This window comes from Pristis pectinata, chromosome X (assembly GCF_009764475.1).
Source record: "Pristis pectinata isolate sPriPec2 chromosome X, sPriPec2.1.pri, whole genome shotgun sequence".
NCBI classification, from domain to species: Eukaryota; Metazoa; Chordata; class Chondrichthyes; order Rhinopristiformes; family Pristidae; genus Pristis; species Pristis pectinata.
In genome coordinates, this window is record NC_067450.1 from 6,493,784 (window position 1) to 7,647,216 (window position 1,153,433).

Genomic DNA, 1,153,433 nt, shown 5'->3' on the forward strand with positions numbered 1-1,153,433 from the left:
TTTAGCTCAATTAACAACCATTGCTTCATTACAACAGTGAGTACAGTTTCAGAAATAATTCAGTAATTCATTGGTTGTAGAACTCCGGAAGGTAATGTGAAATATGCTGTAGAAGTATGCACCTCTCTCTCCCTTCCTTTCTCTCCTTTCTCTCCCTCTGTATCTTTCTTTTTCTTCCTCTCTCTTTCCACCTCTCTCTCATTTTGACCTTTTCTCTTTTCTGTTTCTCTTCCTCCCTTCCTTTATGTTTTTCTCTCTCCTCTCTTTCTCTATTTAAACCTTTCTCTTTTTCTTTCTATCTGCCTCTATCGCTTTCTCTTCCTCTTGAGCTCCTTTTCCCTCCGTTTCTCCTTTGCTTTGTCTCTCTCCTTCTCTCACTTTAATACTGGCCATGAAAAGGTCCTAATCCACAGTGATGAAGAAATATTACATATTCATTTTGTGGTCTGGATTTATCATTTTTTTTGATAGAACTCTTAACACCTTCTTTATAATAAGGGACTTCTTAAAATGATTAGCACTCAAACTGCATTATAAATTGAGTTTGGAAGTCTATTCTGAGCTTTTCACATCGTTAGTTCCATGAGCACGCATGAGGACAATGCGTGCAGTGGGGGAGAGGTGAGAGGTATCAGGACACAGGGTAGTTTGACAATCTGAATTCTGGAGGCATTTGTCAGAATAAAAATGTTGAAACTCAACTTTGGTCATAATTCAACCCAGCTCAGCTGAAGTCCAATGCAAATCTCACCTAAATGGTAAATTGAGACACTTTTTGTTGCTGGAAATATAGCAAAGAGCCCCGAGTGTGACCCAACCAGTGTATCTGGACACAGTCCCTGTCTCCGTGTATTCCAAATGATTTTGAGGCACTTGAAATGGTGCAAAATAGAGATTCACAAGGCTGTTAGTGGAGCTGCTGGGAAAGATTGAACAGGTTGTTGAGATAGAACAGATGCATTCAAGAAATTAGGTAACTACATTAAAGTTGAAGCAAAGGGAGGATAGACTTTGTGGGCTGTTTCTGTGCTACGTTTAAAGATTGTTGCTCCACGATTTCTGTTAGAGTTTAGTAGGGCCCTATTAATGGATCTATGGTGTGGATGAAATTGCAACAGGTAATTCTCTGCCTTTCCTCTATTGCAGAGCCAGGAGAAAGAGTGGAACACAACCCAGGAATGGTAATATCCCATTGCAACGTGGAAGCCCAATCCACATTGGGAAGGTCTTCTGGCTTTCTGTGGCTCCCTTTTGTTCGTTTCGTAGAAGGTGACAATCAATGTGCTGCATCTTCAGGGCAAAGAGCCAGCTTTGTACCAAATCATTCATGGTTGAGATATCGTTACAGCGGCGTTACCCATTGGCAAGTTCTCGGTGAGTAGAGGCACGTCATGGTAGCTATGCAGATCAGACAGGTTGCTGGGTGGATTCCTGGTCTGTGCAGGGTTATCCAGGGTGGTAAGAGGACTGGAACAACTGGCCTTAGGATCATCCACATGCCTTGTGGCAGGGAAGGGTACAAAAGCCCTTCCTCGAACGAAGGGGAGGTTGTTCAAGGAAGGGCCAGTGTGTGACCAGGAAACACGCAGGCAGCAAGCACAGTGGTGCTTGGGTGGTGGCGGGTGAATGGAACTGGTTCTGAGTTAAGACATTGGCAGGAGATTTACAAAGGGGAGAGTGAGGGAGGCCGGCCAGGAGAGCGCTGGAATTGTTGAGCCCAGAAGAAGTTAAGGCTCGGATGAGCAGGGGCAGGGCTGGGTGGAATGAAGCAAGCTATCCAGGAATGCACTGGAAAGGAATCCCTGCCATTGGTGGATGTGTGGAGGGTGGGGCTTATACCACGTGTTTGGCTTCACACTATCTTGTTACTCTTTACCTCCTTAACAATTCTCATTAAGAATTCCCAGCAGAAGTGAATGAAGCCCTTTGCATTATTTTAAACCAACTGAAACCTCATAACATGTGTCTTGTGGTGTTATGGTTTAAAACTAAATGTCAAATTAATTTTGTGAAGGTCTCAGCAATAGTAAACGATTCAGGAATAATGGGCTATAATTAGTCCTGTACACCTGTTCTGTTAATTTATTCAGAAAGCTGCCGAAGGGTACAGCCACAATGAAGAAAGGAACAGCAGATGAAAGATACGCAGTGTGAGCTGTGCTGCTCAAGTGTGCTGATGACAGGGAGCTATCGCCTGCTGACACACGTGGACAGATTTCCAATTTGCAGCATGGGTGTTTTGAAAAGTGCCCTGGGGGTTTCTGTGCACCCACAGGCAAGCGGAAATCACAAAGCTTCATAGAATCTTAGACTGAGAGAGCATGGGCAGTGGCCATTTGACCCCTCTTACCTGTGCCAGGTCTCTGAAAGTGTGAAAGTTGATCTGCAATATAATGAAGCAAAGACAAACAGAACCAAGGAGTGTACAACAAGCGCTTTATTTTTCTTTCACTAGCGGGAGTGAGGGATACAGAGAAAGAGTAAACAGTGTAACCCGAGCTCTGTACTGATCCCCACTCAGAGATTTACATGTTAGTGTCCCTCCTTTTATACTTAATCTAAAGAATCCTCCGTGGGAAACTGCATATACTTGGGCAGCTGCTTACAGCAAGCTTTTAGCATAACAAGATATGCCTTAAGTACTTCTTTGTTTCTCACCAGCACCTGCACAACTTGCAGTCATAACCTAGTCACACCATGGTTGAGGCAATATCACGCCATGGTGGAAGAAATAATAGCAGCATACCATTAACCCTTACATTTCCAGTTAGCTTTTACATTCCCTCCTTTTATCATTCCATGATAACCACTTATAGCAAATTTAACATAAGACAGGAGTATAGCTTACAAAAGCATCGTAAAAGCAATACTACCAATATAATAATTGCAAGGACGCATATACCCTGGATAAATGTTGTCCACCACCCCTTAAAAGGCCACCAAAACGGTCCTGGGGGATTGTAATTGTGGGACTGTTTCCCTATTTCCTTCACCTCGGTTATGCGTTCCTTGATGTGATTTGCTAAATGGGTGATATTCTCTGAGGCGTCAGTGTAACCCGAGCTCTGTACTGATCCCCACTGAAAGATTCACATGCCAGGGTCCCTCCTTTTATACTTAAAACAAAGAAGCCTACGTGCTAAGTTTCACATACCAAGCCATCTATAACGATTTACTTTTTGCTTCATTATTTGTTGCTTTCTTATCTTTGAGCACTCTGTAACCCAGCAGAAGTCACAGTCTGAAGTCACAGACAGCTCCAGGCTCCAAGGCTAACCGCTTATCCCAAACAGCTAGCAAAGACAGGATACTCCCTAACTAACTACTTCTTTGATTTACACTAGGCACCTGGACATCATGCATCTCTACTATCGTCACGCCATGGTTAGGCCACAGCAGCTGAATAACATTAACCCTTACGTTCTCAGTTACTTTTACAAAAGAGCTCTCCAATCAGCACCAATCTCTCTCATAGCCTGGCCAATTTAAGCCTTCAGATAAATCCCTCATCCAAATCCCCACTGATAGTTACTGTTGAATCTGTTTCTGTTTTGTTCAGCTTGTGACAATGTGCTGTGTAAAAACAATTTCTCCTCATCTCATTTCCACTTCTGTTGCCAATTGCCTTCAATCTGTGTCTCCTCTGGTTCCTAACCCTCTTTTCAAAAGAGAACTGGATAAATACTTGATAAAGAAACATAGCCGGGGCTCGTTGGGTGTGTCTTTCAAGGGTGCAGAATGCTGGGGCTCTAATGGAGATGGTTACATCTTCATTAGCCATGGGTGAGGTACCAGAAGCCTGGAGGATAGCTAATATTGTTCCGTTATTCTACAATGACAGTAAGGATAAGCCAGATAACTGCAGGCCAGTGAGTCTAACATCAATAGCAGGGAAATTATAGGAAAAAATTCTGAGGGACAGGATTTACGTTCACTTGGCAAGGCAAGGACTAATTAGGAGGAGTCAAGATGGTTTTGTGCAGGGGCAATCCTGTCTCATAAATCTGATTGAGCTTTTTAGTTGAGAAAATTGATGAAGGCAGGGCAGTAGACATGGTTGACGTGGGCTAGGCCGAGGCTTTTGACAAAGTCCCACACAGTGGGCTGAGCCAGAAGGTTAGGGCACATGGGATTGGTGGAGCTGTGGATAGTGAAGAAGGTTGTAAAAGGATACAGAGGGACATGGATCAGTTGGAATACCATCAGGACATATAGAGCAAATGGCAAGGACTCAGGAATGTTGATTACAGAGGGATCTTGGGGTGCAAGTCCATAGCTCTCTGAAAATGGCAACCCAGGTGGATAGGGTAGCGGAGAAGGCGTTTGGTATGCTTGCCTTCAGAGGCTGAAGCATTGAGTATAAGAATTGGTATGTCACGTTGCAGCTGTACAAAACATTGGTCAGGCCACACTTGGAGTATACAATGAGATGGACTATGACCTCACGATCTACCTTGTTGTGGCCTTGCACCTTACTGCACTGCACTTTCTCTGTAGCTGTGACACTTTACTCTGTACTGTTACTGTTTTTACCTGTACTACCTCAATGCACTCTGTTCTAACTCAATGTAACTGCACTGTGTAATGAATTGACCTGTATGATCGGTATGCAAGACAAGTTTTTCACTGTACCTCGGTACAAGTGACAATAATAAACCAATACCAATACAGTTCTGGTCGCCACGCTACAGGAAGGATGTTGCCTGGAATGGAGGGCTGAAGTTATAAGGAGCGATTGGATAGGCTGAGTTTGTTCTCACTATGTAGAAGACTGAGGGGTGACCTTATTGAGGTTTATAAAATTACGAGGGGCATAAATAGGATAGATAGAACAGACTTCTTCATAAGGTGGGAGAGTCTAGAACTAGAGAGCACAGATTTAAAGTGAGAGGGGAGAAATTTAAAGGAAATCTGAGGGGCAAGAGTTTCACACTTAGGGTGGTGGTTATCTGGAATGAGTTGCCGGAGGAAATGGTGGAGACGGATATAATTACAGTGTGTGGACAGGTACTTGATTAGGAAAGGAATAGAGGGATACGGGCCCAATGTCGGAAAATGGGATTAGCTCAGTTTGGTACAAATGGGTTAAATTGGCAGTGTTAGCAAGATGACTGAACCAGTAAGACACCTGCATTACTTTCACCCTTGGCAGAGGTTGGATCGTGGAGTGCCCAGAGACAGAGCTACCACATTATATCCCTTAGCTGGGCACTACCCTGGTTTACAGGGGAGCCTCGCAACTTCTGCTCCAATAAAGGGCGATGCGGCTGAATAACATCCCAGCAACGAACAGAAGAGTGGAAGGCACATGGGAACATCAGCCCCTTCAGGTTCCTCTCCAAGTCACACACCATCCTGACTGGGACATATATCGCTATTTCTTCATTGTCACTGGGTCTAAATCCCAGAACCCCTGCCATAGCAGGGGCTCACTTCCACTTCTCAGGGGCAGTTGGGGATGAGCAGTAAATTCTGGCCTTGTTAGTGATGTCTAGATCCTGAAAAAAAATGAACAAAAACATTTTCAAGTTGCTCCTAATATTTTTCTTAATACTTAATGTGTTGCTTGATATTCTGAACAAGTTTCTTCCCTTTCATGTTGACCTGAGAGGGAGAAGGCAGTATAAGCACAACCAGTGCAGGAAACACTGAGCTATTCGTTGACTGAAGAGCTTGCACCCTATTGCTTCCGTTCCCAGGTGCTGAGAGACTTGCAGTGCATTTCCAGCAGTTTATTTGATGACTTTGGTTTTATGGATGCAGCAGCTCGTTGTAATGACGGATTGTAGCCACCGAGCGGCGCGGGCTGACAGCAGTGCAGGTTCACAGCACCATCCAGTGCTGCGAGCCCAGCATTACAGCTTCACCAAGCACCAGAGGTGCTTCACAGCGCCACCCAGTGCCTTCTTCGTCTCCTTCGGTGGCAATAGAGGTTAAAAAAAAACAGCATAAGGCGGGCCAGTCCCTCAGGATCGAGGGTGACTTGCTTCCACTCCGTTTCTGTGGGTTCTGAGGTGACTGATGAGGGCAATGTGGGACCCACAAGACTCTTCCACAGATGGGGCAGGAGGTGGTTAATGTGGTGGATGGGTGGGTAGTTTGTGCGGTGGTGTGCTCCTGCTGTTTACAGAGTCGTACAGCACCACATGAATGAAGGCGCACAGGCTGGATGACACCATAGAACCAGGTGGTTCACCATGCAATGCAGTCGACTCTCAACTATCTTCTGAAGTGGTTTAGCCAGCCATTCAGGTGTAATGACAGTTGCTGCGCTGTAGGACTGCAGCGGTTCAAGAAGGTAGCTCACCACCACCTTCTCAAGGGCATTAGAGATGGACAATAAATGCTGGTATTGTCCAAATCCCATAAGTGAATGAAAAAGCACCTTCTGTTGAGAAGGTGGCTGCAGAAGATTGGAGAGATGCGTCAAGTTGCACAATCTTTTTGAACCTTGGCTGCCTTCTTCTGGATTTCATGAACACAGATTCTAACTCAAACCAACATTCAACTTGCTGGAGAAATGAAGGAAAAACTATTCATTTAGCATATGAATTTTGTGCCTTGCAATTATAATCCTTGGTTCTGGGCTCTGTAAACAGGATCTTCTGGGAAGTGCGTGGTTCATTTTCCTTCTCAAGAATGTGAAGCGGGCCTTTATATCCAGATATAATCTAATACATGCAAAACCAATCGTCACGTTCCAAATGGGATTTCCACTGCTCTGCATAGAAATAGCCAATTTTACTTGGCCTGTTGACCCCTTTCCTTCCCTTTTGTTTAAGTGTCTTTAGCTAGTCAAAATGATTTAACACCATAAAAGCTTTGCTGTGACAAAAAGCCATTCATAAAAATGCAGTCTTTTACTACATTGTATTCATGTGGAAAAGATAAGACTTGCTCTGCATTTCCCTGCCTTTGGATAAAATTAGGCAGCAGATTGACAGAATCTTTTGTGCTGTGCAATGAAAATTATTAACTTAAAATGATTTATGCTTGAGTCAGGGCTAGACAGTGTTACAGGAATTCTATATAATGAGGGGGGTATATGATGAGCAAGACAAAGTTTTATACTTGGACTCTGTACTTGTTCATTTGTTCAGAATTTATATTGCAGAAGGCGAAATCATTGAATGTAACGATTCAAGCACTCTCACAACTCCATTTTGTGCTCAGCAGAAAATTACAGTTTGCACAGTCTAATCCAATTTTCCCAAAGCATTCATAAGATAAGAAGAGTGACACCCATCACGTTTAGCAATCTACCTTGTACTCCTTTGTTGTGAGCCTTGGGTTAATTTTAACTGGACCTGCAGCCTGGAAATCCACAGGAACATGGCCTTTGAGGAACAGGGTGCACCAAGGAACGAGTGAGGCTAAAATTCACCCCATGCATCCGACTGGATGTCCACCTGCTCTCCATGGTTGGTGGAAAAACATATTTTCTCAACACGTAGTTCAGGCTGCAACTGCAATCAGGATTTATGGTGAGAAATAAACATTTACAGAAGCAAACTGTAAGCAATAACACAATGGTTAACTTATATTGATGCATTAAGGAAAACTTTCATTTACTTTAGGTGCAGGCCAACTTAATTGAAGGACTTTCTCAAAAGAGTGGTCATTTCTCTTGCTCTTTACTATGGATCCCTATCTGGAGCAGTATTTACCAGGTCAAACCTTATGGATTTTCCATCTGGCTTCATGATAGTTGCAGGTCATTCCAAAGTGTTTTACTGCCAAAAAAGTACATTTGAAGTGCAGTAACACAGGAAACATAGCAGCCAATATGTGCACAGCAAGCTCCCACAAACAATGTAATAATAAATAGCTGATCAGCTTCAGTAAATGTCATAGAGTCAGTCATACAGCACAGCAACAGGCCCTTCAGCCTACTGAGTCCATGCCAACCATCAACCACCCATTCACACTGATCCCATTTTATTCTCCCCACATTCCCATCAACTCCCCCCAGATTCACCAACCCACCTACACATTAGGGATGATTTACAGCGGCCAATTAACCCACCAACCTGCACGTCTTTGGGATGTGGGAGGAAACCGGAGCACCTGGGGGGAAACCCACACAGTAACAGGGTGAACGTGCAAACTCCACACAGACAGCACTGGAGGACAGGATCGAACCCGAGTCTCTGATGCTATGAGGCAGTGTAGTGGTTAGCATAATACTTTACAGTGCCAGCAACCCGGGTTAAATTCCCGCTGCTGTCTGTAAGGAGTTTGTACGTTCTCCCCGTGTCTGCGTGGGTTTCCTCCGGGTGCTCCGGTTTCCTCCCACATTCCAAAGACATACGGGTTAGGAAGTTGTGGGCAGGCTATGTTGGCACCGGAAGCGTGGTGACACTTGCGGGCTGCCCCCAGAACACTCTACACAAAAGATGTATTTCACTGTGTGTTTCCATGTACGTGTGACTGATAAAGATATCTGATCTGATCTGATCTGATCTGATCTACTCACTGCACCACTGTGCCTCCTGAGGTGAGGAAGGCTGCTATAGACTTTCTTTACACAAGTTGATGGGAATGTGGCGAGACTTTCTTTACTCAGGCTCTGACGTGAGCATAAGAACATAAGAAATGGGAGCAGGAGTCGGCCTTTTAGCCTCTCATGCCCGCTCTACTATTCAATACGATCATGGCTGATCTTTTAGTTCAACACCACTTTCCTGCACTGTCCCCATTTCCTTTCTTTCTCTTTATATCCAGAAAGCCATCAATCTCTGTTTTGAATGAACGCAGTGACTAAGAATCCACAACCCTCTTGGGCAGAGAATTCCAGAGATTCACCACCCTCTGGGTGAAGACACTTCTCCTCTGCTGAATGGCCAGTATGTTTTTCTGAGACTGTGGCCCCTGGGTCAGGATACCCCAGCCAGAGGCGGCATCAACTCTGCATCTAAGCCGCCAAGTCCCTCAATTTTTTTTGTACATTGAAATGAGATCACCTTCAAGTTCTTCTAAAGTAGAGAGTATAGGCACCTTCTTCTTGTACAACAACTCCCCACCATTCCCCACATCCCAAGAATCAATCTGGCAAACTTCTCTCTATTGCGATGATATCCTTCCTTAGGTAGGGAGATCAGACCTGTGTATAATATTCTAGGTGCACTCTCACCAAAGCTCTGTATAATTGGAGCAAGAAGTCTTTGCTCTTGTCCTCAAAGTCCCGTGGGTCTCCTTTTAGATTTCAGCTCAAAGGGTTACATTATTAACACAGCGGCTGAACAAAAAAAAATGATATGGCAGGTTATTTGTCTTTTGATAAAGTGTTGAATACTGCCTTGAACAGACCTCCTTCAAATTATACATGTTTGAAACCAAAACAATGGGACAGAATTCACAGCCAGTGGGAAAACACTGACTCTCCCACCCCCAACTTTCAAAATTAATCAGTCCTTATATCAGGTAGTTGGCTCCAGTGTGAACTTATGGGAGCAAGCTGGCTCAACTCTTTATTGTGAGGCTCTGTGTGGGGGACAAGGCCTTGCGTGCTTTAATGGGATCACATGGGTGGGGCCAAAGCATGGCCTGGCTGCAAAGTAGGTGAAGAAACATTGGTATCTTGTTAAAGTGGACCACACTCACCACAACTCCACTCCACCCCAGCAAGTTCGCCAGAACTGTCTGTTTTGGAAAATATTAAAATCGGTGAAACTTAACAAACTTTAAAAATACTTCCAAGAAACTTTAAAAAATGCTTTAACAAACCTAAGTTAATGCCTATTTACATCTGTCTCTGGGAGCTGTCCCTGCCACACAAATGGGTGGGGGGGGGGGGGGGGAGCCTCCACATCTTCCTGCTTTCACACTTCAGGGCAGGGATAAACCCCTTACATCCCAGGATTCAATCAAGTAAATGTTCATTTCACTCCCTCAGTCACAAGTGGAGAGATCAGACCTGTACACGGTATTCCAGGTGAGGTCTCACAGAGCTTAACGGAGCCAATAATCAGTGGAGAGGGGGAGGGGAAGAAAGTTTGCAAGAGTTACTTGCCCGAGCTACTCCAACAGCATTTCCCAAAACCTTAACCTTAATACCTCCAAGAAGGACAAGGGCAGCAGGTGCAGGGAACACCACCACCTGCAGGTTCCCTCCAAGCCGCACACCATCCTGACTTTGAAATATGTCACCATTACTTCTTTGTCACCAAGTCCAACTCCTGGAACTCCCTCCCCAACAGCACTTCACCAGAAGGACTGGAGTGATTCAACAAAGCAGATCATCCCATCTTCTCAAGGGAAATTAGGAAGGCAATAAATGCTGGTTTTGTCAGTTATTTCCGAATCTGATAAATGAATTTTAAAAAAAAGTTCAAATAAGGTCCATCAACATCTATGCAACAGAAACAGGCCAGTCAGCCCACTTAGTCCATGCTGGGATTTGTGCTCCACACCAACCACCTCCTGCCCCTCTTCCTCTCACCATATCTTTCTATTTCTTTCACCTTTCTGTGGTTACTTAGCTTCTCTTGAAATGCATTTTTGCCTCAATCTGGCGTGGTTAGGTGGGAAAACATCCATGTGTAGAACTAACTAGTTCACACCAGAACTTGCTGGAGAAAAATGCCACGGTTAAGGGGATCCAAGTACTGAACAAATAAATTAAACTGGTTGATAACAAACCAAACCACATGTGGATTAAACACTACCGGGGAAGGGTTAGAAGGTGGGATCCACCATTTCAGATGCTGTGATCCCCATTAGATAATTTGCTCCATGTATTACGATTGCTGCTGCTGAGAGTCTGCTTGGCTGAAGAATGTGCTGGCTTTCATGATTGTTCCTTGAAAGTTAGAATCAGTGTACTGAGTAGGGACCATTTACATAGACCTGCACACCATCACTCTTTGATGTGGAAGATTCCTCTCACTGTAGCCTTTAAAATAGAGTTGGTGACTAGCACTAACAGTCACAACAAGACCTCAAAGCTTTGCCAGTCCCTCTGCCATATGTTCATGAAGCTATGACATATATTACATTTTATGGTAATCATGATTCATACTTGTCTTCCTTGCTTGCTTGAGCCTCATCGCAATAGGGTTCGTTACTCAATTCATTGCAGTTGCTTCTTCATGTGGTTGCTTGCTTAATATATAGCTAATGGAACTGCAGAAGTGATGAATGTTAAGGGAGATCAGAAGACTCTAAAATTGGAACTAGTGCCAAATTTGCTGCATCTTCACAAAGTTTCTGACTATGGTCAGCCAAACATTGCACCTTGGTGGTGACAGCGGGTAGGAATGGCTGAGAGACAGGACACCACAGTGGTCTCCTTATACTTTTGAGATGAACTGATGCAAATCTCCTCTGTTGGTTTTGAGGGTCCTCTGAGCATAGGCTGTTAATACTGCAGAATCAGGTTTATTATCACTGGTATATGTTGTGAAATTTGTTGTTTTGCAGCAACAGTACAGTGCAAAGGCATAAAATTACTATAAATTACAAAATAAATAGTACAAAAAAACAGGAATAATGAGGTAGTGTTCATGGGTTCATGGACCATTCAGGAATCTGATGGCGGAGGGGAAGAAGCTGTTCCTGAATCGTTGAGTGTCGAACTTAAGCGTCCTGTACCTCCTCCCCAATGGTAGTAATGAGAAGAGGGCATGTCCTGGATGGTGAGGGTCCTTAATGATGGATACCGCCTTCTTGAGGCACCACCTCTTGAAGATGTCCTCGATGGTGGGGAGGGTTGTGCCCATGATGAAGTTGGCTGAGTCTACAACCCTCTTTAGCCTCTTGCGATCCTGTTCATTGGAGCCTCCATACCAATGCAATGCTGCAGTATAGTTCACTGCAAATGGATGGTCTTATTCAGATTGGACGTGGGTGGGGTGTAGAAAATAGGAGTATCAATTTGACACAAGGTTTGGGGTGAGCAGAGGAAAGACGATTGTTTGATTAAGTTAGGGATTTAACTACATTGTTGTGGAGGAACAGAGGAAGGTTTACAATCTTGATCCATCCCATGTTATTCTTGACCCGGGTATATTTGAGGTAGTTGCAGTGGCTTCAGTTCAGCATGCAACCACTGGAGCCAGTCATTTTCATTCAAGCACCTCCCAGTTCCCCACTGCTTTGCTGGAAGCAGGCATTAGGCATGGACAGGACCAGGCAGCTCTCTGATCTCCTGCACAGACTGGAGGTCTGCAGGCATACCCAGTCGAGGTTTGCTCTTGAAGGCTGGTCCTTGGACACATACTGGGCACCAGCTGAGACAAATGGCTTCTGAGAGGATGAGAGAAAGCCAGAGAAAAACAAATTTCTGCAACTCCTTTGAGTAAGCGCCTGGCAATATCCTGCTGCAAGCAAATTGTATCCACATTCCAGTTTTGCTGATCAAAGAGTTAAATCTGTTCCACACAGTCTATTCCTGTCCCTGGCTGGAAACCCACAGGATGGGGTGGAATGCCCATTTCATATCCTGCCTAATATTACTCTTCATGGACTTCAATAGAGAGTAAAAGTGGGTGGGTTGTAAATCCAGTTTTGTGGCCATTCAGGTCAGTTTCCTGATGGCCAGATTGGGATAAAAGTCCCCTCAAGGTTTCTGTGCTCCTACTTTAGAGGAGTGCAGCCAATGGCACACAAAGTTGGTGGCGCGGCTTCGTGTAACCAACATGATATGGGATCAGTGAACAGCATCACAGACCCATGGAAATGTGGGGTCTTTAAAATCTGTAGTCAGATTTCTGCATGGCAAATGCAAGGAGCCAGATGCCTGATTTTGTCCTCAATAAAGATCTGGACAGTGGAGGCCTACAGCGCTAAGTGGTCTGGTACCCAATGAAACTGTTAAAAGGACTTGAAACCAAAATCAGTCTTTTTTTTGCCAGGCATGTGTAAAAGCATCTTCTGTTTTGTTCTGCCTTTAATCAAATGGATGTAGGCATCAGTCTTACACTTTGTTTCTCAAGACAGATCTCATGGTTACATATGCTGTTCATTGCAGGGCTCACTTCAGTGGCTAACAGCTTTCTATATTAAGGTAATATTTAGTGAAAAGCATGTTGCATCTATCTTGTGTGGATGTACAATAGTTGCCACAGTTTCAGGGCTAGTACAAATAGCTGGTAAGCCATGAGCTTTCTCAACATTGTGCATTATGCACAATACATCGCATCAGGAAATTTCCCATTATTTCTTGTGTGCTCTGTCCTAAAAGCATTGCTTTGTTGGGCTCCCACAGCAGAAAATATTCTTACATAACAATGTACTTGCCCTCAAGAAATTTGTGGTGGGCTGTCTTCTTGAACCTCGCAGGCAAATGGGACTACATTTCCTCGCATGTCCTCTCTCAAATTTCCTTGCACACCATCCTGACCTGGATATGTATCATTGTTCCTTCTTTGTCACTGGATGAAAAGCCATGAACGGCCTACTTAATAGCATTGTGGGAGCAGCTTCACCATTCAAAAGAGCAAGTTGTTTATTGCATTGTAGTTCCTTGCAGCATTCTATATAATGGAGTGATGAAATAAGAATGACCTGCTTTAACAGAATTATTTAGGCAGATAATTCTGAAAGTGACCCAATGATAAGTGTGATCTGATAAGATTGTTAGTGAATGAGTGACGGAATTGGTGTTTCCTCGATCTTTCTGGGAATAAGGTGGCAATTAGTGCACAGCTCCAGTGACCCAGATTCAGTCCAGACCTCTGACACTGTGTGGAGTTTGCAGATTCCCCCTGTGATTGTGTGGACTTCCCCCAGGTGCTCCCACATCCCAAAGATGGTTAACTGGCTGCTGTAAATTGCCCAGAGTGTGGGTGAGTGGTAGAATCTAGGGGGAGTTGTTGGGAATGTGGGGAGAATAGGTTACTGGGAAACAAGTTTTGTGTGTGTGTGTGTGTGTGTGTGTGTGTGTGTGTGTGTGTGTGTGTGTGTGTGTGTGTGTGTGTGTGTGTGTGTGTGTGTGTGTGTGTGTGTGTGTGTGTGTGTATGCTCTGAGAGCCAGCATAGACTCAATGAGCTGAATGGCCTCTCTCCATGTCATGAGAAAATATAAGAAACTAAATATTAAATTAAAAGTGATATATGAGCAGAGCTGACCTAGGCAGTATTTATTCCCCAACCCCAGTTGATCCTGAGGAGGTAGTTGTGGACCTGAAATTATTTGTGACTATTTGTGCCAGTGTGAAAAAGATCACAAATGACACCATCAGGTATTTTTTTTTCCTTCAGGCCTTTTAATGTAATGATAGTGATCCGGAAAATGACTGCTTTGTATCAACTAGGATATTATGCAGAAATCAATGATTAGTTGGATTGAATATTACAATTACCCCCAGCTTCCAGTATTTTTTTGCCTGTGGTGTACCAACAGTGGAGGTTATTTCTGTCCTTTTGCAGTTTGCAGTCACACAATACTGACTGGAGGCAATTACTTGGCCCAGAAATTGCATTGCACTGCACCTGTTTTATCAACTCTGCACGGACATTGGAGACCAGTCAGGTTGCTCAATGCTGTGGCGGCACAGATTGGCAGGCTGTCCTGAGGGTGCATGTATTCTGCCTGTTGTCTGTTGATGCCAGATGCCCTTGAAATGAACTAGGCATCCTGCCAGGACTGTTGACACCCTCAGGTCAAATGCTAGGGGGACAAAATTCAACCACATAATCTTTTTGCTCAGTCCCAATGGCTACCTCAGTTTGCCAAACCTCCTGCACTCAGGTTTATACAGAAAGACACACAGGTAAGACAAACTTTAGCCATCCAAGACTGGAAGAACAAATGCCAGGGTTCTAAGTGGGAAATGGGACAGGTGCTGGGCATTTTATTGTAAAGGGGATCATTCCATTTCAAAATTTACCCAAATAATTTCTACCTATGGAGCCTCATCAAACTCATTCTCTGCAGTGAAGAGGCATGGAAAGGGACTGAATGATCTATAGATGTGGCACAGCTGTTGAAGAGGGTTTGAAATTACCAAGAGACATTAGACTGGGCAGAATGAGCCACAAGTGTGGTTTAGATGTGCATAGGCTGGAATGGATTAAAAGACTGACTCATAGTTCAAAAATGTGTTTTCAAGGTTATATTCAAAAATGACTGAGGCACTGCAATGTAGAGATATTGTAGGACAAAGAACCTTTTATTCTGACCAAATGACTTGGGAAATAACTATGAATAGGAAAGGCTTTGGTATTTGGAATTTTGGAGTAATACAGATTAATTATGGTAATAAACAGTCTTTATTTTCTATGCTAATTTGAGCTGGGAGGTGAAATACTGTATTCATTAGATAATTAAGAGTGACGTAACTAGTCCACTGGAGAGACCTTGTAAAATAGAACTCAAGAGAGCTGATAATTTGCCGTCAATTAACTTTAATTTCCTCCTATTGAAGGGTTGTGAAAGGCAAGATGTAATATCTGAAAACTGGAAAAAATTGTAATAAATTGTCATGTCCTCAAAGATAAATTAGAATATTCCCTCTCTCCCGTATAACCCAGGTTTTATGTGGAAACCTCGACAGAAAAGCTACTCTTAACATTTTCCTCACTGCGACATTATCTCTGATGTAACACACATTTTGTGAGAGAATTGAGCTCTTACTGATGTCACGAACCAGCAACAAAAGAAACACACTGAGCATAATTCAGTGTTAAAAACTATTTTATTAATCACTACTTATGATAATACATAAAATAAAAGTAAAAATGTTAGTATGTTACAATTCAAAAATGTTAAACCTTGAAAGTTAACCCCTAAAGCTAACCTCTTGGTGTGTGTGTGGCAAAGTCCCAAACTCCAAGTTCAGGAATGGTTCTTAAAGTTCAGTTCCGCAAGCCATAAGGTGAAACATGAGCAAAGGCTTCTTCAACAACCACCGTTGTCTGAAGATAAGACGTAGATGTAGAGAACATAGAGAGAGTAATTACGAAGTCCAAATGTTCCACGATGGAACCCAAACGACACTTCAGTGTTTACTCGGTAGTGACTTCCTCACCCCGAAAAGCATCCGAATCGTGGTCGTCCACACACAAATACCTGTTTCCTTCTACAGGTCAGCAACAAAGTGAACTCCACCGGATTACTTCCAATTTCCATACATGGATTTCTGTGGCAGACACGGTTATTGTTTCTCATCCATCGATAGAGAAACTAGCAGGCTGGTGTCTCTCTACCTTCTCTCTCTCCCTCTCTTCTTCTTCTGACTTCTTCAACAACGTCATTACGTCCTTTATCTTCTATTGACGTAAGCACGCCACACACACACACACACACACACACACACACACACACACTCACTCTATCTTAAACGGACTTTCACTGAGTCCGTAACACTGAGAAGTATTAATACTTACATTCATTTCTTATGTTGATGTAAGTGGGTCTTGTTGGTGCTACTTACTGGGCTGCTGACCTTTGATACCAGTTGTAAAACAAACTTGCCAAGAATATGATCTTCCCCAATGGTCACCAGGAGGCAGCGCCAATGTCCAGAGGAGACATTGGAAACTGCCAAAGCCCCCTTCCCCATAAAGGCCAATCGTATTGATACAACTGAAACACCATCAATACGATTGGCCTTTATGGTTTGGTCACCCGAAACCCACTGGTCTGCCAGTGGAACTATCCATGACTGGCTGGTGCAGGAGTAAATGCTGCAGGGCACATTCAAGCAAAGTATGACCCATGGAAAGCAACAATGGGAGAAGGGTTCTGTGTAATGCCATCCACTCCAAACTTCCTTTGCATACAAAGTACAAGAGAACTTAGCTTATGCTAAATATGTTCAAAAAGAAATGCGATTGTACTATATATTGGATGTAAGAATGTTTGGCTTTTTTGCATGAATCACTTGCTTGTATAAATCCTTCTGAATATTTTAAATGAAGTGAAGTATTTATCATAAAACAAAGCACTGGGAAGCGCTTGGTAATTGGTTCATTATTGCCACATCAGAATCAGATTTATTATCACTGACATATGACGTGAAATTTGTTGTTTTGCAGCAGCAGTACAATGCAAAGAAATAAAATTACTATAAATTACAAAATAAATAGTGCAAAACAAAGGAATAATGAGGTAGTGTTCATGGTTCATGGACCATTCAGGAATCTGATGGTGGAGCGGGAGAAGCTGTTCTTGAATCACTGGGTGTGGGTCTTCAGGCTCCTGTACCTCCTCCCCGATGGTAGTAACGAGAAGAGGGCATGTCCCGGGTGGTGAGGGTCCGTAGTGATGGATGCCGCCTTCTTGAGGCACCGCCTCTTGAAGATGTCCTTGATGGTGGGGAAGAGTTGTGCCCGTGATGGAGCTGGCTGAGTCTACAACGCTCTGCAGCCTCTTGCGATCCTGTGCAGTGGGACCTCCGTACCAGGCTATGATGCAACCAGTCATAATGCTCTCCACTGTACATCCAGAAAGTCTTTGGTGACATACCAAATCTCCTCAAACTCCTAATGAAGTAGAGCAGCTGACGTGCCTTCTTTGTGATTGCATCAACGTGTTGGGCCCAGGATAGATCCTCCGAGATGTTGACGCTCAGGAATTTGAAGCTGCTCACCCTTTCCATTGCTGACCCCTCCAACGAGGACTGGTGTGTGTTCTCCTGACTTCCCCTTCCTGAATTCCACAATCAATTCCTAGATGTACCAAGATACAGTGAAAAACTTTTGTTTGCCTGCCATCCAGACAGATCATTCCAACCATAAGTACCTTGAGGTCGTACAAAGGGAAAAGCAAAAACAGAATGCAGAATATAGTGTTACAGTTACAGAGAAAGTGCAGTGCAGGTAGACAGATAAGGTGCAAGGGCCATGACGAGGTAGATTGAGAGATCAAGAGTTCATCTTCATCATATAAGGGGACCATTCAATAGTTTGATAACAGTGGGATAGAAGCTGTCCTTGAGCCTGGTGGTACATGCTTTCAAATGTTCGTATCTTCTGCCTGTTCTGCCTGGTGGGAGGGATCTTTGGTTATGTTGGCTGCTTTCCCAAGGTCAGTGGAAAGGAGGGTGGTTTTCATAACAGACTGGGCTGTGTTCACATCTCTCTGAAACTTCTTGTAGTCTTGGGCAGAGCAGTTGCCATACCAAGCTGAGATGTGTCTGGATAGCCAATGCATTCTCTTTAGTTTGCAGCAGTCGTTATGCAAAAAAATATAGTCCTGAACTTTAAGACCTACAGCATTTGTTGTCCACATTGGACAAATACTTCACTGAGTGTAAAGCACTTTGAAATATCCTGTGGTCATGAAAGGGGCTATATAAATATGTTAATTCTTTCTTCTTGGAGCAAAGAACTTTGAGAAGAGATTTGAAATACAAGATCATGCAGTGTTCAGACAGAGGGAAATACTTCCCATTAGTGGATGATTCAAGGACCAGGGTACACAAGATTTTAAGCAAAAGATACAAGAAGGGTGGGGAGTGTGAGAAAAATGTCTTAACGCAGAGAGCGTTGGTGATCTGGAACTCGCTGTCTGTAGTGTTGATGGAAATAGAATCAATCAGGGCCTTTGAAGGGAATTGAATAGACACTTGAGAGAGAATAATTTGCAGGGCCTAAGGTGAAGAGCAGGGCAATGGGACTGACAGGATTGCTCTACCAGTAGCTGACACAAACTTGATGGTCTGAATGGCCTCATTCAGTACCATAACAATTCTATGATTCTAAAGTTATGCTGGGGAAGTGGCATTGAACCTCTGTCTTTGTAAACGAACAAAACACCGCTCGTGGTGCAGAGAGTCTGTACTGCCCCTGATAGGGATCCATGCCACCAGCAGTGCTGGCAGCATTGTGTTTATAGTCAGCACTCTAATGCAAATGCATTATTTATAGGAACAATAAAATAGAGGCAATAGTTTATTTGCCAAGGAGATGCTCCTAGGCTTCCTCTTCACAATCTTTGAAGTTTTGATATTGTCCAATAATGAAGATGTTTTCATATTTCACACTTTACTTGTTTTGCTGAATCCCCCTTAGTTGAAAAGAGGTAGCGTTTAATTATTTAACAGTTTTCAAGAAACAGCTATGGGTGTGGGGCACCTCTGTTTCATTCATATTCATGATTTGCCTTAATTCCTGCCTCACATGCAAATGTCAAGTAATGCGGCAGCCTAAATCCAATTCCAGCTTCAATGTTACCTTAACCCTGACTGATTTCAGACAAAAATCAATCTCGCCCTCCTCCCCATTATTATTACAGAGCTCACTGTAATTTATTGCAAAAAAAAACAGCTAGAAATGTTAAGAAATGAACAACTTCAGGTATCACCACTTCTCAAAAACATTAGCTATCAAGAATCTAACAAACAAATGCTTTGCATCACAAGGATTCTGTTATCCAAAAACACTGAATAAATAACAGAGGGGGAAGCAACTCGTAGGGATCCTGCAAAGTTGTATATTAATTGGACCCCTTAATTCACTAATTGGGTTCTTTGAAGCTATTCCTGGTTATTTTTCATTCTCAGTCTCTCTTTTTCTAATATGCTTGGCAGATTTCTTAGGTGTGCTGATGTTAGTATTTAAGACAATTTACACCGTTGCACATGTGTCCAGCAAGGGTACCTGGTCCTAGAGGTCTTCTGAACGTCTGAAGCAAAAAATGTATGAGTAAGAATACAGCTAATCCACAGACAGAGGATTGCAAAGGAGTTATTTTCCTTCAACCTTTTTCAAACCTAGTCAGTCATCCACAAATAAAGCATGCTGCTGTCACCTCTTGTCTTCTTTACTATTTTCAGTCTTGGTTGCTCTATTTTGACATAAAAACCTGACCACAATCAGAAATAACTCACTGGCTATGAATTTCCTTGGGACATCCTGAAGACATGGAGGGTGCATTATAATTGTGAGCTCATTCTTTAAATTGAATTGGAAAGGCAAATGGAGTCAAGAAAAGGAATTTAAGATGAAAGGGAAATAAATACGTGCATAATAAACCGAAAGAATAACTTGGAGTGATGGAGGATATCTTCAGGTCCTATGTTCCCGATGTTGTCAACCTTAAAATAAAAATAAGGTTTGAAGATAAAACGGAAGATTGTTTGGATGATTTATCCGAGGCAAGCTGGCTGCTTGATGGAACAATAAAATAATGGATGTGACAGGAAATTAAGTTTCAATGAAGCCATTTTTTTAACAAATACGGAAGGAATTTTACTCTGAATTGAGTACAGGCCTGAACAGAAAGGTTAACCAAACTTGAAAAGCGGAAAAGCAAAGAGGAATATTAAGGATGAAGAGAAAGTGTTCTGGATTTTCAAGGAAGATAAAAACACGAGCTGAAAAATGTCAAAATCTTAATAGAAGTTGCAAAAGTAAGCAAGCAGAAAACTTAGGGAGTAGAAAGATCAAGATGCAAGCAGTATATAAAGGGAAAAGGAAGGAATAACAGAATAACAGTACGACAAATAACGGCATTTAACTACGGAGATACTCATTCCATGGGTGTCTCAGTGGTGGCATGACTGGCAGCACTCCATCACTGCAGGCATAGTCATGGCCATGACTGGTCACTTGGTGAGTCAAAGACCTCAGGACAAGAGATACAGACCTGGGACCTGCCCATCAGGAAAGAACCTACTCCCAGAGGGTCTTCAGAGGCATCACATCTTACCTGCACCTTTCTGATGAACAATTTATTCATAGTCTCAGGTTTTCCAAGGCCATCATCACTGAGATACTTGACATTCCGAGGGAAGATCTTCAGCCATACTCTTGTGCCTCAACTGCTCCCCCTCTGCAGGGCAAGGCCACATTGACTCTCAACTTCCTTGTCACAGTATCTTTCCAAGTGACAGCAGCAGATCTTGTCATGTCTCCCAATTTGCTGCTCACTGCATTGGACCTCCTGCCAGGTGTGCACCTTGTTGGTCAGGACATGCATGACCCTTGGAGTGAATGTGGGAACTGCCTCCCTCTCCCCTGCACCTGCTGTCCCCTCCATGGCAGCCATAATATGTATTGTTGCTGTGTGGCTGCCATGACGACTTCGTCTTTAAGGGTTGATAACCATCAAGTGTCAAGTGGTGCACTAAATTGAATGCAATCCTGTGCAAGTCCTATTTTTATGCTTGTTTCTGTGTGTACAATAAATGTTAATACTCCAAAGCCCAACCTATTATGAATTCAATTAACTAATCCTTCACCCCTGGAATCTCCCTGTAATTTATTCTGGTGTCCTTGTATGGCTGAGTCATTACCTGAGTCTTTGTCACGTGATGGATAGAATTGCAGGGTGTGGAATTGCCCAGGAGAAGATCCCAGCCCAGGAAGACAGACTTTGAAGCTTTGACCTTGACATTCCATGCTAGCCTGTTATATTGTCAGAATCAGGTTTATTATCACTGACATGTATCATGAAATTTGTTGTTTTGTGGCAGCAGTACAGTGCAAAACAAAGACAGAAAAATTACTATAAGTTAATAAAATAAATAGTGCAAAAGAGGAATAATGAGGTAGTGTTCATGGGTTCATGGATTGTTCAGAAATCTGATGGCGGAGGGGAAGAAGCTGTTCCTGAAACGTTGAGTGTGGGTCTTCAGGCTCCTGTACCTCCTCCCCGATGGTAGTAATGAGAAGAGGGCATGTCCCGGGTGGTGGAAATCCTTAATGATGGATGCTGCCTTCTTAAAGCACTGCCTCTTGAAAATGTCCTCAATGGCGAGGAAGGTTGTACCCATGATGAAGCTGGCTGAGCGTACAACACTTTGCAGCCTTTTTTGATCCTGCACATTGGAGCTTCCATACCAGGCAGTGATGCAACCAGTCAGAATGCTCTCCACCGACCATCTGCAGAAATTTGCAAGAGTCTTTGGTGACATACCGAAAATCCTCAAGCTCCTAATGAAGTAGAGCTGCTGGCATGCCTTCTTCATGATTGCATCAATGTGTTGGGCCCAAGATAGGTCCTCTGAGATGTTGATGCCCAGGAACTTGAAGCTGCTCACCCTTTCCACCGCTGACCCCTCAATGAGGACTGGTGTGTGTTCTCCCGACTTCCCTTTCCTGAAGTCCATAATCAGTTCTTTGGTCTTGCTGACGTTGAGTGCGAGGTTGTTGTTGCGGCACCACTCAACCAGCCGATCTGTCTCACTCCTGTACGCCTCCTCATCGCCATCTGAGATTCTGCCAACAACAGCGGTGTCATTGGCAAATTTATAGATAGCGTTTGAGCTGTATCTAGCCATACAGTTATGAGCGTAGAGAGAGTAGAGCAGTGGGCTAAGCACGCATCCTTGAGGTGCGCCTGTGTTGATTGTCAGCGAGGAGGAGATATTACTACCGATCTGCACTGACTATGGTCTCCCAATAAGGAAGTCGAGGATCCAGTTGCAGAGGGAGGTATAGAGGCCCAGGTTTTGAAGCTTGTTGATTAGTACTGAGGGGATGATTGTGTTGAATGCCGAGTTGTAATCAATAAACAGCAGCCTGACGTACGTTTTGCTGTTGTCCAGGTGCTTCAAAGCTGAGTGGAGAGCCAGTGAGATTATATCCGCTGTAGACCTGTTGTGGTGGGAGGCAAATTGCAGCAGGTCCAGGTCCTTGCTCAGGCAGGAGTTAATTCTGGCCATGACCAAACTTTCAAAGCACTTCATCAGAGTAGATGTGAGTGCTACCAGGCGATAGTCGTTGAGGCAGCTCACCCTGCTCTTCTTGGGCACCGGTATGATTGATGCCCTTTTGACACTGGTGGGAATGTCCGCCTGCGGCAGTGAGAGGTTGAAGATGTCCTTGAACACTCCAGCCAGTTGGTCGGCACAGATTTTCAGTAACCTGCCAGGTACACTGTCGGGTCCTGATGCCTTGCGAGGGTTCAACCTCTTGAAGGATGTTCTGACGTCAGCCTCTGAGACAGAGGTCACAGGGTCACTTGATGCTGTAGGGATTCGCACAGGTATAGTGTTATTCTGCCTTTCAAAGTGTGAATAAAAGACGTTGAGCTCAGGGAATGAAGCATCACTGCCATTTATGCTGTTAGGTTTCGCCTTATAGGAAGTAATGGCATGCAAAACCTGCCACAGCTGTTGTGTATCCCCTTGTGTCTCTAACTTCACACGGAATTCCCTTTTTGCTCTCACGATGGCCTTCCGTACGTCATACCTGGACTTCTTGTAGGGTACTGGGTCGCTGATCTTGAACGCCACAGATCGAGCCCTCAGCAGACTGCGAATCTCCAGGTTCATCCAGGGCTTCTGGTCTGGGAAAAGTCTGTATGTTCTCAACGGCACACACTCATCCACACAGGTCTTGATGAAGTTAGTGATAGCCGTGGCATATTCATTCAGATGCAATGATGAATCCCTGAATATGGTCCAGTCCACCAATTCAAAGCAGTCCTGTAGACGCCCCTCCGCCTCCCTTGACCATACCTTTGCAGTCCTCACCACCGGTCTTGTGGTATTCAGTCTCTGCCTCTATATCGGGAATGGAAGTACAGCCAGGTGGTCGGACTTGCCAAAGTGCGGGCACGGGATGGCACGATTGTTTTAGAGCACTCACATATAGTTAAGACTTAAATGTATATAGCAGCTTTCACATCGGAAAGAACTTTGCAGACCAATGAAGAACTTTATTGACAGTCACTGTTAGAAACGAAAGTTGTCAATATGTCCACAGCAAGCTCTCCCAATCTGTAAGGTGATAATGATCAGATATTGATTGAAGGATATTGTCCAGTAGACCAGGTATAACTTCCTTGCTGTCCTTCAAAATAGCACCATGGTATCTTTCACATCCACCTTAGAAAGCAAAGGGACTCCATTTAACATCTCTTCCAAATTATAGTAGATCTAATAGTGCAGCATTCCTGAAGTAGTGCACAGGAATATTAGCTTAGATTTTGTGCTCAATGGAGTGGGGATTAAATCCACAACCTGACTCAGATGAGAGTGCTAACCGTTGAGTCACATTGACATCCTTACAACTGTTTATGCTCCTGTAACATGACTTAAGCACCAATTGTTCTTACAGGGCTGCTCAATATTTTCTTGGAGCCTGAAAGCTTAGCCGTACCTCTCTGATGCTGGACTCCAGTTTGATATTACATAGAATATATAGAGCAGAAGCAGGCCATTCAGCCCACCCAGTACATGCCAGCATTTATACTCAATTTGAGCCTCTTCCAATCTTTCTTCCTATTAATATATCAGTGCCCAGTCTCTCCTTTTCAACATTCATACTATTCTCTTCAACCACTCCCTGTGAGAATGTTCTACATTCTCACAAATCTTTGGGTAAAGAGGTTTCTTCAGAATTCCTTATTGGATATCTTGGTGACTATCTCATAACTGTCCTCATTGTGTCCAGTGTTTTATGTGGTGCTGTACTTGTTGCATTCTGGAAGAAGAAATAGATTTTTTTCTGTAGTGTGCTGAACCGACCTCTAATTAAGAGGGAGGCATGGGGGAGAAATACATATTTGGTTGCTGATGCTAAATATGTGTCTGAGGTATCTGATTACTGGTCAGTCTTTGCACTCAGCCCCACCCAGATGGATCCATTTTTTCCAGTACAACCAGTGGCCAACATTTACACAAGTGTTCAGTGTTTGCAGCAGTAAACAAAGATCTTCCCTCACAAACGTCCAGCACTAGGCAGGAAAGCATGCATGTGAAAAGGTAACCAAATGAGTAAGTGCCTCAAAATAGCCTAGAGCTTTGGTGTACAGCTGATGTGATGCGGGATTATTAAAGGCCACTGAAATGGTTAGAGCAGTGTGTACACCTTGTAATGAAGAAAATGTTTCTGTTAGCGTTTTTAATAAAGCGTCAGTTTTAGGGTTGAACGAGAATATATCAAGCTTCAGTAAGAACCTAAATCCACAGTTTCCACAGTCTGCATTTATAGTCTAACAGTTCCCGCCCCAGGCCATTCAGACTTTACAAATCATTCAGTTTGAACTTTATTTTAGAGTTGGTTTTTCGACGTAATGTGGTCAGGAGAACACATTCCTAATCTCAGCTGGAAACACTAACAGCAGCAGGGTGATAATTGTCCAATGAAGAAACGTCTTCATCCTGCATTCATCTAAATTCCCTGCAGCCAGTCTGTTTTGGTACTTCACCTGGATGCTGGAGACAGATCACAATTAGATACCTAAGATGGGAATGCATTCTTATGGCTGGATAAGCCGAGAAGTATTGACGTGCAAATCTCATGGAGTCCACATACAGTTTTCTTTCCCTAAAATTAAATTCTCTGTTTCTCACAAAATTTGGGTTTCCTCTGGTTGCTGCGGTTTCCTCCCACATCCCAAAGATGTGCGGGTTGGTAGGATAATTGGCCGCTGTAAATTGTCCTTAGTGTGTAGGGGGAGTTGATGAGAATGTGGGGAGAATAGATAATGGGATTAATATAGGAAGAGTTAATGGGTGGTTGATGATTGGCACGGACTTGGTGGGCCAAAGGGCCTGTTTCCAAGTCTCTGTGACTCTATGTTCATGCAAGGATAGACAACATTTTTACATATAATTCATTTTTTGGTTGTACACAGTACAATGGCACTTCTGAAAAAAATACTCTGGAAAGGCTGTGGCCTCTTGTCCATAGCATGTAAAGGAGGTTTGGAGGGGCTGGAGTTACACAGTGACCTTTTACTGAAGGTCCTTTGCGTAGATCACACCTTGCTTGAGTCTGTTTTGCAGCACATATTTCATGACCTTGAGCAAGCTGGTTGCTACACACTGTCACTCACCTGGTCAGAAACAGAAGCCATTTATTGCCGAATTCTATAATAAATCTTGCAATGGTGTTACTCAAACTGCCTCTCCTAAGGCAAGCAATCTCATATAATGTGAGGCACTCATCACATCACTTTACAGTTTTGCCATGTATTTAACTGGAGAGCACTCAGTAGTGAGCCAACCTGTTCCAAGTGATAATTGTGATATTTGATATAAGAAGGGTGGAATTTGTGAATCAGATACTCACAGGCTCCAATGGGTGAAGCTTCAGTGTGTGTAATGCCTGTTACAGACAACGAATCCTGTAGATCTTCTCTTCATTTGAGCACCACACTACATTTTGTACAAAGACAAGTAAAGAGCCAATAAGACAAGGAGGCTCCAAGAACACCCCAATCCTCAACAATGGTGGGGCTCAGCATATAAGTACTAGAGACAAGGCTGAAGCATCCACAATCACATTCAGCAAGAAGTGTTGAGTGTACGATCTGTCTTAGCTTCCTCCTGAGATCCCCAGAGAAGCCAGTCTTCAGCCAATTCCATTCACTCCATGTGATATCAAGGAACAGCTGAGAGCATTGGATACAACAAAGGCTCTGGGTCTAGAAACCATCCCAGCTGTAGTACTGAAGACCTGTACTCAAGCACAAACCACGTCTTGAGCCAAGCTGATCCCGTAGTCACAACATAGTACCCGACAATGTGGAAAATTACCCAGGTATATTCTGTTCACAAACAGCAGGAAAAATGTGACTAATTATTGCCTGATCACTCGGCTCTGAGTCATCAGCAAAGTGATGGAAGTCATTGTGGACAGTGCTGTCAAGTGGCACTTGCTCTCCAATGACCTGCTCGCCGATGCCCAGTTGGGGTTTCACCAGGACCACTCAGCTCCAGACCTCATCACTGACTTGGTCCAAACATGGACCAAAGAACTGAATTCCAGAGATGAGGTGGGAGTGGCTGTCCTTGACATCATGGCACCATTTGACCGAGTGTGGCATCAAGGAGCACCAGTAAAATTAAATCAATAGACATCAAAGGGAAAATACTCCCAAGAATGCAAGACAATTTGCTCCTCACTGCTGAGCATTTAGTGCACTGTTTTCTGGTGCTGTTGATTGCCCTACATGCTCATCAGTTGTGGAAGAGGAGATGGTGGGTTCTGTCTGCTTGGAGATTTGAGGGTGCAAGAGACTCAGTACTGACCCTGTCAGATGTCCAAGCTGAGTCTCTTCTGTGCAAGGTACAGCTTTATGAAGCATATAGTCGGGGCAGTGCCTGGTGAGCCTCGCTCAGGCTGTGCAACGTTATTGAGAGGGAAGATCTGTAGCCAGAGACACATCGAAACAGTGGCACCATTAGTCGAGGCTGAGGGACAACTGTCCCGAGGATTTCTCCACCTTCCCGGCAGTTAGAGGTGAATCCCGAGAAACCAGAGACCTGTGTGATCAGAGTGAAAGCACATTCAGTCATTGAATTCATCAATCTGAGGAGCAAAGACAGCGCGTCACACACCCTAACACACTCCACCCAGTGTGATGTTGTGTCCTTTGTACCCACCAGTAACAGAATCAGTTGTAGTTTGTGACCTTATAGAAGAGCAGATGAAGAAGACTGATAAAAGATAATGTTTAAAACACAGGGACTCAACATTATGTTTTCCTGTTACTCCTGGTGGGGTTACCATTGACCAGAAACCATTGTCCAACCACTTAAATACTGTGGCTATAAGTGGTTGGGTATCCTATGAAGCGCGATTCATCTTCTGACATCCCAAAGACTTCTACGTTTTCAAGACACAAGTCAGGAGCATGATGGAATACTTGCGCAGATGAGTACATTTCCAAGAAGCTCAACACCATCCAGGACAAAGCAAACTGTTGATAGGTACCGCTTCCACCAACTTAAACATTTGTTCCTTCCACCACCGGCACACAGTGGCTGCAGTGTGTACCATCTACAAAATGCACTGCAGTCATTCATCAAGTCTACTCCAATGGGATCTCCCAAAGTCACTTTGCATGGAAGGGCTGGCTGTGCCTCCAGTCTGAACTAAGTATAGAAGCTGTGCTTTTGCATGAAGATCTGAGGCTGAGGTCAAGCAGTTGTACTGGTTGAACCATTTGCAACCTTGCCAGTTAACCACTGTCTTTCAAATAACGATGTGGAATACTGACCCTTCCGCTGTGGGAGCACTTAGTCACTCATGTTGGCTTTCACAACCAGGAAGACTTACTATGACTGCAATGTATACCTCCGTCCCAATTGCTCAACACTGCTTTCCACTCTCCCCAAGCATAAAGCAAAATAATTAATGTGCTGGCATTCTGAAACAAATACGGAAAATAATTTGTAAGGCAGGATCCAAACCCAAAACCAAAGAAAGGAGGAGGGAGAATTGCAGAGGCAGAGGGGCTTAGTGAGGAAATTTAGAATATTGCAGTGGAAACAGCTTCAGTCAGGCAAAACATTTCATTTATGTAAAGGATACAGGATTTTCAGATGCCAATGATGTAACTGGTACTACTGAGCAAGTAAAGTCTCCTTCCTCCAAATAAATGAATGTTTAATTAACACTGGCAGTCTCTTCTATTCCAGGTTCAAACCAACAACAATTTATTGTTGTCAACTGTATAAAAATATTAATCCTTCAAACTTAGAATTCCAGTTAATCTATTAAGTGAGCCTTGAATGATACCATGGGCTTTTTAATCTTTCTGAGCCATTGCTTGCGCACAGCAAGTCATCTTCCATTTGAAGCTGGATACTTTGAATGTCAAGATTTTATTCTGCTATTAGCTTTAAGTATGTTGCGCTGTTAGAGGGGAACACACTACAAAAAGGAGGTGGTATTTGGTCACAGGAATCGATCTGTAAATGAAGGATTTATCTAAACCTAATGCACAGGATTTGAAGGGTAAAATGTGGGGAGGAGGCACTGAGGGTGCCTCTGAGGATGGCATAATGTAACCCATCCTTTCACCCACCATATCTGCTGGTTATGCCTGGAGCTGGCATAATTCCAGTGGAAATATTCAGCTCCAGATGTGGTGAGGAGAGTGGAAAAAACAAATGACAGGCTTTCCATATTCTGAAAATGTCCCCCTGGGCACCATTGGGATCAAGGCCTATCAATGTGCCTCTGTGACAAGGGAGAATGAAGATCAGCACTACAGTTCTGTTAGAACATGAACTTCCCATTGTGAATGATTACATGCAAAGATTCAATGGTAACAGTGATGCTGAAACAAACTGGGCCTGCTGACATTTGATGCACTGTTAGCATTACACAAATCAATCCAGCTCTTCGACACAGCACAAGCATTTGTACTGGGCAGCTGAAAAGAATCCTAAAGATATACTTAGAGCTGGCTAGCTGTGGAGGTTCACAGATAATGATTAATATCCAATGGTAGCCAATGACTGAACACCGTTGTTTTAGATAAATTTGGTTGGGCTGTTCAGCTGAATATTGGTTTTGGTGCTGCTTGAATTGAAAGCACAGGTTATAAATGTGGGCATCATGGAGGGAAAATCAACCTCTTTCAGCATGTTCTCTGTGGGCTAAGAGTAATTTCCCTTCTAGAAAGGTATTAGTTCCCACTGGACATCATTTCACTGTACCAATTCACAGACTTATGCATTAATTTCATGCCTGAACATACACAGGAACATCTCATGTTCCACATGTCATAGAAGAAGGCCATTTGGTCTAACATTCTGCCAGCAATTCCATTCCCCCACTTATTTTGCTGTGACCCATTCTCTCACACACCCATCATTCCTCCGATTCTCCTATCACTCACCTACATTCCGGGCAATTTACAGCAGCCAATTAACCTGACAACCTGTCCCGTCTGTGAGATGTGGGAGGAAAACAGAGCATCTGGGGGAATTCCACACGGTCACAGGGGAAGTGCAAGTTCTACACAGACAGTACTGGAGGTCAGGATCGAACTTGGGTCGCTGGATCTGTGAGGCACCAGTATCCCCTGATGTGCCACATAATAAATAGAAGCAGGCTTAGGCCATTTGACCCCTCGGGCTTATTTCTCCATTCAATAAGATCATGTTGCTCTTTTACCTCCGTACCATTTTCCTGCAATAGTTCTATATCTTTTGATTCTCTTATCTAAAAATCTGAACTATTTTGATGCAGTTGGGTAAATGCAGAAATACACCATGTTACAGATTATCCATTGTTCTAAAAAGAAGCTAACAGAGGGAATGAAACCCAATATTTGTTATTGAATACAGAACTTCAGCCAATGAATTCATGCAAGATGAGCGCAGGGATTGAGAATACCTTAACTCATGTCACTCGTGATGGGCAGGGACACAACACTGAATCCATTGGTTTGGCTGTTTGTTAATATTCAAAGGTATTGGATTGGAAGCTGGAGATTGTTGTAGTTTGTTTTCTGCACAAACTGATGGTTACTTCTTAATCATCATTCTCATTGATAATGTACTAATCTTTTAACGTTTCACAAAATGGAAGGGACACTTTACTAACCGCGGGATCATTATACCTTTGGGACACTGGTGCAGCCTGGTGGAATAGGCTCAAAGGACTGAGTGACCTCATCCTGTTTCTATGCTTCTGGCAGTTTTCTATGCGAGTGGGTGGGTAGGAATTTATTCTGTTGGTTCTCACGTTCACACTGACCACTGGGTCAGAGAAAGGACAATAACAGTTTAGCTGCAGTTGACCCAGTCTGCACTGCTTTGTGAGGATGTATCCGATTTGTTTTCCCAAGTAAAATCATAAACACATGTGGATAGGAATTCTGGTGCACTCTCATGCATTGGATGGGCGTCATGAAGGGAAGCTGTCTTGGTTGTTGTCCCCCACTGAAAATCTCACTTGCACCTGAGTTAAAAAGTATGCTGCATACTTCTCCTTTTGGAGGTTGTGTTCATGACTGGTGGTTTGTGTGTTGTGAAGGGATTAGGAGTAGCGATCTGGTTGTAGGGGAGAGGGTGTTGGGGAGAGGGGTGTTGGTACCAGTGGTTTGGGTCTTGGGGGGGGATTTTGGGACTGGGGGTTTAGGTGCTGGAGAGGGGTGTTGAGACTGGGGGTTTGGGTGTTGGGGATGGGGTGTTGATACCGGTGGTTTGGGTGTTGTGGAGGGGATGTTGGGACGTGGTTTTAGGTGTTGGGGAGAGGGTGTTGGGACTGGTGGTTTGGGTGTTGGAGGGGAAATGTTGGGACTAGGGGTTTGGGTGTTGGGCAGGGAGTGTTGGTACCAGTGGTTTGGGTGTTGGGACTGGCAATGGTTTGTGTGTGTTTGCGGGGCGGGGGGGGGGTGGTGGGAGGGGTTGGGACTAGTGAATTGGATGTTGTGTAGTGTTTGGGGTTATGGCTCAGAACCAACAGATTTGTTGGGGATGGTTGGGGATTGGAATCAACTGTTTGATTTGGGGTTGAGATTGTGATGATGAGTTTGCACATTGAAGGGGTGCTTTTGGTGGGGGAAACGGATTGGGACTGGCTGATTAGGCATCTTAGTTCACCACTGTTATGTTCAATGTCCAGGTGTAAGAGATGGACGTCTGGAGGAAAGTCTTTTATCCAGAACACAGCAATTGGTATATCATTAGGTTTAGAATAGCCATGGAATAAGATATAGACCACTCCAAGATAAAATACAGTTAATTGGAGAAAGGTCAGTTTCAATGGGGTGAGAACATACCAGGCAGGGCAAATTGGTGGGGAATTTGGAAACGTTCTAGAAACAATAATCAGGAGCTGAGATAAGTATGAATTGATTAGTGAAAGCCAGTATGATTTTGTTAAAGGCAAACTAACGTTGAACTAACTTGATAGTGCTTTTTAATCATGCAATAGAGAGGGAAATGCAGATGGTGCAACATAAGTGGACTTCCAAAAGGCATTTGATAAGATATCACACAATTGAAGCCCATGGAATACTGCAGCAGAATGGATGGAAAATTGGCTTGGTGTGAGGAAGCATAGTGTAGTAGTGAAAGGTTGTCTATCAAACTGGAGGGAAGTGTACAGTTGAGTTCCACAGGGCTCAGGATGAGGACCACTGCTTTTAGGACACAATTTCCAATTCTGCAAATGCCATAAAACCTGGAGATGCAGTGAGGATAGTAATAGATTTCCAGAGATATATACAGGCTGTTGGAATGGCAGATGAAATTAATGTTGAGAAATATGAAGTGTTTTCACACTTCTCAGCATTCGTTTTCATCTGCCACTGCTGGAGGCTGACATTATGTACAATGAAAAATTTAGTTCATTTTGGTGGGAAAGATGAGAAGAAGACACAATTCTAAAAGAGGCACATGAACAGAGAGATCTGGGGATGTGTGTGCATTGTTTCTGAAAGTGGCAGGGCTGGTTGAGAAAATGGCTAGAAAAGCATATGTGGTTCCTGTCTTTGTAAGTAGAGGCACACAATACAAGAACAAAGAGATCACAGTGAACCTTTATAAAATGCTGGTTTGGCTACAACCATTTCTGGATGCCACACTTCAGGGAAGATGTGAAGACTTTAGAGAGGCTGCAGAATTGATTCCAGAATGACTCTGCGGATCAGGGACATTAAGACTGTGGATAGACTGGAGAAGCCGGGGTTGTTCTACTTCGAACAGAGGAGGTTGCAAGGTGACAAGATACTTAAAATCATGAAGTGTATAGACAGAGAGAAACTGCTCCCATTGGCAAAGGGTTCAAGAACCAGAGGACAGAGAATGAATGTGGTTTGTAAAAGAACCAAACGAATATGAGGGAAAAAAATTACACAGTGAATGTTTAGGGTTTAGAATGCACTGCAAGGGGTCGCAGTCAGAGCACTTCACTTCTTGTGTTCAAAGGGGAGCCAAATAAGTATCTGAAAGGAAAGAATTTGCAGGGCTATGAGGAGAGGGTTGGGAGAGTGAGACTGGTTAGATTGCTCTTCCGTGCAGTCAATACAAACTCAAAGGGCCAAATGTCCTCCATCTAAGCTGTAACCGTTCTGTGATTCTGTTGGGGGCCTAGAAAGCAAGCATGAGCTGAAATAACTTGTCAGTGAGAGGAGGTGGTCAGTGACATCAGTGCCTGCAGGCCTGCCCTGATGACCTGGCCTCAATGCTGCAAAAGGTTTATTGACCTCACACATGCATCTAAAGTTAGTGGAAAGGGCAACAGGTCCCATCTGGCCAAACATGCACTGACTTCTACACTCATACAGTTACCAGCACTCTGACACTCACGCATCTTTTCAAGGTTTATTAAATTTCTAGCACATTAATTTAAAATTATGATCTCCATTCCCCTTTCCACAACTGTAGATGTGTCTGTGGCTACCTAAATTTACAGTGCAAAATAAAATTACAACTCCATAGAAAAACAACTGACTTGCTTTGGCAGATCCATCAACAACCCACGTGCATCCCCTTTACTGGTGGAGGCTGACATTATGTACAATGAAATATTTAGCTCAAGTGCTTTTTTTGCCAAACATAACTCATCAGTTAATAATGGAGTATGTTTCGATTAAAAGCACTCTGGTGTAAACACAGAATGAACCCACAGAGTTAATTACAGAGAAATCCTTGCAGAATATTATTTCCTTAAGTGTTTATTTTAGAAGCATGGCTTGGAAAATTCATGTGCATTATAAACAGCCAAATAAAGGAGGAAAAACAGTCACATATTCCAATTAAAGGGACTAATTGTAGTGGTGCAGCACGATATATAGCATTCCCAGAGGCAGTATTTAACTGTATATATAATTGTATTTAACATATTAAAACATTGTAAATAGTAACTGAGTATGAAGCAATGTAATATATTGATAGAACAATTAGTTATTTACTTGCAATTTTAAGTCACAATCCAATATTATGACAATTGTAAAAGGAAGGATAGTTCAGCAAAGTTCTGCTTGAAACCTCTTTGGAACTATGAAAGTCTGCTGCAAAGATAGATTATGGTGCTGTGTACAATGAGATCAGCAGGGTCAGAGAGATGGGAACACTGGGAGAGGAGGAGGCTATTCAATCCCTCGTGCTTGTTCTACCATTCACATGGTAACAATCTTTTCCCCAGGGTAGGGGAGTCCAAAACTAGGGAGCATAGGTTTAGGGTGAGAGAGGAAAGGTTTAAAAAGGACCTGAGGGGCAACTTTTTCCACATAGAGGGTGGTGAGTATATGGAATGAGCTGCCAGAGGAAGTGGTTGAGGCAGGTACAGTAGTATCGTTTAAGAAGCACTTAGATAGGTACATGGAGGGGTGGAGCGAACACAGGAAATTGGGACGAGATGGGTGGGCACCATGGTCGGCATGGACTCGTTGGGCCAAAGGACCTGTATCTGTGCTGTATTGCTCTATATCTCTATGACTCCATGACATTGATCATGGCTTTTCACACCTTTGCTCGTACCTCTTGATACCCTTACCTACCAAATACCTTTTAATCTGTCTTGAAAATTCCAATTGCTCCAGCAGTCACTGCCTTTAGGTAAAAAGTTCACTATTTCCTGTGTGAAAGATTTACTAGACTGATTCCTGGGATGTGGGTACTGTTGTGTGAGGAGAGATTATGTAGGACTGGCTTATTTTCACTGAAGTTTGGAAGAATAAAAAGTGTTCTCATTGAAGTCCACAAGATTCTGAAGGGAAGATGCTGAAACAATGTTTCACTTGGTGTGGGAGACTAGAACTAAGGGACATGGTCTCAGGATAAGGGGTCAGCTGTTTAGAACGACGATGAGGAAGAATTTCTTCACTCAGATGGTCGTAAATCTATGGCGTTCTGGGATAATGACTTACTTGAGGACTGTAGAGGCTGTGCCATTGAAAATATTTATGGCACAGATTGTTAGAATTTTTGGGCACTCAGAATCAAGGCAAATGGGGAACAGGTTGGAAAACAGATGAGGTAATCAACCCTTATCTTACTGAAAAATGGAGCAGGCCAGAGGGTGTGTATGGTCTGCTGCCCAGTTCTATTACTTATATTCTTAAAAAGTGCTTGTTGGCATCTTTATTAAATGACCTGGCTCTAATTTCAATTTTTTTGTCACTTCATTCTTGATTCCCTGCCAGAGGAAAGAGAAAATTTACAATACAGAAGGAGACTCATTGTTTCTGTGCTGGTTGAAAAACATGGCTTTTCAAGTGCAGACCAACAAACCTTTTCCAAGTACTTGAATTCTCTGTATCTTCATGATCTAATCCCTTTTAACATTTTAATCATTACTGTGTGGTTGGATCAATGAGTTACATTTATTTACAAGAATGCAGAGCTGCACAAAGACAGTCCTTAACCGTGTTTTCCCATTGGTGAAGCTTTATCAGAGAGAATGGTCACCAAGGTTTGCCAAGCGAGCAATGAGCAGCAACTAATCTTCTGAGTAGGCACAATACAGCCTTCTAGACTTAACACTAAATTCAACAATTTCAAATAATCATCATTTCCAGTATTTTTATTTCAGATTTCCAACATTCACCGGCACCAAAAAATATCTGGTAATTTCAGGTATTTTTTTTCTATGTTTACACAACTTCCTCTTCTGTTTTTTTACTTGTCTCTTTCTCCTTTCCCTTCTCACCTTGCTCAGTTACCACCTGTGTTATTCAATCTCTTCTGCCACTCCAAATGCAGACCTTCACTTTTGTTCTCTCTGTCTCTCCCACCTTTCTTTGCGTTGTCATCATCTCTTCCCAATTCCGACAAAAGGTCCTCACCCTGATCTGTTATCTCTTTTTCTCCTCTCAGATGCTACCTGACCTGCTCAGTATTTCTGGCATTCTCTGTTTTCACTTCAGAAATCCAACATCCACAGAATTTTGCTTTTTGTGGTGACCAATCTACATTGGGAAAACAGAACTCCTGGAGGCAGCTGTAGACTTCTGTGTCACTTGAGTTGGAGTCTCTTGAGGTTTGCAGTGTGGGTTTCTGTGCATGTAGGGCATGTCAAGTAAAAATTAAAATAAAACAATCTGTCAACAAATCTAATTTTTGGAAGTTTTAATTTCCTGTGTCTGGTTAAGGACTTAGATATTTGTGCTCTTTTAACCTGCGAATTTTAAGCAGATGTGACTGTTCTACAGTAGCATACTATCTTAACTCATGCAATAAGAAAGGATAATTAAACCCCTTGGACTTCTTCTATCTTATGCCAGCATGTACTGGTGAGGGATCTAGTTGTATTATACACAATAGTGTTCTCAATTTAATGCAATACTTTTTTTGTTGCTAATCTTATGCTGTAGGCATAAAATTTACCACTGCCTGCAATGCACCAGTTCAGTCTTTGCCCATCTGAGGAATGGAGTGTTTGAAGATTAAGACCTCAAACCTAACATGAAGCTCATGGTCTACTAGGCAGCAGTGATGCCTACTCTCCTGTATGCTTCAGAGACATGAACTACTAACATCAGGCACTAGAGAGATACTACCAACACTGCCTCTGCAAAATCCTCAAACCCACAGGCAAGTTAAGTGAACCAACATCAGTGTTCTGTCCCAGGCCAACAGCACTGAGGTTCCAATAACACTCAGCTTGCTCTGACAAGCAAGCCACGTTGATCGCACACCTGGCAGCAGACACCCGAAACAGGCACTCTGCTCCAAGCTCTAATGGCAAAAGATTTCCAAGAGGGCAGAGAAAATGCTTCTAGGATGTTTTCAAAGCCTCCTTGAAAAAATACAACATCCTCATCAATTCATGGGAATCCTTAGCTCATGACCCCTCAAAGTGGAGAAGGAGCATCCAGGAAGGCACTGAGCATCTTGAGTCTCTTCATCAGGAGAACACAAAAGCCAACAAGGCAGGAGGAGTGCACAGTCTCCAACACCACCCACACACCTGCCCGACTTGTGACAGAGTTGCGGTCCCACACTGCCCTCATCGGTTACCTCAGAACCCACAGAACTGGAGTGGAAGCAAGTCACCCTCGATCTCCAGGGACTGCCTAAGAGAGAAAGGTGGATGACGGTATAACAATCTATCACCCACATCAATGTATTCAAAAAGCCTTCCCCTGTCATCAAGTAGATAGTCCTATCACTGACCCCAAGGCAAAGCAGACCCACTTAATGCCCAGTTTTAAGATAAAGCATTTGGTGAACATTAAAATTTGCAGTTGTGGTTCAGGCTGTCACCTGAATTCATTGATCACATGCCCCCCCCCCCACCCCAAAACACTGCCCAACATGCTTATCCTCTGTGTAATAAGCGTTAAATGTTATTTGGAGCAACACAGAAAAAGTTGGAGGAACTCAGCAGGTCAGGGAGGATCTGATGAAGGGTCTCGACCCAAAACGTCAACTTTCCATTTCCCTCCATAGATGCTGCCTGACCTGCTGAGTTCCTCCAGTTTTTTGTGTGTTGCTCCAGATTTCCAGCATCTACAGTCTCTTGTGTCTCTGTTAAATGTTATTTGACTGGATCGGGGATAGGGCCAACTCAACACAAGGCACAGCTGGTCCATCTGTTAAGCCCACTTATAGAAAGAGTGATGCTGCCATTGATCTGTGCCTGCTCATCATTTTCATACTGTGCATTAACACCTACTCTCTCATTCCATACAATTACTGGCATTCAATAGTCTAAGTATCAAACTATGGGTGGCTTGGCGTGCCTAATACAGCCATAATTCACTGTAAGGGTTCAGATGATATCATAATTCACAAGAGCAAACTTGAGTGGTTTATAGATGTCAGCTGAACAGTTTTACAGCCTTTCAGTTATTCTACCATCTATAACTTTTATAGAATATTCTATTATTGCAGTAAAATGAAAACAGTGCTAATGATAGTTAAGAACAGTACTGGGATCACATTCAATACAGGCTATTGTAATGCTTTCACTGTGGAATCACATCATCAGTGGATTCACAGAAGGCCATAGGAAAAGAATTAATTTCCTTTTGTAAATGAGAATTGTAGGGTAATTAAGAGCTGGATACTCTCAACAGCTCAGTGGGTGAATGCACTGTTCAGAATGGAGCCCAGCCAAACTGACCAGGAGAACTTCAGATTTGTGCTCTGAAAATTCACAAATTAGAATGGAAAGATGTAGGATGATAGGAAAGATGTAAGAATTGAAGTAAAAAAGTGCAGTACAGATTTTTACCAGGAACAAAACATCACAGTTATGAAGACTTGAGAAGCTGGGGATTCCTTTACAGAAGATAAAGGGACAATCTGATTGGGGTCTTCAAGGCACGGTAAATAGTAGCAGATTGTTTCCATGGGTTGGCAACACAGAAATTAGAATGTTCACAGAATCCTGAAAAGAACTGATGTGAATATGAAGAATCAGACTGCAATTTATTGGTAGTGACATCTGTGATCTGAGCCAGTGGTGTGTTCCTTAATCTTCACTCTTCCCATGCACAACACAGACATGAACAGGAGGCACATACCTGGTGCACATACACTTACACACATAGACACACAGGGAACACATGAAGACAGAGACACACAGACAAACGGACAGATAGACAAATACACACACATGTGTATATATATAGACACACACACACACACACACACACACACACACACACACACACACACACACACACACACACACACACACACACACACACACACACACACAAAGTAAAGTAAAGTAAAGTAAAGTAATCCCTGGCTTGGGCTTACTTCAGAGCTATTGTACTGGACCTATTCAATGCTGAATTTGATCAGCTACCAAGTCCCTTTCTAATCTAGACTGAGTTAGTGGGGTTCCTTTTAGGACCTCTCATCCACTTGACTGCATCATGTTGGAACTGCAGTTTCATTCGGAACTTGGATTTAGTTGCTCACTGGAAGTTGCTTCCCCTCGTCTCTAATGCCATCCTTAAGGTGAATTCACCTCACCATATTTTGTGGACCACTCAACTGAAGAATGAGCAGCTTAACAGCAATTTACTTCCAACTATCAATGTTGAGATCAGCTTGTGAGAGAAAGGTAAATTCCTGATAAGTAGTAGCTTTGTTAAATGATCTGTTTGTTCTTAAGGGGTTTTGACTGCACAATCCAAAATCTCTTATAATACATTACCTTTATCTAATAGAAGATTCCAATCTAACACAAGGGTCCTGCTTACAACTACAGAATTTGGAGTGGTCCATTTTTAGTATCCTTTCTTATCTCTTCTGTGCATTTGGGATTTCTTTTATATTTTACTCTGACAGGTATATTACCTGCATTAACTTCTTGTGATAGGTGCATTGTGCCGGGAAGGAAATTGTACTGCCGGAACGCTGGAAATAATACTTTATGACAATGATGGGTCTTCATTCAGTTGCATCCCGGAAACTGTCATAAAGGGATTCCAAGTCATCTTGTGGGGCCTTAAAGTTACACACTATGGTCAAATGCCTCTTCTAATATTTCCCATTTATATTTATTCTTTTTTTTAACCTGCTATTCTTTCTGTTTAAAAAACCTAGACTGCCATTTGTTCTTTAAAATAAGTGAAAGCTTTTTTGAGTTTTAATCCTCCTTAATTCATTTTTAAAGTAACGTTCTCAAATGGCTTTTGCTGACCCCTCTCCCATTCACCACTCCAATTATAAAGAAGGAATAAAACTCTTATGTTCTCAGAAATGCAACCCCCTCACAACTTTACCACACTCTCAGCATGGGGCTAACTTCCCCTTCTCTCAGTTTGAAAAATCAGGTTTTGAAGTATGTTTATTTTCTCAATTAATGATGGAGCACATTTGCAAAGCAGCTCTTGAAGTTCAATTAACCTATCAATTTGATTAATGATCTGTATTGTCCAAGTCTCCTTAGCTAGGAGGAGAAAATAATCCAGGATTCCTGCTCCTGACCATCATCCAATGGAAAGTGCAGTCAGTGTTGCCTTTTGTTTCATGAGGAACAATTGATTAAATTGGGTCTATACTCCCTGGTGTTTGGAAAAATGAGTGATTTGTATTGAAACATAATATTCTGAGGGTGATTGACAGGATAGATGCTGAGAAATTGTTTCCCTTGGTGAGGGAATCTAAAACTAGGTGATCTGGTTTCAGAATAAAATACAGAAGTAGGTGAATTTCTTCTCTCAGAAGGTGGTGAATCTTTAGAATTCACTATCCCAGGAAGCTGTGGAGCCTGAGTCTTTGAATATATTCAAAGCTGAGATGCACAGATTTTTTGATGTAGTGGAATCAAAGATTATAGGGATCATTATCAGATCAGCCATGACATTGAATGGAGAAGCAGGTTTGAGGGGCTGAATGGCCTATTTCTGCTCTTATTTATTATGTTCTTGAGGAGTGGAGAGCATCAGCCAAGGACAGGAGCAGGCCAAGCCATGATGCCCTCCCCTATGGTCAAGTAACCTGTTAATATGTTGAAGGGTAGAGGCCAGGGCTAATGGTGTCTGTGGAAGTAGGTTCCAGCATGAGATGGGGTCTTCAGTACAGTAAGAGAGAAATCTGTATTAAAAGCTGCCATTCACAATGCATTTGGGACAGACTGTGTAACAATTTGACACAAGAGTTTGAATGTCAACTTAAGCTCCAAATCAGAAGGTTGTAACATATGTTTTGAACTCCATCCCTCAGACGATGTGCACTTCCAAATCCCACAGGCCATTTAAGCAGTTACAAAATAGACTTCGTGCCAGCCTTGTGTACGTGGCTGGTTCCGTAAGCAGCATCTTTGACACTGCCACAAGCAGTAGTTCATCGTGGATTATTTTCTTGGTGTTTGAACCACTCACCTGTATCTAAGAGGCAAACGAAAAGACAAAGATGCAGAAGTAAAGAGTACGCAGTGAAACCATTACTCCTTCAGTTGTGGTGGTAAACAAACAAAAATAGCACTAGAGTAGCCCAGCATAGCTTGGAGTGGGAGGGTCTTTGAAGAACTCAGGGTAAATTCCAGAGGGCATTGTCAATGAAGACCTTAATCTGAAGCTGAACTACAGAGAGGTAGTAAATTGGGTGCGTCCACAAAATAAAAATGCCTGTAAGTCATTATTGGCCTTGAGGTTATAGTGAAGAGCAATTAAAATGGTACTATGTCCTGGAATCTTTGATCCAGAGACATGGGATCAAATTTGAATTCAAGTAATTAAATAAGTAAAAAAAACTTGTCTCAGCAACAATAACCATGAAACAACATGGCTGTTGTAAAATCCCACTTGGTTTAGTAATGTCCATCAGGGAAGGAAGTCTGCCACCTTTTCCCAGTTTGGCTTGCACGTGACTCCAGAACAAACAATGTGGTTGACTCTTAAACACCTCCGCAATTAGGGATAAGCAATAAGTGCTTGCAATGTCAGTGATGTCCACATTTTGTAAAAGGATTTTTAAAAATGGGGCTTGGTGTCAAATTTTCTGTGGTAATTGATCCCATGAGGCATATTGGGATGTTTTGCCATCCAAAGGCATTACAGGTTGTTGTTGGAAAAGGGTAACTTTAAGGTGACCTTATGGATGTTTATCTGATGAAATTGATGATCTCTTTATTTTGAGCTTCAAACAGAAGGGATGTAAATGGGGATGGATGGCTTTGGATAGAGTCAGACCATTCCACATGAGGCAGACTCATTCACCTGAGCTCAGCCTCTGGATGTTTATGGTGAGCATGAGTGTGTCCAAAATATTTTCTCTTGCTCCAGTGACTACCATATGTGACCTAAATGTACCTGGTGTAAATCTGCCCCGTGAGCCACACCGGCACTCAAGCAGAATAATTAACAGGAACCCCCAACGTGCACTTTATATTTATGTAAATACTCCCCCTGTTCTCAGTACAAAAGGCAGCTGTTGGAATGCTCCAGATATGAATGATGCTTGCCCTTCACATTAACTGTAGGATGGGTCCGGCATTGAATGGTAGTGTCAAAACAATGTATTTTCAATTATTTAAAATCCAAATGGAGTACTTTAATGGAATGTATTCGGGCAGTGTTAGACAAAAGTAGAGAGAAATGGCTTGGAGCAGGTTGTCTGTAATGCAACGGCAAATCCTGCACGTTCTTGCTTTTTAGAAAGAAATGTTTCTCATTTCCATTCAGTGGCTGCCATCCAAGAGATCTCCTAAGCTGCATCCGCTCCATCAGCCACTGCACTGACAAAACAAAGGAAGCTTTGTTCTCTAATTCAGCACCAAATAAACAATGAAAATTGGCAGAAAAATAACACACATAGTCTTGCTTTCCCAAAGCTTTCACCCTTAGTAGGTTCTTAGCCTTGCGAGGCAACTACCCCATGGGCACCAGCAACCTTTACCTGCGTGACTGTCCTTCACTTTTGTCTAGGGGTGATTAATACAGCTGGGAATTTTGATTGTGGGAGGCATCGCAGCCCAGTTCTGCCTGAGAGTGCCTCCTCTAGTTGGATGCTTGACTTCCACCTTAAAGGCTAAAACTGAAGTACTTAATGTGTCCATCCCTTGAATCTATTGGCATGATGGGCATCTCCTAACCTACCTTCTGACAGTGGAATGGCCAATCTTGTGAGAGGAGTTCAGGAAATTTATACTTTGATGCCTCTCCCTACTGATTAGAAGGGGTATTTCCTGCCCGTTCAACATTAGTAGAAGACCACGTGTTGACAGTGGCAGGATTAAAGCAACTATCTTGTGAGAGCAGAAACATTGGTCCTTTTACCTTTTCTGTCTTGTCAGTAGGTATAGTTTCACAGGCCTCAATATCTCTCCAGTCACCTCATCCAAATGTCCATGCTTTAATTGAATGATACAGGTGGGTTATTTGACCTTGGAGACTCTTCCAACAGAACCCTAATTTCTGTTCACATATGGACTTCCACCATGGGGGAACTAAGTAAAAAAAGAAAGGCTGCATTTCTATGGCACCCGTCATATCACTCCAAAGTGCTTTGCATCCAGTGAAGTATTTTCAAAGTGTAGTCACTGCTGTAATGCAGATATAACAGCTAATTTATTTGCAGAAGTCTCCTACAGCAGAAATGTGCTAATCATCAAATGATCTAGCCGAGAAATTCATGCTCACTCAATATCACTAAACAGGAAATTATGTAACATTGAGTAGAGTACAAACATTGGTCAAGGCACCAGGGTTACCTCCTCTGCTCTGAAATTGCACCATTGGATCTTGTACCTGAGAGCAGGCAGAGTCTCAATTACCTTCAAAAACCCACGTCCAGCATTCAACTGGGCTGTTTGTGCTCAAGTCTATGTCGTGGGGCTTGAATCTATAGCCTTCAGAGTTTGAGGCAAGTGTGCAACCCAAAGAGCCAGAGCTTGCATCAAACACAGCTGTAGGATCCCAGTAAATCTTTCCCTTATCTAAGCCCAGGGAAGACCTTAACTGGCCAGCTCAGCTCTGTGTCTGAGCACAAATAAGACAAATTGCTCATGGATTAAGAAAGAAGCAGCTGGTGTCAAAGTGGAGACAGGTTGATGATCAGTGGAATGACTGGACATGCAGGGAGTCTTGTGCATTTACATGAACCAGGTACCAAATCCCTCTAACGAGTCTTTTTCCTGACGATTCTCTCTGCTCCTGTAGCCGCTGACACATGTTTGTTCAGTTGCCAGTTGCTAGACAGCTCCGTTGGCATCAGTTGACTTCTGGAAATCTGCCAAAGACTCACTGGACTGAATCCTAACTCTCTAAAATGGGTGGGTTGTGCTCATGCCAGAGGGTAAAATGTAAAAAAGCTGGAACAGGAACCAAACCCACCTTAAATCTCATGACTTGTAGCTCGAATAGAGTTGGGACAAGGGGTGGGTGGTCAATCCACTTGAAGAGAGTGAATCAATTATTTTAATATTCCAATGAGACTGGTCTGAAAGTACTGCCTTTTTTCTTGTTATTCTATATTTAACCACAAACAATTATATCTTCCTCGGCCTCAGGAAACCCAGCAGCTGAAAACAAGCAAGAAGGGATGAAACTATGAGGTAAGCAACTTTACAGTGCTGCCTGTGGGTCAGGAGGACCATTCCCAAAATATACCCAGTTAACCCCATCCATCCTGCATTCAGTCTGTTCCCACCTTCCCAACCACTATCGGTTCTTTCCCATTTAGCTTCCTCTTATTGTCAATTGGAATTCCCACCACCTGACTGACACCCACAATGTCCACAATCTCTCTGATTCTTCCATTTCACCTACCTGCACGTGTAGACTTTGGCCTTGTGGATTAGGCTTCTCGCCTGATAGACCTTCAGCCTGTCAATCAGACTGCCTGTGAGTTGGAGCCCTACTTAAAGAAACCACACTCTTTCGGGTTTCCTGACTACCACCCACTCAATCATCTCACCACCACCACCCACCACCGCACCCTCCAAACATAGACCTTGCCTCCTAGATAGAACCCACGGCATTGCCTTTGTTCTTGATCAGCCCACTTGGCCATGGTGAGATCACCAGAGCCATGCCCAGTCCTGTCCTTTGCTGCAACTCATAGAGTCATATGCATGGAAACAGGCCATTCGGCCCACCACATCCATGCTGACCATTGGGCACCCATCTATATTAATTCCCTCTTCCAGCAATTGGCCTGTAACCTTCAATGCCTGGGCAATTCAAGTGCTCGTCAAGACACTTCTTAAATGTGTTGGCATTTACTTCCACCGTGCTCTCTGACAGTGCATTCCAGGTACTCAGGCGCAAGCACTTTCCAGCACAAGGCTCCAGACAGGAATGCTAGCTGACATCCCAGAAGTGTTGATGCTCAATTGTACTGGCCCACTGCCAGTCCACTTGAGACTAACTAACTCAGCACAGACTGGTGACTCGACTTGGAATCTTCTTGGCCTGCCAGGAGTTTGAAATGCTGCAAAGATTTAGAGAATGTAAAGATTCTGTCATCCAGTAACAGAAGCAAGATTAGTAAACAGTTAAGCATCATGCTTACTGTATATTTACACCAGTGTAATCTCCTGTGTCTCCCCCTCTCTCTGTTAGCCACTTTCTGTCCTGTCAATCACCAAGAATTGCATAGCTTGCATTTGGTGGTGCTCACTTGGGAGTATAACAAAGGACAGACTGAAGCTTTGGCCTGGAGGCTTGCCTGAAAGCATGTACAAATATAAAATTACGGCTGCATACTGTGCTCTATCATCAACAAACTCTTCAGCAGTTTCTGCCAGAAATATAATATATATTGGTTGCTCATGAGTTTGGCTTAAGAGGATATTGTTTACATCGAGGAAGTGCTCAATGAGTTCTCTTTATATACGTGGAAAGGGAGAAGAATTGTGCAATATTCTAAGTCTCAAATAAATCACTGAAAAGTGATTATAAAGATCTACATGATTTATCCCATCATATTATTTGTTTTTAAATCAAAAGATAGAAAATAAGCTTTATAAAGAATTTTTTTCAATGCAGACTTCTTACAGACATAGCAGCCAAAAAATGATATTGCACAGCACAGGTTTTTTAAACACTCCACGATTCATTTTGAGTGTAAAACTGCTGTATTGTAGCTCTCATCTAATTCCATGTGTGTGACCTTGCCCTACAAGGAGCTGGCACAAGAGCTGTGACAAGGTCAGGGATGTTGATTCAGGGATGCACCCTCACAACCCTGCACAGATCCTATAAAGTACCCCCTGTTGTCCCAGGACCTGAACTGGTGGATGATGAAGTGACAGATGGCGTATCCTCTTCTTCCTCCTCTGACTTTTATGGATTCTCTGCGACGCCCTGTTCAGATGATATTTTGTGTAATTCTGAAATGAGAAAGGTGCAAGGATGTGGTCACAGTGAGCAGAGGAGGCAGGTAGACAGGGCCCATTTAAGCATTGGATATCATGAGGCAGAAGAGACTGTGGGATAATTCGGGAGGCGAGAAGGGGGTATGATCATGCCATTGGCTCTGTAGAGGCCAAGCCCCTGATTTTCAGCACCCTCTCTTCCAAAATCTGAGACAAGGCTTGACAGGACTCCTTTCCATTGAGTTGCTGCTGTCTTGGATTGTGAGCACCTTCCTCCTGCAAGAGAGGGAACTGTTGAGTGTGTGCCAATGTGTGTGTATGATATCTCTGCCATGGTGAATAGCTGGAAGTGTGTGCAAGGTGTGAGCGGTATGTTTAAGTGCTGCAATGGAAGGATTTGTGTGACTGTAGACACAAGGGACTGCAGATGCTGGAATCTGCAGCAACAAGTAATCTGCTGGAGAAACTCAGTGGGTTGAGCAGCATCTGTGGGCAGAAAGGAATAAGTCCTGATGCAGGGTTTCAACCTGAAATGTCGACAGTTCCTTTCCTCCCCCAGATGCTGCTCTACCCACTGAGTTCCTCCTGCAGATTGTTTGCATGAGTGCAGTTCGTAAATGGGATTTGTTGCAGTTTCCACTTCCCTTAACTGTACATGGGAGGTAATTTAACTTTTTCTGCCTTTGGAATCAGGCCCTTGAGAAATCCCTGAGGATCTCTCTCACCACTTCCTCCCAATGCCCTTTCATCTCACAGCTGGCCTTCTTGGTGTAGGACATCCCTGTGGGTCTCCATCTCTTTGCGCAGTCTCGGGGTCTGCATTGGTGAAGCAGTGTGCAGGCTCCTGTGCTTGTGCTGCCTTTGCTGCTGAGAGTGCTCCTCAAGCTGTCCAATGCTGCTGAACAGTAGTTGGATCCAGTGCTCACCTCCCCTTAAAGATGTACATGAATTAGGTCAAGTTCCATATCCAGAGCATGTGCCTCATGTGAACATCAACCACTTTGAGCACCCAAGGCAAACTGATCCAAGACCTGGTTCATGTTTTCATCAGATTGTGAATTTGTGGCCCAAGATTGAGGCTGTCTTTTGCAATATATATGTGCTGTCCTCCTGTTAAACCCGGAGGAAATTAAAAGATCGCAAAACATGAAGGAGAATGTGTGATGGAACTTTGAAGCTTATCTGGAAAGATTCCTTTGTTACATCTCCCCCCACCCCACAGCCTAGTTCTGCATGCTGAACATGGCCCACCTTTGAAGGCATCACACTGAGCATAGAATCCGTTCACAGTTTCAAAACAAAATAAATACATTCTGTCAGCATGGGTCACAGAGAGGGCTATGTTAACTCTGTAGGATTCGAATTTATTGGGCACTGGGAGTGTGGCAAACAAAGGATTAATGTAATATTATAAATAATAGCAATATTAGAAAATACTGGAAATACTCAACAGGCCAGGTAGCAATTGTGTGGTGAAAAACAGAGCTAGAGTGGCCACCTGAGGTGTTAACTCTATTTTTGATGATACCTGATCTGCTCTATTTCCAGGATTTTCTGTTTTTATTTCAGATTTATAGCGTCTACAGTGTTTGCTTCCAGTTGAGAAGCACGGGCTCCACACGAGTGAACATGGGGACCTTCTGAGTGCTTCCAAAAATTTCTACTTTTGTTTGTAAGATATCCAGCACCTGCAGTTTTTTGGTCCAATTTCACTGTCTTTGTTACTTTTTCCATGTTCATTTCCTGACCTGTGAGTTCTTCCATCAGTTTTGTTTTTTGCACCATCCTGTCAGTTGAAAGCAACTAATACCAGGAGATGGTTGTAGCATAGCCCCTGTTTTTTTGTGTATTAAACAGCTGCAGCTGGTGCAATTAAACAGCTGCAGCTGCAGCTCCAGCCAGAGACATGAATCTGGGCATGTGAATGGTGTGGGATGGTTCACATCCAGATTCACCCTATCCTATGGGGAAAACCCAGTGGATTCCAATTCCATCTTGCCTTTCAAGGTTATTAGGAGTCCATCTTTCATGGTTTTCTCCTGGTGGTTATGCTCCTTCTCTGCTGTGCTGGAGTTTCACCCTGGCTTATGTTCAAGGAGTGCAGCTTGAACCCATGACCATCTGACTCAGGTGAGAGTATTAGCATCCTGTGAGTGTGCTGCATTTTCAGAGGTGCAGTCCCTTGGGTGAGGTTTTAATTAAGCTCTGTCCTCACACATGTGTGGACATCTAAGTTTCCATTGGCACAATTCTGAAGAAGTTTAAGGGAGCTCTCCCCATTGTCCTGGAGCCAATATTAATCACTCAACAACATAACCGAAAGCAGACTATCTGGTTGTTAACTTGTTGCTGCTTGCTGTTTGTAAATTGGCTGCTGTTTCTCACATTACAACTGTGATTGCATTTCAAAAAATACTCCATTGGCTATGACCTTAGAATGTGAAAGGTGCTATAGAAATGCAAGAGTTTTTATAAGGAACCACTCGGTGACCAACTGTTACATAGATCACGACTTATGAATCAAATGCAGCAGCAATAACTACATCCAATTCTGGTACCTTGTGTTGCATGATCCAGGTACATACATAACTTTGCCAAGCAATCTGATGTTTAGATCTTAAGAGTTTCTATAAACTGTAGATAAATGGAGACAATTTGTAAATCTTTTTATGACAGCCCACTTAAATCACTCATTCAAGTAGCTCAACTGGAAAAAATATCACTTAACTGAAGCCTTATGCAAAATATGGGGATGTATTCCCTGCTTTGCGAATATTCATGTTCTAAAAATGCATGCAATCATTTCAATGGTGGTGCAATTTGTTGAGCTTTTACTGAACACATAGTCTTCATGTACACACCTGGTCAGAATGAAGTGCTGTCAGATTAGATAGTACAGTGGCAAAGACCCAGAATCTGTTAAAGGGCAGGGGCAGGGGCAGCCTAGCATAAGTACACACCTGGTGTCATGGACAGGTGTGCCAATTGTGACTCCAATGTTGTTGTTGGCAGCAGATTGAGTTAGAGACAGGATGGTGTGATGTCTCATTTTTAAAGCCTTGAATATTTTGTTTTTTGTTTTAATTTTGGTACGGTTCAAGGGGCATTATCTCAGTTTTATTATTAGTATTCGGGTATTTGCAGTTATTAAAGCAAAAACACTTATGCATCGCATAAGCTTTTATACAGCACGGAAACAGGCCCTTCAGCCCACCAAATCTGTACTGGCCAGTTCGCCCACCAACCAGCACATCTTTGGGAAATGGGACGAAACCAGAGCACCCAGGGGAAACCCACACAGTCACAGGGAGAATGTGCAAACTCCACACAGATAGTACTTAAAGTCAGGATTGAACCATTTGTCAGAACTATGTCTTTGCTTCTGTGTCATCTAATCCAACTGCTCTTCATTCTGACGAAGGGTCTTTACCCTGAAGTGTTGACTCGGTTTCTCTTTCCTCAGGTGTGGCCCGACCTGCTGAGTATTTCCAGCATTTTCTGTTTTTGTTTTAGGTTTGCAGCATCTGTAGTCTTTTGATTTTCAGTGGTATCACCACAGGCCCTGCTCACTCCTTGATGCTGGCTTTTGAGGAAGCAGACATTTTTTTTACAAAAGGACCATGGATATTCAAAGGCATTCTTCCCATGTCTGGGAGCAGGGTTTAAATCACAGTTCTGCTGGAGTGTTGGGACGAAGCAACTGGGAACAAACAGATCTGACAGTAAAATCAATAGTTGTCCCAAGTGGACATACGCTCACAGGGCTAAAGTGCCCTTAGCTCAGTTTGAGTCATGAAGGCCGCAGGATGGCTGGTGGGAAGAGTAAATATGATGCTGACCTTCAAGATTCAACCCACAAGGTTCAGTTTGTGTGGCCAGAGGTTCATAGACTGATAGCAAATGGTTAGACCCAGATTATCTTGGCCCTATGATGCATTTGGCTCCCTGCATGTTTTTACTTGGGATTTCAGATGGAGAGGAATCCACACCAGACAGGAGCTGCACCCCTCAAGGGAAACACAGGAAAATGGATGTGTCAGGGACAGAAGGGCTCACAGACAAAGTGGAGAGAAAAGAACAGACAAAATCGAGGCAAAGAGGCAAAAGCAAAATGATGCAGGTGCTGGAAATCTGAGATAAAATCAGAAGGGAATTCACAGGAGGTCAGGCAATATCTGTAGAGCCAGAAACAAAGTCAATATTTCAAGTTAATGATCTTTCATCAGAACAAGTTTAAAGTTACGAGGAAGGAGGGGGAGCAGTTCGTGAAACGCTAAATATCCTGTAGTCATGGGTGGATCCAGAATGTAAAAGGGTGGAATTTCAATTGCAATCCATGTGAAATAAGTTGGAACTGTAGATATTTGCTAAGGATGCTTGTTTGGTGTCTAATGTTTCTCAGTTCTGGAGAAAGGTCATTTACTCGAAACATTAACGCTGTTTTTTTCTCCACAGATGCTGTCCGACCTGCTGAGTGTTTCCTTAATTCTCCGTTTTTGTTTCAGAATACAGAGGTAGGTGAAAGCTCTTTTGTAGAATGTGTGTAATTGGTGGGAAGCAGACAATAGCATTTGGTGATTTTGCCCTTCACTGTGAAGAACTGGCCATTGGAGGCCTGATAGCATTAAGGAGCCCAGGTATTCATGGCTCACCTGTCCTTTGCTCTCCAGCCAAACATTCAGAACCATTTGTCCCTTTTTGCTCCTGGAAGTAATGTCCTTCAACAGGATACAACAGGAGTAAAAGCAAGATAAACAGTCAAAAGCACTGCTCAGACTACGTGAGTTTTTCATCAAAGCCTAATCCTAGGGAGCCTTATAATGTATTATGACTGTGTAATCTCTCCAAACAACATACCCAGTCTCATATCACATATCTATTTCTCACCTTTATCTTGGAATGAAAGTTGTGTCAGTGTTTCTGCATATGTGATTTTCTTCGCTAACGTCCAAGTTATTTTGGTTGCAAATGGAATTGGTTGTTGGAGTAAGGAAGAGTGGAAAGAGAGGAGAAGGAAAACAAATCATCTGCACTCAAGACACAAGAGATTCTGCAGATGCTGGAATCTGGAGCAACACACACAAAGTGCTGGAGGAACTCAGCAGGTCAAGCGGCATATATGGAGAGAAATAAACGGTCAACATTTCGGGCCGAGATTCTTCATCAGGACTGGAAAGGAAGAGGGCAGCCAGAATAAGAAGGTCGGGGAGGGGGAGGAACACACACTGGCAGGTGATAGGTGAGTCCGGGTGAGAGGCAGGTGGGTATGGGGCGGGGGGGGTGGTGGGGGGAAGATGTAAGAAGCTGAGAGGTGATATGTATAGGAGGCAAAGGGCTGAAGAAGAAGGAATCCAGTAGGAGAGGGCAGTGGACCATGGAATAAAGGGAAGGAGGTGGGGAATAGATGGGCAGGTCATGAGAGCGGGGGAGGGGAAGGAGAAGGGGTGAGAGGACCACAGGAATGAGGGAAGACAAAGAAGGGGGGGAGGAGGGAAAAAAGGGGGGAGAAGAGAGAAGAAGGAGAAATCGATGTTGAAGCCGTCAGGTTGGAGACTACCAAGGTGGAATATGAGGTGTTGTTCCTCCAACCTGCGCCTGGCCTCAGCGTGGCAGTAGAGGAGGCCGTGGACAGACACGTCAGTATGGGAGTGGGATGTGGAATTGAAATGGGTGGCCACTGGGAGGTCCTGGCTGTTGCGGCGGACGGAGCGAATGTGCTCAACACAGCGGTCACCCAATCTGCGTCGGGTCTCACCGATGTAGAGGAAGCTGCACCAGGAGCACCGGATCAATAAATGACACCCTCGGACTCACAGGTGAAGCGCTGCCTCACCTGGAAGGACTGTCTAAGGCCCTAAATGGTGGTGAGGGAGGAGGTGTAGGGACAGGTGTAGCACTTAGTGCGGTTGCAGGTATAAGTGCCGGAAGGGTCATCAGTCAGGAGGGACGATTGGACAAGGGAGTCGCAGAGAGAGCGATCCCTGCGGAAAGCGGGTGGGGGGGGGGGAAGGGAAGATATGCCTGGTGGTGGGATCCCATCGGAGGTGGCGGAAGTTGCAGAGAATGACGTGCTGGACGCAGAGGCTTGTGGGGTGGTAGGTGAGGACAAGGGGAACCCTTTCCCTGTTATGTCGGGGAGTGGGTGATGGGGTGAGGGCAGACATGCGGGAAATTGAGGAGATGCAGGTGAGGGCAGCATTGATAATGGTGGAAGGGAAACCCCGTTTACTAAAAAAGGGAGGTCAGATGTCTTGGAATGGAAAGCCTCATCATCGGAACAGATGCGGCAGAGGTAGAGGAACTGGGAGAAGGGGATGGCATCCTTGGAAGTGACAGGGTGGGAAGAGCGTAGTCAAGGTAACTGTGGGAGTCAGTGGGTTTGTAAAAGATGTTGGTGGATAATCTCTCTCTGGAGATGGAGACAGAGAGATCCAGAAAGGGGAGGAAGGTGTCAGAGACGGACCAAGTGAATCTGAGGGCAGGATGGAAGTTGGAGGCAAAGTTGATTAAATTGACGAGATCAGCATGGGTGCAGGAAGCAGCCCCAATGCAGTCGTCAATGTAGCGGAGAACGAGTTGGGGAGCGTTACCGGTGTAGGCTTGGAACATAGTCTGTCCCACGTAGCCAACGAAAAGGCAGGCATAGCTGGGGCCCATGTGAGTGCCCATGGCTGCACCTTTGGTTTGGAGAAAGTGGGGAGGAGCCGAAAGAGAAGCTGTTGAGGGTGAGTACCAGGTAAAAGATTGGTCTTGATCTTACTGAATGGCAGACATGCTTGAGGGGCTGAATGACCCACTCCTGCTTCTATTTCGTATGTTCTTTTGTTCTTAAAGACCTATTCACAAAACTTAGCTGTTCAGACATTCCATGTCCTTTCTATCACCCACACTGGCTTCTACCTACATTAACTAGTGCTGGAGGTATTCCTGGAGAGTTTATGACTTTCTACTCCCAACCTCCCCACCCAGTCAAATGGCATTTTCTCCCCCCATCTCCATTGCTTTTATAAATAACAAAAGATAATGAAGAAAAACTGATTTATTTTTCATGTGCTTATGATTTTTCCACAGTGCCCATAAAATTAACCCTTAATTCCTGGAGATTTCAGGATAACCCTGGAGGATTTGCAACACCACCCGTCCATTCTGTAACCATCCCTTTGCAAAGATATTTTGATGCATCAAAAGCTGTAGAATAACATAAAATATGAAATATTTTGTGAAATATTCTCTGCATAAATTAACGCTCCAAGCAACTAACTCACATGCTCTGGAATGGTACAGTATGTAACCTGGTATGATGCCCAGTTCAAAACATAAGATATCAGCTGCAGAAATTTCCCAGCATGTGCTGTGCACCAGTCTCCCTGCCTGCAGGCTCCCAAAATAAACAGGGAATCCATCCAGCTTATGAGAAATTTGATCACAGCAAGAAAGCTTTTAGTCTGTGTCAATGGCTCTTCAACTTCCAGAAAGTGGATAGCTTTTAAGAGAGAATTCATTACAGCATAAATGGGTTCATACCAAGCAATTAACTCCTTCGGTAATGCTCGCTGCTTACTCCCTCTCTCATTTGAATTCTGCTGGATGTTTAGGCAAATTAGTTAAATTACCATAGGATTTTCCTAAAAACTTTGTCAGAAGTAATTCTGCATACTTGTGTAGTTATTTAGTCACTGAGCACTCTGATCAGAAACACTTAACACATATTTCAGATGACACTAACATTTAGATTTCCTTGAAGTATCTTTCAACACTGATGGTTTGTTTTTGCAATGCCTACCCACATTTCCTTAGCTGATACATATTTCCTTGGAAGGCAAAACCAGTTAACACTTTGGGTCAGGGACCCTTTCTCAGAAATGTTCTGGTTAGCCGGTTTCTCTTTCCACAGATGCTGCTTGACTGGCTGAGTTCTTCCAGAATCTATAGTTTTATCTGTTTTCCGATATAAATCCTTGTTCCTTGTCCAGGTATGCTGTGAATATGTCCCCCTTTCCATCACTTGAGATCAGGATCATTGGATGTTCAGACTTAGGATCCTCCTGGTTGGCAGTAAGCTGACAGAGGTTTTCTGTTTGTCTTTGAATCTCTCTGATGTTAGTTTCGAACCTCCTGAGATGGGGGACACTCAAGTGGTTCAATCTCTCATATCTGTTTTAAAATGAGTGAAAATGGCAGCAGACTGGAACACCTCAGAGAAGAGGCACAAGTCCCCTCAGCCACCAGCCTCACTCCACCTGTAACTTCAGTGGCATACCAGCAGAAATAAACAGCTTAAAAATCGTCACACAGTCATTTCTCATGAGGGTATAATGTTTGTCTCCTTGTGGGTTCTTGGTGAACTAACATGCAGAGAGTGCAGTGTAATATGCAGGAAAGGAGAGCTCTGGAAGGCTCATCTAGGTATTGTATGTTCTTCCCTGATGGTACACATGTGCACAATAATACCCACACAATCAAATATATCATACAATGACAGCGCCCTTGTTTACATTTCTCTTATTTTCTAACAACATGGATGGAGGCCATTTGGTCCATTAAGTCTATGCAAGCTCTCAGAGCAATCCCATCGGTCCCATTCCCCCACGGATTTCTCTGTAAACTATTCGCTCTCACATACCCTTCAACTCCCCCTAATTCTCCTGCCACCCACCTACACTAGGACTAATTTACAGCGGCCAATTAACCTACCAATCTGCTCATCTTTGGGATGTGGGAGGAAATCAGAGCATCTGGGGGCAACTGTTACGGTGCTGTAACAGCACCGGAGGTCAGAATTGAACCCAGTTCACTGGAGCTGTGAGCAGCACAAACCACTGCGCCATCATGTACTGGAAAGAATTCTGCCAGTTTCACACTGAAGTTACAGTAGGAAACAAGAGAATCCACTGAATTTTGAGCCTCTAGTTAGTAATAAAGAGGCCTAGACAGTATCTTTCTAATGGGAATAGAATGGATGATTTGTTAACCTCTTTGTTATGAAGAACATCAGCAAATTGCTTAAAATTGTCCACATTTGTGAAGTCAACCTGTACAATTACATTTGGCCTTGTATTAGAGGTTGTGCTTGCACTACTTGAGGATACTCATCGTGTTGGCACTGCCCTAGGTGATGCATACAGGTTCACAAGGATGCCTAAAACCACCCTACTTCCTATATACAGACGATCTGACTTAGTGCCCACACATATCAGGAGACAGTAGCTGGTGACAATGACCAGAGTGAACAAGATTCAGATGATTATCATTCATCATATGGAGAATGAGAAATATGTTTTTCTTTCTTACTGTACAATTGATTACATCATTGGGATCAGCCAGAGAGTATGTGTGGGCAAAAAGACTGAGAGGACATAAAAACATAAGAAACAGGGACAGGAGTAGACCAATCGACCTTTGAGCCTGCCCCCTCATTCAATAAGATTGTGATCTCATCCAATCTTGGCCACAACACTGAGACAACAAAGCAAGTTGAATGGAGTTAGCAGGGAAATGCCCCCAATAAGGAGCTGGAATCTGGCGCCAGTTAAAAATTGCATGCAAGATGGAGATTGAGTGTGGATTTGGCAATCCGGTTCACATATGATGGGTTTTATGGTTACAGTCCCTGGATCACAGCACAATACAATTACATAATGGGCAGTAACAGCAAACTCCTGATTACAGTGAACAATGGGTACATGTTTACGAATAGCTGCAATATCTTCAATATAAGTGAATATCTATTGAGGCCAGACCTTTACAGAGAGAGGGCACCTTAAATTTATCAGTAAGCCATCAGGAATTCTGGGTGCACATTTGAATCGCTTGTTGACAATAAAACAGTTCAGAAGCAAAAAAAGCTATGAAGTAAAGGATGATGGATATTTCCCAGCTTGGGAAAGGGGTACCAGAAGGCCAGAGGCCAAAGATTGTCATGAAAGTGAACAGTAAGAACAGAAAAAACGTGCACTGACACACCTGATGATGAAGAGAGAGACAACAAAAGAACCATTAAGCCGGGACAAATCATTACAGGAAAATCAGGGTGCTGAGTAGAACATCAACTGTGGCAGTTGCTGAAAACTCTTGAGGGGAAAAATGACTCAAGTCAAAGCTGCCAACATGTAGGAAGAACACGGAGATATGGATTTGCAGCTGGCTCCATTGGAGTTGCTGTAAGGTCAGGCCTACTTATGGAAAGAAATGCACAAGGGCATGCTGCACTGTCGAAGATCCTGCCTGTACCCAGGATGCTTAACCTAGGCACTGGCAGTTCCCTTGGAGGGATGTAAAAGACCATGGCATTTTTTAGATGCCAAGGGGATGCTTCCTCTCATGGGGGAATCGTAGAATCAGGAGCATAGTTTCAGAATATGGAGTCACCTACTTCAGACAAGATAAGGAGGAATTCCTTCTCTCAGAGGTTTGTGAATCTTGGAATTGCCTATCCTAGAGAGCTGTGGTGGCTGAATATATTTTTCCGGCTGCTGTCTGTAAGGAGTTTGTACGTTCTCCCTGTGTCTGTGTGGGTTTCATCTGGGTGCTCCGGTTTCGTCCCACATTCCAAAGACGTACAGGTTAGGAAGTTGTGGGCATGCTATGTTGGCGCCGGAAGCGTGGCGACACTTGCGGGCAGCCCCCAGAACACTCTACGCAAAAGATGCATTTCACTGTGTGCTTTGATGTACATGTGACAAAGAAAGGTATCTTATTCAAAGCCAAAAAATACAAACTTTTGGTCTGCAGGGGAAATCAATGGCTTCCTCTTCAGAACAGGCAAGAAAGTGGACCTGAAGCCAAGATCACATCAGCCATGATGGAGCAGACCTGTGGGTCCTTATAGTCTGCCATTTCTTGTATTCCTCTGTTCCTGCTGTCCCATTGCACTGAATGGTTTCACTTTCTTAGGGAGTGCATTGGGGGGAGCGGTGTGGGCCATTGGGGTAGGGAGTGAGGGGGCACTGGTGGTAGAGCTTGTCTATCAATCAAAATGTGTGCTGAGGCTGCATTGGATGACTGGACAGTTGCCTGGGCCTTGAGCTCTGGAATCTGTTCCCTAAACCTTCCACTTTTACAATTCTCCATGCCTCTGTGATCCTCCTTAAGACCAATTTCTTTGACTAGTCTCAATGTTTTTTTTTCCCGATTGGGTAGTCATTTTTATTTGATAATTCTCCCTTTGACCTGCACAACCCTAACCCTACCTCAGCAATGGAACACTACAGACACCTCTTGCACCACCATGGACTTGTCTCTTTTTTTTTGCACTAATGTCTTTTTTCTCTTCACTATCTTGTATAATTTATGTATAATTTATGTTCTGTGTGTTATCTGTACCTACGTGCCTGTGATGCTGCTGCAAGCAAGTTTCTTGTTGTATCTGTACCTCACCGCACTTGTGCACATGGCAATAAACTCGACTTGACTTAACTTTGGAGCATTTGCACCCAACAAGTTAAAAACCAGGATGCTTCTGTGACAAAAATAAAATTATTATTGAATGAAATGTACATAAACCTTTCATCTTAAGCATGTTTTCAATTCCAGAATGGGTTCATTAGAAAACCATTATGGGTCACCTCAAGACAGATGGAAATTTATGGAGCACCCCCATTCAGCCTGCAGGGGCAACCTTGAGCTTCCAGTTGCCTGTCATTTTAATTCTCCATCCAACTCCCATTCTGATCTGTCTGTTTATGGCCTGTTCCACTGAGGCCCAATGTAAGCTTGTGGAACAATACCTTATCTTCCATCTGGGCATGTTGCAGCCTTCGAGGTTCAGTATTGAATTCAATAACTTCAGGTAACCCGCTTTGTGCATTTGTATCAGAATTGGCCAGTTCTTCTGTAGGTCATTTGTCTGTAATATTAACTTGCTTTTTCTCCCTCCACTGACATGGTATTTCCTACAGCTCTGACCTGCATTTCACAGCTTTTACATGTTGCTTTGTTTGTGTTCCCTCTGTCTCTAACTTCCCTCATTAACCTATCAACCAGATGGCTTCATCAACATGACAACCCTAGCCTCACCCTATCAGAGCTACTATTTTTTTGTCCAATACATTCCTCCCCACCCTATCTGCAAATTAAAATTATCTTGTTTTCTCTCTTTTTTGGTTTTAATAAAGGATCTTTGACTTGCAATGTCAACTCTGTTTCGCTTTCCACAGATGCTGCCTGACCTGCTGAGTGTTTACAGCATTTTCTGTTTTTATAGTTGAGACAGTTTGGTTGTTTGACGCCTTATAGGATTTGATTGAGAATTAGTGGGTTATCTTTGAAAATATGCCTCCCAGCTCAGACTGTTTGTCACTAGCATGTCAGAGATGTGAGAATTGGCGGTTATTAAACATCTGAGTTGACTGCTGAATTCAAACAGTCCTGTGTTCCTTAATTACTAACCATCCATTGTAAATTGGGGGTTTTGGATTGGCATCAGTTTGACTGAATGTCAAGTGAAAAATATCCTTTTATTCCAATGGCTTTCTCATTTTCTTCAGCTTTCTACTGACAGACCACTCAATGGAGCAAAAGTGAAGGCTCAAATAAAACCAGACAATGCTGGAAACACTCAGCAAGTCAGGCAGCATCTGTGGAGAGAGAGAGCAACAGCATTAAAATTTTGGTTTAATAAACTTTTATTAGAAATAGTGTTAACATTTCAGGTCAGGCCAACTATCTGAAACACTAACTTGGTGTTGTTCACTCCATGGATGCTGCCTGACCTGCTGAATATTTCCAGCCTTATCTGTTTTTATTTCAGATTTCCACTACCTGCAGGATTTAGCGTTTGTAGAAGTAAAGACTGTGTACCCAACCCAAGGCTGCCAACTGGTTTCCTGCCTTTGATTCTGCTGCTGTATTTTGTTTTATTTGTAATATTAAATTCAAGGCGGTTGCTTAGCTTGTATAAAGTTATCCAATGGGATGCTTGGTTATCTTTGCATCATCCAAGATGATATATTAATGTAGCAGGGATCACAGTTATTCTTCAGTTAGCAAATTACCCCAATCAGGTTTAATTGTCACACTTGGCCCATGGTAACCTAAACATGGAAGATGATGAAAACATAAGCTTCTGTCTTTGTTGAAGAAAATCATCATCGAGCTATTTGAATGAGCTAGTATGTCAGAGCACAACCTGTTCCTTCAATTCTATGTGATTAAGCAAACTACATTGACTATAAGTCTTCAGATATCTTTGGAGAAGGTGGAGGTCATTGTTATTACAAAGCAAGTCCTTGAAGAGGACAATGTGTGTGCATTGTTCTGTAATTTAGATCTTCTCAGAGGAGCACTTGACAAGCAGCTTGTGAATTATTTACAGCAGGAATTACAGTGATCCCAGATACTGCGCTGGCTGTGGTTTGGTCATGAGAGTTCCTATAAAGAAGAACATGCTTGACAAATTTAGAAGCCTTTACTTTCAAGGCAATCTGATTAATCACTCGCTGGTGAATATTCTTGCGGAAGGAAATAAATAACTGTATAATTTTTTTAGGTCTGTGTTTGAGGTTAAACCTGTAATTTCGTACCTCCAGTGCTATTCATGCATTGTTTTTAATTACAAACTGCCTGCTTAGCTGTGGAGTTTAGTCACTGTGATGCAGTTTCAGCTATTAATTAAGGTTATAAAAAGTTGCCGTTATTTATTATGTAAAATAACAGATGGGGTTGCTAACATGGCAAAGAGGATTGTTGACTGAGGTGCTGGGTGTTTCTGAGTGGCTGCTTTTCCTTTATTTCCAGTTTATCTGTCAACCCTGCAGCACCCTACTTCAAAACCATTCCCTTTGTATATCCATCAATTCAACCAAGTGTTTTTATCTGATGTAAAAAAGGGTTGGATAATACAGTGGTTAAATTACTGAATTAGCAGCCAGAGTTCTGGACCATTGATCCAGAGACATGAGTCTGAATTATGACATGTAGTTAAACAAATCTGGAATTTAAAAAAAAGTACTATACACAGTAAAACCATGGTCATCTGGCAGGGTCTGGTTAATCAAGCGTCAGCCTGGGCACTGCCCCAATGCCAGTCTAGGCCCTTCCTGTTGCGATTCCTTTCTCAATCCAGGTGTTTCTTCTGCACTGCCCTGATGTTGATCTGGCCACCGGACTGATTTTGATCCAGGTGTACCCTCAGTGTTGCTTCAGTATTGGCCTGAGTCCTCCCTTGGTAGTGTTCCTCCATTGGCCTTGGCAGTCCCTCAGTGGTGCCTCAATATTGTCCCAAGTTTTGCCCTGGACACTCTCTTGGCACTATCCCTCTGACGGCCTGAGCACTACCTCTGAAATGCTGGTTATTGGAGCATGCTGGTTTGTAAGGTGCTGGATAATCGAGAATTTACTTTTGATGATGGTAACCATGAAAGTACTGGATTGTCATAAAAAGACATTTAGTTCACTAATCTCTTTCAAGGGAGAAAATCTGCCACCTTTACCAATCTGGTGTATATGTGACTCCAGACCCACCAGCATGGATGACTTGTACCTGCAATTAGGGATACACAATAAATGCTGGGATTGCCAGTAGTGCCAACATTCTGCAAACAAATAAAAAAAAAGCTTGTTATTTATGTTGCGCCTTTCAGATCACTCACAATACCTTTCAAAGTGCTATACTTTTGGAGTGCACTCACAGTCGTAGAGCAGGAAACCCAACAGTCAATTTGTGTACAGAAAGATCCCACAGTTATCAAAGTGAAAATAGTCCACATAATCTGTTCTTTTTTCAGATCTTATGTTGGTTGAAGGATAAACATTGGGTCGTGCTCTCTTCCTCTCCAAGATAGGGGCCTAGGCTCCAATATGTCCACCTGTGAGGGCAGACAAAGGTTAGATTTAACGGTACATTTGAAAACCACGCTGTCAATGCAGCACTCCCACATTACTACCCCGTCGTGTCAGGTTGCTTAATGTATTCAAGCACAAGACTTACTGGCTCTGAGAGAAAAGCACCACCACTGAGCCAGGGCTGACATGAGTGGGAACCTAGGCTATAACTGGTCAACAAATAAAGCCTCAGACATATTTGTAGTGTCTAATTCACACTGATCAAGATTTAGAATAATTGTCTAGCTAGTGTAATGGAGGCAAAAGCCTTAGATTCATTCAAGAGGCCAAAGACAGGATGGTGTTTTATTCAGATTAGTTAACCTGGACTGAAAGACTTCCTTTATCAGTCATTAGCTAATTCCCTACTCACATTAACAATCGTAAACTGAGTTTTCCCAGAGTTGTTCAATGTACCACTATTTGGACAATAACTTTGTGTGGTGAAAACTCCGTTTTGCCACTTAAGTTTGATGTCAATCATCAGAAAAGTCAGACATATCTTTTTTGGGATTATTCCTTCCTTGAAACATATTTTAATTTGCGTATCCAAGGAATAGTCAAACATGTTCATGTTAAAAATCCTGTTGCCTCAATGGTATCTTGTACTGCTGAGGAAAATACTTCTCACATGCATTCAATAAAACAACACCCTCTCATGAGTTATACTGTCAAAAAAACTCAGCCAGCATTTCCTTCGCACTCAAAGCAATGGAAAACCAGAAGTGTGATACAAGCTAAGAAATGACTGAACCTAAACCTAATCCTCGCTGACTCTCCACACCGCCATCCCACTTTAAGCCGTAGAATTTACCTCTTTGACCAAGCTTTTGGTCACTTGGTCTAGTGTGGCTCAGAACCAGTTTTCATTTGATGATCAATCCTGTGAGGCATCTTGGATGTTTTCCTACATTAAAGGTGCTATATAAACTCAAATTGCTGTTATTAGCTGCAAGATTCAATCATTGCTTTGTGCCTGTCAGCCAGGTTTGAAAATTCTTTGGCTCATGTACCATTATGTTTGCTGCTAAACCCATTTCAAATCTTTTTTCACTCAAGGACTTCCTATTCAGGCACTCTAGAGAGGACAATTCTATTCAGAAAGCACACAGGCAAGAGATGCCCCAGGCTTTGGACTGTACTGAGGTAGTTAATCTCATTTAGGGTGGCAGAGCGTTGCAATTGGCCGTGATGGTCCTTGGCTCAGGAAAAAGGGGATAATTAAGAGAATCTACCAAGATTCTTGCTCCCATGTGTTTCCCCTGCTGAGAAAAGGAAATGTGCTGATCAAAGCAAAAGGGTTGATAGTGCTAAGTTTTAATGGCTCCACTGTGACATAGCATTAAACTAGGTTCAAACATGAAGAGTAGCCAAAGACACTTACTTTGCATGACAGGACAATGAGGACCAGGAATATGCAAGAGCTCTGTTCCTTCAAAAACAGAAATGCTGGATAGTACTCATGCTCCTTATGACCTGATCTGTCTTAACTGATCTCCACATACTGTAGTCTTTTGTCTTACACTTCATTCCTCCACCCCCCCCCCCCACCCCCCCAGCTCTATTTCAAATACTGACACCTCCACTCTTCCCACAGTTCTGAGGAAGGATCCTGACCCGAAATGTTAACTGGAAATGGTTTTCCAGGAAAACACCTTAGATCACAAGTCAATCAGGCAGTGGTCAGCACAGAACATCTTGTAGGCCCTGCAGGAGAAGACCATAATGAATCCTGTGGAGTGGTTCCCTGAGCAGACTGTGCAGATCATCTGGCAGAATGCCTTATCGCTAGAACTCACCAACAAGCACCAAGACCTCACTTGGCTGACGGTGAGAGGGGCCCCTTCCTGTCAGGTCCTTCCTGGACTGTCAGAATCTCACTCCCAACTCACGCTGCCCTCGGGATAGCTGCAATGAGGAGGAGACTGTTGACTGTGTATTTGCAAAGAAGGTCTGGAGAAGGATGCAAGGTGCCTTGTCACAGTTCATCCTGAGCAGCTGCGTAACAGAGGACTTTCTGATCTATGAGTTGTTCCAGGGACAGATACCGAGACAGACATCAAGTGCTGCTGGAAGATCATTGGCACAAGTACATGTGTGCAGAGGTGCAATGAAAAACTCACTTGCAGCAGCATCAGATAAGCAGCATTCACAAGAAAAATATAAATTAAACATAAATTACGCACTATTTTTACAAGAAAAAAACACAATTAGAACAAGAAAAAAACAAAGTCCATTTTAGTGCAAAGTGATCAGAGTGCTCATAGTGTTGCTAAAATGCAGTGGTGGTTAGGGTTTGGCCGTTTGGAACCGAATGGTCAAGTTATGGTGGAAAGGAAGCAAAGTCTCCTATTTGGAGATGAGCAGTCTCCATATTGCCCAGTGATGCTCTCACTATCATTAACCATATCTCAGATAGTAGCATTCTTGTCTCAGAGTTAGAAGACTTCAGGATCAAATCCCACTCCAGAGACTGGAGCATTTAAAATAAAACAGGCTGTGACTTCAGTGCAGTGCTGAGTGAGTGGTATTTTTAAGATCAGGCTCTGCCAGATGGACAACGACACAAGAAATTCTACAGATGCTGGAATCTGGAGCAACACACAAACTGCTGGAGGAACTCAGCAGGTCAGGCAGCACCTATGGAGGAAAATAACCTTTCGATGTTTTGGGTCGAGACTGATGAAGGGTCTCAACCCAAAAAGTTGACTGTTTATTTCCCTCCACAGGTGCTGCCTGACCTGCTGAGTTCCTCCAGCAGTTTGTGTGTGTTGGACATAAACAATGTCATTGCAGTCTTTTGACCAAGCAAGGCAGATACCACTGGTGACACAAGGGACTGCAGATGCTGGAATCTGGAGCAACACACAATCTGCCGGAGGAAATCAGCGGGTCGCTACCCCTAGTGGTCTGGCCAGTACTTAGCCCTCATTCAACATCATTAAAATCGCTTTGCCTTGAAATTCATCCTTGGTCGGTAGCATTAAATGCGCTGCTGGTAGCGGCTGTGTGCCTTCTCTGTTCCCAAACTTCATTTCCATGGAATCAACTTTTGGAAGTGGAGTAGATTGCACAGCTGCTTCAATAGAGCAACTACCATTTTCTGCTCATTATCACATTGCTGATTGTGGGATCTGCCAGTATAACACTACAAATACCCATAGAAATGCAAATCTTTTTATTAGAGAGACATACTTGGTCAAACCAATGTATCGAAAAATTACAAAGGGAGCCTTTGGTTTTGGAAGGAGGTGGGATGAGTAAAACTGATGTGCTTGAAACAAATAGAGGGGCCATTGAAAATACAACAGGACCTAAATTAGCTTTGCCTTGTTATCATCCATCCATTATATAAAAATAAAGCTGAATTTATTTGTAACTTTAAATAATGGCTGGAACTGGATCAAAGTGACTGAACTCCACAGTCAAGAGTGCAGCGAGGAATTATAAACTATAGAAATACAAGTCTTTCTTTTCCTTCATTTAACACACGAACATCTGCATGGATGTATGAACAGATGAACATCCTGTTCCCAGACATACTTCCATTCCTTGTCTCACTCCATGAGAATGCCACTTTGTGAATTGTATCAAAGTCCGGATGTCACTTATCAGTGTTATATAAATGGCATTCTCAGTTGACTTGATAGGACCAATACCTTGCGTAGTCATGACTCTTTGCATTCCCCTCTTGTGTAGATTGAAATCTTTATGGCAATTCAGGGAAGAAACATTGACATAGCTAGTCGAGCTACTGCCTCACAGCTCCAGAGGCCTGGGTTCGATCCTGACCTCCAGTGCTGTCTATATGGTGTTATGTACCAGCAACAATAGAAACACGATGAGCCATGTTTAAATGTTAGAATCTATTTATTAATAACTACTTGTAATAATAAGAGAAATAAAAACATTAGATATTAAACATTGACCCCAAAATAAACCGGAAGTATGTATGTGTGGCAAGTTCCCAAACCCCCAAGTCTAGGAACAGTTCTCAAAGTTCAGTTCAGCAAGTCATGAAGCAATACGATGAGCAAAGGCTTCTGAAAACCACAGTAGAATGTAGAGAGAATATAGAGAGAAGGAGTTTACGAATTCCACAAGTTCCACGATAGAACAATACACCGCATAATCATCAAAGATCTCCATTGTTTTGTTCCAAAGTATCTGTCACACCGAGAGCACTCGATACGTGGCCGCCCACAGATATACCTGCTTTCCTGTACAGGTTAATGAGAAAGTGGACTCCACAGATTGCTCCAAAAATCCATACATGGATTGCATAGTGACAGTCACAACTATTGTTCTTCATTCATAGATACAGAGACTGGCAGTCAGTGCCACCAACTCTCTTTCTCCCTTCGTCTCTCTGTGCAACTGCCAGTATGCTCCAGTTATAGTATTTTTTCACTCACAGTAGTCAGGTAAAACCACACACACACTACTACACTACTGTCCAGGTGCCTTAAAGGGACACTCACCAAGTGGCAACCTGGCTCGTAATAGTGGAGTTTGCATGTTCTCCCTGCGACTGTATGGGTTTCCCTCCAGGTGCTTCAGTTTCCTCCGACATCCCAAATGTTGCGAGTTGGTAGGTTAATTGGCCGCTAATTTGCTCCTAGTGCAGTGAGTGGTAGGAAGTGGTAGGTGGTGGGAGATGTTGATCGGCTTGTGAGAGAGAATGGGTTGCGGAGAAGTAAGTGCAAGACATGGATTGAAGGAAATGCTCTGAAAAATGGCACAGATTTGATGGGCTGATTGGCCTAAGACATAAGGAAATATGAATATCAAATTCTTGGATCCCATTAGTTTCAACTCAAATCCCTAAAGGTGACTGTCAGTCAACTGACTCATTGTGATACTCATTTCCTGTATAGCTGTTCTCCTTGATGGGACTTATCAAATAAAATATTGGAATAAAACCAAATCAGTGGAATGAATCACTTATATTATTATAGTCATTACTGCAATTAAGCCACACTTACACTAAAACAATCAATGGCCTAGTTCAGAGCAAAGGAGATTACAAAGCTCATATAGATACAATTAAACCTAAGACCAACACTGGGAAGGTGATCCATACAAACACCGTGCTATTGATTTTAGCATTCCTATCGGTCAATCGAAATTGCAGCTTACCGATGAAGCATTTAGTGTCCTCCTCATGAAAGCTATTCACTGACAATGCACAATTTCATTATAGAATTTATCATCACATCTCTTCATAACCATATCTTTTTGTATGCATGATTGATGAGTCCAGCAAATGATGGCTGTGGCTTTGTGTGCCCAGATCTAATTATATTACAATGCTGCAGGGACATTTAGTATACAATGCAACGTAAAACTCAAACTGACAAGCATGCGGTCAGTTATGACTCAAGTCTGGTGGCATAATCTCAATATTTAAAGGTAAAACCCAAAATTATTTTTAAAAATGCTGATGCAAGTGGAATTTCTGGTATTGCCACTCCTCTAAGCTGCCATCCATATTATCCACTAGAAATTCTGTAGAGTAAACCCTTGCGCGAGGTGCTACTTTATTACTTAGTTCTTTTGTTCAGTCAGTGAACTTAAAATGTGTTTATATTGCCATCAGTGTTACTGGCATCTTCAGTCCTGCTCTCAAACTATTACTGCACCATACGTTTAAGATCAAACTTTGCAGACTCTTGATCATGCGCTGACGGATTGTTGCACTGTTGGAGGTTCTCTCTTTCAAATGATACCTAAACTAAGGTGGAGCTGAAAGATACAAGTCGCTATGTTGAAGTGTGTATGTGTGTGTGTGTGTGTGTGTGTGTGTGTGTGTGTGTGTGTGTGTATATGTGTGTGTGTGAACTGCAACTGCTCCAGTCAAGACCATTAAAAAAGAATACCAGTCATTATCATATTGATATTTGTCGGAGCTTGCTGCGTCCAATTTGGCTGTGGCATTTCCTGCAATGCAACAGTTTGAAAATTCTTCACAAGCCCTAAGATGCCTTGGGAGGTCCTGAGGTTGTGAAAAGGCTTTCTCTTAAATAAGATGCAGTGGAAATGAGACACATGGTTAAGCACCACTACCGCCAAAATTCATAAATTGGTATTCAATGTAAAATAAGCTGAAGAACTGAGAGACCATTTTGGATGAGTGCTTTGGCTTTTATAATAAAGAAATCCATTTGTCAAGCACAACTGTATTGATATAACTTTTTTTGGCCACCCTAGGTTCAAAGATGGTGTAACTTGCCTAAATATAAACTTTATCAATTGTGAACTTGGGCAATTGGTGACCATAAGTCATTTCTAGATGAGGGCTATCACCATTGAGGCTGATCCTGTCCTCACACAGACCCTCATTTGGTAAGTAATCAGGAGCCCCCTTCAGAAAATAGCATCAATTCCAATTGTACCAACCTACCACTGCCCAGACTGAGGTCAGCTACAGTTCGTTCAGGAAAAGTCTTGTGTTTATATCAATGAATATGAAATTCAGAATACATTTATGATGAGGGTACCTGAGGTTGACTGAAGCACACTGAATGGTCTTGAACAGAGCCGAACTCTGCCCGCTCATTCTTGTCCATGCAATGCCACTCTACTCGAGCATCTTGTAACTGCTCTGTCAAATCTGATGCCATAAATTAAAAAAAAACTGATTGTACTGAGCTTCTCCAATCTGATATATTGCACATCTCCATGTTTCATTACTCTGCCGTTGGCGGCAATGTTTCAGCTGCCCCGGGCTCTGAAATTCCCTCCTTAAAACTCTCTTCCTTAAAACTCATCTCTTTGACCAGGTTTTTGGACATCTGCCGTAATATTTCCTTATTTATTGCAGTATCAGTGCCAAATCTTGTTTGGTAACCAGTCCTGGGAATGCTTTGGGATATTTTGTTAAATATGTTGCACTAAAGCAAGTTCTTGTTTAGCTGAATTGCACTTTTACAGTTCGAAGCTGCAGCTGACTAGCTGAGCATAAACATCAAACCCGGCACCTTGTGACCTGTCAGGTTCAGTACTGCGTGCCATGGCATCAAAGGCTGTTATAGTTGGTAGCACTGTGATAAAGAATCCTTGTACTTCTATATATTAGGTTATGCTCTGGTCAGAATAAAATATAGCCCCTAATCGATCCAAACTGCAGTGTTTCCCTCTGCATATCAATCATGTTACTTATTGCAGTAATATGAAACAAGGGAAATTGTAGCGTGTCAGGTGTAAGCTATCTTGAATCTGTTTATTGGACTTTCATAAAATCTGTAACATTTAAATGACATTGAAACATGCTTTTAAAATAAACTTTATTGACAGGAGATGAATGATGTTCAAATGTTATGGTTCAATCTAATCGATATATCAAAGTTATGTGATGGGATTAAAATAGAACATCAATTATACTATGGGATTCTGAGAATCAGTTATGTTTTATTAAAATTACAGGAATGCTTGCAATATAAGGGTAATAACCAAGGTCCTAGAATGCTAAACTGGCCCTTTCTGCGGTTGGGAAATGGGGACAAAATAGACCATTTTGGGGTGCAGTGTTCCATGTCTGATTTGCACATGTTATGGGAGAAGATGTACTCACAAGAACAGTCTTTAAAATGCCTTAAAGAGGCATTCGGATCCTTCCAGGTGTCAGTAGGCCAAATGGTGCTGACTGTGGCTGGGACTTCCAAGGGGAAATGGCGGCTTTCATCCACTCCCAGGTCAGAAAGTCCTGGGCTTACACTCCCCTTCCCATTGTAAATCTGGGATTTGCTAAGTGGCAACTGATGACGTATTCACCATTCTTTTCTGTCGCTGGACTCAATTTAGGGGTCTGATGGTAGATCCCTCTCTTGTTGGGATAATTACACTCAGGAATCGACCTCTCCAATCCCATGCTGGCCAGGCCTGGCGTGGTGTCAGGGAGTCTATTTATTTGGGGACTCTTGGCATGGAAAAGTTGGGATGTTGATTGAGCAACTCAGGAACAACTTAAGAAGGAGACACAAGAGATGCTGGAAATCTGGAGCAACACACAAAAAGTGCTGGAGGTACTCAGCTGGTCAGGCAGCATCGAGGGGAATGAGCAGTCGACGTTTCGGGCTGAGATCCTTCATCAGGACTGCCGAAGGGTCTTGGCATTAAACGTTGACTGTTCGTTTCCCTCCATAGATGCTGCCTGATCTGCTGAGTTCCTCCAGTAGTTTGTGTGTGTTGCAACAACTTGTGTTCCAAGAAGTGGAATTCTATATTCCTGGCTTGAAGCCTAGTCATCGATTGTCTCTTTGGGTCCACCCTTCTACATGCTCAACTATGATCTTATTAAATGACAGAGCAGGCTCAAGGAGCTGTGTGGCTCCAAATTCATATGTTCGTATGAGCGCCATTTGAAGAATAAAATGGTTCCATTTTCCCCAGGGTCGCACCAATTCTTTCATCGTAGAAGGTATGCAAGTATTACAGGCAGAGGGGATGGAGTCGGTGTGATGCACTAGGATTATGAGAAAATAAGGGGATTGGGAAGAACTGTGTCAAAGTCCCATCAAATGTGCGTAGCAGTGATCTCAGCATTGTGAAATAATACAAATGGGCCATTTATCTTGGATCTTTGATCAGGACTTTGAAAGCAGTATTTGTTAAGAAACCTTACATTTTAATTAAAGTAGGGAAATGTGCCGAGGATATCATTGGCACCTGCAAAGCCACATTGTACAGTCACAGTGTGGTGGGACAATTTGTTGGGAGACTCGATGACTACTAGATCATCATCACACAAGGAAAGACCTTTCTTTCATACATCCTGCCAGGGTAGGTGATGGAGTGACTGTTGTCACCAGCTAATGTGGGGGGTTGATGAGAAAGGGGGCTTGGGGATTGGCGGTCATTGTTTGGCAGTCAAGAGTCAGGTTGGATCAGGAGACAAGTGGGTAATGAATCGGACAAAGGTTGCAAGTTAGGGGTATTTTGAGGGTCATTACAACAGAGGATGGGCAGAATAATGGAGAACCAGCAAACAAAATCCCAGATGCAGCATCCCAACGTGTTGCTCATAGTTGGGTAATACTGCACATGTTCGGGGTCCTCTGTACATTAGTGCATCAGATGCATGGACAACCCTGGAACCAAAATCGTGGATTTCATGCAATCCAAGTGAAATCTTTGATTTCCATTAACATTTTACAACTTCACAGAAATCAGATTTTATAGTACACTAAAGAATGAGGTATTCCTTGGTCCAATTTCTAACCATGGATTGCATCTGTAGATACTGCACATAATTTCCTTTTTGACATGATAATTTGTTCTTCTTTATAAGCTGCCCTTCAAGTCCATGACCTGAGCAAAGCAGGGCAGAAGCTGAACTATAATATGACTTTATTATAAAGACCAAGTCTCCTTTTGTCCTGTTGTCCTGTGGATTCCATTAAAATCCAAAGTACACCAATGCAATTAAATTAGCTTTGTAACCTCCCACTTGCTGTTGAAAAACATATTGTTTTCTCTTTGTCTTTGTATGTTGTATTGCTTTTCAATGTAATTTCAGTGAGCTTGGTAGATTAACAGGCAATAATTGCTGGTGTGACATGAGACACAATTAAGCAAACCTAATTACCGAGAATTGGTTTTACTGTGTCTTCACAGTCACGATTTCATCTTCACTTTACCTGAGAAGCTTCTAAGTTATAATTTTCAGAGAGGTTTGTTTTTGCACCCAAAGCCTTTGTCACACTTGAAGGCTTGTAAGAAATAAGTTCATGTTAATTTAGTGGTCCTTCCTCATTGGAAACATTTCTATTTTCCAGGATAAATCAGTCATGGAATCTGCTACAGATCTTAAAAACCTAGATAGTTGAAAGCTTTAGACATTGGAGGCACACCAGGTATGTCTTGCATTGTACAGACATTACAACAAAAATGAAGGCCATTGAGTTCAATGAATCCATTCAGGTGTTTATCCTCTAAGAGCAGCAGATTTATTCCTGTGTGCCTGTCATGTTCCCATATCCCTTTATCCTATTCTGGCCTGTTGACCTGGTCTCCTCTTCAATCACTGACCCTGGAACTGAATTCTAAAGGCTCACAACCTTCTGTGTTTTAAGATTTCTCCCACCCTCTGTACTAAAGGGGAAAGGTGTTATGGAGTTACATGGAGTTAGGACACAAGTCAGCCATAACATCACTGAATACCGAAACAGGTTCAAGAGGCTAAAGAACCAATTCCTGGCCCTGTGCTTCTGAATATCTTACATTTTATTTACTCTCTTGTTCTCGCATTCTCAGTCACTGGCAATAGTATATTGCAATCTATTCTGTCCTATTCCTAGACACTTCGAAATACCTCTATCAAATCACCCCATAACATCCTCCGTTTCCATGAGAGCAAGTCTTTCTAATATCAGGCAGCAAGGTCCATATCTTGCTTTGGAACGTAAACCTGCATTTGTCCATTCACCCTCGAAGAAAGCTCCCTGTGAAGTGCCCACTGCCATGAAGACTGCTTAACCACATATCAATTGTCAGAGCTGCCTAAAACGTGTTCGAAAGATGAAACGACACCTCGTTAGCTCTGGCCTAAGATACGCAGTAGATCATTTTCATTTAGTTGGAAAGCCTTCTTTAACTCAATTGATCACTGAACACAAAGCACATGGTTAACACAAATGGTTCTTACTCGACATACATCTGCTTTTAATGAGATTACCAACAAATTAGCCTTCAAGTGCTTGGGCTTGGTAAAGCGAGCTGCACACACTGACAATTTCCTAGCCTGAGTGAGTATGAAAGTGCAGGGATATTGACTGCAGCACTGATTAGTTTAAGGAGACTGTCAAGATCCTCTAATTAGACATGAAAATAAAACTTTTGGTATCGAAACAGGACACAATCAAAAGAACCCCACTCTGAGGGGCAGGAGAGATTGTGAGACGGTTGGAAGGTGGGGATGGGATATGAGCATAATGTTTTGACTGTATGCTTGATGATCACTGAACAACCACTGGCTCTGTGATGGTGAAGCCAGCACACTCTCCTCCAAACAACTGAGCCTTTAGGCATGGTAAGGCTCCCTCCTATTTGTTGCTGTATCTGCAGTTTTGTGCAAGAAAGGAAGAATGCTGTTGAGTGTGTTGCAATGTTTGTGTACGATACACCTGCCGTGGTTGAATAACTGGAATTATATTAGGTGTGAGATGTTGAGTGAATGTTGGGTTTGGTCATTAGTGTGAGTGTAGTGCTTGGGCTGTTGGTAGATGGGATTGTTTGCTGTTTCCACTGACCTTGACTGCACATGTGAGGTTATATACTGAGTATGGGACTGAGACCAGACTTCGGGGCATCCCTGCTGGCATTGATCCCTCAGACCACTGACTCCCGTTGGTCCTTTATTTCACCTCATGGCTTCATAGGTCCAACCCTCCCCACCATCGAGGACATCTTCAAGAGGCGATAAAGGCGGCATCCATCTTTAAGGACCCTCACCATCTGGGACATGCCCTCTTCACGTTACTACCATCAGGGAGGAGGTACAGGAGCCTGAAGACCCACACTCAATGTTTCAGAAACAGCTTCTTCCCCTCTGCCATCAGATTTCTGAGTGATCCATGAAGCCATAAACACTACCTCGTTGTTCCTTTTTTCCCCCTGTTCATTATTTATTTATTTTTGTAATTTATGGATTTTTATGTCTTGCACTGTACTGCTGCCACAAAACAACAAATTTCATGTCATATGTCAGTGATAATAATTCTGATTCTGGGTCTCGAGTGTGTGTGGGACCTCTCTCCATGTGTCTGCCTCTTCCACCAGGATCTCAAGGTCAGCTTCAGTGTAACAGGGTGCCTGCTGCTGTCTGCCGCCCGAGCTGCTGCTCAGAACCACCCAAGTTGTGAAATGACTTTCTGTAGAAACCTCCCCTTTAAGATGTGAATTGGCTTTGGTCATTTTCACCAGCTGAAGCTCCTGAAATGAATGTACTCTAGCGGGGAATGAATTGTGATTGGTGTCTCTTAACTACACAAGTCCTTGTTCAAGGTACACACACAAAAGCAGGCCCCAACCACACTGGAACAAATGGCTTTGGTACAACGGCAGCACCATTTTAGCGCGTATTAACAGCTCAAATGAATGTTAAGGTCTTTGAATGTGTTTCAAGCATTGTTAGGAAGGAACAAAACAGTCCTCCTGCACTGCTTTTACACTGATACCTCAGCCTAGCCCAATAATAGTTTCAATCTTTCAAAATTAAAAAAAGGGATCTCTACAGCAGACCTGAAGAAATTTCAATTGAAGTTTTTTGAGCAATAATTGCAAGTACTATGTTAATCTGTACACTCCCTGGGTTAGCTGCATTAGTTATGTACATCCTGCCAGTGTTTGATCATGGGTATCACACAGTCAGACAGCATCAGGAAGCATGAATTATTTACTCATAATATCATAATACAGATCTCTAACGATGAGAACTTCCTCTAAACTGAAGTAAATGTCATCCTCCAGCACACAAATCATTCTACTAGCTTTGACCTTCAAGGTTTTGGTAATTTCTTCAAGTAGTTACTTCTGTGGCTCTGTAATGGTCTTGTGAAGTACGTTGGGATGTTTTGCTTTGTTTACATCAGGGTCCCAGATTTTCCAAGGGCAGTTTTAACTTAGGTTATCTGCAAGAAAATCATAGGATTGGCTACAATGTTTTTATCCCATGGAATACATCCCTAGTTTGTGTAATGGCCTATCATACTTTAACCCTTCTATTTTAGATGTCATTCTGGTAAATCTACATTCTCCCCCTTCAAGGTCAGTATTTCTACCCCGATATGTGGTTTCCAGAATTGCTCCCAATGTGATCTCACCAGGGCTTTTTAGAGCTAATGGCATTACTTCTATCCCTTTCTGTCCTTACAGGCCTGCTTAATGATTTTGATCTCTCTTGTCCTATTCAGAGTTTTCTCATCACAGGGATTAATTTTGATTCCAGCTTCTCTAACCATCATTTGAACAGTTCTAAGCTTCAGTTGGCTAACAGCTAATTCTGCATTCCTGTGGCATTTGCTTTTCTTGAAGTCCATTTCTCTTTTTTGGTGTGTGTTTTGCCCTCTGTACCACTCTCACGAGCTTTTCTGATCCTTCACAATCCTCTGAAACTTTCAATAAATAAAGTGAGTGGAGCAGTGGAAGAGATAGCTCAGAAACTGATGGTTGGAGAAATGTTGATAAGAATGACAACCTGCTTTGTTATGGATGGAGTGTTATTATTTAGAAGTGATTTCCAAAGGGAAACAGGGTGATGGAGAGAATTGGAACACAGTCTTATCAGCCCAGACTGATGGATGCAAGTCTCTACTGTGACAGGTACAGGAGGCCTGAGTAAAATTAGTTTGGACAACTGAACTTCGAGCTGATAAGGGTCCAGAGCACAGAGTCTCCTGTAATTCTGAACTAATTGGCATTTGATTGTCAATCTCACTTGAAAATTCCGTGGGATGGGAATTGGAATGTCACACAGAGAGAGTTTTGTTTTGCCTCTGAGTTGTGGGTAAATTACAAGATTCTGTTGGCATTGAAATAATACCTCCTTTCCACTCTTGCTGAGAGACAGGTCCCGAGGTTGACCCTGTACCATTTTGGGCATTCTTCATGTGTGATGTTAGACAATGATCTAACATGAGGGGCATTGTAACCAAGCAACCAGGCCTGATTTGATTTTTACCAACATCCTTCTGCTTCCAATTACTGAGTAGTAATTTGAGTAACTGAACTTCTCTGGCCATGATATGGAAAGATAATAAAATGTATTCACATTATCACTTCATGTAGGATTCACACAACTCTTTTCTCAAGTAGGGAGACCCTGGGAGAAACCCACGTTCCCAGGCTAAGAAGCATGTTATCACAAACCATCCCATAACCCAATGGAGATTAACTGAGGTCATCCTGGTGCTTTACTTTAAACTTTATGAAGTCAAAGTCGAAGTTGAGCTTATTGTCATGTGCACAAATACGGTGAGGTACAGGTACAATGAAAAACTTGTTTGCAGCAGCATCACAGGCACGTAGGTACAGACAACACAGAATATAAATTATACATAGATCATACAAGGCAGTGAAGAAACAAACACTGTGCAAAACAAGACATTAGTGCAAAAAAAACCACAATCAGAGACCAGTCCATGGCAGTGCAAGAGGTGGTCCGTAGTGTTCCGTTGCTGAGGTAGGGTTAGGGTTGTGCAGGTCGGTTCAAAGACCTGGTGGTTGTAGGAAAGTAGCTGTTCCTGAAACTGGTGGCGTGGTACTTCAGGCTTCTGTACCTCCTGCCCAACAGTAGCAGTGAGAAGGGGGCATGGCCAGGATGGTGGGGATCCTTGATGATAGATGTCGCCTTCTTGAGGCAGCGCCACCCGTAGATGCTGTCAGTGGTGGGGAGGACTGTGTCTGTGATGGACTGGACTGTGTCCACTACTCTCTTCAGCCTTTTGCATTCCTGTGTGTTGGAATTGCTGTACCAGGCTGTGATGCAACCAGTCAGGATACTTTGTACGGTGCATATGTAGAAGTTTGTTCACATATTTGGTTACTGAGGAGGCCAAGTCACTGAATATAGTTAAGAAGGAGAAAGATAAATTTCAAGACAGAAAATACTTCAAGGGGTATAGGGAGAGGGTGGGAATATATTGTTCATATAGGCGATCAGTCATGATCATATTGAATGGTGGAGCAGGACTGAAGGGTCAAGTGACCTCCTCTTGCTCTCATTTTCTATGTTTCTAATGCCACAGTTAATTCGTGCAGAACAAGCTCCTATAAAAAGCAACATCCTAATGAACAGATGATGGGGACTAAATTCAATAGTTCTCAGAAACTTCACCAATAGAATTAAATCTCATATACTCATCGTGAGTCCCCTCTATTACAATGAACGGGGAAACACTCCCTAGTCTTGAGCATGAAACAAGAAGCTGAAGGAACTCAGCAGGTTAAGCAGCATCTGTGGAGGGAAATGGACTGTCAACCTTTCCCTCCACCAGATGCTGCCTGACCCGCTGAGTTCCTCCAGCATCTTGTTTTATGCTCCAGATTCCTGCATCTGAAGTCTCTTGTGACAGCCTGCTCTTGGTTCATCCTGGCGCAGGATGTTTGAGTGGATTCCCCACTGTAATTGATGGGGACCGAGTGTAACCCCACCCCAGAGGATGGAGCACAGAAAAAACACGGCAAACCACTGGTTGCAACTCTGGGATCTCTGCATTTTCAGGGAAATTTCCATGTTGCTGACAGTTGCACAAAGATATGCCAGCAGTTCTCTGCAAAATCAGGGCCATTATCTTGCTGACAACTGTAAATCTGTTGAGGCATCGTGTTTTCACAGTGGGAGAGGACGAGGGGATTCCAAAAAGGCAAGCATCGGAAATAGTTGAATGAATCATCTAACAACCTTGGTGTGCATCATCATTACATGAGGACAGAGGCATTTTAGTGCACTCTGAGCACAAGAATTTGAATTTTACAAGAGAATAAACCGTCAAGGAGTGCCACCAGTAGCATGAAACCTGATACAGCTTTCATTTGTTGTTTTCCTATAGAAATTAGAAGTGTTGTCCTCAGAGGGTTAAGAGTGAGACCTTGGCACATAATCACCTTCCCACTGATAGTGGGTCACCTGAGTTTTATTGATTTCTACAGAACACAATGAGATAGTTGCGATAACATTCTGAAGACAGAGACAGTATCTGATAGGTAAAAAGCAAGGAGTTTTACAAGTAAAGCTACCTCTGTGGGAGCAGGAGGACTTCTGCAGAGGATATTAGATAATGAAATAAAAAGTTAGCATTTTTAATTTATTCAGGGAGCATAACGAATGAAAGGAAAACATCCAAAGTGCATCATGGCCAATGAAATATTTTTATGCATAGCCATTGTTGTGAGGTACGCAAGAACAGGAGAAATAGAAGCAAGAGTAGGCCATTTGGCCCCTTATGCTTTCTCTGCCATTCAATACTGCATCCCTCAACTTCATTTTCACCCCCTATCCTTTGATTCCCTTCATATCTAAAAATGGGAACATGCCAGTCAATTTGTGCACAGCAGGGTTCCACAAACAACAATGAGAGAATAGTTAGATAACCCATGTGTAGTGCTGATGGCTGTTGAATAAACATTGGCCAGGAGGCCAATATTGGGGAAAATAATCGTACCATTTGAAATAGTGTCATGGGATCTTCTGCACCCACCTGAGAAGGTAGACAGGCACCTGCCATTTTGTCACATACCATACTCACCCAGGATGGCACAACAGTGGTCCGGGAATGTTCGATTTCCCATTCAACTGATTTCCTTATTTTAGCTCCTATTGCTGAGTGCAGCTGTTGAGAAAGTGGCAAAGCACCTCTCCGCAAGAAAAGAAGGAAAAGAAAAATGAAATGCATTTGCCTCTGAGGCCCGGGTCACATCTAAGCTCTCCTTGTGTAAGGCTGACTTTCATTGGGTGAGGCCTGGAATGTGAAAGGGCCCGACCAGTCCTCTCCATCTACTCTTCATGGGGATTCTCTGGAATAATGGGTTCTTTCATACTTATCTCTTTAAAGCTCAAGAATACTTGTTACATCATGTACTCCTGGTGCAGGGATGCAATTAAAAAGGAAATTGGGAAGAGAAGGAGACTGCATATAAAAATATTGGCAGGTAAACTTGAGGCAGTCCCTGAAATATTTTGTAAATATGTGAAAGGAAAGAGTGGGTCATACTGGAGACCAGACGGTAACCTGGGTGTGTAGCTGGAAGGTGTGTATCATTCTGAATGAGGACTTGGTACCTGTCTTCATGGAAGTGGGGATGATGCAGACATTGACACTGTGTGAAGTTGTGGAAATGATCAGAATAGAGAGGACATATTAAGGGGGTTCACTGTTCTTTAAGAGCCTGGGATGCATTTTATTCGAGTCTGGTGATTAACAAACTTACACAGAAGCAAGGAAGGAGATAACACCGGCTCTGACTACAGCTCCCAGTGCTCTTTGGCTACAGGTGTGGTGCTGTAGGAGGCTGGTAAGTTGCTGATGTGGTACCCTCGTCTACAAAGGGAGAGAACAAGTAACTACAGGCTGGTCGGCCTGACATTGGTGCTGGGCAAGTTACTGGGAGGGTATAAGTCAGCAGTTAGAGGAACACAGGTTGACCAGACACAGTCAGCATGGATTTATTAAGGGAAGGTTGTGTCTGACTAACATGTGACTTTTTTGAGGAAGTAACAATGCGGTAAAGCGTGTACAGCATTTGATGTAATATACATCGGTTTTAGCGAGACATTTAATAACGTGCCATATGGCAGATTGATCAGGAATATAAAAGGATCTAAAGGAAGGTGGTGAGTTGGATGAAGCATTGGTGGAACAGACAGGGTAATTGTTGACTGGAATGTTAGTGACTAGAGGACTGCTGTATGTACTGGGGTTCTGCAGTGCTCACTACTGGGCCCCTTGCTCTTTTGTGGTTTGTACAAGTGATTTGGGCTTAAATATAGGGGCAACAATAATATATTTGCCAAAGTTGGCAGTGTGGTTGATAATGAGGAAGAAAGTTCCAGGCCACAAAAAGATGCCATCGGACAGGTTAGGTGGGTAAAATTGGGAAATGGAATTCGGTCCAGAGAAATGTGAGGTAATGCATCTGGGGAGGACAAACAAAGGAATATACAATAAATGGTCAGTTACTAACCAATGTGGAGGAACAGGGGGATCTCAGAATGGATGTCCACAAACCCCTGATCGTGGCAGCAGCAGAAGATAAGAGGGTGGAGGGGATACTTGCCTTTCTCAGCCAGAGCTTGGAATACAAGAGCAGGGAGGCTGTACTGGAACTCTAGTTAGACCACAGCTGGAACACTGTGTATAGTTCTGGTCACCACACTACAGTAGGGATGTGACCGCACTGGAGGGGACACAGAACAGATTTGTGAGGATGTTGCCAGGGCTGGGGAATTATAGTTCTTTCGGCTGGGATTGTTTTCTTTGGAACAAAGGAAACTGAAGGCAGATTTAATCGAAGTCTATAAAATTATGAGAGGCCTGGACAGGGTAATATTTTAATTGGTTTGTTATTGTCACATGTACCGAAATACAGTGAAAAACCTTTGTTTGCTACTGCACATGGATGGGCTGAGTCGGGTGGGGAACCCTTTCAAATAATGAAAGGGTGTATCACCCCAGGGGGACACGAGTGGCAACGGTGCTGTGGTTTAAAAAAAATAAGTTATCAGTACTGTATGTAATGACCATGAATGTAAAATTTTTGCACTGTTCCTTCTTTTGTATATTTTTATTGTGAATAAAGTTTATTTCTGAAATATTTTAAAAAAGCTTTAGTTTTGGTTGGCACAGACTTGATGGGCCAAATGGCCCTCATATGGCTAAAGTGGCCTCCATTTGTGTCCTAAATTTCTGCAATTCTCTGATAACTTTATGATTTGGAAGATAACGGAGAACATCAAGAGACTCTGGTGATATTAAACTGTGGGAATGGAGCTTAAATCGTTTACAGTAATCACCCAAACCTCCAGAAGTGAAACCTCAACCTTGATTACACATTTTGTTATCAACATAAATACTGACTATTTAAATCACGTGCATTATCTTCCTTGAGCATTTTTATTTTTCTTTCTTCTGCCAGGAGGTGTCACTGTGTTAGACGGCTCACTAATGGTGCATTTGTAGGTTGTTTTTGAGAGCAGGACCTGGACTTGGTGTTGCTTTGACTTATACTAAGTCTGTAAGACTTATGCTAAGCTGCTGTACTTAAATGAAGGGAAAACAGACCGGCACACAGTTCTTAATGTTGGCAAAGAGCTAATTTCCCCTGTTAGATCTGGAGATGATGTTGTCCAGAAGGTTCTTTGGAAGTCAAGAATGAGGCAAAAATCTTATGGTTACAGCCATTTTATTAGATGTTCATCATAGTACAGACCAGACAGGGTCAGCCAGAAGTAACTGGACAGCAATTGTAACTGTAACAAGGGAACTTGAGCACATGCTTCCCTTTTATACTGTGAAACTGGTTGGACCAATCCCAGATAAGAAATCTTTGAGCAGTGACTGATTCACACTTCAGCTTTGCAGACAGAAACCACAGAAATATAGAACCAAATATACTATAAGTTACTAAAAGTTTACAGACAAACAGGTGATTATGCAAACATATACGCAAGCGTAAAGAAAGCTAAAACTACAAGGAAAAACACAATAAAAACAACAATCTGGACCCTAATCCAACACCCCTTCAGTGTGACACCCGAAATTTTGCCAAGCCTTTCATGTTTTTGCATGTGTCTGGAAGAGAGCTCAAAGACAAATTGGCCTTATGTAACTTCATTAAGAATGGCTCTTCTGATTCAGTGAAAATAGGGCTAATACAAAAGCACACACACTGAGAAGGACTAACAATTCAGAATGCTTTGGCAGAACTATTGAACAGAATGCAGCCCTGAATTTTTAGAATAATAGAATTACATAGTGCAGAAGAAGGCCATTCATTTCATTATATACAGTATCTGCCAGTTCCTACAGAGACCATTGAAATCTCTAAATATTTAACAATTTCAAACGAACTTCCAGGAATATGGAGAAGAGGAGAAAAATAAATATTTGTGATGTAGTGAGTGCAGTGAAGGTTCACCAGCTTGCTTTCTGGGATGGTGGGTTGCCCTGTGAGGAGAGAGAAAGCAGACTAGGCCTATACTCTCCTGACTTTAGCAAAATGAGTGCCAGTCTTATTGAAATGAACAAAATTGTTAACAGGCCCAGCAGAGTAGATCTAGAGATGATATTTTCATTGGCTGGTGTATCTAGAACCAGGGGTCACAGCCTCAAAAAAAGAGGTCACTCATTCAGGACAGAGACGAGAAGGAATTTCTTCATCCTGAGGGGAAAGAATCTTTGGATTTTCCACCCAAGAGTCCCACAGAGGATTGGTTACTGAGAATATTCAAGACAGAGATCAAAAGAATTTAAAATATCAAGGGACTCGGGGGATATGGAATTAATGCAGGAAAGTGGCGTTGAGTTAGACACTCAGCCATGATTTTACTGAGTGGCAGAGCAGGTGTGAGGAGATGAATAACCTATTCCTGCTTCTATTCCTTATGTTCTTAGAAATGCAGGTTGATTCAATCATGAATCATCTACTTTTTCTTGGTTTCAGATATACAAAGATATACAAAGAATCAAATCCAGGATTCCAGGTAAGGATTCTTTTTCCTCTCTGGTCAAAATTCTAATGAACATTGAGGAGTAGTATTCAACGAGGGTCGGTCAGCTGTTGGTGGGGTGGGAGTTGCGGGTGGACATCTGCATTTGCCCCATGGTATTGAGAGTCCTTAACCATTTCCATGTCTCGTATATGTGGTCATGCAAAGTTGCTGGTACCCGAACAGGCAACTCACCAGCTGTTTAGCTGGAGGGGTTTGGGGTAGGACATGCTAGGGGAGGGGAGTGGGGAGGAGACAAAGTAGGAATTTGAAAACAATTCTGAGAGTTTTAAAATCAAAGTGCTGCCAGTATAGGTGCCAAATCAGGTTGGCAAACACAGGGATGCTGCATGAACAGGACTTGGTTTGTAGGTATGTAAGCAGCAGTGTTTTGAATAACAAGTTAATGGAGGATGGAAGATGAGTTAATGGGCAGGAGGGTGCTGAAATAATCAGTGTTTAGAGGTAGCAAAGGCATGGACAAGGGTTTCAGCAGTAAGTCAAATAAAGATCTAATTGTGCTTAACATGCCTTTGGGTCTTACATTGCACAAAGTGTTGCTGGATGTGTTTAAAAAGACACCTAAATAATATCTAGCACATTTAAGAATTGATGGTGTTTACCAAGGTGAAGAAACAGCCATCTTCAATCACTTTTGCCTCTGGTGCTTGTGCCTAACAGATCCTACATCTGAAACAAATTCCTTCATGAACCATTGCCCATGATCTATGTATTTAGATGTTACAGTCAGAGCTTGAAGAGTTTTGGAAGGTTCAAGTATAATGACTTTTCTGCTTTTCCTGCTGCAGTATACTTGGAAGCAATGGAGCATTTTTTAGTGCGTGTTAAATTGCACATCCCAGTGTCATTAATATTGTACTTGACCTTCCCAACATCTGGTGCTTGGAATTGTGTGCAGCTGGCTAGTGTCTTCTGTGATTCACCAACAACTGCAGCATGTGACAAACCATGTCCCTTCTAAAAAGGACACTGACCTAACAACATTATATTTAACTACCAATATAAAATATTAATTCAATACTACATTAATCATTTGTAACTCCCACAAGAGATGGTGCCAAGCCTGGGGAAATCACTGTTGTTGTATTTTGCCTCCATTAAGTAATGCTATTATCACAGCCCACAAATTACATGAGTCAATTGATGACCCAAGATAGAATTTACAATAGTTTACCATAAAGGGACATCACCAACAATCAGGTTGAATCTGTAATCCCTCACCGTAAAGAGCACTCCAGCCACTACCCCTCATGTTCAATCAAGTAACAGTTTGCACTGCATAAAACAACATCTTTTTGTCTGTTTCATTTTCCCAGGTTTCGCCCACTGCATTCCTGAAGGTACCAAGTTCCACTGGGGCCAGGTAACCCCTGGTACATGCAAGTGGCTGTAGCTACAGTATTTATGTGGTTGGTCAACAATGACCGTTGCGATGTTGATAGTGGTTGACTTGGTGATGGTAATGCCATTTAGTGTCAAGGAAAGGTACAAAGACTCTGCTTTGTTGAAGATGGTCATTGCCTGACACTTTTATGGCGCAAATTTACTTGCTGCTTCTCAGCCCATGCCTGAATGTTGTCTAGAGTTTGCTGCATACAGGCAGGGGCTGCTTCTTTTTCTGAGGAGTCGCGAATGGAATTGAACACTGTGCAATCACCAGCAAACATCCCCATTTCTGACCTTATGATGGAAGGAAGGTCATTGATGAAGCAGCTGAAGACGGTTGGGCCCAGGACACTAACCCGAGGATCTCTTGCAGTCACTCTCTGGAATTCCGCTCTTTGGTCCACCATTAGACCAAGGCTGCAATGAGGTCTGGAGCCAAATGGCCCTGGAGAAACATCAACTGGGCATTGGTGAACAAGATAAGTGCAGCTTGATAACACTGTCAATGACTGCACTCATCACTTTGTTGATGACTGAGAGCAGTTTGATTGGACTTTAATTAGTTGGATAGGATTTGTCCCTCTTTTTGTGAACACGACATACCTGGGCAATTTTCCACATTGTCAGGTAGATGCCAGTGTTGTGACTGCACTGGAACAGCTTGGTTAGAGGTGCAGCTAGTTCTGGAGTTCAGTCTTCAGTACTACAGCTGGGATGTTGTCTGGTCCCAGAACCTTTGCTGTATCCTGTGCTTTCAGCCAGTTCTTGATATCACCTGGAGTGAATTAAGGAGACTGGCTTCAATGGGGATATCAGGATGAAGTTGAGACACATTATACACTCGACATTTCTGGCTAATTATGATTATGAGTGCTTTAGCCTTACCTCTTGCTGTTACGCGCTGGGCACTACCATTGTTGATTGACTGAAGACTGGCTTCTGTGATGGTGGAGATCTCAGGAATAAGGTAGGGACAGTCGTATCTAAATGTCCAATATGTAATAATTCAGCAGCTAAAAGGCATAGAGAATTAAGCTGAAATAGACCATCCCAAGACATTCCAGAAGATTGTGCAAGTGGTCCAGCCTTGGCTTCAGCATTCACATCCTGGGACCCTTCATTATTGAGGGTAGACATGATCGTGAAGATTCCTCTTCCCATTAATTTAATTGTCCACTACCATTCATGGCAAGATGTGACAGGACTGCAGAGCATAGATCTGATCCGCTGGTTGTGAGGTTGCTTTGCTCTGTCTTTTGCATGCTTCAATTGCCATTTAATTCTGTTGCAGTTTTGCCATGTTGGGACCTCCTTTTAGGTATGCCTGGTGCTGGCATGGTCTTTTACACTGACCTTTCCAGGGTTGTTTCCCTGGCTTGATAGTACTAGTAGAATGAGGGATATGCTGTCCTATGAGGATACAGATTGTGGGGTGGACATTTCTGCTGCTGATGGCCCACAACGCCTCATGGCTGCTGTAGTTTTGAGCTGCTGGATGTATTCTGAGACCATCCCATTTAGCACAATTGCAATACCACACAACACAATGGAATGAAAACCATTCTTGAGGACTGTGCAGTGGTCACTTCTGTCAATGCTATCATGGGCAGATGCATTTGTCACAAGTAGATTGGTGTGGATGAGGTCGTCGGTTTATCACTTGTGATGGTTCACTCACAATCTTCCACAGACCCAGTCTGGCTACTATGTCTTTGGTCAGCAATAACCTCATTAAGCCACTCTTGGTGATGAATATTGGTGTTCCCCACTGAAAATACTAGTCCATTAACTTAATGTTATTGTAGCACTTTTTACAGGTGGTAGAGCAGCTTCATGACAGCCACAATAATTTTTAGGCGAACCCCAGGGTGTTTCTTTTAGGTTGTGGGAAATGGTAATGCATCGAATGCCAAGGGGAAATGGTGAGATTTTCATATGATGCAGATAGTCCTTTACCTGGCACCCATGCAGTTTTCACTGCACCTGTGCATACACGTACTTATGCATATGACAATAAACTTGGCTTCGACTTTGACTTTGTTTTAGATATGTCTGCATGAAGCTTATAGAACCATGCATTCAAAAGTTGCACTCTGAGCTTTGCATGCTGTAAGGTCCCATTTGTGGTTGGCAATTGATTTTATGTCACAATTTAATCACACAGTACATAAAAACGTGCTAAACTTGTTCAAAATAGTGTCTCAGAGTTTTTTTACATCCACCTGAGAGGGAAGGCAGTGCCAGAATTTAATGTCCCATCCAAAGACAGCTTCTCTGTCAGTGCAGCACTCCTTCAGTACTGCATAGAAATCTCAGTTTAGTATGTGTTTAAGTCTCTGGAGCAGGGTGAACCCCCAGTCTTCTGATTCACTGAGCTAAGGTTTATTAATGCAGGTAACAAGAACAACTGTTTTGTACAGAGAAAGGTTGAGGTCAACATCAATGAAAGAATGACCAGTTAATCCATTCTTTGAAAATATTAAGCCTCCAGGTACATCGTTTTCCAGACGAGAAGGAGTATGGTACCCTGTAGACTTTGGCAAGATCGGCCGTCCTGGACAGAGGAATGTTGGCCAAGATACTGGGAAAACTCTGTTCCTCTTTGAATAGATGGGATCATGAATTATTCACCTGATTAGGCAGGTGTCTGTTTAATACTTCATCCGACAGACAGCAGCTCCAAGAATGGAACCTTCTTTCTGGACAATACAGGAGTGTCAGACTAGATTATGGTATGTCTTTTCCATCATCAGTATTTCAGTCAAGGTACAAGCTAGCTTGTCCCACTGCGGAGAAAATGCAGAAGCTAATGAAAAATATGGCACAAACTTTTGCTAACCATTGAAGGCAAAGGCTTGTGTAAGCACGGTTTTTCATTGCGTGTTTACTGGGTGCATCAGCACAGAAGATGGGAAATTCAGAATTTCATCTGCACTTCAGCAATAAGGCGGTGACTGCCATATCTAAATGTCCAAATGTGTAATAATGCAGAACTGAAAGGTATAGAGAACAAAACAATGAATATATGAAAGCAGGTGTTGCAATGAAAAGCCCCTTTGGGAGAATCATGCATGTACAACACTTGTAGCATTTTATAAACTCTACAGAGAAGATGTAGAAGCAAGCATTTTTATGCACTGTGTGGCTTTAGTCAGTCTACTGGGGGTCCCTCAGAAGGAGCAGGGTGGCAAAATCAGCAGGCATAGGCAGACACGGTAGTGTAGCGGTTAGCGTAACGCTATTACAGCGCCAGTGACCCAGGTTCAATTCCAGCCGCTGTCTGTAAGGAGTTTGTACATTCTCCCCGTGTCTGCTTGGGTTTCCTCTGGGTGCTCCGGTTTCCTCCCACATTCCAAAGATGTACAGGTTAGGAAGTTGTGGGCATGCCACATTGGCGCCCGAAGCGTGGCAACACTTGCAGACTGCCCCCAGAACACTTTACACAAAGATCCATTTCACTGTGTGTTTCAATGTACATGTGACTGATAAAGATATCTTATCTTGTCTTATCTTATCTTAGAATGACAGGGAAACACTAATGGGCCAGTTACAATTCTGCCCAACTGGTGGGAAAGTGGGAATTTCAAAATGTCAGAGTGATCTTGCAATCTTAACCTTGAGTTTTTGAGTCAGCAAGCTGGACGCCCACTGGAGACCTTTTTAACAATGTGCTTTGGGCTCCCAAGCATTATCAAGGCCCACTTTTAATCTGGGACCTGCATAGGGAAATCCATCCTGGGCTAAACTGATGCCAGGAGGATCCTGGGACCTGATGAGGTACAGAAAGATATGTTTCTTTTATTTCCTGGTTACATATATTTAAAATATATTGTGCAATGTTATACCGATGATTAGTAACAAATTTCCAACTGTTTTCTGCTGCATGGAAGTGACATGACTTGTGGGCTGTTGCACAGTTTGCAGTAAGGATAACTGTGCAGAGTAATTCAAAACAGAAAATGCCAGAAACACCCAGTAGGTCAGGCAGCATCTGTGGAGAGAGAAACAAAGTGAATGTTTCAGGTCAATCAGAACTGTGAAAGTGAGAAAATAGTTATGCTTTAAGTTGCAGGGAGAGGGAAGGATGGAGAGGAAATGTTTGTGATAGGGTGGAGACCAAAGTTGTCGAGGTAACATTAATTAATTTTGGTACCAGCAATTAGAGAGTAAAGAAGCAAAAGAACACATTGGAACCATGAGATGCTTAATATGGCAGTTGGTGGTAATCTGCAGCAAAGCAGAATGCTGGGAAATACCCAGCAGATCAGACAGCATCTGTAATAGGAGAAAATCTGAGTTAAAGTTACGGGTGACATCTGCAGGTTTTTGCTTCAAAAGTTATTCTGAAGCTGTTCAAGTGGGATTCCAGTGATGTTAAAGCACCTTCAAAGTTAGTTTACATTGCATGTAGCCTTTGCATGGAGTAGATTCCATTTTGTGATCGCATGAAAGTGCAACTCAGCCTTCTTCTGCAGTGAAGCAGAGAGGGTCACAAAATTGTTTGAGTTTAACATCATAGTGCAAATCCATTTGGACTTTGGCAGCACTTTTTAACCTCTCAAGACCTCTATTTAAATATTTAGAGCAGTGTGGTTTTCACCTCTATTCACTTAACAGCTGCTACAGTCCAACAAAAAAAAGACTTACATTTCTACAGTGCCTTTCACATCTCTTTCTGAACACACCAAAGCTGTTTCCAACCAACAAAGTACTTTTCAGTTGTAACTATTTTTGTAATGAAGGAAATTTGACAGCCATTGGCAGCAATCTGATAGGGACCACTTAATCTGTTTTAGTGATGCTGAGGGAGGGATAAATATTAGCCAAGACACCAGAGAACTCTTCTGCTCTTCTTCAAAATGGAGTCTTTTATGTTCACCTGGGGCTTAACATCTCATCTGAACAACACCAACTAACACTGCAGAACTCCCAGGGTAGCTTACTGCATCTAAGTGCTTTGACACGTAAGGCACTACAGAAATGCAAGCCATTTTCACAGCAGCTGATCACAAAACACTTCAGATGATGAATGTAGAGGTGATTGTTGTCGGGAAACATGGTACATAACAAGATCCCACAAGCATCAATTTAATGAATTGGTCAGTGCTTGATGGTATTGATTAAGGGAAGAATGTTGAAAAGTGTTTCCTATTTTAGCTGAGGAAGGCCTTTATCCTTAATTTCAAATCACAACATATTCCACTGTGACATCATCACAATCATCTCTTTTCACACCCAATTTCACCACCACCACAAGCCAGCAATTAAGATGATGACATGTGGACTGTTTTAAAATTCACCCTTTGATAAATAGTTTATGCTGCACCAGTTTACTTATTCATCTCCGAGCTCTTTGGGAGCTGGAAGATTATTTTTCTCTTTCATCCGCTCCGGACAAGTCACACTGCTTCAGACATTGCTCTGAGCTCTTCCTGGCTCTAAGCCTCACATAGCGCAACATAATCTGCTGCTCATCCATCCAGCTGCTCCTACAGTGCTTAAGTATATTTTGTGTGTGTATGTCTGAGCACTTCCTTTTCAAATACTTTTTAAAAACATTACCTCATTGTGCCAGATTTGAAGAGGCTTGTATTTCAGATGATAATGCCTCCTCCCCTTTCACAAGCAGGTTCAACAAGATAATTCTTTCTGTTTTTGAAGAAATAAATTCCTTTATAAATTGCAATCCATGAAAATCATATTAAAGGACAGATAATTGTGATACAAATGTATTCTGGTGTTTGAATTATAAATGGACAGCAAAGTAGCATTTGAAAGGCTTTAATAAGATTTTTCTGGATTTAATTCAAGGAAGTCACTGTGGTAAAAACAGAGAACATTTAATCCAATAAGAACTACTTTAGCTAAATAAAATTTATACAGAGGCTCATAAATTCAATTATCTATCTTTTCTTTTAAAAGAAAAGATCCCAGTACCATAATCTTTGCTCTTATTGGAAGAAACTTAGATCATCCTCTAAATGGGAGTGGGTCTCACCTACCAGAGACAAGACGTGAACATGGGGACATTCTTTAAAATGGATAACCTGCAGCCAGTAACTACCCTTATTTGGAGGCTGATGGGGCTAGAGGGAACATTAAGTTAGCAAACTTCTTGAGTGCCAGACGCAGACACTCTTTTGGTTATATCGCCGTTCCCATTTGCAACACAGTAGCTTTCAATACAACATGACTTTGTTAACCCCAAACACTGAACACAGCTTGGCATCCATTTAAAAAGGGGTTGGTGGTACTGGGTTTAGACTGCCCTAATATTTCCTCAGCCCCTTCTGTGGCACTACCCAGTGGTGAAGTGTGGTTGCAATGTGTGCCAGTGTTTCTTCTGTACTTTTTCTTATCTTATAACAACAGAGGTCGCATCGGGTCCTTGCCAGCTCCCAGAGGAGTAATCCGATTAGTTCTATTCCCCTTATCCTTATTTCCCTGTGAGCCCACAATTTATTTTCTCTCTCACATGCCCATCAACTCCCCTTTAACTCTTTATGACATTAAGCTGTACCAAGAAATAATATGCAGTGCACAGTTAATCTACCTGCATGTTTTTGGGATGTGGGAGGAAACCGGAGCACCTGGGGGAAACCCACATGGTCACGGGGAGAACGTGCTAACTCTACACAGACACCGGAGGTCAGGATCGAACCCAGGATGCTGGAGCTAGGAGGCAGCAGCACTAATTCTATGCCACTGTGCTGCCCCTATCATTCTATGTGTGTGAATCTAGGCAGTGAGTGTTGCCAAGTTATTGAGTCTGGGATGGTGGAGGGGAAGGGAGACAGGAAGTTGCAGCAGCACAAATATACATTCCAGCAGAAACAGCAATCAGCATTGTGGGTTTCACGGCCCAAGGGCTTGAGATATACTGTTCCAACGCTGTTGTAGCTGACTCAAACTTGAGACCTTCTCGTCTCCAGAGCTCAGAGCTACTACCACACAGTGGGACCCATCAAGTCATCGGGATGTCCGTGCTTGAGCACAAAATTGCTTGCGTAAATTCTGACACATCATCTCTCATCCAGCCCGGATCTTTTCCTGACAGCCCAATTCTTAAGCCACTTATGACCATCTCTTACTATGGGAACATTTTTTTCAATTCTGAGGAGGGCAAAGAGTTAAATCCTTTTTTTTCCCGTAAACTGAAACAACGCATGATATTATTCCAGACGAACAAAAATGCAACTACAAATGTTGCCAAAAGGGCATGTCTGCCTAGGAAAGTGGAAGCATTGTCATTTGACCTTTTTATGGAAGCTCTTGTCTCTAAGGAGGAATTTTGCACCGTACAGTTGTTCAGGGTAAAATGCATCATTTTTTTTAACTGTATAAAAGGGAATTATTCTGATCCTCTTCAAAGGAAAGCACACAGCAAAGGGCTGCTGAACATACATCATTGTGTTGACTGCTAAAAGAACTTGTCTTCATTTAAACTACATTAGCTGCCTTAGCTGAGCGAGTTTTTAATTAAATTGAGAAACTGAATACAACCAAGATTAAACCAAGAAAACCTGGGAGTGGTGGCTAGGTGATGAAGTGTTTGCAGCATATAAGGTTAGTTCCTAACCTTAGCCTCTGCCTGGATATACTTGCCTGAGAGGTGGTTGCATTGACTGAGTCCAAGTATGAAAGGACTACTGAGCCTAATCCTAACCCTATATTCTCTGAAGACACAAGAGACTGCAGATGCTGGAAATCTGAAGTTCTCTGAAGTTTGGATGGATGACATTTGATCTCATAAAAAAATTCTCAGTGGGTGCTACATGGTATTACTCCTAAATTTTAGATAGTCTAATACCTTGGCAACACTCGTTGTCCAGGTTCCCACACTAAGAACAATAATGCAAAGAAGGGCTAACGGCACATATTGTAGCCACACTTTACCATTGGTCAGGACCACAAAAGGGATGAAGGAAATGTCAAACCCACTACTGTCAACCCCTTTCTTGATGCTAAGCTGTGCTCTGTGTTAATGCTTCACAAAGCAACATTGCATTGAAAACTTTTCTGTCTGTACAGTCTCGAGGTGAATGTGGCCAAAGTTCTTCCTTCATTTTGTGCACTAAATGTAGCAATGTGCACATGCTGAGCTTTGCTTCTGAAATTCAGATGTACTGATGTTAGTGAAACAGAATTTCACTGTGTTACTACGGCGTGAGCTCAGCCCATATGACAGAAGACAATTACACAGCTTCAGAATTAGGAGGCAGCCATTGAAGATTGAGATAAAGAGAAATGCCATCGCTTGGAGACTATGAATCTTTGGAATTCTTCCCCCGAGCACTGCAGATGCTCAGTTGCTGATTACGTTTAAGGCTGATATCAACAGATCTTAGGACGCAGGGAATTGAGGGATAGAGGGATCAGATGGGGAAAGCAGATGAGGAAAAGCATTGCAATCCTATTAAGTGGTGGAGTGGGATTGAGGGGCTGAATGGGCTGCTGATTCTGTTTCTTTTGATCTTATTATAGCAGTACACCTTCTGCATGGCAAACACTTCCCTACAATAAGGGAGTAAATCCGGCTTAGAGCATATTGAGGCATACCTGGGTGCCTCATACAAGTACGATGCAGAGACAGGGAAGTGGAGAAAATAAATCGTATCAAACATGAAAAGAAATGACTATGATATAATTGCAGTTGATCTTCAATTATGCTTAGCACTTGGTAAACTGTCACACAAGATGCAAGATGCTATTAAATGGAGGTGGCCCCTAAGTGCTTGGTGGCAGTGCATAAAACAAATCTGATGTTAGAATGTGCTAATAGGTCAATACTAAGCTGACATATTGAGGTAATCCTGCCACTTTGTAAATCATTGGTGCAACTGCAATTAGAATACCATGTACAGTTTTAATCATCGCAGGCAGAAAGGATATTGCAGCTATTGAAAGATACACAAAGGACCATCTAAAATGATTGAGAGGATTGAAGTTTTGGGTTATGAGGAGCAATTATTCAAATTGGGAATGTTCCAACTGGAAAAAGGGAGGGTTGGAAGCTGATGTGATTGTTGCTTGGATTCTGAAGCGACTGGAGAATGTTGACTGTGACACACTTTGTGCAGAGCAGAACTAATTTGCTAATACACACATTTCCAGTGGGAAATGTTAACTCTTTTTTTCTCTCTGCAGATGTTGCCTGACCTGGTGAAAATTTCCAGCATTCTGCTTTTATTTCAGATTTTCAGAATTTGCAGTATTTTGCTTTTACCAGCACAACAGTCCGACACTCATTCAGAACCCCGCCCACTCTCGTCCCTCCCCTCCCTGCTAGCTTAGCGGCCGTGCTACCTCTTTGTAGCCACGTGGCTTCCAAAGCCCTTGAGGTCTCAGTTCTGTGGCTATACCACGAGTGGAAGTGGCCACAATTGGTGACAAGGCCTTCAGACAATGCACCCTGAGACTCTGCCCACATCCCCACCCTGACAGCTACTGACAGCTCACGCTGTGAAAGGGCAGGTTTTACCGATCCAAAATGTCTCTGATAATCAGATGCTCAGGAACAGCTGAAATTGATTTAAATAATAAAAAAAAGATTTAAAACATTAATATATTAACTTCAAACACATTAAACTAGTTCATTAATCAAAAATGTAAAGAGAAGTAGAGGAAAAACAAACAAAAACGAGGCTAAACTTAACCTTTCCATGAAGGTCAGTGATGGGGCTCCTGTAAAGCTGAGGGGCCAGATGTGAAGTCCCTCAACTCAGCAATTTACAGAACGCCCTTGGACTCGATAGTGAGTTCAGGAATGTGGTCAGGTGTGCCCATGTCTGACCTTCAATGCATTTTGTATGTGTGTGCTGCAGATGCATGCAGGCCTGGAAGTCCAAAGTATGCTGATGCCTGCACTGTAGGTCGCCAGCAATTCTTTATGGAATCACCAGGTAGTCAGCATCACAATTTAGCCCAGTATGTCATGGAGCATGTGGTTTGTGAATGGGGTTGGCTCCCTAGGCAACCAGTTGAAGCCAGTAGTGTTTCCTCAAAGAAGTGCACATTTGATAGATTTCTAAAGAAATTGATATTTTGAGCTGCAGTACTTACATTGAGACCTGACATGTGCTAAGTATTGCTGGTTTGAGAAGAGCATGTGACTTTGGAACTGTGGTTCCCAGAGCACTTATGAGGTCAATTATTTGGAATTGGAATTGGTTTATTATTGTCACTTGTACCGAGGTACAGTGAAAAACTTGTCTCCCATGCTGTTCATACAGATCAATTCATTACACAGTACATTGAGGTATTACAAGGTAAAATAATAAAAGAATGCACAGTAAAGTGTCACAGCTACAGAGAAACTGCAGTGCAGGCAGACAATAAGCTGCAAGGTCATAACGAAATAGTGAAGTCAAGAGTCCATCTTATCGTACTAGAGACCATTCAATAGTCTTATAACAGCGGGATGGAAGCTGTCCTTGGGAGATGGGAGAAGGGAGAATGTCCTGGGTGGGTGGGATCTTTGATTCTGCTGGCTGCTTTACCGAGGCAGCGAGAAGTGTAGACAAAGTCCATGGAGGGGAGTCTGGTTTCCATGATGTGCTGAGCTGTGTCCGCAACTCTCGGCAATTTCTTGTGGTCCAGGGCAGAGCAGTTTCCATACCAAATCGTGATGCATTCAGATAGGATGCTTTCTATGGTGTATTGATAAAAGTTGGTGAGTGTCAAAGGGGACATGCCAAATTTCTTTAGTCTCCTGAGGAAGTAGAGGCACTGGTAAGCTTACCTGGCTGTGGCATCTATGTGGTTGGACCAGGACAGTTTATTGGTGACGTTCACTCCTAGGAACTTGAAACTCTCAACCCTCTTGACCTCAACACCGTTGATGTAAACAGGAGCATGTGCACCGCCCCCCTTCCTGAAGTCAATGACCAGCTCTTTTGTTTTGCTGACATTGAGGGAAAGGTTGTCGTCATGACACCATGTCACAAAGCTCTCTATCTCCTTCCTGTACTCCGATTCATCATTATTTGAGATATGGCCCACTACGGTAATATCATCTACAATCTTGTAGATGGAGTTAGAGCAGAATCTGGCCACCCAGTCATAAGTGTATAAGAAGTAGAGCAGGGGGCTGAGGACACAGCCTTGTGGGGCACAGTGTTGAGAATAATCGTGCCGGAGGTGTCACTGCCTATCCTCACTGATATTGTGGTCTGTTGGTCAGGAAGTCAAGGATCCAGTTGCAGAGGGAGGTGTTGTGTCCCAGGTCTTGGAGTTTGGTGATGAATTTGCTTGGAATTCTTGTATTGAAGGCAGAGTTGCAGTCAATAAATAAAAATCTAACGTAGGTGTCTTTACTGTCCAGATGCTCCAGAGATGAGTGTTGGGCCAGGGAGATGGCATCCGTCATAGACCTGTTTCGACAGTAGGTGAATTGCAATGGGTCGAGGTTTTCTGGGAGGCTGGAGTTAATGTGTGCCATGACCAGCCTCTCGAAGCACCTCATGATGGTGGATGTCAGAGCCACCGGGCGGTAGTCGTTAAGGCATGTTACCTTGTTTTTCTTAGGTACTGGGATGATAATGGTCTTCTTAAAGCAGGTGGGAACCTCAGATTGAAGCAGGGAGAGGTTAAATATATGGAGGCTGTCGGGGTGGGTGGTGACATTCCATTCCCCTTCCGTTCAAAACGTGCATAGAATGCGTTAAGCTCATTGGGAAGCGATGCGCTGTTGTCAGCGATGCTGCCTGACTTTGTTTTGTAGCCCGTTATAGCACGTCAGCCCTGCCACAACTGATGACTGGTCTGGGACTCAATTTTGGACTGGCATTGTCTTTTGGCCATTCAAAAAGTTAGAAATGATTAAGATATTTTAAAAAGTTGAAACAATAAAATATGTCAGAAAACATTAAACAAAATGGAAATAATATTTTAAAAAAGGAACTTGTCTTCACCTTTGCTTTTTTGTGCATAGAGCCACAATCTCCATTGAAATCAACCCAGTTGCAGAGCCTGTGTTAGTCTGAAAACAAAAACAAATAATGTTGGAAACCCTCAGCATGTCAGTCGGCATCTGTAGAGAGAGAAACGTTTCAGGTCAAGGACCTTTCATTGGATGAAATGTTGCTCCAGCAGTGTTTCCAGCATTTTCTGTTTTTATTTCAGAATCTGCAGTTTTTCACTTCTTAATTACCACGTCAGCCATCAACCCAATAGCTGATTTTTTTTATTATTCCTGGGGAATCTCATCAAGATTGAGCTTCACCAACAAGTTCCAAATCTGTCAGTAAGTTTGGGAGTTCTGTTTTGATGGATAAATGGGGAGAGTTTGACTTGGAACCACTGTCATTTACCAGAAAAACTGAGTCAATGTTTTACTTCGCCTGCCTCATATCACCTACTGTGCTATGGCCAAGAAAGCACATCAATGCCTCTACTTCTTCAGAAGGCTAAGGAAATTCAGCATGTCCCCAATGAATCTTACCAATTTTAATGGATGCACATAGAAAGTGTTCCACCTGGATGCATCAGAGCTTGGTCTGCCAAAGATTGCAGGAAATTGCAGAGAGTTGTGAACACAACCCAGTCCATCACGCAAACCAGCCTCCCCTCCATTGACTCCATCTGCATTTCCTGCTGCCTCGGGAAAACAGCCAACTTAATCAAGGACCCCTCCCACCACGGTCATTCTCCTTTCTCCCCCTCCCATCCGGTGGAAGATACAAAATCTTGAGAACACATACCACCAGACTCAAGGACAGCTTCCATCCCACAGTTATCAAACTCTTGAACGGATCTCTCACACGCTAAAAAATGAACTCAAACTCTTGATCTCTCAGTCTACCTCATCGTGGCCCTTGCACCATATCTGTCTACCTGCACTGCACTTTCTCTGTAACCATAACACTATATTCTGCATTCTGTTTTTCTTTTTACTACCTCGATGTACTTAAGCACGGAATGATCTGTCTGGATGGTGCGCAAACAAAAGCTTTTCACTGTATCTCGGTACATGTGACAATAATAAACCAAACCAAACAATTCTTTCCTCCTTTAAGATCTTTCTTAAGATCTACTGGTGTAACCAAATCCTCTGCCCTATTATATCCTTTTGTGGATCAGCATCAATTATTATTTGACTCCTCTCCTGTGAAGCACTTTGGGACATTAAAGGTTTGATATGAGTACAAGTTGTTGTTGTTTAAAGAATGCCTTTGCAATAATGCAAGTGCTAGACATACTGTCTGGTTTGCATGTCAATCCCCTACCCTTCCAATTCGATGCGTGGAATACTTATTGCTCCAGTTCTCGGATGAGGAAATAAAAACAGAAAATTCTGGGAAAAAAACTCAGCAGGTCATGCAGCATCCATGGGAAAAGAAACATTTCAGGTCAGAGAAAGCGTTAATCTAAGTAGCAGAATATGGGGGATGGCAATGGGTGGAAGAAAGGGATTGTCCGCCATCAGATCTCTGAACAATCCATGAACCCATGAACACTACCTCATTATTCCTCTTTTGCACTATTTATTTATTTTTGTAACTTAATAGTAATTTTTTATGTCTTTATGTCTTGCACTGTACTGCTGCCGCAAAACAACAAGTTTCATGACATACGTCAGTGATAATAAACCTGATTCTGATTTTGATTCTGATTCTGAGAGTGAAATGATGTAGCCATTAAATGGCCAGTTATTCCATTATGAGGAAAGGTTAGACAGGCTAGGCTTGTTATATGCTGGAGTTTGGAAGAGTTAACAGTCAAAGTCAAGGTCAAGTTTATTGTCATATGCACAAGTCCATGTATGCACAGGTGCAATGAAAAACTTACTTGCAGGAGCACAGATACTGAGGGGTCTTGACAGAGTGGGTGTGGAGAGGATATTGTTTCTTATGGGAGAATCAAGCTGTTTAAAAATAAGAGGTCACCATTTTAGACAGAGATGGTGCAATTTTTTTCTCTCCGAAGTTTGTGAATCCTTGGAACAGTCTTCTCGATGGATGGTGGAAGTAGAGTCTTTGAATATTTTTAAGGCAGAGGTAGATCTATTCTTGATAAGCAAGGGGGTGAAAGGTTACCGGGGTAGGTGGGAATGCTGGGTTGAGGTTTAAATCAGATCAGCCATGATCATGTTGAATAGTGGAGCAGGTATGAGGGGCTGAATGTCCTACTCCTCCTTCCAACTCCTATGTTCGTATTTATGTTCATTTAAACCCAGCAAGCTGGCAGTCTCATCAAGGAGAGTTTTAGGATTGAGGGAAGGGAAGAATGGGAGGCCCTTTCAGTCCCAAGCCTGTTCTTCTACATCTCTATGAATAATCTTGTGTTGGGAAATCCTTGCAATATTCAATGTACTAAGGCGGTGTGCACTTCACCCCTTGATCTATCCAATAATCTATTAATGAATGGTGGGATTTGCACTTAGTTTGAGAATTAAATAATAAACATGAAGCAGCCATGTAGAAAGTAACATCCCAGAGCCTGCATGAATGGTAGCAGAGGTCAATTTCAGATAGATCGAGCTTAAATGATTTGTCGTTATCTCTTTTTGCTGACTTCTGATGATAAAGTGAATAAATGACTCTAGCTGCAGTGAACCTTGGCAGGTGTAAATGGCTTGCTCATGAATATTTATATAATACACATCGATACATTGTCCCTTCTTTCAGGAAGCTGATTTTCTCATTGCCTCACATAAATAAGAACGTGCACTTTAGCTGAATCTCATTGTTGAGTAATATGTATGAATTGTCAGTTTGTACACATAGTGAATACCTCTGACTCAGCTCACTGACTTACAAGTGATAAATTGGGTAAAGCTAGATAACTCGTGGCCAAAGAATTTATGTTATAATACCCCAAACTTCCAGGGCTTTCCCCCCACATTCCCCCCACATGCTTTATTGGTTGCTCTCTCCTTGTTTTATTCTCAAACCAATTCTTCTGCTATTGTGGAATCATTGAAATTTTCAGCACAGAAGGAGGTTGTTCAGCTCATTGCGCCTATGCTGGCCCAAGGTGCACTTAAGTAAAACCCGCTTCCCAATTCTCAGTCCATTGGCTTGCAGGTTACAGATCTTCACTTGCTCATCCAGCACTTCTCAAATGTGCGGAGGGTTTCAGGCAGTGAGTTCCAGACCCCCACCACTCATTATAAATTTTTTTTCTCTCTCAGCTCCTCGCTCATCCTTTTACCAATTACTTTAAGTCTCTGTCCCCTAGTTACTGATCTCTCTGCCAAGGGAAATAGCTCTTTGATGTTCACCCTGTCCAGAACTTCATAATGTTATCGAGCTCCATTAAACTTACTCTCAGTGTTCTAAGGAAAATGACCTCAGCATAGACAGTCTCTCCTCATAACTATAATTCTCTTGTTCCAACAACATCCTCGTAAATCTCCTCTGCACCCTTTCTAGCATTATCTCATCCTTCCTGCAGTGTGGCAATTAGAACTGTACAAAGTACTCTACTTGTGGCCTAACTCATGTTTTATATGGTTTCAGCATGAGCTCCCTGTGCCTCAGCCAATAAAGGCGAGTAGCTAATCGTTTTGTCAGGCACTAGATGATGAGGCATGGTCATGATGAATGGCGGAGTAGGATCTAGAGGCTGAATGACCTACTCCTGCTCCTATTTCTCATGTTTTTATGTAAAGTTCTGAAGGGCATCTGAAATGTTGAACCATTAGTTACAGGGATTCACTGAGTGCAGTTGCATTAGAAGTAACAGTGCCAGTGATTTCAGACCAGTCCAAGCGTTCCCCAAACATAGTACAGCAGAATACAGAGGATGCAGACCTCAGTCTATTCATTGAGATCAAGGATCTCTGGAGTGGTTTGATAGTCAGATCTCCAGTTACTCCCAGCAGAAACGCACGGAAAGCTTAAAAATGATATTTAAATCTGTCAAAAATGTTCCCTTGGAACCAAGCTCGGTGATTTTTTTTAACCCTCATTATTATAATATGAATGAATGGTAATGCACTTTTGAGAAAGGTGTGAACCATGTGGTTCACTTTTGAACCATTCTGTACCACTCACTGCTGTTAGTTGGGAGTTGACTGCCTTCAATAAAGGATACATTATTGGTAGCTCTCTCCTCGTCATTTGCCTTGGTGAGCACAAGAACACAAGAAGTAGGAGCAAGAGTAGGCCATTCAGCCCCTTGAGCCAGTTAATAAGATCACGAAGATCATCCACCTCCTCTTTCCTGCCCTATTCCTGCATCCTTGATTTCTCTAATATCCAGAAATCTATTGATCTGTGTTTTGAACGCAATCAGTGACTGAGCATCCACAACGCACCAACATAGAGAATTCCATGATTCACTACCCTCTGAGTGAAGAAATATCTCCTCATTTCATTCCCAAATGGTCTACCTTGTATTTCGAGACTGTGGTCCCTGTTAATGAGGGGTTATAGATTGTCTTGGGCAGTGTTTTGTAGGCTCTGCCCAAAATTCATTTCTGTTGACTTCAACAGGCCTGAACACTGGGTGGGCACATTGCAGGTGCCTGATGCAAGGTAACCTGTTAAATGTTACCACCCAATATCATTTTCCACATCTGGGAACTCTTGAGATTTGACCCAAAGTCTCTGTTAATTTCTGGAAAATTACTGGGAGTCTGTGGATTGCTGTATGAACTTCTTTTCTCGCAGGATAGTGTGGTACTCCCTTAGAGCTTAGGATTCATTCCTAGGATCGAGAGTGCTACAGGAATCAATGCTGAGAAAGGGTCATTGTAGCATTATGTACCTAGAGATGTGTTACTAATAGCGCTGCTATGCTGGGACCTGGTTGAAGGCTCAGCCCTCCATTGGCCCTGCCTGCAGCAACGAACCAGTTAAGGTCATCTCATCATCGCATGGTTCAGTGTGGAGTTAGCCATTGAGGCAACGTGCAGAGGCTGGGAGTGGGGGTTGGTGTTGGGTGGGCCAGGGCTAGTGGTGCAGCCACTCAGTGCTGAGATGCAGGGCTCAGGACTGCACCCTGGCCGGCATGATGAGTGCACCATTGTTGGAGACTGACTGCTGGATGTGATGGAAGTTGCTGTCTCCACTTTGTTTACCTGCACAGCTCACCCTAGCCCAGAAATTTCTCCATGGTGTTGAGCTTACTACGGTGGGTTCAAATCTCACCTTGCTGTCGGAGAGTTTATATTCAAAAAATCTTTTAAAAAAAGGCAAATATCAATAATGGTGACCAGAGTACTACTGGATTGTTGTAAAAGCCCAACTGGGTCAATGCTATCTTTCAGAGAATGAGATTTATCATTCTTAATCCCATCTGGACTACATAAGGGGTGCCACAGTGGTGCAACAGTTAGTGCTGCTGCCACCTAGCTCTTGCAGTCAGGGTTCAGTCCTAACCTCCGATGCTGTCTGTGTGGAGTTTGCATGTTCTCTCGGTGACCATGTCTGCTTCCTCTAGGTGCTCCAGTTTCCTCCCACATCCCAAAGACGTGTTGTTGGGCTAAGAACATAAGAAATAGGAGCAGGAGGAGGCCAACTGCTCCACCATTCAATAAGATCATGGCTGATCTGGCCTTGGACTCGGATCCACCTACCTGCCTTTTCCCCATAACCCTTAATTCCCCTACTGTGCAAAAATCTATCTAACTGTGTCTTAAATATATTTAATTAGGTAGCCTCTACTGCTTCCCTGGGCAGAGAATTCCATAGATTCACTACTCTCTGGGAAAAGCATCTCCATCCTAAATCTACTCCCCCAAATCTTGAGGCCATGTCCCCAAGATCAATTCTCACCTACCAGTGGAAACAACTTTCCTGCCTCTATCTTATCTATCCCTTTCATAATTTTATATGCTTCTATAAGATCTCCTCTCATTCTTCTGAATTCCAGTGAGATTAGACCCAGGCCATTCAATCTCTCGTCATAGGCTAACCCCCTCATCCCCGGAATCAACCTGGTGAACCTCCTCTGCACCATCTCCAAAGCCAGTATATCTTTCCTCAAGTAAGGAGACCAGAACTGCACACAGTACTCCAGGTGCGGCCTCACCAGTGCCCTGCACAGTTGCAGCATAACCTCCCTGCTCTTAAATTCAATCCCTCTAGCAATGAAAGCCAACATTCCATTTGCCTTCTTGATAACCTGTTGTACCTGCAAACCAACCTTTTGCATTAAGTGGCTGCTGTAAATTATACCTCATGCGTAGATGAGTAGCAGGAGAATCAGCGGGATGTGAGAGAGAATGGGCTACGGAGAAATAAATGGGAAAATAGGACTTATGGGAATTCTTGGCTGGGAGCGGGCATAGACTTGAGGAGCTGAATGGCCTCCTTGTATGATGTAGTAAGTGTGTATATACTGATTTCAGACACACCAACATGACTGGCCCTTAACTCTTCTCTTTAATAGCAAATGGCCCAGCAAACTTGTGAGGTCGGGGGAACTCTGGATGAGAATAAATGTTGGACCTAACGCTGAAGTCCACAGCCCGTGAACAGATTTGTTTTAAAATAGCAGCATAAGTACATGTGAACACAGCCAATCAGTTCAGTTCATTTTTCCCTTTGCACTGGATCCCTAGTTTCCCATTCCACTGCCTGGGTTTTCTTTGAATTTGTTTTTCCATGAAAACTATCTTCCAGTCACCTTGGCGATAGTCATGATGTACGGCATTAACAGATATTGTTTCTGTGAAGTAAATCTTTGTGGGATATTGAGCTCACAGGGCAGGGCTTTAAGCAGTATTGGCTTATTTTGGATGGTGGGCTACACAGAAATCCCCTCTGTTCCACAGACTGAAGATTATCTGATTTTTATTGATTGTTTTGAAACTTGTAAGACTTGTAAGAAATCACACAAATCTGCAGCATATGCAGTACAACATGAAATCAATAGAACTCATCTTAAAGGACGTTGCTTATTTTCTGTGTGATGTTTTATTTATTTGTAACTCATGTACCTCGACCTGCTCAACCCACCCACCTCACCCAGTTGATGAAAGGTGTTGAAAGCTTCTTTAAGTAACAACTTAGTCAAAGCTCCCTGCAAAGTTTTGGTAAAAAATGACATGCAAGCAGGAATCAGACCCCTCAAGCCTGCTCTGCCATTCGATAAGATCGTAGCTGATCTGATTGCAACGTCAGCTCCACTTTCTTGCCTACCCATGGTGACCTTTCACCCCTTTGCTTATCAAGAATCCATCTACCTCTTAAAAATATTCCTCAACTGCCTCTACCTTTCTTTAAGGAAGAGAGTTCCAAAGACACACAACCCTCTAAGGGAAAACATCATCTCACCTCTGTCTTAAATGGGCGACTCCTAATTTAAAACAGTGGTCCCTATTTCTAGATTCCCCCATAAGAGGAAACCTTCTCTCCACATCCACCCTGGCAAGACCCCTTAGGGTATTGTATGCTTCAAGCAAGTCCTTTCTCATTTTTCTAATCTCCAGTGGATACAAGCCCCTCCTCTTCTCATCAGACAACCCATCCATTCTAGGTATCAGTGTAGGCTGACGATGATTGTAGTGCAGTGCAGTTTGTCTGCAGTTACAACTCTGCATCTGCGGGCAGCAGCAAGCCGTCCATGCTCACTGCTGATCTACTGGAAAAGATCACACGTACACTGCAGCACTCCCCCAACGGGACCTTGATAAGAGAAAGCAGCGTCAATGTTTGCACCAAGGCCCTACCTGCCAACGGACCCTTCGCAATGTAAAAGGTAAGATTTTGAGGGGAGGCGTTGGAAGAGCAGGACAAACAAAAATCCATCCATTGGCAACCCAAAGCTCTTCTTGAAACCACAATTGCCCCACACTCTAAATCTGGGGAGGGGCTGCAGAGAAATAAACCCAAAAGGAGGATGAGGGGGAAATTTTGAAGGAGACACAAGAGAGACTGCAGATGCTAGAAATCTGGAGCAACACACACAAACTGCTGGAGGAACTCAGAAGCTGTTTTTCAGCTCGATTCATTTCACCTTACTACCAAATCCTTGCACGTATCTAGCTTCCTCATAAAGGCATCAATGCTTTTCTCTTCAACCACTCTTGCCAAGGACCTTTAGACGGATGGACTCAACAGCTGCCTGTTTCAGGCAGAGAAGCAAATTTTAACACTTTTACGGAGCAGTACCACTTCTTTTCAGGATATGGGGCTCCCAGGATATGTAGCAAGATGTTTCAGACTGGGATTCTTCACTCAGAGGGTTGTGAACCTGTGGAATTCTGTGCAACAGAAGGCTGTTGAAGTCAGGTCACTGAATATATATAAGGAGACAGATAGATTTCCAGACACAAAAGGCAGCAAGTGATGTGGAGAGAGAGGGGAAAATGGTATTGAAATAGAGGAACAGCTATGATCATATTGAACGATGGAGCAGGCTCAAAGGGCCAAATGGCTGACACCTGTTTCTATGAATCTATATTACATGGATGGAAATAGGCGGCTTTGGTTATAGCACAGATATGTGGCCCAAGGCTCACTTCGGGGGCCAAGATAATGCCCAGGATGCAAACTAGTTTGGCCTCAGACAGTTGCCAGGAGAAGGGGTAGGGTTGGTGGTGAGGGAGCACCGCCTGCCCTGTCAATGAAACCCTGTTTTCCATACACAACGTCCAGTCAGTTGATTTGTTTGATCAGTGATTGGCCAGGCTTGCTCAGGGTATAAATCTGCCTTGTATGCAGACAATGATCTCTGCGCGATAGCAATCTGCGCCATTTATTCTTGCATTGCTATCAGGCTTTATTCCTATCTGTCCATCTTGAATGGATCAACACTGCCATTTAAAAAGTGCATTAACACGTCCACACAATACTGGTGTCAGTTCAAAATGACTGCATTTCCCTAACTTTTCATCATTTTAATTTTTAAAAAAATCAGACAGGATTTTAAGGTAATTGGATATCCTTAACTAAATTCCTGATCTTATCCAAGGATCAATGTCTGATTTTAGGAGAGATTTTCAAAGCAGCTAAGAAGCTTTCTTCCTCCTGAAACCTTGGCTTGCTGTCAAAAAGATTATGGGATTAAATGTAACCCAGGCTGTAAAAATCAGTCCCTTCACAGGGAGAGGCAGGTAACAATTAGAGTTATTGTGCAGGCTGTAACAGAAACCATCCTCATGAAAATGTTTGTTGCTTAAATGCTATCTGTCAGGCCCTTGCTCAGCCTACTTGTGAGGATTCTATTCCAGTACAATGCCTGTTAGACACTCAACCTCGTTAGGTGTGGCTCTTTCTTTCTTTCTTTCTTTCTTTCTTTCTTTCTTTCTTTCTTTCTTTCTTTCTTTCTTTCTTTCTTTCTTTCTTTCTTTCTTTCTTTCTTTCTTTCTTTCTTTCTTTCTTTCTTTCTTTCTTTCTTTCTTTCTTCTTTCTTTCTTTCTTTCTTTCTTTCTTTCTTTCTTTCTTTCTTTCTTTCTTTCTTTCTTTCTTTCTTTCTTTCTTTCTTTCTTTCTTTCTTTCTTTCTTTCTTTCTTTCTTTCTTTCTTTCTTTCTTTCTTTCTTTCTTTCTTTCTTTCTTTCTTTCTTTCTTTCTTTCTTTCTTTCTTTCTTTCTTTCTTCTTTCTTTCTTTCTTTCTTTCTTTCTTTCTTTCTTTCTTTCTTTCTTTCTTTCTTTCTTTCTTTCTTTCTTTCTTTCTTTCTTTCTTTCTTTCTTTCTTTCTTTCTTTCTTTCTTTCTTTCTTTCTTTCTTTCTTTCTTTCTTTCTTTCTTTCTTTCTTTCTTTCTTTCTTTCTTCTTTCTTTCTTTCTTTCTTTCTTTCTTTCTTTCTTTCTTTCTTTCTTTCTTTCTTTCTTTCTTTCTTTCTTTCTTTCTTTCTTTCTTTCTTTCTTTCTTTCTTTCTTTCTTTCTTTCTTTCTTTCTTTCTTTCTTTCTTCTTTCTTTCTTTCTTTCTTTCTTTCTTTCTTTCTTTCTTTCTTTCTTTCTTTCTTTCTTTCTTTCTTTCTTTCTTTCTTTCTTTCTTTCTTTCTTTCTTTCTTTCTTTCTTTCTTTCTTTCTTTCTTTCTTTCTTTCTTTCTTTCTTTCTTTCTTTCTTTCTTTCTTTCTTTCTTTCTTTCTTTCTTTCTTTCTTTCTTTCTTTCTTTCTTTCTTTCTTTCTTTCTTTCTTTCTTTCTTTCTTTCTTTCTTTCTTTCTTTCTTTCTTTCTTTCTTTCTTTCTTTCTTTCTTTCTTTCTTTCTTTCTTTCTTTCTTTCTTTCTTTCTTTCTTTCTTTCTTTCTTTCTTTCTTTCTTTCTTTCTTTCTTTCTTTCTTTCTTTCTTTCTTTCTTTCTTTCTTCTTTCTTTCTTTCTTTCTTTCTTTCTTTCTTTCTTTCTTTCTTTCTTTCTTTCTTTCTTTCTTTCTTTCTTTCTTTCTTTCTTTCTTTCTTTCTTTCTTTCTTTCTTTCTTTCTTTCTTTCTTTCTTTCTTTCTTTCTTTCTTTCTTTCTTTCTTTCTTTCTTTCTTTCTTTCTTTCTTTCTTTCTTTCTTTCTTTCTTTCTTTCTTTCTTTCTTTCTTTCTTTCTTTCTTTCTTTCTTTCTTTCTTTCTTTCTTTCTTTCTTTCTTTCTTTCTTTCTTTCTTTCTTTCTTTCTTTCTTTCTTTCTTTCTTTCTTTCTTTCTTTCTTTCTTTCTTTCTTTCTTTCTTTCTTTCTTTCTTTCTTTCTTTCTTTCTTTCTTTCTTTCTTTCTTTCTTTCTTTCTTTCTTTCTTTCTTTCTTTCTTTCTTTCTTTCTTTCTTTCTTTCTTTCTTTCTTTCTTTCTTTCTTTCTTTCTTTCTTTCTTTCTTTCTTTCTTTCTTTCTTTCTTTCTTTCTTTCTTTCTTTCTTTCTTTCTTTCTTTCTTTCTTTCTTTCTTTCTTTCTTTCTTTCTTTCTTTCTTTCTTTCTTTCTTTCTTTCTTTCTTTCTTTCTTTCTTTCTTTCTTTCTTTCTTTCTTTCTTTCTTTCTTTCTTTCTTGTTAATATATAACATCGATGTTATATATTAACATCGATGTTATATATTAACATCGATGTTAATATATAACATCGATGATTGTACATGTAATACAAAGAGATCAAGAGAACAATCATGGCATAGATAATCATAAAGAATAATAAAATATAAAAAAAATCTTTAGATCTCACGATCTCTTAGTAGATGAATGTAATATAAAAGAAAGGAAAGAAAAAGATTTATTGTGTATATAAAAGAAAAAGAAAAATCTCTCCAAATCAATAAAAAATTGTAACTAAACTAAAAAGAAAATTGTAACTAAACTAAATTGTAACTAAACTAAAAAGAAAATTTCAAAAAAAAGACAAAAAAAAAGAAAAAAACTGGACTGAAATTTCTCAATAGAAACAGAGCAATATTATGTCATCAACCCCGTTCCTCTAGATTGAAAAGTTATTGAAAAGGGATCTATATCAAATGAAAGTATTGAATAAATGCACTCCAAATATCTTCAAATTTAAGCGAAGGATCAACGGCACCACTACTAATTTTTTCCAAGTTTAAACATGATATAGTTTGAGAGAACCATTGAAAAGTAGTAGGGGGTATTGGATTCTTCCATTTAAGCAAAATGGATCGTTTGGCCATTAATGTGACAAAGGTAAGCGGAAGCAGATAAATGGCCAGACTCTATCCTTGGTAATCTAAAAATTGCAGTGATAGGGTGAGGTTGTAAATCAATATTCAATACAGTTGAGATAATATTAAAAATGTCTTTCTAATATTTTTCCAAAAGAGGACAGGACCAAAACATATGTGTCAGAGAAGCCACATTCGATTTACATCTGTCATATATAGGATTTATATGGTGATAAAAACGGGCTAGCTTATCTTTTGACATATGGGTCCTGTGAACTACCTTAAACTGTATCAAAGAGTGTCTGGCACACATTGAAGATGTACTAACTAAATGAAGAATTTTCTTCCAAGTCTCTGTAGGTAAAGATGTCTGGAGTTCACTTTCCCATTCATTCTTAATTTTGTCCAGTGACTCTGGACGTATTTTCATAATTAAATCATAAATTATTGCTATCAAGCCCTTCAGATAAGGATTAAGACCTAACATTTTTTCCGTAGTTTCAGTTTTATATGGTGGCGGAAAAGAGGGTATAGTAGCTTTTAAAAAATTTCTAATCTGCAAATATTGAAAAAAGTTTGATCTAGGCAAATTATATTTGTTAGACAATTGTTCAAAAGATGAAAAACAGTTATCAATAAATAAATCATGAAAACATACTATTCCCTTCCTTTTCCATATAGAAAAGGCTGAGTCAACTCTGGATGGTTGAAAGAAAAAATTAGATTGAATGGGACTTGACAAGTTAAATTTATTCAATCCAAAAAATTTATGAAATTGAAACCATATTTGTATTGTATGTTTAACTATTGGGTTAATCATATGTTTACTTAATTTGGTAAGTGCAAAAGGGAGTGAAGCTCCTAAAATAGAAGCTAATGAAAATCTGTGTACTGATTGATGCTCAAGGTGTACCCATTTGGGACATTGAATTACATCTAAGTCTTGTATCCAAAAAATTAAATATCTGATATTAATCGCCCAATAGTATAATCTAAAGTTAGGCAGGGCCATACCACCATCCTTTTTTAGTTTTTGTAAATATTTCTTACTTAACCTTGGGTTTTTATTCTGCCAAATATATGAAAGAATTTTAGAATCAATAGTGTCGAAAAAAGATTTCAGGACGAAAGTTGGAATCGCTTGAAATAAATATAAAAATTTTGGTAAAATATTCATCTTAACCGCATTAATTCGGCCTACCAATGATAAAGACAGTGGGGACCATTTAGTAAATAATTGTTTAAAATGGTCAATTAAAGGCAGTAAATTAACTTTAAGTAAGTCCTTATGTTCCTTGGTAATTTTAACACCTAAATACATAAAATAGTCAGTTACTAATCTAAAAGGTAATTGCCTGTAAATTGGGGTTTACATATTTAATGGAAAAAGTTCACTCTTATTAAGATTTAATCTATAGCCAGAAAAAACACTAAACTGATCTAGTAGTGATAGTACTGCGGGGATAGATTCCTCCAGATTAGAAATATAAAGTAACAGGTCATCTGCGTAAAGAGATATCTTATGAATCTTCTGTCCGCGAGTAATACCACATATGTTTGAAGAATCCTGGAGTGCAATAGCCAAGAGTTCCAAAGCAATATCAAATAATAAAGGACTTAAAGGGCAACCTTGTCTAGTACCTCGCTAAAACCTAAACAAAGGGGATCTTTGATTATTAGTAAGTATTGAAGCCATAGGTGTATAATAAATCAGTTTGATCGCAGATATAAATTTAAGGCTAAAATTAAATTTTTGAAGTGTAGTGAATAGATATTCCCATTCGACTCTGTCAAACGCCTTTTCAGCATCTAGTGAGACAACACATTCTGGAATTAGGGATGAAGGGGTATATGTAATATTCATTAATCTCCTAATGTTAAAATGTAAATCATTGCTACCTCTGGCTCAATTTCATATTGATTCAATTTAAACCCACACTCTGGTTGAGGAAGTTTCTGTTCTAAATCAGTCTCATGTCATATGTCATGTCATGTCATGTCATGTCCTATGGTTTATGCTGCAGGGTTCAAATCTAACAATGGTCACACATTGTAAATCTTTTATTGTTGCTCTTTGGCTTGTTTGTCTATTTCAGCCATAAATAGGATTTCAGGCCCCTCCCAACTGGAGTGTTGATTGTCTCCAGTAATTCGTGAGACAGGAACCCTGCCAGCTGAGGGAGAGAATAACCTGTGCAACTCTTTATCAGCCAACTTGCAACGTAAAGAGATCATTTCACCATTTCTGTTTTCGCCCTGTGACCCTGCACATCCCCTGATCCTGATTTGCCCTCCTCCATGGGTTGGACTGAACTATGCAACCTCAGAGGACAAGACCCAGGACTGGATTTAAAACTGTACTCACTACAGACCAAAGATATAGGGGAAGGAAAGTTAGGTGTGAGCGTTCTTTGCAAATCTCCTCCTGGACCTGAAATACAAACAAAATTGGAATTGGTTTATTGGAATTGGTTTATTATTTTCACATGTACCGAGGTACAGTGAAAGACTTGTTTTGCATACTGTTCATACAGATCAATTCATTACACAGTACATTGAGGTAGTACAAGAGAAAGTACAGAGTGCAGAATAAAGTGTTACAGTTACTGAGAAAGTGCAGTGCAGGCAGACAATAAGGTGCAAGACCATAACGAGGTAGATTGTGAGGTCAAGAGTCCATTTTATCGTACTAGGGAACTGTTCAATAGTCTTATAACAGTGGGGTAGAAGCTGAACTTGAGCCTGGTGGTACATGCTTTCAGGCTTTTGTATCTTCTGTCCAATGGGAGGGGGGAAGAAGAGAGAATGTCTGGGGTGGGTGGGGTCTTTGAATACATTGGCTGCTTTACTGAGGCAGCAAGATGTGTAGACAGAGTCCATGGAGGGGAGGCTGGTTTCTGTGATGTGCTGAGCTGTGTCCACAACTCTCTGCAGTTTCTTGCGGTCATGGGCAGAAGGAGCGCTTGCTGTGAAATCACACTGCAATATTAGTGTGGAAGTTTGTCGACGTTTTAAAAGGATAAGTGGGCAACTTCTTTTCAGAGCAAAGCGGAGGCATTTGGGTGATGATTTAACACTCACAACATGGTTGGGGTGAGAAAGGGGGCAGTGAGACGGTTAAAATGAAATCAGGCTCTTACCCACTTCTTTCCCACCTCGATCTGACCCACTGCAGGAGGCAAGGATTGCTTTCGGTGTTGTCGTGCTTTTCTCCAAGACCCAGAAAGGTCAGGAACCCCGACTTCCAACCCTGGCTCACCGATAGTCCCACCATCTGAATCTGCCCTCTCAGGTTCACTGGGCAGACAGAGATTCCAGCTGAGTTTCCAACATTCAGTATGAAGACAAGCGGCAGGAGTTAAAATGTCACCAACCTTGGCTTGGGAGTTTGTTACACAACCTGGCAACCTGCTCTCCCCTGAGATACATCGATCCCAATCCTGATTTGAAAATTGAGGCTGAAATGTTATTTCTAGGGTATTACCAAAGTACTATTGTAATATACCTTCTGCCTTTCAAGGGCCCACACAAAGCAAGCAGATCTCTGCTAATTCATTTTGGCAGCAAGCGCCAACTGCTTTCTTTAGCACGAGATTCAGGTTGACAATACGTGAGGTCTGAGGAACTGAGCAATTCCTTTTCTCTTTGACACCATGCTTTGACCTCATTCACTATAATCAGAACCTCTTACAGTCAAATAGGCAAAACACAGAAGAGTATCATTATTGCAATGCACTGTAAACTGACAGGAAATACTCACCCGAACCAATGTTGCAATGTTACTAAATGGACTCTTAGCACCGCTATATATTCCCTGTTCTCATGTTTTCATATTATTTTCTTATGACATAGAAAAAGACCATTCAGCTCATTGAGTCCATGCCGACTCTCAGAGCAATCCAATCAATCCCATTCCCCCACTCATTTCCCTCTCACATTCCCATCAACTCCCCCCAGATTCTACCACTCACCTACACCCTAGGGATAACTTACAGCAGCCAATTAACCTACCAACCCGCACATCTTTGGGATGTGGGAGGCAACTGGAGCACCCGGGGGGAACCCACACATTCACAGGGAGAACGTGCAAACTGCACACACAGACAGTGGCAGAGGTCAGGATCGAACCCGGGTCTTTGGAGGCAGCGGCTCTACTTGTTGTGCCACTGTGCTGCTCCCTTGATGGTTAACAGAAATGTTAACTCTGTCTTTCCTAAGTGGAATTGGATAAATAATTCAAAAGAAAAAATATCTTCAGGCCAGTGGAAGGAACAGGGCTAATTTGTGAGCTCTTTCAAAGAGCTGGCACAGGTGTGATAGGCTGAATGGCCTCTTTCTGTTCAATATGATTCTCAGATAAATGAAAGTAGTGTTAAAGAGCCAGATAAATCAACGTTGGGTGAACATGTCACATGCTGTCCACCAATGTTATCAACAGTATTGTAAAATTTGAAGCCTTTAGGTATAAATATCCCATAGAGGGAGAGAGAGCACACTTACCATCCCCCTACCTCATTACTGTACAATACCGGTCATGATCTTGGTTTCAACATACACTCTTAATGACTCCCTCAGTGACAAATAAATGTGTAAGGTAAGTTCCTCTGATACAACCCTGTCACTGCAATAATCCAGGATTTATGACATGTTGGTCCTGATTTTAATCCCCGAGTCTGCCTGTCAGGAATTGGTCCAGAGAGAGCAGTTAGAATGAGGAGAGCAATTTACTCCCTCTGTCCATGCTCTTCTTTGGAGTCTCACAAGGAAGGCTTGGGCCTGACTTGAAAATCAAAAAACTACAGATGTTGGAAATCTAAAGTTAAAGCAGAAAATACTGGCAGCACTCAGCGCAGCATCTGTGGAAAGAGAAACATTTCAAGTCCAAGGCTCTTCGTCAGAATGGTCTTCAACCTGAAGCGTGAACTCCAGGATTTTCTGTTTTACTTGAGCCTTGCTCATGTGGGATCTCTCTCCCTTTCCTGTTTCTTCCCCCGCATCCACTCTCACTCAGTTGCAGAAAATGATCTCATAGTCTCCAAGTACAACCCAAAACAGTAGACAGGAAAATCTCTGTGGATGTAATATGGACATTGAAAGAAAATTGTTTTGGTTCAGAATTCCAGCTATGGGAAACATTATCTCTGCATCTACCCTGTCAAGAAATTTGTGTTTTCAATGAGATCACCTTAATTAAAATTAAGGCCATATAGGCCCAGTTTGTTTAATCTCTCTTTGCAGGACAATGTCACCGTTCCAAAAATCAATCTGGTGATCCTTGGCTGCATTTCCCCAATCTTGCTTCTTTGAGTGCAGCTTCCAATCTTCACCTCCCACCTTCAAGACTGAGGTAAATTATGATAATTAGTTCCAGTCATTAAGATTGTAAATTTGACCCAGCTGGGCCTCCACTTTCCAGAATGCCTGTTGTTGGCCACATGGTTCAATGCTCCCATTCAGAATGCCTGGATAGTCTCCATCCCTCCTCCCCCACCACTGACTTTACACTTGGTGCCACACTGATTTCGTCTCCATCAGTGAAGAGACAAACCAGCCTTCCTGGAGCCCTCCCTGCTCCCTTGTTGTTTGGGCTCTGTCGAGCTCTGGAGGCCTACTCAACTAAATTTCATAAAGTCATCCTAACAATAAGATTATCAGGGAAGGAATGATACCATTTTTAAACTTTAATAACATAAATTGCGATCAAGACAGATTTAATTGTTTATTGATCAAATAATCTAAGAGCGTGACCGAAATGCAACCATGGAAGATCAGAGATTGTTGTTTAAAAAATAACTCTGCCCAGAGGATTAGGTAATGCAGAGAGCTCAGAGTTTTGGAACTGCAAGGCAGCAGACAAAAAAAGGCTACAGCATCAGTTCAGTGCTGACCAGAATAGACTGGCAAGATAGAAGGTACTAGGAGACTGCAGTGCAGGCCAGAGTCACCCACCTTGTATTAGTGACCTGGCAGAAAGTTCTGTTTGCAGTAATCCAGGAAAAAAAGACCCTCTGTCAAACAAAAACTGGCCTACTGAAATAATTCTGTCATCTCAGAAATTAATTATGTTTTTACAAGTATCTTTGATACTTTTGATTTTACCAGTTCATTCTGTCTGTGTGCATGAGAAATAGAAGCAGTCGGCCATTCAGCCCCAAGAGCCTGCTGCACCATTCAATAAGATCACGGCTGATCTTTTCTCTCAGTGTCACTTTCCTGCATTATTCCCATATTCCTCGATTCCTTTAATATCCAGGAATCTATTGATCTCTGTCTTGAGTTTACTCAGCAATCAAGCCTCCACAGTCCTCTTGGGTATAGAATTCCAAAAAATTCACCACTCTCTGGGTGAAAAGTTTCCTTCTCATCCCTGTCCTGAATGGCTGATCCATTATTTTGAGACTGTAACCCTTGTTTCCAGACACCCCTAGCCAGGGCAAATATTATCCCTGCATCCAGCTTGTCAAGTATGATAAGAATTTTGCACATTTCAAGAAGGTCATTTCATTCTCTTCTAAACTCAAGAGACTTCAGGCCTAGTTTACTCAATCTTTCCTCATGAGAGAAGCCCACCATCCTGGGAATAAATCTGGTGAACCATCACTACATTTTCTCTATCTTAAGTATTTCCTTTCTTAGGGAGTCCAGAGCTGTGCACAGTATTCCAGATGCAATCTCGCCATGCCCCAATGCAATTGGAGCAAGACCTCTCTCATCTTGTACTCAAATCCTCTTGCAGTAAAGGCCAGCAAACCATTTGCCTTCCTAATTGCTTGCTGTACCTGCAAGTTGACTTTCTATGATTCATGTACAAAAAAAATCTGGCAATGCTTAGAGTCTCAATTGTGCTCGATGGAGGAATATGATGTCATGAGAAGACGGTAATTGCAGGTGTAATTACACTCACAGAAGCAAGAAAGAGAGAGACACTTGCCTTTCTGTAGCACCTTTCACAACTTCAGGATGCAACAAACTACTTTACAGCTAGTGCTTTTGAACTATGGGGGTTCTCGTGATGAGACTCTGGTGCTTCAGGGTTCTCCTATTTCATGTTCCCATTGCGGGCACAGCATCTGCCTGCTGCACAGTAAACAGGGGATGATGCTTGAGAGAACAGCTGCACAGATCCTCTCTGGATGCAGTTGAATGGCAGGGCCAGGTGGAAAGTTCCTTCCCATCATAAGAGAAATCCTTGACCTGAACAGCCTGAAAGAGAGTGTTAAGTGTTGGATTGGTACTTGGACATCTCTGGTCAGGTTCTGCCAATTTTGAGAGCTGCCCCATTTCCCTCTCCTGCCATTCAGCTGATTTTCTAACCAAGGCAATAATTTCCCTTCAGTGTCTTGATCTTCAAATTTAGCAAACAGTTTCTTTTGGGAAACTTTACCAAATGCCTTCTGGAGTCCCATGGAGGTTTGCCTGCTGACAGCCTTGGCTACCTCTTCAACCCTTCAATGGGCTGGCTAGTTGAATGGATGTGTGGTTGCCCCTACAGGAAGCAGCTTTGTGTTCCCCCTGCCATATTCTAGATGCCAGTTATGCCTGCTGGGTGACCATGATGGTAGAGGGTGGCACCTACTTTCTACCAAATGTTGACCTGCATAATGCCATTTAAGACCAAGTCTCTCAACCCTCACTAATTGCCTTTCAATTAGAAGTAACTTGAAGCAACTAAATTGCAAATGACCAACAATGATGCAGATAGAAACTACTTGTCTTGACAGGATGTCACTGGCTAACAGCACTCCTGGGTGTTACTCCTGTTTGTTACAACAAAGCACAATTAAGATCAGTCAATGCACTTAGTATTCTATTTAACTGCCCGTTCGTTAATTCATCTCAAATACCAAATGGAACAAGAATATATAATGTCCCCTTGCGACTATTTCCAGCAATGTTGCATGCCATTCTGAATCAAAGAACGTACATTTCTATAGCTGGTTTCATGATATCAGGACATCCCAAGTGTTTCACAGCCAATGAGATGCTTTTGAAGCGTGGTCATTGCTGTAATGCTGATCATTTGGGCATAGCAAGCTCCTGCAAACAAAGTTAATCTTTATAAATGTTGTTGCTTGTAGGATAAATATTGGTTGGAGCTCCCATTCCTCCTCAGCCCTCAGGGCATCTTTTCCATCCACCTGAAAGAGCCGATAAGATCTCAGCCTCATATTTCAGCTGCAAGTGACACTGCAACACTTGCTCAGCTCTGCACTGAAATTTCAGACGTTGTGTTCCAGCCTCTGGAGTGGGACCCAAACCCACAATCTTTACTTACTAATTACAAAACTGGAGCAGGCCATTCAGCTGATTGGGCCCATGTTGGCACCCAAAGAGCAATCCCATCAGGCCCACTCCTCCCACTCCTTATTTCTCTGAGGCTCAATTTACCCTCTCTCACATGCTCACACGCCCACCAACTCTCCTTTGATTCTTTTCTCACTTACTTACACTAGAGGTGATCTACAGTGGCCACTTAACCTACCAGCACGTCTTTGGGATGTGGGAGGAATCTGGAGCACATGGAAGGAACCCATGCAGTCACAGGGAGAAAGTGCAAACTCCACAGAGATAACAGTCAAGGTCAGGATTGAACCCAGATTGCTGGAGCTGTGAAGCAGCAACACTACTAGCTATGCTGCCCTGACTCAGAAGCATGTTTACTCTCCATTGATCAACAGCTAACCTTTTGGGAATATGAATCAGTAAACTGGTCACATACCTCCTTCTTCTTTAAATATGAAACACTTTATTTCCATGTTTTTAATCATTCTGGCCATAACATTAAGCCAACAACACTTCTAATTATATAGTACCCAAGCTCTAGGATTATTACTGACATCTCCCATTGTTCATTAACATTCTCTGTGGACCAGGCTGGTCTGCCCCTTTAAGGCCAGAAAGCCTTGAGCAAAATACTCCCCAAAGTTAATTTTAGCCATTTGTCAGGTGTGGGAAACTTGCAGTTCGTAAGGCATTTCTTCTGCTGATCAGAAATAAAGTAATCTAAAGTGATTATTTTTTATTTTGTTGAAAATAATACTCTTTTGATTGTCTGAAGTCAAGATGATTATGATATGTTTATGCAACAGTGCCACATTTTGCTAACTGCTTTTGATCTAACGCTTATAAACTTTTGCATGCCACAGTTTATGCATTAATGTATAATGCCACATATACATTAATCTATCAGGGATTTATGGGGTGGTATCAGCATTCTTTTTTTACTGAGATGTACACAGGTACTTTTTTCGTATTTTTTAATGTTCTTCTCCATCTAATTTAGTAATTCATTCATGCCTACTGCTACAAAACAGATAGCAACATGATCTAATGGTTGCAACTTGTATGGGTTTGTATGTCTGGTCAGTCAGATGTACTTAGATAGTTGATAACTGTTTTGGGCATACAGTATTTTGATGGTCTTATGATGTCCCTTGGGGATGTCAAAATCTTCTGAGGCATTCTGAGGGTTGAAGGTGATTTGCTTCCCCTCTGGTTCTCTGGGTTCTGAGGTGACTGATGAGGCCAATGTGGGACGCACAGACTCTGCCAATGGGGCAGGAGGTGCCTGATGGTGTGGGTAGTTAGTTTGTGAGGTGGTGCGCTCTTTCTGCCATTTATGCTGGACTTCCCTGTGCTCCTGACAAATGGACTCAAGGTTCTCATTTCCAATTCAAATGCTCATTCTCCACTCCGTAAGGTTATGGGCCAGGGATTCCTGGTCCCAAAACAACAGGGGCAACATGTACATTGATGCAAGAAAATCAAGATTGAATGTCTCAAGGATCCCACAAAAATAGCTCTTCAAATAGCACTTCACAGACAAGAGTGTCAGTCTGCACAGCATGTAGGCTGCCCTGAATTCCATAATTACCACTGTGAAGAGTCTGTTGGCTTCTCCACCTGAAAACCCCAGGACTGGTTTGATGAGAATCACTCAGAAATGCAGGAGTTAATTAATTGCAAACACTAGGCATTCCTGGATTGGAAACCCCCATCGTGGCTTTAGGGAAAAGAAACAGCTCTACAGGCACCCAAGGCCCAGGTCCAACACAAAGCGGGTGATCTGAAGAACAGCTGCTGGGTGGAGAGAATGGAGGTGGCTCAGCAACTCTCCAACAGACATGACACATGTAGCTTCTTCAGTGCTGTCAAGAAGACACAGACCTGTCACCTGTTCTGTACCCTTTTGCTGACTAATTAATAGACTTCCAACAACAGCAAGAACTTAGATTTAGATAGTGTCTTTAACAAATTAAAGCTGCCTCAAAGCACTTTCACAGGGATGTTTTCAAGCAATGTTTGACATTGTGACATATTTAAAACTTGTCTGAAATGGTAGTGTATAAAGGTTATTTTAAAAGGAGGAAAGGGGAGGGATAAGGAGTTTTAGGGGGAGAATTCTAGAGCTTGGATTCGAGACAGACAAAGGCATGGCTGCTAATGGCGGATCAATGGAAATCAGTGGTCTACAAAGGGCAGGGTTGTAGAGCTGGAGGAGTTTAAACAAAAGTGAGGGATAAAGCCATGAAGGGATTTGCACTCTGTAAGGTCGCATCTGGGACAATACAGCAATGCATTGGAGCAACAGCCTGCATTCTGCTTTTGAATTATGAAAACAGAGCAATATCTTTACATTTAGTAAGTCTATTTTGCGCTGCTGGTAAGTCACAGAGTTGTTGCCTTGTGCTAAAAGCCAACAGCAAGTATTCCACTGCTTGTGGCTACTTTTAACTGATTAGAAGACACAAAAGAGAGCATGTTGAGATGTGGATATAACAGAAGATCTCACCACACTCACCAATTCTGACATCCAGTCATGGAACAAAAACAGCTCAGAGGGGAAGAAATTCAGAGCTATCACAAGCACCTCGGTTAAATCCTATTAACTACCAACTATGAGCAACCACCTCTCTGCCTCGCTCCATCTGAAATACTTAACAACAAATATTTTCAGAACTATCCTCAACTATCACTGTTAACTGCAGAAGCCAAAAATATCAACCACTGAAAGCTGTCCAAAGTCGGAGCTGTAAAGGATGTAATTTAATTAAATGACAGCAGGGTCAATGATGACAATTTATGAGGGATACGTATTAAATGCAGACAGGCAAAACAAATGAACCATACTTTCCAATTCACATCCAGCTAATGGTCCCTCCAGACAATTTCGCTCCAGGTCTTTCGGACAAGGCTTTAAAAACCTCAGCCCTCGAAGGAGGATGAAACCCTACCATGGCACTATTGTGAAGAAGAGCAGGGAGGTTCTCCCTCACTCAGTTATCCCTCACTCAACATTACTAAATCAGATTATCAGGTCATTATTATGTGGCTGTTTGTGTGAACTTGGTGCGCACTAATTGGCTGCCCTGTTTCTTCCATTATACGTGCCAACAGTTCAAGAGTACTTCATTAGTTGTCAAGTTCTTTGGGATGTGAAAGGTGCTATAAGAATGCAAGTTTTTTTTTGTGTCCAGGTGACTTGAACGAGAAGGACACTAGCCGAGTTTTAGTCAATATAACTGACCAAAAAAAACATATTAAAACAAAATGATTGTGGTAAATGTAATAGCTCTTCAAAATTGGCAGCACTGTCGTTATTGGGGGCAGATTTAGGACTCAGTTAAAAAGCAGACAATCCTTTTGCTCAGAACAAAATGGGAAATCTTCCTTCCAGGTCAATTTCATGGTAGGGCTGGTGGACACAAGGTGGAGAATTCCCAATGGAAGAGAAGCAGAATAGGGTCCAAGAGCTTGAAAGGTCTACGGCACACTGACCTCATTCTATGGAGTCGTCAGAGAGGGCCTCTGGAGTCTGACAGGGTGCTTCAGCAATATCCAACCCCAAGGAATGTCCTGTTCCTGAATGAGGGTTGGGGGTGGGGTGGGGTGGGATCTGTGGCTTTGAATAGAGTCTGTATGATTATCTGGGAAAGTGATGGCCCCACTCCAGGATTAAATATTTGCTGTTGAACATGAAGCATCTTGGTCTTCATGGAGTCATGTGGAGATGCTTCTTTTGCCCCCTAACAATGCCAGCAATTGTTGATGTGGAAGTTCAACATTGCAAACAGGCTGGAGTTAACAATCCTTCACTTGCATTGGCAACAAAACAACATAAACACAAACATACATAGGAACACACGAATCAGGAGCAGAGATAGGCCACTCGGCCCATCAAGCTCATTCTGCCATTCAGTAACATTGTGGTGGATCTGATTAGGATCGGAAAAATTGAGGGGGTGATCGAGGCAGTGTATGCACAAAAATGGTGGTGTATTTTTTCTGGCTTGTGACATTTTCCAATTTTACACTTAAAAACGATGCGTTCTGATACAACTTTAAGCACCATTATAATTTGCAATTAATTGATTTTTCAGTCTTAAAAAAAACTCAATGACCTTTGAAGAGCCGGCTGGTTCTCTTCCCATCAGTAACAACCCCAGCTCTGTGGATGTAAGATCCAAGGCTCGAGACAAGTGCAAGTTTGAACGCATTTATTTACTTAGCTTGTCTGAAAGCAGGCTGGAGCTTTGCAATGCAGCATCAATACAGCCACTCAGTCATGCAACCAAATGATGAACCCAATCAACTAATTACCTTCCTTTTTACAGCCTTCCTGATTTTCAGTAGGCTGCTAAAATTAACAGGGTATGTACCAAGCCGCTTCTTGCTTCAGATTGCAGAAATGCCCTTCCCACCGGAGCTCTGACGGGCAATAAATTTAAGTATTTTAATACTTGTCCTTTACAACCCCTTTTAATTAGAAACCTATTATTTTCCAGAGGTGGGGGATTGTTTAAGAGGCTGTAAAACATAACTGGGAGGGGTTGCAACATAATGGCCTCAGTGGCACTGTGTCACAATCTGGCAGTTTATGATATTTTCTCATTAGTAGCTTGCATACTGCCACTTGCAATGTTGTCCATGCACAGCAGGAGGATTGGCTGTCTGCCTGGAAGACTGAATGCTAAAATATTGATTGAGATGTGCAAAATGTGTATTGATGAATTAGTTTTGAGTGGGAGCAGTGATTGAGGAAACAACAGGAAGCAAGAGGGAAGGAAAGAGAGGCAGGAACCAGCTTTTAGTTGTTGGGGACTTCTGCTTCAGCAGCTCCAGCGCATTGTGTGTTGCAGCAGCCCCTGCCTGGGATTCCTCATGTAGTGAATGCCCCCTTTCAGTAGTGGGACACAAGGAGGAACCAAAGGGCTTTGGTCCACCCCTGGAGGGAAGGAACATGAGACGCAGAAAATCCCACAGCACAATTTCAAGGGGAGTCCTTCAACTCCACCACTGTCGTGAGAAAGTACTTCTCCCTCAACCAGCATCGCTAAAGCAAAACAGATTGCCTGGTCATTTGTCACGTTGTTGTTGTGAGACCTTGCTCATAGAGATCCACTCCCTACTGAAGGCGAGGACTAATGCACACAAATCTGGGGATCCTGATCTGTACAAGAAATTGAGGTATGACCTTCGGAAAGCTATCAGGGATGCCAAGAGGCAATATTGACTCAAAATAGAGTCCCTGACCAGCTGTCAGTTATGGCAGGGCTTACATGCCATAACAGGCTACAGGACGAAGTCGGGCTGCATAGTTGAAAACAACGCATCCCTTCCTGATGAACTTAATGCATTCTATGCGCGTTTTGAACAGAAGGGAAGTAGATTGTCACCATCCACCCTGACAGCTTCCAATGCAGTTGAACCTATGATCACAGTGGAGGATGTAAGTTCAGTCTTCCGGAGAGTGAACACGAGGAAAGCACCCGGCCCGGATGGTGTCCCTGGCCATGTGCTCAGATCTTGTGCTGATCAGCTGGCAGAAGTATTTGCGGACATATTTAACCTCTCCCTGCTTCAATCTCAGGTTCCCACCTATTTTAAGAAGACCACTATCATCCCAGTACCGAAGAAAAGCAAGGCAACATGCCTCAATGACTACCGACCAGTGGCTCTGACATCCACCATCATGAAGTGCTTTGAGAGGTTGGTCGTGGCATGCATCAACTCCAGCCTCCCAGACAACCTGGACCCACTACAATTCGCCTATCGCCGGAACAGGTCTACAGTGGATGCCATCTCCCTGGCCCTACACTCAGCTCTGGAGCATCTGGACAGTAAAAACACCTACGTTAGACTTTTGTTTATTGACTACAGCTCTGCCTTCAATACAATAATCCCAAGCAAGCTTGTCATCAAACACCGAGACCTAGGACTCAACATCTCCCTCTGTAACTAGATCCTTGACTTTCTAACAAACAGACCGCAATCAGTGAGGATAGGCAGCAATACCTCCAGTACGATTATTCTCAGCACTGGTGCTCCATAAGGCTGCGTCCTCAGCCCTGTACTCTACTCCCTATACACTCATGACTGTGTGGCCAGATTCTGCTCTAACTCCATCAACAAGTTTGCAGATGACACCATCATTGTAGGCCGTATCTCAAACAGCGATGAGTCGGAGTACAGGAAGGAGATAGAGAGCTTAGTGGAATGGTGTCATGACAACAACCTTTCCCTCAATGTCAACAAAACAAAAGAGCTGGTCATTGACTTCAGGAAAGGGGGCGGTGTACATGCACCTGTCTACATCAATGGTGCTGAGGTCGAGAGGGTTGAGAGCTTCAAGTTCCTGGGAGTGAACATTACCAACAGCCTGTCCTGGTCAAATCACGTAGATGCCACAGCCAAGAATGCTCATCAGCACCTCTACTTCCTTAGGAGGCTAAAGAAATTTGGTTTGTCCCCTTTGACTCTCACCAACTTTTACCGATATACCACAGAAAGCATCCTATCTGGATGTATCACGGCCTGGTACAGCAACTGCTCCGCCCAGGACCGCAAGAAACTGCAGAGAGTTGTGGACACAGCCCAGCGCATCACGGACACCAGTCTCCCCTCCTTGGACTCTGTCTTTACCTCTCGTTGTCTTGACGAAGCAGCCAGCATAATCAAAGACCCCACCCACCCAGGACATTCTCTCTTCTCTCCTCTTCCATTGGGTAGAAGATACAGGAGCCTGAGGACTTAAGGACAGCTTCTACCCCACTGTTATAAGACTATTGGACGGTTCCCTTATACAATGAGATGGACTCTGACTTCACAATCTACCTTGTGACCTGGCACCTTATTGCACTACACTTTCTCTGTAGCTGTGACACTTTACTCTGTATTGTTATTGTTTTTACCTGTACCTCATCAATGCACTCTGTACTAACTCAATATAACTGCACTGTGTGATGAATTGACCTGTACGATCGGTATGCAAGACAAGTTTTTCACTGTACCTTGGTACAAGTGACAATACTAAACCAATTCTAATAATAAACCAATACCAATCAGGTTGTCCAATGCAGCAATAATTACGCTTCAAAACTAAAGTACTTAACTAGCATTCTGAGGTCATGAAAGACACATTCTCAATGTAATTTCTTTTTTTTTCCAGTCATGAGGACATAAGGATTAGGGACAGGAGTTCTGTGCCCCTGCCTCTCAAGCCTCCTTCTCTGTTCAACAAGATTACACCTGGTCCTCTACCCCAGCTCCACTTTCCTGCCCTATTCCCACTTTGCCTGATTTCTTCTGAAACCCAACATCTGTCACTCTCAAATTGGAATATACTCAGCACCTGAGCCTCCCCTGCCTTTTAGTGTGAATTCCAAAGATTCACTACCCTCTAAGAGCAGAAATGTCTTCTCATCTCAGTCCTGAATGGCTGACACCTTATCGTAAGACTGCACCCATTGTTGCAGACTCTCCAGCCAAGAGAATCCACCTTTACAATATTCACCCTGTTGAACCCCCATAAATTTCAATGAGATTACCTCTTATTCTTCTGAACCCCTGAGAGCATAGGCCCCTTCAACTCAATCAAGCATAGGTTACAATCCTACCCAAGTACCGAAGAAGGGGAAAGAGTTGGTGAAACGGTCAAGGACTATAGGTCACATATATAAAAATGGAAGAAAATTAAAAGTCACATGAGGAAAAACCTTTTTACCCAGCACGTAGTTGGAATCTGGATTTGCAATGCCTGCAGATGTGGTGGAGGCTGGATCTGTTGCAGACTTCAAGAGGGAACTGGATAAATATATGGTGAGGAAAAATTTGCAAGGTTATAGAGACAGGGTCATTGGGAGGGGAGGGAATCAGTGAGTGGCTCTGGAGAGAGTTAGTGTGGACACAATGGGCCGAATAGCCTCCTACTGTGCTGTAAACTATCCTCTGATTCTATAATTGAACTACAATCAGTTGCTCCCATTTTTGAAGTGCATTAAATGTGACAATATCATATCCCTGCCCCTGCACACATCAGTATGTTCCTTCCTCTTTAATTTGGTAATAATACATACACTCTGACATTAATGACATCTTTTTTAAGCCCAAAAGCTTTGTGACAATATTTTGCATCATTGTTTAATGTGGAATGATGGGAAAATAAAAGGATGTCATCAGTGGTACACATTAGTGGTTGACAGTGTCTCTTATTGGCAGAGTTCCAATATATTTTTGCAAAGGTTCCTGAGTTAGAATAATGAAAGATTAATGGGACAAATATTCAGGGTGACTCACTTTTCTCTCTCAGTCTCTATCTTAACACAAACATTCTCTTTGTTTTCTCCACCCCATTCTTTTCTGTGCAGCACAAGACATCTTTGATTTCCAATTTTTCTCAGATCTGATGAAAGATTATCAAGCTGAAACATTAACTCTGTTTCTCCCTCCACAGAAGCTGCCTGACCTGCTGAAGATTTCCAGCATTCTTTGCTTTTACTTTTGCCTCATTTTTCTGGCTATTTCAACTCTTGACACTTGGACCAGTCCTTAAATCTAACAGCTGGGTTAAGTAAATCAAAATGGTAGTGACCTTGATGGGCTAAGTGACAAGCTAGACAAAGGTATTTGCAGTTTCAATGCACCCAGTATAGCATTGGGTAAATTAGAATTTTCCTGAACTAAAGAGAGAAAGAAACAGGAAGGTTTTGAATCTTTAATGGCTTCCAATGAACCCTGCAGACTTCCTCTCAAGTCGCTCACCATCCTGACTGGGAAATATATTGCTGTTCCTTCATTGGTCACTGGGTCAAAATCCTGGACCGCACTGCAGAACAGCACTGTGGGAACATCTTCACCAGAAGGTCTGCAGTGGTTCAAAATGGAGGATTACCACAAGCTTCTCAAGGGCAATTAGGGATGGACAATAAATGCTGGTATTGCCACTGATGCACAGATCCAAAAAATGAATAGTTGAAAAAAGTTGTGGATCTGCAGTGTGGTTGGGATTGGGTGTGGCTTGTTCTCACCCATTAGAGAACCGTCTACTGATAGTATTAAGCTCACACAGAAGAGGACAGCTGACTGAGTGGTTTCCCCATGTGCTGTTAATCCCATGGGTTGGTCAGATTTTCGGGAGAGGAAAAACGACTTGGAATTCTGCACTTTTCACATCAGGATGCTCTAAAACATTTTCAACCAGTGAATTTTGTTTTGAGGTCTGCTCACTGCTGTAGTACAAGAACACAAGAAAATAGGAGCAGGAGTAAGCCACTTGGCCTCTCAAGCTGATCTGTGCTGGCCTCAACTCCTCTTCTGTGCCAATTCCCCATATCCCTCAATTCCTCAATCATTCAAATAATTATCTATCTCCACCTTAAATATATCTAATGATCTGGCCTCCACTACCCTCAAGGGCAGAGAATTACAGAGATTTGCCACCCTCTGAGAGAAGAAATTTCTACACATCTCAGATTTAAATGACAGGCTCCTTATATTGTAGCTCTGTCCCCTTGTTGGAAATGCGGTAGGCAATTTGCACACAGCAGGCTTCCACAAACTGCAGCAACCAGACAATTAAATTTTAGCAGTGTTAGTGATAAATGTTCTCCGGGACAAGGGAGAGAGCTCCCCTGCTTTGAAGTAGTGCCATTGGATCTTTTACAACCACAATTTAATGATGCATCATAAAGACCACACCTATGGGACTGCTCCAGCGTTGTACTGGAGTGTTCTCAAGGATCTGCAGTGGGGCTCAAACATATAACCTTCTGACTTGGGCATAGAAGAGAAAAGTTTGGGGAGAAAATAATTATAATTGTTAATTTAGGTGACGAGAAGCACAACAAAAAATTGGTAGAAGTACTTGAATCAAAATTATAAGCATGCTCCAGCAATACCATGCAACAGCCTGCATTTACATTAGGCCCTTAATCTAGCAAAATGTACTAAAGTGCCTCAGAGATGCTTAACAAGACCAAGAGTTGGCACACAGACAAAGAGGCGGACATAAGGACAGCTGATTAAAAGCTTAAGTCAAAGAGATGGGTTTTAAAGAGTGTCTTAAAGTAGAAGACAGAGGGAGAGAGATTTAACTACTTTAGATCTGTATTGTGCTTAAGAAAGGGTTCATTGGTGATCTGGAGACACAAGTGACTGCAGATGCTTTAACCTGAAGCCACAAACGATCTGCTGGAGGAACTCAGTGGATCGAGCAGCATCAGTGCGGGGAAAGGAATTGTCGATGTTTCGGGTCGAGTTGATGCAGGGTTTTGACCCGAAACATGGACAGTTCTTCCCCTCCACAGATTGTGCTCAACTCGCTGCGTTCCTCCAGCAGATTGTTGATCTGGTGGTTAGGGTCACTTTAGGGAACAATGATCATAATTTTTTATAAAGATTGAAAGTGACTCAGTTCAATCTGAAACCAGGGTCTTTAATCTGAACAAAGTAAACTACAGAGGCATGAATCATGAGATGACTGTAGTTGACAGTAAACCAGAAAGAGCTAACATAAAGAATTATGTATATATCCCTTTAAGGCAAAAAAAAACAGGAAAAGTTCCAGCTGTGGTTATCCAGTGAAGTTAAAGATTAACAGAAAAGGCTTTTAATGTTGCCAAAAAAAGCAGTAAGCTTGATGATTGGGAAAATATCAAAATTGAAATTGGAATTGGAACAGGTTTATTATTGTCACATGTACAATAATAACATGTGACGTACTGAGGTACAGTGAAAAACTTGTCTTGCATACTGTTCATACAGATCAATTCATTACACGGTGCATTGAGGTAGTACAAGGTAAAACAATACAGAATGCAGGATGAAGTGTTACAGTTACAGAGAAAGTGCAGTGCAGGCAGACAATAAGGTGCAAGGGCCATGATGAGGTAGATTGTGAGGTCAAAGGTTCAATTTATCATACTAGGGAACTGTTTAATAGTCTTATAACAGTGGGATAGAAGCTGTCCTTGAGCCTGTTGGTATGAGCTTTCAGACTTTTGTATCTTCTGCCCAATGGGAGAGGGGAGAAGGGAGAGCGTTGGGGTGGGTGGGGTCTTTGATTATGCTGACTGCTTTACCGAGGCAGGGAGAAGTATAGACATGGAGGGGAGGCTGGTTTCCGTGATATGCTGAACTGTGTCCACAACTCTCTGCAGTTTCTTGCTGTCACAGGCAGAGCAGTTGCCATACCAAGCATACATCCAGATAGGATACCTTCTATCGTGCATCGATAAAAATTGGTGAGTGTCAAAGGGGACATGCCAAATTTATTTAGCCTCCTGCAGGAGTAGAGGCACTGGTAAGCTTTCTTGGACGTGGCATTTCCGTGGTTGGACCAGGATAGGTTATTGGTGATGTTCACTCCTTGGAACTTGAAGCTCTCAACCCTCCTGACCTCAGCATTGTTGATGTAGACAGGACCATGTACACTGTCTCCCCCCTTCCTGAAGTCAATGACCAGCTCTTTTGTTTTGCTGACATTTTGAGGGAAAAGTTGTTGTCGTGACACCATGATTCAGCAAAGGATCATCAAGACATTGATAAGGAAAAGGAAAGTTGAATAATACAGTATAGCAAGAAACATAAAAAGAGACTGCAACTACAAAAGCTTCTCTAGATGTGTAAAAATGAAAAGATTCTGAAAAGTTAATGTGGGGTCTAACAGACTGAGACAGGAGAAGTTTTATTAAGGAATGGAAATGACAGTGAGATCGAACAAGTATTTTGTGTCTATTTTCACGGAAGAAGACACAGAAACCTCCTGGAAATAGTGGAGAACTTTGGGTATAGAGTTAGTGAGGAGCTGAAAGAAATTGGAATTAGTTAAAAAAAATGTAATATTGGAGGTTTGAGCAGGGCTGAAAGGTGATAAATCCCCAGTGCCTGATGACCTACACCCTTGTGTTTTGAAGGTGGCAGCTGTGGAGATTGTGAATGCACTGGTTGTCATCTTCCAAAATTTCAGGTATTCTTGAACGGTTTCAACAAATTGGAAGGTAGCAAATGCAACCCCACTGCTTAAGAAAGGAGGGAGGGAAATACAGACCAATTAACCTCATATCAATAACAGGGGAATTGCTGAAATCTATTGGTGAAGAAGTGGAAAATAATAATAAGATTGGCAAGAGTCAGCAAGGGGTGTGAGAATGCAGAGAAACTTCAGGGAGATATTAGCAGTCAAAGTGAAGGGGGAATGGAATGGCAGATGAAAGATGGTCCAGTTTGGTGGTAAATACAGAAAAGCAAAGATTTTTTTAAATAGTGGGATTAGTGTTGGTATTCAGAGGGACGTAGGTATCTTTGTACACCAATCATGGAAAGTTAATATGCACGTTCAGCTAGCAACTAGATAAGCAAATGGTATGTTGGCCTTTATTGCAAGAGGATTTGAATACAAGAATAGACATGCCTTGCTCCAATTATGTAGGACCCTGGTGAGACTGGATCTGGAATATTGTGTGGAGGTCTGATCAGGGAAGGCAAATGGTATATTGGCCTTTATTGTAAGAGGATTTGAGTACAAGAAGAGAGGCTTCTTGCTCCAGTTGTGTTGAACCCTGGTGAGACTTCATCAGGAATATTGTGTGTAAGTCTGGCCTCCCTACCTAAGGAATGATACACGTGATAGAGGGAGTGCAGCCACCAGATTGATTCCTGGGATGACAGGTTTGTTGTACAAGGAGAGATTAACCAGACTAGGCCTGAATTCTCTTCAGTTTAGGAAAATGAGCAGTGATCTCATTGAATTGTACAAAATTCTCAACAACTTTGACAAGGCAGATGCGGAGTTGATGGTCTCCTTGGCAGATTTGTCTAGAACCGAGGGCCAGAGTCTCAAAATAAGGGCAGAAGTGAGAAGAAATTTCCACCCAGGCAGTCATGAAGTTGGAATTCTCTACCCAAGAGGGCTGTGGAGGCACAGCCATTGCATCTATTCAAGACAATGATTGTGAGTCTTTTAGATATTGAAGGAATCAAGGGATATGGGGTTAGTGCAGGAAAGCGGCACTGAGGTAAAAGATCGGCCATGATGAGGCAGAACAGCCTTCTCCTGCTTCTATTTCTTATGTTCTTATGCTCTAGGGAGGGAAAGCACAGCTGTCATGGGCAGGGAGAAGTGCACAAGAGCCCAGACATGCAGAGATCTCAAGGGTCCGGAGAAGGTTGTAGAGGTGAGGAGGCCATAGAGTGACTTGAACACAGGTTAAGATTTTTAAATTGGAGGGATTCAGGCGGTTTGAGCACAGGTGGGTCATTCAATGCATGTTAAGACCCTGGGCAGCAGACTTGTGGCTGAGCATCAGTTTATGAAGGTGGGAGGTGGGAGAGCGGCGAGGAGAGCATTGGAATAGTCGAGTTTCATAGTAACAATAGCATCTGTGTGCCACAGACACTGGACTGACACCCCTAGGATCAGCCACATCCTGAGACAACAATCAAAGGTGCCAGTGTTCGCCCAGAAAAACCTGACAGCAGAAATATTTTAGAGGCACAGTTTCATTTAAAAGGATGACAATTGGAACTCAAAATATGAATGAGGACATATTGTGAGTTAATAGTGTGGGGGAGTGGTGAAGAGATCGTCAACACACTGCAGACAACAAACCCATTCATTAAGAACACGTACATGTTTTGCCATTTAATCAGTGGGCTATACTCAAGTCAGAGGTGTATCGTTAAGGCAGATAGAACATTGAACACAGAACACAGAACAGTACAGCACAGGAACAGGCCCTTCGGCCCACCACATCTGTGCCGACCATGATGCCAAATTAAACTAAATGCCTTCTGCCTGCACATGATCCTGCATAGTCATGTATCTATCTAACAACCTCTTAAATGCCACTGTCGTATCTGCTTCCACCACCACCCCTGGCAGCCCGTTCCTGGCACCCACCGCTCTCTGTGTAAAAAAACTTGCCCCGCACATCTCCTTTAAACATTTGAATCCTGATGAAGGGTTTCGACCCGAAACGTCGACAGTTCATTTCCTTCCATAGATGCTGCCTGACCTGCTGAGTTCCTCCAGCAGTTTGTGTGTGTTGTTCCAGATTTCTAGCATCTGCAGTTTCTCTTGTGTCTCCTTTAAACTTTCCCCCTCATCCTCCTTTTGCCTCCTTTTGCAGCCCCTCCCCAGATTTAGAGTGTGGGGCAATTGTGGTTTCAAGAAGAGCTTTGGGTTGCCAAAGGCCCTGCTCTTCCAACCCCTCCACTCTAAATCTTACGTTTTACATTGCGAAGGGTCCGTTGGCAGGTAGGGCCTTGGTACAAATATTGATGCTGGTTTCTCTTATCAAGGTCCCGCTGGGGGAGTGCTGCAGTGTACGCGTGATCTTTTCCATTAGACAGCAGTGAGCATGGACGGCTTGCTGCTGCCCGCAGATGCAGAGCCATAACTGCAGACAGATCTTTATCTATCCAAAAATAATGCAGCAAGATGAAGTTGAGACCAAAGGTCAGATCAGCCAATGATTTTACTGAATGGCAGAGCAGGCCTGAGGGGCTGAATGGCCTACTGCTGCTATTATTTCTTCTGTTCCTTATCTGTTCATTGCATATGCTGGAAAAATTCTGCTCCTGACTGTCATAGAATCACACAGCACAGAAACAGGCCCTTCAGCCCACTGAGTCTGTGCCAACCATCAGCCATCCATTTACACTGATCCCATTTTATTCTCCCCACATTCCCATCAACTCCTCCCAGATTCTACCCCTCACCTACATGCTAGAGATAATTTACAGCAGCCAATTAACTCACCAACCCGCACATCTTTGGGATGTGGGAGGAAACTGAAGCACCTGGGGGAAACCCATGCAGTCATGGGGAGAACGTGCAAACTCCAGACAGACAGCGCCCGCAGTCAGGATCAAATCCGTGTCACTGGAGCTGAGGCAGCAGCTCTACTGGTTGTGCCACTGTGCCACCTGAGCTGCATCACCAAATCAACTTGAAACTTCCTGTGTTAATGGGCAAACCCTGCACTTTCAGCAGCTTAATGTATGAAAAATTAGCTTGTTCTTCAATAAGTTTCAGTGATTATAAATGCTCAAAGACCAGGATTGCCCTTACCTGCAGAAGTCATATGGTGAGAATGGAAGCCTTTACCTCACCAAATGAAGATTTCAGAAATTCTTCAATGAAGACCACATGGTATACTGTAAATCCTTTTGAATGTGTACAGTACGTACCTGGGTGTAGTGCACTCCTTCAATGTTTGGCAAGACGTTCTTAGTATTGTTCAACATTTGTTCTAAACTTGATAAATTGTAACTTATTTTCCAAACAATGATGACAGATCATTAAATCATTTGTTTTCATTGCAATATAAATGAATGCAGAACAAAAACACAAGCATCATTGACTGCTGAAATCTACCACTGTTCCTTTGGTAAAAGTGGACAGCAAAATCGTTATGTTTGTTGGACTTAACCATGAAGAATTGAGCATCATTTCATGCATGATAAGAATTGTGTATTTAAATATTGTGTATAAAAGGAAAACAGGAGAAATTGATTGATGCATTAAAATTATGTCCTTTTAAATGCATGTTTCCATTGGCTGTATCTGAGAAGGAGGTGTACAAACAAGTGCCTTATGGAAAAAATTCAGGACTGTAAAATTCAGCTTTCTGTGTGTGTGTGTGTGTGTGTGTGTGTGTGTGTGTGTGTGTGTGTGTGTGTGTGTGTGTGTGTGTGTGTGTGTGTGTGTGTGTGTGAGAGAGAGAGAGAGAGAGAGAAATTCAGTACAGTTCTGTGCGATGTATGTGAAATTTAGTACAATCTTACGTGTGTTTGTGTGTGTGAAATTCAGTAGTTATTTGTGTCTATGTTTGCATGTATGTATGTGAAATTTTGGACACTTGTGTGTGAGAAATTATGTACGGTTCTTTGCAGGTGTGTGTAATTCAGTACATTTCTCTGTGTGTGTGCATATGTGTGGAATTCAGTTCATTTCTGTAAAGATCGATGGTGTTGTGGATAGTGTGGAGGGCTGTCGAAGCTTACAGAGGGATATTGATAGGATGCAGTGCTGGGGTGAGAAGTGGCAGATGGAGTTCAATCCGGAGAAGTATGAGGTGGTACACTTTGGAAGGACAAACTCCAAGGCGGAGTACAAAGTTAATGGCAGGATTCTGGGTAGTGTGGAGGAGCAGAGGGATCTGGGGGTTCATATCCACAGATCCCTGAAAGTTGCCTCACAGGTGGATAGGCTAGTTAAGAAAGCTTATGGGATGTTAGCTTTCATAAGTTGTGGGATCGAGTTTAAGAGCCGCAAAGTAATGATGCAGCTTTACAAAACTCTGGTTAGACCACACTTGGAGTACTGTGTCCAGTTCTGGTCGCCTCATTATAGGAAGGATGTGGAGGCGTTGGAGAGGGTGCAGAGGAGATTTACCAGGATGCTGCCTGGATTAGAGAGTATGCATTATGAGGAGAGACTAAAGGAGCTAGGGCTTTACTCTTTGGCGAGAAGGAGGATGACAGGAGAAATGATAGAGGTGTACAAAATATTAAGAGGAATAGATAGTGTGGACAGCCAGCGCCTCTTTCCCAGAGCACCAATGCTCAATACAAGAGGGCATGGCTTTAAAGTAATGGGTGGGAAGTTCAAGGGAGATGTCAGAGGGAGATTTTTCACCCAGAGAGTGGTTGGTGCATTGAATGCGCTGCCTGGGGCAGTGGTGGAGGCAGGTACATTGGTCAAGTTCAAAAGATTGTTAGACAAGCATCTGGAGGAATTTAAAGTAGAGGGATATGTGGGAGGAAGGGGTTAGATAGTCTTAGGCGTGGTTTAAAGGTCGGCACAACATGGTGGGCCAAAGGGCCTGTATTGTGCTGTATTGTTCTATGGTTCTATGTGTACATGTGCATGCATGTGTGTGAAATTCAGTACAGTTCACTGTGCCACCCACCCGGGACATCCTCTCTTCTCTCCTCTTCCATTGGGTAGAAGATACAGGAGCCTGAGGGATGTACTACCAGATTTAAGAACAGCTTCTAGCCCACTGTGATAAGACTATTGAACGGTTCCCTTATTCAGTGAGATGGAGTATGACCTCACGATCTATCGTGTTGTGACCTTGCTCCTTATTGCACTGCACTTTCTCTGTAGCTGTGACACTTTACTCTGTACTGTTACTGTTTTTACCTGTACTACATCAATGCACTTTGTACTAACTCAATGTAACTGCACTGTGTAATGAATTGACCTGTACGATCGCTTTGTAAGACAAGCTTTTCACTGTACCTCGGTACAAGTGACAATAATAAACCAATACCAATACCAATACCAATGAATGAAATTTAGTACAGTTGTGTGTGTTACAGTTCTATGGGTGTATATATGAAACTCAGTACAATTCTGTTCTGTGTGTGTGTGGGGGGGGGGCAGAATTCAGTACAGTTCTGTGTATGTGAAATTCAGTACACCTCTGTATGTGTGTGTAATTCAGCACCATTCTCTGTGTGTGTGTGTGTGTGTGTGTGTGTGTGTGTGTGTGTGTGTGTGTGTGTGTGTGTGTGTGTGTGTGTGTGTGAAATTTAGTAATCCAGCACAGCAGAGCCAGCACCCTGACACAGCTAGTAGAGCTGCTGCCTTATGGCTCCAATGACCCGGGTTCAATCCTGACCTCTGGTCTTGTCGGTGTGGAGTTTGTATGTTCTCCTTGTGACCTGCTGAGTATTTCCAGCATTTCCGATTTTTGGCATCTGCAGCATTTTGCTTTTCTGCACAATTGGAAGAAGAACAAGTCAGTCGTTACTTAACCTCTCCAGGCAAATTCCACACAGACAGTACTGGAGGTCAGGTCGCTGGGGCTGTGAGGCAGCGGTCTGAACTACTGCGCCACCTGCTGAGCGTTTCCTGCATTTTCTGTTTTTATTTCGGGTTTCCAGCATCTGCAGGGTTTTGCATATGGAAGGAGAAGATGTGTTTGGCCATGGCAAAGCACTAACAAACTTCATGGAACTAATGGCTATTGGTGGCTCGGTCACCTACAGCAACTTGATGAAATTTGTGTTAAAATGTTATTTCTTCCCAGAATTACTCCAATAAGCTTCCACCTACACAACTTAATTAGTCCAATGCAGTAAAATACTCCTAACGTAGCTTTCAGAAAGAAACAACCATTGATCTTCTTCCATGACGCATGATTACTACTGTTTTAACAAAATATATTGTTTAAGAGTGGGTTGGACATCAAATCATTATTTTTGTGCTTTTACTTTCAAACATACAGCTGAGATTCTGGTTAACCGCATTGTTGGGATCATACAGCTGCAGGAGGGGTGATAATTCTCTTTTGTTGCACTTCTGGGTTCACCCTTCTCAGTGTCGAAAGGACACACAGATCAAACACGAATTCAACAGACAGAAACAATCAAAGGGTGCTGAAGGTAGCAATGGAAATACTTTAAAGGGTGCTGAAGGTAGCAATGGAAATACAACTGTATGTTGGAATTAGAAGAAGTAGGCCTCTTGACCCCTCAGTCCCGCTCCCCCATTCAATAAAATCCTGGCTGATCTGATAGTAACCTCAACTCCACATTCCAGTCTACCTACAGAGGCCTTCCACCCCCTTGTTTATCAAGAATCTATCCACCTCAGCCTTGTGGGCAGGCACACAGCACCAGCGACCCAGGTTCAATTCCGGCCACTGTCTGTAAGGAGTTTGTGCGTTCTCCCCGTGTCTGCGTGGCTTTCCTCCGGGTGCTCCCATTTCCTCCCACATTCCAAAGACGTATGGGTTAAGAAGTTGTGGGCATGCTCTGTTGGCACCAGAAGCATGGCGACACTTGTGGGCTGCCCCCAGAACACTCTACGCAAAAGATGCATTTCACTGTGTTTCGATGTACATGTGACTAATAAAGATATCTTATATTTTCTTATCTAAAAGTATTCAACTGCTTCTACATTCTTTGGGGAAGTGAATTGCAAATGACCCTTTAAGTGAAAACATTTTGCCTCATATTTGTCTTATTTTTAAACAGAATTAGAGGGTTCCGGTTTAAAACAGAAATGAGGAAAAATTTCTTTAGCCAGAGGGTAGTGAAATTATGGAATTCTTTGCCACTTACAGCTGTGGAGACCCAATCATTGGGGGCGTTTAAGGAGGAGATTGATAGGTATCTAATTAGTCAAGGTATCAAGGGATATGGGGATAAGGCCGGAAATTGGGAAAGGCTAGATGGGAATAGTATTAGTTTAGCTCATGGAGCAGACTCGATGGGCCAAATGGCCTACTTCTGCTCCTTTGTCTTGTGATCTTGTGACCCCTTGTTCTAGATTCTCCCACAAGAGGGAACATCCTCTCCACATCCACCCTGTTGAAGTCCCTCAGGATCTTATGCTTCAGTCAAGGCACCTCTCATTCTTCTAATCTTCAGCAGATATAATCCCAGCCTGTTCAATCTTTCCCCATAAAACAGCCTGTCATGTCCTCTTAGAATCATATTTTTTGATAAGATCACCTCTCATTCTTCTAAACTCCAAAGAATACAGATCTAACTTTTTTAGCCATTCGTGTTAGGGAAACCCTCTCATCTCAGGAATTAGCCGAGTGAATCTCTTGGTCAGAGGTTATTTCCACAGCCTGTAAATTGTGGACTCCTCAGGACGTGTTGTGAAGCTCACTGAAAATTCAGCAGGAGCTGTGCACATGGAAACAACTGGCTTCCATCTGGGCATTGTTCCTGCGCATTGAGGAAGAAGATAACAACATCAGAGCAGAGGAAAGAAACAAATGGAAGGCCAGAGAGCTTGGCGTCAAACATGTGTAAAACCCTCGGTCTTCAGACATCCCCAAACCATGCCTGCAGACTGCAGACTATCTGATTGTTTCTTTAAGCCTTGTGACAGTGACAGAGAAGCACCAGCTGGAACTTGGCCTGCAGCCTCTTTCTGTCACCTTGTCTGGCAGTGAGAGTAATGCCAGCTTGCAACTTATTGCGTCTGAGCGGCAGCTGGCAATATTCGGACAGAGGTGGCACCTGCTTCAGTGAAGCTGCTGGCCCCTGAAGTATGTCTGATATTCTGTCACTTGTGCATCATTTGGGACCAGAACAGATTCTCCTTCCTGATGTGACTTTTTTTTATTTATTCCTTTACAGGATGTTGCTGGCAATGCCAGCATTTAATGTTTCTCCTTTCTTGCACCTGAACTGAACCAGTTGTTAAGAGTGACATACAGACCAGACTGGGTAAGGAAGGCAGATTCTTTTCCCTTAAGGACGTTAGTGAACCGGGTGGGTTTTTAACAATTCAGTAGTTTCACAGGATTTGAACTCGTGTCTCTGGATCAATTGTCCAGGCCTCAGGATGCCCTGCCAGCAATTTAACCACTGTGCTACTGTACCCTTGGAAGGAAGGGGCTGCACTCACGCAGGAGCATTCTTACTGTTGCGGAAGGCAGCAACACTTAAACTGGCCCACAAACCCCAGTGATCTTGGATACAAATGAACAAATATCCTGCACGAGAGCAAGTCGGCTCGTCCCAATTAAGTTCTGAAAGCACTGAGCTCAGGGGCTAATGTAGAACGGACAGCTTCATTCAAAACATCTCCCTTAAGACTCAAGGCTGCACTGGTTTGGACTGAAAATTGGATGGGATTTAAAAGGGTGGTGACCAATTCATGAACACCTGATTTGTTTTACTGCGATGTTTTTTTTGTCAGTTTACTTTTACTTGAAGGGTAATTTTTGGTCCTAGGACACTGGGAAGAACTTCTCCGGCTCTTCTTCGAAGTTACAGCAGATATTTTTTAAGTGCACCTCCCTTACTTCCTCCAACCCCACAACCCCTTCCCTCCCCCCCCAAGATATCTTAGCTCATCCAATGCACTCATTTTTATTCATTCTTTTGCACCCCGTCCCAACAGAAGAAAGGGTCTCGGTTTCACCTTTCATCCATAAAGACTGCATCTCCAGCCGCCAAGATTATGTGCTAAATCCTCCAGAAGGTGGCTAAAACTCACAACCTCCAAGTCAGGAGTGTTAGCTTATTGTTGCTACAACCTATGCACTGGAAAACCCTGTGTAATATATCCTGTGGCCGAATGGGCTTGGGATGCTGTATACAATGGAAGCTTAACGGCAGTGGATACCCCATGTACACCCTTAAGATAATAGCTAAACACTTGCCTCAATTTGGAAAGAAATTACATCTCCACATTAAAATTCTCCACAAGCGTCTGACACAATCATATCTGTAAGAAAGCTATCTTAAGGTATTTGTTAGTGCAGCCATGGACACCAGCACTTTAAAAACATATCGAGCTATTCAATGAAAAATTAATTTTTTTCACACAGTGAAAATTATACCCCAGAGGACGTTTAAATGCAAATTCAACTGTGTTCATGCCATTTTAAAACTAGCTTTACAAAGAAATAGTGTCATGTGGAAAAGTCAAGGCTGAGAATAAGTTTCTCATCCCACAAAGCAGGGCAGAGACTAAATATCATCACAAGCAGATCAAACACAGATGCTCGAAAAGAATTTTTGCATAGAGGGGCTATTCAAACTCTGAATGCATTCCCACATGGTTATTGACAATAGGGTTGTAACATCATAAAAGAGGCCAATGGATCAGTATCTGAAAAAGAAGAATCTGAAAGCAAATGTAGAAAGGGAAATGCAGTTGGTTTGCTCTGGTTAAAAGTCCAGCACCTGCACAGAAAAAATAGGCTGACTGGCCTCCTGTGAAAGGTTATGATTCTATTTGTCTATTGAGGCTGATCCCTTTGGTACATTAACTCACAAATGACCTGATTGTAATTCAAGCTGACACTTTGAGCATACTCAAAATGAGGTACACGGTCAGCACTGATCTTATTGAATCCCCAATATTTTGACCCCATTATTTTTGCTTGGTAGATTGTTCTAAATATTTAGCACCCTTAAGATATTGAACCCATGAACACTACTTAGTTATTGCTCTTTTGCACTATTTATTTAGTTTTGTAACATAGTAATTTTATGTCATGCACTGTACTGCTGTCGCAAAACAACAAATTTCACGACATATATCAGTGATAATAAACCTGATTCTGATTCTGATTTGGCCATGGCATAACATTTTGAACAGCAGATTTCACTTCACGTTGTGCTGTTGGCCACTGAGTAGGTTTCTTATAGGTACATTAAATTATTGGGTCTATGCAAAATTCCAATTGGTTACTGTTCCAAAAGCACAAAATAGCCAGTAAGGTAACAATCCCTACATGCAAACATTTCCTACCGGGTTGGTCAGTCTGAAAAGTTCCCAAGGAAATAGCCATCCATAATTAGGCATCACTCCTGCTACAAAGTAGCCTAAATGGTTTTGTGAGTGAACTTGACACATAAGAGGTGACAAAAAGTTTGGTCAAGAAGTGGGTTTTAAGGAGTGTCTTAAAGGAGGAAAGTGGTTTTAAAGGAAAGGTTTAGTGAGGTAATTCCAGAGCCTTAGGCTGAGGCACCGATGGGGGAGTGAAGAAAATTGGATGTGCAAAATTGGAGGAGCTCAAAAATCAGGGAGGGTTGTGGGGTTGGAGAAGGTTGGGGATATGCACTTAAGAAACATCTGCCACTTCACAAAGCGATGACAATGAGACCAAGAGGGAACTTAGGAGACATGATTAAGGTTTTAAGGTGAGCCTTAAAGGCAGACAGGCTCAGAGAAGGAATCCCAGCCAATCAGACCTTGGCAGCTAAAGGCGTGGTTGCCAATGGTGGAATGAAAGGTAGGGATGGGAATGTTGGGAGAGGATAATAAAGCATTTAACCTAACTGGATTGCCTCCAATAAAGTGTTGAACCTAACTGGGTTACCTCCTGTCTTAAAATAACACCAAGCGGAAAGATATAGATAGGAAGCCAGCAGCCGGTCCAGGTGAGCCAAAGAAGGGAGAGAAAGGGGCCAGTAACGGAAGAAATGATGGTCAGCACCATGATCAACAGCTGACAGTCACTCGCCTATCTTCTCTTCCCTCACATCCATCAGAATCGGATGTATACACCCAAGAGCAATAGGTTTTATATTCCATTTCGTTCACATACATTCTCAAGACTCTTTTACTCACAGTGTACACTCAAAAAGCATAGGTACCTGGGGACCTCGGGCTTACGGCGCACTAGAGGGAGAAGATGTCCTCTGTTGTAAAAAGATGATCAGATCATTAGCATATTTCTATTTACGGGAGTTTGCTGTGCACAAACTGGCTGCCGTGTTTCCTGCAGGAAGACAATGACTACACGTCAAATGTACTTCATTGGCTGTAAAGTGCTTTGGGACATCTTGAGAGGAAAGTGAAAGCGGCAAGCCTTTCCTGTCAGAAGCAAAATCAATACTGTGGTGTTTATATTTATGTTTTTGATCTTACTTCCCAATATTGAACAGAAAAGCAAAAATATCCGATGCTGGAAGTCTGAAATAAAAAGAAAAGATGCTGAAAATGCTCAGCAGCATCTGTGGAGAGAAGCAGTGTTAATATTTCAGGTCAATGGAAACGTTTCAACGAAGAGTCATTGAGCTGTTTCTCTCTCCACAGATGCTGTCTGATCTGCTGGGTATCCCCTGTATTTTCTGTCATTCTATCAAACAGAGGAACTTTTGCCCATGAGGCCAACGTGCCTTTAAATACAATCTGTGAATCTGCAAAACAAAGAATCTTTCAAATAGGTAAAATTAGTCACCACTACTAAAGAAAATGATCTTCGATAAAGAGTAAATGCAAGCATTTTTTGAAGGGAAGATGAGTAGATCTACTTGAACAGGCTGTGTCGGAAAAGAAACTCTAAGTTGGATACACAAGAGACTACAGATGGTGAAACATTGACAGTTCCTTTCCTCCCACAGATGCTGGAGGGAACTCAGCAGGTCGAGCAGCATCTGTGGGGGGAAAGGAATTGTCAACGTTTCAGGTCAAGACCCTGCATCAGGACTGATAGCGAAGAAGGAAGATAGCCTATAAAGAGGAGAGGGGGAGCAGTGAGACAGGGGCCGGTAGGTGATAGGTGGACTGAGAGTGGTAAGGGATGCCGTGCAGAAGGAGCCAGGTAGGGGAGGGGGAAGGGTGGAGTTGGGAGACAGAGGCAGGTGGGTGAGAGGTGGAAGCAGACAAGGGAAAAAAGACAGATAGAGCCAGGTGGGGCAAGGGGAGGGTGAAGGTAATGACAGAAGCTGGAGGGTGATAAATGGGGACACAAAGGCTACAAGTGCTGGACTCTGATAAGTAAGAAGGGTGAAAATGGGAACCATTGGGGGAGAGGTATATGGCAGATGGAACCTGATAGAGGAGGGGATACAGAGGGTGAAGTGTGTGGGTAGTGGGTGGATGGAACCAGGAGGAGGAGGGGGATGAAAATGGGTTATGGTGGGTGCTGGTGGGGGTGTATGAGAAAGGGAAAAATGGCAGGAATGGAGGTGGATCAGGAGAGAGAGAGGGGGGAACACAGGAGGTAAGGGTTATCTGAAATTGGAAAATTCAGTGTTCATACCATTGGGTTGTAGATTACCCAGAGGGAATATGAGGAGTTGTTCTTCCAGTTTGCACTTTGCCTCACCCTGGTAATGGAGGAGGTCGAGGGCAGACAGGTCAGTGTGGGAATGGGGAGGGGAATTGAAATAGCTGGCAACCGGGAGCTTGAGATGGTCACTACGGACAGAGCTCAGGTGCTCTGCAAACCAGTTGCCTGGTCTGCGCTTGGTCTCATCAGGCCACATCGGGAGCACTGAATGCAGTAGACGAGGTTGGAGGAGGTGCACGTGAATCTCTGCCTCACCTGGAAGGGCTGTTGAGGTCCCTAGATGGTGGTGAGGGAGGAGGTGCAGGAACAAATGTTGCATCTCCTACATTTGCAGGGGAAAGTGCCAGGGGTCAGGGAAGGGTGGGTGGGAATGGATGAGCTGACCAGGGAGTGACGGACAGAATGGTCTCTGTGGAAGGTGGAAAGGGGTGAGGAGGGAAGATGTGGCCGGTTGTGGGAGCCTGTTGCAGCTGGTGGAAATGACAAAAGATGATGTGCTGGATGCAGAGGTTAGTAGGGCAAAAGGACTAGAGAAACTCTGTCATTGTTCTACTTGGAGGGAGGCATGGAGTGAGAGCAGCAGTCCGGGAAATGGAAGAAATGCGAGAGAGGATTTAAGTTGCACCTTCTGTTTTTTCTGTCTTTATGTTGACTTCTTGGAAAATTATTTAAACGCTGATTGAGAATGAGATCATTTGGATCCAACTTAGAAAAATTACTGAAACCAACACCGTGAGAGAAGCTAAATTAATAATACAATTAAACTGACAGGTTCACTAAAACACCCTGGGTTAATGGACCATCTCCACTAAAATTAATTCAGCTCCTTAGCATAACCAGTTCACCGCCTCCTCCAAGTCAGTGCCCCTTGAAGACATCATTACAAAGAAATGCTTAAAGAACAACATTAAAACGGCTGCAGTGAAGGTGTTGTGAATTTTGCTTGATACTTTGCTTTTAAAAGGAGTGCATTGTCACTTATGTGATCAGATGTTAAAATGGTGTGTGTTGATGGATTTAAGTGGTCCTATAGAACAATTCATAAAGGAAACAGGGAATACTCCCAAGTTTCTGGCCAATCATCCAAAATAGATTAACTGGTCATAAAGCAAAATCCTGCAGATGCTGGTTATCTAAAATAAACAGAGAAAATGTAGCAGTCAGGCGGCATCTGTGGAGAGAGAAACGGAGTCAGTATTTCAGGTGTTTAACTGGTTGCTAACAGAGTTAGCATTTTATCAAATTAATTTGTAACTGCTTATGTCACCTTGCTGAGTCCTGCTCGAGATTAAAGTAAAGAGGATGCTTTTTATGCAAGCTGATTTGGAATGTTTCTTGGAGACATGATGAGAGGCGATATAAATGCAAACCTTCATCCACCTCAAGTCATTTCCATCTGTTCACACTTTTACTTTGCAAACAATGCTCACTGGCCTCAGCTATATGGGTCACCTAAAATTCCCAGAGCAACTCTGAAAGTGGGAGCAATTGAGTGCAATGTACATTTGATATCACTGCTGCAGAACTGAAGTGCAGATATGCATCGAAGAAACAGTGTGAGTCAGAGACACGAGAACAGGTCCTAAGAGAAGGAAGCAGGACCACTCAAGTGCTACAAGGGAGAGGCCTTATCTGCATTATTGTTGGAGAGTCCATTGCAGAGGAGAGCAATGGATTCGGGTCCAATGCAACAATGGACCAGATTTTTCAGTGTCATTCGTTTGCCCACAGTTTTTTTGTGTGGGGAGGAAGCCCGAGTGCCCCAAGTCACTCTCCTGGAATCCACCTGTGTGATACAATCTCCGTCCTGCTTCCATGTCCAATCTGCCACTCCTTATGACAGCTGTGGTTGCAGGTGAGAAGGGCCACTTTAAGAGTTCCAACCGTGACAGCACATCGCGCAAGTGAATTCCACAGTTTGAACACAACAGCCAAGTTTGTGTGCAACCATGCAAAGACCCACAAATTCTCCCACTTACACCAGCAACAATTTATGTGATCTGTGTGCACAAATATCATACCCCAGTGGTACTGCACTAAACTGTTGCAGGACCCTTGGCCTGGTTTTTGTACATATTTTTAAGCAAAGATGAACTTCCAGGCCATAATATTGTTCATTTGTTTGAAAATTTCACATACAATTAATGGCAGGTCAGTGAAACAGGACTGAAATCCTGTAGACTTTTGATGATAGATCAGACAGGAGACTTATTTCCAATTCAATGTACGAGACATTACTTCCAATTCAATGCATATGGAAGGCATTTCAATATCATGAGGTAGAAATTGAGGAAAACAATGGTAAGTCATGCTAATTTAGCCAGGACCATTCTTCACACATAATAGTTGGAATACATGGATGGTGCACACCTGAATTTCTGCTACTTGTTGGTGTTCCCAGCCAAAACAAGTGAAAATTATCCTTTGAGTTTTTTCTTTCAGGTGAAGGCCTTATGAAATGTAGTTGAACCATTGGGAATTTTACACAGCAATGCACACTTATAGATTGTAAATACAATAGAAGTTTGAACCACAGCAGTTCAGTGTATGGCCAGTCTGGTCCCTAAGCATGCAGTTGTGCAAAATCTTTTATCTGGTCATTCAGAGAAAGGAAATCATGATGAACATTCATGAATCCTCCTCAGTCCACCAATCACCTTGGGCTCCTGTTGCACCACTCCCCTAACCGGTCCCATTATCACCTTCCTTACATATCAGATTCTGTGCTGGTACCTTTGTGTTCCTGCTTATCACCTTCCAGCCTCTGTCTCCACCCCCTCCCCACCCTGGCTCCATCTGCCTCTCTCCTTTTCTTTTGTCTGCCTCCATCTATCATCCACCTGCCTCTGTCTCCCAACTCCATACCCCTGCTCCCCTCCCCTACCTGGCTCGATCTGCCCATCACGCTTCACCCCTCTTCAGTCCACTAATCACCTACTGGCTCCTGTCTCACCACTCCCCCTCTCCTTTATACTGGCCATCTTCCCTCTCCACTCTCAGTCCTGATGCAGAGTTTCAACCTGAAACATCGACAATTCCTTCCCCCCCCCCCCCCCCCCCACCCAACACACAGATGCTGGTTGACCCACTGAGTTCCTCCAGCAGTGTTTGTTGAACCTTTATAAAACACTGGTTTGGCCATAACTAGAATATTCTGCCATTTCTGGGCACCACATTTTCAGAAAAGCGTCAAGGCTTTGGAAAGGGTACAGAAAAGATTTACCAAAATTATTACGCAGGTAGACTGTAGAAGCTGGCATGGGAAAGAGGGGTTTGCAAAGGGATCTGATAAAGATATTTAAAATCATAAAAGGTATAAAGAGACCAGATAGAGAGAAACTGTTTCCTTTAGTGGAAGGGCCAAGAACCAGGGAACATAGAATGATGGTGATTGGCAAAGAAAACAGAAGTGATTAGGATATTATGTATATATTCATACAGCAAATGGTCCCGGTCTGCAATGCATTGTTGGTTTGATGGGAGTGGTGACAGAGGGGTTGGGGTGTAGATGGACAGTGGAATTAGATTCAATTGTGGCATTCAAAAGAGATTTGGAAAAGTATTTGAAAGAGAAAAAAAATTCAGAGCTATGACGAGAAAGTGGAGGAGTAGGACTGGCTGGATTGCCAGTACAGAATCAGTGAGCTGAATGGCCTCCTTCCTTGCTGTAACCTTCTGTGATTCTATAAATGGGTTAATATATGCAGAGTGATTGACTGGCCTTGAGTTCCAGAACCCAGCAAGAGCCAGGCTGATAAGGGACCTCTTAGAAATCTGAAGGGACGTGGTCTTCTCTGGAACTATATAGAGAGAAAAGCTTTCTTTATAAATCCAATTTGAAACAGTGAATCTTGCCACTAAAATTTGAAATGCAAACTTCTCAATTTTGCTCTTCAACCTCCTTAAGCACCTGGGACATGTATTTATTTTTACCACCTGATGCCTAGAATACGAAAATTGAGTCTGATGGGGAACATTATTAAGAAGATGCTGACAGCAAGAACATTGCTCTTTCATCTTTGAGATCCGGATTTGAATCTAGCTAAGAGAGATCAAAGGCTTCTCTCTCGAAGGGATGATAAAAGGGTCCAAAGTGAAACTGAAGTGGGCCAGTTTGAATCAATTTCCCAGTAGATGTAGATAGACAGCACAAAACTGGCCTTCCAATCAGCATAATTGCCATTAGTCTATTACGCTCAATGGGAGAGGTCTTAATAGTGCAGGAGGATATATAATTCATGCAAGTGAAACACCAGCACCTTTCCGAGAGTGGAACTGAGTTTCAAAGTAACAGCAATGAAGAAAGAAGTTGTACATCGATTGCGACTTGCAGCGTGCCTGGCCTGGGAGAGTCCAAAGCCACCAGCAAGTCGAACATGAGTAAAAATTACCCTCTTCCTCCAACATATCGTACTTCACTTTAAGGATGAACCTGTATCAAAGACATAGTCTCCATTGACAGCTTTTACTCAGTTTGTGAGTTGGAGGTGGGCAGGGCTCACAATTAATTGTACAGCTAACAACACCAATCTGCTCAGAAAACAGACTATTTAAAAGGTGAAGGAAAATGAAGTTATGAAGAAAACTACTGTAACTTATCTCAATCTAAACTGGGCATTTACACCAGAAATGCAGGGAGTGGAGGATAGTTACCCACGAATGTAGTGCTTCAGGTCAAACTCAATTACTTACAGCAATGTGGTCACTGGTCTTGGCTGGCAGTGAAATTACCCAATGATGCCCACTCTGTCTTGGAATAGTATCGTGACTATAAGAGCCTATGAAAATTAAACCCACAAACCTAATCACAAAGGTTGTCATCTCTCATTTTCGAATGCTTTGCATCCAACTGCAGACCAGCGAAGATGCAACCAGATCCAGAGAAGGGTTGGAGTTTTTAACTCACACCTCACTGTCCTAATACAGATCAGACTTGGGTTTTGTGTTAAAATAGAAGCAAGAATGTGATGATTTATTGTTTAGGCTTCATGCAAAAGTATGTGTTTGTTTCACATACTTGTCTGCTTTAAGGAGACCCACTTAAGGAGAGCCAAGAGTTTGACTGCATTTTAAAATCAAGCAGGATTTTATGTCAAGATGGGGTAAGCATCCATGAAAAGGGCACAGGATTAAGAATATCTTGAGTAGCCATTTCCAGCAGAGAAGTGACTGGATTCCTGTCACATCCTGTCCCATCAATGCATTGATGATGAAGGAGCAACTGTGTAGGAAATCACAAACCTTAATCTCTGGCCCACTACTCCATCGCTGAACCTGAACTTCCAATGCACTCTATTCACCAGACTGTGCAAATCTAAAACGTTTGTGCTTATTGAGGCTGCCCTATTACTTAAAAATAGACAGTCTCTTGTGCTATGCTTAGAAAAAGAGAATAAGCAGGTGGTTTTAAATCAGAGTTCGCCATTTCTTAATCATTCACAGGACCTGGCTGTGGTTGGCAAGGCTAGCATTTATTGCCCATCCTGAATTGAGGAGATAGTGGTGAGCCTTCTAGTGAAGGTGCTGTTGGGGAAAGAGTTCCAGGATTTAGGCAGCACCAATGAAGTCAAGATGATGTGCAACTTGGAGGGAAACCTGCAGGTGGTGGTGTTCCCATTTCTCTGCTATCCTTGTCCTTCCAGATCGTAGGGGTTGTCTGTCTGGGAGGTGCTGTCAGAGTGGTCTGGGAGAATCGCTGCAGTGCATTCTGTGGATGGTGCACACTGCAGCCGTGGTGCACGTGTGGCGGAGGGAATGAATGATTAGGGTGGGGGATGGGGTCCCAATCAGTTATTTTTCCTCCCTGACATTCTGACCTCTCTGCCTTTGCCCTCTTGCACTGTTCCAACAAAGCTCAACAGAATCTCCAGGAACAGTACATCATCTTTCAATCTGATTGAGTTTCAAGGATGCAATTTTGAATTTAACAATTTCAGATCACAACCACTGCTCCATTTCTTTCAGACAGCAGGTATTGGTAACAATTCTACTGTTGCCATTCACTCCTTTAGACCCATTTTTATTGTTTCTTTTCTTGTCCCATTATCGCCCTCTTTTGGTTTGCATCATCATCCCCTTTATTCTTTGATCTCCTACTCAATTGCAAATCTTCATTCTGTTTCTTCCTCCCCTCTTCCCTTTCCCTGGCTCTGTACTTGCTTATAATCAATTGCATCTCCAACTTTTTCCCAGTTCTGCTGGAAGATGCTGTTAGCTCTGTTTCCCTGTCTACACTTCTCGCTGCCTCGGTAAAGCAGCCAGCATAATCAAAGACCCCACCCAGCCCGGACGTTCTCTCTTCTCCCCTCTCCCAAGGGGCAGAAAATACAAAAGCCTGAAAACACATACCACCAGGCTCAAGGACAGCTTCTATCCCGCTGTTATAAGACTATTGAACGGTCCCCTAGTACAATAAGATGGATTCTTGACCTCACAATCTACCTCATTATGACCTTGCACCTTACTGTGTGCCTGCACTGCACTTTCTCTGTAGCTGTGATACTTTATTCTGCATTCTGTTATTGTTTTACCCTGTACTACCTCAATGTACTGTGTAATGAATTGATCTGTACGAACATTATACAAGACAAAGTTTTTCACTGTACCTTGGTTCATGTGACAATAATAAACCAATTTACCAATTTCTCTCTCCATAGATCCTACTGAGTGTTAGCAACATGTCCTATTCTTATTTCACCTCTTTATTGATGGGCCTTTGACCCAAAATGTCAACAATTCCCTCCCCCCCCCCCCCCATGGATGCTGCTCGACCTGCCGAGTTCCTCCAGCAGATTGTGTGTTGCTCCAGATTCCAGCATCTGCAGTCTCCTGTGTCTGTAATGTTCTCAAAAAGCATGGTGGGATTGATTAGTTGCTAACTCACCACTTAGAATTAATTTCAACAATGGGTGCAAATGTCCCATAAGCACAAAACTAGCTGCCTCTAAATATCCTGAACCTTAAAGTTGAATCATTGTTTTTCGAATCCTCGGATTTTCACCCAGGTGTAACATACTTTGCATGTATATAATGGGTGTGCCACTACAAGGTTCAGTAACATTGTCAGTCTTCATGTGACTATTCTCACCTGTACCATGGCCAGGTACAAAAAGGAAAAAAATGGCAGACTTGCATTTCTTAGAGCACCTGGCACAATACCCAGGCCACCCAAAACTGTTTCACTTAGGGGCATGCGGAGGAATTTTAACATGACAGGCATGTTAAACAGTCACATTTTATATACATCCATGCTCATTGTACATCCTTTCTGTGCTTAATGATGACTTCACCCACCCATGCAGTTTAGCCACTGTTGCATGATAGCAAGCACAATTCACACAAAATAAGGTTTCACAAACATCAATTAGAAAAGGACCAGACCATCTGTTTCTGTTTGAGGGATGAATGTTGGTCAAGACACTGTGCAGAATGCTGTGATAGGGAAAAGAAAAATTTGATTTAAACAAAAGAACTCAAACATGCTAAAAATACAGCATGGTGACTAGTGCTGTAAACATGCAGAACCACCAGATGCAACTGAAAAATGAGAAGTAAGGTAGGAGATCAGTAAGAGCTTTCTTGCCCAGAGGGAAGGAGATTGATGAAACTGATTTGTTTGGAGCAAAGGGTCAAATGTGTTTCTGGAAAGAGAAAGGATTGAAGACGAAGTTAAACTCATGGGCTTGATCTCTACACCTCTGTTCTGATGAAGGGTCACTGACCTGAATTGTTAATTCTGTTTCTCCTCCACAAATGCTGCCTGCCCTGCTGAGTACTTCCAGTATCTGCCTTTATTTTTGCTTCAATTATTCTGCCTCTTGACTATGTTTTTTTTAGTTTGTACTTTTGTCAACAACGTATCTGAATATAATGAAATTTCTCTGTTTTGATTAGAAAACTTAAAAAAATCAGATAACCACACAGCTCCAGTGTGATAGATAGATAGATAGATAGATAGATAGATAGATAGATAGATAGATAGATAGATAGATAGATAGATAGATAGATAGATTGATATTTATTTATTAGTCACATGTACATCGAAACACACAGTGAAATGCGTCTTTTTGCGTTACTGAGAGCGTTCTGGGGGCAGCCCGCAAGGGTGCCAACATAGCATGCCCACAGCTCCTGACCTGTACATCTTTGGAATGTGGGAGGAAACCGGAGCACCTGGAGGAAACCCACGCAGACACAGGGAGAACATACAAACTCCTTACAGACAGCGGTGGGAATTCAACCCTGATCACTGGCGCTGTAACCGCAACACCACTGTGCCGCCCTCACGATATTGTATCTAAGCAGCTCATAGACTTGACAAGATAAAACATTCTCATGACTTTGTTGCTTATGATGGATTTCTTTGATGTATTATTTTTGGCTGCAGTTCTCATACGAAATTCTTAATGGACTTGACAGGGTAGATTGCAAGGATGATGTTTCCCTTGGTTGGGATGCCAGGGATCACAGTCTCGAAATAAGGGGCCAGACATTCAGGACTGAGATGAAACAAAATTTCTTCAGCCAGAGGATAGTGAATCTTTGGAATTCTCTACCCAAGTGGGCTGTGTTTCAGAGGAGAATGGAACACACTCAGCCTCATACTGAGGCTCAGTCACTGAGTCTGTTCAACACAGAGAGTGGTATTGGAAATGGTTTATTATTGACTGTAAGACTTTTGAATGGTCTCCTTGTATGATAAGATGGACTCTTGACCTCACAATCTACCTCGTCATGACCTTGCATCTTAGTGTCTGCCTGCACTGCACTTTCTCTGTAACTGTAACACTTTACTCTGCATTCTGTATTGTTTTACCTTGTACTACCTCAATGCACCGTGTAATGAATTGATCTGTATGAACGGTATGCACGACAAGTTTTTCACTCTACCTCGGTACATGTGACAATAATAAACCAATTCCAATTCTAATTATTGCCACATGTACCAAGATACAGTGAAAGGCTTTTGTTTGCGTGCCATCCAGACAGATCATTCCATACATAAGTCCATCGAGGTCGTTCAAAGAAAATATAACGCAGAATTTAGTGTTGACAGTTGCAGAGCAAGTACAGTGCAAGTAGACAAATAAAGTGCAAAGACAATGATGAGGTAGATTGGAAGATCAAGAGTTTATCTTTTGGCATATGAGTGGTCCATTCAAGAATCTGGTAACAGTGGAATAGAAGATGTCCTTGAGCCCGGTGGTACATGCTCTCAGGCTTTTGTATCTTCTGTCCGATGGGAGGGGGGAGAAGAGAGAATGACCGGGGTGGGAGGGGCCTGATTATGTTGGCTGCTTTACTGAGGCACTGAAAAGTGCAGACAGAGTCCATGGCGGGAAGGCTGGTTTGAGTGATGGATTGGGCTGTGTCCACAGCTCTCTGTAATTTCTTGTGGTCTTGAGCAGAGCAGTTGCAGATTGATAGATTTTGGTATATTCGGGGAATCAAGAGGAATAAGGTTAGTGCAGGAAAATGATGCTGAGGTCAAAGATCAGGTGTGATCTCCTGGAATGGGGGAGGAGGCATGATGGTCCAAATGGTCGATTCCTGCTTAATAACGTAAAAGGGTATTATTGGAAACATTTTGGCAGAGTGCTCATTGTGCAAAGGGCCTGTAGGAGGATGGAAGATATCAGATGCAATTCCGGCATTGGGAGAACAGGGCATAGTTCGTGGTGGGCAGATGTGGATCCCTTTTGGTAAGCATGTACCTCATAAAAGCTGAGAAATGAGTCAGACCCTCCGTTCAGCCTGAGCCAGGCTGGTGGGTCCACACCTGACCTGACGTGGAACAGGTAGACCCATCACTGAGCCGCATGCTCCGTCCCACACAGCTCCAGATAACCCAGGAAAATCCAGCGGCCAATCGGCAAAAGGCAGCATCTCTCCAGCAGCACCACTGGACCCTGCCGATCTCCACCAGAACTCTCTGGACCCGTTTATTCCCAGAGACCCTGCCCAAGATGCGGTGAGGACATACACTTCCAGTATCCAGGATGGGGAAGTGGTATATCACGGTATTGCCTGGGCCTTAGACGGCAGCTCTCCTGCCCTGAGGTCAGAAGATTGCGGGATCGACCCCCACTCCAGACGTTTGAGTACAAAATCCAGGCCGGCGCTGCAGTGCCGGCGGAGTGCAGCACTGTCAGAAGAGCAACTTTTCAATGTGGACGTGAAGCCCAGCCCCTGGCTGCCTCCTGCCGCGGGTATGCAAGGTCCCACTTTGAAGACGGGCAGGGTAGTTACCCCAGTGACCTGCTCATTATTTTTCCTTTAGCCAACATCGCCGAATAATTGGATTGTGTCATGATTATTTGACTGCGGGATCTTGCTGTGCGCAAGTTAACTGCCTCACCCCCCCCCCCCCCCCCACTACACGAGCGACTATACTTCAAAGTGGGAAACGGCATGGAACCTCCTGGGGATATGAGAAATGCAAGTCTTTATCTTTATAAGCAGGTTTATGGTTTCATTATTGCACCAAAAACGCTGTTTTTCTGCAATACTCGAGCACATACTGATTATATAGTAATTTATATTGAACATTTGAATTAAAACTACCAGCTGCACCTACCCCTTCCAACTCAAACCAGGGCATTTAAATCAAAGTCAACCTCTAAATCATTTGCAAAAACAAAAATGAAGGAGTGCAGTTCTTATTAGCATCCTGCGTGGTCAGACAGGTAAGACTCGAACATTTGAAGATGGGTTTAAAAGATCGCCTGCTGCAAGGGGGAAACGATCAGTCTGCAATTTCGGTACAGATAGCCACTCCAGTTAGTCTCTCTGCTCCCTCCCCCCGACACACAGTACAGTGAGCCGTCGGCAAAGAGCTGCTCTCTGTTCCGGCTCTACAGTCAAGCGGGCTGTTTATGATAATTTTATGATCATCGGCGGAACCCAACCTGGGAACGAGCTTTGCAAAGCCCTCGCTGATGAGTACGAGCAGTCTGTCATTCATCTGAAGCGACAGATACTCAAATAGTGGACCTGCGAGCGAATCCTGTGTATATATATATATATATATATATATATATCTATATATCTATATATCCACATACATGCACACACACACACACGCAGAGCAGTGAGACTGCGAGGAGCTGCCCGCTCTCTCCTCTCTCTCCTCCCCTGGACCCGCTTCGTGCTTATTCCTCTCCTGTCTCCCTTTCTTTATTCCCGGAGGCTCTGCCCGATGGATTTGAAAGGAGAGCCCGAGGATGCGGAGAGGACGCAGCCTTCCAGCGTCCAGGCTTTCGCGACCAGCTCCACTCTGCACGGTATCAGTCACATCTTCACCTACGAGCGCTTTTCCTTCAGGCGGATCGTCTGGACCCTGGCTTTCCTCGGCTCCCTCTCCTTCCTCGTCCACGTCTTCGTCCAGAGAATCAAGTATTACTTCGAGTACCCGCACGTTACCAAACTGGACGAGATCAGCGCCTACAACTTGACCTTCCCCGCCATCACCATCTGCAATCTCAACGAGTTTCGCTTTAGCAAGATCACCAAGAACGATCTGTACCACGCAGGGGAACTCCTGGCGCTGCTGAACAACAAGTTCGAGATTCCCGACCCCTACGTGGCGGAGAAACACGTCCTGGATGTCCTGATCGAGAAGGCCAACTTCGGGAACTTCAAGCCAAAGCCTTTCAACATGAGGGAGTTCTATGACCGAGCGGGCCATGAGATGAAGGACATGCTCCTGGACTGCAAATACAGAGGGAAAGAGTGCACCCACCAGCACTTCCAAGTAGTGAGTACCGCCTGGAAATTAAAGTTTCCCTTACATTGCAGTCAGTTGTGTGCTGTGGTCGGTGGAGAGTTGTTGGCATGTGCTTGCAGGACCTGCCTCAGTTCCTGAGTTGCGTGTTGGAGGTATTCCGAGGTCCATCTTCTTAAAAGCTGTCTGGTGCACATGCTGACTGCTGATTTTGACCAACTGGGTGCGCGCCATTGATTGTGAGAAGCAGTATGTTTGTTGCTCTGTCTGCTCTCCTCTTTGTCACAGTGACCATAATCTAGCAGGTGCTGGGTATGCATCTTTTGGTGGGGACTGGGGTTCGGGAGGAGGGGGGTGGATGAAAAAGCAGAAAAAATAAAGGAAGCAATAAAAAGAAACTGAAATAGAAGCAGAAAAATGCTGGAAATACATATCAGGTCAGGCTTTGGGAAGTGAGAAGTCTTGGGAAAATCCCTGTGTTAATGGGAGAAGGAGGCCTGAGGTAGATCTCAGTCTTCCCCCCCTCCAGCTGCCCCCCCAGGAAAAGACCAGGTTTGCCTGAGGACTGGCAAGGAACAAATTTCAACAGTGAAAGCTTATTGATAGCAGTAGGCTGCAATTCTACACATAGGCATGAAACCTTGAAGTATACTAAAGTGCAGTACTGTAAAGCACAATCAGCGAAGCTCCAATACGCTTGTGCAATCTGCAGTGTTCAAGCATTATATTTGTGAAATTTCCCATCTTTACAACTCAAGGCATGTGTGTCTGAAATTTGGAGGTTACAATGAGCTGTCTGTTGCAGTGAATTCCTACAGTGACATGGGAGGGAGGAAGGGTGAGTCTTACGTTGCAGCTGAGTTGTGCTTTACAATCTTAGATCAAGCAATCTCTGTAAACACGTGTCTGACATCCCTTACTTTGTTCAAAACTAAAATCTTGTGTGTGTGTGTGTGTGTGTGTGTGTGTGTGTGTGTGTGTGTGTGTGTAAACAGTAGTGACTGTCATTTATGTGACATGTTGATACTGCTGTGAATCACACTAATAAAACAGCTTTTCCACCAAAGCTGGCTACTACCTCAATAGAGGATTGACAGGAGCCTTATGTTTACAAGCTTTCTGACATGAGCAATGCATCAGATTTCTGCTTTATGAAGAACTGATGAGGGGTTTAGAAGGTTAATTGTCAGGAGTAAATCATTGGCTTCAAAGCAAGATATTAAGACACAGTCATCTTACTTCATCTGCATGTGTTAATTAAATGAAATCTGTTTTAGGTGGACATCAATGTTTCAGGTATACTGCACCTCCCTTCCTTTCTGCCCATCCAAATATTGCAGACAGCTGGCCTTCATCATCATCCTTCACCCACCCTCAATCCACCAATCGCCTACTGGCCCCTGTCTCACCATTCCCCCTCTCCTCTTTGACCCGAAACTTTGACAATTCCTTCCCCCCCCCCCCCAAAGATGCTACTCGACCCGCTGAGTTCCTCCAGCAGATTGTGTGTTGCTCCCGATTCCAGCATACAGCTCTTGTGTCTCCATACAGCTGGCATTTATGTGCCCAATCTATTTCCTATCTCTTACCAACTGGCTTAAGTCATTTTGACCTCAGAAAGTGAAAGCTATTAATTTACCTTTAAACTTAGGAATTTTCCTTGAAATAATAAACCCCTGCCAGGGAAAAACAAGCCCATAACACCTTCCACTATTGAATGCTGATGCAGTTGCTGTCCATAGAGAGGTAATTGCAGTTTGCTGTTGGGTGCATGACTGAGAGAGATTGAGAAGAGTAGCCTTACTAAAGCAAAACTAGATTTTGCTGCAGCAAGACGGGGAGGAGTAAAATCTTAAACCAGAAGCAGATATTTGTAGATGGGTGGATTTGTCCAGCATCCTTTCATATATTGAGGATTCCCTCCAATATACTTTATTCACAAAATTTGCAAATATATATGTCGTCACCATTCACAGTACATCATTCCATTAGCTTGCAAGATTTACATTATATCAGCATGACCAATTTTTCTTCACATACATCCCAAGAATGGTAAACCCAAGGGATTTTTGGGTTGGTAGTTTTCTGTCTCCGCCTGGAGGAGACACTTGATGTAAGCAGGTTGTGAGGTTGGGATTGCTTTCAACTCATTTTTAATTGAGTACAAATCTACAGCACTGGGAAAATTCCTTCTGTCTGGTTGTACAAGTATTGGAGATGGGGTAAGGGGAAATAGAAGGGCTGTTTGACTGACCGATTGACCAGTTTAGCAACACCAAGTCTGTTCCCTTTCCAGTGAACTTTGTGGCTGCTGACTTATGGCAAGAACACAGGAGTGGAGCATTTCGATAAACCAGCAAGAACATGTCCACCAATGTCAGCCACCTGACTGAGAGCACACCCTCTCCTATCATCCTTAAGATCTGCTTGATGGTTTTCACAGATGGACCATTGCCATGGCTGGGCCTCATTAGGATAAGCTTCCAGTGCCAAATGGTGATGGGAGAATGCTTGGGTGGAGGCTGAATGAATTCATCATTTAAATGGGGGGAGGGGGTATAGGTGGTGATGGGGATGGGGTGGGGGCCCAGCAGGTAGGAGGATTTTTCTGATACAGCTCTTCCTTGCTCTCCCAGGCACTTAGCACTTCTCAGCACTTAGCTGTGGCCTCCAGAATCCTGTTTAAGGGTGAATGGCACATCCCTCTACCTGCTACTGAGGGGGGCACTGCTGTTGCAGCATGGGCACTGTGGATTTTCATTGAAAATGTGTGGAGTGAGGAGAGGGGGAAGGCTCTTTGTACGTTACAAGATCTAGATCCAGTATGGATGTACGTTCCTCTTTCTGTCAGGTGCCTTGCTTTGTCTTTTTCCCAACCTTGCTCATTACTGCTGAGAAAAATGGGCCAGAGACCATAATTGGCCCCTTGAGATCGGAGGTATGGGGAAATAGGAATTTCATATATTAGATATATGGATTGGGCTCTTGGGAGAATTGGTGTATTAGCCTATGGTTATACCTGATCAGGGCATTGATACGGCAGTAGCTCTCCAGAGCCCAGGGAACACTGTGAGCAGTTCCAAGCACCACACCTGAGGAAGGAGGTGTTGGCCTTGGAGGCTGTGATGTAGATTCAACAGAATGGTACCCAGACTCCCAAGGGCTAAATTGCAAGGAGAGATCCCATAAACTAGGGTTGCATTTCTTACAATTTAAGGATTTGATTGAAGGTTTCAGGATATGAAGAGGAATTGAATTGGGTTATGGAAAAAAAACTACTTCTGCTGGTTGAGGAATCCGGGACCAGGGTGGGGGTGGGGAAGGGAGTGGGGATAGGGAAGAGTCGACAAGACAGATCCAGGATTCAGGAGTGAAATGCAAAAACACTTCCACACCCACAGTGGTGGTAGTTTGGAACATTTCCACAAATGGAAGTCACTACTTGGTCAATTTGTTAACGAAGTCTGAAATTTTTTTTCAATCAAAAGTATTAGGGAAAATGGGGAAAGGGCAGGTGTATGAAGTTCGAGTGTAGATCAACTGTGATCTTGTTGAATGTGGAACAGCCTCAAGGGGTCTCCCTGCTCCTGTTGCTGTTTGTCCTATGTTCCCATCTTTTGAAAATCAACATACTAAAGACTCAATGAGGCTACTAAGCATGATAGGAGCCCATGGTGTTACAGGAAAGGTACTAGCATGGATAGAAGATTGACAGAAGGCAAAGAATGGGAATAAAGGGGCCTTTTCTGGTTGGCTGCCGGTGACAAGTGGTGTTCTGCAGGGGTCGGTGTTGGGTCGGCTACTTTTCACGTTATATGTTAATAATCTGGATGACAGAATTGATGGCTTTGTGGCCAAGTTTGTGGATGATACAAAGATAGGTTGAGGGGCAGAAAGTGTTGAGGAAGAAGGGAGTCTGCAGAAGGACTTGGACAGGTTGGGAGAATGGGCAAAAAAGTGGCAGATGGGATGCAGTGTAGGGAAGTGTACGGTCATGCACTTTGGTAGAAGGAATAAAGGCGTAGACTATTTTCTAAACGGGGAGTAAATTCAGAAATTGGAGGTGCAAAGGGACTTGGGAGTCCTAGTGCAGGATTCCTTAAAGGTTAACTTGCAGGTTGAGTCGGTAGTAGGGAAGGCAAATGCAATGTTAGCATTCATTTCGAAAGGACTAGAATATAAAAGCAAGGATGTAATGCTGAGGCTTTATAAGGCGTTGGTCAGACCACATTTAGAGTATCGTGAGCAGTTTTGGGTCCCATATCTAAGGAAGGATGTGCTGGCATTGGGGAGGGTCCAGGGGAGGTTTACGAGAATGATCCCAGGATGAAAGGGTTAACGTGTGAGGAGCGTTTGATGACTCTGGGTCTGTACTCGCTGGAGTTTAGAAGGATGAGGGGGGATCTCATTGAAACTTACCAAATATTGAAAGGCCTGGATAGAGTGGATGTGGAGAGGATGTTTCCAATAGTGGGAGAGTCTAGGACCAGAGGGCGCAGCCTCAGAATAGAAGGACGTCCCTTTAGAACAGAGGTGAGGAGGAATTTCTTCAACCAGAGGGTGGTGAATCTGTGAAATTCATTGGCACAGACGGCTGTGGAGGCCAAGTCATTGGGGATATTTAAAGTACAGGTTGATTAGTAAGGGTGTCAAAGGTTACGGGGAGAAGGCAGGAGAATGGGGTTGAGAGGGAAAAATAAATCAGCCATGACTGAATGGCGGAGCAGACTCAATGGGCCGAATGGCCTAATTTTGCTCCTATGTCTTATGGTCTTATGTGGTAACCCAGAAAGCAAGAGAAGATCCCAGTTTTGATTCCTTACCTCTGCTCGGTTAGTGGCTCTTAATCTGTGTGATCAAAGCTAAAGCTAAGCATCTCCTTGGTTAAGCAATGGGTAAGTTGGCAAGGTTCCTCACTCTTGATCATCATTATTGGTCGAGCTGTGCTGGAAGTGCATGTATGATATCAGTTGGAATAGATGTGTTTCCCCCCCCCCCCATGGTCAAAATGACCTGCCGTTGTCAGGCCTTGCAGATGGGGAGTGACCCCGAAGAGCAAAGAGCAGCTGGAGCAGATGGAAGAGAGTAGAGATGGAGGTGTTGGTATCGGAACTGGGGAGGAACCGAATCACTGGAAATTAAATAAAGTGCTTTCATATCTTGCCGGTTAAAAATTGCATCACTCTCAGAAGTAAATCTGGCTGCTGTGATTACGCTTTCAGAAGCTCATTATTTTAGTGAGCAGATTTGGAGTAAAATGTGACTGAAGCCAAACACCTTTCTAATTACTGAAGGATTGCGCTATCTGTGGACAGTGATTGATTGTCAAAGGAAGACCAAATTGAGATTGTAATCTACATAAAAAAACTGTAAACACATGAGGAAAGTTAACTAAGAAAAACCAAGGCTCTGCTTAATAACATAGAAGAACTGGACCGGAGCAGAAGTAACAAAGGGAGACTCTGCAGCTTGAACCCATTTGTGTTTCCTCTCATTACAAGACTCACATTTTGTCCAAAGACAGCATCTAACCATAGCCTGATGCAATCTACAATACCACAATTAGCCCTTGCCTTATATCTGTCGTATGGTATTTCAATGATCCTCCTTCGGACTTCACAGTGTCAGCAAGAACAATTGTTGGGATGTCCCTATAAAGGTGCTGTACATGGTTTCTGCTGGTGTTAACTCAATTGCAGAGCATTCCATAAGTGGTCTAGACTTGATGTCAAAGACTGCCTGTAAATCATCACACAAATCATTTAAATTAGCTAGGAGTTATGGCAACTGGTAATAGGTTATTGACAGAGATGTCGTTTTGAGATTGAAGGCAGGTTGGAGATGAGTTGTGCAACATCCTTATTTTTATAACGTTTCCCATCTTGTTATGAGGGATTACTTTAAAAATCCATACTTTTCTAGTATAGAAATGGTTTAATTTTGCAATTAATAGATCATGGCGATGGACCCTCGTATGTGTATCACCATGCTCAGGGAGATGAGTTTTCTGTCTGCTTTCTATTATTTCAACAGAGACAAACAAGGCTTCTGGTAGAAAGCAACCTATTTAAGCAACACATTATTTTCAGTTACCATCTTTTTTTTTAATCTCATGCAGGGATAAGTACTAAAAGGTAGCAGAAAACAAGTTGCCTTTGAAATGTCACATTTTTTTTCTCTCATCCCTTTTGCCCCTCCTCTTCGATGAGACCTCTGCAGGGACTCACTTAAGCTGCAATGATTGGCCTGGGCTGCAGTTAATTCAATTCAACTCCTGGACACAGCCACCAGGAGGTGCTCTTGTGGTATAGGTAATTCCCTTGTGCTGAAACACACACTTTGCCATTCACCATTTCTCCTGGCCCCAAATTTAGTAACCACACCAAACCTGAACATGTAGAGAAAGTAAGATGGCTGTTTCTTGTTTTATTATATATATTTTTAATATATGCCCCTGGGAGGGGAGGAGGGGGTGGTGGCGTTGCATTCTGCAAGTTCAAGTGAAATTATCCTGTGCTTTATTTCCACAGAGGCATCCTACTGTTTAAGGTCAGTAGGATAGAATCTCGATTTTACATAGTGGATAAAAAAATTTTGCAAGCATAACTGATATCACAGAACAACTTCAGTTGATTTAATAATATAAATGGACAATGGAAAACTAGTGTGGGCCATTTGGAAATTCAGTAGTAAAATATATTAAAGTATGTACTTTTGCAGTAACTTCCTGAAAAGTACATTGGAAATAATTTACCATTTTAAGAAACACTGTAAAGATTGGAATACAGTTGTAATGCTTGCTTAACATTGTAATTGGCTCATACATCACAAGAGACTTCTTGTTACTGCACATGAATCACAGCCAGGGTAGTCTTAAAAAACATAATATTGTTAATTTATCAAACAAACAGACTCCATTAATTTAAAGACGACAACAACTAACTTTTGCAGTCCTTTACAATGTCTGCATAGTTATCAATATTCAAGGAATGTGACATAATGGAAGAACAGTGACTTTTTTCTTATGATTTGGTTGTGGTGGACCCCACCTGGTAGAATCAAAGTAGCGATGTCAAACAGCATCAGTTATTTTGTGCTAGAATAAAACTTTTCTCATAAGGCAATTTTTGTTGGTCATCTTGGTAATCCTGTCCGTTAAGTTTGAGAATTTTAGATGCCATGGAATCTAATATTAAGAAAGGTGGATGATGACATTTAGAAAACGTCATTGTTGTAGAAACATGCAGAATGACCCTGGCACATTTTTCTGAGTCACCAAAAAAATCATTACACACTTGGTGGCAGAGTGAGCTGTCTGTGTGCCTTCTAATAGAACTGGAGCCCTTCCCTGACTTACTTGCACAGAGGTGCAGAGGTCAAATGTTGCACCGTAATTAACTCAGTTTGATCCCACTTGGAACCTGTAGCTTAATTGGTCAGTGCGAATCAGCACTATGTTTGGCAGAATAATTATTCAGAACTTTTTAAGAAGGTACGGTGTTGTATCTTTGTTTTGGGATTAAAATGTGAGGCTAGTGTGATTTAGAAAAGGAACATTTGCTGAGCTTGAGATTTGTCCATTAAGAAGATAAAATTTGTTTCTTTTGTTTTGGATGTTAAGCATAGCCTGTAATATAATTTATTAATTATGTTTGTGTGCACTTCTTGCCTGCAGAATCTTGCTGCCATGCTTTTGTCACACTTTGTGCCAACTTTTTTACCTGATATATTCTAACAGTATTTATATTAGGAACTGTGTATGTAAACATATCATGTTGTACTTACACCTACCCACCAGGGACTGCACTGTCGCTCCTCAACTTTATGTTCCGTCTTGGCCCCTCAGCCAGGACAGCAAAGAAACTTCATATTTCATATTTCTTCATACCTTAGAAGGAGGCTATTTGGCCCATTGAATCTGTGCCAGTTAACCGGAAATCTTCCTCATTATCAGTAAACAACAGCAAATAAAAATTATGCAAATTTAAGGATTTCAAAGTAGGAACTAAATCACATTGATGTGTCCTGATCCAGTTCTACATCTTGGTCTAACGCCATGTCTCTCTTGTCTTTATAGAATGGTGAAACTTATGAAAAAAATCATGATTTATTGCTAATAGTTTGCAGTACATTTGATTGTGGGTTATATTTCTACACAGAGCTTTTCCTTTTTGTCTTTTTGTTCATGTTCTAATGATTTGTTGCATTGTTTCAAGGCTTCATGAGAAACCTTACAGCTTTTAGAAATGAAAACAGTTTTAAAGTATCTTGAGGCAACTGCTCAGATTGTAAGATTTTTTTTCCATTCTCCTCTGAAATATTTTCTGGTGTCCTTTAGTCGCAGAACTGTTCAGCTATCTCTCCAATTGCTTTTCTTTGTCCATTTGAAATGTTGCTGAAATCTCTTTTTAAGGCATTTGGAGATGATTTAGAGACTGTAATTGCTGACTGTGGAAACTAGGCTATTTGAAATTCCATTAAGGGACAAGGGAAGAAAAATCACATGGAATATTCTAAAATGGATGATTACTTATTTTATGACAGCCAATTGGATACTTAAGATATATGTGACTTCAAAGGTTAAAAGATGTTTTTTGAGTCTTCAGGAGGAGGTACCAGACCTGAGGCTGAAGGTACTTAAGGGTCATGTTTTAACTGTTTTAATATGTTTTCGAGTAACTGGTAAGTGATTATCATAGAATATGGAGAGGTCTGCTGTGTGTGCAGAGTTGAGGAGGTATACGTAAGTCACGTTCAGCCCCTCCTGTTAGCTGGAGTGTCTGCTGGTATGTAGGTAGTTGTGTATCTTGAAGGAACTGGTCCATTTCTGCTCCACCTGCAGTCTGCACCTAATGATCAGCAATGGTTTAACTCGAGGGACCTGTTTGTAAATTCCTTGCCAATTAGCTCTTGTTTCGAAGTGGTCATTAAACATCAAATGGAATTTTGGTGTTGGGTGGCCTTTACAAATTGGGCCAAAGGGAAATATCATTTCTTTCTGCATGCTGTTTTCCAACAGCTGTGCTTGAGTGATCTTGATGCCCGTGTATAATGACCATCCGTGGTTGCCAGGTGATGCCATGAATACAGATACTTACTCTCCCAACCTCCACTGCAAAATCTTAGTGGCAAATTCTCAGGGGCTGCCTCCTTTCATTTGAACAGGAGAGACCATTTGAGCCTGTTCTGTCATTCATTGAGATGAAATTTCCTACACAGCTCTCGGGCGTGAAAATGTTGTTGTATGGCTCCTAACACTGCCGCAAATAGCTCTTAAAGGATTGCAAAGTTTGCAAGCATTTTAGTTGAAATGCAGGGCCGTTGGGTTTCCTTGTAGCACCACATTGTTTCAGGAGTACTGTGCATCATTGGTCAAATTTCTGGCAGCTGCTGGCATTTGGACATTGGAATAGGTTTATTCTTGTCACAGGTACTGAGATACAGTGAAAAGCTTTTGTTTGAGTGCCATCCAGACAGATCATTCCATACATAAGTACATGGAGGTAGTAAAAGGAAAACAGAATGCACAATATAGTGTTACAGTTACAGAGAAAGTGCATTAATGGTAAACAAATAAAGCGCAAGGGCCATGATGAGGTAGATGTGGAGATCAAGAGTTCGCCTTTTAGCAGCTGAGATCTCATCAACCAGCCCTTTAAAGGCACCTGCACTCTTCCAGCTACTGGAGAGTGTTGTTTACTTCATCATGGCTGCTTCAGTGATTCTTGAGGGCAGGGAACATTCTTGCAGCTTTCCTGATAGGGACATGGAGAGGCTGGTGGAGCACATCACCCACAGGAACAATGTCCTGAATTCAGAGGAGCCACAGAGACAGGTGGTGCATGTATCAGCAGATGTGGGCTGGAATGACCTGATTGCTGGGAAGTCTGGAGTGAGGGTGACCGTGACTTCCACTGTGTGGCCACGTGGGTGCAAGCTTGTACTTGAGGCTCTATGAGATGTGAGTGAGGGCAGCCAGTAGAAGTGTAGCCTGCACAGACATTGCTCTTTTGGGAGGTGGATACAAGTGTGAAGCCTGGGCAGATAATGTGCTCAGTGCTGAGCCCTTGCATCCTGTGATGTGGTCCCTATGGATGCCTGTGGTGTCTGGAAGGAACCTTCTGCATGCCCATGTCATCCATAAGGAGGAGTGTTAGTTGAAAGCTGATGGGCATTGGAAGACAACTTTTGATTGCAGCAAAGTGTTTGTAGATGCAGGCTGTGTGAGTGTGTAGAGTGGTGTGCAGCAGGCTAATGGTGAATACAAGTTTAGATAACATTGTTCCTCAGTCTTCAGCATTAGTGTACAGCACCTGTTGTTATTCAGGCCACTGTGGTTATAAATCTCACTCATGGTGAATTTTGCACATTGCAAAGAAGCCACACCCATCCTTCGCAAACCAGGGACAGGTAGAACCTCAGCAAATAGTGACTCCCGGTGCTTTTTGTACTCTGGCTCTACGCAGCCACACACAAAGGCAGCCATAAGGATGAGGGCTATATTGGGTATGTTTCCCCCCCCCTCCCCTTTTTCTGGAGATTGTATTTCGAGCTTTTAGTGACAAAGCAAGAAAGCATTCAAAGTTTATCAAAGGCCAATGCAACATGATTGGCTGCACATGCAACAAGGTGCCACAAACCTGCAGGATGCTGTAAAGTACTGTCCTCGCAGGTGTTGGGCCACCTTAGAGCTGGGTGCAGGGCTATGCCATCTGTTGCAAGGATGCTAACAGCTACCGTGCACCATAGACCGAGCACTACCAATGGTCGTGATAAATAGCTAAGGCCTAAACCCTTCTCTCATCTCCTTCCAAGCATGTTGCACGATTGACCCATGGGAATGGTGCCCTGGATTTTGAAACACACTTACTCTCCTTACAGTTGAACAGGCGTTTGGCTGCTGCATAACAGAGTCATGCAATCACATCATGGAAGGAGGCCATTTGGTCCATCGAGTCTTGACTGGCTCTTTGTAAAGCAATCCCATCTGCCCCACACTTTCCCCGTAGCCCTGCAAATTATTTTGCTTTGAGTATGTCTCCAGGCACTTGAGATAGGCTGCTCAGACAGTTATACAGAAGCAAAATACTCTGGATGCTGGAAACCTGAAATAAGAACAGTGAAACACTGTAAATTCAAGTATTTTCAGTTTTGTTTTATTTCTGCTGAGACAGTTGCCTGCAATCTGGATGCCTTTTGCCAATACTTGTAAACATTTCTCCCCATTCAGCCCCTTAAATGGATTGAAATGCCTTTCTAAATGTGATGTTTTGTAACCCATTGTCCCCATTTTTGTGTGTCTGTCTACCTTTAAATCTCCCAGTATCACTTCCACTTGCAGAAGCTGCACAAAGATTTTTTTCAAATTCACTAATGTGGATGTTGCTGGCAAGACTGCCCATCCCTTGTTGCCCTTGTGAAGGTGAGAGCTGTGAATATCTGGTAAGGTTTGCAGACGTTTCTGCCTACTTGGAGGTAATTTACACCCAATTAGCTCAGTGTTAAATTCGTTATTCCCTTTTAAAATTAGCATGATCCTATTTGGTTTAAACCAGTTTAACTATCACCTTAGGTGCTAAGATTTGGGAATTTAGAACAACTGCGTTAAGTGTTTGTCCACTAATCTCTGCCCCTATTTTTGGAGCTGTTAGCAGCACTGGCAACTATTGAAAGCAAAATATCACTGTAGACCTTATAACAACATGAGGATTTGGAGATGACTTGTTCTGTTTTACTTTAGAGGCCTCAATTCACATTCAGGGCAAAGCAACTGCATAATTTAAATGACTTTATGACACACTCTCTTTATTCTCTGCAAATGGAAGCATAATCTGAATATAAATTAAGAGCATTGGCTATCTATCAGTGGAATGCAAAATAGGAATACAGTCGAAAGGTTCAATGATGCCAGAATTTGCATAAGCATAGATTGGTTTATGTTACGGAACAAAAATCCTCAAGTGTTAGTTGGTTAACTCATCTCAATGCATAATATATGTTGATTTAGCAAATGTCTTGTGACAGCTCATGGCAGGTCATTGCATATGCTGTTTAATAAGGACAGGAACGTTAGACCAAAAAGAACACCATGTGGGATTCTGTCATTGAAATATGAGTTTGTGTCTCTTTAAGATTGAAAAATGCAATTGCTCTGCATTTGTGAGTACTGGATCAGGCCATACCATACTTAAGAAACTGCTGACATTTTGGCTCCAGTAAAGGATGTGGAAGACACATATGTGTATTTTGAGTGTTTCAATTAACGTGTGGGAGAAATTCCTCACTGTCACCTGTGCCAAATGGGGTGACAATAATGGATTATAATGCACAGTTCTCCAGGAAAATGGGGGGAAAGGTACCCAATGTAGCCCTCATCCCGATGGCCACCTTTGTGTCTCGCTGCATCAAGCTGTGCAGGGAGCTGGAATATGCAAACACCAAATGTCGCCACATGCTAATGTCCCACCTGTCACTGGTGTTGCAAAGGATGGGCCTGGCCTTGATGCTGCAGAATATTCCATTGAGTTGGACCTTGTGGCACTACCTGTCCCTGATAGAAAAGGTTCTGTGGGAAGCACCTTTGACTATAAGTCCGTCATACAATGGGGCAGCACGGTAGCGTAGCGGTTAGCGCGACGCTATTACAGCGCCAGCGATCGGGGTTCGATTCCTGTCGCTGTCTGTGAGGAGTTTGTACGTTCTCCCGTGTCTGCGTGGGTTTCCTCCGGGTGCTCCGGTTTCCTCCCACTTTCTAAAGACGTACGGGTAGGTTAATATGGGTTTAAAATGGGTGGCGCGGACTTGTTGGGCCCAAAGGGCCTGTTACCACGCTGTAAATAAAATTTAAAAAATTTAAAAACAAAATGTCCTGGAGGCCCTGTGGGAGAAGGAGACAGTGGATCCTTGGGATGGATCCCCAAGCAGACAGCCACAGTCACTTGTGGGAAAGCCTCATCACCAGAACTTACAAACAAGCACCAAGACCTTGTTGGGCTGGTGGGGAGAAGGGCCCTCCCTGTCAGATCCTGCACGCACAGCGGGAGTCTCAGAACCATGGCACGCAGCCCCCGAGGCAGCTGCACTGGGGATGAGACCGTCACCCTTCTCCTTCTGGGACGGGTGTTTGTCAAGAAGGTCTGGAAGGAGATGCAGTGATGTTGTCAGGGTTCATCCCGAACACTGTAACACAGGACTCTGTCTGTCGGGCTGTTCCCAGGGACACTGAGACAAGTACCAACTGCTGCTGGAAGGTTATAAACTTGGTGAAAGATGTCCTCTGGCCCAAAACTTGCTCTTCCAGTGGATGGGGCTGTCCACGATCAAATGTTGCAAGCTGGCATCTTCCAAGGTCCAGGATGATGTGTTGTGGGATGCAGTGAAGCCTGGTGCAGCCACTGCAGAGGGTCACAGTGTAGGGTCCTGCCACCATTGTGCACTGAGGGGCTGCAACCCATATCATAACCTCCCAAACTTACCGCCAATGGTATGTTTGGAATGAAAAGTTGATACCATGTTGACCGTAGGCACGGTAGTGTAGTGGTTAGCATAACACTATTACAGCGCCAATGACCCAGGTTCAATTCTGGCCGCTGTCTGTAAGGAGCTTGTACGTTCTCCCCGTGTCTGTGTGGGTTTCCTCCCACATTCCAAAGACGTACGGGTTAGGAAGTTGTGGGCATGCTATGTTGGCGCCAGAAACGTGGCGACACTTGTGGGCTGTCCCCAGAACACTCTACGCAAAGATGCATTTCACTGTGTGTTTCCATGTACATGTGACTAATAAAGATATCTTATCTTATCTCATGTAAACATTGTATGTAATGATATAGAACATAGAACAGTACAGCACAATACAGGCCCTTCAGCCCACAATGTTGTGCCGACCTTTAAACCGCGCCAAAGACATCTAACCACATATCCCTCTATTTTAAATTCCTCCATATGCCTATCTAGTAATCTCTTGAATTTGATCAATGTACCTGCCTCCACCACCACACCAGGCAGCGCATTCCATGCCCCAACCACTCTCTGGGTAAAAAACCTTCCTCTGATATCTCCCTTGAACTTCCCACCCATTATTTTAAAGCCATGCCCTCTTGTATTGAGCATTGGTGCCCTGAGAAAGAGGCGCTGGCTGTCCACTCTATCTATTCCTCTTAATATTTTGTACACCTCTATCATGTCTCCTCTCATCCTCCTTCTCGCCAAAGAGTAAAGCCCTCGCTCCCTTAGTCTCTCCTCATAATGCATACTCTCTAAACCGGGCAGCATCCTGGTAAATCTCGTCTGCACTCTTTCCGACGCTTCCACATCCTTCCTATAATGAGGCGACCAGAACTGGACACAGTACTCTTAAGTGTGGTCTAACTAGAGTTTTGTAGAGCTACATCATTACCTCGCGGCTCTTAAACTTGATCCCTCGTCTTATGAAAGCTAACACCCCATGAGCTTTCTTAACTACCCTATCCACCTGTGAGGCAACTTTCAGGGATCTGTGGATATGAACCCCCAGATCTCTCTGCTCCTCCACACTACCCAGAATCCTGCCATTAACTTTGTACTCTGCCGTGGAGTTTGTCCTGCCAAAGTGTACCACCTCACACTTCTCCGGATTGAACTCCATCTGCCACTTCTCAGCCCAGCCCTGCATCCTATCAATGTCCCTCTGCAATCCTCGACAATCCTCCACACTACCCACAACACCATCAACCTTTTTGTCATCTGCAAACTTGCCAACTCACCCTCCTACCCCCTCATCCAAGTCATTAATAAAAATCACCTGGTGCAGCGACTGACAACAATATCCAACAATAACAAAACAATGTATATTTTATGAATAGGGTGTATTTTTGGGGAAAACAAAATTAGTTGCTTAACGGATGCATTAACCTATTTAAAGAGCATGGATTAAATCTGTAATGTATTTTGGGGTGTACCTTGGACAATGCTAGGAGTGTTAGTAAACTCTGCCTACAATCATAACTACAGGACACCAAGGAGCTTCAAAACAATGGTTTATTGTGGTCAGACTGCGAGGCACACCAGCAACATTCACACAATGATATTATTATTACATGCTATACCCACACGATTTATTTACATGTTATACATAAATACGCCAGAAAGATCTCTAATAAAATAAGTATCACAATTATCAGCACCACTAATTTGTTGCTTTATATTTTGCTTGTGTGTTCTCTATTGCCATATTGGCAGAGTAAAGTTTTAACCACTAATGTCTAGAAATTCTTGTGGGAGTGGAAAGAAGGCCTTGACTGAAACAGTTTTGTGGGTGAAAGTTTGGTGGTGAGGATGTAAGATTGTGCAATCAGCAGTGGAGGCTAGACTTCATGTGTGTGGGGAGGAGAGGTTGCAACTGGTAGTGGGGATAAGCATATCATCTTGTTGGTGGAGGGTCCATTTGGAAGCCAGGCAATCATCTCGGGATGGAGGTGGAGAGGGTGGGCTGCAGAAACAATGGCGGTGGAGTGGTGCGGCAGTCCATTGGCGAGAAGGGGTCTTGGGCCACTTGGAGATGAAGGCTGTTAATCACAAGGTACAACGATAATAGCAATCTGCCAGCTGTTTGTCTTCAGTCAGTTGAGGAGAGCAGAGGGTGTCTCTGAGGGGATTGGGGGTGGTGTAGGTGTGGTCTGGTGGTGGGTTTGGAGAGCTGGGTAGGCTTATCCCCACCATTGATTGATCTTGAGGCATCTTGACAGGGTGGATATGGAGAGGAAGTTTCCTCTTGTAGGGGAATCAAAAACTAGGGGTGATTGTTTAACGATAAAGAGTTGTCCATTTGACACAGGGATATGGCAAAACTTTTTTTTCTCAGAGGGTTGTGAGTCTTTAGAACTCTATTCTTCAAAGATTGGTGGAAGCAGAATCTTTAGAAGGCAGAGGCATAGAGTTATGTGCTAAGCCAGGGGTTGGAAGGTTACCGGGGATACAATCAGACCAGCCATGATCATATTAAATGGCGGAGCAGGTTTGAGGGGCTGGGTGGCCTTTTCCTGCTCCTATTTCGTGTGTTCGTATCTGGGGGAGGCACTTTCTGGAAGAGGCTAGAGTTCGGCATGGAGAGAACAAAGTAAGGATCTTGTGTGGGCCATGGCCAGAGTCATGAGAACATTTGAAATAAACCTTTTAGAGTTACCTTTCCTGGGCCGCCTTCTCCTGTCAGGGAAGCCAATACTGTTACCCCCCCCCCCCCCCACCCATCCCACCAGCCCCTCCCAGTGAAAATTGCCATCATGGAGATGTCATCTGCATCTTTAAAGAAAGAGCCCACTGTGGGTGCCCCATTCGCCTGCTCAAAGGAGTGGGTTCACATTAGAAGGCAGTGGGATTACACGGTATAAATTGCTGTCCACATGATAAATGGTCCCCATGCACTATTGCCCAGCTGCTCCCAAGCCAAGTTTGTCCAGGTTTTACCAGGTAATGTGGTGTTAAAATCAGGTCTAGGAGTCAGACAGGTGTCCAATGAATGGTTTATCTGGTTTGAGGCAAATATTTCCCAACAGAACTGCCGCAGGATCAGAGCGAGTGACAAATGTATGTTTTGGCCAAAAATCAATCGCAAAACCAGAATTGAAATGCCTTTCAAGTGCAAGTGGGTGGGGGAAACATTAATGTTGACTGCTGACTTCCTTAGTGGACTGCCAGTTGACAAAGATTTTAGCAGTACAGCCCCCTACAATAGTCAAATATCGGCAGAGCAAATCAACTATTTGTTTAACATCAGGTGAAAAGGAGTGGGAGGTAGGATGGTGAAAAATACTCCTTAACAGCTCAGCAAATCTGTGTGATTAGTGACCTAAATGTTCTGAAATAAACCTCTGTCTGTACAAAAGATTAAATTGTGCCCAACATTCAGCTCCTTCCATTGTGATCCTGGCTAATTTGATTCTAATCTCAGAAATGCTATTGTCCGTTCCCAGATGTACTTGTGAATAATACTAAATGGAGTAATTTGGAATACCTGACTTCATTCCTGAAGTCTCATTGGTCACAGAGTGTCTTGAATTGAATGTGCCCAGTGAGCTGTTGACCACATAGCACAAAGTTAGCTCAAACCAATTTAATCCACAGTCACCTTTCAATTGGGATATTCGGCATCAAATCTGAGGAGACCAAGGAGAAGCATGTAAATCGGGAACTAGACACAAGGGATGAGCTTTGGGCATAAGGCTAGCCTATAGATGGTCTGTCTGATTGTAATGTGTGTATCAACTGTTTTCAAACAGAAACACCAGTTCACCAGTAGCTTCTCAAACTGAGAGTAACAGATGTTAAACTGTTAAAAATGGGTGGGGTGGGTCAGGTGGAACATTAAAGTGTTAAAAAATCTCATAACTGGATCAAATCCACCCAGTTCCAGTTTTAATGGAGATGGCATGAGGGGAGTTGGGAATGGGAAAGCAACAGAGACATGCATGAAATTTCAGCTAGTCAAGCTGTAACGTTTCCAGCCAGTGTGTTTCACCATCGCATACAGCAGGGGCGATGCAATGATGAGCAATGTTGCTATGTTTCAACTGGCCATTTTTTTTTATTCATGAATGTGCCATGTAGAATGTACACAACCCAGCAGTTGCTTTCACAGAGTATGAAGTAGTTAAATGAGGTGAAATAAAACAGCTAATTGACAAGATTACTTCCCTAGCATGCAGTTCAGTCTCCCAATCAAGAGGTTTGCTCCCTTTTTCAGAGCAAGAACAATTCCAACCCTTTGCTTCATTGCCATGAAAAGCCATTGGTGTAAGAACTCTGAAATCCTTTGATGGATTGAGACTCGGGCAAATATCTTTAGCTTGAAAACATGTTGAGAGAAAACTCACTTCTCTGTCTAAACTGCAGTCTTATCTAAATGTCAGACAGATACTACATGTGAGATGGTTCTGTTACATCTACAGAAAATACACTCTGAGAGATGCAAAGCAGAATTGCTGCATCCTGACACTTTACACTCGAGGTGTGCAGCAAATGAGTGGCCCTTCAGTTGGTAACACCTTCACCCCCGTCCCCCACACTACCAGGTAAGTGTTGATGGGATAGATCCAGGAAAATGTGGACCTTTATTGAAGGCACTGAATTCAGCCTGTGTCCGTAAGGAAGCTAGGATAATCTTGGAGACCAAATATTAAGCCTGAAGGTGTAAGAGTCATTGGAAGGTTTGTGAATTCTGACCTTGGAGGAAATTTGTGCCCCGTGAACACTGGCTGTATGGCAAGAAAGAACAGTTCTTTCAAGGCAGGAATTATTAAAAATTCATTGATAGGATCTGGACATTGATGACAAGGCCAACACTTATTGCCCCTGAGAAGCTGCTGTCCTTTGTCGAGGCAGTTAGATACAAACCTGTGACTTGCTGGGCCATTTCAGAGGGTAACTGAGAGTCAGCCACACTGCTGCAGGTCAAATAGCTGGGGTAATAACTCTGAAGTACATCAGTGAATCGGATAGGTTTTTTTACAGTAGTCCAGCAGTTTAGGGGTCACTGCTGCTGTAGTTCCAGATCATTCAGTTAACTGATTTTAAATTCCCCAGCTGCTAATCTGTGGCGCACCGGGTCAGAAGGTGTACTGTGACCTCCTCACTGGCGTGCTACCTGGGTGAACTTGCCAACCCCTGCAACTACTCACAAGTAGGTCCTTCTTTTCTGAAATAAAAACAGAGAGTGCTGGAAATCTCAGCAGGTCAGGAAATATCTGAGGAAAGAGAAACTGAATTAACGTTTTAGCCGAGTGATGTTTCATCAGAACACCACTTTCATCAGATAGTAAATATATGGGTATATAAGCTTTTGATTCTTTAAGACAAGAATTTGTGGATTTCAAGGTACTTTCAGTGAAGATTCCAGGAGAAATTTGGCTCATGTATTTCCACAAGCATGCACTGGCCTCTGGTGAAATTATTACTGCATTATTTCTTTCTTGCATATTTTTCTCCTTTGAAGACTGTTTCCTTAGAAGCTGTGATGGAGTTAGTCATGCCAGCTCCTCTCCGAACCACCCTGTGTAATCTTGTGCTGTATGTTTGAAATTCAAATCAATTGTTTGATGTTTGAGAGACCCATGTCCATTATAACCTAGAGAAGCTGTATCTGTTTCCATCGTAGGCATTATCAGTTTGCTACTACAATTTAATTTCTTTACATGTTATTGTTGTTTTCTTTGCTGGTACATTACATTCACAAAGAGGAGAACAACAATACTAATGGCACTCTGAATGTAACCTTGTTGAGAAGATGATAATGCCATCATATCATGCACTCATCTCTGCAGGTACCCTGATATTTCAGGCATCGGTCAATGAGCAGCTTCAAGCTATTTTCCTATCCTATCAGGTGGAAGATGTCTCATAGTGGAAAATGCAATTCATCAAAAAATTATGTTTGACTGATTGTGTTGAGGTTAAAGAGTACGTGGAATCAGAGTTGGTAACTCTAAATGTGAAACAAATTTTTTGAGGCAGTTCAATTAAACCTTGCCATTTGTTTATTATTTTGTTTGACTTGCCTCAACAGGAGACCACTTCCTCCCAACGTTTCTTCTTAAATCAATCACTGCAAAATAAGTTATTCCAAGTAAATACATCTTTAAAAGTGATGAACCCATCAGCAAGGTTCAATTTTGGTAACGTTATGAGAGAAGCAGGCAAACAATTGCCTGGAGTGGGCCTGGAGGTTATATCGGCTTCATTCAGTGGTGTGTGGAATATGATGGACCTGAACTGCTGCGAAGACAGGAAGATTACTTGGAGTTAGGGATGAATAACATGGAGAGTGAGATGAGACTTTTCTGGGTTTGTGGCCAGATACACTGGATTACCTGGGCACTGCAGGTCATCTGTAAAGAAACTCGCATAATTATCATTTGTCTTATTCAGTGACCTAGGGGAGAAGGTGCAGTGCCGAGTCTTTTTTTTTGAAGATTAACTCCTGGAGCTGGAGAAATGTTAAATCGTTTGAGCAGATTTCTGATATGGAAAATTAATAGGAGCAATAGAAGCTGAGTGGAGTCTTTCCCTCCATTAGTTACAAGCTATTCAGCTCTTTAATCCAGCTCCACCATTCACATACCATGACTGATCTGCATCCTAACTCCATATCTCTTGATACTTATGTCTACCAAAGATATGGCTGTCCCATTCTAATTCCCATAGAATATGTTTTGATTTCTTGATACAATCCAATACCTGTGTGCTTGCTTCTACCCCACATGATTGCTTCCTATTTTTATGTACTGAGTGTGCTGTACAAGTTGCTGCTACCCAGAAATGGAGTCCCTTGCTGCTGCTGCTGGGGTTTCCATCTCCTCCAATGTCAATTTCTCAGTTTCAGTCAGAATTTCCCTGCATTAAACAGTACCATTCAGAACGCCAGCTGAGAACCACGAGCCCCTGAAACTCACCTGATATTCTGGCTCTGTAAAGAGTTCCATCCAAGGTTTTGGCTTGGATTTTACCCTTTCAATGTGCCGCAAAGTGTCCTCTGTCCCATCTGCAGACCTTGCCCAAAGCAACTGCTTCTTGCTCCATCTCCATAAGACAACTACCTGTGAGTGCTGAGCAGCTCTGGGCTTTGAACTCATGATATTGACAGGTCAAGCAATTAAATTGCACGTTGGCTCACATCCCACTGCGTGAAAGAATGTGTCAGCCGTTTCGCATTCTTAATAATGAAGGGTCAGCTCATCCAGAATCCCTGCTACAGAACAGTCATCTTGCGTAGCTGTATTAGCATGGTGTACGGTTTCCCAGATTACCACACAATGACTTGGCTGCATGGCCATATGAGCAGAACTCCACTAACAGATTTCAATTTGAAACCTAATCATCATCACCTTGCCTTCTCGTTTATGATTATTACCAACAAAGGCAGCTCCTGCACATTGCAAATTTCAGCTTTTAATTCCCAAACTGCAAGTAGTGCGAAATTAATACCTGTCACTTGGCAGGAGCATCAGGAGCCAGAAACCGATCACATTTCAAGTGCACTGCCCTGTGACACCCTTGCTTAATGAGCGCAGGAGCTTTTTTATTGCTTTTCAGAGCATTTTCATTCCTCCTTTGTTTTGGTTGACCAATTTTTTGTTCCAGAGAAGCTGGCAGTGGTATGGGTGAGGGGGTTGAGACAGACTTTCTTTAAACACTCCACACACACAGGTGAAAGTTGCCTTGAATACCACGCCTTCCATGCAACACACCCTCCACAATAAAAACCTAATTAACATGCCTGGTTCAAATCCAATACCTCCATTATGGAAAAATTCCTGGAACGTTACTTCAAATCTTGCGAACTGTAAGTGTTAACTCACAAGTTCTAAATAACGTTAAAAATCAAAACTTTTAATTTCATGGGGAACAGACCATTCAAGTTGAATTATCTACTTAAGGAATGAGTGTCTGGGAATGGGATTGAACCTATTTTTGGTCAGTAAAAACATCATAGTGTTTATTGCAAACATCAGAATCGGATTTGTTCATTGTCATATACACCAGGGTGCAATGAAATTCCTTGCTTACGTGAAGCTCATGGAGTAAACAGTGTACATGGTAGAAATAAATACAACAAATAAATACAGCAATGAGTGGGAAAACAGCAGAATGGTGCAAAGTATAGTAGTGCAAAAAGAAATGCTAAAGCGACAATAACGGAAGAGGTAGAATCCTTCCTGATGTAATGCACTGTGAAGATGTGATGAGTCTGTGATGAACTGGGCAGTGCTGGTGCCAAAGATGTCCAGCAGTGCGGACTCGCTCAGGATGAACAAGCCTCGTGTGCTTCCGTGAAACATTCTTCTCATGATCCTCAACTGCTGCTGGCTCTCCTGGGAAGCCTACAATGCTGAGAAACCCCAGCCCGAGATGCCACCTGCTCTCACTGAAATACCTGGATGACCACTCTGGTGCAGTGGTGAGCAACAGATTGGGAGACTGGGCAGAGATCTGCTGGAAAGATCCTGTGGTGAGGAAGGTGAGCTCCAGGCCTTGACCTCCAGAGAGGGCACAGTCCAGGCCTGAGAGTGTGGCTGAAGGTCTTCCCAAAGGTAGGATGTAGTGTCTGTGGAGATGGGCAGGTCTGTGTCTCCCATCCCAAGGCCCCTGACCCCTCCTGGGTGACCAGTCACAGCCGTGACGATGCCTGCAGTGATGGAGTGCTACCAGCGGTGTGGCCACTGAGGTGGCTATGGAATGAGTATCTCTGCATCTAAATTGGTAAATTGGTTTATTATTGTCACATGTACCGAGGTACAGTGAAAAACTTGTCTTGCATACTGTTCATACAGATCAATTCATTACACAGTGCATTGAGGTAGTACAAGGGAAAACAATAACAGGACGCAGAATATAGTGTTACAGTTACAGAGAAAGTGCAGTGCAGGCAGACAATAAGGTGCAAGGTCATAACGAGGTACATTGTGAGGTCAAGAGTCCAGCTCATCGTACTAGAGAACCGTTCAACAGTCTTATAACAGTGGGATAGAAGCTGTCCTTGAGCCTGGTGGTACGTGCTTTCAGGCTTTTGTACCTTCTGCCCAATGGGAGGGGGGAGAAGAGAGAATGTCCGGGGTGGGTGGGCTCTTTGATTATGCTGGCTGCTTTACCGAGACAGCTAGAAGTATAGACAGAGTCCATGGAGGGGAGGCTGGTTTCTGTGATGTGCTGAGCTGTGTCCACAACTCTCAGCAGTTTCTTGCAGTCTTGGGCAGAGCAGTTCCCATACCAAACTGTGATGCATCTGGATAGGATGCTTTCTATGGTGCATCGATAAAAATTAGGGAGGATCAAAGGGGACATGCCAAATTTCTTTAGCCTCTTGAGGAAGTAGTGGCGCTGGTGAGCTTTCTTGACTGTGGTGTCTACGTGGTTGGACCAGGACAGGCTATTGATGATGTTCACTCCTAGGAACTTGAAGCTCTCAACCCTTTCGACCTCAGCACCGTTGATGTAGACAGGGGCATGTGCACCGCCCCCCTTCCTGAAGTCAATGACCAGCCACTTTTGTTTTGCTGACATTGAGGGAAAGGTTGTTGTCATGACATCATGTCACCAGGCTCTCTATCTCATCTAAATGCTGGCGAAAGCATCTCACTGTTAGTTGGAATACACTCTGGACTTTGGGAGGTGTCTGAGCAGCCTTCAGTGAGGTCTGAGTTTGCCTAGACAGGACCCCCAAAGTCAGCAGAGTGTCCCTTTAAGTAACAATAATCGTAACAAGGTGGCACAATGTGCTCCCATTGCATTGAACTGTTCCACACTGGTCATAAGCGTAGAGCTATGAGCTCAGTTTTACAGAGTGTGGAGAGAAGTGGGAGTTACATGAGTAATGATGTCATTAGTTGTACACCAGTTACTGGGGAAAGGACAGTGGGCGAAGTGCATCACACATGGAGGTGCCCGGTCCAATTTTGCGATTGATGCAATTCACCCAGAAGTGGTCGTTTGTGCAGTCTACTCCTGATGCAGTTTTAGAACATAGAACATAGAACACTACAGCACAGTACAGGCCCTTCAGCCCACAATGTTGTGCCAACATTTTATCCTGCTCTAAGATCTATCCAACCTTTCCCTCCCACATAGCCCCCCATTTCTCTATCATTCATGTGTCTATCTAAGAGTCTCTTAAATGTCCCTAATGTATCTGCCCCCACAACCTCTGTCGGCAGTGCGTTCCATGCACCCACCACTCTCTGTGTAAAAAACTTACCCCGGACATCCCCCTTATACCTTCTTCCAATCACCTTAAAATTATGTCCCCTCGTGTTAGCCATTGTTGCCCTGGGAAAAAGTCTCTGACTGTCCACTCAATCTATGCCTCTTATCATCTTGTACACCTTCATCAAGTCACCTCTCATCCTCCTTCTCTCCAAAGAGAAAAGCCCTAGCTCGCTCAACCTATCCTCATAAGACATGCTCTCCAATCCAGGCAACATCCTAGTAAATCTCCTCTGCACCCTCTCTAAAGCTTCCACATCCCTTCTATAATGAGGCGAGCAGAACTGAACACAATACTCCCAAGTGTGGTCTGACCAGAGTTCTATAGAGCTGCAAAATCACCTCGCAGCTCTTGAACTCAGTACCCCGACTAATGAAGGCCAACACTCCATACGCCTCCTTAACAACCCTATCGACCTGCGTGGCAGCCTTGAGGGATCGATGGACGTGGACCCCAAGATCCCTCTGTTCCTCCACACTACTAAGAGTCCTGCCATTAACCTTGTATCTCTCACACATTTCCATCAAAGTTCCATCAAGGCAAAGTTCTTTTGAAGTCAATCCCTTTGGGATTCTTGATCTTCTGATTTCCCAAAACCTTTGAGAATTTGGCCACGTACACATTATTTGTCACAAAGTGTTCATCAGGAAGACAGATAAAGGTCACTTGCTGTGGTAATTCTTCATGCTGCAGACTAGTTGATGGTAGCTTTGGGGCAAATTACCTTATGAATATTAAGTAATTGCTAAGATTGGTTCCCAATTTTAATTATTTTATTTGCAGTCTGTTATTTAAAAAAATCATCTGAGGTTTATTTGAAGAGGTTGGAAGTTAGGTTATAGATAGAAAAAGATTTGCACTTGGGTGCTGCTGTATTTCATGGTCAGTGGTGCTGTGGTTAATGCCACTGCCTCACTACTGAAGAAACCCAGGTTCAATCCCGACCTCGGGTGCTGTCTGTGTGTGGAGTTTGCACGTTCTGCCTGTGACCGCATGGGTTTCCCCCTGGGTGCTCCGGTTTCCTCCCACAAAGGTGAGTAGGTTGGTAGGTTAATTGGCCGCTGTAAATTGCCCCTAGGGTGGGCTAGTAGCAAAAAAAGAAATCAAAAGGCAGTTGATGGAAATGTGTGAGAGATAATAAGTTGCAGGGCTGCAGAGAAATAAAGAGAAGGAGAGTGGGATAAGAATATAAGAACACAAGAAACAGGAGCAGGAGTCGGCCATTTGGTCCGTTGAGCCTGCTCCACCATTCAATAAGATCATGGCTGATCTGGCCGTGGACTCGGATCCACCTACCTGCCTTTTCCCCATAACCCTTAATTCTCCTACTATACAAAAATCTACCTGACCATGTCTTAAATATATTGTTAGATTCTTCCCAGGGGATCTAGCATAGACCAGATAGGTCGAACGGCCTCCTTCTGTGTCATTATAAGGTTAGAAATTTTACAAGCAATGGACTGCTTTTGCAATGTCGCAACGGTCATCTGGACAAACATGAACAAGATTCCACAATCATCTTATCACTGGCCAGCTGATGTGGGTGCAGTTGAAGAGAGGACTTTAGCAGGGAAAGGCTGGAGACACTGGGATTGCTCTCCTTAGAACAGAAAATCCTGGAGGGAGGTGAGATAGAGGCGTTCATCCAGAGTAGATGGAGAGAGACTGTTCCCATTGGCAGAAGGGTCGACAACCAGAGGACACAGATTCAAGGCGACTGGCAAAGGGAGCTCAGTCAGCATGAGGAACACCATTTTTCTGTGGTGACGGGTCAGTACCTGGAATGCATCACATGATAAGGTGGCAGGGGTTGATTCTATCATGGCTTTCAAAAGGGATCTAGGTCAGCTCCTGAAAGAAACAAAGTGCAGAATAATGGGGAAAGGACGGGGGAATGGGATTGCTTTCACCCAGAGCTGGCATGGATTCAGAAGACTGAATGGCTTCCATTGCTGCCATTGCCATTCTGTGATTTCCATGGTAACCAATTCATTGCTCTTCAAATATTGCATTGGAATTTGAAATAAAAGCATGAAATGCTGCAAATACTCAGCAGGTCAGGCAGCATCTGTAGAGAAAGAAACAGTCGAGGTTTCAGATTGATGAGAACATGCCCTGCCCACCAGAGCAGGTAAATGGAGCCTCTGCTAAACATCTCATGCAGGAGGCTGCTTCACTGACACTGCGGCATTCCTTCAGTGCTACCAGGTAGGTCAGTGTAGGCTTGGGGTCAGGTCGAGAAGAGAGGCTTGAACCCTTCCTGGTTCAGTTGATAGCATTCTCACCTCTTGAGCTGAAAAGCTGGATGTTGGATGTGTACCTTGGGAATATCAGCCAAGCGGTTTCGTGGAGGACTCCTCACATTTTAATTTTTGGCTTATTCCTGGGCTGTAGATTAGGAGCAGTTATTTTTCTTTGCACTGCTTTGCTGCTGCAATTGTAGAATATATATTTTCTGTGCAAAGGCAATGTTGGGTTGCATTAAACATAAGTTAAGATAGCCAAGGAACAACTTACTGGTGTCAAAATGTTACAGATCAAGAAATCTACAATAAGGGGAACAAGGAGTAATTTAGAAAATACAAATTCTTTACTTCTGTTTGGTTGACCTTCTTTGCTTTATTCTGTTGATGATACTGAGTCCTCTGCACTCTCTTGTGCTCAGGATCTCCTTCTTATACCCTCAATATAACTCAAAGCTCCTGGAGTTTTGCCAAACATAATCATTAATCGCCCTGTCTGGATTGCTCAGGCTCCAGACTTATGACCTTTGCTTTGCATCATTTGGTTTTGCTAACTCTTGGCCAGTCATTGTCTGTAAGGATCACAATGCATAGAAGCAGAGATGGTATCCCCAGTATTAATGATCCATATGAGGCAGCCTTGCTCTGAAAAGAATGGATTCTCCCTCTAGCTCACCCCGTTCACTGGAGCTGGGATGGTGTTGGTTCCCATGAGCAACCGTTCCCCTTATTTCAGCTCACAGTTGGCTATTACTCAAGCTGGGCTTTTACTTGTTCCTATTCCCTTCCTTATTCCCCCCAGTGTTCACAACATATCCGGACAGCCATTGGCAAGGGTCAATCATTTCCAATATAATGCGAGAACAATACTACAGAAATAAATGGAAATGTTATCACTCCTATGTCACAAATATAGATATAACATCTACATGCGTTTTGATATCCATAATTATTCAATGGAAAGGCAGAAAAGTGGCATAATGGAGGGCCCTCAGGATCTTCAAAACATGATAGAATAAGATTATGATCGATACATTTGTGTAATGACAGCTGGTCAATTTAAGTCTTAAACTGTTTAAGTTATTGCTGGAGATGATTGAACCAAAACTCCAACTCAGTACTTGGAGATCCAGCTCCCTAACAAATGGATTGAGTGCACACTTTGAACATATCGCGCTGGATTGTGCTGGACCTTTGTGTTTGCCTCTCCCAAGATATGCGGGGTTGCATTTACCTTCTGCGGCACACAGCTACTGCTGGCCTTGTTACTGGGTCCGTTTTTTCAAGTGGCGACTGGGCCACAGGTGGTGGAAACTAATGCTCCATCCACATCCTGATGGCTTTCTGACAGCTTGTGCCGTCACTGGCCTTTTCCACCATTTCTCAGAGATGCAGCTGAGAAATATTGAAATAACTCACAAAAATGATTAAAGCCATTATTTGAAACCACAACTATGTAAATAATTTAAAGCATTGATATTAATTAAAATCAAGTCAAAAAATCACCTTTCCAATGAAAGTCAGTGATTGTATTCCAGTGAATGAGGCTGCTCTGGATGCACCAGCTGGGCTGGCATAAAGCTGAGGGGTCAGATGCGAAGTGCATCTGGCCCTTTGGCTCAGGACATTATAGAACTGCCCCTGGGCAGCACTGAGTCCAGAAGGGAGCAGGAGGTCCAACATGCTCCACACTGCTGCACTCCAGTGCGCAGGCACCAAGTCCAGAGCATGCTGGCACATGCATGCAACGAACCACCAGGTCTCTACAGAAGTATCAATTATCTGTCAGCACGATCTGTCCCAATTCATTTTGTGCACCGTTTGGGCTTGAGTTGTCAGGTACTAACCCTGATGGCCTACCTGGGATTTTTATTTTTGTTTCCACTGATAAAACTCCATGCCAACTGTGCAGAATTTATATTTTCATTCATTTTGCTCTAAGACTGCCAACTTGGCTTTCGGAATGCTTCCATAGCCCAGTGACCAAATCCATTGTCAGTGGGATGTGCTGGTCTGTGGGATGATGGGGTTGAAAAAGGCCAGCAGAGTAAAAGAAAAGGAAGATTTTGTCAAAGAAATAATTCAGGTAAAGCCTGAACTAGTCTGCCGTTGTTATTATTACCGATTTCAATTTGCTTGTGCTTTATGGAGATCTAATGCTGATTCATCTTCTCAGTGATAGAAAAGACACACTTTTGCTGAATGTCAATAAAAAAACAAATAAAAACACACCTTTACAGGACTAAAAATGTAAAAAAAGAGAGGGGGCGAGTTTAAACCCTTTGCATAGTGGACACACTTTCTGGATGACTCGATAGTTAGATGTAGTCCCTGGAGGCACCAAGAGTAGGTAGACCACGGGTTCAGTCTTGGATCTACACTGAGACAATCTCAACCAACGTTCCTGCTTGTGATCACTATCCAGTGATGGTCTGCAAAACATTGTTAATCAACAATGAGAATCCCCATGGATACATAACCTGCTCATCTGAGCAGATGCAAGTGAGACATGTCCAGTTGTGTGATGCTAGAACTGTATCCCTTCTGGAATCATCACTTGAAAGATGGAGAGAAGACTGGGGAATATTAGAGGATAGTTTTTACTTAGATCCAATGTAGTATTGATACAATGGTTTTCATGACCTCACTAAGGCAGTAAGTTATACAGCGTGCAATGTGGAAGCAATAGGATTTGGAGCTTGGTGATGAGTTGTCAACACCAAATAAATACTGGAAATTAGATTTAGGACTTAAAACACTGGAGAGGGCTGTAATTATTTGTAAGAGTGAGTTACATTATAAGTTGGTCAGAACACAAAATGTGAATAAATGCCATTCCTTGTAAGTGTGATTTAAGCAGCCAGAGCTATTCAGAAGCATTATCTTGCATGTACAGTATCTCTCTTGGGTTCTGTCTGGTCTGAGGGTGCTAATTGTATGACTGTGTGTGTGAAGAGTGGTTGCCCTGACCTCACAATTTGTGATGTGCATTTACATCTGCACAAAAATTAATTGATGTTTCCCAACTGAAGCTGTTGAACAGAGCTTTGAACTGTTACTGGCTGCCAGCGTGAGAGGTGATTACTGGAGCGTTTGGTTAGAAAGTATGAATTGCTGTAGATCAGTGCAGAGAGAAATAAAAGTAAGTTACACTTAGAAACTGAGCTTAAAGGGTGGTATGTGGATTAAATATCTCATATTTTCAACAGGAGGATGGTTTCTTGCAATCAAATGGCCTGTGCCAACTAACTGCAATAATGCACAGTGAGAAAAGCAAAACACTGCAGATGCTGGAAATCTGTAACAAAAACCAAAGATGCTGGAAATTCTCAGTGGCATCTGCGGAGGGAGAGAAACAGAATCATTGTTACAGCTTGATGGCCTTTCATCAAAAATGGCCAGTTTTGACTCAGACTGGAAAGGCTGGTTATCTGAAATTGTTGAATTCAATGTTGAGTCCTGAGAGCTGTAACGTGACAAGTTAGAAGATGAGATGCTGTTCCTAGAGCTTACATTGGACTTTGTTGGAATAGTGTAGAGGCCAAAGGCAGAGAAGTCAGAGAGGGAATAGAATGAAGAAATATAGTGACAGGCAACTGGAAGCCCAAGGTCACCCTTGCAGACTGAACTGGTCAACCAATCTGCGTTTGGTTTCTACAATGAAGAGAAGACTGCATGCAATCCACTAAATTGTAACAAGTGCAAGTGAATTAATGCATTGTTTTTCCTGTTTTTCTCCTCTGTTCTCATTCACCCTCTTCTATTTACACCTCCTCCAGACAGATCAGCTGGGATTAACAAGCGTTCAGCACTCTCTCTCAGCCAGCACCACTACGATTTGTGCCTTTCAGTCTCTTTCAATCACAGACATTTGTTTTGTTCTCTCCACACCCCCCCCCCTGCAAATTAAAGTATGTTTCCTAGTTTTGGCGAAAGGTCATTGTCTTGAAACATTAACCCTGCATCTCTCTCTACAGATGCTGCCTGACCTGCCGAGCACTTGCAGCATTTTCTACTTTAGTACTCAACAAAAGTTCAACATTATAGAGAAAAACAAGACTTTTATTAGTGGCAGCTGTTGCTGTTGACAGATGGGGTCTTCTACAATAAGCTGTGAATGTTGCCAATGTCCTCCAATGTCCTTTTACTCCAATGCAGCATCCTTGCCATCTTTATCTCTCAGCCATTCTTCTTCACTCAATCCTGTTCTTAATAAACACATCCTGCATTTTGCTGATTTTAGAAGCCCCTCAACCTATGCTTTTATTGTGACTTCCTAGTACCCAGCCTCTCGCCACCCCATCTATCAATCTGTTGTTAATTCTGTGCCTATTTCCCTTGCAGAACGCCCGCTGACCTTGCCTGTAAAGCTGTGTTGTGTAGTAATTGAGGTGCTGGCACTGCCTCCGGTACCCAAGCAAACCAGCCAAAGACAAGCTGCCAACCATTTATAAAACGAAAGCTGTGTTTATTGAGTGTCATAGATCAAAATGAGTTTCCTTTGCCAAAGTGACTGCAAATTTTATGGCCTCTTGTCTGTTTTGCTGGCTGGCAAAAGGCCTCTGTAGGGCTGTATGAGTTTTACACGTTGTATTTCTTGTCTGACGTTCAGGAGGAAGCCATGCAAAGTTTTATCAGTGCTTCCTTAATGCAGTGGTAAAATGATATCAAATTCAAATTTGATGGTGCCTCATGGACTCCATAAAATTGATACTTGTTTATGAAAATTGTGCAACAGTGCCCTGGGGTACAGCGATCTGAGAGAATAATTCCAACATGACAATTTCACTATTCAGCCACTGGATGACAGTCCAGGAAAATGAAAATGTCTCAAACCATCTCAAAGGGTGAGTCAGTGCAGAGGCAGCTTTACTTGGTATCTAACCTGTGCCCTGAGAATGTTTGACGGCACTGTGTAGAGGGAGCTTCACTCTGTGACTGACCCCGGGAGTGTGTGATGGGACAATGTGGAGGGAGCTTCACTCTGTATCTGACCCCGGGAGTGTGTGATGGGACAGTGTAGAAGGAGCTTCACTCTGTGTCTGACCCCAGGAGTGTGTGACAGGATGGTGTTGAGGGAGTTTCACTCTGCTGTCTCTGCCTTGGAAGCATGTGATGTGCCAATTTAGAGATTTTAACGTGGAGCTAATTTTTTTTTGGAGAACTTGACAAGACAGTGCAGAGGGAGCTTCACTCTGTATCTAACCCATGCTATCCTTGTGCAGGGAATGTGTGATGGGAGATTAATTCTGTATCTAACCTGTGTTGGCCCTGCCCTGGAACGTTTGATGGGACAATTTAGAGGGAGCTTTACTCTGAATCTAACCCGCGTTGTAACTGCCCCAGAAGTGTTGAATGAAGCTCTGAGTATTGAAATTAGAAAGTGCACCATTCAATCATCACTAAGAGAGGCAGAAGAAAGTAAAATTCTTAAAATTGGTTCCACAAGATTGTCTACATGGGCTCCCTTGTGGTATGATCATCTTCCATTGTTCTGATATGAAATCCCAATGTCATGATGATATATCCAGCACTTTTCTCCAAGCTAAAGGAGAATGATATCTCATATGTGGAGATTTTTAGCAAGCCTCTGCTTCTGTAATAATGGTGAGCTGCAATATTTCAGTTGCCACACTTAGTAGGGCATCAAAATTCATTCTTAGAGTGTGAGCATCATTTGTTGGCCAGTTGCCTTACAAGGGTGGCTAGTCATTTCCTTGCCAGTGTGTGTGCTTTTCAGTGACCTTTGATTCAACTGAGTGGCCTACTGAGACATGTTACGGGGTAGCTTAAAAGATCCTTATGGAAGGGTTTCTTCCCTGAAGGACATGAGAGAATCCATTGGATATTTATAATTATCCAGCAGTTTCATGCTTACTTTCAGTGATACCAGATTTTGTTTTCAGCTGAATTCAGATTCATTTGATCCCACACCCTCTGAATTTTCAGTCTGGATCCCTGGATTACAACAACCGCCACAGGCAACTCCAATCAGTTCCAATATCACTGCAAGCACTGGGGCATCTGAGATGCTGCAGTGTCCTCCATTCAACCAATCCTGTGTGAAGTTAGTTGCTTTGCGTTGCAGCTAATGCTTCAGGCAGGGAGAGCTGCAGGTTGGCCTGTGGGGAGTTCATCTGCCGTTTGACAGGTTTTGCTTTCACTCCTACTAGTTCAGGTGGATGAAGTAATTTCCTCATGGGCAACCCAACCATGTAACAGGCTGAAGTGGTTTACGTGGTATTCTAATTCATTGGAAGGACAAGCAAACCAATGTCAGCATCCTCTCTCAAGTCAGCACCTCCAGCATTGAGGCCCGAATTAAACTCAATTAACCCTGTGGGGTCGGCCAGATCGTTCAGAAGACTGACGCCAGACTCCGGAATCAGACGGTCTACTCTGAGCTCTGTTATGGGAAAAGATCCAAGGATGTGCTCCCAGCTTCCTTGGAAAAAAAGCAACATCCCCACTGACTACCAGGAATCCCTGGCCCATGACCAATCAAAGTGAAGAAGGAGATGTGGGATGTTATTGAGAACCTTGTGTCCATGCAGCGAGAGCACACAGAGGCCCGACATAAGCATTAGAAGGAGCACACCACCTCACAAAGTTCCCACCTAACCACTCATCCCATCAACCACCTCCTGCCCCATCTATGGAAGAGTCTTGTGGGTCCTACATTCGCCTCATCAGTCACCTCAGAAACCTACAGGACCGGAGTGGAAGCAAGTCACCCTCCATCCTGAGGCACTACCTCAGAAGAAGGCTAGAAAACAAACCAAGAGAGGCCTAGCCTGAAAGAAACCACTACAGTGACGCACACACACCTCACAGAATTTATTTTTATTATGTGTTTAGTTCCCTCTGCTGAAAATCTATGTGGTGGATCTGGAATTGTTAGTTAATTTGCAAGGAGGATGAGAAGAAAATTGTATTTTTTTATGGAGTGAATGAGTGGCATTGTTCAAAGCAGTGGGGAGAAAGGAATTCATTTCAAATTTAAATGAACTTCTACGGTGATGGAGTTTTGTGGTGGGGGGGATGCAGAGAACAGGGATTCATTAATAAGTGGCGGTGAAGCATCAATCTATGAGAGCTGCATGGCTGGAAGTTCATTTAAACTGTCAGCAATTGGATAAAAATGTGGTTGTGGGCACTGGGATATTTGTCAGCCTGAAAATAACCTTTGTGTTTATTGTTAAGTCTCCACGGCATTGTACTTCGAGGGAAAATCTGGGGCTAATTTGATTGGAGTTGCAGCTGATGGGAAATAATGAAGAAAGATGCATTGCAGGCAGTGTGAGTGAGAGAACATATCACAAACTGGCCCAGCCTGGATCCAAACAATGTCTTTTGGGATTGAATGGATCAGTGCACAAGCAAAGGAGTGGATTTTTGTCTTCACTGCTTGGATGGAAGTCTGCCTGAGGAGATCACGATTGTACAACCTGCTCCCATCTTCATTTTAGTCTCCCAGGGGGATGTGGATGTTATTGACCATCCCTAGTTGCTTCTTGAGAAGGTGGGGGTGAGCTGCCCTCTTGAACCGCTGCAGTCCTTCTGGTGAAGGTGCTATTGGGGAGGGAGTTCCAAGGTTTAGACCTTGTCCTAACTCACCCACCACCCATGTGATCACTGACCTATGCTGCCAACCAGATGAACAACTCCTCCATTTTAAAAACCTAATCCCTGTTTTCAAATCCCTCCATGGCCTCATCCTTGTCCTACCTCCAGAATCACCTTTGGTCCTCGACCCCTTCTCCACTTCTGAGCTCTTGGTTCCCCCATACAAATTGAATCGCTTACCTCTGGTGCCATTTCTTCCACTGCCAAGGCCCTAATCTGCGGAATTCCTTCCCTAAACCCCTCTACTTCTCTGCCTCTCTAAACCTCTCCTTAAACCTACCTCTTGGAGCAGAGTTTGGCCATCCACACATCTATTCGTTGTAGCTTATTTTTGAGAACACTCCTATGCAATCTTTTGGAATGTTTTGGAGGCGTTAGATGGGCTATATAAGTATAAATTGTTTTTGTTGTTGACTCCTTGTGGAAGAGTGCATGAAGACCTGAGCTGAAGACACAAGTGAGGTCTATGTGATGTCACCTATGGTTCAATAGGACTGACCAATGGAGGACGAATGCTGTGGGGTGCCAACACAAAGCAAAAAACTGCAGATGCTATGAATCTGAAATGAAAGCAGAAAATGCTGGAAATACTCAGGTCAGACAGCTTTTGATGAAAGGTCTCTGACCTGTAGCGTTAACTCTGTTTTTCTCTCCACAAATGCTGTCTGATTTGCTGCGGGTTTCCAGCATTCTCTGTCTTTATATTAGGGATCCCGAAATAACTCAGCACATTTCGGAGTGGATAGGGAGAAAGTGTGGAGGAAGGAGGAATCTTAGCAAATCTTGGCTGCTATTGAAGGAGAACTACATGATTTTATTTTTGAAAGCAGTAGGACAACAGAAAAATTCAAAGAGCCGCAGGGAAAAATCAATAATTTTTGTTCAGGACTTGAGTATCTGGGCCAGCGACTCTGAAACCTGACCCAGTATTTTTCATCTGTTCCGGTTGTGGATCAGAAAGCTTAATTCAGGCCTTTATTCCAGACTGCAGTGCACGCTTGCTTGCAGTCAGCAATGAACCACAGATGGGTGACCAGCCATGAGTTAGCACTTGACTGATGTTCGCATGGATGGCCAAGCTGCAATTGTGTCCCAAGCCTAAAGTCAATGAGGCGCACACAAGCAAATCGCATTAACCCCTGGTCGTCCAGGCTATCACTGGAAGACATTTTTTCTCTTTTATGTTAAATGGTCAGCACCTTGTTGTCCAATAGCCGGTAATTATCACGCATAGGCAGTAAGGAATGTGTGAAGCATAATATGTAAAAGTCCAGGCCAATAGGGGTGCATGTGCTCAGTTCAACCTGGTCTGAAATGAGAATCATTGCTCCCAGTTGGAACCTGAGCAGCAAGCACAGTTGTCAAGTGACGTAGCCCTTTCTCTGACTTGGAGGATCTTTCAGGTAGGCATAAAAGATCCCACAGCACTAATTTATTAGAAATCCCTAGTATCCTGGCCAAATATGTATCCCTCGATCAATACCAATGAAAGAGATCATCTGCTCGTTATCACATTGGTGTTTGTGGGATCCTACTGTGCATCATTCGGCTACTGCTTCTACATCAGCAGCAGTAATGCACTTCAAAAGCAATTCCTTCATTGTTTGGGCTTTGGGATGAGCTGGAGGGACACTAATTAAATGCAAGTCTTTCTTTACATCAGCTTAGTGCTTCCAATCTATGTAGTGGTCAGTTTTATCAGCATTTGGTCGGGTGCCCAAACAAAAAACTGTGGCTCTGTGTCCATGGTGGGACCCAGTGTTCGTGGTGTCAGAGTGTCTGTAGTGGGCAAAGGTCACTGGTAGCCTAAGGTCCACTGTGGGCCAATATTTTTTCTTGGTTCTGGATCCATAGTGGTTGAAGACCCTTGACATAAGCAACCACCAGGATTGAAAAGAGAAGATGACCCAGGAAGCAGCAGTGGGATGCTGCAAGATTAAGGTCTTGGCATCCATATTTTCTTGGGTATTGCGGTGTTGTGTTTAAGAGTGTGTCCCTGCTCTGCAATGGCTCATTTTATGATGGAAGCAACTAAGCAGGTGATTTTATAGAAGTAAATAGTAGCTCACTCATGTCACAGAGAAAGTTCAGAATCTGAATCAGATTTATTATCACTGACTTATATGACGTGAAATTTGTTGTTTTGCCGAAGTTAACCCAGAATATATCATTAAACTGAAATACAAGCATTGAACTAGAGGACAAAGGTCAAAATAAATGATTAGCCTGAATATTTGCATCTTTTTTGCACTGGTAGTTCTTAATTCCCTTTGAAGGTAGTATCTGGAGGTAGAGCAAACACTTGGTGAGATGAGACAGGATATTTATCTTTAATGTTGCTTTATTTCGGCAAAGGTGAATACAGAGTGGCTGGATTTACAGATGTCAATCTACAACTTTGTGTACAAAATAAAACTAATGAAGGTGCTTTGCTGCCCCACACCAACTTGATTTAAAACGACGCCAAATTGAAGGGGATCAGCAACTTTCCAACAGAATGGAGCTGAGTAAAATAGAGGGCTATGGGTAAGCCTAGTAATTTCTAGGGTAGGGACATGTTCGGCACAGCTTTGTGGGCTGAAGGGCTTGAATTGTGCTGTAATTGTTCTATGTTCTAATGGGCTTGTGATGTTTCAATTGCCAAGGCAGCCTAAGAAATTGCTAATTATTACAGTCTGGGGGCACACAGCTGACCCCAGTGAGGAAGTGAACTACCGGTCACCAATGCCTACCCTTAGTCAATATGAATGCATTGTTTTAAAACACATTTAAAAGTAACTCTAGCTCAGCCCTGTGGGAAAAGTTGTCAAAAGGTTCTTTATCATACAGACACCAAAATTGGGTTTTGAAGAATCTGGGACAGAGAGCTGAGAGAGGCAGGACCCGAGGTTAAGATTGTGCAGGGCATTATTTTTGTTGTGTTAATTCCTTTGTTCGGGGAAAAAAATTCTTTTAAGTCCCATATTATTAAGGTGCAATTACTCGAGTATGCAATGACAAAGGTATTATTATCTATTAATATGCTGCAATTACTTTATAATTGCACTGTTATTCGTACAACTTGCAATGAAGTGTTAGTTAGTTTGTTTCATGAAAATGGTTAATAATTCATTCAGTCACCCTCCCCATCCTGCCTTCCAACCCTTCCTCTGCTGCCCCCACCCCTGTAGAACAGTGAGCCATCAGCTTGTGGCTTGGTCTGAGGAATGTATGATTAAAATGGAGCTTGTCAGTCATCATCTCCAGGCTCAAAATGATTTAGTTCAACAGGTAAAATACTTAGCTCCAAGTCAGGAGGCTGTGGGTTCAAGTGCCAGTCCAGAGACTTGAGCACAATAACCTAGACTGACTATAGCTGTAGTGAGGGAGTGCTGAACAGTCAGATGCATCATCTTTCAGATGGGATGATAAATTGAGGCTCTCTCTGGCCATGTAAAAGATGCCGTGGCATGAGATGACCCTTCCTTCACCACCAAAATAATGGATAAACTAGTCATCCCTCAGCTGTTGGTGAATTAACTTGCTGGTGTAATATGGCTGCCATGCTTGCATACACAAGATCTTTAGATTTGACAAGGTGCTGCACATGTGCATTGAGTGTGTGTGTGTGTGTGTGTGTGTGTGTGTGTGTGTGTGTGTGTGTGTGTGTGTGTGTGTGTGTGTGTGTGTGTGTGAGAGAGAGAGAAAATCAATCTGTTCTGAAACCAAATCAGATAAGAAGGTGCTCGGTTAGATGATCAAAAGCTTGGTGAAAGAGATGGCTTTTAAGGAGGAGAGAGAGGTGGAGAGGTTTCGGGAAAGAATTTCGGAGTTCGGGGCCCAGGCATCTGAAGGCACGGCTGCCAGTGATGGAGCGGTTAAATCAAGGATGTGCATGTGACCTGGGCCAGAGTGCAGAGATCTCAGAGGATTGTAAAGCCAGAGGTGGTTACAGAGGCAGGGAGGGGTGAGGCTGGAAAGTGATTTGAAAACAAAGATGAGAATTTAAAAGTCAAAGCTTTTCTTAGCTGGGAACAATTTAAGTCAGTGAGCACAGGGACAATTGGTGAATGGGAGTTGGTTGCAAGTCAGGACGTGGGCAACAGTGTTTATTCAGGCTTGAAGATGAAAGATTGGCTGGGACTGTGTTGGAATAGACAAGTATCAATGTTACGTAGGAATGAATGAGGTTCCAGCATTAAATAAGCCGAGGGAGGTTGGTGATGTTTCAAGAGGTAGAAATATTGGCATCTTTAGAAAAGGTGTGGATATGTAGTCAGAAGCTTGTCTTGGGGTTAAATTTGACACCAAGGTTGTGAACAGCTTGGTTTGATCTCAAAAATTTGCCAAGAGGGAGTGGGATCTGTGACGGGGAGTGAGCACTGTGGCTGTGGTCTTCCCTATATTACATTGCAGGGAACTTCTGGATGTCAGATGAGCGATCTGACAACATAGCGATGGTGGAGGGATGGAGAAAGGTGGGGGTAATCTGGAGCTGGGAGTCGCTCGTGTACAAGTGGAAACTGACCCTATGTTTATGGGTGGAGTTGTTGAGGGGTAACAAGATGGGGAATAGGAGGGGGCTAAAGGTTGGTCCTTGGGGGTCACCAGAGACAACAGTTCTCTGGCTATGATTGCATGCACAAGAATGAGAACAGGCAAGTGCAATCTCAGCCAGCTATGTCAGAAAACATTGGAAACGAGTCCCACTGGCTATGTCCTCTTTGGTGCTGCTTGTCTGAAACTGGGGCAATGGAGAGGTTTCGGGGCCACTGGGAAACAGGAGGGTGCAATTGACTCTGTGGTTGGACTGGACCTTGGGGATTACTGATTGGAAAAATGTTAGCCTGCCAACCCTTGGATTTTTCTCCCCCATCCCACCAATCCCTCATCCATTCAAATTAAAGGTCAAACATATTGGGAATTACACATCCATGGTTCTTTGACCATTACTCCTTGCAAAAGACACCAGATGTTGCAAAATAGGAATCGGCCGTAATGCACACCAAGCAGAGATTTGACTACTGAAGCAAGCATTTTGTTCACAGTCAAGAGTTAACTGAATAATTAGGCAATTTAGAGTTGGGGCTTATCTAAACTTGGCTGAATTGGCCAGATGCTACTAATTGTATCGTGCTTGGTTGGAGAAGGCTAGATATGTGCTTGGGCTCCAAGCATATTGCTTGTGTTCCTACTTCAGAAATGTAGCGAGTCACAGTGAAAAACTTTTGTTCCCAATGTATCTGTGAGGCCAACCTCCCATTGATAAGCAGCTTACAGCCCAGCTGCATACTTTATCTCTCCCTTGGCTTGTGAGATTGCGTGCAGTCACCACAGTGTTGCATTCTTCCATTTTTAAATTACTTCCTCGCTATTTCTTGCTCCTGATGCCGTCTGAATTTAAAACCCTTTCAAGGTGCACTGTGCTCTGTGATGTCTTCACCACATATGCTCTTGGTTTTTTTCTCCATTCATGGCAAAAAGTCAGCTAAGCAAAGCACAAGTTTCTCCATTTTAAATTACAGCTGACTTTTATCAGAGAAACGTCTGTGACTGGATAATCTGTGAACAATCTTCATATGCCTTGCTCATTTTCAAAGATGGCCCACTTGTGTCTAGTTTGGAAGAAGAGATACATCCATCTTAGTCCTTGATTTATAACAGATGATAGTAATCTCTCTTTTCGTCTACCAGTCCTTTGTTTTCCTGTTCTTTATATACATCAGATGTGACTGAGAACATAAAACGAGCTGCTGGAGGAACTCAGAGGGTCAGGCAGTATCAGTGGAGAGAAATGCACAGTCGATGTTTCGAGTCACGACCCTTCATCTGGATTGAAAGAGAGAGGGGAGAAAGCCAGTGTAAAGAGGTGAGGGGAAGGGGTGGGGGAAGAGCTGGCAGATGATGGGTGGATCCAGGTGAGGAGGGGGGGATAGACAGATGGAGGAGGGGGGAGTGGAGACAGTGACAGAGGCTGGGAGGTGAGAGGTGGAGGTGACAGAGGGCTGCAGATGGTGGGATCTGACAGGAGAGGAAGGTGGACCATGGAACCAAATAAGGGAGGTGGGGAGGGCAGGTGGGAACAGTGGGGGGTAGGGGGCCCAGTGGGAGGGGTGTGTGGGTGGTGGGCAGATGGGAGTGGGTGGAGGAGGGGAAAGAAACTGGGGGGACATTTCAATAGAACGGTGTGTGTGAGAGGACCTGGGTAGATCAGGAGGAGAGAGAAAAGGGGCAGAGGGGGAGCAATTTACCCAAAATTGGATAATTCCCTGTTCATGCTGTCAGGGTGTAGTCTCCCCAGGGGGAATATGAGGGGCTGTTCCTCTAGTTTGTGCTTAGCCTCACCGTGGCAGTGGAGGAGGCCGAGGACAGACAGGTCGGGGTGGGAACGGGGAGGGGAACTAAAATGGAGCTCCAGACAGCCATTACGGACAGAGCACAGGTGCTCGGCGAAGCAGTCGACTAGTCTGCACTTGATCTCACCGATGCAGAAGGAGGCCACATCGAGAGCACTGGATGCAATAGACCAGGTTGGAGGTAGTGCATGTGAATGTCTGCTTCACCTGGAAGGGCTGTTTAGGTCCCTGGATGGAGATGAGGGAGGAGGTGTGGGGTCAAGCATCGCACCTTCTATGGTGGCAGGGGAAAGTGTTTGGGGAGAGGGTGGGATGCATGGTAGAGGGATGTGAGAACTAGGGAGTCGCAGAGACTGATCCCTGCAGAAGGCGGAAAAGAGTGGGGAGGGGAAGCTGTGACTGGTGATGGCAGAAATGACAAAGAATGATGTGTTGGATGCAGCAGCTAGTGGGGTGAAAGATAAGGACCAAGGGAAGTCTCTCCCTGTTTTGTCTGGGCAGAGGCTTCTTTGTAAACCCCCCACCGTCCCCATCACTTAGTTTCTTTCCCTTCTCCCACCCACTCCATCTGCCCATCACCCACACACTCCTCCCACTGGGTCCTCTCTCCCCACTGTTCCCACCTGCCCTCGTTCTCTCCCTCATCTGGCTCCACTCTTAGCCTTCCTTTCTCATCAGATTCCACCTATCACCTCCCAGCCTCTGTCACTATCTCCGTCCTTCTCTCCCCCACCTGACTCCATCTGCTAATCAACCCCTCCTCACCTGGATCCACCTATCCCTCGCCAGCTCTTGCCCCACCCCTTCCCCCCACCTCTTTATACTGGATATCTCCCCTCTTTCTTTTCAGTCCAGATGAAGGGTCTCGACACAAAATGTCAACTGTCCGTTTCCCTCCATGGATACTGCCTGACCCTCCAGCAGCTCGTTTTTTGTTCCAGATTCCAGCATGTGCAGTCTCTTCTGTCTCCAAGTGTGATTCAGAGTCTGGTTGAAAGCAGGTGTGTGCTTGATGTTGCTGGAAGGGCCATCATGAAGGGCATTTCCCTTTAATTCACAGCTGGGATGTTCTACCACACCCCAATTCATAATATTGCCATAACAAGGGAGATAAAGAATTAAACTGGTCTTGGGTGGTGGTTTAATGAACATCAGAGAACCAGAATCTTATGCCAATTTATCCTTTCCATTGACGTCAATTGAGCACATCTTTGGTAGGATGTGAATGTCCTTGAGATGGTACAGAAAAAATTTACAAGAATGATTCCAAGGACAGGGGATTTCAGCTACAAGGTGAGAGAACCACAGATTCCCTCTATTTCCACTGCCCTCGTAGGTAACCAGTTCCAGGACTTTACCACTCACTGTGTTTAAAAATGTTCTTTCTTCCCTAGTACATCAGCTAATGGGAACAGTTTTTCTCTGACTACTTTATCTGAACCTGTCATAATTTTGTACGCTTCTGTCAAGTTTCTCTTCAACCTCTTTTGCTCCAAAGAGTTTCTCCAACCTAACTTTATGAAGGTTGAAGAAAACGTCCCTTCTTTTGTCCTCATTACCTCTATTTATGAAGTCCAAGATCCTATTTGCTTTGCTAACTATTCTCTCAATATATTGTGCCACTTTCAAAAATCTATGCATATGAACTCCCAATCTTTCTGACCCTGCACACTCTTTAAGCGTATGCCATTAAGTCCAAGTTCCCAAATCATTCTGCAAAAGATTCATCAACCTCGCACCTCTCTGCATTAAATTCCATTTCCTGCTTGCTTGCCCGAGCCATGTCCTGTTGCAGTCATTTGGTATCAATGTCAGTGTTTGCCACACATCCAAGTTTGGTGTCATCAGCAGATTTTAAAGCTTTACTCTGTATTCCAATACCCAAGACATTTATATACATCAAAGGAGGCAATGGTCCTAATATTGACTTTGGGGAACACCACTGTCTACCATCTTCTAATCTAGATAACAACCATACCCACAGCTCAGCAGAGGAACTCAGCGGGTCGAGCAGCATCTTTGCGGGGTGGGGGGAGGAATTGTCGATATTTTGGGTCGAATCCCTGTATCAGGACTGAGAGTGGAGTGCATGGATGGCCAGTATAAAGAGAGGGGGAGTGGGCAGATCCTCCAGCAGATTGTTTGTTGCTCCAGATTCCAGCATCTTCAGTCTCTTGTGTCTCTACAACCACAACTTGCTGCTTCTTGCCCGGCTTTTTATCCAAACTAACACAGATCCTTCTCATTCAGGAGCCTCACTTTTGTTAACTCACCCTTCATGAGGTACTTTAGTAAAATCCATAAAAATCCATGTAGACAACATCCATTGCACTCTCTGTAGGGGCAACTTAGTGGTGCAGCGGTCATTGCTGTTGTTGCACAGCTCCAGAGACCCGGCTTTGATCCTGACCAACGGTGCTGTCTGTGTGGAGTTTGCACATTCTCCCTGTGACTGTGTGGGTTTTCCCCCCGGGTGCTCCAGTTTCCTCCCACATCCCAAAGACATGCGGGTAAATTACCCCGAGTGTAGGTGGGTGGCAGGAGAATCGGAGGGTGGGGGAGTTGTTGATGGGTGTGTGAGAGTGAATAGGTTACAGAGAAGTAAGTGGGGGAATGGGATTGATGGCATAGACTCGATGGGCCACATAGCTTCCATATCATCTGAAAATATGAAACCTAAGTTACTTCATCAAAAAATTGTTCGCCAAATGCATCCTGACTTACAAATCTGCACCTCCTCTTCTTAATTAACTGTAACCTCCTCCAAATGTCTGTTCATTTTTTTCCTGATTATTGTTTCTAAAACCTCACCCAACACTGATCAGCCCGATCACCCAACTGACCAGCCTGCAGAGACTTGGAATATCCTTACAGAGAGATTGGATTTATATTTTGTAGAGTCCAGAAGAATGAAATTAATAAAACCCTGACAGAACTGGACGGGCTAGATACAGGAAAAATATTCCCAGTGATGGGGAAGTCAAGAGCCAGGGATCACAGCCTAACAGTACAGGATAGGCCAGGTAGAACTGAGATGAGAAGTTTCTTCTCCCAGAGAGTGGTGGAGTTCTCCACCAAATAAGGCAATTGAAGCCAAATCGTTAACTATATTCAAGAAGGAGTTAGAAATAGCTCTAATGACTAACAAGCTCAAGGGATATGGGATTCTGAATTTGCCCCTTTGCAATCCAAGATCACAGCAAACTCCCTCAGCAGAAATGCGATAACGACCACATCATCTGCTTCATCAATGCTGGTTCAGGGTCAGGTATCGGCCAAGGCAGTGTTTGGTGAATTCAGTTTTGAATCCCACAATAAGGATGCAGGGAAGATCGAGAATTGGAGCTTGGAAGGAGTGGCAAATTCAGACAGTGGTTCCAATGCACAAAACTGAACTGAAGAGCATACATAGGCAGTAGATATGCAGCAATTTTCTGCACAACATTCAGAAATCACTATTCGCTTGTAAGTAGCCCTTCAGGGGACCAAGAAAACAAAAGCTTCATGCATCGAAATGCAGAATATGCCTAGGTCTTGCATCTCCCTGAGGCTGTCATCACAACTGCTATGTGGGTGTGTTGGATGCCCTGACCCTAATTAAATAAACCTCCAGAAGACAATGAAGCAACAAACATGATTTTTGTTGAAAACCAGCTGTTAAGTAGTTGAACACAGTTACAGTGAATAGCTGATAAATGAGCAGCAATATAAGGACGAGCCAGGCTAATATTTTTTCACGTTTTCCTCAATTAAGTTCTTCACCTTGGAATAAACCTTGTACCAAATAATTTTCTTTGACTATGTAGATTTTAGTTCTTTTCTTGAAATTTCGATTTTAAAATATGCTGTGAAGAGGTGTAGCACGCAGTGGGAACCACTCAGTTAAATGGGGCATTACGTCTTTAGCTTATAGGATGTTCACTTGTCTCCTCCTGTTTGCAAAATGAATCTTGAGGAAGACTGTTTCCTTGCAAAAAACTGTGGTTGGCATATCCCAGATCAGAAAATATCCTGAGCATTAATCCCCTGCCTGTTACTGAGTTAATACGTCTGTCAATATCACATCCATGGTTCCTTTTTCTGTTCCGTATCCAGTGATTTAGTTTTGAGGGGTAGGATGTGGAGGCAGGAGATGTTTCAGAACATCCATTGAAAAATATTTTAATATAATGTATGTCTCCAGCTACTTCACAGGAGATGATCAGGCACAAATCAACACATTAGTGCAAGCAGTTTTGAAGTGTAGTCATTGTGTAATGAAGGAAACACAGCAGCCATTTTGCACACAGCAAGCTCCCACAGACAGCAGTAATAATGACCAGGACTTTTTTTAATGATGTGGATTAAAGATAGATACAATAACAACATTAAGCAGGTACAATAACAACATTTAAACAACATTGAAAAGACACTTGGACAGGTACATGGATAGGAAAGGTTTAGAGGGATATGGGGCAAACACGAGAAAGTGGGACTAGCGTAAATGGGCATCTAGGTCGGCATGGACAATTTGGTCCAAAGGGCCTGTTTCCATGCTGTATTACTCTGTGACTCTATGATAGATATTGCCCAGAACACTGGGGGGGAAAATCACCTGCTCTGTTTCAGGATAGCACCAAGGAATCTTTTATATCCACCTGAGAGCGCAGAGCAGTTTGCCTTTCTGGCAAGGAGTCACATCTTGTCCTGACTTTTAGCCGCTCGACCGCAGACATATCAAATGTATTGTCATCGATCCTTGTCCCACATCCAGTTGATGAAAAGGGGAAAAGCATTCTGGAAAAAGGCAGTCCAGCGGCTGTGGGCAGCAAATTATTTTACTCTTCCTCCTCACCGTGAATGAAGCCACTTTGTCAGTTCCTTTTATCTGAACTTGCTAAAGCAATAAATGCAGTTCTTTATTTGTATATTTTCAATGTAATGCAAAGGCAGTGAGGCGAAGATGTGTGTTATTGGTGTGCAAATGTTTAATAGATTCATGTAAAATTTCTTGCCTGTTCCCTGACAGTGGTTTTTATTTTAATCGCCCTGTGTGATCTCACCCTTTGTGAGTGTTTTTTTTCATTAAAAGGAGAGATTATATCCAGGCCATTGTAACGTAAAAACCAACTACAATCTCTTTAAATCTTAATTTTGTAGCATCATTTGAGCTAGTCTATGGGTTCCAACAGTCCAATGTGTTCTGGTTCAGTGAGTCTCATTTCTTCCTGTGAGTCTGCAAGTCCCATTCCATCGACCTCAGCAATAGACTAACTCCAGGGACCACTCCACGGAGCTCAGTAAAGATTTACTCCAGGGACCACTCCACAGACCTCAGTATAAACTATCCCCAGGGACTAGAGCACTCCTTGGACCTCAGTATGATCTAACTCCAGGAGCACTCCACAGACCTCAAACCCTAGGAAATAAAGCACCCCACAGACCTCAGTATTATCTAACTCCAGGGAGAACTCCACAGACCTCAGTACAAACTAACCCCAGGGACTAGAGCACTCCAGTACAGTACTGCGGGAGTGTGGCACTGTCAGGGATGCTGTCCTGCAGAGCAGAAGTTAAATCAAAATCTGATCTGCTTTCCCAGGTGAGTGTAGAGGAATCAATGGCACTATTTTAAAGTGCAGGGAATTCTCCCTGGGCAACTTTTCACCCTCAAATGAACATCACCAAAACAAATGATGTCTGAGCTTTTCTCTATGTAAATTGTCTGCTGTTTCTTACATTACAACAGTGACTGTGCTTCAAAACATGGCTGTAAAGCATGTTAGGATGTCATGAAAGGTGCTTTGTGCAAGCCCCCCTTGATGTGGCTCTGTTCCTTTTTTTCCCTGAACGGCCCTCCCAATTTTTTGGCTGCATTTTCCTGCAGGCACTAATGGGAAGGGGGGAAAAGTCTGTATCCTTGTGGCTGGACAGGAAAAAATCCATTGATTGTCGAATAACCTATATCTTGTAAGGAACAGAAAGGGAATCTGATAATACCAGCTGTGGATAACCCAGCACACAGGCCCTGCTTTAGAAGCTACCAAAGTTTTGTGTGTACAACTGGTGCATCAACGGTACCTTTTTGAGATCCTAATTGGATCTGATTCCAGTTTAATCCTCTCTTAGTCATCTGCAGGGAAAACAATTGAAATGAATACTGGGTCATGTGGCACCAGTGATTGTGTTTGGCGTCACCTAAACATAAAGGAAAGCTCTCCGGTAAGGACTTGATTATTTTATCGAAACATTTTCTTTATATTGAGATCGCTGTCCTTTATCTGGCCAATCTCCAGGAGTTGGTAATGGCTGTGTTCGTGGATTTATTTGTTTTTGTTTCTCGTTTCGGTCAAGTCTGATTGCTTCAACTTGCATCAGGGATGTGAGAAGGGATTAACTTTAACTGCATGCAAAATATTGATCTCACACAGCTGATAGGAATCAATGCTTGACGTGCTTGGCCCCGAGACACTAGCTTCTGCTGCAAGGCGCAATTGCCTGCCACCTCCTGAAAGTACTCCATGCAACACATCCAGCAGACCCACCGCCGTCTGTAATAGGAGCACAATCAATACCAGCCACGTTTACTTGATACTTGTCAAGAGATATAAAGCCTGGGAAATGAGAAAAATATGAATCCCACCGGGTGCATTTTGCTGCTGATTACATTTCACCTTCCAGATGTATCTGTATCATCCTACCCTTGATAATACAATTCCGTTGCCCTGGCCCCTCAGTGCTGATGTCCAAGTACCGCAGATGGTGGAAATGTGAGATAAAACAGAAACCTCTGGATATCTGGCAAGGTTGAAGGTGAGAGGGGGAAAGTTCAGAGGAGATTTGCAAGGCAAGATTTTTTACACAGAAAGTGGTAGGTGCCTGCAATGTGCTACCAGCAGAGGTGGTAGAAGCAGATACAATAGCAATGTTTAAAAGGCATTGAGGCAGACACATGAACAGGCAAGGAATAGAGGGAAACGGACCGTGTGCAGGCAGATGGGATCAGTTTGATTGGCATCATGGTCAGCACAGACATGGTGGGCTGAAGGGCCTGTTCCTGTGCTGCACTGTTCTATGTTCGATGTTAACATCTGTGGAGAAGGGTCATCGAGCTGAGATGTTAACTCTATTTCTCTCCCAACAGATGCTGCCTGACCTGCTGCTTTTTCTGTTCTGCTTGTCTGTCCAGAAGCAAGGACAGGACGGTGGATCACTGCCCTTTGGGGCAATGAACCTGGTCTTGGTAATAGTGCAAGACTGAAAGAAGGCCAATGCTCAGATGACATATTGACAGGCAGGGTTATCAGGGCTTTCTGTCTTTAGGGAGATTCCTAGCTGAGTCCAGTGAAGTTGGTAGCTCTCTCCCCCCTCAGTCAGGTTGTGGGTTGAAGTCTTACTCCAGGGACTGCAACACAAAAAATCTGGGCTGATGCTTCCATGCAGTGGTGAGGGAGTACTACATTGTCAAAAGTGCCAAGTTTTGGATAAGACGTTTAAACTAATCTGATCCCTTGGTGTCCTGGCCACCATTTATCCCTCAATCAATATTACTAAAAATAGATAATCAGGTCATTATCATAGTGTTGTCTGTGAGATCTTGCTGAGCATAAATTGGCTGCTTTTGTTTCCTACATCACAACAGTGACTACACTTCAAAAGCCTTTGATTGACTGTAAAAATCCTTTGTAATATAATAAAAAGGGATGTGAAAGGCATAAAAGAAATACAAGTCTTTCCTCTCCCATTTCCAATGCTGCTCAGCAGTCACAAGCACACACCTCTTGCAAGGATCATTAGAGTAACAATGCTTACTAATATGTACGTTTTTGTTCTGAAGGTCAGCAATACATTGCCCATTCTTTGTGACAGCAGTCATCTGTGTCATTGGCGCAAGGAGCAAAAGCATTGCTTTAAAGTATTCTTAGATGGTTGTAGCTGAAAGTATAGATTGTAGGTTATTACATCCTTTGTAGTGAGTCGTGTTGGAGAATTTCAGAGGTTAAAACATCAAGGGAAGCAAAGACCACGTTGATCTCTTGGAATTTTTAACTGTTCCATTCCTCTCTCTCTCTCTCTCTCTCTCTCTCTCTCTCTCTCTCTCTCTCTCTCTCTCATTTTCTCTTTTTCTGTATGTGTCTTTCTCTTTCTTTCTGACACTCCCTCTCTCTTTTTGCCTGTCTCAGTCTGTCCAGAAGAAAGGATAACATGTAGATGAATGCCCTTTGGGACACTGCATTGCCCAACAGTACTTATACCTATGTTTGGCACAGAGAACCTGGTCTTTGTAACAGTACAGAACTGAAAGAAGACCAAAGCCCTATTTCCTTTCTCTTGACTCCCCTCTGCCTGTGTCCAGCCTTGCTTGGGATGCCATTGTGGAATTGACTGTGCAGATGAGCAGCATGTTGCATTTTGCAGCAAAGAGAAAGACCGACTCTTCATTTGGAGGCTGTGCCGATGTATAAACAAGCCACATCACACCTGCAACTTGTGTTAACGTTTCTGCTCTGTTGGCTTCAGCAGCTGCCATCTTTGCACTTTATTGACTGTAACACACTTTGAAAACATCCTGAAAGGTTCTACAAAATGAAAGTTCTATACTGTTGCTCACTCCCCTTTGTTGACAACTCTGCCCAGTTGGAAAGGGCGCAGTAGTATACAAAATATAAACTGAATTGTCCCAATCTCTTTTAAAGGATATTCCCAAGAACCGCAGACCAGTTTGTAAGAGTTGGTAAATTGGTTTAATATTGTCACATGTACCGAGGTACAGTGAAAAACTTGTCTTGCATACCGTTCACACAGATCAATTCATTACACGGTGCATTGAGGCAGTACAAGGGAAAACAATACAGAATGCAGATTAACCTGTTACAGTTACAGAGAAAGTGCAGTGCAGGCAGACAATAAGGTGCAAGGTCATAACGAGGTAGATTGTGAGGTCAAGAGTCTATTTTATCGTACTAGGGACTGTTCAATGGTCTTATAACAGCGGGATAGAAGCTGTCCTTGAGCCTGGTGGTACGTGCTTTCAGGCTTTTGTATCTTCTGCCCGATGGGAGGGGGGAGAAGAGAGAATGTCTGGGGTGGGTGGGGTCTTTGATTATGTTGGCTGCTTTACCGAGGAAGTTGGTTTATAAAGGTAGAGGATGCTGGAAATGCTCAGCAGGTCAGGCACCATCTATGGAAAGAGCAAGGGAGTTAATGTTTCAGGTCGAAGACCTTTTATCAGGAGGATCTTCAGCCTGAAATGTTCACTGTGTTTCTGAAGAAGGGTTTTTGACCTGAAACGTTAACTTCATTTCTTCTTTCCACGGTTGCTGCCTAGGTGTTTCCAGCATTTTCCGCTTTTTATTTCAGATTCCCATGAATTTTTTTTGATTTTCATCGAGAGTTGGTTGATATTAGTTTCATCTGAATGTTTGGTTCATTGAAGGTTGAATTTTTTTTAATCTACACTGCAAGACTGTCCTAGTTTAAAATCAGTCCACTGTCGACAGGAACACCAAGCAAGTGCCAAGGGCATTTGCAACATGTACACACTTCCTTTGTCAGAAGATGACATCATCCCGATGATAAATTTCTAGTGGCTGCCAGGGTTCCCAGGGTGTTGATGGTACTGTACTGGTACTTCAGCCTGGCATTACCATCTTCCTGGCACTGTGTTGTCTTCAGGGAACGGTGCCAAGCAAAAGCATCCTTCTTTGCACCCACCTGTGGCAACCATCTGCCCACTTTGCCAGCCCTTAATCTTTGCCACCCACAGACTCCATTTTGTGTCTTCAAATTACCTTTCCTTTCACTTCATCTCCCCCTCCTCCTCTACTTAAGGTAGACAGATATTTAAAATCTATTTTGAGTCTCTTGATAGACTGGGGGGGGGGGAAAAAAATCCCCACATGCAGCGGCACATTTGTTTGTAAGATCATAAATTTTGGTGGACAAATCGCAGGTCTTTTTGGATCTGCATCAAGATCCTTTTCTCTGCCAGCCCCGACTTCATTTTTTATATACAGTTGTCACGGCAACACCAAAGCACCTTTCCTCCCCTCCCCCTTGCTCGTCTTAACCTGATGAGAATGCCTGAGACTTTTTTTTGTTAGTCCTGTCTCAGAATATTTGAATTTAAATTGTAGCTGACATTAGGAAAGAATGCCACAGCCATCGCTGTCCCCGACGATTAGGGAAAAGTGATTGATGAGGCTTGGTCCTGGGAGAAGGTTCGGCCTTCTCAATCGCTGGGTTTTGTGTGTGTAGCGAGTTTCCATATGCAGCCCAATTTTCTCATGAACCAAAAGCCTCCAATGGTGTTTTCTGTGATCATTACCTTCAGGCTGGAACCAACGATTACTGTAACAGGAACTGCAGAACAATGATGGGCACTTCATCAAATATTTGTCAAAATGTAGTTCATACGCAGTTTAACGATGTACATTCTGCTTACTGTTGGATGGAGGTGATTGTATTTTCCAAACTACGGAGTACCCAGTGTGGCACTGAACTAAAGCTGAGAAGCCAGTGCTGTGATTTGTGCTGTGGGGGGTGCTTTGAGTCTAACTTTACCTTTTGAAGTCAGCTCTTGCACCATGTGCAGTGGGGATGTTAAAATCTTAAAATTGCCATCTGCTTGAATCTTCCTTTAATGGTTCACTGCTTGGAGTAATTGCATTTGTCTACCCTACCTCTGTTTATCCATATCCATTAACATTTCAAAAACTTGCTCCCTTTGACTTATTTTTTTCCCCTCTCAAACAGGTGTTGACGTAAATGGAATGGGACCAGAATAGGAATTGTCCATGACCACGGGCTAATAGTGAAACAGTTCTGTATCTTGGTCACTGCTGTCACAAAAATAATGGGCTTCATTGTGGGACCCAGTTGCTATTCAGAAAGTCGTACAGCACGGAAACAGGCCCTTCGGCCCACCAAGTCCGTGTTGACCATCAACCACCAATTTAGACCAATCCTACACTGATCCCATTTTATTCTCCCAACATTCCCATCAACCCCCCCCCCCAGATTCCATCACTCACCCATGCACTAGGGGCAATTTACAGTGGCCAATTAACCTATCAGCTTTAATCATCAAATTCACTCTTGCCTTTCTCATTGTGGAAAAAAATGCAGAAATCACAAAAATCAATAGAAAACTGCAGTTGCTGGAAATCTGAAGTAAAAACAGAAAATGCTGGAAACACTCAGCAGGTCGGACAGCAGCTGTGGAGAGAGAAACAGAGTTAACATTTTAGGTTGATGACCCTTCATTTGTTCTGTTCTGACAAAGGGTCTTCGATCTGAAACCTCCTCTCCACAAGTGCTGCCTGATCTGCACAGGCACTCACTTCCCCAACTGTCTGGTGTTACTCAGTTGCCATGAGAAGCTCTTCACAGAGAAAATGCAAGGCGGTCCCAAAACAGTGGTGAATCAACAGCATATTTTAAGATCTGAGCATGGGTTGATCAGATATATTGGCCTCAACTCAGTGGAGTTCTTTCTTAGAATCGCCCACGCGTGCCCATGCTTTCTTACATATGTATTACAATCTGTGGAGGATATTGGTAAATTTGTAAAATTGGTAAATTGGTTGTTATTGTCACATGTACTGAGGTACAGTGAAAAACTTGTTTTGCACGCCATCCATACAGATCATTTCATTACAACAGTGCATTGAGGTAGCACAAGGAAAAACAAGAACAGAATGCAGAATAAAGTGTTACATATATGCACAACCACCCGCTCCTGTCCTTTAAACTCATAGCTCCCGTGTTGGTCAAAAGGGTAAAATCGCTGCTTTGTGTCTGAACCCACTCAATGTTACCAACTGAGCTGGATATATTCCTGGAGACTTGACCATGTGACATTTGATCACATGGCAGGTGATCAGGTGACCCTGGTTGTGTGATGCTTCAGTCGAGTGACCGTTCACTTGCTCTGGTACCTCCTGCCGGAACTGACAGCTGAAGAGCAGGAGTTTGCTGAATTAAAACAGACAATGCTGGAAACACACAGCAGGTCAGGCAGCACCTGTGGAGAGAGAAACAAGAGTCAACATTTCAGGACAAAGATCCTTTGTCAGACAACCTGAAACGTTAAATGTGTCTCTCTTTCCACAAATGCTGCCTGACCTACAGGGCAAAGAGGAGGGTAGATAAATTTTTGAAAGACTGGGGGATTGAGGGCTATATGGAACCAGTGCAGAACAATTCAGGCTGAGGGCAGGTGAGCCATGGTAGGGCAGGGGCTTGAGGGGCCTAGTGGCCTACTCCTGTTCCTGTTTTTTTTGTGTGTTTCCAGCATTTTCTGTTTCTATTTCGGATTTCCAACATCTGCAGCTTTTTTGATTTTTGGTTGCTGAGTGAGTTGATCTCAGCAATGAAGAGACGCTGTGGTTGTCCTCCATTGTGAAAAGGAGTAGTGTACAGCCAGAGCACCCTCTCTTCTGACTGTGATCCATAAATTACCTGCCTGTACCTCTGTGTAAAGGAATGATCCTCTTAACCAATCGCTCTCTGTGCTTGAATAGCACAGGCCTGGCAAATAACTGGAAGAAATAGGTTCTGCAGGTTGTGCAACTGCAGCCCATTAAGGACTCATGCCCTCTTAGAGCGAAGGATACAGAAGAAGGTTTGTTTATGAGCTCAGACCAGGGGGCCATGTGATTTGTAGCTGATTATGTTCTCTGTAGATCCAAAGACTGAGAGAGGAAGGTATGAGAGGGAACACTGCCACTGGATTTACACATTAGCCACAGTACAGTAGAATTTGTGGATCTTCTAATCCTCAATCACATTAACCTACATTAGAAAGAATAAGCCTAACCTTCCTTAACAAATTGACTAGAGTCATAGTTGAGTACCATAATGCCATCTCTGTCCTCAGGAGGACATGTCTACCCACTTGAGATGAAATTGGAATCAACCACTTCTCTATAAGCCATGAATATGAACGACTAAAATGTACCTTAAGTCTCATTCAGAAGATTTTCTTTTCCAAATGATGTGTCTTGGTGATTTGCTGACAGTTAATGCACTTGAGGAAACATGGATTGAATTCATTACACAGAAGTAACATTTTTTTCATTGCAATTAAACCAATTGAAAGCTCGCGATGGCTAAATTCCCTGAAGGCTGATAAAATTTCTACGACCAGTTAGACCACACTGCTTCTGTGCATTTATAACTTCTTGACTTTCCTTATCTTCTGTCAATGTGCATTTTTAAAAAATAATTTTGCTCTGAAACAAATGTAAATGCTGAGAAACGGCATGCATAGTATTTCTGGGCACGCTAGTGTGTCTTTTGGGTACTTCCAAGTCGGGGCAGTACAGGTAGCGTCACCAATGTACCTCGATCCCATACCACAGCATGGTGCCTCACCCTGGACACAAGACATACATCTCCACTTCTTTTTATGGGGGCCATGCTATGCGATCAGTGGCTGTGAGAGGCTGTTGAGTCGGTGATTGTCCACTGCTGCTGACCCAATAGTCTTCCTTGTGTTGTGTGTCCATGCTCATTGGCAAATGGGTTGAGACTGTTCACAACCAGTTCATATTTAAAACACTTTCGCCCCATAAGTCTGAACAAGTGTGGTCTGAGAGGCCAACGATGAATACATCTTATAACATTGTCTCTCCCTCTTGTGCAGCTAACTTCCAAAACCTCTTGTTTTCCTGAGAGTTAATTTAGTTCCGAAGGTTTTTTGTCACCAACTCATGATGACGTCATTTGGCTTATTGGAGAAACTACACCTTATTAAAATTATTGAATGGAAAATGGTACTGATTTATTATTGTCACGTACTAAAATACAATGAAAAGCTTAGTTTTGCAAGCCATCCATGCAGATCATTTCAAAACATAAGTACTTAGAGATAGTACAAGGGAAAAGCAATTGCAGAATGCAGAATATAGTGTTAAGGTTACAGTTACAGAGCAAATGCAGTGCAGGTAGACAATAAAATGCAAGGGCCATGACAAGGTAGATTGTGAGGTCAAAGGTTCATCTTCAACTTACAAGAGATCCGTTCAAGAGTCTTATAACAGTGGGATAGCAGCTGTCCTTGAGCCTGGTGGTACATGTTTTCAAGCTTTTGTATCTTCTGCCCGATGGGAGTGGGGAGAAGAGAGAAAGTCCAGGGTGGGTGGGGTCTTTGATTTATGCACAGCAGGCAAGACTCTCTAATAGTAACACATGTTTGTAGAGATCAGTCCTCAGGGATGAGGTGTGGGTTAAATAGTCATGGTCTTCTATTTTGTAGCCTGTCGGTGTTACTAGCAGGATGTTTAGCTTTAAAAACTCCCAGCCATCATTGCAAACTGGCAGAGGTTTTGCTTTGTACTCACACCGACAGCAGCATCAAGACTGGCGATGAGCAGCAAATTACTTCCTCCTCCTCCCCCAAAGAGCTGCAGACATGTAGAGTTACAAAGGCAAAATACTGGTCTGAAGTAAAACAGAGAATGCAGGAAGTGCTCAGCAGTTCAGATGGCATCTGTGGAGAAAGAATCAAAGTCACCCTCTCAGGTGATGAGCTCTCGTCAGAACTGGAAAAAAGAGATAAAATGAATTTGAAGATGCAGGAGGTATTGGGGAGAGGGGAGGAAAAATCAAAGGAGGAGGCTTGTGATAGGGCAAGAGTGCCAGAGAGCACAAATGACAGAAGGGATGGGAGGTCAAAATGAAATGGTGTGTGAATGGAATAACAGCAGGTGGGTGAAGAGGAGGTGTAAATGGGAATAGCAGAGCCATTATCTGAAAATGCTCAACTCAGCGTTGAGTCTAGAAGGCCATGACGCACCCAGTCAGAAGGTGGGGTGCTGTTCCCCAGGTTCACATATGTATATCTGCATTCGGTAAAGAGCTTAGAAAGGGCAAATATAGACCAGGTGTCCCTCCATTGATAGGTTGAAGGAACAGTTGGGCAGGAGGCACAACTAGCTGGAGCTGAATTGTGGAGATGTGCAGATGGATAGGTTGCTCTGCATTATACTCATTCAGATGAAGAAGAAGTTATTGAAGAGCATTCTATTAGGAGAATAGCTTAATGGGCCAGATCCATCATGAGGCATGGTTTACATGCTCAGAAGAGCTTATCTTGTTTTCATTCTGTCTTCCAAGGCAAGTTTGGGAAATTTAAGCATCTGTATCTTGGCATCTGACTTCCTCTCATTGTGACTGACATGTCCAGCATGCTAAAATACCATAACCTCTTTGTTACCTCAATATCTGTCTGATTCAATGTTACAAGCTACTTGTTAATTGAGTTCATGGCCATGTGCATTTTGTGTGATTGGAGTAAACGCCCTTTTCAATGGGCTTTGCATTTAAATTGTTTTTACCTCAGCACCAAAACATGGCTGATGCAGGCAGCACACTGCACATTGCAGGGAACCAGCATTGGAGACCCCCCTCTTCATCCTATCGCCTCACTAAGGAATTGTGAGGTGACTTAGGAGACCTCTGTCAAAATCAGAAGGGCGTCTGAAATTGTTACTGCGATGGACTCACTGACCTTTAGCTGAAGGGGTTGTAGGAACATGAGGAAAGTTGGCCATTCGGTCCCTCAAGCCTGGTCTGCCACTCAATTGGATCATGGCTGATCTGATCTTGTACTCCACTTCTCTTTTTTGCCTGCAACCCGTAAACTTTGACACCTATAATGCAAAAGTCTGTCTGTCTCAGCCTTGAATATACTCAAAGATTCAGGCACCAAATCCCTCAGGGGTAGAGTATCCCAAAGATTAATCACCTTGAGAGAAGAAATTTCTTCGTATCGTCATTCTTAAAGGGTCCTGCTTTTGAAGATGAGGACTGATTGAAGCATCCATGGCTCCCAGTCTAACAAAGCCCCATCTATAAGTGAACATTTTATTCCCTCCAATAGCTCCCAGTTTCCAGGTCTAGACATATAGAGTCATAGAGCAATACAGCTCGGATACAGGCCCTTCGGCCCAACCAGTCCATGTCAACCACAGTGCCCACCCAGTTAGTTCCAATTTCCTGCATTCAACCCATATCCCTCCAAGCCCTGCCCCTCCATGTGCCTATCCAAGTGCTTCTTAAATGATACTATTGTACCTGCCTCAACCACTTCCTCTGGCAGCTCGTTCCATATACTCACCACCCTCTGTGTGAAAAAGTCACCCCTCAGGTCCCTTTTAAATCTTTCCCCTCGCACCCTAAATCTATGCACCTAGTTTTGGACTCCCCTACCCTGGGGAAAAGACTGTTACCATTCACCTTATCTATGCCTCTCATAATTTTAAACGCTTCAATAAGGTCAACCCTCATTCTCCTACGTTCCAAGGAATAACGACCCAGCCTGGCCAACCTCTCCCTATAACTCAGGCCCTCTCGTCCTGGCAACATCCTCGTAAATCTTTTCTGCACTCTTTCCAGTTTAACCACGTCTTTCCTATAACAAGGTGACTGAAACTATACACAGTACTCTAAGTGCAGCCGCACCAACGACTTATACAACTGCAACGTAATGTCCCAACTCCAGTGCTCAGTGCCCTAACTGATGAAAGCCAGTGTGCTAAATGCCTTTTTTACCATCCTGTCTACCTGTGACGCCGCTTTCAACGAACTATGCACTTGTCTTCCTGATATAGGTAGGAAGTGTTTCCTGAATTAACAAGGCTCTGCTCTCTGCAACTCTTTGTACAACCTTCTCTACTGCTCTACTTTTTTTCTTCAGTGATCCAAGGTTATCCTTTTGACCGGTTACATCTAACCTGTGAATCCTAATTCAGCATATATTACTTCCTTTTGGTAATCTCTTTTTCCCTTCTCTTTATGCAAAGTTTTCATGTGAAAAGTGTGGTGTGGTTTTTGTGTTTGCTGTGCTGTGAGAGGTGACTTAGCAACTTGAATAGCTTTTCCCTTCCTCTGGAATCTATCATACAACAGAGTTTGGCAAGTCAAGTGAAGTCAAGTTGAGTTTACTGTCGTGTGCACAAGTACGGTGAGGTACAGGTACAGTGAAAAACTTGCTTGCAGCAGCATCACAGGTACGGAGGTACAGTCTAAAACACAGAATATAAATTATACATAAATTATATGTAAAACTTATACCATACAGTGAAATAAAATTGTGCAAAAGCAAGATCTTCTTGCAAAACAAAAACGAAGAGAAACAAAGACAAAGACAACAGCTCTCATCTCATTTAGTCCTTCTCTCTCTTTTATGAATCCTGAGCATTGGGCATTGAACCTTCAGCTGGTGGTATATTAGGATAGATTTCTGGGATTTAATGGCAGAATTAAACTCATTTCAAAATAATGGTTGTAATATAGTTCAAGTGGCCTCATTCTGAAAGTGCAGAACGATCACAGAAGTGGCTACACTTAAAGTTCAAGGCAGAGAAATTAGTCTTTGGTTCCCAGTGCAGGCAAGAATATTAGCCGCTCTTGGGATTCACCTCGGCTCAGTGGGTTCCATTGACATTAATGATTCTTTAGTTAGCTGGCAATCTTCAGCCTGCCTCTGTGCCCCTCTGAAATCACCCCCCCCTTTCCCTTCCACATGACTCATCCAAACCTTATGAAAGGCAAAGCCTCTGCCCAAGCAACCAAAATAATTTCATTTCAGTATTGCTTGGAAATAATATAGTTCCGTTCTTGTTCAGTGATCTGCTGAGTTGCGAGAGACTGTGACCCTGTCAAACAGCCAATTCTGCAATGAATCTAAAGTAAAATATTATCATTATCTGTTGTGGGAAGCGTCAGTATTGACAATCCCTAACGGGTGCCTTTCAAACGAGTGTCATGTGGTGTAATAGCCTCCTTGATCAGGCTGGGAATGAAAGCATTTGTCTCGTCACCTGCTACAAAGCTTGACAAAACTATTTTAATCGTTATTGACTGAGAGAGGGTGAAAGGTAAACAGCAGACAAAGTCAGACATCTTTTCCGTAGCAATATCTAAATGTGGCCCTAAATTGACTGATATTAAAAAAATCTGTAGCTATCAGAAGTCAATGTGGGTAATTTCTTTGTGGTTCTTGGATTTCAATCATGTTTCCCAACAGGGGCATTGTCATTACAGCACTATACTTTGCAAGATACCTTTGTTTCCTTGCTGACTTAAATTGAAATAAAATAGAAATGAAATAAAATAGAAATAGAAACATGCCTCACTTTCCTCAAAGGAAGACTTACATTTCCATAGCGCCTTTCAAGATGTCAGGATGTTCCAAAGTACTTCAAAGTCAAAGTCAAGTTTATTATCATATGCACAAGTCCATGTGTGCACAGGTGCAATGAAAATCTTACTTGCAGCAGCATCACAGGCACATAGCATCATATAAGCAGCATTCACAAGAAAACATAAATTAAACTTCAATTATACACAATTTTTACAAGAAAGAACACAATTAGAACAAAAAAAAACAGAAGTCCATTTTAGTGCAAAGTGATCATAGTGTTGCTAAACTGTAGTGATTAGGGTTTTGCTGGTTGGTTCAAAAACCGAATGGTTGAAGGGAAGTAATTGTTCTTGAACCTGGTGGTGTGGGACTTCAGGCTTCTGTACCTCCTGCCCGACGGTAGCAGCGAGAAGATGGCATGACCCGGATGGTGGGGATCTTTGATGATAGATGTTGCCTTCTTGAGGCAGCGCCTCCTGTAGATACTACCGATGGTGGGGAGGCATGTACTTGGAGACAGTGTTTTGGATACTGACCTTTCATCTAAGAGACCTGTGTTCAAAGCCTGTTCAGACTGATGACCACAAATGTTCTTTTAAAAATGTATTCATTGGATGCAGATATCACTGGTAATATCTGTTTAATATCCATCCCGGTTGCCCCTGAGCTCAGGAGGCAGTTATGAGTCAACCACATGGATGGGTGTGGAGTCACCTGGGTTAGACTGGGGAAATACAGCAGATGGGTTTTTACTGACAGTCAGGTAATTTCATGGTGACCATAGTAGAGGCCATTTTTTTTATACATAGAACATAGAACAGTACAGCACAGGAACAGGCCCTTCAGCCCACAATGTTGTGCCGATCCAATTACATTAGTAATAAAATGCCCAACTAAACTAATCCCTTCTGCCTACAAAATGTCCATATCCTACCATTTCCCTCACATTCATGTGCCTATTGAAGAGCCTCTTGAACACCCCTATCGTATTTGCCTCCACCATCACCCCTGGCAGCGCATTCCAGGCACCCACCACTCTGTGTAAAAAACTTGCCCCGCACATCTCCTTTGAACTGACCCCCTCTCACCTTAAATGCATGCCTTCTGGTATTAGACATTTCAACCCTGGGGAAAGGGTTGAAATATCTAATACCGTTATAACTTATTTAACTGCTTTAATTTAAATTCCTCAGTGGCCATAATGAGATTTGAACTCATGTCTCCTGATGAATTACTCAGCTTCTCTGCAATCATAACACAAACACATAGTGCAAGCCATACAATACTTGGTTCATTATGAGACCAACCAGTTTGTCTTCAGAACCACCTCCATTACCCAGTTTTCATTTCTAATTAAAGGAGCATCCCATTCATTCCTGTATCTGTCTGATGAGTCTTAGTTTTAACCATAAGAGTGGAGTAGATTAATACAGGGTGATTTACCACACAGCAGTTGAATCATTTCTCTCTTGTTGAGAAAGAATTGGAGCAAATGTCATCTGCCAACTTCTAAGCCCTCCTTTACAACAGCAATAATTCTGCCATTCTTCTCCATGAGTGACACTCATTTGAACTGATTAAGTGGGCTGTTGACTGGAAGAGAGGAAGAGAGCATTTTTGTAGGTGTGTCGTGATTGGCTGGTTTTCTTCTTGGAGGAGGTTGCTTAGCTGCCATTTTGAACTGTAGCGGTTAGCATAACGCTATTACAGCGCCAGCAACCCAGGTTCAATTCCAGCCGCTGTCTGTAAGGAGTTTGGACGTTCTCCCTTTGTCTGTGTGGGTTTCCTCCGGCTGCTCTGGTTTCCTCCCACATTCCAAAGACGTACTGGTTAGGAAGTTGTGGGCATGCTATGTTGGCACCAGAAGCGTGGCGACACTGGAGGGTTGCCCCCAGCATGTTCTCAGTAATGCAAAAAGACGCATTTCACTGTGTGTTTCGATATGCATGTGACTGATAATATCTTAAATATGTGAGGGAAGAGAAAGGCTTTATCTTCAAGACTTGGTTATAAATCACCATTCTCTGAATTTGTGTTGCTTTCAAACACAGTAAGTGTGGCTGCAACTTGTTCAATTCTATAGAGTTATAGAGTACTATAGCGCAGAAACAGGCCCTTCGGCCCATCTAGTCCATGCCGACTTGATCTTCTGCCTAGTCCCATCTACCTGCACCCCGAACAATTCCCTCTAAAGCCCTCCCACCCATGCACCTATCCAAACCTCTCTTAAATGTTACAATTGAACCCACATCCACCACTTCCACTGGCAGCTCGTTCCACACTCGCACCACCCTCTGAGTGAAGTAGTTCCCCCTCAGATTCCCCTTAAATATTTCACCTTTCACCCTGAACCTATGTCCTCTAGCTCTAGTCTCACCCAACCTGAGGGAAAAAGCCTGCATGCATTCACCCTATCCATACCCCTCATAATTTTGTATACCTCTATAAGATCTCCCCTCATTTTCCTGCACTCCAGGGAATAAAGTCCTATCCTATTCAACCTTTCCCTATAATCAGGTCCTCAAGCCCTGGCAACATCCGTGCAAATTTTCTCTGCACTCTTTCAAGCTTATCAATATCTTTCCTGTAGGTAGGTGACCAGAACTGCACATAATACTCTAAATTCAGCCTCACCAATGTCTTGTACAACTTCAACATAACATCCCAACTCCTGTACTCGATGCCCTGATTTATGAAGGCCAAAGTGCCAACAGCTCTCTTTACGACCCTATCTACCTGTGACACCACTTTCAAGGAATTATGGATCTGTATTCCAAGGTCCCTTTGTCCTACCGCACACCTCAGAGCCCTACTATTCACTGTGTAAGTCTTACACTGGTTTGTTCTCCCAAAGTGCATCACCTCACACTTGTCTGCATTAAACTCCATCTGCCATTTTTCAGCCCATTTTCCTCGCTGGTCAAGATCACGCTGCAAGCTTTGATAGCCTTGATGGACGGCACGGTAGCATAGTGGTTAGCACAATGCTTTACAGCGCCAGCGACCCGGGTTCAAATCTGGCCACTGTCTGTAAGGAGTTTGTACGTTCTCCCCGTGTCTGTGTGGGTTTCCTCCGGGTGCTCCGGTTTCCTCCCACATTCCAAAGACGTACGGTTTAGGAAGTTATGGGCATGCTATGTTGGTGCCGGAAGCGTGGCGGCACTTGCGGGCTGACCCCCAAAATCACTACGCAAAAGGTGTATTTCACAGTGTGTTTCGATGTACACGTGACTAATAAAGATCTTATCTTATCTTATTATCTTATCGCTGTCCACCACGCCCCCAATCTTGGTGTCATCCGCAAATTTGCTGATCTATGTGGAGATTTAAATACTAAAATAAAACTCTTCTGCTCAGGTATTGCCAAAGGTTATCAGGGAGCTATACCACTCTGCCTAACAATTTAAGGGCTGAGATAACGAGGGGGAAGGGAAGGTTTAGGTGTTGTGTTCCTCGTGTTGAAGAGGAAGGTTTAGGCTTCCCCTTGATCTGAATTTCACTCCATTTACAGCAGAGCCCCAGAGAATTGTGGTTTTAACCCTCTGGCTTTGACTTTCTCAGTGGCCAGTGAAGGTCACTGCAAAACACATACCAAGTCTCCATAGACAGCTGTGGCCTCCACACTTTCCCCCAATAGCACAAAAATAAACCACTCATCAGGAGAACCTTGTACTTGTCCGTCAGTCGGATTCCAGTCAGTGTTGAGATGCTTTGATGCCTCTTTGTGTGTTTTTGTGAAGCAGCCTTTGTCTCATGGGCAAATTAGATTGACAAATTACAAGCACAAAAACAATTCCCAGACAAGTGAAATAATAAATGTCATTCGTTGTGCAATTACACAAGAAAAGATGGCACAATAAAAATTAAAGCTTCTTTTTGTACTCAGGTGAGCAAGAGGGAGCTTTAGTTTACCCCTGAACACAGTTGACAAAATGAGTTGGCTTTCAAAGCTTTCTCTCTTCCGAACATCCCGAGACACTTCACACAAAACAAATTGCCTTGGTGTGGCTACTATGTGAGGCAAATATGCTCGCTATTTCATGCACAGCAGAATCCCAGTCAGTTTAGTGCACTGCTGATTGCTTTTTGGTGCCGCAGAATGTTTAGAATTTGCCTGAGCAAATGGAACATGTAGATATGAGCCTCGTCTGCCGTTTGAACTAAACGATGGGACGTCCAACAAGACAAGGATCCTTCAGCGCAGTACCTTGGTGCTGATGCCTGCCCAGGGGGAAAAGGTGTTAATCTGACCACTGACACCCTTAATGAGCACAAAACCCAACCAGCAAATCTTCAAAAGAGATTAATGGTATCTACCTCGTACAAATAAGATCAGCAGGGATCATGGGGATGTTTTTGATTGTGGCTGGCCTTTTCAAACTGATTCCCCAGTGAAAGCTTGTGTTATTCAGAATGAAATTGCTTGACTTGCTGTAACGGACGGTTTTAATGATGTGCGGGGCAATCAGATCTATCTGTGAACTTCACCAATTTGTTATGCAAGTATTTACTGAGTCACTGAATGCGGGCAACTGAACACTGTTCACCAGTAACTGGCTATTGATTTAAGTGCAATTATGTAACTGAGAGTCCATTTCATTGCCAGGAATCCAGGCAGAATGTCAAGGCTTGAAGACGTAAACAGCGAACCTTTTGGCATGCCGGATTGATTTTCATTTTATTTGATCCTGTGTAAGAGCCAGGTGTCCAAATGACAGGCTCAAATACTTCAAAGTGGAAGAAAAGTCTTGGAGGGATTGCTTTTAATGAATAAACTGTACTTCACCAATGCACATAACACTGCAAAAAAAACTCGAGCATTTTCTTTGTGCGTCTGTGTCTGTGACTGTGTGTGCATGTGCATGCTGATATTTGTATGTGAGCGCATTTATATCTGTGTTTGCATGTTTTTGTATGTGTGCATGCATGCATCTGTCTATTTGTGTGTGCACGTGTTTGTGTATATGTATGTGTGCTTATGCATGGACACATTGTGTGAGTCAGGTTATGTGTGTGCATGAAAAATGGCTGTTTGCCTGTGTTTGCATGTGCACCTGGGTATGTATGTTTGTGCAGGTGTCTGCGTGCATTTGTGTGTGTGCATGCACACTCGTGTTTTTGTGTATGCATGCATGCATGTGTGTTTGTATGCACGTGTGTTAACACATTTCGTGTGTTTGGGAGGATGTTTGAAGTTTTGCTGTACAAAAGTTTCCATTATTGAATACCATAACTCATGGAGGCCATTTTGATGTCAGCTGTAGGAAGTAGGAAGATCACCTGTGCCTACTCTTCTGAGCTAAGATACAAACCATATTGATGATAATTTTAATAACAATTTAATCCCCATTGCTTGTGATCAGAGACCTGATATTTCTCCATTGGATAATTGTGTGCAAACACTTAGCACATTCATCTGACTTTCTTCTATACATATTTCATTGAGGGTTATAAAATCATAGAATTGTACAGCATAGAAACAGGCCCTTCGGCCCACCATGTCTGTGCCGACCATCATGCCTACCAGAACTAATCCCACCCGCCTGCATTAATCCCACATCCCTCCATGCCCTGCTCATTCAAGTACCAGTCCAGATACAACTTTAATGTTCATGCTCCTGCCTCCAACACCTCCTCTGGCAGCTCATTCCAGTTACCAATACTCTTTATGTGGAAAATTTACCCTCCGGATCCCCTTTAAACCTCCTTCCCCTCACCTAAACCTATGCCTTCTAGTTTTAGGCATCCCCACCATCAGACACAGACTCTGGCTATTTACCCCATCTATGCCTGTCATAATTTTATATACCTCTATCATGTCACCTGTCAGCCTCCTTCACTCCAGGGAAAACAGTCCCAGCCAGTCCAGTCTCCCCTTGCAACTCGAGTCCTCCAATCCAGGCAACATCCTTATGAGTCTTTTTTGCACCCTCTTTAGCTTAGTCACATCCTTCCTGTGGTCAGGTGACCAGAACTGCACACAATACTCCAAGTGCGGTCTCACCAATATTTTGTACAACTGTAATGTGACGTCCCAGCTCTTGAATTCAATGCCTCAGCCAATAAAAGCAAGCATGCCATACACCTTCTTCACCACCCTGTCTACCTGTGTTGCCACTTTCAGAGAACTATGTACTGGTACCCCTAGGTTTCTCTGTTCAATAACACTCCCCAGGGCCCTGTCATTTACGGTGTAGGTCCTGCCCTGGTTTAACTTCCCAAAATGCATCACTTCGCCCTTATCTAAGTTAAATTCCATCTGCCATTCTCTTGTCCACTTTCCTAGTTGACCTAAATCCTGTTGTAACCTCAGACAACATTCTCCACAGTCCATAATACTACCAGTTTTGGTGTCATCTGCAATCATGCCACCTACATTCTCATCCAAATCATTTAATATGTGTGGCAAACAACAGTGGACCCAGCACTGATCCTTACGCACACCACTGGTCACATGAAAATCAACCCTCCACTACCACCCTCTGACTCCCACCACCAAGCCAATTTTGTTTCCAATTAGGTAGTTCATCTTGGTTCCCATGAGCTCTAACCTTCCGGACCAGTTTACCATGCAGGACCTGGTCAAGGGCCTTGCTAAGGTCCATATAGACAATACCTACCCCTATACCCTTTATCAGTCCTCTTGGTCACCTCTTTAAAAATCTCAATCAAATTGGTGAGACATGAATTCCTGCACACAAAACCGTGCTGACTATCCCTAATCAGGCCTTGCCTTTCCAAATGCCAATAAGGTGTTAGTCCATTTGAAAGAACATCCACTAAATGTACTTGTACCCCTTGGTCTCTCTGTTCAACAACACCCCCTAGGGCCCTGCCATTCACTGTGTACGTCCTGTCCTGGTTTAACTTCCCAAAATGTTTCACTTCGCACTTGTCTGAGTTAAAAGTGTTGTGTTAAGATCCCTCCGTGACCTCACCCGACCCTTTTAACTTTCTCCTTCGAGATCTTTGCACTTCCCTGAATTTAATCACTGTACCATTGAAAGGTGTGCCTTGGGGGTCAAGACTGCAAACTCTGGAATTACCACCCTCACCCTCTGCACATCTCGACCTCTTTCCATCTCCAAGGCATTCTTTAAACCCATCTCATGAACTAAGCTTTCGGTTGCCACTTCTTCAACTAAGATCTCCAGAGTAAAATTTTGTTTGATAACCTGCCTGTCAAGCACCATGTGCCTTTTTACTTTGCTAGTGGCACTATATAAATAGAAATTGTTTTTACTTCAAGACCCCAGGTAAATTTAGTAGATTTCCCTATTCCCAGGCAAGAGTTGTTTAATTCCCTGTGGATTACATGTTGTCTTTGCAAAACTGTGCAGTGAATTTCTAAATTCAGTCTAGTGTGTGCTTACCTTCATGTTGATTTATTGGCTACATGTTAGTGTCAGTGTCCCCGGACTGAAGTGAAATATAAGCTTGCAAGGGCTCTGTGCTTTAATATGGTAGATGGTTTGCTTTGTCTACCTTATTATTAGGGTCAACGTTGCCACTTCCTCATGATTAGAATGAGGTGTTCAGGTCGAGGGTAAATACTGACACATACTGGGTGGGGTAATGGTACGTTTCTGTGGTATAAAAGGTGCTAACCCACCCTGCAGTTACTTCCACAAGTGCGTTAGTTTGTGCCGATTCATAAGTGTTTGAGTGTGCACAGACTGTCTGACTGTGAATGGCCAGATTGCAACTAGATTAATTGGCCGCGAGTTTCATTGCATTGAGCAGGAACCCTTTCTCTTCCACCCGTGCCCAAGGTCTCATCCACGAGTCCAGGGAAGTACAACCAATTTAACAATCTTTCCTTCTGCTCTACTTCACTATTTCTTTTGACCCCTAGTGAATGACTCTTTCCTGCCCACCATCTGATCTTGACCTGACTATGTGCAATTTTTGTGACTGAAATGAGCTTTGGAACACATAGCCACAACACTGAGACCACCTTATGTGTGACAGTGCCTGATCCTGTCCCTGCCTTAGCTCATTTGCTACTGGAATCCTTTGTTCCCCTCGACCTGAGTATTCCAATGATCTCCTGGCTGGGCTCCCTTGCCTCACAATTTTTAAACCTGAGGTCATCCAAAGCTCTGCTGCCTGTGATATAACTTGCAACAAGTCTCATTTCCCTCAGTTCTTTTTAACCTCTATTGGTTCCCAGTTATGCAATGCCTTGATTTGAAAAAAAAATCCTCTTTTTAAAAAAATTTTTCCTTGGTCTCACCCCTTCCTATCTCGTAATCAACCCTATAAACCCTCCAAGATCGCTGGCCTCCTTCAGTTCTGGCCTCTTGATCATTCTTAAATTTAACTGCTATACCACTGACAGTCGTGTCTTTCTGGAATACCCCCCCTGAAACCCCCCCCCCCCCCCTTTCTGTCACCTGCCTGATCATCTCCTTCGGTGGCAAATTTTATTCAACGGTGAAATGCTGTGAAATGTTTTTGCTACATTATAGGTGCTATGTAAATGGAGGTGGTTGTTGTGCAGAATGGGCTGTTTTCAGCCCTCTTGTGGTCTCTGTACCATCGGGTGAAGACTGGAGTTTATTAATTGCAGGTGCAGTCACCCCAATGTAAATTTTCACCCCAATGTACGAGCAGGATGTTTACAAATTAACTGCCACGTCATTTGTCACTGGAGATAAAGATCTTGTTAACCTTTGTTGCCCTTCCAATAAAGTTGTGTTTACTCCCTTCGTTCCTGGAAGACCCATGTTCATTGATTGTCCCCTTCTCTCTAAGGTCCTCACAGAGTCAAAGCCATCCTTACCTCTTTGACATTTTAGAGGCTGCCACGTGCATTGCAGCATGGATGGCACTCATGCAGAGCGAGCTGGTGTAGCACCCCTCTCGTATTATCATAGAAGAAGGCTATTCAGCCCATCAAGTCTATGCCAGCTTTCAGAGCAATCCCATCAATGTACTCCAGCCTTGTGTGTACTTTGCACCCCTTTGGTCTTCCATATTGGCCTCAATCTCTTGAACTGTATCCCCAAATCCAACCACATCACACTGTTTCCTCCACCAACAATGATAATCTCTTTAACAATGGTTAAAACCTCCCAATTTATCCTTGCATGTTGCAGACCTTCACATTTGAAGCACTTTGGGCTGTTGTGTTCGGTTGAAGAAAGTGACAGCTGAAACTTTAATGAGGGTGCCAAGACAAAGATCTGAAATGGTACAAAATTGCTGAGTCCACATGGGAGGAACTTAAGTCTCTCCTGTAATGAAACAAATTATTTTGAAACACTGGGGCACTTAAGTGCAAATTTTACAATGGCACAGTGCAGTATCTTAACATCTATTGCTTATTGGACCCATAAATATTTCATATAAAAATAATCAATGAGTACCTTGAAACACCTCAGTCTTCCATAACCCAGTTACATCTTATTCCATCTTCCCATAGGATGTTCTTTTTAAATTTTCCCTTTTGAGAGCCCCATTGTACCAAAAGTCAATGCTTGTGATTATAGACTTAATTTCTTTCCTCTATCGTTCTTTCTAAACCTGAAAATGATTCACATCTCTGCTGGGAGCTCCCTCGTCAACACTGCAACAGAAACATACTTTCATGTCATCAGTAAATTCACTGTAATTTTTCCTGATCCCACAGTTTGGCATGGTAGGAATGTAAATCACTGTGGCATTTAATTTGATGCTAATGAATACCTCCATCCAACATCTGAAGGTAAATTAGGTTGAACGTAATTAAATTCAATTGAAAACAGAGGACAGAGGAATAATGAGTATTAAATAGGCAACTGGAGTTATAGGGCAGGACTGTGGGGAAAGAGCAAATGTGGGATGAGCTTGAGGCTCCCCATTAAAGAGCTAGCACAAGAGACCGAATGACATGCTGTAGCATTCTGTGATAAGTTGCTTAAGTTGGGTGTGTTCCTTCACTCGTTCTGACTGAGGATTACTGCACATGTTGGTCTGTTCCTCTCAATGCCAACGGAGCTGCTATGCAATTGTAAGGGTTGGCGAATGAGGAGATCAGGGAGACAGCGCTGACTTCCCATTTGGGTCTCGTCTCGGTTGCTAAACACAAATCAAATCCCAAACAGGATTGCAGGATCTCAGTCGGGAATCTTGCCCATAGAGTAACAACAGCAGCTTACATTCTCCTAGTGCCTTCCATGCTGTAAAAACACTCCAGGGCACTTCACAGGAGCACAGTCAAACATCACTTGACACCAAGCCACTTAAGGTGATGTTGAGACAGACAATCCAAAGCTCAGACATAATTGTAAGTTTTAAAGGAGGAAATGGTGAAGGAGAGATCTGGGATGGGAATTCCAAAGCTCAGAGCCTTGGTAACTGGACGCACAGCTGCCAGTGGGGGATGCATGACAGTCAAAAGCAGGAGCCCCGAGATCTCCGTAGGGATGGAGGAGGTTAGAGGCTTGAGCAAGGCCGTAGAGGGATTTGAAAACAAGGATGGTATTTGTAGGAATAAAGCAATCTTCTGAAAGTTGGGAATGAGGCGATGAAACCTGCCATTTGATTTTGTAGGGGACCTGCCACTTTTGTCCTATATTGAAATGATCACACAGACATCCTCACACCACTGTCGACGGGGGATGTCCTTACGGACAGCAAGCCAATGGTGGTAATTCATTTTCAAATCTGCTGTGGAGGGTACCCCATCTGCATTGGATGAGTTGACCCCACTCCAATCATCCAGCCTGCACTTTCATCAGTACTGTTGCTGGCCACAGTCACCAGAAAACTGAGGATGGCATCTTCTTCGGTGGGTTTGAACCCTCTCCACCGTGCCAGATGAGGCAAGCCTATCCAGGAGAGAATGTTACTTGCAGGTGCAAGTGTCTCCTGAGGGAATGAGGACAATTTTAGATCGAGTTTTTTCAGAGGACTCCAAAGCCACAATTGTGTGCAATCCTGTCAGGCTTAGATAAAAATTGCCCCTAAATTTATGTTGGCATTTAACAGCCCCATTGCTGAAGGCTTCCAGTGTACAATGAAATGTAGGGGTCTGTCTGTTGTGCAGTCCTTCAGGGTCAGACTTTTACATACTGGAGTGCAATAGATCAGAGGAATGAGGTCCGCTCACCAGTCTTGACACTCATAATATCAAGGAGGTGAGACCTCAAATGGCACATGGAATACTCCTTATGGATTGCAAGCCACCTCTCTCTGTACCTCCCTCTATTGCCTCTCAGGTGCAGCACAGCCAGCACTTGGGCTTGGTGGGTCTTTGCAGGAACACCATCACCAGCAAAGTTGAAGTACCCACAGAGCTCCCCATTTGCCCTCCTATCTGTTCCATTGATAACCCGTTCATAGCTGGGGATCAGAGTGCTTCCAAACATGCCGTTAACCTATGATCAAAGGGCGAGAATGAACCGCTCTGTCATATTGCTTTTAACAGCACAAACTACATAAGCTGGATTTCCCCAGTGAGATATTTAATAATTGACAATTATCCAAATAGACATTTACCTTTGGCAGTTTGAAAATCTAGTCTATTATGTTGTACAAATTGAAGCACTTGTTCTTGAGGAGTAATTTCTATCAAAGGCTTTACTGTGTGTAGCTGTGGAGTGTGCATTGTGTACTGCTGTCAAGACTCGCAAGGGGGTTTAACCCTCAGCTGCTCCAGAGTGACCAAAGGCCAGTTAGTGCAAATGCACCTGTGTCTGCACAGCTATTCTCCAGTGCCAAAGAGGCCATGAATCTGTCAAGCCTTACTTATTTGTGACAGGACACTGTAGTACAGAACTGGCTTGTGTATGTGGGATGGAAGGGACTGGAGGGATGTGACACTGGTTCAAGGAGTGGGGGTCGGGATGGGACGAGGTAATTGGTATGGCTTGTGGAAAGTCAAGTGGCCCAAGCAGCCTGGTTCCATGCTGCAGATTTCATGTTATTCTGTGGCTCACCATGAAAGAGCTGTTTATTGAACTCATTATAATCTAACCTTGGTTGTTGGAATGATGGTCACACAGAAGGAGGCCATTCGACCTTCTGTATCCATACCAGTTCTGTGTGAAAGCAATCCCACTTCCCCGTCCTTCCTCCGTTGCCCTGTATGTCTTTCTTTCATGTGGTGGCCGAGTTCCCTTGACAGAATCAACCCCTGCCACCCTATCATGTGATGCATTCCAGGTACTGACCTGTCACCACAGAAAAACGGTGTTCCTCACGCTTACTGAGCTTCTTTTGCCAGTTGCCTTGAATCTGTGTCCTCTGGTTGTCGACCTTTCTGTCAATGGAAACAGTCTCTCTCCATCTCAGCAGAGTGGCACAGCTAGTAGAGCTGCTGCCTCATAGGCCTCAGAGCTCCAGTGACCTGAGTTCAATCCTGACCTCAGCTGTTTTGTGTGTGTGTGTGTGTGTGTGTGTGTGTGTGTGTGTGTGTGTGTGTGTGTGTGTGTGTGTGTGTGTGTGTGTGTGTGTGTGTGTGTGTGTGTGTGTGTGGAGTTCGCACGTTCTCCCTGTGACTGCATGGGTTTCCCCCGAGTGCTCCGGTTTCCTACCACGTCCCAAAGACATGCTGGTTGGTAGGTTAACTGCCCGCTGTACATTGTGAAGGTGGGTGGTAGAACAGGAGAATAGGTTACAGGGAAAATTAGTGGGGCAATGGGATTGCTCTGTGAGCCAGCACAGACTCAGTGGACTGAATGGCCTCCTTCTATGTTATAAGTAAATATGGAAAGATGGCAATCTCCTCTGTCTAAACAGTGCATTTGTTTGAACACCTTTACCTCAGCTCCTTCCAGGCTTTTCTGCTTTAAAGAGAGTAATCCCAGTTTCTCCAGCCCTTCCCCATTCCACATGTCCTTCATCCCTGGAACCATTCTACTGAATCCTTCCTGCACCCTCTCCAAGACCTTCACACCCTTTCTCAAGTGTGGTGACCAGAATTAGATGCATCACTCAAATACTGAAAGAGCAGAAACCAGAATTTGTTCTCCTAAGAGCAGGGAAAGTGGAGAGATTTGAACGGCTGTTCAAATCAGGAAGGGTTTCGACAGGGTGAATAAATAGAACTATTTTCGGTAGCAGATGGTTGGAAACCAGACAACACAGACAAACCAGACAAAGGCAGCATTAGGATAAAAATGCTTGTGCCATGGTTGCCATGATCAGGAAGTCACTGCCTGAAAGGGAAGCAAATTCAGTAGTAATTTTCAAAAAGGACACTGGTTGGATACTCAAAGGGAAATATCAGTTGGGGTTTGGGGAAGGAGCAGGGAGTGTGGGGCCAATTAGAGAGCTCCTTAAAGAGTCAATACAGCCACAATAAGCCAAGTGGCCTCTTCCTGTGCTCTCTCATTTGAAGAGGACTCTTGAAAAGTTTGTGTTAATGGTGAATGGGTTGGAGTGGTGACTTGGTGGAGTTGCCAATAATTATATGATAGCAATTCTTGGTAATCCTCGAAATGGTGGTCTACAATATAAGGTGTCTCAAATTGATCCACAGGATGTGGATGTCGCTGGAAAGGCCAGCATTTGTTGCCCATCCCTGAGTGCCATCATTGTGTGCCTCGTTGGGCCATTTTAGCAGGCAGTTAATTGTCAACCACTCCTGTGGTTCACATATGGACCAAACCAGGGAAAGATAGCAGATGTCCTTCCATATGGGACATTCGTGAACCAGAAAGTCCTTAAACGACAATCCACTAGTTTCATGGTCACCCCTACTGATCCTGGCTTTTTAGTTTGAGATAGGAAGTTTGTGGATGACACGGAAGTTGGTGGTGATGTGGAGAGTGAGGAAGGTTGTCTGAGGTTACCACAGGATATAGATCAGATGGAAAGTTGAGTGGAACATGGCAAATGGAATTTAATCCCGACAAATGCAAGGTGTTGCATTTCGAGGTCAAATATGGGTAGGACATGTACAGTAACTGGTAGAGTGCCAGGAAATATTGATGAACAGAGAGACCTGGGGGTCTCAGTCCATAGTTCCCTGAAAGTGGCAACACAGGTAGATAGGATGGTGAAGAAGGCATATGGCATGCTTGCGTTCATAGGTCGGGGCAGAGAATATGAGTATTGGGATGTTAGGTTGGAATTTTACAAAACGCTGATTAAACGCTGCAATTCTGGCCGTCATACTACAGGAAGGACATGACTGCGCTAGAGAGAGTGCAGAGGAGATTGACCAGGATGATGCCTAGATTGGAGGACTTATGGGGAAAGATTGGAGAGGCTGGGCTTGCTTTCCCTGGAGTGAAGGAGGCTGAGGGGTGATCTGATAGAGGGAAACAAAATTGTAAGAGGCATAGATTGGGTGGATAGTCAGAATCTTTTTCCCCATGGTAGGGGTATCAAACACAAGAGGGCACAGGTTTAAGGTGAGGGGAAGGAGTTTTAAAGGAGAAAGCTTTTTACACAGAGAGTGGTTGATAACTGGAGCTCACTTCCAGGGGAGGTGGTGGAGTCAGAGACAATCACTACATTTAACAGGAACTTAAATAGGAAAGGCATAGAAGGATACAGCAAATGAGGTTAGTCTAGGTGGGCAAAAGGGTTGGTTTTGATGCAGTGGGCTGAAGGGCCTGTTTCTGTGCTGCATGCCTATATCTGTAGAACTTGACTTGAATTCAAGTTCCACAGTTGGCATTGGAGGGACTTAGAACACAGAATCATAGAACAGTACAGCACAATACAGGCCCTTCAGCCCACAATGTTGTGCCAACCTTTAAACCTCGTCTAAGACTATCTAACCCCTTCCTCCCACATATCCCTCTATTTTAAATTCCTCCATATGCTTATCTAGTAATCTCTTGAATTTGACCAATGTACCTGCCTCCACCACTGCCGCAGGCAGCGCATTCCATGACTCAACCACTCTCTGGGTAAAAAACCTTCCTCTGATATCTCCCTTGAACTTCCCACCCATTACTTTAAAACCATGCCCTCTTGTATTGAGCATTAGTGCCCTGGGAAAGAGGTGCTGGCTGTCCACTCTATCTATTCCTCTCAATACTTTGTACACCTCTATCATGTCTCCTCTCATCCTCCTTCTCTCCAAAGAGTAAAGCCCTAGCTCCCTTAGTGTCTCCTCATAATGCATACTCTCTAAACCAGGCAGCATCCTGGTAAATCTCCTCTGCACCCTTTCCAGCGCTTCCACATCCTTCCTATAATGAGGCGACCAGAACTGGACACAGTAAGTGTGGTCTAACCAGAGTTTTATAGAGCTGCATCATTACCTTGCCGCTCTTAAACTCAATCCCTTGACTTATAAAAGCTAACATTCCATAAGCTTTTTTAACTACCCTATCCACCTGTGAGGCAACTTTCAGGGATCTGTGGATATGGACCCCTAGATCCGTGTGCTCCTCCACACGACTCAGAATTTGATTTGAACTTGCTTTTTAAATCAACAGCTTTCAGATACTAGTCTTGTAATTTAACCACTGTACTACTAAAGCACATCCCACCAGCCTTGAACCTCACTCCAAGAATGCCAGCAAGACCTTGTGCTTCTGAAGTTCTGACCGCCTCCGAAATTTAGTGGTCTCATACATTGTTAGTTAGTGGCTGTCGTGCTGTTTGTGATCTAGAGATTGTGAGAAGCTCCCAGAAAAAGCTCTCCAATTTAGACTTGGCATATTTCCAACATTGAACCAATATGATCACTAGACAGGAACCAAGAAGTGCCGAAATCAACGATCTTCACTGCAAGATACATTGTTTAAGTACTTGCTTTCACACTGTGGAGTCTGTATCCTGATGAAAAAGTAATGCAGAACCATTACTCACCAACACATTATTGAAAGAAAGTCACTGGCCTGATCAAGGCCCTAGTTAATGAGTTAATAAACAGGGAGTTGGGTTCGTGCTTGAGTTTCTAACAGGTGATAAAAGCTGCATTAAAAACTGAAATTGCCAGCTCAATCTGGATTGGCGTTTTTAATTTGGTAAATTCATGAAATATCTTGAATAACCTTCAAGAAAATCTAATTGTTGCACACTTTAAATGATTTTAAACAAGTTTTTCTGCCCTCTGCTGAATACTCTATGAGGACTTGCAAGCATCACATTTATGAGCCCTGGGAGCTGTGAGGTAGGAAATCAGAACCACAATTCTCACAGCTCTTTGATGTAATTTTATTTTCACAGCAAAGTCATTGGAATGTAACAAATACGTCAAATTTATGACCTTACAGTTCCTAAGTGAAAACTCTCCCAAGAATAAATGTTGGGAGCATACCCATGAGTGCTTATTTAATGGAATCACTTTCTAAGTCTGCTCCTTGATCAATATATTTTTCATTAAAGTCTTTTGCTGTTGAAAATGTGGAATCTCAATGTTCGAGAATGGGACTGTATTTAATGACAGGATCCATTCAAGTAAGAAATAACCATAGCTTTCTTTATGTGATGTGGATGAGATGACTGGTCAAAGAATGGGATGGTAAGTTGAATGCACAAAGCTGAATCAGGTAAGAGCATGAACAGGAGCAAGAGTAGGCCACTTGGCCCCTTAAACCTGTTTTGCCGTTCAATAAAATTCTGGCTGATTCCATTTTCTCACCTGGTCCACATATCCCACCATTCCTTTGATGTTCAAAAGTTGACAGATCTCGTTCCTGAATGGACTTAGCCCCCTGAAGTAGAGAGTTCCAAAGATTCACAACACTGTGCAAAGAAGTTTCTTCTAATCTCATTCAGGTGGCTGACACATTATACTGAGGCCATGCCCCCTGGTTCTGGATTCTCCTCTTGAGGAAAGAGCATCTTGTCTACTTTGCCACTCTCTCTCAGAATCTTTCAGATCTCAATGAATCATCTCTCCTTCTTCCAACCTCCAGTGAGTATTGGAGACACAAGGGACTGCAGATGCTGGGATCTGTAGCAAAAAACAAGATGCTGGAGGAACTCAATGGGTCAGGCATCAACTGTAGAGGGAAATGGACCTCCATAGTCCAGATGAAGGTTCTCGACCCGAAATGTTGACTGTCCATTTCCCTCCACAGATGCTGCCTGACCCACTGAGTTCCTCCAGCATCTAGTTTTTGCTTCAGTGAGTACTGGCCAATCTTCCCCAGTCCCTCTTCTCACAGGTTAATCCCCTCACTCCTTGCATTTATCTGGTGAATGTATGCTGCACTGACTCCTGGCCGATATATCCCATGCTCGATCATCTGCCTGCTACTTCCTAACGTGCATATTTGGTGAAAGTTTGGGTTTCTTCTCATTTTACCTTCAGCTGACCTAATGCATAGAACTTCTTTTTTCGCTGTTCTCTCAGGGGATTGGCAAAACCAGCATTTATTGACCATCTGTAATTGCACCTGAAACTTGCTGGGCCATTTCAGAGGGCAGTTAAAAGTCTACCACTCTGCTGTGTGGCTGGAGTCACATGCAGGCCATCCTGGGTAAGGACGACAGATTTCTTTCTCTGAGAGACATTAGTGAAAAGGATGAGTTCTTACAGAAATGAGTTAGAGTGGTAATCATTGCATACACTACCTTTTAAATGTAGAATTATCTTTATTTACTTTATGAACTCAATTTAAATTCTCCAAGTATCAGGCCTCTGCGTTACTAGTCTAGGCCTCAGGATTATGAGTCCAGTAACAAAATTACAATGCCTCTTAGCTGGGGACACAAACTGCGCTCTCACATATCCATTTCTAGGTTACTTTTCTCCCCTTCTATCTGAAATCTGAAATGAAAACAGAAAATGTTGGAAACACTCAGCAGGTCAGGCAGCATCCGTGGAGAGAGAAACAGTTAATGTTTCAGGTCAAAGGCCCTTTGTCAGAGCGAATGGCAAACGGAGCATTTGGCCACCCAAGTTTCTTCTCCTTTGGTTTGTTTGTTGACCCCTTATGCATCTATGAAACCTTATGGGATTTGTTACCCCCTACATTGATGCAAGGTGATGGTGGGATCACAGTTTGGCCCAATCTCACCATCCTTGTTGCTTACTTGCAAGGAAGGATTGCTGGATAGTAATTGGCTCATTTCCTGCACTACCAATGTAACACAGCCCAGAGGTGTTGAGATAAAGAGCAACGTACTCAGCACAGACTGGAGTTTGAACTGGAGTTCAAACAGTGGAGTGTGCATGTACACATTTGCTCATCAAACCACTCTCACTGATAGATTGCAGGTATGCAGAGCAATGATTGTATAATGCACATTTAACACTGTTACTTTGCTTTCAAAGCAGATGGAGTAGATTAGTGCGAAAATGTGTGATTCATACACATTTAGTACCCAACCAACCAATTTAGTGCACCGTCTTTTAATTCTGATCTATATTTCATTAACATCAAGGCACCAATAAACATTGTCACTGGTAAATTGGCACTTATTAATCTCTAGGCTCGTTCATTATATTAAATGACCACCTTTAAAAGTATGTTAGAATTTTGCTACGTCTGTACAGGGAAGAATTTGTGGAATAATCAATATTTGGGAAAAAAAACTTTCACCAGGAAACATTTCATGACATTTGATGGCTGATTATTAAATGTGAAGCATCTGAAGAAAGCAAGACAAAATGTAGCCCTTTCCATCTATCTATGCAGTTGGAGGTGTGTAGGGTGACCATGATGTTACTCCCAGCAATGATCTATTTCCAGTAAATGGGGAAGCCTGCAGGAGATTCAAGCCTCATAAGGCAGGTTGGGGTTCCAGAACCAGAAAGGGAAGATGGTAGAAAAAATCAACAAGTCTTGTCTAGATGCTGCCTGGGTTCAGGTTTGATATCACACAGGTTGTAGGAGAGAGAGAAGACTGAGGAAGATGTGGTCCCACTGTTTTGCGGTCTTGGACATGACTTTAACACATTAACCATATCCCACAGGAGTAACTATAGAGCAACTCTGAATCTGATTTCCACACAGGATGTCCCATAGGAGGAAGTACATTGTGATTCTGAGTCTGATCTCAAAACAGTGATGAGATCCCAATGAAGTAACTGCACTCTGATTCAGACAGATTTCAACCAAGCAAGGATATCTCACAGGAGTAACTACACTGTGACTGAGACTAACTTCATTATAGTGAGATGTCCCACTGAGGTAACTACACTGTGACTGAGACTGATCTCGTCACAGTGAGATATCCCACAGGGTAACTACACCGTGACTGAGAATGATCTTGTCACAGTGAGATATCCCACAGGGTAACTACACCGTGACTGAGACTGATCTCGTCACACTGAGATATCCCACAGGGTAACTACACCGTGACTGAGGATGATCTTGTCACAGTCAGATGTTCCACAGGGGTAACTACACCATAATTGATACTGATTTCAGCTCAGCAGGGAGGAACTACACTCTGAGACTGATCTCAGCACAGGGAAGATGTACTACAGCAGTAACTACACTGTCACTGAGATTCACCTCAGCACTTTGCGCAGGTCTCACTGGATTAACTACATTGTGATGCTGTTGCTGTAACTCAAATGCAAAGAATGTTGGAAATACACAATGTACCAGTCAATAACTGGGAAAAGGACAGATGGATTGATAATCTGAATTTGTGTTTATGACCTTCCTCAGAGATCTGAATACAAAATGTATGGTAATTTATCTCATCTATTTACAGCTTGTCCAGAATTTCCAGTATTTTTCTTATCACGCTTTCGGCTTTGATTAAAATACTCTTCCCGTGGACTGGTGGTGATGCTCACCAATGGGGTGGGGTGGGGGGCGGGGGGAGGTTACATTAGTTGATCTGAGCACAGCCTGCTTCAGGGTCCCACTCGCTATCAAGGGCTCCTGTTGGAAAGCAACATGGAGGAGTAATGCAGAGAATTACACACAGACAATCGAAGCAAGTTACATTGTTCAATAAACACCTAAAAGTGTACCCAACATTGCCCTCATCCTGATGACCACCTTCGTGTGTGGCTGTATCAGGTGGTGTGTGGATCCAAAGTTCATGGGCACCAAGTGTCACTATGTGCCAAGGTTCTACCTGTCCCTGATGTTGTGGAAGACGGGTCTGGCCCCGTTGCCACGCAACGTCCCAGTCAGCTAGATGTTGCTGCACTATCTGTCCTTTGTGGAAGAGTTCTTCCGCACAAATACCTTTGACCACAAGTCCATCAGGCAGTGGTCAGTGTGGAATGTACCGCAGATACTGTGGGACAGGGACACTATGGATACTGTGGGGTGGTTCCCTGAGCAAACGGTCCAAACCATCTGGCAGAACACCTCATCACCAGATCTGACCAACAAGCACCAAGACCTTGCTTGGCTGGTGGTGAGAGGTGCCCTCCCAGTCAGAGCTTTCCTCTACAGACGACATATCACCCCCAATGTACGCTGCCCTCGGGACGGCTGCGGTGGGGAAGAAATGGTCACCCACCTTTTTGCAGTCTGTGGATATGCTAAGAGGGTGTGGAGACGGATACAAGGGTCGGTGTCTTGGTTCATCCCCAGCAGCTGTGTAACAGAGGACTCTGATCTACAGGCTGTTCTCGGGGACACACACCGAGACAGACATCGTGCTGCTGGAAGGTGAAGGACGCCCTTTGGTCTGCCCAAAACTTGTCGGTCTCCCAGCGCAGCGAGACAACTACTTCTTCTCAAGACAAATCCTGAACCTTTGAATGACCTCTCTGAAACTCTACCATGCTCCATGCACTGAATCTATCTTTCCAAGTCACAGTTCAGATGAAGAGAACCCTGTGTTATTTGGCAAAGGTTTCTCTCTCAATTCACACACATCAATAAAATACAGCTGATTTTTTTTATTGATAAGATTGGATCAGGTTGAGGAAAGGCCACCCAATCATTGAACTTAATCCCACCCAAATGCACCCAGTCATCATATTACTTGCCTCAAGATCCCACCTGATAAACCATTCTCAATCATTCTTTGAGTGAATATTTTTTCCCCTGATAGCTTTTTTTCAAATTGTTCCAAGACAAGTTAAATACATGTTTTCTGTTTCTCCTTACTTGTTGTACCTTGAAGGATTGTTAGAGTTGATCTATCTGTCTCCTTGAGCTGTGACTCAGTGGGAGAGGCTACTTGCTTCTCATTCAGAAGGTTATGACTTTAAAACTGTTTCTGGGGAGTTAAGCTCTCAAAACTAGGCTAACGCTGTACTGTTGGATGCTCTGTGTTTTGGATGGATTGTTGAACTGAGACCCTCTCTGGTAGGTGTGCAAGATCCTATAGTGCATTTTAAAGAAGAGCAGCGGAGTTCTTGTTGGTGTGCTGGCCAATACTTATTAATGAACATCAATGTAAGTGAATTATCTTTTCATTATCATACTGCTGTTTGTGAGAGCCTGCTTTGCACAAATTGGCTGCAGCATTCCTAAATTACATATCTTTGAATTACATATCCTTGAATGACATATCTGAATCTCTTCCACATGCTGTGCCCTGGAATGGACATTCTCTCCAGCCTTTTAAGGGCATTTTATCTTTAATCTATCTTACATATCAGATGCAAGGTGTTTTAGGATGATGTAAAGGATGCTAGAGAAATGCAAGACATCATTACCTTGTACATTTGGGGGGAAGCAAAATATTCCTCATCACAGCAAGATTACCTTAAATTGTAGATCCCAGTTTAAATCTTTGTTCTTTTTACACAGGAATGTTCGATGATCCTACCTCAAAGGTTGTGATTGGCTTTGATGGTATCAGTCATTTTTCAGTACTTTATCCATGATCAATCTTGCACATGTTCGGTAGCTGGTGTGCTAACATGCTCATTGTATCTTGTTTGCCATTATCTAACCTTCTTGGAGGATATGACTTGCATTCTGTGTACATTTCTGGTCTCCTTATCTGTGGAAAGATGTTTTTTTTTCCATGGAGAGAGTGCAGCAAAGGTTTACTGGACTGATTCCTGGAATTGCAGTACTAACGTATGAGAAGAACTTGTGTTGATAAGGGCTATAGTCACTGGAGTATCGCGTAGAAAACTGTAAGATTCTAACAGGACCATATTGACTCGATATAGGGAGGTTCCTGATGGCAGGGGAGTCCAGAACCAGGGTCACAGCCTCAGGATATGAAGGATGCCATTTAGCACAGAGACCGGGAGAAATTTTTCACCCAGAGCACAGTGAATCTGTGGAATTTTCTTCAACAGAAGGTGGTAGAGGACAAATTATTAAATATATTCAAGAAAGAGGTGGATGAATTTCTTAACACTAAAGAGGTCAAGGGATATGGGGAGAAATGGGGGAATAGAAGTGGATGATCAGCCATGATCAAACCGAATGGTAGGGCAGGCTGGAAGGTCCGAGTGGCCTACTCCTGCGCCTCCTTTCGATATTTGTGGATCTTAAATATAACAAAAGGCCTTCTGTTATTTGTACTTTTCATGACATCCCAAAGCACTTTACAGCTAATCAAGTACTTTTTGAAGTGTTGAAATGTAAGAAACATAACAGCCAATTTACACACAGCAAGATCCCAGAAACAGTAATTTAATCATGACCAGATAATATTGTACTGTGACAAATAATTATCACAACTTGAAGTAAAAACAGAAAGTGCTGTAAACACTCAGCGGGTCCAGGCAATGTCTGCTTGCTGCATGACCTACTGAGCATTTCCAGCATTTTCTGCTTTTATTTCAGATTACCAACATATTACTGCAATATTTTGTTTGTTGAAACAAAATTTTGAGGACCAGAAGCATTTCATATCACCAACAAAGTAATTTTTGAAACATCTTTATTGCTGGGAAAGGGATCATTTTGGTAAACTTGAGTTTCTGCTTCAGGTGACATGGTTGTAATTCTTTGGAAGTAAGGGAAAAATCCAGACTGCTGTTGCATTTTTAACACAATTTTGAATTTAAGATATTTGATTAAACTTTTTTTTAACTATTTCTAGCTTTCTGACATCGGATATGTGGGCTGGTAGGATAATTGGCCGCTGTAAACTTTGCCTAGTGTGTAGGTAGGTGGTAGAATCTGAGGCGTTGAGGGGATTGTGGGTTAGCGCAAATGGGTGGTTGATGGTTGGCATGGACTTGGTGGGCCAATGGGCCTGTTTGCATGCTGTCTGGTTCTATAATATTTTCTAATGATGTGGTTTGATGGGTAAATATTGACCAGGACACTAGGGGGAGCTCCCCTGCTCTTCTTTGAAATTGCACCTCTTGAGTCTCTGTTGAAACTGCTTCCAAAATTCTGCATCCAACACCCCATTGGAACGATGGTACTTACAACACTGCAGCACTCCCTCAGCACTGCACTGAAGAGTCAGCATGGATTTCGTGGCCTAAGTCGCAGGAAGGGGGCTTCGACCCATAACTTTCCAATGCAAAGAGCATGGCCACCAAACTACAGCTGGCACTGAAAGATGCGTCCCCATCCCCAATCTCAAAATAACTTCAGTTTTGCAGAGAAATTAAATTCAGGAAGTGCGACAGATGTATGGGCTGTCTCCTGAATCTCTAATCTGCACTTTGACAGCTTTGCGCACTGCCACAGCTATATTGGGAATTATTGATTATTCTGGATCTGGTAGCTACTTCAGTTGATGAAGATTCAAGATAGAGGCTGAAGCATCTTGAAGTAATTGTGCGTCAGTAGATATTGAGGATAAGAAGACCTCTGTTTCGGCAGTCCATTTGGAAGAGTGAATATGATTTTAAGGCATAAACTCTAAGTGAAAGCCAGCATTAACTTGTTGATGTCCAGGTGGCTAAATCCTAATGAATTGTTTTATGAATGTGTTAATCAGTCATTATCCCTCTTGGCCTGGTTGTGGTACCATATAATAGCTGTGGTTCAATGGGTAACATGGTTAACTGCAGGTTTGAGGATTATAAGGGCTATTCCAGATGCCTGAGCATAAAATTCAAGGCTGATGCACGAAGAGGATGGTGCACTGGTTCTTGGATTGGACATATGCAGCTGAGAATCTTTACTTCTGGTTTTCTGCATTAACTCCATCCATCTACAGGTGTAGTGGGGAGACCGACATCGGAGAAGGAAGGGGGAGGAACCAAGGACAGTGAAGTCAGGAGGAACTGAGGGGGTCAGCGGAGTTTAGGAGAGCCGAGGGTGAGAAAGTTGGGGAACTGAGGGTCGGGTGGGGGCAGGGAAAGGGAGGGAGCTGAGGGCAGGGAATGAGTGTGGGACCGAGGGTGGGAAAGGGGTTGAGACTGGAGAGTGTGGATAATGGTGACATTTGGTTGCTTGTAATTGGGATTTCCTTGGCAATGGTTTGAGGGATTGTTGTTCATCTACAATGTTGTTCATCTACAATCCACCTGTTGCTGTTTTGCGTCCTGTTTTGTTATGGTAGAATGGAATCAGGAGGTGGTGAGGTTGGTTTTGAGTCTACTCCAGAGACTTCAGCACAACAATCAAGGCTGACATGGCGATGCAAGACCAAGGGAATGCAACACTGTCAGAGATACTGGCTTTCAAATGAGATGTTAACCTGAGACCCAGTCTCCAATTCTGTTCAAGAACAGGAGAGTTTTCCCCTCTGTCCCAGCCAAAATTTATCCCTCAATCACTAAAAACAGATGCTTGGATCATTATCACTCGCTGTTTGTGGGAGCTTGCTGTGTGCAAATTGGCAGCTGTGTTTCCTACACTAGAATAGTGACTGCACTTCAAAACTACCTCGTTGGTTACAAAGCACTTTGGGATGTTGTGAAAGGAACATGAATGATGCTATAGGATTGCAAGTCTTTTATTCCTTCTAGATTCTCATGCACAGAAGTAAGTCAGTGCTGTCCAGTTCCTTGGAGAGAGAACATTTGGAGTATGCAGTGCAATACCTAAGGAAGGAAACCCTTGCTTTGAAAGTGATATACTGTAGGTTCACAAGATTGATTCCTGGGATGAGGGAGTTTCCCACAATGAATGATTGAATAAAATTGGTCAATACTCCAAGAAAATAGGAGCAGGAGCAAGCCATTTGGCCCTTTAAGCCTGCCCAACCATTCAACATGATCATGGCTGATCATCCACACTCAGTCCCCTGTTCCAGCTCTCTCCCCGTATCTTTCATTACCTCCAACCCCAAGAACAATACTTAATAATTTGGCTTCAACTGCTTTCTACGGTAGAGAATTCCACCACTTTCAGGGAGCAAAAATTTCTCCTCATCACAGTCTTCAATGGCTTATTCCCTTTCCTTAGACTGTCACCCAATGAAGCTTGTTGAAGCTTGTAAGAATGGAGGTATCTCATTGAGGCATACATGACTCAAAGGGGCATCGACAGGATAGATGCTGAGAGGCCTGTTCCCCTTGGCTGGGGATTCTAAAACCACGGATGCAGTCTTGGGATAAGGGGCTGGCCATATAGGACTGAGATGAGGAGAGATTTCTTCACTCAGAATGTGCTTAATTTTTGGAATTCACTTTCCCAGGGAAAAGTTGCTGAGTATATTCCAGCCAGAGCTTAATACAAAGCAGCAGGACAGATTTACGAGGATGTTGCCGGGACTCGAGGGACTGAGTTATATAGAGAGGCTGGGCAGCTAGGGCTTTATTCACTGGAGCGCAGGAGAATGAGGGGTGATCTTATAGAGGTGTATAAAATCATGAGGGGCATAGATAGGGTGAATGCACACAGTTGTTTTCCCAGGGAAAGGGAATCAACAACTGAGAGCACAGATTTAAGGTGAGAGGGGAAAGATTTAAAAGGGACCTGAGGGGAAACTTTTTCACCCAGAGGGTGGTGGGTATATGGAACGAGCTGCCAGAGGAAGTGGTTGAGGCAGGTACATTAACAACATTTATAAGACACTTGGACAGGTACATGGATGGGAAAGGTTCAGAGGGATATGAGTCAAACGTGGGCAAATGGGACTAACTTAGATGAGAATCTTGATCGGCATGGACCAGTTGGGCCAAAGTTTCTGTTTCTGTGCTGTATGACTCTATGATTCTGAGTGATGTTGGGACTGGATGGAAAAGTGAACTTGATGCAAGCGTTCTCATGTAGACATTGTCACCTTTGAAGATGCACCTGACAGAAGCAATGAAACACATGAGTTTTCATTCAGTCTTTCTTAATCATTCTCCCTCTTGTCATATCTGAACCATTAATGGTCTCTTGAGTCGCTGTTGAAACTGCTCCCAAAATCCTATTGGGAATGGAGTTCTAGATTTCTGCCCCAGTGGTGGTGAAGGAATGACCATGTATTTCCAACTTGGGTCATCGGTGTTACTTGAAGAGTATGCCAGATGGCACAGCTGGTAGAGCTACTGCCACACACCTCCAGCAACCCAGGTTCGATCCTAACCCCCAGTGCCATCTGTGTGGAGTTTGCACGTTCTCCCTGTGACTGCATGGGTTTTCCCCGGGTGCCCCGGTTTCCTCCCACATCCCAAAGATGTGTGAGTCGGTAGGTTAATTAGCCGCTGTAAATTGTCCCGAGGGCGTAGGTGGGTGGCAGGAGGATCAGGTGTAGGTGATGGGGAGATAAGTGGGGGAATGGGATCAATGGGTTGAATGGCGTTGTAGAGTTACCCATGGTGCTTTGAGGTACGCCTGGAGATTTGATTGTGTGACATATGACCAAATGTCATTCAGTTACATTGCACATGGTCATGAGATGTGGAACACATGACATATAATCACCTGAAATTTCCTCTTAATTTACAAATGCTGAATTGGCCTCAACTTCACATTACTAACCCTAACTAGGTATTGTTCTGTGTCTCACCAACCTTGTTAAACAATTGAGGCACGGAGGGCCAATGACTCTTTTGTTCATAGAGAGTGTGGTGTCCCCTCTCGCAATATTCCATTGCATGAAGATCCAGAGCATGAGACACCACAGATCAGGCCTTGCATGACGAAATGCATCAGGCCCTTCCACTACCAATTCCGCCATTGCAGACTTGGCAGAGGAACTCAGGTAGATCATTAGTAGAATGAAGGAGGGGGAAGGCAGGGAGGGTCTGAGCTTCAAATGAGGGTGGGGATCAGGCCAGGATTTGGTGGTTAACGACCCACAGTATAGTTGGGACAGGCAACAAGTTGAAACCTTCAAGGGGACCTATTTGGGCTGGATGCCATGGCAACAGACCAAGTCAGGCTGGTTCCCTTTAAGCTGGGCTGAAGCAGGCCTCAAGACTTATGAAGGCCAACTTCTGTATGAATGACTGTGAGCACAGAACACAGGCACAAATGAATTTTAAATGACTGACGTTAAACATGAGTTGAGCACTGTTTGATGCCATTGTGCGTGTCCAGCTACCTCCATGCACAAATACGTCAGATGAATTTGGCATTCAATGTGGCCTGCACAATAAGACTGTGATTGTGTTTAAAAAAACAGGTTCCTACGCATAGCACAGAGTAACCTCTCAAATAAAAAATTCTGGACATTTTATTTTGTGCTGGCATAAAAATTTATGAATCAAAGAACACAGAAGAATAGAAAGGTTTGAAGATCAGTAATGTTTAAATGAAATCTACTACAATGGTGCTGTAACAATATCAACCTGCGATCACAAACATCAAATAAATCCCACTGATTCAACAAAAAACATCATCGATATAAGTAACTTCTAAATAAAGTTTTTGGACAAGTTTATGACTTTCTACAATACAGCAAGTTATAAAAGCAATAAATAAACCCGAAATCAAACCTAATCCGATTTGCGACTCCCACACTGCTGCTGAAGGAGGTAAAAGCTCAGTTCTCAGAATCTTCAAAGCTGCCGGTTTCTGCAATAAAAGACATCGTCGAACAAACAGCACACATCAAAGGCAGCTTCACACCCTCCCTCCTGCTTGTTTGAGTCTCTCTCCTGCTTATGCATCTCCAGTTTGTCATTCTTCCTTCCCCCTCCCTCACTCTCTTCTGCTCTACTTTTGTCTCTGAATGTGTGTCTCCCACCAACCCTCCTCTGCCGAGGTTTTTTTTCTCTTTTTCCTCGTTTGTTTCTCTTTTGGCTCTACCCTTTCAGTAGAAGGTTCATTAGAAGGAAGTTTCTACAGTGGAAGTTATTTTGGGTGATAGTCCCAGAGCATGAGGCTTGGGTGACTGAAGGTACAGCATAGAGAGACTAATGACAGGGGAAAGGAAGAAGCAACATGAAGAGCTAGAGTTTGGGAAACCAAGAGTCTGAAAGGAGGGTTCTGGAGATTTGGAGAGAATGCATTGAGAGAAACAAGGGGAAACAGAGGACAAGAAGGTTCCATGTGGGTTGTGGAACATCTGTGAAATATAGTACAGTTCTGTGTGTGTGTGTGTGTGTGTGTGTGTGTGTGTGTGTGTGTGTGTGTGTGTGTGTGTGTGTGTGTGTGTGTGTGTGTGTGTACATGTGTGTGTGTGTGTGTGTGCACGTGTCTGGCAGCATATCTATGTTAATTGAAAGTGTGTGTATGCATGTATGTGTGTGAGTGTGTGTGCCTGTGTGTGAGTGTGTGTGTGCATGCGCGTGCATGTGTGCGCGTGTGGCAGTACATTGATGTGAATTGAGTGTGTGTGTGCGCATGTGCGTGTGTGTGGCAGTACATCGATGTGAATTGAGTGTGTGTGTGCATGTGTGTGTGTGCATGTGCCTGTGTGTGGCAGTACATCGATGTGAATTGAGTGTGCGTGTGCGCGCGTGCGTGTGCGCGCATGCGTGAGTGTGTGTGTGCATGTGTGTGTGTGCGCGCGCATGCGTGTGTGTGCAGGTGTGCGCGTGCATATGGCAGTACATCGATGTGAATTGAGTGTGTGTGTGTGTGTGAGTGTGTGTGCCTGTGTGTGAGTGTGTGTGTGCGTGCGCATGCATGTGTGCGCGTGTGGCAGTACATTGATGTGAATTGAGTGTGTGTGTGCGCATGTGTGTGTGCATGTGCGTGCGTGCGTGTGGCAGTACATCGATGTGAATTGAGTGTGTGTGTGCATGTGTGTGTGTGCATGTGCCTGTGTGTGGCAGTACATCGATGTGAATTGAGTGTGCATGTGCGCGCGTGCGTGTGCGCGCATGCGTGAATGTGTGTGTGCGCGCGCATGCGTGTGTGTGCAGGTGTGCACGTGCATATGGCAGTACATCGATGTGAATTGAGTGTGTGTGTGTGTGTGTGTGTGTGTGTTTGTGTGTGTGTGTGTGTGTGTGTGTGTGTGTGTGTGTGTGTGCACAGCAAGCCTTCCTGGTTACTTGACATTGACATCCAAGACACACACGATGCTTTGAGATGCAATTAAATAGTAATTGTTTTCTCAAACAGACACCAAAAAACATTGACTGCACCTGAATCTCAATCCTCTGAGGTTTATGTCAAATTAATCGTAATCGCTATGAGGTTCAGCAGCAGTTTGAAGTGCATTTTTGTTTTGTATTCTCTATTTGGGTGTGTTTGGTTTGTCAGAAGGGCAGAGGTTGAGCTTAGGTTTGGCCTTGGATCCATTCGTTCTACAGATTGTTAATTCACCAGAGACCACCAAGGAAACTTTGCTGCTTTAAATGCTGGGGTCCTTGAGGAGGTGCGAGTGGAGGGAAAGGATACGGTGAAGGGAGCAGGGTGACAGCATCCCTTGCAAGTATTTCGTCAGAACATTTGAGGTGGCATCATGTTGAAGGTCAACGAGAGTATGGAGGATGATCTATTGAATATTGAGGCTGGTAGGGTGGAACGTGAGCACAAGGGGGACCCTATTCTTGTTACATAAGAACATAAGAAACAGGAGCAGGAGGAAGCCATCGAGCCCGTCGAGCCTTCTCTGCCGTTCAATAAGATCATGGCTGATCTGTCCATGGACTCAGATCCACCTATCTGCCTTTTCCCCATAACCCTTAATTCCCCTACTATGCAAAAATCTATCTAACTGTGTCTTAAACATATTTAATGAGGTAGCCTCTACTGCTTCCCTGGGCAGAGAATTCCACAGATTCACTACTCTCCGGGAAAAGCAGTTCCTCCTCATTTCCGTCCTAAGTCTACCTGCCCCGAATCTTGAGGCTATGTCCCCTAGTTGTAGTCTCACCTACCAGTGGGAACAACCTTCCTGCCTCTATCTTAACTATCGCTTTCATAATTTTACATGTTTCTATAAGATCCCCTTTCATTCTTCTGAATTCCAGCAAGTATAGTCCCAGGCGACTCAATCTCTCCTCACAGACTAACCCCCTCATCTCTGGAATCAACCTGCTGAACCTCCTCTACACCGCCTCCAAAGCCAGTTTTTCCTTCTTCAAGTAAGGAGACCAGAACTGCACGCAGTACTCCAGGTGCAGCCTCACCAGTACCCTGCACAGTTGCAGCATAACCTCCCTGCTCTTAAGTTCAATGAAGGCCAACATTCCATTTGCCTTCTTGATAATCTGTTGCACCTGCAAAGCAACCTTTTGCGATTCATGCACAAGCACTCCCAAGTCCCTCTGTACAACAGCATGCTGCAATCTTTCACCATTTCAGATCTTGCATTTACCAACATTATACTCCATCTGCCAGACCCTTGCCCACTCACTTAACCTATCTATATGTCTCGGCAGACTCTCCGCATCCTCTGCACAATTTGCTTTTCCACTCAATTTAGTGTCATCAGCAAACTTAGATACGCTACACTCAGTCCCCTCTTCCAAATTATTAATGTATATCATGAACAGTTGTGGGCCCAACACTGACCTCTGTGGCACCACGCTCACCACTGATTGCCAACAAGAGGAACACCCATTTATACCAACTCTCTGCCTTCCCATTGGTTAACAAATCTTCTATCCATGCTAATACCTTACCCCCAACTCCATGCATCCTTATCTTATGGATAAGTCTTTTATGCGGCACCTTATAGAATGCCTTCTGGAAATCCAGGTATACAACATCCACCTGTTCCCCTCTATCCATCGTGCTCACTATATCCTCAAAGAACTCCAGTATGTTTGTCAAACAGGACATGCCCTTCCTGAATCCATGCTGTGTCTGCCTGATGGAACCACTTCTATCCAGGTGTCTCGCTATTTCTTCCTTAATGGTAGCTTCAAGCACTTTCCTGACTACTTAAACTAACTGGCCTATAGTTACCCGCCTTTTGCCTACATCCTTTTTTAAATAGTGGAATGACATTCGCTGTCTTCCAATACGCCGGGACCTGCCCAGAGTCCAGGGAATTTTGGTAAATTATCACAAACGGCTCTCTATAACTTCTGCCATTTCTTTCAGTACCCTGGGATGCATCCCATCAGGACCAGGGGACTTGTCTACCTTTAGGCCCACTAGTTTGCTCAGCACTACCTCTTTAGTGACAGCGATTGTATCGAGGTCCTCACCTCCCATCCCATCCATAACATATGTCTTTGGCATGTTAGGTGTGTCCTCCACCGTGAAGACCGACACAAAATTGTTGTTCAAGGCCTCGGCCATTTCCACATTGCCCAATATTCATTCCCCCTTCTCATCTTCCAAGGGACCCACGTTCACTTCCGCCACCCTTTTCTACTTTACAAAATTATAAGAACTTTTACTGTCTGTTTTTATAGTTTTGTGCTAGTTTACTTTCATAATCTATCTTCCCTTTCCTTATTGCTTGCTTTGTGGCTCTTTGTTGCTTTTTAAAGTTTTCCCAATCTTCCAGTTTCCCACTGCTCTTGGCGACTTTGTGTGCATGAGCTTTTAGCTTGATCCTTTATTTCCTTAGTTATCCAAGGCTGGCTTTCCCCACCCTTACTGTCCTTGCTTTTAACTGGAATATACTTTTGTTGAGCACTGTGAAAAATCTCTTTGAAAGTCTTCCAGTGTTCCCCAGCTGTCCCACCATTTTGCCTGTGTTCCCGGTCTACGCCAGCTAACTCCTCCCTCATCCCGTTGTAGTCTCCCTTGTTTAGGCAAAATACACTGGTTTTAGATCAAACTATTGCACCCTCCATTTGTGTGAGAAATTCAATCATACTATGATCACTCTTTCCAAGAGGATCCCTAACTACAAGATCGTTAATTTTACCTGTCTCGTTGCACAGGACCAGATCTAAGATAGCACGTTCCCTTGTAGGTTCACTAACATGCTGTTCAAGAAAGCTATCACGGATACATTCTAATGAAGTCCTCCTCAAGACTGCCTCGACCAACTTGATTCTCCCAATCTATGTGGAAGTTAAAGTCCCCCATGACAACTGCCATTCCATTCTTACATGCATCAAATATTTCTTGGTTTATTGCCTGTGCCACTGTAATGTTATTATGCAGTGGCCCATAGACAACTCCCACCGGTGACTTTTTCCCTTTACTATTCCTAATCTGGACTCAACATCCTGCTCCCTAGATTTTATATTGTCTCTCACTATAGCCCTGATCTCATCCTTAATTAAGAGCACCACCCCACCTCCCTTCCCTTCCTACCTATCCTTCTGTATTACCTGATACCCTTGGATATTTAATTCCCACTCATCTCCACCTTGCAACCATGTTTCTGTAATGGCCACCAAATCATACCCCTTTGTACTGATTTGCGCCACAAGTTCACTGACCTTGTTTCAAATACTAAGGGCATTCAGATAAAGTGCCCTTACACTCATTGTCCTTTTAGATCTAGTCATCTTTGTGTCCTTTGCGTTTGACTTTTCTGAACTCCACTCTTACTTTTCTCTATTCTAACTTTTACTCTGGTCTCTGCTTTGCTTCCCTCTGTCTTTCTGCATGGATTCCCACCCCCCTGCCATATTAGTTTAAACCCTCCCCAACAGCACTCGCAAACAATCCCCCTAGGACACTGATCTCAATCCTGCCCAGGTGCAGACTGTCCGGTTTGTACTGGTCCCACCTCCCCCAGAACTGGTTCCAATGCCCCAGGAATCTAAAACCCTCCCTCCTGCACCACTGCTCAAGCCACATATTCATCCTAACTATGCTGCTATTCCTACTCTGATTAGCACGTGGCAGAGGTAGCAGTCCTGAGATTATTACCTTTGAGGTCCTACTTTTTAATCGATCTCTGAGCTCCCTAAATTTGGCTTGTAGGACCTCATCCTGTTCTTTTCCTATATCATTGATACCGATATTCACTACAACTGGCTGTTCACCCTCCCCTTCCAGAATGCCCTGCAGCCACTCTGAGACATCCCTGATCTTTGCACCTGCGAGGCAACACACCAACCGGGAGTCCAGTGGGTGGGAAAAGAGGAGAAATGAGGGAGATGGAGCGATTGAGGACAGGGTCAACTGTGTTGGAAGAGAAAGGAGGACATCTTGGAAGCACTGGTGTCGAGCTGAACAAACTGGTTGAATGGAATGGAATCTTTACAGAAAGCAAGGTGGGAGGAGGTAGTTGCGGGAGTCTGTGGACTTGTCATGGATACTGGCCACTAATCTATTTAATGAAATGGAGACAGACAAATCAAGAAAGGAAAGGGAAGAATTGGGATGGACCACATGAAAGTGGGAGAATGGTGAAAATTAGTTATGAAGGTGATGAAACTTTCAGATGTTTGTCAGCAGTTTTACAGATATATTCAATTTCTTTGAGCATACAGTCCAGGCTGACTCTTGGAAATATTCCTCAACTGGTTTAGATGGACTTTAAAGGTCCCACAACATATTAAAGTGTAGGGACAATGACAGACAAGAAAAGGCCTTGTCCCACATATTGTGATACCTTGGACTGCTATATCTTTCCTTATGGAGAGTCATAAACTTAATGGGAAAGTCACGAACAAGGACACATAGCTACAAAATAAGGCACGCAAACAACACAAAAATTGGCAGAGTTGTGGATAGTGAGGGAGGTTGTCAAAGTATTCAGTTGGAAATATGGGCAAAGAAGTGGCAGTTGGAGTTTAATCTGGATTAGTGTGAGATGTTGCACTTCGGGAGGTCAAATGTGAGAGGAAAGTACACAGTAAATGGCAGGACCTTTAGGGGCATTGATATACAGAGGGATCTTGAGATGCAAGTCCATTGTTCCCTGAAACTGGTAACACAAGTAGATGGAGTGGTAAAGAAGGCGTACGGCATACTTGCCTTCATTAATCGTGGTGTTATAAAAGTCAGGATTTCTATGTTGCAGCTATATAAAACTCTGGTCAGGCCACACTTGGAGTATTGTGTGCAGTTCTGGTCGTCCCATTATAGGAAGGACAAGGGGACATTGGAAAGGGTGCAGAAGAGGTTCACCAGGATGTTGCCAGGATTGGAGAGTATCAGCTGCAAGGAGAGGTTGGATATACTTGGGTTGTTTTCTCTGAAGCGTCGGAGGCTGAGCGAGGACCAGATAGGAGTTTATAAAATTGTGAGAGGCACAGATAGGGTCAGAGTCTTTTTCCCTGTGTAGAAATGTCAAATACTGGAGGGCATAGGTTCAAGGTGAGAGGGGGAAAGTTTAAAAGAGATTTACGAGACAAGAGAGTGGATGGTGCCTGGAATGGGCTGCCAGGGGCAGTAGTGGAAGCAGATACAACAGCAATGCTCAAGAGGCATTTAGACAGACACATGAACAGGCAGGGAATGGAGGGATACGGACCACGTGCAGGCAGATGTGCATTTTAAATTGGCATCATGGTCGGCACAGACATTGTGAGCTGAAGGGCCTGTTCCTGTGCTGTACTGTTCTATGTTCCATGCCAGCTGCCCTGGTTGTAGGTCTACGAAGAGCATCCAGGAATCCCCGGGATGTCCCACCTCCTTACGAAGGCATCATCAGGCATTGGTGGGGGTATATTTTACTGAAGGCAAGTAAGTCAGCCTTCCATTCAAAACAGTTGGGAACCAGTACTGTAATGGATCGACATTTGCTTCTGACAGTGATGCTCTGTGCTATCTCTAAAAAAGACTGACTGACGAACTACCTTGATTTGCATGTGTGCAAATCACCTATGTCAATTTTGGATGGGCAACAGGGAACGACAGTCATGGGCTATTGGAGGAGAGAAATAGCCCATCAGGTGTGCACCAGTGTTTTTCTCTGCACAGGTGTAATCACACCCTCCTTGTTCATTTCTCACTTCCTTCCATGGTCCTCTCATTTAAGAAACTACCTAACCACCTTTTAAAAGACTCCAGCAGTTATGAAGTCATCTTCTGTTGCAAATTTTTAACTAAACCCATGTCCTGCTCATTTTGAGGCAGTGCTTCCCTGTACTGCAATACTCCTGAGCTCTTCAATGCCAACTGCATATATGAAAGGGAATGTTAATGTGAGTAGCATCCGTTAAAATGTCAGTGAAAATCTTGATAAAAGGAAAGCTTTTTTCTCCATGGCTGGTGCACAAGGTAAAATCAAAGCATTGTCTGTGTCATTGCAGGGAATAGATCTCTGACAATTTAGGGCCAGAACTGATGAAAGGTCATCAACCTGAAATGATAACTCTACCCCTCTCTCCAGTGATGCTGTCTGACCTGCTGAAGATTTCCAGCATTCCCTTTTTTAAAAATCTTTTTTATTTTATTTGTTCACAACATGTGGAAGTCAGGTCAAGTCAAATATATGATCAAATGCACAAGTACATGTATTTCCAGGTGCAATAAAAAACTTACTTGCAGCAGCATCACAGGCACACAGCATCAGATACACAACATTCACAAGAAAAACATAAATTATACAAAGTTATACAAGAAAAAACACAATTAGGACAAAAACAAAGTCCATTTTAGTGCAAAGTGGTCAAAGTGGTCAGTGTTGCTATACTGAGGTAGTGATTAGGGTTGTGCCGGTTGGTTCAAGAATGGAATGGTTGAAGGGAAGTAGCTGTTCCTGAACCTGGTGGTGTGGGACTAAAGGCTTCTGTACCTCCTGCCCAATGGGAGCTGTGAGAAGATGGCATGGCCCAGATGGTGGGGATCTTTGATGATGGATGTTGCCTTCTCAAGGCAGTGCCTCCTGTAGACACTTTCAATGGTTGCTGGCAATGCCGGTATTTATCGTTCATCCCTCATTGCCCCCGAACTGAGGAAGCAGTTAAGAACCAATAACATTGGTTGGTCTGGAGTCACGTACACATCAGACTGGGTAAAGGTGGGGATTTCTTCCATGATGTGGATAAGGGAACCAGGTGTGGTTTTCCAACCATCCGGGAGTTTAGGGTTATTGTTACGTAGACTAGCTTTGTTTTTAAATTCTAGATTTATTTGTTGTTTGTGAAAGCTTACTGTGAACATAAAAATATAAGAAACAGGAGCAGGAGTCAGCCATTCAGACCCTCATGCCTGATCGTTTACCTCAGCACCATTTTCCTGCACTAACCACATATCCTCGATTCCCTTAAGAGCCAAAAGCCTATCGATCTCTCCCTTGAATATAAGTTATAAGAAAAGCCTATCGATCTCTCCCTTGAATATAAGTTATAAGATAAGATATTTCTTTATTAGTCACATGTACATCGAAACACATAGTGAAATGTGTCTTTTTGTGTTACTGAGAGTGTTTCTGGGGGCAGCCCGCAAGTGTCGCCACTCTTCGGCCACCAACATAGCATGCCTATAGCTCCTAACCTGTACGTCTTTGGAATATGGGAGGAAACCGGAGCACCCGGAGGAAACCCACGCAGACATGGGGAGAACATACAAACTCCTTACAGACAGTGGCCGGAATTGAACCCGGGTTGCTGGCGCTGTAATTGCGTTACGCTAACTGCTACACTACCGTGCCGCCAAAGGTAACCGTAGTTAGCAGGATTCGAACCTGCGCAGTGAGACCCTAATGGATTTTTAGTCCATCGCTTTAACCACTCAGCCACAACTAAACCTCCACAGCCCCCTCGAGTAGAGATTCACTACCCTCTGGGTGAAGAAATTTCTCCCTTCTGCAAATATTGGAAACACTCAGCAGGTCAGGCAGCATCTGTGGAGAGAGAAACAGAGTGAATGTTTCAGATCTGGGACCCTTCATCAGAACGAGAAAATGAGAAAACAGTTTAGTTTTAAATTGCAGAGAAGGTGAAAGAGGGACGAATAGGACAAAGGGATATACCTGATAGGGTAAGATCAGGGTTGTTGTGGGGATAAGATGTTGATGGAGTAACTGGTTGATCAATCAATGAGAGCAGTTAGTGAGAGAACACAAACAACAAAGCTTAAAATCTGTGAGGTGAGAGCAGTTAGAAAGAGAAAACACAAACAAAGGAATGTCAAAGCTGTGAAATGCAGAGCTGGAGGCCAGTCTGTGTTACCTGAGAAAGAAAACCTGAGCCAATATGTGCAGAGGTGGAATGAGTTGTGATCGCCTAAATGGATAATTGAACAGCTGATGAGATATCAAGTACAAGACAGTCTGATGAAGCACAGTAACTACTGCAGAGGGTCCATCGTCCACACAGGTGGATTATCAAGGTGTGAAGGGATGGCCCATCCATTGTAAAAGGTTGGGGCTGGAAAACTGGAACGGGTTAAAGAGGTGGGGGCGGGGGGGGGGGGTGGAGAGGTGTGGTTGGAATAGTTAACAGTCGCAGGAGGTATAGTGAATGACAAGCAAATGGGCAAGAACCTGAGCTGACTGCCTTACAGAAGGAAGTGGAAGTGAAAGTGGAGTGTAGTTGGGGAAGTCTGCCGTTGAAGGCCGAGAGAGGAAGTGGAGTAAGGAAAACTAGAGAGGGAATGAGGTGAGTGAACCGCCAGGCACTGATGACTCGATCTTCAGTCCCGGGTTATGGCCCAGGAGGGTCTGAGAGGAGCAATATTGCCAGAGGTGTCAGGTAATGGTCTGAGGCTGGGCTAGTGTGAGCTGGAAAATAATACTCTGAACTAAGTATTCATGAGAGTCTCCCATTTGTTGTTGAAAAGTCTGGGCGGAGATTTATTCTACACCAAGCTAATGCCCATTAAAGATCGAAAATTTATTTAAGGAACCTGGCTACAGACACAAAAATGCTACTTTATAGTAAGCAAGGAGTAAAAGTAATGTCATTTCTGGTCTGGAGGATGCTCTGCTGCACTGATCCAAATGGACAAAGTGATTAAACTTATTGCAGGATATGAAATCTGTTTAATTGTTCGTCATTTCAGCTTTGGACTTTAATAAAAATTAATTTAGTATAGCATTTTAATTTAGGAAATAAAGTATGAAATATTGAGTTCTTTATGAAAGTGCTCTCAGCTGATATATTTTAGGATATAATGTTATTTGTAATGTAATTTAAAACACCCGTCTATTTCTCATTTTCTATTTTGTTAATCACCTATCCAGGAAAGACATTAAACTATTCAGATGAACACTGAGGCTTTCCATAATTAGTAAATATAAAAGCCCTGGGCAGACCATGACAAATTTGAGTTCTTTCCGCAGTAAAAGGGTAAGCCCTAAAATTGTGGCTCAGTTAATGTAATGAGGAGTTGAGAATGTTAAACTTCTCCAGCAGATTCACCAAACTTTATAGAGTTGCACACAAGTCCAGGTTGAGACATCAAACTCTTGCTTATACTACACAAACCCAACCAATTGACATTTTATCTGGCTGCAAATGGGAGTGAACTGGAAGAACCCATTGGGTCAGAGTGGAATAGACTGGACCATCCCCACTATTCTCCCACCCCCGCTGCCCCCACCACCTGTGGTTCTTGCACTTACCTAGACCGACCTCACTGGGACTCCCTACCCCAAAGTCGTGTGGTGTCTTCCCAGCGGTGACTCACAGTCAGAATTGTGATGAAGCCCCGCCCCCAGTGCCTCCGACAGGCTTTCTCAGAAGGCAAATCTGGGTTGGGAGGGTGGAGCTTTGCCTCCTGTCAAAGCTGTCATTGATGTTAACATTTTTTTAATTCAGAAAGTCATTTAAAAATCATTAAAATTAAAGCAAATAAAAACATTAAAGAGTTTGGAAAAAAATGAAGTACACCAAAGACAGATTGAAATAATTAAAAACATTAAACAGAAGCAGAATAATTAAAAGAAAACGTAACCTTCAGTTCTGTCTCTAACTGTGCAGGACTGGAAATTCCATTGAAATTAGTGGGCTCTCAGATCCTGTGCCAAGGCCGACTGAAGAAACTTCTGACAGGCAATGCCCCCGTAAGGCTGGGATCTGCTGTTGGACCCCATGAGGGTTGCAGCAGCCCAGCAACAGGTGACGGATTTGACCTGGGGTAGGGCAGCCAAAACCAACAGTAAATCAAGACTTAAATGGCTTCGTTCATAATCACTAGGCACAGCCAGTGAGACTCAGCCCAATTTCTGCGGGGAGAGGAGGGGGGAGGGGTGGTGTTCTGGATATCACTGGTAAGGCCAGCATTTATTGCCCATCTCCAATTGCCCCTGAACAGAGCGGCTTGCTGGGTCACTTCACAGTTGAGCACATTGGTAGGTGTGGAGTCACATATGGGCCAGACTGGGTGAGGGTGGTGGATTCACTTCCCTGAAAGGTATCAATGAACCAGATGGGCTTTTGCAACAATCCAGAAGTTTCATGCTCAGCATTACTGAGTTTTTAAAAATCCAAGATCAACAACTGAAGTTAAATTCCACATCTACTCTGATGGGATTTGATCTTGCTGGACCACCACTCGGCCACTTTGGGAACTGTATGATTTTACAGTTAGTTTTTCTGTTGCACAAGAGTGAGCTTGCAGGCAACATAAAAGCCCCTCACAGTTAGAAACAGGGGATTTTATAATGGGGGACAAAGAAATGTCAGAACCAATTGAATAAAGTGTCAGGAAACCAAGAACCTGGTGAGAGGGAGAAACTGAAGGCAAGCAGTGTGAGTGGGGAAATGGTGTCAGGGAACTGAATTGGACTGACAGCTGATAAATCTGCAGGGCTCCATAATCTGCATCCCAGAGTATTAAGGAATAGTGGATGCATTGGTGGTTATTTCCCAACATTCTTTGGACTCTGGATCAATTCCTATGGATTGGAGGCTAGCTAATGTAACCCAACTATTTAAAAAAAGGAGAGAGAAATTGGGAAATAGTAGTCCAGTTGGTCTGACATTGGTAGTGGTGAAAATGCTCAAGTCCATTATTAAAGATGTCAGAAAGGTTTTGACAAGGTCCCACGTAAGGGTACAAAACGAAAGCACATGGGATTAGGAGTAATGTACTGACATGGATAGAGAGCTGGTTGGCTGACAGGTAACAGTCAGAATGAGCAGATCCGATTGGCAGGCAGCGACCGGTGGGGTTCCACAGGGTTCTGTGCACGGACCCCAGCTATTCACAATGTATATTAGTGAGTTAGATGAAAGAATTAAATGTGACATCTCCAAGGGTGTGGGTGACACGGGTGGGAGTGGGAGCTGTGGGGAGGATGCAGAGAGGTTCCAGAGGGATTTGGACAGGTTGAGGGAGTGGGCAAATGCATGGCAGGTGTAGACTAATGTGGGTAAATGTGAGGTTATCTACTTTGGTGGCAAAGACGGGAAGGCAGATCATTATCTAAAAGGCAATAGATTGGGTAAAGGGAAGGTACAACGAGACCTGGGTGACCTTGTACACTGGTCGATGAAGGTGCAGCAGGTGGTTAAGGCAGCAAATGGTACGTTGGCCTTCATTGTGAGAGGATTTGAGTACAGGAGCCGGAGGATTTGTTGTAGGGCCATGGTGGGACCACACCTTCAACAGTGTATACAGTTTAGGTCTCCTGATCCAAGGGTTTTCTTGCTACAGAGGGGGTTCAGCAGACTGATTCCTGGGATGGCAGGACCGACTGACATAGAGAGATTGGAACCATTGCTTGTACTCACTGGAGTCTGGCAGAATGAGAGGGCATCTCATTGAAACCTCAAACCCTGACAGGAATGGACAGACCAGATGCAGGAAGGATATTCCCGGTGATGGGAAGTCCGGAACCAGCAGTCACTGCCTAAGGATACAAGGTAGGCCATCTAGGGTTGAGACAGGGAGAAATTTCTTCACCCAGAGAGTGGTGAACCTGTGGAATTGGAAACCACAGAAGGCAGTTGAAGTCAAATCATTAAATATCTTCAAGAAGAAGTTAGATAAAGGGATCAAGGGATATGAGGAGAAAGCAGGAACAGGGAACTGAAATAAAAACAGAAAAGGCTGGAAACTCTCAACAGCTCAGGCAGTATCAGATGCTGCCTGACCTGTTGAGTGTTTATGTTGGATTTTCAGCATCTGCAATTTTTTGATTTTCATCATCAGGGGACTGATGAGTATGCTGGCCTTCATCAGTCAGAGCATTGATTATAGGAGCTGGGACATTATGTTGCAGTTGTATAAGTCGTTAGTGAGGCCACACTTGGAATATTGTGCACAGTTTTGGTCACCCTGTTATAGGAAAGACGCGGTTAAACTGGAAGGAGTGCAGAGAAGATTTACAAGGATGTTGCCAGGACTGGAGGGCCTGAGTTACAGGGAGAGGTTGGCCAGGCTGGGTCTTTATTCCTTGGAACGTAGGAGAATGAGGGGTGACCTTATAGAAATATTTAAAAATTATGAGGCATAGATAAGGTGGACAGTAACAGTCTTTTCCCCAGGGTAGGGGAGTCCAAAACTAGGAGGCATAGATTTAGGGTGAGAGGGAAAGATTTAAAAGGGACTTGTGGGGCAACTATTTCACGCAGAGGGTGGTGAGTATATGGAACGAGCTGCCAGAGGAAGTGGTTGAGGCGGGTACAATAGTATAGTTTAATTAGCACGGATAGGTACATGGAGGGACGGGGCCTGGAGGGATATGGGCCGAACGCAGGAAATTGGGACTAGCTGGGTGGGCACCATGGTCAGCATAGACTGGTTGGGCTGAAGGGCCTGTATCCGTGCTGTATTGCTCTATGACTCTATGAAGTTGGATCATCAGGCATGATCATATGGACTGTTGGAATAGCCAGTTCCTGCTCCTAATTTCTGTATCAGCTTAGCCCTGTTGTGCCCATGGTTTCTCATAAAAATGTTTGTAACTAAGACAGATGGCATCTTGCAAAGGCTCATTGATCAGGACCTGCCTCTCGTCAGGGAGCCTTATCTCTGACTTTGAATGGCTATCCTCAAACGCCCCTCCCCGTGTCTGGCTGTGAACCGCGGGCTTGCTGTGTATGAGGTGCTCCTCCTCCAATGAACGATTTGACATCGGAATTATCCTCAGCCTCGTTTAGATGTAGCCTTTGTATAGTAAAGGGATGTTGCTGCTTCTGTCAAGTAGCCTGTAATAAACACCCACTGCAATCTAAAATCTGGCAAAAGCATCCTTGTGCCTGTGATCTCTTTCTGATGCAACAGTCCCAAAAATAATCCCTGGTTCTTCCAGAATGAGTAATTTTAGCTCGCAGTTGCAAAGTGACACAGACAACACACTGAGTGGGCAAAACTGTGGCAGATGGAGTTCTAAAAGAGGCAAACTATCTTAATGCTGACAAGCAAAAAAAGCAAAGGTACATAAATCGCTTAAAGCTTGTAGATTTGCATTTCCATAGCGCCTATCACTCTGAGTTTACTGCCATCGAAGTGTAGTTGCTGTTGTGATGTTTACACAATAAGCTCCTGCTAACCATGTGATAATAACCGGATAATTCCCGGTGGTTTTGAGTGAGGAATAGATGTAAACCCTGAGACTGCTCTTCACCAAAATGGGTTCTTGTCTGACCACCTCAGCGAGCAGACAGGGACCCTGGTCCAATGCTTCATCTAAAAGCAGGCAGCTTATAGAAGTTCTGGAGCAAAAAACAATCTGCTGGAGGAACTCAGTGGGTCGAGCAGCATCTGTGGAAGGAAAGGAATTGTCGATGTTTCAGGTTGAAACCCTGCATCAAGACTGGTAATTCCTTTTCCCCCACCAGATTCTCCTCAACCTGCTGAGTTCCTCCAGTGATTTGTTTTTTTTTCGCTCTAGGTTCCAGCATCTGTAGTCTTTTATGTCTCCGGTTTAGAAATCCTTCTGCGCAGATTATGCCATTGATATGCAGTGGGCCTGCACCTTGTGTGTGTGGGGCACCCTCCCACTCCCAAAGCAAGATCCAATGTCTTGCACACTTTGTGTGTGTCAATCCCTTTACTCAGCCATTCTAGAGCTGGTGGAAGAACCTGGTTGTGGTGGAAGAGGAGGTGGGTGTTGAGGGGGAAGGTTGACCTCAGCTGGCTGTTTGGTTGTGGGTGGGTGGGTCATGATCGGCCTTGGGGAGTGGCTGGCAAGCATCCAGGACATGTTTGTTTGGTGGAGGGGGTGGGAATGAAGACCTGCAACACTGGGAGGGGGGGGGGTAGGTGTAATGGGGCAAGTACCATTTTAGAAGTGAACAAGAGGATCCAGGCACTAGGTTCCAAGTAAAGCAGCTCCTGTTAACTGCCACTCAAACAGGGCTCCCTTTCGATAGGAAGACCTGCTTTTGCCTGAGCTTTCCCCTCGCAATTTACAGGCCACAGGTACACGAGTGATATTTGTGGTGGAGGTGTCCGAACACACCACTGTGTTATCTGGGCATCTCCGTGCTTAAATGCCTCGTATGCACGGAGGACCAAGAAGCAATTTAATATGGTTCAGGAATCATGCTGTTGCTTCCTCGATAAAATACTAATTGGATGGCATACATAAACATTGTGTTAAATTTCTAGGGCTGAACCTTGATGACAATGTAGCCTCCAAGTACCGCACTAGAAGTTCAGCCCGGATTTTCAATGCTCAGATCTCTGGAAAAGGACTTGAATCCACAACATTCTGACTTAAAAAAGAGAACTGTACCTGCTCAGGCATAGCTTGCACTTACTCGAAGGGACTTGGCCCAAGGAGCACTGGTCAACCTCATATTAAAGAGCATCAAGGGGAAAACACTCCAGTGGTTGGGGTCAGAGCTCACACAAAGGAAGATAGTTGCAGTTGTTGGAGGTCAATCATCCCAGTCCCAGGGCATCATTGCCTGAGTTCCTCAGGGCAGTGTCCAGGGATGAACCATCTTCAGTTGCTTCATCAATGACCTTCCTTCCATCATAAGGTCAGAAGTCAGAGAGTCATGGAGTTGTACAGCACAGAAACAGGCCCTTCAGCCCAACTCATCCATCCCAACTATGATACCTATATACACTAATCCCATTTGCCAGCATTTGGCCCATATCCCTATAGGCCTTTCCTGTCCAACTACCTGTCCAAATGCCTTTTAAACTCTGTGATAGTATCTGCCCCTACCACCTCCTCTGGCAGCTTATTTCAGATAATCAGCATCCTCTGTGTGAAAAACATATCTCTCAGATCTCCTTTACATTTCCCCTCTCTCACCTTAAACCTGCGCCCTCTAGCTTTAGACTCCCCTACCCTAGGATAGATACTTGACAATCTACCTTATCTATGTCCCTCATAACTTTATAAACTTCAATCAGGTCACCCCTCAGCCTCCTACATTCCAGTGAGAACAAACCCAGCCTGTCCAATCTCTCCTTATAACTACAGCCCTCCATTCCAGGCCACATCCTGGTGAATCTCTTCTGCACTCTCTCTAATACTACCACATCCTTCCTGCAGTGTGGCAACCAGAACTGTACACAATACTCCAGTGTGGCCTGACCAATGTTTTATACAGCTGCAATGTGACAGACCAACTGTTGCACTCAACGCTTCGGCCTACAAAGGCAAACATGCCAAATGCCTTCTTCATGATAATTCCACAATGTTCAATTCCATTTGCAACTCCACAGCAAATGAAACAGTCCATGCCTGCATGCAACAAGACATAGACAATGTTCAGATGTGGACTGATAAGTGTGAAGTAACATTTATGCCATGAAACTGCCAGGCAATGTCTACCCTTGACATTCAGTGACATTGCCTTTGCTGAGTCCACTGCCATCTATATCCTGGGGGTCACCATTGACCAGAAACTCAAGTGGACCAGCCACATAAATACAATGGTTACAAGAGCAGATCAGAGGCTGGGTATCCTTTGGTGAGTGACTCACCTCCTGACTCCCCAAAGCCATTCCACCATCTACAAAGCACAAGTCAGGAGCATGATGAAGTAAAACTCTTGATTGACACCCCATCCACCACCCTAAACATTCATCCCCTCCACCACCAGCGCACAGTGGCCGCAGTGTGTACCAACTACAACATATACTGCAGTTACTCACCTAAGCTACTCCGACAGAACCTCCAAACCTTGACCTCAGCCACCAAGTAGGACAAGGGTAACAGACATAAAGGAACAGCTGCAGGTTCCCCTCCAAGTCAAACACATTCCTGACTCAGAAATATATTATTGTCCCTTCATTGTCACTGGGTCCAAATCCTGGAACTCCCTCCCCCACAGCACTGTGGGAGCACCTTCACTGGAAGGATAGCAGTGGTTCAAAGAGAGACACACCCACCTCAAGGATAATTAGGGATGGGCAATAAATGCTGGTCTCGCCAGTCATGCCCATATCACAACTGAATGCCCACATTAAAAAGAAATTGAGAGCGGCTGAAGCAGTGTGTTTTGATGGAGTTGGTATTGATTTTTGTTCAGCCTCTTGGGTAGTACTGCAATTTTATTCAAAGACAGAATCTTCCATTCTAATGGTGTTTACCTCCTACACAAGTAGAAAATGTCTGTGTGTTGTACATGATGTCCATGCTATTGTTGCCTTTTTTATGTGTGAGGTGTATTCTTGAGGAAAGGTGGTGAATTGTACGAAGTTTTATCATCCACAAACACTTTCTTCACATTCAAAATGCATGGAAAGAATTAAGGGATTATATTGCGACAATTTTCTCTCCTGGCTTACAGGTACATTGGCATTACAGTTACATTGCTCAGTGAGTGTTTGGATAACAGGTTTATTGATCCAGTAGCATGAGTTCAAATTCCACCACGGTATCTGGGGAATTTAAATTTCTAATTAAGTAAATTTAGAATTAAAAGCTGGTGACCATGCAATAACAGTTTGTTGTAAAATCCCACCTTGTTCACTCATGTCCTTCAGAGAAAGGAATCTGGCCGTACGTGTAACTTCAGACCCACAGAAATGTGATTCACTCTTAACTGTCCTCTGAAATCGTCCAGGAAAGGTCTCTCAGTTTAAGGACAGTTGAGGGATTGATAATCCAGCAATGTCCACATCAAGTGATTGATCCAAAACAATAGGCTTACTGGCAAATGGTGGGGTAACTTCCAACAAAGTGCTTTAAATACAGCTGGTTGTCAGACCACCATACCTGATTCATGGTGAACTGCACATTGAACCTTGGGAAGTGCAGTAAGGGACTTTGCAGTCCCTACGAAGTATCAAGGATGGTGTCAGGTAAAAGTTTTGGATTTTGAGATTAGACCTTTTGATATGGAATAAAAACAGGAAATGCTGGAAACACTCAGCAGGTCAGGCAGCCTATGTGGAAAGAAAACAAAGTTAATGTTTCAGGCCAAAGACCTGAAAACTGAATTCTGTTTCTCACGAAGGATCTCTGACCTGAAACATTAACTCTGCTTCTCTTTCCACAGAAACTGCCTGACCTGCTGACTATTTCCAGCATTCCCTTGTTTTTAGATCAGATTTCCAGCATCTGCAGTCTTTTTATTTTCTTTTGACATGGAAAGTTGGCTACAATTGACACAATTTAACAGAAGCAGAGATTATTCTATGAGTTTGTAGTTTAAACTCTACCCTTCCCTATTATTTTCCTCCCTTGAAGATAACAATTGTGGTGTCTGGAGGCACAAGAAATTCTGCAGATGCTGGAATCTGGAGCAATACACAAAAACTGCTGGAGGAACTCAGCAGGTCAGGCAGCATCTATGGAGGGAAATAAACAGTTGACATTTTGGGCCGAGACCCTTCATCAGGACTGGAAAGGAATAGGGCAGAGGCCAGAATATACACAAAAATTGTGGTGTCCGGCAGCTCACTGGTACCTTGCATTGCAGGTATTCTCGACATACAAATCCATAGTGAGCAGTGAGGGGCTGTAACTGTGTACTATGTAAAGAAGAGCTTGCAAACGTTGACACAACCTGGGGCTTCTCAGCTTGTCTTGTGATAGACGGCCAGCCAATTATTGCCACCATTGTTGAAGGAGTAGCTTCTACACGAAGAGAAATAAACTGCTGGTAGGTCAACAAATACAGAGAATTTTTAGAAGTCTGTTGACCTTGGAGTGTAGAGAGGCCTGCTCCGAGATTGATTTAATTTAGCACACACGAGGAGTTGAAGCCAAAGAGCTTTGCACTGGGTTTATTTACTGTCAAGCTCCACAAATTATCTCTTTGAGGGGACATTGTTTTCTCTCCTAATGTATCAAAGAAATGTTTGTGCACACACGCACAGGTTCATTGCACTGTTGCACAAGCGGCTCAAAACCTGGCAAAATACAGATCATTCCCCCTGTCCCCTAACCATGCCCAGAAAAGGTGATAAGGTGAACCACAACCTAAGGCGGTCAAAGAAATAGAATTTTGCTTTAGGCTGTGTGAGCTTCACAAAAGGTCCCAGCCAGTGTCTGAATCTCATCTTCTTCATGACAAGGACAAGAAACATGGCATTAATCTTTTTTTAAACTTGCGCAGAATCTGCCAGTGTTGGTTGGGAATGCAGCTGAGGTCTCTTTTATTGTACTGTGACAAATAATTATCACAACTTGAAGTAAAAACAGAAAGTGCTGTAAACACTCAGCGGGTCCAGGCAATGTCTGCTTGCTGCATGACCTACTGAGCATTTCCAGCATTTTCTGCTTTTATTTCAGATTACCAACATATTACTGCAATATTTTGTTTGTTGAAACAAAATTTTGAGGACCAGAAGCATTTCATATCACCAACAAAGTAATTTTTGAAACATCTTTATTGCTGGGAAAGGGATCATTTTGGTAAACTTGAGTTTCTGCTTCAGGTGACATGGTTGTAATTCTTTGGAAGTAAGGGAAAACTCCAAGCTGCTGTTGCATTTTTAACACAATTTTGAATTAAAATATTTGATTAAACATTTTTTTTACTATTTCTAGCCTTTCTGGCATCGGATGTGTGGGCTGGTAGGATAATTGGCCGCTGTAAATTTTGCCTAGTGTGTAGGTAGGTGATAGAATCTGAGGCGTTGAGGGGATTGTGGGTTAGTGCAAAGGGGTGGTTGATGGTTGGCATGGACTTGGTGGGCCAATGGGCCTGTTTGCATGCTGTCTGGTTCTATGACTGGTTGAGTGGTTTACTAGAGCTTAGAGAGTAGTTAAGAGTAAATCTATACTGGTGTGACTCCCAAATCTCTTTCCTTGAAGGATGTCTGGAATTTGATGGGAGTCTACTGAGAGTTTTTAATTTTTATTCCCAGAATTCAGAATATTTATTGACAATGTCTTGTAACCCAAACAGAACAAATAAGTGATTATTCAACAGAGTCAATTTATTCACTACACAAAGCCTATTCAATGGAACAGGAACTATAGCAACTTCTCCCAGTTTAACATAAAGCAGGATAATGTCCATAGAACAAGTGCAGTGAAGTGGAGGATAGTTCCGCATGTCATATGTATGAAATCAATCTCAGCAGTATACTGACCAGTTGTGGTGTGGGTTCTACCAGTTGTCTGCGGGATTGATACATTTCTTGAGACCTTGCCTCTGTATGGGAGCTTTGCTCTTCCTCTGCACTGCGAGTAGTCCTCAAGTTGGCCCTGAAGCACCCCTTCAGCGGGTGATTGTGAGGCACATGCTCCACTGTCCCAGCCAACGGACCCTGTGAGCATCTTCTCACATCCCCAGAAACTTATAACCAATGATTTTCTTGTGAGATGCAGCCATTGTTACTCAGGCAAGTGCAGCTGTCCCTTTGAGGCCTGTTTCACTTGTGCCTCAGTGGGCAAGCACTTGACTCTTGATGCAAAGGAGGGTTCAAGCTGCACTTCAGGGATTTCAAGCATTTAAGCTGCAGTAGTGAGAGAATGCTGCACTGTCGGAGGGTGGAACGTTACGCCAAGACCTGGTCAGAGGCAGTTACTCCGAAGGACAGCAGCAGAGTCTCCCCGTGTTCTATCAATAATTATTTTCCCAACATCGTTTCCTGGGGAAAGAATACCGGGTCATTGTCACATTGCTTTCGTGGGAGCTTGCTGTGCACAAATAGACCAGCATATTTCCAGGGTTGCAACATCCCCAAACTTTGGAAGCCTGTCATTGGCTGCAAAGCACCTCAGTATGTTGCGAAGTGCTGCAGAAAGGCATGTCATTATCCTCTATTTGTGTCTATGGTGGAGATACTTGTCTGGCTCCACTTCTTTAATGACCACCTGAACAAACCCACAGACTCCCTTCACTGCCTTCGGGGTGACATCTTCTCAGTGTTCCCGCCAGAGTTTTACACCTGATCGCTGAAGTATCTGATATTTATATAAAATCCACATGGAAGGAGGCCATTAGGCCCACCACACTGGTTCTAGCCACACAGTACAATGACCTTCCATTGCCACAGGGAACGGCCACTGTTACATTTGAGGAGTTCCATGCAGTTGTGCATCATGAGACAGGAAGAGAGATTTGGGTGCACCATATGACGTTGGATTGGTGTTGTAATTGGAGTGAGCTGACTGAGAAAGAGGCTTTTATTTCTCATATTTTCTCATGACAAGAGAGGGAGGCCATTTGGCCCTTCAAGTCTATCCCAGCTCTCACAGCAATCCCGTTATCTCCTTGCAACCTATTTTCCCCCACATTCTCATCAACTCCCCCAGATTCTACCCCTCACGTACACACCAGGAGCAATTTACAGCGGCCAGTTAACCCACCGACCCACACGTCTTTGGGATGTGGGAGGAAACCGGAGCACCCGAGGGAAACCCACGCAGTCACAGGGAGAATGTGCAAACTCCACACAGACAGCACCCGAGGTTGGGATCGAACGGAGGTCTCTGGAGCTGTGAGGCAGCTGCTCTACCTGCTGCCCCACTGTACTACCCTTTCAGTGGGAAATAATGCAGTAAATTGTATGTAGGTTGAATGTCCTCACCTCATCAGTAGTGAGCACCCACCCTCTATAAGGACAATGCTTAGTAATGTGGTTTCTCACCTTGCTTCCCCATTTATCTTAAATCTATTTTATTAATTGTGCCTCCATTCAGTTGATCTCCGTCCAGGTCTTTCACACTTCCAATATAACCACCACCTCCTCATCTTCCTGCTTCTCCTCCTCCTCAAAGCTTCTTCCTCCAGGGCCCTTCGCTATTCAACACAAACTGATACTGCAAACAAAAGCTGTTAAAAATCCATCATAAATCATTTCTCCTGGTGAAACCTCTTGCTCTTTCAAGGGGAGCAGCAATGCACGGGAGCTTAGAAGAAACTATTAGTATTATTTATACAGAAATCATGCAAAGTATTGGTGCAAAACAAATCAGAGATAGAGAGCAGGAGTTGGATTCATCTTACCTGCCGTAGTGTGGGCTTTGGTAGTGTGGCTGAGGAGAGGACACTCCTGCTTCATAATCAGAAGATCATGGGTACCACTCTGAGCGCAAAAATCTAGGGTGGGAGCAAGACAGAAGGAATGTCTCTTGGATGAGATGTTAAACCATGGGCAGCATCTGCTTTCCCAGATAAGTGTAAAGGATCCCATGAAGAAGAAGAGCAGGGGAGTTATCGGCATATCCTGGCCAATATTTAGCCCTCAAGTCCTTTCCGAAGGAAATCTGCCATCCTTACCTGGTCTGGATTACCTGTGACTCTAGACCCACCAACATGGTTAACTCTGAAATTGTTCAGAGTTCGGGAAACAAATCCACACGACCTATAAATGAAGAATTACAGACAAAATAGCCATTTTTGTTACTAATCCTTCTGGATTAAAGACCAAAGAACATCCAAGTGGATGCTTTTCATTTATACAGTGCCACCAATGTCACTTCAGCTAGGTCTGTTCTCGCCCCCCCCACCCACCACCCCACCCTCCCCAACCCGCCCCCAACCACCACCCCCCACCCCATCCCCACTGACGGTGTACTTTTAGCGGTTTGTATATTGTAACATTGCCCTTTCTTGCTTTGCTGATCTTCATATCTTCAAGCTGATGAGTCTTGCCATGGTGGTAAGACCAGTTCAAGCCTATTACGCTTATCATAGGTATTTAAATAACACTGTTTATCTCTATAAATTTAAAACAAAATACACCCTCTGCTGGACAGCTTCGACAGCACAAAAATCTTCCTTCTGCCTTCTTGTGTTGTCCCTTCCTCTCTATACTGCACTGTCCATCTGCATAGAGCTTGGTGACAAGAGCATGTGAAAAATTGAATTTACTTCTCTTTTTTAGTGCCCAGACCAACATCCTTACCTCAACCGACAGCACCACAAACCTATTGACCAGTCTTTCATTGCTTTGCTGTTGATGGGATCTAGCTGTCCAGGGAAAAAATGGTAGCTGCTGTTACTGATGCTATGGTTGCATTTAAAGTAATTCATAGTGTAGGATGTTTCCAAGAACCTTGATAAGTCATAAAAAATTCTTTCTTTCCCAGTCTGACAAATGGTTGTAGACCAGAAACATTAATTGTTTCTCTTTCCACAAATGTTGCCTGAGCTTTTCCAGGATTTTCTGTTTTTAAATAAATTCTGGGTTGCCCCCTTTTCCAACCCTCCTTTGCTTTGCTATGCAATCCCTTGGTCAGATTCCCACTCAATCCCATTTTAATTTCACTGGCATTGCAAAAAAAAACTTTTTTTGCTCATTTTAGCTGACCATTTCGTATGCTATATATTAAGATGGCGAGCGGTTTAGCCATTAAGTTGCTGAACAGGTCCTGCTTTGGTGCTTTCTAGACTAGACACCTGGAGAAAGTTAACACCCAGGCTGTTTAGAGAATTCATTCATTTCAACTGAATTATCTGTAACATTGCCGTTAGTGGGATCTTGCTACATTACAGCAGTGATTGCAAGCAACTCATTGGCTGTAAAGTGCTTTTGGATACAGGCAACCCACATGTTTTGACCATTTGGGTTACAGAAATTAGCCCTCATGGAATTCACAAATCACTCTCCAAAAATCTGTTCTTACAGAATTTATGTGAGAAAAAATTAAGTAAATACAAAATGCAAAAGAAGCACTAAATTTTGTCTACCTTAATTTTTTTCAACTTGCATTTCTTGACCTTTTTCAAGAGTTTTCCATATTATTTATCCTCAAGATATCTGAAACAGTCCAGCAAGTTTAAGTGCAAGTTGTAAACCTAAACGACCACTGTTATTTTTTGTGAGCTATATCATTAAACTACCTTACCTATATTTGGTATGTGTTTAGAAGTGTATGTCTCCATTAAAACTGAAGGCTGGGATATGACAAGCATCTGCAGTCACTTGTGTCTCCAAATGCAGCTGCTGGCCACTTAATAGATTTGCTTTGGAAACTGGCAAGGCAATCTCTTCAGTGGCTCCCTGCCGTGAACCAGCAGCTATGGTACTCTCATTAGTGTTGAGCAAAAAACATCCCGTAGAAATGTATCTCCACGTATAACATGGAATTCAATGGTAAATAGGGTTTTGCGTTATGGAAAATGTTGATATGGACCGTTTTCCAGGAAATCAACCCCTCTGTAATGCAGCGGTCCCTTGTATGCTGAAGTTCTGAAAGACACGATATAAAGAGCACAGCTTTGATCAGGAGTTCCATGGTCCAAGCTGAGAATGGCCATTTTGAGCAATAATCATGTGTGGTTAGGTCAGTGATGGTATCGGAGCTTGGATGCACTGGGATAATTTTATTCCACTCAGCCACCACCCACAGTCCAAGTATAAATAGCAAGCCAACCTCCTTGCAGAAGGTGACGGGGAACTTGTAAGGCAGTCACTTGGGATCGATGATGATTCACTTCCACTCCAGTGCCATGGTGGCCAAATGAGGCCAATGTGAGAGCCGCAGATTCTGCTGCAGGTGGAACAGAGGTGGTTGCTCTGTTTGGGATACCCTTCCTCTGCTCTTGGCCTCCTGTTGGAGTGTTCAGTGCCTTTCCGGATGCTTCTCTGCCAGTTTGAGTTGGCCTTAAGACCAAGATTCCCAAGAGTCAGTGAGGATGTTGAGAACTTCCTTGAAGGTTGAGAAGGATGTACAAGGGTGTTTACCATTGTCACAGTCACGTCAGTGGCCAATAATAGCCCTTTTAGTACTGCAGAGAGGTGGTGTGAGGGATTCAAACAAAGAGTTGTGGGAAATATTATCTCTTTTGCAATCTTGTCCAAGTCCTGATTTCGTCAGAGAGAGGCATATGAGACTTGAAGAGACTGGTTCACACCATAGGACATCCACTGATCCATTTCCACTGAAAATTTAATTTGTTTCGATTATTTTGTTTTGCCCTCTTAAACGGCACACACTACAACACAGTGGTGCAGCTCCAGAGACCTGGGTTCAATCCTGACCTCCAATGCTGTCTGTGTGGAGTTTGCACGTTCTTCCTGTGACTGTGTGGGTTTCCCCCGGGTGCTTCGGTTTCCTCCCACATCCCAAAGACGTGCAGGTTGGTAGGTTAATTGGCTGCTGTAAATTTTCCCTGGTGTGTTGGTGGTTGATAGAATCTATGGGAAGATTAAAAGTGGGATTTGCGCAAATCTGTGCTTGATGGTCAGCACAGACTTGATGGGCCAAAGGGCCTGCTTCTGTACTAAATGACTCTGTAAGTTTATGACGTACTTCTGTTTTGTAACACTGCTGAGAGGAAGGAGTGGGAGGCCAGTTGAACAAGTGGTGAAGAGAGGAGAAGAAGTGTCTGCAGAGGAGCTTAGTTGAAATTGGGCAGAAGGCAGCAGAAGTGAGAATCAACACCGACTGACACAAGGCAGGCAAACCGGGCCGGCAGTTTCTGTGCTGTAAACTTTATAGGATGAAAAAAGCATGAGTGGAAGGAAGGTTATCCAGTTCATTAGAGATTCTCATGCCAGATGCATTGTGGGTGGGCTCCAGTCATAGCACGTGGTGTGACAAATAGGACCAGCTATGACCTTCAAGGTAATAAATTCACAGGAGGTTGGTGAAGTGTTTATCTAAAGCCCATGGGTGCTGTGAACACGGAGATGAGTACCCTACAAAATGTAATTGATTGCTCATGTATTGTACTGTAATAATAATAAAGGAAAGCTTCCTTGAGGTAAAAACAAATCACGTTCAGTTATTCATTGTGACTGTGGCTAATTCTGCTTGCATTTAAAACTGCTTACCCTCAGTATTTTTGTTTGCATTTCAGAAGCCCTATTTAAAATAATTAGCTCCTAGAATTAATTACCTTTAGTTCCAAAGATATAATATTTTGAAATGCGTGGTTGCCTTTCAATTGCAACTGGCTGCTGCAGCTGAAGGCAGGAAACATCAGCCTTATCTATAGGAAAAGCAAAGTATTGCTGGAAGTCTGAAATAAGACTGATAAATTTTTAATTGTGCGACAGGGAAAGAACAGGAGGCTGGGATTGATTGGAGAGCTCGACTTAAGAGCTAGAAGAGGATGGATGGGCTGAATGACCCTCCTTTAGTGCCATAAGGCACCAGCTTCGGGCTGGCCTTCATCAGTCAAGGCATTGAGTATAGGAGAGACGGCTGATGCTGGAATCTGGAGCAACACACAATCTGCTGGAGGAACTCAGGGTGGGGGGAAGGAATTAATGTTCTGATGGAGGGTTTCGACCCGAAACGTCGACAATTCCTTTTCTCCCACAGATGCTGCCCGACCCGCTGAGTTGGTCCAGCAGATTGCTTGTTGTACTGAGCATAGAAATTGTGAGGTTATGTTGCAGTTGTAAAAGTTGTTGATGAGCCCACACCTGGATTGTTGTGTACAGTTTTTGTTACCCTGTTATAGGAAAGATGTCATTAAGCTGGAAAGAGTGCAAAGGAGATTTGTGAGAATGTTGCCTGGATTTGAGGGCCTGAGTTATAGGGAGAGGTTTTACAGGCTAGGTCTTTACTCCTTGGAGTGTAGGAGACTGAGGGATGACCTTATAGAGCTGAATAAAATCATGAGGGGCATAGACAGGGTGAATGCACACAATCTTTCTTCCAGGGAAAGGGAATCAAAAACTAGAGGGCAAATGTTTAAGGTGAGAGGGGAAAGATTTAAAAGGGACCTGAGGGGCAACTTCTTCACACAGAGGGTAATGAGTATATGGAACGAGCTGCCAGAGGAAGTGGTTGAGGAAGGTACAGTAACAACATTTAAGACACTGGGACAGGTACATGGATAGGAAAAGTTTGGAGGGATATGGGCCAAACACAGGCAAATGGGACTGGTTTAGATGGGCATCTCGGTCAGCATGGATGAACTGGGCCGAAGGGCTTGTTTCCATGCTGTATTACTCTATGACTTGCTGAATTCCTTCACCATCACTGGGTCTAAATCCTGGAACTCCCTCCCCAACAGCACTGTGGGAGCACCTTCACCAGAAGGACTGCAGCGGTTCAAGAAGGCAGCTCACCCCCACCTTCTCAAGGGGCAGTTAGAGATGGGCTGTAAATGCCAGCGACACGCAGATCCTGCAATGAATAATTCTTTCAGTCACCATTACCAAGTGTGGACAAGAGTCATACAGGATAGAAACAGGCCCTTCGGCCCACTCTGTCCATGCCAACCATCAAGGACCCATCTATACAAATCCCATTTACTAGTCAACAGGAAGGGGAAAAAGTGGGAGATGAACATGTAAGGTTGACGTTTCAAATACAACCCGAAAATGACAGGAACAACCAGTGGGTCAAACCGCCCCAGCAAAATGAGGAATGTCGGGTTCCTATTTCAGCCCATGTCCCCCCTTCCAATCCATCATGTTGAAACGTGCCAATGACCTTCACAGAGAGGCTGTTGATTGATTCAAGGCTGTTAAACCATTCAGTAACCCTTTTTTAAAAGGTAATAATTTTTAAATACAACAAAAGAACAGAAAATGCAGTTAATCTTCAACAGGTCAGGGGGCACCTGTGGAGAGTTATTGTTTCCGGTCAGTGATTATTTAGATGCCAAGAGAAAGAGGGCTGACAGGTAATGGTTATTTGTGTTTCGAGAGACGTTCCTGTCCCTCGAACAACTGGGACAGCACTTACGATGCAGCGGGAAAGCATGAGGTTTTCTGCCTCTACTACCCTTTCAGTGGCTGAAAGGGTGGTAGAGGCAGAAAACCTCATCATATTTCAACAGCATTTGACTGTGACCTGCAGAGCTGTGCCTGGAGAGCTTGTTCTCGACTGGCACAGACACAATGGGCTGAATGGCCTTATTCTGTGTCATAAATCTTCTATGATCCTATGATTCTATGTCACCCTCCAGAGTGATGTGCTCTTTCTCCCTTTGACTGTATTCTCTAGGGGGAAGGTGATGGTGTTCGCATTCTTAGAAGGATGAGATCAAATGAGCCAAAAGACCTTTTTCTTCTGAACTTATCTTGTGATCTCTCCGTCTTCCATGATCTAAGGTAGCTCTTCAAAGGTTTTATGTAGCTTTAAACTAGTTTGTGCAATGTGTCGGTCCTCTGGGGTAATGTTGTGGGATGGAAGTTTGTCCTCCAGACAGGTGGCAGGGTGAATAGTTGGTCTTTCACTGGTGCAGAGCTGCTGACTGGAAGCAGTGAAGCCGTTGCTCGGGTTACCTTGAATAAGCAGCTGCCCCTCTGTGCTGTGCTTGCATTTATGAGTTTTCCTTTGTGATTGATTCCATTCTCCTCCCATCACTTCTGGCCCTTGTCCCTGCTCTTGTGAAAACGGTAATCCTTGTGAGGTCAGCAGTGATGCATGGGGGTGGCTCGTGCTGGTGGTCATATGCGAGGCTGGATCGTCTATTTTGTTAGGCCAATGGTCCAGTCATTAAGCCAACCCCAGGGTTCATCCATGCACACTGAAAGGAGAAAAAGCTTGCATCCATGTTGCATCTTTTAAACTTTAGTCACTGTTGTAATACAGCAGCCTATTTGTGCAGAACAAGACCCCACATACAAAAATGCGTACGTAATCCGTTTTTAGTGAGATCGAAGGATGATCATTGAGCAGGATACTATGGTTAATTCCCCTGTTTCCCACCCACCCCAAGTTACACCGTGAGCTTTTGTCCCTATTTAAAGAACACAGCAGGGCCTTGGTTTAGGCATCTGTAAAAATGACACGTTTTGCACCGTTGCACACCTTCACCCCCAACGGGAGGCATGGTGTGCAGCAGGTAGTGCAGCTGCCTTTCAGCTCCAGTGACCCGGGTTCGATCCTGACCTCCGGCGCTGTCTGTGCTTAGTTTGGTCGTTCTCCTTGTGACTGCGTGGGTTTCCCCCGAGTGCTCCAGTTTCCTCCCACATCCCAAGGACGTGCTGGTAGATTAATTGTCTATTAATCTACAAGCGGGTAGGTAGGTATATTGGCTGCTGTAAATTGCCCCCAGTGTGGGTGGTTGGCAAAAAAAAAGAATCAAAGGGGAGTTGATAGGATGTGAAAGGGAATAAGTTGCTGGGTACTGGGGAATACAGAGAAGGGGTACAGGACTGCTGGGAGCCAGCCTGGATCCAATAACTGAGTGGTTTCCTTCTATGGTTTGATAAGTAATGCTGCATTGGTGTAGCAGCCTAGATTTTTATGCTCAAGCCTCAGGAGCAGGCCTTAAACGTGGCCCCTTTTGTCACAGAGAGATACAGCAGAGAAACGGGCCTTTTAGTCTCAGAAACAGGAAGCCACAGTCACAGCCAACAGTGAACCTGCGTTGAAAGGCTTGTGACAGTAGATGCTGAGAACAATTGCTGAGAGCCCACAGCACACATCAAAGCCACACCACAGCATGCATTTTGTTACTAACCCATCGAAGTACTTGGGCATCAGATCTCTAATTGGATAAAATGACAGTGGAAGGGATGGGGACATGGATGTGATGTTGGGGTTCAAGTCGATTGACTGTATTAAGGTTACTTTTTAAAATTGATTTTTCAGGGTGTAGGAAAGGTTGTTGATCAATAAGTAGAGCAATGGAGGCAAAAATAAAAGGAACCATTGGAGAAAATGTTAATACCACCTTCTTTGTCTGTTAATTAAATTGCTTTATGAGATAGTGGTGCCAAGTTGAACGTGGAAATCTGTATCTGTAACTGAATGATCTACACCATTAATAACGCTGACTGGGGCCCCTTCAAGTGCCAAATATGTTTATTGGTGTGCTTGTGTGAATTCCAGTGGGACATGTGCTCACACGCACTGCAATAGCTTTCAAAAGTGCTGGGTTCTAATGCTTCTGAAAGAGCAGAGAAAAAAATGTGGAGATCTGCTTGTGCTGAGTGTCGGGAGTACAGCCCCTGAAATGGTCTCAGGCTGCATTCACATCAGAGCCCGTTCTGAATCCTGACCAAGGCTTTGGAGATCAGCGTTTATGCTTGGGTGACCACTGTGGATAAGTTTAAGGTGCAGAGTTTCAGAATTCATCTAAATTCACCACTGAAAACAACCTTTCATTCTCATTGATGTGATTTCATCGACCTTATGACAGCACTGGATGCTTTTAGCAGTTATAAAGAGGCAGCTCCAGCAACCTTTGGTCAGGCCTGCAACCTCCTTTGAATGTGTCAGCCTGGAGCCTTAATTCCAGTCCTCGATGATCTAAAGCTACAATGAGGGCGGACCACAAAATTTGCAGCAAGTTACCTCTAAAGTACATCTGACAATGGCAACAATGCTTCAGTAATATCAACATTTTTGACAGGATAGATGCTAAATTACCAAGGCTCAGAGAAAGCAGACATCGATTTTTCAACACGTTTTGAAGTACCACTTCTTCAAAACTCAACTTATTTTCACTTGATATTGTCAACTTGTACAATAAATCTCAAGTGCAGAACTGTATCGCTTTTAAGAAGCAAATAGGCAGGTTGCTGATACTGGAAGGGATGAGGGTATGGATGTGATGTTTGGATTTAAGTGGAGCCTGCCTGTATCACGGTTATATTTTTACAATTCATTTTCAGGATCTAGGCATTACAGGCAAGACCAGCATTTATTACCCGTCCCTAATTGCCCTTGAGAAGGTGGGGATGAACCACCTTCTTGAACCACTGCAGTCCCTCTGGTGAAGGTGCTCCCACGGTACTGTTGGGGAGGGAGTTCCAGGACTAAGACCCAGTGACGATGAAGGACCAGAGACATATTTCCAGTCAGGATGGTGTGTGACCTGGATGACAACTGCCAACAGTGGTGTTCCCTTGCACCTACTGCCTTTATCCTTCTTGGCAGTAAAGGCTGTGGGTTTGGGAGGAGCTGTCATAGTAGCCTGGGTGAGTAACTGCAGTGCATTTTGTAGACAGTGCACACTGCAGCCACTGTGCGCCGGTGGTGGACGGAGGGAGTGTTTGGGTGGTGGATGGGGTGCCAGTCAAGCAGGCTGCTTTGTCCTGGATGATATTGAGCTTCTTGAGTGAGGTTGGAGCTGCATTCACCAAGGCAAGTGGACAATATTCCATCACACCCCTGTCACTTGCCACAGGATTCCCAGCCTCTGACCTGCTCTTGTAGCAATGGTGTTTATATGGCTGGTCAGTTGAGTTTCTGATCAATGTTGACACCCAGGGTATTGATGGTGGGGGACTTGGCAATGGTTATCCCATTGAATGTCAAAAGTAGATGATGAGACTCCCTTCTGTTGGAGATGATCATTGCCTGGCACTTTTGTGGTATGAATGTTACTTGCCAATTATCAGTCCATACCTGAATGTTGTCTAGGTCTTGCTGCACGCAGGCAGGGGCTCCTTCATTTTCTGAGGGGTTGTGAATAGACTTGAACATTGTGCAGTCATCAGTGAACATCCCCACTTCTGACCTTATGATGGAAGGAAGGTCAGTGGTGGACAGCTGGATGCGTGAAGGACATTTCCCTTGGCTGAGGAAACTAGATCCAGGGGTCACAGTCTCTGAATACTTGAAAACATTGGAGGCATTTAGGAACAGTGTGATGACCATCGCAGGCGTGAGATGTCAGAAGGTGGTCAGGGTCGTCTGTGGGTTGGCCTTACTTTTCACCAACAGGAGCTGAAGGGCTGTTTAAACTGGAAAAAGCCAGTGCATCACAGGGTTGTGTGGCAGGGAAACAACCATGTGACATGGACCGAGTCAAGCATAATCCAGCCCAACATCAAACAGTGGTAGACATGTCTCAGTTAAGGAAGTGACGTTAATGGCACTTTTGGAGACAGATTCAGAATCCTGTCGAGGTTTGTTCAATAGGTTGGTATTTAATTCCTGGTCAGTGTTTATCCTAGCTGTTGTCGTTTTGTTTTCTACCTTCATCTCCCTTCTGTTCAAAGGACAAAGTTCGACCAGAACATAGCTTTCTGAGGTATATGGGGAATTTGGGACCACAGGTTAAAATGTAGGAACAGCCATCCAAAACTACTTAATGAATGGAAAATTGCCTGGAATCCACTCTTCCCTGCATCTGGATTACCAGTATGGACTTGCTGGGGCAGGCGCAAAACCTCATGTAAGCTCTTCATTGATCCTCTGTTCAGCCACTGCATTAGAAAGCACTTCTCCAAACCATTCTCAGTAGTCTGTGAATCCCCTGCTGCTTCCCCTGTCACTCTCCAATGGATGAGCTCCTTCAGCGCTCGTAGTTGAAATCGACTTGCAGCCCTGAAGGCGCACTGGTCGAATAATTCAATTGTGGAGCAGTGCCCTGGAGATTTACTTTGGTGTTCCACTCCCCTGCACCATTTGATCCTGTAACATAACAAGTGAATTCACAAATACCCAATATTTATCCTTCAGAGTGATGGCCCCCTAGTACGAAGTCCACAAATGACCCATGGTCCAAAGGAAAAGCCTCAGAGGTCTGAGGTAGCTGGGGTTTGGCCACAAATATCCGACTGAGTATAGCTCCAGTGGATGGGGAGATGATTGTGGAGGAGACTTTATGACTGAGCTCCTGCTTCTACCACTGTGATTCCATGTTGGTAATGTGGACGTGGAGTAAAGTATCTTCCTGAAGAGAAGACGGAGGAGAGAATCCTTTTTCTTTGCTCTTCTGGTAGTTCAGATTGATTTAGTCTCCTCTTATTTACACCACCTCCCGACACATCTTTCCCACCCTTTCTCTGCCAGTGCCACCACTGGTATCACCATCACAGGCATTTCCTCTTCTCTCCAGTCCTCCTCCTTCCCTGCAACTTAAAACTGGTATTATTCCTGACTTTTCCCAGTTTTGATGCAAGGTTGTCGACCTGAAATGTTGGCTCTGTTTCCTCTCTCTCTCCATAGTTGCAGCCTGACCCACTGAGTACCTTTGGCATTCTTGTTTTTATTTCAGATTTCCAGCCTCTGCAGTATTTTGCTTTTGTATCTAATTCAATTTCGATTATTACTCTTGAACTTGCTTCCACACCCCACCCCCCTTCTTGGCTAAGTGAAAAGAGTGTTCTCCTAATCCCTTGAAGCATGGAAAAAGCAATACTCTGTCTGGCTTTTGAAATATGTATTTTTTGAAACAGTTGAGAAGTTATTTCCTCGTCTCCCACTATTTCACATCACCCTGGAAGATAGGCAAGGTCTTGTGTCTTGTTTGCATCCACTTTCCCCACCACTGAGTGAATTATACAGCACAAGTAGTGATCAGAAATTACTTTGTGCTATTTTGTTCCACCACTTTCAAGACTTGAAAGTAACTATTCGTCTGTAAAGCACAGAAAACATGATGTATTGTGCCCAGTCAGTCTCACATGTACTAATGGCTACATGAGGGTTTCTAATGGCTTTTCTGTCAGTTGTCTAAAAACTTTGCATGTTTTAAAAGTAAATTAATGCTCTGTACTTAAGGGAATAACAGATGGCTGACATAAGTTACCAGACAGTAATTCAATCAAATGGTTCTGGTGACATCATTAACTATGACTGAGCAATTTATGAACATCAGCAGAACTTCAATTGTGCACTGTCTTAAACTCGTCAGCAGTCATTTGTTATTTACAATGGTGTTTGTTTTTAAATTGGTTAACCTTTTCTGAACTGTTCTTCACTGTCATTTGTATGACTCTGGGTAATAACAGAGGAAGGTCTGTGGATTAAGTGTATATATTGCTGTAATCATATAATGAGGAATGGTGGTTTTGTGTTTTATCGAATGAAGGAAACATGTTTATTAATTACAATATACCATATGCCGACTTCTGGCATGGGGTGTGTGGGTACTCGAGCAGCACAGTGGCATAGCTAGTAGAGCTGCTGCCTCACAGCTCCAGCGACCCAGGTTCAATCCTGACCTCGGGTGCTGATTGTGTGGAGTTTGCACATTCTCCCTGTGATCATGTGGGTTTCTTCTGGGTGCTCCGGTTTCTTTCCACATCCCAAGGATGTGCTGGAAGATTAATTGTCAATTGTAAATTAGCACTCAGTGTCGGTTAATGGCAAAAAAGAATCAAAGGGGAGTCGATGGGCATGTGTGAAAAATAAGTTTGCAGGGTACAGATAAGTATGGAGAGGCAGAGTAGAACAAGTGGAAGCTGGCACGGATTCAATGGGCTGAAAGAGCTCCTTCTCTGCTGTTATGAATAAGGCAATAGACTGAAAGTGGGGTTACACTGTTTTGTCCACTCTGGACAAATTCAGTCATTTTATTGAACATAAATCAAATTATACAAGCATATGAATTGTGGCTTAAGTGTACAATATGCCCTGTGACACTATGCTATGCATTATTCCATATGCTGTATGTATTACACTGTGCATTGAGTGCTGAAACTGGCACTTGAATTATTTGTTTTTTTTAACCTTTTGGTTTATTTTACCCTTTATTGTAAGTTGCATTCAGCAAAATTGGGTATTTTCAGCTGTCTTTAAAAAAAGACTCAAGTCAGAAGAATCATCAACTTTCAGTCTCCATCAAGTGCAACTAAATGAAATCAGTAATAGCAGCACGTACACATATTAACATTAAAATTACCACCATCACGCCACTGGCCAGCACATCTCACAAACAAATGGGATTGGTCAATGGTCCATAGGAGCAATTTGGAAGCCACATTCTTAAAGCAAAATGAGTGAAAATGGAAATATTGCAATTTTGGCATTTATTGCTGACACTTTTTTTATCAGAGAAAAACAAAATGTATACAAGTGTTTCATTGACCCTCACTGCTCCAGCTCAACAGAATGGAATGGTCAGATGTGGTCTAGTGCAAAGTGCCCCCCACCCCCCGCCCCATCATCCACTGGAAGATCGTGGGTCCAATTCCAGCCATTGTTTGAACCATAAATATTTCAGCCGACTCTCCCAATGCGGTACTGAAACACTGCTGCACTATCTTTCAGTTGAAACTCAGACCCCATCTGCTCTCTCAGCAAGATGTGGGAAATCCTATCACACTATTTCAAAGAAGAGCAAGTGGGTCCTCTTCTCAGCAGTGTGAGTATTTACCCCACAGTCAATGTCACTTAAATGAAAGAGGTTATCTCTGGTCGTTATCTTGTTGCTGTTTTTTGGTTTGTGCTGTGCATAAGTTGGCTGCTATTTTTCTGACATTACAGCAGAGTTTTGAAACTTGGAATTTCCTTTAAACCCCTCTTTCTCTCCTTTCTCCTTCAAGATGTTCCTTAAAACCTGCCTCTCCACCAAGCTTTCGATCACCAGTCCCTACTGTCTCCTTGTGTGCGTCACGGTTTGATAATCGTTCCTGTGGAGCACTGGGAGGTTTTACTTTGTTAAAGGTGCTATATAGACAAAGTTGTTATTGTTAGACTTCTGAGTCAAAGGGGACAGGACTGGCCACTGGGCCTGGGGCAGTGAATGAGGCTCAGCTGACCAGAGGAGAGTATGCTGCCCTGATCCTGTTCTTCTCAGTGTCGATACACACGCACGCGCGCGCACGCGCGCGCACGCACACACACACACACACACACAGAGAGGATAGTGTTGAGAAATAGAAACCTATACATCTTCACGCACACTCACAAGTGTGCACACACATGTATGTACAAAATCACGTGCAAGCACACATATTTTTGCACAAGGTATACAATCTAGGCCAACAACAATCATTCTTGATCTTGCTCAGTGACTCACTCAGGTCATTTTCAAAATCAGTGGATGAAAAATGATGGGCTGTGGCTTTCCGGTGTTCTGCTTACGAGCTGCCCTCTCGTGGATCCCTGCTGGTGATTTGAGGCTTTAAAAAATATTGGCTGTTGTGAAAGCAAACAGAGGGCCTGTTTCTTTTCTGTCATTCTGGGCCCAGTGGGTAACGCTGTTGTTTTTGGCCTCAAGGGCCATGAGTTCAAGATCCACTTATTAGCTGAAGTATTGACTGCGGTGCTGAGGGAGTGCCCCACTATCAGAGATGCCAGCTTTTGAATGAGATGTTGATCCACTGCTTTCTCAGCTGGATGGAACAGATTCCATGGAAAAGAAGAGCAGGATATCTGGGCAATATTTACCCTTCAGTCACTGATCATCTGGCTATGATCACATGGTTGTATGCAAGAGCTTGCAGCATGTCAGAGGTATGTCATTGGCTGAAAGGTTGCCTGGGGCAACTTGTGGCTGTGAAAGGTGCTATCGCAGTGCAAGTCCTTTTGTTAATCTGCATTGTATCATTAGCTGACAGCAGCCAGGAAAGCTTTGGGCCTCACTGTCCCAGAGCAGAGGAGGGAAGACCAGGATCCTGCTCTGCATCAGGACCAGGGTCCTGCCTCACTGGATAGCCTCTCTGTGCTGTGAGCACGCACAGGTATCGGGCAGGTTTTTGTTCAGGTGTGGTGTCTCTCATAATGTGAGGTTCAGTGAGATCGTGGCTGCCCGAATCTTGGCCTCAACACCATTTTCTCACTCTCCCACTAATGGCAGCACAGTGGCGTGGCAGTTTGTGCTGCTGTCTCACAGCTCCAGCGACCCCGGTTCAATCCTGACCTCCAGCGCTATGTGGAGTTTGCACTTTCTCCCTGTGACCGCGTGGGTTTCCCCCAGGTGCTCCCACCTCCCACATCCCAACGACGTGCAGGTTGGTAGGTTAACTGGCCGCTGTAAATTGCCCCTTTGTGTTGGTGGGTGGTAGGATGTGGGGGGGAGGAATATGTAATGAATGGAATTGTTCTGAGAGTCAGCATTGAATATTTGAATTGAATGACCTCCTTCCATGTCCTGAGGAAATGCAATGAGGTTGGAACCCAACCACATCTTTTCACCTTCAGGAGGTGTAGAAGATCAAAGTAAGCAGCAAGAACTTAATAGTTAATAATAAGCCGGCAGTGAGGTTAGACTATAGGACCACAAGACATAGGAGCAGAATAAGGCCATTTGGCCTTTCGAGTCTGCTCCGCCATTCGATCATGGCTGATCTTTTGGCAATTTCAGGTTCAGCAATTGTCATTTACACAGCACCTTTAGTGCAGCAGGACATCCTCGAATATTATCAAGCAAGGATTTGGGCCACATAAGGAAGCATTTGGTGGGTAGATGACTGAAGGCTTGATCACAGAGATGGGGTTTAACATGTGCATCTTAAAAAAAGAGAGATGGAAAGGTTTGAGGAAGGAATTCCAGAGATTAGGGCCCAAGCGGCTGAAGGCACAGCCACCAATGGTGGAGTGATTGCATCCAGTGATGAGCTGGAATTGGAGGAGCTCAGACACCTTGGAGGTTTTAATGAAAACAGGGAATGTTGGGAATATTCAGCAGGTCAAGTAGCATCTGTTGAGAGAGAAACAGAATGAACATTTCATGTCAATGGCCTTTATCAGTAAGGTCGTCTTTCAACTGATGAAAGGTCACTAACCTGAAACGTTAATTGTTTCCCTCTCCACAGATGCTGCCTGACCTGCTGAGTATTCCCAGCTTTCTCTTCTTTCATTCCAGATTTCCAGCATCTGCAGTGTTTTGCTTTCGAACCTTGGAGCCTGCAGGGCTGTAGGGAGGGCCGTGACCATGGAGCGATTTGGAAACAGGGATGACGGCTTTAAAATCGAGGTGTTAATTAACTTGGAGCCAACATAGGTCAGAGAACAACAAAGGGTGATGGGTGAATGGAACAGTACAGGTAAGGAGATTAGGGAGTCTTGACTGACCTCTGAAGTGTGATTTGACGCTAAGGAGCCATTCATAAACCAATCAAGTTTTGCCTTTGTACTCTGACGCTTCAGTTGAATTGTAGTGTGCGAACTTTCTCTTGACTATCTCTCTCTAATCCTGCACAGCAAAACATGTATGATTCCTATCACTACCAACCTGCACAATATTGGAATACAAAATTCGCCTTCATGTAAACCTTGGCACTGCAATACACTGTAATCACACCAGTCTGAGATGAGCTGCCATGCTGAAGCCTACTTGGGAAGACTAATGGGTTATATTTCAAACCATCATGCCCTGGCATAATAATGGATGACAGTTTCGTTGGCTGCAGGCAGAATCTGTTAATCAAACGCATCCCTAAACCAAGAAGCATTTTCCTGGGGCAGTTGCTTTATTCTGAAAGTGTTTTTTTTATGCTGATAAATGACTGCTTCTCAGTGCTGTAATCCATGCTGGCTTTTGAACAGCCTGAAGGAAAATGAACTTTGCGATAGCGTGAGCAAATGTAATATGGTTTCAACCTGCGCAGGGCTCTGCTTTGAGCAAGAATGAACTCTCATTCTTTGTGATCATTGTGGATTTAGGCACATCAGAGGCAAGGACAGGAAATGGTAAATCATAACTCTACATGAAGAGCTTGATTCAAGCTCCAAAGAATCTGCTACAGTCGCAATCTTCCACTGGGGACTTAGGTACACGCTGAACAGCTTATCCACATTACTGTTCAGTTGCACTTGTTATATGTGTGGCATTGGTTGACCGTCCCTTATTACCTCCTGACTTGAAATGGCCAGGCACTTCAGAGGGCAATTCAGAGTCAACCATATTGGTGGGTCCAGAGTCAAATGCAGACCACACTGGGGAAGAACGGCAGGTTTCCTTCCCTGAAGGACATGAGTAAACCAGATGGATTTTCACATCAATCCAGCAGTTTAGTGATCATCATTCCTGATACTAATTTTTAATCCAAGTTACTTAATTGCTTGAATTTACATTCCCTGTAGAACTCACATTTTCCAGATCAATAATCCAAGCCTCTGGGTACTACTAGTGTCCTAACATAACCCACTGACTTCATTGCTAAACATCCTGTGTTCACGAGAAGTAGTTTTGGATGCTGAGTATAATATGGGAGTTAGACACATGTCCAGCTTGCAACTGTGTGATACTTTGATTCCAGTCATTATAGACCAATAAACGTAGGACATACACAATGAATGGTAGGGCCCTTGGGAGTACTGAGGAACAGATCCCTGAAGGTGGCAGTACAGGTAGATGAAAAAGGCATATGGGATACTTGCCTTCATCATCTGGGACATAGAATATAAGAACGGGGAGGTTATAGTGAAAGTTTATGGTTATGTCACAGCTGGAGTACTGTGTGCTGTTCTGGTCATCACACTATAGGAAAGGTGTGATTGTACTGGAGAGGGTGCAGAGGAGATTACCAGGATATTGCCTGGGATGGAGTGTCTCAGTTATGAGGAGAGACTGGATAGATTGGGTCTGTTTTGAGGAGCAGAGGAAGCTGAGGGGTGAGAGGAACTGATAGAGGTGTACAAAATTATGAGAGGCATATATAGGGTAAAGAGGAGGAAACCTTTCCCCATAGCAGGTTGAGAGTAAGGGGTAAGATGTTTAGAGGGGATATGAGGAGGAAATTTTCCCCCCAGAGGGGGGGGGGTTTGTAATCTGGAACGCACTGCCTGAGGGGGTGGTGGAGGCTGAGACTGTCACAACATTTAAGAAGTGTCTAGATGAGCACTTGATTTGCCAAGGCATAGAAAGTCACAGAGCAAGAGCTGGTAAATGTCGATAAGTGTAGATAAGTACTTGATGGTCAGCACAGATATGGTGGGCCGAAGGGCCTGTTTCTGTCCTGTGGGGCTCAGTGACTGAAGGTGGACTTGCTGTACACAAGAATGTAAAAGTGGGAGCAGGAGGAGGCTGCTTTGTCATTTGTAAAGATCCGATCTTAGAATGACACAGAGGGTGGCCATTTTGCCCATCGGGACCATGGCAGCTCCTAGCAGGTCAATCCCATCAGTCCCATCCCCCTTCTCCTTATTTTCCTGTTGCCGTGCAATTATTCTCTCTCTCATACCTATTAATTCCACTTTCATTTTTTTTTGCCCTTAATCTGCACTAAGGGGTAATTTGATTTACGCCAATATATTGGGGATGTGGAAGGAAACTGCAGCACCCAGAGAAAACCCATGCCGTCACAGAGAGAATCGGGAAAATTCACCACAGACAGCACCAGAGGTCAGGATTGAACCCGGGTCTCTGGAGCTGTGAGGCCTCAGCTCCACTTTTTTGCTGCAGCTGAGAATTGACTCCCCCACATACAAAAAATCTGTCTGTTTCAGCCTTGAATATTCTTACACGCTTATCAAATGGCAGAACCAGCTCAAGGGGCCGAGTAACAGTGTTCTTGTATAAGTGAGTGGCATGTTAGTTATGCTGAATGCATGTATTTTCTAGTCTGTTAATCAGCTGGCACCTGAAATAAAATTGAACTGAAATTGAGGAGTAAAAACAAATTCTTAATATACAAATGGTGTCATTTTTCCAAGCTGAACTACTGCAGACTGACAAACAAGGGGACATAGCGACAAAATAAGGGGCCGGTCATTTAAAACTGTTGTGTATAGAAATTTCTTCTCAGAGGGTGGTGAATCTCTGCAATTCTCTGCCCCCGAGGGTGGTGGAGGTCAGAGCATTAGATATATTTAAGATGGAGACAGATAAATATTTGAAAGGTCGAGTAATTGAGGGTTATGGGGAACTGGCACAGAAGAGGAGCTGAGGCCGGCATAAATCAGCCATGATCATGCTAAATGGCAGGGGCAGATTTGAGGGACTGAGTGGCCTACTCCTGCTCTGATTTTCTTGTGTTCTTGTTAATTTTGGGTCAATGCATTAAAATACAGACACAATCCGGCCGGGTGACCTTGCTTAATGATGCAAGTGCCCTTTCAAAAGAAGGCCTGATTGTTACTTCCTTTGGAAATTGAAGTGATATTGCCAACATTCAGAATCAAGCTGGAGTGTCTCGGGATCTAACATCAATTATCTGGTTCTATAATATCAAGGCTTTAATTCCAAGGCTTTAAACCCATTGCCACTTCTCTCCCTAGCCCACCCAATTTTCTTTGATGATTTAATTATTGAAAAGAAGCAGTGGGAATTTTAGTATTGGGTGGGGATTGTTGGAGGTGAGAGGAACATCCAGGATTCCATCCAAATAGAATGTCCAGTGAAGATTCAGCCAATGTCCAATTGGCTTGAACATTCAGCGAAGGTTGATGCCATCTCTTGTCTACCTTTGTGAAACTGAACAACATTCCAGGCTTCAGTAACATATGTGTCTTGTGTAACATTAAGTGTGCACCCCTTTAGGAATTGGGGCATGTAACCAAATGCTTTAATGATGGTGATACAGATGTTTCAGGGTAGAACTGGGCAGAGCCCATCCACCTGTGGGATTGTAGGTGTACAGCTGAGAAACAGTTTGTCTCACTGTAAGTTCTTTTATTTAATAAAGCACATTGTTAGTATAAATTATGAGCTATCCTCCAGTAGCTGAAAGAGAGAGAAAGAGAGAGGTACTGAGACATGGTGTCAGAAATGCTGGTTAATCAAACTGGAATACCGTGACGGCACGGTAGCGTAGCGGTTAGCGCGACGCTATTACAGCGCCAGCGAACGGGGTTCGATTCCCATCGCTGTCTGTAAGGAGTTTGTACGTTCTCCCGTGTCTGCGTGGGTTTCCTCCAGGTGCTCCGGTTTCCTCCCACATTGCAAAAAGACGTACGGGTAGGTTAATTTGGGTTTAAAATGGGCAGCGCGGACTCCTCGGGCTGGAAGGGCCTGTTACCACGCTGTAAATAAAATGTAAAAGTTGCTGTGGCCGAATCTGAATTCTGAAGGTCAATGCAATCTCTTCCCTTTGAGGTAACACTCTGAGAGACAGTGATTCAATTTTTATACACAATGGAACAGATAGAAGCCCTTGAACTGCTGGAATTCTGGGCAACTGACTGTCCAAAGAATAGAAGCAATATTTAGTAGAAGCTCTGGCTGATGTACCAGAACAGATGAAAGTTAAGATGTTATCACACCTCACTGGTCACAAGGGGAGAGGATTATACCATTCCATAGAGCCCTCGAGTGAGACCTAGGAAGTGCACTGGATGCATTGCAGCATGTTGCAACTTGCAAGAAATTGAACAATTGACTGGTACTGGGTCTGTACTTGCAGCCAGGAGCAGGAAAATCTTTTGATGCTTTCCTAACAGAGCAGAAACTGTTAGCAGATAATTGCAGTTTTACAGATTTTGGAAGAGTTGCTCATTATGGATCGGATTATTTGTGGAGTCCAGCCTCGGGACGATAACTGCATGAGAGGTAGTTAACTCTAGAAGTGTACACACAGATGTTCAGAGCTGCAGAACTGTTTAAAGCCAGGCCAGAAACGTTGGATTGCTAATAGAAGAAAGTACATGGGATGAAACACAAGTCAACACGTAGAACAGGGAAAGTGCTGCCAAGATGGCCAAGAAGTCGCAAGTATTCTGGGTGGCAAAGTGTGGGTGAAATAGAAAAACCCTGTGTCTGGGAAAAGGTGTGACTTCGAATATCATTTCCACAAGCAGTGCACAATGAAGTGGACATTGAAAGTCCATGGCGTGGACAAGATGAGTCACACAGTGACACAGGCAGGGATACAATCAGAGCACCAGTTGTATACAATGTAGCTGGTGTCAAACAAGGACAATTCTGTGGCAGGAACACCCACTAGATGCAGCTAAAGCAAGATGTTGGCTCAGGGGCACCTGCTATCATTTCAACTTGATTTGGGAGCAATGTGTAATGTCCTCCCGAAGCAGGCCATCAGTCTTAAGATGGTGCCGTTGAAACCAATAAATCAGACACTGTTGTAACCACAGGGAAGCTAGCTGGGGATGTGCTCTCCAATGGTGGTGAATCCAAAAAGTCAAGGGTGCTATGATACGTAGTTAATCGTACAGGGTAAAACATTGCTACACCTATGCCTTACAGCAGTACAGCTGGCGGGATTGATAATGATGCACCCGAGCGGGATCACAAAGATTGTTTTAGTGCAAGCAATCACTTCAGCCATAGATGAACATGAAGATGTTTTGAACAGAACCAGAAGAACCCAAAGGCGAGGGAAGATGATGAGAAGTGGCCAAAAGGAGACAGACTCACTGCTACTACAGGTCCTCCCTAGGTCATGAACACCTGACGTATGTATACCCCTTATATATGAACGAGCATTTGGGAGACTGGAGGGATGGATGGGGATGGATTTGCCGGCTAGCGGGGCTGCAGGCATCTTCTGCTGGGTGGGAATGGGGAATTTCCAGGCGTCTTCTCTCTCCACTCCCTCCCCTGAGCCACAGCAACCGAGCTAAGCAGAGCTGGGAGCGCTGAGCAGACTCACTCACTCACTGAGTCAGTGAGGCTGGCTAGCGAACGCTCGTCCTGCACCTGCTCGCTCTCCTGTCACCGCTGTTACTGTGATCCTCTCCCACACAGCTCACCACATTTCGGAAACCAGCCTCCCCTCCGTGGACCCTGTCTACACTTCTCGCTGCCTCGGTAAAGCAGCCAGCATAATCAAAGACCCCACCCACCCCAGACAGTCTCTCTTCTCCCCCCTCCTATCGGGCAGAAGATACAAAAGCCTGAAAGCACCTACCACCAGGCTCAAGGACAGCTTCTATCCCACTGTTATAAGACTATTGAACAGTCCCCTAGTACAATGAGATGGACTCTTGACCTCACAATCTACCTTGTCATGACCTTGCACCTTATTGTCTGCCTGCACTTTCTCTGTAACACTTTATTCTGCATTCTGTTATTGTTTTCCCTTATACTGCCTCAATGCACTGTTGTAATGAATTGATCTGTATGAACGGTATGCAAGACAGGTTTTTCACTGTACCTCGGTACATGCGACAATAAAAAAACAATTTACTAATTTATTTCCAACTGATGGACAGTTCAGGTTACCGAACAGTTCTCAGGAATGAACCCTGTCATAACCTTGGGACTGGCTGTATAGAGTTGCCACAGAGCTGTCATCCCTGAGTGTCAGAGACACACTGAGGATGTACCTCACATCAGACCAACACCAGATGTGGCAGAAGGCAGTGGTGACTCAACACATCCCACTGATCACAAGAGGACATGACAGAGGAGGGTGACCGTCTGTCAACTCAACTATCCGGAGGACTTTGTACACAGATGGGATGTCCCATGGTGAAACCTTCCAGAGTGTAACATCTGATCTTCACTGCTATGCGTTTTCCCACATTCAATTCATGAATAGAAAACTGTAATCAAAAAAGGAACCCTTTAGAGATTACTCACCAGATTAAAATTAGGTCCTTCATGTTCCTTATTCCAATTAATTAAAACAATTAACAATACCTTCAATTTATAGAGCAAATTTCAGAATGTGACTCACAAGAATTGATTATCAAAGCAAGATTTGACACAAAGCTACAGAGGGAATATTAGGACAGGTGTCCAAAGACTTGGTTGGAGGTGTTAAGGAGTGCCTGAGAAAGAGGGAGAGAGGTTTAGAGGGGGAATTCCAGAGGTTGGGGTCGAGGCAGCTGTAGGCACGGCCACCGGTGATGCAGCAGTTAAATCCAGGGATAATCAGGAAGTCGGGATCTGGGAAGGTTGTACTGCAATTTACTGTAGATTTTCCCCACTTCACTAAGACAGAAAGGGGTGGGACCACGGAGGGGTTTGAAAACAGGGGTCTGAGTTTTAAAATCAAGGTGTTGTGTGACCAGGAAACACGCAGGCAGCAAGCACAGGGGTGGCGGGTGAATGGAACTGGTTCTGAGTTAAGATATTGGCAGGAGATTTACAAAGGGGAGAGTGAGGGAGGCCAGAGAGGAGAGTGCTGGAATTGTCGAGCCCAGAAGAAGCAAAGGTGTGGATGAGGGTTTTAGCAGCAGATGAGCTGGGGTCCGGTGGAATCAGCCAATTGCATGCTAGTACAAATAATTATTCCTCTTCACAAATGCTTACCAGCACTTTGCAGTCATAGGTTCTTTTAAGAACACTGCCTTCCCAACCTGCACAGTGCCGCAGCTAGTAGAGCCCTAGGTTCGATCCTCACCTCGGGTGCTGTCTGTGTGGAGTTTGCATGTTCTCCGTGTGACCACATGGTTTTCCCCCTGGCGCTGCTGTTTCCTCCCACATCCCAGAGACATGCAGGTTGCTAGGTTAATTGGCTGCTGTAAGTTGCTCTGAGTGTACAGGTAGAGTCTGGGGAGAGTTGTTGGGAATGTGGGGAGAATAAAATGGGATCAGTGTAGGATTGGTGTAAATGGGTGGTTGATGGTTGGCACGGACCCGGTGGGCTGAAGGGCCTGTTTCTGTGCTGTATCCCTCTGTGACAAACCCATTTGGTTTGTTGACATTTCATTGTGAGCTATGTAGATTTATGAACTGTTTCTAATCAACCATTACAAGAGAAAATGACATCTTGTGGCTCAGTTCACAGCAATCTCATCTTTAAATCAGAAAGTGTATTTCTCATTTTAGAGACCAAAGATCCAGGCGGGCGCTCCAGTGCAGCACCCGGGGTGTGCTGCATGCTTGGAGGTGCCTTCTTTTGCATAATACGCTAAGCCTGTCTGCTCTCTTAGTTAGGACTGGAAGAGCCCATGGCCTGCTTTGAAGAACAATGGATTTCTCCCCCGTGTCCTGACCAATACTTATCCATGAGCCAGTTTGACTGAAAATGATTCTCACATTGCTACATGTGGGATCTCACTTTGCACAAATGTGCTGCTGGGTTTCACTGGGCTTAGACTGTCCTGAGGTGGTGAAAGGAGCCTTGGAATCACAAGCCTTTCTTTTCCCACCTGGCGAGGTTTCCCAACGCACTGTGGCTCCTGAATTTGTTCCAAGGATGTCATTAAACTGGAGAGGGTGCAGAAAAGATTTACGAGGATTTGACTGGGACTGGAGAGCTTGGGTTATAAGGAGAGACTGGATAGGCTGGGATATTTTCCCTGGAGTGAAGGAGGCTGAGGGGTGACCTTATAGAGGTTTATAAAATAATGAGGGGTGTAAATAAGGTGGATGGTCACTGTCTATTCCTCAGGTCCAAAACTAGAGGACATTGGTTCAAAACGAGAGGGGAAAGATTTAAAAGGGACCTGATGGGAAACTTTATCCACATTGAGGGTGGTGCATATATGGAACGAGCTGCCAGAGGATAAGGTAGAGGTGGGTCCAATTACAACATTTATAAGACATTTGGACAGTTACATGGATACGAAAGGTTCAGAGTGAATTGGGACAAATGCAGGCAAATGGGACTAGCTCAGATTGGCACCTTGGTCAGCATGGACAAGTTGGGCCAAAGGGCCTATTTCCAGACTGTACGACACCTGTGGTAAAACCACATGTCACAGGGTGAACAAACAAACTCCACACAGACAGCACCCGAGGTCAGAATTGAACCCAGGTCTGTGGCACTGTGAGGCAGTGGCTCTACTAGCTGTGCTACTGATGGGACTAGGTCAGTTAGGTAACTTGGTCGGCACAGACAAGTTGGGCTGAAGGGCCTGTTCCTGTGCTGTATAACCCTATGACACTGTGACTCCATTTCTGTAGTGGGGTTGGGGGAAGGTGGGATTGCAGGGGGTTGGGTTCTGAATATCGATGGCAGCATCAGAACAACACAGCCTGTGACTTTGGAGCAGCTGAGATGAAGGGAAGCCATGTGAAGGTTGGTGTCTTATGAATGGTCTTGTTCATCCGTAGGGTAAACCAAGACCAAAATGGCAAACACCAATGGCAGCCAGACCTGTGGGGGACAATTGCTTATGCACAGTGATGCTTAGCTTCTAAAGGCCTCTCAGAACCTCAACTCATGAAGTGGATTACCTTGTCCTTGGAGTCGATTGTATTGCCGTCGGCGAGAACAGGATCAGTGATGACTGGTGTTCTGCTCCTTGCAGCTGAAGTTGTAATTCCAAGGCTACCAAATCAAATTAAACGTGCCACTTCACGTCGGTGATCTGCAGGTGCACCAGCCAATTATATTCCTTCGTTCCTTTCTCGCTGTCTGTCTTTTCCCTCCCAATCCATTTATTCTGTTCCTTATCTCTCCAAATTGACTGCCTGCCTCATGAGTGCTCCCATCTGGTACCAAGGAGCCAGAATAACTGTTCAGACTTGATTGTGAAGCTTCAGCTATTCGTGTACCTTGTGCTATGAGTTGGGTAATGGAATGAGCAGCCAGTGCACTGCTCCATGTGTGTAAACCTATGCAAAAAGCAAATTCCCATTGGATAGAAACATAGAAAACCTACAGCACAATTCAGGCCCTTTGGCCCACAAAAGATGTGATGTTTAAGAAAAACGTAATTCCTGAATTAAGCAAATCTGTTTTTTGGACATAGCACTCAGTAAGGCAACGATTCCGTCTCAGACAACCAAATCTATGGCTCTCAATTGGAAAGAGAATTGCTTCTCACCTCTCTACACTTTAATCATCACTTGCCAATTGCTCATTGAAGTCAAATTGACTATATTCCAAATTTCCAATTAAATTTTCAATTAAAAGCATTATACACACAGTGGCATTTTTAAAATATATTTTATATATGTGAAAAACTAATATTTTCCAGACAGTTAGGCAAATGATGAGACCTTGCCTTTTAAATATGACCTAAGGTCATTTTGCATTTATGAGTTCAGTCGATAATTTAAAGAAATAGTGCACACAATTTAGCAGCAAAGTGATCCAAAGAGCTTGACCTCTTTCACTGTAATTGATTGTGGTCTGATTTTTGTTCTCTTTGCTTCCTCTCTATGTGTACAGTCCAGTTTTCCTTTGTTGTTGGATAGAAGTGGCACAGTGGCGCACTGCCTCAAGGCTCCAGAAACCCAGGTTCAATCCTAACCTCCGGCGCTGTCTGTGTGGAGTTTGCACGTTCTCCCTGTGACCGCGTGGGTTTCTCCTCGGTTCCCTCCCACATCCCAAAGACGTGTGGATTGTTGGGTCAATTGGCTGCTGTGAACTGCCCCTAGTGTAGGTGAGTGGTAGAATCTGAGAGGAGTTCATGAGAATGTGTGGAGAATAAAATGGATTAGTGTAGGATTAGTGTAAATGGGTTAGCATAGACTCAGTGGGCCGAAGGGCCTGCTTCCGTGCTGTATGACTCTGTGATTCTATGAGAAATTAGATCATCCAGAACTGTTTATTTCAGTATTACACAATTGAAAATAAACTTTTGCCAGAATCAAATGGGATTATTTTCAGTCACTCTGGAAATTCCACTAAGCATTCCTCGATGTGAATCCTGCTCCTTTGTAGCACTGCTGGAGAAATTGGATCATGGTATCCCTGGAGCAACCATGATTGATCACTCCTAGGGCAACAGCACCTGCCAATTGACTCCCAAATCATTTGAGGCCCCTAACTCAGTTTCCCTCCCCCAACCCCCCAGTATAGAAGCATAGAATGGTTTCTGCATGACCCATTGTGTCTATGCTGGCTCTACCAGAGCAACTCACCAATGCCACTCACCAGCCCCTCGCCACTGACCTCTTACCTGATCATTGACCCACTCCTCCTGCACCCACCCTCAGTCTCAGATGGTATATTGCTGTTCTCAGAAACGTGTTACGCCTGTTCAGTAACACTGAAGGGCAATACTGCTACCAAGAAAATGAGAGAGGTGGTTATGATCTAAAGGTCTTTAACACTACGTTGGGGCCAGAAGGCTATAAAGCAGTTAATTGAGAGATGAGGGGGTTCACTCTTTGAACTTCATTGGGTCATTGTGAGGTCAAGGTCAGAGTGGGAAAGGGATGGAGAATTAAATGGCATTTTCCATAAGTTTGCCTTTATCTGTTGACCCACCCTCTCTTCTCCACTTGTACAAAGCGGCACGTTGAACCTGATGTCTGATGGTCCCACCTAAAGCACGGGAACAGGACTTTTGGCCCACCATGTCCATGCTGACCATCCAGTGCCCATCTATACTAACCCCATTTCCCAGCACTTGCTCCATGGTTTTCTATGCCTTGGTGTTCCAAGTGCTCATATAAATACGTCTGACATGTTGTGAGAGTTCCTGCCTCCACCACCCCCTCAGGCAGTGTGTTCCAGATTCCAACACCCCCCCCCAGGGGAAAGAATCCTTCATTAGATCCCCTCTAAACCTCCAACCCCTTACCCTAAACCTATGCCCTCTGGTTCTTGATACCTCTACTCAGGGGAAAAGTTTATCACTACCTACCCAATCTATGCCCCTCATAATTTTGTACACCTCAATCAGGTTCCCGCTCAGCCTCTTTGGCTCCGAGGAAAACAGATCCAGCCCATCCAGTCTCTACTCATAACTGAAACACTCCATCCCAGGCAACATCCCAGGGAACCTCCTCTTCACCCTCTCCAGTGCAATCACATTCTTCCACTCGTATGGTGACCAGAACTGCAGAGTATTCCAGCTGTGGCCTCACTAATGCTTTATATGAGTCCTCTGCCAGATATAGCCATACTTCAAACTGTATTTGGAGAATTTGTGTTAATTAGTCCAGCATTTCAGATACGGCAGACAACCATTTGTAAAAGCCATCCATCTGTTATACAAGCTTGTATTGGATTTGTGCATGGCAACACATGTTAATGAAATTAATTTAATATGCATAAGACACATCTTCAAATAGTTTTTATGCAGGGTGTACTGCACAAGTGCAGGAATTGATAATAAGTTATCAGACAAGAGTGAACTACCAGCTTGTATCCAGTGTATCTTTTAAATTCATAATTTTTTTACATAGTTGACAAAAGGAGTGTGAGGTATGAATTTAAATTTCTTATTGATACAACAGATATACTTGAACAGTGATGTAACTGAATTGTTTGACCAAAAGCAACTCTTTTCTTGGAACTGGAGAGGAACAGGGTTAGGTCATTCAGCCCCTTGAGTCTGTACTATCATTCATGAGTGCATGACAATAAATTAGATTTGATTTCAACTCTGCAAAAAAGAAAATATTATTGACCCAAATCAGGAAATGCATGGCAGAGATTGGGGCTATCTTTGCATTCTTTGCAAACTGGCTACTATGTGTTGCACCTCATGAAAGTGATTATGTTTCATAGGTGCATCATTGACCTTGAAGTGCTTGGGGTTGTTCTGAGGTACTTTGAGTTTTATCTCAAACGTCCACTCTGCCTGTGTCCTTCATCATGTACCAACTGCCGCCACCCCTCTCCACCCACCCACAACCCATTTAGTTGCAGTTATTGGCTACTTTGTGTATCCTGACAAGATGGCAGTGGGCACTCTTCTTGAATTGGCACCATCCTTGTGTTGGGACCCCCACGTTGGAGTTGTCGGTTGTACTAAGGAAAAATACTTTGCTACTTCTGGTTCAACAGAGAGGCCGCGGCAACGTCAGTGGTCCTTTGACCAGCTTGGCCATCCAAGCTGCCTTCAGGAGATCTGGAAGTGCAAAGAGTAATAAGGTACAATTAGTGAGAAATTGATGGAGCTCCCTTCTGAAGGCATGAGTACTTTTATCCGAATGGACAACCTGAAGGTGAGTTGCTCGGACCATTTCCCGATTGGACGTCCTCACTCAGGGTCTGCCACTCTCTTGAAGGAGACTGACCACCGCCCAGCGGTGGTGAAAACTTACCATTGCATCCTTCACCAGATGCTGACAGTTCCCCTTTGCTGCAAGTACCCAGCATTAGCGAGGTGCTGGCAAATTATCCACGCTATGTCGCACAGTTCTGGGAACATTGATTTCTCCTGGACCTGTGGTAACCTGAGCGGAGGAGAGTTAGCAGTTGATTGCACCACACTGTCTCAGTGATTCAAAGCAATTTGCCAATCTTGATTGTTATCACATCATGTGATGAAGCAGGCAGCTCGCTGCAGCCTGATAACATTACTTTATGTGCTGGTTTAAATATCTCAATGTTCTCGAAACAAATCGATTTTAAACGCGCAAATGAAGGATAACAGGGTGAGGGAGAAGATTAGGTGTGCTTCTTGTCGACTGTTGCTCATTCCAAATCAGACTTAGCATAGGTCAAGGCAAGATGAAGCTTCATTTGCCTTAGCTCCTTCTCCCAGCCTGGCATTACCATTTCCCGTCTTTTCAATCTGTCTGAGTGACACTGATGTTTGTGTTGAAGTAGGAAGAGTTTCCGTGTTGAGGGCTTGTGTCAACAGAGAACTGGGATGTAAGTGCCTAAAGCTCATTTCTTGCAGTGTTGAACTCAAGGTCCAGCAGCAAAAGCCCAGCACTCCAGCACATCGCACCAGTCATCTCTTTGCAAGTCACTTACAGTTCTCCAGCATTTGTATAAAAACAGTGATGATTAGAGATTAAAAGAGGAACTGATCGGTCAGTGACTTAAGATATAAAGCAGAGGTACCAAAAAAGGTTGTTGGATTTCATCCTCAAAGTTCCCTGTTCTGTGTACAGTACAAAGGAGCTTACTTACCATTTGGCCCATGAAGTCCAGGCTGGCTCCCTTTCCAAGGCCCCCATTCACACCATTCACAAATTGGTTTATTATTGTCACATGTACTGAGGTACAGTGAAAAACTTTGCTTTGCATGCCATCCATACAGGTGATTTCGTTACATCAGTGCATTGAGGTAGAACAAGGGAAAAGGAATAACAGAATGCAGAATGAAGTGTTACAGCTACAGAGAAAGTGCAGTGCAGGCAGACAATAAGGTGCAAGGTCGTAACGAGGTAGATTGTGAAGTCAAGAGTCCATTTTATTGTACAAAGGGACCATTCAATAGTTTTATAACAGTGGAATAGAAGCTGTCCTTGGGCCTGGTGGTACGTGTTTTCGGACTTTTGTACCTTCTGCCCGATGGGAGGCGGGAGAAGAGAGAATGTCCGGGGTGGGTGGGGTCTTTGATTATGCCGGCTGCTTTACCAAGACAGCGAGAAGTGTAGACAGAGTCCATGGAGGGGAGGCTGGTTTCCGTGATGTGCTGAGCTGTGTCCACACAAGCCCGTAGCTCTGCAGTTTCTTGCGGTCACGGGTAAAGCAATTGCCATACCGAGCTGTGATGCATCCGGATAGGATGCTTTCTATGGTGCATCTGTTAAAATTGGTGAGTACAATGATAATGGGCAGAGAACTGATTTGCGGCATATCCATACCCAACTGCTGAGGCTGGTTTAATGGTTGCTTTGGGAGAATGACTTGAGGGTGTGGATCAGGATTCCAGCTGCAACAGCAATGAGGTTGGGATGTAACTCTTCAAAAAAGGGGAACGTGGGGTCTTGGTGATGGAGACACAGTGGCCAAACGTACCTGAAAATCCATTCTAATCAGACAGTTCGGGAGATTAACGGCTGAGCGAGAGGCTCATAAGTAAGTATTGGTGAGCGACCAAATTGAAGGCTTCAGCTTGAGTTGAATTTTGACTCCATTCAAAATATATGGAGATGGTCTGTTGGAAATGATTCTCACTTCCTTTTGAAATGGCAAACAAAGCAACATTATATGGATTGTGTAAAGCCAAAGCAAACTGTGTACAAGGAATTCTAAACATGCAAGATTTACACAAACGCTCAATTGTACTTGATTTTTTCTTTTGAATATCACCATTCCTCAGTTTGCGAAAGAGTTGTGTTGCTGGAAAGCATTTCCTTAAGCAAAATTCTATTGATCAGAAAGGTTGAGCGGAATACATTATGGGTAGTTTGCTACAGTGTGTTCCCATGGGCGCAGGGTAACGTGCTATTCATTGTGGCGAGAACTAGATGTGCAGATCAAAGACACGTACTCCCAAGGGGTCAATGACAGTATAGCAAAAATTTGTAAATTGGGGAATTACTATGGTCTTTGCCAGGACCAGGATGGATTCCCCTTCCCCCTACCCCCACTCCTCTCCACCTTTGATAGCTCAGTGGGAAGCACTGATATTTCTTGACTCAGAAGATTGTGGTTCAAGTCCTACTCCAGCCTGAAGCATAAAAACCTACAGTGGAAAGCTGCAGTGTCTTTTGGATGAGGTGCTGTACCTGTGCTAGGCAGCGTTTACTTTAAATTGAGCAGTCGGGGAATCAGGGCGGGGTTGGTGGGCATGTGAGAGGGAGTAGGTTCCAGGGAAATTCGTGATGGAATGGGAGTGATGGTAATGTTCTGAGCCAGCATAGGCTTGATGGCCTGAATGGCCTCCTCCTAAGTCATAAGGAAAATATAAAATATCTCTCACTAATGTGCAACATGCAGAGGTGAATACATCTAGCGCCCAATATACTCACAGATGTTGAGTGCTGGTAACCAATAGGAACTTCTCCTCACCTCCCACGCCCAAGTGAGGGTCACTGTACTGCTTTAAAGCCCACATCTTCCAAGGCCTAATACATTTGCTGACATGGATGAAATGAACTGACCTGGCTGATTGACTGGTTTCAAAGCACAAAGTTTAAAGGACCACAAAAGAGCTAATATTTCAAAAATTTACAAGTGGAGTTTTAGCAGTAAACACTCGTGGAGCAAAGGCTGTCATTTGAAATCATATATGCTAACAGTGGGTCCATGAACCTTATTACACTTGACTAAACTGATAGATAGTGAAGGAGATTAGTAATGGCTGTGGGACTGAGGTGGCAGTGATCCGTGGATTGCAATATCTGGTTGCCTTTGTACCAGAATGATTTTGTTTTGCTTTGAAGGTTTGCAGGAGATTGTTCCACTCTGGTTGTGAACATAAAAATGGATTTAAGGCTTCAAAATGCTGGTCTGGTTGTTTTGGATTTTGAGCATTGTTGTATCATACCACGAGCTTCAAAATAGGGCACAGTGTGAGCTAAAGAATCAGAGCCATTTATGGCACACATGGGGGGCATTTGGCCCATCATGTCCAGGCCAGCACACCTGCCGAGGTACAACATATCCACGCACAACCAAGCTGCCACTGGAGGAATGGTGGCCTGGGTGAAACATGATCAACTGTGCCATCCGGTGCCAGTGGAAAGAAAAGCTGCAACTCAGGAAAGGAGTGCAGAAAAGCAAGAGGGAATGGTAAATGTTCCATGCAATCCTCATACTACCTTCATTACCACCATCGGGGAGGTGGTACAGGACCCTGAAGACCCACACTCAATGATTCAGGAACAGTTTCTTCCCCTCCACCATCAGATTTCTGAACAGTCCATGAACCCATGAACACTACCTCGTTATTCCTATTTTTTTGCACTTTTTATTTATTTTGTAATTTATAGAAATTTTTATGTCTTTGCACTGTACTGCTGCTGCAAACCAACAAATTTCACACCATATTTCAGTGATAATAAATCTGATTCTGATTCTGATATTGTGGCTTTGGTATGACCTGGAGTGATTAACTGGAAGGCTTCGCAATGGGTCTCGAGCATTTTTGTGAATGAGGTTGTGCCCTCTTATGAGTGGGGCAATAAATGGCTGCTCTGTGCACTGTCTAGCCCGTAACCGTGTGATATGTATCACACTGCAAAATATCACACTGGTGGAGACAGGAATTTTTTTTTTGCCCAGATCCCCTTTCAAGAGCTGGAAGAGAAATGGATGAACGAGATGGCATTCCATACATCAAGAGGCAGAAAAGCCAAGAGTGCCCAGTAATAAAGCTGTCCAGAGACAACAGACGGGGCAGTGAGGAAGCAAGATGATCAAAAAGAATCTTGCCGTCATATTTGCTGGAACAATTGTTACAAGTATCAAAGATCATAACACTATGTTCTAAATTATCATTCTAACTGCTCCTTTCACCTTCAATTAGCTTCACCACACTGCTTATCCATGCAGCTCTGAGATAATTTTAGACACTATTAATTTTCTTCTATGTTCTTTTTAAAAGACAGCACAAAATTAATACTTCATTCTCTCCTGTACAAACATCTGCAATTCCTTCTCTGAGAATTTTTAGTTAAGTTGTTTAGATTTACTGTGTGTAATTACATTGCCTCTTGCAATATCAGCTCCATTGCACAGATGTGTATGGGTGATTGGAGAGCGGATTTATGAAATCATTTCTTTTCTTAATGGGGAGCAAACATGCCATCATCAATTCGGGATCATTTGGCAAATTCAGAACATGTGGCTTTGTTTCCAAAATGAACAGTTTTTTAATATCCTTAAGATGGCTTTTTTTAAACCAGCCCAGCTCCCGAAGGCACCATCTCGTCTAAGACAGTGAGGCAGGGAACTTAAAATCCGTCTCCATGAGGCAATTCCTGTGTTTTTGGAGGAAAGTAACCCACATGTTTTTCTGGAATAATTGTATTTGAAAAAAGATCCTAAGGGGTCTTGATAGGGTGTATGTGAAGAGGATGTTACCTCTTAGACTCATTTAAGGAAGAACATTAATGCATTGAAAGCAGTTCAGGGAAAGTTTGCTAGGTTTTTGCATGGAATGGGCAAGTTTCCTCATGAGGAAAAGTTAGACAGTCTAGGTTTGTGTCTGCTGAAGATTAGAGAGGGGAAGGTTGAAATATGTAAGATCCTGAGGGAACTTGATAAGGTGGAATATAGAGAGGATGTTTCCTCGTGGGAGAATCTTAAACTGTTTAAAAATAAAGAGTTGCCCATTTATGACAGCGATGAGATGATTTTTTTCTCTCTCTCAGAGGGTGGTAGGTCTTTGGAACTCTCTTGCTCAAAGGGCATGGAAGCAGAGTCTTTAAATATTTTTATGGCAGAGGTACATAAATACTTTATAAGCAAGAGGGTGAAAGGGTACCGTGGCAAGGCATGAATGCAGAGTTGAGGTTACCTTCAGATCAACCACGATGTGATGAAATAGTGGAGCAGGATTGAGGGGCCAAGTTACTTCAAGATGGTGAATGTTGAAGGAATTGTTCACATGGACCGACAAGCCAGGATGTTGTTTCAGAACGAGTACTCAGAAAGTAAAGGAGGAAGGTCATGGAAGTGGGCTTGGAAGAGTCCAGTGGATGGTATGGGGGATTGGTGGGATTTTGAGGGTCTACATGATGGTTGGTGGGACAGAAGAAGCCCATGGCTTCTTTATGGGACCGCAGAGAAAAGAGTCATGGGCCACAAAGAAACTACTGCAAAAAAAATTGTTCCTTTCACTGACCTTGGTCTTGTCTGACCCTGTTGTCTACCACTTTGGTATTGAGTACTACAGCCACATTTCCCCAGTTAAGACTCGCGGTAGGGGTCTGAATTTGAGTTAAAATTGTGGTGGGCACAAATGCAGCAAGGATGCAGTGGGTAGCAGACGGTCGTCACTTTAATCCCTTCAAGCTCTGTGCTCACCTTGGTTAAAATTGGTGCGATGAAATAAACTGCATTGTTCACTGGCACCCTGACACCATCACACCTCCAGTCTTCAAACACAGAGAGGGATTCTTATGTGGAATTGAATCCCGGTCACTGGCTACCTTGCTGCAAGCTGGCTCGAGTCCTAACTGTTAGGCAAGGAAACTTGTGCTGTGGCAGTATGCAAGCCCTGTAAGAGCTTAATCATGCTACACAATGATGATGGATTTCTTTGCCCTGTCAGGGAGAGTTATTTTATTACATGACTGCAGGGTTTCTATGCTTGCTTTTTGATTGATTTCCCTTTTGTCTTCCTGGACTCCCATGCTGGAGCAGGGGCAGGTGGGGAATTGTAATTGTGAACCTGGCCTTGGCTGGTTTGGGCCCTTCCCTGATCTAAGGGGTCCCAGGCCAAATGTGACACCATCTGCTGTCACTCTGGTGAACTCAGACTGATCTCTATCAGCCCAGGCCCGCTGGTAACTTCTGTCTTGTCATAGAGTCAGTGTGTAATACAGCATGGAAACAGGCCCTTCGGCCCAACTCATCCATGTCAACCATGGTGCCCACCAAGTTAGTCCCATTTGCCCGCGTTTGGCCCATATCCCTCTAAATCTCCTCTATCCATGTACTTGTCCAAATGACTTTTAAATGTTGCTATTGTACCTGCCTTACCCACTTCCTCTGGCACCTCACACCACCCCCTGTGTGAAGAAGTTGCCCCTAAGGCCCCTTTTAAATCTTCCACCTCTCATCTTAAATCTATCTTTCCCCAGGAAAAAGACTGAGTGCATTCGCCCTATCTCTGCCCCTCTTGATTTTATACACCTCTACAAGGTCACCCCTCAGTCTCCTGTGCTCCAAGGAATAAAGTCCTACCCTACCCAACATCTCCTGATAAGTCAGGCCCTCGAGTCCTGGCAACATTCTCATTAATCTTCTCTGCACTCTTATCGTTTAATGATGTCTTTCCGGTGACAGGGCGACCAAGATCGGACACAGTACTCCAAGTGCGGCCTCACCATTGTCTTGTACATCTGCAACATAACATAGCACCCGAGGTCAGGACTAACCCTGGACTCTGAGACAACTGCACTATCTGCTGTGCCACCTTGATGAATTAACCTTTGTGGTAGTCAACATAATCAAAGACCCCTCCCATCCCGGACATTTCTTCTCCCCCCCCTCCCATCGGGCAGAAGATACAAAAGCTTGAGAGCACGTACCACCAGGCTCAAGGACAGTTTTCATCCCACTGTTATCAGACTATTGAACGGTTCCCTAGCACGATAAGATGGACTCTTGACCTCACAATCTACCTCGTCGTGGCCCTTGCACCTTATTGTCTGCCTGCACTGCACTTTCTCTGTAACTGTTTCATTCTGCATTCTGTTATTGCTATTCCCTTGTACTGCCTCAATGTACTGATGTGATGAAATGATCTGTATGGATCGCACGCAAAACAAAGTTTTTCACTCTATCTCGGCACATGAGACAACAATAAACCAATTACCAATGACCCTGGGAGCCAAATATCAAGTTCCAATGGCTTCCCTAGCTTTTAGTTTCCTTTCCTTTGGCTTCTTCTATAGGAGTTTGTAACACTTAATCTTCCCTTTTTCACGGTAAGAAATTGGAACTCAGTCCAGAAGGCACATTTTCCATTATCCCTTGCAAAGTGCAGTTTGGAGTGTTAAGACAGACAAGACCATCCCCAAAAGTAGGTGAACGACCCAGACTCAAACCATGTATTAGGGGGACAACCATCCTTTTGATTCAAAGAAGGTGCTTTGATCTCATTAGGGCTTTCAGTAAGTAAAGCAGCAGCTCCACAGACAGCAAGGAGCATGGTTGTGTCACTCGCACTTAAAAACACTCACCGCCCTGAAGCACAAATAAGTGAATCGGTAAATGGTACTGAAGCACGCCCAGCTCAGAGATAACCTGCAATTGCCAGATAACAGAGCTTTTATCATTGTTCAGTGATGCTAAGACTCGGGTTTTCCTTTAATGAATTGAAACGAGCTCACCAGGCACTCATGTATTCTGCCCGTTTCCCACTGCTGGATCTATTTGCCATTTCAGAAGGAACTGGGTGCTGGCAAATTTCAAAATCATTCACCAGCAAGGTTAAGTATTCCAACATTTCTTTTAATAAAGGGGAGAAAAAACTTCATTATTTCAGTAGGCTGGAAACAAAAGGATTCCACCGGACATTTGAAAGGTAAATTTGGAATTGCCACTCCCTCTGTAAAATGCAAGGGTAAGGTGAAATAAACCGGGGGTCATATTGGAAGTGTTGAAAATTGAACAGCTTTGAATTCCAATGTTTGTTGCATAGACTTTATTTTTGTGATAAATAGGACGTACTGATGTAAGTGTATAAAATGTGGCTTGGGTGTCTAGAAACAGAGACTGTTGCCTGAAAACTGGCCTTCGCCCTCCTTTGGTGCGTGAAACACGTGCTGCCTGTAACACTCGCACCCACTGGGATCTCCCACAGATGTTTGTGAAATTGGAAGCAGCATGGTGACATTGTGCACACAGATCTGTGCACTGAGAGGGGACCAGTGTGGTACCCGCCAGGAGCCATGTGCACAGTTCACAGATGGTAGGTCATTGCCGCACTGACTGCTGGGAAGTGAGGCAGAGCTTAAAGGGCTCTCCCCATGGCAGGCATAGAACAGCGTCAGGAAAGGCTGCCACGTTGGTGAGGGAGAACACACAGGAAGTGGGCATAGTGCTCTCCTATGTGTGTGGAGACTGCCCTCTCCTCTGTGTGTGGACACGGTGCTCTCCTGTGTGTGTGGACACGGTGCCCTCCTGTGTGTGTGGACACGGCCCTCTCCTGTGTGTGTGGATACGGCCCTCTCCTGTGTGTGTGGATACGGCCCTCTCCTGTGTGTGTGGACACAGTGCTCTCCTGTGTGTGTGGACACGACCTTCTCCTGTGTGTGTATGGACACGGCCCTTTCCTGTGTGTGTGGACACGACCCTCTCCTATGTGTGTGGACACGACCCTCTCCTATGTGTGTGGACACGACCCTCTCCTGTGTGTGTGGACACGGTGCTCTCCTGTGTGTGTGGACACGACCCTCTCCTGTGTGTGTGGACACGACCCTCTCCTGTGTGTGTGGACACGGCACTCTCCTGTGTGTGTGGACACGGTGCATGGTACATTATTGTAAAACTGGATGAGTGGCAGTAATCCTGGGTAGTCCTGATCCAGCCAACATCAGAATATCCCCATTATCCCTGCAAACTCTGGGCTCATGTTGGCCACACTACTTAATTCCAGCAAACCTCATCAAATGAAGTGCATGCCATTTATGTTCTGCTCTATTGGTCTGTGCAGAGTGGAACAAGATAATGTGTAATTTAAAATTGGCATGGAGTTAGAAAATTGATGTTTTCAGGAACATAATTTCAATGGCAAGTGGAAATATCCCACAGAATTTCATATCGCATATTCTGCAGGTTTAAGATCGAGTAGTCCCTGTCTTTCCACATCTTGCTGTTTTATTCTCCCCTCCACTCGACGTCTCAGCATTTTCCCCCATGTTCTCCCAGCTTGGAATCATTTCAGCGCAAAGGGAGGCCATTTGTTCCATCCAGCACTTCCTCTCCCTACCCCACATCCGCTCCATCATAATCACCTCTTCCAAGGGTGTGTGGAAGGGCAGGGTGGGGGTTGGGGCACGCAGAACATGGACCTCTTCCCTCCTAAACTTTCACCTCACCTTAATAATCATCTAAAAAAGATGAGTAACTTCAGTGGATGTGAATGCACACATCCGCCCCGGCACAGTAAGACCCCTTCCAAAATCCTGCAGTGCGTCAATTTATAGTTCCCCAGCTTAATGCCCACCAGTTTGGCAATGGTTGCCCACGTTGTTGGAAACTGCCAGGTTCACAGAGTGCAGCCTGTACCTTGGATCCAGACTGATGTTTCCAAAGCTCTGCACTGGAAAGGTGATGGAGAATTCAGATCACGGACCCACTCTGAGTGGGAATCTGTGATGTCAACATCAAAGTCCCTCTGCAGGTTGAACAGGCTCCTTGAGGGAATGGGGCAAAGAAATGTGAGGTTTTGGGTGTTGTCAGGGTGGCAGAGGAGGTGGGATGGCAAGAGGGCAGTGAGAAAGAGAGAGAGGCCGAAATCTTACACTGGCGGGGATGTGGATGTGGTGGAAAGCATTACGAGAACGGGCAGGAGTAGGCCACTCGGCCCCTCAAGCCTGCTCTGTCATTCAATAAGATCGTGGCTGATCCAATCTTGGCCTCAACATCATATTCCTGCCTAGTTCCCCGTAATACTTGACTTCCTTAAACGACAGAGATCTGTCTACCTCGGCCTTGAATATATTCACTGACTCCACCCCCACAGCTGTCTGAGGGAGAGAATTCCACATGCCACCACCCTCTGAGAGGGGAAGTTCCTCCTCACCTCCTTCTGAAGTGGGAAGGCCCTTATTCTGAAAGTATATGTCCTAATTCAACATATCCCCAGAAGGGGAAGCCTCCTCTCAGCACCCATCCTGTGACCCCCTCAGAATTTTATGTTTCAATGTTCACCTCTTATTTTTTCGAAATTCTAGTGAGCGTGCACAACCTCTTCATACATCAACTCCTTCATCCCAGGAATCCACCTCGTGAGCCTTCTCTGAACTCCTCCCAATGCAAATCTATCCCTCCTTAAATCAGAACAGAATTGCATGCAATAGTCCAGGTGTGGAGTACACATCTGTGGCTCTTATACTTCATCCCTCTTGCATTAACAGCCAACATTCGATTTTCTTTCCAACTTCTTTGCTCTGCCTTCATGCCAACTTTTCTCATTGTTTCCAGAGCACACAAGAAGCTTGAGGGGTGGGGCTGGGGGCAGAGGTGGGGCAGTGGTTGCTGGTCGGGGTGGGAGTGGGTTGGTGTTCGAAGGTAGCGGTGCAGGGTCCGAGTGCTAATGTGCTTGAAATCTGGAGTGGGCATTAAGACAAAAGAAAATCATCCCCTTATTTGACTTGATCTCCTTTCTGTTTGATTTCTTCTGGCTTCTGTACCCTTTTCCCATCATATATTTATTCAATAGTCCTCGTTAGCATCCTGAATATAGGCAGCAAGTGGGATATAATGACCCACAGACCACAAGGGCCTGTAATTATATAACAGGTGAGTCAGGTAAACAATATTGCCTTGAGAGTTGTTTGCTTGTTGCCAACGATGTCGCTTCTCCAAAATTAATCAGCTGGAACAACATTGTGGAATTGACTGCTGAATTAGGAATAGCACTTTCAAGAAGGTTGGAATTATATTATGTGATCAAACAATATGGCCTTCACCTCAAGGGATGGAGTTTTACTCTCCATCAATCAGCAGCTCCCAATAACAGAGCAAAAGCCTGAGGGTTAACAACAAGGATATTCAAATAATTTTGAAGCTTCAGTTTTATAAGATAGTTCTAGTTTCCATTTCAAATCTTTTCTCACCCCCTGTTCGTTGTTTGCTTTTTACAGACCACTCAGAGGCGTGCACGGGCATTTGAGTATGTCATCTTTTGGAGGGGTGCATCAAGCATGCATACATGTGCACATACATGAGCGTGACTGCGCACACACAGGCACATGCATGCACACACAGGCAAACAGGCACAAACATAGGCACACAAACACACACATACAGGCAGGCACAGGCATACACACTTGTGCACATGCACATGCTTAGGTACACACACATAGGCACACACACACAGGCATAGGCACACACACAGAAAGACACACACACACACACACACACACACACACACACACACACACACACACACACACACACACACACACACACACACACACAGTTTTTCCTTAATGTGCCTGGTAATGTAGTGTGGGTGTAGATAGTGGGTGTGCCATGGAAACACAGGACAGGAAGGGGCCATTTGCCCTGTTGCACCTACCCTGGCTCTTCAGGAGAGTAGTCATGTTTTGTCCCACATTCCGCCTTTAGCCAGTAACAGTACGCTGTCCCCATCCTCCAAATCTCTTCTCACATTATTGACAGAGCCAGCTTCCGCCACCTTCTCAGGGAGACCATTTCTGATCCCAGCAACGTCTGCATGAAGAAGTTTCTGCACATTGCCTCTTTTGGCCTTTTGCCGCTGATTTTGAGCCTTGTTGATCCTCTTGCCAGAGGAAGTTGTTTTTCACTCGCTACCTACCAAAACCCCTCAAACCGTGCTGAAAACATCAATCAGATCACCTCAGAGCTAAGAGACTTTCCTCTTTGCCTTTTCTCAGGCACTTTCTTCTTTCCTGCTGCGAGGATGGACCAGCTGAGCCCTAGCTAGTGACCCATGAACTTCTAGCATGTGCTCTTTGTTTTTCTTATCCATTTATGGACCCAAGTACAGTTCGTATCAAATCTTATTAAATGTTGGAGCAGACTCAATAGCCCAAGTGGCCTACTCCTGCTCCTAATTTGTATGTCCGTGTGTTTGTGTGCCCTACCACCTTTGCTTAGAATGTCCTCTTTGATTTGGTTAAAGGGACTTGTGTTGGGCTCTTACGGTTACAAAATGAAGGGTTTCTAGTGTATGACTCACAAAAGGCTAGTATGCAGGTAGCAAGTAATTTGGAAAGCTGATAGAATATTATTGTTTATTGCAAGAGAAATTAAATACAAAAGTAAGGAGTTTATGCTTCAGTTATGCAGGGCATTGGTGAGACTACATTCAGAGAACTGTGTACAGTGTTGGTCTCCTTATTTAAGGAAAGATGTTAATGCATTGGAAGCAGTTCAGAGAAGGTTCACTGGACTAATACCTGGAATGGGCGGGTTGTCTGATGAGAAAAGGCTTACGTCTGCTGGAATTTAAAAGAGCGAGAGGGGGCTTGATTGAAAGATATAAAAGTCTGAGGGGTCTTGGCACAGTGAACCTTGAGGGGATGTTTCCTCTTGTGGGGGAACCACTGTTTAAAAATAAATAGTCACCAATTTAAAACAGAGATGAGGAAGATTTTCTTGGTGTCAGAATTGGTTTATTATTGTCATATGTACCGAGATACAGTGAAAAGCTTTTGTTTGCGTGCCATCCAGGACTGATCATTCCATACATAAGTACATCGAGGTAGTAAAAAGGAAAACAGAATGCAGAATATAGTGTTTCAACAATATAGTGTTGGATTTTGTTTTCTCTGAGGATTGAAAGTCTTTTGGGAACTCTGTTCCTCAAATGGCAGTGGAATATTTTAAGGCTGAGGTAGATAGATTCTTAATAAGCAAGGGGGAAGGCTGAAAGATGGAAACACAGAGTGGAAGTTACAATCAGATCATCCATGACTATATTAAATGGTAGAGCAGGCTTGAGGAGATGAGTGGATCACTCCTGCTCCTTATTTGTGCATTCATATGTTTAATTGAGCAGTGCAATCTCATGCTCTGTACAGCTTCCAGTAAAAATATACACTTAGTTCCAAGGAACACTAAAGAAGAACAAGCTCGAATGCTTGCATATCAGCAGAGAGTAATTGTAGCCCTGACTTCCACAGTAGTTCTATTCTAAGACAAGGGCATTTTCAGTTACATATAATTTGACCTTCTGTTACTTACACCTTCTTGGGGAAAAAAAAACTTCTATTTTTGTGGCCCAACAGTTCTTATTTAATAGGATCCTGAAATGAATCTCCCCTGGGCACCTCAGTATCCCTTGGTGTTTAGATTTCAATTTGGCAAAGCAATTTTGGTTTAAAATAGACAGCTGAAATTTTGCAGTACTGTGTCAGGGAAAAAAAAACGTGCTTAATGTGGCTGGCTTGTCAGAAGTTTTTAAACTACTTATCGAAGATTGCCTGTCAGCCATTTTGACATCTTGACTTGTCACTCTGCAGAGAGAGATGGTGAGTCTCTTATTGCTGGCTGTTGTGGAAGAACATTGTTGTCTTACTGTTTCCTTTTGTGTTTTTAAGTGCTACTTGCCAAGCCTCGGATCCCTTCCCCTGCTGGTTCACTTTGGCGGGATCAGATATAGGGTCATACGGCACAGAAATAGGCCCTTCAGCCGCCCAGTCTATGCTGGCCAGGCGTGAGGGGACCTTCTGGTTCTAAATTGTGAGAAATGCAGCCACTTTCAAACAAATCTGAGAACTTCTTGAGGGAGTTTAAAGGTGAGGGAACCATACTTAGTGCAGGAAATATGGAACTCTGTGAAAAGGAGGGGATTTGAACAGAATGTTGGACTTCTCTTCCTACTGTGTCAATCCACATCGGAAATTTATGAACACATCTGTGTGAGTCGCTTGCTGCAGGACCTGCCCTTGTAGTCACAGTACATATGTGGCTTGTTGTCCAGTTGAGTTTCAAATCAATGGTGACCCTCGGGATATTGATGGTAATACCATTAAATGTCAGGGGTAGATGTTTAGGCTCTATACCTTATTGGAGGTTGTCATTGCCTGGCACTTTTGTAGCATAAATGTTACTTGCTACTTATCAGCCCATGCCTGAATGTTGTCTTGGTCTTGCTGCACGCAGGCAGGGGCTGCTCCATCAGCCGAGGAGTTGTGAATGGAATTGGACATTGTGCAATCATTAGTGAACATTCCCCCTCCCCCCTTTCTATCTTATGATGGAAGGAAGGTCATTGATGAAGCAGCTGAAGATAGTTGGGAGTAAGCCACTGCCCTGAGGAACTCCCCACAGTGATGGCCTGGGGCTAGTATGATTGACCTCCAACAACCACAATCATCTTTGTATGTGTGAGGCATGGCTCTGGTCATTGGAGTGTGGTCTCCCTGATGCCCATTGACCAGGTTTACTTACTCAGCTGTGTGTTGCAGATCTCTTGGTGCTGTTCCATATTCCTCCTTTGTGTTCTGACCAAGGTTATCGATGTCTGATTATCTGGTCCTTGCCATGGCCAATAATTCTCCATTGTATTTCCCTGTATTGTAGCAGTGTTAACACCCAGAAACTGCACCACTGATGCGGACTCTGCATGAGCATCAGAAATAGGAGTAGCATAAGGTCATGCACTCAAATCTGCTCTGCCGCTCAGTAAGATTATGGCCGATCTGATCTTAGATGCAACTCCATTTTCTTCCCCATAACCCTTGACTCCCCTCTTGGCCAAATATGCATCCATTTCAAGCTCAATTCAAGGTGCTCAGGATTAGAGAACTGCAAAGGTTGACAATCCCCATGGAGGAGAAATTTCCTCTCAGTCTTACGGATGACCCTGATCCTGAGACTCTGCACCCAGGTTCTAGACTCCCCCAGGATGGGAAACATCCTCTCAGCACCCGCCCTGTCGAGCTCCCTGCGGAATGTTTCAATAAGATCACACCTCATTCGAACATAGAACAGTACAGCACAGGAACAGGCCCTTCAGCCCACCACGTCTGTGCCGAACATGATGCCAAATCTAAACTAATCCCATCTGCCTGCACATGGTCTGGATCCCTCCATTCCCTGCCTGTTCATGTGTCTGTTGAAATGCCTCTTAAACACCTCTATCGTATCTGCCTCCACCACCACCCCTGGCAGCACATTCCAGGCTCTGTGTAAACAAAACCTGCCCTGCATGTCTCCTTTGAACTTAACCCCTTCTCACCCTAAATACATGTTCTCTAGTCTGAGACATTTCTACCCTGGGATAAAGATTCAGACTGTCTCCCCTACCTATATCATAATTTTATAAACTCCCAATCAGGTCTCCCCTTAGCCTCCTGCGCTCCAGAAAAAACAATCCAAGTTTGTCCAATCTCTCCTTATAGTACATACCCTTTAATCCAGGCAGTATCCTGGTGAACATCCTCTGCACCTTTTCCAAAGCCTCCACACCCTTCCTGTAACTGGGCGACCAGAACTGCACACAACACTCCAAGTGTGGGCCTAACCAAAGTTTTATGCAGCTGCAACGTGACTTCTTGACTCTTATACTCAACGCCCCTACTGAGGAAGGCAAGCGTGCCACCTGCCTTCTTTACCACCCTATCTACTTGTATGACTACTTTCAGTGAACTAACATTCTTCGAAATCCAGAGGATATTCTTTGGCATGTCCAAGAGGTCCTGAAAGATTCTGTGGAATTGCAAATCCTTCTTTATTTAAATACCAAGCTGCAATCACACACCAATCATTATATAATGCAATTCCTCAAGGTTGGTACCCGAAGCCAAGATTATTGCTGGAGATCGGGCAAACCTCAATAATAAATACACTCGAAATGTGCAGAAGGCACAATCAACCGAAGCACTCACAGTCAAAACAAAGCTCGGCGCAGAACTTCAGTCACCACTTTAATTTCACTGCTCTCAACAAGAGGGGAGACCATGTGTTTGTTTCTCGTCAGCATCTCCGACTAAATCAACGGACCTCATTATGTAATTTCTAAACCTATCTTGTTAGAAAAATGTGCCTTTTGATTGATGAATTCAATATTAAAGCGTACAGCAAGGAACTCGGCAGCCACACAGCACAACGTGTCGGGAGTGTGCGAGCGACATCACATGCATACTGAATGCTGCACTTGGATCTGTGCAGGCAACGCACAATCTCTGCCGCCAATGGGCTCCTCCGCTTTGATATCTTCAGTGAGGTTGGGGGGTTGAGTGTAATTTAGCATTCGTTCCAGTATCTGGAGATTAAACAGGGAGCCTCGCTGTCAGTATGCATTCCATTTAAAAAAAAGAAAAAATAGAACTCCAGTTGCCTCTTACATTAATCCTTCTGCACCTAGCCTATCTCTTGATTTGTTGCTGTTAATATTTTGTTACATAAAAGAAGCAATCGGGAACTTTAATAAAGAGAGAGTGCTTCGTTTAGAGGAAGGATTGAGCTTCATAGTTCGAGGCAGCTGAGAGTTAATGGAAGTTGGGAAGTACACTTGATGAATGTTTGTCTCTACTGAAGGGGACACAGCTCTTACACGGTCTCTTGTGTTTTTCTCCGCCCTCAGAACTGTGCAGCACCTTTTGCGTTGCCCGTTCCCTTCTCTGACGAGTCATTGTCTTTATAAAAAGCCACACCGTGCTCTCTGTTCTCAACCTCAGTGGCACTTCTCATTTGGAGTTGCTTTAATGCTGTCTCCACACACGCGTCCCTGTGAGGGCGGGGGAGAAAAAGAGGGAGACGTGGAGAGAGGAGGAAAGGGAGGCTGAGGTAGGGAGGGGAGTGAGGGAATGTGATAGAGAATCAGAGGGAAACACAAACACGCCCTTCCACGCTTCGTCACATACAGGTAGTTCTGCTATAACGTGGGTTCCATAACGCGAATTCGTTATAATGCGATTGATGGATTAGGGAGCATTATTTGCATAACGGCGACCGCGTAATCGGGAAAACCTGTTTTAGTCTGTGCTTTGAAGGCAACCATTGCCTGTTCTGCTATAAGGCGACGGTTACGTTCCTGAGAATCCTCGCGTTATAGAAAGTCGCGTTACAGCAGAACTACCTGTACAGACAAGGTCCTGTTTCAAGAATGACCCTGGGAATGATGGCCATTGATGCTTGCAGTAATAGTGGCTGGTTGGGGTGGGGGGTGAGGAAAGCCTCCCATATATTACGGAGCAAAAACGCTGCCAAATGCCTTTGTGAAGCTGCCTGTCCAACTTCAGTAGGTGCCAGTTTGTCATCTCATCTCCCATCACTGCCTCAGCAGCCTTTTACCACACTCTCTTACCAGTGTGAGTGGAACGGTGTGTCTCTTTTCCCTTTCATTAATTCATGTTGACTCTGCCCACTCCAATTATAGTTTTCTCAATGCCCTATTACCACTTTAGTAATGTATTCCAGCAATTTCACACTCCTGATGTCAGGCTAACTGGTTTCCAGTTCCCTGTTTTCTCTCTCCCTCCTTGCATTCCCTGCCTTCCTATCTGTGGGGACTACTCAGGAATCTATGGGATTTTGGAAGATGATCCACTATCTCCATTGTCACCTCCTTCAAAACGCTGGGGATTTATCACCTTTCAGTCCCAATAATTTCTCCAATACTGTTTTTTTAAAAATTATTGTCAATTTCTTTGAGCTCCTCACAGAGTCTCGACCAAGCTCTGTAATATTTACAGGAAATTTCATGAAGACACAAAATGCTTGTTTAATTTTCCTGCTGTTTCCTTTTTCTGTCTCAGTCACGTTAACTGTAGCTAACCTTTTACCTTTTTACAAATTTACAGAAGCATACAGTCTGTTTCTGTGTTTCTCATATTCCACTTTCCTTTTCCTTATCAATTTCTATTGCCGAATTCTGAAACATTCCCAATCACCAGGCTTGCTGCTGCTCTTTCTGGCAACATTATAAACCTTTTCCTTTGATCTAACGCAATCTTTAACTTCTCTTAAAACCATGCTGGGCCACTTTTCCTGTTGTTTCTTTGCCTTAAATGGATATATATTACTCGTAAGTGGTGTATTAATTATTTAAAAATCAGGTATTGCTAGTTTACAATTATGCCTTTTAATGTGATTTCCCAAGCTACCACACCCAGCCATGTTTGTTTTATTCAGATTTAAGACCCGAGTTTCAGATTGAACAAAATCACTTTCAATCATGATATAAAATTCTATGATCACTGTGCCCTAAAGACCCATTACTTACCAGATCATCAATTAACCCATTCCATTACACAGTATTAAATCTAAAATAGTCTCTTCCTTTGTTAGTTCTTCAACATACTGATCTAAAATAAAACATCCATGAATTCCTCCTTCACAGTGCAGGCACGGTAGTGTAGCGGTTAGCATGACGCTATTACAGCGCCAGTGACCCAGGTTCAAATCCGGCCGCTGTCTGTAAGGAGTTTGTACGTTCTCCCCGTGTCTGCGTGGGTTTCCTCCGGGTGCTCCGGTTTCCTCCCACATTTCAAAGACGTACGGGTTAAGAAGTTGTGGACATGCTATGTTGGTGCCGGAAGCGTGGTGACACTTGTGGGCTGCCCCCCAGGACACTCTACGCAAAAGATGCATTTCACTGTGTGTTTTGATGTACATGTGACTAATAAGATATCTTATCTTAAACAGTGTTGGTTTGCCCAGTCTAAACATAGATTAGTCTTCCATGATATTATATTACCCTTGTTACATGCACTTCTAATTCCCTGATTTATACTGTGCCCAACATAATCTCTACTGTTTGGGGGCCTATATATAATTCACACCAATGTTTTCTGTCTCTTGCAGTTTCTTAGCTCCTAACTGCCCCTACTTCTTGATTTTCCAATCTAAGGTCCTTTATCACTGCTGCCTTTATCCAACTCTTTACATGAGGGCTACTCCTCCGCTTTTTCTATTTTACCAGCCTTTTGTAAAAGTTAAGGATCCTGGAATATTGAATTCACAAACTTGATCACTTTGCAAATGCATCTCTGTAATGGCAATTAGATTGGACCCATTTAATTCTGTTTGTGCTGTTAACACTTCTATCTTGTTTTGAATGCTGCGTGCATTCAGATAAAGAGCCTTCCATTTTGTCTGTGTTCCACTTTTGCCTGCTCTGAATTTAGTATTTGTTCTAGTGTCCCATGAATTGGAACCCATTTTTCCCATGTCAGTCTTTGAGCCACACATTCAAACCTCTGCGTTTATGCTTCTGATATCAACCTCAGGGTATCACCTTTTGTGGTTGAAAAACATGATGATGCTAGTAGCTATGGGCACTTGCATGGTCCCCAGCTATGCCTGCCTCTTCGCTGGCTACGTTGAACAGTCTCTGTTCCAAGGCTACTCCAGCCCCATTCCTCCACTCTTTCTCCGCTCAGCGTCATCATGTTTTTCATCTAGATTCCAGCATCTGCAGTCCTTTTGTGGTTCTGTTTTTTTTAAGTTTGGATCCTAGCTGCTCATATTCCTTCAGCAGAGTATCCTTCATAGTCCTAATTGTGTCATTGGTTCCCACATGTACCACAACAACTGGATCTTTCCCCTCTCACTCCAAGTTCCTCTGCAGCCCAGAGGAGACGTCTCTCACCCTGGCACTGGACAGGTAATGCATTTGTGGCTGAAGAGAACGGTGTCCCCTTTATTATAACACCACACCTCCCCCCCCCCCCACTAATCCCATTGCCATTACATTCCTTTTCACTCTCACAGTTTACAGGGTGCCCTGGACCACAGTGCCGTAGGCAGTTTGCTCAGCCTCCCTGCAATCTCTACTCTCATCCACACAAGCTGTCATCCTTCTGGTTCTTCCCCCATAATGTTCTGAAGGAGGGAGTTTCAGGATTTAGCCCCAGTGACGATGAAGGATTAGCAATAGTTTTGCAACTCAGGCAGTTGTGTGACTGGGAGGGGAACCTGCAGGTGGTGGTGTTCCCCTGCATCTGCTGCCCTTGACCTTCTTGGTGGTAGAGGTTGTAGGTTTAGGAGGTGCAGTCGGAGTCACCTGGGAGAGTAACTGGAGTAGATTTTGCAGATGTGTGCCGGTGGTGGAGGGAGGGTGTGTTTAGAGTGGTGGATGGGATGTCAGTCAAGTGGGCTGCTTTGTCCCAGGTGGTATCAGAATTCTTGAGTGTTGTTCGAGCTGCACTCATCCAGACAAGAGGAGGGTGCTCCATCACACTCCTAACTGTGCCTTGGAGATGGTGGAGAAGCTTTGGAGTGTCAGGAGGTGAGTCATTTGCCACAGAATACCCAGACTCCCACTGGCTTTTGTAGCCACATATGGCTGGTTCAGTTATGCATCTGGTCAGTGGTGGCCCCCAGGATGTTGATGGGAGGGGACTCGCTGATGGCAGTGCCATTGAATGCGAAGGGTCGGTGGTGGGACTCTCTCTTGTTGGAGGTGGTCATTGCCCGGCACTTTCAGGCATGGGCTTATAAGTGGCGAATGTTGCTTGCCACTTATCAGCCCATGCCTGGATGTTGTCTGGGTCGTTCTGCATGCAGGCATAGACTGCTTTATCTGCTGAGGAGTTGTGAGTGGAGCTGAACATTGTGAGGTCATTGGCAAACATCCCCACTTCTGACCTTATGATGGAAGGAAGGTCAGCTGAAGATGGGCTTGCTCAAGCCAGGAGAACACGAGACTTCACTGCCTGCCCAAGTGAAGTAATTGGTATTGGTATTGGTTTATTATTGTCACTTGTACCAAGGTACAGTGAAAAACTTGTCTTGCATACCGATCATACAGGTCAATTCATTATACAGTGCAGCTACATTGCGTTAGTACAGAGTGCATTGAGGTAGTACAGGTAAAAATAATAACAGTACAAAGTAAAGTGTCACAGCTACAGAGAAAGTGCAGTGCAATAAGGTGCAAGGTCACAACAAGGTAGATCGTGAGGTCAGAGTCCATCTCATCGCATAAGGGAATGGTTCAATAGTCTTATCACAGTGGGGTAGAAGCTGTCCTTTTGCCTGGTGGTATGTGTCCTCAGGCTCCTGTGTCTTCTACTTGATGGGAGAGGGGAGAAGAGAGAATGAGCCGGGTGGGTGGGGTCTTTGATTATGCTGGCTGCTTCGCCAAGACAGTGAGAGGTATAGACAGAGTCCAAGGAGGGGAGACATTTGTTCCTTCCGGTGAGGGAAATTGGTGTTTCATTTCAATGCACAGAGTATCATCAGTAGGTGGTTAAGCTCTCTCTTGTTGGAAATGACCATTGGCTGGCACTTCTGTGATATGAATGTTACTTGCAACTTATCAGCCCACACCTGAATGTTGTCTCAGTCTTGCTGCCTTCTGATTAGTCTGGGACAGAAGAACAGGAGACCACTCAGCCCCTCAAACCTCAGCCTTGTTTCCAGAACCTTTTACAAACACACCCAACACAAACATATCGATCTCTGCTCTGAAATGTGCAATTGCCCTCCAGGCTTAAGGGAGAGTTTCGGATTCCCACTAGCCCTTGTGAGAAGCACTTCCTACCATCATTCCTGAATGGCTGGCTCCGAATTTGTTCTGGACAGTCCCACTAAAGGAATTGCTTTCTCTTTCTCCGTCCCTGAAGGAATCATTAATCTTCTTGAACAGTTCAACCACACTTCATTTTTGAAAACTAACACCAGGCAATCTGCCATCCTAATTTAACCCAAAGCTTGCTGGAATCAAACAACATGACGTTGATCCCGTTCACCTGTGTTGGAAAGGTTGATGGAGACGAAACCACATCAGGATATTTCCTGGGAGAATTGTTTAAGCCTTCTTCCAATGGAGAGTGAGACACAAGTGTCAGTGTGATCACCCAGCACTAACTATGGAGCATATCACCCAGTTCACTGCTAATGCAAGCCACTGGCTATTTAAACCAGGCATTCGTTTGTAGAAGTTTCTTCAAGTGTGACAGGAAGCCTCAGTCTGGTGAATGGGTGAATTTACAAAAAGCATTCTTCAGCCAGAGGGTGGTGAATCTGTGGAATTTATTGCCACAGAGGGCTGTGGAGGCCAAGTCATTGGGTGTATTTAAGGCAGAGATTGATAGGTTCGTGATCAGTAAGGGGGTTAAGGGTTGCGGGGAGAAGGCGGGAGAATGAGGTTGAGAAAATCAGCCATGATTGAATGGTGGAGCAGACTCAATGGGCTGAATGGCCTAATTCTGTTCCTATATCTTGTGGTCTTACGGTCATTCTCTTGGATGAGAAAGTGTCCCTGTGAACTCTAGGCAGAAGCAGGTGGTTTCACATCGGCTTCATAGAACGTATAAAAATTATTTTCATAATTAAATATTGATTTTCCTATTTTGTGTGGAAAAGATTAGTGAAAAAAACAGAACCCACTTACAGTAAATCTCCACTTACAGTGTAAAAAATTTTAAAGGTCCCAATTCAATTACCCTGAATGTGAAAGGGACGGTTTCTGCTGCCTTGTGTGAGGAAAATTGCTTCCTGATCTCAATCCTAAATGGCATCTCTCCAATTTTAAGATTTCGCCTTCTCTATTCTTCAGTTAGAGGATATAGTTTCTCCGACATGTGGCTGGCCCTTTTAATTTCACCCTTTAAGCCAGGATAAGTTTTGGTGACTTGGTGCTGTGCCCCATGCGTTTTCAGTGCACCCTTCCTGAGAAGCAGTGCCCAGATGGATCTGACTGAGGCTCTGTATATAAGACTCTTGAACGAACCTCTTGTGTGATAAAGATGAACTCTTGATCTCACAATCTACCTTGTCGTGGCCCTTGCACCTTATTTGTCGACCTGCACTGCACTTTCTATGTAACTGCAACACGATATTCTGCATTCTGTTATCCTTTTGTACTACCTCAATATATTTATATATGGAATGATCTGTCTGGGTGGAATGCAAACAAAAGCTTTTCACTGTATCTTGCTACATGTGACAATAATAAACCAATTCCAATTGATGCATCACTTTCTTTAGGCAGTGAATTCCACACCCTAACCACTCTCAGAGTAAAGTTGCTTATTCTCATATCCCACTTGTTTGTTTTTCCCCCCAATATTTTCACTTGTGGCCTGTGATCTTTAATCCATCCTCTTTTGGGAACAGCCTCTCACTGTTTAACCTGCCTCAACCCCTCTGGTCCACCTCTATCAGATCTCCTCTCAACATCCTTTGCTCCAAGGAGAAGAACCCCAGCTTCTCCTGTCTAACCTCACAGCTGAAGAGCCTCATCCTTGGAACTGTTCCAGTTGGTCTCCTCTTCACCCTTTCTGGGACCTTCACATCCTTCCTAAAGTGCGGTGATCAGAACTAGAAGCAGTACTTCAGTTGTGGCCTAACCAGTGTTTTATGCAGGGTGAAAAAAAAGTATCCCTGCTGTAATGCTCCATCCTGCTATTTATGAAGCCCAGCATCCCATATGATTTACTAATTGCTGTTTCAAGGATTTATGCACATATACACCCAGTTTCCTCTGCTCCTACACTCACTTTAGAACCATGCTATTTAGTCTATTGTCTCTCCTTTCATTGGAGTATAGAAGAATGAGAGGGGACCTCATAGAAACATTTCGAATGTTGAAAGGACTGGACAGCATAGATGTGGCTAAATTATTTCCCTTGGTGGGTGAGTCCAGGACAAGAGGGCACAGTCTTAGAATTAGAGGATACCCATTTAGAACAGAGATGTGGAGAAATTTCTTTAGCCAGAGGGTCGCGGATTTATGGAATTTGTTGCCCCATGCAGCCGTGGAGGCCCGATCATTGGGGGTGTTTAAGGAGGAGATTGATAGGTATCTAATTAGTCAGGGTATCAAGGGATATGGGGAAAAGGCTGGGAATTGGGGCAAGATGGGAGAATAGTTTAGCTCACGGTGAAGTGGTGGAGCAGACTCGATGGACCAAATGGCCTACTTCTGCTCCTTTGTCTTGTGATCTTGTGATCCTTTTCTTTCTGCCAGAGGGTATTACTTCACAATTTTCTGTGTTAAACTGCATCTGCCATTGTCTGCCTATTCCAGTGGCTATACTGATTGGCATTGTATTCCTATCCACGAGCTTGTAACCTGTCTACCTCGCCACACAAATCACTTTTCCCCTGCACTGTTCCTCAACCACGAAGCCATTTGGAAGTGAAGAGCTGGAATTACTTGGCAAAAATTCCCTTGGAGTTGCAGCGTGGCAGGAGAGGCACTGAGGAAGTCATCCCGGCCATTGCTTCAGCCACAGCAGCGACAACATTCTTGGTGGCTGGTGTGGCAGCTGTAAATGAAGGTTCACACAGCACATGTTGTCCCAGACTGTTCAAAAGCAAGTTTCATCGACATCTTCACAATAATGTAATGATACCCTTAAAGGAGTTAATTTAAAAATTGTAGGGCACTGTGCTTTTAAGCTGCCTTGAGTATCAGGCTGTCTGCACTCTGTTAATTTACCTCAGTTTCTCTGTTTACCTCCAATTTAATGGCTGCCTGCTTTGACATGCATCACCCAGTCAACGAGCTCCGGATTATATTCTAAATTTCTCTCTCCAAGCAAAATTTCATGTGTATTTAACGTTTCAGTTCAATGCTACATTAAGGGGCTCCCTCTCCACTGCAGTAGGCAGTTGTACAAGTGAATTGGAGTTCACTTATGTTAGGCTTTTTATAGTCAGTTAATGCAGGTCAATGAGTCTTAAACTTTTGACCACGTGTCAATTTGATGCCGAAGAAATTGCCTCAGAACCGATCCTTACAGCTCCAAACATCTAATGTTCTGACGATTGGGCAGGGTTTGCGGTTCCTCAGTTGAGGAGGCAGTCTGTGCCCACCGTGCAGACTCAGATAACTTCAAGGCTTGGAAAGTGGTGCATAACATTGCCTCCATGCTAGTGCCCAGCACTGGCCATCTCCAATAGAGACCTAACCATGTTACCATGACTGAGTCCCCTACCATCAACGAGCTTTCATCATTGAGACACAAGAGGCTGCAGAGGCTGGTATCTGGAGCAACACACAAAATGCTAGAGGAACTCAGCAGGTCAGGCAGCATCTGTGGAGGGAGGTGGACAGTCGATATTTTGGGTCGAGATGCATCGAGGCAGTCCAGATGATGGGTCTCGACCTGAAACATCGACTGTCCATTTCCCTCCACAGATGCTGCCTGACTCGCTGAGTTCCTCTAGCATTTTGTGTGTGTTGTTCAAGCCTTCATCGTTGTTGGGACATCCTATATAAAATGTAAGTCTGATCTTGTTCTGATTCATCCCACGGTTCCTCATGGATAATTGCTATCCGCCTGGTGTGTTCTGTAAGGGAGCTCAGAACAAGTCTTGTTCCAGCTCTCTAGGAATTCCGTAAAATGGAAATATAAATGAACAGCAATTTTAGCATCCCAAGTTTCAATTTAATATGCTCAAATTTTAGACGAACTCTTACCTAAGTACAGGGACATAACTGTGGAAATTCTTATTCACCAACAAACACAACAGAACATGGGGGACCCCCATCCCTTTGATCTCGGGGCCTCAGAACTATTTGAGTCTGTGCAGCCAGTGTGAGGTGCCACACATGCAAGCAGAGTGATCCACGTGCCTTTTGTGCAGATCCATGGAATATTGGGAGTTGCACAGGCTAGAGCAAAGCCACGGTTCCAGACCGGAGCTAAACCTGAAGGGGTGTGGTGTGTGAGGTCTGGAGGGGAGTGGGGGTGAATGGCCATTTGGATGGAACTGTCATGAAAAGTAGTTTCAGAGCAGACTCTGGATTGTCACCCCACTTCTCCGACGGTAAAGTAGACACCAGAGGAGAGGGCCAGAGAGCTCAGTCATGATCCCCAAGTCCCCCTGACAAACAGAGAGGGCCTTGCCTGAATAGTGTTCAGAAATCCAGTGCACCACTACATCAGAGGTGAACCTATTGATGCATTCTGCATCCCAACTCCCCATCAATCAGAATCAGATTTATTATCGCTGACTTAGATGACGTGAAAATTATTGTTTTGCAGCACGAGTACAATGTCATAAAATCACCATAAATTACAAAAATAAATAAATAGTGCAAAAAAAAGAATAACGAGGTAGTGTTCATGGGTTCATGGACCGTTCAGAAATCTGATGGCAGAGGGGAGGAAGCTGTTCCTAAATCATTGAGTGTGGGTCTTCGGGCTTCTGTACCTCCTCCCCGATGGTAGTAACGCGAAGAGGGCATGTCCTGGATGGTGAGAGTCCTTCGTGATAGATGCCTCTTGAAGATGTCCTCGATGGTGGGGAGGGTTGTGCCCGTGATGGAGCTGGCGGAGTCTACAAACCTCTGCAGCCTCTTGCGATCCTGTGCATTGGAGCCTCCAGACCAGGCTGTGATGCAACCAGTCAGAATGCTCTCCACTGTCCACCGATATAAATTTGTCAGAGTCTTTGGTGACATCCTAAATCTCCTCAAGTTCCTAACAAAGCAGAGTCGCTGGCGTTCCTCCTTCGTGCACAGGTAGAGGTCTGCCCCTTCAAGGAGCACTCAATTTGGCCTGTGTTCTTCTGTTGGGACCTGCTTTCTTGTTTGCGGCTTCCACTGTTACCCCAGTGTAATGCTGCAGGAGCAAAGTCAAGTACACATTGCACGAGGATTCACGTCACCACATGCCTGGTATCCTTCAAGCATAAGTGCGTAACGCTCCCTGGGCATTTGATCCGTCGTTGCTTTGCGTGCTGGGAAGCTCGATTTATACTTTGCACACCTAAAAAAACACAGGCTGCCACACAATACACAAGAGATTCTGCCGGTGCTGGAATCTGGAGCAACACACACAAAATGCTGGAGGATCTCAGCAGTTCGTCCAGCATTTTGTGCGTGAGGCACCACATGATGATGGCTGTAGCCCCGACAGCTAAACATCGGAAACTGAGTGAGAAGCACGTGAGGCTTCAGCCTACAATCTCTGGCTCGTGCTTTGATCCCTGCACACTTGGACCATTTGAGTTTCATTCAAGTACAGAAAGCAGGAGACTTCCAGCAGGCCCCCCTTTTCAATAGAAAGGATGCATCGCTTTTGTAATAGTGACTGGTAGACTCCACAGGAAGCTGGCAACCTGCCCAGAAGAGAAAGGTGTTAATTATCGCTTTTAATTCTACAGCAACAGTGAAGGGATCCAGCGTGCACAGACCAAATCCTTGTGTCTGGTCTTGAGTGAAGTGGTTTAATTGCTGGTTTAATTGGCATTGGAGATTGGTACACTTCTCGTGCTCGAACGTGCTATTTCCAGCTTTTCCCTGTGACAGAGCATTTTCTCCCAAAACAGTGCCCCATTTGCCAGGAAGCTCCTGGGTACTTGGAAGCAGCAGTGTAAGTGTGGAACTCGAATCCATACTGTGATTCGGGCTGCATCAAGTTCTATGTCACCGCTGCCTCCTGCCCTCACTGCCGTTTGGGAGGAGTCAGCTCTCTATTCTGACAGATTAAGAGCACCAAGTGGAAATGAGGCAAGGTGGTACCTTTGCCAGCTTGCTGGGCAATCTCATAGATCAGTGTGAGGCAATGAGACAGCCAAGTGTTCTCTCTTTTGTTTGTTTCTTTCTCGGTACCTCCCTCACATCCCCTACTGGCACAGCGAGTAGAGCCACTGCCTCACAGCTCCAGAGACCCAGATTCAATCCTGACCCCCAGTGCTGTTTGTGTGGAGTTTGCACGTTCTCCTTGTGACTGCTTAGCTTTCCCCTGGGTGCTCCGGTTTCCTCTCACATCAGGTTAATTGGCCGCTGTAAATTGCCCCTAGTGTGTGGGTGAGGGGTAGAATCTGGGAGTTGATGAGAATGTGGGGAGAATAAAATGGGATCAGTGTAAATAGTTGGTTGATGGTCGGCACAGACTTGGTGGGCCGAAGGGCCTGTTTCCGTGTTGTATTTCTCACTGACTCTATGACCCCAGCCTCTCGAGACTGAGGCAGTTTGCTCGTGTCCAGTTCTCTGTGCCCAATTCTCTGGGCCAAGACAGTGAATGTGGGCCAGGTTTTTCCAACTGTATCTGCAGAGGGTGACTGTGAGGGGGATGAAACATCACTGAGCCCCATACTCATCGCCACCCTCATGAGCACGATTCCCTGGATGCCACTGAGGAATATATAACCGGCTGAATTATTTTATCATCCTGCCGTCAGCCATGTGTGGTCATCACATGGAGACGCGAGACTGCAGATCCTGGAATCTGGAGCAAAAAACAAAACTGGTATTTGGAATTGGTAAACTGGTTTATTATTGTCACATGAACCGAGATACAGTGAAAAACTTCTGTTTGTGTGCCAGGGTCTCGACCCGAAGGATCGACAATTCCTTTCCCCCCACAGATGCTGCTCGACCCGCTGAGTTCCTCCAGCAGATTGTATTTTGTAGTAATCACATGACTGCCCCACTCTGAGATCAGCCAATCTACTACAGACTCGGAATACGGACATACTGTCGTGGTCCATGTGGCTTGGTTCCTCATTGAGTGATGAGTCCCCTGTGCCCACAAGAGTGTGGCATGCTGAGGTCCTTTTTTAAGCCTGGTACAACTTGCACTCTTGCACAGTCCTTTCATGTATTTGGTCTCCATGGTTTGCTGGGATCCTGCTGTGCCCTGGCCCAGGAAATGATTAAGCCAGGGACCATGTCATGTTTTAGGAGAGCGGGAGATAAACCTTTGTAAGAGAGTTGAGACATGGCAGTGAGTGCTGACTGGCAATGAGCTTGAATGGACACAAAGAGCCAAAAGCCCTCCTGTGCTGCAAATGCCTGGGGTTGTTGTGGTACGTGAATACAGGCAGCCGAATGTGTGAGGGGTCTGTGAAACCGTACCCAGGCAACTGGTGGTAATCTTGCAAAATGTAGGACAGTAACGTGCAAGTCTCTCTCTCTCCCTCTCTCTCTCTGCCCTGTTCTCTCTCTTTATCCTGTTTACCTTATCCACCACCTTTCTTCATTTCCCTCCGACACCCTCTCCCTCATTCTCTGTCTCCCTCACATTTCCCCTCTTGGTCCCACTCGTTAGCTCTCCCTCTCTATCCCAGTTCCCTGCGCTTGCACTCTGCCTCTCTCTCCTCACTGTAATCATCTCCCTTTGTCTGTGTCTTTTTCAAACATATTTTCAACTTAACTTTTGAGCAAAAAGATAGCCTTTGATTTTCTTTTTTGCCATTGCGTGAAAGGCAGGCTGATTGTGGTAGAGGTGATGTAACATATGGAAGAGGGAATAAGATGATGGTGCCTGAAGGTACATATGTATATTATAAATTGCTTTGTAATCTTAGTTTTTCTGGCAGTGGAGAGCTAAGACATGATTAAATATGTATTAAAATGTGGAAAATATCATTGTGTGATTTTCCCTTGTATTTGCCTTTCTTTGGATGTGAAGGGGGGGGGGGGAGGTTCTGCTGCAATTGACTGAAAAGGGCTGTGATTGAACATTGAAGCTGACTGCTGTCCCCGTCCCCACCCCCACCCCTCCTGCCTCAGACCAAACATCTTGCCCCTGATAGGGCCATCCTTGGATCCACTCCGAGGGGGCAGGGCGGGACTCTTGGCTGATTCCTGTCCCCTCCATCCCCTGTACCCTGGGAGCATCTGAAGCACGGTTGCAGTCTCTGCACTGGTGATAGGAAGCCACCCATCCCTCAGCTCTCCTGGTGGAGGGAGAGGGCGTCTTTTCCCCCAACACAGAATCAGGCACTTACTTACAGTCGCCACCAAAGCCCTCACTGGGAATTAGCTAAAGCCTTTGGACCTTCAATGCAGCCACCTTATGTCAAGACCAGTGGCTTTTCCCTCTGGGTCACTGGCTTTTCCCTCTGGATCAATTGCTTTTCAATCTGGGCCACTGGCATTCCACTGTACCTCTTGAGTTTTTCCTTTGGTCCACTGGCATGTCCCCCTGGGCCACTGGCACTTCCCTCTGGACCACTGGCATTTCACCCTGGGCCACTGGCATTTCAATGCACCACTGGGTTTTCCCTGTGGGCCACTGGCACTTCCCTCTGAGCCATTGGCTTTATGGCTTTTTGCTCTGGCCCACTGGGATTTTCATCTGGGCCACTGTCACACTTCCACTTGCTGGCGGGATTCTTGCCAGGGCCCTGACACGAGCGCCAGTCCAGTTGAGGTCAGTCCACCTCAGTGGTGTGGGGGCATCCAGCTGAGAAGATTTTAATTGCGGGTGCTCCTTCCTGAATCTCCTCGGTCCTGTGTTATCCTCAGCTGAGAGGCCTGGTGGGCGTGGGACCTACCCTGCTGAAGGCACTTCTGTAACAAGCTGCCAAGTCGGAGCCCTGAGCCGCAAATCATCTTCCTTGTTGCCCTTTCCACACATTACAAGGTCACTCCGCTCATATCGTTTCGGCTATAAATGTCTACCTCAGACAGCCAATAAATATTTTAGAGACATCACTCAAGAAACACAACTGTAACTGCCTGGGCTGCACACTATCCTTTTGTGGTTTTTAATGTTGTGTCTACAGTTTTCCTGTTCAAGATTTGAAACTGGATTGCTGCATAATGTCTTCATCCTTGTTTTTTGCATTGAATTCAGGACCTTGAGGTTCGGGACCGCAAACAGCAGCCTAGCCTCTCTTGGATTAGGCTGAGCTCAGTAAAGGTGCCTCTACTGGGTCAGAACAGTGAGCCTTTACCTTAGGCCCAGAATCCCCCTCCAGCTCTCATACCTCCCACCACTTTGTGCTCTCTCAGTGAGATTACAGACTTAGTAACAACTTGTCCAAGAGAGGAATGTTTGTGTGAGCAAACCAGCAATTGGATTGATAAACTAAAAAAAAGACTTGCATTTCTATAGCACCTTTCATGACCTAATAGGCTTCACTGCCTCTGAATTGTCTTTGAAGTGTTGTGAAGATATTTCCATTTGTTAAATACACCAACCAATTTGCACTTTGGTAGCGCTGGTGGGGTATAAAAGTGGGCTAGCACACCAGCTCTGCTCTTCTATATAATGCCACAAGAGTGACTTGACATCTCACTGCCTACAGTGCAGCACTCTCTCAATAGAGCACTGGAGGCTCAGCCTGGGTTTTTATGCTGTAATCTTTGTAGGGAGACTATCCTAACTTGTTCTGCAGGCAACAGGTGAAGGAACCTTTTATCTCACCTGGATCAGGTGAGTGAAGTGGCAGAATGAACAACAGATAAGTCAGCTCACAATTATCTCCCCACCCCCCTCAAGCCAACATTATAGTAACAACTAACATCGCATATTTCATAATTTTATTTCATATTTTCTTATGACATAGAAGGAGGCCTTTTGGCCAATCGAGTCTATGCCAGCTCTCAGAGCATTCCCATCAATCCCATTCTCCCACCTATTTCCCTGTGGCCTATTCTCTTTCACGTTCCCATCAACTCCACCCTCATTCTCCCACTACTCAGTGACACAACTAGGGGCAATTTACAGCAGCCAACTAACCTACTGACCTGTGCATTTTTGAGATGTGGGAGGAAACCGGAGCACCCGGGGTAAACGCATGCAGTCACAGGGAGAACGTGCAAACTCCACAGGACAGCGCTGGAGGTCAGGATCGAACCTGGGTCTCTGGAGCTGTGAGGCAGCAGCTCTACCCACTGCGCCACCTACCCATCATCAGTTTCACGATTCTCATCCTTGTTTTCAAACCCCTCCACGGACTGTTCCATCTCTATCTCTGTAACCACCGCCAGCTCTGTAAGAGTCCAGGATATCTGTACTCCTGGCCTCTTGACCATCCCCAAACTTAATCATTTCATTATTTCAGCCATGCCTTCATCTGCCAAGGCCCCAAGCTGTGGAATTCTCTCTCTAAACCTCTCCACCTCTCGCGCCCCCTTTAAGACACACTGAAAAATCTGCATCTAGTCGAGGTTTTGGTGACCCAGTATTTCCTTATGCGGTTCAATGCCCTGTGGAACACCTTTGGCACATTTTTCTGTCTCAGAGGCACTATATAAATTCAAAATTGTAACTCCACCTGTGCTCCATATAAAGAATCCCCATGGGCAGACTGTCCTGGGAAATGTTTTGCACACTTAGCCTGCAAACAACTGGTTTCTGTTGACTGGGAAAAGCAAAATTTTTAAGAAAACAGTGTATTTTTGATCAGCAGTTATACCTGAGTCCTTTCATGATACAAAATCCCAGCAGGAAGCAGCTTGGTTCCACCAGAGTGGGTCCAAGAAATGGAGGGCTTGTATTTCAAATTTTTTTTTGGAACCAAGACATCTTGCTTGCACTTGTTCAATTTACTATAGAGGAAACATTCATATCTTCTCCAAACAAGTGACATTTTCAAAGGCATTAGAAGGACATCAACCAACTTCAGAATCATCCACTTTGACTCAGACTGCCTTTCACCCTTCATGGTTGTAACCCAAAGTTAGTAGATTGGAGGAGGGGAGGGTGGGGTCGGTATTGCAAGCGCACTGACTTACTGTTCCTGAAGACATCTACATTGTGATTAATATTGAAGAAGGCAAAACCATTCTTCAAGAGTGGTGGTTTACTTGGTCTTCTTGTGCTTGAGGGCAAGAAAATAAATCAGGGTTGAGGCTTCAATGTTATATTTTCCAAGAAAGTCCTCAGATTTTATAACAGCATCTCTTTAATTGATTCTAGGGACTGGGCATGACTGCCAAGTCCAGCATTTATTGTTAATGAGGTTCCCAGCATTGTGTGCTATACATGGGGACGTGCACACTTCATGCACTTCTGACACTCCACCATTGTTGCTGGTGACAAAACAAGCTGTATGCACTCTGAAGGTCTGTGTACACACAAGCTGTTTGTTCCATTTTCCGGGATCTGGGAATCACCACCAAAAGCCGGCATTTATTGCCCCTCCCTAATTGCCCTCCAGAAAATGGCGGTGAGCTGCCTTCTTGAACCGCTGCAGTCCTTCTGGTGAAGGTGCTCCCACAGTGTTATTGGAGAGGGTGTCCCAGGGTTTGGACCCAGTGACGATGAAGGAACAGAGATACACTTCCAGGATAGGATGGTGCCTCACTACGAGAACATAAGAGATAGAAGCAGGGATAGACCACCCCACATCCCTTAATGCCTCTAATATCAATCATTGTCTTGCAATGTACTTGTGACTGAGCCTCCACAGCCCTCCCGTGCAGAGAATTCCAAATGTTCACTGCTCTCTGGGTGAAGAACTTCCCTCCCACCACAGTCCTGAATGGCCGACCCCTTATTTTGAAGGGGAACCTGCAGGTGGTAGTGTGTCCCCTGCGTCCTCTGCCCTTGTTCTTCTAGGTGGAAAAGATTGTGGGTTTGGGAGGTGCTCTTAGAGTCATACAGCACAGAAACAGGCCCTTCGGCCCACCATGTCCATGCCAGCCATCGAGTACCCACCTATACTAATCCCATTTACCAGCACTTGGTCCATCGCCTTCTCTGGTGATTCAAGTGCTTGTCTGGAAATTTCTTAAATGTTGTGAGAGTCCCTGCCTCCACCACCACCCCCCCCATCCCCCCCCGCCTCAGGTAGTGTGTTCCAGATTCCAACCCGTCTCTGGGTAAAAAACATTCTTCCTCAGATCCCCTCTAAACCTCCTACCCCTTACCCTAATCTGTGCCCTCCAGTTTAGGCACCTCTACTTTGGGGACAAAGTTTCTCACTATCTATCCAATCTATGTCCCTCATAATTTTGTACACCTTAATCCTGCTTCCCCCCACCCCCACCTCCTCTGCTCCAAGGGAAACAAACCCAGCCTATCCAGTCTCTAGTAACTGAGCTGCTCCATCCCAGGCAACATCCTGGTGAATCTCCTCTGCACCGTCCCCAGAGCAATCACATCCTTCCTGTATTTCTTGCTGAGGGATAAGAATTTGACACCAATGGCTGTCCTGTAGAGGGGGCGATCAGAGGAAAGCCCCAGCAGAATGAGAGCTTAGAACTATCTGAAGAGGCTCTAAGAGAATCTTGGGGAGTAATTCAAGTGGAGCTTTTCAAAATATAAAGGGCTTTGAATGGGTGAGCCTAGAGAGGCTCCACTTCTGGGAGAATCCAGGAGGCATAAATCAGAATCAGGTTTATTATCACTGACTTATAAGATGTGAAATTTGTTGTTTTGTGGCAGTAGTACAGTGCAAAGACATTATATTACTATAAATTACAAAATAAATAAATAGTGCAAAAAAGAGGAATAACGAGGTAGTGTTCATGGGTTCATGGACCATTCAGAAATCCGATGGCAGAGGGGAAGAAGCTGTTCCTGAATCGTTGAGTGTGGGTCTTCAGGCTCCTGTACCTCCTCCTTGATGGTAGTAACGAGAAGAGGGCATGTTCTGGGTGGTGTGGGTCCTTCGTGATGGATGCTGCCTTCTTGAGGCACCGCCTCTTGAAGGTGTCTTCGATGGCGGGGAGGGTTGTGCCCGTGATGGAGCTGGCTGAGTCTACAACCCTCTGCAGCCTCTTGCAATACTGGAGGCGTTGGAGCCTCCATACCAGGCGGTGATGCAACCAGTTAGAATGCTCTCCACTGCACATCTATAGAAATTTGCAAGAGTCTTTGGTGATATACCAAATCTCCTCAAACTCCTAATGAAGCAGAGTCACTGGCGTGCATTCTTTGTGATTGCATCAATGTGTTGAGACCAGGATAGATCCTCTGAGATGTTGATGCCCAGGAACTTGAAGCTGCTCACCCTTTCCACCGCTGACCCCTCAATGAGGGCTGGTGTGTGTTCTCCTGACTTCCCCTTCCTGAAGTCCACAATCAGTTCCTTGGTCTTGCTGACGGTGACTGCGAGGTTATTGTTGCAACACCACTCTACCAACTGATCTATCTCACTCCTGTACACCTCCTCGTCGCCACCTGAGATTCTACCAACAACAGTCTACCAAAAACAATATAAGATAATGTTTAACGGCTCCAATTCCAGGAGACACGTCTTCACTACCAGTGAGACTGTGGTACTTCCTACCACAGGGAGAGGCTGAGAAAACTCATAGAGATGATGTTAGGGCAAGTTTGAGGGAATTGAAGGGTGTGTCATATGGAAGGAAAGAGGCTCATGTGGAGCATAAATTCCGGCATAGACCAGCTGGGCCAAATGGCTTGCTTCTGTGTTATAGATTGGACGTCATTTTTTTATGCAAAGTAATTAATAGCAGTGAATTCAATTCAAGAGATTCAGTGGGGCCTTCAAAGAATTTAAATGACTGTCGGCCTAAGTATATTAGGAACATAGCAGTGTAAGCAAACCAAATGTGCTCGAAAGCGAATATTGTTAAAAATAGACTGGTAGGAGTTATTCTGGCCCAACTGATCTTGTTCATATGAAACACGAATTCTTTTGTCTTCTCTACAGTATCCAGCTGTTTTTTAACCCAGATCACAGCTGCAGCCGAGTTCAGCAGGAATAGAACCTTTCTCAGAGAGCCCGACTGCAGTTCGAAAACAATCATCAACCAGGGAGCCAGCAAGGCGCTGGCTCCCCACTTTTCCCTCCTCCGTTCCTGAAGGCGCTTCATGCTGAAAAGCCTCGATTTCAACATTTTCATCCTTGTTTTCGTATCACTCCACTTGTCTCCTCTCTCTGTCTCTGTAATCCCCTCCAATGCCCAGAGACCTTTTGCTCATCCCTGAATTTAATTACTCCACCATTGGCGGCTGTGCTTTCAGCTGCCGAGGCCCCATATCCCTCCCTAGACCTTTTCACCCCTCTCTTTTCTCTTTGGGGATGCTTCTTCAAGCCTCCCTCTTTGACCAAGTTTTTGGACACCTGTCCTGTCATCTCTTCTGGTCTGGAGGGAATCTTTTTTTGATAACACTCCTTTGAAGTGCCCTGGGATGCTTTTGCCTCATGAAAAGCACTCTTAAGTGTGTTATTGTTGGATGTCAGCACTCTGAACATTCACCTATCTGTCCACTTTCTACCAGTGATCACAGTGAAGTCAGCCCTTCCACTTGTGATTCTACAAGTCCTATTCTCCATTGATGTCCACACCTGCAGGCAAGAGTACCTGGATAACTTGCCCCCTTTAATTGCAGAGAACAGATCAGGCAACTGCTGGTCAAACCCTGACCACGTTTAACCCAGGGGAAGTGGAATCCAAAAGTCATTGTGGCCTATTCCTCCCTACCATCTCGCCAAGACACAGCTCGGGGTGGGGGAGGGCTTTTTCTGGCTTGGACTGCAACTGGAGAGGGGAGGGGTGCGATTGCTTTCTGCATCATTACTCCCAGTTGGAGATTCTACACCCCTGTGCCAGGGAAAATCAAACACTGAAAATAGTCAGCTTCCCCGCACGCACTGCTGGAGAACTACCGCTCTCTCCTGCCCGTCTCACCTGGGCCAAATATCCCAACCAACTTGGACAACATCCATCTTCCATCCAGTTTCTGAAGAGATTATTGGATCATCCCAACACACATGGGTACGATGGTGCAGTGGTTCATTTACTGGACAAACATAGAGTTTTGGACCATTAATCTGGAGGCAGTTCAGATCCTACCATTGCATTTGGGGAATTTCAATTCAAGTTATTCCACAAATCTGGTTTTAAAAAATAGCTAGTTTTAGTGATGGTAATCATGAAACATTGGATTGTTGTTAAAAAATAAACCTCTGGTTCCCAATCCTCCTGAGGGAAAGGAAATCTCCTGCTGTATGTGACTCCAGACCCACCATTGTGTTTTCTTGCCTCCTCAGTTCGGGCGTGATTAGGGATGCCGGTGCTACCAGTGGTGTCCACATCCTGTGAAAAACAAGGAGCGGTGCTGGCTTTTTGTAAGCATCCTTCATCATCATCAATGAGCAGAGAGATTTGCTTTCTCTTTTTATTTTCCTACAAGTACTTACCCAGATCTGTTCTGAAAGTCACCCTCTTAGTGATCCAGGTCCAAGCCAGTCAGAAGATTTTTCTCAAGTTTCACAGCCAGATAGGAGTCACAAAGAAACAAAGAATGGAAGAGGCCCTTTGGCCCACTGAGTCCGTGCCGACCATCAACCACCCATTTTACACCAATCCTGCCACTCACCTACACACTTGGGGCAATTTACAGCGGCCTAGTAACCCACCGACCTGCATGTCTTTGGGATGTGGGAGGAACCGGGAGCACCCGGGGTGAAACCCACGCTGTCACAGGGAGAACGTGCAAACTCCACACAGACAGCAGCGGAGGTTGGAATCGAACCCGGGTCTCTGAAGCCATGAGATAACTGCACTACTGCTGCACCACCGTGTCACCCTTCATTAACTTTGTCTTGACCCCTTGTTAAAAACAAAAAAATGCTGGAAATACTCAGCGGGTCAGGCTGAATCTGTGGGAAGAGAAACAGAGTTAATGTTTCAAGTCAAAGCCCCTTTGTCAGAACAAGCACATAGTTCTCTTGTCTACATTCTCACTCTCTAACTGCCCCCATTCACTCAGTAACCAGATAACCTTGTTTACAGCTTATCCCCATGGTCAGCCAGGTTTTATTTCATCAGAGACATCCCTTTCCCCCACCGTCCCTGCAGCTGAACAAGCTTCTTTTCTCTCCTTCCCAATTCTGACGAAAGGTCAACCTGAAACGTTAACTCTGTTTCTCTCCCCACAGATGCTGCCTGACCTGCTGAGTGTTTCCAGCATTTTTTGTTTTTATTTTAGATTTCCAGCATCTGCAGTTATTTTTTTGATCCCCTGTTAGTTTGATTGCCAATTAAAACTCCTCTGCTCAAAGCCCAGCTTTTCCGGTCAAGTAACCAAAGTCCCTCATCCCTCTGGAAGGAGTTTCACATCCTTCCCAAAGTGCCCTAGTCAGAATTGGGTGTGCCCCCCACCCCCCGCCTCCCACCCGCCCTCCCCCCCCCCACCCCTGGTATTTAATGATGCAGCTCTACAAAACTGTGGTTAGACCACACTAACAAAATATACAAAATGTACAAAATATTAAGAGGAATAGATAGAGTGGACAGCCAGCGCCTCTTTCCCAGGGCACCAATGCTCAATACAAGAGGGCATGGCTTTAAAGTAATGGGTGGGAAGTTCAAGGGAGATATCAAAGGGAGGTTTTTTACCCAGAGAGTGGTTGGGGCATGGAATGCGCTACCTGGGGCGGTGGTGGAGGCAGGTACATTGGTCAAATTCAAGAGATTGCTAGATAAGCATATGGAGGAATTTAAAATAGAGGGATATGTGGGGGGAAGGGGTTAGATACTCTTAGGAGAGGTTTAAAGGTTGGCACAACATTTTGGGCCGAAGGGCCTGTTTTGTGCTGTACTTTCTATGGTTCTATGGTACTGCTTCTGGGAGGTCACTGTGCACTAGTTGACTGCAGGGTGTTCTGCATTACAACAGCAGCAATACTTCAAGAGCCATCTCATTTGGATGTACTGAAAGGGACATGGAAGGTGCTATCACAATGCAAGTCTGCTTCTAGGTGAGAAGTGTTTGGGTGTTAATGAACTGCAGTTGGAGGGGAGAAAAAGATGAATTTAAATTGCACAGCACCCTCTGATATCTGTGCATTTCAGTCATAGCCAGAGGTGTGATCCACTTCTCTGTGTATTGACAAGGCAAGTGGAAAACATCCATTTTTGAAACCTCTTCTCTTGATAATAAGATATAAAGGAGCTGAATGCCAGTACTTGGTATTAGAGGACTGTTTGGTATTTTAAATAAAAGCCAGAACCTCCCCTTTAAAGACTCAGCAGACAAGACAAAAACAGGTTGCTACAGCCAACTGTGCAACTTAGCAATTTAAAATTACATTACATGGATGGGCAAGGCAGATCCATATATCTACAGTGATAAGACAACTGTATCATCATTTCCTGAAATGCTCGTTCATGTAACTTGTTCTTTATTGAAAAGCATAAATATTCTAACTGTGACATAAAATCCACCAGAACTCCTGTTGGAAAGTCATCTGGTATTTTTGTGCTGACATATTATTTTGAAGCTGAGGCTTGTACCTCAGTTCAATTGATTACTGTAATTACAGGTTGCAGAAGCTAATTAAAGTGCACAGGCTTTGGGCAGTGTGCAAGAGGGGCTTGACTGACAGGCAGGTTTAGCCGAAGGCTTGACCAGATAAAAGTGCAGAGGTGAATTTCATCGTATCTCGAAGCTTTTTGAGGTATATATTAGGAGGTAAGCCCTTAATGTTCTTGGGGTGGGTTATGAGCCTTCAGTGCAGCCAAGGGGAGTTCAAATCTCAATTAAAGCCATCCATCCTGAACTTGTTTTTATTTCCCATGGTACCACTATGTAAATTTGTCAGTATGCTTACAGCACCAGAGAGAGATCCCACTGTGCGATAAATTTCTATCTTGCTCTCCATTGAGTTGGGAATAAAGGATATTTTAGCAGGACAATTTTGATGTTATGGTAAGCCATAGTTTCATTGCTTTATTCAGAGAATCATAGACATACAACACAGAAACAGGCCCTTAAGCCCACTGAGTCCATGCCAACCATTTACACTAATCCCAATTTTTACTCTCTCCATATTCCCATCAACTCTCTGCAGATTCTGCCTCTCATCTACATTTCAGGAACAATTTACGGGGGCCAATTAACCTACCAACTCACATGTCTTTGGGATGTGAGGGGGAACCAGGAAAATCCACACGGTTACAGGGAGAACGTGCAAACTCTACACAGCGCCGGAGGTCAGGATTGAACCCGGGTCGCTGGACCTGTGAGGCAGCAGCACTACCAACCCCGCCACTGTGCCGCCCATCCGCCATCAGAATTCCAGCTTGAAAATGACCATTTTTTAACATACATGGTTATTCTGACCCCGTGGCCAACGAAGTTAAATATTGGTTTGCTAGCTGATATTAAAAAACAATCAAGAGGCTGGATTCACCAGACCCTGCAGTGATGCTGAAATCCAACCAGGAGAAGTAGATTTTAAAGACCAACCTTGTGGTTAAATTACTCTATTACCTCGATCTCATTCAGGTCATTAATGAAGCATTGAACATCAGGCTGAGAACTTCTGCTTGAGAAGAACTGAAAGATGGGCAAGAAAGTCTATCAGGGTGATTGTTGTCCCACAGCTTCTGTTATTTGACTCAGAAGTGGTGATTCCAGTGCATAAAATGTCCATTTTTCCCCCCTACCTTGGTGCTTGGCTGTGCAAATAGCAAAGGAAAGAGTGAAACAGAAAAGTGCAGCAACACAGGATGAAACAAGCTGCCTTCAGTTTGTAGGTGGAATATCCTTTGCGGCGTGAACCCATGGCATATTTCCCTTGCCGACCACCCGCTGTTCCACCACATCCTCTCATCTTGAAGTCAAGGCTGTTTAGCTGAGCCACACAGTGCTTCAGTGACAAAGAATCCAGAAGGCTATGTTGAAAGATATTCAAAAGACACCAGGTCAGCTTTGTCGCAACATTGTGACGTGTTTGCCATTTTTACACCAATTGCCTCCACTCAATGAACCTTCCAAAAGAGACAAAGAAAACATTCAGCTCGCAAGAACCTTTTGTGCGAAAGCAAGTTGCCAACAGTGTTTTCAGAAGGGACTGCTGTCGGAGTTGGTGGTGGCAGAGAACTCCTCATTACTCCTCTTTATGGTCAAACAATTATCTTGCCTTTCTGGGAAGGATTGATTTGAGCCGCCAACAAAAGATGGACACTTTCAAACCATTCCCTGCAGTGTTGAATAGCTTTAGAAGCCTTTGCGCCATTAGTCATTCAGCTGGAGATTGTAGAATTTCTGCACAACGGTATGATAGGCCTGTGAGTCTCATATTTAATGCATGAGGCTTGTCAGGTTTGACTTAAAAGAAGGATTTTTAGGAGAGTTATTTATCACATTCGGTGAAAGGTACCCAGTTAAGCATACCTATTTGTATATGGCAAGTATACATGTTGATGCCAATTCTTGTCTTTAAACTCCATAAGACTTTTTACTCATTATAAATGAAGACATAACTTGTAAAAAGGGAAGCCATGTTAATGATGAAGGTGGCAGATAAAATATGCACCATCTCACTACTGTATAAATAATGCACGTCTCCAAGAATATACACATGATGTAGACATCAGCATTAACTTTTGAAATGGTATGGTCGGTACATTGTTGGCTGGATAAGTTAATCAGTCTGCAAGAGCTGGGAGGGAGGCCAGGTACTTGAGAATGAGACAAGATAGTTAATGATTGAGGAGATGGGATGTGAGGACGGAACAGGCTAGTTGATGGTGCAGTGGTGGAGCTTAGTTGATGATTGAGAAACTAGTATTTGAGAGCAGATTTGGTGGATAGTGCTGGAGGGGATGGTGTTTGGACATACTTGGGGCCTATTTTTTCTCCCAGTATCTCCGATGATGATCATCACCAACAACTGTGATAAAAAGCAGTGCTTTTTTTTTCTGCAAAACTTGCTGTGCTTTTTTGAGAGGTATGCAAAGGATCATCCATTTCAATATAATGGGCAATTCTTCAGCATAACAGTGTATCATTTATTAAAGGAGAGCGTGGGGAAAGTTAAATGTATTGGCAAGAATTTATCAGCTGAAGATCAGTCTGTGTGAGGTGACAGACTAGACTGAATGCAGAAATGCCTGAAGCGTTTGTAAATGGAATCTTAATACCAAGTATGTGTTTAATTGTTAAAAAAACCTTGTTTATAATAGCAAATAAGGGCTGATTTTTCTCAAACCCCAATTTCTATTGGCAATGAGCTGCCCACATGAGAAATAGGTCTCTGTTGGCATTCGCACTGCGTATTATTTGAGAATGTCGGGCTTGTCTGGCGAAAACCGATTGAGAACATGGGGAAGGAGGTTGCCCACACTCTAGACCCTGACACGTAAATGACAAATATTACAGCTTGCAAACTTCACAATAGTTGTCTGTGTGATTCAGTTGCAAGCCCCTACATTTGGGAATATATATTTGTAGAATATATAATTGTAGTAATTGTACTCATTATCATTGTACATATCTGTAGAATATCAATGCTGTAATTCCAAACATGACCTTTCCATTTTAACTTTGCCTTGTCATTGCCTGGGAAAGGCATGTTAAATTGGCAATGCAAGATAGATAGACAGGTACAGCGTGGCAACAGGCCCTTCGGTGCAACACGTTTGCACAAACCATCAACCGCCCACTTACAATAATCCTATATTAATCCATTTTTTGGCCCAGCAAATGAGGTTCACAGCATTGCGTGCTATACATTGAGATGTGCACACTATACGCACTTCTGACACTCCGCCATTCTTCTGACCTGTCCCTCTGCTGGTGACAAAACAAGCCGTATGTGCTGTGAAGGTCTGTGTACGCACAAGGTTTTTGTTTCATTTTCTGAGATCTGGGTGTCACCACCAAAAGCCAGCATTTTATTGCCCATCCCTAATTGCCCTCAACAAAGCGGTGGCGAGCTGCCTTGTTGAAGCGCTGCAGTCCTTCTGATGAAGGTGCTCCCACAGTGCTGTTGGGGAGGGAGTTCCAGGGTTTAAACCCAGTGACGATGATCAGGGAGAACCTGGAAGAAAACCTGTGTACAGTGTGATATTTTCCACTGTCTCAGTAAAGCAGCCAGCATAATCAAAGACCCCACCCATTCCGGACATTCTCTCTTCTCCCCCCTCCCATCGGGCAGAAGATACAAAAGCCTGAAAGCACGTACCACCAGGCTCAAGGACAGCTTCTATCCCACTGTTATAAGACTATTGAACGGTCCCCTAGTACAATAAAATGGACTCTTGACCTCACAATCTACCTTGTCATGACCTTGCACTTTATTGCCTGCCGCAATCTACCTCGTTATGACCTTGCACCTTATTGTCTGCCTGCACTGTACTTTCTCTGTAACTGTTACACTTTATTCTGCACTCTGTATTGTGTCCCCTTGTACTTCCTCAATACACTGTTATAATGAAATGATCTGTATGGATGGCATGCAAAACAAAGTTTTTCACTGTACCTCGGTACATGTGACAATAATAAACCAATTTACCAATTAATTTAGTGCATGGAAGTGTTATGTTACACGACACAATTTTTAGACCTGACTCCTTTCCAATGTGCTTTGGTGGTGAGACCGCAAGCATTTCAACCACTGCAAGCGGCTGTTTGCAACATTGCCCAAGGTTGTTAAGCCCCTGTTAGTTTTAGAGCTATTTTAAACCTGGCGTTGTATGTGAATAGTTTATGATGCTTGCATCAAATTCCATTTTCAGCTTACTGTAATTGCCCTTTTTATTGCTTCACTTCACAGCCTTTTACACTGTCACTTTACAGCTGCAGTCTCTCGGAAATTGCAGTTGCTAAACTCCCAAACAATGTGACGGAGAAATTGGTCCATCTCTGCTGGCACTAAATGCGAGGATGAGTTTCACAGGTTAGTTTCACTCATTTACGCAAAAATGGTTTCATTTTATGTGCCCTTCTGAGTGCTGATGAATTTCTAGCCGTGATTACTGAGTTTGAAGGTCCAGTTGATCTAGCCCATACTTTATATAGAATCATTTCAATACAGTTAGTTTTGTACCAAGTATCAATGGAGTGGGGCTGATGTTCCAAATGGCATTCAAATCGATACCCTTGATGGATACTAGATCAAGGGTTTGGTTCGAGAGGTTGGCATTGATTACAACTGCATATGACATGTTTTTGTGTGTGGACTGTTATTTTAAGACGTACTATTTGGACAGCTAATGGCTCGATGCCTGAAGCACACTTGTAGAAATATTTCAAAGTCGTGGTTAACTCCGCATAGTACTTAATAGAGTATTAGCAAAAGAGCTGGAGGATGCTTGAAAATTGCGGATTAATGTGGGGAGTGCAACAGATTAGAAGCCACCATGTCAATTGGCACTTAGCATTTGGTTTCAAGTCAAGTCAAAGTCGAGTTTACTGTCATAGGCACAAGTCCATGTGTGCACAGGTGCAATGAAAAGCTTACTTGCAGCAGCATCATAGGCACATTGCATCGGATACACAACATTCACAAGAAAAAGATGTTAAACATAAATTATACAAAATTATACATGAAAGGACACAATTAGAACAAAAAAAGCCAAATTCCATTACAGTGCAAAGTGGTCCCAGTGTTGCTGTACTGAGGTAGTGATTGGGGTTGTGCAGGTTGGTTCAAGAACCGAATGGTTGAAGGGAAGTAGCTGTTCCTGAGCCTGGTGGTGTGGGACTTCAGGCTTCTGTACCTCTTACCCAATGGTAGCTGAGAGAAGATGGCATGGCCCGGATGGTGGGGATCTTTGATGACAGAAGTTGCTTTCTTGAGCCAGCATCTCCTGTAGATACTACCGACAGTGGGGAGGGACGTGCTCATGATGTATTGGGCAGAGTCCACTACCCTCTGCAGTTTCTTATGTTCCTGCGCATTCGAATTGCCATACCAGACCATGATGCAACCAGTCAGGATACCTTGCCGAAGTCCCCCAGTTGTTTCATGATTCTCAAGTACAGGGCAAGCATTGAATGCATTTTTATATAAAGAAAGCGAGAGCTTTGTTTTAAGACCATAATACATAGGAGCAGAATTAGGGCCTTTGGCCCATTTGACTAGGGCTGATTTATTTTTCCCTCTCAACCTCATTCTCTTATCTTCTCCCTGCGACATTTGACGCCCTTACTAATCAAGAACCTATCAACCTATACGATTATACAGGGCCTTGCTGAGTCCACACCTGGAGTATTGTGGACAGTTGTGGTCTCCTCACCTAAGAATGGATGTACTTGGCACAGAGGCAGTGCAGAAAAGATTCACCAGACTGGTTAGAGATGGTGGGTTTGCCACCTGAGGAGAGGTTGTGCAGACTGGGGACTCTCCTCAAAATTTCCAAAGATCTTAAACGGCTGGATGCAGGGAGAATGTTTTGCCTGGTGGAGGAATCTAGGACAGGGGCATAGTTTGAGAATAAGGGGTCGGCCACTTTGGACTGAGATGAAGAGAAATTCCTTCACTCAGAGGGTGGTGAATTTTTGAAATTTTTTACTGTGAAGGCTTAGTCACTGAGTTAATTCAAAACAGGGTCCTGAGCATTATAAGAGTCAAGGGATAAGAAGATAGTATGGGAAAATAGCACTGAGGTAGAAGATCAGCCATGATCTTGATGAATGGCGGAGCAGGCTCGATGGGCCAGATGGCCTACTCCTGCTCCTGTTTCTTATGTTCTATTGGGACCTTTTTATAGAGTGAGACAAGCCTGCTCCTTCTTGCTGATGAATGGTTGGGCATTGGAGAATGACCCAGTGGGGGTGAGGGGGGGGTGTCGGGGTGAACCTCTCCTTCCTTTGGGATCCATTAGGACAGTTTTCTGGCAGCTGCCACTTCGCTGATTGGCTGCCCCAGGAGCTGGTAGGATGGGGTGTGAGACCAGCAACCACTGAGCTGAGGGATGTTGGACTGAACAGATTACATTAATACTGACAAATTGCTTGAAATTGCCTGGTGCATCTTATTGACAGCAAGTAACCAGTCTGGGTCAGGCTGGCATTTCTGGGGCAGCATGGGAACCAAGCTGAGGACCTCGACATATTATCTTATGCATGAATTTGGCAAGAAGCTGGAAAGCTTTTAAGTTCTTAAACACAGCACTTCAGATGGTTTCCTTGAAAGGAGTAGCAGGTGGGCTCAAAATACAAATATTAACAACACAACCTTTCCCTCAGCAATAAGGGGCAGCACCTTGATGGCTAAAACCAACAGTTCCAAATGGAACTGCAAGTGTTTAGCTGTTGAAACAGTCGTATGGCCTGGACATATCCACGCGACCTCAGAATCATAGTCATGTCCATGTTGACCATCAAGTACCCATCTATACTCATCCCATCTACCAGCATGTGGCCTGCAGCCTTCTCTGCCTTGGTGGACATGCCTACTTTCAGACAGTGTCTTCGGGTCAGGGACCTTTCATCAGCACGTCCCAGTAGGCCAGACTATCCAACAGCTGACAACGTTAGCAGCACATTGCACAGGCAGGCTGTCCATCATTTCATCCTATTACAGACGTTCCCTCTGTTCTACCCATTGCCCTCCTCCACCTTCTCTGCTGCTTACACTAATTCACTTTTGACCTGAAACGTTGACTGGTTTCTCGTTCCACAGGTGCTGCTTCTTCCAGCATTTCTGTCAGTGGGGGTTGGGGAGATGCGATGTTGGATCAATGCCTGGAGACAGCTGGGGGTTGGAGACCAGGCTGAGTGTCAAAGTCATGTGGTGCTGGGGGCAGGAGTGATCAGGGGTGCTCCAGGGTGTGAGGGTGAGGGGCATTCGTGGAGATGAGGGCCAGGTGTATATACAAAAAACATATACAGAAAATACAATACAATCAGTAGATGTCTTTAGTTACATTCATGGTGTTAATAAGTTAATACAGTCAATGTACATAGCACTAATGCCGTTCATGTGTCCTCTTCGACAATACACTCCTCAAGTGTTTGCAGGGCTCTTACACAGGACCCAGTCCCTCAGTGTCCAGTGGCAACAGGACTCTAGACTGTGGTCGCTCCCCACAGAGCCTTTACATTGGCTGCACCAAGCTTCAGTGCGTCCCTCGGCACATACTCCTGCAGCCTGGACTGTGCCATTCGGCAGCATTCCCTCACGGACTTCTCGCTGTGATGAAAGACCAACAAGTTTCAAGCAGACCAGAGAGTGTCTTTCACCGGGTTGATGACCTTCCAGCAGCACTTGACATGTCTCGGTGTGTGTCCCCGGGAACAGCCCGGAGATCAGGGTGTAATGCAGCTGCTTGGAATGAACCTCAACTCGGGTCCTTGCATGGTTTTCCACACATTATTTGCAAATGTACAGTCCACAAAGAGGTGAACACTTGTCTCATCTTCATTGCAGCCATCTCGAAGGCAGCGTGTGTCAGGAGTGAGACTCTGACTGATTTAATTCTGGGACTCCGCCTCTGTTTATTAGCACTCTACTTGACCAATGAGTGCATTTCTGCTATAACCATCTTCACTTACAATACATGGGTATATCCTTTATTATAACAAGGTGCTCTCCACTTGTGAGAGCATCAAAAAAGAATGTTGTTACAAGTAAATAACTATACAAAGCCATTCAGACTGAATCAGAATATTTAGAAAGTCACCAACAGTGCATTTTGTAAGAGGATTTTTAATTAACTACTTAGCATGCTCCTTTTCAAGGGATCAGCGCTCCACATCCAACCAATATGAATTTCTTCTTTGCCCTTAAGTCCTCCAATCTAGTCAGTGGTAGGGATGCAGCAGTCTGGTGGCTACGTTACTAGACTAGAAATCGAGAAATCTACACCAGTGTTCTGGATGTTGGAGTTCAAATCTCTGCCTCCACCCTCCCCGCCCCATGTCCATGGCAACTGGGGAATGTAAATTTAGTTGACCAAATAAATTCAGAATGAAAAGATTGCAACAAGTGAGCATGAATTTTCATTAAAACCTTATTGTCCTGTAAGGAAGGAAATTTATTGTCGTATCAGCATATGTGACTCCAGACCAACAGCAAAGACTCTAAACTGTCCTCATGAAATGCCCCAGCTAGCCATTAAGAGCAGGGAGAAATTTGGGTCAGGCAACAAGTACAAATGCATAAGTAGCAGAATAATTGTAAATAAGTAATTAATGGATTAAGCTGTAAATGTAAATAATTTTGTGCTTTGAATATACAGCCTCAGTATTGCTGGCAAATTTGCATTTAAGGTGTTTGGGCTGGACTTTGACTGAATGTCTCATTTTGCTGATTCAATTCATGCCATCTTTCACGAAATGCATGCCCAAAAAAGCAAAGGGATTGAAGTGTCAGACTGGTAATAAGAGGTGTGAGACAGATTCTTCCCATGGTCTATCGCCAGGCTGATCACACCCTTTGCATGCTTTGAAGCTCTTTGGGCTGATTTGGCGGGGGCGGGTGTGGGAATCGAACCTTTGAGGCAGAAGATCATGGTTCAAGTCCCATTCAGGGGGCTGGAGCACATAATCTAGGTTACTGGTGCAGTGCCGAATAAATTTTCAATGGAAATGACTGAAAACCGGCCAATCATCGCCCACTTATAATAATGCTCTTTTCATGCTGTTCAGGCAGTCAATGACCACTCAGGCAGTAGAAAGAACAACATTTGTTCAGTTGGACGTGACATATGCAGTGCTCTTGGTGGAAAGGCTCCATGGAAATGGAGCAATCCCAATTTATCCTCAATGCATTGAGCATTCCAACATCCGGATCAAATCATCAGTGTTCTTTAAATATTCATTCATGATTTCCATTTATAGAACCACTTAGACATCCAACTTTGCTCTCATTACAATTCTGTCTTAGAAGCATAATAAAAATTTAAATCAAAGTAATACATTTTAATTTGAACTCCGTTATTATTTATACACTCAATTAATGGCAAATTAACTTTTGACAGTCACCTAAACCAAATCATTTGACATGTCAAATTAATAGCATGAAACTGACTCAATTAGCTGAATGAAGATTGAATTCATTTCGATCTAAGTCATTGAACTGATAGGATCACAGTGCTGGAACGCGACAATTCACTTGAGAGTAATTTTGACTTTGGGTGGGTGTGCACAGTGGGTGGGATATCAGGACTTTAGCCTCTAACAATGTAATGTTCAGCACCCACTTCTGATTCAGAATGTCATTGTCCAAAACGTTGAGGGAATCATCACAATCTCTTCATAAAATTGCATGTAGTTCACTAACATCCTTTAAGGCAAGAAATCTTTCTCTGTTGATTAACACTCGACTTAACCAGTGAAAGCCTCTGTGCTCTTACCATCTGTAAGCAATGCGGTTGACGTCAGAAATGGCCTTGCACTACTGCCCAAGGTTAACACCTTAAGCCAACTCTAAAGAACATAATAATGTTAAGTATACTCAATAGGTGTAAACTTCATCAGCTAGTTTTGGGGACTGCAATAAATGTTCGTCTTGTCAATAAGCCTGCACCCCATGAAAGAAAAAGTATTATGCAGAATCTAAATAAAATTTGACCAATTGGGTTGAATGGCCAATTTGAACCTCCTCTTGCCACATCTCCCCTATTAGTACAGCCATTCCATTCTTCTTTCCCTGATGTGCTTATCCAACTCTATAGAATCGTACAAAAAAAATTTCTGACACAGAAGGAGGCCATTCAGCCTATCGTGCTTGTGCTGGTTGAAGAAGAGCTTCCCAGCCCACTCTCGCCTTCCCACACTGGGTCCATAACCTTGCAGGTCACAGCTGTTCACTTACACATCCGAGTATAGTTTAAGGTGATAGGATTCCTGCCTCCATCAACCTTTCAGGCAGTGAGTGAGTTCCAGTAAGAAATTTTTTTCCTCATCTCCCCTCAAGACCTACTATTCACTTTAGATCTGTGCCCCCTGATTCATGGCCTTCTTGTTAAGGGAAATAAATCCTTCCTACCTGCTCTATCTGTACCCCTCATAATGTAACACATTTCAATTAACTCTCCCCTCAACCTCCTCTATTCCAAAGAAAACAATCCTAGCCTCTCCAATCTTCCCCCATAGCTATAACCTTCCAGTCATGGCAACATCCTCATTAGCCTCCTCTGTATCCTGTCCACTGCAATCACATCTTACCCATGATGTTGTGACTAGATCTGTATACAGTACTCAACCTGTGGTCTAACTACATGGGATTAGTGTAGGTGAGTACTTGATGGTTGCCATCGACATGGCGGGCTAAGGGGCCTGTTTCTGTGCTGTATGGTTCTTTGACTCTCATGGTGGCTAAAGTTCTGGCATAACCTCCCTGCTTTGACATCCTGTGCTTTGGCTAACAAAGGAAAGTACCCTGTAACCATTATCAATCACCTTATCAACTGTTGCTGCTTCCTCTCAAGGTCTGTGGACATTTACTCCAAAGTCCCTCTGTTCCTCCACACCACTCAGTATCCACATCTATTGTAATCCGCTTAACCACTCCTTGTTTCCACTTTCTTACCATTTTCTGAGTAAAGAGAATGTTTCTGAATTTCATATTGGATTAATTAATGACTGCCTTATATTTGTGAACAGCTCCAGTTCACCTTATCAATCTTGCCCTGGTGATTAAGCACATGCAGTGAAATGAAAGCAGACTTTTAAGTCCTATTTCCTACGCAGTGGCATATCCAGTCCTTGTGATGTTTAGAAATACACAAATCAACATTTTTGTTGTTGCAGTTGTCACTCCAGCTCAACTAGAGCACTGTGCATGTTTCAGGCCACCTACATATTTTACATAGAACATTACAGCACAGTACAGGCCCTTCGGCCCACAATGTTGTGCTGACATTTTATCCTGCTCCAAGATCTATCTAACCCTTCCGTCCCACATAACCCTCCATTTCTCTATCATTCAGGTGTCTATCTAAGAGTCTCTTAAATGTCCCTAATGTGTCTGCCAATGTACCTCTAGAAAAAAATTCAATCAGACTGATCAGACAGGTTCTACCCTTGACAAAGCCATGCTGGCCATCTCTGATCAAGCCAAGAGATCAGTCATCCTATCCCTCAGAGTTTTTCCCCCCAATAACTTTACTACTACTCGTCAGGCTCACAGGTAGGTAATTTATCAGGTTTTGCCTTGCTTCCCTTCTTGAAAAGGGGGGGCTACATTTGCCATCTCCAGACATCTGGTACCTCAGTTGTTTAAAAATCTCAGTCAGAGCCCCAGAAAGTTCTTCCCTTACCTCTCATAGCACCCTGGAAAACTTCCCACTCATTAAGAGGTACCATTGGATAAATCCCCAGTTAAAATTTGGTTCTGCAATGTCCAATCTGCTCAAGGCGGTCACTGTTTAAAATTAAGGGGTCGCCCATTTAAGACATTGATGAGGCAAAGTTTGTTCTCTCTGAGGGTCCTGAGTGTTCGGAACTCTCATTGGTAAATTGCTTTATTATTGTCACACGTACCGAGGTACAGTGAAAAACTGTTTTGCATGCCATCCATACAGATCATTTCACCACATCAGTGCATTGAGGTAGTACAAGGGAAAACAATAACAGAATGCAGAATAAAGTGTGACAGCTACAGAGAAAGTGCAGTGCAGGCAGACAATAAGGTGCAAGGTCATGACCAGGTAGATTGTGAGGTCAAGAGTCCATCTTATCATACAAGGGGTCCATTCAAGAGTCTTATAACAGCAGGGTAGAAGCTGTCCTTGCGCCTGGTGGTACGTGCTTCCAGGCTTTTGTACCTTCTGCCTGATGGGAGGGGGGAGAAGAGAGAATGTCCGGAGTAGGAGGGGTCTTTGATTATGTTGGCTGCTTTACTGAGGCAGCGAGAAGTATAGACAGAGTTCATGGAGGGGAGGCTGGTTTCCGTGATGTGCTGAGCTGTGTCCACAACTCTCTGCAGTTTCTTGTGGTCCCAGGCAGAGCAGTTGCCATACCAAGCCCTGATGCATCCAGATAGGGTGCTTTCTATGGTGCATTGATAAAAATTGGTGAGGGTCAATGGGGACACGCTGAATTTCTCTAGCCTCCTGAGGCTAAAGGGCAGTGGATGCACAGTTTTTAAGTGTTTTAAAGCAAGGGGGTGAAAGGTTACTGTGGGTCAACTGGAATGCAGAGTTCAGGTTTTCAATCAGATTAGCCAGGATCTTATTAAGGGACCAACAGTCTCAAGGGGTTGGGTGGCCTACTCCAGCTCCTAATTTGTACATTCACATAAATGGGACATGGTCCCTGGGGCATTGCACGATGCTGATTGGTTGTCAAACCTTTCCTCCAAGTATCGCCGGGAGGGCAATCGGCATTTCTCCCAAACACTCACAATAGGTGAATATTGCTACAATATGGTGTCTCACACACAGCTCCAACATGGAATTTCACTGCCCGAGACTAATAAAGGAGTGAGAGAGGCATTGCATCTGCCTCACCAATCTCCTTCAGGGAAGGAGTTCAGCTGGCAAGGCCGATGAAATCTTATACTGAACTCCCTCCCCAACAGCACTGTAGGAGCACCTTCCCCAGAAGGACTGCTGTGGTTCAAGATAGGGGCTCACCTCCACCTCCTCAAGGGCAATTAACGATGGGCGTTGCCTATATCCCATAATGAAAGAATAACAAAAAGTACTGTGTAATCTTTTACATTCACCTCATTGGGCAAAATTAGTTTAATGCCTCAACCAAAAGGCAGGACATCTGAGAGTGCAACAGTCAGTGCTGAAGGAGTGTATATTGTGGCCTTAGAGGACCCATCTATATCTTGGGCTTAAATCTCTGAAATGGAACTTCTTTTTCCTTCATAAGACTGTATTATGCACTGATACATGGCTGACGTCTGCACAAGTGATCGATAGCGTATAACTATTCGCATCATCTTCCACCTCAGAGGAAGCCAGACCTATGTTTTTCAGAACTGTTGCCAAATTACTGTTTTGAAGTTAATACTTCCTTCAAAAATAGATGTCTGCCTGAGATTCAGCTCTCCTCAAGTAATTGTGACAGTGTTCATATTGCATCAGAAATCATGGCTTTAGCTGTTTCAATTGCCATTATTTTTGAGCACAATCGATCCTACAGCAAATCATTCACTGCAATTCTTTTATTAGTCTGGCACATTAGTACAACTGGTTGGTTTATATATACGTTTCAAACAGGCGATGATTGAATTTTTACAATGTCTTGGGCACATAACTACTGCATGGTTAATCAAATTTTGCCATATTATTATTTTGATTGCATGCTATTATATTGTTAGACACTATGGAAATTTATCCTTCTTTCGGATAACTAACTTATTCTATGCTCAATCTAAGCTTGGGGTTCAATCTCGCTCTCCCCTTCCAAATTCTCGAAATAAAAATAACACTCAGGGTCACCTTCTGAGTGCATTTAAAAAAAATAATTGATTGAGGAGATGTTACGGGTTAGCACTTCACAGGGCCAGCTGGTGGACAAAGCCTGCAACCACAGCGTGACTGATGACAGAGCAAAAGTGAATGGGAGGTGTTAGACCACCAACCAATATGGGTCCATATTGATCCAAAAACTTGACCAAAAATTGTGACAGGAGGGATTAGCATTAAGCTTCTTTAATGTTGCAACTTCATCAGGTCGGTTTAGGAACCTGATGATTGAAGGGAAGTAGCTGTTCTTGAACCTGGTGGTGTGTGACTTCAGGCTTCTGTACCTCCTGCCCGATAGTAGCAGTGAGAAGAGGGCATTGCCCGGATGGTGGGGATGCTTGATGATAGATGCCGCCTTCTTGAGGCAGCGCCTCCTGTAGGTGCTGTCAGTGGTGGGGAGGGCTGTGTCCACAACTCTGCAGCCTCTTGCGTTCCTGTGCGTTGGAATTGCCACAACAGGCCATGACACAACCAGTCAGGATATCTGTGGAAGTTTATTAAGAGTATTTGGTGACACACCGAATCTCCTTAACCTTCGAAGAAAGTAGAAATCTCAACATTGAGACCTCCTAGGGCCGTTCCTCTTACCTGTACACCACTGTACCATCGCCTCTGGTGGGTCTGTCCTGCCTGTGAGACAACAATTGACTGTGCACTAATGTGGCTGCTGTGCAAGATGTTTTTAAAATTTATTTGATGAGCTCAAAGCTCTTTGCCCTTCCATCGTTGCTTGAGTGGTTTAATTCAGAGAGGAAACTCTCTGCATGGTAAGTGTTTGCAATGAATAATTTCCCCAAATATTAGAGTTAAAATGGGCAAGTTTAAAGCACTTTTTCCCCCTAAGCAATGAATTTGCACTTAAGATGTTGTCTTCAAGCAAGAATCATGAATATTTGAAAGTAGGTGTCATCAAAGTAGCTGGTGCTAATTGTCTTCCATAGTACTTTCACGTACAGTGTATTCCCATTCCTCCTCATTCACAAACTTCTCTTGTCTATATATATTTATTCAGTGATGGGGATGGCTGGTGTGGCTCACCTGTATAAATTAATGTTTTTGATTCAGATCACACTGTGCTAACTCTGTTTATATATAATCATTTGCTCACAATGTTTATGGCTATGGCAGTGGAAACTTGTATTTCGTACATACCGGTTAAATATTCAGACAATGTCGCATGGTATCATCCTAAGTTGTCCATAGTCACAGTGAAAAGTCTGCCTTGGGACTTGGAGAATTCCAGTTTTAGTAATAAGGTGACAAAAGATTTGGAATTAGTTTTTCCACGAAGTACCACAAACCAGACAGGGAAAGTGACCGGCTTCATTTTTTATGGTCTGGATCTTTGAGACAGATTATGTCAGCCTTGTGCCAAATTGCATTAGAACTGACTACGGCACGCCTTGCTGCTGAGAGGCTCTTGAGAGAGTTGGAGGATTGGAAGAGTTTGGCTCGTAGCCTGAACAGCCATCTGGTTGGCTGGGAGAACCATCACTGACATATGTAGTCGATTGACTTGGATTGGATGGTTGTCCAATTCCATCTGCTGGTAACGTCTTTGGTTTCATCAATGGTTGGACTAAGTTGATGTTTGGAGTAAGTTGAGGATGGCACAGTAGCGCAGCTAGTAGAGCCACTGTCTCAGAACTCCAATGTCCCAGGTTCAATCCTGACCTCGGGTGCTGTCTGTGTTGAGCCACTGTCTCAGAACTCCAATGTCCCAGGTTCAATCCTGACCTCGGGTGCTGTCTGTGTGAAGTTTGCACGTTCTCCCTGTGACCGTGTGGGTTTCCCCTGGATGCTCCGGTTTCCTCTCACATCCCAACGACATGCAGGTTGGTAAGTTAATGAGCCACTGTAAATTGCTCCTAGTGTGTAGGTGATGGGTAGAATCTGGGAGGAGTTGATGGGAATGTGGGGAGAATAAAATGGGATCAGTGTAAATGGGTGGTTGATGGTCGGCATGGACTCGGTGGGCCAAAGGGCCTGATTCCGTGCTGTATTCCTGTTTAACTCTATGAGATGCAACGAGGAAGCTGTTGCTTTTTCCCATTCGACATTCATCTATCCTCGTGTTGTGTTATTCAGTCGCAGTCTTTGTTTACTCTGTCAAGAGCAGGGCATGTACAATTTATCTTCACAATTCATATAAGGTCCCTCTCTTCAGTATATCGGTGCTTTGGTCAGTGCTGAGTCCGGTGGTGGAGTGGGAGGTCAGTTGCAACAGCATCATACCTCCCCCCAACCCCCACTCCAACACCCCACACTGCCCCGCACATCTGTAACTCCTGCCTGTGCAGGCATGGAGATCAGAGACCAGACGAGTGGAGAGATATGATCTGGCCCATCATCCACAGTCAGTCGGTCAGGAATTAATTAGCCACCTCATTACCGAGCACCTCCCTAGCACTATCGAATTGGATGGGTCACCATTGCCTCAAACATATACCAACAGGACCTGCACACTGACTAAACCTGCCCAAGTTCAAACCAAATCCCATCCCTCATATCCATGGACAACGCCATGTAGTGATGCCAGGGTATCACCACCTTTCTACAGGCCACAAGGGTTGAGCAATAAATGCTGGCCTGGTCAGTGACACCCATGACTCATAAATAAAGTACTGTTTACTCTCTCCATACTCTTTTGATTGTTTCTAGTTAATCTCCCCCAAACATCTTCATTTGTGCCAATTAATATTACCCTTCATTTCTGTTCATAACTGGCCTTTGATCCCTGGGTATAAACACATTCTTATAAGCTCCTTTTGCGCTGTGATTTTCACGCTATTTATTTGAACAGCTTTGTTAAAATGGTAAATTGGAGCATCTGACACCAAGGTGAATTGTAACCCCAGTGTGAAAACTGCATGGACACTGGCTCTGGGGAGTGAGATCTCAAGCTTTCTTCCCCATTTTTGTGTGTGCCTGCTGAATATTTAAAGACCTTTCAGTTGAGCTGTAGGTTGACTGAATTGTGTTTAACACTAAAAGCATTGCCTGGTAAACATCAGAGGAAGAGCATTAGTGTAAAGTTTTGGCATTTTACTTACCATCATAGAATGTTTCTTCAGACCAAACATTTGATTTCAAAGGACCTATGAAAAGAGTTTGGTAAATATTTCAGAGTGTTATATTCACACCAAAGGCAAGCAGCTATTCATATCTGTGGTCACATTGCAATACAGAAAGCATCTATTAATTTTAAAGATTGCATTTATTTCATTTCCGCTGATAGAAGTGGAATTTTAAACTCTCTGCTTTTGGAAGTAGCATTGCTATAATATCTTGTCTTCAGATCAAGGCGTCTCAGCATTTTTCAAAACTGTCAGATATTCCAGTGCGTTACACCCAATTAAATTCTTTCTAAAATGTTTTCTTTGCTGGAAATGCAGCAACCAGAATGCCATCTTTAAATCTCACCAGAAAATCTTTCCCTAAACTCATTTCTTTGACCTAATGTCTTTCAGGGAAGGAGATCTTCCATCCTTCCCCTGTATGGTTCATAGGTGACTCCAGACCCACCGACGTGGTTGACTGTTTCACTGCCACCTCAGTTCAGGGGCAATTAGAGATGGACAATAAATGTTGACGTTGCCAGTGACATACGCATTCCATTCTCTTTTCTCCTTGTGTGGCTTGCTGTCAACTTATTGATAATTGCTCCTGCATGGTTTAGTTGGTTATGTTAACATTTCCACGCAAATACAAGTTGTTGGCGTTGTCACTTTAAGGAGCAGGGAGAAGCTTTGCACAAACAAATTGGGCAGAATTGTCATTCAGAGCAATTTCTATTTAGGCTTAGGCATAATGGCTCAGAGAGTCCCTCCTTGCCCATGCTCTCAGCTCTTGAGCTATAACTGGACATGAAATAGGGTGTCGTTAATGCAACAGTTGTTCCGTTCATGAAGTGGGGAGTATGATTCACAGCAACATGTTTTGTACTCTCCTTGTCATGAAGGATATTTCACAGCTTTCAAGGCAGTATCCGACATCTGATGATTCTGTTGGGACAGAATCATCATTAGCACAACTTGTAATTGTAGCCATCCTAAGAGTTTCTGTATAATTACTATCAATGAAATTAATTAGTGCCTCAAACATGAATCTTTTTTTTCTCTCTGTGCTGTAGTGTAGGTTTGCTAAGGAACCAAGAATAAATGGTGGTAGGACACAAGTAGCTCAAAGTGATGTGTTTCAAAGCTGTGGGTAAATGAGCAGATTATGTTGGTAATATTAGATATGTTACTGGCTTGCTCAGGCACACTGAGAGGTGAGCCTGCTCTGTGATAGAACGAGATGGCAGTCAGCAACAGACCAGGCGGGCTTTATAATCAGTGACTCATTGACACAATGGGTTGGGCATTTCTTGAGCTGGACCTCTAAGTACTCAGAAATGAAGAACTGAAATAAAATTGTGGTATTAGTTCAATGGTAGCTGAAATTGTTTAGCCTTTGGAAAACTCAGTGACTAGGATTGGCAGAAGGAAATATCTCACACTCCTGTCGTGCCCTTTACAATTGCATTGTAACCCATGCAGTATTTTTGAAGTGTTGTCACTGATGGAGTGACAGGAAATTCCGCAGCCAATTTGTGCACAGCAAGATCCCACAAATAATAATGATCACATAATCTGTGGTAGTTTTTTAAAATTCATTTATGGGTTGTCGACATCCTTAAGAGCCCTTGAGAAGGTAGGCTTTTTGAACTGCTGCCATTGCATGTTGAGTCATAGGATCGTACAGCACAGAAACAGCTCCTTCAGCCCACCACATCCATGCTAGCCTTTTTGCCCATCTACACTAATCCCATTTGCTGCATTACGTCTGTATACTTCTCCTTCTGTGCCTTGCCTTTTTGAGTGTCTCTCCAAATGTCTCTTAAAGGTAGTGGTCGTATCTGATTCCACCACCTCCTCTGGCAGCGCACTCCAGATATCAACCACTCTGTTCAAAAGCATTACATGAGAGATAAGTGTTGGCCAGGGCACAATATCCTTTCTGTGGAGCCCTTAATCTTTTACAAAAGCAAGAAGGGCAGAGTAGGCTTTCATTTACTTACACTGAGAAGAGGCACCACTAACAATGCAGCACTCCCTCAGGATTGCCCAGAGTGTCCGCTTGGATTGGGAGCTTAAATTTCTGGACTAGAGCTTGAATCTACAACTTTATGACGGAGACAAGAATTTTAGCACTGAACAATGGTTGATACTGCCATCTTCGAAAAAATTCCTCTCATCTTTGGTTTCCATCTACGGATGGTTTGGGACCACCAGGGGATAAAGTTCCTCTAGTCCCCAAGGCAATCTGGACTGGGCCGTGATTCTGACTTCAAAGTGGTGTTCCATTCTTGAAATGGGAGTAAAGATGTTTTCAAGCATTGGGACCCTAACACAGAAATCCAGCCTTGGTACCACCATTGATGAGCCACTACCTGCAGCCACCAACTGACAGCAACACTCTCAGTGTGACATTTTCACCTCCAGCAGTACTATATTAAAATAACCTGTTTGCAATGGCCACTTTGCATCCTTTAATGCTGTCACCATTTTATAACCTTCCATTCCTTCTCTGTCACACACCTACCCAGCTTTCCCTTATACTTCTAGACTCGAGCACTGACAATGATGAGCTCCACATTCTAACCATTTGGCACGTTTAAAGGGCACTTGGATATGTACATGGATAGGAAAGGTTTAGAGGGATATGGGCCAAAGGCAGGCAAATGGGACTAATTTAGATGGGAATCCTCGTCGGCATGGACGAGTTAGTTTGAAGGGCTTCTTTCCGTGTTGTATAACTCTCTGACTCTATGACTCTCTCCGTGTAAAGAAGTTCCCGATTGGATTTCTCAGCAACTGTCTTTTATTAAGTGTCCTTGGTTCTGGTCTTCCCTCTGTACCTATCTGACCATCGTCTTCTATCATTTTCCCCTTTGTACGGGAAGGAACGCTGGCCTGTTCAGTCCATATAACCCTTCAGGTTTGTTACCTTCACAGTGCCTCAAAGTCTTCTTAAAATATGGAGTCTAGAGTTACGCAGAGTGTCCACATTGTAAATGTGGAGTGAATTCAGAGCAGTGTGCGAACTTCTGAAGCCATTCCACTTGTTATTTCCATAGCCAACTCAAATCACAGTTAACAAAAACTATTATGCAAAACACATTCGTATTCATAATGAAAGGCAGTGATCTATTATGTTAATTATCACAGGTAATTATCATACTTATCAATTGCACTAATAAATACAAGCATCTGAACCCTTTTTCCATCAAACAATAACCATTGGTGTTTATGGTTTCTATGGCAACAGTGGCCGAAGAATGCAGATATCTATACAATTAACACTGTGCATTTAGTTTATTAAAATACACATCAAATTAGAAGAGGGACTGCACAATTATGCCCCGATGCCCTGTTCATATCAAAATGAAGCAAAAAAGCTCCAGATGGTGGAATTTTATGCATCACTGGAAATCTATAATTGCTGTTGTGAATTGATTTTGTTTACTGCAGCACAGTGATTAGTCTAATTTGGTGTTTTTTTTGGAATGTTGACCATACACGAGCAAACAATCATTTCCAGCACCATGGAACATTTGGGGGGAGTTTCATCCCGTAGACTTATAAACTACTCTGGCATGAGTGAAATTATGTTTGTTCCACAAGCATCTGACCAGAATAAATGAAGCTGAGCAGATGAGGTAACTTCAGTGTGGAAAGTGAGGATGAATAGGAAAGAGGTGAGAATCACCGGTTATTTCATTCAGAAAATTCCGAGGATCAGTAAAGAACGATACAGAATTTTCCCTTTGAAGCGAAACTAAATGGGGTGGGTTGAAGTGATGAAATAGATTGCGCAGAATGTTAAAGGGGCAAGCTATCTGGGTTAAGTAGCTTTCTCCTGATCCCAGTGTTCCTCAGGTTAATCCGTGTGTGGCTCAGAGATGAAGAAGCCAACGTGCTAAATTGGAGTGTCCCGAGCAGGGTTTCTATTGAAGGGACAGCACAATTCCAGGAGCTGTAACACAGTAAAACCTTTCCCACGTTCAAAACTAGAGGCCACTTTGTCTTCCTAATTGCTTGCGCTATCCATGTGCTAACTCTCTGTGATTTGTGTTCATGATGCTCCAACTCCCTCTGAAAATCAACATAAACTAGTCTCTCCCCTTGTAAAATATACTCTGCTTTTCCATACTCCCTACCAATATAGTTCATTTCACACTTCCCCACTTTACACACCACCTTCCTAACCACTGAACCAGCTTATGTCCCTTTATGTATTTTTGTTATGATCGCTTATGGGACGTGTCCATCATTGGCAAGCCCAGTATTTATTGCCCACCCCTAGCTGCCCTTGAGAAAGATATGGGGAGCTGCCTTCCTGAACCACTAAAATCCGTATGTGAGGCATTTGTATTGATCCAGGATTTAGACCCAGCAATGATGAAGGAACTGCAATATATTTCCAAGTCGGGATGGTGTGTGACTGGGAGGGAACCTGCAGGTGGTGGTGTTCCCCTTCATCCACTGCCCTTGCCCTTCTCTGTGGTGGAGGTTGCAGGTTTGTAAGATGCGGTTGGATTTGCTGCAGTGCATTTTGTGCCTATCCACAGCCCACCACCCCACCTCACTTTGTATTTTCAGCAAACTTGGATTTATTTGTCCTTTTATCTAAACCATTAATGCAGATTGTAAATAACTGGAGCCCAGCACTGATACAGTTCAGTGATAGGTACCCCAATGGTAACAACCTGCCGTTCCAAAATATGACCTAATTATTTCTACTCTCTGCTTTTTGACCAATAGCTAGTCTTCAGTGCTAATATATTATCCCCAATGTCATGAGCAATAGTCTGCCATCTTGTCAAAAGCCTTCCGAAAATCCAAATATCATCCATCTACTATCTCCCCCTTATCCAGCTTCAAAATATTCTTTGAAATTAATCAAACCAATGAACCTTCCATAAAACTGGAGCGATTTTGTCTAATCGTACTGTGAATTTTCAAATACCTTGTTAAGGTGTCATTAATAATAGTTTTTAGCATTTTCCCAAGAACTGACATCAAACTAATTGGCCTATAGTTCCCTGTTTTCTCTCGCCTTTGTTTCTTGAATAGTGGAGTTCTATTTCCTTATATGACTGCTGATGGAACTACAATTGACCTGTTTGGAATCCACAATAATGGCTATGTATGAAACCTCTTCTTCTTGGAAGTTGTTGGTGTGTCTGGAATGCAGTACTTGAAAGTACTGGAACCAAATTCCATAAGAAGTGTTAGAAATCAATTGGATAAACACCGTAAGGGGGCTACTTTGCAGATTTGGGGGAAAAGGGCCTGCAAGTAGATTGGGCAGCAGTTGTAAAGAGATGGCACAGGAACAATGGGCGAAATGGCCTCAATCTATGCTGTTCAACCCCTGATAAGTGACGTGTGGTGCAGCAACACATGCTAGCTGAAAATATGGTCCTTTTGATTTAAAGGGTGTGAATTTTGGAAGCAGAGTTTCCACTGCCATGTTGCATGTTTAGTCCGTATCGCAGAGTGCAAATTTCCACAATTCCTAAATTGGGCTGGGGTTAGCACAGGTGGTGAGATCACGGCTTGAGTCCTGAAGTTTGATTCAGTGCCAGCAAAAATTAATTGAAAAGCTTTAACAAGCATTAGTAACAAATCCTTCTGTGTCAGCAGACATCAGGGAAGTTGGGGGAAAGAGAAGGCTCAGGGTGACTGGTTTGCATTTTAGCAAGCTCTGAGCTGTCAACTTCCAGCCAGCTGGCAACCAGCAGACAATGAGGTCATGCGGCCCACAATGCACTGGGGTGAAAAGATGCATTACAAGTTGGCACACTCTTCTTCTTGGCAAAGGACTGTGTTTGTAAGAAGGTTGCTGGCAGTTTCCTTTCACTTAAGGAGAGCATAAAATGCTCATCTCACACAGACTTTCTATTTGGGATGCTTTATCTATTGGACGAGCAGATTGGACTTTAGAACCATGTGATGCTTGCTGAAGTAAAAGAATTTGGATTCAGGTTTAAAAAAATCAATTGTCTTTCTTATTTTAAAGTGAACTCTTGTCTCACAATATGCTTAGCTCTTAATTACAGTCCAGCAAACCACACAGTTGGATTGTAGAGCTGCAAAGAGTATGGGCTGCCACAGTTTAGGAAGAAGGCCACTGCCTCATTCTCAAGGGCAACAAGGGGTGGGTGAAATTTTCTCCCCTTGCCACCAATCTCAACCTTAAAAAGACAACTTCATTCGGACTCCATTCAGAGTGGTGTATGGAAAGAATTGGTACAATGGCTTCATTTTACACCATGCTCTGAATGAACGTTGTACCTGGGGTATATCCCATGCTGATCATTAGCCTCTCAGAGAGAACAACTCAGTCTTATTCCCCTCCCTTTCATTTCATTGATTAAGCATCAGAAACACTCACACAGATAGGTTTTCTGTTACATTCGGCGTAAAGTGAGTGGTAGGACCAGTCCATCTGCTCCCCTGAACCACAAAGGTCTCTTCCCATGCCACAAGAGATGGCGGGAAGAAATTCCTCTCAAAAGCCAATGGAACCAAAAGTACAAAAGATAGCACAGCAGGAAGTCAATACTCGACCTGGTTTAGAGCTGGCAACTGATGATGAATTCCCCATACCTCAGGGAGTGCTTGGTTGGCCACTTCAGACATTTGTGTATAACGTGCGGGTGTGTGTATGTCTGTAATGTGTGCATATGATGTGTTGGTGTGTATGTGTATAATGTGTGTATAATATATGCATTTAGTGTATGTGTAGAACATGCAGGTTTATGTATGTATATAATATGTGTGTATAATGAGTGGGTGTGTATATAGTGCATGTGTGGAATATATGGAAGTATATATGTATAATTTGAGTATATAATGTATGTGTAGAATATGTGGGTGTGTGTGCATATAATAAATGTGTGTAATGTGTGTGTATGATGTGTGTGTATATATAGTGCATGCATGTAATGCGTGGGTGTGTGAATGTATATAATGTGTGTGTTTGTATCTAATGTTTGTGCTTGGTTTAGAGATACTTTGTGAGCAGTCTGCTGAATTCAACAGAAAGTCATTGACAAAAGCACCAAGATAAAGTGGCATGATTGCTGCTAATGGTTTGGTTGAAGGAAGAGAGAGACAGAAAGAGTGTGGTATGTCTAAGTTTGTGGATGACACAAAGCGAAGAGGAAAAGGAAGTTGTATGTCAGGGAGCAGGAACTTGCAGAGACTCACAGAGAGACCAAGTGGGCAAAGCTGTCGTGTTAGAGTTCAGTCTGGGCAGCATGGGATTCTCTGTTTTAGCCAGGATTTTTAAAATTTACTCAATGAGGTGGATGGACAGGAAGAGAAAAGTGGTTCCAACAAACGTGCTCCCTCACCATCATAGCCAGAACATGGTAACTGAGCGTGTAGGCCGTATCTCAAACAGTGATGAGTCAGAGTACAGGAAGGAGATAGAGAGCTTAGTGGAATGGTCTCATGACAACAACCTTTCCCTCAATGTCAACAAAACAAAAGAGCTGGTCATTGACTTCAGGAAGGGGGGTGGTGTACATGCACCTGTCTACATCAATGGTGCTGAGGTCGAGAGGGTTGAGAGCTTCAGGTTCCTGGGAGTGAACATCACCAACAGCCTGTCCTGGTCAAATCACGTAGATGCCACGGCCAAGAAAGCTCAGCAGTGCCTCTACTTCCTCAGGAGGCTAAAGAAATTTGGTTTGTCCCCTTTGACTCTCACCAGCTTTTACCGATGCACCATAGAAAGCATCCTATCAGGATGCATCGCGGCTTGGTACGGCAACTGCTCTGCCCAGGACCACAAGAAGCTGCAGAGAGTTGTGGACACAGCCCAGCGCATCACATACACCAGCCTCCCCTCCTTGTACTCTGTCTTTACCTCTCGTTGTCTTGGCAAAGCAGCCAGCATAATCAAAGACCCCACCCACCCGGGACATTCTCTCTTCTCTCCTCTTCCATCAGGTAGAATATACAGGTACCTGAGGGCACGTACCAGCAGACTTAAGGACAGCTTCTACCCCACTGTGATAAGACTATTGAACGGTTCCCTTATACGATGAGATGGACTCTGACCTCACAATCTACCTTGTTGTGACCTTGCACCTTATTGCACTGCACTTTCTCTGTAGCTGTGACACTTTACTCTGTACTGTTGTTGTTTTTACCTGTACTACCTCAATGCACTCTGTACTAACTCAATGTAACTGCACTGTGTAATGAATTGACCTGTAAGATCGGTTTGTAAGACAAGCTTTTCACTGTACCTTGGTACAAGTGACAATAATAAACCAATACCAATACCAACACCCTTACCTATCACTCCTGCCCTAAACCCCCATCTCCCTGAGTCCCCATGGAAAGGTGAGAAAAGACAAGGATTGATAAGGGAAAAAAAACTCCAGAAAATTTCCTCTCTGTCTGCCCAGGCAGTCACAACCAATCCAGGAGATCACGTGGACCAAGTGAACAGAAGAGGTCAGGAATTGTCTATGTTCTCTCCGTCTCTCTTTCTTCACATCAGCTGTGATGTTGTCGGACACTGCAGCACCTTCCCCTCTCAGGTGAGGAGGTGTCCAGTGCCACTGCCAGTGCTCTACCGGCGGATTCTGTTCTCCATTCATGTTCGCTTACAGACATACATGCATTTTCCAACATTGGGGTTAGCACACCACAGCCATTACGTTTTGAAACCACACCACTCCAGCTGATGCCAATAACATGGCGACATGCTTGTGGGCCATGCTTTGCAAACATACTGTCAAGGCTGGCATATATTAAATAGCAACTTCACAGCTGGTGCCTGTGTTCACTCACCTTTGAGCCCCACACCATCAGGAGAGGAGCAAGACTGATAAATCATTTGGTAGAAGACAGTCTATAAACCAGTTATCCCATTTGTATCAGGTACGTTATGCCTGCCCTTCCAGGGAAGTGATTATCCTCGGTCACTTTACAAGAAAGCAGGCTATGTGCTAACTCTAATCATCTGGATTAATACGGAAATATGCCCGGGATCCAGATTGAATGGGATTGGTGGAAATTCTAAAATCAATACTGATAGGTCAAAGACCAGCAGCTTCTGGTGAGAAGCAGCTCATTGAACTTGTCACATGTCCAGCTGAAGTTAGGACAGATAATGAAATTTTCATAAATCCCTGTCAACATTTCAGTAAGCAGTTTATTTTGGTCGCTGGCCCAGAAACTCAGCACTGGTTTTCTGAGTGAAAGGAAATCGGTTATTTCTGGAGAGGAATGCCACTGCGGCCATTTTCAGGTCAAATCCTCTCACCGCTTGCTCCCGACCACAGTTGTGCTGATGACGTGATTTGCATTTCAGACAGAATTAGGCCATTCATCCCATCGAGTCTGCTCCACCATTCAATCATGGCTGATTTTTTTTCTCAACCCCATTCTTCCACCTTCTCCCTGTAACCCTTAACCCCCTTACCAACCAAGAATCTATCAATCTCTACCTTAAATACACCCAATGACTTGCCCTCTGTGGCAAAAATTTCCATAGATTCATCACTCTCTGGCTGAAGAAATTCCTCCTCATCTCAGTTCTAAAGGGACGTCCCTTTATTCTGAGGCTGTGCTCTCGGATCCTGGACTATGCTACTACTGGAAACATCCTCTCCACGTCCACTCTATCCAGGCCTTTCAGTATCCAGTAGGTTTCGATGAGATCCCCCCTCATCCTTCTGAACTCCATCGAGTACAGGGCCAGAGACATCAAACGCTCCTCATACGTTAAGCCTTTCATTCCCAGATGTTCATTGGCTGTAAAGCTCTACAGGAGGTCCTGAAATAGAAGTCTTCCAGCTTGCACGTGAGTTGTGAAGCAGCTTTCTACGCAGACCCACTTGAAAGGATTGGAGCTAAGGAAAAATGTGCTGGCCCTGGAGAAGGTCCAGAGGAGGTTCACAAGAACGATCCTGTCCAAGTATCTTTTAAACGTTGTTAATAATGTTGATTATGGGGAACTGTCACAGAAGATACTTGGACAGGTACATGGATAGGAAGGGTTTAGAGGGGTATAGGCCAAACACGGGCAAATGGGACTAGCTTAGATGGGAATCTTGGTCGGCATGGACCATTTGGGCTGAAGGGCCTATTTTCGCGCTGTATGACTCTATGACTCTGTAAGCCTCAGTCCCCCGATCTTCCAAATATTTATCTATCTCCACCTTAAATATATCCAATGATGCGGTCTCCCCCCACCCTCGGGGGCAAAGAATTCCAGAGATTCACCACCCACCAAGAGAAGAAATTTCTGTACATCTCGGTTTTAAATGACCGGCCCCTTATTTTGCAACTATGCCCCCTTTGTTTGTGACTCTCCCACTGGTGAAAACATCTCAACATCTACCCTGTCAAGTCCCCTTAGGATCTGATACATTTGAATAAGGTCACCCCTTATTCTTCTCAACAAGTACTACGGACCCAAACCGTCCAGCCTCTCATGATAGGACACCCTTCTCATCCCAGGAACTACCCTGGTGAATCTCCTTTGGACAGCCTCCAATGTGACTATATCCTGTTTTAGGTAAGGGGCCCAAAACTGTGTGCAATACTCCAGGTGTGGCCTCACCAGCACCCTGTACAACTGTGGTAAAACCTCCCTGTTCTTAAACTCCAGCCCCTTTGCAATGAAGGCCAACATGCGGTTTGCCTTCGTAACCGCTTGTTGGACCTTCCTGCTAACTTTTTGTGATTTATGCACTTGAACACCTAGACCACTTTGAACTTCACTCACTTGCAGTCTCTCTCCATTTAGATAATAATCCACTATTTGATTCCTCTTACTGAATTGCATGATAAGATAAGATAAGATTTCTTTATTAGTCACATGTACATCGAAACACACAGTGAAATGCATCTTTTTGCGTAGAGTGTTCTGAGGGCAGCCTACAAGTGTCGCCACGCTTCTGGCGCCAACATAGCTTGCCCACAACTTCCTAACCTGTACGTCTTTGGAATGTGGGAGGAAACTGGGGCACCCGGAGGAAACACATGCAGTCACGGGGAGAAAGTACAAACTCCTTACGTACAGTGGCCGGAATTCAACCTGGGCTGCTGGCGCTGTACTAGTGTTACACTAACCACTACACTACTGTGCCTGACCTCATGCTTCCCCACATTAAGCTCCGTTTGCCAGGTTTTCACCCAATCACTCAATCTATCTGTATCCCGTTGCAGAATCACGATGTCCTCATCCCAACATGCCCTCCCACCTGCACTCCCTCTGTACACTGTCTACATTCTTCTGTTCAAGTCTCTGGAATATGACTTGAACCCATGACCTTCTGTGAGATGCAGGTGAGAGTGCCGCCCATTGAGGCTGACACCTACCAGGACAGAACAATAAAGACGGCTGGAAACACTCAGCGGGTCAGTTAGCATCCATGGCATGAGTTGACATTTCAGGTGTGGACTCTTCACGAGCAATAAATAAATTACAGATCAGCAGTGCCTGATAAGGAACAGGACAAAGAGAAGGGAAGGAGGCAGTGTCACTCATGTCCGTAACCCTGCTGAGTATCTCCAGTATGTTCTGTTTTTGTTACAGATTTAGAGCAATCAGAGCTACTTGTGTTTTGTGTTTACACTGAACTGCCAGTGTCCTCTCAGACAGAACAATGACTCATGTTGGAAATACAAGAATTCACCCTTGTTCCACAGAGGGGAAGCAGTGTGGGGAAGTGAAGCAGTTGGAGGGGGTCGTGGTATATAGAATCGTGTAATCACCAGAACTTTTTGGCACAGAAGGAGGCTGTTTGGCCCATCATGGACATTCTGGTCATGAAAGAGCTCTCCAGCACAATCCCACCTCTTGGCCTATGGTTTATGCTTCTTCATCTCAGGCAGTCCCTCGGGATCGAGGGTGGCTTGCTTCCACTCTGGTTCTGTGGGTCCTGAGGTGACTGATGAGGCCAGTGTGGGACCCAAAGACTTTGCCACCGTTGGGGCAGGAGGTGAGTGATGGGGTGGGAGGATGGGTGGTTAGTTTGTGAGGTGGCGTGCTCCTTCCACCATTCACAGAGTGCTTCTGCGTGATCCCGATGAGTGGACGAGGTTCCCGACACTATCCCAAGTGCTCCTTCTCTATTTTGAGTGCCCACAGGCCAGAGATTCTTAGGAACCAGTGGGAATGGTGCAATTTTTCAAGGAAGCCATGAGTCTTTTCCGAGATGCAGATGCTGGAATCTGGAGTAATACGCAAAAAGTGCTGGAGGCACTCAGCAGGTCAGGCAGCATCCATGGAGGGAAGTAAACAGTCAACGTTTTGGGTCGAGACCCTTCATCAGGACTTGAAAGGAAGAGGGCAGAGTCTTTTCCGCTGTTCCAAGCTCCTTGGTCTATAGGTTACTGCATATCAGCTACTCTTCCACATCCTTATTAAATGTCGTGAGGTTTTCTGCCTCTGAACTCAGTCACTGTGTTCCAGATCTTCGGAGTGAAACAAAAATTCTTACCTCCCGATTAATCCTTTTACTAATTAATAGGAATCGTATCCCTGGGTGCTAACCTCTCTGTTTTGGTCCTTCACATGCACTTCTTCTATTCTCATCCACTCCTTATAAACGTTGGCACGATTTTCCGTGCAGAAATTCGGGACTGCCGCGGATGATTTCCAGATTGCATTCCGACATCAGGTTTGTCATGGAGTCCACTAGGAGAGCCCATTTCTGGCTGCTGCACCTCCACCAGCCCAAACATTATGCAAGAACATTGAGCCTATTCATTTAAAAGGGGAAGAATGGCTTCAAGGGAGAAGGATATTAGATCATTTACGTTTTTTGCAAATTAACTAAGTTAATTCAAATGTATTTAATTGTTTTTGTGTTTTCTAGTGTTTATAAGTATTTAATTTTAAAAAACTGTTTTAAGATGTTTTGAATGTCTGTAAATGTTACAGACCTTCATAAACATTCAATCTCTTAAACAGCCAGTAAACCAGGGGGCGTGGCTTAACTGGCTGCCAGGGCAATTAAGTGAGCAGATCTTGCCATCTTTAATTGGCAAGACATTGCCCCATGCTGGGCTGTCAGTCAGCTTCCTTATGATAGTTCAAGGTGTGGGGGCCAGCTCCAGGTAACTTTAGCGGGTAAGCAACTGGTGGACTTGAGTTGCACATGGCCCAGTGGAAGATCCTCAGTTTTCCACTGCATCTGGCCCCCTTATTTTTTGTTTTGTTTTCACTTTGCAAAGATACTTTATTTCAAGGAAGATAATTGCAAAGACAAATATTCGGACAAGTGCAGGCAAAGTTTGGATATTTACAGTCAATACGTTTGCACATTGCAATCATGTATTACACAGTCTTATTTTTATTGTGAACACCCCACATAGGCTGGGCCCCCTTGCACTGTGTGCAGAGGAAGTGCGGCGAAGGTGACATTACATGGTGAGTGCTTCCTGCAAGTCCTTTCCACAGGTCACAACTCACCCGCAGCACATACTCCTGGATCTTGAAGTGCTCCGACCAGTAGCACCTGTTTGCGAGTATTTCCTTCTTCTGGAAGGTTTTGAATGGACAACAGGGCTTCATTCTCCTTGATGTGAGTCTCTGGCAACAGTCCAGAGAGCACGGAGTCCCCTGTTAATAATGTCCTTCCTGCCCACTACAGAGGTACCCCATTGCTTGGCGGATGCATGCTTCAGTTCTCACATTCTTGGTGAGTACACCCTCTTTAGGAATGGAGCAGATGATCACAACATTCAACCCAACAATTTTATTTTCAAAGGAAATAATTATAGCAACTGGAATGTAGTTGATCAATTTCATCACTAAACTACTCCAGTACTTGTGTTTAAACTGAGTAATTGTCAAAGACAAATATCTCATTACACTCCTACACAAGGGTAGAATTTGAGTGCGGGTTTGAAAGACATGATTTGTTGGGAATTCATTTACGTGCTGTTTGTTCCCAGGACGACACTACCAGCAACGAAGGCAAGGGGATGGAGAAATTAAAATAGTTATATCAAACAGTCGAGGCTGTATAGTGGTGTGAAGCCAAATACCCCTTTGATCTAGTGCAGTTCCACAGTCAGCCAGAGGACAGCCAGTTGTGTGTTATTATTGTGCAAGAGGTCAAGAAAATTCAACATCAAAACAGATATTACAGAGGTGATCAAAAGCTCCATCTCAGGAAGCAGGTTTTAAGGAGAGTCTTAAAGGAGGAAAGGGAGACAGAGAGATTTAATGAAGGAATTCCAGAGTTCAAGGCCTCAGTAGCTGAAGGCAGAGCTAAAAATAATGGAGCAATTGTTTGGAGAGGATAGAGGGGACACTTGGATGAGTGCAGAGTGGGTATAACCTCACAGGGAGAGACAAGAGCACAAAAGAGATTCTAAACCGTGAATATTGAAATTGTGTGCAGCTTAATCGAGAGCCAGCATTGGTCGGCACAGTGGTGACGGGTGAAAGGGACTTGGTGCGGGTTAGGATAGGGGCAGCAAAGTGCAAGATGATCCCCAGTTGACAGGAGGTCCCTGAATTCTGTGACAGTGAGTACTCAAACAAAACTTTATTGGCATGCCAGTCATTTTCAGGGCCAAGCTGTTTAGCACTGAACTCAAATGAATGACGAAAGAAAAAAATCCTGCATCTCTGTAGCACCTTTCACAAACTCTGGTCATCCCAGAGCCACGAAACACCTGAGCTGCAGCTACTGTTGTAATGCAGTCAGCCAGCTCGCACACAGCATGCTCCCACAAACAGTGACGTGATAACGAGCAGATAATCTGCTTTGAGGGACGTCTGAAAGCAGGTGCCATTGACAAAGCAGCACTCCCCCAGATCATCAGCCTGGGCTCTGGAGCCCAAGTCCCTAAAGCAGGATCTGAACCCCTCACATTCTGACTGAGAAGTAAGGGTGCTACCCTCTGAGCCACAGGTGCGATCCTTTTCTCTTTGTAAACTCTTTACCTGGATTTGGGTTGAGATCTAAATTCAGTTCACTGGCGATGGAACTGCAGAAAGCATCAAACAGCTCCTCATTAACTGGAGGACATTCCAAGCACGAAAACTTTGCAAGGTGACTCCTGCCCGTGTTTATCGCATCACAGTTAAAACGACCTTTCCTCTTGCCCAAGCTTGGTGTCCCCTTGTTTGCTGATGAGAGAAGAGATGTGAAGCTGAGTGTGGGGGAGAGTGCTAGCAGAAAATGATGGATGGATTCAAGTTTGCTCCATGCTCACGATTCAATGTTAATGATGTGGAGTGAAATTAGTAACACGATTTAAAATAGACCCTTTCCTCTGCATTGGAATACCAATATTCCATTAAAAATACTTTTGATGGTTTATTATTCCCAGTTATTCATACTCCCTAAGCTTAAGGCATGGTGGCATCTCTTGATCAGTAACATTGTTCTGTCAATGCCAAACAAATGTCACACATATTCTTTAGAACAAAGCAGAGAGAAATCGGTATTCAGCATGAACCTTAATGCAATATTAAACAACTTCTTTCTAATTAAACCATGTGTTTCTGCTCTGTGTAGATAAACTCCCAGCTTGCTGTACTACAGGCTATAAAAGGATGTAAGATTTGTTTCCAGTGCACTGAATTGACATTAACGGAACTGTTTCCTTTTGTTGTTTCACATGTCCTTTTCTGTCTTGTTGATTTTCTCCGCTAGTAATTCCCCCCACCCAACACCCCCCTCCCCATCCCCTCCAGCACTTGAGTCTCTTGTCACAGTTTGTGGCTGGCCTCAACAACTCTGCCCGCCTGCCTGATTGTTCCACCTTGAGCTTCGAAGGTGGTTAATGGGGACGGTTGAAACGGCTTAGGGCTTGCTCCAAGTTCCAGTCAGTGACCAAAAATACTCGCATTTAATTAGTGCCTTGGTGTTCTTGATGGCCCCAAAGAATTTTACAGCCAATTATCTCAAAGGCTCTCCACCGCCCCCCCCCCCCATTCTCTGTGACCTCCAGCTCTAAAACCCACTCAGCTCTCTGTTGCTCCCCCAATCCCAGCCTCTCAATCATCCCCCAGTTTAATCTCTCCACCACTGTCGGCTATGCCTTCAGCTCTGGAATTAGACCATGAGACCATAAGATATAGGAGCAGAATTAGGCCATTCGGCCCATCGAGTCTGCTCTGCCATTCAATCATGGATGATTTTGTTTTAACCCCATTCTCCTGCCTTCTCCCCATAACCCTTAACCCCCTCACCAATCGAGAACCTATCAATCTCTGCCTTAAATACACCCAATGACTTGGCTACCATAGCCCTCTGTGGCAATAAATTCCACAGATTCACCACCCTCTGGCTGAAGAAGTTCCTCATCTCAGTTCTAAAAGGACATCCCTTTATTCTGAAGCTGTGCCCTCTGGTCCTAGACTCTCTCCAGGCCTTTCAGTCTATCCAGGCCTTTCAGTATACGGTAGATTCCCTCCCTAAACCTCTCCACCTCTCTCTTTCCTCCTTTAAAATACTCTTTAAAGCCACCCTGTTAAATTTCTGGTCGGGAGTGACTCACAGGATGATGATGGAGGATTCAGAGACCTTTGATTATCAGGGGAAGATTGCTTTTGTCTAGCACAGGTGATGCAAATGTTACTTGCTGCATGCAGGTAGGGACTGCTTCATCACGAAATTGAATGGTGCAATCATCAGGTAACACCCCTAATTCTGAATTTGGGAAAGGGAAGGACTGATGTTGCAGCTGAAGATGGCTGGGTCTCATCCTGCTATGTCTTGGGACTGAGTTGGTTTTCTTACAACTGCAGTCATTTTTCCTTTTGATTCCAGACAGTGAAGTTTTTACTCTCCTTACTACCCATCAACATCAGTCTTATTCAGGCTCTTTCATACTACACTCAGGCAGAGGAGTGGGACCAGCTGGGTTGCTCTTACATGGAACGAGTGTGGGCTCGATGGGCCAAATGGCCTCCTTCCATCCTGTAACCTTTCTATGATTCTCTGAGCAAGCTTTTGGTCCTAATAGCTCCTTCTTTGGTTCAGCATTAAATTTTGTTTGATCACCTTCCTGTGGGAGTCTTAACACCTTATTGGTTTTATGTTAGGTGTTGGTACTGTTGTTGAGTAGCTCAGAATTCCCCCCTGGGTTAAACCTGCATCCTATCAATGTTTTGGACCAGGTTATTAAAATTCAAATGTGGAAAGGGAGCAGAGCAAAGGCATTCCTGTAGCTTTAAGGCACCAGTGTGCTTCTAAATTGGGCTTCTTTAATTCAGTGCCTGAAGTAAGCATGCTGGTATTTAGCAGTGCACATTTTCATTGTCTTAATGTCTGGATGAAATGAAGGAACCATCGATTTACGTAGTGATGACTCCAGGGGATGTTTCCAACCATCATATCCTCTTATTTCCATTTTCTTTGCTTAATCACTGCTGTTTGCCTGATTTATTTTAACTCCCTTCCCCAGTCCCAAAGTTGCTACTGATTTTCAAACCTTCCAGAGCGGAAAGACTGAATCCAGCTCTGCTTTTTGTTCTCTTCCTGACTTGGTTTCCACAGACCTTCTGGAGTGATCACTGCCACGCTTACTGCCACGCTTACTGCCGCGCTTACTGCCACCACCTCTGCTCCACTCTTGTCTCTGCTGTCCCTTTGGTCAATTGAAACTCTCCAGGTTCCTTCCCTCCTGACACTTCGAGCCTCGGTCATGCTCCTTTGCTGGACTCCTGCTGCACAGTCTTCATCTCTGTTCGATTTTATCCCGGTGAGAAAGCCAGGGCCCATTCATCCCATCCCTGGAATACTAACACCCCCATCACTGTGTCTTTCTGAATAACCTTCTCAGAGACATAATTGCAAATGGCACTTGTGAATCTTGCCTTGTTGATCCTTCCGTAAGGCTTAATCAGAACCTCTGTCTTCAGCTATAATTCCCTCCCTACATCTGTCTGCTTTCCAACTCTCTCTCTCTTTCTATCTCTCCTCTTTCTCTCTCTCTTTCTATCTCTCTCCTTCTCTTTCTATCTCTCTACGTCGGTACACGTATGAAGGGTCCAGGATTGAAAGTGCCAAAAATATGTTTCCATCACAGTCTTCCCTGATGGGACAATGAAGGTCATCTATTGCTGAGCAGAGTTTATTCAATTGTGCAGTCTGAAAGGTTGGAGAGTGTTGCCAGATCTGTTTCTAAGCCTAATTATGCGTGTACACAAAAGGCTTTGGAGCTTGACATTTAACCTTCTCGATCTCATTAATTGGCCTTCTCTTCTGATAAACCGTTCCCCATTGACACATGACCAAGGGTTGACCAACAGCTTGGCCTGAACCTTGAACTGCCCTCCAAGAGTGTCCAAGAGCGTTACAGTTTGCTGTTTCAACTGTGCTTCCTGTTTTCCACATCTTTTCCATGTGGGAATAGCCAGCTTCAAAGCCCACCCCAGCAAGCTGGCCAAGACTAGAAACTCCCATCCAAAGGAGTGAGCCCCCTCTCTGCTGCCATTTGCCAGCTCTGCCTCTGCCCTCTCCTGCCACCTTCTGTTGTTCAGTGCCACCCTCTTTGCTTCCTGCTGGCCAACTTCAAGAAGAAAGGAACCCAGGGTGCCGCCAGTAGGAGATGGGCACGAGCAGGAAGGGCAGAAGTTCACAGCTCCACTTCTGCTATTAGTTTTGCTGCCTGGCACAGAGAAGGGCAAGAGGAGACAATTCAAAAGTCAAGTTTATTGTCATCTGCACAAGTCCATGTGTGCAGAGGTGCAAAGAAAAACTTACTTGCAGCAGCATCACAGGCACATAGCATTGGAGACACAACATTCACAAGAAAAACATAAATTAATCATAAATTATACACAATTTTTACAAGGAAGAACACAATTAGAACAAAAAAAACAAAGTCCATTGTAGTGCAAAGTGATCAAAGTGGTCATAGTGTTGCTAACCTGTAGTGATTAGGGTTGTGCAGGTTGGTTCAAGAACCAAATGGTTGAAGGGAAGTAGCTGTTCCTGAACCTGGTCGTGTGGGACTTCAGGCTTCTGTACTTCTTGCCCGACGGTAGCTGCGAGAAGATGGCACGGCCCGGATGGTGGGGATCTTTGATGATGGATGTTGCCTTCTCAAGGCAGTGCCTCCTGTAGGGAGGGATGTGCCCGTGATGTATTGGGCTGAGTCCACTACTCTATGCAGTTTCTTACGTTCCTGCACATTGGAATTGCCGTACCAGACCGTGATGCAACCAGTCAGGATACTCTCAACCCCTCTCAAGCTGGCCCTGTCATTCAAATCAGCCAATGGTGACCTTCACATTCACCGAAAACTTGAGCAACATCGATCGGGTTTTCAGGCTGTGGCACAGGGTCAAAAAGAATTTCGATATTTAATAGAAATACCTCCATTTTTGACAGATCCATCAAAGGCTGAGCTACCTGGTTTAAAATCAGACCAGTGGCAGAAGCAACCAATTTTATCACATGTCTTATTTTATAGAGGCCATTCAGCCTGTTAGCTTCATGCTGGCTTCAAGCTTAACAATCCCATCAGTCTCGTTCCCCCTCATCTTCATCCCCTTTACCACACAAATTATTCTCTTTCACATGCCCACCAACTTCCCTTTTGATTCTTTAGCCACTTACCTACACTGGAGGTAATTTATGGAGGCCAGTTAACTTACCAACCCGCATGTCTTTGGGATGTTGGGGGAAACCGGAGCACCCAGGGTAAACCCACACGGTCACAGGGAGAGCGTGCAAACTCCACACAGACAGCGGCAGAGGTCAGTATCGAACCCAGGCTGCTGGAGCTGAGAGGCAGCGGCACTAACCGTGTGTCCCATATGCTTGGATATTCAGGCTCAGAAAGCCTGCTTAAAGAACTTAAAATAAAAACAGAAAATGTTGAAAACTCAGCAGGTCAGGCAGCATCTGTGGAAGGAGAAACAGTCAACTCTTCAGGCCTGAAACACTTCATTAGTTCTGACAAAGGGTTTCAGACCCCAAACATTAACTCTGTTTCTCTCTTCACAGATACTGCCTGACCTGATGAGTGTTTCCAGCTTTTTCTGTTTTTATTTCAGATTTCTAGCATCTGCAGTTTCTTTTAGACTTCTGTTTATTGCTTTAAATCCTTTTTGCCAACCAGCTTTGTGCCTGTATTGGAATGAATTCACAAGTGCATTGGATCAGACAGACTGCTGCTGCTCCCAGTCTCAGTCTGCTGAGCATTTGATCACTTGAAGCCTTGTCGTACACAGAGCAGATAAGGATATCTGGACCAGCGTAACAAGCTCTCCAAGCAAAATACGGATACACCATCTCTGTGTTTACTGTATGAATGAAAAATTATATTTCAAAAACATTTCAAAGCTGTTTCTGCGGCCTACTGGCAGAGCTGGAGAAAGCAAAGCTTTGGGTAGTGCTGAGCTGTATCATTCAGAGAGGATCAAGGGAACTGATCTCCTGTTGGTCTGGTATCAGCTCTCTTTCTTGCTCTGGCTGTAGCTGAATACCACACGGAGAACCTTTTTCATGGGGCTATCATTAGGAGCTGGCAGGCTCCAATTGGTGTGTGTGCAGCTCGTGAAGTGGGAGAGCCTATGGCCTAGTTCGGGGGAGCATTGCCCCATCCCCTGACTCTGAAGTCTTCAGAGACCCAGGAGTTTTTAATATTACTTCAGCAGGAGTCTAACGAAATTCAACATGTCCCCGTTGACCCTCACCAACTTTTATCGATGCACTATAGCAAGCATCCTATCTCAATGCATCACGGCTTGATTTAGCAACTGCTCTGCCCGTTATCGCAAGAAACTGTACAGAGCTGTGGACACAGCTCAGCACATCATGGAAACCAGCCTCCCCTCCATGGACTCTGTCTACACTTCTCGCTGCCTCGGTAAAGCAGCCAACATAATCAAAGACCCCACCCACCCCGGACATTCTCTCTTCTTCCCTCTCCCATCAGGCAGAAGATGCGCGCTTTCAGGCTTTTGTATCGCCAGGCTCAAGGACAGCTTCTATCCCACTTCTATCCTACCATCAGGCAGAAGATACAAAAGCTTGAAAACACACACCACCAGGCTCAAGGACAGCTTCTATCCTGCTGTTATAAGACTATTAAATGGATCTCTTGGAGTATATAATGAACTCTTGACCTCACAATCTACCTCGTCGTGGTCCTTGCACCTTATTGTCTGCCTGCACTGCACTTTCTCTGTAACTGTAACACTTTATTCTGCATCCTGTTATTGTTTTCCCTTGTACTACCTCAATGCACTGTGTAATGAAATGATCTGTATGAACGGTATGCAAGACTGTATCTCGGGACATGTGACAATAATAAACCAGTTTACCAAGCAATAGACCAATTATTGACGGCTGTGGGTCAAACCCAGAGAGTTCCCAGGTATAGATGGACACTGAGTCAATTCGGCTAGACTGCTGCTCCAGTGTGGCACTGATGGCGTGCTGCAGCGTTGGAGGTGCCTGCTATAAAATGAGACATAATCTGAGGCCCTGTCCGCCTTTCTTGGTGGACATAAAAGATCCCATGGCACTGTTTCGAAGAATTCTCCCTACTCCCCAATCAAATTTCTTTTCCTAAACTGACATCAGGAGAAACAGGAGACACCAGAGACTGCAGATGCTGGAATCTGGAGTGACAGACAAGATGCTGGAGGAACTCAGTGGGTCAGGCAGCATCCGTGGACATCCAGATGAAGGGTCTCGACCCGAAACGTCAACTGTCCGTTTCCCTCCACAGATGCTGCCTGACTCGCTGAGTTCCTCCAGCATTTTGTGTGTGTTGCATCAGTATAAACAGATTGTCCAAACGTTACCATATCGTTGTGGGATCTTGCCATGCAAATATTGCCCACTTTGCATCTTCTGTTTTAGCATCAAATTTTAGGTGCAGATGGAGTAACTCTCCTCCATTGACTGTTAAGTGCTATTAAGTCCCCCCATCTTCAAGTCATGATCGCTCCTGTGGAACGATCGTTGGAGGAGAGAGGGGCTGCGCAATTCCCCTAACCTCCCACAAGTGTCAGAGGCTACAGAGGAGGAACCAGGGCCACCTTTGTTCACAGATCCAGCCCTCCACAACCTGCAAAACCCCTATCAGCCACTGAAGTGCAATGACTGCTGTAATGTAGGCTGGTCAGCAGCCCGCCTATACACAGCAGGATCCCACAAATAGCAACGAGGCCCAAATGATGCTGGAGATACCCAGTGGGTCAGGCAGGATCTGTGAAGAGAGAGAGAGAGAGAGAGAGAGAGAGAGAGAGAGACAGATCCAACATTTCAAGTCAGTGCCCATCAGGATCCCACAAATAGCAACGAGGCCCGAATGATGCTGGAGATACCCAGTGGGTCAGGCAGGATCTGTGAAGAGAGAGAGAGAGAGAGAGAGAGAGAGAGAGAGAGAGATCCAACATTTCAAGTCAGTGCCCATCAGTGCCCATTCCCAAAATGATTTGGTGAGGGGTAAGTTTTGGCCCTGGGACTCTTGATCTTCTAAAATGGTGCCTCAGACTCTTTGATGCCTGCTCACGATGGCAGGCGGTGCCTTGTCTTAACCCACCCCTGACAGCGCAGCACTTGCTCAGGACTGCACTGGAGCACCAACCAACATAACGAGGCTGTGTCTCTGGAGCCCTCTGACTCACAGCTACAAGTATCACTGTGTATTTTGTCAGCACAGCTTGTCAGATCTTCTGTTGCTGCAAAATGCAGAGTCAAGCAACAGCAGCTGCAGAAAGTTTGCAATTTAACAGCTGCTATGTAAACTGTTCCTGAGGCCGGCTGTCGTTTGCACAAGACACCCTGATCGTTGTATAATTTTCTCCCCGCCTTCTCCTGACCTGATAGTTATAGCATTAATTGCTGCATGCTGCCTGGGTCCAGATGTCCTTAAAAGTGGGATTGGGGTGAGGGGGCGCTGCTTTCAATGGCACTGGGGTGGGAAGCTCACAATTGGTTTCGACCGTCACTGCAAGTAAGTCTACTCAGTCTTGCCCTGCTTCAGTGAGGGAGAGGGGCATGGATTGGTTGGGGAGGTCAGACTGTTTTGTGGGGCTGTAAATCCAACCGTGCCTTTTCTAGTGATACAACACAACCCTGTGCGGAGTCCTGCATCAGTTTTGCAAGGAGGCAATCTCTGAACAAGCAACGGCAGAGTGCCAGTCCTTTTGTATTGTTGCAAAACAGCGGCACTGGCAACCACACACTGGGCATTGCAAACCAGTCTTGATACCACCTGTGCTCTGATTTATGTGCCAGCCTGCAGGTGTAAGGGGAGGGGGAAGCATAGAGTATATGGCATTGCAAGAGGCACCCTCAACACTTTATTAGAACATAGAACAGTCCCTGGGTGAATTCCGCGATCGGTGGGCACCTCAGGGGATTGCATGTATCATGGATGGTGTGAACGAGATTCTTCTCTGAAATAGTGTGTTTTGCCATCGTTAGTTAGTGTTATCTGCTGTAGTTATGCAGTTAGAATCTGCGTAGTTTTTTTCTTCTTTCTTGTATTAGGTGTTGGATGATCTTTTGTAGTGCTTTTAGAGAATAACTTTTGTATATTTAAAAAAAAGAACATAGAACACTACAGCACAGGAACAGGCCCTTCGGCCCATAATGTTGTGCCGAATACAACGTCAAATTAAACTAAATCCCTTCTGTCTGCATATGATCCATCTCCCTCCGTTCCCTGCACATTCACATGCCTGTCTAAAAGCCTCTCAAATGCCACTGTTGTATCTGCTTCCACCACCACCCCTGGCAGCCTGATCCTGGAACCCAGCATCTCAGATGTGCAGGGAAAGTTTTTTTTACACAGGGAGTGGTGGGGCCTGGAATGTGCTGCCAGGGGTGGGGGTGGAGGCAGGTACGATAGAGGCGTTTAAGAGGCATTGAGACAGACACATGAACAGGCAGGGAATGGAGGAATACGGATCATGTGCAGGCAGATGTGCAGCTTAAATTGGCATCATGGTCAGCACAGACATTGTGGGCTGAAGAGCCCGTTCCTGTGCTGTACTGTTCTATGTTCCAAGAAGATCGCCACTCATTCTTCTAAACTCCATTGAGTATCAGCCCTGTCGTCAGGATGCACTTAACACTCCAAGTTTTTCATTGGTCCCTGGACAGCCTGAGAAGACGATGGCTCTTCCATGACTGTGTCAGTGTTATGTGCCAAGCATGTAGTACAGGATGGGAGCTGGTTTTTTATGGAGCTGGGTTCTTATCCATCATTCTCCCAACTTTTTTGAAGCCAGTTTTGAAGCTTGCCATCGTTTGAGCTCACAACCCCTTGGGTTTGGAAGTTCAGTCCCTTAACCTCTGAGCACTGTCCACCAATATCCACACAGCAGAGGCCAGCCAAGTGGTTCCAGTGCCAAAGGCTTACCTTGCTCCTTTCCAGCCATTGGCAAGGTTGAGGCACTCAGGGACAGTTCTCAGGACTGGGCAACCTAAAACCGGGAATCTTGCCCACAGCAATGCAAATTGATCTGTTTCTGCAGCACAAGCAGCCGTTGTCAGGGCTTCTGTGCTGTTCCGCAAAGCAGCCCGTCATTGGTCGGTGTTCTCAACACTGGTTACGTTCTGACTGTGAGCGTTGCCAGCCAACCTGCGTCTCCACCCATCTTGAGGACCAGTCTCTTTGTATCAATATCAAAACCGTCAGTGACAGCTGAAGTCATCTGCAAGACTTCCTCTTAACAGCCTGACAAGCAGCAAGGTGTCGGGGGCAAGGAGGTCAGTCCTGTTGAAATTGTTCTTGTTACTTCCATTTACACCTGGCTTCTTGGCTGACGTTTCAGGCATTTTGTCTGGCAGAGAAACAGCTCGGGAGCCACAAAGTCGAGTATTGATCTGATGGCGCAAAGCTGGAGAACTTTGATTGATGTTTGTGGTGCCAGAGGCTTGAGCAAATGATTGGTCTAGATGGATGCCACAATGGCCTCCCTCACCTGCATTCATCTTGTCATTTCTAATGTGTGGGCCTGAGGGTGTGGAAGACACTGTCCTCAAGACGCAGTGCATACACAGTCTTCACAACCCAATTCCTCTTCCCCTCCCCACCTGCACCAACTACCTTGATCCATTGATTCTCTGAAGGAAAGAACATAATGGCTTTCTGGCTTAGCAAAGTATGTGGCAGAACCCCTGTTGCCCCAACGCCAGCGGCCACCTGCCCCTGTGCCAGGCCGTCTGTTCCAGTGCAGTCTCCTGGGAGGACCCCACCTCCCGGTGCTTCGGTACAAGGGCTGTCTCCGTGCAGGCAACCGGCTGCTCTCACACAACAGCTCTGACAGCCAGCGAGGCTCTACCTTCTGAAGCATGGGCTGCCAAAGCAATCAGCGTGGGCAGAGCCATTGACCCTTTGTGAACGTCTTTGATATTTCACAGGTAGTAACACTTGAGACACAGAAAAATGCTGAAAAACTAAAAACACAAAAAAGTTGAAACCAATTTAAATTAGTGATAAAAATTACCACATCTTTCTCCCAGTAGCTAATTTCTCCAATTTATCTGAAAAGGACTGCTGTGCTAGTTCCCAGTTTAAGCTGGGATAGGCTCAGTGGGCACAGTTCCCAGCCTGATAGCTAGGATACTCATGGAAGATCCCATTATTCCAATGGGCTCTTTAACTGCATGGGGGCAACTGCAACCAGGGCAGAATGAAGGATTCCACTGCAGGCTTCAACCAATGCCAGCACTGGAAACTGGACTTCTCTGGGGATGTTCTTGTCAGTCCCAGCAACAGCATTGGCATCTGGGCAGAAGGTCTGCCCCTCTAGGTTGGACCCACAAGACATTGGGTCATTCACACAGAGTGCAGGCCTTCCACCTCCACAAGGGGAACTTCACAGCCAGGACTTCCTGGACCAAGTTAGGGGCCTCTGCTGGTATAACAGTTGACCCATGGGTGGGCATGAGCGGATTCACTCTCAGGTGTTACTGTTTGCCATGGGGCATGCCATTGCAACTCGGGATCATGCACGGGAGTGGGAGTTCAAGCCACTGCAGAGAGGACCAATTGGCATTGCCAGCCCACAGTAGCTTGGTCACTCTGCCAAGCAGAGCAAATGAAACGCGCACAAAATGCTGGAGGAACTCAGCAGGTCAGGCAGCATCTATGGAAAGAAATAAACAGTCGACATTTAATAAACAGTTAGACCCGAAACGTTTATTTCTCTCCAAAAGATGCTGCCTGACCTGCTGAGCTCCTCCAGCATTTTGTGTGTGTCGCTCCAGATTCCAGCATCTGCAGAATCTCTTCTGTCTCCGAAGCAAAAGAAACATGGTTTTGCAGCATTGTTTGGAAACTTGGCAACTACGTTGTGCACAGCACCATCCCACAGACTGTTCATCTGCTTCTTCCTCTGGAGTCAACGTGAATGTCAGGAGGTCGGTGTGCTCTATTTTGCGATAGGAACAGGCAACTTGGGCCCAGAGGCAGACAGGGGTCTCATTGGAAAGATGGCACCTCTGACACTTGTGGCACTCCCCTCAGCACTGAACTGGAGGGCTGGCCTGGCTTGCATCCATTGAGCCAAGCCTGGTGTGTTCATTTATCACAGGAATAAAACTTACTTTATCCCAAGGTTTTAAAATGAGCACAAGCCTCAACTCCATTGGTTTGCCAAGTAAAGAAATTTGTACCTGAACACGGCCAGGTCATTACTGCGGGGCAGCACAGTGGCGCAGCGGGTAGAGCCGCCGCCTCACAGATCCAGAGACCCGGGTTCGATCCCGACCTCCGGCGATGTCTGTGTGTGTGGAGTTTGCACGTTCTCCCTGTGACTGTGTGGGTTTCCCCTGGGCGCTCCAGTTTCCTCCCACATCCCAAAGACGTGCGCGTCGGTTAGTTAATTGGCTGCTGTAAACTGTCCCTAGTGTGTGGGTGAGGGGTAGGATCTGGGGGTGGGGGTTGATGGGAATGTGGGGAGAATGGGTTAGAGGGTAATAAAGGGATTGCTCTGTGAGCTAGCATGGACTTGATGGGCCAAAATGGCTCCTTCTGTGTTGCAAGGAAATATGGAAGTTAGATTCCCAAGATGTGAGAAAGGCTTGTTTAAATTCAGCATTGACATATCATTCTCTTGAAGCTGGATGTTAAATACTGGATAATTGTACATATTATTCTGTTAGTGCCACTTTATACTTCGGGACCTTGGAGATCTGTCCTTTTGTAGTAATTCAAAATTTGAATTGCCTCCTTTCCCCTCCTGCCAGGATCCATTCCCAGAGGAACCAGCAGCCCTGCAAGATGTCATTCAGGTGCGAGTACCAGCAGGCTGCTGAACTGTGATCCAGCAGAGCGAGCAGTACTCTGTATATCAGTGCACAAGTGGTGCAGTGGTACTCAACAGGTCAGGCAGCATCTGTGGGGAGAGAAACAGAGTTAACATTTCAGGTAAGAGCTGGAAATGTGAGAAGACAAGAACGTTTCATATTGTAGAGTAGGGGAAGGGAGGAGAGAACAGAGAGACTGTCGTGATAGGGTGCTGACTAAGGTTGTCCCGGTGACAGAAATGTCAGTGCCATCGAAGGGAGGGTGCTGAATGCTTTTTAATTCCAGTTGATCTGCCTGCAGGTGTAAATAGAGGGAGATAAATGAGGACAGCAGAGAGAGGGAAAAAACAATGCCGGAACTTTGACATACAAAACACAAGTAATCCAGAGACCCGAGTTCAAATCCCACTTCGGAAGCTGTGGAATTTAAATTAAGTTTACAATGTGGATTCACAAAAAAAGTCATCATTATTAATGATGATCATAAAAAGATGTTATAAAACCCATCTGGTTCACTAATACTATCCTAACCCTGTCCAGCCTACAAGTTGCTCCAGATCAACTAATGTGTTTGATTCTTTGATGTCCTCTGAAGTGTCCCAGCAAGCCATTCAGTTGTAAAGGTAATTAGGGACAGGTAGTAAATGCTTGCTTTGCCCAGATCCAAATAAATAGGGAAAAATGAGGTTCGGCAAAGCTGTGACTCAGATTTCCTGGGTGAGTGCAACTTCAACAACTCTCAGGAGGCTTGACACCATCCAAGACAAAACAGCCCGCTGAATTGGCACCCCATCCATCACCCTAAACACTCCCTCCCTCCACCACCAGTGCACAGTGGCTGCAGTGTGTACAGTCTATAAAACACACTGCAGTTACTCACCCAGGCTACTCCGACAGCACCTGCCAAACTCACAACCTGTACCATCAAGATGGACGAGGGCAGGAGGCACAGGGGAACACCACCTCCTGCAGATTCCCCTCCAAGCCGTGGACAATACTAATTTGGAAATACATCCTCATCCCTTCATCATCACTGGGTCTAAACCCTGGAACTCCCTCCCCAACAGCACCGTGGGAGCACCTTCACCAGAAGGACTGCAGCGGTTCAAGAAGGCCGCTCACCCCCACCTTCTCAAGAGGCGGTTGGGGATGGGCAATAAATGCTGGTCTTGCCAGTGACAGCCAGATCCCAGCATGAATATTTAAAAATAAAATGCCAGATCATTGAGCTGGCAGCCTTGTTTACACGGTAGTGTAGCAGTTAGCGTAACGCTTTACAGCGCCAGCGACCCAGGCTCAATTCCAGCCGCTGTCTGTAAGGAGTTTGTACGTTCTCCCCGTGTCTGCGTGGGTTTCCTCCAGGTGCTCCGGTTTCCTCCCACATTCCAAAGACGTACGGGTTAGGAAGTTGTGGGCATGCTATGTTGGCACCGGAAGCGTGGCGACACTTGCGGGCTGCCCCCCAGAACACTACGCAAAAAATGCATTTCACTGTGTGTTTCGCTGTACATGTGACCAGTAAAGATCTGATCTGATCTTATCTTATCTTATCTTATCTTATCTTATCTTATCTCTCCTGAGTTTTATTTCCCTTGATGCCAATAGAATATAAATCAAGGGACAACAGGTAGCTCATCACTAGAAACTTCCTCAGCACTGACATTCTTCTCCTAATCGCCTCTGTGGAATGAGGGGTGTGTCAGGGACAGTCACTTATATTCACCTCCCCCATCCCCTCCTTTGCACAATCACCAGCACTTAAAATGACCTCCAGATATCTTCTCTGAAACTGTGCGACCTTGTTTTAAATAATTATTCAGATAAATTTAGGCCTGAATTGAGTGCTAATTGCATTTGACCTTTCAGGCTGGATTAGCACCAATTCTCAACAATTTGCAATCAATTTAGACATGGAAAATTGGTGTCAAGAGTTAAGGAGCTTCTTGCACTTGGAATGAAAGCTATTTTCTCTCCAAAGGAAAATTATACAACATTCCTCATTAAAGATTTTCATAAACAAGCTGGGTGGTATCATGCAGAAATGGAAGGTTGTGAAGACTTGCTTGGAGCATAAGCTGACTGCTCCCATGAGGTGAAAAGTATTTGGATTCAGAAGCCAGAATCTGTACCTCTTACTTTCCAGTCCTGATGAAGGGTCTCAGCCCGAAACGTCGGCTGTTTATTTCCCTCCATAGATGCTGCCTGACCTGCTGAGTTCCTCCAGCACTTTGTGTGATTGCTCCAGATTCCAGCATCTACAGAATCTCTTGTGTTTCAGGATTTTGTATTCGACTGATTCCTGGGAAGGATGGGGATTGGGAGACTGAGCAGTCCTATGGTTTCCGGGTTTGGAAGAATGAATGGTGTTCTCATTGACCTGGACCTTCTGATTATCTGCGTAACAGGGTGGAAGTTCAGGATTCCTGAGTGAAAGCAGAAATCCCAATCTTCTGCTCAGCTAAGCGCTGCTCTTGGGACAGTTATGCTGTGCCATTGGACTCATTGTAGAGTCCAGTGGAGGAGCACAAAATTCCACAGAATTCCCAGAATCTAGGCTGGGGAATCAGTCTGGTGGAGTGGCATCAGGTTAAGCAGTCCCACATTGAGAGGGACAATGGCGAGAGAACAAGAACACAAGAAAATCGGAGCAGGAGTAGGCCACTCGGCCCCTTAAGCCTACCCTGCCATTCAATATGATCATGGCTGATCGGCCCAAGGCCTTAACTGCCCTTCTGTGTCAGTTCCCCATCGCCCTCAATTCCTTCATCTTTCAAACATTTCTCTATCTCCACCTTAAATTTATCTAATGATCTGACCTCCACTGCCCTCAGGGGCAGAACATTCCAGAGATTCACCACCCTCTAAGAGAAGAAATTTCTACGCACCTCGGTTTTAAATGACCGGCCTCTTATTTTGCACCCATGTCCTCTTGTTTGTGACTCTCCCACAAGTGAAAACATCTCAACATCTGCCCTGTCAAGTCCCCTTAGGATCTGATATGTTTGAACAAGGTCACCCCTTATTCTTCTAAATTCAAAGGAATGCAGACCCAACTGTCTTCATTAGACAACCATCTCATCCCAGGAATTAGCCTGGTAACTCTCCTTTGGACTGCCTCCAACACTACCGCATCCTTTTTTAGATAAGGGGACCAAAACCATTGCATAGTATTCCAGGTGTGGCCTCACCAACACGCTGTACAACTGGGTTCCACCACTCTTTGAAGAAGGAAGGTTTGAAGACTCACAACCCTCTGGGAGAAAAACAAAATCACCTTATCTCTGTGTTAAATGGGCAACCCATCATCTATAAACTGTGACCTCTAGTCCTAGATTCTCCCACGAGGAAACATCCTCTCCACATCCACCCCAATAAGACCCCTCAGGATTTTATGGTGTTATGAAATGCTTTAATTTTTTTAATACTTCAGAAAAATTTGTGATGCTCTTAACTTTTGATAGGTTTTAAGTGTTCTTCAATCTTTATAAAAGTGCATTTTCAATCATGTAACTGTAAAATAAACAATGCCATATGATTTTCAAGCAACGTGCAAGTGAATGCAGTACATTGGGGAAGAGATTATTTCTGTGAGGAACAGTTCTAGTAAGATCTCATCTTCTTGATAGCTTAGACAGCTGGTAAGGTAGGGAGGTAGGCCTTTACTGGCTCTCAAAACATTTCTGGGAGAGGAGACCAGCAGTTTCAATGGGAAGACTGCACCCAAGGTCTCACTCCAGATAGGAGAGGTCTTCAAGGCCATCTGACCAGGGAGCTGAAGCCATTACATCATACTCTGAGGGGTATTGACAGTGTAGATGCTGTGAGGATGTTCTCTCTGGCTGGAATGTTTAGAGCCAGGCTAAGAGGTTGGCCATTCAGGACGGTGGTGAGGAGAAATTTCTTCACGCAGAGGGTTGTTAATCTTTGGAGTTCTCCATCCAAAAGGGCTGCAGAGGCTCAGTTACTGAGTGTATTCAACTTTGATATCAGTAGGTTTTTCTGTACTAGTGGAATCATAGGATCTAGGGGTCTGGTGGGAAAGAGAGCTTGGAGATCAGCCATGATCTTACTGAATATCAGAGCAGGTTTGAAGGGCTGAATGGCCTACTCCTCCTCCTATTTCGTATGTTTCAATGTTCTTACCCCTGTCCTGCTGTGTAGGTGAGATGATAACAGTTCATTGATGCCAGAAGCAAAATACAGGTGGATTTTTCTGTACTGAAGTCACATTGGAACCGGTGACACAAAGAGACTGCAGATGCTGGAATCTGGAGCAACAAACAATCTGCCAGAGGAACTCAGCAGGTCGAGCAGCATCTGTGGGGGGGAAGAAATTGTCAACGCTTCAGGTTGAAACCCTGCATCAGGACCCAAGATAGTCAACATTTTGGGTCGAAACCCTGCATCAGGTCCTGATGAAGGGTTTCGACCTGAAACATCCACAATTCCTTTCCTCTCACAGATGCTGCTCGACCCGCTGAGTTCCTCCAGCAGATTGTTGCTTCGTATCGGAACTGACTTGTTTCCCAATGTAATACTTAACAGCATTCACTTGCATCAAAATATTATTGGCTAGAAATTTGATCAGGCAGCGCTGTTTACTCCACCGCTATGTAATTGAAAATCAACTTTCATTGCTACATTCTGGAAATTCTGCAGAGACGCATCAAGTGGCTTTGCTTCTTGTGCATCACCCCTTCTGTTCTAATCTCAATGAGTCACCATTCATCACATCAGAGGTGTGATGAGCGTTACTCTAGGACAGAGCTAAACCCAGGATTTGGGTTGGATATACATGCACTTTCTGCAATGAACCTCCACCCAACTTCACAGCTCAAGGACACCGAGAGATCAGACCAGGCTTGAAAGTGGAACCTTTCTGCTTCTTGGAGCTCAAGTGGTAAGCTTTCCGCGTGAAGCAGTTTAGGGTGGAGCCCTTGACCACAGGTTCCAAAGTGATATCAATTCAAAAGGCCTGCCAGTATGTTGTTTGCACCAATATTCTTTCACCAATGCAGGATATGTGTTTCTTCTGACCTTCTGCAGCCTGACCTGGTGTGAAAAGTATTCTGGCGTGATGAGGACATCTGAAAGTCAGGGGAACCGAACAATGGGGCAATGCACGTACGGGGAGGATTATGTCAGGTGGCCCAGGTGTGGCTTTGGATGGACTCCCAAGAGGGGATTTCCACCTCAATGTCACCCTGCTTGCTTGAGCTGCATCACACGAGGGAAATGAAGAAAATATGCATTTTAATTAGGGAGATGTACAAAAATGATAGCTTTTTGGTAATGAGCAATGTAGACATACAAATTAGGAGCAAGAGTCAGCCACGTAACCCCCCAGGCCTGCTCTGCTGTTTAATAAGATCTGATCTGACATTGCTCTGCTGTCCTGCAAATGCTCCTAGATTGCGACGTCCTTTTGGTGAAAATGGTGACATCCACTCAGCAAATGACAGATGTTCGTACTGAGGCCGGTGGGTGGCTCAGTGGTGCAGCTGGAAGAGCCGCTCCTCACAACTCCACAGACCCGGGTTCGATCCTGACCTTGGGTGCTGTCTGTGGGGAGATAAGATATCTTTATTAGTCACATGTACATTGAAACACACAGTGAAATGCATCTTTTGCGTAGAGTGTTCTGGGGGCAGCCCACAATTGTCGCCACACTTCCGGTGCCAACATAGCATGCCCACAACTTCCTAACTCGTACATCTTTGGAATGTGGGAGGAAACCAGGGCACCCGGAGGAAACCCACGCAGACACGGGGAGAACGTACAAACTCCTTACAGACAGCAGCCAGAATTGAACCCGGATCACTGGCACTGTAATAGCGTTACGCTAACTATTGCACTACCATGCATGTTCTCCCTGTGACCAAGTGGGTTTCCCCCGGGTGCTCCAGTTTCCTCCCACATCCCAAAGATTTGCGGGTTGGTGGGTTAATTGGCCACTGTAAATTGTCCCTAGTGTGTAGGTGAGTGGTAGAATCGTTGGGGGGGAGGGCGGTGGTGGAGTTGATGGGAATGTGGGGAGAATAAAATGGGATCAGTGCAGGATCAGTGTAAATGGTTGGTACGGACTCAGTGGGCTGAAGGGCCTGTTGCTATGTTGTATGACCATGACACTATGAAAGAAGCAATGAAGCTATGGCTTACCATGATATCAAACTTGTTCTGCTCAAGCGTCCTTTATTCCTAACTCATTGGAGAGCAAGATAGAAATTTATCGCATAATGGGATCTCTCCATGACAATGCTGGCACTGAGGTACCAGATTAATACCCGGTGTGCCAATTATGAGTCACGTTGGAGCTTGTGCCTATGGATTGGTACTGGGGCCTTAACTTTTTACAATTTGCATCAATGACCTGGATGAAGGCGCCAAAGGTATGCTTCCAAATTTTGCTGTTAACACAAAGGCAGGTGGGAAAGTGTGAAGGGAACATAAGGAGGCTACAAAGGGCTACAGACGGGTGGAAGTGCAGCAAACATCCAGCAAATGGAGTATAATGTGGGAAATGCGACATGATCCATTTTGGCAGGGGAAATAATGGAACATTTTCTCTAAATGGTGAGAGACTGTAGAGCTCTGAGGTGCAGAGGGATCTGGGTAGCTTCGTGAACGATTTGCAAACGGCTAGTATGCAAGTACAGCAAGTAATTTGGAAAGCAAAGAGAATTTCTACTGTTTATTGTAAGGGGAAGTGAATACTGAAATAGGGAGATTGTGCTTCAGTTATGTGGGGCATCAGTGAGGCCATATCTGGTGTACTGTGGACAGTATTTATCTCCTCATTTAAGGGAGGATGCTAATGCATTGGAAGCAGCTCAGAGTTGGTTTACTGGGCTGATAGCTGGAAGTTGGCGGAGAGAGTGGGGGATTGTCTCATGAGGAAATGTTGGACAGACTAGGCTTGTATCCACTGGAGTTTGGAGACCTGAGAGGGGACTTGATTGAAACATAAGACCCTGAGGGGTCTTGAGCAGACACACCCTGTCTCTTAGAAAGCTTGAGCCTTTTTATTTCCACAAATATACTGGAATTGTCCAAAGGGATGATGGTGTTTTCCTCTTCTCCCGGTATATTAGATTCCATATGCACTACAGCATACCTTCTGCTAATCAAATAAATGCGGTGCCGCAAGGCTTTTGCCAGGATCCAATAAGACAAAAACAGCACCAGAGTGCAGAGGGTATCTTTGACTTAAATCTTACTCCACATAGGTCTATCCTAGCTGCTGATTCTGCACTAATGGGTAAACGATGACTTTCTCAGAACCAGCTTGTCAGTCAAGAAACCTCCAAATTGCTTCACAATCATAAATTCCATTTCTTTGTCTCTCTCTCTCTCACACAAACACACAGACTGCATGCACAGATACATACTCACACAGAGTAATAGACACACATTATATGTACACACACTTACACACACACAGAAATACAGACACACATACACACACAGAAATAGACACACATTATACATACAGACACATTATATACACACACAGAAATACAGACACGCATCGTACACACACACACACAAACAAATAGACAAACATTATACATACAGACACACATTGCACACACACACACACACAGAGAAATATAGGCACACATTGTACACACACACATGATGAAGACCGATAGTGTTACCCATCTTCCACGTTCATGTGGAAGGGTATATAGTTCTGTTCATTAGCTTTTCAAGTCCTGATTGATTGATGTCACTGAAAAATCGTACTTTATTTCCCCTTGCTGATGATCTTTATGATGATCCAGAGCCAGACTTTAAACAGAGATTTTAAACGTACAAAGAAAGATCTGTGTCTCCTTGACCCTAAGTAATCCAAGTACCTTAACTCCATATTCAATCCAGGTTCCAGGTGGCCCCCAACTGCCTTCTCACTGTATAGGTTGCCTCCTTGGCTTCAAGCATGGAGACTTGTGGGTGGATGCTAGGTCTGGATAACCCCGGCAGATTTGCTGTTGCCTGTTTTAAGCTGGGCTGCCGTGCTGTGTTTCCACAAGGGCAAGGACAGCCAAAGACTTTTCAGCAGCTTCGCACAACATCTCCAGTTAATCAAAGGCGCACTCTTGACTTCCTATTCCCATCTCTTCAAAAAGTCCCACCCAATTCTGACAGCCCCCCCCCCTTCACTTTCCAACATTCTGCCTTGTTTTCTATTCATTGTTCAAGCTGTTATTGACAAGACCAGCATTTATTGCTCATCCCTAACTGCCCTAGAGAAGGTGGGGGGTGAGCCTTCTTCTTGACGTGTTGCAGTCTTTCTGGTGAAGGCCACAGTGCCTTTGGGGAGGGAGTTCCAGGATCTAGCCCCAGTGACGATGATGGAATGGGGTGTGACATGGAGGGGAGCTCTACAATTGCTCGACAGTTGCTTTCCCATTCGCTTGACCGTCCACTCAATGTCAAGAAGCTCTTTCTTAAAGTCATCCTCAAATGCTCTTTCTTCATAACTAACATTCCTAACCAAACATCCAAGGGCCTTCAGTGTAGGACATTTTATCCAATTATATACAGTCTCTCCAATCCAGTTTCTGAGAACCCCACTGTACTAAATCCCACCTTCTGTCCATGCTTTTGGCCATTCCACTTTTTATCCACACCCTTGACAGCGCTCACAAGCCCATGCCCAGGAGTGTTCTAGTGGGGTGGATTTTCTTTCATTACACTTGAATTTCCTGGGCATCATGTACAGAGGAATTTGGACTGGGTGGATCTCGCACCAGTCATTGAGTCCATCAAGTTTTCTGTTGGCTAATTTCATTGGACAGAAAGATTGGGCAGGTTCCGTTAAAGGCTGCAGTCTTCTCCAACTGATTTCTTCAATGTGCTCTGCAGAGGTGATTGTGTAACCAAACACAAAAGAGGGAAATCTGTCACTTACTTCACAAGTGGTTTCTCTTTGTCTTCCACATGGCCGGCTCTGGTGTTGCTTGATCGTTGGCCTTCTTTATCTCCAGACTCAGCCTTGACACCATTATCCACAAGCCTACTTTTCACTTTCCATTTTTCAGCCCATACATTCTTTTGTTCATATTTTTTCTCTCTCTAATTGCCCTTATCTTGCAGATTTTAACTTTCTTTGTTCATGTCATCTCTCTGTAATTTTCCCCATTGATCTATCAAACAGATAATTACATCTGCACTTTATCCCCATGGCAATCCTGGTCTCACCCTACCACAGATATTCTCTTTGTCCTATCCATCTCTTCCCCAGTTTCTCTGCAACTGAAAAGTAACTTGTTTTCTCTCTTTCTCATTTCTCACGAAGGGTCTTTGACCTGAAACATTAACTCTGTTTCTCTCTCCAGCGGCCTGCCCTGCTGAGTATTTCGAGCATTTTCTGTTTTTATTTCAGACTACTGGCATCTGCAGTTTTAAAAAAAATTTCCATTTAACAGTCTGACACAAGTCCAGATAGTTGCTATTTCTGCATTTTTTTTACATCTGAAGTTGTGAATTCAGAACTCCCTCCAAAAGTTGCTAAACCCTCATGATAAATCCTGTTGTACATCTGAGAGATAACGGGCTAGAAATATATCCTCACCTAGCACTTGCAAAAAATATCTGCCCCACTTGTTCCCACCTCCAACATTCCTTCCATTGAGATCAATGCATTTTTCATGCTATGTATTAAGTATTCTCAGAAATATCAGACAAAATAATTATTATATTTTCAGTATAATTATAGTTTAACTATCTATTTATAACTGAGGCATCAGGGAAATGCACAAGCTATTAAACAAAGACACCTAAGTACAACGGACTTGAAATTCCTTTTCACTTGTGCTAAAATGGCACTCAGCTGGTGCTGTTTACAGTGGTGTTGGTATGATCACAATATTCTAACCCAATCCTAGGAAACAAGATTCCGACTGTCTATCTGTGCCTCTCATAATTTTAGAAACTTCCATCAGGTCTCCCCTCAGTCTCTGACACTCCAGAGAAAACAACCCAAGTTTGTCCAACCTCTCCTTTTAGCTCATGCCCTCTAATCCAGGCTGCATCTTCTGAACCCTCTTCAAAGCCCCCACATCCTCCCTGTAATGGGGCAACCAGAACTGCATGCAATACTCCAAGTGCGGCCGAACCAAAGTTTTATACAACTGCATTATGACTTTCTGACTCTTATATTCTATGCCCCTAGTGATGAAGGCAAGCATGCCGAATGCCTTCTTTACCGCCTTGCTTTGCCACCCTCAGGGAGCTATGGACTTGGATCCCAAAATTCCTCTTTATATCAATACTGTTTAGGGTCCTGCCATTGACTGTATACTTTCCCCATACATGTGACCTCCCAAAGTGCAACATTTCACACTTACTCGGATTAAACTCCATCTGCCATTCCTCTGCCCATAACTGCAACTGATCTATATCCTGCTATATCTGGTACACAAATAAACACAATAAACCTTGTTGTGTTTATTTGTATACTGCCCTGTTTCCTGGCTCAGCACGTCTATCATTAATCTATTACTGCCCATTACAGGAAGGATGTGGAGGCTTTGGAGAGGATGCGGAAGAGGTTCACCAGGATGTTGCCTGGATTAGAGGGCATGAGCTATAAGGAGAGGTTGGACAAATTTGGGTTGTTTTCTCTGGAGCGGCGGAGGCTGAGGGGAGACCTGATAGAGTTTTATAAGATTATGAGAGGCATAGATAGGGTACGCAGCCAGGCTCTTTTTCCCAGGGTAGAAATGTTAAATACGAGAGGACGTGCATTTAAGGTGAGAGGGGGAAAGTTTAAAGGGTGATGTGTGGGGCGAGTTTTTTTACACAGAGAGTGGTGGGTGCGTGGAATGTGCTGCCAGGGGTGGTGGTGGAGGCAGACACGATAGAGGTGTTTAAAAGGCCTTTAGATAGGCACATGAATGTGCAGAGAATGGAGGGATATGGATCATGTGTAGGCAGAAGAGGTTTAGTTTAACTTAGCGTAGTGTTAGACGTAGACATTGTGGGCCGAAGGGCCTGTTCCTTTGCTGTACTGTTCGATGTCTCTGTTCTCTGTCATGTTACAATATCATGCAGTTGACGGCACTTAACCGCATCGTTGTGACCTCAGGAGCCAGCCCTCAAAGGAGTGTGTGCAACACACAAGCACCCCTGCTGCAACTTGTGTGTTGCACACCCCTGCAGAGTGTGTGTAGAATGGCTGCAGAAGTGTGAGGAGAGAGGAGGGAGCGTGCTTGAAGATTAACAGAGAGAGAGAGGCTGGTGAATCAGTTGAGGCAGAAGAGCTGCACTATGTGCAAAACGCCATGGAGACCGGGTCTATTCCTGACAGGAAATATCTGCCAGGAGAGGAATTCCTATATCTGCATAGTCTATTAGTCCCTGTACTCTGGAAGGCTTGAGTACCAGGACAGCCTCAGGCCTAGTCTCCCACTTCTGGGCTGGTCTAACCAGATTGAGGATAGAGCTTGGGCAACCTCCCCAAGAGATCAATGGGGACCTCCTATTGAGACCTCCCCAGGGCATGTGATTCTAAGGCTGGGAAGTTGAGATCCATGGCACAGAAGAGGGAAGAGGCCTTGGGCAGATCAGCCATGATCATGTTGAATGGCGGGGTAGGCTTGAGGGGCCGAGTGGCCTACTCCTGCTCCTATTTTCTGGTGTTCTTGTGTGAGTAAGCAGTGAATGTGCTATGAGGCAGCTTTTCAAAGAATGTACATGACTGTCTCTTTAAAGAGGATGGTTTCAGGAGTTCCAGTCTTTGTGAAAGCTGGCTGTTGTGTGAGTAAACAAAGTCTGTCAGTTTTTTGGGCCAATGAAGATGAAAATACGACTGGAAGGCGAAAAGTTGGCATTGCACCACTGTTGACATCATTGGGGTGAATTTTGCACTGGAACTGTCTTTCTAGTGCAAGTGAAAATCCTGATGGAAAGTTGGGCCAAATTTCCTGTGTGGTGCTATAACAGGACCAGAAATGGTCGCAATTTTCAATCACACAGCACTTTTTTTGGTGCTCTGAGAACAGATTTGCAGGGCAATGTTTCTGATACTGACTGGATACTTGAGCACAATATCCAGTAGATCTCCTCCACCCCAAGATGATCAGAGTCCTTGGTGAGTAGTGGTAGCGCGCTGCCTACTAGGCACTGAGTTGGCCACCACTTGCAGCCTTGGGGGCCTTTCTGCCTGCAATGAAAGAGAAGTAAGAGAAGTTAAGAGGGACCCCAGACCCAGAAGTCCCTGGAAGCCTGGTAGTTTTCATAAATCATTGGACACTCCAACAAAGCCAGAGTTTTCCCAGGTATGTCCATCAATATTACCGCTGCTGCCTATATTTCTCTACCAGCCCAGGAATAAAAGGGTGTGCTTGCTGAGTATAGCTTCTGATTGTCCTCTGGCCTTCTTTGCCACAAGCAATGACAGGAACCTTCCAGAAGGATATGATTGTAAATGAACGAGGTCAAGTCAGCACTAATGAAATGAGTCAATGTGGCTAGATTCTAACAAACTCCTGGGTATAATGAGATGAAGTATCATCTCCATAAAGCACTTGAGTCTCATCTATCATCCTGTCAAGCCTGAATGTATGAGCAGCAACCTTAAGCAGTTTCACTTACTGTCATCATTATTTAATAAGTTGAGGAAATTTTCAATGAACTAAGTAGCAATGGTGTGCGATCATTGTAAATACAGCTGAGGTAAGGTTATCCGGAATATTCCTTATTTCCAGATTTTTCTTGTGGTCATATTGAGGAAAACAGAGACTTTGTAAATTCAATGAATCACTTCCAAGAGCCGATTCTTCACTTAGGGCATTACAGACAGGCCAGCATTTATTTTCAATCCCACATTTCCCTAAGGAAGGTGGTGACTTCCTTCTATCAAGTAAAATCCATGAATGCTGGAAACACCCAGTAAGTCAGTCAGCATCTATGGAGAGAAAAACAGAGTTACCGTTTCAGGCTGCTGACCTTCCATTCGGAACCCTGGGAAAATTAATTTACTTTCTTGACATCTTGCGGGGCCCCTTCAACCACACTGCTGTTGTTCTGGAGTCACATATGGGCTAGGTCAGGTAAGATTTCCTCCCCTGAGAGACATCAGTGAACCAGATGAGTGTCTATTCTTTCACGGTCACTATTATTGATACCAGCTTTGTTTCAAAATGATTTATTCTGCCCCCAGTTTCTGGATCAGGACTTGAGCCCATGCTTCCAGGTCATCAATCCATGCTTTTTGAACTGCAGATATAGTAGTTCAACTACTATGCTAGCGTGGGTTTGAGGATGATGATGAACATTTCCACGTCACTGTATCTGATGCAGCGGGCACTTTGCCCTTTCATCTCTGCTTACACATCCTGCTGGGACTGTTATGGTTTGAATGGAAAGGAGTGTGGCCTTTATCCACCCAGTTTTAGTATTTATTATCCCAAAACGCAAATGTCCAAAATTCAGCAGCATTTGCACAATTCGTGTGTTTTTATTCTGGAACACCCAGGAGTGGAAAAAAAAAGGTTCATGTTGGTTATGAGGACATTTTGTCTTTGCAGATTAATCATTGGTAATTGGTTTATTATTGTCACATGTACCAAAGGTGCAGTGAAAAACTTTGTTTTGCATGCCATCCACACACATCATTTCACCACATCAGTACGTCGAGGTAGAACAAGGGAAAAGCAATAACAGAATGCAGAATAAAGTGTTCCAGCTACAGAGAAAGTGCAGTGCAGGCAGACAATAAGGTGCAAGGGCCATGACGAGGTAGATTGTGGGGTTATCATAAGTGTATTGGCCTGAAGTCAGGGCAGTTGGCTCCGTTGTTGTGTTGTGTGATGGACCTGACCTGATAGGATGGCTCATTAATATCACAGGCTTTTCCTCAGTATTTCCTCTTTGCATGTGTCTGGACCAGAGGTCGAACTGGTTTTGCTCTGGGATTGTAGCCTGTCTCAGTGCTCTGTCTGACCATATTATTTAAAGAGCAAACATGAGTGGCATTGATGCATTGTCAATAGAATCTATTGATTTGATGGCACAATGAATGTAAAGAGAGATGTGTACTGATTGCATTTCCTGTGTCTATTTTTATGAATAAAGTATATTTTTTGAAATATTAAAAGAAAAGGATGGACTGTTCGCAAGGACACCCACCGAGGCAGACATCAAGTGCTGCTGGAAGATCATCAACTCGGTGAAAGGCACACTTTGGTCTGCTCGAAACTTGTTGGTTTTCCAGCACAGTGAGATGTCCGTAGGGGAATGCTGCCGACTGGTACATTCCAGGCTGCAGGAGTACATGCTGAGGGACGCACTGAAGCTCGGTGCAGCCAATGCAAGGGTGTTGTGGTGAAGGAACACCGTCCAAGGTATTCTGCTACCAGACAGTGAGGGGCTAAGCCCTGTGTAAAAGCCTCTCAAATGCTTAAGGTTTGTATCATCCCAGAAGGCTACATGAGTGGCAATGGTGTTCTGTACACAGAATGTGTGAACACTATTAATGTATAGAAATGATAACACCGTGAATGTATAGACTGAATGACACTATGAACGTAAAGAGAGCCATGCACTGTTTTTTGTGCCGATTCTGGGTTCGCATTCTCCTTTGTCAACCAATTGAACTTTAACTGATGCAACAGACAAGATGCTGGAGGAACTCAGCAGGTCAGGCAGCATCTGTGGAGGGAGATGGACAGTCGACGTTTCGGGTCGAGACCCTTCATCTGGACTGGACTGAGCTGTCTTGACCCAAAATGTTGACTGACAATTTGTTTGTTGCTCCAGATTCCAGCATCCACAGTGTCTTGTGTCTCTGAACTTTAACTGACAATGGATTGACAAACAGACTTGTGCCTTTCATAACCTGGGGATGTTCTAAAGTGCTTTGTGTGCAAGGTGCCCGCTGTGTTCCCTGTTACCCAGGAAGGTAAAAAATGCCAGTGACCCTGGCATTAGTGCCAACTCTGGGATGTGTAGATGTGTGATGTCGTTCAGTCTCGAGAGGACTTCAGTAGAGCTCAGCAGTATGGAATTACCTGTCACACAGCTTCATCAATTGCATCGACAGTGTAACTAAGCACAACCAAGCCCAGGCCTAGTGTTAGCCCTGTGCTGTGCTGCAGTGGTGTACATTCGTGAGTTCTACACCCAGCCATGTAAGGATGTGCTGACGTTGGAGAGGGTTCAGAGGAGATTTACGAGAATGATTCCAGGAATGAAAGGGCTTAAGTACGATGAGCGTTTGTCGGCTCTTGGACTGTACTCGCTGGAGTACAGAAGGATGAGAGGGGACCTCGTAGCGACATTTAAAATGTTGACAGGTAAGGATAGAGTAGATGTGGCTAGGCTGTTTCCCTTGGTGGGCGTGTCCAGGACCAGAGGGCACAATCTTAGAATTAGAGGGTACAGTTTCAAGACAGAGATGAGGAGAAGTTTCTTTACCCAGAGGGTGGTGAAATTGTGGAACTCCTTGCCACGCACAGCAGTGGAGGCCAGATCAGTGGGGGTGTTCAAGGAGGAGATAGACAGATATCTAAATAGTCAGGGTATCAAGGGATATGGGGATAAGGCTGGCAAATGGGATTAGAATAGTTTTTTTTTCTCACTCTTTTTTTCCCACCCCATTTCTTTTTCCCTTTTCCTTGGAGCAGACTCGATGGGCCGAATGGCCTGCTTCTGCTCCCTTATCTTGTGATCTTGTGATCTTGTGAACTTCACAGACAGATTCCATCAAATTACACAGTACACTTCTTCATGAATTGCATTGGTAGTGTAACTAAACACAGCCTAATTTTACAAACAGTTGAAGGCACAGGGTTGAAGCTTTAATTCTCTCTTTGATATCAGGGCTCCCAAACTGAGAGCCTACGTCTTAGGTAATTAGAAATCCTTATCGATGTGTAGCAAATCAAAACATCAAACGCGTCCCATCAGCCAATCTGTCTGCATCAGTAATCACTAATAGGTGACGATAGCTGGCAGCAATTTTAACTCTGAATCTGTACACTAGATTAGCCACATTTTATGCTGATGTGGATCCCCAACTCTGTAAAAAGGAACACACTGAAGCAGTGGTGATATTCACCACTTCAATTCAAATAGCATAGTAGCTCTGAAATACAGTTCCGCCTTTGTCAAAAAAATAATTATCTGCACAATGAGACGAGAACAAATGCCTTGGATGCCAACTCTGTCAGTGAGAAACAATGTGAGACAACAATACCTGGCTTGGAAAAGCAGCTACTTTGAATGTCTTTTCTTTTGTATCCTTTTGTTTGTCAGTGATATAATTTGCAGCCTCAGCCCTGAACATCCCATTGATGGTAACTAGCAATGGAAGAGAGAGTCACAAGGTGAGCAGAACCGAAGATCAGTCATCCCTACCCCCTAACCTCATCAATCTGCCAAAACATTTCTCTGGCCAGCATCCGAACATCCAGGGCTTCTACTCTTCTCTGTGGTTCAATACTTTGTCTTGGCATCATAAGAAGTCAGAGCAGGATTTGGCCAATCAGTACCTTGAGCGTGCTGTGCCATTCAATGGGATCATGGCTGATCCAACATTCCTCAGGTCCACTTTCCTGCCCTATATCCCTTCGTTCACTGAATGTCCAAACTTCTATTGATCCCTGCCTTGATCATACTCAACCACTGAGCCTCCACAGTTTCCAAAAATTCACCACCGTCCAGATGAAAAATTTTCTCCTCCTCTCATTCGTGAATGGTCAACCCCTTATTTTGTAGTTGTGACCCCTGGTTTGAGATGCCTCAGACAGGGGAAACAACAACTCCGCATGTACCCTGTCAAGCCCTGTGAGGGTTCTGTATGTTTCAGTGAGATCGCCTCTCATTCTTTTAAACTCTGAAGAGGATTTGGAAATTGGATGGGAAAGTGGACAGGGTATAGGATGTGCATGGCAGAATTAGCTTGAGGAACCACGATGGTCTGTTTCTGCTTCTATTTCTTGCATTCTTAAGAATTAATGCTTAAGAAATGCTGTCGCAGCTGAGGACAAACTTCCACCCTGATATTATGAGAGGCATAGATAGAGTAGACAGCTGGTATCTTTTTCCTCGGGTCAAATGACTAATACTGGAGGACATGCATTTAGTGAGAGGGGGTAAGTTCAAAGGAGATGTGCAGGGCAATTTTTTTACACAGAGAGCGGTGGGTGCTTGGAATGTGCTGCCAGGGGTGGTGGTGGAGGCAGATACGATAGAGGTGTTTAAGAGGCTCTTAGACAGGCCCGTGAATGTGCAGAGAATGGAGAGATATGGACCATGTGCCGGCAGAAGGGATTAGGTGTCATTAGCTTAATTAGTCTAGTGCAACATCATGGGCTGAAGGGCCTGTTCCTGTGCTGTAATGTTCTGTGTTTTGTATGTTTTAGTGATGTTGAGGATCGCCAGCAATGTATCCTAAAAAGAAGGGACATTTTTATTCACACTTCTCCTGCCACTTCTCACCGCCACCCCCAGGTAGTTTTTGCCAAAGATAGTTGGCTGTGCTCACTTACGTTTGCCAGTACTTCTGAGTACTTCTTGCAACACTCGGCAACTCTTAGTTTTCTTACACGAAAGTGACGAGATCTGCAGGCAGTACTGATTTGGTACAGAGGTAGATGATTTTCCATTTGCATTTGAGACCGTTGGCTGCCCGAGCAATGTTGACTGTGGGAGGTGTTGTCCAGGACATAGGGGAAGAACTCAGCAGGCTGTCTTTGAAATAGGGATGTCCCCTTACAACATAGAAGAAGGCCACTTGGCCCATCAAGTCTATTCTGGCTCTCAGAGCAATAATGTTAATTCCCATTCCCCCACTTATTTCCCTGTAACCCATTCTCCCCACATCCTCCGGATTCTACCGTTCACCCACACACTAGGGGCAATTTACAGCGGCCAATTAACCTACCAACCCGCACATGTTTGGCATGTGGGAGGGAAATGGAGCACCCGGGGGAAACCCACACGGTCACAGGGAGAACGTGCAAACTCCACATAGACAGCACCGGAGGTCAGGATCGAACCTGGGACTCTGGCACTGTGAGGCACCAGCACTAATGACTGAGTCACTGTGCTGTCATTATTGAGTCTATGCAAGCTCTGATCTTTTGCATCATGTCAGATTTTCTGCATTCACCTAAGAGCCACACCTCAGTGTAAAACCTCACCAAAAGATGGCACCCCTGACAGTCCGCCACACCACCAGCTTCACGCTGCAGCGTCAGCTTGCATCCATGGATGGGTTTCTGGACCCGCTCTCATGAGCTTTGGCTGACACATTATCAGAATGAATTAAAGGTCTGTCATGACTGTGGAAAGACCCCTCGGCTTCTTTGTAGATTTAATACTTTCGGATTGATTATGAAAATATCAGCCCTGTGGGGAAAAAAACCCTCAACGTGAGTGGTCAAATATTGCTGTGATGCATTTCCTTGATGAATGTTTTTATGCATGTAATGAGCTGCAGCAGTATTAATCATTCAGCAAAGCCATTTATAAAAATTATATTAATAAAATTCAGCATAGGACATTCATAAATTGTTCAAGATGATTACAGTAGACTGAGGGGAAGTGATATATCTGAATCAGTAGTTTGAGCAGGAGGCTCTGTCCATCAATCTGATGTTTACAGTGTATCGCCAACTTCTCATTCCAGAGGAGGACCAGCGTGTGTCGAATGCAATGCCTCAATCACTTGTGAAGTAAAAAATGGATCAGGTTGTTAGGGGGCCCAAGCGTGAAGCAGATTGGATGTTGCAGGGAAAAAGGTTCAAGTCAAAATGATGCATTTAACACGAAATGCATGTCCACCCGTTGGACATTACTGTTCAGCTTTGACGATTGCTATAAACTGCTATAAGCTGAGGTGGTGACATGCAAGTGAGTTGATCTTAACAGTGAGTTAAACAGCAAATGGGTTAGGCCAGTGAGAAGCATTTTGGAAGTGAAACCTGAACTGAGTGTCCCCATTCCATCAAACCTCCGCACCCTCACCTCCTCCCTCCTTTCTGTCACTTTTGCTGCCACTCACCTTGTCCAAAATTTGCCTGTTTTCCTTGATTAATCACTGTTTTATTTCCCTTCCTCTCTCTTATCTAACCTGACCCCACTGTGGCAGCCTGAAACTTTGTCACAGCTGATTTTTGCTCAAATGGGCAATACAGTCACATGGCACAGAAACAGGGTCTTTGGCCCATCGAGTCTGTGCTGACCATCGAGCACCCATCTGCACTAATTCTGCACTAATCCTCATTTTTTTATTCTTCTCACATTCCCATCGACTCCCCCCAGATGCTATCCCTCATCTATACCCCAGGGGCAATTTACAGCAGCCAGTTTACAGAATTGCTCCAATTCTAATATCACCTATCACTTCTGAAAACCTATTCCAATGGAGGTGGAGCAGGATTGCAGCTTCTCTGCATCCTAGTTCATTTCTTTCAACTGTTTGATGTGTTCCTTCTTGATCATGAGAATTTTGGATCACCTTGTCACCTGGATGAGGAATTCTAAAGGAAATCTCCCAAGGAGGAAATCCAAGCTTTCACAGGGAAAACATGCAAACTCCACCCACATAGCACCGGAGGTCAGGATCGAACCGGGGTCGCTGGAGCTGTGAGAAGACAGCTCCACTAGCTGCGCCTTGGGGCTGTCCTCTCTGTACTCAGGGAGTGTGTTCACAACATATTTGAACACCAAAAGACCGGGCTAAAGTTGGTGAAAAGGAATCTCTTGCTGCATTCAGCAGCTCTGACAGATTTCGTAGAATCAGAGCACAGGAGACCATTTAGCCCAATGAGTCCGTCAGCTCCCTGTAGAGCAAGCTATTCATATCCATCCCCACAGGGGGTGGGCAGGAATGAGGTTACATTCAGATTGAGGGGCTGTGTGACCTCATCCTGCTCCTAATCCATACATATGTACGTTCATATGCCTATAACCCCACAAATCACCTTTCCTTCTGCCAATCCTATTCCCTTTTGAAAGCATGGATGACACAAGTTTGGGTTTGCTGGACCACCCAATCACCTTCAGTGATGTCACACTCTCCAGAAGTAGACTAGATGCCATTTATTTTACAGAGCTTAACTTCTGCATCTCTGAATGCAGTCACAAAGCCCAGATAGGGAGGAATGACCTTCTCTCTTCACCTACACTGGATCTTCATGCGTTTAGTGTGGGACATCCTGGAACTTCCCAACACTGCCAATCATTTATCCCACAGGTTGACTGACTACACATTACTATTTGAAAGAAAGACTTGTAAGACTTGAACTTTGACCCGTTTATGTTTTTATGTGCAAATCATGCAAAAAACAGCAATTTTATCCAGCGATCATTTCCATCGGTACATTGGCACGGGCACTTCCAGGCACGATGCCTCTCAGCACAGCTGGTGTTTGCCCGGTGTCCCTCAGACACCCGATGACATCACAGGTCACCAGTGGACATTTCCGGCAGAAATCAGAGCTTCCATCGGTGACCTCTGACCTTCTCCGTTCTCTCACAGAAATACCAGGACATGCCGCACAGGGATCGGGTATGAGACACCAATGAAAGGGTCAGCACTGTGACACCGATCTCCTGCACACAACACCTGCCAGCCTCGGTGTCCGAGGGTCAGCATCATGGAGAATGATTCTCTGGAGATCCTTCACTCTTCCCCACCTCTTTGTACAGGTCACCTGAGCTGCAGGTTGTGGCCCCTGGACCCTGAGTAAAGCTCACCTCACAGTGGTGTGGGGAGTCAGTCAGGTCAGACCATTGGATGGAGGGTGTCCACACACAGGAGAGGGTCATATCCACATGCACAGGAGAGGGTCGTGTCCACATGCACAGGAGAGGGTTGTGTCCACACACACAGGAGAGGGTCGTGTCCACACACACAGGAGAGCACCGTGTCCACACACACAGGAGAGCACTCCCTGTGTGTTCTCCCTCACCAACGTGGCAGCCTTTCCTGCCGCTGTTCTCTGCCTGCCATGGGGAGAGCCTTTTAAGCTCTGCCTCACTTCCCAGCAGTCAGTGCGGCAATGACCTACTGTGAACTGTGCACATGGCTCCTGACGGGTACCACACTGGTCCCATCTCAGCGCACAGATCTGTGTGCACAACGTCATCGTGCTGCTTCCAATGGGTTTCTGCCGAATTTCACAAACATCTGTGGGAGATCCCAGTGGGTGTGAGTGTTGCAGGCAGCACATGTTTCACGCACCAAAGGAGGGCGAAGGCTAGTTTCTGGGAAGTGGTAGATCTCATGCCTTAGAATGTATCAGGGCATTTTACAGTCAGGAAAAAACTTCTGAAGTGCAGCACTGTTGTGTTGTCGGAAAGGCAGCAGATTTGCATGCAGCAAGATCCCACTATAGACAGTGCAATAATGACCAGATAATGTGGGACAGATATCGTTGAGGGACAACACACTCACTCTTTCTCAACATTGTGCCATGGGACCTTCTGGAGTGGGAATCTCCTGTCTACCCGCTGAGCCACACCTGACACAGCTTGTGGGATTGCACTGTGCACAAATTGACTGCTCATTTTATACCTTATAACATGACTTCATTGGCTGTGAAGTAGTTTGGGCAGACCCAAGGTTCTATAAATGAACATCTCTTTTTCGGAGAGTGAGTTATGTCCCATTTGCAAACTGCTTATTCTGCAGCTGGCAAAAGGTACAGAAGAGCACTGGTCAGGATGGAAAGCACTCAGGTTAAACAGTCGTACTTCAGTTCATACCCAGTCATACACTGGCCACTGTTTGTCAAAGTCCTTACTTAGCGTAAAATGACGGCCTATCTTTCTTAATCTGCCCTGGTCAACAGTGTAAGGTCTCCCTTACACAGCCTGCTGCTGCCAACAGATGTTGGTGCGTGTGTCCTGAGTGTTAAAAGCCTGATCCTTCTGAAGGTTCCATTGTCACTGTTTCTTCGCTCCCCTATGCCTGCTCCCTCAGCCTCACAACCATTGCCCCAGCCCCCTGATCAGACTGACCACTCAGTGTATGGGTTGGAACAGGACAAGAACACAAGCACACAAGTAGGCCACTCGGCCCCTCCAGCCTGCCCTACTATTCAGTGTGATCATGGTTGATCTGCCCCAGGCCTCATCTCCTCTTCTATGCCAGTTCCACTTAGCCCTAGATTGATTGATCTTTCAAAAATATTTCTACCTGTTCTTTAACTACCCCTAATGATCTCACCTCCACAATCCTCTGGGATGGAGAACTTACCCTTTGCAAAGATAATTTTCAACACACGCCCATTTTAAATGACCAGCCCTCTTATCATGTCACTATGTCCCTTCGTTCGAGACTCTCCCACTAGTGAAAACACCTCAACATTTACCCTGTCCTGCTCCCTCAGGATCCTACATGTCTCAATAAGATCACCCTCTTATTCTTCTAAACTCCAAAGAACACAGACCCAACTTGTTTAGCCCTTCCTTCATAGGGGAACCCTCTTATCCCCAGTGAATCTTCTTTGGACTGCTTCCAATGCCACGATATCCTTTCTTTTGGGAATGGGACCACAACTATGCACGGTATTCCAGCTGTGGCCTCACCGACACTCTGTACAACTGCATCAACAGTCCCTTTCTGAGGGCTAAGACCTTCCTCTCTACTATCCCCGATAGCCATTCACCACACCACCCGCCATCACCTTCTTTTCTGCCTTTTAGTGGGGGGTATCTCCCCCAATGCATTGGTTCCTTTGAGAGCTAACTGCCTGCATTAGTTACAAACCATGTTTTAATACCAGGGACTTTTGGCTATACACTACCCCTCTCACTTTCCCCACCCACATTCCGTCACCTCTCCCATCCCATCACCCTCCCACCATCCCTCACTGAACCAATCACCCTGCTCTCCACCCCTTTCCCTCAATAACTTCTTCCCTTCTTATTCCCTCCCTCCCCTCGCCTTCACCCCTTAGTCCTTCAAGAAGCCCCTCCCTTCCAATCCCACCACATCCCCCTTCACCCCTCTCACTGTCATTATCCAACATGGTGATGGAGCCTCCAACTGCTCTCGGGTCTACCTTCTGCCTCACTATCCTTAATTTAGCCACTCCTCCCTCCCCCCACCACCCCCACCCCAACACTTCCCTTTTTGAAGTGCCGCCTGTTAGATAGCAGGGGTGGTCACAGGTTGGGGGCAGGTACGGTAGTGTAGCGGTTAGCGTAACACTTTACAGCGCTAGCGACCCGGGTTCAATTCTGGCCGCCGTCTGTAAGGAGTTTGTCACATGAGTGACACTGCCTCCTTCCCTTCTCTTTGTCCTGTTCCTTATCAGGCACTGCTGATCTGTAATTTATTTGTTGCTCGTGAAGAGTCCACACCTGAAATGTCAACTCATGCCGTGGATGCTAACTGACCCGCTGAGTGTTTCCAGCCGTCTTTATTGTTCTGCCCTGGTAGGTGTCAGCCTCAATGGGCGGCACTCTCACCTGCATCTCACAGAAGGTCATGGGTTCAAGTCATATTCCAGAGACTTGAACAGAAGAATGTAGACAGTGTACAGAGGGAGTGCAGGTGGGAGGGCATGTTGGGATGAGGACATCGTGATTCTGCAACAGGATACAGATAGATTGAGTGATTGGGTGAAAACCTGGCAAACGGAGCTTAATGTGGGGAAGCATGAGGTCAGGCACAGTAGTGTAGTGGTTAGTGTAACGCTAGTACAGCGCCAGCAGCCCGGGTTGAATTCGGGCCGCTGTACGTAAGGAGTTTGTACGTTCTCCCCGTGACTGCATGTGTTTCCTCCGGGTGCCCCAGTTTCCTCCCACATTCCAAAGATGTACGGGTTAGGAAGTTGTGGGTGTGCTATGTTGGTGCCGGAAGTGTGGCGACACTTGCGGGCTGCCCCCAGAACACTCTACGCAAAAGATGTATTTCACTGTGTGTTTCGATGTACATGTGACTGATAAAGATCTTATCTTATCTTATCTTATTTTATCTTACCCATCCTCAGGTGAGGCGCATCTGTGACGCCCCTGTTGTCCAATAGCTGACACATCACACTGTGACAAGCATCCCCACAGGGCGGGGGTGTGGGGGGAAGTGGGTGGGTGGTCTGGTGGCAAGCACCCACATATCGCACAGCCTTGCTCTCAGTTGATTTCCCCATTAGATAGCGCAAGAAGAAAACATTTGATGTACTTGTTCAATATTCCTGCTGGTACATTGCAGATGAGGAGGGGAGGTGGGTAATATTTTATAATTAAACACTGTGCAGCATCATCGGTCTCCTAATGAGGTAAATGTAGCATTGAGCTTTAGTGTATGTGCAAGGCACTATCAGCATGCCAGAATCATATCTTAAGATTTATTAGCTGAGTTTCTGAGTAGCGACAATATTTCAGAGATTAATCTGACTGGCCCTCTACATGGCCATCAATATAGATAAATTCACATTATTAATAACCGTTTGTGCTTGGGATATAAATTTGGAGAAGGATTATTGCCATTTATCTGCATTTATGTTTAAAAATGTTTCCTTGTACTCTCGATGCTTGGTTTGCTAAATGGCAGCAAATTACCACAAGAGAATTGAGGACTGGGCAGGTTTGGGGCCCTCTGAAGATTTGGGCTTGCTGTCAGGGACACTGGGTTCTCACCCTGCTGCATTTTGTTTCCTTCATCGACCGTCCTTAAGAAATGAGGTCAGCATGGACGTGGCCAGACCAAGACTTAACAGTGCTGAGAGAAGCATGTTGAGATTCATAAAATCCCACCGCTTTGACAAGTGGGGCTTTGAAGAGCATCTGAAAGGAGGAAGTAATAAGTGAAAAGTCCTCTGGTTGGTCTTCATCACCAGATTGACTTCCGGATTCCCCCCCTTTCCCTTACCTGAGTCGCAGCACTCTTGCCCGAGAGTAAGAAAGTCCTAAGTTCGACCTCCTCCCCAGAGATTTGTTTGCAAGACCTCAACCCAGTACTGAGAGAGTGCTGCACTGTCAGAGGTGGTGCTGGAAGGGCTGTGTAAGTTGGCTACCATTAGGTTAGGATACGACAGTGATTACACTAAAAAAAGTGCACCATTGGCTGTAACCCTGAGGAAATGGAAGGTGCTACACAAAGGCAGGTTCATGCAACTCATGATTGTTGGAACCCACCATGGCTGACATGCGATTACCACATGGAAACAGGCCCTTTGGCCCAACAAGTCTGTGCTGGCCATCAAGCACCCATGTTATTCTCCCAACATTCCCATCAACTCCCCTTGATTGTACTACACACCTACACTCCAGGGACGACTGATGCTGGTTTTAACCCACCAACCCGTACGTCTTTGGGATGTGGGAGGAAACCAGAGCACCCGGGGGAAACCCACATGGTCACAGGGAGAACGTGCAAACTCCACACAGATGGTGCTCGAAGTCGGGACTGAACCTGGGTCTCTGGAGCTGTGAGGCAGCGGCTCTGCCCACTCCTCACATTCCAACTCTCCTTTCCTCTGTCTTCTTGCCGCTTTAATATTTTCAAATATTGCTACTCTGGCCACTGCGAGATAGGTATGTGAAAGCTAATGGAGGAGGAGATCGTCCTGGTGATAGTGAGGTGAAGTAAAGTGTGTGGAGACTGGTAAGGGGCATAGACCTGTTAACAAATGACTGGATTGTCCTGTTACTGTAAGTTTCTTTATAGTTCTATGGAACAAAATTTAGCTTGTTGGGGTGCACAGGCTGGTGAATTGGACCCAACCCTCCTCCGGTTCCTCTTCATTACCAATCAGATTGACTTCCTGATTTCCCCCCTTTCCCTTACCTAAGTTGCAGCACTCTTGCCCCAGAATAAGAACGTCGTAAACTCAATCTCCTCCCCAGAGACTTGTTTGCAAGACCTCAGCCCAGTACTGAGGGAGTGCTGCACTGTCAGAGCTGGAGCTGGAAGGGCTGTGTAAGTTGGCTACCATTAGGTTAGGATACGACAATGATTACACGTCAAAAAGTGCACCATTGGCTGTAATCCTGAGGAAGTGGAAGGTGCTACATAAAGGCAGGTTCTTTCATTCATCAGAATCAGATTTATTATCACTGACTTAATTGACGTGAAGTTTGTTGTTTTGCAGCAGCAGTACAGTGCAAAGACATAAAGTTACTATAAATTACAAAAATAAATAAATAGTGCAAACAAAAAGGAATAATAAGGTATTTCCTGCATTCGGGTTACTGTTAGCTAACCCAGAAATAAACAAGGGATTGAATCTGGAACCTCTCTATTCTTTCTTATTTGTTACAATAACATGGGTGCAGTCGTTCAGAGGCTTTTGTTGGGAGAAGGGCGGCGAGTCCTCTGTACCACCTAATTTCCTGGAATGAACCACTGCCTTAAAGGAGCTATATGCAAGTAACAATTTTATTTGCGTTTGTTGCAACTGATGACCTAACTCTACGTGAGCAATCTGTTAAAAATGTTTTTCCTCAGAAGCAATCTATTTTATTGATCTCATTTCTCCTGAAGGTTGCCAGAACGGCCATTTTAAAATTTGGGCTCTGAATAGTTTAGCCATCACACATTTAGTGCAGCCGACTCAGTGACTTAAACTTCAAAACAACAAGGTGCGTAAAGTTGATGACAGTAGTAGATCAAAAACATTCTGGTAACCTTCTGACAATTGACTCCCTGATTTAACAGGCCTTAGGCCTAACTTATATGCCTTTATTTTTCTCTTAATTTGTTCATACTAGCAACTGTTGATGGTATTTATTGCCCATTCCTTATTGCCCTTGAACTCAGTGACTTGCCAGGCCATTCCAGAGAACAATTAGCATTAACCACATTGTTATGGATCTGGAGTCACATGTCAGCAGATTTGGTAAGGATAGCAGGTCTCCTTCCCTGAAGGACGTTAGTGAATGAGATGGGTTTTCATGACAATCCAGTGATCTCATGTTCACCACTACTAACACCAGTTCACTTGTTATCCCCTCTTGGTTCACCGTTTTGTTGCATCAAAGAATTTATCCAGCAGTATTTGTTTTATTCTCACCCTCTTGGAAATTGGCCAGTGTGTATGTAATGGCTTCTTTGGATTTGGTGGGTTTGATCTAATTTTCAGGGAAATTACAAGCTGATAAGGTATATCCCATGTTCATGTCAAGGCCCCAGCAATTGATCTGTCATATTTCATTTTGCAGTTATGTTGCACTCATTATGCAATGTGTCCAGCATTATTAACATCTCAGTACCATTATAGAGCTGGGCATCACATTGCAGGTCCATTCAATAAATCAAGGAACTTAAAGCTATTTCCAGTTATGTGGATTGTATCCATTGATTGCAAGATCTTCAATAATATTCCAAATAATAATGAAAAGAGTATAATCCATTTTGTGGCTATTACTCAATCCTTCATCAATAAAACTGTCTTCTGTGCGGTATGAAGGGCTTAACCCATCCTTTGCCGTATGGCCTCTGTGGTTGGCATTTGTTTTTCTTTAGCAGGGTTTTAAAAACACATGTCAGCAGATTATCAGTGGGTCAATCCAGTAAATTGCTTTGTTAGATGTGGCAGATTTTAGCTGTGTCGCTTCAAAGCTGAACATCAAACTATGAGCTCATAGTCATCAATGACGAGCGGGCAGAGGTCATCGTACCTGCACCCAACCAGTCATAAGTACATAGCAAATCCATTCAGCTCGTCTTCATACTTCCTACCAGTACAACCCGGCATTCCTTCTGCTACTGAAGTTAATAATTTCTTCAATCATTCCACTCTCCATTCCAAGTACTGATGACTTTTTCTGGGGGCACCCACCTCTTCAATGAAGTCTCAAAGTTACCTTCCACTAATTTGAACCTCTGTCCTCTTTTTCCCAGGGTTTAATTCTACATTAATCTTTCTCATGTCTTGTACCCTTTTAAGATCACCTTCCAGGTGCTTCATTTTCACAATGGGAGGGTGGGGCCTGGTCTTTTATCGTAGCTCTTTGAAGGTGTCCACACAAGTCAATAGAGTGGTAAAGAAGACGTACGGTGTGCTTGCCTTCATCAGTTGGGGCATTGAGTATGAGTCAGGAAGTCACGATGCAGCTGTATAAAACTTTGGTCAGGCTGCACTTGGAGTATTGTGTGCAGTTCTGGTCGCCCCGTTACAGGAAGGATGTGGAAGCTTTGGAGAGGGTACAGAAGAGGTTTACCAGGATGCTGCCTGGATTAGAGAGTATGAGTTATAAGGAGAGGTTGGACAGGCTTGGATTGTTCCCTCTGGAGCGTCGGAGGCTGAGGCAAAAGCTGAGGTATATAAAGTTATGAGAGACATCGATAGGGTAGACAGACAGAGTCTTTTTCCCAGGGTAGAAATGTTGAATACTTGAGGACATAGGTTTAAGCTGAGAGGGGGGAAAGTTTAAAGGAGATGTGCGGGGCGAGTTTTTTACACAGAGAGCGGTGGGTGCCTGGAATTTGCTGACGGGGTGGTGGAGGAGGCAGATACGATAGGGGCATTCAAGAGGCTTTTAGATAAGCACATGAATATGCAGGGAATGGAGGAATATGGGTCATGTGCAGGCTGAAGAGCTTTAGTTTAATTTGACAATGTGCTCAGCACAGACATGGTGGGCCGAAGGGCCTATTCCTGTGCTGTACTGTTTGATGTTCTATGTAACTCAGAAGCTTGACACTGGGGACTTGCTTTGCGGCTCTTCCCTGTGCACTGCTTCCAGTCCTCCAATGTGTCTTGAGTGAGCAGTGGCGGTTAAAGCACAATCAGAGCACGCTGCAGTCTGTTCTTTGACTTGGATTCTCATGTTCTTCTGATTCAGTCGGCTTTGCTCCGTGTTGTTTAGATGTGTTGCAGGTTTAACCCCATTCAACATGGTGGCGCAGCCAGTAGAGCCACTGCCTCACAGCGCCAGAGACCCGGGTTCGATCCTGACCTCAGGCGCTGTCTGTGTGTGGAGTTTGCACGTTCTCCCTGTGACCGTGTGGGTTTCCCCCAGGTGCTCCGGTTTCCTCCCACATCCCAACAACATGCGGGTTGGTACATTAATTGGCTGTAGTGCACTGCTCCTCGTGCAGGTGGGTGGTGGGAGAATCAGGGGGAGTTGACGGGTTCCAGGTAAATAAGTGGGGGAATGGGGCTGATGGGATTTCCCTGAAAACCACATTAATTCAATGGGCCAAATGACCTTCTTCTGTGCATCAGAAAGTATGAATATCAGGTGCCCATTTTGTGCACAGTTTGTCTGATTGTTTCATCTGCCTTTGTTTTCCCACTCACATCTTATGTTTGATTCGGTTCTTTCTTGGGTACCTCCTTTGAGATCCGGTTTGGTATCATGAAAAATTGTTGCATTGAATCAAGTTCTCTTACCCAAAATCTGTTTTTGCCAAATACTGACCACTTAAGCTGTACAAAGAAGTCACAGCAAAACAGGCACAGGAAGAGGCCATTCAGCCGCTTGAGTGTATTCCACCATTCAGTCAGATCTTTGGCCCAACTCTATATATCCACCTTTCCCCATATCCCTTAACCAAAGGAAAATCTATTGCTCTCAGACTTAAAATGAACAACTAAAGCAACCGATCTATAACTGTTTGCAGAAGAGATGTACTATTTTCTCTGCCTTGTGTGTGTGAAAGTGTTTCTGAGCTTCAGCCCTGAAATCCTGTCTCTGATTTTCCGACTCTGGCCCCTGGCCTCTAACTCCTCGACCAGTGGGAATAATTTCTCTCCATCAAAACTTCTTGAAAACCTCAATCAAATTACCCCTAACCTTCTAAATTTCAGGGATTAAATTCTTAGTTTGTGTAATCTTTCCTTGTAAATTAATGCTTGGATTTCAGGTATCATTCTGATGAACCTACATTACAGTCCCTCAGAGGACAATATCTCCTTCCTCTGGAGTGGTGTCCAAGACTGTCTGCAGTGGTCTCACCAGGGCTTTGATATTGCTGCAATCATTTGGGCTGAAGTCTTAATTGGCAAGTTGTCTATAGGTCCATAAGAGTCACCTTAAATGGCCTGGGGTGGGATTAGTCACTGGGAAGAGAGGTGGAGGATGGAGAGGTCCATGGATTGGAAGGAGGAGAAAGGTCAGGAGAGAGTCATTTCTCGACGGTCATCGGTGGGGCAGCTGTGATCAGTTGGAGATAGAGCCAGTGAGCTGAGGGCCTCTGATTGCCTGCATGGGGGTGATGGCAGTCATTGGTTTTCGGCAGGGGAGTGAGCTTCGGGTGGTTGCTGGAGTCCTGAAGTTAAATGAAGTAAATTACATAAAGGATGATGTGACCTGGGTGTACTTTAGGACCCTGGAGGAACTTTATACTGTAATCCAATTATTATCAACACCCTCCAGTGGATGAGTGCACAAATTAAAGTAGCTTCCTACACAGAGCTGCAACTGTATAACTGATGACTGAGTGTCCTCTTTAAATTGCACAGAAGCAGGTCTCTCAGATGCTGTGAAAACCTGCTCCTGCAGGAGTGATCCAGGGACTGTCTGGGATGATTCAATGAGAACAGCAGTCCAGCCTCACGGTGCACATTGTTGGACACACTGCGCACGTCCTGGTCCTCCGTGTGTTGTATTCAGACGCAGAACGAAAACCGCAGACCATGTTGCAAGTCCCTGATTCTTCTTATCATTTTTTTTATTTTTCATAGAAAGTAGATCGTGCAGCAGTTGACAATGTGGTGCTACATGAGATCATTTCAAGGCATGAGTTCTTTCCCATTGGTTCCCTGCTCACAGTGGTTTTGTTTCGATTAGATTAGATTCGATTAGTTTATTGTCATATACACCAGGGTGCAATGAAGTTCTGTGCTTGTGTGAAGCTCACAGTATACGTGGTAATAATAAATAGAGCAATAAATACGGCAACAAGTGCAAAACAGCAGAATGGTGCAACGTACGGTAGTGCAAACCGAAGTAGTGCAAATAGAAATGCTGAAGTGACAATAACGGAAGAGGTGGAGTTAAGAGTCGGAGAAGGTGGCAGCACCACTGGGAAGGGGATGTGAGAGAGGTGACTGGTTCAGGAATCTGACGGCACTGGGGAAGAAGCTGTTCGTGAGTCTGGACGTCCGGGCTTTCAAGCTCCTGTATCTTCTCCCAGAAGGTAGAAGAGAGAAAAGGGAACGGCCAGAGTGGGATGGTGGGGTCAGCAGAGAGTCCCAGTTACTTTGGTTGTTTAAATAGTTGTGGAGGTGGTGATGTGGCAGAACATCTGTATACAGGGTGCAGCTTTCTCCAGAACCAATATTTTTGTATCGCCAGGTGCCTGTTTACAAAGCTGAGGCAATGGTTTGCTGGAAGCCTGATATCCCTTAGCTCCATATGGGGTACAGACGGCATCAGAAGGCCCCTGTGTAACCCCTCTATCACCTCTCCTCACCACCCCCTACAGTCCCATTCTGTAAACTTAAGCAAGGTTTTTAAAGTGAAAATAGTTTGAATTGATTTTTACTTGATCTGGAGTCTCCCATTGGTGAGTTCCCTTGTAAAGTGTAATCACTGCTATAATGCAGGGAAAATATCAGCAAGTTTAAGCAGAGAGGTCTAGTGCGAAAAGTGGGCAGCTAATTGATAAGCATAACTAGAGGCCATCGATGTTCGATAATCACCAAGATTATCCAATAGGGAATTCAGGAGAAACTTCTTTACCCAAAGCGTGGTGGGACTGGCTCCCACAGGGAGTGGTTGAAGGGAATAGTCTGGATGCAGTTAAAGGGATGATGGGTAGGATTAGATGAGGAAAGATTGGAGGAAGCTCAAGTGTTGACATGGACTGGTTGGGCCAAATGGCCTCTTTCTGTGCCACTGATAGTGGGTATTGTGGGGATACAGTGGCTACATTACTGGAACAGTATACCAGAGGTGTGGACTAAAATTCAGAGGCCAGACTCCAAACCACAACACAGCAGCTGTGAAATTCAAAATGTTAATAAACTGGAATTTGAATAGTGATGGCTGTAAAATTACAAGATTTTTGCAAAAGTTCATGTGGTTCTCAAATGTCTTTCAGGGGAGTAAACATGCTGTCTATATGTGACTCCAGTCCCACCAGTGCAGTTGAGTCTTAATCACCCTCTGCAATGATCCAGCCAGCCACTCAATTAGGACTGCAGTCATTCAAGAAGGTGGTTCACCACCACCTTCTCAAGGGCAATTAGGGATGGGCAATAAATGTTGGTATCACTGGCAATGCCCGAATGAAGGAAGGAAGGAAGGAAGGAAGGAAGGAAAGAAAGAAAGAGAAAATTCTGTATAATCTGCTTTTGCTTTGTTTGAGGAATAATTATATTCTTGGCCATGGGGAGAAACAGTGCAAAGGATCATTTACATCCACGAGAGAACAGAAAGGGCCAAGATTCGATGTTCCCACCTCTCAGAGTGCAGCACTCCCTCTGTACTCCACTAAAGAGTCATCCTAAGTTGTTGGCCTCCAACCCCTGGAGCAGGACTTGAACCCACAACCATCAGAGGCGAGAGCACTGCTGACTGAGACAGAGCCCAGAGTGAATGTATATATACACACGCACACACACATACACACACAGGGCCCTGGCTGCACACCAGTACAGTTGCTTTGTTGCCATTCAGACACATCACAGGCCTTCAATTTCAGACAGCCTGCAACTGTCACTCAAACAAAGTGAACACAAAATTAAAAGCAGGCAGCTGTGAGATGGTGTTTTCTAGACAACTTCAATAAAATGACCCATTGCATGAAGGACTGTTCCAAGGTTGACATCCGATTTTCAAAATGCTCGCTTGAAGAGGAACTTCAGCCTTGAATGGACTTCTTCAGACGCAGTCTTCAATGAGTTTATGTAAAGAGTAGAGCAAGGGCCAGGTAAAGCTTGGAAGGGCTGAAATCTGGGGTTGTGTCCAATACCAGCAGGGTCTTTGGGACTGCAGGAATGGCCTATGGGTGCCTGCCTCTCTGCCTTGGTCTCCTCGTCCACTCTTGTCTCCTCACTGGAGGGAGAGGGAGTGCACATTGTTTGCTGGAAGGCCTTTCTCTTCTGCTGGCCACGTTTCATGTATCGTTGCCTTCAACCATTGCACCCCGATGTAGTATTGCTTTTAAGCTGCTTACGGTTTAATAAGACCTCGCGTCAACACTGCTGTGTTTGTGGTGCCCTCCACAAACTCTGGGGCGGTGCCCTCCACAAACTCTGGGGCAGTGCCACTGGTATTGGTCCAATTAAAATCAACACATTAGTCATTTGTTGCCATAGCAACTCCTCACGTTCAGGTGCCTGACCTGCAGGGATACAGCAAGCAGCAAATATATCATGGAAAGGACATGTTACAGATTGGATTTTTCACTTGTCTAAAATGCTTTTTAAAAAAAAACTTCTAATCTCTTTTCTTGTGCTCACTATGATCTCCCATTCTATTGGAAGCAATGTTTACCAGTCCTGCAATTTTCAACAGCAAAGTACGCCTTAACTTGCAAACTTGTTTCTCGACTTCCAATCAACATTTACTCTGCAAAAAAGCAATTAGCCCTTCCTTGATACTCTCCCGGTTCTATTTTGATTGCAGTATTATTGATGAACGACCAGCAAGTGTTTTGCCTCTGCCAATAAATCAAGCATGGATCGAGGTCATTGGGAGGATATGGTTGTTCCCCCAGGGTTTAAGGGATTTGCAAATTGCCACAGGCTCCAGCCTGCTCCAAGTGCAAGTGGATGATGGATTGAGAGTTGTGTTGGGAGTACAAGGGGTAGGGAGTAGAGGGGTAGGGCTGCCAGAGTGTGAGGACTGCTCAAACCAAAAGCGGTATCTTTCTGTCAGCTGTGGAAGTGCTTCTGCAGTGCTGAGGGTGTGCTACACTGTCTTAAGAATGAGATGTTAAATCAAGGCTCTATCTGCCCTCTTGGATGAATGCAAAACAAAAATGCCATCAACACTATTTCGAAGAAGTGCATAAGACTTATCTCCAGTGTCCTGGCCAAGACTTATCTCTCGACCAGCACCTGGTAACAGACGGATCTGGTCATTATCACATTGCTGTTTGTGGGAGTTTGCTGTGCAAATTGGCTGCCCCACTTCCTATGACAGTGTCTCCATTTCAAAAGGATTCCATCAGCAGCTCGGCGCTTTGCAATGGTACCGAGGTTGTGAAAGATGTCACGGCAACACCAGCTTCTCATTCTAGTGTTGAGCCAGGTGACTTGCTTCTAATTGTGCTTCATCTGCCCAGGACCAGGAGTGGTGGGGTTTTGTGTCCTGGGTTGCTGCTGGCAACCATCTGCAGGTCTGCCCTTTCCCACCCATTGCAGTAACCAAGTCTGAAGTGAACAATTCAACTGAATCACACAACTTGCGTTTAGTGCTCTCGTGGGGAAGCGAGCAATAAAAACGAAAGCTAATTAAGCGAAGGAAATAATTCTTGAATGGATCAATAAGCTTAGGGCTGGACGTGACACTCAGGTTGATATTGCAAATATAATTGTAAGCTCTGCGTGAATTTAATGGTTGGAATTTCTTTATAAAAGCAAATACCCATTCAAACAGCGACTCCAGGGAATTTGGGCTGGATGACGGTGGTGGTAGCAGAGATGGAGTTGTGCATTTGTTTCTGCCTCTGGGACCCGAGTTCAAATCCAGCCACGACCACATGAAACAAAAGTCTGCACACTCTATTGGCTGCATCTTATTGAATCAAGTTCACATCCCCGTTAGAGCTGAATTACAATGCTAAAGTCAAGGTCGAGTTTATTGTCATCTGCACAAGTCCATGTGTGCACAGGTGCAATGAAAAACTTACTCGCAGCAGCATCACAGGCACAGAGCATCAGATAAACAGCATTCACAAGGAAAACATAAATTAAACAAATTATGCACAATTTTTACAAGAAAGAACACAATTAAAACAAAAAAAAGTCCATTGCAGTGCAAAGTGGTCATTGTGTTGCTGTACTGAGGTAGTGATTGGGGTTGTGCAGTTTGGTTCAAGAACCGAATGGTTGAAGAGAAGTAGCTGTTCCTGAACCTGGTGGTGTGGGACTTCAGGCTTCTGTACCTCCTGCCCGATGGTAGCTGCGAGAAGATGGCACGGCCCGGATGGTGGGGATCTTTGATGATGGATGTTGCCTTCTTGAGGCAACGCCTCCTGTAGACACTACCGATGGTGTGGAGGGATGTGCCCATGGTGTATTGGGCTGAGTCCACGACTCTCTGCAGCTTCTTACGTTTCTGTGCATTCAAATTGCCATACCAGACCGTGATACTTTCAACAGTACATCTGTGGAAGTTTGTCAGAGTGTTCGGTGACAAGCCGAACCTCCTTCACCGTCTAAGAAAGTAAAGACGCTGGCGCACCTTCCTTGTGATCACAAGTATTTGCTGGGCCCAGGACAGGTCGTCCGATATGTTAACGCCCAGGAATTTATAGCTGCTGACTCTCTCCACTGCAGATCCCCCAATGTAAACAGTTGCTCATTTGGGTCAAATTGGCAATGACCCTGTGAGAGGCCATAAGATGACTTAGATAGGAGCAGCTGGAGGCATTCTAACTGAGGTTGGGACTAAAGTGTGTAATCGGGCCAAGTTAGCCTGGGCAGAACTTGATCAAGTAATGACTGCTGCTGAACCAAAGGTCTCAAAGTAGGGAAAAGTTCTAATCTATAACATGCCTCACAGAAAGGACAGAAATTCATCAGAATGTTTTTTAAAAGGAAAAGGAAATCCAATATTGCAAAAGGCCATTTCTGTCTTGATAGTTCAAATTCATCGACTGTTGAGGGAGATGACTCTCACCAGGACAATTTGTGCTTAGCTGGATGAACAAAAGGTCCATCAGGAAGATAAGTGAAATCTTTCTGCTTGCCTAATTGCCCAGCACTCACGAGTAAAACTGGATAAAGCTTTGCCTGTCTGGATATCAGCTATAGAGAATTAACACTGAAGGCTTCGCAACATCCCCGGGCCATTTCTCACCAAAATAAGAGCAGGCCCCTTGAACTTGTTCAGCCATTCAGTGTCTTGGCTGACACCTCACTCACTCACGGCAATGACTGATCACCGTATCCCTTGGTCCTTTTATTGACCATAAATCTATCGAGCTTAGTCTTGAATACACTCAATGACTGAACATCCACAGCTCTCAGGGGTAGAAAATTCTAAACATTCACTTCCCTGTGAGTGAAGAAATTTCTCTGCATCTCAGTCCTAAACGGAAGATGTCTCATTAACCTGAGACAATGCCCCTCCCTCAAAAAGAAACAGCTTCTCAGCACCTACCTTGTTGATTCTCTTCACAAACTGAAATATTTCAATTTGTATTTCTTCATTTAAATTCATTCTCATATGTTAATGTCACTAGCAATGCCAGCATTTATTGTCCATCCCTAATTGCCCCTGAACTGAGGAGGCAGTTTGGAGTCAACCACATTGGTGGGTCTGGAGTCACATATAGGCCGGACGGTGTAAGATTTCCTCACCCTGAAGGACATGAGTGAACCAGATATGATTTTCTGACAATCCAGTTGTTCCATCGTTACTGTTACTGAGGCTAGGTTTCATTTTTAAATTCCAGAATCATTTAATTACTTGAATTTAAATTCTCCAAGCACTATGGTGGGGTTCAAAGCTGTGTCTTGAGATCAAAGCTCGAGAATTCTGATTCCTATTTCCAGCAACTTAACCACAAAGGTGCCGTGCCCGTCCTTTGTTATAGAGTCATACAGTATGGTAACAGGCGCTTCAGCCCATCGTGTCTGTGCCAACCATTAACATCAATCCCATTTTATTCTCCCCACATTCCCATCAACTCCCCCCAGATTCTACCCCTCACCTACACATTAGGGGCAGTTTACAGCAGTCAATTCACCCAGCAACCCGCATGTCTTTGAGATGTAGAGGGAAACCGGAGCACCCAGGGGAAACCCAGACAGTCACAGGGAGAGCGTGCAGACTCCACACGGACAGCACCGAAGGTCAGGAACAAACCCAGGTCTGCTAACTGCATGATCGTGCTGCCCAATCTGGAGATGTAAACAATGATCTGTTATGCAGAGTTGGATTCGTGAGTTAAGTAGAGGGAGGATTATTGATGCATTAATTTGTGCCTGAGACTGCTTTGCTTTTTGCCAGTATTGTCCTGCAGCCTCATATGTCAAGTGAGTTTTTTCAGCATTTGCTTATTTTCAGCAAAGATTATTTCAGGGACTGACTTGTTTGTGGCAACACAGAATGAGACAGGAACATTCTTTTGTTGTGATGTGGTCCATTCAATCAGCTCTATCAGAAAGTGGAGAACAACCCAGCCTCTCAGCCAGTTGTACTGCTGTGGGTGGTGACTATTAAGTTGGTGGAGGCAGGGATTTTCATGCCACACTCCCACCACTTTTATTTGACTTAAATTGGGCGTGGGAAAGCCACCTAGCGCAGGGAAGAACAGAGGTCCAATTAAACCAGTTGCTGTGGCCTGATGACATCATCAGGATGTACTCACCATTTTAATGGATCACTGTCCACTTTTCATCCCTGATTCCTGCCTCAAGGTAACCTGTTCCCTTTTGATCATACTTTCTCTTATTGTTTTGCAACTAATGGATTATTTTATTGACTAGCACTTGGTTTATAGAGAACAGGTTTCAACAGTTGCAAGCAATGGCTGAAATCCTAAGAGCAAAGGTCAATCAAAGTGTTAATCAAATGCAAGTTTAAGTTAATTGCCATAGGTATATATACCCAAGGTGTGAATGCTGTGAAAGTTAGCTTTTTGCAGCAGTAGGACAGTACATGACAAACACCAAAGTCAAAGTTGAGTTTATTCTCATCTGCACAAGTCCATGTGTGCACAGGTGCAATGAGAAACTTATAGCAGCATTATAGGCACATAGCATCAGATACACAACATTCACAAGAAAAACATCAATTAAACACAAATTATACACTATTTTTACAAGAAAGAACACAATTAGAACAAAAAAAAGTCCGCTGTAGTCCAAAGTGTTGCTATTACTGAGGTTGTGATTAGGGTTTTGCCGGTTGGTTCAAGAACCGAATGGTTGAAGGGAATCAGAACCAAATTTATTACCATTGACTTATATGTCATGAAATTTATTGTTTTGCGGCAGCAGTACAGTGCAAGACATAAAATTACTGTAAACTACAAAATAAACAGTGCAAAAAGAAGGAATAATGAAGTGGTGTTCATGGGTTCATGGACCGTTCAGAAATCTCATGGCAGAGGGAAAGAAGCTGTTTCTAAATCATTGTTGTGGGTGAACCTGGTGGTGTGGGATTTCAGAGTTCTTGTATCTCCTGCCTGATGGTAGCTGCAAGAAGATGGCATGGTTCAGATGGTGGGGATCTTTGATGATGGATGTTGCCTTCTTGAGGCAGTGCCTCCCATAGGTACTACCAGTGGTGGGGAGGGATATGCCCGTGATATATTGGGCAGAGTCCACTGCTCTCTGCAGCTTCTTATATTCCTGCGCATTCGAATTGCTGTTCCAGACCGTGATGCAACGGGTCAGGATACTTTCAACAGTACATCTGTAGAGGTTATGTAGACTTAAGTTAACATAAATTACACATAACTTAGTGCAAGTTGAGAAAAAAAAGAAAGAAAAGTGCAAGACTCAGTGGACCGAACAGGATAACAAAACCTGTGTTATTAGTTAAATGCACCAAAGCAAGGATTCTATTGGGCATTCAAGGACAAAGTCAGCTTCGAGGAGGACATGGGGGCTGCAGACTCAGAGGAAGGCATAAATGAGTGCAGCTGGTGCACAAGCAGGGAGATCAGAGCTGAACACAAAATCCTGCAGATGCTGGATTTCTGAATTAAAAACACAACATATTGGAGATGCTCAGCCGGTTGGGCAGCATCTGTCGAGTGAGAAACAGAGTTAATGTTTCAAGTCAGTCATTGAGAGGAGAGCTGAACTGTTTGAACTGAACAAGATCACACTGACTATGAATTTATTCTACCCATTTCCCTCTCTGTTTCTTTTGTGATTTCACTCCCATTCTCCTGTTCTCCTCCTATCCCACTCTCTCCATGCCTCTCTCTATATTTCTATCCTTCTGTTTGTTGAGCTACCAATCTTTATTCCTTTTTATTTTTCCCTTTAAGACTCAGTTTCTGTCAATTTTTCACATGACTATGCACAGTTTCTTTTCTCTTCGAAATAGATGATTTTTGATTGGTGTTAATCATTCTTTTCCATGCACTGAACCTCTCTATAACTCCTGGATAACATGAAATATATGCTGCCATTTAGGATTACTAATGGCTATGAGAAAAATGCTTAGTACAGTTCAGGCTAATTAATAATGCACTATTAAAAAACTTCCCCTTATTTTCTTCCTAATCGTGCAATTATGCCACATGCATTGTTCTCCCCAAAGGCTGACATTAATGGCCACGTAAGATTTGTCTGTTATATGACTTATCAGGCCTCTGATAATTGAAGAATAACTGCTGTTACTTGGCTATTTTAAAATGGGTATATTTTAATATAATTCTTAGTTTGTGACACATATTGAAACACATAATATGTGCAAGGCATATCACGGTTTCAGTATTAAAGAAAATATTGTCTTTGAATTGGTTCGGTATGTTTCATAGAATAAGAGCACCGCAGGAGGCCATTTGTTGCATTGAGTTTGTGCCAGCTCATTCAAAGAGCAATTCAGTTAGTCCCACTCCTTTATCTTTTCCCTGTATCCCTGTGAATTTTGTCCGTCAGGTATTTATGCAGTTTCCTTTCAAAGTCTGTAGCTGTGCTGAGGAGGTTTCCTATTCAAGTCCTACTCCAGAGACTTGAGCACAAAGCTCCAGGCTGATGCTCCCGTGCACTGCCGAGAAGTGCTGCACTGTCAGTGAAGCCGTCTTTCAGATGCGTCATTAAACCAAGCCCCATTTCTTCTCTTGGATAGATGTGAACGATTAGGCTACTTTTCCAAGAAATGCAGTGAATTCCCAGTGTGTTGGCCAATATTTACTGCCCAGTCAATGTATCTAAAACTGACAATGTGGTCATTATCTCGTACCTGACTGTGAAACATTCTGTGCAAATCGATGGCTATTTTCCTGATATTGCAACAGTGACTTTGCTTCAGAAGGAGCTGAAAAGAGCTTTGGGATGTTCTGAAAGGTGCTATATAAATGCAATTTTTTTTTGTTATTGGATGTGTATCCAGCAACCTACTAGGCAGTACCCTCTAAACCCTACTCACTGTATAAAGAAGCTTTTTCCTCACCTGCCTATTTATTCCTTTGGGGGAAACATATCTGTGTCAGAAACCCCTTTCATTCTACCACATCCCCATTGAGGTGTACCTCTCCACTGAGTTTGGTAACTCCACGCCATGACGAAGAAATTAATCTTTGGTCACCAAGCAAAGGGCTAGCATTGGCCACCGGCTGTTACCTGCCTCCCCATATTTGCTTCCAATGAAGTCAATGGGAACCAAACGTGTTGGTGACTGTTGAGAGAAAAGGTTCTTTCGGGTCTTAAAGGCAGAGGGCTTCAGACACAAGTCTTTGTATTTTAAAAAGGGAAAATTTATTTACAAAGACAAACGCAGGGACAGAATGGATGGGAACAGATGCACACTCGCGCACACACACACACACGGGTGATCGCAAGAGGTGGGGGAAATTGCAACATGGGTGAGATATACACACACACACAATGAACTGGTTACAAATGATCAAGGAATAAACAATACAATGTCTGAACACCTTGAATCTGGACAAACATTGGCTCTAACGCTCCCAGGATCTTTAACTATCTACCCTGAAGTAGTGCACAGCTTACCTCAACATCCTTACACAGAGAGCGAGCCAAACATGCAGCACTTTTATACTGCTGGAGGGCCGGGTGGTCCAGCAAGGAGAAAGGTGTTTAAATGGGCCAATTGTTAGGTGTGCCCAGGAACAAAGGTGCTCGCAAAGACCAATCCCTAGGTGTATACCTAATAGGTGGGGTGGAGCCAAACCTTGATTGACAGTGGTGTCACTTTCGGCCATGTGCTCAATGGTGTCATCCCAGCCAGAGGGGTCAGTGTTGTCACGGTCACATGACAGCCATGACCTTTCACACTACAGTGACCAAACTTGAATTTCTACCCTCCACCATGTGTCTTCCAAACAGAAAAAGGCAGGTTGATCCACTTAGCCTATCCTGCCTTGTGGCAACTCTAGACTACTGGATGATTGGTCTTCCAAACGATGCTTGTATCTAGGCTATGGACCTAACGCAGGTAAATGGGATTAGTGTAGTTGGATGCAACGGGTCAGTTTGGAACATGGTGGGCTGAAGGGCCTGTTTCTTTGCTGTACAACTCTGTGACTTACAAAACACCTGACTATATCTACAAATTATTCTATAATCTCCCCATCCTCTTCAGAACAGTGGTCTGGAAATCACTTTGCTACATTTTAATAGCATGAAAACAGCATTAACTTTCTCATCGAGTAGCCAGAAATGTGTGCAATAAGCCAATTCTTATAGAACTGCTCATTTTTTGCCTGGAGTTGTCGGAAGGAATTTCTAGGCCAGGGAGCTGGCAAAACCCAGCCCTTCTTGGGCTTCAACTTGGCTGTTGTTCTCTCGCACACTTTTAGAACAGTTGTGGAGAGTGTGTGGGAGGAAAAAAAAGAGCAAACAATCCTGCAATCAGAATCAGTTGATTGCCAGAGCATGGCCTTTATTGAGATGTTCATGCCCATTTTAAAACAATTCAGACGTTATCAGGCAAAATTAGGCCTCATGGCACGTAGTTTTATAAGTCTCCACTTGACTTTGATTGATTAGACAGGCAAATAACAATGGTTGTGTCGAGGATCAAGTCTGCAGACACGTACTGCGACCTCGTCTCCGGTTTACAAAACGTCCAGGACATTGCTATAGCGCACAGTGGAAAAATCATGAGGGCATTCAAAAAGTATATATTTCTCTGATTTTATTTGTTAAAAAAAGATTGGAGTTGGGCAGAATAAAGGGCCGTTTGGCTGAGTGATTAGCGATGAAACCTCCAGGGTAAGTCCACCTCATTGACAGTCCTAACCTCCTGTGATCTCAGAAACTGGTAGGTCCTTGGGCGAGAGATACAAATGGGAAGAGGAACAAGAAAGATGTAAAAAGGAGGATTGGGAAGGAAGGTCTGGTGATTAGTAACTGGTAGTCATGGTACCTCTGGAGGACTTGTACATCTTGACAGTCCCTGCAAACTCTGCTGACCTTAGCCCCAATATTAAACACACACATTGCTGCTCAGAAAACTGGAGCCCACTATACTGCTTTCATGCCTTGGTCTACTGCTTACAACTATGCATGGTATTCTTAAAAGGGAAATGCATGGTATTCTTAATGGGGATGCAGTAACATAACATATCCATAGCATGATGGTCCAAGTTGAAAGGAAGTGGAGTACACAGAGAATGATAAGAAAATATAATCAATTAACCTTAGGTTCAAACTTTAGATATCTTATTAGTGTGTTCTTGTTTTATGTGCGTGGAAATCAACAAATGCATGTTTATGGTCTGCCTGTGGATGACCTGTGAGCAAAGGATCATGGAGCTTGATGTCACAGAAGGAGGCTATTTGGCCTATTGTGCCGATGCCAGGCAATCAAGTGTTCTCCAACCTAATGCCACTTCCCAGCCCTCAGCTCTTATTCCCATTGATTACAGCACATTGGTCATCTGGGACCCTCAAAAGTTCTCTTTAAAACAAAAGCTGCAGAGAAGAACAAGGCCTTCAGCTGCAATGATCAAAGATGTAATTTGCACAGATGCTGAGCACAATACTTGCTGGAAAAAGCTTTGCAGTAATGAATTGAAATTGCCCTGTGCACTCTTGCAAAGCATGTCAGGTTTTACTCTGCATTTTATCTTTGTGCTACCTAAACCGAGAGCAACTGATGGCAGCAGGAGCAAAAATTGGAAGATCATCCCACTGTTTTGACAGGAACTTTAACTCATTTGCTTGCAGCTCAGATTGAGGCATCTGGGATTGCCGATACTATCATTCTGCTGAGGAAACTTGCACAAAATTGACAAGTGGATTATCATCAGTTAAGCACCTGCTTTTTTGACAGATGTTTGCTGCCCTCAAGTCCCTCAACTCAAGAAACTGGTCCACCCAACATACCTGGGTTTTCAGATGGGTAATTACACATGGATCCACTCACAGATTTACCTGCTAACTTTGCCCAGTTTAATTTTATGCCAAGTCCTCATGCTCTGTACAGGTGTCAGTCTCTCAGTATGTTCTCAGGCAAGAGGCACATCAAGTTTTTATTGTTTGAATATTCAAACCAACAGTAAAAACCACTGAAATGAGCCGTAATGATTTGAATGCGTTTGCTCTGTCAATCTTGCATTTGCACTGAGTGTATTTCCATTGTAGGTTAATCTTTGAACATGATATCACTGGAGAGATTATCTTCTGCTGTCAATTTGCTCACTGTAAATTCTGTGAGGATCTTTCATAGGAGCTGCTCTTGGATTGTACTGGGTAGACAGGTTCAGATCCTTGCTAATTGCACACTATCTTCAGACAGCAAGAGGGCCAAGCACACTTCAGAAACACGTTTTTGCAGCTGAACTGTATAAAACACTGCAGTCACTCACCGTGGTAGAGGGGAGACTCTCCAGTGCCCAAGGCTCACGTCATGTCTGCTCGAAAAGATAGAGATTCCAGTTGCTCCACAAAGGCTCAGCCTTCCCAAAAACAAAGGGTCCTGGGCCAGAAGTAAATCTAGGTCTTCCACAGTCTCCCCAGGCACCATTCTACCTGTCAATCAAAAACTCCAAAGGCCCCGTGTTGCATGGGGTTCCCGCTGCTTAAAGCTATTGACTCAGTAGAGCATGATGACCCTTGAGCTAATGCAGCAAAGGGAATCTCAGGGGATTGATTCCAACAGGGGGAGTTCCACTGAGCAAATAGAAATGACCTAACCACAAGACCCATCTGCCCTCTGCTCGGCTACGGGCCATTCATGCCCAGGTGTGTCAGATCCCCACTTCAATGCTTCCCTCGCGACTATGTGCAGTGTCTGTTCCTGAGCTGGTGGCTGTGGGTGTGAGATCGAGTGACGGTGAGACTCCCTCATCGTGTCTGACCACTGCCTGACTGGGTTGTAGTTCCTGGGCATCTGAGAAGAGGGAGGCACGGGGCGGGGGGTGTGGTAGGGAGTGGGGGAGAGTGAGCTGTGGCGAGGAAAGCAGAGTGCGGATGGAGGGGAAGGGGGGTCGGGAGCGAGGATACCGTCACCTTTGATGGTTTCACCCCCACTACCTGTGGCCTCGGGGTCATTTCCCACCACGGGTCGGCACTATCTCCTCAGGGTGGGGTAAGGATGAACAGTTGCCCCGTCCCCCTCTGGTCGGGTCCTGTTGTCCCTGCAGGAGAGAGGGAAGTGTGCCAGTCAGTGTCGTGCAATGTGTTGGGTGATGTGACTGTCATGGTTGAATAGCTGGCAGTGTGTGGGAACGGTGAGGTGTGGGTGTGAGGCTCCCTGCAGTATTCAGTGTGGGAGGGTGGGGTGGAACAGGTGAATGAATGTTAAGTATGTGTCCTGTTTGGCAGAGGTTGTTGGCAGCTGACTGATGGGGGTGTGGTGTATTGACCAGTGCCCAGGGCAACTGGATCCTCTCACCTTGACCCTTCATTGAATCCCTTGCAGCACGGCACCCTGGTCTTGGGGGTGGTTCGCTGGCAGTGACCTCCAGGGGTCTGCTCCCACTGCCTTCCGAACAGGTGTCTGTGAAGGACCTCCCGACTCCCTGTGGACACAGGACATCTCTCCCCCTCCTGTCCAGCCTGCTCTCTCCCATGTTGTACCATTCCTCAATGCTTCCCCTGGACTGCGGATCCAACCCCTGCCCCAGCCACAATGTACCTTACCTTTCAGGAGGTGCGTCCAGCTTTAAGCAGCCCAGGCTGGTTTTACCTGCAGCTCACCACTCACAACATTGGCACCCTGATGAAGCATCCATTGTTATTGTTGCTTGGATACTGCAGTTATTATAGTGAGCAGGCAGTGTGTTTACATTGCTATTAATAGACAGAGGCTATTTGCACAATGTGATTCCTATGCCCACCTTTATCAGGGACCTCTTAGCCCTATCATCTCTACACCCTATTGTCAAGTCAAAATCTTAAGGTCACTACTACTCTTGAAGCACCTCAGATGGTACAGCTTGCCTTGCATCATTATATCAGTACCTGGATGAGCACCTCAAGAGTTGGAACCTGCAGGGCTAAGAGCTGGGAGGTGTGACTAACTGTAAGTCTATATTTCGGCCAGCAATGGACACAATGGGCTGAATGTCCACCTTCTGTGCTATAAAGCTTTCTGATCATGGGTGATATTTGGGCAGGGCAAGCTGGCAATGCCCCATCACCTCTCCAGGTAAAACTTACTGCACTTGGCATTCCCCCATCCAAGTATGAACCAGCCTGATATCAGAGAGGATCAGGCATTTCTGGACTCATGCCAATTGGCCTATTCCATTTTATTGATCTCTCTTGAATCACCTTTCAGCCTGTTTGGCCTTTCATGGTGGTACTCAATGGAGGTGTGCTTGGGTATTTAATAAAAAAACAACCCCCCCATGGTCGTAACCAGAACAATCTGTCACACTCTGATCCGTTTGAGGATGGAACATGAAATATTGATCAAGAATAAAGGACATGTTAATATCAGCCTCACCTGGATAAAGTACAGTCAGACCCCAGCCGAACTCAATTGATCATAAGTTGCTGACTCAATCCAAACCCAACACATATAGTTGAGGGGAATATCTCCAGAGGTATTCCCTTCATCCTGCCCATCTCTCCCCCACCTTCTCTGCAACTTAAAACTAACTTGTTTCCTCACTTTTCCAGTTCTGACAAAAGATCTTATTAAACTGAACGGTGATCTCTGTTTCTCTCTCCACAGATGCTGCCTGACCCGCTGAGCATTTCCAGCATTTTCTGCTTTTATTTCAGATTTCCAGCATCTGCAGTTTTTTGATTTTCGACTTTTGATTCACACAGAGGCGAGTCCTGTTTGGTTTGGGGCAGGTAGTCAGACTATGGTACTTAATTCACGTTTCACTTTTTCCAATTAAGTGCTATGGAACTGCAAAGAAAGGCACTGTCTATTTGAGTTTGCTTGGCCTCATACTCCCTGCATACTAGTTTCCCTAGCAAAGGAATGCAACAAGATTCTATATATTTCAGAATGTGTCCAAAATAGGGGGGAAAAAATCTCCTCAATATTAAAATAGGTAAAATCAAAAGCAAAAAAAAACTGCTGAAGGAACTTCCTGGGTCAGTCAGCATCTGTTGGGGGGGTGGGGGAGGGGAATGGACAGTCGATGTTTCAGGTCGTGACCCTTCATCTGGTCTGGAAAGGCAAAATGTTTTTCACTGGTGGAAACCACACCAATCAATCTTTAATAAATAATTCAGGCTGCAGTTTTAAAAGGGTGTCAATGTGTCCTGAGCATCGATTTATCTTAATTAACTATTGTTTACAATGATGACAACTTGCATCTATACAGCAGCATTAATGTAGTAAAGCATCCAATGCCTGGAGCCATTGGAACAGGTGACAAGCCTGGTCAAAGAGGAGATAGAGGAAGAGGATTAGAAAGTGAATTCTAGGGATTGCAGCCAAATAGGTCACAAGGTCTATCTGCCGGTTTAGGGGAGAAAGTGTTGCACGAGGACCCAGTCTGGAGGAACATAAGAGTTCTTGAAGGGTTGTTGGGCTGGAGCCAGAGGTGAGAGGAAGCAGGTCCCTGTTTATCCCCCCAACCCCCCACAGAGCAACCTGACTGCTTTCGATAGCTCACCGTTGTCAATGATGTTGAGAGCAGTATCTCAATGTCTCTCATAGAGCCATTTAAAAACTGTTCAAATAGATAAAAATCATCTTTAAAAAAAAGGAAAAATGAAATTTGATTAGAACCACATTAAAATGATTACACTGTGCACAGTACTGAGTCCAGGGGTGGAACAGGAGGCTGGGTGCGTCATTATCTGATCACTGGCTTGTCTCTGATTTCTGCATTTTGATACCTGGGCATGGAAGACGAAATCCGTGATGAAGAGAACAGCGAGTTGCCAAAATAGCTGGTGGTGCATACTCATACTGAAGGAGGCCATTCAGCCCATCGAGTCTATGCTGGGGCTCTCCCATTCCCTCACTTATTTCCCTATAACCTCTTCTCTTTCACATTCCCATCAGCTCCCCCCCCCACGATTCTCCTACCGCCCACCTACACACTCGGGCAAATGTGTCCTCCTGTGTGTTCCTGCTGCATGTTGCCTCACTCTGGAAGGGGAATTCATCAAGCCTTCCCTCTGTATATTCCTGCAATTCACTGGTGATGAAGCTTTGATGCTTCACAAGCACAGTGCTTTGGGACATTCTGAGATCATGACACAATGGAAACATGTTTTCAATCCTGATGAGTAACTCCATAGTCTGGGTGAATTTCATTTCAGTTCAGGCTCCAGTCATGATTACATCTTTCTGCCCTCACCCCTCGCCCTGCCTGTCCCTACCCCTTCCTCTCTGAACAAAGGGATGAAAGCCGCCAGCACACTGGTTCTGTACTAATGGAGAGCCATCAATTTCTGAGCCTGGCATTATCTCACCTGGGGAGCCATTCAGAAAAAGAACAAGCAACGTCCCATTGTGGTTCACATCCAATAAAGTGTACTGGGGCTGTAATCTCTGCCATAATCAGTCGGAATTTGTACTGACTTCTTTTCTTCTTTCTCTAAAACTGACCATCAAGCATGAATTGCTGAACTTACGAAGTCAATTGCTGTGTTAGTCCTGATCTAAAGGCAGCTGATGTGATCTGTACTCTGAATTTCATTCCATTGTTTATCGATCATTTGTCTGTCAGGTTGCATATTACAGTAAGTAATATTTGATTAAAGCTAGTAATTTAATGAACAGATGGTTAGTAAAGCCTTTCCCTTCTTCAAAAGAGGGTGTATCTGAGTTGCTTCTATGTTTTAATATCTGATTTATTTCTCTTTTCATGCAAAATTTTCTGTTGGAGTTAGCAACAAATGTGCTTTTAAACAAAGCCTTAATAAGCACACTTCAGCTGAGTAGTAAGCTTTGGAGTAGTACAGAAAATCAAGGAAATGTCTGTTACCCCTTTTTATCATTGACAGGGGGAGTTTTGGCTCATAGTATGCGAGATTGGCAGCTTTTATCCATTTGTGATCATATGCTACAGACTTCTCCATTTCAGAAACTAGATTTATTCTGAGGAAGCACTGCAGTCATTTCAGGTGGGACTTATATAGCAGAGGTGCAAGATCCTGGGTGTGGCTGGATTCAAAACCAGAGATGAGTAGTGAACAAATTGAGAAAGGTCCAAACACAGGAATAGGAGGTATTTCAGCCCCTCAAGTTTCTTTTGCCATTCAATAAATTACCCCACCCCAGTAACTTTTCATCTGATGGACCAAGTCATGTGGAAGCGCACACCCATTGGTGATTCCCACTGCCCAGTCACCCGACAATGGAACTAGAGAGGAATGATCGTCCAAGTCCAAAGGTTGTCCATCTTTGTCAGGTTTTGCATCAACCCAATTGTATCCTGTGGCGAGTGACTCACCTCCTGACTCCTTAAACCCTTTCCACCATCTACAAGGCACAACTCAGGAGTGTGATGGAACACTCTCTACTTGCCTGGATGAGTGCAGTTCCAACAACTCTCAGAAAGCTCCACATCATCCAATACAAAGCAGCTCACTTGATAGGCACCCCATCCATCGCCCTAAACACTCGCTCCCTCCACTGCCGGCACACAGTGGCTGCAGTTACACAGGCTACTTCGACTGCACCTCCCAAACCTTCAACCTCTACCACCAAGAAGGACAAGGGCAGCAGGCGCAGGGGAACACCACCACCTGCAGGTTCCCCACCATCTTGACTGGGAAATGTATCACAATTCCTTCACTGCCACTCTAAATCCCCAACAGCACCGTGGAAGCACCTTCACCAGAAGGACTGCAAGAAGGTGTCTCACCCCCACCTTCTCAAGGGTTCTTGGGGATGGACAGTAAATGCTGGTCTTGACTGCAACTCCCACATACCATAAACAAATAACTAAGGCCAGACCTAAATTGTTAAAATGTACTTCAAAGCTCCCTTTCAATGACCTTTGAATACAGAGGAGCGGAGCTAACGACATAATAATGTTCTTATTTTAACTGAAGAAATAACAGTCCAGTTTTATTTTGAAGTTTTTGGTTTGCTTTTGTTTATTTTTTTTTAATTTGGGGGTTCTCTTTTCATATAATTAAATTTCTTTTCAAATTTTTTTTTATCATGCTCACTTAGTAAGAGATTGGGAGGTTCAGATTATATATTTTACTCCCTGTGAGTGTATACATTAACTGTTATTACTGTTATCCCGATCTCTTCGCACCGTGTGTATAATCACTAATGTTATGTTTATTAATTTGAAATTAATTTGAAATTCAATAAAAAGATTGAAAAAGAAAAAAAATGTACTTCAAAAAAATTGCAGCTGAGTTGCGCCAAGACAGACAAAATTGTTGAAAAGTAATATCGGTTTTTTATTACCAGTAGAAATTTGGAAAAGCCAACAGACATTCTTTCTTTGAAGGAGCGGGAAACAGGTTAAACAACAAAAACACTTGTATTTTTAAGAAATGTTATGATAATGGCGTTGAGAGTGGATCCTGTTGAGAACTGGCAGTTGTTCTTGCTCAGCCATTGTTCTTCAGGGAGCAAGGGAGGCCCTCCTCAGTACTGATGACTTGGAGTTGGTGTGGGGGAGGATGTTGCTTTGCTTCACTCCCTCGTACCTGGGTGGCCCAGACCCAACACGGTCCAATCCAGCCCCAGGAACAGGTGCTGCCAACTGCCCTTCACCAATGGGTTTGGCTGACTCCCCAAAATTTCTTCAGACAGTCCACCATGCCCACCATTTTCCCCCCTTCTTCTGGCGGTCGCTGACCCCAGCCCAGACTGCCCACACTGATCCTTCCACGCATTCCCCCTCGTGTTGTCGCCACTGTCTCTGCGCCACCCCTCTAGACGGAGTATCCTGATCAGAGCACAAAGATAGTCAATGTGTGAGAGTGTGAGTGAGCCAGCACTCTGAGCAGGTGGTCTAGGCTGAAACACTAGCAAAGGCTAAATACTGTAGAATCTGCAATTTCTGCAAAATTGCAAGTTCAACCATACAGATAAATAAATAGATTCCTGGGTGTTTTAACTCTCCTAGTCAATAAAAGCAGATTGGCTTGTGTTGCCAATTTTAAGAGAATGAAACCGATAACTTCAACAAGTCTCTTCTTCAGAACTCCAGCAACCTGGGTTCGATCTTGATCTCCGACACTGTCTGTGTGGGATTTGCATGTTCTCGCTGTGACTATGTTGGTTTCCTCTGGGTGCTCTGACTTCCTCCCACATTCCAAAAACATGTGGACTGTAGATTAATTGGCTGCTGTAACTTGGTCCGAGTGTGCAGGTGAGTGGTACAGTCCAGGGGGAGTTGATGAGATCCTGTCCCTCCTCCTTTTCCACTTTGCCTATCTCTTCTTAAAGTTCAGGATCCTGGAACATTTAACTCCCAAACTTGGTCACTTTGCAACCACGTTCTCTAGTGGCTGTTAGATTGTACCCATTTGTTTCTATTTGTGCCATTAATACATCTATCTTGTGAATCCTGCATGCATTCAGGTAAAGAGCCTTCCATTTTGTCTGTGCCATTTTTCTCTGCTCTGACTCCAATTGAAGGGATATTCTTACATTTCTATGCACTGTCTCTTCCTCTCATCAATCATTTCCTTTTGCCTGCGCTGTTGGTCAATCCTTTCTCTTTAATTTTCAAAATTTGCCCTCAGCGAAATTGCCTCTCTTCAGCGACACACACTCACACGCTCTCTTCCTCCCCTGTTCACCGCAACCCAGATCAGCTCTCTATTCCAGTTCCCCTCCACCCCTCTCCTAACTGCCTCCCTCCCTCAGCATTAGCCACATGAACAAGAGTAACAGGTGCAGCACGAACTGCACCAACCAAGGCAGTGGGTGCACATGAACCAAACCAACTGTGCTAATTTGAGCAGGATGAACTGCATGAACTAAAGTAACTGGAGTAACTCCAACCACATTAACTGGTGGAGCAGCAGCATCTAGTTTAATTGGTGCAGCGTTGCAGCAATTCCTGTGTGCCCAGGGAGCTCTTGGACGTCTCTTTGCTGCTGTCCCAAACTTGTCACTGGCAGTAATTTGCTTTCTTGCGTATTCTATTTTATCTGCAATCAATACATTGTGTAGGGAGAAGACTTTAATGAAAGAGATGGGAGCACAGTGATGTGCAGAGAGAGCAAGCTGAAGACAAGGTGTGAGACCAGGAGCCGTGCTCAGTGTGGTAACTTGTGCTGCAGGAATCGCACACACCCTGCCACACTCCACACCCATCCTGCATTCTGCTGTCCTCCACTTGGGGAACTTGCAACCATGGCTGCTTTCTTCAGCAAGGTGTCAAGTATGCACTGGTAATGTGTTAAATGCAATCCAGGCCCTCCCACACAGGCTGAGAATGAATGGTCCATTATTGAATACCTCCTCATTGACAATTTCAGGCCCCAATCAGAGAATAGGCAAAGAAAATTGAGTATTTCCCATGTCAATGAAACTTAGTGGCCTCACTGCTATATCTGATTAAGATTTATGCACATAATTGGTATAAAACCATCCTCCACTCACTGTATTTTTCAGGAGAAATTTCCCTGCTTTTATTGGGAAACATTGCTGTTTCCTTGGCTTTTTAAATTGACTTTATTCTCTGAGTAAATTGACTTTGTTTGCTGCATAAATAGGTTCTTTGCAGTGAGTTGCATGCCCTGCTTCCTGGGCCAATTCGGTGTTTCCAGGAATTACTCTGGGAAAACAAAATAACCAGAAGTTGTTGGAAATATTAAACAGAAGGGTTTGTCATGGAATGGTGAGTCCTAGCATATAAAACAGTGACAATAGAAGCAAGGTAACAAAAGTGGAATAACAGGGACGGGGAAGAGGTCCCTGTTTGCCGAATGAAAGCCTCCAATAATCTGAAAATAATTGGTCATTTTTAGAGCTGTCATGCACATTATCATTAACTGTGCTGGAGGTACTCTGCAAGCAGATACTGTCCAAAGCCTGCAGGATCTAATTGCGTGGTTGCCAATTGCGAAAGGATTCTATCTGGAGGAGAGCTTTGTCTTTGCTTATCTGAAGAACTTCCTTTGAGTTGTATATTAAGGCGCACATTAAAAAAAATGAAAACTTCAGAAGAGGCATGAAAGTGCTGCAGAAATTTTCTTAATCTTATCGCAAAGAAAGGATGGCTTAATTCTTTCAGCTTAGTTCTGAAACATAGCAAAAGAAGCTGAAAATCCACAGTAGCCCTGTCCACTCCTAGAAAAGAAAACCATAATTTAGGGATTGTGTGGTAAAGTGCAGTTATTTTCTGTTAGTTTTAATGGAGCAGGCACCAACTTTCACCTGTGCCGCTAACACAGTAATAGATGCTAATGTACAGGGCTGGTATTAACTGTGGTGTTGCTTGTTAAGTCTTGTTAAGGGCTTGTTTGTCTCCACATGGTTTTAGGCTTGACTTGTCACAAGGCATTATCGATACATTTCTGGAGTTGAAGAAGTGTGAAATAACACAGCGTGAGCTGAAACAGATTAAACTAGCATGAAGAATAGTGATACTTCCGCTCATCTGCTGATGAAACATTCATCAATACCTTTGTCACCCTGAGGCTTTTCTATCCCAGTGCTCTCCTGACTGATCCCCTCAAACAATTCAACGTCAACTTGAGGTCATCTGAAACTCTGTTCAAGTTCAAGTTACTTTATTGTCATTCATCCATGCTATAAAAACACATGGCAGAACGAAATGTCGTTTCCCCCAGACTCACACAACAGGACATACATAGAATAGGAGACATACAATAAACACAAACAAAAAACAAAAAAATCAAAAAAAAGGTGCAAGTACAAATAGTGCAAAAAAAACAGTATATACAAAATACAAATTTAGTGCAGAGTTAGTGCAAAACCGAGTTGGACAAGAGAAATACAAGCTCAGTGTGTTGTACTCATTGTATAAACATGTTCAGCAGCAGCCAAAATTCTTATATGCCGTTGTGCAAACCAGAGCTTTTGACGCAGCATTTGTCTACCAGGGTATTCAGGAGCCTGACAGCCTGTTCACATCCCAACTTGCACCATCACCCCTGTACTTACTGTCTTATACTGGCTCCAGCTTAATTGACACCTCAGGTTTGAAATCCTCATCCTTGTTTTTTGACTCTTGCTATGGTCTCGCCCCCTTCCCATCTGTCTAATGTCCCTCAGCCCTCTGAAATATTGCACTCTTCCAAATTCTAGCCCCCTTGCTTATCCTTGAATTTAATTGCTCCATATTTGACCGTTGTGCCTTCAGCTGCCAACACCATAAACTCTAGAATCCGTTCCCTAAACCTCTCAACCTTTCACTCTTTAAGATGTCTTGACTCTTTGACCTGGTTTTAGAATGAAATCTGCATCTATGTCCCCTTGCGTGGCTCAGTGATAATTTTTGACAATGCTTCTTTGAAGCAGCTTTGAACTTTTTGCATTGTTAAAGGTTACTTTATAAATGTTGTCATTGTGGAAGTTGGAAGATGGAGTGAGGAGTGAAGAGTGACACAGAGAGCAGAGATACATCAAAGACCCCACTGATGGGAACAGACATTCCCTGCCATGGATCCTGAACTGTTGATAAGCAAATCCATCAGCTGTGCGACCATGCCTGATGGAAGCACAGTTGAATTGTGAACTTTTCCTGTTGACTGGTTAACTGTATAGCGGATTACAACAATAATGGGGCAGATCTTCAGGCCTGACACCATTGCTAATCCCAGGACCTACTGGGATATTCCCAAGTGGGTTGCAGTGCATGCCCCTATCTACATCAATGGTGCTGAGTTGGAGATGGTTGAGAGGTTCAAGTTCCTCAGTGTAAATATCACCAACAATTTGTCCTGGTCCAGTCACATAGACACTAGGGCCAAGAAAGCACACCAACTCCTCTTCTTCCTCAGAATGCTGAGGAACTTTGGGATCTCCTTGCTGACCTTCATCAATTTTTACAGATGCACGATAGAAAGCATCCTATCTGGATTCACCACGGCTTGGTACGGCAACTGCTCTGCCCAAGACCGCAAGAAACTGGAGAGAGTTGTGAACACAGCCCAGTCCATCACTCAAACCAGCCTCCCCTCCATTGACTCCATCTGCACTTCCCACTGCCTCAGTAAAGCAGCCAACATAATCAAGGACCCCTCCCCACTCCAGACATTCTCTCTTTTTCCCTCTCCTGTTGAGCAGAAAATACAAAAGCTTGAGAACATATACCCCCAGGCTCAAGGACAGCTTTAATCCCACTGTTATCAGACTCTTGAACGGACCTCTCATACGCTAAAAGTTGAACTCTTGATCTCACAATCTACCTCATCATGGCCCTTGCACTTTATCTGTCTACCTGCATTGCACTTTCTCTGTAACTGTAACACTATATTATGTGTTCTGTTTTCCTTTGTACTACCTTGACGTATGGAATGATCTACCTGGATCGTACACAAACAAAAGTTTTTTTACTATATCTCAATACATGGGACAATAATAAACCAGTTACCAATACCAACACCAACACTAGGGGCTGTTCAAGTCTCACAATTCAGGCCCAGAATTTGTTCCCTGCACCATCCTTTCCACACGCCTGAATTTCTTGCCCGCTAATGCATACAAATGATGTTCAGACTATTCTGACACTCACAAAAACACTGTGATTGACTGAAACAAAATGATAATCAAGTACGGCAAGTTGCAGACTCATCAAGAGCCCAATGTAAATGCTTTTATCTTTCTATGGCCTCAGGCAGATTACAACAACTCAACTGTTTCTGAGTAGAATGATCCCCTACCTAGGCAAATGAATGCTGCAAAAGGGTCAAGAGGTTGCATAGCTTTTGCCTGATCTCTTGTTACAAAGTAATGGCAGATTGTTTTTTTATCTCAACTCCACTTCCCTGTCCTATCCCCATATTCCTTGCTTCCCTAAAATCAAAAAATCTACTCACCTCAGACAATGACGAGGCATCAGTGATTCTCTCAGTAGGAGAAGCCACCTCAGGCCATCCGCCCTGTCAAGCCCTTGAAGAATTTCAATGAGAACACCTCCCATTTTCCTAAAATCTCGAGAATACGGAGTCATTTTGCTCCATTCCCTGTGTTTTGTGGTCATTTCCAAACAGAAGCTAATAAAGTGAGTGCTTGTACGCATCTAAAAATAAACTACAGAATGGTTGATAATTCTCTCTCCCTCTAAGTTAATCAACTGCAGTGCTTCTTGAAATAGATATGGTTTTATTTTTCTCACTCATTCAATTGTTGAAGCTAGTTGTGTCCATTGATTTTAAGCAATGTCTGTATCCTGAATGAATATGAAAGCACATTACTGTCCAAAATGCCTTTTACTTAAGACAAATGGTGCCAAGAGTCCCACATAACAAGCTTTTCCTCCAATCTCAAGGGTTTTATGCAACATTGGATTGGTTCTACTGAAGCAGAAATGAGTGGCCAACACATTCTTGGGTTTCAGTGGCTGAATAGCTTGCTGTGCTATGTTAAAGGGGTAATTCACAGGGGATTAAAAGTACCAGCATCCGATTCAATCCATTTTGTTGGATGAGTGAGCTAAGGAAGAAAGAAGGAATGATGGGAAAGTGGGAAGAAGGGGAAGAGGAAAGAGTGGGGGGGGCGCGAGGAAAGGAGAATGAAAGTACAAGAGAGAGGAAAGTGAGGCTGAGAGAAGTAAGGGAGAGAGAAATGAAAAAGGGTGAGGTAAGAACAGGAAAGAGAGTAAAATCGATTGTTCAGAAGGAAGAGAGGGTTTGAGTGAAGGGAAACAACATGAGGGAGAGCGAGAGATGGGAGAGGGAGAGACAGAGAGAAAGAGAGTGAGAGACAGAGGGAGACAAAAGTGGAGGAAATAGTAAATAAAAAGGATATCAGCAAATGGAAATTCAGTCATCAGGCCCACACCTTCCCACTGAACCTTTTTTTAGAGCTTCCTCCTCAGGTGCTGTGCTGCAACAGCATCTGGGATTATGATAAATTTATAAAAATAAACCTCTAACCTTCGTACTTTACTCACAGGCAATCAATTAATAGCTACCTCAATTTCTATCATGTTAACCATTATATCTGGTCCTCTCCGTGATGAAAGGCTATAGTTGGTGGGGTGCGGGAGAGAGAGGGAGTGGGGGGAGGTGGGGAGTGTTCAAGCTGTCTAACTTTGAAGTTTGATTAACTGAAGCAGAACTCTGAAATGAAACGTTCTAAGGTTCCTCAATAACATCCCTTGGGGAAATACATTATCCATTTACTTTTTGCCTAATTGCACAGACTGAAGGAACAGCCACTTTATCGAGTATTAATTCTCTGGTTTTCTTAGGCTGACAATTCTGAAATCCTATTCTCCACATGATAGACCATAGACGCTGGGATGTACAACACTATCCATTCCACATGGAGATCACTGGCGAAAACACAATACGTTGGATACTCTCTTCTGCCCTTTTCATTGAGCTCATTGCCCACTAAATATGCCAACTGCTGTATAGGAATAGTTCTGCCATCCAACAAAGTCAAGACTGAACTGAACGACCTCCAGGCCTGACTTTACCCCATGTCCATAGTTAACAAGATCTATTGGTCTCAGAGTTAAAACTAACAACTGACTGGGAATCAACTGCCGTTTCTGTGTGTGGAAGTGCTTCCGAACTTCATGTCTGAAACCCTGGCTCTAATTTTTCCCTGTTCCTGGACTCCCCGACCAGAGGAAATAACTTTTCTCCACCCGCCACATGGTTTCCCCTTCAAAGTCAAAGCCGAGTTTATTGTCATATAGGGTTACGGAAACAAGACAGTTAGATGGAGTGATGATGAAGATCAAGTGTTTTTCTCATTCATTTAGTATTTGCATGTATTCTGAGCCCAGCAGTAGCATTCCTGGTGACCAGGTGCACTCAGAGTCTGGCAATGGACAGTGGACACTCCTTCACAAGGTGCGCCCTGCTTTGTTCTGCACCAAGACATCAGCCTGAGTTACCTCAGAGACTGGGAACTGGCTGATTGCACTGGGACCCCTACCCAGACTGGAAATACTGAGGAAGGGCCTATCGATGACAAGGCAGATTGAATCCAGGCAGGCGAACGCAAGGCTCCATGAGGTTGGTGGCTGACTCCAGATGCCAGTCTTCCTGCCACATCACCTCCTCTGTTCTACCCTATATTTTAGTTTGCAAACGCACGCACATTCTATTGAGATGTCCTCATGATTCCCATTTGAGCGTCACTTCACAGAATTGCATTCTAAACTTGCATACCATATTTGATAAGTATATTCTGTTGTCAAACAAAAATATGTGGACCTTCAGCTTCAGGGCCAGAAATATCATTGATGCAGGCTTTGGCTGGTGACATATTTCTGTGGGTTGCTCGCTTGTTGTAGTTCCCCTCCTAACATGGAACTGGGAGCCATGCAGGATGAATTCAACGGTACAATCTTGTGAATCTGGATAGCCTCTTCCTGGTCCAATTTACTATCCTTAATTCCCACACACTTCATAAATACCTCGAATGTGTCTGCTGAAGGCCTTCCCTGTGTCCGTTATTCACGTCAGCTGTGTGAGTGGAACTCCCCGCTTTTACAAATGGCTTCAGACCCATGCAGATCTTGATTTCAGTTCTTGATCAGTGAGGGCATCAAAGGTTACAGGGAGAAGACAGGAGAATGGGGTTGAGGGGAAAATCAGCCATGATCGAATGGCGGAGTAGATTTGATGGGCCGAATGGCCCAATTCTGCTCCTATGTCTTATGGATAAGATGCTAGTTTTTGCTTGAGAACCAGGGAAAGTCCGAACAGCTGCCATTTCAATTTTGTTCCAATGCTGAGGAAAATTTATTTCAATGTGTCAAACAGCTGGGCTTCTATCTGGCCACAGTGTTAGTGAGTGGGTGGGGGAAGGAGTTGGTGTGGGAGGGGTGCAAGCACAAATCAAAAGGAAGGTGGGATTTTGGTGGGAGAGGAGATCGGAATCTTACAACCAGACCTTTAATCTGTCAAGGCGTCTCTCTGGTATCTTGTCAGCTTTTTATTTCATTGCCTCAGCATCTCTGTGCAAAGCCTCTCCCCTTTATCCCACCCCTCAAGGCAGGGCTTAACTTCACCAGCTCAGTGATGCAGCTGATGCAACAGCATAGTCTCCACAAAATTCCTGTCACAGATCCAGCACGTGCTCAGAAATGGTTGCTGGGTCACTTGTCGAGCTTGATTATCTTCATTCTCTCTTCATTAGATATGTTTGGACCATTATGTACACCACCACCAAGGGGTAATTAAGTGACCTGTCCCCCAGTCCTTCCCAAGAAGTCGGACTACTTTCTCGAGCTGATTTTATCCTGTCACCTCAAACAACAGAAACGCGCAAACGCACGCACATTCTATTGAGATGTCCTCATGATTCCCATTTGTGCGTCACTTCACAGCATTGCACTCGAAGGTTGCATACCATGTTTGATTAGTACATTGTATTGTCAAACAAAAACAGATGGAAGTGACAGGGTAAAGCACCTACATCCTGGTAGCACCCCTTAAACTTGCTTCTGTTTGCTGACTTGCTGAGAGATTGCTCCTTGTTTTACGATCAGTTCAAAACGCAGGTCGTGGGTTGTAGCCTTACTGGCCGCCTTCCGTTGCTAAATGCAGGAAAAGCAACTGCCCACCGGATGATGTCATTAGATGGGCGTCTGATGCTAGGCAAACATCAAGCAAGCTCAGGTGAATCACTCCTGAAGTACCTGGACCAATCTCTTGATGTTCACTAATCTGCCTAGAAATGATTGCCAATGCAATCTAATGTGCGCAAAAGCACTTTTATGTCCAAATCACATATGAAAGTGCACAAATGAATACAATTTCTTGGTATAAATATTTTTGAATGTTTCTGACATTCAGCAACATTCAAAAGGTATTAAAATTTAATAAAACCATTAAATAATTGAAAAAATATTAAAAATGTAAAAAATAATAAAGAAACAATTAAAAAACATTTAACTAAACCCAATTAATTTAAAAAAATCTAAATTATTAGTATTCCATTATCTAACAGTGTGACAAAACTGTGATTAACTCATGATTAATTTTTTTAATTACACAATTACTCATGATTCATTTTTCTAATCTCTCAACAGCCCATGTTTTAACTCATTGTGTGTCGATGTCACAGACATCAAGGTATTTGGCTATGCACAATATCATTGCTAAAGAAAACAGCCCCACCATAATTGGCCTTTCAAGAGCCAGCTGCAAGCTTTTAAAAGCTGCTGTAGTTTCAGATATCTCCTAGCCAAACATACAAAAGGACAAGCCCCTCCTGCACTGGTGGCTTAGTCAAGATAAAGGGAAAGGTTTGCATTGGGAAAGAGTCCAGCTTGGCTTCTGAGGTGCAAGTGAATACAACTGTGTCTACTGGGCCATTTTTCAAAACTCTGGGCCAGGTGTGGCACACAGACATACAGTGCAGATCAGGTAAGGATGACAGCGTTCCTTCCCTCAAGCACATCGGTGAGCTCGATGGGTCACCATAATTTAGACCATCTTTATAATCCAGTAATTCAGTTATCAAGTAATTACTTAATTACTTGAATTTAAATACCCCATTTCCCATGGTGGAATTCAAATACATGTTTACAGATCAGTGGTCTGGTGCTCTGGACACTTCCAAATGCATAGCTGCAATGCTCCTGTATCTCCATTTCACAATGTACAATCTCATACCATTCTGCACGGTACTATTCTGTAGCATTCCATTCTGAACTATCGCATGTAATACCATTCCACATCTTTGCTTTCCATAGCAAAGCATGTTATACCATACCGTACAGTGGCGTCTCACCTGCTTACCACCATACACTAATGCCCCACTTCACCTCTGCTTGATTTAATGTTGTCACTTTTTCTAACCGCAGTGTAGAGCCTCAGCAAACTATATCTTGCACAAGCCCTAATCAACGTCCAATGTCAAGTGGAGCCATTAGGACTTGGTGCTTGCTGCAGTCTGATGACGCAATCCACAGTCACTGCTCGCAAGATAACATTACCAAAGGTGACTATGAAGAGAACTGCAGCCAACAAATCCACTTATAGTAATCCACTAAGCTTAGTACAGCTTGGAGAAAGGACACAAAGCTCAATCTTTTAAACATATGCGATCAGGATTTCTGTGTGATCATCAAAACTGCAATGATTTTTTATAAATTACTATAATGGAAGGGATTTGAAAGCAATGAACGATTATTGATGTACAGCGTACATCTATTGGGTGATTTCCAGTTACCTTGAGCAGAAAATGCACTCTGTGCTGGAGGCTTTTTATTAATTATGGGCGGGTGTTTCTAAATTGAAGTTTGATCGAAGGACCAGGTTAGGTGAACATATGGTGGTCCCCAGCAGTTGCTATCTGTCCTTTCATCAGCACACGTCTACATACCAGAAGGTTTTCTTTCTCATTCTGCCCCTAGCACACATCAGGCTGCTCCTTCTGTTTAAAAAGTGATGTCTTCCAAGCACCAAGGGAAGTCTCCTCAATTGAATGTAACTGAGGGACTTAAAGGGAAAAATTTGGGCAGTTGATGGAAATAGGAGGTTTCAAAAGAAGTGTTGTCAGTGAGTTTGGGTTGTTCTGGGTTGACAGGAGAGGGCTGTTGAGGGGACTTGGATTGAAGCAGTCGTCTTGTGAGGAAATGTTGAGCAGGTTGCAGTTTATAAGAATGAGAAGTACAAAATTATGAAGGGGAGGGCATTGACTGGTTAGATGCTGAGAGCCTTTTTTCCTTGGTGGAGGTATCCAGATCCAGGAGGGACAGTTTGCCCATTGAAGATGGAGATAAGGAGGAATTTCTTCTCTGAAGGTTGTGAATCTTTGGAATGCTTTCTTTACCCCAGAGAACAGTTGATGCTGATTCACTAGGTATAAACAAGGCTGAGAGATGCAAATTGAAATCCCAGCACAGTGTTGTGGAATTTAAATTCATTTCTTTAAATAACCTGGAAGCTTTCAAAGAAAAAAATTAGTCTCAGTAATGGTGACGACAAAACTACTGGATTGTCGCAAAAATCCATCCGGCTCACTGATGTCATTTGGGGGAGGAGTTCTGCTGTCCTGACCCAGCTTATGTATGAGCTTCAGCAATGTGGTTGACTCTTGATTGCCCTCAGAACTGCCCCAAACACACCACCCAGTTGTCCCGTTGATGCTCTGTTCCAACACAGAAAGAATAAAACCTGACATACCACCTGGTATTGACCTAGGCTCCGAATTCAGACACGGCAAAGTCACTCCCACCCAGTCCCCCTCATGTACCCCTGGGGACTGGTGTCTAAGTGGGGAGAGCCATCCCACAGACTGGCACAGTCGTACTCACAGAACCAGACCTGACAGACACTGTGCCGGACTCCTCCTTCCCAATCCCTCTCCCACTGGCAGGACAGACCCACCAGAGGGATCGGCACAGTGATGGACAGGCAGGAGGGAGTAGCCCTGGGAGTCCTCAACGTTGACCCCAAACCCCATGACGACTTCCCGGCAAAGGGCCAAACATGGGTAGGGAAACGTCCGCCTGGTTCCCACCTACTGTCCACCCTCAGCTGGTGAGTGAATGCTCCGCCGTGTTGCACAACACTTGGACACAACATTGGAAGTAGCAGGGGCACCGAATGTCCTCTGGGTGGGAACTTCACAGTCCATCATCAAGAGGGTTTGGTAACACCAGCACCGACCAAGTCCTGGCGGTCACAGCCGCCACACTTGGTCTGCAGCAAGTGGTGAGTGAACCGACACAAGGGATTAAACCTACCTGACCTCATCCTCACCAGTCTACTGTGGCAGATACATCCTTCCATGATACCGTTGGTAGAAGTGACCACTGCGCAGTCCTTGTGGAGACAGAGTCCTGTCTTCTTTCCGAGGACACCCACCGCCGTGTTGTGTGGCACTACATCGTGCTCAAAGGGACAGACTCAGGACAGATCTGGCAGCTCAAACCTGAGCCTCCATGAGGCACTGTGGACCATCAGGAGCAGAAATGTCCACCCCCACCTCCTGTAACCTCATACCCCTGACTCCACCATCCCTGTCAGGCCAGGGGCCTGACCCCGCATCAATGAGGAGGGCAGGAGGACACGCTGGGGGCAGCACCAGGCACACTTAAAAATGAGGTGCCGGCATCGTGGAACTGCAACACAGGACCACTCGTGTGCTATGGAGCAAAACCAGCATTCAGTCGGCAGAGCGAAGCAATCCCACGGCCAATGGGTCAGATCAAAGCTCTGCAGTCCTCCCACATCCAGTCGTGAACGGTGGTGGACAATTAACCGGGAGGAGGAGGAGGATCCAAGAACATCCCCGTCCTCCATGACGGTGGGACCCAGTGTGTGGGTACTGGGGACAGGGCAGCGGGATTCACACCCGTGTTCAGTCAGAAGTGGCGAGTGGATGATCCGTCTCAGCTCCCTCCTGAGATCCCCACCGACACAGAAACCAGTCTCCAGACAATTCGATTCACTCCAGGTGATATCAAGAAGCAGCTGAGAGCACCGGATACAGCAAAGGCCCTGGGTCCAGACTCCATCCCAGCTGTAGTACTGAAGACCTGAGCTCCAGAACAGGCTGTGACTTGAGCCAGTACAGTCACAACACTGGCATCTACCCGACAGTGTGGAAACTTACCCAGGTATGTCCTGTTCACAAACAGCAGGGCAAATATGACTAATTATTGCCTGATCACTCGGCTCTGAGTCATCAGCAAAGTGATGGAAGTCATTGTGGACAGTGCTGTCAAGTGGAACTTGCTCTCCAATGACCTGCTCGCCGATGCCCAGTTGGGGTTTCACCAGGACCACTCAGCTCCAGACCTCATCACTGACTTGGTCCAAACATGGACCAAAGAACTGAATTCCAGAGATGAGGTGGGAGTGGCTGTCCTTGACATCATGGCATCATTTGACCGAGTGTGGCATTGAGGAGTCCTGGTAAACCTGAAGTCAGTGGGCAACAAGGGAAAAGTACTCCAATGTCTGAGGTCATACTTCACACAAAGGAAGATGGCTGTGGTTGTCAGAGATCAATCATCCCAGCCCCAGAACATCAGTGTCATAGACCCAACCATCTTCAGCTGCTTCATCAGTGACCTTCCTTCATCATGAGGTCAGAAGTGGGGATGTTCTCTGATGATTGCACAATGTTCAAGTCCATTCATAACTCATCAGCAAATGAAGCAGCCCCTGCCTGATTCATTTTTCTAATCTCTCAACAGCCCACGTTTTAACTCATTGTGTGTTGATGTCACAGACATCAAGGTATTTGACAATGCACAATATCATTGCCAAAGAAAACAGCCCCACTATAATTGGCCTTGTAAGAGCCTTGCATGCAGCAAGACCTAGACAACATTCAGGCATGGGCTGATAACTGACAGATAACATTCAGACCACAAAAGTACCAGGCAATGACCATCTCTGACAAGAGCGATTTCAGTAACCTACCTCTGACATTCAATGGCATTACCATTGTTGAATCTCCTGCCAACAGCCTAGGCTTCACCAGAATCTCCATTGGACCAGTCACGTAAATCCCTTGGCAACAAGAGCAAGTCAGAGTGGGAGGTGCAGTGGGTAGTGTTGCTCCCTCACAGCTCCAGAGACCTGGGTTCGATCCCGATCTCTGGCCACTGTCTGTGTGGAGTTTGCATGTTCTCCCTGTGACTGTGTGAGTTTCCCTCCGGGTGCTCTGGTTTCCCCCCACATCCCAAAAATGCCCTAGTGTGTAGGGGGGTGGTAGGAAAATTAGGGGAGGGTTGATGGGCATGTGTGAGAGAATAGGTTACAGGGAAATAGGTGGGGGAATGGGATTGGTGGGATTGCTCTGAGCCAGCAAAGACTCAATGGGCCAAATGGCTTTCTTCTATATTGTAAGAAAATTTAAAAAGAAAGAGGCTGAATGACAAGTGACTCATGACATCCCAAAATCTTTCCACTAATTTACAAGGCACTAGTCAGAAGTGTGATGGAATATTTTCAACTGTCTATCCGAGTGCAACTCTCAAAAAGCTCGACACCATCCAGGACAAAGCAGATGGATTGATTGGCACCCCATCCATCACTGATACACAGTAGCTGCAGTGTGTACCATCTATAAAATAAACCGCACTGCAGTTCCTTGCTCAGGCTACTCCGACAGCACCTCTCAAACCTGCAACCTCCGCCACCAAGAAGGACAAGGGCAGATGTAGCATGGGAACCCAGCCCCCTGCAGTTTCTCCTCCCAGTGGCGCACCGTCCTGTTTTGGAATTCTCTCTCTGCTCCTTCATTGTTGCTGGTTCTAAGTCTTGGACCTTTCCACCTGGCAACATTGTGGGAGCAGTTTTTTTAGGAAGGCCTGGAGCACAGAAAGCTAGACTGACACTCTACTGCAGTGCTGACAAAGTGCTGCACTGTCAGAGCTGCCTTCTTTCAGAAACCAAAGCCATGGCTACCCTGTCAGATGAACACAAAAGATCTTGCAGAATAATGTTGAAGAGCAGGGGAGCATGTACCAAGGCCAGTCTTAACTGAAGCAGATGATCTGAACGTTATCACATTGCTATTTGTGGGAGCTTGCTGTGCAGGAATTGGCTGTCCTGGTTCCTACATCACTACATTGACTCCATTCCTTGTAAAGCACTGTGAGATGTCCTGAAAGGGATGTGAATGGCGCTGTAGGAAGGCAAATCTGTCTTTTCTTTGTAAGCTTGGCCAGCATTGTATGTTTAACAGCAGCATCATATTGAAGGTATTATGCTCCTAAGCTGATTACTGTATGTGTCAGCTCAATGGCTGTCTTGTAAATGTCAATGTTTGTTTAAAGCCAGTATTTCCTCAGACGTCAATTAATTGCCTGTAAGTTCACTCTTGTTTTCTTTATTGTTAAGTTGAGTAAAGTCAGCACAGCAGGAGTGTAGCCATTATTAGCCTGCTCCTGCATTCTGCCAAATGAGTGAAGGGAGGGAAGGTAATAAGAACCTTGGGGCAGGTGATGACTATAAAGCTTCTCCGAGATGTCATTCCTATTATTATCCCTGCAGGCATCCTCCTTAGATCTCTCCTGACTCCCTGTAAGCAATTGTCTCAGCATCCCATTGGCCTTTGAGTTGTTTTGCAGCTTCCTCCTTGCCCAGAGTCACATTGTATGGCTGTGAGCACTGCTGAAATAGTGAGACAGTAGCAAAAATAGCACACGTGGTGCTGGCCGGTGTACTAGCTAAGGTCCCTGTTTGTATGTGAATTTTTCACCGGTGTTTGTATGTGTACCTGGGTGTGCATATCTCTGTATATTCATGACTTGTCTGTGTATATGTACATTTATGTGTGTGTATACATGTCTGTGTTTAAACATGTCCATGTATAAACATGTGAACCTTCTGTGTGTATACATGTTCTGTGTGTGTACATGTCCATACCATGTTTGTGGATGTGTGTTTACATGTGTTCATCATGTGTGTGCATATGCAATCAACTCTTTGTATATGTAAATTTACTTGTGTGTGTACATGTATACACCTATGTGTGTATATTGATATGTTTTGCTGCATGTGTGTACATATGCCCTGTGCGTGTATATCTGTGTATTTGTATGCATGTATATGTTTGCTGAGTGTGTGTGTATGTGTATCCTTGTATGCATATGTGTCCATGTGTGTGTATCCATGAGTGTGTGTGTGTCTGTGAGTCTTTGTGTCTGTGTGTGTATGTATGTCTGTGAGTATGTGCGTCTGCCTGAGTGTATGTGCATCTATGTGTCCCTGTGTGCATGGATATGTGTGTGCCTGTGTGTCCCCTGTGTGCATGTACATGTGTGTGCCTGTGTGTCCCCTGTGTGCATGTACATGTGTGTGCCCATGTATGTCCTCTGTGTGCGTGTACATGTGTGTGCCTGTGTGTGTCCCCTGTGTGCATGCTGGGGCTAGTGGGGCAAGAATCCAACACAGACTCGAACAATCAGTGTGGTCAAGGATAAACCACGTTTTCAGTGGACAATGCAGCACCCAAGTTGTCTCATCTAGACAAATACCTCATTGCTGGAAGCTCGAGGTACCTCTTTTAACTTGAGCTGCTAAATCAGGGCCCCATCTGGCCTCTTGGTGGATGTAAGAAACCCCTGCACGTTAGTCTGAAAAAGAGCAGAGTTATCCCAGTGTTGTGGACAATGGTTATCCCTCAACCAACATCATAAAAATCAAATTATCTGGTCATTTATATAATTGCTGTTTGTGGGAGCTTGCTGTGCCTGAAGTGCCTACACTGCAGAAGCAATTGGCCGTAAAGCATTTGAAATGTCCTGTGGACATGACAGAGGCAGATAAATGTTGTTGGCTTTGTTTTGTTGCAAGCCATAAACCAGCAGGCAATATTCAGTGGCTCTGTAAAACATTCCTTGTTGGTGTTAATGCATTTAAGGTAAACGAGTTAAGGTCTGTATTAAAATGTTGCTCAGTGGGACGGTACATGAGAATGTTCAGTGTACATACACCAATATAGCCAGTGGTACTTTATACCAGTGGCATGATTGAGTGTGGATCCGTGCTATGTTCTGTTGCTGCTCTATTCATATCAGTTAACTGCCAGACAATATCCTCTGTACTTTCGGTACCGTGTTGCTGTGACTGCATTTAAAGCACCAATAATATCAGGGTTTAGAAGAAGGCAGTGTCACTTTAAGTAATCAGCAGGCTTTGCCACAAGATTCGCTCACCGCAGGCAACAACGCTTAAGCTTCCTTTACCCAGAGTAAGTATTTGCTTTGATTAAAGTTGCAGCTTCACTTGCACTTTGCAAGACCTTTGAAGCACATTTTCCGCAGGAGAGATTCAGCTGCCCTCCTGAGCCACCTCAGCGCACAAGAGGAGGCAATGGCCTCTGGATTAAACCTTTGAATGCTTTAGTGCCATGTCTGCAGCTGAAGTGTTTCAGTTCAGTTTCTCGGGGCTTCAGTACTGTGCCCGTCCCTGCTGAATGCTTGGAGAAAGATTTCTGATTTTTGTCCATTCAGTTGAATGCGTAACTTGCACGCAGAGAGAAAAAAATTGCATTTATATAGCACCTTTCACATCCCTTTCAGGAAGGCCCCAATGGCTTCACAGACGTGAAGTACTTTTTGTAAGTCTGATCAGTGTTGTAATGTAGGAAATACAGGAGGGACTGTGTGCATGGTAAGATCCCATAAACAGTGGTGCAGTAATCACTAGGCAGTTATGTTTTAGGTGTTGGTGCAGAGATAGATACTGGCCAGAACACGAAGGAGTGCACCCTTTGCTTTTTTGAATAGTGACCATGGGATCTTTTACACTCAGCCAAGAGGGCAGACAGGGCTCATTTTAAAGTCTCATCCAAAAGTACGGTCCCTCTGACAGTGCAGCACTCCCTCAGTACTGGAGTGAGCATCAGGCTGGGTATATGTGGTCAAGTTAAGGCTGGGACTTGAACTTGGAACCTTCAGACTCCACTGAAAGTGTGAACTCACACGGTGGTCAGGAGAAGGTACCGAATTCAATAATTTACTCTCACACTTGTGTTTATATAGCGCCTTTAATGTGGAAGTGTTATCAGACAAAATTTGACTCTGAGCCATGTAAGGAGATATTATGACAGGTGACTAAAAGCTTGGTCACAGCACTGGGCTTCAAGGACTGTCTTGGGGGCAGACAGCGAGGCAGAACCAAAGCCCAGACAGGTGAAGACCCAGCCACCGACGGCAGAGTGATGGAAATCAGGCGTGAGCCAGAGACCAGAAATAGAGTGCAGAGATGACCCAGGGTACACGCTTGTCTTAACAGCAGATGTCAGACCAAGGGGTGAGCCCTGTTGGTTAAGAAACTGCAAGGTTAACAAGACCCTGATGGGACTTCAATATGCAGGTAGACTGGGAAAATCAGGTTGGCACTGGATCCCAAGAGAAGGAATTTGTAGAATGTCTACGAGATGGCTTTTTGGAGCAGCTTGTGGTCGAGCCCACTAGGGAAAAGGCAATGTCTTTTCCTTTTGCTTTTCCTATGTCCAATGGTCTCACTAGTGTAGTGCTCTTAACGCACACTTAACTTTAGTTATAGTATCTGGTGATAAGAATAAAGAGAGGAAAGGGTCGAAGTCAATCAATTCTTTCCAACAGACTAGAAGGGGCTGTGGAGAAGCTGTTGTTCAAAGGTGCAAGATTGGTACATTGACAATTTTCAGAGAAATTTCTTCCTGATAAATGAATTCTCCTCCCACTGATTCTTCCGGCCTCCCATCCCAGTCCCTGCCGTCATAAAGACATGGCCCACTCGATCTACAAACCGGTCACTATGGACAAATCGACTCCTGCTCCACCCTCCAACACCACCAGCAGAAACAATCATGACGGATCTTGTATCCAGTCCTACACCTGCAAATAAAGGCTGCACTTCACACTAGCAGGGATATTGTTTCAACAGCAAGGGTTTTCCTTCCAATTTGAAATGTGTTTGAAACATGTGTAGGAATGGGTTGGAGGGACGTGGGCCAAATGGGATTAGCTCAGATGGGAATCTTGGTCGGCATGGACCACTTGGGCTGAAGGGCCTGTTTCCGTGCTGTGTGACTCAGTGAGTTCACTGGCTCCCACCTTACCTTTGGTTCAAGGACTTACTTCCAGCACAAGGTATACACCTGGACACCGTGGAAGATTCAAAGGCAGCTCACGTCAGAGGTTCATGAAGCTGCCACCATGCAGAAGGGGTCCACTACCTTTATCCATTTTCGGGACGGGTACCACCATCAAGGCCAGAATTTATTGCCCATCCATAATTTCCCTCAAGAAAGTGGTAGTGAGCTGCTTTGTTGAACCACTGGAGAACGTCTCCCACAGTGCTGTGGGGGAGGGGGTTCCAGATTCAGATTGGTTTACTGTTGTGTACACCAGGGTGGAGTGAACTGCCTTGCTCACATGAAGCTCACAGAGCAAACAGTGTACGTGGTATTAATAAATACAACAATAAATACAGCAACAAGCACAAAAACAACAAAATGGTCCAACGTACAGTAGTGCAAACTGAGGTAGTGCAAAAAGGAATGCTGAAGTGACAATAACAGAAGAGGTGGAGTTAAGGGTCGGGGAAGGTGGCGGCATCACCGGCAAGGGGATGTGAGAGAGGTGACTGGTTCAGGAGTCTGACAGCAGTGGGGAAGAAGCTGTTCTTGAGTCTGGACGTCCGGGCTTTCAAGCTCCTGTATCTTCTCCCAGAAGGTAGAAGGGAATGGTGAGGGTGGCAGGATTTAGACCCAGTGACGATGTAATCAGGATAGTGAGTGATTTGGAGAGGTGGTCTCAGCCCATGTCCTCACTGCCCTGGTATTTCCAGGTGGCGGAGGTTGGGAGTTTGGAAGGTGCTGTCGGAGAAGTCTGAGCAAGTAACTGCAGTGCATTTTATTGATGGCACACACTACATCGAGCTGTGGTGACAGCTTCAAAGGCTACCAGCAGTGGTGGAGGGAACGGGTGATTAGAGTGGTAGATGACACTTTGGCAACAATGCCCTTGTAGTCGAGAAGCCTGCTTGGACTTGGTGTCTGAGCTCACACATAAAAAGATGGTCACTGGAGGCTTCAATGGCAGCAGGTCACCAGTGGAATGGAACAGAGAGCATGTAAGAAGCACAGAGGAATACAAATGGACATTTGCAAAGCAACCTGCTCGATAGAGGAATGGTAATGATGCCAGTAGTCAGGGACAAGATAATAAAACCTAATGGCATTTCTCCATTTAAGCATCAATTAGGCAAATAAATCATACAGTCTTCCTTTCGACAGTCCACAGCAATCCACGCAAATATTAAATACACTATAATGAATACCCAGGAGTGGTTCCAAAGGCAGCAATGTAATTTGAAAGGAGCAGATTGCACCACAGGGTATTAGAATTCTCAAGTGGATTCTAATGGCTATCAGAATGCTCAAGATTGGATTTGGGCTGCCTAATGAGGCCTGGAATTTTTGGTGATATGTTTGCTCTTGTTTTATGCAGACTGTCTTGTTCATTGGGCGAGCTGCTTCAGAAGTTAATACACATTGTTTGTGCAACCCACCACTCCCCTCCTCCCAAAATACTGCCACCTCCTGGCCATACTCCAGAAGGAACATCATTCGTCTATTCTCCAGACGAGGGCAGACCTTCCTTTCGGGATCTCTCCCACTGTGGGATGGACGGCAGGCATTTTCTTTTGTTAACTCTTCCCTGTGCCTGGAAAGAAACCCCATATTATTAAAGCACCTCTCACAGCATGAACTGGGCGACTTGAACCCAGGCAGACCAATTTGACAACTGAGTTGCCTGGACTTCTTCCACCCTATTCCAGGACGTCTCAAAGCACTTTGTAGACAACAAAGGGTTCTTTTTTGAAATGCCGTCGTAAAGTACGAAAGACTGCAGCCAATTTCCGCATAGCAAGCTCCCACAAGCTCTGTGTAATAATGACCAGATAATCTGTGATCACTATGTTGACTGAGGGTTAAATATTGGCCTCAGGACATCGAGAAGAGCTCCCCTGAAAAATAGTGCAGTGGGTTAATTTTTCCCTGCATTGCAATTACCTTGTCAGAGGTTTGTCTGATATCTCTGTGAGATTTTAGTGAAGTGTACAAATTTATGAGAGGTCAAGTCAAGATGAGCAGGAAGGACCTTTGGCAGAGAGGTCAATAACTAGGGTCATAGATTTAAGTGAATTGGGAGAAGGATTAGGGGAAAGTCCAGAAAAAAATTATTTTTGTGCAAAAAGAAGTGCGAGTCTGGAACTCATTGCCTGACAGGGTGGAGGAGACAGAAACCTTCATCACTTTTCAAAGGCCAATGGATTAGCACCTGAAGAGGTGTAATGCATCGGGCAAGAGACTGAGCTGGGAAGTGGGATCAGCCCAAAATTGCATTTTCGCCGCTTTGAGCACAAATGAGCCCAATAGCCGCCTCCTCAGCGTACCTTTCTATGATTCTATGATCCAAGAGGGCAGACGGAGTCTCAGATTAACATCTCTTCCAAAAAATGACACCTCTGATGATGCAGTGCTCCCTCAGCACTTCACTAATGAGTCAACTTAGATTTTGAACCCAGGTCATTGGAGTTAAGATCCTGAATGAATTGAAGCCACTAGTTGTCAGCAAGAGGTGAGGCCACAGCATAAAAAGAGCAGACCTTAAGTGGATGAGATAGGGTTGACGTTGGAATGGAGCAAGGAAGAGGTTTGATAGAGGTGAATGAGATCATGGCCAGTTTAGATGGGTAAGCGGACAGAAACTATTCCTTTTAGCAGATGGTTTTCAGTGGGTAGAGCCACTGTCTCACAGCGCCAGAGATCCAAGTTCAATCCTGACCTCTGGTACTGTCTGTGTAGAGTTTGCACATTCTCCCAGTGACCATGTGGTACCCTCCCACATCCCAAAGATGTGCAGGTCGGTAGGTTAATTGGCCACAGTAAATTGCCCCTCGTATGTAGGTGAGTGGTACAATCTGGGAGGAGTTGTAGGGAATGTGGGGAGAATAAAATGGGATTACTGTAGGGTTAGTGTAAATGGGTGGTTGATGGTTAACATGGACTCAGTGGGCTGAAGGTCCTCTTTCCAAGCTGTATCACTCTGTGACTCTGATGGATGAGAGATCTGGGGAATTTGAGGGAAAATCTTTATTAAGCAGAGGTGATGGCCTGGAACTCACTGCCTGTAGTGGAAGCAGAGTCAACCAAGCCTTCAAAAGGAAGTTGCACTTGAAAGAAAATAATTTGCATGGACAAGGAGAAGAAGCAGGATTTAGTGACAGGATTGCCCTACAAGGAGGCATTGTGGACTTGAAGGACTAAATAGCCATAATGATTCCATGACAGTGCACAGAAGGAATAGGGTTGACAGGCTTCATGGTCTCGATGCTTTCTCCTATCTCCCATAAAACCTTAAAATCCTCCTCCTTGGGCTTCATGGTCTTGATGCTTTCTCCTATCTCCCATAAAACCTTAAAATCCTCCTCCTTGGCCATCTTCAACTCTGCAATCTCTTTTCCTCTTTAATGCACCTTGCGACCTAATAAATACGAGGACCCCGTAAATTGGTAATTGGTTTATCATTGTCACATGTACCAAGGTACAGTGAAAAACTTTGTTTTGCATGCCATCCACACAGATCATTTCACCACATCAGTGCATTGAGGCAGTGCAAGGGAAAAGCAATAACAGAATGCAGAATAAAGTGTAACAGTTACAGAGAAAGTGCAGTGCAGGCAGACAATAAGGTGCAAGCCATAACAAGGTAGATCCTGAGGTCAAGAGTCCATCTTATCATACTAGGGAACCGTTCAATAGTCTTATAACAGTGGGATAGAAGCTGTCCTTGAGCCTGGTGGTATGTGCTTTCAGGCTTTTGTATCTTCTGCCCGATGGGAGAGGGGAGAAGAGATAGTGTTGGGGTGGGTGGGGTCTGCTTTACCGAGCAAGCGAGAAGTGTAGACAGAGTCCATGGAGGGGAGGCTGGTTTCCGTAATGCGCTGCTGTGCCTTCGACTCTCTGCAGTTTCTTGCGGTAACAGGTAGAGCAGTTGCCAGACCAAGCTGTGATGCATCCAGATAGGATACTTTCTATGGTGCATTGATAAAAGTTGGTGAGTGTCAAAGGGGACATGCTAAATTTCTGTAGCCTCCTGAGGAAGTAGAGGCGCTGGTGAGCTTTCTTGGCCATGGCATCTATGTGGTTGGACCAGGACAGGCTGTTGATGATGTTCACTCCCAGGAACTTGAAGCTCTCAACCCTCTCGACCTCAGCACCGTTGATGTAAACAGAAGCATGCACACCGCCCCCCCCCCTTCCTGAAGTCAATGACCAGCTCTTTTGTTTTGCTGACATTGAGTTGTTGTCATGACACCATGCTCTAGGCTCTCTACCCTCCCACAGAAAGGGTATCCAACTTCCTTGTGTCTGATACAGCTGGGCCAAAACACACCGTGCAGTTCCTCCTGCTCTACCCCAGCCACTGTACTTCATGGCTACTTCACTCATGCAGATGTTGGATTCTCTGCTTCACTTGGTTCAAAGCAGAACTGAAAATGAAGCCAGGTAGCAGCGGTCTCATTCGCCTCCATTCACTTCACAGCATGTCCCCAGTTATGCAATAAAGCCTCGGGATGTTATTTCTGTTCACTGCATGATTAGATCCTGAATGCAGAACTTGAGCTGTGGAACTATGGTCACATCATTGCCAGTGAGCCAAGTCAGTAGGGAAATAAATGGCGACGATTAGAATTCATCTCTTTGCACCAATCAATGTTCCTGGTTACTGCCAGGTTGTTTATGAACAACTTGTCCCTCAGCAAAACATGCTGCATTGCAATAATTTTACACTTACAAATGGTGTTTGCTTACTTGTCTTGCATCAGTCAGTATTGAGAACACCACTAATCTATCATGTGGATTGACAAAAGTCGCTTCTGTTGAGCTTCGCAAGACAGAGGGCTCGGGAATTTGTAGGATCAGAAATGTGTGGCACAGAAGGAGGCCATTCAGCCTATTGTGCCTGTGCCAGATAAAGAGCAGCTGTTGAGACTGATCTCACTTCCCAGCTCTCATTTGGTAGCTCTGCAGATTAGGGCTCTTTAAGTGTTCAGCCAGCATGTGGGGAGAACTTCTGCCTGTCCCCTTTTTCAGACAGTGAGTTTCAGCCCCCACCACTCATTTTTCTTCAACTCTCCACTAATCCCTTTCCATTAAATCCATGTTGTAAAGTTATAGAGTAATGCAGCATGGAAACAAGGCTCTTCAGCCTAAATCGTCCAAGCCGACCAAGATGCCCATTTAAGCTAGTCCCATTTGCCCACGTTTGACCCATATCCCTCTAAACCTTTCCTATCCATGTACTTGTCCAAATGTCTTTTAAACATTGTAATTGTACCTGCCTCAACCACTTCCTCTGGCAGCTCGTTCCAAATACTCACCACCCTGTGCGTGAAGAAGTTGCCCCTCAGGTCCCTTTTAAATCTTTCCCCTTTCACCTTAAACCTATGTCCTCTAGTTTTTAGTTACTCTTCCTTGGGAAAAAGACTGTGTGCATTCACCCTATCTATACCCCTCATGATTTTAAACACCTCTACGAGGTCACCCCTCAATCTCCTGCGTTCCAAGAAATAAAGTCCCAGCCTGCCCAACCTCTCCCTATAACTGAGGCTTTTTCTCATGTCTCCTTGTTATTACTAAAGGATGTGCGCTCTTCCTTTTCACCTTGTCTAACCTCTCCTAATTTTGTACACCTCGATTAACACTCCCCTCAGTGTCCTTTACTCCAAAGAAAGCAACCCTAGTTAATCCAATCTTTCCTCAGAACTCTCCATTCCTGGCAATATCCTCGTAAATCTCCTCTACGCCCTCTCCAGTGCCAACACATCCTTCCTTTATGTGAATTCTTGTCCCAGAGTTCAGCGTGCTATCCCCTTTGTTTCATTTAGAATTTTAATTGGTGGGGAAATTTCCAAGAAGAGTTGACCTCAGTACCAAAATTCTGGGACTGCAACCGCCTGGTCTGTGACAGGAGTGCTAATTCGTAGCGCTGACCCCAACTGAGTGGGCAGCAGTAATCCCCTTATTCAGGCTCTGTGACAAATCACTGTACAGAGTGGCTATATGGTGTCTAATATATTTGGACTGTAATCTCTGTGTACCGTATTGTCACTGTGTCATCTGAATTGATGTAGAATTTTTAGCACAGAAGCAGAGCATTCAGCACAGTAACTTATATCGTGTTCATGCTCCAAACAAGCCTTCTCTTACCTTAATTTATCTTGCCATATCACTATATGATGATAACTTTCTTCTTTCCTCATATCCTTATCTAGCGTTGCTGTTTGCCTCAACTACCTTTTGAAGTATCGTTCCCCATTCCAACTACTCCCTGGATAAAGTGTATTGTTTTGAATTCCGCCTTGGATTAATCGGTAACCAACATATTTTATGACCTACAAATAGGTATGAGAAAAAGAAATCCAGATAGTTGTTTTGTTTCTCATTTCTAGTACCATTCTTGCAAATGTGCTGAAACAATACTGAATATTAGCAGAGGAACGGGAACATTTTTTAAAAATCACAAGCTCAGTGGTAAGGGAAGCAGCATCACTTTAAAAACTGCTGACTCGGGGAAATGAACTTGCTGGTTTGGTGATACTCCCAATCAATGCTCCAGGGACCACATTCTCCACCCATGGGACACCTTCCAACATCACACTGAAGAAAAACCTCTATCACAGGTTAACACTGCCACATATTAAACTGTTGGCCAGGTGATACACCCAACCCATTGGGTTATGTTGCAGTATGACCCTCCCCTTTGTAACCCACTCACCAGCAGCTATGTGGGCGAGTCCAAAATCAGATGTGAAAGGAGAAAACAACAAGCCATTTCACTTTCCTCTTGGTCGCAGGGTTATATATTAGTTTATTATTGTCACATGCTGAGATACAGTGAAAAGCTTTTGTTTGCGTGCCATCCAGGACTGATCATTCCGAACATAAGTACATCGAGGTAGTAAAAAGGAAAACAGAATGCAGATAGTGTTGCAGTTACAGAGAGAGTGCAGCGCAGGTAGACAAGAAAAGTACAAAGGCCATGATGAAGTAGATTGGGAGATCAAGAGTTCATCTTTTAGTGTATGAGAGGTCGGTTCAAGAGTCTCTTAACACTGGGATAGAAGTGGTACGTGTTCTCAAGCTTTTGTATCTTCTCTCCAATGGGAGAGGGCAGAAGAGAGAATACCTGGGTGGGTGTGGTCCTTGATCATGCTGGCTGCTTTATTGAGGCAGTGAGAAGTGTAGGCAGAGTCCGTGGAGGGGAGGCTGGTTTCTGTGATGTGCCGGGCTGTGTCCAGAACGCTCTGCAGTTTCTTGTGGGCAGGGCAGTTGCCATACCAAGCCGTGATGCATCCGGATAGCTTGCTTTCAAATGCGCACCTGTAAAAGCCTCTGTGGTACATCTTATCAGCCTCAGCCAGAAACTGCTCCAGCTCCCTTTTTAAGTGCTAGCAGTACATCCACACTCACTGCAGCCTATTGCAGAGGTTACTCTGACAAAAGACATACCCTGTCATCAAGCCCAAATCACTGCTTACACAAATTATTCACGTATCCTTCAGCTCACGTAGCCCATCCACAAGGCCACAGTCCGGTCCACTAACGCTGTGATCTCGATCACATCTCCAGTAAACAAACCCGACTCTCCCGGTCTGTTCTGGTAACTAGGTCTCGATCCTCTGTCTCCAGGGTCTCCGTTATCACTGATCTCGCAGCAGCAGCAAAACAGTATTCTAGGTGAAGCCATAACCAAACTTGTACCAGATGAGGCAACAACAATCTTTTTGATTTAACACTAATTCATCCTGCCAATCCATCCCAGTACTCTCTTTCCTTTTGTGTCCAGCACGTCATTCGCTTTTGAGTTCCTCCAACTCCTTGCTGCCCCATACAAACTTTATTCTTTGCCCATCTACATCTGCTTTGCCATTTACAATATAAGTATGAGATCGTTGGCATAGAGGTCACAATAATCCTCCACATAAAAATGTATGATGCAAGACTATGCTTTTCTGTGCGCACACCCATTTTCACCTCATAAAGGGTGGACACGTTTTCTCCTTCAAAGGCCGGCAGTGCTAAATTCCTGTGCTCCCCTCTGCTGGCATACCTCAGGAGTTCAGTTGCAGTGACAAAGGACAAGTTAGACAGCTGAGGGCTATTTGCATTAAGTATTAATATCATAAATATTAGAGATGAACCTTCCACTACGACAGCAACAATTAACAAAGGGAAGCATAACATGTGAATGAGGGAGGAAGGAATAGAGGGTCACACTGATAGGAAAGGCAAGGGAAGATTTGAGAGGAGCATAAATGCTAGTATGAGCTAGTTGGACTGAGTGGTCTGATTCTGTGCCCTATATCCTCTATAATCCCACGTAATTAAGAATTCAGACTGATCTAAACTGAAATCAGTCAGTTTCCAAGATGGAATTTGTAAGCTGCTGTCAAGTTATTGAATACCACTGTTTATGGTTCATTATAAATCAGGTTATTTTTCTTGGATTATTTGGAAACTTAGCCCCAATGCATGACAGATCAGCACACTTCCCAGTACGTATGTCGCCCTACCTGCAATATATCGTCCATCAGTACATAATCAGTGCCCAATTCAGAAGGGTAATTGATAATTGGTTTATTATTGTCACATGTACCAAGATACAGTGAAAAACTTTGTTTTGTGTGCCATCCAGACAGATCATTCCAAACGGAAGTACATCGAGGTAGGACAGAAAGAAAACCAATAACAGAATGTGGAATAGTGTTACAGTTACAGAGAGAGTGCAGTGCAGGCAGACAATAAGGTGCAAGGGCCACGACGAGGTCGATTGTGAAGATTAAGACTTTATTGTACGAGAGGTCCATTCAAAAGTCTGATAACAGCAGATAGAAGCTGTCCTTGAGCCTGGTGGTACATATTTTCAAGCTTTTGTATCTTCTGCCTGACAAGAGAGGGGAGAAGAGAGAATGACCAGGGTGGGAGGGGTCTTTGATTATGTTGCCTGGTTTCCCAAGGCAGTGGGAAGTGGAGACAGAGTCAGTGGAGGGGAGGCTGGTTTGTGTGATAGACTGGGCTGTTGGAAGCAATTCACGAGCCGTACTGTGTCAGCATGCCTATGAAAGAACGAGGATCTGAACATCTGACTGGATCCTGAGTCCATCTGGCAATACACCTTTGCCAGACCTGGGCTTTCAAACACTGGGTTGACCAAGTTGGCTGGTCAGGTGATCTTGTGTGTGTGCGTGCCTATGTTTAGAGAAGAGCACTGAATGGAACAGGGATATGTGGGACAAGGGTTTATGGCTGGCGCTTTTGAGGGCAATGGGTATTCCAGTCACTCGTGATCCCTTATGACCAGTTTTCTGGAGATGCACCATTTCCATCATAAATCCTCCGCCCTCCTGTCTTTCTTGACAACCATGACCAAGTAACTGTGCACTGTAATACTATCACAGTGGGGCTGTGCTTATTCTGTGACATCTAATACATAGACGCACAGTGCATAGGGACCTGGAACAAGCTCCAGACATTCTGGCAAGGCATCAAGTTTCCAAGCTGTGCTCTAGTCAATACGGAAATTATCTACTCACTCGGTAAGATGGATTCAGTCAAATTTCTCTCAGGCTCCAAGGATCTTGAGGTTCCATTTAAAATCTCTGTTGGTGCAGAGAATGTGTTCAATATTCCTCTCCATTCTCATCAGATCAATTCTTCCTATTGTCCGGTCCAGTAAACAAAACTATAATGCACCTTGCTGGTTTTCCTTTGTTGGACAATGGAGGCACACACAACAAGAAAGCGGGTTATTTTTGACTGAAAAGCAGTGCTGACATCACATGACAATGATATAATGTCCACTCCAGCAGCTGAAATAAAAAAAAAATAATTTTAAACAGTAATTTGAACAGGCAGATATCTGGTATAAATATAAGAATTGATTTATATAACAAAGTGTGAAAAATGATCCCAGTTGTGACCTTGAGAAGCAACTATACGCATGTCCTCGAGATTCTTGGTTACTTGGTGGGTTTTGGGACTTCATGATTAATTAGCATTAACTAGTTAACCAAATGTTGCCTGGAAAAGAGAGAAGCAGAAATAGGGTCAGATCGAACAGCTATCTTCAGTATTTTACTGGGGCTGTAACTTGTACTGTACACAAGTGGCCCCAAAATGGTGGAGGCATGTGGGGGTGAGGGTTGGTGGACATCAAGGATAAAGCCCCCCTCCTCGATAATCATTAGGCACATTAAGGATGTGTGTATATGCATGTGATACGTGCATTTAACATGCTCTTCCACAAGCAGTCAAATTTAACTTCCTACGTAGCACTCCAGAGGAAGGAACTTGCTTTGACTTTGTGAGTACTTGTTAGTACTGAGGGTCACAGGCAGACTACATCATTGTGCTGTAATGTTCTGCTTAATCACAGATGTTAGGTGGGGTTGGTGATGGGGCGGGGCGATGGTGCTGGTGAGGAAGAAGCATTTTGTTTCCTCGAGTCATAGAGTAATACAGCACGGAAACAGGCCCTTCGGCCCAAATCGTCCATGCTGACCAAGATGCCCATCTAAGCGAGTCGTATTTGCCTGCATTTGGCCTATATCCCTCTAAGCCGTTCCTATCCATGTACCTGTCCAAGTACCTTTTAAATGTTGTTAATGTACCTGCCTCAGCCACTTCCTCTGGCAACTCGTTCCATATACCCAACACCCTCTGTGTGAAAAAGTGGCCCCTCAGGTCCTTTTTAAATCTCTCCCCTCTCACCTTAAACCTATGCCGTCTAGTTGTTGATTCCCCAACCCTGGGAAAAAGACTGTGTGCATTCACCCTATCTGTACCCCTTATGATTTTACACACCTCTATAAGGTCACCCCTCAGTCTCCTACACTCCAAGGAATAAAGTCCCAGCCTGCCCAACCTCTCCCTATAACTCAGGCCTTCGAGTCCTGGCAAAATTTTCATAAAATCATCCACTTTTTTTTTACTGGAGGTGGATCCTACTTTGGATTCCCAAAGTTGCAGCGTCATATGTACCCTGCTCGAACACTGAAGGGCTCATTCTCCAGAATCAGGCTGCTGGTGAAAAAGCTTCACGCATTGCTGGTGGATGCCAGAACTTTAATGCGCAATTTTCCATCGATTTCTTTTGAGGAAGTGAAAAGAATTACCTCTACTTTGAGCCTGAATTGCAATTGGCAACTTCCGTGCAAACTTCAAACAATCTGGTAGCCCAGAGCAGAAATGTAACTCATGAGCAGCCAAATTGCAGCCTATTTTGTTCGGTGGGCCCACATCATTGAGCAGGTGGTTTAGTAACATCCACATCATTTCAGGAAGACACTCTGCAGCCAGCAAAGGATTCCTCTTGGATTCATCGGTCAGGCCATTGAGTATAAAAGTTGGGAGGTCATGGTGCGGTTGTGCAAGATGCTGGTGAGGCTGCACTTTTGTGTTCAGTTTTGGTCACCCTGCTATAGGAAAGATGTTATTAAAGTGGAAAGAGTGCAAAAAAGATTTACAATGATGTTGCCAGGACTTGAGGGACAAGCTAAGGCTTTATTCATTGGAGTAAGGGAGACTGAAAGGTGATCTTATAGAGGTGTATAAAATCATGAGGGGCACAGATAGGGTGAATGTGCAGAGTCTTTTTCCCAGGGTTGAGGAATCAAGAACTAGAGGGCATAGGTTTGTGAGAGGGGAAAGATTTAATTGGAACTTGAGGGGCAACATTTTTTAAACAAAGGGTGGTCAGTATATGGAATGAGCTGCTAGAAGAAGTGTTTGAGGCAGAAGTGTTTAACAACAGTTAAAAGATACTTGGACAGGTAAACGGATAGGAAAGGTTTAGAAGGTTACGGGCCAAATGCTGGCAAATGGGCCAAGCTTGGATGGGCATGTTGATCAGCATGGATCAGTTGGGCCAAAGGGCCTGTTTCCTTGCTCTATGACTCTATGACTTATGGAGACACGAGGGACTGCAGATGTTGGAATCTGGAGCAACACACAAAATGCTGAAGGAACTTAGCAGGTCATCCATTTCCCTTTACAGATGCTGCCTGGCCCGTTGCGTTCCTCCAGCATCTTGTGTGTTGCTCCATCAAGTAGAAATTCATCTTCAGCCCCATCTTCGGTCAGTCAAACTTTGGAATTGTACAATGCATGGTCACTGCCTTATTGCATGTTTGGAGCAAGCAATCAAGGACATATTCCTACCCCTGTATATTCTGCTCTGAACAGAGAAGTTGAAGAGGAGATTTTATTAAGGTGTCCAAAATGACAAAAATAAACTGTTGTCAGCAGCTGAAGAATCATTAACGTTTTGTAAGCTGTTTTGCAAAGGAACCAGCAGTGATATGAAGGATGGCTTTTTATGGAAGAGGTGGTTAGAATCTTCACAGCTTAGAGGGTGGTGGATACAGATTTGATAGTAACCTCCAAAAGGGAACTGGATTATGGCTTGAAGGAGGAAAAATTGCAGGGATATGGGGAAAGAATGAGGAAGAGTGTCAAAGTGGATTACTCTTCACGAGAACCAGCACAGACTCATTGAGCCAAATAGCCGTCTTCTCGGCCGCACTCTTCTGTGATTCAATTCTATTCCTCAATGGGAACAATGAAGCACCATTGACTTCAGACAGCCGTGTGGCTCTGCATGTTGGCATGCCTTATAAAGTTGCCAACTGTGGTTGCCGATAGGTTTTGTCACATGATCATCTGCCCCCACCCCCACCAACATGCCACTGAATGCCCAAAACGTCCATCCTAATGCCCTCACTGCCTTCCCAGGGACAATTGGAAAGCAAGCTGACTTGCTGCTACCCGGTTGATTGATACCTGACTGCCACCCAAACATCCTTTTCCCCATCTCCAATATTTTTTTATATAAGCAGTAACGAGAAGTTGTCAAAGAATGTGGAAAAAAATTGCCTATAAATTCACCGCTTTAGTAGCATTAAACATGCTGCACAGACACATTCCATTGACACCAACGAGACTATACAGTGTGCTTAGCACTAATAAGCAAAGATGGTATTCAAAACATTTTTTTTCATGCTCTGGAGATTTTTCTCCTTGGGTTTTGGTCGTGGCTGCGTCCAGGAAATTAGTCCTCAACACCAACGGCCATTTTCTTGAGTTCACTGGAGACCACAGCATCGGCACAATGTTTGCCATGAGACTATCCTCTCTGGCTGAATGCAGTGTGGCTCCTTGGCGTGTCCACAAGAGCTCATGTGCCCTTGGCTGCGTGATAAGGTGTGCAGTGGTTTTTGCTGGCTCGCCCCTCATTACAGTCGACAGTCACACCTGGTTTGGTTTATAACAGAGTGTCTTATTTTGTCAAAGCAGGCTGGGGAAACAAAGCCTTTTTCAATATTCAGTAAATCAGTTGAAACCATCCATTAGGATTCCCTTTGAAGTTATTACCTTTGTCAACGGGGCGGAAAATGCCACATGTGTCAAGCCAGTAAAGGGAATTTTGGTTAACGTGACGTTAAGTGGACATTACAAAAATCCAGCCATATGCTTTTAGTTTCTACAAGGCAACAAAGGGTCCATTAACCAGGCAGAAGCTACAGTTCCTACCTAGTCACTGGGCCAGTACTTGCCATACCCTGCTGACTCATTTACCCCTGAACGGTTTTGGTCAATTGAATACCCTGTTGAAAGCCAGTGTTTGATCCTGTGCCATTTGGCCCATCGTCTATGTGCTGGCCAAGAAAAAAATAGACCATAGTTTAATCCCTCTTCCCAGCCTCTGGTCCAGCAGGTCACCTCTCTTCAAGGCCTCATCCAGGTACATGTTAAATGTAATGAGGGTTTCTGCCTCCACTACCCTTTCAAGCAGTGAGTTCCAGAGGCAGGAAGACTGGGAACAGCTCGAATTCATGGAAAAAAAAATCCCAGCCAGAGTCCTCAGAGAGGTAGCTCGTTGGCTGGGAGGCTGTGATAAGAGGGGAGCTGGATAAGCTTTGGGCACTGTGCTCACAGGACAGTGTGATGTTTACTTCCATAGTTTCTCATGCCATAGAAGGAAACCATTTGGCCCTTCAAGTCTATGCCAGCTCTCAGATCAACCCCCTCCCCCACTTATTCCCTTGTGACATATTCTCTCCCCCAACAGTCCCCCAATTCTCCCACCAGCTACCGACACCAGCTAATTAACCTACCAACCAGGAGGGCTTTAACAGAAGTCCAGCAATTTGCTACTAGCTTCTGAAAAACAACAAGGTCCATCAAGCAGGCAACAGCTTCATTTCCAATGGGAATGCTTCAGAGTTTGTGTTAAAACCTCCAGAAATGATGCGTGGGTTTTAAGTACTTCTCAGAAATGTGATAATTTCAGGCTGATAAATCACAATCTCCACACAAAATTCATTGGGAGATTCATTTCTCCCAAGCTGTGCCTTACACACAGGAGAAGATGCGGCTGTAGCTGAAGGTGTGGACTCTAAAATAGCACTCCAACCATCAATGAATAAATAAAAACCATGCAAGGTTATTCGGGAGTTGCTAACCTTCTAGAATCACTAAACTCTGTAAATCATTGTTCACTTCTGCAAATGGAATCATCCGTGCACAAAAACAGCCAACTGTTGGGAAAGTCCGTCCCTGGGGAAAGAACAGGTTCCGTTTTTACTGACGTTTGTAAGTTGATTTGTCTGTAAGTCAAAAAGTACACAGAAATCACTTGATATGGTAAATGTACCTCCACAGTACTGTAATGAATGGCATTAATAGCACAGAAGACTGATAAGAAAGAACAGTTACTAAAAGTGGAGAGAGGGAGAGAGGAAACTAGTTCTGCTGTTCGTAGGAGCAAACATATGTACATACGTTAGACTTTTGAATTTAATAATATTATGGGAGGTCGTTCGTATGTAAAGGTGTCCATAAATAGGATGTTCATAATCTGGAGATGGCTTGTATTGACGTGCCTTGCCAGGGAGGCTGCTCTGTGTGGTCAACTCTGGGCTACATACAGCGCCTCATTGTTTTGGCTGAAAGTTTGAGTGCGAGGCTGGAGTTGCAAGACGTTTCAATGCCACCAGTGGAGTCCGCCAGCACTGCTCAGGAGTCAGGTTGGGATGTGAGCTGGTTACAAAAACAACCAGAAACCACTTTGGCCGTTTTCCACTGATCCATTTTTATTGCATGTTTTAAATAAGAATTCGGGCTTACATTTCACCTCCCCTTCAGGATGTCCCAAAGCACTCCACAGCAGTGGGGCGTGGCTTATCATGTGGAAAACACAGCAACCAATTTGCACAGTGCAAGCTCCCAGTGACCGGATAATTTGTCTTCATAATGTCAGTTGAAGGTTAAATATTAACAAGGGCACCCGGGATAAACAGTGAAGCAGGCAGCACCTCGAGGCACAGGGCTTCACCATTCAGGAGTGCCTGATCTTTTGGGATTTCGGGTGCTGCTGAATTTTTAACCAGCAAGCCCACAACTAAAATGACAGATCGACAGCCTTGGTGCAGAAGCAACCACCAGGATATTGCCTGGAATGGAGGGCTGTAGTTATAAGGAGAGACTGGATGTGCTGGGTTTATTCTCACTGGAATGTAGGAGCACAAGGGGTGATCTTACTGAGGTTTATTGAAAGGCACAGATTGGGCAGGTAGTCGCAGTCTTTTTCCCAGGGCAGGGGAGTCGAAAGCTAGAGGGCACAGGTTTAAACTTAGGGAATATAAAGGAGATCTGAGGGACAACTTTTTCACACAGAGGGTGGTGGTCATATGGAGTGAGCTGCCAAAGGAGGTGGTAGAGGCAGATATAATTATGACATTCAAAAGGTATTTGGGCAGGTACATCGACCGGAAAGGAGTACAGGAATGTGGCCAACTGGGATTAGCGTACATAGGCATCACGGTTAGCCTGGATGAATTGGGCCAAAGGGCCCATTTCTGTGCTGGACTCTATAACACATCTCCTGCAAGGCTCAGAGAATTTCTAGGCCTATCTGTTTTACTTTTGTTGAGCATAAACTGACTATGACATCCAGCTGCTTGCCTTTCTTTAAATATTATCTGAGGGAACAGCTGGGGTCTCGGTTAAAAATCACTTCGGAAGGACATGTCTGATAGCACAGCACTCCCTCAGTGCTGCACCAAGAGTGTCTGGATTTTTGTGCTCAAGTCTCTGGGGTGGCACTTGGGATCAGAACAGAGGGTAACAGGAAAATATTTAGTAAAAAGCGATGCAAAGGAAGCAGATGAAGAAGAGCAGCAGAGAAGGAAGGCCAGTCAACAGGGCAGTTTAACCCCTTTTTAATTATTTGGTGCCTATCTGCTTTTGAGCAGACTTAATCCGCTGCCAAGTGTCCTCAGAAGCAGGCTGCTGCAGTGAAGATAATAGCAGTCTGTGATGTATGACCCACTGAATCGTACCAGCGGCAGGACCCAAAGCATTCTGGGTAACAGCCCAGTGCTGTGGAACTTGCCTGCCCAACTTCCCAAAGTGTTTTTGAATTAGGAAAAATAAAAATAGTCGCAGCAGAATTTACCAAGCAGAAGTTTTACCTGCATACTGATTTTGTCTCAGCAAAGCAGAAAGGAAGCTCCTTTCCAGCCGGTGTTCGCACATGCCTTCTCCTCAAGAGTTGTGTCTGTGTGGACACGAGGAAGAATGGGTGCATGTGTGGCCTTGAATTACTTTAGCCAGGAGAGAGAGAGACTGAGAAGATGGGATTGACTATTTGAGAGCACGCAAAACTTTTAGAAATAAATCTCAAACCACTAAAGGACAGCGGAAGTGAAGTGATTTTTTGGGACAAAACTTCCTGCCTGTCTTGCCTGAAAATCTTTCTTAAGATTATATTGTGAGATTCTGACAGAGCTCATCAGAGGAGAAGCTGAGGAGGTCCTTCCCCTAGTTTCCCTTCCCTTTTCCAAAGGAGGTTTATTCAGTGATGACAGCATCACATCATTACAATACTACGGTATCCCACGATTCACACTATTTGCAGTCAATAGTTTCAAATTATAACACCGTTATCTCTATCCAGAACACACTTGAACCCCTGTGGCATCCACTGATCCCAGAAGTTTCCCATTGTACCCGTGGATACCGCGTGCACCTTGGGCACGGACGAAACCCTGGAAGAGGGGCAGGCAGTCAGCTCAGCCAGAACCCTGGACTGCCCGCTGCCTGGACCTGTGAATGGCCACCTTGGTCAGGCCCAGGAGCAAACCGACCAGGAGATCCCCAGGCCTACACGTCCTGTATCAAGCAGAACTTGGCATTCTTCCATGCACTGCATATTGTTTAAAACATGGTTCAACAAAGCATTAATAATCACAGTGACAGATCTCTTCAGGAAGCACAGAGACATAAAAGAATATTCCTGTTATTAATCAGTATTTGTTTAACCTCTTGATACTTGTGTCTAATCAATATCATAATTTAATACGCTTCTCTTCTGAATCAGGCCAGATTTATTTAATTAAAAAGGAAAACCTTTCATTATTCATTTCATGATGTACATTACGTGCGCCAGACCAGTGATACCCATCTGCTAATGCCCTGGTGGCCTTTTAGTGGATTAGGAAATCCTGTTCAATCTTCAATCTATTTGGTTTACAGGAGACTGCCACTGTTAAACCTAATCCTCTTGGTCGCATCTTACAGACTGCGATATTATGTATAGGAGTTGGAGCTGTGAGTAGGGTTGGGTGGGCTGGGGGGGAGGGGGAGGGTGCCTTAGAGAGAGAGGCAATAGGCAGCATCAAAGGTGGACCAACAGAAATGGAGAGAGACAGAGACCATGATAAAAGCAGAAACTCGGTCAGAAATGGTTAAGATATCCATTGTAAGACCAGAGGAGAATTTTTAAGCCTGGTTGTAATGTTATTTATCTGTTTTGAGGGCATATTTTCCACTTAACAGCTTGCTTAGAAACCCTTACACCCCTCCAACTCTCTCTCATCCTTCATGAAGCTCCTTCAAACCTATCATTTTGACTGAGCTTTTGGTCCCCTGAACAAACATCTTCGTGTAGCTCAGTTTTGTTTTCGTTGTCTTTTCAAGTGCCAAGACTTCCAGTGCAGGACAACAGCAGGAGTCAAAAGAATGGCAGGAGGCATTGGGTGGTTGGAAGTATCTGTGTGAGTGTAAGGTGGAGGAAAGAGCGGGGTGGGGTGGGGTGGGGTGGGGTGGGGTGACAGTGGAGGCGGGGAACGGAGGGTGGTGTGTGACCACAATTTGAAGGAGTAAGAATAAATTAGGAACAGAGAAGGGCAAAGAAAATTCAGGCCTTCTGAGAAAGGAGACACCACTCTGTTAAAAGGATTGAATTTTCTTTGCTCTTTACTCTTGGTTAGTTGAGGGACATTTCTTCAATTATCATTAGTTTTTTTTCAGTCATTTAAAAACACTGGAGCTGCATTAACTACAAAGTGCAACTAAATTGGAATTGGTAGTAGTAACCAGTACTGACTGGTCCAGGCTTCACCGTAATCATTTCTGCTTGTTCCTGGAATTGTCATCACCTTTTGTTTCCCGCTGCGTGTACTTACTCACTCCCTTTCTCATTCCCATAACGCCGCTAACCCACGGCCCCCACAGACAAGTAGGGGCAGTCGGTCAGCGGTCTGTTTTGGACTTTCCAACTCCCATTCCTGAATGGAGATGTAAGTTGCATAGAACATAGAACAGTACAGCACAGGAACAGGCCCTTCGGCCCACGATGCCTGTGCCGAACATGATGCCGAATTAAACCAATTCTGCCTGCACATGATCCATATCCCTCCATTCACTGCACATTCATGTATCTATCTAAAAACCTCTTAAACACCTGTATCGTATCTGCTTCCACCACCACCCCTGGCAGTGTGTTCCAGGCACCCACCACTCTCTGTGTGAAAAAAACACTTGCCCTGCACATCTTCTTTAAAATCCCCCCCCCCCCCCCCCCCCCCCCGCCTTAAATGCATGTCCTCTAGTATTTGACATTTCTACCCTGGGAAAAAGACTCTGACTGTCTACTTTATCGATGCCTCTCATAATTTTATAAACTTCTATCAGGTCTCCCCTCAGCCTCCGATGCTCCAGAGAAAACAACCCAAGTTTGTCCAACCTCTAATTCTGCACAGTTGACACTTTTTTTTAGAGTTTTGATGAAGGGATAAATCTGATTTTCCAGGTGGGCTTTTGGAGTCTAGCAAAGGGGATGGGTGCAAAGTGCATCCAGACCCTCCTCAGTGTGTCACTGCTGCTCTGCTGTGTGCTCAGTGTTGAATCCAGCGGCACATCAGGAGGCCAGTTGCACAGAGGTCCAGGATGAGCTGAACCATGGACAGCTTAGAGTCGACGTGGTTCGGCCCAACTCTTCAACCCTGTGACCTCTCTGAAAGGTCATGAACCTGAAGCATTAACTCTGTTTCTGGCACACAGAGGTGAGTCCCTGTGTTTTCATCATATCTTGGACTTCCAAGCAAACTCATCACCAAACTCCGAGACCTGGGACTCAACCCCTACCTTTGCAACTGGGCCCTTGACTTCCTGACCAACAGACTGCCATCAGTGAGGATAGGCAGGGAGTTGTGGACACAGCTCAGCACATTATAGAAACCAGCCTCCCCTCCGTGGACTCTGTCTATACTTCTCGCTGCCTCAGTAAAGCAGCCAACATAATCAAAGATCCCATCCACCCCGGACATTCTCTCTTCTCCCATCTCCCATCAGGCAGAAGATACAAAAGCCTGAAAGCATGTACCACCAGGCTCAAGGGCACTGTTCTAAGACTATTGAACAGTTCCCTAGTACGATAAGATGGACACTTGAACTCACAATGTACCTCGTTATGACCTTGTACCTTGTTGTCTGCCTGCACTGCACTTTCTCTGTAGCTGTTACACGTTATTCTGCATTCTGTTATTGTTTTCTCTCGTACTGCCTCAATGCACTGTGTAATGAATTGATCTGTATGAACGGTATGCAAGACAAATTTTTCACTGTACCTCGGTACATGTGACAATAAGAAACCGATTTCAATTTATATCGGATTTCGAGCATAATGTGCTTTGTATGACTTTCCAAGTAACCTGTGCAAGGGTCTGCAGGTAATGGCGAGTAAACCTCTGCAGATGTGAGGGTGATATTCAAGCTTTGGATGGCCTGGTGTTTCATATCATGTGCAAAGTCATTGAAGGAGCAAATGTTCCTTAATTTATAGTCAGAGTATAGCCTAAAATGGACCATTATGAGAAGCTGTAAAAGAGCCAGTGATTCCTTTTGCTGACTGTGCATTTATTTATTTATCTCTTTAAACCTCTGTCTGAAACGTTGCAAAATCAATCACAGCGTTTTATATGAAAAAAGAGCAATGCAACACTTGAACTAACCTGCAGATAGGGCCCGGTAACTGATTGATTGCCTTCAGTGGAACATTCCTTGGGGCTTGCATTTGGTTTCTAATTGAGCTGTTCCCAGGGCAGAGTGAGGCTGTGTTATCGACAGAAGCCCTTCCCTTGAAAGCGTTGCTGCATTGGAGCCCTCCCCAGGATGGGCTGTCAGAGAATCCACCCAGTACATTACTGCAGAACTGCAGAAACCACAGAACTAATTTTACAGTTAAATGTATTTTAAAGTCACAGTCAACTTGGCCTTTTGTTTTAAATGGGGAAAGGGTTTCTTGCTTTGGGCCTTAGTTTGGTATGTGAGGTGTTGGTTCTTGCACTGAGGGATTTAAGGTGACACTGTGGCGCAGCGGGTAGAGCCGCTGCCTCGCAGCGCCAGAGATCCGGTTTCAATCCTGACCTTGGGTGTTGTCTGTGTGGAGTTTGCATGTTCTCCTTGTGAGTTTCCACCAGGTGCTCCGGATTCCTCAACACCCCAAAGACGTGCGGGTTAGTGGGTTAATTAGTGACTCTAAATTGTCCCTAGCGTGTAGGTGAGTGGTAGAATCTGGGGGCAGTTGTTGAGAATAAAATGGCATTAGTGTAGGATTTGTGTAAAAGGGTGGTTGATGGTCGGCACGGACTCGATGGGCCGAAGCACCTGATTCTGTGCTGTATCTCTCCATGTCTCTCTAAGTCTCAGTGAGAAGCAATTCCTGGATTCTTACCTCCAAGTCGGGCAAAAGATCTTCCACTGATTTTCCTGCTCACTCAACTAAATGGCTAAACTATAGGGCAAAATAGATAACAGGCACAGCCTAGCTGGCTGATCTTTAAAGCGATGGTTGAGAATCGGCCTGCAGATTCTGCTTGGTTTGTTAAGTCCAATTCACCTGAGGTCGTTCAGATTGCGGAGCTTCAGCGTGGTTTACCTTCAGTGGGAATTGAGTTTCTGGTGTATTTTGTTAGGACTGGGCACTTCCCAGCTCAAATCACGCTTCCACATCTGACACAGTCTCTGTATCAGGCATGCATCATATGATGTCACACCCCACGTCGTGCTCCTTCTGAAGCGTTGCTGGGGAAATTAGAGCAGGCTGTCACGGGATTAACAGTTGGTGGCCACTCTAAGGACAGCCATTCTTTCGTACTGCTGTGCACGAGCGAAGTCCCTGTCCTTTATCATTTAGGCCCTATCCCCCACCTAATGAACTCACCACGGCCCCCCCCCCCCCCAACATTGTCCCAGGACCTGACTGCCAATCCACCACACCCCCACCTTTCTATTTCTGGTGCCAGCTCCCCAAGGCCCTAATCACCCAATTATTTGGGTATCTGAGGCTGTGCGGTGGTCACATTAATGAGGGGCTGTGTAACCCAGGCACACACAAGATGGCTTCCTGACAACACCTGCCTTAAAGCAAGTGGCTCTTGTCCTATGGCCCACATGGATTGAGTTTGAGGAGGAAAGAAAATATGTTGCGTCACCCCTGAGAGGGAGAATGCCTTCTTATTGCTTACGCCTTAGTATTACCCCCACTTTTGCTCCCTCAGTGCTGGCCTCCAAAAGGAGAGTTTGTGCCCCATCTTATCCTGCCCATAGATGCACAGTTGTTGCAACATTGACAGTCTAGGAAGAAAATCCATCAATGAGTCAACTAAACGCAATTTACAGTATTTCTGAAGTTATAGTTTTAGTTGCCATTTTCTAAAAGTGCTGATTGAGATTGTTCAATATTCTAACCTAGTTTCAAGTGATGGGCCCATTGATCTGCCCTCTTGATGACTGTTAGATCTCATTGTGAAGTACAACCTCTTGGTGATTTTCTTTCGGGGATTTTCATAGCACAAATTTAACTGAAATCATATTCGTGCATTGTGCTGGTGTAATGCTTCAGAGTTCTTTTTTAAGCTAAGCACCATTTCTTTTAAGGGTTTGATGAATAATTCAGAGAGGTTTGTGCACTGGGTTTGTCATAACCAAGACACTAATGATGAAGCATGGGTTTGATATTTGACTCTGATTATGTTCCTATTACAATGTTAGGCTTTTGTGTCTCTTAACTGCCTGCCAGCAATTTCCATAAGTGACCTTTGCCCCCTTTGTTCCAGAATCTGCAGGTTTTTTTCTTGTCTTCCCTTATTGAATATCTGAGGATTAACAATGGCCCAATTTACAGCAGTTTTTGCCAGAGTAAAAATAGTCTGTGCTGGCCCTAGAAGTAGGCCAGGTTTTACAGCCTGAAGCAACAGCGAAGAGAAAGGAACTGCATTAATGGGGCACCTCACATAACACCACGGTGGCCTAATATGAGCAGCACAGTGGTGCAGCAGGTGGTGTTGCTGTCTCACAGCCTCCAGCGACCCAGGTTCGATCCTGACCTCCGGTGCTGTCTGTGTGGAGTTTGCATGGGTTTCCCCCGGGTGCTCCGGTTTCCTCCTACTTCCCAAAGACGTGCTGGTAGGTTAATTGGCTGCTGTAAATTGCCCCCTAGTGTTGGTGAGTGGAAAACGAATCAAGGGAGTTTATAGGTGTGTCAGAGATAATATGTTGCAGGGGTACAGAGAATAGGGTGAGGGAGAAAGGGACTGATGGGATTACATCTCCTGGGAGCTGGCATGATGGGCTGAATAGCCTCTCTGCTAGATACATACCACAGGCAATTGAAGGGCATTTGTTGTCATTCTGCAAGCAGATCCAACGGACAATTTGCTCAAAGCCCAACACAACAAACAAAGTACACAACAAACCTGTTTCAGTGGTGCTGGAGCAACAAACAATCTGCTGGACGAACTTAGTGTGTTGGGCAGCATCTGTGGGGAGGAAAGGAATTGTCGATGTTTCGGGTCGAGACTCTGCATCGTGTCCTGACGCAGGGTTTCAACACAAAGCATTGAATTGTGTTCAATTGTGTTCAGTTCTGGTCGCCTCATTATAGAAAGGATGTGGAAGCTTTAGAGAGGGTGCAGAGGAGATTCACCAGGATGCTGCCTGGATTGGAGAGCATGTCTTATGAGGATAGGTTGAGTGAGCTAGGGCTTTTCTCTTTGGAGAGAAGGAGGATGAGAGGGGACTTGATAGAGGTGTACAAGATGATAAGAGGCGTAGATCGAGTGGACAGTCAGAGACTTTTTCCCAGGGTGACAATGGCTAACATGAGGGGACATATTTTAAGGTGATTGGAGGAAGGTATAAGGGGGATGTCAGGGGTAAGTTTTTTACACAGAAAGTGGTGGGTGCATGGAACGCACTGCCTGTAGAGGTTGTGGGGGCAGATACATCAGGGACATTTAAGAGACTCTCAGACACATGAATGTTAGAGAAATGGAGGGCTATATGGGATGGAAGGGTTGGATGGATATTAGAGTGGGATAAAATGTTGGCACAACATTGTGGGCCGAAGGGCCTGCACTGTGCTATGTTCTACGTTCTAATTCCTTTCCTTGAAGCTGTCCTTGAGTCTGGTGGTTCGACAGTGGGATGCAGGCTAGTTAATAGACAGAAAGAAGGAGTCATGATATTGGACAACGAAGCAGGCTCAAGCCTCCTCTTATTTCTTATATTCTCTTAAAGAAAGCAGTTGGTGAATGCAAAGAGAAAAGCAGTTGTCGAGTCTCCTGAAAGGAGGTAGTTTGAACGTCTCAGGAGCAGCAGTTGAACGAATGAGTTAGAGTAGGTAGTGCGACTTGAATTTGGGTCGATGAGGTGAGGAAGGTCAGGGTAGCAGATTGGGGGCTCAGGAGCAACACGAGAGGGAGGCAAAGGGGCCACGACATAGTGAACCTCACACTGAGTCTGTCAAGTCTGTCAGTTCAGCCGATGGCCTGCTGAGATGCCAGGTGGAGGAAGTGCATCCTGGAACAGATCTTAACTAGCAGGGTGACGTGGTTTGGAACCCATGACCGTACTTGCACTTTGGGTCATCGAGCACCTTCCGTAGGTGGCCACATCATCCAGGAACTGTGTGGGTTCTGTTGGGGGCTGTCCTGTCTTTGGGAGAGATTGGAGACGGGGACCACTGTAGCAGGGTCAGCACTGAGGTATTTGGATACACCTACAATAACTTGATGTCAGTGGAACTAAGTTTAGGTGGAGTGCCACACACAGCTGTAACTTTTGGCTCAAGTGATTTAGGAACAAATTTCAAACCCTGTCACTGAAAGAGCTGTAGCTTCAGGAGATAAAGAAAGGCAGAAGGCAGCTTGCATGGTGCAGAAATAACACTGGCCCTATGGCTTATTCCTGTAGCTCCTGATACAGGAGGTACAAGACTGACCAGACTGTTGACACAATACAGCTGTCAAAATCTGGCAAAGAGCCAGAGCTATCTAAGGAATTGAAATCCACTGCTCCTAGACCAATACCTGTCAATATTTGCATTGGTTTAACCGAGCAGTCAATAAGGACAACTGGTCCTTGTTGACTTAGGCCAGTCCAGAGGGACTTGTGATTGAGTTGTCTTTGGGAGTCTTGTTCTGTATGTGAAGAATATTTGATGTCATCATTACACCCCTGGTGCACCACTACTGCGATAACCTTCCTTATCGAAAGCTTCCAACAGCATAAAGGTTTTGCGGAATCCAGCTGGCTCCAACAGGATTTCATTGAAGTCAGTTGCTGTGCAATGTCTGGAGCCAGCATGGATGTTTGTTTGACTCTTGCCCTACACTGGCCTGAATAACAGTGAGGGGTGCCAGAGCCAGGAATCAGAACACATTCTCCTGCTTATGTGGCCTAATACTGCACCTGTCCCATTGCCACCTTGCCATCTCCATGTCTTACCGTGGCCCTCTGCCCAGGCACATCGTGAACACAAATAAGATCAGTTTCTTTAAATATGAAGAGACTTTTTAATCGCACAACGGAGTTGTTCTTGCTTAGTCTCCCCTCCATGCCACTCATGCTCAAGTTCTCTTTCTTCCTCATCGTCTCTTATACTCTCTCTCTCCCTTGTTGTCCCTATCTTGCTCTCTCCCTCACTGTATGTCTTTCTCTTTAACCCACCCCTCACCCTGATTAGTGTCCATCTGATCTCACTCATTCTCTCATTGTCTTCCCTCAATATCCTCACTTACTCTCATCTCTCTCTCTCTCTCTCTCTCTCTCTCTCTGTCCCTTCATCCTGCCATTCCCCCTCACTCAGTCTTTCTCCCTCCTTATCTCTCCCCATCCTGCAATCCCAATTGCACTTCCTCTCTTACCAATAACCAGTCTGGGTTTCACCAGGATCACTCAGCTCCAGACCCCATCACAGCCTTGGTCAAAACATGGACCAAAGAGCAGAATTCAAGAGGTGAGGTGAGAGTAGCTTTACTTGATATTACGGGCATATTTGACTGAGTGTGGTGTCAAGGAGCATTAGTAAAACTGAAGTCAGTGGGCATTAAGAGGAAAACATGGCAGTGGTTGGAGTCACATCTCCCCCACAGGACGATGGTTGTGTTTGTTGAAGGTCAATCATCCCAGCTCCAGGACATCACTTCAGGAGTTCCCCAGGGCAGTATCCTGGGCCCAACCATCTTCAGCTGCTCCATCAGTGACTCTCCTTCTATCATAAGGTCAGAAGTGGGAATGCCACTGATGACTGTGCAATGTTCAATTCCACTCATAACTCCTCAGCAAATGAAGCAGCCCCTGCCTGCAGCAAGACCTAAAAAACATTCAGGCATTGGCTGAGAAGTGGCAAGTAACATTCAGTGCACAAAAGTGCCAGACAACGACTATCTCCAATGAGAGAAAGTCCAACCACCATCATCAGCATCCTGTGGTTGGGTGCTCTCTTGTGACATTCAATGGCACTAGCATCACCAAGTCCACCATCAGCAACATCCCGTGGTTCACCATCGACCAGAAGCTCAACTGGATCAGCCACATTAAATATCCTGAATACAAGGCAGATCAGAGGCTGGGTATCCTGTAGTTAAGTGACTCACCTCCTTATACCCATAGAGCACAGTAACATTTCCTTTGGCCCACTGTGTCCACGCCAAGTATTACCTATCTATACTAATCCCATTTACCAGCACTTGATCTGGAGCCTACTGTGCCTTGGCAATTCAACTGCCCACCTAGATCTTAAATCTGTGAGAGTCTCAGCCTCCACCACCCCCTCAGGCAGTGCGTTCCAGATTCCAACCCCCCCCCCACCCCCCGGGTGAAAAAAGTCTTCCTCAGATCCCCTCCAAACCTGTTACCCCTTACCCTAAACCTATGCCCTCTCATTTTAGATGCCTCTTTTCTGGGGAAAAGTTCCTCCTGGTCTATCCTATCCACGACCCTCATAATTTTGTACACAAGAAAATTGGAGCAGGAGTAGGCCACTCATGGCCTCATTTCCTCTTCTGTGCCAGTTCCCCCTCACCTTCAATTCCTCGATCTTTATCTTACTTTTTCAATCTTTTTATTGAATTTCAAATTAATAAACATAACATTAGTGATTATACACACGGTGCGAAGAGATCGGGATAACAGTAATAACAGTTAATGTATACACTCACAGGGAGTAAAATATATAATTGGAACCTCCCAATCTCTTACTAAGTGAGCATGATACAAAAAAAATTTGAAAAGAAATTTGATTATATGAAAAGAGAACCCCCAAATTAAAAAAAATAATAATAAACAAAAGCAAACCAAAAACTTCAAAAAAAAACTGGACTGATGTTTCTTCGGTTAAAAAAAGAACATTATTATGTCGTTAGCTCCGCTCCTCTGTATTCAAAGGTTATTGAAAGGGATCCTCGATCTTTATCTACACCTAAATATACACCTAAAAACTCTCCTCACTGAAGCCCCCCCCCCTCATCAAAGCCCACACTCTGAGATCCACTGTGAAAAGCTGGACCTTCCCACAAGGCGATGGAACACTCCCCACTGGATGAGTGCAGCTCCAACAACTCGAGAAGCTCAACACCATTCCAGGATAAAGCAACCTGTTTGATTGACACACCCCATCTACCACAGTGCAGTATACCCCATCTACAAAATGCACTGCATTGACTCACCCAGACTACTCCCAACCCTGCATCCTCTACCGCCAAGGAGGACAAGGGCAGCAGCTGCATGGGAGCACCACCACCTGCAGCTTCCCCTCCAAGTCATACACCATCCTCACTTGGAAGCACATCAACACATCATTATTCCTTCATTGTCACGGGTTAAATTCTGGAGCTCCCTACTCAACAACTGTGGGAACACCTTCACCAGAAAGACTGCATTAGTTCAGGCAGCTCACCCCCCACTTCTCAAGGGCAGTTAAAATTGGATAATAAATTCCGGCCTTAGATCTTGAAAAATTAATATATTTTAAAATGCAACAAAGGGGAGTGAACTCTATCCAAAGTGAATAATTGGATCCGCTGACAACTTTTGGCATGTATTTATGGCAAAAGCCTTCTGTTCGAGAGAGTAGCAGCCCTTGACAGAGAACATTGGCCGGCCTTCAGTAATCACTTCCTGCTGACTCATCCAACATCTCTGTGTGTTTGTGCATGCATCTGTGTAGCCTGTACACCCATCTCAACGTTGCTAATGCTAGCCTGTTAATTGATCAACCGTGCACGAACCTACTGTACAGTTAAAGACACATCAGTTTACATGGTAGATTGAGCCAAAGATTGTAATTAGCAAAATCTGCCTTGTACAAACACAAGTGTATTCCCTGCAGAGCACTGCATGTTTCATTGCCTTCCCCACTGTGCTGTGATGCTAATCTGTCTCTCGCTGTAGTGGAGCCTCAATGGGTTCCCACCATTTAAGCTTTGCCCTAGCTGGTATCATGTCGAAAGGAAGCTAAGTCTCTCTGTAATTTCTGTGAGTGCCCTGTTATTGATTAGCTCTCAGTGTTCGATAATTGGCTGTGCGTATTGGAGTACCCAACCACTATAATGAGTTTGGATGTACACATGCATTAAGGGTGAGTACAACATAGCACAGAAGCTAGCAGGAAGGAGTGGGACCCTTCAGCTGAAACATGCACCACACTACTGGTCTACTAGCGATGCAAGATAGAAGAATGTAATTCAAGTGAGATTGTGTATGTTCCCTATTTCTCCCTCCTGCCCACTGCCCAACCTGTCAGCAGCAACACGGAGCAACGGCAGGACCTCCTTGGTCCTTTACTACCGGTGAATTTACCCCTCTCAAATGAGATACTTTTAACATCCCTCACACATCCCCCTCTGCCGATGTCCTTGAAGAAGGATCTTTGTGAGTCAAATTCTGATCATCGTGACTGATACTGAGCTGACACAGAGCCTCCAGCAGGTAATGGATCGCTGGCAAGGAGATAATTCAGCCAGGACCTTAACAGAATAAAGCGTTATGAAACAATAAACAACACACTTTTCAGTCAAAGTAATGGATCAGTGAATAGGGTTAATGGGATTCTAGCAATAAATACCTATCTTCCCAGTGATCCTAATTGATTTTAAAACTAATTCCAGTGGGTAAATTGCTCTCAAATCTCTTTTTTGCCTTTGTGGACTAAGCATTGAGGCAATTGCAGAGCAGATGTCTTGAAAACCAAGCAGACTCTGTTTCATAAGATACTTTGATTCCGACCAATCAGATTAAGGCCAGCATTTTCAATGGCTGTGAATGTCCCTCTATCTGTATAACGAACCTCCCATTCCGGCTTCTTGCTCATTCCTTGCTCCACCACTGCTGCTCGTGCCTTCAGTTGCCAAGGCCCCAGACGTTGGAGATCCCTTCAGTTAACATTTCTGGTCATCAGAGGGACCCATACCTGAAACATTCACTGTTTCTCTCCCCACAGATGCTGCCTGACCTGCCAAGTGTTGAGAGCACTTTCTGTTTTTGCATCAGATTTCTAGCATCTGCAGTTTTTTGATTTTCAGCCTCTCTGCCCCTCTTCTGATTTATAAACTATCCTTTTGGCCAAGGCTTTGGTCACTTGTCTGCATGTCCCCTTATTTGGCAACATGTCGGTTTATCTCTGATTACCTTCTCCTCAAATGGCTTGGGGTGAGTTACAGTGTTAAAGATGATACTGTATTTGTTGTTTATAGGAATGCATGATGTCTGAGGCATTAGGGCTTCCAGGATGGATCCCTGTGCTTTCCTCTCCCTCCTAACTCTGTAAAGAGGGCATCAGCTCCTAAGCCACTGCCAATGCCATTTCTGGACACACAAGAGACTGCAGATGCTGGAATCTGGAGCGACATACAAACTGCTGGAGGAACTCAGCAGGTCAGGCAGCATCTATGGGAGGGAAGTGGACAGTCAATGATTTGGGTCAAGACCCTTCATCTGGACTGAGATGGCCAGTATAAAACGATGAGGGGAAGGGGTGGGTGCAAGCGATAGGTGGATCCAGGTGAGGAGGGGTGATAGACAGATGGAGGAGGGGGGAGTGGAGACAGCGACAGAGGCTGGGAGGTGAGAGGTGGAGGTGACAGAGGGCTGCAGATGGTGGGATCTGACAGGAGAGGAAGGTGGGGCATGGGGCAAGGGAGGTGGGGAGGGCAGGTGGGAACAGTGGGGGGAGGGGACCCAGTGGGAGGGGTGTGTGGGTGGTGGACAGATGGAGTGGGTGGGGAAGGGGAAGGGACAGGGTGATGGGGTGAATGCCAGTTCTGTGTTGGCCTTGGAAGACTGTTGGAGCTACCTATGGCAACACCTCCTCCTGTGCCTTCAGACACAAGATGTGCACACCTTGATGACAAACTCACCTGAGGCTGGAAACATTGTGGAGGCACTGCTTCCTAACGGAGTTCACCCGGAGTATTTTATTCATACATTTTTATCTTGGAGAGGGAAGGGAGGACACGTTGGCCAAGAAACAGGAGTGTCGGAGGCCATGTTAGGGAGAAGAATGAAATTTGGGGCTTAAAAGGGAGGTGAGTGTCAGAAGATGTGCAGTGAGGGGGGGGATTTGATTTAGCCCAGAGGTCGACAATTTGAATTTACCGTTGAATACAACATCCTTTCTGTATAGTGAGCAACATTGGGAAGAAATTTCCACAGAGGGACAAAGAGACGTGTGAGAAATGGGACCATTTGGTCATGTAAAGAAATTGGTTTACTTTGCATTTAAATATTAAGCTGAGCACAGAACAGTTCAGTCTGCAGACCCTGAACTTTTGGGATGGAGAGTCAGTAGCTGGAGCAATGGTCCATGACACTGTTGCTTGAGACTGTGGAAGAGCATCAAGACAGTCCAGTGAACATTCTTATCCATTCCTTTAGTGGGGCAGCTTGCCTTTGCCCATGATTGGGTTCTGTTGAAGTATGATTGAAAAAAAGTTGCATTTGCAACCACATCTTTGCCCTTTGAGCAACAGCATTCAATAGTCAGGAGAAACTGGTCTTCTAAAGGCATGGGAGCATGAGGGAGCTGAGACATTTCTCAACTCCTCACTGGGGAGAAATTCATGGCCACAGCACAGGTGCCAAATGCAGGCGGACAAGTTAATATGCGGCTTGCCTTCTATCATTCTGCGTGCAGGTAATGTCAAGCAGAAACTAATGATCCTTAACAAGTAAAAAGAAACAGCTCAAGGCAAGGCAAGGGGGTGGAATTTTAAAAAAAATCAGCTGGTCAGTGAAGTGAATCTGCTGCTGAGTTCTTCGGCTAACACAGTAATTTGCCTGCTGGGACACACAAGAATACACTCTCTCTGCTGCTTAAGTACTATGAACGAGGCAGAGATTTGTTTAAAATTTGAATCTGTGATTACCTGAGTAGGGCTCTGATGGCTTACAGCAGCTTTGAGAAACACGAGGAGATGCTATGTGAATGCACAGCAGTTGTGGGCACTGCATCCCAATTTCCCATTTACATCACTGCTAATGAAAAGGGTGGGGATGTTATCCTGTCCATCCACCTAGCTCTGATGGATGTCAGTGGGGGTCCCATTCTCCACACCTCAGCAAAGCTACAAATGCACGTCACAGCATAGAATGGTCTGCAGTGGTTCAGACTGATTGGCTGTACTTCTCAAGAATTCATTTCCCGCATTCAACACTCTCCTCAAAGGCTCTAACACACCTCTCCTGCAGCCCTCTGTTTGGAATTGGAATTGGTTTATTATTGTCACATGTGCCGAGATGCAATGAAAAACTTAGTTTTGCGTGCCATCCACACAGATCATTCCAAAACATAAGTACATCAAGGTAGTACAAAAGGAAAAGCAATAACATCTCTCTGTGATTCCTCTGATAAAGAGCAGGTACCAAGCATGTTCGGAACTCCCTTGGGCTGGTTAGGGATTAACTGTAAGGCTACAGACGTCTAGTCTGTTGGGTAGTGATGGCTGATTAGACCAATCTGGGCTCAAAGGTTCCTTTCATACCAGTGACAGAGGTGTCAGGATGCTGCAACATCAGTGGTTCCTTATTTTCAAGATTCTCCTTTCCTCTTTTCTTCCTCCATTTTAGCTTCCTCATATGAGTGAGTACCGCTTCTTATGTGGGTACATCAAGTAGGACAATCCAATGCTTGTTGTTCCCAGTGGGATGTGTCAGTGTTGAAGCTCCTCAGGGATGTTCTAAGAGAGTCTTTGAATCTCTTTATCTGTCCACCATGTGGTCGTTTAGTCACTCATTAGAAGGTGATACCTTCTGCTTACAGGGACAAAAGGGCTCGGTTGTCGGGTGTGATTGTCACGTGGGATATCTGACCTACTGGTGCTTTGGCTTTGACCTCTGACCTCAACTGGCAGGAACAAAAAGACAGAAAATGCTGGAAACACTGGTCAGACTGGGCAACATCTGTGGAAGGAGAAAAAGAGTTAGCATTTCAGGTCGAAGTCCCTTCAAGGCAAGACAGTGGCATGACCTCAAGCTGGGGTGAACCAAAATGCCATTGTACACAGTGCTCCCAATAACCACCCAATGAACCTTGCTGGGAAGTCTGAGGGAATTGTCATTGGGTGGGGGCACGATTGGAACACTTCCACACCTGGTATCTGTGTTCACAGGTGAAGAGGGGCCATTTAGATCCTTTAATAGAATGGACTTGATACAGAAGGGAGAAAGCAGTTCACAAAGAGAATCGCATAGTTACCATTGTTAGGCATACAGAAAGGCGTTCCACTTTAGCTAAGTGTCCTTTTAACTCCATCTTGCCTCTTGGGTCAGAAGGTTGTGGCTGAAATCTCACCCCAAGGGTAGAGTAGGCTAACGCATCAGTTCAGCACTAAGGGAAAGCTGATCTGTCAGAGGTGCTGTCTTTCGAATGAGATGTTCCCACCTTTCCCTTGTGAAATTCAAAGGAAGGCCCATCCACCTGATATAATGCACACCACACTGGTAACGTCGAAGAAGGGTAGGGAGCTTTCATCAAGTCTTGGTCACCGTTCTTCACTCCATTGATACAGTGATAGGGTGCTATGTAAATGTACATTCCTTCTTATAAAAGATAAAAGAAACAGATTGAGATTTGAACTCGCATCAAAGCAACAGGTGTCTAATTGCTTTCCCTATGAACCAATTGGTTTCGCTGTTATCTGCAGTGTCACTTAAAATTAAAATGAAACAATCTCTGATTGAAAATGCTTTATTTTAGTTTAATTTAATTGTGTGCAGAATGAAATACATTATTGCTTAAAAGCTTATCAGCCTTTTTATTTGAAATGTTATTAAAAATTAAGCAGCAGATGTAATGGTGAAGCAATTTACACAGCAGAGGCCCACATTCCTGCTGGGTTGATGCTCTTTTTTTAATAAAGATGTAAGTGAAGGAGAATTTGATGTACACATTCAAGAACAGACGAATGGGGCAATTTACAGATTACCAGTTGATACCAACCTCTATGTGTTTCTGATGGATGCTCTTCCAAATTTGTGACTGCAATTAGTGTTCTGAGACTGAAATTACAAAAAAAAACAAACGCCAATAATTTAATGCAATCTTAATTGGTATAAGCAAGTTCTAGAATTCATTTCCTATTGATGTTGGAGAAACTATTGGAGTGTTGATGGCTGGGTTAATTCAACTTTGTTGTCTTTGATGTAACATAATCAGACTGTTGATGGAGACTAGATTGCACAGTGGGTTAGCAAACATTCTCCTCACCTCTTGGGTTTCCGTCAATACAGACCTAGAGGTGTAAGGGCGAGTTAGCTACCTTTGGGGATTCTCAAACTGATTGCTTAAGGATGCATTCAGTTTGAGAATCCCCAAAGGCAGCAAAAGCAATTGTAGATGGGAATGGACAGAAGTTGGGCAAATGTTGCTTGGGCAAGTCTAGACTGCAATGCCCCGAGGTAGTGTAGTGGTTAATGTAACGCTATTACAGTGCCAGCGACTAGGGTTCAATTCCAGCCACTGTCTGTAAGGAGTTTGTACGTTCTCCCCGTGTCTGCGTGGGTTTCCTCCGGGTGCTCCGGTTTCCTCCCACATTCCAAAGGCGTACTGGTTAGTAAGTCGTGGGCATGCCATGTTGGTGCCGGAAGTGTGGCGACATTTGCGGGCTGCCCCTAGAACACTCTACATAACGATGCATTTCACTGTGTGTTTTGATGCACATGTGACTAATAAAGATATCTTATCTTAGATTCACCATTGGAATATGAGCCTAGGCTGCAAAATGTGACACTTCCATTTGCCACCTGTATGTGGTGACCTCTTTGAATGAGATTTTCAGCTTCATTCTAAATTGTGAACCAGTGTTGTGTTGGGGTGGAAGTTCCAGGACTTAGGCCCGGCGACGATGATATATTTCCCAGTCAGGATAATGTGCTACTTGGAGGGGAACCTGCAGGTGGTGTGTTCCCCTGCAGCTCCTGCCCTTGTCCTTCTTGGTAGTGGAGGTCACTGGTTTGGGAGGTGCTGGGTGAGTAACTGCAGTGCATTTTGTCGACGGTGTCCACTGCAGCCACTGTGCACTGGTGGTAGAGTGAGTGAGTGTTTAGGGGCAAATTAAGCAGCTGTTTTGTCCTGGATGGTGTTGAGCTTCTTAAGTATTGGAGACCAACTGAATCCAGTCGCTTCCAGCTGTCTGTTCTGAAAAAAAACACACTGCTACCCCATCCCCACCCTTCTGTAACCCAACCCTAACCCCATCATTCTGGAACAATGAATATTGAAGACCGAGCTGCTGCGTTTGCAGTGCCACCAATTCAAGCGGCCAGGGACTTGTTTGTTCTGCAGAGACTGCAATGGACTAAGATGATAAGAAGTGGCATCGTTAGCAGCAGACGACTGCAGCGAGAAGCCCTTTGATGTGAATTCATTGGACATTCAGCTCAGGTTATGCTTCTGACATGATTTAAAATCACTTACATCTGAAGAAAGAAAACCGCTGATAAAACCAGCGCCATCTGCTGTGCAACTGTACCTCAGATCAGAGCCAATCAGGTTGTTGCCGCCTCGAGCAGGCCAAGCTCCGCAGAAAGAAGGGACCCAAGGGATTAAAATGTACAGGGGTTGGGAGAATCACTCATCGGGAGCGACAGGAACAAGCTGCAATATTTGAAAAAAGAACAGATGAAATGGACAAAATAAGAAACAAAAAAAAACTCCAATCTAGTGGACTGCATTTGGTGCTCACAGTTCGTCTTTGTGCTGGGAAAACCAAATACAACCTGGGCGATTGCTTCGCGGAGCACCTGCGTTCAGACCACAAAGTTCACCCAAAGCTTCCAGTTGTCACTTAAATTATCCGTCCCATTCCCAGTCTGACCTATGTTCTCTTGCACTGTTCCAACATAAGCTCGAGGAACAGCATCTCATCTTCCGACTTGCCACATTAAAGCCTTCAGCAACATAAGAAATAGAAGCAGGAGTAGGCCACTCGGCCCCTTGCTCCTGCTTTACCATTCAAACCGATCGTGACAGCATCAAATTCAATATTATCAGATAATCAACATTTTGGTCCTGTATTTCACATTATTTTCTTTGTCCTCATTCTGATTTCCTTCTGCTTATACCTTCCCAAATGCACCTTTCCCACCCTCTCAAGTTCAAGTTCAGCCAAGTTCTCTCTCTCTCAGCCAGCACCACCACCATTTATATCATTCAGTTTCCCCTAACTTACCCATTGCGCTCTCCACCCCAACCCCATGCCAACTTTCTCTGCAACTTAAGCCTTGCTTCATTTCTAACCCTTCCCAGTTCTGATGAGAGATCATTGATCTGAAACATTCTCACCCGATCCTCTCGCCACAGAAGCTGCCTGACCTGCTGAGCATTTTCAGCATTCTCCGTTTTTGTTTTCAGATTTCTGGCAACTGCAGAATTTTGCTTTGAAAGAAAAACAACGTCAATTATTTCAGTCCCTTGTCATGCCACCAGTTCAATGCATACTTTGTTATTTGCAGGTGGCGATGATAATTATTAGGGGGTTGTACCAATTTGACTGTGATCAGTTAGTGCATTTTAAGAACTATATGAATATCTGACCAGAAAACTGGAATAAGTACAAGCTTAGGAGGATAATTTCAGACAGAAATTCACAAGTACTGTTTGGAAAATTGGGGGTGGGGTTCCCAAGCTAATGGTGGCTTGGGAATGTCATTGCAAGGAAAACACAAGTCCAAATCCATATAATCAAGATTCCCTCACCGTATGATCCTAAAATCATTGGCTAAGGTCTGTTAAAATAATAGCCACAAGAAATGGCATTGAACTTGTTAACCAAGACATTAAGAACAAAGTACGCTTTCACGAGAATTTGACCCTTTGGAATCTTGCTTGACTTAACTTTTATGGCATTGGTGTGGGAGAAAGTCCATTACAGAATGCTTTAAAAATACCTCAAAAACAGCTTGATAGATTGCTTGGTATTCCCCTCCTACTCTAATCTAGTTACACTTACAATGTGGAAACAAAATTTGTATCATCTTAGTAATGAGTACTCAGTAGGATATGACTTATACCATCATGAGAAGGACATCCTTGAGTGGCGAACTTGGTTAGATGGAATTGTAATTGTAATTGGTTTATTATTGTCACATGTACTGAGGTACAGTGAAAAACTTCTCTTGCAAACCGTTCATACAGATCAATTCATTACACAGCGCATTAAGGTAGTACAAGGAAAAGCAATAACAGAATGCAGAATAAAGTGCTACAGTTACAGAGAGAGTGCAGTGCAGGCAGACAATAAGGTGCAAGGCCATGACGAGATAGATTGTGAGGTCAAGAGTCCATTTTATCGTACTAGGGAACCATTCAATAGTCTTATTACAGCGGGATAGAAGCTGTCCTTGAGCCTGGTGGTACGTGCTTTCAGGCTTTTATATCTTCTGCCCGATGGGAGGGGGAGAAGAGAGAATGTCCAGGGTGAGTGGGGTCTTTGATTATGCTGGCTGCTTTACTGAGACAGCGAGAAGTGTAGACAGAGTCCATGGAGGGGAGGCTGGTTTGAGTGATGGACTGGGTTGTGTCCACAACTCTCTGCAGTTTCTTGTGGTCACGGGCAGAGCAGTTGCCATACCAAGCTGTGATGCATCCAGATAGGGTGCTTTCTATGGTGAATCGATAGAAGTTGGTAAGGGTCGATGGGGACATGCCAAATTTCTTTAGGCTCCTGTTGAAATAGAGGCATTGGTGAACTTTCTTGGCCATGACATCTGCGTGGTTGGACCAGGACAGGGTATTGGTGATGTTCACTCCCAGGAACTTGAAGCTCTCAACCCTCTTGACCTCAGCACCATTGATGCAGACAGGTGCATGTACACCAACTCCCCCCTCGCAGCCCCCCCCGAAGATGTCCAATCTGGTGTCTCGCGCACTTGAACCTTATCGAATAGCATTTGACAGCGGTAGTATAATGTTATCACTCACACGTCTAGTCTCATGATCCATAGCACCTCTCTCTGTTCATATACTTGTCTACATTGGCAAGAGCGTTCTCAACATGATATTGTTCGCAGAGTCACAGCTTCTGATCCTGACCAGCCCTGATCCCATCTTGCTCCTGTTGTTAAAACCATTTTCAGAGGAGTTGTTCACATTAGTTTCTTTCAACTTTCATGCTGGTAACATTAATCTGTTTAATATTAATCAGTATATATTTATCTCTGTTGAAAACTGGAGCGCATCTGTCAAAACAGAAATGCCAGGAAAACCAGTCACTTGAGGCTGGGTTCTGTTCTATGACATGGAGCTTCTGATCTGTAAGTTTCCTTCAGCAGAGTGCAGTGGAGCTCCTGTGTACTGGCAGTGCTTGGAGTGCAGTGCCTGAAAGGGGCAGCTGAGACATTGGCTGTCAAGCTCCATGCGGTGGTTGGGGTCACCATTATTTAAGTGGGTCTGGCCGTCTCTTCCACTCTGGAAAGGGTTTGGGCTCCAACCCTGTGCAAAGTTGGACCTGGGACCTTTCCTACCCAGACATTGACCTTTGACGTTGCCCCTGGCATGCCTGCCAATGTGCTGAGCACCTCACTGTGTACCCTTCAGGAAGCCCTCGCCTTAAGCAGAAATGGTGAGCGAGCTCACCCTGAAGGGAGCTGGCACTTGAGCTCCCCCTCGCCCACTGCTCTGGCTGCAGGCCGGTGATGCCCGGTGACTTGCCAGCTGCACGTCCCGTCTCTGAGCTACCCAGTGTACTGTGTGCGAATGTCCATATAAGGGTTGCTGGCTGCTAGTGATAACCTCATCTTTGCCCTTTTGTTGTACAGCCAGCACCCTGTCCGGGTTGGTATCGGAAAGGAGCAAGAGTCACGGTGAAAGTTTGCGCAGTGAGGGGCTGGTGGGCAGAGGGAGGACGAGGAACGATGGCACTTCAGTGTTCTCAACCTCTCTGCTGGCTGCTGAGTGGGAATTGGCTGCTACTACTTCGGCCTGCGCTCACTCCACCAGGGCTTAGCAGGCACGGTTGCTACCCTTGCTGGCTATGCATTGCCCCATGTGTTGTCATAATGTGCCTCTTGTGGCTGAATAGCTGGCAGTGTTTGCAAGCTGTGAGATGTGGGCTTGAACCTTGGAGTGTTGGTAAGCACGTGAGGATGTGAGAGGGTGTATGAATATGAAGTCCCTGACCTGATTGGTTGTTGGCAGAGAAGTGGGTGTGGTGCATTGAACAGTGTGTGAGGCTAGTCACTGGGAAATGGCAATTCATGATGCATTTGCTGACCTTGACCTTGTTAGATCATGGAACTTTTGCAACACTGTCCCCGGATCCCTGGGGCTCTGCTCCTTACATTCACCTCCACAGCTGTCACATCCCCCTGCTGCTCTTGCTCATGCGATGCCAACTCTTCCATCAACGTAGACCTTTGGAATGTCTTCCGCCACCTGTTCTGTGAATCACCCTCCCCTCAATGAGGCACAGGCTGGCTTCATTCAGCATAACCTGGCTTGCACTGGTGCTAGCCACTCATGAGAACGAGCCCTGTGGTGATGAGCTGACCAATAACACGCATAATGCTGCCTGGATGCTGAGATTGTGCTAGCCAGGATGCAGCACAGACTGTCAGTGCAGCCTACCCTGTGACATTTGGGGATGGATTACTCACGATCCCTGCACTATCAAAGTCAGATCACTTAAAGTTGGTCGATTCATTGACCCAAATATCCAAGAGTGGCTTCCATTGACATTTTAAGTCATATATTTTCTTATTGTTATGGTAAGGAGACCAACATGAGCAGCTTGCTTCTGCCAAGGACATTGCAGATGTTCACCTTTTCAAATAACGCTTTAAGATTCCTGTGGAGTTTTCCTTAGGCTTAAATGTTCGATGAGAGGACTGTCTTTGGAGACGCGCCAAATGGCCTCCTCGGCTTCAGCTGTCAGAACTCAAACTCCTGAAGTTCTATTCTTGACGGGAAATTACAGACTTTGTTTCCAGTGAGATGGAAAAAGCAGTTTGGGATTGTAAGGAGTTGAAAGTGTGAAATGCTGTCAAACTTGCTGGAAATAAATTGGTAGGTTTGTGGTTGCAACAGTCCAACAATAATGTAGTTATGGCATAACCATAGCAATCAGTCTCATACTCATCCACAAGAGCCCCTGATACAAGGTTCATTTCCTGAGCATGACACTGTGGATCTAAAGATACCTGTTCTGGCTGAATGCATTGTACTTACTGCGTTCTATGGCTTAGTGGATACCATTCTTGGCTCTGAGTCAGAGAGTTCAGGTTCAAGTCCTACTCTCAGCTGTTACAGAGCAAGTGCTGCACTCTGAAAGATAAAATACTAAACCAGGGCACGTCTACTCTTTCAATGGACATGAAAAATGTTGGATTGCTATTTTGAAGGAAAGAAAGGTCCCCCAGGAGTCCTTGCCGATATTTACCTTCCAATCAACATTATTAAAACAGTTCATCTGATCAAAATGGGTGTGTGGCTCCTATATTACAAGAGTTACAGTGGTTTCAATCACTTCAAATGGCAGAATAGACAAAGTTCTTTATTCCTTTTCTCAAATAAATTTTGGTCCTTTTGGTCACCCTGTTATGGGAAGGACGTGGTTAAACTGGAAAGAGTGCAAAAAAGATTTACGAGGATGTTGCCAGGACTAGAGGTCCTGAGTTGCAGGGAGAGGTTGCCCAGGCTGGGTCTTTATTCCTTGGCACATAGGAGAATGAGGGGCGACCTTATAGAAGTGTTAAAAGTTATAAGAGGCATAGATAAGGTGGACGGTAACAGTCTTTTCCCCAGGGTAGGGGAGTCCAAAACTAGGGGGCACAGGTTTAGGGTGAGAGGGGAAAGATTTAAAAGGGACCTGAGGGGCGACTTTTTCACACAGAGGGTGGTGAGTATATGGAACGAGCTGCCAGAGGAAGTGGTTGAGGCAGGTACAATAGTATCATTTAAGAAGCACTTGGATAGGCACATGGAGAGGCGGGGCTTGGAGGGATATGGGTTGAATGCAGGAAATTGGGACTAGCTGGGTGGGCACCGTGGTCGGCATGAACTCGTTGGGCCGAAGGGCTGTATTGCTGTATCTGTGCTGTATTGCTCCATGACTCTGTGATGAATAACTTCTAAGCATGTATCCCAAATTGTGATAAGTCTTGTCAAACTAGACAAACTTGTTAATTGGTATTTGTGATCGAAGCTGTCCTGAGCTGAGTTGCTTGCTCACAGTTAACCTTGCAAAGTCAAAGTCGAGTTTATTGTCATCTGCACAAGTCCATGTGTGCACAGGTGCAATGAGAAACTTCCCTGCAGCAGCATCACAGGCACACAGCATCAGATAAGCAGCATTCACAGGAAAAACATAAACATAAATTATAATCGAAGGAAAGCTATAGCTCTAGAAAGGTCGCTCTCTTTCATTGACTTGGGGTCTGTTTGCCATTGATTTTGTACAGGATGTTACTTACAGGGCCAGCTTAAGGCAAGCTCTCTCCCCCAGCCCCAATAATCAGTGAGCATATAAAGGGCACACAGTATAATGTGTTTAAACTCTTAAATTTAAATAACAATAGAAAATACGGGGATAGTCAGCAGGTCAGTCAACATCTATGGAGAGAGAAATGGAGATAACGTTTCAGGCCGATGACCTTTTATAAAAATTTTATTTTAAATTCCTACCCACACCCCTGTGTTTCATCATGTATCAAAAGAAGGCCAGGAAATTTCTGTTGAAAAGACAACTCCCCTCGGCTGAATTTTCAGGAGAGCTTAATTGCTGTTTGTGTCAGTGGGCAGGAGTCTGGTCCTGATGCAGGGTCTCAACCGGAAACATTGACTAGCCCTTTGCCTCCACAGATGCTGCCTGATCCGCTGAGGTTGTCTTGTGCGTCTGGTTCTGTATGCCAGCCAAACTGTTGCTCTTCTTGTCAGTCAATGATCAGGTGAACTTCTGCTCCTGACTATCAGTCAGCAGCATGGCTTCAATTTCAGTGTTACAGCTGATGAATTTCCAGATGCACTCATCACATCTGGGAACATCAAACCATCAAGGAAGTTTTGTTCTAAGCCAAGTTGCATTTAAGAGTATTGAACAGTGTGCAAGAACGGGACAGCTTGTAGCTTGACTGGCCAGCTCTGTCAATAAACTGCATGCTGTCTGTGGGTGGGCCAACTTTCATTCCCCATGAACAGAAACTCAATCTGTTCATCTGTAATCTTCTCTGCTTCACAGCTAACTATACCACATGAGGCAACTTGCTTCAGCTCCCGTCTAAATTTCATCCGAATCAAAAGCTGCCGAAATGAACGACAAGGAGACCTTGCTGTGAAAGGGTTCATTTGTTAAGCCAGTCGAGCACTTATTTCTTGCCGCTTGCATAATTTTAACCAAGATCTTCAGGCAGGGAGGAAAATGGGGTCTTGAGGGAATGTTTCTCCAGTGGAAACATCTCAACATCTACTCTGTCACGTCCCTTCAAAAATGGCATTCTTTGATAAGCTGCCCATTGTTTCCTGGAGTTGTCCATCTCACCTTTGCTTGGTGGGGTTTTCTTGTGCCAGGCATCATAATCAGGTGATATTGTGCACCCTGCCCAGAACTATGAGAGAGGTGGTAGCAACAACAGCTGGCATCTTCAACTTAGTAAAGCCATTCATGAGAACTCGGACAAAAGTCAATACCAAGCCACATAAGGACAGTTGATGATTTTTAAGGAATTTCTTTTTCAAAAAGAAGAGAGGCAGAGAGGTTTGGGGAGGGAATTCCAGAGCTTTGGACCTCGGCAGCTGAAGGCACGGCTGCTAATGGTGGAGCGATCAAACCTGAGGATGTACAAGAGGCCAGAATTGGAGGAGCATAGATAATTGGAATTAGTTTATTATTGTCACATGTACCGAGCTACAGTGAAAAGCTTTGTGTGCCATCCAGACAGATCAGTCCACACATAAGTACATTGAGGTGGTACAAAAGGGGGAAAAAAACAGAATGCAGAATATAGTGTTACAGTTACAGAGAAAATGCAATGCAGGTAGACAAAGATTGAGGGATGAAGAGTTCATCTTTATTGGACCATTAATGCTGTTCATCTTGTAACAGCAGGCATGGTAGTGTAGCGGTTAGCGTAACGCTATTACAGCGCCAGTGACCCGGGTTCAATTCTGGCCGCTGCCTTTAAGGAGTTGGTACGTTCTCCCCGTGTCTGCGTGGGTTTCCTCCGGTTTCCTCCCACATTCCAAAGACGTACGGGTTCGGAAGTTGTGGGCATGCTATGTTGGCGCCGGAAGCGTGGTGACGCTTGTGGGCTGTCCCCAGCACACTCCCAGTAATGCAAAAGATGCATTTCACTGTGTGTTTTGATGCACATGTGACTAATAAAGAAATCTTATCTTATAGAAGCTGTCCTTGAGCCTGGTGGCACGTGCTTTCAGGCTTTTGTATCTTCTGCCCAATGGGAGAGGGGAGAAGAGAGAATGTCCGGGGTGGGTGGGGTCTTTGATTATGTTGGCTGCTTTTCCGAGGCAGCAAGAAGTGCAGACAGAGTCCACGGAGGGGAGGCTGGTTTGCGTGATGGACTGGGCTGTATCCACAACTCTCTGCAGTTTCTTGCAGTCTCGGGCAGGGCAGTTGCCATACCAAGCTCAGTATCGGAGGGTTGTAGGGCTGGAGGAGGGTTAAAGAAGGGAACGAAGACAGATTTTAACAAAAAATGAGCTGCCTTTTCCTAAACCAGTGAGCCCCCAGCAACACCAACAAAATAATTCACACATTGTGCTGTTTGCTCAAAGCTGCCGGCTGGATCAGGGAAAGAACTCCCCATAGCAAGCACTGCTGAGCGTGGTTTGAAAGTCAGAATGCAGATGCAGGGATCTGGGAAAAATAACTCCACAGGCATTGATTGTGCAAAGAACTGAAAGCATTAAAGCTGTGAATGGCACCCTGACTCACCTCCCCCCACCCTCCTCCTTCCTTCCTTCAGCAATCCTGCTGTTAATGTGATGTGCCTTAGGTCCATTTGCCTTAGCTCCAGGGGGCTGTAAATGGATTTAAACCTTTGATGTAGATTTTTTCTTTTGAAATTGCTCCAACTATAGCACATCAGTGCTAGTTTTCATGTGAGTTTTTGCTTTTGAAAAAAATAGTTTTGCCTATTTGACCTGGGTTCTCCACAATCTTTTACCCTCACGCCCAGATTTAGTTGAGCCAAAGATCAGATATTTGCTTCTCAATGATAGCCATTTGCCACTGAAGATAAGTAATGATGCTGTCAGGTACTGAGGCTCAAGACACAGTAGCACAGGGGCTGAGGGCAACAGTGAATTATCAGCTCATTGCCATCAGTTTGAACACAGGAACACAAGAAAATCGGGGCAGGAGTAGGCCACTCGGCCCCTCCAGCCTGTCCTATCGTTCAATATGATCCTCCCAGATTTCAACTCCTCTTCTGTACCAGTTCCCCATAGCCCTCAATTCCATGATCATTGAAAAAAAATTATCCACCTGCTTTTTGTCTACCCCCCAGTGATCCAGCCTCCACAACTCCCTAGGGGAGAGAACTCCAGAGATTCACTACCCTCTGCGAGAAGTTCCCACACACCTCTGATCTTGTAACTGTGTCCCCTCATTTGAGATTCTCCTACTGGTGAAAACTTCTCAACATCTACCCTGTCAGGATCTTAAATGTTCCAACAAGATTACCTCTCATTCTTCTAAACTCCAAAGAATATAGGTCTAATTTCTTCAACCACACATGATGGGACAACCCTCTCATCCCAGGAATTAGCCTGGTGAATCCCCTCTGGACTGCCTCCATTGCCAGGATATCCTTTCTTAAATAAGGGGAGCAGAACTGTACACAGTTCTCCAGGTGTGGCCTCACCGACACCCTGTACAACTGTAACAGGACTTCCCTCGTTCTAACCTCCAACCCTCTTGCATAAAAGGCCAACCTGCCATTTGCCCTCCTAACCCCTTGCTGCATTTGCAATGTGTGCACAAGAACCCCTGGATCCCTCTGTAATTCACTCGTCTGCATCATTCCCCACTTTGCCTTTGGATTCCTCTTACTGAAGTGCATGACCTTGCACTTTCCCACATCAGACTCCATTTGCCAAGTTTCCCCCACTCACTCACACTAACTTTATCCAGTTGTAGAGTCCAGAAATCTTCATCACAACATTCCCTCCCACCTATTTTCATATCATCGGCAAACGAAGACACCTCATTCTCTGCCCCTTCTCCAGGTCATCAATATAAATCGTAAGTAATTGAGAACCAAGAACTGACTCCACTATTTACATCGTTCCAGCCTGGCTCTCTTGTCTTCCATGTGACACCCAATCCTCAATCCATCCCCCAATACCATGTCCTCTTATCTTTTGTACCAGCCTTTTATGTGGTACTTTGTCAAATGCCTTCTGTAAATCCACATACATGTTTTCCTTGATCTGCTTGTTACATCCTTGAAGGAGTCGAGCAAATTTGCCAGACAGGCTTTACCTTTCAAAAAACCATGTTGATTATATTAAGCTTCTCAAAGTGACGAGCTGTTTCTTCCTTCAGTGTCCAGCATTGTGCCAACAATAGATGTTTAGCCAACAGGCCTATCACTTGTACTTTCCTCCCGTCTTGAACAATGGAATCACATTGTGGTTTTACAGTCCGCTGGGATCTTCCTGGAACTCCGTGAGTTTTGAAGAACTTCAACCAATGGAACCACTGTCTCTGCAGCCGTGTCATTTAAAACCCTTGGGTGTGGTCCATTGGCACTGCGGGTCCTTGAGAGAGTGACCCTCCACCCTGGGGGTCCGTGGGAGAGACCATCCACCCTGGGGGTCCATGGGAGAGACACCCCACACTGGGAGTCTGTGGGAGAGACCACCCACCTGAGAGTCTGTGGGAGAGACTACCCACATTAGGGGTTTGTGAGAGAGACCACCCACACAGGGGGTCCATAGGAGAGACCACCCACCTGGAAGCCTGTGGGAGAGACCACCCACAGTAGGGGTCCCTGGGAGAGACCACCCACACTGGGGGTCTGTGGGAGATCCCCCCCCCCCCACACTGGGGATCCATGGGAGAGACCCCACGTACCAGGGGTCCGTGGGAAAGACCACCCACACTGGGGGTCCCTAGGAGAGACCACCCACACTGGCGGTCCGTTGGAGAGACCACCCACCTGGGAGCCTGTGCGAGAGACCACCCACCTGGAAGCCTGTGGGAGAGACCACCCACAGTAGGGGTCCCTGGGAGAGACCACCCACACTGGGGGTCTGCAGAGGACCTCACGTCTCCTGTGCCTTTTGCGTTATTACAATCACAGTGAAAATAAGAGATCACACTTTTGTTGCAAAAATACTTTGGCCCTACCCATAGGAAGAGGATATTTGGCCCATCAGACCTCTGCCAGCTCTTTGTAAGACCCCTCCAGTTTGACCCTGATACCCATATCGCTGATATCCTCAAATCTAATCATTCTTTTTGGTCAAAGGACCAGAAGGGCTTTGAGAGGAATTTATTTCACTCAGAGGCGGGGGTCTGAAACTCAGTGCCTGAAAGAGTGGGCAATCAACGACCCTCCCCATATGTAAACTTGGTTGAACTTCTGAAGAGCCTTTGCATTCAGGGCTTTGAACCCAAGTGCTGGACTGTGGGATTAAACTTAATAACCATATTTTGTTGTCACGGATTCAATAACCATGTTTAAATTCTTACTTCAAGATCTGCCAGGGCCAGCGTTTAGAAATATAGGAGCAGGAACAGCCCACTTGGCTACTTGAGCCTGCTTCACCATCCAATAAGATCAAGGCTGATCATCAACTGTCCATCCCTGACTGCCCATGATCTGAGTAGATGCTGGGTCATTTGGAGTCCACTACGTTAGTGGGTCTGGAGTCACATACAGATCAGAGTAAGGATGACAGATTTACCTCCCTGAGGGCATTAATGAGCCAGATGTTCTTTAGTGTGTTCAATGTTATTTATGACAAGCTTTTATGAATTCCAGATTATCAACTGAATTTAAATTCCACAGTTGTCCTGGGATTTGAACTCGGGCCTCTGGATTGTTAGTCCAAGCCTCTGGATCACTCATTCAGCAGTTTAACAGCCTGCCAAATGACCTCCTCCTGTGCCATGACTTTCTACGATTCTAAAGCCCGACGTTCTTCCTCCTTTTTCTAAATTTTCACCTCGCTTCCTCCCCGTGACAGATTTTCTGATTCCAAATGAATCAGAACGTTGTGCTTGAAATGTTGTATGAGTAACAGCCAGACAAAGAGGACAAGTGTACAACTCCTGCTGGATTCTTCCCAGGGATCAGAGCGGGGTCTGATCTTTCCCCTCACGCATTCACCAGGCTCGTGTTTTCCTCAGTCATCTTCGACTGAATGAATGAATTATTTACTGTGCTGTTACTTTAAGCTGCCTCATCAGGTAATCAACTATTATTCATTCATAAGCACAATCACAGTTCAAAGCTACCGCAGAGCTTGTGCACTGAATAAATTTTTCTTTTCCCTCACCCCCCAATGCAAAGGTGTAAATGCATCAAACAAAAGATGAAACAGCCAACTCCAAGTAACAAAGTTGTAACAAAAGAGTTACACTCCCACCTGGCCTACTCTCTTGTTAGGATGGGATTCAGTGCTGATTTCGATTGAAACAAGTTAGAGCAGCAGATTTCACAGATCTCTCAAGGGCATCGCAACTGAATAAAGCAGAATCACTGGCAGGAAGGTGTTAATTTATCTTTATTTCCTTAAAGCCTGTCAGCGGGCACTTCCAGATTAATGCTTTTCTAAATGGAACTCAAAGGAAGGAAATTTTTGTTTCTCATCAAGTTCCTGAGGCTTGTTTCCTTTAAGCATTCTTAACACCACAACATTTAAACAGTATATCAAAGGTTCTTTTGGTTTCCTTTACACTTCTCTCCCGTTTTTGTTTATTCTCTTGTATGATCTGGGCATTGCTGCCAAGCCCAGCATCTATTGCCCAAGCTGTCTTCCGCAGCAATCCTTCTGGTGAAGGTGTTGGTGGGGAGGGAGCTCTGCAATTTAGACCTAGCAATGATGATATATTTCCAAGTCGGGATGGTGTGCAACTTGGAGGGGATCTTGCAGGCAGTGGTGTTCCCATTGCTGCCCTTGTCCTTCTTGGAGGTAGAGGTCATGGGTTTGGGAGGTGCTGTTGGACTGTCCTGGGCAAGTAACTGCAGTGCATTTTGTAGACTGCAGCCGCTGTGTACTGCGTGGTGGATGGGGTGTCAAGCAAACGGGCTGCTTAGTCCTGGATGGTCTTGAGCTTCCTGAGAGTTGTTGAAGCTGCACTCACCCAGGCAAGTAGAGAGTGTTCCATCACACTCCTGCAGAGGATTGCAAGAGGTTGCAGAGGGTTGTGGACTCACCCAACTCCAGACATCTTCAAGAGGCGGTACCTCAAGAAGGCAGTATCCATCACGAAGGACCCTCACCAGGACACACCCTCTTCTCGTTACTACCATCGGGGAGGAGGTACAGGAGCCTGAAGACCCACACTCAATGATTCAGGAAGAGCTTCTTCCCCTCTGCCATCAGTTTTCTGAACGGTCCATGAACCCATGAACACTACCTCGATATTTCTTTTTTTTGCACTATTTATTTACTGTTGTAACTTAGAAAAATTTTATGTCTTGCACTATACTGCTGCCGCAAAACAACAAATTTCACATCATCAGGCATGGTAGTGTAGCGGTTAGTGTAACACTATTACAGCGCCAGTGACCCGGGTTCAATTCCCGCCGCTCCCCCCGTGTCTGCGTGGGTTTCCTCCGGGTGCTCCGGTTTCCTCCCACATTCCAAAGACGTGTGGGTTGGGAAGTTGTGGGCATGCTATGTTGGTGCCGGAAGTGTGGCGACACTTGTGGGCTGACCCCCAGAACACTCTACGCAAAGATGCATTTCACTGTGTGTTTCCATGTACATGTGACTAATAAAGAAATCTTAATCTAAGTCAGTGATAATAAACTTGATTCTGATTCTGTAATTCCTGCAGTGATGTCCTGGGGCTGGGATGATTGACATCCAGCAATCATAGTCATATGGGTCAGATTCCAACTACTAAAGTGTTTTCCTTTTGATGGCCATTAACTTCAGTTATATTAAGCCTTCTTGACGCCACATTTGGTCAAATGCTGTTTCATCAAGGGCAATCACTCACACCCCACCTCTGGAGCTCATTTTTGATCCAAATTTGGACCAAGACGTTGATGAGATCTTGGAGCTCAGTGGTCCTGGCAGAACCCAGACTGGGTATCAGTATCAGGTTATTGGTGAGTAAGGGCTGCTGTTGTCAACACTATCGATGACAGCTTTCATCACTTTGCTGATAGTTGAGAATAGAGTGATCAGGCAGTAATTAGCAGGACTGGATTTGCCCTGCTGTTTGTGAACAGGACATACCTGGGTAAGTTTCCACACTGTCGGGTAGATGCCAGTGTTGTGACTGTACTGGCTCAAGGCACAGCCAGTTCTGGAGCTCAGGTCTTCAGTACTACAGCTGGGATGGAGTCTGGACCCAGAACCTTTGCTGTATCTGGTGCTCTCAGCTGCTTCTTGATATCACCTGGAGTGAATCGAATTGTCTGGAGACTGGTTTCTGTGTCGGTGGGGATCTCAGGAGGGAGCTGAGACATATCATCCACTCGCCACTTCTGACTGAACACAGGTGTGAATCCCGCTGCCCTGTCCCCAGTACCCACACACTGGGTCCCACCGTCACTGAGGACAGGGATGTTCTTGGATCCTCTTCCTGTTAGGTGTTACATTGTCCACCATCGTTCATGACTGCATGATGCCTTGACATCAAGGGCAGTCACGCTCAGCTCACCTCTGGATTTCAGCTCTTTGGACCAAGACAGTGATGAGGTCTGAAGCCAAGTGAACCCAAACTGGACAGTGGTCATTTATAGGCTGAGAATTTGAGGGGTGAGAAAGATCACTTTCCTGTAAGTCAGGCCACAGTTTTCCAATATTGTTCAGCTTCAGTGAGATGCTGCACATCCTTTATGGGTGTGCTGGTGCTCTCAAGGGGAAACTCTCTCTTGAGTTCAGGAACGGATGAATCAAGGGAAAGGTATACAGAACCCTCCAACTCACTGTGAAACTGTCACAGGTTTAACTGACAAATAACAAAATACCTGCAAGTGTACGTTGAAGACTTTGCAGTGGAGACTCTTTCACAGCAGCTAATTTGTATGGAACAAGCTCCCACAAACTGCAGTGTGATAATCTGTGGGAATAGATATTGGGCAGGGCACTACGGACATCTCAGCTAAAAACAGAAAATGCTGAAAATCCTCAGCAGGTCAGGCAGCATCTGTAGAGAGGGAAATAATGTGAATGTTTTTGTTCGGTGACCCTTCATCAGAACTGGGGACATCTCCGTTTGAGTCACACAGCATGGAAACAGGCCATTTGGCCCATCATGTCCATGCTGACCAGTGGGCACCCATCTGTATTAATCTGATCTTCCAGCACTTGGCCCGTAACCTATGCCTGGGCAATTCAAGTGCTCGTCTACACACTTCTTAAGTGCAGACAGCGGCTCTGCTTCCACCACTCTCTCCAGCAGTGGACTCCAGGTAGTCGCCACTCTCTGGGTCTTAAAGGTTCCCCCTCAGATCCCCTTGCTCTTCTTTCAGGGATCTTTTACCTGAGGGAATGGATCGGGCCTCACTTTAATATTTCACCTGCAAAGCTGCATCTCTGCCAGTGCAGCACTCCCTCAGCAACCACTGTGGATTTTATGCTTATTTTCCGGAGCTGGACTTGAACCTCCAACTGTTCAACTCAGGGGAGAGTGCTGTCCACTGGTCCACAGCTGAGGTGCAATAAAGGGGCTAAAATAATTCCTCTTTGCTGCGACCTGTACATGAGAGGACCATTAGCAAAATAAACAGAAAGTTCACCACAGAATACCGAAAACAGTACAACACAGGAACAGGCCCTTTGGCCCACAATGTCTGTGCCGAACACAGTGCCAATTTAAACTAATCCCTTCTGCCTGTACATGATCCATATTCCTCCATTTCCTGCATATTCATGTGTCTATCTAAAAGCCTCTTGAACGCCACTATCGTATCTGCTTCCACCACCATTCCTGGCAGCTTGTTCCAGGCACCCACCACTCTCTGTGTAAAGAAAACTTGCCTTGCACATCTCCTTCAAACTTTGCCCCCTCTCACCTTAAGTGCATGTCCTCAAGTTCAGGGACTCTTAAATACTGTGCAAATGTCAGGAAAAACAAAGGATACAACTCATTGTCGCCTGTGCAGGGTGGTGGTCATGCATCAGAACGATGTGTGATGATGAATCTTCGATCTGAAATGTTAACCCTGTTTCTCTCTCCACAGATGCTGCCTGACATGCTGAGTATTTCCAGCATTTTCTGTGTTTATTTTAGTTCCAGGGAGTTAGAGCTCAAATAATGCTGTTATGTTCAGTTCAGTGGATTGTTTGTGAGTGTAACATCAAATACTTGGGAAATAGCTTTTTAATCACTTGATTATTAATATTCTACAGTTGTAGCTCATTAAAACTTAATAACAGCAGGGAAGTGACAATAGTACCCCAGAGTACAGCCAATCAGGGGATGTGTGTGATTTAGTGGCACAATGATTATTCAAATACTAAATGGAGAATTGATTTTTAAGTACTTCAATGCCTGGATTCTAGGGGATTTTGTTATTTTTAAATGTATGTATTTATCAGCAGGAGAGGAAGTTGAGCCTGTGTTCAAACTAGAGGCAAGCTATCTGCATTTGTCATTTTAAACCATCTTCCTGCATGCATCAGAACATGGTTTCAGCAATTTAGATATATTTTTGCAAGATTGGGGAATTGAGGGTGATGGGGAACTGGCACAGAAGAAGGGATGAGGCCTGGGGTAGATCAGCCATGATCATACTGAATGGTGGGGCAGGATTGAGGGGCCGAGTGGCCTACTCCTGCCCCGATTTTCTTAATTTCTTCTGTTCTGTCACACTGATGAGGTACTGCATTTCTTCAGCTCCCTTCGCCCACCTCAAGATGCCCCACAGAACCTTGCAGCCTGCTGGTGGTGTCTTAAAGGAAATGCCAAATATTGGGGCACGCTTTGTTGCTGTGTGCCAGTGCCTCTGCCAGGGCTTGCCTGCGTCCCTTCGTGGACATCTCAAAGTCCAGCACTAGCCCAGAGTTTGTCTGCCTATGGCCCCTGTCCTGCCAACCTCCCCGCCCTGCGTCAGTGGGTTCTTCGTTGGAATCCAAAGCAGCAGCCCAAACTGCCCACTCGTGCCAGGCTGAACTTGGAGCTGGTAAGCCCGCCCGCTGTGGCAGCTCCCAGTTAAACCTGGCACAAGTGCAGCAAGCCCATCGAAGCCAATGGGAAGAAAGGGCTGCTGGGAGAAGGACCTTGTTCATTGATCTATTTACTTTCAATGAATTTAACTTTTTTTAAGTGTGCAATTGATTTTAGTGTTTATTTTAAAAAATTAATGCTGTTATATTCTTAATATTTTATTTGTTTTAAGTCTTTGAATTTTTGTGAAAGTCAACGAAACTTTCACAAAACAGGGTATTGAGTTCAAGAGCCGTGAGGTAATGTTGCAGCTCTGTCAGACTCTGGTTAGACCACACTTGTCACCTCATTATAGGAAGGATGTGGAAGCTTTAGAGAGAGTGCAGAAGAGATTCACCAGGATGCTGCCTGGATCGGAGAGCACGTCTTATGAGGATAGGTTGAGTGAGCCAGGGCTTTTCTCTTTGGAGAGAAGGAGGATGAGAGGTGACTTGATAGAGGTGTACAAGATGATAAGAGGCATAGATCAAGTGGACAGTCAGAGACTTTTTTCCAGGGCAAAAATGGGTAACACGAGGGGACGTAATTTTAAGGTGATTGGAGGAAGGTATGAAGGGGATGTCAGAGGTATGTTTTTTTTACACAGAGTGGTGGGTGCGTGGAACGCACTGCCGGCAGAGGTTGTGGGGGCAGATACATTAGGGACATTTAAGAGACTTTTAGATAGCCCCATGAATGACAGAAAAATGGAGGGCTATGTGGGAGGGAAGGGTTAGATAGATCTTAGAGCGGGATAAGATGTCGGCACAACATTGTGGGCCGAAGGGCATGTAATGTGCTGTAATGTTCTATGTTCTAGAAAATCGTGAGGGACCTTGCACTTCAGCTGGAAATCAGACCCTAAGGTTACTCAGAGGTTGGACAAACTTGGGCTGTTTTCTCTGGAGCGTCAGAGGCTGAGGGGAGACCTGACAGGAGTTTATAAGATTCTGAGAGGCATAGATAGGGTAGACAGAGTATTTTTCCCAGGGTAGAAATGTCGAATACTAGAGGGCATGCATTTAAGGTGAGGGGGGAAAGTTTAAAGGAGATGTGCGGGGCAAGTTTTTTACACAGAGAGTGGTGGGTGCCTGGAATGTGCTGCCAGGGGTGGTGGTGGAGGCAGATACGATAGAGGTGTTCAAGAGGCTGTTAGATAGGAACATAGATATGGAGGGAATGGAGAGATATGGATCATGTGCAGGCAGATAGGTCTAGTTCAATTTGGCATTGTGTTCGGCACAGACACTGTGGGCCAAAGGGCCTGTTCCTATGCTGTACTTTTCTATGTTCTATGCCCAGACATAAGCAAGGACAAAGAGAAGAGGGAATTAAATAAATATTAGTAGCAGTTAGCACTGCTGCCTCACAGCTCCAGAGGCCCACGTTTGATCCTGACCTCGGGTGCTCTCTGTGTGGAGTTTTCACTGTGGGGGTTTCCACCAGATGCTCTGGTTTCCTCCGATTGCCAAAGACATTCAGATTGGCAGGTTAACTGCCGCTGTAAGTTAACTGGCCAACCCAAGTGTAGGTGAGTGACAGGATAATGAAGGGGGTGTGTGGGGGTGGGTGATAGTTGCTGGGGATGTGAGAGAGAAAATGGGATCAGTGTAGATGGTTGGTTGATGGTTAGCATGGCTCAGTGGGCTGAAGGACCTGTTTCCATGCTGTGTGACTCAATGATTGCAGGATTGCAGTCAGGGGAGTGGGTCCAAACTGCATCAGAATACAAACCAGTTTAACTGTTTTTGCGAGAAGATACTGATTGTGCACTTTTGTTTGTTTTGGAGGTAATTCGACTTCCTTTCCCTTGCCCTGGGTCATTTCCCGAGGCAAGAAGTGGATGAATTGAAGCAGTGAGCCCATCGAGCAGTGAAATGTTATGTTAGCGATCTAGGCGAGGTATCAAAGTGCCCCATTGCAACATTCACCAGGCTTTCCGCCAGGCATCTGTCGCAGAGAAACTTTGCAGAGCAGAAAATCCAAGAGACGAGCATCTGTAGTTTTTGGTGTCTCAAGTACTTGGTGTCGTAGGTGTGGACTTGACCACATTATGGTGTACAGCAACAGACCCGATGCCAAGGAGCTGTCTGCTTTGGCAGGACAGCCATCTCTTTGCCACTTTGTAGCTGGATGCGGTGTGTCATTGGGCCCACGGAGTTGCTTGACAGCCCTCCGTCCCACAGCCAGTTAAAGGAGGGCAGGTCTTTTTGTCTTGGAAGCATTCCTGTTTGGCATGTGTACTTCCATCCCATTTATGTGAAGCATAGCATACCCCATTTCATTAGGAAGCCTTCCTTCAAGACTCACCTCGCAGCCCTGTTGTGAGGCACGAAGGCCCAATTGAGAGAAAAACCTTTTAAGAGCAGGACTGTAAATTACCCCCAAGTGTAGGTGAGTGACAGGGGATGTGTGGGGGTGGGTCAGAGTGTCATTAGCAGCCCAGAGATTGACGGGCAGTGTCACTTGCTCTCTGCTCTCCTTCCACATCACTGGGCTCAAGGTGAGCACGATATTTCTATTGTTGCTTTGTGCATCTTCGTGTACAGAACACACTTGAATTTCAGTTGACTGATATGGTATTAGGAATGACATTAACGTTACACATAGTCATTGAAGTCCATCCAGGATAAAGCAGCCTTCTTGATTGACACCCCATCTGCCACTCTAAACACTCCCTCCCTCCACTACCGGCACACAGTGTCTGCAGTGTGCACCGTCTTCAAAATGCACTGCAGTTACCCAGGCTACTCCCAAACCCTTGACCATCGGTGCCTCCTGACCAGATTATTTGCTCATTTATCACGTTGTTGCTTGTGGGAGCTTGCTGTGTGCAAAATGGCTGCTGTGTTTCTGACAGAATTTCGTATGCGTGTGGAAATCACTTTCTCCGGAGCGAGGCAAGATTACCATAATTTCCAGGCTGAATAGGAAATCTGATTGGAGGAGATGGCACAGTGGTGCAGCCAGTAGAACTGCTGCCTCACAGCTCCAGAGATCCGGGTTCAATCCCGACCTCCGGCTCTGCCTGTGTGGAGTTTGCACGTTCTCCCTGTGACCGCGTGGGTTTCCTCCCACATCCCAAAGACGTGCGGGTTGGTAGGTTAATTGGCCGCTGTAAATTGCCCCTAGTATGTGGTCTGAGGGGAGTTAATGGGAATGGGATTAATGTAGGATTAGTGTCGATGGGTGGTTGATGGTCGGCACAGACTCGGTGGGCCAAAGGGCCTGATTCCGTGCTGGATCTCTCTATGACTAGCTTTCAGTCGTGAATCACGTTTGAACAGATGAAATGTTTTCCAGTCAAACATGCACCGAGTGAAGTCAGTCCCCATGCAGTGGTTTTTTACAGCATTGCTGAGGATGTTTGTCCACATAATATTCGAAGGCCTTTGGGTGCTCTCAAATCAGTGAGGCTTTTATAGCGGTGCACTATAAAGGGGCCTCCAAGAATGGGTCCACTATAAATTATTGAATTATTTAACTATTAAGTTATTTATTCACCTGCTTGCCTCTCCACCCCTCAAAGGCCTCAGTTCAACTCCAGCTAACCCTGATCCTCCAAGTCAAATCCCCGGGCCTCTCTCCCCCGGATCCAGTTCCAGATTTGCCTTTTATTTTTCTTTGCCTGCTCTGCAGCAGCGGTGTGTGGGAAGGAAAGTCCTCACACTTGTCTAAGGGCCGTCAGCAGCCTCGGATATGTTGGGCCTTAGATGCTGCTGAATTTTCCAGCAGCCAGAGCAGTCACTGGCATGTCCCACAGCGACCTCCCTGCGAGTGTCAATGAATTTCTAGGGCCAAGTACACCAGCTCCCAGCTGCTTTCCATGACCACGTTTCCAGATTAAAAAAAGACAACTTCTGCCTCTTATGGACCAGAGTGTAAATCTTGCTTCACTAGAGAAATGTCTAGACACTTCACGATCATATTGCGATCAATACTGCAGTGCTGGTATCTTTCGGGCTTGCTTGCCGTCAGATTGTCTGCCTGGCAATTCTGCTTTGTGCTGCAGGATTACAGAGTTCAGTTTAATCCTGGTAACTGCTTAACTCGTTTGCTAAGAAGTGTTATGCTTGAATCAGAATTGTAAATAAATCAGGATCTTTATAAAGCAGAGATTAAAAAGCCAATTTGCTAATCATTCTCCCACAGCCAATTTAATCATTCATGAGCACAAAACTTTGAACAAAATGTTTGTTTGTATAGAATTCCAGAACTCACTGCTTCAGTGCATTGAAAGGGACAAGAGGGTTGTGAAACACTTTGTGTGTGGATATCAAATTTATGTTGGTTCTGAATCCCAGGGAGAGAAAAAGGGAATGATTTGCCGCATTGGGATTCCAGTGGAGTGAAGAACTTATGGTTTCACTATCCGGATGATATACCAGGAGCTGTTTTTCCACAAAGGAAGGGAATGGGGAGTGGTTTGCTCTGTCAGATTTGACGCATCATATAAATGCACAGAAAGTAATTTGTTCAATGTGACTTTTTTTGAACTGTATCAAGGGTTATCATTGCAGTAATGTACATGGAAATTAAAGCAAAAAGGTATTCAGATCAACAAACAATCTGCTGGAGGAACTCAGCGGGTCGAGCAGCATCTGTGGGAGAGGAGGAATTGTCGATGTTTCGGGTTGAAACCCTGCATCCAGCAGACTGTTTGTTGCTCCAGATTCCAGCATCTAAAGTTTTTTATGTCTCCAAGGTTTTCAGATCCCCTCGGAGGGAAAGAGAGGTTTGATAAATGGAAAATTAGGAGAGGGCCCCACTAAGTCGGGAATAATGGGACTTTTTTTGTGTGTGTGGTCTCTTATATTGTCCCTCAGTGACCCCTCTCCCCCAGCACCGTGTCACTGACTGTATCCCCACTGACGTTAATCCCCCTCCCTCACATCGTTCCTCAGTGACCCCTCTCCCCCAATGTCGTGTCACTGACTGTATCCCCACTGACGTTAATCCCCCTCCCTCACGTCGTTCCTCAGTGACCCCTCTCCCCCAACGCCGTGTCACTGACTGTATCCCCACTGACGTTAATCCCCCTCCCTCACACCGTCCCTCAGTAATCACTCTCCTCCAGCGCCCCATGTCACTGACTTTATCCCCACTGATGTTAATCCCCCTCCCTCACACTGTCCCTCAGTGATCCCTCTCCCCCAGCGCCCCCTCTCCCCCAGTGCCCTGTGTCACTGACTCTATCCCCACTGATGTTAATCCCCCTCCCTCACACCGTCCCTCAGTAACCCCTCTCCCCCAGCACCCTGTGTCACTGACTGTATCCCCACTGGCATTAGTCCCCCTCCCTCACACCGTCCCTCAGTAACCTGTACTATTCTGGAATGTTGACTCAGGTTTTGTGCTCAAGTCTCTGGAGGTGAACCTTTAACTTGGGGGCTTCTGGGATCACGGCCAGAATTCCGCCCACTAAAGCCATGGCTTCTGTACATCGGGGAGCTTGATGGCTGGGGGCAAGGGAGAGAATTTCCCAGGAAATTTTCTGCCTCTCCTTTTTCCCTCCCTCACCAGGAGCCAGCACCATTCCTGGGTGGAGAGATGGAGACCTGAAGCCACGCCACGGGTTGCACAGGACAAGCATTTGTTGAGTAAAATCGTCGGTTGTTCCTTTTCAAGTCCTCTGCAGACTTTATATCTGGGAAACTGCCATCAACTGATTTTCCCGGCTGTCTTTAGGTGTGTGAAGTGGCAGATATGTTCCAGTCTGGTGTACATTTTAATGTAAGTGCCTCATGTATTTTATTGTGAAGACTGATCGAAAGGCACTTTATTGCTCAAAACGATTGTGGATTTTGTCAGTAACAGGATCGAAACTGCACATATTGCTTGAGGCATTAATATTCTTTAGGATATATTTAAGCTTTGTCAGCATTTCATGTGTCACCTTTAAAAAAAAACAAAGCTCTTGTAAGGTAATATATTAAAAGTCTTGGTATTTTAAATTGAATGCATTTAGTAACTGCATGTTCCACTTCCAGTGCATAGAAACGAGCAGCTTACTGATTTTAACAACCCTATATGAAGGAGCGATAATTAAAGTATGCAGACCATAAAATGTTGTTGTGCTGCAGCTACCTGTTAATACTCTCGCACAGATATCAGGAGAAAGGCTCTGACTTACACTGTGATAAATGTCTATAATAATCCACACAGAGAAGAAACAGTCGCCAAAAGACTCACATTCATCAGAGTAAAAAATAGCCTGACTTTGCTGGGCAGATCTGAGACACAGTGATTGCCTACCAGGTAAAGATAAACTGACTGGCACTACAAACACACTCCCTGGGACCCCCTGTAAATATTCACACACTCCCCGGGACCCCCTGCAAATATTCACACACTCCCCAGGACCCCCTATAAATATTCACACACTCCTCGGGACCCCCTATAAATATTCACACACTCCTCGGGACCCCCAGTAAATATTCACACACTCCTCGGGACCCCCTATAAATATTCACACACTCCTCGGGACCCCCCTGTAAATATTCACACACTCCTCGGCACCCCCCTGTAAATATTCACACACTCCTCGGGACCCCCCTGTAAATATTCACACACTCCTCGAGACCCCCTATAAATATTCACACGTTCCTCGGGACCCCCCTGTAAATATTCACACACTCCCCGAGCCCCGCAGAAGAGTGCGTGACTGCACAAAAATATTGGTGGAGTTCAGGATAGTTGGTCGAGAAAGGTCACTCAGGCCAAAAAAGCTGAGCTCTTCAGTAAAAGCAGTGGTCTGCAGACACCAGCCAGAGGTGCTCAGTACCTCCCTGTACCTGTACACGTCTTTCGCTGTAGAACATTGATAAAATATTCGTGCCACTCGAAAGCTGGGCCAGGAATAGCTCTCTGAAGTTAGCCCAGAGAAGCCGAGACAAAATGTACAATGAAGAAATGCAGAAAGGATTGGAATATGGTGTGTCAGTATAAAGGGATTGTGTGATTATTTACTGGGGTCCCATGGGGTGTGCGTATATCCCCTTGGGATCCCGGGGAAGGGTCCAGGTCAAATTGAAATGCTCGACTGCAGTGGCCTTCCTTGGATCCTGATATAGAGACAACGGGGAGATAAATGTCTGTGTGCAGATGTGAAAATTATAAAACATTGATTAGGAACAGCTAGAATACTGTGTGCAGTTCTGATCACCACACTATAGAAAGGGTGTGATCGCGCTGGAGAGAGTGCAGAGGTGATTCACTGGGACGGCGCCTGGATTGGTACATTTGATGGCTATAAGGAGAGATTGGATAGATGAGGTTTGTTTTCCTTGGAGAGGAGAAAGCTGAGGGGTGACCTGATTAAGGAGTATAAAATTATGATGGGATTAGATCGGTAGATAGTAAAAATCTTTCTCCCTTGGTGGGGGTGTCTAAAACAGGAGGGAGTAGGTTTAAGGTGAGAGGTAGGAAATTCAGAGGGAATCTGAGGAAAGGATCAGGACAAGTACTTGAATTGCCAAGGCATAGAAGGCTTGGAAGTGGAGCTAGTATAGATAAGTGCAATGGACATGATGGGCTGAAGGGCCTGTTTCTGTACTATCTGACTCTATGAAAACTATGGCCTTTACCAATGGAGACACTTGCAGTTATCAGGTGTTGTTCTTTCTGAGGCAGGTCATCTGATGCTCACTCTTATCTGAAGATGTTTTACATTCACATTTCTCAGTGTTTTTGACTTGTATGGGCTTCCCCTTTCCCCTTGTTATTCACTGTCGGGGTTCATTTCCGTGGGACCTTTGGCACCGCTTTTATCAAGCAGCCTGTCAGATTGAAGAATTCACACAGACAGGAGCCAGAAAGTAAAAATCACCTTAAAAATATTTTATAGAGATGAAATTAAGGTTGGGACAGTCAATTAAGTCTTGGGATTGAGTTAATGAGAAAAAGTATCATAAACGGTATATAAAAAAATTACTTTTTACAACATAGAACATAGAACAGCACAGAACAGGCCCTTCGGCCCACAATGTTGTGCCGACAAAGCTCATCCCTCCCACCTACAGAATGCCCACATCCCTCCACTTTCCTCTCATTCATGTGCTCATCCAAGCCCCTCTTAAAAGCCCCCAATGAATTTGCCTCCACCACCCTATCTGGCAATGCATTCTAGGCATCCACCACTATCTCAGTAAAAATTGTCCCCCTCACATCTCTTCTGAACCTACCCCCTCTCACCTTAAATGCATGTAATTTTTGTCTGATATTCCAATCAAATTGATGCAGAGAAAGATATAGGTGACAGAAGGAGTGGACCACCTCACAAACTACCCACCTGCTCCATCACCCATCTCCTGCTCCACCTGTGGAAGTGCCTGTGGGTCCCACACTGGCCTCATCAGTCACCTCAGAACCCACGGAACCGGAGTGGAGGCAAGTCACCCTTGATCCCAAGGGACTGCTTGAGAAGAAGGGAAAGGGTGAACACTGTCAGTTTTGCCATCAATGCAATCTTCAATTCTAAGTTTTCTGAAGCTCCTCTATTTACCAAACCTCAGATTTACCAAAATGATAGCAGATCTTATAAAGTTAAATAAAGATTGCAGATTATTAGCTTCCTAATTAAGGGTCATTGACCTGAAATGTTAACTCTTTCTCACTTCACAGATGCTGCCTGACCTGCTGAGTGTTTCTAACACTTTCTGTTTTAAATATCAGCTCTCCAATTGCTTTGAAGTCTTGAAGTCCATTATCTTTCCCTCTATTTCATGCTGTTTGCCTCTAATTTGATTCCTAATTCTCTCTAGTTCCTTCCGCATCTTTCTTTCTCTATTCTTGCCTTTCATTGCTTAAGAGGATAAATTATTGAATCCAACTGCCACAGGCCCAGATGTGACATTAACCTCCCTGTGTCATTAGTGCATTTGTGTTCCAGCAACTTGCAACACAAATATAGTGCCCTGTCAGTGATGGGCATAGAACTCCAATTAATGTGGTCCACTGCCAAAAAACCACCATTGCAGCAATTTCCGTCTCATTATAATGGATTTCACTCCACAAGCTATTTGTGTGTTCAGATTCTAAAGGCAATGCGGGAGAAAGGCTCCTGTGGAGATGGGGACATTCATCACACCACACACATGGCCATAAGTCAATAAACTGAGAACATTTGTCATTAGGAGATTCCTCGGGATAAACAACTTATTATTGCAATTCAAGGAGAGCAGCACAGTAGCTGTTTTTATGGAGAGTGTTCACCTCTGATACCAGGCACAGGGAGTTTAGAAATTAACTCGCAGTTTAAAACCGAGCACAGTGCTGTTATTTATGAATGCTCTTGGGCCTGCATGAGCAGATAACACGTTGAATTATAGTGCATGTGAAGTGGAGGAAATATCTTCTTCGTCTTCCTAATATCGATTAGCTCCTGGTGAGGGCCTCCAGCTGTCGACACATCACCAAGTGGACAAGGTTGACAAAGCCACAGGTGATGCTTTTGAAAATATTGAGCATATTTTGTACCGTTTATTTGAGTATGTCAATATCTGGAGAGACTACTCCCCGTTTCCCATTTAATCTTCCAATAGTGCAGTAGTTTGCACTGAGTGCTCCTAGTTCACTATTTAACGATGTGGGTGTCTCAGTATTGGCACTGAGTGCTCCTAGTTCACTATTTAACCATGTGAGTGTCTCAGTATTGGCACGAAGTGCTCCTAGTTCACTATTTAACCTTGAGATTGTACTGGTGTTAGAACCTAATGCACATAGTATGTGATTCAATTTGATGTCAGTCCCAGTAAGGGTATTGGTGCTGCTCATTCACTAGGAGTCCTGGAGCTTGCATGGTGGTAGTAGTTTGTATTCCTGTCTGGATGACTGCCTAACCTGTTAGAGTGGCAGTGTTGGTACTGAGCGCTCGATGTTCACCACTTACGAGCTGCAGGGTAGAGCTACAGAACATCATTCTCTTCGCTCTGAATTAAGAGGAGCTTTGCTGGGGTTACATTGCTGTCACTTCAGCCCAGTACTCAGCTGAAACTGACAATTTAATGCACCATTTTGAGCTAATACCTTCAATTGATTTGTACCCAGTTGGAATTAAAGGCTGGCAGGCTGAACAAGGGTTGATATTGATACAAAGTCTTCTATCCATGATCTCCAGGCTACAGCTACAAAGCGACCTGTTGCTCTTTCCCAGTGGGATCAGATCTACACCAAGATATGATCTAATCCCCAGAAGAAATGTCCTATATCCTACAATCCTCTGATCATGAGGCCCTCATCAGGATAACTGCAGTACAGCTGTTCCTAAGTACTGAGCTGAGCAGAAGGTAAAACGTGAGAGTCTTTTATTCCGTGTGTTGAGGTGCTGTCTGGGTGCCATTAGGGATTCTGGCAACATCAAGTCAAGTCAAGTCGAGTTTCTTGCCATGTGCACAAGTGCGGTGAGGTACAGGTACAGTGAAAAACTTGCAGCAGCATCACAGGCACGTTGGTGCAGACAACACACAGAACATAAATTATTCATCAATTATACAAGACAAAAAAGCTACAAAACAAGACATCAGTGCAAAATAAAACCACAATTAGAGACAAGTCCACGGTAGTGCAAGAGGTGGTCCGTAGAGGTAGTGATGAGGGTCGGTTCAAGAACCTGATGGTTGAAGGGAAGTAGCTGTTCCTGAACCTGGTGGTGTGGGACTTCAAGCTTCTGTACCTCCTGCCCGATGGGAGCTGTGAGAAGATGGCATGGCCCGGATGGTGGGGATCCTTGATGATAGATGCCGCCTTCTTGAGGCAGCACCTCATGTAGATGCTGTCAGTGGTGGGGAAGGCTGTGTCTGTGATGGACCGGGCTGTGTCCACTGCTCTCTGCAGCCTCTTGCATTCCTGTGCATTAGAATTGCCGTACCAGGCCATGATGTAATCGGTCAGGATACTTTCTAGAGTGCATTTCTTGAAGTTTGTTAGAGTATTTAGAATTGGAATTGGTTTATTATTGTCACATGTACCAAGGTACAGTGAAAAACTTGTCTTGTATACCGTTCATACAGATCAATTCATTACACAGTGCACTGAGTTAGTACAAGGGAAGACAATACAGAATGCAGAATAAAGTGTCACAGTTACAGAGGAAGTGCAGTGCAGGCAGACAATAAGGTGCAAGGCCATAACAGGGTAGGTTGTGAGGTCAAGAATCCATCTTATTGTACTAGGGAACCATTCAATAGTCTTATAACAGCAGGATAGAAGCTGTCCTTGAGCCTGGTGGTACGTGCTTTCAGGCTTTTGTATCTTCTGCCTGATGGGAGACGGGAGAAGAGAGAATGTCTAGGGTGGGTGGGGTCTTTGATTACGCTGGCTGCTTTACTGAGGCAGTGAGAAGTACAGACAGAGTCCACAGAGGGGAGGCTGGTTTCTGTGATGTGCTGAGCTGTGTCCACAACGCTCTGCAGTTTCTTGCGGTAACGGGCGGAGCAGTTGCCAAACCAAGCCGTGATGCATCTGGATAGGATGCTTTCTATGGCGCATCAATAAAAATTGGTAAGGGTTGACGGGGACATGCTAAATTTCTTTAGCCTCCTGAGGAAGTAGAGAAGTAGTTTGCCTGGGACCGCAAGAACCCGCATTGTCTTGTATACCGTTGTATAACACCCATCTCCCCTCCCATCAGGCAGAAGATACAAAAGCCTGAAAGCACGTACCACCAGGCTCAAGGACAGCTTCTATCCCGCTGTTATAAGACTATTGAACAGTCTCCAGTATGATAAGATGGATTCTTGACCTCACAATCTACCTTGTTATGACCTTGCACCTTATTGTCTGCCTGCACTTTCTCTGTAACTGTAACACTTTATTCTGCATTCTGTTATTGCTTTCCCTTGTACTACCTCAATGCACTGATGTGATGGAATGATCTGTATGGATAGCATGCAAAACAAAGTTTTTCACTGTACCTCGGCACGTGTGACAATAATGAACCAATTTACCAATTTTTATCTTAACGCTGGATTGTCAGAAACAAGAAGAAAGTATGAAGAGCAATTAATACTTTGGTTGTTTTTGCCAGTCAAGTAAAAGACACCATACAGAGGAAAACCAATTTCATACGAGCACAGGAAAATAGGGGCAGGAGTAGGCCACTCGGCCCCTCAAGCCTGCTCTGCCATTCAATGGTTGATCCGCCCCAGGTCTCAACTCTTTCTCTACACCAGTTCCCCACAGCCCTCAATTTCATGATCTTTCAAAAATGTATCTACTTCTTCTTTAAATACCCCAATGATCCAACCCCCACAACCCTCTGGGGAGGGAATTTCAGAGATTCACCACCCTTTGCGAGAAGTTCCTACACACCTCAGTTTTAAATGAGCCCCCCCAATCTTGTAACGATATCCCCTCTTTCGAGACTCTCCCACCAGTGGAAACATCTCGACATCTACCCTGTCGTGTCCCCTCAGGATCTCAAGTTTTTCAATAAGATTACCCCTCATTCTTCTGGGGACACTTCCTAAATTTCAAGAGGACAGCTTTCCTGCTGTGGTTTTTCCTTCTGCTCTCTGCCATCTCTGGCAAACCTTGCTGGGTGCGAGCAACACTGGCTCGGCTTTGTGCTTATAAGCAGAATCCCCTCTGAGCTGCTGCGATATTTTCCCATTCAGACTGGCAGAGAACATGACTTGGGAAGTGGAAGTGACCGGGATAACTCTACAGTGAAGGAGTTTGAAACTGCAGCAATTGTTTTGAACTTGCAGCCATATTTGATCCCAGTAATTTTAAACAGATTTCAAAAGTTTATTTGCAAAAATATACACAAGAAATACAAAAAAACAGTGCAAGGCTCTCTTTATATTGAAAGTGTTGTTTAGTCCATTTATTCACAGTGTTATTGATTCCATACATTGGTAATGTTAGCACATTCTGTGCAGAGAGCACCATTGCCACTTATGTGGCTTCCTGGGATGATACAAACCTCAAATGTTTAAGAGGCTTTTACACAGGGCTTAGCCCCTCAATGTCTCGTTGCAGAAGGACCTTATAGATTGCAGGTCCTTCCCCACAGAGCCTTTGCGGTGTCTGCACTGAGCTTCAGTGCGTCCCTCAGCACGGAATGTGCCAGTCAGCAGCACTCCCTTATGGACATCTTGTACTGGAAGACCAACAAGTTCCAGGCAGACCCTGTCCAGATGAAGGGTCTCGGCCTGAAACGTCAACTGTCCCACTTCCCTCTACAGATGCCTACTGATCTGCTGAGTTCCTTCAGCATCTTGTTTTTATTCTCCCTAGTACAATAAGATGGACTCCTGACCTCACAATCTACCTTGTTATGACCTTGCACCTTATTGTCTGCCTGCACTGCACTTTCTCAGGAACTGTTACACTTTATTCTTCATTCTGTTATTGTTTTACCTTGTACTACCTCGATGCACTGAATTGATCTTATGAAAGGTATGCAAGACAAGTTTTTCACCGTACTTATGGACCATAGAACACTACAGCGCAGTACAGGCCCTTCGGCCCACGATGTTGTGCCGAGATTTTATCCTGCTCTAAGATCTATCTAACCCTTCCCTCCCAGAAACCCCTCCATTTTTCTGTCATTCATGTGGCTATCTAAGAGTCTCTTAAATGTCCCTAATGTATCTGCCCCAACAACCTCTGCCGACAGTGCGTTCCACGCACCCACCACTCCCTGTGTAAAAAACTTACCTCTGACATCCCCCTTATACATTCCTTCAATAACCTTAAAACTATGCCCCCTCGTGTTAGCTATTTTCGTCCTGGGAAAAAGTCTCTGACTGTCCACTCGATCTATGCCTCTTGTCATCTTGTGCACCTCTATCAAGTCACCTCTCATCCTCCTTCTCTCCAAAGAGAAAAGCCCCAGCTCGCTCAACCTATCCTCATGAGATGCTCTCCAGTCCAGGCAGCATCCTGGTAAATCTCCTCTGCACCCTCTCTAAAGCTTCCACATCCTTCCTATAATGAGGTGACCAGAACTGAACACAATACTCCAAGTGTGGTCAAACCAGAGTTGTATAGAGCTGCAACATTACCTCATGGCTCTTAAACTCAATACCCCAACTAATGAATACGCTTTATTACCAACCCTATCGACCTGCGTGGCAACCTTCAGGGATCTATGGACATGGACCCCAAGATCCCTCTGTTCCTCCACACTGCTAAGAGTCCTACCATTAACCTTGTATTCTACCTTCAAATTCGATCTTCCAAAGTGTATCACTTCACACTTTTCTGGGTTGAACTCCATCTGCCACTTCTCAGCCAGCTCTGCATTCTATGAATATCCTGTTGTAATCTACAGCAACCTTTTACACTATCCACAGCACCACCAATCTTCGTGTCATCAGCAAACTTACTAACCCACTCTTCCACATCTTCATCCAAGTCATTTATGAAAATCACAAAGAGCAGGAGTCCCAGAACAGATCCCAGTGGAACACCACTGGTCACCAACCTCCAGGCAGAATATGCTCCATCTACTGCCACCCTTTGTCTTCTATGGGCGAGCCAATTTTGAATCCATACAGCCAGGTTTCCCTGGATCCCATGCTTCCTGACTTTCTGAATGAGCCATGAGGTTCCATGAAGAACCTTATCAAATGCCTTACTAAAATCCATGTACACCACATCCACTGCTCTACCTTCATCAACGTGCTTAGTCACATCCTCAAAGAATTCAATCAGGCTCGTGTGATGCACGACCTGCCCCTCACAAAGCCATGCTGACTGTCCCTAAACAGACTATGCTTCCCCAAATGCCCATAAATCCTGTCTCTAAGAATCTTCTCCAGTAATTTGCCCATGACTGAAGTAAGACTCACTGGTCTGTAATTCCCAGGGTTATCCCTACTCCCTTTCTTGAACAAAGGGGCAACATTTGCCACGCTCCAATCATCTGGCACTACTCCTGTGGCCAGTGAGGATGCAAAGGTCATCGCCAAAGGCGCAGCAATCTCTTCCGTAGCTTCCCGTAATAACCTTGGGTATATCCTGTCCGGCCCCGGTGACTTATCTATCCTAATGTTTTTCAAAAGTTCCAGCACATCCTCTTTCTTCACGTCGACATGCTCTAGCGAATCAGCCTGTTGTACGCCATCCTCACAAATGTCAAGGTCTCTCCCTGGTGAATAGTGAAGCAACGTATTCATTGAGGACCTCCCCTACCTCTTCCGACTCCAGGCACATGTTTCCTCTTTTATTCCTGATTGGTCCGACCCTCACTCTAGTCATCCTTCTATTCTTCACATATGTGTAGAACGCCTTGGGGTTTTCCTTAATCCCTACTCACCAAGGCCTTCTCATGCCCCCTTCTAGCTCTTCTTAGTCCATTCTTAAGCTCCCTCCTGGCTACCTTGTAACTCTGATCCTTGCTTTCTAAACCTTAGATAAGCTTCTTTCTTCCTCTTGACAAAATATTCTATGTCTGTTGTCAACCATGGTTCCTTCACTCTACCACCCTTACCCTGCCTCAACGGGACAAACCTATCCAGAAGCCCATGCAAGTACTCCCTAAACAACCTCCACATTTCCGCTGTGCGCTTCCCCAAGAACATCTGTTCCCAACTTACGCTCCCAAGTTCCTGCCTAATAGCATCATAATTCCCCCTCCCCCAATTAAATACCTTCCCATATCATCTGCTCCTATCCCTCTCCAAGGCTATGGTAAAGGTCAAGGAGTTATGGTCACTGTCTCCAAAATACTCTTCCACCGAGAGATCTGAAACCTGATCAGGCTCATTGCCTAGTACCAGGTCCAGTATGGCCTCTCCTCTAGTTGGCTTGCCCACATACTGTGTCAGGAATCCTTCCAGGACACACCTGACAAACTCTGCCTCACCTATCCCCTTTACACTAAGGAGGTGCCAATCAACATTGGGGAAGTCACTGTATGACCTCCTTGACTTGACCTCGGTACAAGTGACAATAATGAACCAATACCAATTCCAATATTTTTATCCTTTCTCCTTTTATCCAAACTCCTACTGAGTTTGGAATTTCACCTTACTATAGCTTAGGTGAGGTTAAGATGAAGGATTTTTCCCAGTGTGTTGGGTCAACATTCCATCTTCAACCCAAAAAATGATCATTGGTCTCATTGCCTTTTGTGGGATCTCACTGTGCACCAGCAGAATGGGGCTCTTTTCTTTTAAAAAGGGAAGCTGGGATGTAACTTAACAGCGGTCTTTAAGCTTATGAAGGGGTTCTTGGGGTAGATGGAGACTTTTTTACCGCTTGTGGGTAAGACTAGAATTTGGGGCCAATAATATCAGACAATTCTCAATGAATCCAACTGGGAGTTCAAGAGATACTTTTGCCTGAGAAAGTGGTGAAGTTGTGGAACTCACTGAGGCAGATCCTGATGCATTGAAGAGGATGTTAGATAAACACGAGAGAGAAAGGAAGTTCGGGTTAGTACGTTGGCTGTGTTCAATGAAATAACTCGGGGAAGACTCCTGTGGAGCAGAAACACAGGTATGGAGCTGTTGGACTAAGTGGGACAATTCTGTGCTACTAATTCTATCTAATTCTGTGCAAGATAACTCTGTGCTTTCAGATGTTCAAGAGAGGCATTAGAAGATGCTGCACATAAGTCTTTCTTTGAAACAAGAACAGTCTGTAACAAGTAATATTACAACAGAATAGGCATGGTTAATTTTTAATTGTAGAACAATTTGTTTGAAATTACACAGGAACTCACTTGCCAAAGCATAGCTGCAGATTGCAGGCAATCTCTAAACCTTGGGTGGAGAGTTTACTCTGTCCCAGAGGGTGGCGCGCTACCCTGCTTGGGTCAGCTACAGAACACTGAAAATCCTTGGCTTAGATGACCAACAGTCCTCACATAGCGATAAGGAGAAAGTCACTTGTACCAAAGGGGAGCAAAGAAACAATTAGTGTGTGAGCTAGGATAGCGTAGCACTTCACTCCAAACTGGTGATTGCCTGCCACATATCAGTGCGTGACTTAGTCTGTATTATCTGGGCCAATTATCTCTGATAATCAAAGTCTGATTTGTTCGAAAGAGGTTTTCTCTTTTGTATTTTGTAATCAGGAGATGTTGGTTGTAAAGCTGGTTTCTGACACATAGGTCAGTTGAAAATCAAATGTAAGAGTTCCAAGACACAATCCCAATTCTGAAAGGTCGAGCCTCACCAACACTAATTTTGCATCTTGGCCAAGCAGCAAGTCGACTGAGTTGGAAGAAGCATATCCCCCTTACCCTAGAGTCCCCCCCTTGTCCCAGAGCTGGAGGTGGGTGCCATAATCTGTTGCAGGGCATACAGCCCCTGAGATCTCTGCACTCTTCCAGTTCTGACCTCTTACTCATCCCCAGTTCTATTGTTCTACCATTGTCAGCCATGCCTTCAGCTGCCTGGGCTCTAAGATCTAGAATTCCAAAATATCAATGAAAGTTGTGTTGTTGGTTCTCAAAAAGATAAACAAGTGTGCTGCGGTGATGTGAGATGGCCTGTGGGGAATTTTCCTCAACAACAGACATATCTTGAAAGTCTGAAATCTGTTCAGAATGGACCCTATTTATTAAACGTGAAATGAGTTCAAAATAAAATTCATCATTTTGCAAGGCAATCTGGCATTGAAAGAAATTGATTAATCTTTATTAATGAAGCACAGGGTTGTTTTGTCCTAGGCTTGTACACAGCCTCCCTCCCTGGGAACCTCTTGTCTTAAAGATTCCTTTGTGCTCATCTTCAGGGAAGGTAATAAGCCACTTCCTGTTGCTTTTGGGATCTGCCACAGCTGACTGGGATCATGCTGTCTGAGGTTGGCGAGGTTTTCAAATGGCTTGACTTTCCATATGCCAAATGGAGGTTAAAGAATAAACTGGTAATCGGTCTCTTTCACAGGGCTAACTCTGAAAGGGGCAGATACAAACTCATTATGTTGCAACTGACCAATTCAGGACTCGACATGGTAAGTCTCAAGAACTTTGAGCCTTCAGAATGTGGAGTTGATTAGGGCCGATAATGACTGTGTGTCTCGCTGGGCATTCTATCCAAATGTGGGTACTGTATTGAAGAGTGTTAAGTCTTTGGGGAGGATAGAGTTTATCAGAATGGCACAAGGGACTTCACTTATGTGCAGAGACTGGAGGAGCTGGGTTTGCTCACATTTGAGCAGAGAAAGCTTGGTAGATGCAATGGAGGTGTTCAAAATAATGTGGGGTTCTTGACAGTATATTGGGAAAAACTTTTTTGGTGGTAAGGGATCTGTGATGATTAAATGGGTGGGGCGAGCAAGCTTTGGTCTCACCTTACAGAATATTTCACTTGACATCTCATGGGCTCGCACATGGAGAGTGAAGAGCAGGTATAATGCTGAGGTGAAGCAGAGATCCAGAGGAGGAAATAATTGGGCCAAGGCACCAGATTTTTCTTTGATGAATGCTTTTAAGTCAGCATATTATTTGTGGATAAATCCTCAAACTTCCAGCTAATGAGCAGAGATGATTGGAGCACAGGAGCTCCTTTGAATACTGAGACAATGGGAAGTGCAGCAGCACTTTGTGCAGTGGCAGCACCTCCAGTGTTCGGCGGGCGGAATTGCGGCATGGCTCATTTACAGTGGAAGTCTCCATTCTGCATGTGGACATGGGACTTTTTAATTGGACACAATAGACACAAAAATGTGGTAACAGGAAATAAGTTCCTGTAGACAGGAAGTCCACTGAAATGGAGGGGTTTTAATATTTTATGGACGTAGATCTGTGAAATAGAGAAATATCTTTCTCACTTGCAAAGGCAGCTGAAGCAGCTGGAGGTTCAGAACAGCTTGAAGGAGCAAGGGCCAAGTGTTAAAGCCACTTGTCAATACTGATGATGTTAAAACAGTGGCTTACTTTCCTGTGTGAATGTGATCAGGGACACATTGCTTGTTCAGTACCAAGGCTGAATCTCCAGTATATAGATCTTTTCTCTCTCTATTTGTCTCTGTCTTTAGATTGCTCTGAGGACTCTCTCCCTTGAACCCCAGGACAAGCACTGTATAAATATACCTGTGCCAACAGTGCCATCGTGTGGTGGACCATTATAGACTAAGCTTGCTGTGCCACCATTGCCGATGACATTTTTCATGTCAGTAAGGCAAACATATCGGCAACTAGCCAACTATTCTTCCAGGGTAACTTGAAGGCAGCTGAATCGAGTCCAGTTTCACCGAATTCCCTACCAACATCTGGCAGTTAAAGGCTAGATGAGGAAGGTTTGCCTCCAGCCCCATGAAGTAACAGACTCACATGGTCTTACACACAGGATCTTATTGGAGAGTTATAGAGTGATACAGCACGGAAACAGGCCTTTCGGCCCAGCAAGTCCGTGCCGACCATCAACCACCCATTTACATGAGTCCCATTTTATTCTCCACACATTCCCATTAGCTCCCCCCCCAGATTCAACCACTCACCCACACACTTTTACAACAGAATTTACAACAGCCAATAAACCTGCCAGCCCGCACGTCGTTGGGGTGTGGGAGGAAACCGGAGCACCGGCGGGAAACCCACGCGGTCACAGGGAGAACGTGCAAACTCCACACACAGACAGCGCCGGAGGTCAGGATCGAACCGGGGTCTCTGGAGTTCCACCCACTGTGTCACCCAACGAAAGCTGACACCTCCAGCACAGTGTGTGAGCGTGACCTACCCCACAAGCAGGAAAACCCACCAGAGGTGGGGCCGCAGTGACTCGTTGACGCCAGAGAATCATTCTCCATGATGCTGACCCTCGGACACCGAGGCTGGCAGGTGCTGTGTGCAGGAGATCGGTGTCACAGTGCTGACCCTTTCATTGTCTCGTTCCCGATCCCTGTGCGGCATCTCCTGGTATTTCTGTGAGAGAACGGAGAGGTCACCTCTGATCTCCGCCGGAAATGTCCGCTGGTGACCTGTGATGTCATTGGGTGTCTGAGGGACACCGGGCGAACACGAGCCGTGCTGAGAGGCATCGTGCCTGGAAGTGCCCGTGCCAATGTACCGATGGGGGCAACTTCACCCAGAAACGATCACTGGTGTGATCTACCCTGGAGAAAAGCACGTCCATGCAGGACTTGTGCTTCAAGAACACATGGGTGCATTTTCTGGGGTAAAGGGCTGAGTCTGCAGTGGAACACTGGTGACGGGAAGGTCATGTGATTGGCAATGGTACACGCCACTTCACGGGGCTGTGGTGTGGCAGCTGTGTCTTTGAGGAATCATCCAGTTGTGTACACGGTGAGGTTGCCCAGACATTCTTCGTAACAGGCATCCAGAGTGAACTCTGTGCCTTCCTGTGCAACCCAGAGCAGCACTGTGCTGTCTGCTGAGAGAGGGCAGCAGGGGGTAGTCAGGAGGTGGGTCCCTTACCATGTTTGGTCCAATCCCATGAGTTGATTTCCTCACTATTGACACAGTAGGAGGCCATTCAGCCCATCAGGGTCTATGCGGACTCTCAGCCAAGCAATTCCCTCAGCCCTGTTTCCCACCCCAAGCCCACTTCTCCTCTGCCCTTTATTCCATCAGCTCCTCTAATTCATTTCCCACTTACCGACACTTGGGGTAATTTGCAGCAGCCAATTAACCTACCAGCCTGCACATCCCTGGAGATCCTTCACTTTTCCCCACTTCTTTGTGCAGGTCACCTGAGCTGCAGGTTGTGGCCCCTGGACCCTGAGTAAAGCTCACCTCACAGTGGTGTGGGGAGTCAGTCAGGTCAGACCATCGCATGGAGAGTGTCCACACGCACGGGAGAGGGTCGTGTCCACACACACGGGAAAGGAACATGTCCACACAAACAGGAGAGGGTCGTGTCCACACACACACAGGTGAGGGTCGTGTCCACACACACAGGAGAGGGTCGTGTCCACACACACAGGAGAGCACCGTGTCCACATGCACAGGAGAGCACTCCCTGTGTGTTCTCCCTCACCAGCATGGCAGCCTTTCCTGCCACTGTTCTGTGCCTGCTATGGGGGGAGTCCTTTAAGTTCTGCCTCACTTTGCAACAGTCACTGCGGTAATGACCAACTATCTGTGAACTGTGACCACGGCTCCTGATGGGAACCACACCGTCTCAGCGCCAGATCTGTGTGCACAACGTCACCATGCTGCTTCCAATGGGTTTTTGCCCAATTTCCCGTTTCTGCACGACATCTGAGAGGATTTTTGCTCATTCTGTCACGTGTTTAGTACAGCAATCTCTCAGCAAAAGCTTTATCTCCACACGAGGGCGCCATTTGTCTTGTTATGTGCCAACACCACTGTGGTCTCAGAACTCAGTCAACAATGGAAATGCTCAGCAGCTCAGGCAGGGAGGGACAAGAGTTTATGTTTCATTCCACCATTTTCTGAGTTTATTTCAGATTTCCAGCATCTGTAGTTCTTTTGCTGTTCGTGCTCTTTGAAATCATTTGTCAAAACTCCTGGATCCAGAAATGGGAACAAAGAGATTGTCTGCGTAAGACCATAAGACACAGGAGCAGAATCAGGCCATTCGGCCCATTGAGTCTGCTCCACCATTCGATCATGGCTGATTTATTTTTCCCTCTCAACCCCACTCTCCTGCCTTCTCCCCGTAACCTTTGCCACCCTTACTAATCAAGAACCTCCACTTTAAATATACCCAATGACTTGGTCTCCACAGCCGTCTGTGGCAGTGAATTCCACAGATTCACCACCCTCTGGCTGAAGAAATTCCTCCTCATCTCTGTTCTGAAGGGACGTCCTTCTATTCTGAGGCTGTGCCCTCTGGTCCTAGACTCTCCCACTACTGGAAACATCCTCTCTACGTCCACTCTATCCAGGCCTTTCAATATTCGGTAGATTTCAATGAAATCCCCCCTCATCCTTCTAAACTCCAGTGAGTACAAGCCCAGAGCCATCAAACGCTCCTCACACGTTAACCCTTTCATCCTGGGATCATTCTTCTAAACCTCCTCTGGACCCTCTCCAACGCCAGCACATCCTCCCTTAGATATGGGGCCCAAAACTGCTCACAGTACTCCAAACGTGGTCTGACCAACACCTTATAAAGCCTCAGCATTACGACCTTGCTTTTATATCCGAATCCTCTCAAAATGAATGTTAACATTGCATTTGCCTTCCTTACTACCGACTCAACCTGCAAGTTAACTCTTAGGGAATCCTGCACTAGGACTCCCAAGTCCCTCTGCACCTCCGATTTCTGAATTCTCCCCCATTTATAAATTGTCTATCCTTTTATTCCTTCTGCCAAAGTGCATGACCGTACACTGAATTCCATCTGCCACTACTTTGCCCATTCTCCCAACCTGTCCAAGTCCTTCTGCAGACTCCCTGCTCCCTCAACACTACCTGCCCCTCCACCTATCTTTGTATCATCCACAAACTTGGCCACAAAGCCCTCAATTCCGTCATCCAGATCATTAACATATAACATGAAAAGTAGTGGACCCAACACCGACCCCTGCAGAACACCACTTGTCACCGGCAGCCAACCCTTTATTCCCACTCTTTGCCTTCTGTCAGTCAGCCGATCTTCCATCCAAGTTAGGCCAGAGAAGAAGAGAAGATGGAGGATACTGATTGGTGGCAGCTAATCTGTCTGTCGAAGGTGTTGACAGAGGAGAGAGGAAAATTGAAATAAATGCAGATCGAGTCAGATAAAGTCATAGAGGTCAGAAATAGATCAGGTAATCACATTGTAAAATACTTCCATTCCGTCTGCAGAGATGACCCTGAGCTTCCAGTCACCTTTCACTGTAATTTCTCCATCACACTCCTTCTCTGACCTCCCTGCCTTTGGCCTCTTACACTGGTCCAACAAAGCCCAAATGTCAACTCAAAGAAAAACATTTCACCTTCTGCCTCGGCATGCTGCAGCCCAACATTAAATTCAACAATGGAGACACAAGAGACTGCAGATGCTGGGATCTGTAGCAAAAAAACTGCTGGAGGAACTCAGCGGCTCAGGCAGCATCTGTGGAGTGAGAGGGATGGTTGACATTTTGGGTGGAGACCCTTCATCACCTGTCACAACCATCCTCTCTGGAGAGAGCCTTGTATTTTTATCGCTCTTCATTTTGACCACAGAATGTATCGGAAGGTTTCACCTCCAATGAATTACCTGGACTTGCTGTGATTGTTTTGTAGCAGTGACTTTGTGCACTGCTAAGCCCAGGAAATGAATACATAACTGTTTCATCTACCCCTTTTGGCACTCAGCTAGAAATCTAGGCAGGAGAACAAGAAGTTCATAAGGAAATAGGAGCAAGAATAGGCCACCAGCCCCTTCTAACCCCTCCCGCTACTCAATGTGATCATGCCTGATCTGCCCCAGGCCTCAGTTCCCTTCTGTTTCATTGACTCGTATCATGGAATCTTTACTATCCACCTGAATGATCAGAAATTGGTTTACTGTCTTCTGAAATGCCTTCAGCTGTGCAGCACTCCCTCAGCGTTGCACTGAGGGTCAGCCGAGGTTATGGCCTCAAATCTTTCTGATGTAGAGGGCTGAGCTCGGAATGGAAGTCTTCTCTCTGTCGGTTGTGAGTCCCCTATTATATGTGAGCACTGAATGTGGGGAGAATAAAATGGGTTAAGGGAGGATTCGTCCAAAAATGGGTGCTCGATGGCCGGTGCTGGCTCAGTGGGTTGACGAGCCTGTTTCTGTGCTCTATCCCTTTCCAACTCGTGGGGCCATCTTCGTCCACTTCTTGTGGGTGGGGGGATGGGGGCGGTGTGTGTCTGTGACAACGCTGGCCGAATCCTGTCACTCCCTTGTTGAGGCTCCCAAAGGACGTTCTGTGAAGATTGGACTCCAGGAATTCTTGTGAAGAGAAAGAGTGGCAATAGACTTGCCATTTGGTTGCCATGGAGAGTAAAAAAAGCTTGCCCCGCACATCTCATAATGTTATAAACTTCTATCAGGTCTCCCCACAACCCCCGACACTCCAGAGAAAACAACCTGAGTTTGTCCAACCTCTCCTTATAGCTCATGCCCTCTAATCCAGGCAGCATCCTGGTGAACTTCTTCTGCACCCTCTCCAAAGCCTCCACATCCTTTCTGTAATGGGGGTAACCAGAATTGCACACAATAATAATGCAGTGTTAATTCAGAAGGAAAGATTGGCCAGTACACAAGAACTTTCACTTCAAGTAACACCTGTGGATATTTTACATCCACCTGAGCGAGCAGACAGAGCCTCGTTTTACTACATTAGCCAGAAGAGAGCACCGCTGCACTCTGTAAGCGCTGCATTGGATGGTCAGCCTTGATTTTTGTGCTGAAGTCTCTGGAGTGGTATTTGAACTCACAAGTCTGATGGTGAGGATGTACTACCACTCAGACAAGAAACCCTGGGGAGGTAGTAGAAGGGAATAGTATCAGCAAGAATTTTGCAGTGAAAGGGTCAAAGTGGCATGGATGGTATTCTCCAGGTTTTGAGATCTGTTCAATTGACTGTAGTGGCTACCTTTGACCTTTCTGCAGCACAGCACTTGCTCATTAATTACAGCCTTGTTATTTGCTGCCAGTAACGTGCAAAGCAGCTTAACAGCATCGAGAAGTGAGTCAAAACTGGTTCATTATTTTGTGAGTTTCGATGGACGGATTTGTGGAAACGTTGGCAGGCAAACACCTTGCACTAGTGTGACTGATCTTTCACACTGGACCTGAGATCACCGAAGCGATTGACAGTACAGAGCTTGTGCTGTGGTGATCTGCATGTAGTGTTCCTGGTCAGGCTTGGAGACAGGATGCCTCAGCAGACAGGGTGGTTCTGAAATCCAAAGGTTGCAGCCTTTTTTTGTAAGTTCTTAAATGGGAGACTAATGACATTGTTGCTTCTTGAAAGGGCAGTGTTTTCATATTTGAGAGTTTTAAGGTTAGATTCCAATCCTAACCTGAAGACAACCTAGTTTATGAAATAGGAATGTAAAATGAGCAAAAAGTAATTAAAACTACACTGGTGAAATAACTGCTGCTTTAATTCTCTCACCTTGTTGGTAAAGAAGGTGGGATGTCAGTGGGGATTATTGAATGGAAATGTCCTCAATCTCTCAATGACATAGATTTATGATTAGTTTATTGTCATTTACACCAGGGTGCAATGAAATTCTTTGCTCGCGTGAAGCTCACAGAGTATACAGTATGTGTGGTAATAATAAATACAGCAATAAATACAGCGGTGAGTGCAAAACAGCAGAATGTTGCAAAGATTGTAGTAACGATAACGGAATAACCGAGAGAGGTGGAGTTAAGGGTTGGAGAAGGTGGCGGCACCACCAGGAAGGGGATGTGAGAGAGGTGACTGGTTCAGGAGTCTGACAGCAGTGGGGAAGAAGCTGTTCCTGAGTCTGGACGTCTGGGCTTTCAAGCTCCTGTATCTTCTCCCAGAAGGTAGAAGAGAGAAAAGGGAACGGCCGGGGTGGCAGGTATCCTTGACGATACTGTTAGCCTTCCTGATGCAATGCACCGTGAAGGTGCAATGGATCAAAGGAAGTGACAGAGGGTGGGATTTCACGGTAGGGGTAAGACGATGAGAATTGCTTGTTCTTTCTCATGGTAATGTAGAAATATACTCAAGAAAATCCTGCTTGCATATACACACACGCACACTGATGCACACTCGTGTCACGTGTGTGTCCACATACACACACACACACACACACACACACACACACACAAAATTCCAACGAAGTGCCGCTCCATGGAATTGCACTCCAAGCTTTTATACCATATTTTACTGAACTTTACCTGACGGTTCCCATCGGAAGGCATGTGCAGAGCCCGTTGCTTCACTGATTGCTGGGAAGTGAGTCAGACCCAAAGAAACTCATCTCCATAGCACCCACAGAACAGCAGCATAAGTAGCTGCCATGGAGGTGGGCAGGTGGGATATAGCAGTCCGCTGTGTGTCTAGGCAACGATCTAGCCAGTTGCCCCCACACCCCCACTTCAGACATTGGCTCCAAGCCACAGCAAAGTGTGATGCATTGTACAGAGGTACTGCGATCTCTGTGGTGTCTGTGGACAAAAGTGAAGCTCAGAGTCTGGCAGAAGCTGTGGGTAACACCCATGTCCTGATAGCACCCCTTTAATTTGCTTCTGTTTGCTGACTTGCTGAGAGATTGCTCCTTGTTTTACTATGAGTCGAAAACACAGGTCATAGGTTGTATCTTCACCAGCCAACTTCTGTTGCTAAATGCAGAACTGGCAAATCACAAATGAAAGTGCACAAATGAGTACAATTTCTTCGCATGTATAAATTTGAACGTCTGACATTCAGAAACATTCAAAAGGTATTAAATTTTAATGAAACCATTAAAAAAGTGGAAAATGTATTAAAAATGTAAGAAATAACATGGAGATGTGATGCAAATCTCTACACTATGGGCAGTGGGAATCTAGAGCTTCTTCCCCAACAAAGGCTGGGGGCCATCAGTCTTGTTCGGAAAGGGTATCAGAGAATGTGGAGCAAAGGTGGCCAAGCAGAGTTGAGGTACAGGTCAGCCACAATCTGATTGAATGGCAGAGCAGGCTCGAGGGGCCAAGCAATCTCCTTGTTTTCAGTGTTCCTCAGTAAGATTGTATCCAAAATGCAAAGCTCATACCAAGTAAATGCAAAATGATTTGAGTGTTGTCTAAGTCCTCGTCTCTCAATGTGACCATAAGCATAATTTCAGCCATTGCGAGAGCCTGATATTTATTCTTCACATCATTTCACTTTGCTTTGATAAAGTGCAATTATAGCAATCAAGAGCCTCTCACCACTTGAAAAAAATCATCCAGACTTGTGTTCTCTACTTGTGAACCAAATGTGCATGGCTGACACAAATTCCAGGAAATTTGACTTCCAAAGGCAATCCAAACGAGTTCCAGGAGACCACATTTTTTGCACAGCGATGTAGGGACTGGTCCTGTTCCCTCTGAACCCCTGGTATCAAAACCTCGCTCATCTTGTTCCAGAGGTGGAAAGAGAAGCCCCCCTGACCTCACGCCCTGCTCATCTGACATGCCCATGTCCCCTGAGTCTCCCGCTGACCTAGTTCACAAGGCCCATCCATGTGCATGCCATTAGCCCTCTCTTTAATTTTAAGCCCTCGACAAGTTGAACTGCATTTGCTAATTACTTGCTTCTTCCGCCACTGTATAACTCGCCTGTAACTTGCTGAATTCCTCCTCAGTATTCACTGTTCCCCCAATTTGGTGTCACCTGCAGAGTTATAGGGTCATACATCACAGAAGCAGGCCCTTCGGCCCAACGTGTCCATGCTGACCATCAAGTACCCATCCACACTAATCCCATTTACCAGCACTTAGTGCATATGCCTCAGTGATTCAAGTGGTCATCTCGGTACTTCTTAAACGCTGTGAGAGTCTCTGACTCCACCACCTCCTCAGGCAGTGCGTTCCAGATTCCAACCCCTCCCCCCCCCGGGGGAAAAAATCCTTCCTCAAATCCCCTTTTTTCTCTTGCACATTACTTTAAAACATGCCTGCTAGTTGTAGGCACCTCTGCTATGGGGAAAAGGTTACTACTGTCCACTCCTTCCATACCCCTCATAATTCTACACATCTCCATCAGGTCCCCCCTCAGCATCCTCCATTCCAAGGCAAACAACCCCAGCCTCTCCAGTCTTTCCTCATAACTCCATCCCAACCAACATCTGGGTGAAGCTCCTCTGCACCCTCTCCAGTGCAGTCATAGCCCTTTTAGAAACTGAAAATACAAAGGGATCCAAAATGTTACAGAAACAAAATGATTTTGACGACTTCAGCAACCTCAACACAGCTGTGTGAACATGATTGGACCGAGGGGTTAGTGCAAAGGTCACTTGCCAGAGATTAGTAGCGGGGTGGCAGTGGGGAGGAAATCAATAGTTGGGAAAGAGGCAACACAGTGGTGCTGCCTGTCGAGCCGCTGTCTTACAGCTCCAGAGACCCAGGTTCGATCCTGACCTCCAGCGCTGTCTGTGTGTGGAGTTTACACGTTCTCCCTGTGACCGCGTGGGTTTCCCTCGGGTGCTTCAGTTTCCTTCCACATCCCAAAGATGTGCAGGTCGGTGGGGTTAATTGGCCGCTTTAAATGTGTGTGGGTGAGTGGTAGAATCTGAGGGGAGTTAGTGAGAATGTGGGGAGAATGGGCTGTTGGAGAATGGGATTGCTCTGAGAGTCGGCATAGACTTGATGGGCCAAATGGCCTTTTTCTCTGTTGTAATGAAAGTATGAATGTGAATATGGGCCAGAATCAGGTAGGAAATTGGCAGTTGGAGGGGGAGACATAATTAATGATGGAAACAACAAATTTCATGTCATATGTCAGTGATAATAATTCTGATTCTGATTCCAAGAGGCTAGTAGGAGAGTGGTCTATAGTCAGGGTGTAGTTGGTAATTGGAAGGGATATCAGGCGGTTAGGATGGGTTCGTAGTAGCTGGAGGGAATGGAGGCTGAATTGCTGGTTGGGACGGTTTGCTGTACAGGCGTGGGTGTCTAAATTCAGGAGGTATTAACCGTAAGGAGGGGTTGATAGGAGGTGGTGGAAGTTGGTAGTTGGTGGATGGTTGTACAGTTGGAAGCAATGTTGGCAGCAGGGTCGGGTTGATAGTCAGGCGGGGTGGAGGAGAGGGTTCTTTTGTTGGGTGGGGGTGTCGGCAGTTGCCAGTGGCTTTAATCGGTAGTTGGAAGGGTTATTGGTTGTCGGCAGGGCTGATCGTTGTGGGGGCAGTTGGTATTTGGAGGTTGGTGGCAGTTGAAAAGTGGGGGGGGAAAGGGGTTCAGTGAGTTAGGTAGTCAGGGTGGGTTGTTGTTGGTGGATGGTTGGGTTGTTCCATGGACCTGTGGGTGGTTGGAGGGGAGTGGGATTGGATAAGCAGATCGTTCATTGTCAGGGATCGGGTCCTGTCAGCAGGGTGGTGGTGAGAAATGTCGGACAAGGGCTCCAAGCCCAGATTCTGGGGGGTGGGGGGATGAGGGGGGTTGCTACAACAGAAGCTGGGGGTTCCCCAAGGGGGAGCCAGGTAAATATAGGGGGTGCAGGGCAGTGTTGGGGAGTGGTTGCAGGGTGGACAAGAGTGGGGGGCAGTGGAGGTGCAGGGCAGGAGAAGGGATGGTGGGGGACCCAGGGAATGGGAGGGGTTGCAGTAGTGGGAGAGGAGCAGGGAGGAGGAAGAGCTGTAACTCCTGTTGAAGGATCCTCATGAAGGATGTTGCCTTAGATGCCCGCTGAGTGTTACCGGCTTGTTAATTAATGATTGGAACTGATTTAATCCAAACATCAAAACTGTCAGCAGAGTCTCTGCATAGTCACAAAGCTTGTGTGAACACTCAGAATTGTGCAGTCAGCTGCATTTTATTCCCCCGAGCCTCTCGCCATCTGCCAGGATACACATGTTACATTCTCCAGAGACTGTGCAGTGTGGAGAGCATTCACTGCCATTCTAATTGGATACCCACACCTCCTCCCCCCACCAACTTCCCCCACCTTGTTGAATGAGGTAGTGCTGTCTCGTTATATCAGACACTCTAAGGGGTTAACTCTGGGGGGCTTCAGTATGGTAGGTGTGATGGAGTCCATTTGAAATGCAATTTGTCCTCAGCAACTCTCATCCTCAACAATGGAACCAACACTGATTAAAAGCATGACCAGAAAATGAATAATATACATGCCATTTATAAAAGAGATTCTGAATAGTGGCTGGAGGCAGCTATCTCATCTCTGAGCTTATATGCTGGTTCAAAACCATCAGAGTTTTGGTCTTGCAGTTGATTAAATCACCTGAAAGCGGCAAATTACCTGACTGTTCTGCTTTCCTCTCAAGTACCTATTATACTCTGTTTAACAGCTGTCTGCCAATAATTTGTGGTTTTTCCACTTGAAGCACTCAGAGTAATAGATTGCAAACTGACGATGGCCAGAAATTCAGCCAGGTAATGCCGCTGTTGAAAGTACCCTGACTGGTCTGGTACGGCAATTCGAATCCACAGGAACATAAGAAGCTGCAGAGAGGAGTGGACTCAGCCCAATACATCATGGGCACATCCCTCCCCACTGTCGGTAGTATCTAAAAGAGCTGCTGCCTCAAGAAGGCAGCATCCATCATCAAAGATCCCCACCATCCGGGTCATGCCATCTTCTCGCAGCTACTGTCGGGCAGGAGGTACAGAAGCCTGAAGTCCCACACCACCAGGTTCAGGAACAACTACTTCCCTTCAACCATTCAGTTCTTGAACCAACCTGCACAACCCCAATCACTACCTCAGTACAGCAACACTGGGACCACTTCGATCATTTTGCACTAAAATGGACTTTGTTTTTTTTGTTCTAATTGTGTTCTTCCTTGCAAAAATTGTGTATAATTTATGTTTTCTTGTGAATGCTGCTTATCTGATGCTGTGTGCCTATGATGCTGCTGCAAGTAAGTTTTTCATTGCACCTGTGCACACGTGTACTTGTGCAGATGACGATAAATTTGACTTTGACTGACCCACTGTAAGGACCATTTCTGGGTCGCTTTGCATTGTTTGGGAAGTTCAACTGAACAATTCCAGTTGTGGTTTCTGCGTCAGGCCCATACGTGATGATGTCATTTCTTGTGCTGTGTTCCCTTTGGAGCATTACAGGGGAACTCAGACTCTGCTTTACTGAGGGAGGGCAGCTGTGGTTGGGCATTCCTGGAACAACCTGCCTGCGTAGTGCAGCGCCTTACAGGATGGGAGGAGGTGTGGGGGTTTCCTGGAGATCAGGAGCTGGGGGGTGGGACATTAGGAGGGGTCAGTTCAGTGCAAGGGGAAGGTCCAAAAAACTAGGGAAGCAATTTAGATCAGTGCCAACAGCTGATGTTGGCTCCCCGTGTGTGGGCCCATGTGAACGCACCCCAGCGGAATTCCTTGGCCAATGTGCTGTAAAAATGTACCTTTTACTCCCACATCATCTCATTTCCTCTCTTTTGTTCCTTCTGTTCTTCCCCACCCTACTTCCTATCTTTCCCTCTTTTTCTCCCTTTCTCTCCCTCTCTCTCCCCATCTCTCGCTGTCCCCGCGCTCTCTCTCCCTCTCCCTGTTCTTTCTCTCCCCCATTTCTCGGTCTCCCCACTTTCTCACCCTCTGTCACGACCTCTCTCTGCCCCCTCTCTCTCCCTCTTTCTCCTCTCTCTCTCCTTTCTTTCATGCTCTCTACTTCTCATAGAGCTTTCAGTTTCCATTGCAATGCTACCTCCCAAGGCCGTATCCTTACACACACCAAGCCCCATCCACCTACCCCTCTGTGCTCGCTGACCCACCACTGACTCCCAATTGAACAATACTTAGATTTTAAACTTTTCATCCTTGTTTTCATTATCCCTCCAGGATCTTGCCCCCTCACCCCCATAACCTCTCCAACCCTATAACCCACTGAGATCCCTGCTCTCCTTCAATTCTGGTTCCTCTTTGAGCTTAATCGCTTCCCCACTGTTGGCCATGCCTTCAGCTACCTGGGCCCCTAGCTCTGGAATTCCATCCCTAAATCTCCATTGAGACCCTTCTTAAAAACTGCCTGCTCGACCAAGCCCTCCTTATGTGGCTTAATATCATATTTTGATCAATAATTGCATCTGTGCCTTGGGATGTTTTAACACATGCTATACAAATGAAAGTTGTTGTTGTAATGGCCCATCCCATTGGATTTAACAAGGGTGCAAAGGCATTTTCACTGCTCCACAGGTCCTCGTGCTCCCGCTGTTAGGCAGTAAATGTAGGAATGAATGCTTTTTTCTGGGTTATTCCTCTTTCTACTTGTGCCCCTGGCGTGCTTATTTTTGCGGCCTAGCCAATCACAGAAGCCTTGACGGGTTCAACTGTGTCACTGAGGAGCCAACTTGACTCAAACTGTGAAATAGAAGGAACTTTACCACTGAATTCCGACTTGTATTCTCAGAGAAACCAATATGTCCGATTTAATTTTAAGGTTGAGCAAACCTTCTGCTGTGATCAATCGAGCATGAATTCTCATTTGTTTGGGCAGCAGGTAATAAAGAATTTGCAAAACGGGTTTTCAGTGTGCTGGCCACTAAGCTGATACGTTCTGATGTTCTGAAAATCTTCCTTGGTATCTGTTTATTTTTGGAGAGTGAAGGGAGAGAACAGAGATGTGTTCAGGAATTGGTTGAGCTCAGGCACTTGAAGATCAATGTACTGTAGGCGAAGCCCAATTTCCTTTTGTTAATTAAAAAAAAACAGACAGGAGCAGCAGGTAAAAGTTGGCTGATATCTAATTGGGTATTAAAGGGCATCTTTACTCCGATTGGTGTGGAAAACTGCCCCAGGGGTGGGGGCGAGGCTATTGGTTGGGGGTTGGTCAGGTGATCAACCCTCCAGGAATATGCCCAATTGGAATTGGCGCCCCTGGTTCCAACTTTCAGGCATATTGTGGGTTGCCAAGCCTCTGAGATCACCTGGCTAACTGAAGGCTTTCGATTGCGGCAGTCTTAAAAAAGCGAAGGCCTCGTTGCCTTTTTATCCCTTCCCGTCCATCCCATCTCTCTGTGCAGAGCTGTGAGCAAAACGAAGGTGCAGAAATTACACTGCTCCTGCTCACACTAAACTGTGCTACAAACTACTTCACGTGTATTAACTGCACGTTGGGTGATCGCGTCTTGTCTACCAACCATCCACCACCTCAAATTTTCAAGCCCTTTTCAAACATCAGCCAGTATCTCTCAGGATGACATAATTCCCTTTTCCATAATTTCTACATATGCATGTGTTTAAAGGAGATGTGCGGGGCAAGTTTTTACACAGAGAGCGGTGGGTGCCTAGAATGCGCTGCCAGGGGTGGGGGTGGAGGCAGATACGATCGAGGCGTTTAAGAGGCTGTTAGGTAGGCACATGAATGTGCAGAGAATGGAGGGAGATGGACATTGTGCAGGCAGAAGGGGTTGATTTAGTGAGGCGTTCAATTACTAGTTTAATTAGCTTGGCACAACATGGTGGGCCGAAGGGCCTGTTCTTGTGCTGCATTGTTCGATGGTCTGTGTTCTATATGTACACTGTGCTTTCTGGGTTTCATTCGTTGGTGCTGAGCTCCCTCTCCTAAGCCTCCACATGATGTGAAAATTCCTCCTTTTCCAAATTTTGAGCTGAGTTAGATGTTGGGATCAACATGCCCAGGCACTGTAGGATTAGGTGAACCATTACCACAAGAAATAGCCAGGGACAAGAAGTTCCCATCCCCTAATTCACCGCCAGTGGGAGCTGTGAAAAGATAACGTTTTCTGTCCTTGATAAAGCCTGACTGAATAAAATAACTCTTCAAGAAGTAAAATTATTCTACACCCACCATTCACTGCCCAGCACAGAGGTAGTGTCATTTCTTGTGTGGAATTGTTGCCATGGTATTAGTTCCCCTGAAACCTATTTGGTGTACATGGTAATGCCATCTGCAGACACGATCTTTGACCTTCTGAATGCTGCAGCCCTGTAGGGCTTATCATAAATATTGCAGTCCTTCAACCACTGTCTGTTCTTAAACTTTCTGACTGTGATTTCGTGGAAAGTACTGAAGATCAATAGGACCACGAGGGACTTTGCTGCAAAATATCTCATACTAGGATGGAACTGTGATCATATTTCTGACTTTTAAATGTCGCCCAGGTCTAGTGAAGAGAGTGTGTCTTTCACACAAACTGCTCTTGATTCGGATTTTGACATTTAGAATGTAATTGGCATGGATGCAGTGGGAGCTTGGTTGTTAAGGTGAAGGCAGCCTTTGACCAGACTTACTCAGACAGAGCCTTCATTACCAGGAGATACTGCTAACCTCCTGTTACTGAGCGCTGTGTGCATTGGGTGCCATTTACTGACCAGCAACAGAACAGTGAGCAGTCTATAACTGGTGGTGCGTTTATACATGAGAGAGAGAGGACCACAGGATTTGTAGAGCTCTTTATATTCTTTTTGGCCTAATTCTTTATCTGGTCTGCTGCCATAGTTCTTCATTGTCTTTGTTCAGAAGGACAAAAGTAATCAGTGGCAGTTTGAAAGCGAGAGGGATCAGGGTCTGCACACATCTCTCAGCCTTGTGAAGGAGATCCCACAACCGGAGATTGGGCAAGTAACTGTCTCTGAGCGCGCCTCCCCCTCCTCTAATTTGTACAGGGTCACGGCATCTGTAACACTCAAATGTAACCACTATCTTTTACCTGCATCTACCTATCACCACCCCGCCTCCCCTCTTTTGTCCACCTATCACTGCTCTGCTTTTCCCTCCTATATATTGGGCTTCCCCTTTTCCTATCTTCAGTCCTGAAGAAGGGTCCTGACCCGAAACGCTGACCGCCTGCTTTTCTCCACAGATGCTGACTGGCCTGCTGAGTTCCTCCAGCATCATCGTGCTCAAATGAAACTCTTGATCAACCCTGGATTTAACTGCACCACCACCACTGCTGCTGTGCCTTCATTTGCCTGGGCCCTGAGCTCTGCATTTCCCTCCCTAAACCTCCCCACCTCTCTACCTCTAACTCCTCTTTCATCCTTTAAAGCCTACCTCTTTGATCAAGCTTTTGGTCACCTGTCCTGATTGTGACCTGTCCTTAAGTGTCACATTTTATTTGCCAACTCTCCCTGGGATGTATTACTGTGTCAAAGGTGCTGGATAAATGACAGTTGTTGTTGTTGAATTGGAGTGTCAGTCTAGGTTATGGGTGGGGTTTCTCTGCAGTCCCCTGGACTTATAGCAATGGCAGACCAATCACTGCAGCCAGACTCTCAACACCCTCTTAAGGCCTTTTGCATCTGAGCAATACAACCACCCATTCAGATAGAGCAGTCTCTGGGGGAAGGAGAATTGTGGGTATTGCAGCCACCATTACTGACTGTTTTCTGCAAGGACCAATGCAGCAGGCAGCCAATGTAGTTGGAGATGGGGTGAGTTGGGGGGGAGGGCATGTGACAAAGCCTCCTGTCTTTATTGGTGACCCCAACAATGTTTCCCAACCTTTTGATTTTGGACACAGAGGAGATGAACTGCCAAGCAAACTAACATGTGCTTCTGCTGAACAATACATTAGATGCTTCTGTTCAGATGTGGAGCTGGAAATTTGTTCACACAGCTCTATAAAAACAATGCCGTGCAATTTAAAATTGAGTTAACCCAGAGCAGAGGAATTTTGCTCATGGCTGGGTGTTGTTAGTGTCCATTGGGGATTTTGCAGTGTGATTTTGCTCTCCCGCAGACTTCTCTTTCATATTTAACTTCCCCCAGATGATGGAAACAGTGGTGAAACCCACAAAATGTTTCTGCAGTGAGATTCTAAACCTCACTAGTCTGAGAAACACCAGTTCTAATTTACCCACAGGACGACCAGGTTTTACTAAGAATTAAACTACATTCTTTGTCCTCTCAGATCTCTGAACTTCTGGAACCTCAAATAAAACATACTCTTGATCGTTTTGCCAGAGACAGTCGGGATCACACTTTATCCTAGCTTCTTGACCTCAGGACCATGCCAGGCTGCTGCTGCCACATCTCACAGTCTGCTGCTCACTGCTGCATTAGGGAGGCCGCCCCCCCCCCACCCCAACTCCATGCTCAAGGAGAGGAGGCTTCACCTACTTGTCCTTCACTCTGTAGGCAGAGTGGGACACAGGGGTTTGCCTGCATTGCAAGGTCTGCAAAATGCAGGCATTCAGAGACTGCATTCATGACTTTGCAGAGACCTCCTTGGCAACCTCCTGCCTGAAGCACTTGGTCATAGCCCTGGAGACTCTCGGTGATCCCCATCCACAAGGAACATGCCTCCTGTGGGCACTGCCCTTTACCAGCTTGTCTGGTCCCACTGAACCCCTAAGTCCACTCTCCCACCACCCCCAACTCCTCCCTCCCACCCCTTCCTTTCATTGCAGCATCCATCCATTCAGTAGCAACACTCCCCTGTAATTGGAATTGCCCTTTGCAATGTGGTACGCCCCTTTAAGAGCTGGCTACCGAGATGGCATCTGCTGGGCTGCATGCTGAGGACTGCGAGAACTTGCAACACGTCAGTGGAGAAAGCCACACTGAAACCGGAGCACAGGGAAACCCGACAATGCTGTTTTGTGAACCCCCACCTTTGAACTTCTGCATGCGACTTTGACAAATGTTCGTGTGATCCTGAAGGCTGATTTCATGCTGAAACGTGAGTGGAGCAGTCTCCAGGCTGTGAGGTTCAACAGCTAATTCCACCACATGCAGGGAGTGTGCAACCATTGTTGTGAAGCGTACTGGGGAATGTTTTGCTCCACTGAAGGTGCTTTCTAAATGCAAGTTGCTGTGGTAGATGTGAAGAAGAGGGAAACATTCTCTAGTCATTCAATACCTGAGTGGCTATTGCCACACCTACAGGTGATTGAAGGGGAAGTCTGTTTATTTCTCTGAGGTCTGTCAAGCTGTTCAAAAGGAAACAGGACTGAATCCTGATTAGGAATGCTGAGGGTTAGATTATGAATCAAAATAACATCATTGGACCTTTATCAAAGACATTGCTAATGTCTTGAGCCCAGATGGGTGCATAGGCCTGTTTCTCTATTCTTGGACACTTCCCTAAAACGATGAAGGAAGGGTCCAGGGCAGGAAAGCCCCAGTCAGTGCAATGGAAGGGTCCCCTGGGTTCATCGTATGTTTAGCTAATTGTGGTCAAGCTATGAACATATTGTTTTCTGATCACCGTTTGCCACAGTACTCAGATGGGTGTGACCGACAATCGTGGAACACGGAAAGGGAAACGAGGCCTTAACTCACTTTGAAATTGCAGGTGTCAGCATTGCCTTGTCAAAATAAGTGAGGGCAAGTCTGTTGTAGGCTTCCAATTGGCCCAGATTCCACAGGATCTCTTCCTGTGGAGGTGGTGGTGGAGGGGTGTTTCTCTGGCTGGAGGTCTATGACCAGTGGTGTTCCGCAGGGATCAGTGCTGGGACCTCTGCGAGAGAGAGAGAGAGAGAGAGAGAGAGAGAGAGATACACCTATATATACACACACATTTGGATGAAAATGTGGACAGGATGATTCGTAAGTTGGCAGATGACACAGAAATCGGTGGAGTTTTGGACAGTGAAGAAGATTGCCAAAGGACACAGCAGGATATAAATTAGTGCAGATATGGGCAGAGAAATGGCAGCTGGAGTTTAATCTGGGTAAGTGTGAGGTGTTGCACTTTGGGAGGTCAAATGTAAGGGGAAAGTGTACATAAATGGCAGGACCCTGAGGAGCACTGATGTACAGCGGGATCTTGAGGTGAAGTCCAGAGCTCCCTGAAAGTGGTAACACAAGTAGATCGGGTGATAAGGAAGGTATTCTTGACTTCATTGGTCAGGGCAATGAGTATAAGAGTCAGGAAGTCATGTTGCTGCAATGTAAAACTTAGGTTAGGCCGTTCTTGGAGTATGTGTGCAGTTCTGGTCACCCTGTTACAGGAAGAATGTGGAGGCTTTGGAGAGGGTGCAGAAGAGGTTCACCAGGATGCTGCCTGGATTAGAGGGTATGAGCTATAAGGAGAGGTTGGACAAACTTGGGTTGTTTTCTCTGGAGTGTCGGAGGCTGAGGGGAGACCTGATAGAAGTTTATAAAATTATGAGAGGAATAGATAGACAGAGTCTTTTTCCCAGGGTGAAAATGTCAAATACTAGAGGGCATAGCTTTAAGGTGAGAGGGGTGGTGTTAAGTTTAAAGGAGATGTGTGGAGCAAGTTTTTTTACACAGAGAGTGGTGGGTGCCTGGAACGGGCTGCTAGGAATGGTGGTGGAGGCAGATACAATAGAGCGTTTAAGAAGCTGTTACACAGACACATGAATACGCAAGGAATAAAGGGATATGGATCACAGGCATGGTAGTGTAGCAGTTAGCATAACGCTTTACAGCACCAGCGACCCGGGTTCAAATCCGGCCACCCTCTGTAAGGAGTTTGTACCTTCTCTGCGTGGGTTTCCTCCGGGTGCTCCGGTTTCCTCCCACGTTCCAAAGACATACAGGTTAGGAAGCTGTGGGAATGCTATGTTGGCGCCGGAAGCATGGCAACGCTTATGGGCTGCCCCCAGAACACTCTGCACAAAAGATGCATCTCACGGTGTGTTTCGATGTACATGTGACCAATAAAGATATCTCATCTTATCTTATGTGTAGGCAGAAGAGACTTAGTTTAATTTGGCATCAAGTTCGGCACTGACATCGTGGGCCGAAGGGCCTGTCCTTGTGCTTTACTTTTCTATGTTCTATATGACACTGAGCGAGAGTAATGCCCAGAGTGGGTTCAGACCAAATGTGTGTATGTCCTCTCACTGCATTTCAGAGTCAAGCCGCAACCAGTTTCCAGAGCTCACCCGCCGCTCTCGTGTCTCTGCTGAGCACAAACCACTATGCAGCAGCATATAAATAATGGGCTGATTGTCTCCTTGTGGGGGGATTTGCAGTCTGGCATGCCGAAGAGGGGCAGATCCAGGATCCCCCTGTCAGCAGAGGTGTGCCTCATTAAGTGCTTCTGCTGGCTGGCCCCTGCCTCTATGGTATATAAAGCATGGCTGGTTGCTCTCGCCCAGCTGTTTTGTTCTGCTAAGCCTGACCCTTCCTCAGCACTAAGTGCCACTTCAGCCCAGACCTGCTGCTAATGGGAGAAATCAAAGATTGTCCACTCTGCAGCACAAAGCCTTCTGCTTGGTAATGCAGGGATGCTTTTTACGAATCAGCCCAACGCGGAATGCTCGCCTCAGGATTCTGCGCACGGAAGTGGTCTCTGGATGGGGAGCAAGGGTTTAGTAGCATTGTGGTTATGTTATTGGGCTGAATAATCAGAATCAGGTTTATTATCACTGACTTATATGAGGTGAAATTTGTTGTTTTGTGGCAGCAGTACAGTGCAAGACATAAAGTTACTATAAGTTACAAAATAAATAAATCGTGCAAGAAAAAAAGAATACTGAGGTAGTGTTCATGGGTTCATGGATCGTTCAGGAATCTGATGGCGGAGGGGAAGAAGCTGTTCCTGAATTGTTGAGTGTGGGTCTTCAGGCTCCTGTACCTCCTCCCCGATGGAAGTAACGTGAAGGGGATATGTCCGCTTGGTGAGGGTCCTTAGTGATGGATGGCTCCCTCTTGAGGCACCGCCTCTTGAAGGTGTCCTCGATGGTGGGGAGGGTTGTGCCTGTGATGGAGCTGGCTGAGTCTACAACCCTCTGCAGCCTCTTGCGATCCTGTGCATTGGAGCCTTCGTACCAGGCTGTGATGCACCGTACATCTGTAGAAATTTGTAAGGGTCTTTGGTGACAAACCAAATCTCCTCAAACTCCTAACGAAGTAAAGCCACTGGCGTGCCTTCTTCTGATTGCATCAATGCGTTGGGTCCTTTCCCTCAATGTCAACAAAACAAAAGAGCTGGTCATTGACTTCAGGAAAGGGGGCAGTGTACATGCACCTGTCTACATCAATGGTGCTGAGGTCGAGAGGATTGAGAGCTTCAAGTTCCTGGGAGTGAACATCACCAACAGCCTATCCTGGTCAAATCACGTAGATGCCACAGCCAAGAAAGCTCACCAGCACCTCTACTTCCTCAGGAGGCTAAAGAAATTTGGTTTGTCCCCTTTGACTCTCACCAACTTTTATCGATGCACCATAGAAAGCACCCTATCTGGATGTATCACGGCTTGGTACTGCAACTGCTCTGCCCAGGACCGCAAGAAGCTGCAGAGAGTTGTGGACACAGCCCAGCGCTTCATGGACACCAGCCTCTCCTCCTTGGACTCTGTCTTTACGTCTCGTTATCTTGGTGCAGCAGCCGGCATAATCAAAGACCCCACCCACCCGGGACATTCTCTCTTCTCTCCTCTTCCATCGAGTAGAAGATACAGGGGCCTGAGGGCACGTACCAGCAGACTTAAGGACAGCTTCTACCCCACTGTGATAAGACTATTGAACGGTTCCCTTATACAATGAGATGGACTCTGACCTCACGATCTACCTTGTTGTGACCTTGCACCTTATTGCACTGCACTTTCTCTGTAGCTGTGACACTTTACTCTGTACTGTTATCGTTTTTACCTGTACTACATCAATGGACTCTGTACTAACTCAATGTAACTGCACTGTGTAATGAATTGACCTGTACGATCGGTTTGTAAGACAAGCTTTTCACTGTACCTCAGTACAGGTGACAATAGTAAACCAATACCAATACCTAGGATAGATCCTCTGAGATGTGGGTGCCCAGGAACTTGAAGTGAGTTTAAATCCTGCCACCAAAGTTGGGAATTTAAACTCAGATATTAAATGAATTCTGGAATGTGAAAGGTAAAGGTTACCGTGGAAATGCCAGATTGTAAAATCTCACCTCATGGAAATGTCGATTTCCCCCATGCCTTGAATGAAAACTGTTGAAGAAATTAGGTGCGGGGGTAGGGGTGGGTGGGTGGGGTGGTCATAGACACCTCTACCACACCAGCCTACATCGACCCAGTATCATGGCTGGTCTTACACCCCATGTCCCCTTTCCTACCTGATCACCATGATGTAAGAATTAGGAGCGGGAGCCCTTTCATTTAATAAGGACGTACATGATCTGATCTTGGCCTCAGCTCCATTTTCCTGCACATGCCCCATAACCCATGCCTTGCCTGTTGACCAAATCTTGGCCTTAAATATATTCAGTCACTCTCTGAGGTAGAGAATTCCAAAGGCTTATCCCCCCTCCCCTGAGAGAAGAAATTCCTCCTCATCCCCACCTTAACTGGGTGACACATTATTCTGAAACTACGCTGCTAGTTTTAGGTACCCCTGCAGCGGGAAACATCATCTCGGCATCCAGCTGTCCCTTAATTCTTCCACTGCAAAGAAGGCTTGCAAGGACAATACCAAAACTGTGAGTCTGGAAATGGAAAGGGCACAAATCAATAAATATTACATGTAGTGGAGTTGAGCTGCCTGCCCTTCAAGGCCAGGTAACCAGAGATGAGACACTCAGCAAGTCGGGCGACGTTTGTGGAGAGAGAAATAGAGTCAGCCTTTCAGGTCAATCACCCCTCATCAGAACTGGAGAAGTGAGAAATCAAGCTTGTTTTAAGAGCGGGAGAGGGGTGAGGAGAACACTGAATAAGCTTGATCTGCACCATTACCACAGACATTCCATCACTGGGATCTGCTCTAGCTTTTGCCTTTTTGTATGTAGTCTCCTCATAGTTTTATGTGTCCCTTGCCTCCTTATTCACTCATTGATTTGGTCTTGTCCTGTAGGGATTAACTGGCCCTTTATCCCATTAAATTATTTTCTGAATACCTCCCACTGTTCGACTGTGATGTTTGTGAGGCCACATTTGGAATATTGTGCACAGTTTTGGTCATCCTGCTGGAGGAAAGATGTTATTAAACTGGAGAGAGTGCAGAGGAGATTTACAAGGGTTTTGCCGGGACTCGAGGGACTGAGTTATGGAGAGAGGTTGAGCAGGTTGGGACTTTATTCATTGGAGCGTAGGAGAATGAGGAGTGATCTTATAGAGGTGTATAAAATCATGAGGGGCATCGACAGAATGAATACACACAGTCTTTTCCCCAGGGTTGGGGAATCAAGAACTAAAGGACACAGGTTGAAGGTGAGAGGGGAGAGATTTAATAGGAACCTGAGGGGCAACGTTTTCACCCAGAGGGTGGTCAGTATATGGAACGAGCTGCCAGAGGAAGTGGTTGAGGCAGGTACGATGACAACATTTGAAAAACACTTGGACAGGGACATGGGTAGGAAAGGTTTAGAGGGATATGGGCCAAATGTGGGCAAATGGGACTAGCTTAGATGGGAATCTTGGTTGGCATGGACCAGTTGGGCCGAAGGGCCTGTTTCTATGGCTGTGGTTTTATCTATCAGCAGATTTGGCCATTCACCGTATAAGCAGTCTCTGTCTCTGTCAGTAGTGTTCCACAAAGTGGTCACCACGTCTGACCTTGGTGTCCCCAGTGTGAGCACGGAATGCAGTACACTTAAGCTGGAAGAAACCCAAGTGAACTGCTGCTTCCCCGAGAAGGAGTGTTTGAGTTCCTGGACAGCTGGAAGGGAGGAGGTAAAGGGGCAGGTGCTGCATCTCCTGCAGTTGCATTGGAAGGTGCTGTCAGACTCCTGCAGCAATGAACCTCACTTCATCCCACTGCCTGCAGTGATTCCATTCCATTCCATTCCATTCCATTCCCACAGTTGCTTCATCTTTGCCGCATCTCTTCTGGGGCACCTTCCACATGAACAGAATGTTAATAGAAAAGGCAGACAGTCTGGTCATTGTCACACTGCGGTTTGTGGGAGCTTACTGTGCAAATTTGACCCCGCCCCCCCAGCACCCCATCTGCTCCGTGGGCAGCAGGCTGGAAGTGTACATTGCCATTTTGTGTGCCAGTGTGTGGCACCAGTTTGGAAACGTAATGCTTTCGTTTGCCAGAGTTTGCCAACAAACTGTATCTTTGTACCAGCGTGTGGCATCAGTTTGTCAATATCTTGTAACCATGTGCCAATGTGTGGCATCACTGTGCCAACACATTGTATGTATGTGGTACTGTCAATGTTCTGTACACAGCTGCCAACCTGTGGTGTCAGTTTGTCAATATAGTATAGAAATATGCCATCCTGTGGTACTGTTTCAACACACTATACCCTTGTGCCAACTTGTAATAGTCTGTCAACATCTTACACCCACCTGCCAACCTATGGCATCAATTTTTCAACATGACCTACACATGTGCCAGAGTGTGGTATCAGTTTCTAAACAAATTGTGTCTTGGTGACAGTTAATGGTAACTGTTTGCCAACATTTTACAACTATGTGCCAGTGTGTGGTATTGGTAAGCCATCACACTGCAGCAGGGTGCCAACATGTTTGGTCAACATTTTGTACACTTGTCTGTGTGTGTGAAATTCGTTTCTGAACATACTGTACTCCTGACTCAGTGTGCAGTATCAGATTGTCAAAATATTGTGACCGCGTGCCAGTATGAGTTAGCCACAGATCAGCCTAAAGTACCTGTCTGTCATCATGTGCCATAGTGCAGTATGGCACTGGTATTTTCAACATCGCACTGGCAAAGCCCTGGTTTCAGTGAGCTGATCAGTAGTAGGCTGCCAACTAGGATGGATAGATTGGGAGGAGTATGTGTATTCAGTCAATTCATGATCTGGACAACCGATACTCAGCTGGCTCTGCTGTGAAAATCCTCTGACTGATGATATTCTTTGACTACCTTTTAAATTATTAATCTTGCATTTACAGCTTCCTCAGTGTAAGCTCATTTCCAGCTTCATAACATGCACAAAATATGATTAAATTTCTCTCCCCATTTAACCAAACTCTGGCGCTGGTCATCAGTATGTTTGATTGTTTTTTTGTTGTCTCCTTACAACTGATCCGAGACATTGTTGTCCAGATTACCAGTGGTCACTTACTTATTGATTATGCCAGAGGATGCCACTTGGGACATCAGATCTATGCTGGTTCCAACTCAGAGTGGTTGCTAGCACAGGAAGAGGAAAGCCTGACAACACTGTCCACATTAGGACCAGCAAATGGTTAATGGATTTGCAGCAATTTTTGTGTGGGCTGCCTTAACTCAACTCGTGAACTTTTTAAAGTCTGACACGGAGAAAACCAGTACACCAAAAATAGAAACGCGAGAAATTTCAAATTTGCTGAAATTTATCTTGAGTAACCTATTCACTAAATGTTAATACAATCATTTACACCATGGCCACACCAGCTTTTTGATAAATTAATTCACAATAAAAAATAATCTTCAGAATATTATACCAATTTTCTGAGTCTGAGCAACAGCACATACTAGTTAACTGCTTCATCAGCACATCTTTGTCTCTCAGGTTGTTCTTAAAGGAGAGGGGAGGGGAAGGCAGGACAGTGATTGAATGATTGCTCGAGCGGCCTTCATGGGGAAAAAAAGAAGACATGTCAAAAGCACTGGTCTGGTAGGTCCCCATCATCAGAAGAGATGCAATGGAGATGAAGCAACTGAGAGAATGAAAGACCTTCCAAGTGGGAGAGAGAGGAATCAAGGAAGTCACAAACAATCTGCTGGAGGAACTCAGTGGGTCGAGCAGCATCTGTGGGGGTAAGGGAATTGCAGACACTTTGGGTCGAAACCCTGCCTCACCAGTCCTGATGCAGGGTTTCGACCCAAAATGTCGACAATTCCTCTCTCCCCCCACAGATGCTGCTCGGCCCGCTGAGTTCCTCCAGCAGATTGTGCGTTGCTCCAAGTTCCAGCACCTGCAGCCTCTTGTGTCTCTGAGGAAGTCAGTTGGCTTACAATAGATGTTGCTCAGCAACGCATCCCCAGAAACAGAGAAGTCAAATAAGAGAACTACCCCACCCATTGTGATCCGCTGGGCCCCACAACTGTATCCAGGACATTGCACTTTTGCTTCCAGTCTCTCGCTCGTTTCCCCGAGACACAGGATCTCCTTGTCCTCCCCGTCCACCTGCTCCACCAACCCCCTCCATTCAGTGGATTACCCTGCATTACTTTCAGCACTTACGGTGTAGTGTCACTGTCGGACACATTGTCCAACCCACTCCCCTTTCTTGGTAGGATCTGTACTCCATCACCGACACTCTGACTCACTCGTCAATCGGTCTCCTCCTCCCACTCTTGCTCCCTCCTCTCTCTCTCCCTCCCCTTCATTCACACACTTTCTCTGTCTTCCTCCCACCCTCAATAACACTCTTATTTCCCTCCACCCTCACTCACACACACTCTCTCTCCCCTTCCTTCCCTCACACACTCTCTCTCTCTCTTTCTCTCAGAATTTGTTGTACTTTTGTTTTAGTGCACAGTTTCCACTGCTCTGGTTGGGGAGACAAAACAGGGAGCGGGTGACAACTTTAAGGGACATCCCTGTTCAGTCTGTACCACTAGCTGCCGATCACTTGTCTGTCCCACTCTCACTCCGATCTCAGTCTCCCACACTGTTCCATTGAAGCTCAATCTAAGCTTGAGGAACATTACCCTGTCTCCTGCCCAGGCACAGGACAGCCTTCTGAACTTCAGTTGAGTGCAACAATCATAAATCATATCCACTGCTTGATTACCATTGGTGTGGGAAGAGTGGAATTTGAAAACAAAATTGATCCATTTGAGTAAAGTTGATGCATATCGGAACATATACCCGCTCTATCTTTGTGTTCTGCAAGGACTCTTGACATAATGAGACAGTGTGAAGAAAGCAGAACAATGTGTGTTGCTGAGTATAAGTGTTAGCCTTCTCACCTCTAAATTACATCACCTCTCTGTGCTGTGAATAACTAAGCTCAGGGCCACTTTGCACAGAAAGATTTTGAAGAGAAAAGATTTTTTCTTCCAAATTCCAGAGCTGTGACCTTGGTCAGGATTAAACTGCTAGAAAAATCAAAGGCTGTAAATATTCATGGCTGCAATTCCCCCACCCCCCCCCCCCCCCGGACCCTCAGATTCAGGCTTCATGTAAGGTCAGTCAGTGAGAAAAGGAAGCATTTGTCTCGATGAGAATTTGGGCTTCCCAAGAATTGTTAGGGAAGGAGCACAGTAACTAATGGGGGAGATGGGTCTCTTTGGAGAACAAGGAGAATAACCATATATAGAACCTACAGCAGGCAAACAGACCATTCAGCCCATTCTGGTTTATGATGTGCCTGAAGCTCAGCAACAAAACAGCAAGAGTAGGCCTCTCAGCCCCTAAGCCTGCTCTGTGAGATCGTGGCTGATCTGATTGTTGGCCTCAGCACCACTTTCCTGCCTGTTCCCCACAACACTTGACTCCACTATGAAGCCAAAACATAGAACAGCACAGCACAAGAACAGGCCCCTTCGGCCCAAGAAAATTTAAAGAAATAGTGCACACAATTTAGCAGCAAAGTGATCCAAAGAGCTGACCTCTTTCACTGTAATTGATTGTGGTCTGATTTTTGTTCTCTTTGCTTCCTCTCTATGTGTACAGTCCAGTTTTCCTTTGTTGTTGAATAGAAGTGGCACAGTGGCGCACTGCCTCAAAGCTCCAGTAACCCAGGTTCAATCCTGACCTCCGGCGCATGTCTGTGTGGAGTTTGCACGTTCTCCCTGTGAACCGCGTGGGTCTTCCCCTCGGTTCCCTCCCACATCCCCAAAGACGTGTGGAGTGTTGGGTCAATTGGCTGCTGTGAACTTGCCCCTAGTGTAAGTGCAGTGGTAGAATCTGAGAGGAGTTCATGAGAATGTGTGGAGAATAAAATGGATTAGTGTAGGATTAGTGTAAATGGGTTAGCATAGACTCAGTGGGCCGAAGGGCCTGTTTTCTGTGCTGTATGACTCTGTGATTCTATGACCGCTCACCGACCGTTAATGCCAAATTAAATTAATCCCATCTGCCTGCACTTGGTCCGTATCCCTGTATTCCCTGCCCGTTCATGTGTCGATACGTCTCTTCAACTTCACTCTTATGTTGCTTTCTACCACCTCCAGGCACCTATCACTCTCTGTGTGACAAAACTTGCCAGGTACATCTCCTTTAAACTTTCCCCCTCTCACCTTAAAGCAATGCCTCTAGTATTTGACATTTCCACCCTGGGTAAAAGACTCTGATTATTTACCCCATCTATGCCTCTCATAATTTTATAAACTTTCAGATTGCCTCTCAGTCTTCCTCCAGAGAAAACAGTCCAAGTTTGTCCAACCTCTCCTTATAGCCTAAAACACTCCAATCCAATCTAGTGAACTTCTTCTGCACCCTCTCCAAAGCCTCCACATCCTTCCTGTAGTGCAGCGACCAGAACTGCACACAGTACTCCAAATGTGGCCAAGCTAAAGCTTTATGCAACTGCAACATGACTTTTATGCTCAGTGCCCCAACCAATGAAGGCAAGCATGCCGTGCACCTCTCTTTACCACCCTATCTACTTGTGTGGCCACTTCAGGGAGCTATGGACCTGGACCCCAAGATCCCTCTGTACATCAGTGCTGTTAAGGGTCCTGCCATTTACTGTGTACTTCACTGCATTTGACCTCCCAAGATGCAACACCTCACACTTGTCTGGATTAAACTCCATCTGCCATTTCTCTGCCCACATTTCCAACTGGTCTACATCCTGCTGAATCTTTTGACGACCTTCCTCACTATCCACAACTCTGCCAATTTTCGTGTCATTTGCAAACTTACTAATCAGAGCACCTACATTTTCATCCAGATCACTTATATATGTCACAACCAGCAGGGGGTCCCAGCAGTGATCCCTGTGGAACACCACTGGCACAGACCTCCAGCCAGAATAACACCCTTCCACCACTACCCTCTGTCTTCTATGGCCAAGCCAATTTTGTATCCAACTTACCAACTCATCATGGATCCCATGTGACTTAATCTTCTGGACCAGCCGACCATGAGGGACCTTGTCAAAAGCTTTACTAAAGTCCATGTAGACAACATCCACTGCCCTACACTCATCAACCATCTTTGTCACTGCCTCAAAAAAGCCAATCACATTTGTGAGACAGAACCTTCCCCCGCACAAAGCCACTTTTCCGAATAAGTCTGTGCATTTTCAAATGTGAGTAAATCTTTTCCCTCAGAATCTTCTCCAATAATTTCCCTCCCACTGATGTCAGGCTCACTGGCCAATAATTTCCTGGTTTCTCACTGAGTTCTTCTCAAACAAGGGAACATCATTGGCTATTCTCCATCTTGGCCTATCGTGCGTCACTATCCACCATTCTCTGGAGAAAAGCACCATCAGAGAAGAACCCCCCCCCCCCCCATCTCTGTTTTCAAATGAGCAACTCCTTATTCTTGGAATTGGAATTGGAATTGATTTATTATTGTCACATGTACCGAGGTACAGTGAAAAACTTGTCTTGCATACCATTCATACAGGTCAATTCATTACACAGTGCATTGAGGCAGTACAAGGGAAAACAATAACAGGATGCAGAATAAAGTGTTGCAGTTACAGAGAAAGTGCAGTGCAGGCAGACAATAAGCTGCAAGGTCATAACGGGTAGATTTGAGGTCAAGAGTCCATCTCATCATACGAGGGAAACCATTCAGTAGTCTTATAACAGCAGGATAGAAGCTGTCCTTGAGCCTGGTGGTACGTGCTTTCAGGCTTTTGTTTCTTCTGCCCGATGGGAGGGGGGGGAGAAGAGAGAGAATGTCCAGTGTGGGTGGGGTCTTTGATTATGCTGGCCGCTTTACTGAGGCAGCAGGAAGTGTAGACAGAGTCCATGGAGGGGAGGCTGGTTTCTGTGATGTGCTGAGCTGTGTCCACAACTCTCTGCAGTTTCTTGCGGTCATGGGCAGAGCAGTTGGCATACCAAGCTGTGATGCAACCGGATAGGATGCTTTCTGTGGTGCATTGATAAAAATTGGTGAGTCTCAACAGGGACATGCCAAACTTCTTTAGCCTTCTGAGGAAGTAGAGGCGCTGGTGAGCTTTCTTGGCCGTGGCGTCTATGTGGTTGGACCAGGACAGTTTATTGGTGATGTTCACTCCTTGGAACTTGAAACTCTCAACCCTCTCGACCTCAGCACCATTGATGTAGACAGGTGCATGTACACTGCCCCCTTTCCTGAAGTCAATGACCAGCTCTTTTGTTTTGCTGACATTGAGGGAAAGGTTGTTGAGAGAAAGGTTAGTGACACCATGTCACTAAACTCTCTATCTCCTTCCTGTACTCCGACTCATCATTATTTGAGATACGGCCAACTACAGTGGTATCATCTGCAAACCTGTAGATGGAGTTAGAGCAGAATCTGGCCATGCAATCATGAGTATATAGGGAGTAGAGTAGGGGGCTGAGGATGCAGCCTTGTGGGGCACCAGTGTTGAAAATAATCGTGCTGGAGGTGTTGCTGCCTATCCTCACTGATTGCGGTCTGTTGGTCAGGAAGTCAAGGATCCAGTTGCAAAGAGAGATGTTGAGTCCCAGGTCTCGGAGTTTGGTGATGAGTTTGCTTGGGATTATAGTATTGAAGGCAGAGCTTCAGTCAAGAAACAGTAGTCTAACGTAGGTGTCTTTACTGTCCAGATGCTCCAGAGATGAGCGTAGGGCCAGGGAGACAGCATCCGCCAAAGACCTGTTTCGGCAGTAGGCGAATTGCAGTGGGTCTAGGTTGTCTGGGAGGCTGGAGTTGATGTGTGCCATGACCAGCCTCTCGAAGCACTTCATGATGGTGAATGTCAGAGCCACCGGGCGGTAGTCATTAAGGCACGTCACCTGTTTTTCTTAGGTACTGGATGATAGTGATCTTCTTAAAACAGGTGGAAACCTCAGATTGAAGCAGGGAGAGGTTAAAAATGTCTGCAAGTACCCCCGCCAGCTGATCTGCACAGGATCTGAGGACACGGCCAGGGACACCATCTGGGCCAGATGCTTTCCATGGGTTCACTCTCCGGAAGACTGATCTTATGTCCTCAATGGTGACCATGGGTTCAGGTGCATTGAAGGCTGTCGGGTGGGTGGTGACATTCCATTCTGCTTCTGTTCAAAATGTGCATAGAATGTGTGAAGCTCATCGGGAAGAGATGCACTGTTGTTGGCGATGCTGCCGGACTTCGTTTTGTGGCCCGTTATAGCATGTAAGCCCTGCCACAACTGATGGCTGGTCTGAGACTCGATTTTGGACTGGTATTGGCTTTTGGCACCTCTGATAGCTTTACGGAGGTCGTATCTCGATTTCTTGTATAGGTCAGGGTCACCTGATCTGAATGCTGCAGTCCTAGACTTCAGTAGGAAGTGGATCTCCCGGTTCATCCAGGGTTTCTGGTTTGGGAACACCCAGATTGTCCTCTTCTGAAACTATGCCCTCTAGTTCTCGGTACTCCCCAGACGAGGAAACATCCTCTCAGCATCTAGCCTATCAAGTCTCATTCTTGGTACCATTCTGGTCATTTTGAGTCCTCCAAAATTTAACCCGAGTGCTTGGTTAATAAAAAATAATAAATGCAATGTAGTCAAAGGAAATCTTTGGACGTATAGTAAGTGTCATAACAACAACCATTCCCTCAATATCAGCAAAACAAAAGAGCTGGTCATTGACTTCAGGAAAGGGGGTGGTGCACACGCTCCTGTTTACATCAACAGTACCGAGGTCAAGAGGGTTGAGAGCTTCAAGTTCCTGGGAGTGAACATCACCAATAACCTGTCCTGGTCAAATCACGTAGACACCATGGCCAAGAAAGCTCACCAGCGCCTCTACTTCCTCAGGAGGCTAAAGAAATTTGGCATGTCCCCTTTGACCCTCACCAATTTTTATCGATGGCCTCTTTTCTGTGCTGTAGTTTTCTATGGTTCTATGGTTCTATTCAAAGAAAGCATCCTATCCGGACGCATCACAGCTTGGTATGCCAACTGCTCTGCCAAGACCACAAGAAACAGCAGAGAGTTGTGGACACAGCTCAGCACATCATGGAAACCAGCCTCCCCTCCATGGACTCTGTCCATACTTCTCGCTGCCTCGGTAAAGCAGCCAGCATGATCAAAGACCCACCCACGCTGGACATTCTCTCTTCTCTCCCCTCCCAACGGGCAGAAGATACAAAAGCTTGAAAGCACATATGAACAGGCTCAAGGATAGCTTCTGTCCCACTATTATAAGACTGTTGAATGGACCTCTTGTACGATAAGATAGATGCTTGACCTTACAATCGACCTCATTATGGCCTTGCACCTTATTGTCTGCCTGCACTGCACTTTCTCTGTAACTGTAACACTTTATTCTGCATTCTGTTATTGTTTCCTCTTGTACTACCTCAAAGTACTATAGTAATGAAATGATCTGTATGGATGGCATGCAAAACAAAGTTTGTCACTATACCCTGGTACCTGTGAAAATACTAAACCAATTCCAATTCCAAGTACGTGTGGAAATAACTAAGAATAAAAGGCGTTGAGGAAGCAAAATTATTTGCATTCTTTGAGGCCAGATTCCCTCAGTTTTGGTGAGATGTGCACTATTTTCACCTTATATTAGTATGATTGCTTCAGTACATTGGTTGTTTGATACTAGAGGAAGAAATGGTGGGACCCCAGACTCACTGTGCAAAGCTCCACAGAAGGTACATTGGTAAACTGTCTACAATATAGAAACAGGCTTTTGTCTTTGGCTTTGCTTCTGTTATGAAGTTCTCTGGGGTAGATACTTACCCTCAGTTGCTTGCGCTAAACCTAGGTATGTTGTACGCATGCAAGGGATTTATGCTGGGGAATATAGCCAGCCCTTGCTCCATCATTCCTTTCAGACTATGCAGCATCAGTCAATTGATCACACAATGATGCAATGTACTGAGGTCAGGTTAAACTCCATCAATGTACAGCTGGACTGTTGGAAGAGATTAAACTTTAATTTTTAGCATTTTGGCCATCTTGATTTGGTGATGTGTGCTGCACTGTCAAAGGTACTGTTCTTCAGGAGAGGTGTTATACCAAGTCCTTAACTGCCCTAAAGTGATATTTTTAAAAGAGCACAAGAATTACTCCCACCAGGCTGGCATAGATTTGCACTGTACCACACTTCAGAAATTCATTTCCATTGAGTTCAACAGAACAAAATTACGGACGTGGGATTTAGAGTGCGGCTGTCAATGTAGGGCAATAAATGAGGAACAATGGCAAATTTTGACCCCAAATTATTCACCTTTAACATTGTAGCCAGACAAAAACCGTGTAATTACACACTCCCACCAGCGAAGTGAGGATCTTACCCCATCTCACTCAAAGACTTCACTTGGTTTTGACTCCCCGTGTGGGAGATCAACTAATGCGTTGATCAGAAATATTCTTGGCATTTTTTTTTCCAAAAGTGAGAGGAAAGTCAAGTTCTTTCTGTGGGCCTCTTTTCTTTTATTTATTCAGTTTTTGGGGGGGATTTGGTCATCTCAGCTAAGGCCAGCATTGAGGTCTCATCCCATCACCCTTGAGAAGATGGGGTTAAGAACCATCTTGAACCATTGCAGTCCTTCTGGTGAAGGTGCTCCTACAGTGCTGTTGGGGAGGGAGTTCCAGGGTTTGGACCCAGTGACGGTGGAGGGGAGGTGATATATTTCCAAGTCTGTATGGTGTACGACTTGGAGGGGAACCAGCAAGTGGTGGCGTTCACCTGCACCTGCCGCCCTTGTCCTTCTTATTGGTAGAGGTTGTGTGTTTGAGGGGGGTGGGGAGCTGTCGGAGTAGCCTGGGTGAGTGACTGCAGTGCATGTTGTAGACGGTGCACACTACAGCCACTGTGCGCCGGTGGTGGAGGGAGTGAGTGTTTAAGTGGTGGATGGGGTGTCAATCAACGGGCTGCTTTGTCCTGGATGATGTTGAGTTTCTTGGAAGGGATAATTATTCCCAGAGGCATTTTGTTCCTCCCATTGCTGTTGATGAAAATTGGCTGCTTTTAACAATCCAAATTGGCTTTTAAAAACCACAGCCCATCTGACAGTGCGTTTGTGGCCATCGGTGTCACTCGCTTTACTGCCTCTCTCACAGTATGAAGAACAGTTGGCGGAGAGTTGTAATCTATCCGATTCACCATATGAATGGATAGTGGGGGCTTCTAATTGTTCTTAATTGACAAGCAGTTATTTGTGAAGAATTCTGAAGGCACCTTTCAGGGTGTTTTTTGTGATAAACATAAACTTCTGAATATGTAGTGTACTTCACAATTTCAAGACATCAAAAAGAACTGTATGCTAAATGAAGTTATTGAGCTTTTTGTCATTAAATCTGGTCCAAAAGAAGAAAATATTTGAGGTGGTATTGAAAATCTCGAGGCCTTGCACTGGAAGCACACAGAGGCCCAGCGTAGGCTGTGGAAGAGGCACATCACCTCATAAGCCACCCACCCTCCTGCCACATCACCCACCTCCAGCCCCATCTGTGGAAGAGTCTGTGGATCCTACATTGGCTTCATCAGTCACCTCAAAACCCACAGAACCGAAGTGGAAGGAAGTCACCCTCATTGTATGGCATGAACAGTGAATTCTCCAACTTCCGGTAACCTGCTCCCCCTCTGTCTCTTTTCTCTCTCCTCCTGATCTCCCCAGTTCCTCCCACACCCACCCCAGCCCCCACCACCCTGTCCCTTCCCGCTCCCCCACCCACTCCATCCGCCCACCACCCACACACCCCTCCCACTGGGTCCCCTCCCCCCACTGTTCCCACCTGCCCTCCCCACCTCCCTTATTTGGTTCCATGCCCCACCTTCCTCTCCTGTCAGATCCCACCATCTGCAGCCCTCTGTCACCTCCACCTCTCACCTCCCAGCCTCTGTCGCTGTTCCCACCCTCCCCTCCTTCATCTGCCCGTCACCCCTCCTCACCTGGATCCACCCATCACCTGCCAGCTCTTGCCCCAACCCTCCCCTCACGTCTTTATACTGGCTCTCTCTCCTCTACTCTTACAGTCCAGATGAAGGGTCTCGATCAGAAATATCGACTGTCCATCTCCCTCCACAGATGCTGCCTGACCTGCTGAGTTCCTCCAGCAGATTGTTTTTTTGCTCCTCGATATAGTGTAGGAAGTGCAGCGGCCAATGTCCACACAGCAAGATCCCATAGACAACAATACGATAACGTCCAGATAATGTTTTGTTGATGTTGGTTGAGGGATAAATATTGACCAGACCTGCTTGGATAACTTCTGCTCCTTTTCAAATAGTGCCTATTGACCTCGGGAGGCAGGTCGGGCCTTGGTTTAAAGCCTTATGTGAAAGGCAGCGCCTTGGAAAGTGTTCATTGTACCCAGTTGGGATGGTTCCACCTATGCCTTATGAGTGAAACCTCAATCTTCAGATTCAGATTAGTTTATTGTCATACACACTAGGGTACAATGAAATTCCTTGCTTGCGTAAAGCTCACAGAGAAAGTACTGTACATGGTAATAATAAATACAGCAATATAACGACAAGTGCAAAACAGCAGAATGGTGCAACGTACAGTAGTGCAAACCGAGGTAGCGCAAAAAGGAATGCTGAAGTGACAATAACAGAAGAGGTGGAGTTAAGGGTTGGAGAAGGTGGCGGCATCACCGGGAAGGGGATGTGAAAGATGCGATTGGTTCAGGAGTCTGACAGCAGTGGGAAAGAAGCTGTTTTTGAGTCTGGACGTCCGAGGTTTTACTTGGGTTGACATGGAGTGAAGATGAACCCTTGTGAATATATATTTTTGTGGATTTCCCTCAGCAATTCAAATATTAATTCAGTATTCTACCCCCACCCGGGTGACTGCATTCTTAGTAATGTTACGTATTTTCAGTAATGTTGATGCAAACAAACTGATAAAGTAGTCTGAGTTTTATTGATGTCTCCCTAGTGACCAGTTCGAAGCCAAACTGAACACAGGCAGCTAAATCTTTGTTAAAAGTACAGCTCCATATCAGATGTGAAAGGAAATACTGATTTTTCTTTTAATACTGATGACTAACATTTAATTTTAATGAGTGCTGGCCAGTCTTTCATTCTGGATCATTACATTGCACTTTGGTACGTGCCCACATTATGGTATTTATGCATGCAAGGCCTTAACACCACTGCCATTTCCGATCAGCAGGAAGCTGACGAGAGGTAATTTCACACTTTGCACATAGCTCAGCGGCAGGCATGGGCTGCTTGCTGCTGGCAATGAGTTCTGCCCCATTGTACCAAACCCAAGCTTGACCACAGTCAGAATACCACATAGACTGCAGAAAGCATGTGACAGCATCAAAGAGGATGCAGAGGAGATTTACAAGGATGTGGCAGAGCAGGAGAATTATAGTTAAGAGGAGACGCTTGTCTAAGGTACAACTGCTTCCTTTGAAACCGAAGAAGCTGCAGAGAGATTGAACTGAGGTGTATGTAAAATTATGAGAGGCTAAGGCAAGGTGGGCAGGAAGGATCTCTTTCCCGTGGTGGAGAGATAATTAATCCCTTGAAGGATAAGAGTTGAGGAAATGTTAATTTCACTCGTTGACGGGTGGGGGTCTGAAACTCAGTGCATGGCAGGGTGATGGAGGCAGACGCCCTCAGTGCTTGGACGAGCACTTGAAGAGCCACACCTTCAATGAACTGGAATCAGCATGGCCTGCTCCCTCTCAGCCGACATGGACTCGATGGGCCAACTGGCCTCCTTTCTGTGATTCTGTGAGAACGGGAAGCTCAGAATCTGTCTGCTTTCAGTAGTTCAGTGGGAATGGTTCCTCTTACAGCAGTTGACCTCTGTTTCGAGTGGTAACGGGATTTGGATGAGAGTTGACTCCCGTCGCTCATTTAATGCATCATTAACGGTGCGATCCATCCAGTTTGAGTGCCATGTGCAGCATACACAGCTCAGGTGATCTCCCTGATCCTTCATCTTTCATTGTGCAATACTGTAGTTTTTGGTGTTAATTGGAAGGCAAGACGGGAGAAGCTTAGGTTCTTCGGAGCGGGTTTTGTGGAGATATATACAACAACCATGTGTTATATAGCACCTTCAATGTGATAAAACATCTCATTGGCACTCAAGAGTAGTCAACAAAATTTGACACCAAGCCACATAAAGAGATAATGGAGACAATAGCGAGAGGCCTGGGCACAGGAAGAGGTTTGAGGGAGTGCTTTAGAGACAGACAGAGAGGTGGTGAAATTTATGGAGGGTATTTCCGAGCTCAAAAGCTTAACAGCCAGCAATGTTAGAGCCATTAAAATCACAGATATACAATATTAAAGTGCAGAATTGATAAATCCATACAATATTTAAAGCTATCCCACAACAGTAAGAATAAGGGAACTTGAGTTTTAAATTGACTAAAAGCAAATTCAGGTCTGATTGGCCAAACTAATAAGGATCCATGTGTGGTATGGATTTTAGTGGAGGTAAAGTCATTGTGAAAGGTACAATGATAGGTAGGGCTGTGGACCTTTTTTGGATGAATGAGCTAGAGGCTGAATGGCTTTTCTCATCCTGATCTACCTTATGATCAGTGTCAATGAGTAGTCTGTATCCCAACTTTACAACACTAATGCCAAAAGCCAGTGCAAGCAGATGAAGTTTATAGATTCAATGCACTGGAGACAAATTAGTGGCAGCATAGGTAGGTATACAGTACTGCATCTTGGGTCATGGCTCTGGAACGTATGGTAGGTCGATTTGACACTGTGGACCATCGATAAACCAAGTGAATAGACTAAGACATTAGGCTGGAGCTTTACAATGATCTGGTCAGAGACCGCACCTCAAGTCATTTTTGGTTACCGTAGGGGTGATGCAGAAAGGAGCCGCAATAGCTTGTCCCTGGTGGTAGAGGATCACTGAAGAAAGACCGGAGAAACCGAAGTTCCTCAGCATTAATAGTGAGCCCAGTAGATGGAGGTAACTTGTAGCAAGTGAAGACAGAGAATGGTGGAAACACTCAGCAGGTCAGGCAGCACCTGCGGAGAGAGAAAAACACAGAGTTAATGTTTCAGGTTGATGACTTTTCATCAGAACAGGAAAAGTTGAGAAGATCACTTTAGTTGCAGAGAAGGGGGAGAGTACAATATCTGTGATAGGGTGCAGACCAGAGAGACTGGATGACACATTCTGGTGGTGGTGCTGGCTGGGAGGGGGTAGTGGAGACTTGTTAACTGTAGCTTGTCTGTCTATAAGAGATGTATGTAGAAGGAGCTGAATGAAAATAGAGGAGAGAGAGAGAAAACAAAACAATACTGGGACTGAGATACAAAACTGAAACTGGGATGCTTCAGTTGCTGTGACCCCTGTCATCCAGTTGACCATGTATCAAAAAGAAAGGCTATGTTCCATACAGTGGTGTAATGTTGCTTTACTTTCTGTTGTAATAGAGGAATTCTTAATAAAGGAACAAGGAGAACTTTGAGCTTACGTGTCTTAATAAATAGTCTAGAGAAGGTTCTGAATTGCTTTAGAGTTGGTCAGACATTTAGCTGAGATTGGTGACCAGTAATACTGTCAGAAGTAAGTCTTGTCCACTCATTTACACACTTCTAGCATCCACTGTGATTAATGCAATCCACCTCGCACTAAATTACAGATAAATCTGAAAATCTCAAAGCCTCCGATGCCCACTGGAAATCTGAATAGAGTGACCTTGAAAATACTTGCTTGTAAAAGCACCAAATCCACATTGCCTGTAAATAAAGATAAAGCCGATTTTGTATTGATATGCAAATCTTTAAAATTGTATTTACATTTTAAATGGTAAATGTCCTTAAAAGCTTATAATTCTCAAGCAAGTTTTCCATCAGCCTGTATCTTGTTGAGTGACATTGTTTCAAATTGAACGCTGTTCATTGTCTCCCAAGATGTAAGATCAAAGAACAAGGTCTTTACGTAAGAGAGATTATCTGCAGATTTTAAAAGCTCTTGGGAACATATTTATTCTATATACAGCGCAGTCTTCCCATTATCACAGCTAGTATGTTGTATAATAGCCCAGATTTTATGGGAAGAGAACAATGTGCTTTATGCACTTGCCGTTATAAATGTGTCCATCGCCTGGTAAATTGCAGCAAAGGGGACGTGCCCAACAGATTTCAAATTGCCACAGGTTGCTGGGCTGTTTTTCTCACTCCACTGTTAGCCTCACGGAAGCAGGAGTTTGCCCTGAACCCACTCTTAAGAAACGGCTGAATTCTGTCGAAACAAGTTGAACACCACAGAATATTCGGGCTAGTGCTTAATGATGTAATGACAAGACGGACATTCTTGCAATGCCACCTAACCTTTCCAATCCAGAAACTTGTGACTTATTCCTGCAGTCAATACATTGTTCCTCGAGGTTTAGAGAATTAAAAACTTCTGACAATTTTCACAACATTTACTTGCTATCTGTTTTTCCAGCTCTCTTAATCAAATCTTTCCCTCTCTTTATTTCTCTTTCTGTATCTAATTTGACTGTAATTCATCCATTTTTGTTCTCCATAATTTACGAAGATACCCATTGACCTTGCTGCACTATCAGATTTACGCCCAGCGATCGAAAAATACAATTCCAAGTCTAATCTTCAAATACCAATACAACAATGTTTTGCTTTAATGTAGTACCTTTACTGTGGTAAAGCAGCCCATAGAAGCATAATCAGACAAAAATAGACTTAGGCGAGAGGAGGAGATATTGGGTAATCAAAACTTGGTCAAACAGGGAAGTTTTAAGGAGCATCTTAAAGGGGAAGAGGTTTGAGGAGGGAATCCCAGAGTTGGGACCTGGACTGCTGAAGGCATGATCGCCAATTATGCAGCAATTAAAATTGGGAATGTCCAAGTCGCCACACTTGGAGAAATGCAAGGATCCTGCTGGACTGTAGCATTGGAAGAGCCCACAAACCCAGGGATGAGAATTTTGAACCTAATATTGCAAGACCAAATATAATACTGTAAAACAAAATCTAATAGACAGTGCCAAATCCAATGGCATTATTTTAATATTAAAAGCTATTTTAAGAAATTGTAAAACTAATACAATGCTAATACAGTTTTCAGCAACCGATTTCTTTTTCAATATAGCTGAACAGATCTAGCAAGCTCACTGCAACCCCACAAATAAATAAAACCTCCTGAGAATCTGCTAACTGGAACAGAACTATATTTTTCAGTCGTAGAATCAAACGTGTTGCACAATTGGATATAAGTGTTTCGGCAGAAAATCTGTGTGACTGTCAGAAGCCACACATAGTTTGATAGACTCTTTGGGGCATCATGTCATTGTTGTTTTTAGCTGTTCTGAGTGGGAGCGACATAATGCTGTTACAGTCAACTCCTGTCAGTGTAAAGGACTTGCCGACCATGATTTTCTTTTTGCAGAAAGAGGTCTTGAGAGGACTAGCTCTGTCGATAACTAACCAGTGTTTGCAACCGAGGCCAACCAGCTCCATCTGGAAGGAGGGGTCCTCCAGGATCGGGAAGTCTAAAACCTAGAGCTTAAACACAAGACAGGCACCCAGTGTGGAATTTGGGAGAAGCCTCTTTACCAGAAGAGCAGTTAGAATGTGGGACTTGCTATCTCCTAGAGAATAGCATTGCTGCATTCAAGGCGAAGCTGGATAAATACGTGAGGGAGAAAGGAACTGTCGGTTGAGCATAACCTCCCTACTTTTCAATTCAGTCCCTCTAGAAATAAACCCTGGTGCTTGGCTTGTTTATTTTATAGCCTCACTAACCTACGGCACAGTGTTCAGTCTTCGTGTATCCGTACCTGAGATCCCTTTGTTCCTCTACCCCACCTGGACTCACACCTCCCATCAGTGACCTCCCTGTTCTTCTCACCAATTTGTCGACCTCACGTTTATTCGTACTGAACTGCATTTGCCAGTTACTTGCCCACTCTATGGGTTTATCAGTTCTCTCCTCCCATCCTCCTCGGAACTGACTCTTCCCCCGGTCACAGATTTAGGAATTGTGTTTTTGTTTCCAGAATTTAAATCATTAAAGTGAGTTGTGAGCATCAGTGTTCCTGGGACTGATCCTTGTGGAATGCCACTCCCACCTTCTTCCACTCGGAATAGCATCCCTTTACTCCCACTCTCTGCTTTCTATCTTGAAGCCAGCCAGCAACGTGTTCTGCTGCTTCTCCCCGACTCCACATTCCCAAACCTTACCTTTGTCTCTTGAAAATCTAGATAAGTTACATCTACTGCACCACCACTGTCTACTCTCTCTGCTACTTCCTGGTCAAACATGATTTTCACTTCTGAATGACAAACTGACCATTCATTATTAGACGTTCTTCTGTTCTGTCCTTTAATCAGGATTCTGTTGTTTTACCGACCACTGATGTTAAGCTGACTGGTCCATAATTCCCTGGGCATGTTCTCTTCCCCTTCACCAGTACAGGCATTACATTGGCTATCCACTGGTTCCCCAGCCCAATACCGGGTTCTAATGAATTATTAACTATGTGCATTAATGTCTCTGTTATCTCTTCCCCAAAATTATCTTTAAATTCGTGGATCCAATCCCTCGAGACTATTCTCACAAGAGTGATGTGGCAGAGATCTTGTATGAAAAGGTAGCACTCAGCAATGTTCTCACTCTTTATTTTCAATGCTGCCCCTTCTGGTCATGAACATTCTTGTCAAATACCTTATCATACCAATGCTTAATTAAGGTGTCGTGTATATAAATTGCACCTGCTTCAGCTTAGCACAAGATCAAGCATTTTTGTCTGACGTATTCAGAATTAGATATTCACTTTTAGAAAGTCATGAGATGCCCTGCCATATCCAACAATTTGAACATGTGCTGCCGTATCTGCCACTGTCATTATTGGCTCTCCAGCCCTTGCTGAACTTGCATAAATATGCACTTTAAAAGGAAGTCTGTCAGTAGTTAATCGCATTATAAACTGAGATTCCTGAGACCAACAGATTAGATTTCTCCTCCCCATGCCCCCAGTGTTATGCAGCTATTAGCGCTGAATCCCATTTAATGATTTTCTTTTAAAGATATTAATGAAACCCATCTATCTGGTGGCTCTTATCTCCCTTCCTGTGCTCTCTTTTCAATGGGACCTAATTCCATATTTTTCAATAGTCCTCACGAAGCTGGGGAAAGGTGGACAATGGTACTACAGACACTGCTTTTAAAGGTGGTTCAGAAATGGCTCCATGTGGCTTGAGATAGCCCAGTTCACCAGTGAAAGGGAAACCATTTTGTAAAATATGATTTTTTCCCAGAGGATGTTCAGCCCCGAGACAAACCATTTGGCTCAGAACCCCCTTGCTGGTGTTTATGCTCCACCCGTCTCCTCTTTCCATCTCATCTTATCAACTTACCCTTCTGTACCTTTCTTCTGCAAGCATTTTCCTCTTAAATGTGGCTATGCTCTTTGCCCTAACTACTCTTTGATGTATGTCAACAGCCGCAGTTAGCCCATCCCAGTAAGAAAGTACTAGTCAGCCTTTGTAGCATTTATCTTGCAACTGACTTTGCTCAGCTTCTTCCGAAGGCATTAAGAATTTTCTTCTTAGGCAGTCCCTCGAGATCAAGGCTGACTTATTTCCACTCCGGTTCTGAGGTGACTGATGAGGCCAGTGTTGGACCCACAGACTCTTCCACAGATGGGGCAGGAGGTGGGTGACGGGACAGGTGGGTAGTTTGAAGTGGTGCATTCCTTCTGCTGGTTACGTGGGATACGTGACCCGAGGTTCTCCCGATACACAGACTCGAGGTTCTCAATGCCACCCTCAATGTTCCTTCTTCACTTTAAGTGGTCATGGGACAGAGATTCCCAGGATTCAGTAGGGATGTTGCATTTCTTCAAGGATACTTTGAGCACATCCTTGGATCTCTTCCTCTGTCCACCTGGTGATCTCTTCGCAGGACAGCGCTCAGAATGGAGAGCATCTTCTCCCAGGAGTCAACGATGTGGTGTGGGACTGGAGTCACTCATTGGGGAAGGACTATGTGCTGTTGATGGCCAGTTACACCGCAGTGACTCTGGGCAGGCAGGTCAACAACCGGCTCCCACACTGACACTGGGAGCCAGCCTGGCAGGGGGCAAAGAGAGGGGCATGGACAGGGGTGGGTGTAAGGGGAAGGACTGCCTGATTGTCTGTGTCCAGACAATCACTGTCATCCAGCATCCAGCAATCACCATTTTGCTGCTCATTGCAGAGCCAGATGGGTGCAGTACCAAAGACAGTGGCGGGCTGCAGTGGGAGCCAGTCGCTGCTTCTAATTGTGCCCTCTTCCCTCACCAGAGCACTGAATTTTATCATCAGTCTTCAATCACTATCCCTAACTACAGAGAAACAGATTAGAATTTGATTCTCAGGGTGGCTACGTTCCATGGTGTGCCATGTCTACACTAGCTCAGGGACAGGCAATGTACCATTGAGTTAATGCTAGAAGGTGAAGCTCTCTGCTTCAATTTCCAGCACGCAGGAGCAATACTTTCTCTCCAGTGACATTTAGTTGCAATTTACTACTTCTCTTGTCCATGCAGTTTGTGATTATTTATTCAGGTTACCTTTTTATTATCTGTGAATGGATTGCAGTCAAATCGTGTCAAAGCAAACACAATTGAAGCTTGCTTGGCCTGTAACATCATTAAAAAAGTTGGGAAGGGACAAGGACTTGGCTGCAGTCATTGATCATTGATCATTGGCTGAACCTGTTCACTCACTGAAACTATAACCGGCAAAGTTGATCAATTGTTGAGAGGACCCCTCAAGCATCTTTGTCAATCAAAGAAGATCATTTCAGCTATCTGCTGGTCACTTCTGACAGCAAATTGGGAGTGTTCTGTGGCACCATTACTGCGTTAAATGGGATGGATTCAGAACAGATCAAGATGTTCTAAATTGGATATCCTAGTGGCATTGTGAAACTTAGCTGCACCAGCCACATAACTACTGTGGCTACAAGAGCAGGTCAGAGGCTGGGGATCCTGCGGTGAGTGACTCACCTCCTGACACCCCAAAGCCTGTCCATCATCTACACAGCACAAGTCAGGAGTGTGCTGGAACCTTTCCACTTGCCTGGATGCGTACAGTTCCAACAACACTCAAGAAACTCGATGCCATTCAGGACAAAGCAGTGCGCTTGATTGGCACCCCATCCACCTCCCTAAACACTCCCTTCCTCCGTCACCGGTACACAGTGGCTGCAGTGTGCACCGTCTACAACATGCACTGCAGTCACTCACCCAGGCTACTCCGACAGCTCCTCCCAAACCTATGACCTCTACCTCCAAGAAGGTCAAGGGCAGCAGGAGCATGGGAGCACCACCACCTGCAGGTTCCCCTCCACATCACACACCATCCTGACTTGCAAATATATCACTGTCCTTCAATGCCACTGGGTCAAACTGCCAGAACTCCCACCCCAACAGCGCTGTGGGAGCACCTTCACCAGAAGGGCTAGAGCGATTCGAGAAGGCAGCTCACCACAAGGAGGCTTAGGGATGGACAATGAATCCTGACCAGCGACACCACATCCCATCAATGAATAAAACAAAGTTAGCCAGCACATTTAGCAGGGTGCAGAAGGCAGCTATTTTCACTTCTTCTCTAGCATTTGCTTCTTGAATCCTTGTCTGTGATGAGATCTGAAGCTGAATGGCTCTGACAACCCAAAAGGAGCATTGGTAAGAAAGAAAGAATTTGCATTTATATAGTGCCTTTCCTGACCTTAAAACTCCCAAAGCATTTTACAGATAATTGAATATTTCTGAAGTGTCATCCCTGTCGTAATGCAGGGAAATGCAGAGGACATTTTGCACACAGCAAGGACCTACAAGCAGCAAAGAAATGGTCAGATCTGTAAGAACGGTGATTGAAGGACCAATGATAGCCAGAACGCATTGGTAGGTTATTGACCAGAGGGAAGTACTCAGACGTTATTGATGACCCCTTCCAACACTTTACTGATAATTGGGAGGAGATTGATTGAGGAATAATTGGCCAATTTACATCTATCCTGTTTTTTGTAGACTGGAAGTACTTCTGCCACGTCGTTAGATAGATTGATCTTTGCTAGGAAAGGGAGTAGTTAGTTCCTGAGCAGAGGGTTTCAGTACTACAGACAGGATTCAGGGCTCATATCCTTTGCTGCACTCAGCTGCATCTTAATCCATCCAGTTTGGTTCACTTCATGTGGCATTATCCATGATGCTTCCAAGCTCAGAAAGAGACCCAGGGTTGACCCATTCTGTGCTTATAACTGAGGACACTTGAAGATGTTTTAGTCTAATTTCTTACACTCATGTGCTAAACTCCACCACGTGTGAAGACAACAAGATTTATGGAGACTCTTCCTCCTATTAGTTCCCTGCCACTCCCAGTGGAATCTGGTAGCTCTACACAAACTGTTCCCATCCATTGGTTGTGGGACCAATTAGATCTGACTGCTTTTGATGTTGAGTATGTTTGTAGCCCTGCTGGTAAATAAATAAAGGAATGGCTCCGTGGGTTGGGAGCTCCTTCCACAATCTGCTCCAGCCGTGCCCTTCCATTCTCTGCATTGAACTGGAGTGGATTTCCCAATTCGAGGACTGAGGGATGGTCCAGCCCTTAAGGTAACAAACTGTGACAAGACCAGCTTCAGTCACTGATGGACCATGGCACCTTATGGAGGCATAATTTTGGGCAGCCAGGTGTTGCACTTTGTCTGTCACACAGTGGTAGTAGCACACTACAAAACAGACAAGGAGATAAGGCTTCCTCTTCACACAGAAAGCACGGTGGCCGCTTCTGCCAATGCTATTGTAGCCGGACATGTCTGTCCCAAATAACTTGGCACGGAGAAGGCCAAGTAAATCATTTCCTCAAGTTGGCTCCCATGCCACCTGAGGTGGGCACAGTATGTCAGTTGTGCCCTTCGGCAATCAGCCAGCTTAATCACGGTGATGTAACCGAGCCACTCTTGGTGATGGAGTTCAGTCCCCCGCTCAGGGTGTACCATCGTACTTCCTTCAACGTGAGCAGTACGGGTCATCAACCAAAGGAGGGCAGTGGGTGGTGAGCAGCAGCAGGTTTCCTTGCTCATGTTGCTGTGGGACCTGATGGGGAGTGGGTCTGAAGTTAACGTCGAACTCTCCCAGCTGCTCCTTGTGCCTCGGTGCTGCAACCTCTGGTGCCTCCAATTTGCCTTTGGGACACAAGGCATATGCAGTGTTGATGGTGGTGGACGCTAGGACAGTGGCTGACAGATATGACTCAGGCTGCCGCTCGACAAATCAGTGGGACAGTTCTTGCTGAGATGCCAGGCTCCAGAAAATCATTGTGAGAGGTGAATGGGTTCAGGTTACAGATGTCTTTTACTTATACAACACCTGGATCTTTGCCTGTGGGTATACCTGTTTCCTTTTTTTTAACTAGATATTGTACTGACAATTAGAACTGGTTGCTGCTTTGGAGGCCTCATGCAACAGTCTTTGCATTGCAAAGATAACACATGCAGGGAAGAAGATTCAACAAGCAACACAGGTGCTCTGGGACTTCAGTTCTTGTTCTGAGGACAGACTCACAGACCCAGACCCCTGTGGAAAGGTAGATATATGGGGATAGGGGTGTGATCTAAGCTTCTGAAAATATTTAGCTGTCGCTGTCAGAGAATTTGACTTGGGCTGTAGGTGCAGAATACAGACGCTTCACATTTAAAATTAACAGGTCGTGTGAGAAAAATACATTTCACAGGCATTGTGGCCTTTTTGGTACAAAGTTGTTATCATCAGTTGTTAACTGTCTTTGTGCACATACATCAGCAGGCACGGGAGCTGAGAAATTGGATTGCATTGCACCTGTTTTTTTTAGGGAGCACAGAATCCAATCTAACTTTTACACAGAGCAGATTGCGCTTGTGGGTGAAGTTGTGACGGACATGAAATGGGATTGGGCATTGCCACGCACAGTCCGCATTGGTGCGGCATTGGACAAATGCCAACTGACATCACCAGTCACGCAACTTCGACTTCTGTCACCCAGGCACGGTAATTCAGCGAGGAGCAGGTCACATCTCCACGCTTCCCAGGAGAGCCAGTAGCCATGACTGGATTCCATGAATGACCCAGACCATTTCATCAAGAGGAAGGGTTTATGCTCCCTCAATATGCAGATGGTTTGGGTTATGAGGAGAATTTCCTCATGCTGGTAGCCATGTTTCCTGGAAGCACACGAGACTCATTCATCCTGAGGGACTCTGCACTGCCAGACATTTTTGGAGCCAGCACTGCCCCAAGGGATGGTTCCTCAGGGATAAGAACTGCTCTTGACTTCCCTGGCTGCTCACACCAATGTGCTCTCCAACCACGGCAGCTCAGTGCAGATAAAACGAGAGCCGTGTATGGCAGGGGAAACTCCATTGGTCTCCCACTTCAGCCCATGGGCACCTGCAGGGAGTCCTCTGGGGCACCACAGATGAATGGACCTCCCCCCCCCCGTTATTCATCCCCTGCGTCCGATTCCCTGTGCATCATGTCAGACTGAAGTCCACTGGTGACACAAGAATCTGGAGCAAGGACTGCTTCTATCCCGCTGTTATCAGACTCTTGAACGGACCTCTAACACGCTAAAAGATGAAATCTTGATCTCCCAATCTACCTTGTCATGACCCTTTCATTTTATCCGTCTACCTGCACTGTACTTTTTCTGTAGCTATAACACTATATTCTGCATTCTGTTTTCCTTTTTACTACCTTGATGTACTTATGTACGGAGTGATCTGTCTGGATGGCACACAAACAAAAGATTTTCACTGTATCTCGGTACATGTGACAATAATATTCCAATTCCAATTCCAATCTGCTGGAGGAACTCAGCGGGTCGAGCAGCATCTGTGGGGGGAAAGGAATTGTCAACATTTGAACTGAAAATTCCTTTCCCCCACCAGATGCTGCTCCACTCACTGAGTTCCTCCAGCAGATTGTTGATCTAAAGTCCACTAATGCCTGGTGTAGCTCCCCGTGATATGTGTCCCTTTAACTTAGTCGCTATAATGGCAATGCCAGGCTGTGAGGTGGTGCTGTGGGATGTCAGGTGCAGTGACACACTGGGGTCATCTTCATCATCCCTCTCCTGCTTTCTCTCTCTAGCCTTCCCTCCTGCTTCTGCAGGTCATTGTGCTTCTCCCACTTGGTGGTGGTGTTCTGTGAGGAGAGAAAGATGGGGCTTCTCCTGCTCAAAGCCCAGCTTTTCCGGTCAAGTAACCAAAGTCCCTCCTCCCTCTGGAAGGAGTTTCTCATCCTTCCCAAAGTGCCTTGGTCAGAATTGGGTGTGCCCCCCAACCCCTGCCTCCCACCCGCCCCACTCCCCGCCACCCCCCCCCACCCCTGGTATTTAATGATGTAGCTCTACAAAACTCTGGTTAGACCACACTAATGAAATATACAAAATGTACAAAATATTAAGAGGAATAGAGTGGACAGCCAGCGCCTCTTTCCCAGGGCACCAATGCTCAATACAAGAGGGCATGGCTTTAAAGTAATGGGTGGGAGGTTCAAGGGAGATATCAGAGGGAGGTTTTTTACCCAGAGAGTGGTTGGGGCATGGAATGCGCTACCTGGGGCGGTGGTGGAGGCAGGTACATTGGTCAAATTCAAGAGGTTGCTAGATAAGCATATGGAGGAATTTAAAATAGAGGGATATGTGGGGGGAAGGGGTTAGATAGTCTTGGAGAGGTTTAAAGGTCGTCACAACATTTTGGGCCGAAGGGCCTGTTTTGTGCTGTACTTTCTATGGTTCTATGGAATTGCACATTGCATGCAAAATGCCTTTATGCGGCAGGACAGCTAGTAATGAGGATGTCGACTGGAGCTCAAATCGGGGGGTGGGGGGGTGTAGTAATCATGGTTGGCAAGATGTATCTGTCTTTCAATTGGCTATGTAAGTTGAATCTTTGTATTTTATTTCTTGTCTTGCAGCTTCGTTTATAACTTCAATAAAAAGAGCATATACTTTTAACCAAGGTTCCCTCATCTTGATATTAAGAAGGAGGAGATGATGTGTGTACTGAGAAACATTGAAGTGGATAAGTCTCCAGGGCCTGATGGAATCTATCCCAGGAGCCTGAGGGAGGCAAGAGAGGAGATTGCTGGGGCCTTGACAGAGATCTTTGTCTCCTCTTTAGCCACATGCAATGTCCCAGAAGACTGGAGAATAACCATTGTTATTCCTTTATTTAAGAAAGGCAACAGGGACAGACCAGGAAATTATAGGCCGGTGAGCCTTACATTAGCCCTACATCATGAGCCTTACATCAAAAGTCATGTCGCAGTTGTACAGGACTTCAGTTAGGCAAATACTTGGAGTATTGTATACACTTCTGGTCACCACACTACAGGAAAGATGTGGAGGCTTTGGAGAGGGTGCAGAAGAGGTTCACCAGGATGTTGCCTGGATTGGAGTGTATTAGCTATGAGGAGAAGTTGGATAAACTTGGGTTGTTTTCTCTGGAGCGGCAGAACCTGATGGAAGTTTATAAAATTATGAGAGGCACAGGTAGAGTAGATAGAGTCTTTTTCCCTGGGTGGTAATGTTAAATACTAGAGGGCATGGGTTTAAGGTGAGTGGGTGAAAGTTTAAAGGACATTTACAAGGCACCTTTTTTAATACAGAGAGGGACAGGTGTCTGAACGGGCTGCCAGTAGAGGTGGTAGAGGCAGATAGCAACATTTAAGAGGCACTTAGGCAGACACACAAACAGACAGGGAACAGAGGGAGACGCTGGAATCTGGAGCAACAAACGAGCTGCTGGAGGAACTCTGCTGGTCAGACAGCGACTGTGGAGGCAAAGGGATGGTCAAGGTTTCGGGTCGTGATCCTGCATCAGGGAATAGAGGGGCAGGGGTGTACAGACCATGTGCAGGCAGATGGGATTAGGTTGGATTGGCATCACGGCCAGTGCAGACACGGTGGGCCGAAGGGCCTGTTCCTGCGCTGTACTGTCCTATGTTCTTTGTTTAGTGCCAAACATCAAACCTGAAGTTAATTACTCATGTGCCCCAAGAGTGCCAACTCTGACTGGATATCGTTATCTCTTGTTATTAGAGCTTTGTTTCTTAACTACACTTTGAGACTCAAGTCTGCAGCTTACATTGTACTTATTTTAAGGCTGCTGACTGTTGCTGCCAAGAGACATAATGTGAGTTTCCTTCATAGTGCACTAATGAGTGATTTGGTACAATAGGATCAAATGGTGTACTTCCACCGATAGCTATAACCACTTCATGCTTCTTAAAGCATCATTCACAACAGTGCTCAGTGAGTAAGATTTTGCACCTCCATTTAGTGGACTTGAATGTAACTCTCCCAGTCTAGGGTGAGTTGTTGGGTTATGTTGGTGATGTGGTGCCTGTTACTTCTGTGAGTATGGAAGCCACATTCAGTGTTGCTGCTGTCATTGTTGGTGCTGCTTCTTCCTCATTCTCCTGAGGATATATTGTGCTTGGCAAAGTTGTCTTATACTTTTCTGCCATTCATTACCTTGGCTGGCAATTTTACATCACTCTCGCTGGGTGGAGCTTGGAGCGACAATAAGGCAAGGTCCAGGTCTTCCTTTGTCTCTCTGCACTTGATGAGGATTCCACTGACTGTCTGGCTCTGTCTTGCTATGATAGTGTGAGGATGAGGTCACAATGGCGAATCTGTAATTGTGCTGCAAATTTTCTACGTTCTTGGTGAATCGGCTTCTGTGGTCACACACCAGTTTCTCAGGAATCTCTTGTTCAGCAAGCAGGCTTCAAACTGGCTGGTAATTATTCCGGTGCTCAAGTCTTTCATCCTCCTGATGGATTGGAACAGAGTAGTACAGCCATGGAGCTTGTGTTGTGTGGAATAAATCAGTTCCCATGGTATGCCATTCCCAGGTGGTAATTCAGCACCCATACTTCTTCCTTCTGTCATGTATTTCTGTACTGGCAAATGCATCTTTGTAGATGCCAATCCATTAACAGCTGGTGTAGTCTCAGCTTGTATTTCTCTGCACTAGTGTGGTCTTTGTGTACTCTCTGGAGTAATTCTCCTTGCCTTCTTTTTCTGTATGATGATTCTAGATTTGGCCAACAGAGCCACCATCTTCCATTGAGCTGTCACCTCTGATTGACCAATAACATCTCACTGCTGGCTGTGCTTGTTTCACCTTCCAAGCCACCCCTTGAATCACTCGCTGAGAAAGCATCTGTGAAGCCTCGTCTTTGTCAGTCTCTCCGACTCTTACTCGGCTTTGCCGGTGTCATATTTATTAAGCACTGTATCTTCACACCTAGATCTCTCATCTTATGATTCTCCTGGGGCGTCAGACGAGTTAGTGCATCTGCTAGCACGATTTCTTTCCTGGTTTGTATTTGGGAGTGAAATCATAATTCTGAACGCTGTACCTGCTGCCGCAAAACAACAAATTTCACATCAGTCTAAGTCAGTGATAATAAATCTGATTCTGATTCTGAAGAATAATCCGTTGAGCTTTTCTGGTGCTCCACATAGATTTATCTTGTTGCTTTGCTCTAGGGAGTCAGTGATCATCATCTGCTATGAATTTCCTTGTGTAGAGATGGGTACAGACTTCTTGCATCATATACGACTGTCAATAGCTCCTTTTCTAGGTTGCCATATCTGTTGATCATGACATTCTTTCTCTTTATGATGCACTTGTCAGCTTTTAACTTGAGCCCAGCCTATCTGGTTCTTGAGGTTGCCTAGTGAAGATGACAGTCATATGTTTAGAACATCCACTCATAGATATGGATTTGCTTGCAGCCGTGCATCTTCTGTGAGTCTCACCTACTTTCTGCTACTTTGGCTCGCTCTATAAGCCAAAGCTAGATGATGGAACTTCTATTGTCCACATGGTGTGTAAAATATCGTTGACAATGAAAATTCCCCATCAAGGAAGTTTCACATTCTAGTACTCAAAGTCAAAGTCAAAGTTGAGTGGTATTGTCACATGCACAAGTCCATGTGTGCACAGGTGCAATGAAAAACTTACCTGCAGCAGCATCACAGGCACATAGTATCATATAAGCAACATTCACAAGAAAAATATAAATTAAGCTACAATTTTACAAGAAAGAACACAATTAGGACCAAAAATAGTGCAAGTGATCAAAGTGGTCATAGTGTTTGCTCTATTGTACTGATTAGGGTTGTGCAGGTTGGTTTAAGAACTGAATGGTTGAAGGGAAGTAGCTGTTCCTGAACCTGGTGGTGTGGGACTTCAGGCTCCTGTACCTCCTGCCCGACGGTAGCTGTTGAGAAGATGGCATAGCCCGGATGGTGGGGATCTCTGATGATGGATGTTGCCTCCTTGAGGCAGCACCTCATGTAGATACTACCGATGGTGGGGAGGGATGCGCCCGTGATGTATTGGGCAGAGTCCACTACTCTCTGCAGCTTCGTTACGTTCCTGTGCATTCAAATTGCCGCACCAGACCATGATGCAACCAATACTCACTTCTGGAATTGAGTTTGCCTTGGCCAATACTGCTGTGACTTCTGCCAGAGCTGGGGTGAATAGTGATCCTTCGCGAACACCTGATTCAAGGAACGTTCTCAGCCATTCCACTGGATTTCTCTCTCACCATATTGGAGTTCATGCAGATAGAAGGTTTTAGTGACTTGTCTTCCACCACCACCCAACCCTTCATCCTCCACTGCTCGCATCTCTTGGGATTCTTTTTCAAGTATTCCCTTTGCTGGTATTTTACTTGGTGGGGAGGTTACTTGAGTGTCAACAGAGAATATAACATTCAAAATTCTCAGAGCATTCATCAACCATTCTGGGGACATTTGGATTAGGTTTGTTTTGCTTCTTAGGTGCACATGTTTGCTTCTGTTCACATCAGGGTATTTTTTGATGAGCATGTTGCTTTCAATTCTCAGCATTGTCTCCTCCATCTCAAGGTTCACAGAAATCATCTGTAGTCCCTCAAAGCTTCTCAGAGCCAGGATGGCAGGTCTTTCTGTTTCTGACATGTAGAACATGCAGTTAAGTTCTTTCCCTCGCTGTGTCCCTCTGATTGTGGAATTTAATCTCTGAATGCCATAAGCACGACATTGCTTTGCTTCAAGGCATTTTCCTCTGGATACCCAACTTCTTTCAGGCTTTCGTGTATGATCTGCGTGGTGTGATTTCATTTCTCTGGGAAATGACACATTTGTTTTCACTTTTAATTTGCACACCTCCCAATGTCTTGATTTTTCCACATAATCCACAGTGTGATCCATATGCAGGACATATTTCTTTATGTCTGTGAACTCACATGGTTGTCATAGCTCCTGCTCAGCCTTCTTCCTGTCTGGGTCTCATTTTTTTTCCTGTTGTCTAACTGCTTCCTTTCTCAGCACTTATCAGGACATGGGCTGTTTGAGTCATCATCAACGTCTTCATCTGTCCACTTGTGGCTGCATCCATAGCAAGTGCAATAGTGAGCTTCACCTCTCAGACTAAGGCCTTCTAGCTATGTGTCAGCCCACTCACCTTTCAACCATTGCCTGAAACTGCATTTACTGGCTTTGTGAGGGCATCGATAATATACCCACCCAACTCCTTCCTCAAGCTTTAGAATTCATATCTGTGCACCTGGTCACTTGAATTCAACTTGAGGTGTTTTCTGAACACTTGGAAATCTTGTTGGGACTTTTACTCTCTGACTCACTTATTCCCCAGCTGTTGTGAAGATCCAATCCTTTCTTTCCCGGCAACAAAAGGATGTAGGTGAACTTGTCTTCATTATTTGTGGCTTTCAGAAAGCCGTTGAATCTCATTGTGCATGTTTACTTAAATATCCCAGACTCCTCCACACCCTTGTTCTGCTCCTAGTTTATCATGAGCTGCAACTGTGCAGTTGCTGCATTTCACATGCTTAGCACATGCAGTCATCGCATGTCACGGCTGATTTCTTTGTAGTCAAATTCAGCATTCACATTATTCACCTGGTATGGAACTTTACTTACCGGATCAATGCCACCATATCACATTGTTTTGTTGCCTTCACGTTCAGACTCAAATCCGTGGGTCTTATTGCACCTATTTCAGAAGAGAGTCCAAGTGCTGCTGAGAGATACAGTGTTTGTTGCAGAGAATATAGCGCACTAATGAGTGATTCAGTAAAATAAGTACAAATATTCTACTTGCACCTACATAGCTCCCTTTTCATCCTTACAATAATATAACAGATGTATTCTTGGTGTTTCCGTCACATGATGTCTTGCTTCCAATTGTCTCTCCCCTATATTCCCACCATTGGTCTCCTAACTACCTGCCTTTGCCAATTGGAGGATTCTTGGACTGTTGGTCAAACAGCTCTTTTATGCGCACATCCCCTTGTCTCCCCTCCATCAACTGTATTTTTATTTGCTGATAAACAAGTATTCAATCGGAGCTGAAAAAGGGCACTTTTCTAATTGTCCCAATTACCTTTTTCACCAAAGTATTACTTGTCAATTCCTAAAGACTGCAGGGCAATCCTGGAGGATTGGCAATTTTATTCAATAGTGACAAATGTTTCCTGCTGGTTTTGCATTCAAGAGGTTTGCTTGCCTTTGGAGATCAATTCATACAAGTCTTCTTCAGGATGTTAAAGTAGGGGGTAGAACACACGTGGACTGGGTATGATGAAGTGAAGGCACCTCCTCACACACGATAGCTTCTTATATTCCCTCCAATTAATCTTTTAAGCAATTAAGCCATTATTGCAGAAGAAGAGTGGGAGAACATGTACTCATGAGATTTGAATGCAAAGTGACATACCGTTTATTCATTACATCAGGGAAAAGGTGCCATGGCAACTCATTGGTTTAACTAAAGTGAGCTTAAAATGCTCACACCAGAGCAAGAAGAATGTTTTCTAGAAACTAAAAAAGGCAGAATATTTAATTATGAGAATAATTTCCCTATGGAGTCGATTCATTCTAACTTCAGTATCACAGCTAATTTTAATTAGCTTCGTATTCTGTGATGGAGCGTACGTATTCCAGTACAGTAACTCTTGCTGTACTGTGTGCCGGCTTTTAACCAACTTCACTGAAAAAAAATCTTCTCATTATTATATGGCTGTTTGTGGGAGCTTGCTGTGCACGTTGCAAGCACTGTTTCCCTTAACTGCACTCCAAGAAGTACTTCATTAGTTGCAAAGCACACAGGGATGTCCTGAGGTTGTGAAAGATTTTCTTTGTCTCTTATCCTTAGAACTGATGGAAGTTGCTTCACCTTTGTTTGATGGGACACATAAAATAGGAGACTGACAAAAATTGGGAACAGGAGATGTTCCCTTCACATCAGTTATGCTATCCAGCAACCATAATTAATAGTTTGCGCTATTAAATTACAAAACTGAGAATCACAGGTAAAAATATCAAAAGGTTTTGAAGGCTTTGAATGGCAGTGATTCAAGATATTGGGCTTTATTGTGTATGTATGAATGTCATCTTCTTTCTGCAAGTAAGTGATAATTAATTCGAGGGAGAAGAAAATAAATACTCAAAAATAAATGAATTGTCTGCTCTTGCTAGCTGCATGCAGTGACCAGGAATGGGTTGAAATAATATCACAATGTTCCGTACTAAAATAATAAATGAGGTGGAGGAGGGTGAAGTTTTCAACATTTCACATCTAAAATAACTGTATCCGTGAAGTTTCACATCACAGCCCATCCTGCAGCCCTTTGCCACAGTAACAGAGCTGTGCATCATCTATTCTGTTGGCTTTGGGCACTTTCAGGGCCTTTTGTCATTAAGGCATTCAGATAAGGAGCAAGGGCAAGTAGTGCTAAAAAGGGTTTGAGTTAGGAGTACTGGGTTAAGGGACAATACGCACAATATATTTGAGTTGTTCCATTTTGTTTTCATTCATTTTTGGAATGTGCTTAAGGCCAGCATTTATTGCCCATCCCTAATTTCCCTTGAGAAGGTGGGCGTGAGCCCTTCTTGAACTGTTGTGGTCCTTCTGGTGAAGGTGCTCCCACAGTGCTGTTGGGGAAGGTGTTGCAGGAATTAGACAGAGCACTGATGAAAGGACACCAATATATTTCCCACTACAGCCAGAACATTTGCATTTACATCGATCCTTTAATGTGTGACATATCCCCAGAGAGTTCACAGAAGTGTTATCAGGTAAGATGGAGCCACATGAAGAAATGTTAATTTTGGTTCTTTTGCCATTTCCCTTCATTCTATACCCTTTCGCCAATGTTAACAGTCTCTCTCTCTCTCTACCCTCTATGTATCCTTCATGATTTTAAACACCATCAGATCCCCTCGCAAACGTCTCTGTTCCAAGGAGAACAACCCAGTTTTTCCAGTCCTATCAATATAACTAAGTCCCTCATTCCTTGTGTGATCTTAGTGAATTTCTTCTGCACCATCACATCTTTCCCAAAATGTGGTGCCCAGAACTGGACACAATATTCCAGTTATGACTAAACCAGTGTTTTATAAAGATTCATCGAGACTTCTTTGTTCTTGTACTCTGTGCCAGATCCCATATCAACCGCCTTCTACACCTGCCTTGCCACTTTCAACAAACTATACACTTATACCCCCAGATCGAACCTGGGTCACTGGAGCTGTGAGGCAGCAGCACTACTTGCTGCGCCACTGTGCCGCCCCAGATGGTGGAGGTCATGGGATTAATTTGTGGGAAACTCAATCAGATGGGATAATACCTAGTCTATGTGAGCAGAGGTCTAGAAATAGTCTAAGAACTAATCCAATCACAAAACTGGAAGCTGAAAAGCAAATGTTTGGCATTTTTCATCTTGTTTAGCAATTTTGTTAACAATCTCAGTCTAATTTCCTTTGTATGATTATGTTTTATGTTTCCATACTTTTGACGTGTAAAAGATTGGCACGTGGATGGAAATCTGAAATAAACCTGGGAGATATTCTGCACTGGCGGGAGGCTGTTTAGAATCCGCAAGTAAAAAATGATAGGATGAAATTCCTTTGCCAGAACTGGAATCTGGAAGCAGAACCTGGGCCTTGAAGCAAATAAAATGGAGAGGGGAAAAGGTTGGGGTGGGTAGGGAGCAGGATTGTGGGAGGAATGATGGAGAGAACAACAGGTAAAGCAGGGAGCCAGGAATCCTGGGTCGTACCACAGGCAAAATGGCCAGTGAACTGGGTGGTACCAGTTAAACAGATCTCCATTGCAGAATGCTACTGGGAGATGGTTAGAAGGTCAACGAAGCAGGAGTGTAGCTGGGGAAGGCAGTGTGCAAGAATGTAGTAAAATCCAAATGGTAGCCGATGAAATGTAAGAAAAAGGGAGAAACACAAAAGAAATATAGACCTCAAACACCAGGAAATTGGGCCAAAAGCAGTCAAGTAAGAGGCAGGATTTATAATTCCCAATGGCCCCTCACACCTTCCCCGTCACCCCGTCCAGAATTTAGCCAGCTTTTGCGATGTGTACCACACCTGCCCAGAACCCTCCCAGGGTTAAAATCAAGTGTGTGATTCTGTAAAGATTTAAGAGTTCAGGGACGTTGACACCTTTCTCCCATGGTCATTCAGAACTAGGTATTTCATTGTTGGGATGCACTTGCAGGACGCATTTTGGAGTGAGGGGGACATTATGGGGGACTTCAGGCCTCTTGGTAGATTCCAAACCCTAGTTGAACGTGATAGGTTTTTCATTCTGCATCATAAACTTAAAAGTTGGTTATCTCCATGTTGTGGAGATGTTGCACTGTACCACAATAGAATGATATACCTTGTTACACAGAACAGTATGAGGTGCACTCAGTACATATAGGTTCCACAGCACTGGAACCAGGCCATTTGGTCCATCTGGTTTTTCCACCATATTCCACCGCCCCCCCATGACCCATGCCCCTGTATACCCCATTCCCTTCTCTCTCATATGAGCAAATCTCTCCTTAAATGTATCATATAACCATTCTATGTGACAATCACTTCTACATTCCCACCGCTCTCTGCAATGGAATTCCTTCTCTCTAAGCACTTTATTCAGTCCATATGTACGCATTCCCTTTTGCTCGCGACTCAACCACTTATTATTCTATATCCATACCTTACACCTCCTGTCCCACCTTTTGTTTTATTCGTTTTCAGATCTGGCAAGACCAGCATTTATTGCCCTTCCCTCATTGCCCCTTGAGGAGGTGGGGGTGAGCCACCTTCTTGAACCGCTGCAGTCCTTCTGCTGAACTCCCTCCCCCACGGTGCTGTTGGGGAGGGAGTTCCAGGGTTTAGGACATATTTCCAAGTCAGGATGGTGTGGGGAAAGGAGGGGAACCTGCAGGCGGTGGTGTTTCCGTGTGCCTGCGTTTTTCCCTTTCGTCACATAAAAGGCCTCCATCATCTCTCCTCTTCCTTCCTTCTGAATGTTGGATGCCAAATCCACCACATTCTTTAAGAAACGACACTTTTTCCTTTGAGCTAGCCATTCTCTCTCAGTACAGTAGATGCATAAGGATGTTGCCAGAGCTAGAGAGATTTAATTGTGAGGCACTGTCAAAGCTGGGCTTGTTTTCTTCCAAATAGAGGAGCCTAAGGGGAGATTTAATCAAGCTGTATGAAGTTATGAGAGAAGCGTAAATTAGAGAACTATTTTCCAACACAGAGGTGTCATTAACGGCAGAATTGACCTAAGGTATTGATAGAGGAATTGAAGGCGAGTTGAGGAAAATGTTTTTCAACTGAATATTGGAAGGTTTCATAGGATAGGAATAGGAATAAGAAAGGTTTAGAGGGACATGGGCCAAACGTGGGCAAATAGAACCAGCTCAGATGGGCATCTTGGTTGGCATGGACAAGTTGGGCTGAAGGGCCTGTTTCCATGCTGTATTACTCAATGACTTTGAGAACACACTGCCTGAGAAGGTGGTGGAAAGAGGAACCTGTCCCACATTTAAGAAGTACCTAGATGAGTATCTAATGCACCACATCCTCCTGGATTCATCTCTCTTCGCTGTCCAGCATAGACACAAGGGACAGAATGGCCTCATTCAGTGCCATAAATTTCTCTAATAGTGAATAGATAAAAAAAGGATCCCAGCGCACACTGATAGCTCAAGACTACTGACTGCGTAACTCAACACTTGAAGACAGTGGCTCATTAGCAAAGACCTCAGTGCCTGTGTGTCTTTCAGTTCTGCCATGAGAATTGCTGACAAAGACCTTGCCTTAGGTCACCTTCTACAAAATGAGGGAATCAGACAGCTATCAAATTCACTTCAAGGTCCAGAAATGTAGATGACTCTAGTAACCTAAGAGGAGAATCTTGGCAGCTCAGCAGTGGATTGTGACCTAGACAATTAACCTTCTGGTGAATGGCATTAACTGAACACGGGGCATTCTTGAAATGAACTCATTTCTGGCCCTTCAATGTAATTTTGTATTTTCCGAATGACAGCTTTGAGCGTTGGACACCCTCAATTATCCATTGTGCGTGAGAGAGAAAGAGAGAGAGTTTGCAAAGAAGCACTAAAATAATATTTAAATGTGTCTATAAATTATATTTAGGTGTTCATAAGAAATAATAATGAGAGAAAAGTTGGATGTCGCTTTGCATGCTGAGGTCTGCTAATAATTGTTATTTTTAATATTACAAAACAATTAATGAAGGTTGAGATTTTTAGATATGGGGTTAGTGAGGGGAAGTGGTGTTGAAGTAAGAGATCAGCCACCATCCTACTGAAAGGTAGAGCAGGCATGAGGGCCCGAATGGCCTACTCCTGCTTCTATTTCTTACGTTTTTATGAAATTGATTGATGTAATAATTTTCTGATTAATCTTTTGCCCAGGATAGGAATTGTGCACATTACTTTGCATCAAACTGGTCCCAAGGTCACGTGCTCCACCAAATGAAGAGTAAATTGAGGTCAATTGCAAGAGGGGATTTCATTGTCACACGTTATGAGGTGGTTTCAACAAGCCAAATAGTCCTTGTCCTCAACCTTTCTGAAGAAATTCGGCTCTCCAAACCCATTCCTTCATTCAATAGAATCATAGGTGGACAAGTCAGTGCATTAATGGACGGTGACAATGTGCTGGCACCATCTCTCGCAGTGTATGGTAGGGTAGTGACTTCCCTGAATAAGGGTGAAACAGCCCTGTCAACATTTGTAAACCTTTCAGTGGCCATTTGCAGAACAGCAGAAAGACCTGACAATGAGTGTTCTTACCATCTAACATAGGGGAAAATAAGCATTTGTAAGTCCAAGGAAAGTGGAACAGGTTGAACTGCTGTTGACTGTGTGCAATTCGTACAGTCTGGTCAATGTACAGATATGGGTTTGATCTCCATAGCTGCTGTCTTATAAACCATGGCATTTCTGTGATTCAGGTAATAATAGTGAGCAATTCTTGTGAACCAGGAGCCCAGGTGGATCACAAGAGGGTCAGAAAGTGGGAAGGTATTCAGGGCGACAGGGATTTAGTGGGCCCCTTGTAACCGGTTCAAAGTCAAGAGGTGCAGGAAGATACTCCCCAGACATAGTAGTGGTAATTCACATTTTGGATAGAGCTGAGGTTTACAGGGAAGAGGTGGTCCATTTGTATGTGGTAAGTCCTGAAAATATGCATTGAAAGAAGACTTGCATTTCTGCAACATCTTTAACATCCAGTGCACTTTACAGCGAGTGAAATGCTCCTGAAGTGTGGTCACTGTTGTAAGGTAGGAAACATGGCAACCAATTTAGGCACAGCAAGCTCCCATAAACAGCAATGGATTATGCAAAGATAGTCCATTGCAGTGATGTTGGTTGAGGGATAAATATTGGTCAGGACATTATGGCTCACCAAAATAATGCTGATATTTCACATCCACCTCAGTTTAACACCTAATCTGAAAGACAGCGTCTTTGGCTATGCTGCATTCCCCCAGTACTACACTGGGAACGTTAGCCGAGATTTTGTGTTCATGTGTCTGGAGTCGGTCTTGAGTTGGCTGTCATGTATCAGCAGAAAGGAAGGCTAAAAATCCTGGCGTACGCCTTGGGCTGTAAAGCCAAGGCCTGGGAGAGAACAATGGTAGAAATTTAGTCAGACAGGTAGTGGCAAATTTCAAACATCAGTGTAATCCTGCTGGTGAGAGGTTTTCATTAAACACTTGATATACCACACACCCCATGACAACCAATAAGTGTTTGTGTCTCTCTGGTATTTATCATGATTGAGAGCATAATTATCAGAAAAGTGATATTGTGTCGAAGATGCTCTAAAGGATCACACGCAGTTGCATCCTGTGGATAGAAGGTAGAGGAGAAGATGGCATCAGTACCTGTACTTAAATCAAAACAGCTAAAAATAGGAGCAAGTACTATGAAGCACGTTGTAAATGCCACTTATCCAATTAAGCTATGATCTGATCCTGATAAATTCTCATTATGAATTCATAAGATAACAGCAGCCATGTTTCAAAAGGGTATTCACCCCAAGTGACCTTGCCTAATAGAGAAACATCAAAAGTTATGTTAATGAATTAAGTCCTATAATATTAGCTGCAATTTTTGTAACTTGTCTGGTCTTGACCAAAGCTGAAGCATGTTGCTTTACCTCAGTTGAGGATGTTGAGGGGAGTGGAGGAAGTGGACCAGGAAAGATGTTTTTGTGCACATTATTCGTACTGAGCATTCTCAGGATAAGCAAAGGTTTGACACACAGTGATACCCTCCGCCATTAAGCACTCTCAGGCCAGGAATGGGTTAAGTGCACAGTTATAAGCCCAGCACGAGCCAGGCATGGGTTAAACACAGAGGGATATCCTCCAGCACCAAGCATTCCTAGGATAGGTATAAGTTAAACATACAGGTATAACCACCTGTTCCCATCGCCATCACTACCGCAACACTTGTAGTATTTACTGTACGTAGGGCCCCCAAAACACCACATCTTCAATATTGTGTACAGGTCTGATCTCCCTATTGAAGGAAGAATATACCTGCGATAGAGGGAGTACAGTGAAGATTCATTGGATTGACCAACACATTGATGCAATGACGAAGAAGGCACACCAGCAGCTCTACTTCATTAGAAGTTTGAGGAGATTTGGTACGTCACTTGCAAATTTCTACAGATGTACGGTGGAGAGCATTCTGACTGGTGGCATCACCGCCTGGTACGGAGGCTCCAATGTGCAGGATTGAAAGAGGCTGCAGAGGGTTGTAGACTCAGCCAGCTCCATCACGGGCACAACCCTCCCCACCATCGAGAACATCTTCAAGAGCTGGTGCCTGAAAAAGGCGGCATCCATCAGTAAGGACCCTCACCACCTGGGACACATCCTCTTCATGTTACTACCATCAGGGAGGAGGTACAGGAGCCTGAAGACCCACACTCAACATTTCAGGAACAGCTTCTTCCCCTCCACCATCAGATTTCTGAACGGTCCATGAACACTACCTCGTTATTCCTCTTTTGCACTATTTATTTATTTTGGTAACTTGTAGTAATTTTTATGTCTTGCACTGTACTGCCGCCACAAAACAACACATTTCACGACCTATGTCAGTGATAATAAACCTGATTCTGATTCTGACTCCTGGGGTGGGTGAATTATCCTCCATGGAGAGGTTATGCAGACTTGAATGATACACACCCGAGTTCAGAAGAATGAGATTTGACCTCATTGAAACATACAAGAGTAGATGCAGGGACAATGTGTCCAGAACAAGGGGTTCACAGTATTAAAATAAGGGGTCAGCTATCCAGGACAGAGATGAGAAAAAGTTTTGTCACCCAGAATTGAAATTCTCTACCCAAGAGGGCTATGGAGACTCAGTCGCTGGGTATTTTCAAGGGAGGGTGAGTGGTGGACACCTCAAACATTTTTCCATGCTCTTATTGAGGTATTCTCATCATTGGTATCAAATGGAAGCAGCTGGCTCCCCCTTTGCTGGCTATTTGTGATGGCAGCTCAGCAATACTCTTCTTTTTCTGGCCTGCACAAACTTTAAAAGGGAGAAGGAAGGCCTCAAAACTCCAGATAACTATCTTTGAACTCCTGGCAATAAATTGTCATTTGCATGGAACAGTTAACATTAAAGAGCATCCCTTACAATGTCACTTAAGTGCTTAGGAGCCTATATAAGAGGTGGATGCCGTACTGGTGGGTGCTGTACATCAGAGAGCTTTCAGGGTAATTGTACAGGAACCATTCTGTAGATCAGATGGCCAGGAATCTGCTTCAGTGTAACGAAGAAAATTTACAATTCAGCGAGCTAGTGTTTAGCAATGGCTAGAAAGAATGTTGCTTCTTGACTGAAGGATGACAGCTGTGGTCCCCTTTTTCAAGAAAAGCCTGGTAATTACAGACCTGTGAACCTAACATCAGTAGTAGGGAAATTATTGGAAAAACTTCTGAAGGACAGGATTAATGATCACTTGGAAAGGCAAGGACTGATCAGAGATAGCCAGCATGGCTTTTTCAAGGGCAGATCTTTTTCACTCAGACAGCGGTAAGTACCTGGAGTCCACTGCTGGAGAGAGTGGTGGAAGCAGAGCCGCTGACTGCACTTAAGAAGTGTGTAGACGAGCACTTGAATTGCCCAGGCATAGGTTACGGGCCAAGTGCTGGAAGATCAGATTAATACAAATGGGTGCCCACTGATCAGCATGGACATGGTGGGCCAAATGGCCTGTTTCCATGCTGTGTGACTCCTATGACTCTAATCGCACTCCTATTAGGATTCCTGTATGCTTACCCCACTAGTGCCATCTTGCAATGATTTAAGTTGCAGTGGAGATCTTTGATGGAATGAACCTAATCCTGTCATTGGTTCTAATGGGAGGGTGCAGCAGTGATAATAATTTCCTGGGCTCTTTGTGTTGTAAGTTGAGCCTTACGACATTTGTGAACTATTAGAAAGGCTCAAATGTCTAGGTTTATATTACTCAATATTTCAACATATTAGATTTGGCCTCTGGTACGCAAAGGCTTAGTGGCAGCTTTGTTGCAAAGTATATTGGTTTTATATTGAGCATGGAGGAAGTTAGACTACAAGAAAGCTGTTAAATACAAAAAGGTACAATTCAAACAGAGCGCGAGATGCAGTTTGCAAAGCTGAACTTTACATAGATCTCTCACAGCCCAAAAATTGACCCAGCTTTATTAGCAGAAAGGTATAACGACCTGAGCCCATGCACAAAATTGCAGCTTGATGCTTCCTTCCAACATAAATCTGGCATTCTGGCAAACACAAAGATATTTGAGAATGCTCTGTGATTATTGCTAGCTTGTTCAATTGCAATCAGCTCAGTAAGTAGTTTCTGCTATTATTGTCACAGAAAGTGAGTTCCCCTTTAACCATCCAGTGAAAGGTACAGTGGAGGCAACTGTTTTTTTTGCAATCCCTTCCTGCTGGGCTGGAGGCATCTATGAATACAGGGTAGTAGTGTAGCGGTTAGCGTGACGCTATTACAGCGCCAGCGACTTGGGTTCAACTCCGGCTGCTGTCTGTAAGGAGTTTGTACGTTCTCCCCGTGTCTGCGTGGGTTTCCTCCGGGTGCTCCGGTTTCCTCCCACGTTCCAAAGACGTACGGGTTAGGAAGTTATGAGCATGCTATGTTGGCGCCGGAAGCGTGGCGACACTTGTGGGCTGCCCCCAGAACACCCTACGCAAAAGATGCTTTTCACTGTGTTTCGATGTACATGTGACTAATAAAGATATCTTATCTTATTAGTTTTGTGAGTTTCATGAGCTGCAGTTAAACCTCCACTTGAAACAAAGCCCACACAGCCGGATTCTATCCATTGTATTTTTTTATTTTTAATATATTTGCCTTGTAATTTTTACATCCCTCTCAGGGCACCCAAAGTACTTCACAGTCAATGAAATGATCTTGAAGTGAGGTAGGAAACATTGCAGTCAATTTATGCATGCAGACTCCCACAAACAACAATGTGATGGAGACCTAGTAAACTATTTTCAACGATGTTAATTGAGGGATAAATATTGGTCAAGACATGAAGGATTCTTGGCTCTTCTTCAGAATAATGCCATGGAATCTTTTACATCCATTGGGCAGGGCCTTGATTTAATATCCAAAAGATGGCACCTTTGACAGAGCAGCACTCGGTCAGTAAAGGAGCATCAGCAGAGGTTTTGTGCTCAAGTCTCTGCAGTGCGAACTGAACACATGCCCTGTAATGTAGAGGTGTGAATGCCATGGCTGAGGCTACTGATTCGCAAGGGACAGGGAGATTCTGGAGCATGAAAGGAACTGTGTGCCAACATGTTCCCTTACATCATTGGCTGTTCACTCCACAGCAACCTTGGAGCCTCTGAGTCCTCCTTGGTTTGAATCTACAATTAGCAACTTTTCTTCCAGAAGGCAATACTAACTAAATTAAGAGCTGACTAACTGGTAATTGCACATCTTGTTCTGAAAATAATCTTGAGAAACCCCTTGGTGGTAAATTAAGCCTTGAAACCTGGAAGGCCTTAGATACTCACTTAGTAATGTTGGCGGGGTAGATGCTGTCTCTGTTCACACCATGCATCCCTTCCCAGATATTGCAGGGAACCATCAGTCCTGCTGGATGACTTGTAGCAGACTATATTCTACTTAACCCTACACTAGAAGGGGCTGTAAACAAAAATGCTTTGCTCTGTTCGAAAGAACTGTGTATTGAGGCAATAGCATAGCAGAGAAGAGATGGAGGAGCAGGAAAGTGTGTGGACTGAGAGGACCTGCTGCCAGATTATGGGAAGGTACTGGAACATGGAAAGAAGGCCAGACACCATGGGGCCAGATAGATTGTGTGGAGGGTTAGATAATCAGTTCTGAAACACTTGATTGCATTTATTATTAAGCAATCACTCTCTTCTATCAGTTATTACACACAACATCTGAGACTCTAACTTGGCTGCGGTCTCTCCACAATAAATAATGGATGCCCAGGAGTAATTATAAGGCAGCAATCTCATTGAGGAAGCCAGTTTACAGCAGAGGCCCCCCAGAGTAACACTGAAACAAATTTAAAGTATTTGTCTGATCACCTGGTTAGGCTTGCTGCTTCCAGCCACTCTGCTACCTCTCCGTGATAGCTTGATTGGATTTTCTTTCACCCTCGAGCCTGCCCATATTCTGTTTGCCCCTCGTGTCCAGTGGCATCAACACTGAGAGATGAATGACTGTCATCCCTTCCTATGGCGAGTAACTTGCTGGTGCTTGAGGCAGCTGATGACAGGAGGCATGGAAAAGGTGCGGGGAAGGGCAGAGAATGTAATGCCTGACTCCGGTGCCCAGTAATGGCACAATTTGAGTGTGCATGCAGTAGCTGCTAAGAGGACAATGCTGAAATACCAGTGTGCCGATTCATAGAATTGTAGATGTTTATGGCACAGAAGGAGGCCACTTGTCTCCTGGAGTCCATGCTGGGCAAAAAAAGCCAATCGGACTAACCCTGTTTCCCAGTGCTCTGTACACAGTCTGATAGGTTTGCAGCTCTTCAAGTGCTCACCCAAGTTCTATTTAAATGTGGCGAGGGTTTCTATCTCCAGCAGCATTTTAGACAGTGAGTCCCAGACCTGCACCACTCATTGAGTGGAAAAAAGGATTTCTTCACTTCCCTCGGATCCTTCTGCCTATTACTTTAAGTCCATTTTCCCTGACCTCTCTGTTAAGTGAGATAGGTCTTTTCTGTTCAGCTGCCTAGCCCACACATAATTATATATGTTTTAACTAACGTCAGCCTAGGCAGTCTTTTCTGTGTTCTAATCCTGGCAACATCTTCCTAAGTCTCTGCACCCACTCTAGCGCTATCACACTCTTCCTGTAGTACGGTGACCGTAACTGTACACAACACTCCAGCTGTGACCTAACTAATGTTTCATACTGTTCCAGCATGACCTCCCTGCTCTTATATTCTACGTCTCGGCCAATAAAGGCAAGTGTCCTGTGTGGCCTCATGACTAACTGTCATACTACACGCAATCCTAGGTCTCTCTGTTCCTCTGTATCAAATTCATCGAGGTGGTTCATGTAGGGAGATGACTTGTATTCACTGCAGATTGACCCAGCAACAACTGGCATCAGCACATCATTAGACACAGGCTACTCTGTGGATTGGTGCTGTGGGTAAGATTGTCAAATGCCTCATTTCCCTGGGAGAGGAGCAAATAGTCATCAAATGCAAAAGAGTGACACATCCATACGCTGTGACTTTATACTGCCTTTGCTGTTTCTTTGCCAGCTCAAGTGAATGCGCTCCCCCCCACCCCACCTCCCCAATCATTTCTGGGAATTGGATACTATGTTCCACACTGCACCCCACACCACCTCATACCCAATGGATAGATGCACTTTCACATCCATGAACCCACGGAGCACCTGTTCAACTCTCTTGCGAAATGTGCCACAGCAAAAGTGCACCCTGGGGAAATCCTGGGATGAGGTTCCCAGCACTTGATGTCCAACACACTGTTGGATCCAGTCAACAGGAAAGGAAAGAATATCTTGCATCTACATGGGCTCTTCCACAATATCCCAAAGCACTTTGCAGCTAACAAAGTACTGTTGTAATGTAGGAAATGTGGCAGCCGATTTGTGCACCGCAAGCTCCCACAAACTGCAGTTTTATAAGGACTAATAACCTGTGTTTCTTTTTAGTGATGTTGACTAAGAAACAAATATTGGCCAGGTCATTGAGGTAACACCTCCACTCTTTTTCAAAAGTGCTGTAAATTTTTTTTATACCAATTGAGGGAGCCGGCAGGGTTCAGTTTAACTTCCCATCTGAGAGACGTCGACTCTAAGTATCACCTGGAAGTGCAGCCAAACCCACAATGTCCCTCAGAGGTGACTGCTGTCCGCTGAGCGATTACTGACACTGTTTGTGTTCATTGCCTGTAACACAGTAGAACTGAAGTAAATCATTGGTTTCGCATGGTATTGCATACAGAATCAGAAGTTTACAACACAAATGGAGGCTGTTTGGCCCATCGTCTCCAGGCTGGCAATAAATGGAGCCATTTTTGTTACTCCTGCTTCCTAGCTCTCACTCTTTAAGTGCTCATTCGGGTTCATTTTAAATGTCCTCGCTGACAATCAACACAGGCGCACCTCAGGGATGCGTGCTTAGCCCACTGCTCTGCTCTCTCTACGTTCATGACTGTGTGGCTAGGCACAGCTCAAACGCCATCTATTAAATTAGCTGATGACACCACTGTTGTTGGCAGTATCTCAGATGGCGATGAGGAGGCGTACAGGAGTGAGACAGATCGGCTGGTTGAGTGGTGTCGCAACAACAACCTCGCACTCAACGTCAGCGAGACCAAGGAACTGATTGTGGACTTCAGGAAGGGGAAGTCAGGAGAACACACACCAGTCCTCATTGAGGGGTCAGTGGTGGAAAGGGTGAGCAGCTTCAAGTTCCTGGGCGTCAACATCTCAGAGGATCTATCCTGGGCCCAACACATTGATGCAGTCACGAAGAAGGCACGTTAGCAGCTCTACTTTGTTAGGAGTTTGAGGAGATTTGGTACGTCACCAAAGACTCTTGCAAACTTCAATATATGTACGGTGGAGAGCATTCTGACTGGTTGCATCACCACCTGGTATAGAGGCTCCAATGCACAGGATTGCAAGAGGCTGCAGAGGGTTGTAGACTCAGCCCAGCTCCATCACGGGCACAACCCTCCCCGCCATCGAGGACATCTTCAAGAGGCGGTGCCTCAAGAAGGTGGCATCCGTCACCAAGGACCCTCACCACCCGGGACATGCTCTCTTCTCATTACTACCATCGGGGAGGAGGTACAGGAGCCTGAAGATCCACACTCAATGATTCAGGAACAGCTTCTTCCCCTCTGCCATCAGATTTCTGAACGGTCATAAACCCATGAACACTACCTCGTTATTCCTCTTTTTGCACTATTTATTTATTTTGTAACTTATGGTAATTTTTATGTCTTTGCACTGTACTGCTGCCGCAAAACAACACATTTCATGACATATAAATCAGTGATAATAAACCTGATTCTGATTCTGTCGGTCATGAGGGTTTCTGCCTCCACTGTCCTTTCAGGTAGTGAACTCCAGACCCATATTGAATTCAGTTGGCGTGCTGAGAAAAACATGTTTAGTTAACAGTGACACTATATAAGTGCAAGATGTTTGCTTTTCTTCAGTAAATCTGCTCCTCTTTAATGAGTAACTCCTCAGGTCACCTCTGTCGAAGGATCATAAAGCTTTGGAACTCAGTTACAATGTGAGAGCATATAAAGATCAGAGAAACTCATCCTTCAAAATCTCAGAATTCTGTTTCTCTCCAGAATTGCCAGGCTTCAAGCCACCCTCTCACCTTCTGAATTGGAAGGTTGCAGGTTCAAGTCCCACTCCAGAGATTTATTTCCCATATGTTTCATTATTCCCGTATTTCCTTACAACATAGAAGCTCTTCATTGACTGTGAATTGCTTTGGAATAAGCTGAAAGGGATGAGAAAGGTGCTATTTAAAAGTAAGTTTTCACAGCTATGATGCATATAGTCTAAATAGCTATATAGACTCAACCTCGAACACACTTTCCTCTCCAGAAACACATCCAATTGTCTGTTCAAACCCACTTATGCTGCCCACTTTAACGCCATTCATAGAGTCATGGAATTATACAGTAAGGAAACAGGCCCTTCAGCTGACCAAGATGACTACCTGAGCTAGTCTCATTTGCTTGTGTTTAACTCATATCCCTCTAAACCTCTCCTTTCCATGTACCTTCCTGAATGTCTTTTAAACGTTGTAACTGTACCCACCTCTACCACTTCCTCTGGCAGCTCATTCCATGTACCCACCACCTCTGTGTGAAAAACCTGCCCTCAGTTCCCCTTTAAATCTCTCCCCTCTCATCTTAAACCTATGCCCTTTAGTTTTAGGCTTCCCTACCTTGGGGAAAAGACTGTGACCATCCACCTTATCTGTGCCCCTCATGATTTTATAAAGCTCCATAAGGTCACCCCCTCAGCCTCCTTCGCTTCAGGGAAAACAGTCCCAGCATATCCAGTCTCTCCTTGTAACTCAAGCCCTCCAGACCTGGCAACATCGTTGTCAATCTTTTCTGCACCCTCTCTAGCTTAATCACATCCTTCCTATAGTGTGGTGACCAGAATTGCACACAATACTCCACGTGCATTCTCACCAATGTCTTGTACAGCTGTAACTTGACACCCTAACTCTTGCACTCAATGCCCCACCTGATGAAGGCAAACGTGTCATACTGCTTCTTCACCACTCCGTCTACCTGTGTCGCCACTTTCAGGGGACTATGTACTTGTACCCCAAGGTGTCTCTGTTCTACAACACTCTCCAGGGCCCTACCATTCACTGTGTGTGTCCTGCCCTGGTTTAACTTCCTAAAATGCATCACTTCACACTTGTCTGAGTTAACATTCCTGGCAACCTTCTCCAACACAATACCATTCCACACCTGATCTCTCTTTTTTCTGAGGACATCCTTTTCTTTTTAACTCATCAGGGAGAAAAATGAACAATTGTAGCCAGTGAGCCAATGATGATTGGGAATTAAAACATACCGTTCCTGTGGATGACGGATAAATACAAAGGAAGTGGTAGGGCAATCATAGGCGCTGCTTAAAAATCTATTGTGTGATATTGAGAGTGACCAGCCTCCAGAAGGCAGATGAATACTGAAAGCTCCAGAGTCCTGCCGTTGTCAAAACCAGTTATTGTACCATTTCCCATGGCAGCTGTCCTTGTAGTGTGTCTCAGAGAGAGAGACAGACATACAGAGACTGCTGATTTTGAAACAAATCCATGCTGCATTGCAAGCTGCCTTGTGTCGCAGACCCACGGTTGTAAGGCGATTAGTGGTGACCACCACCTCACTGACCAAAATCACTGAATGCTGGAGCCAAAAGATCCGCTGGAGGCAGGAGTTGTTCTGATCCACTGAACTGCAGGGGTGGTTGTTCACGTCTGGAACCCAGTTCTAAAATGTTTCAAAGAAATTAAGGTAATTAAAAGAAAATCAGAACTCACCATTACAAACTTGTGGCAGCTGGGAACAAACATTTGAAATTGATGTTCATCCATCAAGTCTGGCCCACAACATGAAGGTTAGAGCACAATGGTTAAACACTTCCTCTCCACCCACCAAATGTGTCCCCACGAACCTCCCCATTCCAAGCAACTTCATTGAGAAGCAAAGTGACAGAGGGAAAATTCAGGGAGAGTGAGGGAAGAAACACACTGAGAAAGTCCTCTCCAGACCACTCAGGTGATCAGAACCAATCCTGGAGATCAGTTGGACCAAGTTTCATCTACCAAGCCTCAGACCTTCTATTCACTGACACTTTAGCCCAGAAAAGAACATAAACAGATGAGACTATTTTTTGTTTTGGGGGTTCTGTGATGCTACAGTGAGTGACATTGTATTGTGACTGACAGACCAAATTTGCTTCCCCTGAAGTGCTTGGAATGCATGATGGTCCTGTGAGATCACCTCCCTTAATCTAACTCGACTGCAAAGATCCCCTTACTTGAATACTCACTGTTTGAACTGTCTGCATTGGCATCTTGACTGAGGTGCCGGGGAGAGTCCAGTGCTGAAGAGTAGAGCTTTCAGAGGTGGAGGGATTGAAACTGTCCGAAACAAAATGTTTGTGCTTCATTTTGAAACTTTTCAAAGATGCAGTCCTCTCTCCTTTAAGGAACGTGGGAACCTGAAGAGGCCGTTCTCTTAGGTCACGGTTGATCATGGCCAAACAAGTTCAGTTTTAAAACTTTCAATTGACCCCCAGCTGCAATGGGTTTTTTTTTAGGGTGTGGGGGAAATTCCAGATTCCCAAGACCCTGTGAATGAAGAAGTGCCTCCAAACATCACTACTGAATGGACTGGCTCTAATTTTAAAATTATTCCCCCTTCTTTTGGACTTTGACAGTAGAAGAGTTATTTTCAGTTAATCATATTGTGTGGGGTTGGCATACAAGGCTGATGTGATGCCTGTATTCTGAGGAATCTCCATCATTAGCCCACTCTGTGAATGAGTCTGTAAGAGTATGAGAGAGACAGCAAATATTGATCAGAATATTGCCTGCGTACCAAAAGGAGGTTTTTGGGTTTAATATTAAAAGCAACATGAGCAGCAAATTAGTAGTGTTTAGGATATGTAAATGGACAGGAAACAGCAGGAGGATGAGGATATCAGTGTGTGGTGTGAAAACTGCTGTCTGGCTGCATAGGAGAAGTGCCAGTCACATTGACGTGAAAGAACATTGCAAACTCCTGGATGACAAAGAAACAAAGCTTGTGGTACAGAGAAAAAAAACATGTGGATGAGAAAGAACTTTGTACATTCGTGGACGAGAAAGAAAATCCTGAACTCAAGGAGCAGCGAGAACACTGCAAGCTCGCGGACAGGCGAGGGCTTTTGCAAACTCCTGCAAAAGAAAGAACATCAAGGGCATGGAGGAGAAAGAACATTGCAAATCTATGAATGAGAGAGCACAACATAAACTCCTGGTCCAGAAAGATCATCACCAGGTCACTGAGGTGGAAGGATGTCCCAAGCTTATGGACAAGGAAGAATGTCAGAATCTTATGGATGAGAAAAGAGCATCAGAAAATCAAAGAGCATGAAGAGTTTAGCAAGGTTGTGTAGGGGAAAGAATGTGGTTATTTTGTGGATGATAAACAAGATTGTAAGCTTGAACATGAGAAAGAACAGATGGCCTCACAAACACAGGGGAATCCAGTGAGATGACAAATGTCAATGCTGAGGGCCCACTGAAGTCAGTCAGTGTGAAAGGTTGTAAAGCAGAGCCTTTTACCGGTGCAGTTGATGAAGGGTCAATCACTTTGCGCACTTTTGCATGCTGTCTGTCCCACCAAGCACTTCATTAATTTATATTTCATGCAGGGATCTGAGGAATGCTTAGTGATTTCTTATCATTTCACTCAACAATCATTACATTCAGCTAAAAATACAGTAAATCAATTTGACAGATTGATATGACAGAAAAGTCAATTGTGTACCTTTTTGCCAATTTTTCCAGCCGAGAAAGTTTCTAACAAGCCTCCTGGAATAGAATGTCTGTGTTTCTTCACTAATTAACGGCTTGTTCATAAAATAGTGTTCTCAGAAATCAAAGCTGTACATTCTTGTGACCTCATTAATCAGCTGTGAGTAATCCTCTGCGTGTGTTGAAAGAAGATGTGTGGAAGGTGTGGGTCATGCTGCCGATTTTGACCCTCTTGTTCATGGTTGCATCTGACACCTAGAGACCAGGAATCCACTGACTGAGAACCGTTCAGTCAGGGAAACCAAGTGGGGCTAATACAGAGGCATGACATGGGAGGTGTGAATTTAAAGAAACTGGCTCCGTGGATGATTGACTTAGCACTGGTGAGAACTTCCAAGCTATCCTGTAATGCTTTGCATTCCCCAAAATGCAGGGAAGAAACAGGCTGTCCTGTTGTTATCACCACCCAGCCAAACGAATGAAGTGACTGCTTGCATTTCATTTGACAGGAGTACATATAAGCTTAGAGATATGAGGAGGGATGAATATTCTGAAGTTTTGCTCGAGTGCTTTGGGAGAACTTGCTTTCAGTGAGTGGAAATGATGGAGGAGAGTCAACAAGAGAGCAGATTCTATGTGAGATGCAAGCAGGCATGGGCGGGTGAGGTAAAATTTCAATATTTGCATCTGACGTGTAACTTGGAGATGTGGTAAACACAGCTAATCTGCCTTCCAAACCCATCACCTCTACCAGCTGGAAGGACAAGGGCAGCAAAAGCACAGGGACCACCCCCTGGAAGTTGCCCTCTGAGCCTCACACCATCCTGACTTGGAAATATATCGCCGTTCCTTCACTGTCACTGGGTCAAAATCCTGGAACTCTCTCCCTGACAGCACTGTGAGTACACCCACCTCTCAAGGACTGCAGCGGTTCAAGAAGGCAGCTCACCACCACCTGCTCAAGGGCAACTAGAGACGGGCAATTAAGTGCTGGCTCAGCCTGAAAGGCCCACATCCCTTGAATGAATACGTATTAAAAAACTGTGAGAAAGGTAGTTAATAGACTGCAAGAAGACAGAGACTGGCAGAATGGGTAGACAGGAGGTTAATGAAACTTAATACAGAGAAATGTGAAGTGATATGTTTTGGCAGAAACATTGGGGAAAGGCAACATAGTATTCCTATGTTTTCACTCCTGGATTTTACTTGCTGCTATGTCCCAGAGGTTAATCTTAGGCAACATTATCTCTGGGTAAACCATATTCCTTGACTATTGTATCTCATACTGTACCTGAGTTCGGGCTGAGCTAAGTAATAGTCCCTGACCATACTGAGGTAAAATTGACACAGCTCAATGAGAAATGCCACCCTGAGAAAGGGGAAACAATTCTTTTGTGGAATTGAGCAGAGAACCTGTTGCTCAGGGCTGCTGCTGGATAACAGTTGAGGATTTTCCTGATTTTACTTCCCTCTCCTGACTCTTGGGTCATATAATCTGGCACAATGGCAATGTGTTTTCAAACCACAGTGTCTGGATTCCATTGAACTACCACTGAAATCTTCACGAGTGGCTGAAGAAATTAGATCTGTATTCTTTGGAGTTTAGGAGAATGAGGGGTGATCTTACTGAAACATTTAAGATCCTTAGGGGGCAGGACAGAATAGAGGTTGAGATGTTTCCACTAGTGGGAGAATCTGGAATGAGAGGACATATTTACAAGATTAGGGGGAGGTAATTTAAAACTGAGGTGCGTGGGAATGTCTTCTTGCAGGGGCAGATTAGCTGTGTTTACCACATCTCCAAGTTACACGTCAGATGCAAATATTGAAATTTTACCTCACCCGCCCATGCCTGCTTGCATCTCACATAGAATCTGCTCTATTGTTGACTCTCCTCCATCATTTCCACTCACTGAGAGCAAGTTCTCCCAAAGCACTCGAGCAAAACTTCAGAATATTCATCCCTCCTCAGGGATGTTTCCTGTATGTGTTCTGCACTGTGTCAATTATTGTATGGTTCCAGTTGTCCAGATCTAACCATCCTGATCATGATGCCTGCTTTGCCTTAGCTCGATGGTGGCAAATAAGAAAGTACAACTTCAGACAAGACCAGTTAGTTTATTAGCTGTGTCCTTCCCAGAAAGCACATGCTGTCTCATGAATGCCATCCATTTAATCTTCTGGGGGACCTTTAATTTTAATTTGTCCATTCTCAAGATGGCACTGGCAAGGCCAGTATTTAATGGCCATGTCTCACAGCCCTTGACAAGGTGGTGATGAGCTGCCGTGTTGAACCTTTGCTGTCCTTGTTGCAAAGTCCTCCCACAGGGTGTACTGGTTTGGTACAAGGGAGTAGTCTTGCTTGGCCATTTAAGAATCAATCACGTTGATTACCGTAGACAAGCTACTGTCGTCTTCTTGACCTCAAGGATATCAGTGAACCAGATGGATTTTTATGACAATCCAGTAGTTTTATGTCATCATTACTGATACTAATTTTCTAATTTTAGATTCATTTAAGCAACTCAAATTAAATTCCCTAGCTGTTGTGATTGGATTTTATCTGATGTGCTCAGACCATTGGATTACTGGTCCAGTAATATGTCATTACTGTACGACATACAAGTATACCCAAGGCACTACACACTCCCAGCATATTCACCCATCCTCATTGTCTGCTGTCTAACCTTAGCATGTTGTTCTCTGCAGATAATATTGTCACCTAGCTCTTTCCCTTGAAGCACAGAAACCATTGAATTCCCTAGAATTGACAAGTCAAGGCCTAATTCAATAATATTTCCAATTGGTGGTGGTGGAGTGCTGGAACACCAGCCATTAAAAGAACTTCTCTGAAACAACATACAAGGCTGGGTTCTCCTCTTCTAGCTGGGTTTCCAGCAGAAAATAGCTTGCACTCCTCCCTTGTACCTCAGGCTTGGGTCAGAGGTCATCTGATCTGCACAATTGGATTCCCATCATCAAAAGGATGCCCCAGTTGCCAAGTTCTGGGATTAGGAGCAACATCTTGGATTTTAGAATGCAAGAAAACCTCAAAGATTTGGAAACTGCCAGCTTTGATGGCCTCAGCTGAGGTCGAGCCCAGCAACAGAGAGGTTTATGGGATCAGATTGGAAGGAGAGGAGACTGCAACAAGGTCCTCTCCCTTCTTGGCATTACTGCTGCTCTCCAGGGCTACTATGGACAAGGTAGCAGAGGAGGCAAGAAGGTGTAGTCCTGTTACCCATGTGAACCTTCTAAGCTTAAGTGTTGTTTCTTTTAATGACTGGAAAATTGGGAGGGTGACAAATTAGCCATGCTGTCCATCATGTGCGTAAGATTCTCAAGGGTCACAGGTCATCCAAATAGTTGAGGAATAACAATCAGTTTATTGAGAGGTGGCAATCACAATATAACAATCAGGATGGACACATGGCACATAACCAATGAAGTGGTTCACTATGTCAGATCTCTCAGATGGCTTATGGTGCGGACAGTCTAGTTCCTGTAGCTTGTAGGAGTTGCCTCCTGAAGTTGATCAGAATGCCAACCTGATGCTTAATGCCTTGATGGGCTCCCCCCTCTGATTTTTTTCTTGGAACCCCCCCCTTATGTTTTAGGTTGACTGAACACCTTATATCAGTCATCAGCTTAATTATGGGAAAGGCACCTGAAGCAAACCTTTTGCAGCCCAGATGTCAATCTTGGTTAATTGTCTCTGCCTTTCTTTTGCCTGTGATTCTTGTAAAGTTCTTCCAGACAAAAGCACCAGATGCAGAGACCTAACGGTTCCTTCATCCAGTTCTTATCAGGCTGTTCCTTCCTTATCCTTGGCTATCCAGTAAGCCCTTGTTAAGGAAGATTGCCCACACTCCGGAGAGGTAAGTCAGGATAGCCAATGTCCATTGTTTTTTTTAGCACAAGCAGGCAAACTGTGGGAATTGACACCAAGAATATATTTAGTATTTCAATTAGTATAATCGATCAATACAAGGGTAGAAATGATTTGGTTAAATTAGGGTTTTAAATTAGTTTTTAACGTGGCACATGTCAACACAGGAATCCCCAACATAAAACTTGCTCCACGCAGAACACCAGCCTCACGAGCAGACAGCAAGGCTGTGAAAGATCTTGCGTTGTGACAAGTTGGTGCACCATTGCATCAGTGCTCTGCGGAGATTCTTTATGCAGCTTGGATTCCGCTGTCCTTTTTTGATTCTTATGATTCATCCTATTGTCTACTGACAAAGGCTGTCTCCGGTTACCCTAAAACATCCGATTGAATGAGAAACCAGATACCCTGATATCCTGCCAAGGCTCCAGATCCAAACTTATTTGTCCTGTAAATCCGCAAGAGTCAGGGATATTCTTGTCATAGAAGGGCTTCACCCCGGGCAGAGGCAGTAATTTACCTACTTCACCCTTCACCCAGTATTCCACTCATGAAGTCATCCTCGCTTGCCTTTTCTCTGCTGGTCCTTACAGTGTGCTTTGCACATAAGATCACACAGAGTAACGTCAATCTGCGGCATAATTTCATCTGGATCATTTGCCTCGACGGAGTTAACTAATGTACAGAAATCTCCAGATTAAATCGGAAAGTGAGCGATACTTGCAATATACCGCTGGGGTTATTTGCAGACCACCTCCGCTTCATTTCGGACCATTATTGACCACATGCCTCTATTCCACTGCAACACTGCAGCTTCTGTTTTCCTTTTTCTTGTTCTCTTCTTTTTCCAGTTTGCTTCCCTTCCCTGTCCTGATGGTTTAAGCACTTAAGGACAGAAGAAATAGAGGTAGGAGGAGGTCATTCAGCTGCTCGTGTCCGCTCCACTATTTAAGAAGATCATGTCTAATCCTTTACCTCAGCACCACTTTCCTGCACTAACCCCATGTTCTTTGACTCCCTTAGTATCTAAAAGACTCTCAGTCTTTGTCTTGACTATACCCACTGATTGAGTCTCCGTAGAATTCCCCATGGTGAAGAAATCTCTTCTCATCTCTGTCCTGAATGGCCAATCCCTTATTTTGAGAGGGTGACCCCTGGTTCTAGACACACCAGCCAGGGGAAACATCATTCCATGCAACAAACAATCTGCTGGAGGAACTCAGCAGGTCGAGCAGCATCTGTAGGAGGAAAGGAATTGTTGAGGTTTCAGGTCAAAAGTCTGCATCAGGACTCCATTCCAGAAAAATCATTTCATGTCTACCCTGTCCAGCCCAATAAGAATCGTACGCTTTTCCATCCTTTTACTGGGTACGGCGTTGGCTACTTCCCCCCCTACCCACCCAGTGACAAATACATCCATGTGCCTGGACATTGACTGTCACTGGGGTATTTGACTGCTGACCCAGCATAAGCATGTGCACACAAATCTAGCTAGTGACACTGGTTGTTTTTTCAATTCATTCATGGAATGTGGACGTCACTGACAATGCCAGCATTTATTGCCCATCCCCGATTGCCCCTGAAGTACGAATGCAAGTTAAGAGTCAACCACATTGGGAAGTCTGGAATCACTTTTAGACCAGACCAGATAGAGAGGAGAAATTTTTGTTTTCCTGAAGGAAATTAATGAAACAGATGAGTTTTTATAACAGTTTATAGAAGATACAGAAGTCTGAGGGCACGTACCACCAGACTTAAGGACAACTTCTACCCCACTGTGATAAGACTATTGAACGGTTCTCTTATACGATGAGATGGACTCTGACCTCACGATCGACCTTGCACCTTATTGCACTGCACTTTCTCTGTAGCTGTGACACTTTACTCTGTACTGTTATTGTTTTTACCTGTACTACATCAATGCACTCTGTACTAACCCAATGTGACTGCACTGTGTAATGAATTGACCTGTTCGATCGGTATGCAAGACAAGTTTTTCATCGTACCTCGGTACAAGTGACAATAATAAACCAATACCAACAGTCCAGTCGTTACTTGCTTACCATTACTAAGATTAGCCTTTTTTTAAAAGATTCCACATTTATTTAATCACTTCAATTTAAATTTTCCATCACGTATCTGGAACAATGGTCCGGAACCCTAGATGCTAGTGCAATAACTTAACCACTATGCCACTGTACCCCAATGGGTTTAGAAGAAGTGATCTCATTCAAACGGTTAACTTTCTCAGAGAGCTTGACTGAATGGATGAAGAGCGGCTGTACACCCTGACTGGAGAATCTAGAGCTAGATGGTAATAGCCCAGGATAAAAGGTTGACCATTTAGGACTAAGATGATTTAGAAATTTATTCACTCTTTATTGATTTGTTTACTCTTATTAATCTTTAGAATTCTATACTCCAGATTGCGATGGATGACCTGTTATTGAGTATATTCAAATCAGGGATCAATAGATTTTTGGGCTCTTAGGGAAACAAGGAATATGGGGATCAGTTGGGAAAATGGATGGCACAGGATCAGCACTGAATGACAGAGCAGACTTGAGGGGTTGAATGAATGAACTCCTGCTTCTCTTTCATATATTCTTATGTTCAAACTGTGAGTTAGTCAGTCAAATTGGGTAGTGGATGGATGACCAAACTTCGTTGAACCCCGTTTCCTTTCTATCTGGAGTTGTGATCTTATTCATTCCTGCTGTTGAATGCATGCTTCAGTAACAGCTGAGCAAATACCTTACTGTATCAGGACAGAGGGAATATGGAATTTGAGATGCATGCATTAGAAACAGTTAAAGACAGTGGAGAAGGGGCAAAATAGATTTGCCCAACTGATACCAGCATTGAGAGGTTAAAACTGTCAGGAAAGAATGAATAGGCTAAGGCTCTTTTCCCCAGAAAAGACAAGGCTGAAAGGAGATTAACAGATGTCTGAGATTGTGGAGCAGTTCTTGTCAGTAGATGCAGTGAAGATATTTCCAGTTGTGGGGGAGACTAGAGCTTGGGCCCATTAACTATAAAGTAGTCATAGATAAGGTCAATAGGAAATAAAGGAGAAACTTGGGGAAAGAATTCTGCTTTCCTTACCGGGTCTGGACTAAATGCTATTCCAGGCTCACCGATGTGGTTGACTCTGAACTCCTATCTCAATTCAGGGACAATTAGGGATGGAAAACAAATGCTGGCATTGCCAGTGACATTCACGTCCTGGGAATGAACAAATAAAAAATGTTGAGAATGTAGAACTTTCTCCCATGTGGGCTCGTTGAGGTGAATAGGATTGACACCACTTAAGGGGAAGCTGGATAAGCACGTGAGGAAGAAGGGAATAGAAGGAGATGCTAACTGGATGACAGCGGAGTTGCGTGGAGCTTTAATACCAGCATGGACTGGTCAGGCTGAATGGCTTGCTTCTGTACTCTACAGTCTATATAATTTTATGCATCAATCAGAAACTGATTCCCTGTTGCCCAAGGACATTAAGGCACTGTGGTGCATTGTTGGACCCAACTATAACCCTTGGTTTGCCATATACTTCCAATTGTCTTTAGTGTTGAGGAAGATGTTCCCAATCCATTAAGATCAGATCTTTTTATTTGCTTTTCTTTTTCTACATTGCTCCAGTTTGGTCCCAGAGAGGCAAGCAACCCTACAGATGCAAGTGGATCAAGACCAACTGTAACCCTGGTGACTGAGCTGCTGCAGGCTATTTGCCCACAGACTGCATCACTGCTAGCCCCATTCCTCTCCTGAGCAGTTCCCCCTTCCAGCAATGGTGGCTATGCATTGCTCATCCTCTTCCTCCTCCTGCAGTCCACTCCAGCCACAGAACCATCAATACCATTTGCATCAACTGCATGAAATCACATCCAGTCTGATTCTTGACAATAAATAGAAATCTCAAGTGGCCATCAACACACAGTTGAATTTAACAGGGTCAAGGATGTTACAGTCTGGAAAGAGGAGGAGGCAGTCATGTTGTCAGTGCAATTTCTCAGATGGCATGAATCTGGCAGGGCCTGCCTGTCAGAGAGCATGCCACAGAGAATGAAACTGATCAACGTGAATAGCAAAAAATGAGGTTGCCAATTGTCTTACGGTTTGACCTGGAAGCTCAGAGAATTAAAGGAAGATACCCTGGAGCAATATGAGAGGAAGTTTTTGGGGGCATTTAAAAATAAACTCTGTTTTCCTTGGTTGGAAAAATATTGGAGATGGGGCTTGGGCAGTAGTGAGGGTGTTGGAGGTGAGAGGTCAGTGGGGTAGGGAATCGCTTGGACGGCTGAAATTCCTCAGAATTACGGATATGTGAAGAGTAGTTTGAGCATTCCCAGGGGAAAATTCAACACCCAGGGAGTTACGTCCTCGAGGATGAATAAACCAGGAATGTAGCATTATGTAGCATTCTCTACATAAGTCTATCTGTTTTATTGCCTTCTCATTTCTGAGTGGAAACAGGACACCTGGAGAGTTGTTCAGTTAAAGGTTAGGAGATGGTGATGGTGTGCAATGAATGGGAAGAATAAATGCTTTCACATTAGCCAGTGGATTTAAGGAGCTTTTCTGCGCACTTCAAAAAAAATGGCTCGAACTTATACTGCTTAACTCTCAAACCAAGCCCGTGCTCAAGTTTGCAAGCAGATTTTGGATTGTAATCCTGTGCAAGCTGGGCTCCCCTGACGAATGCTAGTTTGTAATCGATGCTGACAGCAGGGTATAAATCAAACATAGGCTTCAATTGTTGCCAACACTCTGCGCGAACGCTGCTTTCAATAGTTTCCTTCGTATCCTAAATCTTGGCACTTGGGTGCTCATTACTCAACTCACCACCGCTCCCCCTCCCCTCTCAATTCCCTCCCTCCCTAGTGAGTCCATCAAATTGGTCAACAGATAGCAATTACTGGGTCATAAATCTCCATTGCTGTGAAAGGTTGATGCATCACCTATCAAATGTTGTTTCATTAAGAAGATTGAACTCTTCGTCGAGGCTATTTTCAGAAGAATGGCAAGGGAACGAGAGACTCGTGCATTTCACACCATTAACAGCATCCCACCCCGCCCCAGTACTTCTGGCTGATTTGATTTGCACTTGCAATTCAAGGAAGGTAAGAGAGCTCTGTTTTGGAAGATAGTGCGTCAGGCATTCAGTTCTGTGTGAACCGGGCTGCAAATTGAACGCTGGATGAAGCCAGCAGAGCTAAGTCCACTGACACTCCTCCCTACAGTCGGTTGGGACGGGCTCCTTATGAATTATTAAGTAGACTGGGCACCTCATCATCTTGGCTCCAGTACTCTGAGGCAGCGTGAACAGACAGCACAGTACTTCTTCAGTGGAGCTGACTGGGACCCATTGTGGAACAAGAGCAGCTTTGAGATAATATCCAATTGCCTTCTTAAGTTCCTCCAGCATGAGATGATTTTTGCATTCAACTCATTGCAATGTATTCTCGTTAATCTTACAGAATTTTCCCGCGTCAAAACCGCAGGGGAAAAATAAAACATTGTTGTAATTTTCTTAGTTTGAAAACAACAAAAAAAAAATCGGCTGCTCCTTTTCTGTGGCTTTCATTCAGAATGCCGGTCCAGATATTTTGTACTATTTCCTTTGCGGCCGATGAGGACGAGGAGAAGAAAAGAGAGGAGAGTTTCGAGCAGTTTTCCGAGGAGGACGAGGAAGAGGAGGAGGGGGAGCTGCCGCCGAGCGCCGTCAGCATCGCCGCCTTCGCGGGCAACACCAACCTGCACGGGATGAACCACATCTTCGTGGAGGGAGGCTGCGGGGTGCGCCAGGTGCTGTGGGGCTGCGCCTTCCTCTCCTCCCTGGCCATTTTCCTCTACCAAGTGATGGACCGCGTCATGTATTACCTGGAGTACCACCACATCACGGCTCTCGACGAGATCGACAGTCACTTCATGTACTTCCCGGCCGTGACTCTATGCAACTTCAACCGATTCAGGCGCTCCAAGATCACTTACGCCGACCTGGAGCGCATCGGCCCGCTCATAGGCTACACCAAAGGCATGGAGGTCGGCTTCCAACTCGCCCCGCCCGGCACCAACGAAGGCCCGCTCCTCAGCATGTACGAACTGTTCAACAGGACCAGTCACCGGCTGGAGGACATGCTGAAAGAATGCAAATACCGCGCGCAGGAATGCGGCCCGGAAAACTTCACTGTGGTAAGGTCGGGTTTTACCTGAGGGAGACTTTCCCCGCCGCGGCCGGGACTTTCGACGCTGTCCCAAGTCCACTTTGTTGTCATGTGCACGTGTACAGTGAGGTACAGGTGCAATGAAAGTCAGTTTATTGTCATCTGCACAAGTCCATGTGTGCGCAGGTGCGATGAAAAACTTGTAGCAGCATCACAGGCACACAGCATCAGATGAAAACATAAATTGTACAAGAAAGAATACAATTAGAACAAAACAAGTCCATTGCAGTGCAAAGTGGTCACAGCGTTGCTGTACTGAGGTAGTGATTGGGGTTGTGCAGGTCCATTCAAGGAACTGAATGGTTGAAGGGAAGTAGCTGTTCCTGAACCTGGTGGTGTGGGACTTCAGGCTTCTGTATCTCCTGCCCGACGGTAGCTGCGAGAAGATAGCACGGCCCGAATGGTGGGGATCTTGCCTTCTTGAGGCAGTGGCTCCTGTCGATGCCATCAGTGGTGGGGAGGGATGTGTCCACTACTCTCTGCAGCCTCTTGCGTTCTTGTCTGACTTGTTGCCGCTGTTCTCGTTGAGGTGTGAGTGTAAATTATACAGAGCTTCCCAAACTTTTGGTAATTGGTTTATTATTGTTATATGTAAATACAGTGAAAAAAAAACTTGTTTGCGTGCCATCCAGACAGATCATGCCATAGATAATACTTTTAAGGTGGTACGAGAGGGAAACAGAATGTAGAATATGGTGTTACAGTCACAGAGAAAGTGCAGGTAGACAAATGAAGTGCAAGGACTACGACAAGGTAGATTGGGAAATCAAGACTCCATTGTATGAGAAGGCTACTCGAGTCTAACAGCGGGATAGAAGCTGTCCTCGAGCCTGGTGGTATGTCCTTTCAAGTGCTTGTATCTTCTGCCTGATGGGAAGGGGGGATTATGATGCCTGCTTTCCTGAGTCAGCGGGAAGTGTAGACGGAGTCAATGGAGGGGAGGCTGGTTTTTGTGATGGACTGGGCTGCATTCGTAACTCTCTGTGATTTCTTGTCCTGGGTGGAACAGCTGCCATACCAAGCCTTGATGCATATGGATAGGATGCTTTCTGTGGTGAATCTATAAAAATTGGTGAGGGTCATGTGGGACATGCTGAATTTTTGTTGTGAAAGAGGGAGGGGATGAGGGTTTTCTACCCCTCTCCAGTTCTTCACTCCATTTATATCAACTCCATTTGTTAGAACTTTTTTAAATGATGACCCTTTTAACTTTATTACCTCCCTTTCCCCCATCCAATTTGGAAAACTGAGATTCCCTTCTCTTGGGATGTAATTTTGGCCCACTTTCAAAAGCAAAGTCTTGAGGTAAGAGGCGATGGGATGGTGCCTCAGTAACACTGTCCTTCTATCTACTGCAGCTCAGTGGGCTTCTTAATGACTAGGTTTTCTTTTGATTCCCACAATAGTAGTTGATTTGTGAACTGCAAGATCCCACATTGAGATAAAGTGAGAGTGGTTGAGGCAGGTGCAATAACAACATTTAAAAGACACTTGGACAGGTACATGGATAGGAAAGGTTTAAAGGGACATGGGCCAAACACAGGCAAATGGGACTCGCTTAGGTTGGCATGGACGAGTTGGGCTGAAGGGCCTGTTTCTATGCTGTATTGCTCTAACGACTAGAAGTGACCAGATAACCTGTTTTAGTGTGTTGGTTGGGGGGGGGGGTGGAAATTGGTCCAAGGACAATTTGGGGACACCCCCACCACTTCAAAATAAATACTGGAAACACTCAGCAGGTCAGGCAGCATCTGTGGAGAGAGAAACAGTCAATTGTTCTTGGTCTGTGAACCTTCGTCAGAACTGGGAAAGAGAAGGGGTCGCAAACCTGAAATGTTGACTTTTTTTTTCCCGCACAGATGCTGCTTGACCTGCTGAGTGTTTCTAGCATTTGCTATTTTTGTTTCAGATTTCTAGCATCTGCAGATTTTTTAAGATTTCTTTGAAATAGTGCCATGCTATGTGATCTGAGAGAGCAGAGGGAGCCTTGGCTAAAGATCTCCTTCAATAAATGACACCTCCAGCAGTGTGGCACTGGAGTGTCAGCATTGATTATGTGAGGCAGAGCTTTTGACCTTTGGGTGGGAAGATCCCACTAGAGTGCCTTCTTGCATTGTCCCAATTAAACTCTTCCAATTTCTTTAGCTTGGTTGATAGCAAGGGCCAGATGACTACTACTCGGGTTTCTCTGATTACCTGCCTTCTTTTGTGACATTCCGTCACCTATTTGAGCTGTGGATCAACCACCATCATGCATTCCCCACTTCCCCCGAGGTGTTGGTTTCATTAAGTGATAACAGCAGCACCGGGTGAAGCTGGTTGCCCTTTGTGAGTTGCCCTTTGAGAGTGGACTAATTGTCTTGAGGAACAAGCTCAATGAAAGGAGGTGGCAGATAAGTGACCTGTTTCCATTCTTGTGATCGCCCCGAAAGGAAGGTCAAATTTTGGGACTCTGGTTTTTGGGTTCTTTGATCTTGTTTCAAGCTTTAGAACTTCTGGTTATTTGTTATCTTGGGTGATGGATCTGATGGTATGGAAAGCAATAGGAGACATACAAAGACATTTCTTTTAGTCAGTAGCTTGCTTCTGAGTGAAAAGGCCATGGGTTCAACACTTAAGGTTTGAGCCCATAATCCAGGCTGACTCCCCAGTGTAGTGCTGAGGGACTGTGGTACTGTTGACGAAGCTGCCTTTCAGATCCAATAAACTATAACCCCTTGTGAGCTAATGGTAAAGGATCCCATGGTTTAATTTTGAAGGAGAGCAGGGGAGTTTCCCCATGTCTCTGACCACTACTTAACAACCACAATGTTGGTTGAGTATCATATTGCAGTTGTGAGAGCTTGCTGCGTGCAAACTGACTACTGTGTTTCCTAATTAACGGTGAATGAACTTGAACAGTACTTTGGGATGTTCTGAAAGGGATGTGAAAGATGCTGTAGAAAGATTTTTTTTTGTTTGCTTCTATTCTTGTCACCTTTACCCTTTAAGAGAGACAGTGATCCCTCTTTAATTGTGGCAGCCTTTGTTCCATTGAGAATTTGTTATGCTGAAAGCCATTTGTCTTTATTTTCATGGCTACTTGGGGGCATGGAGAATTTCAATGGGAAGTCTTTGACTGGCTGAAGTACTACAGTTTAGTTGAGGGATTTGTGGCAGTGGATGTATTATTCATGTCATTAGCTACCTCAGTCATACCTTCTGCTTGGAAATATCATGGGTGCTGGATGTTCCTATTAATGGGGTATCTTGAGAATTTAGTAGGGTGGGAATTGGTCATGAATTATTCCTGACCTCGTCTTTGCGGTCAGTCACGAGAAAGGGGATTTAATCTTGTCTGTTTGAACAACAGTTCTGGGGATACCCGAAGCACTTGCCCAAGGACAAGCTGAGTGTGTCAGCTCCCAATACGTAAGCACAGCCCAATGTTTTATGATTGTATTCAAACAGAACTAAGTCCCTTTTAAGTGCTTGGGGGTCATCAACAGTGGAGCTGTGCGGGGAGCTGGTCTATTTGGGCTTGTGTCGCTCTCTGACGTCAGTGTGCATTTTCTAAGGTGGTTGGAACCTGGGAACTGGATTGTATTAGTTGCAACTCATTATAACTGGAAGAACAAATCAGTCATCGCACTTTGTTATAAAAACTACTCGTGTGAATCGTAAGCTGAGTTGCTTTCACTGGGCTAACCACTCTGTCACATTGGTAACCACTAAGGAATTTGCTAACAGCATGTCACCTGTTAAGCTCAAGTCATGTAATAGCCTTTTTGCTACCTACTGTTGTGGCCCCTTTTGAAATCCTGCAGCTGTTTGATTTGTTTATGGGATGTTGGTATCTCTGGGGAATCCAGCATTTATTGCCCATCCCTGTTTGCCCTTGAGGTGGTGGTGTATTCCTTTCTTGAACCACTGAAGTTCTTTTAATAAAGGAATTACTGTTTACTTTTAATAAAGGTGTGTAACAGAGGGGACCTGTTACTCCTGCCCTTCTGGTTGGGACAGATCACAGGTTGGAAGGTGCTGTCAGAGTAGCCTCAGTGAGTAACTGTGGTGTATTTTGTAGAGGGTACTGACTGCAGCCATTGTGACCCCCAGGATGTTGATAATGGGGAAACTCTGTGCACACTGCAGCCTTTGTGCCCAAGTGGTGGAGGGAGTGAGTGTTTTGGTTGGTGGATGGGGTACCAGTCAAGTTGTCCAGCTTTTTGAATGTTGTGGTTGCTCTCATGCAGCCCATTGAAGAGTATTCCAGCACACTCTTGACTTGTGTCTTGTAGATGTTGAAAAAGCTTTGGCAAGTTGGGTGGGAAGTCATTCACCACAGAATACCCAGCCTCTGACATGTTCTTCAAACCATAGTATTTATGTGGCTGGTCCAATTGAGTTTCTGGTCAGTGGTAACCCCCAGGCTGTTGATGATGGGTGTCTCGGTGATGGTCATGTCGTGGAAGGGAAGATGGCTAGGCTTTTTGGAGCTGTTCATTACCTGCCACTTGAGTAATGTGAATGTTACTTGCTCTCTCAATATATAAGAATAAAAGCTTTTAGGATTCAAAGTGTAAGCACGTGATTGGACACTCTGTTCGAATCAAACCACCAAGGGAGACTTTACTATAAGAACACTGTCTACAAAAAACAATAGTTAGTACAAATAGTTTAATTTTAAAGCAAAGCTTCATCAAAGAAGTATTTGGGATGGTTACACATAGGAAGTAGAGGCAGGGAAAGGCATACAGTCCCTTGAGGCACAGGATCAGCCATTCAATATCACCCTCCTGCCTGATCCCCATGTTCTTTGATACCTTTTAATGTCCACAAAAAACTTCAATGACTGAGCATCCACAACCCAAAGGGGTAGAGAATCACAAAGATTCAGAACCCTTTGAGAGAAGAAATTTCTCCTCGCCTCTGTCTTAAATGTCTGACCTTGTATCCTGAGGCAGTTCCCCCTGGACTGGATTATCCAGCCAGAGGAAAAAGGTTCTTGGCATCTACACAAAGCTGGAGGAACTCAGTGGGTCGGGCAGCATCTGTAGAGGGAAATGGACGGTCGACGTTTTGGGTCAAGACCCTTCATCTGGACTCTGCCCAGATGAAGGGTCTCAAGCCAAAATGTCAACAAGTCCTTCTACCACCCCCCCCCCCCCCCAGACGCTGCCTGACCTGAGTTCCTCCAGCTCTTTGTGTGTTGCTCCAGATTCCACCATCTGCAGTCTCTTGTCTCCTTGGCATCTATCCTGTTGATCTCCTTCAGAATCTTGTTTGTCTCAATACAGTCGCCTCTTGTTCTTCTAAATTCCATTGAGAATAGGGCCCTGGAGCAATCTGTGCTGGATAGCTCTTTGAAAATGCGTACATGGGCTGAATGGCCTCTTTCTGTGTTGTACTGTACTTTGTGTGACCTCTCCTCCAGAGGACACTTGTCCCCATCCAAGGAATCAATTTAAAGGCATAATTCTTTGATATAATTTCCTCCTTTTGATTTCCTGTTTCAATGTACTCTTTCCCCATCCCATTTTGTTTCCTTTCACCCCTCCTGACCCATCAACTACAAGCATTACTTGTTCAATGAAGTTTTCCCTTGCTGCTTGAACAGCTGTGAGCTCTGCTGCACTTGGTTGCTATAAAAAGCAGTAGGCCTGTCTCAACTGAAAACATGCTGCCAGCCTGCAGAATATATTGCTGACAAGTAACATCGCCTTGTCGTCACCCATGAGTGCTTGTGGCAGGATTGGTTGGTGACGATCTGGTTAGGTACAGATTCCATTCTAAAGGAAACATTTCCAGGGTATGTGCAAGAGGAGAAATAGTCAGCCACTTGCCGTGTTTGCATCAGTTGCTCTGGACAGAAAGGATGAAAGAGCTGGCATGTCACGGCTCCCTAATTTCTCAGTGTACCCCCACCGATAAATTACTTTCTAAGGCTGGTTACTTTTTCCTCTGGATGACTGCAAAGGCTCTTTGCCTCTTTCCATCGTCTGTCTGGTGTTTGACTGGCGCCAGTAAAAATGCTGCAACAAGGCACCATGGAGATGATTTCAAATGTCAACAATGTACTTAATGTAAATTAGCCCTAGTGTAGCTGGACATGAGAGAGAAGGATACAGGGAAATAATTGAGGCAGTGGGATTCCTCAGAACTGATGGGCTGAATGGCCTCTGTTACATGAAACCTTCATATCACTACTCCACGGAACATCACACAGAGAACCGTGCAACACAGGAGCTGTTCAGCCTGTTGTACTCTTTTAAAGGGCTGTTTAGTACAGAAGCAGGCTATTTCACCTAGTTAGTCCCCATTCAAGCCTTCTCCCATCCTTTCAATTAGTCCTGTGCCTACTGCTTTTTCTCCAGAGCTCTGTAATTGATTTTTCACAAATCAAAAGTCTATCTAAATCCTTAATAAAATGTTAAATGCTCAAACGTTGACGTATCACCCTATGCCACAGAGTTGTTAACCTTCCTGCATTGTGGATTGTCCGAGCGTGGGATTGCTCTGGTAGATCCTTGGTCAGAGGCCCTAACAGCTCCCAGATATTGTTTACTGTTGATCAGTTGAAGTGTTTCTCCATTCAATATATATAAAAAAAAAGAAAAATTTTCTCACTGGGCAAGAATATTACAACGTAGTGAGCCATGAGAGCTGGATGGAGCTAAGACTCAAATAAGTCACAATCTCACTGAATGGTGGAAATGGCTCAATGGGCTGAATGGTTGCCCCTCGTTCCTTGGAAATTGCAATGGCAGAGGTGCTTTCCTTCCCAAGATTGGTGAATTTGTTTGGACTCTGCAAAGAAACAAAATTCAGTCAAAATAAGTGGTTGAGCAGAATTTCAAAGGATAAAATGGACATTGACTTTGCAACTCTCATTCATTGTGACATTAAAAAAATATCCAGAGCTCCTTTGGACAGATGACAGAAAAGAACCTTGGTTCAAAAAAAGAAAGAAAACAAAGCCTCACAATGGTACAGAGGTCAATCCTGGTGTTTTTTTTAATGTTGGCACCAAGTAGGACATTGGTGTTGCCCCCTAGCCTGAGTTTCAAAAATGAAAAGCACAAGTGGTCTGAGGTGAATGAAAAGTAAAGGACTGTAGATTCTGAAATTCAAACAGAACCAGGAAGTGCTGGAAACACTCAGCAGGTCAGGCAGCATCTGTGGAGAGAGAGAAACAGATTTAACCACCTTGATTGATGACCTTTCTCCGGAACAATATTCATCAGATAAAAAAGTGTTGACCTGAAACATTAACTTTTTCTTTCTCCACAGACACTGCCTGACTTGCTGAGTGATCCCAGTATTTTCTGTTTTTATTTTGACCTGGGGTGTATGTTTTCCATTGGGATCCATAGCAGCCAGTGAAAAGTTCCAGAGCATGTCATTATCCAGGGTTCATGGTAAGTAGCGACAATGCTTGTTACTTGAGGTTTACATTAGGTGGTGGACAGTGGGTTCACTGTGTGCATTCGCCAGGAGCTTTAACTATTTTGGTGATTGCCACCAATCAGTGGTCTGCCAATTTGGAATACAGGAAATTCAGCAGGGCTTAAGGAAGCTTTCTGTCCCTTAAAAGGATACAGCATTTTCAGTCATGGTGGCAGCATGCCGTCACGTGCAGCCTCTAGTCTTCTTTGACGTAGTCTTGGAGGTGCTCTTAGTCACTGACCTTGTGCATTATTTCGGCAGGAGTCTGTGAGCAAACATTTCATCCCTATTGGGGGACGTTCCTGGAAGTATCATCACGTGCCCCTCCAACAGCCCTGCCCCACATTCCTGCTTTGGTTGCCAAAGTGTCTGTCTTGTGCATTTTCTGGCACCCAATTGGGAAGCAATTTCATTGGTTGATATGGTTGTCCAATAATTTCTAATCCCAGTTCTGATATTTTGTTGGAGCTAATGATTAGGTCTATAAAATCATGAGGGGCATAGATGGGGCACATTCCCAAGGTTGGGGAATCAAGAACGAGAGGGCGTAAGTTTAAGGTGAGGGGGAAAGAATTAATAGGAACTTGAGGGGCAACTTTTTTAATGTACATGTGTGGAATGAGCTGCCAGAGGAAGTGGTAGAGGCAGGTGCACTAACAACTTTTAAAAGACAGTTGGACAGGTCCATGGACAAGTAAGGTTTAGAGGGATATGGGCCAAATGTGGGTAAATGGGATGAGCTTAGATGGGCATCTTGGTCAGCATGGACCAGTTGGGCCAAAGGGCTGTTTCTGAGCTATATCGTTCTACCTATGACTTGTTTAAAAAAAAATTATAATACTCCTATGCCTTCTGGTGTTGAAGGGAATTGTTATTAATTCCCAGGTATTACGGGGTAGCCCTGGAGGGTTAGTAAAATGAAAATTAAAATAAAGGAAGCTTATTCAGTTCACATACACATACATGCAGAGGTATGGGAAATCATATATACAATCGTATCCAAATTGATTTTGTGTGAAACCAGCTGAATGTCAAGCTGGTTTTAAGTCACTCCTGGGGACCTTAAACCCAGGAAATGTTTCCCTAAAATTAACATAAATGCTGTGGAGAGGTCTGGGAAGTGACCCTATATGACAGTGCTCGAAAGAGTAGAGTTGGCAAGGGGAGCAGAGTTGTGAACTGGGTCCCACACTCTTTACAGACTTCCTATTTTCTCCCTCAGCACTGCAGTGGAGCATCAGCCTTGATTATGAGCCTAAATCATCCACAACCTGCTGAATCCAATATTAACCAACTGAGATGAGATAGATTATACAGGCTGCCATTCACCACAGGATCACACTGACCTACAGCATTTCATCATGTGTAACCATATTGATGGCTTCAATCCCATTCTTAATCTGGTGAGTTCAAGTGAAAATTGGATGTCTGTGAGAGAATGAGAAGTAGGAAGACATCCAGAAAGTCCGAGGAGACGCAAGAGTCCGGTCTTGATGCAGGGTTTCAGTCCAAAATGTCGACGATTTTTCTCTCCACAGGTGCTGCTTGACCAGCTGAGTTCCTCTAGTAGGTTGTTTGTTGCTCCAGGAGATCTGAGAATTGGGTAGATAGAAATGCAAGGAGACATTTGGTATCTACACCCCAGGAAAGACTAGATGGGCCAAATGGCTTGCTTGTGCTGAATGCCCCATGTAATTCCAAATAACAGATCGCTGTCAGCTTTCTGAATCAATACAAGATGAATTATCTTCAATGGGGGCCTATTGCATATACTGTTTTATGGAGAAGGAGATGATTTTGTTATCCTCAAGGTTTTCCAACTTCCCATATTCTGATCTGGTAAGCACAGTTGGATATTAAAATTGAAACATCAGGGTAAGGAGTCAGTGTACCTTGGAAGCTAACATTTGCCGTTTCCCAGAGCCTGTTGCACTTGCTGTTTCCTGGAATACTTCGTATATGCAGCAATACCATAAAAAATGGCATTGAGGAAATCAATGGAGAGAAACTTGGGAAGGTGACCAAAGGCTTCGTCAGCAGGGTGGGAGCCCAGAGGGCTTTGGTAAGAGGCAACGGGGGGGGTGACAGGCTGTTGAAGAGAGCAGGTGGCGTGATGACCAGAGGGTCATCCCTGTTCTCCTAAGCCATGGATTTTTTTGTATTTCCAGTGCAAAAGTCCTAACATTAAATACTGAACATTAATATGAAGAATTTTATTAACAAATACTTTGAGGCTGATGAGAAAGACACTTAATCTCTTTGCATAATTAAGTCTAAAAGTAATTTGTTTAAAGGATTTTAAAGGCTATTTCAGTCTTTGATCTTGTATTTCTAAACTTGACTTTCAGAAATCCTTAATGTGAAATGATTAAATAGAGAAACTTTATGAAATGAATGATGTCAAGAAGCCAATGAGGACAGTGTTGGTCCTGAAACAATAAGACCTAGAATTTGTTTTGTGTGCAACATTCATGCACACTAAGCACAAGGATTTAATCAGGAAACAAGATGCTGGCACTTGCTGCATGTTTGACAAGTGATGTCAGATGGTTTCCAGGTCCTGAGTGCACATGGCACAGCTACATAGAGGTACCCAGACACATACAGTGCATCAGACCATGCAACACACATTCTGGTGCCACTTCCACAAAGTTCACTTGGGGTCCTGTGGCCCACGAACAGCATGCACCACTCACACAGACCCAAGCCTCAATGTGGAAGAATTTTTTTTAGCCCATGTCTTGATTTAGTAGCTTGTTTATTGAAAGGTTGCTCGCATCTCGGTCTGACAACTAAGCAGTCCCTGCCAGTTGGGTCAAACATTTGTCTTCGCCCTCAGATGTTTAACTAGCAGTTCTAACTACACCTTGCGTTCTGGATTTGGCTGAGAGTTTTAATGCATTGCAAGTGGTAGCCACGTGGGTCCATTTAACATGAAGAAAGCTAATGGCTCCTTGAACCAGACTTCATACCTTACCTTGTATAAAAGACAGTATCACAAGACTCGTAGAGCTCAAGATTCAATTTTGCTTAAATGACAAAGCAAGTACAAGGTATGCTATAGGAAGAGACAATCTCTCACCCTTCCTGTTTGATTATTTCCATGGAGTCACAAGCTTTGACCCACAGTATTTGCTGTATGATGAACTACAGTGATAGTGCCACAGACTTCCAAGATGGCTGTCTGGACAAATCATGGAGTAAGCATGCACTGTTAGATGTCACCCAGTAGTCCTCTTTTCCTCACTCTTTCTGATTCATTGGTTTGGCTTGTTCTGTTATCAGAGTTAGAACTTGATGTGCTAAAGCTTGGGATTATTGGGCAGAGGGAAAGCGGTGTGGGGTGGTGGAGCTTTGCTCCCACCTTGTGTAAGATTCACTTCCCAATATGATTATTCAAGCAAAACCATTAACGGCTTTAAAGCTGTCGTATTGAGCCAAGTGGATTAGATGGGTAAGCGAGCAGTGCCTTGACCAAAAAAAATTAAGAAAAAGCCGAGCAATGTTCACATTCATGAGATGTGTGAAGAAATAGACTAATTTTGCCGTTGGGATTTAGTTTCTGAAGCGTTGGGAACAAAACCTCATGTTTCAAACATGCTCATCTAATGAGCTAGATTGGAATTTTGCCTTCGATCTATGTGCAGTGGCCCACCTCATTATTCCAATTCTGCATCATTTCCACAAAGGAGCTGATGTTATGTTAAAGCTCTGGTTATGCAATTACTAGAACAATTACCACCCAGATGCAGATTAGGGTATTTTTATTGTCTTAGCATTTGAACTGTTCACCAAGCACTGAATAAAAATGACGCTTTTCCGATTTGTCTGCATGTTGCTCATGTTTGCAAATGGCATAGTTTGCCATATAACAACGTAGCTCTAAGTAAAAATCAAAGAACTACGGATGCCAGAAACCTGAAATAAAAACAAAGTGCTGGAAACACTCGGGTCATGCAGCATCTGTGGAAAGAGAAATAGTTAACATGTTGGGTCAAAGACCCTTCATCAGATGAAGGATCCCAGACTTAAAGCGTTAGTAATGGAAGTAACTGATCATGAACGAAGGGGCATTATTGGCTCTGTTTCTTCTCTCTGTTACTCTCCTCGTCCTGTCCAATCTACAAATCCAGTGGTGAGCTAAGTTCTCATCTACCTGTGTGCCCAGGCACTGCATACTGGTAACCTTTCTTGACCACCCAGGGTACCACAATACTATAGTCAATCATCATCCAGCTATACAAACATTCCAGCAAGGGTCACTGGGATTCATATCTAAGGCAGATTTCTAGTTGACTCAACTTAAGTTATGGCAGGAGTTGAAACACTAAAGTTGACCTAATGCAACATCAATGAACTGATTGAACTTGAGAGTTTCTTGTGTACAACGTTAATCGAGTGAATGGACACATCAGGTTCACTGTCCTCTGGTGGTTGAACGTACTACTTTTAGTTGCCTTCAAGATCTTGCAGAGCAAAGTTGGCAAATGGAATTCAACATCGACAAATATGAGGTCATCCACTTTGGAGTGGAAAGAATTTTTAATTTTATTTACAGCATGGTAACAGGCCCTTCCGGCCCAGTGAGTCCGCGCTGCCCATTTTAAACCCCAAATTAACCTACCCGTACGTCTTTTAGAATGTGGGAGGAAACCGGCGTACCCAGAGGAAGCCCACGCAGACACGGGAGAACGTACAAACTCCTTACAGACAGCGACGGGAATTGAACCCCGATTGCTGGCGCTGTAATAGCGTCACGCTAAAGCTAGAAGAAACTTGAACGCAATTAAAATGCCACAAACAATGCAGAAAACTAAAAAGGATAATTACATGCTGCCCTTTGTATCTTGAGAAGTGGGTACAATGAAGTCGAAACTGCTTCAAAGCCCATTTTGGATCACACCTGAAACATTGTGTAATTTGACACTTTGGAAATGATATACTGGGCTTGGAGGGAGATTAGTGGATTCATCAGAGTAACACCTGGATAGCAAGAGTTAATATGAGCAGGAGAGAATATACAAATTAGGGTTATATTGTCTGGAATTTGGAAGGTTGAGGGTTGACGACAGTTCTTGCTCCTGTGAATTAACTTGCTACGTGAAAGGTCCCTTAAAAGGCAAGTTGTTACAGCAAGAAACAATGTAATGAGAGAGAGTGAGAGTGAATTTGCAGAGACAGGATCTGCGGTGCCAAATTGGACACCACAGCCTCGACTCTCGTGCCTTCGTTATACAGTCGATTAATGAATTAAGGGCTAATATCGACCACGATGTCTGCTCTGGTATATCTTGAAACTGGCTGCATCAATATGGGAGAAGTATTGTTTAGTCACTAATTGGATCCTGTGGTGAAAAGCAGAATGGAGTCACTGATTGATGGTAACAACCAGCAGTTATTTACTTTGGTAACCACTGCATGAAGATTAATTGCTGCTGTGAGCAGGTGTGTAGCAGTCAGATGAGGAGACAAGGAACGCCTCTCGAGATTAGTTTGCGCTGTGCAATTTCACATAATGTGCATTTTTTAATCCCCCCCCCCCCCCCCCCCGACCCTAGCCTTGTATAAAAAGGCTCCAGAATCTTGCATTTGTTTCATTCTCAGTGAAGCTCTACAACAATTCTTAAGCACTTGCATCTATTTTCAAAGTCTTGTTGATGTCTTGTGGCATTCCACTTTTAGACTAAAGAGCGTGTATTGCCTTCAGTTTGCGGTAAGGGATAATTGGGCTGTGGCAGGCAGGCATCATTCAGCTCCCATTTTGAAGTAATCCATTCTGGCCTTGCCTTTATATTGTACTTGATTTTTTTTTCATTATTTACAGTTTTAAAAACAAGTTTTCCATCAATTTGCAAAGCTGAAACGGTTGCAGTTTAGAAGCTCAGAGGCCAAACTGCAGTGCTTGTTACATCCTTAAATAAAAGGCTATTAGGTTTGTCAAACACTATTTTCTTTTTATAAAGCTGTGTTGAGTCTGCCTGATTGCATTATGATTTTCCATATACCCTATTTTGATTTTCTTTAATATTAGATTTCAGCATTTTCATGACAACTCACGTCAGGCTAATTGGTCTTTGGTTTCCTCTTTTTTTTCTCTATCCCTTAAATAACAGAATTTGTGACCTTCCAGTTCACTTGGTCTGTTCAGAATTCAGGAAGTTTTGGAAAATTATCACTAATGCATTCGCTATTCCTAAAGCCACCTCTTTTAGAAACCGAAAATGTTAAATCCATTGGGTCCAGGGGATTTGTTTATTAGTTCCATTAATCTCTCCTGTAACTTTTCTTTACCAATATTGACTCAATTTCCTCCTCCTTGAAGCTTGGTTCCCCATTATTTCTGACAACTTTATTGTGTCTTCTGTGAAGACAGATACAAAATATTTATGTAACATCTCAGCCTTTTCCTCTTTCTACATTGGAATTTCTCCTGCCTCTCCCTCCAAATGACCCACATTTACTCCTCTCTTCCTTTTCCTCTGTATTACTCTGTACCACATGTTTTAAAGAAAAAAAATCTCATGTTGTATATTTCTTGCCAGTCTGCTCTTTCTTTTCATATTCACTGTTAATATTTTGGTTGTCCATTCGTGTTTTCTAGCATTCTCCAAATCCTCTAATTTACCAGCCTCCTTGGAAATAATATAAGGGTTTTTTAATTGAAAACTATTCTAGTCTCCTTGGGTAGCAACAGATGGACTCCATTTCCGATGTAAATTTTTATTTCTCAATGAAATATATATTCTTGTCGTTGTTTATCTGCCTTCAACCATTTAATCTATTTTTCCAAACTACCTTTGCCAACTTGTTCATCGTACCTCTGTAACTGGCTTTATTTAAGTCTTCAACTTAAGTTGTTTGGACTCTTTAAGTAAGATTCTATCACAATGTGATCACCCTTTTCTGGAAGGTTCCTGATTCAATTTGTATCACAAGGTTTAAAATAGCCGGTCTCCTAGTTGGTTGTGTGAGAATTGTTCCAGGAATCTGTTGTGAATTCATTCTTCAACAGTTCAAAAATAGGTGTTGTTTTGGGGGGGGGGGGGGTGTTGATTGTCCATGTTTTCAGATTGGTTGTGTGGTGCAAAGCAACTTTAAGTCAAAGACAAAGCTAGGTTTATTCTGTATTCTTAGGAATTCCATAAAGCCAGAAGTATTTTTGTCAATCTCATTAAGTATTTATGGCTGTATAAAATTACTCTGCAAGATTAAAACTCAGTCACTGATGAAATTATAATGGGTAGCTTTTTTATGGTTTCCATTACATGACCATCTAGCAAAAAAAAAGGAACGAGCTTTTTAAGTAAGCTAAAGAATAGCTTTTGGTGGTGTTGCCAGCATATGTGTGAATATTTCAACCTGCTAAAGAGAGATCAATATTTTTTTTTAACTTTAATGAGAAGTACAGTCTTGCTACCTTGGCAGGCAGCCATTTTACAAAGGCTCCATGGAGTTGACTGAGCCTATTTTCCTGAGTGCCATCACCTCATGAGCATTTCAAATATTTTTGAGATCCTATGTGTGATCTCTTGAACTGCACTTACTAATACCAATTATACCATGTTAAATGTTTTTCTTCATCTGTACTGTATCAATCAATCACACTTGTCTTTTGCTCTGCTTGTTCTTTACTTCCCTCAGCCTCTCCTCCTCCTCGTAACCTTCAGGGTTTTAAATTTGCAAGTGTTGGATGTACTTTTGTATCTTTTTCACTCCTGGAGAATGATGACCTTGGCCCTAACATTGTGGTATTAAAAACAGGCCCAGAAGATCCTTGAAGCATGCTTAGTCATTTTTTCCTAAAATAAAGGCTATTTTTCAGCCAGTGTACTTCTCTGTAACTATGCAGTGATGTTAGCTGAGGTAATTTCTTCAAACTCCTTTCCTAGATAATACAGGCATGTTCCCTTCTTGTCCAATTGCACTTTTACTTTGACAGTACATTAATTGCAGGTTAGAAAGGTGAATGCAGCATCTTTACAGATGGTGAGCGAATCCCACCATCTCTAGAGTGCTACTTCCAGAGAGCTTGGTGTCAACAAAGTTGCAAAGCAAAATAGCTCAAACTTGTCTGTTCCTCCGCAGTGATAGGACTGGACACAGCAGTGGGCAGATGCGCAATGCTGTCATTTGTGTGAATGAGCTTGGCAGCTTTCCTTGGCTTGCTGTAAAGAACACTGACTTGATAAGGCAGGCAGTCATGTCACTACTGGGGCATCTGGACATCACCTGTAACGTGCATAGTTTAGGGATGTGGTGTTACGCGACCAATGGGGAATTGGCGCCATCACTAGTAAGGCCATTAACAGAGTGGGCAGAATGTCAGGAGCCTTGAGTTGAAATCCATGGATGTCCAGCTGGAACTTGGAACTCAAATAAGCATTGACCTAGAAATGTTATCCAACAGCACCATACTTTTTGTGATTGAATTGTGTTGGAACACTAATTGCAGAATGTGATCAAGTGCTTACAGCACTTTTAACAAAGTTCATAAAATTGCTTCCATGCCCTTGGTTGTGGGTTTATGTCCCACTGCAGAGACTTGAGAACAAATATCCAGGCTGCCACCTCATTCCACACTGAGGGAGTACTGCAGTGTTGGAGGTACTCTCTCTTGATGAGAGATTCAGTAGAGGCCTTACCTACTCCTATAGAAGATCTTATAGCATTATTCTGAAGAAGAAAAGAAGAGTACTCCCTGACGTCCTGGCCAATGTTATCCCTCAAATCAAAACCAGATAATCTGGTCATTGTTTTCATTGCTGTTTGAGGGAACTTGATATGCACAAACTAGCTGCCACGGTTTCAAAACAGCACACAAACCACACTTCAAAAGTACTTCATTGGCTGTAAAGTGCTTTGAGATGCCCTGACGGGGATGTGGGTAGAAATGCAAGTGTTTTGTTTGTGCTGAGGGGAATTTCTATTATTTCTAAGGTAATGTATTGGCTTAACTTCCTACCTGCATTGTTTGTATGGGTTAAAGTCAGCCAGACTTGAACTTGGGCAAGTACTATGCTAATAAGACCAGGTGGGGGATGATGGGAAGACTGCTGTCGGTGCGGTGGGGGGTCACAGGTGTGGAAGGGAATTGCACTAATGCTGTGTTAAAGATCTTCGTAAAACCTCAGTATCAGGAGCAGCCTTGTGTTACCCTTGGTTAGAGGCTAGTGTGGTTCATGCTGCAAGCTTGGATAAACTGATAATGCCCCCTTGTCACTGGACTGTGGCAGCAGAACCCAGGCGTATCTTCTCATCTGCCTGTTTACTCTATGATGCACAATTTCTGCTTTTTTTTAATGGACCTGCAGTTTATCTTCATTGAGTTATGTGTGGAGCTGATTTGAGCTTCATGCTTAAAAACACAATGTAAAAGCTTAGAATCAGTTCCCTTTATTGAATGGCATCAAATTGCCTTCCTGTTCCTAGCTCCCCAACAGCACTGTGGGAGGACCTTCACTAGAAGTTCAAGGTGGCTTACCACCACTTCCTTGGGCATTTAGGGATGAATTATAAATGCAAGCCTTGTCGACGACACCCAAATCTCAAAATATGAACGTGTTTTTTAAAAAAAACTCATCCTTCAATCATAACAACTGGGGTATAGCAAGCTACTGGAAATTGAACCCATTTGCACACTTTTTATATTAAAAAAAATGCATTAAACTTTTAATATGCATTTAATGTAAACTTTTAATATGCATTTCCTCATTAAATCTCACCAGAAATATAGGAGAGTGACCTTGCCCCTCCTCTCCATTTTCCCTCATCTCCATGGCAACTTTTTCAATAAAGGATGTAACAAGTACTGCAGTTTGCCTGTCCTGTGGCTGCCACAGGAGAGTTCTTTCACTTATTACTGCGGGAGAGTGACCATGGAAACTGTGAGTGGTCCATGGTGCTGCCTTCCACGTACTTTGTGAATTTATTTCAAGAAATCGGAGTGGGTTTTAGCACTGTGCAGCACATTAAAAGAGGGTGAGCTCCAGTTTCTAGGCATTAATGTCTCTACATTATGCACAACTCGTATTATCTATAGTCACTGACAACATTCCTGACTCGAGCAAGAAGAGTGGTGGCATGTGATGGTAGAGTACACGAGTTGAATTAGTAAATTGCTTGGATTGTAACCTAATTCAGGCTATTGAGTCAGTATAGCACAGGAACAGGTCCTTCGGCCCACCGAGTCCGTGCTGACCATAAAGCACCCATTTACACTAATCCCATTTTATTCTTTCCATGTTCCCATCAACTGCCCCCACATTCAACCCTACACATCAGGGTCAGCTTACAGTGGCCAGTTAATCCACCAACCCGCACGTTTTTGGGATGTGGGAGGAAACCGGAGCTCCTGGAGGAAGTCTCCGCGGTCACAAGGAGAACGTGCAAACTCCACACGGACGGCACTGGAGGTCAGGATTGAACCCGGGTCTTTGGTGCTCTATCAGCTATTTACACACCATTTGTATTCAAAATGTGCTTAAAAACTGTTTTACAGATGTTAAGTCACACCAGGCACACTGAGGAGTGCCATTCTCAATGTTTCACGCTCAGTGCCTCTTAAATTTCACTTGGAACCGATGCTCTTCCTTGGCTGATCACCTCAATGCATGATTTGGTAAAAATGAGTCCAGTGATCTTGCCAAAGTTTCAAGTAAATCCCATGTGGATTTGTAATCTCCAACCAGAATTACTTGGGGAAATAAACATCTTGAAGCAGCAATGTCTGCTGTTTTTTATTCTTTGTAAAATAATGTGGTGCACCATGGAAAATTCATCCTGGTAGAAAAAGGAGGCCATTTGGCCCATTGTGTCCATTCCAGCCAATAAAGAGCTACATACCCAAATCCCACTTCTCTTACTCCATAGCTGTGCAAGTTATGGTACATCCAGGTTCTTGTTAAATATGATGAGGGTTTCTGCCTCCACCAACCTTTCAGGCAGTGAGTTAAAGACCCCCACCATTCTCTGGGTGGGGGATAAAATGTCCTTTTTGGAGCATTGCAGGAGCATTGCACAGGGACTGATGAATGCATGGCTGATATGTAAATTGTTTCATTTGTGCAAGCATTATTTAGACTAGAAATTGCTTGGTTGAGTTTCCAGAGTCTTAAAACATGGAAACTGCTAATATTGGGTTTCCCTCTGTGTGGTAAATACATTTTCAATTGCATGCTTCAATTAACAGCACTATGCAATCACATTTCTTGGCACCTGGTAGTAACTTCAAAACAGAACCAGGAAATGAATTCTGATGAAGAGGGCCACCCATACCATTTACCTGTCTTTCTCTATCCGACACTAATTGCACAGCCTCCGCATTCAAATATCTTTGTTTCCATTTCTTTTTCAGCAGTGTTGTGCACCTGTAATGATTATGCCCCCTTCAAGCCTTTGTTTGGCCAATGAACAATGTCTCACTCCTTATCCTGTCCAGTATAATTTATGGATAATGTTATTTAAGGCGTGCATTTTAGTGATAGTGTAGCTCTTATTCATTTTTTTGATTGCCCATCCCTAATTGCTCTTGAGAACGTGGTAGCAATCCACTTTCTTGAACCACTGCAATCATTTTGGTGAAAATGCTCCCACACTGCTGTTGGGGAGGGAGATCCAGGATTTACAGTGATATATTTCCAAGTCAGGATGGTGTGTGACTTGGGGAATTGGAGATGTTGTTCCCCTGCGCCTGCTGCCTTTGCCTTTTTGGTGGTAGAGGTCATGGGTTTGAGAGGTATTCTCAGAGTAACCTAGACAAGTAACTGCAGTGCATTTTGTAGATGGTACAGTGTGCTGGTGGTGGAGGGGACAACTGTTATGGGTAGTGGATGGGGTGCCAATCAAGTGAGTCACTTTTGTCCTGGATGATAGTGAATTGCTTGAAAGTTGGAGGTGCAGTCATCCAGACAAGTGGAGAGTGTTCCATTACACTCCCGACTTCTTTGTGACTTTGGGCTTTAATGAGATGAGTCACTTGCCACAGGATCCCGAGCCTCCAACCTGCTCTTTTTCTTAAGCAGCAGTCAATGTTTAATTTAGTCGTACATGGAAACATCACCTTCATGCATCTGAGCAAACATAATGGCTCTGGTGTGTGGTAATTGGCTCCATTTGTATCTCCACTGGTGATTCCAATGGTTTGCTTCTGTAACCACAGTATTTATGTGACTGGTGAGTTCCTAGTCAGTGGTGCACTGCAGATTGTTGATGATGGAAGACTCGGCAATGGTACTGCTATTGAGAGTAGATGGTTAGACACACTCTCATTGGAGATGATCATTGCCTGGCACTTCGCTGATACGAATGTTACTTGCCACTTATCAGCCCATGCCTGAATGTTTGCTGCATGCAGATATGGATTGCTTCATTTCCTGAGGAGTGTCAGTCATGTCAATGAAGGGACTGTACAATATATGAGATAAAGATAGACTTGCCTTTCTATTTTGCCTTTCACAATCTCAGGACATCCCAAACTGATTCACAGCCACTAAAATACCTTTTGAAGTGTTGTCATTGTTGTAATGTAAGAAATGTCCCAGCCATTTAAATACAACGAGATCCCACAAAGGATGCTGTTATAATGACAGGCAAACTTTTTTGTTTTTTTTTCTACTGACAGATGTATGTCAGTCAGGAAATCAGGGGTAACTCGGACCTCAGTTGATCATCTTATTCAAAATATGACACCTCTACCGTGAAGCGCTCCCTCAGAGCCACACCAGTCTCAGCCTGGATCTTGTATGTTTTGAGCACAAAGTATTAACTGCAATTAGTTAGCAGTTACCCGAGGGAGAGTTCATTTGGGGCAGTTTATCCTAAAGGGATACATTGACTATTTTTCCCCGATGTAATATCAAAATGGAGCTGTCTATAGATCTGATGTATCTCATTCAGGTCATTGACCTGAAACATTTATTTCTCTTTCTGCATATGCTGCCTGATCTGTTAAGGATTTGTAGCAACTTCTGCTTTTATTATAGATTTCCAGTATCCACAACTTGTGACTCGGTCTTCCATTGTTCTGATGTTTAATGCTTTAGGTTGATGGTTGGAGATACCCTGAGAGTGGCCATTTACTGTGAAATTCTTTCTTCAGTGAAGTTCTCTTTGTAAAATTTGGGACTGAGACAATATGTTGGGGCAACCTTTCCCTTTTAAAATTGATGGCCAACTGTCCAGGATTGCCTCAGAACCTCTTGTTTGCAGCAGAATAAGATTATGGCGATAAAAGTCAACTTCTGTAAAGAGACCAGAGATAACTCTGGGTCTTTAACCTGAAACATTAGCTCCGTTTTTCTTCCCACAGATGTTGCTTGATCTGTTGAGTATTTCCAGCATTTTCTGTTCTTGCTCCTCTAAAGAAAGAGCTGACCATCCAAAAGAAGGAAAGTGGATATCAGTTCAAGTGTAATCACTGATCAGAGATTGCAACTCTCTTCAGATTTAATCATTGCAGCTGTCAACCATTTTACCTTCTGAATATTACTGCCTCAGTTGTTCAGTTCCTACTACGTTTGGTCTGTGACTGAGCCAAACAGACATCACACATTGCCGAACAAGCCTGTTTGTCCCATTGTGCCTCTGCTTTCCAAAGGGCACTGTCCACAATGCCAGTGCGCAGTGCTTGATAGAAACTCTTCATCACTCTGAATCATTACCTTCCAGTAAGGGACCATCCAAGAGGGAGTTGGGTACATGAAAAGGAAAAGGGATATATTACAGGGCTTTAAGGAAAGAGCAAGGGAGCAGAATTCATTCCGAGAGCTAGCAAAGGTACAGCAGTCAAACTGTCAACTTCAATGTTTTAAGAGTCTAATTGGTGAAATATTGTTTGATTTGCATGCTTTCTCAAAGAGATAAATGACGTTATCAGTGTAGGACTGAGGATGTGATTTGACCAGTGCTTGGGTTGTTATGATACTGGCATGTTTATACCAACTTGGGAAACTAGTAAAAGTTGTATCCCAAATTATTTCCCCAAAGTATGGGGGGTGGGGTGGAAATATTACCATAACTTTTGGAAGTCATGGAAACAACTATTTATACCTCTTCTGCTGATGTGTCAAATTTCCGTGGAAGCTTCAGAGGGTCATCTGGAGACTGCTAAAAACAAATGGTGTGCGCCTCTTTTTGTTTTTGGGCATTGCAGGATCACTGACAAATCAACCATTTTGCAGTTTGACCTTGGCTCTCAGCAGCCTGTGTTTGAGCAGCTGAAAGAGAAAGTGCCAACCTCAAGTTTTTATTCAGCCACAAGATGTTGGCAATGCTGGCAAGACCAGCATTTATTGGTCATCCTTAATTGCTCTCGAGAAGGTAGCGGTGAGCCACCTTCCTGAACTGCTGAGGTGTAGGTACTCCCAGTGTGCCATGATTTGGTCCAACTAAGTGCCTTGCTGGGCCATTTCAGAGGGTGGTTATGACTCTCACATACTTCAGGGGTCTAGGATCATGTGTAGACCAGCCCAGGTAAAGACACAAGATTTGCTTCCGTGAAGGACATTGATGAACTAGATGAATTCTTATGGCAATTCATGTTCTTCATTATTGAAACTATTTTTTCTATTCCAGATCTACTTAATTGGCTGAATTTAAACCAACTCCCCTCCCCTGTGCCCCGACGTGCTCTTGGCTCTTCCTGCCACTACCTGCCCAATGCTCTCCAGAACTTCTCAAAACTCATTTCCTCTGCAATGTCTGAAGGTCTCAGAGGAAAGGCGTTTGCACAAGTTTCCTTATGCAAGGCCTAATCTACTGTGGTTGACACCTTGAGCCACTTAGACTCAATGGGCTGAATGGCTTCTTTCTATGGCATAACAATTCTGATTAGGGACATGTCCAAAAATTGGAGAAACAAAGACTGCAGATGCTGGAATCTGGATGAAAACCACGATGATACTGGAGGAACTCAGCAGACCAGGCAGCATCTGTGGAGAAAAGCAGGCGGTGAATGTTTTGAGTCAGGACCCTTCTTCCGGACTGAAGATAGGAAAAGGGGAAGCCCAGTATATAGGAGGGAAAAGCAGAACAGTGATAGGTGGACAAAAGAGGGGAGGCGGGGTGGGCACAGGGTGGTGATAGGTAGATGCAGGTAAGAGATAGTGATAGGCAGGTGTGGGGGAGGAGGGGAGAGCAGATCCACTGGGGGATGGGTTAAAGGTAAGAAGAGAGGGGGGAAGGCTGGGAAAGGGGGGAAGAGAAGAAGTGGGGGGGGGGGGTGTTGTGGGGAATGGGTGTGGGAATTACTTAGTGGGAGAATTCAATATTCATGCCATTAGGCTGCAAGGTTCCAAGACGGAAAATGAAGTGCTGTTTCTCCAGTTTGCGCTCGGAATTCTGCTGGCAGAGCGGAGGAGGCCGAGGACTGACGTATCTGTGATAGTGTGGGAGGGGGAGTTGAAGTGACTGGCAACGAGGAGATGCAGGTCACAGAATCAGAAATTGGAGTAGCAGCCCCTTCCCCATGCAGTGCTGCTTTGTGGACCTCTCTCACATCAGATGTCCCTGGATTACTCGCCCAGAAAGATAGCTACGCCAGCTACACACTGAATCTTGTTTTGTTGAATAAGTTTCTGGACAAATGCTTGTTGCTTAGCCATCGCAAAGCCTTGTTCTGGAATATCCTTGGGATGATGACATCAGCTGATGCTAATTCAGCTATCTCAGACTGTCAAGCTCAGCAACTCCTGAACACTAGTTCCCCCAAGGAGGACATCAGCAATTTCTGTTGTTACAGGAGAGGGAAAGAAAATTAAAAGGATGATGGAAAGAATGTTAATCTTGTCTGTAAGATTTTTGCTTTGTACACTGCAGCAGGCACTGTCTGTAATTAGGAAGACAGGCAAGTAAACACCTGGACTCTATTCTGCCATACTTACTGTAGTGTCAGCTTTGTGCAGTCCATCCCACTTCAGCCTGGCACATTTGATATCTCGCACACCAGCGTTGCCAACTCTGCTTGGACGTATTCCTGGAAGTATTCATGACATGATGTCGCACCCCTTTCTCTCCAATATTTCTATATTTCATGAATAAGAGCTGACTCAATTTTTGTCTTTTTTGCAAATTTTTAGTTTTATCCTGTTCCTTACTGTTTTTGTTTCAGTGTGTGAAGCTCTTGTGTAGCTTGTTAGATTCTCTTCTTATTGAATGCGTCCCAGAGGCTGCTGAGCCAGTGCAGTGATGTCAGACGGGGTGTAGTGTTCATCTTAATGATGTGAGCAGAATTGTTCTGTGTGTTTGCAGTCTGCAAGGACCTCAAAACCAAAGCAGGATTTAACCAGAGGGTTGTTTAAAGGAGGCCTTCCCTGGACCAATAGCAGGGAATCCGAGAGTCCAATTTCTTCCTGGTAGGTTCTTTTGTGATCGTTCCCACCACCACCAACCCGCCTCCCACCCAACCCTTCAGCACCCCCACCATGGTCCTCTTTGCAACAACTGTCCACCCTGCCCTCTTCATACTCTCCCATTCACCTTGTCAACAGAACTCCCCTGCTGCGAACCTGGTCGTCACTCTCCCGTCCCCATGACTGTCCTTCCCTACCCTCGATCCTCTGCTCTCCTATCCCACATCCAGTGCATTTCAGAATTCACTCTCTCCAAGTCTCCACTACCTACAGTGGCTGAAAATCCCAGTCAATAAGCCTTTGTGCAAGTTTTCTCTTGCAAAGTTTGACACTGTTTCTTGTTCATGAGATAATATTGTCAGCATGCACCTATTGGCTGAATGGCCTCTTTCAGTACAATAACAATTCTATGATTCTCTAGTATTGCTTCCTTGGGGTAGAGCACAATATTGGTGCAATTTCTCTCTTCTTCCCCCCCCCCCCCCCCCCCCCATGCCTCTTTGCTTTGTAAGCCTCTCATATAACACAAAGGTCAACCATATCCAAATCTCCAATCCCAAACTAGCAAAATCCTGTAGATGCAAGAAATTTTGAAAAAGAAACAAAAAATGCTCAAATCTTCAGCAGGTCAAGTAGCATCTAAGGAGGGAGAAAAAGTTCATGTCAATAGCACTCAAAAATGTTGGAAATAAAATTGTTTAAGATGCTGAGAACAGGAGTAGGGGAGGAGAAATAAAAGGATCTGAAAGGGTGAATGCCAGGACAGTTTGAATGATAAAAGGGACAATAATGTGAGGTGGAAAAAGTTGGTCATGTGGTAAATAAAGGAGCTCTAAGCACAATCATCTGAAGTTTTTGAATTCAATGTTGAATCTGGAAAGGTGCATCTTTGGAATGTGGGAGGAAACCAGAGTTCCCAGCAGAACCCGTGGTCAGGGGGAGAATGTGCAAACTCACATAGGTAGCCCCCAGTGATCAGTGACCACATGAGTTGAATCTGGTCCCTGGAGCTGTGAAGCAGCAGCTCTAAATCCTGCAGCACTGTGTCAACTGTCATTTTTTCCACATTTTTTTTTTACAAGTTATATTCTGATATAACTTTAAGGCTACCCACTAGGTTCTTTGAGAAGATCATGCTTGAGAAGCTTTGTGTTTTGTGCATTGCATACCCTTCTATTTTGCTTTTCATCCAGAATAGGAGTGGTGTAAATCTTTGAGATTGACTCTCTTGACAGGTATGCTGTGGTGATTTGCTGGAAGGTTCAGACACCAGACAACCTTTCTCCAGATGCAAATAACAAATATAAATGCAAGGGAACCAAAGCTGAGAAATCCATTTGGTGCCTTTCAAGATGTTTTGGTCAATGAAATACTTTTCAGAACTGCAGTCACAATTGTAATGAAGGAAATACAGCAGTTGATTTGCGTGCACCAAACTCTCACCAAACAACACAGCAGTGAACAACCTGTGCTTCAGTGATTTTGATCGAGTGGTAAGTGTTAGCTAGGATGCCAAGAATAATTTCCCTCTTCTATCCTGAGAGAAAAGATGGCACCTGGGTGAATGGGCTAAAAGGTGGCAGCTCTGACAGCACAGGACTCTTGGCATGTCTTTAGCAGGAGTACCAGTCTAGATTTTGTTCTTATTTTCAAAGTGTTCTAGATACAATTCAGACATGTCTTTTTCTACACCTATTGTACCATCAATCCAATACATTCTCTTAGTGAGTCAATGTCACTCATTCTTCATCCTGAAAAAACTCACTCATGGAGGCTGTTACACCGGACCCAGCCCTTCAGTGTCCAATGGCAACAGGACCCCAGACTGTAGTCCTTCCCCACAGAGCTTCAATGTATCCCTCAGCACATATTCCTAGAGTCTGGAATATGCCAGTCAGCAGCATTCTGTTGGGGGGCATTTCCTTACACTGGAAGACCGACAAGTCTCAGGCATACCAAAGGTCTCTTTCGCGGAGTTGATGACCTTCCAGCAGCACTTGATGTCTGTCTCGGTGTATGTGCCTGGAACAGCCCATAGACCAGAGTCGTCTGTAAAGCAGTTGCTCAGAGTGAAGGACAAGGTCCCTTGCATCCTTTTCCAGACCTTGGCCACCAGGAGGTGGATTATCATGTTATCTGCACTGCAGCTGAGGGCAGATTGCATTGGGGGTGAGTGATTATGCAGGAAGGACCTGACGGAGGGGCCTCACTCCCAGCCAAGCGAGGTCTTGGTGCTTGTTGGTGAGTTCTGGCAATGAGTCATTCTGCCAAGTGGTTTTGACGGTCTGCTCAGGAAACCATACTACAGGATCCACTGTGTCCTCCTTCCTCAGTACCTGCAGGGCGTTCCCTGCTGACCACTGCCTGGTGGACTTGTGGTTAAAGGTGTTTTCCTGAAGGAACCTTTCTGCAAAGGACAGGTAGTGCAGCAAGGTCCAAATGAATGGAACATTGTGTGGCAACAAATGCCAGGCCCGAACTTCACGACGCCGGGGACGGGTAGAACCTCGGCATGTGGTGAAGCTTGCCAGGAGGAGGCAGTGGTCCGAGAGGAACACTGGCATCGTGTCAATGGATCTGACCGTGAATCTCTCGGACACAGGAAGTCTATCCATGACTGTATTGAGCCATCTGGTGTATTCCAGGGTGTTCCATCTGCAGGGTTTCAGAAGGTGTCATACTGCCTGGCATCTTTAACTGTTTCCATCAGGAGTTTGGAGGTGCTGTCCAGTCTGGTGTTGGCACAGCCAGATTGTTCAGCCGCATCGATGATGCAGTTGAAGTCACCGACCAGAACGACTGGCTGGGATGTTACAGGCAGTGGTGGGATCTGCTGGAAGATAGCCAGCTGCTCTTTCTGCAGGGGCAAGGCATACACGTTGATTATCCTGAGTGAAGTATTTCTGTACAATATGTCTGCCATGAGAAGATACCCACCAACCACCTCTTTGACTTCAGTGATGGTGAAGTTCCCTTTCCCGCAGCAGGATGCCCAGTCCGGAAGTGCAACAATCATTGCCCCCTCCCCACCAACATATCAACAACCCATGGGACCATCATCATGACCATTTCTGATAGATGTGGAGTGGTGGTAAGCCACACTCTTGCAAAAACAGCACATCAGCCTTGACCTTGGCCAGGTATTCCAAGGTGGCCACACACCGCGCAGTGCTTTCCACACTGCACACATTGATGTGATTTTCACAGCCATAGTTTTGTAGATTTAAGGTCCAAAGTCACATAATCACAGTCATTTGTTTTGTGCCAGCATGCCCAAGGCTTGTCAAGTTGGGTTTATTGTCATGTGCCCGAGTACGGTGAGGTACAGTGGAAAAACTTGCTAGTGCAGCATCACAGGCATGGAGACTCAGACAAGACACAGAATGTAGCTTATGCATAATTTATGCAAGACAGTGAAGAGAGAGAAAAATAGATTTGAGTCATTGCTTTTGCACAATTAGAGACCAGTCCAGGGCAGTGCAAGAGGTGGTCCATAGTGCTCCGTTGCTGAGGTAGTGATTGGGGTTGTGCAAGTCTGTTCAAGAACCTGATGGTTGAAGGGAAGTAGCTGTTCCTGAACCTGGTGGTGTGGGACTTCAGGCCTCTGTACCTCCTGCCCGACGGTAGCAGTGAGAAGATGGCACGGCCTGGATGGTGGGGATTTTGATGATGGATGCCGTCGTCTTGAAGCAGCGCCTCCTGTAGATGCTGTCAGTGGTGGGGAGGGCTGTGTTCACTACTCTCTGCAGCCTCTTGGGTTCCTGTGTGTTGGAATTGCCATACCAGGCCATGATGCAACCAGTCAGGATACTTTCCACAGTGTATCTGTCGAAGTTTGTCAGAGTGTTTGGTGAAATGCTGAGTCTCGTTAAGTTTCTAAGAAAGTTGAGGCTCAGGCGTGCCTTCTTCCTGATTACATCTGTGCTGGGCCCAGGACAGGTCATCCGAGATGTTAACGCCCAGGAATTTGAAGCCGCAAACTCTCTCCACCGCTGACGAACCAATGAGAACTGGGGCCTGGTCTCCCAATGTCCCCTTTCTGAAGTCGATGATTAGCTCCTTGGTTTTGTCAACGTTGAGCATGAGGTTGTTATTATGGCACCACTCAACCAGGTGTTCTCTCACTCCTGTACGCTGACTCATCACCACCTGTGATTCAGCTTGTTCTGGGCTGATGTACAGGCTCTGGCCCCCCGGGGGTTTGGGGGGGCGGGGTTCCCCTGCGGTGAAGTTGGCAGTGTTGCTGAGGGGAGAGCAGCCTGATTCTCCATCACTGTTCTGGTCTGTGTCGGTACTCCTGATCTCCCTAAGCTAGCGTGTGATGGGCGCTGTGTTGCTGCTGGTCTCCCGGAGCTGTGTGGGTGGGCACTGGGCTCATGGGCTTCTGCTTCTCCTCTTCCTCCTTTTTCCTCCCTTCTGTTCTGAGGCTCTCTACTGACATCTGTCTGGGATACCTGTCTCTTCTTCCCACTCACCTTGCTGTTGTCTGAGGTCACATGGCTTTTGGAAGGTGTTTTTGGTGTTTTCTTCCTCTTCACCACCTGCCATTCCTCTGCGGCCTCCTCTTGCATTGACCAGCTGAGATTTTGCTTTAGAGTCTGGTGTGGGACAGCCCCATACCTCCCTGACTCGAAGTGAGAATACTATTCACAGTACCACAGGTTAGCTCGTCTAAGTAAAGGTGGCGATCGGAGCATTACAATTGACCTCCAGATGTTTGAGTTGGAGAGTTAACCAAGGTTTGTGTTGTTGCTTACTCTCTGTGCCCCATTATTGAAAAGTGAATGAGGGAATGTGATAGGCTGCAATGCCTACCCTGCTCCCCACCTTCCAAACATCAGCTGAATAGGCTATCGGTGCTTGTTGATAAGGGAAGTGGTTGCTACGAGGATAGAGAACCTGGGTAAGGATCTGGCCATCCCTGTTATACCATGACTCGGCTGTGATCAGCAGCGTCGGGAGAGATCACAGAGTGAAATAAAATGAATAGTGTGCCTTTTCATCTGTGAGAACTGTAGTGGCACTTTTGCCACTATTTCTGGCTTCCAGGCTCTGCTGACATTTAAACCCATATCTCCATCCAGGTGGTAGATTTGCATTACTGCCTGGGTTGGCTTCAGAACTGACTGGCCGTCAACTGTCCTTTGATCTTTAATGAATATTTAATTTTTGTGTAAAGGAAGGGATTTGAGCCAACTTTGACGGATCAAGTAGGTAATTAAAATATCACTTGCAGCCATTGAACTGTAAACAATACCATCCCCAAACTTCAGTCACAAAAGTTCAGTCCAGAATGTATTTTGGTCAGGCGAGGATTGAACCATATGTTGTGATGACGCCCTTTTTGTGTGTCTCTCTGGATATTTCTCTCTTCTGCAAGTTAGTGTCTGTTTGTGTTTGTCTCCCCCCTCTCCCCATTAAACTGTCCTCTGATCTATCTTGTGATGTTGTACCCCAAATTTCCCAAGGTGGAACAAGGGCAGCATTAAGAGCATCAGAATAGTCAGATCTGAAGGAAACAAAGCCATGGGTCAGAGTTTCAGCAGCAAATGACCCGGAACCAGAGTATGTCACTTGTTCCATCTTTGGAAATTTGAGATAAAACATCACAAGGTAGATCAGAGGAGAGTTTAATGGAGAGAGAGAATGAGACACAAACGCGCGAGAGAGTTAAGTAATGTTTCAGAACTGGAAATGGAGATGAGGAGGTTAACCTGTGTCCTAACTCTCACAAGTACCATTCACCTATCAACCCTGTGCTTCCTGACCTACACTGGCTCCCAATTGAGTAACACCTTGATTTAAAAATTCTCAAGCTTGTTTTCAAATCCCTCCATGGGTCTTGTCCCTCCCCATCTCTGTAAGCTCTCCAAGATCTCTGTGCTCCTCCAATTTTGCCCTCAAGCATCTTTGGTTTCAATCATTCCACTTGAGGCCATGCTTTCAGTTGCCAAAGTCTTAAGCTCAGGAATTCCCTCTCTAAAACTTTCTATAATCTCTATCGCACTTCAAATAAGAGGGAAAGGTAGAAACAACCTTTTGTTTTACAGAAAGGTGGACTGACTACATGAAATACTAAATTATGGATCGGTCCTGAAAATAGCAATAAAAGCTAATTGAATACTGTCCTGTTATCTAATGGATGAGAAAACAAGGGGGTAAACATGAAGCTATAGTGGTACTCATTAGTAGCACTGCAAATCGTTGGAGGTACCATACTTTAAGGAATTGATGTTGGCCTTGAAGGGAGAGTGGCGTAGTTTCACCAGAATGTGACATGAACTTCTGAGGTTAAATCGAGGAGAGATCCCACAAACTAGGGTTATGTTCCACAGAATATAGAAGATTTAAGGGTGACCTGATTGAAGCTTTCAACATATTAAGGGGAACTAATGGGGAAGGAGAGGAACTATTTCTGCTGGTTGGGGAGTCCAGGACCACGAGGCAGTGGCAGAAAATCAGATCTGAGGTTTCAGGAGTGAAGTTTGGAAACAGTTCCTCTCTCAGAAAATTGACGAACTTTTATTCACCAAAGGTATTTAGGAAAATGTAGAAATGCAGACCTGCTGGAGCACAGATCAGCTAAGATCCCATTGAATGGTAGAACAGGCTTGGAGGAGTGGATGGTCACTTTCTGTTCCAAATTTTGAAAGACATTGTTCCCATGAAATGAAGGCTGTTTTATTATATTAAAGACTATATTGATGTATTGTGGCATGATTTCACCTCCAGCTAGATGCTGCTGTATACCTTTTTGTTATAGAGGGTGGAATATACAGCTAGATGATCTCACTGCTGAGGTGTTTAAGGACACTCAGCTCAACTGTGACGCCCTCCTCAGTCACAGCCGGAGAACACTGACAGCTCCCTCAAATTAACTGTCTTGATCTTGGTGTGGGACTGACCTGATGTAGCACAGTCAGCAATTTCAGTCAGTCGTGGAGAGAGGTGGGTAGAAGCAACCAGTAAAAAGACTTGGCAGCTTGCTGCCACTCAGAATAAGGGGATGATGAATGGCATTCTGCTGAGTGATTTGCAGCAGTTCCAACTGAACAGATGGACACAGGCACACTAATTTTGATGCGTGAAGTGTTAAAGCGTGCAGTACTGTCAGTGGAACTGTACTTAATACAAGCATCTGTAATGCGATCCTTTTAGCCAGGGTCCCATAGGTGACTAGTGGACGGTTTGCAAATTTGTGGCAAGTAAAAATAGTTGCAGCTTCATTACCCAGACTGACTTGGATCAGCGTGCTTCCCCATGGCTTAGCATGGCTGAACTCTGACGTACTGTCGAAGACTGCATTTCTTACTGGATAAAGGGTCTGATTAAATGTGTGTGACATAGTAAATGAGCATTGGTCTTGCACCGTATCTCTGCTTCAAACAAACTGCTCCATTAGTTTTTTTTTCTCAGAAATCATTGATTTATACACTGGAGGGAGTCTCTCACCATCATCATTACTTCCTTTACAGTGGATGATAAAATCAGGGGAATTTGCCCAACACCTGACAGTAGCTGGGCAAAATCTATCCAAGACACCTGGCTTCTCTTGAATGAGAAACAGCAGCCGTCGTGTGATTTTTTTTTATTATATATATATATAAAAAATAACTGGAGTAGCTATTTGATCTGTGGCTGAAGTAGTGACTCAGAACTCGTGTTTAAGGCGTGCTTCCTTTTCTCATTGCTATAATTGTCCCCATTTTGGGGAGGGGGAAGATGACTTTATCATACTGACAAGTTGTGCGCTGCAGAGAAATGCTCCGTTTACTGCTTTTACCAATTTGCAGTGGTGTATAGATAAGATCAGACCAATGTAAATTTTGAGCGTGATCTTTGTGGCAGGTATCGGGGAAAGCTAAGTTGAACAGAAGGATAATTGGAACTGAGGGCAGCTTGGTGAGTTCTCCAATGACCCTGTAGCAGGAGATGGGGGATGTCACAGCTTCAGAGCATTTGATGGATTTTGCGGACAAACTCAAGTCAGCCTGTCCTTGAGGAGCACGGGGAGATAGGAGCAGCAGTGACGATGTATGGCCTAGCTGAGGCACCAAGCTTTTAATTAAAAGCCATCAGTTAAGTGTTCGCTGGGGTATTTGGAGACTTGCTGATGCTGGCAGTTTAGTTAAAAATTTATAACCATTTAATGAGTTGCTCCTCACATAACTGAGCAAGGCTACAAAGTATTTCAAGTGAAAGAAGGCCTAATCACACTGTGCTGTCTGATGGCAGTCAGAGTATATTTCAATTATTTTGTCAGAAATGAAGCTCAATGACATACAAAGTAATTAAGAAACACTTCCGAAGAGCTGATATCTTCCAGAGAAGTCGAGAGATCGATGCTGAAGTGGAGCAGTAGACTAGAAGATGGATTTAAATTAACCCTTGTAGTTATATGCCCTCTGTCCACCTCCATGCCTGATCACTCTATGAAAAGATGGAGCAGATTAGGGAGGTTCTAGCTTGTCTTGCATGATCTCAACCCAGGATGGCAATAAAGTTGTTAGCACTTACTCCCTCTGGCTAAGCAGAAGGAACTATGTCACCCAGAGTTCCAGCTCTTTACTGGGGAAACACACATGGGTGATGCCAGGATTGACCTTGTGGTGAATATTCCACTGGCTCTCGCTGCTTTGGGCAGACTGCCAACATTAACCCAATTGTTTTTAAATAGGTTTTAAACAGCAAAGTTCCATGAGCAGGTCAACTGCTGGTTATAGTGATGTCATAGTGTTATCTCTACATTACAAGGAAGGAAAATGATATTTAAAGTGCCCTTGTGTAATTGTGAGGACATTAAGGGAGATGTGAGAAAGACAGGTACCTGGAGTTAGGTTACAGATCAACCTTGAGATTAAATAGTGGAACAGATTCGAGGTTAAATGGCCTCCTAAGATGAATATTTCTCTCGCACTGTGTCAGCTTGCTTCTAAAATTAGAAATGACCAGGTGAGCTGCTGACTTGAGTTATCAAACCAATTACCTGTGAGTTCTACGTCTGATCCTGTTTTAAGTCCCAATCACCATTTGCTATGCCTCTGATAGTTAAACTTGGTGAGGTGCAACTTGGAAAGGTGTTGAAGGTTTGCTTCTGACATGAGCACCTTGCATCGTTTATGGTAACTCCTTCCCAAAAATTAGTTTGGCTATCTTGAAAAATAATCTCATTAAAATAAAATGATATTGCATAACTTCACAGCAGCAGGTTACAAGACATCTTCGTGTTCCTGGACCTGGGTGCTTTTGGATTGCTCGAGTACAATGATCCCAAGAAACATCAGTGGGGAGTGCATATGCATTTTCCAGTCATTCACATTAAGACCTAAATGGTTGGTTTGGCTTCCTCACAGTCATGCAGTACTCTATTTCTTGAGTGAAGCAGCACTTGTCCAGATCATGATCACATTGCTGCTTGTGGGTTATTGACGTGTGCAATTTGGTCACTGCATTTCCAATATTATAACAGTGGTAAAACTTCAAAGGGGCTGGGTTGATGTAAAGCTTTTTTCGTGTATGCTGAGGTTGTGAAAGCCATTGCATAAATTGAAGCCCTTTGCTCTTCAGTGCAATTATTGTGCAAAATAATTCTGTCTAACTAATGTTTAAAAACAGGAATGATGCTGGCAAGATAGTTCTGTGGGTACTTCACATGCCACATTTGGCTCTTATCCTGTTGCACACTTCCAAATTTCTCCTTTATTCTGTTCATACTTTGTACAGAGTCTCAAGTGCTTGAATGTCAGACACTGCGGTGTAACCCACAGCTGAAAAAATAATACTTTGTCAGTAGAGTTGTTTCATCCATCATTGCCATTCAGATATTTAACTGTGAATACCCAGAGAAGTGACACGTTATTCTGACTCCAAACAAGGGTTTTTGGTCCAATGCATCGCCACGTCATTAGTACTTGGGAGGGGGAAGATGGTAATTTGTATGAAGTACTTTCAGATTAGGAAGTCTGGTTAGGTCTTGGCATTCCTGAAACCTTCATTGCGTTAGTCAATGAGGAATGTGCTAAGGAAACTCTGGAATGCAAGAGGAAGAAAGAAATACGTAGCTGCTTTGTTAACTATCTTCCTTCCATCGTATGGTCACAAGTGGAGGTGTTTGTTGATAATTGCACTATGTTCAATTCCATGTGCAACTTCTCAGCAGTAAGACCAAGGTAACATTCAGGCATGGGCTAATAAGTGGCAAATAATATAAGTGCCAGGCAATGACCATCTCTAACAAGAGTGAGTCTAACCACTTACCCTCGACATTCAATGGCATGACAGTTGTAAATTCCTCACTATTAATAGTGACTTACCGCCTGACACCCCAAAGCCTTTCCACCAGGTACCAGTCAGGAGTGTGATGGAATACTCTACGTGCCTGGATGAGTGCGGCTTCAACGACTCTCGGCAGCACCCTAAATATTCACTCTCTCTCCAGTATGGTGTACGGTGGCTGCAGTGTGCACTGTCTGCAAAATGTACTGCAGTTACTTGGCATGGCTATTCTGACTGCTTTGAGAATATCCATGGATCTTTTCCTTTGTCTGCCTGGTAATCTCTTCCCATGACAGAGCTTGGGAGTTTCGGAAGTCTGGTGTCAGGCATGTGATCAATGTGACCTACCCGAGGTAGCTGACTGAGTGTACAGTATATCTAGGGCCTCAATGCTGGGGATGTTGGTCTGAGAGAGGAGGCTGATGTTGCTTTACTTACCCTGCCAGTGGATTTGAGGGTTTTGTGGAGACAGAGTTGGTGTCTCTTCAGTGCTTTGAAGTGTCTGCTGTTGGTAGTCCAAGACTCAGGAGGACAGGCATCATGCTGCCCAGTAAACAGTGAGGTTTGTGCTGGGCTCGAGGCCTTGATCTTCAAACAATCTTTTCCGCAGGTGCTCATAGGCTGAAGGTGATGGTGAATTTCATTGTCAATATTTGCCTGTGCTGAGAGGTGGCTCGTTAGATATGGGAAGTGGTCCAGGTCTTGTCGTGGGCCTTTAATGTCAGAGGGCAATGGCGCACAGCGGAGGCAGATTAGTCGAGGACCCTTAATTTGCAGATGTTAAGTGTAAGGTTCTTTGTATGCCTTAGTGAATGAACCGACAATGACTCGGAGCTCAAGCCAAGGCTGGTAACAGTCTTGGTGGAGGAGATCCTCCATATTCCTTCCCATGGGTGCTTGCTATGTTCACCTCTGTTCTTTGCTCTCAGAGCACCTTTACCAGTTTAAGAAGACAGCTCACCACCACCTCAAGGTCAACGAGGGATGGGGACGGGCAATTATTAGTGGCCTTCCACATTCTTGATTTTATTATTTGCTACAACACAGGAGGCCATTCAGCCCATGTTGGCTCCCAGCAGAACCTGCACAACAGTTATTCCTCATTTCCTTGTCGTCCTCCAGCTTATTCTCTCACGTGCCTATCCACTCCCTTCTAATTCTTTTACCACTTCCCTACATTCGGGGGCAATTTACAATACCCAATTAATCTACCAAATCGTGTTTGGGATGTGGAGGGAACCCACATAATCACAGAGAGGGTGTGCAAGCTCTGCACAGACAGCAGCTGAGTTCAGGGTTTCGCCCATTCTCTGGAGCTGTGGGGTGGCTGCAACACCATGCTGCACTTTTTCTGCTTCTACTTGCTGACCCCTCTTTCAATTGTCTTGATTTTATTGCTTGCTACGGCAGGATCCAGTCTCTGTGTGAATAGACAAAAGCACCCTATCTGATTTTACTCTCCATTGGTTCCAATGGAAATGAAACTCAAACAGGTATCTTACTCGTCATCACCGTATTTTACCTGGATACACAAGGCAAAAGTTGAAGCATTAATTTTCCTTAATGTTCCAACTTCTACCACATTGCTTTTTTTTAATGTTTATCCTTTCCTCAAAAGCTCCTTAAAGTTTCCCTCATTTTTGTTGCCCCCTTTCGAAAAGCTGTCTCAAAGTCTTAAGAGAGAGCTTCTGATTTGGCAGGGCAATGCATGAGCTCATATACTATCATTTTTACTCACTGAAGGGATGCAACCTTTGGGAACCAACTGAAATAAGGAAATCTATCACGGAGATCTTTTCCAATGTGTCTTTCAACCAGACACCTGTCAGTAGCTATAAATGCTGGATTTAAGTTAGCTTGACAAGGAATAGTGTTCCAATTAAGTGTCATATTCTCTTCTACTTTTCTCTATCTAAATCACGATGAGAACAACACCTGCTGTCATTATCAAGGCTTCTCGGGATTCTTCCCAGCTTGTTAGTCTTATCTGTCTGACAACCATGATGTGTTAATCGGCCCATAGTGCTGAAGCTGCTGCCACTACCTTTAATTGGAAATGCTAGTTAAGAGTCGTGCAATGAGTACTTTAGTTGAGGCTTGGTTTTCTCAGAATGCAAGAGGAAGCCTTGCAGTTTCCATGATTGCCTCCAGTGTGTCCAGAATGCCTCTTCACCACCAACCCCGCCCCCCCCCCCCCCCCCCGGCTTCTATGATACTTTCACTGGCCGCTCATCGGCAGAAAAGTCCTTGTGTATGGTCTGTGGTGTCACTGTATCCAGTTTGCTGTGGGTATGGCTTCTCTTACAGCCTTGTTACACCATAGCAATGCCTTTTGGGCTGGCTTAGAGAATGCTACCAAGCAAGTGGATTGGTGTGACTGAGTTCATTACATTTGCTGCAATCTCTTTTCCCTACAGGAAATATCGATTGGCTTCAAAAGTTGAAGACTTAATACCTTGTGGTATTAATGGAAAGTAGATCGATTAATGTGTGCTAATTGTGCACAGTCAGCCAGGACACACGAATATCTCACCATTCATTAATGCTAATCAGCTTGTGCAGCCCATTGGAAAGTCAGGGATAGCAAATGGCTATTCAGCTCATTGAAGTTAGGGTGTCTGAGGCATCTTGAGACAATGGTATCGTGGAGTTGCTCTCTGCAAAACTGACACTGGCAAACACAAAAGAACTCCAGGCCAACAAAGAAAACCTTTCAAACACTGACTATCAGCTTCAATACAAAAAAAAGTGGTGGGGCCCACAAAGGTTACAGAACCTTCGAGGATAACCCAGGTCATAGGCCAGTGATGTTTGGCAGCTGGTTATATGGACTGCATACCATAAGGTGGATGAAACAACCCTTCCCTTGCATTAAAAGCAAAACAAGAAGATTGAAAAGCAGATCCAGATTGTCTGTGCATTTTTAGGACCTGAGCAATGTTAAATATTAACACTGAAAGTGAGTCAGTCTGGGCAATTTTAAGTGTTTTGTAATTAACAATTAATTTTTTTAGCATGATGTCTCCATTCAAACCGGCACTCCTTCCCCTTTGTATTCAGGGTGCCAATTATTTCCTGTGCCTGGCTGCTATGCCACTCACCATCAATCTTTGTTGGCATTCCCTCTCCTGGGAAGTTGTGATCTCAGGTTTTCCTTTCCTTCTGCCTTCATTAACCTCTTTGCCATTTCCCTTTTACATCCTTCCACTTCTGTGTACTTTCCTCGTTATTGGTATCCACTCTTCCCTTACCCTCACTCGTACCCTGTGAGAAGACCAAGCTTATCCCCTCTCTCCTTAAGGATGTTCTCAGCACTAATTCAGATTGTACTGTAGCAGAGTACAGTATACAGTACAACCTAAAGTGTATGGAAGCATAACAGTTATGTTACTGGATGAAATCATTCCAGGCAGTTGGTGAATTTGTTCAATCCATTAAATAACTGAGGAATAAAACACTGATTTCATTAATGGTGATCAGATAGTTGTAAAAACTCATCGAACTCACTAACATCCTTTTTGTGAACACACAAAATAGGAGCAGGAGTAGGCCACTCAGCCCCTCAAGCCTGCCTGGCTGTTCAGTATGTTCATGGCTGATCTGCCCCAGACCTCGACTGCTCTTCTGTGCCAGTTCCCCATAGCCCTCAGTTCCACGATCTTTGAAAAATGTATCTGCCTCTTTAAATACCTCGAGCAATCCAGCCTCCACAATGCTCTGGGCTAGAGAGTTCCAGAGATTCACCACGCTTTGCAGGAAGGAAATCTGGCAGCCTTAACTGAATGCTCCGACCCACAACAACGTTGTTGACTCTTCGCTTCCTTCTGAAGGAGCCCAGCAAGCCATTCAGTTGTACCAAACCACTATGCAGTGCAGAAGTGCCTTCACCACCAGTTAATCAATTAAGGATTGCCAATAAATGTTGACTTGCCTGCGATGTCCATATCCCTTTCTTTCATGCTGGAAGTGGCATTGAGGGAAAAGGACTCGTGTCTGGGAGCTATTACCAGTTAAATGGGTGAAGTTCCAGGAGATCTGGGAGAAGGACTTAATCTGTGCTGATCCTTGACACCAAAGTCTTTGCCCATGCTGTTATATCGCTGACAACTGGCATTTTACTGTAGATGAACTTTTATTTGGGTGTCAATGAGGCAGTAAATATTCTACAAGACATTGCATACTCCTGGGGCTTTATTAAAGGCATGAGACTTCTTCTCTCGGAATGTAACAACCAGTTTTATTTAAAGGAGACATGCAGTAATGCCAAGGGTGAGTATGTACTCAGCACCTGTAAAATGTTCCAAATTGCTTCACGGCAATGTTATCAAACAAATTTGACGCTGAGCCATATAGGAAGACATTGAGCCACAGAAGCAAAAGGTTGTCCAAAGAAGAAAGTTTAAAGAATTGAAGAAAATTTATGACAGACAAGGCTATTCAGCCCATCTTGTCTGTGTCAGTCAAAGAAGAACTGACCAACTTAATCTGATCTTCATGTGGGTTTCTACCTCTTCCTCCCTTTCAAGCAGCGAGTTCCAGACCCCTACCATCCTCTAGGTGGAAAAATGCTTCATCTCCCCTCCAATCATTGCAATTTCCCAGTCCTGACAACATCCGCATCAATTTCCTCTGCACCTTCTCCAGCAGAATCACCCCTCTCCTGTAATGTAATTCCCCAAACTGTTTGTTGTACTCAAGCTGTGGAGCCTCTTGAAGGAAGAGAGAGAGAGGTTAGAAAGGTTTTGGGAAGGAACTTGGAGTTTAAGGGAAACAGTGTATAGATCTTTCTGCCCCTTTCTGCTTCTGAGCTCCACCCAGATTGATTCTAGTTCTTGATTTGCTGAGCTAGGATTCACTCAGTTTCCCGATGAAGGGTCCCAGACCTGAAATGTGAACTGTTTCTCTTTTTTTACAGATGCTGCCTGACCTGCTGATTCTTAGCAGCATTCTGTTTTTATTTCAGATTTCCAGCATCTGCAGTTTTTTTTTGATTTTCAGCAATGATTCCCTCTACTGTCTTTAATATCAGGGCTACACCCACCTCTCATCTCTTCAAAAAGAGATGAGAATTTATTGTGTGGAATTTCTTGAAATCCATTCAGCCAACCTCAGGATTTCAGTTTTAATCCTGAGGTAAAAAAGTAAAATCCTAATCTACATTCTAGGAGGCAGATTTCTATGGGTCTTTGAAGACCAACGCAACCTTTGACCTTAGATTTTGCTGACAAATGACCGACAGCCGCGTCCACGCTGGCTTTCAAATTAAGTCAGCGTACCCCGAATATTCAGCAGTAGCTCCAAGTTGCTCCCAGAAGACAAGGGTGAGGCTTCCTACTCTTATAATCATACACACAATTTACCAATATCTCTGCACATTCAGGGGAGGAGATTCACAGAGAGAGAAAATTGCTTCTTAATGAATTTGTAAGAAAGATGCAGCTGACTCACAGGAAAAGCAGTACTCATAATTCAAGCAGGCTTTCCAGCACCTAACCACAGGAAGAGGCAGAGACGGTACAGAGCAGCAAAAATAGAAAACAATTAGATAAGCTGTTCTTTGAATCAATCCATTCAAATTACATCGGATAATGTCCAGAAAATGAGGTGTTTTGAAAGCAGTTTACATGCTTTCCCTTCAACCTTATCCTGATGTCTGTAGTCACATTCATAAGAGGGAACAGGAAGATGACTGAGGAGAGTCAAGGGATTGAGGGAGAGATGGGGATGAGAGGTGAGGGACTGGGTGATAGATGAGGGGATAAAGGAAAGAATGGTGAGGGGCTGGGGTAGGAAAGGGAAAAGTGGAGGAGAGAGAGGTGAGATGGATTGTGGAGGGATGAGGAGAGGGGGATAGGAGAAAAGTGTGGAAGGAAATTGGGGGAGAGTATAGTGAGGAATTGGACAGAAGGGAGGCAAGTTGGGGTGAGAAATAGAGGAGAGATGGAGAGAGAGTTGAGGGATGAAGGATTGTGGAGAGATGTTTGAGGGGTAGAGGGACAAGGGGGTGTGGTAATTGGGGGGGGAGTTAAGGGAATGGGGAGAGGGACTGAAAGTGAAAAAGGATTTGGAGAGATTGGGGAGAGGAATGCGGGATGCAGGAGAGTGGTGGAGAGGCAAGGTATCGGGGAAGGGGCACGAGGAATTGTAGGATAGATGTTGGCAGAGAGGTGAGGTGCAGAAATGAAGAGAGATTGGGGAGAGGTATGAAGTATTTTGGGAGAAATTGAGGAAGAGGGGAGAGTGATTGATGAAAGGATTGAGGGAAAGGGGGACGAGGGATTGAGTAAAGAAGGGAGAAGCGGAGAAGTGAGCTAGAAGGCACCATGATCGTATTAAATGGCAGAGCAGGCTCATGAGTCTGTCTCGCCCATTCCTGCTTTTATATCTTAAGTTGTTGTGTTCTCAAATAGGCTCTGATCTGAAACCACCCAGGATGAGAATGTTCCACATTCCTGCACCTGGCAGGGTTATGAAGACCTTGGAGACTTCTCTGGAACAATGAGAAGGTATACACTCATCTCCAGCCTAAAGTCTCAAAAACTCAAAAATCTTTGGAAACTCATTGGGGTTTTCAAGCAAAAATGTCTGTGGAGCATCTGAATCTATCAGACCCTAGCTGCACATAGGGTCTGGCAACATCCCCGCTCCTCTGGGTTTGGGAGTTGGAGGGCTGGACATGTTGAGGTGGAGCATGTCACATTGCGATCCAGATCATTGCCCACTACGCTCCTCCTGCGCGGTGTGAATGTGGAGAGAGGTGAGGACACAGGTGGGGTGTGGGTGTGGCTGTGGCAATTCCTATGGCAGGATAGCTTGACGGCACTCTCTGCCTGGCCTTGTACTAGAAGAGTGGACACTTGCATGAGGTACCAATCGTGGTGCCGTTCCTCAACATTGTCGATGCCTGTGATAAAGGGGCAATGTTTTTCAATCTATCACACCATTCAGCCTTTGAGTCTGGGTGGATTTAATTCCAAATGAAAACAGAAAATGCTGGAAATACTTAGCAGGTTAGACAGCACCTGTATAGAGAGAGACAGACACACAGTCAGTGTTTCAGTTTGCTAACCTTTTTATTTGACGGTTTCACTACAACATAGCATTTTTGGCAATATCAAGCAATGTGTGGATCAAAACTTCAAAGTCAAGTTTCAGTGTTGCAATGGTGTTCTGATGAAGGGTCATCAATCTGAAGACTTGGTTCCTCTCTCCACAGATGCTGCTTGACCTGTTGAGTGTTTCCAGCCTTCTGCTTTTATGTCACATTTCCAGTACCTGCAGTGTCTTGATTTTCAGTCAGGTTCATTGACAATCTATTTTAAATTAACATGCCACAGAATTCCCTCCTGTTTTCCTTTCAAATGCACCATCTTCTGCATTCCTCCTCCTCCTCTGGGATTCCTCACCAAGGCTTGATGTTCCCTCTCAGGGTAGGCGAGAAAACTTGGCTTCCCTTTACTCGCTTCCTAAGACCTTACTGCAACTCTTCCTCCTCCCAATCATAACCCCTGTTAATCCTGGGCCTGCAGGCCGATTCTGTTCCGTTAGAGCTACATTTGACCTTTTTCAAGCTACATACAAACCAAGAAGACGGCTAGCCAGCAAAGGACAAGCTGGTCTGTCAGGCCTGCCCTCTCCATGAACTAATTCTCCTCCATTGGCCCTCCCCTGTAATGAGCCATGCAATCTTTCTGAAGAGAGGCCAAAATCCTTGGGGCTAAAATAAGGGAAGAATTACTGTGGGAAAACTCCTCCCTGAGCAACCGAGGCTATTGAAACTCACCGATCAAATAAAGCCGTTCTACAGAGTATATTTTCCACCGCAGTCTAGATCTTAAAATTCTTTTCCTTGTTTTCACACCCCTCCCTGCCTCTGTAACAGTCAACCCTAAAACACGGTGGGATCTTTCTTCTTCCCCCAGATCCTCCACTTGATCATCCCCAGATTTCATTGCTCCAGCAGTGCCTTCAGCTGACAAGGACCTCGTCTCTGGAGTTCCCACCATGAACTCTCCGCCTCCCTCTTTAAAGCGCTCCTTTATCTCCTGTGTATGTTGGCCACCTGTCCTAATATCTGCTTATGTTGCTTGGTGTTAATTTTTCTTTGGTTATCAATCCTGAAACAATTTGAAATGTTTTGCGACACTGTGGCATATAAGTGCAATTTTTTTTTTGTTTTGTTAACTCCACCTCTACCAGCAGGGACTCTGGTGGCCCAAAGGTGTTCAGTCATATTTCCTATAGATATGATGAGCCTTCGGTACTGCCACTGTTAATGCACTGTAAGATGACAGTTGTATTGAGGATGTCCCAACAGAATGGATGTTCTCAGTTTTATATATAGAAAAATCGATGACACTTGAGACAAAGGGAAGGAATTTTCTCATAGCATAGCCTAAATATGTTTGAAACCAACAACAGAACAAAGCCTCGCAACTTTGCTGTTTTTTTGGTGTTTAAGATCTCCTTCAGGTTGAAGGGAAGACTCAATAAAGGCGATGCCTCCTCTTCCCTCACAGCAGGTGTCACTGTTGTTAGATGTTATAACTTCCTGCCAATTGAGGAAGAACTGTTCCTGCCACCTAGTGGATTGTTAAGTATTACAGCCCCAGTGACCATAGCAACTTCAGTTATAAGTTGGTATTAATCAGAGAATGATACAGTTGCATATGGATTAATGTGGTATTTTTGACACCAAGTAATGTGTGGATCAGAAGTCCAAACTCATCAGAGTCGTAGACCGTGGAAACAGGCCATTCGGCCCAACTTGTCTAAGTTGCTTACCTGAGCCAGTCCTGATCAGAATCAGGTTTATCATCACTGACATATGTTGTGAAATTTGTTCTGTGGCAGCAGTACAGTGCAACACAAAGTTTGGCTCATATCCCTCTAAACCTTTCTTATCCATGAACCTGTCCACATGTCTTTTAAACATTGTAATTGTACCCACATTCACCACTTCCTCTGGCAGCTCGTTTCATGTACCCATCACTCTGTTTAAGAAAAAACTCGTCCCTCAGGTCCCCTTTAAATCTTTCCCCTCTCACCTTAAACCTGTGCTCTCCAGTTTTTGACTCCCCTACCCTGGGGAAAAGACTTTGGATGTTCACCTTGTCTACACCCCTCGTGATTTTATAAACCTCTATTAGGTTGCCCCTCAGCCTCCTTCACTCCAGGGAAAACTGCCCCAGCCTGTCTAGTCTCTGCTTGTGACTTGAGCCCTCCAGTCCTGGTAACATCCTCATGAATCTTTTCTGCGCCCTCCCCAGTTTAACGATGGAGCCATAGAGCAATGCCTCACCCACTTCCTCTGGCAGCTCGTTCCATATACTCACCAGCCTCTGGGTGACAAAGTTTCCCCTCAGGTCCCTTTTTAAATCTTTCCCCTCTCACCCTAAACCTATGCCCCCTAGTTTTGGACTCCCCTACCTTGGGGAAAAGATGTACTGTCCACCTTACCTATGCCTCTTATAATTTTAAACACTTCCATAAGATCACCCTTTATTCTCCTACGTTCTAAGGAATAAAGACCAACCAAATGGTCAACCTCTCCCTTTCACTCAAACTCTCTAGACCTGGCAACATCAAGTCTCAGTTGCACTGGAATGAACTGGGGTCATCTTTAATCACTTGACCTTAATGTTCTTGTAGAATTTAACTTCCGTCTGATATGCAGTTGTAGGTCACACTTGTAGGTTGTGCACTCGAGAATCACTCCGGAAGATATGAGCACAAGGTTGCAGGCTGTCGCGCCAGTGCTGTACTGTGGGGGTGCCATGCTGCTGGCACTTAAGGTCTCACTTTCAGATGAGATGTTAAAAGTGCATCCTGTCCCTCCTCTTGGATGGATGCAACAGGTCTGGCAACAGTGTTTTGAAGAAGTCCAGAAGAATGGATAACTGAAAACTGATTATCTGGTTGTTATCACTTGCCTGTGGGAGCTTGCTAAGTACAAAATTGTCCTCTGGGTAATGTGCCTGCCACATTAAAAGTACTTAATTGGCTGCAATGTGCTTTGGGACACCATGAGATTGTGAAAGTACTTTAGGAGTGGCCAGTCTTGCTTCTTTTCTGTCAGCTGCATTTCTGACCAATCAAGACCTGATTAAAATGGTGAATCTACCACTTGGTTGAAGCTGCCTGTTTCTGTCATGTGAAAGCAGAGGGCTGATTTCCTGTGCTTAAAAACCTACTGAGACTGTGCTCCTTAACTAAACTTCTGAACCTGCTGTCATGAGTTGATGAAATAATCTCTTGCCTCTCCTTAAAATTGGTCAGCACTGCATGAAGGACATCAGTTTTAACAGACTATTGAATGTGCCAAAAAAAATGATAAAGCCATCACGTCTTGCCTTTCCCTAAATGCCCTTCAGCTGAGCCACTTCAGAAGGATGTTAAGAGTCAACCAGATTAGTTTGTCTTCTCCAAACCAGGTAACCATGGTAGATGCGTTCCCTAGACATTAGTGAACCAGATAAGTTTTTAACAACAATTTGGTAGTTTCACAATCACCATTACTGAGACTCCTTTTAATTCTGGGTTATTTAAGTTAATTAAATTTAGATTCCCCAGCCAATGTATTGGGATTCAAGCTCATGTCACTGGATTAACAGACTAGGTTTCGGAATTACTAGCTGGTAACATAACCACTGCTGTGCCCTAATGCAGTGGGTAGTTTCTGCAGTAAGTGCAGGCAGTAACCCAGACACAACTTGCATCCAAACCCGTGTGCATTTTATAAAGGATTTCCTTCCTCGCAGATTTCTGCTCCAAGTCGCTTTAATTTCCCCAAATGCAAAATCAGTCATACACCAGCTTTAATATGGCTTTAACTATTGCTCATGGATTTATTTAAAAGTGGTAATCTGACAGGCACAGCTGACAGAAAATCAACCTCAACCCAATTGCGCTGAGCATACTGGTTTGAAATAATTGAAAATGCCGTTGGGGGGAAAAAAAAACAATTCCCAGTTACAGCACTTCATTTTAACATTTAAAAAAAATAGCTCAGACTCTTAAGCTGTGTCCTTTACTGTACCTGAGCATAAAAGATGTGGATGAATTTTTGGAGTTCCGTCAAAGGCCCATGAGTGAGCACAAATGGTGCGAAATGGTTACGGTCATTAATTCCGCCTGAAAAATATAGTTATTGATGAAACAACGAAAGGGGATGCCCATGGGATAGGATTTTCAATGAGTTTGTACAAACAATGGGCCGAATGTCCTCCCATAGTGTGCTTCTGTTTGCCTCGTGGTTATTAAAGTACGGGCGACCCCCAGGTAATGGAAATTCACCCTTACAGAATTCACAAAACGCTACCCAAAAAGATGAGATACAGAATAAAATTCACTCTCACGGAATTTATGTGAAAAAAGTAAATAGACAAACAATTTTTTTTAAACTCGCGTTTCTTGACATATGTGCAGATGATGTGGTTCTACATTATGGAAAATTGCAATATGAACCATTTTCTGGGAACGCACCTTCCCGGACCACAGGGGTTGTCTGTACTTGGCAACCAATTCTAGGGGGATAAAAGCACCTTTCCCTGGAATACTGCTTCAATTGGCCAGGAGGTGGTAGCAATGCTGCATGATTGGTTCTGGATACCCTCTCAATGCAACATTCTTCAGTCAAACCCGTATTGAGGTGGCTTCCCTTCTCCTTCCTGAACTTGGGCAGGGTAGTCAGATTTTCCAGAGGGTTGTCTAAAACATTTTAGTAAACTAAACCCCAGAACTTGCAGGTGGAAATTTAAAAAAAACTGCAGATGCTGGAAATTTGAAGTAAAAATGCTGGAAACACTCAGCAGGTCACGAAGCATCTGTAGACAGAGGAACAGAGTTAACATTTTGGGTCAATGACCCTTCAATGTCAGAACAGCTCTGACAAAAAGTCACCACCCTGAAACATTAACTGTTTCTCTGGAGATTCTGCCTGACCTGCTGAGTGTTCCTAGCTTTTTCCATTTTGATCCCAGAACTTGTAATTTTGAAGTTCATTGTTTCCACATTACTGGCCTTCCTGATGGTACAAACAGTCCTAATGACTTGAAACTGTAACATGCTCGGGATTTGACTGAACGTTCATCAGCGAGAGGGCGAATAACCAGTCCAATCCCTCACGTAGAAAGGCCTTCGGCATTGTAAAGTAATCATGTGAAGTGGGGTCACATCAAGCCCCGCATTCAAAGAAGATGAACTAACTTAGACAGAGCTCTCAAAGACTGAATGCTTCTGAAATACAAAAAAATGTAGGAAATCCTCAGCAAGTCAGGCAACAACTGTATGGAGTGAAAAAAGAGTTAATGTTTCTGGTCAGTGACCTTTCATTAAAACTGCCAATGCACAAACTGTTTTAGACATTAAAAAACAATTAAGCTATTGGGGAAAGAAAAATTTTTAAGCAATAAAAAAAACTGAAACATAACCATTTCAAAATACAAACAATTTAAAACATTTTGCATATAAAAGGTGTGTGCAAATTGCCTCAGTGCCAGTAACCTGAGTTCGATCCTGACCTCTGCTGCTGTCTGTGTGGGGTTTGCACGTTCTCCCTGTGACCGCGTGGGTTTCCCCTGGGTGCTCGGGTTTCCCCCCCACATCCCAACAACGTGTGGATTGGAAGGTTAATTGGCCGCTGTAAATCATCCCAAGTGTGAGTGGCCAAAGAATCAAAGGAGAGTCGATGGGAATGTGTGAGAGAGAATAAGTAGCAAGGGTACAGGAAAATAAGGAGGGGGGTTGTGGACCTAATGGGATCGCTCTTCTGGGAGATGGCACGGATCCAGTAGGCTAATGGTCTTGTGTCATAGTAAACGTAAGGTAATATAAGAAATACCACAAAAACTGGTAAATGAATCTATTTTCTGGGTATTTTTTGGAAGGGGCATGAAAATGGGGTTAGTCCTTTTCATTCAATTTTCAGTACCTATGTGTTGCTGGCAAGACCAGCCTTTACTTCCCATCCCTAAAGTCCCTTGAGAAGGTGGAGGTGAACCACCACCTTGAACCTCTGCAGTCCTTCTGGTGAAGGTGCTCCCACAGTGCTGTTGGGGAGGGAGTTCCAGGGTTTAGACCCAGTGACGATGAAGGAATGATGTGTTACCTGGAGGGGAAGCTGCAGGTGGTGGTGTTCCTCTGCGTTGCTGCCCTTGTCCTTTGTGATAGAAGTTGCAGGTTTGGGAGTAGCCTGGGTGAGTAACTGCAGTGCATGTTGTAGACGGTGCACACTGCAGCCACTGTGTGCCAGTGGTGGAGGGAGGGAGTGTTTGGGGTGGTGGGTGGGGTGTCACGTAAGCAGGCTGCTTCGTCCTGGATGGTGTTGGAGCTGCACACACCCAGGCACGTGGAGGGTGCCCCATCACACTCCTGACTTGTGCTGTGTAGATGATGGACTGGCTTTGGGGAGTCAGGAGGTGAGTCACTCACCACAGGATACCCAGCCTCTGATCTGCTCTTGTAGCCACAGTAGTTATGTGGCTGGTCAATGGTCACCCCCAGGGCATTGATGGTGGGTCACTTGGCAATAGTAATGCCATTGAATGCCCAGGTTAGGTGGTTAGATCCTATCCTGTAGGAGATGTTCATCACCCAGTACTCCTGTGGTGTGAATGTTACTTGTTGCTTATCAGCCCAAATGTTGTCTAGGTGTTGCTGGATTCAGTCATGGGCTACTTCATTGTCTGAGGAGTCGTGAATGGAATTGAACGTTGTGCAACAGAGAACGTCCCCACTTCTGACCTTCTGATGGAAGGAAGGTGACTGACGAAGCAGCTGAGGATAGTTGGGCCTCAGATACCCACCTGTAGTGATATCCTGGGGCTGGGATGATTGACCTCCAACCACCACAACCACCTTCTTTTGTACAAGCTGTGGCTGCAGACATTGGGGCGTTTTCTGCTTGACACCCATTGACTTCAGTTTAACCAGGGCTCCTTGATTTCAAGGGCAGTTGTTCTCACCTGGACCAAGGCTGTGATGAGGTCTGGAACCAAATGGCCCTGGCAAAACGCAAATAGGGCATCAGTGAGTGGGCTATCGGAAAGTAAGTGCTGTTTGATAGCACTGTCAACAATACATTGCTGATGATTAAGCATAAACTAATTGGGTAGTAATTAGCTCATTGTATTTGATCTGCTTTTTATGAACGGGACATACCTGGGCAATTTTGCACATTGCTGGTAGATGCCAATGTTATAACCATACTTGAACCCCTTGACTAGGTGCAGGTCTTCAGTACTACAGCTGGGATATTATCTGGGCCTGTAGACTTTGCTGTATCTGGTGCTCTCAGCTGCTGCTTGATATCACCTGGAGTGAATCGAATTGTCTGGAGACTGGTTTCTGTGATGGTGGAGATCTCAGGAGGGAGCTGAGACGGATCATCCGCTCGGCACGTCTGACTGAACACGGGTGTGAATCCCTCCGCCCTGTCCCCAGCACCCACACACTGGGTCCCACCGTCACTGAGGACGGGCATGTTCTTGGATCCTCCTCCTCCTCCCATCTAATTGTCCACCACCGTTCACGACTGGATGTGGGAGGACTGCAGAGCTTTGATCTGACCCATTGGCTGTGGGATTGATTCGCTCTGCCGACCGAATGCTGGTTTTGCTCCATAGCACACGAGTGGTCCTGTGTTGCAGTTCCACGATGCCGACACCTCATTTTGAAGTGCGCCTGGTGTGTCCTTCTGTCCTCATTGATGCAGGGTTGGGCCCCTGGCCTGACGGGGATGGTGGAGTCGGGGATATGAGGTTACAGGTGGTGGGGGTGGACATTTCTGCTGCTGATGGTCCACAGTGCCTCATGGAGGCTCAGGTTTGAGCTGCCGCATCTGTCCTGAGTCTGTGCCTTTGAGCACGATGTAGTGCCACACACCATGATGAAAGGTGGAACTTTAACTCTTCAAGAATTTGCAATGATCACTTTTACCAATGCTGTCATGGACAGAGGCATCTGCCACAGGTAGATTCACAAAGATGAGGTCAGGTAGGTTTATCCCTTGTGATGGTTCACTCCACACCTACTACAGACCCAGTTTGACAGCTGTGTCCTTCAGGACTCAGCCATTGGTAGTGCTACCAAGCCACTTTTGATGATGGGCAGTGAAGTCCCCCACCCAGAATACATTCTGTCCCCTTGCACCTTTCATCGCTTCTTCCAAGTGTTGTGCGACACAGCGGAGCCCTCACTCACCAGCTGAGGGTGGACAGTAGGTGGGAACCAGGCGGACGTTTCCCTACCCATGTCTGGCCCTTTTGCCTGGAGTTGTCATGGGGTTTGGGGTCAATGTTGAGGACTCCCAGGGCTACTCCCTCCCGCCTGTCCGTCACTGTGCCGATCCCTCTGGTGGGTCTGCGATAGGTGGGAGAAGACGTACCGATGCCAATTCCCATTCGTGTTACATAATTCCCAAAGTTGTTGAATGTTCGGTATGAGGATGATGACAGTTTTTCCCAAAAATATGTTTTTGTCATTACAAATAGCCTGATGCAACAGGGTATTTAGCTCCCCCTGGATTACAAGGTGTCCTTGCATACAATGTAATGACTTGCCATATTGTGCAGTAGAGCAAACCACTCAACAGTCTGTCACGCCATCACACTGTTCAGCAAGAAGCTAGGCTAAGGAAATCTAATTGGTTGCCCTTTGTTTGAACACAAGAAGTCAAATCACCTTCAATGAACAGACTGCTTAGATGATCCTTTCTAATTTCAACCCTCTGACTGATGGATTTACTTTTTCCATAGTTAAAGGAAGTGCAGTCTTCACTGTAGCAGTTAGAATGCAAGTTCAGTCATCAAACTGCTCTGGGAGAATGGAGTGTAAACAAAATTGGACCACGTTATCTATACGCGTGTAGGTCGACAACAAAATTGTGAGGGTGTGTGAGATGATTGAGTAAATGAAAGCATTAAAAAGATACTTGCATCTGTGCAGAGTCTTTTCCATTCCTTTTAGGATATCCCAAAACACTATGCAGCCAACAAAATCCTTTTTTGAAGTGCAGTTACAGCAGTGTGATAATGACCTGTTATAGTGACATCGGTTGAGGAATTGGCCGGCATTCCAACAATTCAGAGTAATGCATTTGGAGAGGTGCACCAGAGAAATGTACAATAAATGGGAGAATGCCAAGAGGTGTGGAGGAACAAAAGGATCTTGAGATGTATGTCTGTAGATCCTCAAAGTTGCAGATCAGGTCATTCAGGTGGTTTAAAAAGGGATATGGGATGCTCTCCTTTATTAGCTGAGACGTGGAATTTAAGAGCAGGGAGGTTGTGCTTTAACTGTCTGCAATGCTAGTTAGGGCACACCTTGAGTACTGCATACAGTTCTGGCCGCTAAGTTACAGGGAAGCCACGATTGCACTGGAGAAGGTGTAGAGGATATTCGCAGGGATGTTTCTTTGGAACAGAGGCTGATGGGGGACTTAACTGAGGTGTTTAAAATTACGAGGAGGCGGGATCAAGTAAATGGAAAAGACTCGCGTCTCTTAACAGAGGGGTCAAAATCCAAGGCACACGGAGCTAAAGTAATTGGTGGAAGGACAGTAGGTAGAGTTCTTGCCTGCGTTGCTCCTCATTACTACTGCTTCAGCTGCGTCTGCCCTGGATCACTGGTACCTCTATTGCCTGTAAATTGGAAGCTAATGGATTCAAGTGCCACATCAGGGATTTGAGGACAGAAATCTAGGCCGTCACTCCAGAATATTATTTGGCAATATTCTTGACCATTTTTAACTAATTTTAATTGTTTTGAGTGTCACATATGATAAAATATGTGAGGAAAGAACAGAAAGAACATAGAGGGTGCAGAGGAAGTTTACCAGGATGCTGCCTGGATTAGAGGGCATGTGCTATCAGGAGAGGCTGGACAAACTTGGGCTCTTCTCTCTGGAGCGGGGGAGGCTGAGGGGTGATCTGTTGGAAGTGTATAAAGTTATGAGGGGCATAGATAGGGTGGACAAGCAATATCTTTTTCCCCATTATTGAGCGATCCAATACCAGAGGGCATGCATTTAAGGTGAGAGGGGGTAGGTTCAGAACAGACGTGAGGGGTGTTTTTTTACTGAGAGAGTGGTGGATGCCTGGAATACGTTGCCTGATAGGGTGGTGGAGACAAATTCATTGGGGGCTTTTAAGAGGGGCTTGGATGGGCACATGAATGAGAGGAAAATGGAGGGATTAGCTGTGTCGGCACGACATTGTGGGCCGAAGGGCCTGTCCTGTGTGGTAATATTCTATGTTCAGTGATTATGGGATAAAAGATGTATCATTTTGGGAAAACAATTGTCTTTGAGAGAAAAGCGTGACATCTTTTGACCATAGTTGCAGTCTTTTCAAGTTTTACTTAAACATTTACTTTAAAGGATTCATGATTCGACTTGTAGAGTAGGCATATGCTCAGAGCAACCTTAGCTGTTGCCACTGGCAATTGCAAAATGTTGACATTAATTCCGCCGGGATCTTTTCAATGCTGAGATATCATTCTTATCTCAGGAGCAGTCTGCAGATGGAAACCTCTGCATGTTTGACTAAGTCAAAAAAAAGGTGCCTTTGTAAAGCTTGAGACTAGACTGGGCCATGGATGTGTGAACAAAGCAAATGGCTTGTTTAAAATCAAGGAACTTTAATCTTGCAAGCCCAGATTTCCTTGTTGTATGCAGATTGCCCTGATTTTATTGTCCCTGTAAGGGAGTTGACCGTTCCTAGTTTGGTCTTGTATATTCTGTCCAGTATTTTATAAGCTACGATGTTGCAGATTAAAAATTCCATGGGCCATTAGAAGCAAGTTCCATCCCATCCTCACGCAGTGAATATAAGATAGCTTTATTAGTCACGTGTACCTCGAAACACACAGTGAAATCCATCTTTTGCATAGCATGTTCTGGGGGCAGCCTGCAAGTGTCGCCACGCTTCCGGCGCCAACGTAGCATGCCCACAACTTCCTAACCCGTACGTCTTTGGAATGTGGGAGGAAACCGGAGCACCCGGAGGAAACCCACGCAGACACGGGGAAAACGTACAAACTCCTTGCAGACAGCGGCGGGAATTGAACCCAGGTCGCTGGCACTGTAATAGCGTTATGCTAACCACTGCACTACCATTCCTGGAGGGGCTTGCCAGATGGCAGTGAGGACCAAGGATTAAATTTTGCATCCTCTTGTATTCGGGGAAAAATGCAGATCCCTGGTGAGATGAGATGAGATATCTTTATTAGTCACATGCACATCGAAACATGCAGTGAAATAGATGAGCGAAGCTCATTCACACCACAGATCAACCTTGGTGATGACTAGGTCTCAGCTACTTCTTGGATAACGTCACAAGACTGAGTTTAAATTTCAGTAGTTGAAGTGAGGGGACTGATGGTTATGCCTTAATTGTTTAAAAGGAATTGGTTTTAAGAGTCAAACCAGGGTGATTCATGGGTGTATCCCTGACAAAGCAGGACCCAATGTACAAAACTACTTGCATTTAATGGTACAGGACAACATTCAAAATCAATAGACCCCTAAAATTCATTGATTTGTAAGTTTTCATTAACAATCTAAAAGGCTTAATTGGTCAGAACACTGCTAGCTAAGTAAGGAACCTGTGCTACCCAATATTTCCCTCAGCCAAAATCACTAAGATAGAATTTCTGGTCATTATCTTGTTGTTTGTAGGAGCTTGCTAGGCACAAATTTTCATTTCCTTCAGAAGCACTTCATTTGCAGTAAAGTTTGGAATCCTGCAGCGAGTATCTCACCTTCTAACTCCCCACAGCCTGTCCACGTGACATGGCTCAAGTCAGGAGTGTGATGGAACACTCTCCACTTGCCTGGGTGAGTGCAGCTTCAATAGCACTTAAACTCGACATCGCACAGAATATAGCAGCCCGTTTAATAAGCACCCCATCCACAACCACTCACTTCACCACTGACATTAGCAGCAGTTTGTACCACCTACAGGATGCACTGCAACAACTCACCAAGACTCCTCAGACAGCACCTTCCAAACCCACCACCTCTACCAGCTGCCGTTCCTTCACTGTCACTGGGTCAAAATCCTGGAATTCCCACCCTAACAGCATTGTGGGTATATCCACACCTCAAAGACCGCAGCGGTTCAAGAAGGCAGCTCACCGCCACCTTCTCAAGGGCAACTAGAGACGGGCAATTAAATGCTGGCTCAGCCTGCGAAGCCCACACCCCTTGAATGAACATAAAAAAAAGTTGTGATAGTCGCTACACAAATGCAAACATTGCTTTTCTCTTGCGGTGGCCAGACTAGAGTTGTTGAAAATGTGGAGCTGTGAATCTATGGCTAGATTAGAGTTGCTTTACCTCAAGATTCCAGTGCACCCATTAGAATGGTGCAGCAACAGGGCCGCAACGACCAAGCCTTGCCCACTTTTGTAGTGGAAAATGTGTTGCCCAGTCTTCCTTCCACAAGGTCAGGCTTGGAAGCTCGGCTGTTGGATGGGGTAGCAAGAGAAGTGGGTATGGTCCGGATCGGGAGCAAGAGACTGGCAGCTGGTGCTTTGGGGGTTGAGGAAGTGCTAAGGCCAGTAGCTGGGCAAAGAATTGAGAGCTGAAGACCAATGTGTTTTTGGAAACGTTCAGGGTGGAAAATTAAGGTTGGGAACTCTGGCACTATTAGAGTCACAGAGCATGGAAATGGGCCCTTCAGCCCAACTGGTCCATGCTGATCAAGATGCCCATCTAAGCTAGTCCCATTTGCCTGCATTTGGCCCATATCCCTCTCAACCTTTCCTATCCATGTACCTGTCCAAATGTCTTTTAAATGCTGCTATTGTACCTGCCTCAACCACTTCCTCTGGCAGCTCCTTCCATATACTGACCACCCTCTGGGTGAAGAAGTTGCCCCTCAAGTTCCTATTAAATCTCTCCCCTCTCACCCTAAACCTGTGCCCTCTAGTTCTTGATTCCCCAACCCTGGGGAATAGACTGAGTGCATTCACCCTAGGCCACATTGTGCCCAACCAATGGTGCCCCCAGGACAGCCTGATCCAGAATCTCTCTGTTCTCCAAAAGGAGTGTTACATAGGGAATGATGTCATCCTGTATGCCCCAATGCAGAAATTGTGACAAAGGTATAAGCATAATCATGATGGAAAGTGCCCAGTGGAATTTTCTAAGTGATGCAAATGGTCATTTTCTTGTTTCCTTCTTGACAAAGAAAATCAATTTTCACATGCATAACAGTGGGGAAGAAACAGCACTATGCAGTTGAATTTCTAGGCATTGTAAAGACTGAGGGCTGATTTCCCCTGTGTGAAAGCTGTCTTTTCCCCTCATAATGCTGGCAGGGGCTTTCTTTCAGAGCTGGCCTTATGAGTTTTACCAGATCTTGTTTCTGCCATTGGTGAAGCTCCATTACAGCCTGTCAGTGCCAGTTCAATATTCAGCAAGCATGAGTCAGACCACTGCCATTTTGCTTATTAGTCACTTCGAGTCGTGTCCTTCTGAGACACTGTTGTCTCCACTTTGTTCTTCCAGAATTAGCTGTCTCTATCTTGATCCCTTCATGGCCATTCCTGCCCATCTCCTTTAAATAAAAATGACCAAGAAAATTGAAAATGAAGCCCTTGCAGTTAATACTGATCCTTTCATCTAATCAGGATTCAAGAGTCAATTCTCTGTGCTGTTAATCTGATGGTTAATGAGTGTCTTGATTCAATGATTTAGTCCCTATCTGATTAAGTGTTTCAGTAGGCACACAACAGGAACTTGTGTTTCTCCTTAATTGAGAAAAAGTCTGTATCCTAACCCACACCAGGTCCCATGCACCCATCAGCCTTTTCCTCTCTCATCTACAATGGCTTCCAATTAAGCAAGGAACCGATTTAAAACATTTTTTTTCTTTATTTTCAAATGCCTCTGTCGTCTTGCCCCTCATCTCTGAAATGTCCTCCAGCTCTATAATCCTGAAGATCCCTGCACTTGCCCAGTTTTAGCCCCTTTCCCCATTTTAGTTGCTCTCTAAACATCCCTTTGTGACTGCTCAGAACCTACCTCTTTCATCCTCTGCCCTAACACCCTCCTTATATGGCTCAATAAAATTATATTTGATTTGTGAGGAGACTTGGGGCATTTTACTGTGTTTTGGAAAGTGATATAGAAATACAATCTGTTGTCTTGTGTAATAGATACATTAAAAAAGCATGGACCCCCTGCTTTTTCTAATTCAGATCTAATTTATCATGACTCAGATACAGAAATGACATAAATCATCTCATTTCAGTTTTATTGAGGTTTCATATTGTGACATAGCACACCCCCTTTTTAAGATCATGGAAGTTATTTCACTACACCCTGCCCCACCCCCAGGATAAATCTTCCTTTAAATATTTATATCTCCTAGCTTCTCTGCCTAATTGGCTCCACTTTTCACCCTTCCTCTCCTGAAGGCTTTGGCTAAGGCTGTTCTCCAAAAGCTCACCCAAGGGCCAATCATCGTGGGATACGCCCAACAATCAATGCCAACTGGTTATTTGCTCGTAGAATGCACTACAGCACAGCCTCGATCTATCTTACTGCTGGAAACCCATGTCCGTCCACTTTGTAGCAGGAGTTACTCAAATTCAGTTGAGAGCAGGGACCTTGGTTTGCCAGCCCAGGCAGGGGTACTGAGGCACTTGGAACAGTAAGGTTCCATTCACCCCCTCAGTCCTCCACCAGCATGCAATGAGACTGTGGTTGATCTGTATCCTATCTACATCCACCCGCCGTAGCTCCATATCCCTTAACGTGAGCTACAAAGGGTAGTCTGAAACGTCAACTGTCCATTTCTCTCCACAGATGCTGCCTGACCCACTGAGTTCCTCCAACGTCTTGTTTTTTTCGCTCCAGATTTCAGCATCTTCAGCCTCTTGTGTCTCTTTCTCTTGACACTGTTGTCAAGCAACAATCTATCATCTGTGTTATTGATTGAGCGAGAATCTTCAGAATGATTTCCACACTTGCTCTTGAAGAAGCATTTCCTTATTTCACTCCTGATTGGCTGTCCCTGATTTTAAGGTGATGTGTCCCTGTCCTCTATTTCCCCAAAAGCTGAAATACTTTCTCTCAAACTAGTCCTTTAAAAATCCTAAAATTCACAATCAAATCACTCCTTAACCAACTCTTGTCCAGGAAATAGAGAAGCAATTTATCTAATCGCACCTTATGATCCAACCCTTTAAGTCCTGGCAAAGTTCTCTTCAATCTACGATCCCTCTGTGGTCAATATATCCTTCCTGAGGTACAGTACTAAAAATGGTACAGAGTGCCCCAAATGTGGACTGGTATCCTCACCTTTCCATTCTAGACTCTGGATATAAAGGCAAAGATCCCATTATCCTTTTTTGATTGTTTTGCTATACATGACTTCTATGTTTTAATGATTTTTATACACGTACCCTTCATTCACTTTGGACCTTGACTATTCCTAACCTTTCGGAATATTAGGAGTTCCTGATTCCCACGGTCCTTTGTGTGAAGACTTGCTTCCTTTCGTTTTCAATCTTTTTATTAATTTTCAAACTAATACAGAATAATACATATAACATCGGTAATTATACATGTAATACAAAGAGATCGGGAGGACAATCATGACATATATAGTCATAAAGAATAAAAAAAATATATTCTAAGCTCCACAGTTTCTCAGTAAACGAATATATTACAAAAAAAATCAAAACGAGAAAGAAAAAGATTTATTATATAAAAAACCCAAATTGAAAAAAAATTATAAGTAATAAAATGAAACAAACTAGAAATAAATTTCAAAAGAAAAAAACAACTGGACTGTTATTTCTCGATGAACAAAGAGCATTATTATGTCGTCAACTCCGCTCCTCTAAGTTCAAAGATATTGAAAAGGGATCTATATCATTTGAAAATATTGAATGAATGGACTCCAAACTTCCTCAAATTTAAGTGAAGAATCCACAGTACCACTCCTAGTTTTTTCTAAGCTCAAACATGATATAGTTTGAGAAAACCATTGAAAAGTGGTGGGGGGTATTGGATCCTTCCATTTGAACAAAATGGATCGCTTGGCCATCATACAACGAGCAGCAGCAGAATAGTGGCCAGATTCCATCATTGGTAGCCCAAAAATTGCAGTGATTGGGTGAGGTTGTAAATCAGTATTCAATACAGTTGAAATAATATTAAAAATATCTTTCCAATATTTTTCCAAAAGAGGACAGGACCTAAACATGTGTGTCGGGGAAGCCACCTCCAAATTACATCTATCACATATAGGATTTATATGGTGATTAAAAACGGGCTAACTTGTCCTTCGACATATGGGTCCTGTCTGGCACATATTGAAAATGTATTAACTAATTGAAGAATTTTCTTCCATGTCTCTGTGGGTAAAGGTATCTGGAGTTCTCTTTCCCATTCATTCTTAATTTTATCAAGTGTCTCTGGACATATTTTCATAATTAGATCATAAATTATTGCTATCAAGCCCTTCTGATAGGGATTAAAACCTAAAATTTTTTCCGTAATTTGAATTTTATATGGAGTCGGAAAAGAAGGCATAGTAACTTTAAAAAAAATTTCTTATCTGTAAGTATCGTAAAAAGTGTGATCTGGGCAAATTGTATTTATTAGACAACTGTTCCAAAGATAAAAAAAAACAGTTATCAATGAATAAATCACGGAAACATGTTATTCCCTTCATTTTCCATAAAGAAAAAGCTGAGTCGATTCTGGATGGTTGAAAGAAAAAATTAGATTGAATGGGGCTTGATAAGTTAAATTTATTCATTCCAAAGAATTTACGGAATTGAAAGCATATTCGTATTGTATGTTTAACTATTGGGTTAGTCATATGTTTAAGACTTGCTTCCTGACCTCACCCCTGAACAGCCCAGGACTAATTTTAAGTTATACTGCCTGTTCTGGAATCTCTCATGCTTTAATGGTTGTTATTCGAGATTCCTCCCAACCCAACAACCCTACCAATTTCTCTTGACTATTTTTAAATATAATATAAACTATAGTGGCCCTTCTCAGAGACCCTTCAAAGAGCTGGTCATTGACTTCAGGAAAGGGGGCGGTGTACATGCACCTGTCTACATCAACAGTGCTGAGGTCGAGAGGGTTGAGAGCTTCAAGTTCCTGGGAATGAACGTCACCAATAGCCTGTCCTGGTCCAACCACATAGACGCCACAGCCAAGAAAGCTCACCAGTGCCTCTACTTCCTTAGGAGGCTAAAGAAATTTGGCATGTCCACTTTGACACTTACAAATTTGATGCACCATAGAAAGCATCCTATTTGGATGCATCACGGCTTGGTATGGCACCTGCTCTGCCCGGGACCGCAAGAAACTGCAGAGTTGTGGACACAGCCCAGTGCATCACGGAAACCAGCCTCCCCTCCATGGACTCTGTCTATACCTCTCGCTGCCTTAGTGAAGCAGCCAGCATAACCAAAGACCCCACCCACCCGGGTCATTCTCTCTCCTCTCCCATCAGGCAGAAGATACAGGAGCCTGAGGGCACATACCACCAGGCTCAAGGACAGCTTCTATCCCACTGTGATAAGACTATTGAATGGTTCCCTTATACGATGAGGTGGACTCTTGACCTCACAACCTACCTTGTTATGACCTTGCACCTTATTTTCTACCTGCATTGCACTTCCTCTGTAGCTGTGACACTTTATTCTGCATTCTGTTATTGTTTTACCCTGTACTACCTCAATGCACTGTGTAATGAATTGATCTGTATGATCGGTATGCAAGACAAGGTTTTCACTGTACCTCGGTACAAGTGACAATCATATACCAATACCAAAAGGATGGTCCTCCAGTGCCTAAGTTGTTGAGGTTGCCATCTGGTTTTAATGCAGAGTTATCCAGACCAAGATTGCTCCAGTCATGATCCTCGGACTGTCTTGAGTTTGGTGAGTTCAACCAGCGTGGCATGTAATTAACACAGCAAGATCCCACAAACAGCAATGTGATCTTGAGCAGAAAGTAAATTTTGTGTTGTGGGTAAAGGATAAATTTTAGTGCCTGATAAGTTGTCACGGTACTGAATTCCTTTGATGGTGCGAATTTCGATTGATTATGGCCTGGCAAAGATGAAAAGCCTCCCTTCTGGCACATAATGAGGCAGACTTATGGGGGGGGGGGAGAACACAGGATCCTGACGTGAACAAAGAGAAATAGAGACACAAGGGACTGCAGATGCTGAAATCTGGAGCAATACACAATCTGCTGGAAGAACTCACCAGGTCAGGCAGCATCTGTGGAGGGACATGGACAGTCGACGTTTCAGGTTGAGATCTGGCACTTATGTACCTTTGGGGTCAGGGAATTTGCCAAGTGTCTGCTATGATGATTTAAGCATTCACTCCCCACCCCTCTCCCCCCACCCCCACCTTGCACCACTGACACACTGTGACTGCAGCGTGTGCTATGTATCACCAAGACTTCTCTGATCCCAAACCAGGGATCTCTGCCACAAAGAAGGATGAGGGCATCTGATGTATGGTTATAGGTTCTCCTCTAAGTCTGTCACTCCGAAATACATCGCTGTTGCTTCATCGTTGTTGGATCTAAGTCCTGGAACCCCCTCCCTAACAGCACCTTCACCAGAAGGACTGCAGTAGTTCAATAAAGTGGCTCACCACGACTTTCTCAAGGACAATTAAGGATGGGCAATAAATGCCTACCTTACCAATGACACACAGATCCAATAAATGAATGTTTAAAAATGGCTTCCTCAGTGGATCAATGATCTTAATCCAGTAAATAACCGAGGAGGAAAGGGAAAATCACAAGGTTTTTTTTCTCCTATTGCTAATCAACAACTCCTGCCACACGGTAAAAGATGGTGTGACTGACATATGGCTCAACCGTGATGCTTGTTACAGTTGAATATTCTGTTGCCAATCGTTATTTGACCTCAGAAATGGTGAATGGTTACTTCAGCAAGGTGCCATCAACATGATTAAAGAGGATCATCTCTTGTCTAAAAGCATCTAATGCCCCTTAGTAACTCATAAAAAAAAATCGCAGTATAAATACCCCAGTTATTGTTTGAAATGAGATTTACAGGAGTTGAGAGCTTGACATAATTAGCAAGTCACAAGCTGTTGATAACAATCACACAATACATTAGCAATCTAGGGCAGCGACAGATGGATCATTTGTTATTGGCATATGTGTTCCAGAATGCTCCGTTTGATTTTTTTTTACTCCTATTATATCCACATTGCTTTCAATATGTGATTTCAGTCAATGTCTTTTTCACTCCTGCCTGCTGGCAGGTGATGTTGAATATCTGAGCTATCCTTCATTGAGTTCCAGCTAGTTCCCCATCCCACCTTCTCCTCACTTCTGCGTTCTCTTCTCATTCTCCCTCCCTTGTATTTGATTTGAATTCATGCAAATCAAAACTCAAATGAAAGTATTTTGCTAATGTTGGTCCTGAACTTGAAACGGTCCTGTACTGACCCCCGCACAGCACTGATTATCAGTGCTCCACTATTGGCGGCTGTGCCTTGAACCACTTTAGTCTCTGAACTCTGTAACCTCCTTAAACCTCTACATTTGTCCCTTTCCTTATTTGAGACACTCCAAAACAACCCCTTTGACCAACCAGCTATCCCAATGGCTCAGTGTCATATTCTTGATTGGTAAAACTCCTATGAAGTGCCCAAAGGGGTGTTTATTATAATGAAGGCACTATATCAAAGCAAGTTGACCTCAGAAGGGAAATTAATATTTCAGTAAGTTTAAAGAATGGAATGCCTTCAAAATAAAACATGTCTCAGGTAGAATGAAGATCACTTTTTATTTGCTGCCTATGAGAGTCCAATGTGATGCAAGTTGGAGCCACCTAAATCAATTTTGGGAGGACAGGAACTGTCCCTAAATTGGCACACATTGGATGAGCTCACTCAGAGAGGACACAGAAAAATGGAAGTGCCCTGAAGCACCATGCCAAGGCTGAAGCACAAGAGTTGGGAACATGGAGGGAGCATTGTCATGGCATTGTTTTATAGTCACAGAGTCATACTGCACAGAAACAGGCCCTTTCTGTTTTTATTTCAGACTTCCAACATTTGCAGTTTCTTTGACTTTCACCTTTCTACTTATCCCGTTTTTTAGCATTTACCCCAGAGCCTTCTATTGCTGTGGTATTTCAAGTACTTGACTAAATAGTCAGAGTTAGAGAAGAATACAGCACAGAAACAGGCCCTTCGGCCCACCAAGCCTAGACAGACCATCAAGCACCCATTTACACTGATCCTACACCGATCCCATTTTATTCTCTCTCACATTTCCATCAACTCCTCCCAGATTCCATCACCCATCCACACAATTGGGGACAATTTACAGCGGCCAATTAACCTACCGACCTGCACGTCTTTGGGATGTGGGGGGAAACCCACACGGAGAACGTGCAAACTCTGCACAGATAGAACCGGAGGTCGGGATCGAAGCCGGGTCTCTGGTGCTGTGAGGCAGCGGCTCTACCCGCTATGCCACTGACCCACCCATCTCAAACGCTGTGAGAGTCTCTGCCTCCACCACCCGCTCAGGCAGTGCGTTCTAGATTCCAACCCACTCTGGGGGAAAGAGTTCTTCTTCCATCCTTGCTTCATCTTACAGGTTGTGGAGGAAATCCTGTGAGACTCCACTCCTGGGGTAGAGCCTCACTGATAGGGGCAGCATTTACCACTACCACAGTGTAGCCTCCTTCTCTGGCTGCTGCCAGGGCAGCCCCATGTCAAGGGACAGGACCACTCTGAATGTCCCAAACAGTGAGCAAATCCCAACTGTGCTCTGTGCTTTCCTGAGGAAGTGGGGAGGAGTGAATGAAAGATTAATAAATGAAGAATGAAGGATAAGGACAAAAATAAATTTAGAGAAGGTTTTGGGGACCATTGATGTGCTTCCAGAATGATGGGTCAGGTGCCAGTCCACTTGTCATTTGGTGAGGCTAAACACAAACCAGAGGAACAGCCCCTCATACTCCCCCCGGGGAGTCTACACCCCGAGGGTATGAACAGTGAATTCTCCAACTTCAGGTAACCTGCTCCCCCTCTGTCCCTTTTCCTTCTCCTACACCCACCCCAGCCCCCACCACCCTGTTTCTTCCCCCTCCCCCACCCACTCCATCTACCCACCACCCACACACCCCTCCCACTGGGTCCCCTCCCCCCACTGTTCCCACCTGCCCTCCCCACCTCCCTTATTTGGTTCCATGCCCCACCTTCCTCTCCTGTCAGATCCCACCACCTGCAGCCCTCTGTCACCTCCACCTCTCACCTCCCAGCCTCTGTCACTGTCTCCACTCCCCCCTCCTCCATCTGCCTATCCCCCCCTCCTCACCTGGATCCACCCATCACCTGCCACCCCTTCCCCTCACACTGACTATCTCCCCTCCACTCTTTCAATCCGGGTGAAGGGTCTCGACCGGAGACGACGACTGTCCATTTCCTCCATAGATGCTGCCCGACCCGCTGAGTTCCTGCAGCAAATTGTGTGTTGCTCCAGATTTCCAGCATCTGCAGCCTCTGGTGTCCCCACTCTGTCATTAGTGCGGTACAGCACAGTAACAGGCCCTTCAGCCCATCACGTCCATGCCGACCTTCTTGCCCACCCACGCTGGTCTGCAGTGGGAGGCATTGACAGGTTGTGCGGCTCAACTGGCGTTTCACAGCGGGACCGAATTTTGTCCTCAGCCCAGAGGCGTCACTGTAAGTACAGAAACCCCGGCCATCTCTTCACTCCTGAACCAGCCGGAGAACCCTGCTGCCGCAGCATATAGTACGGGGTCGAAACCAGGTCCGAGCTACAGGCTTCCTGGCTTCCGCCATCAGCGGTGTGTCGACATGGTGTCAGCTCGACTCCAAGTATGTAGCAAAACACCAAGTCAAGTCCAGTTGAGTTTATTGCAAAATCAAGACCTTAGTGCAAAAACAAAGACGTAATCGGAGACTCTCAGCGCATACCTTGAATTTAGGTAGTCAGGTTGTAAAAGTATGCGGTGTACAGTGCAGTCCGAAGAAAATAACATGTGCCGTGGCGCTGGGATGCTGCTGTCGGGGAGTCCAGCATTCGCAGGGCGCCTTTGGCTCCAAGAATGCTCAGGATTTTGGCAAGTAGCCGACCGTTGCAGGAACGAGTAGGTTAACAGGAGGGTTTGCTGCCAGTGTACACTGACTCACTTGAGTTTATCTGAGCGGCCTTTCAACGGCGTTGCCTCGATCACTGTTTATTTAACACCTTTTACACCGCTGAGTTCCAGTCCTTCACCCCAGCTCGCTTGGAGCTCTGGCCAGCATCTTATTAGTACGTTTAATTGGCCGGTAGCCTGTCTCCTCCCAGTCTTGCCGCCTGCTCCAGTCTGTCTGGCCGGGGCTGGTGCGGGACTCGGTTGACAGAGGGAGCTGCTGTCTTCTGATGCTGCCCTTTCAGATCAGTGTTTTTGCAAAAGCAGCTTGTCGGAGGAGCGAGGGGTGCGTCCCAAAGAACAGTGCGGGATGGGACACCTGTCGTGGGCATCTGAGACAGGACAGGGACGATCGTTCAGTGTGCTGCCGCTTCTCTGTAGCTGAGGTGGAGGCTGCTCGGTCACTAAGCAGGAGCATGCACGCACAGTGCATGCTGCCAGAGAGAAGCGTGCAAGCACTCTATACTCCTGCAAGGTAGAAAGGGCTTGAGCAATGACGGTGCTGAACTACTGTGGCTAACACCAGCATGGACCATTCCCTGCACGAAATCACCCAGCCATTCCTGGAGCACACCAAATTGCATGGGATCAGGTACATCTCCTGCAAGCGACTCTCCTATCAGCGGCGGGCGCTGTGGCTTCTGGCTCTAGTCGCCTCGTTGGGGCTCCTGTGCACCTGGTCCTCCAACCGGATCAGGTACCTGCTGTCCTCCCCAGTCCACACCAAACTGCACATGATCTGGGCCAAGAACCTCTCGTTCCCAGCTGTCACCATTTGTAACAACAACATGCTGGTCCTGCGAAGGATGACCAAATCGGACATCTACCTGACTGGCCACTGGTTGGGGCTCCTGAACGAGAGCCGCAGCATCAACCCCAGCGTTCTGGAAATCCTCAAGGACAAGCGATGGAAATGGGTGGAAAAGTTGCTGGATTTCTCTCACTTCTTGCCCCCACGAGCAACCGAGAGCGCCATGTTCCAACTTCTCAATCGCCTGGGTCACCAGATCGAGGACATGGTCCTTGACTGTAGGTTCCAGGGGCGGCTGTGCGGACCACAGAATTTTACAACCGTGAGTTCCGGTTTTATATCTACCTTTATTCAGCCTGGCTTGTTTCCCCGTGTCTGTCAGGACTCCGATCCAGAAACGCGTTGAGGGTGTCAAAGCCAAATTCAGTTGGCTCGAATTTGTTCACATTGACCTGTTGTGAGCTTTCATCGCCTCGTCCTTTGAAGCCTCCACTCGAGAGCTTTATCCACAGGCTCTGCCGGTCTGTGAAGTCTTATCTTTATCTTTATAGTCCAGTCAACAACACGAAAGTGGGTACGTTCAAATTCTTAATACACCTAAAGAGATGAATGTATATGAAAATCAAAAAAACCTGCAGATGCTTGAAATCTGAAATAAAAACAAAGTGCTGGAAACACTCAGCAGGTCAGGCAGCATCTGTGGAAAGAGAAATAGAGTTAATGTTTCAGGTCCAAGAGCCTTAGTCAGACCTGGAAAAGAGAGGAACCAAGCTATGGTTAAAGCATCCATTTCCTCCTTTTCAGTTGCAGAGAGGGTGATGGACGTATGGATAGGGTGAAGCCAGGGTTACCCTGGGGATAAGTTGAGTCATCTAGTTGATAGGTTAATAGGGGCAGTTAGAGAAAAAGAAGTGAACAGAAGCTATGAAATGAAGGCAGTTAGAGAGTGAGAACACAAAGGAACACGTATGTTTCTTTAGAACCTTTAACAACGTTAATATTTTCTAAGTTTCTTCAATCAACCTTTATTCAAAAGTGTTGCAATCTATTAATTTATCACTCATTACTTCATCTTTCAGTTTTGTCTTGTAACATGTTGATTTTATGTATACTTGCATTAAAGACATTAACCATGTAGGGTGTAGCGGCATTGTGGTGATATTACTGGGATAGCACAGGATTGTCCCTTCAGTGGCATGTTCAAATCCGGCCGCAGCAACCAGGAAATGAAGTATTTACTAATTAATCTGGCACAAAAAGATTGTATCAATTATGATGATATTTACATATTGGATTGTTGTTTTTAAAAAAATCTGATTCACCAATGTCCTTAAAGGAAGGAAATCTCCCATTCTTGCAATGTCTGGGCTATATGTGACTCCAGACCCAAACCAAACAATGTCATTGACTCTTTCTTGACTGTCCTCAGTGCATCATCATCACTCATTGGTGCAGGTGTGGCCCATACCCTGTACCTGCACAGAAGTATATACCTGAGCCACTTTCTAGTTTATTTGGAGATTGAAAATGGACTTTGTCCAGAGAGAAGCAGTGTATGGATCTCCAGAGAAAGAGAAGGAAAAGTGTACCCAATGTGACCCTCATCCTGATGTCCATCTTTGTGTGTGGCTGCATCAAGCTGAGCATAGACCCTTGGTGCACAACACAAAGTGTCACCATGTGCTGAGGCTCTATCTGTCCCTGGTGCTGTGAAGAATGGGTCTGACCACCTGTTTGTGCAGGGAAATATTTTTGATCACAACTCAGTCGGGCAGTGATATAAACAGAATGTCTTCAAAGCCCTGCAGGAGGAGACGGTGGATCCAATTGGATCCCTGAGCAAACAGTCACAGTCACTTGTGGGAAAGCCTCATCACCAGAACTTAAACCAAGCACCAAGACCTTGTTGGGCTGGTGGGAAGAGGGGCCCTTCCTGTCAGATCCTGCATGCACAGCGGGAGTGTCAGAACCACTGCACGCAGCCCTCGAGGCAGCTGCACTGGGGATGAGATCGCCATTTGCCAAATAGGTATGGAAAGAAATGCAGTGGTCTTTGTCGAGACTCATTCCAAGCAGCTATGTAACACAGGACTCTGTGCAGTAGGGATTGTTCCCAGGGATGTACACTGAGACAAACATCAACCGCTGTTGGAAGATCATCAGCTTGGTGAAGGTGTCCTCCAGTTTAGCTAAAACTTTCTGGACTTCCAGCAGATGGGGCTATCCGTGACCAAATGTTGCAGGCTGGCATATTCCAGGACCCAGCACCATGTGTTGTGGGACACCTTGAAGCCTGGTGCAGCCACTGCAGAGGGTCACAGTGTAGGGTCTTCCCACCATTGTGCACTGAGGGGCTGCAACCCATGGTTGAAAACAACATCCTGGGACTGTTTACTCAAGGAATATATGTGAAGGAAATTTGATGTGATGTAAGTGGAGTGATGTGGCTTGTACTGAGAAAAGTGACGTGTGAATGTACTGTATCATATTTGCAAGTTTTATGTATAAAGTAATATCTTTGAAATTAAAAAAAAATCTTTATTCATTGGCAAACCATCATGGCCAAAGCTGATTATCTCCCATGGAATATTTTACCTGTGGGCCTGAAAATGGCCAATGAGGCTGATTTGGGATTGGTTGACTGCTGCAACTTGGTCATATATTTCTGAATGGGATATGTGGGAGTGGGTTGTTGATGTGGTCCTCAGTGTACGGTTTCTGTGATTCTCACCTTTCCATTTCCTATTGCTGAGTCTGGTTTCGAGGTGCTAAGCAGAGCCTAGCCTCCAATCGTCTTGGACCTTGCTGCCACTGGGCCAAGACCTTGCTCTGTGAAGACCATGTGGTAGTCGAGAGTAACGGGCATTCCATGTTAAAAGAAATCATGCACACGCATCTTCTGTTTTCCAAGTTGCTGTTATCCTTACAACAGGCTCTCAATCCATTCAGGGCTGTCCTGGGCAGTTATTCCCTTAATTGGTGACGATGTTGCACTTATTGACATTTGCTTTGAGGACATGCTCAATGCTTTCTCAGTCCTCGGCTTGAACATGTGCCCTGTCTGAGCTCAGAGAAATAAGGCTCAAGAGGCAATTGGGGACATGAAATAAGTGCTGGTCTGGCCAGTGATACCCACATCCTGTGGATGAATTAAACCAACACACTAAGGACACTTTAAAAGTCCTTGATTTAGCTGTAAAGTGTTCCACAAACTCCTGAAAGTTGTTATAGGATTGCAAAGTTTTTTTTTGTGTCTCTTAAGTGGTTTGGAATCTAACTTGCCACATGCTTATAACATTATAGTCCTCATACTATCTGAATATTAGTGCCAATGATATTGATTGATTATCAGTTTTAAGCCCAATAAAATATACCCCTTGCTCACAGTCACCATGTGGACGTCCAACCTGTTATGAATTTGCCTTGGAGATGTTGGACTGACTGTGTCACTGCATTAACATCAGAATATACAGAAGGCTACAAGCTCCAATCCCCCGCATTGTGAAGAAGATTAGTCACAGCTAATTGTTAACAGGCACCACAGTTGCATCTACGCCTGAGCCTTTTATCTGCCACTGGCTTGTCATTTTTCTCCCCAACAGTATCACAGAGAGTAACTGCACACAGATCTTTTGTTTAAATAAATTTAGTCATATAAAATAGTCTTTTAGTCACCTTGGACTCCTGTTAGTTGGTGGAAAGAATGGACTCCAGTAATACAGCTTGGACCAGCTGCCAATCTAACGTAGGAGCTCCAATCTTCAAAATCAAACCTTTTTAAGACAATTGATAAAATCTCACCTTTAAAGGATGTCATTAAACTGGAGAGGGTGCAAAATAGATTTATGAGGATGTTATCGGAACTGGAGGGTTTGGGTTTTAAGGAGAGACTAGGTAGGCTGGGACATTTTGCCTTGGAGTGAAGGAGGCTGAGGGGTGGCCATATAGAGGTTTTTAAAGTCATGAGGGGCATAGATAAGGTGGATGGTCACAGTCTATTCCCCAAGGTAGGGGAGTCTAGAACTAGAGGGCACAGGATTAAAGTGAGAGGGGAAAGATTTAAAATGGACATGTGGGGCAAGTTTTTCACACAGACGGTGGTGTGTATATGGAACGAGCTGCCAGAGGAAGTGGTAGAGGCAGGTACAATAGCAACATTTGAAAGACGTTTGGACAGGTACATGTATAGGAAAGGTTTAGAGGGATATGGGCCAAATACAGGAAAATGAGACTAGCTCAGTTAGGTAACTTGGTTGGCATGGACCTTGGGCTGAAGGGCCTGTTTCCGTGCTGTATAATTCTGTGACTCTGACTACAGTAAATACATTAGCCTAGCCCTTGAATTCAAAAGCGCTTGATAAACTTTCTCTTGTCCTCCAATTCCTCCCTTAAGCATCCCAGATTTTAATCACTCCACCACTGGCCATCGTCCCTTCAGCTGCCAAGGCTGTAAGGTCTGGAATCCCCTCCCTAAACCTCTTTACCACTCGCCTCCTTTTAAATCCTACCTCTTTGTCCAAGCCTTTGACCCTTTAGTCACCTCTTTCTGTGCCTCGACATCAATTTTTCTTTGACATTCCTGTGAAACACCTTGAGGCGTTTTTGCTGTGATTAAGGCAATATAGAAATGGAAGTTGTTGTTGGCCAAGTATAAAACTTGTTGCATAATCATGTTTCTGTTTTAAGACCTTAAGAGTCTTCAGACATATTTCAATAAGGCTGCATTGATAACATAAAAAGTGATGCTGACTCTATGTGTTGTTGTGGTTGAGGGAAGTAGTGTGGTGCTGCACATATTGAAGAAGAATGGTATTGACTGAGTAAAATCAGTATCGCGAGTATGCTGATGGGTACTGTGGCTGCAGCTTACTGTTTAGAACTGACAATCACCAAAGTCTAAATTGGATTGGTGTCACATTGCAAATGGTTACAAATGCCTTGTATTAGATTACAGCAACAACTTGCATTAATAACAAGATCACAGAAAGGGTCGTTGACTTGAAATGTGAACTTTGTTCCTTTCCCCACTGCTGCTTCCTGATTTACTAAGCGTTTCCAGCATTTTCTGTTTTTAGTTTAGATTTCCGACATACACGATTTGTTTTGACTTTGAGCTTCAAAATCACCTTTTAATGCAGTGAAGCCTCCCGTGGCACTTCACAGGAGCATTGAGAAGACAGGTTTGACACCCAAGTGCATCAAGAGATACTGGGGCAGGCAACAAAAGCTTGATCAAAGTGGCATGAGCATCTGAAAAGAGGAAGGAGAGATGTGGTAATGAAGAGAGGTTTGGGGGGGATTTCAGAGGTTAGAGCTCAGACAGTTCTGCAAATTGCCCCAAGGTAATGGTAAGCTTCCTCAGAACAACCCACACAAGTGGTTTGGTAGAAATCTTCCTGGTGTCTTTGTCACGAAGTGTACCAGATCATGATGGTGTTGAGCCTCACAAATAGTCCAGGAGTCTCCTGGAATTAAATAAAATCTCCTGAAGACAACTGAGAGCAATCTGAGAGACAGATCTATCTAGCGGTGTGTGGGACATCACATGGCTATAGATTGAACCAGCTCCAGAGAATGAATGCCCGGAGATTGAACTAGCCAGGATACGACTTCAAAGTTAGGGGAGTGCGGAAGGTTAGACCTTCCTATCTGCGCGCATCGCTCCCCTTCTCCTGGACTGAAGTGTGATGTGGAGGTGGGCCAGATGCAGCAAGTGAAGGGTGCATGCAGAGAAGAGAGACCGCCCTCAACACCAGCAAGGCCTGAAGCCATGGCACAAAGATGGTGTCTAATTTATACTGAAGGTGCAATCAGGAGCCCCTCCTGGCTTGGACTGGGCTGCTCAGCTGGTGGTTGGAGATCGGTTATTGATGCTGTTTCATCACATGATGTACAACGTCAGACGTTACTATACCGAACACAGTACGTGATGTGATGAAACATGCTGGGGTAGATCCAAGCAGAGTTGGCAACCTACCTACAGACTCAAAAAAGGTTCCAGCTTTGTGTTGATTGCTGATTTTTGGTTGAGCAGTAAAGGGATCCTATCAGTTGGTCTGAGCATCATCTCTCACCCTCCCCACTCTCCCCTCACTCCTAATTATACAAGGGAGCACTGCAGTCAGACCTGATCACTATCCAGTGACTCCCTTTTGTAGGAGGGTCAGAGTCAAAGCTCAGCTATGATGCCCCTCCAATGGGAATGCTAACAATCCAGGAATGACCATCAATCTTTAATGGGTTACTTCAAAAGCAAATGTGATTTGAACCAAGCCAAGTTAATGCAGCGGTTAGCGTAACGCTATTACAGCGCCAGCGACCCGGGTTCAATTCCCGCTGCTGTCTGTAAGGAGCTTGTACGTTCTCCCCGTGTCTGCGTGGGTTTCCTCCGGGTGCTCTGGTTTCCTCCCACGTTCCAAAGACGTACGGGTTAGGAAGTTGTGGGCATGCTATGTTGGCGCCGGAAGTGTGGCGACACTTGCAGGCTGCCCCTAGAACACTCTACGCAAAAGGTGTATTTCACTGTGTGTTTCGATGTACACGTGACTAATAAAGATATCTTATCTTATTCTCTGTTGATGTGACTCCCAATAATAAAGCCCAGCAGAAAAAAGACTGGCTGAACCCACCTGAAGTTACTCTGGCCCATCTGGCAGATGAGGGTTCTGACAGTGTTAAATGGGGGTTGAGTCCCCTGTCACTTGCATCACCTGTGGCCTGTGTCAATGCCTCCTTCCAAACCGTTTTTGCGTGTTTGTCTCTGAAGTTGGACTTGAACTGGAAACCTTCTGATTCTGAGGCGAGAGTGGTACCAACTGAGCCATGGCTATAACCATGGGGAAATCCAGTACAAGCCGAAGAGCTGTCGGGAATCTCTGAAGCCAAACTACAATCACAGCCCAGGAAAATATGGCAAGAGTTCTTTGCCACAGTTTTCCTGGAAGGGTGCCCAGCAGGTTCTGCCCTTTCCTGCGATAAGACCAGCAAATGTTGAAAATGCACAGATGGGACAGGACAAGTGGGTGAGCAGTTTGTGAGGTGGTGCACTCTTTCTGCCACTTATGCTAGACTTCTATGTGTTCCCGATGCATGGACTCCAACTTCTCAGTGCCAGCCTGAATGCGCCTTCTCTACCTTGAGCAGTCATGGGTCAGAGATTCCCAGGAGTCAGTGGATGTTGCATTTCTTCAAGGAGGCTTTGAGCTCGGCCTTGAATCCTTTCCTCTGTCCACACAGCAACCTCCTCCCATGACAGAGCTCAGAATAATGTGTCCTTTTAGGGAGTCTGATATTGAGCATATGATCATTGTAGTCCACCCATTGTAACCGACTAGGGCCTCGAATGCTGGGGATGTTGGCCTGCGAGAGGACACTGATGTTGGTTCACTAATCCTTCCAGTGGATTTGGAGGGTTTTGCTGAGTCAGTACCTCAAAGAAAAGGGGAAGCTTGGCATGGTAACCCTTGCCTGGGCCATCCAAGTATGGAGCATACCCCAGAAGAGGGGCATTCTCTCTCAGTTCTTGGTGGACATATTGTCTGTTTCCAGAACCTTTATTTCATGCTCAAAGCTCACTGTCTTTCTTTTCATTGTGAGAGAAAGAAAATGCTCTGTATCTGTGCATGAGAGCCTAGAGCATAATCATATAGAGACTAGTGCTTAGTTTAGAAAAAGGAATTATATTATCTTGGAAAATCCATTCAAAAAACAAAAATCCAATAACAATTAAACTCCATCCTGAGTTCTTAGCCATGTTGAAAGCTTCTGAGAAGCTACAATGTGTGATAATTAGCCTAGATTGCATTCCAATTAAGTGAAAAAACAGCTGCTCATTCTGAGCACGCACAGGATGCCTCATCTCGATATATAGTGTGTATCACAAAAAAGCTGAAACAAGCCTGCTGGCTCCTTTGTCAACCTCAGGGTGCCAGTGAGACCACAGCTGGAGGACTGTGTACAGTCATGGTCTCCCTATTTTAAGAGGGATAACCGCGCATTGGAGGGAATTCAGAGAATGTTCACTCAGTTGATTACTGAGATAAAGGGCCTGACATATGGGGAAAAGGTAAACAGGTTGGCCCAATACTTAAGAGAGAGAGGGGGAAAATCGTACAACATGAAAACAGGCTTTTCAACCCACTGCATCCACACTAACCTTCATGCACCCATGTACACTAATCCTGTTTTTTTTCTCTCACATCCCCAGCTCACTGGAGTTTAGGGGAATGAGAGTTACTATTAAAATGACACCGTTATGCAACTGGTGGAGCAGCTGCCTCACAGTGTCAGAGACCTGGGTTCAATCCTGACCTCCGGTGCTGTCTGTGTGGAGTTTGCACGTTCTCCATGAGCACCCGGGGTCTGGGTTCCCCCCACATCCCATAGACGTGTGGTTTGGTAGATTAATTAGCCGCTGTAAATTGCCCCTGGTGCAGTGGGTGGAAGGAGAACGGACATGTGAGAGAGAGTGAATTGCAGGGAAATAAGTGGGGATTGTTGGGATTGCTCTGAGAGCTAGTACAGGCTCGAAGGGTCAAATGACCTTCTTCTATGTTGTAAGGCAAAAGGAGAAAGGATTGCCGTAAGACACTTCCTCGGAGCTGCTTATGTGCACGATGGGTGGTGATTGTGTTTGGGTCGTTTTTTCACTCTTTACAGTTGATTGTAGTCTGGCACTCAAAAACTAGGCTTGGACCAGGTAACAGCCCAGAAAAAATGGGGCAGTCCTTAAGCCAAATCATTAAACATGAACAGATTCCTTTTTAGAGTCACAGAGTCATGCAGCGCGGAAACAGGCCCTTCAGCCCAACTGGTCCATGCCGACCAAGATTTCCATCTAAGCTAGTCCCATTTGCTCGCGTTTGGCCTATATCCCTCTAAACCTTTCCTGTCCATGTTCTTATCCAAATGTGTTTTAAATGTTGTTATTGTACCTGCCTCAACCACTTCCTCTGGCAGCTCATTGTGATGAAGTTGGCCCTCAGGTCCCATTTAAATCTATCACCTCTCACTTTAAACCTGTGCCCTCTAGCTTTTAGTTCCCCTACCCTGGGAAAAAGACTGTGTGCATTCACCCTATCCATGTCCCTCATGACTTTATACACCTCTGTAAGGTCACCCTTCGATCTCCTACATTCCAAGAAATAAAATCCTGGCCTGCTCAGCCTCTCCCTGTAACTCAGGCCCTCAAGTTCTGGCAACATTCCCGTAAGTCTTCTCTGATCTATCTTTGATGCAAGCACAAAAGCCAAATCATGTTGGTTCTCTCAATATGCTTGCTTATGAGGCCTTGGAAGAAGTAATTTGAGTGTCTTAGGATATGTGTCATTGAACGTGCCTGGGAGTCTCTGGATTTGTCTTGGAAACTCCGTAAATTTATGGCACTTACTCAGGCTTCAATGACTTTAGGGTGTGCTCCTGGAGTGACTGTTTTGTGGGGAAAGTCCTTGATGGTATAGCATGTTCCTGGGCAAACAGCATACCTGCTCCATGAGACCTCTCTCTGAGTGTGGAGCAGATCTCCTGGTGAGCAGTTGTTGCTGAGATTGACAAAATGTCTTGCCTATGCAAATTTATGTGTCGAGCCTGTCCACGGGCCTGCCCGTAGCCTGAAAGGTCTCAATGTGAGTGAAGTACAGCTATTCCCAGCAATGGATTGAGCTGTGATTCTGGTTACAGGAGTGCGGCAGTGAGCAGTGTGCTACAGGTTTGGTGAGATACACATCGAGAGGGCCTCAATTAGTGCAGAGGGTGCAATATATGAGAGCTGTAGTGGTGGGACATGTCTTGTGAGTGATTTTGTATATGGGGGGAAGTCGTGTAGTGAGTGTTCATGACTTCACACTATCCCATAACTTAATCTTGCATCTCTGTGGTTTATACTGTTCATGCTTAAATGTGGAATATTGCACCTCAGCTGAAATTTGTAGATGGCAAACTCAGCAACCTCCATAAATTACCCTAAACACAAGCAGACATCGCCCATAAAAGCAGACACTTGGATTTTCATAGCGTCCTGTCCTTGGAATGTCCCAAAGCACTTCACACTTCCTTTGAAAGTGTAGTCACTTATGCACTGTAGGAAAACTGAGAGACACTTTGCACACAGCAAGCTCCCACAATCAGCGTTAATGACGACCAGATAACCATTAATACCAGCAACTGGCCGTTCACCTTTTCCCTGCTCCAATCCTGAACGAGCTGGGTTGTTGGACACCTAGAACCTCCCTGCTCTCCTTTAGTGTAGTGCTGTGGAATCTTTTACGTTCATTTGCGAGGGCCATCATCTTAGCTGAAAGACGGCACCTCGGACAGTGCAGCACTGCCTCACCCAACCCAGAAAACCTCAGCCTGCCCTGTTCTCAGCCAAAACAATAACAAGGATCCTCTCAGAGAGTAGTGAGTTTTTGGAACTCTCTTCCTCAAAGGGCGCTAGAAGCAGGGTCTTTGAATATTATTGAGGCAGAGTTAGATATATTCCAGATAAGCAAGGGGGTGAAAAGATTACCAGGGTTAGGCAGAATCGCAGAGCTGAGGTTACAGTCAGATCAGCCATGATCTTATTGAATGTCAGAGCAAGCCTGATGAGCTGAGTGGCTGATTCCTGCTCCTAATTTGCATGCATCTAAATTTATATGATGCTACAATTATCCTCCTCTCCACTAGATTTGGAAGACATGGCTTAGAAATGCATTGGCACCAGGGAGACACGTTAAAGAATCGTCATGTGGCAGCTAGTGGCCTCTTGAACCTGTCACAGCAATATTCAGTTGAATGGCTCTTGCACACTTTCCTTCACACGCTTCACCCCTGCGGGGTGGGGATTCAGGGTGTGAAGGAGCGGGGTCCCGGAACAGAGGTACCAATGGGTGGGGTTTGAAGGTTGGATTGGAGCAAATCAGAGGTTGTGGGGTAAGGGCCAGAATTGGGGGTTGGTGGGAGTTAGGATGAAATCGTTGGATGGATGTGGGTGCCCGAAGGAAAGGAAGGGAATGGTGGCTGTTCTGAGAATGCCCAATAACAGGTGCACCTCAGAACAACATGACCTAACTTCCTGGGAACAGAGAAATTGCATGTGTTGCTGATGAGGAAATCATATCATCTGTGCAAGCTCGATTTGCAACTTAAAACGTCCAGCCAAGTTTCCAGAGTACCACGATTCAACCCAGAAATCATTACAATTGCATTCCACCTCGGAAATAACTGATTTGTCTGTGTGAATTTCGAGGTCCATTTCTTTACTGGGGCAGGCATGGTAGTGTAGCGGTTAGCGTGATGCTATTACAGCGCCGGCGACCTGGGTTCAATTCCGGCCGCTGTCTGTAAGAAGTTTGTACGTTCTCCCCGTGTCTGCGTGGGTTTCCTCCGGGTGCTCCGGTTTCCTCCCACATTCCAAAGACGTACGGGTTAGGAAGTTGTGGGCGTGCTATGCTGGCACCGGAAGCGTGGCGACACTTGTGGGCTGCCCTCAGAGCACTCTACGCAAAAGGTGCATTTCACTGTGTGTTTCGATGTACATGTGACTAATAAAGAAATCTTATCTCTTACTGCTGTGCCTTAACCCATGCAGTGGGTGATAGCAGGATGTGATTCCACCGATTCCCACCAATCCTACTGCCATGGGTCAAACATTGAGATTGACCACTAGGCTGAGATACCCGTTCATTCGGTTGAAAGGGATGGGGGCATGCATCAACAGCACGAATACTGGTATGGGAATGTGAGGAACATCAGGAGATTCCAACTGCTCCTCTTACTGCTTTGTTAACTCACTTGGTCTCACCCTATCAGGGATATTTCCTTTGTTTTATCAATCCTTCCACCACCATCTACTGACTAACTTGTATTTTCTCTTTCCCAGTTCCAATGAAGGATTTCAGACCTGAAACATTAACTTTCTCTCCCTCCACAGATGCTGCCTGACCTGCTGAGTGTTTCCAGCATTTTCCTTTTCTTTATTTCAGTTTTCCTGCATCTGCAGTTTTTTTATTTTCAGGAGATTCCAATTCTCACAGCAGCCAGCCTGGTACTAATTTGTGGCCAATCTGGTTTGTTTTATATGGGTCATTTCCCCCAGCTTGCTTCTAAGGCAATCTAACATCTGTCTGAAACCTCTGTAGCTGTCAGAAAGAGAAAGCATGTCCATTACACAGCCCAGTCTATCACAAAAACCAGCACTCCTCCATTAACTCCGTCTACACTTCCTGCTGCTGTGGGAAACCAGCCAACAATATCAAGGACCACCCCCCCCCCCCCAACCCCCCCACCTACAAAAGCTTGAGAACACGTACCACCAGGCTCAAGGACGGCATCTATCCCACTGTTATAAGAATGGACCTCTTGTACGATAAAGATGAACTCTCGATCTCACAATCTACCTCGTCGTGGCCCTTGCACCTCATTGTCCACCTGCACTGCACTCTGTCTGTAACTGTAACACTATATTCTGCATTCTGTTTTCCTTTTGTACTACCTCGATGTACTTATGTACGGAATGATCTGTCTGGATGGCACGCAGACAAAAGCTTTTCACTGTATCTCAGTACATGTGACAGTAATAGACTAATTACCTTCTTTGGACCATGCAATAGATTCATTGCAGGTCCCAAAGAAGGGTGAAAGAAAAGGCTTGCCAACTGTGCACCTAAGTCTTTCATTTCCTTCATCGCACATGCAGACTTTACTAAGGAGGCAGTCGGCTTATCATCCTGTTATGAAAATTCTAATACATGCAAAAACATTTTGATGCTTTCAGTATTTGCATATCAGTGGACTTCCTGGCGGCACCTTATTGCTTCACATATTAATGCAGAAAGTTCTGTGTCGTAAATTCTGGCTGGTAGCCAAATCTGAGCAGCTCCAGAGGTGATGTGTGCGTGGACTAATGGGAAACTGGTGAATGAAACTCAAGATCATGGTATTTAGATAAGTACGGTCAAGATTGAATTTTTTAGTTTTGGTTCATTTCAGGGTATCTATTCTATTCAGTAGAATCAAGCACCTCTGGTTAAGTATTAAAAAAAAACTTCAGTCAAAGGACTCCCAAGCCACAGAAGGAGACACTGTGGCAGCTACAAAATGCTTAATCAAATAGGTGGGTTTTAAGAGCTGTCTTAAGGGAAGAAAGAAGGGTTGAATGGAAAAGCAGTTTAGGGAGGGAATTCCAGAGCTTGGGTGTGGTGTGGCCAGCAGTGGAGCGATTTTAATCCAGGCATTGTCCAGAGGCCAGAATTTTAGGAATGCGGCAATGTCGGAGCATTGTAAGGTTTGGGAGGTTGTAGACAGAGGAAGTTCAGAACCATGGAAGCACTGGAAAAAATAGGTAAGAATTTTAACAAGGAGCCAGTGAAGGCAAAAAGACAGGAATAGTGGGTCAACAGAATGAGTGGAAAGGCTGGCACAAATGCAAAGGAAAGGTGGAAATCCGAAGGTCTGGGAAAACTATAAAAACCAAAATGAGATATCTAAGAAGAATTAATAAAATGGATAACAGCAACTTATACTGATTGGTGAGGTGTGATCCCTAGGTGGTAGCACAATGGTTACCTTTCCAAAGGCATTTGTACAACTTGGTTTGTGCTCCATTGAGTTTTGAAGGTTGGGGGGATACCTAATCAATGCTTGTAAAGTAATAAAGAGATTTAATGGGGAAGTGGGGGGAGTCCAGAACAAGAGGACTTAAGACTTAAAATTGGAACCAGCGATGATATCAGAAAGCATAAAGTCACACTAAGAGCACTGAAAATCTGATGGACCTTTCAAGACCCGAGATTGGTCAATATTTGCTTGCTGAAAGGTATCGAGGGTTTTGGAGCTAAGGCTTTGTCATGCAGTAATGGAGTTGTAATGCAGATCAAGACTAAGGTTGTGAGAGCAAGACTATCTCTTGTTCCCATGCTGTTCGGCCACAGGTACCTTTATAGCCAAGCTCAACCTTGCATTCACTAGATGTCCCTGGGCAAGAAGCCAAATGTCCTATCCATTTGATTTGAGTCCTCCCTGGTCCAGAGGTGCGGAGGTCAATTGTCACCATTGCTGTACAGAACTCATTACAGCCAGAAAAATCAAACCTGGGAGCACACGCTACAAGGTGCTTTCTACAGTGAACTTGTTGGGAATTACAATCAGCTGGTGTGCAGTTACTGTGGGTGAGCAGCAAATTCCAGGGCACTACAAAATATGTAACGTTATGTAGGATAGGGAGTAAAATCCACAGCATCCAACATACTTCACGTGAGCTAAGCTAGAAACTCTTAAAAGGTACAGCTCCTCCCCAGGTTACAGATGCCCGACTTGTTTACAGCCCGTACATACGAGCGAGCGTTTGGGAGACCGGGGAGATGATTTGCCGGCTGCTGCGGGGCTGCAGGCGACTGTTCTTGACACTGGCTGGAATTTTGTCACATCGAACCCAAGAAGAATACGTTCTAGTTAACACATTGATGTCCATTGTGTGAATCCTATCTGGAGATACCCGTCCCTGCCAGCAGCCGTCAATAGCATTTAAAACCTCGTCTGCAGTAAAATCTTCTAAAGGATGTCATTATTAGCCTGAGATAGGCTCGGGCTGAATTTGTTCCTATCAAGACTGGCAAAACGAGGTTTAAAATGGTTCTCCAGACCATCTGTTCCTATGGGACAACCCACCTCTGCCGGCATCTTCTGCCGGGTGGGAACTGGGTTCACAGCCACATTTCCGAATTGCGAACTGTCCGGGTTACGAACTGTTCTCAGGAACGGAACCCTGCCGACACCTGTATTGCGGGTAAGCTTAGCAAACAGCGTTCAGCATGACTACTTTACCAGTGTAATGTATTTCACTGGAAAAGTAGTAATGCCAACAAATTAGAAGGTAAGGCAAGGATTTTAGCTGTGGTTTATCTCCTGTGTGGGCGTAGACTATTGCAGGAATGCTACTGTGAGCTGGTTTTAGTAGCACTTCCATTTGTTCTCAATCATCGCATCATCACGACCAACAAAAAGGTTTGTCAAGTGTGATATTAACTTTGGAACATCACCACAATACATCAAATGCTGAGGTTGTTGGCATGGTGCACTGTCATGCACATTCTCCTTTGAACTGCGGGATATAGGTTCTCCCTTTTTTTGTCTCTCTCTGCGTCTTTGCCTATCTGTCTCTCTCACGTGCACGTCTAACTTTGAAACATTGGAATTGTGGTATATTTTGTCAATCGTGATCTCTCTACTGGCATACTCAGGGCTAGAGCCACACACTGCCTCATTTATTCTAAAACTGCCATTAATTCTGCTAAACCATTTTGAATGCAAAAAAAATCTATGGTGCTTTTGACATTTTTATACCCAATTTGTATTGAGAGAGATTCCACAGGCAGCAGGTGAATGGAGAGCTAAATCTGTATTTGATGGAGGTGATGAAGCAGGGAATGTTGGAGAATTCCTTACTCAAGTTGTATATTTGCATACCTCAGATAGAGCCTCAGTGTTATGTTCCGCAGTCCCATATAGACCCAGAGTCCAGGGTGAGCCACTGAAGCAAGCCAGCTACTGAGAGGAAACAGGGTATGATGGGGTTGAAGTATGTGTCAGACATCTTTTTAGTCTTGCTCCTTGTGTCATATTGACTAAGAGCCTTGGATATAAATGAAAAAAGATAAGAGATTGACTCCTGAAGGTTGGTACTCTTTGCCAGAATGTGTAAGTTCGCAGTTTATAAAAATTTGCTGCAGTGTCCAGACACACTCCTGAATAATGCCCAATGTGCATAATGCCCGAAAGTAGCTGATTAGCCCTTCTCTTGCTCACTTCTCTATTCCAATAAAGAGTCAATACCTTGGGGATGGTGGGAAAGCATTGAGGGAGAAAAGATCCCTATTTGCAGTCCTAAAAGAGGGGCTTGGATGGGCACATGAATGAGAGGAAAATGAAGGGATATGGGCATTCTGTAGGTAGGAGGGAATAGCTATGTCGGCACAACATTGTGGGCCAAAGGGCCTGTTCTGTGCTGTACTGTTCTATGTTCTATGTTAAACCACTGTGATACGAGTCACGCAGCTCCTCAGCTCACATCAGAGAATTTGCTCTTCGGTGCCCTTCATTCAGACCTCTGTTGCTTTTGGATTGTTTTCATAAGTAAAAGCTTTTCGTGGAGAATTGCTTGACTAGGTACCTCGTCAAGTGCTTCAGCTCAAATACCAGCTGCAGGAATGGCAAGTAACCTTCATGCCACACAAGCGCCAGGCATTGACCATCTCCAACAATTGAGCATTTCACCATCTCACCTTGACATTGATGATGATGTATTCGGCAGCAATAATGGCCTACGAGATTGACTCGAAACTCAATTGGACCAACTTTACAAATGTTGAGGCTACAAGAGCAAGTTAGAGGCTGGGTGTCCAGTCATGAACGACTCACCTCCTGAAACCCCAAAACCTTCTCACCATCTACAAGGCACATGTCAGGAGTGTAATGAAACACTCTCCGCTTGTCTGGATGAGTGCAGCTCCAGAAACGTGCAAGAAGTCCGACACCATCCAGGACAAAGCAGCCCACTGAATTGACACCCCACCCACCACCCTAAATATTCCCTCCCTCCACCACTGATGCACAGTGGCTGCAGAGTTTATCTACAAAATGCACTGCAGTTACTCATTAAGGCCAATCTAACAGCATTTACCAAACCCAACCTCTACTACCAAGAAGGGCAGGGACTTCAGGTGCAGAGGAACATCATCTGTGCTCCCCTCCCAAGTTGCACACCATCCTGACTTGGAAATATATCACGTTCCTTTATTGTCACTGGGCTGACATCCTAGAATTCTTTCCTAACAGCACTGTGGGGACATCTTCACCAGAAGGGCTGCAATAGTTCAAGAAGGCAGCTCACCACCAGGATGTTGCCTGGACTTGGGGGCCTGAGTTACAAGGAGAGGTTGCGTAGACTAGGACTTTATTCCCTGGGATGTAGGAGATTGAAGGGTGACTTGATAGAGGTGTATAAAATCATGAGGGGCATAGACAGGGTGAAAGCACACAGTCTTTTTTCCAGGGAGGAGATGCTAGAAACAAGAGGGCATAGGTTTAAGATCAGAGGCAAAAGATTTAAAAGGGACATCAGGGGCAGCTTCTTCACGCAAAGGCTGGTGCGTATTTGGAATGAGCTGCCAGAAATAGTGGTTGAGGCGGGCACATTAGCAACGTTTAAAAGCCATCTAAAAAAGTATGTGGATAGGAGAGATTTAGAGGGCTATGGGCTAAACGCGGGCAGATGGGACTAGCTCGCTGGGCAACACAGTCGGCATGGATGAGTTGGGCCAAAGGGCCTGTCTCCCTGCTGTGTGACTCTATGACACCACCTTCTCAAGGACAGGGCAATAAATGCAGCCTTTGTCAGTGATGCCCACATCCTGGCAATGATCTTTTCTTTAAAGTAGTGGCTTTAAGAATAGCACAGGGTAAGATTTCAAATGAGCGTCCCGTAGAGCTGCAGTGCTCAAAAATTTCATGATACTCCAAAATTCAATGGAGGATAAAGATTCTCCAGTTCTCAGTCTCTGCTGTGTATTAGCTTATGTACATTGAGATCCTGGGCAGAGTTGTGTCTCTGTTCAATGTATAGGCTAAAGGCTGACTCATTTTTGGATGCACTTTTGGATTTGAATTACCATGGGAGGGGCGGGGTGGGGGGGGGTGGTGCCTAGGGATTGCATTGGAACATTACTCTGTTGAGGTTCTTCTTCAGAATCATTAAGTGAGAGTTCCCCACTGTGTGGCATAGTCACCAAAGTAAATAATGGGTGAATCATAGTCCAAATAATGAACCTAGAAATATGCCAGTCATCTGTAAGGACAATGATTCTTAATCTCTTGATTCATTTCTATAAAGGAAGAAATAAAAACAGAAAATGCTGGAAACACACGGCAGGTCAGGCAGCATCTGTGGAAAGAGAAACAGATATAATGTTTCAAGTTAATTCTGATGAAGGGTCTCCATCCTGAAATGTTCCTCCTTCCACAGATGCTGCCTGACCTGCTGAGTGTTTCCAGCGTTTTCTGTTCTTATTTCAGATTTCCAGCATCTGCATTTTCTTTTATTCTCCTCCAAGGAAGATCTTGCCTTGAGGTACCTTTCACACTTTCAGGATATCACACTGCTTCACAGCCTAATGAACTTCGATTCATTTTGCAAGTGCAGCAGCCAATCTGTGCACAGCACAGTCCCACAAACAGCAAGTGGTACAAATGTGCATTGCTGAAGAAAGCTCCTACCAGGTATTGAGAAGAAATGTACCCCTGTGCTAAAACCATGTTCCAGATAGATATTTCAAACAGGGCAGGCTCAGCTGTGTGGATTTAATAGTTTATGGCTTGCAATTGTTGGGCTGAATTATTTCCCTGAAATGTGATGGACAATGCATTAAAATTAAATTAGTTCTTTACCCAAGGCCGCCTTCACATGCCGGGATGGTATTTAGTGCTGAGCCTGGGGAATATGGCTGCTAATGGGAAATATCTGAATCGGGATATGTCATTAAGCCTTATTGGAGAACAAGAGCTGCGAAAGACAAGGGGAGTCTGAAAGCCTGTGGGGAAGGTACACATGACTTTGTGTGATGTTGCTGACAGCTTCGGGTTTTTGAAGCGTTGTTTGTCATGTTGAGCTGCTAAAATAGAGCTATGTTAAAACTGACCTCCCTCTTTCAGATCACTTTAATGTTCCAGCGCTCCCTGTGGGAAGAATGGTTTAAACTATATCAGCCAAGGCTCAATTGGCAGGGATACCCACAATGACACACATCAGATCCATATTTACTGTCAAATCTCAGTCAGAGGCTCTCAGGTTAGGAACATTGTAAAGAACAATGTTTTCCTGGCCCCAAAATTTCAATGCTTTTAAATAGGGCATAGATTCATATAGAAGATTATTTAAGAGGACGCTGCCGTTAAGTAGTTGCATTTGTACAGGGGTCAGTCAAAGGACTGTGTATATCCTGGCTCCACTATATTCTCTTGAAGAAATCTCGTGTTTCTTTTTATTTTTCTTTATGAGTGTTTCAAAAACAGTGCGAGAGGCAGGAAGTGTACACTGGAATTTTGTACACAAGTGTCAGTTTTTATAACTCTCCTGTGATGTGATATTGGATGCTCTCTCTTAACTTGTCTCTGCTGTCTTTACGCTACTGTTTTTTTGCTTGGCTCTATTCTCCCTGTCCTTTCCCATCCTCTCTTGCAGGGAGGTGCTGTGGAGAGGATGCACCTGTGGCTGCAGACTGCTTTTGGGGTGCAGGTTGATGGTGAAACCTTTGTTATCTCTAGACAACTATTTCAATGCACTGCTACCCAACTTTCTCCTCTTCCACCTGTCATGAATTTCAGCTCATCTAAAGCTCTGCTCCCCATGCCCTAATTCACGCCGCCCTCCCGTCACCCATTACCCCTTTGCTTCCAGACCTATGCAGGCTTCTAAGCAATACCTCCATTTTAAAACTCTTGCTCTTGGTTTCAAAAAGCCCCCAAGGTCTCACCCCTCCCTCTCCCTGTGACTTCCTCCAGTTCCTCTGATGTCAATGCACTCATGATCACCCTGAACTTTAATACTTCAGCAGCCTTCAGCAGCCTTCAGCAGCCAACATCTGGAATTCCTGCCCTAAACCATTCTATCTCTTTGCACCTATTTCCTCTTAAATTAAACATTTTGTCATCTGCTCTAATAATTCCCTACGTAGCTTGGTCAATTGTTCCGTGGGAACACTCCACTGAGAATGTGCCTTGAGACAGAATTTCATGGTGGCGTTTGCGTCAATGTTATTTTTCTTCAGTGAATATGCTTGCAATTGAAAGGCATTTGTCAGGTTTTATTTATTTGTTATGGAAATTAGGTATTACAGTTTTTAATATGTTGAATTGTAAAACTACTGCTTGCTGACTTTTTGCCATCGAGAATAAATGTTTCTGCAGATGGAGAGGCTTTTTGCAAAGTATGCCACTAAATGGATTTCATTATTGCCAGTGATTACGGCAGGTTAGTAAAGAGATCATGAATAAATCACTAGGGGGTTCATTCTCCAGTAACGGTAGTTTCTTGACAGATGGGAAAGCCCTCTGACTGTTGTTCAGCTGCTTTAGTTCAGTCTTCGCACATGACCTTGGTTTGAAGAAAGCGTCCTTTCTCTACAGGACATCTACTCACATTTCTCCTCTCTCTCCTCTGCACCAAAAGCAAAGTTAGGACTTTAAATTTGTGTGACTCAAATAGCCTCGGTCCCCGCTTGCACAATGGTTATAGCTTCAATAACAGATCAGTTTTGAGTTTATGACAGAGAAATTTAAGGAAATTGTTTAAGTCAATTTTACTTTGAGTGACTGATAACAATACATTTAGGTGCAAGGGTCTTTAGGAACATTTTATGATATATAGGGATTTTATTAACAACACTGCATCAGCAAGTGAGTTGGAGACGGGGTAAGATCAGCCACACAGCCGATTTGTTAACAAGCACAGTCAATTTTATTAGAAAAGAGAACCAGGTGGAAGTTCTTTCATGTGGTGTATTGATCTTGAATGCTATGTGAATGAATTCAATCGAAAACCTAATCTGATCACAAAACGCGGTTGGGTCTTTTGTGCACAGGTTGTGGAGTTTCCAGAGGCTTCATGTGCTGGTTCTTCTCCATTGTGTACGAGGTCTTTGGCCTTGTGTGTGGTAGAATATTGGTAGTGGTTAGACTGCACACAAACCTGGCTCCCAAAGCTCTGTCAATCTTACACACCTTTTTGATGCTAAATAATTTATAGGCACATTTAATCAAAGGCAGAAACAAAAATTATGACTGAAACTACAGCAGTGTCTCTCAATAAAACATGGTAAACCAGGAAAAATGCAGTGAGTGGAGGATAGTTGTACACAAAATCACTATAACAGTGTCTCACTGTGATTAATTGACGGGAGGATTACCCAATCACCTCCATTTGGCTGGGGATAGGGATGTCACTATATGCAGCCTTTGTATTTACATCAGATAATAACTGCTCCATTGTTCCTCTGGAACCCTGACTTAAAAATGTTAAACTGGTTAACCTGCCTGTAGCAATTAAGCAATTGTTGACAGACCAGCTGTGTATTTTCAGCATTTTGTGTTTTGATTTAAATTTTCACTTCTGTGGATAATTTGGTTTTTTTAGGAAAATGAGTGAAATTAGTTCTCCATATATATGGCCTCCATATTGATCCAATTCTGCCATTGTCACTGAATGAAAATAAAAAGAACTGCAAATGCTGGAAATCTAAAATAAAAACAGAAAACGCTCGGCAGGTCAACCAGCATCTGTGGACAGTGAAATAGAGTTAACGGTTCAGGCTGAAGACTGTCAAAATTGGGAAAGAGCAAACAAGTCGGTCTTAAGTTGTAGAGAGCATGAGGGAGGGATTGATAGGACAAAGGGAATATCAATGATAGAGTTGTTGCAGGGATAAGCTATCGATGAAGTTCTCTGGAGATAGATTAATGAGGGCTGTTCAAGAGAAATAATTCAAACAAAGGAATGTAAAAGCAGCAAAATAAGGGCAGTTAGAGAGAGAGAGAAAGCACAAACAAAGAAACATAAAAGCAACAAGATGCAAAGATGTAGGAAATGTCCAGCAGGTCAGGCCGTGCTCATGGTGAGAGGGAAACTGAGTTAATATTACAGATGGACGACCATCAGCAGAACTGGCCAGTTCTCATATAGATAGAGAAAGTGGGCTCTCTGGTGCTTTTGAATTCAATATTGAGTAAGGCAATTTGCTTCAGGTAACTCATAAGAATGTGAAGCTTTTTCTGTCTTCCTTTTCTGATTTCCATCACTTTAATCATCAGTTTTACCTCGTAAACATTTCCTCATGGTCTTGATGGACCTTGAAGTGTCTACCTTCCTGTGTAGAAAGGTTATACTTTCCATCCATTAAAGGGCCCATCAGAATTTCAACGGCATTACCAGTGAGCCAGGCTTTCTGAAGTTGCAAATTGCATGGCTGGATTAATGGTCTCTGCTATTGTATGCATCTGTTAAGTGCTCAAGAAATGTGCATTTTCACAAGTGAGTCATGGTCGGCTAGGCTTCCAGCACTTTGTCTACACTACAATTATAGTTTGAATCAAAGAGCTTGCATTATATAACACAATTCATGGCCTTGGGACCCAAAGTACTCTACTACAATGTCATTTTAGTCACTGTTGTAATGCAGGAAATGTAGCAGCCAAGTTTCAGACTCAATGTTGCACAAACAGAAATGTGATCATGTGACCAGATAATCTTGTTTTTAAATGCTGATTAAGGAATAAATTTGGTTAGGATTTGGGACATAGTCCCTGTTTTTCTTGAAAATGGTGGCATGAGATCTTTTCTATCCACCTGAGGAAGCAGATGGAGTCTTGGTTGAGTAGATAATCTAAAAGTGCAGCACTGTCTGTGCACTCCATTGGATTGTCAGATTGGAATTCTGGGTTTAAAGTCTCTGATGTAGGACTTGAACCCACAACCTTCTGACTCCAAGGTAAGAGTAGAATGCAGTGACTCACACTGGAGCAGTGGCAACACTATAGTACTATTTGTTGGTTGTTAGCACTTTAAGACACCCTGTGATCATGTAGGATGTTATAGAAATGTAAGCACTTCTATACTTTGTGTGCATATAATTCTGACCCATTCTCTGGTTCTGGTTCTGTCTCCCCATACGGAAGCTTTCCAAATTATCCTTGGCTGGAGATCAATCCCATGGGTGCAGGGAGGTGTAAAGAAGAGATGCTTGAGTGCACTGACCAGGAGCAATCAGAAACAATGGAGGGAAATTTTAAAGAGAATTGAATTGGAATTGGTTTATTATTGTCGCATGTACTGAGGTACAGTGAAAAACTTGTCTTGCATACCGTTCATACAGATCAATTCATTACACAGTCCATTGAGGTAGTACAAGGTAAAATAAGAACAGAATGCAGAATAAAGTGTTACAGTTACAGAGAAAGTGCAGTGCAGGCAGACAATAAGGTGCAAGGTCATAACAAGAGTGAAAGCAAAGACACTTTGTTTTTATCTGGCCAGGTTTAGTCCTTCTTGAGGTGTGCTTATCTCACAGAAATGCCTTAGGAAGTGGATCTGAAATACTGCCAGAGAGCCTGGGTACTGTCTCCATGTTTCTATTCTTTAGCTGCTTTTTCTAGACCAATGCCAAGTACAGTTATGAACGAGCAGCTGAAAGACTTGAAGGAAAGGACCAGCATTTATACAAAACAGAAAAGCCAACCGCAGATGCTGGAGATCTGAAATAATAATGCTGGAAACACTCAGCAGGTCAGGCAGCATCTGTGGAGAGAGATAAAAATTTAATGTTTCAGGTCAAAGACCTTTCATCAGAACTGGAGCAACAAACAATCTGTTGGAGGAACTCAGTGGGTCGAGCAGCATCTGTTGGGTAAAGGAATTGTTGACATTTCGGGTTGAAACCTGCACCAGGACCTGATGCAGGGTTTCAACCCAAAACGTCGACAGTTCCTTTCCTCCCACAGATGCTGCTCGACCCACTGAGTTCTAGCAGATTGTGTGTTGGTTCAGATTCCAGCACCTGCGGTCCCTTGTGCCTCCGTCTTTCATCGGAACCAACCTGGAACATTAACTCTGGTTCTCTGTCCATAGATGCTGCCTGACCTGCTGAATGTTTCCAGCATTTTCTGGTTATATTCCTTACATTTCTGGAGCACCTTTCACAACCTCAAGGTATCCCAGAATACTTTGCCACCTGGGAATCTGATTCACACGGGTCCTGATTAATTTAATTACTTGGCTCTCCCTCGGACACACCGCCACTGTCCCCGCACCCCCCCACCCCGCCCCGCAATTGTGAATCCCCACCTCACCTTCAAGCTCACAACTCTACCCCAAGCACTCTCCCCCCACCCAGATGCCATCTGACCCACCCGAAATCTAACAGCACGCACCCGACCACTGTTCCTCCAGACCAACAAACCCCCTCATATGCCAATGACTGTCTCCCCCACCCCCTTCTGACAACCAACCTCCCAACTCAGCTACTGCCGAACCCAACCATCCTGGCGGCCAACTCTTTAAGATATTTAAGATATTTATTTATTAGTCACATGTACATCAACACACAGTGAAATGCGTCTTTTTGCGTTACTGAGAATGTGCTGCGGACAGCCCGCAAGTGTCGCCAGTCTTCCGGCGCCAACATAGCATGCCCACAGCTCCTAACCCGTACGTCTTTGGAATGTGGGAGGAAACTGGAGCACCCGGAGGAAACCCACGCAGACACAGGGAGAACGTACAACAGCTCAGTAGCACATGCAACCTTGCTATTGAATTTCCTGCTGGCTGGCTCTTGGGCAAAATGTCTTTGCAAATGGTGACTAATTTCAAGGGCAGAGTTTTATTTTCCCTTTATTGAGTTGGAGTTGTGCTAGAGTTATGTACTTTACACAGCTCTTAGTATAAATTCAGGAATTGAACTGGTGTCTGAGTCTGTAAAATGGCAAGCAGGATGCTCAGATTTGCATAGCTCTCTGGCCTTGGGTCTGGCTTTTCCAATCACCCATCCACCATCTGACACACTCCCTCTCTCCACCACCAGCACACAGTGACTGCAGTGTGTACATCTACAAAATGCACTGTGGTAGTTACTCTCCCAGGCTACTCCGACAGCACCTCCCAAACACACAACTTCTACCACCAAGAAGGACAAGGGCAGCAGGCGCAGGGGAACACCACCACCTGCAGGTTCCCCTCCCAGTCACACAACTGCCTGAGTTGCAAAACTATTGCTGATCCTTCATTGTCACTGGGTCTAAATCCTGGAACTCCCTCTCCAACAGCACTGCAGGAGCATCTTCACCAGAAGGGCTGCAGCGGTTCAAGAGGGCAGCTCACACCCTCCCTCTCAAGGGAATTGGGGATGGACAATAAATGCTGGCCTTGCCAGTGACTCCCATATTCCAGAATATGAATTAAAAAAAACTGCCAATGGAAAGCAGGAGATGCCAAGAGCAGGTTCTCCTCATAGCTGCTGGGCTCTGCATACTCACCACCACCTTCTCAAGGGCAATCAGGGGGTGATTATGGCTCTGAGTAAGTTGCAGGATGAACTTCAAAAAAGTGTGGCTGAGCTGTGGACAAAACAGACAAAATTGTGGAAAATGCTATTTACAGTCATAGAGAGCAATACAGCATGGAAACAGGCCCTTCAGCCCAACTCGTCCATGCCAAGCAAGGTGCCCATCTAAGCTAGTCCCATTTGCCTGCGTTTGGCCCATATCCCTCTAAACCTTTCCTATCCATGTACCTGTCCAAGTACCTTTTAGATGTTGTTATTGTACCTGCCTCAACCACTCTCACTTTATCTCATTTTTATTCATTGTGGCAGTGAGGGAGACAGTTTAAGCTACATAAACACTTTTTGTGTTTTTTTTAAAACAATTAAATCATTGCCACTAAATCATGTCAGTGCAGTGTTTTACCTCAGTAACTTTGTTTTTTTTCAAAACCCATCCCAGGGTGCACTGCAGATCAGTGCTCCAATCCAGGGACACGATTGGTTTGGATCGTGGAATCTGCTGTCTGGAATCTCAGGTTAGGACAGGGAGACAGAAAACCCTCGGAGCAGCCGAGAAGGGGTCAGCAATGCCAGGAGCGTGTCAGGTTATCCAGCTCATTGCAGTAGAGGCCTGATATTGCAGAATTTGCAGTTTCTGCAATATTGCAATTTAGATAGGGCCTTAGTAGTGAACAATAAATGCAACACCCCCGATCCTGCAAAGAAACGATCATAAAAAATGATTTCCTGGGAGAAGTCCTAACAGTGGATAAGGCAGTAAGCTTCCTGTGACCAGCCTGGCACTAGAAGAGTTCAAGGTCAATAACAAATGCAGATGCTGGAAATCAGAAATAAAAATACTGAAAATGCCAACCAGAAAGTGCTGAAAACACTCCATGGGTCAGGCAGCATCTGTGGAGGGAGAAGCAGTTAAGGTTTTAAGCCGATGACCTTTCATCAGAAGAGTAGAGCTGACTTTAGTAAGATTGGCTGCTCTACTGGAATGCTGGTCTGCAGTAGCTGGTTAGGATCTCCTGAGCATAAGTTATCGTACTTAGTGCAAAGGCACTGCTCTAATATATAACCTGAGAGAATTTTCCTTTTCTGTTTGTGACTCTGAAAATGCCCTCAGGTTATAAAGCAGATGGCACAGGAGGCTATTAATCTTGCTTTATGTCTATTGGTTTTTGTTTGCTTGTATATCTCTGCCGGATAAAAAAAAAATCTGTTGGCATATCTCCCTCTGGCCCCACTTACACAAACTCAATAAGTAAGATTTCCTTGTCAACTAAGTTGATTCCATTGGCAAGAGCATTATTCTTAGCTATTAAAATCTCTCTGATTTGTTTCTTCAACCAGCTTTATGCTGACAAATCTCAAAATAATAACCTGGAACACTCCAGCATCTGGTGAGTAATTTTGAAGCCTAAATACCATGCAAACCGAGTGCCAAAAAGCTACTTTCCAAGCTGCAGTGACACAGTTGTATTGAAATTGTGTCCCGTTGTGGCTCAGTGGGTCGCTCTCTTACCTGTTATTTAGGAAGTCCCGGGCTTGAGTCCCATTCCAGAGGCCCGGACACACAAATTTCCAGGCTGAGGATTAGGTCCTGTAGCACTGAGGGAGTGCTGCATTGTCAGAGGCATGGTGGTCTGATTGAGGCATGAATGAGGCCACATTTATGCTCTCAGATGGATGTAAAATATTCAAGCCCCATTTTTTCGTTTTGTCTCCCCATATGGAAGCTTTCCCGATTATCTTTGGCTATAGATCAATCCCATGGGTGCAGGGAGGTGTAAAGGAGAGATGGTTGAGCACAGAAGAGTCATCTATAGTTTTCAAGTAAATATTTAACCCTTATTTAACACCGCTAATGCAGACTGTGTAGTCATTACCCCAACATTTCCTGCATTATAACTCTGACTACATTTTAAAGAGCTTTGGAACCACTGAATGGTTCAATGTAAATGCAAATTTTTTAAAGTCCTTTTGAATATTCACATTAATATATCAGCGTGAATTTCTTTGTCCATTATTCTAATGGAGATGTATATTCATTAAGCTAAATCTCACTGACTATTGTTTGCAGTTCCAAGCAGAAGCACTGAGGTTGAAACCAGTAAGGCTCAGGTTTTCATGCACGCGCTTTCAAATGCAGATGTCCGCACAGCAGGAAAGTAATAATGATCTGCTTTTACGATGTTGGGATAAAGATTGTGTGGGTCTCTGGGAAGACTTCATTTGCTGTTAATCAAAATAGCACCATGGGATCTTCTAAACTCAGTTGTCGATATTAAATGGAAGACTGAAAGATATGGGGCAAGGAAGGGTAGATGGTGTTATATCCGACATCAGCCAATGGGGCAAAAGGCTTGAGGGCAAAATGGCCTCTGCTTCCAATGTTCCGACTTAAAAGTTCACAGGCCGTCCCTGGGTAACGAACGGGTTCCATTTTTACAGACGTCCAGAAGTCGATTCGTCCTTAAGTTAGAAAATATACAAAAATCACTTGATATGCTAACCACACCTCTATAGTATTGTAATGAATGGCATCCAAAGCACATAAGACTAATCAGAAAGAACAATCACTCAGAGTGGGAGAGAGAGGAAACTGGTTCTGCTGTTCGTAGGAATGAAAGTATGTATGTACATTGGACTTTTGAATTTACTAATATTGTGGAAGCTCGTTTGTATGTAGGGCTGTCCGTAAGCCGGGCGTTTGTAACCCGGGACAGACTGTATGTTTTTCTAATGTAGTTAAGAACAGCCATTAAGAGTGTATTTATTGATAGCGCTGCATCAGCCATTTAGTTGGAGCTTAGGTGGAGCGTGTGACTCACAGCAAATGGTATTTGGGACTGCAAACAGATTCTATTTAAAGACAGAAAAACAGTACATCAACATCCGTCAGTAAAACTGAGTAACTTCTCCAGAAGAGTGCAGTGAGTGGAGGATAGTTACATATAAATTATAAACATCAACCACTTCGAACAGTATGGGGGCCAGCCTTGATTGACAGTGGAATTACCCAATCATTGCCACTCTAGTTTGCCATAGAGTTGCCACTGTAAGCAGTTGAAAATTAAATGTCAAGGGCAGCTGCATCTCTTTAAGTAGCACGTGAAACAAACAGGTTAATGGGTACATTAAGATAGCACACAGAGGGATGCCATGAAAAGACACATGATTACCTTTTAATCCAACTACAGTTTCAGTATTCTAGTATTGAGAGAAGATTTTTCCTCTGATGTTTAATTCAACAATAGAGAAGAAATAAGAAAGAACAATGCAGGATGTCCCAAGGTTATTTAACAGACAATTGGTTACTTTGGGATGTCCACTGGCAAGAAGCAGCCAACTTTCTCTGACCGGCATTCAACAGCCAGTAAATGAATGGATCTGGGTTTGTACTCACAGGAGTGATGAGGGAGAAATGTAGAACAAATAAAACTGCAGAGGCTGGAATCTGAAACAAAAACAAAAGTGCTGGAAGAACTCAGCCAGTTAAACAATATCTGTGGAAAGAGAAACCAGTCAACATCTTGGGTTAGGGACCCTTCCTCAGGACTGCGGGAAGAGTGGAGGGGTTACAGTTTTCCTGTAACTGTATCCCTTCCTTCTTCTTTTCAAATCAAATCATGGGATATTTTACATCCATTTCTACAGCAGGCAAAGCCTCTGCTTTATATTGTGCCTGAAAAGGCAGCACAAACAGTCATGCAGTGCACCCTTCATATTCCACTGGTCTGCTGATCCAGCTTATAGGCCTCTGACTCAAGAGGCAAAAGGGTTACCTGACAGAGCCAAACTGATGCTGAAAGTAGATTAGGTTAAGCCAGCAGAGTGATGCTGAGACAGAGGTAATTATTTTCATTATCAGTATGGAGCCAATTTCTTCAGTGTAAAATTGAAGCCACTTGTTCAGTTCTATGGCTGACTTTGACCAAGCTGCTTGTGATTTGAATTGTGTGCTTCAATAACATATATTCTTTCAAACTGGAGACTCCCTACAGTACTGGAAGAAATGTTTACCTCACTCGCATGGAGTCAGGGCACTTTGTTATGAGGAGCTACAGATAAATTCTCAACGGGCAGATCGAGCGTGGTGCCCTCTTGGTTGTTGTATTTCCAGGCGATTTGGTGGAGTGGAACTTTAGCAGAGGAGGCTTCTGGCTGGATCGAGAGGGAGAATGCCTACTAGTGACTCTTCCAAAATGACATCATAGACCTCTTATAGCAGCTTCTGGAGTTCAGCAAGCAAACATAGGAAATGAGCCCACTCTATTGTCACTGGTAATCTGATGTATTCTTCCTGCTGTGTTGTTGAAATGTTGCCTGAAGGGTCTAATTAATTTTCAGTTTTTGTACTCCTTACTTGCTTCATCACTGTATCCTCCCGCCAACATTGGCTCCCACCCCCAACAACTTCCCCCAACGCACCTGTCCATCAGCATTAATCTTTCACATTCTTTAAATCTGACTTACTCCTGGGCTGTGTACTGAATGCGAATTATGAAATGAGGAGAAATATACAACAGAGCAGGTATTTCCATTTATTTGGCACGTTTCATCCGTTGAAGCATCTTAAGGTTTAACATGAGCATTTTGTCAAACAAAAATTGATGCAGAGCCATATTAGGGCAGGTGACCAAAAGCTGGGTCGGAGATAGGTTTTAAGGAGCATTTTAAGATGGGAAGAAGTTTGTAGAGAATATCCTAGGCTCCTAACCACATACCAGTTCCCAAGCACAAAAAAAAACATTATTTAATTTTCTGAAGTTCCAAGCTCCCTTTGTGGCATTTGAACTTAAAACGTCAGATAATTAATTTGAACTAGTGAATTCCAGTCCAGTAATTAAACCTCTGTATTGCCACAGCCAATACTCAAACATTGAAATCAATCAATTACATATTTTAAATGATTAAAATTAACCATAAGCATAGAACCATAGAACAATACAGCACAATACAGGCCCTTCAGCCCACCATGTTGTGCCACCCTTATGTGCAACACTTATGAAAATTTGACAAACCTCAGTTTATTTTTTTTAAGTAGAAATTACTGATACCATGCTCCCTTGCAGCCATTCCGCTCCATTCAAAGGAATGTGCTCACTGTTCCTGTACCAGGTCTAACCTCATGCAGGTTCAGTGGGCAGACTGCTCAGGGTAAGAGTCCAATACCATGAACAGTCCAGTGTCAGAGTCATTTGGGAAATTGCCAGTCAAGAGCAGCTATGAAGTTTGGGATTTCCACATTCACATGGCAACCCCACACACCGGCATCTTTGAAGCACAATGCCAGCACCTTCCTGCAAAATCTGCCTGTTTCCCAGTATACTTAAATAGGGAGGGCACAGGTTCCACCATTCAGTTACTGGGATTTCAAGGTTCCCATTTGTTGCCATGAGTTTCCCCAGATGCCTGGGTGAGGACCTGCAACAGGCTCCGCCCTATGGTAAACCATGGTCAGCTGAACTGGCGGTTAGTGCTAAGCGCCTGCAAAAGGGAAGTCCAGCAAGGGCATTATTTTTTCAGGGGGTTCTGCCCTCCTCCCAAGTCAGAGCTGATATCAATGGCACATTGCATTGCAAGGGGGAAAAAATAACCTTCACCCCATGAGATGCTGTGGTCTGGGCATGCACTGCAAGAACACAAGAGTGAAAGCAGCATTGATATGATTAGTACTTGTAGTTTTTAAAAGGGTGTTGGATAAGCATTTAAAAAGGAAAATTTATGGGGTTACGGAGGAAAAGGATTGTGATTCGAGTGGGCTAGTACAAGCATGATGGTCTGAACAGCCTCTTTCTGTATTCTGTACAATGCCAATGGACTTTGCCTGCCTTTGCCCCTTCAGCAGTTTCATAATGGCCCACAATTTTGTTTTAGTGTGCTTTCATCTGTGCTGCCTTCTCAACGGTGACACAAGCTTTGTAGAAATCCTGTTAAACATGCCCATCTATTTGCTGATTGACTGACCAGCTAACTGACCAAGAAATATGATCATTCAGAATCAGTTACCCAGCTGAGATTAATCAAAACAGCAGAGGTTTGAAGTCATTTGTTGTCAGTAAGTGTTCCAACGAAGAAAACAAAATGAACCATAAACAAGGAATGAAGTCGATAGATTAATACAGCATCTATCAATCCTCCTTCCAAATCAAAGCTGATACTGTGGAATGCATCCAGTAAACTGTGAAGTACAGAGTTCACATAAGCAGTTGTCCGAATGGTCTAGGCATTTCCAGAAGAGGCTTTTTATAAATGGGGATTTGCAGCCTGTTTGTGTTTGAGACACGGTGTTCTTGGAAGCCATGTATGACTAGATGTCGATTTCCTCGATTCCTCAGAGGGTCATCTCAGCTGGTGCTAGGGGGAGGAATGGGGGTGCAGTGCGGGGTGAGGTCATCTTGGCATTGCCCATTCCTTGTGCGACTGGGTCCTTAATCTCGCCAAAGGATGTTGGCAGAGGGGGATGGAGCAGATCTGTTGATTCTCTGAATGAAAGGCAGTCAGCGAGCAAGTTATCATTGGAGGAGGCAGTGATGCATCTGTCTCAGAGGCCTGGGAATAGACCAGCCACCTGGCATCTTCCCTGGGCAGCAGCACATGGCACAAGAAGATGTGCAAAGGGAAAGAAAGAGCCTGCTGTGTAGGGAATTTAAATCGAATATCTTCAGCTTGAAGTTAAAAGTCAAGGTCGAGTTTATTGTCATATCCACAAGTACATGTGTGCACAGGTGCAATGAAAAACTTACTTGCAGCGGCATCACAGGCACAGAGCATCAGATAAACAGCATTCACAAGAAAAACATAAATTATTCACAATTTTTACAAGAAAGAACACAATTAGAACAAAAACAAAACAAAGTCCATTGCAGTGCAAAGTGGTCCCAGTGTTGCTGTACTGAGGTAGGATTAGGGTTGTGCCGGTTGGTTCAAGAACCAAATGGTTGAAGGGAAGTAGCTGTTCCTGAACCTGGTGGCGTGGGACTTCAGGCTTCTGTACCTCCTGCCCGATGGTAGCTGCGAGAAGATGGCACGGCCCGGATGGTGGGGATCTTTGGTGATGAATGTTGCCTTCTTGAGGCAGCGCCTCCTGTAGATACTACCGATGGTGGGGAGGGATGTGCCCGTGATGTATTGGGGCTGGGTCCACTGCTCTCAGCAGCTTCCTGTGCATTCGAATTGCCATCCCAGACCGTGATGCAACTGGTCAGGACACTTCCAAAGGTCTGCACAAGGTCAAAGTCACAGTGGAGTTTACTGTCACACATACACAAGTCCGTGTGTGCACAGGTGCAATGAAAAACTTCCCTGCAGCAGCATCACAGGCACAGAGCGTCAGAGACACAACATTTACAGGAGAATCGTAAGTTTAAAAAAAAATTTTACAAGAAAGAACACAATTAGACCACAAAAGAAGTCCATTGTAGTGCAGAGTGGTCCCAGTGTTGCTGTATTTTAAGACACTCCTTAAAACCCATCTCCTTGATTGAATTTTTGGTCACATGCTTGTGGCTCAGAATCAAACTGATGTGAAACTGAGCGATAAAAAGCAGTGGTGCTATTTTTACTCCATAGTTTGAGCTGTTGGCCAATGGGCTTCTCTGAGTTATATAGAATTACACAGCATTTACGGCAGAGGAACAAATCATCCGACCCTATATTTATGCTCCATATGTGGCTGAAGAAGACGAAAGAAATCCCCAGTGATTCTCCTGGTACAGTTTGGTGGATCTGGGGGCAGCAATGGACACTGCTCATGGTGAAAAATGGCCTCTTGGCAAGAGTGAGCATACAAAGAGAGAACAAGAGAACAGTTCATGAATTCACTTTCACCTCCCCCATGGTAAATGCAGGATTCTGGTTGACTGCACTAATTATTTGGCCACACCAAATGGTTGAGTGCACCAATCGGTCGACCACACCAATTGATTACACCAATTGGTTGACGGCACTGGTTGTCCACACCAGTTGGTTGACCGCATCAGTTGATTACTCCAATTGGTTGATGGACCAGTTGACCACATCAATTAATTGACCAACTTATGGGCTCAGGAAGTTGCTGCTCTGTGATAAGAGTGCTTAGGCTGAGTGATGCTGCCCCCAAGAATTACTGAGAGTAAACCGACTTCTGGCCTGAATTACATATGTATCAAAGTTTAGGAATGAGGAAAAGTAATTTGACCCATCGTATCCTGCCTTTAATAGTAATGGTACCAAATTCCATTTCTATAAGCTATTAAATGCAGCAAAATATCTCAAGTGCCTTCACAGGAAATATAGAAAACATAGTTTAATTCTGAGCTGCAAAAGTGAATAAAAGCTTAGTCAAAGAGGTAGGTTTTAAGGGGAATCTTACAGGAGGAGAAAGAAGAGAGGAGGAGAGGTTTAGGAAAGGAACTCCAGAGCATAAGGAGCAAGGAGCTGAAGGCACGTCCATTAGTGAAGTAGTGGTGGAAATCAGTGGTGCTCAAGTCCAGGAGTGGAGGAGCACAGAGGTCTTGGGGTTGCAGATCTAGGAGTAGAATACTGAGTTAGGGTGGGATGAAGGGGAAGGAGAGTCTTGAAAATAAGGATGAGAAATTTAAACTCAAGGTTTTACTTGACCAGGAGCCAATGCAGGTCATTGAATAGAAGATGGCGCGAGTCAGGACATGGTACTTGGAATGAGGGAGAGTGTGCAGGAGTGCATTGAAATGGTCAGGCTCAGAGATAACGAAATGTCCAACACTAGAGGGCATGCTTTTACGGTGAGAGGAGGTTGGGAGATGTGCAGTGCAAGTTTTACGTAGAGAGTGGTGGGTGCCTGGAATGCGTTGCCAGGAGTGGTGGTGGAGGCAGGTATGATAGTGGCGTTTAAGAGGCTCTTAGATAGACACACAAATATGCAGAGAATAGAGGAATATGGACCATATGCTGACAGAAAGGATTAGGTGTCATTAGCTTAATTAGTTCAGCACAGACATTGTGGGCCGAAGGGCCTGTTCCTGTGCTGTACTGTTCTATGTTCTATAGCAAAAGCCTGGATGACCACTTAGTCAGGCACTATCCATGCCCTATCCCAACTCCTAAACCTCTCTCCTTCTCCCTCCACATGAATGAAACAGGACCATTGACATATCCGTAATTGTTAATGCCCTTCCTTTATATAAACTGATCTGTTCTCTGGTTGCTTGCTGCACATAACCATTGTCCAGTGAGGTGAAACAGTTCTGAAGGGTGAATATTTGAGAGTTATCCACACCTCTTTCAGGGAGAAGATGCAATGATAATGATGAATGAATCTCTTTAAAATGGCAGTCTTGTTTTGACTCTGAAATCAGTCAGACCTGAAAGCACAGTTCAGGATTTTGGTGCCAGGGCACTTCTGTTGCCTCATCTGTGGAGAAGGCTGAAGCAGGCAATTCACCATCCACACAAAACACCAAATATCCTGCAATTATCCTGGTTCCTCAGACAGACTCCAAACTGCCCTGTTTTCCCCAGGATGTCAGCCAACTGCCAATAAAATAACCTCGGCCTCTCTGCTGCTCCAATACCAGCTCATCAAATGCAAGTCTGCTTTCCCACCCAGGAATCAAGATTGCCCCTTCCTGGCTCCCAGCCCATGTGCTAATGTGATATTACATCCCAGTAATTGTTACCTGGGAATCCTCTTTAAAGGATAAATCTTTGAAGTGCCGAGACTGAGTAGAACTCTCGGTGAAAAGGACAGATGTAGCTTTAAATATTTACCACGCAGACAACAGTGGTTATATTGTTCTGTATGCCATTGATTTTTGTGTCACCTTCAAAGTGACGCATGCGAGCAAATGGAATTTTCCTTTCTTAATGGAAATGAAATGCTTAGTTAAGTAGCTACATGTCTCGATGTAATTGTGCCTTTGGATCCGGAAGGAAGGGGGAATAACAGTTATCGAATACCTCATCCTAATTGCTGCTTCGCAAAGAGGTAATTAGAGGGAGATTGAAGTCAGCCATGATCTTTGAATTCCTAACACCTGTGCCCTTCCTCCCTCCCCTTATCAGACAAGCTAAGGCTCAGAGTTTCCACTAATGGGGCAGCTCGGGGAGATGGCATGGCACTCTCACTTGCGACCTTAACTTGCTGCCCAAGCACATCATGATCCTGATTGGGCTCATTGGTCAGGAAGAGGAGTGTGGGGGTGAGTTCAGGGAGCCTGCAGCTGCTTAAAAGATCTGCAGCAACACTTTAAAGAGGTTACGGTGTCACGATGACCAGCAACCAGCAGGAGTTTGTGGCACAAGTAAATGGGGTCTGAAAGGCTGCAGATGGGCAGAGGAAAATCACGACTGGGAAAGATTAAACAAGGGGAGGTTTGGATTTCAATATGGGCAAGGCTCCAAGTCCCAGAATGACCCCCAACCCACCACAATAAGAAACATTGTGCCTCATAGTGCTTTTTGAAGAATGTATTTAAATTACTCTCTGCAAAAATGAACTTACTTAGCAACCAACACACACAAACACAAACATACACACAGCTGATTCATTTTCCTAAAATGACCTACAGGGATGAGTTGTATCTGATAATTGGATAAGTCACTCCAGACTTGAATTTGAATTAAGCGCACATGTACTGTCAGTGCCACTCCCCAGTAAAAGTGTTCTCAAAGAATTAGCAGCATTGGATTATAAATAGTATTTGATATCCTGCCCAGTCTGGTCCTGAGAAAACTTCGCCTTCATTTCACTGATGCCTCATTTAGTGACATTAATGTTGAAGGCAATACATCAAAGGTCAAGCAATTTGACCATGAGGGATATAACTCTGAATAAGAGACCTGATTAATTGTAATAGGAACTTTGGCTTCGTGGACCTGGCACTGTCTTCAAATCTTATCCAATTCCTCTTCAGGATTGGTATGCAGAGAATTATGTACTGTATGTTCATTTTGTAGATTTGGTCGCTGCTTGTATCATGGTAGAAGTATACTTTACATCTTATAAATCTCTCAGCAAAGCAGAAAAGATATATTTCTGTGATTGTCAAATTTCAATCTTTACTGGCTCATACCTCTCACCATTTGATTCAAATTCTGAACTTGGTTCTCTGATCTCAGCAGCAGGAGAGTGGTTGGAATTTTTCAGTTAATAATAAGTGGATCCACATTTAATTTCCTTCCCTGGTTGAACTGGAGCCATTTGTAGAACCAGACCAGGTGGAGGTGGTAGATTCACTTCCTTGAAGGGCATTAACCTTTACGACAAGCTGGCTGCTTTTGTGATCATTTTATTCTGTTCCCTTATGCACCAACCTCATTCTCTCCTGGGCTCTCAGACTGTGAGAGCAAGAGGAACAATTACGAATAAAAGATATTAAACTGGGCACATAAGTCTGAAAAATTAAAATATTACAATAGTAAAGCCAATAGTAACAGGAAGTGAGGTCAAAACTTAGAAGTATAATGAGGCTCAATGGTAGAATCTCAAGAGTGTGAAAGAAAGTAATTCAGCCCACTAAACTGTGGCACAGTGGCACAGCTGGTAGAGCCCAACCTCACAGCTGCAGCGACCCAGGTTCAATCCTGACCTCGGGTGCTGTCTGTGTGGAGTTTGCACGTTTTCCCTGTGACCATGTGGGTTTCCCCCCAGATGCTCCGGTTTCCTCCCACATCCCAACAACATACGGGTTGGTAGGTTAATTGGCTGCTGTAAAATGCCCCTAGTGTGTAGGTGAGTGGTAAAATCTGAGGGGAGTTGTTGGGAATGTGGGGAGAATAAAATGGGATCAGTGTAGGACTGGTGTAAATGGGTGGTTGATGGTTGGCAGTGACCCAGTGGGCTGAAGGGCATTTTTCCTTGCTGTATCTTTCTATTGTAACTATGACTCCTTCATAGACCAATTCATCCCACTCTCACTGCTCTTTCTTCACAGTCCTGCAGACTTTTCATGTAATTATCCATTTCCCTTTTAATGATTAATTTTGAATCTATTTCTACTGCCCATCAGTCTGGATTAGATTTAAACTCCCGTCCAAAAGAAGAAAAGGACACTATTCAGCTTTAGTGCTTAAAAAGGGGTGTTGTTTGTATTTCAAATTCTATGTCAAAATGGGCAGGTTGCTTAACAAATGTTCCTCGTGTGTGCTTTGAAATTGTTTTGGCATTCAGTGATCACAGGCTCCGTGTAGGCCTGAGTTAGTCGAGGATAAATGCAGAGCCACTTTGCCAAGAAACACTCTACTTGGATCAGGAGGTTTTTTGACTTCCTCGAGAATAAGTGACTTTCAATTTTAATTTGCCTTGTTAAATCATTCCTCCTTCCTCTGAACCTACATTTAAACTAAGGTACAGCACAGAACAGTTTCCCTAATAGCATGGGCCATGGCAACAGTAAGTAATGAGAGCGCTTCTAATGCGTGGCTCATTACAAATTACCACACCGCTGTAAATTTATGTGATAGGATGCTTAGCAGAAAATAACATTATCAGGGATTTTAAGCTTTGTTTTTTTCCATGGGAGTGCCAGGTTAGGGAGAAGGGATGAGGGGAGGTGGTTGAAGACCTCATACCTACATTATGCAGTTAGTTATCCCAGGTTCATGTACTTGTCATTGAGTCACACACACAGCATGGAAACAGGCCCTCCAGCTCAATGGATCCACACGACCATCAACCACCTGTTTACACTAATCCTACATTGATCCCTTTTTTATTCTCTCTGCGCTTCCATCAACTTTCTCCGGATTTTACCACTCACCTGTACATGAGGGGCATTTTACAGCGTCCAATTAATCCACCAACCCGCACGTTTTTGGGATGTGGGAGGAAACTGGAGCACCCAGGGGAAACCCACGCGGTCACAGGGAAAATGTGCAAACCCCACACAGACAGCATCGGAGGTCAGGATTGAACCTGGGTCTCTGGAGCTGTGAGAAAGCGGCTCTACCCGCTGTATTACTGTACTACACTTACTTGTGTGTATTGTTTTTTTTAGATTCATCTTTTAAGCTCAAACAAAGATTGGCATGCCTGCAGAATGGAAATAATTAGATTCAGAATGCAGTTGAGGTCTTGTGAGGGGTGAGTTCAGAAACATTTAGGGATCGTATCTAACATTATTCATTCCCAGGATATCAGCTCACTGCGAAAGCCAATATTTATTGTTCGGTCATTTCAGAGGGCAGTTAAGAGTCTGTGGGTCTGGAGTCACATATAGATCGAACCTGATTCAGGCAGCAGACTTCCTTTCCTGAGGGACATTAGTGAACCAGCTGGGATTTCAAGATTATCCATTATTTTCATGGTCGCAATTACTACTGTAAGCTTTTAATATTTATTACTTGAATGTCATCCAGAGGGTGGTGAGTCTTCAAAATTCTCTCCCCAAGAAAGTTATGGAGACTCAGTATATTCAAGACAGAGATCAAGAGTATTTCAGACGTTCAGGGAGTCGGGGTTAGTGCAGGAAAGCAGAAGATCAGATAGGGTTTCAATGAATGGCAGAGCAGGCTCAAGGCATCAAATGGCCTACTCCTCTTTCTAGTTCTTATTTCCCAATTGTCCTGGTGGGATTTGAACTCCTGTCCCCAGATCAATATTCCTGACCTCCGGATCATTAGTCGGTTGACATAACCAATAAGCCACTGCCCTCTTAATCAAAAGTATTCTGTTCCTGATGATTTTGTTTCCCCAATGAGCTGAACTAATGGGCCCTCTGGGCAAGACAAGCAATTTCATGCCAATTTGTGCTGAAGGACAAGCACTGTTCTTTTCGCTGAGACTTATCTATACCAAAGTAGGCTGAATTTCATTTCATTTAAGGTCTTCAGAGTTAATATAAACCATAATCTCTCACACCGGCAGAATGACATTAGACTCAAGCCAAGTCCCAGGGGAGGAATAGATAGTCCACCAGTTCCCCACTGGGCCCAGTTTCCTGTGGTGATTCCTTCCAAAATATTTGGAAGAGCGACAATTATTTTTGACATCATTATCCAGTCCTGTTATTAGGAGATAACGTTCTATTAAAAATTTACATTTCATGAACATTGCCATGACATTTTTAAAGTGCCATTTATTTCAGTCTTCTAATTAGTCTTTCAATTATGGAGTGTTAAGTGAACTGAGAAAACCTGGCCAATTATAAGCAGAGCTGGCTAAGAAGTTAACAGCAGAACCCATTTCATATAAAGTGTCAGTGGCTCTGCGTGCCGTATTTTTCAAGTCTTCAGAGGAGGTGGTGGAATCGGATACAGTTACAACATGTAAGAGGCATTTAGACAGACACTTCAATCGACAAGACACAGAAAGATGCAGTCCTAATGCAAGCAATTGTAGATGGGCAGATAGGTCAGCATGGATGTGGTGGGTCAAAGGGCCTGGTTCTGTTATGTCCGACAACATGACTATGACACTCAGCAGCTCAGAATCTGCAAAGTTAACTCTGTTTCTCTTTCCACGGCTGTTGCCTGACCTGCTGAGTGTTTCCAATATTGTCTGTTGAGGTCTGGAGGTTACTAGGTGCAACAGAGCCCTGAAGGCTGGGTTGCCAATGGTTCTATGTTGTACAGGACTTCCCTTCATTCAAAAGGAAATAGACTGTCTCATATGAAACCAGTCCAGGATGCTCTGTTCCCTTTATGATTTTCCTGATGATTTTTATGATTCTCCATCCACAAAGGTTGAATCCTGGGCCAAAAAAAGACCCAGTAGCCAGGATTTTGCTGTCAGTGGAGAGAATTAAACATTGCCAGCACCCTGCTGACTGCAAAGTTCACAGAAACATACCTTTGCAATGATTCTTCCAGTGGGGACTTGGCAACAGCTAGGGAACCCTGCCTGGCAAGGCTGAAGCCCCACCCATGGCGACAGGCCCCACCCACTGCAAGCCTGCCCACTGTAACACTGCTGCAACAGCAGTAGCAGTCTTACACACAAAATGCTGGAGGAACTCAGCAGGTCAGGCAGCGTCTATGGAGGGAAATAAACAGTCGACGTTTTGGGCCGAAATCCTTCATCTGGACTGGAAAGGAAGAGGGCAGAGGTCTGAGTTCCTCCAGCACTTTGTGTGTCCAGCATCTGCAGAATCTTGTGTATCTCAGCAGTAGCAGTCTAATGCCCTCCTTTGACAGCTAAGCTGGTCAGGGGTGTGGCCCAGCTGACTGTCATTTGGCTACTGGAGGTTGCTGCTGTAAGAAGGAGGGAGGTTGGAGCAGGGGTTTCACCTCAGTCACACAATAGAGACATAGAGTCATACAGCACAGAAACAGGCCCTTTGGCACAGCTCGTCCATGCCAACCAAGTTGCCTACCTGAGCTAGTCCCATTTGCCTGCATTTGGCCCATATCCCTCTGAACCTTTCCTATCCACGTTCCTGTCCAAGTGTCTTTTAAGTGTTGTAATTGTATTTGTATTTGTTTATTATTGTCTTGCAAACCGATCGTACAGGTCAATTCATTACACAGTGCAGTTACATTGAGTTAGTACAGAGTGCATAGATGTAGTACAGGTAAAAACAATAACAGTACAGAGTAAAGTGTCACAGCTACAGAGGAAGTGCAGTGCAATAAGGTGCAAGGTCACAACAAGGTAGATCGTGAGGTCATAGTCCATTCATTGTATAAGGGAACCGTTCAATAGTCTTATCACAGTGGGGTAGAAGCTGTCCTTAAGTCTGATGGTACGTGCCCTCAGGCACCTGTATCTTCTACCCGATGGAAGAGGAGAGAAGAGAGAATGTCCCGGGTGGGTGGGGTCTTTGATTATGCTGGCTGCTGCACCAAGACAACGAGAAGTAAAGACAGAGTCCAAGGAGGGGAGGCTGGTGTCCGTGATGTGCTGGGCTGTGTCCATAGCTCTCTGCAGTTTCTTGCGGTCATGGGCAGAGCAGTTGCCGTACCAAGCCGTGATACATCCAGATAGGATGCTTTCTATGGTGCATCAACCACTTCCTCTGGCAGCTCGATCCATATACCCACCACCCTCTGCGTGAAAAACTTGCCCCTCAGATTTCCTTTAAACCTTTCCCCTCTCACCTTAAGTCTACACCCTCTAGCTTTAGACCCCCCCTTCCTTGGGAAAAGGACTGTGACCATCCAACTTATCTACGCCCATCATGATTTTATAAAACTCTATAAGGTCACCCCTCAGCCTCCTTCGCTCTAGTGCAAAAAAGCCTCGGGGATGAGATGTAATGGACTGCTCCGTGGTTTCAGTATGGGATAATATTGCTTATATAATTTTCCAAAGCCAGGCACCCACCCTACAAGGGAGACACGAGAGACTGCAGATGCTGGAATCTGGAGCAACAAACAATCTTCTAAACGTTTTGGGTCGAAACCCTTCATCAGGTCCTGTCAAGAATTCCTTTCCTCCCACAGATGCTGCTCGACCTGCTGAGTTCTTCCAGCAGATTGTTTGTTGACCCACCCTACAAGGATTGATTCCCTGGCAGGCCCTGTGCTAAATGCCCCCCGGAAACTATTTGTCCTTGGATCAGGTGCATGCACTGCCGGCTTCCTGCTGACCTCCAGATTAATTGAAACTTACCTCAGAGTGGGAGCTTCCAGGATCCAATGGAATCCTTCCTGATTCCGAACCCTTTCTCCTGTGTTTGAGGAACAATGTTGTTACCAGCCCTGTCAATCATTCAGGTTGCTCTCTTGTGTAGGGAGGAAGGGGAGGTGGGTGCACTGGCTTCCCCAAGGAGGTTCTGACAGGAGAAGAAGGGGCGGCTGTAAGGAGAACAAAAGTAGTTCAATCATTATTATTCATCACAGAGCTGTTGAGTGTTGGCTCAAGATCTGACGAAAATATTTTGACTATAAAACAAAGCTGTGCCAAATTGCCACTTAATGAGGAAAAGCTTTTCAAGTCAACAGCACTGCCAGCATTCTCTCCCAATGTTACTCTGTAACATATTGTCCAGCAACGAGTAGGCCAAATCCTAGCCACTCCTTTCAAGGAGTTCTTGGAGGGAGCCTCAGGATATTTTGAGTTATGTGTTTGAAGCTGAATGAAATATTGGCAGGCTCGTTTGTACTGCACTCCTTGTGGGCAGCAGTGCTTTGAAGTGGATGGAATTCTCCACGGTGGAGATCATCTGCAATGAGTGAGCAAGTATTCATGCATCTTATTTGCATTAAAGGCATCTCAGCCTGTAATGGGAGCCTCTGACCAGTTGTGGGAAACAGGTGCACAGTGACACAGTTAGTGATGTGAAAACACTGCACCGAACTTGTGCATTTCAAAGAATTCTGCAGTGGTACCAAGCATTAGTAGAATCAAACGCAGAGACAAGACAGACAGCCTGTAGTATATTACCATATATAAACATACTATAGTCAGTTAGATAAGAGCAACAGTGTGCTGTGCATTTCTATATATGGGCATACACCAGAGATTCGGGAATCTGAAGCAACAAACAATCTGCTGGAGGAACTCAGTGGGTCGAGCAGCATCTGTGGGGGGAGAGGATTTGTCGATGTTTCAGGTTGAAACCCTGCATCAAGACTGAGAGTGGAGAGAGGGGAGATGGACAATATAAAGGGGGGGGTGGAGTTGGTGAGATAGGGGCCGAGGTGATTGGTGGACTGAAGAAAGGTGAAGAATGACGGGCAAATCGAGCCAGGTAGGAAGGGGGAGGGGTGGTGTTGAGAGACAGAGGCAGGTGGATGATGGATGGAGGCAAGGGTCCTGGATCTGAAGTGTTAACTGTTCCTTCTTCCACAGACGCTGTCTGACCTGCTGAGTGTTTACAGCATTTTCTTTTTTTGTTTCAGATTTCCAGCATCCGCAGCTTTTGGATTTTCAGTCCCTTCCGGAATCTGGAGGATTCCACATGTATTAGTTTGAGTTCCTTTCGAAAGCAACCATGACTTCTTGATATTTATTTTTGAGTTCTAATGTACTTGTTAAGTTCCGGACAGCCCAACTTGCCGATGCTAGTGCTTATGTTGCACATGTGCCTCCACCCTTCTTACCTCATCTCACCTGTCACAAGCCCAGAAGGAGTCCAAACTTTGATCCTGGTTAAGCCTGGCAGTGTCCTGTGTTAGGAGGCCTAGACCAGGGGCAGCTGAACCCTGCTGTAGATCGCCATCCTGCAGCCCCGCTGCATAATACCCCCATGACGGTCGGGTGCAGACAGGTTTGGGCTTGCCTGTGATGCAGCCTAAGTTGAACAGCCCTGCGACACAGGCTCACCTGGAAGCACACACAAAGAGCTGTTACTGAGGCAAGGTATCAGAGAGATGCTGCTGTCTGGATGGAAAACACGATGATGCTGAAGGAACTCAGCAGGCCAGGCAGCATCTGTGGAGAAAAGCAGGCGGTCAACGTTTCGGGTCAGGACGCTTCTTCAGGACTGAAGATAGGAAAAGGTGAAGCCCAATATATAGGAGGGAAAAGCAGAGCAGTGATAGGTGGACAAAAGAGGGGAGGCGGGTTGGGCACAGGGTGGTGATAGGTAGATGCAGGTAAGAGCTAGTGATAGGCAGGTGCGGGGGAGGAGGGGAGAGCAGATCCACCGGCGGATGGGTCAAAGGTATGGGGAGAAAGGAAGAAAAAAGAGGCTAGGAAAGGGAGGAAGAGAAGAACCATGGCGGGTGGGGTGGGGGTGTAGTGTTGTGGGGAAGGGTGTGGGATTACCTAAAGTGGGAGAATTCAATATTCATGCAATTAGGCTGCAATGTTCCAAGACAGAAAATGAGGTGCTGTTCCTCCAGTTTGCGCTCCCTCCAGACCTCGCTCTCCAAGATGTGCCCGGGACTGTTATTTTTCGTCATTCTCCACCCAAGCTTTTCTCCACGGATGCTGCCTGACCTGCTGAGTTCCTCCAGCGTCATCGTGTTTTTCATCCAGATTCCAGCATCTGCGGTCCTTTGTTTCTCTGCTGCTGTCTGGAGCCACATCCCAGTTGGAACCAATAGGAGAGGAAATGTCAGGGGAGATTGTAAAAGGAATGAGAACAAAAACTATTTAATGAGGAAAAGTTAGCAGACCTGGGGCAATTTCCAGCACCACATACACACCTGGCTGGTGCTCCTATTCCTCAGAGGTGAGGGCAGATGACACTAAACTCAGTGCGTTTAGCAGTGCCAGCTGTGGTTTGGTTGGTCACACTCTTCTCTCTGAATCCAAAAGTTTTGGGTTCAAATCTCACTCGAGAGATGTGAGCACAAGAACCTAGGCTGCCTCTCTGCTGCAGCCTTGAGGGAGTGCTGCATGGCTTTTGGATGCGATATAAAACCCTCAGGTAGATGTAGAAGATCCCAGGGCTCTATTTAAAGTTCACCCAGGGGCCAATATTTATTGTTCAATAAAATCACCCGAACAAGTTATATGGCCATTACCACAGGACTGTTTGTGGGAGCTTGCTGTGCAACAAATTAGCTGCCACGTTTCCTACATTATTACAACAACCACATTTCAAGAAGCACTCATTGCCTGAGAGGAAGGTGAAAGATGCTATAGAAATCAAGCTTGTCTTTCTTTCAGCTGTGCCACACTATAAGCAGGCATCGTTTTTGTTTCCATGTAGAATGCAGTGGGTAAGATCAGCATTCATCACTGTAACACCAGTCTCCAGATCACTCAGATTTCCAGCAAACGTTCAATCAGGATGCTGCAGAGAAAAGCAAGCTTCCAAGAAATCAAACCTCCTGCAATGAACTGGCATGAGTCAACAGAAAAACATTCCCTGACGAATGAACTGTTTTAATAAATAGTGGCTGTGGATTATGAGAGATTAACAGACCTTTAAAAAGTCTATTGGGGGCAGCCACTTTAATTCCCACCATAAACAACACGATAAGAATAATCTATCTTGAGATAGATAATGAGTTTTGTTTTATATTTCAAAAATAAATTTTATTCATAATAAAATATATGCAAAAGAAGAAACAGTGCAAAACTTTTACATTCATGGTACACATGACACACATGGCCACTAGTAATGCTCCCGAGATTGATGCATTAATAGCAAAAGTACGTTGGACCTTTTTTAAAGCACCTTTAACTGATTGTGGCCTGGGACGAGATGTGATGCAGTGTTATTGCCATTAATTGGAATAATTTATGGTGAGATGCTGGAGTGTGATAAGCTGGTGGAATGAAGCAAGAGAGTTTGAATTTTGGAAGCTTGTTTCTCTTCCAGTTAAAACTGTGGCTGCATTTTGTCAATATCTTGGTGCAGAGAAAGACAAGAAACATTACTAAGTCTGATTTCATTTGCCTGATCTACAAGTGCGTCCCTGCAATTTACTTATGTAATTAGAGCAGTTTTCCAATAAATCAGCATGTTATTTTTCCAAAGTGTACATTCCAAGACCTCCCCAAGTGACATGAATTTTAATGTATGCTCGCCCATACAGGAAACTTGAAACAAGTGCACTTGGAGAAGATCCCGCATTGCCTCTGTTTTAAAATTCTCACTCATGTTCTCAAATCTTACCATGGTTTCACCTTGAAGCTCAACAGCTCTCTAGTTCTGGCCTTCTGTACATCTGCAGATTTAATTGTGCTACCATAAGCTTGAATGAGACCTTCCCAAGGGGGTCCTCAAGTTTATAATATATTTTGGAAGTTTCACTGTATATTTTGATCCTGAATATCTGATCTCTTAGCATCTAATTTTGAACTATTTTGTTTCCTGCAGGTGTTCACAAGGTATGGCAAGTGCTACACTTTTAACTCGGGACAGACTAAAGACCAGCCAATCTTGACCACCTTGAAGGGAGGAACAGGGAACGGTCTGGAACTGATGTTGGACATTCAGCAAGATGAGTACCTTCCCGTCTGGGGAGAAACAGGTAATAGCTGTTTGTTCTAAGCATAAGTAACCTTAGAATTTCTGTGCAATGCTCCGGCTTCCTCCCACATTCCAAAGATGTACGGGTTAGGAAGTCGTGGGCACACTATGTTGGCACTGGAAGCGTGGCGACACTTGTGGGCTGCCCCCAGAACACTCTACGCAAAAAGATGCACTTCACTGTGCATTTTGATGTACATGTGACTAATAAAGAAATCTTATCTTAATCTTACTGCTCAATGCAGGTATGTTGCAATGTGTGCTGAATTTCCATAATAAAAGTAATTTTGCTGTAATTTTGTTCACGAGCTCAGTCTGCTGCAGTGGCCATTTTAAATAGACTCTGCTGTAAAGTAGGCTCTGTTGTAATTCCAGTTATAAACGCAACATTGGCTGGCACAATAGGGTCAGTGTTATCATTCTGAAATAAAATTAAAGATTGCATTTCTCACAATTAAGATGTATTTTGATTTCATTTGTATTCAAAATACAGAAATTCTGTAGTGCAAGATCCCATCATATAGTTCCTTTCACTGTGACAAGGTCTCACTAGTGCATACTGTAATAAAACAATTGTACAAAATATCATAAGTCAGTGCCAATGCTGTTGAGATAACCCATATTTGAAATTAGCTAACCAGAATTCACTTATTGGGTACCGACTCAACAATCTTCTCACTGAAACCAAGGCCCCCTTCCTGTATCCTGTAACAAACTTTGGGGCCACAAACAGAGCTATTTAAGTTCTAGTAAGTTTGTCAATACAACCAATACTTTAGCTGTGTTTAATACAACAGATTTAGACAAGTATAAAATAGCTGTAATATTGTACCACCACAATTTTCAACTGGAGATGATTGACTAATTCCCTCATCATTCCCTTCTGCAGACCAGTCTGTGACTGGGACTGATTGTGTGCACATACTTTGTGTTACATGGCTATCCTTCACTCACTGTATTTTGTTGGAGAAATAATCCTGCTTCTATCAGGAGACTTTGCTGTGGTTCTGGGCATGAGTTCTATTTACTTCGGGCAGTTTTGAATTTCTCATTTTATTTTGGGCAGTTTTTGTTACAGAATTATTTCCTTTCCCCAAGCTGTGCATGGAATGTAAGTAAGCTGAATAGTGTTGTCTTCTTTGCTGGAAAGATAACTGTAGTTTACCAGCACATCAGAAAAATAGGATTAACAACGAAAGACAGACTTGCATTTAGTCATAGAGCACAGAAACAGGCCCTTCATCCCAATGAGTTCACACTGACCATCAAACACCCATTTATACTAACCCTACACTAATCCCATTTTATTCTCCACACATTGCCATCAACTCCCCCCAAATTCTACCATTCACCTACACACTAGGGACAATTTACAGCCGCTAATTAACTTACCAACCTGCACATCTTTGGGATGTGGGAGAAATCTGGAGCACCCGGGGGGAAACCCACCCGGTCACAGGCAGAACGTGCAAACTTCACACAGCACCGGAGGTCAGGATCGAACCTGGGTCTCTGGGGCTGTGAGGCAGCGGCTCTTTTAGCTGTGCCATTGTGCTGCCCTGTTTCTTTCTTGATCTCAGAACATTCCAAAGCATTTTATAACCGATGAAGAACTTTTGAAGTTCAGTCACTATTGTAATGTAGAAAACAGTGCTGATAAAACATGCACAGCAAGATTCCACTAACAGCAATGTGATGATGACTAGATATCCTATTTTCTTTTACTCTTATTGATAGAAGGATAAATATTATCAAGGGTCCTAGGAGAATTCTTTCAAAATCTTGCTGTGGTATCTTTTACATCCGCCCAAGAAGGCAGGTGGGGCCTCACTTCAAGTCTTGTCCCAAAGACAGCATCCCTCACAGTGCAGTGATCTCACATGTTTAGGGAGTGTCACCTTAAATGTTTTCCAGAATGCACTGACTGAGAAGTTGGAGGCAGAGGCTCCCACAGCATTTAAAAAGTATCTGGATGGGTACTTGAATCACCAAGGTATAGATGGTTATCGACCAAGAGCTGGTAAATGGGATTAGAATAGATGGGTACTTGATGGTCAGCTGGATGTGGTGGGCTGAAGGGCCTGTTTCTGTGCTGTGTGACTCTATGACTCTATATTTGTGCTTAAGTCTCTCAAGTGAGACTTAAGAATTTTGGCTTGGAAACAAGATTGCAACCCGCCAAGCAGGGCCACAGACAAGGAGCTCTTGGAATGCAAACCTTCCTTGGAATTCAGGATATGCACAGCATCCAAGTGATGGGGTGTCAGAAAGTCATGTTAAGCTATTTAACTATCCTAAATTACAGCATTTCATGGTTGGGGTAACACATGATGATAAAGAGACATCCCAGGCAGGTTAGCAGGCACCAGTACCAGCCTGCTCACAGTCCCTGTATGACTCTAGCCTTTTCTGTAGGCTCTGGTACCTCTAGCTGCCAATGACCACAAGGGACTGGCTCCACACGTTATAGACCAATACAGTCCAGAGCAACAGCAGCCAACTTACACAACTGGAACAGCATTTTTTTTGGATTCATTTACAGTATGTGGGGCAATGCTGGCAAGACCAGCATTTATTGCCCATCCCAATTGCCCCTTGAGAAGGTGGGGGTGAGCTGCCTTCTTGAACCGCTGCAGTCCTTCTGGTGAAGGTGCTCCCACAGTGCTGTTGGGGAGGGAGTTCCAGGGTTTAGACCCAGTGATGATGAAGGGCTGGTGATGTATTTCCAAGTCAGGATGGTGAGTGAGTGGGTGGGGAACCTACAGGTGGTGGTGATCCCTTGTGCCTGCTGCCTTTATCCTTCTTGGTGGTAGAGGTTGTAGGTTTGGGAGGAGCTGTTGGAGTAACCTGGGTGAGTAACTGCAGTGCATGTTGTAGACGGTGCACACTGCAGCCACTGTGCGCCGGTGGTGGAGGGAGGGAGTGTTTGGGGTGGTGGGTGGGGTGTCAATCAAGTGAGCTGCTTTGTGCTGGATGGTGTGGAGCTTCTTGAGTGTCGCTGGAGCTGCACTCACCCAGGCACGTGGAGGGTGCCCCATCACACTCCTGACTTGTGCCTTGAAGGTCGTAGGGTATCAGCGAAGTTGTTACTCACCGTGGGATACCCAGCCTCTGGTCTGCTCTTGTAGCCATGGTGTTTACTTGGCTGGTCCAGTTGAGTTTCTGCTCAGTGGTGATCCCACGATATTGATGGCGGGGGACTCAGCGATGGTAACGCCATTGAATGTTAGGCTCTCTCTTGATGGAAATGGTCATTGCCTGGCATTTGTGTGATATCAGTTTTACTTGCATGCCTGAATGTTATCCACGCAGGCATGGGCTGCTTCACTTGCTCTCAACTCTGTAAATCACCTTTGTTTGGTGTCTTGGGAAGTTTGCCCAGATGCTTAAATTTTGACAGCAGCTTTTTAAAAATAATGCCCTGACATGCCTGAATGGCAAAGGCTGGACTTGGCAGTGATTCCTGACAGGTAGCATTCATTATGTGGGATCAAGCATTTTAAGGTATCAGTCACTTGCTGTATAGAAGAGGGTTGTAAATTTTTGTGATCCATAATTTTTTTGACTTATTTATATGTGAAACTCTGTTGTTACTCCTACCCTACCCCAGCTGTCATCTGCAGTTACGGCAATATTTTTGAGTGGTGTAAATATTGTTAACCTACTTCTGCTTTTAAATATTAATGACGGGTTTCATCTTTTTGTTGTCAGATTTCCTCCAAAAATGGCAATGGACTTGCTGTTAGCAAGTCTACTGCAGTGTGGGTGCTTCTTAAGGCAAGGGTCGATACTTGTACGTCTCATTCATAACCTATCTACATTTCCCATCTTTTGTACTGGATAATATACAGTACTGGAGGCTCCTCAGTACCTCTGAGTTCAGCAGTGCCCCAGCCTCTGTTGATCTCAACCTCCATCCTTGCACCAACTGAAACCTCTTCTTATTTTGCCCAAGACCTATGCCAGTCCTTGACAGCTGTCAATGCAAAGTAGCCTCGCACAGTGCCACAGTACCTGCAAGTAACCTCACCAAATTCTTTTAGGCTCTAATACCAAGACCACTGACAGGTACTCTTGCTACTCTATAAATGTATATTCTCTGCACTGTACTTCCAGCTCTCTGCAGGCAACCTTTACACTGTGTTATAATTCACAGTCATACCTTCAGCTTTAACTGAATATTCATTTTTTGGATCTGAACATCACTGACAAGACCAGCATTTATTGTCCATCCCTAATTACCCTTGAGAGGGAGGGGGTGAGCCACCTTCTTGAACCACTGCAGTCCTTCTGGTGAAGGTGCTCCCGCGGTGCTGTTGGGGAGGGAGTTCAGGGATTTAGACCCAGTTTCATTGAAGGAATGGTCATACACTTCCAAATCAGGATGGTGTGTGACTGAGAGGGGAACCTGCAGGTGGCGATGTCCCATTTGCTGCTGCCCTTTTCCTTGACGGAAGAGATTGCCGGTTTGGGAGGTGTTGTTGAAGTAGCCTGGGTGAGTGACTGCAGTGCATTTCTGTAGGTGGTACACAATGCAGCCACTGTGAGCCAGTGGTAGAGAGAATGAATGTTCTGGGTGGTGGATGGGGTGGCAGTCACGTGGGTTGCTTCGTTGTGAACGGTGTGGAGGTTCTTGAGAATTGTTGGAGCTGCACTGATCCAAGCAAGTGGATTCTACTCCATCACACTCCTGTCTTGTGCCTTGCAGATGGTGCAAGAGCTTTGAGGTGTTAGGGAGTGAGTCATTTGCCACAGGATACCCAGCCTCTGACCTGTGTTGTAGCCATATTTATGGTCTAGTTGAGTTACGGTCAATGATAACCCGAGGAGGTTGATGCCGGGAGACTCATCAATGTTGATGCCACTTACTATCAAAGGTAAGTTGTTAAACTCTCCCACATTGGAGATGGTCACTGCCTGGCACTTTTGTGGTGCAAATGCTACTTGCCATTTATCAGCTGATGCCTGAATATTGTCTAGGTCCTGCTGCCTGCAAGCAGGAGCTGCTTCATTTGCAGTGGAGTTATGAATGAAATTGAAGATTGTGTATCAGAGAACATTCCCACTTCTGACCTCATGATGGAAGATCATTAATGGAGCAGCTGAAGATGGTTCACCCTTGGGCACTGCCTGAGGATCTCCTGATGTGATGTCCTGGGGCTGGGATGATTGACCTCCAACAACCACAACCAACTTCTTCAGTGCAAGGATTGACTCCTACCATTGGATAGTTTTCCACTTCATGCCCATTGCCTTCAGATTTACCAGTGCACTTTGATGTTAATGCTCGGTTAAATGCTGCCTCTATGTCAAGAACAGTCACTCTCACCTCACCTCTGGAATTCCACGTTTGGCCCATATCTAGACCAAGGCTGTAATAAGGTCTGGAGCTGAGTGGCTCTGGTGAAACTCAAACTGGGCATAGGTGAGCAAGTTATTGGTGAGTAACCCTACATGATTGCAATGTCAGTGACACCTTCCATCACCTTGCTGATGACTGAGAGAAGACTGATTGGGTGGTACTTAGAGGACTGGATTTGTCCTGATTTTTGTGAACAGAACATACCTGGGCAATTTTCCACATTGTTGGGTAGATGCCAGTATTGTGACTGTACTGGAACAGATTAGCTTGAGATACAGATACTTCTGGAGCTCAGGTCTTCAGTACTACATCTGGGATGCTGTCTGGTCCCAGAGCTTTTGCTGTATCCGGTGCTCTCAGCTGGTTTTTGATATCACACGGAGTGAATCGAATTGGCTAAAGGCTAGTTTCTGTGATGATGGGGATCTCAGGAGGAAGCTGAGATGAGTCATCTATTCGGTATTTCTGGCTGAGCATTATTGTGAAGTGAATGCTTCAGCCTTGTCTTTGAGGCTCACATGCTTGGCCCACCATCATTGAGGATGGGGATGCTCTTGGAGCCTCATTCTCTCCTTAGCTGTTTAACATTACACCACCATTCACAACTAGAAGAGCTTTGATCTGATCCATTGGAAGTGAGACCACTTAGCTCTGTATATTATGTGCTGTTTTGACTGTTTGACAGCAAGTAATTCTGTATTGCAGCTTCTCTAGGCTGGCACCTCATCAATTTTTAGGCATTCCTTGTTCTGCTCCCAGGAAGCCCTTCTGTACTCCTCATTAAAACCAGGGTTAGTCTCCTGGTAATGGAGGATGTGTTTAGTGTGTAGACAGGATTTTGTCTCCACAAGGGCTGTGCAGTGTTCACATGGACAATTGTATCTGCTGCAGGTAGATTGGTGAGGACAAGATCAAGTCGTTTTATCTCTCCTGTTGGTTTGCTCACTACCTGTTGCAGACCCAGTCTATGCCCTTCCCCCACCCATTTGGTGCCCCTACTACTTCCAATGTTGTGTCCAAGTGTTGTGCAACACGGCAGAGCACTCACTCACCAGCTGAGGGTGGACAGTAGGCGGGAACCAGGCAGACGTTTCCCTACCCATGTTTGGCCATTTGCCGGGAAGTCATCATGGGGTTTGGGGTCAATGTTGAGGACTCCCAGGGCTACTCCCTCCTGCCTTCCGTCACTGTGCCGATCCCTCTGGTTGGTCTGCCCTGCCAGTGGGAGAGGGATTGGGAAGGAGGAGTCCGGCACAGTGTCTGTCAGGTCTGGTTCTGTGAGTACGACTGTGCCGGGCTGCTGCTTGACCAGTCTGTGGGACGGCTCTCCCCACTTAGACACCAGTCTCCAGGTGTACGTGAGAGGGACTGGGTGGGAGTAACTTTGCCACGTCTGAATTCGGAGCCTCGGTTGCTACCGGGTGGTCTGTCCGGTTTTATTCTTTCTGTGTTAGAACGGAGCAGCAACGGGACAACTGGTGGTGTGTTTGGGCCATTTCTGAGGGCAATCAAGAGTCAACCACACGAGGTGGGTCTGGATTCAAGTCACGTAGTGACGAGACTCGGTATGGATGGTATGGATATCAGTGGACCAGATGGGGTTTTATGACAGTCAATAGTTTTGTGGTCACTATTACTGAGACTAGTTGCTTCCATGCCCTGAAGCTCCAAAATTCCTTACCAAAATCTTTCCTTTAAATATTTTAAGATTCCCTTTAAAACCACCTTTTTGAAAAAGCTTTTGAATCTTGCACCTTCTGTGGGTCAGTGACAAACTATCCAAGAATGCTCCCTTGAGGTGCCTTAGCTCATTACATGTCGTTGTTGCTACAGGCCACACTAACACAATTCTCCACTGGACACATAAGGTTAAAATTCCCTGCAAAGAACCACTGAGCAAACATTTGGTGTGGGCCTCCTCCATTTAGCTTGCTCCCAAAACACAGACTTCCCCGATGGAGAATTGTAAATGTACCCTTGTGAGGTCAACAGAATTCTCAGTTCCGGAAGCCAGGAGTTGCGTGCATTTGGAATGCATCTCTCACATCTGGAATCAGGTGCACTCCTGCCTGTAAATGTACATTGTGCCAACTCTACCTAGAAAATGACAAAAAACTTAAGCAAAGTTTACTTGGCCCTTTAATGGTGGAATATAACAGGGCGATAAATAGATTGAGAAATTCTTTCAAGAATTTGGCTGCTGCACCATAGAAAGGATGTGACTGCACTGGAGAGGGTGCAGAGGAGTTTCACCAGGATGTTGCCTGGGATGGAGTGTCTCAGTTATAAGAAGAGAGTGGACAGGCTGGGTTTAGAACATAGTACAGTACAGCACAGGAACAGGCCCTTCAACCCACAATGTCTGTGCCGACCATGATGCCAATTTAAAATGCACATCTGCCTGCACGTGGTCCGTATCCCTCCATTCCCTGCCTGTTCATGTGTCTGTCTAAATGCCTCTTGAGCATTGCTGTTGTATCTGCTTCCACTACTACCCCTGGCAGCCCATTCCAGGCACCATCCACTCTCTTGTCTCATAAATCTCTTTTAAACTTTCCCTCTCTCACCTTGAACCTATGCCCTCCAGTATTTGACATTTCCACCCTGGGAAAAAGACTCTGACCCTATCTATGCCTCTCATAATTTTACATACTTTCATCTGGTCCCCCCCTCAGCCTCCGACGCTTCAGAGAAAACAACCCAAGTTTATCCAACCTCTCCTTGCAGCTAATACTCTCCAATCCTGGCAACATCCTTGTTTTCCTTGAAGTGCAGGAGACTGAGGGGAGACCTCACAGAGGTATACAAAATTATGAGGAGCATAGATAGAGTAGATCATAGGAAATTCTCCCGTAGCATTTTCCCATATCTGGGCGAAATTCTGGGATGATGGCAGGACATTCTCAGAATGGGGAATCGGGACTTGAGTTAACATTGAGTCATAATTTCATCTGAAATGCACAGAAAGCCTGACCAAAAATAGCTTGTGATCCTTTCAGAGGTTGATATACTTTAATCAATGCTTCCTTTCTTAGCTCAAAAATTATGGGATATCAAGGTTGTAATCACATTTTAGATACCAATTGTGACTAAATAAAGGAATAATCCAATTCTGCCAGTAAAGTCGATGCTCAGTCAGCAGACTTTAGTTATACAGCTGACTATGTCTTGCTCTGAGATTTGTGCCAAAGGAGCTATGTGCCTGTGTATTTGGTGCATGTGCTGCAGAGTTCAGTTCCTTGGCTGGCTAGGTTGTGATGTACTAGGAGCTGGTGTTATATTGATGATATGGTACAGTCCCAGTGAAGAACGACCACCTCAGAGATGTCGTCTCATATATATCGGTAGTGTAGCGGTTAGCGTAACGCTATTACAGCGCCAGCGATTCGGGTTCAATTCCGGCCACTGTCTGTAAGGAGTTTGTACGTTCTCCCCGTGTCTACGTGGGTTTCCTCCGGGTGCTCTGGTTTCCTCCCACATTCCAAAGACGTACGGGTTAGGAAGTTGTGGGCATGCTATTGTTGGCGCCGGAAGCGTGGCGACACTTGTGGGCTGCCCCCAGAACACTACACAAAAGATGCATTTCACTGTGTGTTTCAATGTACATGTGAGTAATAAAGATATCTTATCTTATCTTGGCACTTATGTTACACCGTTCAGTCAGAGCCAGGCTCATGACTTACAGTTGCACTTCCATGCTCTCTCCTCTCCCTAACTCTGTAACCTCCTCCAGGACCACAACCTTCTGAGATCTCTGCCCTCCTCCATTTCTGCCCTCTTGATCATCCCTGAATTTAATCACTCCACCGTTGACGCCCTTGCCTTAAGCTGCTGAGGCACTCAGCTCTGGAATTCCCTCCTTAAACTCCTCTTCCTCTATTCCCTCCTCAAAATCCACCTCTTTGATAAAGTCACTGGTCCTAATATCTCCTCATGTGGCTTGATGTCAAATTGAGCCTCCGTACCCAAGATTAACCTGTGCCTTTTTTTAATTAATAAAGATAAAAATCAAATTGCAGTAAAAATCAAATTCTGGAGGAATTCAGCAGGTCAGGCAGCATTTGTGGAGGCATTGGGCCATTGGTCCTGATGAAGGGTCTCGACCTGAAATGTCGACTATCCCTTTCCCTCCACAGATTTCCCTCCATAAGGAACCCGCTGAGTTCCTCCGGAACTTGTTTTTTGTTCCAGATTCCAGCATCTGCAGTTTCTTGTGTCTTCAGCAGTTGGTTGCTCAGTTGAGTGGTCACTGAGTGGCACAAACTGCCAGAGTAAAGGTTCTGAAAGTGTCAGGATTCCATCTTGGGTCTTTGGCGCTAAACAGATGCAGGAGTATTGGCTGTTTGTTGTACTCCTCACCCAATGTTAGGAGTACAACAAGCAGCCAATACTCCTGCAACTGTCAGGAGGGGAGTTCAAGGGCTGGCCTATACTCCAGCACCCATTTAGTGGTAGTGCTCACAATTTATACCTCAAAAAAATCCTGAGAAGGAACTTCTACCTTAAACCTACAGCTGGCTTTTTGTAATTTTGTTTTACCTTGTTGCTGGAGGAGGCACATAAAAATGATGTGACCTTGGGAAAGAGTAATGATAGTGGCATCGAAGGATAACCTGACCAGCACTGTAGCCTCCTGGGAGTGTTTGAGACCTAGAGGATTAGCAAGAAATAAATGACACCAGGCATACACACTGGATATTGTCTTTATAAATTATACAGTGCAGTATAATGATGAACTGCAGTGTTGAAACTGCATTTATATAATATTTTATTTACCAATATAAATATTCCAATATTTGTAACAATCACATTAATATGAATATGAATTCCCTCTGTATGCTATTTTAAGATGGTTAAATAAAGAAGTACTTTTATAAAGCTGTGGACCAGGAGTTCAATACAGATTTTAATGTGTTTCTCTATGATACCATAAAGCACAGTTTCAACTCTCATATAATGTGATAAGATATATTCCTCATAATACAGTAAAACTCCAATAATTTGGCATCCGATAGTTCAGAAATCCTGATGGTCTGGCATCTGGCTCACTCATTAGTCCAGAGTGTGAGTGGTGTTTACAGCCAGAGTCGTGAGTTCGGAGTGCAGCCGAGGTCCAGACTGGGGGTTGGGGTCCAGAACACCAGGGGTCAGGAACGTGGGTGGGTTTGCGGCTGGAGCCAGGGTTGGAGTGAGTATATTTCCCAATCCCTTTAGTCTTAAAGAGTTCACTGGAAAATTTATTATTCTACTGTGTAACGTTAAAAAAGTGAAATAAAAATGACATATGATACTTGAATATAGGGCAGAAGCATTACTAATATATAATAAGGTGTACATTATATTCATGTCTGCAATCAGGGAAACATAAAAATGATACAGCGGCTCAAGAAAGCAGCTCACCACCACCTTCTCAAGGGTAATTAGGAATGGGTAGCAGATGCTGGCCTTGTCAGTGACACCAGATCCCATGAATGAATCAAATGGGTTGTATTCCATGGAACATATTGTGCTCTGTGTGATACCCACTGCATCTTACAGCATTTTATATTTCTTATGTTACATCACATAATGTAACAAATTGTATGCAATGTGTAAAATTGCCAGGCTGAAAACCTGGTCTAACTCTGTGTGCTCAAAAAGCAGGGAGCTATAGCTCCATGCAAAACGGGCAAAGTAGTCGGTTGCCTAGCAACCACCAAGATAAGTGTACTTCGGGTGTCTGATCTGTTGAAAGCACAGTGATGGTTCCCACTGGGTGTCATAGAGAGAAATAGACGCTGAGAGAATACAGGTGAAAGACCTCGGCAATTCTCGCATCAGGCCGGATCAAGTATTTTCTTTTCTGGGTCCCCATTCTCACATGTAGCAGCCAAAGTGGTTGCTTCTGATGATGTGAATTGGAGTCCAAGCCAGGGAATCTTTTGATCACTGCGCTGTACCTGCAGTATTTTACTGTGTGATGCAGGCACTGGGTGTGAGGGTTTAATTTTTGAATGACACCATTGTAAGTGATGCCAGGATTAAGAATTTGGCTTTGACAAGAAAATGGCTCCAAGTCCTCCAGGTTTTCCCTAATGATTCCCATTATCACCTCCCTTACTTATCCGTTCAATTCCGGCCACTGTCTGTAAGGAGTTTGTACGTTCTCCCTGTGTCTGTGTGGGTTTCCTCCGGGTGCTCCGGTTTCCTCCCACATTCCAAAGACGTACAGGTTAGGAAGTTGTGGGCGCGCTATGTTGGCGCCGGAAGCGTGGCGACACTTGCGGGCTGCCCCCAGAACACTCTACGCAAAAGATGCATTTCACTGTGTGTTTCGATGTACATGTGACTAATAAAGATATCTTGTCTTATCAGGTTCTAGCACTGGTGTTTGTGTTCCTGCTTATCACCCTCTGAGCCGTCTCCACCTTCACCCTCCCCTCCCCTCCCCTCCCCCTGCCTGGTTCCATCTGCTTTTTTTTTGTCTATCTCTACCTATCATCCACCAGCCTCTGTCTCCCAACTCCACCCCTCCCCTACCTGGCTAAATCTGCCTGTCATCCTTCACCCCTCCTCAGTCCACCAATCACCTGCTGGCCCCTGTCTTTCTGCTCCCCACCCTGTCCTCTATATTCCAGCCATCCTCCCTCTCCACTCTCAGTCCCGATGCAGGGGCTCGACCCGAAACGTTGACAATTCCTTTCCCCCCACAGATGCTGCTCGACCCGCTGAGTTCCTCCAGCAGATTGTGTGTTGCTCTTAGCTTTAGTGGTTGATGATGACAGCTCAGGAGCTTACTAATGTGGTGTTAATGTCCATCTACTCTGTTCTTCCACACAGATGAAACCTCCTTCGAAGCTGGTATAAAGGTTCAGATCCATGGTCAGAATGAACCTCCATTTATCGACCAACTGGGTTTTGGAGTGCCACCTGGATTTCAAACGTTTGTGTCCTGTCAAGAACAGCGGGTACGAGGAACCAAGATCACACTGTGACTCTAGTTGGTATCGGCTACTTAATTTGAAAAATTGAAGAGCTTTGTACTGACTCACTTCTGTGTACTCCAGCTCAAGCTGTTGCCAGTGCAAGTATTGAGCTTCACCAATATAAACACATCAGCTTTCCCCTAGACAAAATGCTTCTGCTAATGAGATGTTACTACAACATGGTGCACCACTGCACATCTGTTAGTGTTTCACTTGTGACCTTTCCAAAGATCCCCACCTGAAAAGTGAATCAAGGTTTTCGACTCTCCTGCTGCATGTCACCAGCATTTTCTGCTCTTGTGCTTTTAATGAACCTGTACGTGCAATCAACTCACATGCATCAAACCTTTCAAGGAACTTAGTTCGGAGATTTGGCCTTTTTTTGTGTTGGAGAGTGGAAAGGGTGTTCACTCTTCAAAGTGAAGGATATCGGCACTGAGGAGCTGAACTCAGTTTCAGCCAGGAGACCTTTAGCCCTCGAGCCTACCTATCTACCACGCTCCATTGGCACATTTCCAATAATCACAAATCCCCCATTTGTTTAATACCTTCTTGAAATCCAGTGAGGCTTCTTGTGTCAAAGTCGACCCGCGCTCTGTAATAAATCAGACAACAGCAGAACCAAGGAGCGTACAAAAAGTTCTTTATTGTTTCACGCTAGTGAGAGTGGGGGTACATGGAGGAGCAAACAGTCAGTGCTGCTCTTCCCTGCACGGGACCTGACTCAAGGAATACAGGGTGCTAACAAATTTAAATACATTGTTCTTCGGTGGGTGTCCACCTACTGCACAGGCATACCCATATTTGGGTATGGTTGACCAGCTCACACTACCATTGGTCAAGCCGAGGCTGCTGTGTGCACAAACAACCCTGTTCTTGTGGCCTTGAAGCTCAGCAACTCCTTACATGAGCAGGTGGCTCAAGTTGTTTACCAGTAGAGAGAGAGAGTAACCCTTTGTTCACCAGAGCTCCCTTCCCATTGTCTTCTACACTTGTTCCACTAGTCTTGCAGATTATCTATTTCACACATTTGCCACTGCTTTTACTAAACAAAATCCTCCCAGGTTTCCTTTTTATTTGTAAATGTGACATTTTTATATTTAATTTGTAAATGTGATCCATTAGGAAAATATACTTCATCCAATGTGCCAAAACATCACCTAATTTTCATTGCTTCTACCGTATTGGCGTTCTGATGAAAAGCCATTGAGCTAAAACATTATTTCTCTCTCCAGAGATGGTGGTCGTCTGCTGAGTTTTTCCAGCATTCTCTCTCTTTGCATTATTCAGGAGACATACTTCCAAAGTTTGCAAACGATACAAAACTTAGAAAACTAGTAAATAATGACATGGGGCGGAAAGAGGAGCTAGAGAGACTGGGGAAATAGGCAGACATGTGGAAGATAGAATTTAATCCAGAGAGGTGATACATCTTGAAAGAAAGATTGAAGGGAAGCAGTAAACAGTTATTGATGCAATGTTAAATGGGGTGCAGGGAAAAAGAGACACTGGGTTGTAAGATCTGCTAAGTTTTTATGAATCACTGATTAAGCCCCAGCTGGACTACTTTGCCCAATTCCGGGCACCATAAATGAGAGGACTTTTACCAGATTAATACCTAGGGTGAGGCACTTCTGTTACATGGAAAAACCAGAGCAGCTGGGGTTGCTCTCCTTGAAATAGAGAGGTTAAGATAAGCTTTAATCGGTTCGTGGAACGGTGGTGGGTAGAAGTGTTCAATATTATGAAAGCCTTTGATAGCATAAATAAGGAGAGACTGTTTTCAGTGGTGGCAGGATCAGTAGCCAGCAAATGCAGATTTATGACCAGAGGAGAAGCGAATGGAATACTTATTAAGCAGAGTATTGTTGTGACCTGAAGCACAAACACAGTGGAAGCAGATTCAGTTGTAACTTTCAAAGAGGAATGGCATATATAATTGAAAAGGAGACATTTGCAAGGCTATAGGGATAGAGTAGGGGATCAGAACTAATGGGATGTTTTTCAAAGAGTTGCCACCAACATGATGGGCCAAATTATCTCTTTACATGCTGTATCTTTCTACAATGATTCTGCTCTGCTGGGCTATAATGGAACCAAATCATACAGATGCTATGTTTTGTGTTTAGTGCAAACAACCAAGGACAAACTTCAGTTTTACCTGAGCTATCAAAGCTCTTCATGATTTTGAATACCTCTAGACCATCGTGGTAGTATGTATGTACCCCGGTACAGATGTCACATTGATACTGTAACTGGAAGCACCACACAATTAACAAATACAGTTCATCTGCTTAGCTGTTCATGTTGTATGGTGTTGCTGTGTGCTTTCCTGAAGCTCCAGAGCCCACGGACCCAGTGGTACGTTTTCCCCAATGTGAGCCTGGGCATTGGATGCCAGGTTATTCATTCATGGAGAACAGAAGATATACAGGTTAAGCTCAGTTTGACTCACCCAAGCAGTTTCCATGAGCTTTCACTGCACAGCACTTGGGAGCTCAAAGCACCTCGCTCCAGAAAGAACAATGTGATCAACTGTAATCCCCCTGTTGGCACTCTTGAGATAGTCTAACTCCAAACAGACCTAAGGGAGACATGTTAATGAAATAAGTCATGTTGGTGTGAAAGAAAACTGTTTGGGCAGTTGTCCTTTTTATTGAATCAAAAAGTCTTTTATAGCATGAGGAAGGTCATTTGGCCCATTGAGCCCATGTTGGCTCTCTGCAAAAGCAATCTAGGTCAATCTCACCCCCACGCTCTTTTCCTCTGGCCCTGGAATGTTAATTCTCTGTCCAGTTCCCTTTTTAAAGCTACAACCACTCCTTCTGGGATTTAGCACTGTACAAATCCCACGCACAAGCCACACTGGTTTGCAAATTGTAATCTTCAAAAAAACTCTTGGCAATTAAATGTCTAATAAAAAGGAATTTGGAGGCATCCGATCCACACCAAGTCTTTATCATAATTTTATAAAACATCTTTCTTTGGAATACCTGCTGAATGATCCTCTATGTTTCTGTTCTTCCTCTCAGCTCATCTACTTGCCTCCTCCCTGGGGTGACTGCAAATCTACCCCAATGGACTCGGACTTCTTTGACACTTACAGCATCACTGCTTGTAGAATTGACTGTGAAACTCGGTATTTGGTTGAAAACTGTAACTGTCGGATGGTGCACATGCCAGGTAGGTTCCCTTTTAGTCAGTGGGGTTGCAGAAGGAGTGTCTTGGTAATTGATATCAATTTGTATTATCTGCAGGGAAGAACGGATTGGAAATAGTTTAATCCAGTCTTGTTTGGCTCTTCCACTTAAATCTTTTGAGACACAATTCTTCTGCTTTACCTCATTTTTGCTTCCATTCTTCTTAACTTACTGTTATCTCATTGGATGTTTAAATGCTTGACAAATGCTAGGTTGGGAAAAGAAAATGGATACCATGGAAGGCGGAGCTCACAAACTATCTGTCCTCGGTACCTGCTGCAATAACGGTTCACAACCTACCAGTCCTGGAATGTTCTGTTGGATGGGATTAGGGGATAATCCTAGAAAGACAGAGGCAGGAGAAAGCAACACTGGGTCAGAGAGAAACAATGAGATGAATACAGAGAGCAAGGGAGACAGACTAAAAGCAACGCAGAGAGAACCATTGGGAGACGGAGAGTTAGAGAGAATCAGACAGACAGTCAGAGAGAGACACAATCAAAAAGAGAGAATCAAAGGAATGAGAAAGGGCAACAGTTAGAGAAAGAGAAACAAAATGAGAGAGACAAACAGACAAATGAAACAGTGACAGAGAGAGTCAGGCAGAGGGAAAGTACTACTAAGGGAGAGAGTTAGAGAAAGGGAGATGTAGCAACAGACATGGCAGTTATTGTTTTAAAAAAAAGCTGCTGGGTCTCAATGGGGAAGGGTCACCGTTGAGGGCCCTCCTACCGTTGCTCACAAATAAGTTAACATTTGTGTTAAAACAGCATGAACTGCTTGCTGTAAGTTTGTAAATGGATAACTGACGATGTGCTAATGTTAAGTAAGGGAATAACATTACTCGTTATCAAAATGTTGACTTGAACAGTCTGTATTTATATATTACAGAATTTTTTATAAGAAAAGTATAATTTGAAATTTAAAGAAAAGATAGATTAAGAGAAAGTGAGGGAGATAGATGAAGGGAGGTAACATTCACAGAAAGAGCCAGACAGGGATAGAGAAAGCAATGGAGATTAACCAAGATAAAAATCCCTCCTACATTATTTTCAGTATACTGTTAACACTTTTGCAATAGTTGATTCATTTGCCTTTTTAATAATATTTTTCTCTCTCACAGTTCTTTCCCAAGTCTGCCACATAAATTAATTTGATCAACCTAAACAGAAGTTGCTTTAGCATAAAGATGTAGCAGAGAGAGTGCCATGTTATCGTTTTCTTGCATGGAAGCACTACATTGTCAAGCACTGAACACAGACATGATATTCTACCTGCTGTTATGGACGGGCACTTATCGCCCTGAATAATGATGGCAATGGACTGAATCTCCGCAGTTTATATAGTAAGCAATATTTTGAAGGGATGCAATAGCAGGGCCCTCATAAATTGGATGAAAGACTGTTAAATTCTGCAGTGGTGCTGGAAATAACTTTGAAATAGCACCATAGAGCTTGTGACAAATGAACAGGATTGAGCACAGAGCATTTTGAAGTGCATGGGTTTCTAATCCTACAGCTGAGCCATCCAGTGGCACTTGGAGTGCTGAGGCCACAAATTCCTTCTGAGAGCACAAAAGAGGCCAACACAGCAGCAGGAGGTGATCTGGAGTGTCACTGCTGTCAAGTTCCATTCAAAGACTTAAGCACACACAAATATCTAGGCTGACTATCCGGTGCAGCACAGAAGTGCTGCGTTATCAGAGGTGCTGTCTTTTGGATGAGCTGTTAAATGGAGGTCATGTCTGGCCTCTCAAGTGGACATAAAAGATCCCATGGTTATCGCCAGTGCCCTATCCAATATTAATCCTTCAACCAGAATTTCTAAGGCAGATTATCTTATCATTAACACCTTGCAGTTTGTGAGATCTTGCTGTGTGCAAATCAGCCGCCGTGTTTCCTATGTTACAATGCTGACTAGACTTCAGAAGTACTTCATAGGTTTTGGAAGTGGCTGAGATGTTCTGAAAGGGGTGTGAAAGGCGCTGTAGAAATGCAAGTTCATCATTTATTCTTTCACTGCCTGCAATCAGCTGGTGATGACATAGAGCTTGTGACAAGTCAACGGGATTGAGCACAGAGCATTTTGAAGTGCATGGGTTTCCAAGCCCTTAGAGTTGAGCCACCTGGAAGCCTGTGAAGAGCTGAGGCTACAGCTTCCTGTGGTCTGCAGGTACAAAGTCATTGTTTTCTTGGCAGTGAAGGGAGGAATTTTGGGAAGGGACCAGGTCTTTGCCCAAGTTCCAGATGTAGTGAAGAGCAGGCTCAATGTGGTATCTTCTCTAGAGAAGCCAAAGATTGGCATGATGGCATTAACCACATGAATTCCTGCCATTCTGCCTCGGTTGCTGTTTGTGCTGATGCCCCAGATTCTTCGGGAAAAGGCAACATAATGACACAAATTTGTGAGTCAACTTCAACTTGAATGACAAGAGAGAAAAAATATTCAGTGTTATGATGCAGAACTGACTCTTCCAACACAGAATTGGAAATGCTCTTCCTGGGAAAATAATGTGCAGGGTTATGGCGAAAGAACAGAGAAGCGGGACCAATTACAAAGCTTTTTTAAAGAGGCAGCACAAACTCAATAGACCGAATGGCCACTTTTTTTGCTGTATCAATTCTGTGAGAATTGACATACTTTTGACCTGATAAGGCAATATTTCCATGTTTGTGACAATCTAACGATACCTTTCAGTGTGGCCTAGACTGAGCCAGCAGAGTAGTCGTTGTACATTACAGGTAGTGTGGCTTTCGCCACCAAGAAGACCCAAGAAGGACCGCAGTAAGTCCCACTGAAGGGAGTGAGGGATAACACAAAGTCCCTGTCCCCATAGACGTGCACCATGAATTTTTCCTCTTGAAAGCTCCACATGGCCTATTCTGCCTCCAGAAAGACTTGAGTTCAGACATTTCTGAACAGAGAATACTTGGCTCTCCTCTATTTTTTTTTAAATGTACTTTTGTGGGGATATTTTCAGTAAAAGACTGAAGATTTAAATCATTAGAGCACTTGATTTTATTCCTCTCAGAGTATGTTCATGGTGAGGCACCACAGATAGAATTCTGCAGAATGTACAGCACAGCCACAAGCCATCTCAGCCTGTGCTAGTCTTCCTGTGTAGACCTCCTATGCCCGCCTTGGCTCATTGGGCAACATGCATGCCTCTGATTTGGGGGTTCAGCTCCCACTTCAGAGACTTGAGCACAAAAGTCCAGGCTGACACTTCATAATCAGAGGTGCTGCCTTCAGATAGGAAGTTAAACCAGAGGCCTGTTAACTTCCTCGGGTTGGATATAAAAGGTTGCCACGACGCCATTTTGAGCAAGAGCAGGGAAGTTGTCTCTGGTGTCTCAGCCGATATTTATTCCTTACTCAATACCACTAAAACAGATGGTCTGGTCATTAACCTATTGCTGTTTGTGGGAGCTTGCTGTGCGCTACTTTGGCTCTCCTGAGGTTATGAAAGTGATGTGTACATTCAGATCTTTGTTTCTGCTCCTTTCTCCATCGTGTGCTTACCTAGGTTCCATTTAAATCCATAAACATGCTCCAGTTTCTTGGTTACTGTTCCCAACTAGGGCCTTGTTGAAGGCAAGTTGTGGTAGTGGGTTCTTCAAGGTCTATTTGTAATCCACTGCTGGCAGGACTCTGTGTGGTACAAGAAGAGGGTGCTGCCTGTGGGCCAAAGGTACCCTGTACTACTCCAGCTATGCAGCCTACGTGCCTTCAGGAGCTTCATCTGCCATCTGCTCAGGGCTGGTGTTGTCAGTGGAGAGCCAACCAACCATTCCTGTGTTTCTGAGCTCCAGCTATCTTTGAAGACTGAGTCGCAGGGGCAGCCACTGACCTCTGTGCTGAAGGATCTTTTGTTTCCATACACCTCTGAACTAACTTTTATTAGGGTCGGGATGTGGGCTTTAACAGCTTCATGGAAAATGTGAGGAGGGGCTTCTCTTGAGAGACAAATAATCGTAATGTGGGATCCACTGCCTCAAAGGCTGGTGGGTATAGATTCACTGTGAAACCTGTCAGACGCTCTATTATATAGACCGCCTTTCAACTTATTTTGATCTTCAAAAATAACTATCTCTGTGTGCTGTTTCCAAATGAGACTGGGTGCAACTGTTCGTTATACTTTCTGGCCTGCAGGGAAAGAGGAGGAGACAATGAGACTAATTGAACAGCTCATTCAAATTGCTGGCACAGACACGAAAGGCTGAATGGCCTCAGGTGCTGTATGATTCTATGGGTTTGGAAGCCTCCTCTAAGGATGGCGTTGATATATTCTGGATTGTCTTATGCATGAAAGTCATTGGAGCTGCTTACCAGTTTACCATCATGAAGTTTCTTCCATGCACAGTGCTCGACTGTTGCTCAGCAGCCCTGTCTTTCTTCATACCTTTACCCTTGCTCCCCCACCATGCATCCTGCCTTCCTTCGTCGTTAAGGCTTTCTATCATATCTGGACCCAGGCTGTGCCTCTGACAAGCATTCTGAGTTATACACAAGGTGATTGTTTAAACCTTTAACATCAGCTTCTTTCACCTTGACTTACAAGCTCTCTCATTTGAAGGAGACAGATAATGAGGACAGGGGTCCTCTTACGCATGGTTGTGGCAATGATAGTCTAATAAAATCTGTGCATTTTTATCTGAAATTCAGCATGGTTTGATTTCTTTCATTTTGCTTGCAGTGTATCATGGTTTCAAACCAGCGTCATTCATAGAAATCATATCTTGGCTGGTCTGACTACGCCAGCAAATTTAAGAGAGTTGGCGAAAGTTTCAGCTGAAGATTATGGGGGGGTGTAGTGGAAGCTGTGCAGGTGAGCTGTGTAAGATTCTCTTCCCTGTCCAGATGTGCCTGTGAAAACCATTCACACAGATGCAGCATCAGGGTGCCATTTTCCTCTGCAAGTCCAGTATTTGATTTATCTTCTTGTGTCTGAAAGAGCCGCTAACCTCGATTGAGACTCTTGATCTGGAAAGGAGCAAAGCAAACAATTACTCATGGCACAGAGACCTTGACTGTGCACTACTCTGAGAGAGCATCGCTTCTGCTCTCAATTATCCAGAGGGATCTGTGCGAATGAACAGCAGTGAGTTATGCATTAAAACATCCGTCACAGGGCTCAGCACATTTAAAATAACATCTATCGCAGAGATGGTCAGTGAGAGAAAACAAGTGATTGCTCAGATTATGGCTGTTTGTCAGTGCTTGTCTAATTTTATGTGATCTAAATCACCATCCGTCACTGTGATAACTGTCAGACTCTCTTTATTATACAGCTGCCTTTCAACTTATTTCTGCCTCTGAAAATGATACTGTAACTCTGTTAGCTCGTTTCAAACCAGACTGGGTGCAACTGTTCCTTATATTTTGTGGTACTTTTTAAAGAGTCAACAGAGGAAAGAGAAACAGGACAGATACTTAGTCTATTTCTGTCAAGCTGAAGCACAGTTAAGGTTGTGCAAGGGTCAGCCAGATAAACTGCTCTTTTGATCACTGTTTGTATCAGGATGACACTGATCTCATCTTCAAAGGGCAGTAAATGTCTTTGGTGACATGAGTGAGTCTCCTGTAACATGCCACATGGGAAATCTGCAACAAACTCACTATGTCCAGGAGCTAATCTTGCTTTGCCATTAAGGCCACTCATTCAAGTAAGTATTTCCAGGTAATTGCGGTGACATCATAAGCTATTCGGGGAAATTTCAATCTCCACGTCAGTTTCTTTCTCTTAAGGGTGGTCGTGCATTTGCAACAAAGCGAAATACAATATCTGGATTGCAGGCCCAGCAAACCTCTCAGTTCAGAAGCAATTCGGGGCAGCCATTAAATGCTGATCTGGCCAGTGGTGCCCACATTCCTGTGAACAGACAAACAAAGAAAACGTTTCTTACCACCGTCTAAGATAAAGCCAGCATTAAACTGTATACCAGCCATCTGACCCTATACCCTTTTACAGGAATAAAACACTTGAGGGCAAACTTCCAAGGTATGAAAGAAACTACACGAGCAGCCATTTTAAAAGAGGAGAAGTTAATGGTCATCAAGAATGGTAATATCAATGTGAAACTAGTCAATAATGCTCACCTTTACTGCCTGCCCCATGACACTCATGTGGTTGATTTAGAGATAGACAGAGATAAGTTAGTTTAGTTATCTTTAGCATTCAACAAATCACCAAGAAAACCATTATCACATCACAATTATATTCAAATGGAAGAACCTTATCCCAGGGAACAACCACAGTATTACAGGGGACAAACTGCTGAATAATTAATGGCACCAACTCATTCACTCCATCAGATTTGGCAAGCTGCTTGTCCGGTGTCTAATGCTGCATGAGCAGAAATTTTCTCCAGTTAAACATTGGGAACACTTGAGCCCTTGTTGGAGACCCCACCACTGACTCTATTACATTGTTAGAGGCTGACCCAGTCTGTTCACAGGCTTGACATCAGTTTGAAGCTGAGATAAACTTTAGACCATAACATTGATTTACATTGCTTGCTGATTCCTATTATCATCTTCGCGTTCTAAATTCCTCCATGGCCTCATCTATAACCGTCTTCAAAACCACAATTCCCCCTGAAACTGTCTTCCAACAATTTCAACACTTATGCTTCCCTGATTTCTTTTGCCCCATGATTGGCAGCTGTGCCTTCAGCTACTCATTCCTTAAGCTCTGGAACTCCCTTCCTAAATATCTCCGCCTCACTAATGTCAATGCTCCCTTAAACTTCAGAATCAGATTTATTAGCACTGACTTATATGACGTGAAATGTGTTGTTTTGCAGCAGCAGTACAGTGCAAAGGCAGAAAATTACTATAAATTGTCCTCGATGGTGAGGAGGGTTGTGCCCGTGATGGAGCTGGCTGAGTCTACAACCCTGCAGCCTCTTTGCGATCCTGTCCATTGGAGGCTCCGTACCAGGCTGTGATTCTTACCTTTTCCACTAAGTTTTTGATCAGTTGTCCTCATATCTGTAGATGTATTTCATCCAGTAACACTCTCCTGTGGAGCAGTTGAGTCATTTTACTAAGGTACGAAGTAAATGCAAGTTTCTGTACATGTTGCCCTGGAATATTTTATAACAACCAGTGTTCCTTTCACTTTGTAAGGTAGAATTCACAGCAACAACCAAGCAACAACCAAGCCAGATGTAACTGCACTTGCACAAGATCATACAAGCACGGTTGCTTCTAAGTGGCATGTGTGGTTTAAAGTACTCCAAGCCTAACCGCTTTTCTGTTGATGATCAAACTCTGCATTCCTCAACTGGTTCTGATTGCACAGCAGCAGTGCTGGAAATGTCTATCCTTTTCCTGCACAATGACAATCACTGTACCTCCTCACTTTCCCCTTACTGGGTAGGGTATGTCATGTTTCTTTCAATCCTTCAAAGACACAGCAAGGTCACTTTCAACTTTAGTGAGTTTGGAGAGCCGATTGGCTGAAAGTGGAACCATCTTGCATTCTGTCAGAAGCTTGGCCAACTCAATTGTGCCAAACTCTTTTTTTTCTTTAATGAGTCTCTCCAGCATGAGAGCAATCCTGCAACCCCTCCCTTGCAGCCCGGTGCAAGATACATGGAAACACTAGCCAGCTGAGAGGTGAATTTTCTCTCAGAACCGATCTGACTCTCTCCACCACCTTCACTCCCCGCCATTCCATTAGCATCCAGCCTTCTTCTTCTTGTCACTCTGTCCATTCCATCAATGTGACCGTGATCAGCGCTGCTCAGGATCTGCCTGTCTTATCCGTTGTTTTCCGCCCTCTTCATCCTCCCTGCTTCTTACAGTGAGACACATCACCCCCTATCCCATTATTAACTCATTCTGCGTCTGCAACTCAAAGCCGTTCACTTTTCCCCCCTCTCTCTTAGTGTGTTCTTCCTGATCTTCAGGCTTTTGAATCACGCCACAGTGTCACCCAACCACTGCTTCCTCATTCAGTTTGTCATCTCCCTTAAAGTCCATGGTACCTGCACTATAAGCTTTAACCCTTCATTTTAGTGTCTGAATGAAGAAAAAACATTGCCTTCCTGTATGTTATTGCACCAAGGTGCACAGTAGCCCAGTGATCATTTGTATGCACATGCTCAGACCATTAATCTGAAAACATGAGGTCAAGTCCCACTAGAGCAGCCAGAGAACTCGTTCAAGTAATTAAATAAATCTTGAATGAAAAGTCCATAATAGTGACCGTAATAGTAACTACTAGATTGTCAGCAAAAACCTGTTTGCTTTGTCAGTGTCCTGTAGGAAAGAAGCTCTGCCATCCCTACCCAGTCTGGCCTCTATATCACTCTCAACAAACCCATGTGGTTAACTCTTAAGTGACTTTCGAAAGAGCCTCAGAAAGCTGCTCAGTTCAAGGGCCAGTTTCAGGGAAAGGCTATAAGTGCTGGGACATCCATATCTGTGAATGAATATATACACAGCAGTGGGAAGAAAAGCCATGTAAGGACAGGACAGAAAAATCCTTGCTCTTTGTCTGCAATTTCATTGAGGTGATAATCAAATGTAAACTTGGAAATACTTTAACCTTTGGTATATGCTGGACGGCTTACACTGAGATGCAGCAGTGTTTATGTTACTAGACATGTCATAATCCAGCCAAATGTGAGTTCAAATCTTCCCTCTGGTTTTTCAGAAATGAATGCTTAGTGTTTTAAAATTAATTGGGAGCTGGTAATAATAAAAGTAACCATGAAGTTGTCAGATTATCATAAAAACCTACCTGGTTCACTAACACACGGTAGGGAAGGCCACCCTCACCTTGTGGGGCCTACAAATTATCCCAATGTATCTAACTCCTAACTGTGCTCTGGGGTAGCCTAGTAAGGCACTTAGTTTTAATAGCAGTGTGATACATCTAACTATCCATCTGACACATAGGATATAATTGCACTGCAAGGAAAGTCTCCAAGGATAATGCCACAACAGAGGTTATAGCTATCAGGAACAAGTGAATAGACTGAGGCTCTTTCCTCTAGGAGAGTGAACACTGAGAGGTGACCTATTAGAAACCTAGTGAGAGTTGAAGTTGGGTGTGGAAAAGATATTTCCACTTGCTGGGATAGTCACTAATAAATCTAACAGGGAGTTGAAATGAAAGAGCAGTTTGCCTTTCATGACCTCAGGATGTCCCAAAGTGCTTTATAACCAATGAAGTGTGTTTAAAGTCACAGACACAGTGGAGAAGACTTAGCAGGCAATTCAGGAGAAGCCCCATTCCCCAGAGAGTACTAAAAATGTGGAACTTGCTGCCTCATGGAGGCGATTAGCATCCATGAATTTAAAGTGAAGTGGATACACATGCTGGGGGAGAACAAGTTTGAGGGTGATGCTGACAGAGATGTGGTGGGCTAGGAGGAAGTTTAAGCCAAGGTCGGACAGTCGGGCTGAATGGGCGGGCTGTTTCACTTTGTCAAGCTGTATTTCACATCGATGGCTCCACATTGGCATCAGAAGGTTGCAAGATCTTCCAGCCCATGAACAAATAAAATGAAAGCAACAAAGCAACACAGTTTGAATCAGCAGCTTGGTTCAGTTCTCCTCATAAAGTCTGCAATTTCAACAGTCGGTACCCAAAGTTTCCCTCATGTTGGCCAGCCTGTGCTTGTCACATAATTTGTTCAACATTACTTTATTTCACTTCATCTATGGGGTGTAGGTCACCATTTATTGCCCATCCCTAATTTGCCATGAAGTAATATTTCACAGGGTGGATATGCATTAACTACATTCCTGTGGGTCTGGAGTCACGAAATGATGGCAGATTTTCTTCCTCAGGAACACAAGTGAACTAGGTAGGTTTTTACAACAATCTAGTCTTTCATGGCCACATTAATGATACAGCTTTTTATTCCAGGTATGTTTAATTAGCTAAATTTAAATTCCCCAGTTTCTATGGTGGGATTTGAATATTCCTCCGGATCATTAGTCCAAGGCTCTGGATTACCTGTCAATAACAACCACTCCACTCCAGAAGATGCACAGACAGAAATGCAGGAAGCAATGCAAATGCTCTGGGAATTTGATTCAGTTTGGAAATGTAAGCAGCATATCAAAATACATTTCTTTATCATCACTTACCACTGAAAGGTTTAAAAATTAAACATGAAGGGAGTGGTGAGAATGTAGGAAAGAGTTACTGGAGATGTTAGTTAGGAATGCTCACATATGTCGAGAATCACACCCCTTTGCTCAGGGGTCACTCACTCAGACCTCCTGTGGAAGCCCTTGATTTATCACAGTTCTTCACCTTGTAAAATGAAACACTACCTGACTTTGAAACTTCTGGTGTCAGTGAGTAAATATTGGGTAACACTGCCGCTTGTTGTGTTGTCTCTCAGCTAGTTTGTGCTATAGTCCAGTAATTGATTACCTTGTGTACTTTTGGGGCTAGATGGGGTTCATTTAGATTGCCTAGAAGGAGCAAAGTGAAATTTTACACCATCACCTAAATTGACCTGGGTATTATTATTCTTTTAATCTGGGATATTTAATATTTTTCAGGAGATCACATATTTCTGGGCAGAGTAGAGGATCTATGAATATAGTTGATCAAAGGTATCAGAATTACATGGGGCCAGATGGTTCTTTCCTCAGCATTACTGTCTGTGCATTGCAAAATTGCAGCCTCCCAGTTTCTGATCTTGGAGAGAACACATCAACATTAACATTGCCATGGATGTTTTATTATGTTCACTGGATAAGGATGGTTCACAATTTTACCTCAGAACAGAGATTATTTTCTGTACTGCCCTAGCTTTTGCAACAACATGGCCTTTGTGAGTGATTCCCACAAGGGCACGTCAAAAAACTTCAGGGTCCTTGAGAATTTTTGCAAAAGGATGGGCCTCAAGGATCAATCGAGGGCACTTCACTTGCCAGTTTTGTGCTCCATTATGCAGAACTGGGTCTGTTTCTCAGGGAGTAAAACATTGCAAGGCTCTGCAGCAGGGGAGGAGTATGTTTGGAGTGATGGAATGGCAGGAAATTAGTGCAGCTCCCAAAACACGGGCATTTCTCAAAAGTGCAACATCAATCCTCCCGGACTAACTGGGGCAGAGGACATTAATGCTCCTTGATACCAACACCTTGTCTGCAGTGGAGCACTGGGGAGAAGCTGGTGCTTTATCCAAACGCTGAGCTCCAGCAAGCGCAAAACATTTCCAGATTTTGTCCAGCTCAGCCAAGGTCAGACTGCCTGCCGTGAGTTTCAATGAGTTAGCCAGTGCAAAGTACATGTGGTGCATTTGCTTAAATGTGAGCTATCCCTGAGCTGCTTTTGTGTTAGAAGGGATACGGACAGAGTGGAGTTGAGACTTGAGGATCAAGCATGATATTGAATGGTGGAGTAGACCCTAGGAACTGAAGAGCCTCCTCTTTCTTGTGCTTCTTCCTTTTCACACTCCCTCACAATATGCCGAAGTTTGGCTGTGACACAGCTGGAACTTGCACCTCTAAATCTTCCTGCAGTTACATCCTTAAGGGGTTCCCCCCTCCCCAGAGTCATATGGCAGGAGTGACCCTAACCTCAAACAGCAACAGCCTACTCCTCCCCACAGCCTCAAGGTGACAACTGGTTCTGGAGAAGGTCACTGGGCGATGGTCAGAGGTACTCCAGTGCCACACACCCTCAGTACTTTCCTTCTCAAGCTCCTCCTTCTCACCTTAAGTCGCACATTGGTACCACAGAACGTACTGGCAACCAATACCTTGTGGTCCCCTGTGTTGTACGCAATATGCCAACGGTTTGAAGACATAAGGAACTGCAGATGCTGGAATCTGGAGCAAAATTCAGAATGCTGGAAGAACTCAGCGGGTCAAGCAGCATCTGTGGAGGCAAAAGCTGTATGTCAACATTTCAGGTTGAGACTCAGTCAAGGCCCTGAAGCACTGCCTCAAGATGCCAATGATGTTTATTGGTGACAATTCCAGCAACTGCATGCATCTCATTCCATCTGTGCTTGGCACGTCTGTGACCATCTTAAAGGAGGTACGAGACAGGGCTGAAGAGGGCATTCTTTCCTCCACAGATGTTGACCATGTTATAACGAAAAGTCCTCTCCTCTTTCCCCAGGTGTGGTCTAGGAAGCAGTGCTGGTGGCGAGTGGCCCAAACCCAATACTTGTGTCACTCAAAAATAACTCCCATAATCAGCAGTTCTGGTGCACTTACCCCATGAGACTTGGATGTTAAGGTAGGGGAGGATACTCTGGCTGAGACAGAAAACAGCCTTGCAGAGAGGCAGGTGCTGGTCGTGGAGGAGGAGCAAGAACCCCTGAGCTCTTAGGATTTGCTTTGAAGAGAAAGGTGTCTTCTAAGCAAGGCCATCAGAGTCTGTTACAGCCAATCCACATCAGCTGATGGCTTGCTAAGGACTCCGCACCCTATGTTTATCTGCAGCTGATATCTTCAGATGGGTTTTCAGGACCATAAAGTGTGTGATTAAATCAAAGTGCTGGAAATATCTGTAGAGAGAGTGATCTGAAACATTGCCTCTGATCTCATGAGAGATCTCTATTGTGGTCTGTAGAAGTGCCTACTAGCATGCACCTCAGTGCCAGTCTCCAGTGGTTAGTCAGCATATTGTTCCAGAATGGTATGGGGCTCTCCTGCAGTTGCAAAGGGAATGCCCTGGTTGGCCTTCTCATTTCTCATTGGTGCCAACAGTCGTGCTGACCATCAGCCACAGCATGACGATGCTGCCTTTCAGGGTCAGGGCTTGTGCTAGTATGGGTCAAGGTGTGGTTCCTCAGGGTGATAGCCTCAAGCCATTTCACTCAATTGAGTGCCATACATAGCAGCAAGAATGTGGGACCCAGGCTATGCTGGCAGCTGCTGGTTTGGAAGAATCAATGGAGCCATTGGATGACCCACCTCAAGCTAGTGGGTAAGTTACTCCACTCCCACTGATGCACAGCACCAAAATGCCTCATCACAAGGGATCACTCAGAAGAAACTTGAGGCTATGGTCCTGAGCACCCATGCCACATATGGACAAATTCATGGTGGAGAATGCCTGGTCAGAAAGTGGGTTGCAGATAGACCTTTGGCACTCTAAAACTGACTGCTGCACATACAAGTGAGGCTGGGAGAATAAGACTGATGAATTCTACATCTGGTGTATAAATGGAGGGAAGCACTGGATTGCTGAGGATCTATTCAACATGCATCAATATTAAGGAATTAAAATTCATTAATGTTTAAAATTGTCCAGAGGGTGTTCTTGGTGTGGTGTCCATAATGTATGCTCCTGGTGCCAGGAACAGATTCCTGGGCTGAATTTTTGCAGCAATGAACAACATAGTAAAAAGATGTTTCGGTGATAACATAGTGAAGACACGTTAAAAGTCTCTCAACACAATGGGTGGTTGGAAGCCTTTGGGGAAAGTCTGGCTGATGGCAGCCTGGCACACCATTACCAGCAGTCTACAAGAGGCTTCAGCAGCTGGAGGCTGCAAACACCTGTTCATGTTCATCTCCACACTGGAGTTAACAGTCTTTCTGTGGATACATCAGTTACACCCCAACTTTAATAATCCTGGAGATCTTGACTGGGCTGTATAGTGGAATGCTCCCTCCTCAGTCAAGGCATCTGAAGCACTGCCTCTAAGTGCCAATGGTGTTTATTGGTGACACTTCCAGCAACTGCATTCATCTCATTCCATCTGTGCTTGGCACTTGTCTGTGGGCTATCATAGAGGAGGCACGAGATGGGTCTGAAGAGGGCATCCTTTCCTCCACAGACCCAAGCAATCTCTGTGGACAACTTAGCAGGGATACAGTGAATTGGCCTTAAGGTCACTGCCCAAGAAGCATCTGTCGAGCTACAATGTTCTGGGCTGGTGGCCACAGCTGGCAGCCCATGGTGGCACAGAGACATTACTTACAAGAGCCCCATGTTCCATCATTCCTGTGCCATTAATGATGCCTTGCTCTTCTGGAAATCCTGATCCCCCACTCAGCCACCACATTCAACCCCCTCAATTTGGGAATTAGAAGTTACATTTCTTATTGGTGCCAATAGTTGCATTGCCATGTTGATGCCCAGCCACTTGGAAGCCACTGGCAATGCTGTGCCAGCTGTGCAACTTGGCTGAAGCTCAGGTCCCAGCAGATGGGAACAACTCTGTCGCAAATGAGGACTTAGAAGAAGTTTCATAAACAAACCCAGGTAAGTGCGACTGTGCATGGAGAGGAAGGGCCGCTTGCTTCTGATGTAACTTCAATTGTGGAGCGTTCTTCCTTACCTTTTCTTCCTCCAGATATGCCCATGGAAATATCCATGGCTGCCAATGGAACATATTGCCAGCTGCAAATGTAAAGTGAGGCCAAAAGAAATGGTCATGCAGAAGGACAAAGAGGATTTGCTGACTCCAGAAATCAAATTGGGAGATGGCAATTGTCCTTTAAATGGCAGCAATTGGGAAGAAAGGTAGCTGAAACACTTGCTCATTCCCAGCGTGAATGCACGCAAAACCACTTTAAATATTATTGTTTAACTGGAAGTTCTCAGTTGGCACAAAGGCAGAGATTTGGCAAGTGTAACTTTGATCCAGAATTTTTATCCTCATTCCTGCAATCACCAGTGATGGGGAAAACGATTGGAAAACTTGGGGGTTGACTCTTCTGCGTGGATGGCTTGGAGAACTTTCTTCTCAGGACATGATTGTCTGCCTCGGTGTAGGTCTGCTCACTCAGACAAGTACCTTTCCCTCTTCTCTATCTGTTCCACTCCATAAACGTCACATTGTTTGAATTCCTGCCTGCCTTTCCTTTGGTGCTCATGCATGCCTCTTGCACACTCCCTCTGTTCTTTCTCTGCCTGATTTTGTATATTCTTTGAGATATTTGTTTGTTTTCTACTTTTAGACTAAAAATAGCTGATGCCAATGTTAGCTTTTAATTCTGCCATCCTACCATTTTAATGGAGGGACTAACCTGTCTATAAATGACATAGAATTTAGAGACCAGTCATTCAATCCAACAGGTCTTTTGTGGTGTTACTGCTCCACACAAGTCTCCCCAGCTCTACTTCCTCTCACCCCATCAGTATATCCTGCTGTTCTGTTCTCCTTCTTGCGTTTATCCAGTTTAAGGCATCTATGGTATTTACCTCAGCTACTCCCCTGTTGTTCCATGCTTGGGTTTCCCCTGATGTGAACACTGAATTTATTTGTGACAATCATATGTTTTTGGGTCCCGCTTCTCATCTGTCTCACACCATTCTCTATGTGTACCCCATCAAACTTGTTCATAATTTTACATACCTCTATGCAGATGACACTAAAATAGGTGGTATGGTGGACAATGAAGAAGGTTATCAAAAGTTACAGGGGTATCTTGATCAGCTGAGTAAATGGGCTGATGAATGGCAAATGGAGCTTAATTCGGATAAGTGCAAGGTGTTGCATTTTGGAAAGTCAAATCCAGGTAGAACTTTCACACTGAATGGTAGGGCCCTGGGGAGTGTTGCAGAACAGAAGGGCCTTGGAATACAAGTACATGGTTCACTGTAAGTGGTGTCACAGGTAGACATGGTGGTGAAGAAGGCTTTTGGCATGCTGGCCTTCATAAGTCAGGGCATTGAGCATAAAAGTTAGGAGGTCATGCTGTGTTTGTCCAAGATGCTGGTGAGACCGCGCTTGGAGTATTGTGTTCAGTTTTTGTTAATCCTGCTATAGGAAAGATGTTATTAAACTGGAAAGAGTGTAGAAAAGATTTACAAGGGTGTTGCCAGGACTTGAGGGACTGAGTTACAGGGAAAGGTTGGACAGGCTAGGACTTTATTTCTTAGAGCATAGGAGACTGAGAGGTGATCTTATCGAAGTGAATAAAATCATGAAGGGCACAGATAGGATGAATGCACTCAGTCTTTTTCCCCAGAGGTGGGGTGTCAAGAACTAGAGGGCATGGGTTTAAGGTGAGAGAGGAAAGATTTAAGAGGAACATGAGGGGCAACTTTTTTACACAATGGGTGGTATCCATGTGGAACGAGCTGCCAGAGGAAGTGGTTGAGGCAGGTACAATAACAACTTTTAAAAGACAGTTGGACAGGTACATGAATTGGAAATGTTTAAAAGGTTATGGGCCAAACGCTGGCAAGTGGGACTAGCTTGGATAGACTGGTCGGCATGGAACAGTTGAGCCAAAGGGCCTGTTTCCGTGCTGTATGACTCTAGAAGGTCACTCTCATCTTTCCCTTTTCTAGAGAAAGGAGTCCCAGTATATTCAGTCTTTGTTTGTAATTGTTCCAGCATCATCCTTGTAAATCTTTCTTTGCAACTTCTCCGCTGCCTCCATCTGCTTTTTATACTATAGAGACTTGAACTCTGCAGAGCAGTTCAAGTGTGGTATCCCAGGTTCTGCACAGACTTAGCACCTTTGCTGCTTTTTACTGGACATCGTCAGCCATGGTCTCATGGAGTGGTAAAACAAGCTCAAAGAGCGTGATGACCCTTCCCGTTCCCACATCAAGGTGGAAGACAGTTCAGTAGCACATGAACACCATTTACTTGTTGGTATCAGCGGCAGTAATTTCTAACCTCTCATCTTTAGTTTTGTCTTTTCTCTAATTTGATGTGGGGGTTTTTTTGGATATTGGAGGTGAATAATCATGTGCAGGCACAGAGGTCCAGGAAAGATCATGCTATGTGTGGCGTGCCATGCTCTGCGGGCAGTGGGGAGGGCTAGGGCAGGGGGTTGTAAAGGGTGTTGGTGTCGGGGAAAGTGTGGCAGTGGTAAAGTGAGGCTGAGGAGTATACAATGGGAAAATCGCTCGAAGAGCCTTGATAGAAGGGCTTGGAAGGTCTCTTCCTCCTGACTTGGCATGCCTGTATTGTGGCCTTGAATCAAACAGAAACCTGTGACTATACTTGCAAGATTTGAGTGATTTTCCTTCAAAAACCTCTTCGAAGATGCTTTCAGAATAGGAAGTCATTCCAATAATTGGAATTGCAATGAACTCATTGACGTAAATGACCTCCTAAGGAGGCAATTATTAATATGTATAAGTCTTCTGACTGCGAATTTTCTCCTCTTTGTTTAGGCGATGCTCCATATTGTACTCCGGAACAGTACAGAGAGTGTGCAGACCCAGCCCTAGGTAAGAACCTCGGTTTTATCAGCTGTTTTCTGAGGCTGTTGAAAAGTTCGTTGATGGGACTTTATCTAACTGGACCTGACGACACAAAATAAACTCCCCCTAAAATAAGCTAGAACAGGAAAGATGTGAAAATTGGATGGTGGTTGAACCCATCTGGGGAGTGATTTTCTTACATGTTGTTTTATGGACTGTCAAATTACTCAGCATGTTCTGAGGAACAAGATTTGCCTCTCGTGAAAAACCGAATGACAGTTCAACCTGAGCTGCAGTGCAATGACCCCAAAAGCCTGCCAAGTGCTAACGTAGGTACAGGAGAAACAGTGCAAAGGCTGTTGATCGCAACAAGAAACAAGAAGTTGTAAGACCCACTGAGCAGTTAAGCAAAAAGGCAAGTCAGTGTTTGGATAGGGAAACACATGGGAGGGGAGGGTGGGGTATTTGTCAAAAAATTCCTCTCTCCCCTTTCAGAAACTGATGGATCTGCTTTTCCTCCCTGCATTTTCTGTTTTTTTTTCCTCAAAGCTGAATTGATCAGTTGACATTTTGGCCACTAAGGTTCTGCTTTGCTGTTCGAAACTTGGATCTCCATTCCATACCAGCTTGGGAGATGGCAGCAGGCTATTATTTTCAGATGTTGGCTGAGAGCGTGATCCTTGTTAAACTTGACCAGAACTTCATTTAACTTGCCATTAATTGTAGTGAGTTTGCCAATTGAAGGCCATCATGACGGGGGGAGGGGGGTCCCAGTTACATTTGTAAATTCAGCAAAGGCCAAGTTTGGCTCTGGGCTCTACCATTGAAGAAATGTGGCCAGTACTGGTCGGAAGCAATCCCAGAGGTTTCATCTCACACCTCCAGCTGCCACAACCCCCACTCCTGCCATTGGAGGTCCTACTCATCTCTACTCACTGGGCTCTGCCTTCTCGAGCCAATCAAAAAGCAAGCAGTTGCCTGATAGGATGAGGCAAAACCTTTTTTTTATTCCACTATCTTTTCTATCAGCAATAAACAAAAAAATAAATCACAGTTTTTTTCCATTGCCCCTTTAATTTTTTTCCCAGCATTCTTCATAATTCTGCTGATTAACCTTTCAGTCCTAGAGGGCCTTCTTGGATGGTTGGTTTACCTCTGCTTGGACTGGCTAGGCTCAGAGGACATTGAAAAACAGCGCCCATTTCCCTGGCAGATGTGTGCTCCAGCCTACCTGACTCCCCAGTGTTCCCCTTGTGCTGCCCTCAGATGAATAGGTTAAATCTGCCCTTAAAGTACTTAACAGGAATTCTAGTCCACACACTACTTTGGGCAGGGTGGAATTTCAGGGCTTAAAGCTGAGTTGCCATTCTAATCCAACAAAGTAAGTTTACTGGTGGGTCAATGGTGAGCAAATTGAGTGGCAGGAATTGCAAATGCTTTCTGAAAACAGTTTTTCAGCCGTTTACCTAAAGCAGTCTTGGTACCTTATTTGACCCCAAGATGTGCCGTCAATAAAACTGCCCATTTTTTTAATCCCCATGTACAATTAGTCCAAAGACTCTGAAGACTGCTTGTTCATTTGGGTCCCTGGTTACTACCATACGCACTCTGTTGCTTGGGTACAGTCGGGCACAAATGGCACAGTGCCAATGCCCGACAATGGACCATGACAATGACTCACTGGCCTGCTTCTGGGGCCATTCTACACCACTGCATGGTTTGCTGCTCCATCTTTTTGGAAGTGTGCTGTGCACTGGGATCATTAAACACCATGGCATTCAAAGGGCAAAGTGGGTGGTAGTTTGCAAAAGGTGGCATGTTGCCTTTTTGTTGGGTTCAATGCCAATTTGCCACAGCAAATAGAGAAATCAAAGTCTTGTTCCCCACTTCATTTGTTAATTTGGCTTCCATGTTTAGCAATTGGTTCAACCTGTGACTGCCTACTGTGGCAGAAAGGCTGTTTTGGGCACTTTGGTTGCTCACCCTCTGGTCCCTACCAGTTCTCCCCACACACCCACCCACCTTGTGTAGCTGTGGTACCTATGCATACCAGAAAAATACTTCAGGCCAATGAAGCTCCTTTGTTCAAAGCAATGTTGCCAGATGTTGTCTTGAGTACTGTATTGACTTGTTTTTCTTATTCCACATTGTAAGGTTGCCTTGGACGGAGCATTCCTAAGGTAGCATCTGCACTGGAGAGCAGGCCCCTGGGCACAAGGGGCTCCCCCGTCTGTTTGGACTGCTGGAGAACGGGGGATCCCTCGTGCCAAGTGGTGCGAGGTGAAGTTGAAGCTGCTCAAGCACCACGGCCTTTACACATAGCGGGAGCAGGGAGGGCGTTGTTGCCATGCTAAAGGAATGCACACTAACCTGGCCACTCACCTTGGCACAGGCCCACATTGTTTCCCATGCAGCCGCAAGACTGACAGGAGTTGCTGCTATTTGCAGGGTTCCTGTGGCTGAGCACCAGTTGCCTGAGGTTTAGCTAAGTGACACCAATGTGGAAGATACTAATGAGGTGCATAGGATCCGCACATGGCATCCGCCCAATGGCACCCAGCCTCCACTGGGCAACACACAGGTGGATCATGTGTGTGTGTGTGTGTGTGTGCATGCGTGTGTGTGTGTGTGTGCGTGCGTGTGTGTGTGTGTGCGTGCGTGTGTGTGTGTGTATCTGTGTTGGGGGTTCTGTATTTTCGGTGTATGGGCCATTCATCACTATGATGGTCTTCCCCCTTGGATATTGAACTCCATAGGCCTTGTCAATTCTGTTCCTGTTGACAAGCGAGCCTGGCAAAGCTATCACTTGCATGGTTCACCCTGATACCTGTCGCCCGCCAGAGGGAAATTCAGTACCCGAGGGGAACCATGAGGGAGCTCTGCATGCACAGGCAGAAAGATTTGGAGAAGCATATAATATCTGTAGCCCATCAGCTGCTAGGATCACAGGCACCTCGTGGCTATCAGCTGACGAGCTACAGGTATTATATGCTGCTTCAAATCTCTCTGACAGCCATGAGGTGGCTGTGAGCCTAGCAGCTGGCAAATAAAGCAAATTAAACTGGAAGGAATAAGATTCATGGTCATTTCAGGTCCAGCCACACCATGACATTCCCATGCAAGTAAGTACTGGACAATACGCAGGCAATAGCATCAGCATTTTACATGGGCCCTGCTATCCCGTGCCATTCTGCTCTGGCAGCCCACAGAGCGGCATTTGCTGGGTGTCTCGGTGCATACTGTTGCATGCCTGGTAGTTAACACAGGTACTCACAGAGCTCCTCAGCCGTTTCTGGTCCTCAGTGGAGCACATGTACGTTTCTTCCAGAAGTGCACACCCCATTATCTCCCATCACGTTGGCTGTGCACTGTGTAGGTGAACTACTTAACAATGGCAGTGGCACTGGTTTGCTGGTGGTTAGCTTAAAGTGCTGCACTACATATCCAGCGGTCATCAATGCCATTTCGTACCTTGAGCAATCATTAGTGCTCTCCTACTGCCTATGATCATCCAATCTCAGGGTGATGTCCATCTGAAGTCCTCCCACTTTTGATTTGATGGAGTTCTGTCTCTTCCCACAATGTGTTACATAAGGAAGCATGCATCATACTTTGCAGGAACTGCATCTCCCCTCTCTGGATATTCAGCTATTGCAATTCATTCTGATCAGGATATTCACATGAATTGTCACTGCAGCTGGCACGTGTCCTATGTTGCAATTTATGGCATCAAGTTTAAAAGTAGTTATATGCAACATCTGAAAAAATGTGACAATGAAATAAATAACGCAGATGATTGCACTACAGCAACCACAAGAGGTAATGCAACAGCATGTGGTGCAGGAATAAGCAAAATAATGTAACAGCAAGGACCAGTGCAGCAACATGAAGGTCTAATGCACCAGCAAGGCACAATGCTGGCGCAATAAAGCACAGCAGAATAACTGGAAAAAGCAATGCAATGCAGCCACAGCATTCCATGCAAAGGCAGAAAAGGCAATACCAGAACAATGAGGTCCATTTCATTTACCGGAAAGTGTAATGAAGCCAATAGCAATGCAAAGGCAAAGAATTGCAATGTATAACCAGCAAGGTAAAATAGTGCAACTGCTTGTCATGATGACACAGTAACATACAATAATGCAGCAGTAGGATTCATTGAGAAACAATGTACAGCGCATTCACAGAGAGCAAAGAACAAATGAAATCCAAGCAGAGAAAAATGAACCAGCAACTGTACAATGCCAAGTTGCGATAAAGGCACATTGCTGTCTGAATAGGATGAAATCTGGTGTCAACGTGCTACAATGTAGCAGTAAGAAGATGCAATGCAATAGCAGCAAGGTGCAGTCAGCAAGGTATAGCACATCAATACAATGTAATGCAGCAACAAAAAATAATTAATCAGCACCTGGTACAATACACTTGCACCAACAGTGTATAGCACAACAGCAGAAAGGTGCAATGTAATAGTAATGGCCACATTGCTACATCAGAAAAAAAAGTGCAGCAGCAAGATGCAATGCAACAGCAGTGACTGTGCAAAGCAGTAATAACAAAGAACAATGCAACAACAACGTGCAATACAGTAAGCTAGTGTATTTGAGCAATACACTAGTGCAAGGTAGATTATAGTAATAAGATATAAGGGGCTCAAAGTACTGCAACAACATAGTACAGTGCCGCAACAATTAAATAAACACAGCAGCATAAACAGCCAGATTCAAAATGGCAGTAGTAATCTACAAGGTGCAATACAGATGCAGCAACATATGTGAAAGCAACAAGGTGCAATGCAGCAGTAAGGTGCAGTACAACAGTAAAAAGCTATCATGCATCAGCAGCAAGATGCAATGCAGTAGCACCAAATTGCAACACAGTAACTAGGCACAATGCAGTGGGAAAAGCAATACTGCTGCAACAGGGTTCAAAGCTATTACAGCAAAATGCACAACAAGGTACAATGCAAAAGTAACAAATTAAATGCCAGCAGCAGCTAAAGGTAACATAATGAAGTACAATGCTACAGTGACAATTCACAGCTGCAGAACCAAGACGTTGTACAGCAGCAAAATACATTGCGACAACAAAATGCATGAAATGTACTAGAACTACTGTGATCTGCAATACAACAACAATTATGATGCAGCAGCAGCAGCAAACTGCAGTGTACAATAAAGCAGCCCAAAGCAACTGTGCAGTGGCAAGGTACAGTGCAGTGCAACAGAAGAGCAGTTCAAGATGCAATACAATAATAACATGGTGCAGTGCAAAAGCAGCAAGGTACATGACTGCAACACCAAGGTGCAGTGCAGCTGCAATGTTTAATGTAGCCACTGTGAACTGACATACAGCAACTGCAATTTACAATACAGCAGCACAGTGTCCAACAACAGCAGCAGCAAATGCACAAGACAGATTTAGCCAACCTTTCAAAATTCCAGCCAGAAATAGAAATCACAATAAGCTACACATTTTAATCATTTAATGAAATGCTCACTCAAATTCTCATTGTAACTGCAAGTCCACAAGCAAAACCAGGCCATGATAATAACGTCTGATCTGCATTGGTGCCAACTATTTATTTGACAGCTTGATTGTGTTCTTTCATTCACCCCACCTCTCCCTCACCCCTATTCTCTCTCTTCCTCCTCATTTTATCTCTTCTTTGTTTCACCCCTCTCTCATAATTGTAAGGGCATCCTCAGAGTTTGGAGAGAGCATTAAACCTTGAGCTCAAAGGGTAGTAGGAGAAGGTTACATGCATGGAGCTTAGAAATGCAAACATGTGGGAGCCATGAATGAAGAGCTTCAGGGAGGAAATGGACTGCTCCACCTGGCTACTGGGAAAAATGGACAGCACTCCAAGAAGTTCCTCTAGACAGGAGGGGAAGTTGGCGGCAGAATGTTGGCCATCTTGGGCATCAGTGCCAGGAACTATCAGCTTGTGTTAGTGCTGCCCTTTTCAAAATGGGGAATAAGTCTTTATCTGAGGCTTGCATACTTTGGTGTTCCAGTTCCCTGCTTTTAATGTGGTTCTTTGGGTCATGAGATGATTAGGAGGCCCCTGTTCTCAGGTGGAATATGTAGGGCAGGTAGCATCCAATGAGATCATAGAAAGCCCAGGGTTCTGGGGAAATCTACATACGTTGTGCTCATCAGTCTTCAAAAAGATTTTAATTTCATGCCTCCTAGAGTCATTGGTAAGATGGGGATTGGGAGCATGTCATTTGGTTTGATGTCCAAAGTTGGGGCAGAGTGAAATTAACTCTCTCGAGGAGGAGTGAGACAATGTAATCTACTTTTGCCCATCCTACTTGTGCTCTTTATTATGGATGCATTGGATGGCATCTGAAGGAATTGTTGCACTTCTATCGACAATGTGTTTCACAGATCTGACACTCTTGCCGTGGGCAGAAATATGGTTGTGCGTGACTCAAGTTGAGGGCATCGATATTCCCCTTCTATTGTATGCACTGAGCGCATGGTGTACACACATTGAACTCTGCTTCTGAAATGCAATCAGTTTTAAGAGGTCAAATTTAATGTACATCATGGGTTTACTGCATGCAACTGTGGAGGAATACTGTATCTACTCCCCTGGTATCTATAACATGCTCATTACAACACGAGGAGGGCTGTTCCTTTGTGGATACATTTCAGGCCCTGAATTCTCTCGATTGCCATCTTCACCTTACTACAATCATCTGGGACAAGAGGAGTACATTCAGCCCCTTGGGCCTTTTCTACCATTCAGTGAGATCACAGCTGATCTGTGGTCAACCTTTATTAACCTGCCTTTATCCCTCTATCTCTTTCTACCTTTGGCTTACAAAAATACATCAATTGCTGATTTAAAATTAACAACTGACCCAGCATCAGTTTGCAGAAGAGAATCTCTCCCAACCTCTGCGTGTAGATGTATTTCCCAACTTTACTCCTGACTCTAATTTTGGATTCTGTTGCCTTGTCCCAGATTCCCCAACGAGCAGAAAAAGCTTCTCTCCATCTTCGCCATCCATTCTCTTTCATATCTTGTGAACAGCAATCAAATCACCGCTAAGTTCCAAGGGCACAGCCCCAGTTTGGAGATCTTATATGGAAGGGGCGAGGGGAACTTTGGATTTTTCTCATCAGTCTTTGCCAAAGTCTCATTGCAGGTTAACCTTGTGGTGTTTAAGGCATAGTATGGATGCTCCAGGGAATGGTGACAAAGGTGAGGAAACAGTTGTGAGGTGGAAGAGGGTTTTGGTGTATGTTGCCCTCTCATTCAACATCCTGAAGGGGCAGCAATGATGGAAATGCCTCTTTCCCAAAGGGTTGGAACAGTTCGTGACAGAAGAAATGGGAGCCTTTGATAAAGTCAATGGGTGGCCCTGTGCCACATGATTGCTTTCTTGGCCAATCCCTATGCCCTCTGATTTCCTCAGTCTCCAAAAATGTATTCACCTCAACCTTGAATATACTCTGAGGTAGAGGATTCCAAACATTTGTATCACTCCAGGTCAAAAAATCTTGCCCTGTCTCACTCCTAAGTGGACCACCCCTTATCTTGAGCTGGTGGTCCTTCACTTCATTCTCAGTGGAACCAGCCTCTCAGCCTCTATCTTGTCTGTTTGTCTCAGAATCTTGGTATGTCTCAGCGAGATCACTTCTCATTTCTCTAAACCAGAGCGTAAAGGCCCATCTTACTCAACCTCCCTTCGTAGGACACCCCCTCATCCCAGGAATCAACCTAGTGAATCCTCACTGCACTGACTCCAAAGCGTTTATATCCTCCTTTTGGTGCAGAGATCAAACCTACACACTAGTCCAAGTGACAAGCTAACTTGAAGAAACTGGGAGGCTTGGGATGGCACCTGTTTAATGCATTACATGGAGGCAGGACACAAGATTGCACATTTGTGCTGCCAAGATTAGGTGTCCTCTATGATGGGGAAAGGCAAACAGTCATTGATGAGCTACATGTCAGATGGTGTGTGATGTGGGCCAGTGTGGTTAGTTGCTCTGCTCACTGTGCAGTTCCTATTCCTTGCCATTTGTCTGTTGACAAGTGGCTGGGCACATGGTTTGAATGAGGTCTCTATGAGGTCAAGCCAGCTGCAAGATACAACATCTGGTGGTGGAGGCTTGAACCCGAATCATCCCTCTGCACAGATGTGATTATCCCATACCTGGCTTGAGCAGATGTGCAGTGACCTTGTGCACCACTGATTAGCTTGGTCGTTGATGGGATCTGATAGAGTAGACCTATTGCTATGGCAGAGGTTCATCGGCCTTTGTAAGCCATAACCCCACCAGTTTTGCTGTTTCCCACTCCATCACACTGTATGTTTCCAGCTGCCTAAACTTGAGCAAAAACCCCTGTGGATACCTGTGAGTCCCTAAAAGTTGTTAACCTATGCTGGAACCTTTTGGATTTAGCTAAGAGGATTGCTTGAATGTTGGTGTGGATTTATCAGTAGCTAGATCCAGGGGATCTTAATAATATGTCAGGTAATGTGTTAATCAAAAAGGAAGATTCATTCCCTCCCTCTTCCATTTCTTCTCTCCTTGCCTTTTTCCCTCACTCTTCTTCCCTCCCTTTCATCTCTTACCTTTCTCATTCTGGCTCTTCCACACAGTTACCTGTGATGGCCTGTTTTTCATTTGTTTCTTATTCCTGAGCAATACAACCACTGGGCTTACTTTCAGCTGCAAGGACTGGTAATACCTAATAAGCGTGTGCTTGTGGGGGTTTTGCACCTTCTCTCTTTTGCTGGCCAGTGGATCTGGCAATTGCTCAAGAGCCGAGAGGCCTCCTAATTGAATGAGATGGGACATTAAGACATTGCAATTTATTTACAATATATAGCTCAGAAGCCCATTTTGGATGACACAAATATACTAGCATGAATGGCCAGCACTTCTTATGCAGCTCCTTGGATGTTGGTTGTCACATTTCCCTGACCGATCCAAGTCTGCTGAGCAAAGTTCTATAGTCTCCAGTCAAGCATTTCCATCACACATGCAGTGATTCATCCAGCATTTTCATCATGCAAGTAACAAAAATGCATGCTGTACTTTGCAATCAACTATTTTCAGCACCAAGCAAAATGAATGGATTTAGTTTGCCTATCAATTAGGATTGCAGTTGGCAGCACAGAACAGCCAGTGACGCCATGTCCGCCTGATCTTAATGTGCATGCATTGGACAGTGACTATGGAAAAGAGGAGCCAAATGATGGTACTAATGTGGGAATGAGAAAGGCATAGGTGAATTTGATTTTGCCCCAACAAAGCTCATAGCGTATTGCCCCATCTCATTTTATGTTGCAGCTGCCATCTTTGCAAGGGGCTTGCTCAACATCCCAAAGGTCAGTGTGTTACTGCTCATTCCCTGTTTCAATGGAAACAAAAAAGGATTCTCAACTATTTTTCAAAAACAAAAGCTTAGCTTGATTTGAAATTCCCGTATTGTCCCCAGTTCCGTGCAGGTAAGGCAGACCCGATCCAGTGTTCTAGTAATGTAATTGGTGATCAGGGACCTTCACAATGCTGCATTCCAGCAATTGGCACTGGTCCCAAATTGGCAATGAAAGCACAAAGAGCTGCCCAGATCTTTCCAGAATGCCTCATTTCTGTTTGGGCCCTATGTTAAGAAAATAATTAAAGTCTCAATTTACATTAACAATTATTTGCAAACTTTTACTAATTCTCTTCAAAAGGGAAATTAAACCTTCAGTTACAAACTCATCCCATTGTTATGCATTGTGTTCCCCTTTCTGTTCAATTACTGTAGCTGTGTTTGTGCTATCTTTTACTTTTTATTCTGTTGCTTATTAATTCTCTTATTTTTCATTAATAAGAATTACAGGTAACTCTTATGGCACTTAAAGCTCTTGTTTCTCTTCAGAGGACCAGTGACCAATGTTATGGTCTATCTCTCCTTTGCATTCAGCTTCAGAAACTGCTCACCATTGGAGGCTGGGTGCCATTGTATAGAAACAGTGTATAGGAGTACAAATAAAAGAGACTGGCCTTAACCTGACTTGCAAATCCCCAGCAAGCACTTTCTTATAGAGCTAAAATGCGAACAGCTCATTGAATCTTGAGTCGCTCGCGAAAAGGAACACGTCCGATAGAAGCTTACGTTTTCTGTAAAAACACCTTGAGCATTCCATAGTCGCTATGTAAACCACACCATCTGAGGTGCCATTTCCCACGTGTAAACCACAGTGATCTTGCAAAAAGTAAGGTTGTCCCAGAAACCAAGTCTCTGTTGAACCCAGGTACCCAGAATTCTTCACAGGTGTAAAAGCAACACATTGAAACCCCTCTGGCTAGTCTCCATCGCTAAATGTGGAATGCTCCGCTCTATGGCAAAACAAGTGAGGCACAACCGCAGTAATTAGAACCAAAAAAAAACAAGAAATGATTGCTGGTTTATTTGTTATCCAGCTTGCTGTGAAATGAAGCAGGGACTGTGATGTTGCCAAATTATTATGTCTGCAAGTATTGAATGAGTTATTTTTCATGTTTAACAACTCTCAGATGACTGCTCTACTTAGAATATTAAAATGCTCCCCAAATGACATCAGCCAGGCTGTAGTATTGAGCTACAATGTGCAGGAAAATCATAGGTTTGTTTCCCTGTCTTTTTGGAGTTAGCTGGAATACAGATGATCAACATCAGCCAGGATCTTTACTCCTGAATGTTGTGAGCGCTTCCTGCCCGAAGGCGTGAATGTCGGCATTGGATCAGAACAGGATTAAGTTTGCTTTGATAATCTCCCCTTCCCCATCACCAAACAGCCTGGCATCAACTGGGCTCATGAGCGAAGAGTATCCACTTGCAGGATGAACCAGAAGCTGGCCTGTGGAACGGTAATCCCAGGAACTATCAGTAGCTTCATGCAGGAAGGGAAAATGGTAGAAGAAAAGAAAAGTTGAGCAAGATAAGATTTTGACCATATTCAGACATCTGTAACCTGTTTTTAAGTGTGGACTGTTCTGTAGAACTGTAGTGATGGTAGACACATGCAATTTATTACTAAGGGGCAGCATTGGTCTTGAAACCCACAGTGTCCTACAGGTTGCTTTCAAAGCTTGTCATTCTGTATCTAACTCAACAAAACCCCAGAACCCTTGCAATGCTGTGTCCCATTCTGCTGACTCTATATCATTTTTTTCCAAACACATTATTAATTTAATGAGTAGAGCAGGAGACAGTGGAGTATATCTCAATATTAATAAATATTTATTGCAAGTTTTACAAGAGATCTGGGTAGTGCACAGTTTAAATATTGACCCTTGATCTTTGATGGTTTGTGTTACTCCAGCCTTGAAAATAAATTTGATATTTATTTACTTCCAGTTTATAGGAAAGGTATTCTTGCCCTTGAAAAGCAAAAAAGACAAGTGGATAAGATATTCCTAATCATTTCACCTGCGAGGGAAAGTTAAGGAAGCTCTTTGCAAAATCACAGACTTTGAGTTGACACAATCTAAAGACTAAATGAAGGGAAATGACAGCATTAATTAATGCAAGCTTGACACTATTGCAATGGGGTCAAAGTTCACTAGATAAAAGATCAGGGAGTGAGAGGTAAGAATGGAAGTTCATGATATAAATAAAGGAAAAACTCACCTGGAAAGGATTGGAAGAGTTAATTGGATGTGGTTCTGGAAGGAGATTTAAAAAATTTGTGGATCAACCTTCCTGGTACTCAACATGCATCCACAGTTTGGATCTCCAGAGTTTAATCAAGGGTTCACCCCCTCACCCCACCTCCGCCCACTAAAATTTCCCTCCAACAATTTGGTGCTTAAGTCGCCCTGGTTGATCAATAAATTAGCTTCCTATTTAAATGAGCCTATTTTCCATGCTGTGCATCTGAAGTGCATTTGTGAAGATTTCCTCTGTTTGCTATTTCAAGTGAAATTCTCAGTATCCTTGAATCTGGAATTAGAAGCTCTTTTGAAAAGATTGGTGGATATGATTAGAATAGTGACAGGGTTGTTAAACAACAGCCTTTTTGACTGTTTATTCTCTCGCTAACTTTAAACAGCCGTGGTCCATTTGCTCGTGCTTATCTACAGCACAACCCTTTTCCAGTTCACTCTTAGAACAGGGAGGTTGTAAAAATGCTCAGCACACCATAAATCCCCCTCTTATAGCAAGCAGTCCACCCTTGCCAATACACCTGTGTCGCTGCTATTTGAACAGGGTTCTTGGTGGAGAAGGACAGTCTATTTTGTACATGTGAGACGCCATGCAACATGACTCGATATGGTAAGGAGCTGTCCATGGTAAAAATCCCCAGCAAGGCTTCGGCCAAATACCTGGCCAAAAAGTACAACAAATCGGAAGATTACATAGGGTGAGTACCTCTACTGCTTTTGTGTTTGTATCACGATATAGCCATGATTAAAGGGGCAGCATCTTTGTCACTGGGAAGCATAAAGGGCATCAAACGTTATGCAGTGATGTTTTCGAAGTGCACTGTTGAGTTTTGGTATAGGTAATGTTGTGTCTCCCTGTTTGAACTTCTTTAACCTCACATCAGTCCTACCTAAGCCACCAAGAGTATTCCTGTTAATATATGTGGGACTACACCTGGGTTATATGTTGAAGCCCTCCTCAGTGATAAGGAGAGCCACTCTCTCCTTCATTGGCTTGATGGCGCATGGCTCCTTTTCCAGCTGCATCCATGTAAAACCTTCTCCTCCTGCTTCACATCATCATATAGGGCCATCCCAGAGCTTTGTAACTTGGCTTCTTCTATCCATCAGCCACATCCTAGCTTTCTGCAAAATCACCTGCAGGAATGTGTTCTAGTTCCATACATCACTTCGCTTTATCTCTTCACCACTTTATCCTGTCACTGTGCTTTCTGACAGCTTGCCTACCATGAAGTTATGGGGAGCCAGGACTACATCCAGCTAATCTTTGGCAAGATTGAAGCCACCCCCTCCCCAGCCCCCATCCCATCTCCATGCCTTCCATTCAGATACTCCCCTCTGCCTTATTTCCAACACCCTGCTTCACCGCTTGCACTGGGTGAACCCTGTATTCATAACCCCAGCATTCCACTTGATCCAAGCCAGTGCTTCTTTCCCCACTTCTCGTCGATCCCCCCAAAACGATCTGTTTCCAAATCCTCCATACTGCTTGCCTGTCACCCCCATCTCATCATTGACTACACCTTTGTGACTTCCTTCCTTCAGCTTTTCCAACAATCCTCCTGGTCTCCTGTCCCCCCCCCCCTCCAACCTTGACAAACTCCATTTCCTCCAGATTGCCCACACCTTATCTCGTGCTCACCAGCTTTACCTCTGTCAAATCTCTCTCTCAGCACAGGGATTCCAAAACTCTCATCCTCAGTTACCAAGCCCTCCACTGTTTTACATGGTCCCACCACATCCTCCATTTCTCACCCACTTTAACCTTGCATCTCAGTTCCTGCCCTCTGCCTTTCTGAATCTCGACTACTGTGTGGATCTCCCCAGCCCTTCCCATGTCACTCTAAGGGGGGAGTACCATTTAGACATCATAGCTTCGTAATTTGCAATTCTCTCTCTATATCCCAGCTGTCCTTTTCTGTTGATCTGCACAGAACCATGTGTTTAGTTCTCAAAATTGCTTCCAAGTCCAGTTACGATGTTTGATCCACCTTCTTAATGGAGCAACTGCAATAAAAGCCCTTTAAAACTGGGATCGTATTGAATGTTTGACAGACATGGTGCTGGGATTGGGTTGCAAAAGAATAAACAAAGACCATGCTTCTTTAAGTGCTGTATAATGTACATTTGATGAGGTCACAAACTAATGGCTGGATTTTAGTCCAAGACAGAGGACCTCTTTCTGTTTTCTTGATATAAATCTAGGCTCTAATGAGCAGATTGTACGTGCCAGGGTTTAACCGTGACTGATTGTCTCCAGTGTCATGAATGCCTGATATGCTCATGGCTTCTATTTCTCCTTTTAGATCCTTACTGGATAAAAATAATTTGAGTGGGTATATTGACTAATTTATACACCATATAACAGAAATGAACACATTTCATGGCAATGTAAACACTGCCTCCAGAGTCTCAGCCACACTGGACAGCCCAGTTAAATTGAAGAATGTGGCCAATTAAAGATTCCAATGCAACATACTCAGTGCAGATAGTGATGTACAATGCTCCTACTCATTTTTACACCACCAACTTGCATTTATATAACGCCTTGAATGTAGTATGTCCCACAAAGTTCCATATTATGAAATAAAGTTTGACACGGAGCCAGTTAAGAAAACATAATGGCAGGTGACCAAGAGCTTGGTCAATGAGATAAATGAGATATGCCTAAGAGGTAGAGAGGCAGAGAGATTTAGTGAGGAAATTCCAGAGTTTTCAGGCATGGTGAGCTGAAGACACAGCCACCAATGGTGGGGCAGTTAGATTCAGGGATGATCAAGAGGCCAGAATTAAGGAAGGCAGAGGTCTTGGAGGAATTTAGGGCTTGAGGAGGTTACAGAGATAGGAAGACATGGAGGGATTTAAAAACAAGGTGAGAATTTGATAGTTTACTAACTACATGGCAATTAACATAATGGATCAGTAGGCCAGAACTAGCTGCCTGCATTCACCACTAAGAAAATATGGTAAGTATGGATTTATTTTTTTGTGGATCCACGATTGTTTGCAGAAGCTGTCCTAGTGCAAAATGGATCAAAGCTGTTGGCCGGTGACAGCAAAGTGGAAACATGGGCTGGCCAGAACAAGCCAAGCCTATGAAACAACTAGAAGAACTGACAGCCAGCTAAGCTACAGCCTCAGGCTTAGCCAACTGTCAAACATGTCAAGGACTTTGAGTGCTCTGAATGAATCTGACATTCAGAAACATTGAAAAGTAATAAGAAAAATCTGAGAAGCAGGTAAAAAAATCTTTAAAGTTATTAAAAATGAGAAAGCACTGAAAACACTTCAAGGCATATTTAAACAACTAAAAACATTGATCCAAAGCAAAAGTTCAAAAACATTTAAATTTTCAGATACTTACCATTCTCCCTTGTAGCCTTTCTTCTCCATTCAAATGAATGGGCTCACTGTTCCTGCACCAAGCTTAATCTGGCACAGGTTCAGTGGGCCAAATCGCAGCCAGTTTGTGCTCTGCCACAATGTCGGAGTACACCTGGGAAATCACCAGCAGAACTCGACCAGCAGTTCAGGACTGCTGCATTTTAACATCCTAAAGAGGTGGCTGGAAAGAATAAATGGTGGTCTTGAAATGGTTCTGTCTTATATTATTCTATGATCCTTATCCTGTACAGCTGGCAAATAAATGGAGTTTATATGAATGTCTTTGTATGTTAATATCATTCAATTTCTGTACCTCTTCTACAGTTGAGTATAGTTCTAATCATGTGTGTCACAGGTCCTGCATGAGAATGTATGATAGTACCATTGGATGTGAATTTAGGAGGTATGATTAGTAAGTTTACAAATTATACAAAAGTTAGTGGTTATTGTGGATAGCGAGAAAGGTTGCTTAAGGCCACAACAGGATATAGATCAGGTGGAAAGTTGGCCGGAATGTTGGCAAATGGAAATTAATGCCAATAAGTGCAACGCAGTGTATTTTAGGAAGTCAAACAGGGGTAGGACACATACAGTAACTGGTAGGACACTAAGGAATGTTGATGAACAGAGGGACACAGGGGTCTGTGGCTTCCTGAAAGAGGCAACAGATATAGTTAGAGAGGTGAAGAAGGCACTTGGCATGCTTGCGTTCAAAGGTCAAGGCAGAGAATATAAAAGTTGCGACGTTATGTTTCAACTTTACAATCACCGGTTAGACTGCACTTGGTGTATTGTGTTTAGTTCTGGTCGCCACCCCATAGGAAGAATGTGGTTGTGCCGGAGAGAGTGCAGAGGAGATTCACCAGAATGTTGTCTGGATTGGAGGACTTTAGTTATGGGAGAGATTGGACAGGCTGGGCTTGTTTTCCCTGGGGTGAAGGAGGCTGAGGGGTGACCTGATAGAGATAAGGTGGATAGTCAGAATCTTTCTCCCCCATGGTAGAGGTAACAAAAACAAGACTAAGGTTTAAGTTGAGAGGAAGGAGTTTGAAAGGAAAGTTTCTTAACACAGAGAGTGGTTAATATCTAGAACTCACTGCAGAGGAGGTGGGGGAATCAGATACAATCACTACGTTTAGACAGGCACTTAAGTAGATGAGAAATAGAAGGATAGGGTCCTAACGTGGGCAAAAGGAATTAGTGTAGATGGGCAAAAAGGTCAGCATGGACGTGGTGGGCTGAAGGGCCTGTTTCTGTGCTGTACAACTCTGTAACTCTATGATTGTCTGTTTCCTTTTGACGTGCACTTTATACATGATACCCATTAGTGCATAGTTTCAATCACACTCCCTCTTATTCCACTCCCCACCCAACCTCACCATAACCTTTTGCTTATCGAAGATGAAGGAATATCCTTGGATGATGTGCTCACTCTGTAACAGCATTCCCTAGCAAAGAAACAAAAACTCTGGGGTAGAAATCCATCTTCTGTTGTGTATGCTAAATGCACAATGCTGCAACATGTGTGCACTGAGCTTTGCTTCTGAAATTCAGATCCATTGGGGCTACCTGCAAGCAAGAAAGTCAAGAGGAGGGGTGAGGGGGAAGTGGAGGTAGAGCCTAAGATCATCCTCAATGGCTGGGCTACAATCTAAAGTGAACTGGCCTGTTCAATGTGAATAGCTGTGAATCAGATACCCATTAGTTCCAATGAGCAAAGCTTCAGTGTGTGAACTCCTGTAACACATAGTGGATCCTGCGGATCTTCTCTTTATTTTGCACATCGAGCAGTATCAGCCTCTTTAACCTATGGTGAGGAATAGCATTTGTTCCTCGCTGCTGAGCATTTAGTGCACTGTTTTCTGGTGCTGTTGATTGCCCTACATGCTCATCAGTTGTGGAAGGGGAGATGGTGGGTTCTGTCTGCTTGGAGATTTGAGGGTGCAAGAGACTCAGTACTGACCCTGCCAGATGTCCAAGCTGATTCTCTTCTGTGCAAAGTACAGCTTTATGAAGCATATAGTTGGGGCAGTGCCTGGTGGGCCTCGCTCAGGCTGTGCAATGTTATTGAGAGGGAAGATCTGTAGCCAGAGACACATCAAAACAGTGGCACCATTAGTCAAGGCTGAGGGACAACTGTCCCGAGGATTTCTCCACCTTCCCAGCAGCTAGAGGTGAATCCTGAGGAACCAGAGACCCGTGTGATCCGAGTGAAAGCACATTCAGTCATTGAATTCATCATGGGCTGCAATCTGAGGAGCAAAGACAGCGCGTCACGCACCCTAACACACTCCACCCAGTGTGATGCTTTCATTTTGAGGCAGCTCACTGCAACCCAGTTGTTTGAAGGGACAATAGAATGTGCAACAGCTGTTGAGAGGACCCTGGTCTTTATCCAACTGTATCAAAAAACAGGGCTTTCGGTGAGCAAACTTATGGAGTGCTCAGAGAGTGCGCTGATCTTTTCGTGGGGCACAGTCCCCCTGCAGAAGTTGAATTTTCTGTCACCATATGCGGCAAGTTGCACAGTCTTGCCAACAGACACCCAGTGTTGGAGGAGGATGAAGGAGGAGCTGAGACAATGGTGGCACAAAGGACCAGGCTGGAGGACAGACCTAGCCAGCAGCTTGTTGTGGGAGGCCATCATCACTGCTGATTTCTCTGGTAGGCTTGCTGGCGTTCGAAAGCCCATTCCTGGCTCATTGGTAGCAGAATCTGTTTTTCCTTTTTCTCAAGACTTGTACTTTCTCTCCCTTTTGAAGCAATCTCATTTTCAGCAAAATAAAAGCACTATGTAGTTTTTAACAGACGGATGTGTTTTTATTGATCTTCACTAATTTTGGGGTGCTATCTCTCCATGGTGCCTATGAGCCTCACTTACCAGCACCTGAAAGTCATTTAACTTCTACATAGTGACAAAGGTGGTGATACTTCCTCTGATCCTCACATTCCTCTCGTTGAGGGACCAGAAATCAGCAACCCAATTTTCTAGGAGACTCTGACTGAAGTCCAATCTCATCGGTGCCAGGACATTCTTGTCGTTGAATTTTGTAGGCACCGCCCGGAATTCACATCTCTGCCCCATCCACATGTCTGAGCAAGACTCTTGCAGAATATAAAAATACTCCAGCACACGAGCTCCCAGCTGGGACCTGACCAGGTCACATCAGCTACTCCTCTGCTGGCAGTGAGTCGGGCAACATCCAGTGCTTTCTCCTGTTACCTGGATGAAACTTTACCAATTGGAGTGCTGGGAAAGATGGCAGTGCCCTGAATCTAGTTGTGGACTGCAGAGTCCTGCACTGCCTGGCCAACCTAAACTTACAAATACATTGGAACAACCTCTGCTCAAATGTTAGACTCTGCAATTCTTGTGCTCTATTCTTCACCATCTTTTCCAGAACACGAAGACAAGGTCCATTTGGACAGCTCTCGTAGAATGCTCCAGTGGTCTCTCCAAACACTGTAGCGGACAGAAAGCAAATGGTATACTCCCTTTTAATAGAAAGAGCTTCATCGTGATATCTTTAGTTGTATGCCTGTCTTCTGAGCAGGTCTTTTGATATTGAAATCTGCAACATTTTACACTGTTAGGTGTAAACCCACTCCATAGCCAAGGCTGCTGCAGTGTTTCCAGTTTCTCTGTGACTCAGTTGTCCTTTGGGTTTCAGAGGCGCCATTGAGACATCCATCTGGGCAATAAAGTACTCAACTAGGTCGCAGCTGGAGTACTGAATCCAATTCAGGGCACTACACTTCATGCAGGATCTCAAGGCCTTGGAGAGGGTACAGAGGTGATCTACTCCAATCAGGGATGAGGATAGTTGCATGGGAAGACCAGAGCAAAGAAGGTTAAGAGGAGATTTGAGAGCTGTTCAAAATTAGGTAGGGTTTTAAGAGTAAGTGAGGAGGAAGCCTTTATAGTGGCTTTAGTGTTGGTAATAAGGAGACACAGGCTTAAGGTGAAGAGCAAACAAAAACAGGTGATTTTTTTTCACACTGAGTTGGGATCTCCTTTCAAGGAGGGTGAAAGTGGCTTCCAGAGTAACTTTCAAAAGGAGAATTGGATATATATTTGAAGGAGGAAACTGTAGGGTTAGGGGTAAAGAGCAAGGGAGTGGGATTATTAGTAAGGCCATTCAAAAGAGGCAAGGTGAGCTGAGAGCTGTCTTCTCTGTTGTATTATTTTAGTACTCTTACACCAAATGGACCTACCAATGGGATAGGCAGATGCCCTTCACAAACAGTAAAAGGTGGATTTCTATATCTGTTTCTGAAAGATAAGTGTGTGCCCAACGGAAGCTTGAGACTGAACCTCAAAAGTTGATGCTCCCACTGCAGAGATGTCAGGTGTTTCAGCCTTCCTAGTTCCAAATGCCAGCTTGGCTCACCACCAGCTCAGTTCAGAAGTTATGGGTTCAAGCCTCACTCTAAGAATCATGCACATAATCACAGCTGGTGCTTTCCATAAGTGAACACAGCGCAGGCAAAGACACCATGTTTTTTTTTGGGTGAATCAGGAAAGTGAGGCCTCATTTGCTGGGTCCAGTGGATGTTCAGGACCTCAGAGCAGCTCAAAGAAAATAAGAGCATTTGCTGCCAAAAGCAATTAACCAGTCTTGGCTTTGCTAAATTTTCTATGTTACAACAGTGACACTACTTCAATTCTTCTTACATTGGCTACTGAATCTCTTCAGGTCATTAATGGCGCAATATAAATCCAAGACCTTTTCAGCAGTGTGAATGCCTGTGCTGGTGTGATGGGAAGTGAGTTTCCTCCTCAGTATTACTTCATTCCAAAGTCCAAATGCTTGCCTTTTTCCATCTCTCACCTCCACATTTCTCCACTCTCCTTGGTGCGTTGATTTCTGCTACAGTATGGGTTGCACTGAAGTCTTCTCAGCTTTCCTCTTGCTGTCTGCGATCTTGCTGCTCGCAAAATGCTTGCCAAGCTTGCCAATAAAGCAAAGCAGCTGCACTTCAAGGCAATTTGTTGGACGCATGGCACTTTGGAGACGGCGCAGAGACATCTGAAGAGGCTCTGGTTAGACTGGGTGGGTCCTGCTGTCTTGCCACTGTGCTTTGACTGATGGGATTGTGTTGCCCCATGCTGTAGTCGGGGGTCAATTCCGAAAATCTCCTGCTGCAGAAATGCAAATCTCTTTCCTCTTCCATGCAGTGATGAAAACCTGCATGTTACAGACTCCTGCACTGCCCCTGTGGACTCACAATAATACCTGCTGGGTTGCTGCAGTCACGCCTCACAGTGCAAGGTCATTACCCAACCCCGTATAAAGGGGGGTAACTGTTTGGCTGCAAGTTCCCAATAGGGAGACTTCCCCGTGAAGGCATGGGTCAGAAGTTAAGACTCTCTTTGCACCAGTGAATTGGTGTTCCATATTCTGTGAGAAAATATTAGACCCCATGAAATACCTAATTATGGATGTAACTTTTCAAAATTGCCTCCAGCCAAGGAAAATTCTCAAACAGTCCTGTCCCCCCACAAACTCCCAGCCCCCAACTCAAAATAGCTGTCATCATCTCCCTACCCTGACCTTTGGTTGCAATCAAGCACCCCATCTCTGAAGTCCTTGAACCTGGATCCACACCCATTTCTCAGGGCTCCATTTTTGATCCCTTCCAAACACTCCCTGCTACAGTACTGAAGTCATTGATGACATCCCGTCTAACTGTGAATATGGTCATCTCTTCCTCCTTGTACTTCTCAACTGGTCAGTAGCTATCCACACAGCTTGACCACACCATGCCCCTCCAACAGCTATCTAGCATTATCCCACTGGGGAGCACTGTTTTTTTTCCCATTCTCACCTCCCCAGTCATCTCCGGGGATCTCTTGCAGAATTTTCCTGCTCCTGCTCTGTTGTCTCTGGGTTTGCCCCTCTCTGGCTCCCATTTTCTCACCTGTACCTTGGCCTCGGTGATCCAAAAATTAGATCCAAATGTAGACTGACAACAACCCAGCTCTGTCTAACCACCACTTCTCTTGACCCCTCCACTTCCCCATACTGTCAATCTGCCTGCCCATCATAGTCCTGAGTGAGCAAATATTTCCTCCATCAGGAAGACTAAAGGTCATTAGTCCCCACCACAACTCTGTTACCTTGCCACTGACTCTACCCCTCCAACTTCTGACCATTGATTTCAATATCTTGTTTGCTCCTGAGCTCTGACCACTAATCATCTTCATCACTGAGGTCATTCACTTCTAACTCTGTGACGTTGCTTGTTTCTATCCCCATCTCATACTCTCTTTCACGCTTCTGTTAATCACCAAATGGGACTAGCTCAGGCAGGCAACTTGGTCAGCTTTGACAAGTTGGGCCAAAGGGCCTGTTTCCATGTTGTATAACTCTATGACTTGACCCAAACACTCCATCTCTTCTGGCTAGCCTCCCATTTTCCACCTCCCATAAACCTGAGGCTTCCTATAGCCCATCTACAACAAGTCTTATTCACCCTTTGCCCCTGTGCTCACTGACTTACATTGCTTCCTGTTACAGAAATGCCTCTGTGTTCAAATACTGATCCTTGGTTCATCTGTGGAGGTGACCACCTCTTGGGCAGCTGGAGTTCAATCCGGAGAAGTGTGAGGTGGTACACTTTGGAAGGACAAACTCCAAGGCGGAGTACAAGGTTAATGGCAGAATTCTGGGTAGTGTGGAGGAGCAGAGGGATCTAGGGGTTCATATCCACAGATCCCTGAAAGTAGCCTCACAGGTGGATAGGGTAGTTAAGAAAGCTTATGGGATGTTAGCTTTCATAAGTCGTGGGATTGAGTTTAAGAGCTGCGAGGTAACGATGCAGCTCTACAAAACTCTGGTTAGACCACACTTGGAGTACTGTGTCCAGTTCTGGTCGCCTTATTATAGGAAGGATGTGGAAGCATTGGAAAGGGTGCAGAGGAGATCTACCAGGATGCTGCCTGGTTTAGAGAGTATGCGTTATGAGGAGAGACTAAGGGAGCGAGGGCTTTACTCTTTGGAGAGAAGGAGGATGAGAGGAGACATGATAGAGGTGTACAAAATATTAAGACAGCCAGCGCCTCTTTCCCAGGGCACCAATGCTCAATACAAGAGGGCATGGCTTTAAAGTAATGGGTGGGAAGTTCAAGGGAGATATCAGAGGGAGGTTTTCTACCCAGAGAGTGGTTGGGGCATGGAATGCACTGCCTGAGGTAGTGGTGGAGGCAGGTACGTTGGTCAAGTTCAAGAGATTGTTAGATAAGCATATGGAGGAATTTAAAATAGGGGGATATGTGGGAGGAAGGGATTAGATAGTCTTAGGCGTGGTTTAAAGGACGGCACAACATGGTGGGCCAAAGGGCCTGTATTGTGCTGTACTGTTCTATGGTATTCTGTGGTCTCCATGGACTCCCTCTTCCCTACTCACATAACCTCCCGCAGCCCTTCACAACTCTTGAGTTGAAATAGTGCTGTGGGATATTGCTGAGGAAAAGATTATTTAGTGAAGAGGTTTTTATGCAGAGTCAAGCATCCTAATTTGAGCAGTAACTTTTAAGTGCAGATTCAGAAAGCAAATTTAGAACATCGGGACCCAGTAAAGGAGACTGCAGCTGCCAGGAAATTCAGTTACATGATGGGTTTTAGGACTGTTTCTGTTCAAGGTATTCTTTGATAAGCTGAGAGAACAATTGATCACTCAGTGATGAAGAGCAAGACAGATTGTTAGGTTCAGTAGCTTCCGAGTCAGAAAGTGAAGAATGTAAGAGATGGAACTCTCTCATACTATTCAGTAAGATCATAGCTGATTTGCCACAGCCCCATTAACCCCAGATCCCCTGGTTCCCTTAATATCCAAAAACATATCAGTCTCTTTCCTGAATATACTAAGTGACCAAGCCACCACCTCTTGGATAGAGAATTCCAAAGCTTCACCACCTTGGTGAAGAAATTTCTCCTCATCACAGTCCTGTATGTCCAGCCTCTTATTTTGAGATTGTGACCCATGATTCCAAACACCCCACCCAGGGGAAATGTTTGCTCCGCATCTCCCATCAACCCCAGTTCGAATTTTGTATGTTTCAATGCGATCACCTCACCTTCTTCTAAACTCAAGATAGTGCAGGCTCATGAATTGTGGCTTCTGGAGACTTAAGCATAAGATGTTGGCTGGCACTGCAGTGCAGCGCTGAGGGTGTGCTGAGTTTGTTGAAAGATGCTATATAAACACAAAATTTCCTGGTTCATTTTCAAAAGGTATTCAGACAAGTAGTAAGTAATTTCTATTTTGTCAGTAACTGTGGCAGAAGCAGACATTTTGCCTATAGCTCCCTATTAGTTAAGAAAAAAGCTTGTGTAAAGAAAGGCATGTTGAATCAAACAACAGACATTTCCTTCCCAGAGAAATTCAATGAAATATTGGCACATTTATTTTAATTAACTCCCTAGATTGAAAGGTTATCCCTAATTCAAAGAAAATCTATTCTGCATGACAGAATCAATTTCGTAGCAAAATATGAGTTGTTTAGCCTGTGTAAGTTAAGTGATATGGATTCCCGTTTCTGCCTAAGCTAATCATAAATGCAGAAGTATAAGATGCTCTTCATAATCTCTGCCAAGGTGTTACCCAAGATTGAGGCAGTCAGAGAGCAGGAATTAGCTTTTGTCAGGCTTCCTGCCCCTGATCGCTATCCTGGAAGTATGTGTTTGGCAATCAGCTGAACTCAGGATTAGCCATGGAGACACAAGAGGCTGCAGATGCTGGAATCCTGAGCCACACACAATGTGCTGGAGGAACTCCGTGGGTCGGGCAGCATCTGTGGGAGGAAAGGAATTTCCTGATCAGTCCTGATGTAGGGTTTGAACCCGAAACATTGACAATTTCTTCCCCCCCTCCCCCAGATGCTGCTTGACCCGCTGAGTTCGTCCAGCAGATTGTTTGTTGCTCAGGATTAGCCATGGTGTTCACTGACACATGAATTAGAAAGGGAAAATAATCTGGGCCAGTGCTCCTGTTTCTGATCACCACCCTCCAAGTTCTGCTACAAAGTGCATAGTAAGAACAATTACATGCCAAAATGTGATGTCCTTTACAGCCAAACAGACTACTGCCATACACTAATCAAGCTCACCCAGATATATACCAAGTAAAAAGTGGCTGGAACCACCTGTTATTCCTTCAATGGAGGAAAAAAAACAAGAAACTGTAATCTATAAACTGTAAATTCAAATTGTTACAAGAACATTCATATATTATGTTATTAAATAGACTAACTGCTGCTTCACACTCATTAAAGGTGGATTATCACTGAATAAAGTTTCAAGAATTATATTATAATGTCTGCTTGTTAAACTTCATCACACATCACACATTGCTAACGATCACAATGCTCTGTGCTACTCACTTTTGTTTTTAAAACAATAAAATTAATCCTAAATGGAATTAAACTGTTTGGAAGTCCCTGTCACTTAAGTTTTCAAGGTTTATAAAAGCTGGCAGCAACATCATAATAACTCCACAGTGTATTAAGAAATGTCAGCAATTATACAGGCAGCAAACAGAAAAACAATCTGCCTTTGGCCCCTAACCCACCCACAACATCTCCCTATAAACTTGATGATAATTCTGTGGATGTAATTCATTCCTGGGAGCAATTTCACAATTTTACTCTGAGTTCAAAATTCAGCCGATAATTAGAAGCAACTGAAATAATTCTCAGAGCTAGTCACACGACATAATGAGGTAAAACTCTTCCGTCAGTCCCAGCTATTCATTCATCCATTTTGCTAGTCCTCCGGATGGGCAATGGAGACTACTGCTTGGAATCACTCCCTCATATCCTTTGTTCTAGGAATACAGGATTGTGTATTTACAGAACCTTTGACCAACTCTACATTACTATTTCTACCAATTTATGTCAGTGAAGGATTAAGTCTTTTGAGGAATTAACAAAGGTGCAGTTATGGGACTATCTCTGGATATTATTTTTGTGGATGTCTGCAAGGCATTTGTTAAGATTATTAAAATGTTAACAAAAATTAGGCTGCAGAAAATTAGTGGTAACCTACTGACATGGAGAAGGATTTGGTTAGCTAGTTAGAAACAGAAAGGATAATGGTTGTGTGCTGCAAATGGCAGGATATGACTGGTCGTGTTTCTCACAACCTGTACAGAAGGCAGGCTCAATATATTTCACTATCTTATCAATGGATCACATAAAGTAACGGAAAGGAGTCTGCTGAAAGGTGGCACAGTAGTGGTGTGGAGTGGATAGATGGTTGCAAAGGGATATTGATAGATCTAGTGAGTGTGGCAGATTGAGTTCGATGTGGGGAAGTGTGAGGTCATCCACTTTAGACCCAAAGAACATAAATCAAAGTACTTTCCAAAGAGCGAAAAGCAAGGAAATGTAGGAGCTGAGAAGATCATGTGCACCCAGACAGAAATGACTAAAAGCTAGTGGACAGGTACAAAAGAAATATCTGGCCTGGCAATCCATTGCAATACTGAAAGAGCCCTGCACTATTGGAGATGCTATAGTTTAAAACTGGGAATCCTGCTCTCTCAGAAGGATGTAAAAGGTCCCATGGCACTATCTTGAGGGTAGCTCCCCCCATGTCTCAGCCAATATTCGTCCCTTATTCAGCATTACTAATCAAATGTGGCATTCTGTTGGTGGGAGTCGCTGTACACAATTTGACTGCCACATTCCTTACATTACAACATGGGCTCCACTCCAAAAGCTCTTTGGGATGCTCTGAAAGGGACATGGCAGGTGATATATAAATGCAAGTCCTTTTTCTTTCAAAGAAGCTAATTGAATGTTGTTTTTTATCCCAAGGGGACTGGAATAAAAAGGGGTGAAGTTACATCACAGATGTTAGACACTATCCAGAGTATTGTTCCACTCTGGAACCTCGGCCTAGGAAGCTTTGACCATGGAGCATGTGCATTGCAGATTCACCAGAATGATACTGGAGTTTAATGGGTTAAGTTGTGAGGCCAGATTGCATTGAACATGCTTCTATTTCCATGAGTGTAGAAAGCTAAAGGGTGATCTAATTGCCTACGGCATTAAAGAATTTGAAGGATGAACAAAAAGAAGAATTATTTCTTCTGCTGGGAGAGTCACCCTGGGTGGTGACTTCTTCACACAGTGGAAATCTGGAACTCCCTCTCAGGAAGAAATTTAGGGTGGGTTCAAATGAATATTTCAGTCTCGAGATAATCAGATTTTTGCTAGCGTGTGAAACAGATCAGTGTTGATCTAATTGAATGTCAGAACAGGGAATAAATGGCATTCTGTTTACTATATTCAGAGATCTAATAGGTCCTTTAATACTGCTGGATGTTGCATTGGAATACAATGGGAGGTAAAAGGCTCAAAGCCAATACCAGCTTTTTTAATAGAATCCAAGACTGTTATAGGAAACAAAAAAACTAAAAATTACATCAGTGTGACAGTGTTCTTTGTAGCAGAGAAAATGGACTGCAGTTGAAATGATATTCAGGATTTATAATTGCTTTTCAGAATTACCAGCCCTGGTTTCCCCAGCATATGCCTTGATTTTATTTGAAATGCATGTAATTGTTTGCACAATCTTTGACCTGTGGTGAAAGACTAATGTAACCTGACCTCCAAATCCACATAAGCCAACATCATTAGGAGTTTGGTAAGAACACATATTTCAAAAGATCACACAACCTTATTAGGTTGACCTTGACCCAGGGAAGCAAAAATAGTCTGGGGCACCATTGATGTTCAAAATTCTATTTTAGCTCGCAGGATGCAATTAAGTGGCTGAGTGGAGGTTGATTTCTCTGTTCCGAACAGAACTACCTTTATTATCAGGTGCGTGCAAAATTGATGTGATGCAATTTTCCTTCTTTTCAAGGGAGAACATTCTTGTGCTGGATATATTCTTTGAAGCCCTAAACTACGAAACCATTGAACAGAAGAAAGCTTATGAAGTGGCTGGCTTGCTGGGTGAGTGCAACCTGGCTGGGGTTATTGCCGCACACACAAAAAAAATCCAGTAATTTCCTTGCAGCCTGTGGTTTGGTTCCCTGCAGTCACTAGTGCTTGGTGAGAGGTTGTCTATGGATTGGTTCCCCCTGTTCATTCAGTCACCTGGTTTCATACTCCATGGCAGATGTAACACATACGTGGAGAATTATGAAAAATAATCACAAAGTCTTGCTTCTACATGGTGTTGCTTCAACAGGAGTTTGTACGGGGAGGGAGGAATTTGCCTTTGGTCGCCAGTGCTTAATAGTGCAGGAGGATTGTCCATTACTTCTACCCAGGTCTTGGTGTTGAAGTCAGTGCAATTGAATGTATTGAGATGACTGCAACCAGCGGCCAAAACTTTCACATGCGTATAGACCTGGCAACCAATGACACATCGATAGTGGGGAGACACATCTGGTAGAGGGGAGTCTATATGGACAGATATCCCTGATAGTACACGTCTGGTTTCTTGATGGTGGGCACATCTGATTAGCAGGAATCTCATTGGTGGGGGCAGATGCATCTTGTAAACGCATGTCCCTCATCTGACAGAGGGTCTCGATGGTGGACACACATATCTGGTTGCTTTATGATGGATAAATGCAACAAGGCAGGTAAAGAGATGGGCAGCAGTTTTGTATGGGGACCAAGAGATCAGTAGAACAGCTGACTCTGGTGTTCACAAGGGTTTCAGCAGCAGATGAGCCAAGGCAAGGACGGAGGTGGATGAAGCAGTGGAGACCACTGCGGGCAGCCTTTGTGGAGCTGTGGGCTGGAAATTCATCTTGAAATTGAACAAGATGCTGAGATTGCAGGCAGTATGGTCAGGGAGAGAAATGGAATGGGGGCTCTGGCTTCTCATAGACCATCTCCTAGATGGTCTGTTTGCAAGATTGCTGCCGCTTCCAGAAACGTGATTGGTGAATGCAGTTTGACTGTTAAATAGCTCCTCAGTTCAAGGATAATGGGGAATGGAGAATAAAGATTTCCAGTGACAGCCACATGCCAATGGATGAGTAATTAAATGAAAAGTGTGTCTTTATTAGACATAATGCTATTCTTACTCCCCAAAGCCTTTCCACCATCGACAAGGCACAAGTCAGGAGTATGATAGAGTACTCTCCACCTGCCTGGATGAGAACAGCTCTCAAGAAGCGCAGCAGCATCCAGGACAAGGCAGCCACTTGATAACGACACTCAATCCACCACCAGAAATATCCACTCCTTCTACCACTGGTGCACAGTGGCTGCAGTGTGCACCGTCTACAATATACACTGCAGTTACTCACCCAGGCTACTCTGTCAGCACCTCCCAAACCTGTGACCACTACCATCAAGAAGGATAAAGACAGCGGGTATATGGGAACACCACTACCTGCAGCTTCCCCTCCATTATCACACACCATGATGACTAGGAAATACATTGTTGTTCCTTCATCATTGCTAGAACTCCCTCCCCAACAGCAGTTCAAGCGGACACCCCCATTCCAGAAAAAAATAAGTAATAAAACTAAATTCTCACTACCTTTTCCGAAATGACAGGAGTGGATATTCCTGTGTGTGATTCCTTTGAGCATGGGGAAGTTGTTTCACAACAGCCACTGCACAGACTCACAGGAGCGAGGTCTTGGTCTAACAGCCAGGAGGACTGGGATGGCTGGAAACCAGGCTTTGCCACACAGAACACACACACTCTGCATTCAAGCGCACATACTCGATTTTCACACATATAGAACATAATATGATTTTGCCCATGGGCTGATACTCCCGTCTCCAACCCTCCCACATGCCCCATTCTGGGCCCCTTCCCACCTCAGTCCTACCTCCTCTCCAGCCCATCCCTCCCTTGATTCCTCCTCCTCTTCCTCAGACCCTCCCCCACTCTCCCTCCCCTACCCCAACCTGCCACTTTTTCTCTCCTTTCCCCTCCACCATCCTCCCTCCCCCATCACCCTTCCGCACTCTCCCTCCCTCCCACAACTCCCTCAAACTCATTCTCCTTTCCCCACTCACTCCTTGGCCCACTCGCCCTCTACCCCACCCTCTGCCAACTTTCTCCACACTCCACCGGCCGCACTTCCTTGCCAGGAATGCCTTTCACCCCAACAGGCGCTGTCCACCACCCACTCTCTCCAGTGTCGCTCCACCTCATCTACAACCCCACCCTTTCCCCAGGGCACCTTGCTCCAACGACGCCCCCAGGACTGCTGACTGCAGGCTCCAAGGCCACTTCAGCTGAGCCCCATAGGTCTCCTCATTGCAGGGCATCGCTACGTACCCTCCAACATGGCAATAATGGCCTGTATGGCAACTCCCAATCAATAGAAGCCACAGAGTGCCCACAGTGCCTGGATTGCCTCGAAGTCCACCAAAATTAGCACCTGTGAAGAGACTCTTGGCTTCTCTACCAGGACAGGCCAGAAGTGATTTTTGATGAGATTGATCCAGGAGCTAATTAGTCATAAATGTAAGGTGTTAGAACATCGAACAGCACAGGAACAGGCCCTTCGGCCCACCATGTCTGTGCCAAACACAATGCCAAATTAAACTAAGTCTCTTCCGCCTGTACATGATCCATATCCTGCCATTCCCTGCGTATTCATGTGTGTATCTAACAGCCTCTTAAACTCCTCTATCATATCTGCCTCCACCCCCACCCCTGGCAGCACATTCCAGGCACCCACTGCTCTGTGCGTAAAAAAAACTTGCCCTGCACATCTCTTTTAAACTTTCCCCCTCTTACCTTAAATGCATGCCCTCTGGTATTTGATATTTCCACCCTGGGAAAAAGACTCTGACCGTCTACCTGATCCACGCCTCTCATAATCTTGTAAACCTCTATCAGGTCTCCCCTCAGCCTCCGCTGCTCCAGAGAAAACAACCCAAGTTTGTCCAACCTCTCCTTATAGCTCATGCCCTCTAATCCAGGCAACATCCTGGTAAACCTCTTCTACACTCTCTCTCAAAGCCTCCACATCCTTCCTGTAATGGGGCGACCAGAATTGCGCACAGTACTTGAATAGGGAACTCCACCACCCCTCAAGGAAATCTAATAGCCCTGTAGGCACCCAAAGGCTAAGTTTCAACAGGAAATCCTTGACCTAAAGAACACATGGTGGACAAGAAGAGCGCAGGAAGTTAGCAACTCGCTGATAACCACAACATGCGTAGATAGATCCTGAGAGCCAAGAATGGAGGAAAGCTTTGCCAAGGAAAATGAGGCAGTCAGTGCCCAGTGGAAGGAACACACAAAAGATCGAAATCAAGACTCGGTCTTTGATGTGGGTGTCCTTAACTGCATCCCACAGTCGACTATCTGCTACAGTCTGGGAAGAGATTGAATAGGCTGTGTGACTGCTGAGAAACAGCAAGGCCTCTTGAACAGATGAAGTCACTTCTGAGGTACTGTAACATAGTGGAGAGGTACTCCTGGGGCAAATTCATGATGTCATCTCCCTCACATGGGAAGAGGAGAGCATGCCAGGACGTCTCAGAGATGCAGTAATCTCAACCATCTTCAAGAAAAGAGACATTTAATTGCAGGAATTACAGGCCCACACTGAGCAAGTCATCACAAGGGTCCTCCTCAAACACCTCCCCCCAGTGGCGGAAGAACCCCTCCCACAGGGCAGATCCTGTCCATCAAGAGATAAAACAGACCTGATCTCAACTGAGGTCAAGTAGTAAAGAGGAGTGTACAACACAAGGCTGGAGTGAAAACATGTCGCTTTCAACCCAAACAGACTGCTTAAGAAGAAGAAGACAAAGTGATTGGTTGAAAGGCTTCGATGATAAGTCATCGACCTGAAACTTTAATTCTGTTCCTCTCTCTACAGACACTGCCTGACCTGCAGAGTGTTACCAGCATTCTGTATTTTTATTTCAAATTTCTAGCAGCTGCAACTTATTGTTTATTGAAGACAAAATTACAGTTCAATTGAAGTAACTGCAAACTAAATCACCTAAGCTTTCACATTCCCTCATGACCTTGCCTACACCCAGGATTCCGGTAATCAGAATTTTGATGCGCATTCTTAGTTTTGGACCGATTGCCTTTTGTTTTGTGTGCAACAAACCTTTCATTTCAACGTGATAGTTAACAAGAGCTGTCATTACATGATAGACTGGGATAGTTAGAATGTACCGCAATGAAATCAGGATGGAGCTCAAGCAATTACTCCAGTGAACATCTTCACATTCAGTGTTGTAGTATGGAGAGTGAGAATGGATAATGTTCATAATTCAAACACTGTCCTTTTACCTCTGGGATTGTGGTTAGTATCCAGGCTAGACTGATAGAAAACAGTCTACTGTAATAACCATAAAAGCACAAAGTGAAATAAGTTTGTGTGGATTCAGCACAGTTTTAAACAAGCATAAGTCTACACTATAAAGCTAGTGATCTACAACAGCAGCCACATGCATTTATGTAGCACCTTTAATGGAGTTATCTATCCCAAGGACTTTACAAGAACATTATCAGGTAAAATTTGACATAAAGCAATTTACAGAGATATGAAGAGAGGTGAGCAGAAACGTGGTCAGAGGGGATTAAGTTTCAAGAAGCATTTAAAAATAGAGTCAAAGAAGTTTTCGGAGGGAATTCTAGAGGTCCTTGGCAGCTGAAGGCATGGCCTCCACTGGCAGATTGATGGCAATCGGGGTTGGGCGAAAAGGCAGGACTGGAGCAGTACAGAGAACTGAGGTGGAGATTACAGAGATTGGGGAGGGTGGAGAGATTTGAATCCGAGGTGGAAATTTTAAGATTGAGTTGTTGCTGGGACAGAGTCAAAATAGAGAAGTGAGCACCGGGATGAACAGGATTTGATGTGACTTAGGATTCAGGCAGCAGAGCTGTGGTTTGCAAAGGGTAGAAAGTGAGATTCCTGACAGAAGCTCCTAAATGTCCATTAATTGATATAACATTGACCCTTCTTCAGAGAGGACGTGTTCTTTCTGGGGTGGGATGTGGAAAAGCTTCAGGGCTCACTGCACAGGCTGAATTGGAGGTTAATTGTTGAAGCAATTTCAAAGCATTGAATCTTGCTCATTCACCGTGATCCACCTAATGTGAAATGTCTTAACTCCAACATGTTGCAAAGAATGGAAAATCGTTCTGTTCCCATTGGTCTTATCACCAATGATCTTTTTTTCTCCCCCATTTACAATGAAAGAAACAGCAGAGACCTAGCTGTTGTTTCGGAAGTTCGTAAGGTATTATTACACAAAGCTGAGCTTGTCTTGGGATCTTCCTGGACGACAGATATTTCATCTGGGTCATGATCCCGTTTCAATGTATCAGTATACAATAGCAGGCAAACGAATAGCCCTGAGCCACAAGTAATGAATCATTGAGTCGATACTTGCAGGTCTCACACAGTAACTGAATTTGGAGACCACAATGGTTCATAACCAGGGGCAAACCTGACAAGTATCTAATCCACCTATCTGTGTACATGCAATAACTAGACAATTCTGTATTGCCTTTGTGTCTTTCCAAACCGCTTTACAGCCAGTGCTTTTTTTTGATAAGTAACCACTGTTGCAATGTAAGCAGCCCATTTGTGCATAGCACACTTCCCCAAATAGCAATGTGATAATAACCTGATCAAATGATTTTATATTTTTTTCCATTTAAGGGATGTGTCAATGGCAAATCCACCATTGATCGCCCTTGAAAAAGTAGTAGTGAGCCGCCTTCTTGAACTGTTGCAGTTCTTCTGGTGAAGATACTCGCACAGTGCTGTTGAGGAGGGAGTTCCAAGGTTTAGACCCAGCAATGGTAAAAGACCAGCAAGATATTTCCAAGTCAAGATGGTGTGCAACAGAAAGAATGCTGCAAATGGTGGTGCAAAACATTATTACAAAAATTAGTGGGAAGCTTGAGGATTAGGAAGATTTTAAAAACCAACAGAACGTAACTAAAAAAGCAATAAGAGGAGAAAAGATGAAATATGAAGGGAAGCTAGCCAATAACATAAAAGAGGATCCAGAAGTTTTTTTCAGATACATAAAGAGTAAAAGAAAGGCAAGAGTGGACATGCTGGAAAATGATGCTGGAGAAGTAATAATGAGGAACAAAGAAATGGCAGACGAACTGAATAAGTATTTTGCATCATTCTTCACTGTGGAACAGCCAGCAAAATGCCAGAAATTCCAGGGAGTCAGGAGGCAGAAGTGAGTGCAGTCGTTATTACAAAGGAGAAAGTGCTTGGGAAACTGAAAGGTCTGAAGGTGGATAAGTCACCTGGACCAGATGGACTACACCCCAGGGTTCTGAAAGAGGTAGCTGAAGAGATTGTGGAGGCATTAGTAGTGATCTTTCAAGAATCATGAGAGTCAGGAATGGTTCCAGAGGACTGGAAAATCACAAATTTCACTTCACTCTTTAAGAAGGGAGGGAGGCAAAAGACAGGAAACTATAGGCCGGTTAGCCTGACTTCAGTGGTTGGTAAGATTTTAGAGTCCATTATTAAGGATGAGGTTTCGGGGTATTTGGAAGCACATGACAAAGTAGGCAGAAGTCAACGTGGTTTCCTTAAGGGGAGATCTTGACAAATCTGTTGGAATTCTTTGAGGAAGTAAGAGGCAGGATAGACAAAGGAGAGTCAGTGGATGTTGGTTCCTTGGATTTTCAGAAGGCCTTTGACAAGGTGCCGCACATGAGGCTGCTAAACAAGATAGGAGCCCATGGTATTACAGGAAAGGTACCAGCATGGATAGAAGATTGGCTGACTGGCAGAAAGCAAAGAGTGAGAATAAAGGGGGCCTTTTCTGGTTGGCTGCCGGTGACTAGTGGTGTTCCACAGGGGTCGGTGTTGGGTCCGCTACTTTTCGCGTTATATGTTAATGATCTGGATGATGGAATTGAGGGCTTTGTGGCCAAGTTTCCGGATGATACAAAGATAGGCGGAGGGGCAGGTAGTGTTGAGGAAGCAGGGAGTCTGCAGAAGGACTTGGACAGGTTGGGAGAATGGGCAAAGAAGTGGCAGATGGAATACAGCGTAGGGAAGTGTACGGTCATGCACTTTGGTAGAAGGAATAAAGGTGCAGACTATTTTCTAAACAGGGAGAGAATTCAGAAATTAGAGGTTCAGAGGGACTTGGGAGTCCTAGTGCAGGATTCCCTAAAGATTAACTTGCAGGTTGAGTCGGTAGTAAGGAAGGCAAATGCAATGTTAACATTCATTTCAAGAGGACTAGAATATAAAAGCAAGAGTGTAATGCTGACGCTTTATAAGGCATTGGTCAGAACACATTTTGGGTTATTGTGAGCAGTTTTGGGCCCCCATATCTAAGGAAGGATGTGCTGGCACTGGAGAGGGTCCAGAGGAGATTTACAAGAATGATCCTAGGAATGAAAGGGTTAATGTATGAGGAGCATTTGATGGCTCTGGGCCTGTACTCACTGGAGTTTAGAAAGATGAGAGGGGATCTCATTGAAACCTACCGAATATTGAAAGGCCTAGATAAAGTGGATGTGGAGAGGATGTTTCCAGTAGTGGGAGAGTCTAGGATCTGAGGGCAGAGCCTCAGAATAGAAGGACGTCCCTTTAGAACAGAGATGAGAAGGAATTTCTTCAGCCAGATGGTGGTGAATCTGTGAGATTCATTGCCACAGGCGGCTGTGGAGGCCAAGTCATTGGGTATATTTAAAGCAGAGGTTGATCGGTTCTTGACTAGTAAAGGCATCAGAGGTTACGGGGAGAAGGCAGGAGTTGAGAGGGCAAAATAAATCAGCCATGATCGAATGGCAGAGCAGACCCGATGGGTGGAATGGCCTAATTCTGCTCCAATGTATTATGGTCTAATAACAGCTTGCAGATGGAAGTCAAGGATAATGGAAGCAGCCAATGCAGAATTATTGGCGGGCAAAATACCTGGGGAATCATTCTGCTTGCTACTTGCCGTGTATGTGATGTCCAGAGGTTGGGATATTACATATTCAAAATGTGGGTTTGCAATTTTATTTATGTGAAGCGTAAATGACAGTTGTTTGTGGCTCTGCTTGCAAACTAAATGGGCCAGTGTAGATCCTCAGCCAGATTTCTGTCCGAACTTCATGACAAAGGGAAGCATGTTTCCCTCGGGGAGTTAGTCTCACACCACTCCTGTTGACATAGTGTGAAGTGTAAACCCATCCCAATGTCACAGTGCTTGGTACATTGGAACCTCTTTCCCCCAACCACTCCCTCTGCCTCTGGAACCTCCCACATTTTGTCAATCTTTCTCATCTGTAAGGAAGGGAACTGTGCCTAGTTCTGTCAAGTGAGACCCAGCAAATGTTAGGTGATTTCTGCCAGACTGGATACGATACGCCCTACAAGCCCAGTGCATCTCTCTCTCCTTGGAAAATGTTTGATGTGCTATTTGTGAGTGAAGTTGTTCCCTGGATGGTTGCTGAAGGACAGTTGCATCCTGTTAAAGGAATGATATTGAGTGCAAATATTTTTCATAAAGGAACTCCAGCTCAAAAGCTCCCAGTTCTCTGCTCAGATGTTAGGATTTATTATTTATGACTTTTGGGTTCAGTTGTAAAGTTGACATTCCAATCAGGCACAGGAAGAAGGCCAAGTTCTGTCTTAATTGGACTGACTATCAGAGTAATAAATGGAAAGGTTGGTACTGAAATTTCACCACTAGTATAACAAGCACACTCAAAGATAAAGTCGAGTTTATTGTCATATGCACAAGTACATGTATGCACACAGGAGACACAAAAAGTTCTACGGATGCTGGAATCTGGGGCAATACACACAAAGTGCTGGAGGAGCTCAGCAGCTCAGGCAGCATCCACGGAGGGAAATAAACAGTCGATGTTTTGGGCCGAGACCCTTCATCAGGACTGGAAAGGAAGAGGGCAGAAGCCAGAATAAGAAGGTGGGGGGAGGGAAGAGCACAGACTGGCAGGTGAGAGGTGAGTCCAGGTGAGGGGGGGAACATAGGTGGGAGGGGAGGGAAAGATATAATAAGCTGAGAGGTGATAGGTAGAAGAGGCCGAGAGATGAAGAAGGAATCCGGTAGGAGAGGGCAGTGGACCATGGAATAAAGGAGGGAGGAGAGGAGATGGGCAGGTCACCAAGGTGGGGGAAGGGAGCCACAGGAATGTCTTCCAAAGGGGGGGAGGGGAGGGAAGGGGATGGGGGGGGAAGAGAAAGAAGGGGAGGGGTTACCGGAAGTTAGAGAAATTGATTTTGAGGCCATCAAGTTGGAGACTCCCAAGTTTTGGCAGGGGCTCGGCGGCGGGGCCGGGGGCGGAGCCGGAGGCGGTGGGGGCCGCAGGCTTGGGGGGGGGGGCCGAGGTCAGAGCCGGAGGTGGCGGTGCACGCATGCACAGGTGCAGTGAAAATCTTACTTGCAGCAGCATCACAGGCACAGCATCAGATAAGCAGCATTCACAAGAAAAACATAAACACAATTTTTACAAGAAAGAACACAACTAGAACAAAAAAAGCAAAGTCCATTTTAGTGCAAAGTGATCAAAGTGGTCATAGTGTTGCTAAACTGCAGAGATTAGGGTTGTGCTGGTTGGTTCAAGAACCGAATGGTTGAAGGGAAGTAGCTGTTCCTGAACCTGGTGGTGTGGGACTTCAGGCTTCTGTACCTCCTGCCCGACGGTAGCTGCGAGAAGATGGCACGGCCCGGATGGTGGGGATCTTTGATGATGGATGTTGCCTTCTTGAGGCAGCACCTCCTGTAGACACCACCGATGGTGGGGAGGGATGTGCCCGTGATGTGTTGGGCTGAGTCCACTACTCTCTGCAGTTTCTTGTGTTCCTGCACATTTGAATTGCCATACCAGTCCGTGATGTAACCAGTCAGGACCAACCACTCAAAGACCAGGCCAGAGGAACCCAGGGCGAGATGAGAAGAATTATTTTCTTTTCATAGTGGTTGTCATGATCTGGAGCCCAGTGGCTGAAAAAGTGGTAGAAGCTGAACAAAAGATAAAGACTTGAAGAGGAAATCATTGCAAACATGAGATCACTGGACAAGTTCTTCAAAGAGCCAGAACAGGCACAATAGGCCGAAAGGCCGCCTTCTGTGCTGCGTTGTCCTACTATTCTGTAAAAGGATTCTATGACCTTGCCTACCCTGGTTGGTGCATCACAGCAATGCAGGGCTCCGGATTCAGCATGCAGGCAATACTTGGATCTAACAGCTTGAGATTCCCTCAGGGAAGGTGTTGACACCACTTGGTGTTGAACTAGATGTTAACAGTTATCTGAGTATCTGTTGGATTCCTTTAGGCCTTTGGAAACTGATGCAAAGAGTTCTGTGCTCTTGTCACTCTTCACCCCTGCTCCCTGCTGTGCTCTTGCTATTTGAAACCTGCACTCAGTGAGTGGGAAACGGTTATCAGTGATTATATTACTCAGTTAATTCCGAGTCCTAGACTGGAGACAGCAGGCGGGAATTTAATCCAATTGATCTGGAATGGAAAGCTAGTATCGGTCATGGTGATTGTGAAACCACTGGAATGGTGTAAAATGCATCTAGTTTGCTAACATCTTCCAAGGAAGGAAATGTGCCACCTGTACTTAGGCTGGCCTCTGTGTGACTCCAGACCAACAGACTTCTTGCTGTCATCTGAAATAGTTTTGTTAGCTCAGTTCAAAGGCGCTTAGAACAGGCCTGAGGGGATAATATTCCTACTCCTTTTTTGTGACCAATGGACCAGCGGTGCAGTGGCGCAGCGGGTAGAGCCACCACCTCACAGCTCCACAGAGACCTGGGTTCGATCCCGACCTCGGGCGCTGTCTGGGTGTGGAGTTTGCTCATTCTCCCTGTCACCCTGTGGGTTTCCCCCGGGTGCTCCGGTTTCCTCCCACATCCCAACGACGTGTTGGTAGGTTAACTGGCTACTATGAATTTGCCCTGAGTGGTAGGAGAATCAGGTAGAACAATTAATGGACATGTGAGGGAGAATAGGTTGCAAGAGATAAATGTGGAAATGGGATTGGTGGGATTGGTCTGAGAGCTGGCATAGACTTGATGGTCTGAATGGCCTCCTTATGTGTCATATGAAATAGCCTCCCATGAGTCTTCTTCCTGGCTGATTTTCCCAGCTCCTTACTGTTGATACTCTACACAAGGAGACTACGCCACCTTGGTCACCGAACAGCAATACTTTAAAACTCTCGGTCATCGCCCTTGCCACTAACTTTGACCAAGTTGTGTATTGCATTGGCTTGAATTAAACAGGCGCAGTGATCTGTGGTCATTGAAAGTAAGATTGATTGCTGAAGGAAGGGAAGCTAGCATTTCATTCCTAATCTGGACAAATAGTACCCCAAAGGCATTCTGTTTGAACATCCTGTCTTGGTTGATACTAGTAGGTGGAAAGGAAAAAATAAATGCTTTCACAGATAGGTAATGGTGCTGTACAGTATTCTTTATTTATGATAGGCACTCTGAGTGCAGCCACTGTATATTGGAAAAAGATAACAAGCTTCAAGCAAGCTATTTTTGTTTAGTATGTGGAACAAGATTACACTGCCAGTTAGCTGCACTAATTAGGATCTCCTGTGATTTTATGTTCAAAGGTGACATTGGAGGTCAAATGGGATTATTCATTGGTGCAAGTCTTCTGACAATCCTGGAACTCTTTGACTACGTGTATGAGGTAAGCTCTTGTAAATTGTTTTGCACTAGTCTTATTAAATGGAGAATGTAAGAACTTCTGCATTTAAGAGGAAGCATGAGAAAGTAATGGCATTTTTTTAATTTAGTCATTTCTCGGGATCTGGGCATTTATTACCTGTCCTTAATTGCCCTTGAACTGAATAGTTTGCTAGGCCAGTTTAGAGGGCACTTAAGAGTCAACCACATTGAACAGAAATGAGGCTCATCTGGACCAGGGCGCAGTTGAGCTGAATGACCTGGCTGTGTTGTAAATTCAACGCATTTCTTTTAAAGCAACTGTGAGGGCTGTGGTGGCTCGGTTGGTAAATGCACCACCTGGTACAGGATAAAGATTTATGGACCAGAAACAGGCATAAATTGGATTGTTTGTCTGGACATAGTTGACTTGAATCAGCCATACTCGTGTTGCAAATACCAGTTTGACAGTGACCCTGAAGGAAATGCACACAAAAGGGAGATGAGGGCCATGCTGAGCTGTGGTTCCCTGCCATCGATAAATGAAATGACAGAACTCCACTGGGCACACAACCAAGAGCAATGCATCCTTCTGGGTGGATAGCCCTAACTGGGCATGACAATGAGGCCATAAAGAGAGCTGATGCAGAAGATGGAAAACTGCAGCAAATGAAGTCAGAGGCTTCACAGCTTGAGCCAAAGTGCTGTGCAGAGATGTGTAATCCATTTGGAATGGCCCCTTGAGTATAGAAGCCAAGGGCTTCATTTTCTACCCCTGGAAAGATTGCTGTGAGACTTGCCTTGGAACCAACCACACAAAGTAAAGGCAAACAATTGAAGTGTCAGGAAGTTGTATCAGATACTTAGACGGGGTTATACTAGTCCATTGCCAGCCCAATATGCCAAACCTTGGGTAGACCCGCTGTCAGGAGGAGTGATTCCCATGGCAACCATTTTCTGAAAGCTTCAGTGTGGCGCTTATTATTTCCAGTAGGCAGACTATTCAGTGATGATTGTCCCAACAGTGACTGTCAAGTCGAGTCAAGTTAAATTGAGCTTATTGTCATGTGCACAAGTGCAGTGAGCTACAGGTACAGTGAAAAACTTGCTTGCAGCAGCGTCACAGGCACATAGGTTCAAACAACATACCAAACATAAATGATACAAAATTATACAAGACAAGTGAAGAAAAAGACAGTGCAAGACAAGACATTAGTACAAAAAGACACAATCAGAGACAAGTCCAGGGCAGTGCAAGAGGTGGTCCGTAGTGTTCCGGTGCTGGGGTAGGATTGGGGTTGTGCAGGTCGGTTCAAGAACCTGATGGTTGTAGGAAAGTAGCTGTTCCTGAACCTGGTGGTGTGGGACTTCAGGCTCCTGCCCGACGGTAGCTGTGAGAAGATGGCACGGCCCGGATGGTGGGGATCCTCGATGATAGATGCCACCTTCTTGAGGCAGCGCCTCCTGTAGATGCTGTCAGTGGTGGGGAGGACTGTGTCCGTGATGGACTGGGCTGTGTCCACTACTCTCTGCAGCCTCTTGCGTTCCTGTGCATTGGAATTGCTGTACCAGAACGTAATGCAACCAGTCAGGATATGTTCTACAGTGCATCTGTAGAAGTTTTTTAGACTGAATATTCAGGTTGATCTGCATGTATGCTTATCCAATGTTGACCTACTGTTGGATCAGTCCAGTGATGCCTGTTATTTGACTATCCGCCATAAAATTCTGGTCCATCTGCCAAGTTTTCCAACAACTGTCAATTCTAGTTGCTATTCCCAATGACTTCAAGGCTCAAACAGGCCTTCATATCTTAATTTGAGTTAATTCTGCCTCCACACAAAGATATTAACCAGATCAATCAATCTAGCCTCCTTAAATGTTTCAATTTAGTCTTTGTGATATTTGAGAGAGAACTGGCTTTAAATTGCAATCAATTATAATCAAGCATTCCAACTCTTTTCATGCTTTTAGTGCTGGAGTTTGCAACGTCATAAAGATATAATTTAATTGTCTGTTTTCTAAGTCATTATATTACATTAAAAGAATGCCACAGAGAAATTGCAGTGAATCTCACAGCATCACTCACCCCTTTGCAAGTCCTAATGATCCAAGCTAAGCAAAGATTGCAGACTTGCTTGAAAATGGGAGCAAAAAACAAGAGGCCTCCCACTTGAACAGGAATGGCATTAGGAGCAGGTCAGCCGACTGTAAATGAGGAAAAGAAACTTGCTTTGAAAGTGTGCCTTTCACCTCAGGATGCTTCAAAGCACTTCACAGTGAATCAAGCACGTTCAAAGTGTGGTCACTGCTGGAGGAAACAAAGGGACCCATTTGTCCACAGCAACATCCCACAAACAGCAAATTGATGGTGACCAGAAAATCTGTTCTTAGAAGTGAGAGAATAATATTGGCTCTGACACCAGGGATAGCTTCCCAGACCTGTAACACCACAGAATAGTTTACATCCACTGAGAAGGCAGATGTAAAAGATTCTCATGTCTCATCCAAAGGGCACCATTTCCAATAGTGTGGCCCTGTACTTGAGTTATCAGCAGAGAGATTAATAAGTCTCTGCATTAAGAATTAAACTCATAACATCTGAGGTAGAGTACAGCCTACTGAGCCAGCCACGAAACTATGCCACAATGACAGTTGACAACATAGCTTCATTCAGAAGAGGAAGACCCCGCCTGATTAGGCTTCTCAGTAGGAGGACGGGACCCAGTGGGAGGGGTGTGTGGGTGGTGGGCAGATGGGAGTGGGTGGGGAAGGGGGAAGAGACAGGGTGGTGGGGGCTGGGGTGGGTGTAGGAGGAACTGGGGAGATCAGGAGGAGAGAGAAAAGGGACAGAGGGGGAGCAGGTTACCTGAAAATGGGGAATTCAGTGTTCATGCCGTCGGTTTGTAGACTGCCCAGGGCCTCATGTTCCGCCTGGGTAGTCTGCTGGTCCCATCCACTACCTCCCTTATTTGGTTCCATGCGCCACCTTCCTCTCCTGTCAGATCCCACCATCTGCGGCCCTCTGTCACCTCCACCTCTCACCTCCCAGCCTCTGTCGCTGTTCCCACCCTCCCCTCCTCCATCTGCCTATCCCCCCCCCCCTCACCTGGATCCACCCATCACCTGCCAGCTCTTCCCCCACCCCTTCCCCCCACCTCTTTACACTGACTATCTCCCCTCTATCTTTCAGTCCAAATGAAGGGTCTCGACCCGAAATGTTGACTGTCCGTTTCCCTCCACAGGTGCTGCTCAACCCAATGAGATCCTCCAGCAGTTTGTTTGTTGCTCCAGATTCCAGCATCTGCAGTCTCTTGTGTCCCTCTTTAACTAAAAGTCATTCAAACTGAAGATAGAGTTCAGAATTGACAAGAATCAATACATGGCAACCAAACCAAGGCAAACACGATGTAGGAAGAAGTAATGGATGGCAGCCATACACCATAAGTGGTTTTAAAATGGCAGTTGAGGAAGCTAAAGACACCTAAGAGGTTCAGGAAACTTCTTGATCATTTCACTGTGATGTCCATATTCATTTATGTATACACTATGCCTGAGGGAATGCAGATGACAGTAATAATTGGCTTCAAATTTGCCATTGGATTGAATTTACCACTTTAATGCCATTCATTAAAATTAATCTGCAACTATAATTACAGTGAGTTTAGAAACAAGACACAATGCCCATACTAAACTCAACAACATTCACTTGTAAGGACTCATACCTTGTCAATAATAGTCTAACAGTTACTGCCATAGCAACCCCCACTGCCCCTCATACATCATTGACTGAAAGTATATCCTGAGCATTTTCAGCACAAGCTGCTTTCTCCACTTATTTCACTCAAGCAGCCCAGCACTATCCTGAACAAAGCAGCTCACTTGATTGGCATCTCGTCCACCCCCAACAAGTGGTGGCTGCAGCGTGCACTATCTCTAAAACACACTGCGGTTACTTGCCCAGGCTACTCTGACAGCACCTCCTAAACCCATGATGTCTACCACCAAGCAGGACAAGCACAGCAGGTGCATGGGAACACCACCACCTACAGGTTCCCCTCCAATCACCCACACCATCCGGACTGGCAAATAAATCGCCACTTCTTCATCATTGCTGGGTCAAAATCCCGGAACTCTGCATGGTGGGAGCACCTTCACCAGAAGGACTGCAGTGGTGGCTCACCACCACCTTCTTGAGGGCAACTTGGGACGGCCAATAAATACAGGCCTTGTTGCCTCTCACACCCACTCCCAGAAAAGGAATAAAGCAAAAGTCAACTAGCCAGCATCAATGACTGGATTGGCAATGTTCAGGTTGTAAAACTTGTGATGTATCCACACCAACTGCATTTAGATCACTCATTATTAACTAATTAATTACAAGTAGGGATAGTGATTGTCAAACAGGGGCTTTCATAAGGGTCTGATTTTTGCTGACATTACATCAAATCTGTGTGAACACTCGGTACTGCATAAGATGAGCTGTCATGAAACTGAAATCCTCCACAATCATCCACCTACCCTGTTGGGCTGGTATAGTAGAGCAGCCTGCTGATCACCAAGCCCACTGCCTTCTGACCTCCTGTTTTCTGGCCCCGCACCCCGCTACTAGGACCCAAAGTCTCCCTGCCTTTGCGTCGTTGGGCGCTCCCCCATCATTAAGCAATCCAGCTGAAACAGAACAGGACTGTTGTGGGGTGGGAGACCTCTGGATACGTGAGATCCTGACAAGCAGCAGGGTCTGTGGCTCCGTCTGGGATTCCAGAGGTTGGGGTCGACAGGAGAAGAGAAATTGGTTAACGTCGCGCGCCCATGCAATTGTCTGCCCAAAATACCATCCAACAAGGTGGAGGTATTCTGTGCAAACGAGTAAATGGGCCTTAATTTTCTTTTTGAAGGTTTTTTAAATTTTTCAAATTCCCAACCTGGAAACATTTTGTAACTATGTCTCTTCTTGGGCTGGAGGAGTGTCCAAGCTGAACACTGGAGCGTTGAAAGGATGGGAAATAAATGCTGGCCTTGCCAACAACCGCCCAGATCACAATAAATAAAGAAAGAGTTTGGGCATGATCATGGGGCCAGAATTACTTGTGCATATGGCAATAAGCTCAACTTTGCAAATTAGAGGAGAGCAGATTTGTCAGAGGGTAATGGAGCTGGTTACAGAAATAGGGAAGGGTGCGACCATGTAGGGATAGAAATCAAGGCCATGATTGTGCTACACCTGAGAGATGCAGTAGTGAAGTGCAAGAGCTGAAAACAATGATAATGCAACTAATTATTCACGTCCTGAACGAATACTTGCTGCCAGGTCGTAATCACCAGGCAGCTTTGCAGGTTTTTCAATATAAATATTACCACACTGAAACAAAAAGCTTCATGAGGGGAACAAACAGACGGATTTGGAAGCCCCATGGGATATGATTTATGCCTGACGTGACAACTTACAAGTAACAGAACGAGGAGTGAGTTATGGCCGGTGCCATGAGTGGGATACAAATGGCATCCCGTGGGTTTTGGTACTGCATTCAGCCTTAAACTATGTGTTAAAAATGAATTAAAGCATAAAGTGACATTAATTAGGTAAAAAGGTAAGAAATGATGAGTTTAATGATGTGCTGGCTCACTGCAGTCTTGTTTCAGTGGTAGCTGATTTAGATTTAGAAAGGTGATATTTTCAGTGTTATGAATGTGTGCAAGACACAATCAGAGAATTATGTGCAATTCTGACCACCCCATTATAAGAAATTTGTTTGAGTTTGCTCAGTGTATTACTGGGATCATACTAAAGGGTGAAAGATTATTTTCACTGGTCATGAAGCAGTAACAAATGGTCACAGACTCAAGGTTATCAAGATGAAGTAAACTTACTTCACCCAGAGATTATACGTGAAGTGCTTTACTAAGAGTAGCCTTTAACACAAATATAATTTAGAGGGTAAATATGTGAAAAGGAGGTACACAAAAAGGTATGGGGAGAGGGCAGGGAAATGGACAGAGCTGGTAGCTCAGTTGAAGAGCTGCATGGACTTTTCTGTGCTAAAATGAGTGATCATGATCACAGAGCTGATGAAGAGGGAAGGACAAGTCAGGGTTGAACTGTAGAGGTGTGATGATTAATGAATACTTTATAATTTTGTTTGATTGTACAGAATCTCCCCTTGGAGATTCAGTGGCTGGGAAAGAGTCCAAGATATTTAATTTTCTTTATTTACTCATTCACGGGATGGAACCGTTGCTGGCAAGACAGCACTTAAGGTTCATCCTACTTGTCCTTGAGAAGGTGGTGGTGAGCCGCTGCCTTGAACCACTGCAGTCCTTCTGGGGAAGACACTACATGGGTGCAGCTCCAGCAAGAAGCTTGACACCATCCAGGACAAACTAGCCCACTTGATTGGCACCCATCCACCATGCCAAACATTCACTCTTTCCCACCACTAGCACACAGTGGCTGCAGTGTGCACCGTCTACAACATGCACTGTAGTTACTCACCCAGGCTACTCCGACAACACCTCCCAAACCTGCAACCTCTACCACCAAGAAGCTCAAGGGAACCAGGCACAGGGGAACACCACCGCCTGCAGGTTCCCTTCCAAGTCGCACACCATCCTGATTTGGAAATATATACCCGTTCCTTCACCGCCACTGGGTCTAAACCCTGGAACTCCCTTCCCAACAGCACTGTGGGAGCACCTTCACCAGAAGGACTGCAGCGGTTCAAGATCGGGGTTCACTGCCACCTTCTCAAGGGTAGTTAGTGATGGGCAATAAAATCTGGCCTTGTCAGTGATGCCCACATCCCACAAATGAACTGAAGACAAAATCACACAATGCTGTTAGGGAGGGAGTTCCAGGATTTCGACCCAGTGACGACAAAGGAACAAACTTGGAAGAGAAGCTGCAGGGGGTGGCGTCCCCCTGTGCCTGAAGCCCTTGTTGGTGGCGGAGGTCGTGGATTTGGGAGGTGCCGTTGCCTGGGTGAGTGACTGCAGTGCCCTTGTCCTTGTAAGTTTGAGAGATGCTGTTGAAGATAGCATGCGGTAGTCAGTCGTATGAGTGTGTCTGATAAGCTGGATGGCTTTTCTTTACTTCACAATTCCTGACGAAATGTCCATCCTCCTGACCTTAAGGAACCTGAGTTAAAACATCTTTGCCAGTGTTGTCCTTGCTACCAGTGCTTACACATTCAGGGAACAAACAGCCCATAAGCCAGCATTAAATTGGCAATCTCTTGCGTTCACATTGCTGAAGGGTGGTGGGTTAACCATATTATCAGGACCAGAGCAGAGGGGCCTTCACTCTGCACACTATTGTGCTTGCCTGGAACTGCATGAAGCCAGCTGCGAAAAACAAGCTTCATTCCCCAGAACTGCCATAAACAACAAGACCAATAAAAAAAATCTCACCACAAAGAAGATGCTGATAGAAAAAAAATTGTATTAAACGACATTGAGCTGTCAGAAATTGAATTTCATCCTTGAACTCGAAGCTGTTTGCTGGCTTTTTAACCAAGCCATTCCCTGCTGGGTTGCAACTTGTGACAAATCCACTCAATCTCCTTCATTATTGGCTAAGTGAGAAAAATATATTGAGACGTGTCAAGTTTCTTGTCCGATGTTCCTTCAATAAACAAACCCAATTATGTGAAGAACAAGCAGTGTCTGGAAACATGTTGTCAGATTATATTGTGCTCTAGGGCACAGTTAAACCTAATGGAGCCAGTGCCTTTTCATTTTCCAGCCATGCCAGTGTTCCCTGCCCTCATGCTCAGCTCCAATTGCCCTTTGATTTGCTCTGTCTCTGTTTTTCCTCCTCCCATGCCATTGCTGATGGATGCTCAGGACTCTACTTTCAATCTCCCCAGGAACACAAGCAAATCAGAGCAGGAGTAGGCCACTCGGCCCCTCAAGCCTGCCCCACTATTCAATATGATCATGGCTGATCTATGCTGGCCTCAACTCCTCTTCTGTGTCAGGTCCCCACCGTCCTCAATCCCCTGATCTTTCAAACGTTTTCTACCTCCATTTCAAATACCTCTAATGATCTGGCCTCTACAACCCTCGGGGGCAGAAAATTTCAGAGTAGCACGACCCTCTGCGAGAAGAAATTTCTACGTACCTCAGGTATAAGTGATCACCCCTAAACTTGTAACTATATCCCCTCATTTGAGATTCTTACAGCAGTGAAAACACTTTGACATCAACCCTGTCATGCCCCCGGGCATCTTCAGCATCACACACAAAATGCTGGAGGAACTCAGCAGGTCAGGCAGCATCTATAGAGGGAAATAAACAGTCAAGGCTTTGGATCGAGACCCCTTATCAGGACTGGAAAGGAAGAGGGCAGAAGCCAGAATAAAAAGGTGGGGGGAGGGGGAGGAGCACACACGGGCAGGGGATTTCCCCCCCCCCCCACCTACTCATCTTCCCTCTCTCACCTGAACTCACCTGTCACCTGCCAGCGTGTGCTCCTCCCCCTCCCCCCACCTTCTTATTCTGGCTTCTGCCCTCTTCCTTTCCAGTCCTGATGAAGGGTCTCAGGATTGGCAGGGCTCAGGTGAGAAATTTAAATAAAAATACAAATAAGGACCCAGGCCACCTCAAGCCTACTCACTTCCAGCAGGCAGGTCATAAGGTGTGGAGTTGGGAGGTACCAATCAGGTCTCTGTAAGCACGTCAGCCACTGAAAGCTTTGCAGGACTCTGAACATCTCCATTTTAAGCTTTCCGTTTCAACCTCAGCAAACATGGTAGGTGAAAGTCCATCAGTTAAGCGCCCTGATAAAATCGCTCATGGCCCAGGAGAAATTGGCCCAGCAAGTAAACCATTAACCCTTCCCCACCCCAACCATCTACAGTCAACCATCTACCCCAACCCATTACCAAGAGCTGATAATTCTGCTCATTTACCTCCTTGCTGTTTGATGAGCTTGCTGTACACACATCAGTTGCAGCTTTGCTACACTGACTGTACTTTAAAATTAATTAATTCATAAGGAAGCTCTTTGGGACATTTTGAGGATGCAAAACATCTTCGGTTCCACAAACGCAAGCTCTTTCGTTCGTACTGTTTTATTTCAGAGGATTTGGCTGAAAATAGTTTACCCCAAGCTAGGATAAAGGATCAGGCACAAAAGCAGAAAATGCTGTAAAAACTCAGCAGGTCAGGCAGCAACTGTGAAAAGTGAACCAGTTAATGTTTCGGGTCTAGACAAGGAAAGAGAGAGATGCATATTTTCAGTAGGAGAGAAGGTTGGGGAGAGATGTGTAGGACAAAGAGAATAGTTTCTGTCATCTGGGCCTAAGAACAGGAGAAATTTCTTCACTGAGAAGGTTGTTAATCTTTGAATTTCTCTATCCCAGGGCACTGTGAATGTTCTATCACTGAGAGAGTTCAAGGCTGAAATCGATAGGTTAATGGGATCCAGGAGGTATAATGATCAGGCAGAACAATCTCGAGGAGCTCAGCGGCCTACTCCTGTTCCTAATTCCTATGTTCCTTTCTTCTGTTTAGTTTAGAATTGCATCCTTCCTTGGAACAAGTCAAAGTTTGGTCAAAGAGGTAGATTTTATGTAGCTTAAATGAGGAAAGAGAGGTGGGAGAGGCTGAGAGAGGGGATTCCAGAGCCAGGGGCTTTGATAAGTGAAGGTACGGCCACCAGTGGTGGAGCAGTTAAATCAGGGATGGGCAAGAATCCAAAACTAGAGGAGCACAGATATCGAATCAAAAAGCATTATAACATTGAAGGAAGCCTTTCAGCCCGTCACAGGTATACTGGCCAAAAATGGAACTGCTTCAATTCCTCCTATTCCTGGCTCTTGGTATGTAGCCTTATCAGTTATGGTTTTTCAAGCGCTCATCCAAGTGCTCTGTAAATGTGGGGAGGGTTTCAGCTTCCTGCAAACAGTGAATTCCATTCTTTGGGTGAAAACATTTTCGACGACCCTTTCATCCTTCTGCCATTTAATTTAAATCTGTGTAGCCCAGTTATTGCCCTCTCTGCCTTCCCCTTCACCCTGCCCCGACCTCACGTAAATTTATACACCTCAGTTTCCTTTGTTCCAAAGAAAACAATCCCAGCCGAAAGAACTATAATTCCCCAGCCCTGGCAACATCCTCACAAATCTGTTCTGTGTCCCCTCCAGTGCTGTCACATCCCTACTGTAGTGTGATGACCAGAACTATACACAGTGTTCCAGCTGTGGTCTAACTAGAGTTCCAGTACAGCCTCCCTGCTCTTGTATTCCAAGCTCTGGCTGAGAAAGGCAAGTATCCCCCTCCACCCTCTTATCCTCTGCTGCTGCCACGATCAGGGGTTTGTGGACATCCATTCTGAGATCCCCCTGTTCCTCCACATTGGTTAGTATCTGACCATTTATTGTATATTCCTTTGTTTGTCCTCCCCAGATGCATTACCTCACATTTCTCTAGTCTAAATTCCATTTATAACCTAACCTGTCTATTGATACCGTCCTGCAGCCTGGAACTACACTGTATTTGATCTGAAAACCTCTTAATTATGGCCCCTACATTTAAGTCCATTTCTGTCTGAAAAACAATGGTCCTTGTGCTAAGTGTCGTGGAACCCCAGTGCATGCAGTCCTCCAATCACTAACATTCCCATCAACTGTTACCCTCTGCTTCCTGCCACTGAGCCAGTATTGGATCCAATTTGCCACTCTCCCTTGGATCCCATGGGCTTTTACTTTTCCAATCTGTCTGCCATGTGGAACCTGGTCAAAGATCTTGCTAAAATCTATCAAGCTTCATCAAATACATTATCCTCATCAATCCTCCTTGTTACATCCTCCAAAAGTTCAAAGTCAGACACAGCCTTCCCTTTACAAGTCCTTGATGACTGTCCAACTTTAATTTGTGCCTTTTTGAATGACTATTTATGTCTTTGTCCCGAACTTGTTTCCAACAACTTTCTTAGAGGGTTACAGGACTGGAGGAGGTTGCAGAGTGAGAGGGTGAGCAAGACACTGGAGGACCTTGAAAACAAGGATACGAATCTCAAAAGCAAGGTCAATGTGAGTCAAGAAACAGGGGTGATGGGTGAATGGGACTTAGACCAATTTGAGGCACAGGTCAGGAGATTTGGGTCACCTCAAGTATAAGGCGAGTAGAACAAGGGAGGCTAAGCAGGAATGGATTGGGATAATAAAGACTCTGGTAATAAAAGCATGGGTGATGGAATATACCATCAACTGCAATAAGCTTCTAACAGCAGTTTGAAAGTGCCTGGTTTGCTTTCATTACAAGTATCACTGTCAAATGAATACAAATTGAGGCAATAAAATTACTGTAACATTTATGTGAAACGAAAGGAGCTATATCCCTGATGAAGTTACAATGCTTGTTTCAATAATGGCAGAAGAGAGCTAGGAGTTCATTAGCTAACGAGCTGTAAAAAATCACGTCGAGGGCAATTGGCTCACAGTGATGAAATCTTGCTTTGATTGCACAGGATTCATAAGGTGGTTTCAAGATTAGAAATGGCAGCAGGCCATGTGAACCCTCAAGCCTGCTCCACTATTCAGGAAGATCACAGCTGCACTTTCTTACTCCAGCCCTAAACTAATTTGGGATTCCCCTGTGCATTTATGTCTCCCCCTCCCCTTTCCTTGAAATTTTAAAACAAATGGCCATGCCAATATAGAGCTATGTTTTGAAGTCAAGGGAAGAGATACTATTGCCAAGGAATGAAACCGTTTTCCACTCTGACCCCACGGGTCTTAATGCCAACTGCACGGAGCTGCTTCCCATTGTGCCATTGTCCAGCCTCTAGCTCCAGCCATCCACCTGTGGGGAATGATTGTCATCGATCTCATAGTGTCATCCAGCATGGAAACAGGCCCTTCAGCCCACCGAGTCTGTGCCGACCATTAAGCACCTCATCAACTCCCCCCAGATTCTACCTTTCACCCGCACACTATTACAATGATATTAATATTGGTCACTGTAAATTGTAGTACTATCACTATTACAGTGATGGTACTGCAGTTTACAGTGACCAATTAATCTACCAATCTGCACGTCGTTGGGATGTGGGAGGAAACCGGAGCACCCGGGGAAAACCCACACGGTCACGGGGAGAACACGCAAACTCCACACACAGACAGCACCCGAGGTCAGGGTCGAACCTACGTCGTTGGAGTTGGGAGGCAGCGGCTCTACTGGCTGTGCCACTCTGCCATGTAATTGTAGTTTGCTTTTGCTATACAGATGAAAATAGCAGGCAGAACTTTAACAGTAATTAAATCCGAGCTGCTGTGCCTGTTCATCTTCCTCACACTGCAACATAGGACTATCCAATTGTAAATCCCACTGAAACACTTGGACAGTCAGCTAAGCCACACCCTTGGGCTGAATCAGCTGTCAAAGCTTAAGTTTTTGTGAGTATCTCTGATAATCACAAACATTCAAAATCTATTAAAACATAATCAAACAAATAAAATATTTTTTAAATATTTACATTGTTAAATAGGTGAGATACATAAAAAGAAATAAATACTTTTAAATTTACTCAGTTAAAAAAATGTACGTTTTCTGTTACTTACCTCCTCTCAGCCATTCTTCTCTATTCCACTGAATGGAATCTCTGAACTAGCACCAAGTCTAAACTGGTGAAGGTTCAGCAGGCAGATTTCCCACCGGAAGTCCTGGGAAGCTGCAGGAAATTTCTATTCTTCCACTGGATTTCATGAACAACCTGATGTGAGTGTGCAGTCGAAAAGACCCTGAGGAGCTTGGGACTTCTGTATCCATGGGCTCTTTCATGGGAGTCCCGAACTTGCGGACATTTACAGAAATTAATGCTAAACTGCTGGTAGTGTTTAGGAAGTTTTGAGTCAATGTCTTCTGCCAAAGCACAGAATGTTCATTCATCAGGGACCAGACTGCCATTTCAAGCTAACATTTGTTATATCCTCAGCAGTTGAGCCACTACAAGGCATCACCCCCACCATGCATCACCCGTCGCTGACCAAGACATCGTCAGTTTCAAAGAAGAATGACAAGATTGCAGGCATCAATGTAAGAGTGTAGAAGGGAGCTCGTTCTCCTTGCCCTGGCTGAATAAGCAGGAGAGATTGTGTTTCGGTGCCCTGCTGACAATACCAATCAGGATAGCAGTTCTATTCACTTTGAAGGAGAGTCAGAGATTTGCGGCAGCAAATGCAGTCAGTTCCATGACTGGCTGATTAAAGGTTGAGCTTGAATGTTCCTTCATTTGAGCAGCCACTGAACTGACAGAAGATGGGTAGTGGACATGCAAAGAGCAACCTAATAGGTGTAGCATGCCAACATCTACATAGTAATTCATTCCAAGGCAGAGTGAGCCAAGGCTATTGGGGAAACAGAGCATCTGGCAGATGGAAAGTCCATAAATGATGTAACAGGTTTTTGTCCCACTTTACCATGTCTGGCCAAAATAGAGTCAGATTGGCTCATAATGGCATCACCTGACAAAAGCACCCCCCCCCCCCCCCCCCCCCCCCACCCTCACGACTGGGAATACAGACTTACAAACAGTTGCCCTGCAGCTCTTCAAGGGCAGCAGCATGCCCAGAAAACTGGCCTCCTCACCCGCCAGTGGAACAGGGAGGCATGGACAATCCTGCTGCCCCTGATGCTGGGAGGTCCTCCTGAAAGAGGCGCATCAGAGCAGACTTGCCCAATTGAGGGTGAAGGTAAGGCAAGGCAGTTGCTCAGCTCCTTTGAATCCAGCTGCAGCTTGTTTCCTGGTATCAGTTACCTCCATACAGGTAATTGTCATACACACCAGGGTGCAATGAAATTCCTTGTTCATGTGAGCTCACAGAGTAAACAGTATACATGGTAATAATAAATACAGTGATGAGCGCAGAAACAACAGAATGGTACAGAGTATAGTAGTGCAATCTGAAGTGGTGCAAAAAGAAATGCTAAAGTGGTAATAACTTATCAATACGTAGGTGGTGTGATCAGTTAGGCAGAAAGGGAAAACCGAATTTAATCCAGAGAGGTATGAGGTAATATATTTGGGGAGGTGCAACAAAGCAAAGGAATACACAATAAGTAGGGGATTTTCAGTGGTGTGGAGGAACAAAGGAAGTGTATGTCCACAGATACTTAAAGCTAGCAGGACAGGTCAGTAAGATGGTTAAACAGGGACATGGGATGATTTCCTTCAAGAGCTGAGGCATAAAATATAAAATCAGCAATCTGATGATGGAACCCTTTGCAATGCTGGTTAGACCACTGCTTGTGCACTGTGTTCAGTTCTGGTCAACACGTTACAGGTAAGATGTGATTGCACTGGTGAGGGTGCAGAAGGGGTTTACGAGGACTAGGAAATTGTAGCTGCAGGGAAATTTGGATGGGCTTGGGGGTTTCTTTTGGAACACAGGAGGCTGAGGGGAGAATTAATTTATCTGTATATAACTATGACGGGTTTAGAAAGAGTAAAGAGGGAGGATTTATTAGAGGGGGCTAAAGCACTGACGTAAAGTGATTGGTACCAGGAGTACAGGGGAGATACAAAGGCATAAGTTCACCCATAGGATGTGTCCCTGAAGAATTATGATGTGCAGGGATATGGACCCAGCGTGGAAGATGGGATTAAACTGGGTAGCTCTTTGTCAGCTGGTATGTACATGAAGGGCTCAGTGGTCACCCTCTGTGAAATAAATTTTCTCTGATTTTGTCATCCATCCCGGTAACAATGTGGAACAGGTGACCAGAAGTATGTAGGAGGGTTGATGGAGGGCATTTCAGAGCTGTAAGGTCTTGTCAGTTGAAGCCTTCACGTGATGCAGTTAAATCTGGGATGATTGGGAAACCAGAATTGGAAGAACGTGGTTTCCCGGAGCTGGCATACTGAACTGGCCGTAGCAAGGAAGCCACATTGCATCCTCTGCCGTGCGTTGATGTACTCAGTGACGTTTGGCCATTCTATGTTGCCAGGTGTTGAAACACAAACTCTGTGGTTTACTGAAATATGGGAAACAGCAGAAGAGGAACAACAACAACAAAGGTGTCACACTCAGCCTGGATGACATCAAACGCCATGCAAGTATCGTTCCTTCATTCCTTCGGTTATGAGATCTTTTCCCTTTCCCTGTTACTATGTTATATCTCCTTGCATCACACAGTCTGTAGGCTGCAGACTTCCTCCAGGCCTGGCCACGCCTCACAGTGTTACTACTCCCAAGCCCTAACCAATCCTCAGACAATGGGCAGCAGATCCCACTACCAGTCTCCTGCCCTGGCCTCACACAGTGGGCCACAGACTTGCTCCCAGGTAACTTACCAGGCTTCACACAGTGAGCTGTAATCCTATACCAAGCTCCTGCCCGAGTCTTGCACAGTGGGCCACAGACTTGCTCTCAGGTGACTTACCAGGCTTCACACAGTGAGCTGTAATCCTATACCAAGCTCCTGCCCGAGTCTTGCACAGTGGGCCACAGATTTGGTCTCAGGTGACTTACCAGGCTTCACACAGTGAGCTGTAATCCTATACCAAGCTCCTGCCCGAGTCTTGCACAGTGGGCCACAGACTTGCTCTCAGGTGACTTACCAGGCTTCACACAGTGAGCTGTAATCCGATATCAAGCTCCTGCCCGAGTCTTGCACAGTGGGCCACAGACTTGCGCTCAACCCCTGCACTGGTCCCACCCCATCTGTGTGCCAGAACTCAATTGCCAGAAGCCTGCCTGTTCCGTGGATTGGGAACTGCCAGGCGTCTGCTAACTTCACCAAGGGGTATCATTATTTCTCCCTCCTCAAATGGGATCGTACCCATTTGCGTACATTGACATCAGTAGGATGAAGTGCACACTGCAAGTATTTTTGCAGTTAAGGCACTGGCAGTAAATGAAACGTTTATCCCTCGCCAAATGCACTGCTTTCCTAACGTTAGTAGATGCTCACTGAAGCACATGGATTCAGGGTCAGACAAGGACATATAAGAGTCCCAAAGGACAATTCCACCAATTCATCGCCATGGAAATAACTCAGGACCTGTTCTTCGGTTACTACTCTGCTGATAGCAATTACTGCTCTGCAGAATGTAGATGCCAGCAGATAATCAGCGAGACAAAATGTACCTATTACAGTAATAATTTAGCTGCATTGCAATTAAAACCCCATTCACAAGATTCACGCCCTCAAACCACAGGTAATGAAATAAAAGTAACTACGTCACAATAAAGTCACTCGTACCTCATCGGGAGCTTGGATCACGGTAAATTGTTAAACAGTGCATGAATGTATAAGGAGGATTATGTGCAGTCGTTTACTGCATTTCTCCAAGGCTGTGTGGTTCTGTATGAGCTGATGTCTGATCAGCTGTCTCTGGGCACCCATTAGCTCACTACAACTCCAACCAGAATCCAATGGCATTCCAAGAAGTTGAATTGGATCACAGAATCACACAATCTTACAGCACAGATGGGGGTCCTTCAGGCCTTCCTGTCTGTGCTCCCTCCTTTAACGAGCTGACCAATTGCAGAGGACCACAGACCACTCTTACTGGGGCATTGTCCTTACATTCTATGGGAACCCAGTTCAAATCCAGGTGAGGCAAATCCCTCTTCTTCCTGTAAGAATGAGCAGTCTAGTTCTGATGGAGGCAGTACACCAGTTGATTCTAAACTGAGAGTCCCACTCAAAGGGACCGTGATGTTGGCTGGGATTAGTATAGGATCGGTGTAGGTGAGCACATGCTGGTTGGCATGGACTCAGTCAGCCGAGGGCTAACCGTGCCGTCCTTACTCTGGGTGTTCAGATTCGGAGTGTTCCCTTACCTTGATGAGCTGAAACCCATTCCTCTTACAACAGAAGTATAACCTGAAGGCTCAGAACATCAACCAAGCATTTGATGGAATCATATAGCCTTTGCTATCATGTATCTGTTCACTGCTGGAAGTTACACAAGAGTTTCACACACAGGCTGTATCCACACTATACAGGATTCTTCACTGCAGTTGTTGTTCTGTCTTGTTGTATTTATGTCATAGAGTCATAAAGTTATACAACACAGAAACAGGCCCTTCGGCCCAACTGGTCTATGCTGACCAAGATTCCCATCCAAGCTAGTCCCATTTGCCTGCATTTTTCCCATATCCCTCTGAACCTTTCCTATTGATGTACTTGTCCAAATGTCTTTTAATTGTTGTTAATGTACCTGCCTCAACCACTTCCTCTGGCAGCTCATTCTATATACGGACCACCCTCTGAGTGAAAAACTTGCCTCTCAGGTCACCTTTAAATCTCTCCCCTCTCACCTTAAACCTATGCCCTCTAATTTTAGACTCCCCTACCCTGGGGAAAAGACTGTGACCATCTACTCTATCTATACCCTTCATGATTTAATAAGCCTCTATAAGGTCACCCCTCAGCCTCCTACGCTCCAAGGAAAAAAGTCCCAGCCTATTCAGCCTCTGCTTATAACTCAGACTGTTATCCACAACGTCCTGCTTCTGTTCAAAAGGGTCTAACGTGCAGGGAATTTTAGCATGGAAAAGGGTAAATTGGCAACCTCTTGACTGCTGGTGCATGGAATTTTCTTCTCCTACACAGAACCCATGTGAGAACCTAAGGAACCACCCAGCAGGAATGACGTACCCAGCGAACATTCTACCTCACCACCCGCCCCGCAGCACCTTTGAAGACTTCACCTGCTGATGGCGGAGCCTCACAATTGGTGACACCCACAACACCCACTTATCTCACAGTTCAACGAGCAGAAAGGAGACTGGACTGTCCACGGAGATTAGGGCCGTCCAATCCTGACCTACCAAAGTCATTGAACAAACCTTCTGGAGACACATTCAAAAGCAAAACAACAACCCGACGATGCGCTTGAAACAAAATGGCAGTATTGGGGATGACTGTTCCGTGGACTCCGCTCACTAACTTTTCAAAAGAAGAAAAAGAACAACTTTTTTCTCTCATCTAGAGTCATATTCCAGTTTTGTAAAAGGAATTTTTTATTCACTCTTTATCGTAAATGCTTATGTAGGCCGCTTGTATTATCTTGTGTGATCATGTTCTTAAGCTTAAAAAAAGCATTTAGATCTCATTTCATCTCATCTTGTGAAATCACTTGCTGCAGTAGTTCATTCTACCGTGACAGCTTTTGTTCATGAGCAACCTTTCATCCCCTCACCAAATGGTCACTTTACACTATAGTTCCCTTGCAGTTGGTGGAAGGTACTAAAGAGGAAAAAAGTAGTGCAGGCTTGATTCATGGGTTAGTGCTGAATTGCTCATTGGTCACATAAACGTACAGGTTCAATCCAACCAAAACTGAGGGGGCAGCACTGCACATAGTGAATCAGTGGCTGACGGCAACAAGAACCGTCGAGCCAGGTTGTAAAGCCGGCTGGTAACTCGTCCGTTTTGTAATGCTGCCCATTTTGTGCTGCAACCCATTTTTTTTTCCTTAACAAAAAATGCAGACTCCTCTCTTAAGTAGATGTTCTTGCTTCTGTATTATCCCACGTGGTCTCCAAGCCCAACGCTCATGATGTTGTCTGAGAAAGCAAAGTATAGTTTGTTGAGAGAAGCTGGCGATGGATGGAGGATGGTGCCCACAGCAAAGACTGAGCAGGACTTATAGCAGTGGCAGAAAGATAATGGTTCAGACTTAATGCTGGCTGTGTGTTACACACAGAGGCACTGCAGCGATGATCGTAGGCTATCTTTCTATTGAACCACAGTGGGGATAAAGCTCTCTTGCTCTGATTTGAGTTGGTTTGATATATGACTTCCGTGCAAATGCTTCTAAAAAGAAATGGAATAATAATAGACACCCAACCCTCATCCACTGCCAAATAATATTTGTAAGAGAGCAGAGTCTGTATTCTCAGAGAAAGAAGCACAGAACACAAAGCCCCATAAGAGTGACAGATAACTTGCCCCCACTGAATGCCGGTGACCACTGAGCGAGACAGGGTTTCAGTACCTTGGACAGTTCCTGGAATGCTCTTACTGCTCAGAATCCTTAGAAACCTTGGATTCAAACACCACACTTCACTGCCTGATCTATTATTCTGTACTCCTGCTTTTGCTAAGAATCCTTGGTGAAAGTTGGATGCCTAGAGGGCAGGATCCCACCAACAATTATCAAGGAAAAATAGGTGTATATTTTACAAAGCAGTGGATGTTGAATAGTCTGCAGATCATAGGAGAGAATGAAGATGGCATCAAGGGTCAAGGAATCCAGACGTAGCTGACATACAGATCAGCGGTGAGGAAATTGAATTGTGAAACAGGCATGAGAGAGTGTTCTAATGTTTGCCAGTAAGGTGGGAGTCTCTCCAAAGGCAATCTCACTCCAGAGAAAGCCAGTAGAAGGCTCCAATAACTTAAGGTGGTCCCTTCTCATTGACTCTTTAAGAGTTGGCGTGCCCAGTTCATTCCTGCTTTTCACTTGTTACATGATGTTTGGAATCACTTTAACCAGGGGCCACCAACCACCAGCTCGTGCCTGTGATGGCCACCAGTCTGTGTTTCAGTGCGGCCACACTGGGCGGAACAGTAATCAGGGGCGGGGCGATTCAGATCCCTCCCTGGGGCAGCAGGTGAACTAGGGGCCAGGAGCTGTGGGAAGAAAAAGAGAGAACTGATTGTCAAACCGGATGCCTGACATTATCAAGGGGTACAGCATAACTCAGTGTTGAATAAAATATTAACCTCAAAACTTCAGACTACTCACATGATCTGAGGTGAATATAAAGACTGGGGCTCTCTATTCAGTGGCCTATCCAAAGGATTCCTATATGGTTTGATGACCGCCCTGTGCCTCTCTTGCTCGCAGCAAGCTTTCAACACCTTGTGCCTGGTTGTAGCACTTTGAGTGAACCTAGACTTGGAGCAGAGTCCTTACTTTCTATTTTAAGATATTTATCAAAAGCTAAAAGCTAGACATTTGACGGCAAAGTTACCCCTGTTCCCTTATAGGCATTGAATGGAGTGATATTGGTCCAATACATTTTTCCTCTTCCCTAGGTGCCCAGCTTCGAGTAACTGCCCAGAGCAGCATGATTGCATTCCAGAGCTCAGTGTGTGTGACCCACATCCTGGTCCAGCGTTGCTTTGGAATTTGGCCATTGACCAGCAGTTAGTTGGTCATTGAGTTGGAAAGTGATTTGCGCGCTCCCATCCTAATCAGAACTCCAAGACAGGAGACAACACTCTGTTCAGACTTTAGTGTGTGGTGACCATTGCTATAGGCAACACAAAACATAGTTGATTTCAGCATGGATTATCATCGTAAGTCCTTGGTTAATTTGTGCACCACCACGAGAAGTTCTACACTACTGTATTATACTCTTACAAACCTGTCATGCAAGACAAACCATCTGATGTTTGATGGATTTCCGCAGAGTAATCTGTGTTCTTGAATCTTAAGGAAACTTATATCTCCAATTTGGAGAGGAGGTGAATTGATGATTAACACCAACAAAGGACTAACAATCTAATTCAAACTGCGAAGGAAATCATTTGAAACTAGCCTGACATTGAGTAATGTAAAGCTCTGTACTAAATATTACATTCATTGGCATTTTAAATGACTGTCAGAGTCATGGGAATGTAAATTGATTTCATTCCAGTGAATGGAACCAACTGCCTCCTATCTCTCAGAGGACCTGTCATGGTTATATGACAGCTGAGAGTCCTGCAGTGCAAGGGACCGTCATGCACTGATGATCAGCCAAGGCACCTGTGACTAGCAACGGGGCACAGCGACCTAAAAAGAAAACAAAGCCAGCATCACTGTTGGTGTTAGCCATAACCAGAATTATGCAGGCTTCGGACATGATAGAAGTGAGTACGGGGCACAGCCATCTCCTGCTACAGTGCCTTTCGCTACACTAGAAATCGTTAGCAAAGGCCGTAGGAACAAGAAGGATTTTGAGTTGCCCCATTAATCTAGGATTGGTGCCACATTGAAAGAAAGTGCACTGCTGCGGTAACAGCACTGCTGCTTTTTAACGTGGCTTTGGATTTAGGAAGTGCGGTACCTGGGCCTTGGTTTCAGATTTCAATTCACTCACTGACAATGGCTGAATTTCCCTTTGGTCCTGGGTGGTTTTACTGGCCCATTGTGAAGGGAGAGGTGATCTCAGTGCTGTTCTTGCTGTGGTCACAGGATAAAACAGTTGGAACAATGCATCCATTGTAAACTGAAGTGTCAATAGCTATTAAATAGTTAACCTCACTTTGGGAGAATTAGGGGAGTGGATATAGTGGATAATGGAGATGTTACATTGCTTCTCGGCTGAGATGACAGCAGGAGCATCTGACGTTAATTTTAACTGCTGATTCTAATGGATTTCAGAAAGGTGGATGCTGACAGTGGGTGTGAAAAACTGATAACCTTCCACAATTGTTCATGCTAATCAGCAAAAGAAGAACCAACATCCAGTCTTTCTCTTGAAAGAATGCATTTGTCCAATATTCCCCCTTAAAGGGGGGGGGGTGGAATTTTTTTTGGGCTGATTAACAAAGGTGACACCTGTCCAGTGGTGAATTTCTAATCAGCTGATTGCACTCAGCAAAGGAACCACTGGAACCAGCGCCTTAGTCATCCTCAGTGCTGATGTTTCTTATATTTTGAGTGCAGATTAACATTGGCATCCTAAAGTAGACCGCATGCTTGCAACTCTTAATGAGCATTTTGCCTCATGCAAGGTGAAAGACGATGAGAATCTGCTCCACAAGGTCTGTCAGTATTGCCAGATGCTATTCAATCCACAAATGGCCAAACAAAAAAAAGTTCCAAGGCACATTTCTTTGCATCCTTTTTCCAGGACCCTGCTAACCAACGAAGAATCCCAACCTTCCTCCTGGAGCAGCAACTTCCAGTGACAACAGCTTTCATTTATTTAGCTAATGGTCCCAGAACCTTTACACTGTCTGCAAACGTATTGCAATTCTCCAGTCTCTGAGTGACAATCCACAGAAAGATTCTGACAGTCCTTTAAATGTTTATTTTTTAAAACGTGTTGCGATAAAAGAGTGATATCTAGGGAGCAAATTGAAACCAAGCCAATACCGTCAAGCCTGTGCAATTCCTGTTATGTATCAGTCCCGCCAAATAACATCAGATACAGTACATTGACTTGCATCTTATTCATTTAGCTTAATGTGTTATGTATAGAAACCATTAGACGCTCGTAATATTACAAAGCTATTGTGCCATTCCTTGTTACTGACTTCAGACTGCCTTTACTTGTATGAGGAACAAAAAAAACATTTAGCCTTTAACATGGAATCTATATGTACTATGTACAAGTTTTATTCAGATAAAGCACAAGGGTACAGAATGGTAGTGTACGATGGATGGTCCACTATTTTATCATTGTGAAACATGATTGTAATATGGGAGCTGCAATGAATAGTTTCTGTAGCTGAAGCACTATTGTCTCTTCCTGACTTTTGATTGCCATACTGTGACATTTTACGATTCTGGAAAGTTGGTCTTGATTCGGAATTCACACACGCACTAAATTATCCAAAAAACAAGACAAGGGGATTTTTATGGTAATCTTAGGATGTTAGGTGAAGACTCAGCTCAAGAATCCTCATCACTGGTCTTCAGATCTTCATCTTGTTGCTTCGCCTAAGCTAAAGACAATGGCTGTTCAATGAGACAAAAGTTGCCCCATTGCAACAAAGCATTTCATCAGTGGCAGTGGCAGCATTCCATCAGCTAGTCAGAGTGGGCCTGCAGAAGTGAGAAGGTGGCCTGGTGAAGGATTGGGATATCCCAAGCAGTTAGGGTCAGTTTTGGGTACATATGCAGTCAGAGGTTGGAGCTTTCAAATCACAGAGATCATGGCTTCTTGTGAGAAAACCAATTTTCAAGTATATTGTACCTGCCATCAATAAAGATGCCCTTCTTTACATATGATATTAATAAATATATATCATAGTATGCCATTGTCAATGTGATGTGTGTTCGTTATTGGAAAGCGTGTTGATGGCTTCATTTCTTTTACCTGGAATTAATTGTTGGACAACCACCTCTCAGTGTAAAAGCAAATCACAAGCTGGAAAGGATTTGTGGGTCTATAATGCCTCCCCGCACTTGTGACAGTGCAGAATTGATGGAATGTGCTGTGAATTCCTTCAGCTCAAAGAAACCAGGGCTCAAAGAAAAGTGATTGAGGGCAGGATTTGTAATCCTAGCCAAAGGCAACGCTCGACTACAATGTGACTTCAAATTTGAGAGGAGGAAAAGTCGATATTTCAATCCCCCGCTGCCGTTCAGACATTTCTAAAATCGACCATTGAAGCTGTTGATGAAGCAATATCGAGTTGTTCCTCCGTATTTCAGTGTCCCCGTTGAAGCTTTCTGAACTTCCGCTGGTCAGAAGGAAAGCTCAGCCACCATCCCGATCCACAAGATGTGGAGAGAGGGCTTGGCTTTAAGGTGAGAGGGGGATAGTTTAAAGGAGGTGTGCGAGGCAAGAGCGGTGGGTGCCTGGAACAGGCTGCCAGGGATGGTGGTGGAAGCAGATACGATAGAGGGATTTAGACAGGCACATGGGAATGGAGGGATATGGACCATGTGCAGGCAGATGGGATTAGTTTGGATCGGCATCATGTTCGGCACAGACACTGAGGGCCGAAGGGCCTGTTCCCGTGCTGTAACGTTCTATGTGTACTGTAGTTCTTTAAAACAGACCGTCCTCCAGAGACTGATCTCCAACACAGAGGAAGCCACCAAGCCAATGAAATTTCTCAGGCAAACAAACGAGACGGCAGAGTTTCCAATCAAATCGAACAATCCATGTAGCTCAGCTGTAACGGAGTGCACATGCACACGTACTCAGTTACTTGTCTCTGTGCTCGGCTTTTGCCCTCCACAGCCACCTCCCCACTCAGCTGCTTGTGCTGTTCCTCCAAGTGTGTGCTCTGCACTGCAGCAGGGAGTTATCTCCCTGAGGCTCTGTGCATTGGGCAGTGGAAGAGGGGAGTCTAATCACTTCCCTTGACCAAGGCTTGGGATTGCACTCTGGAAATTGGATCAATCTTATCATTTCATCCTCATTTCCCATTTGCAGGTTGCACATAGTGGTGATATTCCCCCAGGGAAGTTGCAGTAATGATCGTTTCTGGGTGAAGTTGCCCCCATCGGTACATTGGCACGGGCACTTCCAGGCACGATGCCTCTCAGCACGGCTGGTGTTTGCCCGGTGTCCCTCAGACACCTGATGACATCACAGGTCACCAGCGGACATTTCCGGCAGAGATCAGAGCTTCCATCGGTGACCTCTGACCTTCTCCGTTCTCTCACAGAAATACCAGGAGATGCCGCACAGGGATCGGGAACGAGACACCGATCTCCTGCACACAGCACCTGCCAGCCTCAGTGTCCGAGGGTCAGCATCATGGAGAAAGATTCTCTGGAGATCCTTCACTCTTCCCCACCTCTTTGTACGGGTCACCTGAGCTGCAGGTTGTGGACCCTGGGTAGACCTCACCTCACAGTGGTGTGGGGAGTCAGGTCAGATGGAGGGTGTCCACACACAGGAGAAGGTCGTGTCCACACACACAGGAGAGGGTCGTGTCCACACACACAGGAAAAGGTCGTGTCCACACACACAGGAGAGGGTCGTGTCCACACACAGAAGTTGCACTGTGATCTGTCTGCGGGTCAGGCAGCATCTGTGGAGGGAAATGGACAGTGAACATTTTGGGTCGAGACCCTTCACAGACCCCCACCATTCATCAAGGAAAATACTTGGACCTCCCTGCTCAGAGAAATAGGTCCTTCTTAATCACTCCATCTCATCCCTCGATTAAATCTCCCCTCTGTTCCAAAGAAAATAACCCACCCTCATCAGCCTTTTCTCATAACTAGCCTGGGCAACATCCTGGTGAGTCTCCTCTGCAGCCTCTCCAGTGCAGTCACATCCATCCTGTGGTGTGGTGACCAGAACTGCACACAGTATTTCAGTTGTTGCATACACAGTTCCAGCACAACTCCCCTGCTCTTGGATTGCCTTGTATTGAGACAGCCTGTCGCAATGGACAAGCCAAAGTTTGACCTCCTGGGTCGAGGGTCTACATCTGGGCTTGGGCTTGGCCACTTTGGCCACCAGCAAGGTAGGAATGAAAGTCATTCAACCCCACTCCCTTCCCACCCCTTGCCTCTTCCACAAGCCCGGGATGCTCACACAGGTGACAGCATTTTAAGCTTTTATTTTCTGAACGAAGCTACTAAAAAGCAAAGTAAAGAAAGAAATTCAAAGCTCTTCTGAGTGAGAGATAGAAAGCAGAGTTTAACAGCCACTCTGCAAATCCTGGCACACTCTGCCTTGCTCTCCATTTTAGTGGGAGATGGAGCAAAGCAACCACACAAAATGTAAGCACAGAAAACCAGCCCATCTCATCACCTCCTCAGCCCTTTGCCTTTTATTTTTACAGGCTGCGAGTTACACCTGATTAACAGCAGTTAAACTCAGCCACCTCCTGAAGTCACTCTTCACATTGCCTCTTAAAGTGGTATCCCCCATGTCGGGCACAACCTTCCTGTCGCTCACGTATCAGCCCTCTCTCACTTTGTGACAGCACAGTCGGCCACACACTTAAAGGTGACCTCCTCGATGTTGAGTTACAACTGTTTTGCAGCATGTTCAGTGCACAGGAGGTTTCCCTGCTGGTAATTGACACAGTGGACATGGGAAATTAATGTGTCAGTGCTGCAAAGGGCGTAGATTTACCATTGGCAATGTCACACAGTCATTGAATGGTTTGTAAAGACCTTGTCTCACTGGTACTTTCCAATAGGGTGGTGAGAATGTGGGAGTCATTCCAGTGAATATCATGGATGAATTTAAGGGGAATCTGAGGAAGATAGAAATACATTGATAGGGTGAGAGGAGATGGGTCAGAATGAGGCTTGTGTGGACCATAAAACACCGGTGCATATGAGTTTAGCAAATTCTGTTTCTAGCCTTTAAAACTGCATTGAATGAAAATACTGGACTGAGTCAGCACTGCCTCCGGACTTCCCCCAATCCCAACCCCCTCTGTCTCTGCAGACCGCACATCAGCACAGTGACCTTCTGATGCCCAGGACTGGATGAAGTCGTTGTATGGAGCATAAGCGGCAAAACAGACTGGATGGGCTGAATGGCCTCTTTGCAATTACTAACCTCTCCGCCGCTAATTGCATTTCCAAGCTCTGTGTCATCTGCAAATTTGGAAACATTACCTGCACACCCGTGTCTTCATCGTTAGATGAAGATGGAAAGTAACAGCCAATTCCACAAGTTTTATTTCCCCTGGGGTCCCCATGAACTCTTCCTTACTGTCAGCCATTTTACCACGGTGAGACTCCAGCTGATTCAACTGATCTATAATGTGCAAATGAACTTTTCACTCTTTACTTTGCTTGGAGGGTTTGTTTTTGTTTATGACAATTTGGGGTATTTTCAGTTAATAAAATGTATTTTTGATCTCTGTAAAAACCTTTGATCTTTGGCACAGCAAAGTGGTGCAGCGGGTAAAGCCTCTGCCTCACAGATCCAGAGACCCGGGTTCGATCCCGACCTCGGGCGCTGTCTGCGTGTGTGGAGTTTGCACGTTCTCCCTGTGACTGGGTGGGTTTCCGCCCCGGGTGCTCCGGTTTCCTCCCACATGCCAACGACGTGCAGGTAAGTCGATTGGCCACTGTAACTTGCCCCTGGTGTTGGTAAGTGGCAAAAGTATCAAAGGGAAGTTGATGGACATGTTAGACGGAATAAGTTGCCGGGATACAAGGAAAGAAGGAGGGGGGTTGGATGAATGCCATTGGCCCTCTGGAAGCCAATGTGGACCCAATGGGTTAATCGGTCTCCTTCTGTGCAGTAAGTGCGGATGATACTAAAGTAGGTGGTGTTATAGATAGCAAAGAAAGTTATAAAAAATTACAGGGGGACCTTCATCAGCTGGGGATGTGGGCTGAGGATTGGCAAATGACTTTCAATCCAAATAAATGTGAGGTATTGCATTTTGGGAGATCAAACGAGGGTAGGACTTGTACAGTGAATGGCAGGGCCCTGGGGAGTGTTACGGAACAGAGGGACGTAGGAGTGCAAGTGCATAGTTCACTGAAAGCAGCGTCACAGGTAGACAGGGTGGTGAAGAAGGCGTTTGACACACTGCCCTTCACCAGTCAGGGCACTGAGTATGGGAGTTGGGAAGTTATGCTGCAGTTGTACAAGACGTGGGTGAGGTTGCACTTGGAGTACTGTGCACAGTTGTGGTCGCCCTGTTGAAGGAAGATGTTATTAAACTAGAAAGAGTGAGGAAAGATTTCCCAGGATGTTGCCTGGACTTGGGGGCCTGAGTTACAAGGAGAGGTTGTGTAGACTAGGACTTTATTCCCTAGGATGTAGGAGATTGAGGGGTAACCTGACAGAGCTGTATAAGATCATGAGGGGTATAGACAGGGTGAAAGCACACTGTCTTTTTCCCAGGGAGGGGGTGCTAAAAACAAGAGGGCATAGGTTTGAAATCAGAGGCGAGAGATTTAAAAGGGACATCAGGGGCAGCTTCTTCACGCAAAGGCTGGTGCGTATTTAGAATGAGCTGCCAGAAATAATGGTTGAGGCGGGCACATTAGCAACATTTAAAAGCCATCTAGATAAGTCCATGGATGGGAGAGGTTTAGAGGGCTGTGGGCCAAATGCAGGCAGATGGGACCAGCTCACTAGGCAACATGGTCAGCATGGACGAGTTGGGTCGAAGGCCCTGTTTCCATGCTGTAAGACTCTATGACTCTAAGTGCAACTAAATCAAAATTGACAATAATAATGACACATTCTCATTTAATCTCCTGTTAACATTAGAATGAACCATGGTTTACAAGATCACCACTGACCTGCGCGTCCTCCAATGGGATTTACACATGCATCGTGAAAGCCACAGTCTTCAAGCACAATAAGTGAAGCCGTGAATTCTGCATGCTTGACATTTATTGCTGTCATGGAGTTTTATCGACAAATAAAAGTAAAAAATGATTTTTCCAAGTAGGCGTTTGGAGGACTTTTTTAAAAAAAAGCAAAAAGAAAATCAAACCACAGAAAGAGTGCAGAAGAACAAATGGGCAGAGTTTTGGACACACAATGGACAGGGGAGAGGGGACAAGCTGTACAAAGACCAATGATGTTATCCTGAAGCCCTTTTAAATTTGTATTAATTATTACTGTGGAAGTCAGTCCAATGTTAACATTTCTGTGTGTTTGAGTGGTTGTCTGTGTGAAATTGACCTGAAATTCACCGTGATATCATCGAATGTGATAACTGGACCCTGTACACCAAGTGCAGGGTTTATAGTCCAGTGTTATCTTTTTATATTTTGTTAAATTAAGAGAAGAAGGAAGAACAACCCATGCTTCATTCTCTGGTGCTACAGTTGTAGAGCCACAGAGAGTCAGAGAGCCCTTCAGCCCACCTGCTCCTCAGTGATCCTGCCCTTTTGATCGCCCCCCAAATTCATCTGGTGGCTCTCTGGGCCCCAAAGCCACCTCTCCTTTTGTTTTCTTCCTTTGAACCTGTCGCTTCAACCAAGCTTTTGGTCGCGTGCCCTGGTGCACTCTGGACGGCAGTTTGGTTCAGGAGGAACCTTGGGGTGTCTTGTCTTGCGAAGGGGGCCTGATAAATGCTTTACTGCTGCTGTTGAGATGAATTGTCTTGTCAGCCTTCCTCAAGTTAGGCAGTGGTGGAATGTTTCTGTTCCTGCCAGGAATCTTCAGCCCGCAGCCAGTCCCACGTACAAACCCAGCTGGTTGCACTCCTTCGACTGAGGTGGGAGGTTGTTGGTTCCCGATCAGCTCCGGGGACACGACTGGAGAGAGCTCAACGTCCTCCCTTGAGGTACTGTGGAAGTGCTGGAGTGGTGTTTGTTTGGACATTAAGCCAAGACTCCTGTCTACTTCCAGATTTCTTTATGATGTTAGAAGGAGGCCATTTGGCCCATAAAGTCAATGCTGGCCCACAGAGCAATCCCATCCCCCTGCTGATTTTTCCTGCAACCTATACTCCCCAAGTTCCTATTGACCCTCCCCAGATTCCACCCCTCAGCCACGCACTGGGGGCAATTTACAGTGGGCAATTAACTCACTGACCGGAATGTGCCAAATGAAGCCATCTTTATGCTTCAAAGGCCTCCAGATTGTTGGAGAATGGAGGGTTTTAGGAAGTCGGAGGATCCCACCACTATCTCAAGAAAGACGCCAAAATAATGTGAAAGTCTGTGCAGAAGATGTGTGGAGACCTGAGGAGAATGTTTGGAAGGAATCTGATAGATTCAAGAAATTGCATTGAGTCATAGGGCGATACAGCACGCAAACAGGCCCTTCGGCCCACTGAGTCCATGCTGACCATTGTCCACCTATTTACACTCATCTCATTTCATTGTCCCCACACTCCCCCCCAGATTCAACCCCTCACCCACACACCAGGGGCAACTTACAGCAGTCAAGTAACCCACCGACCTGCACATCTTTGGGACGCGGGAGGGAATCGGAGCACCCCGGGGCGGGGGGGGGGGGGCGCGGGGGAAACCCACACGATCACAGGAAGAACGTGCAACCTCCACACAGACAACGCCAGAGGTCGGGATCGAACCCGGGTCTCTGGAGGCAGAGGCTCCACCTGGTGCACCTTCCAGTGATCTCACTGAGCACTGGCATCTAAAACAACAATATCTGCAAATTAACACAAGTTAACACCGGTGTTAATACCGATGATAATTCCTTGTTAAGCTTTATTTTCACAGGTCTCCAGGTGATAAGGTGCTCTCTAAAATCTGGTGCACATTGTATGCTTGACAGAAACAATTACTGGTAATTGTACATTTGGGACTGTAGGAGCTTAAATCAAAACCCAAATGAAAGTGATTGACAGTCGTGTTTCCTTAAAGGGCAAAATCTGCATCACCTCATCAAACGCAATTCTCTTGAAGGTTAAATGTCCAGCCTCGCTGGTACAGAATTGTGACTGGAGATGTCCCAGTTACAGCTAAAACTGCCTTTTAAGTGGGAAGAGGCATTTAAAATTAAATGCCTCTCAATGTATCGATTGCACAAAAAAAACTTGACATTGCCATTGGAGAGACATCAATTATCAGTTATCTCGTTGTTCAGAAAGTAGTATTAGCACAAACTGTGGGCAATTCTGAGCTCTTCAGCGGTCAATCTTCAATAAAAGAGTCCAGATGCTGTTTTGAAGAGGCAATCTCATCTTTTCTTGTTAAACAATGGTTGGAAGTGATGATAAATCAATGTCACCAGTTCAGATGGGAGGAGAGGAGAACTGACTTCACTTTGGTGCTACCAATCTATTCCACTCTTGTCCAGAACGGAATTTTTGGGGTGAGCTTCCCTGGATGGGAAGGGACTCAAAACTCTTCCACGAGACACCTTTCGGTTTAGCAATGACTGCGGGCCCAGTGTGTGGGATTTCCTGCACTCTACCCTGGCAGTTCTCCCCACACATCACCTGCTAGTCCCGTGTGGCCGAGGTCACCTGACATCTCACGTGGGTCCTGAGTGAAGGTCCTGGTGGGCGAGACTACATGGAGTCATGGTCATAGAGCCCTAAAGCATGGAAACAGGCCCTTCGGCCCAACTGGTCCGTGCCTACCACAGTGCCCACCAAGCCAGTCCCGTTTGCCTGCATTTAGCCCATACCCCTCAAAACCTTTCCTAGCCATGTAACTGTCTGAGTGTCTTTTAAATGTTGTTAATGTACCTGCCTCAACCACTTCCTCTGGCAGCTCATTCCATATACAGACCACTCTCTGGGTGAAGAAGTTGCCCCTCAAATTCCTATTAAATCTTTCCCTTCTCACCTTAAACCTGTGCCCTCCAGTTCTTGATTGCCCAACCCTGGGAAAAAGACTGTGTGCACTCACCTTATCTATGCACCTCATGATGTTATACATCTCTATAACGTCACCCTCAGTCACCTACACTCCAAGGAATAAAGACCCAGCCTGGCCAACCTCTCCCTATAACTCAGGCCCTCGAGTCCTGGCAACATCCTCGTAAATCTTCTCTGCACTCCTTCCAGTTTAACCACGTCTTTCCTATAACAGTGCAACCAAAACTGTGCACAGTACTCCAAGTGTGGCCTCACCAACGACTTGTACAGCTGCAATAAGATGCAAGTTTCCCACTTTAGGAACAGAAGGCTCTCCTTAGGGCAATGCAGGGTGCTCTGGCAACCACCACTATGCCTCAGCTTCACGTGGCCTCCTGAGAAACTGACACCGCCCCCCTGCCCTGTCCCACCTCATCGGGCAGGAGGTACAGAAGCCTGAAGTCCCACACCACCAGGTTCAGGAACAGCTACTTCCCTTCAACCATTCGGTTCTTGAACCAACCTGCACAACCCTAATCACTACCTCATCGTAGCAACACTGGGACCACTTTGATCACTAAGATGGACTTTGGTTTTTTTTGTTCTAATTGTGTTCTTTCCTGTAAAAATTGTGTTTAATTTGTGTTTAATTTATGTTTTTCTTGTGAATGTTGCTTATCTGATGCTGTGTGCCTGTGATGCTGCTGCAAGTAAGTTTTTTATTGCACCTGTGCACACGTGTACTTGTGCATTTGACAATAAACTTGACTTTGACTTTGACTCAATGACAGGCGGGGGAAGCTTTGGACTTGTGAGTTGGAGCAGGACTGGACTGTGCTCAGAGGAGGATGAGGCACTGAGGCGACCATTTGTTGTTACGTTTCCTTGTGGGTGAGGACTACTTGGCCTTAACCCCATCCTCCAAATGTCACTTCCTCCCCCCTCCCCCCCCAAACAGGCACACAATAAAACCCCTCCCTCAGCCCTTACCTGATAACCAGGAGCCAATCCTGCAACTCCTTCTCACCCCCACCTCCCGTCTCCTGAAATTTCAGGACATTTGACGTGACTTTGTCACTGATCCCTTCCCATCTCAACCGAGAACTCATCCACCCCTTGAGTCGGCAAAAACAGTTGGCCACAAGGAGCCAGTGAGGCCCCCAGTTTAAAGGTCCTCCCGTCATCATGGATGTCCTATATGCAACTTCATCCCAAGGTCCAAAGCCTCCCCGACAGCGCCTCCTGGACCCGTGACCCCTACCATCCAGAAGGATAAGGTGCATGGAAACACCATCACCTGTGGATTCCCCGACAAGTCACACACCTTCCTGACCCAGAAATAATATCGCCATTCCTTTATGGTCGCTGGGTCGAAATCCTGGATCTCCCTCCCCAGCAGCACTCTGGGAGCACCTTCACCAGAAGGACTGCAGTGCTTCCAGAGAGGGGCTCACCACAACATTCTCAAGGACGATTTGGGATGGGAAATAATGATTCCCAGATCCCAAAAATGAACATTGAACAGTACAGCATGACTGTGTCGAACACGATGCCAAATTAAACTAAATCTCTTCTGCCTGCACATGGTCCAGTTCCCTCCACTCCCTGCACATTCATGTGTCTATCTAAAAGCCTCTTAAACACCTCTATCGTATCTGCCTCCACCCCCACCCCTGGCAGCCCATTCCAGGCACCCACCGCTCTCTGTGTAAAAAAAACTTGCCCCACACATCTCCTTTAAACCTACCCCCTCTCACTTTAAATCTATGCCCTCTAGTATTCGACATCTCTACCCTGGGAGAAGGATTCTGACTGTCTATCTACACCTCTCATAAAGTTATAAACTTCTATCAGGTCTCCCCTCAGCCTCCGACGCTCCAGAGAGAACAACCCGAGTTTGTCCAACCTCTCCTTATAGCTCATACCCTCTAATCCAGGCAACATCCTGGTGAACCTCTTCTGTACCCTCTCCAAAGCCTCCACATCCTTCCTGTAACGGGGCGACCAGAACTGCACACAATATTCTAATAACGAATAAATGAAAAAAAAACTAAATCTGGAACTTTTTCGGCTGAGATTGTGGATATGGAGAGGCCTCGGCAGATTTTTACCTCTCCTTATGGGCAAGCAGCAGCTGGGTTGCTTTGCCAGACGTCACTTGGACCTCCTGAACCCCATTGGTTTTCCTCCCCCCACAGATTATTTTCACCACCCAAGCCCCCGCAGCCTCGACGGTGATTCAAGTGCTCGTCTGGATACTTCTTAAATGTTGTGAGAGTCTTTGCCTGCACCACCCCCTCAGGAAGTGCGTTCCAGAGTCCAACCCCACTCTGGGGGAAAAAAATCTTCCCTCAGATCCCCTCTAAGCCTCCTACCCCTTTTCTTAAACCCTCTGGTCATAGACACTTCTGATAGGGGAAAAGTTTCTCACAATGTACCTATGTATGCCTTTCATAACTTTGTACACCTCTATCAGGTCCCCCTTCAACCCCCTCTGCTCCAAGGAAAACAACCCCAGCCTCTCTGGTCTCTCCTCATAACTGAAATGCTCCATCCCAGGCAACGTCCTGGTGAATCCCCTCTGCACTCTCTCCAGTGCAGTCACATCCTTCCTATAGTGTGGTGACCAGAACTGCACACAGGACTCCAGCTGTGGCCTCACCAATGTTTTATAAAGTTGTACCATAACCTCCCTGCTCTTATATTCTATGTCCTAACTAAAGAAGGCCAGTATCCTGTGTGGCTTCTTCACCATCTTCATCGTCTGTGCTGCTGCTTTCAGGGATCCTTGGACATGTCCACCAAGGTCCCTCTGTTCCTTCAGACTTCCCAGGGTTGTACCATCCACTGTGTTTCATTTCTAACTTTTCCCAGTTCTGATAAAAGTTCATCGGCCTGAAACCTGATCTCTGCTTCTCTCGCCACAGATGCTGCCTGACCTGCTGAGTGTTCCCAGGATTTTCTGAGTTTGTTTCAGATTTCCAGCATCTGCTGGATTGGATTTTTTGCATACTTTGGACAAGCCCACATTAATAGAAGGAGCTCCCTCACCTGGCAGTAGACTGTAAGAGCAGCTCTTTGCTGTTAATTTGGAAGCGCACAATTGCATTTATGACGTGCCTTTCACAACCACAGGATGCACTGAAGAATGCGGCAGGTAATTTTGAAATGTATCTGTATTGTAGGAAACATACCGGATATTTTCCAAATAGTAAGCTCCATAGACAACAAGCTGTTCTTCAGCAATATTCATTGAGGGATAAATATTAGACAGCATTCCATACACATGGGTATATGACAGATATTTGAATTGGATGCAGTTGGACCCTCAAGTCCAATTTGATTGTAACTTCAACACATTCTTGCCCACCTACCCACCACCCACCATCCCATAACTTTTCTCCCCTTGCCTATCAAGGATTTATCTACCTCTGCCTTAAAAATATCCCACTGCCCAATGAGGAAGAGGGTTCCAAAGACTCACAACCTTCGGAGTGAAAAAAATCACTTGAACTTTTGTCTAAAATGGGCGTCGCCTTGTTTTTAAACAGTGACTCTTCGCTGTAGAGTTTCCCACAAGAGAAAACAACCTCTCCACATCATTAAGACCTCTCAGGGTCTTGTATGTTCCATTCAAACCTCTCAGAATCTTATATGTTTCCAACCCTGCCTGTCCAACTTTTCCTCATAAGACAACCTGCCCATTTTAGTATTAGTCCAGTCAACCTTCTCTGGACCGCTTCCAATTTATTAACATCCTTAACATATCGGACGACCTGTCCTGGGCCCAGCACAGATATACAATCACAAGGAAGGCGTGCTCACGTCTTTACTTTCTGAGAAGGTTAAGGAGGTTCGGCTTGTCACCGAACACTCTGACAAACTTCTACAGATGTCCTGTTGAAAGTATCCTGACTGGTTGCATCACAGTCTGGGACGGCAATTCAAATGCACAGGAACGTAAGAAGTTGCAGAGAGTAGTGGACTCAGCCCAATACATCACGGGCACATCCTTCCCCACCATCGGTAGTGTCTACAGGAGGCGCTGCCTCAAGAAGGCAACATCCAAAGATCCCCACCATCCGGGCCATGCCATCTTCTCGCAGCTACCATCAGGCAGGAGGTACAGAAGCCTGAAGTCCCACACCACCAGGTTCAGGAACAGCTACTTCCCTTCAACCATTCGGTTCTTGAACCAACCTGCACAACCCCGGTCACTACCTTAGTATAGCAACACAATGACTAATTTGATCACCTTGCACTAAAATGGACTTTGGATTTTTTTTGTTCTAATTTTGTTCTTTCTTGTAAAAATTGTGTTAAATTTATGTTTTTCTTGTGAAAGTTGTGTCTCTAATGCTCTGTGCCTGTGATGCTGCTGCAAGTAAGTTTTTCATTGCCCCTGTGCACACATGGACTTATGCAGGTGTTAATAAACTCGACTTTGACTTTGAAAACCTCAGTCAGATTAATCACCAGATGGTCCAAACATGAGTCCTAAAGGTTTCATAGCTCTTTTTCATACAATGTCTCGCCAGGGCAATTGGTCTGAGACGCAGATATCTCACACCACACCATGGGCGAGATGTACTTGGGGATGGGGAATAGCAGTTTCTGTGGTGAGAACTTGGCTGAAAAATTTCACTTGTGCTAAGATTACAAACAGGGGAGTTTACTTGGTGCAGCAACTGTTCCACCCATGACTGCAAAAAACTGCAGAGAGTTGTGGACACAGCTCAGCCCATCACAGAAACCAGCCTCCCCTGCATAGACTCTGTCTACACTTCCCGCTGCCTCGGGAAAGCAGCCAACATTATCAAAGACCCCTCGGACCCCGCACATTCTCTCTTCTCCCCCCTCCCATCGGGCCGAAGATATAAAAGCCTGATAGCACGTACCACCAGGCTCAAGGACAGCTTCTATCCTGCTGTATGACTTTTGAATGGACCTCTCATACACTAAAGGTGAACTCTTGATCTCTCAGTCTACCTCGTCATGTCCCTTGCACTTTATCTGTCTGCCTGCACTGCACTTTCTCTGTAACTGTAACACTATATTCTGCATTCTGTTTTCCTTTGTACTACCTCAATGTACTTATGTACGGAATGATCTGTATGGATGGCACGCAGACAAAAGCTTCTCACTGCATCTCAGTACATGTGACAATAATAACCCAATGCACTCTGTACTAACTCAATGTAACTGCACTGTGTAATGAATTGACCTGTACGATCGGTATGCAAGGCGAGTTTTTCACTGTACCTCGGTACAAGTGGCAGTATTAAACCAATACCAATACCAATTATCTTCATTGTACATATAGTTTCTGGAGTTGGATGGCACATGAAGGGGGTTTAGTCTATTGGTATTGGTATTGGTTTATTATTGTCACTTGTACCGAGGTACAGTGAAAAACTTGTCTTGTATACTAATTGTACAGGTCAATTCATTACACAGTGCAGTTACATTGAGTCAGTACAGAGTGCATTGAGGTAGTAAAGGTAAAAACAATAACTGTACAGAGTAAAGTGTCACAGCTACAGAGAAAGTGCAGTGCAATAAGGTGCAAGGTCACAACAAGGTAGATCGTGAGGTCATAGTCCATCTCATCGTATAAGGGAACCGTTCAATAGTCTTATCACAGTGGGGTAGAAGCTGTCCTTAAGTCTGGTGGTACGTGTCCTCAGGCTCCTGTATCTTCTACCCGATGGAAGAGGAGAGAAGAGAGAATGACCCGGGTGGGTGGGGTCTTTGATTATGCCGGCTGCTTCACCAATTCACTATTGATGGCTGAGCTGAGCTGGAATAGTTTGGATAGCTTTGCCCTTCTAGATTTAGCTTATAATGATACTACTAACTGAGGAGATTGCATGGGAAACCAAGGAAGGGGACCCAGCTGTGTCAATCAGTGAATACAGATTGCCAGGTCTCGTCTACCAACCACTGAGTCTGCAGCTGCTGGAGGTAAATGTAAGAAAGTGAGAGAAACACATGGCAGGCTATCAGCTTTTGAGAAGGAAGCTTCTGATGCAGGGGCTTCACCTGAAATATTACCAGCTCTCGCTCAATTTCAGACACTGAAAGCCTGCTATGGATTTCCAGCAGTTTGATTTTGTGTTCAACGATAAAATTGATCAAACATCTTTCCCATTTCCGAATCTTTGTCTTAAAACAAAGGAAAAGGCATGTCTATATAGCATATTCCACTAACTCACAATGGGAGTGGAGTGCACTGGGAAACACAATGGTGTATTTGTGCAGAGAAAGATCCTGCAAGCCCAGCACTATGATAATCAGAATCAGAACTATCACTGACTTATGTGTTGTGAACTGTGTTGTTTTGTGGCAGCAGTACAGTGCAAGACATGAAATTACTAGAAATTACAAACTAAATAAATAAATAGTGCAAAAGAGGAATATTGCGGTGGTGTTCATGGACCGTTCAGAAATCTGATGGCGGAGGGGAAGCTGTTCCTTAATTGCTGAGTGTGGGTCTTCAGGCTCCTGTACCTCCTCCCTGATGGTAGTAGCGAGAAGAGGGCATTGGTATTGGTATTGGTTTACTATTGTCACTTGTACCGAGGTGCAGTGAAAAACTTGTCTTACAAACTGATTGTACAGGTCAATTCATTACACAGTACAGTTACATTGAGTGAGTACAGACTGCATTGAGGTAGTACAGGTAAAAACAATAACAGCACAGAGTAAAGTGTCACAGCTACAGAGAAAGTGCAGTGCAATAAGGTGCAAGGTCACAACAAGGTAGATCATGAGGTCAGAGTATATCTCATTGTATAAGGGAACCGTTCAATAGTCTTATCACAGTGGGGTAGAAGCTGTCCTTAAGTCTGGTGGTACGTGCCCTCAGGCTCCTGTATCTTCTACCCGATGGAAGAAGAGAGAAGAGAGAATGTCCCAGGTGGGTGGGGTCTTTGATTATGCTGGCTGCTTCACCAAGACAGCGAGAGGTAAAGACAGAGTCCAAGGAGGGGAGGCTGGTGTCCGTGATGCGCTGGGCTGTGTCCACAACTCGCTGCAGTTTCTTGCAGTCCTGGGCAGAGCAGTTGCCGTACCAAGCCGTGATACATCCAGATAGGATGCTTTCTGTGGTGCATCTGTAAAAGTTGGTGAGAGTCAAAGGCAACAAACCAAAATTTTCTTTTGCCTCCTGAGGAAGTAGGGGCGCTGGTGAGCTTTCTCGGCCGTAGTTGCTACGTGATTTGACCAGGATAGGCTGTTGGTGATGTTCACTCCCAGGAACTTGAAGCTCTCAACCCTCTCGACCTCAGCACCATTGATGTAGACAGGTGCATGTACACCGCCCCCTTTCCTGAAGTCAATGACCAGCTCTTTTGTTTTGTTGACATTGAGGGCAAGGTTGTTGTCATGACTCCATTCGACCAAGCTCTCTATCTCCTTCCTGTACTCCGACTCATCGCTGTATGAGATACGGCCTACAACGGTGGTATCATCTGCAAACTTGTCCCGGATGGTGAGAGTCTGTAGTGATGGATGCCGCCTTCTTGAGGCACCGCCTCTTGAAGATGTCCTCGATGGTGGGGATGGTTGTTCCCATGATGGAGCTGGCTGAGTCTACAACCCTCTGCAATCTCTTTCAATCCCGCACATTGGAACCTCCATACCGGGCGGTGATGCAGCCAGTCAGAATGCTCTCCACCGTACATCTGTAGAAATTTGCAAGAGTCTTTGGTCATGTACCAAATGTCCTCAAACTCCTAATGAAGTAGAGCTGCTGGCGTGCCTTCTTGTTGATTGCATCAATGTGTTGGGCCCAGGATAGATCCCCTGAGATGTTGACTCCCAGGAACTTGAAGCTGCTCAGAATATATTTCAAAGTATAAAGGCCTTCATCAGGACCTCTGCATCAGGACCTGAAGGTTTTGACCCAAAGCGTTGACAATTCCTTTCCCCCCACAGATGCTGCTCAACCCGCTGAGTTCTTTCTTCAGATTGTTTGTTGCTCCAGGTTCCAGCATCTGCAGTCTCTTGTGTCTGCTGTCTGTGTGGAGTTTGCACGTCCTCCCCGTGACCGTGTGGGTTTCCCCCCCGGGGTGCTCCGGTTTCCTCCCACATCCCAACAACGTGCGGGGTTGGTGGGTCAATTGACCGCTGTGAATTGGCCCTAGTGTGTGGGTGAGGGGCAAAACAACCAAAAAAGATCAGGGCTGAGTTTTCACGGGTATGTGTGAGAGAGGAAGTTGCAGGAATATGGGGAATGGGACTGATGAGTTTGCTCTGTTGGGAACTGGCATGGACCCAACGGGCCGAATGGTCTCCTTCTGCATTGTAGTGAGTCTCAGTGCGACCAACTTAATCACAGCTGAGGAAATGGAATTGTCCTGTGTCTCTGGGCAGTGGGCGGCCCTATCGAGGAAGTACAGCCTCCGCCCCGCGGGTGGCGCTGTCGCCGGTGTGTCCCGCCCGCGGGAGACGCTGTCGGCGGCAGTGAAGCCTCCGCTCCGCTGGCGGCGCTGTTTGGAGCGTGCCGCCCTCCAGCTGCAGCGAGGGGCGCCGGCGGCGGCAGTGAAGCCTCCGCCCCGCCGGGGGCGCTGCTGCGGGAGGTCCGCCGCGATGGGAGAGCGCGCCGGAAGACCTCGGTCCGTTTCCGGTGCGAACAGGTTACTGGTGGAAGATGGCGGCGCGAGGGTTCCAGACAATGAATGCGGGCGCGGCGGCCATGGCAGCGGGGGCTGGGCCTGGCCAGGTCCAGGGCCAGGGCGCAGGGAGAATGCCGCCCAGTCAGCAGCAGAGCATGTTCCGCTCGGCCATGCCGGGGCAGGGATACCCGGTAAGTGAGGGGCAGTCGGGGCTGGGGCTTGTAACTTGGGCCGGTGGGGGCAGGGGTGGGAGTGGGGATGGGGGTGGGGGTAGGGGTAGGGGTGTACGGACGTCCCGGGACCCCCGGCCCTTCCTCAGGGTGCTACAGCAGGCTGATCAAACCCCCCCGCCTCCCTTCTAACCTCCCGGGACAGTTGGCTTCTCATTCCGGAGCCGGACCCTTGGTTTTCTGAAGTAGATCCGCAGACTGCCGGAAATATTCCGGCCAGGCAGCATCAATGGCGGGAGGAGCCCCCGTCCCCTCTTTTTCTTTGTTCATTTGCTCCCTCCGACCCACTGGTTCCTTACGACGTCTGTTTTATTGCCCGGGATGGGAAAAGTTGTTTTTTATTCATTTTTGCAAGCTCGTTAGGTTTTGTCTTTCATTTTCAAGCTTCAAGAATTCAAACAATCCAAGCTCGGATAAAAAAAACTTTGTGGGTATCAGATTGGTGGGGTGGCACCTTTAACTTCAACAGGCTGGTGAAGCAGGCGTTTGGTACGCTGGCCTTCATCAGTCGGGGCACTGAGTATAGAAGCTGGGGTGTTTTGGTGCAGTTGTACAAGACGTTGGTGCGACTGCACTTGGAGTGCAGATTTGTGTACAAAGTTGTGTTCGGTTTTGATCACCCTGCTAAAGGAAAGATGTCATTAAGCTGGAAAGAGTGCAGAAAAGATTTACAAGAACGTTGCCAGGACTCAAGGGACTTGGTTATAGGGAAACGTTGGACAGGCTAGGACTTTATTCCTTGGAGTGTAGGAGACTGAGGGGTGACTTTATAGAGGTGTATAAAATCATGAGGTGCATAGATAAGGTGAGTGCACACAGTCTGTTTCCCAGGGTTGGGCAATCAAGAACTGGAGGGCACAGGTTTAAGGTGAGAAGGGAAAGATTTAATAGGAATTTGGGGGGCAACTTCTTCACCCAGAGAGTGGTCTGTATATGGAATGAGCTGCCAGAGGAAGTGGCTGAGGCAGGTACATTAACAACATTTAAAAGACCAGTATATGGATAGGAAAGGTTTAGAGGGGTATGGGCTAAATGCAGGCAAACGAGACTAGCTTGGTTGACACTGTGGTAGGCACGGACCAGTTGGGCCGAAGGGCCTGTTTCCATGCTTTAGGGCTCTATGACCATGACTCCATGTAGTCTCGCCCACCAGGACCTTCACTCAGGACCCACGTGAGATGTCAGGTGACCTCGGCCACACGGGACTAGCAGGTGATGTGTGGGGAGAACTGCCAGGGTAGAGTGCAGGAAATCCCACACACTGGGCCCGCAGTCATTGCTAAACCGAAAGGTGTCTCGTGGAAGAGTTTTGAGTCCCTTCCCATCCAGGGAAGCTCACCCCAAAAATTCCCTTCTGGACAAGAGTGGAATAGATTGGTAGCACCAAAGTGAAGTCAGTTCTCCTCTCCTCCCATCTGAACTGGTGACATTGATTTATCATCACTTCCAACCATTGTTTAACAAGAAAAGATGAGATTGCCTCTTCAAAACAGCATCTGGACTCTTTTATTGAAGATTGACCGCTGAACATTTAAAAGACACTTGGACAGGTACATGGATAGGAAATATTTAGAGGGATATGAGTCAAACATGAGACTAGCTTAAGTGGGCATCTCGGGTGGCCTGAACGAGTTGGGCCAAAGGGTCTGTTTCCACGCTGTATGACTCAAAGCACCCTTAACATAGCAAGAATTTTGCAAGGCATCTCACAGGGTTCTCATTCAACAAAGTTCTTGTCAGACCACTTATTTTAGGGCAGATGGCAGATCTTGGTTGGGGTAGGTTTTAAGGCGTCTTTCAAAGAAGGAAGGAGAGAGAATTCCAGACTTTAGGAATTCAGCAGTTCAAGGCACGGCTGCGCACTTGAGGGATGATCAAGAGGCCAGCATTGGAATAGTGCAGTTATTTCAGAGGGTTCTACAGTTGGAAGAGATTACAGGAATGGGGCCACGAAAGGATTTGAAAACACAGGCAAGAATTTTAAAATTGAGGTGTTGCTTAACTGTTGCATACCCAGCTGGGTCACTACTGTCTGTCAAAGGAAATCTGACCTTACTTGGTCTGGCCTGTATCTGACTCCAAGCACATGAGAATGGTGCACTTTTAACTACCTCGGTATGGGTGGACAATAAATGATGACATCATCAGTGACATCCATGTCCCATGATAAATAAACAAAAATAGGGAACCATTGTAGATCAGCAAGCATAGTGATGATGGGTGAATGGGACTTGGTGCAAGTTAGGACATAGACAGTTTAGGATGACATCAAGTTTATATAGAACAGAATGATGGAAGTTGGCCAGGAATCTGTTGAAATAAGCAAGACTAGTGTTTATGGTTTCAGCAGTATATGAGCTGTGGCAGGATGGGATAGGGAAGGGATACAAACAGTACGATAGAGATGGAAGTAGCTGGTCATAGCAAAATTCAGTTTGGGGGTGAGATGACCCTTGAGGTTGCAAACAGACTTTATCAGTTTCAGACATTTGTTGGAAGCAGGGATGGAATGGATGGTCAGGGAACAGAGCTTATGACGAGAACCAAAGACTGAAGCCTCATTGGAGGAAATTTCTGCTCATCTTATTCTGGATGTTGGGCAAATGGTCTGACAATTTGGTAGCCGTTCCAGAGACTCGAGTACATAATCAAGGCTACACTGCAAGCTGGTGCCATGTTTTGGGCAATACAAACTAAAGCCATGCCTGACTTCTCTTGGTATTTGACCAAGAAAAGGGGAATTTTATTTGTGGCTCTGAAGTGCTTTGGTTCACGTAGAGATTTCAAGTAACCCCCGTTCAACAACTCACTTTTAACATCCAAAGGCACTTTACAAAAGCTTTGGCCAGTAGAATTTTTCACCAAGTCAGGAGGTGTATATTGTTGGGTCAGATGACCAAAGACTTGATTGGAGTTTGGTTTTAGGATAATTTTAAAAGGGATTAAAACAGAGGTTTAGAGAAGGCATTCCAAAGTGGAATTTAAAATCGGAGATGAGCATGAGGCTAAAATTAGAAGTGTGGGGAGGGTTGGGATATGGGTCCATAGTCACACCGAAAGCTGCATGGCTTTGGAAGAATTTGAAAATGAGAATTTTTAAATCAAGGCATTGCTTAACCAGGTGCATTTGTAGATCACTTAATGTGGGATGATAATCAATGGGACTTGAAGTCAGGACAGAGGCAACAGACTTCTGAATAACCTAAAGTTTATGGTGTAAAAGGTAACTGGGAAAGTAAGGGTTAACCTGGAAATGTAAGGGTTAATGGTGTGCAGCTATTCTTCCCATAGCATGATATTGCCTCAACCATGGGGTGACTATAGTTATGACTGTAAAATATACAGGTGCTGGTGAGCAACAAAAGTTCTTAAAACACATCTTGTTTTGCTAAAAGCTTGCTGTAAGCAACTGCCTTAGTATGTGCAACTTCCCACGGATTAAGCATAAAAGGAGGGACACTAACCTGTAAATCTCTAAGTGGGGATCAGTACAGAGCTCGGGTTACACTGTTTACTCTTTCTCTGTATCCCTCACTCCCACTAGCATTAAAATAATAAAGCATTAATTGTACGCTCCTTGGTTCTGCTGTTGTCTGCTTTATTACAGCGCAGGTCGACTTTCACAATGGAGAGTGGAATATAGGAGGATGTTAAGGAGACTCTTGGCATGAATGAGTGTTTCAGCAGATGATGATGTGAGGCGGTAGCAGAATTGGGTAACATTGCAGAAGTGGAAGCAGGCAGTCTTGGCGTGGTTGTGTGTATAGGAGCTCATCTTGTGGTCAGAAATGAAGCTCGCCATCAATATCACAACAGGAAATGCTGGAAACACTCAGCAGGTCAGGCAGCATCTCTGGAAAGAGAAACAGTTAACGTTTCAACAGGAAAAAACACAGGTTAGTTTTAAGCCGCATAGAGGGTGGGGGAGAAATGGTTAGGACAAAAGGAATATCTCTGGGTAAGGCTTGGGTTGCCATGGGAATAAGTTGTAGATTAAACCATCTGGTTGATAGGTTACTGAAGAACATTAGAGATAGATAACACACACAGGTCATTAGTGGTCTGATTCATCCTGACAGTGGTAAACCTAAATATCTCCTTGTAGAGGAACTGATGCCTGTACATTTACTAGTCATAGGTTTGCTCAGTTTTGTGTTTGTGCCAAGGGTCAGGAACCCCGAGAGCATTCTCCCTGTTGATGAACACTGTGCTGAGTATACAGAATGTATTATGCTGTGTGCAGTGAGGGAATTCTACCAGATTTGTCTTGGAGTTTTTTGCATTAGAGCTGGTTACTTTAGAGTTGGATGAAAACTCCAGTATCAACTGGTCTAATGCTGTAGGATGGGATTTGGATGTTGGATTGCGCAATTGAGTACTCAGCAGAGCAGAAATGTTTTAGTCCTTTTGGGACCCTGGGTATGTCAGTTGTGGTTCACCACTGGTCAGGGCTGAATAGTGTCTCACGATCTCTTAAAAAGCTACAGAGTGTTGAGAGGCTTTATCTCTCTGATCACTTAAGGAGTGTAAACAGATTAGCACAAGTTTGAAGATAGTTATTGGTTCTTTGAGAAAGGCAAAGAGCAAATTTTTTTTACTTAAATGTCTTCTCATTTACTTATGGCTCTATATCTCACCTTTTTGTATAAGCTCATTCCGTATCTCACTTTTCACAGCTCAGGGGTAACTCCCGACTCTGCGGAATAATATGGAATCTTTTATACCTGAGAGGGGAGATGGGTCCTAGGATTAATGTATCTTCTGAAAGCCAGCACCTTCCTCTGTACGTGGGTGGAACCTTGCCTTGGAGAATGTCAGCCTTGATTTTGTGCTCAAGTCTTTGGAGTGGTTCTTGAACCCACAACCTTTTAACCAGAGGCGAGTGCTAGTGGCTCAGCCAACTAGACTGACAGCTAAATTAAAGTCTGCTACCCTTACTATTCTTGCTGCATTTCTTTTAACTTTTCACTGCTGGTTGATCTGTTCCAGTTTCATTATGCTACTCCCTATCAATGTAGTCTTTGCTCCCAAAGAGAGCATCACTATCAATCCAGAGCTATCCTGACACAAAAACAGATCCCTTAAAGTAGCTGTGGTTCTTGATGCTCTTACCAAAGATGGTGAAAAAGCAGCTCTTGGCTGCAGTCCAGAGACCTTTATGGAAAGCATGCATGGCATTGTTTGCTGGGAGCAGGATTGTATTTGGCTGTGATCCTCTCTGAAGAGGAATTGGCTACCGGAAATGCACTGACAATGGAGGATGCCTGGTGTTTGTGGAGCCACAGTCTTTGGAATGAAGAGAAATAGAAAACATTCTATTAATGGCCGAAAGGAAGTTCTCTTATTTTGTTTAATAGACAACTTTAGAAAATAGTCAGAATAGTTATAGGATGTCACAAAGTTTGTGGGTTAAAGAACCAGTTATGTGGCTCATCATTCATCCACATGCTCTCACCTTTCATTGTGTGCATTTTTTTAAAACATTATCCACGTTTCATTGTATTTTTATCAGATCCTTTTTAATTCTGCTTTTAGGGATTGCTTTGGTTTGATTAAACAAATGCTCTAACATTGTTTCAAAGTTCGATTTGTGCTTTAAATTCTGGTACGAAGACTGTAAATTTGTGCATGTATTGATATATTCATTGTAGAAATTTGATGTTCTAGAAACATATAGGAGCTTAGAACTTGATTGCATTTAATTTGTGGTTTGTTAGTGCAGTGTTTTGTTTTTGTACTGCTGGCTTAGCGAATGCTCTGTCTTTTTCCCAGGATTGATTAAGTTATTCTGAGCCTAGTTGTTCATGCTAGTTACATGATAATAGCATGCTGCAGGCAGTAAAGCATTTTTTTTCATTTTTAATGGATTTGCTTATGTGTTTAATAGTCTTTTTCTGAAATAGGTGTTCTGAGGGTCACCTGGGATGCTTTCAGAACTAGATTAATTTCAAATGCAGTTTCCTCCAATTAAGTTTAAATTACAAGTCTTGACCAACTGAAAGCCGCCCAGTTTTAAGCAAAAGTCTCTTAACAACTTTCTCTGCCTTGTTTTCAATGTCTTGTTTCTTCCAGTCTCTGACCAGTCATTTTCTGAAACTGTCTTGAATTTTGGCCAAGCGTGTGAATACCTGAAGGTGCTTTACAATAACCAGAAGACAGCCAAATGGAAAGTACCAGTATGTAATCTTGGCTGACGCTTCAGTTATGTATGATTTTTTTCATGTTTTGTCTCTGGGTAGAGGTTTTGAACAGAGACGTTATCCTTTTGGTCAGTGGGTATTAAAGATCCTGTAGCGCTTGTTGGAAGAGAGCAGAGAGTTCTCCCAGAGCCTAAGTGGATACTTTTCCCTGAACAACACTAAAGATTAACCGGTCATTCCAATGATGATGATTGTGTGCTCCTGCACTGCACTGCACTGCCTTGTGCTTCTATAATGGTGCTTAATTAATAATGTAACATAATTAATAGGATACAAATGATTTCAGAGTGTCGCAGACATGAAGAGAAAAGGGGACTTTCATTTAGGTAGCACCCTTTGTGTCCTGTTCAGGTCACCTCAAAATATTTTGCAGTCGCTGAAATGTTGTCGCTCTGGTAATGTTGGAAATGTAGCAGCCAATTTGTACACAGCAAGTCAAGCCAAGCCAAGTTTATTGTCATGTGCACAAGTGCGGTGAGGTACAGGTACAGTGAAAAACTTGCAGCAGCATCACAGGCACGTAGGTACAGACAGCACACAGAATACAAGTTGTACATTACACAAGAAAGTGAAGAGAGAAGAAAAGAGTTTTTTTGCACTAATGTCTTGTTTTTGCACAATCACAGACAAGTCCACAGCAGTACAAGAGGTGGTCTGTAGTGTTCCGTTGCTGAGGTAGGGTTAGGGTTGTGCAGGTCGGTTCAAGAACCTGATGGTTGTAGGAAAGTAGCTGTTCCTGAACCTGGTGGTGTGGGACTTCAGGCTTTTGTACCTCCTGCCCGACGGTAGCAGTGAGAAGAGGACATGACCTGGGTAGTGGGGATCCTTGATGATAGATGCCGTCTTCTTCAGGCAGCACCTCATGTAGATGCTGTCAGTGGTGGGGAGGGCTGTGCCCGTGATGGACTAGGCTGTGTCCACTGCTCTCTGCAGCCTCTTGCGTTCCTGTGCGTTGGAATTGCCGAACCAGGTCATGATGCAACCAGTCAGGATACTTTCAATCAGCAAGCTCCCACAAGCAGCAATCTGATCATGGATCGTGATTTTGGTTGAGAGCTGACAATGAGAACCTCGAGTCTCTTTGGTAGTATGTGGAAGCCCAACAAAAACGGCGACCTGCCCACCCCTCCCGGCAAGTCCCTTCTGCCCCATCTGTGGCAGAGTCTGCAGATCTCATGTTGGCCTTATCAGCCACCTTGGAACCCACAAAACTGGCATAGAGACAAGTTATCCTTGTTCCTGAGGGACTGTCTAAGAAGGAGAAATAGTTTTAGGACTCCAGGAAGAACTCTGCCGCGCCGGGGAAATCTTATTTCCTTTCTTTCTTGGAACTTTGGAATTTTTGTTAAACTTGGAGATGGTCAGGTTTTTCTCTGCAGTACTGGCTCAAGTTCGCGACACACTGGTTCCAACCCCATGCCTAAGTGGTTTGTGTAGGCTGAGATTGTATGCCATGGGTTTCATGACCACAGATGGCATTATATCCAAGCCCAAGCTCATCCTACTGTAAGAGTTAATTTTCTTGTGGGGACCAGAAGGTATTCTGGAATTAGTGCTTCAACGCAACACCTAAATGGTTAAGGGCGTTCAGTTTTAATTGTCCACACAAAGTTAACATACACTGGTACAAAAGCAGCAGTTGTCAGTACTGAAACAGATATTGCGCTATATGACCCAGTTCATTGATGGCAGAAAGCATAAACCAATGCTGTTTATCAGGATTCCGGTCTCCAATGCATATTGGTCAAGCCTGGCCGGGGTTTGCTTCCTCCCGAAGGATTTAACAACGAATAGGCTCTAACCTACATTAGGCCCTCTTGAAGATGCAAGATTTTTTTCCCTTCAACTGCTTGTGATTTTTACTGAAATAGGTAAAGTGGAAAATCGTGTGTTTCCCATAGAGCCATCAGATTAATGCTGGCCACGTTGACAACAGATTATGTTCTTGTGGTTGAGTGCTTGATGAGCTGGAACATGAGGTGGGAAAGTGGAAGTAATCTATGTGGCTTCATTTTTGGCTGGTATGGACAAGATGGGGCAAATGGCCACCTTCTGTCCCATAAATTTCTATGATTTCATGAACTACCTTGCTGTTCGAAAAAGCAGGCACAGACTCTCGGCCTATGCTGTAATATTCTATGATTCTGTGATACTTTAAAAATGTTTTCAGCAGTGTTGAAGCTCTATGAAAGTAGCTCCTTATTTGCTACCGTGAAGTTGGTATCTTATGACAACTTGCTACTTAGCCCTTCAAACACTTCAGACAGCTGGTGTTCATATTTCAAATGTAGCTTCAACATTCGCCTTTTTCCCCAGCCTGCCTCTTCTGTCTCCTTTTCATAAATACAAGATTTTAGCTTCTTCAGCTGTTCTTACATTGTAGCTAATCCCATGCACAGCCACACTCCGTCATCCAGCAAGTGTTACCAGATATCCACCAAGAGAGGAGATTCTTTGGCATTTACTCATGGAGTCACAGGTTCAAACAGAGTGAAAAAAGACTCTTTGGCCCAGCGAGTCCACACCAATTTGCACCAAACCAACATTAATTCCTTTTTATTATCCCCACATTCCCTCTGAATTCTATCACTCCTCTATACACTGGTGTTAATTTACAGCAGTCAGTTAATCAACCAACCCACATGTCTTTGGGATGTGGGAGGAAACTGGAGCTCCTGGAGGAAGCCCCCATGGTCATAGGGAGAATGTGTAAACTCCACACAGCACCCGAGGTTGGGATTGAACCTGGGTCTCTGCAGCTGTGTGGCAGCAGCTCCAGTAGCTGCGTCACTGTACCGCCCTGGCACAGCGGAGATTACTGTGGGATCAAAGCCAAACTTTTGGCAGTTGGGCCCTGTCTAGTGGATTGGTCCATACATGACTGTGATTTGCAAAGCACATCCGGGACCCATGCATCTGACCTGAAACATCAGTCTGATGCCATCTCAGAGCTGTCCTTCCAGGGACTATGTTTACTGTCAGAAATTTAAGTGCACTTGACAGTGTCAGCAAAAACCTTATTGGGATTGGTAGTGCTTTAAAGTAATGTGGAGAGAAAGCTAAGAATTTGCCTAAAATGTTTGTGTGTCCGAGCTTTGAACCCAGATTTTCCCTTTGGACTTCTATAATCTTGGGTTGTTTTATTTTGCGTTGGTTGCAATCTAGTCAAACTGCTGCCAGGTTGCTATTGTTGGGCTTAGTACTTGAATCGCATCAAATCTAACCAATCTGCTGCTCTATAAAAACAGATGCCAGAAATGTTCAGCAGACAACATCATCTGTGAGGAGAGGAAAAGAGAGAACATTTCAGATCAATGCAATACACAATACTACCTATCACCTCTCAGTTTATTACATCTTCTCTCCCACCCACTACCTTCCCTCTCTCACCTGGACTCGCCTGTCACCTGATCTCACTTATCCGCTGCCTGCGTGTGCTCCTCCCCCTCCCCCCACCTTCTTATTCCAGCTTCTGCCCTCTTCCTTTCCAGTCCTGATGAAGGGTCTCGGCCCAAAATGTCGACTGTTTATTTCCCTCTATGGATGCTGCCTGACCTGCTGAGTTCCTCCAGCACTTCTTGTGCATTTCAGATCAATTACCACTTTTCCTGAGGTCACCAACCTGAAATGTTACCTTTCTCTCTCCACGTATGCTGCCTGACCTGCTGAGTATCTACTGCATTTTCTGTTGTTTTTATTTTGGATTTCTAGAATTTACTTTTTTTTTGCTTTTCAATCTGCTTCAATATTCTGCGGAAAACATTGTTATCTTCATTCATTATCAAACTTTATCCTTGAGATTTAGATTGGAGGCATGTGCCCTGTGGATTGATCAGATAACTCTGACTCGTGGGTTGTTTGGATTTCGCCAATAACGTCAGTTGAGTTTGGTTTGTCTCCTTGCTTTGTGGCCAGCTTGTCCATGGTGGCTGGTGTAAGTGCAGGGAATACTAAGTTATGTTATTTTCTTTGGAGATGTTCCTGTATTGTTGCATACTTTCTGCTCTGTGGGATAGTTTGTAGATGCTAATCCTTCTATTGCCCTTCCATACAATCTACTTTTTCACCAAGCTTTCTGTCACCCCTCCCTAATACTGTCTTTTGGAAGGCAGAACTTGCATCCATCTAACACTTTTTATGGTTCAGGGCACCCAACTGTGTATTACGGTGAGTAAAATGCTGGTTGGGCAAAAATTGTTGGCTAGGCCATCCAGTGTGAAATCCCCACTGTTCTAATTGTGCCATTGGATAAGTTACATCAGACCAGAATGGTGGACATGCCTAAGATTAATGTTCTTCTGAAGGACAGCACTTCTGAAGAGCAGCACACAGGGTGCTGTGTGCAGTGCCAATCTCAAGAGTTGGGCTCAAACCCGCAACTTTCTGATTCTGTGATGGAAGGATTGAGTCATGGCTGACACAGTAAAAATTTATATTCAACATTGGTCCAAATCAGCAAAGACTGACTCCACCTTTGACATATGCCTGGTTCTGATTCTGAAGCCCCTCGATTTTTTTTTCCCATATAGCAAAGACTTATATCACTGCCTTTCTGTAATTAGCTGTTTATAAGGCATTTTTGCTGATGTCCCTGCTGATGAAACACTTCTGAAAATTTTAATTTTCTGCATTTAAAACTTTGTCTTGCATTGAATGGAATTTAATTGCACACAATTCGGCTTGATTTGTTCTGACATTCATGGCTTTTCCTGAACACCCTTCACTGCTGGCAACTGTTTTGCTCTATGCAAGACAGGCCCTTTCTCTTTTGAGTCTTGATGTTAATTAGCTGAGACCTGCAAGAGCAGTAGTATGAAGCTGAAAGGCATGCACAAGTGACGCGACAACTGCTGCTACAAGGTCTTTCACTGATTCATTTCTTTGTGGTGTTTAGAATACACGTCAAAGAGCCTTGGGCTGAACCATATAACAGCATATTCTGGCATGTTGGTTGCATCTGTAGTTTGTTGATTTGCTGAATTTCTTGTAAAGTTGGGGCGATTACATCCTCCTAACGATAAAATGTCGGATGCCCAAGAGCGACAGCATCAGCTTGCTAAACGAGAGTGCAGTAAAGTAGAGCACAGCACACAGACAAAGGGTGTTTGAAAGGGACGTGTGGCATGCAGTCATCAACCAGGAGCAAACTCTTTGAATTTCTTGCTTATGGTTTGGTAAGGGTTCTTTTCTTATTAACAAAGCCTTTATTTCTTAACATGTAATTTTTTTTTTGTCAATTGTAATGCAGTGTTTTGGGTTCGGAGGTTTGCCTATCAATTGACTCCTGTCCTAGAGAGGAAGGGGTTGCATTTTTTTCTAGTTGCATTTCCTAGCGACTGCAGAATCGGTTGCAGCCTTCTGTACAGCAGGTTGACCGATTGAATTGTGCCTGTCCTGATGTACGTATTAATGATCAGTCGCTTCATTTTTTTCTATGCAACTAATTTTTACCGGCTATTGTTGAAGTCCCCCGCCCTACCCCTAAAGCAACACAACTGGAGTTTTTGTATTTCAGATGTTGGGTCATATTGTAGCAGTTGCCTGCTGTTTGACAGAGAAAGGAGCAGAACTGCCTGCTTGACAGTTTCATGTCCTTGCTTCTGGAGCACAATTCTGTTGAAACTTCTCTGTAAATTGTCATTATTACACTTCCATTATTTCTACTCTCCTCTCTCCAAACCGTGGTAATTTGAGGATGTGCTGGTCTGTGGATGAGGGGCCAGTAAACTGTACCCTTTTTCCTCTATCATCTTTTCCAATCTAGGTCTTTAATTGATCAGATGGAGTGCATTTCATGGAGAAACTTGTCCTTTTTGTGTTGTGCTCATATTTGCAGCAGACAGACCCTGGCCTTGAGCTGTGCACTAAGCACCATCAGACAGTTTTGGTGTCTTGAGATTTAATACTGAAATTGCTGTTCTTATCACTTGTAAATTGAGCTTGCTGCTGCCCTATCTTACTGTTTATAGTTTTGCTTCCTAGTCCTTGACTTAATCTCTCTGGGTATTATATAATGCACGTTTGTCAAGGTATTGTATGACTGTTTTAATGTAACCCATTCAAAATTCTCTTCGAATCTCGGCAGTTTATGGCATTTTCTCAGTAAAACAAAAGGCTGCTTTATATTGTGCTTTGGTTGTTTGCTGATTTCAGCTGCTCCAAGCAAGGTCAAGACCTATTTAACATTGCATTTTGTTTTCTTCTACATAACTAGCGTCCAGGGATGCCTCCCGGCAGCCGCATGCCCCCTCAAGCGGCTTCTATGGGTCCGCCGGGTCCTTCGTATGCTGGGAGTCCGTCAGTTCGACCAGGCATGCCTCAATCGATGATGGACCAGTCTCGCAAACGACCAGCTCCACAGCAGATTCAACAGGTGCAGCAACAGGCAGCCCAGAACCGCAATCACAAGTATGTCCAGTACCTCTCAAGTTTCTCATTATTCACTGCAGACTGACTGTGGAAGAAAGGATGTGCTTTGAAGTAGGCAAAGTGTGCAGGGGCAGTACCAGAATTATTCTGGACCTGCTGGAAATGGATGCCTTTGTTAATTTCCGTCCCTTTAAAGTTGCTGGCACGTTGCAAGATGTGGTTCTGTGCTTTCAGACAACAAAATCAATATCCTTCCGACAGTACAACTCTTTCAAAGTTGTACACCTAAGGTTAGCCGTTTAGATCATGCTATTATCTTTGTGCTTTGTCATATTTATTTTTGTCATCCATTAATGTGAAGAACCCAGATGGCTTAGTGGGTAAATACACTGCAGTGTGCAGACTATGTGCATTCTTCGATGTTTATCGCAGGTATCTTGGCTTTGATGTAATTTACTTGCTGTTAGTGGCTCTCATGCTGAGGGTCAGTGGTATAGTGGTGAGGACTGTAGCGTAGAAGATTACCCCTTGCTGTGAACTAAGGTTGTTGCTTTCAACCAAGAGAGCAGTTTAGGCACAATGTTACTTTCATACGCCTGGACTGATTTTTCCACTTCATTGACCCTTCACTGAAGTGCAAGTGTGGGTGTGCACATTACGTTAACAGCAGGATTCGCTGTTCCTATAATATCTTCTCTATGTCATCAAATAGCCTACTGACACTGACAGCCTAGCTTTGCACATATAGCCACTTCGAGGCACTGGATGGCTGTCTGTATCCGTTGAGCTTTACTCCAGTAGTGGGGAAAGTTGAGGGATTTTGAGCATTGGGTGTGAAGCTTCGGACCTAGAGTTTAAGGCATGTGAGTTCGCAATTTAGAGAAGAGGGGATGCAACAAGAGCAGAACCAACAGCTTGTTTTTTTGCAACAAGAGCTGTGTGGCTCCATTTTGACCTGACATTTGATCAGTTTTATCAGTAGTTGCTATGTTTTTGTTTGACGATGTTTTGATGTCTATTTATGCCAGGTAATCTCTTAATGGTTCTAATGATCCTTGCACTCAGTCTGAGTATTAGAAGGGCTCCATTTTGGAGTGGGCAATTTTGGAAGATCAGTTGCCAGGGTAACATGTTTACTCTTCCATTCAAACAGTGCAAAGAAGAAGAAAATGGCGGATAAAATTCTACCTCAGAGGGTGAGTTTTCTTTTCTGTTAAATATTTTCTTGCACCACATTCTTGATTTTTGGTAGCTAATCCAAAAGTTTTGAATTTTTAAAAAAAAAGGAATTTTCACAAACTAGTTCCAGCTGAAGGTGGGTGTGGTGAGCTGGTCATAGTCTTTTGTCAATCAACGTCTACGAAGTGGCCGCGACGGCTGATTGGGAGGCAAGGTACATTTTTGGGAGGGGAGGTGAGGATTAATGCTTGATGTAGTTAGATAACTGTGGTGCAGTGGGATTAATGTTTATTGCTGGAACCTTATTTCAAATCACACTCAGAATGTTTTGGTTCTCCCTCCCTCAATAGGTAAAAATGTTCTAGAATTGTTGAAATTCGCACAGGTTATGTGGCAGGAGCTGAAGGGAATGGCGTTGAACTTCCTAGTGTTTAACTGGAATTTCTGATTCATTCGAGACTGGATGTTGGACATGTAGTTCATCACAGACATTGGAGTGTTTGAGAGATGGTAGAGAAGTAGAACCAGATGTAAGCATTCATGTTTGTCTTCAAGGAGCAAGATGTTGATGAAAAGGAGGGAGGGGGGTTGGTGTTATAGATCCTTTTGGCAACTCCATTGGTAAATACACTGGGCTAGGAAGAGAATTTGTTGCTGGAGGATTTCCTGCTATTGTTGGATGGGTAAGGACGGAAAAATGTTGAGACAGTCACGCGTAGGTAAACAATAAACAAAGGTTGTGGATAGGTGGAAGAAGCCAGTGTGTGCCAAAGTCACTGAGGATGCCAATTGTGTCTTTGAAAAGAAGGTAGGCTTGTGTTCACCAGTGATGATCATTGTGTACATTAACCTTTTTGTCATAGATCCGGGAGCTGGTGCCAGAGTCCCAAGCCTATATGGACTTGCTGGCATTTGAGAGGAAGTTGGACCAGACTATAATGAGGAAACGCCTGGATATCCAGGAAGCATTGAAAAGACCAATAAAGGTAAAACAACTTGTACAATCTCAATTACTTGGAGAGAGTCTGTATTTTAGTTTACCAAAACCTTGTTTTTAAGCAATCAGGCTACAACACTTCAAACAACTATCAAAAACAAATATTGAATGGTTTCTAAAAATGGAACGAAATTCCTTGAAATTTCATTATGAAACAGTTGTGCACAACCAACAGGAATGTATATTACCAAAACCATTTCATACCTTGTACAACTCATTTTACTGTAATTGTCATCTATATTGTGCCACTTCATATTCTGAGCGTCTGGTTTTGTTCCTTTTTCCTCGAACTTAAGCCTGGTGCCAGTTTATCATTATGTGAAGTGAAGTATGTGAACTTCTTGTACTATAAATAGGATGCATCAAAATATTACTTAGAGTTGGGATATACGAAGGCTTCTTTCAATGCTCTTTGTAGGGTTTTGAAGATCATTTCTGGCTTCTTTCCTCAACCTTCACCGAGCATCTGGTTGCAATTTTATTTGCTTATTGACTGTGCAAATCAATCTGCTTGTGATAGCTTATGCTGCATTTGTGCCCTCTGGGTTAATGTAGCAGCATTTAATCCACTTTAACGTGTGGGTAGCCAAGCGTATTAATACATTTTTTCTCAAGCCATTGTTTTGGCAGCCAAGGTAGACAATTAATAAATGGGTCTCCTTCAGAGAGCCAAAAGATTGAGGTGTCATTGAGGGCAGAAATGGTAACAGTTGGAATAACCACTTTCCAAGTACTATTTAAGAATTCACAGTGTGGTCTGCACACTTGAATTATGCAGTGTTTCTCCACTAACTCATGACAAGATATGCTGGTTGTGTGGAACTGAACCATGTACTCCAACTAGGCTCTAGGTTGGAAATCTGAGTCCCTTCCATCTTAAAAACAAAAATTGAGCCTGCAAGATAATTAGATTTTGCTAGGCAGAATTGTTAAAGCTTACCGAGCCAATGCAGGTAAAGGGAATAAATTATAGATGAATCAGACTCAAGGGGCTTGAATAACTTACTTCATTGTCTTTTTTCCTAAGTTTGCTGACCTCTTGACCTCTCTGTCCTGAGGCTAGGGTCAGTTAAACATTGAGGAGAAGTTTTATTTATTACTTAATAATTTTCTGGATCTGGGATTCACTGGCAAGGCCAACATTTATTACCCATCTTGAATTGCCCCTTAAGAGGGAGGGGGTGAGCTTCCCTCTTGAACCACTGCAGTCCTTCTGGTGAAGGTGCTCCCACAGTGCTGTTGGGGAGGGAGCTCCAGGATCTCGACCCAGTGACAGTGAAGGACCGGTGATATATTTCCAAGTCAGGATGGTGTGTGACTGGGATGCAAACCTGAGGTGGTGGTGATCCCGTGACCTGCTGTTTATGTCTGTTTTGGTGGTGGTGGTCGTGGGTTTGGGAGGTACTATTGGAGTAGCCTGGATGAGTAACTGCAGTGCATTTTGTAGACGGTATACTAACTACTGTTTGCTAGTGATAGAAGGGGGTGAATGTGTAGGATGGTAGACGGGGTGCCAAACAAGCAGGTTTCTTTATTGTGGGTGATGTTGAGGTTCTTGAGTCTTGTTGGAGATACACCGAATTGAAGAGTATTCCATTATGCTCCTGACGTGTGCCTTGTAGATGTTGGAAAGACCTTATGGTGTCAAAAGATGAGTCATTTGCTGCAGGGTGTTCGGCCTTTGACCTGCTCTTGTATCTACTGTATTTACTTGGCTGGTCCAGTTGAGTTTCTAGTCAATATTTAAGATCCCCGAGACGTTGAGGTTGGGGGATTTGGCAATAGTTAATGCCATTGGATGTCGAAGTAAGGTGATTGGATTCTCTCTTGTTGGAGCTGGTCATTACTCAGCACTTTTGTGGCATGAAGGTTATCTGCCATTTTGTTACCTAGGTCTTGTTGTATGCAGGGATGCACTGCTTCATCTGCGGAGGAGTTTTGAATAGAATTGAACAATGTACAGTTATCAGTGAAAACCTCATGTATGATAGAAGGGAGGTATTTGATGAAGTAGCTGAAGATGGTAGGGCCGAGGACACTGCCCTGGGGAACTCCTGCAGTGATGTCCTGAGGCTGGGATGGTTGACTTCCAACAACCACTGTCCTTTGTGTGAGATATGACCCCCAACCACTGGAGTGTTTTACCAGGGCTTCTTGAGGCTACACTTGGTCAAATACTGCCACAATATCAAGGACAGTCACTCTTGCCTCACTTCTGGAATTGGTCCAAATAAGGCAGTGATGAAATCTGGAACTGTGAGGTTCTGACGAAACCCAAACTGGGCACCAGTGAGCAGAGATCAAGTGCTGCTTCTAAACTACTTGTTTGCATTCCTTGTAGTTCTGGAGACTGCTCAATACATGGGTAATAGTTCTGTACAACTGAAGGAAAGAAGTACAGCTATCTCTAAATTTATGAATGTTTTGTTTACAAATTTTTTCTATAACACAAGTGACACTTAAGTTATATGTTCTCAATTTATGAGGCTTTTTCTGCTAAACTGAGCAATGTTTAAAGTTAGCAAGAAACACCAATTGAAATCCCAGTTCAGTGAAGAGCATTCACGCAACTGCTTAGCTGTGTCAACAAAGATTGCAAACCACTTGATGTAGCTGCCTAAGAGAGTTGAGGTTTGGGGTGAAAGAGTTGAGGTGATGATAAAGAAGAAAGAATAGGGTGGGGGAGACCTGTGGGCTTCACGGCAGGCTCGGTTTGGGAGACGGTCAACGAGAGCTGAGAAAGAGAGGGAAAGTGACTTCTTGTAGGTTTCATTTGGAGAGTTCCTTACATGGGTACATAGTAAATATGTCTGTTATTTTAAGATTTAATTGTTAATAAAATGCTTATTATTTCAGGTACCTGTATTAACGTATTTTTAATGTTTAGGTGTTTTTAATTGAAATTCTTGAGCTCTGAATGCAGCCAGAGTTTTTCATTGAGATGAATGGAAAATTTCAATTTGAGTTTCTGCTTAAAGCAACATTTTTCCAGGGCATAACCTCTTTGTAAAATTGTGGGGCACCTGTACTTCAAACTAACATCCCCGATTGTTTTTTCAGCAAAAAAGAAAGCTTCGTATATTTATTTCAAATACATTCAACCCTGCAAAACCGGATGCAGAAGATGGTGAAGGAACTGTGGCATCCTGGGAGCTTCGGGTAGAAGGAAGGCTTCTGGAGGATGTAAGATCTGTATTTCTCTTTCTGCCTCCACCCTGTCCTAACATATGTCATCTGAAACTAAGTTTTCATGTAATTTCCAAGATAATACCTCGTCTAAAATTGCATCATTGCCTGGAGCAGGGCTGTGTTTGTTTTTCTGCTTCATGTAGCATTCTTTCCCTTCCTTAGCAACAGTATAATAAATAAGCCAGCTAGGTTCTGTTCACAAACGTCATCATGAATTTACTTGGCTGCACCGATCAGCATGGAGTGGTGGGTTGCGTGCTCCATTTCTCCTATATTTTTCTTGTAGCTTGACCTGCTGTAGGACAGCATGAAACAGAATCCAGGCATAATGATGGTGGGACTGGGAGGCAATTAAAAAAAATATATTCCTGGATTGTTCTCACATCCCTTGATGCAATCCAACAAGAGGCTGGGTACAAGGTGTTTGGTGCTCAGCCACAAAAGGCATGTTAGTGCGATGGGCTGCGAGAGAACAATTGGTGGGTAGGTGTTGGGTTCACGTTAGAAAGTGGTCACTGGAAAGTGATAAACTGCAAGGTAGTTGGTATCTTCAATTTTACTCAGTCATCTGTAGCTTTGTATTAAACTGCAGGCAGCTCATGAATTTTTTTTGTGCATGTGCAGTCAGCTGTTTCGAAGTATGATGCTACCAAACAGAAGCGGAAGTTTTCCTCATTCTTCAAATCCCTTGTGATTGAGCTGGATAAAGATCTCTATGGACCTGACAATCATCTGGTTGAGGTAAGCATACTGGAGCGATGCGTGAACTCTAAGTGATCAGTTCAACTGCCTTTAAACTTTGTTTCACGTGTACTGGTGACATGGTGATGGCAGCTTCTGAGATGACATCATTGTGGGTCTCCTCTGCTCAGATGTAGAACATACAACACTACAGTACAGCACGCTGACAGGCCCATCAGCCCACAATGTCTCTGTTGACGATGCTGATTTTAACTAATCCCATCTGCCTGCACATGGTTTATATCCCTCCATTCCCTGCCTGTTCATGTGCCTTCCAAATACCTTTTAAACGTTACCGTCGTATCTGCTTCCACCACTTCCCCTGGCAGCCCGTTGCAGGCAACTACCTCTCTCTGTGTTTAAAAACAAAAACAAGAAAAACTTCTTTCATAAATCTCCTTTAAACTTTCCCCCTCTTACCTTAAAGCTATGCCTTGATGTGTACTACTGGGAAGAGCTCCTTTGTGCATCTTGCAGTTTGCTGGTTCCTTAAATGGGCACTAACTGAAGAAAGGCTTCTGATTGGATGACTTACTGTAACTAGTGAGTGTGATTCAGTTCAAAAATCAATCTGACATTTCAGACTAGAAGTGAGACTAAATACTGATTGGTGACACAAGACCTTGAATCATCAAGTGTGAAACTAATTGGGCTCAAACACTCTGACATTCTAATAGTACAGCTTATTCTTGGTTAAAGTAGGACATGCACTTCATGCATTTGCAAGGGCTGTGAGTGAGAGCATGACTACATGCAGCTGAGCTCTGAAGAATCCTACTGATGTAGTTGCTAAATGAACCTGTTGCTCTTGGGTATACAGTATGGTAACTGTACTCCATTAACTCCATTTAGTGGCACAGGACAGCCACAACCCAAGAGACTGATGGTTTCCAAGTGAAAAGACCAGGAGATATGAATGTGCGTTGCACAGTCCTACTGATGCTGGATTACCAGGTAAGCAAAATTAATTGAGCTGAACACGTACTAAGTCCACAAATATATTTCCTTTTGATATATTAAATTATCTAGAGCTGTAAATTGCGATGTGTTTAAAATAAATTACATTTGGAATGCCCAGTAGCTCAGTTGGTTAAATGCATTAAATAGACTCAGTTATATGGGCTCTTGATTTGACCTCTGATCTGTGCTGAGTTCAATGGATTCCAGCTGAGCTGATAGTGCACTGTCCTTGACTCGTACAAAGAAAATAAGATAGCCAGGGGGCTGCCCCTGCTTGACTCCTGCTGGAAGCAGTGCATTTGTGGACAGCAAGGGAAAACAAGATTGGGCTCTCTGCGCTAGTTTAATATTCTCAGTCTAATATTCTGCTACTGCTTATTGTTTAAACTCACATGAATAAGTGGCCAATCAGGTAAGACATGGGAAAGCACCAGCCTCCATGAAGCCAGGATGAATAAGGACCTTTGCAACAAACTAAAATTGGAGTTTGATTAAAGTTTGACATGTTGACAGAAAGAATCATGATAGCTTATAGATATGCCCCTGCTGAATTTTCAGGTACCACTAAATCTGTGAATACTTCAGAGAATTTATTATTGTACTTTGTTTGCAGTTAGCCCTTTCAAACGAACCTTGTTGACTTTTGGGCAAAATTCAGGGCTCTGTTATCTCGTTGATTATCACTTCACCTTTCCCAGATAATCTCTAAAGTTGAGAAACACAAGTAAAGGGCCAAAATCTGCAGTGTGAAACCACTAATGTTGAACAGAGAGAGATTAATCAGTAAACTGGGTTTGGGTAACCTCTGCTTGTAGTATTTCATCATCGTGCCCTTTGCTGAAAGGGCTACTCTGGGTAGTAAGCAGCAGAGAGATGTTGTATGCTACCTCAGAATGAACATCTCAATGAGCATTATCACATTAATTGACTGTCTGGTCAGTTCTGAACCTTTCTTGCCTTTTATAGGGTCACACACAAGTTTGAGATCTTTGGACAGTGACAATGACTTGAAATGCAGTCTCAGTACAGCCTCAGGGTGGCAGCAATGCATTAACTTCAGACTGTAATATCCTGCACACAGAGACTGTTAGAAGCCTGTATATAAAATTGATCAGATGCTTGATAGGTAGTGGCTTTGCTGCCTGTGAAAAGTGATTTATTTATATTTTTTCTTCACAGCCACCCCAGTTTAAACTGGATCCTCGATTGGCACGACTGCTGGGCATACACACTCAGACGCGCCCTGTTATCATCCAAGCTCTCTGGCAGTACATTAAAACCCACAAGCTGCAGGACTCTCATGAACGAGAGTTCATCAACTGTGACAAATACCTCCAACAGGTAATTATTGGTGTGCCAGGTGCTGATATGCTAATAAATAGAATCAGCAGGATTGACCAGATAGTGTTTAAACATCAGTGATATCGCATGCAGCCTCTGTGTTAGTTTGTGAAAGAAAGGTTTGACGGTTCTTTTGATTTATAGTTGATAGTACAGGGAAGCCAAGACTTTTAGCCTTTGGGAGCTGCTTTGTGTGTGCTATTAATTCCCTTGTATCTCTAACTATGAATATCAAGAATTTCTGGTGTTCTGATTTGAAATTCATCCAAAAATTATGCTGTACTCCAAGTGCACGATTTTAAGCAAGGTAAACTGGCAAGTATGTCATAAGCACCATCGGCTGCAGAAGTTTGGCAGCTCAGTTGTCTAAGCTTGTGTGATCTGTTATCTCTTGGCTGTAGTTTAGATTCCCATGCAGTAAAGCATAGTATTATTTTCCAGATGGAACAAAAACAGAATTTTGTTTTTAATCAGTGCTGAGTGATGCTACTGCAAAAGCCCATTGTTGCTCCTTTGGAGACACGAGACTGCAGGTGCTGGAATCTGGAGCAACACACAAGAAGCTCGAGGAACTCAACAGGTCAGGCAGCATCTGTGGAGGGAACTGGACAGTCAACGTTTCAGGTCTATCCAGCTGAAGGGTCTCTACTCGAAACGTCAACTGTCCGCTTTGCTCCACAGATGCTGCCTGACCCGCTGAGTTCCTCCAGCTTCTTGTTTGTTGCTCTTTGCATGGGACCTGCTGGGGGGAAAAAAGAAGTTACAACGGCAGGTCAATCAGTTTTTATAATATTGATCAAAGTTGTGTTTTTATCTCTGTGTTCTTAGCTCACTGCGGGAATAAGGTGGAAAAGAGTGGTTCATTAATCGTCTGCATTTCCTTCAAAGTTGCTGCTAGGTGTGCATTGTAGTGTTGGGAGGTGGGTGTTCAAAGAACTGTAACAGTCAGCTCTGCGAGACCAAAGTGGTTGGGCCCTTTTCCCTACAACCCTGTAGTTTATCTTCTTTCCAGGTGCCTTCAAGAGATGGAGATGATTGTTCCAATGGTTTAGCATACCTCCCTTTTGATGTAATTGTTGTCTGCCTACTAATGCTGCAATGTAAAATGAGTTTGACAGAAGCTTTCCCGCATCTCTAATACAATATCAGGATGATTGAAATCTTTAATCTTAGTTCTGTTTTGCTAATATTTATACTAAAGTTATCTGAACCTGAAATTACAATTAAATCTTGGGTCATGTTCATTCAAGCTTTCTCCAGAATGTAGTAGTCTTCCATCATAATCTTGGAGGTACTCAAATAATTATCCAAATATTATCTTCTCATTGATTTGTATGGAGAGCAATTACCCATGCAGGACAAAATACCTGGGCACCTCTACTTAACAATAGCTCCAAAACATTTTCTTGAATGATACCCATTTATATCAGGATTAGAAAATTGCAGGTATTAAAGTGAACAACGACCAGAGTTAATAAAATGACTGCTCTCGTGGCCTCAGCTACTCTTACGTATGAGATGTCGCTCCCACTTGCTGGATCAGTATTCTTAGATGTAGTGTTTGCAAATACTAATTTGCTTGGCATTTGCTTTACACACGAGCTGCAAAAATGCTCAGAGGAAATTCATAGATTAATATTTTCTAGTGCATTCCCCCTGTCCTCCAGCACTGGCATCCATGCCTTCAGTGTTCTTGGTCCCTTGCTCTGGAATTCCCTTGAACTCCTTTTTCCCTTTACTTCCTCTCCTCTTTTACTGCACTCCTTAAAACCCACCCCTCTTACTGAATTTTTGGCTATCTCCTTTTGACTTGTTCATTTTGCCTTTACTGGCTGGTGAAACTTCTTGTTAGAATTGTTAGGAAGAAGGCTAGAGGTAAGTGGAGTGTCTCCTTTGCTCTGCAGTGGTGCTTCCCTTTCACAAATTGTGGGCAAATATTACTAGACTGGATTCCAGAGTGTTTCATTCTGCATTCCTTTGTATTGCATCCTGTTAGTCATGGCATTCCAGTCTCCTCATCCCCTGATGACAGCTGGCAGTTATGCAGGCTGCAATACTAACGTTGACTGACTTTGTTGGTGTGGGATGGTTAATGTAGGTTTAATTTTGAACTTCTGCACACATTTTCTTTCTTGCAATTGTTTATGTGAATATAGCATTTCTGATCAATGCCATGTACAGCAAGCTGCAGCTTGAGTGACTTCAGCCACTGATTGCAAAAACAACCCCTCAGTTCAACAGAACAGTTGGATTTGGCTGCACAGTGTTTGTGGAAGCTGAATCACCCCTTCTTCCACCCACCCACAAACTTGATGGTATGTTAAATGATCAACACGAGAGATGGCTTCTGTGTTGGTGGCACCTGCATTTTGTAGATGTCCATGCAAATCTATACCGTGCCTGGCATCACAGCTGGAAAGACTAGCTGTCTTCCCAAACACCTGATTGGGAATGTTCTTTGGGTTGGAATCTTCTCTGAATCCACTTGTCTTAAGAAGGGTACTGATTTAGTCAGAAATACGTAATTTTAGATACCAAGACACAGTAAATGTGTGCCTTTTAGGATGCACTCCTAATGCTTGGCTCTTTCTATATATTGGTACAAATAGACAATAGGAACAACCATTACAAGTAAATCAGTGTATGTCAGTGTTTCTTTCTGCTGCTTCCCATCATCAGTACCTCACCCTTGGTTCCTGGAAATGAAAATCTCTTTCCAGACAGTTCTGGATGCCTAAAACGAGTAACATCATGGAGAGTATTTCACAATTCAAATGGACATAGTACTAACATTTCAACCTGTCACCAAAATGGTTCACTAAAACTGGCACCACAAATGTTCGGTTTTGGTTTACGGGCATGGTTGAGGAGGCATGCGGATGTGGCTTGTACTCAGACCTTTAAGGTTGATTAACCATGTGTTCCTGTGTATGTGGAAACTAAGTTGATTTGGCAATGATTCTTTGAAGCTGGAATGATTTTAAAAAGAAACCTACTTAACTATTAAAAACAAGCTATTAGTCCTGGCTTTTAGGAAAGCAAATGGAAGATTTTGCTTTCTTGTGGCATTGGATGAGGATAAAAATGAATACAATTAAATAACATGTAAGTTATTGAAATATTTGCAGCCTCTGCATAATGAAAAACCATTTAGACTGTGACTGTTAAGTAGGCAAATATGTGGTCATTCTACATAGGTAATATGGCCATGAGATGAGTTACTTTTAAAAGTGGGTTCAGATTGTGTGCTAATTCAAATGTGAACAGTGCAAAAGACTTTCTGACTGACTCTAGACTTAAATAACTGTATCAGACATTGTAGTTGAGTATGGTAGCTTTGAGCATGGATTTTGTGGTCAGTGGAGAGCACTGTTGATTGACTCCTGATCTCTGGCTATCCTCCTGTTGGGAACTTATGGAGACCACTGGTAGGAGTCCTTGGTGGTCCTGCACAGTGAAAGGTCTTTTGACCCATTTAGGATAATTTTGGGGGTAGGAGAAGAGTAATCCAGCCTACGAAAAGGAGAAAGAGGCTTTGATATTCAGTTGGTTTGTGCCCCCAAAGTGAACAGAACTGTCAAAACATTAAAATGCGCTGAATGATTAGGACATTCAGTGACATTCAAAAGCATTTAAAAGCTTTACAATAAAAAGTGCCAGAGAACTTGGTTAACTTAAAGACTTAATAAAAAATCAAAATGAGCAGTACAAACTTCTCAACGCCCCATTAAAAATTCTGAGTTAAGTCTATGTGAGATTTGTAGTAAATTTTTTGAAAGGTTTTAAAGAATCATTTTGAACCAAAGACCTAACCAAAAATCTTTTTAAATTGAACACCAAAAACTTTCGTAGCTATGTGTTCCATTTAAATCAAGGGGGAAAAGCCTGGTTGTGCCCTCTTTTCACTTGGCACAGGACTCTTCCATGAATCTGGAACACAGTATAGGACATTTACAGTTAGTTTGCACTTTTGCACTGAACTTCACAAGGAATCCAGGCATCAACATGGTTGGCTTACCCAGAAGCAATCCCCTGACAATAACTTGCAGATTTCTGTGCTTACGTGTGCTGAAGTCTTGATGTTGCTGTCAATTACACCAACAGTTACAGTGAAGACTGGGAGTTTCATTGATACTTCAAAATCTGGGCCAATGTTTTGTCCAGAGTTCCAATTGATATTTAGAACCATAGAACAATACAGCACAATACAGGCCCTTCGGCCCACCATGTTGTGCTGACCTTCAAACCACTCCTAAGACTATCTAACCCCTTCCTCCCACATATCCCTTTATCTTAAATTCCTCCATATGTATATCCACATAATTTGGATTTTATTTTAGTGTTTTGACAAATTGGAAAAGTGTACGCATTTGAAAATGGCACCCTGCGTATATTGAGTGTGCCTCTTTTATTTCAGATCTTTGAGTGTCAACGAATGAAGTTCTCAGAAATTCCTCAGAGACTACACGCTCTGCTGATGCCCCCTGAGCCAATTATCATCAACCATATTATCAGGTGAGTATTGCCGACGTTGAACCTTTTGTACACGAATTCAAATTTAATATACTTTAAGTTTGTAAAAGTTTTTACAAAAATGCACAAAATTTTGGAAGTACTTGGCAGGTCAAGCCATGAGAGAGAAACAGTTAAAGTTTCAGATCACTAACCTTTCATTGGCTGCATTGTAAATGTGATCTGTTTGATCCTAACTCGAGTTCATTGGATGAGTTCTGTTTCTGGTTTGTGGTGTATTTTCGGTGGTTTTAAGCTTTGTAAAGTGTCAGATTTATTATTCTAATTTTATGTAAGAACTCAAGAAGCATGCGGTCCCTCAAGCCAACTCCACTGTTTGATAAGATTATGGCTGATCCAGTTGTAGCTTCAGTATCACTTCCCACTCTCTCCCCATAGCCCTTTACTCAATTGTACTTTAAATATCTGTCAATATATTCAATGACTTCGTCTTCGCAACTCTCTGGGGTAGAGTATTTCGTAGATTCACAACGCTCTGTGAGAAGAAACTCCTCACTTTTTTTTTTGCCTTAAATGGGCGACCCTTGTACTGAAACTATGCCCCTTAATTGTGGATGCCTCCATTAGGGGAAACAAACTCTCTGTGTCCACCCTGTCCATCCCACTCAGAATTTTCCCCAGCCCCACCACTGGCAACTGGTTGTAATTACAGTTGTACATTTGTAAACAATTATTAAAAGTAGTATTAAAATCAATTCAAATATATAATCCTGTGAATAAATTAAAAATAAATAACAAGCTCTTGCCTGCTATTAGCTTTTTCCATGGGTGTGCCAGATGAGGCCCAAACAGCTGTCAGTTTCTTTTGGATCAAACTCTGATCAGTCTGCTCGATTTGACCCAATTTAGCTGTCGCTTAACTGCATGCTCTTGTCCTCGTATAATCCTATCCATTCAATGTTTCAGTGTGGACCCAAATGATCAGAAGAAGACTGCTTGTTATGATATTGATGTAGAGGTGGATGACACATTGAAGACTCAGATGAATTCCTTTCTCCTATCTACTGCTAGCCAGCAGGAGATTGCTGCTCTTGATAATAAGGTTAGGCCTGGAATGTTCTAACTTAAGGGTACATTTGTTGTTCTGGGCAAACAGCTAATGCAGAAGAAATCCAGTGCAGAGCCTTAAATCTAAAGTTTCTCACTGTGCTTTACCCTTGTCAGATGGCCATTATTAAACTCTTAAATATTTGTAGTACAGAGTCTGGAGGTTGTAGGTTCTTGAATATTTCTGTAAGATTTGTGTTTGTATGCTTTAAAAATTACACAGCACTGAGGAGGGAAAAAAAATAAAAATTGAGATTTGATCGAGGAAATAGTGGTCTGTTGTTTGAATTATTAAACTAAAGGGATTATCTGAATAACTCCCATGGACTAGATAAATGGTGTATTTTCAGTGTCAGTGACAAAATGGCATCTTAGCCAGAGAGGGTAGATTTCTGTTCCATATTTAAACTGAATAATCTTGGTGTTTGACTCTCGCAGATTCACGAAACAATAGAGACCATTAACCAGCTCAAGACACAGAGAGAGTTCATGCTGAGTTTTGCCAGAGATCCGCAGGGCTTTATCAATGACTGGCTGCAGTCACAGTGCCGTGACCTGAAGGTACGTATTTTACCAGCTGTATCCATGTTAAGTTCCTTTTTAGGCTGGACATTTTAAAGACACTTCGCACTGTATTCATGTGAGAAAATAATTTGTTAAACATGAGAACGTACTTTCAAGTTTCAGTGAGCAGTATTAAAAGTTCCTTATTTCTTACAATTTATTGTGTGGAAGTGAATTTTTAAAAGTACCTGGTGGCACCTGAATATTTTTGATCCAATACATTGTATTCCCTATCTGAGCTGTTTGTAGTGAATTGTTGAATTAGTTAAGGTTTTGGGTTGTTATTTTCCATTATTATAAAAAAACATACAATTGCATAGTGTTAGACCTGTATGTAAGAAGCATAATTAAGTATGCACAATGTTGGGGTACAGAGCGAGAGTAAGCCTTGTGTAGAAAGGCACATAAAACCCGTCTGTTCTGGTGAAAGGTGTTGGTGATTAAGTATATTCCTGTGTGTGTCTTTACACTTCTATTGGATGTGCCACTTGGGTTCGTGAATTAGTAAGGGCAAATGGGTTAATGCATGCTCCTTTGAATAGCACCTGAGCTAGTTACATTTAAGGAATACAGTGCCTTTGTGTCTTTCTAGATTAAAGGGCAGAGGCTAATGCTTGTGATTTTGTGGTGCTGATCTCCATCACTTGGCCATCAGCCTGCTGTTGTTAATTGGTTATGGCATCAACTTAGTAATTTGTTTTACAATGCTGCCCTCTCTACCGGATCATGCTGGGTTTATCCATGTTATTGACTTAGTGGTGATAACTACTTAAGGAAGCAAGACTGAAGTCAAACTCTTCAACTGCTGACGAACTGAATGGGTTCTGTAGGAATCATGTTACGTTACCTTACTTTGCACTGCCGTACTGAACAATGATTCTCGATTGCCTTTTTAATTTAAGAAAAACAGTTGGGTGTTATTTTAACTTTGTGCAGCCAGATTGTTGCTCATTGTTGTATCTGATGTTTATTGCTGTATAAGTATGGGGAGTGTAGAATGGGAAAATGTCATTCAATCCACCAAGCTTGCTCTTTCCATGATCAATGAACAAACTGGTCCTGACCTCTTTTCAACCCCTTTGACGATATAACACTTACAGTTGACAATATTGGCAGAAAATGCCTAATCCTTGCAAATGATATTCCTGTGTTAGTTCAGCAGCAATGTTAGCCTGTCATTTCTTGGTTTCCCCACTGTATTCCTAAGGCCATATTTGTGGTGGAGGCTGCCCGTGTGGTCGTGTTTTGGTGTTGTTGCACCTACTCAATTACAAGCCAAATCTCCACCCACCCAGCCCCACCACTAGCAACTGGGTGCAATTAAAATGGTGCATTTGTATGAATGATTTCTATTATGCATGTGGATGCAAGAAGCTTTAATAACAAAGAAACCATGTACAGCTTCAAAGTAGGCACAAAATTCCAGCTGCATACCCTGGTCTAGACATTAAACTCTCCTTCACAAGATTTTTTTTCTTGCATTATATCAAGCCTTTGTTTTAGCCAGGAGAACGTTTTATGAATGGATAAAACATTTGCCCACCAATATTACTGACAAGAAAAGCAGCAGAGCTTTCTTGGCTAATATTTGTCCCTTTCTTTCAAAAAGAAACAATTTCATTTTTTTCATTGCTGTTTGGAATCTTGCTGTGCGCAAATTGGCTGTCGCATTTTCTTATGTTGCAGCAGTAGTTGTATTTCAAAAGTAAACTAATTGGGCCATAAAGCACTTTGGGATGTCCTGAGGTCACTGAGGCGCAGAATAATGCTTTCTTTACACACTGTTTGACTGTGACTGTAAGCGAAGGGTGCATGTTTTCACAGCCAGAGGCTTAGCTGTAAATCTGGTGAGAGTGATATACACCAAGGGTGCTCAAGTAATTCAAATAGAAACATTGAGGCAGGATTCTACAACACTCCAGGTTGCTGTGGAACTTACCTGTAGACTGTCAGCAGCATATCTAGCTTTCCCTTGGTAATGTGCTTCACAGAGCCTCAAATACCAGCAGGCATTTGTTTCCATGGAAAATCTCGGTTCTGCATAATGCTTAAAGCAATAGGACATTCAAAGGGATTTCTGTTATAGAAATTCAGCTCTAAAGAAGGCTATTTCATACAATTGCCTGTGCCAGCTCCAAGCTGTTGTTAACCCTGTTCTTTTCCTTGTATGTTAAATAATTTTCCTCTAGCCTATTCTGCATTAGCTACAGTGATTGACTCTGCGTGGTCTTCCAGTTGCAGTAATATATTGCACATTCTAAACCCCTCCATGTGAAAATTGTTCTTTTTAACTTCCCCATTCATACTTGACTAATCCTAAGTTTATGCTCCACTGCACCCAAAGAAAATAACCTTTTATTTTTTTTTACCTCCTGAAACCCTTTAAAAAATTTTTGATCACTTCTATTTAGCCTTTTCTTCAATGATCATTCCCAAGTTTTCCCAAGTCTCTCACCCAGTATATTTCCCCTCATCCCCTTCTCTTCTACCCTTTCTATGCTGCTTGCATCCTTTCTGTGAAACTGCTCACAACACTCTAATCGACAGGTTTTTCATCACTAGATTTGTTGAGCCTTTAGTATTCTGTGGCCTTGCCTATAAAATCCAGGATCCCAATTTTAAAGTTCTACATATCTGCATCCCTTGGTCTTTATTGAGAACTTAAGTTTTATTTATTTTCCCCAAATTCTTAACTACGTTTACCTACCTTGAGCTGCATTGGTTACACATTAGCCTCGTCCCTGTGCTCTTTGATTTTCTTTGTTTGCTTTACACCCTGATTTGGTCTCTCCGGCAAATCTCGCTGATTCTATTTTGCCCATTTTCAGATCGTACTGTGATTCTGCCGACAACACATTCCTGTTATTGTAGCTTTCCCAAAACAAACGTTTAATGATGTACAAGTGGACTTTGTTCCAATAAAATGAGAACATATTTCATTTTGTTGGAATCTAGGTGTGCAGAGCTGCAGTAAACTGAACCTTGAATTGGTGTGGTCAGTAGCAGTATTGTTCTAACAATTGCTGTTGCGTATCAAGGGTACTTATGGTCATGATTATTTTTTCCTTATTGACTATTCAGCTGGGCACTTCTATCTCCATTCTTGCCAAATACACACTGTATTTGGGTACTTAGGTATTAGTTGGTTGCAACTGCATGTTTTCCTGTTTGACGTCGTGATGAATTGCTCGTTGTTCACGTTCTTTTTATCTGTATGTACGTTGTATATACTATACATAGTGGTTTTGTAATGCATTGGATGAGCCAAACATTTAAACTGAATATTTAATTCTGTTTGGTTATCCGAAATACATTGGTGGCTTATGTGAGTAGCTGAGCTCCAATACTTTCTGTGGCCAGAATAAAATGGTGTCCTATGACACCTGACAGCTGGCTGCTCATATTTGCCACCGACATTTTCATACAGGGTAAACTCACATTTCACAGCAATTGTCAGCAGCATTGTGGTCAAAGTGAAGCATTCCATTGCAGAATCACTTCTACAATGCTGAGACCTGGCTGCTGTACATCAACCCTGCCCCATTTGATATTACGGGGATTTTCTTAGTAGTCTGCACTAACAGTGGAGATATGCCTGGCAGAAAAGAGGTTGTGGTAGAAAATACAGTCTGTATTAGCAACTCTGATGTCCTGAATTCGGAGATTATTGTGGTTAAAGCACAACCTCACCTGCTTTTTGGCTGGTAAATGGGGTGGGTGGTTGAGGAGGAGAAGCACGAAAGCAAGCTGCAGCATTATTTTGAACATCTAACCACTTCACTTTGTGCCTTGAGGGGAGGAAAAACCTCCACCTTCCCCAGTGTACACATGCCTCAGTCCCACGTTATGTGGTTGATTTTTAATGCTCGACCAGTCCGTAGCAATGTAAAAACAATGGTTGGACCACACCCTGCAAGCAAATTTATTTTGCGAAGCATCATGTAGTTAACTGCCTGTAAACCAGCCCAGCATTCAGGAAAAAAATAGCAGGAGCAAGCCCTTGGCTTTTATGGATTTCTTATGCAAGCAATGAAGTGTGAAATGCGCTGAGGTTTTAGATTTTGTAATAGGAAAGAGTAGAAACCTTTGCTTATGGTACAAATCAGCCATAATCTAATTGAATGGTGGGGCAGGCTGTGGGGATTGAATGGCCTAATCCTGATTCTATAGTCCTACGTATGTAATCTTATGGCAATTAATCATAACCTGGCTTCCTTTGAATATCAAACATGTATTTCCCCTCACGTGCTCCCATGCTTTCTTCATTCCTCCCCAAATCAAATTTAAACCTATGCTTCACTTTTTGCAGCCACGTTACCTTGCAATAGTTGCAACATTTGCCTTGTTCTACAGCATGAAGTACTAGGAAAGTACCTTTCATCTGCCTCTCCGATGCTGTTTTTCTGTAATGCGCTAATGAAATGCAAAGTGCAATAGCCGATGAGCCTTTCAACCCCTGCCATTTTGATAGCAAGTGAACTTGACCTACTCTAGTAGAATCTTGGGAACCTTCGACACCATTTATTTTTATTTTGCACCTGTCTGTTCCAGTCACTTTTGATATTTTGTGTTGTAGTCTATGACTGATGTGGTAGGAAACCCAGAGGAAGAGCGCAGAGCAGAGTTCTACTTCCAGCCCTGGGCTCAAGAGGCTGTCTGCAGATACTTCTATTCTAAGGTAAGAATATAATAAGACCAAGCCATCATTGAGGGAGATCTTTGTTCCAGTTTATTTGTGTAACAGAACTTGTTGTGGCACTATTGAGTTAGAATGTTTCCAATTCACCTTGAACCCTTGTTTTGATGAGGTGGGCATCTGCTCTCCATCTGTTTTCTGAAGTCTCCATGCATGTTTAAAGTCATGGACAGCCTCACTGCCATCAGTGTAGAACTGCAGCACAAAATTGCCCATGTTGAATCAAATGGGCATTCCAGCTCGTGTCCAGAAATGGGGAGGCGGGATGAGTGGTTCCAAAGTACAATAGTACCATTGAAGCATTTTCTCTTGTAGAAGAGGGCAAGTCTGCTTCAGGCACTCACTGACAAATATACAGCACGTGGACTTGACCAAGCCCGGACTGTTGGTTCACTTTCCTTTTATGTAACTATGCTGGCTTTCTTGTGTGGCCTCCAGCAATTGTTATTAAATTGTGAAGTCCTTTAAGTCTACATTTACTTCCCTGACACATCTGAAACACAATATTCTGTCATTCAAACATTCTCTTTATCTACAGTGTGTGGGGAGGAATCAAAGCAAACTCTTCATGATTTCAGCATACTTCAAAATGCTTCACAGACAATTGTTAAGCATTCACTTGTTAAATATGCAAATATGGCCACCAGAGCCACGAATTTGCAAATGATAAGGGGCTGTTTTGAGAGATGAATTTTTTTTGTCTGTTCATTTTTCTGGACATCACTATCAAGGCAAGCATTTATTGTTGACCAGGACAACAGGAGGACTCAATTTGAGGCTCTCAGTTTAGCATCCTGTCCACTACTCAGTATTGTGTTAAATTGTCAGTTTAGATTGTGGTTAAGCCATGGAAGAGGTGCTTAGAACCATGATCTTCTGCCTCAGGCATGAGTGATACCAATTGAGCCAAGTTAATACTTAAGCATGGTGTTTGAAGCTTAAGATATTGGTCTGAAAAGGGACTTAGTAATGGGGGCAGATGAACAGAAATGGCTGTTTGCTTTAATGTCATAAATCTAAGATTTATTGCCCTGTCCATTCATTTATTTTTTTTTAGTTTTCCTTGCTCTTTTCTGCAACAGCCGTGGCCTTTAAAGTACATTGCTTTTTCCAGAGACTAGTTTTTTGATTGATAAGTGCATTGACCATGTTCCACACTGTTCTCTCTTTTCAATCAACTTTTTAAAGGGAAAACAGAACCCAGCCTCTCCATAACAGGCTGTAAATAAAGTCGAATGCTTAGAGAGATTTTTTTTTAAAAAGAAAAATACACCATTTATTCTCTAACCTGTGAGCCATCGATGCCTTGTGGGCAGCCTGTTCAACCTGATTGTGTACTAGTTGAATTGCCAGCTATTTTAAACAATTGTGCTGTGTTAGTTATGACTTAACTAATATGGCACATGAATTCTGGTATGATACAGCATTTAAACAAGTGACGTCTTTGTGCAGGTTCTTACTGGAGCGATGTCGATTTTTCCCTTGTCTGGTCGCACCCAATCCCTGTCCCCAGGGAAGTTGGTACATTTTGATGTCAGGACGTAGGGCTGTGGCTGAAAATTCATTGGAGCAGGAGCCCACTTAGCCCTCAAACCTGATCTACTATTCAGTGAGATCATAGGTGATTTGTGGCCTGACTCCATATACCAACCTTTGCCCCTTTCTGAATTCACTTCTGAAAGAAAAATGTAAGCAGAAAATCCTTGGAAAAATAAGCAGGTCAGACATCACAGAGAGAAACAGGTCTAATGTTTCAAGTCAATGATCTATCATTGTTCAGTTCTGGTGAAAGGTCAATTCTCTGAAACATTATTTCTCTCTCCACAGATGCTGCCTAATCTGCTGAGTGTTTCCAGCATTTTCTGTTTTAATTTCAGATTTTCAGCATCAGCTTTTTTATTGGTGTTTTACTCCAGAAAAGGCTGGCAGTAACCAGGCTGTGTCCCTCCATTTCTTCTTTATCCCCTCCCACTTTTCTCTGGGCTACATTAGCTCTGGGCCTGAAGAAAGTAGGTTGATTGAGGGGCCAAGAAACTCCTAGCTCCTCCTCGCCGAACAGCAATGAAGAGCTGCTGACACTTGGGTTCCTTTTTGGCCAGGCTGCCATTTCATGCCTTTCCCTGTTTGCTCTGTCACTGTCATTTGGAGTCCTATGTATTCTTTAAATGGGCTAAACTTGGTATCACTCTGTTCACCCGGCAGTCATTCCAGGGAGGCATTGTAACCATAGCAGCATAGTGTTTCCTGCTTGGTGGGAGATGTGAAAAGTCACAGCATTGTGTGTTCTTTCTTTTGCAATGCCTTATTCCTAAAGCTGGATTAGCAACCTTTCTCTCCCTTCTCTCCCATTTTAGGTGCAGCAAAGGAGACAGGAGCTTGAACAAGCCCTTGGCATCCGCAATACATAAAAGATCTCTGTGGCCTCATCCCATGTGTGGCAACGGGTTGACATGAGATGTCTGGGTTCAAGGTTGAACGCAGTTTTATACGTGCACAAAGATTTCTGTTACAGTGTACAAACTGTAAAACTACATGCATCACTTGCACAAAATAAATCACCACATAGTCCTTGTACTCCTGAAGTGTTCTTTGCTACCGTTTATTAGAACTGACATGTTCCCTTTATAAAAAGCATAGGATTAGAAAGTAATGTTAGCTTATTATATCCATATTTGGGGAAATATAAGCCACAATTGGTTGACCTCAGTAACTACATAAAATTCTATTTAAATGACCTAGTACTACTACTAATAGTGATATATTAGCATACTAGATCAGATAATTAACGCTATATTTGCTTTTGCTGTATTTTTCTTACCCAAGAGGCTTTGTGTTGAAAGTAGCAAGTATTTCATTGACAGACTGTGATTCCAGCTACTTAACACCCACCCCCAAAAAAAAAACACATGCTGCTTTTAACAATGGAGTGTTTCTGAAAATCAGTGGTGATTTTTGCAGCAGTATTGGTACCTGCCTGAAGGCAGGTCAGTGCCTCTTTGCCCCTTCACGTTAGAGCTAAGCTATGTCACTTGCCAACTGTTGGGGGCCATGTTAGGTTGCAGCGTTTAATTCTTTTTGTTTAAAAAATCCTTTTTAAAAAAAGCTAGCTTGCAAGTAATATAAATTTATTAATCTCACTATTTACAATTGATTCTGTCTTATTGCTTTCAAAGGCTAATTCTAATTTGCATACAAGTTTTCTGGTTTCCCTTTCTCTGCTTTGAAAATCATCTCGTTAGTTTTTGACAAGTAACAAGTTACACGTTAAAATGAGTTTTTCTTCAGATTAGTGAATGACTTTAAAAATCACTCCAGTGCTGCTTTATATACTGGGTTGAATGTATTCTATGTATGTTATGTATTTTACTTTGTTGTTCTTGACTCCTATCAGAAGTTTCAAGGCCAGAAATGAAGGGATAATTTTGTCTGGCTTTAGACAAAAAACTGTTTGTACAATTCTAATTGAAAGGTGTCCGGCTGACTATAGTTACTTTGTCTGATGCATTGATGAAGTTATTATGTATGTTCCCTTGTTTGTGTATTGTTTAATACTTTAACATGAAGGTTGGTGTGTTTTGTACCCTTAACTTCACCCTTGTACTGTGTATTAGTCTTAATAGAGCTCAGTACAATTCTACTGAAAGGTGACGGTAATAACTGCAGCACAATTTTTTTGTTTGGGAACTTTCCGCGACACACTTTAAACTTTTCAAGGCACAAGACAGTCACTCAAGTTTTGTCCTTGCAATGTAACCTCTTACCTCTGTGAACATGTAAGTGAAATCCAGTCCAGTTGTACAAACTGCAACAGTTGGACTAAATCTTCATAGGAGTCAATATTTTGTAGCGATTTAAAGGTTAATTAGTTTTTAAAAAGTGAAGGAGTGATAAACTGATACACGATCCCGACCATTCCCTAACGTTGCAGCAGCTTATGTGTGAACCCTCTTGCATGTAAATGTTTTTTTCATCAAGTTTAATTCTGAGGACTTGAAATATTTCTTGATAGAAGCCCATTGGAACTTGGCACTACTATTCAGTTTGGAAGGAGTTCATGCCGATCTCTTACGTGTATGAAAAAAGCAAGTATCCACCATGGGAGAGTAAATTATGCAAATTCCCATAGTTTAAACAAAGGCACGTGTTTCGCTTTAAGACCTTTTTTTTAATCAATTTATAGTGCCCCATTCACTCAATAAGGCACTGTTCAAGTACCCTCTGACATTCAGCACCCAGGTTTTCAGTGGTGACCAGCTGGGCAAGCTGTTGGGAGGTTGCACAGTGCCTGTGATCAGTGGCTGAAAGCAGGCCAAAAAAAGTCATTTTTTTTCCATAAATGTATGATTTGTACCCTGAGTCAGAAGAGGACAGAGTTGTCCCCTTGGTGTTGGGGTGACAGCAGGTTCAGCAGGGGCTGTTGTCATGCTGATGCTTTATTTCTGCACTGTAAACTGAAAAGTCCAAGCAATACTTTCTTGTACCCTTAGAATTTCTCCCTCTTTAAATCTATAATCAAAGGTTAACATTTTCTCTTTGAAGAAAATGAACGATCTGAAATAAATCTCCCAGATGGGGTGGATGGGGTGCAGTCATCCTTGGGAGCTCACTGAATTACTGCACCCTATCGTATGATCACTAAGTTGTGCTTGAACAACAAAGTCCCAAGTTCACTAGCTGGTTTGTTCATTTTTCAGCTGGGACAGGATTTGGTGTCCCACGTTTGGCCTCAATGTTCCCGGGGTGGGAAGAAAGGGAAAGAATTAGCCAGAGTCACTGCCCAGTCACTGCTTGGCTCTTCATTGAGTACCGCTTCAGTGTTCCGTATCTAGGCTTGCTGCTGAGTAATTGATTTGAGAAGGTGGGGGACCCATGCCAACATCCATGAAATCATAACTTGAAGCATTTGAAAGGGTTGGAGAGGGCAGATCTTCTAAATTGTCATTGGATAGAAAGCAATAACAATTGACTTTAGTAACTGACCAGCTGGGAATTGCAGCTGAAAATAACTCAGTTATGTTTCCAATGATATTGAATGGTTTTCCCTTGGTTATGCTGCTATTAGATACTTAAGCTGAAGCCACTTAGATGGATGTTTGAAGTAGGCGCTGTGTGTTTGATGGCATAAGTCTGATCTGTATCACTAGGTGTTGTTGGGTCTGTTTTATTCCAGTCAGCTACCTCTTCAAATGTTGAAGAAACAAAATGAAAGTAATTTGATTTCAAACTCTTGCGTCCTCTTTCCACGTGTGGTATGACTGTGGTTAGGATGGGAGTAGTCACAAATAGAAGCAGTTGAACCTCTGCAGTTATGCTGCAAAAAGCTGTATTTTTATTGAGTAACATTTTGAGGGACCATTTTTGTACTCTATGCTTGTATGTGTCACTCAGTTTTAATAAAACCTTCAACACAGAATATCATTGTCTGGTTTACTTGCAGCAACCATTTGCATTTAGTGCTGAGGGAGGAGTGCCTCTCCTGTAACATCTTAAGGCACGTTTGCAATTTTGTTCTATGTATGGCGATTTAAATTTGATTTATTTTAAATACCAAAAAAGGACCTGATTAACCCACAGCTTCAGATTTGAAACAGTTTGCATTAAGTGCAGTGATCATCTGCTGCACTAAGAAAGTGGCAGGTTATCGAAAATTATACCCAGTTCCAATGTCAGTGGACTATTTCAGTAGAAGTTTGACACCGTTGTCCAATCAGCAGCCACCGAACTGCGTGTTAAGTACACTTTGTGTATAGCTCAAAGAAGCAACCTGATCTGACAGAAGTGAATCGAATTGGCGATTTGTTTCCTTCTGTATTTAATGACCTCAGTAAATCCTGTTGGTGTATTCTAGCCAAGCAAGACAACCACCATGCAGTGGGCTCTTTGCATATGAGGCCAATAAAAATGAGTGTAATAAATGAGGCATTTGTAACCTGCTACACAAAACAGGTTTGTTTCCCATTACTGTGGTACAAAACACAATTTGGGCAGTAGTGACCTCAAACTTGCAAATTAATAGGAAATTATGAAATTTTTCAGTGTACTTGAATTTTGATGTGCATTAAGAGGTCTTAGAAATCAAGTCCTTTTATATACCACCAAATCCTTTCACTGTCCACACGCTCTGAGCTTTCAGTATCCACAAAGTTAGTAAGCTTACTGGTGGCATCTCAAATTGAATCTGGTAGTTTGATTGCAAATAAAAATCATCAGGTATGACTTAATTTTGATTCTTACTGGTTTCCAAGAAAATTGCTGCGCTTGTGGGAAAACTTGTCTGTGATAGTACGTTTCCAAAGTACAAAGCTAAGCCTTTAATTCTCAAGTTGCTCATCCTTAGCACGCAAAGTAATGACCAATTAGTAACCAGAAATGCTATGGATATTTTGATGCTCTGATGATTTTGTGCCTTTCAGGACTTGAATGGTTATGTTCAAAGTCCTGCAGGGAAGTGTTCATTGGGTTCAGACAAAGATGCCCGATTATTTTGTCTCAAGCCTTTTTTCCTACTGGGGCAGCCTTAAGGTGTTTAAAACCTTGAACGATTTTCTGCAATTTTTCTAATGTTTGGCAATGGATTGTTGTTCAGTGGATCAGTGAGGCCCTCCACTTAGATGCTATTGTAATCATAAAGTCAAACTTGATGATGTAAGCAAAATAACTTCAACTCTGTGGTCACCTCACAGATAAAAGTTGCTCTGAGTTTTATAATTATGTTGCAATGCTCTTTTATTGCCACACTATACTGTGGAATCTGTAAAATTAGCATACAAGACTGAATAGTAATGAGTTTGAATGACCGTCTTAGCCGATTTACTAATGCTTAATGACCAGAGTACAGGGTAATAGGTCAGCTCATAATATCATGGGATCTTTGATCATTTGAGCAGGCTGATGGGGCTTTAACTCCTCAACCAAAGGACAATGCGGGGAGAAGAAATGGTCTCGTAATGCAAACAAGAATCCACGTGCATGAAAGACCACCCTGCAACAGCCCTGTGCAGCCAATCAATAGGGGGTATACTGCTTTGAGTTGACACAGAGGTTTTGCAAGCCCTTTGATACAAGAATGATGTTGCAAGTCAAAAGTCACATGGGTGACTTCTCAATACACTAAAGCTGAGGCACTGAGTATGGTATAACTCCTGCCCCATGCAAAACCTAGCTGGAACCTGTCAAACTTTGCCTCAAAGCTGGTAGGTTGTTTGATTCCTCTCAATGTGAAGATCCAGGTAGCATGACTCTACTTCCTGACCGATAAATTTTGAATGCTTTCTCTTCCCCATTTCTCTACTTATTTGTTAGTACTAACTGGCCATTCCTTGGATGATGGGGAATGCTGGTAGGTTTTACCAGCTGTGCAAGGCCATTGGGTGATCCTCAGTCACGTGCTCCAATGTCTGAGCATGATTGATGAGGCAGCTGAGATTGATGGTTAACCATCGGGGCAACAGCTTTCTCCCTTGGATGCTGAGGCCATTGTTTAGATCTCAAGTACTTGGCCTCAACTGATTACTTAATTCAGCACAACTAAAAGTGAAGTGCCACTTGTTTTTCCCTGCGTAGCACTTGCATGCATGTGGAGAGCCTCTTCACTACCTGGCCGTCTGCAAAACCCTGACCTGGCGCAAATTCCCCCTAGTGTGTGCACACTATAGAAAGGATGTGATTAAGCTCTAGGGTGCAGAAAAGATTCACAAGGATGTTACTGGGACTGGAGAGCTCGAAATAAGGAGAGACTGGATAGACTGGAACTGTTTTCCCTGGAGTGTAGGAGACTGAGGGGTGACCTGAAAGAGGTTTATAAAATCATGAGGGGCATAGATAGGGTGAATGCACACTGTCTTTTCCCCAGGGTACGGTAGTCCAAAACTAGAGGGCACAGATTTAAGGGGAGAGATTTAAAGGGGACCTGAGGGACAACTTTTTCATGCAGTGGGTGGTATGTATATAGAATGAGCTGCCAAAGGAAGTGGAATAGGTGGGTACAATTACAACGTTAGAAAGACATTTGGACAGGTATGTGGATTGGAAAGGTTTCAAGGGATATGGTTTAGATACCTAGCTTTAGATAGGTATCTTGGTCAGCGTGGAGAGTCTGTTTCTGTGCTGTACAACTCTCTAACTCCACACACGTTCAGCTGTAGCTGATCTCACCTCTGAACATTGTATGTTTTAAGTCCCATTCTGAAGACTTGAACATGCGATTTAGGCTGATGCTGTCAGTCCAGTAATTGAGGAAGTGCTATTACTGTCACAGGAGCCTTTTTTTAAATGAGACGTTGTACTACGATTCAAGATTCCAAGACCCTTTTCTAAGAGGAGCAGGTGAGTTCCCTCAGGTCTCCTGACCAATATTAATTGGTCCACCGAAACCTAAAACAAATGACAAAGTCATTGTCACACATTTATGGAACCTTGTTCTGCGCAAAATGCAAGCTTGTTCTCTTCCCACTGATGTGGCCTGACGTAAGTATTTTTAGCATTTTCTGTTTTTATTTTTGATTTCCAGCATTTTGTTATGGACTCAGTGAAAGTCCCTTTAAGATAGAGAGTGTGTGTGTATGTGTGTGTGGGGCGTGCTTACGTCAATAGAAGATAAAGGACGTAATGACGTTGTTGAAGAAGTAAGAAGAAGAAGAAGAAGGAGAGAGAGAGAAGGGAGAGAGACACCAGCCTGCTTGTTTTTCTCTATCGATGGATGAGAAACAATAACTGTGTTTACTACTGAAATCCATGTATGGAAGTTGGAAGTAATCCGGTGGAGTTCACTTTGTTGCTGACCTGTAGAAGGAAACAGGTATTTGTATGTGGACGACCACGGTTCGGATGCTTTTCGGGGTGAGGAAGTCACTACCGAGTAAACACTGAAGTGTCGTTTGGGTTCCATCGTGGAACATTTGGATTTCGTATGTACTCTCTCTATGTTTTTCTACATCTACATCTTATCTTCAGACAACGGTGGTTGTTGAAGAAGCCCTTGCTCATGTTTCACCTTATGGCTTGCGGAACTGAACTTTAAGAACCATTCAGGAACTGGGAGTTTTGGACTTTGTCACACACACACACGAAGAGTTTAGTTTTGGGGTTAACGTTCGAGGTTTAACATTTTTGAATTCTAACATACTAACATTTTTACTTTTATTTTACATATTATCAATAGTAGTGATTAATAAAATAGTTTTTAACACTGAATCATGCTCAGTGTGTTTCTTTTGTTGCTGGTTCGTGACAATTTGTATTCATTTATTTTTTGATTTTTCTAGTTTATTCTTCTTGTGGCTTAAGACCAATATTTAGTTTCAGAACACCCTTTCATTTCTATCTCATCTTCTCTCATACGCATAATATCTGGCAATGCAATGACAAATTCTGAAACCCTGCTTGGTCTTGCTAGACTGCATCAATCTCATTAGCCACACAAGGTGTTTAAAGTGTATCCATGTGAAAAATAAATCAGAAGTCGTAGATACATTTTAAACATCTTGTGAGGTGAGGGTGCATACCTCACTTACTGTAGCATAGTAGACGAGGTCATATCCTGACACCTTTTCACTGGATGCAAATGTTAAATGCTGTTGCAGAGCAAGTCATTTCATTATGGTCAAATGAATTGTGCCACAACTTAAGATTTTGGTTTGTTTTAATTAAGAGAAGCTGATTTGCAAATGTAGTTAAGGGAATGGGACCAAAATGGTTCTGATTGTTAGCTGTGCATCTATTTTTGAAATTTCTCACGAGCAAAGCAGAATCGTTCTGTTCAGACTAACTGGTCTACTGTTGCATGTTTTCTGTGCCTCTCTTTCTGAATGTTGCAATTTCAACCTGCCTCCACTACTACTTCTGGTAGAGTGCGTCAGACCCTTGCCACTCACTGCATCAAATGTTTACATCCCTTTTGGCTCTTTTATTCTGTCCTTGCTCCCTCTTCCAATGGGAGCCATTCTATCTGGATCCTATCCGGATGCATCACGGCTTGGTATGGCAACTGCTCTGCCTGTGACCGCAAGAAACTGCAGAGATTTGTGGTCACAGCCCAGCACATCACGGAAACCAGCCTCCCCTCCACGGACTCTGTCTATACCTCTCGCTGCCTTGGTGAAGCAGCCAGCATAGTCAAAGACCCCCCCACCTGGGTCATTCTCTCTTCTCTCCTCTTCCATCAGGCAGAAGATACAGGAGCCTGAGGGCATGTACCACCAGGCTTAAGGACAGCTTCTACCCCACTGTGATCATAGAACAGTACAGCACAATACAGGCCCTTCGGCCCACAATGTTGTGCCGACCTTTAAACCTCGCCTAAGACCATCTAACCTGTACCTTCCCTATATCCCTCTATTTTAAATTCCTCCAGATGCTTAGCTAGCAATTTCTTGAATTTGACCAATGTACCTGCCTCCACCACCACCCCAGACAGTGCATTCAATGCACCTAGCACTCTCTGGGTAAAAAACCTTCCTCTGATATCTCCCTTGAACTTCCCACCCACTACTTTAAAGCCATGCCCTCTTGTATTGAGCATTGGTGCCCTGGGAAAGTGGCGCTGGCTGTCTACTCTATCTATTCCTCTTAATATTTTGTACACCTCTATCACGTCTCCCCTCATCCTCCTCCTCTCGAAAGAGTAAAGCCCTAGCTCCCTTAGTCTCTCCTCATAATCCATACTCTCCAAACCAGGCAGCATGCTGGTAAATCTCCTCTGCACCCTTTCCAATGCTTCCACATCCTTCTTATAATGAGGCGACCAGAACTGGACACAGTACTCTAAGTGTGGTCTAACCAGAGTTTTGTAGAGCTGCATCATTACCTCGTGGCTCCTAAACTCGATCCCATGACTTATGAAAGCTAACATCCCATAAGCTTTCATAACTACCCTATCCACCTGTGAGGCAACTTTCAGGGATCTGTGGATATCAACCACCAGGTCCCTCTGCTCCTCCACACTACCCAGAATCCTGCCATTAACTTTGTACTCCGCCTTGGAGTTTGTCCTTCCAAAGTGTACCACCTCACACTTCTCCGGATTGAACTCCATCTGCCACTTCTCACCTCAGCCCTGCATCCTATCAATATCCCTCTGCAATCTTTGACAATCCTCCACACTATCCACAACACCACCAACCTTTGTGTCATCTGCAAACTTGCCAACCCACCCTTCATCCAAGTCATTAATAAAAATCACGAAAAGCAGAGGTCCCAGAACCGATCCTTGTGGGACACCGCTAGTCACGGCCCTCCAATCTGAATGCACTCCCTCCACCACAACCCTCTGCTTTCTACAGGCAAGTCAATTCTGAATCCACACGGCCAAGTTTCCCTGGATCCCATGCCCTCTGACCTTCTGAAGAAGCCTACCATGTGGAACCTTGTCAAATGCCTTACTAAAATCCATGTCGACCACATCTACTGCACTACCCTCATCAATCTGCCTGGTCACCTCAGGCTTGTGAGACATGATCTGCCCTTTACAAAGCCATGCCGGCTGTCCCTGATCAGATCATGATTCTCTAAATGCCCTAAATGAGACTATTGAATGGTTCCCTTATACGATGAGATGGACTCTTGATCTCAATCTACCTTGTTATGACCTTGCACCTTATTGTCCGCCTGCAATGCACTTCCCTGTAGCTGTGACACCTTGTATTCTGTTATTGTCTTTACCCTGTACTACCTCAATGCAATGTGTCATGAATTGATCTGTACGATCGGTATGCAAGACAAGTTTTTCACTGTACCTCGGTACAGGCGACAATAATAAACCAATACCAGTTTCTCTCTATCTACTCTTGTCTATATCCTTCATGATTTTACTTACCTCTGTCAGATCTCACAACCTCTGTTCCATGGAGAATAATCCCAACTTCTCTGATATATCCACATAACCAAAGACCCTCACCCTTGGAATCATTTTAGTAAATCTGTTCTGCACCTTCCTCTATAAAGCCTTCACGTCCTTCCTAAAGAGCAGTGTTCAGAATTGGACCAACACTCTAGTTGTGGCTGAACCAGGGTTTTATAAAAGTTCATCCTGGCTTCCTGGCTTCCTTGCTCTTCTGCTCTGCCTCTCTATAAATAGTGAATAGTTTTTTAAAGATTTCTCAACCCACCCTGCCACTAGATCCAAATCTCTATGTTCCTGTAGCCCCTTTTGAAATTGTAACCTCCAGTTTATACTGCCTCTTCTCATTCTTCTGATTCAAATGTAACATTACATTTCCCAGCATTAAACTTCATCTGCCACCTGGCAGCCCATTTCAACAGCCTGCCCATATCTATTACTATCCTCCCCACAGTTCACTGCCCCTGCCAGGTTTTGCATTACCTGCAAATTTGGAAACTGTGCCCTGCGCACCTGAACTTTTGATACTTATTGAGAAAAGCAGCGACCCAAGTACTGAGCCCAGGACACTCCACTGTACACTTCCCTCCAGTCCAAAAATTCCTTTCACTACCATTCTGGCTCAGTTAACAGAGAACAATCACTCAAGAAATTCCTCTGAATTCCATCTATTCTTGCTGTCCACGTTAACATTTGAACAGAAAGAACTCTGGGACCAGCCAGATTGCTGTTACATTGGGCTGAATGGCCTCCTTGCATTCTTGTGATGGTTAGCAGAGAGGAGGGATGCAATCTAGCCAAGGAGCCCCAACGAACTATTAAGGTTGCACATCAAACACGGTTTTAATGACAGATTTATTTTCCACTTTAGTTTCTTCCTGTTTGATGCATGGGCTGGTTGCTGGGATGCATTCATACTCAAGGATTGCTGCAGAATGGGAGTTGATCAGAAAATTCTGTATATAGATTTTTTTTTCAAAGATCAAATCCCATTAGCTTTCTTATTTTTTTAAATCAGCTTGCAAATGAGGCTCAGAAATAACATGAAAGTCTCTTGCATTCTGATGAAGGATCCCAAACCTGAAACATTAACTGTTTCTATTTGCACGGGGTGCTACCTGACCTGTTGAGTGTTTCCAGCAATTTCTTTTTTTTAAAATTGCTTTTGAGTTGGTTTATTGTGGGTTAAAATCCTGATTCAGAGATGTTTGTATAAAAATATCAGTGTAGTTCAAAGGCAGTGTTGCACTCTCAGAGGGTCCTTTTTAATTTCAAAAATAAACTTTATTCATAATAAAAAAATATATACAAAGGAAGAAACAGTGCAAAAACAAAACCTTAACATTCATGGTTGTTACATTCAGTGGTGTAAACTTTAAAGAGAAAACAAAGAAACACAGCACCATTGCCACTTAGGTGGCTCTCAGAGGTCCGACTTTGTCAGAGGAATATAAAAGTTCTATTTGTAAAGCAGAGCAGTGTGTCAACGACTGAGATCACTTGAAGCACGGTCAGGTCATTATGCCAATGCTGTGTTTGGAAGCTTCTTGAATGCAAAATAGCTGTTGTATTTCCTTTATTCCAACAGTGGCTGTGAAATTCTTTGGGACACCCTAAGATTGAGAAACATGCTGTAAAAACGTTTAATTTTTTTCTTCATTTTTCCTGCGTTACATGCCAGCTACGACCAGGTGACGGGACATGGGAGGGGAGGAGAGGAGGGAATCGTAGTCAGTCTTGCCCATAGCATCTTAAAAGGACAACATTGAAGGGGGTTCACAAGGTTTAGATCTATAATCAGAGGCCATGGACTTAAGGTATAAAAACAGAAAATGCTGGAAACACACAGCATTTACGGAAAGAAAAACGGTCAACGATTTTGGTCAGAACAGCTTTTAATTTCAGATTTCCAGCATCTGCAGTTTAATTGATTTTCGTTTAACTGCCATACATTTAAGGTTGATGATAAGATTAATAGGGGAGTTGGGGAAAAAACGTTTCCACTTAACGAGTAGTTTTGAAACTCTGCCTGAGAGCATACGGAAACAGAAACCCTGTGAACTGCGGCTATATTAAAAAACTTGCAACTCAATTTGAATTGATATTCTCCGTAACCAATAGGAGAACAGGCTTGGCCCAAGGCGAGCCAATGAGCGAGCTGCAGGAGGCGGGGGCACTTGCCTGCTCTTGCCCAGTGCGCAGTGTGTTCAAATTCTTGCATCCCAAGTGGGTGCAGAGAAGTCATGGCTTCTCCTGTAAGAGTCTGCATCGTTGGATCTGGCAACTGGTAGCTTACGAGTCTTTTCCTGCTCTTAATCGTGATTTGCATCCGTTGCGTTTCATTTCGTGTAATTTAAAGCATGCGTGTTTTATATTTGACAGGGTATTATTAGCGAAAATAGGTATTGGTGCATGCAGTAAATAAAGATGGAATACTTTTCTCCAATTTTGTTTGGTGCATTTAGAATGCACAATACATTTCACCGAGTTAAAACCGGCAGCAAGTTTGGATACTCATTCTAATCAGCACAGTCACCAATTGTTGCACCGAATAAAAAAAAGTCAGATTTGCTCGGTTATTTATACATCGTAAGAGGATAATTGCAAATATTTCTCTACATAACTACAGTTGCTCGAATTTTATAGCTCTTTTTAGAAAACCTTATTTATCTGATCCACCTCTATTTTGCAAAATTGCAAACAACCTTGCCTCAAATTCTATTTTTATTTTGGTACAATTTTGAAAAATTTCAAATGCTGAGCGGGTAGATTGGTGCTTCAGAATGATCCGGTGCCGAACATGGGAACGGGGTAGGTTTCGTTTGCCTTAGTCCCATTAGAGGATGGCTGCTCACCTTTCTCATCTCCATTTTTATTTTCACCTTACCGTCCTGATTCCTAATTAAGCAAATAGCTATTGAAGCCCTGTTGAAGCAGATCCAGTATGCAGTCAGTCACAGAAGAAGCAATGATGTGTTTGCTGCAAAAGTTGTTCGTACTTGTTGATGAAATCCAAGCAGTTGTTAACTGACACTGAAAGAGGGAGAGAAGATGAGAACAACCCAAGATGTTTTGTGCTGCAATCAGACTCAGCATCCCACATTTTGAGAGGGGAAACAAGATTTCTGAATCCAGTTGCTATCAAGTGAACTGCGCTTGAAAATAGGCCTTCTGTAGATGTTAGATGAGAACTGGGGTTGGTAGGGTTGCGATGAATTCCTTGGTTAAATGCCCATTATCAAACCCAGTCCAGGGACTAGTGCAGTAATGAAACACTGCAGTGGAGAACTTAGTTGCAGATTTTGGAAGGTGTGTACGATTCACACAGTCAGTACTGGAGGCCAGGATTGAACCGGGATAGCTGGCGCTGTGAGGCAGCAGCTCTAACCGCTATGCCACTGTGCACATCAGCCTTCAAATTCTCACCCTTGTGTATCCCTCTGCAATCTTGACCCCCTTACTACCTCCAGACGCACAATGCTCAGGTTCTGACCTTTTGTAAAGCCCCTTGTCCACTTGGCCTACCATTGGTGGCTGTGCTTTCAAATACCAAGGCCACAATACTGGTAGTTGGTTTATTATTGTCACATGTACCGAGATACAGTGGAAAAACTTTTGTTTGCGTGTCATCCAGACAGATCGTTCTGTACATCGAGGTAGTACAAAGGGAAACGGAATGCGGAATACAGTGTTACAGTTACAGAGAAAGTGCAGTGCAGGCAGACAATAAGGTGCGAGGGCATAATGAGGTAGATTGTGAGGTCAAGAGTTTATCGTACAAGAGGTCTGTCCAAGAGTCTTATAACAGCGCGATAGAAGCTGTTATTGAGCCTGGTGGTACGTGTTCTCGAGCTTTTGTATCTTCTGCCTGAGTGGGGGGGGGGGGGGGGGGTGGGCCGAAAGACTGGATATTTCCCCTTGGCCTCCCCGCACCCCACTCCCCCCTCCCCTTGGTCCAAAGATCCTCAACTAACCACAGTAGCCCTCTTGTGATCTTCCTGAACTCAGTACATTCTCTAACCTCTTTACCCTAAGGAAAGACTTTCCAATGAACAAAATAAATGAGACCAGCCCCTGGAACCTGCACCTTAACAAGTCTCTGCTTCCATGACCTTCACATCCTCCCCCCACCCCCCAGTAACAACAAATAAAACACTGCAGTTGCTGGAAGTCTGAAATAAAGCCAGAAAACTCTGCAGTATCTGCAGCGAGAGATGTAACACATTTCAAGTCATTGGAGATCCCTGGTGAGAGAGGAGCAAAACCCCTTGGAGGTTCTGGAAGAGGAGTACAGGGAATTACATGCTAAAGCAAAAGGTAAAGCTCTGCCATTCCTAGAAACCTGAAATAAGCGTCCGCGAGAGATCAAAACGGCAACCCTATAAAACTTGTTCAGCCGAGATCCCAGCTTTTCATTTGCTTGTCTCTCAGTGAGAATCTACACTTGTTAATGATTGCACTGACAGCATTTCAACAAGGCAGCCCTCTGTCCTTAATAGTGACCTTCCTTCCAGCATCAGCACAGTGTGAGCTGTGGTTCAGTGGGCTTCACTCTCACTCAGAAGGAAGGATGTGACTCAGATTCCACTCCACTGCCATGAGCACTAGACTGATGCTCCTGTGGAGTACTGAGGGAGCCCTGTACTTTGGAGTCATGACGTTATACAGCACTGAAACAGGCCCTTCAGCCCACCGTATCCATGTCGGCCACCGAGCACCCATCTATACTTATCTCATTTTCCCCTCTTGTATCCCCAGCAACTCCATTCCCCCTCCCCAGCCCTATTCTCCTGACAACCGTCTGCGCTAGGGACAATTTACAATGTCCAGTTAACCAACTAGATGTGGGAGAGAACCCACCCGGTCACAGGGAGAACGTGCAAACTCCACACGGACAGCGCCCGAGGTCAGGATCGAACCCGGGTCTCTGGAGCTGTGAGGCAGCGGCTCTACCCACTGCGCCACTGTGCTGCCCATAGGGGTGCCAACTCTTGGATGGGGTATTAAACTAATGCCCTGCCTTCCCTCTCAGGTAAGCATAATGGATCCTATGGAAGACAAGGTGGCCAGTATTACTACACACATGCTTATTTTGTTGCCACGCATCAATCACAACAGAGACCATATTTATGCAGTTACTTCTGGAGTTTAATATAAAGGCATGTCTTTATTTTTCATAAATTCATGCTATTTTCTGACACCTTTATTTCCTCCCCATCTCTCCCAGGGCATCAGTCGTCGGAGAGAATGTGGTCGGAAATAAGAAGTTTGACGAAACTGTTAAAATGTGGGTGTTTGAAGAGATGATAGGCTGTCGGAAACTATCGGAAATTATAAACACACAGCATGAGAACGTGAGGTACTTGCCTGGGTACAAACTGCCAGAAAACCTGGTGAGTGCGATTCAGCTCAGCTTGAGAGAATATGACCAGAGTTGCTCAGTAGTTGTCCTTGTCTCAATGCCAACAACATTTTCCCACTTGGTGGCCTTGCCTTCGGCTGAAGCTCTGGAATTTCTTCCTCAGCCTCTTGGCCACGTCACCTTTCTTGCTCCATCCAGTGCGTCTCTTCCTTCAACTGTTTGATCCCCTGTCTGAGTATCTCCTTCTGTAGCTTGGTGTCAGATTCTAATGATAATCACACCAATGAATCATTGTACTACACTGAAGTGCTATATACTTCAGGTGGTAAGAGGCTGCAGCCTAACTGTGCTACCCTTGTCAAATTTCTCCCTATCTCTCTCACGAAGAGCGAAAGCGGAGACCAACTTTGGTTGTGGCATTCGGTGGCAGAAGTTGGAGGCAAGGGTGATCCTGTTATTTTTGAAGGGAGGATATAGCTCCTAACATTGGAGCATTGAGTGTCAAAATGTGATTGCACTGGAGAGGGTGCAGAGGAGCAAAAAACAATCTGCTGGAGGAACTCAGCAGGTCAGGCAGCATCTGTGGAGGGAAATGGACAGTTGATGTTTTGGGTCGAGACTGAAAGAGTGGAGGGGAGATAATCAGTGTAAAGAGGTGGGGGGAAGGGTTGGGGCAAGAGCTGGGAGGTGATGGGTGGATCCAGGTGAGGAGGGGGGATAGGCAGATGGAGGAGGGGAGGGTGGGAACAGCCACAGAGGCTGGGAGGTGAGAGGTGGAGGTGACAGAGGGCTGCAGGTGGTGGGATCTGACAGGAGAGGAAGGTGGAGCATGGAACCAAAGAAGGGAGGTGGGGAGGGCAGGTGGGAACAGTGGGGGGAGGGGACCCAGTGGGAGGGGTGTGTGGGTGGTGGGCGGATGGAAGAGGGGGAAGGAGATTGGATAATAGGGGGCTGGGCAGGGACTTGGAGATTTACTTGGACGGAAAATTGTAGCTGTGAGGAAAGTTTGGAAGCTGGGTTTGTTTTCTTTGGAGCAGAGGGAGGCTGCAGAGAGACTATCAATGCACAAGGGGTCCTAGATAGAGTAAATAGAATGGATCTACTTCCTGTCAAAAAACCAGTGGGCATAGATTTAAAGTGATAGGTGGAAGGATTGGAGGGGAGATGAGGAAAACCTTGCCTGAGAGGGTGAGAGAGGCAGACACCCTCCCCACATTTAAACAGGACTGGGGTGTGTACTTGGGAGCCCACACAGTGCCACAGGTGCATGCTGGAGGTGGGATTAGATTAAGCATCTCTTTTTTTGACCAGCACAGGCACAATGGGCCAAATGGCCTCCTTCTGTGCTGTGAGTTTTCTGTACTTCTGTGAAGGGTCCTGAGTCAGAGGTTCAGGGAAAGATTGAAGCTCTGGTGCAGAAAATGGAGTCTTTGGAGGAGATAAACGGAGATGGAGGGACAGAGAAGGAGGGAAGGGACACGGGTGCAATCACCAACGTCATATCCACGGAACAGTTTGGAACCAGCCAACAGGTAAAGCACATAACTGTACCCAAGACCCCCAGTAACAGACTCACACCACCCCTGCAAAGAACAGGCCTTTCTCCAAATGCAGACATTAGTGGTTTGTATCCTGGGGTCCCCAGCTCCAGGTATCTGCCAGAATCCTCCTACCATGGCTAAAACCAACTTTATACCGGCCAGTAGGGCAATTAATTCAATCACTAGAGAGTTGGGCTAGGGTATAGCTTGTGGGATTTGACCTAGAGTCATAGAGTCATACAGCACAGAAACAGGCCCTTCGGCCCAACTCATTCATGCTGACCAAGATGGCCACCTAAGCTAGTCCCATTTGCCCACATTTGGCCTATATCCCTCTAAACCTTTCCTATCCATGTCCCTGTCCAAGTGTCTTTTAAATGTTGTTAATGTACCTGCCTCAACCACTTCCTCTGGCAGCTCGTTCCATATACCCAACACCCTCTGGGTGAAGACACTGCTCCTCAGGTTCTTTTTAAATCTTCTCCCTCTCACCTTAAACCTGTGCCCTCTAGTTTTTGATTCCCTTTCCCTGGGAAAAAGACTGTGAGCATTCACCCTATCTGTGCCCCTCATGATTTTATACACCTCTATAAGATCACCGCTCCTCTGCTTGAGAGAATAAAGTCCCAGCCTACCCAACCTCTCCCTATAACTCAGACCCCGAGTCCTGGAAGCATTCCTGTAAATCTTCTTTGCACTCTTTCCAGCTTAGTGGTGCAGGTGGATGGAGGGGTTAGGTTTGCTGAATGCAAACTTAGGAATTTCCACAGTTTCCACCAGGACTTAGATTCAAGCCCTGCTCCTTGCTCAGAGAACACCAAAGGCTCTGTCCAATACATAGGTAGAATCTGCTCAATAAAATACATAGAACGGGATGGCTTGAACTTGAAGCCCGGTTGGGACATGGAAATGGGGACCCTCTCTCATTTCAGGTTGAGACCCATCATCTGGACCCTCCCTCAAAATACCCTCTTTCCTCAGTACCTTTTTCTGTATGAAGTCCCAAGTTGAAGTCTCCTAATGTCTCAGTCCATGTGTTTGTTAGTGACCAATTAACCTGCTTCCATCACTGACTTATGGCTCATTTCACCCACAGGTCCCTCCCACATCTGGTTCAACCTGCCATACACCTCTCCCCTAATGGTTCCCATTCTCACCTCCATTACTTATCAGAGTCCAGCACTGGTAGTCCCTTGTGTTCCCGGTTATATCCCTCCAGCAGCTGTCTCCACCGTTCACCCTCTCTCCCCCCCCCCCCCCCCCAACCTTGGTCCATCTACCTCTCATTTCTTCTCTCTCTTTCTCTGCCTCCATTGACCACCCACCTGCCACTGTCTCCCAACTCCACCCTTTCTCCCCTCCCCTACCCTGCACAACCTGCCCGTCACCTTTCACCCCTCCTAGGTCCACCAATCACGTTAGGCTCCTGTCTCACCGCTCCCCCTCTCCTCTTTATTACCAGCCATCTGCCCTCCCCACTCTCAGTCCTGAAGCAGGGTTTGACCCGAGACGTCAACAATTCCCTCCCCGCCCCCCAACCCCCCCCCCCCCCCCCCCCCACAGGTGCTGCTCGACCCACTGAGTTCCTCCAGCAGATTGCTTGTTGCTCCAGATTCCAGCATCTGCAGTCTCTTGTGTCTCAGTCACTTGGGGTTGCCACAATTATTCTTCCATTCACACAGTATACCAGTTGGATTCTGTCTGTTCTGTGAACGCTTGCTTGGTTCTGGTCTGGACTTGTTTAGCCTGCGCGTAACTTCAGTCCTCTCCTCTAATGTCTGTTGTCCTTTGCTTCATAGGTTGCGGTGCCTGAGCTGCTGGCCGCAGTAGAAGATGCAGATCTTTTAGTGATAGTTGTCCCTCACCAGTTCATTGGACAGACCTGTGATCAGTTGAAAGGTCACGTCAAGCCTTCTGCTATTGGAATCTCTCTCATCAAGGTAAAGTGTCACCCTGCAGTTATGAGAAGGGCCATCTTTTCCTCATTTTCTCTATCGTTTCTCTCATCAGAGGCAAGCCCAGCACTTTGTGACTATCCCTCATTGCCCTCAAACTTGAGTGGTTTGTTGGGCCATCACAGAAGGCAGTCAAGAGCTGGAGTTGCATATAAGCCAAATGGGGATGGACATAATGAACTGGATGGGTTTTTAACAACAATCCATTAGTTTCATGATCACCAGCTTTTTAATTACCTAATTTGCTGAATTTATTACCTAATTTGCTGAAATTCCCCAGTTGCCGTGCTGGGATTCAAACTCATTTCTCTGGATCAGTAGCTTTTGACGTAAAGCTCGTAACATAACCACTGTGTCAGTGTACTCACCCGTTTTCACTCACTCTCGTTCTCTCCCTCGCTCTGGTGCCATGCAATAGTCCAGAGGGAGGTCAGCGTGTACAACTTGGGTTCACAACCTTGTGTTGCATAGAACATTGAACAGTATAGCACAGGAACAGGCCCTTCGGCCCACGATGTTGTGCCAAACTAATTAAACTGGTAATTAAATGCCTCGCTAAACTAATCCCTTCTGCCTGCACAATGTCCATATCCCTCCATTCTCTGCACATTCATGTGCCTATCTAAGAGCGTCTTGAACGCCTCTATCGTATCTGCCTCCACCCCCACCCCTGGCAGCACATTCCAGGCACCCACCGCTCTCTGTGTAAAAAACCTGCCCCACACATCTCCTTTGAACTTTCCCCCCTCTCACCTTAAACGCATGCCCCCGAGTATTTGACATTTTGACCTTGGGGGAGAAAGATACCAGCTGTCTACTCTATCTGTGCCTCTCATAATCTTATAAACCTCTATCAGGTCTCCCCTCAGCCTCCACCGCTCCAGAGAAAACAACCCAAGTTTGTCCAACCTCTCTTTATAGCTTATGCCCTCTAATCCAGGCAGCATCCTGGTGAACCTCTTCTACACCCTCTCCAAAGCCTCCACATCCTTCCTGTAGTGGGACGACCAGAAACTGAATACAGCACTCCAGATGCAGCCGAAAGCTGCAAAAATAACTTCCTGATTGGTTGTGCCAGTACAATTGTCGGCTTCCCACTTGAGCTGTCAGAGGACGTCCTGCAGTGTAATTACTTCTGTTTAGTCTGTTCACCCCCACCTGGAGGATTATGATTTTATCTTTCAATTTTACAATTTCACGTTACTTGTTCAAATTCTCTGCACAAGTGTGGGGGGGGGAATAGAGATCAGTAGGCAGCAATTTTGCCTCTGAGGTAGGGGGTTGAGTTCAAGTCCTGCTCCAGAAGACAGTGCGGTACTGAGGGATGGGACATTAAACTGGGGATCTGTCTGAACTCTCGGGTAGATGATCCCATGTCACTGCCTTGCAGAGCCTCAACCACCTCTGGCAGCTTGTTCCATGTACTAACCACCCTCTGGGTGAAAAACTTGCCCCTCAGGTTCCTATTAAATTTATCACGTTTCTCCACATTCAGCAGATCATCCGTCACAATTTCCGCCTGCTCCAGCAAGATTCCACCACCAAGCATGGTGGGCCGAAGGGCCTGTACTGTGCTGTAATGTTCTAAACATAGCTTCCCGCCCACCCCTCCCACTCCCTGGTACCTTCTTCCATCCCACCGACCTGTCCTTTCACCTCTTTCCTTTCCACTGTCTAAGGATCCAAACAGTCCTTCCAGGTGAAGCAACAATTCAGTTGCACTTCTTCCAATCTAGTGTATGGCACTCGATGTTCACAATGTGGTCTCCTCTACCAGATGCAGATTGAGTGACCGTTTGCAGAGCACCAGCATTCAGTTCACAGGAGTGACCCAGAGCTTCCTCTTGCCTGCCTCTTTAATTCTCCATCCCACTTCCACCCTGATCTCTACCTGTGGCTTCCTGCACTGTTATAATGAGGCCCAACACAAGCTTGAGGAACAGCATCTCATCTTCTGTCTGGGGGTGTTGGTGCCTCCTGGACTCAATATTGCATTCTGCCACATAAGGGAAGTTGCTTTCTCTGTTTATATCAGATTTGACCATTTCTGGTGTAAGACATCCATCTGTGACTTTGGCCCAGTTTTTTCTTGCTCCATTGCATGGCCTGGCCCACTGGGCACGTCCTACAGCCTTACATTTCACACCTTGTCATGGTCCTGTGTTTGTATTCTCACTCTCGAACTGCCCCAATTAGTCCATCGACTGGATGACACCGACAACTTATCTCCATGGCAATCTTGGTCTCACCCTATCAGAGATATTCCCCTTGTCCCATCGATCACCTCTCTCTGCAACTTCGACAAAGGGTCATCAACTTGAAACCTTGACTGTTTCTCTCTCCACGGATGCTTGCCTGACCAGCTGAGTGTTACCAGCATTTTCTGTTTTGTTTCAGATTTCCAGCATCTGCCGTTGATAGATTTTTCATTATCACTTTGCTGCTTTGGCTGCGTTTCCCTACAATAGTGACTACATTTCAAAAGTTCAGTAAGATGAGATTGTGAAAGGTGCAATAGAAATGACTGTAATAAACAAGGACACAGGAGGAGACACAAAACACAGAGCTGGGACTCTGAGAAGGTAAGCACAGCAGATGCTGGAAATCCTCAGCAGGTCGGGCAGCATCCATAGAGAGAGAAACAGAGCTGATGACCTCACACCACCTCACTTTTAACTGTGGAAACTTTTGAGGGCCAAGGTCCAGGGCACAGAGGCCTCGACTGGACTGGCTGAAACTCACCCAAGGCAGATTGAGACTGTGTGATTGTTCCACGCAATCTAAACTAGGGTGGTCTGGGGGTTGACAAGGAGGTGATTAAAAGCAGCTTCCTAGTTGCTGTACCCTAGAGGCGAGAGTTTAGCAGTGAGTGGCATAGGTCCCTCCACTGAGAATGTCAGTCCAGATACCTTGATTTCATTAAAGCCTTTCATGAGATTTTTTTTTAAAACACCATCTCTTTTTCTCTTAACTAAGTTGTTCATAAGTAAATAGCTGAGATTGCTTATCTGGAATTCACCAGAGAGATAAAGTTATTTTGTTTGCTTGCAGTTTGGAAATGGAGTTTAATTTGGATAAGTGATGCATTTTGGGAAGATAAACTGGGTGGGACTTTCACAGAGAACTGTAGGGCACTGGGCAGTGATGTAAAACAGAGGAAGCTAGGAGTACAAATACATGGTTCCCTGAAAGTTGCGTCACAGGTAGACAGGGTGTGAAGGAGGCTTCTGGTACGCTGGCCTTCATCGGTCAGGGCAACTGAGTATAGAAGTTGGGATGTTATGTGCAGTTGTACAAGGTGTTGGTGAGGCTGCATTTGGAATATTGTGCATAGTTTTGGTTGCCCTGTTATAGGAAAGATGCCATTAAGCTGGAAAGGGTGAAGAGGAGATTTATGAGGATGTTGCTGGGACTCGAGGGACTGAGTTATGGAGAGAGGTTGGGCAGGCTAGGACTTTATTCACTGTAGTGTAGGAGAATGAGGGGTGATCTTGTAGAGGTGTATAAAATCATCAGGGGCGTAGAAACAGTAGGGTGAATGCACACAGTCTTTTTCCAAGGGTTGAGGAATCAAGAACAAGAGGGCACAGGTTTCAGAGGAGAGATTTAATAGGAACCTGAGGGTCCACTTCCTCACACAGAGGGTGGTCAGTATATGGAACGAGCTGCCAGAGGGAAGTGGTTGAGGCAGGTACAATAACAACATTGAAAGACAGTTGGACAGGTACATGGATAGGGAAAGGTTTAGAGGGATATGGACCAAACGCTGGCAAATGGGACTGGCTCAGATGGGCATGTTGGTCAGTATGGACAAGTTGGGCCAAAGGGCCTCTTTCGTGCTGTATTACTCTAATTGTGATACACTCTAGGGTGCTGGGAAGCCTGGAACACTGTAAATGAGAGCTCTTTTTCTTATTTAGAATCACTTTCAGTTAGTGTTTCTCTCACCTTCTCTGTTACCTGTCATCTTAATTTTTTTGCAGAGCGTGGTTGCCATAGCAGCCGGACTCTGCGACGGACCTGGGCTTGCGGGGGTCAACATGAAGGCAGCGGTGATGCGACTGGGGATGATGGAGGTGGCGGCCTTTGCGAAGCTGCACTGCAAGAGCTCGGTGCTATACTCGACCTTCCTGGAGAGCTGCGGACCTCATCGCCTCCTGCTCTGGAGGCTGCAGCAGGAAGATTGCGGAAGTCTTCACAGTAGCTGGAAAGGTTGGTGTCCCGGGTACTGGAGGGAATCGCAACTGAGCTGAGGTTCGAGTTTCTGAGTTAATAATGACCCTCTCCTTGGTCAGCACTAGCTTCTTGCTGGGACCCTTTCTTGAGTATCTCAGCACTCGGCAGTATATATCAACTGCTGTATGAACACATGTGGCTTCTCTGCCAAGCCTGATGTTAATGATGACCTGACTTACAGGGTTGAATTTCCCCTGGCCTCGGCTGTACCATTCAGCAAGTCCACTTTAAACACAGGTTGTGATTGTTGCAATCGTTCCTTCAGAATTACCTCGTCCTTCTGTTGGGCTGTGGGGTTGTTTGTGCTCCTGGAGACAAAGAAAGTGGGCCTGACAGAAGCTGTCCAATTTGCCGTGTGTAGCGTTGCCAAGGTGAGTGCAGCAATACGATCCATTCGGAGGAGCAGAAAATCTTGTGGAGAACTTCAGGGGCCGTTAATTTCCTGTCCGCCAGAAGTTAGCAGCGCTGGATGTCCTGGAGTGGTCCTTGTGAGGGAAGGGAGTGGGGATAGATGAAGGGGTTGGGGGTGGTTGTCAGGGTCCCGTGGAATGGGGAGGAGGCAAGGTCCAAGGGATGGGCAGGGTCCGAGGGAGTGGTGATGTCCTGGGTGGAGGGAGGGAGGGATTGTGTTCCGAGAATGGGGTAGGGTCCGATATGGGTGGCATCCGGGCGGGGGGCAAGGGGGGGCCTATGTTTGGAGGTGGGACAAGTTTGAAGGGAGGGGTGGGTGCCGAGGGAGGAGGCAGTAAAAGAGGGGAAAGATGGGGACTGGGTTCCTGGGCCCTCAACACCAAACCCATTGTTCCCCATCCAATTGTTTGTTGGGTTTGGATATCCAGGGGTACGGAGGAAATGGACCCGAATGGTGGGATAGGCCGACAGGGCTGAGTGGACTCCTACCATTCGTGTTCCATCACCTGCAACAGCTGTCACTGGGGAATCACCATCGGGACTGGGGGCTGTGTGGGGGCCACCCCAAGAGGGATGTGCCAGTGTGCAGAGGGCTGACTTGTCAACAAGTCTGTGAGCTGGCAGTGAAATCAGTAGACCAGGGAAACGGGCCCTTCGGCCCACTGAGTCCGTGCTGGGCTGTCAACCATCCATTTGCATTAATCCTACATTAATCATGGCACATTCTTGCATCCTTCCACAGTCTATTGAGCAGCTGGAGACTGAGATGTTGAATGGGCAAAAGCTACAGGGACTGCAGACTGCTGTACAACTCCATCACAGTCTGATGCTGAAGAATATGGTTGCCAGGTAAGTGTTGAATCTGCCTCCACCGCCCTTCCCATCAAGCAGCTCAGCGTGTCAAACCAGGTTTCTCCTCGTCTCCCCCCACCCCCATTCCTTCTGTCAATGGTCTTAAATCTGTGTCCTCTGATCAACACCCAACCCCACCACTCCCTGCCGCCAGTGGGAGGCAGTATTGAGTCGCTTCCAGTCTCTAATATAATGCCATGAGATCTTTTCCTATCAGTCCAGTCTAAGTCACCGGAGCAGGATTTGAACCTGCGGCCTTCCATCTCAGAGGCTGAACCACAGCTGACCCTGAAAAGAAGTGGTTGGGGAGTCATTGTCACCAACAAACAAATCCACATCGTTTGCCCCTCAAAAGGAAGCGATTTATAGGAATGTTAGGGGAAGTGTTACTGATTCCTTGTGGTGAACACTGGACAAGACGTTATCACTGTCGAGTCTCTGTTTACCTCTTAACATAAGAAATAGAAGCAGGAGTAGGCTGCTTGGACACTCATGCCTGCTCTGCCATTACCTCAATGCCACTTTCTTGCATTTACCCCAGAATATCCAAAAGAATTATTGACCTCTATCTTGAATATACTGACAATACAGGAGGCCATTCAGCCCATCGGATCCATGCCAACTCCCAGTAGAGCAATCCCATCAGTCCCATTCCCCCTTCTTATTTCCATTGTCATGTGCAAAACTTATTTGTGATGCTGCTGCAAGTAGGTTTTTCACTGCACCTGTGCATACGTGTACCTGTGCATGTGACAATAAACTCGACTTTGACTGTACTCCTGCGACTTACTTCCTGACCCACATCCCCATCAACTCCCCTTTCATTCCTTTGCCACTAATGGGTAAGTTACACTTGCCAGTAAGTCTGCCTGCACATCTTTGGGATATGGGAGGAAACCGCGGAGCATGCAGTCAGAGGGAGAACGTGCAAACTCCACACACACACACACACACACACACACACACACGTCAGGATCGAACCTGGGTCTCTGGCGCTGTGAGGCAGCAGTGCTGACTCTGCAGCCCTTCGATTCACCATCCTCTGGGTGAAGAAATTTCTCCTCATCTCTGTCCTGAATGGCCCTACCCCTTATTTTGAGACTGTGACCCTGGTTTTTAGACTCCCGAGCCAGGGAAAACATCAACACAGAAACCCTCTCCAGCCCCATAAGAGTTTTGTACATTTCTACGGGGTCACCCTTTCATGAGCTTTGTACTCATCAAGGAGGAGGGTGTTGGTGTCAGGAGGTGGAATGCTTTATTAATTCCCATTAAGTGCCAATGTTGTACTGAAGGCTCCCCACACACTGGGAAGAGGGTTGAGACTAGCCAAACTCCTTTCACAGTCGCGGAAACGTCCGCCCTGTCACTTTCAGCCGAAGAGCCCAGTGTTGGGAGGGAGGAGTTTAATTCACTGCCTCGTGCTGTATTCCTGCATTTTGCAGCTTCCTCTGAGTCACTCAGAGATTGGACATCCCCAAAACGTAGGCAAATAGGACTAGATATCTTGGTCGGCATGGACCATTTGGGCCTAAGGGCCTGTGTGACATAACTTTGAGTGAGGCCATTGCAATGGAAAAGTATCAAATGGATCAAAAGTGTCCTAAGTTGGCTGCACCTTTAGGTGTTACCTGTGCATATTATAATTCAACTAACTGTGACAGTTTCTTTGAACCTCTTTTAGATTCCCCCTCTTCACTGCTGTGTACCAGATCTGTTATGAAGGCAATCCACTACCTCCAGGATCATCCTGAACACAAGTAACTGGGGCAACTCTGAGGACCCCTTTCCAGACCCCGCACAGAAGAAGACCAGAAGACTGTTCAGGCCATTGAGTCCGTACTGGCTTTGCTTAAGAACAAGCCATCCAGCTCCACTCTCCTGCCTTCTCCCTGCAAATTCTTTCAATTCAGATGCTTATCCATTTGCACATGCAGAATAGTAGACCATGAATCAATCAAAGGCAGTTTAATTTGGGCAAATTTGATTTGCCACACGGTAGTGTAGTGGTTAGCATAACGCTATTACAGCATCAGCGACCTGGGTTCAATTCCGGCCGCTGTCTGTAAGGAGTCTGTACGTTCTCCCCATGTCTGCGTGGGTTTCCTCCGGGTGCTCCGGTTTCCTCCCACATTCCTGTGTGTGTGGACACGGCCCTCTCCTGTGTGTGTGTGGACACGGCGCTCTCCTGTGTGTGTGGTCACGGCCTTCTCCTGTGAGTGTGGACATGACCCTCTGTGTGTGGACATGGCCTTCTCCTGTGTGTGTGGACAACGGCCTTCTCCTGTGTTTGTGGACACGCTGCTCTCCTGTGTGTGTGGACACGGTGTCCTGTGTGTGTGGACACGACCCTCTCCTGTGTGTGGACACTGTCGTCTCCTGTGTGTGTGGATATGGCCCTCTCCTGTGTGTGTGGGCACGGCGCTCTCCTGTGTGTGTGGGCACGGCGCTCTCCTGTGTGTGTGGGCACGGCACTCTCCTGTGTGTGTGGTCACGGCCTTCTGTGTGTGTGGACACGGCCTTCTCCCTGTGAGTGTGGACACGACCCTCTCCTGTGTGTGTGGACATGACCCTCTCCTGTGTGTGTGGACACGACCCTCTCCTGTGTGTGTGGACACGGCCTTCTCCTGTGTGTGTGGACACGGCGCTCTCCTGTGTGTGTGGACACGACCCTCTCCTGTGTGTGTGGACACGGCGCTCTCCTGTGTGTGTGGACACGGCGCTCCTCCTGTGTGTGTGGACACAACCCTCTCCTGTGTGTGTGGACACAACCCTCTCCTGTGTGTGTATGGGCACGGCGCTCTCCTGTGTGTGTGGACACGGCCCTCTCCTGTGTGTGTGTGGACACGACTCTCTCCTGTGTGTGTGGACACGACCCCCTCTGTGTGTGTGGGTACGGCCCTCTCCTCTGTGTGTGGACACGGCGCTCTCCTCTGTGTGTGGACACGGTGTCCTGTGTGTGTGGACACGACCCTCTCCTGTGTGTGTGGACACGGCGCTCTCCTGTGTGTGTGGTCACGGCCTTCTCCTGTGAGTGTGGTCACGGCCTTCTCCTGTGAGTGTGGACACGACCCTTTCCTGTGTGTGTGGACACGGCCTTCTCCTGTGTGTGTGGACACGACCCTCTCCTGTGTGTGTGGACACGACCCTCTCCTCTGTGTGTGTGTGGACACGACCCTCTCCTCTGTGTGTGTGGGTACGGCCCTCTCCTGTGTGTGTGGACACGGCGCTCTCCTCTGTGTGTGGACACGCTGCTCTCCTGTGTGTGTGGACACGGTGTCCTGTGTGTGTGGACACGACCCTCTCCTGTGTGTGTGGACACGGCGCTCTCCTGTGTGTGTGGTCACGGCCTTCTCCTGTGAGTGTGGACACGGCCTTCTCCTGTGAGTGTGGACACGACCCTCTCCTGTGTGTGTGGACACGGACCCCTCTCCTCTGTGTGTGTGTGGACACGACCCTCTCCTCTGTTGTGTGTGTGGACACGGTGCTCTCCTGTGTGTGTGGACACGACCCCCTCTGTGTGTGTGGACATGACCCTCTCCTGTGTGCGGACGCGACCCTCTCCTGTGTGTGAGCACGGTGCTCTCCTGTGTGTGTGGACGCGACCCTCTCCTGTGTGTGTGGACGCGACCCTCTCCTGTGTGTGGACACGGTATTCGCCTGCGTTTTTGTTTATGTGTGCAATAACTTTTGATGTTTCAGATGATTGACAGTGACACTCAGGTGAATTGGTTCATTTTCCCAGTGGTTACACGTTCACCCAGTAATAAATGGTTAAACCGTTTTAATGGACGATTTTCACAATAAATTTGCACAATTGGGTCTAATTTCTGGTCTGGGTTTCCCTCCGACACCCTACGGATTAAATCAAGTGCTTGCAAGCATCCAAGTGTTGACATTCTAGTGTATCAGGGAATAAAATAATCCTTTTAATAGAATTTCTGTTCTCTCTCTCTCAAAACAAAGGCAGTACATCACCTTATCCAAATGTGCCTGCCATTCACAGGAACTGTTTGCATTCCTGGCGAATTTCTCATGGAATTACCCCCTGTTGCTCCACCCAGTCCAAGTTCTCCTGAGGTCCTGTGGCGTCCATTTTGTTCCTCAGTAGGATGTAATATCTGGGATTAGCAGCAGGGGGAGGCAATGGGCACAGGACCAGCAGTGCAGTCGCTGGTTCAGGCCTCAGCAGGGCTGGCCTGCGTGTGTTCTTCAGAACGCCATATTCCCAACAGTCTGAGTTAAATATTTGCCTTCCAGCTGATCATGAATATTTTTCATTTTTTTTAAGAAAAGGCATTGCATTCAGATATCCCCAGTTCAGTTGTGACTTTTTACAGATCACTTTCTTTAACGTTCAGATTGATTCTGCACCCTCAGAATGTTTGTCATTCCTCCTCATTCCAGGTGCAGTAACAAGGCGGAGTCACGACGTTACTGTCACTCTGCTCTGGTGCTGTCACTCCTTGTCATGTGGGCCCTCACTCCCAACCCTCAATCCCTCACTCACACTGATCACACCCCACCCACACAACACACACCCGGTCACACACCCCTCCACACACACCCCCTCCACACACACACACCCAGTCACACCCCCCCACACACACACACACACACACTCACACCCCGCCACTCACACCCCCCACACACACACACACCCGGTCACACACCCCCACACACACCCCTCCACACACACACACCCAGTCACACACCCCCACACACACACCCAGTCACACACCCCTCCACACACCACCGCTGTCACACACTCCTCCACACACACACACCCGGTCACACACCCCCCTCCACACACACACACCCAGTCACACACCCCCACACACACCCCTCCACACACACCCAGTCACACACCCCCACACACACCCCTCCACACACACACCCCAGTCACACACCCCCACACACACCCCTCCACACACACCCAGTCACACACCCCCACACACACCACCTCCACAACACACACACCCAGTCACACACCCCTCCACACACACCCCAGTCACACACCCCCACACACACCCCCCACACACACACACACCCGGTCACACACCCCCACACACACCCAGTCACACACCCCCACACACACCCCTCCACACACACACACCCAGTCACACACCCCCACACACACCCCTCCACACACACCCGGTCACACACCCCCACACACACCCCTCCACACACACACACCCAGTCACACACCCCCCCCACTCATACCCCCTGCACACACCACACCCAGTCACACACACCCCTCCACACACACACACCCAGTCACACACCCCCACACACACCCCTCCACACACACCCGGTCACACACCCCCACACACACCCCTCCACACACACACACCCAGTCACACACCCCCACACACCCCTCCACACACACCCAGTCACACACCCCCCACACACACCCCTCCACACACACACCCAGTCACACACCCCCACACACACCCCTCCACACACACCCGGTCACACACCCCCACACACACCCCTCCACACACACACCCAGTCACACACCCCCCCACTCATACCCCCTGCCACACACACACCCAGTTACACCCCCCCGCCCCACACACACACCGTCACACATCCCCCACACACACCCCCCACTCACACCCCCGCCACACACACACACCCCACACACACCCCCGCCCCACACACACCCCGCTCATACCCCCCGCCACACACACACACCCCACACACACCCCCGCCCCACACACACACCCCCCACACACACACCCCGCTCATACCCCCCGCCACACACACCCCTGCCACACACACACCCCACACACACCCCCGCCCCACACACACCCCCCCCACACACACACCCCGCTCATACCCCCGCCACACACACCCCCCACTCACACCCCCGCCACACACACACACCCCACACACACCCCCGCCCCACACACACACCCCACTCATACCCCCGCCACACACACCCCACTCATACCCCCCGCCACACACACCACACCCCACACACACCCCGCCCCACACACACACCCCACTCATACCCCCGCCACACACACACACCCCCCCACACACACACACCCAGTCACACACCCCCACACACAACCCCTGCCACACACACACACCCCCACCCACGAACTCCCCCCCATGCACCCCCAACTCTCACACCCCCCATTCACACTCCCTCCAACATACTGCTCCCACCCCAACACCCACCCCCCACTCACACTCCCTCTTTCTCTCCTCACTTGCTCTCTCACTTTCTCTCTGCTCACTGTCTTTCTACTCACTCTCCCACCTCTTTCTCTCGCCCACACATTGTTTCGTGCCCCCCTTTTCATTCACACACACCTCACTCGCACCGAGGGCACCGTGAAGGGATGCCAGGAACATTGCCTCCTGGGACTCTCCTGTGATTGGGCCAGGGGAAGCAGCTTGTGACCGAGGAAATTGTGACGCAGGGCTTGCTCCCCAGGCTCTTGGTTGTTGTATCGTTCCCTGAGTAGGGTTCAATGTTGTCTTCGAGAGAATGACCCTGCTGACTGCATCCACATCAACTTGCCAGTGGCCAACCCCATTGCCACAAAACGTGCCAGCTGTCCCAAGCTGGTTCCCCTCTCCCCTGGGGCCACACTTTAACATCCTGATATGGAGGCACCTCACTATTTCTAATGTTTTGACAGCATTTAGATACAGAATAAAATTGTCACAAACAATTCCATTGTCGGTTTACTGAAGTTCAAATCTGTCACCGGTTTAAAGCACTCAGTTTTTGAGACCAGGGAGTAACAGAGCAGAACCAAGAAAATGAGAAGCAGTGACATTTACACGGTGGTTGTCAGATGGAGACAAACTCAAGACTCCCAATGGCTTAGCAGCAGCAGATTGTGTTTTCTGAAACTATGAAATTCTCCGCAAATTTAAACTTGGGGGAAGAATCTGGCACAAAAAAGAAACTCCCCACTTAATTGGGTGCAGAAAGGCCGAGACAATCGAGGCCTGACTGCGTGCAGTCCGATTTATCAATGGCAGAGAGTTATGCTCAGTGAGGCCCGATCATGGACCATGCCTGTGAGTGGTTGACAAAAGCGTCTAGATCAGGAGGAGGGAAGGCCGAAAGTAACCCAGGACCTTGCCTAAACCGAAGGAGCCAGCGGGGTGTGGGCTTGGCCAAAGAACAAGTGGCTGGGCCAGCGTTTAAGAGCTACAACTTGGCCGGTGATGGATGTTGAGTTGCCTTTTGAGTTGGAGGTGATTCTGTTGAAAAAAAGTCTGCAAATCATCAACTTCCTGATCTACGATTCGAGAAGCTGGAACTTGCGTTAGTCTCGTGCCTTGTGGTAGTTCACAGCAGGTGCACAGCAAGATTCCACAAACAGCAACTGACTGGGATAACTGGTTATTACATCTTCTGGTGGCAACGGCAGAGGGAAAGAAAACTGGACAGGATGTTAGGGGTGACCGGATCTTTCACTTCCGGAATTGGTGGAGAGGGTTAACTTGGAGGATGAAACCTCCAGCAATGAGCACTCACTCCCAATTCTACCTGCACCAGGAGCAAGAAACAGCCCAGGAGACTGGGCTACCAAGTTAGTCGAGCCTGTGCCCTGGGCTGTGGTAAGTGGTCAATCCTCACATCCAAAACCCAACCCCAGAATTCAATCAGGAATTTCATAGTTTCAAAATACAGCTTAGTGTGTGAGGATGTATGTGTTTGTGTGACTGTATATGTGTGTTCATGTAAGTTTGTGCTGTGTGTGTGTGTGTGGTGTATGTGTATGAGAGTGTGAGGTGTCTGTGAAAGAATGTGTGTGAGAGTTTGTGTATGAGAGAGTGTGAGGTGAGAGTGTGGGTGTGAGATGTGTGTGAGAATGTGTGTGTATGAGTGTATGTGAGGTGAGAGTGTGTGTGCGAGAGTGAGGGTGTGATGTGTGTGAGCCGTGTGTATTATGTAAGTCTGGTGTGTGAGGTGTTTGTATGTGTAAGTGTGTGTGTGTATTCATGCAAGTTTTTGTGGTGTGTATGAGTGTGTGTGTATTATGTAGGTTTTTGTGGTGTGTATGAGTGTGTGTATTATGTAGGTTTTTGTGGTGCGTATGAGTGTGTGAGAGAGTGTGTGTGTGTGTGAGTGTGTGTGTGTGTGTGTGTGTGTGTGTGAGTGTGTGTGTGTGTGTGTGTGTGTGTGTGTGTGGTTGCACAACCAGAGACAGTACATTTCCTTCATGGTTGTGACCCATAGCAGCGGAGACTGTACACGAAGGTGTTCCTGGATTCAGAGGAAACACGGTAAAGCAGTCCAGCAACATGCAGACAAAAACTATATAATGGAGTGGAGATAAAGCTTCCTCAATGACTGGTGGATGGAAATGGATGGGTGAATCTTTGGTAAATAGAACACTCTGAGAGTAACCAGCCAATTGCTTTGCACCTGACCAGAAACTAGGCACCAATTTTGGGTCAAATCGTTTGCGGTAATTGTAAGACCAGGTGTGGGTGAGGGGGTGGACGCAGGGTCCTGCTCCGGGAAAGAGACACCCACTGCCGCCACCAACCTTCTGCCTTGCGGCTCGGCAAGGAAGTCTCTGCGCGGCCGGGGCACTGAGCAGCAGCTGATTGTGACCACGCACACCTGTTGGTGGCTACCTAGTACAGTGACTCCATAAGCCCCCTGTCCGTTGGATCGCATGGGGAGGAGGAGCTAATGTAAGGGAGGTGGGTGGTGAAGGGAGGGGCATGCTTGGGCAGATGGGGTGTGGGGGGGGGTGAAATGGTGATGGCCGGGGGGGGGGGGGGGGGGGGGTGGGGGGGAAGGGGTCTGCAGTGGTATGAGGTAACTATTGCTTTGGATAGTCCTTATCTGGAGGGACGGTGAAGAGTCACTGTCCCTCATCTCTCTCCCTCCTACATCGGACCGGGTACCATTCCAGAAGGAATGTTAGGAGTCGATGGGTCACATTCGACCTTCAGCTCAGAGAGAATGCTATGCACCTCCTCACTGTTTAAGTCTACAATCCAAATGGGCCTGGTAGGCTGAACTCATAGGGACCCACCACAACTCATCCATACACCCACTGTTCCCGTGGGCCCTTCCTCAACCAACCTGGTTGCCTCCGATGGGAACCAAAGGACAGGGCAGGCGCGCTGAGAGGGCCTTCACACCTCGCCGTGCGGGACCTGGCAAACGCAATATCTTTTCATCCAAAATTGATGCCTGACTCAACACTAAGGAACAACATTCACTTTAGAAAAAGGGAGCGAGAGCCTCGATACAAGCACATCCACTCTCCATAACAAAACAAAAATAATTCAAATAAAGACTATTTTCAGCATAGAATAGAACAATGCATGACTGTTAGCATCAACAAAACTAGCCTCATCAACACATTTAAAAAGGAAAGTCAAGATGTGTCATCTCTCTCTAAAAATCTATAAAAGTGTTCAATTGAAACATTTCATTTAAAGCAGTTTCTTTGTGTTTCATTTCTACTAAGAGTTAAATTGATTCTTTTTAAAAAGTCAGCAATATAGCAAAGCAATGTCTCTAACTGCCCTAGCCCCTGCCAACACCAGTTCTAAGCTCCCCGCAAAGCTTTAGAAGAATGTTCAATGGCTCGCATTAGTCTTTTTAAAACAAAAACACGCATGCACACGCACGCACACACACACTCACACGCGCGCACACACACACACACGCATACACTCACACACACATACACGTAAATATATCTGCATCTTAAAGCTACCTATAAATCTAGGGCAAAAAAAAAAGCATGTTCATTAAAGAAGCCCAGGTAGCAGAGAGAGAGAAAAAATCAAGAACACAACTTTAAATTAGATGCTTCCTTATCCTTGATCCTTTGTGGTTATATGCTGATGCATACAACCTCTACAATTGTTTAAAAGGATTTTTTTTTTACACATGTCGAAGAGTATTGATTCCCCTTCCAAAGACTGGAAAAGTAGAGAGGGAGACGCAGAAAAGAATGAATGTTACTTCTTTTTTGGATTTTGAGAATTGCGAATAAAACTCAGGAGGTCGGTTAGCATCCGTGGAGAGGGAAAGAGGGCTAACACTTCAGGTTGGTGACCTGTGTGTCGTTTCTCTCTCTGCCCTCACCAGCTGAGGCTTTTGAGCATTTTATTTTGAGCAGTATTTTGCTTTCACCCTGGTGAAAATTGGTCAGTGAATGTGGAACGTCTTTGCTTAATTTTTAGTGTGGTGGGGAAGGGATAGTGTCTCATTCACACAAAGCAATCCCACCATGAATTCACAGTCTGCTGGAGGGGCTCAGCAGGTCAAGCAGCATCTGTGTTGGGGGGTGGGGGGGGGGCGTGGAGGAAGGAACCATCGACCCGGGTCGAGATCTTTCATCAGGACTTACTCCTTCCCTCCCTCACAGATGATGCTCGACCCGCTGAGTTCCTCCAGCAGACTGCTCATTGCTCCAGATTCCAGCATCTGCGGTCTCCTGTGTCCCGACTGTGAATTCATTTTGAGGGGAAGGGAGGTTAAAGTGAGCGATGGAGAGCTGAGTGGTCGGGAGGTTCTATAGGAGGTTAAAAAGTCTTGTAGTTTCTGGTGACTCATGCATGTCGAACGCGTTCAAGTTAAATGGGGCACTTTCAATGGGATTTTGGGTGCAACTGTCATGTGTGTGACCATGGGAACAGGGGAATAAGGAGGTTTGAAACTCCTGACCCCACTTCATTTTAAAGGGAGAGGGCAAATGGTGGGGAATTAATTGGCAGTGGGGCACTGTGGATTTGCAGGAGAAGGCATGAGATGTCTGTGCTGACCAATCCCATTTTGCAGCCCTTGGTCCCGCGCCCTTGGTAAATGGAAGTGCTATTGGTGAGGTCGGGCCAGGATGACACATGGGTCAATTTGCCGGGTGTTCTCCCACAGAGGATGGAGACCAAACTTGCAGGACTTGGGTACTCACCCAACAAACACTGCCTTACCAGCAGGTCTGCACAGAACAAGGGCCACACAAAGTCTTCCCTGCATTTGATGGCCAGGTTGCTGAGGGAGCTCCTTGCTCTCCACAGGCTCTTTTGTGCGTGCTCTAATGAGCAGCTGGAACCTCGGTTTAACGACTCGAGAGAGCCAGCAGCCAAAGCGACAGGCCAAGTGGCCTCAGATCTGCACTGTCCTTGGCCTGGATCTCATGCTCCAGTCCCAGAGGGGACTGAACCCACGACCTCCGGCCCGATGCTAAAGCCTGTGTTAAAAATAAGTCATTTGCAGCACAGGCCATCTCGATATATGGACAGTATCTCAATGCAAGTTTTAAAGGGAAACCTCTTTAAACTTAAATTTTCATTGTTTTCTTTGAAAAAAAAATCAAAATTTCGCAGTTAATTGCAGCAACAGGATTGATGTACAGAGGGATCTTGGGGTCCAAGTCCATAGCTCCATGAAAGTGGCTGCACAGGGTGGTGAAGAAGGCGTACGACATGCTTGCTTTTATTCGTCACGGCATTGAGTTCGAGAGTCGGGAAGTTATGTTGCGACTTTATAAAACTCTGGTTAGGCCGCATCTGGAGTATTGCATTCAGTTCTGGTCGCCCCATTACAGGAAGGATGTGGCGGCTTTGGACAGGGTGCAGAAGAGGCTTCGCAGAACACTGTCTGGATTAGAGGGCATGTATGATAAGGAGAGGTTGGACAAACTTGGAAGAGGCTGAGGGGAGACCTGATAGAAGTTTATAAGATTATGAGAGGTGTAGATAGAGTAGACAGCTGGTATCTTTTTCCCCAAGGTTGAAATATCTAATACTAGAGGGCATGCACGTAAGGTGAGAGGAGGTAAGCCAAATGAGAAGTTTTTTTTAACACAGAGAGTGGTGGGTGTCTGGAATGTGCTGCCAGGGGTGGGGGTGGAGGCAGATACGATAGAGGGGTTTAAGAGGCTGTTAGATAGACATATGAATGTGCAGAGAATGGAGAGATGTGGACACTGTGTAGGCAGAAGGGACTAGTTTAGCTAGGCATTTAATTACTAGTTTAATTCGTTCAGCACAACACTGTGGGCCGAAGGGCCTGCTCCTGTGCTGTACTGTTCCACGTTCTATATTTATTCCCTGCTGGGAATGTCACCTTTAAGTTGACAAAGAAATGTACGTGTGAGTTGGTTTGCAGTGTAGTTGATTGGAGCTCACAGCTGCAGGCTCAGAAAGTGAAAGGGCTCCATCCTGTGGCCGTGCCTCTCACAGGCAGGTGTGTGTGTACGTGCCCACACACTTCCCATCCTGTCCTTCACAGAGGGTACTGTCCGAAATCAGGTTACATAGAGCGCCAGGTACTCTCCAGTAATCTAGCACGGGTGGTTACTATGGTCACCTGCCAACTATACCCAGACACAGACCAAAGCTACCTGACTGATCCATGCACATACAGTTTTCTTTTCACTGTATGGTCTTTGATCAGCTAGCTGTCGATGAACAATTTAACAGGAGCAACTTTAAAATGAGCTGACTGCTTCCTCACACTGTGAGTCTCTGCGGGCATCGTTTTGCTCCCATTCAAATCCCTTAAACTAATTGCATTCTTCCAAATGGATTATTCTAAGCAGCTGCACTGCCCTTGAGTGATTAAAAGGCACGGCTTACATTTACCTTTCGGTTTGTTACTCAAAACCTGCAAAGTCAAAGGCAGTGAGTTGTTTAACAGGGACCACAAGAAAACTCACACAATTCTCCCTGCCGCTCCCAACAACAAATTTAGAAGCAACTCCCACTTTCAATGATGGGGTTTGATGAATATTGAGAATTGCAGAGAGGTCAGCATTACCACTTGTTTATTGTTGTCTTACTTAAAATAGCAGAGGGCAATCCACGATAAACTTACCAGCACGGGCCATGGTTGGAATGGGCTTCATATCTGGATAATTCCCCTCCACAATGCATAAAGGCACCAAGACCAACATGAGGGCCTTTAACACTGGAATTCTATCTGGCTTTCTGAGTGAGCATGATCCTTTCCTGTCTCCGGTTAATGGTTCACTCTTTAAGAAGCTTTCTGCTTCCTTTTAAAATATAGCGGAGCCACTCAGCTCAGACCCAAGGAGACCCTTTGTAATAAGTTGTCAAGGAAAGCCCCTTTAATCTATTAGTTTGCTGGTGCCTCCCTTTACGGCAGCCAGTCAAATCCCAAAGGCTCCCGCTGGGTGGAGCACTACGATTCCTCTCTGAAGCTGTTGGGCATCGAGGTCATAAGTCTCACCCTGTGAAATCCCAGAGGCATTGTGCAGTGGTGCTAACAGTTACTGGTCGGAGGCTTCCTTTGTGCCAATTTTACCCATGAGGGGACTGTGGTGATGGTGGAGGTCAGGTAAGAATTGTTAAAATGCAACGAGATGCAACGGGAGACTCAATAGTAACTTCCCAAGGGGTATGTCCTGGGAAAGGAAGGAGGTGCAGGGAGGGTTGGTGCTGGTGAAAAGGCAGGTGTGCGGCATCAGTCAAAACAGGCTGAATGTTTCGGGCTGAATGGCCTCCTTTACGGCTTGGGAACTCGATCCACTTTCAAGGCTGGAGATCCTTAACTCGGTCCTTGAAGCCACTTTTTTATAAATGGAGGCCACCGTTTAAAAGTGTAATCACGGTGACAATTGTTATTGAATCTGTGAGGGGAGGGAGGGTGAATTTGTAAAGGAGCAATGAAGAGAAGCAGTAATTTGAAGTTGTGTTTTCTTTTGATTTTCTGTTAGCGTGTTCCCACAGAGGTCATTAAAAAGGAGAAACCTGAAATTGCACTAAACACCACAGCATTGCAATTGCAGCAACAGATAAATCAAATCATTGTAAGATCGCAACTGTACATGGCCAAAGCTTTCACCAAGTGAAGGCCAGAACCTGGATATTTTACAAAACCAAAAAAAAACTAATCACTGTTAAAAAGACATTTGATGTGTAATCTTCTCCTCTCTCACTCTGAGCAGTTTCAGAATGCTTAAATAATGATTTGCAATAGATGCACTTCCAAAAAAATAAGCTCTCTTTCCTGTATCAAAATAAACCTCTTTTCCACATTCTGCCACCGGTTTGGTATGCCTGCTTAAACTGAAGTAGAAAGTTTATCAAAATAGCTGTGTTTTTTTTTTCTTTCTTTGTTGAATGTCTTACAAATAAAAGGAAAAGCTTTTGTGTGTGTTTTTTTTTTGTTTCCAAATCTTGTGCAAAAAATTTCTCTTTGTATTTTCCCCCTCCAGAGCAGTTTGGGTTTCTGGTTCACAGCGATTCAGGAGAGCTGATTCTTTCACGTTCTCAGTCTCACATCTGTAAGGAAAGAGGCCGTAGGTCATAGACGTCATAGTCAAAATCGAGTTCATGCTGACCATCTACACTCATCTTTTTTTTCACTCTCCCCACATTGCCATCAACCCCTCCCCAGATCCTAGCCCTCACCTACACACTAAGGGCAATTTACAGCCGCCAATTAACCTACCGACCCACATGCTTTGGGGCATGGGAGGAAACCCACGCGGTCACAGGGAGAACACGCAAACTCCGCACAGACAGCGCCCGAGGTCGGGATCGAACTTGGGTCTCTGGAGCTGTGAGGCAGCGGCTCTACCCGCTGCGCCACCGTGAGAAAGAAAGATGTTAAATACATTTGGGCAAACCGATGGCTGGCTTGTTTTTGAGAGAGAGGGAGAGAGGTAGGGGTGTTGGCTGAGTATTCCTCCTCCATTAGCACTAATGGGCTTCCTTGCCCTCTGATCGCTTTCTTTCACCACCCTTCCCCAGTTAAGTTCCCTGAAGTTGGGGCAGCTTCTCCTTGCAAAGGATATTAATGAACCAGTTGGACTTCGACGACAACCTATCGGTTTGCACGCTGACAGAGTGTGTTGATCCAATTCAACTCTACAACTTATGATCTGCTGGAGGGAACTCAGCGGGTCGGGCAGCATCTGTGGGGGGAAGGAATTGTCGACGTTTCAGGTCAAAACCCCGCATTAGTCCTGAAAGGTCGACAGTTCCTTTCCCCCCCACAGATGCTGCTCGACCCACTGAGTTCCTCCAGCGGGTTGTTTGTTGCTCTGGATTCCAGTGTCTGCCGTCTCTTGTGTCTCCAACTCTGCAACCTGAGTTGGATGGGGTTTGAACTCTGACCACCAGCAAACCCCAAGCTGGTATGTGGATACACGGGAGCCACGTTCCCACACCCTGGAACCTTGCCCAAGTGTCTGGGTGAGAGTGGCTGCTGTAACCTCACTGCCTCGCAAAGACTTCTTGTCGGTTTGTTGAAATTTCAGTACAAGCTCAGTAACTCTGGTAACTGCATCAGCTAAGGGACTACTCTTCCGATCCAAGATTTGGACCATGACAAACTCAGGCCTGGTGGTCAAGAATGCCCCCCTCACCCAGCTCTGTGCCCGATTTCGATGGTTAGCTTTAGGGTTTGGTGCCCAAATGTACTCCAATAAATCCACCTGTATCATAGCATCAAACCGGACCACACTACAACAGTGACTACACTATAGATGTGCAGGAGAGGAAGGAGGTCAAGGTGCTGAGGTCCGAGCTCTGTGACTCCTACAGCTAAGCTGCAGTCTCTTCTCTTTGCCTTTGCCTCCTGCCTTTGCCCCTCGAAAAGGCCGTGCAGACTCCCAGACCAAAAAAGGGCTCGTGGCGAGAGGGCTCGTGATCAGAAGTGTGGTAAGCTCGTCTACGCCCATCGTTCCTTGTCCAGCGGCTGGAAATCCTTCGGTTGGGTTGGGGGGGGGGGGGGGGGGGGGGGGGGACTGAGGATATGGGATAAAAGTTGCACGCACAGGAAATTTCCTGGTCGGCCACCAGCCCGGCCCTGAAGTTGGCGAGGGCAGGTGTCTTGGCGTCAGGAGGAAACCAGACTACAAGGCGAGGCCCCCTGTCCTGGACTTTTGTGGTCAGTGGTGTTGGTAGAGGAAGATGGAGATATGGGGTGTGGAAGTGATGAAGGGAGCTGGAGCAGGTGGTTGGAAAATGGGAGGATAGAGGCAAAGCAGAGCAGGGGTGGCAGAGCGTCTGTGCCAAGGTGAGTGGTACCTCAAGTTTACTTGCTGTGCTGGTAGGAATAGCTTGCAGGTTCAGAGGACGTTTCCATAGCAACCTGCTGCTGCTGGCCACTGGGTTCCTGCAATGGGAAAAGATGAAGCTGTCACTCATACGGTAAGCCATCCAGACTCGCTCACAGCGGTGATGGAGGGGAGGGGGAGGGAACAATGAGGGCTGAGCGAGATCTGAAGGATGATCACACTCACTTGCACCGCGCTCTCACACTCACACACACTCAAAGCAACACACTCACGCACAAGCCAACAATCACGCTCACTCACACAAGCCAACACGCTTACACATACATATCCACACTCATGCTCAAACCAACACGCTCACTCACACGCACACACAGACACGCATACACACTTACACACTCTCTCACACACACCCATACAAACACACTCACACATCCTCATACAAGCACACACACAACCACTTAATCACACCCACACACTCACAAGGACACACACATGCAGGTACTCACACCGACACCCTGACACACACACCCTGACACACACACACCCTGACACACACACACCCTCACACACACACCCTCACACACAACCTCACACACACACCCTCACACACACACACACACACACCCTCACACACACACACACACACACACACACCCTCACACACACACACCCTCACACACACACCTTCACACACACACACACACACCCACATACATGTATGTGCAAACAAGTAGAGACAGAGACCACACATGCTCTTCACCCACACGCACATTCACTGTAAACATTCACACATGCACACCCACACTGCATACACACACACACACACACACACACACCACAGTTACACCCCACACCCACCTACGCACAAGCACACAAGAGTAGGAAGGGAAACGAAGTCACTCCAGCAGGCACAGCAGACGTGGACGTGATAAGGCACATGCGAGGAATGCAAGGCTGAATTGCAAATAGTTTAATGCGAGGTATTTGATTAGTAAGGCAGATGAACCGGGGGTGGGGGTCAGCACATGGGAATATGATATTGTTGCAATCGCAGAGAAGGACAGGACTGGCAGCTCAACATTCCAGGATCTCGAATCTTCAGGTGTGACTGAGGGAGAATGCAAAATAGGAGGCACTGCAATGTCGATTAAGGAGTCCATTACTGAGGTAATAAGGCAGGATATCTGAGAAGGCTCTTCAAATGGGTAGAGCTTGGGAACAAAAAGGGGGGTGATAGAGGATGTAGATGTAACGGAGAGATGATGAGAGGTGTAGATCGAGTGGACAGTCAGAGACTTTTCCCCAGGGCGACAATGGCTAACACGAGGGGACATAATTTTAAGGTGATTGGAGGAAGGTATAAGGGGGATGTCAGGGGTAAGTTTTTTACAGAGAGTGGTGGGTGCGTGGAACGCACTGCCGGCAGAGGTGGTGGGGGGCAGATACATTAGGGACATTTGGGAGACTCTCAGACACATGAATGATAGAGAAATGGAGGGCTATGTGGGAGGGAAGGGTTAGATAGATCTCAGAGCAGGATAAAATGTCGGCACAACATTGTGGGCCGAAGGGCCTGTACTGTGCTGTAGTGTTCTACAGGGTTGTGGTGGTGGGAGGGTTTGCCAGTATTAACAGGGATCACTTTAGTGTGAAAGGTGTATTGGGGGGTGGAATTTTTAAAGTGCATCCAGGAGAGCTTTTCGAGGTGGTGTGTGGATAGACCTAGGGGAGATACTGGACGGATTCTTAGGGAATGAAACTGGGGCAGTGTCAGTGGGACAGCCTTTCGAAGATAGTGACCATAACTCTGCAAGTTTCAAAGTAATTATAGGAAGGGATAGAGATGGTCTGAACATTAATGTCCTGAATGGAGAGAGTCCAGAGGAGGTTCACAAGAATGATCCTGGGAATGAAAGGTTTGACATATGAAGAGTGTTTGATGTCTCTGGGCCTGTACTCGATGGAGTTCAGAAGGATGGCGGGGGGATGGAATCTCATTGAAACCTCCTGGACACTGAAAGGCCTGGGTAGGGCGGATGTGGAGAGGATGTTTCCAGTAGTGGGAGAGTCCAGGATCCGAGGGCACGGCCTCAGAATAAAGGGACGTCCCTTTAGAACAGAGATGAGGAGGAATTTCTTCAGCCAGAGGGCGGTGAATGTGTGGAATTCGTTGCCTCGAAGGGCGGTGGAGGCCAAGTCATTGGGTGCACTTGACGCCGAGGTGGATAGGTTCTCGATCGGCGAGGGGGTTAAGGGTTGTGGGGAGAAGGCGGGAGAATGAGGTTGAGAAAGAAAAAATCAGCCAGGATTGAATGGCAGAGCAGGACTCGATGGGCCGAATGGCCGAATTCTGCTGCTATGTCCTTATGGCCTTTGATTTCTTTAGGGAGAGATCCTGTCCCTCAATTGATTGAATTTTTCAAAGAGATAACAAGGTCCTTCATATGAGATGGGTCCAAATGTTAAGAGTCATAGGATTCGGGGCAAGATAGATTCAACATTGGTTTGGCAACGGGAGGCAGAGGGTGATGGTGGAAGGTTGTTTTTGTGATTGGAAGCCTGTGATCAGTGGTGGGACCCTTGCTGTTTGTAATACACATGATGATTTGGATGTGCATGCAGAGGGCATGATTAGTGTATTTTGCAGATGACACGAAAGTCGGTAGTGTAGTTGCTAGTGAGGAGAAGGTAGAATTTAATTCTGATAAATGCAGGGTGGTGCACCTTTGTGAGGACTAATCAGGGTTGGACACAATGAATGGTGGGGCCCTCGGGAGTACTGAGGAAGAGAGGGACCTCGGTGTACAAGTCCATGGATCCCTGAAGGTGTGGATAATGTGGTGAGGAAGGCATATGGATACTTGCTGTCATTATGGAGGGCAAAGAGCAGGGAGGTTATGGTACAACTTCATAAAACACTGCTCAGGCCACAGTTGGAGTTCTGTTCACCACACTGTTGGATGTGACTGCACCGGAGAGGGTGCAGAGGAGATTCACTGGGATGTTGCCTGGGATGGAGCGTCTCAGTCATGAGCAGAGACTGGATAGGCTGGGTCTGTTTTCCTCAGAGGAGGCTGAGGGGGGACCTGACTGAGATTTACAAAGTTATGAGGGGGCAGAGATTGCGTAGATGGTAGAGCAGAGGTGTCCATAACCAGAGGGCACTGGTGCAAGGTAAGGGTTAAGGGGTTGGATGGAATCTGATGAGAGGGTGATTGGGAATTTGGAACACATGGTAAATGGGATTAATGTCCATGGTAGTTGAATGTTGGCAAGGACACAGAGGGCTGAAGGGCCTGTTTCTGTGCTGCATGACCATACGACTGTCTCACACACACACACACACACACACACACACACACACACACACACACACACACACACACACACACCAATGCCAAAGCCATACCCCACCCCATACGACACACACCTACACACAGACAGCCACAAATACCACACACACACACGCGCGCACACACACACACACACACACACACACACAACACACACACACACACACACACACCACACACACCACACAACAAGGCCCATTACTACCACATGCAGCTTACAACATGCACACCATATACCCACACAAACACATACACGCCACCGGCATACACACAGCACACATGCACACCATACACTCACAAAAAACGTGCACATGAACACACCACACACATATGCTCACACTCACACAATGCTCACATGTCACACTCACATACATCACACACCCTCACCACACACACACACACACACACACACACACACACACACTCATGCACACACACTCATACACACACCACACAAACACCCACACACAACACACCCACGCACACACAACACACCCACACACACACAACACACACACACCCACACACACACACTAAGACAAGGCCCATTACTATCGCCAGAAGTGGGGTTGTCAGTTTGAGCAGCTCGGACACAGTGCGGTTAGTGCCTCCCAGTCTGGGTGCCGTGAGCTGCCAGTTGCTTCACGTGACGCCAGCCACAGCGACACACGAGCCCCGGGGTAGGGCTGGGGGAGGGCCCAGGTGACTGTATCCTGGCTGCAGGGGTTCCGGAGGTCACTGAGGGCCATGTTTACGTGCTGCCCAAACTGACAATGACAAAGGTCCAACAGAGAAAAGGCAAAAAACACTATTGCCAGCATGCCAAAGCGCTTCACAGCCAACACCGTACTGAAGTGTAGTCCACTGTTGTAATGTGGGAAACCCGGTAGCCAACGTGTGCACAGCAAGATCCACCAATGGCCATCCAATACAACCGGTAATCTGTGCTTTAGTGATGCTGATTGCTAGGACTCCAACAAGAAAGTTCCCACTTTTCTTTTAAAATAGCACCATAGGATCTTTTTACCTGTGAGGGCTTCAGTTTAATATCTCTTCCAGAGAGCCACACTTGCAGAGGTGAAGCACCACACACCACCAGGAGCTTGGGAGTAGGACTTGAACACACGACCTCCTGACTCAGAGCCAGTGCCACACCACTGAGCCACAATCAGTGGACCCTTCATAGGCGTGGGCTTAAACCGTCCACAGTTCTGCTATTACCACCCAGGAGGGCAAGGGACGTGATGTTACGGGTTTGCGTTGGGTACATTTAAATAGCGTTTAGTAAACATTTAAAAGACACTTGGACAGGTACACGGATAGGAGGGGTTCAGAGGGCTACGGGCAAATGGGACGAGCTTGGTGGACGACTTGGTCAGCATGGACCAGTTGGGCCGAAGGGCCTGCTTCCATGCTGTATGGCTGCATGACTCTCTGTGTAACCTGGGATGGCGGAAGGCTACAAGCCACAAGCATTTTGACAGTGCTTGCTCTGAATGAATCGGGCTCCATTTATCGTGGGTTACACAGCGGTTCCGCTTTCGGGCACCCTGGTGTGGAGAGGACACGATGGCCGTGGGAAGTGTACAGCACAGATGGATCAGGGATGAGAACCCAAGAGGGGAGACCTGAAGGCGGCGGAGGGTAATTATTCAGGGCAACTTGCGATGGGATCCGTTTGGTATCGGCCCAGCACAGAGCTGGCACGAGCATGATGGGAGAAACGGCCACCTCACGAGACAAGGCGGTGAGTGGGCTTACCTCAACAGACACGTTGGAGGGAGGCATTGGGTTGTACTGGGGAATGTACGTCCCTTGTATTGCCGTGGTGGCTGGCATGTACTGGAAAAGGATGCAGAAACAAGTTGGTTATTACAAGCAATCTGAGGAAATAAACCTCCACAGATATACCCTCGTTTCTCTATTCTGGTCACAAATAGTTAACATTGAGGCAGATTACATCGCAACCTTTAGTGTCCCACTGGGAGTGAATACCAGCACAGAGTTCTACCTCAGGGAGAGGAGAACGGTAAAGGGGCAGGGAAGGAAATCTGAATGACAAATATTCTATTTTTTTTCTTGGCAAATATCTACATGTTGAGCATCACCAATTTTTACTGATGCGCCATAGAAAGCATCCTATCTGGATATATCACGGCTTGGTATGGCAACTGCTCTGCCCAGGACCACAAGAAACTGCAGAGAGTTGTGGACACAGCTCAGCACATCACGGAAACCAGCCTCTCCTCCATGGACTCTGTCTACCCTTCCTGCCTCGGGAAAGCAGCCAACATAATCAAAGACCCCACCTACCCCAGACGTTCTCTCTTCTCCCCCCCGCCATCGGGCAGAAGATACAAAAGCCTGAAAGCACGTACCACCAGGCTCAAGGACAGCTTTTATCCCGCAGTGATAAGACTATTGAACGGACCCCTTGTACAATAAGGTGGACTCTTGACCTCACAATCTACCTCGTCGTGGCCCTTGCACCTTATTGTCTGCCTGCACTGCACTTTCTCTGTAATGGTAACAATTTATTCTGCACTCTTGAACTACCTCAATGTACTGTTGTGGTGAAATGATCCGTATGGATGGCATGCAAAACAGTTTTTCACTGTACCTTGGTACATGTGACAATAACAAATCAATTTACCAATTTACCAAACCTGGCATAATGTAATAGAAAAATTATATATTCCATAAAATCTAAAAGCAAGATGGCACCTTATAGAATCTCAGAAACTAATTCAACCACCACAATTAATTGCAGCAACACACAATCTGCTGGAGGAACTCAGCGGGTCGAGCAGCATCTGTGGGGGGGGAAGGAATTTTGACCCGAAATACCAACAGTTCCTCTCCCCACAGATGCTGCTCGACCCGCTGAGTTCCTCCAGCAGATGATTTGTTGCTCCGGATTCTGGCATCTCTTGTGTCACCACAGCTAATTGCTTTGAAGTGCTGTTATATGGGAAAAGAGGACCATTATCTCGAGGAAAGAAGATTCCACAGGCAGGAATGTTGGTTCAGGGAGGATACTACAATAATGCACTGCACTGGAGAGTCAGCCTCTGTAGAGCCCTGGAGTGGGGCTTTGAACCTTTCCGTGGACTTTGGTGTCTGGGAGACCACCTTCTTGTGTTAATTGGCCTTGCTTACTCAACAGTTGCCACAAAGAGGTCTGACCCTGGTTACATAAGGATGAACACAAGAACCCAAGAAAGTAGGCCACTCGGCCCCTCAAGCCTGCCCCTCTGTTTAATATGATAATGGCCTCATCTCCTCTTCTGTGCCAGTCCCCATAACCCTCAATTCCATTACCTTTGACAAATTTATCCGCTTTCTCTTTAATTACCCCCAATAATCCAACCTCCAGAGAGAGGGGGAGAGGATTCCAGAGATTGTGAGAAGTTCCTACACACCTCAGTTTGAAATGACTGCCCTCTCATCTTGTAACTGTGTCCCCTCGTTCGAGACTCTCCCACCAGCGAAGACATCTCCACATCTACCCTGTCACATCTCCTTAGGGTTTTATATGTTTCAATAGGATCACCCCTCATTTTTTTAAGCTCCAAAGAATATAGATCTAATTTCTTCGGTAGCTTGTGACGGGACAACCATCTCATCCCGGGAATTAGCCTGGTGAATCCCCCCTGGACTCCCAACAATGCCAGGATATCCTTCCTTAAATAAGGGGAGCAGAACTGTACACAGCACTCCAGGTGTGGCCTCACTGACACCCTGTACAACTGTAACAGGACTTCTGTCCTGTTCTGATGAAGGGTCTTCACCCTGAAACGTTGGCTCTGTTTCTCTCCCCACAGCTGCAGCCTGACCTGTTGAGTGTTTCCAGCATTTTCTGTTTTTATTTTTAATGTAGAATTACTTCCCTAGTTCTGAACGCCATAAAAGGCCAACCTGCTATTTGCCTTCCTAACCCCTTGCTGCATTTGCAATGTGTGCACAAGAACCCCTGGATCCCTCTGTAATTCCACTTTGCCTTTGGATTCCTCTTACTGAAGTGCATGACCTTGCACTTTCCCACATCAGGCTCCATTTGCCAAGTTTCCCCCACTCACTCACACTAACTTTATCCAGTTGTAGAGTCCAGAAATCCTCATCACAACATTCCCTCCCACCTATTTTCATATCATCGGCAAACGTAGACACCTCATTCTCTGCCCCTTCTCCAGGTCATCAATATAAATCGTAAGTAATTGAGAACCAAGAACTGACTCCACTATTTACATCGTTCCAGCCTGGCTCTCTTGTCTTCCATGTGACACCCAATCCTCAATCCATCTCCCAATACCATGTCCTCTTTTGTACCAGCCTTTTATGTGGTACTTTGTCAAATGCCTACATAAGTAAGACCCCCACTTGTCACATCTTACCAATTCTAGAAGCTGACCATTATCCTAATTTGGGCAATAAATTGCTTCAGTCACTGGAACCTCACCCTCAGCTCAGGGTCCCGTGTGAGGGACTTCATCAAATATCTCCTGGAAGTCCCTCGAGGTAAATGGCTTGGTCAAAGATATTGGTTTTCAGAGCAGGGTGCAGAGAAAGGCCAAGATGTTTAGCAGGCAGACGGGGATAAAGTTCCACATCTCATCCAGAGGACAGCTCCCCCAGTGGTGCAGAGGTATTGCAGTGGGAGTGTTCACCCGGATAATGGGGCAACGGTTGATCTTCTGATTTAGTAACTGATCCACTGCTAACACTACAAGCACTGGGTTTACAATGGTGCTTTCCTCTGTGAAGAATCAGGTTTATTATCACTGACGTATGTCGTGAAATTTGTTGTTTTGTGGCAGCAGTACAGTGCAAGACATACAGACAGAAAAATTGCCACAACCTGCCTCACCCTAAACCCACCTCCCTCTCTAATTGGCTCACCCAGTTAAGCTCAGGCCTAATGTGGGAGTGCGCTATGAAAGGGACAACATCTGAGGTTGCTCAAGTCCAGCGTGATGGACCGAATGGCCTTCGTGCCAAGCAGAGGGAACTTCTGGTTGGATTTCCTCCACTCTGCTCAACACTGGTTGGGGGTTGGCAGCCGTCTACACCTCACTCGGACGCTATCGACCAACACGCGTGAGCTTAGTTGATATTGTTGGCTACCTGTCGGGGGACAGGACCGACCAACACAACGATGGCTGCTCCTGTCCTCACCTGTGTCCACCAACGCACAGTCTCCAGGCTGGTTTAACCCACCCCACCTTCTCCCCCTTTTCCCCACACCCTCCCTCCCACAGAACAGCCAAGACTACTTGGAACAAACATCACAGATGACATTTGAAACTTTCACTGCCAACATGACTCAGGACCACGCCACACGTTGTAAGACCTTGAATAACAATAAAGAAACTGCTTTGAGATGAGATCTGTACTCACTTTTCCCCACACTCCCAGAGTACCACCAGGGCAGGCAGTACTTACCGTGCCTGTGCTGCCCAGGGAGAGGTGACTAAGCTGTTGGGTTAATGGTCCCATCATTGACGTGGGTTGGATCGACATGGTGTGGTCCATTGTGGGGGTTATTACTGTTCCCTTCAAAGACAAACAGCACTGTTAAGCACTTTTCCATTCCCCTTGAGACGATAACCTTTACGTTGGAAATGGGCTTCAAGCCCTCTAGTGCTCAGGCCTTGTGCCTGAGGTCAATAGTGAATGTCGAATTAAGCAGAGAGGGTCATCCTTATAGTGGGGCAGTCAAAGGGATGATACCCTCCCCTATTGTATGCCCCCAGTATCAGTCCTTGGACACTTTAACGTCTCCCCTCCCCCAATATTTGTCCTCAGATTCTCTCTGCTCCCCAATTAAAGCCTCCTTCCTGCTTCACCCTCTGCCCCTCACCCCCTCCACTTACCTACCTTGTCCCCACATCCCTTCCTTAGCGAGGTGGCCTGCTGAGGCATGGCCACCTCCAACGACCGGCCACTGGTTAAGGGACAGAATCGGTCACCGATCTCTCTTGGTTCAGGAAGAGGGCCGGAAAGGCGGGTGAGGGTGGGCGGGAATTCGGCCGAGATTCAGGCCCCCAGCGGTATACTTCGGGCAAGGATGTGCCAACACCCCTGGTGTTTGCTGCCCCTCGGTGAAACGGGCATAACAGGCAAACAGGAGCAGGCATAACTGAGTGCCGGAAGTCGTCAGAAAAGGCGGCAGCGTCATCAGGGTTAGAAAAGAGAGGCGGGCGAGTATAAAACTGAAGCAGGAACAGAGATAAAGGAAGCTTACCATAGGCTGCATAAGGTATGATTGGTGGTGCATCCAGGAAGGGTTATGGACCTGTGTGTGCACAACATAAGGGAGGAATCAACAACAACAGCCTGCATTCATATATCACCTCAATGTTTTGTAGCTATTGGTTTAAAGGATGTGGAAGTTACTGAAGCCAGCATTTAATGCCCATCTTGAATTGCTCCCAAACTGGAAGCAGTTAAGTACCAACTACACTGGTGGACCTGGAGTTACAGAGGGGAAGGATGGTAGACTTCCCCTCCCTGAACAACATCAGTGAACCTGATGAGTTTTTGTCACAAGTTTTGTAGTCATCGTCACTCATGACTAGTTTTTTAAAAAATTCGAGATTATTAACTGAAATTAAATTCACTACCATGACCCATTTTAACTTCAGATTTATTCAATACTTGAATTTAAATTCCCAGCTGCCATGGAAGGATTTGAAAGACAGAAAACCACAGAATGAGATTATAATTTAAATATTAACACTAAAGGTTTAGGCCATGAGGTAACTTTTAGGGAGCATCCAAAAGGGAGGAGAAAGAAAGAGGTAGGGAGATTAGGGGGCAAGGTTCTGGGGCTTGGGTCCAGGGAGCTGAAGGTAGGCCCGTTAGTGGTGGGGTGATTAAATTCAGGGTTAGAATTGAAGGAGGGTAGAGTTCTCAGAGGATATATTGTCTGTTGCTCCAGATTCCAGCATCTTGGGCAAAAACTCCATTTCAAACAATGTCAACTTCCCATCTGCTCTGGTGGGATTTAGGTCACCAGGCCACAAGTCGACTAATTTGCCAACCATGATGTCAATGCAGCCACTTCTTCATTGCAGATGTCAGCTTTTGGAAGGGGTATGAAACCACCTTCTACTTTTAGCCTCCCCAAGTCCAACTGCACGGTCGCTAACTCTAGTTGGTCCTATTCCTGGAGGTGTGATCACATGACCTCCTGCCTTGAAGCACTCCTCTTCCCATTGGCCCATCCTCTAAAGCAAGTGCCTGCCCTCCTTCCCACCCCAATTGGAAAGGGAAGAGAGACTGTTAAATGATTGTGTGGTTCTTGATTGATAGCCACACAGGGCAGGCACGGTAGTGTAGAGGTTAGCGTAATGCTTTACAGCACCAGCGACCTGGGTTCAAATCCGGCTGTCTGCAAGGAATTTGCACGTTCTCCCCGTGTCTGCGTGGGTTTCCTCCGGGTGCTGCTCCGGTTTCCTCCCACATTCCAAAAAGACGTACGGGTTAGGAAGTTGTGGGCATGCTATGTTGGCGCCGGAAGCGTGGCGACACTTGCGGGCTGCCCCCAGAACACAATGCAAAAAGATGCATTTCACTGTGTGTTTCGATGTACACTTGACTAATAAAGGTATTTTATCTAATCTTACAGTCTTTGTTCCTGATCTCCAATATCGACAAAACTAATATGTTCATTGATTTTTTTTTCCAACAGTTCTTTTCTCCAAAGCTCCTCGCATTTTTATCCTGGATTTGCATGCAGAGGGACCCTAGAGGTTACATGGCAACCCTTCCTGCCCTCGTGGCCACGTCACAAGGTAAGCTCCAAGCACTCACCTGAAATGAGGACACAGGCGAGGTGATGTAAGGTGTGATGGATGTCTGCGCGATCATCCTGTTGGGCGCAATACTGTATGGACTGGAATAAAATCTAGAGCAAGACAGAAGACAGACAGACTTGAGGCATCGGTAACTACTTATTTGTTAAGTTGCTCCCTATTTGGTCCTTTAGAACATAGAACATTACAGCACAGTACAGACCCTTCAGCCCACAATGTTGTGCTGACATTTTATCCTGCTCTGAGATCTATCTAACCCTTCCCTTCCACATAGCCCTCCATTCATTCATGTGGCTATCTAAGAGTCTCTTGTCTCTTGTTCCTCATCTAATCTAAATGTCCCTAATGTATCTGCCTCCACCACATCTGCAGGCAATTCGTTCCACGCACCCACCACCGTGTAAAAAATCTTACCCCTGACATCCCCGTTACACATTCCTCCAATCACCTTAAAATTATGTCCCCTCGTGTTAGCCATTTTCGCCCTGGGAAAAAGTCTCTGACTGTCCACTCGATCTACGCCTCTTATCATCTTGTACACCTCTATCAAGTCACCTCTCATCCTCCTCCTCTCCAAAGAGAAAGCCCCAGCTCGCTCAACCTATCCTCATAAGACATGCTCTCCAATCCAGGCAGCATCCTGGTAAATCTCCTCTGCACCCTCTCTAAAGCTTCCCCATCCTTCCTAAATTCTTTGATCTGGTTCCTCTCCATTCCTACTCCATGACAACCAACGTAAGCCCTGGCATACTTTTACCAGGTGACACTCCACTCAGTCATTCTACGATAGGCTACAAAGAAATGTAAATGCATAACACTACTTTTTCAACATTCTGCAATGGAAATCAATTCTTCCATGAGTTTAGTCCAACAACGACCACTTCTGGGTCATTTTGTGTTACTTAATTTCTGAATCAGAATCAGAATCAGGTTTATTATCACGGACTCAGATGTCGTGAAATTTGTTGTTTTGCAGCAGCAGTACAGTACAAAGATGTACAGTACAAATCACTATAAATTACAAAATAAATAAATAGTGCAATTAAAAAAAAGGAATAACGAGGTAGTGTTCATGGGTTCATGGACCGTTCAGAAATCTGATGGCGGAGAGGAAGAAGCTGTTCCTGAATCATTGAGTGTGGGTCTTGCCAGTGTGGAAAATTTTCCAGGATGCTTCCTGCCGGGAGTGGCTCTTGCAAGCCTGATACTGTTCCCCTGTCTGAGCCACATATTATGACATTGTTCCCTGTGTAATGCTCCAACATGCTTTTAAAACCTCGACACTGGATTGGGAAGCCAGCAAGGTAATTAAATGACTCAGCCACAACCTCAGCACTCACCAGCCCCTGCACGAAAACCACTCACTAAACATCCCTCAGTCAGCTCCCAATCTCCTCACTGCCCCTCCTCCAGATCAGTAGCCCACTAATCTCTTGGCCCAGAGCTCAGCAGTCTGAGAAGGGGCAGGTGTCACAAAAATTCACCCCTCCCCCTATCTAGGCCCAAGCCAGAATACTCCTTTTGGAACCAATCTCCAGCCAGAGGCAGAAGAAGGGAAAACACCTCTGAGAAATCCTTTATTCATCGAGGACCCCACAAGTATGGCTGTGACGAGAGGGAGTTCCCAGAAGGCCGCTCTGGCGTGAATGAGTGAAGGGGTCAGAATGCAGGAGCTGGGGAAGGGGCAGCATTGGGATCAAGGTGTCTAAAGAGGCAGGAAACCTTTGAAGCTCCAGTGGGAGAAGTTATCACAGAAGAGGCAAAGCTACTTACTCATTTTGCAAAGCAGTGGTTGGGTCATAGGTCAGTGTCATTGTACCCTGAAAGAATAAATGAATGGTGTTCATTATCAAGGCACCATTTACACCGTGTCTCATGAACAATAACTACCTTAAGAACAGGGGAAACAGTAGGTAGCAATACATCTTATTCCAAAGTCAAAGTCGAGTTTATAGTCGCATGCACAAGTCCATGTGTGCACAGGTGCAATGAAAAACTTACTTGAAGCAGCATCACAGGCACACAGCATCAGATACACAACGTTCACAAGAGAAACATAAATTAAACATAAATTATACACAATTTTTACAAGAAAGAACACAATTAGAACAGAAAAAAACAAAGCCCATTGTAGTGCAAAGACTTCAAAGTGGTCATAGTGTTGCTGTACTGAGGTAGGGTTAGGGTTTTGCTGGTTGGTTCAAGAACCGAATGGTTGAAGGGAAGTAGCTGTTCCTGAATCTGGTGGTGTGGGATTTCAGGCTTCTGTATCTCCTGCCCTTAACGTATTCAATCTTCCTGTAATGTATTGCAAGGTAGTCCAATATCACAACAGCAGAGCTCATGAGACTGCTGTGAATAACTATGGGAGGTATGGAGCTCTTCAGAACGTGTGCTGACTCCTTTCCAGCAAGCTAACAGCAAGCATCATAGCCTGTACAATGACATCGTTACATTTCAAATGTGACTTATCTGCATATGTAACGCTGAATACAACTACACAGAACAGGATGGAGACACAGGAGAATGCAGATGCTGGAATCTGGAGCAAAAAAGCAAACTACTGGAGGAACTCAGCAGGTCAGGCAGCATCTGTGGACGGAAATGGACAGTCGACGTTTCTGGATCAGATGAAAGAAAGAGTACAAAGAAGATTTATGAGGATGTTGCCAGGAATTGAGGGCCTGAGTTATAGGGAGAGGTTGGCCAGGCTGGGACTTCATTTCTTGGGAGCGTAGGAAACTGAGGGGTGATCTTATAGAGGTGTATAAAATCATGAAGGGCATAGATAGGGTGAATGCACACAATGTAGCGGTTAGTGTAACGCTATTACAGCGCCAGCGACCCGGGTTCAATTCCGGCCGCTGCCTGTGAGGAGTTTGTACGTTCTCCCCGTGTCTGCGTGGGTTTCCTCCGGGTGCTCCGGTTTCCTCCCACATTCCAAAGACGTACGGGTTAGGAAGTTGTGGGCGTGCTATGTTGGCGCCGGAAGCGTGGCGACACTTGCGGGCTGCCCCCAGAACACTCTACACAAAAGGTGCATTTCACTGTGTGTTTCGATGTACATGTGACTAATAAAGAAATATCTATTTTATATCTTTTTCCCAGGAAAAGGGAATCAACAACCAGAGGGCAAAGGTTTCAGGTGAGAAGGGAAAGAGGTAACAGGGACCTGAAGGGCAACTTCTTCACCCAGAGGGTGGTGAGTATAGGGAACGAGCTGCCAGGGGAAGTGGTTGGGGAAGATACAATAACAACTTTTAAAAGGCATTTGGACAGGTACATGAGTAGGAAAGGTTTAGAGGGATATGGGCCAAATGCGGGCAAATGGGGCTAGCTTAGGGGGGCATCTTGGTCAGCATGGACGAGTTGGGCCGAAGGGCCTGTTTCTGTGCTGTATGACTCCGTAACCCCAAACGTTGACTGTCCATTTCCCTCCACAGATGCTGCCTGACCCGCTGAGTCCCTCCAGTGGTTTGTTTTTTGCTGCAAATTAGAGCAGGAGAAGTCCATGAACCTGCTTCTTCATTCCACAAGATCATTCCCTGCCTTCTCCCTGTATCCTTTTGATTCGACCAGATTTCAAACATCAGTTGACCTCAGCGTCGAATATACTCCGACTTTGGGAGGGTTTGAATGCAGGAGCAAGGAATCCTTACACTGATTGCGTAGGGTGTTGGTGAGGCCATACCTGGAGTATTGTGCACAGCTTTGGTCCTTACCTAATACAGGATGCACAGAGGGAAGTGTCATGAGGGAGTGAAGATTCACTCGTCTGGGGATGGCGGGTTTGCCGCGTGAGGAGATATCGAGTAGACTGAGACTGTATTCTCTAGCGTTTCCAAAGGAGAAGAGGAGGCCGCACCAGAAGGTGCAAAATTCTTGCAGAGTTTGACAGGCCGCATTTAGGGAGGATGTTTCACCTGGCTGAGGAGATCAGGACCAGGGGCCACCGCTTGGGAATAAGGGGCAGGTTGTTCAGGACTGAGCAAAGGAAAGAAATGTTTTCAGAGGATGGTGACCCTTTGGAATTCTCTACCTTGGAAGGCTGTGGAGATTTACTCTTGATGCATTTAAAACAGTGAATGATAGAATCAAGGGATGTGGGGATCGTCCTGGAAAATGGCACTGAGGTAGAAGATCAGCCGTGACGGGCAGGTCTGAGGGGTAGGTTTGAGGGGCTCAGCATTCGCCGCCCTCTGGGGTAAAGAAATCCAAAGATTCACAACCAACTGAGACCAGAAGTTCTTCCTGGCATCAGTACTAAATGGCCTACCTCTTATTTTAAGACTGTGATCCTTGCTCTGGGCTCTGAGACAGGGGAGACAACTTCTCAGCATGCACCCTGTCAGATTCTTTCACTCTTAAGATCCAGGTGTGTCAAAAGCTTTATGACCTCTATCCCTACTTCTCAAACACTGGCAATCTTTCCCAAAGACTTCAACTAGACAGGGCCAGATTTCCTAATCTGGGACCTTAGTGATCTGGGCTCTTCAGTACAACATGGGATGGTCCAGTCACCCACAAGTTTCTGTGTGAGCTGCTTGCATTTGGGGTTTGGTCAGGGAGATAACAATGACAACCTGCATTTCTGTAGTGCCTTTAATATGCAGTAAGCTCTCGCTTGTCCAGTATTTATGCATCCAGAGTTCTCATGCAACTGGCAAGAAGGCCAGTCAGCCAAAATCTCCTCAGTCTTCAACTGCGACTCACAGAAGTTCTTTTGAACCCTATGAAACACTGTTAGAGCATCCAGAATAAATGACACTGGCCTTTAGATATTTAGAATGAAGTGATTTTAGTTTCAGTGGTCACTTAGCTCAGGTTAGAGTATGCATAGCCTGCATTGATTGTTTTGTTTTTATGAAAATAAGCTGAAATAGTGGATTTTATTTCAAGTGTTATGCAAAATAAGCATGAAAAGATATTTTTAGTTTATTTACATTTACACTAAAGGACCGTGCAGTTGCAGGCTAATGACCAGCAACATCTTCTTCGAAGATTTGGGAGTGCAGTCATTCATTTGAATTAATTTTGCTGTATTTTATATTAATACTGTGTAGCCCTAAAATATAGAATTACACTGTAAACCTTTGTCATTTTAAAGGTAAGGAAATGACATATAGTTTGGCAATTTATTTAAAGGTTCATGAAGAGAATACTGGTGTGTGATGTACAGTAATGTTTTTACGAGCAATCCTCATCCATCTGGTCACTTCCATTCCCCCATGGATGCCAGACGGCTGAGAGTTTACTGGAGTAAATTATCCAGGGTGTTTTTTGGAGCATTATCAGGCAGACTTGAACTCCGAGCCACACACTGGGATGAGTAACCAAAAGCTCAATCAAAGAGGCACATTTTAAGGACCGTCTTCAAAAAGGTGACAGCAAGGAGAAGGGACGGACAGGAGGGAACTCCAGAGCTTGGGCAGCTGAAAGTACGACTGTTCATGGTGACGCGATTAAATTCAGCGAGGACAAAACGGCCCAGATTGGAAGAGGGTACAGATCTCAGAGGGTTAGAGAGTTGCAAGAAATAACAGAAGCAGGGACGGGTGAGACTGGGAGGGGCTTTGGAAAGATAGATGGGAATTGTTGAGTTGATGGGCTTCTTAATGGAAAGTCGGTGAGGGTCAGCAGACACAGGGTGATGGGCAAATTGTGAGGGGGTTGTGAGATTAGACAAGGGCAGCAGTTAAGGAATAAACCTGAGTCTACGAAGTGGGGGGTGCAAGGGAGACTGCGGCAATATCTGTCGGAGACCTGAGTGCCTGTTCCGGGGTCGAGAGGGGGTGGTGGGGGAGCTTCTGTTGTTGCAGACTTGCCTCGTGCTGCAGTAAGTGAGGAAGCCCCAGGGGACAGATGCAAGAGACGCTCCTTACCGGCTCCCCGTCTCTGGGCCAGGCTCTGCCATTCTGCAGGTACTTGTTCTGATTCTGCCGTTTCTTTTGCCCGCCGTCTGCAAACTTGCACAGCAGAGGTTCCGAAGGAGCTGCAAGGACAAACAGAGGAATGCCAACTCGCTGGAGGAGGGTGACCCTCGGCAACCCCCGACCTCTCATCCTGCTACTCCACTGCCCCATTGTCCCAAATATAGGCCCGCCATCCCTTCCCCACCCTAACCCCTTTCGAAGAAGGATGGGTGAAATTTATGTGAAATTTACGCACCTGGAACTCCCGGCTGCATCTTAATGAATTTCCCGTTGAAATGAGCAATGATTGCTTCACATTTCTCTGTTGATTCCATCCTTCATGTAAAAACAAATCCAATAACACAGGGTTAACCAGGATGTCAGGAGGTGCCTCATGGATGCAGGGGTCAGAGAAACCTAGACCCCACCTCGATCGAGACTTGGTGTCCGTGGTTAAACCTTTTAGCTTGAATGAGCTAAAAGCTTTAACCACGGACACCGAGTCTCGATCGAGATGGGGTCCAGGTGCAGGGATATTCGACAGCCTGAGTCTAGAGTACAGTGGTGAGAGGTGAGGGTGCAGTGAGACAGTGGAGCCAATCCAAGATCCTATGGAGACACAAGAGACTGCAGATGCTGGAATCTGGAGCAACACACAAAAAGCTGGAGGAACTCAGCGGGTCAGGCAGCATCTGTGGAGGGAAATGGACAAATCGATGTTTCTGGACCAAAGACGACTTGCGAGGATGTTGCCAGGACTCGAGGGCCTGAGTTACAGGGAGAGGTTGGGCAGGCTAGGACTTTGTTCCTTGGAGTGTCAGAGATTGAGGAGTGACCTTATGGAGGTGTATAAAATCATGAGGGGCATAGACAAGGTGAATGCACACAGTCTGCTTCCCAGGGAAAGGGAATCAAAAACTAGAGGGCAGATGTTTATGGTGAGAGGGGAAAGATTTAAAAGGGAGCTGAGGGGCAACTTTTTCACCCAGAAGGTGGTGAGTATATGGAACGAGCTGCCAGAGGAAGTGGTTGAGGCAGGTAGATTGGAGGGGTTTAGAGGGATATGGGCCAAATGCAGGCAAATGGGACAGGCTTAGATGGGAATCTTGGTTGGGTTGTAACCTTGCATCCTGAGGCAGGGTTTCGACCTGAGACATCAACAATTTCTTTCCCCCCACAGATGCTCCTCTGTCGCCTCCCCCCACAGAGTTCCTCCAGCAGATTGTTCGTTGCTCCAGATCCTTTGGGCCCCCTTCAAGTGTGGCTTTCCGCAGGGACGGCAAACTCACGGAATGCACTGTTGTATCCATGGAAATCGCACTCACTTTCCTGCCAAAACATCTTCTCCTATTGAATCCTTCTGACACTGCAATGGCCGCTATACTTCGAAAGCAGTTTACTGGCTGCACTACATAGTTCCACTGCTGATGGTGGACTTGTGGTGTGAACGGTTTAAAAAATAGTCATTCCTCTCCACTGGGACAAACCTTCCCGGTAAAATTGCGGAGTGATCCTGGTCAGTCCAAGACCATTCGACTCATTGTGCTTCTGCCAGGAAAGAATTCCATTAATCCCATGACCCTTGCTCTCTTCCCAAATTTTCCCCTTTCGAGTGTTACTATTGAATCTGCTCTTCCAAGGCAGCACTTTCATGATTATTGTGACACACTGGGTGAAAGATTTTTATCTGTGCCTTCTCAGCACTGTCCTGCCTGCTACTGCAGACAGCTTGCCCTCATTAAAAGCCTTTTTCATTTTTCACAGTCTCCTCAGCTCCAAGGAAAGCAAGTCCAGTTTCTCCACGCCCTCCGTGAGCAGAAGGAAACATGCGTGTGGGGGAGCTCGGAGTAAAGGGGACAGACTGTCTACATGCCACACCCACGGAACATGAAAAGCGGTGGCAGCTTCTGAAATCCCTTCGGATTCAACATCCAGGGTTTTCCAGTTCCCTCTCCCTTACCCACACCAGGGTTTTCCAGTCATGGAGCCGTACAGCACAGAAACAGGCCCTTCGGCCCACCTTGTCCATGCTGACCTTTTTGCCCCTCCACACTCATCCCACTTACCCGCATTTGGACCGTAGCCTTCTATTCCCTGCCTATTTAAGTACCCGTCCAAATGCCTCTTAAATGTAGTAACTGTATCTGATTCTACCACCTCCTCTGGTAGTGAGTTCCAGATATCAACCACACTTAGTGTAAAAAAACTTACCCCTCAAATCTTTCAAACTCCTTCCTCTCACCCTAAACCTATGCCCTCTTGTTTTTGATACCCCTGCAATGGGTAAAAAGGTTCTGACTATCTGCTCTATCTGGGCCACTCATAATCTTATATACCTCTATCCAGTCACCCCCTTGGCTTCCTTCACTCCAGGGAAAACAAGCCCAGATGATCCAATCTCTCCTTATAACTAAAGCCCTCTAATCCAGGCAACATCCTGGGGAATCTCCTCTGCACTCTCTCTCTTACCCATATTCCCAGCCTAACTTACACCCAAGCCACACTCTGGTAGGTCATCACATGGTTTCTCAATGGTTGACTCAAGGACGAGCCGAAGCCTGAGGCCTAAAGCAAACACTGGCACTGACAGAAGGCAGAGTAAGAGAGCCTCATATTTATTGTGGATTTTGGATATCAGGAGTTGTGCCGTGATGACCTATTGTTGTGAGGTGTTCTGTAGTTTCCTTTCACGTGTTTAACTATACAGAAACTGCAATAAGGATACAACAGTCAACAATAAACGGATTTACCGAGTCACCAACACAAGCAAAATCCAGCTTTCTGACCTGCCATATCATAAATTATATTTTATTTTCCTTTCAATTTACTGCTTTATTTTTACCATTGCTCAGTAATTCTTAACCAATCTTAGTCCTCAAGATGCATCTTTAATTTCCACTTATTTCCTGCCTTCAGGATTTCGGAATTCCACACAGCTCAGCCTTGTCAATCTCCTAGGATTGCTCTACAGTCTAGATTTATAAACTAATCTCTGGGAACCTGGCTGGGAACAAAACCCAGCAGCAAAAAAAAAACATTGGGATTTTGGGAAATTAGAACAAAATCGACAAGTTCCTTTCACATTTCTGTCTGTGAAGAATATTGGTGGCCAGGGTAAAATAGGTTGTTGGTTTAACACACTGTGACTGCAGTGTGTGTTATGGAAAAGCTCAACGTCATTCAGGACAAAGCAGCCCGCTTGACAGACACCCCATCCATCACCCCGAACACTCCCTCCCTCCACCACCGGCGCACAGTGGCTGCAGTGTGCACCGTCTACAACATGCACTGCAGTCACTCACCCAGGCTACTCCGACAGCTCCTCCCAAACCCATCACCTCGACCAGCAATGAGGCCAAGGGCAGCAAGCGCAGGGGAACACCACCTCCTGCAGAGATTCCCCCCGACTCACACACCATCCTGACTTGGAAATATATCGCTGATCCTTCATCGTCACTGGGTCCAAACCCTGGAACTCCCTCCCCTTCAGCACCGTGGGAGCACCTTCACCAGCAGGACTGCAGCAGTTCAAGAAGTTGCCTCACCCCCACCTTCTCAAGGGGCAGTCAGGTCTGGGCGATAAATGGCTTATGCCAACTCTCAGAGTACCCCGTCAATCCCCATCCCCCATTTAATTCCTCTGTTTAATTTACCCACAAGGAAGGGAAGGTCGATTGATGATCAAATCGAGGCAGGTAAGATTGTGCAGAGATTTCATCGGGTTAGTTGAAGGAAGAGGTTTCTTTCGTGAGGGGAGACCAGAACTCGGGGTCATGATTTCAAGTTGGACGCTAATAAACCAATCTTCTTAAGACAGAGAGAGGGGAGAATGTGGAACTTAGGGTGAAGATGGGTGTGAGGGGAAGGATGAATGGGAATGAGCAACAGAAGTTAATGTTGACGGGGTGGGTTGGAGGGGAGGCCGGTGTGGAGCATAAAAGCCAAGAATGGACCACTTGGGCCAAATGGCCTGCTTCCATGGAATAAACATGATGTAACATGCAGCTGGAAAAGCCGGCAGTGCCATCACTGCCATTCACCAACACTGGCAGAGAAGAAATCATTGTGCGCCACCTCGCTTGCATTGGGAGGGGGAAGGGGTGTGACTTGGCCCCAGTCGGGCTGAGGGGTAAATGCAGCGAAGAGTTTTGTTTTGTACTTCAAAGTCATTCAAAGTTAAAGTCGAGCTTATCGTCATCTGCACAAGTCCATGTGTGCACAGGTGCAATGAAAAACTTCCTTGCAGCATCACAGGCACACAGCGTCAGATGCACAACAGAATTTCAGAAGCAGCGTACACAGCCGCCTATATCTCCTTTAAACTTTCCCCCTCTCACCTTAAATGCATGTTGTCTCGTATTTGACATTTCTACCCTGGGAGAAAGATTCTGTCTGCCCTCTTATAAACTTCTATCAGGTCTTCCCTCAGCCTCCAATGCTCCAGAGAAAACAACCCAAGTGGGTCACCATTCCACAGGTGAAGCTAGACGTCACTGACTTCAGGAAGCGGGGTGTGGAGTACATGCCCCAGTCCGTATCAATGGTACTGAGGTGCAGATGGTTGAGAGCTTCGAGTTTCTGGGTGTAAACATAGAAACATACAGCACAAAACAGGCCCTTCGGCCCACCGTGTCGTGCCATCCATCAGACCACCCTCACACTACCTAACCCCTTCCTCCCGCATATCCCTATCTCACGTTCCTCCATATGCCTATCCAACAAGCTCTTGAACCTGTTCAATGTATCTGCCTCCACCACCACCCCAGGCAGTGCATTCCATGCACCAACCACTCTCTGGGTGAAAAACCTCCCTCTGACATCTCCCCTGAACCTCCCACCCATAACCTTAAAGCCATGACCTCTCGTCTTGAGCATTGGTGCCCTGGGAAGGAGGCGCTGACTGTCTACTCTATCTATTCCTCTCAATATTTTATATACCTCTATCATGTCTCCTCTCATCCTCCTCCTTTCCAGTGAATAAAGCCCTAGCACCTTAAGCCTCTCCTCATATTCAATACCCTCCAATCCAGGCAGCATCCTGGTAAATCTCCTCTGCACCCTTTCCAATGCCTCCACATCCTTCCTATAATGAGGCGACCAGAACTGAACACAGTACTCTAAATGTGGCCTAACTAGAGTTTTGTAAAGCTGCATCATAACCTCGCGGCTCTTAAACTCAATCCCGCGACTTATGAAAGCCAACATCCCATTGGCCTCCTTAACTGCTCTTTCCACCTGTGAGGCAACTTTCAACGAACTGTGAATATGAACCCCCAGATCCCTCTGCTCCTCCACACTGCCAAGTACCTTGCCGTTTACCCTGTACTCTGCCCTGGAGTTTGTCCTTCCAAAGTGTACCACCTCACACTTCTCCGGATTGAACTCCATCTGCCACTTGTCAGCCCAGCTCTGCGTCCTATCAATATCCCTCTGTAAGCTCTGACAGCCCTCCACACTATCCACAACACCGCCTATCTTAGTGTCGTCCGCAAACTTACTAACCCAGCCCTCCACCCCCTCATCTAAGCCATCTATAAATATCACAAAAAGTAGAGGTCCCAGAACCGATCCCTGCGGGACACCGCTAGTCACTGCCTTCCAATCCGAGGGCACTCCTTCCACCAATTCCTAATCCACACAGCCAAGCTTCCTTGGATCCCTCGGCCTCTGACCTTCTGAAGAAGCCTACCATGAGGAACCTTATCAAATGCCTTACTAAAATCCATGTAAACCACATCCACCACACTGCCCTCATCAATCTTCCTGGTCACCTCCTCAAAGAACTCTATCAGGCTTGTGAGGCAAGATCTTCCCTTCACAAAGCCATGCTGGCTGTCCCTAATCAGTCCATGATTCTCTAGGTGTTCATAAATCCTATCCCTTAGAATCCTTTCTAACAGCTTACCCACCACAGACGTGAGACTCACCGGTCTATAATTCCCTGGCCTATCCCTATTACCTTTTTTGAACAAAGGGACCACATTCGCAATCCTCCAATCCTCCGGCACCACCCCCGTAGACAACGAGGACTCAAAGATCCTTACCAGCGGTTCAGCAATCTCCTCCCTAGCCTCTCGAAGCAGCCTGGGGAAAATCCCGTCAGGCCCCGGAGATTTATCTGTCTTAATATTATTTAACAACTTCATCACATCCTCTCTCTTGATATCAACAACCTCGAGAACATTACCCCTACCAGCACTCCCTTCCGCATCATCAAGACCCCTCTCCCTGGTGAATACCGAAGAGAAGTACTCATTCAGAACTTCTCCCACTTCCGCCGCCTCCAGGCAAATTCTCCCACCTTTGTCCTTAATCGGACTTACCTTCACCCTAACCATCCTCCTACCCTTCACGTACTTGAAAAAGGCCTTGGGATTTTCCTTAACCCTACTAGCCAAAGCCTTTTCATGTCCCCTTCTAGCTCTCCTCAGCCCTTTCTTAAGTTCCTTCCTCGCTACCTTATATTCCTCACGGGCCCTGTCTGAACCTTGCTGCTTATACCTCACATATGTTACCTTCTTCTCCCTAACAAGTCGTTCCACCTCTCTCGTCACCCACGGTTCCTTCACCACGCCATTCCTTCTCTGCCTCACCGGGACATATTTATCCCTAACATCCTGCATAGGATCCCTGAATATCGACCACATCCCCATGGTACATTTTCCTTCAAAAAGGACATCCCAATTTACACTCCCAAGTTCTCTCCTTATAGCCTCGTAGTTAGCCCTTCCCCAATTGAAAAACCTCTTGTCCTCTCTGCACCTGTCCCCGTCCATGACAATTTTAAAGGTTATGGAGCAATGGTCACTGTCCCCCAAATGCTCACCCACCAATAGATCCTTCACCTGTCCCGGTTCATTTCCTAAAACTAGATCTAACATGGCATTCCATCTAGTCGGCCCGTCAACATACTGCGTCAGGAATCCCTCCTGGACACATTTAACAAATTCTGTCCCATCTAAACCTTTGGCACTAAGCAGGTTCCAGTCTATATTTGGGAAGTTGAAGTCTCCCATTATAACAACCCTGTTATTTCTGCTTCTCTCCAAACACTGCCTGCCAATCTGCTCCTCTATATCTCTACTGCTACCGGGGGGCCTATAGAATACTCCTAGTAGAGTAACTGCTCCTTTCTTGTTCCTTAACTCCACCCATACAAACATCAACAATTTGTCCTGGTTCAGCCATGTAGATGCCACGGCCAAGAAAGCACACCAGTGCCTCTACTTCCTCAGGAGGCTAAGGAAATTCGGCATGTCTCTGATGACTCTTACTAATTTTTATCGATGCACCACAGAAAGCATCCTATCTGAATGCATCACAGCTTGGTACGGCAACTGCTCTGCCCGGGATTGTAAGAAACTGCAGAGAGTCGTGGACACAGCCCAGCACATCACGGAAACCAGCCTCTCCTCAATTGACTCCGTCTGCACTTTCCACTGCCTCGGGAGAGCAGTCAATGATCCCTCTCACCCCGGTCATTCTCTCTTCTCCCCTCTCCCGTTGGGCAGAAGATACAAAAGTTTGAGAACACGTACCACCAGGCTCAAGGACAGCTTCCATCCCACTGTTATAAGGCTATTGAACAAACTTGTACACAATAAGGATGAACTCTTGATCTCTCAATCTACCTTGTCATGGCCCTTACATCTTATCTGTCTACTTGCACTGCACTACACAGTTTGGGGGCAGGGTTAGCCTGTGAAGTCTGTCACAGCTGAATAGCCCGTCACTGCTCACCATCCATATCAGGGTTACTTTTCTGGTTCCACGCTCCACCTTCCCTCTCCTATCAGATCCCACCATCCGCAGCCCCCTGTCACCTCCACCAATCACCTCCCAGCCTCTGTCGCTGTTCCCACCCTCCCCTCCTCCGTCTGCCCATCACCCCTCCTCACCTGGATCCACCCATCACCTCCCAGCTCTTCCCCCAGCCCTCCCCCCACCTCTTTACACTGACCATCTCCCCTCTATCTTTCAGTCCAGCTGAAGGGTCTCAACCTGCAATGTCGACTGTCCACCTCCCTCCACAGATGCTACCTGACCCGCTGAGTTCCTCCAGCATTTTGTGTGTTGTTAGAAATGAATAATTGCCCAGGAGTAACCGAGGGCTGCTGGTTCCCATGGCAACACACTCCAGCATGTCAGGACCCTCAGAAGATGTGGGAGTCACTGGAGAGAAGCAGGAACTGGCTGGGATTGTCAGTGCTCCAAAATAAACTGGTAGGAGTGGCGGTCGACTGTATGAATCCTCACACAGTGAGTGTCCCACCTCAGCCACAACTGCATGGAGACTCCGTGCAGTGTGGGTGAACTCATGCGGGTCGGACACCAACTGCTGATTGCAGAGCAACATGCACTAACAGGAAGGGAGGATTATCACTGCACTGAAATACCAGGCATTGTTTCGTGATGTATTAATTAGACAGGTACATGTATAGAAAATGCTTAGAGGGAGATGGGCAACATGTGGGGAAGTGGGACTAGCTTAAGTAGACAACTTGGTCAGCATGGACCAGTGGGGCTGAAGGGCGTGCTTCCTTGCTGTATAACTCTATGACTTGATGTAAACACTGGCACTGAGCCACAGAAGGAGATGCAACTCAGGTCAAGTCGGGTTTATCGTCATATGCACAAGTACGGTGCGATCCCGTAGACCGTACTTGGAAGCGTGCTGGGACAGATGACCAAAAAGCAAGGTTTTAAAGAGTGTCTAAGAGCATGTAGAGTGGGGGAGAGGTGGAGAGGGTTTGTGAGGGGATTCCAGTGCCTCGGGTCTTGGAAGCTGAAGGCAGGGCGTGTGGTGGTGGAGACATTTCCAGTAATGCCCAGGATACTGGAACCAGAGGAGGGCATTACTGGATATAATCTCATTGGATGGGTGTAAACCTGGGGGAGGCTGCAGGGATGGGGTGGGGGTTGGAATGGGGAATTTAAGATTGAACCTTTGCTTAACTGGGAGCCAATGGGACGTGAGTGGCGGAGCACAAGCAGCAGAGTGTTGGTGCATCAACAGGGAACTACAGAGCCCAAGAAAGGTCACATTTGGATTTATCGCTGTGCATTAGTATGACCCAAAGAGTTCTCACCTGGCGAAGCCAACCCCTCGGCTGGTACCATTGGCATCCCGCAGTATCCTGGTGGAAATGACCTGTCCAAAGGGTTTGAGCATGTTCTGGAGCTCCTGCTCGTCCATGGATGGTGGCAGGTTGGAGATGTACAGGTTTGTTGGGTCCTGTTCTTGTTGCTGTGGAGTAAACACGAAAGGCTAATTGTGCCACTGTTGTGTGCCTGCCGCAGCTACATCCACCAGCCTGCATGGCCCCTCGTTCTTACTGCCCTCCCCACCCACCCAACAAACCAATCACCCTCCCTTCCTCTCCGACACACAGTCCATACTGGGATCCAAAGACCTCATCCAATTGGCTAATCCACCAGCCTTGATGACGGTTAATGGCTGGTGAGGCAGGCGTCTCCAACCAAGGTAGCACATCGCCATGCCAACCACATCTCCTTGAGGCATCTCATCACCACCACAAATAACCTTGCATTACCATGTTTCAAATGAATTGATGGGTCCTTGCTTTCTCTTAGACCTTTGCGACCCAAACTCTGAAACAAAGACAAGAGAAGCAAGATCCTAATCGGACAGTTTTGCTGAGTCTTGCAGCTCGGAGCTGGGAGGAGGATCAAGTGGATCTTTGTTTTCAAATCCCCGAGAGTTAGGAGCATGAGGAACAGGAGCAGGAATGGTCACTCAGTCCCTTGGGCCCGGCCTCCCATTTAATAAGAGGGTGGCTGTTCCAGTTGCCAACTTTTCTGCTCTTTCCTCCCCCCCCCCCCCCCCCCCTTGTGGTTGGGCTGGACATTTACAACCAGGGGCATTGACCCTGCCCGCCCATAGCTGTGGGCAGTCCCCTTTAAGAGAAGCAGTACCTCCCTTCCACTGGCAATCCCTCCCTACCACGGCAATCTCCCCCACCATGGTTATCTCCCCCACCCTTCCCAACTTGCAATCAACCACCCCAGACAGCGAGCAGTCACAGGTCTCATTCTAGCTTGATCCTGCCATCACAGGGTGGACATTGCAGGCACCTTTCCCAGTCCGACTTCCTGAGTTAAGAATGGTACCAATAACCGCAATCCAACTGGTCCCTGCGTCTGGGCTCCTCGCCGGCTGCCACACTTACTGACTGAGAGGCACAACTGCACACTGACGTCACACTTTACAATGCCAAACACACTTAACGACAGGTCCCACTACTCCTCTTTGACCTGGAATCAAATGGAGCCCTTCCCAATGGCGTTTGAAACAGCATTTGATTTCAAGTTTGTAAACTAGTTGGGGGAATCAGCCACTGGTCTCTCAGACTCTCTGCCTTCGAAGTGCAATCAAATGAGCTTTGTAACATGTATTGTTGACTTGACCTCTGCTCTCACGGTCTCAGACATAATCTGAACGTTGCAGTGTGTGACTGAGTTTACCAATTCCACACCACCTGAAGGACTGTTACACACCGGTTACACAACTGAACATGTGAGCCACTTTTTTTTATTATGAACATACAAACGTTTATTCTCTAATAGCACTCCAAAATGACATCCGGTGTCAAAACTACAGCAACTGACACAAGAAAGAAAAGACTACACAGACAGACTCTAACTACATAACTACAGCAAACAACGCTAACTAACGACCGCAAAACGCACTACTTCAGACAAGAATCTCGTTCACACCGTTTGCGACACACACGATCCCCTGAGGGGCCCACTGACTGCAGAATTCACCCAGGGTGCCTGCAACATGTGAGAGAGGCTGCCCCAGTGTTACGAACACCCAAATTATGGACACCCCAACATATGAGCGAGCTCCCATAATATTGTTAAAGTCCGATGTACATACACATTTTTGTTCCTATGAAGAGCAGAACTGAGTTCCTCTCTCTCTCCACTTTTAATAATAGCTCTTTCTAATTAGTCTTATGTGCTTTTGATGTAATTCGTCAAAATACTGTGGGGTCTGGTTACCATATTGAGTGATTTTTGTGCATTATGAACAAACTCAACTTAAGGACTTAATCCGTTGGTTACCTGAGCAGTTATGAAGTCACTGCATGAGTGCAGGGAACAGGCCCTTTGGCCCACCGAGTGCACACCCATTTACATGGATCCCATTTTATTCTCCCCACATTCCCGCCAACCCCCCTCCCCCGCCCCCCCAGATTCTACCCCTCACCTACACACCGGGGCAATTTACAGCGGTCAGTTAACCTACCAACCCGCATGTCTTTGGGATGTGGGAGGAAACTGGAGCACCCGGGGGAAATCCACACAGTCACAGAACGTACAAACTCCACACACACAGACAGCGCCAGAGGTCAGGATCAAACCTGGGTCTCTGGCACTGTGGGGCGGTGGTTCTAGTAGTTGTGCCACCCTCAGGAGCTACCTCTCAGTGAAGACAGACGTCGGTGATGAAATTCACCTTTGGGCCAATTATGGAAAAGGATACTTGGAAGCAAGGTCTCAGACCTGGCACGAACTCATGGTCTACATGGGCAGCAGTGATTCCTGCTCTTCTCTATGCTTCCGAGACCTGGACTATCAACAGCAGGCATCTCAAGGCACTGGAGAAATATCACAAACACTTATCTCTGCAAGGTCCTCTAAATCCACTGGGACAAGTGAACCAACATCAGTGTCCTCTCTCAGGCCAACATCCCCGGCATTCAAGGCCCGAGTTATACTCAGTTACACTGGGCGGACCACATTGGTCACAAGCCCAACACTAGACTTCCTAAACAGACCCTCTATTCCGAGCTCTAGAACATAGAACACTACATCACAGAACAGGCCCTTCGGCCCACAATGTTGTGCCGACACAGCTAATCCCTCCTACCTACCGAATGTCCATATCCCTCCAATTTCCTCTCATTCATGTGCCCATCCAAGCCCCCAATGAATTTGCCTCCACCACCCTCTCAGGCAACGCATTCCAGGCATCCACCACTCTCTGAGTAAAAAACTTACCCCTTCGTCTGTTCTGAACCTACCCCTTCTCACTTTATTTGTTACACATGTAAGCTGACTGCCAACTTTATTTGTACAGGTCCTCCCCAGATTACGAATGCCTGACTCATGTACAGCTCGTACATATATACAAGCGTTTGGGAGTCCAGTGGGATGGATATGCTGGCTGCTGCAGGGCTGTAGGCATCTTCTGTCACCTGGGAACTCGGTTTGCGTCTGCATTTCTGACATGCAAACTGTTCGGGGTATGAACAGTTCACAGGAATGAAACCCTGCCATAAAACCTATACTGACAATGGAGACCTTCACTGCAATCCAGGAAAATCCAGTGGAATGAATTCCTTAACCTTTAAATTTCTTGATACCTTTCTTGCCTGTAAGACACCAGAAGCTCTGACAAATGACCAAACCCTCTGAAAGCTCTGTCCTGGAAAAGATTCAGGGATCTGTTCAAAGCCTCCTTGAGGAAATGCAACGTCCTCACTGATCCCTGGGAATCTCTGGCCCACAGCCGCCCAAAGTGGAGGAGGAGCATTCACGATGGTATCGAGAACCTCGGATCCGTGAATCCGGAGCACACAGCAGTCCTGTGTAAATGGAGGAAGGAGTGGACCACCTCACATACTAACATGATGATGCTGGAGGAACTCAGCAGGCCAGGCAGCATCCGTGGAGAAAAGCAGGAGGTCAACATTTGGGCTCAGGACCCTTCTTCAGGACTGAAGATAGGAAAAGAGGAAGCCCGATATATATTGGAGTGAAAAGCAGGGCAGTGATAGGTGGGCAAAAGAGGGGATGCGGGGTGGGCACCAGGTGGTGATAGGTAGATGCAGGTAAGAGATGGTGATAGGCCTTGGATACATAGGCTGGTGGAATGAAATGTGAGGACAAGGGGGTCTCTATCCCTGTTGGGTCTGGGAGGGGTGGGGGTGAGAGCGGAGGTGCGGGAAATGGCAGAGATACGGGTGCGAGCTCTCTCGACCACAGTCGGGGGGAAGCCCTGGTTAGAAAAGAAGTTGGACATCTTGGATGTCCCGGAGTGGAAAGCCCCGTCATGGGAGCAGATGCGGCAGTGGCCGAGAAGTTGAGAAAAAGGGATAGCGTCCTTGCAAGAGACGGGGTGGAAGGAGCTGTAATCGAGGTAGCTGTGGGTGTCCGTGGGTTTGTAGATGATGTCGATGGATAAGGAATCTCCTGAGCTGGAGATGGAAAGATCGAGGAAGGAGAGAGAGAGGTGTCAGAGACAGTCCAAGTGAATTGGAGACCCAACAGGGATAGGGTCCCCCTTGTCCTCACACTTCATCCCACCAGCTGTGCAGAACTCGACCGTTTCATAAACTTCGCCACTAATTTTCACCCTGCTCTCCAATTCATTCCCACCCCCCCCTCTTTTGTCCACCTATCACCACTCTGCTTTTCCCTCCTATATATTGGGCTTCCCCTTCTCGGGTCCTGACCCAAAATGTTGACCGCCTTCTTTTCTCCACGGATGCTGCGCCAGCCTGCTGAGTTCCTCCAGCGTCATTGTGGTTTTCATCCAGATTCCAGCATCTGCAGTCCTTTGTTTCTCACCTCACAAACTACCCACCTCCTGTCCCACCTGTAGGGCCCATGTTGGCCTCATTAGTCACCTCAGAACTGGAGAGGAAATAAGTCACCCTCAATCCCAAGGGACTGTCTGAGGCACAACAGTTCCATTCTTGCTCCCTGTTGCTACTGGGAAGACCCATCCCCATTACAGGCCAACTCCAGGCTATTGCACACCCGTTACGTTACACACAGAGGCACCATCCACTGATCGGACAGCAGTTCTGGCTTACCATATAACCAACGCATGTCTGTTAGAGTAATTCTTTGGTCAAAAGCAACTTTGCACACCCTAAAGCTGTGAACCGTGCTCAGAACTGCAGGGTTACTTTACTCTCTTGCCGGTTACAGGGCGTTTCCTTATTTGGTATGCTCTTTTAGGTTTATTAAATTCCTCATACTGAACAAAACACTCCTATATTTAGAGTCTGGCTGGAAAGACCACATAGCACCCAGATTGGGAAGCTTCAGAGATAAGAGGGTAGATTATGTCTTCCTGAGAAACCAGGGCCAGTTGTGTTTTATCACAGGAGGTGAGGGGTCCTGCTCGGCTGCAGGGGTTTCTTCATGGTTTCAGAACAGAAAAGGCTCAGATTTGGGGAATTTTGAAGGTGGAACAAAACAAACCTTACTCCTCCCGGTATGGACAATCTTACCCAGTGATACCCAATCCAAGAGTCAGCCACTGGCTTCTCTGGTGGTCTCCATTTAATTCAACCTTTCCCTTAAATGTAGTGCTCACTCAAACTGTCCCAAACTGTCCCATCACATCCCACCTTCCTGTCCCAAACTCTCCTGTCAAATCCCACCCCTCCTGTCCCAACCTGTCCCATCAAATCCCACCCCTCCTGTCCCAAACTGTCCTATCAAATCCCACCCCTCGGTCCCAAACTGTCCTATCAAGTCCCACCCCTCGGTCCCAAACTGTCCTATCAAATCCCACCCCTCGGTCCCAAACTGTCCTATCAAGTCCCACCCCTTGGTCTCAAACTGTCCTATCAAATCCCACCCCTCGGTCCCAAACTGTCCCATCAAATCCCACCCCTCAGTCCCAAACTGTCCTATCAAATCCCACCCCTCGGTCCCAAACTGTCCCGTCAAATCCCACCCCTCCTGTCCTGATCTGTTCCATCCCTCCTGCATCACACCCCTTTGGTTTCCATTTGAAGGGATGCTAAAGTTTGTCCATTTCCGATAGTCCGCTCTGCAGACCCACCGCCTCCCACAGCTAACGAGACTACACCTCCTCCCACCCTGTCTCTTGTAACAACGCCATTTCTTTCTCTCAGTTCCTCCATCTCCACTGCATCTGTTCTGGAGACGAGGCCTTCTACTCCAGGACATCCAAGATATCCTCCATTTTTATGAAAGGGGCTTCCTCCCCGCACTGTGGTTGATGGAGCCCTCATCCTCTTCTCCTCCATTTCTGCTCTCACCCTACCTCCCTCCAGACAGAATAAGGATGGTTCCTTTGGTCGTTATCTTTCACCCCACCAGCCTCCGCATCCACCACATCATTCTTGGACGCTTCCGCCAGCTACAACATGATCCCAACACCAGCCACTTCTTCCCCTCCCCACCCCTTTCTGCTCTCTGCAGGGATCACTCTCTCCGTGACTCCCGGATTCACATATCCCCCTACCACCCGTCCCTCCCCATCCCCAGACACTTTCCCCTGTGACTGTAGGAGGGGTAACACCTGCCTCTACACCTCCCCCCTCACCACCATCCAGGGCCCCACACAGCCTTCCAGGTGAGGCACACACTCACATGCACCTCCTCCAACCTCGTCTGCTGCATTCGGTGCTCTTGATGTGGCCTCCTCAACATCGGTGAGACCAGGCATTGACTTGGCCACCTTCCTTTTCTGCCATCATCTGCAGCCCTCCTGTCACCTCCACCTATCACCTCCCCTCCTCCATCTGCCTGTCACCAGGATCCACCTATCATCTGACAGCTCTTGCCCCAACCCTCCCCCTCACCTCTTTATACTGGCTCTCTCCCCTCTACTCTTACAGTCCAGATGAAGGGTCTCGATCAGAAATATCAACTGTCCATCTCCCTCCACAGATGCTGCCTGACCCGCTGAGTTCCTCCGCATCCCTCAGCTCTCTACTCCCTAAATTACTCACGACTGTGTGACCAGATTCTGCTCTAACTCCATCTACAAGTTTGCAGATGACACCACTGTAGTGGGCCATATCTCAAACAATGACGAGATGGAGTACAGGAGGGATATAGAGAGCCTAGTGGTATGGTGCTACCTAGTACCTAGTGGTACAACAACCTTTCCCTCAATGTCAGCAAAACTAAGGAGCTGGACATTGGCTTCAGGAAGTGGGGCAGAGTACATGCCCCTGTCTGTATCAATGGTGCTGAGGTGGAGATGGTTGAGAGCTTCAAGTTCCTAGGTGTAACTACCACCATCAATTTGCCCTGGTCCAACCATGTGGACGCTAAGGCCAAGAAAGCACACCAGCACCTCTACTTCCTCAGAAGGTTAAGGAAATTCGGCATGTCCCCGATGACCCTCACCAATTTTAACGGATGCACCATAGAAAGCATCCTATCCAGATGCATCACGGCTTGGTATGGCAGCTACTCTGCCCGAGACTGCAAGAAACTGCAGAGAGTTGTGGACACAGCCCAGTCCATCACACAAACCAGCCTCCCCTCCATTGTCTCTGTCTACACTTCCCGCTGCCTCAGTAAAGCAGCCAACATAATCAAAGACCCCCAGCCACACCGGACATTCTCTCTTCTCCCCACTCCTGTTGGGCAGAAGATACGAAGGCTTGAGAGCACGTACCACCAGGCTCAAGGACAGCTTCGATCCTGCCATTATCAGACTCTTCTACGCTCTTGATCTCCCAATCTACCTCAGCGTGGCCCTTGCACTTTATCTGTCTACCTGCACTGCACTTTGTAACTGTAACACTATATTCTGCATTCTGTTCTCCTTTTTACTACCTCAATGTACTTACGTATGGAATGATCTGTCTGGATGGCACGCAAACAAAAGCTTTTCACTGTATCTCGGTACCAATTACCAATTGCCGTTAGCAACAACGGGGCTTGTGAGTGGTGTCTGACAGATGTTGCCTGCTTGCCTACTTCAACATCTGGGCTGCCTCCAGTAACAGAGGCTGGCTCCGGTGCGGCCATGAAAGGGTTAGTTCCTTGAGCTGGCCAGTTCCTCAGGGTGGGGGATCGAAACAGGGATGGAGAAGTTTGAAAGTCTCAGACAATGCGAGGCCACAGATGGAGCGAGGTTTCAGTGTTGGCTGCAGTCTGCTGATTTCCCCAGGGCTCCAGCAGAGAGCTTCAACCCTGCGCTTGATTTACAGTTCTTGGAAAAGCTATAGAAGTAGACCTTGAGTCTTGTTCCAAGAATCCAGAAAACCAGACATTCATGATTTCAGCCACAAACTGAAATAAAAATGTGAAGTCTACCTGCCTTCATGTCCACATCATTTAATTTAGGACCCTAACTCTCCATAACACAGAGTCATAGAGTCACACAGAACAGCAACAGGCCTGCGGACCATTATATCTGGGCCTACCGCCAAGTACCCATCGATACTAATCCCACTTACCCGCGCTTGCTCTGTGACTTTCTCTGCCTTGGTGATTCAAGTGCTCGTCTAGATACTTAAATGTTGTGAGGGTCTCTCCCTCAGGCAGTGCGTTCCAGATTCCAGCCACCCTCTGGGAGAAAAAACCCTCCCTCAGATCCCCTCTAAACACCCTACCCCTTCTTCTAAACCTCTTAACCCCTTCACTGATTTGAAGATTTTTACTTATATTGTTAAACCCACAAGGGCAGGTTGCTTTTCCTCTGCCCGCCTGTATTTCCCTGTCTCACCGCTACCCCTCTCCTCTTTATACAGGCCATCTCCCCTCTCCACCTTCAGTCCTGATGCAGGGTCTCGACCCGAGACGTCGACAATTCCTTTCCCTCCCACAGATGCTGCTCGACCAGCTGAGTTCCTCCAGCAGATTGTTTGTTGCTCCAGATTCCAGCGTCTGTGGTCTCCTGTGTCTGCCCTTATTCCCTCGCTGTCTGGAAGCTCTCTCTCTCTCTGATCTCAGTCTGTTCTGATGTTGCTTCACTGTTTTCTCACCCTTTTGCACAACTCCTCCACCCCCCCCCCCCAACACAATCTCACTCCAGCTGCCTGACCACAGGTACCAGAGGCAATGAATTTCTCACTCAACGGCCTCCATCCCACAAGAGCCAGTGTTACGGGGGTCACTGGTTGGCGATCGGAATGCCCGTCCTATCATGGTGGCAACTTTCGAATTCCCTTCCTGCTCCCCTCAGCCAACTGTGGTGCCCAAGTGTGCCTGCTCTGCAATCAGCTGTCTTGGCACAGCTCGGGGATCGAACTTGCAACCCTCAGGCCTGTCAACCCCTTTGAGGTACCAACAGAAAGATCGACTGAAATTTATACAGCTCTTTCACCATCTCATAATGTCCCAAAGTCTTTTGCAGCTGGTGAAGTACTTTTAGGAGTGCAGTCAATGTTTTAATGTGAGGAATGAGGTGGCCATTTGCACACAGCAGGATCCCACAAACAACAGCATGATAATGACCAGGTACTCTGATTGGGTGATGTTGACTGAAGGGTAAATATTGGCCAGGATATTGGGCTTTAGGGCTTTCCGCCATTCATTAAGATCATGGCTGATCTGGGCACCCATTATCTCCACATCACTTTATGTCTTGTGCCACCACTCACTGGCATGCTTGCCTTTATTAGTCGAGGCATTGAGTTCAAGAGTCGGGAAATTATGTAAATTGGTAAATTGGGTTACAATTGTCACTTGTACTGAGGTACAGTGAAAAACCTGTCTTGCATACCGTCCATACTGATTAATTCATTACACGGTGCATTGAGGTAGTACAAGGTACAACAATAACAGAATGCAGAATATAGTGTTACAGTTACAGAGGAAGTTCAGTGCAGGCAGACAATAAGGTGCAAGGTCTTAATGAGGTAGATTGTGAGGTCGGGAGTTCATCTTATTGTACTAGCGAACCATTCAATGGTCTTATAACAGTGGGATAGAAGCTGTCCTTGAGCCTGGTGCTATGTGCTTTCAGGCTTTTGTATCTTCTACCGGATGGGAGAGGGGAGAAGAGAGAATATCTGGGCTGGGTGGGGTCTTTGATTACGCTGGCTGCTTTACCGAGGCAGCGAGAAGTGTAGACAGAGTCCATGGAGGGGAGGCTGGTTTCTGTGATGTGCTGAGCTGTGTCCACAACTCTCTGCAGTTTCTTGCGGTCCTGGGCAGAGCAGTTGCAGTACCAAGCCGTGATGCATCTAGATAGGATGCTTTCTATGGTGCATCGGTAAAAGTTGGTGAGGGTCAAAGGGGACATGCCAAGTTTCTTTAGCCTCCTGAGGAAGTAGAGGCGCTGGTGAGCTTTCTTGGCCGTGGTGTCTACATGATTGGACCAGGACAGGCTATTGGTGATGTTCACTCCTAGGAACTTGAAGCTCTCAACCCTCTCGGCCTCAGCACCATTGATGTAGACAGGTGCATGTACACCGCCCCCTTTCCTGAAGTCAATGACCAGCTCTTTTGTTTTGCTGACATTGAGGGAAAGGTTGTCGTCATGACACCATGTCACTAAGCTCTCTATCTCTTTCCTGTACTCCGACTCATCATTATTTGAGATACGGCCCACGACGGTGGTATCATCTGCAAACCTGTAGATGGAGTTAGAGCAGAATCTGGCTACGCAGTTGAGAGTGTATAGGGAGTAGAGGGCTGAGGACGCAGCCTTGTGGGGCACCAGTGTTGAGAATAACCGTGCCGGAGGTGTTGCTGCCTATCCTCACTGATTGAGGTATGTTGGTCAGGAAGTCAAGGATCCAGTTGTAAAGGGAGATGTTGAGTCCCAGGTTTAGGAGTTTGGTGATGAGTTTGCTTGGAATTATCACAATAAAGGCGGAGCTGTAGCTGTTGAAGCTTTATAAAACTCTAGTTAAGCCGCATCTGGAGTGTTGCATTCAGTTCTGGTCGCCTCATTACAGGAAGGATGTGGAGGCTTCGGAGACGGTGCAGAAGAGGTTCACCAGGATGCTGCCTGGATTCGAGGGCATGTGCTCTGAGAAGATATTAGACAAACTTGGGTTGTTTTCTCTAGAGCGGCGGAGGCTGAGGGGAGACCTGATAGAGATTTATAAGATTATGAGAGGCACAGGTAGAGCAGACAGCCGGTATCTTTTTCCCAGGGTTGAAATGTCTAATACCAGACGCATGCATTTAAGTTGAAAGAGATTAATTCAAAGGAGATGTGTGGGATAAGTTTTTTTTACACAAAGAGTGGTGGGTGCCTGGAATGTGCTGCCAGGTGTGGTGGTGGAGGCAGATACGATTGAGGCATTTAAGAGGCTCTTATATAGGCAGATGAAAGTGCAGAGAATGGAGCGATATGGACATTGTGTAGGGAGAAGGGATTAGTTCAGTTAGGCGTTCAATTACTAGTTTAATTAGTTCGGCACAACGTGGTGGGCTGAAGGGCCTGTTCCTGTGCTGTACTGTTCTATGTTCTGTGCCTTTGATTGACAAACACCGGTCAGTTTCAGATTTAAAATTAATGGCTGGCCCACCATCAGCTGCCATTTGGAAATGGGAGTTCCAATGTCCACCACTTCTTGTGTGTGTGTGTGTGTGTGGGGGGGGGGGGGGGGGGGGGGGGAAGTATTTGTGAACCTAGGCACGGATTTTCCAACTCTGCCTGGTGACCCTGAATCCCCAACCAGCGGGAATAGTATCTCTCCAACAGTTCCCCTTCATATCCTCAAAACTTCAATCAAAGACAGGCCCTTCAGCCCATCGAGTCCATGCCGACCACCCATTTACACTCATCCTACGTTAATCCCATTTTTTAATTCTCCCCACATTCTCCCTCCAGATTCTACCACTCATCCACATACTAAAGGGCAATTTACAGCAGCCAATTAACCTGCCAACCCGCATGTCTTTGAGATAGAGTCATAGAGTCATACAGCAGAGAAAGAGGCCCTTTGGCCCATCATGTCCATGCCACCCATTGTCCTTTTCCTTACTAGCCCCTTACATCATCCAGATGCTTGTAAAATGTTGTGAGAGTATCTGATGTGGGAGGAAACTGGTGCCCTTGGGGGAAACTCACGTAGTCGCAGGGAGAAGGTGCAAACTCCACACACAGACAGCGCCTGAGGTCAGGGCAGAACCCGTGTGAGGCAGCGGCCCTACTACCTGCACCACTGTGCTGCCCTTAGCATTCTATACCCTGCAGAATACAACCGAGTTTGTGGGAAATCTCCTTCTATTTTAGTCCTTGGGAGTCCAGGTTGCTTTCTCACGAATCTACCTCTGAGGCCAAGGTCTCCTCCCTAAGGTGTGTCTCCTGGAACTGTTCACAGTGCTCAGAGTGTAGTCTGGTTAGAGCTCTGTATCACTGAACCATAACTCTGACTCGTGTTATGTAACGCACAAAACAATCTGGTACCAGCCGGTGAGATGTTTGTTAAGAAACTGGTTGCATAGCCTCAGTGCCAAGTTAACATACAGCATAGAACAGTACAGCACAGGAACAGGCCCTTCGGCCCATAATGTCTGTGCTGAACACGATGCCGAATTAAACTAAATCCCTCCTGCCTCCACATGACCCATATCCCTCCATTCCCTGCATGTTCGTGTGTCTGTCTAACAGCCTCTTAAATGCCTCTATTATATCTGCCTCCACCACCACCTCTGGCAGTCCGTTCCAGGCACCCACTACTCTCTGTGTAAAAAGACTTGCCCCACACATCTCCTTTAAACTTTCCCCCTCTCACCTTAAACGCATGCCCTCTATTACTTGAAAAAGCCTCTGACTACCTACTCTATCTATGCCTCTCATAATTTTATAAACTTCCATCAGGTCTCCCCCCAGCCTCCGACACTCCAGAGAAAACATCCCGAGTTTGTCCAACCTCTCCTTATAGCTCATGCCCTCTAATCCAGGCAGCATCCTGATGAACTGCTTCCGAACCTTCTCCAAAGCCTCCGCACCCTTCCTGTCATGGGGTGACCAGAATTGCACACAATAAATTAGGATAAATGTTCACTAAGAACAGAATTGAGCCTGTCAAGACTCTCCTAAGTTACCTACTGCCAGTACAGAGTAGTTGGTTCAAAAGAGACACTACAAATCAACACCACAATCGAGATTATTGGCTAATTTCTGCAGCTCCCATCATCCTCAGAGCTGACACAATGGTGTTAACGTTCACTGCAAACTCCCAAAATCCGCCTCCTAATTGTGTGTTATAAACCTCTGAAATATGATGGGAATATGGGGATTGGACGAGAATGATGACTTGAGGTGCTGGATCAGTCCAGATCTTATTGTACAGCCTGGCAGGTTCAAGGAGCTGAATGACTTCCCCCTTCTTGCGTTTGAAATGGGAGTCGGTCTTAAACCGAGCAGCCAACAGGTTCGCTTCAGAAGGCTGGGCTGATGCTGGAAAAGGTCAGCAGTCTGAATTAAAGCAAACTAAGCCCGCCACACAATGCCTTACAAGTGTAGGCGTCCACACTACAGAAGCCATTCTCCAGAAGTGTTTAGGACAATTTATCACGGTCAACTGAGGCATGTGTTTTTTTTCAATTGCCCTCTCAATAGGCCGGCCTGAATCAGCCCAAAGAATCAGCTTTGAATAGGACCTACAAGCATTCTTTTGAGCTGAAGACATGCTCATAGAGACAAGAAGAGCAATTGATATTTTCCTTCACAGAAGGAAGTGGTGGGAAAAACTACTCCCTGCTTCTCTATGCTTGGCAATTGACCAGAAACCAAAAAAACTGGAACAATTAGTGAGGTCACGGCCAGCTTTGTGAGACTCTAGCCTGCAGTATGTACAATGACAGCTGCTTTTGTGTTTCACCATGTCAATGAGCTAACTCAAAAGCCTTCTCCCTTCTCTATCACATCGACCGCCCCCCCAACCCCCCAACTCCCCTCTGCCCCTCCCCTCCTAAACAGGAACCACACACCAAGATCCAAAGGCCAAGAGCTAATCCTATTAAATAAATCTTTCAGGGAAAAAAAAGGTCATCTTTTTGCCTGTGTTGTCTCTCCACAGCTCGCTGGCATTAATGCAGCAAATTCCATTCAAGTTTACGTTACACACTCCCTCAGGAAATTAGACAAGGAGGGCGTTGTAAAGTTAAGAAAGAAGGCAGCCTCTTAAAGACAACCTTCCCGAAAACCACATCAAACCTGAATTTCGGGCTGGTTAGCATTCATATGGAGGGAGCTGCGTTGATAGACAGTCGTAATCCATCTGTCAGATGCTTCACCAAGTGTTTCGAAGTATGTGATGTAATGTTGGCAGAATGAACCTCACGGTTCCCATGTGGCTTTGGCTGCGGGAGGGCCGTTGGTTACTCCCCTTCAAGAGATGGTCAGCAGCTACGTGAGCAGTAGGAATACAGGGACGAGAAATCTGAGCTGTACAAAGGGACAACACTCTCACTGCACTCTTTGTTCTCACTGAGATCGATGACCCCATGACTTTAAATATAGCCGCCCATTGTGCCTTGACTGTTTGGTCTCTGGAGATAAGGGTCGCGGTCACACTCAGCTTCTTGACCTCAGGACCATTCCAGGCTGCTGCTGCTGCTGACCTCTGCCACATCTCACAGTTTGCTGCTCGCTGCTGCGTTATGGAGGTCACCCCAAACTCCATGCTCAAGGAGAGGAGACTCCATCTACTTCTCCAGCCCCCAGGAGCAGGAGAGTGGGCACGGGGATTTGTCTCCATTGCCAGCTTCCCCAAAGTACAGACGTTCAGAGACTGTACTTGACCTTACAGAGGTCTCCCTGGCAACCTCCGCCCAGAAACACTGGGCTGTAACCCTGGAGGGTCACCATGACCTCCATGCACACTGGGCTCAGTTCTTCACCAGCCTGTCCCAGTCCCTCTGATCCCCTGGAAACACTCTTCCATTTCCCTCCCATTATTGCAGCGTCCACCCATTCAGTAGCAACACTCTCCTGTAGCTGGAAGAGTGCAGCTGGTACTGTGGTGTGCCCTTTTAGAGCTGACTGCAGTGATCGCATCTGCTGGTCTATACTGGCAGCTGTGAGAACTTGTAACATGTCAATAGGGAACACTGGGCTGAAATGGCCAATGTCAGTGTCAGTGTGGTGTTACACTGGGAAATCCGACAGCACTGTTCTCTGAACCTCACAGTTCAAAACCTCACTCTTTGTATGACCTTCACAGACAGGGCTCCGTGGGCTCAGAACACCAACTTAATGCCAAGACACTACATGGAGCGATTTGCAGGCACTCCTTCAGTCAGTAAGGATTCTTGTTTTTATAATACTTGTGGTCGTTGAGCATTCTAATGCTTGTTTTTCTGAATTCTGCACCTAATGTAAGGGAAGGCTGCTGGAAAGGAACGGAACACCTGCTCATGATCGAGTTCTTTCAGGAATGCATTTAGACTTAGAGTAAAACTCCTCCTCATCCTACTCAGTAACGAGCCAAACCAAATGCTGCCAACCTCTCCACTTCCGACCCCAGCCATCCCCATCACCTCTATCAGGACTGCCAGCACCTCATGTCCTGTGCTATAATTCCGACCAAGTGACGGGTAAGACTGACGATAACTCCCCAGTGCTGGAATGTTTACCCAGATTTAGCACGTCCTAACAAATTCCTCCCCGTGTTGTTGCAGACGTTCAGATGTGAGGTTGGAACCAAAGAGGAACACAATACCACTTAACACTGGCACGTTGAGCAACTGTACAGGCACAATTAGCAAGTTACTCATAAGGGTGACACTACTTACTAAGCCCAGTATTGAAGCTTCCAGTTAGTAGGCCAGGCAGAAACTGAAGTCCAAGAGAATATGAACTCCAATTACGCGATAAATGCCAGGAAGGTCATCCCGAAATGCCCAGATAGCATCAGTTGTCTGTCCCGCTCCAACTCTGATAATTGTTCGCACAGACTTCAACAGAAGAGATAACTGCTGCTCCACAGCATTGCTTAGCATTACCGACTGGGGAATTCACGATAAGCAAGGGGGTGAAAGGTTACTGTGGGGAGGTGGATGCGCAGAGTTCAGATTACAATCAGATCAGCTGCGAATGGCAGAGAGAGGTCGAGGGGCCGAGTGGCTTACTCCTGCTCCTAATTAGTATGTCGGTTTCTAGGCAACCATCTTAGCTGCTATCTGACAAAACGGCCTTTTCTGCTGTGAGCACAAGATGTGGTGACCATTGGTTTAACAAGCCTTGTACAGCAAGCATTATACTGCAGTAACAGTTTAAACAGTAATCTAGGCTTTAAATCAAAGACGTTTGCAACACAAAGACATTTACTCCTTGATACTCTGAAGGTGTGGATACTTATACAATATATTAACAAAAATTCTATTAAAAACTATGTTTGCATTAGACATTCCAGTCAATAGTAGTTATATGTTTTGCTGTATTACTGATCACAGCGGAAGAGAATGAACATTGTAAGGTAGTGTAAATCTGAGCCCGGGTTTATAAGGCAATGGCAGAAGTGATTTACATTTCCCTGCAGTACAGTGCAAAATCTTACACCGCAAATACAAAGTGCTTCCAGAAACATATCCGTCATTTACTCCTCACAGTCTGAAACAACTACTAACCTGCCCCATGCATCTGGGAGGAGCTGGGATTGTCACTTAGCAAACAGAAAGTGCACTCTTGCAAAGGAAAATTTAGACACAAGGGTGCAATATTTTATTTGCAAAAAAAAAAGCCAAAGTGATCCTTTAAGTGCCCGAGCGAATGCAGGACCTTCTGGGTAAGCTGGGCTCTCACTCATCCAGCCAAGCCAATCAAAACAAAGATCGCCAGAGGCCTCAGCACTTGGTGGTGGTCGAAGGCACACTGTTTTGCAGTTTGCAGCTTCTCTAAGTGCACCGCGAGCAGCTTTGTTGCACACACAATGCAATTAGCTTCTTGGTTGTGCATCTGTTATAGCGCAGTCTACGAGAGCATTTGCGCAAAAAATGGCGCATTGCAGCATGCGAATTGAAAAGCAGAAGTAACACACAAATATTCAGCGTGCAACGAGGAAGATCCCACCAGGAGTTCCAACCAACATGGTATGAAGGGGTAGACTAGGTCCCACTGTCCTGGGCCTTTATTTACTAAAGCTGGGGTTATTAATTCATGGGCCAGAAGACAATTTTATTTCATTTACCTGGGCTGGATTAGCTACAAGTCTAAGTGTGAAAAGCAAACCAGATAATCCCACACACACAGCCTCTCTCTCCCTCTTGCGCGCACACACAGTATACACATAGACACGCACACTGTATGCATGCATAGGTCATACATAGACTTTATACACACACACTATACGAACACAAGCTAACATTATACACATAGACACACACACACACACACTATATATATGCATACTTTATATACACCCACACCCACACACACACACACACACACACACCCCCACACACACATACACACACACTGCAATGACATTATTCCTGTGGTAGGGCTCTTTCAAGGTGCCATGTGTAACATGAGCCGCTCTTGGTGCCTTTTCCTGTCTTTTTCTGGAATGGAACCTTGCTGCCAGATTCGACCATCCACACCCACCAAGATCCTGCCAGACTAACATGCCTTCCGAGACAGTGAGACGAGTAGCACTGTGAACCACCTCCCGCTCCACAAAGGCTGCCAAACCGGGAAACAATGCTTGGGGCCACGTCGGCGGCAGCAAGCGCTAATTCAGATCACTCGGTTTCAAGTTCCCCGCACTCCTCGTGCCCCCTCAGCATCCCCCTGCGGAACCGGGGCAGCTCCCCAGTGCGGGCAACCTGATGCTGTTAATTTCACTTGAAAATAGGGCTACAATGGGCCAGGAAATTCCAGCAGCGAGTGCACATCAGGAAAGGTACAAATGGTCATTTCGGGCAGGCAAGGTGGTATGTTGGTGGGATCGGGGTTGGGGGGGTGGTGGGGGAGGGGAGGAGGAGGGGGTTGGAGAAGGGGGGTGTGGGCATAAGGTGCGAGAGGGGACTGAGGGAGGATGGTGCCAAATCAACGCAGCTGTGTCTTCCGGTCTCCAATGTGTCACTACAAAGTCAAAATGGTTCCCATCAACCCTGTTTTCAGGAGACGTAGATTGAGCACATTTTGATGCCTCAAAGACACAGCAAGATGCTCTCCTATGTAATATCACCCAGACAGATGGCTTCTCATGAAACACTAAGTCGACAACCTCTGATATAATACCACACAGGCAGATACTCTCCCACATATAGCTGAATACATGGCACTACTGCTGTCTGTGTGGAGTTTGCACATTCTCCCTGTGACCATGTGAGTTTCCCTTTGGGTTCTCTGGTGTCCTCTCACATCCCAAAGATGTGCCGATTGGTCGGCTTAATTGGCTGCTGTAAATTGCCCCTAATGTGTTGGTGAGGGGTAGAATCTGGGGGGGAGTTGTTGGGAATGTGGGGAAAATAGGTCACAGGGAATGGGATTGCTCTGTGAGTCAGCATGGTTTCGGTGGACCAAATGGCTTTTTTCTGTGTGATGTGGTCACCCTAGCCTCATCTAAATCCCTCAGTGTAATCCCTCTATTTCTTTCCCCCTCATATGCTTATCCAGCCTCCCCCTAAATACCACAGTAGTACTCAAAACTGGAAAAGGAGATGGACAACACTAAGATAAAAAATGTCAACTGGAGAAGTGCCAACTTCAACGGGATGGGAACAGATCTGCCTGAGTGAAGTGGAATCTCAGCTCGGCAGGCAGACCGATGGGAGGTGTTTAAAGTAGAGATGTTTCAGCTGCAGTCTGGGTACATTCCCTTGTGGGAGGAGGGCAGAGGAATGAAAAACCAGAGTCTCATAGATCACCAAAAAAGAGAGAGGCATACAACAGATGCCAGACTGTTAACACAAGTGAGAACCAGGCTGATCGCAGACCGTTCCAAGAGGAAGTAACAGAGGAAATATGAGAGGTGAAGAGAGCACAGTAAAGATGGGCAGTGCACACAAAACGGAATCTAAAAATATTCTGCAGGCATGTGCACAGGTAAGGAGACCAGAAAGGAAATTCACTCGCTGTGACATTCCATGCCTTTATGGGTGAGGCATTGAATGAGTCCTGTACATCAGGTCTTCACCAGGGAAGAAGATGGTGCTGGACTCTAGAGGAGGCACTAGAAAGGCTAGCTATACTAAATCACTGGATCCCAGGCTGCTGATGGTAGCACAGGGAAAATTGCAGAGCTCCCGAAGACTGCAAATGTGCAAATGTTACATCCTAGTTCAAAAAAGGACATCGGATAAACCTAGTAATTACAGACCAGTCAATTTAACTTCAGTGATAGGGAAAGTTTTGGAAGCAATAATCAGGGATAGAATTAGCAGTCACTTGAACAAATATGGATCAATTAGAAAAAGCCAGGTGGAATTGTTAAAGTCAAAACACATCTAATTAACTTGATAGGGTTTTTTGTTGAAGTAACAGAGAGGGTCAATGAGGGCAATGTAGTTGATGTAGTATATATGGACTTGCAAAAGGCGTCACATGATAGGCTTGTCAGCAAGATTGAAGCTCATGAGATGAAAGAGGCTGAGGCAGCATGGATAAAATACTGGCTAAATAACAGGAAAGAGAGTGGCAGTGAAAGGTTGTTTGTCAGACTGGAAGAAAGTGTACAGTTGAGTGCCCAGGGATCAGTACCAGGACTAATGCTTCTCTCAATACATGTTGTTGATTCGGACTTGGGGTCGGAGGGCACAATTTCCAAATCTGAGGGTGGACTGAACTCAGAGATGTTGTGAACTGTGAGGAGGATAGTAATAAACTTCAAGGTGATAGAGGTAGAGGGTGAAGCTTAATTCTGAGAAATTAAGGAAGAGTACAAAGAGGCAATATAAACTTGGGGCACAATTCCAAAGAGGGTACAAGAATCTGGGGGTGTATGTGTATGGTTTGTTGAAAGTGGAAAGGCAGGTGTGGAAAGTGATTAAAGTACTTGGGATCTGGCCTTTATAAATACAGGCATTGAGTACAAGAGCAAAAAAGTCATGATGAATCTTCATAAAGCACTAGTTTAGCCACAACTGGAATAATGTGTCCAGTTCTGGGCATGACCCTTCACGAAAAATGTGATGGCTTTGGAGAGGGTGCAGAGGGGATTGAGTAAAATATCCCGGGAATGAGGGACTTTAGTTGTGTGGATGGAGTGAGAAGCTGGGATTGTTCTCCTTGGAACAGAGGGGATCTGACAGAGGGATTTAAAATCATGGAAGATACAGATAGAGAGGGGGAAACTGTTCCCATTGGCTGAGGGGTCAAGGACCAGGAGACAGGGAATGAAGGTGATTGGCAAAGGAACCAAAAGTGAGATGAGGAACAGCTTCCTCAGGCAGAGAGTGGTTGGGATCTGAATGCACTGCTGGCAGAGGAGTGGAAAAGGATTCAATTGTAGTGTTCAAAAGGGAGCTGGATAAGCATCTGAAAGGAAAGACTTTGCAGGACAATGGGGAGAGGGAAGGGAGTAGGACTGGCTGAATACTCTTACATAGTGCTGGTAGTGACTCAACAGTTGGCCTCTATCTATCTATGCTCCTCCCCACACACATTGAAACAGTCTCTGCATCCAGTCTATGAAATCCCTTCATGATGTTTAGAACCCCTCCGCCTTCTCTCAAGAAAAGAGACCCACTCTGTTCACCTTCTCATTTCTGTGCCACCCTCATAAATCTTCTCAGCCCCCTGCGCAGTGTCTACCTCTCCTTGTTATAACGTGGTGCTGCAGTTCTACAAGTGCGGTCTGACCAAGGTTCAATGTCAGTTGAGCATAACCTCCCTACTTTTCAATTCAGTCCCTCTAGAAATAAACCCTGGTGCTTGGCTTGTTTATGTTATGTCTTCACTAATCTACAGCACAGTGTTCAGTCTTTGTGTATCCATACCTGAGATCCCTTTGTTCCTCTACCCCACCCGGACTCACACCTCCCATCAGTGACCTCCCTGTTCTTCTCACCAATTTGTTCGACCTCACGTTTATTTGTGCTGAACTGCATTTGCCAGTTACTTGCCCATTCTATGGGTTTATCAGTTCTCTCCTCCCATCCTCCTCAGAACTGACTCTTCCCCTGGTCACCGATTTAGAAATTGTGTTTTTGTTTCCTGGGTTTAAATCGTTAAAGTGAGTTGTGAGCATCAGTGTTCCTGGGACTGATCCTTGTGGAATGCCACTCCCACCTTCTTCCACTCAGAATAGCATCCCTTTACTCCCACTCTCTGCTTTCTATCCTGAAGCCAGCCAGCAACGTGTTCTGCTGCTTCTCCCCGACTCCACATTCCCAAACCTTACCTTTGTCACTTGAAAATCAAGGTAAGTTACACCTACTACACCACCACTGTCTACTCTCTCTGCTACTTCCTGGTCAAACACGATTTTCACTTCTGAATGACAAACTGACCATTCATTATTAGATGTTCTTCTGTTCTGTCCTTTAATCGGGATTCTGTTGTTTTACCGACCACTGATGCTAAGCTGACTGGTCCCTAATTCCCTGGACATGTTCTCTTCCCCTTCACCAGTACAGGCATTACATTGGCTATCCACTGGTTCCCCAGCCCAATACCAGGTTCTAATGAATTATTAACTATGTGCATTAATGCCTCTGTTACCTCTTCCTCAGATTCTTCTAAAACATATGGATCCAACCAGTCTGGACCAGGAGTTTTATCCTGTTTGGGTTTGATTTATTTCTTATATCCCTGTTTTCTATTCTAAATGCATTCATTTTGTCGCTTATCCTGTCATTTAATGCCAAGTCCACTTGTCCTATTGCCCCGGTAAAATCCAGAGCACAATACTAATTAAATAGTTCTGCCATCCCCCGATCAGTATCTGTGGTACTGTCCCTAAATAGCTTTAACTATCTCTATCCCAACTTTCCTGTTTTTCCTGAAGTGTCTGTAAAACGTCTTACTATTTTGTTAGTAATCTGATTTCATATTTCCTCTTTGCCTTCTATTTTTATCTTGTCCGTTTCCTTAATCCCTTCATGCTCTCCTCAGCTGTCCGAATGTCTGCCACTTTCCTTATTCATCCACGGATTCTTATAAGTGTTTCATCTGTCCTTTCCATTTAGTGGAATTATTTTTTCTGCACTCTGTTAAACACCGTTTTAAATATTTCCCATTGTCGTTCTACATTGTTGTCTGCCAGCATATTTATCCATTTTATCTATTGTCAGTTAGGAGTGGTTGATATGAAGTTTGCATTGTCTCTTTGAGGCTTACTGCACCCAGTTTAAAGGGTTCTCCCTGAGCAAGTTCCAGGCTGGCACTGACTAATGAAAGCCCCCTTTATTTATTTACCGGCTCTCCTTTGGTTCTTCCAACCCTCCCCACCACAGCGCCAACCACCATCCCTCCCCCAGACTCTGAATCCTGACCCGATCCACCCACTCACTCACCAATCACCAAACCCCTGACAGGAGACTGCAGCCCCACCCTGTCTCACACCCTCCACTGCTAATCGTTGGCAACTGATCCTTGGTTACTATCAATCTGACATTTCAGCTGAATGGTTGACTTGGCATTGGTTGCCAACAGAGTTCTAAGTTCCCCCTCGCTTTGTGTGTGGAAGTACTTCCAAACTTCACTCCAAAAAAATGCCGGCTCTGCCCCATGTCCCACACTCCCTGACCAGTGGGAAGAGTTCCTCTCCCATCCACCACATCAATTCCCCTTTGTATCCTGAAAACTTCAATCAAATCAAATAACTTTCTAAATTCCTGGGAACACAACCCTAGTTTGTATAATCTTCCTGTTTAACTCTTAGAATCTGGGTGTCATTCTACGATTTAAGGCCATTCGACCTTTGTAAGGTGCACTGTCCCAGTGTGGTCTTGGCAGCACTTTGGACAGCCATAACTTATCGTCTACCCCTTGTACTCCAGACTCCTCGACATAAAGGTCATATTACACTAGACTTTTTCCCATTTTCTGCACCTGCCCCCTGACATTTTGCTAATCCCAAAATCTCTTTTGACCTCAAATACTTTTAGCTTTTCACCATTTAGAAAGTGCCCTGTTCTACAAATGCCACAGAGTTGAGCATTTGCTCTATTAATATTTCTTTGTAACTCACTGCGAACACCCACCATGCTTGCCTTCCTGTGTATCTTCTCAAACGCGGCTCTGTGGCTTTCTATCCCACCATTTATCTATAAACAAGAAGAATAATTGCTGTCCCAACACAGGGAGGCAGGGTGGTGAAGAAGGCGTTTGGCATGCTGGCCTTCATCAGTTAGGGCAATGAGTATAGGAGCTGGGACGTTATGTTGCAGTGTACAAGACGTTGGTGAGGCCATGTCTGGAGTACCGTGTCCAGTTTTGGTCGCCCTTGTTATAGAAAAGACATCATTAAATCGGAAAGAGTGCAGAGAAGTTTTATGAGGATGCTGCCAGACTCGAGTTACAGGGAGAGGTTGGGCAGGCTAGGTCTTTATTCCTTGGAATGTAAGAGACTGAGAGGAAATTATATAGAGGTGTGTAAAATTATGAGGGGCATAGATAGGGTGAATGCACACAGTCTTTTTCCCAGGGTTGGGGAATCAAAAACCAGAGGGCAAAGGTGAGAGGGGGAAGATTTAAAAGGGGCCTGAGGGGCAACTTCTTCACCCAGAGGGTGGTGGGTATATGGAACGAGCTGCCAGAGGAAGTGGTTGAGGCAGGTACATTAACAACATTTAAAAGACACTTGGACAGGTACATGGATAGGAAAGGTTGAGAGGGATATGGGCCAAACGCGGGCAAATGGGACTAGCTTGGATGGGCACCTCGGTCAGCATGGACCAGTTGGGCCAAAGGGCCTGTTTTGCGCTATATTACTCTATGACTCAATTACTCTATGACACGGAGTCTTGCACTAGTCCTGCCTTGCCAGTTCTAATACATGCCTGTGATCTCTGCTTACTTTCTACTGGTGGTTTCCTATCAGGTCAATAACTTGCCTTCAATCCCTGGAGTATCAACCTCTGCTAACACTGCTTTAGGAGGGACTTGATCAGATGCCTTCTGGAAGTCCATACAGATCAACAACCATTGACGTTTCCCCATTCACTAATCCAGACACACCTACAAAAAAATGCCATCAGGTATGCCGTAGCCAAACTTCCACCACAGTCTGTGTGTACAAGTGTGTCCTCACTTCACTCTTGAAAGGCTGGCACTAATTCTTAAGCTAGGTACTCTGGTCCCTGACTTCCTAATAGCTGCGTTTTGTTTGAGCTGCCATCTCACACCGGCACTTGCAATATTCGACACATTCCACTCCATAATCCCTCTGGACAGAAGCTCTCATCTAAATCCCACACCAGTGACGAATACTGCCCAATGCACCTCTCTGGTTTCCCTGAATGAACAGTTCATTTGAGCAAAGCTACCACTGGGGTGGATCTGCTTTCTGCCTGGTTCTGTGACCCTGATATTCTGCAGTGCTATTAGAAGAATTCCATCTAATCTGTGCAAACTGTATCCAATATGAAAACCAGTTCCTTCCATCATCAGTGAAGTAGCTGCAGTGTTCACCATCCTCAAAATGCACTGCGGTTACTCGCCCAGACGACACCAAACCCACAACCTCTGCCGCCAAGAAGGACAAGGGCAGCAGGCTCATGGGAATACCACCCTCCAAATCACGCACCATCCTGAGTTGGAAATATGTCCCCAATTCTTTGTCAAAATCCTGGAACTTCCCATCTTAGGAACACCTTCATCAGAAGGATTGCAACTGGTTGAGTGGTGCTGCACATCACGGGCACAGCCCTCCCCACCACTGACAGCATCTACAGGAGGCGCTGCCTCAAGAAGGATTCCCACCATCCGGGCCGTGCCATCTTCTCACTGCTACCATCGGGCAGGAGGTACAGAAGCCTGAAGTCCCACACCACCAGGTTCAGGAACAGCTACTTCCCTTCAACCATCAGGTTCTTGAACCAACCTGCACAACCCCAATCCTACCCCAGCACTGGAACACTACGGACCACCTCTTGCACTGCCGTGGACTTGTCTCTGATTGTGTTTATTTTGCAGTAATATCTTGTTTTGCACTGTCTTTTTCTTCACTGTGTTGTATGATTTATTTTCTGTGTACATATGTGCCTGTGATGCTGCTGCAAGTTTTTCATTGTACCTGTACCTCACTGCACTTGTGCACAGGACAATAAACTTGACTTGCAGTGATTCAAAAAGGCAGCTCACCACCACCTTCACAAGGGCTATGAGGGATGGGCATTAAGTGCAGGTCTTGCCAATGATGCTGAATGAAGGAGTAGGAAGGTGAACTACCTGGTCCTTGTTTTATAAATGTCCTGACCCTATTGTTCCAAACTCCTCAACTAAGCATTGCGCATTAACCAAAGTCCGTCGACACTGAATTAATAAGCAGTCCAGCAGAACAACCCAGGTTCACTCTCCAGACTGAAAACAGCCTGCATCACAGCTGAGCTTCAACATTCTCCATTTTACTCGCAATTTAGACCATGGACACTACAACAGGAAGACTCTCCATGTTGCAACTGGAAGTGGAACGAGCTGCAATAATATCTTTCTCCAAAATTCCTTTCTGCATTATTTCAACTCACAAGACTGCTTTCTTCAAACGGAGTCTCACCTCTGTTGAAACAGTTTACAGGAATGTTACACAACATTTATGTGTTCCTTGCAACAGCAAATTGTTACCCCCAAAATATCCTGCACTACAGAGGTGAGACCACAAAAATAGAAGTTTGCAAATGAATTATTTTAAGGCTGGAATCCACTCCATCCAGCTGAATAGAATAGCATCTTACTTTCACTGCATGGTTTCAGACTATGTATGTACATACACACGGGCACAAATGTGTGCCCATGTGTGGATGAAAATAAGTGTACTTGTGTGAGTGTGGATGCCCATATGTGGATATGGGTGTGTCTCTGGACCTGTGCAAGTGGGATATAGATGGACATGTGGAAGTGCATATGAACAGGGTCTGTGCTGTTGCAGTAATCTGTGTGTGTGTGTGTGCGCGCGCGCGCATCTGTATGCCTGTACATTCGCTGGGGACACTGGACACTGAGCAACACCTGCTGAGGCACTTTTGGCAATCTGCCCTTTCAGACAGAGATGTGGGTCCTGATTCAGCTGTGAAGCTGGAGGATCTGAAATGCTGCTCTATTAGCTGGTCTGTTGGGTCTAATCCTTGCGGGTAATTCCTATGAATTTGGTGAAAATATCTCAGGTGTCTGGATTAAGGCTGCCTTGTAAATATCACGTCCTGGGTAATTGCATCACTGCAGTCTAATTCTTCTCTGTCTGCAGCTAGTGGTGCCACGAGGCATACGAGATGGAAAGAACCCATGGCTTATTCCTTCAGAAAGCAAATCCACCCCGTATTAATAAAGAAATGTGGATGGTTTGAACTTAACATGTTGACCTGGATTGATGATGCTCCCATAAACCTATCAGCTTTCTGCAAAAGGCATGCACCATTGAAATGGATTCCAGCAGGGAATACTGACCCAGGTCGATATGCATGGTAGGTGAGAAAGCAACTTTTGCAGAGGATACAAAGAGTTTGCACAGGAATACGGACAGATTAACTGAGCACGTTAATCTGTCTATATTTCTGTGCAGACTCTTTGTTCTATGGCAGGTGGAGTATAATGTAGGGAATATAAGGTTCTCTACTTTGGTAGGAGGGAGACCCAAGCAGAATATTGTTTAAATGAAGAGACCACAGAATGCAGAGAGATCTGGGTGTCTTTATACGTGATACACAGAAAGTTAGCATGCAAGAATTTAAGGGAAATGTTTATTGCATTGGGTGCAAAGGTTGGGACGTCTTGCTACCGAACAGGGTGTTGGTGAGACCGCATCTGGAGAACAGTGCGCAGCGTTAACTCTTTATTTAAGAATGCACTTGCCTTAGAGGCAGGGAAGAGTGATGAAAGGGTTGTCTGATGAGGAGTAGGACTCGCTTATGCTCGTTGTGGTTCAGAAGAATGTGAGACGGTCTCATTGAGAGGGATTGGCAGGATAGGGGCTGAGAGAATGTTGCTCTGATGGGAGTGTCTAGAACAGCTGCTTTAGCCTCAGAACAAGGGTCTCTAATTTAAAATGGAGTGTTTTTTTTCTCTCAAAGGGTTGAGAATCTTTATTGCAGAGAGCTGTGGAGATGTGAAGATATTCAAGGTCAAGATACACAGATTTTTTGGGGTGTCGGGGGTACTGAGGAACAGGCAGTTGAGTGGAATTACCAGGACCAGAACAACCCTGATGTTACTGAACAGAAGAATAGAGTCAAAGGGCCCAAGTGACCTACTCCTATTTCGTACGTTCTTGCTGGACTGGGGCCTTATTCCCTGCTCCTCAGCTCACTACCTTTTCTCACCATACCTTGTTGGGAGTGTTTTATTAACCAGCAGGCCAAACCTTCCATCGGGGAGGTCAGTGAGCAAGAGGGAGGTTCAGTTTGAGATGCTGAGAAAATTATGCAGCGGTGTCGTTTAACCGAGGATTCGCAATGCGGGGCATGCCCATGGTTCCATTTAACAATGGGGTGCTTTAAAAACGGCAACTGTTAAGGTGTCATGTTAATTCCAGTGAGCCCTGACCTGTTGTTTGCTCTAAGTACTGAATGTGAATACTAACTGCAGCTCTAGCAACTTCTTATGTTAAAGGACAACAATGTGAGGAACCGGTAAGCTCAGCTGATAATTTATCACTGCCGGAGAGGAGTTAAAATTCCTCACTGAGGTGAGGGACAGGATGCACTTCGCATCTGGCCCCTCATCTTTATGCCATCCATAGGGGTCACATCTAACGCAGCCCCATTCATTTGAAAGGCGTCACCAACCTTCATGAGAAGGTTACGTTTAGCCGTTTTTTTTGTTTTTTCCTTTATTTCTCTTTATGTTTTTAATGAATGAACTAGTTTAATGTGTTTGAAGTAAATGTATTAATGTTTTAAATCATTTTTTAAATTATTTAAATCAATTTCAGCTGTTCCTGAGCGTCTGATTATCAGAGACATTTTGGACCGGTAAGACCTGCCCTTTCACAGCGTGAGCTGTCAGTGGCTGTCAGGGTGGGGATGTGGGCAGAGTCTCAGGGTACATTGTCTGAAGGCCTTGTCGCCAATTGTGGCCACTTCCACTCGTGGTATAGCCACAGAACTGAGCCCTCAAGGGCTTTGGAAGCCACGTGGCTACAAAGAGGTAGCACGGCCGCTAAGCTAGCAGGGAGGGGAGGGACGAGAGTGGGCGGGGGTCTGAGTGAGTGCAAACCGGCAGAGCAGTTTCCCCCTTTCAACCGGTCTGCTGGAAGTGCCAAATTTAACTGGTCCTCACTTCCCCTGGCACTGGGTGGCTGCCTGGAGTGGGTAGGATGGCACCACCCCTGATGCCCGACCCTGCTGTCACCTGGCACTGTTGCCACACATCTGCCTTTCAACATCTGAGCAACAGCACAAACCCCGGCTGGTTTCCTTCCTGCTGCCCTACACACCAACTCCACCACCCCACCAACCGCTGTCCCAGTGGTGCTGAGCTCAGTATCCAAGAATGATACAGCCATTCGGTCCATCTTTGCTAAGCTTATGAAAGAGCTATCTATTTAGACCCATTCCCAATTACAATCCATTCCCATATTTAAGTATTTATCTAGTTTCCATAAGACCATAAAACCCTAAGACCATAAGATACAGGAGCAGAATTAGGCCATTCGGCCCATCGATTTGCTCCACCATTCAATCGCGGCTGATTTTTTTCAACCACCCTTCTCCCGCCTTCTCCCCATAACCTTTAACCCCTTACCAATCAAGAACCTACACCCAGTGGCTTGGCCTCCACAGCCCTCTGTGGTAACGAATTCCACAGATTCACCGCCCTCTGGCTGAAGAAATTCCTCCTCATCTCAGTTCTAAAGGGACGTCCCTTTATTCTGAGGCTGTGCCCTCGGATCCCAGACTCTCCCACTGATGGAAACATCCTCTCCACGTCCGCTCTATCCAGGCCTTTCTGTATCCGGTAGGTTTCAATGAGATTCCTCCCTCATCCTTCTGAACTCCATCTAGTACAGGCCCAGAGATATAAAACGCTCCTCACACGTTAACCCTTTCACTCCCAGGATTATCCTTGTGAACCTCCTCTGGACCCTCTCCAGGGCCAGCACAATTTTTCCATCAGCTATGGGGCCCAAAATTTCCTCTGAGTTTCCTCTGAGAGTTTCCATTGAATCTGCTCCAACAGCCCCTTCAGAAACTTCACTGCCAAAGTCAACCAAATTCTTTTCCTGACTTCTCAGGATCTTTAAACCGGAACGCTAACCATCACCAGGCAGCTGTGTGGAGGGACACGAGCGGGGCCCTTCACTGTAGCTTGTGCCAAAACCTCGACCATGCCACATGCCCACCAGCGATTTGCTCAGCTAAGGTGATACAGGCAAAGCTGATTCTGCTCTTGAGAGACACGGGAGACCGCAGACGCTGGAATCTGGAGCAACGCACAAGATGCTGGACTAACTCAGTGGGTTGAGCAGCATCTGTTGGGGGGGGGGGGGTTGGGGTGGTGGGGGGGAGGAATTGTCGATGTTTCAGGTTGAGACCATGCCTCAGAACTTTTCCTCTCACAGATGCTGCTGGGTCCAGTTCCTCCAGCAGACTGTCTGCTAATCCTGTTCTAGTCAGACACACACACACAAGTTACATGCATAGCACAAGCACACACATGTGCATCTATATACATACATACACACATGCACGTACTGTATACATATATACCCAAAGACACACACACACACACAGAGTCCTATCACAGTCACAAGCACACACGTGTGCACCTATATCCACACACGCATGCACACACAGACACATACACACACACGAACCTGTGCAGTGCACACAATTTGCATCAGTTTAGAGACCAGCCGGGGGCCCAGTTCAGTGGCAGAGCCCAACTACATGGCAAAGGGGGAGAGGGCAGAGGGGTATTGGGGCTGCTGTTCTTGCATCAAGGAGAAGCAGGGAGTTGAAGGGGCATTCAGCCCGTACACAAACCACCCTTTCCGGTGCCCTCTTTGTGAAATAACTGAAGCCGTGCCAGGCATGGAACGTCACTGGAAAAAAATGCCAGGAATGTGACAGAAATGCATCTGCTGGGTGAGGCAGTGGAACAAAACAACAGAGAGAGGAACTGTAGGAGGGGAATCCACATGACTACACGTTGGTGGGGTTCACTTACGTAGGGGTTGCATCTGGGGACTACCTTTTCGTTGCAGAGCTCCATGCCAACTGCGCAATATGCCTGAGAGCATGTGACTGTATGGACGTGACTGGCGGGGTAGCCTTGCTGAGGTAGCCTCTACCAGTGCAAGGCAACAGCCCGACACACGTCTTGGTCAAGGCGTGCGTGCGACGTGCCACCCTTCTCCCAACCCAGGCCGCCGGCGCACGGGAACGCCACTTTTTCCCCATGGTTTCCCCTCCAAAGTCACCTTGACTTGGAAACACATCGCTGGTCTTTCATCACGGCTGGGGCTAGATCCTGGAGCACCCACACCCCACCACCACACCCCCCCCCCCCCCCCAAACAGCACTGCTCACCAGAAAGATGGCAAGTGGTTCAAGAAAGTTACCTTCTCGAGGGCAACGGATACTGGGCCAAGATCCCGGAAAAGAAAACCGGGCCAGGATAAGGGAAGGGAATGTAATCATCGTTAAGCAACTGAAAGTAGTCAGCCTATGAGGCAGCGCTGTATCACAAGTGCAAGACGGTGCCCTTACCTTTGCCATCTGGGCTTGTACCCCACTGGACTTCAGCGCAGACACTGCCTTCTGTGCAGCAGCAGGACTGTCGAAATCCACAAACCCATAGCCTTGAAAAAAAATCCAACAGGGTCAATACAGTGTTAAATCGCACTCAAGCAATCATTCCCGCTGTATCGCACATTCAAACAAGAAGGGGATGCTGTCAACGCTGGCCAAAACAGCATTGGTGTTCGTCGATCCCAAGGAACCATGCACACAGCATCTCTCAGTCTCCCCTGCTTTTCACCTGCAGGGCAGTTCTGAAGTGACTGCGGGAGTGGCATTTGCGCCAGCTGCGCGCCTGCGGCCTTGCTTCAAGTACTGGGCGTGAGGCTGCCTGGCTTCACTTCCCTCGGTTGCTGCGTGTGCCAGCCTTGCCGTTGTCCTGCCTGGTGCCCGCACCCTTGGCAGTCAGAGATGCCCAGGGGCAGAGGTGTCACCCTTGGCACTCAGGTTGAGCTAACGCTCCCTGGGGCTACGATGAGCAGACAAGTTTGCCATCGCCAATGGGTTATCGTTTTTCAATTCACGTATGTTGCCCATTTGTCTCTGCGGCAGCTTAAGCTCATGGAGGACTCAGTTGACTTGTCAGTGGCTCCCACTCAGACAGAGACCAGTGAACAGAGCTGAGGTTCACAGAAATGACCTGTGACAGGTTTGCCCCGGGTACGCTGTGTGGACAGACCTTCCCAACCCCATTTAGCCAGGCAGGGGTCGATCCTGGTGCATCAGAGTACACGCTCGTGTGCAGTGCCGCCTGACAGCAGGATGGGGATCAGTCTCTCGCCCTGCGCCCTTCCGAAGCCCCCGGCCGCATTCATTCCCCAACAACAACAACTTGCATTTACATAGCGCCTTTAGCGCCACAGGAGCCTTCCAAGGGGCTTCAGGAGAGCGTAACTAGACCAAAATTGACACCAAGCCTCGCGTTGGGAACAGGTGACTAAAAGCTCAGCCAGAGAAGGAACTTTCAAGGAAGGTTTACAGGAAGAACGAGTGGGGCAAAGAGGCGTTCTAGAGCCCTTGAGCTCAGGACACAAGAGAAGCCACGGATCCAGCATCAAGCCGTCTCTGTGGCTCGGTGGTCACAGGATGACCTCTGAATTGGAAGGTCATGAGTTCAAGTCCCACTCCAGCAAACAGTATAAAAGACTGGGCTGATGCTCCACTCTGGGTTTGCTGATATTGGAGGCACTGCCTTTTGGAAAAGACCTTCAGGGAGGGAACTCTAGGGTGTAGGAGCTCAAGAGCTGAAGGAATGGTCGTTAATAATGGGGACTGGTGTGTATTAGAATATGGGCAGCATTATACTTAAGATATAGGAGGCCATTCAGCCCATAAAGTCTATGCCAGCTCTCAGATCTATCCCATCAATCCCTTACTTCCCTGTAACCTATACTCTCTCACACTCCCATCAGCTCCCCCCAGATTCTACCCCTCACCCACACACTAAGGGGCAACTTACAGCAGCCAATTAACCCACTGACCCGCACGTCTTTGGGATGTGGGAGGAAACCGGAGCACCCGGGGGGAAACCCACACGATCACAGGGAGAACGTGGAACCTCCACACACAGACAGACAGCGCTGGAGGTGGGGATCGAACCCGGGTCTCTGGGGCGCTGAGGTAGCCCTGCCACCGGGACACCTAGTTTTGGATGAACTGAGACAACGGAACATGGGAATAGGAAGAGGTCAGTCGCCTTCTCGAGCCTGTCCCGGTACTCAACTAGGTCGCATCTTATTGGCTGTTCACCTCCACCTACCCGCCTTGACCCCTGACCCGACAACACTCCATCAGTCTCAGTGAAAGCGTATTCAATCAACCCTCAGCTTCACTTGATGGTGGAGAACTCACGGTACCACACAGGACCTCAGCTCTCTGAGGAAGGGGATTGTTTCTCCCTCTGCCCCTCAACCCTATCAAATCCTTTTATTATCCAACCAGCTCTACTAAGTTGTGCTTTGGTCTTCCGCATGTAAGGGATTTCAAACTTAGGCCTCATCATGGAACCCCTTTCGGACAGCCATAGTGGCGCAGCGGTTAGAACCGCTGCCTCACAGCTCCAGAAACCCGGGTTCGATCCCGACCTCCGGCGCTGTCTGTGTGTGTGGAGTTTGCACGTTCTCCCTGTATCCGCGTGTGGGTTCCCCCCCCCCCCCCCCCCCCCCCAGGTGCTCCGGTTTCCTCCCACATCCCAACGACGTGCGGGTTGGGAGGGAAATTGGCCGCTGTAAATGAGATTAGGTGAGGGGTAGAATCCGGGGACGGTGGGGGGGGAGTCGATGGGAACATGGGGAGAATAAAATGGGATTGGTGGAAATGGGTGGCTGACGGACCGCACAGACTCAGTGGGCCGAAGGGCCTGTTTCCGTGCTATCTCTCCATGAGATGGTGGGCAATGGAGACAGACCCAGGGGAATATTGGAACAGTCGAGTTTGCAAGTGACCAAGGTGTGGGTGGGGGCTTCCAGCATCAGGTGGACGGACACAGGTGATATCATAAAGGCCATTGCACAAGAGGGAATGGCGGGGGTGTGAACTCAGCTTGGGAACTGAACACACTACACAAGGAGGCAGATGTCCTTCTGGTGTTCATCACCAAGGTTCACACTGTACTATAATGGCGTTCCCACTTTGCATGCCTGGAGGTTCTCTGTGCGGGATCGCTAACCGTAATGGCAGTGGGTAGGAACTGACGCCCACTGGAACCTTGGCCGGGTCTGCCCACAGACCGTCCCGCTGATCAGCGAGAGCCGGACTAGAGGACTGGCCCCAGGGACAAGAATCAAATCCACTCCGCTCCCATGACAAACAAGTTCAAAAGGAGATGAAGGGAGAGGGACACAGATTTATCCCAGTTGCAGGGAATTTCACAGAGCCATACAGAACGGAATCAGGCCCTTCAGCCCATCGAGTCTGTGCTAACCATCAACCACCCATTTACACTAATTCTACATTAATCCTATTTTATTCTCCTGACATTCCCACCAACTCCCAGATTCTACCCTCTCACTGCAGACTAGGGGCAATTTACAGCGGTCAATTAACCCACCGACCCGCACGTCGTTGGGATGTGGGAGGAAACCCACACAGTCACAGGGAGAACGTGCAAACTCCACATACAAGCAGCGCCGGAGGTCGGGATCAAACCCGGGTCTCTGGAGCTGCGAGGCGGCGGCTCTACCTGCTGCCCCACTGTACCGCCCCTGGGAAAGGTTAACTGGGCAAAACCCCTTGCCTCTCTCTCCCTGAAGTGGAATGGCCTGTACTTAAAGTGGAAGGAACACAATCTTTGCTTGTGTTTCATTTGTTCTTGCCCTCTTGCCCAGAAGACCTTCAGTTTAACTGTCCAGGGCAGTCATCACTGCCAACTCTCCTGGAGCAGGCTCGGTCAATGCGGGCATGACTGTGTTAGGGTTGCCAGCTCTGGCTGAACACAACCCTGGAGCTTTGATCAGCAACCCCCATCCACCTCGCCTGATCAAACAGTCTCCTTCCCCAACTCCAACAGCTCCAGAAAAAAAAGAGACAAGACTTGCATTACTGTAGCGCCTTTTCAAGCCCCCTTTCATGGTGTGCGGCCAATGCAGGAACCACTCGTCTGCGCGCAGCAAGATCCCATGAAGATAAATGCGATTTTGACTGGACAATCTGTTTTAGCAATGCTTGGCAGGGGATAACTAGCAGACCCCAGACACAGGGAAGAGATATCTTGAAATAGCGCCATGGAATCTTATTATATCCATCAGAGGGAGAGTAAACAGTGCCTTGGTTCTGAACAACAGCACCTACAACAGTGCTGCACCTCCTCAGTTCTGCACGAGAACATCAGCCGAGGTTAATGTGTTTGACTCAAGTAATCGCAAGAGCATTCAAAGGGATGGTGAAGACTTTATTTCGCTTCTTAGCCATGTCCTGAAGAACAATCATCGACGCTTGGAGACTTCAAGGCAATCCTGGAGGTATAACCACTCCTAATCTGCATAACGTTCTGCCATGCCATTCACACTGGGAACCATGGGGAAATGTTACACTGCTTTGGTGCCCATGGGTCACCGTTACCATGGCAACACGTCAACCGCAACACAATGCCCCAAGATGCTGTGTCCCCCGGTACAGATTTAAAGCTTGTATCTCAGATGATCAGGAGAGCAGCCACGTTGAAAAGATAATTTGCCTCCACTGCAGGCTGTATCCAAAACGGCGGCATAGCCATCAGGATTCGACTTGCATTGCGCCTACATTGTGTGGACGTTGTAAATGCAGTGTGCCTGATGGCCAGCCACCTCCTCCAATCAACGGGGGCCTATTTGCTGCGTCCTTCCATGATTGACTGTCAGGAAATCCTCCTGAGGCACCCGAAGTTGCTTAACAACAACAACTTGCGTTGCTACAGCGCCCCGCTTACAGACTGAAACGTCCAGAGAGTGCCAATCAGACGGAACCTCACACCGAGCCGGGGGTGGTGGGGGCAGGTCGTTCAAAGATGCAGGTTTTCAGAAGAGGCAGAGAGAGGCTTTGGGGAGGGGTCGGGGGGTATCCTCCCATTGCAAACAAACCCAAGACCAATAGAGCAAAGCACTGGGGCAATGGAGCATTGGAGCAACTCAATGTCCCTCTCTAATCTGTGGGAGGGCAAGGCTTTCTTCCTGAGGCCCCATGAGATGGGATCCCCTGGGGCAGTGGGTTGGCAGGTTGGCAGGAATACGTTGTCCGCATCAAGGTGGCAGTGCCCGTGGGTTCCATTGCCTGCTGCCCTTCTGCTGGGCACAGATGCCACTTTATAAAGCCCAGAAGCATTAGCCTTCTGACAGGGTGCGTGCACTTGGAGCCCTGTGCTGTGCCCGTTACATCCCCAACTACACAGCCGATTTCACCGGACGTGTTTCGAGGAACGTCCACCCTAGCTCCTCCTCCTCTTCCCTGCCAGTGTTACCCAAGGCAGTGTGGAAGTGAGAGGACAGGGAAAGGTTGGAAAACCACTCTCCTTAACCCCTCATCACTCTCCCCGTCAGTCCTTCCCCTCAGACCCCAACAGCTATTGGCCAGCTGCCCCAACTCTTGTCATTGGACCAACTGGGCCCTTTTCTGCCTGAATCACTCCAGACTACCATCCCTCCAACACATAATCGTCCTTGGAGAACAATGTGTGCATCATATTACCAACCCCTTTCACCCCTGGTACCTCTTGCTCAGATGCAGCCCACAGCCCCAACCAATGCCCACTCAGGGATCTGCTGTGTATGGGTGTACATCCTCCCCATCTGTCAAGGGATTTTGAGCCTTTTCCATAAACATTAATTCCATATTTCCTTCAAACATAGGCCTTTCGGCCCATCAAGTAGATGCCAGCTCTTAATGCAATCCCATTCCCCACTAATTTCCCTGTAACTTATTCTCCCCACTTTCCCATTAACTCCCCCCCCCCACCCAGATTCTACCACTCATCTACACATCAGAGCCAATTTACAATGGCCAATTAACCCAGTGATCCTTTGGGATGTGGGAGGAAACCGGAGCACCCGGGGGGAAACCCACGCGGTCACAGGGAGAACGTGCAAACTCCACACACAGATAGCGGCAGAGGTCAGGATTGAACCGGGGTCCCCGGAGCTGTGAGGCAGCGGCTTTGCTGGCTGCGTCTCTTCCTCTGAAGGTCCCATTGATGCTCTGTGTGCTACAGTCCTTTACCATTAATGAGTGCCCCCATTTTCTACTTATATGTTTATGGGGTGTGAACAACACAGGCAATGCCAGCATTTATTGCCCATCCCTAACTGCCCCTTGAGCCGCCTTCTTGAACCGCTGCAGTCCTTCTGGTGAAGGTGCTCCTACGGTGCTGTTGGGGAGGGAGTTTCAGGATCTAGATCCGGTGACTATGAAGGAACGGAGACATACTTCCAAGTCAGGATGGTGTGCGACTTGAAGGGGAACCAGGTGTTCCCCTGTGTCTGCTGCCCCCTTGAAGAGGTTGGAGCACCAAACAATCTGCTGTGGGAGCAAAGGAAGTGTCGACGTTTGGGGCTGAAGCCCTGCATCGGAATTGTCTCGCGTCTCCTTTGAAGAGGTCGTGGGTTTGGGAGGTGCTGTTGGAGTAACTGCGAGCTGGTGGTGGAGGGAGAGAGTGTTTCGGGTGGTGAATGAGGTGCCAGTCAAGCAGTCTGCTTTCTCCTGGATGGTGTTGTTGGGACAAGTGAAGAGCTTTGGGGTGTCAGGAGGTGAGGCATTCACCACGGGTTACCCAGTCTCTGACTTGCCCTTGCAGCCATGGTGTTTATGTGGCCGGTCTAGTTAAGTTTCTATGGACAATGACAACACCCCAAGATGTTGATTGTGGTAATGTTAAGGGTTAGTGGTTAGACCCTCTCTTTTGCTGGAGGCGGTCTTTGCCTGGTAATTTGGCATTGCCAATATTACTTTCCATTTAGCAGTGCATGGCTCAATGATGTCCCAAAGTTGGCAATTGACCTTGGATGTTGCTTGTCAACAGTCCTTTGCCAGTCCTCCCCACTGCCATGCTTCCATCCGTGGGAGAGTCCAGGATCCGAGGGCACAGTCTCAGAATAAAGGGACGTCCCTTTCGAACGGAGATGAGGGGGAATTTCTTCAGCCAGAGGGTGGTGAATCCGTGGAATTTGTTGCCACGGAGTGCTGTGGAGGGAAAGTCATTGCACTTGAGGCAGAGATTGATAGGTTCTCGGTTGGTCAGGGGGTTAAGGGTTACGGGGAGAAGGCAGGAGAATGGGGTTGAGAAAAAAAAATCAGCCATGATCGAATGGCGGAGCAGACTCGACGGGCTGAATGGCCTAATTCTGCTCTGAGCGCAGAAGAAGGGAGAATTTGCGTTTCTATAGTGCCTTCCATGGCCTCTGGAGATCCCAATGCAAGCAATGAAGTGCAGTCATTGATGTGAAGCAGGAGATATATCAGCTGGACTGCCCAAGAGTCACAGTTTGGACACTGTTGAAGCCTTGGATGACAGGGGCAAGAGGGTGTTGCCTCTGGCCCTGGAATCCATCGACCAATGCAGAGGACAGAGACACAAGATGCAACTTGACACATGTTCCCAACTCCAGCAATGGGAAGGACCATCCAAAAAAAACGATCTTCAGGATTTGCCACATGCCGTTCTGGACACTTCTCCGATACAACTCTCCCCTCTCTGACCATCCAGGGGCTGATTCCCCTCGCTGCTGTGCATTTCGAGGGGAACGATGACGTCAACGCGATGGCCCTGCCAGATGAGCAAGGAGTCCAAAAAAGTTTGGAGAGTGGAAGGGTTGATCTTCGTCCATCAGTACCTCCCGATCCCCAGTCGCCCGTCTCCTTCTCACCAGGGACGTGTGGCAGGGCCAATATTGTGGAGATTGTGGTGGTGTTTGAGGGGTAGGGTCCCCATTTCTCTGTCCATCAACTTAAAATGGGTACAGGGCCAGAAATCCCATGATTAGGACCATGACATCAACTCCAATCGGGAAATCTGCTGCTGAAGGACTAATTTTGGAGGGGGAGATTTGTTTCACCCTTTATTCATAGTGCACACACATTCATTTTGCAAGGTTTCCCCCAGCAGCAGCAAAGACAGACAGGGGTTGCTGAGCTCCCATGCCTGATCCCAATTTGAAATAAGGAGAGAGGAAGGCAAAAAGACTTGCATTTCTGCGGCGCCTTTCTCAACCACGGGATGCCAGAAAGTGCTTTGAAGCTACTAAAGTACTGTGGGAGTGCAGGAACGAGGAAATGTTGCCCTCACAGACAACATCATGACTTGATAACTGGTTTCAGTGATTACGCAAGAAAACAGGAGCAGGAGTGGGCCACCCGGCCCCTCAAGCCTATCCCACTGTTCAATGGTTGATCTGCCCCCAGGCCTCAGCTCCTCTTCTTTCCACAACCTTCAAAAATTTACCTCCGTCCACTTTAATTACCCCCAGTGATTCAGCCTCCACGATCCTCGGGGGCAGAGTATTCCAGAGATTCACTGCCCTCTGTGAGAAGAAATTTCTACGTAGTTTGGTTTTAAATGATCGGCCCCTAATCTTGTAACTGTGTTCCCTTCTTCGAGACTCCCTAGCTAGAGGAACTATTTTGACATCTACCTTGTCAAGCCCTCTTACAGAAGATCATCCCTCATTCTTTTAAACTCTGAAGAACCGATTCTGCTTCACTCTCTTGATAGGACATCCCTCTCATACCAGGAATTAGCCTGCGGATTCTCCCGTGGACTGCCTCCAATGCCGATATATTCTTTCGTTGGTAAGGAAGAAGGCAGGATACAGCACAGGAACAGGCCATTCAGCCTGATGGCTCTGTGCAGTCCATTGGATGAGAGGAAGAAAGTTGCCTTGGATACAGGAGAACACCCCTATTCTTCTTCAAACAGCATCATGGGATCGTTGACTGGCTAGGCCTCATCTTAGTATCTGAAAGCCAGTAGCTTCTCAGTGCCGCACTTGGAGCCCCAACGTGGAATTTTGTGCTTTAGTCACTGGAGTGGGACTTGAACGCACAACCTTCTGGAATGAAAGGCAAGAGGGCTGCCAGATGACCAGACCTTTGTTTAATGATCTTCCAAGAACAAACCTCCTTCCCCTCTCCACAGGGTCTTACACCTCGGTGTTTGTCATCACAACCTATCCAACACCAACTGCTCACCAGTGTGACCCTGCTTCACCGAGCCCTCTCAGAGGTCACCTAGCGACACACCCTAGCTGGCAATCTTGCAGTGTGTTAGGAGAGAGAATTCAGTTTGGACGAAAACAAGAGTGGAATTTTGAAAAATAAAACAGACGCAAAAAGAGATTTTTCGCTTATGAGGCAACATTCTCCAGACAGTTTTGTCCAAACAAGGATGTCACCTTTCCAGAGAGCATCACTTCACATGCTGACACTTTAAGCTCTGTGCATTGCTATGAAGTGCGGCATTACCATGGGAATCCTCTGCTGTGACAGGATTTACTATTTTCTTAAAAGCGCATCCCAAGAGGCAAGTCAGTAATTCCAGGCCTCCAGATATGTAGCTTCACAAAGTGAAGAAAAGGAAACATTTGTGAAATCAGTTTGCTGAAGCTTGTGTTGCAAAAAAAAGTTACAGAACACCCAGTGGAATAATCCTGTCGCATAAACAGTGGGAATATCCCAAGTTCCATTCCCATGGAGTGTACCCTGTCGGGCCAGTCCCAGCGATAGGAAATGCAGGGTGATATCATTCGGCACAGTGTGGCAGGGGGATTTAAACATGAGGAAAAAAATTGCTGAAGCCCCCAATCTTCATTGCCATTCAGTGAACATTCACCCACCCCACTCTGCATGCACCATATTAAACAGCAGCTGGGTGAGGTGACGACCCTATTCTATGCATTGGCTGAGCTCATACCTTATCCTGAAGCTCTGGCTTGAGGCACTGTTGAGGCTGAGGCAATCAGTCAAAAATTTCAGAAGCGAGATTTCTGTTGGACAGTGACCTTAAGGCCCCTAGCACCAAAACGCTCGCCTGCTGCTGCCTCAGTGAATGGTGGAACAGGCTCGGTGAGCTAAATCGCTCCTTCTTGTACATGCATGAACATAGGCACACATGCTTGATGACACCCACTCACGCACATGTATAACAAACGTGTACAAATGTAGCTAGACCCACCGACACACAGACGTTGACACGCAAATACACGCACACGCACGCGCGTAGACAGGCACTGCAGTTAGGCATGCATGTACATGATATACATGCATATCAACGGGTGCATGCTTACACGCACAACTGCACACACATGCATGCTCAGTGACATGCAGATAGTCGGACAGGAACTGCCGTGTTCCTGGTATGAATGGGAAGTTGAATGAAGGAGTAGTCTCCATAGGAGACACAAGAGACTGCAGATGCTGGAATCTCGAGCAACACACAACCTGCGGGAGGACTGAGGCAGGGTCTCGACCCGAAACGTCGACAATTCTTTTCCTCCCCATAGATGCTGCTCGACCTGCTGAGTTCCTCCAGCAGGTTGTTCGAGAGCTCTCCATAGTCCAGGAAAGGAGAGGGGCAGGTCGTTGGGGTGGGGGTCTTGCTCACATGGACTGTTGATCAAAGAAACCTCTAGCCGCCATGTGGCTGTCTGAAAAATCGCTTCCTTCCTTTCAGAACCCAATGCCGAGAGAAACAACATCAAGGCAAGTCCTGGAGAGGCCAAGATTAATATTCCACATCCCACCAATGGGTCAGCATTAATGGGGCGGAACCAGCCAGACTGGGCCAATCCCAGGTCAGGTCTGTTGATGCCTAAGCAGGACAACAGGACAACCAGTCTCAGTGCTCCTGGGCAGGAGAGGGGGAGAGGAATATGGCAGTTGAGTGACTCATACTGTAATGTGTCTCTGTGTGTGATCACATGAATGTCTTTACATGCACATGCATGTTTGACTGCATGGTCTCTGCATGCATATATATCGGCCTTTGTGTCTACACACGTCAATGAGCACACACCCATATAATTGCATGTCTGCTTCTCTGTGTCTGCATGCTTGAAAATCTGCATGCTTGTGTGTTTGTGCATGTTAATATGCATGCATATCATGTACATGCATGCCTAACTGCACTGCATGCCTGAATGTCTGAGTGTGCCATTGTGTATGAGTATAGATACATTTGCCTGAATGGATGAAATCAAGCACGTGTGCCTATGTACATGCATCTTCATATGTGACAACATGCAAGTATCTTCATGTTTGAATATCAATTATGTGCCTACATTCGTGCCAATATGTATACAGATATCTGTCATACATTTCAACATTGTAATGGAGTGCATGCATACATCAATCGCAATTGGCATACATAGCTGTGTGATTGTTAACATTTGCATGTCTGCACAGGCTATCATGTATGCATTAGTGTGTCTGTGCATGCATGTCTGCAAGATTTCATGCGTGCGTGCTCACATGCATGCACGGTTGCATATATCAACATGGATGCATGAATATGTGTACCTACATCCAAGTCAACACACGGTGCAAAATTGCATGTGCACATTCATGCAAATGAATGTGCATCAGTGCATAAAGGACCACATATATCAATGTGCATGTACGTGTATCATGTGTGTGTGTGTGTGTATTAATGTGGGATCTGCCTCTATGCATATCAACATGTGAACCGATGATTGTGTATGACTACATATGTGTGTACGTATTTCTGCATGCGTATCCATGGTTACGTCTCTGTATATATGTGAGTGTCAATTAACTTGGACCGTTGCCCCGATATGCACTTGAAGGATAGCCACTCAGGTGAGGTGGCAGTGAATGCCTGCCCTTCCCATTGCCGCAAAAGCAGCAAGGCAGCGCCTTCAGAACGGGCAACAGTGGGATCTGGAGGGAGAACAAAGAAAAGCTGCCAGAGAAGATGAAAGGCGGAAATCAAACAGGATCAGCAGTCCGTGCAGCTGGAGAGAAATCCACCTCCATTACCGAGGCGACAAAAAATGGAAACTGACGGCTGTACAATTAACGAGAGCGAGCCTGGGCTTCATTTCCTGGTCAGGACACTGTTCCACTTTTCCAGAAGAGCTGTTACAAAATGGCTCACTGCAAACCGAAACCCCAGTGCACATGGCAGTGGCTGATAAAACAGGATAGCATTAACGATTAATATTAAAACATGCCAGTCCGTGGTCCTTGGAATGGCTATGGGGAGGAATGTAAAACCCGTTTTTCTCAAAAAAAATAGTTCATTAAAGTCTGTCAGAGAGGAGATTCAAAAACCGGTGCTGTTTTTGCAAGAACAGGGCAACAGAACGAAACAGTAAGGGTCAGGGGGCATTTGGGTCATTTTGCCTGTGTCAGCTCTTTGTCAGAGAGTCTCCCTTCATCTGCACAATCTCTCAAGTTTTAATTTCAGAGAGAGGAGGAGGGTAATCAGATCCTTCCTCCACACTGGTTTACGAAAGGTGAAGTTTGCTGTAATTAGATAGATGGGACACAAAACTGCCATGGCTCAGGATAGACCGAGCTTTTAAGATGCTGGCAACTTTGAAACGGATGCAAACGGTCAGTGGTGTGCACTCTGTTGTCACTGGAAGTGACTGCCCATTTAAGTATGAGTGTTGTGAGTAGCTGGGTTGTAGTAAGTTTTGATCAGCATATTTTAACTCAGCAATAAATTCAATGTCTCGATCAGCTAAGAGCCAAGACAGAAAGCCGGTCCTGTGTCCAAGTTACACACAGGGAAAGTCAAGGAATGCCAAAGTACATATGAATCATCCAAATTGGCATTTGGATTTTCAAGTACACTGACGTTTGACCATACTCTTACGCTGTGCTACTTCCCCTCTTCTGCTTATGAGAGTACTGGCAGGCAATTCAACTGTGAGGGCATCGTGATCTGCCTCTCTCTCAATGTCTACTCCCGGCAGTGGTGAAAAGGATTCCGGGGGATGGTGAGACGGAACTGAGCCAAGCAGGTTAAGGTTTCACAATCTGCGTCTGATTGACTTCAGTTGGTATAGGAAGGAATAAGTCAGGGTCTCTGCTCCGGACCAGACGGCCTTGCTGGGAAGTGTGGATGCAAGCCCTGTACAGGATCCTTCAATGCCAAATAGCTACGATACCACTCACTCTGGTAGGATGACACATTAAAGGATGGCAAAACTGAGTCATGGTTTTTAAAAGCAAAAGCTGGTTGCCTAGTTCTGAAAATATGCACGGCTGCCAATATTTAACGTTTCAATCATAAAATGTACTTCTGGTTTAACAAAAAAAACCGCTGAACACGGTCATGCCAAAATAAGCGTCCTCGCTTTGGGAACTTGTAAAAAAAAGAGAGGTCATTTGCCCTGCTAGTAGCTCTAAACTGACATCAGAGCAGAGGCAGTGCCAGTACACAGGACCGATCGAAAGGGGAGAGGGCAGATCCAGTGGCACCCCCCTGGTGGTCATTTGCGGGACATTTTGTGGGTAGGCTGTTGGCTTTTTAATTGCAATGAAAAACTGTCCCAAGGGGGCAGGGAATTCAAACCGCTGCAAACTTTATTTGGGTTTGTCTTTGCGCATTATAGCTCATTAAAAAAAGGCCCCTTCCATCAGCCTTGAAGGTGGATCTAACTCTGAATTTGGCCTGCCAATCTCAACAGGAAATATTGTTGGAAGAACACCGAGTTCTAAGGGTATAAATACTCTCACAGATGCTGGTACATGTTTCAGACAACCTTGTTGCACTCTCTCTCTTTCTCTCTCTCTCTCTGATTCCTCCCCACCTCCACAGCACAGCTGTGCAGCCGGGACCTCCCTTGTGTTCCGCAGATGGCTGGAATCCCAGGAATGCGGAGTGTGCTTTTGATTCAAACGATATGCCTTTGGAACTAGGCTCAGTGAGCACCTCAAACCCGCGTGCTCGGTTGAGGGGGGTGAGGGGTTTGGGGATGACAACGTTGCTTTCGGCGGGCCGGAAGGAATGAGGCGGTGGGTATACTTTACGACGAGAAGGCCTCCCTTGTCACCGTCGATGAAGACCCCTTTCCCGAGACTGCAATCGTGGCACTCTCTGCTCTGTGGGCTGTTTGCCAGCTCCCCCACTCTGCACCAATGGAACTGGAGTTCATTCAACCCCTCCCGGCGATCAGTACGAACTCCTGAGCGTTCCTGCTTCCAACTGGTAGCAAGGGAGTAAAGGTCATGACCCCTGCCCCGCTCCCACTGACTGAGAAGTGTGCATTAACCATTTCAGGTTCAAGATACTCCCAACAAACATCTATCCTGTCTAGGGGAGGGGCATGGACACACAAGACCATTGGTAAGCGTGAGACCATTCCAAATGTTGCTCCCCTAACTGCTTACCCTTCCTCTTGTTCAAACCCCCTCCATAGACTCACCCGCCCTATCTCTGCAACCTCGGAGATCCCCAGTCCTGGCCTCTTCCCACCTCAACCCCAATGTTAATCATTCCCGCTATCAGTGGCTGTAATCCCCTTGGACTCTGAGCCTCTTCCCCTAACCTTCTCCTGTGCCCTTTTTTTGTTTTAATCAATCACTCCTCAAAACCTTTTGTCTTTGGCCAAGAGTTTGCTCGCCTGCCCTGATGGCTCGGTGTCAAATTTGGTTTCCGATTACCTTCCTGTGAAGCACCTGTTAAAGGCACAATATAAATGCAAGTTGTTGTTGTTAACACTTCCATAAACAAAGCATTTCGAAATGAACAGTTTTACACTGCTAGAGTCTCACCAGGTAATTTCAACCAATTTGCAAAGATCATACGTTGTTCATTAAATACTCCTTTGAAAGGATATCACGGAACCGTCTGCAGTATTGATACAATTACCAGAGCATGCCTATATTGTTTGCAGCCACAGTATGGTATCACCCTCTTTATGGCTCCAGACTGATTCTGTTAAATGGTGAAACGTGCCCGTAAATACAAATTACGGCATTATTATCTCTTATTTCACATCATTCCTGAACAGCACTTAATCCTGCAGTCAAAAATGATAACGGGAGCACCTGACACAAAGTCCCCACTGCAATTGCATCTCCCACTTTCCTCACCCCTGCCTGCTACCTCTGGTCGGCCTGCATTAAGGTGCCGACATTGGGAATGACAGGTGTGAACTGTTCAGGCAAGGGAGGGTGAGGGAAGGTACTTCGAGCTCGTGTCCCCTGAAACTGGCTGGATGTTGTCAAATACTGTAGAAGTGGAGTCCCCTACCTTTGCACTTGTTGGTTGTCTTGTCCAGAATGGCTTTTGTGGAAACTATTTTGCCGTACCTGTTAAGAAGCAAAATAAATATTTAGAGATAGCAAAAATGTTGATGCAGCAATTTAAGTTGGCATTAGGCCCATTTGTTTTGGAAGTTGCCTTTGCAATCGAGGCATGGCTTCCCCAGTGGAGATGTCCTTGCCCGGGGTGTTGACTCTGGCTCAGTGGGTAGCAGCCTCGTCTCTGAGGCAGAAGGTTGCAAGTTCAAATCCCGTTCCAGATGCACAATTACAAAAAAAAACCTAGACTGGTTCTCCATCGCTGTGCTGAGAGGGTATTGGACTGTTTCCAGGATGAGGCATCGTGGCCCCATCTCTATGCTCCTTGTTGTCCCTCAACCAATATCACACTAACTATTTATCTCAATGTGATTTGTGGGAGCTTGCTTTGCACAAATTGACTACCCCAGCTTGAAACACTTGAAACCCCTCGCTCTACCAAAGCCTGCGTGTACCCACTCCCTCTCCCTGTTTCCACAGGCTGATGAGTGGCAGGTAACATTCACACCAAGCAATGGCCATCTCCAACGAGAGAGAGCCTATCCTCCTCGCCTTGACATTCAATGGCACTACCAACACTGAGTCCCCCATCATCAATATCCTGGGGGTCACCATTGACCAGAAACTCAAACGGAACGGCCTTATAAATACCAAGGCAGACCAATTGTTGGGTATCCTTTGGCAAGTCAGAGAGTCATACAGCACGGAAATAGGCCCTTCGGCCCAACTGGTCCATGCCGGCTAAGATGCCCATCTAAGCTAGTCCCATTTGCCCGCATTTGGCCCACGTCCCTCCAAACTTTTCCTATCCATGTACCTGTCCAAGTGTCCTTTAAATGTTGTTAATGTACCTGCCTCAACCACTTCCTCTTGAAGCTTGTTCCATATACCCACCACTCTCTGGGTGAAAAAGTTGCCCCTCAGGTTCCTATCAAATCTCTCCCCTCTCACCTTAAACCTGTGCCCTCTAGTTCTTGAGGGAAAAAGACTGAGTGCATTCACCCTATCTGTGCCCCTCATGATTTTATATACCTCTGTAAGATCACCCCTCATTCTCCTACGCTCCAATGAATAAAGCCCTAGCCTGCCCAACCTCTCTCCATAAGTCAGTCCCTCAAGTCCCAGCAACATCCTCGTAAATCTCCTCTGCACTCTTTTCAGCTGAATGGCATCTTTCCCATAACAGGGCGACCAAAACTTGATTCACCTCCTGACACCTCAAGGTCTTTCCACCAACTCAGGAGTGCGATGGAACAGCCTCCACGTGCCTGGATGAGTGCGGCACTGACAACACTCAAGAAGGTCCACACTATGCAGGACAAAGCAGCCCACTTGATTGACACCCCACCCACCACTGGCACACAGTGTCTGCAGTGTGTACCATCTGCAGTTACTCACCTAGGCTACTCTGAGGGCACCTCCCAAACCTGTGAGCTACCACCTGGAAGGACAGGGGCAGGAAGTACAGGTGAACATGTCTCCATTGCCCCTTTGACTCACACACCATTGCTATTCCTTTCTTCACGGCTGGCTCCTGTGTGACCCGTCCAACTACCGATGACCCACTGTGTTCCAAAAGCACAGTGGTACACAGCTACAAACAGGAGGAGCAATGAAGCCAATGTGCCCCTGAACTCTGCAGTGAAATATCCACTGGCACAGATCAACATTTGAAAATGTGCCCATCACAACGTATGTACATAACCCTGCGCCACACTTAAAAAGAAAGCCCATTTCCTAATTAATCACTCCAAATCAACGGAGTGACCTCCTCCCTCCAACTTAAGATGCATCCAGCAGCAATTAACTTCAGATTCAGATTAGGTTATCGTCATATACACCAAGCTGCAATGAAATTCCTTGCTTGCCTGAAGCTCAGGGTAGACAGTAGACATAGTAACAAGAAAGACAATGATGAATGCAAAAACATCGGAATGGAGCAAAGATTGTAGTGCAGTCTGAGGTGGTGCAGAAAGAAACGCTGAAGTGACAATAACAGAATAATTGAGAGAGGTACTGTTAAGAGTCTGAGAACGTGGGGTCCACATCCATAGATCCCTCAAGGTTGCTACGCAGGTCGATAGGGTTGTTAAGAAGGCGTATGGTGTGTTGGCCTTCATTAGTCGGGGTATTGAGTTCAAGAGCCGCGAGGTGACGTTGCAGCCCTATAGAGCTTTGGTCAGACCACACTTGGAGTATTGTGTTCAGTTCTGGTCGCCTCATTATAGGAAGGATGTGGAAGCTTTAGAGAGGGTGCAGAGGAGATTTACCAGGATGCTGCCTGGATTGGAGAGCGTGTCTTATGAGGATAGGTTGAGCGAGCTGGGGCTTTTCTCTTTGGAGAGGAGGAGGGTGAGAGGTGACTTGATAGGGGTGTACAAGATGATAAGAGGCATAGATCGAGTGGACAGTCAGAGACCTTTTCCCAGGGCAAAAATGGCTAACGTGAAGGGGCATAATTTTAAGGTGATTGGAGGAAGGTATAAGGGGGATGTCAGGGGTAAGTTTTTTTTTCCACAGAGAGTGGTGGGTGCGTGGAACGCACTGCCTGCAGAGGTTGTGGGGGCAGATACATTAGGGACATTTAAGAGACTCTTAGATAGACACATGAATGATAGAGAAATGGGGGGCTATGTGGGAGGGAAGGGTTAGATAGATTTTAGAGCAGGATCAAATGTTGTCACAACATCGTGGGCCGAAGGGCCTGTACTGTGCTGTAGTGTTCTATGTTCTAACGTGGCAGCACCACTGGGAAGGGGATGTGAGAGAGGTGACTGGTTCAGGAGTCTGACAGCAGTGGGGAAGAAGCTGTTCGTGAGTCTGGACGTCTGGGCTTTCAAGCTCCTGTATCTTCTCCCAGAAGGTACAAGAGAGAAAAGGGATTCTTGACATGTTGATGTAAAAGGGAACAACCACATCACAGCTGGCAGCAGAATAAAAATCAATGTGAATTGCAAGGTGCAATACCAGACAAGCCCCATGAAATTCTTACTAAGTTCTGTCTTTGGTACATTGTAGGTTTCCCCAAGGTGCTGGTGTAAGAGACTACAGTCAGTCGGGCCTTGATCCTACCCACTTTACATCTCTGGCAATTTGCTGCAAATGACATGAATATATCATATAGTTTGCTCTCCAGAAGTTGTGTTTCAAGACATCAGCACATTGAGGTAGTACAAGGTAAAACAAGAACAGAATGCAGAGTGAAGTGTTATAGTTACAGAGAAAGTGCAGCGCAGGCAGACAATAAGGTGCAAAGGCCATGACGAATTAGATTTTGCGGTCAAGAGTTCATCTTTATCGCAGAGAGAGTTCCAGGAGTTTGACCCAGTGACGGTGAAGGAATGGCGATATATATTTCCAAGTCGGGATGGCGTGAGGCTTGGAGGGCAACTTGCAGGTAATGGTCTTCGCCCTTGTCCTTCTAGCTGGTAGAGGTGGTGGGTTTAGAAGGTGCTGTTGAAGGAGTCTATGAAATTGTCCATCTTGGCAGGAAAAATTGAACAGCATATTATCCAAGTGGTGAGAGAATGCGGAGCTTGGAGGTGCAGAAGGATCGGGCTGTCTGAGTGAATGATTCTCAAAAGGCTAGTATGCAGGTACAGCAAGTGATTTGGAAAGTGAACAGAATGTTATTGTACATTGTGAGGAATATCCAATTCATTGTGAAGAGATTATACACTGGTGAGATCACATCTGGAGTACTGTGTACAGTACTGGTCTTCTTATTTATGCATTGGAAGCAGTTCTGGAACAGCGAAGGTTTTAAAAGGAAGAGGTGGATAGAACATTGTTGGGCAAGGGGTTGGGATTTTAAGAGATGTGGAACCAGTGCAGTTGGATGGGGTTTAAGATATATATCAACCTCATTGGGCTGTGGGCTGTGATTACATGGATTCTCAATCCAGTTCTCAACTCGGTATGATCATGGGGAACGGGGCAGGCAATCAGCAGAAAGCAAGGTCCCACAGGCAGCGATGCACTGAAGACTAGAAAACCCGTCGAGGATTTCTACTTGGCCACCTTGTTCTGGCGGTCCATGGGGAATGGAAGTTGTCTCGAAAACGTTCCCTGGGGTAGGGCACTCTCTTAACCTCAGTGAACTCCACCGCAAGGAATGTGGGAATCATAACCACAATGGAAACACAAGGAAGGCACGCCAGCGTCTTTACTTTCTTTGAAGTTTAAGGAGGTTCAGCTTGTCACCGAACACTCTGACAAACTTCTACAGATGTCCTGTTGAAAGTATCCCGACTGGTTGCATCATGGTCTGGTACGGCAATTACGATAAGTACGGCAAGGATGTAATGCTGAGGCTTTATAAGGTGTTGGTCAGACCACATTTGGAGTGTTGTGAGCAGTTTTGGGCCCCATATCTAAGGAAGGATGTGCTGGCATTGGAGAAGGTCCAGAGGAGGTTTATGAGAATGATCCTGGGAATGAAAGGGTTAATGTATGAGGAACATTTGAAGGTTCTGGGCCCGTACTCGCTGGAGTTTAGAAGGATGAGGGGGGGATCTCATTGAAACTTACCGAATATTGAAAGGCCTGGATAGAGTGGACGTGGAGAGGATGTTTCCAGTAGTGGGAGAGTCCAGGACCAGAGGGCACAGCCTCAGAATAGAAGGACGTCCCTTTTGAACAGAGATGAGGAGGAATTTCTTCAGCCAGAGGGTGGTGAATCTGTGGAATTCATTGCCACAGAGGGCTGTGGATGCCAAGTCATTGGGTATATTTAAAGTGGAGGTTGATAGGTTCTTGATTAGTGAGGGCGTCAAAGGTTATGGGGAGAAGGCAGGAGAATGGGGTTGAGAGGGAAAAATAAATCAGCCATGATCGAATGGCGGAGCAGACTCGATGGGCCGAATGGCCTAATTCTGCTCATGGTCTTATATGGCAATTTGAATACACAGGAATGTAAGAAGCTGCAGAGAGTGTGGACCCTGCCCAATACATCATGGGCACATCCCTCCCAACCGTCGGTAGTATCTACAGGAGGTGCTGCCTCCAGAAGGCAACATCAAGCATCAAAGATCCCCACCATCCGGGCCATGCCATCTTCTCGCGGCTACCATCGGGCAGGAGGTACAGAAGCCTGAAGTCCCACACCACCAGGTTCAGGAACAGCTACTTCCCTTCAACCATTCAGTTCTTGAACCAACCTGCACAACCCCAATCACTACCTCAGTACAGCAACACTGGGACCACTTTGCACTACAATGGACTTTTTTTTGTTTTAACTGTGTTCTTTCTTGTAAAAAATCGTGTATAATTTATGTTTAATTTATAGTTTTCTTGTGAATGCTGCTTATCTGATGCTCTGTGCCTGTGATGCTGCTGCAAGTAAGTTTTTCATTGCACCTATGCACACATGGACTTGTGCACGTGACAATAAACTTGACTTTAACTTTGACACATCTCCCCCCACCCCCCAAAGAAGAACAGAAGCGAAGCTGTCTGACGCCTCCTTTATGCTAAAAAAGGAAAGGCAATGGTTCCTGGGGCAATGCTAGCAAGACCAGCATTTATTGCCCATCCCTAACTGCCCCTTGAGAAGGTGGGGGTGAGCCGTCCTCTTGAACCACTGCAGTCCTTCTGGTGAAGGTGCTCCCACTGTGCTGTTGGGGAGGGAGCTCCAGGGTTTGGACCCAGTGACGGCGAAAGAATGGAGATAATAACTCCAGGTCAGGAGGGTTGTTGCTATGGAAACAAAGGCACTGTCTTCTCCCGTCCCTCCACCTCACTGTTTCCCTGCAACTCCCCAACTCTTCAATTCCAAGTGTTCTCTTCCCACCGTACTGGAACTGAAAGCTGAAGGGGCTTCACTGGTGTGGGACAGGGACTATCCCAACCTCAGCAATAGCCCAAAGCACATTACAGCTCATGAAGAGATTTTGAAGGGCAGCCAATGTATGCACAGCAAGATCCCACAAGCCACAGGTGATTCATTTGCTCATATTGGCCAGTCCAGCAGGGAGGATCCACCTGCTCTTCTGCAAGGGAGTTGCCATGGGATCTTTCATGACTATCTGAGAGGGTAGGTAAGTGTCACAGTTTATCCAGGACTTCAGGACAGCTGCAGGGGTGACCCTGATCTCCGTCGCGGTATTGGATGAACAACTGTGGATGGAAGGGCGCTGGGGGGAAGTGTGTGTGTGTGTGTGTGTGTGTGTGTGTGTGTGTGTGCTCGCGTGCATGTGTGCCTGTGTAGGTATGTATATGTACGTGTGTCGGTGTGCAGGTGTGTGTGTGTCTGTGAGTGTGCATGTGTGCATGTACATGTGTGTGTACACATGCATGTGAGTGGGTATGTGTATGTTTGTGTGTGTATCTGTGTGTGTACATGTCTCTGTGTGTGCATGTGTATAACTGGGTGTATGTTTGTGTGTGTGTGAATGTATGTGTGTGTGTGGAGTGTGTGTCTGTGTATGTGAATATGTGCATATGCACACATGTGGATCTGTATATGTGCATGTGTGTGTAGCTGTGTGTGTCTGTGTGAGTATGTGTGTGCACACGCGTGTGTACATATGCATGTGAGTAGGTGTGTGTGTGTATGTCTCTGTATGTGTATGTTTGGGTGAGTGGGTATGTGTGCGTTTGTGTGTGTGTCTATGTTTGGGTATACAAGTCTGTGTGTGCGTACGTGTGTGTGTCTATCTGTGTCTATACAAGCCTTTATGTGTGTGTCTGTGTGTGTGTATACATGTGTGTGTATGTATACATGCATGGGTGTGTATGTTTGAGTGCATGTCCATGTGTGTGTATACAAGTCTGTGTGTGTGGGTGTATGCGTATACATGTGTGTGTGTCTATATTTGTCTATACAAGCCTTTGTGTGTGTGTGTGTGTGTGTGTGTACATGTATGGGTGTGTGCGTATACATGTATGGGTGTGTATACATGTATGTGTGTGTGTGGATGTGTGTGCACTTGTTCCAACATTGTCCTTGGCCATGAAACCCTCTGGAAAGCAGAGCCCCTGGGGCAGCTGCTGACCAGATGCACCAACCAACATAGTGGGCTCACCGGGGCCCAACTCAGGGCACTGGATGCCTGAGGCCTTCAGGGCAGGCGCATGGGGAGCGCTATCAATCACCGCATCTTACAGCCAGCTCTGTGGTGTGACACCAGTGTTAGTCACAGTGACCAACTGTCTGGGTGTGTGTGGGAAGACACAGACCAATCAAGGCCGCAGAAGAGACAGATGCCCATTTTGAGGGTACGGCTGCACTGTGGCTAAGTTATTTGATTAACATCTAGATGCCTGGGCTCCGAACCCAAAGGCATGAGCTCGAATCCCAACACAGAAGGTGGGCACTTTAAATTCAAGCAATTAAATAAACCACCAGTGTGTTAAAACCTATCTGGTCTGGTCTATGTGTAACTCCAACCCAGAGCAGCATAGCCGCTTCCTAACTGTATCCTGAAGTAGCCACAGACCAAGGGCATTTCGGGAGGGGCCATGCCAGTGACGGAGACATCCCTTGAACAAAGAAACGGAAAGTGGAGAACAGTGGTTGGTTTTTAAAGTTCAACGAAGCTGAATGCAGTTTGCTTTGCCCCTCCAAACCCCCTCCCAGGAGAGAAAAAGGTTACCAGTACTGAATGAATCACGAGGCTCTATAAATAAGTCCCGTCACGTGCAAAAATATTTCCTGTTCTCATCAGCTGCAGCCTCGATAGTGCGTACAAGTTTCCTGAATGACTCATTCAAGCAAGGCATCTGTGTGATCTCATGTTCTTTTTGAATGGCTTGGTGTTAATTACAGTTTATTTCAGCGATTAATTGCGGCACAGCCAAGTTCTTGAGAGCAGGCATGGAGTGTTCCTGGGCCCTCATCTCCTTGCACAGGGGGTGGCCGTCGGCTCTTGGCCCGCCCTCTCGTGCCAGCTGGTCCACTAGTCGCCCCCTCCCCGCCCCGCCCCCCCCCCCCCCCCCCCATGATTGCGGCTCAGCCTCACCCTGCCCGGCCCTGTGCTACCTGTCGCTCGGGACGTGGGGAAGGAGGCCATTCGGGGCTATAATCCTGCCCTCAGGCAGTGAACCACAAACTGACCTGGGCTCACAGTCCCTTTAAGATATTCCATTCAGCCCTTCGGGAGTTGTGGTGCAGAACAGGCCATTCGGCCCATCTACTCAGCAAAGTGGGATGCCCTGCCCACAACAAGGAAGGTGCTGCCAATCCAGCCAATGACCGCTCAATCTGTCGACACCGCCACTACCTGCGGGTCCCCCTTCAAGCCCGGGGCAGCACAGTGGCGCAGCGGGTAGAGCCGCTGTTTCACAGCTCCAGAGACCCGGGTTCGATCCCGACCTCCAGTGCTGTCTGTCTGTGTGGAGTTTGCACGTTCTCCCTGTGTGGGATCCCCCCCGGGTGCTCCGGTTCCCTCCCACATCCCAATGACGTGTGGGTCGGTGGGTTAATTGGCCGCTGTAAATTGTCCCTAGTGTGTGGCTGAGTGGGGGGGAGTTGATGGGATTGATGTAGGATTAGTGTAAGTGGGGGCTTCATGGTCAGTGTGGATTCAGTGCACCAGCCTCTGTGCTCTCTCTCTCTCTCTCTCTCTCTCTCTCTCTCTCTCTCTCTCTCTCTCTCACTCTCACTCTCTCTCTCTCCCTCTCCCCCCCCCCCCCCACTGACTTGGAAATATATCACCATTCCTTCATCCTGGTCTAAATCCTAGAACTCCCAGTGACTCTGCGGGAGCACAGTCACCAGAAGGACTGCAGTGGTTCAAGGAGGTGGCTCACCCCCCCCAACACCACCCCCCCCCCACCGCCCACCTTCTCAAGGGCAAGTGGTGACACCAACAGTACCTGCGCACTACACATGAGTAACAATGGGATTGAATGAATTGCGTAGGCCGGCATGATACTCGATGGGTTGAATGGCTGCATCATAACGATTCCAGAAAAATAATAACGAGCTCGCCCCTCTTCTACGTCCCATCAAGTCAGCACGTGACGTGCAAGGACACCGGGCTGCAACTACGCAGTAACACTTCCTAATGGTGTGTGTGGAGGACAGGGGTGCACACAGTGAGGTGGTGTATTCAGTAACCTGGGACTGAGGCCTGTTCTTGTGTGGCCACCCTAAGGAAGCCATTGCATGGCAATCTTTCTGTGACGGGACAGCCCGTGCCAACTCAAGCACAAATTTACTACAAGTACTCCAATACTACAAGTCACTATAAACTACAACAATAAAAAAACAGTAACTAAATTAAAATATTCTCATCCTGATCCAGGTTGTAATTTATCCCCTGTGGTGCCCAACGGTCCTGGAACACCTCCTTGGTGCACAGGGACACCACGTGTTCTTTTTCCAGAGATAGCTGGGCACAGACACACCCCTGGAAGATCGCCAGGTGATCAACTCGGACGGAGCCCTCGTCCCAGGAGCAAGGCTACCAGGACACCCTTCCCCCCACCCCCCTGACCTGCATCCTCCCTCTCCCCCCCCTCCCAGCACTGGTGACCAAACATGCAGAGGGTGGGGCTATAATGTAATGAGAAGGCGAGGAGCAGCTCCTTCAGATATGCAAGTTGGGGCTGCAGCCTCGTGCACTCCACGTACACGTGGTACGCGATCTCTTCCAGCCCGCAGAAGTGACGCGCAGCTGGGAGATCCGTTTGCAGACTTAAAAGCTTCTTACGTGGTACCGGTCTATGCAGCACCCTCCATCCCAAGTGTGCCAGCTCTACGGTCCATGGGAAGTCACCAGCGCCAGTCGTTGGGAGTTCCATGCCCCCACCACTGGTGAGAGTAGACGTTGGATGGCCTGTCTTCCAGCTGTGACAGAACACTCGTTGACAAATATTAACATCTGGAGGCGAAGGGAAGCAGGGAAACTGATGGGCGTGGGTCTGTCCACTGACTCAGCTATCGGCCTGCTGACTCACAACCACAGGCACTGACGTTATCGCCCTGTCTATTGCAACAGCTCTCAGTGGAAGCTCCAGAAACCCACTTGTCCTCCAGATCCAGCAATGGACAAATTCAGACCATCCCCCTGCTCCAATTATTTCCAGACTGTGGATTCTATGTGGACTCTCCTCACTTACATCTGCCTTCCTTTTGCCCGTCTCCATCTATCATCCACCTGCCGCTACCCCCCAACTCCCCTCCGCTACCTGCCTGTCAACTGACACCCCTCCTCAGTCCACTAATCACCCCTAGTCTCCCATTTCACCATTCCCTCTCTCCTCCTTATACGGACCATCTCCCCTCTCTGGTTAGGCCGCACCTGGAGTACTGCATTCAGTCCTGGTCGCCCCGTGACAGGAAGGGTGTGGGGGATTTGGAGAGGGTGCAGAAGAGGTTCACCAGGATGCTGCCTGGATTGGAGGGCGTGTGGTATAAGAAGAGGTTGGACAAACTTGGGTTGTTTTCTCTGGAGCAGCGGAGGCTGAGGGGAGACCTGATAGAAGTTTATAAAATTATGAGAGGCATCGATAGAGTAGACAGCCAGTATCTTTTTCCCGGCATTGAACTGTCTAATACTAGAGGGCATGCATTTAAGGTGAGGGGAGAAAGTTCAAAGTAGATGTGTGGGACAAGTTTTTTTTAAACACAGAGAGTGGTGGGTGCCTGGAATGTGCTGCCACGGGTGGGGGTGGAGGCAGATACGATAGAGGTGTTTAAGAGGATCTTAGATAGGCACATGGATGTGCAGAGAATGGAGGGAGATGGCCCCTGTGTAGGCAGAAGGAATTAGTTTAATTAGGCATTTAATTACTAGTTTAATTAGTTTGGCACAACATTGTGGGCCGAAGGGCCTGTTTCTGTGCTGTACTGTCCTAGGTTCTCTCCTGATGCAGGGTTTCAATAAGAAACATCGTCAGTTCCTTCCCCCCACAGATGAGTTCCTCCAGCAGATTGTGTGTTGCTGCAGATTCCAGCATCTGCGGTCTCTCGTGTCTCTAACCTAAACCAGTGCTGTGCAACTCTTTTTTTTGCAGGTTTTGGGAGACAGATTTACATCATCAAAATCACTTCCCAGGGCCACTCCTGTGAAGGACAGAGTCCCGATCTCATCAAGGGGGCCCCACTGCTGTCAGTCCAACGACATTCTGACACTGGGTCGCACAATCAGCTTTCAGCAGTTACACTGGGACGTCTGCCTGCCCGACCGTGGCAGGTTAGACCTGGCGCAGGGCGAGTGACCCTATCCATATGAATGGAGAAGATTGGCTGTGAGGGAGAAAGTTAGTGTCACAAGAACACAAGTTCCACTCGTCCCCTCAAGCCTGTCCCTCTGTTCATTATGAGGTGGCTGATCTCCCTCAGACCTCAACTCCTCTTCTGTGCCGTTTCCCCACAACGATCATTTCCCCAATCTTTCAAAAATGCATCTACTTCCACCGTAAACACTTCTAATGATCTAACCTCTGTGGTGCAGAGAACTCCAGAAATTCATCACCCACCGCAAAAAGAAATTGCTACACACCTCAGTTTTAAATGACCTTTCTTAGGCAAGTTAACACACACGTGTTTCAACTGAGTTACATGTGCTTGATTGTTGACATATAGTGTTTTCAAGAGCTTTCTAATATCTTTTACTTTTCAATTTTTAAAAGGTGTTAATTTATTAATTTGAACGTGATTTAGTTTTTTTTATTAGTTATTGATTTCTTTGAATGTTTGTGAATGTTGTTGATATGCACAGCAACTCTTAGGCTTTTGGCTGCTTTGAGAGTCTGTAAGCCTGGGTCTCGGTTTAACCGTCCGACAATGCATTTTCGAAGGGCGGGGCTTGCTACATTCAGAGGGACTGCACCGATCAGGAGCCAGGTTCAGGGACCAAGTTGCCGAGCTGGGAACGCAGAACTGTTCCACGGCTCATGTGTTATGCACGACAGCTCCAGACCATCTTTACCACCCCGATTCACCTTGCACCATTATCCCTTTTGTCAGTGAATCTCTCCTGCTTTTCATTCTAATGCGAATCTTCACTTCCCCCCACCATTTCCCAGCTCTCTACTTGCTTAAATTGCTACAGTTGTAACAGCGTCAGCTGAGGCTTGCTTGCATTGCACTCTTGTATCTGAGACGGAAGGTTGTGGGTTCGAGTCCCACTCCAGACACGGCAGGTAAAGATCTAGGCTGATACACCTGTGTAACACTGCGGGAATGCAACACTGTTGGAGGTAGTGTCTTTCCAGTGAGATGGTAAACCGTGGCTTTGACTTCTCCCTCAGATGCATGTAGAAGATTCCAAGGCATTATTTTGAAGGCAATTAGGGGAGATTTTCCTGCGATTCCTTCAAACACCATCATAAAGAGCAATGGCCCAGCTGTTGTTGACTTACATCCCGACCAGAACCTTCATGCAAATAGCAACACATTTACTGTGGTTACAAAATCAAGTTGCATCCTGCAGCAAGTGCCTCAGAACCTTACTGCCCCGTACAAGGCAAAGGTCAGGAGTATCACTGAATCCTGTCTACTTGCCTGACCAACAACTCTCAGGAAGTTGAGAGTTGAGAACATATATATGGAATGATCTATCTAGATAGCATGCGAACAATGCAATAATAAACCAATACCAACAAAAAAAATTCAGTGGCGTGCAGGATAAATTATATTTGATGAGCACTTTAATTCCCCTCCCTGAACACTCTCTCCCCCCACCACCAGCACACAGTGGCTGCGGTGTGCACCGTCTACAAAATAACACTGCAGTTACCCAGGCTACTCCGACAGCTCCTCCCATACCTGCGACCACTATAACAACAAGGACGAGGGCAGCAGGTGCAGGGGAACACCACCGCCTGCAGGTTCCCCTCCAAGTCACACAACATCCTGATTGAAAAATATAACTCCGTTCCTTCATCGTAACCGGGGTTAAATCCCGGAACTCCCTCCCCATCAGTACTAGACCATAAGACATAGGAGCAGAATTAGGCCATTCGATCAAGGCTGATTTATTTTTCCCTCTCAACCCCACTCTCCTGCCTTCTCCCCGTAACCTTTGACATCCTTACTAATCAAGAACCTATCAACCTCCGCTTTAAATATCCCCAATGACTTGGCCTCCACAGCCGTCTGTGGCAATGAATTCCACAGATTCACCACCCTCTGGCTGAAGAAATTCCTCCTCATCTCTGTTCTAAAGGGATGTCCTTCTATTCTGAGGCTGTGCCCTCTGGTCCTAGACTCTCCTACTACTGGAAACATCCTCTCCATGTCCACTCTCTCCAGGCCTTTCAATATTCGGCACCGTGGGAGCACCTTCACCAGGCAGACTGCAGCGGTTCAAGAGGGCAGCTCACCCCCCACCTTCTCAGGGCAGTAAGGGATGGCCAATAAATGCTGGTCTTCCCAGTGACACACAGATCCTGAAAGTGAATAATAAAAAAGAATTGGCAAGCAGCACTCAGAGGTTCTGCCTGAGACATCGGGCATCGATGCAGCACAATGCTCCAGCCTGCAAGCGCTGAAATGCAACGGGCTCCAATGCAGCACCACACTTGGCCTGCCAAGTGCTGACGTGCAGCAGGCTGCAAGCTCCAAACAGAGCCCTGTGCTGGACTCCCTGCTGCTCTTTGACACTGCATGTCTGCTGGCAGGCCGGCCGGCCCAAGGCACCAATGCATGCCCTTCAGCCCTCGCCTGCAGACCGTCCCGTCATGGCCCTCACCTGCATCCTCTGCAGCAGAGCCGATGTGCAAACTAACCCCGCCCTGGTGGCAGACCGTCTTGTGCCTGTTGACTCACTAAGTTCAGGTTGAGAGAGACCCATGGCTGCCCTCTTATTGAGTGGCACCTGCCTTGCCAAGTTAGGAGCTCTTGGCTACGTGACGGGCACAGGGGTGTTGCCATGGTGAGGAGGTTAGGGGCCGGAGCGGGTATGTAAGAATTGATGCTTAAACATGGGATGTACAATGGAGGATTAGGCTGAAGCACACCGTCATCTTCAGTGGTTTCTGCTGTGTCTTTGGCCACAGACTGCCATGAGCACTCCACCTACGCCCAGCACTCTGTCCCACGGTGCAGGGAGCAGTTGGACCCGCTGCTTTGTAACTGCTGGTGACTGCCGTCTCCTGAAAGAGAAGGGAATGTGTGCCAGTGCGCTAGCCTCACAACACATCTGGGCCATGGTGCCCTGCTGTGCTGAACAGCTGCAGGCTGTGAGTGGTGGGCAGGAGTGTTGGAGACAAACTGAGGTCCTGAAGGTGTTGGTCATCTCATTACTAAGTAGGAGATGAGCTGGACTGAGATTGGTGCTGTGTGAGTGAAGTGATTGCTTTGTGTGTGATTGCTGTTGTAGTGGATGCAAATCTGGGTTTGATGATGGCCTCGTTAACCTTCATTGTGGTACGGACGTCCCATAGGGGTAGAAAGTCGCCTGTACTTCTCTCCACATCATCAACCCAAAGACCCCAGAGGTGTTGGAATGTTAAGGTGCGTGCTCCTACAGTCTTGCCTTCCAACAAGCGCCCACGCTGGCATCATGGGATGAGGCCAACGACAATGGCACTTCGGAAGGAACAGGCACTATATCAATCCGTGCGAGCTGGCTTAAACTGGTGCGACATATGGGGGAGCCTAAGATGGTGCAGCATGGAATTTGAGAATGTTCTGTGTCAGGTCAAACGAAAGAATCCTGGCCAGGAGTTTCCAAACTGCACAACGCAGAGCAATGCACATCAACCAGGTAAGTGGCAGACAAACTCAGAAAGGCAACAAACGTAGACCAGAACAGCCGGACAAGTTAACACCAGAACCATGAGACAAGCATAACAGGGGAACCAGGGAACAGACCAACACCAGGACCGGGGAATAGACCAACACCAGGACCGGGGAACAGATCAACACCAGAACTGGGCAACAGATTGCAGTGGGAGATCTGGACAGGCAGTAGCGCAGAAGGTTAACGTGTCTATCACAGTCAAAACATGTAGAAAGACCCAGTGCATTTCTGCCCCACGAAAGTTCAACTTGGTATCTGCAGCTGACTAGAAGGCTCAGCCTTATAAATAAGGCACAAACAATGTACTGCAATGTTCTCTTAAATATAACCTGTCTTCATAGAGGTCAAAAGATTACAGCAGTCATTTGAGCAACTCCATGGGAACTGGAGGCTGGCTCTACCTCAGGGCAAGACAGATGAAGGCTTGATTGTCAATAGTATTTGTTATGTTTTCTCAGAACACACAGGGTTTGGAGTAATAGGCTTTGGGGTAATAAAGTGGACACAGACTTGATCCCAAAACAACTAATCTCTGCAGAGATGCAGGGGGAGGTGACAGGTCTGTTGGAAACAGATGGTCACCAGATGGAGTTTGACTAAGGCTAACGGGCCCGCTGGGCACAAATGACCTCTGAAGAGACGTGGTTAGTAATCAAGTGTTGATTGATTGGGTCAAATGATGCCTTGCAGTGATCAGTGATCAGGGCCTCCAAGGTGCATAATGGTCACGCAGAGAAAGTGATGTCAACAGAGGTTGACCGTACTCCTTGCTTCGGACTGTTCAAAAGCTGATAACTGAAGCACAGTACATTGGTGGACTCATCGTAGCTCGTCTCCAGCCATGCTTTGTATAAGTGGGGAGAGTGTGTGGACTACCGGTGTGAAGATGGGGCCTCTCCCCCTCCTGCAGGTGGATGACCAATCGATTAAATACTCCTTGACTCAAGAAAAGAGGTGTGAGCAATTCTGCGGCTCCACATGTTGACAGGGCTTTCTCCTTCAGCAGGGCATGTGATAAGTACAGAGTATCGCTTGGGTGAGGATGACTTGTGCAGACCACCTGCGCACTTGATGTAAACTGGGCGACCATTGTCCGCCTGGTGGGAGAGCCACACCGTGAGGTGAAACAGATTTGTAGTGAGCCGGCTCGTCAGGAAAGCGCGCGTGCGTTATGAAAGAGGGGTCATGGCCACAGATATCAGGTTTCCGGACTGAGGAGCCGAGGGTCATTAACTGGAGCATTCGGCAAAAAGCACCAAAAGTTAACAGGTCAAATGAGTAAAGAGACAGGTGGGAGTCGAGTTGTGATCCTAGAGACAGAGGGAACAGTGGGAGTTGCAGCAGAAAGATAACAGTTCGAAGGCAGGAGTTATGTCAGTAATAGCACTGGACAGAAAACACTAGCTATTGTAGTGTGGAGTACTTGTGTTACTCTCTTGGGATACCTGATAACTCTGTGTGTGTGTGTGTGTGTGTGTGTGTGTGTGTGTGTGTGGTGTTATGTACATGTGTGTGTGTCCACGTGTGTAGTGTGTATGTGCATGTTTGAGATTCAGTGCAGTTCTGTGTGTGGTCTGTGGTGTGTTTATTTGTGTGTGTGTGTGTGTGTGTGTGTGTGTGTGCCCATGTGTGTGGTGCATGTGTGCATGTTTTGGCTTGTTTGAGATTCAGTGCAGTTCTGTGTGTGGTCTGTGTTGTGTGTGTGTGTGTGTGTGTGTGTGTGTGTGTGTGTGTGTGTGTGTGTGTAAGACTGATAGGTTGAGCAATTGAAGTATTTCACAGTACATTCTATGGACAGTGAAATGTACTTTACTTGAAAGTGTGTGGTAAATTCCTGTGTGAGAGTGTGCCTTTAAAGTGCAGCTTGTGTCAGTGTCACTGTTGTGCTAAGAGGTGGAAGCTGTTAACCCTTTGTAGCCCTGCCAGTTGCTGGAAGTGTTCATTCCTGTACAGGTACATCTTTTAAGATCGGTGTGCCACGTTTCTGGTGTTTGATTTAAGCGGTACAGATGTTGCGTAGACTCCCAACCTCAGATGTCCCTTACGGTTGGCATACCTTTGAGTTCCTAACCCATCACATGGATCAACGTTTCTAAGTTGTATGAAGAGGTGTGTTTTTCCTTAGTTAGTTGATTTCTTTAACTCTGTAAACCTAATGCTAGAAGGAATTTTTAACTCAAGACTAAAGGTTAAGATCTATTTGTCTGTATGGACTTTGGTAAGGCACTTTCTTGCATGGCAGGCTGCTCCAGAAGGTTAAGACACATGGGACCTAAGATGAGTTGGATAATTGGATCCAAAATTGGCTTGGTGATAGGAGACAGAGGCTGGTGGTGGAGGGATATTTTTCTGACTGGAACTCTGTGACTAGTGGTCTACAAGGTGCTGGGACCTTTGCTGTTTGTGATATACATTAATGATTTGGATGTGAATGGATGAGGTATGTTAGTAACTTAGTGGATGACGTGAAAATTACTGGTGGTGTGGGTAGTGAGAAAGGTTGCCTAAGGCTACAGCAGCATGTAGACCAGATGGAAAATTGGGCAGGGCGTTGGCAGGTGGAATTTAATCCCGACAAGTGTGAGGTGATGCATCTTGGGAAGATGGATAGGGGTAGGACATGTACAGTAAATGGTAGGGCGCTAAGGAGTGTTGCTGAACGGAGAGACCTGGGTGTCCAAGTCCATGGCTCCCTGAAAGTGGCAACACAAGTGGACAGGGTGGTGAAGAAGGCATACAGCATGTTTGCCTTCAACAGTCAGGGCAGAGAATATAAAAGTTGGGACGTTATGTTGCAACTTTTCAAACCACTGGTTAGACCGCACTGGGAGTGTTGTGTGCAGTTCTGGTTGCCACACTATAGGAAGGATGTGGTTGTGCCGGAGAGAGTGCAGAGGAGATTCACCAGAATGTTGTCTGGATTGGAGGACTTTAGTTATGCGGAGAGATTGGACAGGCTGGGCTTGTTTTCCCTGGAGTGAAGGAGGCTGAGGGGTGGAGGGGGGGGAACCTGACAGAGATATATAAAATTATAAGAGGCATAGATAGGGTCAATAGTCAGAATCCTTTTCCCCCATGGTAGAGGTATCAAAAACAAGAGGGCGTAGGTTTAAAGGGAGAGGAAGGAGTTTTAAAAAGGATTTGAGAGGCAAGTTTATTTCACACAGAGAGTGGTTGATATCTGGGACCCACTGCCAGAGGAGGTGGTGGAGCCAGATACGATTGCTATGTTTAAGAGGCGTTTAAGACAGACACTTAAATAGGGAAATGGGATTAGTGTAGACGGGCAAAAAGGTCAGCATGGATGTGGTGGGCCGAAGGGCCCGTGCTGTACAATTCTGTGCCTCTAATTGCAGATATTGGCATGCTTTCTTTTAAGATAGTTTTGCAGGGAATTGGAGATAAAATGTGGCCTTGAATTAGAAATTAAGTTCTAATGTCTGGTTCCAAGTCAGGGGAGCTTTTAATAACAGTGTTTAATTCAGTTCCAGTAAGAAATTGCCTCTGTTCTGCGCAGTCTAAAAAGGAATGAATGGCACTGTTTGGTTTTAATTCAAACATACATTTAAGTGCAGTTTAATTTAGTTACTGCAGAAGTGAGAGGTAGGTTTTTGAACTGGATCCTTTCACACAGAGGTCCCTCCAGGTTAGAAGGGACCATAAATATGATTCCAAGACATTAGTTATGGTTTCAAACATTCCATTCGATTTTGGATCCTCGGGATAGACTTTGTGTGAGTTTTTAAAAGTAAAAGACAGTGTAAAATAATTAATTTATGGTAATATTGGACTCGCACGCTATTGCCTGAAATGCTCCCTGTGAATAGGTGCAGAGAACTTAACCCTTGCCACTGACAGCTCATTATTCTGCATACCAGAGGATAGAGTGTTAATTGGGAAAACAGGGTTAAACTTTGACAACACCTGCCAGTGTAACAATAAGGGTTGTTTCTCATTAGGAAGGGGAAAAGAACAAAGTCATAATATATTGAGGTAATATTGGGACATTTTGGGGCTTAAACCCACCAATGAATATTTGTCTGATTTTGAAGTTCAAGTTAGGAAAAGTGCAGTTAAGCACGGGCAGTTAATTACATTCGCTGAGAGAAGTTTGTGTCCTTGTCTTTGAAAGGAGAAAGTTGGCTTGCATTGGATGGAGCCTGTGGCATGGAGCCACAGTGGGTGTATCCAGGTGGGACTGGTTGTGAAGAAGGCAGCTTGTTGTGGAAATGCAGAGCGAGCTTGTACTGAGAAACAGGTCTCAGACAAGCAGCTCCTTAACAGCAGCAGATTGTGAATGGTCAATGTTGAGAGAAAGAGAGTGAGAGAAAGAGAGAGAGAGAGAGAGAGAAAGAGAGACAGTTAGATAGAGATAGACAAAGAGAGAGACAGTGAAAGAGATAGAGTGAGTGACAGTGAGAGACAGAGAGAGAGATAGAGGTAAAGAGAGAGAGAGATAGAGAGTGAGAGAGATAGACAGAGAGTGAAAGAGAGATAGACAGAGATAGATAGAGTGAGAGAGATAGAGAGAGAGAGATAGACAAAGATAAGATATCTTTATTAGTCACATGTACATCGAAACACACAGTGAAATGCATCTTTTGTGTAGAGTGTTCTGGGGGCAGCCCGCAAGTGTCGCCACGCTTCCGGCACCAACACAGCATGCCCACAACTTCCTAACCCGTACGTCTTTGGAATGTGGGAGGAAACCGGAGCACCCGGAGGAAACCCATGCAGACACGGGGAGAACGTACAAACTCCTTACAGACAGCGGCCAGAATTGAACCCAGAGGTCACTGGCATTGTAATAGCGTCACGCTAACCGCTACACTACCGTGCTTGCGAGAGAGACAGAGAGAGAGATAGATAGAGAGATAGACAGAGAGCGAGAGATAGACAAAGAGAGAGAGAGAGAGAGAGAGAGAGAGAGAGAGAGAGAGAGAGAGAGTGTGAGAGACAGAGAGAGGGGGGATGAATCATTGAGCCATCGATGCATGATATAAAGAGAGGCTGATTTTTGAAACAATTGGAACAGATTAGAACAACACCCTTCTGCACAACTGGACTGACCCACCACAAATGGATGCCAAGATAAGCAATGACATTGACCGGTGGAAGGGTCACAAGGGGAATTGAAGCACTGGTCCACAAATCTACACTGAGGGAGCTATGGGGTCCCATATTCTTTTACAGGACCATGGGAGGATTGAAGGAGACAAGTGTCACATTTCTATTGCCGATGACCTGGGGGACCGTCGGGACTGTGTACTCCATCCAGGAGCGGGAACTAGTGAACACTGCCTGAGGGGACCATGCGATTGAAGGGGTCTACATCCAGGACTGGTGCCTGGACAATGGACCAAAGGACCAATGGACCTAACTTGTGTTTTACACCACGTTACAACAGGTGAAGGATGAATAGTTTATAGGAGACTGCAGATGCTGGAATCTGGAGCAACAAACAAACTGCTGGAGGAGTTCGAGCAGCATCTGAGGGGGGAAAGGAAATGTCGACGTCTCGGGTCGAGACCCTGCGTTGGGACTGGTTTATATTAAGACAAGAATAGAAAGGGCACAAATGATGGAATAATAATGAACAAATACAGCATACCCCTGGGGACGCCCTTCTTCACCTCCCAGAATGTGGGATATGGCTCCGTAGATGGTTAACAAGGCTAGTTGAGCCAAAGTAAAAGTTTGAGGAGGAAATCAGGCCTCATTGGGATAGAAATAGATAGTGTCCTAAAGGCAGAACTGCAGTGGTCCTAAATATGGAGTTGGTGATGAATGTAAATATCCATCCATAGATCAGAATTGTTTCTCATGGTTTGGTCCCAGTTTAAAACATGCTGGTGCAATATTTGGGAATTACCAGCCGTGCCATCTGCAGGTGAGAAGCCACCGAGAGGGTAAAAGTTATACATCGAAGTGAAATAAAGAATGCAAGGGTATTACAACAATAGTCGTATTTAAACACTAAAGTATCCCAACCTACTGACGAGCCACGGAATCAGGACAGGTGATTCAGGGTAGCTTAGTCTTTCTTGGGTGGCAAACACGACAAATGTACTTCTGCCTCACGAAAGTTAGACTTGGTTTATATAACTGAACTAGAAGTTAAGTTTACAAATAAGAAATAAACAGTCCATTGGAATGTTCTCTTAAAAATAACCTCTCTTCACTGGAGGTCATGGGGGTGTGGTAGGCTTTGTAGCAACTCCATCCCCACTCGAGGCCTGAGCCAGCACAAGGACATGCAGGCAGTCCAGATGAAGACTTGATTAGCATATCTGGAGTCAATAACATAAGGCAAATACAGGCTTTGATTTAACGTGTCTGCTTCCAGGACAAAAGTGCCTAAAGTAAAGTGGAAACAAGGTAATCTCAGGGAGATAGCCCTGTTCCTGAGACAATTAATCTCTGCAGAAATGAATGTAGGTGACAAATCTGCAAACATTGATGATCACCAGGGGAGACTAGAAATGAAAGGCCTATTGAGTTCCAATGCCTCTGAAGAGAGTGGTTAATAATCAAGTATTGATTGAATAATAAAATATGCCTTGATACGATAAGATACTGACCAGAGCCAGGGTCAGAAGGTGGGGAAAGTGAAGTGGCAGATCATGCACCGTTTTGCTTTGGATTGGTTAAGAGAAGACAGCACAACTACTGTTAAATTGTTGCACGGAATCTCCAAAAAAGTAATGCATTGTACAATCAGGGAGCGTGTGTGGACCACACCTGTAATACCCCTCCTGCAGAATAAAGATTGATAAAATAATAGTTTTCTGTACCCCAGGACAGACATGTGTGAGTGATTCTTTTGCTTCACAACACAGGCAACAAATCAACACCAGAACCCAGAAAACAAATTAACATCAGAAACAGGCAACAATTTAAAACCAGAACCTGCAACAAATTAACACCTGAACTAGACAATAAATTAACATATAAATTAAGCAGCAAATTAGCACCAGAACCCAGTAGCAATTTAAAATAAGAATCAGGCAACAAATCAACACCAGAACCAGGCAACAAATTAACACAGAAGCAACACAACGGACGAACAAGGCAGTAATGTAAACCTAGAACCAGGCAACAGATCAACACTGGGACTGGGGAACCGATCAGCACTGGGACCGGCGAACAGATCAACGCCAGGACCGGGGAACAGATCAACACCGGGACCGGGGAACAGATCAACGCCAGGACCGGGGAACAGATCAACACTGGGACCAGAGAACAGACCAACGCCAGAGCCAGGTCTTCAACCTGAAATATCAACTCCATTTCTCTCTTCACAGCTGCTGCCTGACCTGATGAGTGTTTCCTGCACCTTCAGTTCTTACTTCAAACCAAAACTGAAATGACCCCACAGCCAAGTAACAATTTAACATCAAAATATGATGGGTGATTCACGTCACAACCTGGTATTCAACACAAGAACTGGGTGACACATTAAAACCAGAAACATGCAACAAATTAACACTTGGAACCAGGTAATAAAACCAATTATGAAACAATCATCACAACAATGTGATATCTGAAGTGGATGGGAGCTAGCACCAGAGCAAATTAACATCAAAACCAGGCAAATAATTATACCAGAAACAGGCAACAAATCAACATCACTGTCAGACACAAATTATACCGGAACAGAACCAAGATATACTCCAGGCTGCAAATTAACACCAGAACCTGCAAAAAACACCATCGTTTTCAGGTACAAAACTAACACCAGATACAGAGAGAACATTAACTGGAACTAGGCAACAATTAAACCAGAACAAGGCAACAATATCAAACCAGAGTTCACATTGAACATAAAATGAATATTGTGAAATATTAACACCAGATTCACCAAAAGCTAACACCAAACACTGCAAACACAAGAACCAGGCCTCAGGCAGACTCTTGGGGTCTGGTGTTGAACTTTTGTCGGGATCGCCTGTGCACATAATTTACACTTGTGTGACCCAGTTTGGACTTTAAATTGATGCAGCAACCACATGAACATGACCCCACTGACCAGCTACATGAGCAACACGCAATCTGCTGGGGGAACTCAGCGGGTCGAACAGCATCTGTAGAGGGAAACGAATTGTCGACATTTCGGGTTGCAACCCTGCATCAGGACCCTTGCATTTCGACCCGAAACGTCGACAATTCCTTTCCCTCCATAGACGCTGCCCGACCCACTGAGTTCCTCCAGCAGACTGTGTGTCGCTCCAGATTCCAGCAGCTGCAGTCTCTTGCATCGACCAGCCACGTGAACCATGCCAAACTATGGGGCTCTGTGTCAGCAGTGGCTATCACCAGTTCAAGGTAGCACCCAATAATTATAGCCATTTGTGCACCTTTATGGCCTTGTATGGAGGTGCGAAGCATTGAACCCCAGTAGAATACAACTTCAAGGAGATGGCTAACCTTTGGAATGGGACCAACACACACAGAATGCTGGAGGAACTCAGCAGGCCAGGCAGCATCTATGGAGGGAAATGAACAGTTGACAAATTGGGCTGAGACCCTTCATCAGGAATTACTGTCATATGTACCGAGAAAAGTTGCAGTGAAAATCTTTTGTTTGCTTGCCATCCAGACAGATCATTCTATACATAAGTACATTGGTACTAAAAAGGAAAACAGAATGCAGGATATAGTGTTACAGTTACAGAGAAAGTGCAGTGTTGGCAGACAAATGAAGTGTAAGGGCCACAACGAGGTAGATTGTGAGATCAAGAGTTCATCTTCTAGTGTAGGAGAGGTCCGTTCAAGAGTCTGATAACAGTGAGATAGAAGCTGTGCATGAGCTTGGTGGTACGTGTTCTCAAGCTTTTGTATCTTCTGCCCGACATTGGTCTTAACACCCCCCCCTCCAAACATGAGAGTGAACAGCAGCATTCCTCCACAGCCAATCCAATCAAAAGCAGACTCCCAGGCCGGTGTGGATTCCTTCAAATACCACACATGGGAGGGGAGGTGGCTCGTCCTGCTCCCGAAGCCTCGTCTTGTGGCCGTGTTTGACAAATAGAAAGTCGCAACCAGCAACTTGTACCCCATACAGCAGCACAGGTGCCACCTGCAGTGGTGCCCAACCCAAATCAGAGCCATTGGTCAAAAAGAAAACAGTGCAGGAGGGCCCAATTTTGTGGCCTATAACCAATCAGCAGGCTCAGCACCTGGCAACAGGCTGACAACACAGTGGAGGGAGGTGGAAATCATGGCTTCTGCTCAGCTCCCAGTCTGGGATCATTAATCCGTCCGGGAACGGGAGCAGGAGTGGATCCGGAATATTTGGCTGTCATAACGAATAAAAGCTCTGTGTGTGTGTGTGCGTGTGTGTGTGTGTGTGTGTGTGTGTGTGTGTGTGTGTGTGTGTGTGTGTGTGTGTGTGTGTGTGTGTGTGTGTGTCTGTGTGTGTTGTGGACTCTGTCACTGATTTCAATCAAGGTGTAAAACATACATCATGATTCCTTTTTTTTGCAAGAACAAGATTCATAGTCCCCATTGTTGACAGCATCTACAGGAGGCGCTGTCTCAAGAAGGCAGAATCTATCATCAAGGATCCCCACCATCCAGGTCATGTCCTCTTCTCGCAGCTACCATCGGGCAGGAGGTACAGAAGCCTGAAGTCCCACACCACCAGGTTCAGGAACAGCTACTTTCCTACAACCATCAGGTCCTTGAACCGACCTGCACAACCCTAACCCTACCCCAGCACCGGAACACTACGGACCACCTCTTGCACTGCCCCGGACTTGTCTCTGATTGAGTATTTGCACCAATGGTTTGTTTTGCACTGTCTTTTTCTTCACTTGTCTTGTATAATTTTGTGTAATTTATGTTTGGTGTGTTGTCCGTACCAATGTGCCTCTGATGTTGCTGCAAGCAAGTTTCTCATTGTACCTGTACCTCACCACACTTGTGCACATGACAAGAAACTCAACGTGACAGAGTAACATTCAGGTGCTAAAAGACTGACAACTTTTCTTTGTGTTAAAGTCCCAGTCCAAAGACTCAAGCACTTAAAGGGGGAGGGGGGGGGGGAAGGGAGAAAGATTTAAAGGCAATCTGAGGGGCAAATTTTCCACCCAGAGGGTGGTGGGTATATGGAACGAGCTGCCAGAGGAAGTGGTTGAGGCAGGTACAGTAACAACGTTTAAAAGTCACTTGGACCGGTATGTGGATGGGAAAGGTTTACAACGTGGGCAAATGGGATTAGCAGGATTGGTTGGCACAGATGGATGGGCTGAAGGGCCTGGTTTTGTCCTGTATAACTCGATGAATCTAAGAATCTACAATCCAGATTGACCCTCGGGTGACAGTACCAACCGGAAATGCCACGCTGTCACCGCCAATCGGGCGGAATGCGCAAGCGGTGCTCCTGGTTCAGATCCCCCGGGGTGATCCAAAGCAGGGCCAATTACTGGCTCTGGAAGATGTGGGCCCAACATTTCACCCTCAAGCAACAGCATCAAAAACACAGATTATTTGCTCATTCACCTCCCTCTGTTGAGGACTCCTGCTGTGCACAGAAGGCTGCTGCACAGAGGGCCATAATTCTTTTGCTCCGCCCGAAGTCTATTAAGCCCAGACTTAACAATTAACACAGCATCAATTACTGCATTTAGAAGGCATTTCACAACACACCCACCGTTCAATTTGTTGCAATGCAATGTGCTCGATGTTTCAGAGATGTGAGAAAGCACGATATTAAAGCACGTCTTTTTCTTTCTCTGATGCAGATAGTATTAATTATTACAAGGCGCAGCATTGCGTGAGAACATAGCTTTGTCGACATGCCTCATGATCTGATAAGCTCAACAATTATGGATCCTCCCTCTTCACCCCAACTCGCATTCATTTCATACGGGTCATAGTTCATCCGAATCCACGGCCACAAAAATGAGAATACACAATATTTTTCTCTGAGATCTTGCTCTTAGACTGTGGACAACTCACGGAAAGCCATGGTTATTGCCCGGAGGATTCAATGGTAGGTTTTCTTCAGCTGTTGCTAGTGAGGGAGAGGGGGGTGAGAGGAGATGGTATTGGTATTGGTTTATTGTTGTCACTTGTACCGAGGTACAGTGAAAAACTTGTCTTACAAACCGATCGTACAGGTCAATTCATTACACAGTGCATTGAGGTAGTACAGGTAAAAACAACAACAGTACAGAGTAAAGTGTCACAGCTACAGAGAAAGTGCAGTGCAATAAGGTGTAAGGTCACAACAAGGTAGATCGTGAGGTCAGAGTCCATCTCATTGTATAAGGGAACCGTGCAATAGTCTTACCACAGTGGGGTAGAAGCTGTCCTTAAGTCTGGTGGTACATGCCCTCAAGCTCCTGTATCTTCTACCCGATGGGAGAGGAGAGAAGAGAGAATGTCCCTGGTGGGTGGGGTCTTTGATTATGCTGGCTGCTTCACCAAGATGACCAAGATGTCATTCATCCCTAGGCCTCAGGAGCCGGAATGAAACTTCTGAGGGCTTCACCATCACTCTGGACAGGAGCCAGTTAGTGCCAAGTACAACCATTCACAAAATGATCCTGGGAATGAAAGGGTTAACGTCTGAGGAGCGTTTGATGTCTCTGGGCCTGTACTCAATGGAGTTCAGAAGGATGGGGGGGGGGTGGAATCTCTTGATAGGTTCTTGATTGGTAAGGGGGTTAAGGGTTATGGGGAGAAGGCAGGAGAATGGGGTTGAAAAAAAATCAGTCATGATTGAATGACAGAGCAAACTCGATGGGCTGAATGGCCTAATTCTGCTCCTATGTCTTACAGTCTTCTGGTTATTATTGCCATGGGCACACATACCCAGGGTATAAGTGCCCTGAAAATAAACTTTCTGCAGCAGCAGCACGGCACATTACAGACATGACAAACATAAATTGCATAAACAAATTAACATAAATTATACGTAACTTAGACAACAGAATAAATAAATACTAACAGCTCCCCTTGGTTCCCCTGAGAGAAGTAACCAGGGAGGGGACGGCAAGGTAGGGTTGGGGAGGGCCACAGCTGATGAAACTGAATGGGCAGCACAGCGGGTAGAGCTGCTGCTTCCCAGCTCCAGAGACACAGGTTCGATCCTGACCTCCGGTACTGTCTGTGTGGAATTTGCACGTTCTCCCTGTGACCGGATGGGTTCCCCACCGCACCACCGCCCCCCCCCAAAACCCCCCGGGTGCTCTGGTTTCCTCCCACATCCCAAAGGTGTGCGGGTCGATGGGTTAATTGGCCGCTGTAAGTGCTCTAAATGGACAACTAAACTGGTGCTGTGAGGCAGCACCTCTACCTGCTGTGCTACTGTGCTGCCCATTCAGTTTCATCAGCTGTAGCCTTCTCCCCATAACCTTTAACCCCCTTACCAATCAAGAACCTATCACTCTCTGCCTTAAATACACCCAATGACTTGGCCTCCACAGCCCTCTGTGGCAACGAATTCCACAGATTCACCGCCCTCTGGCTGAAGAAATTCCTCCTCCTCTCAGTTCTAAAGGGACGTCCCTTTATTCTGAGGCTGTGCCCTTGGATCCTGGACTCTCTCACTGATGGAAACATTCTCTCCATGTCCACTCTATCCAGGTCTTTCAGTATCCGGTAGGTTTCAATGAGATCCCCCCCCCCCCCACCCCATCCTTCTGAACTCCATCGAGTACAGGCCCAGAGACATCAAACGCTCCTTGAGAACTTGAACTTGAAGCAGGCCCCCCCCCCAATACATTCAATTGAAAATGCTCCTGCTTCGATAAATCCCGCCATAGCCTGGCTTCCTTCACTGAATGCTCTTTCCCCTCTGAGTCCTGGACTTTGAGCATCTCCCACCCCACCTGACCTCTCTCGAGTTGCTTCCTTTACCCTCGGCTCTCCTGAACCCTCAAGTGTTCTGGCTCCTCTTCAGCTCATTGGCTCAGGCCAGGCCAGGCCCAGCTAGAAAGCACCACGGGACTTTGCTTGACGCTAAAGGCTGCTGTTGTTGTCGTCGCACACCTGTACCTTCCCAGTACACCTCATCCACGCTGCCTTCCCCCAGCAGAGGGCACTGATACACTCTGATCCGCTCCACAGTTACCTGTTTCTTTAACGCCAGGCAAAAAGCCTCTCAGGAATCGGCCATTCCTTCTGCTGCAATCTCACAGCCTGAGCAAATCTCTCAGACAATTAACGTCAGATGGCTAACACAAATCCAATCAGAAATCCTTCGCCAGAGGATGCAGAGTTCGCTCCCCCTGGGAACGGTTGAGAGGGAGAGCGAAGCATTTAGTAGGAAGCTGGGGGTAAACACACAAGAGAGGGGGAAAAAGTAATGGGAGCACTGAGTGCGGTCCCAGTCTCTATGTTGACAGGAGGGTGGGGGGATATAAAAACAGAAAATGCTGGAAACACTCAGCAGGTCAGGCAACATCTGTGGAGGGAGAAACAGGGTTAACGTTTCAGCTCGAAGATCCTTTGACCTGAAGCGTTTTCTCTGTTTCTCTTTTCACAGAGGCTTCCAGACTATGAGGAGGGCTTGAGGGTGACTGGCGTTCAGGGGAGCTCACTGGGTCACCAGATTCACAGAGGAATGGCCAGGGGACAAGGGGTTTAGGGGAATGTGAGGCGCTCTTTTTTTTATGTGAATATACAAAAGTTTATTCGCTAAAAGCACTACAAAATGACATACAGTGTCAAAAACTACAGCAACTAAAACAAGAAAAAGAATTGCACAGACGCAGAACCACAGCAAATGATACTAACTAAATGACTGCAAAACGCACTACTTCAGATGAGAATCTCGTTCACACCATCCACGACACACGCAATCCTTTGAGGGGCCCGCCGATCACGGGATTCACCCAGGGTGCCCGCAGATACCGCGCGCTCCTTCTCCAAGGACACCTGTGCGCGGACGTAAGTCTGGAAGACGGGCGGGCAGGCGGACTGGCCGGAACCCTCAGCTGCCCGCCGCTGGGACCCGTGGATGGCCAGCTTGGCCAGGCCCAGGAGAAGACTCACCAGGAGACCCCCTCTGAGCGACCCGATGTGAGGCGCTCTTATTGAGGCGTAACATCCTCAGACGACTAGTCGGGTAAATGCAAGGAAAACGTTTCTCCTCGTGGGTGTTGAAAAGTCGAACGCTGCAGATGATGGAAACCCAAGATAAAACCCGAGAATGGTGGAAACACTCAGCGGGTCAGACAGTGGGGAGAGAAACAAAACGAATGCTTCAGACTGATGACCCTTCACGAGAATTTTCATCTGACCTGCTGGTGATTTCCAGCAATCTTTGTTGCTCTTTTCAGATTGGTAATAAATGCTGTTCTGGGCACTGGTGAGCACATCCCACGTATGAAGGGTAAGGAAGGAGTTAAACAGCCTCTCTTCGCTGTTCCATCACTGAACCAACAGCCGATGCACAGCAGCACTGCTGAGCAAGCTGCATCTAATGCACCAGCCATCGAGAAACTCAAGGACAAATCCCGGGATGTTCTAAATCCTTGTTGGAAGAACAGCTCACTGGACACACTGGAGCTGTGGTGGGAAATCTGAATCCTGGGTCTCTTTTACCCCACAATGGGTCTTCTATATCCTCCCATCCCCACTGGGGCTTTTAAACCCTCCACTGGGTCTTATATTCCCCTTTTTATAAAAAAAAACTGGGCTTCTGTTCCACGCTGTGCACTTTATTCCCCCACTGGGCCTTTTAACTTACTTATCACAATACAGGATCCTATCCAGATGTATCAAGGCTTGGTACGGCAACTGCTCTGCCCAGGAACGCAAGAAACTGCAGAGAGTTGTGGACACAGCCCAGCATATCACGGAAACCAGCCTCCCCTCCACTGACTCTGTCTATACCTCTCGCTGCCTTGGTGAAGCAGCCAGCATAATCAAAGACCCCACCCACCCGGGACATTCTCTCTTCCCATCAGGTAGAAGATACAGGAGCCTGAGGGCAACATACCACCAGGCTCAAGGACAGCTTCTATCCCACTGTGATAAGACTGCTGAACGGTTCCCTTATACGATGAGATGAACTCTGACCTCACGATCTACCTTGTGACCTTGCACCTTATTGTCTACCTGCACTGCACTTCCTCTGTAGCTGTGACACTTTACTCTGTACTGTTATTGTTTTTACCTGTACTACCTCAATGCACTCTGTACTAACTCAATGTACCTGCACTGTGTAATGAATTGACCTGTACGATCGGTTTGTAAGACAAATTTTTTCACTGTAACCTCGGCACAAGTGACAATAATAAACCAATACCAATAGGAGGCCATTCAACCTGTCAGATCCTTACTGACTCCCAGTAGAGCAATCCCATCAGTCTCTTTCCCCTCTCTCCTTATTTCCTTGGAGGCCTGATACTTATTCCCAATCACATGACTGTCAACTTCGATTATTTTGCCACTTACATACACCAGGGGTAAGCCAAATCACCTTCCAGCACATCTCTGGGATGTGGGGGGAAACGTGTGAACTTCACCCAGACAGCACCGGAGGCCGGGATCAAACCCGGGTCTCTGGAGCCGTGAGGCAGCGTCTCTACTCGCCTCCCGAACCAACCCCCCACCCCCCCCACCCCCCAACTCAACCCAACCGCCCTCCATCAGAGGAAATAGCTTCTTTCTATCTGAGTTGCTGAGGGGAGGCTTCCCTTTGTGGGGGAGTGCAGATCGAGGGGGCGCAGTCTCAGAATAAAGGGGCCGCCCACTTGAGATGGAGATGAGGAGGGAGTCGAATCTTTTGGAATTCCCTTTCCCAGAGAACTGTGGAGCTGCAGTCATTCTCTCTTCTCTCCTCTTCCATCGGGTAGAAAATACAGGAGCCTGAGGGCACGCACCACCAGGCTCAAGGACAGCTTCTACCCCACTGTGATAAGACTATTGAACGGTTCCCTTATACAATGAGATGGACTCTGACCTCACGTTCTACCTTGTTGTGACCTTGCACCTTATTGCACTGCACTTTCTCTGTAGCTGTGACACTTTACTCTGTACTATTATTATTTTTACCTGTACTACATCAATGCACTCTGTCCTAACTCAATGTAACTGCACTGTGTGATGAATTGACCTGTACGATCGGTTTGTAAGACAAGTTTTTCACTGTACCTTGGTACAAGTGACAATAATAAACCAATACCAATACCAAATATCTTTGTCAAGCTGGAAGGATTTTTGGTGCATCGAGGAGTTATGGGTACCAAGGTAGGAAAGTGGAGCTGAGGCCAAGTTCAGATCAACCATGCATCTTATTAAATGATGGATCAGATGGAATGGTGTATACCAACTCTCATTTCTTGTTATCTACCCTGTCAAGTCCTATGATTGTCTTAAAGTTCCCTTCCACCTTGTTCACCCTCAATGGTTTCTGCTTTCCTTCTAGTCTTTGTTGAGGTTTTGACCTCAACTTCCACATCTCTGTGTCTGTGCCGAATACGATGCCAAATTAAACTCAATCTCTTCCACATCTCTGTGTCTGTGCCGAATACGATGCCAAATTAAACTCAATCTCTTCTGCCTGCACATGATCCATATCCTGCCATTCTCTGCACATTCATGTGTCTGTCTAAAAGCCTTTTAACTGCCTCTATCGTATCTGCCTCCACCACCACCCCTGGCAGCCCGTTCCAGGCACCCACCGCTCTCTGTGTAAACAAACTCCTGCACATCTCCTTTAGACTTTCCCCCTCTCACCTTAAATGCATGCCCTCTAGTACTTGATATATCTACCCTGGGAAAAAGATTTTGACTTTCTACCCTATCTTATAGTTTTATAAACTTCTATCAGGTCTCCCCTCAGCCTCTGACGCTCCAGAGAGAACAACCCAAGTCTGTCCAACTTCTCCTTATAGCTCATGCCTCTTCTTCCTAGCTCATACATTCAGCAAACATCTCTAGCTCTACGTGGATTCCAACGGTAACTCTACCCTTCACGTCTCGGATGCACCTGTGACCACAGGCACACTCAGGCTACTTAGCGTTTCTCAAAGCAACACCTGTGAGTTCGAGGGTGTCATTTATTGCATCCGGTCCTCCCGGTGCGGCCTCCTGTACGTCGGTGAGACCCGATGCAGATTGGGTGACCGCTTCGTCGAGCACCTTCGCTCCGTCCGCCGCAACAGCCAGGACCTCCTGGTGGCCACCCATTTCAATTCCACATCCCACGCCCATACTGACTTGTCTGTCCACGGCCTCCTCTACTGCCACGTTGAGGCCAGGCGCAGGTTGGAGGAACAACACCTCATATTCTGCCTTGGGAGCCTCAACCTGACGGCCTCAACATCCATTTCTCTAACTTCCAGTAACCCCACCCCTTCTTTTTCTCCCCCCCCCCCCCCCACTCCTTTGTCTTCCCTTATTCCTGTGGCTCCCTTCCCCTGCCTTGATGACCTGCCCATCTCCTCTCCTCCCCTCCCCCATCCTTTATTCCATGGTCCACTGCCCTCTCCAACCGGATTCCTCCTTCTTCAGCCCTCGGCCTCTTCTACCTATCACCTCTCAGCTTATTACATCTTCTCCCCTCCCCAACCCACCTACCTTCCCCCCTCACCTGGACTCACCTCTCCCCTGCCTGCGTGTGCTCCTCCCCCTCCCGCCACCTTCTTATTCTGGCTTCTGCCCTCTTCCTTTCCAGTCCTGATGAAGGGTCTCAACCCGAAGCGTCGACTGTTTATTTCCCTCCAATAGGTGCTGCCTGACCTGCTGAGTTCCTCCAGCACTTTTTGTGTATTGCTCCAGACTCCAGCATCTGCAGAATTTCTTGCGTCTCTGTTAGCGTTTTTTGAGCCATTGTTATAGTCACATCCTGTCACATCCATGTGAAGTTGTGTCCACTCGCTCTTGACCTACAACATCACTGGCTCACTCTACCTCGAAGCTATCCCAGTCTGCAGTTCGGACATCAAGGCTTGTAGATGTCTGCGGCTGTTGAATGCCAATAGTCATCCAGATCCTTCTTCCCCCCTCACTCGCCTCTGGACCCCATCTCTTTTCCAGTCTACCCCTTGCGTTTTCACTGTCACTTTGGATCTTCCCCTCTCCGATCCTGAACAAACAGCCATCATGAGAAGGGCCATCTTCATCACCCTGCATCCCTGTCCCAGAGAACTCTAAGCCCGCTGTGGTTAAGGCACCTTTGCCTGTGAATATTCCTTTGGCAAGGAGTGTTCCCCCTCAGCCCGCCCCCCTTGGTGTATGGTGGATGAGGTCACAGGTTTGGGAATGCCCGTCAGCCCTCAGGCACTTCCCCATACCTCCACCTGGACCAATGACTATTGCTGAATACCGGGCCATCATATCGCAGACAATCACAGACTCTTGTTTCCTCAGGAGATCTTCCTCCTACAGATTCCAGCCTTGTTGGCTCTCAGCCCCACTCAATCCCTTCTATCTCCTGCCCAGGATTCACAAGCAGGATTGTCCAGGCAGACCCACTGAGTTTTGCCCCACCAAACATTTCTACCTTGAGTCCATCCTTCCCTCTTCTGCCCCCCCCCTTCCCCCAATCCAGTCCCTTCCCATTTACATCCGTGAGACACCCTCTGCCACCTACACCTGCCTGACCTTGCTCTTACTTCAGACCACTTCTCCTTCGACTTGATTCGCTTTCTCCAAATCAACAGCGCAGCTTTGGGAAGTCGCATGGGCCCAAATTATGCCCGTCTCTTTGTGGGACACGTGGAACAAGTCTTGTTTCAATCCTACTAACGACCCCTCACCCTTTTTTTTCCTGTGGCTTTATTAGTGCTGCTTCCTGAACTCAAGTTGTTGTTACTTTTTCTGCCAATCTCCACCCTGCTCTCGCTTCCACACAGTCCACGCCTGACTTCCCTCTCTTGACATCTCCATCCCCATCACGGGGGAGAGGCTAGCAACCAACATCCACTGCAAGCTCACAGGCTCCCTCAGCCGCTGTCGACAATACCTCCTCCCATCTCGCTTCCTGTAAGGGCTCCGTTCAGTCCTCCCAGTTTCTCCACTTCCATTGTATGGGCCCTGATGATGTCACTTTCCACACCAGTGCTTCCTTTTCCTTACCCTTGGCTTCCCCTCCATCGCTGTTGACAAGGCTCTCGGCCAAGTCTGTTCCATTTCCTGCACTTCTGCTCTCGCCCCTCGCCCCTCCCCTCCCCTCCCTTCCTCTCACCTTCCACTCCAGCACCCACCGCATTCAACGGACCATCTTCCAGAACTTGCGCCATTTCTGGCGTCATTCACCACCGGACACACCTTCCCCTCCCCCTTCAGTATTCCAGAAGGACCATTTCCCCCTGGTCTGCTCTTTCATCTCCACCAACACCCCAGTCCCCTTCACACGGCACTTTCCCAAGCACAGCAGGTGAAACATCTCCTCTTTTACCTCTTCCCTTCCCACCATCCAGGTCCCCAAACTCTTCTCCAGGTGAAGCAGTGATTCAGCTCCACTCCTTCCAATAGAACGTAGAACGGTACAGCCCACCATGTCTGTTCTGAACATGATGGCAGATTACAGTAAATCTCTTCTGCCTGCACATGGTCTATATCCCTCCACTCCCTGCACATTCATGTGTCTATCTAACAGCCTCTTAAACACCTCTATCGTATCTGCCTCCACCCCCACCCCTGGCAGCCTGCTCCAGGCACCCACCGCTCTCTGTGTAAAAACTTGCCCCATACATCTCCTTTAAACTTTCCCCCTCTCACCTTAAATGCATGCCCTCCAGTACTTGACACTTCTACCCTGGGAAACAGATACCAGCTGTCTACTCTATCTATGCCTCTCATTATAAACCTCTATCAGGTCTCCCCTCAGCCTCCAACACTTCAAAGAAAACAACCCAAGTTTGCCCAGCCTCCCCTTACAGTTAATACCCTCTAATCCAGGCAGCATCCTGGTGAACCTCTTCTGCACCCTCTCCCAAGACTCCACATCCTTCCTGTCATGGGGCGATCAGAATTTCACACAACACTCCAAGTGCGGCCTGACCAAAGTTTTAAATAATTGCAACATGACTTCCTCACTCTTATACTCTGTGACCGTAGCGATGAAGGCAAGCATGCCATACACCTTCTAAAGATAAGATAAGATATCTTTATTAGTCACATGTACATTGAAACACACAGTGAAAGGCATCTTTTGCGCAGAGAGTTCTGGGGGCAGCCCGCAAGTGTCGCTACACTTCCGGCGCCAACATAGCATGCCCACAACTTCCTAATCCGTCAGTCTTTGGAATGTGGGAGGAAACCGGAGCACCCAGAGGAAACCCACGCAGACACGGGGAGAATGTACAAGCTCCTTACAGACAGTGGCCGGAATTGAACCCGGGTCGCTGGCACTGTAATAGCGTCATGCTAACCGCTACACTACCGTACCTGCCCTCTGAAACTCTGAACAAAGTAAGCCATCCTGTTCAAGTTCAGACATCAACAGGAAATTGAGATTTGAGAAAACCTAACTAACCACACAATACAACAGCAGACAATTCCCACATATCTACAGCAACAGTACCAGGCTACCAACACAAATCACAATTGTTATCAATGAACAAAATACAGAGCGACTCACAGAATTAAAAAAAGATTATATATATGGTGATGTGGCTCTGCAGAAAGCATCAAATCTATTTCATCTGCATCCCCTAAGAGACCCATTGACACATGTACATCATTACTATAAATGGATCTCCAAGTAAAGCTGAAGTTGAATATTTTTAACTGGAACTGATCAGTCTCTCACTTGCATTACATGCATGCACCATAAATGGCTTTATATTTTGTTAACCTCATTTGAAAAGGTAACTCTACCACTCTATCTACTTGGGTGGACACTTTTAGCGAGCTATGGACTTGGGATATGGTCTAATGTACTGGTGTTGGAGCTCATAACGTGGTCATAACGTGGCAGCACGGTAGTGTAGCGGATAGCGTAACGCTATTACAGCGCCAGCGACCTGGGTTCAATTCCTGCTGCTGTCTGTAAGGAGTTTGTACGTTCTCCCTGTGTCTGCGTGGGTTTCCTCCAGGTGCTCTGGTTTCCTGCCACATTCTGAAGACGTACAGGTTAGGAGTTGTGGGCATGCTATATTGGTGCTGGAAGCGTGGCGACACTTGCGGGCTGCCTCCAGCACATTCTTAGCAACACAAAAAGACATATTTCACTGTGTGTTTCGATGTACATGTGACTAATAAATAAATGTCTTATCTTATCTTGTTTTATCAACGTGAAATCTTAATGTGCTTTCTCCCTGTGGACACAGCCTAGTCCATCGTGAAAACCAGCCTCCCCTCCATGGACCCTGTGTACACTTCTCGCTGCCTTGGGAAAGCAGCCAACATAATCAAGGACCCCTCCTACCCCAGACATTCTCTCTTCTCTCCTCTCGTCGGACAGAAGATACAAAAGCTTGAGAGCACGTACCATCGGGCTCAAGGACAGCTTCTATCTGCTGTTATCAGACTCTTGAACGGACCTCTTGTACGATAAAGATGAACTCTCGATCTCCCAATCTACCTCATTGTGGCCCTTGCACCTTATTGTCTGCCTGCACTGCACTTTCTCTGTAACTGTAACACTGTATTCTGCATTCTGTTATTGCTTTTCCCTTGTACTACCTCGATGTTGTGAAATGATATGTATGAATGGCATGCAAAATAAAGTTTTTCCACTGTATCTCAGTACATGTGACAATAATAAACTGATTCAAGTTCCAATTCCTCCATGGATGCTGGCTGACCTGCTGAGCAATTCCAGTTTTTATCCCAAATTTCCAGTATCTGTAGTATTTTACTTCTCAATCATCTTAATCTCCTCAATTAAGTCACTCTGTTGCCTAATAGACCCTGGTTGCCAGTATATCACGCTTTGTCTCAATAGTTGCTTGATTGTGAAGACAAAACTCTGGATGGGAAAGCGTGCAGAGGTTTGGGGGTGCAGAGTTACTGAAATCAAACTAAGTGGTACATTTTGCTGAAGCAACCCACAAGGAAACCAGTCTGCAGATGTTCTCTGCCTGCAAAGGCTTTGGACCCTTCCATTACTGGAGCCCCTACCTGGTTGCTCCATTGAGTTCTGGGGACCAGCAGCATCTATTGGAAGGCTACATTTGGGCCAGTGACATTGGGCTTGGAAGAGCTAACTTGCCTGTGGCCACAGGCTGAAAGCAAGGCAAAACCACTGGGTTCGAATGCAGCACCTTTTCCACTTACAAGTTGAATTCTGACCTCGGGCGCTGTCTGTATGTGGAGTTTGCAAGTTCACCCTGTGACCGCGTGGGTTTCCCCCTGCGTGCTCCAGTTTCTTCCCATATCCCAACGACGTGCAGGTTGGTGGGTTAATTGGCCGCTGTAAATTGTCCCTGGTGTGTGGGTGAGGGGTAGAACCTGCGGGGAGTGGATGGGAATGTGGGGGGAATAAAATGGGATTAGTGTAGGATCGGTGTAAATGGCTGGTTGATGGTCGGCACAGACTCGGTGGGCTGAAGGGCTTGTTTCTGTGCTGTATCCCTCTATGACTCTATCACCTTGTGAGCTCCGTTCAGATGGAACGATATCGGGCTGAAAGAGTTAAGTCTGCTGGGTTGCATCGACTTGGCCTACATTCCCTTGAGCAGAGATGCTTAAGAGGTGAATTAATTGGAGTGTTCGAGATAATTAAAGGGGCTGATATTGTAGCAGAAACGAAGTTGGCTTGTGGCCACAGCAGGTGACGAGGGAAGCGTCGACCCACAGTTCACACAGATCCGGAATCTTTCCCGGTTAAAATGGAAACCGGATCGAAACAGAGCTGTGGGACTCTTCCGATGGTAGTGTGGGGAAATGTGCTACCTCGCTGCATCAGGCAGCAAGGTGCGTCATTTGTGATAAGTGAGGCCAGAACCTTGGTGGGTCAGTGTGGTTGGTCTCACCAGCTTGCCTGTTGCCACGGGTGACCAGATGGGTGCGTCTGTTCCAGCTGACACATAAAATGGTGCCCAAAACGGGGTACTTTTTCCCTTCTGCTCTTCATCCTCACTTCTTACTCTGTGTCTTCTTACCTCTGTCTGTCCTTAATGTAAATCCCATGGTTGAAAATATCAATTAACCCAAATAAGTCAACAGGAACCGCTTTGACATATTCAATTTTTTTCTTACTGAACTGCCACCAATTTAATGTGGAAAGTACATAGGGTTTAATTGTGTAAAGAAATGAACTATAATACCCACAGCTATTTAATAATGTTAATTAACTTACTTCACTCAGTTCCTCATCAAGATCCAAAGGCCTGCAAGTCAGGCCAGTGAATTCACAAATGAAGGTCCGAGACCTTGCAATTTCTTTGAATGTTGTTCTATCAGTGAAGGACCCGGAGTTTAAATCTAACCCAAGCTGGGGAGGTAGTCAGGTCCCCGATGTGCTCTCGGTCATGATTGCTCTGACTATATGAACTCATCCTCAAACCCATCTTCACTTGCTGCCGAGTGAGCGGAAATTGGCCGTAGAATCTCCAAACTTAGCACAGGAACAGGCCCTTCAACCCACCATGTTGTGCCCAACTAATTAAACTTATAATGAAACGCCTAACTAATCTCTTCTTCCTACACAAGCTCCATATCCCTCCATTCTCTGCACATTCATGTGCCTATCTACAAGCCTCTGAAATGCCTCGATCGTATCTGCCTCCACCCCCAACCCTGGCTTAGAGAAGTCATAGAGTCATACAGCACGGAAACAGGCCCTTCAGCCCAACTGCTCCATGCCGACCAAGATTCCCATCTAAGCTCGTCCCATTTGCCCGCATGTGGCCTATCTACCTCAATGCACTCTGTACTGATTCAATGTCTGCACTGTGTAATGAATTGACCTGTACGATCGGTATGCAAGACAAGTTTTTCACTGTACCTCGGTACAAGTGACAATAATAAACCAATACCAATACATCCCTCCGAACCTTTCCTATCCATGGACCTGTCCAAATAGCTTTTAAATGTTGTTAATGTACCTGCCTCAACCACTTCCTCTGGCAGCTCGTTCCATATACTCACCACCCTCTGGGTGAAGAAGTTGCCCCTCAGGTCCCTTTTAAATCTTCCCCCTCTCACCTTAAACCTGTGCCCTCTAGTTTTTGATTCCCTTTCCCTGGGTAAAAGACTGTGTGCATTCACGCTATCTATGCCCCTCATGATTTTATACACCTCTATAAGATCACCCCTCATTCTCCTACACTCTGATGAATAAAGTCCCAACCTGCTCAACCTCTCTCCATAACTCAGTCCCTCAAGTCCTGGTAACATCCTCGTAAACCTCCTCTGCACTCTCTCCAGCTTAATGGCATCTTTCCTGTAACAGGGCGACCAAAACTGTACGCAGTACTCCAAGTGCAGCCTCACCAACATTTTGTACAACTGCAACGTGACGTCCCAACTCCTGTACTCAGTGCCCTGACTGAAGAAGGCCAGTGTGCCAAATGCCTTCTTCACCTCCCTGTCTACCTGGGACACCAGAGATGGGTACTGGGAATCACCCACGATGGCAACCCCCCCTCCCGTGGCTGACATTTGCTTGAAGGGATAAATGTTGTCTGGGATGTCAGGGGTAACTCCCCTGCATTTCAACATAGCACCAAGGGGTTTATGGCATTCACCTGTGAGAGAGCTGCAGCTAAACATTATACAGTATCTAGAAGCCTGCACCTTCGACGCTCTCTTCTGGATCACTATTGAGAACTTCTGTGTTGGCACTTAGCCTGGTCCATCACGGGCACAGTCCTCCCCACCACTGACAGCATCTACAGGAGGCGCTGCCTCAAGAAGGCGGCATCTATCATCAAGAATCCCCACCATCCGGGCCATGCCATCTTCTCACAGCTACTGTTGGGCAGGAGGTACAGAAGCCTGAAGTCCCACACCACCAGGTTCAGGAACAGCTACTTCCCTTCAACCATTCGGTTCTTGAACCAACCTGCCCAACCCTAACCCCACCTCAGCAATGGAACACTACGGACCACCTCTTGCACTGCCATGGACTGGTCTCTGATTGTAGTTTATTTTTGCACTAAGGTCTTGTTTTTGCACAGTTTTTTTCTCTCTCTCTTCACTATCTTGTATAATTTATGTACCATGTGTTGTCTGCACCAACGTGCCTGTGATGCTGCTGCAGGTTTTCCACTGTACCTGTACCTCACCGCACTTGTGCACATGACAAGAAACTCGACTTGACGTGATTTGAACCAAGCACTTTCTGACTCAGGGTCAGGAACCCGACCGACTGACCCTCTGCCACTCCAGCACATTACAGGTACAAAGCAGGCCTTTGGCTCAATGTCTGAGCCAGTTGTTTTATCTGTGATACAGCTTGGCACGATTTTTGGCATTAATGCTATATAAAGCACATTATTATGCCCCTGTAGCACTGCACAGCCAGGCACAAGGAAAAAAAACCCTCTAAAATTAGCAGCAACAACCATCAGCTCAACAGCATCTCAAAACTTCCCTGTCTATGTAGTGTCCTTGAGAGCGTTGGTCTTAAAACACCCTTAACATTACGACAGCTTTTCTCATTCTGGATTGGAAACTCAACTGCTTTAGAGAGAGTACACTCTATAATGATAACTATAAAAGAGGTAAGTGGCCAATCAGAATCAGGTTTATTATCACTGACTTATATGAGGTGAAATGTGTTGTTTTGTGGCAGCAGTACGGTGCAAAGACATAAAAAACTATAGATTACAACATAAATAAATAGTGCAAATAAAAAGGAACAATGGGGTAGTGTTCGTGGGTTCATGGACCGTTCAGAAATCTGAATCATCAGGAGTAGATGAGAACTTCAACTTGCAATTTCATTGGGGAGGATACATTCAGTCTCATCACTGATTCAACAATGACAACCATTCTCCTTGCCTCGAGAGAGGTACATCCCCAGTGCTGTACGATGGTTTAAAGCAGCCAGAGTACTTACGGTTGGCAGAGCATGACGAGGTCCTGGTCAGTCGTGCCAGGGTGGAGCCCACGAATGTACAGGTTGGTTTTACTCAGTTGTTCCCCTCCGACACTGCTACTGTTACTGCTGCTGTTGGTGCTGGGACTGGGCGGAGCCATCTGCTGGGCTGTTGGGGCATAGGGCTGCTGGCAAAACACAAGAACATAAGAACATAAGAAACAGGAGCAGGAGGAGACCATCTGGCCCGCCGAGCCTGCTCCGCCATTCAGTAATATCATGGCTGATCTGGCCGTGGACTCAGATCCACCTACCTGCCTTTTCCTCATAACCCTTAATTCCCCTACTAAAGCAAATTCGATTATTATTAGGTAAATCGTATTTCCTTATCATACATAGAAGGAGGCCATTTGGCCCATCGAGTCTATGCCAGTCCTCAGAGCAATCCCATCTCCCCACTTATTTTCCTGCAACCTACTCTTTCCCACATTCCCATCAACTCCCTCTAGGTTCTCCCACTCGCCCACGCACATTTACAGCGGCCAATTGACCCACCGACCCGCATACCTTTGGGATGTGGGAGGAAACCGGAGCACCTGGGGGGAAACCCACGCGGTCACAGGGAGAACGTGCAAATTCCACACACAGACACAGGAGGTCGGGATCGAACCCGGGTCACTGGAGCTGTGCAGAAGCAGCACTAACTGCTGCACCATTTGCCGCCCTGATATAAATCCTGTCAACTGTCCCCCTCCCCCAACCCCACACCCACTCAGACCCTCATCCCCTCCCCCCCCACCAACAACAAAGCCTTAAAGTCTTTGAACACTGCCTGTTCCCTATCAGAAGGGAGGTTTGGGTCATAAGGTTGTGGCAATGACCTTGGTGCCTGAGATAAGGTGGAAGTTGAAAGCTCTGCCCCAAGTCCACATGCTCGCAAAGATCAAAGTAAAGTCAAAGTTTAGGCACCATTATCTTAAGCCGACAGATTGTGACAATTCATTTGACTCTGAGGTCAGAGAGTCTGTTTTATGACTAATTCTGAGCTTGACCCAAACGTGGAAACATCACTACGTCTAAAGCACTTCATCTGGTCTGTTAAACTTCTGCTATTGAATGCCCAGAATGATGATTCTTCCCAGAGCTGATTCCGTAAGGTGGAGATATCCTCGGATGAACACCAATACTCCCAGAGCAATGGCAGGGATCCATCTCCATTAGATCGGGAGGCCATACGAGGTAGGGCAGGATTCGGCCACTCAGCACCTCGAGCCTGATCAATGGGATCATGGTGATCCAACATTCCTCAAGCCCACTTTCCTGTCCTTTCCGCAGAACCCCTACTGATCAGAGATTTAAATACACCCAAGGACTCTGTCCCACACGTCTCTGCGGCAAGGAATCAGACTCCTGACTCTCTCAGAGAAGAAATTCTTCCTTGTCTCAGACCAAAATGGACATCCCCTAACTCTGAAACCATTCCCACTAGCTCTGGGCTCCCCCATGAGGGAAACATCCGCTCAGCATTTATCTTGTCTAGCCCCCAGTGAATCTTGTTTCAACAAGATTGTCCCTCACTCTTCTGAACTCCAATGAGTAGAGTCCCAACCTGTTTCCTTAAAGGCTCAATTTGATCAAATATCTCACCCTTGACATTGATTGTTTTTGAAGGGGGAGTTTTGGATAAGTCAGGACAGGAAACGACAGAATCACAGGTACAATTATTAATTAATTGAAGGCAAGTCAGCAGGTATGTTGAGCGATGGAGTAACTTTAGCCTCTGTGCAAACTGTTCCCTCTTCACCTCTTGCAGCGGGAGCTGTGCATCACTGGTTAGCATTCTTGCTCCAGAACCAAGGTGGTTCTGGGTTCAAGACCTAGACACCTCATCACCCATTGCAGATGAGGCTCCAGTATGGGACTCAAGGACTGCCACATTGTCTTCAATGCTGTTTCTCACATTAGACTTGGACCCCAGCGATCTCACTGGATGTAAAAGATCCACTGTTTCAAACGAGTGCCGGAGACACGACACCCCTCAAAATCCTCAGCCAATCTCACTGAAGACAAATGCTCCGATCACACCAGCCTCCCCTCCACAGACTCTGTCCACACTTCCCGCTGCCTCGGGAAAGCAGCCAGTGTAATCAAAGACCCCACCCACCCCGGACCTTCTCTCTTCTCCCCCCTCCCATCGGGCAGAAGATACAAAAGCTTGAGAACACGTACCACCAGGCTCAAGGACAGTTTCTATCCCGCTGTTATCAGACTTTTGAACGGACCTCTGGTACGATAGAAGATGGACACTTGATCTCCCAATCTACCTCATCGTGGCCCTTGCGCTTTATCTGTCTACCTGCACTGTACTTTCTCTGTAACTGTAACACTATACTCTGTATTTTTCTTTTTACTACCTCGATGTACTTATATATGGAATGATCAGTCTTTTCAAAAGCTCTTTACTGTATCTTGGTACATGTGATAATAATAAACCAATTCCAATACCATTATCCCTTTGCTGTTTGTGGGAGCTTTCTGTGCGCAAATTAACTGCTTGGTTTCTTACATTACAACAACAAATATACTTCTAGGGTGCTGCATTCACAACGCGAAAGGCTTGACCAAAGCAAGTCTTGCTTTACTTTTGAAGATCATTTATGTTCCACACTCTTGTCAGACAAAAACCGTCACTGAGGTGGGTCAGATTGCAGCTGAGCTGCCAAGGGCATTTACCATAGAACAGTACAGCACAATACAGGCCCTTCGGCCCACCATGTTGTGCCGCCCTTTAAACCTCGCTTAAGACTATCTAAACCCTTCCTCCCACATATCCCCCTATTTTAAATTCCTCCATGGACTGGAATTTCATGGACTGGAGTTCACTTAAAATGACGGAGGGTTGTCAAGAGGCAGGGGTGTGGGATGAGGGAAGTGTGGGACGGTGGAGGGTGGGAGGGTCAGGTATGCGGAGGGTGAGTAGGTGGGTGGCGGTGTGGAGGGTGAGGTTGGGGGGGTGTGGAGCATGAGGAGGGTGGGCTGCGGGGTTTTGGGAGGTGTGACGGTGGGGGAGTAGGTGGGTGGGGATTTGCAGGGTAGAGATATTGGTTGGTGGGACCAGAGGGATTCTTGCATAGCTGTTCAATCAGCGGCTTTGCCACGTGCTGTAAAACCTCTACACAGCAATAATAACACGAAGAAGAGTTCTTCCTTGCATCCCCGAGCATTTCTTCTTCAATGAACCATGTCTCCTGGGCCTTGTAAATGGGTCACTGGGAACAGTCTCTCTCTGTTGAGCTGTAATCTCGACTGCAACTGGTCCAAGGAGGAAAACCCCAGTTTCTCTGACCTAACCTTGGAACAAACACCCCTTCTCCTTGGAAACATTTCGATAAATCTTCACACCCTTGCTGAACCCTCGATTGCTGTGACTTATAAGGCTTAGCTTCCCTGTCTTTGCATTCCATGCCTCTGTTTATGAAGCCAAATGATCTGTATTTCAGTATGTTGACTGAGTGATAAATATTGCGGAGGAAGAGAGAGAGAGGCACAGAGGAAGGAAATTCCAGAGTTTAGGGTCCAGCCAGCTGAAAGCGCGGCTGCCAAATATTCACGGGTTCAGATGATAACATTCTGTCTGCTATTTTGACAGTGCTGATAGTACCTTGGTTGAGAGAAAGAACAGAGAGATGCCATACCTTGGTATCTCCAACAGTAATACCCAGAACCAAGAGTCGGGTACTGAAGAAATGCTGTACCTATATTTCTACAGCACACTGCAGCGTGATTGTGTGGGAAGTGCCCAGCTCGGAATCAGACTTGGCAGTGTGCCAGGGTAACAGGAGTGAACAGTCGCAAGGCTTGGAGTAGGCACACCACTGTGGACATCCGCAAGTTCCCTTGGAGCGTTGACAAGGGGGTGTCCTGCTCCTGTTCTACCCTCAGGTAGCGGCATGGTGTGGCAGCTGGGTCAGATAATCCGAAAGTAGAATGTAGAGGGTGCAGCTGGGGGCGGGGGACGGAGGGGGGTGGTGGTCAGTGAACCACATGGTGGGGTCTCACCTCAGGTTGGGGCAGCATGCTCATTGGAGTGATACTGAACCACAGGACACCACTGGAGCGACACTGTACTGCGGGACACCACTGGAGTTACATGGTACCGTGGGACACCACTGGAGCGACACTGTACCACAGGACAGCACTGTGGAGCGACACTGTACCACAGGACAGCACTGTGGAGTGACACTGTACTGCGGGACACCACTGGAGCGACACTGTACCACAGGACAGCACTGTGGAGCGACACTGTACCACAGGACAGCACTGTGGAGTGACACTGTACCGCGGGACACCACTGGAGCGACACAGTACCGTGCGACACCACTGGAGAGGATTGGTGCTACATCACTGAGCGCCATAACCATTCCCACACAAACGCATCACCTCAACAAAGTAAAGGCCTCGGGGCACTTCACAAATTTGGGCAACAGGTCATACAGGGGTATCAGCGCAGAGGGTCACAACTGCTGAGGGACATCTTACACATCGAGGGAGGGGAAAGCTTTGGAGATTGATCCCAGTGCTTGGGGTCCGGGCAGCGGAAGGCATGGCCACTCGTGGTGGGGTGATTAAACACAGCAATGAACAAGTAAGACACCAGCAATCTTTGAAGGCTGAGTTATGGTCCTTCTCTCACCGAGGAAAATCTGCCCACCCCACCTCTGTCATTTGGTTCCTTTGTCACCTCCAGCGATCACCTCCCAGCCTCTGTCGCTGTCTCCACCCTCCCCTCCTCCATCTGCCCGTCACCCCTCCTCACCTGGATCCACCCGTCACCTCCCAGCTCTTGCCCCAACCCTCCCCTCCCCTCTTTACACTGACCATCTCCCCTCCACTCCTTCAGTCCAGATGAAGGGTCTCAACCTGAAACGTCGACTGTCCATTTCCCTCCACGGATGCTGCCCGACCCGCTGAGTCCCTCCAGCATTTTGTGTGTTGCTCCAGATTCCGGCACCTGCAGTCCCTCGTGTCACCAAAGGAAAATGTGATTCAACCTCCTACACTATCTCTTCTGAAAGCGATTGATATCAACTTCGAACGCTAAGGGTGGCGAAGTCCCATTGGCTATTAGAGGCAAGCTGAAGTCATTGGAAAGCCTCGCTCAATTAGAAAAACTCTAACTTGCTGTGTCAGAGGTTTTAGTTCGACCAACCCCAGAGACTTGAGGACCAAATCTACACTGACTCCTCTGTGCACAACACTGCGGTCCTGTCATTTGAGTGGGTTCAGAAAAATGATGGAAGCCTCATCACAGGTGAATCAATTGGCTCAAGACCTCATCACAGGCTTGGTCTAAAGGTGAACCAAAGAGCGGAATTCCAGAGGTGAGGTGGGTGTGACTGCCCTCGACATTGAGGCGGCGTTTGACCGAGGAGCCCTGGGAAAGCTGAAGTCAGTAGGCATCAAGGGGAAAACACTCCGGTGGCTGGAGTCACACCTTGCACAAAGGTTATGGCTGTCAGAGGTCAATCAACTCAGCCGAAGACTTCCCAGCAGCAGTTCCTGTGGCCCAATCTTCTTAGCTCTTTCATCAATCACTTCCTTCCAGCATCAGGTCAAAACCTGGGGAAGTTTGCCAATGACTGCACAGTGTCCAATTCCACTCACAACTCCCCAGCAGGTAAAGCAGTCCACGTCTGCATGCAGAACGACCCAGACGACATTCAGGCATGAGCTGATAAGTGGCAAGTAATATTTGCACCACAAAAGTGCCAGGCAATGATCACCTCCAGCAAGAGAGAGTCCCACCACCGACCCTTGATGTTCAATGGCGTTACCACCACCAACAACAACATCCTGAGGGGTCACCACTGACCAGAATCTCAACTGGACCAGACACACAACTACTGTGGCTACAAGAGCAGGTCAGAGGCTGGGTATCCTGTGGTGAGTGACTCACCTGCTGACTCCCCAAGGCCTGTCCACCATCTCTACAAGGTGCAAGTCTGTAGTGCGATAGAACACTCTGCACATGCCTGGATGAGAGCAGCTCCAATAGCTCTCGAGAAGCCCCACGCCATCCAGGACAAAGCAGCCCGCTTAAGTACCACCCCATTAACCACCACTCCCTTTGCCACCGGCGCACAGTCACCAGAGTACACTGAGGTTACTCGCCCAGGCTAATCTGACAGCACCTCCTGAGCCTGCGACCCCTACCGCCAGCAAGGACAAGGGCTTCAGCTGCAGGGGAACACCATCACCTGCGGGTTCCCCTCCACGTCACACACACCATCCTAACTTGGAAATCTATCACCAGTCTTTCATCGTCACTGGGTCTACAACCTGGAACTCCTTCCCTAACAGCACTGTGGGAGCACCTTCACCAGGAGGCAGCTCACTACCACCTTCTTCAAGGGCAGTTAGGGATGGGCGATAAGTGCTGGTCTTGCCAGCGATGCCCAGATACCACAAATGAAGACAAAAAATGTGTTCAGTCGAGGCCTGGTTTGCTCTTTCATGTGGATGCAAACAATTTTGTGGCACTAATCTTAAGGGCAAGGAACGGGTATAAACATGCGTCTTCCCGTTTTACCAATGTGTTAGTGACCACTGTAAAAATACTTTTACCAAAAGCATGACAAGGTCAAGCTTGTTGATAAGTGTTTCTGCGAATGCTCTGCATTACAGAGATTTAAGCTGTCAGTTCCTTTTTACGGAGACACAAGGGATTCTGCAGACGCTGGAAATCTGGAGCAACGCACACAAGATGCTGGAGGAACTCAGCGGGTCAGGCAGCATCCGTGGAGGGAGACGGACAGTCGACGTTTCGGGTTGAGACCCTTCATCAAGACTGGAAAGAAAGAGGGGAGGTAGCTGGTATAAAGGGGTGAGGGTAAGGGGTGGGCAAGAGCTAGCGGGTGATAGGTGGATCCAGATGAGAGGGGGGAGTGATAGGCAGATGAGGAGGGGGGTGGGGCGAGGAGTGGGAGTGATGTAAGAATCTGGGAGGATCTTCTTCAGCCCTTTGCCCTTCCACCAATCACCTCCCAGCTTCTTACATCGTTCCCGTTCTCCCCCCACCGCCCGCCTCACCTGCCCATCACCCCTCCTCACCTGGATCCACCTACCAGCTCTTGCCCCACCCCTTCCCCCCCCCCACCTTCTTCTATACTCTCCCCCCTCTACTCTTTCCAGTCCTGCTGAAGGGTCTCCATGCGAAACGTCGACTGTCCATCTCCCTCCACAGGCGCTGCCTGCCCCGCTGAGTTCCCCCAGAGCTTTGTCTGTCGCTGCAGTGATTTTTCACTCCCGCATTCACGCTGTGATGAAGCGACTTTGACAGGCGTCCCTTTCAACTGGTGGATTTGCATGTGGAATCGAATCATTTCCACTTCCTGACACAGCTCGTTCAGTGCCTGGTTCCTGAATCAGAAATATCATTTATCACAAGTAACAGAGAAAGCGTGTACAAACCTGAATACAGACTGTGCCTCCAAACAGCCACTAGAGTGTATTGGATGTAGCTGCCACTGTGCTATATGAAATTTATCATTTATACGCATGTATATTATATATTTATTTGCATTTTAAAAATGTTGCATTATTAATGAGCCTGATTTTTATACTGTCGACTGTTGACATGACTCAAGCAAAACATCCAATAATGTACTGCATAATTTATTTAACACACTATGATATTGTTCTCCCTGTAATCATCTCATTATAGATTTACAATCCTCCTAATATATTTTCCTTGACTTTCTGCTCGAGTTTTCTGCCTCTCTCCCCTTCTTCTCCCTCGCCCTCATTTTCTTGCTTTCTCTTTCTCTCTTGCTTTCTCCGCATTCACACCCTCCTGCACTCTCTCCCTGCCAGTCCTCCTGATCTCTCTTCTCCAGCAGGCTGCAGACACTTGAGGGAGGAATCACCTGAACACTCTGAACCCAAGACTGGTAGATTTGTGTCAGGCGAGGTTATTCAGGGATCTGGAACAACGGCGGCTGGTAGAATGGTGGCTGAGACATAGGGCTGAACGGACTCCCACTGACCCTGAAAACGTCAGCCAATGCACACCCTCCACCACTGGAGGTTGCTCCTTCCGTTTGCTACCAGAGAAAGGCAGCTTCCTGTGGGATACAGCAAGATGGAAGTGTCAGACGCCAGGAATCAGACTTGAACGGATCTCCCACACGCTAAAAGATAAACTCTTGATCGCCCAATCTACCTCGTCGTGGCCCTTGCACCTTATTGTCTGCCTGCACTGCACTCTCTCTGTGACTGTGACACTTTATTCTGCATCCTGTTTTCCTCTTTACTTCCTTGATATAATTATGTACGGAATGATCTGTCTGGAGGGCATGTAGACAAAAGCTTTTCACTGTATCTCGGTACCTGTGAAGTAATAATTCAATACTAATTACTCACACCCTCCGTCCCCTTCAATCTCTCCCTAAACCAGAGTTACATTTCCTGTACTTCCATACAACATATAAAGAGGCCATTCAGCCCATTGAGTCAATCCCATCCATCCCACTCCCCCCCCTTACTCCCCTGGAACATATTCTCTCTCTCAAACTCGCAGTTCTCCTGCCACTCACCTAAACATTCGGGACAGTTCACAGCAGCCAGGTAACCCACCAGCCCGCGTGTCTTAGAGATGTGGGAAGAAACTGGGGGCAAACCCAGGCGGTGCACCCGGGGTCGGGATTGAACCCGGGTCTCTGGAGCTGTGAGGTGGTGGCTCGACCCGCTGCGCCACTGTGCTGCCCAGCCGCAGACAGAAATCCTGTTGACATCACATCACAGCCACTCCCTGACACTAATTTGTGATACCAAAAGTAACTCCTCCACCCAAAAGCAGCCTGAAGCTGCAGAACACTGACAGTCATCTGCAAACTGCTTAATAATCCATGGGTGTTTACTAGATGCTTTGTGGATCCAGCTCACACAGCTCTGAGGTGCAACGGCCAGTGCAGGGGCTGCACGCCAATGCACCCAGACCAAGGTCCTACGCACAGTACCGAATCACCTGGCCTCTTCTTCTCAGTGATAAACATTGCTGAGGGCACTGGGGGAAGCTGCCCAGCTCCTTGTGGGATATGAGGATCAGCTCTCCATCAACTCACACTCCACCAGAAGGTTTGGCAAATCCCTTCAAATATATTTTTGTGTGTGGAGAAATCAGCATTTTTTCCCTTTTGCAGGCGGAGGCTGGATTAAACCATTAGGTTTTAATTGAAGGTACACTTGTGCAAGTACGATCGACCAAAATAAAATAACTGCACAGTATACAAGAACATTTGCTATTGTAGCGTCATACAGCATGGAACTAGGCCTTCGGCCTACTGAGTCCGCACCAATCATCAAACATCCATTTGTACTAATCCTACGTTAATCCCATCAGCTCCCCCCAGATTCTACCCCTCACCCACACACCTGGGGCAATTTACAGCGGCTAATTAACCCACCGACCCGCACGTCTTTGGGATGTGAGAGGAAACCGGAGCACCTGGGGGAAACCCACGCGGTCACAGGGAGAACGTGTAAATCAGCTCCTGATGCAGGGTTTCAACCAGAAACGTCGACAATTCCTTTCCTCCCACAGGTGCTGCTCGACCTGCTGATTTCCTCCAGCAGATTGTTTGTTGGCTCTGGTTCGTATCTGGTTGTTTCCTATCAACCAGACAACTTCATCAACAACTTATCCCCACCGCAACCCTGGCCTCACCCTTTAAGAGATATTCTCCTTGTCCTATCCATCCCTCTCCCACCCTCTCTGCAATTTAAGATTAAATTGTTTTCTTTCTTTCCCAGTTCTGATGAAGTGTCTTCAACCTGAAACATAACTTTGTTTCTCTTCCCACAGATGCTGCCTGACCTGCTGAGCGTTTCCAGCATTTTCTGCTTTTGAGTCTGGTTTCCAGCATCTGCAGTACTGTTTTGTCATCTTCATCAAATACATCCTCATGTGGCTTTGTGCCAGACAACGAACAATGTGAAGTGCCTTTGGAATGCTTCACGTCAAAGGTGCTATTTTTAAATGCAAGTGGCTGTTGTCGATAAACATTTTTAAAGGAAGTAAAGGCTTTCAGGGACGAAATGCTGTAGTGTTGTCAGTGCCAGCTTTCGAAAGAGATGTTTATCCACAAGGCCTGTCTGCCCTCTCAACTATGAACTCGAGTAGCGGAGATATGTTGGCCTACACTGGCTTCTTACAATGGCTATTGCAGTCAAACAGTCCACCAGCCATCAAAGGCCTTTACATCTCCCCTATCTATGCCCCTCATGATTTTGTACACCTCTATAAGGTCACCCCTCATTCTCCTACACTCCAAAGAAAAAAGTCCCAGCCTGCTCAACCTCTCTCCATGACTCAGTCCCTTGAGTCCCGGCAACATCCTCGTAAATCTCCTCTGCACTCCTTCCAGTTTAATGGCATCTTTCCTATAGCAGGGCGACCAAAACTGAAAACAATATTCCAAATGCAGCCTCACCAACATCTTGTACACTGCAACATAACATCCCAGCTTCTATACTCAGTGCCTCAACTGATGAAAGCCAGCTCTTAGGGTCAGTGCACACGGTCTTTTTCCCAGGGTTGGGGAATCAAGAACTAGAGGGCACAGGTTTAATCTGAGAGATTTAATAGGAACCTGAGGGTCAACCTTTATAAACGCCGTGTAAACACTTGGGGAAATCACCAAATGCTTATCAGCAGATATGGGCTGAGGTTAAAGAGCAGATTCAGCCAACGCTGTCATCCAGAAGGGCAAAATGTCACCGTAAACTTTAATGAGCATTGTATGCCTTCCCTGTTCACACTTTTCAATCTGCTTCCAACACACAAAGGCCACACTGCGGAGCTCTGAGAAAGGATGAGTAAATGCACATCTTTCAGCTCTGACACCAAGGATTCAGGTCCTTAAATACGACACTTCCAGACCACAGAAAACTCTTTTATTAAGTCTGTGGTGATTGTGTTTCTGGTTTCTAAAGAACCTTCCTGCTCCACTCCTTGCCTGGTGACACCGATTACAAGACTGAAGAACAAATCCCACTTCCTAAGGCTTTTCAAACAGGCTGTGTTGTATTCCTGCCACCATTATTTACCAGCATGTGTCTATGTCCAAATAAATACTGATTCTACCAAGTGATGAGCGATGCAGTTGGCCATTCCTGAACCAAATGTTGTTGTCTAATTTCTGTCACCGCGATGCTGGCTGGGAACTTTTCTTCCAGAGTTACCTGTGCGTTCTGGTGTCCCGTTTTCCCAACTGTGTATCTCTTTAATTATACCTTTTATTCCTTTGCCCCTTTCCTTCTTATAGTTCTCAGTGCTTTCTCCAGTCACAACATAGAGTCTGCTTAGCTCAGCTGGTAGTACCCACACCTCTGGGTATCTCACAGGCTCAAGTTTCACTTCAGAGACTATGGGACAAAAATCTAGCCTGGTGCTCAAGTGAAGAACCGAGGAAGTGTGGGACAGCTGACTTTAGGATGGGACATTAAACCAAGTCAGCACAGTGGCACAGCGGGTAGAGCCGCTGCCTCACAGCTCCAGAGACCCGGGTTCGATCCCGACCTCTGGCGCTGTCTGTGTGTGTGGAGTTTGCACGTTCTCCCAGTGACCGTGTGGGTTTCCTCCCACATCCCAAAGATGTGCGAGTTGGTAAATTAATTGGCCGCTGTAAGTTGCCTCCAGTGTGTTGGTGAGGGGTAGAATATTTGGGGGGGGGGGGAATGGGGATTGTTGATGCGAAGGGTTACGGGGAGAAGGCAGGAGAATGGAGTAGAGAGAGAAAAAAAGTCAGTCATGATTGAATGGCGGAGCAGACTCGATGGGCCGAATGGCCCAATTCTGCTGCTATATCTTATGGTCTAACGGAATGTGGGCAGAATAGGTTACACAGAAGTAGGGGAATGGGATTGATGGGGTTACTCTGAGAGCTGGCATAGACTCGATGGGCTGAATGGCTTCCTTCTATCCTGGGAAAAGGTATTATGTAATAAAACTGTCCTTGACTGCTCTGTCAGCTTGATGTAAGTGATCACATGATACTACTTGAAGGCAAGCAGGGTGTCTGGGCTGACATTTATCCCTCAATAATGCAGAACGATTTGGTCATTTATCTGATTGCTGTTTGTGGGATCTTGCCCTGCACGGCGTGGCAGCTGTGCTTCCTACAATGAACACACTTCCAAAAGGTGCACGGGCTGCAATTCACTTTACAAAGTCCTGAGGTCTCAAAAGGGCGCCACCAAAATGCAAAGGAAACGTTGCAACAGTGCTCCAAATCGTAGGGCCTGCCCGTTCTATTGGCTGGTAGCGGGTTCAAAGCGGCTGTGCCCCCAGCGGAAGGAGCTGGGCAACTGGGGGGAACTGGGTTCTGGTCCCCTGGCACAGCCTCTTGTGGCACCAATCGCCAATGCCCATCGAGTGGTTCCCAAACCAGCCCGTGAGAGCGGACTGGGTGGTTGGTGGGGCAGGCTGCAATACAGCAGCCCTGGGGCAGTGGGTAAGAGAACTGCCTTTCCTACACTGGCACCAAACCAGACATTGTCCACTGAACCAACGTCAGCTCTGCGAGGAAGGGAGAGTCACCTTTGCGGCCTCTCGTGTCTCTTCTAATGATACATTTTGGGCCAGCCCACCTTCCCTCGCCTTCCGGTTCTTTTCAGCAACTCTAGGCAGAACTGAATGGACTTCAGTTCATTCCCTCCCTGGCACCAGCCCCATCCTGAAGCAGTGATGCAACAAAGCCTGCCCATTCCAATGAAGCCTCTCTTAAAGGGGACATGAGCTGCCAGATAACTACACCTGGGGGAGAGGTAACGCAGCTGTACTTAGGATTCACCTCTGATCCGTGTTCGGTTTTGTGTGTGTGTGTGTGTGTGTGTGTGCGTGTGCATGCGTGCGTGCGTGCGTGTGTGTGTGTGTGTGTGTGTGTGTGTGTGTGTGAGAGAGAGATAGTGTGTGTGTGAGAGAGTGTGTGTGTCAGAGTGTGAGAGAGTGTGTGTGAGTGTGTGTGAGAGTGTGCAGAGTGTGTGTGAGAGAGTGTGTGAGAGTGTGTGTGGGTGTGTGTGTTTAGCGTGTGTATATGTGTGGTGTGTGTGTGTACGTGTGGTGTGTGTGTGTACGTGTGCCCATGCATGTGTGTTTGTATGCATATGACTGTGTGTCATGTGTATGTGTCTGTATATTTGCATGTATCTACCTTGGTGAAGACAGGACTTGAATAACAGTCCCCCCACTGGCCAAACACCGCGCACATACAGTGGCCACTCTAACAATACGTTTGCTGCAATAAGCAAAACTTGGTGCCTTCATGAGAGGAAAACGGCAAAGGGCAGGAAATTTCAAATGGTCGGCAAACCCTGGCCAGAAAACACAACGGTATTCCGTGAGTTACACTGAGCGCGAAGCTGGGGTCGTGTATCCTCACAGTCACCGTATCAGTTGCTCCATTACTCTCTTTCTGGTGACTTAGAGTGCATAGAGTCACGCAGCACGGAAACAGGCCCTTCGGCCCACTGAGTCTGTGCTGACCACCAAACACCTGTCTACACCGATCCCATTTTATTCTCCCCACATTCCCATCGACTGCCCCCAGATTCTACCCCTCACCCACACAGTGGGGCAAATTTACAGCGGCCAATTAATCTCCCAACCCGTCTTTAGGAGGAAACCGGAGCACCCGGGGGGGAAACCACACAGTCACAGGGAGAACGTGCAAACTCCACACACACAGACAGCGCCAGAGGCTGGGATTGAACCCGGGTCTCTGGCGCTGTGAGGCAGCGGCTCTACCCGCTGTGCCACTGTGTCCCCATTGTTCTCGCTCACTGGTTGGAAGTTGTTACAGGCCAAACCAAGCAGAGAACAAACACACTCTCCTTTTTCAGACAGAATATCATACAGGTGATTGGGGCACAGAAGCAGGGGGAAAGAGACCAAGGAAACAATGGAAAGGTATGGAGCGGAGGGAAGGGGAGCTGGGGTGGCCAGACAAGGTATGGGCTTGTTTTATACATTTGACAAGAGTTTGAGATGTCTACTTGCCCATGTATAATATGCAGTGGTCAAGTCTGCAAACATATCTGCACACTATTGTAACGTAGCCAAGTTAGTACAGCAATTGGAGCATTCAGTTCACGTTCCCGACAGCCAGGTTTGGCTGCTGGGTCTCCCTGACACTGAAGTGTGCCAATCTCAGCTGCGATGAATTCTGTCAGGAGGTTTGCCGACTCTCATTTACCTCAAGGAATAACCACTCAAGTTGGCCTCAGGACAACACTCTGGCATGCTGCAACCTTGAACAGGCCTCAGATGGAAGTTTGAACTCTGACCAATATAGAATGGTGCAACATGAGGAGGACATTCAGCCCATCTCTTTCAACCAATTACTTCCAGCTCCCTTAACGTTTTCCCTCCTGGCTCTGCAATCTTTTATTCTCTCTTTTCAAGCAGAAACCATGAACTTGAAGGAGAGAAAAAGAAAATTTTCAAAAAGAAAACGGAAGTGGGGCAGTCTGGGTTACTTTGACCTTGATGGGCCAAATGGCCTCACTCTGCCAATGAGCTTGGTCTACCCCTTTTTCTTCAGAATACCTGGCAGCAACAGCAGGATTTCTGAGCAGAGCACATCAGGCCTTCCCTTGTACGTCAAAGAGGAGAGCCTCTGGCTCAAATTAGAGCCACGTATTCATCAAGTTAGATATCCTGGAATAAGGCCTCACTGTTGTACATCTACATAGCAGCCCACCATCGACTAGAGTCACAGAGCAATAAAGCACTGAAACAGGCCCTTCGGCCCAACTCGTCCGTGCTGACCATGGTGCCCACCAAAGCTCATCCCAGTTGCTTACCTTTGGCCCATATCCCCCTAAACCCCCTCGTATCCATGTACCAATCCAAATGCCGCTAAAGGTTGCCTCAACCCCTTCTGCAGGCAGTTCGTTCCAAATACGTACCACCCTCTGTGTAACCAGGGAAGAACCAGTTAGTATTTGGGATTGGTTTATTATTGTCACACGTACCGAGGTACAGTGAAAAGCTTTTGTTTGCGTGCCAACCAGACAGATCATTCCGTACATAAGTACATCAAGGTAGTAAAAAGGGAAACAGAATGCAGAATATAGTGTTACAGTTACAGAGAGAGTGCAGTGCAGGCGGGCAATAAGGTGCAAGGTCATAACAAGGTAGATTGTGAGGTCAAGAGTTTGTCTTTAGCATTTGAGAGGTCTGTTCAAATCTCACAGAGAGACTGGGGATCAGTCTGTTACCCACAGAGAGACCGGGGGGGGGTCAGTCTGTACCCACAGAGAGAGACTGGGGTCAGTCTGTAACCCATAGAGAGAGACTGGGGTCAGTCTGTAACCCAAAGAGAGAGAGACTGGGGGTCAGTCTGTAACTCACAGAGAGATTGGGGGTCAGTCTGTAACCCACAGAGAGGCCAGTGGTCCATCTGTTACTCACAGAGAGACTGGGGATCAGTCTGTAACTCACAGAGAGACTGGGGGTCAGTCTGTAACCCACAGAGAGTCCGGGGGTCAGTCTGTAACTCACAGAGAGACTGGGGGTCAGTCTGTAACCCACAGAGTGACCGGGGGTCAGTCTGTAATCCACAGAGAGACTGGGGATCAGTCTATAATCCACAGAGAGACTAGGGGTCATTCTGTAACTCACAGAGAGACTAACACACATGCAGTAGCACCATGTACCCTGCACTCCCAAACACAGGGACATTGAGCCAGTGACTAATCCCAAAGGTAGGGATGGTAAGGAGGGTGGTGTGGCAGGATAAGCTGACAGAATTAATGCCACATTCACATTTCAATAAGGCTTTAATGGTTGTGAAGTGCATTGAGGCTGTTTGGAACGTGTTTTCAAGAGGTAAGTTAAACATTAGGGAATACCAATGTTCTTTCATTAACTGAAGGTCCTTATGTTCTAGAATAGTATCTGCTGGCGAGTCTGTTTCCTCTCTTCGTAGATGGAACATAATTGTACTTTGAAACTCAAACAACAGCAATCAATTTCCATGACCCACTGTCAGTGGGTAGAAAATACATCATCTGCACTTCAGTGCAATATTCCATTTAATGTATCATTCAATGTGAATTATGAAGTGTTAACTGCATAAACTATGAGACAATGCTTCAATCTGACTGCAGTTCTCCTGCAATTAACATAAAATGATTTAGCTATCTTTCATTTCCAAAATAGGGGCCTGGAAGTGCAGCCGCATAAGGTTTTTTTTTTCCCAGCGTTATGCAATTGGCTATTGAGTTTCCAGGGTCGGATGTGATAGTGGTCAATGTTGGCTCATTTTGAATCATTTTAAGTTTGCTCACACACTTCTGGGCGTGAGTCACCCATGTGACCCTGAGGTTTCCGTGCTGGGGGGTGGGGGGGCACAAGATATCGTCATTCCCCGAGCAATGGTCTTTTGGAGCATCACTAGTGAGCTTGTACCGTGTTGCCGTGGGAGCGCTAATCAGTCAAGTCAAGGCAAAATCGAGTTTATTATTGTGTGCACAGGTGCAACGATAAACTTGCAGCAGCATCACAGGCACAAAGCATTAGAGACACAACACTCACAAGAAAAACTTAAATTGTGCAAAATTATACAAGAAAGAACACAATTGGAGCCAAAAAAAAGTCCACTGTAGTTCAAAGTGTGGCCACAGTGTTACTATTGAGGTAGTGATTAGGGTTGTGCACTAATTGGGCATTACTGGGGCATCCCCCAAATACAACGCTGGGCTGGGACCCTGCCAGCTAAGTCCCATACTTATCATTCAACCTTTGGTTCCTCAACACTGCATCGACCCAAGTAGCCTCTCCCATCAAAAACCAGGTCCTGACCCACCAACACCCTCCCATCTCCTGACCCTTCCCCCTCTGATGGGGAGCCTCAATCTGCAACCAACACCTCTGACATTTTCCTCATCAGCTTGGTCAATCCTCGGCCACAGTCCTGCGACCTCCGCCCCCACCCCCCCCCAATCCCCACAACCTCCCTCTCCCTTGACGAAAATGCCCATTCACTTGTGGGACCTCAGGAGCCAGGTCAAGTTTGCAGTCGGGGTCCTACAACTGAATGGCCATTGGCACCCAAAATTCCATCCACCGTGTCCGTAAGAACGAGGATTTCTTGGCCATCTTTTCCTCTTGGAGGAGGAGGGTATCGTTTCTTGGTCCCCACACTGGGCGAGTTTGACAGTGGTGCAAGTACTCTTGCTCATGGTTTCTGTTGCTGATTTCTTTATGTTTCTACTTGTGCTTTTTTCAGATGTGACAGAGAAACTTAAAGAAGAATGTTAGGTGTGTTGTTTTGCTGATACAGGAGTGAGATAGATCGGCTGGTTGAGTGGTGTCGCAACAACAACCTCGCACTCAACGTCAGCAAGACCATGGAAATGATTGTGGACTTCAGGAAGGGGAAGTCGGGAGAACACACACCAGTCCTCACTGAGGGGTCAGTGGTGGAAAAGGTGAGCAGCTTCAAGTTCCTGGGCGTCAACATCTCAGAAGATCTATCTTGAGCCCAACACATTGATGCAATCACGAAGAAGGCACGCCAGCGACTATGTTAGGAGTTTGAGGAGATTTGGTACGTCACCAAATACTCTTACAAATTTCTATCAATGTACAGTGGAGGGCATCACCGCCTGGTATGGAGGCTTCAATGCACAGGATCGCAAGAGGCTGCAGAGGGTTGTAGACTCAGCCAGCTCCACCACAGGCACAACCCTCCCCACTATCGAGGACGTCTTCGAGGGGCGGTGCCTCAAAAGGGCAGCATCCATCACTAAGGACCCTCACCACCCGGGACATGCCCCCTTCTCGTTACTACCATCGGGGAGGAGGTACAGGAGCCTGAAGACCCACACTCAGCAATTCAAGAACAGCTTCTTCCCCTCCGCCATCAGATTTCTGAACGGTCTGTGAACCATGAACACTACCTCATAATTCCTTCTATTTTTACACCATTTTATTTATTTTTGTAATCTCTAGCAATTTTATCCTTTGCACTGTACTGCTGCTGCAAAACACATTTCACGTCATATAAGTCAGTGATAAGAAACCTGATTCTGATATTGTCGGCTTACAGATGGGAGAGAACACAACAGAAACAATAACCACATCAAGGCAGCAATTGTGTGCAGAGTTTCCTCTTCTTAGATTGCACTAATTCCTTTCTGACCAAGATCCTCGAAGTCACAAGCAGCTAACATACTTGCTCACCATACAGCAATTAAATTCTGACTGACCCTGGGTCTAATTGGAACACTTCCTTCACAGTGGTCTGGAAGAGATGCAGAGCTAAGCATTGCAGCCATGTTCCACACCCCACGGAAAATGCCTCAGGATGTCCGTCTCTGGATTGTTAGCAACCCCTGGCATAATTTTTGCTATTTTCATACCATAAAACCAGATTTGTTTTATGTTAACAAACCAAAAGCAGGCATGCTTTTAGATGCAAATTTTTAAGAAAAGTAGCAAGGATAACAACATGATTTTAATCCCACTCTGGATTGCAAGCTACAGCGGAGACTGAATGAGAGAGGGAGAAAGAGAGAGAGAGAGAGACAGACAGACAGACAGACAGAGAGAGAGGAGAGGGGGAAGGAGAGAGAAGGGGAGAAGGGGGAAGGAGAGAGAGGAGAGAGAGACGGGGGAGAGAGAGAGGGGGTAGGAGAGGGGGGGGAGGAGAGAGGGGGAAGGAGAGAGGGGGGAAGGAGAGAGCGGGGGGAGAGAGAGAGGGGGTAGGAGAGGGGGGGGGAAGAAGAGAGAGAGGGGAAGGAGAGAGAGAGGAGAGAGAGAGGGGAGGAGAGAGGGGGGGAGAGAGAGAGGTGAAGGGGAGAGAGATGGGGGAAGGGGAGAGAGATGGGGGAAGGGGAGGGGGGGGAAGGGGCGAGAGAGGGGGGAGGAGGGAGAGAGGGGAAGGACAGAGAGAGAGGGGAAGGAGAGGGAGAGGGGAAGGAGAGAGAGAGAGAGGGAAGGAGAGAGAGGGGGAAGGAGAGAGAGAGTGAGAGGAGGAGAAAGAGAGGAGCAGACTTTTGGAAATGTAGTCCTGTGTGATGTGGAAGACATGAATTTGTGCACAGCAAGCTCCCACAAACAAAACAACAACCTGCTTTTAGATGTTGGCTGAGGTGCAGTGATTGGTCAGGATCCAGGGAGAGTTCCTGAAAAACTGCCCCGAGAGTAGACCTCGGTTTAGTACCTCATCGGTCCTCCCTCAAGCACTGGAACCGGGAGAGTAGGCCTGGATTTAGTGTTCTGGTCTCGGCCTTGGGATTTGAAATAACAACCTTCTGACTCAAGGGCTGACTGAATCAGCCAACTCCTTGGTGACCAACTGAAGTGAGCAGAGCTCCAGGTAAATACAATTAACTGAGAACCCCTATGTCTCACCAACACAAGCCGGCCTTCCCATGCCCGAGGCTGTACACCCAGCACTGGAGGCAAGCCAAGAGACTAGGACTCCAGAGAGAATTTATCCCACTCTTTTCCCTAGCTCAGAACAATTATTCTAGCTAACTTGCTGTGCCTCTCTCTTGCACTGAAAATATTTGCTCAGCGACACACAATGCGTCAGACACTGAACAAAACAGGAAACAGTGCAGGAGGCATTGCAGATTCACATTCCTTACACACAGTTCTCCAGTCACACAACGACAAGGATAATTAATAGCAGCCGCAAACGTCAGCGGCAAAACCGCATTCCCATTCTGAAAGGCAGTGACCCAAGGGAGGGTATCACTGGTCCACTTGCGCTACAGTGATTTGCATTAATATAGCATCTTTAATGTGGTAGAAAGTGCCAGGGGATTCAACAAAGGTTGGCACAGAGCCACACGGTGACACAGGGCTGGTGAACAAGAGGCTGGTTTGAAAGATCCTCAGAAAGGAAGGTGGGACAGGATTGGGTGGAGGGCTACAGTTGCATGGGTGCCCCAACTCACCGCCAACTCACTGTGCTTCCAGAAAGCAGCGCACGCATGTGGAACTGTACCCTGGCACATCCACAGACCCTGTATTCTGGTAACCCTGGAACTGTACCCTGGTACGCCCATGAAACCCATACCCTGGTATCCCCATGGAACCCATACCCTGGCTCACTCATGGAACTGTGCCCTGGTATGCCCATGGAACCCATACCCTGGCACACTCATGGAACTGTGCCCTGGCACACCCATAGAACTGCAGATAGGTCAGTGAAGATTGTGAGCCTTCCCCTGTACTAGATGCTCATCATTCGGAGGGAGCAAGTCACCTGAACTGGGAAGTGAGTTAATCTAGATTTCTGTTACTGGATTGGATACACCCTCTGTCTGGCCAACTCTGGGCAGAGCTGTGGGTATTCAGGGCACAACACATGGAGAGACGGGACGGAGTTTGGTTATGTTTTTGGAGCCAGTGTGCAGGTTGGTGGAATGAGTTGCCACTGTTCTCTGCCACCGGAAATCATTCAGTGAAGTTAGCACAAGAAACTCAGAGGCAAAGTACAGCAAACAGCACAGTTAGCACCATCAACCAGGGGTGAACCTCTAACTATATATGCTTGGAGTATCAGCAAGTTCTGACAAAGTATCCCAAAACAGGTTGATGAGCCCTGAATTAAACTATGGGATTTTGGAGTCAAACATCATTGGGCATTGGGAGACTTAATGACCTGGAGATTCAGACATGATCTTGTTGAATGATTGGGCTGAATGGCCTCCTTAATTTGCAAGACAACAGTTCAGTGAGGAGCTGAGTCAGTAGGTCCCCGAGTCAGTAGGTATATCCCTGCTCTAGTGACCCTAGCGCAGAACTTAGCTGACCGTCAGGAGCAGTACTGAGGGAGTGCAACCCTGCCAAAGACGCCGTCTTTCAGGGGAAGGCATTAACCTGAAGCCTTGTCCACACTCCAAGGTGGATGTGAAAGATCCCATGGTTCCATTTAAAAGAAAGTAGGTTGTTCTCCCCAGTATCAATGCCAGTATTTATCCCACAACCAACATCACTATATTCATCAGAACTATCTCTGACCTGTTGGACCTGAACTGCAGGCTCTGTTTCTCTCTTTACAGATGCTGCCTGACCTGCTGAGTGTTTCTAGCATTCTCCGTTTAAATTTCCAACTGATCTCTATCGTTGGTAGGGGGGGAGAGGTGACCACCACCCCCTCAAGGTCTGGCCCTCACTTTACGGTTACCCTGGGCTCCTCACTAGAGAAACGTGCTTCTGTCTGTCTACTCTGCTCAACTGAGGTTCTGTGTGTGTTGCAGTGGGAGGAGGGGTCCTTTAAGAGCTATTGTCACTTGGAAAGGGTTACTGGCTCGTGCTAACTAAATGCTGCCACCTTAATAATGAATAAATGTTTCCTTGAAAGGCCTAGGATCACAAGGCTGAGGACCACCTGCGGTACGCAACAACACGCAATGGAAATGCCCTGCGATCTATGCTCACCAACCATCTGCCTAGAAGCAGCGAGGTGCTTGTCACGTGCCACCAACAGGATGTCAGTTAAAGGTCCACTCCCTCGCTCTTACCACGGACGTCCCCGACACACATTACATGGCCTTAAAGCCACGCGCAATCTTCTGAGCAGCGAATGTGTCAAATGCATTGGTCTTTTTATTACCCATCTCTAATTGCCCTTGAATTGTGCAGGCAGCCAGGGGCTTTGAGAAGTGCAGTTATAAGTCAACCAGCTTGTTGTGGGTCTGGGGTCAGGTAGAGGCCACACTGGGTAAGTCGACAGATTTCCTTCCTTCAAGGATATTACTGACGACAATCCAGTGGTTTCATATCTACCATCACTTCCCTTGATGTTTTGAAACGCTGAGGGTTTTCAGTTACTAGGTTTGTCTGGAGAAGCAGGGGGTGTTCTTTCTGGTGTAAGGAAGCTGGCTAGGAGCTTTGACAGGGACGGACAAGGTCGGGAATGGTGTAATCGTTTCTCTTTAACAGGTGACTCGGGGGGGTCACAAATTATACTCGAAGGGCAAAATACCATCTTGATTTGAGGAAATGCAAATCTTTCTTCTTTCTATTTATCAATGTTGCCTTTATTTTTGCTTGCTTCTCACTCTGTGATGTCCCATCATGAAAGTTCAAGTGAAGTATGGCATTTATGAGTGAGTCTGTCACCTGTACTCCCATTGTGGTGACTGGAGTCCGTTCACAGCTCTCACCGCCCACCCAGGGCTTTTGCGGAAACAAAATCCCGAGAAGGTTCGCTGGTTCATGTTCCCCTCACCCACGACAGCCCTGACACCTTCCTCTTTAAATCCAAAACCACAGGAGGTCAACGCGCAGCTGTAATTCTCTCCACACACTGGAGTCCTTTGGGGGAAGGTACTTGGTGAAGGCTGGGCAGGTTCCACCTCTACCATCTCCCCCAACCCTGTGGACGGGGTGTGTGGGAAAGCAGAATTTATGGCCTAGGTCCTGGTGGAGAGGTCTACCTTGATGCAGACACAAAGCAGGCAAAGTCATGCGTGTAAGAGACAAGAGCAGCAGTAAGCTATTCGGCTTCTTAAGCCTGCTCTTGCATTGGTTGACTTTTTACCTCAGCGCCACTTCCTTGCACTAACCCCATGAGCCTTGATTCCTTCAGTCCGGCAAAACCTATCTCTTTTGTGAATACACTCAGCCTCTACAGTCCTCTTGGGTTGAGAATTCCAAATATTCACCAGCCCTCCGGGTGAAGATACCTCTCCTCATCTCTATGCTGAATATCTGACCACTTATTTTGAGGCAGAGACCCCTTGGTCCAGACTTCCTATTAAGGGGAAACATTAACTCCACATCTGCTTGACAAGCCGCTTTAGAACTTTGGATGGTTCAATGAAATTATTTTAGACTCTGGAGATTACATTCCTGGTGTGCTTCATCTCTTCTTCTGCTGTTCCACGGATCAACCTGGTGAAGCTTTGCTCCATCCCCCCTACCGCAAGTATATCCTCTTTTAGGCCAGTAGACGAAACCAGGACACAATATTCCAAACGTGGTGCCGTCAAGGCCCTGTATAATTAGAGTCACAGAGCACAGAAACAGGCCTTTCGGCCCAACTGGTCCATGCTGACCAAGATGCCCATCTGAGCTAGTCCCATTTGCCCGCATTTGGCCCATATCCCTCTAAACCTTTTCTATCCATGTACATGTCTAAATATCTTTTAAATGTCGTTAATGTACTTGCCTCAACCAGTTCCTCTGGCAGCTCGTTCCATATCCCCACCGCCCTCTGCGTGAAGAAGTTGCCCCTCAGGTTCCTATTAAATCTCTCCCCTCTCACCTTAAACCTGTGCCCTCTAGTTCTTGATTCGCCAACCCTGGGGAATAGACTGAGTGCATTCACCTTATCTGTGTCCCTCATGATTTTATACACCTCTATAAGGTCACCCCTCAGTCTCCTACGCTCCAAAAAATCAAGTCCCTGCCTGGCCAACCTCTCCCTATGACCCAGTCCCTCGAGTCCCGGCAACACTCTCGTAACTCTGAGACACAAGAAATTCTGCAGATGCTGGATGTATCTGGGAGCAATACATAAAAAGTGCAGGATTCTCGTAAATCTTCTTTGCACCCTTTCGAGTAGAATGGCATCTTTCCTGTAGCAGGCTGACCAAAACCGTACGCAATAGTCCAGGTGCGGCCTCACCAACGTCTAGTCCAAAGAACGCCCTCTGGAAATTTGGCCATACTTTTGACCCACTATCCTCCCCTCTCTCCACTCTGCTTACAGGTTTATATCTTCCTCGAAGCACCACCTGGGTCGTAACACAGCCAAGTGGTTCCAAATGGGCCACACTTGACAGGGAGGGCTGCTGTTCAAAGCCGAGGTGGGTCTATGTGCTTTGTTGTCTATCTGCTGCCTATTGGCAGCTTGCGCGCAAAGCCAGTGTGTCTTCCTCAGGCTGTAGCTGCCTTTCACCTGAAGGGCCTGTACAATGTCAGCTCTGCACTTGGAGCGACATCAGTCGACTTCACTGAAGTCAAATCCATCTCGCTCTACAGCTCACAGTGCGCAGTCCCTCGTCTCCGGCTTTCGATCCAAGAAGAATTATCAAGGAGACTGACGACAGGCAAGAGGGACAGGAGCACTCATGCACGCCGTCTCAGTGGCATGGGAGCCAACTGTGTCAGTGACGGGATGGGGGGGGGGAAGAGAGAGAGAGAGAGTGAGAGTGAGAGAGGGAGAGAACTGAACCTGATGAGTTGGGCGAGTGGTGAGAGGGCAGGATACCGTGGAGGCACCTTCAAGCAATGGGACGGCAGCAGCCTACCATTGTGTGCCCCCTTTCACCCACCCTGACTGACTCCTCCAACACCTGCTCTTTCCCCCACCATCCTGCTATCTATCCACTGCAAAGTTGACCCTCACCAATTTTTACAGATGCACCACAGAAAGCACCCTATCTGGATGCATCACAGCTTGGTACGGCAACTGCCCTGCCCAGGACTGCAAGAAACCGCAGAGAGTCGTGGACGTAGCTCAGCACATCACGGAAACCAGCCTCCCCTCCACGGACTCTGTCTACACTTCTCGTTGCCTCGGTAAAGCAGCCAGCGTAATCAAAGACCCACCCACCCCGGACATTCTCTCTTCTACCCCCTCCCATTGAGCAGAAGATACAAAAGCTTGAGAACACGTACCACCAGGCTCAAGGACAGCTTCTATCCCGCTGTTATCAGACTCTTGAATGGACTTCTCATACTCTAAAAGATAAACTCTTGATCTACCTCGTCGTAGCCCTTGCACCTTATTGTCTGTCTGCACTGCACCTTCTCTGTGACTATAAAACTATATTCTGCATTCCGTTTTCCTTTTTACTACCTCGATGCACTTATATATGGAATGATCTGTCTGGATGGTGTGCAAACAAAGCTTTTTACTGTATCTCGGTAATAAACCAATTACCAAAATTTTAAAATAAAATGCAATTAAAATTTAATGAAACAAAACAGCCCAGTTAGTGCTGCAAATGCACAACAGTACAACCTGCCTGTATCTGGAGAGAGCAATTGAGAAATAGGTTAAGGTATGACCTTCTCCTTGAAGATGGCAGACTGCCTGCTGAGTATTTTTAGGTTGCTGTACTCGATGCTGCTGGTTTGAAATGTGTTTCGAATTCACACCCAAACACAGGCTCCCATTCAGAAGGCAGCGGCCAGGATTAATAGGGCTGTGGCGAATGGGCATTGTTTGCAGTTTGGTTGTTTGCATTCTAGTGCTTAAATGAATTACGCCGTTCTTTGACATCAGCCAGCAGCACACCACAGTGGAGTCATCACTGCCTCTGACCTGCGGACAGGGTGCAGGATGCTTTCCATAGAGAGCTGTTCGCTTGGGGAAGCAGTCAGCCAGGATATTTACTATCGCTTGCTGACCCTCCGTTTCAATTCCATTCCTGCCTCTTCACTCCCTCTTTTCTTTCCTGACACCTCCACTCACTGTATTGAACTGCAATGCTTTATCTTTAGGTTACTCACCACCCTTTAACACATTTCTCTGCCATCCCTATTCATTCCAGTCTCCTTCACCCATTGACTGCCACGCTCGTTTTGCCTGAGTTCGTTCGTCTTGGTTACGTGCCTGTCCCTATAAAGGTGTTCCATGTTTTAAGGTGTTCTTGCCTCTCGCAGAGGGCGGTGAACCTCTGGAATTCTCCACCCTGGCGCGTTGCAGAGGCTGGATCACAGGGGTTACTTGGAGGAGGTAGATACATTTTTGAAAGATCGGGGAATTGAGGGCGATGGGGAACTGGCACAGAAGAGATGAGGCCTGGGGCAGATCAGTCATGATCGTATTGAATGGCGGGGCAGGTTTGAGGAGCCGAGTGGCCTACTCCTGCTCCTAATTTCCTGTGTTCCATTTATCTCCTAAAATGCTGAGAAGCGTTCCAATCCATTTCCTTTGCCTCTCCCCTCCTTGCATCGAACTGAGCCCCTTTATAGTCAGGAGTTGGGATCCCTTTCTTCAGTGTAACAGAAGCATGTTGATTGGTCAGAGTGTGGTTGATATTCCACAGGGATATGACTATTCCCAGTTCCTGCATGTTACCTAGGTGCTTTTTACCCCCGTGCCATTGATACGATCACTGATTGAACCATTTGGGATTTCCCAGTATATATTAGGTTCGTGGAGTCATACGTCACAGAAACAGGCCCTTCGGCCCACCACGTCTATGCTGACCATCCACACTGATCCCATTTACTAGCACTTGCTCTGCAGCCTACTCTGCCTTGCTGTTTCCAGTGCTTGTCCAGATACTTCTCAAATGTTGTGAGAGTCTCTGCCTCCACCGCTCCCTCAGGCAGTGTGTCCCAGATTCCAATCACCTTCCGGGTGAAAAAATCCATCCTCAGATCCCCTCTGAATCTCTTCCCCCTTACCCGAAACCTATGTCCTCTGTTAATTGGTTGAAGTCCGGTATTAAAGTAATATTCCTGATCTCAGGCCCTTCTTAACACAACCGAGGCATTGAAGCTTCACGGAACAGATGACCGCCTCTTGTGTTCTGACTGGGTGGAGTGGAGAAGGCGGCCAAGTGTTTCATGTTATGTTCTGCTTGTTTTCCCCTCCCATCATGTTTCCTAATTTCAAAGCTTCGAGCCTTGAAAACAAGTCATTGGTTGTAGGTGGCTCTGGGATGTCTCAAAGCTGAATGGCCAAGCCCATCACCCAAAACAGAAGCTTAACACAACAGAGGGATTGAAGGATTTCCTTTTCCAAAGCTCCTCTCAGCCTCGGAACGTCTATATTTGTGTTCCCAGGACTTCCACTCCTTTCTACATCAAAGGCCAGATTCAGATTTACAGATCAGCTCAACCAACCCTCTGCTTCTCACCTCTTCGAATTCCAGACCGCTTTGCATTTGTCTTTCCCCTCCCTGTTGGGAGATCTTATTGTCCCTGAATTCCTCAATCCTTTCCCTCACTATTTTGGCCCCTTCCGACTTTCTTTTCCCCCCTCCCGTCGGGCAGAAGATACAACAGCTTGAAGGCACGTACCACTGGGCTCAAGGACTGCTTCTATCCCGCTGTTAAGAGACTCTTGAATGGACCTCTCATATGCTAAAAGATGAACTCCTGATCTCCCGATCTGTAGGAATGTTAAATACTAGAGGGCATAGCTTTAAGGTGAGAGGTGGAAAGTTCAAAGGAGATGTGCGGGACAGGTTTTTTTTGCCTGGAATACGCTGTCAGGGGTGGTGTTGGAGGCAGATACAACAGCGGCCTTTAAGAAGCTTTTAGAGAGGCACATAGACTTGGAGGGATATGGATCATGTGCAGACAGATGGGATTAGTTTAATTTGGCATGATGTTCGGCACAGACGTTGTGGGCTGAAGGGCCTGTTCCTGTGCTGTACTGTTCTATGTACCTCGTCGTGGCCCTTGCACCTTATTGTCTGCCTGCACTACACTTGCTCTGTAACTGTAACACTATATTATGCATTCTGTTTTCTTTTGTACTACCTTGATGTACTTATGTATGGAATGATCTGTCTGGATGGCACGCAAACAAAAGCTTTTCACTGTATCTTGGTACATGTGACAATAATAAACCAATTCCAATTCCGCTGAACCTGGAGTCACAGAGTTATAGTTGTACAGCACAGAAACAGGCCCTTCGGCCCACCGAGTCCATGACAATCATTCATTTACACTAATTCCATTTTACTCTCCCCGCACTCCCATCAACTCCCCCCATATTCTACCCCTCACCCACACACTAGGGGCAATTCACAGTGGCCAATTAACCCACCGACCCGCACGTCATTGGGATGTGGGAGGAAACTGGAGCACCCGGGGGAAACCCATGCGGTCACACAGGGAGAACGTGCAACCTCCACACACAGACAGCGCCCGAGGTCGGGATCGAACCCGGGTCTCTGGAGCTGGGAGGCAGCAGGTCTACTAATGCTGGAAATCTGAAATAAAAACAGAAAATGCTGGGAATACTCAACGGGTCAGGCAGCATCTGCAGAGAGAGAAACAGTTAATGTTTCAGGTCCGAGACCCTTCCACAGAACTGTCTCTGACCTGTTGGAGCTGAAACATTCACTCTGTTTCTCTCTCCACAGACGCTGCCTGACCTGCCGAGTGTTTCCAGCATTTTTTGTTTTTATTTCCAACTGAACATCGTTGGTGGGGGTAAAGAGGTGACCACTTCCCTCAAGGTCTGGCCAACTTTAAGGTTGTTCTGGGATCCCCTCCAGAGGGAATACCTTCTGTCTGTTGTCTACCCCCTCAACCGAGGGACTGTGTGCGTCGCGGGGAAGGGACGTGTCCTTTAAGGGTTACCACCACTTGCACAGAGTTAGTGGCTGGTGCTGACCAAATGTTGCCAGTGTTGCTGAGGCCAGATCCCCTGACTTTGGACTGGCACTCCCACTGCACCACTGCCAGAGTGCTGCTCTGTCAGCAACGACCTGTGTGACAAACCAAGGCCCCCACCCACTGAAACCCCTCAGAGGGACGAAAACCAACCTGCGGCGCTTTGCAAAGGCAACCATGGCAGGAGCTTTGCCCAGAGCATTGATCCCTCCACCAGCGCCACGAGGACAAAACAGTGGGATCTTGCTGTGCGCAAATTGGCTGCCACCTCTCCTGCGTTACAACCGTAGCCGGACTTCAAACAGCAGCCTGACTGCCGCTTTGTGATCTGCTCTGAGACACGGTGGATACGCCAACCTTCCTTTTAATTCTCAGCAAGTGCTGACTTTGGGGGCCAATGAGCGCTTCTGAATGGGGGGGGGGGTGGATTCCGTGTGCGGCAGAGCTCAGGATGGTCGATGGGTTGAGTTGGTGGGGGGGTGGGTGGTGGCGGGCAGGAGAGGCTTTTCTCTGATGCCCTCTGATAAAAAAAAGTTTGCAGATACTATAGAGGTGTTTGAGAGGCTCATGAAAATGGAGGGATATGGACCACGTGCAGTCAGAAGGGGTTAGTCATTAGCTTAATTAATCTGGGACAACATGGTGGGCCGAAGGGCCTGTTCCTGCTCTGTACTGTTCTATGTTTCTCCCGCCAAGCCTTGCTGCACACTGGGCAAACACTCACCAAAACTGCCTCTCTGCCGCCTTCCCTCCAACCAAGGGTGAGCTCCTGGGGAGATGGTTGTGCTGGGCTGTGCAACACCTCCACCTCCCGACCTGCTTTAAAACCCAATGTAAACGAGGGTGCGGTTCGCAGCAGAAATCCAGGCTGGGTGCTAGCGTGCCCTTGGCTGACGAGCGCGGGCTCCTTGTTGGCGTAATCACTCGCCGTGCTCCCCGCTCCCGGCTGCGCTCAGTGCAAGCCAGCGATCGGCAAATGGAGTTTCCTCATTGCCTTCTGGTTCCTATTTAAATAATTCTTACTGACCATATGAAAACCTGACACATTCCTCACACAAGTCAGTTCGACAAACCTACAGGGCGCTTTCGTGAGCAAACACAGAGTAGGAGTAGGCCACTCGGCCCCTTCGGACTGCCCTGTCATTCAATATGATCATGGCTAATCTATGCTGGCCTCAATTTCTTTCTGTGACAGTTCCCCATAACCCTTAATCCCCTGATCTTTCAAAATATTTATCTACCTCTTCTTTGAATATCTCCGGCGATCCAGCCTCTGGGGTAAAAAATTCCAAAGATTTATCATCCTCTGTGAGAAATTTTTATGCACTTCAGTTTTAAAATGGCTGCTTCCTTATCTTGTCGCTATGTCCCCTGGTTCGAGACTCTTCCACTAATGGAAACATCTCAGCATCTAACAAACTACTGGGGGAACTCAGCACGTCAGGCAGCATCTGTGGAGGGAGATGGACAGTCGACGTTTCGGGTCGAGACGAAGGGTCTCGACCCAAAATGTCGACTGTCCATTTCCATACACAGATGCACTCAGTCTTTTTCCCCAGGGTTGGGGAATCAAGAACTAGAGGTTTAAGGTGAGAGGAGAAAGATTTAATAGGAACGCGAGGGGCAACTTTTTTTTCCCACACAGAGGGTGGTCAGTATATGGAAATGAGCTGCCAGAGGAAGTGGTTGAGACAGGAACATTAACAACTTTTAAAAGACATTTGGACAGGTACAGTAGCGGTTAGTGTAACGCTATTACAGCGCCAGCAACCCGGGTTCAATTCCGGCCACTGTCTGTAAGGAGTTTGTATGTTCTCCCCGTGTCTGCGTGGGTTTCCTCCGGGTGCTCCGGTTTCCTCCCACATTCCAAAGACGTACGGGTTAGGAAGTTGTGGGCACGCTATGTTGGCGCCAGAAGCGTGGCGACACTTGTGGGCTGCCCCCAGAACACTCTACGCAAAAGATGCATTTCACTGTGTGTTTCGATATACATGTGACTAAAAAAAAAAATCTCATCTTATCTGATATGGGCCAAACGCGGGCAAATGGGACTAGCTCAGATGAGCATCTTGGTTGGCATGGACCAGTTAGGCCGAAGGGCCTGTTTCCATGCCGTATTACTCCATGCTATCCGACCCACTGAATTCCTCCAGCATCTTGTGTGTTGCTTCAGATTCCAGCATCTGAAGTTTCTTGTGTCTCCATGTCTCTACACCTCAAAATCTACCTTGTCAAGCCCTCTTAGATCTTATATGTTTGAATAAAACCTCCCCTCATTCTCCGAAATGCCAAAGAAAACAGACCCACCTTGAGGGAGGATATAATTAGGAATGAAATTCTACACTCCCACTTCACAATGCTCACGTAAAACGTCAGAATGGCGCCTTTCTCCTCGCTGCCATGTCCCTCTTTTCTTTTCCTCTGCTGAATAACACAAGCTCCCACGGTAACCAGTGCCAATCCCCTGCCCAATCAGAGCCCTCGGACACAGTTCAGGCCCCAACCCAGTTCAGGCCCCATTCACATAAAGTCACAGAGTATGGCCTCCCAGATCCAGGGAGGGCTATGGGCAATTCGTTTAACTTGGAATTATTTTCTTGTGGGATGGGGAAATGCCAGGCCTTATTTTTCATTCCCAGCTCCCCTTGAAGTGAGGAAGTAGTTTAGTGTCACCCACATTGGTGAATCTAGAGTGTAGACTGGGAAAAGACAAGAGATTTCAGAAATAAGAGGTTTCTTACAATATTCCAGTAGTTTCCCTGTTTCTGAGACTTAGGTTTATACCAGATTTATTCAATTACTTGAACTTAAGTCCCCAGCTGCTACGATGGGAATTGGACCCATGTCTCTGGATCAACACGCCAGAACATGGAACAGTACAGCACAGGAACAGGCCCTTCGGCCCCCAATGTCTGTGCTAGACATGATGCCGAACTGTCTGCACATGATCTATATCCTTCCATTCCCTTCGTGTTCATGTGTCTAAATGCCTCTTAAACGCCTCTATCGTGTCTGCCTCCACCACCACCCTTTGTTACTCCAGTAACTTAACCACTACACAACTGCTCATCCTTAGAACTCAGTTGAAGCCGATAAGAATTACCATTGCACGGATACAATGGGTCAGGGAAAGGCTCACAGAATATATTGGGAATGCACAGGACATATGTAGCCGTATGAACCATTAGTCGGGCCACAGATGGAGTGCTGTGTGCAGTTCTGGTCATCACACAAGGATGTCACTGCACCGGAGAGGGTGCAGAGGAGATTCCCCAGGACGTTGCCTGGGATGGAGCGTTTCAGTTATGAGGAGAGACTGGAGAGGCTGGGGTTGTTTTCCTTGGAGTGGACGGGGCTAAGGGGGAGCTGATAGAGGTGTACAAAACTATGAGGGGCATATATAGGGTATATAATGGGAAACTTTTCTCCATAGTAGAGGTGCCTATAACCATAGGTGGAAGGGTAGGAGGTTTAGAAGGGGTATGATAAAGAATTTTTTCCACTCAGAGGTGGGGGGTTGGAGCCTGGAACACACTGCCTGAGGGGTTAGTGGAGGTAGAGACTCTCACAGTATTTAAGAAGTATCTAGATGAGCACTTGAATTGCCACGGCAGAGAAGGCTGTGGGCCAAGTGCTAGAAAATGGGGTTATTGTAGATAGGTATCTGATGACTAGGACTGACTAGCTGGGGCGAAGGACCTCTACTGTGCTGCATGGCTCTACGACACTGCCAGTCCTTTGAACAAACAGCAGGAAACAGGCACTCTGGCATCGTTGGCTCAAGGGGCATCAAAACCTTCGTGCCAACCTGTTTACCTGATGTCAGAGGTTGACAAGTCTTCGGTACTTAAGACAGTTTACCCACCGCTGTAATATTCCCATCAACACTAACGTGCCTTAGTTAAGATGAGACAGGATGAATATTACAGGGCAAGACCTAACCACCAGGAAAGCTTGAGATCCAACTTTAGCACTGTGTTTCTTCAGCATGTGTATGCCAATGTTATAGAAGCCAAACTGGCAGGCGGATTTCCCAGTGCAGCACACAATGCCCATTGTAATTCATGGTTGGTTCAGGCACCATCCTGGTGCCAATGTGACACATCCTTCCGCTCCAGAATCCCCTCCAGTCAACCCACCCCAATAAAGCCATTCAGCATCCACTGAAATATTCAGATCAACATCAATGGAAAAAAAGTCAATGGAATTTACACAGGCAATCAGAATACTCTGCAGCTGTTTTAACCGCACAAAAGATATCTGAAGGTCTCAGTGTTTAGCCCAAGGAAGACTGACTGGTACAGAGAGGCAGGTATGTAATAGCGATGAGACAGGACATTGGGTACAAAATACTGTTGCATCACGGTCTGGTACGGCAATTCGAATGTGCAGGAATGCAAGAAGCTGCAGAGAGCAGTGGACTCAGCCTAATACATCACGGGCACATCCCTCCCCACCATCAGTAGTGTCAACAGGAGGCGCTGTCTCAAGAAGGCAACATCCATCATCAAAGATCCCCACCATCCGGGCCGTGCCATCTTCTCACAGCTACCATCGGGCAGGAGGTACAGAAGCCTGAAGTCCCACACCACCAGGTTCAGGAACAGCTACTTCCCTTCAACCATTCGGTTCTTGAACCAACCTGCACAACCCTAATCACTACCTCAGTAGAGCAACACTATGACCACTTTGCACTACAATGGAGTGTTTTTTCATTCTAATTGTGTTCTTTCTTGTAAAAATTGTGTATAATTTATTAATTTATGTTTTTCTTGTGAACGTTGCACCTCTAATGCTATGTGCCTGTGATGCTGCTGCAAGTAAGTTTTTCATTGCCCCTGTGCACACATCTGACAATAAATTTGACGTTGACTTTGAGGAAACAGAACTGTTGGGTATTTGAACACTGGGGTTATGTCACGGATCAAACCTCTGCCGCATGTACTTCAGCTTCTTAATCCCAAGTTTATTGTCAGGTAGGTATAAAACCTGTAGGTTACTCACCTTCCCCAGGAGACTCAGTGATCAGTCACCAGATGATGACTTGTGAGGGTGGGTGGTGTGAAGGTGATGCTCAGGCCCGTTGGGTTTCACCAAAGCACAGCTCAAACATTGCCCCAATGGGTTGTTCGTGATGGACTCTGCTGTGAATTAGATGGAACTAATGCTGGGGGGGGGGGGGGGGTTGGTCGGTGGGGCGGAGGGGGTGGTTGGAGAAGAAGAATGGACAGAGGCCACCTCCCGTCTCATGGGGGGGGGGGGGGGGGGGAAGTAAACTGCACAGGGATGCACGGGCCACAGCCGCACCAAGCTGCAGGGGAGAGTGAGCTACAAGCGGCAAAAGGATTCCCAGCGGCCTACTGACAGAAATAGTGATGTGTCAGCTCCTCAAAAGGAAAACAAGGAGGATGCCTTAACTTACAGCAATGATTTAGTCATCGAACTTTCCACCACTGTAACCAGCCTTACTTCAAACACTCCAACTTGTTTCACAAGTACACTGCAACACCACCGGCCCTGATAATGAAAAACCTCGCACTTGTATTCAAGCCCCTCCCCTCCGTGACCTCCTCAAGTCAGACAGCCCACCTGTAATCCTCCAATCATGGCTCTTAATTCACCTTTGAGTTCAATTACCCCCACCACTGGCAGCCCTGCCTTCAGCTGCCAAGGCCCCAAGCTCTGGAGCTCCCTCCTTAGACACCGCTCTCTCTTAATTGCCCTCCCTCAAACACATGTCTTTGACTAAACATTTAATTGCCCACTAAATTGGCTCATCAATTTCTCCTGTGAAAACCCTTTGGTATATCAGAAGCTCAATTTACTATAAGTTTTTTTAAGTGTATGCTTGAGAGTGGGTTAATAAATGAAGGTTGGTGTGGTATTTTTGTGCTTACACTTGATCTTTCATTGGCATATTTAGTTCCTGGGGAAGAACACAATTCCCACACAAATGAGTTCTTGAGGTCAATGTTGGTTTCTTGCAGATTAGATTGGGGGTGGGGAGGTGGTGCATCTTTTGGTTTCCGTATTCTGCAACTTAGTAATGATTGGCAAATTCCCTTCTGGGTGACTTGTGCTCAGACACCAATTAATTCTCAAAGTTAAGTACAACATTTAATTCAGGACCAATATCTCAAATAAAAGGGAAATGCCTTCACAAGAAAAGAATTAGGAAAAGATATTTTACTCTAAAAGCCCTTCCTGACAACTCTTTTTATTTTAAAAAGGTTTTCCAAACATGCCTTGTGAATTCGGTGTCCCTTTAATTGGACAATTCTTCTTCTACTGGAGTAGCCAATTAAAAGACTTCAGCTGTACCAGTTACCAGACCTGTGTTAAACAAACAGCAAAGGTCACTGACTGCTTCCTATTTCTGCGCTGGGGTCACACAAAGCCTAAGGCCTGCTTTTTGTCTGTGCTGACCTTTGACACTTAAGTTGTGGTTGGTTTTTTGTGCAGTGTAATTATTCTCAGCTTTTTACAGCAGAGTGATCACAAAAAGGTTTTGTCCGTGCGCTCTATGTCTGTTACTAAACCGTACAAAGCATCCACGTAGACAGCTCATTTAGCACCATTCAGTGTCAGCCTCTCCAACAATGGGACAGGGAGTGGGTACTTTAAAAGGGATGCCAGAACCTTAATAAGCCACTCTTCTTGTTTCCAAACAGTTCCTGCTTATCTGCTTATCTGCTTCTTTTGAGGAGCCCTCCACACCATCTATTGGGTATAAAACTAACCCAATAGACCTTCATGCCTGGGATGTTTTGAATCTGTGACACACAGAATTCTATATAATGTCTCTGCGGTCTCTGGAGATACCATTCTTTCACAGGACTGCTTTTGAGAGTTGCAAGGTAGCTGTATTCCCACTTGCAGCTGGTAGAGCCGCTACCCCACAGCTCCAGCGACCTGTCTGTGTGGTTGCAAGTTCTCCCTGTGACCGCATGGGATTCCCCTGGGTGCTCCAGTTTCCTCCCACATCCCAAAGATGTGCATGTTGGTAATTGGTTTATTATTGTCGCATGTACCGAGATACAGTGAAAAGCTTTTGTCTGCATGTCATCCGGACAGATCATTCCGTACATAAGTAAAATTCAGGTAGAACAAGGGAAGACCAATAACAGAATGCAGAATATCACGTTACAGTTACAGAGAAAATGAAGTTCAGGTAGATCATAAGGTGCAAGGGCCATGATGTGGTAGATTGTGAGGTCAAGAGTTCATTTTTATCGTATAAGTGGTCCGTTCAAGAGTCTGATAACAGCGGGATAGAAGCTGTCCTTGAGCCTGGTGGTACGTGTTCTCAGGCCTTTGTATCTTCTGCCCGATGGGAGAGGAGAGAAGAGAGAATGTCTGGGGTAGGAGGGGTCTTATAATCAAAGGCCTGAGAACACGTACCACCAGGTCCAAGGACAGCTTCCATCCTTTCTGCTTTACTGAGGCAGCGGGAAGTGTAGACAGAGTCAACGGAGGGGAGGCTGGTTTGAGTGATGGACTGGGCTGTGTCCACAACTCTCTGCAGTTTCTTGCGGTCCTGGGCAGAGCAGTTGCCGTACCAAGCCTTGATGCATTGGGATAGGATGCTTTCTATGGTGCATCTGTAAAAATTGGTGAGGGTCAAAGGGGTTGGCAGGATAATTGCTGTAAATCGCCTCTAGTGTGTAGGTGAGGGATAGAATCCAGGGAAGTTGAAGGGAATGGAGGGAGAATAAAATGGGATTAGTGTAGGATTAGTGAAAGTGGGTACTTGATGGTTGGCACAGACCTGTGGTAAATTGGTTTATTATTGTCACATAGAACATAGTACAATTACAGCACAATTCAGGCCCTTCGGCCCACAAAGCTGTGCCGAACATGTCCCTACCCTAGAAATTACTAGGCTTACCCATAGCCCTCTATTTTACTCAGTTCCATGTACCTATCTAACAGTCTCTTGAAAGACCCTACCGAAGTACAGTGAAAAACTTTGTTTTGCATGCCATCCATACAGATCATTTCATCACGTCAGTACATCGAGGTTGTACAAGGGAAACGCAATAACAGAATGCAGAATAAAGTGTTACAGTTACAGAGAGAGTGCAGTGCAGGTAGACAATAAGGTGCGAGGGCCACGACGAGGTAGATTGTTGGGTCAAGAGTCCATCTTATCGTACTAGGGGACCGTTCAATAGTTTTATAACAGTGGGATAGAAACTGTCCTTGAGCCTGGCGGTACGTGCTTTCAGGCTTTTGTATCTTCTGTGTCTATGCCTTCTGACTCTGCTGAGTTTTGCAATGGTGCCATTAGTCTTTACCACAACCTCAAATACACATTCCAGTTTGTTAAAGGGATATTACACCCAACACTCATCGCACTGAGACCTTCAACACAAGCCTAATAGCTGAAAGGCACTCCGACACGAGATCCGGTGACCAGCTGTGCCATTCCTATGAATCAGAGGCCGCATTAATAATGAGCAGCAAGAGTCCTGCCTCAATGCCTGATGCATGGTTGCAGAATTGCAATCTGGAATGCAAGTGTCAATTGTGGGCGCACCCTTGCATCTAAGCCGGGAGGTTGTGGATTTAAGCCCCATTCCAGTGACCTGGCCACATGCTGCAAGCTGTCACTCAAGTGAGGGAGTGGTTTATGCACTGTGGCAGATGCTGAACGGATGTTAAACTAAGGTCCTACCTGCCCTCTCAGCTAGATGCAAAACCACAGCATTATTTTGCAGGTAGTTGGGGGAGTTGCCCTAGTTAATAGTGAATCTTCAATCAGCATTAAAATGGATTCATCACAGAGCTTGCTGCACACAAATTGACTGCTGCATTTCCTACATTACAACAGAGACTATCTTTTCATTGGTGACGAGAGTACCACCTCCCATTGAAGCTGAGGGGAGACATGGATTCCAAATTCACAACTGACGCCCCACTGCGAGACGAGGGGTAAGGTTCACTCAGCTGACAGAGAGGCAACGTGAACTGAACAGCGGAGTTCACGGTGAGCTTCTGGTTCATCTGTGCCCTTCACCTGTTCAGTGGCCTGGATTCTGTGGCCGTAATGACACCATGAAACTGGCAGAGACTTCAGGATTTCTGTGCGTGCGAAGTCAGACACAGAAATCTTGAAGATGCTGTTGGTAAGATCCCTGGTTCTCTGCAGATGTGCTGTTCCTGCAGCTCTCTGCAGCACAATCATGGGAAGTCAGTGAATCGAGGCAAACATCGGCATTTACATCCTCCCCTCACTGTAAAATATCCCCAAGGTGTGGTGCAGGTGAGTTTTGAAAAGCTTACTAAGTCATAATTACTGACTCAGCAAATTATCTGTCCCTAAAATATCAATTTTCTATCTGCTTGTAAATCTATATCTGTATATTATAATTCTCCCATAGAAAGATTTCAAAATATATAATGTAATTTCAAATAAACCCACCCTGGTTGTTCTCTGTTCTCCCCCCTTCCATCGGGCAGAAGATACAAAAGCTTAAGAGCACGTACCACCAGGCTCAGGGACAGCTTCTGTCCCGCTGTTGTAAGACTATTGAACGGACCTCTCACGCAATAAACTGATCTCCCAATCTACCTTGTCATGGCCCCTTCATTTTATCTGTCTGCCTGCACTGCACTTTCTCTGTAACTATAACACTATATTCTGCATTGTTTTCCTTTTTACTACCTCGATGTACTTATGCACAGAATGATATATCTGGATGGCCTGCAAACAAAACCTTTTCACTGTATCTCAGTGCATGTGACTATAATAAACCAGCTACCGATTATTTTTAAGCTTTTTGAAAGTTTACGATATCTCAGCTTCTGCCATCATCTCACACAGTTTTTACTGTGTAAGGTATTAAAAATTCTTTTTCTAAAATTATACTTTTACCTTCCTGATTTGCTGCCCTTGAGAACAATGTGATTGGCTCTCCGCCTGCCCAATGGTATCACAGCACTGATGCCTGACAATGGTGCCTTCGGGACTGCTGGATCTTTGTGGCTGGTTTTGCCTCTCACTGCAAAGTCTAGGCTGATAAATTTCCACAGCTTAGGTTACTATTCTGAGACAGCAAGACAATGCATCTTGCTCTCTGCGAAATCCCTCTCTTTAAACACAACAGTGTCCCTTGAAAACTGAAAAACCGCAGATGCTGGAAATCTGAAGTAAAAACAGAAAATTGCTGGGAACATTCAGCAGGTCAGGCAGCATCTGTGGAGAGAGAAACAGCTGACGTTTCAATTTGAAGATGGAACGGTGGCTCCCACCACTGCACCCCATGTGGCTGAGTGAACTGGCAGGTTCGGCCTTCCCGAGTCTGTCACTAATCCCGGGCCCCTTTGTCTCACAGGACAGGCATGGAGTGTGGGAGCCACCACAGTTTCAATAGCTAAATACTGGGAAGTTCCGATTGGAACCATTGGAAGTGCCAGCAAGATCTGGCCTATTAAATATTACAAATAAGCAAAGCCTGTACTTGATGAACTTCCCAATTGTCACCAGGTTACAAATCCTTTTCACACTTGGGTCATCCACTAACAGCAAAAAAACAAGCAGCCGGTCAAGCAGCATCCGTGGGGAGGGGGGAAGGAACCACTGACGTCTCGGGTCGAGGTCCTGCACCAGCCTTCAACCCGATGGGTTCCTCCAGCAGTTAGCTTTTTGCTCCTGAAGCCAGCGTGTGCAGCCTCGTGTCTCTCTTTATCCACTAACAGTGCTAATGTTTTCTTTTACCTTAGTTGCGGAACCTGAGGTTGCAAAGCGCAGTCTTCCACCTGAAGCATTAACCCCTGTTTGCCTCTCCACAGATGCCGCCTGACCTGCCGAGGATCTCCAAAATATTCTAAGTTTATTTTGTGTACAGTGAGCTCTGTGTGTAAGCGATTCTGGTTATTCCATGCAGTGGGTCAGTCTAAATAGTCCCCTTTAAGGCAACCTTGACAATAAGCATTAAGATTCAAAATCTTGGATGAATAACTTTCAAGTTCAGTGTCCAATCTCTGCACATTAGCGAACTGCTTTCAGGGAATAATTGACATCGCTCCGTACAAACCTAGACATTAACGAGCAAAGTCATGGTTCCTTGCAAAATTAACAGCGGGGTTTTGGATTTGTAGCATTGCATTTTACAAAACATGTTATCTGGTACCATTTCAAAAGTGTACAGTCAATCCCTTATTTCAATCCCTTACCTTTCTGTTAAGTGGGGAACTATTTTCCGATGTTGTAGTATGTACCAGAGCCTTTAGTTTAACAATCGTTGACTAATCTCAATCTTCAAAGCTCTACTTCTCCCCCAGTATTCACACTGCCTTTTGCAGGAAGAAAAATCCAGATTTGCACCATCTAGCATCGTCCCTGAATGACTTAGCTCTAATTTTAAGTTTGTACCCATTCGTTCTAGACCCCTTCAGAGAAAAGACTTTCTTTTTATCTACCTTATCGAGTACTTCAAATGTTTGAATCATCCCACAACCTTCATAAGGAAGAGATGAAAGATATTCTGGATTGAACTATGGCTGCAGCTGCTTAGGACAGGAACATTTAATGGTGCAGCACATAGGAACACTTGCTCTTTGCAACAGAGTGCAGGGTGATCAAATTTCAGCACTAGTCTGCAAGCAATTTACGAAGGTCGATCATGGTAATGTAGCAGATGTGTAATCTGTAAGCTTTTAAAATGAAGGCCAGTGCCACCTAATCATTATTCTGCAATTCACACCATCTTCTCTCTTATCCTTTTTGACCTTGGTGATGAGCTGCACTGGGGGCTTTGAATTCTTATTAAAAGCCCCAAGCACATCACAACTGTGCTATATCCACACACACACACACACACACACACACACACACACACACACACACACACACACACACACACACACACCTGCACTCATGCGCACGCACACAATTACAACACTTAAAAGACATCTGGACGGATACGTGGATAAGAAAGTTTCAGAGGGAAATGGGCCAAACACGGGGAAATGGGACTGGCTCAACTTGGTTGGCACGGACGAGTTGGGCCAAAAGGCCTGTTTCCATACTGTATAACTCTGTGGCTTTCTATGACACGCATGCGTGTACACACACACACACACACACACACACACACGCACACAAGAAGACACATAACAAATGCAGACAGCGGGCAACACAGTGGCGCAGCGGGTAGAGCCGCCGCCTCACAGCTCCAGAGACCCGGGTTCGATCCCGACCTCCAGTGCTGTCCGTGTGGAGTTTGCACGTTCTCCCTGTGACCGTGTGGGTTTCCCCCGGGCGCTCTCACATTCTAAAGACACGTGGGTTGGTAGGTTAATTGGCTGCTGTAAATTGCCCCCAGTGCGTGGGTGAGGGGTAGAATCTGGAGAGGGGGGGAATTGATGGGAATATGGGGAGAATACAACTCATGGGATTGCTGCCAGTGGGTGGTCGACGGTCGGCACGGACTCAGTGGGCTGAAGGGCCTGTCTCCGTGCTGTATCTCTCTGTGTCATGCAAGCACATGGGTGCATGCATGACAGGTTTTCACTCCACTGCAGTGCCCATTTAAAATTGATCATGCTCATCTCCTTCCCGATTGGTGCCATGGTCAAAACCTCTGCACATGACTGCTTTTCACACACGCTCATCCTTTTGTTAATACGCAAGGTTATGAATGAGACAAGTTCACATTTGCTCAATGGTTAAACGTGGTGGCTGGTTCAGGGAGGTCTTGGTTCCAACCTCCTAACTATGTGGACCAACCAGTACCAACTAGGGTAGCAGTGGATGGCTCAGTTGGCATCAGTACCCCTGTGGCTAGGGTGCAAGGAGGTCCCAGGAATTAAGGCTTAATCTCCTGGACACTTGCGCCAGCAATCTCCACAGTGCTGTTAAAGAAAAGATTTTTAAAAGGTTTTCTTTGAATGCTTTTGTCTTGTATTTATTAGGTAATGGGGTGGGAAGGGAGGTGGGAAAAGAAGGCAATTGGGTAATAGGAGAGTCAACCAATCAAGTGGCCGTGCACAGCAATTGACGGGCTGGGCGACCAATAACACGAGTGTCTTGGCGGGGTGTGGGGAGCATTCATCAGTCACAGCACTGAATACAGGAGTTGGGACGTCATGTTACAGCTGTACAAGTTGTTGGTAAGGCCACATTTGGAGTACTGCGTACAGTTCTGGTCGCCCTGCTATCGGAAGGATCTCATCAAACTGGAGAGGGCGCAGAAAAGATTTACGAGCATGTTACCAGGTCTGGAGGGTTTGAGTTATAAGGAGAAACTGGATAGGCTGGGACTGTTTTCCCTGGAGTGTAGGAGGGGTGACCTTATAGAGGTGTATAAAATCATGAGGGGCATAGATAGGGTGAAGAAAAACAGTCTTTTCCCCAGGGTAGGGTAGTCCAAAACCAGAGGGCACAGGTTTAAGGTGAGAGGGGTAAGATTTAAAAAGGGACCTGAGGGGCAACTTTTTCACACTGAGGGTGGTGGGTATATGGAACAAAGTAGTTGAGGCAGGTACAATTACAACATTTGAAAGATATTTGGGCAGGTACATGGATAGGAAAGGATATGGGCCAAATGGAGGGAAATGGGACTAGCTCAGTTAGGACAATTTGGTCAGCATGGACCAGTTGGGCCGAAGGGCCTCTTTCCTGCTGTATAGCTGTATGACTCTATAAGTTGCATTGCTGGTGTCACAAGGTCGTGGTTGGTGACCATACAACCTGGTCAGATGAAAAATAAGAGAAAGGCAGGCGGTGAGCAAGGGCAGGATTTGGCTTGGCTGCTCTCCGTTGGAAATTTAGAAATAAAACAACAAAAAGAAACTTCTTATCGCTCCCATGTGGCAGAGACCAATGCGGCGAACTCTTGGTTCAGGGGAGTTCTTGGAAGTTCAAAGTTCATGGGTCAGGCTTAATTGCACATTATCGTGTGCCACTCATTCATAGAACGCCAGACAGCTGGGAAGATTGTATTAACAGGCTCCCAAAATGGAGCTCATGCAGAGTAACAATAAATATGGGTTTGTCTCTCCTTGAGGCATTCTGTTCAAGCTTCAACAGGTTAGTGGTGGTGTACATGGAGTTCATCATGTGGGGGTGGGGAAGGAGGTGCGTTTAGGCAGCATAAGACTGGCTTTTCCAAACGACAAAGAGAGGAGCTTCCCAAGTTCCTGGCACAGCACATCATCTTTCTTTGTCGTGGACTTTCACTGTCAGAAATCAAAGGCAGAAAACTCAATTCAAATTTCTCCTGAAGTAACAGGTGGGAAGTGGATGGGTATGTGAAAGAGACGGGGGGAATATTTTAGAGGGCTTAGGATAATGGTGGTATGGTACCCTTTGGGGATTGGGTCTTTCAAAGAGCTATCAGAGGCATGATGGGCCAAATGGCCTCCTTCTGCGTTTTGCGATTGGATGAATGCTGATGGAGCATTGTGGGGATTGTGCAAGCATTATTGAACCTCGGATGGAGGGGACATTGAATGAGCATCCACAGTGGACGCTGGAGTCCTCTAGACTTAATGATAATCTCTGCTGTGTCAGTTAATCTGGCTCTTTGACAGAAAAATCACAGTCAGGGAGTGATACAGCACAGCAACAGGCCCTTCAGCCCACTGAGTCTGTACTGACCATCAACCACCCATTTACACTCCCTCCATTTTATTCTCCCCACATTCCCATTAACTCCCCCCAGATTCTACCCCTCACCCACACGCTAGGTGTAATTTACAGCGGCCAATTAACCCACCAACCCGCACGTCTTTGGGATGTTGGAGGAAACTGGAGCACCCAGAGGACACCCACAAGGTCACGGGGAGAATGTGCAAACTCCACACACACAGACAGCGCCCGAGGTCAGGATCGAACTCGGGTCTCTGGAGCTGTGAGGCAGCAGTTCTATCAGTTGTGCCACCGTGCTGTGTTTGTGGCATTCACCAACAGCTGTCAACCCCATCCCTCAACCACTGATCAGGATTGCCAACAACTGGATGTGTTCCTGGAGGTTTCATTACACGGTGAGTTGCCTTCTCTTGCCTTATCCCCAGGTCCTGCCATGGATCCAGTGAACACACCCATCCTTATGACACCAAGTACAACGTGAGTTAACTCCTAACCCAATCGGGTGGTTCTCGATTTCCAAGCAGCCTCCTTCCTCCCCCCAAAGCAGGAACCACCTGGTGATCCATCAAAGCTGCGTGACTCCTGGACAGTCCTGCAGGGTTTACATGGAACACAGAGGCGGCACAGTAGCGTAGCAGTTAGTGCGACGCTATTACAGCACCAGCGATCGGGGTCCGATTCCCGTCGCTGTCTGTAAGGAGTTTGTACGTTCTCCCCGTGTCTGCGTGGGTTTCCTCCGGGTGCTCCGGTTTCCTCCCACATTGCAAAGACGTACGGGTAGGTTAATTTGGGTTTTAAATGGGCGGTGCAGACTCGTTGGGCCAGAAGGGCCTGCTACCACGCTGTAAATAAGATTTAAAAAAAAGAACGTAGAACAGCACAGCACAGGAACAGGCCCTTCGGCCCACCATGTCTGTGCTGAACACGATGCCAAATTAAATTAAATCTCTTCTGCCTGCACATGATCCATCTCCCTCCATTCTCTGCACATTCATGTGTCTGTCTAAGCCTCTTAAACACCTCTATTGTATCTGCCTCCACCACCACCCCAGGCACCCACCACTCTCGGTGCAAAAAACTTGCCCTGCACATCTTTAAACTTTCCGCCTCTCATCTTAAATGCATGCCCTCTAGTATTTGTCATTTCTACCTGTAATAGCTCTTCTCTTAAGCGTCAGACTTGCCAATAAAAAAATAGCTGGACGGACAACATACTTAGGGTTGACCAGTGGAGAAAACACATGCACACACGCACACGCACACGCACCTCCCTGGCACTAGATGATAATTAAACTGATGAAGATGTTAAAGATACCCTTTGTTTTATATACAATGTGCAAGAAAACCAGGGCTAAACATCAACGGAATAGGCCCAAGGCAAACTCTCACTTATATATGGAAGACTCAGTCAATATTCTGTCTATGGTACCAATTGATTTTTATCATTTGATCTTTCAGTGGATATATTTCATTTGCTAACAGCAACAAATGATCACGGCACTAGTGTATTCTCTCATAGATTGTGGGCATTGGTGTAAGGCCAGCATTTATTGACAATCCCTAACTGGCCATGAGAAGGTGGGGGTGAGCTGCCTTCTTGAAGTGCTGCAGTCCCTCTGGTGAAGATGCTTTCACGGTGCTGCTGGGGAGGGAGTTCCAGGAGTTAGACCCAGTGACGGTGAAGGAACGGTGATATATTTCCAAGTTAGGATGGTGTGTTATGTGGAGGGGAACCTGCAGGCGGTGGTGTTCCCGTGCACCTGAAGCCCTTGTCCTTCTTGGGGTAGAGGTCAGAGGTTGGGAGGTGCTGTTGGAGTAGCATTGAGTGACTGCAATGCGTTTTGCCACTTTGTGCCAGTGGTGGAGGGAAGGAGTGTTTAGGGTGGTAAGCAGGGTGCCAATCAAGCAGGCTGCTTTGTCCTGGACGGTGCTGAGTGTTGCAGGATCTGCACTCATCCAGGCAAGTGGAGGGTGCTCCTTCACACTCCTGGCTTGATGCCGTATAGATGACAGAAAGGCCTTGATGTGTCAGGAGGTGAGTCACTCAACACAGGATCCCCAGACTCATTAACCGATAGCAACTCTTGTAGAGCTTCAGACACCAAAGCCCTTCAAGCTCACAAAGTAAAGGAAGCCCAGTGGTGTGGCACTAGTTGCTGGGTTGAATTAGTGCTCCTTTTCCCAAGGCTGACAAATATTCATTGCTGGAACACTAGATTAGCTGCATCCTCTTGCTCTTATCAGTCAATGATTGGCACTGATAATGCAATGTTGTTTTTGTCTGGTAATTTTAGCAGACAAGGTTACGATTTGGTTTCTCCAGTTGCGAGTGCATCTGTGTAAATGCGAGTGAGGGAAACACTGGGATTTTCTACCGATAATGCCTCTCAAACCACCCTCAGTTAAGTGCAACTTTGATTAGAGCCTTGAGATTTTGCACAGAACAGGCAGACTCTACCCTACTTGATGAGCCCATCTATTCTTGTGCTTGTGTGAAGGTTCCTGTCAGAAACTTGCTCCTCTTCATAACAAAGTGTTGCAGAACAGCTTATATAACATTGCAAAATATTCTGGATTTTGCTCATACTGCAAGGAGGATGTTTTCACTCAAGAGGGAACCCAAGACTGGGGAGCACAGCTTCAGAATGAGGGGTCGGCCATTTACGAAAGGAGGAGGAATTTCTTGTGGGTTCGTGAATTTTTGGAATTCTTCACCCCGGAGACCTGAAGAGGTGGAGGTACTGAGGTGGACAGGGTTTTGGAGACACAGGAGACTGCAGATGCTGGAATCTGGAGCAAAAAACAAACAGCTGGAGGAAGTCAGCGGGTCAGGCAGCATCTGTGGAGGAGGGATGGACAGTCGACATTTCAGACCGAGACCCTTCATCTGGACTGAAAGTTAGCGGGGGCACTCACATGCACCTCCTCCGACCTTGTGTACTGCATCCGGTGCTCCCGATGTGACCTCCCCTACGTCGGTGAGACCGGATGCAGACTGGGTGACCGCTTTGCTGAGCACCCGCGCTCCGTCCGCCGTGACCGTCTGCAGCTCCCGGTGGCAGCCATTTTAACTCCCCTCCCCATTCCCACCCCGACCTGTCTGTCCTCGGCCTCCCCCACTCCCAGGGTGAGGCTGAAAGCAAACTAGAGGAACAGCCCCTCATACTCCCCCTGGGGAGTCTACACCCCGACGGTCTGAACAGTGAATTCTCCAACTTCAGGCAACCTGCTCCCCCTCTGTCCCTTTTCTCTCTCCTCCTGATCTACCCAGTTCCTCCTACACCCACCCCAGCCCCCATCACCCTGTCCCTTCCCCTTCCCCACCCACTCCATCCGCCCACCACCCACACACCCCTCCCACTGGGTCCCCCCCCCCACTGTTCCCACCTGCCCTCCCCACCTCCCTTATTTGGTTCCATGCCCCACCTTCCCCTCCTGTCAGATCCCACCATCTGCAGCCCTCTGTCACCTCCACCTCTCACCTCCCAGCCTCTGTCACTGTCTCCACTCCCCTCCTCCATCTGCCTATCCCCCCCTCACCTGGATCCACCCATCACCTCCCAGCTCTTGCCCCAACCCTCCCCCCACCTCTTTACACCGGCTATCTCCCCTCTATCTTTCAGTCCAGATCTGTCAGGGAGTCGATGGTCGCAGGGAACAGACATGATCAGATCAGCTGCGGTTTTACTGAATAAGCTCGAGGGCCCGAGTGGTCTATTCCAGTCCTTATGTTGCTGCTCTGAAGAGAGGATATCCCGCAGAGGATATTGATCCTTTCTCTGCCGAATCGCCTCCTCTCATGTTAGTGTTGCTTCTGCCTGCGCAAGTGTCCCATGGACAACACTTGGCGCTCCTGTACCCTGCCCAAGTAGCCAGAGTGTAGCAGAGTGCAGGCACAGTAGTGTAGCGGTTAGCGTAACACTATTACAGCGCCAGTGACCCGGGTTCAATGTCTGTAAGGAGTTTGTAACGTTCTCCCGTGTCCGCGTGGGTTTCCTCCGGGTGCTCCGGTTTCCTCCCACATTCCAAAGACATACGGGTTAGGAAGTTGTGGGCGTGCTATGTTGGCGCCGGAAGCGTGGCGACACTTGTGGGCTGCCCCCAGAACACTCTACACAACAGATGCATTTCACTGTGTGTTTCGATGTACATGTGACTAATAAAGATATCTTAATTCTGCAAGCCATCCATACAGATCATTTCAAAACAAGTACTTTGAGGTCGTACAAGTGAAAAGCAATAACAGAATGCAGAATGAAGTGTTACAGTTACAGAGAAAGTGCACTGCAGGCAGACAATAAGGTGCGAGGTCATAATGAGGTAGATTGAGAGATCAAGAACTCATCTTTAACATACAAGAGGTCTGTCCATTCAAGAGTCTGATAACAGCGGGACAGAAGCTGTCCTTGAGCCTGGTGGTACGTGTTCTTAAGCTTTTGTATCTTCTGCCAGATGGGAGGTGGGGAGAAGAGAGAATGTCCCAGATGGGAGGGGTCTTTGATTATGCTGGCTGCTTTCGCGAGGCAGTGAGACTTAACTGGTCCTAGCACAGGGCACTGAGGCCAGGCTTAGCAACCTGGTACTTTGCTTGAGGTCTAAGCTCAGCACTATCCCTCAAGTCACTAGAGGGTGCAGTTATAAATGTTACACTCCTAAGTTTGTTGTTCTGAGAGGTTTATTTAGCAGGTAGGTACCTAATCCTGTTCTGTGCATGCAGTGCTACACTGAGGGGAATGATGATATAAAGTTTGGTGGTGTTGTGGATAGTGTAGAAGGTTGCTGTAGATTACAACAGGATATTGACAGAATGCAGAGTTGAGCTGAGAAGTGGCAGATGGAGTTCAACCTGGAGAAGTGTGAAGTAATTCACTTCGGGAGATCGAATTTGAAGGCAGAATACAAGGTTAATGGCAGGACTCTTAGCAGTGTGGAGGAACAGAGGGATCTTGGGGTCCACATCCTTAGATCCCTCAAGGTTGCCGTGCAGGTCGATAGGGTTGTTAGGAAGGTGCATGGTGTGTTGGCCTTCATTAGTCAGGGTATTGAGTTCAGGAGCCGCGAGGTGGTGTTGCTGTTAGACCACACTTGGAGTATTGTGTTCAGTTCTGGTCACCTCATTATAGGAAGGATGTGGAAACTTTAGAGAGGGTGCAGAGGAGATTTACCAGGATGCTGCCTGGATTGGAGAGCACGTCTTATGAGGATAGGTTGAGTGAGCTAGGGCTTTTCTCTTTGGAGAGGAGGAGGATGAGAGGTGACTTGATAGAGGTGTACAAGATGAAAAGAGGCATAGATCGAATGGACAGTCAGAGACTTTTTCCCAGGGTGACAATGGCTAACACGAGGGGGCATAATTTTAAGGTGATTGGAGGAAGTCAGTGATAAGTTTTTTTTACACAGAGAGTGGTGGGTGCATGGAACGCACTGCCAGCAGAGGTGGTGGGGGCAGATACATTAGGGACGCTTAAGAGACTCTTGGATAGGCACATGAATGATGGAGAAATGGAGGGCTATGTGGGAGGGAAGGGTTAGATAGATCTTAGAGCGGGATAAAATGTCGGCACAACATCGTGGGCCGAAGGGCCTGTACTGAGCTCTAATGTTCTATGTTCTATGATTGGGAGTTAAGCAAGGGTAGGAAGTTGTCCACGGAACAAATGGGAAACAGCCAACTAGCAGCACTGCATTGGGTGTCCGATATACATCCATCTGCTAATGGTCAACTTCAAGACAGGGCCGGTTAATGCCTTGCCCTGTGCTTCACTCCCACCACTGAAATCCACTTGGGTGGCACAGTCGTGCAGCAGGTAGTGCTGCTGCCACCCTGCTCCAGCAACCCGAGTTCAATCCCAACTTCTGGAGTTGTCTCTGGGGAGTTTCCGCACCACACCACCCCCCCCTCCCCCTGGGGTGCTCCGGTTTCCTCCCACATCCCAAAGACGTGCGGGTCAGTGGGTTAATTGGCCCCTGGTGTGTGGGTGAGGGGTAGAACCTGGGGGGAGTTGATGGGGAATGTGGGGAGAATGGGTTACAGGGAATTAAGTAGGGGAATGGGATTGATGGGATAGTCTGAGAGCTGGTATAGACTCGACAGGCTGAATGGCTTCCTTGTATGTTGTAAGGAGAAATGAGAAAGTATTTAGAGGTGCAACAGAAGAATTGATATTTGGGCCTTGAGGCCTTTAACCACAACCCCTTCTTCCTTCACCAACCCCCCCTTGCCGAATCTCAGCTTGAAGTCAGGGGGGCAAGGCATCAAAGGACACGAGAAGAGCACTTTTTTAATCTCCCCACTGGATCTTCAGAGCAGGAGTCCTTTTGCTTCCTGCTTTTGCAGAGCTCTTGGCCAGTACGTCTCAGACCTGCGGTGTGAGTTATGGCTTCCTCCCACGTGAAGCATTTCTGCTCAAGGGAGAGTGGTGCAGACACGTAATCTCAGATATCCAAGGATGGAACCATACTGGGGAGTGAGTGCAGGGCCTTCCGCCATTTCACTATCATCGAATGTCCCACCTGTAGCTTTGTACTAGCTGGAGTAGCTTTAAGAACTTTAACCCCTTTGTTCTAAAAATTAGCAGATGCACAGTTACTTCAAGGCTGCAATCTAATCTTAATGTCACAATACTTGCTAATTCTCTGAACAACTCGACCTTTTGATGAAGGTATTAACACCCTCAATAGAATTGACTCTCCATTTGATATTTGGTGTTAACTTTCTTCTGAACTGCAGGTTAAATTATATCCCTTCTAATTACTTTCTGCCACTCAATACTGTAATTTTGCAACCTCGAAAATGAGCAGATGCTGACAATTCAAAACCAACATGCCATTGTCACGTGTAACATCCTGAAGCATTTCTCAAGCCTTGTAGTTCACTCAGGAATGGATGGATACTTCTGAGTGTACTGGTGGGGCAGGGAGATGGTGTGACATTTGGCGGGCGCGGGGGGTGGGTGTTTGAGAGTGGTCGGGGTGGTGAATCTACCGTGCTCTGTGACGAGAGAAGGATTTACTGGACAACAGAGACACAAGAGACTGCAGATGCTGGAAATCTGGAGCGACATACAAAACGCTGGAGGAACTCAGCAGGTCAGGAGGTATCTATGGATTTACTGGACAATATCGGTCCTATCAAGAGAGTCTAAACAGATTGGGTCTGTATTCTTTGGAGTTCAGAAGAATGAGGGCTGATCTTATTCAAACATACAGGATCCTAGCGGTGAGGGCAGGCTTGAGGGACTGAGTGGCCTACTTCTGCTCCGATTTTCTTGTGATTGGTCCATATGCCTCCATTCTCCGCATATTCATGTGCCTACCTAAAAGCCTCTTCCCCCCACCACCTCTGGCAGCACATTCCAGGCACCCACCGCTCTCTGTGTAAAAAACTTGTCCCGCACATCTCCTTTTGAACTCTCCCTCTCTCACCTTAAATGCATGCCCTCTAGTATTAGATATTTTGACCCTGCGAAAAAGATATCAGCTGTCTGTGCCTCTCATAATTGTATAAACTTCTATCAGGTCTCCCCTCAGCCTCCGCCGCTCCAGAGAAAACAGCCCGAGTTTGTCCAACCTCTCCTTACAGCACATGCCCTCTAATCCAGGCAGCATCCTGGTGAACCTCTTCTGCACCCTCTCCAAAGCCTCCACGCCCTTCCTGTAATAGGGCGACCAGGACTGAATGCAGTACTCCAGATGCGGCCTAACCAGAGTTTTATAAACCTGCAAAAATTTAGCCAGGTTCCTGCTCTTGCTCTGTTCAACCTGAAACATTCACTCTGTTTCTCTCACCACAGATGCTGCCCGACCTGATGAGTGTTTCCAGCATTTTCTGTTCTTATTTCCTATTTAGCTAGTCCTGACCAAAGGCACTGTAGTTGATGCAGTTTATTCAAGGTTGTACTCTAATACCAAGATTCAAACGAGTCACAAAGCAACCTTAATTCACCTCCCTAATCTCAGAACAATTTGACCTTTCAATGAAGATATTAACACCCAAAAAATTACTTCCATATAAGTGAGATTCTCTACTTAATTTTCATATTAATCTTTTTTAATTTTAAAATCCCTAGCAATAGCATTTAGTTCTCAATGCTGTTCTTTTGCAACCTGGAAAATGCAAGTATTAACATTTCAACCACAGGTTATCGAGCTGGCTCATCAGAAGCAGCCCCACAGACAGTGTCCTAAGTCCCATCATGACAATACATCACTGTTTACTCTGAAATGAAAGGTTAAATCCTGGAGCTAGCAGGGCTGTAGACGGAGGTGGTGCAGCAGGGGGGAGGGAGCACAGGATCCAACACAACCTGTAGCTCTAATGACTTATACAGGTTGGTCAGACTGTGTTGGTCTCTCTGCTGAAGGATCTGCTTGCCGTAGAGGCCATGTTCATTGGATTGCTCAACTAGACCAATCGCTGTGGCTACAAGGGCAGGTCAGAGGTTGGGTATCCTGCAGTGAGTGACTCATCTCCTGACACCCCAAAGCCTGCCCACCACCTACGGGGCACAAGTCGGGAGTGTGATGGATGGAACACTCTCCACGTGCCTGGGTGAGTGCAGTTCCAACAACTCTCAAGATGCTCCACACCATCCAGGACAAAGCAGCCTGCTCGACTGGCACCCCCACCCACCACCCCAAACACTCCCTCCCCGTCTACGACATGCACTGCAGTCACTCACCCGGGCTACTCCGACCGCTCCTCCCAAACCCAACACCTCTACCGCCAAGAAGGGCAAGGGCGGCAGGGAAACACCACCGCCTGCAGGTTCCCCTCCAAGCTGCACATCCTGACCTGGAACGACATCGCTGTTCCTTCATCATCGCTGGGTCTAAATCCTACAACTCCCTACTTCTGCAAAATATACTCATTATTGGCAGTTTGCTTTAACTTTTTGAAAACTTCTTCTAGTTCCCTCCCTTTCCCTTCTCACCAAATTTTATTTAATCGCCTCTGTCTAACTTCATTCTCTATTGAATAATCATCCAGTTCTTCATTTGAAATTGGATTAACTTCCTCTCACGGAAGTCTATTCCAGACAGTTTTGATTATCAATTGGAAAATGAATTCTGATAATCCCTCATCCCTCGAGAACTTTAACACCTCCAAAGAAAGGCAAATTACTGTCAAAGCCTGAATGGTATTTATATGCAGTGGAGGTATTTACAGGCAAAAAAGTGAAGGAAGAAGCGTTTCTGAATTGTGTTTTGCTGATACCTCCGAAAATGATTAGCATTAAAACTCTGAAAGAAAATGCGAAGGTAAAGTTTGTTTTATTTTCTTCATCCAATTGACTGTCTGATCACAAAAAAAGCCCCCACCAAATTAACTCACTGAAAAGCCAGAACTTGCAGAAATTCTGTCTACCTGATATGCTGTCACACAGTCATACAGCAGGGAAGCAGGCCATTTGGTCCACTGACTCTAAGCTGACCAATTTACCCTTACCCATTTTATTCTCCCCGCACATAATTTCCCCATAAGCCTTGGACTTTTCCTCTTACTGCTACATTTACTGTGGCAACTGAAAACCTGTAAACTCACAGAAAATGCTGCAAGTTCGACAGTATCCGTGGAGAGAAAGAGGAATAAACAGAGTTAAAGTTTCAGGTGATGAAAGGACCTTAACTCTGTTTCTCTCTCCACAGCTGCTGCCTGACCAGCTGAGTGTTTTGATTACAGGCAATTTGTCTGCAGGTTCACCAGCGAGATAACGTATACTTTGACAAAGGAGTTGAGAGGTGACCAGAGTTACACAGGGTGGCCACTGGAGTTTAAGTAGCTCAAACCAAACAGGTTAAACTTCCCACAGGTAGACCAACAAGATCACCAAACTGCCCCAGTCTTGTGGTCATTAGGGAGACATTGGAGTGTGCTGGAAAGAAACATCTCCTATGTTGCGTATCCCTGTCAAAGAAGGTCGATTTTCTTTTATTTAAAAGATGACGATTTTATCTCCCTCTCCTGCTCTTTGGAAACTGAGCAGTTATCTGAAGCGGGACTGAGGGGAGACCTGATAGAAGTTTATGAGACTATGAGAGGCATAGATAGGTAGACAGTCAGAATCTTGTTCCCAGGATAGAAATGTCGTGTACTAGAGGACATGCATTTAAGGTAAAGGTGGGGGGGGGGCGCTGTTTAAAGGAGAAGTACGGGGCAAGTTTTTTTTTACACAGGGAGTGGTGGGTGCCTGGAACGGGCTGCCAGGGGTGGTGGTGGAGGCAGATACAGAGGTGTTTAAGAGGCTGTTAGACACATGAATATTGCAGGGAATAGAGGGATATGGATCACGTACAGGCAGAAGAGACTTAGTTTAATTCGGCATTGTGTTCAGCACAGACATTGTGGGCCGAAGGGCCTGTTCCTGTTCTATGTTCAACATTATCACGAGGACAGCCACATACTTCCTGTGACCCTACTGCCTTCAATCTCCCTCCTTTGAGCAGACGAAAGGGACACCCACAGAGGGGTCCTTCTGTAAAGATGCAGATGGTGACTCCATGATGATATCCGGACGGGGATTTCCGGGACTGGGGAATGGTGGTGATGTCTTCCCCGATTAGCTGGACCTGCGGGAGGTGGGCCCTGGATCAGTCGGGGCCCAGGGAGGTTTTGAAACTCCATTCACTAGTGCTGAAGCAGCAAAGCCAACTTGTCCTCTGTATCGTGAACAGTCTTCGGGCAAGGATTAGCTTAGCATAGGGGCCCCTGGAGAACTGACCGTGTAACCAGGGCTGCCTCGCTCATTCCAGTGTGGAGGGAACCTTGTAACTTTAGGAAGTAGTGGTCTGACCAAAGTAGACATAGAAAATCCCATAATGCGAGACTGAAGAGTGTGGGGTTGCTTCCCCTCAATGGGAAAATAGATCCACTGGGTCGCGGAATCTTCCTGGGCCTAGAATGTCTGCCGTGCATGCCTACTGAACAACAGCAGTTGCAGTTCGGAGTGGGACAGGCCTTTGTGTAGCCTTTGGAGTCGTGTCTGAGACAACTACCTGCTTTTGCTTAATGTACTCTAATGTACTCTGAAGTAAATGAGATGAAGCCAATTAAAATAATCACACAGGGATTCACTCTATAATGAGGATCCAAGCAGGCTAATGATGCAGAGGTTATATAATCAATGGATAGGACAATGTTTTTATGTTGCAATACACTCAGTCACTCACAGCCTAAAGAGGATGACCCCAGCCTCACTTCCCACATCACCCCACTGATCCCCCCAATTTCTGCACACAAGTCACCTCAACCCCTCCTCAGACAGAGCCGTGGAGGGGGATTTGAAGATGCAGGTTTTGCAAGCTGAAACAAGTGCGACCTCAGGCTGCCAGTGGTAAAATGGGTGCAGGAACTGAGAATGAAGCTAGCCTTTGATGTCCTAATAGTGCCATTGCCCACCCCCCCAGCTCCAGAGACCCAGGTTCAATCCCGGCCCCGGGTGCTGTCTGTGTGTGGAGTTTGCATGTTCTCCCTGTGACTGGGTGGGTTCCCCCACCGCCCCTCCCCCCAGGGTACCTCCGGTTTCCTCACACATCCCAAAGACCAAAATTAATCCCAGTGGGTTAATTGGCGGCTGTAAATTGTCCCCGGTGTGTAGGTGAGGGGTAGAATCCGGGGGGTGGTGTTGGAGTCGATGGGAATGTGGGAGAATAAAATGGGAGGAGTGTAGATGGGTGGTTGATGGTCAGCACAGACTCGGTGGGCCAAAGGGGCTGTTTCTGTGCTGGATCTCTCTATGACTCTTTCAGTGCCATTGGGCAGCTGCCATTGGCTTTAGCAAGAAGAGCGAGCCTTGCCTGACAAGCTGATGTGGTGATCCTACCGAGCGCCCGTCAACATCGTGACTCTTTTTCCAATTAGCCCACAATCTCTCTGTGCCCTGGCAGCGGTCCCTGGGTGAGGCCCGCCAATCACTCTGCCTTCCTCACATTTGCTTTTCTTCTCAAGTCTCCGTAACGCCCCGTACCCTGCCTCTACCACTCCGATCAGAAATTGCTGGCCCTGGATAAAGGTTAGATGCAGGATGCCAGGGATAATGTGCCAACCAGCTGCTCGAGGACAAGAGGCATCACAGGCCAACTGAAATCAGTACTCACTCACAAGCTACACAAGGTGGTGGGGTGGGATGTTACTTGGCAGTGGGAACCACGCTGACAGACCCTTGTTTAATCTTGTCAATACCCCAGGGTTATCCTGGAATTGAAGATTAACCTCTTGGGCACTGTAAATACATAGAATTCCACAGAAATCATTTGGCCACTCAAGAAAACCATTGTCTTTCAAACCTTTTGGATGCTGGTCCCAAAAGGTTTGAAAGACAATGGTTTCTGGTCCCAAAAACGCTGGCGAGGGGGAAGTAAAGGCTGACTGAATGGTGTCGCAAATCACCTGACCAGGGACTGTAGACTCGTTTCGCTTCCAAATGGCTACGGGGAGGCGGGCTGTTGTGAGGATGGACGCATCGGGCAACTAATGGAAGGGAGTCGGGTGGTCGTACGAGCAGAGCCATTGGAGGAGGCAGTCATGGGAAGAGACGGTCCTTCAATCCCGTGACCATTGGCCACCAGTCAACAGGATTGTGCCAAATCTGTGTCCCAACTCCACATGGACGCCACGGCCAAGAAAGCACGCCAGCGCCTCTACTTCCTCGGTATACTATGGAAATTGGGCATGTCCCTGATGACTCCCAGCAATTTTTTACAGATGCACCATAGAAAGCATCTTATCCGGATGCATCACAGCTTGGTATGGCAACTGCCCAAGACCACAAGAAACTGCAGAGAGTTGTGGACACAGCCCAAACCAGCCTCCCCTCCATTGACTCTGTCTACACTTCCTGCTGCCTTGGGAAAGCAGCCAATGTAATCAAAGACCCCACCCGCCCCGGACATTCTCTCTTCAGCCTGAAAGTACGTACCACCAGGCTCAAAGACAGCTTCTATCCCACCGTTATGAGACTATTGAACGGTTCCCTAGTACGATACGATGGACTCTTGACCTCACAATCTACCCCGTCGTGGCCCTCGCACCTTATTGTCCGCCTGCACTGCGCTCTCTCTGTAACTGCGACACTTCATTCTGCATTCTGTATTGTTTTACCTTGTGTAATGAATTGATCTGTATGGACGGTATGCAAGACATGTTTTTCACCGTAGCTCGGTACCAGTGGCAATAATACACCTGTTCCAATTCTCCCCCCTCCCATCGGGCAGAAGATACAAAAGCCTGAGAAGCCCAATGGAGGCAGCTGCCATTTTAAGACCTGCTTTAGATCTTCCTGTTTCTTAGCTCCTCCAGTACTTTTTACCACCCCCCCACTCCCCTCTCCAAGGTCACAAACTTCCTCTCCTCAGCCCGATGTGCATCTCCTCCCACCTCTGGGCCACAGCTGGCGCTGCGCTTAAAGTCACGGAAAGCTTACAACAGAGAAGGAAGCCATTCAGCCCATCTTGCCTGTGATGGCACCTTGGCATTACGTCGAATGGGGTGAGGTCTAATAGCCGGTGGTGGGGTGAGGGGAAAGAACCCAAGCAAATTGGAGCAGGAGGAGGCCACTCGGCCCCTCAAGTCTGTCCCACCGTTCAATATGTTCATGGCTGATCTATGCTGGCCTCAACTCCTCTTCTGTGCCAGTTCCCTATAACCCTCATTTCCCCGATCTTTCAAATATTTATCTACCTCCTCTTTCAATACCTCTAATGATCCGGCCTCCACAACCCTCTGGGGGAGAGGATTCCAGAGATTCACCACCCACTGTGAGAAGAAGTCCCTGCACACCTCAGTTTTAAATGACTGACCACCCAATCTGTAATTATTTCCTCTTGTTTGAGATTCTCTGTGGCAGGACAGAGGGGGCTGTTGTCCGCACTCTTCTAGCCAGACCAACACCATCCAGGACAAAGCAGCTGCTTGATTGGCAACTAATTGCCACCTCAACACTCCGTCCCTCCACCACTGGCACACATTAGCTGCAGTGTGCTCCAGCCACAAAATGCGCTATATTTACTCACCCAGGCTACTCCGACAGCGCCCCCCCCCCCCCCCCCAAAAGCCACCACCTCTACTGCCAAGAAGGACAAGGGCTTCAGGTGCATGGGAACACCACCACCTGCAGGTTCCCCTCCACGTCACACACCATACCCGCGTTCAATTCCCATCGCTGCCTGTAAGGAGTTTGTACGTTCTCCCCGTGTCTGTGTGGGTTTCCTCCGGGTGCTCCGGTTTCCTCCCACATTCCAAAGACGTACGGGTTAGGGAGTTGTGGGCGTGCTTTGTTGGTGCCGGAAGCGTGGCGACACTTGCAGGCTGCCCCCAGAACACTCTACGCAAAAGATGCATTTCACTGTGTGTTTCGATGTACATGTGACTAACAAAGATGTCTTATCATATAAATATATCACCATTCCTTCGTCATTGCCAGGTCTAAATCCTGGAACTCTGTCCCCAACAACACCTTCACCAGGAGGACAGCAGAGGTTCAAGAAAGTGGCTCACCCACACCTTCTCATGGGCAATAAGTGCCAACCTTTGCCAGTGACATCTGTACCCCAAGAACAACATTTATGTTGAAAAAAATTACCCGACCCGAATTCATTCCTAAACGACAAAAGGAAATTAGCAAATACTGGCAGAATGAACAAGCTACCAGTGAGTCGTAACCTCAGTGAAGTGTCCCAAAGCCAGAGTTAGTGGGTTCAAGCAGAGTCTGGGATCATAGACCATAGAACATTACAACACAGTACAGGCCCTTAGGCCCATAATGTTGTGCAGACATTTTATCCTGCTCTAAGATCTATCTAACCCTTCCCTCCCACATAGCCCCCTATTTTTCTATCATTCATTTGTCTATCTAAGAGTCTCTTAAATGTCCCTAATGTATCTGCCCCCTCAACCTCTGCTGGCAGTGCGTTCCATGCACCCACCACTCTCTGTGTAAAAACTTACCCCTGACATCCCCTTTATACCTTCCTTCAATCACCTTAAAATTATGCCCCCTTGTGTTAGCTATTTTCGCCCTGGGAAAAAGTCTCTGACTGTCCACTCGATCTATGCCTCTTATCATCCTGTACACCTCTATCAAGTCACCTCTCATCCCCCTTCTCTCCAAAGAGAAAAGTTTGGAGAGAAATTTTAACAAGGTGGGTAAAATGCAGATGCGCCGTGCTGCATTTGGATGATGGAACAGGCTTCACGTCTCCTCCTGAGTTGTTCTGCTTACAGTAAGTGACCTCACCTGGGGAGAATACCACCCCCCCACCCCCCTGAAGTGTGGCAGAAGACCCATACTGAAGGTGAGAGGGCAGATCAGCTCAAGTCACTTGAGCACTCCCTTTTCAGCAGTACCGTGCCTGAGTGAGCCAGAGAGCAAAGAATTCTCACTGAACTTCATCCACTGAACTGAACAAGGTGACATTGGGTAGAGGGGAGAGAAAAATAGCTCGGCTCAAAGAGAGCACGAGGGGACCTAGGTTAGTATTGGCTGGAGCCTCGTTTATTCAACTGACTGTTAAACGCTATAGTGAAAAATAATCCTCTGGACAAAATGAGTAATCATTTCAACACCATACTACTGTTTCCCTACACATTGTCACAGCCAGTAATTTATCCTTTGACATCACGAAAGCAGATTATATGGTCACTGTCTGCTACTGTTTGTGGGAGCGTGCTGTGTTCAATTACAAAAATGTATCACTGGCTGGAAAGTGTTTCAGTACAGGATGTGAAGGGCACTATAGAAATGCAAGCCTGTCTTGAACAAGGGAGTAGTCTCTCTGCCAATCTGTCGGTAGGAAATGTGTGACTAAATTCAGGATTAGTCAGGATTCATGGAACCAGTGCAAAGCATCCTATCTGGATGCATCACAGCTTGGTACGGCAACTGCCCTGCTCAAAACCCCGAGAAATTGCAGAGAGTTGTGGACACAGCCCAGTCCATCACGTAAACCAGCCTCCCCTCCATTGACTCTGTCTACACTTCCTGCTGCCTCAGTAAAGCAGCCAACATTATCAAGGACCCCTCCCACCCCGGACATTCTCTCTTCTCCCCCCTCCCGTCAGGCAGAAGATACAAAAGCCTGAGAACACGCACCACCAGGCTCAAGGACAGCTTCTATCCCGCTGTTATCAGACTCTTGAACAGACCTTTCATATGCTAAAAGATGAACTCTTGATCTCTGTCTACCACATTATGGACCTTACAGTGTATTTTGTCTGCCTGCACTGCACTTTCTCTGTAACTGTAACACTATATTCTGCATGCTGTTTTCCTTTTCACTACCTTGATGTACTTATGCACGGAATGATCTGTCTGGACGGCACGCAAACAAAAGCTTTTCACTGTATCTCGGTACATGTGACAATAATAAACCAATTATCAAAATGTAAGCACCTTCCACTCAAGAGTTAAACCCTGGAAAATACCAGTGATGCTCACTATCTGTGCTAACCCAACAGGTCAAGATGTTTGGGATGATGTCAGTAAGTACTTCTTGGAGCAGGAGATATTTGGAGTCCACCCCACCAAAATCCCGCTAAGGCTGAGTGTGGAGCAAGGGAATGAGGTTGCAGATTTCAGAAATGAGATTGATGATGGAATTTTGCTTGGGTGATACCTATTGAACCAGGACAGGTAGATGGATCAGCTGTGGTTGACTTGAATTGAGGAACAGGCTCATGGGGCTTTTCATATTTCTGAGGACATAAAAGCAGACCATTCAGCCCATCAGTCTATGCCAGCACACAGAGCAATCCCGTTCCCCCATTAGTGTTCCCTGCAACTGATTCTCCCCACATTCCCATCAACTCCCCCAAGATTCTGCCACTCACCCACACACTAGGGACAATTTACTGCGGTCGATTAACCCACCAATCCGCACATCTTTGGGATGCGGGTGGAAACCGGAGCACCCGGAATAAACCCACCAAGTGACAGGGAGAACGTGCAAACTCCACACAGGCAGCACTGGTCAGAATCGAACCTGGATCTATGGAGCTGTGAGGCAGTGGCTCTACTAGCTGTGCCACCATGCCAGGAGCTTGCTTCTCCTCACAGGAGCTCAGGAGGAAGAGAACGTTTGCTCTCCCATTCCCCATGGAAGATTTCAGAATAAAGCAAGCTCAGGAGGCTTCTTCTCATGAAGAGCTTTCTATCTCCTGGAACCCTGGTCGATCCTGTAAAGCACCCACCTATTACCGTCCCTTTCAAACCCTCTTGCCTCAGAATCATTCAAGAGTAACTCTTTGATTGTGGGGCCAGATGGCAGTGCACTCACTGGGTTGGAAGGTCATTTTCTTTTAGATTGAAAAGATCTTCCAGAGCCATTGAATAAAAAGGACGATTGGAATCTCCTCAGCACCCTCTGGCATCCCAAGAATGTGGGCCTTATTACAAAGGACACAGCTTAGCAAGATTGTCAACTTTCTCACTTGGTTCCTTTTGCAGTAAGTGTTAACCCATTTCCCTGCGGTGTCTTGACATAAACCCACCCTCCAGAGTACAGGACTCCCTGCAGCTAAGCGGCAAACTATGCGATATCTTGAGGGTTCTTAACCCCTTTGTAGCAAAAGAGTTTAAACTCGTTCACAGTTCAACTAGGCCAATGGAATTCTTTACATTTTAAAACACTCCAGCCAGTCATGTAGACAGGGTGGTGAAGAAAGCTTTTGGCACGCTGGCCTTCGTCAGTCAGAGCACTGAGTACAGGACTTGGGATGTCATGTTGCAGTTGTACAGGACGTTGGTGAGGCCGCACCTGGAGTACTGTGTTCAGTTTTGGTCACCCTGTTATAAGAAAGACGTCATTAAGCTGGAAAGAGTGCAAGGAAGATTTATGAGGATGTTGCCAGGACTCGAGGGACTGAGTTATAGGGAGAGGTTGAGCAGGCTAGGACTTTATTCACTGGAGTGTAGGAGACTGAGGGGTGACCTTATAGAGGTGTATAAGATCATGAGGGGGATAGAGTAGATGCACACAGTCTTTTCCCCAGGGTTGGGGAAATCAAAAACTAGAGGGCACAGGTTTAAGGTGAGAGGGGAAAGATTTAATAGGAACCTGAGGGGCAACTTCTTCACCGAGGGTGGTCAGTACATGGAAAGAGCTGCCAGAGAAGTGGTTGAGGCAGGTACATTAACAACATTTAAAAGACAGGTTCATGGATAGGAAGGGGTATTGGCCGAATGTGGGCCAATGGGACTAGCTTAGATGGGCATCTTGGTTGGCATGGACCAGTTGGGCCGAAGGGCCTGTTTCCGTGCTCTATGACTCTCTGACTGTAGTTTAGGCTCCCATTTTCATACTGCTCTTGTGAGGGAGATGGAGCCCTACCTCACAGTCAACATGATCACTTGTGCAGGCTGCAGTACAGCTGGAGATCCAAGCAAGCCCTGTTAAATTTATTTCTGTTCCTGGTTTGTGTCTCACATGACCCTCAGTGCGCCAAACGTCAGTCTGCCAGACTTTGATTTGGGCTTCGTGTCCAAACACAGTAAACAGTCGACAGGAAAGGAACAAGCAAACAGTGGCAGTAAAAATATATATATTTGAATATAATCACTATGTTTAGCGAGCTTATGTTGAAGATAATAGTTCATAGCCCTTGTGATCTAAACTGCATTAAGTGGTAGCAAGTTACACTTATTCCCAACAGCCTTTCAAATTTACAGACACTCCCTGACACTATTAAATCCCACCTCAGAGATTGGAGTCCAAATACCCAGGCTGACACACTGAGTGAGTGCTGCATTGTCAGTGGTGCTGTTTTTCAGGGGAGACTTTAAGTGGAGCTGCCATCTGCTCTCTCCAATGGATGTAAAAAAGAGCATGGGGACTCTGCCTGGTGGTCTGCTCAGTGTCTGTAAAGCAGCGAACATAATCAAAGACCCCGCCCACCCCTCCCATTCCTTCTTCTTCCCCCCTCCCATTGGGCAGAAGATACAAAAGCCTGAAAGCACGTACCACCAGGCTCAAGGACAGCTTCTATCCCCCGTTATAAGACTATTGAACGGTTCCCTAGTACGATAAAATGGGCTCTTGACCTCACAATCTACCTCGTTAGGGCCTTGCACCTTATTGTCTGCCTGCACTGCACTTTTTCTGTAGCTGTAACATTATACACTACATTCTGCTACTGTTTTCCCTTGTACAACCTCAACGTACTGATGTGATGAAATGATCTGCATGAACGGTATGCAAAACAAACTTCTTCACTGTACCTTGATACTTGTGACAATGATAAACTAATTTACCAATTTAATTTACCAATTTACCAATATTCATCCCTTCAAAACAATAATGGGTTCAAAACACAAAGAGGCCCTGACAGGTTTCAATAACTCCCTGTTAAATTCAACAGCAGCAGGTGCTGAGTGGGATCGCTCGAACTCTGGTACATACCTACTGTGCTGTTGTCTTTTTACCTGAGGAAATAGCTCCTCTCTATCAGCCTTACTGCTCGTGCTACAGAAGTCTGCAGTGAAATGAGAGTTTCTTCACTCAGGGCTGCCCAGTATGGTGGTAACAAACAATCTGCTGGAGGAACTCAGTGGGTCGAGCAGCATTTGGGTTTGAAGTCGACACCCTGCACCTGAAATGTTGACAATTCCTCTCCCCTCACAGATGCTGCTCGACCCGCTGAGTTCTTCCAGCAGATTGTTTGTTGTCCCGGACTCCAGCGTCTCGTGTCTCAATACGGCGGCAACTCAACACATTACCCACAGACACAGGAGTTTCTGCCAATGCTGGAATCTGGAGCAACACACACAAAATGCTGGAGGAACTCGGCAGGTCAGGCAGCATCCATGGAGGGAAATGAACAGTCAACGGTTCGGGCCGAGACCCTTCATCAGGACTGGAAGGGAAGAGGGCAGAAGCCAGAATAAGGGCCTGTGCTCCTCCCCCTCCGCTGAACCTCTTATTCCAGCTTCTGCCCTCTTCCTTTCCAGTCCTGATGAAGGGTCTTGGCCCGAAACGTTGACTGTTTATTTCTCTTCGCGGATGCTGGCTGACCTGCTGAGTTCCTCCAGCACTTTGTGTGGACATTACCCAGAGAGGCAGTTGTGTAAAATGTGCAACAGGCAATGCCATTGGGAGCTCGATGCTCACATCCACATAGTTTATGCACCTTAACCTTTCGGGGAAAGGCTACAACAAAGTCTGTGAGAAATTTTGATTGTTTGCAGTGGCATCCTTGCCCAATTACTGATGACAAATGTTTGTTAAGTACATACAAGCAGGGTTCTTTTCATCTGTGATGTGGAAATGCACCCGAGATATTTGCTACTAAAACGATGACTCCCCAGCCACTCACATTGGCTGCTCAGCGTTTCCTGTTTGGATGACACTGTCCTGCATTGCCATCGGATCACAAAGGATCATTTACCACAGAGACCTTGACGGGGATGGGAACTGGTGACTACCATGTGACCAATTCACCCAGGGTTAGCCTGAGTACATCCACCCCGTCACTTGTTAAAGAGATTGACTCCCTGAGCCTGCTGGGTTCTTGTATACCTTTAAGTTTCTCCGATGATGCGAGGATTTAGCTTGGGTTCACTCTCTTATCCAGCGCATTGGTCACAGAGAGAGGAGAAAAATCAGGTCAACAAACACTCCCTTATCCCAAAGAAAGAATCCCAATCGATATCAACAACAGAAATCTTGGGATCCAGGTCCAGATCTCCCTGAAGGTGTCCGCACAGATCGACAGGGTGGTAAAGAAGGCATACGGCGTGCTTGCCTTTATTAGTCAAGGCATTGAGTTCAAGAGTCAGGAAGTTATGTTGCAGCTTTATAAAACTCTGGTTAGGCCACATCTGGAGTGTTGCATTCAATCCTGGTCGCCTCATTACAGGAAGGATGTGGAGGCTTTGGACAGGGTGCAGAAGAGGTTCACCAGGATGCTGCCTGGATTAGAGGGCGTGTGCTATAAGGAGAGGTTGGACAAACTTGCCCGTTGTTTTCTCTGGAGCGGCGGAGGCTGAGGGGAGACCTCATGTACCTATCTAAGAGCTTCTTAAACACCTTGATTGTATCTGCCTCCACCACCACCCCTGGCAGTGCATTCCAGGCACCCACCGCGCTCTGTGTAAAAAAAAACTTGCCCCACACGTCTCCTTTCAACTTACCCCCTCTCACCTTAAATGCATGCCCTCTAGTATGAAACACTTCAACCCCGGGAAAAAGATACCAGCTGTCTACTCTATCTATGCTTCTCTGAGGGGAGACCTGATGGAAATTTATAAGATTATGAGAGGCATAGATAGAGCAGACAGCCGGTATCTTTTTCCCAGGGTTGAAATGTCTAATACTAGAGGGCTTGCATTTAAGGTGAGCGGGGCAAGTTCAAAGGAGGTGTGCGGGGCAAGTTTTTTTTTACGCAGGGAGTGGTGGGTGTCTGGAATGTGCTGCCAGGGGTGGTAGTGGAGGCAGATACAACTGAGGTGTTTAAGAAACTCTTAGATAGGCACATGAATGTGCAGAGAATGGAGGGATATGGGACCATGTGCAGGCAGAGGGGATTAGGTGTCATTGGCTTAATTACTTGGGCACAACATCGTGGGTTGAAGGGCCTGTTCCTGAGCTGTACTGTTCTATGTTCTATGGATCAGCAATAGGAACTTCACACATTGTTTAGTGAGGAGGTATCTGTTGAAAGGCCAAGCAAGAAACTTTTAAGAAGAAACATTTTTGATTGAATTGTCAAACTTGTGTTGTTATACTTCCCGTTAGGTATACCTCCATCCTGGCAGGTAAAGCACTAACCAGTCTCTGTGGCTAGTGAAAACAGGCAGGTAATTGAGATCTGGTGGTGAAGCTGCTGCTCGTGGGAGCTTGCTGGGCACAAAATGGCTCCCGCCTTTCTTGCTCTGCAACAGTGACGACACTGCAAATGCGCCTGGTGGGCTGGTAAAATGCTTCCCTCAGCTATGAAAGGTGGAACCTCGGGGCAGGTTATCGGATTCCGCGTTGAGGATCTGAGTTTGACTTCCTCAGCCATTTGGTTCCTTGAGTGTCTTCTATCATGCACCCACCAGCCTTGGTTGCTGAACCCTTTGCACTCTGGCTTGTCAAAAGCTGACCAACCTCAGTTTAGAGTTTTCCAAGAACTTCCCTCCTTCCACCGGCCTCAGTAACTCTGTCAGGTCAAGCCCCGTTGGGTGAAGAAGTAATTCCCAGAATCCCTCATGCTCCCACTTTAAGGCCATGCCCCCTTGTTTTGGACTCCCCCTGTCCCCCCCTCTCCAACCACTAAAAGAAATAGTTTCTCTCCACCTCTGGACCCACACTGAGGAGACTGATCATATCCCTCTCCCTCCGCTGGCTGCGACCAACTGACATGACATTAACTTGTCCAGAGTCACCCCTCCTGTTGGGCACCAAATCACTGCGTAAACCTGATCATAACTCAGTGGGAGTTGGTGCTGGCTTGGTGCTCCCAAGGCTGGGGCTGAAGTGGGTGGGGAGCTGCGGTGAGAAGCAGGTGCAGTAGCTAATCCCCTCTCACACCCGGGGTAGGACAGAGTAATTGAAGGGTTACTCTGTGTCTGTTTAACGCTACTCCCAGGCTAGAATGGGTAGAGCCTGAAGATAAAGTTAAGTTTTTAAACACATTCCCTCCTGCTCTACATTCTTGATTCTCGGTTCTGAACTGCGGGCTTCAACAAAACCAAACCAAAGGCAGACCAGAACGTAACAATCCGCACTGACCATCAACCACCCATTTACACTGATCCTGCACTGATCCCATTTTATTCCCATTGACTCCCCCCAGATTCTACCCCTCACCTACACACTAGAGGTAATTTACAGTGGCCTATTAACCCACCGACCCGCACGTCGTTGGGAATGTGGGAGGAAATCGGAGCACCCGGGGGGAAACCCACGCGGTCACAGGGAGAACGTGCAAACTTGGAGGTCTGGGTCGAACCCAGGTCTCCGGAGCTGTGAGGCAGCGGCTCTACCTGCTGCGCCGCCCTAAGCGTAAGAACACAAGAAAGTAGGAGCAGGAGTAGGCCACTTGACCCTTCAAGCCTACCCTGCCATTCAACATGATCATGATTCAGGCCTCATCTCTTCTGCATCAGTTCCCCGTAGCCCCCAATTCCCTGATCTTCCCGCCTCTTTAAATACCCCCGGTGAACCAGCCTCCACAGCTCTCCAGGACTGAGAACGTCAGAACTTTGTGAGAAGTAGTTCCCAAGCACCTCAATTTTAAATGACTGCCCCCCAACCTTGTAACTATGTTCCCTCATAGAACATAGAACAGCACAGCACAGAAACAGGCCCTTCGGCCTACAATGTCAGTGCCTAACACGATGGCAAATTAAACTAAGTCTCTTCTCTCTTCTCCCTCTCCCATTGGGCAGAAGATACAAAAGCCTGAAAGCACGTACCACCAGGCTCAAGGACAGCTTCTACCCTGCTGTTATAAGACTATTGAACAGTTCCCTACTGCAATAAGATGGACTCTTGACCTCACAACCTACCTCGTCGTGGCCCTTGCACCTTATTGTGCCACTGTGCTATCCTGAACCACCTTCAGGGTGAAATATCAGAGGGAAAGGATCAATTATTAATGAAAATAACTGAACTGAATGGGGCCCATTGTATACAATGGCCGGACTAGTTCTGAATAAGGAATTAGGTCTGACCAACATCACAATGATTAATAAAAAGACTTACATTTCAATAGCACCTTTCACATCCCACAGCCCTTTACAACCAATAAACTACTTTGGTTAGTTAATGTTATGTGGGAAAAATGGCAGCCAGTTTGCGCACAGCAAGATCCCATAAACTGCAGTGTCATAATCTGAGTTCGGGATTTGGTTCAAAGGATATTGACACTGGGGAGGACTTGCACGCTCTTCTTCAAAGTAGTGGCCTAGGATCTTTTACGGATGGGGCCTCAAGCTAACGTCGCATCTGAAAGCCAGCCCCTTCTACAGGGCAGTAATCCCCTCTGTTCCCATACTGGACAGTCAGCACTGGTCCAATCCTAAATTGAAAAATATTTTTACAAGTGAAATAATACTAAGTGCATGCAGAAACTATTGCACCTGTGATCCAGCTGTGCTTGTGTTTAAATTGGCTACATGCCGCTCCCAAAATATTAGCATCCCTTTCACCAAATCGTACTGAACAGACAGAAAGGGATCAAGAGATAGAGAAAACATTAAACTTCCCGGACTCTGTAGTTTCATCTTTGAACTCCTCTTTGTGGAGTTTTATCATTCAACAGCGAAACGCCGATTCCACTGGAATGGGCTCAGGCAGTCTCAGCAGCGGGCGTGAGCCAAGCACGAATTGGGCACGAACTTGCAATGTGCCTCGGAGAGGCCACGGGGCAGTGAGAGAGTCGCAATTGCGTGGGTGGTAATGCAGAGAGGGGAGGAGGGCAGGGGGATGAGGTATGAGGCTGGGACGTGCCTGTGGAGAGAGCCCTGATGTTCACACAGCGAAGGGCTGAAATGTGCAAAGTTTCGTTTGCCAGCACACACCCTGCTCACCCTAATGGGCACACAGCAAGAACACAGCCGCCAAATCAATTAGCGAACAAAACACCATGGAAATACACTGACATCATTACTGCTCGGGCAAACCATTAATTTAATTCGTAGTATGAGTCAGTCAACCTTTCTCGGAACTGTATTTCGAGGTTAAGTCACAGTTATGAGCTCCATTTCAACCCCTCCAAATAATTTAATTTGTCTATAATTAACAGGACAATGTGCATTTATGTGCTTTCGCAGGTGTCTATGCCAACATAACTCATAGCCACAGCAAAGAGTTGGGAATGGTGTGGTGGCAAGGGGAAGGCACAGATTTACTTTAATGGCTCACTTCCAATTTCTCCACCACATTAACTCCTGTGGCCAAGAGAACACACCAGTGCCTCTATTTTCTCAGAAGGCTGAGGAAACTTGGCACGTCCCTGATGACCCTCACCAACTTTTACAGATTCTATCCGGATGCATCACGGCTTGGTACGGCCCATGACGGCAAGAAACTGCAGAGTTGTGGACACAGCTCAGCACATCACGGACACCATCGACTCTATCTACACTTCCAGCTGCCTCGGTAAAGCAGCCAACATAATCAAAGACCCCTCTCACTCCAGTCATTCTCTCTTCTCCCACCAGGCAGAAGATACAAAAGCTTGAGAACACGTACCACCAGGCTCAAGGACAGCTTCTATCTCACTGTTATCAGACTCTTGAATGGACCTCTCCTACGTTAAAAGATGTCTCCCAATCTACCTCAGCATGGCCCTTGCACCTTATTGTCTGCCTGCACTGCACTTTCTCTGTAACTGTAACATTATATTCTGCATCCTGTTTTCCTTTTTACTACCTCGATGTACTTATGTACGGAATGATCTGTCTGGATGACACGCGGACAAAAGCCTTTCACTGTATCTCGGTACATGTGACAACAATAAACCAATTACCAATACTGCCACACTCCATGCAATGGCTGATCATATGCATCAAGCCCACTTTCCCACCTGATCCCCATATCCCTTGATTCTGCACAGTCCAAAAATCGATAGATTTAGCACTGAGTAAATTCAATGACAACACCCCAGGGTTTATAAAAAAAAATTCCTCTCAACTCCGTTCCAAATGGCCAACCCCATTACCCTGAGCCTAAAGGGATCTAGTGCACTGTTACCGCTAATCTTTGGATTCAAAAGAGACACTTCCCAAAACACTTGTTATGTTATGCTCAGAGGTATGGCAAATATATTTGCGAGACGGAGAACAGGGAAGCCACTTATTACTTAGGAGGTGTGGGTCCAGGTAGCATAGAGGAACTAAGGGGTCTCAGGAAATAATGACACCAAGTGTTAAAAATTGTGCCACAAGTGATCAAGACCATTAAAAGAGAAACCAAGCACTAGGGTTTGCTTCTCGAGAGAGTGAATTGAAAAGTATGGACTTCATGCTCAACTTCTATTGAACCTTGGTTGGAATGCTCTTGCAGAACTGCAGCACCATGTTATAAAAAGGAGAGGGAGACACTGCAGAGGGGGCTGAGAAGATTTATGGGGGTGGCACAGAAATGAGAAAGTGAACAGAGTGGGTCTCTTTTCCCTCGACAAAGAAAGGCTGAGGGGTTACCTGACAGAACTCTTTAAAATGATGGAGGGCTTTGATTGGGATATCGGCAGAACACTTCGATTGGTTGAAGGAACATAACGGGCCATCAATATAGGAGAGTCAGTAAGGAATCCAATAGGGAATTCAAAAGAAACTCCTATACCCAACGGGTGGTGAACAACACTCCCACAGCAAGTGGATGCACGTAAGGCTGGACTGGACAAGCATAGACTTGTTGGGCCAAATGGCCTGTGTGCGGGCCACGTGTTCTATCCATGTCTTGAGATGTTGCTGTGTGTAGCATCCACACCTCTGATGGGCTCAACCCTCAAAGGAGCAACTTATTATATTCCTAAAGAATTAGGTAGCAGGTTATTTTATAGGGAGAGGTTGGACAAACTTGGGTTGTTTTCTCTGGAACGGCGGAGGCTGAGGGGAGACCTGATAGAAGTTTATAAAATTATGAGAGGCATAGACAGAGTAGACAGCCGGCATCTTTTCCCCAGGGTCAAAATGTCAAGTACTAGAGGGCATGCATTTAAGGTGTGAGGGTGAAAGTTCAAAGGAGATGTATGGGACAGGTTTTTTTTTACAGAGAGTGGTGGGTGCCTGGAATGTGCTGCCAGGGGTGGGGGTGGAGGCAGATACGATAGAGGCGTTTAAGAGGCTCTTAGATAGACACATGGATGTGCAGAGAATGGAGGGAGATGGACCATGTGCAGGCAGAAGGGATTAGTTTAATTAGGTGCAACACACACAAAATGCTGGAGGAACTCAGCAGGTCAGGCAGCATCTACAGAGGGAAATAAACAGTCGACGTTGCAGGTCGAGTAGTCCTGATGAAGGGTCTCAACCCAAAACATCGACTGTTTACTCCCCTCCATAGATGCTGCCTGACCTGCTGAGTTCCTCCAGCACTTTGTGCGTGTTACTCCAGATTCCAGCATCTGCAGAATTCCTGGTGTCTCCTAGTTTAATTAGGTGTCGTTAGTTTAATTAATTTGGCACAATATTGTAGACTGAAGGGCCTGTTCCTCTGCTGCACTGTTCTATCTACTCTATGCACTATTTAAGGAGGATAATACATCTATTGAAGGGGAAGTAGGGGACTGTATGAAGGAAGGAAGGAATAGAAAGACATGTTGAGAAGTATGAGATGAAATAGGGAGGGTCATAAACCAGTATGGATGAGTTGGGCCGAATGGCCTACATCAAGCGTAAATTTTATGCAAATTCAATATTTTTTTTTAAAAATGCTGATTTATGGGATATGAAAACTCTCAGGTAGTTATAAAAACCAAACAGGTTCACCACTGTCCTTCAGGAAAGAGAACCAGCTGTTACCAACCCTTGTCTCATCTGCACACAAAGTCCACAACTTGGCTGACACAAACTGATAACAGCCTTCAAATGCCTCACCATCAATACCCAAAGGGTTGCCTTTGGCCAAAGCAACGTAGCTAGACCAGACATACTGCACGTGTTACACAAGCGTTACAAGAGCAGGTGAGAGGCTGGGTCCATTGCCACGGTGAAGTGTCTGATTCCCCAAAGCATCTCCACTGTCTACAACTCAGGATTATAATGGAACACTCTCCACTTGCCTAGGATGTGTGCATCTCCAACAACTATCAAGGAGCCCAACACAATCCAGGACAAAGCAGCCCTCTTGATAGGCACCCCACCCACCACCCGAAACACTCCCTCCCTCCACCACCAGCGCACAGTGGCTGCAGCGTGCACCGTCTACAAAGTGCACTGCAGTCACTCACCCAGGCTACTCCGACAGCTCCTCCCAAAGCCACCAACCTTAGCGGCAGGTGCAGGGGAGCACCACCACCTGCAGGTTCCCCTCATAGACACGCATCATCCTGACTTGGAAATATATCACCGTTCCTTCGTCATCACTGGGTCTAAATCCTGGAACTCCCTCCCCAATGACACTGTGGGAGCGCCTTCACCGGAAGGACTGCAGTGGTTCAAGAGGGCACCGCCACTGATAGAGGGGAGAGAGCCAGTGTAAAGAGGTGAGAGGAAGGGGTGGAGCAAGAGCTGGCAGGTGATAGGTGGATCCAGGTGAGGAGGGGTGCCAGGCAGGTGAGGGCGGGGATGATGTCAGAAGCTGGGAGGTGATAGGTGCAAGTGACAAGGGGTCCTGCCCTCACCTGCCTATCACTCCACCCCCCTCACCTGGATCCACCTATCACCTGCCAGCTCTTGTTCCATCCCTCCCCCCCCCCCAAATCTTTATACTGGCTCTCTCTCCTCTGTTTACAATCTAGATGAAGGGTCTCGACCCAAAACGTCGACTGTCCATTTCCCTCCACAGATGCTGCCCGACCCGTAGAGTTTCTCCAGCGTTTTGTGTGTTGCTCCAGATTTCAGCATCTGCAGCCTCTTGTGTCTCTGCTTTACAGCCAGTGTTCTACCTTCACCCCTTCTCAGCCCGGTCGACAACCTCAAGAGTATCTCCCGTCTCCTTGCTGGGGTAGTGTGATGGGGACTTGACCTCCCTCTATGGCCTCAGCTATTTTTGATATGCCTACTCAGGTCATGGGTTCTGGCAGAATATCCAACTGTCAGGTTCACCAGGGATCCCAAAGTTAACAAGGGCTTGTGTAACTAAAATACCTCAAATGAACGGAGCCGGGGAGGAGAGTGTTACTCTTATAACGAAGACCCCTGATACGGAATGGAAATGTATCCAGCAAGCAGGAGGAAGGAACAAGAAAATGAAAGCAACTGGTTTCCCGTCATTGAATGGCAATGCTATAGTGTGGTGGGTCCAGTGACATACTTTGGTTATTAATTGAGGCTCCTATGGTCTCTAGCTTGTAAGTATGCAGTCTGCTTCCAAGCTGTCTGGATCTCAAGTGTATTGGGCAAATCAAACCCAAGTAAAGATACAAATAGAAATCAGCCTGAGCTCCCACCGTATTAAGCATCTCGATTTCGATCGACATTATTTTATTTCGTCACTTATGTAAGAATTCCTGAGGAAAACCGTGGCCTTAAAGAGTTCTGCTGATGCAGGTTGAGCGGTAACACAAAGTTGCATTGTTTCCTGCTCAGTTAAGGGGGAAACCACAAAATTAGAGAAGGTCACTTAGGGGCAATCTCAGGAAGAAGGTCTTCACCCACGGGATAGTGGCAATCTGGAACAGTAAAAACTTGCCGAGGCTGGCGAGATTTCAAGATTGGAAGAGTCTTTGTTTGGCGAGGATGGAGTTCGGATGCAGGGGGCCATTGTCTGATGGGAAAGTGGAAGGGGTTGGGGAACTGGACGGTCTCCTGTTCCAAATGCTCCGGATTATTAAAGATTAAAGAGAAATTTACAGAAGCTTTAGCGGGAGGGTACAGATAGAGAGATTGCGTGATGGAGAAAGATGAAAACATTGATCAAAAGATACAGATGAATAGGTAGACAGAGAATGAGACATGTAGATAAAGAGAGAAATAGGCAGACAGACAGATAAAGTGTTTTGCAAAGAACCTTGTGCACTTTAGGTGAGGGATGGAATCCTTTCCTATTCAAACATTCATTACATTTCCATCAAGCACTCCCAGGTCAGGTTAGGAGTGCTGACTGCACAATAGTCCAAATTCTCAGATTGAGTGGGCAAACTTGGACTGGCTTCTATGGTGTGTAAGTGTCGAGTGGCTTAAGATTATCCAAGATACAGTTTCCAGAAGGCATTAAAACCTTCTGATTTTAGTGTTTAGTGTCATCGAGAGATACTTCAGCCCACTGAGTCCGTGCCGACCATCAAGCACCCATTTACACTGATCCCATTTTACTCTCCCCACATTCCCATTAACTGCCCCCACAGTCTACCCCTCACCCACACACCAGGGGCGATTAGCAGCGGCCAATTATCCTACCGACCCGCATGTCTTTGGGATGTGGGAGGAATTTGGAGTATCCAGGCAAAGCCTATATATTTACTGGGAGAATGTACAAACTCCACACAGACAGCGCCAGAGGCCAGGATTGAACCCGGGTCTCTGGCGCTGTGAGGCAGCGGCTCTACCTGCTGCGCCACTGTCATTCCTGAGTCTTGCAGATTGTTAATTCATAAAGAGCAGGAGCTCGTTTCCTCCTTAAAATGCCACGTTTATGCTAGATCCTACCTATTTGCCCTCTCTTCGGTTGCTTTTGAGCATGGTTTGCAATTTTGCCTGGTGAAAGACTGCCAACCAAAAGCTTCTTCTATTGTAGAGTGACCAGTGAATCCGGTGCAAATTGAGACCCATAATCTGACGCACCCTTCACCCAGAATTCTCTTACCTGGCCACTAGGCCTGTGGAGCAGAGGATTATCGTTTGTTCCACTTCTGATGCCAGGTCTCAGCAAGGGCGAAGTCCTGGGATGCCTTATGTGGGGCAGTGATCAGCTCCTTCATTCTGCCAGATGCCAACGGTAATGGCAATGCCATAACCGTCTTACGCGGCAATTGAACGAGGTGAGGTGGTATAAAAGGCAGCCATCAACATCGACGCTGATGGTTTGATGGAACAGACCTCAGGTCTGTTCTGCCGTTCAGTCTTGGCCTCAGCACCACTCTCTCCCCTCAAGTCCCTTGTAGTTCAAATATCTGTCCATCTCCCCCTTGAATATATTCAATGACTCTGGGCTAGGGAATTCCAAAGAGTCACGTCCCTCTGGCAGAAGAAATTCCTTCTTAATCCATCTTCCTCTCTGCATTCCTTTCGAAATGAAGTCATCCAAACCCAACCCAAAACTGCCCATGTCCTACACAGTGGTGGTTCACAGTTGCACAACATCTGACCCATGCGTTCAGATGAAATAGCGCCTGCCTATGCCTATCTCTGTCACCACCACCCCCACCCCCTCCGAATGCCTATAACCCTCTGGGATCCCTGCACTCCTCCAGTTCCAGCCTCTTGCTCATGTGATTGCTCCACAGCTGGGAGACGTGCTTTCCCTTCCTAAACCTCTCTTTGTTCCTTAAAACCTTCTTTGACTGAGCTTTCGGTTACCTGCTCTAACACCTCCTTCTGTGCCTCAGTGTCAAATATTGTTCACATAATCCTTCCTATGAGCACCTTGAGACTGTTCACTACATTAAAGGCAGTGTGTAAATGGCAGTGCATAGAGCCACACAGCACGGAAACAGGCCCTTTGGCCCACTGAGTCTGTGCCGACTACCAAACACCTGTCTACACTGATCCCATTTTATTCTCCCCACATTCCCATCGACTCCCCCCGGATCCTACCCCTCACCCACACAGTGGGGCAAACTTACAGCAGCCGATTAACCTCCCAACCCGTCTTTAGGATGTGGGAGGAAACCGGAGCACGCGGGGGGGGGGGGGAACCCACACAGTTACAGGGAGAACGTGCAAACTCCACATACAGACAGAACCGGAGGTTGGGGTCGAACCCGGGTCTCTGGCTCCTTGAGGCAGCAGCTCTACCCGCTGCACCACTGTGTCCCCATTGTTCGAGCTCACTGGTTGGAAGTTCTATCCTTTACAGGTCAAACCAAGCAGAGAACAAACACACTCTCCCTTTTTCAGACAGAATATCATACAGGTGATTGGGGCACAGAAGCAGGGGGAAAGAGACCAAGGAAACAATGGAAAGGTATGGAGCATTGGGAAGGGGAGCTGGGGTGGCCAGACAAGGTATGGGTGTTTTATACATTTGACAAGAGTTTGAGATGCGTAGGATGGCTTCAAATTGGCAGAGGGCTGTTTTCACACTTACAGAAGACAAACAATCTGGCTTTGACGGTCAAAGCCCAGCAGGTAAGCTATTCCCAGCTGTTGCTTGGTCCCAGTTGTCCAATCCAGTGAATTTCAACCTCCTACTGTAGTCTCCCTGCACTCCTGAGTTGCATGGATTTATCAAGTCCTGCACACTCCCAATTTCTGTTGGCAGCCACTGTCCAGCAGGGGGTTGCAGAGAAATGGCCCCTCAAGAAGCAGCCCAACTTCCTCCACACGATTCCTAACCCTTGTGCGTGCCCCGTTCCCTCTTTATCCATCCCAACAAACCCATTCTGAAAGGTTGACGTGGTCTCTGCTTCAATCACCGACTCCGACAGTGCGTCCCACCGCTTCACAACCCAGCAATTTTCCACTGACTAAGAGAACAACTCCTAGCAACAGGCTGGTAGGCCTGACGCACAGAGGCAGGTCGTCCCTCTGCTCTGGAGGTGTGGTCTGCATTTCCAGCGTACTGGAAGCGCAGGGAAATAAACAGCAAACAATGTGTGATGGAAGGTCATGGAGTCATACAGCAAGGAAGCTGACCAGCTACACTAATTCCATTGGCCAGCACTTGGTCTGTACCCTTCTCTGCCTTAGTGATTTAAGTGCTCATCCAGATACTTTTTAAAATGTGAGAGTCTCTGCCTCTACCGCCCCCTCAGGCAATGCGTTCCAGAGTCCAACCCCACTCTGGGGGAAAAAAAAATCCTTCCTCAGATCCCCTCTAAACCTCTTTCCCCCTTTATCCTAAACCTGTGCACTCTGGAATTGGAATTGGAATTGAAATTGTCACATGTACCGAGGCATCGTCTGTTAAGTGTAAATATCTGCTCAGGTCTGTTAGAATAGAACAGCAACTACCATTTGTAATGCCCCATTAGAGCGATGTATATGAGAACACTCTGAATCAGCGCTACAGCAACAGCTCGCTGACAGAGGATGGGAAGAGAAAGACATCACAGCGAAAAAACTGCTGAAAGGCAAAATGCTGAATTCCTAGCTGCACACCAGGGAGCAGATTTCATAATCGTAACCTGCCACAAGTTTGTGTACTGCAGTTTGCAGAGAATCCCAAGGGCTGCCAAACCATCAATCAAATAGCCCAATAACATAAGGCTAAAATAGGGGGAAAAAAATGAAATTAAAAACAGCCAATGTTCTCACCTGAGCTGGCAGCCATTTTAACAGGGTGGTCCCTTTCTTGCAGCCATTTTGAATGGCAGGCAAATGCTCAGTTACAAACCTGGCACCCCCCGTAAATTAGCAGCTCTGTGGCGGTTAAAGATTTCACACCCATGGTGAACCAATCGAACGGGAGCACTAAAATGTTTGTATCAAACCAGAAAGGGAAGTTTAATTGCGGGGTATGTTTTGCTTTTATTTTGGGGAAACCACTAAAATGAAACGAACGATTGCATGAAATGGTGATGTTAATGAGAGAGAAAATAAAAGGCCTGATCCTGAGATCCAAATGTGCATCTGTTCTGGACACACACTATAATACAGAAGTGTTGGTTACCTTCCAAGCATTATGGGAATGGAATCAACTTTTGATAGTTTGCTGAAGAACCAATCCTACCTTCCAGCATGGCTCTCCTGATTTGAGTAACTTTTGCCCGTCCTCAATTCCCTTTCAAAACCGCTGCCGTTCAAAGATTAACCCTCCCATCCTTCTGAACCAACACCCCAGCTCCTACCTTCCTCGCCCATTGAAAGCCCTTGAATGCCTCCCAAATCCACGTCCAACTTCCTCACCAACTTGGGGCCCACCGGTCAAGTTGAGGTGCTTCCAACGACACGGAAATATCGTCACAAAAGACAGACCATGAGGATGGGTCACTGTCACCTTTGCTTTGGTCGACCATACCAACTCCCTCCAATGCTTCCCCTCTGAACTCTAGCTGGGTTGGACCTTCCTCTCTGAGTCAGACCTGCTGCAGCGGCTCCCTTGGGAGTTAGTCCCAACATCTACCCACATAACTTCACCCAGGAGATCTCCAATTGCTTCTCGCAATGCCACTTCCTGAGTGCTCCCCCCTCTCCTCACAGCCCTGCATCAGAGGCCATTATTCCCCCCATTCATCCTACCCCCTTGGTAACATCATCTGCAGACACCTATGCTGACCCACCCATCTCCAGCAGAACACCACCGCTCCCCCCAGCCTCTGTGCTACTGGAGTCTTTGTTTGCTCAGTTTAAGATGTGAGATAAGATATCTTTATTAGTCACACGTACATCAAAACACACAGTGAAACGCACCTCTTGCGCAGAGTGTTCTGGGGGGCAGCCCGCAAGTGTCGCCACGCTTCCGGTGCCAACATAGCACGCCCGCAACTTCCTAACCCGTACGTCTTTGGAATGTGAGAGGAAACCGGAGCACCCAGAGGAAACCCACGCAGACACGGGGAGGACGTACAAACTCCTTACAGACAGCGGCAGGAATCGAACCCGGGTCGCTGGCGCTGTAATAGCGTTACACTAACCGCTACACTACCGTGCCGCAAATGGGCTGCTGGCAGGGGTGAAAGTGATGTCAGTTCCATTCTGGTATGGTTACATCGCTAACACTGCTGATTTAACCCACCTATTGTGACGGACAGTATCTTCCCCGTACAACGTACCGGGTCTACTTTCCCTGATGGGCGCAAGTTCCTCTGGGAGAGCGGACGAACGCGGTTAGCACGACAGACAGGGGAATTTCTAGGCAATGCATTCCTGTCACTGATTCTGTCCGTGTCACCCATTATTCCTGTCATGTGAGTATCCCACTGGAATTGACAATCGTTCCCACAGCTCCACAGATATCCCTGTCAAGCAGACAGGCGATTTGGTTATTACAGATTAATACAATGCAGGAACAGGTCATTCAGCCTGACAGGTTCCACACACAAACCTCAACCACTTCTTCTATCCATACTGCACCTTCTAATGCAGCAAAGCAATGTCACCGCTTCCCCAGATCGACAGCCGAGCCACGTACGGAGGTATTGAGACAGGTGGGTGCTCAAAGAGGTGGGTTGTATGGAGCCTCTTAACTTAGGGGAGAGCGGTGGAGGGACAAAGAGGTTGAATTGGTGTTGAGTGTAGGGCACGGCCAGCAACAGTGATCCAATGGTCAGAAGTGGAGGAGAGCAGGGACCTCCAGAGGATTGCAGGTCTATGAACTGATGAGGATGTTGCCGGGACTCGAGGGACTGAGTTACAGGGAGAGGTTGGGCAGGCTAGGTCTTTATTCCCTGGAGCGTAGGAGACTGAGGGGGTGACCTTATGGAGGTGTATAAACTCATGAGGGGCATAGAGAGGGTGAATGCAGGTGAATGCACGCACTCCTTTTATAGACCATAGAACACTACAGCACAGTACAGGCCCTTCGGCCCACAATGTTGTGCCGACATTTTATCCTGCTCTAAGATCTATCTAACCCTTCCCTCCCACATAGCCCCCTATTTTTCTATCATTCATGGGGGAAGGGGAACCAAAAACAAGAGGGCATTAGTTTAAGGTGAGAGGGGAGAGATTTAAAAGAGACCTGAGGGGCAGCTTCTTCACATAGAGGGTGTTGGGTATATGGAACGAGCTGCCAGAGGAAGTGGTAGGGGCGGGCACATTAACAACATTTTAAAGACATTTGGATAAGTACACAGGCAGGAGGGGTTTAGAGGGACATGGGCCAAACGCAGGCAAATGGGACTAGCACCATGGTCGGCATGGAAGAGTTGGGCCGAAGGGCCTGTTTCCGTGCTGTATGACTCTATGACTGGAGGAAATCACAGAGAGATGGCACCATGGAGGGATCTGAAAACAAATTTAAAGTCAAGCCGTTGCTTATCTGGGTCAGTCAGCGAGCACCGGGTGATGGGTGAACGGGACTTGGTACCAGCTGGGACTTCGGGATGGCTCAGGTTGACAGAGAGTAAGAGGAAGGGAGGCGGGACAGGAACGTGACCCCTCTTCATCCGACTTCATCAACACGCCTCTCTCTTTCTAACAGCCCCTCTAATCTGTGTTACTTGCCTCAAACCACTCTGTAGGCGTGAGCTCCACATTCTTACCTCCAGTGCAGCTACTCCTCGACTCCTGACCCAAGTTATACTTCAGACTCGCATTATGGCTCCTGGTTCCACTCTCACCCACAAACAGAGACTCCCAGTCTACTGTGTTACATACCCATTCATAAGCTTGAGGAGTACCACCAGCTCAGTTCCTAGTCTTCTGCTTTCTACAGGAAAGATTACTCAACTACTGGCTGTTTGCTAGCACGACATGGCTAGAATGGTTGCCTGAACAACAACTGCAATTCATTTGGTGTGCTGCATTTGGAGACTGCACTACAGGTTGGGCCCAGACAGGTATGTGATAAAAGACGATACCCTAATGTAATATTCTCTTAACTTCACTAAGCAGGGGCCAAACTTGGGAAGTTAGTTCCCTTTACTTAGGTCCAAGGTCTCAGAGGCATAATCATTGGAAGCAACTAGACTGTGGTCAGTTGGTTGTAGTGAGATAAGAAACAATGGGTCCACTCTCAGGCACGGGGCGGCCTGTGGTAGAGCTGCTGCCTCACCTGGTTTGATCCTGACCTCCGGCGCTCTCTGTGTGGAGTTTGCATGCTCTCTCTGTGAGTGCATGGGGTCCCTCCGGTTTTTCCGGTTTCCTCCCACATCCCAAAGACGTGTGGGTTAGTGGGTTAATTAGCCGCTGTAAATTGCCCCTATTGTAAATTGCCCCTAGCGTGTAGGTGAGGGGTAGAATCTGGGGGGAGTTAATGGGGATATGGGAGAATAAAATGGGATTTGTCTAAATGGGTACTAGATGGCCGGCATGGAAATAGTGGGCCGAAGGGCCTGCTTTGGTTCTGTATGACGTTTCTGAGGGACGTGATAAGATGCTACATAAATGCACACCCTTACTGACAAACGAAATGGGTCTCCAGCAATTGCTCACTGGATACAGCATCACCGGGCCTCCAGGATTGTCTAGGTGTCTACACCAGTGCCACATTAACCTCTTGGATCCTGTTGAGGGGCCCACTGGGTTAATTTTAAGAGAAAATCATTCATCTAAGAGCCTACTTGAAAAGAGTCCAAACCTGACCGTAAGACATAGGAGCAGAATTAGGCCATTCAGCCCATCGAGTCTGCTCCGCCATTCGATCGTGGCTGATTTTTTTCAACCCCATTCTCCCGCCTTCTCCCTGTAACCCTTAACCCCCTGACCGATCAAGAACCTATCAGATTCTGCCTTAAATACACCCAATGACTTGGCCTCCACAGCCGTCTGTGGCAACGAATTCCACAGATTCACCACCCTCTGGCTGAAGAAATTCCTCACCTCATTTTAAAGGGGTGTCCCTTTATCCTGAGACTGTGCCCTCGGATCCCAGGGAAACATCCGGTTGGAGGCCAGGGTGTAAAACGTTAGGAGTGCCGATTTCAGCCAATCAGGTACCACAGCCTACTGTGTTCTGATAGGTCACAGAAAGGTTTGTCATTCGCGAAGGTGGGACGTGGTGTTTGGAGGCAGGGGGTCAGCTGATGACACCTCCAGAAATCCACCCCATCAAGCTTTGCGTCCCTAACTGAGTGTCAATCCACAGAGCAATGCAAACTCAACAGTGCGGACACCAACATTACTCATGTCGTACCAGTAATCAGTTCGACATCTATTAGGCCGCAGAACTCAAAGACTCTTTTAATGAGAAGGGGTAGAGTTTCAAACACATTCTTGCAGAGGTATCTGTCTTCCTCCAGTACAGAGTGTACTGATGTCCAATCAGTTATCTTCCCATTCCCTTCTGAAATGTTGGTACAGTAATAACAGTCTCCAGATGTGTGCAGCCCAACATGTGGGCCCAGATGCTGTGTAACGGTAGGCCACTCAACCAGTTTCCTAGTGAAAAAGTGGGTTGCACAACTTGTACCAGTACAGTGCCTTCTGTACAGAAACATGTCCCGAGGTTCCACAGAGGAGTGGTAACCGGCATCCAACCATGCGAGATAGGTGACCGAGTGCTTGTGTAAAGAAGTAGGTTTCAGAGTGTGTATAAAAAGAGGAGGGAGGGGGTTGGGGAGGGAGAGGGGTGCGGAGAGGAGTCTTGGGAAAGGATTCCAGACCTCAGTAACTTGGAAGCCAAAGGCACGGCTGCCAGTGGTGGAGTGGTTTGAAGCAGAGATGGGCTAAAGGCACACAATAGAGGGGATGAAGATGTCTTGCAGGAAGTTGTAGGGCTGGAGCTTACAGAGACAGGGAAGGGCGAGATTGTGGAAGGTGATATCATCGCAGGACAGTGGGCAGAGAAAATTGGGATGATGGGGCTGCCAACAGAGCTTTGGACCAGTTGAGGTTGACAAAGCAGTCCCCCATCCCAGCCAGCCTAGACCCTGCCCAGGTCACCCAGTCTGTATCCACCATGGAGCAGGGAAGGGGTGGGGGGAGGTGAGTGCAGAAAGAGGCTGGTGTGCTGCTGCTCGAGAATTCCACAGCAAGAGTGAAGCTGATCAGAGCCCACATAAGCCATGGCCCCAGATTGTGCGTGTGTGTGTGTGTGTGTGTGTGTGTGTGTGTGTGTGTACACCAGTGTGTATAATGTGTGTGCATATAACGTATGGGTGTGTGAGTGAGTGTGTATAATGTATGTGTGTGAGTGTGCATCTGTATGTGTGTGTGTAGTGTTCGTGCATTTAATGTGTGGGTGTATGAATGATTGTGTATGATGTATGTGTGAGGGTGTGGGTGTGAGTATGCTCCAGTACATGTGTGTGTACACGCATGTTAATGTGTGTGGGTGTGTGCGTCTACGTGTGTGCAGTTGTATGTGAGCACGTTTTATTTTGTATGTTTCCCTCTATGCGTTTGCAACTTTGTGTGTTTGCATGTATATTAGTGTGCCTGTACACCTGTGTGTTTATGTTTTTGCATGCATATTAGTGTGCTTGTACATTGTATCTATGTGTAACGTGTATTTGCATGTATATTAGTGTGCCTCTACATGCATGTGTGTTTGTGTGTATGAGTGTGCCCATACATGTACCTGTGTGTTTGCGTGTATGAGTGTGCCCGTACATGTACCTGTGTGTTTGCGTGTATGCGAGAGTGTGCGGGTGAGTGAGAGAGAGAGAGAAAGAACAGATGTCAATGAAGAGAGCCAAAATGTTGCTGAGGTCACTGTCAGCATCTGTTCTGCCAAGCAACAATAAGCTTATGCAGTAAAAAAACATATTGGACTGACCTTGGGGTTATATGGCAAGTCTGACTCACATTAAAGTATTTACCTCCTGATTACATACTTGCTGCATCTGTCCTGTAGCCTCCTCAATGAACCACGCTGACTTGCTGAGCTTGGCATCTGTCGACGCACAGAGAGAGCCTGGGGTTGGCCAGCTGAACTCTTTCTGATGCTCAATGGCCACAACAGGTACCCAGTTGGTCAGATTCACCCAGTCCTGGGCTTTCACCTGTGGATCCACCCCGTTACCTCTCCGTCAGCCCCAGCAGCTAACCCAGGGCCTCCTATGGCTTAGATTTGGATAAGCAGGTGTCTGTGAGGCAGGTCCTTGCAGGGTCAGGTCCAGGGGAGTCAAGCACCAAGGCAAGGACAATGAGGAAGGGGAGGCAAATTAAACAAGACAAAAGCTGGACAATCTTGTGGCAAGTGGGGTAGAAAGAAGCACCTCTGGTTCTGTGTTACCTGACCTGGGAGCTCAGGAAACTCAGTCCCCAGCACAAGGCACCTACCATCCCCACCGCAGCTCAGAGCCTTGGGGTGAACTTATCCTTGCTTACAGCAAGAAAGGCACAAGCCTGTTCCTTGTCTCCTCTATGTGGATAGCCCCGTTCAAGAAAATGACTTCCCGTAAATTAATTCTCTCTCACTCTCACTCTAAAGTCAACATTTTTAGTAAAGCGGCCTGTAAGCAAAGCATCTTGTTTCTGGAGCACCTTCCAGCAGCACCCCAAAACACCTCCCAGCCAGACAAAAGCTGCCATTAAGGCAGGGAAAAGCAGCAAACCTGTGCACAGAAAGATCCCACAAGCAGCAAGATGTCCACAACCCTCTCTCTTTTCTTTTTGCAGCACTCCACTTCACAGCAGTGGTTTCTCTGCCCCCACCTCGACTCAGACCTCAACTTTAATTATAAAAAGCAAACAAAAGCAATTTGGCTTTATAATTGTGTGGACCAGATTATTGAAACAAAAATGTTCACTAAGGAATAAATATTAATGAGGGTACCAGACTCACTCTTCTTCAGAAAACAGGAGCTCGCAGACTCTCAGTATGAAGGTGAGAGTGCAGCACTGAACAGGGTACTGTTCTGGGGAATGTGCATCTAGAGCAGAAGCTCAGGACTCTGGAATGGCTCTTGGAACCTACAACCTTCTGATATCTGGGCAATAATGAACCACACGTAGGATGTAATCACAGGCGACTCAGGGAACAATTACACAAGGAATAAGGAGACACAACTGCCAGAATAATAACACATGCACTTGGTCAACTTAACCATGCCGTTGGCTACATGCTCCCTCTTACTGCACCTCCCTAAGATGTGCAGGAGCGAAGGAATGCTCGACGCAACTGTGACGGGCCAGCCCTTCACAAAGCTTCAGATGAGCCACGTCCATTCCCTAACCTGCGGATGTGTTTTCAGCTTGTGACATTTATAGAAATGTTACACTGAAGAAAAGGAAATGTACGCTTTTAGAAAAGTAATAACAGGCTTACTTCGAATCCAGCCAAAATCTCTTTGAACGGCAACTGTTCTACAACAAAAGGCTACTTCAGGATCAAAGGAGGTCATCTGAGATTAAGCAGCACAGTTCGGGAAATTTAAACTCCACTACAAGTGGAAGTGAGTTGTGAAGGGGCCTCTTCTGTAATGTCACCAGGTGAACTGCCCATACTCTCTTTCCCAGCTGATAATAAAATGACATTATCAAGATTTTTGATTGAAGAGACCTTGCTATGCTTGGATAGTCTAGAGATCTGCATTGTAGATATTACGCCAGCTACAACAATGTCATTCGCAGGACAATGACACAATTTGTAGTCAGACAATAGCACAACTAAACTATTCAGACTAAAACATTTGTAGCACAGTAACATTAATGCAAAGAGTACACCACACCAACACGCTATCCACCACTCCATCTTATTCATTGCATCAACATGGACATACTGGAACTTATGGCATTAACATGCTGGCAATGTCCCATGCATCACGCCAACAGGGCATTCGTGATGCCAACCCAACACTCCCTACACCTGCATTACCAACACTACATCAATGTCCCAAGGGTGGCATGGATGCAACATTGTCCATACTAGTACAGCATGCGCCACAGCAACATATCACATGTGGCACTAACATAGCATACAATACACTGTATACACTGCACCAATGCAACCTATAACGCATTGCACCAATATGGCATACACAGCACCAACAAATTGCATAGCACAAACCACACCAACACAGCGTACAATGCACCACATCAACAAACTGCATGCAGCACCAAATGCTGTACACCGTATCAACACAGCTTACAGGCACAGCAGCAAACTGTAAACCTTGCACTGACATACCACATGCAGAAGTAACACACCTATACACCACAACAACACAGTATATAATGCACCCCAACACACTGTACAAACACAGCATACGATACACCCAACCACACCGTATACTGTACCAACGTGGCATATAATACACCCAAACACCAACATGGTGTACAATACACCCAACACACCATACACTGTACCAACATGGCATACAATACACCCAACACCCTGTACTAACATGGCATATAGTACACCCCAAACACAATAAGGCATGCATTACACCCAACAACCATACACTGTGCCAACACGGCATACAATACACCCAACACGCCATACACTGTGCCAATACGGCATACAATACACCCAACACGCCATACACTGTACCAACATGGCATACAATACACCCCAACACCCTGTACTAACATGGCATATAGTACACCCCAAAACACCAATAAGGCATACATTACACCCAACAACCATACACTGTGCCAACAAGGCATACAATACACTCAACACGCCATACACCGTGCCAACACGGCGTACAATACACCCAACACGCCATCCCACACACCAACATGCTTCTACCTGGAAGACTAACGCGATTATTTATTTATTAACAATGTTGGCAGTTACGTGGACGGCTGACAGACTCAACAAAGTGCGGGCAGCAAAGTGGACCGTGCACACCGGAGAGGAAACGGCCAAGCTGTGGACAGTTGCTGGGGGTCGGGCGGGGGGTGGATCTGTCGCGGGAGTCACTCTTAAATGCACACACAGCAATATAAACAATAAAACAATGTCGCAACACCGACAGACATAGAGCCTTCATCACAGCTTGAAAGCATAACACACAAATACGGAGAACCGATATTGACAAGGCGCAGAAATTGACAAGGCGCAGAAATTGACAAGGCGCAGAAATTGACAAGGTGAAGCGGTTGTTACCTACCTGCTTCGTTCTTATCAGGACGTTTGAAAGGAGAGTGCCGTGCCAGATTACACCGTCCCATCCCGATGTCTGTTGTACCCACATACTCACGCCCCTCTCCCCGACTACCCCTATCCCACGTTCTGGGTGAAATGCCCTCAGCAGTGAAAGGTACCTTGGATTAAAACCAGGTCTGTGAATATTGACTTTGTTTGGAGGGATGGGGGGAGAGGGGAGCAAGGATGCGAGCATCTGCCGAATGCCCCAGATGATTGTCCTCTTCCAGCTTTTTATCAAGTGAATCGTGAACGGGCTTGGGGGGGGGGGGGAGGTGGGGGAGAGAGGTGGAGAAGAGTCCCAGAGGCTCCTCCCGCGCTTTAGATTTGCTACAAAACTTGCAATTGCCTTCAATTTCCTTCTGATTTCAGGCTCAGCCACTCGGAGCGGAACAAGGGGAGGGACACCGGCAGCCACGTGACACCTGAAAACCTGTCGTGAAGAAACGGCCGCTGTCACATCGCTCGCCTGCTGTTAGTGCCATGCAGAGTCCCATGGGCTGAGCAATATATCTTTCGTTGGAGAACCGACTCGTGGGTAGGTAGCTTTTAGATCTTCCCGATGCACCAATGCGCTCCCCCACCCCATCCCACCCTCACCCACCCATAAAATGTAATCAATTGTCTCTGCTGTGCATGCCAGAAATTCCTTGAGATTAAATCTGTGGAACCAGACCGCCTGCCAGATTTAAAAAAAAACAGAGACCCGCGGGACCTCCAAGTTTCAAGCCCTGCCTGTGTGACTTTGTAACAGCACATATCAAACGATTCAGCGGCCATTTCTCCTGCACCCCGGGGGGGGGGGGGGCAGGTGGGGGTGCTTTTCCTTCGGCCACCCTAATCGCCACAGCCCATCAGACACACACACACACACACACACACACACACACACACACACACACACACACACACAGACAGTCTCTCACACACACTCTCCCTCACACATACTTCGCCACCTCACACAATCTCCCTCTCTCTTGCACACACACATGCGCCTTCACATCACAATCTCTCACACACATACATACACTCACATACCCTCTCCTCCACATTCATACACACACTTTCACACGCACACTCCGTCTCTCACACTCTCCTGCACAGACTTTCTCTCACACACTTTCACTCTTTCACACACGACGCCCACAATACCTTTCCCTTCTCTCTCACACACACTTTCACACATACACACTCAGAATACACAGTCTACCTCTGACACACACATTTCCTCGCTTTCACACACACACACCTCTCCCCCTTCTTGCTTCCGCACATTTTAATACAAGCCTAGTTTTTGAGTCGTACAGCAGAGAAAAAGACCCTTCGGCCCACAGTGTCCATGCTGACCATCGTGCCTATCTATACTGATCCCACCTGCCTGCATTACTTCCATATCCCTCTGTGCCCTGCTTATTCAAGTACCTGTCCAGGTGCACGGGTGGGGATAGGTTTACTTCTCTTCCGAACAGTAGATTTCAACAAATTCTCACTCACCCCAATCCCCAACATATCACTCTAATGAAGACTAAATCCACAAGATCCTCTGAAACCGAATTCAGACCAGCATTTCTTTTACAACGAGAACCACAGCTAACAGCGTCAGAACATTAAAAAGAAAGTCATACTGGGAACAAGATCCAGCAGCGATTTAAAAGCACTCAACACGCCAGAAGAAGCATAGGATATTTTACTGAGGAGATGGTTTTGTAGATCAATAATTCAGCAGCGAGGGGACACAAGGAGATTTCAACGAGAGTATCCGATCCCGGTTAACTTGTCTCACGGTTTCTAGTTCAGTGAGTGGAGGTAACCTTGCGGTTTCTCTCTCTCTCTCATGCCTCGGTAGTCTTTTGTTTTTTTTGCCGCAGTTTTTTAACTTCCCGCGAGTTTAAAACCCAATTGTAACGACTCGCCAAGTTTTACCCTGCAGGGAAACCGCCCCGACTTATCCTGATCTGTACCCCTTCCCCGCCGTTTTAAGTAGGTGAATGGAACCTCCCCGCCAACGGGGACAAAGATCAAGTCACCAAGGTGTGGAACCTCTGTCTCAGTCAATGGGGGTTCCCTTTAAAGGCAACGGTGTGTTTTGATTAAACAGCAGACACAACCTTAATTTCCTCCTCATCCAAGGCCATTTCATCAGGGAACAAGCCCCTCATATTCTCCACTCCCACTCCCAATGCACCACCGCTTACGACAAGCAACACATCCACCCCCTTAACAAAAAAGCCTTCCTCCAGTCAATGCCCGTCGCCCAGAATTTTCAATTGGGAACTCGCTTCTACGGGTGAAGCCTCAAACGCACGGAAAGTCACATCTTAACCCCTTTCTTAATGGAACTTACGCGCGTCTCTCACAACGCCAGGCGTCAATCAATATGCCCATTGCTTCTTAACATAATATAATTAAAAAAGGCCACTATCTACTTACAACGATGAACAACATAAATTAATGATATCCTCGCCTTTTACTCTCTCTAACCCAGAGGTGTAGGGGTTGCCTCGCTTGGAATGGACGCAAATGCTTAACTAAACATGAAAAGTGCGGGGAAAGGATTGTTTGCCTTTTGCTGAACACGCACGGTGCATCTTCACCGCCAGGAGAAACACCTCTGAGTGTCAATGTAACGAGCACACATGTCTACCTTTCACGAGGCGGCGTCAGGGAGCTCCAACGTGAAAAATGAAAACTCTGAACCCCAGTTACAATGGCCCGCCACCGGCAGGGTAAAATCACTACATTTATCAAGGCATCGAGCTGGATATACTTACTGCTTATACAGCATACACCTCTTCTTTTATGCGCAGAAGATTAACGGTAGTAGACGCATATACTTGTTCCTGAAAGGCTAAAATGGGGTAGGTTGACTGGGAAGAGATTCGTGGCGAGTTCGAATCTAGCGGGGCCGAACAGCCGGGTTCTGTGCTGGATGTTCTATATACGATTTCTCACTCCTTTTCACACAGAACATTTGTTCCCCTCTCTCCCGGAACCCGTGTCAGATTAATCCCAGTTACGACTTAACCACCCCACACCGACCCGACCCGAATTGTGACCGCATTGATCCCTCTATTACACAACAGGCCGCCCGCCCTCCCCCACACCCAAAACTTTAAACGGATGAAAAAATTAAACACGCGTTGATATATATTCTCCCCAGAGAGGAGTTCAACTTTCAAATAACTGCGCATGAGAATATGGAAAAGGGACATTATCTGACGCCCCCGGTCTCTTTGTTTTCTTACGGGTTAAAATGCCCCGAGTATTAATAATTGACCGCTGTGCGCTTTTCACCCGGGTCTGCTTTTATTGCGTTTACTACAGGAGGACGTTGGAAGTTTTTTTTCAAGTGCTTGTGTGAAGACAGAACCGCCAAGTGACTCCATGGTCTAAACAAATACAGCGTGAATCTGTCAACCGGCGCCACTTCAGAAGTGTTAAAAGAGTTTTCACATGGCAGAAACTCATGGGACTAAGTGAAGGCTTTTGAAGGCTCGATAGAGGTGGGTGGGAGGGGGGGGGGGTGGGTGCAACCTTGGAACCTTCACCTTCCCAAAGGTAAATTTTCGACGAGGATCATTTTTGTCCCACAACCCCTCTCCCCTTACACACACACACACACACACACACACACACACACACACACACACACACACACACAGAGGTGGAGGGGCACTTTCAACAGTAGGAAGGAGCCAATCTCTTGTTTGGATTTGGTTATCGTTTAAGATTAAATAAAACGTGTCATCCCCCCCCCCCAGAAAAATCATTGTGTCTAATTTTACTGGCTCGTTTACAGTTTTAACGGTCTTGAATTTACTCCACATAACTGGGCTAAAACAATTGAACCAGCCAACAAAAGAGCTAAGAGCTCCCACAATAAAGTATTCTCCCCCCCCCTCACCCACCTCAACCCCTTTGCGACCAAGAGACAAAAAAACGAAACTGCCCTCTCTTTCACCCCGATTGCCAGATTGGAACGTGCGAAGGGAGAGCAGGAACAGGTCCCCGTGTTTAAACATGGGATTTCATGTTGAATGTACATTACATGCTGGCGCCAATTCGAAAGGAGAGTATTCTTACATTAAACTTGATCGATCAGCTATAAGTCGAACAGAAGCCCGCACTGTGGGAACTGCAAGCATTGCGATCCCAACACCAAAGGGGTCTACTCTTGCACACGAAATGCCCAGCGCCCCAAACACCCCCCCCAAAAAAAACAAGGTCACGTGGCCAGAAGGGAAGAGAGAGCAACAGTTACTGGCAATCAATATCCCCTCTTCTCTGATCCCCGAGCAACCCTCGGCGGCCGGTCGATCAACGCGCAAACCGACAGGGTCACAGAGAGAGAAAACCAGGCAACATCTCAGTGGGGGAAACCGTACCCGGAACCTCGGCGCTTCCAGCCCCAAAATATTCTTCCTTGATGGATTTTTACCGCCGATTTAAAGCAGCCATCTGATCCATTGCACCCTCCCCCCCCCACAAAAAAAACACCCCTGTTTAAAAACAGAGCGTCTTGTAAAGGATTGAATGATCTAATCAAGAAGAATGGTAAACAGTTTTTTAAAAAGAGCCCTCCCTTCATCCCAACGCAAGAAAGGAATGCGTTTGTGCAACTGGATACTTTCGATATGACTGTATTTAAACAACCCAGTCCGGTTTATTTCAACACCCACCCCCTCCTGCTCTCCCCACCACCGCACCCCCCCCCCCCCCTCACCCACCGCCGTTTGTTAATACGATACATGTTGAACATGGCTCCAGTCTCGTTTCGGGACTGATTCCTGCCATCAATCGCACCCCCCCCCCCCCCCTTTTCCTCGCTGCACGCCACGGCTCATCGTGGGCCCTACTAGAAATAGCAAACCACAACAAATACTTCCAGCTCTCCAGTCCCTTCTCAAACCACCACCACCTTTCCCCACAACCTCCCTCTTTCTTACTGAAACGAATCACTAATATTAAATCACAGCCTGCACGTTGGAGTTGAAGCGAGTCCCCAGAGGGCTCGGCTGGACTTGTAGAAACTTTTTTTTAATTCCCCCCACTTTTTTTGTTTGTAAATTGCAACACACACACACCAACACACACAAAACAAGTCCATTTCCCCTGTGAGTTTCAGCTACAGCGTCAAAGGAGATCACAAATATTTTGAAAGTGCTCTTAAATGCTGAGGCAGGGACATGAACCGAGGCCCACTCTCTCAGCGCTACCCCAACACATTATAGCCTCGCAGCAAAGATCGCAATCATGTGAAGCAGCCTTGCTTTTTACCTTCTTTGATGAACGGTTAGAATAGGGATACGGACTAAATCCTGCCCGTGGCACCGACAGCAGCATTTTTCTTTTTAATGTCAAACCTGAGCCAAGGAGCAGGCTGACGTCAGGACGGAAGTTGGAAATGGACTGAACTGGGACTCAGCACAAGTTCTATCGCCACTAGGTCCTAGTGCACGTTGGCTGTGCCCTTGGTGAAAAGGCAGACTTACATCTCTATACCGCCTTTTAGGACGTTCCGGTGCCCTTTGCAGCCAGTGAAATGCCTCTGACATGGTGGTCCCCGTTGTACGAGGGGAATTATGGCAGGCCAATTTATGCATAGCAAGCTCCCACAACAGCAATTATGAAAACGGTCATATAATCTGTTTATTTCTGATTGAGGGGCAATTATTGGGTTGGCCAGTAGCAAGAGTTGCCCTTAACAAACTGCAAATGCTGGAAATCTGAAATAAAAACAGGAAATGCTGGAAACACTTGGCAGGTCAGGCAGCATCTGTGGAGAGAGAAACAATTGTGAATATAGTAAATTAGTAAACTAAATTGGTAAATTGGTTCATTATTGTCACATGTAAAAAACTTGTCTTGCATACCGTCCATACGGATCAATTCATTACACAGTGCATTGAGGAAGTACAAGATAAAGCAATAACAGAATGCAGAATAAAGTGTCACAGTTACAGAGAAAGTGCAGTGCAGGCAGACAATAAGGTGCAAGGTCATAATGAGGTCAACTGTGAGGTCAAGAACCCATCTTATCATACTAGGGGACTGTTCAATAGTCTTATAATGGGGGATAGAAGCTGTCCTTGAGCCTGGTGGTACGTGCTTTCAGGCTTTTGTATCTTCTGCCCGATGGGAGAGGGGAGAAGAGAGAACGTCCGGAGTGAGTGGGGTCTTTGATTATGCTGGCTGCTTTCCTGAGGCAGTGAGAAGTATAGACAGAGTCCATGGAGGGGAGGCTGGTTTCCGTGACGTGCTGGGCTGTGTCCACAACTCTCTGCAGTTTCTTGCGGTCCTGGGCAGAGCAGTTGCTGTACCAAACCGTGATGCATCAGATAGGATGCTTTCTGTGGTGAATCGATAAAAGTTGGTGAGGGTCAAGGGACATACACTGAATTTCTTTAGCTTCCTGAGGAAGTAGAGGCGCTGGTGAGCTTTCTTGGCCATGGCATTCTACGTGGTTGGACCACGACAGCCTATTGGTGATGTTCGCTCCTAGGAACCTGAAGCTCTCAACCCTCTTGACCTCAGGACTGTTGATATAAACAGGAGACATAAGGGTCTTCGATCTGAAACATTAACTCTGTTTCTCCTTCCCATGGATGCTGAGCGTTGCCAGCACTCTCTGTGATAACTGCCCTGCTTTTCTTCAAGATGGTGACATTGGACTGTTACATTCAACTGAGAGGGCAGAAAAGGGTCCCCATTTATTGTCTCAAGTGAAAGAAAGCACCTCTGACAGCATGGTACTCCCTCTGTATTGGACTGAAATTCAGCATGGCTTAATGAACGCGCACAGGGGAATTCTCACTTACAATGGGGTACATTTACATTTGCTCTTATTGAAATCTGCTGTTTGGTGTGTGTGATTTAACTTCAAATACTTTGTATCGTTGTGGCTTCATTGGTGGAAGTCTCATCTTTGAGCCAGGATGCACATTTGTGTAGTTTTTTTTGGTCTCAGGATGTGAAAAGCTGCATTGCAGCCAATGAAATCTTTTGAAATGGTAATGTAGGGAAAACATGCAGTGAAATCCACCCTGTGCTCCAGTGCAGCAGTGTCAGAGCTGTTGCCTTCAAGATGCAGTGTTAAACTAGTCTCACCTCATAGGTGGTTGCAAAGAATCCCATGGTACTGCTTCAGAGAAGGTCAGGGAACATAAAGCCAACGTGCTGGCTGATTTTTAACCATCACTAAAACAAATTCTCCAATCCTGGTCAGGTTGTTATCTGTGGGAGCTTGCTGGTGTGAAATTGGTTCCCATATGGCAGGCACGGTAGTGTAGCGGTTAGTGTAATGTTATTACAGCACCAGTGACCCGGGTTCAATTTCCGGCCGCTGTCTGTATGGAGTTTGTACGTTCTCTCCCGTGTCTGTGTGGGTTTCCTCCGGGTGCTCCGGTTTCCTCCACATTCCAAAGACATACAGGTCAGGAAGTTGTGGGCATGCTATGATGGCGCCGGAAGTGTGGCGACACCTGCGGGCTGTGCCCAGAACACTCGACGCAAAAGACGCATTTCACTGTGTGTTTCGATGTTCATGAGACTAATAAAGAAATCTTATCTTATGACAACAATGATGTACTTCACTGCCTGTACAACACTTGGAGTTATGAATGATGTTACAGAAATGCAGATCCTCTTTTCTAAATCATACCACATCAGGGGAACTGGAAACTGTGATAGCATTGTTCTAGAGTCATAGAGAGTCATAGAGTCATACAGCACAGAAACAGGCCCTTTGACCTAACTTGTCCATGCCGTTCAAGATGCCCATCTAAGCTAGTCCCATATGCCTGTATTAGGCCCACATCCCTCCTAGCCTTTCCTATCCATTGAAAAGGGAGCCTTCATCTTTCATAGTGTGGATTTAAATTCGGATGAGCTCAGCTGATCAAGAGAAGACTTCCAGGGAACTGAGATTGGATTGCCAGAGAAGTAAAGACAGTGGGCAGTGAAATAAGACTCTGTGGCCATCTACCACATTGCAACTTCAGGGAATTGATTGGAATGGAAATATACGCAAAGTCAATGTCAAAGTCAAAGTCAAGTTTATTGTCACATGCACAGGTACATGTGTGCACAGGTACAACGTAAAACTTACTTGCAGCAGCATCACAGGCACAGAGCATCAAATACACAACATTCACAAGAAAACATAAATTACACAAAATTTTACAAGAAAGAACACAATTAGAACAAAAAAATTCCCATTGTAGTGCAAAGTGGTCATAGTGTTACTATACTGATATACTATGTATGCTGGACTATATTTGAAGTAATGATATCACAATGGTTATGTTACCAGACCAGTAATCCAGAGACCTGGACTAATGATCTGGAGATGTGAACTCAAATCCCGCTGGAGAGTTTAAATTCAGTTAATTAAATACAAAGCTAGTACCAGTAATAGTGAATATTAATCCAGATTGTTTTAAAAACCACTCGTGTTCCTGAGGGAAGGAAATTTGCTGTTCTTACTTGGCTCTCTCACTACCTAGTGCATTAACCTAGAAAGTAAATCAGTTCGGGGACAAACAGAGGCAGGCAATAATTGCTGACTTTGCCAGCAAGGACCGCATTCTGTGAATGAATAAAACAAACCATAACCGGTTCATCACACTCACCCCTGTCACCAAATGTGCTGCATATTGACTTTCATCACATTTCATTCAGGAAGTGTACACATTGTCAGGACATGGTCTCACTGTGAATGGCAACATGCTGTCTGTACATGCACACGACAGACTCAAACCAGTAAGGAGGAGAATTGGACATCCCTGGAAGAATTCTCTGCAACAAATGGGCCATTTTTGATCTGATTCTTAGCAAGTCAAATTGATTCCAGTTTGGAAACAATTCTGGTCTCTGAATAAGGCTTCAAAACCCAACCCCAGCAAAGCCTCTCCTTCCACAGGAATGTGACATTTTATTTTTCACACAGGCATCTTTGTGACATCTCAAACCACAAATAAAGATTCCACTGTTATTCACTTTAAATAAATGATTTCCTCAGGAATAGGCCAGCTTCAAAATAAGGCTGCAATAGTGCTAAAAATATCACAAGCGTTTTCAGAAAAGAAACAGAGAATTCTGGAAACACTCAGCAGGTCAGGCAGCATCTGTGGAGAGAGAAACAGAGTTAATATATCAGGTCGAAGAGCTGTCTGATAAATGTTTCTGACAAAGCGTCTTTGATGTGAAATATTAACCATTTTTCTCTCTCCACAGACACTGCCTGACCTGCTGGGTGTTTCTAGTATTTTCTGCTTTTATTTCAGATTTCCAGCATCTGCGTTTTTTTTTAATTTTCATTTTCAAAACCTACATTGCAAGGTGAAGCTACCGTGCCAAAGACCTCTAATCAACTTAACAGTTAGAGAGAAACCAAGTGTTCTGAACTTCTGATTATATAAGTATGAAATATGACTTCAGTGTTTTTTCGTCCTTTATGGTATTGAAAGTCAATTTCCCTAAGACATTTTGATCTACTGTCTCAGTTTATTACCTGTTGTGTTAAAAGTGCAACTGCTAACAAGGAGCTGAGGTAAGAAGACTGAATGTTGGAATAACCTCCAATTCTGGAGAGAACTATGTGTACAAAGAAAGTGAAACTTATAGTCTACGTATTTACCATAAGCTGACTATTGTCCAATTACTCACTGTTGATTGACTGTGTTATGACAGTATTTAATGAATGTGTTCTCCATACTAAATACCAATTGTACTAGCAGTAACTGCATTATCTGTAATTTGTACTGACATTGTCATATCTGTTATATACACGTGTGTGTACAATAGAGACGGAATATATTTTATGTACTGTGTATATATGCTACTCTCTATAGGATATACAGATTTTTTTGTACATAATGGAACTTATTTATGATATATGTTCTCATAATGATGTGCAATTCTCAATTTCTCATATAGACTCAGGCCATTCAGCCCATTGAGTCAATGCCAGTTCAGAGCAATCCCATTCCATTTATTTCCTTGTAACCCATTCTACCCATTCTAGAGGGACATAGGCCAAATACAGGCAAATGGGACCGTCTCAGGAAGGGATCTTGGTCACCATGGATGAGTTGGGCCGAAGGGTCTGTTTTTGTCTATATAACTCTATGGCTGTATTTTCTCTCTCACGTGGCCGTCAGCTCCTCACTGATTCTCCTATCGGTGACAATTTACAGCGGCCAATTAACCCACCAGCCCACATCTTTGGGATGTGGGGGGGGAAACCGGAGCACCAGGGGGAAACCCACACGGTCATAGGGAGAATGTGCAGACTCCACACAGACAGCGTTGAGGACCGGAATGTGCCATCATCCACTGTACTGAATACAGCAAGTTTAGGCTAATTGTGTTATCTATTGTTCTATGTATACTGACAGCATTATTTTTGGAACTGTATGTACTGATAAGGTTATTTACAGGTCTTTATATACTCTCCCTGTTACCCATATCACTGTATGTACAGGATGTGCTATCTTTTGAAATGAATATTCAATCTGTTTCCAAAACTACTCTATATACGCTTATCTATGGTGCCGTGTATTACTGACTGCATCTTCTACAGTCCTCTAGATACAGACTGCCTTATCTTTAATACTTTATATATTGATTGCAATATATTCATTAAGTGCCAACTGTGTTATCTACAACACTGCAAATACTGACTGTTACCTATAACAATCTACAGAGTGACTATGTTATCTATGGCACTGTACACGCAACTGTGATACGTATTGTACCGCCAAAACTGCCTGTGATATTTATAGTACTTTACACATTGACTGTGTTATTTAGAGTATTGTACACACTGACTGTGGTATCTAGTACTGAATATACCAACCGTGTAATCTGTGCTATGTATATTACTGGTGCTACTTATCGCAATGTAAGGACAAAGGGACCATTTATCCCTTTGAACCTCATACACAATCCAATCAGATCACGGCTGATCCAAGGCTCAACCTTATAGACCCTCCTCATCCCTATATCCCAATTCCTACAAGATATCCAAACTTTCACCACCCTCTGTGTGTGAAGTCTTTCCAAGCTTCGCTCCTGAAACTCCAGGTCTGATTTTCCGTCTCTGGCCCCGTGGACCCAGACTCCTTGACCAGTGGGAAGAGTTTCTCTCCCTCCACCACATCAGTTCCCCTCAATATTATAAAACTTCAATCAAATCGCCCGTTAATCTTCCAAATTCCAGACAATATGACTCTGCATTGTGCAACTTCTGCCATAATTGAACTCAGGTAGTAAATCTACTCTGCACCCTCCAAGGCCAATATATCATTCTTTCTGCAAACACTGAATATTTCTGGAGCTGTATTTACTGACTGCAAAATCAATTATAGTGGACATAGTAAATGTATTACCAATGATATTGTATATACTGACAGTATCTATTGTACTTTATACACCAGCTGTATTGTCTATTGTAGTCTTAATACAAACTATTATCTATGCCACTGTACATACCAGTGTTTTACCTGTAGTGCTTCATATACTGTCTGTGTGATCCATGATATTGAGCATGCCAGATTGTGCTGTAGATATGGCCTCATTATCTACAGTACTGCATATTTAAATTGATTTATTTCCAGTATCATATGTACTGCAGGGTTATTTCTAGTGCTGTATATTACCCATAGCACTGTGTATACTGAATGCTATTTATTACAGTGTAAGTACTGCTTGCATTATCTACAGGAATGTATGTTGGGATATAGTACTGTAAATAACACCTGCTTATCAATGTGATTGCATATACTGACTGTTTTATCTAAAGTTATTTATATACTGCATTTTCCATAGGCTGTATATGTTGAGAGTATGATCTCTTATAATATATACCTACTATCTTTCCTACACTAGTGTACTTTCCTTCAGGATGGAGGGTGACTTGCTTGCACTCTGGTCCTGTATGTTCCGAGGTGACTGGTGAGGCCAATCAGGGACCCACCGTCTCTTCCGCGGGTGGGGCAGGAGGTGATTGACAGGGCAGGTGGGCAGGTTGCAAGGTGGTGCAGTTTGCTACTGCCACTTACATCTGTGTGCTTCCGATGCATGGACTCACGATTCCCAGTCCCATCCTGAATGCTCCCTCTCCACTTTGAGCGGTCGAGGGCCAGAGGTTCGGAGTCAGGATGCTGCGTGTTCCGAGGAGACTTTGAGGACACGTGAACAATACAAACTGCTGAATGGAGCTGACTGAGTGTAACCGGGCCCTCACTGTTGGGGAGGTTGGTCTGGAGAGGGCACTGATGTTGGTTCATTTATCCTTCCAGTGGGTTTGGAGGAGACAGTGTTGGTGGTACCTCTCCTGTTACTTAAGGTGTGGTTGTCCAAGCCTTGGTGGCATATAGGAAAATAGGGATCACTGTTGTCCGATAGACCATGAGTCTTCTGCTGTTGTGATCTTTAGCCGTCCTTTTTCTCAGTCTGCCATCCTGTTACAGTACTTTATAGTTTAATTTCTAAACATTTATCAGGACCTGAGCCTGGCTGGTAAGGCAAGCATTTAAGGCAGGCAAGTACCCCTGAACAGAGAGACTCGCTGGGCCATTTCAGAGTCGAGCACATTGGTGGCTCTGGACTCACAGAGCCAATAAGGGTGGCAGATTTCCTCTCCTGGGTGTGCCATTAGTGAACCAAATGGATTTTTACAACAATGCAGTAGTTTTGCAGCTCGCACTTACTAAAATTAGCTTCCTTTTTATGAACAGGTTCCAGATTATTAACAATTTAAGTTCCAAAGGCACCATGGGAGGATTTGAATTCAGGTCTCTGGATTACTAGTCTAGGCTTCCAAAGCACAAGTCTAGTGATTTAACTACCACATCCACTGTGTTACAACACAAATGCATTTAAGGTGAGAGGGGGAAAGTTTAAAGGAGATGTGCGGGGCAAGAGCGGTGGGTGCCTGGAACAAGCTGCCAGGGGTGGTGGTGGAAGCAGATACGGTCGAGGCGTTTAAGAGGCTTTTATATAGACACGTGAACAGCGGTTAGCATAACGCTATTACAGTGCCAGCGACCCGGGTTCAATTCCCGCCGCTGTCTGAAAGGAGTTTGTCCGTTCTCCCCGTGACTGTGTGGGTTTTCTCCGGGTGCTCTGGTTTCCTCCCACATTCCAAAGACGTAGGGGTCAGGAAGTTGTGGGCGTGCTATGTTGGCGCCGGAAGCGTGGCGACACTTGCGGGCTGCCCCCAGAACACTCTACGCAAAAGATGCATTTCACTGTGTGTTTCGATGTACATGTGACTAATAAAGATATCTTATCTTACACGGTTGGCACAGACATGGTGGGCTGAAGGGCCTGTTCCTGTGCTGTACTGTTCCACGTTCTGTGTTCTATAAATGCATAGTAGAACATCGAACATAGAACAGCACAGCCCTTTGTCCCACAATATCCGTGCCAACCACGCTGCCAACTAAACTAATCCCGTCTGCCTGCGCATGGTCCGTATTCCTCTATTCCCTGCCTGTTCACATACCTATCTAAATGCCTTTTAAACATTGATGTTGTATCTGGTATCAGTGTTATAACTAGGATTGCATATGCTGCATATGCATTTATTGATCTGTATATATTGACTGCTATCTCCTGTCCTGATATACCTTTCCCGATATGCACTGAATATGTCCCATTGAATGCAGTAATATTCTCATGGTTTGGCATTCCCGACTGCAGTGAATGTTGTGTTTCTGATTCCAGTACTTTGAGCACCATGGCCACACAGTGAGCCATTGTGCTACATCTCAAGCTGTATGCTGCAGTTTGATAAGCCACTACTTTCAAAGCCTTGTCTTGGAGATCATTAACCTTTAAACTCACAGCTGAAACATAGCTGTGAATTTTACGTGTGTACCTTGGCAAGGTGTTGGAGGAAAGACTCATGTAAACCGTTCGAGGCGGCTGAGTTGATAAAGCTAGTGTGTCATCAGGTCCCTGTGTGGTCCGGGTGGTAGGTGGGAGCTGCAGGATGGGCTGCTGCCTCTCTGGTGTTGGGTGTGGGGAAAGAGGTAGAGTGGTGGGTGCAGGAGAGGAGGGGGGGGGTGGTGGGATTCTGCTCCTGTCCTCACTTGTGTTCAGGGCATGGGTAGGTGGGTGGTGCTTGATTGGAAGCCGTATGGACTGAACTGGGTTCACAGAGTCATAGTATCGTCCGGCACACATCTACAGTAACCCCATTTACATGCATTAGGTCTACAGCATTCTCTGCCTTGGTGATTCAATTGCGTGTCTAGATGCTTTTTAAATGCTGCGAGAGTCTCTGCCTCCACCACCCCCTCAGGCAGTGCGTTCCAGATTCCAACACTCCCACTCCCCCTCCCCCCCGGGGAAAATATTCTTCCTCAGATCCCCTCTAAACCTCCTCTTTCTAACCCTCCTGTCTTGGACACCCCCACCATGGGAAAAAGATTCTTACTGTGTCCCCTATCTATCCCCTCCTCCCTCAGAATTTTGTCTATCAACCAGTGACCAAATTTGTCTGAGTGATGTGACATTGTTGAACTGTTTCTCCTGAAATGTCTTTGCCTTTGGCCTTGTTACCCAAGGCCCGAAGCCCATCTCTGGGGCTTAGCCATTCAGCCCAGACCTCTCTGAGGCCCTTCAGTCAAAGGCTTCAAGTCCAAGTTCAAGTCTGTCGCCACGGGCACATGCACCCAGGGTATAAATGCCATGAAAATTAACCTTTTGCAGCAGCAGCACAGCACATTACAAACATAAATGACATAAACTTAAATTAACATAAATTATACATCACTTACACGACAAAATGACCAAAAAAATAACATAACGACATTAGTTCAAGTTGAGGGAAATACAATCCGAGGCAGTGTTGGGGTTTTTCAGGTGGGTTCAAGAACCTGATGGCAGTGGGGAAGAAGCTGTTGTTGAACCTTGAGGTGTGGGGTCTTCAAGCTCTTGTACCTCCTGCCTGATGGCAGCATCGGGAAGAGGGCACGGCCCGGATGGTGGAGGTCCCTGATGATGGATGTTACCTTCCTGAGACATCGGCTCTTGTAGATGTCTTTAATGGTGAGGAGAGCTGTACCAATGGAGGAACAGGCTGAGTCCCGCCACTCTCTGCAGCCCTCTGCTAAAAATGTCATCTTGGAAAGCCCTCTCTTGCCCACCGCCCTGACCTGAACCATCACCCTTTTGTCTCTATCACACTTCCCACCCTTTCCCTTCCCAAATTCTCATCCTCCCCCCATTTATCCTCTCTGAGTGAAAACCAACTGTGCATCTCACCTCCTGCTCCCTTGAGCCTGTGCCCAATTAGATGGCGGCCATCAAACTTCCCTTCTTGGCTGCCCTGCTGAAACTGTAATTGGGATCTTCTCCCTTTCATCAACCCACCTGAAGAATGACAGTCCTCAGTTGAACCTTCCCTCCCTTTCCAAGATCCTGGAAAATATTGTCGTTTCCCTATTTTAAACCCGATGACTCCCTGATTGAATCTCTCAAACCAGGTTCCCGCTTCTGTTACAAAGCAAGCTCACAAGTGGCCCTCTCCGTGACTGCATCCATGATGGAGTACCTCTCCTTCACCTCCACAGCTTTGATCTTTGACATCCTCTTCTCATGCCTCTGCTGGGTGGAATTGCATTCACTTGGGGGCATCCCAGTGGCGCAATGGATAAAGCTGCTGCCTCACAGCGCCAGCGACCCGGGTTCGACCCTGACCTACGATACTGTAGAGTTTGCACGTTCTCCCCGTGTCTGCGTGGGTTTCCTCCGGGTGCTCCGGTTTCCTCCCACATTCCAAAGACGTACGGGTTAGGAAGTTGTGGGCGTGCTGTGTTGGCGCCGGAAGCGTGGCGACACTTGCGGGCTGCCCCCAGAACACTCTACACAAAAGATGCATTTCACCACGTGTTTTGATGTACATATGACTAATGTCACTTATCTGCAGTGAGTGGTAAGAATCTGGGGGGGGGGAAGGGGGGGAGTTGATGAAAGGGGGAGAATAAAATGGGATTAGTGTCAGGTTAGTGTGAATGGCTGGCTGATGGTCAGCACAGACCTAATGGGCTGAAAGGCCTGTTTCTGTGCTGTGAGACTCCACTATTAAACACCCAATGGTCCCCAAAGTATTTCCAACCATGGATTACCTGAACTGGCCACTGTAGCATCCCAGGCCTCTTTCTTATCCAACCAGCCAAAGATAGGGGCTGAGCCCTGATGCCGCCCAGCTCCATCTCTACAGCTTCTGCACTGAAAGTCAAGGCGAGTTTATTGCCATATGCACGGGTGCAATGAAGAACTTCCTTACAGCAGCATCACAGGCACATAGCATCAGATACACAACATTCACAAGAAATACATAAATTAAACATAAATTATACAAAATTATTCAAGAAAGAACACAATTAGAACATAAAAAAAACAAAGTCCATTGTAGTACAAAGTGGTCAAAGTGGTCACAGTGTTGCTGTACTGAGGTAGTGATTGGCGTTGTTCAGGAACCGAATGGTTGAAGGGAAGAAGCTGTTCCTGAACCTGGTGGTGTGGGACTTCAGGCTTCTGTACCTCCTGCCTGACGGTAGCTGTGAGAAGATGGCACGGCCCGGATGGTGGGGATCTTTGATGATGCATGTTGCCTTCTTGAGGCAGCACCTCCTGTAGATACTACCGATGGTGGGGAGGGATGTGCCCGTGATGTATTGGGCTGAGTTCACTACTCTCTGCAGCTTCTTACATTCCTGTGCATTTGAATTGCTGTTCCAGACCGTGATGCAACCAGTCAGGATACTTTCAACAGCACATCTGTAGAAGATCATTAGGGTGTTCAGTGACAAGCTGAACCTCCTTAACCTTCTCAGAAAGTAGAGATGCCAGTGTGCCTTCCTTGTGCTTTCTGACGCTCGTTCAACGTCCACTCTTTGTCAGGCTGCAGTTCCCTCTACTGAAATGAAGGGAAGACGACTGACCTGTTTATCTACTGAGTCGGAAGGAGGCGATCCACCAGGGCCATTGCTCCCAATGACCTCTGCCATATGAGTGCAGACGCCAGGCAAAGGCTCAACTGTACTTGATTGCAACATCCTCCCTTGTCTAATAGACCAATGAGGTCTCCTCTTTAGATTTGTCCATTAGATAGCCACATGACTGATAGAGAAATGGGAAGGAAGATTTAACATTTGGGGAGGGGAGGGTTAGATAGATATTAGAGCAGGATAAAATGTCGGCACAACATTGTGGCCGGAAGGGCCTGTACTGTGCTGTAGTGTTCTATGTTCTATGTTCTAAGACGTCAATGTGGGCTCCAGACAGCCTGTCTGAGTCACTGCCTTTGGGAAAGGAAAGTAAGGTGACAAGAAGTGAAGAGAAAGTTGCAGGCAAAACTCTTTTCTTTCCAAACATATAATTTATTCATAAAATATACAGTAATGCATTTGGGAATGCCAATATCTTCATTTGCTGCAACAAGCAATTCAATGTACTCACTTCCAAATTTGTCAAAGTCACAAACAGTCCAACAGTTTGAGAGGCTGTTCCACGGGACCCAGCCCCTCAGTGACTAGGTGGGTGGGGCAGGACCCTAAACTGTTGTCCTTCCTCACTGAGACCCTGTGGTGGCTGCACCGAGCTTCAATGCGTCCCTCAGCACGTACTCCTGCACTCTGGAATGTGCACTCCCTTGCGGACGTCTGTGTTGTGGACACAGGCCAGTCCATCATGAAAACCAGCCTCCCCTCCATTGACTCTGTCTACACTTCCCGCTGCCTCGGGAAAGCAGCCAACATAATCAAAGACCCCACCCACCCCCACCCGGGTCATTCTCTCTTCTCCCCGTCCCATTGGGCAGAAGATACAAAAACCCAAAAGCACGTACCACCAGGCTCAAGGACACCTTCTATCCCGCTGTTAAAAGACTATTGAACAGTCCCCTAGTACGATAAGATGGACTCTTGACCTCACAATCTACCTTGTCATGGCCCTTGCACCTTATTGTCTACCTGCACTGCACTTTCTCTGTAACTGTAACACTTTATGCAGCACTCTGTTATTGGTTTTCCCTTGTACTACCTCAAAGTACTTAGCTCTGACATGATCTGTCTGGACGGCTTGCAAAACAAAGTTTTTCACTGTGTCTCGGTACATGTGACAATAATAAACCAATTACTAATTACTTTACACTGGATGACCAACAAGTTTTGGGCAGACCAAAGTGTCTTCCACTGAGGTGAAGATCTTCTATCAGCAATTGGTATTGGAATTGGTTTATTATTGTCACATGTACTGAGATACAGTGAAAAACTTTTGTTTGTGCGCCATCCAGACACATCATTCCATACATAAGTACATAAAATATTAATAATATTTCTTTATTAGTCACATGTACATCGAAACACACAGTGAAATGAATCTTTTGCGTAGAGTGTTCTGGGGGCAGCCCGCAATTGTCGCCACGCTTCCGACGCCAACATAGCGTGCCCACAACTTCCTAACCCGTACATCTTTGGAATGTGGGAGGAAACCGGAGCACCCGGAGGAAACCCACGCAGACACGGAGAGAACGTACAGACTTCTTACAGACAGTGGCTGGAATTGAACCCGGGTCGCTGGCACTGTAATGGCGTTACGCTAACCGCTGCACTACCATTTACCGTGTACCGTATCGAGGTAGTAAAAAGGAAAACAGAATGCAGAATATAGTGTTACAGTTAGAGAGAAAGTGCAGTGCAGGCAGACAGATAAAATGCAAGGGCCACGACGAGGTAGATTGGACGATCAAGAGTTCATCTTTTAGCCTAGGAGAGGTCCGTTCAAGAGTCTGATACACTGGGAGCAGTCCGTAGATCAGAGTCCTGACCCCTTTTACCTCACATGCCCCCCATTCTGCCAGTCTGCTGGCTGCACAGCCCCACCACAGCGAACGAATGCCCAGAGCTGTCCATTGCTCCCCGGGTTATGGCAGGCTGCTGTCGACTGACAGGAAGGCTGCACCTGGGACCTGTCGGGTTACAGAGTGAAAGGTCAGGAAACCTCTTGAACTTCACCAAACGTTAGCGCCGAATATTTATGAAGTATGTTGGAAACATTCCGGCTTGGAATTCAGAACACATCATAAATCACCAGGGTTTGTTTCCGAATGTCATCTGAAACTTAGAATGTGCTATGCGGCGAGAAAACATGGCTGTGTTTCTTTTCCCCCGCCTGCCCTCTGCCCTCCTTGCTCTTTTCCAAATGTCACGTGCAGACCTGAACAGCACCAGCTCACTGGATTTTGGGATTTTCGTCAATGCTAACCTGCTTGCATTAATGAGCTGTGTTTATTGCTCTCTGGATATGAGCAGCCACACTAGCACAAATGAGGATCAAATCTGGAGACTTTTGGTTTGTCTTGTTTACCCTGTTTATTCCCAGCACAAACCTGAGGACCCTAAGGCAAGTTTCAAGAAAGTATTCTCAAGGGCTATCCAGCTCATTTATGGCAATCAGCACACAGTGCCCAGTGGTAGATTAATTTACAATCCTACTGCTTCTGAAATTTATTCCTGAGACTCAGTGTCAAATCTGCAAACTGATAATAATGTCGGCAAGTACCCCCTTTCCAGGTGGCAGGGATGGTCAGGGTCGAATTTAGCTTCGGGGGCTTGACTGCAAAGGAATCAGGTGACGGGAGTGCAGGGACTAAAACTGCGGGACGTTTCCCCACGCGCAAAGCCGTGCTGACCATCCCTAATCAGTCCTTGCCTTTCCAAATGTTAATGGATCCTGTCTCTCAGAATGCCCTCCAGTAACTTTCCCACCAAAATGTTGCATGGCCTTTGCCTGAGGGTGTGGATAGAGGTGATGTGTAAATGGTCTCATTTGACCCAAAACACCCACAATAGTTTAATCAGTGATAGGGCAGGTTTGTGGAGGGAGTGTGGAATTGGTCTGAATTGTCCCTTTTCAAGTCCTTGCTTTGTTCTGTTTATATAATCAATATTGTCTGGAAATCTATCTCAGTAGGTAACTCTACACGGCATCAAAGTCAATAGAATCCAATTTTGGAAGGGGGCAGCAATGTGCAAAGACCCCACCCACCCCGGACATTCTCTCTTCTCCCCCCTCCCATCGGGCAGGAGATACAAAAGCCTGAAAGCACGTACCACCATGCTCAAGGACAGCTTCTATCCCGCTGTTATAAGACTATTGAACGGTTCCCTAGTACGATAAGATAGGTTCTTGACCTCACAATCTACCTTGTCATGACCTTGCACCTTATTGTCTGCCTGCACTGCACTTTCTCTGTAACTGTAACACTATATTCTGCAGTCTGTTACTGCATTTCCCTTGTACTACCTCAATGTACTGATGTGATGAAATGATCTGTATGGATGGCATGCAAAACAAAGTTTTTTACTGTACCTCGGGACATGTGACAATAATAAACTAATTTACTAATTTACAACATGCGGAGTACAAATACGATACAGCTCATTCAGTGCCACTGACATTGAACGAATTTTTAGGCACATGTTAGTCCACCACTGGAGACCATGCCTCAAGCTCGGAGATCTCCCCCTTTAACCTTTCCATCCTTCTAACTCCCCCTCCTCATCTCAGACACTTGCTCAAATACACCCTTTTCAATCATCTGGTCATCTTAAGTGCCACACTGTTAAAATATGCTTGATGGCACCTCGAAGAAGGTCTTGGGCATCTTTTGCTACATTGAAGCCACCATGTAAATGGAAGTTGTTGTTGTTAACTGTAACTTGTTATGTAACGATACCTTACCCCACTGGCATCATGATGATCAAAGTACCCACCAGACTAAGTTGGATAAAGTGCAGCTCGTGACGTTGTTTGTTGCTAACAGGACAGATCTCCTGCCGTGAGTGGTGACCGACCTGCTGGCAGTTATTCTCGTGACTGGGCGATTAGAGACCTGGGGCTGGGGGACTCCTATGCTGCCCGACTTGATGCGTCATTGAGGGCACCGAAACAATCATCCACAGAGCACCCGACCTCAGGGGCAACTGCTGAAAGGGAATTAAAGCCTTTTGTTTGATTTAATTATTAATTTGTTTAAATGCTAATTGCTTGTGTGTGTGTGTGTGTCTGTGTGTGTGTGTGTGTGTGTGTGTGTGTGCATGCGTACGAGTGTGCATTTGTGTGTTTTTGTCTGTGTGCTTGTGCATGCAATTGTGTTTGTGTGTTTGTATGTCTGCTGTATTAGTGGTGTCTGTGTGTATGTTTGTGAATGTGTACGTGGTATGCTTGTGTTTGTGTGTGTGTGTGTGTGTGTGTGTGGTGTGTTTATGTGTGCAGTGTGTTTTTATGTGTGTGTGTTTGTGTGCATGCATGTGTGCATGCCTGTGTTAGTGTGTTGTATGTGCGTGTGTTTGTGCGTGTGATATGTTTGTGTGTGTGGTATGTTTATGACGTGTATTTGAGTGTGTGTGTGTCTGGTGTGTGTGCGTGTGTATGTGTGCGCGTCTGGTGTGTGGCTAGAGTATGTGTGCGTCTAGTGTGCCTGGCATGTACGTGTGTCTGCTGTGTGTGTCTGCTCTGTGAGTGTGTGTGTGTGTATGCGTGTGCGTGTGTGTATGTATGTATGTATGAGTATGCCCACGTGTGTTTAGCCTAACTTTTCAAATTTCTAACTATTTAGTCTTTTAACAGAGTTTTTATCTTTTTAACAGGTCCTGAGCGAACTTGACCATTTGTGAATGTCAAGGGGTGTCTCAAACGTTGAACTTAATCAGCGTGTCCAATGGCAGGTGAGCCGGGGAAGGGGCAGAGCTTCACCGGCTGCTGGAGCCGTTCTATAAGTGCAGCCTGTCACAGGGAGAGGCCCCTCACTGCTGTGGGCCTTGCCGGCGAGCTGGGAGCGGGACTCCCAGCAGAAGCCTACGCTGCAGCAACAGCGCGGCCCAAGGGAAGGCTGCCGACATGCTCGGGGTCAGTGGAAGATCTGCCTCAATGTGTTTCAGTGTTGCACAGGCAAATCCGCATTCCATTGTTGCTGGTGCTGGATGCCTGTACAATGTTACTACTGAGAAGTCAGGCATAGTTCAAGCCTCATAAAGTGCCCTCAGAAAGAATAGTACACTGTTGCCCAGAGTCCTGATGTATGAACAAGCTGGAACAGAGTGTGAGAGCATGAAAGTTCAGTCACTGTCCATTCATAACACCCATTTTAATTTGGTCATGTAAACCTCTTATTAAATTATTCAAAAGTGACAACAGAAGACCCTACGGCACTTGGTTTAAGTAGGAACATCTCAGGCTAAAGCAAACCAAGAACAATTTCCTTTGAAGCTTCTCCATACTTTCCCTGCACTGAGATAAGGGATGTGTAATCACTGTGGTCTTATTTACTCAAGGAAGCAAAGCAAACAGAGTCTGACAAATAGAAAATTATGCCCAGCCAGGGATTCTTTACTTTCCTGGGTTGTCAACCAACAGCAGTAAAACCCACCAGACTGGGAAACTAAATCAAACACACATTATAGTGTAATGATTTTATAAATGTAACTCCCGTGCCTATGAGAGTAACAGAGATGTGCTTGAATATATGCTGGTGCACAGTAAATTCAAGTGCATTGACTGGCTGAAGTAGGGTTATTACTAGTTCAGGTCACGGTTCCTGAGGCAGGTGTTGAATGGAGCCCCAGAGGCTCCCCATGAGCATGGATGGAACAGCAGGTTTCGGTGGGTGGCTCACATTCTCCCAGCAGCAGTCGCTCACAGAGCAACTGTAGCACACACTGGGAGCAGGTACAGGTGTACAGGTAGACAGGGAATCGTGTGTGAGGGGGGGGTGTGTCTGCACGCTCAAGTGTACGTGTGTGTGTGTGAATGTGTGTGTGTGTCTAAATGTGTGTGCACACGAGTGTGATGTGTGTGAGTGAGTGCATGCATGGGTGTGTGTGTGAAAGTGTGTGAGTGTGCAAGAGCATGAGTGTGAGTGAATGTGTGTGAGAGTGTATATGTGTGTGTGAGAGAGTGTGAGGTAAGTCTGTGTGCATGTGAGTATGTTTGTGGATGTGTGTGTGTGTGTGTGTGTGTGAGTGTGTGTTTGTCTTGTGTTTGCATATGTACAGTATATGAGTGTGTGTGAGTAGTGTCAGTGTGTGTGTATGTCTGAGAGTATGAGTGAGTGTGTGTATGTTTGAGTGCGTGTCAGAGTGTGTCTGAGTGTGTGTGTGAATGCGTGTGAGAGAGTGTGTGAATGTGTATGAGTGGTGTGAGTGTGTGTGTGTGAGAGGTGTGTGAGTGTGAGAGTGTGCGGTTTGTGTGTGTGAGTGGTGGGTGTGCGTGTGTGTGTGAGGGTGTGCGGCTTGTGTGTGTGTGAGTGGTGTGTGTGTGAGTGGTGTGTGTGTGAGTGGTGTGTGTGTGTGAGCAGTGTGTGTGTGAGTGGTGTGTGTGAGTGGTGTGTGTGAGCAGTGTGTGTGTGAGTGGTGTGTGTGAGCGGTGTGTGTGAGTGGTGTGTGTGTGAGCGGTGTGTGTGTGAGTGGTGTGTGTGAGCGGTGTGTGTGTGTGAGCGGTGTGTGTGTGTAAGCGGTGTGTGTGTGAGCGGTGTGTGTGTGTGTGTGTGTGTGTGTGTGAGCGGTGTGTGTGTGAGTGAGTTAGGGTTAAGGATTTGATTTGAAAAAAAATCATTTGAAAAATGCAGTTCCAGTAAACGTCAGCAGACTGTTGTTAAAGGACTCAACCAATCCCTACCTGTTCTGAGCCAAGTGTGACCATTATTTTATTCATTCATTCATTTACAGCATATGACATCACTGGCAAGACCAGCATTTATTGCCCATCCCTAGTTGCCCTTGAGAAGGTGGTGATGAACCGCCCTCTTGAACTGCTGCAGTCTCTCTAGTGATGGTGCTCCCATAGTGACGTTAGGGAGTTCCAGGGTTTAGATTCAGCCATAATGGAAGAACGGTGATATATTCCAAAGTCAGGCTGTTGTGCGGCTTGGAGGGGAACCTGCAGGCAGTGATGTTCCCATGCCCCTGCTGCCCTCGTCCTTGTTGGCGGTAGAAGTGTTGGGTTTGGGAGGAGCTGTCGGAGTAGCCTGGGTGAGTAACTGCAGTGCACTTTATAGGCGGTGCACACTGCGGTCACTTTGTCTCATTGAGAGTAGTGCATGAATGCCAGTTATTGACCTGGATGGTGTTGAAGGAATATTCCTTTGCACTCCCGAGTTGCAGATGGTTAGAGAGGCCTCTCTCACCACCTGCATCTCGGGAGTGTGAAGGAATCAGGTGTTTGAGTCACTTACTGCAGGATCCTCAGCCTCTGACCTGTTCTTGTAGCCACAGTGTTTATGGGGCTAGTCAATTTTCAGGTCAATGACAATATGATGGTGAAGCCTCAGTGATGATAACGCTGTTAAATGTCAAGGGTAGTTGGTTAGGCAACAGCGTGTTGGTTATGTTCACTGCCTGGCATTTTTGGGGCATGAATGTTGCCCAGGTCTCACTGCAGGTGGGCATAGACTGCTTCATTCCCTGAATAACAGCTCTCTGAGGTGACTTGGCAAGTCACACAGTGAACTGCCACCTTCAGAGGGCAGTTAGAGATGGCCCTTTTGGCTTGGCTTATAGCACCCAAGTCCTGTTAATGCTTCAGGTCTATTTAAAAAGCCAAGAAGGCAGAACTCAGAACAGAAACTACGGCAACTTCTCAGGATAAAAGCAGGATAATTCTTCCAGAAGTATGCAGTGAGTGGAGGATAGTTACAGAAAAGTCTGCGTAAACCCAATCTAACAGCACCGTGACCACCAGGCATGAATGACCTGATCACTTCCACTCTCTCTGGGAATAGTAATGACATAATAAGCAATCTTTGTAAGAAGTATAGAACATCGAACAGTACAGCACAGGAACAGGCCCTTCGGTCCACAATGTCTGTGCTGAACATGGTGCCAATCTAAGCAAATCCCATGTGCCTGCACATGGTCTGTATTCCTCCATTCCCTGCCTGTTCATGTGTCTGTTTAAATGCTGCTTAAACTTTGCAATCGTATCCGCCTCCACCACCACCCCTGGCAGCCCGTTCCACGCACCCACCGCTCTCTGTGTAAAAAAAAAATTGCCTCACCCATCTCCTTTAAACCCTCACACACATCATTCCTTTTCTTACATCACCCCCTTCCACCCCCCCCCACCCTCCTACCTTCCCCCCCTCACTTGGACTCACCTCTCCCCTGCCTGCGTGTGCTCCTCCCCCTCCCCCCACCACCTTCTTTCGGCTTCTGCCCTCTTCCTTTCCAGTCCCGATGGAGGGTCTCGGCCCGAAACGTCGGCTGTTTATTTCCCTCCGTAGATGCTGCCTGACCTGCTGAGTTCCTCCAGCAGATTGTGTAAGTGTTGTTCCAGGTTCCAGCTTCTGCAGAATCTCTTGTGTCTCCTTCAAACTTTCCCCCTTTCACCTTTAACCTATGCCCTCTAGTATTTGACATTTCAACCCTGGGAAAAAAGACTATCTACCCTATCCATTCCTCTCATAATGTTATAAACCTCTATCAGGTTGCCCTCTCAGCCACAGATGCTCCAGAGAAAACAACCCAAGTTTGTCCAACAGCTCCTTAAAGCTAATACACTTGAATCCAGGCAATATCCTGGTGAACCTCTTCTGCACCCTCTCCAAAGCCTCCACATCCTTCCTGTAGTGTCGCGACCAGAACTGTACACAACACTCCAAATGTGGCCCAAATAAAGTTTTATACAGCTGCAACATGTCTTCCCAACATTTTCTTATACTCAACGCCCTGGCTGATGAAGGCACACAAGGTCTTCTTTCCCACCTTACTCACTTGTGTGGGCACTTTCAGGGAGCTATGGACTCAGACCCCAAGATCCCTCTTGTGCATCACTGCTCCCTACCATTTACTGTGACTAAACAGTAACTGTAGACCCATTAGCCTAATTTCAATACAATGTAACAGTAGTGTAGCGGTTAGCCTGACGCTATTGCAGCGCCAGCGACCCGGGTTCGATTCCGGACGCTGTCTGTAGGGAGTGTACGTCCTCCCTGTGACTGCGTGGGTTTCCTCCGGGTGCTCCGGTTTCTAAAGGCGGAAAGTCTTTGGAAGTTGTGGACGTGCTGTGTTGGCGCCGGAAGCGTGGCGACACTTGCGGGCTGCCCCCAGAACACTCTACGCAAAAGATGCATTTCACTGTGTGTTTCGATGTACATGTGACTAATAAAGATATCTTATCTTTATGGAAATAATTATTATGCAGGATTCCCTACATGACAATTATGGGTGGCCAGCATGCTTTATGCAGGGAAATATCTTGGGCAACTAATCTTGGAAGAAATGATATCAACTTTTGCCGCTTTTCTCCACGGATGCTGCCTGGCCTGCTGAGCTCCTCCAGTGTCAACGTGTTTTTCATCTAGATTCCAGCATCTACAGTCTGTTTCTCCAATGTGTGGGAGACATTGCTCTATAACGCACTTCACAAAGTTCTTCAAAAGAGATCATTAATTCGGCACAAAGTTGCAAAGATTCAGAGTAAAACTCAGGAATCAATAAGAAACTGAAGCGCAAGGGTCGAAAGGAAGGGAGCAGGAGTGGGGGTGAGTATTGAGACCACTGCTCTGAGCAACATTATTAGTTTGGGTTCCAATGTCCAATGCAAACAGCTCAAGTCCTTAGGCAACGCCAATCCGGAGGGAAACTGAAGAGGCATTCAGGGAATTAGCAAATGAAGGGATGAAGTGTGAATGTCAGCAGGATAATAGTGGATGAAACCTAATGCAGACAGGATAAAGCACAGCGACAGGAGGAACAGGGTTGAGATCACAAAAGAAGCAATTAAGTAAGATGTCAGGGCCTTTGCAGAGCTAACACTTGGCAGGTCCACTCCGTTTAGACCTGCAATCGACAGAACAAACTGCATGTCATACTACAAAGTCAAACGGATGGAGGACGGGCAAAAAAAAACATTTTGGGGAAAGCAAGTAAAAAATAAAGTCATCTTTGCTCATAAATCTTATACTTATTTCACCTTGGGATCGATAGAAGTTGTGATTCAGGCTAATGAAGGGTTAACCATGAATCTTTGCAAGCATTGGCGCACCCATCAGGAAATCTCCCAAGTGTAGAATAGAAAGCCAAAGGAGTAGACATTTAAGAAGTCTGTGTACGTGTGTGTATGTGTGTGTGTATGTGTAGGTGTGTGCATGTGTGTGTGTGTGTGTGTGTGTGTGCACATGTGTAAAACCTCCTGCCACAGCCAATTTGAACTGCAAATGCAAATGACGCAGAGTTTAACCCCGTATCCACGTTCAAGGGTTAAGGTTACATGGTGATTAACATAACAGAGGACAGTTGTAGTTATTAGTTGATAGTTAGGAGCTAGAATTAAATGGCTGATATTACTTAGCAGGAGGTTATTAACATGCCAGCACATCTTTGGGATGTGGAAGGAATCTGGAGCACCCAGGAGGACCAGTTGTTAAAATTTCCTGAAGCTGTTATGTTTTATCATATACAAAGAACAGCCTAAGAAAGAAGATTTGAAAGCATTCATTTAACATGTGGTATTTATTAAATGAATTGATTTGATTTTATATTTAGCCCTAAAAGCAATTATGAACGATGTTTTTTAAACATTCTCAACAATACGTGTCACTTTCAAAGCCAACACAGTGGCGCAGCGGGTAGAGCTGCTGCCTCACAGCTCTAGTGACCCAGCTTCGATCCTGACCTCGGGCGCTGTCTGTGTGGAGTTTGCACGTTCTCCCTGTGACCAGGTGGGTTTTCTTTGGGTGCTCTGGTTTCCTCCCACATCCCAAAGACGTGCGGTTTGCAGTTGTACAAGATGTTGGTGAGGCCGCACTTGGAGCACTGTGTACAGTTTTGGTCACCCTGTTATTGGAAAGACGCGGTTAAACTGGAAGGAGTGCAGAAAAGATTTACGAGGATGTTATCAGGACTAGAGGGCCTGTGTTATAGACAGAGGTTGGTAGAAACCCTGTTTCGACCTGAAACGTCGACAATTGCTCTCCCCCCACAGATGCTGCCTGACCTGCTGAGTTCCTCCAGCAGATTGTTTGCCGCTACAGAAATCTTCACTCTCTGTAGGTTGCATGGTGATTGGACAGAATAAAGGACAGTTGTAGCTATTTGTTGATAGTTAGTGGCTCGCATTAATAAATGGCTGATATGAGTTAGAAGGGGATTATTACCCTCACAATTAATCCACGATGATATGCCACATACCCAGCCGACCTTTCTAATAATGGGATGGATGGTGCTCGATCAGTCTTGGTCTCTGGATGGGGAGTGGGGGGAGATGGTGGTATGAACGGCTCCGCTGCCACTCCCTGCAACCCTGCACAAACCTTGGACAGATTTCCAGTGCGTTGGCTTTTTCATGCACGTTTTAAAGTGCAGAAATAAAGTGTAGGCCAGTGAGGTTTTAGCTGCCGAATCTCTTAAGCCTTCATCCATGTTGCTTTCCAGAGCCTTAACTTCTGACGGTATTAATATCAGCTGGTAAGACAAATTACTAATAGTTGTATTAACTGGTTAGTGGTGATGGAAAGTTACTTGTGGGTTAAGGTTTATTTTTCATTGGTGAATGAGTTAATTAGCATTAAGTGAGAGAGAGCAGCAGTGAACACATGATAAATTGTCATGGTTAAGGAAGGCAAGATGGATTTTTCTTACTTCAGAAGTTAGTTTTTAATAAAACGCTACATATAAGTTAAAATTCGGGTGAGTAAATTCAGAATTTAACTTGTTGCAAAAGAACAACTTAACATCTCGGGTGTGAAAGCCGATATAAACACGTGTGTTAATGCTGTTTCTTCACTTGACGGTCTCCATGAGTACACTTTAAACCTGATGCAATACCTTGCTCTTTGCCAAGGACTTCAAGTGTACAGTTCGTTGAAAGCGGTGTCACAGGTAGACAGGGTGGTGAAGAAGGAGTTTAGCAGCTGGCCTTCATCAGTCAGGGCATTCAGTATAGGAGCTGGGACGTTATGTTGCAGTGTACAAGTTGTTGGTGAGGCCGCACTTGGAGTACTGCGCACAGTTTTGGCTACCCTGTTATTAGGAAAGACGCAGTTAAACTGGAAAGAGTGCAGAGAAGATTTACAAGGATGTTGCCAGGACTAGAGGGCCTGAGTTATAGAGTGAGGTTGGCCAGGCTAGGACTTTATTCCTTGGAGTGTAGGAGAACGCTCAAGAGCGCTCACCGTGCCGTCCCGCACCCGCACTTTGGCAAGTCCGACCACCTGGCTGTACTTCCATTCCCGACATAGAGGCAGAGACTGAAGACCACAACACCACTGGTGAGGACTGCAAAGGTATGGTCAAGGGAGGCGGAGGGGTGTCTACAGGACTGCTTTGAATCGGTGGACTGGACCATATTCAGGGATTCATCTTTGCATCTGAATGAATATGCCACGGCCGTCACTGACTTCATCAAGACCTGCGTGGATGAGTGTGTGCCGTTGAGAACATACAGACTTTTCCCAAACCAGAAGCCCTGGATGAACCTGGAGATTCGCAGTCTGCTGAGGGCTCGATCTGTGGCGTTCAAGATCGGCGACCCAGTACCCTACAAGAAGTCCAGGTATGACGTACGGAAGGCCATCGTGAGAGCAAAAAGGGAATTCCATGTGAAGTTAGAGACACAATGGGATACACAACAGCTGTGGCAGGTTTTGCGTGCCATTACTTCCTATAAGGCGAAACCTAACAGCATAAATGGCAGTGATGCTTCATTCCCTGAGCTCAATGCCTTTTATTCACACTTTGAAAGGCAGAATAACACTACACCTGTGCGAATCCCTACAGCATCAAGTGACCCTGTGATCTCTGTCTCAGAAGCTGACGTCAGAACATCCTTCAAGAGGTTGAACCCTCGCAAGGCATCAGGCCCCGACAGTGTACCTGGCAGGTTACTGAAAAGCTGTGCAACCAACTGGCTGGAGTGTTCAAGGACATCTTCAACCTCTCACTGCCGCAGGCGGACATTCCCACCAGTGTCAAAAGGGCATCAATCATACCGGTGCCCAAGAAGAGCAGGGTGAGCTGCCTCAACGACTATCGCCTGGTAGCACTCACATCTACTCTGATGAAGTGCTTTCAGAGATTGATCACAGCTAGAATTAACTCCTGCCTGAGCAAGGATCTGGACCTGCTGCAATTTGCCTCCCACCACGAAAGGTCTACAATGGATGCAATCTCACTGGCTCTCCACTCGGCTTTGAAGCACCTGGACAACAGCAAAACATACATCAGGCTGCTGTTTATTGATTACAGCTCTGCATTCAACACCATCATCCCCTCAGTACTAATCAACAAGCTTCAAAGCCTGGGCCTCTGTACCTCCCTCTGCAACTGGGTCCTCGATTCCTTATCGGGAGACCACAGTCAGTGCGGATCGGTGGTAACATCGCTGACAATCAACTCAGGCACACCTCAAGGATCCGTGCTTAGCCCACTGCTCTACTCTCTCTACTCTCATGACTGTGTGGCTAGGTACAGCTCAAGCGCCGTCTATAAATTTGCCAATGACATCGCTGCTGTTGGCAGAATCTCAGATGGCGATGAGGAGGCGTACAGGAGTGAGATAGATCGGCTGGTTGAGTGGTGTCACAACAACAACCTCGCACTCAACGTCAGCAAGACTAAGGAACTGATTGTGGACTTCAGGAAGGGGAAGTCAGGAGAACACACACCAGTCCTCATTGAGGGGTCAGGGGTGGAAAGGGTGAGCAGCTTCAAGTTCCTGGGCATCAACATCTCAGAGGATCTATCCTGGGCCCAACACATTGATGCAATCATGAAGAAGGCACGCCAGTGGCTCTACTTCATTAGGAGTTTGAGGATATTTGGTATGAAACCAAAGACCCTTGCAAATTTCTACAGATGTACGGTGGAGAACATTCTGACTGGTTGCATCACCGCCTGGTATGGAAGCTCCAACGTGCAGGATCGAAAGAGGCTGCAGAGGGTTGTAGACTCAGCCAGCTCCATCACGGGCACAGCCCTCCTCGCCATCAAAGACATCTTCAAGAGGCGATGCCTCAAGAAGGCGGCATCCATCATTAAGGACCCTCACCACCCAGGACATGCCCTCTTCTCGTTACTACCATCGGGGAGGAGGTACAGGAGCCTGAAGACCCACAGTCAACGATTCAGGAACAGCTTCTTTCCCTCCGCCATCAGATTTCTGAACGGTCCATGAACCCATGAACACTACCTCGTTATTCCTCTTCTGCACGATTTATTTATTATTGTAACTTATAGTAATTTTTACGTCTTTATGTCTTGTACTGCACTGCTGCCGCAAAACAACAAATTTCATGACATAGGTCAGTGATAATAAACCTGATTCTGATTCTGAATGAGGGTCGACCTTACAGAAATGTTTAAAATTATGAGAGGCACAGAGAAGGTGGATGGTAACAGTCTTTTTCCCAGGGTAGGGGAGTCCAAAACTAGGGGGCATGGATTTAGGGTGAGAGAGGAAAGATTTAAAAGTGACCTGAGAGGCAACTTTTTTCACGGAGAGGGTGGTGAGTAGATGTAACAAGCTGCCAGAGAGAGTGGTTGAGACAGGTACAATAATATCGTTTAAGAAGCGCTTGGATAGGTACACGGAGGGGCGGGGCTTGGAGGGATATGGGCCGAACGCAGGAAATTGGGATTAGCTGGGTGGGCACTGTAGTCAGCATGGACTGGTTGGGCCGAAGGGCCTGTATCCGTGCTGCATTGCTCTGTGACTGTCTCACCTCACTTGCTTTTTCACTCTGAGAGGTGACAGAGGTCAGGAACTCACGCTGTAAGGAATAGGCATGGATATGCATCTGACTTTCTGGAACACTGCATATTACAGTGGGTCTGCAGGTACTCCTGTCTCTCTGCAAAACTACACTGGGAACTGATTCAGATCGTTGATCTTTAATGGGAATTTTACATCCAAACACCTTAAGCTCCTGATTACCGATTATTAATATCTTAGTTTGAGCTTTGGCAGGTAGATCGTACAACACCAGAAGGAGGCCATTGGGGTCATCATCCCTGTGCTAGCTCTTTACGTGCTATCCAATTAGTACCAGTGTACAATATGGTCCACAATATTTCACTCCCCCTTTTAAGACATAAGCATCTTCAGGGTACAGGAACAAAGACTAGTTAAACTAGTTAACCAACCAGTTAACTGCACCACAAAATACTGAGCTAATAATCCAGAGGCTGAGAACACTGATCTAGAGAAATGAGTTTAAATCTCAGTGTGGGTGCTGGGGAATTTAAATTCAAGTAATTAAATAAATCCGGAATTAAAAAGATAGTATCAATATGATGATGAACATAAAATTACTGGATTATTGAAAGCAGTACAGTGGCATAACTGGTAGACCCACTGCCTGCCTCACAGCTCCAACAACCCCGGTTTGATCCCGACCTCGGGCGCTGTCTGTGTGTGGAGTTTGCACCTTCTCCCTGTGACCGTGTGGGTTTCCCCCCCAGGTGATCCGGTTTCCTCCCACATTCCCAAAGATGTGCGGGTCGGTGGGTTAATTGCCTGCTATAACATCCCCAGTGTGTGGGTGAGGGGTAGAATCTGGGGGGAGTCGATGGGAACGTGGGGAGAATAAAATGGGATCAGTGTAGGATTGGTGCAGATGGGTGGTTGATGGTCGGCACGGACTCGATGGGCTGAAGGGCAATGAGCGAGATGGTCGTGAAATGCCAGCCCAGCTGGTGAATGAATTAAATAAGATCTAACTGCCTTTTGTTGGCCAAACTGCTTCCACTGCCCTATCGAGCAATGCATTGCACACCACAACTCTCTGTACTGGTACTATCGTCAAGGACACCTGCTGCCACGGCCGTTCCCTTTTCTCTCTACTCCCTTCTGGGAGAAGATACAGGAGCTTGAAAGCCCGGACGTCCAGACTCAGGAACAGCTTCTTCCCCACTGCTGTCAGACTCCTGAACCAGTCACCTCTCTCACATCCCCTTCCCGGTGATGCCGCCACCTTCTCCGACTCTTAACTCCACCTCTCTCGGTTATTCCGTATTGTTACTACAGCATTTCTCTCTGCACTACCTCAGTTTGAACTGCAATCTTTGTCCACTCTGTTCATCATTGTACTTATGGCTGTATTTATGTACACTGTTTACCCTGTGAGCTTCATGTGAGCAACGAATTTCATTGCATCGTGGTGTACACGACAACAAGATAAGGTATAAGATAAGATATTTATTATTAGTCACATGTACATTGAAACACACAGTGAAATATATCTTTTTGCAATGCTAAGAATGTTCTGAGGGCAGCCCGCAAGTGTCGCCACACTTCCGGCGCCAACATAGCATGCCCACAACTTCCTAACCCGTACGTCTTTGGAACGTGGGAGGAAACCGGAGCACCCGGAGGAAACCCACGCAGACACGGGGAGAACGTACAAACTCCTCACAGGCAGCAGCGGGAATTGAACCCAGGTCACTGGCGCTGTAATAGCGTTACGCTAACCGCTGTGCTACCATGCCGCCCATAACTCATCTACTCAGTTTATCTGTGTGAAGCAAAACACAAGGAGCGGTGAATGTTTGCCATTTGGATGGCCTGTAAGGCTGCAAAGGTGAGTGGCAGGTGTCAGCTTCTGTTGCAGGTTTAGTTGTGTTGCATGGATCCAGTGTCCACACAGGGCCTCAATTCAATTACCACTGTTGCCCAAGTCACAATGCCAAACAACTACCTGGTCTCTCTGAGTGGTGACTTCCAATGTATAATGAAAGGGCAGTTCAGCGGATGGCTCTGTTTACCCAATGGGGATCTAAGTCGGGTTGGCTGTATGGATCCGAATTGGTCAGCTAATCTGGCAGGGGGTGGTATTGTAGTGTAGCAGTTAGCGTAACGCTATTACAGCGCCTGTGACCTGGGTTCAATTCCCGCCTCTGTCTGTGAGGAGTTTGTACGTTCTCCCCGTGTCTGCGTGGGTTCCTCCGGGTGCTCCGGTTTCCTCCCACATTCCAAAGATGTACGGGTTAGGAAATTGTGGGCATGCTATGTTGGCGCCGGAAGTGCGGTCTGCCCCCAGAACACTCTACGCAAAAGATGCATTTTCACTGTGTGTTTCGATGTACATGTGACTAATAAAGAAATCTTATCTTATTAGAGCTTGTGCATTGTCCAAGTGGATCCAGTACTCTCAGGAAGTGGGAATTGGTGCAGGTAAGCCACACTTGTGGGCTAGAGTGCTGGTTTGTTCTGTAGGGGTCTTCCCCATCCTTATCAAAGTGACATTATTGGGCTCCGTGTAACTGATGATAACCCCCTAACCCTTGCTCCACCATTCGCAGCCACAGTAAACCAACCAAATCTCTCCCTATGACTTCTTGCCCATCCACTATCACCATCCTCAGCCCAAACCCCTCACCTCCCCCATAGACTGGCCACACGGGGAAGGTGCCAGACGGTACCAGAGGATCCTGTTACCCAGCCTGAGTCAGCGACGTCAGGGGGAAAGAGGACAATGAGAGGACAAAGAGCACCCAGTTGTGTAAGAAGCCACCACACAAAAAAAAGGAACTAATCTGGCATGTGCGATTAGCCCAGTGGGCAGTGTGTAAAAGGAGGTTATGTTTCAGCGGTAATTGGCTCCAATCCAAGTGTAGGAGCTGTGGTTAAAAACTCAGAGACGATGGGTACATTTTGGAAAAGACAGCCTAATTTCCCGGAACCACCCAGCACTGACCACACCCAGCTGTGAGATGAGTGGACAGCTTCAGTGGATTAAAATGCACTTCTGATAGTTTGCACTTTGTAAATGTAACCTTTCTGTTTTGGTCGACAGTGGTGGGTGTCCTTTGTACAGTGAATGCAACAAGGCAGTCGCACCTTGTAACTGGATTTCTACGGAATAGCGGCCCATTTATTTGGGCTCTATCTCTGGGCTGTCTGATGCCAAAATCCATCAGTCGTGCACTGAGAGCTTTTGTCAGTTTCCAACCGCTCCATGGGATAAGGCATCCCAACAAGCTCCACGCTTTGGGAGCTGTGCACTTTTATTGGCGCAGTGGGAAGAGGAGGGGTGGGGGGGACGGGGTGGGGTGGGGGGGATTTTAGTAAGAATGGGAATCAAAGTTGCAAGTGTGCTTCATGCAGGACAATATAAGGGCAATGGAAAGGCAGTGATGCAGTTGACAACAGTGCACAAAAATGGTGCAGGTAAAAATGGGGCACTTGGCAGTGCCACAGTTTGGAACGTGGCACAGTTTTCAAAGGACGTTTTGTAATGGGACAGTTTGCAATGGAAGCATTTTACAATGGGGTGCTCTGCAAAGGGGCATTTGCCAATTGTGCAGTTTGCAAAGTGGCACGATTTGCAATGTGGCACTTGGATTGCTGCAGTCGTTAATGGGTCACTGGGGATGACATTGCTTGCAATGGGCACTTGATATTGGCACGGTTTGTAAGGGGCCGTGACAATGGCACAGTTGTTAGTGGGCAATTGGCAATGGTGGAGATTGCAAAGGAGCACTTGGCATTGGTGTACGGCATGCTTGCCTTTATTAGTCAAGGCACTGAGTTCAAGAGTCAGGAAGTTATGTTGCAGTTTCATAAAACTCTGGTTAGGCTGCATCTGGAGAATTGCATTCAATTCTGGTCACCCCGTTATAGGAAGGATGTGGAGGCTTTGGAGAGGGTGCAGAAGAGGTTCACCAGGATGCTGCCTGGATTAGAGGGCAGGTGCTATAAGGAGAGTTTGGACAAACTTGGGTTGTTTACCTGATAGAAGTTTATAAGATTATGAGAGGTGTAGATAGGGTAGACGGTCAGAGTCTGTCTCCCAGGGTAGAAATGTCTAATACCAGAGGGCGTGCACTTAAGGTGAGAGGGGGAAAGTTCAAAGGAGATGTGCGGGGCAACTTTTTTACACAGAGAGCGGTGGGTGCCTGGAATGTGCTGCCAGGGGTGGGGGTGGAGGCGGATACGATAGAGACGTTTAAGGGGCTGTTAGATAGGCACATGAATGTGTAGGGAATGGAGGGAGATGGATCATGTGTGATGGGACAGATTGTAATGTTCGTAATGGGACAGGTGACGTTGAAGTTTGCATTGAGGGAGTTGGGTTAGTGACACTGCAATTGACAATGGCACAGTTTGAAAAGAGGCACTTGACAATGGGCAGTTGGCAATGGGGCACTTGACTGTGGGGTAAATGTTAATGAGGCTGTTTGCAATGGGGCACTGGCATTTGTGTAGTCTTAAGTAGGGCAGTCGGCAGACTGCAACGCATAACGAGGCAATGGTACAGTTTGTAGACACTCGACAATGGTGCAGTTTGCATTGGGTAATGAGACGATGGTGCAGATTAGGGTTAGGGTTGGGGCAGATTGCAATGGAGCATTTGACAATGGGCCAACTTGCAATGGATAAATTTGCGATCAGGCATGATAATGGCAGAGCAGCCAATGAAACAGTCGACAGTGGTAGAGTTTACAGTGGGACACGTACAATGGCTCAGTCTACAACTGAGTACTTGCCAACAGAGCAGACTGATGGGGCTTTTGACAATGGTAACTCTGTAATGGGACAGTTTGCTATGTACCCAGGGCATTTGTTAATTGGGCAGCTGACAATGATAGTTTGCACAGTGCATTTTCCAGTGGTGGACTTGACGATGATAAGATAAGATTTCTTTATTAGCCTCATGTACATCGAAACACACCGTGAAATGCATCATTTTGTGTGGAGTGTTCTGGGGGGCAGCCCGCAAGTGTCGCCACGCTTCCGGCGCCAACATAGCGCGCCCACAACTTCCTAACCAGTACGTCTTTGGAATGTGAGAGGAAACCGGAGCACCCGGGGGAAACCCACACGGTCACAGGGAGAACGTACGAACTCCACACCCAGACAGCGCCGGAGGTCAGGATCGAACCGGTGTCTCTGTCACTGTGAGGCAGCGGCTCTACCTGCTGCGCCACTGTGCTTGATCACTGCGTCTCGTCCTCCAATTTACTGTTGCGACCCTTTTGTTTCGGTTTTGAGTTTCTAAAAAAGATCCTGCAAATTTTATGATTGAAAAACATATAAGTTTTATGTCTAGGTTAGGAAATTGTATGACAACAAAGTGGACAGTCTTCATGCTGGAGTCAAACAGGACAGGGAAAACGTCTGTGGTACACACCACCAGAAAAATGGCCAGAAAAAATCAGATAAGATAGATATTTATTTATTAGTCACATGTACATCGAAACACACAGTGAAATGCATCTTTTGCATAGAATGTTCTGGGGGCAGCCCGCAAGTGTCGCCACGCTTCTGGTGCCAACATAGCACGCCCACAACTTCCTAACCCGTACGTCTTTGGAATGCGGGAGGAAACCGGAGCACCCGGAGGAAACCCACACAGACACGGGGAGAACTCCTTGCAGACAGCGGCCAGAATTGAACCCGGGTCGCTGGCGCTGTAATAGCGTTACGCTAACTGCGACACTACCGTGCCTTCCCCTCCAGTTCATTGCAAGCTGTTCCTACAATAATTATAGATAGAAAATCTTGCCAAATGTACTTTGAAATACAGCTGGTGGGCTACAGAATGTTGCTGTGAGGCGTGACTTATTGACTTATTGTTGCCCCTTTCCATACTAGAAATGGATTTCTGTATCCTTGACTGAAAATGAGTTGTGTTTTATGTAATGTCCTTCCTCAGACAGTGAGTAGCTATGAGGGAAGTGATTGTGACCATATTCACTTGTCCTGGAAAAACACAAAAAGGAACAATTTCTACCTCATTATTTCTCAGAATTTGTTATTAATTACTCATTACTGTATGCTTATCCACATAGACTGAGCCACTCACATGTTGATCTGAGAGTGTATTGCAAACAGATTCAAATACCCTATTTAGTTATTCAACACCACTGTAAGAGGAGCCACACATAAGCGGGCAGTTGGCAACAGTTCAGGATGTCCTCTGACAAATAGGACTGAAATCAAGGCCTATGAATCTCTAAATCTGCCAGTTCCCGGCATAGGCATTTGTGTTCAATACTACTAGGCAGTTATGCTGCCCAGATACTGAACTGTATTAATCAAGCAAGGGTCTCATAAACTATCACGTTTGCAATGTTCATTCACACTGGGCATGAATTAATTATTTCAGTGATGATTCAGGAACAATATCTCAACACTACCTTTCGTCGGTTCGTCTTCAGCAAGGTGAGAGAGGGGATTAAACCCCAAAAGGGACCGTCAAACATGTCTGCCTTCATATACATTGTAGGAACGGAAAATAAGATTAAACTTGGCAACCCTGTTAGACAAGCACAATGTGTGGTCCAGATGAAACTCAAGCACAAACAATGGAGGGTAATTAAAAAATTGAGAGATTCGTGCAGAAGAGATTCACCAGGATGTTGCATGGAATGGAGGGCTGTCAATACAAGGAGAGATTGGATTTGTTCTCACTGGAGGAGGCTGAGGGGTTTATAGGACAATGAGGGGCATCGATAGGGTAGTCTTTTTCCCAGTCTGGAACTGGAGGACATAGGTTTAAGGTGAGAGGGGAAAAATTTAAAGGGGACCTGAGGGGTCAAGTTTTTCACACAGAGGGTGGTGGGTATATGGAACGAGCTGCCAGAGGAAGTGGTGGAGCTGGGTACAATTTCAATGTTTAAAAGACATTTGGACAGGTACATGGATAGGAAAGGTTTGGCGGGAAATGGGCAAAATGCAGGCAAATGGGATCAGCGTAGAAAGGTATCACATTCGGCATGGACAAGTTAGGCTGAAGGGCCTGTTTCTGTGCTGTACAATTCTGTGACTCTATGATTGTGGGGCTGACGTCGCTGCGTAACCTGGAGTGCAGTTCTAACTTGCACCAAATCCCTTTCCACCCATCACCCGTGTTTGAAATTCTCCTCCTTGTTTCCCAACCTTTCACCGGCTCTCTATCACTGTGATCCCTCAGTCCCTGCACTTCTCCAGTTCTAGCCCTTTGATCGTTCTTGAGTTTAATTGCTTCACCATTGGCAGCAATGCCTTCAGCTGCCCAGCTCTGGAACACCCCCCCCCCCCCTACCCCCAAACGCCTCCATCTCTCTCTCCTCCTTTGAGCCACTGAAAACTCTTCCTCTTTGATCAGGCTTTTAGTCACCATAGAGTCATAGAGTCATACAGCATGGAAACAGGCCCTTCGGCCCAACAGGTCCATGCCGACCAAGATGCCCATCTAAGCTGGTCCCATTTGCCTGCATTTGGCTCATATCCCTCTAAACCTTTCCTATCCATGTACCAGTCCAAATGTCTTTTAAATGTTGTCAACCACTTCCTCTGGCAGCTCCTTCCATATACTGACCAGCTTCCAAGTGAAAAAGTTGCCCCTATTAAATCTCTCTCCTCTCATCTTAAACCTATAGTTCTTGATTCCCCAACCCTGGGAAAAAGACTGTGTGCATTCACCCTATCTGCACCCTGATGATTTTATACACCTCTATAGGTCACCCCTCATTCTCCTACGCTCCAATGAATAAAGTCTCAACCTGCTCAACCTCTCTCCATAACTCAGTCCCTCGAGTCCCAGCAACATCCTCGTAAATCTCCTCTGCACTCTTTCCAGCTTCATGGCATCTTTCCTATAGCAGGGTGACCAAAACTGAACAGAATATTCAAAACACCAACGTCTTATATAACTGCAGCATAACATCCCAACTCCTATACTCAGTGCCCTGACTGATGAAGGCCAGTGTGTCAAAAGCCTTCTTCACCACCCTGTCTACCCGCGACGCCAACTTTCAGGGAACCATGTACTTGTACTCCTCGGTCTCTCTGTTCTACAACATTCCCCAGGGCCCTACCGTTCACTGTGAAAGTCCTACCCTCATTTGTCTTCCCAAAATGTAACATCTTGCACTTCTCCGAATGTCCTAAGATCACCAGTCCTAATGTCAGTTGCTATCAGTTTTCTTTGTGACTGAGACCATGGCACATTTTTTACGATGTTAGCAGATTCTATATAAAATACAAGTTGTCATTATGTGATCTGCTTCTTTAACACAGATATGTTTAAGTGTCTTAAGGGCTCTGTTAATGTCCTTATGGGAAGCTTCACCAACGTGTTTGGGAAGGGATTAAGTTAGCGAGGGAGTGTAGAATATGCTAGAGTACATGTATGGGAAAGGTTTAGAGGGATATGGGCCAAACACAGGCAAATGGGACCAGCTTAGATGGAATCTTGGTCAGCATGGACCAGTTGGGCCGAAGGGCCTGTTTCCCTGCTGTATGACTCTGTGACTCTATGAATAAGCCAGAGACAGAAATAGTACAGTGTAAATTAAAAGCAGACTGGGAAGAAATACACAGCCACAGGGAGAATGTGGGGAAACTTCTTCACTCAGAGGGTGGTGCGAGTGTGGAACGAGCTGCCAGTGGAAGTGGTGGATGCCGGTTCAATTGTAACGTTTAAGAGAAGTTTGGATAAGTACGTGGATGGGAGGGGTTTGGAGGGATATGGTCAGGGTGCAGGTAGATGGGACTAGGTAGAAGATCAGGTCGCCATGGACTAGATGGGCTGAAGGGCCTGTTTCTGTGCTGTAGTGCTCTATGACTCTATAAGCAAGAAAAGTAAAAAAACTGCAGATACTGAAACCTGAAATAAAACAGAGAATTCTGGAAAACACTCAGCAGGTCAGGCAGCATCTGTGGAGGGCGAAAGAGAGTTGATGTTTCAGCTCGCAGACACTCCTTAAATGATCGAGAGGTTGCTCAGGACACCACGGAATGACTCCCCTCTTTTTCAAAACAAGCGCCCTGGACCTTCCCCATCCACTTGGTTCACTGTCTCACCCGAAACATGGCACCTCAGTCCTACCTCACGGTACAGGAACATCAGCCTAGATTCTCCACATCTGCCACGGTGCTGTTGCTGAGATCGGAAGCAAAGCTGCTCCAAGACCATACAATTCCGGCACGTCTCATTACCCAGTCAGAGACTTGAAAGCCCGCCAACCTTTACTGGTTCTGGATGGATACTTGACAAGGAAAGTGATCGTGGGTTATAATGCGGACAGCATGGTGTAAGTCTGTGGAATTGTGTTCCTTTTTGGTCTGGTACATTCCTGGTTTACTTCAAATCTGTGGACTGCTGAAGGATTCGAAAAATGAGGAAGGAAACAGAAGGTAATGATGATACATTAAAACAAACACTCCCATCTTTAACAAGCCCATTTACGACAGGAAACATCTGAATACGAACAGAGTAAACACAGTCTGTGACACGCCCTGTTGGGATGATAGAGAAGGACAGTGTAGGTTTAATCCCCAGCAGAATAGGGAAACAAGCATGTGTTGGGGGAAATCTTTAAACAGACACAATGCAAGTAAGGTCAGAAGCCAGTATTTCAGGCAAGGGCTGCTGTTTCTCCTTTCGAGCGCACAGGTGGAAGTCATTTGTAAGTAAAATCCTCCTTGAACCAAAACCAAGACTGAAGTTCATGCATGCTTTGCATACCTTATGTTTTGCAGGTCATTTTTTATTGATGTATAGATTCCTTCTCGGGCTTGGCTACCAGGTGCAAGAAATGTTATGGCCCAGAAAGGGTGCAGGTTCGAATTCATACACTACCAGATGTGGCTGGATTCTCTGCAAGGCTGCTCGAGGTCCACCTGCCCTGGCTTTGGTCACTTTGAGGCACAGGAAGAGGCCATCTTGGTCCTTGGCTCTGTTGTGCCACTCAGCGTGAGCAGTGTCCTAACCTAAGCTGCACTGTCTGAGATTTGAACCACTCACTCCACCTCCCGCTGATACTCTCTGTGAATCTCTGAAAACCTCGTCCTGTTGTACAGTTTCAGCTCGCTGATGGTTAATGGCCGTGACTCATGCATTAGCTGAGGGAGTTTAGGATGGCTATTTGACTGTGAGGGCATCACAGCCGAGCCCAGTCCTGCCTTTACCTTGACAGTGGCAGTGTGGGTCACTCCCTCTCACTCCCTCACAGGCACCATCCGAATGGGGCTGTTTATAACACACTTCGTGTTTCGACCCAGCGAGAGCAAAATAACAGTGACTCATCAATGATAGTGTCATTGGATACCAAGGCACGTGGTTCAGACTCTCCGACAAGAGACTGTCATTGCCTGCCAGTTCAGGATCTAGACCCTGTTATCCTGAAGGACTGGCAATACATTTCCAAGTTAGGATGGTGCAACGACTTGGAGGGGAACCTGCAGGCGGTGGTGTTCCCCTTGCACCTACCTGCCCTCATTCTTCCTGGAGGTAGGGGTCTCGAGTTTGGGAGGTGCTGTCGGAGTAGCCTGGGCATTGGCGTTGGTTTATTATTGTCACTTGTCCGAGGTACAGTGAAAAACTTGTCTTGCATACCGATCGTACAGGTCAATTCATTTGGGTCAGTACAGAGTGCATTGATGTAGTACAGGTAAAAACAATAACGTACAGAGTAAAGTGTCACAGCTACAGAGAAAGTGCAGTGCAATAAGGTGCGAGGTCGATCGTGAGGTCAGAGTCCATCTCATCGTATAGGGAACCGTTCAATAGTCTTATCACAGTGGGGTAGAAGCTGTCCTTGAGCCTGGTGGTACGTGCCCTCAGGCTCCTGTATCTTCCGCCTGACGGGAGAGAAGAGAGAATGTCTAGGGTGGGTGGGGTCTTTGATTATGCCGGCTGCTTTACCGAGGCAGCGAGAGGTAAAGACAGAGTCCGCGGAGGGGAGGCTGGTTTTCGTGACGCGCTGGGCTGTGTCCACAACTCTGCAGTTTCTTGCGGTCCTGGGCAGAGCAATTGTCGTATCAAGCCGTGATGCATCCGGATAGGATGGTTTCTATGGTGCATCGATAAAAGTTGGTGAGGGTCAAAGGGAACATGCCGAATTTCTTTAGCCTCCTGAGGAAGTAGAGGCGCTGGTGAACTTTCTTGGCCGTGGCATCTACGTGATGTAACTGCAGTGCATTTTGTAGGTGGTGCACACTGCAGCCACCGTGCACCTTATAATTCCTTAGAAAAGGAATGTGAACTCTGCTTCAGTGGTTTGTGGTGGACGTTCCACACTCTAACCACCCTCTGTGTAAAGATTTTCTTCCCAACTTTCAGTTTTCCTGTATGATTAGTGGGGAGCAACTTTATCACCATTTATCCTTCATAATACTGGAGACCTCGATCGGGTCGCTTCTTAACCTCCTTAGCCCTTCTTTCTCTCAAAGGTAGCCCGTCTCTCCTGAAGAACATACAGCTTGTTTTGGTCCTGAATGGCAGTCAATACGGATTGTGAGTTGCATCAGTGCTGACAGGCTGTCACTGTGTTTGACCTCTGCAGAACACTTGGAATCCAGCATGACGTGGCAACCTCCTCTGTCTGGTGGCCTTTGCGAAACAAGGCCGGCACTCTGCTCCTGAACCAGGGTGACGCGGTGGCACAGCGGGTAGAGCCACTACCTCACAGCGCCAGAGACCCGGGTTCAATCCCGACCCCAGGTGGCTGTCTGAGTGGAGTTTGCACGTTCTCCCTGCGATTGCATGGGTTTCCCCCGGGTGCTCCGGTTTCCTCCCACGTCCCCATGTTGGCAGGCTAATTGGCTGCTGTAAATTACCCTAACGTGTAGATGAGGGGTAGAACGTGGGAGGAGTCGATGGGAACTTGGAGAGTCGATGGGAATGTGGAGAGAATAAAATGGGTGTAGTGTAAATGGGTCGGCATGGGTTCAGTGGGCTGAAGGGCCTGTTTCTGTGCTGTATCTCTCTGACTCCAGAGACTGTGGGTTCAGCTTGCTCTCCAGCAGCCTGTCTCCCAGTTGAGAGCCACTGCACAATCAGAGGCACTGGCTTTTGGATGAGATGCAACAAGCAGTCCAGAGAAGGTCCCCGGAAGGCAACTGCTCTGCCCAGGACTGCAAGAAACTTCAGAGAGTTGTGGACACAGCCCAGCGCGTCACGGAAACCAGCCTCCCTCCATGGACTCTGTCTATACCTCTCGCTGCCTTGGTGAAGCAACCAGCATAATCAAAGACCCCACCCACCTGGGTCATTCTCTCTTCTCCCCTCTCCCATCAGGCAAAAGATACAGGAGCCTGAGGGCACGTACCACCCAGGCTCAAGGACAGCTTCTACCCCACTGTGATGAGACTATTGAACGGTTCCCTTATACAATGAGATGGACTCTTGACCTCACAATCTACCTTGTTGTGACCTTGCACCTTATTGCACTGCACTTTCTCTGTAGTTGTGACTCTTTACTCTGTACTGTTATTGTTTTTACCTGCACTACCTCATGCACTTTGTACTAACTCAGTGTAACTGCACTGTGTAATGAATTGACCTGTACGATCGGTATGCAAGACAAGTTTTTCACTGTACCTCGGTACAAGTGACAATAATAAACCAATACCAATACCAATACCAATACCTGGAATGGCAGATTGTCTTATCAGGAAAGATTGGACGAGGCTTGCGTCTGCTGGATTTTAGACGAGGGATGGGACGCTTGACTGAAACAAAGGAGATCCAGCGCGGTCTTGACAGGGTTGATGTGGCGAGGGTGTTGTCTCCTGTGGGAGAATCTAGAACTTGGGATCACTGCTTAAAAACAAGAGATCATCCATTAATGACAGGGATGAGGTGACTTTTTCTCTCAGAGGGTCAAGAGGTTTAGGACCTCTCTTCTGTTGGATTTGACTGTTTTAAGGTAGTTTTTTAAACATGCATAGTGTTTAATACACCTCAGTGGCTGTACGAGGAATGGCCGCTTCCTAGCTTATTGGTTCGTCCATCAGGTGAATACGTGGTTTCTCATTGGTTGGTTTTGCCACAGGGATCTAATAGGTTTCCTGATTGGACTATTGTTAGCTAAGGAGCACCTCTTATCTCAGGTATAAAACGTGTCGTTTTTTTGTTAATCGCTCTCTTGCTTATCTCTGTCTCTCTTGCCTCTCTCTCTCTCTCTCTCTTGCTCTATCCCTGCCCCTGGCCCTAGCTCATCTTTAGTTCCCTTTGTCTCGGCTCGTCTCCCAGTAGTAAAGCTAGTGCCATGCGCTCTGTGACTGTTTCTTTGTTTTAAACTTTTCCAATAAAACTTTGTGAAGTACCAAGTTGTTTTCAACTCATTCTTGGACTCCTGAAAGAACCTGTGGATTCGAAAATAACTGGATCTGACACTTCCTCGGAAGCATGTGGAGGCAATTGAGAGGTTTACCAGGATGCTGCCTCAAATGAGCTATCAGGAGAGGTTGGACAAACTAGGGTTGTTTTCTCTGGAGTGTTGGAGGCTGAGGGGAGACCTTATGAGATTATGAGAGGCATAGATAGAGTAGACAGCTGGTATCTTTTTCCCAGGGTCGAAATCTCTAATTCTTGAGGGCATGCATTTAAGGTGAGAGGGGGTAAGTTTAAAGGAGATGTGCGGGGCAGGTTTTTTTTACACAGAGAACGGTAGGTGCGTGGACTGCGCTGCCAGGGGTGGTGGTGGAGGCAGGTACGATAGAGGGGTTTAAGAGGCGTTTGGATAGTCACATGACTGTGCAGAGAACAGAGGGATATGGACATTGTGCAGGCAGAAGGGATTAGGTGTCATTAATTTAATTAGTTCAGCACAACGCCGTGGGCTGAAGGGCCTGTTCCTGAGCTGTACTGGTCTATGTTCTAGGTTCCTCAAAGAGCTGTGGAAGCAGAGTCTTTGAATATTCTTAAGGCAGAGGGAGATAGGTTCTTGATAAGCAAGGGGGTGGAAGGTTACTGAGGTAGGACAGGAATACAGAGCGGAATTTAACAATCCGATTAGCCATGGCCTTATTGAACGGTGGAGCAGGTTCAAGGGGCCAAATGCCCTACTCAAGCTCTGAATTTGTAGGTTTGTATGAGATATTGAACTGAGGCTCCACCCGCTTTTGTCATGACTCTGCTTCAAAGAAGAGGATGTTGCCAGGACTGGAGGGCATGAGTTATTGGGAGAGGTTGGCCAGTCTAGGTCTTTACTCCTTGGAACGTAGGAGAATGAGGGGCAACCTTAAGGTAAGATATGAGAAGATATCTTTATTAGTCACATGTACATCGAACACTTTAGAGTGTTCTGGCCGCAAGTGTCGCCACGCTTCCGGCGCCAACAATAGCGTGCCCACAACTTTCTAACCCGTACGCCTTTGGAACGTGGGAGGAAACCGGAGCACCCGGAGGAGACCCACGCAGACGCAGTGAGAATGTATAAACTCCTTACAGACAACGGCCGGAATCGAACCCGGGTCACTGGTGCTGTAATAGCGTTACGCTAACTGCTACACTACCTGAAAATTATGAGAGGCATAGATAAGATGGACGGTAACAGTCTTTTCCCCAGGGTAGGGGAGACCAAAACTAGGCGCATAGATTTAGGGTGAGAGGGGAAAGATTTAAAAGGGACCTGAGGGACAACTTTTTCACACAGAGGGTGGTGAGTATATGGAACGAGCTGCCATTGAGGTTGAGGCATGTACAATAGTATCATTTAAGAAGCACTTGGATGGGTACATGGATAAGATGAGATAAGATATCTTTATTAGTCATATGTACATCGAAACACACAGTGAAATACATCTTTTGCGTCGAGTGTTGTGGGGGCAGCCCACAAGTGTCGCCACGCTTCCGGCACCAACATAGCCTGCCCACAACTTCCTAACCCGTATGTCTTTGGAATGCGGGATGAAACTGGAGCACCCAGAGGAAACTCACGCAGTCACGGGGAGAACGTACCAACTCCTTACAGACAACAGCCAGAATTGAACCCAGGTCGCTGGCCCTGTAATAGTGTTACACTAAAGGCTACACTACTGTGCCTGGCGGGGCTTGGAGGGATATGGGCCGACTGCAGGAAATCGGGACTGGCTGGGTGGGCACCGTGGTCGGCATGGACTGGTTGGGCCGAAGGGCCTGTATCTCTGCTGTGTTGCTCTATGGCTCCACGACCCTAAGAGCAAATATTCTCTCCTGGTGAGCTTCCAATGTTTGTTCATTGTCCTACACTGCTATACCAGGGAGGGAAAGAGAGGACTGGGTTGCTGCACATTGGGAGAGTGGACAATGCTGAAGGAATCTGAAAGAGAGACAGTCTCGGGAGACACAAGAGACTGCAGATGCTGGAATCTGGAGCAACACACAAACTCGGAGAGGCAGTCTCCTTGCACTGCTAAATGATAAAAGCAAAAATGATCTATTTTCCTGCACTTGACCCTCACCTTGTCTGGCAGTTCACCTGAATTTATAAATCATCTTGACACTTATAAACCAGATGGATCTGTAAAAGCCTTGATCAACTGTATGTCTCTGGTCTCACCCTATCTGAACTACTCTCTTTGTCCCATCCATCCCTGCCCCACCCTCTCCACAACTTAAAATAACTTTCCCCAGTTCTGACCAAGGGTCATTGATGTGCAACATTAATGTATCTCTCCTGCAGATGCTGCCTGACCTGCTGAGTGTTTCTAGCATTTTCTGCTTTTTGTTTCAGATTTCTAGCAGCTGCAGTTTTCTTTTTGGTTTTCAGTAACCTTGTAAATTGTCAACTCTTGTAAGAATTAGATTGTTAACTACAAGATCTATCCATGTACGGAATACTTGGCACAACATTTCTAACGATGGTGAGCTCTTTTACTTGAGTTTGTGTTGTTTAGTTTGCTTTACTCGACTGTACAGTACCTCAGTAATCTAAAATGACCTCTTACCTTTCCTTCCTGTATCTACTACCATTAATCACTCACTAATGACTGGGTCCCGTAGCACAAAGCTCATAATGTGCTAATGGCCTGCTCATAAAGGATGAGAGTAAATGGACAGACCATCTTGATCCTATAGTGCATTAGAATACAGCTGCAGGGTTTTCATAACGTGTTGTCTGTCAGCAGCTTAATAAAGTTAGCCTTGCTTTTTCCATCTGCAAAAGCTACTGAGTGATCTGTTCTGCAGCAAGTGTGCGAGGAGTTCTTCACTGTAAACTAATGCTGGTGTACACACAGAAACAGGCCACTTAAGCGGAGCCCGTTCATGCCAGTGTTTGTGATCCATTCACATTCATCTTCCACCGACTTTCAGCATAATCTTCAGTTCGTTCCTCTTATCTAATCTCCCTTCCTCTGCTAACCTTCACTTGCACATGACACTAACATAGGTGGTGTCGTAGAAAGTGAGGACGGTTATCAGGATTTAGAGAGGGATCTTGATCAGCTGGGGAAGTGGGCCGAGGAATGGCAAATGGAGTTTAATTCGGATAAGTGTTGTGTTTTGGGAAGACAAATGTGGGTAGGACTTTCACAGTGAACTGCAGGGCCCTGGGGAGTGTTGTAGAACAGAGGGACCTTGGAGTACAGGTACATGGTTCCCTGAAAGTGGCGTCGCAGGTAGACAGGGAGGTGAAGAAGGCTTCTGGTACGCTGGCCTTAATCAGTCAAGGGCACTGAGTACAGAAGTTGGGATGTTACGTTGCAGTTGTACAAGGTGTTGGTGAGACTGCATTTGGAATATTGTGTTCAGTTTTGGTCGCCCTGTTATAGGAAAGATGCCATTAAGCTGGAAAGAGTGCAGAGGAGATTTACGAGGATGTTTCTGGAACTTGAGGAGCTGAGTTATGGAGAGAGGTTGAGCAGGTTGAGACTTTTTTCATTGGAGTGTGGGAGAATGAGGGGTGAACTTATAGAGGTGTATAAAATCATGAGGTGCATAGATAGGGTCAATGCATACAGTCTTTTCCCAGGGTTGGGGAATCAAGAACTAGAGGATGTATGCTTAAGGTGAGAGGGGAGAGATTTAATAGGAACCTGAGGGCAATGTTTTCACCCAGAGGGAGGTCAGTATATGGAACGAGCTGCCAGAGGAAGTGGTTGAGGCAGGTACATTAACAACATTTAAAAGACACTGGGACAGGTACATGGATAGGACAGGTTTAGAGGGATATGGGCCAAATGCAGGCAAATGGGACGAGCTTAGATGGGAATCTTGGTCAGCATGGACCAGTTGGGCTGAAGGGCCTGTTTCCATGCTGTATAACTCTACAATCGCCCCAACTGCGCCCCGTGGTCACAAGTTGCACCTTTACGTCTCTCCCTGTTGTGGAGGATCACCCGAGGTCACGCAGGAACTTCCTTGGGACAACAGGGGGAGCTGGCACTGCCACTGGAGGTGCCCGCTAGTGGTTGTGATGGGGATGACTTGCAGATCATGTCAGTGAGGTCAGCATTAGTGTTAGGGTGAGCGAGGGCAGGGGAGAAATAGAGCACCTGGAAGCCCCTAAACCATATCCACCCTCAGGCTGGCTGGTCTGGGGCTGACATGGTGTGACGTGCCCCTGGTACAAGACCCCAGAGCCTCAATACACCACCTTTTGGTCTGTGCACTGTTCAAAGACGGTCTGTGCACGGTCTGGATTCTAGTCAAGGTGGATTCGCAAATAGACGACTAGAATGGGCACCAGGTAGAGCTGCTGCCTTGCAGCTCCAGTGACACCGGTTCGATCCCGAACTCCGGCGCACTCTGTGTGGAGTTTGCACGTTCTCCCCGTGACCGTGTGGGATTCCCCCCGGGTGCTCCGGTTTCCTCCCACGTCCCAACGACGTGCGGGTCGGTGGGTTAATTGGCCGCTGTGCGTTGCTCCTAGCGTGTAGGGGAGTGGCGGAATCTGGGGGCAGTTGTTGGGAATATGGGGAGAATCGGTGACAGGAAAAATTAGTGAGGGGATGGGATTGATGGGAATGCTCTGAGAGCTAGCATAGACTCGATGAGCTGAATGGCTTAAATAATGAGGAAATATGAGTGTGGGGAGAAGACCCTCTCTAAGGACAGGCTTAATTTGAGTTTCTGTTGAACGTCTTGGTGACTAGTTTGTACCAATGGCCTAAGTTTGACCTTCCCTCCCACAGGGAACAGTGTCTGCTCAATCAACACCTTTCATAATCTTAGAGATCTGTATCTATTCATCCTTTGCTTTGAAATAAAGAACACAATATTTTCTTGCACCTTTTTCTATGCCTTTATATCACCAGCCTCCCCTCCATAGACTCTGTCTGCACTTCCCGCTGCCTCGGTAAAGCAGCCAGCATAATCAAAGACCCCACCCACCCCAGACATTCTCTTTTCTCCCCCCTCCCATCGGGCAGAAGATACAAAAGCCTGAAGGCACGTACCACCAGGCTCAAGGACAGCTCCTATCCCGCTAGTTAACAGTCCCCTAGTACGATAAGATGGGCTCTTGACCTCACAGTCTACCTCGTTATGGCCCTTGCACCTTATTGTCTGCCTGCACTGCACTTTCTCTGTAACTGGAACATTTTATTCTGCTTTCTGTTATTGTTTTCCCCTTGTACTACCTCGATGTACTGATGTGGTGAAATGATCTGTATGGATGGCATGCAAAACAATAATAAATCAATTTACCAATTTAACAATTTCCTTGTTCTAACACAGAGATTTTATGTGGTATTCCAGTATGTCCAATAGAACTTTAAAATAACTTCTCTCATCTCTTCATTTGGCTTTGGTAAGACACAGAGAGGGAGACAGAGAGGGACTGTGTTTAAAGGATACCGAAGAAACCTTAACACGACACAAACAACAATCTGCAGTTACATGGTGTCTTTCGTTTAACAAAATATCCCAAGGTGCTTTGTAGAGGGTGGGAATATGAGCAGGAAGATGGAAGTAATTAGAGGAAGTCACCAGACGTGTGGTCACAGAGATAGGTTGCAACGAGGCCTTTGAAGATGAGGACTCGTAGCACGGGGAAAGGGGATTGGTGGATGACGGCAATTGGCTGACGGGAAAGACAGCGTGAATGTGACCTGGTCACCTTCGTCCACACACTACCGCGTCACGTCTGTGTTGGGAAGGAACGAGAACATGGGAAAAGAAATCAATTACAGACGTGCTTCATACTTACACTGGGAGGAACTCTCATATACTATAGTTACACATGCTGAGCTGGCATTCAGGCTCTTATGTAGAGCAAGAACATTAGATGACTGTACTGTCCAGGAGCCTGGGGCTGTTGCTGAGTTGCAATGCCATGTTTAGTGTTGGCACACCAATCATCAGACATCAAGGCATGAGGGAAAACTATCTGAACTTGCTACAGTTAACAGAAAGAAATTCTAACACATGCCAACCAAGGCGTCATCCTTGAGTCCATTTTAATATCTTATTTTAATAATTTATGGTCTGCAATGTTTACTTCATAGCTTTTTTTTATTCAAAATGTTACAAGACTGTAATCAGCTAAAAGGAGAAAAACATGACCATGTGGTGTACAGTGAGCTGACAGCATTTAAAGGGGCTTCTTCACCTCCCCTTCAGCTTCCTGGTCAGTCAGGGTGGTTGTGCTGTTGCTAAGCTGTGACCCCATAAAATTCCACCCATCCGTTCCTGGGGATGGAACTTACATTTGCATAGTGCCTATCGTGAACAGGGTTGTTCCAAAGCATGTTACAGTCCATCAGATACATTTGAAGTGTAGCCACTGTTGTATTACAGGAAACAGGGCAGCCCATTTCCACATAGCAAGATCCCATAAGAAGCAATGTGATGATGTCCAGATAAGCTGGGTCTCTGCTCTTTCCTCTCTCTCCACAGATGCCGCCTGACCCGCTGAGTGTTTCAAGCATTTTCTGTTTTTGTTTCAGTTTTTTTTATTTTCAGTTAGCAGTGTTGACTGAGGGTTAAACACTGTATCGGGCTCCTCCTCTGCTCTTCGTCAAAAGTAGCGCCACAGAATCTTTGATAGCCTCTTGAGAAAGCAGGAAAGGATGCAGTTTAACATCTCACAGAGTCCTGCAGCACGGAAACAGGCCCTTCGGCCCACAGAGCCTGTGCTACCCATCAACTACCCATTTACATTGATCTCATTTTATTCTCCCCACATTCCCATCAACTCCCCCCAGATTCTAACATTCACCTGTACATCAGGGGCAACTTACGATGGATAATTAACCCACCAACTCATGCGTCTTTTGGAACGTGCAAACTCCACGCAGCGGCGGACGTTGGGATCGAACCCGGGTCACTGGAGCTGTGAGGCAGCGGCTCTACCCGCTGCACCACTTGGCCACCCCTTCTCACCTCATGTTGGCAGCTACTCCATGGGACTCTGGAGCTTCAGCCTGGATCTTGTGCTCAAGTCACCAAAGCAGGACTTGAACCAACAGCCCTTTGACCCAGAGATAAGAATGTTACCAAACTGAGTCACCGCTGACAGAATTCGAAGCAGGAACTGGAATCTACGGGAACCTTTGTCCAGAGGCTGACATGGTGGAGGGTGGCCATCTCACTTTGAGTTCAGCATCACCAAACTCCACAGTAATTTGTCCCAAAGCATGTGGAGACAGACATCAGGAATCAACCTGAATTCAGAAGACAGGTTGACACCTTTAGAATTGCTGTATTGGAACTTTGGATTGTCACAGAATACAACAGCTGGATACTGACTATTTTTTTACCTTTATCTCCAAGCCCCATTTTGTGTGCTTTTTTTGTTTTAAATTAACTTATTTACAACATTCACAAACACACAATCTAAATTGTTGCTCCTTTCTTTCTCTCTCTCTGTCTCCCCACCTCTCTCCCTGCTCTCTCTCTTTCTTTCCCCCTGTCTCTCCCCCTCCCTCTCTCTCCTCCTCCCCCCTCCCCCACCTCTCTCCCCTCCCCTCCTCCTCCCCCTCCATCCTCCCCTCTCCTCTCCCCCCCTCCCTCCCCTCCCCCCTCTCCCCTCCCCCTCTCCTCCTCCCCCTCTCCCCCACTCTGCCCCTCTCTCCCTCTGTCTCCCACCCCCCCTCTCCCCCCCCCCCCTCCCTCTCTCTCTCTACCCTTCCCCTTCCCCCTCTCTCCTCCCCCTCTCCCTCTCCCCCCCCCTCCTCCCCTCCCCCCCCCCCCTCTCTCTCTCTACCTCTCTCTTCCCTCTCTCCTCCCTCTCTCTCTCCCTCTCCTCTCTCTCCCTCTCCATCTCCCTCCCCTCTCTCTCCCTCCCCTCTCTGTCTCTTCCCCTCTCCCTCTCTCTCTACCTCTGCCTCTCCCCTCTCTCCACCCCTCTCCTCTCTCCCCCTCTATCCCTCTGTCTTCCCACCCTCTCTCTCCCTCTCCCTCTCCCTCCCCTCTCTGTCTCCCACCCTCTCCTTCTTCCCTCTCTCTCTCCCCCTCTCCTTCTCTCCCTCTCCTCTCTCCCTGTCTTCCCACCCTCTCTCTCTCCCCCATTTCTCTCTCTCTCCGTCTCCCCACCTCTCCCTCTCTGTCTCCACTCTCTCTTTGTCTCCCTACCTTTCTGTCCCTCCCTCCCTCCCTCTGTTCCTCCCCCAACTCTCTGTCTGTCTGTCTGTCTGTCTCTCTCTCTCTCTGTTTCCCCCCACCCAACCCGCCTCCCTCAACTAACAACTAAGCTGCAGAAAATGAACGTTAACATTGCATTTAGTCAGATTAGGATCATGTACAAGAAACAACAAAGATTACACTTTTCAGTGTCTATTTAGGACCTGGTGACCAAATCAACTCACAGACCAGTGATTAATGATCAAAACAAATGAGGTTTGTTCACCCACAAGAAGAGTTTCAGTATAAAGGCAAAGACATAACAAGATTCCTTTACGTCAGACATCTTTTCACCCTCTACTCATTCTCCTACGTTGTTTGACCCAATGAAAATATTCCTCTGCATTTTATCACAACAGACTGTGTTCAATTGCCATCAAAGTTTTCCTAAAGTTATACTTCCTTACCTTGGAAATTCTGACCTTTTGACTTTTTAAAATGATATGGTACTGTAACCCTACTGCAGATAAAGGGCATTCAAAGGACTCACATACAGCTTCGTGACATTTTGTTTCTTTCGGAAACTATTTGAAGTCTCGCCCAAAGAGAGGAGGCATTGATACCCCATACTGTACTGGAAAGTACAATGAGCTCATTGTAAAGGATCGGGAAGAGGTCAAGGAGTCACAGCCTTAATCTTGCTCTGAATGCCTTGGGAAGCAGTAAGGCTGTGAGGAATGGTGAAGGGGTTTGAGAGATGGAATGGAGAGGTGAAAAGGTTCAGGATTAGGGATGGAATGATCTAGGTAAGGTGTCATGAGTGAGCTTCTCGTGTTTGACCGCGCAGACGTCACAGGCTTGAGTGGGACCTGACGGAGGGGTGAGAGGTTATCGCCCTGAACACAGCCTCACCGCCTGCCCGTTCCTCCCTCCCCACGTCCCACACCATCCTCACCCCCACCCCGTGTGGCTCTTCCCTGGACGCACCTCGCTGTTCCCCAGCACCCTTGACTCCTTCCCCTCCCCCAAGTGTCTCACTGGCCCTCCTGTCTCTGTGTGAAAACCCTCGATTCTCAGTCAGAGACCTTCACACCTTCCCTCTCTCAGCCTGGACACTGAATTCAGCCTTTAGTTCACCCTCTGAGATAAGATAGGATCTCTTTATTAGTCACATGTACGTCGAAACACACAGTGAAACGCATCTTTTGCGTAGAGTGTTCTGGGGGCAGCCCGCAAGTGTCGCCGCGCTTCCGGCGCCAACATAGCGCGCCCACGACTTCCTAACCCGTACGTCTTTGGAACGTGGGAGGAAACCGGAGCACCCGGAGGAAACCCACGCAGACACGGGGAGAACGTACAAACTCCTTATGGACAGTGGCCGGAATTGAACCTGTGTTGTCACTGGTGTTGTAAAGTGTTACGCTAACCCCTCCACTTGACCTCCCTTCACCCTGCCATCTCTTGCGGACTTACCTCTCCCATTGGCTCAGTTGTGGGTGGGTCCTCTCTGCTCCCTTCCTTGTGTTACCTCCCAACCACGTCCCCGTTCCCCGTCCCGGCCCACACCCTCTTCCCGCCCACGTCTGCTGGAGGTACGCAGCGGGTCGAGCAGCATGTTTGAGAGCACCAGGAGGTATTGCGATTGGGCTGACTTTCTTCTCCTTGGGCCGGCTCTCGGGTTGGAGGATGACTTGTTTCCACTCCAGTAATGGGGTGGCTGAGAAGGTCAATGTGAGAGCTCCAGACTCTGGGGCAGTTGGGGTCACAGTCAAAGTCAAGGTCGAGTTTATTGTCATGTCGACAAGTTAATCGAGGTATTGAGTACGGGAGTCAAGAGGTTATGATGCATCTCTATTGAATTCTGCTTAGGCTGCATTTAGGGTATTGCGTGCAATTCTGGTCATCTCACTGTAGGAGAGGGTGCAGAGGAGGTTTACCAGGATGCTGCCTGGATTAGAGGGCATGTGCTATCAGGAGAGGCCAGACAAACTTGGGTTCTTTTCTCTGGAGCGGTGGAGGCTGAGGGGTGATCTGTTGGAAGTGTATAAAATTATGAGGGGCATAGATAGGGTGGACAAGCAATACCTCCCCCCACCCCCCCCTTATTGAGCGATCCAATACCAGAGGGCATGCATTTACGGTGAGAGGGAGTAGGTTCAGAACAGATGTGAGGGGTACGTTTTTTACTCAGAGAGTGGTGGATGTCTGGAATGCGTTGCCTGAGAGGGTGGTGGAGGCAAATTCATTGGGGGCTTTTAAGAGGGGCTTGGATGGGCACATGAATGAGAGGAAAATGGAGGGATGTGGGCATTCTGTAGGTAGGAGGGATTAGCTATGTCGGCACAACATTGTGGGCCGAAGGGCCTGTTCTGTGCTGTACTGTTCTATGTTCTAAAGTACATGTGTGCACAGGTGCAATGAAAAGCTTACTTGCAGCAGCATCACAGGCACACAGCATCAGATACACAACATTCACAAGAAAAACATAAATTAAACAATTTTTACAAGAAAGAACATAATTAGGACAAAATAAAACCAAAGTCCATCGTGGTGCAAAGTCAAGCACTCTCATGTCAAGAGCAGAGACACGGTCGAGAAGTTCTTTGATGTTTTCCTTTCAGTGGGCACTCATGGCCTCTCTGGCACAGTGACCTTGACAGCAGTGTAGAATCCACGCACGTCATGGTCACCCGCGAGTCGCTGGACCTCCTGTGTTCTTTCCACCCACCATCCTTAGGTCACAGATTTTCTGTTGGACCGTCACCTTCTACAGATGCACTGCAGGAAGTATCCTGACTGGCTGCATCGTGGCCTGGTACGGCAATTCCAACGCACAGGAACTCAAGAGGCTGCAGAGAGCAGTGGACACAGCCCGGTCTGCCACAGACACAGCCCTCCCCACCACTGACAACATCTACAGGAGTCGCTGCCTCAAAAAGGCGGCAGCTATCATTGAGGGTCCCTGGATGGCAGGGATCAACACGGGGCACCTCAAGGCTGTGTGCTTAGCCCCCCTGTTCTACTCCCTATACACATATGACTGTGTGGCTAAGCACAGTTCCAATGCCAGATACAAATTCGCTGATGACACTGCTGTTGTTGGACGAATCACAGGTGGTGATGAGTCAGCGTACAGGAGCGAGATAGGATATCTGGTTGAGCGGTGCTGCAACAACAACCTCTCGCTCAACGTCAGCAAAACTAAAGAGCTGATTGTTGACTTCAGGAAGGGGAAGGAGGGCGAACATGCCCCAGTCTACACTGGTGGGTCGGCGGTGGAGACAATCGGCAGCTTTAAATTCCTGGGCGTTAAAATATCGGACGACCTGTCCTGGGCCCAGCACATAGATGCAATCACAAGGAAGGCGCTCCAGCACCTTTACTTTCTTAGGCGGTTAAGGAGGTTCAGCTTGTCACTAAATTTTCTAACAAACTTCTATAGATGTACTGTTGAAAATATACTGACTGGTTGCATCACAACCTGGTACAGCAATTCCAACACACAGGAATGCAAGAGGCTGCAGAGAGTAGTGGACACAGCCCGGTCTGTGTGTGTGTGTTTGTGTGTGTGTGTCTCTGTGAGTGAGTGTCGGTGAGTGTCTGCGATTGTCTCTGTGTGTGTGTGAGCGTCTGTATGTGTCTCTGTGTGTGCCCTGTGTGTGTGTCTGTGTGTGTGTGTGTGTCTGTGAGTGTCTGTGTGTGAGCGTCTGTGTGTGTCTGTGTGTGCCCTGTGTGTGTGTCTGTGTGTGTGTGTCTGTGTGAGTGTCTGTGTGTGTCTGTGTGTGTGCCCTGTATGTGTGTGTCTGTGTGTGTGTGTCTGTGTCTCTGTGTGTGTCTGTGTGTGTCTGTGTGTGTGGGCCATGTGTGTGTGTCAGTGTGTGAGTGTCTGTGTGTGTCTGTGTGTGTGTCTGTGAGTGTCTGTGCATGTCCTGTGTGTGTGTCTGTGTGTGAGTGTCTGTGTGTGCCTTGTGTGTGTCTGTGTGTGTGTGCACCCTGTGTGTGTGTGTCTGTTTGTGTGTGTGTGTCTGTGTGTGTGTCTGTGTCTGTGTCTGTGTCTCTGTGTGTGCCCTTTGTGTGTGTGTCCTGTGTGTGCCCTGTGTGTGTGTGTCTTGTGTGTGTGTGTGTGTGTCTATGTGTGTGTGTGTGTGTGTGTGTGTCTGTGCGAGTGTCTGTGTGTATATGTACCAACAGGTGCCTGTGCATGTGGCTGTTTACCAGTGTGGTTGACTCTAAGGTTCCATTGATGGCTGTGTATCTGGGCTAAGATGTACGTCGGTAAGTTCTGTCCAGTGGCTTGGCGACTGTACCAGAGTGTAGTGGTTGGTGGTGGAGCATGCGGGTGTGAGAGTGGAGGGGGGTAGAACTCCCGTGCCGCCCACCCAGGCAGGCAGGCCCTGACAGTTTGCTGATTACGTCAGTCTGTGCTTTGATCTTGGCCGCAGCCTTCCACAGATGGTCAGGATTGGTCAGCAAGGTAAGGCGCGGTGGCACAGGGGGAGGAGGTGAATTTACTCTCCACAGATGGTAACGGCGAGTCTTGTGCCTGGCAGCTGGTTACAATGCAGCGACGGCCACGTTACCTGGGTTGGTCACAGTATCCACTGTTGGCAGCTGGGTTTGCCAACAGGGTATCCCCCAGGTCTCTGGAGGCTTTTGCCTGCAAACCGTTGGTCACCTGTCCCAATGTCTCACGTGGTCTGGGGTCAATTATTGTTTGATCGCGCTCCAATGACCCCTCCCTCCTCTGCTATTCAAATAACATGGCTTCACTACATCAAAGGCTTTATGTGATCCACAGTGTTGTTATTGTAAGGATGCAAGCTTGGCACTGGGTAACGATGAAGATCATAATGCTTGTTTCCAAAAAAACAAACTTCAATCAGACTGCGATGGTGAGGGCAGACATCTGCTTTTCCTCTAGTCTTGTGTTCTTAAAAAGGTCAGTCCATGACCAGCTTTCTAATTAACTCAAGGAGCCAGCTCTGAACCGAAAGAACCATGTACTATATTATTTAGTCAATGAGTCTGTATCATTGGATCTTTTTCTGTTGAAATTCAGTTCCATTAAAATCAACGTTCATGTCGCTACCTCGATGTTGTCTCGAAGAAACCACTGACTAAAAGAATTTTTTTCTCTGCTCTGCCTGAAGCCGCAAGAAACTGCAGAGAGCTGTGGACACAGCCCAGCGCATCACGGAAACCAGCCTCCCTTCCTTGGACTCTGTCTACACTTCCCGCTGCCTCGGTAAAACAGCCAACATAATCAAAGACCCCTCCCATCCCGGACATTCTCTCTTCTCCCCCCTCCCATCGGGCAGAAGATACAAAAGCCCGAAAGCACGTACCACCAGGCTTAAGGACAGCTTCTATCCCGCTGTTGTAAGACTTGAATGGTTCTCTAGTACGATAAGATGGACTCCTGAACTCGCATTCTACCTCGTAATGACCTTGCGCCTTATTGTCTGCCTGCACTGCACTTTCTCTGTAACTGTAACACTACATTCTGCATTCTGTTATTGTGTCCCCTTGTACTACCTCAATGCACTGATGTGATGAAACGATCTGTATGGATGGCATGCAAAACAAAGTTTTTCACTGTACCTCGGTACATGTGACAATAATAAACCAATTTACCAATTTTCCAATTTAAAATCTTGCATTTCTGGTTAAGCTGAATTGAGTTTATTGTCACATGCACAAGTACATGTGTGCACAGGTGCGATGAAAAACTTAGTTGCAGCAGCATCACAGGCACACAGCATCAGATAAGCAGCATTTACAAGAAAAACATAAATTAAACATATTTTATACACAATTTTTCCAAGAAAGAATACAATTAGAACAAAAAGAAACGAAGTCCATTTTAGTGCAAAGTGATCAAAGTGGTCATAGTGTTGCTATACTGAGATAATGCTTAGGGTTGTGCCGGTTGGTTCAAGAACCGAATGGTTGAAGGGAAGTAGCTGCTCCTGAACCTGGTGGTGTGGGACTTCAGGCTTCTGTACCTCCTGCCCGATGGGAGCTGTGAGAAGATGGCATGGCCCCGATGGTGGGGATCTCTGATGATAGATGTTGCCTTCTTGAGGCAGCACCTCTTGTAGACACTACCGATGGTGGGGAGGGATGTGCCCGAGACGTACTGGGCTGAGTCCAATACTCTCTGCAGCTTCTTACGTTCCTGCGTATTCGATTGCCATACCAGACCGTGATGCAACCAGTCAGGACACTTTCAACAGGACATTTGTAGAAGTTTGTTCGAGTGTTCAGTGTTAGAGTGTCCTATGACACTTTCCACAACTTCAGGATGCCTTAAAGTGCGTTACAATCACTGAAAGACTCTTTAATCACAGGCACTGTTGGAGTGTAGGGCGGCAGGTGAAAGGGCACAGGGATGGTGCCACAGAGGGACATGTTTTTAACCACAAGACCTAATTTTAGTAGAAAACACCATACACATAATACCAGTAAATGTACTTCAGTGTAGCAGATGTTCTTAACAAACATTTAAGTAATGTAGCAGATAAATCGCTCCCAACGTTCATAAAATATGGTCACGGACTCTTATCAAACCAAACCACAAGACAGATAATGGTCACAAGCATGGACCATACACATATGACCACAAGCTCAGTTATGTTAGCTATTACTTCAACTCTAATCACAGATTAGTATAATCTCATCCATCTTCTGAGCCATACCATCTTCTCACAGCTCCCATCGGGCAGGAGATACAGAAGCCTGAAGTCCCACACCACCAGATTCAGGAACAGCTACTTCCCTTCAACCATTCAGTTCTTGAACCGACCTGCACAACCCCAATCACTACCTCAGTACAGCAACACTGGGACCACTTAGACCTACAATGGACTTTGTTTTATTTTGTACCAATTGTGTTCTTTCTTGTATAATGGAGTCATAGAGTCAGACAGCACAGAAACAGGCTCTTCAGCCCAACTGGTCCATGCCGACCATGTTGCCCAGTGAGCTGGTCCCACCTGCCCACATTTGGCCCACAGCCCTCTAAACCTCTCCTATCCATGTACTTATCTAGATGGCTTTTAAACATTGTCAATATGCTCGCCTCAACCACTATTTCTGGCAGCTCATTCCAAATACGCACCACCCTTTGCGTGAAGAAGCTGCCCCTGACGTCCCTTTTAAATCTCTCGCCTCTGATCTCAAACCTATGCCCTCTTGTTTTTAGCACCCCCTCCCTGGGAAAAAGTCTCTGTGCTTTCACCCTGTCTATACCCCTCATGATCTTGGATACCTCTATCAGGTCACCCCTCAATCTCCTACATCCTAGGGAGTCTACACAACCTCTCCTTGTAACTCAGGCCCCCAAGTCCAGGCAACATCCTGGTAAATCTTTCCTCACTCTTTCCAGAATTTTGCATAATTTATGTTTTTCTTGTGAATTTTGTGTATCTGATGCCGTGTGCCTGTGATGCTGCTGCAAGTAAGTTTTTCATTGCACCTGTGCACACATGGACTTGTGCATGTGACAAAAAACTCGACTTTGACTTAATTTACCAATCAGCAATGCAATTAACAAAATCTGGATTCCCACTCCGCAACATGTGGCCAATAGCTGATATATTGGACAACTGTGCTCTCCTTTGTCTAAGTGCAAGGCGCTGATGATTGTGTTTGTTTAAATTAGACTGAGGAAGTTGCAAACCATTCACGGAGAGGCATCACCACTCTAACTTGATGAAGCACATTCTAAGCAGTGGGACGAGTCGTAATTTCCAACCATGCCTTTCCGCTCCTCATCTACCAGCTGTGGTTCAGTGGAGGCCGCTGTCAGCTCTGGTTAGAGACAAACTCAGAGTCATTCTTAAGACCTGAGGACAAAATTTCGGTCGATGTTCCAGTACAGTGTGGAAGGATTGTTGCATTATTGGTGGTGCTGTCTGTCGGAGGACTTGTCTGCTCTCTCAGATGGATGTAAAGGCTCCTGGGAATCTACTTTGAAGAAGAGCAGGGAGCTTTGCCCGTGTCCTGGCCAATATTTATCCCCTGACTTCCATTTCCCAAGCAGATTACCCAGTCATTATCACCGTGCCATCTGTGGGAGCTCGCTGTGTACCAACTGGCAGCCATATTTCCATTATAACAGAAGATTACATTTCTAATTGTTTTACTGGAAAGCACTGAGTATATTAAGACTGAAATCAATAGATGTTTGGACACAGAGGGAATTGAGGAACGTGAGGATCCCACAGGAAAGTATGCAATCAGCTCTGATATGGAATGGTGGAGCAGCAATACACCTCGCGTTTGCATTTGTAGTGTCCGCACAGGTCGACAGGGTGGTAAAGAAGGCGTACGGCGTGCTTGCCTCTATTAGTCAAGACATTGAGTTCAAGAGTCAGGAAGTTATGTTGCAGCTTTATAAAACTCTGGTTAGGCCGCATCTGCAGGATTGCGTTCAGTTCTGGTCAGCCCGTTACAGGAAGGATGTGGAGGCTTTGGAGAGGGTGCAGAGGAGGTTCACCAGGATGCTGTCTCGATTAGAGGGCAGGTGCTATAAGGAGAGGTTGGACAAACTTGGGTTGTTTTCTCTGGAGCGGCAGAGGCTGAGGGGAGACCTGATAGAAGTTTGTAAGATTGTGAAAGGCGTGGCTAGGGTAGACAGCCGATATCTTTCTCCCCAGGGTCGAAATGGCTAATACTAGAGGGCATGCATTTAAGGCGAGAGGGGGAAAGTTCAAAGGAGATGTGCGGGGCAACTTTTTTACACAGAGAGCGGTGGGTGCCTGGAATGCGCTGCGAGGGGTGGTGGTGGAGGCAGAATCGACAGAGGCGTTTGAGAGGCTCTAAGATGGGCACATGGACGTGCAGAGAATGGAGGGATATGGCCCCTGTGTAGGCAGAAGAGATTAGTTTAGTTAAGCATTTAATTACTAGTTTAATTAGTTTGGCACAACATTGTGGGCTGAAGGGCCTGTTCCTGTGCTGTACTGTTCAATGTTCTATGTTTATATTCTTGAAGTCATGAACAAGTGCTGTTAAAATGTGAGTCTTTCTACTCCTGGGGGCTGGCGACTCTTGGGATGGGGGTCTGTGCCAATGGTAGTTCCTAACCAAACAGCTATGCTTCATGCCTGGAGCTCCTTAGAGGGCTTGGACTGTGTTGGAAGTTACCACAGAGCCAGTTCCAGTCTCCACGTGAAAAAAAAACCTCCAGACGTTTGAACCGGAGTTGTTGGACGGTTATCAGCAGCAGGAATGCTGGCTGATTCTTCTCCTCCCTAAACCACAGGCATTCAAAGGCTTCATGTAGACATCTCAACTGTCGGCTTGTCTGGGAACATCTAACTCAGCAGAGAACAACCTTCTGGCCTGCTGGCCACTTGCACGCTCACACTGCTGAGGAAAGTTGGATCTGAACATTTTTACAAATGCAACAAATCACAGTCCTGTTGCAATGGAGATGAAACAAAAAAAACAGAATGAACGGAGATTAAGAAAACATTTACACAGTGTTCATCAGCTGAATATCCCTGGGTAGAGATCGTGGAACTTTGAATTCTACAGGAGAGCAAGAGAAATGAAGTCATTGCAGGGACACCGAGAAAGATTACTATTGTTTAAAACATTGTGCCTGGTGTAGTTTTGTAGTTTTGTACTCAGAAGTATCTCAGCATGAGATCAACAAGTTTGTGAAATACATAATGTGACTCATGGTTAGGGATTGTGGTCCACAATACCATTTGCTATGCTGATTATATTCATAACCATCAATTTTAGTCAATGTTGTGAATCATGCACGTTGTATTAATGCTGAAGCTGAAGATGCAGTCTCTCAGAAAGTCGACGGCCACCAAACTTCCTCTCAGACAATGGTACACTTGATAGGATTGTATAAACCTCTTAAAAGTGTGATGTGTTTATACTTGTGGCCAACAAGTGTTGGTAACTGTAAGTGATGTGTTTGTCACTGCTCCCACCCCTCACCACCTTCACCTTGCCCTCCTGTTCATGCTCTTTGCCATCTCTGGAAGTCAAGCTTCCAGCTTGGGCCATATTGGATATTTGGGAATTAACTATTCCCAATCCAAGTAGGGTTTAACCCAATCACAGTCAAGAACTGGTCATGAATCATTCTAGCTAACAATTCAACTCAACAGTGATAGCATAACACAAGGACTCAACCAGCCAATGATCGCTCCAAGAATCCAACTAACTGACGATTACGCTAACCAAGGACTCAATGGACAAGTAATCACACTAACCAACAACACAGCTGATTCATAATTACAATAACCAAGAGTTCAATAAACGAGTGATCACACTAACCAACTATTCAACCAACCGATGATTACAGTAACCAAGGGCTCAGTGGAGAAGTGATCACTCTAACCAATGGTGATGTTTCTAACCAAGAACTTAACTAACGAGTTTCCGCATTAACTAGTGACCCGGCTCATGGATGATCACACAAACCAGTCGTTCAAGTGAGTACTAATCACTAGTAAGTAACAATTCCACTAACTAGTGATCACACCAACCAACATTTCCACTGACTCCACTCCCATCTAATTGCAGGAAGGATCCCAAGGGGGGTAATCGAGCGAGCCCCTGGCATTAGCATCTTAAGTTCGGAGAAAAGCAGAAGGGATTTGGAGCAACAAACGATCTTGCTGGAGGGAAGGAATTGCCGACATTTTGGGCCGAAGCCTTAGTTGTTTTTTTTTAGGTGAAGGTTGTCGGCTGAGATAGGAGGGAGTGTGTGAGTGAGAGAATGTGGGAGCTGCAGATACTGCTGAGCAAAGGAAGGTCGTCAAAATTAAGCCGGAAACTGGTATTGGTATTGGTATTGGTTTATTATTGTCACTTGTACCGAGGTACAGTGAAAAACTTGTCTTACAAACCGATCTTACAGGTCAATTCATTACACAGTGCAGTTACATTGAGTTAGTACAGAGTGCATTGATGTAGTACAGGTAAAAACAATAACAGTACAGCGTAAAGTGTCACAGCTGCAGAGAAAGTGCAGTGCAATAAGGTGCGAGGTCACAACAAGGTAGATCGTGAGGTCATGAGGTCATAGGTCATAGTCCATCTCATTGTATAAGGGAACCGTTCAATAGTCTTATCACAGTGGGGTAGAAGCTGTCCTTAAGTCTGGTGGTACGTGCCCTCAGGCTCCTGTATCTTCTACCCGATGGAAGAGGAGAGAAGAGAGAATGACCCGAGTGGGTGGGGTCTTTGATTATGCTGGCTGCTGCACCAAGACAATGAGAGGTAAAGACAGAGTCCATGGAGGGGAGGCTGGTGTCCGTAATGCGCTGGGCTGTGTCCACAACTCTCTGCAGCTTCTTGCAGTCTTGGGCAGAGCGGTTGCCATACCAAGCCGTGATACATCCTGATAGGATGCTTTCTATGGTGCATCGGTAAAAGTTGGTGAGAATCAAAGGGGACAAACCAAATTTCTTTAGCCTCCTGAGGAAGTAGAGGCGCTGGTGAGCTTTCTTGGCCGTGGCATCCACATGGTTTGTCCAGGACAGGTTGTTGGTGATGTTCACTCCCAGGAACTTGAAGCTCTCAACCCTCTCGACCTCAGCACCATTGATGTAGACAGGTGTAGGTAAACCGCCCCTTTTTCTGAAGTCAATGACCAGCTCTTTAGTTTTGTTGACATTGAGGGAAAGATTGTTGTCATGACACCATTCCACTAAGCCCTCTATCTCCTTCAAAGGTGACAAAGGTGATCCAGGTTTCAGTGAAGAAAAGCAGCAAGTGTCAGACAACACAAACGGCATGGTGTGACGCTAGGGGTAGGATGGTGGAAGGTCAAGTGTATTTTTTGCACTGTGAGCAAGAACATGACTCAGTGGCTGTAACAGGATCAGAAGATAATGGGGGGAGTGGTGGGAGGGGTTTCCATTTGTTTCTGTTTATGGCAAAGTCAGAAGTGCATAAAGAATGCACTTATGATTTGACTTTGATTGGTAAACAAGAGAAATGATCCCTTTGTGTTTCTGAGTGGAGCAGACATGACAAGAACATGAGAACATAGGAGCAGGAGTAGGCCACTCGGCCCCTCAAGCCCACCCCACCATTCAATGAGCCCACGGCCGATACTTTACCTTAACTCCATGTTCCTGCCCTACCTCCATATGGTGTCTAAACATCTGTGGATTTCTGTCTTGAGCACACTGAGCGACTGATCCTCCACAGCTCTCTTGGGCAGAGATTTCCAAAGATTCGTTAACCTTTGAGTGAAGACATTTCTCCTGATGATTGACTTACAACCAGAAATTTGACCTATTTTACAACAGTAAGCCAATAGATTGAAGGTGCTGATCTACAAACTGGGAAGGGAATGGGCTTGTTGGGCATACACCGTTTCTGGAAATCAAATGCCCTGTGTGGGCCGTGCCTGCTATTTGGGAATTAACGATTACCAATCCTCTTAGGGTTTAACACAGAATCAGAATCAGGATCAGGTTTATTATCACTGACGTATGTCGTGAAATTTGTTGTTTTGCGGCAGCAGTACAGTGCAAGACATAAAAATCTATAAGTTACCAAAATAAATAAATATTGTGAAAGAGGAATAACGAGGTAGTGTTCATGGGTTCATGGACCGTTCAGAAATCTGATGGCGGAGGGGAAGAAGCTGTTCCTGAAACATTGAATGTGGGGCTTCAGGCTCCTGTACCTCCTCCCCGATGGTAGTAACGAGAAGAGGGCATGTGAGGGTCCTTAATGATAGATGCTGCCTTCTTGAGGCACCGCCTCTTGAAGATGTCCTCGATGGTGGGGAAGGTTGTGCCCGTGATGGAACTGGCTGAGTCTACGACCCTCTGCAGCCTCTTTCGATCCTGCCCATTGGAGCCTCCATACCAGGTGGTGATGCAACCAGTCAGAATGCTCTCCACCGAACATCTGTAGAAATTTGCAAGAGCCTTTGGTGACATACCAAATCTCCTCAAACTCCTAATGAAGTAGAGCTGCTGGCGTGCCTTCTTCATGATTGCATCAATGTGTTGGGCCCAGGATAGATCCTCTGAGATGTTGATGCCCAGGAACTTGAAGCTGCTCACCCTTTCCACCGCTGACCCCTCAATGAGGACTGGTGCGTGTTCTCCTGACTTCCCCTTCCTGAAGTCCACAATCAGTTCCTTGGTCTCGCTGACGTTGAGTGCAAGGTTGTTGTTGCGACACCACTCAACCAGCCGATCTATCTCACTCCTGGATGCCTGCTCGTCTCCATCTGAGATTCTGCCAACAACAGCGGTGTCATTGGCGAATTTATAGATAGCGTTTGAGCTGTACCTAGCCATACAGTTATGAGCGTAGAGAGAGTAGAGCAGTGGGCTAAGCACACATCCTTGAGGTGCACCTGTGTTGATTGTCAGCGAGGAGGAAGTATTACTACCAATCCGCACTGACTGTGGTCTCCCGATAAGGAAGTCGAGGATCCAGTTGCAAAGGGAGGTACAGAGGCCCAGGCTTTGAAGCTTGTTGATTAGTACTGAGGGGATGATTGTGTTGAATGCCGAGTTGTAATCAATAAACAGCAGCCTGACGTACGTTTTGCTGTTGTCCAGGTGCTTCAAAGCTGAGTGGAGAGCCAGTGAGATTACATCCACTGTAGACCTGTTGTGGTGGGAGGCAAATTGCAGCAGGTCCAGGTCCTTGCTCAGGCAGGAGTTAATTCTGGCCATGACCAAACTTTCAAAGCACTTCATCAGAGTAGATGTGAGTGCTACCAGGCGATAGTCGTTGAGGCAGCTCACCCTGCTCTTCTTGGGCACCGGTATGATTGATGCCCTTTTGACACTGGTGGGAATGTCCGCCTGCAGCAGTGAGAGGTTGAAGATGTCCTTGAACACTCCAGCCAGTTGGCCGGCACAGATTTTCAGTAACCTGCCAGGTACACTGTCGGGGCCTGATGCCTTGCGAGGGTTCAACCTCTTGAAGGATGTTCTGATGTCAGCCTCTGAGACAGAGATCACAGGGTCACTTGATGCTGTAGGGATTCGCACAGGTGTAGTGTTATTCTGCCTTTCAAAGTGTGAATAAAAGACATTGAGCTCAGGGAATGAAGCATCACTGCCATTTATGCTGTTAGGTTTCGCCTTATAGGAAGTAATGGCACGCAAAACCTGCCACAGCTGTTGTGCATCCGATTGTGTCTCTAACTTCACACGGAATTCTCTTTTTGCTCTCACGATGGCCTTCCGTACGTCATACCTGGACTTCTTGTAGGGTACTGGGTCGCCGATCTTGAACACCACAGATCGAGCCCTCAGCAGACTGCGAATCTCCAGGTTCATCCAGGGCTTCTGGTTTGGGAAGAGTCTGTATGTTCTCAACGGCACACACTCATCCACGCAGGTCTTGATGAAGTCAGTGACGGCCGTGGCATATTCATTCAGATGCAATGATGAATCCCTGAATATGGTCCAGTCCACCGATTCAAAGCAGTCCTGTAGACGCCCCTCCGCCTCCCTTGACCATACCTTTGCAGTCCTCACCAGTGGTGTTGTGGTCTTCAGTCTCTGCCTCTATGTCGGGAATGGAAGTACAGCCCGGTGGTCGGACTTGCCAAAGTGCGGGCGCGGGACGGCATGGTGAGCGTTCTTGATGGTGGTGTAACAGTGATCGAGTGTGTCAGCTCCATCAGTTCCACAGCTTCCCAGTCGCACCCAGGAACTGGTAATAAATCATTATTTTCCAGGTCCTAAAGTAAGAAATTGGGGCAGGAGTTGGTTACAGCCTCTTAAGCCTGCTCTATTCTTCAGGAAAAGCATGGTTAATGTAATCCTGGGCAACACACAAGATGCTGGAATAACTCAACGGGTCAGGCAGCATCTGTGGAGGGAAGTGCACAGTCGACATTTGGGGTTGAACCCCTTCACTGGCTTCAGCTCCACTGTCCTGCCCTATCTGTGGATTCCCCTGCAGTCTACATATCTGTTAGCTTTGAATGCACTTGATGACTCAGCATCCACTTCTCTTTGGATGCACTGATCATTTAATTCCTGCAACTCGTGGCTGCGATGAGCCAAACAAGCTTATTAACTGGTGAAAGTCAACCAGATGGATGTGATACCACTGAGTCTCCACTTACCCTTATAAACCATCAGCAGATGATCAGATAGAAAAGGGCTTCGGTGTTATTTTAAACAGGATTGACCAGCTTTGAAAGTGCAAACTGAATTCACGGTCTAGTACTGCAGATAATCCCTCTGTTAGAATGATAAAGCTTGTGTGTGGTGTGCTGGTTTGTGGAGGATATGTTTGTTCTTCACAGAATATTACATCAAGCATGGATGCATTTGGATTTTTTAACAGTTAAAGCAAAAAAGGTCTCTGCAGCTATAAAACAAATCTGGGATAGAAATGCAAATGTATTTAAGTCCCCATTCAACAGCAACAACTGTGATCTATGAGTAAATTGTAATTGGGGGTGAACAGACTCAAGCTGTGATCCATCTTTCAATTACAATTGGACTTCGGCAGACTGGTCCAAGCCTGAATCATGTTCTCTACAAAGTTAAACAAACAGTCAGGGAGCTGCTCTTCATTTCGAAGCCCTTTAACGGCTTGCATTAATTGCATTGGTCACATGCACAATTATCATACATTCCGCTTGGATCAAACTGTTTTATGGAGAGCGGGGACGTCATGTGATGGAGGAATTCTTTTAGTCATTTCCAAGTTCTCAGTCAAATTTTTTTTCACAGTTTCCTTCATGACTTTTTCAACCTTTCTAAAGTCAAGTCCTTAAAATGAAATTTAAAAAAAGGAAAAGGGGTTGTTTTCAAAACGATATTCTGTTAATCAAAATGAAAGGAATTGGAATAGTTTTAAAGATGTGCCAAGAAAGTCAAGAACGCTTTACATTTCTGTAGCATTAAATCTTTAAGCATTAAATCAGTGCCAATGATTGGGAGAATGAAGCACTCTGGTTATGAGGTTGGAAATGGTTGAAAGGTCAGCAGTGAACTTGTACACAATAACGTACACAATAATAGGAAATTATGTAATTCTGCACATTGTAATAGGCTAACTAGAGGTAATGAATTCTTGGTAGGGAACAAGACCGAGACGTTGATCTGATTGCTCTTTGATTTTCTGGATGAGCTTCCAATCTTTCCAGTCAGGAGTAGGAGAGACGGTAATGCTTTCTGCTTTTTGCTGCTTGGTCTCTCCAATCCCAACTTGGGCTCTTGGTAGAAAGGTGTATCAGGAAGGGTTCTGTTTTGAGTCAGAGTTGTAGCAGCATGGGTCAGTATCTGAGACGATGTGGTTAGCTGAGGAAGCTGGCCACTGTGGCTGTTTTGTTTTACCTAGGTTGGTAGGAAATGCTGTAGAGAGTGAAACTGTACAAAGGGCGATGGAAGAAGCAAGAATCCAGGCACCATGCTCCTGGCTGAAGTGCGTGGTGATAGGTAATTGGTTTATTATTGTCACATGTACCAAGATACAGTGAAAACCTTCTGTTTGCTTGCCATCCAGACAGATCATTCCATACATAAGTACATCGAGGCACTACTAAAGGAAAAACTAACAGAATGCAGAATAAAGGGTTACCGTTACAGAGAGAGTGCAGTGCGGGCAGACAATAAGGTGCAAGGTCATAACGAGGTAGATTGTGAGGTCAAGAGTTCATTTTATCGTACTAGGGAACCGTTCAATAGTCTTATAACAGCGGGATAGAAGCTGTCCTTGAGCCTGGTGGTACGTGCTTTCAGGCTTTTGTATCTTCTGCCCAACAGCAGAGGGGAGAAGAGAGAATGTCCGGGGTGGGAGGGGTCCTTGATTATGTCGGCTGCTTTCCCGAGGCAGTGGGAAGTGTAGACTGGTAAATTGGCTTATTATTATCACACGCACTGAGGTACAGTGAGAAACTTTGTTTTGCATGCCATCCATATAGATCATTTCATCACATCAGTGCATTGAGTTAGTACAAGGGAAAACAATAACAGAATGCAGAATAAAGTGTTACAGTTACAGAGAAAGTACAGTGCAGGGAGACAATAAGGTGCAAGTTCATAACGAGGTAGATTGTGAGGTCAAGAGTCCATCTTATCGTACTAGGGAACCATTCGATAGTCTAATAACAGCAGGATAGAAGCTGTCCTTGAGCCTGGTGGTATGTGCTTTCAGGCTTTTGTATCTTCTGCCCGATGGGAGGTGGGAGAAGAGAGAGTGTTGGGGTGGGTGGGGGCTTTGATTGTGTTGTCTGCTTTACCGAGGAAGTGCGAAGTGCAGACAGAGTCTATGGAGGGGAGGCTGGTTTGAGTGATGGACTGGGCTGTGTCCACAACTCTCTGAGGTCTTGGACCCAGCAGTTACCAGGGTGGCACAAGGTGCCAGATTAGCCTTGTTTAGTCCTTCACTAGAGAATAAGGAGACCAAGATTTCCACCCTTTTTCCTGCACGGTGTGTACGTGGGG

The 1,153,433-nt window shown here is 45.4% G+C and overlaps 4 protein-coding genes, 2 long non-coding RNA genes and 1 other non-coding gene across 11 annotated transcripts; 4 read left to right on the plus strand and 3 right to left on the minus strand.

Moving 5' to 3' along the window:
• Nucleotides 1–148,422: 148,422 nt before the first annotated feature.
• On the plus strand, nucleotides 148,423–789,936 carry asic1b (acid-sensing (proton-gated) ion channel 1b). 3 transcript variants are annotated; one of them, XM_052009516.1, is made up of 10 exons: nucleotides 148,423–149,759; nucleotides 700,445–700,598; nucleotides 712,779–712,906; nucleotides 715,957–716,107; nucleotides 733,199–733,255; nucleotides 745,437–745,590; nucleotides 760,153–760,244; nucleotides 771,815–771,894; nucleotides 786,819–786,923; nucleotides 789,435–789,936. In XM_052009516.1, the coding sequence occupies exons 1-10, from the start codon at nucleotides 149,202–149,204 to the stop codon at nucleotides 789,537–789,539; spliced, it is 1,584 nt and encodes a 527-aa protein (XP_051865476.1). In that variant the 5' UTR covers nucleotides 148,423–149,201; the 3' UTR covers nucleotides 789,540–789,936. The 3 variants fall into 3 exon arrangements, with proteins under 3 accessions (XP_051865476.1, XP_051865475.1, XP_051865478.1); XM_052009515.1 differs by lacking the exon at nucleotides 148,423–149,759 and adding an exon at nucleotides 589,614–590,720; XM_052009518.1 differs by lacking the exon at nucleotides 148,423–149,759 and adding an exon at nucleotides 653,610–653,682.
• On the plus strand, nucleotides 161,134–329,342 carry LOC127566964 (uncharacterized). The gene is made up of 3 exons (XR_007955809.1): nucleotides 161,134–161,148; nucleotides 263,793–263,899; nucleotides 329,315–329,342. It is a non-coding gene; the product is annotated as an uncharacterized LOC127566964 (long non-coding RNA).
• Nucleotides 244,287–244,368, minus strand: trnaf-aaa (transfer RNA phenylalanine (anticodon AAA)). Its single transcript has one exon. It is a non-coding gene; the product is annotated as a tRNA-Phe (tRNA).
• Nucleotides 339,103–350,897, minus strand: LOC127566962 (uncharacterized). Its single transcript, XR_007955807.1, has 3 exons — nucleotides 350,774–350,897; nucleotides 341,966–342,010; nucleotides 339,103–339,396 (listed from the first exon to the last, which is right to left on the minus strand). It is a non-coding gene; the product is annotated as an uncharacterized LOC127566962 (long non-coding RNA).
• Nucleotides 789,937–811,251: 21,315 nt separating the features above from the next.
• Nucleotides 811,252–848,796, plus strand: smarcd1 (SWI/SNF related, matrix associated, actin dependent regulator of chromatin, subfamily d, member 1). The gene is made up of 13 exons (XM_052009602.1): nucleotides 811,252–811,530; nucleotides 823,984–824,177; nucleotides 825,292–825,334; nucleotides 826,181–826,303; nucleotides 829,375–829,497; nucleotides 830,128–830,244; nucleotides 831,097–831,198; nucleotides 832,384–832,545; nucleotides 836,963–837,060; nucleotides 837,985–838,120; nucleotides 838,564–838,686; nucleotides 843,266–843,367; nucleotides 845,740–848,796. Exons 1-13 carry the CDS (start codon nucleotides 811,375–811,377, stop codon nucleotides 845,791–845,793), a joined length of 1,533 nt encoding a protein of 510 aa, XP_051865562.1. The 5' UTR covers nucleotides 811,252–811,374; the 3' UTR covers nucleotides 845,794–848,796.
• An 8,574-nt stretch (nucleotides 848,797–857,370) lies between these two features.
• Nucleotides 857,371–871,390, plus strand: LOC127566911 (glycerol-3-phosphate dehydrogenase [NAD(+)], cytoplasmic-like). The gene is given in 7 exon segments (XM_052009430.1): nucleotides 857,371–857,447; nucleotides 860,449–860,614; nucleotides 863,924–864,064; nucleotides 868,063–868,220; nucleotides 868,222–868,291; nucleotides 869,469–869,575; nucleotides 871,263–871,390. Coding segments are annotated over 7 exon segments (789 nt in total). The 3' UTR covers nucleotides 871,333–871,390.
• A 9,348-nt stretch (nucleotides 871,391–880,738) lies between these two features.
• Nucleotides 880,739–1,088,164, minus strand: LOC127567032 (RNA-binding motif, single-stranded-interacting protein 2-like). Of its 3 annotated transcripts, none has more exons than XM_052009662.1 (14): nucleotides 1,088,076–1,088,164; nucleotides 997,510–997,676; nucleotides 956,849–956,907; nucleotides 942,133–942,224; nucleotides 911,745–911,902; nucleotides 902,912–902,991; nucleotides 902,626–902,735; nucleotides 898,517–898,563; nucleotides 896,742–896,835; nucleotides 895,171–895,221; nucleotides 894,369–894,479; nucleotides 890,688–890,768; nucleotides 885,584–885,671; nucleotides 880,739–883,831 (listed from the first exon to the last, which is right to left on the minus strand). In XM_052009662.1, the coding sequence occupies exons 1-13, from the start codon at nucleotides 1,088,139–1,088,141 to the stop codon at nucleotides 885,591–885,593; spliced, it is 1,197 nt and encodes a 398-aa protein (XP_051865622.1). In that variant the 5' UTR covers nucleotides 1,088,142–1,088,164; the 3' UTR covers nucleotides 880,739–883,831; nucleotides 885,584–885,590. The 3 variants fall into 3 exon arrangements, with proteins under 3 accessions (XP_051865622.1, XP_051865621.1, XP_051865624.1); XM_052009661.1 differs by having other exon boundaries at nucleotides 902,569–902,735; XM_052009664.1 differs by lacking the exon at nucleotides 885,584–885,671 and having other exon boundaries at nucleotides 902,569–902,735.
• Nucleotides 1,088,165–1,153,433: the final 65,269 nt, after the last annotated feature.

Coding starts and splice junctions, on each gene's coding strand:
- LOC127567032 (XM_052009661.1), bottom strand. CDS start 1,088,141: ATGCTGCTGTCGGTGCCACGGGCAGGATTTAGTCCGTATCCCTATTCT. Junction 911,903..942,132: donor TACAAGCCCAGATGGCAAAG/GTAAGGGCACCG, acceptor TTTACTCCACAG/CAACAAGAACAGGACCCAAC. Junction 894,480..895,170: donor CATACCTTATGCAGCCTATG/GTAAGCTTCCTT, acceptor TTGTCTTTGAAG/GGAACAGTAATAACCCCCAC.
- smarcd1 (XM_052009602.1), top strand. CDS start 811,375: ATGGCGGCGCGAGGGTTCCAGACAATGAATGCGGGCGCGGCGGCCATG. Junction 811,531..823,983: donor TGCCGGGGCAGGGATACCCG/GTAAGTGAGGGG, acceptor CTACATAACTAG/CGTCCAGGGATGCCTCCCGG. Junction 824,178..825,291: donor GCCCAGAACCGCAATCACAA/GTATGTCCAGTA, acceptor CCATTCAAACAG/TGCAAAGAAGAAGAAAATGG.
- asic1b (XM_052009515.1), top strand. CDS start 590,118: ATGCCGGTCCAGATATTTTGTACTATTTCCTTTGCGGCCGATGAGGAC. Junction 733,256..745,436: donor GTGTGCAGACCCAGCCCTAG/GTAAGAACCTCG, acceptor CTATTTGAACAG/GGTTCTTGGTGGAGAAGGAC. Junction 745,591..760,152: donor AAATCGGAAGATTACATAGG/GTGAGTACCTCT, acceptor CTTCTTTTCAAG/GGAGAACATTCTTGTGCTGG.